Source organism: Triturus cristatus, chromosome 6 (genome assembly GCF_964204655.1).
Source record: "Triturus cristatus chromosome 6, aTriCri1.1, whole genome shotgun sequence".
Lineage (NCBI taxonomy): Eukaryota > Metazoa > Chordata > Amphibia > Caudata > Salamandridae > Triturus > Triturus cristatus.
The window spans coordinates 129,263,142-130,416,574 of record NC_140589.1 but is presented as its reverse complement, the minus strand read 5'-3'; the positions used below and the strand labels follow the sequence as shown (position 1 = coordinate 130,416,574).

Sequence of the window (1,153,433 nt, the reverse complement as noted above, 5' to 3'; positions counted from 1 at the left end):
TCCATTTTAAGGGGAGTAATGATTTAAATGTGGGGAATTGTGCAAGATAATTCTCTATTGTTGTGTGATCTTGTTGTATAAGTTTGAATTTGCTAGGTGGATATCTGGTTTTGTGGCTCTGGTGCAGGGGATTCTCCTTTTTGCTTTTTCTTCTTTAACTTTTTGGCTTGTTAGGATTCATTTGGTTATGTTGATTGGATCAGGTGCCGGTGGAGTAGGGGACAGCGCTATTCATTTTCTATGGATCAGGTTTGTCCAATTGACACTTTTGAGTGGAGTGGGGAGGGGGGTGATGGTGGGATGGGGTTTGAAGGGGCAGTTAGAAGGAACACTATCCACTAACTAACTAGATAACTAGACCACCAGCAGATCAAAAAGTTTTTTTAGCTCTGGACTGATTGATTCCTTAGAGAAGTTTTTTATCAAGAAGGAAAGGAAAGATGGAAACTGTGGTAGAACCCCTTTAAGAGATAAGAAGGCATCTACAGAATATAGAGCCTGGGAGGGCACTGTGGGCAGTTAACAGTGTATAAAACTTTAGGCAAGGTTACCACGGGTATGGATTTAGGAATTTGATATGTGGAATAATAATCTGAAGTTTGTAAATCTTAATATCAGCAGTTTAAATGATACATCTAAGAGATGGAGGGTGGCATTAGCTTTTAAGATGTGGAAGTCTGATATTATCTGTCTTCAAGAGACTCACATCCCTTGGAGTGAGAGGAGTGTCTTTTCTGACCTTGGATTGGACCTTTTGTGGTGTACACAACAAGGGCTAACATCCAGAGGTGTTGCTATAGTCGCCAAAAGGTTCACCTGCATAGTACTACGGAAATTATTGGATAAGCTGTGGAGGTGGGATATTATAGACTGAAGGATCGGGTGGGGAGGTTTACGCTATGTTCAATTTATGGAGCAAAAATTGACAAGGCTGACACCTTGGATTTTCTGAATATTGAACTTTCAGAGTGGCCATCCTCTTTGATAACATGTGGTTATTTTTATTTACATTTAGAATAGATTCCGCTCAAGGAGGAATCCTCTACTTCTTTATGTTGTGGCCGCATGGTTAATAATCACAGACTTGTTGATATATGGGGGAAACATATGGCCCCCAACCCAGGATACACATTTTTCTCATGCCTGCATATTAAGTTAGACTGGATTATTTGTTTTATGTGTAAGGCACTTAGCAATCAGACTACACTCCTCTCACTCCAAGGGATGTCTCTCAATTCATCCTAGGTTGTTATCCTTGACTATAAGGGTCCAGATGGATGAGGTTTGTAAACCTCAAGCTGAGCGGACGTTTGATAGGAAGCTTTTAGCCATGAAGAATATCTAGAGTTTATGCAAAAATGGACGGTTCAATTCTTGGAGGTCAATAGAGGTTCTACTAAAGAAACGGTGGCATGGGATACATTAAAAGCTAGGATCCAGGGAGAAACTTTAAGATGTACATTGTATCGGGAAAGGAAGAAATGAAGGGACCACTAGGTTTTATTTAAGGAGCTATCTACTCTTGAAGAACATCAGATGAGGGTGATATCCCAGAGCATGCTCAGTTTCGAAATTCAACAAATATCACAACGGTAAAGTCTAAGCTTATACAGCTTTTAGCAAGGAAGTCACTGCTAAATTTTGCACAGAGAAAATGGAGTGTTATAAGTATGGGTAAAATGTGGGACACCTTCCTCAGAGGATGAAGGATGAAATTCTGAACTACTATTTTCAACAAACTTCTTCAATGAGATGATTATTATATTATATTTGGAAGTGATTGTAATCAAGTTCATGACTACATAATTCTAAAGTTAAATTCATTCATGCTAAAATGCATACCAAATTTAAATCAGGCATTCAGCGCAAATCCTCAGTAGATATTTGGAGACTATGTTACCCAGATCTTTGGCAATATACATTCTGTTTTGCACCTCATCATTCCCAATCTCGAATAGTTTGAGACAAGTAAATTATTGGCTCAACATTATCTTAATACACATACAGGATCAATTTTAATATCAGACCATGCACCAGTATACACTGACTTTGATTGTATACCCTTTTTCATCACAATCAAGAAGATGGCGTTTTAATAATGCCCAGCTGTTAGATACTCATTTTACTTCCCAGTTCGCAGCTTTTGCTTCAGAATTTTTCGTTCTTAACATCACAACTGACTGCTCTTTTGCCATGATTTGGGATTTCTTTAAAGCGGCAGCTCAAGGCTTTATAATTAATTTTGTCTCACGTAAGAAAAAGTTAATGTAAGCTTAGTCAAACCAAATACTTGATAAAATAAAAAAAACTGGAGTACACCTATTGTCATTCAAAGAATGGGGGTTCCTTACAAAACTTAATAGATGTCAATCTCACTCTTATATAGATTAACAGCAAATGCAGCTCCTGCTTATTTATGAAAGAGCAGTGCAAAAAACTATGGTGGCCAAAATATGATTGGGAAATTACTTGCTAAATATTTAAAAATACAGAAGATAAAATTAAAATTTAGGCTATTTAATAGATAACAAAGTGCTTGTTCTTTTTAAGGACAACAATATTTTAAATTAATTTGTCAATTTCTATATGAATCTCTACTCCCCAGAAATGCACCTTCTCAATTAGATTTGGCCAATTACTTTCAATCCCTTGCATCCCCCACTCCCAACATATTGATTTTGAACCACTGGGTGCAGATAAAGATATCTTTTTATTAGAAATCACTTATGCAGTCTCTATACTGAAGAGGGAAAGCTCCAGAACCGAGGGTTATCATTGAATTTTACAGCCATTTGACTAAATTGCTCCTACTTAACCTTTCACTTTTGTTTATTTTTTTCCTCAATAATATAACCTCTCAAGGTAGTTTCTGGGATGCTATGATTTGTATAATCCCAAAACAAAATAAATACCTCATACAATGTAAAAACTATCAACCCATCTCTTTAGTCAATACCGTTTACAAACTTTTGACCAAAATGTTAGCACTGCACATTGATCCTATTCTACCAGATCCTATAGGCCCAGAAAAGTCCAGTTTTGTCACGGACAGATTGGCATCCGATGATGCTCATGTCTTTTACAATATCTTAGATAAGGCACCCACATTGAATTATTCTGTGGCTGCTATTGCTTTGGATATAGAAAAAGCCTTTGAAAGGATTAGTTAGGAATTTATGCTTCATGCATTGAATTGTATTGTTTTCCACCTAAATTGATTGCTTTAATTTCTTTATTTTATGCTAGTCCTAAAGCTGGAAATGTTGTTAACGGTATGCTCTCAGATTATTTTCCCATTGTTTAGGGGTGTAAGTCAAGGATTTAGTTTTTTCCATTCTTATTTATTATCCCACTCGAACCCTATTTAACCAAAATTTGACAAGACCCACTCATTTCAGGGTTTCAAATTAGACAACAGCAAATCAAAATGTCAGTTTATGCTGATGACATCTTTTTATAATGTTCCAAGCCTGCAACATCCCTTCCTCCATTCCCCAAACAAGTTTCTACTTTTCCCCAATTGTCAGGATACGGACTCAATAATAATAACTCTGAAATATTACACTTAAATGTTTTATGTAAAAGACAGATCTTTGGCCATGCAATAAAAAATCTCGGCTTATGGTTCACACAGACATAAAGAAGCACTTAAATTAAACCTTGATCATATGACTAAGCCTTCAAGTGATAAACTCATGCAGTGCCGTCCACTTTTTCTTTCTTAGTGGGGCAGAATGGACTTCATTAAAATGATGCTCACTCCTCTGATACTCTTCATTATTTCCATGATTACAATTCATATCCCCGATTACTATTTTAAAAGAATAGACTCTCTTTCATCTAAATTCCAATCATCCCATATAGCTCTATCAACCCTAAAAAAAGATAAATCTGAAAGAGGTCTTACATTTCCAAATTTTAAGCAATACCATTATGCATTTTCCTTTGCTTTTTGCATTTACTTGTTGACCTACTCAGGATTCCCCTCCCCATACTCCTTTATAGATATTGTTAGAATTCTTTTTTTATCTTTCCTTTAGATTTTTAAGAAATATTGGCTTTTTTGCCAAATTTTTCTCAAATGTGTACTCCAGTCATTGCTCATTCTCTTAACATTTTGACTCCTCTCGTTCTTTCGCCCTATCTTTCGGTTGCTACTTTCCAACAACAATCCATTTGGTATACTAGACATATTCGAATTAAAAACATTCTATACATTTGAATACTGGAAGGGATAGAGGATTGTGTTGGTTATTGCAGCTTTTCAGTAATAACCAGATTGGTTCTTTTCCTGATCGCTAAAATAAATTTCCTTACCCTCTACTTGTAGAACACAATATAAACTCCTTCGCACCTCCCTCACTGATTATATCTCAAAATTACCCCTCATCTCCCCCCCCCACCTCTACTATTTCTAAGTGACTGCACACTACTACTGACATAATCAAATCAAAGACTGAGTTATTATGGCAAAAAGATTTGCTGGTGTGTTGGCCTACTGCTTGATTGGATAAGATTTGGCTTAAACTCTATAAATATATGTGTGCTGAAAACACTTTACAGACACTATATTTTGTTTATCATCATTTATTATTAACCCCGTGAACTTAAAAACATTCTCTACAGCTTTAAGTTCATCTTGCTGGTCCTGTACTTGTTCAACTGCTTAAAAACATATGTTGTTAGAGGTTCCTTCTATTCTCTGTTTGGATGCCGGTATGAAAACAAATCAACAAGATCATTAAGGTTACTATTCCCTTTTCCTTTTTAAATATTGGTCTCAGTTAGCTCCAAGTCATAAATTAATAGATTTATTTCTGGCTGTTGCTTTCCATTTGATCACTTCTAATTAGAAGCAGGCTCATAATGTTACTTTCGGTTCTTGGCAGAATGCTGTTTGTTTTCATTTAGGCTGGATACTAATTATGTTTCTTCTACATCCTTAGCTATAAAGAAAGATATTTTATGGCTCCCAATAGCTATTTTATTAACCCAATCTTGCTTACTTGCCAGCAAAACCATTTATGTGACTGCTGAGGTACTACAAAATGCATATATTCAATGTTTTTTCTCCCCTTCAAATATGTCTACGGTTTCTATTAATATTTTATACCTATTAACCAGCTAACATTTTGTCTCTATCCTGTCCCTCCTGCTTACTTAACTCCTCTTCACGTATTGTATGTACGTCAACAGTTTTCTACAGCATAAGATGTATATTTATTCACATCTATATCTTTTTCAGCAGCTTTATTGTACACTTTATGATGTATTTTAAATTTCTAAATTTTTGTTATATTTTGTTTTTACTGCTTATGCCATTATTGAATGCTGTTCACTGTTCTCAATAAACTCAAACTTAAAAAAAATAACTTGCTATAGTTCATCTTTTATAGCAAAAACTAAATGCAAGATGAAACATGAATTGCATTCTTCTAATACGCCTGCACAAAAAGATACCTTACTGGGTCGATAGATACACGAGGAGGCAATAGCTGTGCACACACTTGCACTGAATCTACACAAGGCTATGAAACTAACAGAACATATAATAATGATACAAACACTGTGAAACCCTCTACGCAGTGCAATATTTCCACCAATGCCTCCCCACTGGGTTATGATAAATCAGTAGCTCTCTATTGCTGGTAAATAATCAGAGTACATTTTAATGGATGCTTTGAAATGTATGCAATCATGGAAACTACCCTAAATGTATCCTGGTGCTGCCTAGTAACTATTTAAAGTTTCTGAGAATCACCATTGTTCTTGACATAATCCTGACAGTACAAGTTGCTTGATTTTGTAACACTAAAATGACCCCCAGAGTAGGTAAAACTGAACAAGTATACTCTAAAAGCCCTTACGATAATACATTTCTCAACTCACAGCTAAATTAATCAGAACTTTTCAAGCAAAAGTCCATATAAGACAATAAATAAAGTTTTCACCTTTGCATAGATTTGACTAGACGGATAAAGTACCAATAATGCTGTGAATGTCAATTATGTAACAGTGTATTTTTCTATTGTGTAGACTTACATTTCTATCTTTTATCCATAACTAGATCTCCCTGAGCGTATGCTGGTAATCTGCCTAAATATGATAGTGGATCACCTGTCAGAAAATCAGGTTTGTGCCATTGTGTACGTTTGACAACCAATGACTAAAGAATTCAACATTTCACTTAAGGAATGCACATGGTCCTCAAAAGATGTAGCAATATGAGCAAAACTGGAGTCTTTCAGGGTGTCAGATATCAAAGTCACCAGGGGACCTGCAGGGATTCCTTACAGATCATTTCAAGTTTTCCAGTATTCCATCACTTCAGTCAAATTACCACCTTGGAAAGTTCTTTTCTTTCATTCTTATCCTAGGCAGGATACTGCTGACCATTTCTGGTGCCCACAAAGCTGTTTATTGCCATATGAACAGGGTTGGTGTCCATAAATATTTCAGTAATTTTTTAGGTTAGTTACACTCGAATTTGGCATTTTGACAAGTTCTCGAGTCGCTGAGAATACATGGACATGCGGGAAATTTCACTAATTAACACTGTTGAAATGTAGAAATCCAAATTAAAGATAAAGAAGTTGCATGTAGTAAAGGCCTCCAAAAGAGAGCAGAATCACCTCCATGTTCAGCCTCCTTCTGCTTCCCTCCTACTGCCAATCCTTCATCATAGTGACGTTAACACTCCATACAAAGACTCAGTAGCCAGGTTGAACAGAGCAGAACATTGAGGCGCTCATGGGATCAGTTAGCAAGCATCTTTGCTGTTGCCAGCTCATAGCTGAAGCGACTAGGGTAACATTGGAAAGACAGGAGGGAACACTCTGGGTGTCTTATGGAGGTCCAATAGGAAGAGGAGAGGTTATTTGATGAATGGGTTACAATCCAGAAAGCCCTATATATGAAGGATCATGGTGTCAGTTGATGAGAAGCCTTCTAGCTGGCAAGAAAAGTACTGATGTCTTTCTTCTCTTCTCTCCACGTAATTTTAACATCTGTACAGATGCGAGTGGGGGTAGAGATAGATAAAATGGAGAATCCTATGACTGGAGGAGTAATGTTGCTTCCCTTCTCCAAGGTGGGTGGCATCTCTTCCAAAAGCATACAAAATAGTGAAAGGAAAGATGAAAAACACACTGTTAAGTTTGCTTATAACTTTGACGCTGTTTGACAAATCTTCACAAAACTTCCTTTAAAAAAGTCTCATCCACATCAGCTCTTTCCTGGAAAGTTTTAGGGTGATACGAGAAGCGGGACTGAGAGAAAAGGAAGGTCCCAAAACAAATTTTCACCATGCAATTTTCCATAGGAACACATCTACAACTAAAACAGCTGAATGGAATTACGTCAAATTTGTCAGAAACCTAGATCTTGGTCCAGAATACATGCTTTTTTGTAATTTGGTGTAAATCCATTCAGTAGCTTTGGAGAAATTAAGGTTAACAATGTCTGTATATATTATACATCAGAGGATCCCAGGAGCTGACAGATTTTAAGATAAGATCTGACTGGGTTCCACAACATCAATAAAGATGAGATGGCAGCCATTTTAGGACTCAGTCCCTTCTCCTGAAATTAAGTATAATGACCTGGTCGGAGGTGGGCCCCAGAGGGAAAACCTATGTGGTCAAAAAACAATTTTTTCACACTTGCAGCTGATTCATGGTATTTTTTCTTCTAAAGGTAGGCTCTTAAAAACAAAAACAGGAACCCGGGGGGGGCATGAAATATATTTTTCATGGGGAGAGGGCATTTCTAGGCTCCAGGAATCCATCTCCTGGGACCGATTGATTTAGAAAGAGGAGGGGAGCATGTTGCCCAACTTCCTGGGCCATTTAATTTATAAAGGGGAGTGGGGCGTGTGACACCTCTCCCCAGGCCATACTTAGGCCCTAGAGACCCCATCCGCCTGGGGCAATAGATTTAAAAAGGGAAGAATGGCAATATCCAGGCCTCGGGGACCCCATCCCCTGGAACTGAATTACATTTTATGGTTAGGGGGCATGTGTCCCCCCCTCAATGAGCCATGGTATTTTCCTAGGGACCCTGTCCACTGGGTCTGGCTCAGTGATGGTGTCCTGCGATCCCCCTCACCGAGCCAAGGTATGGACCTATCCTTTAAGGGGACAGAGGATCCCATACCCCGGAACACCTTTGTTTCTCTCCACTCGAAAGCGCAGGCAGCAAAAACCTTTGTTCTCCCATTGGCAGAGAGCTGAAAGGCTCCCATTAAGTAAGAGAACCAATGTTTTTACCTGCCCATGCTTTCAGGGGTTCTGGTAGGTGAGTCAGATTGCCAGCAGGCACCATGGGCTGCCCCCAGTAATCACCAAATGTTGTGAATTTTGTGGGCCCTGGACCTGCACATGCAAGTCCCATAAGAATTGGACCACATGCAGGGAGCCAGCCCCCTCAAAAAAATTTAAATTGTGGTTGCTCCGCCTGGGACCGGGAACCCACAAAAAATAAAAACAAATTTTAAAAGGGGTGAATAATAAAGAGGGAAATGTACCCCCCCTCCCTGAGTGATGGTATGGCCCTGGGAACCTCACCTCTGGGACCGGCTCTGTGAAGTAACTATAACTCATGCAATGCACTGCTAATTACCTCCCATATCACATCACTTATGACATGTTCTGTGATATTATTGATAACATCACTGCAACATCTGAAATGACATCATTGATGACAACGCTTTACTGCGAGTCCATGAGTTATAGTTACTTTAGAGCATGAGATATAGTTGCTTGAGATACCTGTAACTGGTGGATTTGATCATTTAAACCATGATTTAACTGATATTTTCACCTAAGTATAACATCACTTTTATCTTTTTTTTCCCACAGAATATATATTTAGATGGAATGAGGGCCTCAAATTTGTGCGCTCACATTAGTGCATAAGGTTGGTCCAAATCTCAATTTATATAGCGCAAAAACGAAAGAAAGAATTGCCAATTATAAGCAGCACTTCTGGATAGTATTTCAACTTCAAATTCAATAAAGGGTTAGCCACAACAAACATTACCGGTTTTCATTACATCATTTTATTGGGCCTATGGCCATATGCACTGGGGCTGATTACCTGCAACAAAGGGCCTGACTGTGGACCAGGCCTTGTTGGCGATATTCACTACCTGCAGAGGGTTGGGTGCACACGCTAACCCCTGCAGAGCAGAGCTGAAGGTCATGTGCAGCAGGGGGTAGCCACTTGCAAACATTTCAACACAGATCTTGGCCTAATGACAATCCCTGCAGGAAACCACCACTGTGTCCCACTGAAGGTTGTGTGCAGGTGAATTGTGCATTGATGAAGGTCTTGCCCGATGGCGGATGATCACCTGTGGAGGGTTGGGTGTTGACATGAACAAATATCAAACCTTGCAGCTAACTTCTGCTATGCATGACCAAAGACCATGCACATGAGGGGTTGGGTGCTATAGGAGGATTTGGGGGCATATTATCAAGAAACAGCGTTAAAATTCTCGCCGCTTTAGCGGCAGAAAACGGCCGCTAAAGCAGCGATAATGGGCTTGATAATATGCCCTTGAGAATTCCCATAGAAGTCCATGTTCTGGTGTGAACCTGGGCTTCTATTGGAATTCTCTGCGGCATATTATCAAGCCAATTATCGCCACTTTAGCGGCAGTTTTCTGCCGCTAAAGCGGCGATAATTTTAACACGGTCCTTGATAATATGCCCCACAGTGAGTGGGCTGTATTTCAGGCTGTGTACCCAACCCTCTTTGCACTCATATATACCGACATTTTTGATTTGTCTGTGCCTTTGCCTCCCATAGTTCTACACCAAATTTGGCAACATAAAGTTTCATCTGACAAAAGTCAGCATGGAAATAATTGTGCAGTTTCCATGCAGGGGAATGAATTAATCGGGCAGTAAAAAGTGTTTTCAGATTTTCGCAACCAAAGTGCATTCTCTTTGATTTAATGTATTGTAAATACCTTCAGTATTTTTGGAGACATAAACATGTAAAAAAAAGATGCAGGGTGAGCTTTACAGGTTTAACACTTTTGCATATCTCTGCCATTTAAAACTGTGGTTCTGAAAATCCTGACTCCTGTCAATGACAATTCAATTTTTTCTGCAATGTAATTGGCTGATGAAGGGGATTTACTTATTAACTTTTGTTATCTTGAACACCACACATATATGAAAAAACATGATGTTCAGGTTGGTGGAAACATAGTTCCACAGCAATTGTGGGGCACTGTGGTGAAAAAAATAACGGGAACGCCTCAATAACAATTCAATTTCGCACCTGCCATTTTATGCCCCAGCACCATTTTCTGTAGAAAATCAAGATTTTCATATCACAATTTTTTACATTTGCTTTTAAATGCAATGGTAATTAAAATAACTAAATCGATATGGAAGAAATTCTCTTTGTGCCCAGCTGAGGGACACTTGCAGTGTGCACAGGCTTCCTCTGCAAGGCTGAGACATGGTCTAAGGCTAAACTCTGTTGCGCATAGCTTTGTACTGACATAAACAAGGTACAGTCAAGTTATGATTAACTCTGAGTTAAACACCTTAACATATTTCTAAATGTTTAAAACACAGTTAAATGACTGTTACGGCTACAAAATAAATTTGAAAAAACTCTGATTTGACCGATGCAACTGTTGTATACAATTGTATCCATGAGATTAGATTGCTTATCACAATACCCTTAACACTATGAAAGAGATTACTAAAAACTCTAGAATAATTTAATAGTGCAATAATGTTATTTAATTATTTTGTGCTTTAAGGTTTATTGTTTTACCAACCCCATCTTTACGACAGATCCAGTACAGCCAAGGTCACCAAGCTGACCAGGACCGACTACACCATCGTACACTTCACCATTGCAGGACCCCCCCAGTACCACCACAAACCCGATAAGCAACACCCACCGAAACTGGAGCAAAGTATCTGAGATCCAGTGGTCCGACATCCTCAGCTCCGCCTGCCCCAGCACAACAACCGACCTTGAACAAACCCTTAAGAATTTCTCTGTATGGATCACCGACCTCGCCAACAGAACTGCCTGGTCCAACCCACCAAACCCAAGAAATCTTCCAAACAAGCCAGTTGGTACACCACAGAACTGAGCACCACCAAACGAAAAAGTGACTTGAAAGAAAATGGCATACCAAAAAACAACCCATAGACCATGTCTCCTTCAAGAATTCCTTCTATACCACCTCAGAGAATTTTCCAACCCTTCAGCCACTGAAAACATCATCACCATTTCCCAAGAAGTCTGAGATACCCTGGTGGCTTCTTGCACAACACGCTTTCCAACATCTATTAAAACTACGCACCCCAACCCACCACAGTGACATGCTCAGCCTTCTTTCTCTAAAAGACACTAACCTTGACCTCATGTTCACCACCTGGAATCAGTTCACCAACAAGAACACCACTTCCATCATAAACTCCATCCACTCAGCAGCACCTATGGACCCCTGTTGCCACCATCACAAACTCGGAAGCAAGATAATCAGCAACAGACTTACCACCATCCTCCACCATCCTCAACACATCCATCAGCACTGTCACCTTTCCCGAAGAATGGAAAAACGTGATAGTCAAACACCTTCAACCACCAACTCACGGAGCACCTGGAAAAAAAAACTGCTGGAAACCTTTGACCGGGTAGACATGGTGGCCCTCATCCTCCTTGACCTCTCTGCAGCTTTTGACATGATATCCCATCACACCCTCATGAAGAGACTTCAACACATCGGAATCCTAGGAGACGTCCTTAAATGTATCACCTCCTTCCTCACTGGCAAAATCCGGAGAATCCGCCTACCTCCTTTCACCTCGGAACCTGAAAACCTTATCTGCGGCATCCCTCAAATCTTGACTCTCAGCCCTACTCTGCCAGCATCATCAAAACCCTTGGACTGAACATAATTACCTACTCAGATGACCCCCAGCTCTTCCTCTCTCTCTCAGAAGACATTTCCACCACCTGGACCAATTTATGTAGGTGCAGGACCAGCATTGACAACTAGATGAAAGACAACTGCCTAAACTTAACACAGACAAGATGGAAGTACTGATCTTCGGAATAACATCCCAGTGGATCAACTCCTAGTGGCCCTCAGAGCTAGGACCCTCACCCATGCTGACAGATCACAACCGCAACCATGGAATCATCCTCAACAGCAAACTCACCATGAAAACCCAGATCAACGGAGTTGTCTCTGCCTCCTTCTTCACCCTTCCCGTTCTCCGTAAGATCTTTAAATCACTCCCCATCAACACTAGACGAACCGTCACTCAAACCCTCATCACCAGCTGAATCGACTACAGTAATAGTGCAGATTACAGTGCACATCAAAAGTGAAATAACACAGAGAGATAAACATGTTTCTCCTAGTTATGCCTCTGTTGGGAAGGTGTAGTATTTTGACACATTCTGTCAGCCTTAGGGTGGTCTTCTCCCAAACATTTTACTTTACTCTCCATTTTTGCTGATTTCATTTTTGTTGGACTTCGGACTCTGTGCACTTTCCCACTACTAACCAGTGCTAACGTGTGTGTACTCTCTCTTTTAAACATGGTGAAACTGACTTACACCCAATTGGCACATTGAATTTACTTTAAAGTCCCTAGTAAAGTGGTACTACATATGCCCAGGACTTGTAAACTAAATGCTACTAGTGCGTCTGCAGCACTTAATGTACCACCCTCTTAAGTAACCTTTTAAACTTGACTCAGACCTGCTATGGCACCCTTTGTGTGCAATTTAAACTTACATTTAGACAGGGCAAAAGAATCCATTTGCCAGGCCTTCAACTTCCTTTTAATGTCACCCCTAGAGTAGGCCCTAAACAGTCCATAGGATAGCGTACACTGCATTAAAAAAGTTAGATATGTACTTTTTAATGAAAAACTATTAAAATGTGTTTTTCACTACTGCAAAACCTACGTCTCCAAAAGGAGAACATTAGGGTGACCTATTACATTTAAAAAGTGTTAACTTTCAATTGGGCGCAGGTTGGAATGTCGGGTTGGTGTTTAAAGGATTAAAATTTAAATCCCTATTTGATGGTAAAGTCAGATTTTATGCCGCAATTCTGAAAATTATACTTTTAGAAAGTTGCCATTTTCATGTCCCATCCATATGGTGCCTGTAGCCTGCTTCCTGAGTTGCATGACTAGGTGTAGCTGGCAGTTGGCCTTTGTATATTGCTCCCAGGCACTCAGACAAAGGAGCATAGGTCTGGCTGGATGGGCCATCTCTGACTTTATGGGATGGGGCTGTCACCTACCACACTTGTACAACACAAAGACAATACCTGAGCACCTTCACAAAGTGTTTGACAGCAGAATATTGTGACGCCAGACAAGTTGGGACCAGGGCAGGGAGGCAGAGAATTGTAAACATCTTTGGTGTTGCAATTCTTGAGAACCTTCTTCGATTTCAAAATGGCCACTAGGTATATATAACGGAAACTCTGACCCAACTCATCAGTACAACTCAGGACATGTGGAAGATTCAGAAGGATTGCTGTACTGCTCTGCCAGAAGGATTTCTATTCTGTTGCTCTGATGCCCTGCTGCCTTACTGCCTGAGTGAGAAGGACTGGACCGACATCCTGATCCCAGGACCCCCAGAGTAACTAAAAGGGCTAGTTGGCTGGCCTCTTGATCAGAGCATCAGGGACAGAAAAAACTCCAACCATCTTGAATCAAGCCTGTGGACATTACTTGCGGCAACTCTTGCCCTCCAAGTGGTGTCACCCCAGTCCTGTACCCTTGGAAGTGGGCTTTAAGGTGCTCTGACAGACTAGCTATGGTCCTGAAAGCAGAATCCAAACAGCGCATTGCATCTTCTTGCAGCCGCATGGAATCTACTGCAGTGCGACGCATGCCCGATGTCAGGGTTCCCAGGAGGTTTCCTCCTCATGAGCCCATTATTGCCTGCATCTCGCCCTTAAAACATCATAGGTAGGGTTCTAGACTCCGCTGCGGTCCCAGCTGGAAGACAAGTTGGCGGTGTTGGAATTCTACGATGGCCGCAAACTCACTTCTCGACCAGCGCTCTAGTGTTTAATTGTAATTCACTGGTATGTGAAGCGCGCGCTAACATTCTACTGCGCACTTCACCGGAGAATTGCCATAGACAAGAGCTTACCTAACTCCTTCCGTCGCGTCAGTCAGTTAAGGGTAGTGGCGGCAGGTGACGTTTAGGTCCGCCAGTTCCTGCTTTCATTTTTCCCTTCCAGTTTCTCAGGTTAATGTGTGCTGTGCACTCTCACACATGTTTTCCCTCAGTTATGCTCGACGCATGCTCGGCGTTGGCATAGTGTTCTAGACACTGAGCAGGCGTTTTCTTAGGTGATGAATATGTGGACATGAAATTTCCTCACGTCGCATTTTCATCACATTTCACCTGTTGGTGTTCCCTGTGATTCTAGATGGCAATATTCCTTTCCCTCCAATAATTAGAAATAAAGCTATTAGAGTCTTGTTCAGGTTACAATTTAAACTGAGGTTCACCATAGAGATTGGGGTATACCAATTATTCTCAAGAAAACGTACCAGAGCTACCATAGATAAAATTACCAGAGAAAACCTGGTTCCTACCAGGTAGCTAATAACTAGAATTACCGCCTCCCCTGCAGAAAACTATTAGCAGGTCATTCTTGTATATTTACCTGAGTTCTCCTGGTTGAAGATAATCCTGCTGGAGGGCTTCCAGCTTCAAGCTCTTCCTGTAAGAAATACAAGTCGTTATTAAAATTAACTTCTCGCAACTACAAGGCATTACAAGACAATAGTTAATCTACGTGAGAAGACTACAGAAGAGAGGCAAAGGTCAAAAGTAATTCTGGTAGGACAGAGTAAGTATATATGTAAAATGTGTTAAACTTAATAAGTACATATTTGTGAGACTTATAACCTGCTACAGCTTTCTAATAAGAAGAAAGAAGAAAATGAAAAGAGGAAGAAGCAGAATTTGAGTGATTTGGCAATCTCTTCTTATCCTCATCCCCTTTCCCCCCTTGGTACTTATCTGTGAAGGCATCTAAAGGCCTAGCAGGGACGTTCCAAAGAGGGGCATTGGGAATTAGGCGTCATTCTGCTCCAACGCAAGTTGGGAACTGGAAAAGAGATCACAGTCCTGACACCCGACACTGGACCTTGTATCAAAGCATGAAGTCTCTTTGGAACCGTGCTGCACAAAACTCATCCTTGATGCAGGTCTTTGCATCGCAAGCCCATCGCTGACAGCATTCTCGGCAATGCAGGACTCTCCATTACAGCCCCACACCTTCTTTGGAATCATGAGTGCACAATGCATCTTCAACGCAGGATTTAGTATTGCAGCCCCACAGTTACTTCAGATTCACCCCAGTGCAATCCATTTTTGATGCAGGGTTCTGCATCACAAGCCCCTCATCAACAGCCTCCTCAGCAATGATGCAGGACTCCACACCACAGTCTTGCAGCACCTCGGAACCACCACTGCAACAATGCATCATGGACTCCAAATCTCAGCCTCACAACTTCTCTGAACCGCCACTGCACAACGCATCTTGGACACATGATCTTCGACACTCCGCAACCAGTATTTAAGGTACCCTTGTTCATTGGGCCTAGCTTGGTCCCTGTATCTGGCTTGCACTCCATCGCAGTCGGCCGGAATTTGTGACTTTGCCTCGGTCTGATGCAACCAGATAACCACTGTTGGCACTTTGTGTTTCTAAGCATTATTTTCACTTAATTCTTTAAAAATTGCATATCACCGGTTTTACTGATTGGAGTTTTATTTTTTTGGTCTCAAATAATTTATTACATTTTACTCTAGTTTTCTAAATTGGTGTAGGATTTTCTTATGTTTTGTTATCACTTTGTTACTGTTGATAAATGGCTGTCTCGGAAGGGTGACTCCCAGGTTTTCTGCTTTCCTCCTCCTCTTTTTCTGACCTTTTTTTGTTGGCAAAAGGACTCAGGGCACTTTACCACTGCTGGGCAGTGTTAACATGCATGAGCTCTCACCTCTAAACACGGTATAATTGGCTTAACCCTGTTTGGAATATTTTATTTAATTGTACGTCCCTTCTTAAGTGGTATACCATATACCCAGGGCCTGAAAGTAAATCTACTAGTGCGCCTGAAGCTCTAATTATGTCACCCAGAGGAGTAGCCTTTCAAACTTGTCTCAGGCCTGACACTGCAATGCTTGTGTGTGCAGTTTACAACTTGCCAAGCATTAAACTCTCCTTTTACTACGTATAAGTTACCGTTAAGGTAGTCCCTGGATAGCCCTAAGGGCAAAGTGCTACTTAAGTGAAAGGTTGGACATTTACTTTTATGTTTGGCTTTCTCTGGTAGTGACAAACAGCCTATTTTGTTTTTCGCTGCTGTGAGGCCTACTCCTCTCATAAGTTAAGCATTGGGAATTCCTTAATACACTTTTTAGCCGTACTTCCTGATTAGAGAGGAGTGTCTTTTTCATGTTCAACTGTTTGGAATGGTAATGACAGATCCGACTTACTGGTAAAATTGATTTAATATTATTGTTTTAGAATTGCCACTTTACAAAGTGGACATTTCTCTATGCATAATTGTACGTGCCTGATAGCATGTCACCTATACTAGTGTGGGTTGGGTGACAGCTACATTTTATGCATTTCCTCTAGACAGCCACAAACACAGGAAGATGAGGCTCATCAGCATTGTGAGCACTCATCTGTGTTCATCTGCATTCTAATGAGTCTTCATGGGCAGCTAGGAATGGATGGGGCTGAGGCACTTCCATAGGTATTGTTTTATCCATACACAAAACACTGATTTACCCCCACAGATAGCTTAGCAGATAGGACTGGGTTAAAAGGTATCCTTGTGCACTTTAGAGAGCTACTTTAAAATCACCCTCTATATTAAAGGAACGTTTAGGTATAAGTACTAGGTCTCTGACCCCTTATAATCAGACACTTCTGGATCTTGAACTGAACCACTGCCAGAAGTACTGCTGTGCTACTTAAAGGACTCAATTGTCCTGCTTTTCTGGAAGGACTGCTTTTCTGTTTGTTGCCCTGCTTCCTGCTGCTCCCTCAATCTGTTATGGAGAACTGGATTCTGCCATTCCCCCAAGTGATCTCCAAGGGATTGCCGGCTAGTCCCCTTTTTTTCTGAAGTCTCAGTGACACAAAAGACTTCCTGCAATTCTGCTGGTGCTGCTACCATCTGTGAGTCCTACCCTGGCCTGAAGTGCCATCTCCAGTTCTGGGGCTCAGAAGTTGGCTCTGCAGCCTTTTATGCTACAAAATCGATGCATTGTCACCACTGCCATGCTCAGAATGATGCCTACGCAAGGCCGTTCAATGACAGTGGATCCACAGCCTTCATGGCCCGATGATGAATTTATCCATGGCTCAATAAAGACACATTGTTTTAATTTCAATGGAGGTCGATGACGATGCAGTGACCCGACTGCATAGAAAACCTCAAAGAATTGTGCCCTTCCCATTTACGCTTTGCTCCATTCAAGGTACTTTCCCAGCGGACTCTGTGTGGGTCATGTAGTCGGCTTTCCCTCAATCGTGGTCGGACTGAACTTTGGATTTACCTCAGTCCATCGTGAACTCAAGTAACATTTTAGTGCTATTGACTTCTAATCACAGTTTTTGCATTTAATTTTTAAAAGATCCTATCTCAACTTCTACGGATTGGATTTTTGTGGTTATGGTCATATTTTGCTCAGATAAATATTCTCTATTTTTCTAAACCTGTGAGTAGTCTTGTTGTGGTGTATTCATTGTGTTACTGTGTGTGTTGCACAAATACTTACACATTGCTTCTTTAGATAAGCCTGACTGCTCTGTACCAAACTTCTAGAGATGAGCATAGGCTATCTTTAAGTGTGCATTTAGCTTACTCTGACTAGAGTGGTGGGTCCTGCCTGCCCTAGGTGCATACCTTAGCCGACCAGGAATCCCACTTCTAAAAATTACTGTTTGAAGTAATGCTTAAATTCTTTACACATTGCCTCTAAGTTATGCCTGACTTCTTGGTGCCAAACTACTAGAGGATTGAGCACAGGTTTATTTGGAGTTTGCTGGTGACTTCACCCTAACAGAAACTGCGGTTGTTGCTTGAGCAGGATTTTACCCCAGTCAACCAGTAACCCAAATTTCAACAGCCAGGTTCACTATTCTTACTAAATCTGGGAATGCTCCACAATCTATTGGTGGAAGCATAGGAACACCCACACTCCACCCTTGGAATGCTTTCTCAAAACAGAGTAATGCAAGGCAGCAACTTGCGCTGCCCTGCATTACTCTAGATTTACTAATCTACTCAGAGCTATGCAAGGCTCTTGCGTGCCAAAGTAAATCTGAATTAAGGGCTTACTTTGCCTTGTGTCCCCTTGCATGATGCAATGGCAACACAAGCCCTTAGTAAATCAGGGCTTAGGCTTTTTTCTTTCCTTGGTGAATATCCATACAAAACTTTTAAAGATATAATGCAAAAAGTAAAGGTCTAGGGGCACATGCATTATTGTTTTTTTTTGCGGTCGCAAAGGGACAGATTCTGTGAATCTGCCCCTTTGGGACTGCAATTATTGCATTCGGGATGCATCATCCCAAATGCAAAAATCGCTACTCAAGTAATCGTAAAATTTGCAATTACTTAAATTGTAATTGCATTTAGGGAATCACAAACTGCGATTCCCTAAATGCAATGCAACAAAAAAAAAAATGCAATTTTGTTTTTAAGAAACGCAAATTACCATCAACTTAAAGTCGATGGTGATTTGCGAAAACTTGGAAAAATGCACAAAAGTGCATTTATCAAAGTTCTATGTTGCACACACACATGCCTGAACGGGCATGTGTGTGTGCAACATGTTTTTTAATTGCACTTTCAAGGGTGCATCAGGGTATCCTTTTGGCACCCTTGCATCCTTGAAAGTGCATGTGCAATTTGCAAGTACCTTTTTGGTACTCACAAATTGCGTATGCAATTTCTATTGATTCCTATGGGCCTCCAGGCCCGTAGGAAAGAATAGGAAGCTATTCCTTATTTGCGATTCACAATTTGCGAGTTGCAAATAAGGACTGTGTAGGACTCTCAATTTATTTTGCGGTTTCCACATGCATAAGGATTTGCGATTCCTAACTTGCGATTTCTTAACAATAGCAATTTAGGAATCGCAATTCCTAAGTTTGATGCATGTGCTCCCTAATTTCCAAACGGCTTTTTTTTTAGTTATCAGCAGTTCCTGGACAGTGCTGTAATGCAAATATTTCCAATATTTATGACCTACGGTTGAATTTGCAAACACCACTCACTGCAGTTGAGACAAATGGCATACATACTTCACACACTTGACTACTACACATATTCCAGCTGATGCAAAAACCTGAAATTCACATAACACCTGATACGTGCACCAGACACAGTTGTGTGATACAGACATTTAATGGAGTTCATTCTCTCTCTCCCAATCCCAAATAAGATTAATTAATTCTAAGAAAATAGCACCCTTTATAAATACTCTTGCATAAAGAAACACACATTTTATTGAAGCAAAGTAAATATCTGAAGGCATGACAAGCCTCACATTAATTTCAGAAGGGTAGTGTTGGTGATTGGTGAAAACCATATATGTGACCTATTTCATCAATTTCATGTCAGCAAACATCAACTGTCCACATCATTAACTACTGTTAATATGAACCAAATTTAAAAATCTTAGGGCCATATTCACAAGGAACTATCGCCGGGTTAACGGCACTTTATCGCAGCCAAAGTTGCGATAAATCTATCCCCCCATTCACAAGCCGGTGCTAACAGGTCACAGCACCAGTTAACCTGCAGTAGCAGCCGCAAAAACATCGCCACAGATGATCCCCGCGACTATTGCTAATGAGATGCAGAGTAGGCATTCCCGTGCAAAAAGCCACGACAACACAACTCCACAACATTCACAACGACCAGACAGAACTGCGATAAGAACACAAAGCCGGCGATAAGGCGCGTTAGCATCAGGAAATCTACACCTGCTATGACCTGGTGCTAAGTCGGACAGCAGCCTGCACAACAAAAGGGAGCACAGCCCAGGGCCACATCGGTAGGGCAACAGATGCCATGGAGCCACCCATCATGTGGACACCCAAGAGGGACATAACACCCACCGACACCACCCCAGGACCACAACCCACACCCGGAACACCCCCCCGGACCACCACAGATGCAGCGCAGACAAAGGCAGTGTACCCTCAGGGAGCGTACCAGCCGCAAAGACCCAACCTCTGACAATGTCACCGTCCACCACAGGCTGAAAGGGACAACCATCCCACGCATCCGGACCATCATCGCCCGACAGGCCTACAGCACCAACACAGCGGACAACCAACATCCCACCCCACACCAAGCTGCTGGCTTGGCTGCACCTGTTGGCCCCTGGCACCCCGCAACTAACACTCGCCAGAGTCAGAGGAGTCTTACTGCCAGCCACATCCAAGTCCCTCACACCTGTCCTGGACATCACCATCACCCTGGTACCCCAGTCGCCATACGTCCAACACAATGCGCAGGTCACGCTGGAGACCAAGCAAGGACCATACGCTACAGCAGGATGCACGCACGTGTTGGGGGCAATCCACAGCACACATGTCCCACCTGTGTCCCCTGGTGACACAGCACACAATGACCGCAACAGAAATGTGCAGGCAAAAACAGAACACCGTGGAACCTCCAACAATGTCGCCTTCAAATACACAGCCAGTGTGCATGATTCATTCATCCTCCGACCGTCCATCATCAACCAGTGTACCCAAGATGGCAACAAGGGAAATGCACAGCCCCTTGGCAAGTTCCAAATGAACACCCCACTCACCTCAACTCCTCAACCATGCAAATCACAACTCTGGCAATGCACACATCACAAAATCACAACCAACATGCACAACAACATGCCCACCCACCAGACACGACAGGACAACTCACAATGGTTACCTGGCCAAGCCGTGATCATGAGCCATCAACGGCATGGCACCTCAGCCACACAACAGCTGAGTGTGGGGAGAGGTGGCAAACAGGCGTGTGTGAAGGATGCAGCAGTACCATGATTGGGAAAGTACACAATGCCAAGCGTGGTGGAGATGTGCCGGACAGACCGCAGTATGCAGCACAAACCCATATCCATAGCGACATACACCTCTGGTGTGTGGAGTGTAGTGGACACTGGACGCAACAATGTCACCACAGCCAGTGGGGGACCTCGCGGAAATCTTGCCTGTTATGCCCTGCCCCTAAGCGTGACCGGAGTGGGATGGCCCGGCGTACGCCACACCAGCATAGGGGTGTGAATAAGAAGCACGTGGCCCTGGGCGTGGTCCTCTTCCAGAAAGCCCAACATCTCTGCCAGGGTGGCGCCTCTCACCCCGCCATGAGGCCGACGCCGTCCTCTTGAACGGAGTTGCCTGCGACGCTTTGCGCCTGCCGGACCCCGGCATTCTGGACCACGAACCCGTCAGGCCTGCCCCTGCGCAGCCAGGCCTCACTGATCACCTTCCGACACCGGCGTGTGTCAAGGAGGGTCCACCACGCTCTGGCACAAGCTCCAGGCCCGAGTCCCATGACCTTGGCAGCCTCCTCAGACCATCATGGCCACCACGACACAGGCCCGCTTTACTCCTTTTTCTTTGACGTACTATACTGCCGCCTCAGGCCTACTCCTCGGCCCAGTAGGTCCCAAATGTGAAACTGTGTCCTGAGTCATGAATGCCAGTGACCCCAAATCCGGGCCAGCGGCAACAGCACCGGGCCCCACCCGATCAGTGAGGCATAGTTCCATATGGGCTTCTTGTGACATGTGGTGCCACTAACCCTGTTCAACGCCAGCCGGCGAAACGTGGATGAGGGACCAGGACTACCCTGCGGACCAGTAGGTCCCACATCCCGTACCGGGGCACAAATCACGAATGGCAGAGTCCACACTAGTGGTCGCACCAAGAGGAGTAAGAGGAAGATGCGGCTCAGTCTGGACGAAACCTGGGTCACATACACAGAGGTGTCCGAACACGTGGTGCCACTGAACCTGAACTACGCAGGCTGGTGGGGCCATCTAACCTATGCCGGCGACACTCGGTGAATGGGCCGTGCTTACCGCTGCCTCATGCCTACACCACGGTCAGGTAGGTCACATTTGGAACTGAGTCTTGATTACACCATGGCAGTGAACACCATTTAAGGCATAGGACAAGTCACTATACCCCCTCCGATGTGGTGCCAACAAGTCTGTGCATGGCATCACAACCACAAGTGTCTTTGGGCCTACATGGACTACTGCCCTTGGCCTACGCTAACCACGAGGGAGTCACAGATTTGGACCTGAACATCGGTTAATCAAAAGGCAGAATACATGTCAACGCACACACGGAGAGGCGTAAGAGGATGATGCGTTGCAGTCCGGAGGGAACAGGATCATCGTCACGGAGGTGATCGAACACTACTGACAACTGCCCTTGTGTCACTAACTCTGTGCCTCGCAAGCCAACGACATGTGGCTGTGGGCCACTGCTGACCGCTGCCTCCAGTATGTCACAGTCTTGATTTGGCAATGGTGGAGTTCATGTCAGTGTACCGGCATCATCGCAGACTGCATCCCCGCTCAGCACCTGTGCCACTAACTCTGTTCCCTGACATTCATGGACACTCCCTGGTCATACATTGGTGGCGTCTGAGTCTATGGACTAGGGGCTTTTTTCATCCTCATGTAGCTGATATCGATTTGTTGGTGAAAACGAGAGTAGCACTTGCATCTGCCCCAATTGCTGCTTCCGGATAACATCAAACCTTTGCATCATGCCCTGGAGGACACCTTCCACTGTCCTCCGCAATCCTCTGCAATACACACCTCTGTCATTGATGGGGACCCGCCAAGGTTGCATGGCCCATCTGACTGCACTGCAAGTCACCATCCCGTGGCTGGGTGCCTGTGCCGGTCGCAGTGCATCTCGGGCCACTAACTCTGTGCTGCTCAGGTCTGGGACCCCTGCTTCTGATATCCTGGATGACCTCTGTGACAGTGGTCTTGGGGTCATGAACGCCATGTGTCTGTGACCCTGCGCTGTCCGCAGCCAGCAGCCTCAACTGCAGGCCACCAGGGTCCACACATAGATTCGGGTCCTGACCGGCCCATACGTCGCATTACCGCAGGAGGCATACGCCACCACCGCAAGGACCATCTCCCTCTGCCAGAGTTGATACGGTGGTCCTGACAGACCTACGGACTTGCTCAGACCTGTTGTGGATACCATCATTGGCCTGATACCCTGCTCAGCATTCCAGGTGCCAGTGACACAGTGTACCGCAGGCCACTGTCCGTTAGTGATTGTGCTGTGGAGATGTTGCACAGCTATGTCATCTCATTCAGTGGGGAAGACCTGGGACTATGATGAGGAAGATGTGTCAGGTGTGCGTATGGGAGATGGCACAGACAATGGGAGGGCAGGAGTCAGCATCCCCAAGGCAGGAATGCAGACTGGAGGTGGTAGTCAAGCTACACACCTGGAACCATTACTGAGTATTGTGCTGTGGACTGCGGATGAAACTGTCACCTCAGGCAGTGTGGGAGACCTGGGACATTGATGAAGTAGTTGCAGGTGTAACACACCCCACTGCATCTACATCAGGACTAACCCGAAGGGACGCAATCCTAGCAATTCCTTCATATGAGTGCGCTCATCTCTACTGTCCCTACATCTGTGCACTGCAACTCACGGAACCTCCTGACTGAATATTGGGTGACCTCTGTCCTTGCTCATGCCCCATCCATGTTGCTGTGCAGTTGACTCTGTTATGAATGTGTTTTCTGTTTCCATTGTACTGGTGTCCAATGTTCAAGTTGTTGCCAGCACCAAGCATTCCGTGGGGACTGGCTTACACTCCCCCCACACACATCCAGCACAGATGTCACTGTACACTGGCGCATGTGCCCATAGCCAGTTCAAAATGATATCTATGTGTGTCCCTCTGGTCTTGTTGTATGCATGAGGGCCCTGGGCCCTAGGACATTACAGTGTGCTGTGTACATCGGATGCTAAAATGTCACCGCAGGCAGCGGGTTGGAGCTTGGACATGTAGCTTTGTCAACACCCACTCAATTCGTAAGGGGAGTGGCCTGGCCATCGTACGCAGAGCAAATGTGGGTGTGTGACTGCTATTTGCGCGCCCCTTGGCGTGGTTCTGTACATTGGATGTGCATCTACATGTGTCTCTATGGCAGTGTGGGGTGTGGGTGGTCCCTGAGGGTGATAGACACCAATGTATGTGTCCTAGCTCGCCTTCCATGAGTTCAGCACCTGCCCCCACCTGTTGGGCCACCTTCATTTGGCGTGATGACACATGGCATTGGGGTGCCATGTGTGGGTGGGTGAAGTGGGCCAGCTGTGCTTGTGTGTGCTTCCTGCTGTGTGGTCAGTTGCAGGGGCTGTGTTCTCCTCTGAGTAGGTTGTCTGCCCTGGTCCTTTTGGTGGTTTGCGTGGGATATCCATGGGCTGTTGTAGGGCATTGGTGTCGAAGGTGTGGTGGTCCTCTCCGGCATCACAGATGTGTTGTTGTCTGTGCTCCGCTGGAGGTGTTGTGTGCCCCTCTGCAATGTGAGGGGGAGATGCATGTTGACATTGTGTTGACATGTATGTTGGCACATTGTTCTGGTTTACATGCAGACTGTTTGGCAATGTACATTGTGACTGTTTGTGAGGTGCTGGATTCTTCTGCGAGACAGTGTGGATTTGGACTACATGACGGATGTGAGATCTTACGCGTACATTTCCATTTCACAGTTTCCCGCTCTGTCAGATGTGGTAGGCCTGTTTCTGTGCATGTGTGGAGCCAGTTGTATCATCTGTTCTGCAGTGTCGGCTATGCGTATTGTACTGTGTTGTCGTCGGTGTGATGTTCTTGCTGTGTGCTGCAGTGTGCCATGGGGATGTAGGACATGATCCTGGGTAATTGTGGGTTTGCAGTGTACTACGCCTCGTTATGCATGTGTGTCATTGCGCCCATCACCCCCCGGCCACCCAGTCCCTGTCCGTTACTTTCCCTGTTGATGTTGTCAGGTCCTCTTGAGCTGTGTCCGTACTCCCTACTCCTTGCACCTTCTCCACACTGATGACTGGGGCCTGGGTTTCCTCCAGCTCCTCCTGTGGCGCTGGACTACCACCTCATGTCACCGTTGCTGCCTTCCTGTTGCCAGGGGGATTATACCTGTTTTAGGTTGTCACGTCCTGCCGGCGCCTCGAGGCCTCCTCCGTTGGCCTCCTCGACACTCCAGCAGCATTCAAGGTAGTCTGCTTGTGGGTCAGTTGCTGGTAGTGTTCTGTCACCTCCGTGACACTGGTTTTGTTTTCCTGTGGTCTGCTCCCCGTCTTCCTCTCCCTTTTCTCCTTGGCCTTCCACATGCCCGTTGTTCCTTGCTGGTGGTCTGTGGGGCACATAAGAAAAAAACTCTCATTGTTACTATTATTCAAAATATCTAAAATCATGCCATTATGCAACGTCGTGTAATTGAGATTTCATTCAGGTACATATCCTATTGCGGGAGCCTGGGATCGACGTGAATAAGACACGTGTGAGCAGCTTTTGTTAACGCAATGCATGACTTTGCACATATTTATTTAAAATAAACTACATCCGCATCCAAAATAGAGAACACATTTCACATAAAATATTAGAGAAAAATGCTGAACAAGCACTTTACGTAATGGCAAGTAATTCTGAGTAATTCTTGGGAATTTTGCACAATCTCCTCAAGGGAAATTAGATAAGTTTCACCCAGGCTTACTGTGATGGCTAATACCCATTCTTTCCTTATAAAAGCTGAACCTGTGAAACCATTTAAAGAGTGGCTGTGCACTCTCAGAAGCAGACTCATTTAGGGCATGACAAACAAGCGATAACATGTTCTAAACCTCAACATCTCAAAGGAAATCAGGCATTTCTTTAAAAAACATGCTACTCCCCTGCAGCATAATTGCTGTGCACTGAGGTGAGGTGACCAGCAGCACATGCACTTGAGCACTTGAACTTGGGGTTTGCATGACCTTGCCTTTTATGTGTCTGTAGAGAGACAGAGAATGAGCGAGTTTATATTCTGTGAACCATGTACCATATATTCAAAGAGAAGATAAATAGCATTCTTGCAAAAAGCTCTTGAAGGCTGGAAGGTCTTTGGTGGAGCCAATTACATGTCCGGTCAATATCTGCACATGCTGTGGGATCGGGGCTAAAGTGATTGAAAATATTACAAACAGTGGGTGATATTTACAAGAATTGTCATTCTGCTGTCTTTGCGCTCCTCAGCGACATTTTTTTTTACTGCTGCCAAACGCCAACTCCTAACGCCGTGCTAGCATCGTATTTACAATATGGTGCTACTGGTCGTTAGGAACCGCTAGCAGCTGTAGAAAATAACGCTAACGTGAGTGTCAAGTCATAAAAAATACACGTTGGCGTGAAAAAAGTGACTGCTTGCCAATTAGCAGCAAGAAAAATTGCTGTAGGTGACCAAATGTCATATTTCTGCATCTAGCGTGGAAAAAAAACATACAAAAATGCCGCTAAGGAGGGAAAAAAACTGAGAGCAAAATGGAGAAGCCAGGAATAAGCTCAGCCCAGAACAACAACCACCCCCCAAACCCCACAAACAGCCAGGATGACCAGGCAGAGTCTGAGATGAAGATGAAGAGGAAATGCAGATTCAGCCAGGAGGAGAATGAGATCCTGATTGCGAAGGTGACGGAGCATCAACACTAGCTTTTTGTCAGCTCCAAGGTGTCATTGGGGACTAAAAAGGCCATATGGCAGTCCATAGTGAACAAGGTGAACTGCATAGCTGAATTCAAAAGGACAATGATGGACTGCAAGAAGCGCTGGCATCATGCCAAGTGGAAAACTAAGCAGAAACTGGCAACCACTCAACAGGCAGCATTGTAGACCTGAGGTGGTAGTCCAGCGGCCCAGGAGGCACTCGATCCCTTGGAGGAGCAGGTGTCTGCAGCCATCTGTGAGGAGTTGGAGGTCGAAGTGGAGGGACAGGACTGTGCTGACTATGACTAACTACATCAGCAACAGTGTAAGTACCATCAAGGGACTTGGGGGGAGGAAATACGCCATGTACAGGCACCTTTGCCTCAGCGTTCTCCTCCATCTGAACACCTCTCCTCTACACAGAAAAGACTATATGTGGGGATGAATGCAACTTATGCACACATGTGGAACTTGGGCCATAGGTAAGGTCAAAAGGGGTAAGGCATAAATGCATACTTATTGGTTGTGCCAACATGCATACGTTCACAAATGCATGGAAGGGCCATATACAGTGGAGTATGTGTCATCCCTGTGCACACCCCTGTGCTGTTGCAAAATGTTCATCTGTGCACCAATGCAGCCATCCTTGCACTCTGGCTCAAAGTTGTGTGTCTTGCTGCTTGCCTGTCTTCATCGTTGCTAGTGCAGGGGAAAACACAAGGGAATGGCACACTCATTCTGAGTATGGTGTGTCCTGTGTATGTGTAATGATGCTGGGTTGCATAAATAAAGTACCTGCTGTACCATGTTTTGTTAAACGTTTGTGTGAAGGCCCGTTAGTAGGTACATCTCATCATCCAAAAAAACTCTATCATTTTGGGTGCTGCATCACATGTCACTCTGTACCAGCTTGCAATATTGACCTGTTGCAGGTAGCCACACATGATGTAAGTGGTGTAGGTACAGGATAATCTACTTATGATCATGGTCCCATCACTATGTGGCAGTAAGATGCTTATCAGGACCTTTTCCTGAAATGACCAGAGGAGTCAATGCACACATACAAGTGTGGGAGAAATCTATGAGATGTCTGACACCCTGCAGATGACCAACTATGCACATGATAAAATAGGATGTACGTCGGTGATTCATTTCTTACTACTGGGATAAGCCACATCAACTCAGTGCTTGCACACTGTGGCAATTATCATAATCCAGAACTCCTGACATGTAACATTTATGGTTATCAGAATGGGGGTAGTTCTCCCTAAGCCGAGTGGATACAGTGAGTTTGTATGTGGGTCACTGGGAGATCTGAAAATCAGATCTTGATGCCCTCACACACTTGTTAGGGTGTCATGCTTCATCATTAGGCACTCCTTGTCTGGCCGGCGCTACAATGCATTATGGGCTGGCGGCTTCTTTATCAGAGATCTTTTGATCTCGAGATCCCTTAAAAACATATCAACATGTAGCAGATAGCAACAATAACATTTACCTTTTCCATTGCAGAGGATGAACCCTTACCTCCTGGTCAACAACCTGTCCGAGACATCACTGATGATGGCGATGATAATGAAAACCTACCAACCACTGACCATGACACCCTCCAAGAGCTCCTAGACTCCTTTGAAACATCATCTCTGGATCCGGCACGCCTACCACCACATCCACACCCCTGGACTATGAGGACCCACAGATCACCTTCCAACGGACTGCAGTAGGAGTCCAGCGGGAGTTGGCAGATCAGGTGCGGGTGGAAATGGAGACCCTGGCAGCCACACTAGAGGGGATCTGTGGGTGACATCGCTGGTTTTATGAGGCAGAGGCATCAATAACTGTACTGCCAAGGTGGCACCAGCAAAGTGGTCAAAGAGCTCGGGGCAATTCAAAATATCTTGGAGACCATGCAGAGGAAGCAGGACTCCCACATGGCTGCCATGGCTGCCTACCATCGAGACGTTGCTGCTATGTCGCAAAACTGGCAGATCCCCCTCACTGCAGAGATGCCTCATATGTTGGCACAGATGAATGGTGCTGAAGCCACAGCAATCCACATCTTCTGCCCCTGATGTGTGTGTATCGCCATCACATACAGCATGTACAACACCACGCTCACGGGAGACACTTCACACATTTGAGAAGGAAAATGTGTACGGTACATCTTTTCAAAGAAAAAGAAAGCAGTAGAATTCATCTGTGCCAAATGTACAGTTTCTGCTTAGCCCTCTGCTCACCAAAATGCCTGGGAACATCTGCTATGATGGTCCTCATCTTGACTTTGGACTGTTCACCATGGACATATGTGGACTATCAATGTGGTCTATCCTCCCCAATAACATTGCGGTCATCCTCTTGACTGATAATTTCCAAATCCTCAACATGTCCCATGACATGTTTCCTACAAGGACTCTGTCTGGGCATCCACTGGCTCTATACATACTTTGGGGTTGTCATCCTGTGAGCAGTTCCTGTGTGACCCAATGAGAATTGCACATGCAAATAAATGCGCCTTTAATTGCCAGCTGTGTGTTGTCTGTCGCCATGAAGCAGGACAAGTGTGAACAATGGAAAATCTGTGTAGCCACTACATCTAATACTAAGAAAAATGATTTCATTGTGTCTGCAGACTCTGGGACAATGATAGTCAGTGAGAGTTCAAATAAGGGGAGAGGAGTTGGCCTAACGGCTAGGGCGGTTGACCTCAAATCTGGGGAACCGGGTTTGAGACTTGGCAAGGACAAGCAACATCCTGTGATTCTGGACAAATCACTTAATCTCCCAGTGCCTAATCAAAATGACTGTGTCCTCATGTAATGCAACTGGTGCTCTTGTAAAGCGCTCTGATACCCGATACCTTTGGGTCAATTTGAGCTATATAAAAACTCCGTAAAAATTTAAAATATAAAAACATTGGAAGCACCTATTGTGTTATTTGCATTGAGTGCATAATCAAGGTGGCCACAACAATGTGCAACTGGTTACATGCAGTCAATGTAAAGGGTAATATAATTTAATCTACAAGAGTCATGTCCATCCATGCTGCACTCCACGATGTGTTTTACTGATGACTGACAATTCACCTTTTTGTCCATAACGTACCCTGTCGGAGGTATTAGCATGAAGCGCAGCAAGTATGTGGACAAGGGTCCCTTCCATTCCGATACCAAGGAGATGCTGCCAATGCTTGTTTTGTTTTACACAATCGAAGGCCGTGGATAAATCCATGAATCCCAGGTAAAGGTTGGACCATTTGGCCAACATGTACTTGTATATTATCAGATTTAGATTCAAACATTGTCCAGTGTGCCAATGCCGGTCCGAAGGTCGCATTGGTATGCGCCCAGAATCTTGTTTTCACATACCCAATCTTATATCCTATTATTTACAACAAGGCCAAATATTTTGGCCGGTAGATTGATTAAAGAGTTTGGACAATAGCAATCAGGCTTAGCCCGGTCGCCTTTTTTAAAAATAGGAACTATGGTGGAGTCCACTCAAGAGCTTGGTATAGTAGAAGACGTAATGTCACTAAAAAGGTTTGTCAGCAGAGGAGCCCATAGTGACGTGTTGCATTTTGTTAAATCAATGGGGACTCCATCAGGCCCTGGGGATTTGCCGACAGCACTCTGTGCGATCGCTGTGGTTACTTAGTCAATAGTAACATTTAAAATAGGGGGTTGGTCTGATGAAAAAATGGATTTCACAGGGTTATCTGAATGTATTTTGTTTAGGGTCAGTTCATTTCCAACATACTCTCATATTATTGGAGGATGGGCGTATTTGACTAGAGCCTGTTGCAAATACAGTGCTTTCTCTGGGTAAAATATCACATTCTACTACAATAGGATTGTGGTCGCCGAATTGGGTCGGTATCATAGAGGTGTAGTTTAGACTATTTGTCAGGCTTCGAGAGATGAATATAATCGTGCCGATCACGATCCGGTTAAAAAAGTTCCCCGTACGACTCGTATCCGGTCTTTTTACCGTACGAATCGTACAAGTGCCGTACAAACTGCCAATTACGATTCGCATAGTAAAAAGTCCATACGAATCGCATTGGGAATTATTCCCCACACGTCCTCGGGTCAGAAAATGTGTCAGACACGTCCACGGACGATTTACCGTACAAATGTGAAAAGTGAAGTCCGACCGCGGAATTACGATCCATCCCGTGCGTCCGATGTTACAACCGTATGGAAAAACACCGTTCGCACCGAACTCCCATAGCAACCATGGAGACATGTGACCGCATACGCGCCGACCCCCCCCAGCCCCCATATGTACGCGCCGACCCCCCCCAGCCCCCGCACGTACGCGCCGACCCCCCCAGCCCCCGTACGTACGCGCCGACCCCCCCAACCCCCGTACGTTCGAGTCTCACCCCCCGTGTATGTACACCCCTGTACGTGTCGAACCCCCCCGTGTATGTACACCCGTGTACGTGTCGTACCCCCACCCGTGTATGTACACCCGTGTACGTGTCGAACCCCCCCGTGTATGTATACCCGTGTCCGTTCGAGTCGTCACCCCCGTGTATGTACACCCCTGTACATGTCGAACCCCCGTGTATGTACACCCGTGTACGTGTCGTACCCCCACCCGTGTATGTACACCCGTGTACGTTCGAGTCGTCACCCCCTGTGTATGTACACCCCTGTACGTGTCGAACCCCCGTGTATGTACACCCGTGTACGTGTCGTACCCCCACCCGTGTATGTACACCCGTGTACGTGTCGTACCCCCACCCGTTTATGTACACCCGTGTACGTTCGAACCCCCCCGTGTATGTACACCCGTGTACGTGTCGCACCCCCACCCGTGTATGTACACCCGTGTACGTTCGAGTCGTACCCCCACCCGTGTACGTGTCGTACCCCTGTGTATGTACGAACCGTACCCTCACCCGCAGATGTATGGAGCGTACCCCAGGCCCCAACACCAGCACCTTCACACAACATCGCGCATGTACGAGTCGTACCAAGCCAGACACAAGGACAGCACTGTACAACCAAATGGCCGAAGTACACACCGTACACACGTTTAAAACGCACGTACACAACCAGGACAAAGCAAAACAACACAAGAATACACCATTCGAATGGCACAAAGCCACTAAACATGTCCAACAAGCTCAAAAACAACACAATCACTGACCTGCAACTGCCAAAATCCTTATAACACACCCACCCAAACTTCAAACACAGCCACACCCACCAATGGACCAATAAAAAGGGCCCACACACACAAACCATGAGCCTTTGCAACAGACTCACTGCTGCCAGACCCCACAGACAACCTACAGCACCATACTAGAAGCTTGACCACACCTTACACTTGCACACCTTCACACACACACCTTCACAAACACCCCCACATCACATTCACACACACACCTGCACAACCACACCCACACACCCACAACCATCCACACACCCCCCCCATCCACACCCACACCCCTCACCATGCCCACTAACAAGAATCCAAAGTTCACTAGCCGAGAGTTGGAGGTCCTTGTCGATGAAATCCTCAGAGTTGAGCCACACCTCTTTGGAACATTGGTCAGACAGACCACCATTTCAGAAAAAACATCCATGTGGCAGACCATCGTCGATGCTGTGAATGCTGTTGCGGACACCAGAAGGAACAAGCAGGAATGCCAAGCCAGGTGGTACGATCTGCGGAGGAGGGTCAGAGCCAAAATGACGGACGAACACAACCAGGCCAACGTCACTGGAGGAGGGCCGGCCCGCAGACCCGTACACTACCATCCCTGGGAGGAGAGGGTGATGGCCATACTGCCGGTGGTGGCAGTGGACGGATTAGAAGGACTCCGAGACCCGGGTGAGTAGACAAACAACTCACCTCACATGAGGGGAACGTCATCCACAACCAAACTCACAAACAGGCACGCAACCACCCCAAGCTATCGCATGACTCAACCACACTCCATGAACACGCACATGCCACTAGCGCCACCATGCCCCATGCACCCAGGTGGACAATGTCAAGTCACAGGCCACAGAAAACACCAACACAAGACACGGTAACCCGGATGGCGGGAGTGTGGGCCCCAAAAATCACATAGTGCAACTCCGAAGCAGACAACAATGCCCTCTGCCCATATGGCCTAGGTTACAGCCAGACAAACAGTGTTTCCCCACACAGGAAAGACTTGCCAGCAAATGGCGGACGCCTTGCATTAAGACATGGGGGTGAAGGCACTTTTTGCACATGACAGCCAACACTGTGAAAGAGTGGCAGCACACACCACCACAGCAGCAGCGCAGACACAGACACTACACCCAATGGGTGCCTGGAGATCACAAACAAACTCACATCAACAATCCAAGGGCCATTCAAAGATCTGCTAACAGTGTGTGCCCAGGAAGCTGGGATGAGGTGACAGAGGGTGACACACAGAGGGAGGGAGAGGGGTACAGAGAGGGAGGGAGACACAGGGAGACGGACAGAGGGAGGAGGCTGACAGAGGGAGGGAGAAAGGGAGACAGAGGGAGACGGACAGAGGGAGGAGGTTGACAGAGGGAGGGAGAAAGGGAGACAGAGGGAGACGGACAGAGGGAGGAGGCTGACAGAGGGAGGGAGAAAGGGAGACAGAGGGAGACGGACAGAGGGAGGAGGTTGACAGAGCGAGGGAGAAAGGGAGACAGAGGGAGACGGACAGAGGGAGGAGGCTGACACACGGAGGGAGGGAGAGGGGGACAGAGAGGGAGGGAGACACAGGGAGACGGACAGAGGGAGGAGGCTGACACACAGAGGGAGGGAGAGGGGGACAGAGAGGGAGCGAGAAGGGGACACACAGGGAGAGCAAATCAGCCTTGTGGGGTGTGGGAATGTCTGCTCGTCAGCAGGTGGACTGCGTGCATGTAGACAAGGGTGGCCAGTGCCAGCACCCCCCCTCTTCTCCATGGCTAAACACAGGGCCATGTCACAACCTGTGCACGAGCACAATGACAGCTACCTGCATTATCTAATTGTGTGGAACCACTCCATGTGCCCACGTACAGAGCAACACGGAAGGCGCCAATGCATGGCTCTCCACACCTGCCCACTCCACTGCTGACTGCAGTCACAATTGACGCAGCAAGTAAGACTGTGCCACACATAGGTAAAGTCACTAAAGCTGTGGCCAAGGGACATACCCATGCACAAGTGCACTGTGAGTGGAATGCAAGACATATCCAAATTCCCAGAGGAAATGTGCCAACTTAGAAACCAATGAAACATGGATGTTGCATGGAACAAAATTAACATTGTCTCTCTCACACACAGGTCAACGTCGTGGATCACCCTCCAACACTGGGGGGGAAGACTCACAGGACCCAGCTCGGCGGGATGACGGAGCCACCGGCAGCGACGACTCTCACCACTCTGTGGCCGAACCCGACCGCGACCAACCTGGCCCCTCTGGTGTCCAACCACCTGCAGCACCAGCGTCAGGTACAACTGGGCCAACCACCACCCCCACGCCTGCCACATCCCAGGAGACACCCAGGATCCCTGCCCCAACACCACAATGCAGCCAGGCTGGCCAGGAGGGACACGGTGTCCCGGGCACCCAGGAGGAGGCAGGCGACAACGCCAATGCCACCCCTCAGGGGTCCTGGAGACCCGATGTGCCCACAAGGGCATGCCAGGTGCAAGTGGGCAGGGGTGGTGGGAGTGGAGGACAGCGGAGGCACGAGCCTGACCTGTTGGCTGGGGAACCGGTATATTCCCATGTCCGTAACATCCTGGACACATACCGGCAGGACACCATGGGCATGGCCCAGGTTGTGTCCATCCTCGAGGAGATCAAGACCCAGCAGGCCCAGCAACATGCGGAGCAACATGCCTGTCTACAGCAACACCAATGGCGGATGGAGGACAGACAGGCTGAGCTCGTGACGGTGTTCACGGGAATACACAGTACACTCCGTCGGATGGCCGACAACATGGGCAACCCTCCCTGTGCCATCAGGCGTAGAACATCATCACCCACAGGGAGGGATGAGGAGGAGGAGGAGACATCCGACAGAGCATCCCAAACATCGTCACGGCCTGCTTCTGAGGGTCCCCACAGGAGGGCGGGTCGTCCACGGAAAAGACCGTGAGGGTCGGCGCAACAGCACCATCTCCCAGGACACCTGACCTGGCACCTGGCCCACTGGACCAACAGCAGCACAGCATCAAAAGACATTCTCTGCCACATGGACTTGCTGGTCACTGTCTGACCAATGTTGACAAAGACTGTAGCATGGACTCTGAGGATTTCAAATGGCAAGGACACCAACTCCCCTAGTGAACTTTGGATTCCACACACCCGGAAATGTCAACCCCCCCCCCTACCCCAACCAAAATAAAAAGTCACCCCATAAAGAGAAGATGCCTACTGATTGCATTATTACCTTACATGTGTCTTGTAAAGTCTAACTATGCCTGAGTTCTCATTTGACTTCAACCATCCACACCCTGGGGCCTGAGGCTGGCACAGGACACACATGGGTCACATTGTAGTAGGCAAGACAGACATGGAGCACCATACACACCCGTGATGGGCCCAACCAGCTGAGGGGGTGGCTGCACAACCGTGCCGACAGACATATTGAGTACAGCTACAGCCATGCGCAGAGGTCAGGGATCATGTGGAGTGTCCTGGGGGGCACCCAGGTATGTGTGGACAGGTGGCAGAACCATGTCCTGCAAGCTTGAGTCAGGTAGATGCAGTGAATGGTGGCCTGGCCAACGTGGGATGCATGGGGATGGCACATGTCACAATACCCACACACAACACAAAATGGAGCTATAGGGGCAGAGAACAGGTCATCCCCCACTCAAGCATTTCTATACAACAAGTGACCTGTTCCCAAGGTGAAGAACCATTCAAACATCTATACCCTTTGTCATGTATTTTAAGACAGTCTATACAGCATGTGGTCACACCATCTATGCTACTTATGGGTATGATTTCACCTATTTAAAGAAGAGAAAGAAAAGATTCAAACGAGGTACAGTGGTCTCTATAGTCCCCAGGAGTCTGTCTCTAAACACCCAATAGTGGTGAAAAAGTGTAGGAAAGGAGCGAGGGAGCCTCACGGTAGCAACACCAGGGAGGTTTAAGCAGGAAGGTACTCGCCTGCTACCTCAAGGTCTCATCATCAGCTACCCTCGTTCCGAAATTATAATGAGTGTGAAGGAGGAAAAATGAATAACAACCTAGAAAGTGCTAAGGTGTATATAAAAGGAAATATAGTGCCAAATTATGTGCACCTAGAAAACCCCACAACTATATACAAAGATGAGCTAGAACACACTGGCCTACAATTTTATTCCATGCTGTGTGTCTACTCCTATTAAAATGCCGACATGTTTCATTGCCTTTGGGTACACTCACGGCAATTTCTTCAGGGCGTGGGGTTTTTTCTCAACCCTGCATTTCCGCCTGTATTTTGATAAAAACACTCCGGGATTCTTCCCAACGTGGGTATACCTTTACCCTGGAGCTCTTGCATGCGATAGACTGCACTCCTTCAAGGCTCCTCTGGTTAGCTCCTACTGTGAGCCTCAATTGCTTGCGCGTCCGGCGTTAGCTCAGCACCGGGATGCGGTGCTGAGCTAACGCCGGACGCGCAAGCAATTGAGGCTCACAGTAGGAGCTAACCAGAGGAGCCTTGAAGGAGTGCAGTCTATCGCATGCAAGAGCTCCAGGGTAAAGGTATACCCACGTTGGGAAGAATCCCGGAGTGTTTTTATCAAAATACAGGCGGAAATGCAGGGTTGAGAAAAAACCCCACGCCCTGAAGAAATTGCCGTGAGTGTACCCAAAGGCAATGAAACATGTCGGCATTTTAATAGGAGTAGACACACAGCATGGAATAAAATTGTAGGCCAGTGTGTTCTAGCTCATCTTTGTATATAGTTGTGGGGTTTTCTAGGTGCACATAATTTGGCACTATATTTCCTTTTATATACACCTTAGCACTTTCTAGGTTGTTATTCATTTTTCCTCCTTCACACTCATTATAATTTCGGAACGAGGGTAGCTGATGATGAGACCTTGAGGTAGCAGGCGAGTACCTTCCTGCTTAAACCTCCCTGGTGTTGCTACCGTGAGGCTCCCTCGCTCCTTTCCTACACTTTTTCACCACTATTGGGTGTTTAGAGACAGACTCCTGGGGACTATAGAGACCACTGTACCTCGTTTGAATCCTTTCTCTTCTTTAAATAGGTGAAATCATACCCATAAGTAGCATAGATGGTGTGACCACATGCTGTATAGACTGTCTTAAAATACATGACAAAGGGTATAGATGTTTGAATGGTTCTTCACCTTGGGAACAGGTCACTTGTTGTATAACAATACCCACACAGTCATTGACTACATGCACAATACACAGTCTAATCCCACACAAACAGCTTGCATCTTGCTACTCGACACATAGACACATAGCCACTATCACGGAAAACCATGCCAGACATGCCGGATGCACGGTGGCAACACACCAGCATTGACTGAGAAGAGGCACCTTGGAGGCATAGGGACACCTTTATTAGTCATGTATTCGGGATTGCAGAGGCAACTCGGAGTACACATGAACGGGTAATGTGGAGTAACATGTGGGTCCAACACTGGAACCCCCGTTCTGCAGCCCAAATGCGTGATAGCCATGGAACTGGCACACAAGTGTCGGCTAACAGCTAAACACCCCCTGCTGCTCACAGAGAGACTGCCATACACCATTGATCCGCTGATGTGGAAGTCCCACAGCATGTCAAGCCAAGGCAAACCGTATGTGTCCGAGGGCAGTGTAACACACATTGATGCCATCATCACATTCCACAATCCCATCACTGATGACTGTCAACAAGTCTGACCATCTATTCAGGTGTACCCAGCTGCATGTAATGTGTACCATGGTGATGCGACATGTCTGCAGAGGAACCAAACATCGACAGGGGCAGTGTGCATACATCGTGAAAAACTGCCACACCCAATACACCCCTGATGCATCCCTTACCCTAAGGAGACTTCCAAACTTGTTCGTGCGTGTAACGCTGAGTCAGCACACGATGACGTGTCCATGAGGAATAGCAGTGCCACAACAATGCAACCAGCAGTCGGCATGCGCAAGTACCTGGGGATATCAGAGACACAAGAAGTCAGCCACAAAAAGCACAGCCACTTGCATGTGCATGTACTCGACACATGTAAAGATGACAACATGCCAGGTCACAATTATGACTGGGGAAATACACATCGCTGCCACCATCACTCCAGTGACACATCCACACACACCTCTGACTCACGTGCCATACATGCAGATGGACACACACATCGCAACACATGCCACACGGGGACCAATGCGTGCACACACAGACACTGGTACTCACCACTAAGCAAAGAAGTCGCGTATGAGCCGAGTCCGGATGTCCTCTTGCGGAACCACGTCCTCCACATCACTAGCCCCATTGCCAAGCCCTTCGTCCTCCACGGGTGGATGGTCCTGATCATCTTGATCCAGGATGAGTGGCACATCTTTCTCAACTGCCATGTTGTGCAGCATGCAGCAGACCATGAAGATTTTGCAGACCTTCGCCGGGGCATATGGGAGGGCACCTCCGGTCTTGTGGAGGCATCGGAATCGGCTCTTCAGGAGGCCAAACGTCCTCTCTATTACTCGCCTTGTCCGGCCATGGGCGGTGTTGTAGCGGAGCTGGGCCGGCGTGATGGGGTTGCGGAGAGGTGTGATCAGCCATGGCATGTTGGGATAGCCAGCGTCCCCTACATGGAAACCACATGGACATAAGTAGGACAGGAGAAGCGGTCGTGCTGGAAGTCTACGCAAGATACAGGACAGACAGACTGTACCCACCAACAACACATGCTCGTTCGTTGCGCAGCTGCGTCATCATTTCAGGCATCCTGCTACGCCTCATGATGTAGGCATCGTGTGCTGATCCTGGAAAACGAGCACAGACATGTGAAATCACCATGTTGGACAGACACACCACAAGGGCATTGATGGAGTGGTAGTGCTTGCGATTCCTGTACGCTACCTCCTGGACCCAATGACATGGGGCATCCCTCCCAGGGCATAGAATCCACGCTTGACCCCAGTCAACATTGCAGGGGTTGGGAAATGGATGAAGTCATCCAGGTGAATCAACATGGCCTCTAAGAAATCATGCAGCACACAGCAGAGCATGCTCTGGGACATGCCACCAACATGAGCTATGGTATTTTGAAAGGTACCCGTGGCAAGAAAATGTAGGGCTGCCATTACCTTCAGCTTGGGTGTCAGTGCCGTAGAATACCTGTGCAGCGGTTGCAGGTGTGGTGCCAGTCTTGCCGTCAACTCCAGAATCAACCGTTGGGGGAAGCGGTAGCACCGGATACAGTCATTCTCCCGCATGTCAGCCAAGTCCGGAATTGGACGGTGAAGAGGCGGCGCTCTGCAGTAATTTGGAAGTGACAAGGAAGAGTGAGTGCACCACAACAACAATTTATTTGTACTGAGCACATGTTAATCTGTCAATACACATATGCTGCATACGGAGTCAGGTATGTGCCACATGCCCTGGACACGTATGGCTGCCAGGTGACACCCCTACCAAGACCAAGCTACACGCGGAGATTGTGAACGTCCACATGCCATGGTATGGGAGAAGCTGTGTCCCAGTGTAAGTGAATAGCCAGACGCAAGACAGGAGTGACATACATCCACACATCAGCAGAAGTAGGATGTCGATTGCAGAGACAGGTAGCGGAACACTAGAGCCACAGGTCACATGACATTACACTAGGACAGCCCACACACCTTGCCATGAAGGTGTGCATGTGATGACTCACCACACATTCATAGAGAGGATGCAGACATGTCCTTGTTACGCTACTCCGTGTCCCATGCATACAAAAGCACCTCACATCCAATACCACATGTGCCATGGTGTGCGGAACAGTGTGCCATGTCAATCTACACACAGACACATGGGGGTTGCTGCAACAGCTGCTGCTTTTGAGGGAGCTCCAACATCAACCTAATGGGAACCCCCCACACATACATGACATAGTCACATCGTGCACCGTGGGTAGTGACATGTCAGGTGTGGTAACCCCTGTACCGGGCCTCAGGGGACACTTGCATGTGTTGTTGTCCTTGTCATGCCAGTGACGCTCATCCCAAGTGTGCAGTACGACATGCACACATGTCAAAGGAGTCAAGGGCATGCCTGGCACACATTGCACCGTCACACATTACATGTGTACACATCTCATCATACATCTGGTGCCTTCTCCACTCAGGAGTAATGTGCCACATCACAGCCTTTCACACCTGTGCCCCACACATGTAGTACTGCCCAGACAATGCCTTGATGTCCATCCATGGACAAGTATGTCAGCCCTATTCCTTCCTGTGTGCTGCCTGTCACCACTGTGATGTGTGAAAACCACCGTACTTTCGGAAAAAGGGCCTGTGTACGTTCCCGTATCACTATGGGAGTGCTGCCATATGTGTACCCCTAGGGATAGTGAGCGTACAGGCGTGGGTACGGTCCGTACCACCATGAGTACGCATACGCGAGAACAACCATAGTGAGACGGACCGTACACGCGTGTGTACGCTCCGTACCACTATGGGTGTTCTCGCGTATGCGTACTCATAGTGATAGTGAGCATACAGGCGTGGGTACGGTCCGGACCACCATGAGTACACATACGCAAGAACACCCATAGTGAGACGGAGCGTACACACGCCTGTACGGGCCGTTGCTATGCATTTGGGGTGCCCTAGGGCCCCGGAACGCACCGTACCTGTGTGTGAAGCTCCAAATTACATAGGGGACACATGAGGGACAAGTATAAAGGCCTACATGCATGCTGGTTGTCATGGAGACCAAGTTTAAAGTTTGAATTTTTTCCGGAAGGTGCACAGCAGAAGTCAGGTGGAATGAATCTACTTTGTTGCAATGTGTTTGTGGAGTTGACATCATGCTCAAGAAAAAAACACAATAAGAACCCACTGACTGCTAGGTTTGAAGGGATTGGAGGAAACATAGGATGCAAATGTGAGTGACCAATCACTCTGTACTCCTGTGCATGAAACAGGCCAGCAAGGCAGATATAAGGCAGCCAGGTCCCATGAGGGAGCACTTGCCTGCACATCTCTGTATTCCACGACCCAGCTGCTGCTACTGATTCCCTGGAACCATGTCAAGGGCTGTGGAGAGGTCACAGCCATTCACCCTGGAGGAGAACCTGGCTTTGCTGGATGTGATCCTCCCACAGTACCCCCTGTTGTATGGGCGACAAGGTTATCAGGTGAGTGCAGAGTCCACTAGCACAGACTGTGTCCCCTTTTTTAAGACTGTGACTTCTGCCATTGTGTCCAGGTGTGACACACGTGCCATGTCCTGTAGGGAGGGTCCCAGGGGGGGGGAATGCCTGATGTCTCACAGCCAGAGCATGCTGTGGTGCATGTCTGCCTTCCTCACTAGCATGGTGTTTACTGTGACAATCACTGCATGGTGCATGCCACATTCTGCCTGTCTTGTCCTCCTGGGAATGTAGCCCCTACAGTCCTCATGTGATTCTGTGGTCAGCACAGTGTGACAGGTGACTGTACCCACAGATGTGTGTTAGTTCTGTGTACCTGTGCTGAGAGTGTCCACATGATGTGTTCGTACCCTGGACATCGGTGTGTGTGTAAGTCCCCTGTCATGTGGGTGGGTGCATATGTGGAGTGTAGCACTCCAGCTGCATGAGGGATGGATATACCCTGGCCATGTGATGTGAACAGGGAGCAGTGCTGTGTGTCTGACGTGCAGAGCCAGCCCCACACCTGTGGGCCCCCCCGTCTAGTGGCACATGTGCAGAGTGAGGTATGTTGCTGCATTTGGCAATGGCAGGTGAATGTCCTGTGCCTGTGTGTGTCTGTGCACTCTGCTGCTGTGGCGTCAGTGGCCTGTGGCATGTGCCTGCTTAGAGGTGCTGCACATTATCCTGGTGTAGCTTGTGATGCACAGTGTGAGCAAGGATCATTGATTGTGTAGTTGCCCTCATTCCACCTGTGTACTTTCAATGGCACATACTGCTTTTGCCCTTCCCCAGAGGATCATGTCCCTATGCCAAAGGTGCAATGTGTTGGATGCATACTATGCCTTGTTGTAAACAGCAAATGTGTTCTAATATGTGTCTCTGTGACATGTGCCAGGTGAATTGATGTAGTGTCACTTGTTCATCCTTACAGGTAGGCGCCTCTGCCAAGGAGCAGATATGGCTGACCGCCGTCAGCGCCGTGAGGAGTGCGGATGGTCGGAAGCGGCGCCTGTCCCAGGTGAGGAAACGCTGGCAGGATATCCGGTGCTGGACGCGGAGGATCGCACGGGTCCTGCTGGGGGACTCACCTGAGAGCCATAAGAACCGCGGGCGCCACCGACTGACCCACATCCACAAGCGTGTGCTTCCGGTGGTATTTCCAGACTTGGAGAGGCGCTTACAGGAGAAGCAGCAGCAGGAAGGGGGTAGGTACATGTGTGTTTGTTGTGTTTCACCAGCATTTGTAAGTGCACAGTTGCATGGATACACTGCCAGGGTTTAAAGGTGCTGTGCAGATCCTGTTAGCCACAGTATATCTGTGCTCTCCTGCCTCCCTTCCCCTCCTTGCAATGTGTTCCCTGGTCTGTGTGTAGTAACTCCTTCACAAGGTAATGTAGGCTGGCGCTTTCTCCACGTGAACTATGCCTGTAGCATCATGTGTGGGGGTGGTGTGTAACAGGTTTGGGGACCTTGGCTGTGCCCTGTCCAGTTCAGTACATGTGGGTTCCATGTCAGTTGCCACTGATGCAGAGTCCAGACATGGGAGTTAGTCTCACAAGTGTCATGCCTTACAGCGCGCATGTCCTCTGTTGTGGCCTGTGACATGATGTGCATGAGTGTGCGATACACATAGTGCAGGGATGTTGGGGTGTGTTGCAGTCATTCCCATTCAGGACCATGGAGTTGTGTTGCCACTACTGTCCACTGGGGCATATTTTCCTAGGTGTCATGTGTGTCATCACAAAACGTGGACAATAGAGTGTCTACAGCATAGGTTGTGCTCTGTGCCATTGTCCCCTGGCACCATGTATATTGACGTGAAATGTAGTATAAGTGTCCACTGTACAGCCTGACCTGATTTTCCTTGTTCATAGTCACAGTGGCCAGTGCCTGTGTGTCTAGTTACAATCCTCTGATGATGCACATTTGTACATGATTATTTGGACAGGCGCACCTTGGGTATTTGGCGTCCAATCTTGCTTTTCTGCAACCCCTGTGTATTTCACCCAGACTAAGAGATGTAAGTGCCATCTGTGTCTCAACAAATTGTCTCATGTAGGGGGTGGTTGGTGCGGGCCAAGCCTACATGTCAAAACCAGAATTCTCCTTGCTAGGTCTGGCCAGTGTGTGATGTTTGTCTGGACATACACTGGAGGTGCAGTGAGCCAGTCATGGTGGGCATGTTTTCAGTATTACCTATGCAGCATGTGCCTCAAGTTCATGGATATGGTCCCTCCTCATCCCTATTGTCGGCAACGCCGTGTGGTGCAGATGCAGTGCTGGATTGTCCCCAGGGCCTGGCTCCTATGTCAAACTCCATTTCATGTCAGTTGCTATTGTGTCATGCTCTCCATGGGTCTTCATTGGCATGGTGGGTGAACCAACTGTGTGTTGCATGCCCTACATCTGTACCTTGTTTTGTAGATGTTAATGATCTTTCTTTGCAGGCTATGCACTGTAACCTATGTAGATTGGACTCATGTGACATATGTATACAGGTGTGTGATTAATTGCGGTCTCTTCACCTTGCCCACAGCATCGTCGGGGGACACGGAGGGAGACATGAGCACAGACGGTGCGGAGGGACCGAGCACCTGTGCCAGCGTTGACATCGTGGCTGGCACATTGAGTGGTACAGAGGCGGAGGAGAGTGAGGCCGAGGACCTGTCCACTGGCACCACCGAATTTGAAGCGGACGGGTCCGAGGATGATCTCTCCAAGTGGGCGGAGGCTGCACCACCAGCTGACAGCAGCACAACATCGCACCCCGCCCCCTCCATTGCCATCAGCCGCCTCCCACTTGCTCGTGTCCCTTCCCAACGTGCCCGGTCACCACATGTCTCCTTCCTGCCAGGCACCGCACCCCCTGCCCCTGTCTCCACTGCTGCCGCCAATGCCGAGTCTGTGGACATCCAGCGGCAGTTGCAGATTGGTCAGGCTGCGATCCTTAATGTCCTCCATGGCCACAGCCAGGTCCTCAACAACATGGAGGCATACTTGGAGGGCATTCACTCATCGCAGGCTGACCAACGTAGCTTGCTGAGGTCGATAGACTCGACACTGACTGCAGCAGTGGGTCTCCTGCAGCGCTTCATCCAACCCCCTACCCCTGCCCCATCCACACTTCCCACTCCCATGCCTGTCCCACGTACACCCAGACGTCAGCATGCACCCACCACGACGGACACAGGCACCTCACCAGCAGGGAAGGTCACCCGCACACTCTCTGTGCACTGCTGGGAGGACTCTGCACACACCCCTCCTATTTCACAATATGTACGCTTAGAACATACACGTGTGTGGGTTCGCTCCATGCATACGAGTTGGGGGTACGTGTCGTACATACACGGTTGGGGTGGGGGGTACGCTCCATACGTACGCGGGGGGGTACGGGTCGTACTTACACTGTTGGGGTGGGGGGTACGCTCCATACGTACGCGGGTGAGGGTACGGGTCGTACTTACACTGTTGGGGTGGGGGGTATGCTCCATGCGTACGGGGGTGAGGGTACGGGTCATACTTACACTGTTGGGGTGGGGGGTACGCTCCATACGTATGCGGGTGGGGTTACGGTTCGTATGTACACTGTTGGCATGGGGGGTACGCTCCATGCGTACGCGGGGGGGTTACGGGTCATACTTACACTGGTGGGGTGGGGGGTACGCTCCATACGTACGCGGGTGAGGGTAGGGGTCGTACTTACACTGTTGGGGTGGGGTGTACACTCCATACGTACGCGGGTGAGGGTACAGGTCGTACTTACACTGTTGGGGTGGGGGGTACGCTCCATACGTACGCGGGTGGGGTTACGGTTCGTACGTACACTGTTGGCATGGGGGGTACACTCCATGCGTACGCGGGTGAGGGTACGGGTCGTACTTACACTGGTGGGGTGGGGGGTATGCTCCATGCATACGCGGGTGAGGGTACGGGTCGTACTTACACTGTTGGGGTGGGGGGTACGCTCCATACGTACGCGGGGGGGGTACGGGTCGTACTTACACTGTTGGGGTGGGGGGTACGCTCCATACGTACGCGGGTGAGGGTACGGGTCGTACTTACACTGTTGGGGTGGGGGGTATGCTCCATGCGTACGCGGGTGAGGGTACGGGTCATACTTACACTGTTGGGGTGGGGGGTACGCTCCATACGTATGCGGGTGGGGTTACGGTTCGTATGTACACTGTTGGCATGGGGGGTACGCTCCATGCGTACGCGGGGGGGTTACGGGTCGTACTTACACTGGTGGGGTGGGGGGTACGCTCCATACGTACGCGGGTGAGGGTAGGGGTCGTACTTACACTGTTGGGGTGGGGTGTACACTCCATACGTACGCGGGTGAGGGTACAGGTCGTACTTACACTGTTGGGGTGGGGGGTACGCTCCATACGTACGCGGGTGGGGTTACGGTTTGTACGTACACTGCTGGCATGGGGGTACACTCCATGCGTACGCGGGTGAGGGTACGGGTCGTACTTACACTGGTGGGGTGGGGGGTACGCTCCATGCATACGCGGGTGAGGGTACGGGTCGTACTTACACTGTTGGGGTGGGGGGTACGCTCCATACGTACGCGGGGGGGTACGGGTCGTACTTACACTGTTGGGGTGGGGGGTACGCTCCATACGTACGCGGGTGAGGGTACGGGTCGTACTTACACTGTTGGGGTGGGGGGTATGCTCCATGCATACGCGGGTGAGGGTACGGGTCATACTTACACTGTTGGGGTGGGGGGTACGCTCCATACGTATGCGGGTGGGGTTACGGTTCGTATGTACACTGTTGGCATGGGGGGTACGCTCCATGCGTACGCGGGGGGGTTACGGGTCGTACTTACACTGGTGGGGTGGGGGGTACGCTCCATACGTATGCGGGTGAGGGTACGGGTCGTACTTACACTGTTGGGGTGGGGGGTACGCTCCATACATATGCGGGTGAGGGTACGGGTCGTACTTACACTGTTGGGGTGGGGGTACGCTCCATGCATACGCGGGTGGGGTTACGGTCCGTACGTACACTGTTGGGGTGGGGGTACGCTCCATGCATATGCGGGTGGGGTTACGGTCCGTACGTACACTGTTGGCATGGGGGTACGCTCCATGCATACGCGGGTGGGGGTACGGTCCGTACATATCCGTACCCACGCTGTGGAATGCTTGTGCGGGCCGTACCCAGGCCTTTGCCACGTGGGTACGAGCTGTCCCGCCATTGTTGGGGTGATGTAGGTGTGGGCGTGGTACGACTCGTACCCACGCTCTTAAGGCGTGGGTACGGGACGTACCTGTATTGTTGTTTTGCCGGTTCGCGTCGTCAAGAACTTCCGTGGTGGCGGTCGCTGGCTTAGCTGGACACGCCCCCACCCCCTCGTAGTGACCAGGGCCTGAGGGTCAGGTATGTCCAGGGCATGTGTGCTGTGTGACTTTGGTGGGGATTTTGTGGCCTGCCCCTGGTCCTGCCAGCCCCCCCCCCCTTTCCCCTCTCCCTTTGTTGTTCTGACCTTCTGCGGCATCTGCGTCCGAACCTGTAGAGGAGGTCGACTGCTATGAGGTCCGGGATGACACGTAGGTTCGGGTCCATGTCTGTCCGTCGCGTACAGGTACTCCTTGTTCGCGTCGTCCTGTCTGTCCGTCGCGTACAGGTGCTCCTTGTTCGCGTCGTCCTGATATCCCGGCAGTTTTTGGCAGCCGGAAAATATTCACCGTGCGGGATGACGTCGGTGCGAATCGTGATTCCTGGTTCGTGAATGGCAGGCTGCGTGCGTCCCGACATCACGTTGGCGCTTTCCCGGATCGCATTTGTACGTTTATTTTCGTTGGTCCGTGTTTTGTACGATTCGTACGGAAATGGTGTTTCCGTGCGAATCGTAATTCCATGTTTGTAAAGTTTTACAACCGGGTACGAGTTGGACGGAGAAAACGCTCCGACCGACGGTTCGTACCCGGTTTTTACCGGATCGTAATCGGCACCAAAATCTATGATTGTTGCGCAATTTCTGCTTCTGAACGTTGGGATCCTTATACTATCCCTACCGGCTATCTCTAAAGCATTGTATATAACTGAAGTGTCTAATGATGCCTCTAGCTCTTTACCCCGTGTATCTCCTCCCACATCAGCCAATGTATTAGAACCATTGCTTGTAATTGATAGTTTGGTATTAAAGTCTCCTGCCAAACAGATGTATAACTGGCAACCTGCGTTTACCTTTTTCTGGAGATATAATCGAATACAGCCTGAAAGTTTTTATTAGGGATACTGTGAAAATCATTATTTTAGAAGTTCACTATGTGTACATCCAAGCCCCACCTGTGTACTACTGCTTGAAAGTTTCCCTCCTTTACCTCGAGAGCTTCCATTCTTCCTTTGAGTGATAGATTTACCCAGATCGATAAACCCCCAGATGGTCTTCCTGAGTTAGTTGAAACTGCTGGGGAAGAAAAGCAAGCAAAAGCATCGTAAACAATAGGGGTTGCTTCCCATGTTTTTTTAAAGAACAAGATATCATAGGTATTTATAAATGACTGCCACTCTGAGAGTAAGATCTTTGAACGAATACCACCAATATTCCAACTTAAAAGTGTCAATGGGCGTGGATTGCTAAGAAAGGGGGATTTCAGTCACCTCAGGGCATGGCGAGTTTGAAAACAATGTTAAAAAGTCTAGAGTCAGCCCTGTCTCTATGGGCAAGGCAACGGGCGTTTCTGAGATCATAGTTTTTAGACTAGCAGTCAGAATGCGCAGGTCTATGTCCCCAGGACGATCTGTCAATCGGCCTCATTACAGTCAGCCAGGAGTGCGTATCTGTTACTACTTGCTAAGCTCCAAGAAGACTCTTGGTGAGAAATGCATGAACAAATAAAGGGTGCCATTTGAGGAGGTCTATAGAAATACCCTAGTGGGAGTGTAACAATAGCTGATTTCTGGAGAAACCATCAGGCCTTGTAGCCCAGCACATGTCCTACTGTTGTTGGGCATCAAAGGTTCACTACAATGCAGTCGCTAGGGATGTTTTTGGGGGAAGTCCCAACTCAGTTTATTCTTCTAATGATTAAAATGTATTTTTCGTCGGACTCCTTCAAATTCCTGTTAGACCCAAGCCAATGTAACACCTTGTTCCGTATCTACTCCCATGACTCTGTTTAATTGTCTTTCAGCAAGGGCACCCCGCCATGACCACAACATAGGACGAAGTCTCTGGGGGAAGGTGCAACATTGTGGTAGAGGAGTTTCCTTCCTGTACTTTTGAATTCTTTGTAGATGCACTCGGTCACTGAAAGATTCGCATCATGCTCCTATTCCCTGTGTAGTCAGCCCTCCCCTTACTGGCTATGGCAATGTTGGTTTCCCTTACACCACCATGTTTCTGCAATGTCTTTTGATTTGAGTCCTGCCGTGAAGGCTTTGCTGCGTCACTAAGGTCTCTGAATTAATCATTGGCCTTACTTCCGATTTGACAATATTTTCCAACATGATTGAGGGCCTTGTGGTCTTTCATGTGTTTGAGATGTACTTACCAACAAGCAGGCAATTCTCAGAGGTCCCATTCTGGAAACACTGATTGATTACAGATTTCCGGAAGATGTAGGATTCATACCCACTTCCAGGGTACTTTGCAAGTACATTTATGAATAAGCCCAGATGGTCCTTGATTGCCTGGACATTAATTGAATAGGTGTGCTTCCTGTTATGGAATATGTGTGCTGTCTCTGTTGGAGGTACAAGTTGTACATGCCTGCAGTCTATTGCCCCCAACACATGTGGGAATCCAGCTATGGCATAAAAGCCTTGCTTGTTGTCCTGTTCTCTCGCAGTGTTGGAGAGGTGACATGAGGCTTATGATGGCATCGAGGACCGTGGGGAGGACCCTGGAAAAGAATACCTGAGATATTCCTGCCACTCTGGCAGTGGTGGGTTGGAATGTTCCTGATGCCAGCATGTGTAGGACAGCGAGTAGAATGGCCTGCAAAGGAATGTTGGTGCAGCAATGGGATGTTCGCTGCAGCCTTGGTGCAATCTGGTTCAAGATGCGGACAATGGACCTCTTGAGCCTGTAATGAGGTATGACCTCCTCTTGCCGGAGGTCAATGAGGGTGATCCTCTGACTGTATGTCCGCTCCCTTCACCGGCAATGCCTCTGTGGTGGTGGTAGTGGTCTCCTTGGTGCTCCTAGCTGAAATAGCAGAAGATCCATGATGTTGTTGAGCTTGCAAAGATGATTTGGATCTGTTATACATGTATACAAGTGTGTTAGCATAATTTTTAAGACAAGGTATTTCCTAGTGGTAAAAAGCTGCAGCTAATGGGACCTAGTAGCAGTTTTAAATTGTTAGCAGCATTCAAGAAAATCCTTGTACGTATGGTATTGCATGTTTTGTGGGTGTTGTACCGTGTCTACCTTGCATATCATTTTCAGTAAGTCCCGCTAGCGGAACTAGCATTGTTTAAAAAAGAAGATAGCTGTGAAAAAGTGACGCGAGAGGGGTCTATCTACACTTTGTAAATATGGCAATAAAAAAAATTGGTGCTAAGGCGGCGTTAAGTCCTTGTAAATATACACTTGTGTATCTCTAAGACTGGAGGCAAAAGGAAGGTTTTTTTTTAGTCAGGATAGTGACTGGTTAAGCTGCTATGTCTGTTCAAACCACCTCCCAGTGGATTAAACATTTCCAATCATTCATACTCATAAGCCATTCCTTTCACTATTTGTCTTGATATTGTTACTGCAATCTTTCGATCTTAGATGCAGTGGTTGTGTCCTGAGGAACGCTCACCCACAGTGCTCTCCCTATCTGGTTTCCTGAGGCTCTGCCAGTGGATATTCATCCACTTTTATAGTGTTTTACCTCTTCTTTAATATGCTAACCATTATCCGAGAAGTCCATATGCATGATTAAGTATGCCACATTTTTTTTAGCCACCTGTGGATTTCCTGCTTATTTTGTAATATTTCCCCAATGTGCGGTGGTGTGCTGGCAGATTAGACACCTCTTATTTTTGCGTGGCATTGTTCCATGCCCCCTTGTACGATCATTTACTTTGCATCTTACCAGCCTTTTTGGAATTGGATAGTTGACAGACTATAAGGAGAGGCTTACTTGGGAAAATCTCATGAAATCTTTTCTGTTGCTATGGAATGGTTAGAATTATCTTGCAATCTTGGTAGAGATTCTAACTGCAAGCAGGAACCTATCTTGGGCTCTTTTCCTTTGGATTCCAGTAGGATGCACTGAGGGACCATGATTACCATGCAGATCAATAATTGTTATCAGCAATTTTGTGGGTGTGCCCAAGGGGTATAAAGTAATATCTCAAATCCTTTATGTTTCCCTCCTTCCACCCAGTTACACCTGAAAGTCTGGCTGAATGTTGTGGCATGCTTTGTGCACTTCGGGTAGAAGCTTTCACTCTTAAGATAGGTTTCCCAAGCCGCTGGCTTGTGATTTACTGTGATATGTAGCCAATTGTTTTTTATTATGATGTTGGTGTCCAGGAAATGCACTCTCTTGGAAGAGTATGCAAGCTTGCATTAATAATTTGGTAAAAAACATTTCGTCTTCTATAAACTGTATAAGGTTCTCTAATCCACAAGTCCAAATCAAAAGAATATTTTCAGTGTAGCACAGGTATCTTAATGATATGAATTCACTGGCAAGTAACTTTCTCTCCAGTTCTGCCCTGAACAAGTTTGCAAACTGAGGAAATGTCTGTGTCCCTATGTATTTTATTTCTCAATGAGAAACAGTTGTGTCAAGAGGGATTCTATGTACTTGCCTGTAATAACTGTGACAAGGTTGGGGAGACCGTAACCAGCACCTCCTACCTGCCACCAGTACCGGGAGAGCTCGGGGTGGACCACAAGCCCCAGAGTGCAACACGGCCGGTGTGCCGCCAACAAAGCTGATTTTTGGTGCCGGGAGGCACATTTAACATTTAAGCACCGCGGGTCTCCTGCAGCACGGGAGGCCTCAACCAGCAACTGCTACCTGCCACCAGTACCGGAAGAGCTTGGTGAGGACCACAAGCCCCAGAGCGTAACGCGTCCGGCACCGCGGGTCTCCTGCACCTCGGGACACGTGCAGGCATGCCCGGGCCGTGCAGGGGCAAGCGCCCGTCGGAGCTCAGTGGAGGCTCTTGGATTTGGGCTTTGGTTATTCCCACGCAATCATCTATATGAAATCTGTTCCGGAACTCCTAGGAGTAGCCTGAACAGTGATCACCCGCACAAGTAAGTTTTGAAACACCCCAGTCATATTATCTCTTTCTTATGCCTGGTGTGGCATCCCCCTTTCTCTCCCTCCTTCCTTTTTTGGAATGATGGCCAAATTAAAACCAACGGGGGAAGTACGAACACTCCAAAGTCTCTGCAAAATTCCACACATGATTGCTTCCTCCTACGGGCTGCAAAGACCATTAAGATGGAAATTTAGGTAGCAGAGTGAGGATTGTCTGTAGAAGGGGGTTTGGTTGTTTATATTATTGAGGACAAAGTCCATATTGGACCATCAAGTGATCCTAATCAGGGTATTCACGCACAAAATAAAAGCCCACCAGCCCTATCCCCCGCCATGCACCCCTTACCACAACCAACGTTAACTCCGCTATGTGATCCCCCAGTTAAAAAGAAAAAGAAGGTGAAACATTTGGCACCTCCACCGGCTGTAAGGACTAGATCCAGGAAAAAGACCCAGGAATCAGCACCGGAAGTGGTTATAGACACTAGGCAAAGAATGCCACCTTTCATAGACTTAGACACTGATCTGCCACCCTCAAACTGTGAAGGTCTGTCCCCACAAATCATTGAAACTTTATTGTCATGCATAGAAAAAACAATATTCAATAACTTTCTGCCCATTCTGGTTAGGCTCGATAAACTGGAGACAAGGGTGGAATTAATTAAAAAATCCTTGCTGATTTATTGTCTGGGGCAGGGGCAAGAATGAAAACTCACAAGGGGGGGGGGCTCGTCTTCATAGAGGTTCAATTTATGGTGAGCGGCACCTCAGTAGGAATGTGGAATTACAACCCTGTGCCCCAAATACTGAAACAAATAGGAGTGACACAAGGGTAGCACTACAAAAATTTACGGGACTCGGACGTTTTAGTCACTCGGGGAGGGAAAGGCTGCCTCCTAGTAACACCGGGCCTCTCGCACATAGTACTTCTTCCACAGGGAATACAACTGATTGCAGCAAACAGACTTTCCCCGAAATGTCAGATCCTAATGATAGGAACAATCAGGCTAATGAGGTGACATTACATCTTCCCCCAGAGTACTGCTCATAATATTCACAAAGAATCACTCAACCAGCTGAAAAATAAAGTCTGCTACTGGCTAACACAGAACACAAAGGTGCCGATTCCGATCCGTTAAAAATATTCCCCGTACGAATCGTATCCGGATTTTTTTACGTACGAATCGTACAAGTCCCGTACAAACTGGCAAGTACGATTCGTATGTTAAAAAATCCATACGAATTGCATTGGGAAAATTCCCCGACACGTCCTCGGGTCGGAAAAAGTGTCCGACACGTCCCCGGACATTTTTATGTACGAATCGGGAAAATGAAGTCCGAGCGCGCAAGTGCGATCTGTCCCGTCCGTCCGAATGCACAACCGTATGGAAAAAACACCGTACGGAGCGAACTCCCATAGCAACCATGGAGACGTCCAAACATGTGCCCGCATACGCGCCGAACACCCCCCCAGCCCACCCCCCCAAGTACGCGCCGTACCCCCCCCCCCGTATGTACGGTGAGTACCCCCACCCCACCCCGTAGGTACGGAGCGTACCCCTACCCCATAGGTAAGGAGCGTACCCCCAACCCTTGTAGGTACGGAGTGTACACCCACCCCGTAGGTATGGAGCGTACCCCCACCCCGTGTAGGTACGGAGCGTACCCCCACCCGTAGGTACGGAGCATACCCCCACCCCCCGTATGTACGGTGCGTACCCCTCGTATGTACGGTGTGTACCCCCACCCCCCCGTATGTACGGTGCGTACCCCCAGCGCATAGGGGTACGCACTGTATTTACGGGGGGTGGGGGTATGCACCGTACATACGAGGGGTACGCACCGTACATATGGAGAGTGGGGGTACGCACCGTACATACGAGGGGTACGCTCCGTACCTACGGGGTGGGGTGGGGGTACACACCGTACATATGAGGGGTATGCACCGTACATACGGGGGGTGGGGGTACGCACCGTACATACGAGGGGTACACTCCATACCTACAGGGTGGGGTGGGGGTACGCACCGTACATACGAGGGGTACGCACCGTACATACGGGGGTTGGGGGTACGCACCGTACATACGAGGGGTATGCTCCGTACCTACGGGGTGGGGGTACGCACCGTACATATGATGGGTACGCACCGTACATACGGGGGTGGGGTTATGCACCGTACATACGAGGGGTACGCTCCATTCCTACAGGGTGGGGTGGGGGTACGCTCCGTACCTACGGGGTGGGGTGGGGGTACGCACCGTACATACGGGGGTGGGGGTATGGCGCGGACATGGGGGGGTGCTGGGGTATGGCGCGGACATGGGGGGGCTGGGGGTATGGTGCGGACGTGTAGGGATGGGGGTACGGTGCGTACCGGGCCCCCTTTTCAACATGCATCGTGGCGTACTTAGCTTTTCTGGCACTTTTTGGGTCCCGTAAAAATATTGCCGTGCGAAGTGCTGTGGGTACGAATCGTACTTGCTGGTCCGTAAAACGCTGCCTGACTCCGTGCAAAATGTCGCGTACGCGGTGTCCCGGATCGGAATTGCGGGTATATTTTAGTCGGTGTTTTTTACGATTCATACGGAAATGGTGTTTCCGTACGAATTGTACTTGCATGTTTGTAAGGTATTTTTCCCGGGTACGAGTCGGACGGAGAAAACGCTCCGTCCGACGATTCGTACCCGGTTTTTCCAGGATCTGAATCGGCCCCAAAATGTTCAAATACTAACTACCACGATATCCTGTTTGTAAGACGGGCTTGGTGGGTTGGCCCGCTACGCAAGTCTCTAACAGGAGATTGCATCATTATAAACTGTGGATCTCCAATGCTTGCAGGTCAGTTGCTCAGAAGGGGTACGAATCCATCAAACCAGAGGCCTAGACAAGGGATTGACATTGTGCCACTTGATTTTTTTTTTTATAGGAACCTTGAATGCATAGGCCGAAATGCCCCAGTCATTAGGTCTTTCACTAAGAAACTTATTGTGAGACAGGAGCTTCTTTACCTGGAATTGAGGAATAGATACCAAGCCCTGACCGACCTGGACTCCCCTGATTGACTAAACCCCGTAACTATTGAAACGCAAACGATACCTGAGGTACTTCCAGTTATTCAGTTAGAAGGTGCCATCAATAATAATAACAATAGTGAAACTGTACTCTTTGGCCCAGTAACTAGGGGCCTCATTACGAAAGTCCGCCCGCCACCTTAACGGGAAACGGGACTGACCGCCAGAGGTGTAGCCATCCCGCAAGGCCAATTAGGATGCGCCCGCCACACTGGCAGGCGCATTCTGGACTTTGAATAACAAGATATATTGAGAGTTACCCAGATATATCGAAGGGGGTCTCAGGGAAATATATTTAAAGACCACTAGGTTTCTAATCCCTGAATCTCCTATATACTGTAACAACAACAAGGAAACCTAGGGTCAAAAAAACAAGAACAATACAAGAAAAGGCAAGTCGAGCACTTTCTCATTAGTAATAAATCCCATCAGCCACCATGTTAGTAGCCCACATCATCTGGGATTAGATAGCCCTTGCTGAGCCCTTCAATGAATCAGTGCTACAGACTAAGTAGACAAACAAAACCTATCTATCTAAGATGTGGTGTCTGCCATAATGTTTTGATATGGCTATCTTCTATTTAAGTGGTGGAGCTGGAAGCAGTGCAAATGAAAAGTGAAAAGTGAAATAGTAAAATCATCTACTGGGACAGAAAATTTATTTTAATAGTATCTGTCAGAGCGACAAAATTAAAACCAGTGTAGAAGCAGTTTTGAAAAAATAACTGCTCAAGTCCAACAAGAGAGGGTCTACATGATATCATCTAATCTTGAGGCTAGGTAAAAAGATTAGGATAGGATAGAATCAAATCTCAGATTAGGAGCATCTGGGAATGATAGAAACTTTGAAATTATTTTGTGGGTGATGGCAAGTTTGAACTGTTGCATTGGATGCTTTCTAGTCGAAAGCCTTCATTCAACTGACAGGACGCAGCAGTCTCCGTACACGTTTTTTAAGGCTTCAAAGAATGCTAGAGTGGGCTTGTGAGAGAGGAACTATCCTTCTCCTCTTGTCTTCTCTCGATTCTCTGGATTATATAATGAGCAGAGCCACTGGAGTCATGCGATGCTGCGGCTGCAGCTTTTTTTTTTTTTTTATAACTATGGATTTGCGGCATTTGCCACATAATTCACCATATGCTGCATAATCTGCAAATTGTAGCAAAAAAAGTTTTGTTTCTAGCTGAAACAGATCAAATGTTTTTAAAAAACATACCAACGTGTTTGCGTGCAGGGGAAGGCCCTTTGCAAAGGTTTGCTGGACATTGATTTGCTTATTTCTGTATGTGCATGTTAAACTGCTTCTAATGAGGAGAAATCTTCTCCTCATCAGTATAACCATGTGTATAAATGACAAACTAATGACTTATCAAAAAAGGTGCCAGATTACACTGCATAATTTGCCTTTTCTTGCTGCAAAACGTAGTCAACCCTGCCGCATAAATTGGTTGTCCTGTGTTGCATTATTCCAGTGGCCCCCATCACGAGTTCCCTTCAGAAATTGACATGTAAATGTGCAGCTTTTCGGTTAGACTCTTTGAAGGTCGTGTTGTAGATTTCGTCGCGCAGCAATAGTTAATGTTATCTCGCCCAGCAACTTTTGAAGCAACAGCACGAAAGAAAAAAACGTTGTGAGATTTGTCCAACCCTTCCAACACTAGTAGGGCGATTCGGGTAAGGCCCATCTCTCTACCAGAGATGGGGAGGAGGGCAGTGACATGCCACCGCTAATCGTGACGTGTTCATTTACATTGCGCTTAATATTGAGGTTAGTAATTGTGAAGTGCCAATTCGGAGTAGAGAAGAACATCGACGTGGAGGAGAGAAATAAAAGATGTGGTGGAGGAGGTGAATTAAAGAAGGAAAGGGGTTTCTCAATTTGACATACTTTACTCAAACAGAAATGGATTAAATATTAGCGTCCTCTGAACCATCACCGTCCCCCACCCTGAACAGCAAAGGGGTAATTAACATAATCTTGTCCTCCAGTAAAATGAGTTCTGGCTGAGTGAGATCCCCTCACATGAAAGTGACCCTTAGCTCACTTAAGGGAATCGAATGCAGAGTGGAAATTCCCTTAACGAAAGGCAATATACAACTATTGTAAATAAAAAAAAGAAGTTCATCTATGCAGAGTATTGATAACACCCTGCAACTTCCCAAACCCCACAACAGCTTTCTCGTACCAGGATGTTGCGGGTGCGCAAAATGTAGCCGTCCCCCGGACTGCCCCCTTTACGAGGTTTATGAACGATCTGCACACCCGTACCATGTGACATTATATAAGGAAACACAGAAGAAGCACTAGTGTTTACTGGTCGAGAGAATTACTGCTCAAAGCTGTGGCGGCCCCTGTGTTGATAATACAAAAGAATGTGCCGGTCTGAATTATATACTTATTGCTGCAGCATAAGTATTGATAATATTAAAGCGGGCGCTGTGCTGCAGCATAAAGTTTCATTAAGTTTATACTTCAGCATGGCGCCGCCTTTCCTATTATCAACACAGGTGCTGAGCTTTAACAGTGAGCGGCGGAAAGCAACCTTCATAACAAGCATTGGCCGCGCAACAAGCAAGACGTGCAGCCGCGACCGGGTGTTGTGTGCGCGCTAAAAAGAAAATGTTAAAAAAACACACGAGTGGTGCACGCAAAAGGGAAAGAAAGTGATCGCGTAAGCCAGACGGCGCGCGTAACTGCAAGCTTTAGGCCATGGTAGGATTTCTAAAGCCCGCTTACTAAATGTCTCGCCAGGGCAGCGCATGCGCTGGCTCAGGCGAGACCTAAAAAGGAATTACAATAGCAGAAAACAGAATACCACAAAATGGAATACAACAGCAGACAAATAAAACAGGCAAAAAAAAGGAATAGAATGAGCAGACAGATACTTACTGCTCACCACTGGGCCACCAGGGATGGGGCGCAGGCGGGAGCCTGCAGGTGGAGGAGGGCCTCGAACTCACAGCAGCAGCGAGATCAGGGAGCAGGGACATGGGCACAGACAGGTGGAGCTGTGTGGCGTGGGGAGCGATCTGCCTGGATCAGGGTCAAGGGTCAAGGGTCGATACCCTGCTTTTTTTAAAATCTATTTATTTAAGATGTAATGAGACTTTTTATATTGGTTGTGATATCTATCGACATAAATGATCATGTTATTGATCAAATAAATAAAAATAAACCTGTGACAAGGTTCTGATCTATAATGTCATTTTGCAAGCTTTTGCCTCAACTTTGTGTGGAATATGGGTGTACACAGTAACTCATGGATGCCAGTAAGGTTCCTATTGGAAGTGGGCCGATTCCTTAATGGAAGGACAAACAGTAGACTCAGCAAGTAGAAAGAAATATGCCTTATTCTTTTAAAGCTCCATTTAGAAACTGCCTTGTGAAGTCAAATCAGTTCACAAAAACTTGCAAAAAAATTACTTTGTTAGTTTATATATATATATATATATATCGCATTAGGTCTCCAAAAAGCAGCCGTAGTGTCTACTGCCTTAAATCAGAGTGCGGACCACAATATCTTTACGCCATTAGTAGATTTTATTCAGCCTCAGCTCACACGATCGACATGACGCGTTTCGGTCCCGGAAGGACCTTGATCACATATATATATATATTCACTTAAAAAACCATAGGTTTCACACATGTTATAGTTAGGTGGATATTTCACTCGTAAAAAACCAATCGAATTCCCCCGGTATAGTTAGTTCAGATAACTATAACTCGCGCGCCCGCGATCCACTGCTCATGACGTCACATATTACATCACTCATGACATGGTCAGTGGCATCACTCATGACATCACTGATGACATCATCCTTGTGATAGAGTGGCGGTCGCGCGAGTTATAGTTATCTGAACTAACTATAACGGGGGAATTTCATTGTTTTTTTACGAGTGAAATATCCACCTAACTATAACATGTGTGAAACCTATGGTTTTTTAAGTGAATTTGCAAGGTTTTTTAAATGCTAATTCCTAACTATAACGTGTGTGAAACCTATGGTTTTTCAGTGAATTTGTACGGTTTTTTAAATGCTAATTTATTTATGTATTATTATTTTTTTATATATTTATTTTACAATAAACTTTATTTTTTTGGTTTTTCACCGTGCGTGCACGGTGCGCGCACCCCCGCGATTTTTTAAAAAAAATTAAAACATTTTTTTCTGCCTTCGGGGTCCTTCAGGGACCCCCTCACAAAGGCTAGGGGGTCAGGAACTCTCTACCCTGCCCCCTTTTCACGTACGCCACCTTCCTTTTTCACTCTCGCACTGAAAACAAACAAAATAGCGGCCGACACTTCCTGATTTCGACCGATTCGAACGTTGACTAACATGTAACCACCAATCAGAATTATGCTTGCGCACGTTAGGGTGCTCGCACGGTGCACGCACGGTGCGCGCTTATAGATATTTATATGCTTTTAAATGCTATTTTCTCAGGAACTACTGAACAGATTGACACCAGACCTGCAAAAGGCACTTCCCTGACCTGAGGACTACCTCTCTGCCAAATTTCAAGTAATTCTGTTCAGCCGTTCGGGCTGTACCTTCGACTAAAGGTCCTATGGAAAAATGCATGGGGAAAACGCGTTTTGGGACCCCCCTTTTTTCTCGGCCCCTGCTTGACGAATCACCCCGAGACTTTCAGGGTAGGAGCTGAACGGAGCGCCCCATTAGTTTTAAAAATTTCGCGAGGATTCGTCAACCGGCGCCACAGTTATTCAAAATAGAATTTTCAGATTTCCTATGGAAACTCGGTCCTAACTATAACTATCTACTGGCGACTGCCAGTAGATAATATATATATATATATATATATATATATATATATATATATATATATATATATATATATATATATATATATATCTCAGGAACACTCCTTCGCCTTGAAAATCGTTTTTATCGTGTCGGAAAGAAAGGAGCACGGACCACAGTTCAGTGCAAGAAAATAATTTATTCTCTCAAGGTATGTCAGCCATAACGCGTTTCGACTCCGTGGAGCCTTGATCACATGACACACCAGGAAGTCACCTGATTATTTAAATACATTTTTTACTACTTTTTTTCACATTCTCGGTGTTTTTTTCTCTCCCCACCTTCCGGTCTGTGTTTAAAGTGACAGTGCATAAAGTGTCCAATTGCCTGTTTCGTAAGGGGTTCGTTTTGTACTGTTACATCTGGGTAAAATACCACTGCCACAATTTTAGAAACCATTAATGCAATTCAGCATATGTATACATGCAGAAATTGATTTCCTGGTTGTTGGGCATCACAATACAATTAAATCTTAAACGAGCATATGCTAAATCTTAATAAATACATAAATAAATAAATAAATAGATATGTATAAATAACATTCATCGCACATGTAAATACTTCTAAAAACTATAATTGCAGTTTTGATAAAAGTAGATAAAAGTGGATAGAGAGCAAGACAATAAAAAATTGATTACAGTGCAAATATCACCCAACTCATAATTGTGATGTAAATATCACATCTTTGTCATGTTTTCTCTGCATGTGTTAGCTGGATGGTAATGAATAATGCTCGTATGTTGTGTTATTGGGACAACATATAGAACCCCTGATAAAACATTATTTTAGTTGATAAATAGTGTATGAAATATGTGCAAACTCGTGTAAATCATCACGATTTTTAAAAAAAGCCTTTGTCAATAATCTTTTGATTTCTAAGGGACACCTAATGAAACCATAAAGTTTGTATATGTGGTAAAAAAAAAATTTTGTTAAGATCCTTTATTAAAGGAGACTTCTTTGGACTGTGAGGCTTTCGAATGCTGCATTGACTTGGTTTAATTCTCCTAACATTGTGTCTATATGTAGCAAGAATAAGAATAAGATAGATGAAATTAACAGGATGTATCTGTTATTTGGCCAATGCTTGTTTATCATAAAAAGATTTCTGAAAGGTGGTAAAAGCATACGGTATTGGGGTAAAAATATTCTCAAATAATTGTAACTAATTTACAAATAAGTGTACATGTCTTCAGTTGCGTTTAAGCCATTAGGACTTTTAGAATCTAGTTCGAAGATAAAGCGGGTCTCTAACTGTCTCAGAACTCTATCTCTGTTGCCACCACGTTTGTTGAATGGCACACTATCAATGATAAAATATTTGAGAAGTTTGGGATCGGACTGATGGTGTTCCGCGAAATGCCGAGCCACCGGATAAGTTGGGTCTTTGTTGGATATTGCTCGAATGTGTTGTAATATCCTTTTGTGCCCCTGCAGCGTAGTACTTCCCACGTATCTGAGCCTGCAAGGGCACTCGAGAACATACACCACAAATTCAGTTTTGCATGAAAGGGCTTTATTGATTATTTGATCTTGGTCGCTAAATGCAGTTTTATATGTCAATGTATTAATACCACACTGGCAAGCTTTACAGCTACTGCATTTAAAAAAGCCCTTTCTCTGACTTAGCCAGTTACCTTTTGGTTTCACCATCGGATTGTTTTGTACCAATTTGTCGCGCATACTGGGGGCTCTTCTATTGGTTATGGAAGGTTTGACAGATAGAGTGGGTCCCAAGATAGGGTCGTTTTTTATCAATGGCCAGCTTCTCTGTATAATCCGATTTATTTCAAGGCTTTGTTTACTAAAATCCAATATCATCCGGAATTCATCCTTTTTGGGGCTAGTTGTTATGTTGGATATTTGGCCAGACGATTCCTTAATATGTGTTTTTAAGAGAGTTTCTCTGTCTATCGCGGCACACTTTGAAATAGCTGCTTCAATGCATTTTTTGGAATACCCACGTTGGAGGAATCTTATCCGGCTGTTATGTTGGGCTTTAAGTAGTTCAGCATTGGTACTACAAATTCTCTTGAGCCGGATCATTTCTCCATAAGGGATACTCTGTATCAAATGTTTAGGATGTAGACTAGTTGCGTGAAGCACTGAGTTTACTGCCGTGGGCTTTCTGTGAACTCTGGTTTCAATACTCTCATTATGTATGTAAATTTCAACATCTAAAAAAGTGACTTTTGAAGCACTAATCTCATATGTGAAATTCAAATTGATGTCATTTATGTTGAGCTTGTCAATGAATGTTTTAGCCTCAACCTCATTGCCATCCCATATCAAAAACAGGTCGTCTATATAACGTCACCAACATTTTACTTTGTTTTCCAAAGTGTCTAAAAAGTTTCTGTGTAGGACCAGTTCCTCCCACCACCCCATGTGGAGGCAGGCGTAGCTTGGTGAGAAACTGGCCCCCATCGCCATGCCTCGTAATTGTTGGTAAACATTGTTCTGAAATAAAAATAGATTGTTGTGAAGACCGAAGTCAATCATATCAACGAGCATCTTGTTGTGGGCTTTGTGGATAGGTGATCTTTTACCCAAATAATATTGCACTGCTCTGAGGCCATCATTGTGATTGATGCTCGTGTACAAAGCTGTGATGTCCATAGTTATTAATAGATATCCTTTTTTCCACTCAAAATCATGAATTTTAGTTAAAAAGTCACCAGTGTCTCTTAGATATGAAGGAAGTGTCTGTACAAACTCCTGGAGGAAATAGTCTATGTATTGGGACGTATTCTCAGTCAGACTATTCCTTGCCGAAATAATGGGGCGCCCAGGGGGTTTGATAGGGTTCTTGTGCAGTTTGGGTATAAAATAGATTTCCGGGGTTGTAGGTGTGTTATTTTGTAGGAAACCATATTCATCTTTGTTTAAAAGCCCCAAACTTCTCCATGCCATAATATATATATATATATATATATATATATATATATATATATATATATATATATATATATATATATTATCTACTAGCGGTCGCCAGTAGATGGTTATAGTTAGGACCGTGTTTCCATAGGAAATCCGCAACATTCTATTTGGAATAACTTTGGCGCCGGTGGACGAATCCTCGCGAAATTTTCAAAATAGGTGGGGCGCTCCGCTCCGCTCCTACCCTGAAAGTCTCGGGGGGATTCGTCAAGCGGGGGCTGAGAAAAAAGGGGGGTCCCAAAACGCGTTTTCCCCATGCATTTTCCCATAGGACCTTTAGTCCGAGCTACAGCCCGAACGGCTGAACAGAATTACTTGAAATTTGGCAGAGAGGTAGTCCTCATGTCAGAGATGTGCCTTTTGCAGGTCTGGTGTAAATCTGTTCAGTAGGTCCTGAGAAAATAGCATTTAAATCAATATATATATCTATAGGCGCGCTCCGAGCGCTTACGGTAAGCTTACCGTACGCGTACGGTGCCGTGCGCGAGCTCAATTCTGATTGGTGGTTACATGACTGTAAACATTCGAATCGGTCGAAATCAGAAAGTGTCGGCCGCCATTTTCTGTTTCTCGCACTGAAAAACAAAGGTGGATAACGTGAAAAGGGGGCAACGGAGAGAGTTGCAGACCCCCTAGCGTTTGTCAGGGGGTCCACGAAGGACCAAAAAGTACGAAAAATACATTTAATAATTTTTAAAAAAAATCGCGGAGTGCGCGTACGGTAAGCTTACCGTACGCGCACGGCAAAAAAAAAAAAAAAAAAAAATCGAAATATCAATCACATTTATTAAATAAATTGAAGGACCCGCAAGGGAAAAAAAAAATTGTTACTGTGTAAAAAAAGGCGAGGCGCGCACGGTATGAACTGCGCAACGTGGGCGCTCGGTGCGCGACCGAGTGCCCACAGCGCGCGCACGGTGCGCAAAGTGCACCGTGCGCGCAGGGTGTGCGCACGGTGAAAAACCAGAAAAAAAAATAAAAAATAAATACATAACTTAGCATTTAAAAAACCGTACAAATTCACTGAAAAAACCATAGGTTTCACACACGTTATAGTTAGGAATTAACATTTAAAAAACCTTGCAAATTCACTTAAAAAACCATAGGTTTCACACATGTTATAGTTAGCTGTACATTTCACTCGTAAAAAACCAATGAAATTCCACGTTATAATTAGATCAGGTAACTATAACTTGCGCGACCGCAATCCCCAATGTGTCATTTCAGATGTCATCATTGATGTGATGAGTGATGTCACTGACCATGTCATGAGTGATGTAATATGTGACGTCATAAGCAGTTTATTGTGTTACCTGATCTAACTATAACGTGGAATTTCATTGGTTTTTTACGAGTGAAATGTACAGCTAACTATAACATGTGTGAAACCTATGGTTTTTTAAGTGAATATATATATATATATATATATTATCTACTGGCGGTCGCCAGTAGATAGTTATAGTTAGGACCGAGTTTCCATAGGAAATCTGAAAATTCTATTTTGATTAACTTTGGCGCCGGTTGACGAATCCTCGCGAAATTTTCAAAACTAATGGGGTGCTCCGTTCAGCTCCTACCCTAAAAGTCTCGTGGTGATTCGTCACGCGGGGGCCGAGAAAAAAGGGGGGTCCCAAAACGTGTTTTCCCCATGCATTTTTCCATAGGACCTTTAGTCGAAAGTACAGCCCGAACGGCTGAACAGAATTACTTGAAATTTGGCAGAGAGGTAGTCCTCAGGTCAGGGAAGTGCCTTTTGCAGGCCTGGTGTCAATCTGTTCAGGAGTTCCTGACAAAATAGCATTTAAAAGCATATAAATATCTATAAGCGCGCACCGTGCGCGCACCGTGCGAGCACCCTAACGTGCGCGAGCGTAATTCTGATTGGTGGTTACATGTTAGTCAACGTTCGAATCGGTCGAAATCAGGAAGTGTCGGCCGCCATTTTGTTTATTTTCAGTGCGAGAGTGAAAAAGGAAGGTGGCGAACGTGAAAAGGGGGCAGGGTAGAGAGTTCCTGACCCCCTAGCCTTTGTCAGGGGGTCCCTGAAGGACCCCGAAGGCAGAACATTTTTTTAAAAATCTTTTTTTTTTAAATCGCGGGGGTGCGCGCACCATGCGCGCATGGTGAAAAACCACAAAAAAATAATTTAATACGTAGTTTATTGTAAAATAAATATATAAAAAAAATAATAATACATAAATAAATTAGCATTTAAAAAAACGTACAAATTCACTGAAAAAACCATAGGTTTCACACACGTTATAGTTAGGAATTAGCATTTAAAAAACCTTGCAAATTCACTTAAAACACCATAGGTTTCACACATGTTATAGTTGGGTGGATATTTCACTCGTAAAAAACCAATGAAATTCCCCCGTTATAGTTAGTTCAGATAACTATAACTCGCGCGACCGCCACTCTATCACAAGGATGATGTCATCAGTGATGTCATGAGTGATGCCACTGACCATGTCATGAGTGATGTAATATGTGACGTCATGAGCAGTGGATTGCGGGCGGGCGAGTTATAGTTATCTGAACTAACTATAACGGGGGAATTTCATTGGTTTTTTACGAGTGAAATATCCACCTAACTATAACGTGTGAAACCTATGGTTTTTTAAGTGAATATATATATATATATATATATATATATATATATATATATATATATACATATATATTTTCCTACGGAAAATAGGTCCTAACTAAAACTACCTACTGGCGACCGCCAGTAGGTAATATATATATATATATATATATATATATATATATATATATATATATATATATATATATATATATATATATATATCACCAAACAGTTCCATTTTACCGAGCTCTTGACAGGAATGGAAATCCTGTGAATGTGAAGACTCACCACCAAACAAAAAAAGAGCTCAACTTCGATCAATGGCAGGAGCTGACTTTAATTTGCAGTCTGCGCTTCAGTATACATTGCACTCCAAATCCTTACGCGTTTCAGCATGACTGCCTTGATCACAGGTGAGTGCTTAATATAATCCAAGTGGTCACGTGCCCGTAGTCCGTGCTTCTGACTGCAGGCCCCAGAATGCACCTGCTGGGTGTCCTTGTGTGTGCACTGGTCAATTAGTGTTTTGCTGAATAGCGTTATTCTCCCAATGGCACAGAGTTCAGGTTCCCAAGTGATGCAGACTTAAAATTCTTTATGCAAAATGCCAAAAATACTGCAGCGCTTTAAAATGTTTCTGTGCTGTTTGCCACGAAGTTGTAGGAGGAAAGCATTCCTCCTCTCCCTTTCTCCCCAACAGTTCCAAATGGCAGCGGAAATCCTTGTTAGCTGGAATAGCGGAGAGCGGGTATATATATATATATATATATATATATATATATATACATACATAATCCAATACCATAAAATCTAATTTAAAAAATTCAATTCTAAATTAAAACATTAAACTATTTAAAAAAAAAATCAAACTTAAATTTCCCACTCCAGTCAGTGTTGGATAGCGCTGGGTTAAAATTTAATAATCCCACTCCAGTGAGTGTAACAGTAAGGAAAGTGTTGGATAGCGGAGTGATAACATTTACTATTCCCACTCCAGTCAATGCAACAGGAGAGAAAGTATTGGATAGAGGAGGGGCAAAAATTACTATTCCCACTCCAGTGAGTCCAACATTAGGGAAAGTGTTTGATATCGGAGTGATCAAATTTACTGTTCCCACTCCAGTCAGTGCAACAGTAGGGAAAGTGTTGGATAGCGGAGGGGTAAAAATTACTATTCGACTCCAGACAGTGTAACAGTAGGGAAAGTGTTGGATAGCGGAAGGGTAAAAATTACTATTCACACTCCCATGAGTGTAACATTAGGGAAAGTGTTGGATAGTGGAGGGGTAAAAATTACTATTCCCACTCCAGTCAGTTCTAAATTAAAAACAAACAAAACATCAACAACAACAAAAATATTTTAAACACAAAATATATAAAAAATATATAAATATGTTACAAATTAAAATACAAATACATTTAATATTAAAAAATTAAAAAAATTAAAACATATTATAATGTTAAACACATGACAAATACCTACAAATATTATATTAATTAAAATTAAACAATTATTTTCAAACAAACAATCAAGAATCAAGATGGCGACGGGCAAGGAGCTCAAGAAGTGAGCTCCGCTGGCTAGGGATCAAAATTGTTTAAAAATATCCCTGATAGCCTGTGATTAGCCCTGTCGCTCCAAGGCACGGAACAAGGAAGTACGAAGGAACCCATGGCACGTTCACTTACCTGCGTCAAGGTTGGGTGGGCACAGCTTCTGTGCGAGGTCGTAACCGCTGAAACAGCTGAGGAGGACTCCATTCACTCCGATATCCAGGCGTTACACACCACTGGAGGCGGATCGCAAGAGATGAACTCTGCAGGGTCTCGGGCTTTGGAGGTGAAGTCCCGCCCTCTGCACATGCTCTTGATCATGGGCCTCCGGGAGCTCATTTTTGCAGGGACTGCGACTGTTGACTGAAGGTATTGACCCTCACTTCTCCGTTCCCTCTCTCGCGACCTCCCGGGTGGCAAGATACGCAGCTTGACGCTCCAGTCCAGGAGATCAGCTGGGAGGTCTTCCATGGCATTTCCTATTTGTCCGCATCTGCGCAGTGTTTGACGGCAGGTTGCTGGTCCCCTGGCGGCTGCGCAGATCAGCCGCGGAGGATTTAATGTGAGTCTGGTTTATAAACACATTTAAAAACAGACCCGCTCGTGCACATCGGTCACACGCTGCTGAGCACCAGGTGCTGCTGTGTGTGCTGAGGAGCTAGACATTGGTTGACTGGGCGGCCCTCCTCCTTTTTGCTCATATGTGCGGACATTTGTTCAATCATTGCTCATTTACACTTGCTCAGTCTCTTTCTCCTTTTATGACCCGGTGGGCAATGCAGGGTCCCCATTTTGGGTGCGTGCTCTGGAAACATCATCAGTTCAACTTCCTCAAAATGGCAGCCATAACAATTAAATTGAGAAAGGACTACTAACCCCACACTAATGTAGAGAAAGAGACTTAGGACTTCCTTACAAGGCACATCTCAAAAACTGAAATGAAGGACCAACCACTGCACTTTGCACCATAGAAAGGGACAGAGGACTACATTCCAGAGAGGTTAGTTACAGCGAAAGAGCTATATACCCCAGTTCATCACCTGATAAAAAAGAAGTCATCTTGGAATGGCGTCCTCTTCAGCTAATTAACCCATGTTTTTTTTGTTTCTCTTTCTATCTCTCTCAACCCCCCCCCCCCAAACTCCCTGGACTCCCACTACAGTCTCCCTCCACCAATTTAGCCTTCCCCGAAGCCCAAAATGTCTGGCCCCATGACTACCCCTTTCCGACCTTTTCTCCCTACTCACTAGGATTACTATTTGCCTATTTGCCTATTCAAGAACCACCTGTTAAACAAAAATACCCTCACCTCCGTGCACTGATTCGTGGGGGCCCTTTCATCGCTAGGACACATTATCAGAATGATGATGATTTCCGACCCATCAGGATACAATGCCCTCACTATCAACTACCCGCCTAACCTATCCAAAAATGCAGTCAAAAAACACAAACATCGCATACTCAAAGACAGACCCGATACATTATTCTCAGACATCTACTTCTGTACAAACAAGGGTAATATAGTTAATGACCTCATCTTCTATACCAGAAAACGAGCATGCTGGCGGAATGCGATATATTCCATGCTTCGTATATCAGGCACTAGGAAAACACCTCATGGTCTCAAATTAACAACATCGACCTTGCTCACCTTCAATGGTAATGCCACTATTACCCTCTACAACAATGGTATCATCTTTATCCAAGCTTCTAATGCCAATCTAGCCATGATGGCCAACATCTTCCCTACACTCAAGAAGGTGATCTCGGTTAAACCCAGTGACCCCTATCTACAACCTATCACCACTCTGGACCTAATCAGTCCTCCCCACTCCACATCCGGAAGGTCCACACTTGCCCGAAATCATCCCCCGCCTTTAGATGTTCTCGGAACCTCTCTACCCCATGTCAAACTGACCCAACACACTAGTCCTCCAACTCATAGGCTGGGCGAGCCTACTGGTTCCCTCCTCTCACCATTCTCCAGTCCGATACAGGTTGACTCTCGAGCGTTGAGTCCCCCTCTCACCCTATCACCATCGCATTCATCGAAAGTTCACCCGTCACGCATCCCGCCTTTTATGCCACCTGCTAGGTCAAAGTCTTGGCAATCGCCCTACATGGACTGTGCTCCGCCAAACCAACTCAATCCTTACTTGACCATCCACGACTCACAGGGCAATGGCCCTCCCACCCTCCTACTCTTACCAACCCCTCTATCCTTACATAATGGAACACCGCAAGTCCGCACTGACTAACTCCTCCCTCTGGAAACTCAAAATACCGCCTTAGACCTCTCTGGTACACATCAAGACCCTTCCTCTCAGCCAGAACTCCCCACACAACATTTACCCCTCTCACAGCATTCAGACCTGGTGGCGCACCTGGACAATTTATCTCTCCAGTTGCACCTTCTCACCGTCGAACTTCATGATCTGAAAGCCTTCTCGATTGAACACCTCCCCCTGATTAGTTCCCTCCTCTCCAGTGCAGAGTTGCAGAGAGCACCTGCTAGTGACAGAACTGGCTTTGGTCAGCCTCCCCCTCTCCTTCTCTAAAACCATACCCCTACCTAACGCTCCCTCCTGCCCCAGAAGAGCGAAGGCCTATCTCGCGTCTAACGATATCGATGACTTACTCAGTTCTTACTCATTTACCTTAGACACCAACAAGTTTACGGAGGGTCAAATTCAAACTATTCACGCTAACCCGTACAGAGAACCACCTCACAACCCTAGAGACTTAAATATTGACAACCTTAAGAGAGTGAACATCATACAGTCTCCTCCCCCTCATACACTGGTCCAACTTAAATGCAACTGCAGGTTAGCCAGCAAACACCCCTCTGACATATTCGACCTCATCCAACACAATGAGATAGACATCATCATCCTCGCTGAAACTTGGCTCAATACCTTTTCCACTCGCTTTCTAGACCTTTTAGTGCCTCCTACCCATGACATAATCTGTCTAGACAGAGCTTTGAAGATGAGTGGTGGCCTTGTATACATCGGAACTCACTATCGGTTTCCCACTCAGATTCCTCTACCCCATCCTCATGCGAATACCTTTGTCTCAATATCTTTAGTCACAACCTTCCGGTTTGCAAACTACACACATTTTACCACCCACCTGGGGACAACCTTCCCTTAATCGAGCAATTTATGGAAATCATCTCTGGCAATGTTGATTCCGCTATGGCCCAAATCTTCCTTGGTGATTCAACCTGCACTGGTCCAACCTCAATGACCAAGCTGTTACATGCCTCAAACCATTCTTAAATGATCATGACCTAATCCAACGCTGTGACCAGCCAACCCATAATAAAGGAGAAATTCTGGACCTCATCATCTCCAAAGGTCACACCATCACACTGGACACCATTTCCCTGTGCGATTGGTCTGATCATCACAGCATCTTCTTTTTCATCAACTTGGAAGTCTCTCTGAGGAAGGCTCAACCAGCGAAATCGAAGATTTAAAAAAGGGACCTCAGAAATATCAATACAGCCGATCTAGCAACCCACTGTATATCTGCCCTCTCTCCACAAGCTGACATGACCGAAGTACATGCACTCACCAACTTCTACAACTCTACCATTACTAGCATCATGGATTCCATTGCTCCACTCCAACAAAAAAGCCTCAACTAAAATTTCCAAACCATGGTTCAACGACAACTTAAACACGGAGCGCCGCCACCTTAGGGCAGTTTAACGTTCCTGGAAATCAAATCCATCCTCAGACCAACTACTAATCTTTAGAACGATACAGAACTCCTATAGCAAACAAATCAAGATCGCTAAGGCCGACTACTTCAGATCCCAACTTAATCAAGTCGTAAATCGCCCCAAGAAACTTTTTGAGCTGGTGAAACAACAATCGGTGGAAACACCAAACCGCTCTGTCTCTGAGGTCAACCCACCTTCATGCGATGATCTGGCCGCCTTCTTTACTGAGAAATACAGACTCATCAATATTGGTCTTGACTCCAGGAAGGTGCTTTTGCTACCTGGGGGTCTGCGCCCCCCTAAACCTTATCAGAGAAGTTCGAATTGACCAGCCTGAGTACAAAAACAATGACTCATGGGTCACCTTCACTCCCCTCAGCGAAAGAGACACCGAGAATCTTCTGAGTATCAACCCATCTAATCAATTTAGCGACCCGTTACCACTGTCCATCTTCAAAGAACTGAAGGAGGTCGTCACTCCCATCTGGACAAAGATTGTCAATGCGTCGCTCTCACAAGGTACGATTCTGGATTGTCTAAAAGCTGCTCAGGTAACACCTATCCTAAAAAAGCCTACAGCTGATAGTACAGACCTTAACAACTTCCGTTCTGTCTCTAACATCCCCACCCTTGCCAAACTCCTTGAAAAATGTGTCCAATCTCAACTCTGTGCCCACATCGAGAATTTCCATCTCCTGGACCAACACCAATCTGGCTTCCAGAGTGGGCACAGCACCAAATCGGCTCTCACGCACGTTATGGATGACATTTTAAAAATGCTCGACCAAAATGAATCCTGCCTCCACATCTTCCTGGATCTTTCCTCAGCGTTTGACATGGTTGATCACGACAACCTCCTATCCATTTTAAAGCTCAGGATGGGCCTGTCTGGTTCAGTGCTGCAATGGTTCTCGTCCTTCCTCCACCACAGATCCCAAAGAGTTAAGGCAAACCAATCTCTCTCCCAGCCATCACTAGTATCCATGGGGGTCCCCCAAGGGTCCGCCCTATCCCCCATACTCTACAATGTATTCTTGGAACCTTTATCTAATGCTCTAAATTCCACTGACATTCTCTTCCATATATATGCGGATGATACGCAACTCTATCTGAAAATCTCCTCCCCGAATAACCTCATAGCACTCGACTCTACCCTAATAAATACTCAAAACTGGTTAACAGAGAACCACCTCTTGCTCAACACCTCCAAAACAGAATTCCTTCTAATTTCTCCCCCGAATCACATCCCCAAGATAGACCTTTGGATGAACCACCTCACTGCCTTCAACTGCTCCCTCCTCATTGTTGACTCAGCCAAATCTCTCGGACTCACCCTAGACAAGCATCTGAACATGAAAACTCTTAACAGCAATGTGTGTAAGGGAGTGAATCACCTTATGAGGATACTTGGGAATCTCAAACCTTTCCTCCCACAAGCTGACTTCAAGCAAGTGGTTCAAGCGCTTGTTTTGCCGAGGCATGACTATGGCAGTGCAACACTCTGTGGCCTCCCCAAATATACCTTGTCCGCACTAAGGGCTTCACTTACTGCAGCAGCCAGACTGGTCAAGGGGACCAAAAGAAACGAGCACATCTCCCCAGTCTTAGAATCCCTAAATTGGTTGCCCTATGAAGCAAGAATTCAGCTAAAGATTGCCTGTCTATCTCACAAAGCCCTCCATTTCAAAACCCCCAGTTATCTAGTGCAAAAGCTATAATCATCCGGAGGGGGTAGAACTTCTCAGAGTGCTAAATCTCTCCTCCTGAAACCTCAGATCTTTTGCAAAAAGAGAACGTGTCACCGAGCTTTCTCCGGCTCTGTGCCAAAGATCTGGAACTCTCTCCCACTGGAAATACGCAGAATCTCCTCCAAGGTTGCCTTCAAATTGGAAGTAGAAAGATTCCTCATGAACAACTTCCTACCTTAAAAGGGTCTTGGATCCTCTGCTCTAATGCTTTGGACCTACACCCTAAGTCCTGCTTTTGGTGTTATTCTGCTTTACTAGTCACTTGCTCCCCTCACAATTCACTATGTTCCAGTTTTTATCTTACCCTTTATTATCCCTTTCGATGGTAACCTTTTGTTTGATATGCATATGTGATTTGTTTAGGTTGGTACCCCTTCTGACGATTGTAATGCTACTATTACCTTCATTTCCCTCAAATTGTAAAGCGCTCTTATATCCTTCGGGATCATGTTCGCGCTATATAAAACTTTATAAATAAAAAAATAAAAAAATGTAATTAGAAATAATTTGAAACAAAAACATTAATCATTACATAAATGTAGCTTTTTGATTTCCTATCCGATAACACAACACACGTCACAACCCACATCTAAATTTTTTTAAATGTACTTGCATAATTAACATAATTCATTATCAATTAAAAATATATTATTAATTACAAAGCAAATTAAAACACAGAAAAATACATTAATTTCCCACCCTTTGGCCCTATAATCCCCACAACCCACAGCTAAAATTAAACTGTAACAATGTATTTACACAATTTAAAAAATATTCAATAAAAAAATGTAATAGTATTTAACAACTAATTATGAAGTAAGTAAAATTAACTTACTCCCTACTCTTTACCCCTATAAAGCCAAACCCCCCCAAAAAATAAACAATTACCCTAATTAATTAACAATTAATTAATTAATATTAATGAGCAACTAATTATTAATTAATTAAACATAAAATTATTCCCACCCTTTACCCCTATAGACCCCACAACCCACACCGAAAAGTAATTACACAATTTCAATATTTACCTTTAAATGAATTAGTATTAATTAACAACTATTTACTAATTAATTAAACATAAATTACTTCCCATCCTTTACCCCAATATACCCCACAACCTGCACCTAAAATTAATTCCTCAATTTCCATATTTAATTTTCAATTAATTAATTAATTAATTGTAATTAACAACTACATATTAATTAATTAATAATAAATTATTTACCACCCTTTAACCGTATAAATGCCACAACCCACGCTTTCATATTAATTAATAATTAATTATGAGTTCATTAAAAATAAATTACTTCCCATCCTTTACCCCTATAAACCCCACAACCTGCACCTAAAACCTAAAAAAATTCACAATTACCATTCTTTTTTTATTTTTTTATTTTTCAAAACCTTAATTGAGAAATGCAAAACAAACAAATTACAGTTTGCATCAGATCAGATCGACATACACAGTAAGTTCCAAGTCAAGCATCGTAATTGAAAAAAGAACATTCCCACCTGCAAAAAACAAATTCTGTGCGATCTTATTTATTACATCAAAATTACCAATACTGTCCCTCCCCCAAAAGGGGGTGTGGGTGTGGCTGTAGCGGTAGTGGTCTGTGCAGCGGACTGGGGGGGTAGAGGGATAAAGGGAAGCAATTACTGACCAGCACCGGCAGCCGCCACAGGCGGGGTGCCGGCGGGGAGCGCGGGAGAGTCAGCACGGCTTGTAGGGGCTTGGGAGTGAGGTATGTCACTAAGGGTCCCCATATGTCAATAGGACGAGACCTCGCGGGTAGTAAGTCCCAAAATTCTGACAGCAAAGTCTGGCACCTCGAGGGGTCTTCCAACCAGTGATCGAATTTAGGCGCTGGTCTGTGACCCCAGCATATGCCCACCCTACGCCTGGCAAGGACCAGCAGCATCGCAATCAGGCGGCGAGAGGCATCTGGACGGAATTTTACAAATCCGAGCAGACACAGGGAGGGATCATGCTGCACCGTTGCGGAAGTAATTTCTGAGATGGCGACGCATACCGCCTGCCAAAATTCCGACACCTTGGGTCATAGCCAATGCCATGCTAGATGAGCAAAGTCCACGACAGCGGTGCAAAAAATGCGGCCTATTTACAACGTGACGCATCTAGGGAGATGTGTCACGTTGTAAAGCCCTGCGTCACATTATACCTGCGTCAGGTATAATGTATGCAGGGTGGGCTTTCCCACACGGGAAGGCCTCGTAAAAGTGACTCAGGGAAATCTACAAGATTTCACTGCGCCACTTTTAGGACGCCACTGCGTCAAAACCTTATGCTTGCTTCAAGCAGGTGTAAGTAGTGGCGCAGTGTAGTGGGAATAGGCCTCAAAACGCATTACTGGAGTTGCGTCGTGCTTTTGACATGACTCCAGCAATCCGTGACTTTTCTGCCAACATATGCGTCAGAATTTCTGATGCATCTGTCAATCCTTGCGCCATAGTGCGCCGTATTGTAAATACGGCGCATCTATGGTGGCGCAAGGGTTTCTAAGGGTGGCGCAGGGAAAGTGACACATCTATACTGATGCGTCACTTTCTTGTAAATCTGCCCCCTAGTTTGTGGAGCTGGACAGGGGTGCGGTATAGCCTGTGTAAATACTTGAAGTGTATAAGACGAAGTCGGTAGTTGGGTGACAGTTTCTTCGTCTGATTGCAACAATAGAGCCAGTCGGCCTGCGCGATGTCCATGCCCAGGTCCGCGCCCCACACCACGCGCGCCCGATCTGTGGAGATGGAAGTGGATGCCAACGTGATGGCATATAATTTAGTGACTATTTTGTGTTGGGTCGGGGATGTGTATATAAAATCAAGAGCCGGCATCGTAGGCGGTGGCTGGGAGAACGTAGGGTGCAGCTTCCGGCAGACAGCGCTCAACTGATAAAACAAGGGTGTGTCCAGTGGGCCAGAAGATTCGGGAAGAGAATAAAACGTGCTCCCTGGATATAAGTCTGCCACTGTCAACAGACCGAAGCGCGATGCATGTTTGGACATGCCGGGTGGCTGGAGAGGGGGAAAAGCAGGATGACACACAATCGGCATGGCGTTGGCCGAGAGCATCTAGAGATTGGAGAGTCGGCACGGACCAGACCAGGCCCAGCGCAATGTCTCGACCGTATCAGCCTCCGCACGCGGGCGCCCCGCCGGAGCAAATAGTGCTGTGGCCAACGGCCAGGGGGATGCAAAATCAGTCTCCACAGCCACGTGTGGCTGATACGGAGAGGGATGGATCAAAATATGTAGAAAGCTCGCTTGAGCGCATAAGGCATACAGCTTGCAGTCAGGAGCGCCAATACCCCCGACCGACATGGGAAGAGTGAGGACATCATACGCGACTCTTGGTTGTTTACCAGCGCAAAGAAGTGAGATGATTAATGAAGGCAGTTTGCCGAAAAATGAGCAGTGAGGCGGATAGGAATGTTCAAAAACAAGTAGAGGAATTTTGGCAGAACCACCATCTTAGCAATGGCGATCCGGCCGGCAAGGGATAACGGAAGCCGACTCCAGTTCACAATTACCATACTTAATTACCAATTAATTAATATTAATAACAACCAATTAATAATTAATAAGGAATTACTTTAATTAATAAGGATTACTTCCAACATTTAACACTATAAAATCTCAATTAAATAAATATTAATAAATAGAAAATAAAAATGAATTTATTATAATTAAATTACTTTGCACCCTATTCCCTTATAAACCGAAAACCTGGTACGGAACTAAAAAATGCAATATTTAATTAAATTAAAATGGATAACCACACACGGTGACGCAAACGTGGTGGGTGACATTGGGATATATGGTGGCCAAGCGTGACATAGCACAATTGTGGGGCTCCCAGAGGTCACCCACGATTTCGGTATGGAAGGAAAATATGGATTGGTGTATGTTCCGAGAAAAGGTTGTGTATGTGGCGAGAGGTAAGCCTGGGAAATGGGTAAAGGTGTGGGGCCCCTGGAACTCCTATCGCGGCGGGATCTGTACCCCGCCACTGACGCCCGACTTGGCGGCGGCCCTGTCTCCCTAGTCTGCACATTCTCTTGATTCTGTGTTATCGTGACCACTTTGTTTCTGCCCCTGCCCTTCCCCCCCTCCTATTCTTGTAGGTTGGTAGAGCCCTCCCGAGGGGAGCACATACTGTTGTCTAGACTTTTGCCGCCTTGTGGGTTTGTTTTTCGTTTTTCATTTAAAATGAAACCGCCATTTGGGATGTTTGGGCAATGTGGCCGCAAATGATATTTTTGATCTGTGGGACTTTTTACTGCTTGCTGCTTGTGTTTATGAATGTGTTTCATGGTCTCACTGTCTACTAGCGGCTGGCCTGAAGGTTGTAGGCCCATACTTGTGTATCTCTTGAACTTTGTAATAAAGGTTTCCCAAAAAAAAAAAAAAAATGGATAACCACTAAAAATGTAACAGATATATAAAAAAACATAAACAATACTGATACAAAAAAATACATCACATATATTTAAAATATATACTAAAATACATAACACTAATTAAAAACATCGATATTTTAAACAACTATATTTTTGCAAACGATATTGATGACTCCTATATTTTTTTAAACACTATTTCTTACCTTAAAATCAATATTCTTGACCACAATATTCTTCCTGTCAATATTTCTGTGTCACAATATTTACAACTCGATATTTCTGTACGTTGACATTTCTAGTTCGATATTTTTTTATTCAATTCTCCTGTTGCAGCTCACCCATTCTATTCTCTTGTTCTTGGAACACTTGCTGTGATGGCCAACACGCATTTAGTATTGAAGAAGCTATACCCAGTAAAAACATTGGATGAGGAGACTGTGACATTGACGGCACAGCAAGTACGCATTCAACATCTCACAGGGGTGCAGTAATTTCTTTATAACTTTGCATGTTTGGTGTCCTCTTGCAGCAGGATTGCTACACAACAGAAGCAGATGACCCCCAGCACCAGCACACGACCAGCATGTTAGCAGTACACTGGCTTTTGCCACAGCCTGTGCAGGGCTACGATACTAACCTGTGCCCTTTTTCCAGTATTTTTGCCACAGCACTTTTCGCCCTAAGTGGGATGGGTATGCCCAGACGTGGGTCCCTTACTCACTGTGCTACTGGATTCAAGTTAGCATGGCTGATGAGGGGTAGAACCCTGAAACTGGCCCCAGGATGATTGTTTCTGGTCCAGAGTGGACCCGTCTCCCATGGGCAGCAGGTTCATGACTGATTTGCATATGGCTTGGTCCAAACTGGGGTGGTGCAGTGAGCAAAAGAACAATGGATTTAATCCAGATCTCTTGACTGGAGGTGAATGTTTGTTTTATTCAGCATTCCGTCCATGATTTGATGCCACAGCACTTTCCAGTATAAGCACTACAAAGAAGTATAGCTTAAGCCTAGGCAGAGTTTGCGGAGTTCAAAGTGCAAAAAATAACTCTACCGTGCTACGCGGAGCTCTGCAAGCGGTGGAGTGTGTTAGATAAATGCCGTTTGCTGTGATTTTCAGCACTGGGTGTTTATCCACACTGAGCAATTATCACAAATGACACCATGCACAGCGCAAGCAGGTGATGCTTCCTTTCTCCCGCTCGGGTATATTTTTTACTCGAGCGACAGCTTTCTCTGCGATCATACGGTTTCTCAATACAAACATACTTGATCACTCGCAATGAGAAATCCGACCGCCCGCGTTCAGAAATCTCACCGAGAGTTTGATTTTCCATGCTCGCGCTCACCAAATTGACGTTGATGATCACGAATGAGGAAAAATCTCGCTGGGAGGTGGATTTTCCTCGCTTGCACTCGCCAACTTGATGGCATAACACAGAGTGTGGAAAACTCCGCAAACTCCACAACCGGAGTGAAGTTCATTGCCCAGATTTGAAGTCTAGAATGAGCCTGAGAGTTTAATGCTGAAAATTCAAATTCTGAAACATTTTTAGGGCAATGTGGAAAATATCACATCATAAATATGAGTACCTGAAGAAGATGAACACTGGCTGGTTTATTTCAGGGGTGGCTCCTCTGCTAAAACAGATGAGCATCGCCCCACTGCTGTCAGAGAAGGAAAAATAAAATGATAATAACCTTGTTAATATCATTTTTTGGGGGTCGGTTCAGGCTGGGTTAGAGGGGGCAGGTGTGGTGGCACAGGGGGAGGAGTGGTTTGCACACTCCAAGTGTGCAAGACTGTTTGGCCGTCATTCTTGGTCTGACCAAACAGTCAGATGGCTGACCAAACAGTCATGCGCACTTTGCATGTTCCCCACCAAACTGTACTGCGCAGCCTGGTAGGGAACATGCCCAGGCTCTCATTGCCCGTCTGAGTGCCGAACCACAGCATTCAGACCAATCACAACACTGCATTGAGGTGTTGTGATTGACTTACGGGAGAGAACCTGTGTGCTTCCTGGTTCTGGCCGCAGAAAGATGACAAGGAATTATGGAGGAGAGACGACAGAGGAGAGACGGGGTGAGGAGACAAGTGTTTTTTGTTTGTTTTTTTGCATTTTGCAACCCCGCCATCCCCCGCTCCTGCTTCTCCACTCTCATTCCCTGTCAGCTGCTACTGGTTTATTCTATGGAAAAATTGATAAATGCAGTACCATTTGCACCATCGAAAACTATAAAGATGACTTCAACTACCATAATGCACCTGCATAGATGCTAGAAGAAAATGTATGAACTAGAGCATGATATCGCAAAACATTCTTCACTGCAGCCCACTCTCTCTTGTTGCTTTGCACATGGAGAACTTGCTCTGAAGGCCACCACCCATTGCACCATGAAGAAGCTAAACCTGCGAAAATGTTTGAAGAGGTGCTGTGTACTCACAGTGGCAAATTGTAAAGGGTTCTAAAATTCAAGACTCAACTGGATATAGCCATTTGTTTTGGAATGTGTATTTTTGGTGTTTCCCTGCAGCTCGAGAGCTACGGATTGGGTGGGAGAAATCCCCCAGCGCCTGAGCGTGGAGTTAGTAAGACCTGGGCTTTCATCTGATTGCACACACAGCAGCCAGTGCATGACAAAAATACTTACATTAACTACTTCCTCAGTGCAAGCAGGCCAAAGGAGTACAGGCATGCAGTCTAAGGCCACCTCCTCTTGAATAGAGATAAATACGCCACATTATACCTATCAGACTTTCCTCCCATTTTTTACCCAACCACACCCTCCCCAACAAAAGAACAGTAATCCCAGGGCCTTGGCTCTGCACCCAGTCTTATGCTTCCAAAAAGCTGTTTTAAGAAGCAGTTTTTCAACTCTCTGTACAAGCAGCAGGCAAACAGTACATGAGTCAGATTATCTGCACCTCCGATGACACAGTACCAAATCTTGACCATTTGAAGTCTGATGCCGTATCATCATGCGTTCAGCTGCATTACACCAGCAATCACTTTATTTGAAGGATCCACATGGGCCAAATGTGTTCTCGGCTGACCTAGAAGGGGTCCAGAGTCCTCTAATTAAATGTAATGCTGAGCATGCTGCATGCAACGTGGATGGTTTGTGTTCCAGTATTTAAAAATGCCTTTTCCCCAAGTATTGGCATGTGCAAGATGTCTCCAATGTGCTGTTCCTGGAACACCTCCTGGGTTGTACACTGTGTAAATTAATAAAGACCAATTTATATAAAAGAGTACTTGTATTACAGACCCCAGGGCATGCTTACAAGAGCATTGCACCACCGGAATGTCACTTTTTCCAACGGTACGGTTGCACACCTTTCACGCAGGTATCTGCATGAAATCGGCGTGCAATAGGTTTTGCTGTGGGCGTTCCACCACAACATTCAGTGCTTTTTTACGCTGCCCCAGATTTACAAGGCTCTGTAAACTGAGGCAGCACCAAAAATGAATGCCACTGAATAGCAGGCATTAGATTGGTGCAAAGAGGAGAAATACTTTTATTTCTCCTCGTTTTTTCCCTTTCTATGTGTGCTGCATTCTGCATAGGAAGAGCAAATCACCTTTAAGGATTGTTTATGGGCAAGAATGTGTCCCTTCTGCACATAAACAATCCTCCCTGCAACACAGATACCCTTGCACCACACAGACACCCTTGCACCACACAGACACCCTTGCACCACACAGACACCCTTGCACTCTGGTGCAAGGGTGTCTGTCTTGGCGCTAGGCAGCGTTTTTTAGTGGCAACGCAAGGGAAGACACAGGGGTGCCCCATATTCTTGTAAATACGGCACATCCCTGCGTTTTGAAATGATGCAGCGCAGCAATGCTAAAGTGCTTGCAGCGCCGTGCTTCACCATTTCCTTTCAAATATACCCCCCCTGCCCCCGACCGTTGGCAGCCTGGCATATTTTGCCCATTTCTCATTTATCTAGCAATTTTTATGTCACATCTTTGTATCGTGCAGTTCAGAGATTCCACATCAATCCAGTCACAGTGGTAACGTCTTGCTTACCCACGGAGTTAATTAAAATTATATTTGGCATAGAATTTTGACATTCTCCTACTATATTCAAAATGTTCAAAGAAAGAAAACCATTTCTTGCACTGCTTGCTTGTACTTCAAACAGCTTGTAGTTCAACAGCACCGCATGCAATGTTGCTCCGTTTCTTTCTTTATGTTCTTGCATTGTACATACTTACAATATGTGAACACTGATTTTTTATTCTGTGTAAAACACCTTGCACTGCAATGAAAAATACAGCAGAATTACACGTGGTAAAATAGATGACGTGAGGCTACACAGAAGCAAAATGCAAGTCAGAACCACCTAACTTTTGGTGTAAATTCGATGCATAAAAAATGTGAGAAAAGCATGCAGAGATGTTTGCAAATGGTTTAATAGGAGCCCAGATATACTGTGGCATTGTGCTTTCTCAAAGTGACATAAAGTCACATAAAGTGACAGATTGGTATTTACTTTCCAGTGCAAAAGCCATTTTGCTCTGGACAGATGCCCTTTTCCGAGTGAAAAAAGCTCTTTGCGCTGCTTTATGTTGCTTGCTGTCAAGGGGACGTCCCTGGGTGTGGCATGGGCACATGAGCGAAAAACTGGATAGTACAGCCCAATCTGCTAATACAGCCAGACCAGCCTTTGTGCTGAAAGAGGCAAACGATATCGCACATATCACTTGTAGAGAATCAATAAAGTGAAAGTGGTGCACAGATCCAGAAGAACAGCCTCCTAATCTTCTACACAGGACTACATCGCCATGATATTGATTGAAATAAATGATCAGCCTTCACCATTCATTATATACAGGTCAATTAAGTCATAAAGTGCACAGACTCCATTCACGTTTATTCTAAAAAAGATTCCTTTATTCACATCTTCTTAAAAGACTCTTTCTCCAATGTAGCCAACGTGTTTCATCTCTTGAAAGAGACTTCTTCAGGGCTTGATGTTGTTTTGGCACCTGTGTGTCTTGAGTCTGTGCACTTTATGACTTAATTGATCAGTATGCAATGAATGGGGTGTGCTGACCATTTCTGCAAAAATTGCCTTAAGAGTTGGTTTAGAAATTCATACTGGAAGGGTGTGCTTCCAGTGCAAATCATGTGCTACTGAGTGCACACTCACGTCTGCAAAGGTGCGAGGCTGTGCTTCACATGAGCACCATCACAGAGGATGGCAGCTGGCCATTCTTACTATGTAGAGATCTACACTTTTTTCCACTTTGCACAACACAGCCTACCCAAGTTAGATGCTGCCCTGTGTGAAAAATAATAAATCTGGCCCAGGGCCTATTAGGGTAATAGTGCAAAAATCACTCACTCCTTTACGTGTGAAATTTCATCAGGTCACGGAGGAAATTGTGTGGGCAAAGCATTGTGGCAGAAGAAACATTGTACGCATAAACAGTTTTTCCTTCTAGTTTGGCATGTCATTTCCTGTTAAAAAATGCATTTTTTTTTCAATTCAGGTGCATTCCCACACTGTGCTCATTGGAAATTAGCAAAACCAAAGGAAATGATGGACGCAGTGGTGAACATTGCAAGCACTCACCCCCAGTCAACTGATCTGGGTTTAATCCACCACCGTTCTTTAGCCCACTCTGCCACCCCAGTTCAGACATGGCCATATGCAAATCAGTCTAACCCTGTGCCTCATGGGAACAGTCCAGCCCGAACTGCCAAGCCATGTCTTCCCTGGACCGGAAACAAGCTTCCTAGGACCATTTCAGCCGTCTTCAGCCAGGCTTGCTTGAATCCAGTGGCAAAGTGAGCAAGGGACTCACGTCTGAGCATACCCTGCCAACTTATGGCGAAAAAAGCAAAACCAAAGGGAACGATGGACGGAGTGTTGAACATTGCAAGCACTCACCCCCATTCAACTGATCTGGGTTTAATCCACCACCGTTCTTTAGCCCACTCTGCCACCCCAGTTCAGACATGGCCATATGCAAATCAGTCTGACCCTGTGCCTCATGGGAACAGTCCAGCCTGAACTGCCAAGCCATGTCTTCCCTGGACCGGGAACAAGCTTCCTAGGACCGGTTTCTGGCATTTCAGCCGTCTTCAGCCAGGCTTGCTTGAATCCAGTGGCAAAGTGAGAAAGGGACTCACGTCTGAGCATACCCTGCCAACTTATGGCGAACAAAGCAAAAACCAAAGTAAATGATGGACGGAGTGTTGAACATTGCAAGCACTCACCCCCAGTCAACTGATCTGGGTTTAATCCATCACAGTTCTTTAGCCCACTCTGCCACCCCAGTTCAGACATGGCCATATGCAAATCAGTCTGACCCTGTGCCTCATGGGAACAGTCCAGCCCGAACTGCCAAGCCATGTCTTCCCTGGACCGGAAACAAGCTTCCTAGGACCGGTTTCTGGCATTTCAGCCGTCTTCAGCCAGGCTTGCTTGAATCCAGTGGCAAAGTGAGCAAGGGACTTACGTCTAAGCATACCCTGCCAACTTATGGCGAACAAAGCAAAACCAAAGGAAATGATGGACGGAGTGTTGAACATTGCAAGCACTCACCTCCAATCAACTGATCTGGGTTTAATCCACCACCGTTCTTTAGCCCACTCTGCCACCCCAGTTCAGACATGGCCATATGCAAATCAGTCTGACCCTGTGCCTCATGGGAACAGTCCAGCCCGAACTGCCAAGCCATGTCTTCCCTGAACCGGAAACAAGCTTCCTAGGACCGGTTTCTGGCATTTCAGCCGTCTTCAGCCAGGCTTGCTTGAATCCAGTGGCAAAGTGAGAAAGGGACTCACGTCTGAGCATACCCTGCCAACTTATGGCGAACAAAGCAAAAACCAAAGGAAATGATGGACGGAGTGTTGAACATTGCAAGCACTCACCCCCAGTCAACTGATCTGGGTTTAATCCATCACAGTTCTTTAGCCCACTCTGCCACCCCAGTTCAGACATGGCCATATGAAAATCAGTCTGAACCTGTGCCTCATGGGAACAGTCCAGCCCGAACTGCCAAGCCATGTCTTTCCTGGACCGGAAACAAGCTTCCTAGGACCGGTTTCTGGCATTTCAGCCGTCTTCAGCCAGGCTTGCTTGAATCCAGTGGCAAAGTGAGAAAGGGACTCACGTCTGAGCATACCCTGCCAACTTATGGTGAACAAAGCAAAAACCAAAGGAAATGATGGACGGAGTGTTGAACATTGCAAGCACTCACCCCCAGTCAACTGATCTGGGTTTAATCCATCACAGTTCTTTAGCCCACTCTGCCACCCCAGTTCAGACATGGCCATATGCAAATCAGTCTGACCCTGTGCCTCATGGGAACAGTACAGCCCGAACTGCCAAGCCATGTCTTCCCTGGACCGGAAACAAGCTTCCTAGGACCGGTTTCTGGCATTTCAGCCGTCTTCAGCCAGGCTTGCTTGAATCCAGTGGCAAAGTGAGCAAGGGACTCACGTCTGAGCATACCCTGCCAACTTATGGCGAACAAAGCAAAACCAAAGGAAATGGTGGACGGAGTGTTGAACATTGCAAGCACTCACCTCCAATCAACTGATCTGGGTTTAATCCACCACTGTTCTTTAGCCCACTCTGCCACCCCAGTTCAGACATGGCCATATGCAAATCAGTATGACCCTGTGCCTCATGGGAACAGTCCAGCCCGAACTGCCAAGCCATGTCTTCCCTGGACCGGAAACAAGCTTCCTAGGACCGGTTTCTGGCATTTCAGCCGTCTTCAGCCAGGCTTGCTTGAATCCAGTGGCAAAGTGAGAAAGGGACTCACGTCTGAGCATACCCTGCCAACTTATGGCGAACAAAGCGGAACAAAAGAGGGTGGTGATGGACGGAGCATATTAACCAATCAAACACTCACACCCAGTCAACAGATACGGGTTTGATCTATCACCGTTCTTTAGCCCACTCTGCCACCCCAGTTCAGACATGGCCATATGCAAATCTGTCTGACCCTGTGCCTCATGGGAACAGTCCAGCCCGAACTGCCAAGCCATGCCTTCCCTGGACCGGAAACAAGCTTCCTAGGACCGGTTTCTGGCATTTCAGCTGTCTTCAGCCAGGCTTGCTTGAATCCAGTGGCAAAGTGAGCAAGGGACTCACGTCTGAGCATACCCTGCCAACTTATGGCGAACAAAGCAAAACCATAGGAAATGATGGACGGAGTGTTGAACATTGCAAGCACTCACCTCCAATCAACTGATCTGGGTTTAATCCACCACCGTTCTTTAGCCCACTCTGCCACCCCAGTTCAGACATGGCCATATGCAAATCAGTCTGACCCTGTGCCTCATGGGAACAGTCCAGCCCGAACTGCCAAGCCATGTCTTCCCTGGACCGGAAAAAAGCTTCCTAGGACCGGTTTCTGGCATTTCAGCCGTCTTCAGCCAGGCTTGCTTGAATCCAGTGGCAAAGTGAGAAAGGGACTCACGTCTGAGCATACCCTGCCAACTTATGGCAAACAAAGCAAAAAACAAAGGAAATGATGGACGGAGTGTTGAACATTGCAAGCACTCACCCCCAGTCAACTGATCTGGGTTTAATCCATCACAGTTCTTTAGCCCACTCTGCCACCCCAGTTCAGACATGGCCATATGAAAATCAGTCTGAACCTGTGCCTCATGGGAACAGTCCAACCCGAACTGCCAAGCCATGTCTTCCCTGGACCGGAAACAAGCTTCCTAGGACCGGTTTCTGGCATTTCAGCCGTCTTCAGCCAGGCTTGCTTGAATCCAGTGGCAAAGTGAGAAAGGGACTCACGTGTGAGCATACCCTCCCAACTTATGGTGAACAAAGCAAAAACCAAAGGAAATGATGGACGGAGTGTTGAACATTGCAAGCACTCACCCCCAGTCAACTGATCTGGGTTTAATCCATCACAGTTCTTTAGCCCACTCTGCCACCCCAGTTCAGACATGGCCATATGCAAATCAGTCTGACCCTGTGCCTCATGGGAACAGTACAGCCCGAACTGCCAAGCCATGTCTTCCCTGGACCAGAAACAAGCTTCCTAGGACCGGTTTCTGGCAATTCAGCCATCTTCAGCCAGGCTTGCTTGAATCCAGTGGCAAAGTGAGCAAGGGACTCACGTCTGAGCATACCCTGCCAACTTATGGTGAACAAAGCTTCTTTTTCACACCTGACTGTGCTGAAGCACTGTGACTGGTTTAATTCATGGCAGCGTTATGCGCATTGCATAACCCCTCCTCCACGACCACTGTCCTGATAACCCCAATGTTGAAGTCTGATGAAAACGTCCAAGTCTGCATTCATTCAGTTCATTACACACACATATACAGAATTTCTTCACAAGTTTCTTCCACTTCGGGAATCCCGCCATGTGGGCACGCATGCTCTCTGTGTTTTTCGAGCTAGTAGTCTAACTTACAACTCCTTGAGTAACCCCACAGCAGCGGCCCATTCATAGAAACATCAGGGCTCCGCCCCCAGCCCACATATCCTGCCTCCTATTTCTTTTCAAAGTTTTACTGCAGTCAGTGCGTCTGTCGGCCGTCAATCTAACCCTCACTCTGAGGGTCAGGCAAAGTCTTGGCGCTTCTCACATACACATGCGCTAGTGCGCATGCGCCCTCGTTGCAGCTTTTTCTGGCCTTGTCTAATGTCAGCCCAGAGCTTTTGGGCCCTGTGACATTATAGCCCCACACCCACCTGTGATGCATAACATCCTCGCTTCACAGACTGCTTTTTCCATCGCCTTGTAGGGCAATAGATTTATCCCCCTCTGCTGTTGCCACTTTATTTAAAGATTATGTTTCAGCTTCATAAGTTTGATTTTTCAGAAAACCAGCTCTCCAGTTCCCCATTCTCGTGCCACGTTAACACCGATTAGAAATCACAAACAATCCATTAGAAGAGAAGTGGCAAGTCCACCTTCCTCAAAGCTGAACACCGTCATTAGTTTTCATTAAATTAGAGCGTTATCCGGGCCAGGGGAATATTGCACAATGGCCTGGGTATTGGTAACCAGTGTGCCAATCCATGGGACCTCGAAGTGTGGGAGGCAAAGTTCCCTATTGATAATGATCACGTTCTGCACAGCAAGTGATTCGCTAAATAATGCCTTTCAGGGCTGTACTGGCCGTAGCACGCAACCGGCGTTTCCCAAGTGGGCCGCCATGATGGGGGGCAGGTTTTGGACCCCTGGGGGACCATTTTTTAGGTCTCGCCTGACCCAGTGCATGCGCTGGTCTGGCGAGACTTATTGAGAGGGCTCCAAAAAGTGCTACCAGGTCAGCCTAGAGCCACAGTGCATGTGCGCGGGCGCGCTCGCCGCGCTTTACCGCAATTACTTTCACTTTCACGGCCCCACGGCCGCTTTGCATAGCCAATAGGTCTCGCTTTTGGGACCTTATAAGTATTTAGGTATGCAACTGTTGCATGGCTAAACACCTATAAGGTCCCAAAGGCGAGACCTATTGGCTACGCCAATGCTTGTGTTACCTGGGGTAGGTTTTCTTGGCTCGCTGCTACAAAACCTGCTGCAGTGCTTTCCATGCGCTACCCCCTCTCCCTACTCCCCTGAGGCCGGTCCGGCACAATGGCCAGGGTCAGTTTGTGTCCCCAATCTGGCCCTGATGCCATTCACTCGCAAATCAAACCCTCCTGGGGCAGGGGTCCTCACAGAGAGGCTGGAAGCGCAGGGCTCTGATGCCGGATGTGTATTAGCTGTCTGGATGTGATAAGCAGGCAAATTAAAGGGATTGTGGTGGCATCCCCTGTTCAAAATCCTAAAGTGGGGAGACCCCAATCTCTGAATTTACAGAAAGAAGCAGCTTTCCCAACATATTGGCCTAAACCACTAGTCATTAGAGAGAAAATTAAGTCACAAGGAGGAGGAAGGTCGTGCAATGCAGAACACCTAACATCTAATGTTCTCAAGGTGTGCATAGTCACTATAACACACATTTTCTACTCCTGTTCTTACATTTGTTAAATGTGTGCTTTGCTATTGTTCGTGTGTGTGTGTCTGGGCATGTGTTCAATCATGTATATATGTGTGTGCAATCTTTTTCTGATCATACTGTTGCAACCCGATAAAATGAGTTGATTTGCCCAGCTGTCCTATTTTTTTTTTCTTTTTATGATTCACAAACGTGAGAGGCATGATGTCTTGCATTTGCACTTTTTCAGTGAAAAATACTGCAAAATGTCCATTGAAAATTTCCATGGAAAAACATTGGGGCAGATTTATGTTGCCCTTGCGCCTCATTTACGCCGCCGTTGCGTCACTTTTGTGACGCAGCGGCGGCGCAAATCCTGCGCCATGGTGCGGGGTATTTACAACGTGACGCATCTGGGAGATGCGTCACGTTGTAAAGCCCTGCGCCAGCAGTAGGCGTACCTGTGCAGGGGGGCGTTCCGGCGCAGGAACGCCTCCTAAAAGTGGCTGAGTGAAATCTACAAGATTTCACTCAGTCACTTTTGAGCCCATGCTGCGTCAAAACCCTGCGTCTGCTTGAAGCAGGCGTAAGGATTGACGCAGCATTGTGCAGATAGGGCCCCCCAGAGCATTGCTGGAGCTGCGTCGCAACTCCAGCAATGCGCCACTTTTACGGCACAGATGCGTGACGCATCTGTGCCATTTTTGCCCCATGGTGCGCCGCATTATAAATGCGGCGCATCCATGATGGCGGAGCTGGGGCGCAAAATAACTGGCGCATCCCTGCTGATATGCAGGGATGCGTCAGTTATTATAAATATGCCCCATTGTTTTCATGTGAATAATTATTTTCATGTACACAAATGTGACATTTGGCACACTTCCTCAATGTCAGGAGACCATTTATGTTTAGCATTGAAATGGGTGTGAAAATGCAACATTTTACCACACTATTTTATACAATTAAAATGTGGAGGAACCACCATACCCATCTTCCAATAGACACGCTCCACCTCCGCACTTGAATGAGCAGGCAAGCTCATGTTTGCCTCTACGCCTCACCACTTATAACGTTCACCAGCCGCGCCTGCATCCCCAACGTCTCTTGCAGTGCATTTTTAATGTGTGACAACCTTCACGCGTAAATCCCTATGCTTTTAGTTCAAGTAGCTCGGTGCGGGTGCCGGCCCACCCGACTCCGACAGAAGGGCGCTTCCTGCTTAGTAAACTCTGCGGGAAATGAGGCGCGCAGGCCACAGATGTTGAAGACCCTCAGCCCTGCTTGAACACACCGCAGCTGCTCCGGGCGCAGAAACAGCCTCGTTGTCTGCTGCTTCATTCGAAACCTAGGCAACAGTTGACATGTTTATTCCCCTGAACAGCAGGTGTTTTGCTGGCATTGTTGGAGTTGGGAGCATTTAGGCCATCAGAAGCAATGTTTACATTTTCTTCTGCTGTTTGGAGCCAATTTACCATGGAAAGCAGAAGTTGTCTAGAAGTAAATGCATTGGGCAGGAGGCCAGGGTGCATCTGGATTCCAGGCGTGCCACGGGCCCTCTGCAGGGTGCTTGACAGGTCATTTTTCTGCCCCTCGCCTCTGCCAATCTACTTGTAATCGCGTAATGCTCCGACAATAAAGGCACCGATCAAGGCTTTGAAAGCTGTGAGATGTGTCGGGCATATTCTGTCATTTACTCGAGTGGCTGAGGTCAACGCTGCTGAATGTAGGCGGCAGTCAACTGAAAAGATGTATTTCTGAAAACAAATCGTCACGGCCAGAACTCGCATGCTATTAAGAAACATTGAAATGATTGGTCCTATAAAGCGGGAGGCAAGTCTTCTGCCTAGGCATAGCTTAAGGCAAAAACAGCCCACTCACCAAGAATGGGATGTTCTAAATTATGCAAATGATGCATCAGGCGGCTTTACACTAACTACCAAAATGCGGCTCCTGAAACATTCTTCACCTTTTCATGGGTTTGTTTCATACTTTTAAAGTGTCCGTGCATCGTAATCCGGTCCATGCGGATTACGGGCCGGTTCTGACTGGCAAACGGGCGCTTTGAGCCCATCGGGAGCCAGGTGAAATGACTGGACAGTTTCACTTCCAACCACCTAAATTGTAATTAGGCGGTCAGAAGTGAAACCGACTATCTCGGACAGAAAGCCTCTGACCAAAGAGGTTAATTATGATGGTGGAAGGACCGTCACTGCCGGGATGGCGGTGGCGGTCCTTCCGCCATCACTGAGCATTTTACCCACCGCAAACTAATTTGACGGTGTGAATCGCGGCGGACGCAAAGTCCTTCCGCCGCTTTTCCGCCAGAGGCAATCGCACCGATTGCCTGGCGGACGGAAAAGGGCCACTAATATGGTGGCGCTGCCTAGCAGGCACCATCCGCCATATTATGATGTGTCCTGGAAGAGGCCTTTCCATGGCGGAGCTGCCACCATGGAAAGACTGGCGGGGATTGGGTTTGGGGGCCCGTTGTGGGCCCCCTCTGTGTGGGGGAGGGTGTAGGTACACTGGGGGGTACCATTTTCATGCACAAGGTGGCAGGCACCGAGTGGTGCCTACCACATTGTGCATGGAAATGCACATCGTGGCATTTTGGCATTGCGAACGGTGCTGCAGCCAGCAGCACCACCCGCAATGTTAAAAGGCCAGGATGCACCCGACAGTATGGTGGGCGCATTCTAATTGGACTGGTGGGACCGCCGCATGTCTGGCAGGCAGTCCCACAACCACTATGATGGCGGGCGGACATCATAATGAGCCCCTAAGGTCGGAGGCTTTCTGACTGAGATCATAATCGTCCCCAATGTTATTCCTAACAGTTTTCACTGGGGTTTAATTGAGTTGCTGTGTTGTACATATATCCACATATGAAGTGATTAGGGTCTAACACTTTAGGTGTCTAAACAGGCTACATGTGTATGTGATAGTATGAAGCAAAATCATGCAATTGCCATTTTTTTTAAAACAGAAATTAATTAGAGTTTAACAAGCCAAGAAAATGCAACATTTATTGTTTCTAGACTGCATATGCTTAGGAAGTACTGCGCTGTGAAATACAAAAGTGTGCCACAGCATGAGCTAAATGGAATGTGATTTACAGCCTTATAAAAACACTTCAATAGGTGCTGAATAAATACAGAAATAGCATGAAAAAGTATGGAGGCCTGTTCTTTTGACTTATGAAGTGGAGCAATTATTTTTGATACCCACTCAGACTGCGGGAAATGAGTCCCTAGCGTGTAATGAGGCAAGGGGGAATCAAACTACCTAAAATCACAGATTTTAAACATTTTTAAATTGTCACCGCATTGTATTGTCATACCTTATCTTGTTTGTTTCTGGACACTTGGGGAGGGTGGAAACTCACTCTATACTCCGGCTTCATTTGCGGAAGTCGGGGGGCTGCCATCTTGGGGGCTTTTCAGTTAGCGCTCTAGTCTCTCACTGTGCAGGGCCAAAAGCGGATGCTACCGCGAGCGTGCCGAGGGCGCGCCAAAGGCGCGCCTAAGGCAATCCCTTCTGCGCCCGTCCGCGCCTGGACATCGCCAGACGCCAGACATGTTGATGGTTCCAATCTAGAAGCGCCAAGCTATACCAGGAAGTTTCTGCTATCTATTGGTTAGCAGCTAAACCCCTGTGGCTCGCACCCGGGGACTGCGGTGGAAGGCCCTTTTTGCTGCTATAAGTGTGGTTACAATTCCTACCCTTCACTACCCACCTCATCCTCGACCCCTTCAAAAAACTCTTTAAAAATCTTATACCTGAAGGTGCGCTATTTAGTTAAACACTATATGGAGATCTATGACCTTATTGAGGATGAATCTCCTGATGTGTTTTTTATAACTGAAACTTGGCTTACTGATGACACAGTGGCCGAACCAGGCCTTGCACTCCCCGTGGGGTTCAGCATTCACACTCTTAATAGAGCGACCAGAGGCGGGGGATTAGCTGTTATTTTTAAATCTCACCTCCCGTGCACTTTTGTTAAGGAAGACGTAGTAGGATGCAAATGCACCCATTTTGTCATCTCCTTTAGCGCACACTCCTCTTTTTCTGGCTTATTAGTTTACCGCCCCCGTGGACCCATCTCAGAATTTAAAACAGCCATTATCGAGGCTGTGCACTCCCTTGCACTGAGAGCCGTGAATTTCAGCCTCATTGGCGATCTAAACATTCACTTTGATCGTCCTTCTGATTCGGATATAGGCAGCTTGCTTGCGGATTTTGCGGCTTGTCAATTAAGACAGCTGGTAGTGGGAGCCACCCATACTGCTGGGCATTTACTCGACCCAGTTTTTTCTAACATTCCCTTTCTCACTGTCAAGACCCTTAGCGCAGTGTCCTGGTTTGATCACCACCTAATTTCCATCATCTTCCCCTCTTCTGAGGGAGTGACCAGAGCTGACCGTAGGGCTACCTTTAGACGCTGCTGGCATAAACTCAAGTTGGAGGACCTTTTGGCCTGTTTGGCTTCTTGACCTCCTACTCTTGACACTAACCTGGAGCAAGCATATAAAGCAATCTGTGAGTGGATACTTCAGGTATTAGACACTCTTATTCCGGCCAAATGGTCTAAAGGCCGTTGCTCTAGCTCCAATCCCTGGTACAACGATTCTTTAGCTGCTCTGCGTACTACTTGTAAACAGCTTGAATGGGTCTGGAGTAAGGGTGGGCGAATTAGCAAAAGTGCCTTTCGCAAAATATCGCGAAATGGCAAAAAATCTCCACGATCACGTGAAATTTCACGTGATTGCGGAGATTTTGGTGTGCTGAATAATGCGTTACTGATTTTGACCTTCAACTCGGGCACCTGCTTTATTTATAATTATATCTGTAAGACTTACAGATATAAATAAAGCAGGTGCCCGAGTTGAAGGTCAAATAAAAGTGCTTCCTGTTGGGGTTTAATTTTTGTGACAGGAGCATCGTGCCAGAAGGATTCCTGCCCTGCATATTTACCCAAGAAGATACCACCGTTTTGTGCATTACCTCTACTCAACTGGAGTACTTTCTACTGGCTAATGAGTAAGTGCTACTTTGTTGGGTAAATGTATGTGCTTTTCCTACACTACAGCTGTGTAAAGGTCCAGAAGAGTTGTCTATAGCGACCGTGTGTGTCTGTAACATTGCCACCGCGCCAACGGGCGCCGGGGTCCCTCGAGTGAGCTGTCCATCATAGTGGGGGAAAGGGCGGGAAGACGTTGCACACCACTGGTGTGTGGGGCGGGGCCAAACTGGCAGGGCTTCCATGCAGTTCACATGCCTCTTGTTTATAAAGGGCCAGAGACGGATCAGAGCAGCAGATGAACTACACGGGGATTGCGCTCGAGAAACTCATGGAGGCACAGAGCTCCATCAAGGATGACAGCAAATTGCTGATGGTAGATATGGGGAGACAGCAGCACACCTGCCTAGGCGACAATTTCCGTTCCCTCGTGGACCGCGGAAGTTTCGACATTTTCGCGTTCCGCGCGGAACGCGAAAATGTCGAATTTTCGCAATTTCCGCGAGCGGAACAGAAATTGTCGCCCACCCTTAGTCTGGAGAAAGGAATATGACCTTATAGATAAGTATCAGTATCAGGACGCAATTAAACGCTACCATAAAGCTATACACTTGGCTCGAGCAGCCTACCTTGCTAACGAGATTTAATTAAGCAAAAACCCTATGAAAAGTATTTTTAACATACTTAATGATTTTAAAAGGAAGAAGGATCCCCTTACTTCGACGATTACGTCTGGACAGCAATGCGACGATCTGGCCACCTTTTTTGTCCAGAAGGTAGAAGCTATGTATAAATCCTTCCCTATGTTTACTACGGACCTGATGATTCCTTTAGCTCTTAAGCCTACCGCCACTTTGGCAGTAATACCCTCCATCTCCCAGGATGAGTTTCTCACATTGAGCGCGAAGGTTAAATCGGGTCCCCTCAGGACCCCATGAGGCCGGCCCAATTTAGAGACTGTCTACCCATACTTCTTACACCCTTACGGCAGACAATTAATTCCTCTTTCAGCATGGCAATGGTCCCTTTGGCATGGAAACAGGCAAAGGGGCTCCCCCTTCTGAAAAAACCTTCATTGGACCCCACCAAGCCGGAGAGTTTTCGTCCGATCTCTCTTCTGTTTTGGGTTGCAAAAATCGCGGAGGCCCACGCCAATAGAGTTCTTTCGGACTTTCTGAATAACAACAAAAATCTAGACCACTCCCAGAATGGTTTCGGCCCCAGTCATAGTACCGAGACAGCGCTTTTAGCAGTGAGTGAACATCTACGGACTATTTTGGATGAGGGTCAAACGGTGGCGCGGATATTGCTTGACTTGAGCGCCGCGTTTGACACAGTCTCCCATCAGATACTCCTGCGCCACTTAGAGGAAGCAGGGGTAGTCGGCCTAGCATTGGAATGGTTTCGGTCCTTCTTGTCCAATAGATCCTTTCAGGTCTCTGTCCCTCCCTTCCTCTCTTGCGCCCACTACAAAAAGCAGGGGGTCCCCCAGGGCTCGGCGTTAAGCCCGATTTTATTTAATCTCTATGTCCAACCCCTGGCACAAGTCGCACGGGACCATGGTTTAACCATGGTCTCCTATGCTGATGACACCCAGCTGGTGGTGGCCCTTTCTGATGACCAGTCTCCGGATGCCATTCAGTTCCGGAATGGTTTACAGGCGGTTGCTTGCTGGATGACAACAAACTGCCTTCAGCTGAACGCTAACAAAACTGAAGTGTTGTTGGTGGGAAAGGACAAGGGGCTTTGGAATACACAGTGGTGGCCAGCATCCTTGGGCTGTGCCTCTGCCGCTAAGGTGGTGGTGAAGAATCTAGGGATCTGGCTTGACTTCACTCTTGGATTCCAAGACCTTACTAAAAAGATTGCTGGCTCTTGCTTTGGACTCCTATGGGTCTGAGGCCTATATTGGGGTTTTTTGATCCAGCCATACGTCAGCTGATAGTCCAGGCGACTATCTTGTCGAGACTTGACTATGCCAACTCCTTATTGTTGGGTGCCAATATTGCGGAAGTCAACCGCCTTCAACGAGTTCAGAATGCAGCCGCCCGAGTTCTGCTCAGACTCCCCAGAACATGCTCTGCGTCGGGCGCTCTACGTCGCCTTCATTGGCTTCCCATCTCCAAAAGGATCGAATTTAAGACCCTGTGTCTAGCTTTCAAAATTTTTAAACTTTCCACCCCTGAGAGCTTATCCAATTTGCTGGTCCCTTATGTTCCCACCCACCAGTTACGCACTGCTGGGCAAATTCTGGCCACTGTTCCTCGAGTGAAACGCACTAGGGCGGGGGGCAGGTCCTTCTGCTATCTGGCCGCTAAGTTATGGAACTCCCTACCTGTGCAGATTCGTCGTTTAGACTGCCTGTCATCCTTGCGCAAAATCATTCAAACTCACTTGTTTCCTTCAGTCTAGCGTTGGCTCTCTTTGGACACTGCTTTCAGCTCCGGGATGCCCCTTCACTGGGGCAGCTGCGCGCTATACAAGAGGTTATAACATAACATAACATATAAGTCCCTAGTAAATAATAGGGAAGGGAGGTTTAGGGGCCCAGTAGATTTCCTGCACAAGAGTATGCACTGCTGAGTTGCCTGCTATCATTTTAAAAGCCAGCCCTGCCTTGCAGGCTGCATTTAAATTATAATTTTTTGCAAATTCGAATTTGGAATTAAAGGTACTTCGAAAGTCTCAAACTACCTTATTATTACACACAAGTCACCTCTAAAGTCTCCCTTTGGTGCCTGTAACTATAATCAGGGATTTTATTAAAAATATTTTATAAGCCCTGGTGAAGGGGCCATTTATCCCTGCTGCAGTGAATGGCTCCATAAGCTAACAATGAGATATTTTATTTAAGTATAAATATTGACAGGAGCCACCTAAAAATATACTTCAATGTAACTAATTAATACTTAAGTTAAACCCAACAACTTGCCACTGTAATAACCATTACAGAAAATAAGTTCTTAAATGTTCTTTTCTGTGAGCCAAAGTCCAGCTTTCCAGCAGCCCTCTCCTGATTGGTCAGCCTCTCCCAGGCTGAGCTGCTTGATGAGGTGTGAAGTGTCCTGTTAGAGTAGACAATGGATTGCCTGTGGGTGGAGGATTTTAGCTGCAGAAGCCAAAGGGCAGGAAGAGGGTGTGGGAGCCAAACTGGTCTTCAAAGGGAGAATGACAGTTTTGGGGCCAGCACAGGCTGACACCCAAATCTGCACCCCCAGCCACAAAGGAGCCTCAGTAATTAGATTAGTCAGGGGGTTGGAAGGGGTGTGTTAGTGAAACCAAGCCACACTAGTGAGTTGGCTTAGACAGATCTAACCCCAGAGGAGAGACTTCCTCCATGTTGGATTTTGAGAGAATGGTGCTTTCTGGTAAAAGAATATGCAACACTTTGAGGAACTGGCCATACAGCTGGGTGGCACCTTGCATCTCATTAGTCAAGGGTGCCCCCCTGTTTGACGCCTATATACTGCGAATAAATATGAGAGAGCTGCATAGTTCCTCATATCAGCTGCCTGAAACTACAAGGAGAAGAAGGACTGCCCTGCTGGAATATGGATCTTCACCCAAAGGACTGCACTCCGAAGGACTGCACCTCCTGCTCAATCTGGTACTGTAGCCCTAAGGAATATGCCTTGCTTCAAGAAGGATTAAGGAGTGGACTCCTTGCAAGCTACAGGTTAACAGAGCCCACTTGCATCATCTGCACCGAGAGTCCCCATCCTGGAGTGCTCTCAGTTGACCTTTACGATTGGGCCAGGTGCATTGTACGAATTGTAGTCCAGACATCTCAAGTACCTTCTAGGACATTTCAAACTCTTGAATTTGTGTTTTGGACAATTTGAACCCTCAAGAGGTACTTCAGTAAGAAGTTCCTTAACCCCTTGTGTGCGGGTTTATTTCTCCCGCTATGCGGGAAAAATAAACAGCGTTCGCGATTACGACGGCTCCCGGCCGTTGTGCGCACACGCCCACCGTAAAGCACGACGGCCAGGAGCCGTCGTGCGCACACAAGGGGTTAAGTTTGGAGCAACTTTTGGATATAACTCCATAAGGTGACTGGCTCAACCTCGAGAGTCAAGCTGGTTATCTTCAACTGTGACAAAGCCTGGATTTTAGGTTTGTCCCGCTGAAAGCTCCAGAGCAAAACCAAACTTCCAGGATTTGACTGAGGCAATCTGACGATGTTAAATCGAAATCGGCCTGCTGTAGGGGACTGCTCGACGTCAAGAGAAAAATCCTCCAGAAAAGCTTTTAAGCCCGAAGGTCAAATTCTGACTGAGGACTACCGCTTAGTATATCTGACAAGGGCTTGAAGTTTTTTTATAATTTTTCATAAATATATGTTTTAAATCGTAGAGTCTAGTGTCTCAACTGGAGAGTTATGTGGTGTGCTGTACAGTACAATGGAGGAGAGTGAAGTAAAGTCTATTGTCATAGACTAGAGTATTGTAGATTGAAATCTAGTGGAGTAAAGTAGCGTGTAGTAGAGTATCGTACAGTGTGGTAAAGTGTTAAATAGTGTAGTGGCAAGGTATCTCATAGAGTGGAGTCAAGTATCGTATACTGGAGAAGTGAGCTGTACAGTGGAATTGCATGTCGAACAGTGGAGTAGGGTGTCGTAGACTGTCATAGAATGGAGTCCAGTGTTTTCGAGTGGAGTAGGGTGAAGCGGAGTGTCAGAGAGTGGAGTGTCATCAAGTGGAGTGTAGTAGGGTAAACTGGAGGAGAGTGTTGTAGAGTGGAGTATTGTGCCATATAGTGGAGTGGCGTATCGTAGACGGAAGTTGAGTAGCGTGTTGTCGAGTATCATACAGAGTAATACAGTAGCATAGAGTAGAGTAGAGTGTCAAAGAGTACATAAAGTGGAGTACAGTGAAGCAGCGTAGATCGGGTTATAGTACAGTGGTGTAGAGTGGGATAAAGTGTAGTAGCATGGAGTATAGTGGAGTGGAGTACACTGGAGTGGATTAGTGTAGAGTGGAGTAAAGTGTCGTACAGTGGAGTGGTGTGTCATACACTATAGGAGCATGAAGTGCAGTAGAGTGGAGTGGCATAGCATACGGTCAAGTAAAGTGCCATAAATTGGAGTACCGTGTTGTACAGTAGAGTGTAGTGGGGTTTCGCACAGTATTGGAAAATGATGTAGACTGCAGTAGACTAGAATGACATACTGAGTAGTTGATTTTTGTTGAATGGACTGGTGTACAGTACAGTGTTGTAGAGTGTGGTACAGTGGACTGGCATACTGTGTTATAGAGTGCAATGGAATTGAGGGGCATAGGGTGGAATGTTGTACAGTGAAGTAGTGGAATAGAGTGTAATAATGTCTCAGAGTAGAGTGGAGCAAAATGGGGTGCAGTGGTATACAAAGTGTTGTGTACAGTGGGGTATTGTGAACAAGAGGATTGCAGAGTACAGTGGAGTACAGTTTTGTACAGTGACATACAGTACAGTACAGTGTTGTACAGTGGAGTGAAGGGGTATAGACAAAGGTAAAGTGTTGGAAAGTGTCACAGAGTGTAATAGAGTGTTGTAGAGTGGAGGTGCAAGGAGTACAGTAGTGTGTGAAACAGTGGAGCTGTGTAGAGTGGATTGTTGTATACAAGCGTAGAGTGAGGTAAATTTTCGCACAGTGGAATAGAGTCGAGTGGAGTGGTGTAATGTTGTGTGTAGTAAAGTACAATAGAGTGTACTGGTGTGTTGTAGAGTAGAGTGGCATGGAGTGGAGTGTACTAGTGTGTTAGAAATTGGAGTGGGGTCTCATAGAGAAGAGTGGAGTGATGTGTCATATAGAAAAGTGTTGTATAGTGGATTGTATGGGCTTAGAGTGCAGTGTAGAGTTGGACAGCAGAGTGTACGGAGATAGAGTGGAGTAGAATGTCATAGAGTGCCATGAATTGTGGTAGTTATACAGAGTTGAGGAGAGTGTCATACAATGGAGTAGTGTTGAATGGAGTGGTGTACACTGTAGTGGCATAGGGTGGTTTACCGAAAAGTGGGGTAGCGTACAGTGGAATAGCCTACAGTGGAGTAGCATACAGTGGAATATCATACAATGGAATAGTGTTCAGTGGAGTACAGAAGAGTGGGCTGGCAAAGAGTGGAATAGTGTAGAGTGAAGTGGCATACTTTGAAGTGGCATAGCACAGAGTTGGGGAAACTGTTATAAATTGGAGTGGCGTCTCATACAGTAGATTGGAGTGCTGTGTCCTACAGTGTTGGAGTGGAGTAGAGTCTAGTAGAGTGGCATAGAGTGCAGTAGAGTTTTGTAGAGTGAGGGAAAGTACACTGTATTGGCGTGGAGTGGAGTAGCATACAGTGGAGTGTCATCAAGTGGAATGGCCTAGAGTGAAGTAGCATAGACTGGAATGGCATACAGTGGAGTGGCTTAGAGTGTAATAGTGTAGTAGCACACAGTGGAGTGACGTAAAGCATAATAACGTATACTGGAGTAGCATACAGTGCAGTGGCGTACAGTGAAGCGGTATAGAATGGAGTGGCATACACTTGAATTGGGTTGAGTGTGATAGTGTACAGTGAAGTGGATTACATTGGAGTGGGGTTCATTTGAATAGTGTAGAATGAAGTAGGGTAGAGTAGAGTGCCATACACTGGAGTAGCGTAGAGTGAAGTAGCATACAGTGGAGTGGCACACAGTGGAATAGAATATTGTAGAGTGGCATACAATGGAATGGTGTATAGTAGAATTGCATACACTGGAGTAGTGTATGGCACAGTGGCATACACTGAAGTGGTGTAGGGTGGAGTTGCATTCAATGTAATAGCTCACAGTGGACTAATATAGAGTGAAGTTATGTACAGTTTAATAACATAGAGTGGAGTGGCATAACTCAGAGTGATGTACGGTGAAGTGCCATAGAGTGTAATAGTGTATAATGGAGTAGCGTATAGTGGCATGCCTTATAGTGTAGTGGTGTAGACTGTAGTGGCTTACAGTGGCATGGGATAGAGAGTAATAGCATAGAATGGAGTGGCATACTTTGGAGTAGGGTCCATTTATGTGAGATTTAGCAGCAATGTAGGTTATGGTGTGCAGAGTAAAGCGAAACAGCGAATTACGCTGCCTTGTGTTTCTCTAGATTTGCTATTCAACGCAGGGCCACGCATGTTGGCCTTGAATTCCTTTGTAAATCTGACTTAAGTATTGCATTACCCATGCATCACCATGATTGATGCAAGGGTATCGCAATCCAATAATGCAGCTAGACCTTAGTTTTATTTTGTGCCATGATATACTGTGATAGCTTTGCAGTATACAATGGTACATGGTAATGACAACCCAGGATATACTTGGGTAATAGCTGTTTTTAGAGAGTGAAATGGCAGCTATATTGATTTTACTACTCTTTGGCTGTGTTCAGTGTTAGGGCCCTAGATATAGGTAAGTAGAAGGTCCCTATCTATTACCACTTTACTAAAGTGTTAATAGGATTGGGGCCCACTACTTACTACTTTACTAAAGTGGTAGTAGGTAAGGGAATGTATTTATATTTGTTATGGATTTTTATATATGTTTATGGACATGTACCGCAGTAGTTTCACACAAATTTGTGAAAATCCGTGAAGGTACCACAGTGGCAGATATCACTCAGTTTAAATGCCTCATGACTTAAATAATTACCCTACTTAACTGCAGTACCCACAAAGCATCACCTCTGCACCACAATGCATACTCTTGCCAAATTTCATGTAAATCCATTCAGTTGTTTTTGTGCTACATCAAATACAATAGTCTATAGAACATGCATTGGTGGAAAAATGAATTTTGGGGCACTCTTTTATCTTTGCACCTCCTTAATGATTCACCACAACAATTTTTATCATCTCAAAATGTAGAAAAAGCTATAGGTCTGAAAAGTTTTGTGGTGATTTGTCAACTGGGTGGAAATGTTACTAGGGAGCTAATATCCGAGGAATTCCTATCTCTGGGACTACTAACAGAGTGGAAACCAGAAGTAAGGTTATTTAATTTTTTTTTTATTGGTATGTCTGTTTATTGGTGCACACACAGAGTGAAAAAAATGCCTTTTGTTTTTTTAAAAAAGCCCCCTCACCCATCAACCTAATTGGTGTTAGTCTTCATCGTTGGGCTCTCACTCGAGAAACCTAGTGCATCATGGGTGTGCTTCAACACCTGATTGAGTACCTGTAAAAGCAGTGGTAGATGTTTGGTGAGAAGTTAGTGACTACTCACATCCTTTTAAATGGTTGACATGTTTTAGACATAACAACAATGGTGCCCGAGGGCTCAGGATGGCTTTCTTCAGGACCATATGCACATGCACGCTAAGGCTTGCGGATATATTTCAATTGTAACTTACACATTTTTTTTACTTACTCCATTCGGGTTTCTGTGTGGAACTAAATGGGGAGACACATTAATTTGCTCTTAGGTAGGCAATACAATTACGGGTTGAGAACTGATAGCGTGCTTAAACCATCATGCATATAGTTCCAACAAGACAGGACCAGAGTACTCATTAGAATAGATGACAGCACCTGCAGTTTGTGATTCACATGCAACTTAATGCCGGCCACTTACAAGTGCAGGCAAAATCCTGCCCCGTGAGGCATTATAAACGGTGCATGGTGACTAAACATGCACTGCTGCTTGTTGGCGAGGGGATGTTTATGGCAAGCATCGCTTTTTGTAATCAGGCTCATCAGAGAAACAGTAAAAGAATGTGCACAATACTACACATGCTCAGTTATGCATTGTGCTCCATGGAAATTCCATGCACTACTATTACTTGTTATGGTAATCTCATAGTTTTTGCCGTTTATTGTTTAAGGAATAGTGCTTGATGTTAAATCAGTGGCAATCACACATAGATTTTTAAAAACCTAAAGGCGTGTTTTACACTCTGTGTGAGGGACACCCTGAAGTAATTTGGCAGCTATGCTTGTTCCACTTTGTTTATGGATATTTTGATGGAAAGGTGAGCGAACCTTCTCTTTTCTCACTCTCTCCTTTCTTATTCTGTCTATTGGTTTACATAATCATGTGATATATGTCTTTTAGTTGTTCATTTAGTAATTTTGAAACTTTAAAAATGCAATCTTGTTTATTTATTCTACTTTTATTAGGATTGTGCTACATATGCGGCCCAAAGTGAATGAAGGGCCAATAATTGTTGTTATAAGAATTAAGATTATTCGTTTTTTTCCCTAATGGCCAATTATAATGTCCTCCATATAGTAATTTGTATATCTCACTACTAGGTCAGTTTCACATTTTGTTGCACAGGAGTACACAAGGAAGTTGGTTTTTGTTTAGCTTGTTGGGCAGATTTAGTTTGTGAGCCAAGGGGCTAGTAAAGAAATTGTATATAGATTAAGATGTATTCTATTTATTATGTATTTGTTTATAGGTTTCCATTAGCATGTGCCCATAAATGGGTGTTTCAGATGTTCATGTAGTAAAGCTGAAACTTTACATATGCAGTCTAGTTTATTCTTTGGGCGTCGTTGCTACCTTTGGTAGGATTGTGCTACATATGAATGCCAAAGTCAATAAAAGGCAATCATTATTATGATATAATTTTTTTTTCCCCAGTGGCCATTCATCGTGTCCTCCAAATAGAAGTTTGTGTTGGTCACTGCTAGGGAATGTTTCGATTTGTTTTGTACAGAGGTCCTACAATATATCACTGTGTTGAAAAACCTTCTAACTACGTAAGTACACTGCCCCACTGAATCATCTGTGCCTCCTAATATGTAATACTGCCAGATTTATTAGAAATCAAGGTGACAATTTTTGCACCACTTGAAATACAGAGGGCTATGTAACATGTATTGGATTTCAACCCTGTTTTGGGACCCCTCCTTTTTTTGCACCCCCTTGACCAAACACCATTAAACTTTTGGTTCTCCCAAAATGAAACGTGGCAGCAGATCTGCAAAGGATCGAGCACATTTGTGAAATGGATGCAAACTTATTAACGGACCAAAATACAGGAAATCCCTATCTCTGTTCACCCTAACTTTAACTGCAGAGTGGTGGTAAAACTATTATATAAATATATTCACTGAAAAAACCAAAAGTGTTTTAGTTAGCCTCAAATTTCACTCGTACAAAACCAGTGAAATTCAGCAGCTATAGTTACCTGAGCTACCTATAACTTACGCCCCCGCAATGCACTGCTTTTGACCTCACATATTACATCACTCATGACATAGTCTGTGACATCACTAATGCTGTTGCTATTCTCTCATAACAGTATCCAGAACAATGACATTTCCAGATAGACTCAAAACCTGAACTTTCTTATTCAACAAAGGGACCACTTAAAGGGTTAATTACGTGTGTTGGGTGGGGGATTTAGGGGTTCAGCTGTTTCGTGTGTCAATGTCATAGGGCCTGATTTAAAGTCCTTTTTTCTGTGCGTAGGCGTGACTTATCCACGGATATTCAGTAGTAAGTTAGGAGTGAGTCAAACTTAGTCACAGAGAAAATCTTCTGCCTTCGGACCCCTAATGTTGCTGACAACTGCTGCCGAGCATTATAACATGTTTTTATTAATGTCAAGCAACATCGGGGAACAGTGCTCTTACTGGCTGTCAAAAATCTTCCTTCATTTTCTGAAGATGTTCAAAGATTCCGAATATTGTGAAGTTTGCTTGTCGCCGGTTTCATCAGTCGCTCTGCAGTTCTCCTGTTCTGTTAGGCGCAGCAGCGAGCACCTGCCTGCCCCTATCACAGCCGGGCTGAGATATGTTAAAGTGTGATTTATTTCTGTTTGTTTTCATTCCCTTTATCTCCTTCGTCGCTTTGTGCAAAGCGCTCGTTTACCATGCACGGCGCGGACCACAATGGCCGCTCTGTTGCAGGTTTGCCCATAAAACGAACAACCTTTAAGGGGTTAATCTACAAGGTCGATCGGTTACGATTCGATGGCAAGAGAGAGTGTGGCATTTCAAACAATTGAAAACCACCGCCTTTCACGGTGGCAGACTCCATATTAATAAATTATAACCCAAAAGGAAAAAAACGCGGTTCTATTGGCAGGCTACTGGCAGATCCGTTAGTTATGCACCTTCCTGACATATTTTATGACGTATCGTTTCAGGTTGAATGAACAGGTTTGTGAGGAAAGTGCGGGTTTCAGGGTTTTTTGAGCTAATAGGACCACCACAGTATAAACACATCTCAGAGCTCAATTTAGTTTCTGGTCATTGTAAATGTCGATGTATTTATTTGCACTGTTCTATGATGCATGACACTCTAGTTATAAAGCTCCCCTCAGGGCCTTCTTATACCAAGTGTGCATGAAGTCCCATGGGGCAACACAATAAAGTGTCACCTTGGTCCTCTTTTTAGGTCGAGCATTCGAGACCTCTTGTATATACTTTAGTATACACTTATTATATACTTATATGTGTATGTAGTATGTACTATGTGGGCTCTGGAGATCAGCCCTAGGACTTGTCTGCTTCCGCTTAGGGACTTTTTTTTCTGTTCAACTGCCTCAATTTAACTGTCTTGATAGAAAACGAGCAACAGAGGTCAGTAAAATACCAGAATTGCTTTCTGCTGAGACTTTCTTTTTAAAAAATTTCTGGCAACTGTCTCTATTTAACTTTCTTGATCGAAAACGACCAGCAGAGGTCAGTAAAGTACCAGAATCACTTTAGCATTCTCAAGATTCCAGTCCATTGAAATTGTCTTCCACGAGCACCCATTGACAAAAATATTTTTTTTAAATCTTGTATTTTCAGTGATATGACCACCGAAGGCCCTGATTTTACATTAAAAACAGAGCTTTGCACTATACCATTTCCCCTGAAAGGCAATATTTCTCTCCATGTGTTCACATACCTGGCAGGTCACGCAGTTTGGTGCTTATGTTCCCTCCACGTTAAAGAATAGTCGATGTTTCAGCACCCAGGCTAATGTGCTGCATAACTAAATACATATGAGGTCCCAAAGGCGAGACCGATTGCATTGCAAATGCTTGTTTACTTCTCCTGGCAGGTTGGTATGACTGAATGTGCCCGTCGACCATTCTATACCCAGTGCTCTGCCATGATCCTTCTCCGTGCGTTGGAAGAGGGGAGGGAATCATTTGTACAAGAGCATTGCCTATGCAAACAAGGGCATCATTTTTGTAGGAGCAGATGGTCCAATTGCAGTCTTCCCCCTCCCTCGTAACATTTAGGAGTGTGGGGAGTCATGAACCCATTGAGGCGCCTACCGGGTGCCAGCATTATATCTATAATGCCAAGGTGGCACATAAAATTCCAGGGAGTTTGAGGTTTGTAAGGGTGTTGTCCAGTGTGCCAGGATGCTGTCAATTATCTAAGGGTGTTACTTAGTATGGTAATGTGATGTCAATAATATCAGTGTGGCATGCGATGCCAGGTTTCTTCGTGGCCTGGCAGTGTCAACCAATAACATCAGTATGCTTCTCGATGTGCCAGTGTGTTGTATATTGTATGAGGGTGGCTCTTAATATGCCAGGGAGCTGCCAGTGACATTGGAGTCTTGCGTAGTTGACAGAATACTGGCATTCCTTTCAAATTGGAGCTTAATGTTCCAGCGTTCTTCCAGTATTGTCAGGGTGTACTTTAACGTGCCAAGCTGCTATGACATGCCCTTGTGTTCCTTATGGTACCAGGATTCAACCAGTAATATCTAGGTACTGATAATTCTGCTGAGGGCCTCTCTCTCTAAGATGGTGCCATGATGCTGCCAATAATATCTGTTTGCCTGTGCACTGCTAGTGACATCACATCAGTGGCGGAGGAGCGTATCCCCACTGCTCTCGGAGCAGTGTAAAAGAAAAAAGAAAATAATAATAACAGAAGTTATTATCATTTTATTTTTAGCATCCGTCAGGGGAAGAGCGGGGCGGGGCTTGGCTCCTGTGACGTCGGGGAGGAGGAGTGGTTGCTACACTCTAAAGTGCGCATGGCAGTTTGGCCGGCCGTCTTGGCCCTGCCAAACAATCTTGTGCTTTTTTATGTTCTCTAACCAGGCTGCATTACAGCCTGGGTGGAGAACACGCCCAGGCTCCCATTCCTCATCTTAGGGGCGAACCACGGCGCTAAGAGCAATCACAACGTTGCATTACAGCATTGTGATTGGCTTAGGGGAACCTGGGTGCTTCCTGGATGAGGAGCGGAGGAGAGACAATGTGGGAGAGACAGCTGCTCAGGTAAGTTAATTTTAATTTTGTCTTTATTTTTTTCCCCTCCTCCACCCACCCCGCCACCCCATGCCATACCGGTCACCACTGCATCACATTGCCACTTAGTATGTTAATATTAACAGTGTGAATGACCTGAGCAGCCCTGACAGTTTCCCAAGTCCATGGATGATTATCCGCATCAGTCCCTAATTTTTCATTGCATTATCAGACTTGTAGGCATATTTAATCCCATTATAAAACCAGTATTACAAGTTATAGACTGCGGGGTGCTGTTAGTCTGCTCTTAATGTTCTAGCATGCACCCAGTAATATCGGTAATCTACTTCATATGCCTGAGACTTTTAGTGAGAGTAGGCTGCTGCTCGGGGTGACAACAATATTTATTCATTTAATTGATTAGTGCAAATGTCAGCCATGGGGAGGGTGCCTCATGTGTTCCCTCCCATTATTTAAAATATAAATGAGTCCCCAGAACCTGACCCACCCAGGGGCTAATAAATAAAGAAATGAGGGAGACTGCACTTATTTTTTTATTTTTGCTGCAAATTTGCAAATGTTTGCAGTTTCGCAGCAAAACTATTAAAAAAAGTTTTTTGCCCCTGACAAGGTCCCTGGGGGACCGCAGCACCAGGGGTAGGGGGTCAGTCTATTTCTACCCTGACCCCTTTTCTTTATTTTTTTGTGTTCTTTTTGGAACTTGGCAGAAGCTCAGTCCCAAAATGGCTGCCAACACTTCCTTGTTGAAGTGTTTGCAGCAAATCAGATCTCTCCATTAGATCGCCATTATTCGCTAAGGCTTCACACACCTAGATATACAAATTTGGATTTTCTTTAATATCTCCAAAACTACCGAACGGATTTACGTTCGGGCTGTAGTCGTCACTAAAATCTCTATGGGAATTAACATGGGAAACTTACTTTTTTTGTGCCTGCCCTCTTTCTCTCCCCCCCGCCCATTGATGGATCACCCCCAAATTTTCCATGCACAACTAGAATCAGATGTGCACTTTTATTGGGGACATTTCGTGAAGATTCGTCAAACGGAGTCATGGGCAAGTCAAAAAGCAATTTTCCTATTGAAACTAGATCCTGACTATAGGCCTGGGCGTAGTTCATGAAGTTACAAAAAACTCTGCTGAGTTCTGCAAACGGCGGAGTGAGGCGTGAACTGCCATTCGCGAAGATCTTCCTGCCACTCGGGTTGAAATTCTACCCAAGCGGCAGCTCGCGCTCGCCAACTTACCGTAGACGAGCGCGAGTGTGGAAAAAACTCTGTTGCACTATGCAGAGCAGAGTTTTCTGCCCTACGCGACCTCCGCCGAGCGGGGAGTGCAAAAAACTCTGCAAACTCCGTAAATGGAGCAGAGTTCACTGCCCAGGCCTAACTATAACTATCTACTGGCAACTGAAAGTAGGCAATATTTATATATATATATATATATATATATATTATCTCCTGGTGGTCGACAGTAGGTAGTTATAATCAAGACCTAGGGGCTGATTACGAGGCGCAGGGCCCAGAGGCGGGTCCTACGCCATCAGACAACAATTTTCCGCCCACCATATTATGATGGCGGGGGCAATCGTTCTGGTACCATGGCGGTCCTAAAGACCGCCCACCACAGGCAATTGTTCTGATTGGCTGGCGGATCAGTCAGCATGTGTAAAATGATGGCGTTGAAACTGCCATGCAAAGGCTGGTACGGATTGGGAGGCCCGTTGCGGGCCCCCCTTGTGTTGGGGGGGCGGTGGTGCAATGAGGGTACCTATGGTGTCCCCCTACATTTCCCTGCACTAAGTGGCAGGCACGTGTGGTGCATGCCACGTAGTGCAGGGAAATGCACAACATGGCTGTTTAGCATTGCAGTAGTTGCTGCAGCCATCAGTACCTGCCGCAATGTTAAACGGCCAGGATGCGGCCACCATGGTGGCGGTCACATCGTAATCCATGGTGCGAGACTGCTACCTTACAGGCGGGCGGTCCAAGTCACTGCAACGATGGCGGGTGGACTTGAGTCCGTCTGCTATCGTAATCGGCCCCCTAGTTTCCATAGGAAAATAATTTTTTGACTTGGCTATAACTTTGGCGTCATTGGACCAATCTGCATGACATTTTTCACAAGAAGTGTCACGGTGGGTACTGTTGATTGGGAAAGTTTGGGGGTGATCCGTGCAGTGGGGGCTGAGAATTTGGGGCGTGAAATAAGGTTGCATTTGTAATGTTAATTCCCATAGGAACATTTAGTTAGTTTTAACATACTTCGGTGTGAGCGAGGACAGTATTAAAACACACAGCACGTTTCCACATTATATCACAACACCACGTGCTTTCACTACCTACTCCTTATAGTGTGTTTAAGTATTTGATTGGGTGTTCAGAGTAGGTGAGCACCGTACCCTCTCCCCTTCTTTTGTGTGTGAATAATGAAGATTCTCTGACCCCATGGTTGAGAAATGAAGGTATTAGTGACAGAAGTTATAAGTCCAAAATGGATTTTTTTATTAGCACGTGATATTCATGATGACGATGTGACCGCCAGCGCAGCCCTCTGTGTACCATCGTGGGAATGTCGCGAATATCAACGTCGTCATGAATATTGGTGAAAATATTAAAAAATAAATCAATGAATCATTAGTATGCATTTTTATAGAGATACTGATAAATGTTTTTATAGAGTTATTTATATAATGAGCTATCTACTGTGATGGTTTGAATTAATTATATAGTAATCATTTTTTTATGTGGTGGTGGCTATTGAATTCCTGCTCTTGCTTTCTGCCTTCATGACGTAACCTGATCTTCGGTCTCACTGCGAAAAAGTTTTTAGAGATGGTTGTTCTAGAAATACACTAGAAAAACTTGAGTTTGAAATGTACAGTAATAAACCCCTATGGGCAGATTTACAAGCCCCCTGCGCCACCACTACGTCACTTTTCGTGATGTACTGGTGGCACAAGGGGCTCCTCCATATTTACAAGGAGAGGAAAAGCCACCCTGCGTGACTTTTCCTCTCCTCGTAAATATGGCCGCTTCACACGCAGCACTGTGCGTTGAAGGGGTGTTCCATGGGTGTTGCTGTGGGTGTTCCCACGCAACACCCATGGAACAAGACACATCTCCAGATTCACGAGAAATCGTAAATCTGGAGATGCGAGTGAATGCTACCCCACCCTAGAGGTGGTGTAGCGAGGCGCAACGAGGAGAAATGAAAACATTTCTCCTCGTTTTTTCCTCTTTCAATGCGTGCTGCATTCTACAGCACGCATTGAAAGAGGAAAAAGCCTCTTGTGATTATTTTTGTGCAGGAAGGTGTCCCTTCCTGCACAAAAACAATCTCCCCACGACGCAGGCATCCTTGCACCATGGTGCAAGGGTGCCTGCGCCGGCGCATGGCTGCAGTTTGTGCGCCAGCGCAGGGGAAGCACAGAGATGCGACATATTCTTGCAAATATGTCGCATCTCTGTGCTTTCCAAACTAACGCAGCACGGCGCAGCAAAATGACTTGCTGCACCGTGCTGCGTTACTTTGTTGTAAATCTGTCCCCGTGTGTTTAAAATACTGTAATATGTGTGCATATATGTGTTTTCACTTTATGGAAAAGGCATGATCATTGCGGTTAATGACATCATCACGATGTCCCAAATAACCGCAAAAACAGAAAATAGGTCTGAAAGATGGATTATGAAGAAACTAAGTAGAAAAATAAAAGTTTAAACATGCTTTGAAAGAAAAATTTATATAGTAATATGTGTAGAGCAATGTTCAGAATGGATTTTTTTATATATTATTTTTTGTTGTGTTGGTGGCCATTAAATGTCTGCTTTTGTTTTTCATTTTAGCGAGGTGTCTGCAGGGATTGCGACTTCGTCGCGAAGATCATCAAAAATGAAAGAAAAAGAACCCTGTAGAATAAAACTTCACAATATTTCAGGTACTAGGGTAGCTCTGACAATAGCCGTTGAGTTGGTTGTGTGTATCTGGCTGCTACACATAAGACCGTATGGAGAACTTCTGGTTACTTGGAAACACCCTGTTGCCTTCATCTGCAAAGTGCACTCCATCATTTCTATAAATTCCATGCATGTCAAAACACAGATTGTTGCTATAGATGCAGCCCATGCGATGGTGTCTGAGGAATTCCGAAACAGTTTTTTTAACATGTTTCCTGGCTTTGTCAATCTGTGGACAGAATTGATTTGATCACTTCCATTTCTGTCTTTGGCATATAATAGAGTACAACAAGACAGTGTGAGGGAAAAGCAACATCAGTTCTGCAAAGGTTTCTTTCATTAGGATTTCCAGCCCTACCCCCGTCAATGTGCCTAGGTCATTGCCACCACAGTGCACAATCATGAGATGAGGAGCTTGGGAATACACAATCGATTTAACCAAAGCCAGCAACTGATGAAGCTTTAACCCTCTCTGGCCAATCAAGTAATCTTCACATTTGGTAAACCCAAGTCCCTGTCAATACCCCTATTTTTTGCAGCCTCTTTAGCCCAATAGATATAGCTGTGGCCCACAGTCCATTTTGAAGTGAAGGTGCAATAGTAGTCAGGAGAAAGGTGGAGCTGAATGAGGTTGTCTTAAAAGGTAAAGCAGTTAAAATTGATTTTTTTTTTTAAATAATATAATTCATTGGATGTTGTCATCATGAAAGTGAAAAAAATTAGGTAGTGTGTTGGATGCCTTAGGAAGAAGTCTTATTATTGGCTGTTGTTGAAGAAAAGAAATGTAATACAGACATGGAAATGCTTTCAAATTTGTGGAGTAAAGCACACCAGCTATATCTTATTTGGCAGTATTATGTTCCTTCTAGAATGTGCTGTGAACCTGTGACCTACTGATTCCACCTGGTTGGTAGGGACACTGTGCTAAGAGTGTATGCGGAAGGGTGTTAAAGAGACAGAACTGACTTTTTAAAGTTGAGGAGTGATTACACAATTTAAATATTGGCAAGCTTTAATTTCTGAATCAGCACTATGTAATAAAATGTTGTGTAGTATTTACGTTTTTTTTATGATTTCTCCGCAATCATCGCAAATACATTGTGAAAACACGCCAGCAGGAACGTCGTTTGGAAAGAGAGGGAAAGGGTTAACAGATGCTAAACATGCACAAGTGGAGGCAGAGTAGTCTAAAATGAAAGACATGATTTCATTTGCTCCCTTTCTCATGATGATAGAGTGGAAAGTTGAAGAGGTTGCCATTTTATAGTTGCTTTGTTTGAGGGTGGTGTACCCATGCACTTATCCAATCACACAGGTACTACGCATACACAATCCATTCACTCAGGCATTGCCCATGCTTTCATCCAATCACCCAGGCACTACTCATTCACTCATCCAATCATCCAGACACTACCCATGCACTCATCCAATCACCCAGATACTACCCATGCACTCACCTAATCACCCAGGCACTACCTATGGACTCATCCAATCAACCAGGTACTACCCGTGCACTCATCCAATCACCCAGGTACCACCCATGTACTCATCCAATCATCCAGGTGCTACCCATACACTCATTCAATCAACCAGGCGCTACCCATGCACTCATCCAATCACCCAAGCACTACCCATGCACTCATCCAATCACCCAGGCACTACCCTTGCACTCATCCATTCACTCAGGCACAACCCATGCAGTCATTGAATCAACCAGGCACTACCCATACAGACATGAAATCACCCAGGCACTACCCTTGCACTCATCCTTTCACTCAGGCATTACCCATGCACTCACCCATTCACTCACGCACTACCCATGCACTCATACAATCAACCAGGCACTACCTATACACAAATCCAGTCACTCAGGTATTACCCATGCAGTTATGCAATCACCCAGGCACTACTCATGCACTCATCAAATCACCAAGGCACTACTCTTACACTCATGCAATCAGCCAGACACTATTCATACACTTATCCAATTTTCCTGGCACTACCTATACACTCATTCAATCACTCAGGCACTACTCATGCACTCATACAATCACCCAGGCACTACTCATATAGTCATACAATCACCCAGACACTACCTTTGTACTCATGCAATCAACCAGGCAGTACCCATGCAGTTATTCAAGCACCCTGGCACTACACTTGCACTCATCCAGTCACTGCACTTGCACTTATGTCATCACTCAGGTATTACCAATGCATTCATACAATCACCCAGGCACTGTACTTGCACCCATCCATTCACAAAAGCACTGCACTTGCACTTATCCATTCACGCAGGCACTGCACTTGCACTCTTGCAATCATCCTGACACTGAACTTGCACTCATCCATTCACTCAGACACTACCCATACACTCATCCAATCACCCTGGATCTGCTCATGCAATCATTCAAACAGTACTCATACAGTCATTCAATCATCCAAGCAGTGCCCATCCAGTCATCCAATCACCCAGGCACAACTCATGCACTCATACAATCACTCAGGCACTAATCATACAAGCATGCAATTACCAGGCACTAATCATACACTCATCCAATCACCCATTCATTACTTATGAACTTGTACAATCGCCCAGTTTTTCTTTTTTTAACCATAAAATGCGGTTCTAAAAAGAACCTTTTTTGTTTTTTTTAGCTGTTTTTTAAAACTGTTTCTTTGTGATGCAGAATAATCAGCAACAACAGGCTGGAAAATAAGAAGGTGAACTCAAGAAAAAGTACAGAAAGTAAATTTGAAAACAAAATTAACATTTGTGGTTTTTGGCTGCAGCACGCATAGCTGAGATGACCTTTTCTCCTGTACTTAGAATTATCCCACAGTCCATGCAGTACATGGCAACATGAGAGAACTCTGGAGCCATTTCTTCCCTTTGATTTTCCACCTCAACGGGAATCTTCTGGCCAGGTGTAGATGCTCTGGGCACTGCTGTTGATGGCCCTGCATGTTCCCTTTGTCGCATCGCCCTCTTAAGTTGGTTGCTGTGATAAGTTTTAAGGAGGTAAAGCATCGATGTGTGCCACAGCTATATTTTTTATTGGAGCCTCTAGATAAAACCTTTTCACAACAAGAGCATTTTACAAATTTTGCTACAGTTTTAGACTCCCCAGAAGGGATTGAAAAAAGTCCTAGGCAATGCTGATCTTCTTTTGGGGAGGTTCTTCATTATCTGAATCTTCTCCATGGATTTCCTGCACGTCCTCTTGTGCTTCCTGAACCACCTGCTCCTCGTCTGTATCTTCTATAGCCATGTACAACTTCAAAACATCTGAAACTGCAACTTTCCTCTGTCACCAACTTAAGCCACCTGCTCTCAATTAACCCTGGGTGTAGTGGGCGTAGTGGGGCTACGTGGAGCATCGCGTAGTGTGGTCAAATCTACGCACACTTGCGCGCTCCGCGTAGCCACACTACGCGCCGCCTGACTCCCGCCCGCCCTCATTTTAAAATAATTTTAACTATTTTAAAGTATGAATATTCCTTACCTGAGGTGCGGCGTCCCGGGGCTCCCTCTTCCTGGTGGAACCGCAACTTCTTCCTCACAAATGCGCATGCGCGGGCGTCCGCAAATGCGCATTTCTCGCGAGTAAGGAAGGAAGGGAGAGGTGCTGGTTGTCAGCAACAACATGTCCTGCTGGAGAGAACTCTCCTAGCCTCAGTGCCTTCGGGAGTGACCAATCCACAACAGTAAAAAGCCTCATTTTTTGGCTGGACAGTAAGTGCAAACCCAAGCCAAAAAACTCGCTGCAACGTGTTTCGGACTATTGCGAACACTAGGAAAAGTTATACAGTGGCTACCACCTTATTCCAAAATGGGTGATTATACAGGCATTAATTAATTCCCAGCGTGACTATGACAACTTTCTATTCCTGGGGAGTCCTCAATATGTCCTAAAACACCTACAGATCATTCAGAATGCCACAGCACACCTACTTTTCAAGCACCCAAAACATCACTCAGCAGCTTCAGAGTTGGTGGCTTTGCATTGGCTCCCGATGCAAAAGAGGATACATTTCAAGGTTTTTTGTATGGCCCATCGAGCGATCTTATCTGAAGACTACTCTGCCCTTACAAGCCCAAGAGATCATTATGTTCTGAGAACTCTTATCTGTTGACGGTCCCTAAGGTCAAAATGTTTAGATGTGGGGGCCGATCCTTTACCTTTCTGACTGCTAAATTGTGGAACACCCTCCCTGCCAATCTGAGACTGGCCTAGTCAGAAATCTCTTTCAGGCAACTGCTAAAGACTCATCTATTCTAACTCTGACATGGCCTGCTATACCCTTGCAGGTGTGCCTGTCTCAGTGCCAGGAGGCCTTTCGGGGTAGCTGTGCGCTACACAAGACACCTTGAATAGAATAAAATAGAATAGAATATATTAAAAAAGCTATAGGGTGAATCATAGGTTAGAGTATTAGAGAGACTCAAAGCTTTGTAAGTTTTTTAAATTTTATAGTAGGAGTAAAGTATTAAATATATATAGATAAAGAAGTATATAAAGGGTATACACGTATAAGGAAGGAAATCATGCAATACAATATAATGACGGGCCATACTCTACCATATCATACAATACTATAGGACAGGCCATAATCATGCAATGCTGTAACATACAATGGCAGGCCATGCCATACCATACCATGATGTGATGGCCTGTGCCATAGCATACCATACAATGACATATCATACTGAGACCTATTGGCATTGCCAGTGCTTGTTTTATCTAGAGTTGCTCTATTTAGTTTATTGGTGTGCCAGGTAGCAATAACCTGGTCAAACTAAAGCCTTTTGCTCTGCAGCATTTTTCAACAGAAGACATCTTTTAAAACCACTTTACCCCCTTCCACAATATCACTACTTGCACCAGCCACATTGTAAACACTCTGAATCATGTCACAGGCTATCACTCACTATTAGTTGATATTTCTATTTATTTGGTTTTATATAGCATGAACATGACACAGGAGTTAAAGCACTTACAAGACAAAGGGTAGAAAGCAACAAAGTTACTGTAAAGCCAGCACAACAAGACCAATGAAAGAGTGCTCCCTAACCTAGTGGCCTAGGGCGGATGATCTGCCTCCCCGAATATCTGTCTACTGGATGATCTGACACCCCAATACCAGAGGGTAAGTGTCTTCATGGTCCCATCATGAGCACACGTTTGACATCCCTTCTTGCAGAGGGAAATAGGAAGAGCTGGGCTGGAATTCCAACAAGCAGTGACCCCACAATGACAGCAGAGTGCTCCTCTGATTTGAACACGGAAATGCTTATGTTTATTTAATAAAACAGATCCATGCTACCTTGCCGAGACCTCAGCCAGGCTGTCACTGTTTATCCTCTTATGATATCTATGTCATCTACTGGACGATCAACAAACAATAACTTTTTCATAGTGAACTTTGTGCCTTGTACTAAATGCTCAAGGTGTCATGATAATGTGCCTATGAAGTTGAAATGTAAGCAAATGTGGTTGCTAAGACCCACATCCTGCATAGTCACACAAGCAAAAGTGTATTAAAAGTCAATGTGTAGAAATTAAGGCAACTTAAGAAATGTGTGCATGTAAAATGGCCTGGGTCATCTTCCCTACCCAGGCCAAAGGTGGCGTCAGACCCAGCAGGAGTCTGGGGCTTCTGTGGGCTGAACAGCTCCTACAATCCCCTGTGAGAGGTGGGCAAAGCCATGGCTTTCACCTGGAAAGCCAAGGCTCCAGCCATGTCCGCAGGGCCACCTTTCCTACTAAAGCCAGGGTAGCGTTATACCGGGACGGATTTTGGGGCCCCTTCAGGCTGACCAGCTACCGTAATCCCAATTTAGAGGCATGAAAAGATATGGCTTTTGGCAGGGAATCCAGGGCTCCAGGCACCAGGTAGGGCCACCTTCCCTATCAGGGCTAGGGAGGTGTCATGTCATGTGCTCCTGTGGGCTGAACAGCTCCAGTAGTTGACCGTGAGAGGCAGGTGAAGCCATGTTTTTTTTGCCTTGGAGCCAGGGCGCAAAGCACCGGGCAGGACCACCTTCCCTACCTGGTCCAGAGCGTTATTGGACTGGGGAAGAGTATGGGGCTCCTGCGGACTGAACAGCTTCCGTAAACCCCCATCAGAGGCATGTGAAGTCATGGCTGTCACCTGGGAAGCCAGGTCTACAGGCACTGAGCAGGGTCACCTTCCCTACCCTGGGCAGTGTCAGACTGGGGAGGAGACTGGGTCTCCTGCAGGCTGAACAGCATCCTTAATCCCCCGTGAGAGACATGTGATGCCATGGCTTTTGCCTGGGAAGCCATTGCTCCATGTACTTGGTAGGGCCACCTTCCTGAACCGGGCCAGGTGCATATTTTCACCATCGCCTTCTGGGATTTGTGGTATGTTCGGAATTCATTATATCTGTGCAGCCCACTGAGGGCAGGAGTGAAGTAGTTATAAGAATGCTGGGAAATATCTGCAGATTCACAGCCATGCCTTTAATTAAGGAGTGGGGGGCTCCGAAACCGGTCAGGCGGCAGAATATAAGGAGGATTAATGCCAGTTCTCCATGAATAAAGAGATTGGAGGAATCACGACTGCTGTTGAGTGCGTTCTCGTTCTTGTTGGGACTTTGGTGAATCACATATACACGGCCGTCCAAAGCCGTGGAGAACTGCACCACCGTGAACGAAATACAGTGCCATAGGGCCTTAACTAATGAAAGCCTCATTTATGGAACAGCAGTCTTGTTAAATATAACAGTGTCATTATGATCCCTGTGGCCCACTGAGGGCAAGAGTATTGGACTATATACTTTTTATTTTGCAGAACCTACTAAGAAAGATATAATGAATTCCGAAAAAACTTCAAATCCCAGAAGGCGATGGTGAAAATGTGCACCTGTGCAGCCCACTGAGGGCAGGAGTGATGTAGTTATAAGAATGCTGGGAAATATCTGCAGATTCACAGCCATGCCTATAATTAGAGAGCGGGGGGCTCCGAAACCAGTCAGGCGGCAGAATATCAGGAGGATTAATGCCGGTTCCCCCATATTGAAGCTCTATTTAAACATTTGAATCAATAGACATAGAAGATGCACTTATCTTAACAGCAGCAAAATGAACATGTGGAACCAAACATTCAAAAAATTCAGCAATAGAACATTACGATTGCTTCTCGGTGTTGGTAACAAAAAAAGAAATACTCTAAATGAGTTCACTTCAAAATTATTTCCAGCTTGTGCCACTGAGCGCGCTATGCATGTAATTCAAGAGTTCATATTGTTCTAAAGTTCCATCATGCATCATATTAACAGATGTAAAATCAGGACTGGAATCCAATTTGAGTCCTCAGCTGCAGAAACATCATTCCAACAATGTCTTTATATAAACCAAACGACATGCACTCAAACCAGCTTTAAAAACAGTGTCAGTCCCAGCTATGTCGCCTTTCAAGTTCATAGTTTTTAAAGTTGGCTTGAGTGCGTCATTTGTTTATATAAAGACATTGTTGAAAGAAAGAACTATAACACAATTAAAACTATTAATAGCCAACTAAATACTTATGAATTAATTGTTAAATAATTAATTAATACTTCACTTTCCACCGTACACCCATTCAAACCCAGCATCCTTCACCTAATATATAACTTATAAATATAATTATTACACAATGTACATAATTAATACTCAATTAAATAAAAATAAATACACATTTTCTATTAATTATTACTTACATAACTACCCACCCTATACCCCTGCAAATCTAGCAACCCGCTATGACACTATAAATGCCTATCCTCAATTAAATAAAAAATGATTAATCACTTAAAATTTTCAACTATATCACAAAATATTTTTTACAATTATACAAACAATAACAAAAAATTATTATGTGAACTACAACACATAAAATAATTTAAAAATAATCTTTTTTACAACTATATTAGTGAAAACGATATTAACAACAATGATATTCTTGACAACAATATTACTTACCTGAAAAATCAATATTCTTGACATCGATATGTCGGCATTCATGATATTTTGGTACCACAATATTATTGGTTTCCGATATTTCTGTAACTCGATATTTTAAAAAACTCTTCTTTTTGTTCAAATACTGAGCGTAAGAACAGTGGCAGCTAAAACTGCCTGCCAGGATGTCTTCTAAATGTCTAATCCATTGAACTGGTTCCCAAAGGGGAAGAACTGTTCCGTGTTACCACCTTGGTTGACAATGAATCAAAATGCTCTGGGTGATCTGCAAGCGGAATAGGTTGCAGATACTTAATTGATTTTTAATCCCAGGCAGCTAAACAGTAGCATCTTAGAGTTGCAAACACTACATTGCCTGCCGGTGGGAAGTATTCTTACTGCCTATATAATAGGCCATTCTCTGAATTTAGATGCCGGCGGACCATAGTTTGGCAACAGCAGAGTCTCCTCTGACAGTTAAGGGCTATCATAGAAATGGCTATATGTGCACCCGCCCAATTTAGATAGGTGGACATATAGCAGTTTTTAGTGCCCTGGTGGTGAGGGGCAGTAAAAAACAAAAACTAACCCGCTCAATAATCGCCATGGTGAGGGGGATTGTTTTTACTTATTTTCCAAAAATAAAAACGCATTCTGTCTACAGGAAAGTTCCAATATATTGTCAGGTAACCACCTTGACGATGGTTACTGTCAATGGGTGGCATGTCTGTCGGGCTGGCAGACATGTACAAATTTGGCCAACGGGTACTCCGTCAAGGCGACGGACTAATTTACTCCATCACCCTGACGGGGTACAATCCATCTACCAAAATGAAAATCAGCCCCATGGTCTTTAAACTGTTATGTCTGATCTTCAAGTGTCTTTCAAGGACTGACAGAGCATACTATAAATACACCTAAAGACATATACTGGCTACGTCTGCTGTGTCACATCAACCTATGGAACCAGGTCACTTCACATACCTCCAGACAAACGTTTGGGACGCCCCTGCCCAGACGGTGTAATCTGAAAACCACTGTCTGCTGATGGTTTCATGCGTGTTCCTTAGGTGGAAAGGATATCGGAGGTTTTCTGTATTATTTCTTAATATTTGGAGCTCCTTATTCTTGAAATATTGAAAAAAAAACTTTTCTTATCTTTCAGAAACATTTAAAGACCTTTTTTAAATATAAATTGCCATTGGGCTAATATTTAATTATTTTTTCCCATTTTGGTCAATTCAAGCACCGTACTACCTATTTCACCATACTTAAAGGCAATTGGGCTTGGCGGTGTGTGTCAAATAAATAAATGAATAAATAAATTATTATACAAATAAATGAATAAATTATAAAAAACGTAAAACCTTCTATAATATTTTCTAGTTTCACTAAGGGTTTGTATTCCATAATATCCGGGTGTTCTCCTGCTCACTGCTATAATTCTACTTATGAAAATAAAGAAAGAAACTCATAAGTCTGTATCTGACAGATGGCAGCGTTTCCTACGATATGAAAGTAAACTGAATCTGGATGCCAATGGCATCCAGTAGACAATCTAGAACCACTAACATCTGAAACTAGAATTTGGCAAATACTTTGTGTTGCAAAATAATTTGTTTAACTTTAAAATGTTTCCCCTGTGAAAGCTTCAGCAACCTGCTGAACCTTGGTGCTAGTGACTGGGCATGTTGCTTTTAATTAGTATAAAGTCCCTCCACATTGAATGATAAATATAGGACTATAATGATATGAAGAAGGAATATTTTAATAGTTTGTCTGTGGCCTCTATGCCCAGTGATGTATGGAGTGTATATGAACTGGTTGACTCCTGTAAACTTTAATACTGATTGTACGTTCACTGAGTGCATATTGCAAAATGATTGTCGACAAGGTCCACACAATATACTATTGTAGAAGTGAATTTAGAATTAACAAATAAAGTGTGGTTAGGTAACATTAATGGGTCTTAAATTATATAATTGAGCTGTATTTGATACAACAAAGCTTTTTAAGTTGACAAGACTAGGCCCCAAATCCACTTGCAGTTGTTGTAGGTTGCACATTTAATGGATTTTGTTTCTCTCTTTCAGTGCAGCTTGAGTTAAAAATGTGTCCTCCAACTTTTAGTAAAATACTCTTAATTCAAGTAATTTTACGGTCATGTATATAATGTATCTGGCTAGCAGAGGTTGTGTATGTAATATTTTAATTCAAATAATTTTACGGTCATGTATATAATGTATCTGGCTAGCAGAGGTTGTGTATGTAATATTTTAATTCAAATAATTTTACGGTCATGTATATAATATATCTGGATAGCAGAGGTTGTGTATGTAATATTTAATGTGCATTTGTTTTCTCTAGTGTAGAACAACACAGGAATCTTCATCATTGTTAGAGAAAAAGTAATCTTCCATGTGATGTGTTTTCTGTTTTACTATTGATATTGTAATATAGCATTTGTTTCACAACATGCTGACAGTATGATTTCTCTGCTTGAAACCCTATATAACATGGTGTTTTTTAAACGTGGGCCATTACTTTCCTTTGCTCTTCTTGTAGGCAGACTCCATGTTGGTCTTCTTATTGGCTTTAAACTTGGAGACTTTCCAGATTTTCCTTATCCTACAACAATTTGCTCTTTGACTTATTATTTTGCCATGCAAGACCATATCTGGTTGTGGCCATTTACCTAGAAAAGTGCTCTGTCTCTATTAACCTTATGCTAATTACCATGTGATCACATTTTGAGATTTATTAATATTTAGATTGAAGTGAATTAAATAACTATTTTGCCTTCTGTAATGATTCTAAATTTGTTATAAAGCTCTTTGGCTTTGAACCCTGTCTGGTATAAGTTTGATTTACTCAGTTTATATTTATCTCCATTCCAGGCCATCATCCTTTGCGACCTACGCAAGGCCCTCGATCCCAACAAAGAGTGATCAGGTTAACAATTTAGTGTCAGTGTTTTTTGTGAGAAACGAAAATAGTGGCAACACTATCACAGGTATTCGATGAAGCCCCTAGCAGATGACTATTGGGGTCTTTGTCTGTTCCTCTTTGTTCAGAATAGCATCAACATTCTGTATGATGTGTTTGATAGGTCGGTCTACTATGTACATCACGGTTCCCAGAGTAAAAAAAGCTCGGTCTGGAGGACGCCGCTTCTCGGTCCACACTGCCAAACATTGGAACAGCCTCCCTCGGAGTCTAAGAACCGAACCAAACCTCCTTCAGTTCAGGAAGGCATTGAAAACTCTTCTCTTTCCCTGATTCCTCTTCCTTCCTGCTGCTGTTCCCCCCCCCCGAAGTCAGGTTCTAGCACTGGGATGCTCAAGGGTTACTACGCGCTCTACAAAAACCTTAAAATAAATAAGGTTTCTTCTCTATGTTTGATTTGTTTCACAAGGTTATATGTAGTTCAATTATATAGAGAAACAGGAAAGGGAAAAATATAGCTGATTCATAAAAATTCATTTTTCAGAATGTAGACAACTGTGCACAAATCTTCTGCAATTGTAGTGTAATAGTCTTTGCAAAGGTACTTTCATAGTTCACTGCTTAAGATCCCCTTAATAGACAACTTCTAAGTGAAGATAATTTAGATACTTAGAGGTCTATTAGGATGGCGGTCGGAAAACCTCCCCGACCACCATGGTAGCGGGAAAAGACCACCTGCAAGGACTGCAGCATAACCGCCGGTCCAATTAGGATACTCCGCAGTCGAAATCTGACCGCGGCGGTCGGACTCTGGCGATTAACATTGTGGCGGTCGCTGCTGCCAGCAGCACTGCTGCGATGTTAAAAGAAGCATGTCCTGCATCTCCCTGCACTGCGTGGCAGGCACTGCACAGTGCCTGCCACCTGGCACTGGGAAATGTAGGGGGGTCCCAGTGCACTCACAACCCCCAAATACATTGGGGGACCACAATGGGCTCCCGGAACCAGTCTCTGCCAGCCTTTCAATGGCGGTCCCTCCACAGTTGAAAGGCTGGCTACCGATGGCATCCTAATCGTGCCAGCGGTGCTTGACCCTGATCTGCAACAATTGCAGCGGTCCAGCTCCGCCCGCAAGGCAAGCGGGCAGACTGCAACCGGCGGAAATGTGGTGAGAGGAAAATCACACGCCGCGGTCACGACCGCAATGTTAATCGAACCGGCAGTTTCCCGGCTTTCGACGGTGGGAAGTTTCATAGGTGGGTGCAACTATTGTTCTCAGAAAGAAGAACTTTGCTGCGCACTTCCCCCTAACACTCATTTGCCAGATGTTTTCCCAGTAAATGTTTAAGCAAGGTAATTTAGAGCCACGCTGGAGATAATCGTACTGTGCATTTGCCAGTATGCAACCACATGAAGTTCACATTAGATTTCTCTCTAGCACACTGCTACAGAAAATCCTACCAATCCTGACAAGCAACTCTCCTATAAGATGGCAAGCTATGGTCCACTACATTATCATATCTTCCACAGTAACATGTATGGCTGCCTTCTTGAAGAACATCTGTTCTCACTTGCTGGATACCTAGCTGAACTGGAAAATTCATGGAGCGTGCTACAGCATTGGCTTTATTGAGGCCTTGAGGTTTGATATTTAGGGTAGGCTTAAGTAAAAGTACAGAGAATATGGGTTGGAGCAATAGGTTTTAAAACAAGACATCAATGTTAGGAGATCTACTAAGAACTTAGTCATGGAGCAAAAATCCAGGGATTCAGAGTTGGTGATGAAGTGTGCGCCTCAGAGGGCTTCAGTATGGATGATGCCAGATGTCCATTCTGGGTTTCATAACTCAATTCTTTATTGATTGTGGAGATTCATTAATGAACAGGTATCTTCTGCCAGACATGCAGTATAGTGATGTATCTTTGTTTTTTTGATGATTAGTTGTGAAATTAAAAATGGAGTTGAATGAAAGGCCTTGCATTTTTGTTGCACTATTACTTGCAGAGTTCTTTTAGATAGTATTTTTAGCTTCAGAGAACCAGCCAACTTTGAATTGACTTCCAGTGAGTGGGGTGCCTTTAGATGTATATGGAAGATACCACTTTAATGATCTCTTGGTTAATTTGGAATTGAATTCTTAAATGTGTTGTTAAGAATCTTGAAGTTGAGTCTCTTCCTAGATGCTATGAAAGTCTTAATAATCTGTAAAGTTGTAGTTTTCCTGTGGTAGGTCAATTGATGTGCTAGCTGATAGAATGGTGGTCACTCCGCTTGAGAACATGGTTTCTGTGATACTGATTGTCATGGTGGTGCAAAGAGTATGTGCAGAGAGTGTCTGGCTGATTTTAGCCAGTGTCAGTTTGGCCATTCTAGATTTAATAAGAGACATCTGGATTTAAGTAGATCTGGCTCCCCAAATCAGGTTTTGGGCTCAACCAGGAATCAAATGTTTCGAGCTTCAGGGCATTGGTAGTGATGTAGTCAGCAAATGCTGTTGTGAAGACTAAATTGAGGGAGGAGAGTCTGAAAATTAGAATGTACATTAATGAAGCTGTGGGATAAAATGAGCGCCTGATAAGTATGGATTTTGTGGTCAAGAAATCTGGACCACAGGGGGGGTTGTACTATAGACTCTTGGAGATGACAGCAACTATTTCCCCCTGTCTTCTTTGTGGTTTCTGGTGAAGATGTTATATCCTGGAATAATGGGTTCATGGTGAATGGGAGCAGTAGGCACTCCTAACTATGTTTCTCCATTGAATAAAAGAGTTAGGTGGGCAGGAGGCCATGATTAGGCTGTAGAATCAATCTTTCATTGATAAGAATGCAGGAACACAGGTTGCTGGGAGAGCAGGCAAAGGTTAGGCATTAGACAATAGAAGGAAAAGAGGCTGGTGGGGTGATTGTAATGAGTCCTCAGTCAGGCTTGAAATATCTTGGAAAAGAGTAGACTGGATTAGTGAGGCCAGAGGTGGGAGGATGGAGTAGGAATCCAATGAGAGCTTGTAGGAAAGGAGGAGTGGGGAGCATCTGGGTAGGGTGGAAGGTAGGAAACAAGATATGGTGGTAATATGGTAAGAATGGAAAGGTAGGAAAGGTAGGAAGAGGGATGGGCCCTGTATAAAGGAAGATTTGAATAAAGGAGATATGAAAGGTCCATGATTATGGTGGCATGGAAGGTGAATGGGGAGAGAGGGCTTGAGATAGAGATTTTTATGTGCAGGGGCTAAAGAAAGTAGAAATATGGCAAAGGTGAGAGGGGATGGAAGCTAAATGTCAGTAGGTTTAAAGAAGAGAAATAGAAGGCAACTAGTTTGCAGACCTGAGGAAAGGGATGAGTGTAGAAGCATGCGTAGGTGAATCTGAGTACTGAAGAGATGGGAGAGGTACTGAGTTTTCTGGGGATGTAAGAGAGCATTAACGATCATTGTGAGTTGGTATGGTACTTCACTGTGCTTAGTGACTTTCCTGCAAGGTGAGAGAGTTTGAGGTTATATATGTGACCCAGAAGAAGCTGTTACTAAAGTATAATGTTATCAGAGGCTATGTGGGCCACCCATAAGCAAAGAGTTTGAAGACATGAGAGTAAAGCGATCAGAAACAATGTAGTGTACTCATCAGCAAAGGAATGCATCTAGGCATAAAAGTTTATCAGAGGCTATCTGGTCAACCCAGGGTGAGTGGATACAAATGATTGAAAATAGAGCTTAAGCAAAAACACCTAGTTATGAGATACTAACTGCTCTCTCCTAGAGCTACAATTAGCAGGAGATGCAGTTTTCTACAGAACAACCAAGTTATTAAAAGCCTATGTCATTCATCCCCTAATCATCTCCCTGCAGGAGAATGAAGTCGCTCACTGCACCTGCCTGCAGGGAATCTCTGTCCCATCTATCATTGAATTTGCTGTCACCCCAGGGCAGGCACGTTTGCAGCTGCCCTAGGGCAGCGCATTTATGATAACTCTGTTTTGCGTTAGGAGCTCGTTTTGAAAGGTGCATTGTGGTGCAAACTAGCACAGTGCACCATACCATAATTCGGCCCAAGTGGATGGAAATGTAAGAAACATTTCTTGCTGCTTTGACTGTTTCACTCTTTGCACTTTATTTTCTCGGTTATCTGTGTTTGTCTACATGTAGGCTGACAGTAGTTTGTTTTGGAGGTGGTGAGGACTGTGCAGTGTACATCCAAGCAGCAGAACTGAGGGGTATATTATCAAGGACGGCGTTAACACCAGAACATGGACTTCTATTGGAATTCTCAATGGCATATTATCAAGCCCATTATCACCGCTTTAGTGGCATTTTTCTGCCGCTAAACCAGCGATAATTGTTAATGCCGTCCTTGATAATATGCCCCTCAGTCTGGCCATCTATTGGAGATTTAGTACTTCCCAGTCTTAGATCAATGGTAATGATCGGATGCTTAGGCTGCACCATGTGCACTACATGGCTGGGAAAATAATAGAATTTTAATGATGCTTTTTTGCCAATTTCAACCTTGGCATATTGCTTTTATCTGTGCCCTGAGAGCCACCTATGTAGGGGTTTTGCCGCCCAAAAGATGGATTCAGTTTACTCTCCAGAAGTATTTCAGATTTTCTAAATCGAAGAACAAGGGTGCTGATTGACAATGTGTGTGGACTCACTGGCATAACATGGCTGATGCTCATATATAGCTTCAGGCTACAGCATTCAGCACTCTTTGACAAGCACAATGTAACTATGACTTTTGTGGCTGTTGCTTGAACCGGGTTAACACCCCACACTGGATGATCTCACTCTCTGTAAAACTGAATCTGGGTAACAAATAATTCATCTTCCTCTTCAACCCCAGATGCTCACTGTTACCTGCACAAAAACCTGTTAGAAAAACTCTTGCAGAGGAACAGTACGTCTTAAGGGCAACCTTTTCTAAAATTACTGGACTTGACAACTTATGTTGCCTCAAATCTCCAAAATTGCAAAAAACATCTCATTCCTTTGGTCTCTACTTTGTAAACTCACTAAACCACTATACTACATTCCGACAGCAATATAGGCCTCAATCTTATGAGACCTTGACATTGCATATGGTATCCCAGTCACTATCCCAGCTCCTGTCAAGACTATTCTAAATGCAGCCATATTTCTCTTCAAAAGATCACAAACAACATGTGTTAAGGTTGCCAGGGATTCAAGTGCTGAAGGAAGGCAACATAGTCTGCCGGCACACAGTGTACAGCTTGTAATATAGACAAGACTTTATTTGCTACCGCATAATAACATTTCTAATAGCACAGCCTGTTAATTGAATGTCTACCTTGTTTTTTTACCACCTGCTTTGCCCTTTTGATCACATTTGTGGAGGAAAGACTAATAAACCTAAAATCCTGAGAAAAGTGAGCTAAGGAAAGCCATGAAAACAATAAGCCTAATTACTTCTACAGTGGTAACCTCAGGGGATTTCACAATGTGGGTTCTGACAAATTAAATTACAAAGATGAGGCAGAAACAAAAGGAGTTCAGGTTCAAAGTTTGTATTTTGTAAGGAAGAAAGAACAAAATTGATGGCTAAAAGAAATATAAATATATGCTGCTGATGACAATTAAATGTTAAGGTTCTTCTTACTCGTAGTTACTATATTGTTATTATTATTATATGTCATAACTCCTGCATATGCAATTTGTTCATGCATTTCAATGCATTCATTATGGAATAGTTTAACCAACATGTATGTTCGAACCTCCACATTAGGAAGAACTCAGGGCAGAAAATATTTGTGACAGCACAAATAATGCACACTAGTCTTAGATGTAACAAACCCAAACATAATTACTATACATACATGTGGATCTATCATCCCTTAGCAACACACAAACATGTATGTGTGTACACATGGGTACAGTATTTCCATATGGCAACCTTGGCCAAAAGGTTAGTACATCTGGCCCTAACTTATTTGATAGATTCCTGATTTATCTACTGCCAAAGTTATTGAATTGATTACATTTACTTCTTGGCAATCTAAAAGGAGAATTGACATCAGGATATCCTTTGCAATTTCAGAGCCTGATTGTATTATTTTTATAAATCAAAAATGGAAAGTAACTTGTGGAGTGCATTCAATGTAAACATCAATCGGAAAATCATACACACCATAAAGTAATCCTCCACCATTAATCCATGCAATACTAACATTAGTGCTACTACGGGCACTACTACACCATCTCTAGCAATAGAAGTGCACAAATATTAACTACCACTGTATTGTCAAGGTAAGTAGATGTGGAGTCAAGAAGAGTAAGGGGCATATTATCAAGCCCCTATCGCCACCACAACGTCACTTTTGTGATGTTGTGGTGGCGATAGGGTCAGCGCCCTATTATCAAGGCAGCGTTAAGCCACTTAGCGTGAAAGGGGCGTGCAATGGGTTTTGCGGTGGCCATTCCACCGCAACACCCATTGAAGTCGACGCTGCCACCTATTATCAAGTTTGCCGATAATAGGTGGCAGCGTCGAACTTAAGACCAGAAAAATCCTGGTCTTAAGGTGGCGAAACGAGGAGAAATGCTTTATTTATCCTCGTTTTTGCTTTTTCCATGTGTGCTGCCTTGTGCAGCACACATAGAAAAAGCAAAATGTCATGGTCTGTTCATGTACAGGAAGGTGCCCCTTCCTGTAAATGAACAAACCGTTTTTCAAAATGCCATTTTGTAATTAACGTGTGCTGCCTGAAGCAGCACACATTAACCCCGTGTGTGCCACGCCCCTTCCCCGCCCTGTGCCGGCCGTTGCATTAGTGGGCGGGGTTCATGACGAGCTGGACTCGTCATGGGCACAGCGCAACCGCGGCCCATGATGAGTCCAGCTCGTCATGGGCACAGAAGGGGTTAAAGATACAAAATGGCATTTTAGGTTTTGTTTATGTGCAGGAAGTACCTCCTTCCTACACATAAGCAAACCTCCCTGCTCGCAGACACACTTGCACTCTGGTACAAGGGTACCTGCGCTGTCGCTAAGTTGGGTAACTTAGCGCCATCGCAGGGGTAAATGCCAGGCCGCACCATGTCCTTGTTAATATGATGCAGCCTGGCATTTCAGAAGTGTCGGAGAGAGGCGTTAAGCTAAAACGGCTAACACCTCTCTTCGACACTCCCTTTGTAATATGCCCCTAAATCTGTAGTTTGCAGTGGGCAGTCATTTTTGGGATTTCTTGGCTGCATCTGAGTATCATGATTTTGAGGACTATGCTGGTGTTTTCTCCTGGGGGAGTAATGTCCATCCATCAGGCTGCTAGTTCTAAACTTTGCTGACACCATAGTCTGACCTCATGATAATACACCAAGGTAAGTATCATTATGATGGGGTAAAAAGGGGGATGAGAGAAGAAGAAATGAGTAGCATGGGTAGGTTACCAGGCACCTTCCACTGTCCAACTACAAGTTGTCCTCTGTCTGAACGTCTCAGCCATGTTTGAACGACTTTTGTGGGGTGATTTATCTAAACATAAAGGTGAGTTTTAAATTAGCGTTCTACTTAGGTCACTTTAAAGCGTTGGTTGCTTTTATGTGCTCAGCCACATATCTAGAGGCATATTTATTATGATATCATTCAGTGCAGCGCAGCAAGTCACCTTGGTACGCTATGTGATAGGGAAAGAGCACAAATGTGCTGTACTTAACATTGAACAGTGCACTGCTATCTTTTTCCAGCACTGGATCATAATGTGCTGCCTAATGCCAATGCAAGCACTCTTGCACCATCATGCAAGGGTGCCTGTGTTGTAAGCAGCATTTTTTGTGCAGGAAGGGTCACTGTTCCTAGTTTGGAAGCAAATATTTCTGCCCATCAGGATTTTTAACATTTTATCTGCACATGTAACTCCTCCTCAGCCGGAGATGTGGCTGGGTGGGACATCCCTGAGAAATGCGATATACAAGGAGTGTAGGTCAGATATATAACATAGATGGACTGGGAGTGTTAAGAACAGTAGGTGGGGTGGGATGTGGAGGCAAACAAGATGTATTTCCTGCAGTCAAAGTGGTCAGGAGACTACATAGATTTCTATGTCGGCCAGAAAGCTTCTCTCAAAGTACCTTTACTTTAGCTATCACCTCCTGTACACCTCGAGAGATGACTAACTGACAATCTACTATGAGCCTCATAGACTGATTGAGACCAGTTTTTGAGACATAATCAAGCAAAGAAGAGTGCAACACTAAGAAGTAGGGGTGAAAGAGTCCCTCGACTACTGATGCTGTTACCGACAGTCAGAGGAGTTGAAAGTTCAGCGTAAGGTGCAACTGGAGGCCCCATTGGTTTGGGAGATATGAATTTTTAAAGTTTAAGGTTTGAAATAAAAGCATTAAGAGCCAACCAAGTTAATCTGGTAAAAAAAATTACAAGGTTTAAGGCTGACGGCATTGAAGTGCAGGTCAGATATAGCGACCAGACTCGTCCTGGTGAAAAAGTTGCCTTGTACTTAGAATCATTTAAGGAGCAAAATGTCTTGAATGGAGCAATGCAGCAAGTTGTGGCCAAATCTGGGCTGGACTTCAACAGGGAGCCAAAGTGCAAGGTCTCAGAGAAGTTGTCAATGAAGGTGGGAAAGCTCCAAGCAGGAAAAGTTTAGGTTTTGTGCCCAAAGGGCCATCGACATTGATCAGATGCAGGCAGCAGCTTGGTCCGGTATTACGTTCAAACTTTGAAACTTTTTTGGAGTTCATATTTCCTTAACTGGACAAAGCTGTAGACTGAGGTCGACGAGGCCTTGCCTTCGTAAGATAGCGGTCATTGGTGGCTCAGCTGAATTGGATTTGCTAATGTAGAGGAGAACGTAGCGGGACATGCAGCAAACTCAATCTCCAGTTTCAGATTCTCACAGGGTGGCAGTAGTGGAGTAAGGTGGGGAGGAGAGGGGCTTAACAAATTTTTTTTAAAATCACTTACTTGCCGGCCAGCCAGTCTGCTGGCCAGCCACTGCCTCTCTTCCATCCTCTCCGTCTTCTTTCTGGCTTCTGTTGAAACAGGAAGCAGGAAGCACCCAGGCTCCACTAAGCCAATCACAATGCTGCAATGCAGCTTTGCGGTTGGTCTGAGATGGGGAATGGGAGCCTGGGCATGTTCTTCACCTAGGCTGTAATGCAGCCTGTGTGGAGAACATGCAAAGTACGCATGAATGTTTGGCCGGCCCAAGAGAACTTGCCAAACATTCATGCTCACTTAGGAGGGTGCAACCTCTCCTACCCCCTGCATTGCATAGCCCTGCCCCACCAAATGGCCTCAGTGCAGAAAAATAAAATGATAATAGCATTGCGTTATTATCATTTTATTTTTCCTTTTTTGCCAAGCAGAAACATAGTGGGGGGACGCTGCGCCGCCTTAGCGATGGAGCTTCCCTTGTCAATCCTTGTTGCTACATACCCTCAGCGGATGGACTTGGCAGGTTGTTCCTGGTTTTCAGGGCAAAAAGTTTCTATGTCCCAGGTGTCAGGAAACTCTAGCAGGAGTATATTTTGACACCAACCAAAAGGTACAGGACCATGCGGACAGCACTTGGGAGTTGAGACTCACTGCAGCATAGTCCAGAAAATGATCCATGGGAGGTTAATTTGTAACTGGTTAGTGGGGAATAAAGGACAAGGCTTCTTGAAGCTAATTTTATTGTGTCTCAATGGCCTAAACATAGTTACCAGCCTTATGACACTTGGAGTCCACTTCTTTGTCCTGGGTGCACAAGGGAGGTGAGATCCAGTCTTCTCATGTCACAGACAGCAGGTTCAGTACTTTTCTTTTTCTCCACATGTCCAGAAGGATTTGTGGGTGCTATATGAATGCCCAAGTGCCAGCCTGCGGGACGAGAAAACTGTTCCCCACTCCCTAACAAATGGAGCAAAAGTTCCCAGGGGGACACTATCCACTTTTTAAGCTCTTCCTGTGTGTTTTCCTGCAAACAAACCAACAGTGCCCTCTGCCCAAAACCAGCATGGCACAACCTTTCTTACTCTGTGCATAATTCCTGTCCCCACCCTAGAGGTGTGGTCAGGGAAATGAGCACTGGGCATATTGTCTGACTAGTAAAGGGGGCAAATGAAGGGGCAAAGTCCAGCTGTTATCTACATCTGACTATGACATGGTAGGCCCATTTGAAGTTAACTAGGTTCCTGGACTCAGCCCAGATGGTCAGTCTGCCAGAGAAACAAAACACCTCTCCACACCCAAACACTTTGTTTCACTTCTAGGAACTAGTTTACATCTCATTAAGGGGGCTACTCAGTTCCTGAGTGGCAGTTGGAAGCCCATGCAAAAGGGCTTCTAGAGTTTTTAGGCAGGTAATAGGAAGCATTTTAAAAGTGTAATCACCAAAGGAGAGTTAAGAGGAAAAGACCAAAGTACGTCCTCCTATTTACAACATACCACAATACAGGGTTCTTGAGTACTGAAAGAGGTATATTTAAAGCATATCCTATTCTGAATTATGGAACCGGTCTTGAGTTAAGGATCATCATGAGAAATTCAAGAGGCTGCCTCAACCTTAACTTATGGCATGCTTCATCATATGCAACCTGCCACACTGGAGTAGGATGGTACCACTCCAGTGGACTCAACCAAAATGGAGTTCTTAGATATTGTTTCTACCAGACAAATTCAAAGGTCCAAATCATGAGTTAAAAATACCTAGAGGTATACCCAAAGAAAATGTCTTTATTAATGGGTAATCCTTGAATGGCTTAAAATTAAGTGAGGCATACACAAAGAAATTAATGTTTCACTTGACCACTTCAACATACCAAAATGTGTCAACCTAACAAAGTGCCAAAGCTGGTCAAAGGTCTCTTCAGAGACTAGGAACTCCTTACTCATCAATACATGCATTTCATGCAGAAAAAGGGGGGAAAGGCTCTCATACCTAAGTGTTCTCACTCAGTAAATTATCACAATTTAGAGATAAATTACTAGTACTCAAGGACCCTGTGTGGTAGTAATAACTTTTGAAAATTTCCTGTTATAAAATATTTATTAAAAATCCTACTTTACAAATGAATTGGGTTTGTAATAAATACTTTAAATATTCCAAGAACTCTATAGTTGTTTCCTACATGGAGATAACAAATTTAAATTTACGATTGTATCCCTGAACTTTCCTATGGAACAGCTACCCCTGCTACAGTAAAAATAGCCTTTTAGGCTTTTGCCTATTTAACTCAAAACCTTTACATGAACTTCTCTTAGGTTAAATGTACCCTGCCTTATTGGTCAATAACGTTAAAGCAAAGGGTAAACCCACAAATCACTGGGACCTGGGTAATAGAGCAGTATAAGGGAGAAAGGGTCCCAGGATATACAAAACTTTTTTAAAAACAAACGCAAGAGCAATCACAAAAGAATGCAAAAAGAATACAAAGAAAGCTGCCGAAGTGTTATTTAATCACACTTTGGGAAAGTACACATTTGCTAATAAATACAATAGACTTTGATCAAATAGTGCGGGGTGCCAAGGAAGGGAAAAAGGTGGAAGGTGATTTGAGTGAGGTATGGGGGGTAAGTGACATATAAATTATAAACACGTCACAATTTAATTGCAAGGCAGAACAATTTCAAGCCATGAACATCCAGATCAAACTCATTGGAGTGACTAATAGAATTATTTACAACAACCATGTACAAACAAAAGCACAGTGTACATTACACTGTTGGCAGTACTGGCAATGAAGTATTGTCGACGTTTCGACCCCTGGACATAGGTAGGTAAGTCTGCTCCTTACTAACGGGGTCTTCTTCAGGACAAAGACAGTGTGACAAGGGGAGTGGCACCTAAAGAAATATATGCATTATTAAAAAAAATTCGAAATCCCAAATGGATTGAATCAAAGCGACTCAAAAATGGGGCAAGTAACCATATTTACCCAAAACAGGGGTGAGCAAGTAATCGATAACTTCTTGGCGTCAGAAGGCGCAAGGGCTGGTGAGCTCCAGAAGGGGGTAGAGTGAGTGACACCTAGAGGGAAATTATAAGGTGTCTTAGTGGCGATCCATAAAACACATATGGGATTCAAAAATTAATTCACTAAAAATAACTTACTTAATTGCCAGTCTCGAAGTAGTCGGGGAATATAATATCTCCCGAATCAGACGCCATGGCGCATTCTCAAAGGCGACAATGGAATTAATCACAGGTGAATCCAGTCTCTAGAGGTAAAATAGAGGAGTAATAAAACTAAAGTCTTAAAAAACCCCAGCCTAAAAGAAGTACAGCTAAAAGAGCAAAGAAACCACGCCATGTCACCAAACGACATTGCTTTACAAAGTGTGCTAATGATCGACCCCTATCAAAAGGGAGTAAACGGAGAAGATAAAAATTATTTGGCCAACAAGTTACATGAAAAAAGTCAGGTCAGCTGAATACCAGAACCCACCGTTACATGCTAGGCAAGTCAGCGGATGTGGGATAATGTTAACTCAATAAACCGCCAAAGACGGGAATTACATTAAACAGTATGGGCTGGCTGCCGGAAAAGCGGAAAATATCTCGGCAACCTAGCATACAGTACAGAGGCAGGGGGGCGATCCCCAAACAGGTCCGGTTTCAACCAGAGAACCACGGGGAGATCTCCACGAGACGCAAAGTTATCTTCTCCGTTGACTCCCTTTTGATAGGGGTCGATCATTAGCACACTTTGTAAAGCAATGTCGTTTGGTGACATGGCGTGGTTTCTTTGCTCTTTTAGCTGTACTTCTTTTAGGCTGGGGTTTTTTAAGACTTTAGTTTTATTACTCCTCTATTTTACCTCTAGAGACTGGATTCACCTGTGATTAATTCCATTGTCGCCTTTGAGAATGCGCCATGGCGTCTGATTCGGGAGATATTATATTCCCCGACTACTTCGAGACTGGCAATTAAGTAAGTTATTTTTAGTGAATTAATTTTTGAATCCCATATGTGTTTTATGGATCGCCACTAAGACACCTTATAATTTCCCTCTAGGTGTCACTCACTCTACCCCCTTCTGGAGCTCACCAGCCCTTGCGCCTTCTGACGCCAAGAAGTTATCGATTACTTGCTCACCCCTGTTTTGGGTAAATATGGTTACTTGCCCCATTTTTGAGTCCCTTTGATTCAATCCATTTGGGATTTCGAATTTTTTTTAATAATGCATATATTTCTTTAGGTGCCACTCCCCTTGTCACACTGTCTTTGTCCTGAAGAAGACCCCGTTAGTAAGGAGCAGACTTACCTACCTATGTCCAGGGGTCGAAACGTCGACAATACTTCATTGCCAGTACTGCCAACAGTGTAATGTACACTGTGCTTTTGTTTGTACATGGTTGTTGTAAATAATTCTATTAGTCACTCCAATGAGTTTGATCTGGATGTTCATGGCTTGAAATTGTTCTGCCTTGCAATTAAATTGTGACGTGTTTATAATTTATATGTCACTTACCCCCCATACCTCACTCAAATCACCTTCCACCTTTTTCCCTTCCTTGGCACCCCGCACTATTTGATCAAAGTCTATTGTATTTATTAGCAAATGTGTACTTTCCCAAAGTGTGATTAAATAACACTTTGGCAGCTTTCTTTGTATTCTTTTTGCATTCTTTTGTGATTGCTCTTGCGTTTGTTTTTAAAAAAGTTTTGTATATCCTGGGACCCTTTCTCCCTTATACTGCTCTATTACCCAGGTCCCAGTGATTTGTGGGTTTACCCTTTGCTTTAACGTACTCATGGGCAGGTGCACACCTGCGAGGTATCTTATGTGACTCTTCCCCCTTCTTAAAATGGTGGAGAGTGAGACCCTTTCCTATACTGAGGAGTATATTAACCAGCTGTTACAAGACCCGAGGAACCTATTCCTTTCATCAGACACACCTAACATTGACTTTACACTCAATGATAAAATTGCGAGACTTGAACGTTTAGAAAAGAAGTTAATTCGTACTAAACTTCATGGCCATTTACTTACAAAATATCTACAGGCTAATATAATACCTGTTGGTCTGCAGATTAAAATCGAACCAGCAATCTTTGTAGATATCCCCAAATTTAAAGAAGGTTTTAGCTTTATTGCCAATAACGCCTCACGACATTGGATGGTACTAGGGGTGGAAACAGCGGCAGAACAGGTCCAAGTATTGTCAAGAGAGATCGCTGCCCTCAAACAGGAAATAGCGGGGGATGCTGCTTTGATTAATGCTAAAAGTGCCCTGGAAAATCTTGATAAATCCCTAAAAGAATTTGAGACTACAACTCAGAACAAAAAGTTGGACAAACTCTCCAAGGATATCAGATTTTACGACAAAAAGATCACTTATCCTTACCTCAACAAGGATTATTATAAACAAGACAACTCAGGCCGTTTCACAGGGAGAGGTAGAGGAGCCTTTAGGGGTAGAAGGAACTACACCACTTTCTCTAACTCATCTGCTAGCTCGGATAGTGAACAGGAAGCTTCGGGCCCAGGCTACGACTATACCTACAAGGATAACTGGTATCCCCCTCAAGGATATCTCCCTTTTTTAGGGGAAGGCCAATGGAGACCACCACGGGGTCGAGGCAATTGGCCAAGAGGACCACCGAGAGGCCCACAGAATCCAGGGAGCACGAACTGGGACAGAGGCAGGGGGGCGATCCCCAAACAGGTCCGGTTTCAACCAGAGAACCACGGGGAGATCTCCACGAGACGCAAAGTATATCGGTGGTGAATTCCAATATTAATCCAGTAGTCAACATTTCCACATACACCTTGAATACAGAGGAGCAATCCGTTCTTTCCAAAGGGTTGTCATTTGTTCCTACAGCCCACCCCAATGCTTTCAATCTCAAAACAGAACTCCATGGTTTCTTTCGAAAGATCCGTCTGAGATATTTCTGTAAGAACTCCGATGACACTCCCTCTAAATCTATCACTGGACTACGTCCTCCATCTAAGTTCGTACCGCCCACTCATACAATGAGTAATAGAATTTTGGCGTATGAGAACATGGTTCTAAGTGATGTTAACAACCTACTGTCAACCTACAAGCATACGATACCTAACACGAGCAAAGTTGAGAAAGCGGCCCTTCAGAGTCTCAAGAACAATAAGGAAATTGTTATTAAGTCTGCTGACAAGGGTGGGGCGATAGTTGTTCAGGACACTATGACATACAAATCTGAAATCATGAGACAACTTCACGATGGTGTTAGCTATTCTTTACTCAAGTCTAATCCCACTAAGGATTTGGCGGAGGAAATTCACCACATCACTCTTGAGGCATTAGACTCTGGTTATCTAAGCAAATTGGAATTTGACTATCTCAATCAGAAGAACCCACGCCTACCCACTATATACACCCTACCAAAGATACATAAGGACCTTCTTCATCCACCCGGCCGTCCCATTGTATCCGGATGCGGTTCACTACTAGAACCTCTCTGTAAATATATTGATTTCTTTTTGAAACCACTGGCTGAGCAAACAACGACTTATTTACGTGATACCATGCAAGTAATTACCATCATTGACCAAAAATCTTTCAACCCCTTGGAACAATTACTTGTCACCTGTGACATCGTATCACTTTATACCAGCATCCCTCAGGAACCAGCTTTGAATGTGATGAGAGAAGTTTTGAACTCCAGACCAGCACCAATGAGGGTACCCACGGATTTCATTATTGCACTTCTTGCTATTGCAATGAAAAAGAATTTTTTCTATTTTCAGGGAAACTACTACATCCAAAGGAAAGGAGTAGCGATGGGAGCTGCATTTGCCCCAGATCTGGCGATATTGTATATGGACAATTTTGAACAGCGTCATGTCTTTAACAACAACCCCTTCTCCAGTAAAATAGATCTATGGAAGAGATATATCGACGATATATTACTGATCTGGAATGGCGATATAACTCAACTTAATGTATTCCATGAATGGCTTAACCAGTGTGATCGGGACATTCAGTTTACTATCCAGTCGGACCCCCTGGAGATACCATTTCTGGATCTTAAAATTTTCAGTGAGGATGACAAGCTGTGTACGACCCTGTACCGAAAACCCACTGAACGGAATTCACTTCTAAGATACAGTAGTTACCACCCCCGAGGTTTAAGAGACAATTTGCCGGTGGGTCAATTCTTACGGATCCGTAGAAATTGCACCAAGAGGTCTGATTACCTAACGGAATCTGAAGATCTAAGCATCAGACTTATCTCAAGGGGATATCCAAAGCGTCTGGTGAAAAGGGCCCAGAAGAGGGCGTGGTTCAATCCACTGGAAACCTTACTAACGGCCAAAGAACCTGCCGCCTCAGCCCATCAGAAAATGATTTGCGTCACAACTTTCTCAACTAGAAGCAACGCAGTGAAGAGGATAATTAACAAACACTGGAGCCTTGTGTCATCTGAGATTGATCAACCATCGTTACCTATGCATTCTTTCAAAAAAGGAATGAGTATCAAAGATCATGTTGTCCATTCATTTCTTGAAGACCCAGTGGAACCAACTATACAGTCACTGTGGAACCTGCCACCCATTATAGGCCATTTCAAATATGGATCTTGCAAGGCATGTCCAACAACGATTCAAGCCAGAACTTTTGCGTACAAACATCATGTTGTCACACTTGATTCCCACACTAACTGTAACTCTACTGACGTTATTTATGGGATTCTTTGTCCATGTGGCCAACTGTATATTGGCCAGACACAACAGAAGATAAAAGTGAGAATACTACAGCACCAAAGCAGAATAAGATGCCAGGTCATTGGGGCGCCTTTAGTTGAACATTACAAACAGGTGGGACACCGCCCAGACCAAATGCAGTGGATTGTGTTAGAAAAAACAAGACTGGGGCCAAGGGGAGGAGATATATCCTCTATACTTACGGTCAGGGAGTGCAAATGGATGATTCGTTTTGATACAATCAACATGGGTTTAAATGAGCAGGATCTTAGCAATGCTCAGCTAGCCAGTTTAAACACCTAGGTACCTTGGGCTCCTGGGCTTCTCTGGGTTTTGCAAATTAGCCTGATGCTGAGTTAGACCTCTTAATGGATCAATGTGGTTTCCCTTTAGATCTATGTACTAGCTCACAGTACAACTCTTTGTATTTCACCTATGATCGTTTCGTGTATATATTTTGGTTTTCAGCAACATATCGAATTACCTACAGATGTCTATTGTCTTTAACTATGGACCCTTCCGTTTACCATCTCTGGCATGTTTCGAAGGCCATCAATATGTGTCTATATATATACAGTCTATCTGTGTTTACATTGCTGGTCATATGACTATAATAACTGTTGTTGAGTTCATGTTTACCCATGTACCCATTGCGGCAAGGTTCAGTTATTGTTATTTTTTCACTCACATGATAATTGATGTTGGGTTCATGTTTTACCCTTGTACTTTATGGCACGATGTTTCCTTAATCAGACCTATCATGTTCATTCATGTACATGTCCCAACGATCTAATATGACACTTTTCGCTCTAGTTGTAATTGTGTATAATATAACAATTTATGAGCCCAATAACATCGAATCACCAATAATGCGGTTCTTCCCCCCTGGATTACCATAATATTGACTTTCGTTGAAATCGTCTTGAGAAAACAACTCCCGTTGTCTTTCTTCTAACACATTTTAGACCGCAGGCATCTAGCGTCTGCGCCGCGTCCAGCGTCACGCGGAGCGTCTGCCTATTTCCGTGCTCAAACAGTGCAGTCTCTGTGACCTCCCAACGAATTACGAGGATAGTGGGTGTCGCTGCCTCCTACGGTAAGGGCTATCCCTCTCCCCTGTACTGTATGCTAGGTTGCCGAGATATTTTCCGCTTTTCCGGCAGCCAGCCCATACTGTTTAATGTAATTCCCGTCTTTGGCGGTTTATTGAGTTAACATTATCCCACATCCGCTGACTTGCCTAGCATGTAACGGTGGGTTCTGGTATTCAGCTGACCTGACTTTTTTCATGTAACTTGTTGGCCAAATAATTTTTATCTTCTCCGTTGACTCCCTTTTGATAGGGGTCGATCATTAGCACACTTTGTAAAGCAATGTCGTTTGGTGACATGGCGTGGTTTCTTTGCTCTTTTAGCTGTACTTCTTTTAGGCTGGGGTTTTTTAAGACTTTAGTTTTATTACTCCTCTATTTTACCTCTAGAGACTGGATTCACCTGTGATTAATTCCATTGTCGCCTTTGAGAATGCGCCATGGCGTCTGATTCGGGAGATATTATATTCCCCGACTACTTCGAGACTGGCAATTAAGTAAGTTATTTTTAGTGAATTAATTTTTGAATCCCATATGTGTTTTATGGATCGCCACTAAGACACCTTATAATTTCCCTCTAGGTGTCACTCACTCTACCCCCTTCTGGAGCTCACCAGCCCTTGCGCCTTCTGACGCCAAGAAGTTATCGATTACTTGCTCACCCCTGTTTTGGGTAAATATGGTTACTTGCCCCATTTTTGAGTCCCTTTGATTCAATCCATTTGGGATTTCGAATTTTTTTTAATAATGCATATATTTCTTTAGGTGCCACTCCCCTTGTCACACTGTCTTTGTCCTGAAGAAGACCCCGTTAGTAAGGAGCAGACTTACCTACCTATGTCCAGGGGTCGAAACGTCGACAATACTTCATTGCCAGTACTGCCAACAGTGTAATGTACACTGTGCTTTTGTTTGTACATGGTTGTTGTAAATAATTCTATTAGTCACTCCAATGAGTTTGATCTGGATGTTCATGGCTTGAAATTGTTCTGCCTTGCAATTAAATTGTGACGTGTTTATAATTTATATGTCACTTACCCCCCATACCTCACTCAAATCACCTTCCACCTTTTTCCCTTCCTTGGCACCCCGCATTATTGGTCAATAAGGCTTAGGGCTGACTTATTAATATTTGAAATGAGGGTTTAGGTCTGTCAAAATCAGTTTATTTTGGACAGGCTGAATTTGCAGTTAAAGCCTGCACTACTGTGCTACACATGGTAGGTCTGCAGTCATATTTGCTCTGACATTGGCACAATGTGTGCTGCAGTCCACTGCTGACATTTAACTTACAGGGCATAGGTACTGCTGAGAAGCACCAACACTCTTCTTCTCATACCCCCTCTACTCAAAAAAAGCGCCTCACAATCCCGCTCCTTCTCTGGCAAGGCACCAACCATCTGGAACGCCCTCCCCAAAGATCTTCGATGCAACCCCTCCTATGCCAACTTCAAAAGAAACCCTAAAATACACTTCCTCACTAAATATTGGGGAAATTAACTCCCTGTTCTCCTTTTTGACTATTTTCCCTCCTCCTGCCTTAGGCAACCCCACCTACCCCTCACACCCACTCACCCCCCTCCTCACATCCTCCTCACCCCCTCCCCTTCATTATATTCCCCCACACCCTACGATGCCCCCTGAGTCCTCGTTTGCATACTGTAAAATTGCTATCTATAACGACATTCTTCTTCTTTCAATTGGTGTTTTGTTTATCTTATATGCACTCTTCTCACTATGTACTCTAAATGGTTCCTTTTTATTTTTGTCTGATCATCTGTAGAATGTGTTTCGTGCATTGCTATTGCTGCTTTCTTGTTTATTACCATTGCTGATGTAAAGAGCGCAGATACCCTTGGGTGGAGCTAGCGCTATATAAAACCTCCAAAATAAAAATAAATAAATAAAATAAGTACCATATACTAATATACTAGGGATTTATATGTTAGCTAAATATTCCAACAAAGGCACCACCAGTTTCATCATGTTGAAAGGGGGAGCACAGGCACTTTAACACTGGTTAAAAGGGTAATGTGTACAGAGTTCTGCAGCCAGCAAAAACTGCGAAGGCAAAGATCTGGGGCAACTACACACAAAAGATAGTCTTTTCCAACAATGTGAAACGAATACACCCCATCAGTGGGCTCGACAACCTCTACCAGACTCTTTCAGTCGTAAAGCGCAATTGTCTCTGGGCAGGTGCTGTTTCCTTGCTGGTAGTAGATTCCCTCCCTTTGCTGGTGGTTAGGAGATCTGTTACCCACCCTACAATCAAGGAAATTGATCTTCACCCTCCTTCATCCTACTCTGATGTTTTTGGGCTAGCTTTTTTTGCTGAAAAGGAAAGAAGTAATAATACATATAAATAAATAATAAATGATGAGATCACAAGTATAGTACTTCATATACATAACAAATATTTCAGAGAAAATTAATTCATTAAATATGAGAAAGACTGGCATGGTGAACACCTTACAAGCCATTGTCAGGGTAATAGCTGAACTAAACTTTCAATTTTTCATACTGCTGAAGTTATGTATATTATTCCTATTCATAGTGAGTCATGATTAAAAATACTTTAAACCAGGCTTTTTATGACATTTGTTTTGCAGCAGGGACCTGTCTGGAGGACTGGGTCATGACAAAAGAAACTTACTCAGACTGCAAATCCCTTATAATGCTGTCTACCATGACAATTAATTATATTTTAGTATAATTGTCTCTTCAGTTTTGTTTGTATGTAACTAATAAATATAAAAAACATTAGAAAAAGTATTAGACTTATGCAAACTTATGTCAAATATTATTGGAGTTTGAAATAAAAAGAGTAAGTTACAAAATGAAGCCTTACAGACAGTTATGTTGGCAAAATTGAAATGTAAACTAAGTCAATGTTAAAACTCTGGTAACTAATGGTGCATGCACCCGATATAGTAAGGTCACAAATGATTTCCATCTTGCAAACATAATACTACTTTTTACCCATAAATGATTTTAAAAGCCCAACTATGCAAACAATGATCAATCATTCAACCTATTTATTTAAGAAAACAACTTATGGTACAGACAATAAAAACATTAGCAGAAAGCATTAGACGTGAGCCAATAATGGACAGCACTTACATTCACTCTGCTGCTCAAAAGCTTCAAGCTGAGCAAAAGGCCCTCAGGTGCAGTGGAGTCATGCATGGTGCTGCAATATTGATTGAGAGGACAGGCCAAGCACATCCAGGGCCTCAATGTGTGCCCAGTTCCGAAGGTCCTCCCAATGCTTGCAGCACTCCTTTCCCCTGACGGTGCGGATTCTCCCTGTTCTGCATTGTGAGGCATTGTCTGGCCATATCCGGTCGTGTATTGTATTGTTCAGTTGGGTCTCTGCCCCCCTAGAGCTGAGGGTAATTTTGATGGCCATCTTACAAATGATGTTTAATTCTTCACCTGGAAAACTGGTGACCCTCGCTGACATTATTGTTCTTATGATGATTGCTTTCCGTAAAATGTATGAGTTCCTGTTATGCTTCTCTATGTTACTCTATGCTGTAATGGTAGGCTAATATGTGTAGTCCAAAAATGGAGATCTCAGGAACGCATGTGGAGATCTAAAAACATTGGCAGGAGGAGGATAAATGTGAAAGAGAGCTGATTAAGAAATTAAGAAAGACAAAAAAAGATCCGAGATCGTGGATCAGGGAACCTAGCCAGTAGGGGAAAGGAGGGGTCTACTATATGAGTAAGACACACCTAAAAAAAAAAAAGAAAAGAGAATTCTTTTCTTGAGTAACCTCACTCACCAAAGGTTTCCCCTAGGTGACATGCTTCATTATTGGGGCCCTCCCAAGCATCTACTGCTTGGGGCGTGCTGCGACTTGCAACAGTTACGTAGGAGCACTGAGTTATAAAGACTATGTGTAGTGCAGTGAATTTATTCTTGCTCCTAGTTGGTAAAGGATAAAAAGGGGTTCAATAAAAGGGAAGAATTAGGTATTAATGTACTAACAGTCCCTAATATTGAAAGTCAACATGTTTCGAGGTTATCCCCTAAACCTCTTCTTCAGGACCGCATGGGGACCAGCCCCATGTGTACCACTCCGTGCACAACCTGTAATAAAGTGTTAATAGGAAAAATAATAATAATAAACGCGCACCTCTGTGTCAGCGTAATTAAATTACATACGGTTAAACTGAACACAAAGTAATACAAAAAACAGACATGTTAATATGCTGCCTGCCCATCATTCTCGTGGGCAGGTAGAAAAAGCTGTTCTTTTTGGATCAAATTAATCCACATGTAATGGCGCTCTTGACTGTAACTTAAGATAAGTGTAGAAATCGTGTGTCTCTAAAGTGAGAAACCAAATGGTAAAAACGAAAGACACACACACTTGTGATGGGACATCCGACATAACAAACATAATATAAAACACATACAATGGCGTGTGGACCTACATAATAGGTAGCCAAAATTAACCTCATGGTCTGCCAGGGTGGAGGAGCCTGAATAACCCTAGGAGAGAGTAGGGGTTAAAAAACTCAGAGTCGGTATGGCATTAAATTAACCCCGCAAAACTGGAAGTCAAAATTAATGAAAAGAGCCTGGTCGGGCTCCCGGTTGGGAGTGAGCCTGGATACGGGAAAAACGAAAAAAGGAAAAGCTTACTTGACTAGGCTTGCCTCCGTCAAAATGACCTACTGGTTCCCATCGGCGGACCGCTTCTTAGCGTGTCTTGGGTTCTAGCGGTCTAAATAGTAAGTTGGAAGGCTGGAAAATGCCTGGTCACCGGCACGTGGGAAAAAAAGACTATGCCGCTTATTTCGCTAGGTTGATGGGGGCCATCTTGGGTGTCCTTCTCGGACGCGTTTGGTCTGAGAAAGTTCGAAAAAAGGTCAGAAATGATAAAAAATATTTTGAAAAACGGGCACATGAGCTTGGAGGATATTACCATTGGGGATTGGAAGAAATGATATATATATATATATATATATATATATATATATCAAACAAGCACAGTTCGCTGGTCTCCCTGCCGCTTTACGGTGGCGGGCTCAAGCGAGGTAGCGATCCTCCAACATTTACAAAAACGCCTTTTCGTATCCAAAAACGCGTTTGTTTGCCATTTTGTTGAAATGAAGATTTCACGCATATGGAGCTGGGCTTAAGACTGCTTTTTGGATACGAAAAGGCGTTTTTGTATATATATATATATATATATATATATATATATATATATATATATATATATATATATATATATATATATATATATATATATAATACTATACTATATACTGGCGGTCGCCAGTAGATAGTTATAGTTAGGACCGTGTTTCCATAGGAAATCCGCAACATTCTATTTGGAATAACTTTGGCGCCGATTGACGAATCCTCGCGAAAGTTTCAAAATAGGTGGGGCGCTCCGCTCCGCTCCTTCCCTGAAAGTCTCGGGGGGATTCGTCAAGTGGGGGCTGAGAAAAAGGGGGGGTCCCAAAACACATTTTCCCCATGCATTTTTCCATAGGACCTTTAGTCCAAGCTACAGCCCGAACGGCTGAACAGAATTACTTGAAATATGGCAGAGAGGTAGTCCTCAGGTCAGGGATGTGCCTTTTGCAGGTCTGGTGTAAATCTGTTCAGTATTTCCTAAGAAAATAGCATTTAAATCAATATATATATCTATAGGCGCGCACCGTGCGCGTACGGTAATCCTTACCGTACGTGCACGCTGACGTGCGCGAGCGCGATTCTGATTGGTTGTCAGATCTTAGTAAACATTCGAATCGGTCGAAACCAGGAAGTGTCGGCCGCCATTTTGTCTCTCGCAGTCTGAGGGGGTGAAAAACAAAGGTGTAGAACGTGAAAAGGGGGCAGGGTGGACAGTTCCTGACCCCCTAGCCTTTGTCAGGGGGTCCCAGAAGGACCCCCAAGGGCCAAAATTTGTTTTATATTTTTTACGAAAAATCGCGAGGTGCGCGCTGCGTGCGCGTACGGTAGAAACAGAAAAATTCCGCGAACTGCGTAACGTGGGCGCTTGGTGCGCGAAGCGCACCAAGCGCCCACAGTGCGCGCACGGTGTAATATGTGAAGTCATCAGCAGTGGATTGCGGTCGCGCGAGTTATAGTTAGCTGAACTAACTATTACGGAGGAATATATATATATATATATTACCTACTGGCGGTTCGGTTGCCAGTAGGTAGTTATAGTTAGGACCAAGTTTCCATAGGAAGAGCATTTTTTGTTTTGCTTGTAACTTTGGCGTCGTTTGATGAATCTTCATGATATTTTCCAAACTAATTACTTTTTCATATCAGCTCCTATGTTGAAAGTTTGGGGGTGATTCATCAAGGGGGGGCTGAGAAAAAAGGGGGTTCCAAAACGTGTTTTCTCCATGTTAATTTCCGTAGGAAACTTTAGACAAGACTACAGGTCGAACGGGTGAACGGAATTACCCGAAATTTGGCAGGGAGAAGGGTCTTGGTCTAGAAAGCACGCTTTTGTTTATTTGGTGTAAATCCGTTCAGTAGTTTTGGAGAAATATCAAAATTTACAGATATCGATATTTGGGAATTCTGCCATCTGATTAGCGTTACAACAAACAAATGATGGACGGAATGCTGACAATGCAGACATTCTCCCCCAGTCAAGAGATCTGGGTTAAATCCATCGTTCTTTTGCCCACTACACCACCCCAGTTCAGACATGGCCATATGCAAATCAGTCTTGACCCTGTGCCTCATGGGAATAGTCCAGCCCGAACTGCCAAGCCATGTCTTCCCTGGACCGGAATCAAGCATCCTAGGACCGGTTTCTGGCTATCAGCCGTCATCAGCCAGGATAGCTTGACTCCAGTGGCGTAGTGAGCACGGGACCCACGTCTGGGCATACCCATCCCACTTAGGGCGAAAAGCGTTACAACAAACAAATGATGGACGGAATGCTGACAATGCAGACATTCTCCCCCAGTCAAGAGATCTGGGTTAAATCCATCGTTCTTTTGCCCACTACACCACCCCAGTTCAGACATGGCCATATGCAAATCAGTCTTGACCCTGTGCCTCATGGGAACAGTCCAGCCCGAACTGCCAAGCCATGTCTTCCCTGGACCGGAATCAAGCATCCTAGGACCGGTTTCTGGCTATCAGCCGTCATCAGCCAGGATAGCTTGACTCCAGTGGCGTAGTGAGCACGGGACCCACGTCTGGGCATACCCATCCCACTTAGGGCGAAAAGCGTTACAACAAACAAATGATGGACGGAATGCTGACAATGCAGACATTCTCCCCCAGTCAAGAGATCTGGGTTAAATCCATCATTCTTTTGCCCACTACACCACCCCAGTTCAGACATGGCCATATGCAAATCAGTCTTGACCCTGTGCCTCATGGGAACAGTCCAGCCCGAACTGCCAAGCCATGTCTTCCCTGGACCGGAATCAAGCATCCTAGAACCGGTTTCTGGCTATCAGCCGTCATCAGCCAGGATAGCTTGACTCCAGTGGCGTAGTGAGCACGGGACCCACGTCTGGGCATACCCATCCCACTTAGGGCGAAAAGCGTTACAACAAACAAATGATGGACGGAATGCTGACAATGCAGACATTCTCCCCCAGTCAAGAGATCTGGGTTAAATCCATCGTTCTTTTGCCCACTACACCACCCCAGTTCAGACATGGCCATATGCAAATCAGTCTTGACCCTGTGCCTCATGGGAACAGTCCAGCCCGAACTGCCAAGCCATGTCTTCCCTGGACCGGAATCAAGCATCCTAGGACCGGTTTCTGGCTATCAGCCGTCATCAGCCAGGATAGCTTGACTCCAGTGGCGTAGTGAGCACGGGACCCACGTCTGGGCATACCCATCCCACTTAGGGCTAAAAGCGTTACAACAAACAAATGATGGACGGAATGCTGACAATGCAGACATTCTCCCCCAGTCAAGAGATCTGGGTTAAATCCATCGTTCTTTTGCCCACTACACCACCCCAGTTCAGACATGGCCATATGCAAATCAGTCTTGACCCTGTGCCTCATGGGAACAGTCCAGCCCGAACTGCCAAGCCATGTCTTCCCTGGACCGGAATCAAGCATCCTAGGACCGGTTTCTGGCTATCAGCCGTCATCAGCCAGGATAGCTTGACTCCAGTGGCGTAGTGAGCACGGGACCCACGTCTGGGCATACCCATCCCACTTAGGGCGATTTGCATATGGCTGGGTTCAAACTGGAATGGCATGGTGAGCAAAAAAACGATGGATTTAGGCCCAGATCTCTGTACTGGGGTGAATGTATGACATTGTTCTGCATTCTGTCCATCAATTGTTGTTTTTGCATTAGTCACCCCGAGTGGGAAGGGTATGCTCAGACGTGAGTCCCTTGCTCTCCATGCCACTGGAATCAAGCTATCCTGGCTGACGAGGGCTGAAAGCCCGAAACCGGTCCTAGGATGCTTGGTTCCAGTCCAGGGAGGACCTGGCTTGGCAGTTCGGGCTGGACTGTTCCCATGGGGCACAGGGTCAAGACTGATTTGCATATGGCTGGGTTCAAACTGGAATGGCATGGTGAGCAAAAAAACGATGGATTTAGGCCCAGATCTCTGTACTGGGGTGAATGTATGACATTGTTCTGCATTCTGTCCATCAATTGTTGTTTCTGATTAGCTGAGGCGTTACGAGCACGAGCTTGCTGCTTATTGGCTGCGAGCGGTGCGAGCAGTTGCAACTAGGAAGTGTTGGCAGCCATTTTGTGATTCAGTTGAAACGAGTAAGGGGGAAAAAGGGCAAAAAGAGTAGGAAACAGGAGGATAGGAGCACTGTAACCTCTGTGGGGGAGTGCGAAGCGAAGTAGTCACTCTTATCGGACTGAAAGTGCGGTGTTGCTCAGAGTGACATGGTGCTGAGATGAGATGCTGCTACACTCGGGTATGAAACTGAGAACCTAAACCGTGAGGTCATTGCTGTAAAGTGATGTGCTCCGGTGTTTGTAGCATAACTGTGGAAGTAGTGTTAGTAGGCGTTTATACCATACAGGGAGTGGGAAGCGAACTACTGACCTCTACCATGCGTTTATACTATACCGGAAGTGGGAAGCGAAGTACTCACGCCTACCGGTGTGAAGACTCGGGGATCAAGCCGAGCTGATTGTTGTAAAGTGATGGGCTGTGGGTGCTGTAGCATACTGGCCGCTGTAGTATAACTGTGTAAATAGTGTTAGCATGCGTTTATTCTATACAGGGAGTAGGAAGCGAACTACTCACCCCTACTGGTCTGAAGACTCGGGAATTAAATCGTGAGCTCATTGTTGTAAAGTGATGTGCTATGGGCGCTGTAGCATACCTGTGGAAGTAGAGTTAGTTTGTGTTTATACAATACAGGGAGTGGGAATCGAACTACTCCCCCCTACCGGTCTCAAGACTCGTGGATGAAACCATGAGCTCATTGCTGTAAAGTTGTGTGCTCTGTGTAGTATTCCAATGTAAGTCATAGTAGAATGTTAGTATGTAATGCTGCTATAATGTAAGTATGTAATGTTAGAATGTAGGGCTGTCATGAGGGGAATCTTGGGGAGTTTGTACACGGTGTAGGAGAAGACGGTTGCCTTGCTGTCTGGTCCTGTTGGTGGCTGTTTAAGCTGTCTTCTGTTCCTGCAACAAATCTACTTATCGGGTCCACTGCTATCTTCCTCTTCACTACATAAATTTGGCGACGGGCGGGAGAAGGTAAAAAGAAGGCAGCACTCACCAAGATTTTGAGCTTGCTTGCGTTCTGCTAAAGACCCGTTTTCTTGGTGAAGCTGTTTCTACTCCTCCCAGGGTCATCGGCTGATCGAACTATGTGATCCTACCTCTGGTAGGATTTATATTTTTTGATTTTGAGCTTCCTCTGCCTTTTCACTACACTCTGGTTGCTGTACTACACGTGTGCAAGTAGTGTTAGTATGTGTTTATACTAATTCTGTAGTTATGCATTAACCAATGCATAATGGCCCTATGGAGCACCACCTCCCAGGCGCAGGTCATAGAATGTCCCGGTGTGTGCATCCGCGGGACATTTATGTTTGCTATTAGAGGGCGGGAGCATTGCTTCCACCCGCTGGGGTCCGTGAAAAAGAGTGCGGTCCAGCAAGTCTTTCAAATGAAACAGAGATATGAATGAGGCCAGAGATTATATTATTATCTACGGCAACATCGCTTGTCTGCACCTGTGCACCCAGGCTGCTGCACCCCAGCCCCTTCCCCCACACTGTGTTCAATTGCAGCTCCTGCGCACCGAGGCTTCACTGCTCACCTGCCACAACTGGTGTGTCCAATGACGTGCCGGTGCGAGCTCCGACTCCGGGGTCCCTCTCATGGAGGCACAGCAGGTCACCGGTTGGGGAAAGTGTCGATACCACGATGGAAGGCGTCAGAAAGGCCAGAGCATCAGCACCGGTTGAGCACATGCTGCGTGCTTTTTCGTGCAACTAACTCAGTGTCTGAAAAGGGAGAAATAATATAATGGTGGAAATGTCTTCAGAAAAATGAAGGTTTATTTCAAGCTTAAGAGAGAACACCAGTTGAATGCATGCTTCCTTTTTGAAGTTCGATCTACCAACTGTTAGTGGTAATCATGGTTCAAAGAGAAGCTGGAGTGCCCAAGAATACACAAGGGTAAATAATAATATATTATGCCAACGTTCATATACAAAGGAACAGAGCGCATGCTAGAAGGATAATGTGCGTGTGCAATGCAGTTGGGCAAGTCTGTGTGCATGTACACTTAGTAATCAGCTCACTACAGTGCCACAAAAGCCAACGCCACGTGTCTGTAGGGCAGCGCTGCCCGCTGGCTCAGGCCTACAGTACAGTCCAGCAGGTCCTTAAAATGAGAGAGAGATGTGACTGAATGAGGACAGAGATCACATAATTACGCACGGCAACATCGCTTGTTTGCACCTGTCGCATACGGAACGTGCACCGGCGCAACCCTGTACAAAGATGACGTACCACGCAGCCGCTGCATACCAAACTAGGGGCTGGTGCGACCCTATACGTATATGATGTTAGGCGGGACACGGTGCTACGAAGCCGTAGGGTATGAAATGTTTCGCAATATCGAGGATAGGATTCGCGTAGTGATGGAGCTTGGTACATGCCAGGAGTGACTCAACTCACATTGACTCAGAACATTTTCAAGCACCAAGGAACCATTTTCTCTACTGTTTTTGTTAAACATAGCAAATGCGATTTAACAGTGGAGAACAATCTGTTTGAGTCTATTCCCCTAGGGTACAGTCTTCCCCATAACTGCTTGTTTCTCAAATGCCGCCCGCAGGGAGGTCATGTATATTGTATTTGCAGTTCACAAGCTTACCCTTGGCTGCCTATAGATTGGACTGGGACTTGTTATCCAGGATACATCATTTCATCCATAAAGCACTTTGATGATCGTCTTTTAGAACAAAAAAGGATAGATTGGCTGAAGATGAAATAAGTAGAAAAGCAGAAATTTAGAGAAAATTAATATTTCGCAGCTATAGCTTTATGGTTAGTGACAGAACAGTTAGATGCTCATGCCCAAATGCTAATTCAAAATAGAATGGCCGCAGATTTCCCTTTGGCATCCAAAGGGGTCTGTGCAATTGTAGAGACTCAATGCTAAACCCATCACCACAATGCTTCATTTAGGGTACATGAGCAGATAGATAAAAATATGACGATTTTTTTTAAACGCTGAACGAGAAACAAAGTGGCCCTGAACTAAGGCCCAACAGCATCTGCGGCGTGGCTGGGGGAGGTGTTCGGCTCCTAGACTATGAAAGTATTTGAAGTAATTCTGGGAATTGTTGCAATTTTAGTTGTTCTAAGCATAGCTATTGGATTCAAATTGTGCATCATCCGATACTCTTGTGATATTAAAGGTACTGCAGACTTTCACCTAAGGATGATGAGGAAAGTGATAACCAGAAGGCAAAAAGGGGAGTGATGAGACTGGTCTCTATTGGATTCAAGTAAGATGGACTTTTTTCCCTTCAGAAAAAGGAGGTTGAGAAAACTTAGATCCTATTTATATCATGCTCATATCCTCCTATGCATTTCAGTAATGTTTACGCTTATGATCAAGAACATACTTATGTTTTATAATCTAATATGAATGCTGTTATACAGTGGTTTGTAGCTTACAGCAGCTTTGAATACGCTTGCTTATTTTAATCGTTTAGTAGGTGACGTGGTTAACATGGTTTACATTATAGCAGGGTACACTAAAGTTGCAGAACATGTTATTTAGTCACAAGATGGGCCATGGCAGCTGGCTTCTGTCTCCATAAACTCATGTTGACTGTTGAGTGTTTACCTTACCCTTTAATGGTGGTGTCCATGACACTGCCAACTGTTGCTGGGGAGGCCTGGGTGATAGAAGGCCCTGAGGAGTGGAGCGTAGGACGTAGAAGGCAGACAGTTATGATACTTCCTGTAAAAACGGATGAGAGAAACTGCTGTGATATCCTCTGTTGATGGATTACATCCACTTGTATAATTTCTACGTTTAAAGATGGGTTTGGCTGGACACTGGTGATGTCACTTCCTGTGGATATGGATGCTGGGAAATGCAGTGATATCACTTCCTGTAGGGATGGATGCTGGAGAATAAAGTCCGCTTGTCTGGCTTTTCCATTAGGAATGTTTTTTGGCAGGAAACCAGTGATGTCACTTCCTGTAGGAATTGATGCTTGAAATACAGTCGTATAATTTCTATAGAGATGGATGCTAGGGAATGAAGTCAGCTTGTCTGGCTTCTTCTTTAAACACGGTTTTGGTGGTTTCACGTCATGGATGCTGGTAAAAATGCAGTGATGTCCCTTCCTGCGGGGACGATGCTGGGAGATCAGGATACCACACCATCTTTTACAAAAAGTGTAATTTCTTACATCATTTTACTAAGACTATACTCTACCAATATGTGATAAATGTCTTCATTCTTGCAAAAACAACTCTTTAAAAAACACCATTAAGTATTAAAATGCTCTGCAGTTCATTAGCTTTGCAGACCTGCATAAACGTGACAGCTGGCCTGAAGTGAAAGCACCTGGGAGGTATTCAAACCTGACATTGTGCATTCCTCTTGGCAATCTTGATGGTGGTGCTAGTTTTTTCATCTGTAAGGCTCATTTGTGAAACGGGCCCACAAAAAGAGAGCCAGTCCTGGGCCTTCAGGACTTCAGACTAATAATGAAATGGATTATTTTCCACACATCTTAAAAAACATAAAATGACGTTGAGGGACATTTTTTTTTAGTTTATGAGAAATTGGAACTGGAACCTAGAAGTCATTAAAAAAAAAATAATTTGCATAGATGGAAATGTCCCACGAATTCTGTTTCCCTTTCAATTAACATTTAAATCTTCCGCCCGATGCGCCGCAGTTGTTGAAACCTAAGCAGTTGCGCTGCTTTATTGCTTGTAACGGTTTCACATTTTAATGAAACTCTTAGCCATGCCATTAATTTTCTGATAGAATACCGGCGAAGGTTGGGAAGCCGTGCCTGCCATATTAATATGTAAAAGTCAAGGCACTAGAAAGGCCTGCGCTTTGAAAGCTGACGGAATATTAATGACGGTCTGGGACTTCGACGCCATGCTCTGTCTCCAGCTCTGGCGTGGAAGACATTTGATTAAGCATCACGGAGGACACGCGGGGGGAGATATCTCCCGGGGTCGCCGCCGGGCTCAGGTGCGCTGCCGCTCCGCGCTGTGGCGGGAAATTACTGCCGGCGGAGCGCGTGACGTCGAACCCCTGATAAAAATACATGCAACTTATCCACAGCCGGCCTGCTGTAAAAGTAGGCCATATCGATGGGACGCAGCATTTAATGGGAAGGAAGGTTGCAAATGTGCCGCATAGTTTTTATAAAGAAGCTGATGTGTTTCATTGTGGCAACGTTTTATATTGATACCAAAACAGAGACCAGAATATGTTGTGGTATTTTTTTTTTTTTAGCAATAAATGCTTCTGAGAGTCTGTAAATCATGTTCTTTTTTCACGTGTCAGCGTAAATGTGTCCACCCCACTGTTTTCCTCCACGGTTTTCCTCATAATGGGAGCATTGCGTCGCTTGTCTTACTTGGTCACAGTGCTGACACATTTGAGTGCTCTTGGGCCAGGAAACGGGTCTCTCTATGAAGAGAAGGTAAAGGCAGGACCACTGGAATCATGCGATAATGCGGCCGCGGTGATTTTCGCATACTTTAGATTTGCCGCATTTTCCACATAATCCATCATCTGCTGCGTAATCTGCAGATTTTAACAAAAAAACTTTTTTGTTTCTTGCTCAAACTGTTCAAAAGTTATCAAAAGCGCAGCGGCCGTGTTGCCGCGTAGTGGAAGGCCTTTTGCAAAGATTGGTCACCTTTCTGTATTTCTATATTTCTATATTTGGATATTAAACTGGTACTAATGAGGTGCACCCAATGCCCAGACTGTGTTAACAAGTAAAAAAAGGACAAAATAGTAATACTATTAAGACATGTGCCGCATTATGCCACGTAATTTGCCTTTTCTTCTTGCATAGTTTACTTAACCCTGCCACATAACTTGACCCTCTTCTGCCGAATAACTCCAGTGGCCTTAAGAATAGATGAACTAGCCGCGCCTGTTGGCCATAGGTGAGGATAATAGCGTAGGTGGAATGATCCCTCATAGCGACCACACACCCTGGTTTGGACATGCGTGGAGGCTTAGTTGTACTGTTTGTGGTCATACATCTTCCAGGGTGGAAATGGTTTCAAACCGGTTGTAACAAGGTGAGCTGAGTAGTTATACTCAACAGCAGGGAGGACAATGTTTTGCAATGTTTTTGTAATTGTGCACCAGGTAGTGTGATGGCAATGGAGGCCACGTCCCATGTCAGGAAATTGAGTGGAGGCTACCTGGGTCGCGTGGTGGATCAGTAGGCAGAGAACAACATGGATCAGCTGAAGGAGTGTCACATGCTTCCAGTGGAGGTGGTGGTGTGGCAGGTGGAGTGTGAGCTGCCCTGTGGCTGCATGCCTTGCCTAGGTCTGCATGCAATGTTTTTGGTTAAGGAGGCCCAGGCCCAGTACAGTTCCCACCCGGTAATCTCAGGTGCCGCAAATTCTGAAGATCATGGAGCACGTAAATGTAACATTGGGGTTATCTCCATATAATGCTAGTTCCTGAGGAACCAGATGTTTTATTGAGGAAATAAGCAGGGTTACACCTGAGGAGTGATTCCAAGATGCATAGTACAGGGATGAAATGATCTGGTCTTTTCCTGTATGTTTATGTCAGACTCTTACCAGAATTCATTCGCAGGAGTGAAATGAATAGGCTGAAAGTTCCCGGCTTCCCTATAGGTCAAGTGGATCAAGATATAACCCTACCTGACCCAAGGGGACAAGGACATGAACTGGGGTCGTCAGGGTGACACCTCAAGGCTTCAGTGTTGTCTTGACCTTATTATTTCTATAAAATAAAGAACAATATTTTAGGTTTAAATAGACCTATGGTAGAATGACTATTCTTGTATTAAACCCATTTTTAATTACCAAACGTCCCTTCATCTTTCGTCAGGTGTGCTGATGATTCCCAGGGCGCTATTGCTACATCTACGATAAAGAAGATACAGGTTAAGTATTAATAATATCTCACTCAACTATTTGAAAGAAATGTTAGCCAGTTTTTCTGCCGCATACCTATCAGAATAGTCTTCAATGGCTTTAAATCGTTTTCAAGATGCCCCTTTTCTCTTCTAGTAAATTCTTACTTTTTGAAGCAATAAAAAGTGAGTTACCATGCACTTTTTGAACTTTGAACAAACAAGGCACTTTTCATAGTTGATAGAAGCACATCTAGTTAAAATTCAAACCAAACTTAGGGTGCATTCAGAAAATGCATAAAGTTCATAAAGTCTGATATTTTGCACCATCTCAAAATTAATGTGAAAAAATGCTCCATATGTTAGGGTTCATTGCAAACACATTATCAATAACAGACATCTCATTTTAGATTTTGCAGTTGGTACCAGTGGTGGCTGGTGGATTTTGAAAGTGGTGAGGCGAAAATTGTTGTACCCTAATGCAATAAGCGAGCGAGAGAAGCGAGCGAGCCAGAACTGCAAAAGGAGGGTGCGGGGGGGGGGGTGGGGGGGTTCTCCCCTGCAAGAAACTTTTGAAAAAAATTTATTCAAACGGTGGGTTTTACACCACATATTTACTTCAAATTGTTGAAAAAAGGGGGATCCAAATATAGCATTTTGAAGCACAAGTGTGAAGAGAACATTAGAATCAAATCAAAAATGTGCCCAATCGGCCACCCTATTACTGATGACCAATGGGCTGCATGTTGTCTACAAACCAAGGAAGTCTCCTTGAATAGAAGCCATAAACTAATCCACTTCAAATTCCTACGCAGAATATATGTAACCCCTGTGATGACACACAAAATAGATCCTGACAGTACCCATTGTTGTTTAAAATGTAAATCCACGCACGCAGACTTTGTGCATCTTACCTGCACTTGTGGCAAAATAAAAATGTGCCCAATCCTCAAACTGGTCTGCTTGCAAAATGACCCCCAAGCTAAGCACATACAACCAACGGGAACAGGCCCTCTAAGTGCTTCCCACCTGTAACACATCTCTAAACCACCTAAGTTTTCATTGTATATAATAATGAAAATGCTGCTGTTTGTTCTTATTTATCTTATGCAACTTACAACCATTGACAAAGCCTATAGTCCTGGCTGGTTGTAGGTTTAATGTCACTTATATTATATATCTGGGGGCAATGACAGAAGAAGCACAGTGCCAGTGGGTCAGCACACTATCCTAAGTACAGATTTTTAGCTTAACAGTTTTAAGCCATGCTCATAATTACATTGGCTGGCCCTACGAGAGACCCCACCCAGTTCTTTCATCCCACTGTGTGTGTGAGTGCGGACATGTGTCTAAGAACTCTTTCTGTGCCTCGGTATGGCACGCTTCAGTTACAGCCAGGGCTTCGTGGTCCGCGTGGGTACTTTGCCCGGGAAGGTTGGGAGTCTGCCTGCTCGTAGCAGGTGCCGCGAGGCTCCTGCTCTCATTGACTATGTAGAGCCCACGCTGCTCTCTTCAAGTGTGCTCTCATTACTTGAGAGGGACGCCTGCAGCTCCCGGCTTACTGTGCAGGGCAGTGTCTGTCATAAAGATGCCACTCTGGATGCGAGGCATCAGAGTCCCTCCGAATGCCTTGTGCCACCTCACGTGCACGGTAGAAGTAATGCCGCAGTGGGAGCTGGTGACATCTCGCTGGTGCTTTATACCACGAGCACCTCCCACAGACCCTCACACGTGATGTTATATGTGTCAGTGTCTTCTCTTAAAGGTCAAACCACTAGGGATACAAGGTAGAAAACACCACTATTGAAGAGTGTAGGCACTACCAACATGACCTTTAAACCTGTAAATCTTATGTAGCGGGACCTTGGCTTGGCTGGTGACCTTTAAACTCTGTGCATTAGGCGCCTCACTGTTGCCGTTGTCCGTTTCTCGGTGCATGCTCCTAAAGGCACCAATGACGCCCGTCGCAGCTCTTCATAAAGCCACTTGGGTCTGAACAGCACCTCGTGATTAGAAGGTGCCATTCCCGACGGAAGGAGAGAGATAAGCTCTTGGAACAGCGTATTTTCTCATTCCAGAGAGTTAAGCATTACACCCGAGGCACTGATTACACATGCTCGCCTGTGTGCATGGCTTCTCTCTGGACGGTGTTGCAGGTGAGCATCAATGTTTAACTGAGCACCCTCGCGCAGAGCAGTGAAGCAGAAACAAGCACCTGTGTTCAATGTGAACCAATCCAAGGCACACGGTTAATTTTCAGTGCTCATGTAACATGCTTGTTACGTCACCTTGATTATTTATTTCTGAGTGAAACAAGGCTGACAGGCAGCACTGATTACCTTAGATAAGCTGCTGCCCTCTGGAATGAGCTCTATTTTAAGAACCAATAGTCTTACTAATGGCGAGAGGTGTTGGCGTGATTTTTAATGAGCATTTCAGTTGTACCCTTTTAAAGGGCCATCCCCCCAACTATCGGGTGAATTGTGTTTAAAATAGTTTTATTTGCAGTTCATTCATATTTCCAGAGCCTGCAGGAAAATATGGTTACTGCCATTTACAAAACTTGTGACAAATCAAGGGGCATAAATGAGGCGTGAATGAAATCCAGAAGCGTACGCGGCCAAGAAAAGTCAGAAACCCAGAGCAGGCTCGCGCAGTGCACATGCGCATATGACAAAAACTAGAAAGGAAAGGCAGTACCACAGCAAAGTGGGTCATTAACCATAGCACTCATAAGAGAAACCACAAAAACCGCAAAGACAGACCACACACGAATCAAACAGTTTATCGTTTCTAGTGACCATACTGCTCTAGCCCCTAAATGGAGACATGATTGTCTGTTTGAAAAGCTATGTGATGTCTACCAAAAAAGAGGATGACGAAGTGGAACGGTCCATATTACCACATCTGTCAGGAGATAACGTGCACAAATGATTCAACTTACTACCGAACACCAGTCGCGGCCGGCATGACGGGCGGGTGGGGGGGTGGAAATGGGGTCATCAAAGGGGGAATGAGGGGGGAGGCGGGAGGGGTTTAATTAAAGAAAAATATAAAATAAAACTAACTTACCGCCCTGCTTCTGGATGGGTCCCGACACCCGCCGTCCTGCGTTTTCCAATTCCTGTAGCTCTCGTAATCAAGAAAAGGCAGCCTCCCTCCCTCCCCTCCGCCAATCACAGCGCTGCAAAGGCAGCGTTGTGATTGGTGAGGCGCAGCGGAGAGCGCCCCAGCCGGGCCATTTTCTCTACATAGAGAAAAAGGAAGAGTGGGCAGTCCTGCTCGAGGGCAGGGGGGGAGTGGCTTGCCCACTGTTGTGGGTACTGACTGTTCGGTCGGCCAACAGTCAGTACCCACAAGAGTGGGCAAGCCACTCCCCCCTGCCCTCGAGCAGGACCGCCCACCCGCCCTCCTCCAACCAGGCACTTCTGCTTTCTCGCAGTGCGAGAAGTAGAAACATAAAATGGTAGTTTTTACTATTTATGTTTCTGCCTTCTCGCACTGCGAGAAAGCAGTGGGGGGACGCCCCTATGTCCCAATGGGGAAGCCGCCACTGGTTGGTACACAGTCAAATTTGTCAAGCAACAGTCATCAGAAAAACTACTGGTAAATTCTGAGATAAGTGAAATGATTTATGACTTCTCAGACGCTAGCAGCGTGTTTCCTCCAGTGAAGAGTCTGCAGCTTAATTGATTCTCCTTTTCTTGATTCTTTTTTAGATGTTGATAGTTCGAGAAAAATCTGAGAAGGAAATCAGAGAACGATGGACCCGATGAACCCAGATGAACCCGATGCTCCAGCTGAGATGGCGAGGATGCAGACGTATCGAGAAAACAGGAACCAGGGACCAGCAAGACATGGAACTCACACAGCAGGAAAGTAACAGGACTCTGGAACGATGAGCAGTCATTCATGGCTCAGCACGCAGTCTTAAAGACCACCTGCTCTGCCCATTAAAAAGACCCCTCTACCGGGAGGCTGCGCTCAAGCGTGCCTGAGAGTACACTCCCAAAGGTCCTCCCAACTGGCTTAGGTTTATCAGGATAGCGACAATGAAAAAGTTATAGAAGGCGAAGATTGTGCACATGACATACAGGTTGCCAGGTTCGTTCCTCTGGACAATAACCTTTCCAATTAATTAAATATTAAAGTCAATGATGAATTAGTTTAGAGTCTAGTATTGCTTCTACTTCAAATTCAGGTTCATCAGCTACAACTACTGCCAGAGGTTTAGCGGAAAGCACAGTTCCTTAAGCAACAGGTTTTAACAAGGACACGTGAAACACTGGATATATTCGAATATGTGGAGGGGATTCCAGTTTTATGACAACATCATTGGTCGTCTTCACAATTGCATAAGGACCTATAAGCCGTGGTTGAACCTTCTGAGGCCCATTTACATTAATATGTTTTGTAGATAGCAACACCTGATCACTGATCTGATGTTCTGGACTTGGTCTGTGATGGGTATTAGCGTAATGTTTGTAAGCATGTTTAGTTTGCTCCAGATTGTTTTGTGCCTCTAGTTGGTAGTCCTTGATTTGGTCTAAGTAATGCAGAAATGCTGGGACCTCCATTCCAGACGAGGATTAAAACCATAATTACATTGAAAAGGAGTCCTTATGAGTGAACTATGTTGCTTAAGTAAATTCTGCTGCCCATAAGAATGTATCCCAATCATTCACAGTCTGTAAGAGCTGATATCTTATATATTGTTCTAAACATTGATTTACTCTCTCTGTCTAGCCATCTGTCTGAGGGTGATAACGTGTGTAAATAAATTAATTTCTATGTGCAATACTCTGCACAAAGCCTTCCAAAAATATGAGATAAATTAGGGTCTATGATCAGGTACAATAATTGATGGCAAACCATGTAATCGTACAATAGATTGTAGGAAATTGTCTGCAAGTTCCATAGCATATTGCAAACCTGATCATGGAATAAAATGGGCCATCTTGGAAAACAAATTTACTGTACCCGTGACCATTGTATGACCGTTTCCTGTCTAGGGTACGTCAGTTATTAAGTCCATGGAAACTGTATGCCAGGGTCATGGGGGAGTAGGTATTGGTTGTAATAACCCTGCAGGTGCTTGATGTAGGTTTTTACTTTGTATGCACATGGTACACCTCTGTCCAAACTGTTTACCATCAGACACTAGTGTCTGCCACCAACATTGTTGTTGGACTAACTCTAAGGTTTTCTTTACCCCAGGATGATCTGCTAAAATGTGTGTATTACTCCACTGCAGTGCTGTTGCTGTAGAACAGTTGTAGGTATAAATATTCTTTCGTATGTGTAATTTATGTCATCAATTTCCTTAATATCACAACGCTGTAAGACTTCTTCTGCTTCTTTGGTTCTCTGTGAGGCAGATATCTTAATTAAAATGGTGCTTTCAGAAATTACTGCTCCTATCAAATGTTCTTAAGGTATTATAGAAGAACATTCAGTTTCACATTCTATAACCTCAAGTCCTAAACAAGAAAATGCAACAGCCTTTCCATGCCGTCTGCCTGCTTGGAACTGGATTACATAATCGTAATCATTAAAAAATTGAGTCAATCGCAATTGTCTCATGAATAAGGCCTTAGCGGATTTCAGATATTTTTTGTTCCTGTGATCACTGTAACAGTATGTCACGCACCCATAAGATGATGCCGCCAGTCCCCAAATGTCATCTTTGCGGCTAACAATTCTTTGTCACATATAGAGTAGTTTTCTTCCTCTGGAGTAAACCTGTGTGAAAAATAAGCTACAGGATGGAGCTGACCAGTTTCCTTATTTCTTTGTGATAGGACCTGAGGTTCTGTAGCGATCCGAACCCGTGAAATAGGTATCGTAGTACTGACACGATTTCGGTACCAATGAACCGCAAATGATCCATTACATGCATGACAGTGTTTTCGCTACGCAACTATCATGAATTCACTGAGAAATAGGGCATTCTGTTGTAAAGTCATGGCATCCATTTTAGTTACGGCATCCATTTTGTTTCTTGCCCTCACATAGTCAATGAACGGGCGATGACCCCGGCAGAGTCACCTTGTTAAGGACACGTAAGCTCAAGCCCCAAGAAAGGCTGACGCTACATGACTAGGCAGAATCAAGCTGCCTCCCCTGCCTGAGGCCAGTCCTGCTATACTGGTTCTCGTGTCCGTTGTCCTGACTGAAAGGCCAAAGATGGTAGCCATGCCCGTTTATGATCCATAAACACCTCTTATCCTACTTTTCAATCCTTTGCACCTGGCTCTGCTCCTCTCCTTCTGGGCTTTTACAATGGGGAGGTTACGATTTTTATGATGGGGAGGATCGGACAAAGAATGGAAAACTGTCAAGGGAACCTGATCGAATACCGAAATCCTACGACTAATTATTGTTTGATGTCTATTTACTGTTTGTTTGGGATACCGGGTTGGGCATGAGAAATATTCGTGTAATGTTGCCTAAAGACATTTTGCGTGTATTTAAAGAACAACCCACTTAATGCAATTTGAACAGTCTCGTAGATTCTGCCTCTGTGTGGTTCCTATGACTTCTGTGTCCCTGCAGTAAATAAACCTTGGTCTTTGACGCCACCATCGAGAAGCCCGTGTCTCTGTTTATTTGTGCACCGAGACAGGAGGAACTCAGGGTTCTTTGGGTGTTGTTTTCCCTGACACCTCTGGACTCTTAAAAGTCCAGAACCTCAAATTGGCGCCCAACGTTGGGCGACGTCATCCGGTACCGGTCCAAAGCCTGAAAAGTTCGAGAAGTTTCGTGTGAAGATTCCGGAGGGAGGTACCCCGCTTCATCGATCCCTGCATGTCGTAAAAGTGGCCCGATGATCTCTTCCACGAGGGTTCCCTTTCCCAGACGGCTACAGAGGACCGCTGCCCTGACTGTCGCCCTGTCTTGGACCCGAGGTGCAGACCTTAGTACGGCGAGACGTAGACGGGTTCTCCTTGGTGACGTCTTCCACATTTCAGTTAAGTATTAAGTGGGTTATGCTCAGTTTGGTTGTTCCTTGTTGCTCTTGTTTAATTCGTAGATTATCATTGGTTGCTCTTGTTTAGATAATCTTTGTTTTGGTATTAGTTCATTTTGGTAGGCCTAATGTTCTTTGCGCATTTTGGTTGGAATTTGTCTTTGTTTGTCATGACTACCAGTAGTAATTGTTTCCTGTCCTGGTTACGTTGCAACGGGGATTCCCGGTTGGAGGATTCGTGTTCGGTTCCTCCGATTGGAACTCCTACATATGAGCTCTATTGTAAACATGGTGTTGGTCCTATTACGTATAATGAAGTATGGGTCCGTTATACCAGAAAAGATGGTGTCCTTAGTTGGCCACCGCATGGTAGCTTCGAAACCGAAATTCTAGACAATCTAGAAATGAAGTTGTTCAAGAGAAAAGCCCGGCCGGCAATGTTTGACTCTTTTCGCGTATGGCGCAAAGAAGCCAAACAGAGAGAAATTAGGAAGACGAAGAAAGAACAGAAAGAGAAAGGGTAGACTTTAATGGAGTCTGCTAGGCAGCTGCATGTCAACGAGACCGAGAAAGCAATGGAGATGGCGAATAGAAAATATAATTTGGCAATTGATAAATGTTACCCTGTATTGCCATCTTGTCCTACTAAGCCGATGGAGGATCATGAGAAGGATCCTCTGTTGTCTTACCTGTTGAATTCAACTCCACCGTATTCACAGGGTATTACAGTACCACAGTTACTACCTGTTGTACAGCCAGCTGCTGGTCAGCCTGCTATAGTTGCTCCACTTCCTTTGATTCCAGCTCCTGTCCTTCCTGTGGTTAATGTTCCTTCGGCACCCCCTCTTCCTGGGTCGCCTGTTCCGCCTTTGCCTGTCGTTACGCAAACTGCTTTACCTGCTACTCCCACCCTTACTATTTCATCTGCTCCAGCTGCCCTATCCCCGAACCCTGTGAACATTCTGACTCCGCTTTCCGTTCGTCGGAAAATAACCGACTCTGTAACTAATATCTTAACTCCTCTCTACAGGTCTTTAATTGAGACCCCCGTTTCTGACTCTATACAGAGACGTAGCCAGCTTCCTGGTCCTCAGGAACGAGACATGTTAGACTCGACAGCTCTTAGGTGGATGTCGAAAGCTGTGAAGTATGATGCACAAAGAGTGTTAGATACTTTTATGCAATGGAATGAACCAACTCAACGTTATGTTTTTGACGTGATGTGTTCTCTTGTGCGTGAAGAATGGGAAGATGATGACTTAGATTCCGTCCCCTCTGATCTGATAAATATTCAACAGAAGTTCGCCGCAGGAATGGTGATAGGTTCAGAAGTAAGAGGAGCGATAGAACTGATTTTAGCTCATAGGGATGATTCCCCTCTTCGAGCGACAAGAGACCCTGATGGTTCACCGATTACTACTAGGAAAAAACGAGGTCAATATCCGATGAGGGAAGTTCCGCCGATATGGCGTGATGCAGTTCAAGCTGATGGGGCTAATAATATTGTAGCTGCCCCGGCACATTTCCAGAGAGTGTGGATACACATCCCTTGGAAGCGGGCCGAAGTATTAGCAGTAAAACAAGCGTTACCAGACCCACGTAAAAATCCTGCTGGTTATTACAAAGAGTTAACGCAGACAGTTCAAGCGTGCATCATGAATTTGGCAGACATTGAAATGTTATTTGGTAATGTAGTGCCACAGCCTATATGGGCCAAGATTCGACAAGAGAACCACCCAGTCGCCTTAGGAGGTGATTGGCCAGCTATTGTAGCAGCAGATGCGCAACAAGTTGGCGGTGCTAAACCTGAACCTCTGATTGCTGCCCTACCTGGCAGAATAATTAATCTGATGAAAACGCTGATGCCAGCGTTACGAGTCAATTGGGATAAACTATCGGCATGCAAACAAAAGAAGGACGAAAGCGTTTCTGACTTTTTCACTAGATTTGAAGAGACCTTCGTAGACCACAGTGGGCAAGATATGAGTACTGAAGGAGGCCAGAGATTGTTCGTCGACAAGTTCGTGTTTAATTTACTACCTGAACTTAGTAACAAGTTAAAGGATTCTGAAAGTGCATGGGCAGTGTCGACGACAGCACAGATACTTGCAACTGCTCAGTATTACGAGAATAGAGAGAAAGAAGAGAAGAAAAAGTCAGAAAAGAAAACAAAAGATTTAAAGACTAAAGTTCTTTTGCAACAGGCGTATCCGCCTCGTTCGAATCAGTCAGATTCACAGCAGCGACCCCAGTTTCAGCAACAGCCACAATTCCAGCAAGGGACGTCCCAAAGATTTAATTATGGTTTTTCCCGACAACAGTTAGCATGGAATCAGTGTGCCTATTGTAAAAAGGAGGGTCATTATAAGAATGAGTGTCCGGTACTGCACGCACAGACTAGTGGTGTCCCAGCTCAGAGAGGTACTGTTGGGTCTATGCAAACTCCTAGAGGTAGAGGACATGGTACTATGACACCACAGGCTGATCGCCAATCGAATTATTTCGATCAGCGAAATGCACAATCTGCGCAAGCAGGTAGATCTCCACAGTATCATGTTGAAGATTATTATGATCATAATGAGGAGATTCAGAGAAGCGAGCACTAGGACAGCCACAGGCAAAGAGAGGGAGTAGTATCAGTTCCAGTTGATCAGAGTGGACCTTATGTCGCAGTAGTTACCTCAGACGTGGTCGAACCGTTTCTGTTGGATACTGGTGCGGCAAAAAGTTCAATTATGCATGCGAAACTCCCTGGCGCACCTTTGTCTGGATTAACGAACACTTCAGTAGGTTTCTCAGGCGCCCCTGTTCACAATCCTGTTTCTAGTCCTTTGTCAATATCTGTTGGGCCATGCGAACTAGAAGCACCCCTTATCCTAACAACCGGTTGTAATGAGAATCTACTTGGTTTAGATCTGTTGAAACGCCTACATGCAACACTGTACTGTTCTCCTTCGAGAGTACAGCTCACATTAGGCAAAAGAGTAATCTCTCCAATGTATATGTCGATGGATAAGCTCCCACCGGAGCTGCGTTCTCTCCCTGATACTCTTTGGGCAACTGGTCCTAACGATGTAGGCCTCTTGGAAATTCCCCCTTATGTGGTAAGTCTGAAAGCGAATGTTAAATTCCCACGAATCCCACAGTATCGGATTTCGAATGAAGGGGAACGTGCACTCTTACTGATTGTGAAAGACTTAATACAGAAAGATGTGATAGAGGAAACTAGAGGAAATGTCTGCAATAGTCCTGTTCTGCCGATTTTGAAACGTACTGACCCTTCCAAACCTCCAATCTACAGATTTGTGATTGACCTCAGAGAAGTAAACAAAATCGTGATTCCACAGTTTCCTGTAGTCCCAGATATCACTGCATTATTGACGTTAATTCCTGCCTCAGCCTCATGGTTTACAGTTATCGACTTGAAAAATGCCTTTTTCAGCATTCCCATAGCCGAGGAAAGTAGAGACATTTTTGGTTTCTCCTTAGGAGGTCGCAGTTTCAGATTCAAGTGCGCTCCACAAGGTTATTGTGAGAGCCCTTCAATTTACAGTCAAGCATTGAAGAGTCAATTAGATGCTCTTGTACTTCCTCCTGGTGTTGCTCTGATCCAATACGTAGATGATCTTTTACTGGCTGCTGATGACAAAGAAACTTGCAAAGCAGCTACAATTTCTCTATTACGTCATTTGTCAGACTTACATCACAAGGTGTCACCTTCTAAACTGCAATATTGTTGCCAAGAAGTGACCTACTTAGGTCATCTTTTGTCAAAGGAGGGAAGAAGGTTGACCCCAGAGAGAATCAAAGCAATCTCGCAGATGACTGTACGAAGCACACAGAGAGAAGTGCGTGTGTTTTTGGGTATTACGTCATACTGCAGGCAATGGATCCCAAATTTTTCTCTCATGGCAAAACCATTGGTAGCCCTGACTGGAAAAGGTGTTCCGAGCCCTTTGCCATGGTCTGATGAATGTCAACAAAGTTTCTCCGACTTACGTGATGCGCTGTGTTCAGCTCCTGTGTTGGGTACTCCTGACTACAGTAAGCCGTTTACTTTATATGTCCATGAAAGAGAAGGTTGTGCGTTGAGTGTTTTAACGCAACAATTTGGTGACAAACAGCGACCTTGCGCATATTTCTCATCCACATTAGATCCGGTAGCCAGAGCATTGCCAAGTTGTTTGAGAGCTACAGCAGCAGCTGCAGTGTCTATTCGATAGTCTGCTGGACTAGTCATGAACAACATGTTAGTAGTTATGGTTCCACATGCTGTGGATACACTCATGAATCGAACGAAAACTCAGCACCTCACCAGTGCTAGACTATCAGGCTACGAGCTGACGCTTTTGGCAAGTCACATTCAGATCAAGCGATGCAACATATTGAATCCAGCAACGCTGTTGTCGACTACTCAGGAGTCGAGTGATTCAGAGCCCCATGACTGTTGTTTCAGAACTGAGGAAGAGACAAAAGGTAGGATTGATTTGAAAGATACTCCGTTACTAGATCCAGACGGCACCTTATATGTCGATGGGTCGTGCTTTAAATTACAGAATGGTGATGTGACGGCCGCGTATGCAGTTACGACTTTGAGTACGATTGTTGAGACTGCAAGAGTAAGTCAGAATTCTGCCCAAGCTGCAGAATTAATTGCACTAACAAGAGCGTGTGTTTTAGCTGAGGGAAAGAGAGTGAATGTGTTTACTGATAGCCAATACGCCTTTGGCGTATCACATAGCTTTGGACGTCTCTGGAGAGAAAGAGGTTTTCTCACGTCCCATGGAACTAAGATCCAACATGGACAGTTAGTCAGTGATCTATTGGAATCCCTGACCCTACCGAATGAAGTTGCGATTGTGAAGTGCAGTGCACATCGGAAGATTACGGATGATGTTGGCCGTGGGAATGCGTTTGCTGATGAGGTCGCCAAAGAGACGGCCAAGAACATGACGAGCCGAATGTATGTTGCAACGTCTGCAAGATGGATTGCTGAATCAGGAATGTGTGAGAATACGATTGAAAGTGTGAAGGCAATCCAGAATGAAGCAACTGAAAATGAGAAGAATGAATGGAAGGAGAAAACGGGTAAAATGGATTCAAGTGGATGTTGGGTTGATTTGTCTGAGCAGCAACGTTGGATGTAACCTGATGCGTATGTACTTGCGGTAGTCACGATGGCGCATGGAGCGGCGCACATCAGTTCGAAAGGGATCTGTAAAATGTTAGCTCCAGTATGGAAGAACGATGGAATTACTAAGTGTGCGGAAAGAGTGGTGAAAAATTGCATGATATGCCTGATGCATAATCCTGGCAAGGGAACCCCAACCCCAACTGGTCATTTTGCTCCCCCTTCTTGTCCCTTTGAAGTGATTCAGTTGGATTATATCCACATGGATAGGTGTAACAATCTTAAATACGTCCTAGTGGTAGTCTGTGCCTTTTCAAGATGGATTGAGGCATATCCGCTAAAGGATAACACTGCTATGTCCACTGCCAAAATCCTCCTCAAAGAGTACTTCCCCAGGTATGGTATGCCACGGATTGTTTGGTCGGACAATGGAAGTGAGTTTGTAGGGAAAGTTATGAAGAGTGTGTGTGCGGGTCTGGGTATTACCCAGAAATTTCACAGTGCGAATCACCCACAGTCAGCGGGTTTGGTTGAAGGGTACAATGGCACCCTGAAGCTGAAACTTGCTAAAATTCAAGCTTCCACTGGTCTCTCTTGGCCAGACGCACTGCCTTTAGCTCTACTGTCCACCAGAGCGACTGTACACTCTCGAGTAGGGCTTAGCCCATATGAGATTGTGTTCGGTCGTCCTGCTAATGTTTGGGGAGTCCCTAGGCCAAAGGAATTCAAACAGATTGAATACCCAATGTTGATTGATTATCTTTATGATCTGACTGCTAAATTAAGCCTTATTCATCAACAGGTATTCGAATCCTTACCTAAACTGCCAGAGAGTCCAGGCCACACGTTGAAACCAGGCGACCAAGTTGTAGTTCGGAATTTCGAACGAACTCGGAACCTCCAGCCAAGATTTGTGGGTCCGTTCCAGGTACTCCTCACAACAAGAACTGCTGTACGCCTAGCTGGAAGGAAAAATTGGGTGCACGCTAGCCATACGAAGCGTGTCCCTCTCCCACTCCCCTATGACAATTGGGTTAGACAGGGATTTGGTGTATCCGAGACAGAACCTGTTCCTAGGCACATCCCTTTCAGTGATGCAGAGTACATAACGGACCACCCACGAACTGAAACACAGAACTTTGACACCTCAGCAGGAACCGCTCCTTTGAATCCTGGACAGAGTATTGTACAAAGTGAACATTTGTCACCTGTGGAGTCGAACATTTCCGCACCTGTAGACCAGCTATTTCAAGATCATACGAGACCCGGAAAGTACAGATATAATCTACGTTCTCATGTTATGAACTAATGACATTGCATAATTACCTTTCTGTTTGAAAACTGTTTTGATCTTATTGCATTCCATTCAGTCAGGAAGTTTGCTCAAAATTTTTATCTTTTTGTTTTTATTGTTTCTCTCACCTTACCATCTGGGTTACCGTAGGGTCGTAACGTGTGCCTTGTTTTAATTTGCAGGGAATCAGACATAAGGTCGGTTTCTTCTGTCTATCTTGGGAACTCCCAGGGTAAACAGAGGCAAGTTTTTAACAGGTACAAACCATCCGTTGCGAACGGTTGTAGAAGATGGAGCTTCCTGAACTGCGACGGGTTAATGTCATAAATGTGCACAAGACAAAGCTATATGACATATTATATAGCAAATGTTTTCTAATGCAATGTACTCTGACACTTCTAATTGTTTTGATAACTTTGGTAGGCGGAATTATTTTTGGTATTCAGTTGATCTTTACACCTGTTACATCTACAGTATCTCCCCATGTTCCTGTTTCTCCGACTGTTGTTTCTCTCCATTCTTTCCATCCTTTTCCTGCCCACGAGCAAGCTCGACGCTCTGAGTTTATAAATAACACTTTCATTCAGCTCTTGCACCAACATCAACTAGTGGTTAACACAACAAACTGCTGGGTGTGTGGCTTGATACCACATACCATGGACAAGGGCATCCCTTATCTGGTTCTGCCCTTTAGTTATAATGGATCATTCTGGGCATTTCAGACCATGTTCGCTTATGCCCTAGAGACCTATCCTCCACGACCTCCGCGTTCCACTCGGTATAACTCTGCTAATAGAGCCTTGGTAAAAGGAATCACTGACATGGTTAGAGATGTCAATAACACTCCGTTCATTCCCAAGGATGAATTGCGAGTTTACATGGGTTGGAATGTTACGGAATATGGTATTACTCTGGGTGAGAACAAACGTAAAAGCTCGACTCCGATCTGGGTCGTACCCCACCAAGGTCAGGTCTGTTTGCAAGGAAATGGGAGGAATCCGAAAGCTCGACTAGGGAAGAGTGACTGTATCGAAACATATGTTTTCCCGTCACAGTCTTCCCCTGCATTCTTAGCTGCTAAGGGTACCTATTTTGTTTGCCAAGACAGAGCATACACATGGCTGCCTGTTGACTTCTCAGGCTCATGTTATATCGCTCAACTGCTACCTCCGACATACACTGCTGCACCGGACTATCACAAAACTAGAGTTGTGAGAGGTGTTTTCAGTAAGGAAGATACTGCTGGCCAAGAAGCAGGAGACTTCTTCAAAGGTTTCCTTCCGTTCTGGGGGCCTATGGCCAACAGTAGAAACTTACGTCAACTAACACGGGTAGTTGAATCCACTATCACCGAAACTGCGGGTGCCCTTAGTAACCTGACAGCTGAGCTTCAAGCGGATCGCCTCATGACGTTACAGAACCGTATGGTTCTTGATGTGTTACTTGCAGATCGAGGTGGAGTGTGTAAGATGATCCAATCGAGTTGCTGTGTTTTTATCCCAGATAATGCGCCAACGGTGTACAAGGCCATCTCTAAGTTACATAAGATTTCTGACTCTATTCATGTAGAGGAAGGTGACTGGTCATTAATGGGATGGTTCTGAAGCCTGTTGTCCGCGTGGGGATGGAAGGTTCTGATAGTCACTGGTGTTGCGTTGGTATTTTTATTTTCGTGCTGTCTCATTGTCCAGTGTGGTCCTGCCTTATGTAACCTCTGCATTTCAACATGCATAACAAGACCACCTGTTTTTAGAGATACGCCACGGGATAGAGTAATGCTTCAACAACATATCAGTGACCTGATGAACATAGAAATGGATTCTGACATAGAGTGAGTTATTGCCTATGTAAGGGCAAAAGGACGGTCTGAGGTTCTGTAGCGATCCGAACCCGTGAAATCGGTATCGTAGTACTGACACGATTTCGGTACCAATGAACCGCAAATGATCCATTACATGCATGACAGTGTTTTCGCTACGCAACTATCATGAATTCACTGAGAAATAGGGCATTCTGTTGTAAAGTCATGGCATCCATTTTAGTTACGGCATCCATTTTGTTTCTTGCCCTCACATAGTCAATGAACGGGCGATGACCCCGGCAGAGTCACCTTGTTAAGGACACGTAAGCTCAAGCCCCGAGAAAGGCTGACGCTACATGACTAGGCAGAATCAAGCTGCCTCCCCTGCCTGAGGCCAGTCCTGCTATACTGGTTCTCGTGTCCGTTGTCCTGACTGAAAGGCCAAAGACGGTAGCCATGCCCGTTTATGATCCATAAACACCTCTTATCCTACTTTTCAATCCTTTGCACCTGGCTCTGCTCCTCTCCTTCTGGGCTTTTACAATGGGGAGGTTACGATTTTTATGATGGGGAGGATCGGACAAAGAATGGAAAACTGTCAAGGGAACCTGATCGAATACCGAAATCCTATGACTAATTATTGTTTGATGTCTATTTACTGTTTGTTTGGGATACCGGGTTGGGCATGAGAAATATTCGTGTAATGTTGCCTAAAGACATTTTGCGTGTATTTAAAGAACAACCCACTTAATGCAATTTGAACAGTCTCGTAGATTCTGCCTCTGTGTGGTTCCTATGACTTCTGTGTCCCTGCAGTAAATAAACCTTGGTCTTTGACGCCACCATCGAGAAGCCCGTGTCTCTGTTTATTTGTGCACCGAGACAGGAGGAACTCAGGGGTCTTTGGGTGTTGTTTTCCCTGACACCTCTGGACTCTTAACCCCTTCAGCGCAGCGCGGATTTCCGCGCCGCGCTGAAGATTCCGTGCGCGGGCGGGGCCATGACGGAGCGGTTCCGTCATGCGCACAGCGCAACCGACGCACGTGACGGAACCGCTCCGTCACAAGCGTCGAACGGGTTAAAAGTCCAGAACCTCAGACCCCCTATCGCTACTTGAGACGCATCGACCTCTACTGTAAATGGTTGAGATGTGTCCTCATGTTGAAGAATGGGTGCACGCACAAAAGCCTGTTTCAATTGTTAAAAAGCCTTTTCAGCTGCTGAGGACCAATTAAAAACCACTTCTTTCTTCAACAGCTGTGTTATTGGGGCTACAAGTGAAGACAAATGATTTATAAATCGGCGCATCCCAGAAAACGTTAGATTTCTTTCACTGACTTTGGGTACTTCCATTGTTAGATGGCAGAAACCTTCTGAGGATCCATACTAACTCCGTGAGGTGACAAAATGTAATCCCGAAAGAAGACTCTAGAAACATGGAACTCACATTTTTCTAATGAGGCATACAAAGTATTGTCTCATATTTGTTGTAGAATGGCACTAACATGATTCTTATGTTCAACCAATGTGGGGGATTAAATCAGAATATCATCAAGGTAAACGTCTGCACACACATCCAAAAACTCCCTCAGAACTGAATTAATAAAATATTGGAATGCCGCAAGTGCATTACATAGGCCAAAGGCCATCACTAAAAATTCAGACAAACTGAATCGTGTACAAAAATCTGTCTTCAATTTGTCTCCCTCTCTAACTCTCACCAGATGATATGCACCCCGTAAGTCTAATTTTGTAAATACTTGAGTATCCTTTACTAGATCTAATAAGCTAGGAATAAGAGGTAAAGGTAATGGTTTTTAACAGTTACCATATTAAGGGCTCTATAATCAATACACAGGCATAACTCACCCCCTTCTAGGGTACAAAAACAAAGGAGAGGAGGCAGAGGAGTGTGAGGGTCTGATAACTCCTATGCAAAGCATCTCATCAATATATTCTTTCAGATGAATATTTTATTTCTCAGTTAATAAATAAATCCTACTACAAGAAACACCTGCCCCAGGGATGAAATCTATGTGGCAATCATACAGCCGGTGTGGTGGGAGAGTATTTGCCTTTTGTTTATACAAAACTTCTGCCAAGTCTTAATAGCAAGGAGGGAGAGGGGAAAACATTTTCATATGCTGACATTGCTACAGTCTTTTCATGATCCATGTTAGAACATTCATAAAAACAATTTTGCTTACAATAGGTGGAACAAAAAGGTAGTGTATTATTCTTCCAGTCAATATGCGGATTATGAGTTTCTAGCCATGGAATTCCCAAAACGGACTGAAACTGTGGGATTTTAATCAAATAAAACTGAATTCTCTCTTTATGATTTACATGCATGTCTAACCATAAGTTAGTAGTAGAATGAGTGATGGGGCCTGACTTCAAGGCCCTTCCGTCGATTATATTAACCTCATCAAATTGATCTTTGCTCTCCTCTGGAATACCATATGTTGACAATAGGGATTTATCAAATAAAATTTCCAGTTGCTCCTGAGTCTATTTACAGTTGAAAACAAACCGAACCCCTATCCCAGGATAATTGGGCTGTTACAAGAAAATGTCGATATACACGGTGTTTGAGCTAATGTATTTGAGGCTATTTCCCAAAGTTACCCCGAAACACTTAGGTCTCAGGTGATCTAGTTTCCTGACTCGTCTTTCTTTTTACGTTTCATTGGACAGTTCCATAAGAAGTTTCCCTTATTTCCACAATAAAAACAAAGTCTTAAGGCTCCGCGATGATGTCCTTCTTCTACACTTAATGGGTACCTTTGGCTTGCTCTCTGCAGAGACTCAGGGTCTTCGGTTTTGTCTAACTCGAATTTCTTCTCTTTATACACTACTACCTTTGCATCTGACCATCTTTTATCCTGAGGATGCTCTGCCAGACGATGATCAAGTTTCACTACTAAATCAATCAGTTCATTACAGCTTTCTGGAGGATCCACCACTTAAGCCAACATGTCTTCCAGGTCATCTCAAAGTCCTTTATAAAATATGGAACTCCTTTTACTTTCGTGCCATCTTGATTCTGCCACTAACCTATCAAGGGTGGTTATATACACAATAAATCCTTAGTCCCTTGTCGTAAATTTAGTAACTAGGTGTCCACTGACTGAATAATAGTATGCCGATCAAATAATCTTTTTAATTCTGTCTTAAAAGCAGAATAATTATATAGCAATGGATCATCTCTATCAACTAAAGGTATTGACCAGGTTGAAGCTTTGCCCCCTAGATACGACAAAATAAAAGCTATTTTGGATTACTCATTAGGGAAACAAGCAGGCTTACACATAAAGTGTAGATGACACTAATTTATAAAAGTTGCAACTTTTGTAGAATCCCAGGAGAAGCGCTCAAGAGCAGCTGGTCGAATAGTAGGTTGAACAGAATAGGACACGTTACAATGCAAGCTTTTACAACGCATGCCTTCACAACACGGTTTTTACATCGCAACATCCATTACAATGCATGATTTTACAACGCATGCCATCACAATACATTTTTAGAAACTACACTTACAATGCATTCCATTACAACGCATACCATTACAACGCATACTATTACAACACATAATACTTTTAGGGAAATAGTAGTGTAAGTGTTGGATAGTGTAAGGTTAAAAATTACTATTCCCACTCCAGTGAGTGCAACAGTAGGGTAAGTGTTGGATAGTGTAGGGGTAAAAATGTCTATTTCCACTCCAGCGAGTGCAACAATAGGGTAAGTGTTGGATAGTGTAGGGGTAAAAATTACTATTCCCACTCCAGTGAGTGCAACAGTAGCGTAAGTGTTGGATAGTGTAGGGATAAAAATTACTATTTCCCATTACTTACCTTATAATGCATTGTAATGGCATGCGTTGTATTGGCATGCGTTGTAGTGACATGCGTTGTAATGGCTGCATTGTAATGGCATGCGATGTAAAGGATGTTGCATTGTAATGACTGCATTGTAAAGGTAGTACGTTGTAATGACTGTGTTGTAATAGTTGTTTCCTGGTTGAAGAGTAACTTGTATTACAGAAGTTCCTGTACTCCAACTAGGACCTACAGTCGCAAATTGAGCGGATGAGTCCTCTGAGGTTTTTCCACCCTGATCTAAATGGATATACTTGGATTCATATTAGTTGCACACTGTACGGCATCTATTCTTTGAAGCCAAAATCTGAATCTTTTTTCGTAAATTGCTGATCATATGAGCCAGATCGGCCAGGGAAATCTTGCTTACCGTAATTCACTCAGGCGATTTAGTTTTTTACGTGGGCTCGTAGTTCTGTCAGACTCTTACCAGAATTTATTTGCAGGAGTGAAATGAATACGCTGAAAGTTCCCAGACTCCCTATAGGTCAAGGGGGTCAAGATACAACCCCACCTGACCCAAGTGGACGAAGGGTCGCGGACTGGTGGTCGTCAGAATGATACCTCAAGCCTTCAGTGTTGTCTTGACCTTCTTGTTTCTATAACATAAATAACAATATTTTATGCTTAAGTAGACCTATTGTAGGATGACTATTCTAATATTAAACCCGTTTTTAACTACCAAATGTCCCTTCATCTTTTGTCAGGTGTGCTGATGATACCCAGGTCGCTACTGCTGTATCTATGTTAAAGAAACTGCAGGGTAGGTATTAATAATATCTCTCTCAACTATATGGAATTTTTTTTAGCAAGTTATTCTGCCGCATACCTATCATAATGCTCTTCAATAGCTTTAAATCATTTTACAAGATGCCCCTTTTCTCTTCCAGTAAATTCTTTCTTTTTGTAAACATAAAAATTGAGTTTCAATACACTTTTAGAACTTTAAACAAGCAAATTAATCACTTTCAAAGCTGATATCAGCACACCTAGTTAGAGTTCGAACCAAACTTATAGTGCATTCAGAAAATGTATGAAGGGGCAGATTTACAAGACCCTTGTGGTGACTATACGCCGCCGTTGCGTTACTTCTGTGACGCAGCAGCGTTATAAACAATGCGCCACTATGCTACATATTTACAACCTGACTCATCTAGGGAGATGCGTCACGTTGGAAAGCCCTGTGCTGCATTATACCTGCGTCAGGTATAATGTATGCAGGGTGGGCGTTCCGTTGTAAGGAAGCCTTGTAAAAGTGATGCAGTGAAATGTACAAGATTTCACTAAGTCACTTTTACGACCCCACTGTGTCAAAACATTGTGCCTGCTCGAAGCAGGTGCGAAGAGTGCACAGCATGTTTTAAATAGGCATTCCTAACCATTGCTGGAGTTGCGTCCTACTTGCGACACGACTCCAGCAATGTGCTGCCCTTACGCCGACAAAAAGCATCACGCATCTGTCTATCCTAGCGCCACGGAGCACCGCATTGTAAATGCAGCGCATCCATGGTGGCGCAAGGCTATTTTTGCTTCGTGCAAGTTAACTGGCGTATCCCTTCTAATATGCAGGGATGCGCCAGTTCTTGCTTCACACCAGTTAACTTGCATGATGCAAAAATAGACTTGCGCCTCCATGGATGCGCCACATTTACAATGCGGCGCACTGTGGCACAAGGATAGACAGATGCGTGACGCATCCTGTCGGCGTATGGGCAGCGCATTGCTGGAGTTGTGTCGCAAGTACGAAGCAACTCCAGCAATAGTTAGGAATGCCTATTCCTAACATGCTGCGTCACTCCTTACACCTGCTTCAAGCAGGCACAAGGTTTTGACGCAGTGGCGTCGTAAAAGTGAGTCAGTGAAATCTTGTAGATTTCCCTGGGTCACTTTTACAAGGCTTCCTTACGACGGAACGCCCACCCTGCATACATTATACCTGATGCAGGCATAATGTAGTGCAGGGCTTTACAATGTGACACATCTCCCTAGATGCATCACATTGTAAATATGCAAAGTGGTGCAATATTTACGATGACGCCGAGTCACAGACGTGATGCAACTGTGGCGTAAAGTTGGCGCAAGGGGCTTGTAAATCTGCCCCTTAAAGTCTGATATTGGGCACCAACTCGACAACAACAAAAATTAAGAAATGCTTCATCTGTTCATGTTTATCGCAAGCACATTATCAATAACAATCTTCTCTTTTTAGATATCACAGTTTGTACACAGTCAAATTCATCAAGGAATCGTCATCATAAAAACTATATGCAAATTGTTTGATAAGTGAAATGATTTACGACTTCTCAGACGCTACCAGCGTGTTTCCTCCTTCCAGTTTCTTTTTCAGATGTCAATAGTTCGAAAAACATCAGAGAAGAAAATCGGAGGATGACGGATCCGATGAACCTAGACGTGCCCGATGCTCCAGCTGAGACGGCAAGAAAATGGAGCAAAAAGGAAACAGGAACCAGGGACACCAAGACGTGGAACACACACAGCAGAAAAGTAACTGGACTCCAGAACGGCGAGCAGTCATTCATGGTGCAGCGAGCAGTCTTAAAGGCTGCGCACCATACCCATTAAAGAGACCCCTCTGCCAGGAGGCCGCACTGGAGAGTGCCTGACAATTTATTCTTGACTCTAAGGATTGGTCCAATCTCATTTACCACCTGTTTTGACCTGGTGGTAAGTGGATCGTGGATTGGGGCCAGGAGGGTGACAATTGGCAGAGCAGGTTCTCGGTCAGGTGGGGGGGAGGGGGTGCTCCAATTCCATGGGGTACTGGAGAGAAACAGGTGGGGCTGTGTACTGCTCGATTTTCCCGGCCCTATTGTGTTGATGGGTGATTAGGGTGACTTCAGTCTCTCTACCATTCAAGCCTAAGGGTTAGAGTAGTGAATGAAGTCTATTTACTAGGCACTCCGACATGATCCTGTGTTCTTCCCCATAGATTAGGGCTTGCACACATATCCTAGGGGATAGATTCGTTAGTATTAGGGATAACCTGCCCTGTAGTGAGGGTATTTCATGGAGCCGTGCTGAATTCAGGCCTGGTAGGCCTCAAACGGGGGAGACTCCATCTTTCTTTCTGCTCCGGCAGCGTGAGATGCTTCTAGGTTAAAGGGGATGTTTTAGTTATGAGGTGTTATTCGCTTGGAGAGAACCGGCTCAGACCGGCCCTTATCGAAGGATTGTATTTTTCTTCATGCCGAAGACGCTACATCAGGCCGGCCGGCTGGGAAAGTGTCCTTGGCACGGGGAGGTACAAGAATTTGGTGGGTGGCAGGTTACGGGCCGGAATTTTCCATGAGGAAATGCACCTCTATATTAGTAAAAGTCTGAGGCAGTTACGAGGCACTTACTTCAGTCCGTAGGCGGCATCTAGCCATTAGCAGTAAAGCTACTACTTATTCCAGGGAAGACAGATGACAAACTTGAAGGCGGAGAAAAACCGAGAGACAGATACTCTTCTAGCAGAATTGCCAGAGAGGAGAGAGTAGCCGATGAGGAAGAGGTCCCAGTGACTCGGAGAAGGGAGCTACGGAGGTGTGATCTCCAGGCGAGCCGAGGCACAGACGAGAAGGGAACCTAGATGACCATTGAGTGCAGGCTACACACGACTAAGGTGATGTCGACCCCTTTCTTATTAGAGTGTACAACCTAATCTTTCACTTTTCTTTGCAGGTTATGTGTTACACAGTAATGTTATGTGATTGCGTATATAATAAATAATAAAGTATTCAGTTTGTAGTGAATCAACATGTGCTGCGTGTTTCTGTATAAGAGGGTAGCCTATTCTTCTAGTCAGCTGTGACTTGACATGAACAGATGTTAACCCTGATCAGGTAAGTGGTAACTGAATAAGGGAGAGAGGAACCCCTCGAACCAGAGAACAGGTTGTGCTCAAACTGGCAGTTCTTGTGTGATCTGGTAAATAGTAGAACTGATTCCCCTGCTGTATGTTATGGTAATCATAGGATGAACTTGTGCTGAGGCTGCCGTCTGGGTAGGAAGTCCTGGGTCCGTCTGGGACCGCGAGGCTGAGGCTGCCGTCTGGGTAGGAAGTCCTGGGTCCGTCTGGGACCGCGAGGCTGAGGCTGCCGTCTGGGTAGGAAGTCCTGGGTCCGTCTGGGACCGCGAGGCTGAGGCTGCCGTCTGGGTAGGAAGTCCTGGGTCCGTCTGGGACCGCGAGGCTGAGGCTGCCGTCTGGGTAGGAAGTCCTGGGTCCGTCTGGGACCGCGAGGCTGAGGCTGCCGTCTGGGTAGGAAGTCCTGGGTCCGTCTGGGACCGCGAGGCTGAGGCTGCCGTCTGGGTAGGAAGTTCTGGGTCCGTCTGGGATCGCGAGGCCGCCACTTGTATTATAAAAGGTCTAGATATATATATATATATTAGGAATTCCCTGTCCTTAGGTGGTATATATCGGTGGTTACTTGTTGTGAATAGGCCCTAGGGAGAGGGTAACGTTCTGGCTGGGTTAGAGAGGCTCTGATGAGCGGGTTCTATCTGATCCGAAAACCCAAGCAGAACAGGCTGATATTTGCCTTTCCCTGCCCACCTCACCTGGACCTGCATTCAACCTTTACAGGTATAGAAACTCCCACTTTCCACACAGAGGAAAATCAGCTTCTGAGCTCCTGCATCCGGTAATCCCAAGTGGAGGAACACTAGTACAATTGAAAACAGTGCTTATGCCTAGAAAGACTTCAAATGGCCACTGATGATATGAGCACATATGAGATAACATGAATCTCAGTGCTGCACCACGGAAAACTACTTGAAGATCAAATGTGTCATTCAGAACTGGTGAGTCCAAAGCTCAGCGGTCTTCGGTTGGACTGTACAGAGGTGTTCATGGCAATGAACAATGAAGTAGATCCAAGGACTGATGGGTACTTACTTGCTCAGAGTAGGTGCTCTGACAACATGCCATGCAGCACCAGGAACCCCTGGGAGAACAGGTACACAAATAGCAGACAGAGCAGCCTGATACACCGCAAGCTTTTCTTAAGGCAGCCATTGGTCCTAATGTAGATAAGATTGCCAGTACAGCTCTTAAGAGCAGATATATAAAGGGCTATTTCAAGGGAACTGAATATCAGGATGAGGTCATTTTCTCTGCAAAGACTTCATTCTGCACATGCTTCCAGAAGGCTAGTACGGAAGTTGGAAAAAACAGGAAAAAACAGGAAAAACAGCATTTTCCTTAGTAACAATCATTCTGTGACTCACATTCACTGATGGAAGGAATATAGGACTTTTTTGTCTAATGATTTCTTGCCCCAATATTAGGTCATTTTTCTAGGCAAGAATACATCAGTGCTCCTCTTAGATCTGAACAGAGTCAATTCAATTCAATTCAATTAAAAAAAACTTTATTCGATCATTGATTAATAATCATAAAAGTACATACATACATAAATAATAAAACATGAGGGTACAGCAGGTTTTAAGTTAATCACATATCAAAAGAGGGTGCTTTTCCTCAAGCGTATCGATTTTAAAATATATACAGCAGTAAAAAAACAGATGTCCTGTGAATTAAGTCCAAATAAAAGCCCCATGGCCGATACAATAGTGGATACATTATATTTTTTGAAAAGCGGTTTCAGATATACTTTTCGAAGGTGGAGATAAAGAGGGCATAACAATAAAAAATGCTCCGTACTTTGCTTTGTGGTCCCATCACACGGACAGGGGGCAGTAGTATAGGTCTTCATTACAGGATACGCAACAAGCAAATGAACAATCCCCATCCGTAATCTTGTCAATACATATTGGTGGGATCGGATAGTAACCAATTTAAGGTATCCTGAAAGCCCCATTTCTTCCTTAGTGTAACTGTCGTAAAAAACATGTGAGGAGAACTGAGCAGTAGCTGCGTTACGCTTCACCATGCTAACCCTCAGAAATTCATGTTTAATCTCACTCTTCGGGATATCTAAAACACAAGAAGGGTTATCACGCACCGTGAGATTAAAAACATCATTAAATGTTCGGATAATATAGTTAAGCCAGGGGATGCGGGAACATTTGTCCATGTGAAGACAATCTAAAATAATCTTTCTTGTAAAACCAGTCTGTTCCTTAGCCCATATAGATCTCCATACTAACAGGGGTCTTAATCTGATCAAGTCAGATAGATGTTCTAGACCAACCTCCTGATGGATCAGCTTTGTTGAGGCAGAAGATGGTAAACACAGGAGTTTTTTGACAAATTTGTTTTCCTCAACCTGGAGCATGTTGTTATTACAATGGCCCCACACTCCTGAGCCATATAGGGCCAGAGCAACACATTTATGGCGATATAGGTACAACATGTCTGGTATCCGTCTTGAGCCTAACTTGGATGCAAACCTAAATATGCCAAAAGAACACTTGGCCATTTTGGCTCTTACATTAATCATTTCAGGTGTCCACATCCCCCCACTGTTAAAAGTGATACCCAGATAACAGAATTTGTCCACCACTTTTATAGTTTGGTCCATAACTGTGAAGGGCCTTAAGTTTTTGATTTTCTTCCCACAGGGCATTATAAAAGTTTTCGAATTATTAATTTTTAATTTTCTCCCAGTAATAAAATCTGCAAATTTATTCATAAGTTTTTGCAACCCTAGAGGGGTTTGTGAGAGCAGAACCGCGTCATCCGCGTAAAGCAATATTGGGATGGAAAGGCCGCCAGCAGTCGGTGCATCTGCACTGATGGTCCGTAGTTCCGACTCGATTGCATTAATAAAAAGGGAGAAAAGAAGAGGTGCAAGGACGCATCCCTGCCTAATTCCAGAACCTACTTTAATACTGGGTGTACACTCCCCCGATTGCCCGTATCGTATCTTAGCCGTCAGATTCCTATAAAGTTGGGCCAAGAAATAGATAATATCCTGTGGAGCACCCATGTCCAACAAGGTTGACCACAGAAGGCCATGGTCAACCAAGTCAAAGGCACTGGTCAGGTCGGCAAAGCAAAGAAACAACGAGCCTTGTTTAGCCCGTGTATATTTGCATATAATAAGGTCTAAATTAATGCACTGTTCTATGGTGCCTAACCCCTTGCGGAATCCGTACTGAGAATCCGCAAGGATCCCTTTATCTTCTACCCATTCCTCCAGGCGACTCAGTAATACCCTACTCATAATTTTTAGGGAAGCAGTGAGGAGAGAAATCGGGCGGTAGTTTTTTGCCTCACCCCTCTCCCCTTTTTTATACACCGGGATAATGATTGATTCCCCCCAAGTCTGTGGGGCCGCAATCATTGCAGCAGCATTAAAAACCTTTGTTAACAATCGGCTCCATATGGAAATCTCGGCTTTATAAAGGTCAGCGGGTACCCCATCAGGGCCCGGCGCCTTTCCCCCCTTACTAACCCGGATGGCAGCATCCACCTCAGAGACTGTGATATTAAGAGGTATGGGGATAAAAGCCAGGGTTTCCCTATCCCCCCCTACAGCTAGTCCTTCAGGGTTAAAAATACTAGTAAAATGAGCCACCCATTGTTCCTCAGATACCTGGGCAGACATTACCGGGACTTCTTCATTTTGGAGGAAGGGGCTTTTGACAGTGGACCAGAAAAGCTTGGTATCCTTAAGATCCACTGCCTTAGTCAGGTTGTTCCAGGCCTCTTCCCTTAGTTCCTGTTTCCTATCCCTCAGATGAATTGAGTATTCCCTTCTGAGGGTTTTAACTGCTTCCTTATCTCTGGGTTTACCCTTAAGAGCAACTTTGAGTCTTTGTAAGGATTTAGTACATTCCCTGTTAAACCATCCCCCGTTAATCCTAGGGCCCTTTGGTTTTCTTCCAGTTAAGATTTCTGCAATGTTTTTATTAATGATGTCGAAACTAGCTAGAATATCAGCATTATCCTTTTCGGGTTCGAGACAGCATTCCACCTCATCTATACAAGCAGACACAATGGTACATAGTAAATGTTCCTCATTTTGCCTACCCCATTTAATTCTAGGGCCATTGGGTCTATGTGGAACTACATCTGTCACTGCACCATGTAACGCCTTTACTTTATCCCCCCACAAGGAGAGATACATTGTTAGACAGTTATGATCGCTTAGGGCTGGGTCTACTATTACGGGTAAGGAACACAAAGCTGTAATACTGGAGGAGACAATGAGGTAGTCGATAACCGTGGCACAATTCCTACCAATAAAGGTCGGTACCGAATTGCCCTCACTGTCTACGCCAGGTAACATAATGCATATTCCCATTTTAAGCATAAGAGTGTTTAGGGATTCCCCATAAACCGAATGTAAAAAATGGGTCTGATCTTCCCCCACCTCATCCCCATGCCCACACACCCTTTTGCCAACAAATGGGCACATGTGAATGTTGAAATCTCCGCCCCACAAAATATCAAAAGACACAACACTGCGCCCATATAACCTTTCCACCTCCGCTTCAAGTTCATCAACCATATCTGTTTTTGAGTGGTTAAAGACATTGTTGTAGTGGTTTATAACTAAAACATTTCGCCCATTCCTGTGTTGTAACCACAACAACTGAGAGTGCAGACCGACGGTCCGGTGGATTTTTACTCGAACCGGTAACCTCACAGAGAGCAATATCACCATTCCACCACTGGCTCTCCCCATGTTGGATGGCTGAGCATGGCAATTATAGGCAACATACCCATCAAGATAGACATCTTCGGCCGCCCAAGTCTCCTGGAGACACAAGATGTCAAATTGGGTTATAAATTCTAACCATCCTAGACGATCTATCTTGTTATTCCACCCAGCAATATTCCAACTCGCCATCTTATATCCCCGTTCTGTTAGACTAACAGCCTCAATAGATGGTGGGGGTAAGGTGTGGACATGGGTTACTTCCCCTGGCACGGGGTCTTCAGATAGTCAGGTCGGACTTGTACTTCCATTGGCCGGGGTAGGAGTATCTGAGTTACAGTGAAGCTGCCCAGAATTACGTGTATTACCCCCAGAGCTACAAGTAGCATTGTACCCATTGGGTGGGTTAATATCAGTTGAGCCTTTTTCCCCCGTGCCTACACCCGTGTCTCCCCCTGTGTCTCCACAGGATTCCTTATCCCCCTCCCCTGTGGCTCGATGGCATCAGTCACAGTCTTCCAGGCCACTAAACACGTCAAACCTGTTGGTGGTATCTAGGGGTGTAAAAGGTTTGAGATGATCATTCTCCTGTGTGTTAGGGAGTTGTACCTTGGGCCTATAGTATTCCACCCATACAGATCTACAGCTATAGGTGGTTGCTTGTCGTTAAATATAGGGCCGTTATTGTAGACAGGTGGACGATATGGGTTTGAGAGCATTTGCCTCAATAACGGGGGCGGGGGGGCTCGCTGTGATTGATGATTAGGTGGGAACACCGCTGAGCGAGGATAAAAATATGTTAGGGGACGAGGGGTAATAGATTTACTACCGTGGTCAGACGGCCAGTTAAGTATAAAATGGACGGCATTCTGATCTCTAAAATTAATGACCACTATGTCTCCCTCAATATCTTTAGGTCTTCCTCCCAGCCAAGGAAGGCGGCGGACATGGACAATTTCTCCATTGATATTATTTGCAATAGGTCTGTGTAGACTTAACCAATGCGATATTTTATTTTTCAACTGGGCAAAGCCCTCCCGTTTGTTCTTCTCCAGCTCTGGTACCCCAGTAAGGACTACTACAAAGGGTACAGCTTCTGGTGGAAGTTCTGGAAGGGGGCCCTTGTTATAATTACCTCGAGCCGGCCGCTCGTTTCCTCTCTCTCTATTTTTATTCCCTGGGGCTTGACCAAGATTATTCCGCTGTCCATTAGACGTTACAGCCAGGGACAATGTGGGTTTACTGTTAGGTCCAACAGGGTTACTCCCTGATGTACTTCCACTCATATTATTTGAGGATTGAGGCAGAATGGTAGTCTGAACAGGGGTAGGTATAGTAGTTATAGCAAAAATACCTGATGAAGAGGGTAAAATTGGGGTTTGTATAGGGGGATTAGGCAACACTTTATTAGTCACTATCTTGGTTCCCAGTTCATGTTCTATCTTCCCAAGTCTGTCTTCTAATTTACTAAGTCTATCTACGATAGCCAGAGTATAGGTCCTCATTATAGACTCTATGCTATCGATCAAGGCCCTGTTTGAAGGTTCCTGTAACGTCACCACCGTGGGGGGGCTGTCGGCGGTGGAGATGACAGGGTCGGTAAGGGGAGTTACACATGGATGCGTAGGTGATTTAACTATCCTTCCTTTATCTGTTACTTTAACCCGTCCTCCCCTAGTACTGTCGTCCTTTTTAATGCCAAAGTCTGCATGATTAATTTTCCTCTTTGGAAGGTCAGATTTTTTACGCCTTTTTGTCGGAGGAGGGCCATAGATTTTAACTGGCGTGACTTTTTTTGCCCTACTTTTAACTACTTTTGTTTGTTTAGGGATAGGGGTAATTTGTGCTTTGGTTATAACAATAGATTTGGTTGTACTGGGAGTGGTAACAATGGTTGACAATTTACTAGTAGTGCCTAAGGGTTCAAATTCGCTCGTAGGTGTTCCCTCTCTAAATATTAGAGGGATGCTGTCCTGCGAGGGGGTGCAGATATTTTCAGTAAGAGTTCCGTCCCCCGTAGAGCTAATTAACACTGGTGACACCGGGAATGGTCTATTCTTTAGGCTTTCAACCGACCGCCGTCGCTCAGCCCAAAGTTCTTCAAGGGTGGGGGTAGTTGGAGAATCCAAGAGAGTTTTCTTAAAGTAATTATCTAATTTCCCATTTATCAAACTCACCGGCTTCTCAGGGCCAGGCAACTCCGGGTTTAGTATTTCGATTGACATAATGATTGGTAATATAATGTACCCCCCAAGCACTTACACAATAGTCCTAGGCTGTTCAGTAATCGACCAGGGATTCTGGCCCAGTCCAGTCTCTGTGGGTCTATGAGGGTCTCAGAGGGTCCGCCCTTAGTCCGGGCTTTGTCCGGGTGATGTCCCGCACACGCGTCCCGCTGACGCGTAATGACTTCAGGTCTTATGCTGACTGTGGATAGAGGGGGCGGAGTCACGGGAAGAGGCGGCAGGTGTGCTCGATGGGACACGCACAGCCTGCTGGGCCTCGCAGTCCCGTCTTCCTGCACAGCAGCTCCCCACTCGATTTCCAATGCCCAACGGGGCTCCTTGCACACAGGTTCAAAGATGCCAATGCCCAACGGGCTCCAGAAGACAGCAGGCAAAACGGATCAAAGACTCCTCTGCGAGCGGCTCCCGCGAAGCGGGGGCCGCGAGGGGTTATCAGCGGTCAGCAGGGGGCGGAGTCACGGGTCAGCAGGGGGCGGAGTCACGGGTCAGCAGGGGGCGGAGTCACGGGAAGAGGCGGCAGGTGTGCTCGATGGGACACGCACAGCCTGCTGGGCCTCGCAGTCCCGTCTTCCTGCACAGCAGCTCCCCACTCGATTTCCAATGCCCAACGGGGCTCCTTGCACACAGGTTCAAAGATGCCAATGCCCAACGGGGCTCCAGAAGACAGCAGGCAAAACGGATCAAAGACTCCTCAGGATGAGGTCATTTTCTCTGCAAAGACTTCATTCTGCACATGCTTCCAGAAGGCTAGTACGGAAGTTGGAAAAAACAGGAAAAAACAGGAAAAACAGCATTTTCCTTAGTAACAATCATTCTGTGACTCACATTCACTGATGGAAGGAATATAGGACTTTTTTGTCTAATGATTTCTTGCCCCAATATTAGGTCATTTTTCTAGGCAAGAATACATCAGTGCTCCTCTTAGATCTGAACAGAGTCAATAAATGTGTTTGCACAATTAATTTCAGACTGTAGACCCCACGGAGAACCATATGGCATTTAGGGTCTTTGGCTATTATCAATTTGCCCTGGAGATGCAGCCAGGGTGTGTTCCCTCTTTTTGTGCCCATAGGGCAATCTGGTACTACAGAAGGGACCACAGATGTGTGTCCTTCCCCTTCTGTAATATGTATGGTACAAGCGCACATTTAGTGCCGACGGGATACCTGTGGTTTGCCTTATTGCCTGGGTGTATTCCCAGATGATCTGTTTAAAGAGGCTATAAGGAGCATCAATGTTCCTTAAAGATGCTTATGTTACTTACTCACTAAACAAAGTCTCAGTTCCACCTCAGAGTCTATAATTTATCAGGATTTGTTTCACACACACATGGGAGCAGTGGCTTTTCATGCTCTTAATGCCAGAAGCTGAGTGATTGGTTGTAAGCAGTAGGGTCCAAGAATCAATTGAAAATCTAATGGTTGGCTGATGTCACCAGCATTCAGAGCCATAAAATCGATAAATTATATATTTCATTTTCCTTCTAGCTCCCACACCAAATGCAACACTCACAAGATCAGCCTTGATGTAAGGAGTGACTTTGCAAATTACGTACCATATTTCACTAGTGGCATGACAAATTACCTTACCATGAGCATTATGATTTACACAAATATAGACACAGCACTATCTCTTTGTGTGTCTAATTTAAATATATGGTGTGATGTCCTCATATATATTGTTATAGATATTATCAGGTTATAAGGACTGCATTTGGTGTATGAGTTACGGCTGCAGAGCAAACCAATTTTCCATTTTATTTCTTGACCATAACTTCCTTTAAATGTGGTTTTGAATGAAGTTCAAAGTTTATTTTTAAACTCATTTTGAGGGGTTATGATCAAAGCTAACATCATATTAACTGTGCTTTTTTAGATAAAAAGGTAAGTGGTGACAAGGGGGTGTATTTATGTATGTGGGGAGTGTGTGAAAGATGTGGTGGTGAGTGAGAATACGTCTATGAAATGTTTGCAGGCTAGTCTTCTTTTGCATGGGCATCAGCTTGGTACCATGGGTTTTGACTGTGGGGTCTGGCCAAAGGCCAGGCTCTTCACCATCCCCTATTGTGGTTGGGCACTATTGCACAAACTCTTCATTTATGGCCAGCCTCCTATGCTGCCAGTTGCAATAGCACATGTAGTTTGCAAGTAAAACCCAATTCAGTTATCTCAGTTTTTATGCATATCTGTTAAAAGGTTAGATAGCTAGTATAAAAGCCTTTTGACCCCGCTCGACTTTGCCCTGTCTTATCAGATCTATGTGAAACCAGGAATCTCTCCACTAAGCTGAACTTAATATGGCAACAGAAAAACGGAACATTTTATGAGTCCCAAAGTGCGTAGTGTCCCAAAGTTACTATCAAATCAATTTTCCTCTGATCAAGGTCACAGAGCAGCACCTCAACTCCACCCTCATCCACAACCCCCCCGCCTCGACTGACGCCAAGTCTGCAACCAAGGAACTACACCAGTGGATCACCAACTGCGCAGACAAGCTCGCAGCCCTCCGCAACCCCGACAGAAAACACCCCTTGAAGGCCACCTGGTTCACCACCAACTTCCAAGAATCCAGACGCAACTGCAGATGCGTCGAAAAGCATGGAGGAACAGCATAACCGCTTAAGACCAGACCACCTACAAGAATGTCATGACAAAATAGCACCAACACATAAGATCCACCAAAAGGACCTTTATCCTGAACAAAATTCTCACCAACTCCAGCAACTCAAAGGAACTCTTCAGCATCAACCAACAGTCCACCAAACCCCCCAGCGAAGCCACGGATGTCACACCCTCCCAGGACCTCTGCAACAAGCTCTGCTCCTACTTCCACCTGAAAATCAAGACCCTCTACAACAACTTCAGCAAACAGACTCCTGAAACCACCTTCTCTTCCAGCAGCGACAGCCAACCCACCATCACCACCTGGACCCCGGTCACCACCGAAGAAACCTCCACGACCATGAAGAGCACCCACTCAGGAGCCCCCACTGACCCCTGCCATAGCGCAGGAGCTACGACTCACCATCAATGCCACCTTCGAATCTGGCACTTTCGCCAATGACTGGAAACATGCAGAAGTCAAGTCCCTCCTCAAAATACCCTCTGCAGACCCGACAGACCTGAAAAACTACCGTCCCATTGCTCTCCTTCCCTTCACAGCAAAAGTCACCAAGAAGATCATCAACGCCCAGCTGACAAACTTCATTGAAGAGAATGCCGTCCTCGACTTGTCCCAATCCGGATTCTGCAGCAACCACAGCACTGAGACTGCTCTTCTCAAGGCCACAGATGAAATCCGCATGCTCCTCTACCAAGGCCACAACACGGCCCTCATCCTAGTAGACCTCTCTGCAGCCTTCAACACCGTCTCCCACTGCACTCTCGCAGCCAGACCCCACGACGCTGGCATACAGGGAACCGCCCTCGACTGGCTCCGCTCCTTCCTCACCGGCAGGACAGAAAGGATCAGACTCCCGCCTTTCCTCTCCGAACCCACGGAGATCAACTACGGACTCCTAAGCTCTTCAACATCTACATTGCCCCCCTCACTATCATTGTCAGACAGCATGGACTCAGCATAGTATCCTGCGCCGACGACACCCAGCTCATCCTCTCCCTCACGAAGGACCCCAAAGCCACCAGACTCAGCTTCCAGGAAGGAATGAAAGATATCGCAGCCTAGATGAGAAGCAGCTGTCTAAAGCTCAAATCCGAGAAGACAGAAGTCCTTGTCCTTAGACCCACCCCCTCAGCTTGAGACAACACCTGGTGGCCCACAGCCCTTGGCAACCCCTCCACCCCCATGGACCACGCCCAGAACCTCAACAACATACTCGACTCCTCCCTCATCATGACCCACCATATCAAAGCCATCGCCTCCACCTGATTTGTTAGACCTGGTACCATTGGCATGAGTCTCTCTTCTGTTTTGTACTGATTGCCTCCTGTGTTTTTGATATGTTTTGCTGGTTTAGATGCTTTGGGCACTATGCCACTGCTATTCAGTGCCACAGTGCAAGTGCTCCCTATGTTAAATTGATGTATTAATCAGTGATTCCGTGATTGGTTTATTTGATTTACTTGTCAGACCCTAGTATAGTGCACCATGTGTGCCCAGGGCCTGTAAATCAAATGCTGCTGGTGGGCTTGCAGCACTGACTGTGCACCCACAGAAGCAGCTTGTAAAGTGTGTCTCAGGCCTGCCATTGCAGAGCCTGTTTGCAGTCCAGTACTGCCATGTTGACTGGGTAAGTGCACCCACTTGCCATTCCCTAAACCTTCCCTTTACTACATGTTAACCACCCCTAAGGTAGGCCCAAGGGCAGAATGCATTGTAAGTATAAGGTAGGACATGTCCTGATGTGTGTGGCATGTCCTGATAGTGAATTACAGCCATTTTCATTTTTCACAATTGCAAGGCTACCTGTCCCCATAGGCCAGAAAGGGCAGTTTGATTATAACATCTTATAATCCTAACTGACCCAGGGAACATGGTAGAAATTCGAGTTTAGTATGCCTGAACTCAGAATGATAAAATACATCTTTTAGTAAAGTTGGTTTTAACATTCTGTGTTTGAAAATACCACTTTTAGAAAGTAAGCATTTTCTTCCTAACCATCCAACCTGCCTCTGCTTGCTTGTGTATTGTACGTCTGGTTTGTGAGTGACAGTGGCTGAGGAGACACCAGGAGACAGGGTGAGTCAGCACAGGGCTGAATAGACATATGTGCATGTAGAGTGGTGGGAGGAGTAGCACCTCGGTCTGCATAGGGATGTGCCTGCCTTCTACAATGCTGGCACCACCCCCTGTGGTGTGTCTGAGGACCCTGGCCCACATTGACAAAGGAAGAGGCCCACATTGACAAAGGAAGAAGGTGTGAACTGTCAGAATGCACCCAGGACTGGTTTGAACTAGGTACAGGACCCTCTGCCTTCAGAGGACAAAGGATTTTGCAGTATAAATATGGGGACCCAGACCCCAAGACTTTAGATCACTTCTGGAACAACAACTTAAACCTTTACCAAGGAGAAGAACCAAGGAAGCTGCAGGAGTTTGGACTGCCCCCTGCAAGTGTGCTGTGTTGCTGGGTTGGCCTGCAGTGGTTTCTTTATTGCCAAGGAAAGGAGAAGGAACTTTTAAAGAACTTTCATCACAATTCCCTGATTAATTGGTTGATTGACTGATCAACCATGCCCTCCTCAACCAATCTCCATGAAATTTCCAAATATCTGCCAAATTTCTTGCAACTATGTGAAATAGTCTCAATGTTATTAGGTAATCAATGACCCACTCCTTTAACTTTGCCACCCTTATTGGATCTCAATGAAGCCTATGAAGCCTAAAATCTCTGCACTGCGAATAATTTGCTCAAAATCTGCAAAATTTCATGCAGGTTCGTTTCACAGCCCCAATGTTTACAGAAAACAAAAATTACTCACATTCAATGCTTCAGTATTTAGGAAAATAACTAACAACACCTAAAATGGGCAAGATAATTAAAGAACTTATGGCCAGATGTAAGAACCTTTTGAGTTGCGATTTTCGAATTGTAAGTTTTTGCAAATCAAATTTTGGGGGCATATTATCATGGGGCCGCGATAAAATTATCGCTGCCTTAGCGTCCATTTTCGGGTGGAAAGCAGCGATAATTTTATCGCATTATCATCAAGGACACGCTAGCGCGTGATTCCATGCCTCAGCGCCCATTTTCAAAACGCCCAGCATCGCAATGCTAAAGATATGCAAAGGAGGCGTGACTTACAAAACTACACGGGAGAATATAACTAACCGGGCTTCGCAATATTTACAACAATGCCCCGGCTGCCGTAGCGATACACAAAATCGCGCTAACTGCCCATTAACTCTGTATTTTAACGTCTGCTAAAATCCAGAATTGGGTATACTTTGCATGAGAGGTGGGTTCTTGGGTTACGACCACAGGGTCACATCAGCAAGGTTTTCGCCTGTTCTAGGTGAACATCGCTGGATTTCCAGCGATGTTCACCCTTTTTCCCGCCATCGCTGGAATTCTTATTGCCAATGAGCTGAGCGTTGTTAGTACAGCACTAGGTTGGCGATAAGTTACATCGATACTTATTGCTGCTGCTTGTTAACATGCCCCTTGGTACTCATAAATCAGAATCTACGTATAGTGGGCAGTGGAAGTTAGTAACTCATAAACAAGTCACTTCCTTATTTGAGAAATTGCATTTAGCGATTTCCTAAATTTAGAAGTCAGTTTGCAATTAGCTAATGTACTTGAAAACATGTGAAATTGTTTCCTGGTTAAGAGTGATGACCACACAACCAGGAAGTGCTGCACATCAGAAGCCAGGAAATCAGCCAGGCTGTTTGGAGAAAACTGTGGAATTGCTAAAGTGACCATTAGACCACCAAATAACAACTCCCTACAACAGCACTGGCCAGCCAAGACCTGGAGAAGGAGCCAGGGGGAAGAAAGCGCAAATTCAAATTAAGAGCTTGAAATACTAACAAAGGAGTGCTGCAACAACCATGACCTCCTGTTTGGTTAGTCATGTGTAACTACGCCGGAGTCACAAAAGCCAAAATCTGGTATGAGAGACAGCAGAAAAAAATGCTGTGGGTGTGGCACAGCACTTCGTTGAAGAGATACGAAAGAAGAGGCACAACCTTCGGTCCCGCACTAAAGAAAAGTTTGCAATGCACCTGAGTGAGTCTCAGGGAACAGGAGTTGGACCTTATATTGTGCACCCATCCACTGCTCTACAGGCAATAGTAGGGAATGTGCAACACGTGCACAAGTTTTTCAAGCTAACCCTGGTTAGTTAGATATGGGAAGGTTTTTTGAAGCACTCTAGTTGTTACCCACTAGACTGTGGGGAAGGAAGCAATTCCTTTTGTTAATTTTACCCTCACACACTCTAGTAGTGTCATGCTTCATCATCGGGTCACCCCGACTCCTAAAGGTCAGGGTGGGCTCAACCGTATTCCAGGGAGCTCTTGGAAAAATGTATATGGCCAGGGGGTGTTTAAAGATTAAAAATCCTCAGACAGATCCAAGTATCCCTTTATTCATGGAACTGTTGGGGAAATTAACATAAAAACTAGGGGGGAGGGTAATTTGGAGTTTTATGGTCCTATGACCCTAGTGCCAACATGTTTCAGTCCGTGATTGGCCAGTAACGTCCAGGACTTTCTTCAGGGTTGAAAAAGGGGGTATCCTCCCAGGTTATTTCATGCCGGGATTCCCGTATCCACTTTTGTTTTTATAAGGGTAGATAGCTGCTCCTTTTTAAATGTCGCAAGATTAATTCTCTTGCTTTCATTATGATTCTTGACTCCATCTGAAAATAAGAAAGGAGAAGAGAGAAACAAGATCATAGCACAACATTATTTGCATAGTGTCAACGTTTCCCATTGGTGATGTGCTCTTGTATACACCCATGCTTGTCATATAGGGAGGGTGTGTAGAATGTATCACTCGTCATACCATCTTGGTATGTGTATCCAGGCCTTTATATCAATGGAACACTTTACCTTGTGATATATATGGTGATGTGGCGATAAATATTGCATGCTGTCACTATTTACGTTGTAGTGCATGTGTAGTCACTTCCGAAACCATTCCAGTGTCACTCACATCAAACCACACACTATTAAAATTCAATCGACATTGTGTCACACTCTCCCAAACATTTCAAGTATGTATCTTTCCCTTACCCCACTTCGGGAGAGTTTACGCTTCACTGGGGACTTCAGAATATCAAGGGTAGCCCTTTAGTCAAACTCTGTTCGTTGTTGTGTGCCAATCGTAAAAACCATTGAGGGAGACATAAATGAGGGGAAAAGAGAGAAAGCGGCATCAAATTTACCTTTAGTTATCTCTATCGGTATTCAACGGTCACATTATACCTGGTGTTTCAGAGTTCCCAGCGGTTTGCCCCTTCCTTCGATACTTACTCCGTCAAGGGTCCTGCCCTGTGACAGCACCTACTGTATATCCTCAACATAATTGTGCATACAAATGCCAGCGGATCGTTAAATAGAGATATCCAGCGTCATTTAAATGTCAGAAAATGTATTCCCATGTATATATCCCTAGTCTGTATTAATGCGCTGTAATTTGTTGTGAGCCAGCTCCGAACAGAGGTGGAGCATTTAAACTTCTCTGGTATTATACCCACTGGTGTAGACATGGCATTATGTAAAACACCCTGATCCACTGCGTGGTGCTTTTCAATATGAGTGCATCTCTGGGGTCCCTACGTGTGGGAAACAGCCATACATGACGTTATTGTAGTTTAGTGAGAGTTATAAGAACACCAGCTCTATACAGAATTCATCTTTGATTAAGTTGGTTCCACGGAATGGAATCGTTGAACCCATTCTCGAGAGTCCTCAGCTGATAGACCCAGCATTGTTCACGTTCTAGTAGTTTTTTTGTCAGGTTGCCAGTTCCCTTTACTTTTCCAATAATGGTCCATTTTATGTCTTTGTCATTGTGGCCTTTCTCTAGGTAATGGGCCGTACGTTTTGTTGCTGTTATGGATCATCTTATTGTGCTACGGTGTTCGCTTAACTTTCCTACTGGTCATCCCAACATACATCAGTTGGCAGCTGCACGTAATCAAATACACAACTTTGTCAGAATTACAGTTAGTATGTGTCCGTTCTTCCCACGGGTAGCTCAAGCCTTTGTTTATTTGTTTAGTGTGTTCCATGAAGGGACACACTACACAAGACCCACATTGATAATGGCCCGTGACTGAAGGTTGGTTCCACAATGTCTGTTGGTTCGTACCCCTTGGTTTGTATGTGTCCGTATGTACCAGTGTATCTCTGAGGCTTTTGTTTCTTTTAAACAAGAAAATTGTTTTTTCAAATTTTAATTTATTTGATGTCAGGATTTGCCATTTCTTGTTTATGATTTTTTTGACCTCGTTTGAAGATGAATTGTACGTGGTGACACATATCAATGAGTCTGCCTCTGGTTTCGGTTGGTTTCTAAGAGAGCTGCTCTCAGAGTGTTCCGTGATCTTTTTTGCGCATTATCTATGATATTTTTTGGATACGCTTTTTGCTGTAATTTGTTAGTCAGTTTCTCGGCTTCTTTCTTACAGCCACCCAAATTGGCACAGTTCCTACTTATCCTAAGGAATTGACCGACAGGCAAATTCTCTTTCAGGACCCATGGATGTGCACTGTTAAAGTGCAACAAGCTGTTTTTGTCTGTGGGTTTTGTGTACAACGAACTGATAAGTTTACCTTCCTTCGCTGTAAGATTTAAGTCAAGGAAGGGTACTCTCTCACTACTTGACGTCATCGTGAATTGCAGGTGTTCCTCAAAGTGGCTCACGAACAGACGCACTATGCTTGGCGCAAATGTGCTGCCCATGGGAGTCCCATGGACTTGGAAGAACAGTTGGTCTTCAACTTTGAAGAAATTTTCTGTTAGGGCCAAGTGCATCAAAGTAATGATCCATTCCACCGGTGCGTCCTAGTGCCATTGTTCCTTACGTAGGAGTTCCACAATCGCGCAAAGGCTTTCTTCCTGAGGAATGGTTGTGTACAGCGCCTCTATGTCAAAACACATCTTGGTGTTCTCCTCTGGATTGTATTTGAGGTCGGCAAGAAGGTTGAGAAGATGTGTAGTGTCCTGTAAATATGATTTTATCTGTATGACAAGTGGTCTGAGGAACCAGTCATTATATGTTGACAATGGTTCAAGGAGTGAAAGGAAAAACCAGAAGAAGACAGTGGTCACACAACTCTCCATCTGAAATCCACCTTCTGTCCACCTACATCACTCATGCCACCAGAAGTTATCGCCTTTGAGGAGGGAGTATCCAAGGAAGTTGAAGAACTTCAACCACAGAGGGATGTATTTAACAACTTAAGCTGGAAGGAACGGGATGCCTTGAGAACTCTAAGCATCAGAGATGACATTATTATCAAACCAGCCGATAAAGGCGGGGCAACAGTGATACAGAGCATCAGCACCTACAGAGAAGCCTGCCTGATCCTCCTGGCTAATGAAGAACACTACAGAAAGATCTACAGGGATCCTACTGCACATCTCAAGAAAACCATTGAAACCCTGACAACAGAAGCTTTAGAAAATAACTGGATAGCTAAGAAGGAACGTGGCTTCTTCACTTCAGATGACCCAAGGGTTCCTCTGTTCTACACTATTCCAAAAATACACATGGGCAAAATCCCGCCCCCTGGGAGACCCATTGTATCTGTGATTGGGTCACTTCTTGGACCATTGTCAAAATATACTGACTGGTTCCTCAGACCACTTGTCATACGGATAAAATCATATGTACAGGATCCTTTGGGGTTTTCGCAGGAAGAAGCAACAAAGGTCAGCTGTTGAGGGAAGGCAGTATATAGCCCCTCCTGCCCGCTGCTCCGGTGCTTGTCATTCCAGCTTCCTCATGGAGTTTTTCTTTTAGTGGATACCTCGGCTCGCTTGTGCGGTCTTCCGGTGCTGCCTCCTGTCAGAGCATTGTACCAGCTGCAATTGACCTCACCACAAACTTTGTTCTAAGGGAAGTCAGCACTTTCATCAGGCGGTGGCGGCATCTCTTCCTGAACCGACTATTCACGTCCTCAGATTCTGGGGCCGTGCGGTATACGTTTCGTTCCTGTCCTTTTGCCTTCTACAGTCCCTCCTGTGACGGAACAAGGAGCTACTTCGAACAAAGAACAGCTAAGTGGTGGGAGTGTGCTTTGTTCCCGATCTTGACTATTGATTTAGACTGTTTCCTCCGTTTTTCATTCACAAAAACCTTAGATGCTGTGTCTATTTCTACCAAACTGTAGTATATTCTGTTTGTTTCAGAACTTTTTGACATTTACTGTTGGATACATCACATCACTTCTGGCTCCTCCATTGCAAGCGGACAACTTTGTGATGGTTGTATACTATATCCTTCTCTACTGTCCTTCAAGTGGATGCTGGGGGGTTGTGAGTTTTGTTGGTATAGACTAGAGTTCATTACTCAGGGCAGGGCCTGTTTGCATGATTGTTCTTTCAGTCTTATCTCTTCTCTTGCACACACGGTACTTCCTCTAGGTCGATGTTCTTTGATGTCCTGGTAGTCTGACATACCTCAGAGAAGGCCCTGACCAGCGCGTCCTCCACCCAGCAGCATTAATTGTTTTCTCCCTTTCCCTTTTCCCCAGCACGCTTCTTACAGGGCAGCGAGATACGCGCTTTGCTCCCTGTGCAGCAGCATAAACAGGAAGTGGGATACTGTTAGCTCTCCATCATCCCCACTGGACGTTATCAGCAGGTCAGTGGCATTTCTGTCTTCAGCACCCAACAGAGCGTGCCATCCAGCTGCCCATTCCAATCCTGCAGCCAGTTGTCAGGCCATGCAACAGATACTGCTCATGGAAACCAGCCTTTTTGGTCTCAGGCAACTGCTGAACGTCAACCGTTGTTTGATGGGCTTGAGGCTTCCATGCTGCAAGTTCAGCGTCTGCCACAAAAACAAATGAAAATGGTGAGAAGAAAATTCAGTCAGTCTAGAATGGACACTAAAATGGACAACTTAACAAGGGCCTAGAAAAAATATGTCTATAGATGGCAGAGGACAACGGCAATCGAAGGTGAACAGAGAGGAGCAGTGCTGCTCGTATGGATGCGTTAACAAGGTCTATTGGAAGGCTAGCCCTTGTTACCTTTGCCGTGTCAAGGTGGACTGCGATGCTGCAGGTAAAAATGGGCCACTTCAGTGGGGTTGTATTGAGGGGCCTCAGGCAGATTACCACTGCAATGGAAGCCATAAACACTGCACAAATAGCAAGTGGGGTAGGTGCAGAGCATCCTGATGGTGAGGAGTTTTCCAGCATCAGCAGTATCCCTGCCACAGATGCATGTGTGCTGCCATGCAGTAGCAGCCGTACTTCCGCATCTCAACATGGTGACATTTCCTATTTTGGACGTATTCACAAAACAAAATTGAAGGGCATCGATCAGGGAGTACCTATATTTTTTTTATATATTTCATGTCAGTGCTGTAATCGACTTTCATGATGACATCATATTGCACTTTCTTGTGAAAGTTACAGATTGTTACAGAACTAATGTGAAACACCCGGCATTACTGGTGTATTTACTTAGCAAAATCAAACAAATGTGGTACCGTTTTGTGATATTTTTTGGAATCATATATGACTTGTTTTGAGGAGTACTGTGTGGCAATGTGGTCCCTGTGCCTTCTGATCCCCACTGCTCTCTCTCTCATCTGTAGGCTACTAAACAAGGGGGACAGTATCTTCATCCTCTGAATCTGATTCGGAAACCACAATGTGTAGGACTCTCCTGCTGGCAATATTGTGTAGGATGGCACACATTGCTACTATCTTCAATGTAGTTTTTGGAACTCATAGTAAGGCACCTCCACTCTTATGTAGGCATTGGAAACGAGATTTCAGTACTCAAATGTCCGCTCAACCACAGTCCTGGTGCTACGGTGTACATTGTTGTATTGCTGTTCATTTTCGTTCGTGGGGGAAAGGTATGGTGTGAGATTCCAGGGATGTAAGACATACGCATTGTCACTCGAAAAACATATATACATATTTTGCAAGGATTCCCCCCAAAAATATCTGTATTTACATTTCTTTTTAGGACCTAATAAATATCCATCATCAAACTCCCCTGTTTCCAGCTGTAAATGTTCCGCTCTGCCTAAACATAAAGGAGTCATGGGTGCTTCCCGGATATTTTGACACTATATCAGTTATTGTATGGTGCGCATTGAATACCACTTGCATATTAAGGGAATGTGTATTTTTCCTGTTCCTAAAAAGTTATTCATGATGGAATGGAGGACAAATAGGCAAGGGTGTCCCATCTATATACCCGTTATTAAGTGGGGAAGTTTAGCAATCCTGTAAAATTAGAATGTGGTACTTTATATTTACTTGGTAGGTATATGTGGCAGTGGCTATAGGACAGCATGGCATCTAGGAATGAATGGAAGAAGTGTGAAATCACACTTTGAGACAGCCCTACTGCAACAGGAATCACACACTGGTAACGGCCAGTGGCCAATAGGTGCAACAAGCACCTGAACATTAGTGGGGATGGCATTGCTGCCCAGAGTACTGCTTTCTAGATGTGACTTCAAAGGGGCAATTAACTCCAGTATGACATGGCTAGTTAGCCTGTATTTTTGTCATCTATTTCTTTCTCTGTTTGTGGAAAAATGGGCAGCCTGAATCTGAAAATCCTTTCTTGTCTCCGCCTCCTTCTCTTTTGAGCAGGCAGTATTCTCATTCTCCTTGCAATCACACACAAAGCAGCCATTGTAGGAAACCCTGAGGCATTCTGGGCCTGCTTTTTTACTTTGCACCCAGTTACCAACTGGTTTGAATTGGGGGTAAATTGATCTGCAAGTGGATCATTTTGTGAATAGTCGGAAATTAACGACTGCCTCTAACCTTCTTTTTGCGTTGCCTCTAACATACCATTTGCAACTTGCAATTTGAGATTCGCTATTTTTTCTTCACAAGAAATACTGAGTCCTAAGTAGTGGCATTGCAATTGTTGTCTGTAACCGATTTGCGAGCCGCTATTTCTTTGTGCATCTAGCCCTAAATCCACTACATAATGCTACATTCATAGTCCTCTACTTCATGGCGTTAAGGGTAGTGTGATATAAAATATAGTGCTAAGTGTTGTTTGGCTTGGTCACCTCAATGTTTGGCAAAACTTGGAGAAACACAGTATCACACTATCCTACTAGCAAATCTAGAAAAACTCATCTTCTTTTTCCCAATTCCAATGCTGGACAGGAGACCTAGTAGGACAGTGCTAGCCAGTTTCATGATTTATTTCCAAGCCCATTGGAGAATTTGGACAGAAGGCTTCAAGCATGCCAGGGGCACAGAGAGTTGCACCCCTAGCCTAGAGTCTAAAGCTAGGTTAGGAAGATCCCTGAGACTGCTTTTCATTTCTATGGTCAGTGCCTAAGAGCTGTAGCCATATAGACTGAAGCTTCTGATCCCTGTTCTGGCAATTTCTGGAACGCTGTGTCGTTGACATTTGACCTATCAGGAAGAATGGTCAAAGAGTAAAGTTACAGATGGCAAAAACCTTGCCAAACTTTGGAAAAACATGCAAATTCGGACAACTCACATATATGTATCAAAGAAAGACACGTTCTCCACAAAGATCGTCCATTGTGAACTACAACAGCCAAGGTCCACGTGTGGAAATTTAGCTTGCGAACTGAACATTATCTGCGCCATCTTGTCTCTCCCCAGCGCGACACACAGGAAAGCGCACGGCAGCCATTTTAGGCACCCTGGTCTCTCCCTGCTCATTGCCAATCGCCAGCGCGTCCCCCTGGCGCTGCAAGCATTCCCCCGCGGCGGCCACCCCCGCTCTCTCATACACGGGCCATAAACCCTCTCCTTCTGCGCGACCCTGCCATGGAACCACATCCCACGCCTGACCGACATCCCATACATGGTCATGCATCTCTTTGATAACCCCCTTCCTCTGCGCCCCATTGTCCGAACCGATCCCAGGCCATCACCTAGCCCTGCGGATGCAGTTTATTGCCCCTACTGTAAGGGAAACACCCCACATCAAAGGGATTACAGTAGATCAAGGCCCCCCACCCCCTGAGACCCGACCGGTCGCACACACCCCCGGGAATTGGCGGAATGTCCAGCTGTGTGATAGCCATCTCCTACTGTGGGTGGGGTGGGGACTTCTACTGTATCTATGTGTGGGATCGGATCTGAGCCGGGGACTCTGAGGATGTTCTTTCATGTATCAAAACAATCTCAAGAATGTGCCATGTATGATAAACCTGCAATAAAGTCATAAACCTGTGTATAAGAGGCCAGGCCTCAGAGATGCAGTTAGAGCACCTCGTGACGATACTTCGCTGTCTGATCTGATGTGTTCCACTCCGACGGAATAAAACTTTGTTTCCTGCCTTCCAGTCTCAGGCGCTTGCCTCTTTATTGGTTTAGCATCGAATGGTATAAGAGGCGATTACCACCGGGCAATACTTGAAAGGTTATCGACTACGACTGCCGCTACCATTTAACAATTGGCGTCCCAAGCGTGGGGCCCATCAGCGACACGTAGATCCAGTGGGAGAGGTCCCGACGACAGAGTGAACGACTGCAACGATCGGGAGAGCTCCTGCCCGATAGACCCTCGTCTGGCAGACGATCATCCGAACTTCACTGGTTCCGAGCAGACCTCTCTCGAGTGATCTACGGTCCTGACTGGGAACCATCAGGAGTGCCGCGGCAAATACGGAGAGTAGAGGACGATCGGGCGCTGGAGGCGGAAGACGAGAAACTGTCCACGCGGTCCGGGTAAGGTCGTGAAACACGACAAATTGCGAAACGATTGATTGATTGATTGAAAAATACTAGTATTGCTTATTGATTGTTCTCTTTGAGATATTCGCTGTCTACAAACGGGGAGGAGTAGAAATACTCTCTCTCTCTCCCTTTGCAGATAGTGAAGGGTAGGTAACGCAGACTTTTGTCCCCATTGTAACCCGTCGTGCCTATCTTTATCTCCCCACTGATTGATTGTCCGAACATTGATTGTTTTGAAGGATAGTGCTCTTTGAGATATTCTCTGTTTGCAAATAACGTAGAATAGAAATATTCTGTCTAGTCTTTGCAAATAGTGAAGGGTAGGTAACGCAGACTTTTGTCCCCATTGTAACCCGTCGTGCCTATCTTTATCTCCCCATTGATTGATTGATTGTCCGAACACTAGTTGTTCGATATTGGTTCTTTGGAGGTATTCTCTGCTTACAAATAACGAGGAATAGAGATATTCTGTCTAGTCTTTGCAAGCAGTGAAAAGATAGGTAGTGCTGACTTTTGTCCCCGTTGTAACCCGTCATGCCTATCTTCTCCCCACTGATTGGTAGTTGGTTCTGCCCGGACCGCTTATTAGAGGTGGACCATCCGGCTCCACTGGTAGGCACCCCTAATAAGGACATGTTCACTAAATATGGACTAGTCGCCGTAGCTTATAGCAAGCTATGGCATAAATATACAAGGAAGGACCCCGAGAGTCAGTGGCCACTGATGGGATCCTTCGACGACCATAAAATAGAAATGCTAGAAATAGCTCTGCGTAGTAATAAAACTACGCCTACTATGCTTGACAGTATCGGCATGTGGCGCAAAGAAGCAACACAACGGAAAAAGAGGGAAGAAGTAAAAGCAGAAAAGGAATTACGAAAGGCAGCTCACCTTGCCGCTAGAAAGTTAGAAGAAGAAATAAAGGAGAGAAGGGAAGCTAAACTAAGACAGGAGCCCGAAACATCAGGCCAGTACCCTGTTAGGACCCCCTCTATGCTCTACCCTGAGTTGTCTTCTAAGCAACGAACGAATGACGAATTACTATTAGGTCCCCCGATCATTTACATGCCCCCTCCATACGCACCCTCCCAACCGGTAGTGCAACACCCACAACCCCCAAACACAAGCGAAAACAGTACAGGGGCCTCGGTCCTCACGGCCTCCGCGCCGGCCGAGCCTCTTGTACTGAACACCACGTTGGCAATAACGTTGGATGACCCTGAGATGAGAAAGAAAGATTCCACCAGAATGAATCGACTAACAAAGGATGAACGAGCAGGAAACGACAAGATAGTAAGGACACTGGTGGAGCGAAAGGAAAGTGAGGAGTATATAACAGATGTGTATAACTCGTATGCCGACAACCGCAGACGACACTTTGTCGTACGACTTTGTTATCACGCCCTGAATACATATGAGGATAGGTACCACGAGAAAGGTCCCGAAGGCTTAGCGGCCCTATATAGGAAGGTAGACATTGGGGAAGAAGGAGAGGGCGATGTGACGAACCTCTTCACTTGTACACTCGAGGTCTACCGGCACCTTAAAGAGCACAGACAGACAACCAAAGCAGAAACCCCCATAGCGACTAAACCCCAGGCAGGAAGGGCTGATGCCATGATGCCCATCAATGAGGCCGCCCCCTACTGGGTCCCCCCACGAGGTCAGGGAACACATGACGACATCAACCACCAAGATGCGAAGGGAAGGGTTGTATATAATTGGGTCTACCAGCCATGGGACCGACAAGACATTTTGACCTTTAGAAAAACCCTACCCGACTTAAGAAAGAACCCGACTGCCTTCTACACCGAACTAGGTACAGCCTTAGGTTCAACAATAATGACCTTAGCAGATATCGACTTGTTCTTCGGGTTATGTCTGCCGGCTGATGTGTGGAAGCAAATCCGGAAAGTTGACCACGCTGAGCCGTTCGGATATACCTGGGTACAACTCGATACCATAGATAAACAGCGAGAACCGGGACAGAAACCCCCGAAAGCCATATTGGAGCTCCCAGACAAGATTGTACAGAAGTTGAAGACTCTAATCCCAGAAAGAAAGGTAGACTGGTCGATAGTGACGGCTTGTCGCCAGAAACCCCAGGAGGATGTGTCTGAATACTTCTCTCGATTCGAGACCGTGTTTTCCGATTATAGTGGCCAGGACATGACCACCGCAACCGGACATCACCTCTTTGTCCAGAATTATGTGAAGGGTCTGTCACAAGAAGTCTCCCAGAAGCTACAGACCAGCGAGAGTAGTTGGGCAGCCTCCAAACCCGCAGCAATCCTCCAGATGGCCCAATACTACGAAAACCAAAAGAATGAGAACGATAGGGCGTCAGAGAGGAAGAAAAAGGAACTGAAGGAGAGGGTAATGATAGCACAGTTGCAAGGGTGACCATAGGAAGGGAACCCCCAAAAGGGAATTACCAACCAACCGCCCCTAGAAAGCTACCCCCTAGAGACCATACACCTGCACCCTACAACGGACGGAGAGACTTAGATGGGAACCAATGTGCGTTCTGTAGAGGGTTCGGACACTGGAAATCCCAGTGCCCGGTCCTTCTGGAAATGAACAAAAATAGGGACCCCAGAGACACAGCATATGACCCCAGAAATAGAGGACAGGGACGAGGGTACACGAACGACGCCATCAACGACAGGCCAGGCAGACCAAACACCTTTGATCGCCCCCGACAAAACCAGTGTCAGCAGTCCGACTACGAAAGCACCCATGACTTCGCATAGGACCGCCAGGGGCAAGGGAGGGATCCAGTCGAACTCCGTGTTGACCAGCAAGGTCCTTACGTCACTGCTAAGGTCTTGGGCACAAAGTCTCCATTCCTGGTAGATACTGGGGCGACACGTAGTGCGTTATCTAAACGACTGATTCCTAGGGCACCCTTGTCTGGCTCACACGTAACCTCAATAGGCTTCGATGGAACGCCCTCCACTAACCCCTTATCAGCACCAATCTCCTTTGACTTAGAAGATAACGCCACTGACACGACCTTTCTGCTCTCCTCCAACACCCCCGATGCTATTATGGGACTCGATTTGCTAAAACATTTCCGAGCTACCATCAGATGTTCCCCAGACGGAGTTCGAGTCATCCTGCACGATAACCCAGATCTGTTCAGACCTTGTCACACACGACGTATGCTCTCTATAACTGATGCTAACCTGTCCCTACTAGACACGTTACCCTCACATCTATGGGCTAAAACCGACTCAGATGTAGGGCGCATGGTGATCGACCCAGTACACATAACCGTCCGACCGGACGCAGTGCTACCAAAGCTTCCACAGTATCGAATATCGCCCGAAGGTGAGAAGGCATTGGTGGAAATCATCCAGTCCCTAGTCAATGCAGGAGTAGTAGAAGAAGTAGTCAGTAATGTTTGCAACAGCCCTATCCTACCCATTGTAAAGAAGCAAGGCGAGGGAGATGAGAAAGCATACCGCTTCATTGTTGACTTACGAGAAGTTAACAAAGTAGTCATACCTCAGTACCCCGCGGTCTCAGACATCACCACCATCCTCACCCTAATTCCGTCCACTGCCACCACCTTTACTGTTATTGATCTCAAGAACGCATTCTTCTCCATCCCCATCCACCCAGACAGCCGCTACCTGTTCGGCTTCACTTTGAAAGCCCGGTCGTACAGATTCTGTAGGGCACCCCAAGGCTACACTGAGAGTCCCAGCATTTATAGCCAAGCCCTCAAGAGACAACTAGATACAGTCCAATTACCCGATGGAGTGGTGTTAATACAGTACGTCGATGACATCCTTTTGGCGGCCGACACCACCCCACTTGCTGTCACTGCCACCCTTCACCTCCTCCACTTCCTCGTGGAGAACGGTCACAAGGTCTCCAGGAAGAAGTTACAGTTCTGCCAACCCCAAGTGACATACCTAGGCCACCTCCTATCCAAGGATGGGAGGAAACTTACCCCTGACCGAATTCAGACCATCCTAGAAACCCCTGTTCCCAAAACTCAGAAGCAAGTGCGGTCTCTAGTAGGCCTCACCTCCTTTTGTCGACAATGGTTGCCAAACTTCAGTCTTATTGTAAAACCTCTGCTTTCCCTGTTGGCTAAAGATGTCCCCTTCCCCCTCCCCTGGACACCCGAATGCCAATCCTCCTTCAAAGAATTACGAGACGCCCTCTGCTCGGCCCCAGTCCTAGGAACCCCAGACTACACTAAACCTTTCTCCCTCTAAACCCACGAAAGGGAGGGATGCGCGTTGTCTGTCCTAACCCAGTCCATAGGCCCTAAACAACGCCCTTGTGCCTACTTCTCTGCCACTCTTGACCCTGTAGCCAGAGCATTGCCCGCCTGCCTTCGAGCAGTAGCCGCCGCTGCTGTCTCTATCCGGCAAAGTGAGGGGATCGTGCTCTTGAACCCCCTCACTGTATTGGTACCCCATGCGGTTGACACCCTCCTGAACCAGACCAAGACTCAACACCTGACTAGCGCACGACTGACTGGCTATGAACTGACTCTGCTTGCACCCCACATCACATTGAAACGATGCACCACTCTGAATCCAGCCACTCTACTACCTCTCCCTGACACTGACCCCAATGCGCCCCCCATACATGACTGCGTGACTCTCACCGACGAACAGACCAAGAGTAGGGTTGACCTTCGAGATACTGCCTTCCCGGACCCTGACAGAGAACTATGGGTGGATGGCTCATGCATCAAGCTCCCCGATGGCACCACTTCCGCTGCCTATGCAGTCACCACAGCCCGAACAGTTGTTGAGACAGCCCGCATCACACAGCGATCCGCACAAGCGGATGAACTGATTGCTCTCACACGAGCCTGCATCCTGGCAGCAGGGACAACCGCAAACATTTACACAGACAGCCAATACGCCTTCGGGGTAGTTCACCACTTTGGGCTCCTTTGGAAGGAGAGGGGATTCTTGACTTCCCATGGCACACCCATCCTGCATGGAGATCTAGTCTCTGCCCTGACCGAAGCAGTCCTCCTCCCCACACGGCTGGCTGTGATCAAATGCCAGGCACACAAGAAAGTGACAGACATTGTAGGACAGGGAAATGCACTAGCTGACATTACTGCCCGAACCACAGCCGAGAATAGGTCCACGACCCGTATGTACGTAACCAGGTCACAAACTGAGAAATGGAAGGATGCTAGGGAAATGATTAGGGACATCCAATTAGCCAGCTCACCACACGAATTAACTGAATGGGCCCGGGTGGGATTGAAGGACGATGACGGTTGTTGGCGAACTAAAGACTCGAACAAATGGTTGCTACCTGACTCATACTTGATCCCCATGCTGACCATGGCACACTCCCCCGCACACATAGGGTCTGCTCCCATGATCGAACTCATCTCCAAAGTCTGGCACAACGACAAAATCTCAGACTCAGCCAAACGTCTGGTCCAACAATGCCTGGTCTGCCTCCAACACAACCCTGGGAAAGGAACTGCTGTACCCCGGGGAGGGTTTGGGGTTCCCAATCACCCCTTTGAAGTCCTACAAATGGACTACGTCCAGTTAGAAAGGTGCCAAGGTTTGAAGTACGTACTTGTCGTTGTGTGTGCCTTCAGCAAGTGGGTGGAAGCCTACCCAACCCGCGACAACACCACTATGACTACCGCAAAAGTACTACTGAAAGAATTCTTCCCCCGGTACGGCCTTTGTCGAATTTTGTGGAGCGACAACGGCCCCCACTTTGTAGCCGAGGTTATCCAACTCATCTTAAAGGGGCTGGGTGTAAAACAGAAATTCCATGCGGTCTTCCATCCCCAATCTGCAGGTTTGGTTGAGCGACATAATGCCACATTGAAGCTTAAGATAGCAAAAATAGTTGCCACCACAGGACTGAAATGGCCAGACGCTCTCCCGCTAGCATTGCTATCAATGCGTTCCACCCCCACCAAACACCACTTATCCCCCTACGAGGTCGTCTTCGGGCGGCCCATGAACCTTTGGACTGCACCGAAACCAACATCCATCCACGACGTCCCGGACGTCCTCATGTCTGACTATTTGTACAACCTAACTAAAACGTTGTCTGTTATCCATCAGCAGGTGCTGCAAGCCATTCCTGACATTTCCAGAGGCCCTGGGCACGACATCCAACCGGGTGACTTTGTCTTAGTGCGTAACTTCCAGCGCACCAAGAGTCTGGAGCCCCGGTGGACGGGCCCTCTGCAAGTCCTGATCACCACCCGAACAGCTCTTCGAGTGGAGGGGAAGCGCAATTGGCTGCATGCACACCACTGCAAGAATGTATCATCGACCCTCTCCTTCTTACAGAGATGGTGCTCCCCCCACGGTAGGACTGCCGCGTGTAAATACGAATAAACAAAGTGCCCAGAAGCTCGGAGGAGCACTCAACAGCTCGCCCACCATCCGGTGCTTGTGGTCAGCCTTCCTCCATAAAACCATTCCATCATGCTTGACTGACACGTTTCAGGGAATAAAACCCCCTTTCTCAAAGGCTGCTGGTTTCAATAAATGGCACAGTAAATGCTTTCAAGGTTGCTGATGCTTTTATTGGATAATGGCCCCCTCGTGGGCCTTGCCGAGTGCGATGACATATCCTGCTGTATTCTGGGACATGTAGTTCCATCAGCAATCAAGCGCCTAAAGTTACTTGTTTGCAAGCGTTCTTTGTCTGTAGTAGATTCCAGATTTATTCAGGTAAGTTGACTCCATAAGGCTTGCTGTGCTTTACGGTGCCGGACCAGTTCCCCACCTAAGCCTCTCCTTCTTACAGAGATGGTGCTCCCCCCATATATATATATATATATATATATATATATATATATATATATATATATATATATATATATATTACCTACTGGCAGTCGCCAGTAGGTAGTTATAGTTAGGACCTATTTTCCATAGGAAATCCGCAACATTCTATTTGGAATAACGTTGGCGCCGATTGACGAATCTTCGTGAAATTTTGCAAACTTTTGGCCAGCTCCGGTGCGCTCCTATTTTGAAAATTTCACGGTGATTCGTCAAGCAGGGGCCGAGAAAAAAGGGGGGTCCCAAAACGCGTTTCCCCATGCATTTTCCCATAGGACCTGTTGACGCAGCTACAGCCCGAACTGCTGAACGGAATTACACCAAATTTGACAAAGAGGTAGTCCTCAGTTCAGACTCGTGCCTTTTGCTTAAATGGTGTAAATCCGTTCAGTAGGTCCTGAGAAAATTAGAGTTAAAATGATAGATATATCTGGGCGGAGCCTAACCACACATCTCATCGTGAGATCTGATTGGCTGTCAGTACTTCATCCAAGAAGTGTTGGCAACCATCTTGGGACCAATATACATGATAGCACCTCATTAAAAAGCATTGCAGTTAATAGAAGGTTTTAAGACTTTAGTTACATTATAAATCATTTGTTGATGGTACCATACTCATTTTAGGAATTGTGGTGTGTTCTAAGGTGATTTTACCATGTGAAAAAGTCTGCATCTCTGGAAGTAACACCACATCCTCTCCCCTAAGTGCAACATTTAATCAAGTGGTCAACTGGATAAAAAAAACATAAAGATTACAAATAATTTAAAAGTTCTTTGTCGCTATTTGAAAACTCAGAAAATATGTCCTCATTTTAGTTTTTTAGAGCACTAAACATAATTTTGATGCAAATAAGACCCTCCCATATATGTAATTTTTAAAGGAAATGCTCTAGGTATTACAGTTTTAAGTACATAAAGATCGCGTCAGGCGTTCCACACTTTTGTAATAAATATAGAATGTTAGCAATCTAGTTGTTCATTGGGATACTGTTGAGAGGCAGAGGCCAGGGGCACGGACTCTGAAAATTGAAGGCAGGTAGGAGAGTGCAGAGGCAACAATTTGACCACACTGGGCAGGCAGGAAGGGCAGTGGCAACACAACAGACTATGGAGGGCAGTGGAAAGGGGGGCAGGGGCAACAAACCAACAGTACAGGACTGGCAAGAGAGGCTGTGGCAATATAATAGACCATTGTGGGCAGAAGAAGAGGCAGTGGTAGTACAACCATACATGCCAACAGACCCGTTTCAGCCAGGAAACGTCCAATGTTTTTAAGCTCAAATAGGCTTTATTTGATCTGTCTCCTGTCTACAATTGCCTCTTTTTCAATGTAACTCAAAGGGGAAAGTCAATACCACCGTTTTTTTCAAAATCTCCCTCTTACCAAGTTCAAAATGTTCGCAAGTATGGTACATTGGATAATGGTAGGCAGGAGGAATTGGGGTAGGGACATGGACTCGGATAACAGAGGACAGGAGGGACATGGAGAGGTGCAATACACCACACAGGGCATGTGGGACGGGAGTGCAGCACAACAATCCATAGAAAGCAATAGGGAGGGGACAGGACCATGCACATGGACAACAGAGAACAGAGGGGAAAGAGGCAATGGTAGCTAGCTGACCATAAAGGCCATGACCCTGGGGTTGGGGTCCCCGGGGCCGATTAAGGCCTTGGGAGAGGGGCCACGTGGCCCCCTTCCAAATTTATTTTTTTCAACAAAATAAATTAGGGTGCAGGCCCCGGGGGATGGGGTCCCCAGGGCCAATAAATTAGAAAAAGAAGGGGGGCCACACAGCCCTCCTTCTTAATAAAATAAAATAAATAAAAGACCGGCTTCGTGCTGGAGGCCACGCCCCCTCCTTGCAGCACTCTGCAAACGCGCCCCCCGGCCAGTTGTAAGTTGGGGAATTAATTCCCCTTCAATACTGAGGGTCCCTGAGGGCCAACTAGCCCAACAGGTATCTCCAGTATGCGCCAGGGAGCTACGTTGCAGACAGGTGTTCTGAGGCCACGCCCCTTTTTACACCTCTATGCAACCCAGCTCTGTGGCGCTTACTGGAGGTACCTAGTGGGCTAGTTTGACCCCAGGGACCCTTAGGATTCAAGGACACTTAGAACGGACACAGGGCGCGTTTACACAGTGGTGAAGGGAGGGGAAGGGGCCTGAGGTGACGTGTGCCAACACGCCCTGTGGCGCGTTTTAAGTTGGGGAAATGATTCCCTTTCAATCCTGGGGGACCCTGGGGGCCAACTAGCCCACCAGGTGCTTCCAGTAAGCGCCACTGCTCTGCGTTGCAGAGAGGTGGTGCAGGCCATGCCCCTTTTTACACCTCTCTGCAATGGCGCTTACTGGACGTACCTAGTGGGCTATTTTGCCCCTAGGGACCCTCAGGATTCAAGGGGACTTAATCTCCCAACTTAATACGGCCACAGGGCGTGTTTACACAGTGGGGAAGGGAGGCGACGGGGCCTGAGATGACGTGTTCAAACACGCCCTATGGCGCGTTTTAAGTTGGGGAAATAATTCCCCTTCAATTCTGATGGCCCCTGGGGGCTAATGAGCCCACCAGGTGCTTCCAGTAAGCGCCACTGAGCTGCGTTGCAGAGAGGTGGTCCAGGCCGTGCCACTTTTTACACCTCTCTGCAACGCAGCTCTGTGGCGCTTACTGGAGGTACCTAGTGGGCTAGTTGGACCCTAGGGACCCTCAGGATTCAAATGAACCTAATCTCCCAATTAAAAACGGCCACAGGGCGTGGTAACACAGTGGTGAAGGGAGGGGACGGGGCCTGAGTTAACGTGTGCAAACATGCCCTGTGGCGCATTTTAAGTTGGGGAAATAATTCCCCTTCAATCCTGGGGGCCAACTTGCCCACCAGGTGCTTCCAGTAAGCGCCACTGCACTGCTTTGCAGAGAGGTGGTCTAGGCCGTGCCCCTTTTTACATTTCTCTGCAACGCAGCTCTGTGGCGCTTACTGGAGGTACCTAGTAGTCTAGTTGGACCCTAGGCACCCTCAGGATTCAAGGGGACTTATTCTCCCAACTTAAAACGGCCACAGGGCGTGTTTACGCAGTGGGGAAGGGAGGGAACGGGGCCTGAGGTGACATGTGCAAACACGCCCTATGGCGCGTTTTAAGAGGTAGTTTTAATCCCCTGCCCTATTATATACTAGGGGCTTACAGAGGAGGTCATGCTAATCACAGGGGGACCCCAACGCATAGTGTTCCCTAGTGTATGTAGGTGTTTTCACTGTATTCTGAGTGTCTGTTAACATAGCACTGGCTCTGAGACTGGTTAGTCAGACTCAGTTACCACCAGTATCCGTCTGAAAAAGTTGAGGGTACAGGATGATTTTGCAACAAGGCTTCTTTCTGCTCTTCTGTTTGTTCTTTCTGCACGTTATCCTTCTTCCTGCACTTTTCTTCGTCTTTGCGGACTTCTGTTGCTTCTTTCTGCATTTCTTTTTTTTCTTTCTGTGCGTTTTTTCTTCTTTCTTCACATGTCCTATCTCTGTAGGCATAGTTAGAAATTAGCATTTAAAAAACCTTTGAAATTCACTGAAAAAACCATAGGTTTCAGGCACGTTATAATTAGGAATTAGCATTTAAAAAACCTTAAAAATTCACTGAAAAAACCATAGGTTGCAGGGGCGTTATAGTTAGCTGGACTTTTCACTCGTACAAAACCATTGAAATTCCCCTGTTATAGTTAGTTCAGCTAACTATAACTCGCGGGCCCGCAATGCACTGCTGATGACGTCACATATTACATCACTCATGACATGGTCAGTGACATCACTCATGACATCACTGATGACATGGTTGTTTAACCTCTAAGAGCCAGAAGCCAAGCATAGGAGAGTTCACAATAGTACAGCGCCGAGACGCCTGCGGGCATTTGTTCGCGCTTTAAGAAATGCTAAAAATAAATAAATAAATAAATACAATCTCAAATGACATCACTCATGACATCAATGATGACATCATCCTTGTGATAGAGTGGCAGACCTCCTCTCCCCCTAATATAACCTTTGATACACACATTCAAAAATAGAAACTAAACTTTTCAAAACAATGGACATACCAATACCAGTTACAACAACCTATTCAGTAATTCTAAGATCCACATACACATCCACTCATTCACCAACAGTCCTATACAGTCACTCATACATGTACTCACTCTGCATATGTACTCATACACCTATACATCCTGTTACACAGCACCACACATTCATAGAGTTACTCACACACATAGTCACTCATGCGCTAATAAAGAATCAAACATCCATTTACTTGCATATACAGTTATACACACACCGCCACACTTACTTCTTCAGAAACTTACACATACTTAGTCTTTTAAACAATCACTTATAGAAACACATACGTATTCATACAGGAACTCTTCCAATCTCTCACTCTCACATATACTCACTTAAATACACCAATAGTCACATATACTAGTTTAAAACATATGTAGTAACTCATAAAGACACTATTGAGACAGTAATTCACTCACTAACACACCCATGCACACACTCATCCACCCATACAGTCCTGCACACATGCTGTCTTCAAAACATACAAACAGTGAGTCACTCATTCATGCACCTATGCACTATGTAATACCCCCACTAAACCATACAGACACTCAGACACTCATACTGATACTCAAAAAACCAACTAATAACCTATATAGACACTCATGTAACTACTCACCAACCTATGCAGCCACTTATACACAAAGTGAGAGACTGATACAGATATTTACATATTTAAACATTACTCACTAAGCCATGTATTCACTAAGATACATTAAATCAGTCAGTTATACAATCAATTTTTCAAAAACAAATCATCCATTTAGACACTTATATACCCATTTATTCTTCCATCGACCTTGAGATATACATATATAAAACATATGTAATTTTCAGAAAAACACACTTTCACTGGATGATGTCCAATTTCCTGCCGCTAAAGCGGCGATAATGTTATCGCCGTTCCTTGATAATATGGCCCCAGGTTCCTACAGTAAAACAGTACGCGATTGGAACTGTACCCCAGGTAAAAGCTCAAACTTAAGGACAGACACATCGGGGCATATCAGCAAGGGCCGGCGATAATTATCGCTCAGCGCACGTAGCGCTAGGATAATTATCGCCGGCTATCGCTGGATTCTATCGCGGAGATAGCGTGCTATCAGCAACGCTTATCTCCAAAGCGATAGAAATGCATGCGTAAGCTACAAAACAGTGCGATTATCGCTGGAAATCCAGTGATAATCACACTGCGACCGGCGATAACTTGCTGATAGGGCAGGGTGGACCTAGCCATGTAATCCACCTCCCATTGGATTACATGGCTAAGTCAGATAGAAAGCAGGCATACAGGAACCTGCGTAAAGCGCGGTTAGCGCTTCTTTTGCAATCGCTAAGCAGGTTAGCGATTCCCTTGTTAATTGGAGAAATGTCGGTTAGCGACATTTCTCCAGTTATTTTGGAAAGGAACGCCCACTTTGCATCTCATTAGAGATGCATAGTTGGGCGTTACGAAAAAGGGCGCTAAGGCAAGGATTCACGAGATAGCGTGACCTTGCTGATACTGCGATAAAATTATCGCTGCTTTTCGCCCGAAAACGGACGCTAAAGTGGCAATAATTGTATTGTGCCGGCTTGATGATATGCTCCAAAATGTTACAAATGTAAGATCCAGAACTGTAATGTTACCCGCATGTTATGGTTGGTTGTATGTGATTTCAAAGAAAAAAACAAATCATGGAATATCATTACTGAGAAACAATTTCACGCAAACGGTTTATTGGAAATTTGCAGGAGAAATGGCATTTGCCATTCATAAAAATCAATTAATAGAATGTCTTTTTTTCGTAGCTGGATTTTGCATGCTCATTTTGTAAAGTGTATATGCAATGGTTGCCGGTCTTAGTTTCAGAAACATTTTTGTCAGAGATGTTTATTTCAGTTTACTTCAGGGGACTTTTTTTCAAAGCTACATCTTTTACACTTCCAGACAACACACCATCCATTCCTGACCCCCTCAAAATCCCTAAACACCATCCACCCCACCCCTAAAGGCTCTCACCACTCTTAAACTGCAGCCATCCCTGACCCCTAAACTCCACCTGTGCTTGAACAATTAAAGCCCTTTGTACCCCTAAACTTCACCGTCCCTGAATCCTAAAACCCCTCAGTACCCCTAGACTCTACCCATCCACGAACCCTAAAAAAACCTTTATATGCCTAAACCACACCCATATTTTAACCCTTTAAATTGCTCACCATACCACTAATCCCTAACCCCTAAAATATCCCTCACCATTGCCAAACACCATCCATCTTTAGCCCCTAAAAAACACCGCACCACCCCTTAACTCCAATGGTCTTATTTTCAGAATCATTTTTGTCAGAGGTTTTAATTTCAGTGGGTAACTTCAGGGGATACTTTTTTCAGATATGCATCGTTTACATTTTCAGACAACACACCATACATCCCTGACCCCCCCCCAAAACACCATCGACCCTTGCCCCCTAAAAGCCCCCACCACTTTAAACTATAGCCATCCCTGACCTCTAAACTCCAACCATCCCTGAACCCTAAAACCCCTTTCGACTCCTACAGACCACCGATCTCTGAAGAGATGTTTTTGAGGCATGGGCATAGTGAACAACTGCCCAGGCTCCTTACCTTCCAAGGACGCGATTCAGTCTCATTTTTGTCTATTGCTCTAAGCAAACATCTCTCCTCTCTGACACCTCTAGCTCTAACTCTGCCTTTCTTTGTCAGGCACAGCTTAAGGATAGAAATTGCTGGGGCACTGGGCAAGGCAAATATGTATATTTTTCTTTTTTATAAACTCTTTTTATCGGTTTTAACTTATTGGCAATACGAACAGTAAGATATGCATCATCATGTGGATAAGGCTTATTTTAACTGTTTTTGAGTGACCTTCATTTCTGCAAGCTTCTTTGGCATTTTATAGGCGTAAATTGGTAAGAAAAGAGGTAATATTTACAATTAAACATGCCACCTATGCTGTTACTTTGCAAGGAGGACACCACTTGCCTTGGCAACGCATATGACTTAACCACACATATGCCTGAACCATGCATATGCGTGGTTAAAGCAGTCATCAGTCAGCGGTCTAGTTCCAAGACCAGTTGGGCAGGCAGAGGTGGTGTACATTGCAGGGCTAGAGGCTGTTTTTAAGGGCTAAGGGCGTGGTGTCTGGGTAGTGCTTAGGGCTGGGGCGAGGGGGATTGTAGTGCTGGAAGCCGGTTTTTAGGGCTCAGGGCAGGGGGACTGGGGTGTGATCTTTACCTCACATGCTTTTACCAATCATGCCTTTACAACAAAAATAGTTCTAAAGGCATGTGTGGTAAAGACACGCATGGTAAAGACGTGGTCGTGTTTCAGACCTCGTGGTTTAAGCATGCGTTGTTGAGGCATGGGTTGATCTATCAGACAACTGTTTGACAAATGTCCATAGCAAATGAGCCTGTTTTTATATAAAAGTTGGTTAGTGCCTGTAGGTGGCCTATGCTGTGCTGCCAGCTGCCATTCAGCACAAGGGCATCACAATAAGGACTATATAAGCTGACTATACCCTGATACCAATTACAGTGATCTCCACAGGTGCATGGAACCTGTAGTGGTTTCCTGATACAATTTCCTGTTACCCATAAATTGCTCATTTAAAGGAAATGACCACTTTTATAAATTGAATATAAATAGAGCAAATGTACAATTTTCTTTTCTTATGATCTACTGACCTTAGATAAGCAGAAGAAGCAAGGAAGTGCATCCCCAGAGCTCACTGCCTCATCACTGTTACTGGAGCTGACTCCATTACAGTTCTAGTCACTGACATTATCTCCTCAGTAAGGTATAGCGATTCGGAATCAGCGGCACCCAGAATAGCGGGAACAAATAAGGAATCGCTGAATCCACCCGCAAATGGATGCATCAAAAATTGCTAATAGCGATTTTCTCAAAAATGCTATTTAGCAAGAGCAGAATAAGGAGAAACATAAGCAGGTGGTAAATAATTTTTAGAAAAAATGTTATGAATACAATACATGGAGCTGGAGAGGGTCATTGCAACTAACCTATTAGTCCATACAGGACGCTCACAAAGGCGACACTCAACTTGTGTCATAGGAGGATGAGGACCCATGCAGCAGGGCAGGAGGAGAGTCCAGGAGATGGCCTCCTGCCTGCGCATCAGTCAGATTTGACACACCCAAGAGGACACATATGAGTAGTACTTGAGCAACGCTGCGATACAACTCAACCACATAGCCTAATTGGAAACAACAATGCTGCGCCAAACACAGAGGACCCATGAACACCGTCCCCGTGTCCAGGTGCAATGTTGCTTGCACCTACTTGCATCCAAAGGTGTCCAGGGGGTAGTGGCAGCAGTGGGAGGGGTATCACTAGGCTCCCACTCACGTGTTCAGATGACCTCCTTGGCTGCCATGATGACTCAGACCCACGACCACAGCAGCCTCCCCAAAACCCAAATGGATTGGAATCCACCCAGACTCCATTCATATAGGATTGCACAGTTCCCAATTGTGATATGAATGGCTGGATAGCACACACGACCCATATGTCCACCATCAGGCAATGAGGAGAGCCTCCGTAACCGGACTTGTTATCACTCCATCAACGTCCAACCAATGTGCAATGTGGATGACATCATGTCGGACATCGCAGCGCAATCTCCTTGGAGCATCAATGATCCACACATCTTCCGATACATTGGCATTCACACATGCCTGCCCAGGGGGGGACATGGTGAGGGACACCTGCTTGGTCAGACAATATACTCATGCACACCAAAGCATACTGTAAAGGCAATGCTAACCTGACACATACACATTCCACACTACCCTGTAGGTGACAGTGCATGCGCAGTGAGGTACTATTTCATGACTCCATTGGTGAACCCATGCGCCCACCTGTAGCTGCGGTACAACGCAGCACCCACCAGGACAGGTAATGTGATTGAAAGGACATTTGGATAGGTCAAGAGTAGGCTCCACATCCTGCACAAACCTGGTGATGCGATGCTGGACCATCCGGTGACCTGCTGTTGGATAGTGGCAGCATGTGCACTGTAGCCCATCGTAGCTCCCAGGATACGCATACCCATAGATGACCACGGCACTGCGGACAATCAGCCCCCTGTACACCCACCACACCCGCATCCTGCAAGCTATGCGGAGGGGCAGTTGATACGTGCCCACATCACCCAACATATCCTCAAATGTACGTAATCATGAGACAGAAACGATCATCAATCACATGGCAAGTTTTATTGACACTTGCACATGGACTTTTGTGAGTCTAAACATACATGTAGCCGAAGGATACATTCACGTCATGTACCGGGGCACTATGCAGATTGAGTTATTGTACTCCATTGGCAGTCCCTCTGTATGTGCTGACCATGGTTACGCCACCATGGGCAATTGTCCGGAGGGATGTGACTGCTCAGCACTTCGTCCCACGCACACCGACGCGCCTATCTCCTGCAGCGCCATCCTCACCCATTGGTGGAATCGGAGGTGTTGAACGGCGTGCACTACACCTTCTGCCAGTGCTGACTGGCGCAGACATGCTGCTCACGCTGGATGCCCCCTCACTCCCCTCTTCTCCAGTGGCATTGCTGAGCCCACCTACACCGGCCTGGATCTGCTCTACAGCAGTTGTGACTTGGCCAAGGGCCCTGGCCACGTCCCCACAACAATGCCCCATGTCGATCTGTATTGCCACCGACCGACGTGACAGCAGTGCAGTGGCGTTGCTCAGCTTGTGGTTGGAGCGTGCCAATCCAGCCAGGCGCCCCATGAATTGGCGATGCCTCCTCCGTTCGGTATTCTGCCCCTCCTGCATCACACGCATGAGCTCGAGCAATGTGACATTGGTGTCCCTGTTGCCCTCCACAACTGCTTGAGTGAGGTCACTCATGCGCTCTGCCATGGTTGCAAGGTTCCTGTTCAAGTTGCCCATTTGCATACTGATGGATCCCATGTGGCGTGCCTGCAGGCGCTGCACCCTTGTCATCTGCAGCTCCACGGGTCCCCAGACATTTGTAGTGGATGGCTCCTGCGCAGTTGTGTGGCCCCTTGCCCTGCGTCTGTGCATCGTCGGGACGGGTGTCTGCAGGGTGGTGGTGGTGGACCTCACTCGCGGCGGCCCTTCGGCAGTTGCCCTTTCAGGTGCAGGTGTGCTCTCCATTGGCTGCATGGGAGGGACTGTAGCCCTGCGTCGTGTCTGTGCATGGGATGTGCTGGGAGGTGTGTCTGGTCTTGCTACGGCAGGCTGTGCGGTGGACTGGGCACTCTCCCTGCATTCGCTCCCTTCACTGTCTCCTTCCTCTGCACCTGTGGTGTGAAACAGTGCAGGATTAACATTTCATCCGATACTGTTTATCTACATGGTGCTTATGTCTGCTCATACGTTCTCACTCTCTGTATTCCCTGTCTGTAATGCATATTGGGCACAATGGTCACACTAACTGATATGTGACTCACTAATTGGTTCATGGGACTACAACTCCCAGGATGCATCAGTGACTGTATATGGACTGTGGACTGGGGTTGGTTACAGCTTCCTGCCTTCTTATTACTGTGTGGGTGCTATTATAATGTACATTGATGGGTATATCATAGTGCCTCTTACCTTCAGTACTGCAGGCTGCGCCGGATGTATCCAACTGCGTGACCCCCGCAGCAGCTTCAGGCAGGATTGTGCCCTCCACCAGGTCCTCCAGGGCTGTGTTGTCCGGGACTGTCAATGGACCTCCTCCGGTGCTCCTAGCCTCCCTCAGCCTCTGGGCAATTCGCTCCTTGGCACGGCTGCGCAAATCGTACCAGCGTTTCTTAAGATCGTCAATACTGCGGTGTGTCACTCCCACAGCATTGACCCTTGACTTTATCTTGTTCCAGATGCGTCTTTTCTCTGCCTCTGGGACTTTAAGGGAGAGCTTCCCGAAGAGCTTGTCATGGCTCTTCACCACATCCTCAATTAGGTACTCAAGTTCCCTCTCACTGAACTTCAGTTTTCGTTTTCTTGCACCTGCACCCTCCTCAGCTGCTGTATTTGCCATTTCCCTGGTTTGCAGTGGTCTGGATGCTCAATAGTCCTCTTCACAGCTCCTTTCTGGCACTCAGCTTCCTGCTCTGGCTTCCTCTGCACACAGAATGCACCATGGGAAGAGTTACTTCCTGGTTCTGATGTCATCAGGCTGTTCCCAATGCGACTCTCGCAAATAGCGATCTCGCAATTAGCGATCTCGCAAATAGCGATCTTGCTAATAGCGAGATCGCTATTTGCGAGATCGCTAACTGAATGTTTTCAGCTAATAGCGAGTTTTGGGTGCTTTTTCGCTAACGCGGTTAGCGATATTTACCGATTCGGTGTTTTTCCGCTATTTGCATCATGCATAGGGAATAGCGAGTCTTTATTTGCGAGTCCTTATTTTTCGCAAATACCGACTCGCTATTTCTTTGCTTGATGCATGTGTACCTAAGTGTCTCTGATAGATGAGTCATCTCTGCTTCTACTATTTCATCCATCTACTCTAACCTCTTTATTTTACCTCTTCAGGCATGCTCATTGCTGCAATTGCTGTACATCTTTGTGTAATGTTGATAAAACTCTGTGTTTGTTTGTTTGAAAAATACATTGGAACTTGCTGCATCCTGTTGGACAGTGAATGTATTTGGTTATGAACTCAAAATAGCACTTGAGTAATTGTTTCAGCTGATGTGGGAACATACTTCCTTATCAGTTGTTTTACATTATTGTTACTGGCACTATTCTTCTGAATATTGTTATTATTGTTATTATTGAAATATGAAATACTAGTATTTGTAAAGCGCACAGTGACCTCGGGAGAGGAGTCCCGGCGCTGGGGGCCATCGGGAAGATTAAGCGAGCTGTTGCCCAGAGTCACAAGGTGCTGGGCTAATATGCCGCCGGTGCCGGGGATCGAACCGTGAGCCCCTGTGTTCCGGAGTCAGCCACCCTGGCCACTGCACCACACTATTATTATTCTTATTATTATTATTGTTATTATTATTATTATTATTATTATATTATTATTATTATTAATATTATCATTATTATTCTATTAAGAAGTGATACCATAATGACAATTGAACATATTGCCATTATAATCGTGACATTGCTCATTGTCACAGTTTCCATACCAACCAATGTTGAAAGTTCACAAAAGTACCATACGACTAGAGGGGCCTCTTTGTTTTGAATTAGGCTGAGCAGGAGCCCAACCAGATGTTTGTATCCTTTTAGAGGTGAGTAATAAACCAGGTTTCTGGTGGCACAGCATCAACTGCCTCCACCATCAGAAACCTTCTACCTCAGCCTCCACCACTGGACTGTCAGTCGCTGTGCATCGGTTGGCCTGCACTTTTGAAGTCTATCCTTCCGATGTCCATGTTTCCTCTTTTTGACCATAAAATAAACCTTGTGCTCCTAGAAATGGCCTCAATACACTGGAAAAAATGCCTGCATTTCTTGCCCAGTTGTTTTTTACTCATTAGGGAAAAAAACAGCTTTGGAGGTTCATTTCTGAAAAACTAAAACGTTTGTAGGGTGGGCAAATGAACCACTTGATACCAGTTTGCAAACTTCTGTGCTTTCGGAGCAACTGTTGCGCCAGTTGTTGTACTAAAGGAAGTGAGATCCCAACACGCAGGTGGGATCTCACCATATGAGGAGGTGTTGACCATCAGATGAGTGGGGACTTTGCCTTCTCTGACCTGGCGAGCTGCCCAACATAGCCTAAAAGATTTTTTGTGTTAGTACCCTTGTGCTGGAAAATTGCTGTTAGTATGCTACCGTTTAAAGCCTTGTGATGCAAGTAGCAGGGATCTTTACTGTTAGTTTAATTTGGGTTCATTTTTTCTTATGAATCTGGCTGCCGCACCCAATCCTCAATTATGCACACTGGAGAAGAAGATCATAGTGAATCTTACTGGCTATACATAGTCATTAGAGGTTGCATGGATAAAGTTCCTGACTGATTTTGCGAGTAGTGACACTGATGGCACTGGCGTGGGTTGTCAATGGGAGGTCCATCACAAAGACATCAAGTATTTCAAGTATTAACTAAGTCCTTTTTATGTCAAACTTTAGAGTACTATGGATTTTAAAAGGGATTATCCTCTATAGATGTCTAGATCTACTGAGGAGCCATTTTTCATATGATTAGCATAGAAAGGAAGGTTGATGTCTGCAAGGAAATTCAATGCTATTGATCACACAAACAAGGCCATCTTCAGAAAAGGCACAGCCTCCATCACTCAACCAGGAGGACTAGACTTATTTCAACAGATCTAATGATATTGATCATCAATCACACCCAGGTGCAGGTATTGCTTTCCATTTGTTCCAGCAGGAACAGAGAGGTGTATCTTCAGCAGATTCAAAGACAAATTTCCTCTTCATGATCTTTCAAAAATGTACGAAGACGTTAATAGATAATTAGCCATGACTACATGTGGCTGTTACCAGAGCACCAGAATATCAGTGTGAGGATATTGTCAAAAATATATCCTAAATATCCACAAAAAATGAGTCACCATGGAAGTTGATAATAGAAAATCTACACCTAATGGGATGATATTTTCATAAATGATATTTAGGGCACAATGTTTCTGCAAGATTATTCTCTACACGATATTCCGTGGGGTGGAAAGAGCTTTTTTAGGACCACCGCGGTGCTCTGGAATAGTCTACCACTGACACTAAAATCTGCCTCCTCCTTACTTGCCTTCAGAAAGGCCTTGAAGACCTGGCTTTTTTCACAAGACTAGGAGGTACTTGATCCCAGGCAAGCAAACTATCTTTCTAACAGTATTGTACCTATACCCGCTCCCTATACAGCAAAGATGCCCTCGGGCATGAGTTTTGCCCTTTTTAAATTACATTCAAAATTCAAATTCGGATGTAAAGTCCTGAATGTGTTAATGGTATGCACTACAAAATAAGACACAGGGATGAAATGAAGGATTATATTTATACAGCCAGTGGCAATAACTCAGGACTGCATTCCAGGTCATTATTTATCACCCACTGTGCCACGCTAGACAGAGACCAGCCTTATGCAAATCAGTCTTGTTCCTGCTCCAATAGGTACAGTCTAGTTTGAACTGCCAGGTCAGGTCCTCACCAGATGGGAACCCTGGTATTCTCAGACTGGTTACAATTTCAGTAGGTCACATCATTAAGGGACAACTTGAGGTCTATGAGACTTTGAGCAAAGGACCTGTATCTGGGCATACTATTCGTACACAGGGTGTCTTTTACCATTGGCTATCACTTGGGGCTATAATCCAGGCTTTTGTATTTTATCCACTGTGCTATTCTGGACAGAGACCCGCTTTATGCAAAAATTCTTGGTCTTGCTCCAATAAGAACGGTTCAGCCTGAACAGCCCAGCAATGTCCCGCTCAGAGAGAAACACTTGCATGCCCAGACTGCTTATGACCTGATTAGGTCTCATCAGTGAGGTACAGCCTGAATCCTATGAGACCGTGAGCCCTATGAGACCGTGAGTGGCAGATCCATGTCTGGGCATAACAATCACACTTAGGGCCTCTCCTAAAAAAAACTCCAAGGTGATGGAAGAAGGAATGCATGAATTAATCTCTGGCAATCACTCGGGTTGCATTCTAGATTGTTGTTTTTCACCCTATGGATTGATCTGTACAAAGACCTGTTTTCTGAAAACCAGTCTTTGCCTTGCTTCATTAGGAACAGTCAAGCCCGAACTACCAAGCCAGGTCCCCTCCAGATAGAAAAATCAGCATAGCCCCAAACTGGTTTTAGCCTGATTAGGTCTCATCAGTAAGGCATAGCTTGAGTCCTATGACACAGTGAGCATGGGATCCGCATCTGAGAAAATCTGCTACAAAAAACAACTATATTATGGAAGGAATGCTTGAATTAATCCCAGCCACTGGTGATCGCTTAGGGCTGCATTCTAGACCATCATTGTTCACCCATTAGGCAAATAGTTTGAGACAAGTCTTGGGTTGCTTGTGTTGGCAATCGGGCTGGACAGTATCCACTGGAGCAGGACCAAGGCTAATTTGCATATGGCTAGATCTAATTTGAGGTGACATGGTGGATGACAAAATGGTGGACTGGTAGGGGGCCAGAGCAATTGTCAGTGGCTGAAGTTAATTCAGACATTCCTTTCATCACTCTTTTGTTTTCTTCAATGGGATGCCCTAAGTATGACAGGTATGCCCAGAAATAGGTCCCATGCTGTAGTGTGGTTCCTATAGTACCCTTCATGCAGGACCAGCGCCGTTTTTGGATAACATATACTGTGGGTTGGTGGCAGACTGACTCTGTGCACTCCGCCGAGTATGTTAGCTTCTTTTTGCTCACAGTGCCACTAGAATCTCCTTTTATCAGAGAGATTCGTTTTTGGCAACCTCAGAACACCACAAACCCTGATTCCTCAGACTTGTGGAAACAATATACTACTTTTCAGCCAGTCACTCGTGCTTGCTCATTTTCTCTCAGAGAGATACACAGAAGAAACAGTCAGGCGTGTTTGCAATAAGAATTTATTGTACCGTTGATCTTCTCATGTAAAATATATGCGCTGCTACAACTGTCACACAGTAGCAGAGATATAGGCTCAGCAGTACAGTGAATAAAAAGGAATAGCACAGTTCTACCATTTTGCAATAGTCATGAACATATACATGAATATAAAATGCATTTATAAAATAAAGCTTATACTCCTAAGATGCCTATCTAGATGTACCTAAGTGTACCAAGCATGTGAGTAGGTGCGAAAGACTAATAAACCTAAGAGCCTAAAAAGTCTAAGAGCCAAGAATTCCGCTAGGATTTAGTCGAATCTCATTACCTGAATAGTGAGAGTGTGGGACTTCATCCTGGACTCGAGTTGGACACCCCACGAGGGATGGTTAGTCCACTGTCAGCTTGAGCGACTGCATGTCGGAGCTTCAGCGTCTCTTGTCAGTGTGTCCGCCTTGTAGTCTCGGTTCCCTCCTGCCTACTGATAGCAAGAGGTGCTGTATTTATACAATCCATGTGCGTGTGTAAGCCATTGTTCAGTATGAGGATGACATTGGGGATTAAACCTTTTGCATAGATTGGAGAGGTGAAGTATACCCCCTGGAGAGTGTTCTCATAAATTGTTCATATATGCTAAGGATGACGTCTTAGCAATATCAATTGGGAAAACCCCACACTCCACATGGAACTAGTTGAAAGGTTTAGTCCATAAAAGGCGTCAGTCATTATAAGGCGTTATGCCCTATAAGGCATTCTGTCCTTATTAGGAGTTATGTCCTTATAAGGCTTGTTCATATGAAATGAAGGGGAGATGATGTACGGAAAGAGTACGATGTTCTCTGGACATATACTAAGGTACTGATATGCAATATAACAATGCTCGCAGTGCTATTGGAACCAAGCTGCATCCACCTGAAGAGGCCTAAAGAGGCAGAAACCGGTGATGGGTTGCTTGTGCCCCAGTTCAATGTGGATTTGGCAGTTCAGACTGGATTTTTCCCACTGGGGCAGGACCAATGCATAAGGCTTGTACGAATTGGAGGTGACCTAGTGAGCAAAAGAATGATGGAGTGGGGTATTGCCGAGATTAGTTCAAATCTTCCATCCATCCTTTTTTGTATTCTTCAAAGGTATGGAAAAGGACATGCACATCTTGTCAAAGAGGATAATTGGCTTCTATTGCTTCAAGATCTGTCAAGAGCAGCATTGCACTATGACTGCATTGTGTAGTACAGTATGCCATCCCTGTACTGTGCAAGGTGCTAGGTATAGTTCAGTAACAATGGAGGGCCATATGTCGATAGTTGCCAGAGTGAGCAGTGCATTAAAGTACATGTTGCACCATTATTGATATTCCTGTACTAAATATGTTCTTGATGGATTTACATATTTCAAATTTACTGATACAGCCAGTATGGAAGACTGCACTGTGAGGAGGTATCTATGTAACCGTTTTAAAATGATGCTCTTTGGGTTGTGTTAAGAGTACAACATCTGAGGAAGGGTTCCGGTTTGGTGAAAATGGTCTCTTTTGATGTTATGGTTTACGTGAAGCATATAGAGGTCACATTTGTGGTTTCAGTGGGACGTGTGATGGTGTGCATGCAGTTAGATCAGTTAATTCAATGGGTAAATGATAAGATTTAAATTGCCTGTAATATTGAATATCAGGCATTTATTGTTCAGTGCTGCAGTTAAAAGTAAGGTGAACCGATATCACTCTGACTTCTCATTTTTTATTTTTTAGAACACAGACGATATGGGAAGTGCATAACAACAATGCTCATTTTTATTTTGAACAGGCATTTTTCCACATGCACTAGACGAATAATGAGTCTAAATTGTGAACAGGTGTGTGCGAAACTCACGGAGTTTCACTCTGTGTAATTGCGTGGAGTTATGTAAAAACTCCGTGAGATTCCGCAGAGTTTAAAAGCAGGTGAAATTGGCATGTGGCACTGATTTTAAGTGCCGGGACCTTGTCCCACTCTGCTAAATAGGCACGCATGGCAATACATGGCATAACAGAGCGTGCTGTTTCTTTCTGCCATTAGAGTAGATTTTCTACTTGAGTGACAGCTTTCTTACCATGAACGCTCGCAACTGCTCGTGACCTTCTGCGTTGAGAAAATCTCCCTGGGTGTTGTCCTAGCGCCTGGCAATCACGCAATTCCCACTCACTTTAGCCAAATTAACATTGGCGAGCCGCATGTGAAAAAAAACTCCACCACGCGGCGGTTGGTGAAGTCTTGCCGGTGCTCACAAGCATAGACAAATACATGCTATGATGCAAGGTTTCAATGAAAGAGCTTGGCCAATCAGGAATCAAGCGATCAATGTGTTCCAGGGTTCAGTTGTGACTTCTGCAAACAGAATACTGATATCCAATATAAGGGTCTCAGAGGTAAGGTGTGATACTCTGGTGACGGTAGTATTTTTTCTCCAGGAACTGTCCTTCCCTATTAATGCTACACACTGTAAAGCATTGTAAACTTCTATCCACTCTAGGCCAAATAACTGAGTTTATTTATTTATTGGAGGTAAATGTATTACACGACCTAGCTGCAAGGGCAACACGGTGCTTTACTTGTAGCAGGTTGAAATGAATGATGGATTATTTATAGAGCGCACCATGCCCAAAAGGGCATCGAGGCAGCTCCAGAGCAGCAGAGCCCACAGAGTGAGAAACTAAATGCTAAGACATCTGAAATCAGCAGAACAAGAAGACCTTACTAAAAAGAAAGCGGTTTGGGAAAGAACAAATGTGAACTAGAAGGTCATTCCTGAAATGGTAATCTTTAATCTGTGGAAATTATAACAGCAGAAGATATTCAGACCACAGAGAGAGTTATTAGATAAAGAAGCAATCCTACAGAAAAGAGGGAGGATGCTGTAATAGGTTCTATGCATTACAGAGAAAACCTACCGCTTATTTCTAGGGTCTATGCGCCTCACAGAGAACCCTGAACTTAGTTCCATGGTCTATGCATCTCACAGAGAACTTTGAACTTAGTTATAGGGTCTAAGCATCTCATAGAGATCCTTGAACTTAGTTATAGGGTCTATGCATCTCACAGAGAACTCTGAACTTAGTTATAGGGTCTATCCATCTCACAGAGAACTCTCAACTTAGCTCAAGGGTCTATGTATCTCACAGATAACCCTGAACTTAGTTCTAGGGTCTAGGCATCTCATAGAGAACCCTGAACTTAGTTATAGGGTCTAGGCATCTCATAGAGAACTCTGAAGTTAATTACAGGGTCTATCTTTCTCGCAGAGAACTCTCAACTTAGCTCAAGGGTCTATGCATCTCACAGAGAACCCTGAACTTAGTTATAAGGTCTATCCATCTCGCAGAGAACTCTCAACTTAGCTCAAGGGTCTATGATTCACACAGAAAATCCTGAACTTCGCTCTAGGGTCTATGCATCTAGCATAGGACCTTAAACATATTTCTAAGTTCTATGCATCTCACAGGGAGCCCTGAACTTATTTTTAGGGTCTATGCATCTTACAGAGAACTCTGAACTTAGCTCTAGGGTCCATGCAGCTCACAGAGAACCTTGAACTTAGGTTTAGCAACAACCACTAGAGATGTATTCATGTTGTTATACCATGAAAGCTCTTTTGGACCCTCTGCCGCTTCTTCAGGGCAATGTAAGGGAAGCAGGACTGGCTTTAGTGCTGGTGGCGCCCACTGTGATGACCTTTGTTGGCATCCGCCCAATGACCTCCTTCTCCACGCATCTCTCCATAGTCCCTCTTTAATATGTATTTCATTTGTTTTATAGCGCTACTCATGTCAATGTAGGGTGTCAGAACACTTCACACCACACACGTAAATCATATGGAGACAATGCATCATACAAGTGTGTAATCACTACATAGGAAATGCTACATAAGACTATGAGGATGAAAAGGTATAGAAGTCACATGTCCTCCATACTCTTAGGCAGTTAACAATGCTTGGTCTGGAGAAGCACAAAAGTGGTTGGGGGTTGACTATACGAACAAGAATGTATTTCTTCTCAAGCTAACGTTTTTATTTTGCAATCTTAGAATAAGGAAAGACACAGGAAAAAACATAAAGTTCTAAACGTAAGTCTTGCAGTTTGTATGCAGCTCTTTGATGACAGTGCATAGCTCACTGTTATATATGAGAAAGATTGTAACCTATGAACCGAAAGTAACAAATGGAACCCTTTTACAGAACCCACTGAATAATCTACATAAAATACAGTTCTCTGATCTGCATGGTACACTTTCTTTGGATAGTAACCCTCTTCAAAAGTCGCAGATTGGCATACAAAGGGCATTATAAGTTGTGCCTCAGATCCCATGTAAATATTCCACAGAATACCCTAACTTTAGATGTAAATTGAGGCGGAAATAAAACAAGTCAGTGAACGAGAGCGGTCTGCAAGAAAGAATGTCAAGACATGTTGAAAACGTGTCTATTTTCTTTTTTAACAGAACACACAATCCAGCTACGTGGGGTTAGAAATCAGACCCAAGTCTATTCTTCTTGAACACACACCTGATGTTTTTTAAACAGCCGTAAGACATTTTTGAGGGATACGAAAGTTGTAATGAAACCTAAACAGGTGTAACTTGAGACCGAAGACAGGCTTGACATGCAATTTATTCATATTTTCGTAACTAGGAGGTGTCTTTGGGCCAGATGTACGAAGTATTTTAGGGTAAAATGCTTGTTTGTGTGTTCGGAAGGGGCGTGTTTATGGCGTCCCTTTCTAATACCAAAAAACACTGGTATGGATGAACACATCCCATTTTCCTTTAAGGAAAACGGGCTGCATTACAACAAAATATATATATTGCTTTATTTAAAAAGCAATCACAGACATGGTGGTCTTCTGACCCCAGCAGGCTACCATCCCAGTGACAGTACCCATTCACAAGGGATCGCAAATTGCGACCAGCCTCATGATTGTTGATGAGGCCGGTCCATGTGTGACTCACTGCGAACCGCTAACAGTTTCAAACACGCTGTTGTACATCGCAGTTTGTGGTTTCCCAATAGCAAATCTTTTAGGATATCGCAAACACGTGATTTCATACAACTGTCCCTTTATTCCGAACCCTTTCGCTAAAGTGGAACAAAAAAGTTTGTAATGCATCGAGACATGTTTGATTCATGGGTCTGGCTAGACCACGCTGTTCAAGATTGCGTCAAGGTTGGGAAAACAGAGAGCGACAGGGAGCGCAGGGACTCTTTCCTGCCAGTAAAGTGTTCCTTAGACGCTGAACCTGATGCACGAGGCATTATAATCGCTTAACCAATCAATGAGCTGCAGTGAGACTAAGGCACAGATAATGCATTATTCCGAAGTGCTTAACTGAGAGCTCAGCAATAACATTTGCCTAAGAGAATCAATTGGGCTGAAGCGTCAATAAAGAAAGCCTATAGATTAATAGTCTTTCCAGGAAGTCTAAGGCCTTCAAAGTAGAAAACACGGCCAGGTGCTTCTATTGAAAGATAAACATGTGCTCTTTAAAGAGAAACTGACTTAATCGGTCACTCTTTTTTTCCATTGCATTGAGGTGTATGGTGACCTAGCCACTGACAAAATATTTACAAAGTATTGCCAGAGTTTTCGGTGCTCAACTCCAGGACTTAATTGTCAACACCAGCGCTTGTGACAGTCTGCCACAAGGTGGCGCTTTAGAGATGACCACGACAGTTCATTATTAATTCAATATACATTATAAATGACTATTACCTGTCGCTCAAGTCATTCTTTGGGGGCCTGGTTTAGCCAGAATAGTTACACATGTGTGTGATGGGTAGAAGTTGTGTTTTTGCTGTCATTGGCAGCATGGCTGGGGCAATGTGTGGTGGAAGCTGGTGTGGCTTCCGGACGAGAGCTCTGGCACCTAGGAGCATATGTATCAAGAAACAGTTGCAAGTCCTTAATAGCGAATGTTAGCGATTCGCTGTTAAGAACTTGCAAAAGGCAATGTATGTAGGATTCGCAATATTAATTGTGATTCCTACATATTCCTTAATTGCGAATCGCAAATTCCGATTCACAATTAAGGAATACCTTCCCATTCATTCCTATGGGTCTATGGGAAGACATTCGCAATTTGCGAGTACCCATTAGGTACTCGCAAATTGCGAATGCAATTTCAAGTGTGCAAGGGTGTCAAAAGGACACCCTGTTGCACCCCTGAAATATGCATGTGTGCACATATGGCGCACATACATGCCCTAAGGGTATGTGCGCCACATGGCAATTTGAAAAATGCAAAAAAGTGCATTTTTCTAGGAAATCGCAAATTACCACCAACTTGAAGTTGGTGGTAATTTGCGATTTATTAAGGCAAATTCACACAACTTGGGTGCTTCCAGAATTGCATTTAAGGAATCACAATTTGATATTCCTTAAATGCATTCGCAAAATAGGGAATCACATATTTTGCCATTCCCTATTTTACGATGGCCTTTTTGGATGAAACATCCCAAAAGGCTTTTTCCCGTTCGCAAACGGGCCGATTCTGAGAATCAGCCTGTTTGCGAACGGGAAAAGGGCTTGATACATATGTCCCCTAATGTTTTACAGATTAAGCACTGCCCTAGGTGTATAAACTGCTTGGATGCTAGAGCGTCACATATGTGTGAGTGGTTCAATATTGGATCTTTTGTTTATTGTAAAATGGCGTATAGACGAGAGGATGCTGAAATAGAGCAGTTTTGCATCCTTTTTGGTTCTAGTACATAATGTGCCTGAATCAGTGTGATTTATGTACCTCTCTGCCCGAGATGCCCAATGCTGCCTGCCCGGTCTACAGTGTTGACTACCCAGCCTCTGCCTGTGTCTGGATACTACTATGGAGTTGAGACTTCACTTCTGGTCCTCACTCCTGTCACTGATCCTGACCATCCAATGCTGGGTGCCTCACTGTCTTCGGTAAAGAGTCAGCTTCAAGATGCTCATCCTAGATAGGCTCAAAGAGACCAATGACCGATTCAGAAAGATTTTGCGGTAACTTACTCTTGTAGTCCTCTTCGCCTACTCATGAATTCCAGGATTAAGCCACTCACAGTTTATTCCTTGAATAGTAAGCAAGGAGTAATTGAAGAGTAAGTCAAACCTAATCTCATCAAAATCTTTGTGAATTGATCCACCATATGTATAAAAGGTGATGGCATGAGTCTGAAATTTTAGTAAGAATTTGATTCGGGGCAGGGAGGCTTTCAAAACATTTGCAGTCGTAAAACCAATTTTCATGGTATTTTGCTTTTTTTAAGGCATGGGCATCCCTTTGTCCCGAATTTTAAAATATGTGCAAAAAGGAGTGATGACTAGAACACTAATCCATTAATTATTGTATTGGTATAATACTTCGTGCAAATGTGGCTTCAAGGAGCAGTGGACCCCGGGCTCTAATGCGTTCCATAGCTGAACAATGCAACTATGTACACTTCCAACTTGGACTCCTCTGAGGCATTCTTCATGCTCTGCTGACACACCCCTGCATGGCAAAGTTTTTTCAAGAGCAAACTTGTAGGGTTGTCTATTTTTGTGGTACCTACAATGGCTTTCCAACCTAAACCACATGCAAAGCTTCACATGACTCATATTTACTTGTTGGTTTACATCCTTGTTTTTTCCATTCAGTTTGAGCAGAAATGAACCACACTGCTCTGGACTTGCTTCACTGATTGTACGTCAAGTGGGGGTTAAATTCAATCATACATGATTAAGAGGACTGGTGGTCAAAAAGACTACAATTATAGAGGCTGCAAAAATTGTATTTCTCCAATATAGTAGAGCTTTTTCTGCAAAAATCACGGCTTCAGTGAGACCTCCTCCAAAGGCTATGCGGCTTCGAGAGGACTTTGGCTGATGCCGTCTGCCGCCTCACCCCACTGGTGGAGTCCAACGTTCACTTCAGAGACCAAGGGGCATATCATCAAGGCAGTTATCGCTGCTTTAGCGGACGTTTTCGGCCGTAAAGAGGCGATAATCCTATCGCGGTATTAACAAGGACACGCTAACAGGCATTAGCGTGTGTTACATTGTGTCATCCCACATTTCACTAACGCCTTGCATCTCATCGCTAATGAGATGCAAGGTAGGCGTTCCTGACATTCACTACATGGCAAAACGTCGATATCACAGCTTCGCGCTATCAACAAGGATGCCCCATACCCGCGTTGCGTCTATGAAAGTCGCGCAAGGACCCAATTAACGCTGGTTTCTAACGCCAGGTTAATTTCTGACTTAGCTATATTGCCCTATGGGGGGTGGATTGTCATGCTAAATCCACCATGGCTTATCATCAACGAATTCCCTATCGCTGACATTTTATCTCTGGATTACCAGCGATTTGCAGCATTTTGGCGCTATCGCTGGATATTTTATCGCTTTGGCGATAGCCGTTGATGATAACGCGTTATCTCAGTGATAATATCCAGCAATAGCCGGCGATAACTTTAATCGCTCTAAGCGCCCTTAGCGATAATTATCGCGGGGCCTTGTAGATATGCCCCCAAGAATGTAAAATCTGATGACCTGCTTGGTGTAGCCAATCACACTCCATCAGCGTCGGTGTGAAATTGCTCCTATGTCCTGAACAGTGACTGCTGATTGGCGCTTTACTTTTTCTTGGTGCTTTGTTCCTGAAATCCTTACACATTCATGTCTCAAATTTCTGTTGTTTATGGGTCTTGCGGGCGGGGTAGGCTCACCCTGCCCTCTTTGTTTTTATTTTTCCCAACAGTGTGCTTAATGCACCATGCTGGATCAGAAATCTTTCGACTTTGGCCAATCAATAAGAGCTCAGCAGATTCATGAATCCAAATTAGGATTCACATATCTGGAATGAACAATAGGATAAAAGAGTCCCTACGCAATGGTCTACTTTTATTCTTTGAACTGGATTCAACACAAATATCTCTCTGATATTGCAAAGCTTTTTTTTTATCTCTTCCTTCAATTGCAACATAAGTTGTGGTATGCCTTTCTTGAATCTGACAATGTACTCTTGCTTTCATAGTTCCATAAATCTTTCATCAAATCCTCAATTTCCTCTAGGGTCTTCTCCTTGCCAAAATTGCATATCTGCTTAATATATGTAGCATTTTAGCTGAAGTTGCAGCATTAATCTCTGCCTACTCAGATAGCATTTCCAGCTTTGAATCCTCGTAGCTAAGTATGATGAATATCATTGGCCCTCGGAGTCCACTTCCGATATCGCAATACTTCTGGAGTGAGTTGCTCTCCCACCTTTTGACATCTAACATAGATAGTGTCTCTAGTCTTTTGAATTTTTATATCAAGCCCATTTCACAGTTATCATCCAAACCCGATTAGTCATGCACATTTTGCTCCATGTTGCTTTTATTCTCTTGGAACAGATTGGGTATCGGGTAGCAATAATGTATATTGACTTGTTTTGTGGTTGAAAACTTTCCCTTAACGATATGTATGGTTAATACAGTATTTCTGCTATGTCTATATATGTCAACATAGTAGGTATTGGTTAAAATGTAAGAAGAATTGTTTGACTACTGAGATATTGACTGTATTATTGTGAAGTAATAAAACTGTTGAATAATGTGTAGAAGTTTTTCTGAATTCCAAATGAAAAGATTTTTTTCACATTTTACATCGAATCATGTGAGCAACTCACAAGGTGGTGGACACTCTATGTGATGTTTGAATAAGGCTGTCTCCTTCGGCAGAAACGAGTCAATCTCTTCCACTAATCAATCAATCATTCTATCTATCTATCTATCTATCTATCTATCTATCTATCTATCTATCTATCTATCTATCTATCTATCTATCTATCTATCTATCTATCTATCTATCTATCTATCTATCTATCTATCTATCTATCTATCTATCTATCTATCTATCTATCTATCTATCTATCTATCTATCTATCTATCTACCCACCCACATACCTACCTACCTAATCCCACCCACCCACCCATCCATCCCACCCACCCACCCACCCACCCAGCCACCCAGCCATCCATCCATCCATCCATTCATTTATCTGTCTGTCTGTCTGTTGCTGTCTGCCTGCCTACCTCTCTGCCTGCTTGCCTCCTGTCTATCTATCCAAAACAAAGGTGAAAGTGCAGTTATGTGTTTTTTTATTTAGTGTGCAGTCACTCCCTTAGAGTGCTGTAATTATTTTTAGTGCCTTTGAGAGCAGGAATAGTGCAAATGCAGAGCCTAATCAATTTAATTATAAACACCTGTGCAATAGATTTTTTTTGGGAACCCAAATCCAGGGAGGCCAATTAAAATCAAGACTGATCAGTTCTGTTCCAGGCCTTTTCTGAAGAGCATGTAATTCGGATTTGTCTTCAGGCAAGGGTTAAGGGCATGCCACCGCCTGGAGCCCTGGAATCTGCCTCATTGCCTCAGACACTTCAAGGTCACTGCCTGATCTGAAGAAGAGCTACATACCTCAGGATCACATTCTGCTCGCCATTGGGAGGCAATTTTAGTAGCTATCCCGTCCCTTCCTCCTTAGTTGGGTCTCGAAGATGCACAGGGGCATATTCTCAAGGATCTATCGCTGAGTTATCGGCACTTTAGCGCAGCCAAAGTCACAATACATTCATTGCCCCATTCACAAGCTGGTGCTAACAGCCCATATCACCAGATTACCTGCGATAGCAGCTGCAAAAAACATCGCCACAGATGACCCCGGCAACTAAAGCTAATGAGATGCAGAGTAGGCGTTCCCGAGCAAAAACCCACAACACCACTTTGCTACATTCTCAATGACTAGCCAGATCTGTGATAAGATCACAAAACAGGCGATAAGGCACGTTAGCAGCAAGAAACTAACACCTGCTCTGACCTGGTGTAAAGTCGGACGACAACCGGCACCAGACAAGGGAGCACAGCCCAGAGCCACACATGAGGAACAGCAGATGCCCAGGAGCAACTGAACATGCAGCCCAGAGCCCCAATAGGGTAAAAACACCCACAGCCACCCCCCTAGGACCTCCCCCCGGACCCTACCCCGGGCACCCCCCCTTTGGACAAAGATATTGCACATAAACTCCACGAAATCATGAACCACACAATTCGCCTGTAGTCGCATAATCACAACACCTAACATACATGTGTGGTCAGAAAAAGGAGAATCATACATTCAACTTAGAATATCCAAATAATCAGTTTATTACAGAATAAACCCAAAACAACAATTGGGAAGAGTCATGTCGGGTCTTCTCAGGACATTCTGTAAGTCACAGCCTGCAAGACAAAAACCTAGATAAGAAGGTGTGTCATGCGATCATCAAAGTACAGAGAGAGAGAGAGCGAAAGAGAGAAAGAGATAAAGAGAGAAAGAGGGGGAGAGAGAGAGAGAGGGAGAGAGAGAGAAAGAGAGGGAGAGAGAGAGAGGGAGAGAGAGAGAGAAAGAGAGGGAGAGAGAGAGAGGGAGAGAAAGAGAGACGGAGAGAGAGAGAGGGAGAGAGGGAGAGAGAAAGAGAGGGAGAGAGAGAGAAAGAGGGAGAGAGGGAGAGAGAAAGAGAGAAAGAGAGAGAGAGAGAGAGAGAGAGAGAGAGAGAGAGGGTGAGAGAAAGAGAGGAAGAGAGAGAGTGCCGACATTGCTGACCCAGGCCTCACTGCTCACCTGCTGCCACCGGTGTGTCTCCAACCACGTGCCGGTACACCCTGCAGTCCCCCAGGTCCCTCATCTGAAACAGTTTCCAGAGACATGAATGGCAGAGTCCATACAGTAGCACATGTCATCATCACTTGCCCGCCCCTGCGCACACAGGCTGATGCACCCCAGCCACTCCTGCTGCCCATCGGTGATTGTCCGCCCCTGTGCAACCAGGCCTCACTGCTCACCTTTCGCCACCGGCGTGTCTCCAAGAGGGCCCACCACGTGCCGGTGGGAGCTCCAAGCCCGGGGGCCCGCGACCATGGCACCCTCCACATCATGCAGCTCCACACCGCAGATCACCAAGTCACACACTTGATTCTGAGTCTTGATTTCGCTATGGCAGAGAACATATCAGTGCACACGGCATCATCGCAGGCTGCACACCCGCTCAGCTGTTGAGGTGCCACTAACTCTGTCAACCGCAAGGCGATGCCACGTGTCGGTAGGCCCGCACTGCCCACTGGCTCAGACCTACACTGCGGTCCAGCAGGGCTCACACTAATCCTACCAGTACGGATCGTCAGGACGGCACATCATCGCAGGCTGCACACCCGCTCAGCACTTAAGGTGCCCCTACCTCAGTGCACCGAAAGACACTGTCCCGTGGCAGTGTGCCTGTGCCTGCCGCAGTGTTTCCGGTGCCACCAAGTCTGTGCACCACAAGCCATGGACCCTTTATGATTGAGTCTCATGGTGCGGACGCCATCATGTCACCCCCGGCCTGGGCAATGTGCTGTGCCTGGGCCCTAGGCCCTCATGCAGAAATGATAAACACACGGAGACACTCATGTTACTGAGTGGAAATGGCATCCAGCACGTGCGCCAGGCCCTTTTTATTGGCAGGGTCCCATGTCCTTTGACGGCTGTGCTGGATGGGTGTGGTGTGGGTGTAAATCAGTCGTGAGGGAGTGGCTGTGGCATGCTGACAACTAGACCTGTGAGCAGCAGATCCCTACAGCGTAGACCTGGGACATGTAGCGTTGTAGTATGTAGTATGCCAGTCCAGCGTAATGGTGTGAGCAATTACCCCCAGGCTCTGGGCATGGTTTTGTTCTGGGCTGATCAAGGAAGTAACTAATGCGTGTGTCTCCGTTCTAGTGTCGGCGCCACCCGGAACACAATCGGCAATGTGTCACCCTGTGTCCCAAGTCCCACAACATGAGCAACATGGATTTAAGGGGGAATCATTGACCCTACATTCATCCATACCTCCACAGTTGCAAGATCATAGACATGACACATCGGTGTGAAAAGGAATGTTTAATGCACATTCAGTGGAGTGTTGTAGCCGGAAAAGTACAGGGCCATGCAAACCCCACCTTGGATTTTTGGTCTGTGGAGGGCCAGCCAGAGTCCTTCAGGGAATGACAAGTACATCAGGAGAGGAGGAGTTCAGTCCGCAGTCTGATATCTGTGTCATTGGTGACCAAACTGAATATGGCAGTCCATGTCGAGGTCCAAGATGAGTGTTGCAGAGTGCATCGGGGGACAGTGGAAGGTGATGATGCAGAGGGCAGAACCAAGCACAAACAGGCCATATGGCGGAGATGCATGCTACTGCGTCCTTCTGACCACGGAAGCAGATTCATCCGCATCTTCGTCCTCTGCTGTGCAAGTGCCTCACATGTGGGTGGTCGTGTTGGCAGTGACACCTCAGGGGCCGGAGGTGGAATGTCCGCCGTACTGTGTGGCACTGACACATCAGGGGTCGGAGATGTGGATGGAGTGGTAGCAGCAGCATGCATCAGCGCCAGGCCTTGTGGCAGCAATGCCATAAGGATGTGCTGGTGTGCAGCCGTGGCAGCCGCTCTTTCCGCTCGCATCCGCTCCATGTTCTCCATGAGCCTCGCATGAGTCCCAACTCCTGGGCGAGCTTGCTGGAGCCACTCTGACTGGACAATCATTCTTGTCTCAGAGTCAGGACTCTGGCGATGTCAGCCATGGTTAGTTGGAGAGCATGGAGCAGACTGTGGGTGTCCGTTAGGGACTGTGAGTGGTCCCTGATGGGACTTAGACACCCACATATGGCGTCTAGTTTGTCGAACCCCACCTGCACCTGTTCAGCCAGCTTCTCGTGGCACCCCAACACAGGGCGTTGGAAGGACATGTGTTCTTCGTGGGGGTCCTGGGAGGCAGCAGTGGTGGTGGGTGATGCCGGCTGTGTGTTCTGTGCAGGGGTGGGTTCTACTCGTAGCAGCTGGGCTGCCTTGCTCCTGGAGGTGTGGTGCGGAGGCCCTCCACAAGCTGTTGGAGGGTGCCGGAGTCGAAGGTGTGGTGGTCCTCTTCATCATCAGAGAAGAGAGGTTCGGGCTGCTCTGCAGGATGTGTTGGACTTCCCCCTGCAATGTGATGGGGAGATGCAGTCTAACTTTGTGTTCACATGTGTGTTGATGCATTGTACATGTTTACATTCAGACTGCATGACAGTGTACATTGTGAGTGTTTGGGGGAGCTGCCTATTTGATGCGGGACAGTGGATATTTTGACAACATCACGGATGTGTGTTTGTACTTGTACATCATCATCTCACATTTCCCTGCTATGCCAAATGTGATTGGCCAGTTTCTGCACACAACCTGCACCAGTTGTGTGTCTGTTCTGTTGTGGACATGTTGCAGTTGTACCACATTGTTGTCAATGTAACTTTGCTCTGCATGTTATATGTGTGTGATGCATTTTGGGAGAGTCGCCCCTACAGCTCTGATTTGGATGCCCCTTATTCCTTTAATGTGGTGTGCCTTTGACTTTTGTGCTTATACAGTGTTGGGATGTTGCGGACTTGGGTACATTGGGCTCTTGGTGGGAGTTGAGACTCTGGGGCATGGCTTGTCTGCAGCTGTGCTATGCTTAATTGTGCATGTGTGCCAGTGTGCATATCTACCCCGTCCCCCAGTTCCTGGTCGTTACTCACCCTGTTGCTGTTGTGTCCGGTCATGTTGAGCAGTGTCCAGTCCCCCAACTCCTGCCACCGTCTCCCCACTGATAACTTTGGACACCATTTCCTCCATCTCGTCCAGCTCCTCCTGTGGTGCTGTGCTCCCACCTCCAGGCTGCATTGCTGCCTTCCGGTCGTTTGCAAATTTTTGCTTGGTTTTGCGCTTGACATCATTCCAGCACCTTTTGACCTCTCCATTGTCCTCTTCAGCACTCCGACTGCATTCACCTTGTCCACGGTGGTCTGCGATATTCCATTTTTAGTTGCCAGTGACACACTGGAGGTGACAAACAGTAGTTGATGGTGTTCTATCACCTCCGTTATCAGGATCCTGTTTTCCTGCGGACTGAACCTTTTCTTTCTACTTTTCTTGTCCTTGCCCTTCCCTGACCCTGAGGTCTCTGGCTGGTCATCTGGGAAGCTTGTGGGGTTCTGGTCATCCTCTGCACCTGCTCAGGCTACCTCCATTGTACTTTTCACTGTTGTTTGGCTTTTGTATGTATTTTTTTTCAACTTTTATGGTGCATTTTCCCGCATGATGAGTGGGGATTGCAGGCCTGTGGCTCGTTTTCGCTGATTTTTGTATCGCGATTGGCATCATCGCCACTTTTTTCATATTCGTGTTTCGCATTTTTGCGACGTCACGTTGATTTTAACATGTGCCCCCGTGTTGATAATACCATGTTAACACGGAAGTTTTTTCCCGTGATAGACTGCGATGGGAAGAGTTGCGTTGAGCTACTTTTGAGGTAGTTATCACACGTTCTTGAGAATATCCTCCATAGTTTAGCATGGAGAACCAGAGTTAAAATAATCCCAAAAATTGTCTTCCTCCTACCACAAAAGGTATAAAGGCTGCTTGGACTGTGAATTGATTGGTATGCTCAATTAATGTGGGTCTCCTTAGTGAAACACGGCAGTGGCAAAAAAAGGCATCCACAGAATCCACAGGGCAGGGTCGAGCTTCAGGGGGCTCCCTCAGCACAGTAACCTGGCCTGAGACTGAATCCAGAGGGATGGGCCTCCATGTACTTTGCACAGGGCCCCCTCAAGTTTTGTTACACCACTGAAACACGGCTGATCGAGAACAGCGCAAACTAAACAAAGTGCCCAGTTCATGGGCAGTTTGAGCAGTTTGGGCAGACAGGGTAGCATCTCCCCGATAGTCATTCTGCCAGGAAGAACCAAGCAAAGTGTGCAATCGGCAAAATCCCCCAGTTCTCATGCTCGCTGACAGAGTAAATTTGGGCAGTTTTTGTAGCACTATTTTGCTCCACCAAAACATTTGAAAAACAGCGAATTTTGCTTGCTTCACTTTTTAATCAATAGTTTCACCCAGCTGTCCCACATGTTGTTCTGAAGAGATCACCGAGGTTGAACCTGCAGATGACTTGTATAAAGTGTATTTTGGACGGTTTATGTGGTTCTACTCACATAAGTTCTAGTAGACTCCAGTTACCTGTTTGTGTAGCTTTTGTAGACTATCAATGAGATTATTTGGGTACTCCTTATAAAAGAAAGTATATTAGTACGGATGTGCCATCACAATGGCTCTTGGCAGTTCCACCTATTGGTTTGACTGGAGCAATGAAACATTTGTTGGAGCAATGAAAGTTTCACATTTATTCCTTTGACCATTACACTGGCTCTGAGTGCATACAACAGTTGAGCCAATCCCCTTGATTTCTCGCATTTACAAGGCGAATGGGTACATCCCTGTGTTTGGTGCAAATCACGAGGCAGTAATTCAGGGTCCAAGCGCTAGAACCTCAGTCCTGATTCCATTCATACAACAAAAGTCCCCTTCATCCAGTCAAGCATGAGGTTCTGGCCACTGGAGAAGACAACCTGGCCTCTGGCTTGCTTTATAGCTGACTGTGGTAGCAGAAGTCATTGGAATCCATTTTGAATTTTACATTGTGCTCTTACAACTGAGCGGTATATTTATCATAATTTCATACTGGTGGTAAACCTGAAATCGCATCAATAAGCATGGGCGGATGCATGGAAAAACCCACACCACCCCCCCCCATGGAATGTCTCCTTGAGGCAGAGTAATGCAAGACTTTACGCTGCCCTGAGTTACTCAGATTTAACAAGCCATGCAGGGCCACACAAGGTGGCATTGGGTGGCTTCATAAATCGAACTGTATTGTAGCATTGCCCCTTGTGAGGCGCAGGTGGGACGCAACACTGGAATAAATATGGACCTGAGTATTTTATGACACTGCACCTTTGAAAATAGACATTTCTTTTTTTTTAAATAATTTTTTTTCTGTTAAAAGGCATATTACATTAGTAAGGCACTGATAAACACGTCATTATAAGTTAGAAATTATATGGTTCCTTGTGGTGCACACATCTCAACATTTGGTTGACAATATTCATCGTGTAGTGTCAATTAACCCCTATGATGTCCTCTTTAATGCTCAGTGGTTCACAAATCTCCCCCCTGTAAGCATTCCACTGTCACCATATTTGCGTCCATTTATTCGGGCACCCCCTGGCTTCATAGATGGATATTTCTGTCACCATACACCAGTCCATATCATTGGCCCAATCTACTATCTTTGGTGCGTTTGGAGTCCTCCACAACTGTGCAATATTTCTTTTTGTGACCATAAGCCAAAGTGTGACCCATATTCGCTCCCTAGAGTTCAGCTCCGTGGGGTCCCAAATATTCAACAATGCAAACGTAATATTACAGTGGATCTGTTGCCCCAATGCTTCCTCCATTTGGTGTACAACCCGTTCCCAGTATCTCTGGATCACTGCAAATTCCCAGAGGGTGTTAATAAATATGCCTTCCTGCCCGCATTGTCGTACGCAGCCACCATCCAAGGTGTAACCCATGTTACCCAGCAAGGGCCCTGATTAATAGGATCTGTGAAGAAGTTTTAATTAGACCAAGCAGAGCCGGGAGGAGATGGCCACCTCACGGGGGAAGCCACTGCCGTCCGCCACACCTCGTCATCTAGACTCGCAACATTGTGATCCCATTTAGCTCTTTATCAGGTCAGAGGATCCGCCATATTGTTAATGAGCTTTCTAAGATAAGAGAAATGGCCTTCTCCAGCAGGTCGCCATCAAGTATCCTGTCTTCAAGCGGGAATGTTTCCGGGAGAACGTTACCCCTATGGAGGACCGCGAGCAGGGCATGCATAATTTGAAGATATCTAAAATATTCAGACTGAGCTAGTTCGTACTCTTGCTGCAGTCCGGTTAAGGGAACCACCTCCCCTGATTTCCATAAGTCACCCATCCTGGAAATGCCTATAAGGTCCCATCTATCGGAGCCCTTCGAACGTATCAGTCTACCTAATTGCTCACAGTGCCAGAGTAGCATGGCTTGTGTAAGTCTACCCTCCCAGCCCAGGCTTCTGGTGGCTACCCTCCATATTTCCACTGCATGTCTGGTCAGACCGGTCAAGAAAGGCCTCAAAGATCGTGCGTATAGCGCACCCTCAAAGCAGCCCCCCAGATTGAGCCATCTGTCAATTCGAAAGGCCGGATGGTCTTGTGGTCTATACGTGCATTGATTAATTGCTGCGAGTTGCGAGGCCCAGTGATACTTTTTGATATCTGGGAGCCCTATACCCCCATCAAACCATCCCAGCGTAAGTTTGTGTGTTGCGATACGAGGTGGTCTTCCCTCCCACAATAGATCACGGACAATGCTATCAAGGTCTCTAAAGTACGTGGCGGTGACTGGGAGTGGGGTATTCTATAGTGTATATAGAAGTCTAGGAAGGGACATCATCTTAAACTGGGCTGTGCATCCCCCAAAAGTAACCGGGAGTGACTTCCAGTGTTGAACGTCCGATCTGAGATGTACCAGAGGTGGCAGAAGATTGTCGTAAAATCTGGATAAATCTTTGGAGACCCAGATTCTCAAGTACTTGAAGCCATCCGCAGCTTCTGCCAGCTGGTAACCCCAGGGGAACATAGAGCACTGACTTCCACCAGGTTATCATATATCCTGCGAACCTACCAAACACACAGAATATGTTCAAGACCACATTGAGGGATGCCGCCAGGGAGGCCAAATAAAGCAGAATGTCATCCGCTTACAGTGAAATGCGGTCCTCCCAGCCTGACGTCCACCTGAGGCCCCAAATGTCGGGGTCTTGGCGGACCCACAACACCAAATGCTCCGGGGCCAGAGCAAAGAGAAGCGGTGACAAAGGGCAGCCCTGTCTGGTGCCTCTGCCGAGAACAAAAACTGGAGATTTCCTATTGTTGACGACCACTTGAGCTAGAGATTGGCAGTACAGAAGTTGCACCCAATCGTTAAATTCAGACCCAAACCCCAGTTTGCTGAGTACGGCAAACAAATAGGGCCACTTGATGGTGTCAAAGACTGATGCAGCATCCAGGGACACCACAACTGCATCCTCTCTGATCGTATCGACCCGGCCCAACACTCCGTGGAGCCTGCGCAGGTTGAGGGAGGTATTTCTCGCAGGCATAATCCCAGATTGGTCCGGATGGACCAGGCGGGTTAGGACCCTGAGCAAGCGAGTGGCCAAAATCTTCGCCAGGATTTTCACTTCACAATTAAGCAGTGAGATGGGTCTATAGGACAAACATTTGTTGGCTGGCTTGCCCGCTTTATAAATGACGACGATATTTTGTCAGTCGCTGATCCTCAGGAAGGATACCCCCTTCTTGCTTTCTCTGTACATTTTGGCAAGAAAGGGTGCAGTCATGTCCGCTGTGAGCTTGAACAGTTCAATGGGGATACCATTGGGGCCTGACGCCTTCCCCCCACGCAGGTCATGTATGGCTTTTTCAACCTCCGCCACAGTAATATCAAGGTTGAGCTCGGTGCATTCCCCCTCAGTGAGAAGTGACATCAAGATATCACGTAGGAGAGATGAAGCTTCCTCCCCGGTAAGTTTCATGCATTACGTGTAAAGCGACTGATAATATTGGCCAAATGCATCTGCTATTTCTTGTGGCGCAGTCAGCCGGAAATGTGAGACTGTTTCAATCTCCACCACAACACGCTGAGCCCTGTCCCTGCCATCCAACCAGGCCAGTAATTTGCCCGCCTTGTCGCCCACGTCATAAATTCTACTGAGCGTAGTCCGGAAGTATGTCTTGGCAGCCTCCGTAGCGAAGCCGGAGAACCCCTTGATTTTAACTCAGAGTTTCTGGTGCGCTTCCGCAGAGACTTGTGTTTGGACAGCGTTCTCTAAGTCTAGTATTTCTCCCTCTAGACGCGCCTTGTTGGCAGCCCTTTCCTTACGCTGACCAGCGATCTGTGCCAAGACCACCCCGGTATAACCACCTTATAGGCCTCCCAGAGTATCGTCGATGACTCAACTGAACCCTTGTTTTCCTGGAAATAAAGATCCGACTCGCTCAGGACCTTGTCTCTAATGTAGGGATTCATGAGATACAAGGAATTGATCAGCGCCACCCGGCCTACCGCGGGTTCGCCCACCTCCAGACGACACTGAATGGCTGAATGGTCAGAGATCCCTCTAGCCATGTGTTGTACGTCTTTGACAGTGTAAAACTGGTGCGCCAGTGTCAACACGTAGTCTATCCGGGACATACTACGGTGAGGCCCCGAAAGATAAGTGTATTGAAGATCAGTCGGATGCAAGCCCCTCCAAACATCCACAAGACCCATCGTTCCCAGAAATCTATGGATCCGCTTGTAGGAAGGCGGCAAGTCCGTACTGGGCCAATGATCAAGGGAATCAGAGACAATGGAGTCAAAGTCGCCCTTGATCAATAATCTGCCATCTGGTAAACCGAGAATAAGATGGCCGAGATCGGCGAAGGCTTGAGTGTGCAGGCCTGATGGCAACAAATCTACCCAGAGTGTCAGTGCGGACCAAACCAACAGTTAGGGGGAATGAGCTCCGGACCACTATGCCCACACCCCGGGAGCCAGAGCCAAAAGGCGAGTGGGCCACTAAGCGGAACCCCCATCGGGACAAGGCCTTGCATGCATTCCCAAGCAGGTGGGTCTCCTGTAGCAGTACAACATCAGGAGAGTGTTGCTTTAAGAAGTTGAGAACCACACCATTTCTCCGAACCCATTGACATTCCAAGACAGTAGCTTCAGCCCCTGCCTAGTCGTCGTGCCCATTACTCCGTCTCAGAGGTACATATAGTTCCGGAGAGGGCCATCCAGAAAGGCTCCCCAGGGGGAGGCCTTCCCATACACCTTGGACGAAAATCCAACGAGTACACCAAATAAAAGGAACCAACATCTGTCTTTGTCTGAGGCCAATCAGTTGTGTAATGCCTATAAAACAAGAAAACTACAATACAATCACCCCCACCCCCAAAACCGAAAAACAGCCCCCAAAATCCCCCTCCCTGCCTCCCTGCTTGGCGGTGTCAAAACCTCCCTTCCACCCAAACTAGCAGAGTGCCTATCGCCCACCCCTCAGAAACTTGTGGGTGCGTGTGTCCAACAGAGCACCCGTCACAGAAGAATAAGCAACTGGTATCTACATATTACAGACTAAGATAATTCGGAGGCAGCCATCGAACCCTTTAAGATGTCATGAGCCTACAACAGAGGAATCTGGGAATCATGGAAAGTCACATTAAGTCTATTGTTCAAAAGTCCCCCAAATAAACCCCATCATCATTCAATTGCAAGGTCCATAGTACTGATAGGGAGCAGACACCCCAGTCCATCCCCCAGCTGGAGAAGAGACCCACCACCCCCAAGTGACTAAACATACAGACCAGTCACTCAGCTCCTCCCGTCGCCGCTTCCTGCTCCTCAGGTAGGGTGACTCTGCCGGATCCGCCAGCGTCCTCCTCCATTCTTGCTCTCCGGCCGTAGTTATTCTTCCCACCTGCCGTGCACAAGCCATCCAACCAGTCCCAGGCGTCCTCGGGAGTAGTAAAGAACTAGGTCTTCCCCTCCGATTCCACCCGCAACTTGGCAAGGAAGAGCATGGCATATTTCAACTTTTCACGAAGCACCTTCTTTACATCCAGGAAGCTGCGTCGTAGTTGTTGCACTTTGAGAATGAAGTCCGGAAAAAAGGTGATACGGCTGTTTCGATATTCCACCGGAGGCATCGACCGGGCACGTTGCAGGATGATGTCTCTGTCTTGGAAGTTTAAAATCCTGGCTAGCAAGGGACGCGGGGGGCCCCAGGTTTCGGCCGGCTGCCCGGCACTCGGTGCGCCCTTTCAACGGAAAAGAAGTACCCCCAAAATACGAACGTTGTTTCGCCTAGAGCGCCCCTCGTAGTCATCCAGCTGTGCCTCCAATTTGGAGTGTGAGCCTGCATGTCATCCATCCTACGCTGCAATTCAGAGGTATCTTCAACCAGGGAACTCGCTTTGATCTCAACATCCTTTAAGTGCGAGTTCATCGAGCGCATGTCTGCCCGAATAAGGAAGACCTCCGAGGACACAGTGTCAATGCGTATTCCAGCGAGGTGCGCACGGTCATAATGGCTTCAAGAATGTCCTGCAGAGTCTGGAGACAGGAACATCGCTGGACCGCTGTATCGAAATTGGGTGCAACGGCCAGGCTGAGTCCAAGTTACGAGGCAGGAGGACTTTTTCCCCAGAAAGTACGTGAGCGGCCCGATCTCCGGGGCCGCTGGTCGAATGCAGCTGGAGATTGGCTCAGTCGAACCACGCCGTGCTCCTGTACATTCCAGTACGTAGTAATACCAGCTCCTAGATCTGTGAAAAACAGATTTTAATGTAAACGGGCGCGCTTGGACGGAGCCGCCTTAGGAAGCAGCCATTTCTCTTGGGGGTTGGCCATGCCCGACATTTCTAAATCAAAGAGAATCTAAACTACCTGGAGAAATATAACAGAACATTTTAAACATCCAGACCAAAAATAGAATAATAAGCTGGGGACCCCCCAGCCACCCCGTGAGCGTGGCTGGAGCATCCATTTAGCCGCCCTTCTGAGTTGCTTATAACCCCAAAGAAACCTGCTGTAAATTCTATCTGCCAAAGCTAAGCTGGATTGAGGCACCTCTAAGGGTACTGTTCTAAATATATATAGGAATTTAGGCAGGATCAACATCTTAAGGACATTGCATCTACCGTAGAGCGAAAGATGGAGATTGTCCAACCTTGCCAATATTATTTTAACCGAATTAATTATAGGCAAAATGTTTAGGTCTGGGATAGTACTAACTTGTGATGTAATATATACACCCAGATATTTTGCAGACTGCACTATCGGAGCATCTGAGGGACCCATAGCTGCAGATTGAATAACTTGGGTCTTAGCAGCATTAAATTTATAGCCAGAATAGGCTCCATACTGAGCTGCTATAGTTTTAACAGCCGTATAGGCAGACGAGACATCTGAAGTCAAAACGACAATGTCGTCGGCATAAGCTAGAACCTTATAATCCGTTGAATGGATCGTAACTGGATAGATGTCCTGCACTTTCTCAATTAAATATAAGAAAGGCTCTATATACAGCGCAAAGAGCAGAGGGGAACACGGGCAGCCCTGACTAGTGCCCCTTCCTACTGTAAATGGCTTAGAAACTAGCCCAGAAACCGAGACAGTGGCTTTAGGGTAATATACAAAGATTGGACTGCATGAATAAATTCAGGGCCCAGGCCCTTCCAACCAAGAACCGCCCAAAGAAATGGCCAGGCGACCCTTTTTCGGCGTCCAGCAGGATCGCCCCTACAGGTGATGATGTTGCCTGGGCCCAGTCCAATAAAGCCACTACTCGAGATACATGATTTGCTGTATCTCTGCCTGGGATAAAACCATGCTGGCGTAGCGAGACCAAAGGGGTGATTACAGTTGCTAATCTAGATGACAAGATCTTGGCAAAGATTTTATTATCAGAGTTTATGAGCCATATTGGCCTAAATGAGGCAGGATCCAATTCGGGTTTGTCTTTTTTCTTAAAAAGAATAATATTGGTCAAGGTCCAGGACTCAGGTATACTTCTCAATTGTGCATCCCTTGTGGGTATCAAAGCAATAGTGAGCATATTCGGCCTCGTTATTCTTCAGCTTTTTTGTCAATAGCTATGGCCATGGTTCGCCTTTGTATCACCCCAGAGTGGATAAGCCCTGTGTCACCTACCTTTTTTGACTGGAGAGGGAGGATTCTAGCATTATATAACCTGGAGTCTGCAGTCTGGGCTAGGTGGGGTAGAGTTAGGTGTGACTTTGGTAAAAAGATCTGGGCTCCGCTTGAAGCATGGATAGGCCAATAGCTGATGCCCTATTTTAGTTTAAGCAGTTGGCCTCTTAGTATTATTGCAAAATGATATATAATGTCTCCTATTGACAGATTGTACTGTAATTACTGATGATGGTAGCATCCTTATATATATGTTTTTGTCAATTCATATTGTGTTGAGAATTGTTTAGTAAGTTTTGTGATAGGAATGCATATGTCTATAATCAACTTGTATTTTTTCCTTCTTTTTCTTTTTTTTGTCTTGAACTAAAGTCTGGTTCTTTCTTTTTTTTTTCCTTCTTTGCTGTAATCACAAGCTTAAATTAAAAAAACAATTTTGTAAAAAAAAGGAATTTCTAAGAGTTTTTTAATTCTAATTTCCAACTGTAATGTTCCTGAAAAAAACAGAGGTTACATGGTTGTTATAGTTAGGAAACAACATTAAAAAACCTTACAAAGTCACTGAAAAAGCCAAAGGTTACAGGTATGTTATAGTTAGACTCAGATTTCACTCATACAAAACCATTGAAATTTAGCAGTTATAGTTACCAGAGCCAACTATTACCTAATTGAGATATCATGAGTGATGTCATGAGTGATGTCACTGACCATGTCATGAGTGATGTAAACTGTGAGGTTGTAAGCAGTGCATTGTGGGGGCATACGTTTTAGTTACCTCAGATAACTATAACTGCGGAACATCAATGGTATTGTGTGAGTGAATTCTGAGCCTAATTATAACGTCCCTGTAACCTTTGTTTTTTCTGTGAATTTCTAAGGTTTTTTTAAATTCTATTTCCTAACTATAATATGCCTTTAACCTTTGTTTTTTTCTGTGAATTTGTAAAGTTTTAGTTAATGTCATTTCTTAACTATAATGGCCCTGTGACCTTTGATTTTTTTTGGGAAATGTCTATGGCTTTTTGAATGTTTTTTCCCTAACTATAATGTCCCTGTAATCATTGTTTTTTAAGTGAATTTCTAAGGTATTTTTCATTTTATTTCCTAACTATAATCTGTAACCTTTCAAGTGAGTGAGTGGATGAGTGTTTTGGGGGGGTGAATGGGTGTGTGAGTGTCTGAGTGGGTCTGGGAGTGGGTGTCAGAGTGTCTGAGTGGGTTTGTGGGTACCTCCATGAGTATGTGAGTTAGTCTGTGAGTGAGTGCATGACTGTCTTAGTGGGTCTGTGAGTGAATGCAGGAGTCTCTGAATGTACCTGTGATTGGGTGTGAGTCTCTGAGTGAGCCTGTGAGTGAGTACATGAGCCTCTGAGTGGGTCTGTGAGTGAGTGCATGAGTATCTGAGTGGGTCTGAGAGGGGGTACATGAGTCTGTTAGTGGGGGTGTGAGTGGGTGCATGAGTCTCTGAGTGGGTCTATAAGGGGGTGTTTGAGTGCCTAAAGGCCCTCTGTTTTGCCCTCTTCAGCTCTGCTTTGCATTTTATGCTTAGTTTTTCATCCTCTGTTTTGCCTTTTTCTGCTTGTTTTTCTGCCCTCTGTTTTGGCTTTTGTGCTCATTTTAAGGCCCTCCATTTTGTCTTTTCTACTAATTTTTCTGCCCTCCGTTTTGCTTTCACTGTTCATTTTTCAGCCCTCCTCTGCTCATGTTTCTGCCCTCTGTTTTGCCTTTTCTGCTAAGTTTTCTGCCCTCTGTTTTGCATTTTTCTGCTTGTTTTTCTACCCCCTGTTTTGCCTTTTCTGCTCATATTTCTGCCCTCCATTTAGCCTTTCCTGCTTGTTTTCCTGCCCTACATTTTGCCATTTGTGCTTGTTTTTCTGCTCTCTGTTTTGCCCTCTTCTGCTGTGTTTTGCCTTTATCTACTTGTTTTTCTGCCCTCTCTTTTGCCATTTCTTCCCTCCGTTTGGCCTTTCCTGCTCATTTTCCTATCCTTCATTTTAACTTTTGTGTTAGTTTTCTGCTCTCTATTTTGGCCTCCTCTGCTCTGTTTTGCCATTTTCTGCTAAGTTTTCTGCCCTCCATGATGCCTTTTGTGCTTGTTTTTCTGCCCTCCATTTTGCCCTTCCTGCTAATTTTTCTGCCCTCTTTTTGGCCTTTCCTGCTCGTTTTCCTGCCCATCGTTTTGCCTTTTGTGTTTGTTTTTCTGCTGTCTGTTTTGCCCTCTTCTGCTGTGTTTAGCCTTTTTCTGCTCGTTTTTCTGCCCTCTCATTTGCCATTGCTGCCTTCCGTTTTGCCATTAGTGCTCATTTTTCTGCCCTCTGTTTTGCCTTCTACTGCAATGGGGAAGGGGGCAAACAGCCCCCCTCCCCAGGCCGATTTTGGGTCCGAGTACACCATCCCACGACGACCCCATACCTTGGGGCCCGGCCAAAATTCAATAAGGTAGGGGGGGCCATGTGGCTTCCATCGTACCCAGGGACCCCATCCCCTGGGATCTGGCCATATCTCACTGGGTGCCTTGGACCCACTCAGATGACACAGCTTGTAGGGCCCCCACAGTCCCAGCCAGCTCCCTGCCTTCTGTGGGAGACGGCATTGCTCCTGCACACAGGGAGTTTTTAAATATTCAGCTCCCTGCGTGCTGTACCAATATTTCATCTGTTTCCCTGCCAGCTTGACAGCAGGCAGGGAAACAGATGAAAACTCTGCTTTCAGCAAGCGGGAGCAGTTCGACAGCTCCCGCTTTCTGGGAATAGAGTTATGTTTGCTCTTGCTTGGCAGGAGCTGTCACAGCTCCCGACAAGCAAAAAGCAAATGGGGAAAGTTGATCAAAACCTTGTATCTTCTTGAGGCTTAATTTCAGACTTTAACCATTTATAAATAGTTTATTTTCATATGATTTAATGATTGTCGCACATGATTCATCATATTTATACTAGGAATCCTCTTGCCAAATATGAGTTCTCATCTCTTTTGGAGGGGTCAATTTGCTTCCATATTTTATGTTTCTTCTTCTCTTTATAGATTCTCATCTTTTCATTCATTATTTTCTCCCCAGTGGGCTTCACCTTCTCTGCAATTTCCTACATCAATTTCCTAATTTAATTTAGAATTAGAATAATGTGGTAGTTGGTACACACATGTGGTATGCACATGTGTGCTTTGGAGACTGGACAGTCCATGCCCCCACCCCTAAAAAAAACAATAGAAGGTTATTTCAAAACACTTACTGGGATCCTGTAAGATGACTTCAAACCCACCAGTGCAGCCCCCACTGAGTGCATTTGTCTTTTTTCTTCCTCACACCATACCGTTTACCTTTAAATGGGGTTCTCCCAGGTTGACACAATCCAAGCTCAACAGCCCCCGACTGCTTCTGGCAAACTTTCTCAAAAACCTTAAATTAAAAAGTGCCCTGAAGTCTGTGATGCAGGCAGGTATACAGCCTGTTACCCACCTGTCTGAAAAGCTCTGTTCCTTCTGGGACACAGCATGCTCTCTGAAGGACAGGTAGGCCCAAATGACCCTACAACGTGTGCACAGTAGACTGAATCCACCGGACACAATGCACTATAATCTTCTGAGTACTTGAATAAGGGTTGCACACGTTCTATCTGATATGCATTATTTGTCTGTCTAGCCCTTCTATGGCAGCCAGTCACTTCTCAGTGCAAGCTGCAGAGCTACAATACCATAGAGCCATGAAGCTAGTATGCCAGCATGTTGAACAAACTACACTGTGTTCACAGAGCTTGTATATGAGGGAGTTCACTGCACAGCTGGCCATGGACTTCTGAGGGCTGCTGTTTAAGCCCCTTATAACCTACATACATCTCGCCACCTATCGCTACACATGGAATTCCTAAATTCAAGGATAGGTCATAAAAATAACTATTTGTGTGTGAATATCATTTTTTGACATCTATACATAAGAAGTACATTATAAATTATTGTATGCTTTCAAAACATGGCCCAGGCACAATCTGTGAGCTCCAGGTTTTTACACTACTGCCTTGCATGTTTGTGCTCTGTGTTTTCAGCTACAGATATGAACCATTAGCATCAATGCATACTCACGCACTGCAGATTTGCACAAACCAGTATTGAAGTGCTGTATGTCCTGCGCTGCCAGTATGTACATGTTTTTTTATTAATTTTTTTTGCAGTTTTATATAGCATGGACTCGAGCCGAAGATATCGGAGCGCTTTGCACAAGCACTATTTACAATTTTTTAGGCATGGGGACATTCTCATTTGTACAGAATCACAGGATGTTGAGCCAATGCCGAGGCTCGAACTTGGTCCTCAGTTCCTAGCAGGTCCAGCCCCACTCTCTTACATTCCACTCTGGAGTTCTGGACGTGCTGCTTGTCCGCTTTAAACATTTCTGCAACATTTCTGCAACCCCAGCTCTGGACATTAATACGCTGCAGCCCTTCATGTCACTGCATTTCAGCATAGGACGTTCTGCACTGCAGCTACATATTTACTGCAATGCAACTTCACACTTAGTAACCTGCAGCTTCTTCTTTCGGTGCTCCAGATCTGCAGGCTCTGCTCTGCATCAATGCAAATTTTACCCTGCAGCCCTTTAAATTCTGCACTGCACAGTTGCAAAATTACTATAGTATTGCATCAGAGCTGTGCTAGTTCCAAACATACCAGCCCACCCAAGCCCTCCCTGCTTTGCAATGCTTGGTGCACATACACACAACATGGAAGGGGTTGCTTTTATTTATTTCAGGTTGGCTTGGATGGTATTTTACTAATCAAAAGCTGTAATACTGTGACTGGGGTGGTAAAAGGCGTTGGCCATTTAACAGCTCGGCATAGATAGCACTTTGCTAATCCTATGTTTAAAGACTTTGTTGTAAAAATGGCAAAAGACTTTGTCCCTTTTTATTTTAGAGGCACTATGCTAATCCTACACTTAAAGACTTTGATAGAAAAGCAGACATTTGAGGTGAGCAAATGTAGAGTGTCGCTGGTTTTGAGAGTGCTCTATACTGAAGCTGCTTTCCACCTAAACTTGAGATCTACCCAGAGTTCTCTGCTTTTTTTTTTGCATAAATTATGCGTCACTCTATGCCTGAAAGGGTTTTGTTGTGACTTTTACTGGGTGCTCCCTTATTTCTGGACAAAGCTATACCTCTCTGAAGAGCTCTAATGAGAGCGAAACACGTGTCAGGGGTTGCTTTTATTCATTTCAGGTTGGCTTGGATCGTATTTTACCAATCTAAATCTGTAATACTGTGCCTGGAGTGGTAAAAGGCTTTGGCCATTTTACAACTTGGCATCGTTAGCACTGTGCTAATTCTATGCTTGAAGACTTTGGTGTAGAAATGGCAAAATACTTTGTTCCTTTCTTTCTCTTCGTGGATGGCACTGTGCTAATCCTACGTTTAAAGACTTTGATAGAAAAGCAGACATTTGAGGTGAACACATTTAGAGTGTTGCTGGTGTTGAGAGTGCTCTATACTGGAGCTGCTTTCCACCTAAACTTGAGAACTACCCAGAGTTCTCTGCTTCTTTTTATTGCATAATTTATGCATCACTCTATGCCTGAAAGGGTTTTGTTTTGACTTATACTGGGTGCTCCTTCATGTCTGGACAAAGCTATACCTTTCTGAAGAGCTCTAATGAGAGCAAACACGTGTCAAGTGTTGCTTTTATTCATTTCAGGTTGGCTTGGATGGTATTTTACCACTCTGAAGCTGTAATACTCTGCCTGGAGTGGTAAAAGGCTTTTGCCATTTTACAGCTCAGCATGGTTAGCACCGTGCTAATTCTATGCTTGAAAAATGTGCTGTAGAAATGGCAAAAGACTGTCCCTTTCTATCCTGGCATGGATGGCAGTGTGCTAATCCGACGCTTAAAGACTTTGACAGAAAAGCAGACATTTGAGGTGAGCAAATTTAGAGTGTCGCTGGTGTTGAGAGTGCTCTTTACTGGCGCTGCTTTCTACCTTAACTTGAGAACTACCCAGCGCTCTCTGCTTCTTTTTTTGCATAATTTATGCGTCACTCTATGCGTGAAAAGGTTTTGTTTTGACTTATCCTGGGTGCTCCCTTATGTCTGGACAAAGCTATGCCTCTCTGAAGAGCTCTAATGAGAGTGAAACACATGTCAGGGGTTGCTTTTATTCATTTCAGGTTGGCTTGGATGGTATTTTATTAATCAAAAGCTGTAATACTGTGCCTGGAGTGGTAAAAGGCTTTGGCCACTTTACAGCTCAGCATGGATAGCACTGTGCTAATCCTATGCCTAAAGAATTTGCTGTACAAATGGCAAAATACTTTGTCCCTTTCTATCTCGGCATGAATGGCACTGTACTAATCCCATGCCTAAAGACTTTGATAGAATAGCAGACATTTGAGATGAGCAAATTTAGAGTGTTGCTTGTGTTGAGAGTACTGGAGCTGCTTTCCACCGAAACTTGAGAACTACCAAGAGTTCTATGTTTCTTTTTTTGCACATATATATGCTACAATGCACGTGCCCCATGACATACGTGGGCAGTACCATCCATATGGCCCACGTCAGGATCCTCCAGCACATGAGGGCAGTGAAAAATAGGGACCCAGCCTATCCAGTTGCTCGCCATATTAATGAAGTGCATAATGGCAGAACTGAGGACTTATCCTATTTTGTAATTGGCTCAGTTCCGAAAAAAAGAAGAGGGGGCAACAGGGAAGTTGAGCTAAGAATGCTAGAGTCTCGGTATATGTTAATGCTCAACTGTAAAAGTCCCATCGGCCTTAATTCTAATGAAGGATTACATATACATTTAGTATAGTAGTAGGTACTGATTCAGGTGTTTTCAATATATTTTAGAGACAGGGGAAGAACTTCATAATATTTGGAAGATGTGAATCTGAGGAATGCTCTTTAAGTCTTTTTGTATGATTTTTTAGATGGAGGACGTCAATGGTGTTTGATAGTATTCCCAAGACAAGATGACTATAAGTATGGGGTTCATAATTGATAAGAAATTTGGCAAAGGAAGAGGATGGAAAGGGAAGGTATATGGGTCAATATTGGAGAGGATGACTCTGACATTGAATTTGAACAAACAATGTATTAGAATCATGCATTTGCACTTTAGATCGTATGGCAGCTATAATAACAAATTGCATTTTTGCACAAGAATAGGGTAGTTGCAATATACAAATGACAGATGGTAGGCGTGATAGTCATACTATGAAATTTTGCACTTGCACTTTATGTCTTATGGCAGCTTTATTATGTATTTATGTGGTTGCACAGAATTGCTGTATTTGCAGATTTATAATGTTACATATTCAATCATAGAGTCTGAATAGTGACTCCGTGCACTTGCACTTTATGCCCTAAGAATATCACAACTCTTTCAGCTGATTTGCAGAGGGTGGGCCCCACGAGTGAGTCTCTGTATAACAAGGAGACCACTGAATATACCATTGGGAACCCACGAAATTTTACAGACATCCAAAATAGTCACCAATGTCTACTTTAGATGTATAGTGATCGAGTATGCTACAGTGTACTCACTGTAACATATGGTGTAGATGCCGGTGGGAATGTCCGTAACGGGAGCCCCTATAGTAGGGGCCAGCAATCTCAATAATCGGTGACATTGAGATAATTATTAAAGAGCACAGCAAAAGTACTTCCTGGTCGTCCCCTATACAAAAATTGTTTCGCACTCAGATTGGGCTTTTAGTTAAGGCACAATAAAGTTAATTGAGGTTGGGAAAAAATAAGAAATAAAAAAACAATTGTATCACAACAGTATACATGACCTATAGTGATGTGAAATTATATTCACTTAATCAAAGTGCGAATAGGCACCAAAGCATGTAACTGAAAGTTATTATATAAATACTGCTATCATGGTTTTTAGGTATTGAAAATTGCCGGCAATGAACTTTTCTTTAATATATAGTCTTTTGTCTATGTTTTCTGCAGCACGGGGTGGAGGAAGCACACATAAAATGCATTGTGGGAATTTGGCTCATCTATGTGATCAAGGCAGGGGATCCTGCCGAAACGCGCCATAGCCCTCGATCAAATGCCAATAAAGTAATTTGGGAAATACCTTTGTCTTCGTGTCGAATTCCGGTGTGGAAGGAAAAGCGCTGGTTTTTGTTTGGATATATATATATATCTATCTATATATATTTTTTTTATATATATATATATTCACTGAAAAAAACAGAGGTTTCAGGGACGTTATAGTTAGTTGGACATTTCACTCGTATAAAACCGTTATAGTTAGTTCAGCTAACTAAACCTTGTGCCCCCGCAATGCACTGCTGATGATGTCACATATTACATCATTCATGACATGGTCAGTGACATCACTGATGACATCTCAAATGACATCACTGATGACATCATACAGTGACTGTGTGTTTCTATAAAGTTTAAATATGTTTTATATCTATGCCAAGGTGTATTGAAGAATGAGTGGGTGTATAAGTGTCTGGATGGATGATTTAGTAGGTGCATGACTGACTGTATAAGTGAGTAATTAAATGTGTCTTACTGAATGCATGGGTTAGTGACTGATACAGACATTCACACAGTTTAGTTTATCAGTTGTGTAAGCGGTTGCAGGGGTTGGTGAGCAGAAAAATTGGGATCTATATGGGTTATTGATTGGTTGTCTGAGTATCTGTATGGGTATCTGAGTGTCTGGGTGGGTTGGGGGTGTGTCTCTGTGTATAGATGTGTGAGTGGATGATTCACTGGGTGTATGGGTTCAAGGGTGCATCTGTGAAGGGCTGTATGGGTGGTTGAGTGTGTGTATGGGTGTGTTGGTGAGTGAATGGATGCCTCAGTGGTACATGTAACTGCATATGTGAAAGGCATTATATGTGAGTGTTGGAGTGTATAAATGACTATATGTGAGAGTGAGTGATTGTGAGAGTGGCTGTATGGATCAGTGTGTGCTTGTATTAGGTATTGTATAAGGGTGTAAGTATGTGTTCTTCTACCCGCTCTACGGCTGTAGAGCAAAAGTCTTATGTCCCCCTTACATTTTCACTTAATGAAGTCAGAGTCGGTTTAGAATCCTGCAGTGAGGGAAAAGCCCCTGGCCCGAATGGTGTCCCTATCGATTTCTTTCAGGAAAACCTGGACCTATAGGAACCCCTCCTGACAAATGTAATGAACAGCATAGCTCTGGTAGGCCCCCCACCATCATGGTCAACAGGTGTGATTGTACCAATCCACAAAAAAGGAAATAGGGACTATCCCAAGAATTATTGACCGATTTCCCTATTTGACACAACATCTAAATTGATGGGACGTCTCCTCCTCTCCAGGCTAGAGGGGTGGGCAAAGAAAAACAACATCTTGATCCAGGCCCAGTATGGGTTCCAGCAGGGAAGGGGCACCATGGATCAATGTCTAAATTTAGCACTGACCATTGAAAAATACACTAGAATGAAGGGTGAAAAGATTTATATGGCTTTCATAGATCTGACGGCCGCATTCGACTGTGTGGTCCATGCAAAGCTTTGGAATATAATGGAGGCGATGGGGGTCGAACAATCAATACTAGACTTCATTAGACAATTATACATAAATGCTGAGGCAAAAGTCCGCTATACCAAGGAAGGAGACTGTACACGCCCCTTCAAAATTGCAAGAGGAGTGAGGCAGGGCTGTGTCCTTGCCCCACTCCTCTTCTCTTTATACACTAATGGAGTCGAGAAACCACTTATTCTGGCCTCCCAAGATGTCCCACTCTTTGACTCTAAACCGCTACCAATATTGGCCTACGCGGATGATGCGGTGTTAATCGCCCGAACAGGACTTGGCCTACAACGTTTGATAAATGGATACGTCTCCTTCATGGATTCACTTAAGTGGAAGGTAAATCAAACCAAGTCCTTTGTAATAATAGTGGGGGTGAAAAACAGAGACAAAACACCCTACCTCCATGCGAACACCAAGAGAATAGAGGTGGTGGATTCATTCCCCTACCTGTGGGTCCTCTTTGATAAAGACTTTTCATGGTCTAAATTGATAGAAGGGAGGAAGTTGGCAATGGATAGAGGTATCGCTGCTGTTAAATCCTTCGCTCGGAATCTGGGCAATAAACCTATTTTGCCTATGAAAAACATCTACCAGGCCAAGGTAAATGCAGCAGCGATATATGGGGCGGGTGTTTGGGGCACGGCATCACCGTCATCACTCCAATCCACTGAAAACAGTTTCTTTAAATCCGTAGTGGTACTTCCTCCCTCGACTTCAAATTACATCCTCCATTTAGAATTGGCTATATCTTATATTTCAGACTCTATACAGCTAGCCCCAATTCTCCTCTGGCACTCAATCTGGCGGAGAGATACAGTGACACTTACCCAAACAATAATAAAGAGCTGTCTAAGCATGGATAAGTGAAAAACCTCTAGATGGCTAAGTTATGTGGAATCTGCTTTAAAGGAGAGGCCTCCCTGACTTGTTTTATAATCCACTGGCTTGCAAAAGGTCTCCAAACAAAGGGTTATGAACATGTTTCTATTAAGGTCTGAGTACAAACGAACGGAGTACCATAAAGAGAAACAAGCGGTCCGCTTATATCGCCAAAACCCTCCATTACTAGAAGAGGGGTTTTTATATTTATGAAATGTTACTTGGCCACAGCACAGATTTATATGATCCCTTTGATGCTAGGGTACCCAGACAAAACATACACTCCCTCAGACTTAAGCGTATGCCCCTGTGATAACCTTTCATCACAGACAGAGTTGCACTTAATTCTCTTCTGCAGGCTCTATAAGAAAGAAAGGAATCAATACCTTATTTCAATCCTAAAACAAATGAATTTTAAACAGTGCCGAGTCACACAATATTTTTTAAAATCATTACCTGATCCATTGATCTGTTATACGGTAGCGACATTCCTATGGGCCTGTATTAGAAAGAGGAAGGGTGGTTTGTCAAGTTTTAAAATATGAAATAATTTTATTGTATTAGTTTTTGTTCTTTTTTAGTTGAGAACTTACAATGAATTAGAGGGGAGAATCTTTCTCTCCATTTTATGAAATCATGCCTTTTTTTATCTGTGCTTTTATGATCATTTATATTTGATCGAATAAAGACTGGAATTGAATTGAAAGAGTGTAAGTATGTGTTAGTATATGTTTGAATAAGTGAGGTGGTGTGTGTATAACTGTATAGGTGAGTAAATGGGAGTGTGATTGATTCTTTGCATGACTGACTAGGTGTGTGAGTAACTCTATGGATGAGTGGTGGTGTGTGTCTGTATAGATATGTGAGTGCATATGATAATGTCGTATTGATGGTTGACTGAATGTATGAGTGACTGTATGGGTGAATGAGTGGATGTGTGTGTAGATCTGGAAATTAGTGAGTGGGTATGTACTAACTGGTATTGGTGTGTATATGGTTTCGGAAATGGTTGTTTGTATTTTAGAGTGGGTTTATCAAAGGTTATATCATCAGTGAAGTCATTTGAGATGTCATCGGTGATCTCATCAGTGATGTCACTTACCATCTCATGAATGATCTAATATGTGACGTCATCAGCAATGCATTGCGGGGGCGCAAGTTATAGTTAGCTGAACTAACTATAACGGCTGAATTTCTCTGCTTTTGTATGAGTGAAATGTCCAACTAACTATAACGTCCCTGAAACCTGTGTTTTTTTCAGTGAATTTCTAAGGTTTTTTAAATGCTAATTTCTAACTATAACGTTCCTGAAACCTATAGTTTTTTTAGTGAATATCAAAGGTTTTTTAAATGCTAATTTCTAACTATAACGTCCCTGAAACCTATGGTTTTTTCAGTAAATTTCAAAGTTATTTAAATGCTAATTTATAACTATGTCTACAAAGGTAGGACATGTGAAGAAAGTGAAAGAAAAGCACAGAAAGAAGCAAGACAAATGCAGAAAGAGGCAACAGAAGTCCAGAAAGATGAAGAAAAGTGCAGGAAGAAGAAGAGATGTGCAGAAAGAACCAACAGAGGAGCAGAAAGTCCTCCTGTGACCCCAACTTTTTTCTGACGGGTACTGGTGGTAACTGACTCTGACTAACCAGGCCTAGAGCCAGTGCTATGCTAAAAGACACTCAGAATACAGTGAAAATACCTACATACACTAGGGAACACTATGCGTTGGGGTACCCATGTGATTAGCATGACCTCCTCTGTATTTGCCATGAGTTAGTGCCTGTGTCATTGCATGAGTACATGAGTAGTGACTTTATGATTAGAGTGCTACAAGGAGAGAGCATGGTGATTTTATCACTGCTTAGGTTTTGGCGGAGTGATTGGATAAGTACATGGTGCTGGATGGGTGATTGGAGGAGTGCATGGGTAGTGACAAGGAGATGGCTGGTATGCATGAATAGTGCTCAGGGGATTGTAGTAGTGCATGTGTTAGTGCCTGGGTAATTGCATGAGTACATGGATACTACTGACTGCATGATTAGAGTACTGCAAGGAGAGTGCATGGTGATTTTATACCTGCTTGGGTTTTGGCGGAGTTATTGGATAAGTACATGATGCTGGATGGGTCATTGGAGGAGTGCATGGGTAGTGACAATGGGATTTCTGAAGAGCATGGGTACTACCTGGGTAATTGTAGGGGTGAATCAGTAGACTGTAGGTGGTTAGAGGTTAGCAGGAGAAGTGCTCAGGGGATTGTAGCAGTGCATGTGTTATTGCCTGGGCCATTGCATAAGTACATGGTGCTGGCTGGGAGATTAGAGGAGTGCATGGGTAGTGACAGGCCGATAGCCGGACTGCATGGGTAGTACTCAGGGGATTGTAGCAGTGCATGTGTTAGTGCCTGGGTCATTGCATGAGTGCATGGGTAGTGACAGGATGATTAGAGTACTGCAAAGAGAGTGAATGGTGAATTTTTAGGTGCTTGGGTTTTGCCGGAGTGATTGGCTAAGTACATGGGCACTGACTGGATGATGAGAGTACTGCGAGGAGAGAGCATGGTGAATTTATAAGTGCTTGGATTTTGGTGGAGTGAATGGATAAGTACATGGTGCTGACTGGGTGATTGGAGGAGTGCATAGACTGACAGGGAGATGGCTGGTCTGCATGGGAGGTGCTCAGGGGATTGTAGCAGTGCATGTGTTAGTGTCTGGGTCATTGCATGAGTAAATGGGTACTGACTGGATGATTAGAGTACTGTAAGGAGAGTGCATGGTGAATTTATAAGCACTTGGGTTTTGATGGAGTGATTGGATAAGTACATGATGCTGGATGGGTGATTGGAGGAGTGCATGGGTAGTGACAAGGAGATGGCTGGTCTGCATGAGTAGTGCTCAGGTAATTGTAGAAGTGCATGTGTTAATGCCTGGCTCATTGCATGAGTACATGGGTAGTGACTGGATGATTATAGTGCTGAAAGGACAGTGCATGGTGATTTTATACCTGTTTGGGTTTCGGTGGAGTGATTGGATAAGTACATGATGCTGGATTGGTGATTGGAGGAGTGCATGTGTAGTGACAGAAGGATTGCCGGAGTGCATGGGTACTACCTGGGTATTTGGAGGAGTGAATCAGTAGTGTGTAGATGCTTAGAAGTCTGCATGAGTAGTGCTCAGAGGATTGTAGCAGTGCATGTGTTAGTGCCTGGGTCATTGCATAAGTACATGGGTACTGACTGCATGAAGAGAGTACTGCAAGGAGAGTGCATGGTGAATTTATCAGTGCTTGGGTTTTGGCGTAGTGATTGGATAAGTACATGGTGCTGGCTGGGTGACTGGAGGAGTGCATGAGTAGTGACCAGGAGATGCCTGGACTGCATGACTAGTGCTCAGGGGATTGTAATAGTGCATGTGTTAGTGCCTGGGTAATTGCATGAGTACATGGATACTACTGACTGCATGATTAGAGTACTGCAAGGAGAGTGCATGGTGATTTTATAACTGCTTGGGTTTTGGCGGAGTGATTGGATAAGTACATGATGCTGGATGGGTCATTGGATGAGTGCATGGGTAGTGACAATGGGATTTCTGGAGAGCATGGGTACTACCTGGGTAATTGTAGGGGTGAATCAGTAGACTGTAGGTGGTTAGAGGTTTGCATGGGAAGTGCTCAGGGGATTGTAGCAGTGTATGTGTTAGTGCCTGTGCCATTGCATAAGTACATGGTGCTGGCTGGGTGATTGGAGGAGTGCATGGGTAGTGACAGGCCGATAGCCGGACTGCATGGGTAGTACTCAGGGGATTGTAGCAGTGCATGTGTTAGTGCCTGGGTCATTGCATGAGGGCATGGGTAGTGACAGGATGATTAGAGTACTGCAAAGAGAGTGAATGGTGAATTTTTAGGTGCTTGGCTAAGTACATGGGTACTGACTGGATGATGAGGGTACTGCGAGGAGAGAGTATGGCAAATTTATATGTGCTTGGATTTTGGCGGAGTGAATGGATAAGTACATGGTACTGACTGGGTGATTGGGGGAGTGCATAGACAGTGACAGGGAGATGGCTGGACTGCATGGGTGGTGCTCAGGGGATTGTAGCAGTACATGTGTTAGTGTCTGGGTCATTGCATGAGTACATGGGTACTGACTGGATGATTAGAGACCTGCAAGGAGAGTGTATGGTGAATTTATAAGTGCTTGAGTTTTGGTGGAGTGATTGGTAAGTACATGATGCTGGATGTGTGATTGGACAAGTGCATTGGTAGTGACAAGGAGATGGCTGATCCGCATGAGTAGTGCTCAGGTAATTGTAGCAGTGAATGTGTTAGTGCCTGGGTCATTGCATGAGTACATGGGTAGTGACTGGATGATTAAAGTGCTGCAAGGACAGTGCATGGTAATTTTATAACTGCTTGGGTTATGGCAGAGTGATTGGATAAGTACATGATGCTGGATGGGTGATTGGAGGAGTGCATGGGTAGTGACAGAAGGATTGCTGTAGTGAATGGGTACTACCTAGGTAATTGGAGGAGTGAATCAGTAGTGCGTAGGTGGTTAGAGGTCTGCATGGTTACTGCACTGGGGATTGTAGCAGTGCATGTGTTTGTGCCTGGGTCATTGCAAGAGTACATGGGTACTGAATGGAAGATTCGAGTACTGCAAGGAGAGTTCATGGTGAATTTATAAGTGCTTGTATTTTGGCAGAGTGATTGAATACATGGCGGTGAATGGGTGATTGGAGGAGAGCATAGCCAGTGACAGGCAAATGGCTGGACTGCATGGGTAGTGCGCAGTGGATTGTAGCAGTGCAAGCATTAGTGCCTGGGTCATTCCATGGGTACATGGGTACTGACTGGAAGATTAGAGTACTGCAAGGAGAGTGCATGGTGAATTTATAAGTGCTTGGGTTTTGGTGGAGTGATTGAATAAGTAGATGGTGCTGGCTGGGTGATTGAAGGAGTTCATGGGTACTGACAGGGCGATGGCTGGACTGCATGGGTACTACCTGAGTAATTGGAGTAGTGAATCAGTAGTGTGTAGGTGGTTAGAGGTCTGCATGGGTAGTGCTCTGGGGATTGTAGCAGTGCATGTGTTAGTTCCTGGGTCATTGCATGAATACATGGGTACTGATTTGGTGATTAGAGTACTGCAAGGAGAGTGCATGGTAAATTTATTAGTGCTTGGGTTTTGGCGGAGTGATTGGATAAGTACATGGTGCTGGCTGGGTGGTTGGAGTAGTGCATGGGTAGTGACAGGGTGATGGCTGGACTGCATGGGTAGTGCTCAGAGTATTGTAGCAGTGTAAGAGTTAGTGCATGGGTCATTGCATGAGTGCATGGGTAGTGACTGGATAATTAGAGTGCTACAAGGAAACTGCATGGTGAATTTATAAGTGCTTGGGTTTTGACGGAGTGATTGGATAAGTACACACATGTCACATTAGGCCTGCCTTCTCCACTGTGCAAACGCAACCTCTGGTGGGTTTTAAGTTGGGGGATCAATTCCTCTTGTATCCTGAGGGTCCCTGGGGGCCAACTAGCCCACCAGGTACCTCCAGTAAGCACCACAGAGCTGCGTTGCAGAGAGGTGGTCTGAGGCCACTCCCCTTTTTACACTTCTCTGCATCGCAACTCTGTGGCGCTTACTGGAGATACGTGGTGGGCTAGTTGGCCCCCAGGGACCCTTAGGATTCAAGGGGACTTAATCCCCCAACTTAAAATGAACCACAGAGTACGTTTGCACACTTGTCACATCAGGCCCCGCCCCCTGCCTTCTGTTGCTTCTTTCAGCACCCATCTTGCCTCTCTCTGCACTCTTCTTCCCTCTTTCTGCACCTCTCTTGCCTCTTTCTGCACCCCTGTTCCCTTTTTCTGCATCTCTCCTGCCAGTGTTTGCAACTCTCTTGCCTCTTTCTGCACTTCACTTACCTCTCTTCACTTCTCATGACTCTTTCTGCAATTCTCTTGCTCCTTTCTGTACTTCTCTTGCTGCAATTCTTTTGCTCCTTTATTGCTCCTTTCTGTACTTTTCACGCCTCTTTCTGTATTCAAATGGGAAGTGCAAGCTGTCAAATTTAAAGGTGTGTGCGCTCTCGTGACTGAGGTATATATCTACTTGCACATGTATTCTCACATGTGTTATGCATCTGAAGATGGTAGCTTAAAAAGTGGGTAGCTTCTCGTATAGGTGGCCAAATATTCTTAGTTCTTCTCTACCATTCGGTTGCACAAGCAGACATGTCTTATGTATATATGTGTTATGGAGACCTTCAAATATAGTATTGAATACCCATGTGCCCTGTATTGTGAGCAGAAAGAAATGCATATACCTTTTTTACACAAATTTACAGAGTATGCTGTTTGAAACACAGGTATTCATTTATCATGTCACTAGGTAAAAGCATAGACATGCATGCATACCTTCACAAACTTGGTCAGACTTACAACAGTGATATGCTTAGGATTTCTGTTTTATATTTGGTAGGCCTACCATTCTGAGCAGTCGATTAATAGTGAACATTCAAGAGAAAAGTGAAGTTTAAGATATCTTCGGAGAAGGATTAGTGATTAGGGTACTTTGTATGAGTCTGTTGTAAGGTACAGTCAAAGTAGGCCTCTTTCTGCACCTCTGTTGGTTCTTTATGCACATCTCTTGCTTCTTTCTTCCTCTTTCTGGACTTCCATTGCCTCTTTCTGCATTAATCTTGCTTCTTTCTGTACCTTTCTTCCTCTTTCTTTACCTCTCTTGCCTCTTTCTGCACTTGTCTTGCTTCTTTCTGGGCCTTTCATACTCTTTCTGCACATGTCCTACCCTGTAGGCATAGTTAGAAATTAGCATTTAAAAAACCTTAGAAATTCACCAAAAAAACATAGGTTTCAGGGACGTCATAGTTAGAAATTATCATTTAAAAAACCATAGAATTTCACTGAAAAAACATAGGTTTTAGGGATGTTATAGTTAGATATTAGCATTTAAAAATTCATAGAAATTCATTGAAAAAACAAAAGGTTTCAGGGACATTATAGTTAGTTGGACATTTTACAAAACCAGAGCAATTCGCCCGTTATAGTTAGTTGAGCTAACTATAACTCGCACCCCTGCAATGCACTGCTGATGACATCACATATTACATCACTCACGACATGGTGACATCACTGATAACATCTCAAATGACATCCCTGATGACATCCTAGACCTGTGACTAGGAGTGAGTGTCTGAAAAGTTTCAGAGCTCTGTCTATCATCTCCTTGTGTTTGTTTTGAGCTTAAGGCAGTTGTCCCTCATCCAGTTCAAGATGTTCTTCATGCAGCTGTGGAAGCTGGTTTTGGTTGTGGTGGAGATGAGCTGGGTGTAGTTGGCATAGGAGATTAGGTTTATGTTGTGGGTTTTGACGATGTCAGCGAGTGGTGTCATATAGATGTTGAAGAGAGTAGGGCTGAAGGATGATCCTTGTGGTACACGGCAAATGTTGTGTTTGGTCTATGATGTGAAGGAAGGGAGCCTGACTTTCTGAGTATGTCCAGTTAGAAAGGATGCCATCCATTTAAGAGTGTCATCCATGATGCCATTCTGTTGAAGGTGATTGATGTTGAGTGTGGTGGGAAACAGTGTCAAAGGCTGCGGATAGGTCGAGCTGGATCAGGGCAGCTCATCTGCCCACTAGGGTGCGAATGTCATCTGCTGCAATGATCAGGGCTGTGAAGCCTGATTGTGAGGTGTTTCTCTCCAGGTGCTCAGTGAGTTGAAGGTTCATGGCCTTCTGCAGGACTTTGCTGGGGAAGGGGAGCAGTGAGCTGGATCAGTAGTTCTGGAGATCGCTGGGGTCTGCAGAGGGTTTCTTGAGGAGTGATCTGATCTTGTCATGTTGAGGATGGTGGTGAGTTGTCTGATGATCTCGTATCTTCTGAGGTTAAAGAGTCTGTGGGGGCAGGGGTCTTTGGGTGCTCATGAGTGGATTGTGTTCATCATGCAGTTTTATCTGGTGTGCTGAGTTATTTCCTTTCTGTGATCTGGTGTTCAGCGGTGATGGATGACTACTGTCAGAGGAGGCTGGAGGGTTGGTGTTTGAACTTTTTATAGATGGCTGCTATCTTGTGTGTAAATGGTCAGCCAGGATGTTGCCAAGTTCGTGTGAGGCTGGTATAGAGTTTTCGATGGCTGATGGGCAGGAGAATTTCCTGATGATAGTAAAGAGTTAGTTGGTGCTGGTGTTGATTCTCTGGGTGAGTGCCTCTAGTTTTGCGGCTTTGATCTGTCGGTGGTAGTCCCTGAGTGCTGCTTTGAAGGTGGTTCTATCAGCCTGGTTTGCATGTGCATTTAGATGCTCATAGTTCTGGGGTGTACCAGAAGTAATCTGAGACAAAATCCTAAACTTACTATGTTTGGTATTCACAGAAGACATTTAGTAGAAGTGAAGTTAGGATTTTGTCTTAAGTCTGTCCTAAGTTTGTCTTAAGTTTGTCTTAAGTTTGTCTTAAGTCTGTCTTAAGTCTGTCTTAAGTCCGTCTTAAGTTTGTCTTAAGTTTATCTTAAGTCTATCTTAAATCTATCTTAAGTCTGTCTTAAGTTAAACTTAAGACAAAATCCTAACTTTACTACTACTAAATGCCTTCTGTGAATGCCAAAAGTAGTAAGTTTAGGATTTTGTCTCAGATTAGTTCTGTGAATAGGCCCCAATGAGTTCGGATTTGATGACTAGTACAGAAATAAATTCAGCGAAGGCATTGCTGAGGCCAGTTCATGGCCCTGGCGGTCTATAAGAGAGAGTGCCTCTGATGGTGGTGGTGTCGTTAGTGCATAGCTGTAAGTTCATATGTTCATGATCGGTTCGGTTTCATCATCGAAGCTGGTGCAGGTGATTGACCCCTTATGGATGATGGCAATGTTGCCTCTGGGTTTTTTGGTGCAGTCATGGTGCTTTGAGGGGAGTTGCCTTGGCGATGTCAGGGGTGGCTGCTTCGGTGAGTCAGGTTTCAGTGCTGAAGGTCACATCGGGCATGAGGGTGGAGATGGTGTCCCAGATTTTAGTGGCGTGCTTGCTGAGTGATTTGACGTTGAGCAGGAAAGTTGATTGGGGGAGGTATCACCTTCTGCTGCTGGACTGGTGCTGGTCATTGTTGTTGTGTTCTTCCCTGGTGATGAGTTAAACTGGCAGCTGAGGCAAGGGAAAGGTGCCCTAGTGAAGCGTGGTGATGTGAGGCAGCAATTGTTGTTATGTCTGGAGTTGAGCCAGTGGAGGTCTGCAGCAGTGTAGCGGTGGGTGTGCTGAGGGTCAGAGGTCCTGGCGCTGGGCTCAGTCTAGGCAGGGATGGGTGCTGACTGGCTTGCCTTTGGTGCATCAGCTGCGGGTCCACTGCATGCCTCCACGGCTCGGCTGTGCGGCAACCTCCATTTGTAGTCCTAGGGAGGCTGGGGTTAGCCCGGAGATGGGAGGGGGGCAGGGATCGTAAGGCAGAAATGCCTGGAAGGCACCAGCGCAGACGAAAGTCAATCAAAACCAACAACCAAAATACAATACAAAACACCAAATGCCTGGGGATTAACCGCCTCGCTGCGGCGCGAATTCCGCCTCAGCGCTTGGGGGGGGTTTGGGGTGAGCGCGGCGCCACCATGCTCATGACGGAACCACGCCGTCATGAGTCACAGGCGAGCTGTGCTCATGACGGCGTGGTTCCGTCAGGAGCATGCAAGGGGTTAATAATCAAACCCAAAATAAAAGAACGTAATTCCCATAAAGCGGACAATGCTGGAACCAGGAGGCTGACTGTACGGAAGTGAGCACAGGAGGGAGGTCTCCTGACTGGGGAAGAGCAGACTTGAACCGCTGGCAGTTCATGAGCACACAATGACATCATGTGGGAATCTAATGCTTGTGCACTGACTTCGGGAGCAGAAGAGGAGCTCACACTTGCACCAGAAAACTGACACAGGGTCACTATCAATGACACAGAAGGAGGCACCGACACTGTCACTTGCTCACTGCCAATCAGTCAGCCAACAATTATGTTTGTTTTTTCTTTGTTAAACATTTCCAACGTTGAACAAACCACAACATTTATGCTTAAGAAGATAAAAGTGTAAAAACAGTTGTACAAAACATTTTCCCCTTTTACACAGATACCCTTTAAAGCTTCCTGTCAAGTCAATAGGTATCTTAAAAGTGCGCACACTACATCGAGATATCCCATGTCCATTAAAAATGTAGCTGCTTACACTCATTCGTCCTCCATCACACTGCTTGGTGATACACCCAGGACAATATAAAAGCACTACTTTGGTCACTCAAGCATGAGAGAACAATGCTTACCACGTAGGGTCATCAAACACAACAACTTTCCATCCCAATTTCCATTATGGAGCTGCGCACTAATATTCTGATAATGAGCTTTGCAGCTCCACAATTATAATACAAGACACTCCTATTCAACCAACAGAAGGGAGTTGGTGGAACTTACCTCATTGGAGTAGGCATCTAACGCCAGCCGCAGCAGCTGCAGGTAAGAGCGGTGGGGCCGGCTGAGGGGGATTCGAGTCGACCAAGATGGGAAATTAATTTTTTATTGACTTTTCCATAGTTTTGGTCTCTCAAAAACTCCCCCAGCCGGCCCCCCCGCTCTTGCCTTAGAAGCCGCAGCTGTCTAACACATTGCACGTGTAGCCTCTCCAGCCTCCTAATGATCTCCTCTATTATTAGCGGCATGTGCTGGAGCAACATGGCTGTCAGTTCTGTTTGCGAAGTGATGAAAAACAGACCCTTGTCTGGATGGGCATTGACACAGTTCTCCCTGCCTCAGCCACTCACCCTTGCTTTACAGTGGTGGGCACATGGACATGTCATAATAGACTAATAATGGAATCGATTAAGACAGAGATTGTGACATCTTAATTTTACTGCTCGTGGCAGGTAATAGCAAGGCATAGCAATGATCTCAAGAAATCAAAGTCAAAGCACTTATCTTTACCATCACCTATGTTGTACCCTTGTCTAATGCTCCAAAGCTGTGAATAGCCAGGATAAATTATCAAAATCCCTGAAGAACAACCTACACTTGTTTTGGTGATCTTGTATGGACACCTATCCTGGGTTAAGGGACACTTGGTGCCAGTTTTACCCAGCCAGAGAATGTCTTCCTAGTTATGAATGCCTTACTGTGTAAAAGCCCAGAGTCGGAGAGCAGCAGACAAAGACCCCAAAAGCCTAGAGAAGTTGGACACATCAAAAGCTTCAGTAGTATGAAAAATGCATATCAAAATAATCATATAGCTTGCTACTGAAAAAAGTGGTTTACCATGGAGGAAGGATGCACATTTATTTCAAGGACAATAGGAATGTGCAAAGTACCCATTACATTAATCATACCAAACTTGACAACAGCAACACTGAGCACACACAAAAACATTGAAAAAGGGCAAAAGGAGAGATTTTAGACATGCAAAAAGCAATCTTGTGAACACAGCAAGGTTCCTATGAATCCCATAATAAGATGATCTGATAAGACAACACAGAAAACGAAAGTACTAAAAAGACATCCATTCAAAAGGCAAAAGAAAACTTGAAAGTAAAAAGTTGAATGAGTCATTGTTCAGGGCTACTACATTATAACCTTCATTACTGGGAATCCAATACTGTGCCATGTTCTTTTTTTACCCCGGGGTGAACTTACTACACTATTGTGAGTGTTTCTTAGAATGAGACATAAGTATATCCTATGCCGTGTGGTACCAGAATATCTTGGTCTAAATATCGGCCAACAAAACTATTCTGCCAAATGTTGTTTACAAAAATATTTTTGGGTAAATCAGGTTGAGGTCACACGACTTCTTTCAGACAATATCTCTGTTCATGGATATTCTGACATATAACCCCAGTGAAAATTCTAGAGGGTATTTCCTGATTAAATGTGTAAAGGGAAAATTTGCAGGCATGCAGAATTGCCACAAAACTCTGAATACCACAATAAGTTTCAAAAGGTGTTGCCACACGATCCTGGCACTTCTGACCTACATGTCATGAGAGCCTATCTGATGTGCTTTATGATTTTCAGGCTTATTCTTTGTTAGGAATATGGTGATTGATGTGAAGAACATGGGCAACAGTACCTAATCGAGCTGAGACCCAGTCGATAAAACTGCATTCTCTCTCTCCCCAGGTTCTACAAATCACACAACTATAACCCAATGGAGTTGATTTTCGAAATGAGGGGAAGCAATAGACCTGTATGCCAAGTTCATCTTGACTACCCCAGTGTGTCCAAGGTTTCTGGTCATTGATCTTAGTGATCTAACACTACTGATACTACCTTCAGCAAAATGTTCTTTCACAGTTGAGTTGCTGGCCCTCAAGGTCATGGTCATGGTCAAGGTCATGCTAAGCCAGAGTGCTTTCATCAATGTTACCCTAGGCTACATTCAAATGCTGTATGAAAGTTCTCAATACACATCAAATTGTAAATACACCATAGAGATTTTTGGCAATTTATTAGGGTGAGATAGCTAACACTGAATGGGATTCAAGATAAACAAAGTCCATCAAAGCTAACACAAACATGCTAAGAGATGGTTTACCATCCATGTACCACTTTCATTTTTTACCTACCCCACTGTCTTCTCTTCTACTGTCAAGAGTTCTCTTGATAAAGATCTAAGAATGTCCTGTTGAACCAACCAATTGTTAAAGGTATGGTTCTACAGTGCAGGCAGATGAAAAATACTCTACTTTGTGCTAAAGGCAATGAGCACAGCAATCAATGCCCAAAGTACCTTTGCTGCTACCTCTACTAACTAAATCAATACAAGGAATCCCATTGACCCTAGTTTGAGTCGTTCTTGCCACAAGCACTAAGCCCAGCCACACAACTGAGGTAGCATCTTTGTGGGACAAGGGGGAGAATGCTTGGTGGTAGAAATCTTGCATATCCTGTCATACAGTTCCTACAAATTAAGTAGGACTGTGTATCTGGACAATCATTAACTTCAAAATATGGTGACTGAGTCCACTTGTATCATCAGAGTATGTTGGCCCCAATCCTACCTCGATCTCAGTGTGCCAACTGAACCCCTAACCTTACAGTGTACCAGATAGTATCTGCAACTTCAGAACATGACCACTCTAATTCCCCATCATGGAAACAGATCTACCCTTTCGAGATTACTTGGGCATGCCCAAAGAGAGACACAAGAAATATACAAATTGGCATTTCAAACATTTATTAAAGCAACTGTAGTCTTGTGTAAAAAAAAAAAACATGAGCTGCAATTATTAGCAAAAGAAAACAAAGCATTATTACCAGCATTACAAAAATGGTGAAAAAGATAAACAATTCAACCATTATTACATTACAGTGATTATTGAATATATGAGGATATATCATACTTATACTCTTACCTAATACTACCTACTCTGGTGGGAGCATAGTAGGAGTACCCTCTGCTAGATCCCTGGGGACAACCCCACTCCCCATCCCTATGTAAGATGTTTCAGGAAGCCAGTCTGGTGTAGAACAGGCCAATGTCCTTTGCAGGATGGAGGTTAGAGTCAGCAGGGCTGTATCTCAGTCCTCTGAGGAACGTAGCTAAAAGGTGGTTTATACAATCCTATAAAGCAGGACATTTTTTCATATGTTTTTATTATTCATCAGATATTGGAATAGGGTGACCATTCAGGAGACAGTAAGTGTTTAGTTATACAGATTGAAGTCCAAGCACACTATGTGAGAATTGGCTTGGGGTTACATTTCACATCATGGTTTTTTATCACCACTTTATGGTTTTTTAGCATATTCAAGCAAACCTTGCTTTTTGTTAATACTTTTTAAAATTGGGTGAGCACGTTCATCACCAATGGATTTTTCCTGGGTGTTCTTTTAAAAGACACTAACATTTACCATAAATACCTGATTAATTGCACATCTTCATTTTTGCCTTGCTTATTGATTAACAAACATTTGGAAAATATTCACAGATAACTTGTTTGTCGCGCAAGAAAAGAACCAATTTGCCATTCATTGAAAATGTTGATGGTTGTTTCATTTATTTATTTTTTCAGTTACGATTCTACAGCCCCTGAAGAAGGGAGTGCATCCCAAAATGCATTGGACTATGAGTTATTGAATTTTTGTCATCAGCAATATTGTTTAACAGAGATATTAATTGTGTAATGTTTTATGAAAAAAACTTCACATTTACATTATTAAGTTGTTATATGTTAATTTAGTAGTGGTGTATGTATTTGGTCATCACAGAACATCCTTCTTAGAACTGAGAAATATACTAAGCAGAACATGTTGAGCATTTTAGTTGTAATCATTTCATGAGATTGTTTTACATTGTTTGATAGATTCATTCCGCTCTGCTCGCGGGGCCCAAAGAATTTGTTCTTTGGCTCTATTGTCAGGTTCAGGTAATGTAGTTCAAACACACACACCCGCAGATGTACACATTTGTGTAGAGAGGCAACATCATTCAACAACAATAGGTGTGCACGATATCACCCAAAATTATCCATGCGAGGCACACCAACCTAGACTCCCCTGGGTGTCTAGTTTTCAGAAATAGCTGGGTTTTGTAGGTTTGCCTATGTGGCAGCTGAGTTTACACAGTTATCACTATTGCTGATGTTGCAATAGTGCGGTTGGTGCTTTCTGTGTTGCGGGCGCCATTCCATCCACACAAGTGAGGTACCATTTTTATTGGGTGACATGAGAATGCTCAGTGATAAGAAAGTTGTGGATACCCACAGAATTCCAAATATGAAGTAGATGTGCGTTTGAGATTTGAAAGGGCTTCATGATAAGACACCATGTGACATCCTCGCAAGTGACACCACCCTGGACTCTCAGGGCATCTAGTTTTTAGAAATGTCTGGATTAGCTGTTTCCCTGTGTGAGGGGTGAGCTAGGCCCCAAAATCTGCAGCTACCCAAATTGCAGAAAAAGCTCAGTTTCGATTGGAAACATTTGATATATCTATGTCGAATTTTTGGCCCTTTCTTATGAGGGTGCTTGGCCCACCCACCAAATTGGGGTACCATGTTTATCAGAAGGCATGTGGGAACACTGGTTGGGAGAAAATGTATGGATCCACACAGGTTCTGGAACAGTCCTTCACAAAATGTGAGGAACATTTTTGTTTTTAGCCAAAGTTTGTGGTTTACAAGGGCTAATTAGCCAGAAAACCTCATGAGATCCATGCAAGTCACACCACCCTGGACTCCCCCGGGTGTCAAGCTTTCAGAAATATCTGTGTTCGGTAAAATTCTCTGGGGGCCAGATGAACTATGGCCTTAAATCTACAGCTGTCCAAATTGCATGAAAAAAGGTCAGTTATAAATAGAAAAATCTAATGTGTCCATGTTGCATTTTGAGTCCTTTCCTATCTAGGGCGCTAGGCCAACCCACACATGTGCGGTACCATTTTTATCGGGCGATGTGTGGAACTCTTGATGATAGGAAATTTGAACATCCACACATGTTCTGGAACTTTCCTTCACAAAAATGTATGTTTTAGGCAAAGCTTGAGGTGTGCAAGGGCTTCTAGATAAGAAATCCTCATGAAAACCATGCAGTCACACCACCCTAGACTCACCCAGGTGAATACTTTTTTAGAAATGTCTGGGCTTCTGTGGTACCATTTTTATGGGGCAACGTGTGGAAAGTCTGGGTGGCAGTAAGTTTGAGTATTCTCACAGATTCTGGAACTTCTATTCACAGAAATGTAACAGAAATGCATGTTTTTAGCCAAAGCTTGAGGTTTGCCTGGCGTTCTTAGTGAGAAATGTTCATGAGAACCATGCAAGTTACACCACCCGGAACTCGCCCAGGTATCCAGTTTTCAGAAATCTTTGAGTTTGGAATGATTCCCAGGGAGCCGGCTGAGTTAGGGCCCAAACCTACAGCTTCCGAAGTTGCAAAAAGAAAATAGGTTGTTTTTTTGGGAAAAATAGGATGTGTCCATGTTGCGCATTGGGCCCTTTCCTGTTGCGGGTGCTAGACCCACTCCCCCTAAGTGGATCATCATTTTAATTGGGTGATGTGTCTTTGGTTGAACTGCACAAAGCCAAGGTATTGAACCCTGGAATTCACTCTCTCATCCCTCATTTGGGAGCAGAAAGTTCACTAGAAACTCATGACATTGCTTGATTGGCAAGCCTTCAAATGAGCTTGCGCGCCCTGCTTTACTGTCTGTGGTTGTGTCCTTGTAAGTGAACCTTTACCTGGCACTTTCCCTGCATTGTCTCCAGTGCCAACTGCACTCAGTGTAAAGTTCTGCCTGCAATGTCTGTGCAGTGCTTTGCCAATGGACACTGCAAGCATTTGTCCCTGAATCAGATCACCTCACAGCAGAATGAGTCCCTGTGAAAGGCATCAGAATAGAAATAAGTGACCTTCATGCCCTAATTTTCAACGTTTCTTATCCATTTTTATTGCACATGAATAAGAGTCAGCACAAGAGGCTCACCGGAGGCTCCATTCTTGCTCAGAACTCGGGGTTTTATTCTTTGCATATTGAATCTCAAGGAGAGCTGAAGAAATATTGAAGTTATGCAATATTTATCAGCATTAAAGTTTAGATTAGAAAAGCATCGTTTTTGCATAAACTCTGTCTTTTATATATATCCAATTTAAAGGATGAGGACATGAAGTTTTGAATAATTTCAGAAGTTTGAGAACTATCTGCCAGGAGCCAATAGTTATGTCAAAAATAAATTGAAGCTCAACTAAGCAAAAGCATCTTTATATTCATCACCGAACTTTATAGCACTCTAAATACTTAAAATCATAAAAACTCTCATGCCCAAATTCATTAAGCGTTTGCATTGTCCTTATGTCCAGCAAAGTGATGCAAGGGCAACACTAAGGCTTCAGAAAAATTTACAAAGCCGTAAAAGGGGTGATTTGCACCGCCTTGCAATGCAGCGCTAAGTTACATTTTAATCCTTGATGTATTCTAAGGATAGAGCCTGGATGCTCCTATGCATCTACCAATGGATTTTAGCACTTTTCTAGATTTACTAGAGCTAGTAAACCTGGGGAAGCATCAAAATGCTACAGTCCCCCAGTGAGGCAAAATGAAGGGAAATATCTTCTAACGAGGAAAAAAATCTTTATTTATCTTTGTTATTTTCTCTTTCCGTGCATGCTGCATTCTGCAGCACACATAGAAAGGTGTCCCTTCCCGCACAAAAACAATATTGGCTGTAACACAAGCTGTTGCACTATAGCGCAAAGGTGCACACAGTGCACAAGTGCAAGGAGAGAGTAAACATTTTCCATATTTTTGTAAATATTGACATTTCTGCTCTCTCCCTTTCATACAAATCAACTTTGCTTGCTGCCCAGCATTGGGTGAATGGTTATCAAATATGTCCACAGTGGCTCTTAAGACAATGCTCATCAAGACATTATCCCAAGCCCCTGCTACATTACAGCTGACCACTTTCAGTGACCTAAAAGGGGAAAGAATCAGCTTCAGCCCTGGGCTACTGTCTCAGCAGAGAAAGGGAGTCAGTCATGTTCCCCAAGCTGGGCCAGGGGAGAAAATCTACTATTGAGCTGAATAATGGGGCTAAAACCTTAAAGGAGGAAGTAGGACGCCCATCAGACTTGATCACGGTTGGTGCCCCTCCCCCACCCCCCTATATGGGACCTGGCACAAAGGGTAGAAAAAAAACAAGGGATAAACAGAGATGTTACTTTTCAATTACATGTTTGGCAATATCCTGTGGGTAAAATGTGCCTTTTTATCGTGATGTGTCAGTAGCGCAAAACAAGTAATGCCACTAACCTCTTAGCTCTGCCAGTGGGGACGAAGGTTTGCAGAGGAGCCCCCCTACTCCCCAGAGCGCATCCTCCCACAGAGTAAGAAGACACTGCTATGTTAGGAACCACTCCGGGGAAAAGGGAAGCGGATAAAATAACAAATACTTCTGCAGGGATGGCGTCTTCTCAGTTTAAGTCTGGCCTGACAGCTTTGGTCGAGTTCCAGAAGCCACCTCAATGGTATGTACTGCACGCAAAGAAGAAGGAGATATATGAGAGGCAATAAGGGGAGTAGCATGCGCACCACAATTCAAAAGCACATAACAGAATCGCTTACTCACACATACATGTGCAGCACTGTCTTGGAAGCGTAATATAACAGGATACATCCATGTGAAACCTCATTGCACCTGAGGCAGTGAACAGTAGAATACTTGTTTGGTTGTGGAGTGTTAGACTTGGCAGCATTGGCATGAGTCTCTCCTCCATTTTTTTCTGTTGGCCTCCTCTGTTTACAATGTTTTTGCTGGAATATTGCTTTGGGAACTGTGCCACTGCTGATCAGTGCCACAGTGCAAGTGCTCCCTATGTTAAATTGATACATTGATTGGTGTTACCATGATTGGCTTGGTTGACTTACTGTTCAGACCCTAGTCTAGTGCACCGCGTGTGCCAAGGGCATGTAAGTTAACTGCTGCTGGTGGGCTTGCAGCACTGGTTGTGCCACCCACAGAAGCAGCTTATAAAATGTGTCCCAGGCCTGCCACCGCAGAGCCTGCGTGCAGTCCCTGACTGCTATGTCAACTTGGCAAGGAAACCTACTTGCCAGTCTCTAAAAACCTTCACTTTGCCACATTTCAGACACCTCTATGGTAGGCCCTAGGGCTGGGTGCATTGTGGGTAAAAGGTAGGTCATGCCCTGATGTGTGTGGCATGACCTAATAGTGAATTACAGCCATTTTCGTTTTTCACTATTGAAGGGCTACCTGCCTCCCTTAGGCCAGAGTGAGCAGACTGATTATTAACTCCATTATAATCTATCTGACTCAGGGAGCATGGTAGCAGGTCGAGTTTAGTATCCCTGAACTCAGAATTTAATAACACACCCTTTAGGATGGATGGTTTTTAAATTCTGTGTTTGAAAATAGCCCTTTTAGAAAGTGGCTATTTTCTTGTCCAACTATCCACCGGTCTCTGCTGGTTTGGTGTGTGTGTCAGGGGCTGGGTGGCTCCAGAGGTCTGAATGAGTCAGTGTGGGGTGAATGAGGCATCTACACTTAGAGTGGGGGAAGAGCAGTCCCTGATAGCCTGCCCTGCCTGACACAATGCTGGCTCCACCTCCTGCCGGGCGACTGATAGCCCTGCCCCTGCCAGTGACAATACTGGCTCCACCTCCTGCTGGGCGGCTGATGACCCTGCCCTGCTTAGTGAATAGGCCAGGTGCCTTGGTCTGGCAACACCCACAACAAACCCAGGATGGGGGGTATTTCCCTGCTTGGACAAAGGGAACAAAGCAGAAAAGGGGTATAATAGAAGGACCCCTGAACCAAATAACTTAGATCACTTCTGACAAGGAAACCTCTACCAAGGACAAGACGCCTGCTGATCCAAGGACTTGCCTCCCCCTTCTGCCAGTGTGCTGTATGCTGGGGGGAACCTGAAGCTGCTTCTTTATTTTTGCCAAGGGACAAGGAGAGAGGAACTTGGTGTGTACTCTCAAGCTTGCAAGAAAATCTCCAAGGGCTGGAAGAGTGCCAGCCTCCTGTTGAAGTCACAGGGCCAAAGGACTTCACCCTCTACTGAATTGCTGGTTGCTGGAAAGTGTTATTTCCAGTGCACAGGGGGAATCTGCAGTCTCGACGTCGCCGACGCCGCCGAATCCAGCTCGACATCGTGAGTAACGGCTCCAGTGTTCCGAGTCTTCGCCGCCGGCCGCCGGCCGCCGGGCCCGATCGACGCCAGTAGCGATGCCAGGAGTAGTGAGTTCGGCTCCAGCTCCAAGTGACCCCGTCTTGACGCCGGTATCGACGCCAGTGAGTAATGAGTTAGGCTCCAGCTCCCAGCGAACCTGTGTCGACGCCGCTGCTGGTCGCATCGACTCGACTTCCTTCTCGGCGCCGTGAGCGCTGCTCCGGCCCGACACCTCTCGACGCCGCTGCAGATCGACCCGAATCCGAGGCGCGATAGACGCCGACCTCGACGCCGAACTCTCGACGTCGTGGATCATCGTTTTCTTCATTTCCAAAGGTACTGTGTTTGTGGGTTCTGTTGCAACTCCAGGCTCGGCGTAGCGCTCCTCGCGGTCGACGCCGAACCTTGGGAATATCGTAAACTCGACGTCGTGTGACTCCTGTGGGGGTCACATTGTTGCCAGGCACTGTGTTTCAGAAGAATACTTACTTTTGTTGCTAAAGAACTATTTCCTAAGAAGAAACTTTACCTGAACTATTATTTTTCCTTCCAAAGAGTATTTATTAAGATTGTGGTATATTTTTGTCGTTATTTGGTCTTGTGCTAAGCCTTATATAAAAATACTATTTTTATAATAACTCCTGTGTTGTGTCCATTTGTAGTGTATTCACTTTATTACTGTATGTGGTCATAAATGCTTAACACACTGCCTCTGAGATAAGCCTGTCTACTCTGCCAAGCTACCAAGGGGGTAAGCAGGGGTTATCTGAGTGTGTAATCCCCTTGCCCTGACTAGAGAAGGTGGGTCCCTATTTGTCAGAAGTGTATACCTCTGCCAACAAGAGACCGCCTGTTCTAACATTGGTGGCAGCGGTGGGATTGAACTTTGCATTTATGACTCATGTGCAGTGATTAGTGTACGCTACATAGTGAAAGCAGACCATAGCGCAGCCACAATCTGTTTTGGTAGGATATTCTATTTTTGTTCTCTGCTTTCCTGGAGATTATTTTTTTAAACACTGCCAGTTTTGACCATGGAGGATGCCGGAGCTGCTACCCCCGCTGTTATTGCTGTGGAGGAATTTGATAAAAAAATTGATAAATAAGTACAAGAAAAAGGAGCTAGAGCAATTTTGCAAGCAGTTTAAAGTTCCTACCACAGGTCTCAGAGTGAGAGAGGACTTCCTTAAAGCGCTGAAGGCCTGGTTAGAGGCCAGAGATCCCTCTGATCCGGGGGTGGTACCGGAAGAGGAAGAGGAAGAGGTCATGAATGGGCACGTGGCATCTCCCGGCAGCAGTGTTTCCTCTAAGAGCCTTTCTCCTGAAGAGTTGGAAGACAGGGAGAAGGAGAGGGAGTACAAGTTAGAGATGGCAAAACTTAAATTAGGAGGGCAGTTGGAGTTAGAGAATGCAAGAAGCAAGAGAGAAGCTGAAATGGAGAGCAAAAGATTAGATTTTGAAAGAGAGAAATTAACGTTTGAACGTGAGAAGATGTTGAGGGAGATGGAGCTTAAAACTAAGAGTTTAGAGTTGAATCCCTCTGGTGGCAGCACTCCATCTGTGCCTGCAGAAAGTAGGTTTTATTTTCCCAAAGATGTGATAAAAGATTACAGTAGAAATGAGGATATTGGTCAATGGTTCAAAGCATATGAGTTAGCATTGTTGGCCCACCGGGTCCCTGAGAAAGATTGGGGAGCGGGGTTGTGGGGTCGCTTTGTCAATGAAGGGAGAAATACCTTGTTGGACATCCCTGCTGAGGACAGGATGTCTTATACTCATATGAAAGATGCATTAATGTTAAGGTATGGCTTAACTCCAGAAAAGTACCGACAAACCTTTAGAGAATGTAAGAAGTTGCCTGGTACTACGTGGGTTGAATATGTGTCCTTTTTTTGCAGAGCCATGGATGGTTGGGTAAAGGGTAGCAAGGTGGATAGTTATGATGCTCTTTATGATTTGTTTGCATGGGAGCACTTGTCTAATAACTGTTTTCCAGAGCTATGCCAGCACCTTATTGATAGCAAGATATCTAACCCTAGAAAACTTGCCGAGGAGGCGGACCGCTGGGTCAGTACAAGGGTCCACAAGGGTCCAGTGGGAGACTCAGCCAAAGGTGGGCAGGGTCCCCAGCAGAAGAGTGGGGGGGACAGGGGTAAACAGAGGGAGTTTCAGAAAGGGCCCCAAAGTAATCCCCAAGGGAACCAAGGGAAGGGTTCCCAGCCTCCCCATGTAAAGAAGCCAGAGGTCTCGACAGGTAAACCTGTTCCCAGGGGCCCAATGACCTGCTACGTTTGTAAGCAGGTGGGACACCGTTACTATGATCCCCAGTGTCCCATGAAGGATTCGAATGCACCACCGCGTGCACCCCCCCGTCAGGTAGCGAATGTAGCCCTGGGAGGGAGCGAGATGGGTGCCCCCGGCGGGTGGGGTCCTGCAGAAATGTCCCTGGTCTCTTTAGGAGACGTGGAAATGGTCCCTCCAACCCCTCTGCCTAGTAACACTAAGAAATATAGGCAGTGGGTGACCATTAATGGCCATAGGGTGGAAGCTCTCAGAGACACCGGAGCAAGTGTGACAGCTGTCAAGTGTCACTTGGTGTCCAGAGAGCAGGTGGTCCCTCATGCATTCTACCCCGTTGTAGCTGCTGGCAACTCACAGAGTAAGTGTGAGGTAGCTCAAGTTCCTTTTGAGTGGGGGGGGTCTCAGGTACACTTCAGGTTGCTGTGAGGCCTGCCATGCCTGTTGATTGTCTCCTGGGCAATGATTTGGAGGACTCCCCTTGGGCTAAGGTGGAGCGAAAAGCGCATCTGGAAATGTTGGGTCTGCCGGAGTGGGTGTGTGCGACCACCCGGTCCATGTCAGCTAGTAAGGGTGCCGATGGGGTCCCGGAGCCTGAAAGTATGGCCCAGGACCCAACCATGAAGAGGAGAGGCAGGGGGCGCGGGAAACCGTCCCCCATCGTTCCCACGGTCCAGGAGGGAGCAGACCCTGAGGGGGATGCCCTGGAACCTACAGGGGAACAAGTGGCTGAACTGGGAGACCTGCCCGAGCTGACCCATTGGCAGCAGGATGGTGGTCCCTCCAGGGAGGAATTTTGTGCTGAACAGAAAGTGTGCCCTTCTCTTGTGGGTATGAGGCAGCAGGCCTCAGCCCAAACGACAGGTGATCAGTCAGGATCACATTGGATTTACTGGGAGAACGACCTCCTGTATAGCGAGCCTAAGGCTGCTGAGCCTGGGTCAGCCCGTGTGCTGGTGGTACCCCAGCGCTTCAGAGCCTTCCTACTGGGGTTGGCTCATGACGTTCCATTAGCTGGACATCTGGGGCAAGACAAGACCTATGACAGGCTTGTCACCCATTTTTATTGGCTCCAGATGAGAAGGAATTCAGACATCCATTGTAGGACCTGCCAAACTTGCCAGGCAAGTGGGAAAAGTGGGTGGAAGCAGAAGGCTCCCCTCCAACCTTTTCCGTAGTCAGTACCCCCTTTGAGCGAGTGGGGATTGACATTGTGGGGCCACTGGACCCCAAGACAGCCATGGGCAACAGGTTTATCCTGGTCTTGGTGGACCATGCCACCCGGTACCCGGAAGCCATCCCTCTCCGCACAGTGACGTCCCCCATGGTGGGACGGGCACTGATGGGTGTTTTCTCCCGCATGGGGTTCCCCAGAGAGGTGGTGTCCGACCGGAGCACCAACTTCATTTCTAATTATATGGAGTCTCTGTGGAAGGAGTGTGGGGTAACCTACAAGTTTACCACTCCTTACCACCCTCAAGGTAATGGGCTGGTTGAGAGATTCATCCGGACCCTAAAAGGCATGATTATGGGTCTTGAAGAACCAATGAGGCGTAAATGGGACGTCCTCTTATCATGCCTGCTGTTTGCTTACCGTGAGGTGCCACAAAAGTCTCTTGGGTTCAGTCCCTTTGAGCTTTTGTATGGACACCCGGTAAGAGGGCCTTTGAGTCTGGTCAAAGAAGGCTTGGAGCAATCTCCCAGGAAACCTCCCCAGGATGTATACAGTTACATGCTGGCCTTTAGGAACCAGACTTGGCGCTTCAGAGATCTTGACCAGGCAAATCTGGAGGCCAGCCAGGAAGAGATGAAGTGGTGGTACGACCAGAATGCCACTCTGGTTGAGCTTCAACCTGGTCAGAAAGTTTGGGTCATGGCCCCTGTAGAACCTTGTGCGCTCAAGGACAGGTGGACTCGACCATTTGAGGTTGTGGAGAAAAAGAGCGATGTCACCTACTTGGTGGACTTGAAGTCTCCCAGGAACCCCTTGAGGGTCCTGCATGTCAACCGGTTAAAGCCCCACTTAGAAAGGTCCGAAATGGGCATGCTCCTAGCCACAGATGCTGGAATGGAGGAGGAGAGTGAGCCTCTTCCTGACCTCCTGTGTGCAAAGGAGCAAGATGGGTCAGTGGATGGTGTTGTCCTCTCTGACACACTGACCCTTGAGCAGCAGCAAGATTGTCGCCATCTGCTGGGACAATTCCCTGATCTGTTCTCCTTAATCCCTGGTCTCACTTAGTGGTGTGTCCACGATGTGGACACCGGGGACAGCACTCCTGTGAGGTACAAGGCCTACAGGGTGACAGACAAGGTCAGAGCATACATCAAGGAGGAGGTCTCCAAGATGTTTGCCCTAGGGGTGGTTGAGTCCTCTAGCAGTACTTGGGCCAGCCCAGTGGTCTTGGTCCCAAAGGCTGCAGCGCCTGGTGCTTCACCAGAACTTCGGTTCTGTGTGGATTACCGAGGACTCAATTCGGTCACCAAGACTGACGCGCACCCCATCCCCAGAGCTGATGAGCTCATAGATCGGTTGGGGGCTGCCCGGTACCTTAGTACGTTTGATCTAATGTCTGGGTACTGGCAGATTGCCTTGACCGATGGGGCAAAAGAGAGGTCTGCATTCTCCACACCAGATGGGCACTACCAGTTCCGGGTTATGCCCTTTGGGATGAAGAATGCCCCTGCCACATTCCAGAGGTTGGTCAACCAGGTATTGGCTGGACTGGAGGATTTCAGCGCCGCCTACCTGGACGACATAGCAGTGTTCAGCGCCAGCTGGGAGGAACACTTGCTCCACCTCCAGGAAGTGTTGTTGGCCCTGCGCAGAGCAGGCCTCACAATCAAGGCCAGTAAGTGCCAGATTGGGCAGGGTTCAGTGGTGTACTTGGGGCACCAAGTAGGGAGCGGCAATGTGGCCCCCCTGCAACCCAAGATAGATACCATCCTGGCTTGGGAACCGCCCAAAACCCAGACTCAGGTGAGAGCCTTCTTGAGTCTCACGGGTTACTACAGGAGGTTTGTCAAGGGGTATGGCAACATTGTGCACCCCTTGACCTCGCTGACTTCCAGGAAGCAGCCAAGACTTGTGATCTGGACTGACGCCTGTCAGAAAGCCTTTGACACCATGAAAACTGCAATGTGTACAGCACCGGTCCTCCAGGCACCCAACTTTTCCAAAGAGTTCATTGTCCAGACGGACGCTTCAGAGCATGGTGTGGGGGCTGTTCTAGCACAGATAAATGAAGAGGGCCGAGACTTACCTGTAGCCTTCATCAGCCGGAGGTTACTTTCCAGGGAACAGAGATGGAGTGCGATAGAGCGTGAGGCATTTGCTGTGGTCTGGGCGCTGAAGAAGCTAAGACCCTACCTGTTTGGGACTCACTTCCGGGTTCAGACAGACCACAGGCCCCTCAGATGGTTAATGCAGATGAGGGGTGAAAACCCAAAACTGTTGAGGTGGTCCATTTCCCTACAGTGGATGGACTTTACGGTGGAACACCGCCCTGGTACCGATCACGCCAATGCTGATGGTCTGTCCAGATTTTTCCGCCTTAGTGATGAGTACTCCCTGGGTGAAGGGTAGTTCTCCCCACATTTCAGCTGGAGGGGACACGTGTTAGACCTGGCATCATTGGCATGAGTCTCTCCTCCATTTTTTTCTGTTGGCCTCCTCTGTTTATGATGTTTTTGCTGGAATATTGCTTTGGGCACTGTGCCACTGCTGATCAGTGCCACAGTGCAAGTGCTCCCTATGTTAAATTGATACATTGATTGGTGTTACCATGATTGGCTTGGTTGACTTACTGTTCAGACCCTAGTCTAGTGCACCACGTGTGCCAAGGGCATGTAAGTTAACTGCTGCTGGTGGGCATGCAGCACTGGTTGTGACACCCACAGAAGCAGCTTATAAAATGTGTCCCAGGCCTGCCACCGCAGAGCCTGCGTGCAGTCCCTGACTGCCATCTCGACGTGGCAAGGAAACCTACTTGCCAGTCTCTAAAACCTTCACTTTACCACATTTCAGACACCTCTATGGTAGGCCCTAGGGCTGGGTGCATTGTGGGTAAAAGGTAGGTCATGCCCTGATGTGTGTGGCATGACCTAATAGTGAATTACAGCCATTTTCGTTTTTCACTATTGAAGGGCTACCTGCCTCCCTTAGGCCAGAGTGAGCAGACTGATTATTAACTCCATTATAATCTATCTGACTCAGGGAGCATGGTAGCAGGTCGAGTTTAGTATCCCTGAACTCAGAATTTAATAACACACCCTTTAGGATGGATATTTTTTAAATTCTGTGTTTGAAAATAGCCCTTTAAGAAAGTGGCTATTTTCTTGTCCAACTATCCACCGGTCTCTGCTGGTTTGGTGTGTGTGTCAGGGGCTGGGTGGCTCCAGAGGTCTGAATGAGTCAGTGTGGGGTGAATGAGGCATCTACACTTAGAGTGGGGGAAGAGTAGTCCCTGATAGCCTGCCCTGCCTGACACAATGCTGGCTCCACCTCCTGCCGGGCGACTGATAGCCCTGCCCCTGCCAGTGACAATACTGGCTCCACCTCCTGCTGGGCGGCTGATGACCCTGCCCTGCTCAGGGAATAGGACAGGTGCCTTGGCCTGGCAACACCCACAACAAACCCAGGATGGGGGGAATTTCCCTGCTTGGACAAAGGGAACAAAGCAGAAAAGGGGTATAAGAGAAGGACCCCTGAACCAAAGAACTTAGATCACTTCTGACAAGGAAACCTCTACCAAGGACAAGAAGCCTGCTGATCCAAGGACTTGCCTCCCCCTTCTGCCAGTGTGCTGTATGCTGGGGGGAACCTGAAGCTGCTTCTTTATTTTTGCCAAGGGACTAGGAGAGAGGAACTTGGTGTGTACTCTCAAGCTTGCAAGAAAATCTCCAAGGGCTGGAAGAGTGCCAGCCTCCTGTTGAAGTCACAGGGCCAAAGGACTTCACCCTCTACTGAATTGCTGGTTGCTGGAAAGTGTTATTTCCAGTGCACAGGGGGAATCTGCAGTCTCGACGTCGCCGATGCCGCCGAATCCAGCTCGACATCGTGAGTAACGGCTCCAGTGTTCCGAGTCTTCGACGCCGGCCGCCGGGCACGATCGACGCCAGTAACGACGCCAGGAGTAGTGAGTTCGGCTCCAGCTCCAAGTGACCCCGTCTTGACGCCGGTATCGACGCCAGTGAGTAGTGACTTCGGCTCCAGCTCCCAGCGACCCCGTCTCGACGCCGCTGCTGATCGCATCGACTCGACGCCCTTCTCAACGCCGTGAGCGCTGCTCCGGCCGACACCTCTCGATGCCGCTACAGATCGACCTGAATCCGAGGCACGATAGACGCCGACCTCGACGCCGACCTCGACGCCGACCTCGACGCCGACATCTCGACGCCGTGGATCATCGTTTTCTTCATTTCCAAAGGTACTGTGTTTGTGGGTTCTGTTGCAACTCCAGGCTCGGCGTAGTGCTCCTCGCGGTCGACGCCGAACCTTGGGAATATCGTAAACTCGACGTCGTGTGACTCCTGTGGGGGTCACATTGTTGCCAGGAACTGTGTTTCAGAAGAATACTTACTTTTGTTGCTAAAGAACTATTTCCTAAGAAGAAATTTTACCTGAACTATTATTTTTCCTTCCAAAGAGTATTTATTAAGATTGTGGTATATTTTTGTCGTTATTTGGTCTTGTGCTAAGCCTTATATAAAAATACTATTTTTATAATAACTCCTGTGTTGTGTCCATTTGTAGTGTATTCACTTTATTACTGTATGTGGTCATAAATGCTTAACACACTGCCTCTGAGATAAGCCTGTCTGCTCTGCCAAGCTACCAAGGGGGTACGCAGGGGTTATCTGAGTGTGTAATCCCCTTGCCCTGACTAGAGAAGGTGGGTCCCTATTTGTCAGAAGTGTATACCTCTGCCAACTAGAGACCGCCGGTTCTAACATGGAGTAACCAAAAGACAAGTAGTAAAACACTAATGTCACCTTTGAATAATTAAACACAGTTAAAAACAGAAACAACTGTGGATGCAGTTGCAGCAACACTTGAAGAAACCATGAATGCACTGCGCAGGTTATGGCAAAAACATTGTTCTGCTTTGCTGGCTCAGTGTCCAATCTCTAGCGAAAAAACCAAAATTGCCCCCCTCTGTCCCGCTGTTGCTGCACAACGGAGTCGGGCCAAGGATCTACAAGATCTACAAGAACCGCCCCCACACTCCTGCTGTTTAAACAAACACAGCGGAGTCGGGTTAAACTGAAATGTCACGTATGCAGGGGAGCGCTCCTGCGCTTCCCTCCCGGCTTATGGGCATGATATCTGGGTAATTGGGGATGGACTCGAGAAGGCCTCAGGGGTTTCAGGGTAATTCCGCCCTTCCCGGCGTTGAGAGGATCCAATGGCAGTGAGCCTGCTTCATAGAGGCGGAGCGCGAAGAGGAGACACACGATCAGTGAACTCCAGGAAATGAGGCAAGATTGTCTAGCCCCGACCCCAGGAAGGGGAGGGGCTTTATAGGGGCGGATACGCCGGTGGCGACTGATCCACTTTTCAGCAATGCGTCCCAAGGGATTCTGGGACAGGTAGTGTACTGGGCGCCACCATCTGCCTGATGGTGGAGCCTTACTCCCAACAGACATGGCTTCATGCATACAGGGGAAGAAAGCCCTATGTGTAGGTACGTTTAACCTCTCCCTACCTAACTCCCACTGCGTGATCACAACACTTTTTTGTCAAGGCGTATGGAAAGGAAAGACCTTGCACTGACCTAAGGTTCACTGACCCATTATTCCATGGTCAAATAAATGAGTAATATTGAATTTTATTTGACTCTCGATATACCCTGTCATAACTTGTGACTTCTGACCTATTTTAGACTAAATTTGTTTCCTCTTCACATGTTAGGGTAGCTTAGGATCTCTGAGCTCCGGGTATGTACTTGTGATTTGGCTTCTATTTCGGACACTCTGCATATTTTTTTATCTGTCATAAATATAATACACTTCGGCATACATCTATTTGTCCAAGTTTGCTGTCTCTAAGCGTCAGGCTAGTGCGGCCAAATTTACTGATTCTGCAGTTTTTATCTACTCCAAATGTATGGTTTGATTTATCGCGTTTTTATCTGGAGTTTTACATTCAAGTCTCTGAGATGCAATCTTTCATTTGAGATTTTAACTTTACTGTTTTTTAATGTCATGGGGCCCGATTCACAGAACTAACTTAAGACAAAATCCTAAACTTACTGCCATTTTGGTATTTACAGAAGGCACTTACTCATTTTGGTATTCACAGAAGGCACTTACTCATTTCGGTATTCACAGAAGTTAGGACTCCTAACTTTAGGACTCCTAAATGCCTTCCGTGAATACCGAAAGTCTTAAAATTAGGATTTTTCTCAATTTAGTAGTAGTAAAGTTAGGACTCCTAACTTTAGGACTCCTAAATGCCTTCAGTGAATACCGAAAGCCTTAAAATTAGGATTTTTCTCAGTTTAGTAGTAGTATAGTTAGGACTCCTAACTTTAGGACTCCTAAATGCCATCTGTGAATACCGAAAGTCTTAAAATTAGGATTTTTGTCAATTTAGTAGTAGTAAAGTTAGGAGTCCTAACTTTAGGACTCCTAAACTGAGAAAAATCCTAATTTTAAGACTTTCGGTGTTCACAGAAGGCATTTAGGAGTCCTAAAGTTAGGACTCCTAACTTCTGTGAATACCGAAGTGAGTAAGTGTCTTCTGTGAATACCAAAATGAGTAAGTGCCTTCTGTGAATACCAAAATGGTAGTAAGTTTAGGATTTTGTCTTAAGTTAGTTCTGTGAATCGGGCCCAGGGTGCTTTATATGCTTTTATGTACTTTTAAGATTTGCATTGCTCAAATCGAATAAAGTGATGCTTGACTTGCCCGCAGTGACTTATCTAAAACGTCTTTTTTTTTAAAGTGGTTGGGTCTTACTCCTATCTTAAGTGTAGTATTCTATGTCACACATCTTATGGTTTTTTTTTCTTAGATTGTTTTTTAATACAAGACAGTTAGAGGGTACAACAACTGCAAAATAAAGTGAGTACAGTATACAAGTTCATTTTACCATTTGCAGTCATTTACCTACACATGGCCTGCATGGCTCCAGTACAACGACCAGCAGTGGGTCATAGCACTCTCCCCCGCACTGTCAATGTCTCAGAAGAACCCACAGATTTACAAAAATAATAAACCTCCCTATCATAAATAAGGAAGGATATATGCAAATATCATCTCCATGACTTGAACCACCTATTAAGTCACAAGATTATTAGTAACTGTCAGTGAGCAAAGGCAGGGATGGGTAATTCCAGAATAACACTAAGCAAGGTGACAAAGCACGGTAAATACCAGGTTACTCAAAGTATAAACATGGTCACAAAACTACAGTGGACAAGAGACAAACAAGCACAAGGTGTGATCAAAGGAAGGGATTTACTGGTATATAACAAGAGGTCTCATGGTAGCTTAAGGAACACCTTTTGAACTGACACCAGCAGATTGCTCCTAATAGCTAAATCATAGTTGGGCCTTGTTAGGCCTGTTCTTAGATAGACTTTTGCACTAAGTGCAATGGGGACCAAAACAGATACAACACTGAGACAGGTAAGACCTAAAGGACCTTCGCACAACAGTAGATGTCTTCGCCTTAACTGATCGAAATGGAGACCAAGCTAGAGTGTTATATCCTCTATATTGTATTTACATGTAAACCAGCCTAGGTCCTCCTAGCTGCTCAGCCAGAGGGAGTTGGTTACAGAGTGTTGGTGCGACTGTGATGCGTGGAATGCCTGGGTGCCGGAGTGGATGAGTGGCGAAAGTTAGAAATGGGCTGAGCAGCTAGGCAGGCCGCTCCTGGTAGGGCTGGTACTTGACTGGAGCTGGCTGTAGGTATGATTGTTGCTACTTGGACATGTAACTAATAAAGAAGACTTTGAAATACTACAAGGCTACCTGTGTCTACTTGTACAGGGCACAACACAGAGGCTACATTGTAAAAGGATATGAACTGCAACATACAGTGGACCATATTTGGAATTAAACAAAAAATCAGAGAGGAAGGAATACCCAGATTACAGGACAGACAAGACAGACAAGACAGGTAGGAGGCAGGGAGAAAACCAAGATCAGGAATTAGGAACAGGGTTTCAGAAATCAATAGGAATCAATAGGAATTGAATTGAATTGAAATTAAATGTATAAAGCGCAGCATTTACCCAAAGGCGTATTGGCGCTGTACATGATCAGAGAACATACAGAACATAAGGAAGGCTGCGCTCAGATTTAGAAGTTTTAGGCGATTTGTGTAAATAACCATGTTTTCATGTCTTTCCTGAAATGGTATAATATAACAAAAAAACTGCTAGTACTGCAACTATACTTCAATCTCAACTTTTTTATGAGAAGACATTTTAAGATGAAACAAAAAATTTAGAAGATCTTTGTTTTCTTTGAATTAATCAGAATGTTTTTTATTTTTCAATTATTTTAAACTTCCATCTAAAAAAACTGATTTGAAACTTCAGTCGTCTATGAATGACTAGTTTTTGAAGAATTGTTTTCCCACACCATTCAGTGAAACATATCAGTTATACTTCTCAAACATCCCATTCATTCATAAAGTGTTATTGTGCGCATACGTTCCTGACACGTTCTGGACAAACAAACATATACTGTGACAATTAAATGAACAAAAAATCAAATCTTTCGAATTGGACCACAGAAAAAATTGTTTAACCAATTAATCTCAAAGTTGTTTCATTGTAAAGTTATTCGAAATTTCATGTGGTCTCTTGACGAGGTCTACGCGTTTCGAGACCCATTCTTTTCTGGGACTCTCATCAGGACCTGTGAAATTAAAAACAGAGCCATCCTTCAATAAGATTGAATGCCCTCTCTCTTATACGCAATTAGGAGCCTCTTATGGATAGAATTTACCTCTGGAATAGACTTGAAACGGTCTGCCAATCAAACGAAGAATATTACCTAGGTAAGGAAAGTTCAAGAAGAGAGGTGTAGCTATGTGCAAAAGCAAAATATCGCATCTTCACTCATAGTCAGACAAACGATAATTGGCTTACTTGTAGGAATTTCGTTGTGGAATCTAAATGGAGTAGGCGATTAGAAGGTCTTTGTTTAGTGAGCGAATCGCTGGTCTGGTGGCATCTAAAGGAAAGGTGTGGAAAGCACTAAGTTCCTGTGTAATTGTTGTCAGTTCGAAAAAATTATAAGTTATGTGAAAAGGGTGTCGTACCTTGGTGTTCGGTAGAGGATTGATGGAAGTCTCCTTTCTACTCGAGTTGTACCAGTCCACAACTTTTTAGAGTGCTGAATGGAATGGGAGTGGCATTAGTAGGCTGCTTTATCACTCGTTACAAAGCTGTTGATTAAAAACGATTCGGGACCGACCTGTGTGCTTGCTTCTTCTTTTCGCGTTGTTCGAATGAAGTGAAGTCGGCATGGGTCACGTGATGAGGAGTGATCAGGTGTTAATATGCATCGAAGTCAATGACGGACTCTCCGTAGTGCGGCAGTTTTTTTTAAGAGGATTGTTTCGATTGTTTATTGAGACCACAATAATGAACAGGCAATGGATACACAAATCTTTTGTGTGCTTTTTAGGACGTGCTATACATCCTTTCGTGAATAAACGTGAGCAAATTAATGTTCGCATTAGTGCCTGGGTTTCTGGCTTCACTACAAATTAAGCACTAGTCTGGTGATAAGAATTTATAAGCGCTTGTATTGATAAAAAGAGATATACACTTGAATTGTGCCACTGCATGCCAGACAAAACGGCAACGCGCTTTAAATGAGTTCTTTATTAAAAAGCATGTATTAAGTCTGGTTATTTGCTTATATTATTTATAATTTCGAAAGCTCATGAGGGTCTTTGGTCTGTCGACTTCATATGTAGAGATAAATGGTTGGAACGAACAGCTGTGTGATATACGAAGCAGATTTGTTGCTTACAATTTATACAGTTCTGAAAGCTCATTGGTTACAGTATCGAATTTCAGTATCAACATTGCTTCTTCTTTTGATAGTTTAAGTTCCAAATTGCCACCTCTTTCGTCTCCTTCAACTTTAGCAATGAACATGAACATGAACATTAATTTGCTCACGTTTATTCACAAAAGGATGTATAGCAGGTCCTAAAAAGCACACAAAAGATTTGTGTATCCATTGCCTGTTCATTATTGTGGTCTCAATAAACAATCTGAACAATCCTCTTAAAAAAAACTGCCGCACTTCGGAGAGTCCGTCATTGACTTCGATGCATATTAACACCTGATCACTCCCCATCACGTGACCCATGCCGACTTCACTTCATTCGAACACCGCGAAAAGAAGAAGCAAGCACACAGGTCGGTCCCGAATCGTTTTTAATCAACAGCTTTGTAACGAGTGATAAAGCAGCCTACTAATGCCACTCCTATTCCATTCAGCACTCTAAAAAGTTGTGGACTGGTACAACTCGAGTAGAAAGGAGACTGCCATCAATCCTCCACCGAACACCAAGGTACGACACCCTTTTCACATAACTTAGAATTTTTTCGATCTGACAACAATTACACAGGAACTTAGTGCTTTCCACACCTTTCCTTTAGATGCCACCAGACCAGCGATTCGCTCGCTAAACAAAGACCTTCTAATCGCTCACTCCATTTAGATTCCACAACGGAATTCTTACAAGTAAGCCAATTATCGTTTGTCTGACTATGAGTGAAGATGCGATATATTGCTTTTGCACATAGCTACACCTCTCTTCTTGAACTTTCTTTACCTAGGTAATATTCTTCGTTTGATTGGCAGACAGTTTCAAGTCTATTCCAGAGGTAAATTCTATCCATAAGAGGCTCCTAATTGCGTATAAGAGAGAGGGCATTCAATCTTATTGAAAGATGGCTCTGTTTTTAATTTCACAGGTCCTGATGAGAGTCCCAGAAAAGAATGGGTCTCGAAACGCGTAGACCTCGTCAAGAGACCACATGAAATTTCGAATAACTTTAAAATGAAACAACTTTGAGATTAATTGGTTAAACAATTTTTTCTGTGGTCCAATTCGAAAGATTTGATTATTTGTTCATTTAATTGTCACAGTATATGTTTGTTTGTCCAGAACGTGTCAGGAACGTATGCGCACAATAACACTTTATGAATGAATGGGATGTTTGAGAAGTATAATTGATATGTTTCACTGAATGGTGTGGGAAAAAAATTCTTCAAAAACTAGTCATTAATAGACGGCTGAAGTTTCAAATCAGTTTTTTTAGATGGAAATTTAAAATAATTGAAAAATAAAAAACATTTTGATTAATTCAAAGAAAACAAAGATCTTCTACATTTTTTGTTTCATCTTAAAATGTCTTCTCATAAAAAAGTTGAGATTGAAGTATAGTTGCAGTACTAGCAGTTTTTGTGTTATATTAGATGAGTGGCCCAGCTTTACTGACTTTGGCCCACCTCCAGTGTTGGTTTTCGCTTGCTTAGCAGAGGGTGCTCTGCGAGAGGTCTTTCTGTGTTTTATTCACAGCAGTATTTAAAGTAATAGTTACTTTTTCCACAGGATATATTCACTTTCTAAACTTTCACATCTATTCACAGTTTGCTTGAGAGAATGACTGAAAATGACACTTTTGCATATAGCGAAGAGCATATACAAAATTTACTAGATGCCCCCCCTCTTTTCGCATCTGCCTCATTGAGCTCTTCAGCAAAAAATCAAAATTAATCAGATAAACTTTTAAGACTCAAAAAGAAACAAATAAGAACAGATCTACATGGACACTTTCTGATTCAACACCTAAAAACAGGCACTATCCCAAGTGGACTACAAATCAAAAACATCCCAGTAATCTTCACCGAGGACCCACTTTACAAAAAAGGCTACAGCCTAATTGAGACTAAATGTAGCAGAGACCTAAGGGTCCTGACAGTGGAGACTTCTCAACGGATATCTAAACAACAACTAGAGGAAATCGAAGCTCTAGAAGCTGAAATAAAGACTAATCAATCAATTACAGATGCGAAAGCACTATTGGAAAAAGTCGAAAAAGAAATTGCTGAATTTAAAGACTACACTGTAAATCAAAAAAGCAATAAATTCGACAAGGACAAAAGAAACTTCTCATTTACTAAAGTATATCCCTATCTACAAATTGATTTTTATTTACAAACTGAATCCCGCAGATATTTATCCACTTATCAAGGAAGGTCTTCTAATAACTTCATTACATTTTCAGAGACATCATCTTCTTCAAGTGGCAGTGAAGGGGATACAGATAACAGATATAAAAACCCTAACCAACGAGCCAATTTCCAACAACCACAACAACAAACTCCTTTTTTAGGGAGAGGCCAACAACGATCATGAGGCAGAGTACGATTCAACACTCAACCATGGGAAATGTCCACTCGTCGTCAGAATTACAAGAGCTAGGAACATCACTGGTCTACAATCTATCAAAGAGACAATTAACCAAAGATGAACAGAGTATTTTAGAGAAAGGACTCTCATTTGTTCCCTCAAAATACACGGACTTTGTTACATTAAAAACAGAGATCATCGAATTTTGTCGTAAAATCAGGTTGAAAACTTTCTTCATCTCAAATCCCTATACAGAAATCATTGACGACACTGGTTTGAGAAATAAATCCTCATTTTGTCCACCTGCCAATAAAATTCCAAAAGAAGTTGTCATTTTTGAAAAAACTATTCGTTCAGCAATAACAGGAATGGAACAGAATAAAAAATGGGTGAAATTTAATACGACAAAACAACAAATAGAGGCATTATCTAATTTTCAAAATGATCGTTCCATAGTAATCAAGCAGGCCGATAAAGGCGGTTCGATAGTAATATTAGACAAATCAGACTACATTACTGAAGTCAACAGACAGCTGGATGACATAGAATGTTATCGAAAAATTAACAAAGATCCAACTTTTGAACTACAAAATCTACTGTTCCCAATAATAGACAAAGGGTTAGAACAAGGATATCTCTCGAAAAAAGAATATGAGTTCCTAAAAAATAAAAATCCGAGGACTCCTTTGTTTTATGTACTCCCGTAGATACATAAAAACACAACATCACCACCCGGAAGACCCATCATTTCAGGCTGCCATTCCCTGCTGGAACCAATTTCCAAATTTGTGGATTATTTCCTAAAATCTTTCATTTTCGAAATACCTTCCTTTTTACGTGACACCACAGACTTCATCAATAAACAGACATCCATAAAATTTGAACAGGATCTACATCATTTGGTCACACTTGATGTAGTTTCTTTATACACACAGATACCTCAAGACGAAGGCCTTTCAGCAATTCAATCATTCTTACAAAACAGATCCAATCCAAAAGTACCAACAGGATTTATAATGCAATTAGCAAGTTTTGCATTAAAAAAGAATTATTTCAACTTCAATGGTCAGTTTTACTTCCAAATCAAAGGAGTAGCAATGGGTTGTCCCTTTGCACCAGAGCTAGCGGTCCTTTACATGGCCAAATATGAAGAGAAATTCATTTACAACAATAATCCTTTTTCTCAATTTATTGGTAAATGGATCCGGTACATCGACGATGTGTTCATGACATGGACTGGAACAGAAGACAACCTTACCATATTCCATCATTGGCTAAACAATCGAACTGAAGATATTAAATTCAGCTTGAATCATTCACGGACAAGGATCCCTTTTTTAGATGTAGAGGTTTACCCATCAGACAACACTCTGGCAACCACCCTCTACAAAAAGCCTACAGACCGAAATAAAACGCTACATTTCACAAGCAACCATCCAAGGAATGTAAGAGAAAACCTTCCATTGGGGCAATATTTACGAATTAGACACAACTGCCAATTCAAGGACGAATATATGCAACATGCTATGACCTTACTTGAAAACTTAAAGAAAAGAGGTTACCCAAGGAAACTTCTGAAAAAAGCGTTAAAAAGAGCTTGGTGGTTCCCAAGAGAGGAATTATTGAAAAAGACAGAAAAGACACCACTTGAAAGGATCGTTTGTGTTTCCACATTTGGTCCCAACTCAAATCTTCTAAAAAAAGTCATCATCCAAAATTGGCACTTGATAAAAAATCTAGATCACTCCTTTAAGCATAATCCACTCTTTGCCTTTAAAAAAGATCGAAATATTGCCAATCAAATTGTACGAGCAGCAATGCCGAAAGAAAAACAAATCTCCATAGGAGATTATGTCGGACTCCAGCCAATCCGAGGCCATCATAAATGTGGAACCTGTATCTGCTGTAATTCCATAGAAGAAGGCACACTTTTTTAATACAACTCCATTTTTTGGAAACACGATGCTTTCACCAATTGCAAAAGCAAATTTGTAGTCTATGGAATACGCTGCCCCTGTAACCTACTATATATAGGAAAAACCACCCAAGAAATCCGAATAAGAGTATCCCAACATAAATCACGCATCAACACAAAGGTACTAACAGCTCCTCTAGTCAATCACTGGATGAGCAAAAACCATCAAACTATGGACTTAAAATGGACAGTCATTGCTAAGGTTGAACGAGACGAAAGTGGTGGCTATTTGGAACTTAAACTATCAAAAAGAAGCAATGTTGATACTGAAATTCGATACTGTAACCAATTGCATTAATGAGCTTTCAGAACTGTATAAATTGTAAGCAACAAATCTGCTTTGTATATCACACAGCTGTTCGTTCCAACCATTTATGTCTACATATGAAGTCGACAGACCAAAGACCCTCATGAGCTTTCGAAATTGTAAATAATATAAGCAAATAACTAGACTTAATACATGCTTTTTAATAAAGAAATCATTTAAAGCGCGTTGCAGTTTTGTCTTGCATTCAGTGGCACAATTCAAGTGTATATCTCTTTTTATCAATACAAGCGCTTATAAATTCTTATCACCAGACTAGTGCTTAATTTGTAGTGAAGCCAGAAACCCAGGCACTAATGCGAACATTAATTTGCTCACGTTTATTCACGAAAGGATGTATAGCACGTCCTAAAAAGCACACGAAAGATTTGTGTATCCATTGCCTGTTCATTATTGTGGTCTCAATAAACAATCGAAACAATCCTCTTAAAAAAAACTGCCGCACTTCGGAGAGTCCGTCATTGACTTCGATGCATATTAACACCTGATCACTCCCCATCACGTGACCCATGCCGACTTAACTTCATTCGAACACCGCGAAAAGAAGAAGCAAGCACACAGGTCGGTCCCGAATCGTTTTTAATCAACATCTTTGTAACGAGTGATAAAGCAGCCTACTAATGCCACTCCTATTCCATTCAGCACTCTAAAATGTTGTGGACTGGTACAACTCGAGTAGAAAGGAGACTGCCATCAATCCTCTACCGAACACCAAGGTACGACACCCTTTTCACATAACTTAGAATTTTTTCGAACTGACAACAATTACACAGGAACTTAGTGCTTTCTACACCTTTCCTTTAGATACCACCAGACCAGCGATTCGCTCGCTAAACAAAGACCTTCTAATCGCTCACTCCATTTAGATTCCACAACGGAATTCTTACAAGTAAGCCAATTATCGTTTGTCTGACTATGAGTGAAGATGCGATATATTGCTTTTGCACATAGCTACACCTCTCTTCTTGAACTTTCTTACCTAGGTAATATTCTTCGTTTGATTGGCAGACCATTTCAAGTCTATTCCAGAGGTAAATTCTATCCATAAGAGGCTCCTAATTGCGTATAAGAGAGAGGGCATTCAATCTTATTGAAAGATGGCTCTGTTTTTAATTTCACAGGTCCTGATGAGAGTCCCAGAAAAGAATGGGTCTCGAAACGCGTAGACCTCGTCAAGAGACCACATGAAATTTCGAATAACTTTAAAATGAAACAACTTTGAGATTAATTGGTTAAACAATTTTTTCTGTGGTCCAATTCGAAAGATTTGATTATTTGTTCATTTAATTGTCACAGTATATGTTTGTTTGTCCAGAACGTGTCAGGAAGTATGCGCACAATAACACTTTATGAATGAATGGGATGTTTGAGAAGTATAATTGATATGTTTCACTGAATGGTGTGGGAAAAAAATTCTTCAAAAACTAGTCATTAATAGACGACTGAAGTTTCAAATCAGTTTTTTTAGATGGAAGTTTAAAATAATTGAAAAATAAAAAACATTTTGATTAATTCAAAGAAAAGATCGATCTTCTACATTTTTTGTTTCATCTTAAAATGTCTTCTCATAAAAAAGTTGAGATTGAAGTATAGTTGCAGTGCTAGCAGTTTTTTTGTTATATTAGATGAGTGGCCCAGCTTTACTGCCTTTGGCCCACCTCCAGTGTTGGTTTTCGTTCGTTTCCTGAAATGGAGCAAGGAGGGAGCTGATGTTAAGGTGATGGGTAACGTATTCCACAACCTAGCTGCTGATCTAAAAATGCTCTTTCCTCCCCAGGTAGCCTTTTTAAAAGGGGTGATTGTCACGTTCCTAGCTGTTCCGGACCGCAGGGTTCTGTTAGGAACATACCACTTCAGTTTATTTCTAAACTGTGTAGGTCCAAAACCGTGCAGTTATTTAAAAGCCAGGCATAAGACTTTAAACTGACACCTCTGTCTGACTGGGAACCAATGTATTTTTTTTATGGCTTCTTTGGCAGAGACATTCTTTGGAATGTTCAAGATGAGGCGTGCTGTCGCATTCTGTACAATCTGGAGCCTGTTAAGCAGGCCTGAGTTGGTGGTAAGGTAGAGGTTGTTGCAATAGTCTAGACGGGAAAGGACCAGGGAATCAAACAGGTATACAGGGATCAAGAGTAGGCTGTACCCCATAGGCAGTGGGACAAGTAATTGACACTGGAACTGGGATTCAGAACAATGTCAGAACAGTAGATCAGAGGCCAACTTTGCAAACACATGGTCAGAAGCCTAACAGGAAAAACACAGAAATCAGGCTATAAATGATAGGCAGAAATAAAGGTGAGACGGAGAAAGGAAAGCCGATAAAGCACAACGCTCCATAGGGCAGCCATAGGAAAGCATGACACTCAAAACACCAGTAGTATGCATCAGGACTCCTCCCAACTCACAGCCACACAAGGTAATTGGAATTCAGAATAGATGGGAGTTAGTTGGAGCGCAGTGCAGGTGAGCGCAGTAAAAGTCCCTCCTCCAGCTTTCTGCTTGAGGGAGTGCACTGAAGATCCAGGAAGCAACCAGTGGACAGAACGAAACTACAGAGTGGAACAAGGATTGGATTGTGTTTTAGGACATAGCAGGAATTCATGCACGGGATGATGGAAACGGTAAGGCTTGTTCACGGGTAAGGCATGCAAATACCATAATGCACTAGTTGATAAGTTAAGCATGCAATGGAATCTGGATTGGTTCTGATTTCCAAAAGGATCTGTAAAGTATTTGAATGAACACTGAAGTGTAGCACATATTCCAAACTAGAGTTCATTATGGAATTAGGGTCACAGAAGGTCTTCAAGTAGCACCAACCAATGGCAGTTCACAGGACCTTGACAGTCACAATGTCATTGGGACTGTCTTCTGACCCAAGAGAATGTAAGCTTACAGAGGGGCCAATATATCTTTGGATCTCTATTGGGGAGGCATTGGCTCCAAATATAACTCCAGCTGCTCATTACAATAAGACTCATCATGGAGCCAGTCTTTAGACTTTGGAAGGGAGGCCCATCCCTAGTGAACAGCCATTCTTCTTTTAAGCAGTAATTGTGAAACAACAGTATATTTCCTAGAGGATGAAGAGATATCATGCACATATTCCAACAATGCCACTAAAGGAGTGGCCAGAATGGTTCATCCAGACATGTCAGATATTATATTCAAAGTTTCAAGCCAGTAATGGGCTACCTATGAACATTGCCAAGGCAAATGAAGACCAAGGTCAAGGCTGATTTGCATATGGCTGAGTCCAAACTAGGGTGGCATGGTGAGCAAAAGAACGATGGATTAAACCCAGATCTTTGTGACTGGGGGGGTGAGTGTTTGCATTGTTCAGCATTTCGTCCATCATTTGTTCCTTTTACAATGAAGAAACTCAACATTTTTAGCTCCACATCTAGAGCGTTTTGTGTGAACTCTGAGCCCCATCTTATGTATGGATTCTGGTGTATAGTATAGTCTGTGAAATAATCTTATGTGTATCAATCTAAGTTTACAGATAGGTGATAGGGCTCTGGCCTGTTTACAACAGAACTCCAATTGTTCGTGAGGCGCCGGTGAGTGAAGGTTGGCAGCCCATTTCAATGGTGTCGAGGAGGTTCAGATTGGAGCATCCTTTTGCATCATGGTATAGAAAGTGGATAATTTCCTTTTAGATGAAGGGGAGGAAAGAACGACCTCCAATGGGCCAACACTAGGCAGTGAAGCTGGGAATATATCATTTGTGACTCTGCTTGTTCACACAGTGTCAGTTTTGGCCGAGGGGCTCCAGGCTGACCAACATATGACCATATTAAGACTCTATGGGCCTCATTTATGAAAAGTGACGCATCGCTGCGTAAAAACAGCGATGCGTCACTTTTCATTGCGCCCTCCTGTAGCAAGGAGTTACAGATACGTCAGTATTTCTGATGTATCTGTAGGAGCAAAAATGACGCATTGTTAGAGTGTGTCACGAAAGTGACGCAACTCCTTCAATGGGTCATTTCCCATGGGCAAGTCCCATTTCAAATGTACCTGCGTCAGTCTTACGCCTGCTGTGAGGCAGACATAAGATATTGACGCATTTGCAGCCTAGAAATCTCATAGATTTTACTGCGTCAATTCTACGAGTCTTACTTGCATCAATACGCCCACCCTGCATACATTATACCTGGCGCAGGTATAATGTGGCGCAGAGGTTTACAAAGTGACGCATCTACCTAGATGCGTCACTTTGTAAATATGATGCAACACAGCGCATTTTTTAACCTGCTGGTGCGTCACAAAAAGGGATGCACCGGTGGCGCAAAAGTGACGCAAGGGCTCATTAATTAGCCCCTACGAGTATATGCAATCAGATTTGCTTGCTACATGTGGTTGAAAGAATGTAGGGAGATACAAGTAGTGAATATACTGTGCCTGGACACACAAATAATACATCTCGAAATCTGGTGGCAGTATTCCCCCTTGATTGAAATTCCCACTTTAATCTCGACTGTTCACCAGGCAGACGATATTTGATATCAGCCTATTAAAAATGCTTTGGTAAGGGAAGGAGAGATTTTGTTGAATAACTTTCCATTTTTGCTTGTGCCAGTCTACCTGCCAATGATAAGGGTAATATGATCTACCCGGTGAGTTGGTCTTTGAACTTAGTGATCACCACCCCATCAGAGTCTTACAAAATTACTTCGGTATCTCTTCTACTCCAGACAGTCATGTATTTCACAGAGGATGAGCATCATTTTAAGAGATGTTCCGAGAAGCATTGAGATGTGGACGACATTAGGGAAAAGATAATTGGCTGCGCTCAAACCTCAGAAATTCACAAATTAGTGGTGAGACATTTACTGCTGAGTCCCTGACATGAAGCATAGCATCATCTGCATAAAGCAAGACCATCAGGCACCTGCAAGAGAATCTGATGCGCCTGTCTGAATGATGCTGATGAAGCCTTACCAACAGGGAAGCCATCGCTATTGCAAACAGGTTGAGTGACAGGGGACATCCTGGCCAGGTGCCACTTGGATTGTTGAAGAGTGGTGATAATTCATTTTGCCAAATACAGGCTGAGGGTTCACAATACAGAAATATCACCCATCACATGACACCACCAATCAAACCCAGCCTAGGCGACAGCCTGAAAAGGTACACCCACTCTAGGGAGTCGAATGCTTTTGTTACATCCAAAACAACCGCAAGCACATTCAGCTGGTGGTCCAGGCGGTAGAGAACAGCAAAAATCATGCAGAGACTGAGAGAGCCTTGGTATAAATTGTGACTGGTCCAGCCTAACAATCATGGCCATCAGGGGCTGTATCCTATTCACAAGATGCTTAGCTTGGATGTTGTTGTCTATGTTAGTTAAGGAGAGAGGATGGAGAGAGTTGCATTTTTCTGGTGGTGTACTAGGTTTCGGTATCCTGCTCGTTAGCAATTCTCTGACACTGGCGGAGGGGAGAGTTCCAGTTTTGTGTGCTTCCTGATATATGGCCAAAAGCCTTGGGCCTAGTATTTGGGCAAACTCTTTATAGAACTGGACCATTATTCTGTCTGTACCACTAGTAAAACTGCTAATTACCTGCACAATTTCCTGGGCTGCACTGCTAGAATTCCGAATAGAATCTGCGGAATTGCCCTAAAATATTGACTCAGTGGCAGCTGGCAACTACTGCAAGAGGTGGGTGGGCAAATGGGTGGGTGCATGCATATAATAAACATTAATTAAATTGCAGACATGCATTACATTATTGTTTTAAAGTTAAAATGTTCAACTTTCAAATGTTTAATACATGCCGGTAATTTAGTGCACATTAAATAAACTAAAAGTACAATTAAACTCACTTACCTTGCTACACGCCTCGGAGTGTGGGTGTTCTTCTCTCGTCCAGCGCAGGCCCAAGCCAATACCCCTAACCAGTCCAGACGCTTCTCTCATGCTGCTAACCAGCATGTGAAAAGTGGTAGGATGGGCTGGAGCAGGCTCTCTCAGTGCTCACCAAGGCACTGGATGCCTGTACTTGCTCTCCGCCCAGCTGTCTAAGACAGCTTGCTTTCTGAGGTTTAAAGTTCCCGTGTTTGTCACAAGACAGCTGGCCAAAGTGATATAAGCACTTTAAACTTACGTGCCAGCCCTGGCACTCAGCAGCAATCGGTCCCTGACACTCGGCTCTGGACAAAGTAGTGGAAAATATAATGGTAATACATTACATTTATTACCATTTTATTTTTCATCTCTGGGGCATTGTTATTTTGCGGGTTGACCTTCCTCCACCCTAATGGAGGAGCCGCTCCTGAGGCCTCATAGGCTTTTGACTTATCTGCTAGACACACTTAGTCAATATCTGAGCTGGCCCATGGTCAGCATAGCAGACAAGCAAGGTTCCTCCCCAGTCTCTGACCCTCCCCATATGTCTTAGTTCTGTCTTTGCTGCTGAAGTCATTAGGCTCACTATGAGCCATCTCACTGTATATGTCTAGCTTGGCCCGAATATCTGCAAGTCTTCTCACATCGCCATCATTGTAGTCCTTTTCACAGAGATGACAATTCCAGCTTTATCCTGGCTAGTCCTTGCAGATTGATTTTAGTGTTCTGGATTGTTTGGCAATGTGAGCACACCAAATCACCATTTTGAAGGCTTCATAAAGAGTGCATGTGTTGCTGACAGACTGCTCGTTGAAGGAGAAATACTCCACTGAGCTTAGGGCCATATTTATCATTATTTTATGCAACGCTATGCAGCAGGACTCCTTTCTGCCCTGCGCTGCATGAAATTAAAAGGTCAGGGATGCACAATATTTGACATTATACGGTGCATTGCTGTTCTTCCCTTGCACAGGCACATTTTTTGCTGCCTAGCACTAACACAGGCATCCTTGCGCCAAGAGTGCCTGTGTTGTAGGACCTCTTCCTGCACATACACAATCCTGAGAGGCATTTTCCTCTTTCTATTTGTGCTGCATAATTCAGCACACATAGAAAGAGGAAAAAGCTTGGAGAAATAAACATATGTCTTCTTGTAATGCTTCACCTGAGGAGGTGTAGCATTTTGATGCATTCCAAGGTTTACCACTAATGGTACATCTGGGAATGCACCTAAATCCATGGGTTGTTGCATAGGATGCCCCATGCTCCATCAATGGAATGCCTTCACCGGGCAGAGTAACGCAAGGCAGTGATGTGCAATGCCTTGTGTTACTCCAGATTTATTAAACCATGCAGGGCCAAGCAAGGTGGCCTTGTGTGGCTTGATAAATCTAACTTAGGGTTTGTGTTACCCTTGTGCCCCCTTGCGTGGAGCAGAAGAAATACAAAACCATGGTAAATCTGGCCCTAACGCTTTTGTTTAAAGACTCCATCACATATGGTACATCAGAGAGACATCATGCAAACATCTTCAGTATTTAGCAATCAACAGCTATTACATTGCAACATTCTAGTCTTCCAGAAACTTTTAAGGGTTCTCAAGGTCATCCCTAAAATATTTGAAAAAAGACTTGCTTTCACCTCTTTCCTTTTTATTTACACTAGGCCTTAATCAATACAGATGAAACAAAAATCCATGTTTCATTTTAAATAAGGGAAAAGTTGTCAATCTTATTTACTCCAGAATCCTTTTACTGATTGTCTTCATTTTTATAACATTTTGCTTATTAATATTAAATGCTCGTAATTAACCATGTATCTATTTCTAAATTCTTTAATTATGTTGTTGTTTGGCTGCTTTGTTATCCATAGTGCCTTAAGCACTATGTGAGAACAGGTTGCTTCCTTTCTAGGTCACTCGGTTTAAGCAGTGTGAGTGCTCAGTCACTGTTTTCATAAAGACTCCGTTCACCCATAGCCTACCAGTCACATTTCCTACACTGTGGGCCCTATTCACAAAAGCCATTTTAGAGTATAGTTTAGTTTATTTATTTTGCATAGTTATTGCAGTGTTTGCTTTAAAAAGATGCAGTAAAATTGTTGTTATGCAATAATAAAAACTATCAAACAGAAGCTAACATTATTGTGCATTAAAAAAGCAGTAGCTGTACAGACTAATATTTTTTTTGTTTTTTTTTAACAAAAGTGCTAGTGCTCTGTCCTTATGCAATAATAGAAACCATGATCAGAAGATAACATTATTGTACCTTTAAAAAAACGGTTGCTGTAAAATCAATTATTATTTAACGAAAGTGCAAGTGCTCCGTCCTTTGGAGAAAGCCAGCCCCGAATTATAAGCTAGTTGCGCCATAGAAGGTTCTCACTTGTCTGTCTGTTGTTCCGCTATGACAATTTGAGATATTTTTTGTTCGGCCAGCTTTAAGTATTTTACTAGTCTGCAATTCAGCTGCGTGTTTCCCAGGGTAAAGCAAGCCAACACCGCTTGTCTTTTGTTGCGGATTCCTAATTGCTTGAAGGAAGCTTTTAATAGCAGTTGCCATTCTTGATGTAGATCATTACAGGTACAGATTAGGTGTAAGATGTCTCATTGCTTGTTGTTACACAGCCTACACGTGCTAGGTGTTGTAGCCCTTAGTTACTTACTTACTTAGAGTATAAGTACTACTACTTGTCATACTCCAAATTTCAATTCTAAGACCTCCAGCGAGAGATCTTTGCCTCCCCTATCTTTCCTGTGCGTTAATCTCCTCTGTGGGTGCAATGATCTCAGCACATGTAGGTACAGGTTTCAGTAGTAGATGTGGGAGGGACAATCAGGAGTGGTGGGGAAATGGAGAATACTTCCTGGGGTTTAGGAAAACTGAAAGGGGGGTTTAATGGAGTGGCGTGCGAATGCAAACACACAAACGTGTATTACAATTTACATTCACAAAATACACACTTACATCTATAGCATTACTGCTGACAAAACATGCTAAAATATACTCCAGTTGAGCTAAAATATACTCCAGTTGAGTCTTGAAGTAAGTCTAGCACCACACATGGCCAAACACTGGAACTGTACCACAATCCCATAGAATTCAATGGAAGAGACAATAACACAAACAGCAGCAACATATTGAAACAAATCACAAATTAAAACAGACTATATTTTGAGTTACATCTATTTTTAAAATATATTTGAAGTTAGAATATTTCTTAAAACAAAATGATTGATTAATATAATTTACAATATTAAATTTTCTAACCATTAAGTTATACTTTAATTTAATTTATTTGTTAAAAGTACCTAATTCAGCATTCAGCATTATAGTTATTTGAGCTAACTATAACTTACATCCCTGCAATACACTGCTTATGACCACACATATTACATCACTCATGACATGGTCAGTGACATCAATGATGACATCACTGATGACATCTCAAATTACATCACTGATGACATCACTAATGGCATCATCCAGTGATTGTGAATGTTTCCAAAAGGTTTCTGAGTGTTAAACATATATATTAAGATACCACAAAAGTTAAATTAATATACTTTCTGTACTACTACTGAGTGATTCAATTTTTAACATAGATTATGTGAGTGGCTGTGTGACTGTGTGTACCTGTGTGTGAGTGTGTGTCTCAGTGCATGTATGAGCGGGTGTGTGACTGGCTCTATGGGTGTGTGAGTAGCTGTGTGGGTGACTTAGTGACTGTATGAGTGGCTGTATTGATGAGTGACTAGGTATGTCAGTGGCTGTATGGGTGAGTGAGTGGTTGTGTGAGTGGCTCTATAGGTGGGTGTGTGACTGATTGTATGGGTGAGTGAGTGGTTGTATGAGTCAGTGGCTGGATGTGTAAGTGGCGGCATGGGTGAATGAGTGGCTGTTTGAGTGGGTATTTGGTTAAGTGAGTTGGTGTGTGAGTGGCTGCACTAGAGAGTGAGTGTCAATGTGAATGGCTGTATCAGTGAGTGAGCGGATGTGTGAGCCCTTGTACGGATGTGTGAATTGGCATGTAATTGGTAATGTGGGTTTGTGAGTGAGTGTGTGTGTGTGTGTGTGCTTCTATTGGCAAGTGAGTGGGTGTTTTGAGGCCGTAGGGGTGACTGAGTGGGTATGTGAGTGGCTGTATAGGAAATTAAGTTGGTGTGTGAGTGGATGTATGGGTAAGTGTGTGGCTATGTGACAGGCTGTGTAAGTGAGTGACTAGTTGTATGAGTGGCTGTATGAGTGAATGGGTATGTGAGTGAATCTATGGATGAGTGAGTGGTTGTGTGAGTACTTGTATGGTCTGTCAATGGGTATATTAGTGGTTGTGTGAATTTGTGAGTGAGTGTTTGAAAGGTTGTAGGGGTGTGAGTGGGTATGTGAGTGGTTCTGTAGATGATGCCATCAGTGATATCATTTGAGATGTTATCAGTGATGTCACTGACAATGCCATGAGTGATGTAATATGTGAGGTCATAAACAGTGCATTGAGGGGGCATACGTTTTAGTTAGCTCAGGCTACGATAACTGCTGATTTTCTATGGCTTTGTACCAGTGAAATCTGAGCCTAACTATAACGTCCCTGTAACCTTTGCTTTTTTCAGTGGATTTCTAAGGTTTTTCAAAAATCTATATCCTAACTATAACGTACCTGTAACCTTCAGTTTATTTAGTGAATTTCTATATTATTTTTATGTTATTTACAAACTATCTTAACTGCAAGCTTTGTTTTTTTAAAGTGAATTTCTAAGGATTTATAAATTGTATTTCCTAACTATAACCAGTCACCATAGACATTGAGTGTGTGAGTGAGTGCATGAGTGTCTCAGTTGGTCTGTGAGTGGGTATGTGAGTATCTGAGTGGATCTCAGAGTGGATGCATAAGTGTCTCACTGGGTGGATGTCTGAGTGGGTGCATGAGTATCTGAGTGGGTCTGTGGGTGGGTGTCAAACTGTCTGAGTGGGTTTTTGCTTGCCTCCATTGGTATGTGAGTCAGTCTGTGATTGAGTGCATGAGTGTCTGAGTGGGTGTATGAGTCTCTAAGTGAGTCAGTGACTGGGTGTGTGAGTGGGTCTGTAAGTGAGTACATGAATCTCTGAGTGGGTCTGTGAGTGAGTGCATGAGTCTCTAAATGGGTCTGGAAGTGAGTGCATGCGACTCTGAGAGGGTCTGTGAGAGGGTGCATGAGTCTCTGAGTTGGTCTGCAAGTGGGTGTGTGAGTGTCTGTGTAGGTCTGTGAGTGAATGCATGAGCATGCAAAAGCTAACAGCTATGTCCCAGGAGGGAGGCAGATCCACCTGTGATTTGATGGCAAAATTGAAAAAAAATGTTTTTAACCCCAGAAAGGTTCCTGGTTGAAGTGATGGCAGCCAGTTAGATTACAGCACAGGGATAGTGAGATACAAGGAGGATTTAGATTTTGGTTAATATCTCTAAAACTACTGAACATATTTATACCAAATCATGAAAAGGAAGTTCTCTGGACCAATATCTAACTTTCTGCCAAATTTAGTGTAATTCCATCCAGTGGTTCAGGCTGTAGTCGTGTTCAAACCCCTAAAGGAATTAACATGGGGAAAACGCGTTTTGGTACCCTCCTTTTTCTCGGTCCCACTTCATTGATCACCCAGAAACTTTCCACACAGCAGCTGAAGTGAGCTTCAAATGTTTTGGGAAAATGTTGTGAAGATTAGTAGAATGCCGCAAAAGATATAGGCATGTCAAAACCTCTTTCCCTATGGAAACACAATCATAACTATACCTACTGGCGACTGCCAGTAAACCATATATATATATATATGTATATATTATCTACTGGCGGTCGCCAGTAGATAGTTATAGTTAGGACCGTGTTTCCATAGGAAATCTGAAAATTCTATTTTGAATAACTTTGGCGCCGGTTGACGAATCCTCGCGAAATTTTCAAAACTAATAGGGCTCAGCTCCTACCCTGAAAGTCTCTGGGTGATTCGTCAAGCGGGGGCTGAGTAAAAAGGGGGGTCCCAAAACGCGTTTTCCCCATGCATTTTCCCATAGGACCTTTAGTCGAAGGTACAGCCCGAACGGCTGAACAGAATTACTTGAAATTTGGCAAAGAGGTATTCCTCTGGTCAGTCATGTGCCTTTTGCATATATGGTGTCGATCTGTTCAGTAGTTCCTGAGAAAATTGCAGTTAAAAGCACATAAATATCTATAGCCGCGTACCGTGCGCGCACCGTGCGCGCACAGTATGTGCACGGTGCTGTGCACGAGCGCAATTCTGATTGGTGGATTCATGTCAGTCAACATTCGAATCGGTCGAAATCAGGAAGTGTCGACCGCCATTTTGTGTGTGACAGTGAAAAAGAAAGGTGGATAACGTGAAAAGGGGGCAGGGTACAGAGTTCCTGACCCCCTAGCTTTTTTCAGGGGGTCCCTGAAGGACCATGAAGGGTGAAAAAAAAATGTTTTTTTTTTTTTTTTAAATCGCGGGGGGCGCGTACGGTGGGCACCCCGCGATTTTTTGTCCGTGCGCGCATGGACAAAAACCCTTAAAAAAAATATATATATATTTTTTAAAGTGTTTATAAGTTTATAGAAGATATTAACTATGCTGTTCAACTCTATCCATATAAAAAAAAAACTGACCCATTCTATATTACAGGATAAAGTTAATCTATAACTATATATATAGGTAGCTTATTGGAAAATAAATATTTAAAAAATATAAAAATACATTAGCATTTAAAAAACCTTGCAAATTCACTTAAAAAACCATAGGTTTCACACATGTTATAGTTAGGAATTAGCATTTAAAAACCTTGCAAATTCACTGTCACGAGTTATAGTTAGCTGAACTAACTATAACGGGGGAATTTCATTGGTTTTTTACGAGTGAAATGTCCAGCTAACTATAACATGTGTGAAACCTATGGTTTTTTCAGTGAATTTGCAAGGTTTTTAAATGCTAATTCCTAACTATAACATGTGTGAAACCTGTGGTTTTTTAAGTGAATTTGCAAGGTTTTTTAAATGCTAATTCCTAACTATAACGTGTGTGAAACCTATGGTTTTTTAAGTGAATATATATATTACCTACTGGCGGTCGCCAGTAGGTAGTTATAGTTAGGACCACGTTTCCATAGGAAATCCGCAACATTCTTTTTTGAATAACTTTGGCGCCGGTTGACGAATCCTCGCGAAGTTTTCAAAATAGGTGGGGCGCTACGCTCCGCTCCTACCCTGAAAGTCTGGGGGGGATTCGTCAAGCGGGGGCTGAGATAAAAGGGGGGTCCCAAACGTGTTTTTCCCATGCATTTTTCCATAGGACCTTTAGACACAGCTACAGCCCGGCTGAACAGAATTACTTGAAATTTGGCAGAGAGGTAGTCTTCAGGTCAAGGAAGTGCCTTTTGTAGGTTTGGTGTAAATCTGTTCAGTAGATTCTGAGAAAATAGCCTTTAAATCAATATATATATCTGAGCCAGCTTACGGTGCGCTTACCGTACGCGTACGGTGACGTGCGCGAGCGCGATTCTGATTGGCTGTTAGATCTTAGTAAACATTCGAATCGGTCGAAACCAGGAAGCGGCGGCCGCCATTTCGTGTGTTTCACTCAGAAAAAAAAGAGTGATATCTTGAAAAGGGGGCAAGGGAGAGAGTTACAGACCCCCTAACATTTGTAAGGGGGTCAAAGAAGGACAGAAAAGTACAAAGAAAACATTTATTGATTTTAAAAAAAATCGCGGGGTACGCGTACGGTAAGCTCAACGTACGCGTACGGTAGAAAAAAAATAAAATAAAAGAAATGAAATGCAGATTTAAGTGTTTAGATATTAGGGGGCTCTAAAAAGAGCCGTTGTGTTTATGAAGTGATTTTTTAGTGGTACCTACAAGTAAGTACCGATGCAGAGTCTAAGGTTCAAGAGGAAGACTCTGTTCCCTTCATCATTGAAGTGCACACCATCTCCTCTATAAATGTCTTGCATGTCATAACGCAAGTTGTTGTGGTAAATGGAACCCATACCATAGTCACGGAGGGAAGCAGAAACAGATTTGTTGACGTGCTTTCTTGCTTTGTCAATCTGCGGACAGAAATGATTGGACCAGTTCCATTTTTGCCTTTGGCATATGTTAGAAAACACAAAGGCAGTTTTAGGGAAAAGTGAAAACAGTTGTGCAAAGGTCTCCTTCATAAGCATTTCCAGACCTACCCCAGTCAAAGTGCCTAGGTCATTGCCACCACAGTGCACTATTATGAGGTCAGGGTGTTGGTTTTGCATGAAGGATTTCACCAATGGCATCAATTGGTGCCACTTTAACCCTCTCTGACCAATCCATTTAATGTCTACATTTGGCAAAGCAAGGTCTCTCACCATATCTGTTTTCTCTGCATACTTTTCACTCCAGAAGACATAGCTGTGCCCTACAATCCACACTGTGAACATCTTCAAAGGAGAACTGGATGCACTCAGGAGGTGTCTTTCAGTAGAATGGCAATATGAAAAGAAAGACAGTTTGGAAATGGAGGCATACATATTTTTTTCAAAAAAAAAAGAACTGATTGGCTGTTTCATACCATTCTAGAATAAAAACTAGGCTGTATGTGTAAATTAATAGAAGCATGTTTTGTATTGGTACAGAAAAATGTGTTACCAAAGAACAGTACTATGGATTTGCTGTTAGGTTTGAAAAGTCAAGCACTCTTGCTCTGTGGAATTGAAACATTGTTTGGCGAACTTCTGACCTGACTCCACACAGCAGTGTTCCATGAGCTGTTGCTATGGTAGCAGGCAGAAGTCAAGTTGGGGGAAGGGTACTAGGCAGAAGTCAAGTTGGGGGAAGGGTACTTTTGGAAAAGGGTTGGGTTTTCAACCAATAGAAATGTGTGATTACATTTGAAAAAAAGGGGCAAGCACTGAGATTTGAAACTAACATGTATATGTGTGGAAAAAGAGAGGGAAAGTTTGCCATTATCTGGTTCTGCTGAGAGGAGAGAGGTGTAGAGAAAAAAAAGAGCAGTAAGTGTGCTTTCAAATTGGCAAAGAAATTTCGTTTTGTGACTAATGTGAAAACATGACTCTGTGTGCAAATAGGAATTACAGGCAGAGATTTATTGCGTATTGCTCTGGTGATTTCACAGTTGCATTAGATGGAAAGGGGGAGACATTTTTTGGTGCAGAAGCAGACTCTTAGCACACAGGTAGCTGCTTACCATGTGGAATCATGCACAGTATTCACAAGCGAGTGGGGTTTGAGGTTTCAGTCAGTAATGCAAATACATTCAGCATCACTAAGGCTGGTTGCCCTTGCTGGAGTGTAGGCAGACACCCAGGTTACAAATGATGCTGGTCTGAAAAAGCAGTTTGGACATGTGCTTTGTAAAAAATCTGAAAAGTGGATTCATAATGTGTCAGTCTGTAAAAGTGTTTATTACTTGCCAAAAAAAAGAGCAGTAAGTGTGCTTTCAAATTGGCAAAGAAATTTCGTTTTGTGACTAATGTGAAAACATGACTCTGTGTGCAAATAGGAATTACAGGCAGAGATTTATTGCGTATTGCTCTGGTGATTTCACAGTTGCATTAGAAGGAAAGGGGGAGCCTTTTTTTGGTGCAGAAGCTGACTCTTAGCACACAGGTAGCTGCTTACCATGTGGAATCATGCACAGTATTCACAAGCGAGTGGGGTTTGAGGTTTCAGTCAGTAATGCAAATACATTCAGCATCACTAAGGCTGGTTGCCCTTGCTGGAGTGTAGGCAGATACCCAGGTTACAAATGATGCTGGTCTGAAAAAGCAGTTTGGACATGTGCTTTGTAAAAAATCTGAAACGTGGATTCATAATGTGTCAGTCTGTAAAAGTGTTTATCACTTGCCAAAAAAAAGAGCAGTAAGTGTGCTTTCAAATTGGCAAAGAAATTTCGTTTTGTGACTAATGTGAAAACATGACTCTGTGTGCAAATAGGAATTACAGGCAGAGATTGATTGCGTATTTCTCTGGTGATTTCACAGTTGCATTAGATGGAAAGGGGGAGACATTTTTTGGTGCAGAAGCAGACTCTTAGCACACAGGTAGCTGCTTACCATGTGGAATCATGCACAGTATTCACAAGCGAGTGGGGTTTGAGGTTTCAGTCAGTAATGCAAATACATTCAGCATCACTAAGGCTGGTTGCCCTTGCTGGAGTGTAGGCAGACACCCAGGTTACAAATGATGCTGGTCTGAAAAAGCAGTTTGGACATGTGCTTTGTAAAAAATCTGAAAAGTGGATTCATAATGTGTCAGTCTGTAAAAGTGTTTATCACTTGCCAAAAAAAAGAGCAGTAAGTGTGCTTTCAAATTGGCAAAGAAATTTCGTTTTGTGACTAATGTGAAAACAAATGTAGTAATATATTTAAATAAAATAAAGGAATTTTTTTTTAGTTTTTTTCAGGTATTGCTGAAGAGCAGTGAACAAAATTTAAGATGCCTACAAAATCCAGAGTAAAAAAAGAGCAGAAAAAAAACCAATATTTGAAGACAACTGGAGGACCTAAGTTAGTTGAAGATGCTCATGTTGGGAAGAAGAAAAAATCTTCTGGTAAGCAAAAAAAAGATTTTCTAAGGAACATATTCAAAAAAAGGAAAAATGTACAAAATGTCTGTACTGGAAAGAATGATTTGAATCGAAAAGGACAGGAAAAAATTGAGAATTTAGTTAATGCAAATATACCTCCTGCAACTCAAAAGATAAACTTAAACAGAAAAACAGCGTTTAAAGAGATACGTAGAAAAATGTTTCAGAGGAGAGTTATGTCCAATTTGATAAAGGATGTGAAGAAATATAAGCAAAAGGCAAAGTTTTTTAAGAGAAAAAAAGAAATTGAAGCCATTGCAGCTAAGGCATTAGAATTAAAAAGGAAACTATTCATTTTAATTTTGAATAGGATGCGTACATTAGACAAAATGGTTAATGTACTGAAATCACATAGCAAAAGGAAAAGAGTAGTGAACAGAACAAACTTTTGTAAAGTGTTTTTAGGAAAATGGATGCATAGTTCAAGTAGTGAACCTTTTTTTAATGAAGAGAGTTATTTTCAAAGTAATAGTTTGCTGCATGCAGTTGACACCAGAGGTCGTGCTTATGAAGTGAAAAATGGTTGCATAATGGAGAAGGAGATAATGGTTCCAAGAGATGAGGTACAAGTGATGGCGGATGAGGCTATGGGGAGACGTCCTAAAGCCCGAGTGTACACTTGGAATTGTAGTAGTATTTGCACTGTGCGTCAGGAATCTATTGATAAATTTCGTGAGTTTCTAAGAGAATATAGCAAAAAAAGTGTGAAACAGAAGATTAAGGTGCTTCAAAGTCTAGATCCATGCAGAGTGAGAGAGAATACTGGTTTGCAGGGTCATTCTCTGGCTTGTCTATCTAGAAAAGTGTGTAATAGTGTTTTCCATCATTTTAGGATGCTGGCTGTTCATCATACTGAAATGAGAAAGTTAGTGAGACGGTTGTATTTTGCTAAAAGTCCAGCAATAAAGTTAGATGAATTGAATAGGGCTCTGTTCCGTGGAACGGTATCAGATGTAGAGAAGGTTGTTGATGAAATTCAGTTTTGTTACTTTGGTCCTGAACAAAACAGTGCAGAGAAGGACACAGTAAATGAGGAAGAAGTGGAAGAAAATGGAGAACCCTCTGTAAGTAAGACATTTAATGATCACATAAAAAAAAATTGCAATAATCTCTAATGAAAGACCAAATATAACTTGTATTTGTTGCCGCAGAACTCATTATAGAAAACAAACCAGGTATGTTGATCTCTACAGAAAGAGTGAAAATGAAGATAATTATAAGTGGAAGGATTTTGCCACCTATATATTTCTTGAAAATTGTTTTGAATTGGGTGAAGTTCAGCGTATTTGTAAATACTGTTACAACAAGTTAGAGGAAAATAGAATGCCGACCAGAGCTGTACATAATAATTTAGAATTGGATGCTATTCCTGCTGAACTTTCTGAATTAAATACATATGAGTCTATACTCATTCAATGTGTTCATCCGTTCCAGACCATAGTACGTATGGAGCCCAAAACTGGTAAATTACCTCCTTCAGATTTACTGAGAGGTTTAAAAGGTAGAGTGGTGTATTTGCCCTTGGATTTGAAAAAAAATATGGAAAATATTGATGCGGATACTTTGGAAACTGAACCATTAATTATTCTGGTTAATGGTGTACCTACAAAGAATAAGAAGATTTGGCAGGAGCTGGTAGATGTACGGAAAGTACAAAGAGCAAATTTGTATTTGAAAAGGAATAACAAATGGTATGAATCAATTTATATAGAAGAAGAAGAAGAAGAAGATTTACAAGAAGACACAGAAACACCAACTGGACAAATTGAAAAAGTGGACAAGTCAAAGGAAGAAGAAATTTATGAACATTTTAGCATACATCCTCTTCATTCAAAAGAAGTTATGGGAGACAATATTGATCTATTTCAGATGAAGAAAGCAAAAGGAACTCCCGTGAGTGTATGGGAGGAGAGCTTGGAAGCTCGATGTTTTCCCCAGCTGTTTCCTAAAGGAAAAGGAGGACGATACGATGAACGTCCGGAACAGATTCCAGCTTCTGAGTATCGGACTACAAGACTATATGCTGAAGATCACAGATTTCGACAAAGTATTCCTTATTTGTTCCATCTTTTATTGGAAAGCGACTTGTCTGCACTGTCTTATGCAGTAAATCACATTTTAAAAAGTGGAGTACATTTACAAAATGTGTCTGCTAAGGATTTTATGGAGAAAGTGCAGCACCGAGATGATCATTTGGAAACACAACTGATCAATCTGATGGCTTGTCAGCGTGGGACAAATGAATATTGGTACCGACGCCATGGTGAATTAAAATGCATGTTACGGAATTTAGGAACACCAACATGGTTCCTTACTCTAAGCTGTGCTGAGTACGCTTGGGATGATTTACTGGATTTTCTACGAGAGGCAAATTCAAACATTAAAAACATCGAATACAAAACAGCAGGAGAACTGTGCTCATTGGATCCGGTTAATGTTTGCAGATATTTCAATCATAGATTTGAGGCTATGATGTCCTTCATCTGCAGTAAAAAAAATCCACCTCTAGGAGAAGTAGTGGATTTCTTTTGGAGAAAAGAGGACCAGGCAAGAGGTGCTCCTCATATTCATATGCTGTTGTGGATCAAGGATGCCCCAAAGTTTGGAACAGATACTGATGAAGCAGTGTTATCTTACATTGAAGAATATGCAACATGTGCTATACCAAAAAGCACAGAAGAGAAAAAGTTAAAGGAGCAAGTTTTACGTTTCCAAAGTCATCGGTGTGGAAAATACTGTCGACGGAAATACAAGAGCAAAGATAAATACTACACTAAATGTCGATCTGGATTTCCTAGACCTGTTCTTTCAAAAGGAAGAGTTAACAGTTTTATGTCAGCTGTGAGACATACTATCACAAGAAAATCACCTAAGAATACCTACAACCTTAAAAGAAAAGAAGAATCAAAAAATATAAATGACTACAACCCAGTGATTTTATCCATGTGGAACGCTAACATGGATATACAGTATGTAGCTGACAATTCCATTGCTGTTGCTCGATATGTAACGTCTTACATTACGAAATCAGAAAAAACAGAATTGAAGGAAATGTGGGAAGAGATTTCTCACGAGAAAACTGTCAGTAAGAAGCTGTACAGTTTCAGTTTGAAGATGTTATCGCATCGAGAAATTGGATCCTACGAATGTTCAGATAGGTTATCTTCTGCAAGTCTCTACTCGAAATCAAGAAGAATAATTTGGGCAAGTTTAGGCCTTGCAGCAATGAGAAATCGGGTACTGAAATCTGTTGGAGAAATTGAATATTTGGCCGAGAATGACCCAGAAAGTACAGATATTTTGAAATCAAACATGTTGGATACATATTACCCAAAGAGAAGTCATCATCTGGAGAACATGTGTCTCTATGAAGTGCTGCAGAACTACATTTATTCACGGAAAGCCGCAGAAGACATCAACAATGGAAAATATAAAGTTATTGGTGAGGAAGGATGTTTGGTGAAGCAAACAAAAGGAAGTTTGATAAATCACCGGAAGCTGAGTTGCGACACTACTGACAAAAAGGAATTTTACTACTTGGCTCTTTTACAGCTGTTTAAACCATGGCGTACAGAGGATGAACTACTGGGAGAATTTCAAAGCTATGAAGATTCATTTAATGCTTGCAAAGACAGCATACAATCCAGAACATTCACAACTTATCTGCAAATGTTAAATGAAGAAATTGAACAGGAAACTACAATTGCAGCAGAAATAGCTAGAGACAGTTCTCAGGACAGCCAAAGTTCAGGAACACTCAGTCAAGATCCCCTAGGACAACCAATCGTTGAAAATGAAGCATCAATAGCCATGAATGAAGTGGAAACAACTATGAATCAAGCTCAAGAAGAATTTATAGACATACAAAATTTGGAAAGACAACTGAATCAAGAGCAGCAACAAATTTATGAAGAGATCAGAAACAAAATTGATCACGGATTTCTACATGAAAAAAAAGAGTGCTCATGCACATCATTTCATCCAATCAGGATGTATGTAAGCGGACAAGCTGGAACTGGAAAAAGTTTCCTTATAAAAGTCATCAGAAGTTACCTACAGCAAAAAACGGATTCTACTTTGTCTTGTGTGGTTACTGCTCCAACTGGGTTAGCAGCATATAACATAAAAGGAATCACTTTACATCGTTTGCTAATGTTACCAGTGGAGCATGAGAACAAAATACAATACAACAAGCTAACTGGAGAAGCATGCTTGGAAGTTTCAAGAGTATTGAAGAAGATGCAAGTTCTCATTATTGATGAGGTGAGCATGGTATCGAACTTAAGGCTTGCCTTTGTGCATTTAAGAATGCAGCAAATTCTGAAGTCAGACTATGACGTGTTATTTGGAGGAAAACACGTCATAGTTTTTGGAGATCTTTTGCAACTTACTCCAGTTAAAGGACAACCAGTGTTTAATACTGTGACACATGAAGACACGAAGAAGTCATTGGGAAGCATCGTTAATGCAAATATTTGGTCCTTCTTTGAGTACAAGGAACTTACAACTAATATGAGGCAAGCAAACTATGAAGAATATGGAAGTATTCTGAAAGATATCAGGATTGGACTACTCACAGAAGCTGGCAAAAAAGCATTACAGACTCGGCTGCTACATAATTTATTTCCAAAGGAAGAAATAGTTGCAGAGAAGATATACAAGAACATTGCAGAAAACAAAAGTGTCATCTGCTTAATGCCAACTCTACGTGAATGCTCAATATTCAATGAGGAGCTTTTGAAATTGGAAAAGGAAGATATCAGGAAATTGGAAGCAGTGGACAAAATTGAGGATGGAAGAATTACTGTCACATTAACAGGCACACTGAAAAATAAATTGGATTCACTAGAGAAGAAGATTTCCAAAACAGCTGAATTAGAAAAAAATCTATATGTTTGCATGAACTGTAGAGTATTTTTAAGGAGAAATTTGGATGTTGAAAAAGGTTTAGTTAATGGAGCTATGGGAAGAGTTGTGGGTTTTATTAATTATCAGAAAAAAGATGGAATTGAATGTTTAAAAATAAAATTTGATCAGATAGAAGAAGTTAAAGATATTTGTCGTTGTACAGTTCATTTCATGCTTGTGAAAGACTTATATGTACGTAGGAAGCAGTTTCCGTTTTCTCTAGCATATGCTGTAACTATTCACAAGTCTCAAGGATTGACTGTAGATTGTGCATTTGTGAACATTGGTTCAACTGTGTTCAAAGAAGGTATGGCATATGTTGCTTTGTCACGAGTGAAAACATTATCAGGTTTATTCATGATAGACTTTGATGATTCAAAAGTTAGTGCTGATACAAACTGTGTAAAGGAGTATAATAGATTAAGAAGAAGCTATGCTCCTCATTTAGGTCAGTATCCTGTGTTGGAGAAACGTGTAGTTTCTCGTAAAAGGAGAAATGAGAATATCTGTAATGAAGATGTAGAGAGGAGGAAAAAAAAGAGGAGTGATGTAATTGCAAGCAAAAAGAATAAGGAAAATGAAGAACAGGTTGTAGGATGTTATTTTGAAAATAGCTCTGGTGTCAACTGCTACGCTAATGTAGTGCTGAATGTTGCATTTTATCTGGAAAGTTTGCAAGAGCAGAAAATAGTAAATCAGGGAAAAAGATTCTGTACTGTGCTGAGTCTCCTTTTTGAAAAGCTGAGTAATGATAAAACTCAAATAGAAAGTGCTACTGAAATTAGAAAACTTTTAGATGTATGTTCAGGACGAACACAGTTTTCTCAAAATGTACAGCAAGATGCACAGGAATTCTTGATGTATTTTCTTCAGGTACTGGAAGAGGAAGGGGTACAAATACAAAATATGTTTGGTCTCTCTTATAAATGGGAACATAGTTGTGAAAACTGTTATAATATATGTGGCTCTAATGTTGATTCTGAAAGGTTTATTTATTTAACATTGCCAGAGAGTAAAACAGTCACTTTTGCTAAATTAGTTAAAGATGCTAATCATAGCATGCAATGCAGTGAGTGTAAATCTGACATGTTTTCAACATTAATTTTAAAGGAATACAGACAGTATGTAATTTTAATGATGCAACGATGTAGAGCTGATGGTTCAAAATCGGATACTTTAATAAAGAAGTTTACAGGACTGCAATTATCAATTTCAGGAAAAACTTTTGTAACAGTTGCAATAATTTTCCATGATGGACCTACTGTAACTTCTGGTCATTACACAGTTTATCTTAAATGTGAAAAAGGCTGGACACTGTGTAATGATTCCCAATTGATTTTTAAGCAACGTTTGCCTTTTGATTTAGCAAATTCCTATCTAATCTTCCTGAAACCTAAATTTTAGAGAGATTTGACAACATCTGGAGAAAACAATTTTACCATTTTATTGGATTACCATTTGGAATTTACAAATAAAAAGACTTAACAAATTATCATTTGGCCTAATGGAAAGGTAACCAATTGTAATGTGGAATTTTTCCATTTTTTAAGGAAACTTTGGAAAACCAAAAATTTAGACAAAATCGGTAACATCTGCACAATTTAAATTTTGGAATGTTATTGGATTGCCATTGGAAATTTTTTCAAAAAAGATTTTTAAAATTACTATTTGGCCATGCGGAAAAGTAAACAATTCTATTGTGGACTTATTTAATTATTAATTAATCTTTCGGAAACCAAAATGTTACAGAGAAACGGTGACATCTGTACAATTTAAACTTTTGTTTTTTATTGGATTACCATTGGAAATTAAACAAAAAAAGAATTTTAAAATTACTATTTGGCCTAAAGGAAATGGAACCAGATGTATTGTGGAGTTATTTGACATATATTATTGTGATTATACTTCTGAAACAAAAATATCAGACGGTATTTTAAAGAAATAAGTATAGATATTAGATGATATTTTTTTAGAATATTATGCATTTCTTTAAAGTTATGTTTATGAAAAAAGAGATTCTGGGCTTTTTTAAAAACAATCTTTGAGATTGTTAATTTTTTTTTGCCTGCTGTTAAATGATGAATGCAATTGCTTTCACAATTTATAGTGAAATGCAATATTTTCTGAAAACAGCAAAAAAAAGGCAAAAATATTTTTTGAAAAATATGTAAATATGTGTACTGTATTATTAAATGTTTTATTAAATATTAATACTTTTTTCATTTTTTTCAGATTGACATAGAAAATGTTCGAAAATTATAACCATTTAAAAAGCAATTAAAAATAAATTAAATGAATAAAACTTTTTTTGAGTGGGTATGGTAAGTCAATAATGTCATGGTCCCTTTTTTCCACTTCTCTACAATCACATTTGCAGTTTTTAATTGTAGTCTCTCAAGGACCTTGTAATGTGATAATTGATTTTTAGTGTTTTTAAAAAAAAAAAAAAAAATACGCGTACCGTACGCGTACGGTAAAAAAAAAAATAAAAAAAGTTTTTTAAAAAATATATAAAAAATAGATGAAAGGTAAGGTTGGCTCTTAAAAGAGCCGTTGTGTTCATGCAGGGACAGAGGAAAGAAAGATTGGGAATATTAGACGGTACGACAAGTGTGCTGATCTATTTTACTGTTCACTAGGGAAACACTGGTCTCCCTATAAGTAATTAGATCGTGACAATGGGCGCACCGTACTTCAACCCTCGCAAACCGAGGGTTAATTTCCAGAGGACCAGAAAAAGGAGATGCTCCCCCCACAGATGAAGGGCTCACCTGACCTGCAGAAGAAGGACTCGGCTCTGCAGATGATGGTCCAGGCTGAGCTGCTGTGGATGTGCTTGGTTGATTTACTGAAGGGTTACCTTCAGTAAGTCGAGCATGTGTCCTTCTGTGTACATCCTTAAGGTGTCTCATCATGGTGTGATTCCCAAAGGAATACTTCCTGTCAGGATTACCTCTTGAAAGTACACGCTTACACAGCTTGCAAGTCACTAAGGGTGCATTTACCTTTTGCTGGCCTTCTGGAAAAGTAAAATAATCCCATACGTAAGAGGTCTTTTGTTTCCTCGCTCTCTGCCTCAAGGTAGTGCTGGTAGCCTCACTCTCAGAAGAGCTCTGCTGTTCTGCCATCGTATCACAAAGACAACCCAGCTCCTTCTCCTAAGGGATCACAAGCAGAAATGAGGGGAATGGGTGTGGTGTAGGAGAGTTCTAGAACTGAAAGTAGTTTCAACCAATCAAAAGTTGTGTTTCATGATCACATGACCTACCGTACGCTTACGGTACGCTTACGGTGCGCTTACGGCAAAAGTACGCATGCGCGTAAAAAAGACACACGCTTGCACGCATGCGCTTAACAGTCACTCCCCGACACTTCCGCGTAACGTGCGCGTGTAGCGTACACGCGTACGCGTCCCACGCGGAGTACGCGCGGCTACGCAAATTGCGTAACTATACGCAAACAGCGTAGATAAATTACGGACGTTGCGTAAACCGTATGCTTACCGTAAGCTTACGGTACGCGTACTAAAAAAATAAATAAAAAAAAAAGGAAAAAATGTATTGCTAATAAATTTTACATGTTTATTTTATAAAATATATTAAAAAAAACATATTATAGAATTTTAAAAATTTAACCATAGTCTTTAAAAAAGGATAGAAAATTAAAATAAAAATATGTAAAAAAAAATAGAAGAAAAAAAAAAAATTAGCATTTAAAAAACCTTGCAAATTCACTGAAAAAACCATGGGTTTCACACACGTTATAGTTAGGAATTAGCATTTAAAAAACCTTTGAAATTCACTGAAAAAACCATGGGTTTCACACACGTTATAGTTAGGAATTAGCATTTAAAAAACCTTAGAAATTTAATGAAAAAACCAAAGGTTTCACACATGTTATAGTTAGCTGGACATTTCACTCGTAAAAAACCAATGAAATTCCCCCGTTATAGTTAGTTTAGCTAACTATAACTCGCGCGCCCGCAATGCACTACTGATGACGTCACATATTACATCACTCATGACATGGTCAGTGACATCACTCATGACATCACTGATGACATCTCAAATGACATCACTGATGACATTATCCTTGTGACAGAGTGGTAGACCTCCTCTCACCCTAATATAACCTTTGATACAAACATTCAAAAATAGACACTAACATTTTCAAAACAATGGACATACCAATAACAGTTACAACAACCTATTCAGTAATTCTAAGATCCACATACACATCCACTCATCCACCAACAATCCTATACAGTCACTCATACATGTACTCACACATCATGGTGCCAATTCCGATCCGGTAAAAACCGGGTACGAACCGTCGGACGGAGCCTTTTCTCCGTCCGACTCGTACCCGGTGCGAAATCCATCCGAAAATGCAAGTACGATTCATACGGAAACACCATTTCCGTACGATTCGAACAAAACACCGACCGAACAGAAACTAAACACAATTCCGATCCTGAAAGGAGCCGACGTGACGTCGGTACGCATCCAGCCTACGTTTCACGAACCAGGAAGTACGATTCGAACCGACGTCATCCCGCACGGAAAATATTTACCGGCTGCCAAAAACTGCCGGGAAATCAGGACGACACACGCAAGGAGCAGCTGGACGCGACGAACAGACATGGACCCGAACCTACGTGCCATCCCTGCCCTCCTAGCAGTCCACCTGGCGTACAGGAACCGACGCAGACGCCGCAGAAGGTCAGCACAACAACCAGGGGCAAAGGGGGGGGGGCAGGGGCAGGACACACAACACCAACACATGGTACCAAATCACACATGGCCTGGACATACCTGACCATCAGGGCCTGGTCACTTCCAGGGGGTGGGGGCGAGGCCAGCAACGCAAGCGTCCGCCACAACGGAAGTGGATGGTCACGCGAACCGGTACGTACCCTACCCAGGCCGCAAGAGCGTGGGTACGGAACGTACCACGCGTCCCCCTACGTCACTCCAACAATAGCGGTACGGCCCGTACCCACATCAGAAAGGCCTTGGTACAGCTCGTACCAGCATTGCTGGGGTCATGTAGGGGTACGCGTGGTACGACCCGTAGCCACGCCCCCAAGGCCTGTGTACGGTGCGGACCCCACGGCCCCGCAACAATGGTGGGACGCACCGTACCCACCCACCAAAGGCATGGGTACGGCCCGTACCCAGGCACGCAGAGCGTGGGCAGGGGTATGTACGGACCGTACCCCCACCCGTGGAAGTACGGCCCGTACCCCCACCCGTGCATGTACGCCCCGAACCCCCACTCGTGTATGTACGCCCCGAACCCCCACCCGTGTATGTACGCCCCGAACCGCCACCCGTGTATGTACGCACCCAAGCGCCACCCGTGTATGTACGCCCCGAACCCCCACCCCACCCTGGTATGTACGCCCCGAACCCCCAGCCGTGTATGTACGCACCAAACCCCCACCCGTGTATGTACGCACCAAACCACCACACCAGCCGTGTATGTACGCACCAAACCCCCACCCCAGCCGTGTATGTACGCACCAAACCCCCACCCGTGTATGTACGCACCAAACCACCACACCAGCCGTGTATGTACGCACCAAACCCCCACCCCAGCCGTGTATGTACGCACCGAACCACCACCCGTGTATGTACGCACCGAACCCCCACCCGTGTATGTACGCACCCAACCCCCACCCCAGCCGTGTATGTACGCACCGAACCACCAGCCGTGTATGTATGCACCAAACCCCCACCCGTGTATGTACGCACCTAACACCCACCCCAGCCGTGTATGTACGCACCAAACCACCACCCGTGTATGTACGCACCTAACACCCACCCCAGCAGAGTATGTACGCCCCGAACCACCACCCGTGTATGTACGGACCGAACCCCCACCCCAGCAGAGTATGTACACCCCGAACCCCCACCCGTGTATGTACGGACCGAACCCCCACCCGTGTATGTACGCACCCAACCCCCACCCCAGCCGTGTATGTACGCACCGAACCACCAGCCGTGTATGTACGCACCAAACCCCCACCCGTGTATGTACGCACCTAACACCCACCCCAGCCGTGTATGTACGCACCGAACCACCACCCGTGTATGTACGCACCGAACCCCCACCCCAGCAGAGTATGTACGCCCCGAACCCCCACCCGTGTATGTACGGACCGAACCCCCACCCCAGCCGTGTATGTACGCACCAAACCACCACCCGTGTATGTACGCCCCCGAACCCCCCCAGCCGTGTATGTACGCACCGAACCACCAGCCGTGTATGTACGCACCAAACCCCCACCCCAGCCGTGTATGTACGCACCAAACCACCACCCGTGTATGTACGCACCTAACACCCACCCCAGCAGAGTATGTACGCCCCGAACCCCCACCCGTGTATGTACGGACCGAACCCCCACCCCAGCAGAGTATGTACGCCCCGAACCCCCACCCGTGTATGTACGGACCGAACCCCCACCCGTGTATGTACGCACCCAACCCCCACCCCAGCCGTGTATGTACGCACCGAACCACCAGCCGTGTATGTACGCACCAAACCCCCACCCGTGTATGTACGCACCTAACACCCACCCCAGCCGTGTATGTACGCACCGAACCACCACCCGTGTATGTACGCACCGAACCCCCACCCCAGCCGTGAATGTACGCACCAAACCACCACCCGTGTATGTACGCCCCCGAACCCCCCCCAGCCGTGTATGTACGCACCGAACCACCAGCCGTGTATGTACGCACCAAACCCCCACCCCAGCCGTGTATGTACGCACCAAACCACCACCCGTGTATGTAAGCACCTAACACCCACCCCAGCAGAGTATGTACGCCCCGAACCCCCACCCGTGTATGTACGGACCGAACCCCCACCCCAGCAGAGTATGTACGCCCCGAACCCCCACCCGTGTATGTACGGACCGAACCCCCACCCGTGTATGTACGCACCCAACCCCCACCCCAGCCGTGTATGTACGCACCGAACCACCAGCCGTGTATGTACGCACCAAACCCCCACCCGTGTATGTACGCACCTAACACCCACCCCAGCCGTGTATGTACGCACCGAACCACCACCCGTGTATGTACGCACCGAACCCCCACCCCAGCAGAGTATGTACGCCCCGAACCCCCACCCGTGTATGTACGGACCGAACCCCCACCCCAGCCGTGTATGTACGCACCAAACCACCACCCGTGTATGTACGCCCCCAAACCCCCCCCAGCCGTGTATGTACGCACCGAACCACCAGCCGTGTATGTACGCACCAAACCCCCACCCGTGTATGTACGCCCCCGAACCCCCCCCAGCCGTGTATGTACGCACCAAACCACCACACCAGCCGTGTATGTACGCACCAAACCCCCACCCCAGCCGTGTATGTACGCACCGAACCACCACCCGTGTATGTACGCACCGAACCCCCACCCGTGTATGTACGCACCCAACCCCCACCCCAGCCGTGTATGTACGCACCGAACCACCAGCCGTGTATGTACGCACCAAACCCCCACCCGTGTATGTACGCACCTAACACCCACCCCAGCCGTGTATGTACGCACCAAACCACCACCCGTGTATGTACGCACCTAACACCCACCCCAGCAGAGTATGTACGCCCCGAACCACCACCCGTGTATGTACGGACCGAACCCCCACCCCAGCAGAGTATGTACGCCCCGAACCCCCACCCGTGTATGTACGGACCGAACCCCCACCCGTGTATGTACGCACCCAACCCCCACCCCAGCCGTGTATGTACGCACCGAACCACCAGCCGTGTATGTACGCACCAAACCCCCACCCGTGTATGTACGCACCTAACACCCACCCCAGCCGTGTATGTACGCACCGAACCACCACCCGTGTATGTACGCACCGAACCCCCACCCCAGCAGAGTATGTACGCCCCGAACCCCCACCCGTGTATGTACGGACCGAACCCCCACCCCAGCCGTGTATGTACGCACCAAACCACCACCCGTGTATGTACGCCCCCGAACCCCCCCCAGCCGTGTATGTACGCACCGAACCACCAGCCGTGTATGTACGCACCAAACCCCCACCCCAGCCGTGTATGTACGCACCAAACCACCACCCGTGTATGTACGCACCTAACACCCACCCCAGCAGAGTATGTACGCCCCGAACCCCCACCCGTGTATGTACGGACCGAACCCCCACCCCAGCAGAGTATGTACGCCCCGAACCCCCACCCGTGTATGTACGGACCGAACCCCCACCCGTGTATGTACGCACCCAACCCCCACCCCAGCCGTGTATGTACGCACCGAACCACCAGCCGTGTATGTACGCACCAAACCCCCACCCGTGTATGTACGCACCTAACACCCACCCCAGCCGTGTATGTACGCACCGAACCACCACCCGTGTATGTACGCACCGAACCCCCACCCCAGCCGTGTATGTACGCACCAAACCACCACCCGTGTATGTACGCCCCCGAACCCCCCCCAGCCGTGTATGTACGCACCGAACCACCAGCCGTGTATGTACGCACCAAACCCCCACCCCAGCCGTGTATGTACGCACCAAACCACCACCCGTGTATGTACGCACCTAACACCCACCCCAGCAGAGTATGTACGCCCCGAACCCCCACCCGTGTATGTACGGACCGAACCCCCACCCCAGCAGAGTATGTACGCCCCGAACCCCCACCCGTGTATGTACGGACCGAACCCCCACCCGTGTATGTACGCACCCAACCCCCACCCCAGCCGTGTATGTACGCACCGAACCACCAGCCGTGTATGTACGCACCAAACCCCCACCCGTGTATGTACGCACCTAACACCCACCCCAGCCGTGTATGTACGCACCGAACCACCACCCGTGTATGTACGCACCGAACCCCCACCCCAGCAGAGTATGTACGCCCCGAACCCCCACCCGTGTATGTACGGACCGAACCCCCACCCCAGCCGTGTATGTACGCACCAAACCACCACCCGTGTATGTACGCCCCCAAACCCCCCCCAGCCGTGTATGTACGCACCGAACCACCAGCCGTGTATGTACGCACCAAACCCCCACCCGTGTATGTACGCCCCCGAACCCCCCCCAGCCGTGTATGTACGCACCGAACCACCAGCCGTGTATGTACGCACCAAACCCCCACCCCAGCCGTGTATGTACGCACCAAACCACCACCCGTGTATGTACGCACCTAACACCCACCCCAGCAGAGTATGTACGCCCCGAACCCCCACCCGTGTATGTACGGACCGAACCCCCACCCCAGCAGAGTATGTACGCCCCGAACCCCCACCCGTGTATGTACGGACCGAACCCCCACCCGTGTATGTACGCACCCAACCCCCACCCCAGCCGTGTATGTACGCACCGAACCACCAGCCGTGTATGTACGCACCAAACCCCCACCCGTGTATGTACGCACCTAACACCCACCCCAGCCGTGTATGTACGCACCAAACCACCACCCGTGTATGTACGCACCTAACACCCACCCCAGCAGAGTATGTACGCCCCGAACCACCACCCGTGTATGTACGGACCGAACCCCCACCCCAGCAGAGTATGTACGCCCCGAACCCCAACCCGTGTATGTACGGACCGAACCCCCACCCGTGTATGTACGCACCCAACCCCCACCCCAGCCGTGTATGTACGCACCGAACCACCAGCCGTGTATGTACGCACCAAACCCCCACCCGTGTATGTACGCACCTAACACCCACCCCAGCCGTGTATGTACGCACCGAACCACTACCCGTGTATGTACGCACCGAACCCCCACCCCAGCAGAGTATGTACGCCCCGAACCCCCACCCGTGTATGTACGGACCGAACCCCCACCCCAGCCGTGTATGTACGCACCAAACCACCACCCGTGTATGTACGCCCCCGAACCCCCCCCAGCCGTGTATGTACGCACCGAACCACCAGCCGTGTATGTACGCACCAAACCCCCACCCCAGCCGTGTATGTACGCACCAAACCACCACCCGTGTATGTACGCACCTAACACCCACCCCAGCAGAGTATGTACGCCCCGAACCCCCACCCGTGTATGTACGGACCGAACCCCCACCCCAGCAGAGTATGTACGCCCCGAACCCCCACCCGTGTATGTACGGACCGAACCCCCACCCGTGTATGTACGCACCCAACCCCCACCCCAGCCGTGTATGTACGCACCGAACCACCAGCCGTGTATGTACGCACCAAACCCCCACCCGTGTATGTACGCACCCAACCCCCACCCGTGCATGTACGCACCGAACCTGCTATAAGAATGGGGTGTGCAAAACACCCCCAGCAGTGCCCAGACACAGGAGGGGTGGGTGCAGGGTCCTCCCAGCAGTGCCCAGACACAGGAGGGGTGTGTGCCTATCACTCCCAGCAGTGCCCAGACACAGGAGGGGTGTGTACCTATCACTCCCAGCAGTGCCCAGACATCGGACAATATACCCCATCAACAAGTTCAGTGACCTACAAGGGTGATACCCCAGATGCAGGCGGAGCCATCGCTGAGCCAGCATGGCTATATTGAAAGGCAACCCTCACACATCCAGGAAATGTAGACACAGCACAGCACAGCATTTGGGAGACACCCTGCAGGAAAAATGGCCTGGGCCACAGAGGATGGAACACACCTTGGGACAATGTCACCATACAGTGAGAGCAAACATGACCAAATACCATTTGCAGAGACCTTTGTGATGGCACGCAGATGGCAGGGTACACCCCATGAGCAGCACACTCCAACATTTCACAGACCCCTAACACATTATCACCACCCCAACGCAGGGAGCACCAGCACCAACAGCAAGTCCAGGAAAGCATCAGTGTGCAAAACAAAAAGAAAAGGCTTTATTCAGCAGGAAAATATATCAGAGAAAATGTCCACTATGTACAAGGGCCATGGGCCAGCCCAGCAGCAATGTCCGGGGGGGGGGGTACACATCGGGACGTGTGTCCCCTAGCTTGCCTGCACAGTTCACAAGTCCATTTCATCCACAGAAGAGGGGGCATCAGGGGGGAGGGTGGAAACAGGCACCGCAGGGACAGGAGGGGAAAGGGTAGGTGTTGTGGGTGCAGGGAGGGATGAATCTGCCACAGGGGGGGTGCCAGCGCCAAAGGTGGAGGACAGAATGGCGCTGCACACGTCGGCAAGTTCCCCCAGCGACTCCCCCGTACCCAATCCAACCACAGGCCCCAAGGAGGGGGGGGGGGCAAAGGGATGGGTCGCAGCGCCACTGGGGGAGGGTGTGGACAGGGTGGGGGACTCAACTCCCCTGGCCGGGTCCCGCCTCCACCGCTTGCGGGGTGGTGTCATCCTGGGGCTGGGGGGCACACTCGCAGTGGATGATGCTGTCACTGACTGTTGGCCAGGAGAGCTAAGGGGAGTGGATTTGGAGGGAGTGGGTTGTGTGGAATGCGGACTCCCACTGTGGCTGCGTGTTCTACGTTTCCCCCCCGACCCAGTGGGTGTGCCTTCCTCACCCTGTGTGTGCGTGACAGGAGGTGTGCGCTTCGACTTCCCTGGTGGTGTGGTGCCTGTGTCTGTTGGGGTGCGTGCACGCTGACGTCTGGATGTGCGTGGGACAGGCACGGGAGTGGGAATTGTGGATGGGGCAGGGGTAGGGGGTGTTACGCAGCGCTGCAGGAGATCCAGTGCTGCAGTCAGTGTGGAGTCTATGGACCTCAGCAACTGCCGTTGGTCAGACTGCGCAGCCGACATGCCCTCCATGTATGCCTCCATCTGGGTCAGCACCTGGGTGTGGGCATGGAGGACATTTAGCATCGCAGTCTGACCAACCTGCAACTGCCTCAGGATGTCCACAGACTCCGCACTCACCGCAGCAGTGGTGACAGGGGCAGGGGGTGCGGTGCCTGGCAGGAAGGAGACATGTGGGGACCGAGCACGGAGGGAAGGGCCACGAGCATGTGGGAGGCCGGTGATGGAACCTGAGGTGGCGGGGGGATGTGGAGGGCTGCCATCAGCTGGGGGGGCAGACTCCGCCACCTCTGGGAGCTCAGCCTCGGACCCGTCTGCGTCATAGTCTGTGTTGGCAGTCAACAGGTCCTCCGCCTCACTCCCTTCGGCCTCCGTGCCACTCCATGTGCCAGACAGGACAGCACTGCTGGTACTGGTGCTCAATCTCTCCTCCCGGTCCGTGCTAGTGTCTCCTTCCGTGTCCCCCGGCGATGCTGTGGGCAAGGTGAAGAGACAGGAGAAAATCAGACACCTGTACACTTATGTCACATGAGTCAAATATACATAGGTCACATTGCATAGCCTGAAAAGCAACAGGAGTAACACCTACAAAACAATGTACACATGTAGGCCATGGAACACACAGTTTTTCTACCCACCATGCCACTGAGACACAATGGAGATCATGACACAACAGAAAATCACTGCACCTGAAATTTTAGAGAGGAGCCAGCCTCTGGGGACAAATGTGCACAGCACCTGCACCACACTGCGTCGTCAAAAAGGGATGAGCATGAATCATATCCATTTACTCTTGCCGCATGCTGCAAAGGCAATACATGAAACCAGGCCACACATGACAGGGTCACTGCACCTTGAGCGTATGTCCAGTCAAACATCACACACAGGCTGAACCCAGCAAGGAGGATGAAGCTTCTGACATGTAGGCCTTGTACGCACAAACCACCCACACCTGAGACAATCTCATTGAGACGGAGAAAGTATGTACACCTCTTACTCTGGGATGGAAACACATGGCCTCCACTAATTCATGACTGTACACACACAGCCCCTGGTGGCCATGTCCACACATCATTGACAGGCAAACATCATCAGATTGTCTCAACAACACACACAGGTAATGCCCACTGTGAGTATGCACAAGCAAAATGGGTCCCCCTGTACAGTGGACACATGTAGCAACCTGTAGGTCCTAACAGTTGAGCCCAGGGTACAATGCCACCCTACGCAACCCATGGCAAAGACACAGTGAATGGCCATATTGTTGGATGACGCACATGATACCTAGGAAGAGGTGCCCCAGGGCACAGTAGTGCCCACACTCCTCCATGGTCCAGGATGGACATGACTGCAAATTAAGCAACCGTCCCTGCACTTAGCAGGCCTCCCACTCAGGCACATCATGTCAGAGGGCACACAATTGGACATGCATGCTGGAAGGCTGTACATTTTGGAGACACACCCCTATGTCGTGATTCACAATCAGTGCCAAGTGACATGGACACCACAATGACTGAAATTGGCCATGGCACACGCAAGGTCCCCATACCTGTGGCACATCACCCCCACACATGATGCTGATAGCATAGGGCACCTGCATGAACTGCCTGCCTAAATAACCGTGTGCAAGAGTGGCGACAGACCAGGGAACACATTGCAAGGAGGGGAAGGGAGGGAGTGAGAACAGCACTGTGCTACTTTGTGGAGAAGTTGACGCACTGCACAATCAAACCCTGGCAGTGTATCCATGCAACTGCACACTTACATTGGCTGGGGACACACAACTGACACACATGTACCTACCCCCTTCCTGCTGCTGCCTCTCCTGTAGGCGCCTGTCCATATCGGGGAAGACCACCGCCAGCACACGCTTCTGGATGTGGGTCAGACGACGGCGGCCACGGTTCTTACGGCTCTCAGGTGAGTCCCCCAGCAGGAGCCGTGCAATCCTCCTCGTCCAGCACCGGATGTCCTGCCAGCGTTTCCTCACCTGAGACAGGCTCCGCCTCCGACCCTCTGTACCCCTCACGGCACTGACGGCTTCCCTCCAGATCTCCCCCTTGGCAATGGCGCCTACCTGTGAGGATGCAAAAGAGAGAATACATTAATCCACATGAGCAAAGACACAGAGACACACATATAGAACAATCCTCATTATGAACAGGCCATGGTATGCATGCAACTAATTGCACCTTTGTCATAGGGACATTATCCACTGTGGAAGGCCAAATGCACTACGTGCCAGTGGAAGCACACGGGTGGCATGAGGGGTACCACACACTCACTGACCAGGGATCACACTGTGCCTCACAGGCTACACCAGGATTATGTACAGCACCTCACAGCAGTCACCTGCCCCAGCACACTGATGCTACCTCAGCAGAGTACACAGACACACACAGGTACAGGACAATCACATGGCATTGCCAACTGCGGGTACACACCTCACTCTGCCCATGTGCCAGTAGACGGGGGTGTCACAGGTGTGGGGCTGGCTCAGCACGGCATGCACACAGCACTGCTCCCTGCTCACATCCGATGGCCAGGCCATATCCATCCCTCATGCTGCTTGTGTGCAACACTCCCCATATGCACTCACCCACATGACAGGGGACTAACACACACACCAATGTGCAGGGGACGAACACGGCCTTTGGACACTCACAGCACAGGTACACTGAACAAACACACATCCATGGGTACTGACACCTGTCACACTGGGGGGAACACAGGATCACATCAGGACTGTGGAAACAACATCCCCAGGAGGAGTATGCAGGCAGAATGTGGCATGCACCTTGCATTCATTGTCACAGTAGGCACTATGCAAGTGAGGAGTGCACACAGGAAACACAGCATGCTCTGCATGGGTGACATGAGGCCTTCCACACCCTGGGACCCACTCCAAACAACAGTGCATGTCTATCACACATGGACACAATGCCAGAAGTCACTGTCACACAAAAGGGGCACAGTCTAAGCTAGTGGAGTCTGCACTCACCTGAACCCCTGGTCGACCATACAGGCTCTGGAACTGTGGGAGGATCACATCTATCAGGGCAAGGTTCTCCTCCTGGGTGAATGGCTGTGACCTCTCCACAGTCCTGGACATGGTGCCAGAGGAATCACTATCAGCAGCAGTGGTCATGGATGAATGGATGTGCAGGCAAGTGCTCTCTCATGGGACCTGGCTGCCTTATATATGCCTGGCTGGCCTGTTCATGTATAGGAGTACAGATTGATTGGTCAGTCACATTAGCATCCTACGTTTCATCCAATCCCTTCAAACCTACCCCAGTGTGTGGCTTTGCATGGTTTCAGTTTTGATAATGATGTCAAGTCAACATCCACATTGCAACAATGTAGATTCTTTCAAACTGACTTTTGCTGTGCACCTGGTGCTCAAATTCAAAAATTTAACTCAGTCTCCATGGCAACCATCAGGCATTTAGGCCCTTATACTTGTCCCTCATGTGTCCCCTATGTGTTTTCATACATTTACACACAGGTACGGTGCGTTCCACGCCCTAGGGCACCCCACAAGCAGTGATACCGACCGTACATGCGCTTGTACGGTCCGGATCACAATATGGGCGCTGGCGTATGCGTACGCCACAGTAGTACGGACTGTACACGCGCTTGTGCGGTCCGGATCACAATATGGGCGCTGGCGTATGCGTACGCCACAGTAGTACGGACTGTACACGCGCTTGTACGGTCCGGATCACAATATGGGCGCTGGCGTATGCGTACGCCACAGTAGTACGGACTGTACACGCGCTTGTACGGTCCGGATCACAATAAGGGCGCTGGCGTATGCGTACGCCACAGTAGTACGGACTGTACACGCGCTTGTACGGTCCGTACTACTGTGGCGTACGCATACGCCAGCGCCCATATTGTGATCCGGACCGTACAAGCGCGTGTACAGTCCGTACTACTGTGGCGTACGCATACGCCAGCGCCCATATTGTGATCCGGACCGCACAAGCGCGTGTACAGTCCGTACTACTGTGGCGTACGCATACGCCAGCGCCCATATTGTGATCCGGACCGTACAAGCGCGTGTACAGTCCGTACTACTGTGGCGTACGCATACGCCAGCGCCCATATTGTGATCCGGACCGCACAAGCGCGTGTACAGTCCGTACTACTGTGGCGTACGCATACGCCAGCGCCCATATTGTGATCCGGACCGCACAAGCGCGTGTACAGTCCGTAGTACTGTGGCGTACGCATACGCCAGCGGCAATATTGGCCCAGGGACCCTATACACGCGCTCCGAGCGTATGTACGGTGCGTATAACAACTGTCAGTGGTGACAGGCGGCACACAGACAGGAATGGAGCGGACAGGTATTGCCAAGGGTGGACACAAATGCATTGTCTGTGCAATACCACCTGTGTGTGACACAGGTGTGTCAGGATGTGATGTGGCACTTTACCCCTGAGGTGTGGGCAAAGCACATGTACGATGAGCTGTGTACACATGTCGTGTGTGATGGTGCGCATTGTACCACACATCCCCTGCACTCCTTTGACATGTGTGCATGTCGTACACACTAGTGGAGCCATGAGTCACTTGCATGTCCCAGTCACGGACACCCGCACCTGTCCCCTGATGCCAGGTACACGGAATATTACATATGACACGTGTATGGCTGCGTTGCATGCTGCAACCATGTCATGTGTGTGGCATGTCTTTCCATGATTTTGCTGTAGGTGTGTGGTTCAATGCGTCAGCAGTTGCTGCTGCCAACATGTGTCTGTGTGTCGATGGGCATGGCACACTGTTCCGCACACCAGCCCACATATGTGATTTGCCATGAGGTGTGTATGTATCCAACTACACGGAGTATCAACACAAGTACATATCCACATGCTCCCTATGTATGTTCTGTCTCGACATGTACTCCTCAAAGGCAATGTGTGTGGCCTGTCCTATTCCTATGACATGTGACCAGTGCATATCGCATCCAACTACCTGTCTGTACCATACGCATACTACTTCTGCACATGTGTGGATGTCTGTGAATCCTGTGATGCGTGTGCATGTTCACTTACACTGGCCCACAGCTAGTCTCATGCCATGTCATCGTGATCTTGCCCCCCTCCGTTAGTGGCTGTCCCTTGGTAGGAGTGTAACCTGACTGGCGTACGTGTCCAGGAACTGTGGCACAGACCTGACTCACAACGTGGCATATGTGTATTGGCTGTGTAACATGTGCTCAGTGCATTGACGATGTTGTTGTACAGTGCTCACTCTTAGGTGTTCCTTCCATTTCACTGCAGGGCTCCGCCTCTCCCTCGACGTATGCCAGACATTGCTGCCCTGCATGAACGGGACTGTATACGCCGCTACAGATTCAGCCAACGGTTGATTGATGAGTTGACTGGCCGGCTGGAAGCACAACTCCTCCCGCGCCACAGGTATCCAAGTGCACTGACACCCAAGTTGAAGGTGATGGCAGCCCTACATTTCCTTGCCACGGGTACGTTCCAACATACCATTGCTGATGTCGGGGGCATGTCCCAGACGATGTTCAGCCGTGTTCTGCATGATTTCTTAGAGGCCATGTTGGTTCACCTGGATGAGTACATTAAATTCCCAAATCGTGAGCAGTTGACAGATGTCAAGCGTGAGTTCTATGCCCTGGGAGGGATGCCCCATGTCATTGGGTCCATAGATGGGACACATGTTGCGTTGGTACCACCACAGGCACAGGAGGTGGTGTATAGGAATCGCAAACATTATCACTCCATTAATGCCCTTGTGGTGTGTCTGTCCAACATGGTGATTTCACATGTCTGTGTTCGCTTTCCAGGATCAGCACACGATGCCTTCATCATGAGGCGTAGCAGGGTGCCAGAAATGATGCTGCAGCTGCGGAACGAGCGAGCATGTATTGTTGGTGGGTAGACTCTGGCAGTTCAGTGTTTGGCGTCATCTTCCAATCTCACTGCCTGTGCTGACACACTTCTGTCCATGATGTTTCCTTGTAGGGGACGCTGGCTATCCCAACATGCCATGGCTGATGACGCCTGTCCGCAACCCCAGCACGGCTGCCGAGCACCGCTACAACAACGCACATGGGCGGACCAGGAGAGTCATTGAGAGGACGTTTGGACTTCTGAAGAGCCGATTCCGGTGCCTCCACAAGACCGGCGGAGCACTCCCATATGCCCCGGTGAAGGTGTGCAAGATCATCATCGTCTGCTGCATGCTGCACAACATGGCAGTGGAGGAAGCTGTTCCACTCATACTGGATCAAGATGACCAGGACCATCCACCCGTGGAGGATGAAGGGCTTGGTGACGGGGCAAGTGATGTGGAGGAGGAGGAGGCTGTGGAGGACATGCGGAGTCGGCTCATACGCAACTTCTTTGCTTAGTGGTGAGTTCCAGTGTCTGAGTGTGCACGCATTGGGCCGTGTGTGGCATGTGTTGCAATGTGTGTGTCCATCTGCATGTCTGCCAAGTGAGTCAGTGGTGTGTATTGAAGTGTCACTCAAGTGATGGCGCAATGGAAGGATGTTGTCTGAGGGTCATCATTGTCACCTGTCATGTTAACAACATGATACGTGTTAAGTACATGCTTGTGGATGTGCTCCTTTGTGCTGAATCCTTGTGTGTCTCTCTTCCACAGGTCCATGTGCATGCTGTCTGCTGGTGGCATTGTTGTGCTCCTGCTACTCCTCATGAACACAGCGACATGTGCTGATTCAGCGTCACATGCACGGGCAAGTGTTGAAATCTCCTCAGGGTAAGGGATGCCTCACGTCGTTTTGGGTGTGTGAATTGTTTGTAGTCTGTGTGCACTTCTCCGGTTCATGTGTGTTCCATTTGCATACATGGTGATCCTACATGGGGAACATGACATGGGGCAGGCTTCACCTGGAGCCATGCTCAGACTTGGTGACTGTCATGTGGCAGGGGATTGGGGATTGTGATGAGGCCATCATTGTGTGTAACACTGGCCTCGGAAACATACAGGTTGCACCGGGTTGACATGGTGTGTGATTGCCCCATCAGGGCCTCAATGGTGTATGGCGGCCTCTCCGTGGCAGCAGGGGGTGTTTAGCTGTTATCCGTCACTTGTGTGCCAGGTCAATGGGATGCCAGCATCTGTGTTGCAATGGGGGGTGCCAGTGTTGCTCCCACATGTACATCCACATGACCTGTGTATGTGTTGACAGAGTATCATTGTCATTCCAACACACATGACTAATAAATTTGTCCCTCTGTCTCCAAGGTGCCTCTTCCCTGTCAATGGTGCCCTGTTGCCACTGTGCGTGCCGCAGGTCTGGCATAGTTTTCATAGGTGGTGCATATGTGTCTATGTGTAGAGTGACAAGATGCTAGGGGTTTGTCAGGGAGTGGGAACTGTATTATGCACAAGATGCACAGTTCCATCCACCTCAAGGCAAGAGAGACCATCCCCCAGGGCAACTACATCATCCGTGTCGAATCCTACCCTGCAGTCTACGGACATGTGCCTCACGACTCCCATGGTACTTGTCCATATCCGGAGTGCATCTGCACAGCTCTGCTACTGCGTCGGGCAACCAGGCCACATCAACGTCCTAACGGGATGGGGGGAATGTTTCACAGCCAGCTGCAGGATGACCTTCTAGATCCACGCCCACACTCATGATGCAGCCCACAACCCCAACACAACCATGTGGCACGGTGATCCTAAACTGCATTCTGGCATCTCCATGCATCCAACCTTGGCCTAGCCACCATTCTCAACATCCGCCTGACGCAAGCATGCTGCACATTGTAGGGACACATGTCTAGACATACCTGGGAGCGGCAAGCCAGGTCACTCAACATGATCCCTGACCTCTGCGCATGACTGTTGCTCCCCTGAATGTGTCTGTAGCCACAGTTGTGCGGGAACCACTCAGCTGGTTGGGCCCAGCACAGGTGAGTTTGGTACTCCATGTCTGTATCAGATGAGACATTGGGACCCATGTGTGTCCTGGGCAAGACTGCGACCCCACGGTTTGGATGGTTGGAGTTAATTCTGAGATCAGGCATGCTTTGACTGTACGACACACACATGTATTGTAATAATGTAGAATCACGGCATCATCTTGTAAGTGTGATTAATTTATTTGTGGTGGGGTACGGGTTTGTGGGGATGACAAGAGGTGCACAGCGGGAGTGTAGAATCCAAAGTTCACTGGGGGAGTTGGTATCCTTGTCGTAGCAAAATGTCAGAGTCCATGCCACAGTCTTCGTCAACATAGGTCAGACAGTGACCAGCAAGTCCATGTGGCAGAGAATGTCATGTGCTGCTATTGGGCCAGAGGGCCAGGTGCCAGGCCAGGTGACCTGGGAGATGGTGATGTTCTGCTGACTCTCACAGTCTTTTTCGTGGACGACCCACCTTCCTGCGGGGACCCTCGGAAGCAGTCCGTGACGATGTCTGTGACGCTCCGTCGGATGAATCCTCCTCCTCCTGATCCCTCCCTGTGTCTGGTAATGGCCTTCGCCTGGTGCCACAGGGAGGGTTGCCCATGTTGTCGGCAATCCGACGGAGTACACCGGTCATTTGGGTTTGCACCGCCACGAGCTCAGCCTGTCTATCCTCCATCCTTCCTTGGTGTTGCAGTTGACAGGCATGTTGCTGGGACTGCAGGGTCTTCATCTCCTGGAGGGTCCCCTTGATGTCATTGAGGGTGGACGCAATCTGGTCCATGCCCCTGGTGTCACGCCGGTATGTATCCAGGATGTTGCTGACCTGGGACACTACCGGGTCCTGAGCTGCCTGGTCAGGTTCGCGCCTCCGCCGTCCTCCACTCCCGCCACCCCTGCCCACGTGCACCTGGCCTGCCGTTGTGGGTGCATCGGGTCTCCGGGACCCCTGAGGGATGGCATCTGCGTTGCCGCCTGCCTCCTCCTGGGTGCCCGGAGGACCGTGTCCCTCCTGGGCAGACTGGCTGGGTGGTCGTGTGCGGGCAGGGCTCCTGGACGTCTCCTGGGATGTGGCAGGAATGGGGGTGGTGGTTGGCACAGTTGTACCTGACGCAGGTGCTGCAGGTGGTTGGACACCAGAGGGGCCAGGTTGGTCTGGGTCATCCACGGAGTGGTGAGAGTCATCGCTGGCGGTGGGGTCATCATCCCGCGGAGCCTGGTCCTGTGTGACTTCCCCCCCAGTGTTGGGGGGTGTTCGTCGACGTTGACCTGTGTGTGAGAGAGACAATGTTAACAGTGTCACATGTGGCATCCATGTTGCATGCATTTCTGATTTGGCACTCTTCCTCTGGGTAGTTGGATCTGTCCTGCATTCCTCTCACAGTGCACTTGTGCATGGCTATGTCCCTTGGCCACAGCTGTCAGGGCTTTACGCATGTGTGAGACACAATCTTAGTTGATGCATCTATTTGGGTACACAGTCAGCAGTGTGGTGTGCGGGCGTAGCGAGCCATGCAGAGGCGCCTTACGTGTTGCACTGTACGTGGCCAAATGGTGTTTTGGCAAGGCAATTTGATGTTGCAGGTAGGGGACTGAAGCATTTGTGACAGGGTTCTTACCGACACGGTGGGTGGGTATACTGGGTGTGTGGTTAGGTCTGTGCCTGCAGCACGGATGGACTCGTGCACAGATTGACACATGGACCGGTCTTCATCTACGGAAGGGGGGGTTGAGGCACTGCCAGACCTGGTCTGCATGCACACAGTCCACCGGCTGACGAGTGGACATGGCCACACCACCCAAGGGTGATTTAGTCTCCCTGTGTCTCCCTTCCTCCCTCCCTCTGTCACCCTCCTCCCTCCCTCTGTCGGTCTCCCTCTGTCACCCTACTCCCTCCCTCTGTCTGTCTCCCTGTGTCCCCCCTCTGTCTCCTTCCCTCTCATTCCCCCTCTCCCTCCCTCTCTTTGTCACTCTCTGTCACCTCAGGCCAGCTTCCTGGGCACACACAGTTAGCCGGTCTTTGAATGGCCATTGGCTTGTTCATGTGAGTTAGTCCCTGTTCTCCGGGCACCCATTGGGCAGTGTGTCTGAGTGTAGGCTGCTGCTGTGGCGGTGTGTGCTGAGACTCTATCAGAGCGATGCATCTTCATTGTCTGCTGTTATGTGCAAATTGTGCCTTCAGACCCATGGCATCCTGCATGGCAGCCATCATTTGCAGGCAAGACAGTACTGTGTGGGTACACACAGTTTGTATGGCTGTGCCCTGGGCCATATGGGCTGAGGGCATTGTTGTGTGCTTGTGAGTTGCTCAATGTTAGTTTTGCTGCCCCCACTCCCAGCATCGACCACATCCTGTGTTGTGTTGGTGTTTTGTGTGGCCTGTGACTTGGCATGGCCCTGATTGATGCATGGGGCATGGAGGCGCCAGTGGCATGTGTGTGTTTGTGGAGTGTTGTTGTGTCCGGTGGTGGCTTGGGGGGGTGCCATGCATGATTGATTGTGTATGGCATCCCCCCCATGTGAGGTGAGTTGTTTGTGTACTCACCAGGGTCTGGGAGTCCTGGCAGTCCGTGTAGTCCCTCCACCGCCAGCGTGGACATCACCTTCTCCTCCCAGGGATGGTATTGTACAGGTCTGGGGGGCGGCCCTCCTCCAGTGATGTTCCCCTGGTTGTGATTGTCAGTCATCTTCCTCTTGACCGTCCTCCGCAGATCGTACCACCTGGATTGGCACTCGTGCCTGGTCCTTCTGGTTGTCCCAACAGCATTCACAGAATCGACGATCCTCTGCCACATGGCGGTTTTTTCGGATATGCTGGTCTGTCTGACCAATGTCCCAAAGAGCTGTGGCTCGACTCTGAGGATTTCGTCGACAAGGATCTCCAGCTCCTCCTTTGTGAACTTTGGATTCTTGGTGGTGGACATGGCGTGGGGTGTGGTTGTGGGGGTGTGGGTGTGGATGGCTGTGGGTGTGTGGGTGTGGTAGTGGAGGTGTGTGTGTGAATGTGATGAGGGGGTGTTTGTGTAGGTGGTTGTGTGAAGGTATGCAAGTGTGAGGTTCAAGTATGGTGGTGTGGGTCGTCTGTGGGCTCTGGCAGCAGTGGGTCTGTTGCAAAGGCTCATGGTTTGTGTGTGTGGTCCATTTTTATTGGTCCATTTGTGGGTGTGGCTGTGTTTGAAATTTGTGTGGGTGTGTTATGAGGAGTGATTGAGTTTTGGGCCTCTGTTTGGCAGTTTGGCAGTTGCAGGTGAGTGTATGTGATGTTTGTGGGGTTGTTGGGCCTGTTTGGTGGTGTGGGGAAACTCTACTTGACTCTCCTTGTGTAAATATGGTTTGTCCGGGTTCAGTACGTGTTTTTTTGGCGTCAGTACGGTCCGTACATGCACTGGTGGGGGTGCGGTCCGTACATTCCCTGGTGGGGTGGTGGTTCGGTGCGTACATACACGGCTGGGGTGGGTGTTTGGTGCGTACATACACGGGTGGTGGTTCGGTGCGTACATACACGGCTGGGGGGGGTTCGGGGGCGTACATACACGGGTGGGTGTTTGGTGCGTACATACACGGCTGGTGGTTCGGTGCGTACATACACGGCTGGGGGGGTTCGGGGGCGTACATACACGGCTGGTGGTTCGGTGCGTACATACACGGCTGGGGGGGGGTTCGGGGGCGTACATACACGGGTGGGTGTTTGGTGCGTACATACACGGCTGGTGGTTCGGTGCGTACATACACGGCTGGGGGGGTTCGGGGGCGTACATACACGGGTGGGTGTTTGGTGCGTACATACACGGCTGGTGGTTCGGTGCGTACATACACGGCTGGGGGGGGTTCGGGGGCGTACATACACGGCTGGTGGTTCGGTGCGTACATACACGGCTGGGGGGGGTTCGGGGGCGTACATACACGGGTGGGTGTTTGGTGCGTACATACACGGCTGGTGGTTCGGTGCGTACATACACGGCTGGGGGGTGGTTCGGGGGCGTACATACACGGCTGGTGGTTCGGTGCGTACATACACGGCTGGGGGGGGTTCGGGGGCGTACATACACGGGTGGGTGTTTGGTGCGTACATACACGGCTGGTGGTTCGGTGCGTACATACACGGCTGGGGGGGGGTTCGGGGGCGTACATACACGGCTGGTGGTTCGGTGCGTACATACACGGCTGGGGGGGGTTCGGGGGCGTACATACACGGGTGGGTGTTTGGTGCGTACATACACGGCTGGTGGTTCGGTGCGTACATACACGGCTGGGGGGGGTTCGGGGGCGTACATACACGGGTGGGTGTTTGGTGCGTACATACACGGCTGGTGGTTAGGTGCGTACATACACGGCTGGGGGGGGTTCGGGGGCGTACATACACGGCTGGTGGTTCGGTGCGTACATACACGGCTGGGGGGGGTTCGGGGGCGTACATACACGGCTGGTGGTTCGGTGCGTACATACACGGCGGGGGGGGGTTCGGGGGCGTACATACACGGGTGGGTGTTTGGTGCGTACATACACGGCTGGGGGGGGTTCGGGGGCGTACATACACGGCTGGTGGTTCGGTGCGTACATACACGGCTGGGGGGGGTTCGGGGGCGTACATACACGGGTGGGTGTTTGGTGCGTACATACACGGCTGGTGGTTCGGTGCGTACATACACGGCTGGGGGGGGTTCGGGGGCATACATACACGACTGGTGGTTCGGTGCGTACATACACGGCTGGGGGGGGTTCGGGGGCGTACATACACGGGTGGGTGTTTGGTGCGTACATACACGGCTGGTGGTTCGGTGCGTACATACACGGCTGGGGGGGGTTCGGGGGCGTACATACACGGCTGGTGGTTCGGTGCGTACATACACGGCTGGGGGGGGTTCGGGGGCGTACATACACGGGTGGGTGTTTGGTGCGTACATACACGGCTGGTGGTTCGGTGCGTACATACACGGCTGGGGGGGTTCGGGGGCGTACATACACGGCTGGTGGTTCGGTGCGTACATACACGGCTGGGGGGGGGTTCGGGGGCGTACATACACGGCTGGTGGTTAGGTGCGTACATACACGGCTGGGGTGGGGGTTTGGTGCGTACATACACGGGTGGGGGTTTGGTGCGTACATACACGGCTGGGGGGGGGTTCGGGGGCGTACATACACGGCTGGTGGTTCGGTGCGTACATACACGGCTGGGGGGGGTTTGGTGCGTACATACACGGCTGGTGGTTCGGTGCGTACATACACGGCTGGGGGGGGTTCGGGGGCGTACATACACGGGTGGGTGTTTGGTGCGTACATACACGGCTGGTGGTTCGGTGCGTACATACACGGCTGGGGGGGGGTTCGGGGGCGTACATACACGGCTGGTGGTTCGGTGCGTACATACACGGCTGGGGGGGGGTTTGGTGCGTACATACACGGCTGGTGGTTCGGTGCGTACATACACGGCTGGGGGGGGTTCGGGGGTGTACATACACGGCTGGTGGTTCGGTGCGTACATACACGGCTGGGGGGGGTTCGGGGGCGTACATACACGGGTGGGTGTTTGGTGCGTACATACACGGGTGGGGGTTCGGGGCGTACATACTCTGCTGGGGTGGGGGTTCGGTCCGTACATACACGGGTGGGGGTTCGGGGCGTACATACGCGGGCGGGGGGTGGTGGGGTGTTCGGCGCGTATGCGGGCACATGTCTCCATGGTTGCTATGGGAGTTCGGTTCGGACGGTGTTTTTTGCGTACGGTTGTGAAATGGGGAGGACGGGAGGGATCGTACTTGCGCAGTCGGACTTTATTTTTCCGCACGGTGGGTTTCTCGCCCGGGGACGTGTCGGTGACTTTTCCCGACCCGAGGACGTGTGGGGAAATCTTCCCAATGCGATTCGTATGGACTTTTTTCCGTTCGAATCGTACTTGCCAGTTTGTACGCTACTTTGACGATTCGGACGGAAAAAAATCCGGATACGAGTCGGACGGGGAATTTTTTTACCGGATCGGAATTGGCACCCATATGTACTCATACACCTAAACATCCTGTAACACAATCCCACTCATCCATAGAGTTACTCACACACATAGTCACTCATGCTAATAAAGAAACAAACATCCATTTACTTGCATATACAGTTATACACACACCAGCACACTTACTTTAACAGAACCTTACACATACTTAGTCTTTTTAACAATCACTTATAGAAACACATACTTATTCATACAGGAACTCTTCCAATCTCTCACTCTCACATATACTCACTTATAAACAACAATAGTCACATATACTAGTTTAAAACATATGTAGTTACTTATGAAGACACTATTGAGACAGTCATTCACTCACTAACACACCCATGCACACACTCATCCACCCATACAGTCCTGCACACATGCTGTCTTCAACACATACAAACAGTGAGTCACTCATTCATGCATCTATGCACTACGTAATACCCCCCACCACACCATGCAGACACTCACACTGATACTCAGAAAACAACCTAATATCCTATATAGACACTCATGTAGCTACTCACCAACCCATGCAGCCACTTATATACAAAGTGAGAGACTGATACAGGTATTTACACATTTAAACATTACTCACTAAGCCATGTATTCAAAAAGATACACTTAATCAGTCAGTTATACAATCAATTTTTCAGAAACAAATCATCAATTTAGACACTTATATACTCATTTATTCTTCCATCAACCTTGAGATATACATATATAAAACATATTTAATTTCCAGAAAAACACACATTCACTGGATGATGTCATCAGTGATGTCATTTGAGATGTCATCAGTGATGTCATGAGTGATGTCACTGACCATGTCATGAGTGATGTAATATGTGATGTCATCAGTAGTGCATTGCGGGCGCGCGTGTTATAGTTAGCTGAACTAACTATAACGGGGGAATTTCATTGGTTTTTTACGAGTGAAATGTCCAGCTAACTATAACATGTGTGAAACCTTTGGTTTTTTCATTAAATTTCTAAGGTTTTTTAAATGCTAATTCCTAACTATAACGTGTGTGAAACCCATGGTTTTTTCAGTGAATATATATATATATACATATATATATATATATATATTCAGTGAAATAACCATAGGTTTCACACACGTTATAGTTAGGATTTAGCATTTAAAAAACCTTGCAAATTCAGTGAAAAAACCATAGGTTTCACACATGTTATAGTTAGCGGACATTTTACTCATAAAAAACCATTGAAATTCCCCCGTTATAGTTAGTTAAGCTAACTATAACTCGCGCACCCGCAATCCACTGCTGATGACGTAACATATTACATCACTCATGACATGGTCAGTGACATCACTCATGACATCACTGATGACATCTCAAATAACATCACTGATGACATCATCCAGTAAATGTGTGTTTTTATAAAAATTAAATATGTTTTATATATGTATATCTCAAGGTCGATGGAAGAATAAATGGGTATATAAGTGTCTAAAAGGATGATTTGTTTTTGAAAAATTGATTGTGTAACTGACTGATTAAGTGTATCTTAGTGACTACATGGCTTACTGAGTAATGTTTAAATATGTAATTATCTGTATCAGTCTCTCACTTTGTGTATAAGTGTCTGCATGGGTTGGTGAGTAGCTACATGGGTGTTTATATAGGATATTAGGTTGTTTTCTGAGTATCAGTGTGAGTGTCTGCATGGTTTGGTGGGGGGTATTATGTAGTGCATAGGTGCATGAATGATTGACTCTCTGGTTGTATGTTTTGAAGACAGCATGTGTGCATGTCTGTATGGGTGGATGAGTGTGTGGATGGGTGTGTTAGTGAGTGAATGACTGTCTCAATTGTGTCTTTATGAGTTTCTTAATATGTTTTAAAGAAGTATATTTGACTATTGGTGTATATAAGTGTGTATATGTGTGAGAGTGAGAGATTGAAATAGTTCCTGTATGAATAAGTATGTGTTTTTATAAGTGATTTTTTAAAAGAGTAAGTATGTGCAAGTTTCCGTAGAAGTAAGTGTGGTGGTGTGTGTATAACTGTAAATGCAAGTAAATGGATGTTTGATTCTTTATTAGCATGAGTGACTATGTGTGTGAGTAACTCTATAGATGAGAGGCATTGTGTAACAGGATGTATAGGTGTATGAGTACATATGATGAGTGAGTACACGTATGAGTGACTGTACAGGACTGTTGGTGAATGAGTTGATGTGTATGTGGATCTTAGAATTATTGAAGAGGTTGTTGTAATTTGTATTGGTATGTCCATTTTTTTGAAAATGTCAGTCTCTATTTTTGAATGTTTGTATCAAAGGTTATATTAGGGTGAGAGGAGGTCTACCACTCTGTCACAAGGATGATGTCATCAGTGATGTCATTTGAGATGCCATCAGTGATGTCATGAGTGATGTCACTGACCATGTCATGAGTGATGTAATATGTTACGTCATCAGCAGTGGATTGCGGGTGCGCGAGTTATAGTTAGCTTAACTAACTATAACGGGGGAATTTCAATGGTTTTTTATGAGTAAAATGTCCGCTAACTATAACATGTGTGAAACCTATGGTTTTTTCACTGAATTTGCAAGGTTTTTTAAATGCTAAATCCTAACTATAACGTGTGTGAAACCTATGGTTTTTTCCCTGAATTTGCAAGGTTTTTTAAATGCTAATTCCTAACTATAACGTGTGTGAAACCTATGGTTTTTTCACTGAATTTGCAAGGTTTTTTAAATGCTAATTCCTAACTATAACGTGTGTGAAACCCATGGTTTTTTCAGTGAATTTGCAAGGTTTTTTAAATGCTAATTTCTAACTATAACGTGTGTGAAACCCATGGTTTTTTCAGTGAATTTGTATGGTTTTTTAAATGCTAATTCTTACCTATAACATATGTGATTCCCATGTTTTTTTTAATGATTTTGTATGATTTTTTTTATTATAAATTCTTATATTAAATGTGTTTTTTTTTAAAAAAAAGCAAGTTTTTTTTTTTTGTTAAATTTTTATTCTCTTAAAACACTATGTTTTTTTATAATAAAAATCTGCAATATATCAATTTTTCTCTTTTTTTTATTTTTACCAAACAGGTAAGATATATTAGTATAACATAGATTTTTTTTTTTTTTTTTTTTTTTAGTGCGCGTACGGTAAGCGTACGGTAAGCGTACGGTTTACGTAATGTTCGTAATTTATCTACTCTTTTTGCGTATAGTTACGCAACTTGCGTAGCCTTGCGTACTGCGTATGGGGCGCGTAAGCGTGTACACTACACGCGCACGTTACGCGGAAGTGTTGGGGAGTGACTGTAATGCGCATGCGCGCGAGCGCGTGTCTTTTTTACGCGCATGCGCACTTTTACCGTAAGCGCACCGTAAGTGCACCGTAAGCGTAACGTAAGCGTAACGTACGCGCACGGTGGGTCATGTGATCATGAAACACAACTTTTGATTGGTTGAAACTACTTTCAGTTCTAGAACTCTCCTACACCACACCCATTCCCCTCATTTCTGCTTGTGATCCCTTAGGAGAAGGAGCTGACTTGTCTTTGTGATACGATGGCAGACCAGCACTCTTCTACTGAGAGTGAGGCTAGCAGCACCACCATCAGGCAGAGAAGGAGGAAACAGAAAAGCTCTTTTATATGGGAGTATTTTAGTTTTCCTGAGGGTGAGAAAAAGTCAATGCTGCCTTGGTGACTTGCAAGCTGTGCCAGCGTGTACTTTCGCGAGGTAATCCCAACAAGAAGTATTCCTTCGGGAATCACACTATGTTGAGACACCTTCACGATGTACACCCTAGGACACATGCTCGACATACTAGAGGCAACCCTTCAGTAAGTCAACCAAGCACATCCACAGCAGCTCAGCCGAGTTCTTCTTCGGAAACTCAGCAGAGCCCTTCATCTGTGGGGGCAGATTCACCTTTTTCTGATCCTGTGGAAACGAACCATCGGTTTGCGAGGGTTACTATGCGGTGTTCATTTTGCCATGGTCTAATTGTTCATAGGGAGACCAGTCTTCCCCTCATTAACAACAAAATAGACCAGCACATTTGTCCTACCAGCTAATGTTTCCATTCTTCCTTTCCTCTGTCCCTGCATGAACACAACGGCTCTTTTAAGAGCCAACCTTACCTCTCAACTTTTTTTTATTTTTTCTTTAAAACTTTTTTTTGTTTTTTACCGTATTTTTTTTTTTTTGTTTTAAATAAAAATCAATTACCACATCTCAAGATCCTTGAGGAATTAATAACTAAATACTAAAAATCTGTTTGAGATAAAGTTGAAGAAAGGGACCATCTAATTTCTGACTTACCTGACCCACCCAACAATTGAATTTTTAATTAAAATGTCATTGAAATTACTTAAAAAAATGGTTGGTTTTTTTCGAAAATCTTTCTTTAACAGTCTAAAAAAAAAAAAAAAAGTATTAATATTTAATAAATCATTATATAACACAGTACACGTATTTACATATTTTCCCCCAAAATTTTTTTGCCTTTTTTTTGCTGTTTTCAGAATATATTGCATTTCACTATAAATTGTGAAAACAATTGCATTCATCACTTAACAGCGGGCAAAAAAAAAATAACAATCTCAAAGATTGTTTTAAAAAAGCCCACAATCTCTTTTTACTTAAACATAACATTATAGAAATGCATAATATTCTAATAAAATATCATCTAATAACAATAAATATTTCTATAAAATACCGTCTGACAATTTTGTATCAGAAGCATAATCACAAAAATATTATATCTCAAATAACTCCACAATACATCTGGTTCCATTTCCTTTAGGCCAAATAGTAATTTTAAAATTCTTTTTTGATTAAATTTCCAATGGTAATCTAATAAAATTCCAAAATTTAAATTGTACAGATCTTACCGATTCTCTCTAACATTTTGGTTTCCGAAAGATTAATTAATAATTAAATAAGTCCACAATACAATTGTTTACCTTTCCTTATGGACAAATAGTAATATTAAAAATCTTTTTTGAATAAATTTCAAATGGCAATCCAATAACATTCCAAAATTTAAATTATGCAGATGTTACCGATTTTCTCTAAATTTTTGGTTTTCGAAAGTTTCATTAAAAATTAAAAAAGTCCACATTACAATTGGTTACCTTTCCATTAGGCCAAATGATAATTTGAAAAATCTTTTTTTTTTTTAATTCCAATGGTAATCCAATAAAATTGTAAAATTGTTTTGTACAGATCTTGCCAAGTTTCTCTAAAATTTTGGTTTCAGGAAGATTAGATAGGAATTTGCTAAATCAAAAGGCAAACGTTGCTTGAAAATCAATTGGGAATCATTACACAGTGTCCAGCCTTTTTCACATTTAAGATAAATTGTGTAATGTCCAGAAGTAACAGTAGGTCCTTAATGGAAAATTATTGCAACTGTTACAAAAGTTTTTCCTGAAATTGATAATTGCTGTCCTGTAAACTTCTTTATTAAAGTATCTAATTTTGAACCATCAGCTTTACATCGTTGCATCATTAAAATTACATACTGTCCGTATTCCTTTAAAATTAACGTTGAAACCATTTCAGATTTACACTCACCGCATTCCATGCTATGATTAGCATCTTTAATTAATTTAGCAAAAGTGACTGTTTTACTGTCTGGCAATGTTAAATAAATAAACCTTTCAGAATCAACATTAGAGCCACATGTATTGTAACAGTTTTCACAACTATGTTCCCATTTATAAGAGACACCAAACATATTTTCAATGGGAACCCCTTCTTCTTCCAGTACCTGAAGAAAATACATCAAGAATTCCTGTGCGTCTTGCTGTACATTTTGAGAAAACTGTGTTCGTCCTGAACATACATCTAAAAGTTTTCTAATTTCAGTAGCACTTTCTATTTGAGTTTTATCATTACTCAGCTTTTGAAAAAGGAGACTCAACTCAGAACAGAATCTTTTTCTCTGATTTACTATTATCTGCTCTTGCAAACTTTCCAGATAAAATGCAACATTCAGCACTACATTAGCGTAGCAGTTGACACCAGAGCTATTTTCAAAATGACATCCTACAACCTCTTCTTCATTTTCCTTTTTCTTTTTGCTTGCAATTACATCACTCCTCTTTTTTTTCCTCCTCTCTACATCCTCATTACAGATATTCTCAATTCTCCTTTTACGAGAAACTACACGTTTCTCTAACACAGGATACTGACCTAAATGAGGAGCATAGGTTCTTCTTAATCTATTATACTCCTTTACACAATTTGTATCAGCACTAACTTTTGAATCATCAAAGTCTATCATGAATAAACCAGATAATGTTTTCACTCGTGACAAAGCTACATAAGCCATACCTTCTTTGAACACAGTTGAACCAATGTTTACAAATGCACAATCTACAGTCAATCCTTGAGACTTGTGAATAGTTACAGCATATGCTAGAGAAAACGGAAACTGTTTCCTTTGTACATATAAGTCTTTCACAAGCATGAAACGAACGGTACAACGACAAATGTCTATAACTTCTTCTATCTGATCAAATTTTATTTTTAAACATTCAATTCCATCTTTTTTCTGGAAATTAATAAAACCCACAACTCTTCCCATAGCTCCATTAACTAAACCATTTTCAACATCCAAATTTCTCCTTAACAATACTCTACAGTTCATGCAAACATATAGATTTTTTTCTAATCCAGCAGTTTTGGAAATGTTCTTCTCTAGTGAATCCAATTTATTTTTCAGTTTGCCTGTTAATGTGATAGTAATTCTTCCATCTTGAATTTTGTCCACTGCTTCCAAATTCCTGATATCTTCCTTTTCCAATTTCAAAAGCTCCTCATTGAATATTGAGCATTCACGCAGAGTTGGCATTAAGCAGATGACACTTTTCTTTTCTGCAATGTTCTTGTATATCTTCTGTGCAACTATTTCTTCCTTTGGAAATAAATTATGTAGCAACCGACTCTGTAATGCTTTTGTGCCAGCTTCAGTCAGTAGTCCAATTCTGATATCTTTCAGAATACTTCCATATTCTTCATCGTTTGCTTGCCTCATATTAGTAGTAAGTTCCTTGTATTCAAAGAAGGACCAAATATTTGCATTTCCAATGCTTCCCAATGACTTCTTTGTGTCTTCATGTGTCACAGTATTAAAAACTGGTTGTCCTTTAACTGGAGTAAGCTGTAGAAGATCCCCAAAAACTATGACATGTTTTCCACCAAATAACACGTCATAGTCTGTCCTTAGAATTTGCTGCATTCTTAAATGCACAAAGGCAAGCATTAAGTTTGATACCATGCTCACCTCATCAATAATGAGAACTTGCATCTTCTTCAATACTCTTGAAACTTCCAAGCATGCTTCTCCAGTTAGCTTGTGGTATTCTATTTTGTTCTCATGCTCCACTGGTAACATTAGCAAACGATGTAAGGTGATTCCTTTTATGTTATATGCTGCTAACCCAGTTGGAGCAGTAACCACACAAGACAAAGTAGAATCCGTTTTTTGCTGTAGGTAGCTTCTGATGACTTTTATTAAGAAACTTTTTCCAGTTCAAGCTTGTCCGCTTACATACATCCTGATTGGATGAAATGATGTGCATGAGCACTCTCTTTTTTCATGTAGTAATCCGTGATCAATTTTGTTTCTGATCTCTTCATAAATTTGTTGCTGCTCTTCATTCAGTTGTCTTTCCAAATTTGGTAAGTCTATAAATTCTTCTTGAGCTTGATTCATAGCCGTTTCCACTTCATTCATGGCTATTGCAGCTTCATTTTCAACGATTGGTTGTCCTAGAGGATCTTGACTGAGTGTTCCTGAACTTTGGCTGTCTTGAGAACTGTCTCTAGCTACTTCAGCTGCAATTGTAGTTTCCTGTTCAATTTCTTCATTTAACATTTGCACATAAGTTGTGAATGTACTGCATTTTATGCTGTCTTTGCAAGCATTAAATGATTCTTCATAGCTTTGAAATTCTCCCAGTAGTTCATCCTCTGTACGCCATGGTTTAAACAGCTGTAAAAGAGCCAAGCAGTAAAATTCCTTTTTGTCAGTAGTGTCGCAACTCAGCTTCCTGTGATTTATCAAACTTCCTTTTTTTTGCTTCACCAAACATCCTTCCTCACCAATGACTTTATATTTTCCATTGTTGATGTCTTCTGCGGCTTTTCGTGAATAAATGTGGTTATGCAGCACTTCATAGAGACACATGTTCTCCAGATGATGACTTCTCTTGGGATAATATGTGTCCAAAATGTTTGATTTCAAAATATCTGTACTTTCTGGGTCATTCTCGGCCAAATATTCAATTTCTCCAACAGATTTCAGTACCCGATTTCTCATTGCTGCAAGGCCTAAACTTGCCCAAATTATTCTTCTTGATTTCGAGTAGAGACTTGCAGAAGATAACCTATCTGAACATTCGTAGGATCCAATTTCTCGATGCGATAACATCTTTAAACTGAAACTGTACAGCTTCTTACTGACAGTCTTCTCGTGAGAAATCTCTTCCCACATTTCCTTCAATTCAGTTTTTTCAAATTTAGTAATGTAAGACGTTACATATCGAGCAACAGCAATGGAATTGTCAGCTGCATACTGTATATCCATGTTAGCATTCCACATGGATAAAATGACTGGGTTGTAGTCATTTATATTTTTTGATTCTTCTTTTCTTTTAAGGTTGTAGGTATTCTTAGGTGATTTTCTTGTAATAGTATGTCTCACAGATGACATAAAACTGTTTACTCTTCCATTTGAAAGAACAGGTCTAGGAAATCCAAATCGACATTTAGTGTACTATTTATCTTTGCTCTTGTATTTCCGTCGACAGTATTTTCCACACCGATGACTTTGGAAACGTAAAACTTGCTCCTTTAACTTTTTCTCTTCTGTGCTTTTTGGTACAGCACATGTTGCATATTCTTCAATGAAAGATAACACTGCTTCATCAGTATCTGTTCCAAACTTTGGGGCATCCTTGATCCACAACAGCATATGAATATGAGGAGCACCTCTTGCCTGGTACTCTTTTCTCCAAAAGAAATCCTCTACTTCTCCAAGAGGTGGATTTTTTTTATTGCAGATGAAGGACATCATAGCCTCAAATCTATGATTGAAATATCTGCAAACATTAACCGGATCCAATGAGCACAGTTCTCCTGCTGTCTTGTATTCGATGTTTTTAATGTTTGAATTTGCCTCTCGTAGAAAATCCAGTAAATCATCCCAAGCGTACTCAGCACAGCTTAGAGTAAGGAACCATGTTGGTGTTCCTAAATTTCATAACATGCATTTTAATTCACCATGGCGTCGGTACCAATATTCATTTGTCCCACGCTGACAAGCCATCAGATTGATCAGTTGTGTTTCCAAATGATCATCTCGGTGCTGCACTTTCTCCATAAAATCCTTAGCAGACACATTTTGTAAATGTACGCCACTTTTTAAAATGTGATTTACTGCATATGATAATGCAGACAAGTCGCTTTCAAATAAAAGATGGAATAAATAAGGAATACTTTGTCGAAATCTTGGATCTTCTGCATATAGTCTTGTAGTCCGATACTCAGAAGCTGGAATCTGTTCTGGACGTTCATCGTATCGTCCTCCTTTTCCTGTAGGAAACAGCTGGGGAAAACATCGAGCTTCCAAGCTCTCCTCCCATACACTCACGGGAGTTCCTTTTGCTTTCTTCATCTGAAATAGATCAATATTGTCTCCCATAACTTCTTTTGAATGAAGAGGATGTATGCTAAAATGTTCATAAATTTCTTCTTCCTTTGACTTGTCCACTTTTTCAATTTGTCCAGTTGGTGTTTCTGTGTCTTCATGTAAATCTTCTTCTTCTATATAAATTGATTCATACCATTTGTTATTCCTTTTCAAATACAAATTTGCTCTTTGTACTTTCCATATATCTACCAGCTCCTGCCAAATCTTCTTATTCTTTGTAGGTACACCATTAACCAGAATAACTAATGGTTCAGTTTCCAAAGTATCTGCATCAATAGTTTCCATATTTTTTTTCAAATCCAAGGGCAAATACACCACTCTTCCTTTTAAACCTCTCAGTAAATCTGAAGGAGGTAATTTACCAGTTTTTGGCTCCATACGCACTATGGTCTGGAACGGATGAACACATTGAATGAGTATAGACTCATATGTATTTAATTCAGAAAGTTCGGCAGGAATAGCATCCAATTCTAAATTATTATGTACAGCTCTGGTCGGCATTCTATTTTCCTCTAACTTGTTGTAACAGTATTTACAAATACGCTGATCTTCACCCAATTCAAAACAATTTTCACGAAATATATATGTGGCAAAATCCTTCCACTTATAATTATCTTCATTTTCACTTTTTCTGTAGAGATCAACATTCCTAGTTTGTTTTCTATAATGAGTTCTGCGGCAACAAATACAAGTAATATTTGGTCTTTCATTAGAGATTATTGCAAATTTTGTTATGTGATCATTAAATGTCTTACTTACAGAGGGTTCTACATTCTCTTCCACTTCTTCCTCATTTACTGTGTCCTTTTCTGCACTGTCTTGTTCAGGACCAAAGTAACAAAACTGAATTTCATCAGTAACCTTCTCTACATCTGATACCGATCCACGGAACAGAGCCCTATTCAATTCATATAACTTTATTGCTGGACTTTTAGCAAAATACAACCGTCTCACAAACTTTCTCATTTCAGTATGATGAACAGCCAGTATCCTAAAATGATGAAAAACACTTTTACACACTTTTCTAGATAGACAAGCCAGAGAATGACCCTGCAAACCAGTATTCTCTCTCACTCTACATGGATCTAGACTTTGAAGCACCTTAATCTTCTGTTTTACACTTTTTTTTACTATATTCTCTTAGAAACTCACGAAATTTATCAATAGATTCCTGACGCACAGTGCAAATACTACTACAATTCCAAGTTTACACTGGGGCTTTAGGACGTCTCCCCATAGCCTCATCCGCCATCACTTGTACCTCATCTCTTGGAACCATTTTCTCCTTCTCCATTATACAACCATTTTTCACTTCATAAGCACGACCTCTGGTGTCAACTGCATGCAGCAAACTATTACTTTGAAAATAACTCTCTTCATTAAAAAAAGGTTCACTACTTGAACTATGCAACCATTCTCCTAAAAACACTTTACAAAAGTTTGTTCTTTTCACTTCTCTTTTCCTTTTGGTTTGTGATTGCAGTACATTAACCATTTTATCTAATGTACGCATCCTATTCAAAATTAAAATGAATAGTTTCCTTTTTAATTCTAATGCCTTAGCTGCAATGGCTTCAATTTCTTTTTTTCTCTTATAAAATGTTGCCTTTTGCTTATATTTCTTCACATCCTTTATCAAATTGGACATAACTCTTCTCTGAAACATTTTTCTACGTATCTCTTTAAACGCTGTTTTTCTGTTTAAGTTAATCTTTATTGTTTCTGAAGGTATATTTGCATTAACTAAATGCTCAATTTTTTCATGTTCTTTTCTATTTAAAACATTCTTTCCAGTACAGACATTTTGTACATTTTTCCTTTTTTTGAAGATGTTCTTTAAAAAATCTTTTGTCTGCTTACCAGAAGACTTTCTCTTTTTCCCAACATGAGCATCTCCAACTAACTTAGGTCCTCCAGTTGTCTTCAAATATATTTTTTTTTGTGGTTTTTCCTTAGTCTGGATTTTGTAGGCATCTTAAATTTTGTTCACTGCTCTTCAGCAATACCTGAAAAAAACTAAAAAAAAATGTCTTAACTTTATTTTATTTTAAATATATTACTACATTTTTTATGATCTTTTCAAATCTTAAAATACTAAGTACCCCTTTCCTACAAGTGAAAATCACAATAACACCTACACAAATTAAATATCTAAAAACAATTCCTGTGTGCACACAGAGTCATGGTTTGAAATTAGGCAAAAAACGAAATTTCTTTGCCAATTGGAAAGCACACTTCCTACTGCTTTTTTGGCAAGTGATAAGTACTTTTACAATCTGACACATTTCTAATCCACTTTTCAGATTCTCAAAAAAGCACATGTCCAAATAGCTTTTTCAGACCAGAAACATCTGTAACCTGGGTGACTGACTACACTCCAGCAAGGGCAACCAGCCTTAGTGATGCTGAATGTATTTGCATTACTGACTGCAACCTCAAACCCCACTCGGTTGTGAATACTGTGCATGATTCCACAGGATAAGCAGCTGGGTGTGTGCTAAGAGTCTGCTTCTGCATAAAAAAATAGCTCCCCCTTTCCTACTAATGCAACTGTAAAATTACCAGAGCAATACGCAATAAATCTCTGCCTGTAATTCCTCTTTGCACACAGTCATGTTTTCATATTAGTCAGAAAACGAAATTTCTTTGCCAATTTGAAAGCACACTTACTACTCTTTTTTTTGGCAAGTGATAAGTACTTTTACAGTCTGACACATTTTTAATCCACTTTTCAGATTCTGAAAAAAGATCATGTCCAAACAGCTTTTTGAGACCAGCAACATGTGTAACCTGGGTGACTGACTACACTCCAGCAAGGGCAACAAGCCTTAGTGATGCTGAATGTATTTGCATTACTGACTGCAACCTCAAACCCCACTCGGTTGTGAATACTGTGCATGATTCCACAGGATAAGCAGCTGGGTGTGTGCTAAGAGTCTGCTTCTGCATAAAAAAATAGCTCCCCCTTTCCAACTAATGCAACTGTAAAATTACCACAGCAATACGCAATAAATCTCTGCCTGTAATTCCTCTTTGCACACAGAGTCATGTTTTCATATTAGTCAGAAAACGAAATTTCTTTGCCAATTTGAAAGCACACTTACTACTCTTTTTTTTGGCAAGTGATAAGTACTTTTACAGTCTGACACATTTTGAATCCACTTTTCAGATTCTTAAAAAAGCACATGTCCAAACAGCTTTTTTAGACCAGCAACATGTGTAAACTGGGTGACTGACTACGCTCCAGCAAGGGCAACCAGCCTTAGGGATGCTGAATGTATTTGCATTACTGACTGCAATCTCAAACCCCACTCGGTTGTGAATACTGTGCATGATTCCACAGGATAAGCAGCTGGGTGTGTGCTAAGAGTCTGCTTCTACACAAAAAAATAGCTCCCCCTTTCCTACTAATGCAACTGTAAAATTACCACAGCAATACGCAATAAATCTCTGCCTGTAATTTCTCTTTGCACACAGAGTCATGTTTTCATATTAGTCAGAAAACGAAATTTCTTTGCCAATTTGAAAGCACACTTACTACTCTTTTTTTTGGCAAGTGATAAGTACTTTTACAGTCTGACACATTTTTAATCCACTATTCAGATTCTTAAAAAAGCACATGTCCAAACAGCTTTTTCAGACCAGCAACATGTGTAACCTGGGTGACTGACTACACTTCAGCAAGGGCAACCAGCCTTAGTGATGCTGAATGTATTTGCATTACTGACTGCAACCTCAAACCCCACTCGGTTGTGAATACTGTGCATGATTCCACAGGATAAGCAGCTGGGTGTGTGCTAAGAGTCTGCTTCTGCACAAAAAAATAGCTCCCCCTTTCCTACTAATGCAACTGTAAAATTACCAGAGCAATACGCAATAAATCTCTGCCTGTAATTCCTCTTTGCACACAGAGTCATGTTTTCATATTAGTCAGAAAACGAAATTTCTTTGCCAATTTGAAAGCACACTTACTACTCTTTTTTTTGGCAAGTGATAAGTACTTTTACAGTCTGACACATTTTGAATCCACTTTTCAGATTCTGAAAAAAGCACATGTCCAAACAGCTTTTTGAGACCAGCAACATGTGTAACCTGGGTGACTGACTACACTCCAGCAAGGGCAACCAGCCTTAGTAATGCTGAATGTATTTGCATTACTGACTGCAACCTCAAACCCCACTCGGTTGTGAATACTGTGCATGATTCCACAGGACAAGCAGCTGGGTGTGTGCTAAGAGTCTGCTTCTGCATAAAAAAATAGCTCCCCCTTTCCAACTAATGCAACTGTAAAATTACCACAGCAATACGCAATAAATCTCTGCCTGTAATTCCTCTTTGCACACAGAGTCATGTTTTCATATTAGTCAGAAAACGAAATTTCTTTGCCAATTTGAAAGCACACTTACTACTCTTTTTTTTGGCAAGTGATAAGTACTTTTACAGTCTGACACATTTTGAATCCACTTTTCAGATTCTTAAAAAAGCACATGTCCAAACAGCTTTTTTAGACCAGCAACATGTGTAACCTGGGTGACTGACTACACTCCAGCAAGGGCAACCAGCCTTAGGGATGCTGAATGTATTTGCATTACTGACTGCAACCTCAAACCCCACTCGGTTGTGAATACTGTGCATGATTCCACAGGATAAGCAGCTGGGTGTGTGCTAAGAGTCTGCTTCTGCATAAAAAAATAGTTCCCCCTTTCCTACTAATGCAACTGTAAAATTACCACAGCAATACGCAATAAATCTCTGCCTGTAATTCCTCTTTGCACACAGAGTCATGTTTTCATATTAGTCAGAAAACGAAATTTCTTTGCCAATTTGAAAGCACACTTACTACTCTTTTTTTTGGCAAGTGATAAGTACTTTTACAGTCTGACACATTTTTAATCCACTATTCAGATTCTTAAAAAAGCACATGTCCAAACAGCTTTTTCAGACCAGCAACATGTGTAACCTGGGTGACTGACTACACTCCAGCAAGGGCAACCAGCCTTAGTGATGCTGAATGTATTTGCATTACTGACTGCAACCTCAAACCCCACTCGGTTGTGAATACTGTACATGATTCCACAGGATAAGCAGATGGCTGTGTGCTAAGAGTCTGCTTCTGCACAAAAAAAACTCCCCCTTTCCTACTAATGCAACTGTAAAATTACCAGAGTAATACGCAATAAATCTCTGTCTATAATTCCTCTTTGCACACAGAGTCATGTTTTCATATTAGTCAGAAAACGAAATTTCTTTGCCAATTTGAGAGCACACTTACTACTCTTTTTTTTTGCAAGTGATAAGTACTTTTACAGTCTGACACATTTTTAATCCACTTTTCAGATTCTGAAAAAAGCACATGTCCAAACAGCTTTTTGAGACCAGAAACATGTGTAACCTGGGTGACTGACTACACTCCAGCAAGGGCAACCAGCCTTAGTGATGCTGAATGTATTTGCATTACTCACTGCAACCTCAAACCCCACTCGGTTGTGAATACTGTGCATGATTCCACAGGATAAGCAGCTGGGTGTGTGCTAAGAGTCTGCTTCTGCAGAAAAAAATAGCTCCCCCTTTCCTACTAATACAACTGTAAAAGTACCAGAGTAATACGCAATAAATCTCTGTCTGTAATTCCTCTTTGCACACAGAGTCATGTTTTCATATTAGTCAGAAAACGAAATTTCTTTGCCAATTTGAAAGCACACTTACTACTCTTTTTTTTTGCAAGTGATAAGTACTTTTACAGTCTGACACATTTTGAATCCACTTTTCAGATTCTTAAAAAAGCACATGTCCAAACAGCTTTTTGAGACCAGCAACATGTGTAACCTGGGTGACTGACTACACTCCAGCAAGGGCAACCAGCCTTAGTGATGCTTAATGTATTTGCATTACTGACTTCAACCTCAAACCCCACTCGGTTGTGAATACTATGCATGATTCCACAGGATAAGCAGCTGGGTGTGTGCTAAGAGTCTGCTTCTGCATAAAAAAATAGCTCCCCCTTTCCATCTAATGCAAATGTAAAATCACCAGAGCAATACCAAACAGCTTTCTGAGACCAGCAACATGTGTAACCTGGGTGACTGACTACACTCGAGCAAGGGCAACCAGCCTTAGTGATGCTGAATGTATTTGCATTACTGACTGGAACCTCAAACCCCACTCGGTTGTGAATACTATGCATGATTCCACAGGATAAGCAGCTGGGTGTGTGCTAAGAGTCTGCTTCTGCATAAAAAAATAGCTCCCCCTTTCCATCTAATGCAAATGTAAAATCACCAGAGCAATACCAAACAGCTTTCTGAGACCAGCAACATGTGTAACCTGTGTGACTGACTACACTCCAGCAAGGGCAACCAGCCTTAGTGATGCTGAATGTATTTGCATTACTGACTGCAACCTCAAACCCCACTCGGTTGTGAATACTGTGCATGATTCCACAGGATAAGCAGCTGGGTGTGTGCTAAGAGTCTGCTTCTGCATAAAAAAATAGCTCCCCCTTTCCAACTAATGCAACTGTAAAATTACCACAGCAATACGCAATAAATCTCTGCCTGTAATTCCTCTTTGCACACAGAGTCATGTTTTCATATTAGTCAGAAAACGAAATTTCTTTGCCAATTTGAAAGCACACTTACTACTCTTTTTTTTGGCAAGTGATAAGTACTTTTACAGTCTGACACATTTTTAATCCACTATTCAGATTCTTAAAAAAGCACATGTCCAAACAGCTTTTTCAGACCAGCAACATGTGTAACCTGGGTGACTGACTACACTTCAGCAAGGGCAACCAGCCTTAGTGATGCTGAATGTATTTGCATTACTGACTGCAACCTCAAACCCCACTCGGTTGTGAATACTGTGCATGATTCCACAGGATAAGCAGCTGGGTGTGTGCTAAGAGTCTGCTTCTGCACAAAAAAATAGCTCCCCCTTTCCTACTAATGCAACTGTAAAATTACCAGAGCAATACGCAATAAATCTCTGCCTGTAATTCCTCTTTGCACACAGAGTCATGTTTTCATATTAGTCAGAAAACGAAATTTCTTTGCCAATTTGAAAGCACACTTACTACTCTTTTTTTTGGCAAGTGATAAGTACTTTTACAGTCTGACACATTTTGAATCCACTTTTCAGATTCTGAAAAAAGCACATGTCCAAACAGCTTTTTGAGACCAGCAACATGTGTAACCTGGGTGACTGACTACACTCCAGCAAGGGCAACCAGCCTTAGTAATGCTGAATGTATTTGCATTACTGACTGCAACCTCAAACCCCACTCGGTTGTGAATACTGTGCATGATTCCACAGGACAAGCAGCTGGGTGTGTGCTAAGAGTCTGCTTCTGCATAAAAAAATAGCTCCCCCTTTCCAACTAATGCAACTGTAAAATTACCACAGCAATACGCAATAAATCTCTGCCTGTAATTCCTCTTTGCACACAGAGTCATGTTTTCATATTAGTCAGAAAACGAAATTTCTTTGCCAATTTGAAAGCACACTTACTACTCTTTTTTTTGGCAAGTGATAAGTACTTTTACAGTCTGACACATTTTGAATCCACTTTTCAGATTCTTAAAAAAGCACATGTCCAAACAGCTTTTTTAGACCAGCAACATGTGTAACCTGGGTGACTGACTACACTCCAGCAAGGGCAACCAGCCTTAGGGATGCTGAATGTATTTGCATTACTGACTGCAACCTCAAACCCCACTCGGTTGTGAATACTGTGCATGATTCCACAGGATAAGCAGCTGGGTGTGTGCTAAGAGTCTGCTTCTGCATAAAAAAATAGTTCCCCCTTTCCTACTAATGCAACTGTAAAATTACCACAGCAATACGCAATAAATCTCTGCCTGTAATTCCTCTTTGCACACAGAGTCATGTTTTCATATTAGTCAGAAAACGAAATTTCTTTGCCAATTTGAAAGCACACTTACTACTCTTTTTTTTGGCAAGTGATAAGTACTTTTACAGTCTGACACATTTTTAATCCACTATTCAGATTCTTAAAAAAGCACATGTCCAAACAGCTTTTTCAGACCAGCAACATGTGTAACCTGGGTGACTGACTACACTCCAGCAAGGGCAACCAGCCTTAGTGATGCTGAATGTATTTGCATTACTGACTGCAACCTCAAACCCCACTCGGTTGTGAATACTGTACATGATTCCACAGGATAAGCAGATGGCTGTGTGCTAAGAGTCTGCTTCTGCACAAAAAAACTCCCCCTTTCCTACTAATGCAACTGTAAAATTACCAGAGTAATACGCAATAAATCTCTGTCTATAATTCCTCTTTGCACACAGAGTCATGTTTTCATATTAGTCAGAAAACGAAATTTCTTTGCCAATTTGAGAGCACACTTACTACTCTTTTTTTTGCAAGTGATAAGTACTTTTACAGTCTGACACATTTTTAATCCACTTTTCAGATTCTGAAAAAAGCACATGTCCAAACAGCTTTTTGAGACCAGAAACATGTGTAACCTGGGTGACTGACTACACTCCAGCAAGGGCAACCAGCCTTAGTGATGCTGAATGTATTTGCATTACTCACTGCAACCTCAAACCCCACTCGGTTGTGAATACTGTGCATGATTCCACAGGATAAGCAGCTGGGTGTGTGCTAAGAGTCTGCTTCTGCAGAAAAAAATAGCTCCCCCTTTCCTACTAATACAACTGTAAAAGTACCAGAGTAATACGCAATAAATCTCTGTCTGTAATTCCTCTTTGCACACAGAGTCATGTTTTCATATTAGTCAGAAAACGAAATTTCTTTGCCAATTTGAAAGCACACTTACTACTCTTTTTTTTTGCAAGTGATAAGTACTTTTACAGTCTGACACATTTTGAATCCACTTTTCAGATTCTTAAAAAAGCACATGTCCAAACAGCTTTTTGAGACCAGCAACATGTGTAACCTGGGTGACTGACTACACTCCAGCAAGGGCAACCAGCCTTAGTGATGCTTAATGTATTTGCATTACTGACTTCAACCTCAAACCCCACTCGGTTGTGAATACTATGCATGATTCCACAGGATAAGCAGCTGGGTGTGTGCTAAGAGTCTGCTTCTGCATAAAAAAATAGCTCCCCCTTTCCATCTAATGCAAATGTAAAATCACCAGAGCAATACCAAACAGCTTTCTGAGACCAGCAACATGTGTAACCTGGGTGACTGACTACACTCGAGCAAGGGCAACCAGCCTTAGTGATGCTGAATGTATTTGCATTACTGACTGGAACCTCAAACCCCACTCGGTTGTGAATACTATGCATGATTCCACAGGATAAGCAGCTGGGTGTGTGCTAAGAGTCTGCTTCTGCATAAAAAAATAGCTCCCCCTTTCCATCTAATGCAAATGTAAAATCACCAGAGCAATACCAAACAGCTTTCTGAGACCAGCAACATGTGTAACCTGTGTGACTGACTACACTCCAGCAAGGGCAACCAGCCTTAGTGATGCTGAATGTATTTGCATTACTGACTGCAACCTCAAACCCCACTCGGTTGTGAATACTGTGCATGATTCCACAGGATAAGCAGCTGGGTGTGTGCTAAGAGTCTGCTTCTGCATAAAAAAATAGCTCCCCCTTTCCAACTAATGCAACTGTAAAATTACCACAGCAATACGCAATAAATCTCTGCCTGTAATTCCTCTTTGCACACAGAGTCATGTTTTCATATTAGTCAGAAAACGAAATTTCTTTGCCAATTTGAAAGCACACTTACTACTCTTTTTTTTGGCAAGTGATAAGTACTTTTACAGTCTGACTCATTTTGAATCCACTTTTCAGATTCTTAAAAAAGCACATGTCCAAACAGCTTTTTTAGACCAGCAACATGGGTAAACTGGGTGACTGACTACGCTCCAGCAAGGGCAACCAGCCTTAGGGATGCTGAATGTATTTGCATTACTGACTGCAATCTCAAACCCCACTCGGTTGTGAATACTGTGCATGATTCCACAGGATAAGCAGCTGGGTGTGTGCTAAGAGTCTGCTTCTGCACAAAAAAATAGCTCCCCCTTTCCTACTAATGCAACTGTAAAATTACCAGAGCAATACGCAATAAATCTCTGCCTGTAATTCCTCTTTGCACACAGAGTCATGTTTTCATATTAGTCAGAAAACGAAATTTCTTTGCCAATTTGAAAGCACACTTACTACTCTTTTTTTTGGCAAGTGATAAGTACTTTTACAGTCTGACACATTTTTAATCCACTATTCCGATTCTTAAAAAAGCACATGTCCAAACAGCTTTTTGAGACCAGAAACATGTGTAACCTGGGTGACTGACTACACTCCAGCAAGGGAAACCAGCCTTAGTGATGCTGAATGTATTTGCATTACTGACTGCAACCTCAAACCCCACTCGGTTGTGAATACTGTGCATGATTCCACAGGATAAGCAGCTGGGTGTGTGCTAAGAGTCTGCTTCTGCACAAAAAAATAGCTCCCTCTTTCCTACTAATGCAACTGTAAAATTACCAGAGCAATACGCAATAAATCTCTGCCTGTAATTCCTCTTTGCACACAGAGTCATGTTTTCATATTAGTCAGAAAACGAAATTTCTTTGCCAATTTGAAAGCACACTTACTAATCTTTTTTTTGGCAAGTGATAAGTACTTTTACAGTCTGACACATTTTGAATCCACTTTTCAGATTCTGAAAAAAGCACATGTCCAAACAGCTTTTTGAGACCAGCAACATGTGTAACCTGGGTGACTGACTACACTCCAGCAAGGGCAACCAGCCTTAGTGATGCTGAATGTATTTGCATTACTGACTGCAACCTCAAACCCCACTCGGTTGTGAATACTGTGCATGATTCCACAGGATAAGCAGCTGGGTGTGTGCTAAGAGTCTGCTTCTGCATAAAAAAATAGCTCCCCCTTTCCAACTAATGCAACTGTAAAATTACCACAGCAATACGCAATAAATCTCTGCCTGTAATTCCTCTTTGCACACAGAGTCATGTTTTCATATTAGTCAGAAAACGAAATTTCTTTGCCAATTTGAAAGCACACTTACTACTCTTTTTTTTGGCAAGTGATAAGTACTTTTACAGTCTGACACATTTTGAATCCACTTTTCAGATTCTTAAAAAAGCACATGTCCAAACAGCTTTTTTAGACCAGCAACATATGTAAACTGGGTGACTGACTACGCTCCAGCAAGGGCAACCAGCCTTAGGGATGCTGAATGTATTTGCATTACTGACTGCAATCTCAAACCCCACTCGGTTGTGAATACTGTGCATGATTCCACAGGATAAGCAGCTGGGTGTGTGCTAAGAGTCTGCTTCTGCACAAAAAAATAGCTCCCCCTTTCCTACTAATGCAACTGTAAAATTACCAGAGCAATACGCAATAAATCTCTGCCTGTAATTTCTCTTTGCACACAGAGTCATGTTTTCATATTAGTCAGAAAACGAAATTTCTTTGCCAATTTGAAAGCACACTTACTACTCTTTTTTTTGGCAAGTGATAAGTACTTTTACAGTCTGACACATTTTTAATCCACTATTCAGATTCTTAAAAAAGCACATGTCCAAACAGCTTTTTCAGACCAGCAACATGTGTAACCTGGGTGACTGACTACACTTCAGCAAGGGCAACCAGCCTTAGTGATGCTGAATGTATTTGCATTACTGACTGCAACCTCAAACCCCACTCGGTTGTGAATACTGTGCATGATTCCACAGGATAAGCAGCTGGGTGTGTGCTAAGAGTCTGCTTCTGCACAAAAAAATAGCTCCCCCTTTCCTACTAATGCAACAGTAAAATTACCAGAGCAATACGCAATAAATCTCTGCCTGTAATTCCTCTTTGCACACAGAGTCATGTTTTCATATTAGTCAGAAAACGAAATTTCTTTGCCAATTTGAAAGCACACTTACTACTCTTTTTTTTGGCAAGTGATAAGTACTTTTACAGTCTGACACATTTTGAATCCACTTTTCAGATTCTTAAAAAAGCACATGTCCAAACAGCTTTTTGAGACCAGCAACATGTGTAACCTGGGTGACTGACTACACTCCCGCAAGGGCAACCAGCCTTAGTGATGCTGAATGTATTTGCATTACTGACTGCAACCTCAAACCCCACTCGGTTGTGAATACTGTGCATGATTCCACAGGATAAGCAGCTGGGTGTGTGCTAAGAGTCTGCTTCTGCATAAAAAAATAGCTCCCCCTTTCCAACTAATGCAACTGTAAAATTACCACAGCAATACGCAATAAATCTCTGCCTGTAATTCCTCTTTGCACACAGAGTCATGTTTTCATATTAGTCAGAAAACGAAATTTCTTTGCCAATTTGAAAGCACACTTACTACTCTTTTTTTTGGCAAGTGATAAGTACTTTTACAGTCTGACACATTTTGAATCCACTTTTCAGATTCTTAAAAAAGCACATGTCCAAACAGCTTTTTTAGACCAGCCACATGTGTAACCTGGGTGACTGACTACACTCCAGCAAGGGCAACCAGCCTTAGGGATGCTGAATGTATTTGCATTACTGACTGCAACCTCAAACCCCACTCGGTTGTGAATACTGTGCATGATTCCACAGGATAAGCAGCTGGGTGTGTGCTAAGAGTCTGCTTCTGCATAAAAAAATAGTTCCCCCTTTCCTACTAATGCAACTGTAAAATTACCACAGCAATACGCAATAAATCTCTGCCTGTAATTCCTCTTTGCACACAGAGTCATGTTTTCATATTAGTCAGAAAACGAAATTTCTTTGCCAATTTGAAAGCACATTTACTACTCTTTTTTTTGGCAAGTGATAAGTACTTTTACAGTCTGACACATTTTTAATCCACTATTCAGATTCTTAAAAAAGCACATGTCCAAACAGCTTTTTCAGACCAGCAACATGTGTAACCTGGGTGACTGACTACACTCCAGCAAGGGCAACCAGCCTTAGTGATGCTGAATGTATTTGCATTACTGACTGCAACCTCAAACCCCACTCGGTTGTGAATACTGTACATGATTCCACAGGATAAGCAGATGGCTGTGTGCTAAGAGTCTGCTTCTGCACAAAAAAAACTCCCCCTTTCCTACTAATGCAACTGTAAAATTACCAGAGTAATACGCAATAAATCTCTGTCTATAATTCCTCTTTGCACACAGAGTCATGTTTTCATATTAGTCAGAAAACGAAATTTCTTTGCCAATTTGAGAGCACACTTACTACTCTTTTTTTTTGCAAGTGATAAGTACTTTTACAGTCTGACACATTTTTAATCCACTTTTCAGATTCTGAAAAAAGCACATGTCCAAACAGCTTTTTGAGACCAGAAACATGTGTAACCTGGGTGACTGACTACACTCCAGCAAGGGCAACCAGCCTTAGTGATGCTGAATGTATTTGCATTACTCACTGCAACCTCAAACCCCACTCGGTTGTGAATACTGTGCATGATTCCACAGGATAAGCAGCTGGGTGTGTGCTAAGAGTCTGCTTCTGCAGAAAAAAATAGCTCCCCCTTTCCTACTAATACAACTGTAAAAGTACCAGAGTGATACGCAATAAATCTCTGTCTGTAATTCCTCTTTGCACACAGAGTCATGTTTTCATATTAGTCAGAAAACTAAATTTCTTTGCCAATTTGAAAGCACACTTACTACTCTTTTTTTTTGCAAGTGATAAGTTCTTTTACAGTCTGACACATTTTGAATCCACTTTTCAGATTCTTAAAAAAGCACATGTCCAAACAGCTTTTTGAGACCAGCAACATGTGTAACCTGGGTGACTGACTACACTCCAGCAAGGGCAACCAGCCTTAGTGATGCTGAATGTATTTGCATTACTGACTTCAACCTCAAACCCCACTCGGTTGTGAATACTATGCATGATTCCACAGGATAAGCAGCTGGGTGTGTGCTAAGAGTCTGCTTCTGCATAAAAAAATAGCTCCCCCTTTCCATCTAATGCAAATGTAAAATCACCAGAGCAATACCAAACAGCTTTCTGAGACCAGCAACATGTGTAACCTGGGTGACTGACTACACTCCAGCAAGGGCAACCAGCCTTAGTGATGCTGAATGTATTTGCATTACTGACTGGAACCTCAAACCCCACTCGGTTGTGAATACTATGCATGATTCCACAGGATAAGCAGCTGGGTGTGTGCTAAGAGTCTGCTTCTGCATAAAAAAATAGCTTTCCCTTTCCATCTAATGCAAATGTAAAATCACCAGAGCAATACCAAACAGCTTTCTGAGACCAGGAACATGTGTAACCTGTGTGACTGACTACACTCCAGCAAGGGCAACCAGCCTTAGTGATGCTGAATGTATTTGCATTACTGACTGCAACCTCAAACCCCACTCGGTTGTGAATACTGTGCATGATTCCACAGGATAAGCAGCTGGGTGTGTGCTAAGAGTCTGCTTCTGCATAAAAAAATTGCTCCCCCTTTCCAACTAATGCAACTGTAAAATTACCTCAGCAATACGCAAAAAATCTCTGCCTGTAATTCCTCTTTGCACACAGAGTCATGTTTTCATATTAGTCAGAAAACGAAATTTCTTTGCCAATTTGAAAGCACACTTACTACTCTTTTTTTTGGCAAGTGATAAGTACTTTTACAGTCTGACACATTTTGAATCCACTTTTCAGATTCTTAAAAAAGCACATGTCCAAACAGCTTTTTTAGACCAGCAACATGTGTAAACTGGGTGACCGACTACGCTCCAGCAAGGGCAACCAGCCTTAGGGATGCTGAATGTATTTGCATTACTGACTGCAATCTCAAACCCCACTCGGTTGTGAATACTGTGCATGATTCCACAGGATAAGCAGCTGGGTGTGTGCTAAGAGTCTGCTTCTGCACAAAAAAATAGCTCCCCCTTTCCTACTAATGCAACTGTAAAATTACCAGAGCAATACGCAATAAATCTCTGCCTGTAATTCCTCTTTGCACACAGAGTCATGTTTTCATATTAGTCAGAAAACGACATTTCTTTGCCAATTTGAAAGCACACTTACTACTCGTTTTTTTGACAAGTGATAAGTACTTTTACAGTCTGACACATTTTTAATCCACTATTCAGATTCTTAAAAAAGCACATGTCCAAACAGCTTTTTCAGACCAGCAACATGTGTAACCTGGGTGACTGACTACACTTCAGCAAGGGCAACCAGCCTTAGTGATGCTGAATGTATTTGCATTACTGACTGCAACCTCAAACCCCACTCGGTTGTGAATACTGTGCATGATTCCACAGGATAAGCAGCTGGGTGTGTGCTAAGAGTCTGCTTCTGCACAAAAAAATAGCTCCCCCTTTCCTACTAATGCAACTGTAAAATTACCAGAGCAATACGCAATAAATCTCTGCCTGTAATTCCTCTTTGCACACAGAGTCATGTTTTCATATTAGTCAGAAAACGAAATTTCTTTGCCAATTTGAAAGCACACTTACTACTCTTTTTTTTGGCAAGTGATAAGTACTTTTACAGTCTGACACATTTTGAATCCACTTTTCAGATTCTGAAAAAAGCACATGTCCAAACAGATTTTTGAGACCAGCAACATGTGTAACCTGGGTGACTGACTACACTCCAGCAAGGGCAACCAGCCTTAGTGATGCTGAATGTATTTGCATTACTGACTGCAACCTCAAACCCCACTCGGTTGTGAATACTGTGCATGATTCCACAGGATAAGCAGCTGGGTGTGTGCTAAGAGTCTGCTTCTGCATAAAAAAATAGCTCCCCCTTTCCAACTAATGCAACTGTAAAATTACCACAGCAATACGCAATAAATCTCTGCCTGTAATTCCTCTTTGCACACAGAGTCATGTTTTCATATTAGTCAGAAAACGAAATTTCTTTGCCAATTTGAAAGCACACTTACTACTCTTTTTTTTGGCAAGTGATAAGTACTTTTACAGTCTGACACATTTTGAATCCACTTTTCAGATTCTTAAAAAAGCACATGTCCAAACAGCTTTTTTAGACCAGCAACATGTGTAACCTGGGTGACTGACTACACTCCAGCAAGGGCAACCAGCCTTAGGGATGCTGAATGTATTTGCATTACTGACTGCAACCTCAAACCCCACTCGGTTGTGAATACTGTGCATGATTCCACAGGATAAGCAGCTGGGTGTGTGCTAAGAGTCTGCTTCTGCATAAAAAAATAGTTCCCCCTTTCCTACTAATGCAACTGTAAAATTCCCAGAGCAATACGCAATAAATCTCTGCCTGTAATTCCTATATGCACACAGAGTCATGTTTTCACATTAGTCACAAAACGAAATTTCTTTGCCAATTTGAAAGCACACTTACTACTCTTTTTTTTGGCAAGTGATAAACACTTTTACAGACTGACACATTATGAATCCACTTTTCAGATTCTTAAAAAAGTAAAATTGATTGGACCAGTTCCATTTTTGCCTTTGGCATATGTTAGAATACACAAAGGCAGTTTTAGGGAAAAGTGAAAACAGTTGTGCAAAGGTGTCCTTCATAAGCATTTCCAGACCTACCCCAGAAAGATGGAAAGGGGGAGCCATTTTTTGGTGCAGAAGCAGACTCTTAGCACACACCCAGCTGCTTACCCTGTGGAATCATGCACAGTATTCACAAGCGAGTGGGGTTTGAGGTTTCAGTCAGTAATGCAAATACATTCAGCATCACTAAGGCTGGTTGCCCTTGCTGGAGTGTAGGCAGTCAACCAGGTTACACATGGTGCTGGTCTGAAAAAGCAGTTTGGACATGTGCTTTTTTAAGAATCTGAAAAGTGGATTCATAATGTGTCAGTCTGTAAAAGTGTTTATCACTTGCCAAAAAAAAGAGTAGTAAGTGTGCTTTCAAATTGGCAAAGAAATTTCGTTTTGTGACTAATGTGAAAACATGACTCTGTGTGCATATAGGAATTACAGGCAGAGATTTATTGCGTATTGCTCTGGTGATTTCACAGTTGCATTAGATGGAAAGGGGGAGCCATTTTTTGGTGCAGAAGCAGACTCTTAGCACACACCCAGCTGCTTACCCTGTGGAATCATGCACAGTATTCACAAGCGAGTGGGGTTTGAGGTTTCAGTCAGTAATGCAAATACATTCAGCATCACTAAGGCTGGTTGCCCTTGCTGGAGTGTAGGCAGTCAACCAGGTTACACATAGTGCTAGTCTGAAAAAGCAGTTTGGATATGTGCTTTTTTAAGAATCTGAAAAGTGGATTCATAATGTGTCAGTCTGTAAAAGTGTTTATCACTTGCCAAAAAAAAGAGTAGTAAGTGTGCTTTCAAATTGGCAAAGAAATTTCGTTTTGTGACTAATGTGAAAACATGACTCTGTGTGCATATAGGAATTACAGGCAGAGATTTATTGCGTATTGCTCTGGTGATTTCACAGTTGCATTAGATGGAAAGGGGGAGCCATTTTTTGGTGCAGAAGCAGACTCTTAGCACACACCCAGCTGCTTACCCTGTGGAATCATGCACAGTATTCACAAGCGAGTGGGGTTTGAGGTTTCAGTCAGTAATGCAAATACATTCAGCATCACTAAGGCTGGTTGCCCTTGCTGGAGTGTAGGCAGTCAACCAGGTTACACATGGTGCTGGTCTGAAAAAGCAGTTTGGACATGTGCTTTTTTAAGAATCTGAAAAGTGGATTCATAATGTGTCAGTCTGTAAAAGTGTTTATCGCTTGCCAAAAAAAAGAGTAGTAAGTGTGCTTTCAAATTGGCAAAGAAATTTTGTTTTGTGACTAATGTGAAAACATGACTCTGTGTGCATATAGGAATTACAGGCAGAGATTTATTGCGTATTGCTCTGGTGATTTCACAGTTGCATTAGATGGAAAGGGGGAGCCATTTTTTGGTGCAGAAGCAGACTCTTAGCACACACCCAGCTGCTTACCCTGTGGAATCATGCACAGTATTCACAAGCGAGTGGGGTTTGAGGTTTCAGTCAGTAATGCAAATACATTCAGCATCACTAAGGCTGGTTGCCCTTGCTGGAGTGTAGGCAGTCAACCAGGTTACACATGGTGCTGGTCTGAAAAAGCAGTTTGGACATGTGCTTTTTTAAGAATCTGAAAAGTGGATTCATAATGTGTCAGTCTGTAAAAGTGTTTATCGCTTGCCAAAAAAAAGAGTAGTAAGTGTGCTTTCAAATTGGCAAAGAAATTTTGTTTTGTGACTAATGTGAAAACATGACTCTGTGTGCATATAGGAATTACAGGCAGAGATTTATTGCGTATTGCTCTGGTGATTTCACAGTTGCATTAGATGGAAAGGGGGAGCCATTTTTTGGTGCAGAAGCAGACTCTTAGCACACACCCAGCTGCTTACCCTGTGGAATCATGCACAGTATTCACAAGCGAGTGGGGTTTGAGGTTTCAGTCAGTAATGCAAATACATTCAGCATCACTAAGGCTGGTTGCCCTTGCTGGAGTGTAGGCAGTCAACCAGGTTACACATAGTGCTGGTCTGAAAAAGCAGTTTGGACATGTGCTTTTTTAAGAATCTGAAAAGTGGATTCATAATGTGTCAGTCTGTAAAAGTGTTTATCACTTGCCAAAAAAAAGAGTAGTAAGTGTGCTTTCAAATTGGCAAAGAAATTTCGTTTTGTGACTAATGTGAAAACATGACTCTGTGTGCATATAGGAATTACAGGCAGAGATTTATTGCGTATTGCTCTGGTGATTTCACAGTTGCATTAGATGGAAAGGGAGAGCCATTTTTTGGTGCAGAAGCAGACTCTTAGCACACACCCAGCTGCTTACCCTGTGGAATCATGCACAGTATTCACATGCGAGTGGGGTTTGAGGTTTCAGTCAGTAATGCAAATACATTCAGCATCACTAAGGCTGGTTGCCCTTGCTGGAGTGTAGGCAGTCAACCAGGTTACACATGGTGCTGGTCTGAAAAAGCAGTTTGGACATGTGCTTTTTTAAGAATCTGAAAAGTGGATTCATAATGTGTCAGTCTGTAAAAGTGTTTATCACTTGCCAAAAAAAAGAGTAGTAAGTGTGCTTTCAAAATGGCAAAGAAATTTCGTTTTGTGACTAATGTGAAAACATGACTCTGTGTGCATATAGGAATTACAGGCAGAGATTTATTGCGTATTGCTCTGGTGATTTCACAGTTGCATTAGATGGAAAGGGGGAGCCATTTTTTGGTGGAGAAGCAGACTCTTAGCACACACCTAGCTGCTTACCCTGTGGAATCATGCACAGTATTCACAAGCGAGTGGGGTTTGAGGTTTCAGTCAGTAATGCAAATACATTCAGCATCACTAAGGCTGGTTGCCCTTGCTGGAGTGTAGGCAGTCAACCAGGTTACACATGGTGCTGGTCTGAAAAAGCAGTTTGGACATGTGCTTTTTTAAGAATCTGAAAAGTGGATTCATAATGTGTCAGTCTGTAAAAGTGTTTATCACTTGCCAAAAAAAAGAGTAGTAAGTGTGCTTTCAAATTGGCAAAGAAATTTCGTTTTGTGACTAATGTGAAAACATGACTCTGTGTGCATATAGGAATTACAGGCAGAGATTTATTGCGTATTGCTCTGGTGATTTCACAGTTGCATTAGATAGAAAGGGGGAGCCATTTTTTGGTGCAGAAGCAGACTCTTAGCACACACCCAGCTGCTTACCCTGTGGAATCATGCACAGTATTCACAAGCGAGTGGGGTTTGAGGTTTCAGTCAGTAATGCAAATACATTCAGCATCACTAAGGCTGGTTGCCCTTGCTGGAATGTAGGCAGTCAACCAGGTTACACATGGTGCTGGTCTGAAAAAGCAGTTTGGACATGTGCTTTTTTAAGAATCTGAAAAGTGGATTCATAATGTGTCAGTCTGTAAAAGTGTTTATCACTTGCCAAAAAAAAGAGTAGTAAGTGTGCTTTCAAATTGGCAAAGAAATTTCGTTTTGTGACTAATGTGAAAACATGACTCTGTGTGCATATAGGAATTACAGGCAGAGATTTATTGCGTATTGCTCTGGTGATTTCACAGTTGCATTAGATGGAAAGGGGGAGCCATTTTTTGGTGCAGAAGCAGACTCTTAGCACACACCCAGCTGCTTACCCTGTGGAATCATGCACAGTATTCACAAGCGAGTGGGGTTTGAGGTTTCAGTCAGTAATGCAAATACATTCAGCATCACTAAGGCTGGTTGCCCTTGCTGGAGTGTAGGCAGTCAACCAGGTTACACATGGTGCTGGTCTGAAAAAGCAGTTTGGACATGTGCTTTTTTAAGAATCTGAAAAGTGGATTCATAATGTGTCAGTCTGTAAAAGTGTTTATCACTTGCCAAAAAAAAGAGTAGTAAGTGTGCTTTAAAAATGGCAAAGAAATTTCGTTTTGTGACTAATGTGAAAACATGACTCTGTGTGCATATGGGAATTACAGGCAGAGATTTATTGCGTATTGCTCTGCTGATTTCACAGTTGCATTAGATGGAAAGGGGGAGCCATTTTTTGGTGGAGAAGCAGACTCTTAGGACACACCCAGCTGCTTACCCTGTGGAATCATGCACAGTATTCACAAGCGAGTGGGGTTTGAGGTTTCAGTCAGTAATGCAAATACATTCAGCATCACTAAGGCTGGTTGCCCTTGCTGGAGTGTAGGCAGTCAACCAGGTTACACATGGTGCTGGTCTGAAAAAGCAGTTTGGACATGTGCTTTTTTAAGAATCTGAAAAGTGGATTCATAATGTGTCAGTCTGTAAAAGTGTTTATCACTTGCCAAAAAAAAGAGTAGTAAGTGTGCTTTCAAATTGGCAAAGAAATTTCGTTTTGTGACTAATGTGAAAACATGACTCTGTGTGCATATAGGAATTACAGGCAGAGATTTATTGCGTATTGCTCTGGTGATTTCACAGTTGCATTAGATGGAAAGGGGGAGCCATTTTTTGGTGCAGAAGCAGACTCTTAGCACACACCCAGCTGCTTACCCTGTGGAATCATGCACAGTATTCACAAGCGAGTGGGGTTTGAGGTTTCAGTCAGTAATGCAAATACATTCAGCATCACTAAGGCTGGTTGCACTTGCAGAAGTGTAGGCAGTCAACCAGGTTACACATGGTGCTGGTCTGAAAAAGCAGTTTTCTGCCTAATTTCAAAGCATGACTTTGTGTGCGCACAGGAATTATTTTTAGAAATTTAATTTGTGAAGGTGTTATTGTGATTTTCATTTATAGGAAAGGGGTTTATAGTATTTTAAGATTTCTAAAGAACATAAAAAATGTAGTAATATATTTAAATAAAATAAGGATTTTTTTTTTAGTTTTTTTCAGGTATTGCTGAAGAGCAGTGAACAAAATTTAAGATGCCTACAAAATCCAGAGTAAAGAAAGACCACAAAAAAAACCTATATTTGAAGACAACTGGAGGACCTAAGTTAGTTGGAGATGCTCATGTTGGGAAAAAGAAAAAATCTTCTGGTAAGCAAACAAAAGATTTTTTAAAGAACATATTCAAAAAAAGGAAAAATGTACAAAATGTCTGTACTGGAAAAAATGTTTTCAATAGAAAAGGAGAGGAAAAAATTGAGCATTTAGTTAATGCAAATATACCTTCTGCAACTAAAAAGATAAACTTAAACAGAAAAACAGCGTTTAAAGAGATACGTAGAAAAATGTTTCAGAGAAGAGTTATGTCCAATTTGATAAAGGATGTGAAGAAATATAAGCAAAAGGCTAAGTTTTATAAGAGAAAAAAAGAAATTGAAGCCATTGCAGCAAAGGCATTGGAATTAAAAAGGAAACTATTCATTTTAATTTTGAATAGGATGCGTACATTAGATAAAATGGTTAATGTACTGAAATCACAAAGCAAAAGGAAAAGAGTAGTGAACAGAACAAACTTTTGTAAAGTGTTTTTAGGAAAATGGATGCATAGTTCAAGTAGTGAACCTTTTTTTAATGAAGAGAGCTATTTTCAAAGTAATAGTTTGCTGCATGCAGTTGACACCAGAGGTCGTGCTTACGAAGTGAAAAATGGTTGCATAATGGAGAAGGAGATAATGGTTCCAAGAGATGAGGTACAAGTGATGGCGGATGAGGCTATGGGGAGACGTCCTAAAGCCCCAGTGTACACTTGGAATTGTAGTAGTATTTGCACTGTGCGTCAGGAATCTATTGATAAATTTCGTGAGTTTCTAAGAGAATATACTAAAAAAAGTGTAAAACAGAAGATTAAGGTGCTTCAAAGTCTGGATCCATGCAGAGTGAGAGAGAATACTGGTTTGCAGGGTCATTCTCTGGCTTGTCTATCTAGAAAAGTGTGTAATAGTGTTTTCCATCATTTTAGGATGCTGGCTGTTCATCATACTGAAATGAGAAAGTTTGTGAGACGGTTGTATTTTGCTAAAAGTCCAGCAATAAAGTTAGATGAATTGAATAGGGCTCTGTTCCGTGGGTCAGTATCAGATGTAGAGAAGGTTGTTGATGAAATTCAGTTTTGTTACTTTGGTCCTGAACAAAACAGTGCAGAAAAGGACACAGTAAATGAGGAAGAAGTGGAAGAGAATGTAGAACCATTTTTAAGTAAGACATTTAATGATCACATAACAAAATTTGAAAAAATCTCTAATGAAAGACCAAATATTACTTGTATTTGTTTCCGCAGAACTCATTATAGAAAACAAACCAGGTATGTTGATCTCTATAGAAAAAGTGAAAATGAAGATAATTATAAGTGGAAGGATTTTGCCACATATATATTTCTTGAAAATTGTTTTGAATTGGGTGAAGTTCAGCGTATTTGTAAATACTGTTACAACAAATTAGAAGAAAATAGAATGCCGACCAGAGCTGTACATAATAATTTAGAATTGGATGTTATTCCTGCCGAACTTTCTGAATTAAATACTTATGAGTCTATACTTATTCAATGTGTTCATCCGTTCCAGACCATAGTACGTATGGAGCCCAAAACTGGTAAATTACCTCCTTCAGATTTACTGAGAGGTTTAAAAGGTAGAGTGGTATATTTGCCCTTGGATTTGAAAAAAAATATGGAAACTATTGATGCAGATACTTTGGAAACTGAACCATTAGTTATTCTGGTTAATGGTGTACCTACAAAGAATAAGAAGATTTGGCAGGAGCTGGTAGATGTACGGAAAGTACAAAGAGCAAATTTGTATTTGAAAAGGAATAACAAATGGTATGAATCAATTTATATAGAAGAAGAAGAAGAAGATTCACAAGAAGACACAGAAACACCAACTGGTCAAATTGAAAAAGTGGACAAGTCAAAGGAAGAAGAAATTTATGAACATTTTAGCATACATCCTCTTCATTCAAAAGAAGCTATGGGAGACAATATTGATCTGTTTCAGATGAAGAAAGCAAAAGGAACTCCCGTGAGTGTATGGGAGGAGAGCTTGGCAGCTCGATGTTTTCCCCAGCTGTTTCCTAAAGGAAAAGGAGGACGATACGATGAACGTCCAGAACAGATTCCAGCTTCTGAGTATCGGACTACAAGACTATATGCAGAAGATCCCAGATTTCGACAAAGTATTCCTTATTTGTTCCATCTTTTATTTGAAAGCGACTTGTCTGCATTATCATATGCAGTAAATCACATTTTAAAAAGTGGAGTACATTTACAAAATGTGTCTGCTAAGGATTTTATGGAGAAAGTGCAGCACCGAGATGATCATTTGGAAACACAACTGATCAATCTGATGGCTTGTCAGCGTGGGACAAATGAATATTGGTACCGACGCCATGGTGAATTAAAATGCATGTTACGGAATTTAGGAACACCAACATGGTTCCTTACCCTAAGCTGTGCCGAGTACGCTTGGGATGATTTACTGGATTTTCTACGAGAGGCAAATTCAAACATTAAAAACATCGAATACAAGACAGCAGGAGAACTGTGCTCATTGGATCCGGTTAATGTTTGCAGATATTTCAATCATAGATTTGAGGCTATGATGTCCTTCATCTGCAATAAAAAAAATCCACCTCTAGGAGAAGTAGTGGATTTCTTTTGGAGAAAAGAGTACCAGGCAAGAGGTGCTCCTCATATTCATATGCTGTTGTGGATCAAGGATGCCCCAAAGTTTGGAACAGATGCTGATGAAGCAGTGTTATCTTACATTGAAGAATATGCAACATGTGCTATACCAAAAAGCACAGAAGATAAAAAGTTAAAGGAGCAAGTTTTACGTTTCCAAAGTCATCGGTGTGGAAAATACTGTCGACGGAAATACAAGAGCAAAGATAAATACTACACTAAATGTCGATTTGGATTTCCTAGACCTGTTCTTTCAAATGGAAGAGTAAACAGTTTTATGTCATCTGTGAGACATACTATCACAAGAAAATCACCTAAGAATACCTACAACCTTAAAAGAAAAGAAGAATCAAAAAATATAAATGACTACAACCCAGTCATTTTATCCATGTGGAATGCTAACATGGATATACAGTATGTAGCTGACAATTCCATTGCTGTTGCTCGATATGTAACGTCTTACATTACGAAATCAGAAAAAACAGAATTGAAGGAAATGTGGGAAGAGATTTCTCACGAGAAGACTGTCAGTAAGAAGCTGTACAGTTTCAGTTTGAAGATGTTATCGCATCGAGAAATTGGATCCTACGAATGTTCAGATAGGTTATCTTCTGCAAGTCTCTACTCGAAATCAAGAAGAATAATTTGGGCAAGTTTAGGCCTTGCAGCAATGAGAAATCGGGTACTGAAATCTGTTGGAGAAATTGAATATTTGGCCGAGAATGACCCAGAAAGTACAGATATTTTGAAATCAAACATGTTGGACACATATTACCCAAAGAGAAGTCATCATCTGGAGAACATGTGTCTGTATGAAGTGCTGCAGAACTACATTTATTCACAGAAAGCCGCAGAAGACATCAACAATGGAAAATATAAAGTCATTGGTGAGGAAGGATGTTTGGTGAAGCAAACAAAAGGAAGTTTGATAAATCACAGGAAGCTGAGTTGCGACACTACTGACAAAAAGGAATTTTACTACTTGGCTCTTTTACAGCTGTTTAAACCATGGCGTACAGAGGATGAACTACTGGGAGAATTTCAAAGCTATGAAGATTCATTTAATGCTTGCAAAGACAGCATACAATGCAGTACATTCTCAACTTATCTGCAAATGTTAAATGAAGAAATTGAACAGGAAACTACAATTGCAGCAGAAATAGCTAGAGACAGTTCTCAGGACAGCCAAAGTTCAGGAACACTGAGTCAAGATCCCCTAGGACAACCAATCGTTGAAAATGAAGCATCAATAGCCATGAATGAAGTGGAAACAGCTATGAATCAAGCTCAAGAAGAATTTATAGACTTACAAAATTTGGAAAGACAACTGAACGAAGAGCAGCAACAAATTTATGAAGAGATCAGAAACAAAATTGATCACGGATTTCTACATGAAAAAAAAGAGTGCTCATGCACATCATTTCATCCAATCAGGATGTATGTAAGAGGACAAGCTGGAACTGGAAAAAGTTTCCTTATAAAAGTCATCAGAAGCTACCTACAGCAAAAACGGATTCTACTTTGTCTTGTGTGGTTACTGCTCCAACTGGGTTAGCAGCATATAACATAAAAGGAATCACTTTACATCGTTTGCTAAGTTACCAGTGGAGCATGAGAACAAAATACAATACAACAAGCTAACTGGAGAAGCATGCTTGGAAGTTTCAAGAGTATTGAAGAAGATGCAAGTTCTCATTATTGATGAGGTGAGCATGGTATCAAACTTAATGCTTGCCTTTGTGCATTTAAGAATGCAGCAAATTCTGAAGACAGACTATGACGTGTTATTTGGAGGAAAACACGTCATAGTTTTTGGAGATCTTTTGCAACTTACTCCAGTTAAAGGACAACCAGTGTTTAATACTGTGACACATGAAGACACAAAGAAGTCATTGGGAATCATCGGTAATGCAAATATTTGGTCCTTCTTTGAGTACAAGGAACTAACTACTAATATGAGGCAAGCAAACGATGAAGAATATGGAAGTATTCTGAAAGATATCAGAATTGGACTACTCACTGAAGCTGGTAAAAAAGCATTACAGAGTCGGCTGCTACATAATTTATTTCCAAAGGAAGAAATAGTTGCAGAGAAGATATACAAGAACATTGCAGAAAAGAAAAGTGTCATCTGCTTAATGCCAACTCTACGTGAATGCTCAATATTCAATGAGGAGCTTTTGAAATTGGAAAAGGAAGATATCAGGAAATTGGAAGCAGTGGACAAAATTGAGGATGGAAGAATTACTGTCACATTAACAGGCACACTGAAAAATAAATTGGATTCACTAGAGAAGAACATTTCCAAAACAGCTGGATTAGAAAAAAATCTATATGTTTGCATGAACTGTAGAGTATTTTTAAGGAGAAATTTGGATGTTGAAAAAGGTTTAGTTAATGGAGCTATGGGAAGTGTTGTGGGTTTTATTAATTATCAGAAAAAAGATGGAATTGAATGTTTAAAAATAAAATTTGATCAGATAGAAGAAGTTAAAGACATTTGTCGTTGTTCAGTTCGTTTCATGCTTGTGAAAGATTTATATGTACGTAGGAAGCAGTTTCCGTTTTCTCTAGCATATGCTGTAACTATTCACAAGTCTCAAGGATTGACTGTAGATTGTGCATTTGTGAACATTGGTTCAACTGTGTTCAAAGAAGGTATGGCATATGTTGCTTTGTCACGAGTGAAAACATTATCAGGTTTATTCATGATAGACTTTGATGACTCAAAAGTTAGTGCTGATGCAAATTGTGTAAAGGAGTATAATAGATTAAGAAGAAGCTATGCTCCTCATTTAGGTCAGTATCCTGTGTTGGAGAAACGTGTAGTTTCTCGTAAAAGGAGAAATGAGAATATCTGTAATGAAGATGTAGAGAGGAGGAAAAAAAAGAGGAGTGATGTAATTGCAAGCAAAAAGAAAAAGGAAAATGAAGAACAGGTTGTAGGAAGTCATTTTGAAAATAGCTCTGGTGTCAACTGCTACGCTAATGTAGTGCTGAATGTTGCATTTTATCTGGAAAGTGTGCAAGAGCAGATAATAGTAAATCAGGGAAAAAGATTCTGTTCTGAGTTGGGTCTCCTTTTTCAAAAGCTGAGTAATGATAAAACTCAAATAGAAAGTGCCACTGAAATTAGAAAACTTTTAGATGTATGTTCAGGACGAACACAGTTTTCTCAAAATGTACAGCAAGATGCACAGGAATTCTTGATGTTTTTTCTTCAGGTACTGGAAGAAGAAGGGGTTCCCATTAAAAATTTATTTGGTCTCTCTTATAAATGGGAACATAGTTGTGAAAACTGTTATAATATATGTGGCTCTAATGTTGATTCTGAAAGGTTTATTTATTTAACATTGCCAGAAAGTAAAACAGTCACTTTTGCTAAATTAGTTAAAGATGCTAATCATAGCATGGAATGCAGTGAGTGTCAATCTGACATGTTTTCAACGTTAATTTTAAAGGAATACGGACAGTATGTAATTTTAATGATGCAACGCTGTAAAGCTGATGGTTCAAAATTAGATACTTTAATAAAGAAGTTTACAGGACAGCAATTATCAATTTCAGGAAAAACTTTTGTAACAGTTGCAATAATTTTCCATGATGGACCTACTGTAACTTCTGGACATTACACAGTTTATCTTAAATGTGAAAAAGGCTGGACACTGTGTAATGATTCCCAATTGATTTTTAAGCAACGTTTGCCTTTTGATTTAGCAAATTCCTATCTAATCTTCCTGAAACCTAAATTTTAGAGAGATTTGGCAACATCTGGACAAAACAATTTTACAATTTTATTGGAATACCAGTGGAATTTTCTAAAAAAATGATTTTACAAATTACCATTTGGCCTAATGGAAAGGTAACCAATTGTAATGTGGACTTTTTTAATTTTTAATGAAACTTTGGAAAAACAAAAATTTAGACAAAATCGGTAACATCTGCACAATTTAAATTTTGGAATGTTATTGGATTGCCATTGGAAATTTATTCAAAAAAGATTTTTAAAATTACTATTTGGCCATGCGGAAAGGTAAACAATTCTATTGTGGACTTATTTAATTATTAATAAATCTTTCGGAAACCAAAATGTTACAGAGAATCGGTGAGATCTGTACAATTTAAACTTTAGTTTTTTATTGGATTAACATTGGAAATTTAATCAAAAAAGAATTTTAAAATTACTATTTGGCCTAAAGGAAATGGAACCAGATGTATTGTGGAGTTATTTGAGATATATTTTTGGGATTATACTTCTGAAACAAAAATATCAGACGGTATTTTAAAGAAATAAGTATTGATATTAGTTGATATTTTTTTAGAATATTATGCATTTCTATAATGTTATGTTTAAGTTAAAAGAGATTCTGGGCTTTTTTTATACAATCTTTGAGACAGTTATTTTTTTTTTGCCCGCTGTTAAATGATGAATGCAATTGCTTTCTCAATTTATAGTGAAATGCAATATATTCTGAAAACAGCAAAAAAAGGCAAAACATTTTTTTGAAAAATATGTAAATATGTGTACTGTATTATAAAATGTTTTATTAAATATTAATACTTTTTTCTTTTTTTTCAGATTGAGATAGATAATTTTCGAAAACTAGAACCATTTTTAAAGCAATTAAAAAGAAATTTAAATGAATAAATATTTTTTCGAGTGGGTATGGTAAGTCAAAAATATCATGGTCCCTTTTTTCCACTTCTCCACAATCACATTTTCAGTTTTTCATTGTAGTCTCTCAAGGACCTTGTAATGTGTTAATTGATTTTTAGTGTTTTTTTTAAAAAAAAAATAACAATTACGCGTACCGTACGCGTACGGTAAAAAAAAAAAAAAAAAAAGTTTTAAAAACATATATAAAAAATAGATGAAAGGTAAGGTTGGCTCTTAAAAGAGCCGTTGTGTTCATGCAGGGACAGAGGAAAGAAAGAATGGGAATATTAGACGGTACGACAAGTGTGCTGATCTATTTTATTGTTCACTAGGGAAATACTGGTCTCCCTATAACAAATTAGATCATGACAAGTGGCGCACCGTATTTCAACCCTCAGAAACCGAGGGTTAATTTCCTGAGGAGAAGAAAAAGGAGATGCTCCCCCCACAGATGAAGGGCTCACCTGACCTGCAGAAGAAGGACTCGGCACTGCAGATGATGGTCCAGGCTGAGCTGCTGTGGATGTGCTTGGTTGATTTACTGAAGGGTTACCTTCAGTAAGTCGAGCATGTGTCCTTCTGTGTACATCCTTAAGGTGTCTCATCATGGTGTGATTCCCGAAGGAATACTTCCTGTCGGGATTCCCTCTTGAAAGTACACGGCCACACAGCTTACAAGTCACTAAGGGTGCATTTACCTTTTGCTGGCCCTCTGGAAAAGAAAAATACTCCCATATGTAAGAGGTCTTTTGTTTCCTCGCTCTCTGCCTCAAGGTAGTGCTGCTAGCCTCACTCTCAGAAGGGCTCTGCTGTTCTGCCATCGTATCACAAAGACAACCCAGCTCCTTCTCCTAAGGAATCACAAGCAGAAATGAGGGGAATGGGTGTGGTGTAGGAGAGTTCTAGAACTGAAAGTAGTTTCAACCAATCAAAAGTTGTGTTTCATGATCGCATGACCAACCGTACGCTTACGGTGCGCTTACGGTGCGCTTACGGCAAAAGTACGCATGCGCGTAAAAAAGACACGCGCTCGCGCGCATGCGCATAACAGTCACTCCCCAACACTTCCGCGTAACGTGCGTGTGTAGCGTACACGCGTACGCGCCCCGCGCACAGTACGCGTGGCTACGCAAATTGTGTAACTATACGCAAACAGCGTAGATAAATTACGGACATTGCGTAAACCGTACGCTTACCGTACGCGCACTAAAAAAAAAAAAAAAAAATATTTTCAATGTTATACTAATATATCTTACCTGTTTGTTAAATAAAAATAAAAAATCTTGAAATATTGCAGATTTTAAAGAAAAAAAACAGTGTTTTAAGAGAATAAAAAGTTTTTAAAAAAACTTGTTTTTTTTAAAAAAAAACACATTTAATATAAGAATTTATAATAAAAAAAAAAAAAATCAATAAAAAAATATGGGAATCACATATGTTATAGCTAAGAATTAGCATTTAAAAAACCATACAAATTCACTGAAAAAACCATGGGTTTCACACACGTTATAGTTAGAAATCAGCATTTAAAAAACCTTGCAAATTCACTGAAAAAACCATAGGTTTCACACATGTTATAGTTAGGAATTAGCATTTAAAAAACCTTGCAAATTCAGTGAAAAAACCAAAGGTTTCACACATGTTATAGTTAGCTGGACATTTCACTCGTAAAAAACCTATGAAATTCCCCCGTTATAGTTAGTTCAGCTAACTATAACTCGCGCGCCCGCAATGCACTGCTGATGACGTCACATATTACATCACTCATGACATGGTCACTGACATCACTCATGACATCACTGATGACATCTCAAATGACATCAGTGATGACATCACTGATGACATCATCCTTGTGATAGATTGGCAGACCTCCTCTTCCCCTAATATAACCTTTGATACACACATTCAAAAATAGAGACTGAAATTTTCAAAACAATGGACATACCAATATCAGTTACAAGAACCTCTTAAGTAATTCTAAGAACCACATACACATCCACTCATTCACCAACAGTCCTATAAAGTCACTCATACATGCACTCACTCATCATATGTACTCATACACCTATACATCCTGTTACACAATGCCACTCATCCATAGAGTTACTCACACATACTCACTCATGCTAATAAAGAAACAAACATACATTTATTAGCTTATACAGTTATACACACACCACCACACTTACTTCTACGGAAACTTACACATACATAGGTGCCGATCACGATCCGTTAAAAACCGCGTACGAACCGTCGGTCGGAGCGAATTCCCCGTCCGACTCGTACCCGGTTGTAAAACTTTACAAACATGGAATTACGATTCGCACGGAAACACCATTTCCGTACGAATCGTAAAAAACACCGACCGACGAAAATATACATACGAATGTGATCCGGGAATGCTGCGACGTGACGTCGGGACGCTTTCAGGCAGCGATTCACGAACCAGGAATTACGATTCGAACCGACAGCAGTCCGGACGGCAATATTTTCACGGCACCCAAAAAGTGCCGCAAAAGCGAAGTACGGCGCGAATCGACCAGAGTAGGTGGCCTGGTACGCGCCGACCCCCCCCCAGCCCCCGTAGGTACGCGCCGACCCCCCCCCCAGCCCCCGTAGGTACGCGCCGACCCCCCCCCAGCCCCCGTAGGTACGCGCCGACCCCCCCCCCAGCCCCCGTAGGTACGCGCCGACCCCCCCCCCAGCCCCCGTAGGTACGCGCCGACCCCCCCCAGCCCCCGTAGGTACGCGCCGACCCCCCCCCAGCCCCCGTAGGTACGCGCCGACCCCCCCCCCAGCCCCCGTAGGTACGTGCCGACCCCCCCTGTGTGTACACCCATGTACGGTGCGTACCCCCCCGTGTACGTTCGAGTCGTACCCCCCCCGTGTATGTACGGTGCGTACCCCCCTGTGTACGCTCGAGTCGAACCCCCCTGTGTACGCTCGAGTCGGACCCCCCCGTGTACGCTCGAGTCGAACCCCCCCCGTGTATGTACGGTGCGTACCCCCCCGTGTACGCTCGAGTCGAACCCCCCCGTGTACGCTCGAGTCGGACCCCCCGTACACGGGGGGGTCCGACTCGAGCGTACACGGGGGGGTTCGACTCGAGCGTACACGGGGGGGTTCGACTCGAGCGTACACGGGGGGGTACGCACCGTACATACACGGGGGGGGGTCCGACTCGAGCGTACACGGGGGGGTCCGACTCGAGCGTACACGGGGGGGTCCGACTCGAGCGTACATGGGGGGGTTCGACTCGAGCGTACACGGGGGGGTACGCACCGTACACGGGTGTACACACAGGGGGGGTCGGCACGTACCTACGGGGGCTGGGGGGGGGGGTTGGCGCGTACCTACGGGGGCGGGGGGGGGTCGGCGCGTACCTACGGGGGCTGGGGGGGGTCGGCGCGTACCTACGGGGGCTGGGGGGGTCGGCGCGTACCTACGGGGGCGGGGGGGGGGTCGGCGCGTACCTACGGGGGCTGGGGGGAGGTCGGCGCGTACCTACGGGGGCTGGGGGGGGTCGGCGCGTACCTACGGGGGCTGGGGGGGCACGTACCGGGCACCTGTTTGGACGTCTCCATGGTTGTTATGGGAGTTCGGTGCGGACGGTCTTTTCACCATACGGTTGTACATTCGGACGCCCGGGATGGATCGTGATTCCCCGGTCGGAGTTCACCTTTCACGTTTGTACGGTGAATCGTCCGAGGACGTGTCGGACACATTTTCCGACCCGAGGACGTGTGGGGAAATATTCCCAGTGCGGTTCGTATGGACTTTTTACCATGCGAATCGTGATTGCCAGTTCGTTCGGCACTTGTACGATTCGTACGGTAAAAAGACCCGATACGAGTCATACGGGGACATTTTTTACCGGATCGTGATCGGCACCTTAGTCTTATAAACAATCACTTATAGAAACACATACTTATTCATACAGGAACTCTTTCAATCTCTCACTCTCACATATACTCACTTATATACACCAATAGTCACATATACTAGTTTAAAACATATGTAGTTACTCATAAAGACACTATAGAGACAGTCATTCACTCACTAACACAACCAATCACACACTCATACACCCATACAGTCCTGCACACATGCTGTCTTCAACACATACAAAGAGTGAATCACTCATTCATGCACCTATGCACTATATAATACCCCCCACCGAACCATACAGACACTCAGACTGATACTCAAAAAAATAACTAATAACCTATATAGACACCCATGAAGCTACTCACCAACCCATGCAGCCACTTATACACAAAGTGAGAGACTGATACAGATATTTTCATATTTAAACATTACTCAGTAAGCCATGTATTCACTATGATACACTTAATCAGTCAGTAACACAATAAATTTTTCAAAAACAAAGCATCCATTTAGACACTTATATACCCATTTATTCTTCCATTGACCTTGAGATATACATATATAAAACATATTTAATTTTCAGAAAAACACACATTCACTGGATGATGTCATCAGTGATGTCATTTGAGATGTCATCAGTGATGTCATGAGTGATGTCAGTGACCATGTCATGAGTGATGTAATATGTGACGTCATCAGCAGTGCATTGCGGGCGCGCGAGTTATAGTTAGCTGAACTAACTATAACGGGGGAATTTCATTGGTTTTTTACGAGTGAAATGTCCAGCTAACTATAACATGTGTGAAACCTTTGGTTTTTTCACTGAATATAGTTATAGTTAGGACCGTGTTTCCATAGGAAATCCCAAAATTCTATTTTGAATAACTTTGGCGCCAGGGGGGTTCATCAAGCGGGGGCCGAGAAAAAAGGGGGGTCCCAAAACGCGTTTTCCCCATGCATTTTCCCATAGGACCTTTAGTCGAAGGTACAGCCCGAACGGCTGAACAGAATTACTTGAAATTTGGCAAAGAGGTAGTCCTCAGGTCAGGGATGTGCCTTTTGCATATATGGAGTCAATCTGTTCAGTAGTTCCTGAGAAAATTGCAGTTAAAGTACATAAATGTCTATAGCCGCACACCGTGCGCGCACCGTGCGCGCACCGTGCACGCACCCTGACATCAGTGATGTCATCAGTGATGTCACTGACCATGTCATGAGTGAAGTAATATGTGACGTCATCAGCAGTGCATTGCGGGGGCGCGAGTTATAGTTAGCTGAACTAACTATAACGGGGGAATTTCTAGGGTTTTGTACAAGGGAAATGTCCAGCTAACTATAACGCCCCTGAAACCTATGTTTTTTTTAGTGAATTTCTAAGGTTTTTTAAATCCCAATTCCAGACTATAACGTGCATGAAACCTATGGTTTTTTTCAGTGAATTTCAAAGGATTTTTAAATGCCAATTCCTAACTATAACGTGCATGAAACCTATGGTTTTTTCAGTGAATATATATATATATATATATATATATATATATATATATATTCACTGAGGACCGCAATCCTCTGCTGATGACGTCAGATATTACATCACTGTATTTAGACACTTATTTACCCATGTCTTCTTCCATTAATCTTTAGCTATACATATATTACAAATATTTATTTTTCATAAAGACAACATATGTCATCAGTGATGTAATATCTGACGTCATCAGCAGAGGATTGCGGTCGCGTGAGTTATAGTTGCCTGCACTAACTATAACGGAGGAATTTCATTGGTTTTTTACGAGTGAAATGTCCAGCTAACTATAACATGTGTGAAACCTATGTTTTTTTAAGTGAATTTGCAAGGTTTTTTAAATGCTAATTCGGAACTATAACGTGTGTGAAACCTATGGTTTTTTCAGTGAATTTGTACGTTTTTTTAAATGCTAAGTTATGTATTTATGATTTTTTTTTTTTCAGGTTAATCATCGTGCGCGCACCGTGCGCACCGTGCGTGCGCTGTGGGCGCACCGTGCGCTTCGCGCACCGTGCGCCCATGGTTCGCAGTGCGTGCCGAACACGCGCCGTGCACGCACCTCGCGATTTTTTAAAAAAAAATTGTTTTTTCCTCCCTTGGGGTTCCTTCTGTGACCCCCTGACCAAGGCTAGGGGGTCAGGAACTGTCCACTCTGCCCCCTTTTCACGTTCTCCACCTTTTTTTTTCACCCCCTCAGACTGCGAGAGACAAAATGGCGGCTGACACTTCCTGGTTTCGACCGATTCGAATGTTTACCGACATCTAACAACCAATCAGAATTGCGCTCGCGCACGGCAGGGTGCGCGCTCGGTGCGTGCGTATAGATATTGATATGCTTTTAAATGCTATTTTCTCAGGAAATACTGAACAGATTTACACCAGACCTGCAAAAGGCACTTCCTTGACCTTATGGCTACCTCTCTGCCAAATTTCACGTAATTCTGTTCAGCCGTTCGGGCTGTAGCTGCGACTAAAGGTCCTATGGGAAAATGCATGGGGAAAACGCGTTTTGGGACCCCCCTTTTTCTCGGCCCCCGCTTGACAAATCACCCCGAGACTTTCAGGGTAGGAGCTGAACAGAGCGCCCCATTAGTTTTGAAAATTTCGCGAGGATTCGTCAACTGGCGCCAAAGTTATTCAAAATAGAATTTTGAGATTTCCTATGGAAACTAGGTTGTAACTATAACTATCTACTGGCGACCGCCAGTAGATAATATATATATAAATATATATACATTTTTATATATGTGCCAAGGTGTATTTGAGAATGAATGTCTGTATGGATGAATCATTGGGTGTATAACTGACTATACAAGTGAGTGATTATAGGGGACTGAAAACGGAGTCCGATGTGGTGAGCCTTGCTCGTGTCACCATAAGTGGTTGCCTGCATTTGGGCATTTCAGCAAGGAGAAGAAGTGATCTTTTTAAAAGAAGATAAGAAATTTCAGTCCCACAGGGACTGTGTGCAGCTTGGGGCTCCTCCGGGCACTCTTGCCACCCACCTGCTGGTAATGCTGTGTAGCTGCCTCCTACAGTAGGTCTGGCATCTTTGGGAGTTGGGCTTGCATGGGTGCCACGCATTGCAAATCATGTGAAGAGAGTGGGTTGGGTGTGGGTTCTCCTTGTGCCCTTCCCTTTTTCACTCTATGGTGCCACTATGGGGGACATGAATGTATGGAGTGGCTGAACCCAGGAGACTTCTCTAGAGTGGCTGGACCAAACTGACACTGGTCATCCCAAGCAAAAGTAGGACACCTTGAACATGTGGCTGCAGATTGGCACTGGCATCCAGGCCAGCAAACTGTTGCCTCCCTTGTAGTGGTAAGGTGAACCGACAGAGACACAGGCTGGAGAACCGTGAAATAAAAGCACAGCTAGTCCTACAGTTGGCAGTGAAGGTCCGCTAGATGTGCAGCCTATGGCCCTCCTTCCCCTGCACCTGGGATAGCAGTGCTCCATTCGATAGCCCTTTCACGGGGAAAAAGAGCAGCAAAGACTCCAAACTACCATGAAGGACTGATAAATATTACCCTAAATGAGTTGATTTGTGCCGGAGAGGACTGGGGATAAAAGTTGTCAAAGAAATACCCTTTCCTTTCCAGTATTAGGATGAAATTACAGTTTCAGTACCCTCTTTCCAATCTGTGCCCTTCTGTTTCTCTCCCCAGTCTGTGCTCTCTATGAAACTGTACTCTTTCCTGCTGTCTGAGCCCTCTTTCCCACTGTTTGCATTCTTGTCCCATTTCTATTGTCATTCTATTAGATTTGAACCTATAACCTTTTAAGCCACCTGTGCTTTCTTTCTGCATATACCCTTCTGAAAGTGAGCCTACGCGCTCTCTCTGCCACTGAGCATCTTGTAGTGTCTCCCAGTAAGTTGTTTCCTTTTATCTGTGCTTATTTCCCAGCTTCATCTATGTCCCCAGGCCCAGGTTTACTAAGGGTGTGCATTGCCCCAGTCTCATAGAAGGTGAAGCATGGCAAAGCAAGCCCTTAAGTGTGATTTACTATGCCATGCAGTCACCATTCGTGGCTCTGTATGGAATAGTACATTTGGAGTAATGCATGGTAGTGCAAGTTGCTGCCTCCCGTTACCCTGACCTGGGAAGGTGATCCATGTATTTTTTTTAATTAATAGTGCATTAGGACATGCTGTTTCTTGTATTTATTAATGATGGATACTTGAATTAGGGGGTATTTATGATCACTTAATATAATTTGGGACATATTTATCATTGCATTGCATCGACCTTGCGCCACGAAAGGGGGTGCAAGGGCGATGCAACACTAAAGTCAGATTTATCAAGCCATGCAAGGCCACCTTCCGTGGCCTTAATGTCTTGAACATCGGGAGTAACACAAGGCAGCATAAGTCACTGCCTTGCATTACTATTCCCCAGAGAGGCGTCTTATGGGTGGAGCATAGGTGTTCGCACACATCGACCCATGAATTTTGGTGCATTTCCAGATTTACCATTAGTGGTAGACCTGGGAATGCATCAAAATGCTATGCCTCCCAAGGGAGGTGTACCAAGAAGAAATACGCGTATTTCTTGATCTATTTTCATCTTTCTATGTGTGCTGCATTCTGCAGCACACATAGAAAAAGGAAAAAGCCTCAGAGGATTGTTCTTCTGCAGGAAGGTATCCCATCCTGCACAAAAACAATCCTGCCTGCAACACAGACATCCTTGCATTATGCTGCAGGGGTGCCTGCATTGGCCATTCACAGCCACCAGTGCTCCAGTACAGAGAGAGAGAGAGCAAGAATGCACCATATTTTGATAGATAGGGCACATTCCTGCCCTCTCCATTTGATGCCAGACAGAAAGTTGTCTTTCTGGGTTGTGCTGCATCAAATAAAAGTGAATCTTTTTTATCCTCACCAATTCTGTGTTTTGTTTTTTGTGCACACTCTAACGTGTTTTCACAGCATTTACTTTACTCAAAGTCTGGATTACATTTGCAATGTGTTAAAACACATCATAGTTTCTTATGCTATATAGATTTTGTGCCAGACTCAAGGGCATATTCGCAAAGAAGTGACGATGCACGGTGCTGCAAGCAATTTAGCAGCACCACACGATTTAAAAAATGCTAGGAAGCGTCATATTCACAAAAATACAACACACAAGTGTGTTTTCCCTTACGCCGGCGATAAGAAAAGCTGCCTGGCGCCGGCGCAGACACCCTTGTGCCATGGTGCAAGGGTGCTTGTGTTGCAGGGATGATTATTTATGTGCAGGAAAGGACACTTTCCTGCACATAAACAATCTTGAAGGCAATTTGCTTCTTCTATGCGTGCTGCAGAATACAGCACACACAGAAAGAGTAAAAAAAGGGAGAAATAAAAGTATTCCGTCTCATTGTGCAACTCTAACTCCTGCTTTTCAGTGCCGTTAGTTTATGGTTCTGTCTCAGATTTACAGATCCTTGTAAATCTGGGGCAGCATCAAAAATCAATGATTGTTGCGGTGGAACGCCCACAGCAACACCCATTGAGCAGGTATGATATTTACAAAGCGGCGTTAAACCACGTAAACATGGAGCAGGGCATTGGCCACAAGAACGCCAGTAAAAGTGACACTCCGGTGGCACAATGCCCTTGGGAATTTCCTCCAGAGATTTTAATCTGTCCACAGTGTAAAATGTGTTTGAATAAGTCAAAAGCAGCTGTTCACTGATAAATGAAAAATGCAGCGACTCCATCTATCACAATGCCCTGAGGGTTACTAAAGGCAGAAACCTGTAATACCTTTGATGCTACTCTGTCTGCGAACTTCCACAATCTGAGTTGATCTTTTGAAACTTGTGGATTTTGGCCAGTGGCCTGTCCCAGAGGATTAATTGACAGTACAGGTATGATGTCAGAGAGTATCTCAAGGAAAACGACCAACATTAATGTTCTTAAAGAAAACTAAATCGACAAATCAAAGATGAAAGGATAACATCTACGTCAATGCTACTGGGACTTACTAAGGGTAGCTTTACTGACGGCACATAATTGAGAAACGTTATGCACATTTTTGCCTCAGTATTCCAAATTGGGTTTGATGTTTTGGAATCATCAGAGCCTAAATTTATTAAACTTTCACACACCGCAACTCAGCAAGACACCTTGCTGCGCTGCACTGTGGGATAGAGAGAGGGCAGAAATGCTCCATATTTAACATCATATGACGGTTTCCTGTCATGTCCTTGCTCTGGTGCACAACGTGCTGCCTTGCCCCAATTCAAATGCAAAAACAACAGTTGATGGACAGAATGCAGAACAATGTCATACATTCACCCCAGTACAGAGATCTGGGCCTTAGTCCATCGTTTTTTTGCTCACCATGCCGTTCCAGTTTGAACCCAGCCATATGCAAATCAGTCTTGACCCTGTGCCGCATGGGTACAGTCCAGCCCGAACTGCCAAGCCAGGTCCTCCCTGGACTGGAAACAAGCATCCTAGGACCGGTTTCGGGGTTTCACCCATCTTCAGCCAGGATAGCTTGATTCCAGTGGCATTGAGAGCACGGGACCCACGTCTGGGCATACCCTTCCCACTCGGGGTGACAAATGCAAAAACAACAGTTGATGGACAGAATGCAGAACAATGTCATACATTCACCCCAGTACAGAGATCTGGGCCTAAAGCCATCGTTTTTTTGCTCACCATGCCGTTCCAGTTAGAACCCAGCCATATGCAAATCAGTCTTGACCCTGTGCCGCATGGGTACAGTCCAGCCCAAACTGCCAAGCCAGGTCCTCCCTGGACTGGAAACAAGCATCCTAGTACCGGTTTCGGGGTTTCACCCCTCTTCAGCCAGGATAGCTTGATTCCAGTGGCATGGAGAGCACGGGACCCACGTCTGGGCATACCCTTCCCACTCGGGGTGACAAATGCAAAAACAACAGTTGATGGAGTAGAAATAAGCATATTTCTCCACTTTACACCTCCCCTGGGAAGGCGTAGCATTTTGATACATTCCCAAATTTACCATTCTTACCAAATCTGGGAATGTCCCAAAAACCTCGGGTGGATGTGTGGAACACCCATGTTCTAACCATAGAACACCTCCCTGGTGCAGAGTGACGCAAGGCAGCAACTTGCGCTGTCTAGCGTTACTCCAGATTTGCCAAGCACTGGGGCCACGCACGGTGGCCTTGCGTTGCTTGGTAAATCTCACTTTAGTGTTATGTTGCCCTTGCGTTACCTTGAGTGACGCATAGGGCAACAGAATACTCTGACAAATCTGTCCCCGGATTCTACCTCCAGTGGCCTGCAGGAGAGGACAGCCGTTTTAACCATTTGAATCATTTTGCAACATTCAAGGTCAGCGCCACCTGTCAAAGTTTTATTCCAGTTCAGATCTTCAATGAACGACAGGAGAGTACCTCATTGGGTTGAATATTTACTGAAATTTGAAAGGCCTGTATCTACCAAAATGCTATGGGACCTTAGCACTGACATACACAGATGACACATTTCATGTTGCTTTGTCTTAGTATTACCACAATCCGTGTTAATATTTGTTTAAAGATCTGTAGCGTAGTTAGGGAATGGTGCTCTCAATAGAATTTTTTTAAAACATGCTCAAGGATATAAACCTCCTGTAAATATTGGGGGGCTTATTTACAAGCCCCTTGCGCCACCTGTACTCCTCTTTTCCCATATTAAAAGTGACGCACCAGCGGTGCTAGGGGCTTGTAAATAAGATCCTAGGTTTCTAGCTCTAAAAGAAGCGTGTGCTACACATGCATGTGTGGCCAGTATATACTAGTCACACATTGCACATTTAAGGCCCCATTAACAAGTCAATTGCACCGCTGGTGTAATTGACTTGTTAATGCAATGAGCCTGCCCATATTTACAAGGCCACGTAAAGTCACCCTGTATGACTTTTCATTGCGTTGTAAAAATGGGCCCCTTTCACTCATTACTCTGAGTGAAAGGGGTGTTCCCTGGGTATTCACATGCAACATCCATGGAAACTGACACATTCCCAGATTTACAAAGTGTCGTAAATCTGGGAATGCATCAGAATCCTAAGCTTCCTTAAGAGAGGCGTAGGAGTGGTGCAACAAGGAGAAATACTTTTATTTCTCCTTATTTTTACCTCTCTCCATGCATGATGCATTCTGCTGCATGCATAGAAAGAGGAAAATGGCATCAATGATGGTTGATGTGCAGGAAGTTGTCCCTACCTGCACAAAAACAATCATCCCGGCAACACTAGCACTCTTGCAACATGGCGCAAGAGTGCTTGTGTTGGCACATGGCAAACAATTGTGTGCCAGTGCAGGGAAAAGCACAAGGATGTGTTGAATTGTTAATACAATTCATCACTGTGATCTTAAAATGACGGAGCACAGCGCAGCAAAATGGTTTGCGGTGCCGCGCTGCATCATTTAGTAGCTAATGAAGCCGTGAGAGTGACTGTGTTTGATACTGTCAATCATTCTACCTTCATGTCAAGACTTGATGAGTTGAGGGTGGGAGGAAAAGCACTTGTTTGAATACAATCATTTTTGATCAATAGATATTGATCTGTCCCTTCATGACTGTTTTCTTCAGAGTCCAGAAGCATCGCTTGTGATGTCCCATAAGGATTCATTCTGTCTGATTTTCTTTGAATGAGGTCCCTGGTGTGTTTCTCATCATCAGAAGGGGTCAGGCTTTAAAATACATGTATGCCAATGACACCCAACTGATACTTGGACTCTCTCTGCCATTCAGATGTCCGCCTGAACTGGTTCAAGCATCATCATTGGAATGCCTCACATTGACTAGTTGGTGGATGTCAAAACATTTTCATAGATTGGACTCCCATGAAAAATGATGTCCCACTGACCACGCAATCAACTTTTATCTGAAATCTAACATTTTGGAAAGCGATAATAGGCATTTCACCATTTCCAGTAAAATCATAAAGGAACCTCGGCATCTAGCTTTATGTCAATCGGTTCATAGATATACAAGAGGTTGGGGTCTCCAGCCTGCTTTCTCCAAATCAAGATCCTCAGCTCATTATTGCCTTTTTTGCCTTTTTAAACTTTAAAATCCCATTTGTTTATACCCAGGTCCAATCTCCCAAGGAGTAAGAAGCACTAGCTACTTGGCCACACCAAAAATAACCTCTATAGAGGACAGCTAGTCAGTAGCGGCCGGTACAGGTAAGAGCGGTGAGCGGGGTGGGGTGGGGTGGGGGTCGGGTAAGTTGACATATGATGGGAGAAGGAAGATTTTTAAAAATAAATAAAACCACTCACCTTGCACTCACCGCATTGTGGACTCGCCGATCACAAGGTAAGTGTTAATTTGTTTTTTTTAAATATAATTTTACCCGTCAAAGGTCGACTTACCCAACCCCCACCCCACCCAGCCCCACTGCCTCACTGCTCTTATCTGTGCCAGCCACCACTGCAGCTAGTACAGATTGTTCGGGGATGTTTGATAACCTCTCTATCAAGCTATGTACCTATTTTAGCTACACTGCAATCACCATAGTGACTGAAAACTACTGACTTTTCTTCACAATCATGGTGATCACCCATGGAAACATCCAGTCTAAAACACCGGACTTTTTTGGCAAGTCCAGAAGAGATTTACATTCCTCCCATCTTGCCTTAATCTATGTTCCCAGTACTCATATTTGAAACACTTTGCAAGGAGCACTCTCTCCCTAAGGGGTCAATTCCGATCTCATTCGGAAAGCATCCCAAACGACCCTCTTCTGGAATGCTTTCTGTATGACTCAGATCGGGGGAGTCCAATGGAACGAGTACGATACATCTGTATGCATCCAGATACGATTTGGTCGGGCTCCCATTGCCTTCATTGGGAGTCTGTGTTCCGAACGAGAACACAGGCTCCCATTGAAGAAAGGGGTGGCTGGGGAAAACCTTGCATACTTTGGTGGGCACCCCATGGTACCTGCCACATTGTGCATGGCTGGAAAGAGGGGTCCCTTGGGTACCCCCACGGGTCGGATCTGGAGGGCCCTGGGTGAAGGAGGGCCTGCTATGGATGCCCAAAGACCAGTTCCCGCAGCCTTTTCGGAAATTCTGTCCAAATCATTCATCGTACTTGCTCGCTCCGAAACCAAGTCTATAGAGCTGTACAAATCGGCTCCTGAAAGGCTTGATCACTCCGAATCGCTTTCGGAACCAATTCAGTCAGCGCTAACGGTTTCCAGTCATCGTACTCGGTAGTTCAGAACTGGGAACGATTCGGTCAGAAAAGTGCTCTGAATCAGTTTAGGCGAAGCCGAATCAAATTCGGAGCATTTCTGACCAAGATCTGAATCGACCCCTTAGTCTGCAACAAGAGACCAAGCAGGTGAACTTTAGATGAAAACCTGTTTGTTCAGCCACCAACTCACTACAACTCTTATGGTTGCTGTGTTTATGGTCACCTGCTTTAATGACTGCATGCAACAGATAGGCAGATAGACATCAAACAATTGCCTGAAATTGAACTCGGACAAAACCGAGGTTCTGCTATTCGGCACTCAAACATTGTTCTGGTCCTTAAACTGGTGGCCTCAGGAACTTGGAGCACTTCTGACCCATGTCCCTAAAGCAAATCATTTGGGAGTTCAGTTTGATAACAAACTCTCTTTTGAAGGACATGCAAACGCCATCATCTTAGCCTGTTTTCTGATGTTCTCCGTTTATTCCTGTGGACCTGCATAAGGCAGTGATCTCCACACTTGTTTTTTCTAAAATCGATTACTGTAGTGGACTACTCCTTAATGTGCCTAAAAAATCCTTACACAGGTTACAGATGGTTCAAAATGTGGCAGCCAGATTACTGCTTGGTATACCTAAATACCAATCAGCCTCCCAAACTCCCGTTACTCCGCTGGCTTCCGGTGAAAGAGCGGGTGAGGTTCAAATCTCTTTACATTGCTTTCATGTCCCTGCACCATGATACCCTGGAATCCTTGAGGCAATACTTCTAGTGGTATATGCCATCAAGATCTTTCAGATCTGTATCCTTGGCCAATCTGATTATTCCTAAAGTCAAGAAAGCCACTTGGGGCGGTATAAGTTTTGTTGTGAAAACTGCCAAACTATGGAACTCTATGCCCTTGAAACTGAAAAGAAAACCTTACTTATTGACATTCTGAAAGGCCCTAAAGACAGCTTTTTAATAAATCGGTATGGCTATACAGATATATTATATCCTCTGCATGTTATCTTTCTAACTAGGTTTCCATTAGGTCCTTCTTCCCTCGCACCAGCAATTCTCAGCGCCTAGACACCTTCGGTTAGTAGAGCGCTCTATTAATTGAAATTTCATTTAATTTCAATTCTTGAATATTCTCTATGCAGTTAAGTCTCTCCACTTTTTGAACTCTTCAATTTATGACGTTTATGGCTTTTGTCACTTTCTGTGTATGAGTTTATTATAAGGTCATTTTAACAGCACCAAAAATCCCTGTACAAGGGGAGTAGCCAAGATGCCGAACATGGTGGCTACTTTTCCTTGATTCCCGCCCAAAATCATGCCGGCATCCATAGCATCTGCATACAACCGCATTATTTGTTCCTTACTGTTAAGGGATATATATCCACATGTCATGTGCTCCTCTGGTGGCAGTTTCCAGGGCCAAAAATCGAAGATCCCAAAACACAAACTGACAAGACCCTCCTACGGCCTGCACAGGGCAGGCTGATGCTGCCACCTTGTGAGAGAGTGACGCAGCCATGAAGTTTCAAGTTGCCCACAGAGCCCCTGGTGCCGGGCCTTATGGACAGCTTTTCCCCCCAGTTTGTGGAGCTGGGGAGCTTTGTAACACAGAGCTGCCCCACTGGATAGAAGAAGGTTGCAGAAACAGGAAGTGGGCACTGGAAGTCGTTCTGGCTAGCCCCAGAGAGCCCCATGCCTGAGAATTCGATGTCCAGCGTAGGGGTAGTATTCCAGCTGGACTGGAGAGTAATCTGCCCGGAGACGCCTGTTTGGTGGAGCACAGGAACTTTGGAATTGTGGGGTGGAGCCGACCATGAGGATATAGAGGGCATGGTCTCGGACTGGATCTGGCACTGTACTTGTGCTCATGGGCCTGGATGTGCCATGGGTGGTCTGTTACTCCCAGAGTAAGGCAGAGACCAGAGGAGGTGTGCTGCACGAGACGGCCACCTGCAGCAGATAACCTAGTGTGGCAAGGAAGTGTTGGGATGGCCCTGTGGGTCTGGCTGGCTTAGCTGAGTCCCAACTAGTTGGGACCTTGTCCACTCTGGGCACTCAAAGACAACAGTGGCAGTGGGAGCGGACTGTCTTGGGAGCAGGGATCTGCAACCCCACTTAATAGGGCACATGAGGGATGATCTCCCCTGAGTGTGGCCGGTGGGGACTATGTTAGGGGGTGGACCTAATCTTGGAGCCATGCAGGCCGCTGCTGTAATATCTTGTACTTTCTCTTTCCATGCATGAGCAGACACGCCCCATGAAGGAGGTAGGCAATTTTTTGCCCAGCCGGGCACCCTTGAGTGTTAAAATTCAGCTTGCATAGGTGGGAGAGGCCACCTCTATGTTCCTGGCCCCCAGCTGATGTCTACATGTGCAAGACCTCTTCATAAGAGCTTTAAGACCCATGCGGGGGCATCTTCCACAACAGGTCCTTTGTGGGCCTGGGGTGGCTGGTGGTAGCAGCAGCTGCTTCTTCCGGGGTGATTTGTCTTGATTATGAACAGTGAAGGGGACTGGGGATCTAAAAGGACCTCCAACGTCACTTCCCAATGGAAAAATCATAGACATAGCTACGGTTGGACTCTGGAACTACCACTGCACTTCTGGTTTGAGTTGAATGGGCAGGAGGGGGTGATGTAGATGTTGAGGGACGGGGCCTACTGATTCAGAATTGCTCCCAGTAAGCTTCAAATCCACAAGGGAAGGATAAAATGGGTGTGCAGACCACACAATTCCATATCAACAAATTCACCAGGCCAGCTTCAGCTCTGGACAAGCAACTGCCCTCAAGATCAAATTGCCTCAATCATGCATGCCAGTCAAGAATACAGTGTGCCCCTGGAGGGTAGAATTGGCAAACTCAGCAGCGGTCTCTCATTGCTTCAGCAAGATCTATGCACCATTGTGGACAAGGTCACTAAAGATTTCCGGAAGCTGAAGACTCTATTTAGGGATTTCATACTAAAAACTCTGGACTGCAAAAAACGGTGCAGCAGGTTGAGGCTAAGATGGAAGGTGCCGAGGGATACGCAGGGCAGTAGATGTGTCTGCCTTGCTCAGCAAAGGTTCACGCAGGTGTTCCACCCAGTGTTTTCTAGAGAGTCCAGGTTGCGTGACAATACTGATTCGGAGCCAAGTACATCTCAAACTCAGACAGCTCTGAATTGATAATCTGGACAGATATGTAGCAGTCACATGGGAAGCCTTTATCCTTACTTAGGGGTCCATTAGGATGTCCGCCCGCCACCCTAGCGGTGCAGGGACAGGCCGCCAGTGGTGCGACGGTCCTACACCGCCAATTAGGATGTGACCGCCACTGTGGCGGTCACATCCCGCATATTCAACATTGTGGCGTGCGGTGTTGTAAGCAGCACCCGCTACAATGTTGAATATGCATGTTGTGCATTGGCATGCACAACGTGACAGGCACCGCGCGGTGCCTGCCACCTTGTGCATGCCAATGTAGACCCCCTAAGTGCAGCCCCCTAACCCCCCCAGGCACCCACAACGGGCCCCCAAAGTAAAAACCGTATGCCTTTCCATGGCGGAGTCTCCGCCATAGAATGGCATTTTACCGCACACATCATAATATGGATGGCGGTGCCACCATATGCCTTTTCCGCCCGGTAGGCAATCGTGACGATTGCCTACCGGCGGATAAGCGGCGGATGGGCTTCCCGTCCGCCGCGGTACCCCCCGCCATGCAAATGTGGCAGGGGATAAAAGGCCGTCTGGCTGGGTGTTTTAGCGGGCGGATCGCCACCGCCGGTTGGACGGTGGCGATCCGCCCGCCATGCTAATAGGCCCCTAAATGTCTATGTGCCACCTTGTGCATGCCAATGTAGACCCCCCAAGTGCAGCACCCTAACCCCCCCAGGCACCCACAACGGGCCCCCAAAGTAAAAACCGTATGCCTTTCCATGGCGGAGTATCCGCCATAGAAAGGCATTTTACCGCACACATCATAATATGGATGGCGGTGCCACCATATTATGGGCCTTTTCCGCCCGGTAGGCAATCGTGGCGATTGCCTACCGGTGGATAAGCGGCAGATGGGCTTCCCGTCCGCCGCGGTACCCCCCGCCATGCAAATGTGGCAGGGGATTAAAGGCCGTCTGGCTGGGTGTTTTAGGAGGCGGATCGCCACCGCCGGTTGGACGGTGGCGATCCGCCCGCCATGCTAATAGGCCCCTAAGTGTCTATGTGCCCCCACAACCCTCTTTATCAATAGACTTCCTCAAGACCATTGGTGCACTGGTGACGCAATTCTCTTCTGGGTACTGGGTGGAGATCTCAATGGGGTGGCTAACTGGACTGCCAATAGATTAAGTGAGTGATCTGGGAAGATTGGTGCCCCCCTCTACTTTCCTCAATACATTTGGACTGTCACATGTATAGAGAACCGTGCAGCTTACAGAGAGGTACTATACTTTCTACTCAAGGGCACAGAGAGTTTTCTCCCATTTAGATTAATCCCTCATACCACATACCAAGACTTATTGTGTTGTCAGAGCATATATACTCACAAGAGACCTTTCAGACAACTTACCAGTGAAGCTCAGGCTGCGTATTGGGCCGGGACAAACTACACAGGGTTGGAGACTGAGCGCATGGTGGTTGACTTATCTTTTGCCAACAATACATATATTATATATATAATATATTACCATTCACAAAGACTCCATTGATTCACCAAAAACACTTTGGGAGACATTTGAGGCCACTCTCTAGGGGATCATTATTAGCTATGGCTAGACACTGATGGAAACAACAGGAGGTGGTGGCCCTTAAAGCATGAATCCAAGAGCTGGGAAAAAATCTCTCACAGAACCATACACACCCAAACTGTCCTTCGGCAAACATTAATAAAGGAGGCAAGAAATGCATGACATTCTATGCAAAGACACATCAATCAATTGGGCAATAAGATGAGTAAGACCCTCCACAGGATGTGCTCAACCACATATAGTTGTAAGACTATTGAACATTACTTGGAACCATGGTGAGTGGGGACTGTGAGATGCCTCACTGTTTTGTATCTTACTTTTCTGCCTGTTGGATTGTGGACCAATCCGTAATTGTGTGTGTTGCAATTGGGTTCCACCCATTCAGTACATCTGGATTTGTTGCTTTTCAGATCACCTGGTTTTGGACTTATTTACTGTGGTTGAGTCTCACTTCATCTGTCTCACCCACTGTAATCACATGGCATTTGGACTGTGCATGTTTACCACCAGTGTCCTCCTTTTGAGATAAGGCCGTTGTGATGAAACAAGGGTAAGGGGCACTTGGCTGGATACACGTGAACATGTGTACACATGCATGTGCACACATGTGTACTCATGGGTGCACACACATGTGAGGGCTGCATGTGGGAGACTACTGTTGTGTGCAGCCCTGTAACTGCTCACAGGTAGCCTGGCACAGAGGGGATTTTGCAGGATGAGACATTGACCTGGGGTAGGCTTTATCATTTTAGTGTACACTAATAGGAAAATTCACTGTGATATACAGTTTTGTCTGTAGAGACACTTTATTATACACATAATGGGAAAACTACCTTAGAGTTGTGCTTTCCTTTGGCCTACAGAAACCAGTGAAGTATCAAAATAGGGTGTAACCGGTGCAAGAAAATCAAATCTGCAAGTTAAAAAAAATCTGCACAACTTATGAGTCTTCCAGAATTGTCATATTTCTCTGGCTCAGCTCACGATCAGAGTCCAGGCCCATACAATTTGTTTGTACCTCCTTTGAAGGGTGGAAACTGACATTGTTGGGCCTCTGGGCCCCCAACCTCCCTTGCCCTATGCAACAGGTATATCCTGGTTTGGGTGGACAATGCCACCAGATAGTCAGAGTCCATACCTCAAAGATCTGTCACTGCTCCTGCAGTGGCTAGGGCCCAGACACGGATTTTTGCTCAAGTGGGGTTCCTCAAGGAAGTGGCGTTTGACAGGGGCACCAACTTCACGTCTGCCTCCATGAAGTCCCTGTGGGATGAATGTAGGCTAACCCACAAGTTCTCTACCCCTATCACTCTCAGACAAATGGGTTTGTTGAAAGATTCAGAAAGATCCCAAAAGATATGATTATGGGCCTACCTAAGCTCCTGAGGCAGAAGTGGGACGTCTTCTTACCATCCCTGCTCTTTGCCTACAGGGAGGTACCACAGAAGGGAGTTAGGTTTAGCCCATTTTAGCTCTTCTATGGTAACTCTGTTAGTGGACCGCTCCAGTCTGGTAAAGGAGGGGTGGTAACAGGCTCCAGAAAGCCCACTAAGGATGTCGTCAGCTAAATGCTGGCCCTCAGGAAGCAGATGCAAATGATCTGAAAAAAGGCGTCTGAAAACTTCGATGCCAGCCAGAAAGTAATGAAACTGTGGTACGACCAGAAGGCCACTCTGGTAAAGTTTCAGCATGGCTCTAATGTGTGGGTTAATGAGCCAGTGGAGGCCAGAGCCATTAAAATGTGTTGGTCAAAGCCCTATGAGGTGAACGAGAGGTAGAGAAACGTCACCTACTTGGTGGACCTCAAGAACTCCAGATACCCCTAATTGGTACTCCATGTAAATTACCTCAAACCACACTATGAGAGGTCTGAACTCACCATGCTCCTGATGATAGATGATAAGGCAGAAGAGAAGAGAGCAACTCTCCCAGGCTTTCAATCCTCCAAGGAGCAAAATAGGTCAGTGGAGGGTGTCAACCTCTCCCCTACACTAACCCCGCAGCAACAGAACAGCTGTTGCCAGTTGTTGGGCAGTTTGCATCACAGTTCTCCCTCACCCCTGGGCTCATACAATTGTGTACCCATGACATAGATACTGGAGTCTGTTAGCCTGTGAAAAATAAAATGTTCAAGTTTTCAGATATGGTGAGGGCTATCATTAAGGAAAGGGGGGGTGTCTCCGAAATGCTGCCCCAGAATTCAATTTCTGCATGCATGACAGGGAGCTCAATTTAGTCACCAAAATTGATTTTCACCCCAGCCCCCAAGCTGTTGAGTTCCTTGACAGGCTGGGAGTTGCCAAGTTTCTCCTGAGTTCTTATGATCTTATCCCAGGTTACTAGTAGATTGCGCTGATTGAGGAGCCACAAGACAGGTCAGCATATTGTACCCCATAGGGCCACTTTTAATTAAGTGTGATGCCTTTGGACTAAAGAATGCCTCTGCCCCCTTCTAGATGTTGATAAATAGGGTCCTGTCCAGGTGGAGTGCTTCAATGATGCCTACCTGAATGGTATCGCTGTCTAAAGTACCAGCTAGGAGGAAAACATGTATAACCATCAGGGGGCGCTTCAGCCCTTGCAACAGACATCCCTGACTATCAAGGCCAGCATGTGCCACATAGGGCATGGAACTGTGGAATATCTGGGGCACCTGGTGGGCGTGTCAAGGTTCAGCCCTGCTAGGCCAAGATTGAGACTATCGTGGCCTGGTAGACCCTCAAACTGAAGTGAGAGCCTTCCTAGGCATTGATGGACACTATAGGAGGTTTGTTAAGAGCTATGGTATCATTGTTGCCCCCTAAGTCCGCTACCCTCCAAAAAGAAGGCCACAAATGTGATCTGGACAGAGACCTGCCAGAAATCCTTTGACACCCTCAAGGAGGCCTTGTTTACAGCACCTGCACTCAAGGGCCCTGACTTCTCCCAGGAATTTATAGTGCAGGCTGATGCTTCAGAGCATGGCATAGAGACTGTACTATCACAGTTAACTGAGTTGGCAATAAATCAGCTTGTAGACCTCTTCAGTAGGAGGTTATTTTCCAGTGAACAGAAGCAGAGTGCTATTGACAGAGAGACTTTTGCTGTGGCTTGGGTACTGAAAAAGCTGAGACCATAACTGCTTGGAACTCACTTCAGAGATCAGACAGACCACAGGCCCATCCGTTGGCTCATGCAAATAAGGCGTGAGAATCCCAAATTGTGAGGTAGTCCATCTCCTTTCAGGGTATGTACTTTATTGTGAAACACCACCCTGGGTCAACCACTCCAATGCTGATGATCTTTCCAGGTTCTTCTGCCTTAGTGATGGGAGCTCCTGTGTACACGCAAAACGTACATCGTAGGGGTTATCAGACAAGAAGGACGGTGAGGACGAAGAAGGAGAGCGGCCATGGCGAGGAGGAGGCAGCCACATCAGGTAAGTGCCTTTTTTCTTACTTTATAATTAGTTGGAGGGGGAGGGGGAGGGAGCGGAGAGGAGCGCAGTTCCATGAAGTTTCTTTCCAACTCCGTGGATCTCAACGTAGAGGCACTACTCCTGCTCCACCCGAGGCTATCCACAATAAGGACATAAACATTTTTGGGCGCTAGTGCAGAGAGGGTTCAAGAGGTCGTATCCCCCTGTGAGGTGCACAATACCAGAAAATACTTGGGTTACTTACCAAAGTCATGCAAAAAAAGCCACAAAGAATACTGTGAGAGGAACCTGGCCTAATTTAGGAGAGAAGACTTTGGAGTCATTCTCAGTACAAGCTTTCGTAAAATTGATAGCCTCTTTAAATTTAACAAAGGAAGCCGAACCGGATAATCTTCAGCAATTGTAATGAATTCTAATCCTTCTTGGTGGACCTCCTTTTCCTCAAAAGTCTTTATAGCTACAACAAGGACAGGTAAATTCTAGGCCTGGGCGAAGCACTACGCTACGCTCGCGTAGTTTGCGAAGTTCGCGCTACTTCGCACTACGCGAACTGCACGTAGCACAGTGCGAACACGCGTAGCGTAGTGTTGCGTAGTGCTGCGGTCATTTTTTGCTTGCTCGCGGTCCTCAACGTCAAGTTGGCGACCGCGAGCAAGCAACATGACATCCTGGCGAGACTTTTTCCTTGTTCGCGATCGCGAGCATGGAAAATAAACCTCCCGGCGAGATTCCCAACGCGAGAAGGTCAGGTTTCTCATTGCGAGGGGTCGCGTATGCTCGCGACCGCTCGCGATGAGAAACTACCAGTTCGCGTTGAGAAAGCTGCAGCTCGAGTAAAAATCTACTCGAGCAGCAGAAAACTACAGCTCGCACTGTGCAAGATGCCATTTTCAATGATTGCACAGTGCCGGTTGCTTGTCCGCACTGTGCAATCATTGAAAACAACATCTTGCACAGTGCGAACATGTTACTTCGCAGTTCGCGAAGTGCTACGCGTAGCTCGCGTAGTGCGAACTTCACTTTGCGTAGCTTCGCGAAGTGCTACTTCGCGAACTACGCCCACCCTTAGTAAATTCCTGCCAAACTGGAAAGGTGCACTCATTAAACGTATACACAGAAAAGGTGAAAAAAGATCAGAGAAATTTCAGCTTGATAAGGCTTATGGATGTAGGACCAAAATTGTACTCAAAAGTAATACGTACCTCCTTGAAGAACTGGTTTGAGGTTAATGATATTGCCCCATTAGAACAGGGAGGCTTCAAGCGAGGGTACTGAACTCTTGATCATTGTTTTAGTTTGTGGGCTCTAGCGCAAAAAGCAATTGAAACTTTTGGGATTTTTTTGCTGTTTTGTTTATTTTAGCTTTGCCTTCAATTTAGTGGATCGTAGTTTCCTAGGGAAAAAGCTGCGTCAATTATCAATTCTCCCTTGCTTATTAGCTACACTACAGGAACTACATTCATGGAGATGGGCCCAAGTGGAGTTCAATCTAAATGGGGGCCTTTCTGAATAAATCCATTAGGGAATGGGCTGAGGCAGGGCTGCATCCTGGCCCCAATGTAGTTTATGTTTTCCTTGCATATCTCCCTAGAATCCTTGCTTACACCAACTCTTTCACGTCGAAAATGGAGGGCAGACGTATCTCATGCCACCTTTATGCAGATGATTTGGCCATCTTAGACTTGGCCCAAGTAGGTCAGAGGAAATTGCATAGATTTAATATCTATTGTGAATTAAACAAGCTTAGAAGAAAAATGGAGGGGGGAATAGTAAACCATTGAAGTGGTTTCTGTGAATTAGGAAGGTGGAGGATGGCTGTGTCATATATGTATCTAGGAATGATACTCACTAAAAAAGTTAACTGGGGTCTATGTAAAGAAACCGTGGAGATGCGTGCAGATTCAACTATCTGAGGACTGATGCAATTTACGAACTCTTTTGATGGCCTTTCATGGACTTCACTCCAAACAGCCTATACTGCCATGGTCCCCTCTCAATGTCTTTATGGGATTGAGCTAGTGTCTTTAAATTCGAAGGCAAGTTGGGGAAGGTTGAGGGTAAAAGTTTGAAAAGATTGCTTGGTCTGCCTAAAGTGCAATGGGCCCGGCTTTAAGATTAGAAGGGAACTTGCAGGCTTGGAGCTTCCTGACCTTCAAATCAGCCCTGAGATTCGGGGATAAACTGTGGACAGCGGAGGATCAGAAGGTATCGCTCTTCTGTGCAAAGGAAATTGTGAGGAGCAAACCAGGCTGGTAGGTCTAGATTAGGAAAAATTGCTGCGTCTTTACAAATGGAAAGTTTTAAGCTATCGAAATGTGAATTGAAAAAGGCATGCTGAAGAAAATCAAGGATGTCAGATTTAGGGTACCTAAAGTATAAGCTCTCAGCAACGTATATGTAGGAATCATGGAGGGAACCAGGGACTGTTTATTTATTTAAGAGTTTTATATAGCACTTGCCGGACCTGAAGGTATCAGAGGGCTCTACAGCAATCTTAGTGAGAGAGTCACACAATGTAGTAGCAGTATACAGGTTGGCTCAAGACGCTTCAAGTCGCTTTGGAGGACTCAGCGAGCAGGACACCAATTACCACAAGGAAATCTTATAATGTCCTGGTTGTGTGAACGTTGACTAGGGTTGATCCTCCTTCAGGGAGGGGGAATATGGGCAGGGGAGGAGGAGGAGAAGGAGGTAGAAGTCTTAATGTCACAGTTTTGGTGTGTTGCAATGTGCAGGTTTGTGCGCTTTGGTGACAGCTATCTGTTCGAGAGAGCGATTGAGGTAGTGGTCTTTGAGCTGTCTTTTGAATTTTAAAAAGGAGGGCTTGGTCCTGATGTGGACTGGAATGGAGTTTTTGGGCGCATTGCTGGCGAAGTATCGGGCTGCTGTTTTTAGTTTGCGATTTTTCAGAGGGGTGAGGAGTAACGTGTTGGAGCTCCTGAGGTTCCTTGTCTGACTGGCCTTCTTGGATTTAGAGGCCAGGTAGTCGGGTTTCCCTGTGTGCAGGGATTTGTGAGTGAGGCAGGTAGTTCTGAAGCTGGGAGCCATTGTAGTTCTCTTGAGTGCAGACGAGATATGTTCATATCTCTTAACTCCGGTGACCATTCTGGCTGCTGCATTGAGAGTTGTTTTGAGTGGGGCTAAGTAGGATTTTGCTGTACTTGTGAGGATAGCATTCCCGTAGTCAAGTCTAGATAGCACCAGTGATTGAGTAGCTTGTTTGAGATCCTTGAGCGGGATGAAGGGTTTTATTTTGTTGAGTAGCTTCAAGTTGAGGGAGGCGCTCTTTGCGGTGCTCTTGATGTGTTTGGCAAAGTCCAGTTTTGGGTCTATGGTGATTCCCAGCGATTTTACAGAGTCTGCCAGTGTGGGACTTCCGTTGAGAGCCTCCAAAGCTTTGAGCCATTCTGCAAGCTGGGGGTTCTCTTCTTTGTTAGAAATGAGGAGGATTTCTGTTTTGTCTTGGTTGAGTTTAAGATGGTTTATTGATATCCAGTCTTGGACTTGTAGTAGAGTGTCATTGAGTATTTGAATGTCATCAATGGAGGAGGTTTCAAGATAGATCTGGGTGTCGTTTGGATATAGGTGGAAGGGGATGTTGGCTTTATTGAGTATGGAGGTGAAGGGTTCCATGTAGATGTTGAAAAGTTGCTGGGAAAGCACTGACCCTTGGGGGACACCCCTGCTGATGGGGTGTAGCTCGGAAAAGACGTTTTTGATTTTGATTCTTTGGGTGCTGTTGTGGAGGAAGGAAGAGAACCACTGTAAGACAACCTCATCTACACCTGCCCTTTCTTGTAGAACCTTAATGAGTCTGTTATGGTCAACCGTGCCGAAGGCTGCCAATAAGTCCAGGAGAATGAGTAGGCAGCATTGATCTGTGTCGAGTGACTTGAGGATATTGTCTATGATGTTTATGGCCGCTGTCTCTGTGCTTCATCCTTTTCTGAAACCTGATTGGTGGGGGTCTAGAAGGTTGATGTTGTCCATGTATTGAGTCAGTTGTCGGAAAACGCATCTTTCCAGGATTTTGGATAGGAGAGGGAGATTTGAAATGGGTCTGAAGTTGTTCAGATCGTTGGTGTCCAAGCCTAGCTTTTTCAGTAATGGCGTGACTTGTCCGACTTTGAGGCAGTCAGGAATGACTCCGGTTCTCAGGGAGCTGTTTATGATCTTGCTCCCGAGCGGGGCTAGGGAGAGTTTGAGCTTTTTGGCCAGTTCGGCAGGAATAGGATGCAGAACGTGAGATGAGGGCTTGAATGTGGAGATCAGTTTGACTATCTCCGCTTCTGAGATGGGGTTGAAGGATTTCCAGGGTTTCGGGGGGAGCTTGGGGGTGGTGTCTTCTGTTCCTTGTAGAGGGGGCTGTGGTAGTTGTCTAGTGAAAGTTCGATCTTGGTGATTTTGTTGTTGAAGAAGATGGCAAATTTATCGCACAATTCCTTGGAAGCCTGAACTGAGGATGCAGAGGGCTTGGAAGTTTGTTGTCTGATGAGGTTGAAGAGTTCTCTGGGCCTGTTTATTGGGTTGTCTAGAGCGTTGCAGAAAAATGAAGTTTTTTCTTTTTTGATGTGATTGTTGTAGTTCTGGCGTACTGATTTAAGTTTATCTGGAAGGATTGTGCAGGGTTTGTTCTGCCAGCGTCTTTCTGTGGCTCTTAGAAGTCTTCTTTTGGAGTTTATGTCTGTGTTGAACCAGGATCTGGATGGAATGTTCCTGACTTTTTAGTTTCAAGGGGGCTAGTTGGTCCAGAATGGAAGTCATAGTTGTGTTGTAGTGAGAGGTGAGTTCTGTTGTGGAGAGATCATCTGCGGGGGTGGGGAGGAGGGAGCTTACCCTTTCCTCCTGGTCAGATAGGGGCATTTAAGTTAGATTTCTCACCCAGTTTGGGGGGTCTTGAGTTGGGGGCTGGTGAAGGATCGTTTGATTGATGTGGAATATTATGGTGTGGTGGCCAGACCAGTCCAAGGGCAGGATGTGATGGATCGAGAGGATGGCTCCTCTGTTGTGGGTTTTCTCTGAGCAGTGTTGGGTAAGGTTGTTGTTGTGAAGAAGATCGTTCAGGGTTTGGATTAGCGGGTTGTTTTCTTCATTCCAGTGTGGGTTGAGGTTGCCTAGAATTTTATTGTTAGAGTCTTGGAGTGAGCATTGCACAATCAGGTCGGACAGGTGTTCACCAAATGCGGCGGTGTTGCCTGGCGGATGATGGAGGAGATGGCAGAGTAGTGTTTTGTTGTCGCTTGTCTTGATGATTGGCGGTTAGGCATTCAAGGGTGTTGTAGCTGAAGGTGTCAGTTTCCGTCATGGAGATGTTGTTCTTGTGAATGATTGCTATACCCCCTCCTCGTTAGTCTTTTCTGTCTTTGTTTATGATTGCGATGCCTGGGGGCACAAGCATATCCATTAGGCCTGGGCGAAGCACTACGCTACGCTCGCGTAGTTTGCGAAGTTCGCGCTACTTCGCGCTACGCAAACTGCACGTAGCACAGTGCGAACACGCGTAGCGTAGTGTTGCGTAGTGCGGCGGTCATTTTTTGCTTGCTCGCGGTCCTCAACATCAAGTTGGCGACCGCGAGCAAGCAAAATGACATCCTGGCGAGACTTTTTCCTTGTTCGTGATCGCGAGCATGGAAAATAAACCTCCCGGCGAGATTCCCAACGCGAGAAGGTCAGGTTTCTCATTGCGAGGGGTCGCGTATGCTCGCGACCGCTCGCGATGAGAAACTACCAGTTCGCGTTGAGAAAGCTGCAGCTCGAGTAAAAATCTACTCGAGCAGCAGAAAACTACAGCTCGCACTGTGCAAGATGCCATTTTCAATGATTGCACAGTGCCGGTTGCTTGTCCGCACTGTGCAATCATTGAAAACAACATCTTGCACAGTGCGAACATGTTACTTCGCAGTTCGCGAAGTGCTACGCGTAGCTCGCGTAGTGCGAACTTCACTTTGCGTAGCTTCGCGAAGTGCTACTTCGCGAACTACGCCCACCCTTAATATCCATGATTGGGGAAGATAACTCATTTAGCCATGTCTCGGTGATTAAATTGATGTCTATATCGTGGGTGAGGATGGGTTCTGCCAGCTCAGTTGCGTGTTTGGTGGCTGATCGGCAGTTTATGAGCATGCAGGTGGTGGGGGTCCCCTCTTTTTTGCGTTTCCTTATTAGGGGAGCCCTGGGGATGTAGGTGAGGGAGGCAGGAGTTCTTGGGGAGCTCGGAGGGGAGTGGTTTCTTCTGAAACCAGTGATCACCTGGATCATAGATTTTGGGGTGCCAGTGGAGGAGGTGTCGTACGAGGAGGCAAGATCCGATGCTTCGCTCGAGGACATTGCAGCTCTTGTTCTTTTGGGTCTTTGCATCTGGTTCAAGAGGGGGGGATGCGATCCAACTGGGGTCAAGAGCCTTGGAAGGCCTTTGGTGCTTGGAGCTGGAAAGAGTGGGAGTTGGGTGAGGGTGTTGGCTAGGCTTTCGGAGTGTGGCGAGGTTAAGTAAGATTTCGTTAAGGCCTAGGATTATAGTTTCTAGCTGGCTTTCTAGCAGGGTGAGACTGTGTGTCGTCTCCTCAGAGGTGGGTGTTCTGGGAAGGGTTGTCTCAAGAAGGGGAGAGTGTGTCGTTGCTATGTTGCCTTTTGGAGTTTGAGTAGTCAGTATCGTCTCTGTGTGGGGCTGTGAGCATGGGGTGTGGCGGCTCGTGTCATGCTTTCAGCTTCCTATTTTGCGTTCATAGCGAGGGGTATTTGGAAGTCGTTGACTGCGGGTTGGAGTGTTTCTCTCTTCGTTGGAAGTGGTGATAAGAGGAGGTAGGGTGGAGGTGGCAGGTGGCTGGGGGTGGGAGAGCCATATTCGCGGCATACCTCTGGTTAGTATTGCAAAGGGGTATTGTGTTGTGGGTGTTTTGAGAAGGAAGGACGGAGGTGCGGTTGGTGTCAAGGGGGGAAAGGTTGGCGGTGTTGGAATAAGGCATGGGATTGGTTTTTGGGCTCTCCTAGGGGATAGGCTGTCCGGGGATAGAGAGTAGGTCGGGTGAGGGAGATGTGTGTGAGAGGGGGCGTTCCATAACAAGAGGAAGAGGGAGTCAAAGGCCTCTAGGTTAGTGTTGTTGGCCTGAATCAGGACAGTGCCGTTGAAGTAGATGGTCACAGAGGTGTTGCCACTCCGCCTAGGGCGGTTAGGGGTGGAGATCGAATGTTTGCAGCTGTAAGGAGGGCTAGTTGTTTTGGATATGTGGAGATGTGATCTGAGCAAGAAGTTCCAGTTTTCGGGCCTTTCTGTATGGAAAATGAAGTCCATTTTCATCTGTCCTTTGGAGGAGCAGTAATAAATGTCCACGAATAGTGTTTCTGGGTGTTGTCTGATCAGCCTGTGTTTGAAGTTTCTTTTAGCTTTTTATGAGAGATTGGGGGGGAAACTGATCGAGAAGGAGTTTGGGCCATGTGGTTTTAGGTAGTTCGGTGTGAAGCGGCTGATGCAGGATGGTGTGGCAAATGGCATTTTGTGATTTGGTTGGTCGGGAGGGTAGCTCCCTTTGGGATAGGATTGTTACGTTTCCGTGGGGAGAATCAGGCACTATTTCAATGGGGTGGGTTAAATATGGTCAGGACATTCATTGCGTGGGGTGCAGGGATGCGGTGTGGTGTGCCTACCGCTTTAATGGGTCCACGTGTCTGTGATTGGCTGTTGACAGATCAGAGGGACTCTGAGGGCAGTGGAGGTAGCGAATGAGATGGAGGGCATTTATTGGCTTACTGAGTGATAAGTGTGGGTTGGAGTCCGCTGTTTGGAGGTTAGGTAGTGGGGTCACGAGGTCTGTTTTTCTTGTTCCTGCGTCTACACTATTTGAGGGAAAGTATTTCAGGTGCCCAAGTGCCTGTGTGTAGCCTCTGTCTTTGTTCTAAAACGGGGATTTCCAAGAGGTGAGTGATTATTCTCGATGGGAGTGGGAGGTGGCCATTAATTGCTGCAAGGGGGAGACACTTTGCCGCTCCTCCAGCAGCTGTTTGTGGCTCAACGGGCAGCTTTTCTCCGTTTGTCCTCCTCTTCCTCGTTTGTGTATTGTTGTGTTTCCGTTCTTTCTCTTCACGCTGTTGTTAAGGGAAGCGATTCGACGTTGTGGATACTTGGAGCACCGCCATCAATAGGTCAGGCGTTTCTGTCCTGATGGGTGTCTTTCTAAGTGTTAGGCACCCCAAAGACTTCAAGGCTGCGGGTGCATCTGGGACCGCTGTTTACAGATTAGTTCAGGATATTATGTAGGGTTATATTTTCACTGTAATTCCTTCATGCACTGTTGTTAAGGAAAGCACTTTGACGGTATGCAGGCTCTTTGCGCTACCATCTTTGGGTCAGGTAGTTCTGCCTTGGTGGGTGGCCATCGGGGTCGTCGGCAATCCAGTGATTATCAGGCAGCAGGCGCTTCTGTGACAGCTGTTTGCAGTTCTACTCAGGGTAGAAGTGTAGAAGTGTAGAGAGGCCCAGTATCGCTTCTCGGGCTGTAGTTGGTGGTCGTGTGTCCGGTGGTGGCTGTATTCACAGAGCAGCTATCTTAGGGTCAGGCATCTGGGTTTTTCACAGGGGGCCAAGTCTCTTCGTAGTTGTGGCCAGGGGTCAGAGGCAGATTGCTGCTGTAGTCTGTTAAGAAGGCCACTTCTCAGTGATTGCCATTTTTTTTTTTGAGGAAGGCTGCACTCATGGAGCCACCATCTAAGGGTCAGGCATCCTGTTTTTTTCTGAGAAAGGCCCACAACGTTATTGAGGCTAGTGAGGTAGAGGCGGGTTAGCTGCGGTGTCCTATTAGGGAGGACCACTTCTCTGGGATTGATTCAGGTACTCACCGGCTCAGGTGATGGATGCAGTCACGGAGCTGCCATTTTGGGCTCAGGCATACTGGTTTTCCTGGGAGGGCCCGCGTTTCTTCGCTGTTGTGGCCGGCGAGCCAGGGGCGAATTGCTGCAGTGGTCTAATGGGAAGACCACTTTTTCTCAGCTTGTTCCGCTAATCCCCGGCTCCTGTTTTATCAATGGAGAGAGTTCCATGCAGGTGCTCTAGACGTGCATCCTGAGGTCAGGCAATTAAGTTTTGCTTTTGCAACGATGACCGGAGTTGGCTCGGTGTCTGCTTCTCTTTGTTCCTGGAGTTGCCGTGCCTGGCTGTGGCCATCTGCTTTCTCGGGACTCTCCCGGGTCCAGAGAAGGGCTGTCCTGGAATCTCCTTGTGTGGAATCCGCTGAGACGATCCCTCCGAAGCATCAGTTTCAGTCTTGGAGGAATCGGGGCGCGGATCGTCATCTCTTGTGGGATATGACGGCATTCTGGCTCGCCCCCCTTTGGGCTAACATCCGGGGAGGGCAGGTTCTCGGACTGGGCACGGGGGGGGGCAGTGGGTATTTGCCCTGAGTTCCCAGGAGCTCAGTCTTAGAGCTTCATCCCCTCTGCCATCTTAGGATATAAAATTCCCATATATATGTCGGCCCTGCCCAATGCCCAGTTATGCTTATCAGTCTTAAAATTTCGAGCTGCTCTGAATGTGTGCTATTTAAAGCCTGAGAAGTTTAATTAACTTTTGAATGTTGAGTTTACTTGTACATGTGGCCAACAATTTCCAAATGTTAATGTTCATCTTCAATAGATCTTTTACAATTTTATAAGATTTGTTGTTTAATTTTTAAACCTCTTTTCACAAAATATATTTCCCATCAGACTGAAGCACTTGCACATTTTTCGAACATGGAATTTTAAGATGTTGCATGTGCCTTCACAAAGTTTTTAAAAGCAAGTCTGGACTAGAAATATGGTGATCTCAAAATGTTGTACTGGAAGTCATTTATACAGTCTTGACTGACCATATGGAGACACATTAGGAACTTGGTTGTGCACAGCGGTCATGGTAGTGCTCTTGGGGTTGCTTGGGTTGGGAAGAGGGTAGGATGGAGTGAGGCTGAGGACAGTAGTGTTTTATGTATGCATGCATTTCTTGTTTTAAATACTTTTTGTCTAAACATAAATAACCAACAGTCCAGACAATCCACCTGCGCACATTATCACGAACATAGACGAAACATCGTTTCCAATTATAGTCAGAACATTGGATTTTTCACAGCTTCACTTTGCCTCCACCATGTTAGAATCAAACTTAAAGTACTTCTCAAGAGCTCAAGGCTGGAATTGTGAAAATATGTCATTGTTATAAGGTAAAATATTGTTGATTTGTGTGAATGAAAATTAAATAGTCTTGTATAATAGTTGAGCAATCTACAGAAACTAACAAAGCATTGCCAGCCTCATTTGGGGGCATAGTATCAAGCACGGCGTTACAATTATCGCCGCTTTAGCGGCAGATAACTGCAGCTAAAGCAGTGATAATGGGCTTGATAATATGCTTTTGAGAATTCCAATAGAAGCCCATGTTGACACCAGAACATGGGCGATAATTGTAACGCCGTTTCTTGATAATATGCCCCTTAGTGCTTCACAAATCATTTTATACACCCAAGTACAAAATAGGAGGGCACACTGTTTACTTGGCGCACAGAAATTATTAAAATCAGGATTTTATCAAATTTGTAAAGGAAAAGGTGTATTTTTAAATCTGGATATTATACCAGTAAGATTAAATGTCCACATTTAGTAAGTTTGGTTGTAGGAGAAGGTTTGTAGCTAATCCTCGGTGTGGACTGTACAAGTTGGTGAATATCTACAAACCCATACGTGTGTAGATATATTCATCAACAATGTGTGGGTAGTTGCTATCCTTGTGAACACTTGTGGCTCCATTCTCAAAACCATTTGCACATGTAAATATTGCACGTGCGCAAAAGAAGTTTTACAAATGCAAAATCTGATATTCACTTGTAAACCGACAGGGTGGCAGTGCAGTGTGCCTTCAGGCAAACCCAGTCAAAGGTCAACAGGGAGCCACCTGGCCTAACTACTGATCACTGCTTGCAGTGGGGCAAATACGGGTGCAGGGAGAGGGAAAGACAAGGCGATGACCCGCTTCACCAGAGCTCAACCCCATGGGCTTCTTTCACTGAGTGGATGGCGTTGCTGGGTTGGTCTCTCAAACGAGAGGTGCAGAGGCGAGCTCTGTCCTTGGAGGAGCAAATCAGAGGCCGGACTGGCAATTCCGGGCACCAGGCAATCCCCTGGTAGGCTGAATGTGTAGGGGGCAGGGGGCCGGTTTTGTTGTTGTGGCCGATTTGGACCCTGGCGTGACCAAGCAGCAAACAAGCACACAACTATCTGCATAAACTGCAGCTGCTGCCTGGTGGTGCTGCACACTCCGTCCGTGTCCAGCACTGCTAGCACTGCAGCATTACAATTTACATTTATTAAAAAATCCACTGGGTGGTGGCACTGGCTGCACGGCACCATGCACGGAGTCTTCAGTCTCCGCTTTCGCGTCTCTGCGGCGCGTCATCCACCCTTAGGGTGGGGGTCGGGAGTCAGTGGACCTGGTCAGGGGTGTGATCATGCGCAAGCGCATTGGGGTCGCGCAATAAAAAGTGCGCATGACTGCGAGGCAGAGGAGGCCAGAGAGAGAGACGACGAGAGGCTTTAGCAGAGCCTGGAGAGGCCCTGAACCCATAATTTAATTATTTGTAGCCTGCCCCGGGCCGTGTCTGGTGGCTGCCGCCCGGCGCCCGCAGGTGAGTGTTGACCCTACTCAATCAATGAATTAATTGGCCAGGCACTGATTTATTCAACGTGACAAGCGCTTCCCTTTCTCAAAGTCAGATCGGATGAATGCGCAAAGGTCTGCAATATGCATCCCTCCATGGTTTGCTCGCTGCGGCCCATAAGTGAACGGCTTAAAGGCAAAGCATACCCTGTGGCTGAGTGATTGCACTATTTATTCGTATAGGTTGCCATATTTTCCTTCAGCATTTTCACTATCAGTCTGGTAATAGAGCTCAGTACCGGGTATGATAGAAATACCTCTTTTCGAATATCCGGACAAGGACATTTTAAGAACCTTTTCTATAATTGGTACATTTAAAAACCCTAATGTTATTTTAATAGAGAGTTGGAAGATCCATTAGTCATAAAAGGCATAATTTTCCACCTGGATTTGCTGGTACCTACTATCATAAACTGTGTGCAGTACAAATGAGAGGCAGGAAATGAACAGCAAAGAAAGGGAAAATGTATATTTGAAATCAGAAAACACAACAGACACACCCTTAAAGGCGTTTTTCAGACAAACACAACTTATTGAGAAATTTTGAAACCTGTACATGCCAAAACATCTCTCGTTAGATTTGTGTTGGAAAGGGGGGGGAGATGCACACACACCTCTGGCCTCTTAACTGTAGCACATATGACTACAGGGGCGCACAGTATCTTTTGTGTCTTTGACAGAAGGAAAATAAGACAGGAATTGATAAGTACACATTAACGTCTGAATGTTGTCCTTGAATTCTCCACTGCTCCGCGGCATGATTAAACGCTTTAAACCAACAGATTTAGCACATGGTTAAGCAGCGGATGTGGGGAGGGTAAATTGAAGTGTGACTACAACTTTGGTGGGTGCAGTTCCACTGATGCTGATTAAATGGTGTGAGATTTCACGCTGCCCTGTTCCGAAGATTCTAATATTGGTGCTACAGGCACTACATGTGGTGTGGAGGTGTGGTGTGTGTTGCTCATGCCGCAAGAACGGTGGGATGGAAGTTAATGGATTGTTTTACGTATCATTGCTTAAAGTTTTGGTCCTGACAAAAGGTGGGGGGAGGGGGTGCTTGGACATGATTTTAACTCTGACTTGAGGGTGGGGCTGTCCGTATTTGAATGTTGTCAGAGGGATGTCCCCTAAAACTCCTGTCATGGAATGTCAGAGGTCTATGCTACCTAATTAAGTGAGGGCTGGTAGTCCAGCATTGGTGTGGCATGTCTCCCAGAGACTCACTTGATGCGGTGCAATTGCCATTTGCTGGATATAGATACTTGGTGCATGCAGGATTCTCACCTTGCTCCAGGGGCACGGCCGAGGTTGTGGCCTGCCCTTACGGCCAGAGCTGCCGACTTTGGAGCTGGGGAACCAGGTTTGAGTCTCGGCGTCGGCTCAGCTTCCCGTGATTCTGGGCAAATCACTTAATCTCCCCGTGCCTACCAAAAAATTAGTGTGTCCTTGTGTAACGTAACTGGCGCTCATGTTAGCACTCCAACACCTTCAGGTCGCGTTCGCGCAATATAAATCTGCAAAAAAAAACAATCATGATTTGTAGAGTGCGGCTATTTACACAAGAGGGTATCCTAGGATCCTTCTACGATCAGTCACAGAGCAAGGTCTTGAGTCCCTTTCTGAAATCCGAGAGCGAGGGTGTTGTTCATAGGTGGAGGAGAAGGACATTCAAGGATTTGGCGACAAGGTAGGAGAAGGAGTAGCCTCTGCTGTGGCTTCGACGGATGAAGGGTGTGGGAGTGAGGGCGAGGGAGACAGCGCAGATATCTAGAGGGATGGTGGTAGTTCAGGCGGTGGTTGATGCAGGCTGGTCCTTGGCCGTGGAGGGCCTTGTAGGCGTGTACCTGTAACTCCAAACGGATACAAATCGACTTCCATGATCCCGCTGCAAGGTTGTGATGCTGCAGTAGAAGGCCAACATGATGGGGTACAGATTGGTTTTGATTCATCAGAGGCTGGAATTGCAGGTTATTGAAAGGATAAGCTGTCCTTATGCAGATGCCCTGTGGAATCTTGTTAGTAGAAGGGGTTCTAATATGGTTATGGATGAGGTATAGACAGAATGGCAATGAAGAGTTTGAACAGGATGGAGTATCTCACTTCACTGGTGCGAGGACATGTTGAGAATAGATGAGAGAGAGGCAGAATCCCTGCTCAAATTAACTCAGGTCATACTTTTATGTATATTTTCACACTGCCAGTTGCCAGGCATAGGCTTAAAGACAACCACATACATGCAACAGGAACAGTGCAGCATTCCACCCTTTATGCTACCTTGGAAGCTTACTACTTAGGAGCAGAAAAAGAGAAGTTGGTGTGGAAACTGCTGGAAAAGACCAACTGGTGGTAATTTCAGGAAGACGTGGGCTCACTAGAATCCAGGGTAGTTCTCTGAGAAGCACATAAAACAGTGCTTAGGAGTCATATAGTATCCAATATCAGGAATAAGCGTAGAGAGCACTCAATCAAAATTGGAACCCTGGAGCAGAGGTTTTTAATCTTTTGATTTCTATTGACCCCCAATGAATCGTTACTGGAAGCCGTGGACCTACTTGGTTTTATTTATAAATGACGAAGTAATATGCTACACTGGAGCATGAGGATACATTTTTGCTCCTAATGCATGTTTTTTTTGTCTGCACATTCCAGTACTGTCCCCAATCGTCCATATTGGATTCCATTTGCTGTACTTGCACTGCTCCCACAAATCAAGAGAAGGCACCAACCTACTTGCCTGCTCTTCCTCTCCAGGGCTTTAGACAACCTCACAGAATTTGCCCACGATCAGTGTGCTGCCTCCCTAATTTCTTTTCAGGTGTCCTATTTGGGGAACTACCTTTACAACGCAACTTTTACAATGCTATGCTATTACAACGCATTTTTTACAACGCAAAAACTTTTACAACGCATGCTTTTACAACGCATGCTATTATATGGTAAGTACTTTTACAACGCATATAGCTTTACAACGCATTCTTTGAAAATGCCTTTACAACGCATGCATTTACAACGCATGCATTTACAACGCATGATGTTATATGGTAAGTACTTTTACAACGCATATACTATTACAACGCATTTTTTAATGTTGGTATTTTATTTTAAATAAATATATATATCGTATAATTAATTTTTATTAAATAAAATATAATTTAAAAAAAGTGAGTAGTTTTACAAAATATTAATTCTTGAGTATTTTGTCTAATAGGAATGTTTTTTTGGATAGTTAAATTAATACTAGAGTATTTCTCTAAATAGAAAGAGTATTTTTAAATGTAATTTGATACATATTAGAGTTAATAGTGAGTTTTTTAAAGTTAAATTAATACTTGAGAATTATTTAAAATAGAAAGAGTATTTAATATTTGTAATAAAAAAAATAAGAGTGAGTAACTAATTATTAAAACTTGAAAAGTGAGTAGTTTTTCAAAATATTAATACTTGAGTATTTTGACTAATAGAAGTGTTTTTAGGATACTTAAATTAATACTTGAGTATTTCTCTAAATAGAAAGAGTATTTTTAAATTTAATTTGAAACATATTAGAGTTAATAGTGAGTTTGTAAAAAGTTAAATTAATACTTGAGAATTATTATAAATAGAAAGAGTATTTAATATTTAAAATAAAAAAAAAAGAGTGAGTAACTAAATATTAATACTTGAGTATTTTTAAAATTTTAAAGTGTATTTTTTACATTATTGTATTACTTGTTTTTTTTTTTGAAAAAAAGTATATTATAAATTTAATAAAATAAAAAATTAAGAGTACTTAATAAGTAATAAGAATGATTAATACTAGAGTATTTTTAAGTTTATAAAATAAAGTACTTTTTGACTTTTAATAAAAATATTAAGAGAAATTTTTAAAAAAAATTTACAAATATAATTTTTTTTTTTAAATTTAAAGAGTAATAAAAAATGCATTTTAAAAATAATATTATATTAAAAAATAGAGAAGGTAAAAAAGTAGTTACTTTTTAAAAAAAATTCCCACGGTTTAGCATTGAAGTCAATGAGCTTATTTGTCCTTCATTTATTTTGGCAGCTTCAGAATATAGAACCCGCGGAACAAGAAAAGAAGGGTCAGAAAGAGAAGAAAGAGGAAGTATTGAAGGGAAAAGACAAAAGAGTCGAGGTAAGGAACATATTTAGTAAATTTACATTTAAATAGTTACAATTTTGAAGTTTAAATCACTTTTTAATAAATAATAACAGCAAACAATTATTTTTTTGAATATATTTATTTATACAAAAATATTGAAAAAATAAACCATATTTTTATTTAATTTTTCAATGTAAGTAATATTTTCCAAAAAACATATTAATATTTTATTTACATTTATAAACATTTATTAACAGATTAGTTAAATAAAGTAGTCCGTTGAATATTTTGATGCACGCGATGACGTAATGACGTGAGCGTCGACGTAATGCGCCATTTTGCAGAGCATCGGAGGAGGAAGCAGCAGGAAGCTGATCTGCGGTCAGGTAGGAAATACTTTCATTTGATATTATAGATTAAACCTTTAAAAGGGATACATATATAGTGAGGAAAGAATAAGGAGAGGTTGCGGGAAAACTAATTGATGTCTGAAATGTTTTTAAACATGTCCACATTAATGTCATTAATGTATGCCTAAGTCGGGTCGCGAAAAGTTATTTTTTTATTTAAAAAAGTTTGTAACTGTTAAAGAATTAAAAGTTACTGTTCAGAAAGTTGATTTCTTTACTTAGGAAGTAACAAAAGTAATGTCGATCTTCATTTCGAATTGGAAAAAAGTAGCGCACTTGCAAAATTTGGATATTAAAGATTGATTAAAAAATGGTGATTAAGCAGCAAAGTGCATTTTGGATTATGGTTTGACGTGTAGAATTTTGATATGTTTGACTTTTGGTGATTTCATAGGACGGAAATTATAATGGAAGTTATCGATAATTATATTAATGGCGTTCCGATTTAGAAAAATTGTTCAAATACTATGGGACAGTAAATTTGAACACATTTGTAGTTTTTGCTTGAAATGAAGATTTGTTTAAAAATAAAAAGGACCCGACTTGTTTGTAAAAGTTTTTAGAAAAAAAAATTGTATGCCAATTGTAATTTGAAAAATAATAAATTTCGAAGCAAAGCAGGAAAGTAAGTTAATACATTATTTTAGAAAGAAAGAATGTTAGAAAGATTTTCCAGGTAGTCTATAGCCACACACAACGAAAATTGTTGTAGAATTGCCAATAGTCTCTCAGACATTTCCCTTGTTTTGACTGTTACTCGTGGGTTTAGACTACGTGCGAGTGTTTGGGCTATTCTCATTTCCTGAAAACTTTGCTCCTTCTTCAAAGTTTCCAAAAAAGAGTAGAAGTTTGGATGTGGTTTGCCAATTGTGTGGTTGAAGGAGTTATGCCATCCCTCAATGGCATTGTTTGTTTTTGCTTCTCCCTCTAAACAACTCGTGTAGCAGTTCCACCACTCCACATGGAATCGTGGCTTCCTCCTGCGACCCGATCTGCTTAGGTGTCCAATCCATGTGTCCTCAAAATAATTTAGAATGGGTGCCAATTTTTCTTCGTTACTCGTATAATAAACAGATTCTATAATTGCAGTGTAGTACTCGTCCACACTATCGGGAGGAACAAAACAAAGTGCAGTTAATTTTTTTAGTTCAAATTGTAGTTTGCTATCCCGAGAATATTCTGCAACTAGGGATGTTTTTCTGTAATTTATGCCAAAATGCCTGCGAAAAATGAAAAAAACATCCCTGAATTTGGGTATCCGTGTACGTTTTAGTGATCACATTGATCATGCTCAATTCAAAATCAATAATTATTTTTCGAGGACTTGAAGATGTTTTACTTTTAATCACTGATAAAAGTTCAGTGTATGTTGCAGAAGTCTTATCAGGTAGCAAACTATAAACTAAGGGAATAACACTATTGTTAATTTTAGCATGTATAGTGTAAATTTGAGTGAAAGGATGGGGTGTACTTTTAAACGTCCCATCCATCATCCAAATTTCACTACTTTCTAACTTAGCAAGGTTACGTGGGGTACTAAAAATGAGAATTCGTTTCTGAGGGTTTTCGTTGTCATGCAGAAGGAAAGGTTCATCAGAAAAAGAAATCGAAAGATCATGAGGAATTCTAATGTCAGAGAAAGAATGTGGTGTAGATAATTGAATGTTACTTGCCTGCTTTTGTCTCTGAATAATTCTTCTCAAATTAGGAATTATAGGCATGTTACTAGCAACATGACTGGGGACATGCTGTGCAACCTCTCTTAAAATGGATCCTGTAGAATCATTGGAGGTGCTTGCAATAGCTTTCATTTCGTTTATTGTTTCTCTAATTTCTACCTCCATTGCAGAGGCAGAGTGGTTATGTTCTGTAGTTTTCACAACTAAATTATCAACAGTAACCGCTCTGCCACTGCAATGGGTAGTGTAGTATTGCACACACCTCCAATGATTTCTAGTTAAACTTATTCTTTCCTTACTATATATGTATCCACCATGGTTTAATAAATTTTTGCCCTTCTTGGATTTAATAAATTTTGCAGCTTCCAGACTAGACATTATCTGAAAAGAGAAGAGAAGAGAAAAAAATTAGCCTGACAAAATAAATAAAATACCAAAAACATAACATTTACACCATCCAACACTTTCCCTACTGGTGCACCTTCCTGGAGTTAGAATAGTAAATTGCACCCCTACACCATCCATCACTTTCCCTACTGCTGCACCTTCCTGGAGTTGGAATAGTAAATTGCACCCCTACACCATCCAACACTTTCCCTACTGCTGCACCTTCCTGGAGTTGGAATAGTAAATTGCACCCCTACACCATCCATCACTTTCCCTACTGATGCACCTTCCTGGAGTTAGAATAGTAATTTGCACCCCTACACCATCCAACACTTTCCCTACTGATGCACCTTCCTGGAGTTGGAATAGTAAATTGCACCCCTACACCATCCATCACTTTCCCTACTGATGCACCTTCCTGGAGTTAGAATAGTAATTTGCACCCCTACACCATCCAACACTTTCCCTACTGCTGCACCTTCCTGGAATTAGAATAGTAATTTGCACCCCTACACCATCCATCACTTTCCCTACTGCTGCACCTTCCTGGAGTTAGAATAGTAAATTGAACCCCTACACCATCCATCACTTTCCCTACTGATGCACCTTCCTGGAGTTAGAATAGTAATTTGCACCCCTACACCATCCAACACTTTCTCTACTGCTGCACCTTATAATGTTGTTTTAAAATACCTTGCTTTTTTTGAAATTGGTTTTCTTGCTGAGTCTTCTTAAGTGGGAATGGCCTGTAGGCTGGAGTAGACGGATTAGACACTTATGTATTGATTGGATATGTAAAACAAAAACAATTGTCTGCAAAAGTGATAAAAGGAAAAAATGAGAAAAATGAACGTTGTAGAGAAATGCAAATTTACAATAACTTTTTGCAAAAATTAAATTCATTTTAACATATAGTACATAACACTTTCCCTACTGCTGCACCTTCCTGGAGTTAGAATAGTAATTTGCACCCCAACACCATCCATCACTTTCCCTACTGCTGCACCTTCCTGGAGTTGGAATAGTAAATTGCACCCCTACACCATCCAACACTTTCCCTACTGATGCACCTTCCTGGAGTTGGAATAGTAAATTGCACCCCTACACCATCCATCACTTTCCCTACTGATGCACCTTCCTGGAGTTAGAATAGTAATTTGCACCCCTACACCATCCAACACTTTCCCTACTGATGTACCTTCCTGGAGTTGGAATAGTAAATTGCACCCCTACACCATCCAACACTTTCCCTACTGCTGCACCTTCCTGGAGTTAGAATAGTAATTTGCACCCCTACACCATCCATCACTTTCCCTACTGCTGCACCTTCCTGGAGTTAGAATAGTAAATTACACCCCTACACCATCCAACACTTTCCCTACTGATGCACCTTCCTGGAGTTGGAATAGTAAATTGCACCCCTACACCATCCAGCACTTTCCCTACTGCTGCACCTTCCTGGAGTTAGAATAGTAATTTGCACCCCTACACCATCCATCACTTTCCCTACTGATGCACCTTCCTGGAGTTAGAATAGTAAATTGAACCCCTACACCATCCATCACTTTCCCTACTGATGCACCTTCCTGGAGTTGGAATAGTAATTTGCACCCCTACACCATCCAACACTTTCCCTACTGCTGCACCTTCCTGGAGTTGGAATAGTAAATTGCACCCCTACACCATCCATCACTTTCCCTACTGATGCACCTTCCTGGAGTTGGAATAGTAAATTGCACCCCTACACCATCCAACACTTTCCCTACTGCTGCACCTTCCTGGAGTTAGAATAGTAATTTGCACCCCTACACCATCCATCACTTTCCCTACTGCTGCACCTTCCTGGAGTTAGAATAGTAAATTGCACCCCTACACCATCCAACACTTTCCCTACTGATGCACCTTCCTGGAGTTGGAATAGTAAATTGCACCCCTACACCATCCAACACTTTCTCTACTGCTGCACCTTATAATGTTGTTTTAAAATACCTTGTTTTTTTTAAATTGGTTTTCTTGCTGAGTCTTCTTAAGTGGGAATGGCCTGTAGGCTGGAGTAGACGGATTAGACACTTATGTATTGATTGGATATGTAAAACAAAAACAATTGTCTGCAAAAGTGATAAAAGGAAAAAATGAGAAAAATGAACGTTGTAGAGAAATGCAAATTTACAATAACTTTTTGCAAAAATTAAATTCATTTTAACATATAGTACATAACACTTTCCCTACTGCTGCACCTTCCTGGAGTTAGAATAGTAATTTGCACCCCAACACCATCCATCACTTTCCCTACTGCTGCACCTTCCTGGAGTTGGAATAGTAAATTGCACCCCTACACCATCCAACACTTTCCCTACTGATGCACCTTCCTGGAGTTGGAATAGTAAATTGCACCCCTACACCATCCATCACTTTCCCTACTGATGCACCTTCCTGGAGTTAGAATAGTAATTTGCACCCCTACACCGTCCAACACTTTCCCTACTGATGTACCTTCCTGGAGTTGGAATAGTAAATTGCACCCCTACACCATCCAACACTTTCCCTACTGCTGCACCTTCCTGGAGTTAGAATAGTAATTTGCACCCCTACACCATCCATCACTTTCCCTACTGCTGCACCTTCCTGGAGTTAGAATAGTAAATTACACCCCTACACCATCCAACACTTTCCCTACTGATGCACCTTCCTGGAGTTGGAATAGTAAATTGCACCCCTACACCATCCAGCACTTTCCCTACTGCTGCACCTTCCTGGAGTTAGAATAGTAATTTGCACCCCTACACCATCCAACACTTTCCCTACTGATGCACCTTCCTGGAGTTAGAATAGTAAATTGGACCCCTACACCATCCAACACTTTCCCTACTGCTGCACCTTCCTGGAGTTAGAATAGTAAATTGCACCCCTACACCATCCATCAGTTATCCTATTTCTGCACTTTAGTGGAGTAACAATAGCAAAAGGAATGACTATTAAATTGTGGAAATTATAACACTCATAATGTAAAATACCTTTTTCAGTTGTTTTTTGTTCTCGTGCCTTTATGGTAATGCTTGCTGCAGGATAAAGTTAGATTTTTTGTAACCTATGTACTCTGGAAAAAATTTTTTTAAAAAAAATTAATGTTACTTAGCCAACGTTGGTTTTAAAAAAAAACTCATTTTTGAAAAGTATGATATTTGACAAATGAGTATGAGTAAAAATTGGTTAAGCAAAACATAATACACATTGAATGCATTTTAAAATAAGAGTAATAATGGATACACCTACACTATCACTCAATTACTCTACTGCTGAACATTCTGGGACTTAGAATACTAATAGTTAGCTCAGTAACTTGAAACGCTTTTTCAGGTGTTGTACCTAACTGTAGTCTTATTAGTAATTGTTACCCCTGCACCATGGTATAATTTCGTTTATGATGTAGTGAGAATGAGGAAAGAAAAAAAATCACGTTTGCCATTACAACACTTTAGCTAATGCTAAAAATATATTTTTAAACAAAAATAATTTAAAATAAATTACATTTACCTTCACAATACTAAAGGTGAGTCGTTTATGTGGAGGTGATGCAAAATTAGGTACACCAATTTTAGATTCTCAATGTATTGCAAGTTTCTGTTTTTGGAAAAGAAAGTAGTTGTTTTTAGTTGGTATATTTTTTTAGTCATAACAAATTAGAAATAGTACATTTTAAAAGTTATTATTATAAATTTAAAAATATATTTTGTATGGAAAGTAGACATATTTTTCGCAAAACCATGGTTTAAAAATATTTTACTGACTTACTAGTAGTTGTCTACTAATAATGGTTTTCCGAAGGAATTCAGTGCTCTCTCTGAGGAGGTCGCAGTGGAGGTGACAGAGGGTCAGGTTTTCACGTCTGGTCTCTCTGGTAGTTGATAATCAACTGATTGCAAAATGGTGTCTTCCTGGTATTTATAAGTTTTACTCTGTGTCACTATTAATTTTTTTTAAAACTGCGTTCGATGTGTTTTTTTTTATACTTTATTTTACTGTGGAAAATGATAATTTAAAAATGCATTTTAAAATGTATTGTTTTCACTCATTTGCTCCGTTTTGGCATCCATTTTGGAACATGTCTTTTGGTATTGTTTTCATAGAAAGTGTTGTAGGACAAGTTTTACAAGTGAGATGGTTAAAATGGCGCCTATGTGTATGTGTCTTCTGTTTTACTGTGTTTACTTACTTTCCGATTTAATCATGATAAAAATGTGTAAGCACTGTTGTTAATTCTATCGTTCTTTTTGTTAAACTTTGAAATGTGTGAAAACGGTATTTTTTTGGGGATTTTGAGTATTAATTTTAATACTCGAGTATTAATTTTAATACTCGAGTATTAATTTGGTTATGCATTTCAGTAGATTTACGGTCAGTTTTTCTCCACATTTTAATACACTTCCCCACCCTAAAACCCCTAATTTCCCTGCATCCCGTGCCAGATTTTATAGTACTTTTAATAAAAAAATAAAAAAAAATCGCGTTGTAATGGTATGCGTTGTAATAGTTTTCGTTGTAAGAGCACTTTTCAGTATTTTAATAGGTTTTGCGTTGTAAAAGTGTTCGTTGTAAAGTAATGCGTTGTAGTAGTACTTGCGTTGTAAAAAATGCGTTGTAAAGGTATGCGTTGTAATAGCATGTGTTGTAACGTCATACATCCGTCCTATTTTGTTCCCTAGACAGTGTGTTTGATACTGCCCTGAAGTCTGGCTTCAGTGAGTTCCACAGTCCAGGTCCCTGGACCCCCAGAGGGTGAGACCCATCTGTGTTGCATGTAAAGGCCTGGTGGGAGATGAGGTTCCTTGCTGATTGCAGACCTCTGCTGCTGGGCACCAACCCTCCGTGGGTTGGTAGAAAACTTTGAATGTTCTGAGATGGCCCTCCACAGCACAGACCCGAGATCGCTTGTACTTAGTTAGAGCTGTGGTTACAGGGACCATGCTTCTCGACGCCGGCTACAGCGCAGAAGGAGGCACCACTGAAGCTTCTTCCAACAATGTACTTCTCTTTCTGTGAAAGTTGGAGCCAGACCTACAGGCGGAGCGCGCTGACAGGCCGCCACCTGCCCTGTAGGAGCCCGCCTCTGCCGACTGCCTGTACTATGCCTTCTTGTCCTGTAAGAGGCCGCATCTGCTTGTAGCATTCACGCTGTAGGAGGTCGCCTCTGCCTGTAACATGCCTGTGTTACGTGCACTGGCAATGCCTGGGAAATATTCCAATCATACGAGAAATCTTGGCTCTGTATGAAAACTGACATTGATTTGAATAAGTCACGCACAGGCGGGAAACTGAAGGGATGGGTTGATATTTATTTCACATTTTATTCTCTATTTTAGGTTTTGTTTTTAATAAAAGGATCTGGCCCAAGGGGCACGGGTGCTGAATATAGCAAGGGGAGGCCAAGAGGAATGGGTTGAGATGGCACACGAGGCTGACAGAGGCCTGATTTAATGACCCTGGGAGGATGGAAGGCTGAACTGGTCTTGTCAGTACTCAAACATCACAGCTAATGCCAGAGGCGAGAGTTAACTCACTCCTAGCACGGTTTTTCCATGAGCGCAGCATTTAATGCGTTACACGTCACGAGGCCTTAGCAGTGGGTGGCGGCGACAGTAAGTGCCGGAAAATTGCAGCCTGCCCCGGGATGTGGCCCTCCCTCCCTCAGTGATGGCCGGGCCCTTGGCTTAACTCACTGAGCCTCAATGAAGGCCTAGGTTTAAATGTAAGTGATTTAATCAAAACCAGCAGAAGAGACCATTTGAAAGGGGAATGAAGTCTGCAGGGTGGGCGATCCATATGAAATCCATGGCGAACCTCTGCCATAGTGTCAGGTTGAAATCTTCTCCAAGGTCAGCTCAAAAGCTGAGGGAAGAGATATTAATGTCGCTCTTGCAATTATATACCTACGTATCTGCTCAATAATGCCATTCAAACATGAATCTTGCAGGCACCAAAAACAAAGAGGTGTTCTTAGCGGTCAATGTCGAAAGTGATATGTGTTCCAATGAATGGAGTTTGTGATGTGACTGTAGAGCAGGCAGCCTGAGTCTGCTATTATAGCTGCATGGTATGGACAGCAAATGAGCAGATGTCTTCTCAGGGTCAGCGGTGTGCTAAAATACCCTGATACACCATCATAGCAGGGTGCTTAATTTATGCCAGTGCTTTCCGGTGTGCTGCACTGGTGCTAAATTGTCAACACCGGCTCTTATGGTAGTCTGCCAGTGCTCACAAATCCACTGTGCTACGGTCGCGGAACCGGGCCGGGGCCTACCAGGCTTAGGGCGGAGCGAGGTGGTGGGTGGTAGCTGGTCTTTACATTTTCCACTATAATGCTGACACACATTGCCTCCTGCTGGCTTGAAGAAGAGGGTAATAGGAGCCCTTTGCTGTCAGTGCCTGGGGGGCAGAAACGGCTTATATAACCTGTAGGTTACACGCCTGTTTCATGGATATGGCGAAATTGCTTTTTATTTACAACTGAAATGATTACCTATTTGCTCGGTGATAATACCATGGTTTTGGTCCCCCCAACCCCTTCACCCCCCCTCTTCCGCACACTCTCTTTCGGGAGCATATTGTTCATACTCACTGCTGAGACATGGTTAGATAAGTCTTTGTCGGACTCAGATTCCTCCAAATTAAATTCAGGTTTGATCCGCATTATTACATCAAAAAAGGCCATTTTTGTTCGCTCTTAGGGCTCAGTGCACTTTACCAACACTAACCAGTGCTAAAGTGCTTGCCCTCTTTCCTTTAAACATGGTAAAATTGGCTTACACCGCATTGGCAAATTTAATTTACTTGTAAGTCCCTAGAAATGTGGTTCTACATGTACCCAGGGAATGTATATTAAATGCTGCTAGTGGGCCTGCAACACTTATTGTGCCACCCACGTAAATAGCCTATTTAAACATGTGTCAAGGCCAGGGCCTGCCATTGCAGTCTGCCTGTGCAGTTATAAAACTGCCATTTTGACCTGGCAAAAGGAACCTCTAGCGCAAGCCCTTTCCATAAGGCAGGGTGCAGTATGCAGTGTGCAGTGTATTTAAATGGTTTGGCATATACTTTTAAGTTTTATATGTCCCGGAATAGGCAAGGCTGAATTGCTACCCTTGTTCTTGGTGTGATTCTTGAATTTTTCACAATCCCATGACTTGAGTGATGTTAGACGGCGACCTCAGAGGAGCCCGGAAAGGGGTCCTGACTACCCTGAGACCCACCCTCGAAGTATCGTAGCCGGGCACTGGCAGGAGACTCCTCAGGGGGAGGAATCTCGTATCTAGGATCGTACCCCTGGTACCACACGACACAGAGACACCACACCGTGCGTTCTTAGGAATCAATCTTTATCAATCAGATTAGCACTGCAAATATGTACAAGGAGAGCGTGGGCTCAATGAGTCTCGGCAGGGATAGGGGGTAGCGGGACAGTCTCTGGCAAAGGTTCAAGGCAGGGACGTACCCGGCGCACAGCTCACAATCCTCGAGCTGGGGGATACGCTTGTTGTAGTTGGGGTCCGGCGGGACCGTGAGCATCCGTGGGAGCCGCGAGTCACTCAGCAGGGCTCAGATGCAAGTTCGGAGGTCTTACGATCTTCAGGGAGCCGCGAGTCACTCAGCAGGGCTCAGGTACAAGTTCGGAGGTCTTACGATCTTCAGGGAGCCGCGAGTCACTCAGCAGGGCTCAGGTACAAGTTCGGAGGTCTTACGATCTTCAGGGAGCCGCGAGTCACTCAGCAGGGCTCAGGTACAAGTTCGGAGGTCTTACGATCTTCAGGGAGCCGCGAGTCACTCAGCAGGGCTCAGGTACAAGTTCCAGGAGCCGCGACCACGTCAGCAGGGCTCTCGTTGTTCTAGCGTCGAATCTGCCAGACAGTACCAGAGCACCCCTTGTTATAGGTCGACCCCTCTTTGATGTCCGGAGTCTGTGCAGGCAGGGGTCTTGTCACCTGGGGGTCGCTTGTCGGGGTTTCCTGCCATTGTCTTTTGATCCTTTCAGGGCCGGGTCGGGAGGAGTCCCAGACACCCAGTAGGCGTGGAGCCAGCCCTCAGGGAGGCCGGAGGGCCGATCGAAACCCATCATCCCAGGGGAGTTCAGAGGTGCGATAGAAACTGCTCCTCCCTCTCTCATCCCCTGGAAGCGTGATGTCCTCCAGCCGGAGTGGCGCCTCTAGGCCCGGGTCGCGCTGGGGCCGGGCGGCCATCTTGGTGCATGAAGTGGGCACGCGGGCCCGGGGTGGCCGAAAGGAGAGAGGCCATGGATAAGGATGTCCGGGTCGGGTGCGTGTGTTCTGGTGGGAAGGATCGGCTAGGCCGTGTGCTCGGGGCTGCAGGTACCAGGTTAGGTGGTGCAGGGACAAGTAGAGCCATGCTACGAGGCCGGGTCCAACACGCGTCCCCCCCAGCTGAAAGCCGGAGAGAACTGCCCATCATCTTGGGGGGTTCTCTTCGCTGAGGCGGAAGAACCGGGAGAGGCCGTCAGCGTTGGCGTGGTCCGTACCAGGGCGATGTTCTACGGTGAAATCCATCCCCTGGAGGGAGATTGACCACCGCAGTAGCTTGGGGTTTTCTCCTCGCATCTGCATGAGCCATCGCAAGGGCCGATGGTCGGTTTGGACTTTGAAATGGGTGCCGAACAGGTAGGGGCGTAGCTTCTTGAGTGCCCAGACCACGGCAAAGGCTTCGCGCTCAATGGTGCTCCATCTCTGTTCTCTGGGCAACAGCCGCCGGCTGAGGAAGGCGATGGGCTGGTCTAGGCCTTGGTCATTCATCTGGGACAGGACGGCCCCAATGCCATGCTCGGAGGCATCGGTTTGGACTACAAACTCCTTGGAGTAGTCGGGAGCCTGGAGGACAGGGGCAGTACACATGGCCTTCTTTAGGGCATCGAAGGCCTCCTGGCAGGCAGTCGTCCACTGCACCTTCTTTGGCTGTTTTTTGGACGTGAGTTCTGTGAGTGGGCCGACCAGGCTGCCATACCCCCGGATGAATCTTCGGTAGTAGCCAGTGAGGCCCAGAAAGGCTCGGACCTCCGTTTGGGTGGTGGGTGGTTCCCAGGCTAAGATGGCGTCGATCTTCGGCTGTAGAGGGGCGACCTGGCCGCTCCCGACCTGGTGCCCCAGGTAGACTACTGATCCTTGCCCAATCTGGCACTTGCTGGCTTTTACTGTGAGGCCTGCCTGGCGCAGGGCGGTTAGCACCCTCCGGAGGTGCTGGAGGTGCTCACTCCATTCGGAACTGAAAACGGCGATGTCGTCTAGATAGGCCGCGCTGAACTGTTCCATCCCGGCCAGGACTCTATTCACCAGTCGCTGGAAGGTGGCCGGGGCATTTTTCATTCCGAAGGGCATTACGCGGAAGCGGTAGTGCCCATCTGGGGTGGAGAAGGCGGACCGCTCCTTGGCTCCCTCGGTGAGCGCAATCTGCCAGTATCCGCAGGTGAGGTCAAATGTGCTGAGGAACCGGGCTGCCCCGAGTCGGTCAATGAGCTCGTCGGCTCGTGGAATGGGGTGGGCATCGGCTCGGGTGACGTCATTGAGCCCCCGGTAGTCCACGCAGAATCGGAGCTCGGGGGCGACACCGGGGGCCGCTGCCTTCGGGACTAGGACCACGGGGCTGGCCCAGGGACTGTCAGATGGCTCGATCACCCCAAGGGTCAACATCTTCGAGACTTCAGCTTGAATGCAGGACCGGACCCGGTCAGGGACTCGGTATGCTCGGTGTCTCACCGGCGGGCTGTCCCCGGTGTCCACGTCATGGACACACCAGTCGGTGACTCGGGGGATCAGGGAGAAGAGGTCGGAAAATTGTCCTAGGAGCTGGCGGCAGTCCTCTTGTTGCTGGGCAGTGAGGGCTGGGGAGAGGTTCACTCCTTCCACGGAGCCATCCTGCTCCTTGACACACAGGAGGTCCGGGAGGGGATCGGACTCATCTTCGGCCCCATCATCGGTGGCCAGCAGGAGGCTCAGTTCTGTCCGCACGAAGTGAGGCTTGAGGCGGTTCACGTGAAGGACCCGAAGGGGATCCCGAGGCGACTGGACGTCCACCAAGTATGTGACTTGACTCTTCCGCTCAATCACCTTGTAGGGCCCGGTCCACCTGTCCTGGAGGGCGCCAGGCTTCAGGGGGGCCATGACCCATACCTGCTGGCCCGGCTGGAACTCGACCAGAGTGGCATTCTGGTCGTACCAGCGCTTCATCTCTTCTTGGCTTGCCTCCAGGTTGGCCTCGGCCAGTTCTCGGAACTTCCTGGTTTGGTTCCGGAGGGTCAGAATGTATTGGAACACATCTCGTGGGGTGGTCTGGGGTGCCGCCTCCCACCCTTCCTTAACCAAACTGAGGGGACCTCGGACGGGGTGTCCATAGAGTAACTCAAACGGGCTGAACCCTAGGGACTTCTGGGGGACTTCCCGGTAAGCGAACAAGAGGCAGGGGAGCAGGACGTCCCACTTACGCCGGAGGGGCTCTTCTAGGCCGGTGATCATCCCTTTCAGAGTCCTGTTAAACCTCTCTACTAGGCCGTTCCCTTGGGGATGGTACGGGGTGGTGAACTTATAGGACACTCCACATTGTTGCCACAGGGACGTCATGTATTTCGAGATAAAATTAGTGCCGCGATCGCTCACGACCTCGCGGGGAAAACCCACCCGGGAAAAGATCCCCATCAGGGCCCGGCCCACCACGGGGGCCGTGACGGTGCGTAGGGGAATAGCCTCAGGGTATCGGGTGGCGTGATCCACTAGGACCAGGATGAAATGGTGACCTTGGGAGGTGGGGGGATCCAGGGGCCCCACGATGTCGATCCTGACTCGTTCGAATGGGGTACTGACGACCGGGAAGGGTTGGAGGGCAGCCTTGCGCTTCCCCCCGCTCTTCCCACTAGCTTGGCACGTGGGACAGGATTTGCAGTGGGCCTCTACAGCTGCTCTCATTCTAGGCCAGTAAAAGTGGGTCACGAGACGGCTGTAGGTCTTGTCCTGACCCAGGTGGCCGGCGAGGGGGACGTCGTGGGCTAAGCCCAGGAGGAAGTCTCGGAAGCGTAGGGGTACCACCAGCACCCGGCCGGATCCCAGCTCCACCGACTTCTGCTCACTGTACAAAATGTTATTCTCCCAATAAACTCGGTGCGTTCCGATTTGGTCGCCTGCGGCTTGGCCCTCGGCCTGGCACCGCAGTCCGACCAGGGAAGGACAGGTGGCTTGCTCCCGGCAAAATTCCTCCCGGGTGGGCCCGCCCTCGTGGCGCCATTGGGCCAATTTGGGTAGATCGCCTAACTCGGGGACCGGGGCGGTGTCGGGCGGTGAGGGTTCGCCGCAGGCGGCTGACCCTTCCGCTGGGGGGATGGGAGGACCCTCGGCGGGGACTGTTCTGACTTCTTCGGTCGGGGCGTCTTCGACTTCTCCCAGGGGGGTGAGTCGGGCTGACATAGATCGGGTGGTGGCGCACACCCACTCGGGGAGTCCCATCATTCCTAGGTGGGCCTTGCGCTTGACGTGCTTCCAGGGAGAACTCTCCAGGTCGTTCCCTAAGAGGCAGTCGACCGGCTGGGAGGTTCTTACGGCAACCCTTAGTTTACCTATCACCCCTCCCCACTCAAACGGCACCAGGGCTACCTGACACATACTCTCTCTATTATCTGCGGAAATTACCGGGCAAAAGACGTTGGGGAGGATCTGCTCCTCGGGGACTAAGTGCCTGAGGACACCGGTGATGCTGGCCCCGGTGTCCCGCAGGGCCTCTATTTGGTGGCCAATGATCTTGACGAGCTGCCCGTATTTCTTCGTGTTGGAGGGCAGGAGGCTACCAGGGACCATCTCTCTATCTCCCAGGGATACTAGGGCCATAGCTGCGGGTTCCCACTCCCCGGTTTCCTCAACCTCCTCCCCCAGGGCTACGTTGGCTATCTGTCTCGCAGGGGTTGCCGCAGGGGGGACTTGGGTGGCCATGGGGCACTCCGGGTCATTGGCGTAGTGCCCGGGCTTCTGGCAACGGAAGCAAGTGACGGTTACCCGGTGTCCCCGTCTCCCGTCTCCCGGGGGGTCCGGTTACTGGTGGGGGGGGCGCTGGGAAAGGTGGAGGTTGGGTCTTTGGGGGGCTAGGCTGGGACTCTCTCTGCCCTCCCTGGTTCCCTCCTCCTCTCTGGCGGGGTGGTCCCTGACTGGCTCGGGGGTATTCTCCTACCATGCCCCGGGGGACCCGGGTGTTGGTCCAGCGGTCTGCTTCCACAGCCAGCTTCCTGGGATCGGTGAGTTTGCTGTCGAGCAGATGCTGGCGTAGTTCCACAAAGCAGTTCGCAGCCAGGTGTTCCCACAACATGAGGTCGGTGAGTTCCTCAAGGGTGGTGACTTTGCTGCCCTTGATCCACCCATCGAAGGCCCGACTGAAAAAGTTTACTGACTCCACCCAGGTGGTGCCCGGGATCTTCCTGCAGTCCCGGAATCGCTGACGGTACATCTCGGGGGTGAGGCCGTACCTTGTGAGTAGAGCCTCTTTCATGTGGCTGTAGGAGGTCTGCAGGGAGATGGGTAGGTCGAGCAGGGTGTCTCTCCCTTCGCTCAGAAACCGTCCCTACAACCCTGCCCCCCAGTCCTTCTGCGGGACCCGATGGGAGGTCATGGCGACCTCGTAGGCCCTGAACCATTGTTGAATGTCATCGTTTTTATAATATTCTTTGACCACGTCCTTGGGGATGTGGACCTTCTGCTCCGCTGGGGAGGCCGCCTCTCGGTTTCCCGGGGGCCTCCCTTCCTCGTTTCTGGCCTTGAGCTCGATTTCCTTCAAGCTGCGTTCGTGCTCTAGTTGAAGCTTCCTTCCTTCGTGCTCCCGTTGGAGCTTCTTCTCTTCTAGTTCGCCTTGTACGCGCATTTGCTCTACTGCTAGCTTTTTTTCCGCCTTCGATTTTGAGTTTGGCTAACTCGAGTTCGTGATGGCGACTTCTCTCTCTGTCCGCGAGTTCTTCCGGGGATAGGCCCCCGTCTGGTACGATGCCTCGCACCTGATTGCTGCGGCTTTCGCCTTGGGGGGGTTCGGCTTCGTCGGGGCGCTCCCCCGTGCCTTCCGGGCGGGAGGCCCCGGCATCCACCCAAGCTTTCAGTGCTTTCTGCAAATCTTCTTTGGTGTTGAGACCGGTGGTAGCGATTTTAAGCTCTTTGCAGAATTGCTTTAGTTCTTTGTGCGTGTATTCTTCTAGTTGTTCCACCTGGAACACCCTGTTGGCGTTGGTTTCTGCGGGGCTCATGGCGCTTACTTCTGCCATCTTTGTCGGTAATGCGTCCGTCGTTCACGGTACGATCTCTAGGTTATGGGCCCGAATTCCGTCGCTTGCCACCAATGTTAGACGGCGACCTCAGAGGAGCCCGGAAAGGGGTCCTGACTACCCTGAGACCCACCCTCGAAGTATCGTAGCCGGGCACTGGCAGGAGACTCCTCAGGGGGAGGAATCTCGTATCTGGGATCGTACCCCTGGTACCACACGACACAGAGACACCACACCGTGCGTTCTTAGTAATCAATCTTTATCAATCAGATTAGCACTGCAAATATGTACAAGGAGAGCGTGGGCTCAATGAGTCTCGGCAGGGATAGGGGGTAGCGGGACAGTCTCTGGCAAAGGTTCAAGGCAGGGACGTACCCGGCGCACAGCTCACAATCCTCGAGCTGGGGGATACGCTTGTTGTAGTTGGGGTCCGGCGGGACCGTGAGCGTCCGTGGGAGCCGTGAGTCACTCAGCAGGGCTCAGATACAAGTTCGGAGGTCTTACGATCTTCAGGGAGCCGCGAGTCACTCAGCAGGGCTCAGGTACAAGTTCGGAGGTCTTACGATCTTCAGGGAGCCGCGAGTCACTCAGCAGGGCTCAGGTACAAGTTCGGAGGTCTTACGATCTTCAGGGAGCCGCGAGTCACTCAGCAGGGCTCAGGTACAAGTTCGGAGGTCTTACGATCTTCAGGGAGCCGCGAGTCACTCAGCAGGGCTCAGGTACAAGTTCCAGGAGCCGCGACCACGTCAGCAGGGCTCTCGTTGTTCCAGCGTCGAATCTGCCGGACAGTACCAGAGCACCCCTTGTTATAGGTCGACCCCTCTTTGATGTCCGGAGTCTGTGCAGGCAGGGGTCTTGTCACCTGGGGGTCGCTTGTCGGGGTTTCCTGCCATTGTCTTTTGATCCTTTCAGGGCCGGGTCGGGAGGAGTCCCAGACACCCAGCAGGCGTGGAGCCAGCCCTCAGGGAGGCCGGAGGGCCGATCGAAACCCATCGTCCCAGGGGAGTTCAGAGGTGCGATAGAAACTGCTCCTCCCTCTCTCATCCCCTGGAAGCGTGATGTCCTCCAGCCGGAGTGGCGCCTCTAGGCCCGGGTCGCGCTGGGGCCGGGCGGCCATCTTGGTGCATGAAGTGGGCACGCGGGCCCGGGGTGGCCGAAAGGAGAGAGGCCATGGATAAGGATGTCCGGGTCGGGTGCGTGTGTTCTGGTGGGAAGGATCGGCTAGGCCGTGTGCTCGGGGCTGCAGGTACCAGGTTAGGTGGTGCGGGGACAAGTAGAGCCATGCTACGAGGCCGGGTCCAACAAGTGATTTATAGGCAACATTGATGGCAGCAGCCACACTCTGAAAAGTGTTCCAGTGCCACTGGCGTGGGTGCCTTTGTGTGAATTTTTTATGCTTTCTGGCTAGGGTGCCATGTGAGACATTTCCATGCCTTCTGGCAGCCTGGGTGTTTATGTGTGACGTTTCCATGCTTTCTGGCCTGGGTGCTTATGTGTGCTATTTCCATAGTTTCTGGCCTCAGTTACCTGGAGGCTCATGTCATGTGTGACATTTCCATGCTTACTGGCCTGGGTGCTTATGTGTGATGTTTCTGTGCTTTCTGGCCTGGTGTGACAAGGCCTGGGTGTGACGTTTCCATAGTTTCTGCCCCCAGTTCCTAGATGATTATGTGTGACATCTCCACAGTTTCTGGCCTCAGTGGCCTGTGTGCTCGTGTGTAGTTTGGTGCTCTCTGAAAGAATGTCTATGGGTACATATGACTGGGTGGGTAACCTGGTGCTCTTAAAGGTCATCATCTACTTTTTACTGTGCTTTGAAAGTTGATACAATTGAATATGTAATGAAAAATGTGCTGTAAAATTCACCATTTTGGTCTGTCTTTTTCCCAAACCCCCCTAGTAGTGGTCGGGTTCGCTCGCTGCGCTCGCTCGCTACGCGCCGGACGGGGGCTGGTCTGCTAAAATTTGCCAGGGCTGCTCTCAGTTCCCAGTCCGGCCCTGGGCAGTGCCTTGTGGGGTCAAAGCACTGCATGACTGGAGATCCTTGAGGCAGCACGCGGAGGTCTTTTTTCTGGGGTATATTCAGGGGAGGGGAGCAGGGTTTACTGCTTCTCCTCCAGACCTCTTTCGAGAGCAGAAGTGAAGAACTCCTTACAGTAGAAACCAGAATGGTGACTGCCTCAGCTCATCCTGAGGAGCGGGGGTGGCCGGCTCCAATCTAAGGGGGCGCTCATGTTCAAAGGAGTTCCAGAAAGTTCACGTGGGATCCTGCCCTACCGAGTACAGGTTTCCAGTGGTGGGGGATCCATGGACACAGGCCCAGGTTTCCACAGGGATGAGAGGCTTCCAGTAATGTCCATTGTGCTGTGTATGAGGTGCAGATAGACAATTCGGTACAGTGTTGGGAAAGGGTGCCTGGTGCAGGGGATAGGCAGGCAGCTTGGTTCCCTTGTATGCTAGTGTTCCAGTGGCCAGGGCGGTGGTATATTCAGGTGTCTCCTACCTCAGACCACAGTTTCATGTGCCTGGACTAGTTTGTCTAGGGAGACCGCAACCCTCCCTGCGCCTTTGAAGGGGATTTGAGAGTCCACTCCTGACATATCTCCCTATAGTGCAATGGCTGCGAGGAGGGAAGGGGGGGGGGGGTGACCAGCGCAAGTGGGCGCACAAGGACTGGCATTCAGCAGCCTTCTGACCACGACTACACACACGAAGCACCTTACAAGGGTGGAGCAGTGGGGCAGCGTACATCCATTGCCCCAAACGGAGTTGTTCCTCCCCTAGTGTATGGAAGCCCCACCATCCCACACCCCTTACACTCATGGAGGTGTGGGAGGCCCAGCCATGACCGGCTACACTGATCTAGAAAGAAGGGTAAGCAGCTTCCTTATTGTGGGGTACAGTTAGAAAGGCCTGGCCGGGGCGGAAATCACCCATGGTTAAAAGAGTACCACTTTGGGGCACCTCTTTCAACAAAATCCAGAACACTGTCAGCGAGCAACAGGACAAACAGAAAAACATAGACACACACAATTACACACACGTGCACACACACGTGCACACACACACGTGCACACACAGAAATATAATTAACTTTACTCAGCACCTACCTAAGGCAGAGGTGTCCAACATTGGCCAAGAGGGCTGGATTCGTGCCAGTGCTTCATGGTTTCGCATTAGTTATATTTAGAGTAAATCAATGGCACTGGAGTCATCCTCACAGCAGTCCCTACACTGACAATGTGCCCTTGCTGTAGCCCTCACGAACCACCATTGGACAGTCCAGTTCGGGTTGTTTCCCAGCACCTTCAAAGATACTTCCATATCAGGGTGTCTACATTTTGAGGATAACGGGTTAATTTCTGAGTGGTTAACAGCTTGACAGTGAATGGCGCTGCAGTGTTCATGGGAAAGTGCGGCTGGAGTTATTTTATTGCATGTAGACAGGTCTGTAAATGGCCTCGTCTATTAAATGACTCATCATTGGAACCCGGTGTGTCGAGGACGCCCCGTTTCATTTTTTACCGGGAGCGCAATGGAATCAAACAATGTTTTAACATCATTTAAAGCTACTTGGGAACTTTGATTAATTTCATCGTTTTGCAATTTAACTCCATTACGGTTTTGAAGTGGGCTACTTTACGAGCAGAGTCCTCTGCAGGGGGGGGGGGAGGGGCATGGCCTGATTGGAGCCCGGCTTTGTGGGATTGGACCTTTTTAAAGTACAGTGGAGTGCTGAATAATAATGCATGCCGATGGGGAGCTGCAGAATGTGTTGTGTATGGAAATGCAGTGTTTTAAATAATTACCAATATTTAACAGCCTGTGAAAGGCTAAGGAAAATGAAAGATTAGTACATGCGGAGAACTCGCACGTGAAGAGCTCTTACTAGAAATGTGAACACAGAAGTAATAGTGCTGTGACACCTGTCAGGGAGAGCTGCAGATTCTCATAATGGGGCACGAGAAGAATTGCACGTCGGTGGTAGATTAAATCAGGGTTTTAGAAAACATTGGCTAAACGTTGAAGGATGAGACCCATTTGGAGCACAGATAGAGGGGCATATTATCATTTTTTCACACAGCGCAAAGCAGAAAGCCACCTTGCTGCACTGCGCTGTGTGAAAGGTAAGGGGCAGGTATGCGCTATATATATCCCCATACGGCGCATCCCTGTCCTTTTCTTGCACTGGCGCACTTTGTCTGCCTTGTTCCAATGCAAGCACCCATGCTCCATGGAGCAAAGGGTGCCTGCTTTGTAAGCAGGATTGTTTTTGTGCAGGAGGGGACACCAGAATGCAGCACACAGAGAAAGAGGAAAAAAAGAGGAGAAATAAAGATGTTTCTCCTCGTGACCAGAAATGGTGAATCTGGGAATGCACCAAAATCCGTGTCTGGATGTGCAGGAACACCCACACTCCACCCATGGGGCACCTCCCTGGGGCAAAGTAAAGCAGGGGAGCGGTTTGCACTGCCTTGCGTTACTCCACATTTATCAAGCCACCCAGAGCCACACATGGCTTGATAAATCTGACTTTACCATTATGTTCCTCTTGCGCCCCCTGCGTGGTGACTCAACACTATGATAAACATGGGTCAGAGCATGTGATACTTTGAACTTTATGCAGAAACTGAAATCTTATTTATGTATCCCAGTAATTATAATGCAATGTGGAACCAAGGGGAATAAGGAATATACCAACTTTTACACAGAAATATGTTATTAGTTGAGGAGGATGCAAGTCCACATTTTTTGTCAGGTCCTTGCAAAATTGTGCAAATTTGTTTTAAATCACGCGAAATTCTGCCATGAAAGGGCAAGCGGAAAGCGACATTTAGTGTCGGCTCCTCCGCCAAGGCAGAGGAGTTTCGCCCCACTGCCATGAAGCAGGAAAAAAAGGGAAAAATAAAATGAAAATAACGTAATGTTATTATCATTTTATTTTGTCCTCTTGCTGCAGCAGCTTTGCATGAGGGGCAGGGGAGGTGTGGTAGAACCCTCCTAAGTGTGCAATGACTGTCTGGTCGAAAACAGTCATGCGCACTTTCCCTGTTCTCCATGCAGGCTGCATTACAGCCTGCATGGAGAAAATGCCCACACCTCCAGCTTCTGGCTGAACACCCCGTCATGGCGTTCAGACCAATCACAAGGCTGCTTTGCAGCCTTGTGATTGGTCAGGGGAGCCTGGATGCTTACCAATCACAACGCTGCATTCCAGTGTTGTGATTGGTCAGGGGAGCCTGGCTGTGACGGAGTCCGAGATGGAGGAGAGCAGTAGCAGAGACGGGGACCTGGCGGCAAGGTAAGTGTATTTTTTTTTTATTTTCCATTGTGCCCCTTGCCCCCCCACTGTCCCCTCTCCCACCCATTCTGCCACACGCAAGCCGTGCCAGCTGCCACTGGCAACACTGTAATCCTGACGGCGGAGCCGAGGCTGGCTAGCCTGCCATTTTGGGGATTACAATTCTACCAGCCGCCCCAATGGGCTCTGTGAGCCCATCAGAAGCAGAGCGGAATTCCACCGCTGGTTACCCTTAGAGCGCCATTATCACAAAACGGCGGTCGGACGGAAACCTATGATGTCGGGCAGAAAGCCCCGTCGAGCAGTCGGATGGCATTCAGCCCGACATCATATTGAGTGCCTTTGTGGCAATCGCAAAACACAAGATCTGGATCCCGCTGCTAAACACTAATATAAGAAAATTGGTCATTAGTTGGGGACAATGTGACTTCCTGCCAAATAATAAGTCCACAGTCTTGTGCAGTCCAACACACAAGTTCAATAAAATAATTCTGGGTTCAGCCGCTTGTAGCTATGGCCTGGAGCAGACAGGCTTAATTTAAAGAAAAGTGTGTAAAGGATTTAACAGTGCCAACACAATTAAACAAATTCAAAACACAATCAAAATCCCCCAAGCAATTTCTAAAACTAGAGATAATTTTAGCTATAATAATGAAACAAAGCTGATTAAAATCCAACAAGGGGAGTCAGAGATATGTATTTTACAATTTTACAACAAAAAGTGCTAAGAAAAAGTAAACCACCAAACAGAAGTAACTGTTCATGATTGACCAGGACCTAAGCACGATTTGAGGCCAACCGTGATTGAGCGGAAGTTGGATACACCAACTGGGTTGCCCTTGTCAATTTGTTTCTCTTTTTACTTGATCCCTTCTTATGGAAGTTAGGCAAGGTTGAAAACTATCCGGCAAAGTCCTCTCGAAGTTGGGTAACTGTCTGTTAAGGTTCTGCCTAGTCCGTTGGTTTTGGCAGGAAAAATTAGACCCGAGGGGGGGGGGGGGTTGACTGCCGTAGTAGATGATCTCTGCCACACTGATCAGACTGCTGCTCATCAAGAAACCACATCTGGCCCTCGAGAGATCTCTTTGTATTCAAAGGAGACACCATCACTGCAGCTTCTGTGAAGGCACAAACACGTTGGTGTGCATCTGCAATGTTTCTGATGGCTGTGCAGCAAACTTTTAAATTTTTCAGAAACAAACTCCCAAAGGAGGAGGTTGTTTCCGAAAAACAAAAAAAAGCACCCCTACTCCTAGAGTGGGGGGTCCATTATTTTTCATTGTATTTGTGTCCTGTCAGTATGGGCAAAAAAAAGGACTTGAGCCCATCTGCTTTAAATAGGAGGCACAGGGGCAGTCTGATGTCTTTACTCCAACAGCCCCTACTCCATTTGATAATCGGAGTAAGTTTTCCAGTGGTAGAGCCAGCAAGGCACCTCTGCAAACTGATGGTCTGACTGACTCATAATTGATCAGAAGGACTGAGGTTTTAGTCATCGTAGTGCTGAGTCATGTTTGTGACAAAGCACCTTGTCCACCGAACTCTAAAGCAGGCCCTTAGCTCCCCGGCACTCATGGGCAGTGCTTAGGAGCCAAGGCTTACTGCAGCAGAGACCAACCACAGGGTCCAGTCCAGCTCTAATTGTTCCTGCCAGTGGGCACATCATGAAAAACCATCTTGCAGCTTGGTTTGTCCCTGTAGTCACACAAGAGGTCAGCCAACAGACCTTTAAATTCCTGGGTACAGAAGATCCAGCCCTTCAGGACAACTCACAGGTCTCAAACATCAGGCTTGCCTTTTTCTGTTCATCTGCAGATCCAGAGAGTGTTCTGAGGGGGCTGTGGGTGGTAAGTTTTGCTAGTCAGTGGGTGAGCTTCACTCCTATACACCCCATACCCAATGAGGAAAACGTTCCCAAGGCCCAACCTAACTACCATTGCAACATATCCTGTATGCCTTATGGCAACAATGCACTATGCTAAGTAAAATCCAACCTAGGACAACCTTTCGGTCCCTGGAGGTGACTTTTGTACCAGCCATGGGTGTGTTTTACGATAATGAGTAGGCATGGCAGAAATTTAAACTATGCTGGAGTAATTTTCGTAAGTTCACATTTCGATTGTTACGCAAAATTCACAAAATTACCCCATTATCCCACTTCGCATAAGTAAATGCCAATCACTGTAAAAATGTATCTCAAATGGTGTATTTTGAGATAAAACAATTATCTCAAAGGCACAGGAACAATAGAACTTCGAGCAGGTGTTGTGCACAGTATTTTAGTTTAAATGTGTCCTAGTGCCAAAAACCGATGTGAGCACATATTTTGGGAGAAAAACGTAGAAAAATATAGCAAGAAATGAAGGATTCACATTTCATGTGAAAGCAAATTACATACATTTCTCACACCCCTAAAAATAAACAATACTGCCCTCCCCAACTGCATCAAATTGGTTCTGGACCAGCTTCCCCTTCACTGGACTTGCACCAAACTGGTTACAGAAAGCTAAGAAAACAAAAGGTTTCCCTGGCCTCCCTTAACTAAGAAAGGGCAGACCTCACTCTGGTTCATTCCAGGTTACTGAGGTTTGTGACCCCTCACCTGCTGCCCACACTGAGCAGATATGTTTCACATACCTCACACTCAGGTCTAAGCACCAAAAGGCCGAAGCCATTATTTCTACTGTAGGAGCAGTTTTAGCCGCTCATTAACAGAGAGCAGAGACTAGCCAGCTGCTTGTCGGTTAATGGGAATTAGCCTACTGGAGATTGAGGCAGACAAAGTCTAACTTTTTAAAAGTCACTTTTCCTAAATATTTATACAAAATCTGACTTCAGTACTGAATTAAACTTTTAATAAACATTAAAAAAAATAGCGTTTAAATTCTCCCTGTACCCTGTCCCTCTGAGACCTGTCAGCTTTGGGGCGGTCTTCCCCTAGACTTTATGACTTACTCCCCCATATTTTTCCAATCTCGTTTTTGTTGGCCTTAGTACTGGTGACAAGTGCTAATGTGTGTGTGTTCGCTCCTTAAAACACAGTAACAATGGCTTATCTCCCAACTGGCATATTTAATTTGCTTATACATCCTTAATAAAGGGGTACTGCATGCACACATGCCCTGTAAAGTAAATGCTATTAGTGGTCATGCAGCGCTTCCTGTGTCGCCCACTTAAGTAGCCTTGCAAACCTGTCTCAGGCCTGCCATTGCAGCCTGTGTGTGTGGTTTTGAACTGCCATTTTGACCTGGCAAAATAAACCTTATGTCAGCCCAAACCCTCATCTTTAGTACATATTTCACTACTAGGGTAGGTCCTGGACAGACCAGAGGGCTGGCAGCAATGTATTTATAAAGTAGAACATGTGCTTTTAACTTTTACATGCCCTGATAGCAGGAACACTTTTAAATATTTCCCTATTGCAAGACGTACCTCTCCCATAGAATAACACTGGGGTTACCTTATTACATCTAATAAGGAAAACTTCCAAATGGAAACAGGTTAGTCCTTCATGTTTGGTGTATTTGGAATTGTAATGGAAAATGACTCTTTAAGAGAGTTGGCATTTTTTTTGCCTCAGCCATTTAGTGTCTGCAGCCTGTCTCTGGGTCACTTAACTAGGTGCAGTTGGCCATTGTGTATTGCTCCCTGACAGCCACACACAATAGACAGCTGAGGTGTGCCTGGAATGGCCATCACTGGCAGGATGGGGGGCAGAGCTGGTCACAGCCCCACTTAAACCTAAATAGACTGTGTCCTGCCTTCACACTAAGGATTGCATAACTCCTTTAGTTAGTCTGGACCAGGGCAGGAGAGGCAGGAAACCTGAGCACTTCAACTGAAAACCTCTAGAAGCTTCTCCCACTTAACAGAAGGCACCAGGTATAATTATTGGGCCTCAGACACCAACTCTTTAGACACTTTTAGACCTGTGGAAAAGTCTACCAGGAAAAAGGACTGCTGTGCTGCTGAAAGGCCTGCACTATGCCGGATTGCTACTGAAAACACTACTGCCCTGCTGTGCTACCTGCTGCCCTTGCTGCCCTGGTGCCCTCTTACCTGAGTAAGAAGGACTTAACCTGCAATGTGTACCCAGGACTTCCCGAGTGACTCCAAGGGCTAGCCTGTTGGAACCAGCACCTGGACTCTGCAACTGTGAGTTCTACCCTGCCAAGTGGTGCTACCCTAGTCCTGGACCCTTTGAAAGCAGCCTGAAGGTTCACTGCCAACCCATCTGTGGACCTAGCAGGACCGACGTAACTCCTCTGCTGAGAGGAACAACCCCAAGCGGAACCAGTGCATCACCTCTGTTGTATGGACTTTCCAGGCGCAAGGACTTTACATCACCCTTGTAGCCTGGAGCCTAATTGGATCCATCACTGTGCGACAAATCCTCAATGCAGGCCCTCACATCACAAGCCTCTCATTGACGGCAGACGATGATGCAGGGCATCGCATTGCAAGCGCTGCAGCTTCTTAGGAACAAGCCGGAGCGAAATGCATCCTCGATGCAGGACTTCACATTGCAAGCCCCTCTCCTTGATGACCTCCTCGATGGCAACGCAGGACCTCGCATGACCACCTCGCAGCTTCTCGATACCGATGCTGCACAATGTATCTCCAACCCAGACCTCGTATCTCCTAAGCAGTGCGACATATCTTCACCCATCGTCACCAATGGTACACCAACACTCCGCAACCAGGATTTAAGGTACTCTTGTTCAGCGAGCCTAACTTTGATCCCTGTAACTGGCCCGCGCTTCACCACAGGCAGCCTGAACTTGTGACTGTGTCCCGGTCCGGCATGACCAGATAACCACAGGTGGAACTTTGCACTTTTTGGCAGTATAGTCACAAAAGTCTTTAAAATTGCATATCTCCGGTTCTACAAATTGGATTTTTGTTGCTTTGGTCTTGTTTTATTTTATAGAATTTACTCAGTTTTTCTAAATTTTTGTGGGATATTTCTTGCATTGTGCTTTCACTTCATTACTGTTTGGAGTGCTGCATACATACTTTATACATTGCCTGTAAGTAAAGCCTGACTGTCTGTGCCAAACTACCAGAGGGTTGAGCACAGGCTAATTTGGGGTTTGCTTGTGGCTTCACCCTTACAAGGATTGTAGTTGCTGCTTGGGGTCAGGCCTCACCCCCTCAACCAGTAACCTAATTTACTACAGTCTCAAATTAAGGATAGCAGAGTTATGATTTTATTCCATGCTTTGTTTTTTTCTCATAGGACAGCTACAGACCTTCACTGTGAGAATATCTTTTGGGGGTTAGTCACTATAGGCACATGCCAACATTACATGTTTTCATGTATCCATTTTAAATACTAGGCACCCTACCTTGTGGGTTACAAGGCCAACTTGAGGTGACCTACTTAATATTTTAAGGTAGGGTTTCTCTTCTGTCAGAAAGGGTTATTTTCACAGGTTCACCTGCAAGATTAGAATTAGTTTATCCCATTGTCCATCTGCACAAGATACAACATTTCTACCTTTCCCATCATCAATCTACACAGAACATGACATGCCTTCACACTACTTCAACCTCTTCAGGGTATTCCATCACTGGGTGTCCCTAGCAAAGGGCAGACACAGCCTAGGAAATCATTGTTTACGCCTGTTAGGGCCATGGGCCAGAGCCCCTGTTACTTTGAAACTTTCAAGGTAAGAAATAATAATGTACCTCACCTACCAACCCATGTTGCAAATCTCCATAATCCCAGCCAGACCTAGACAACCCAAACATTCATATAGCATTCACACAACACATAGACCTCATTCACATCCCTCTAACTACGACCCACCATCAAACTGTGTAACACACATTCCAGCCTATGTCCATTAAAACTGTCTCTGCAGCACATCATGCACCAGACATCGTAGACATCATCGCTTATCACAAGCTTGATGCCATTCTCATTACAAAAGCATGAGTCACCCGACATCCTCGCTCAGCCTAGATGTTCTCTTACCACAGGCTGCAGCATCCATCATGTGGCCCGCACAGGTAAGAAGAGTGGGGGCCTCACTGTCAGCCATAACTCCATCTACTCCTGCGTCCTAGGCTTACAAGTACAACTAAACTCAACGGAGCTGCTTACATTGGTTATTGGGCGACTTCAGCCTTCTAGAAAATACAAGCTCAAGGAAAACATGCAACACCCTCTTCAACCGAATCAACACACAAAACATGGTACAGCATGTCACACAAAAACAAATTCCAAAAGCCACATCCTTGTCCTTGCCCTCTCAACATCACCAACATTCCAGTACAAAGCACCCACACCCCTGGACTGGACTGACCTCTTTGCCATCCCTACCTCCCTGCTCAGTGTCCTACCAACAAGGTCAAAACAAAAGAGAAGACAACATCTTGAATTTGAATTTGAATTTAAAAGCATTTATTGAGCGCACTTATACCATGCGGTTTCATGGCGCTTTAAGTGATGCAGTAGCAATCGGCAGTAGAAGGCTAGACATTGTAGGCTTGCTCAAATAACAGGGTTTTAAGATCTTTCCGAAATTGCATGTATGAAGGAGAAGTACGGAGAGCGGCAGGAAGGGAGTTCCAGAAGAGCGGAGCGAGAACAGCGAATTTCGCTCCGCCTGATTTCTGTTTCTTGAAGCGAGGAGTAGTCAGGAGAGCCATGTGGGCGGAGCGGAGTTCGCGACCTGGAAGGTACAATTTTATGGCAGAGCATATAAACTCGGGGGCTGTTCCCGATCTAGCCTGAAAGGTGAGGCAACCGAGTTTAAAAAGAGCACGCTCCCTCACCGGGAGCCAATGCAAAGCTTTAAGCAGGGGAGTGGCATGATGGTATTTGGGTAAGCCATAGATCAAACGAGCCGCTTGATTCTGAATGAGCTGCAAGCGATAAATTGCATAGGCAGGGGCTCCATTGTAGATGATGTTGCCATAGTCAACTCGCGACAGTACCATGGCCAGCACAATAATTTTTAACGCAGAAAGGGAGAAAAAACGGGATACTTTCCTAATTAGTCTTAGTGAAAAAAAACAAGCAGAAACCACTGAACCAACTTGTGAGTGGATAGAGAGTTGTGAGTTAAGAAAAATCCCGAGAGCTTTGACCTTAGGGACAGGAAGAGGGGGAACACCAAGTGACAGGGGCCAGTGGGAGGGGGTCCATGGACTGCAACCACCTCCGGTCAGGACTAACTCAGTCTTGTCCGGATTGAGTTTGAGGTGGTTGCAGTTCATCCAGTCCTGAATAAATGTCATTACTGTCTGAACATTGGAGGCAGATGAAGGGGAGTTAGAAAGATTAAAGATTAACTGGAGGTCATCGGCGTAATTAAACACCGTGACCTCCATCTGCTGTAACGAAAAAATAAGGGGGTAGATGTATAAATTAAATAAGAGGGGGGAAAGTGATGAGCCTTGAGGAACCCCACATTCCACCTTACGAGAGTCAGCGGTGAAGTTGGCCAGATGGACAACTTGGGCCCTCCCTGTGAGGAAGGACTCAATCCACGAGAAGGCTAGGCCTTCTATGCCCGCCGCCCTGACACGATTGAGGAGGATGGAGTGGTCCACCGTATCAAAGGCGGCGGACAGGTCTAATAAAATCAAGGCTTGCGGGAGGTTGGTGTCAATGCCTTCACGTAGCGCATCCATTACCGAGATCACCACTTTCTCGGTGGAGTGCAATGGGCGAAAACCGGCTTGACGAGAAGAAAGACAATGATTGATTTCTACATGGGTACTTAGGGTGGTTGTGACATGAGTTTCCAGGATTTTTGCTAGATAAGGCAGTAGGGATATGGGGCGATAATTGGAGGGGGAGGAAGGATCAGCGTCAGGTTTTTTGATAATAGGTATTACAACCGCTGATTTGTGTATGCCAGGGACATATCCTTTCCTTAACGAGTCATTAAGGAGGGTCAGAGGGGGGGTGGGGGAGGTTAAATAAATTTCCCTAAGGATATGGGCTGGGGCGAAATCTAAGGGAGAACCAGATTTGACTCGGTGAAGTAATGGGAAGAATGTGTCCTCAGTTAGTAGTGGAATAAAATTGAGTTTAGGGACAGTGGGCGGAGGGGAAGGATTGACAAATGTAAGGGAGGGTGGGGGAATGTTAAGTTTAATTTTGGCTACTTTGTCAATAAAAAACTCATTGAGCGAGTTACAGAGGAACTGAGAGGGGGGAATGGTAGCCGTGGTTCTACTGGATAATGCTAGTTCATGGACCGTGGTAAAAATTTCCTTTGAGCGAGACTCAGCTGCCATAATCCTGCTGGTGTAGAATTCAGTTTTAGCTGCAAGAATGCCCTTTTTATAAGTTTTTAGAACAGACAAATACATTGTCTTGAGCTCTGGACTATAGTTTTTCCTCCAGGCTCGCTCGGCTCTTCTAGCTGCTAATTTCTGTTCTTTTAGTTCTGAAGTAAACCATCGATTGGCTGCATGGGCCCGCTTAACAGTGAGTCGCCTCAGGGGGGCGAATTCGTCACCCGCCAAAGTCAGCCAGTTGTCAATGGCGACCAGTTGAGAGGTAGCAGTGAGGTCTACAAGATCGGGAGCGGTTTTGGCCAGGGTTGAACAAAGAGAGGGCATATCCGTTTTTCCCCATTTCCTGACCCAGGTGTTTTTGGGAAGTGGAGGTTTGACCAACGCGGTCAGTGCAAGGGAAAAGGAAATGATAAAATGGTCGGACCAAGAGCACGGGGAAATTATGGGGGATGTAGATGGGATGTTTAATGCCCAGATTTGATCCAGCATGTGACCGTGTGTATGAGTAGAGCCATGAGTGAGCAGTGAGAAATTTAAAGAAATCATAAAATCTGTAAATTCTTTGGATTGAGGGCTCTCAGCGGGTTCATTGGGCCAAAAATGTAGGTCCCCTAGAACTAGTACCGATGAGTTGTTAACCACCAGGGTGGCTAAGAGAGCCTGAATGCTAGAAAGGAAGGATGGGGTAGGCTGGGGAGGACGGTAAATTAAAACAAAAGTGAGTGGTGCCTGGTGGAAGGTTGAACGAGCTACAAGGTAGTCTACCTCAGGAATGGGTAGGGAAGGGAGAATCTGGAAACTAAAGTCGGTCCGAGCTATTAAGGCCACTCCACCACCCCGTTTGCCCTCAGGTCGGTCTGCTCGAATGGCAGAGTATGATGGGGGCAGCGCGGCTAACACGTTGGGTAGGGAGTCAGCCTTGAACCAGGTCTCAGTTAAGAATATAAGGTCTGGGTTATGAGTGTCAATATAGTCAAATAGCTCGTACTGATGACTGACCGCCGACCTAGTGTTTAGGAGTATTGCTGAGGTGTTGCAAGTTGGCGCTGGGGGAGCTGATGAGGGCAAGGGAATAAATGATGGTGTTTTGGGTGAAGGAACTAAGTGTGGACCGATAATGGGAGGACAGTGAGGAGGGGGGGAGTATAGATCAAGCTGTCTCAGGTGGGTACTGATCAGAGGGTCAACCGCTCCAGGGACCCAGTAGGAGAGTAATAGTGCCGGTGAATACGTAATCAAACGGGTAGCCTCTCGTGCCCCTAGCCCCGGTCGGCCGCGGACGGGCGCAGACGGGCTTAACTCTGGCGCAACTCCGGCGCGCTACGTCGTGCCCGCTGCGCTCGTCCGCTGCTCTGACACATGCTGCACGATTAAGTAGGGGCGGGGCGGTGGAGGAGGGGCAGGGCTGGGAGGAAAGGCAGCCCGATCAAAGATGGCGCCCGCTGCTGCTAAGAGCCCGCAAATACGCCAACCCGCCTCTGAAACCCCAATAAGGTGAGAAACCTGCACAGACTTTAAAAACAAGTTAATAGCAGTAAAATGCAATGCTAGCAAACATCGCCTGCGCTAGTAATCAGCGGAGGCGGAGTGCGGAGAAATCGCGACCAGTTATCCGAGCGTTATACCAGCCAGCCCACTGCCACCGGGCTACTAGCAAACACGAAAGGAGAACAAGTCTAAACTCTTAAGTAGGGGCGGGGCGGTGGAGGAGGGGCAGGGCTGGGAGGAAAGGCAGCCCGATCAAAGATGGTGCCCGCTGCTGCTAAGAGCCCGCAAATACGCCAACCGGCCCTGGCAACCCAACTCTGAAACCCCAATAAGGTGAGAAACCTGCACAAACTTTAAAAACAAGTTAATAGCAGTAAAGTGCAATGCTAGCAAACATCGCCTGCGCTAGTAATCAGCGGAGGCGGAGTGCGGGGAAATCGCGACCAGTTATCCGAGCGTTATACCAGCCAGCCCACTGCCACCGGGCTACTAGCAAACACGAAAGGAGAACAAGTCTAAACTTCAGATATTTTCAGATATTTCAAAGACTTCTTCCTAGACAACCTAGTGCTTAAACTCATCCAACACCCTATCAACTTCACATCTGATGCCAATAATCTTTGAAACATCTGCAACACATATTTGGAAAACTATGTGAACATCCACGCCCCATTTAAAATATGCATGGTACTCTTATGATCTTGCTGATGAAAAATGATCCATCTGCGGAAAAATAGTGGAAGAAAAACAGAACACCCAAAGACCTCATTGTACAGAAACACCTCCATGCACCATTCAGACAACTCACCACTTCAACCGGTACATTACTAACCTACCATTCATCTGCAAGATTATTCAAAAGCTGTGTTTATTCTCCAAGAACTCACCAATGCTAACCATATCCAACATGACTACCGATCTGTCTTAGGATCAAGCTGCAGCATGGAGACCACCACTTCACACATCATAGATGATACCCCCTTGGCCATTGAGGAAGATAACCCCTACCCCCTGATAGTGCAGGACCTTTCAGCTACCCACCGCACACTCGAACATCCCACCCTCATATGCAGTCTGAAGTCTCAAATGGAATTGACTGTCAATATCCTTCACTGGTTCTCTTTTAATAATAATAATAATGTAGTGCTTATATAGCGCAACGTATCACCCCCAAGGGGGTCTCAAGGCGCTGTACACATACCGCTGTGGAACCCTTCCTGGCCTTTCCCTGTGAAGTGCCCACTCCTGGGCACCCCCAAGGTGAGGCCAGGCATCCTAGCACTGTTGGGGCCATTGTGGAGGTTAAGCAAGCTATTGCCCAGAGTTGCAGCGTGGGACCCATGATTAGAATAGGCACCGAGGCGAGAATTAACAGGTCCGAGGAAATTAAGCCCAAGACCCTCCGAGGCAGGAATTGAACCCTGGTCTCGGGCCAGAACTCTGCATCAGGGTCTGCCACTCTAACCATTGTGCCACACTCCTCCACTCTTTTGACACCAGTGTCCTCCCATGAGAACTTCCACATCCTAAAAGATCCCTATCACCTGTGGAGCCCCTGAGGGCTCCATACTGTCTCTTTTCATCTTCAACATCTACCCGCTTGGTGCTCTACTCACAGATAATTGCACAAAGATTCACCAGTATGCTGAAGAAACACAACTCTACTTGAAAGTTTCCTATGCTTCAGAATCCAATGCATCAAACACTGACACATCTTCTAGACCTGGATGTCCAGTACCTATGTGACAGTCAGCCAAACAAGACAGATTTCCTATTGTTTGCTAATAATACCAAACAAGAAACAATACAAACCTGGCTCAATTACTTAAACCTTGTGGGCTTCGAACCCCAATTTTCACTGAAAGTCTAGTTACTTGTTTCACACTGGACTCCAACCTCAGCCTCAAGGAACATATTGCCTGGCGCTGTCTGTCTCTTCTAAAGAAAGTGAAACTGTTTCTATCCAGAGAGTGACTTCAGAACTGCAGTTCAATCCCTCATACTCTCTGGTACTCCCTGCTCTATAGCCTTTTAGCCTCCCAGAGTCCATACTGGCACCCCTTAACCTCTTGAGTGCTGAGGATGACCCATTGACATCAATAGCATGTCTTCAGCGAAGAAAAACAAAGAAAATAAATTCTTCTGTTTTAAAAATCAGAGGCATTTTCCTTTTTCAGAATCAAAGTTGAGACATGTCCTGAGTTTGATATAATTTGCTTTGCTGTAAGGTGTGTGCACACAGCAGGCTGGCGTCAAAACAAAGCAAATTTGAAAATTACCATCCTTTTACCTTTGATCAGTGGCGAGGGGCGTAACTGAGCCCCCGCACACTGACTAACCCAGGAGACACGTCCTTGAAAAGGAGACAATCTCACCTTTCCAGCGTTGTTTCTTCCTAGTGGATTCCTGATTGGGGACTGCACCGGACATGTGACCACCCAAGCAGGGATCCACTTAACTAGATACCAGGGAGCCATCACAATAGGGAAAGCGGCCCCAGCATTATGGGTCTGTGCTTTCTCTGGACACATCAGGCTTTTAGCCCCTGGAGGGAAAGATAGGGAGTGTTTCCCCCCTATCAGTACCATAGGGGCTAGAGGCCCACATTAGACACCGGGGAATGGCATCTTGACTGTTTCTGGAGGTGAGTGGCCCCCCCATAGGCTGGTCTGGTCTTCCCCTGCTTTGTGCAGAATGGTCTTTTTGCTCCACCTTGAGGAGTGGGTAGAGTTTTTTCCCCAATCTCTCTCATTGGAGTTGTAGAAACCCTGCAAATCCCCAGAGGAAAAACATTTTTTTTAAAAGGAGTGACGGTGTACACCCACCGCAGAAGAGGCCTGTCTTCCTTCCCAAAGGTTAGCACAATTCTGCCCTTAGGGGACAAAAATCCCAATAAACACCTTGGATTTTTCTTTTTGTTTTAGGAAAAAAAATATGGGTTGTGGGTGCTCTGCCATGGTGTTTGGCCAACCCCCACCCCTAAGACCCAAACAGTTGTATTCCCTGTATGGGACACAGAGCATCCCCATGTCCTTGGCATGTTAGAAGACATTTGGCTTCTTTTGGTAGTTTTGAACATGGACTGGCAGAATGGTAAATCAAACTTTTCTCTTACTTACCATGCTGATTTGCTGCACTATTCAGGCTTGAGCTTGACTGTATCTAGGGAAATCTACCAAGCCTGAAATTTTTGAAAACTAGACACTTAGGGGCAGATTTATATTGCACTTGCGCCACTTTTGCGCCGCCGTTGCGTCACTTTTGTGACGCAGCAGCAGCGCAAATCCTGCGCCATGGTGCGGGGTATTTACAACGTGACGCATCTGGGAGATGCGTCACGTTGTAAAGCCCTGCGCCACATGTAGGGGTTCCAGGGCAGGTGGGGGCGTTCCGGCGCAGGAACGCCTCCTAAAAGTGGGTGAGTGAAATCTACAAGATTTCACTCAGTCACTTTTAGGCCCATGCTGCGTCAAAACCCTGCGCCTGCTTGAAGCAGGCGTAAGGATTGACGCAGCATTGTACCGATAGGGCCCCCCAGAGCACTGCTGGAGCTGCGTCGCGCTTGCGACGCAACTCCAGCAATGCGCCACTTTTACGGCACAGATGCGTCACGCATCTGTGCCGTTTTTGCCCCATGGTGCGCCGCATTATAAATGCGGCGCATCCATGGTGGCGCAGCTGTGGCGCATAATAATTGGCGCATCCCTGCTGATATGCAGGGATGCGCCAGTTAACATAAATCTGCCCCTAAGGGTAGATTGACTTGTATGGATTCTACTACATTTCTTACCCAAAAGGCGCTACAGACCTGAAGGTTCCTTGTCTATTCTTGTCACTTGTACTAGGCCCAAATAAGTGGAGTACCATTTTTATCAAGAAGAGTGGGAACACTGTCTGGTATGAATTTTGTGGCTCCCCCACAGTTCCAGAAGATTCTGTCACAGAAATGTGAGTAAATTGCATTATTTTAGGTAAGGTTTGAGATTTGCAGAGCATTGTTGGAAAGGAAACATCTTGGGTTCCATGCAAGGCACACCAAACTGCACTCCCTTGTATGACTAGTTTTCAAACATTTCCGAGTTTTGCAGATTTCCATGGGTGGGACCATGCTGCAACAGGTCATTTTTAGGTCTGGGCTAAATTTTAATTACTCTGGCATCATTAGTGGAATTTCGCATGACAACATTTCTGGAAATTTGCAGAGATTCTGCCATTACGCTGCATCACGTTATTTCAGGGAGAAATTTTAATGTGAGATGTACTGTCCTGGTGATTTGTTAAGATGAACTGCATTTCATGTCCATTTTTTAGCCCAGTGTACCATTCAGGTAATTTTGGAGCAGAAACTACAAATCTCAACGTGAATGGCAGTGACTTGAACATGATGGTAGCTCCTATAGCGTAAGTGGTCAAAAAGAAATTCAGGTAGAATTTTTACCAAAGAGGGTTGTTTGGGTAATTGTTTAGCACAAAATTACAAATTCAAAAATGAGCAGCTGTGTTTTGAACATGAGCAACTGGAAATCTACTATAAATTACACTCTCAAGTTTCACTTTTACCCAAATGGACTATTTAGGTAATTTCTTGTGTGCAAGATAATTTTCATGTAATTGTGCACAAATACATTTAGCAGCAATTTTGCTTAGTTACGCTACTGCAAATTAAGTGACTTTCAAACCCTAGTTCAGTTCTTTAAGACATAATCTTGATATCTCCACCTTGCGTTTTGGGTCTTTTTGTGTTGGAGCCGCTAGACCAAGCCTCCCAAGTAGGATAGAGTTTTTATTGGGAGAAGTGTGGGAAAGATGGGTGGTAGGAAGTTTTTGGATCTCCACAGATTCAAGAAGTTTCCACACAGAAATGCGAAAATGCATAATTCAAAATTTGAAATTTGCAAGGCATTGTGGATAAGAAATTGCCATTGGATCCATGCAAGGCCCGCCACACTGGACTTGTGGGTGTCTAATTTTCAAAAATGTCTTGGTTTGACAGGTTTAGGTGGATACCGTCTGAGCCTGGGCCCAAATATCACAGTTACCCCATCACCAAAACAGGTATTTTTTTTTACTGGAAATGTTTTGGGGCCTTTTGTAAAGCGAGTGCTTGGCTGAGCCACACAAGTAGGGTAGCATTTTTATCAGGAGATGTATTGTGTAGAGGTTGGAGCAGAATTCCGTTCCGCCGGCAGAGTTTGCGGAGTTTTGCCCACACCACGCTCCGTGAGTTGTGTCGAATTCTGAAAAACTCTGCAAAGTGACGTGCAGTGGAGATTTTATTATCGAGCGGCTCACCACTGGTAAGTTGTCAAGCGCTTGAGATAAAACAATAACTCGCTAGACCTTCTCCTGGTGAGATTTCTCATTGCAGGGGTCGCAGCAGGTCGCGACTGCTCGCGTTAAGAAATCTGCCATTCACGTTGAGCGACAGAAAGCAGCAGCGCCCTCTGGCATGATGTGTACTGCAGTTTGTGCCGATTTTACAGTGTGAGACAAACTCTTGGCACTAAACATCAGTGCAAGCAGCATGACTGAACAGACTCCACTGCTAGTGGAACTCCGCGGAGCATGGCAATGTTTTGAGGCACTTCGTGGAGTTCCACGGGGTAAAACTCTGTGAACTCCAACCAGGCTTAGTATTTGTGGATAATTGCAGATTCCAGAAGTTACCATAAAAAAATATGAGGAAAATATGTAATTTTTGGCAGTATTTTGAACCTGAGCTTAACCTGGTAGCTATGGCACAGAGCTTACAAGCTTAACTTGAGGAAATATGCAAAACATTTAGAAGTATCAAAACAGTTAGAAAGCCAAAAAACACAACCCAATAAACATCACACTCCAATTTTTAGAAATAGAGAATATTTTTATAAACCAAATTACACCTAAATTACAAAAATCCAATGACGGTAACTGGAGAGATAAATTTATGAACTTTTAAATAAAAATAGTGCCAAAAAGCACAAAGCATCAACCGCTGGAAACTGGTTGCGCTACACTGAGACTAGGGTAAGGTTAAAGACTGACTGCAATGGAGCGCGGGTAGCCAGAGACCACGTTTATTCTGGTTTTAACTTCTGACATAGTCTCTGAAATAGAACTTAAAAATTCTCAATGGGGCAAAGAAGCAGGCTGTGGTTTTGATACATTGCATACGGCCAGGTGGCCATAGGACGATGTCCCAGTGAAGCTGTTGACTTTTGGCAGGCAAACTCTGCCTCCATAGAACCCAAGGAAGATCCCTCATTGGCCAGATACTTTTGGCATCTTCACTTAGTGAAGATTTCTACCTACTACTTTTCTGGAGCTTCTATCACTCCAGTGGGACTAGGCTGCAAACTGCAGCCAAACAGGGCTCCACAAGCCTGGATACCGTCCCTGTGATGTCCTGCTGAAAAGGACTTGCTGCTGCGGAACAGTTCAGAACAAGAGCAACCGGAATCTTTCGCCCAGAGGCAGTGCACCTTCTTCAAATTGACTTCGCTAGTTTGTCCCTGTCTCCTGCAAGTTCTCCAGACAAAATGCCTTGAACAAGTTTCCAAGTCCTAAGTTTTAGGATTAGGTAGGAGGTGTTGGAGTATAGTTTATTAGTAGGTGTAGGTCAGTACCTACCACTAGTAATAAGGCCACAATCACAATCCAAGGTCCAGTCAAGGTCTCAATAAATTATTCCCTTCCTCAATCCTTGGTAGCTGGCTGCGAGTAGGCAGGCTTGATTTAGGAGACAGATGTGTAAATCACTAAAAAAACACCAATACATTAAATAAGTAAGACACAACACACAATAAAAATCCAACACCAGTTTATAAACATAGGAAATATTTTTATGATTGAAAGGTAACCAAAACAACAAACATCCAATTTAGGGAACCAGAGATATGGATTTTCAAAGAATAAACACTTTTTAGTGCCTTAATGCCAAAAGGGCCACTTTGGGACATCCGGTCACACTTGACCAGGACACAGTCAAAGTTTCACACCAACCGCAATGGATGACAGGTTGGATACACTTAGGTGCCGATTACGATCCGGTAAAAAATTTCCCCGTGCGACTCGTATCCGGTCTTTTTACCGTACGAATCGTACAAGTGCCGTACGAACTGGCAATCACGATTCGCATGGGAAAAAGACCATACGAATCGCATTGGGAAGAATTCCCCACACGTCCTCGGGTCGGAAAAAGTGTCCGACACGTCCTCGTACGATTTACCGTACAAACGTGAAAAGCGAAGTCCGACCGGGGAATCACGATCCGTCCCGGGCGTCCGAATGTACAACCGTATGGTTAAAAGACCGTCCGCACCGAACTCCTATAACAACCATGGAGACTTCCAAACAGGTGCCCGGTACGTGCCGTACCCCCCCCAGCCCCCGCATGTACGCGCCATACCCCCCCCAGCCCCCGTACGTACGCGCCGACCCCCCCCAGCCCCCGTATGTACGCGCCGACCCCCCCCCCAGCCCCCGTATGTACGCGCCGACCCCCCGTGTATGTACACCCGTGTACGTTCGAGTCGAACCCCCCGTGTACGTTCGAGTCGAACCCCCCCGTGTACGTTCGAGTCGAACCCCCCGTGTACGTTTGAGTCGAACCCCCCGTGTACGTTCGAGTCGAACCCCCCGTGTACGTTTGAGTCGAACCCCCCTGTATGTACACCCGTGTACGTTTGAGTCGAACCCCCGTGTACGTTCGAGTCAAACCCCCCCGTGTACGTTCGAGTTGTACCCCCACCCGTGTATGTACGGTGCGTACCCCCAGCGCGGGGTACGCACCGTACATACACGGGTGGGGGTACGACTCGAACGTACACGGGTGTACATACAGGGGGGTTCGACTCAAACATACACGGGGGGTTTGACTCGAACGTACACGGGGGTTCGACTCGAACGTACACGGGGGGTTCGACTCGAACGTACACGGGTGTACATACAGGGGGGTTCGACTCAAACGTACACGGGCGGTTCGACTCGAACGTACACGGGGAGTTCGACTCGAACGTACACGGGGGGTTCGACTCGAACGTACACGGGTGTACATACAGGGGGGTTCGACTCAAACGTAAACGGGCGGTTCGACTCGAACGTACACGGGGAGTTCGACTCGAATGTACACGGGGGTTCGACTCGAACGTACACGGGTGTACATACAGGGGGGTTCGACTCAAACGTACACGGGGGGTTCGACTCGAACGTACACGGGGGGTTCGACTCGAACATACACGGGGGTTCGACTCGAACGTACATGGGGGGGTTCGACTCGAACGTACACGGGGGGTTCGACTCGAACGCACACGGGGGGTTCGACTCGAACGTACACGGGGGGTTCGACTCGAACGTACACGGGGGGTTCGACTCGAACGTACACGGGGGGTTCGACTCGAACGTACACGGGGGGTTCGACTCGAACGTACACGGGGGGTTCGACTCGAACGTACACGGGGGGTTCGACTCGAACGTACACGGGAGGGTTCGACTCGAACGTACACGGGGGGTTCGACTCAAACGTACACGGGGGGGTTCGACTCGAATGTACACGGGTGTACATACACGGGGGGTCGGCACGTACGTACGGGGGCTGGGGGGGGTCGGTGCATACATACGGGGGCTGGGGGGGGTCGGCGTGTATGTACGGGGGCTGGGGGGGGTCGGCGCGTACATACGGGGGCTGGGGGGGGTCGGCGCGTACATACGGGGCTGGGGGGGGTCGGCGCGTACATACGGGGGCTGGGGGGGGGTCGGCACGTACGTACAGGGGCTGGGGGGGGTACGGTGCGAACCGGGCCACCTACTCTGGTCGATTCGCGCCGTACTTCGCTTTTCCGGCACTTTTTGGGTGCCGTGAAAATATTGCCGTCCGGACTGCTGTCGGTTCGAATCGTAATTCCTGGGTCGTGAAACGCTGCCTGAAAGCGTCCCGACGTCACGTCGCAGCATTCCCGGATCACATTCGTATGTATGTTTTCGTCGGTCGGTGTTTTTTACGATTCGTACGGAAATGGTGTTTCCGTGCGAATCGTAATTCCATGTTTGTAAAGTTTTATGACCGGGTACGAGTCGGACGGGGAAAACGCTCCGACCGACGGTTCGTACCCGGTTTTTACCGGATCGTGATCGGCACCTAAGTGGTAGGGCCAAGTTAAGCTTTCACCTTATGAAGTCACTTTTTTGGAGCTTTTTCTCTCGGTATAGAGTGAGGTTCCTCATCAGTCCGGGTTTCAAGTCTGCGACAACAGCTTTGCTCAGCTCGGTGACTTGGTCAACTCCTGGAAGTCTCGCTGACAACAAAAAGCTCTGTAGCTTCGGAAGGGCAAACCTGAGTCTAAGGCCGGGTCGGGGTTCAACATTGCTAGCTTATCTGTCTTCGATTTGTTGGTCACCTTATGGAGATTTTTGACAAAAATTCTCCAAACTTCTGGATCCTCTTCCAGAAGGTCCTTTTTGCGGTTACAAGATGTCTAAAACACCAATGCAAGGTCCCAGAATCTCTGAGTTACTCCTTGGGATGATGGGACTAAGTTTCCCACAGTGCCCCTGACCAAATCCTTTAAAGTTTAGCTGAAGTTGTCCAGGTGGTTTCTTCTTCCTGGAGATGACACAGGTGGAGCTATGTTAGCCCTATTCAGCCACTCGTTACCTTTTTAAAGCAAGCAAAGGCCTTAACGGATGTAGCTCTTAATGTGTGCAGCAGGTGCAGTCATTCAGTGTGCAATCCTATGGGTGCAGGTCAGGGTTTCCAGTAGGGTAGTCCTTCTTCTTCTTGTAGTTGCAGGCAGAGATCTGAGCTGCTGGGCAGCTCTCCCATAATTTACCTGTGCTTCTGGGGTGACAAGCGGGGTGGGGGTACCCCTGATCAATGGGGTGTAGAGTGGCGCCCTCATGTATGACATCTTCCTTCAAAGTGTGGCATATTCTTGTCCCAGAAAGCACTAATCTCAAAATCCAAATTTGAGAAACTCTCTCCTGGATGTTAAGATCTGGCTAAGCCAATCCACTGGCGTGGCTAAGTTCACCTAACACTCCCCTTCCAGACGTCTACTAATTTAATTACTGGAGCTCCTGTCTGGCTGGGGGTGCAGGATATGGTGGTGAGCCTTTGTCCTGTCTTAACCGTCATTCACTCTTTGAAGACCAGTTTGGCTACTCCACCCCCTTCCTGCCTTTTGCTCTGCAGCTGCAGATCTCCTCCCACCAGATGTCCTTCGTTTCTATGCAGGGAATTTCACACCTCATCAGAGAAGTTTGGCTCAGCCAGCAAAGGATGGCCAAATAGGAGAGGCTGTTGGAAGACTCAATTTAGGCACATCAGAAAAGCAAGTTCTATTACTTCTTTTCTGTAATAGTTATAGTAAATCCAGTCCAAGGCAATTTGTTGAATTTATTCTATCATTTTAATACTTTGAAGTATATTTTTAGCTTGCTCCTTTCAATATTTATACTTTATTAAGGTATTCTCATGTTAGCCTATGGAGCCAATGTGCTACAATGGGGAAAAATGAATTTGGCAATTTTTCCTTCACCATGGCATATAAAACATCTTTTAAAATGTCCCTGCTTATTTTTACATGACACCCGACCCTGGGGGCACATAGGGAAGGCCTTAGGGGTGACTTATATGTAGAGGTGTGCGGTAAACTCTGCTCTGCTGGTGGAGTTTGCAGAGCTGTGCCACTCTGCTTGGAACACTGAGTTTGGCAAAAACTCTGCCAATTGCCAGTGAAGTTTACAGGTGCCCCCACCCCTAGACTTCATCCCCTAAGAGTGGTGTGCCAAGAGGCATGTTTGTAGAGTGGTTGAGAAAGGGGGTAGGACCTCTGATGAGCTCTCAGCAATCTCGCTGTGGGGGACTTACTTGTGGCAACAATGGGGGTTTGTGGCCCCCAACGACCCTCAGCAGCCAAGGGAAGTTCATCCTCCAACCAGTAGTGCGTCAGGAGGCCCCTTTGCTGAGTGGCTGTGAAATGGGGTGAGCCTCCAATGAGGTCTCAGCAATCCCGTAGTGGGGGACGTACTTGTAGCAACCAAGGGGAATTCACCCCCAACCAGTAGTGAGCCAGGAGGCCTCTTTGCAGAGTGGCTGAGAAAGGGTGCGGGGCATCCGACTAGGCCCCAGCAATCCACCTGTATGAGACTTATTTGCGGAAACAATATAGGTTTGTGGCCCCCAACGACCTTTAGCAGTCAAGGGGAGTTCATCCCCAACCAGTAGTGAGCCAGGAGGCATGTTTGCAGAGTGGTTGAAAAAGGGGGCGGGCCTTTAATGAGGTCTCAGCAATCCTGCAGTGGGAAACTTACTTGTGGCAGTAATATAGGTTCTTGGCCCTCCACAACGCTCAACAGTCAAGGGGAGTTCATTCCCTAACCAGAAGTGCACCAGGATGCCCCTTTGCAGAGTGGTTGAGAAATGGGTATGGGACTCCGGTGAGGTCTTAGCAATCCTGTTGTGTGGGACTTACGTGAGGCAACAATAAGGGATCTTGGCCGACTTGATCCCAACCAGTTGTGCGCCAGGAGGCATGTTTGCAGAGTGGTTGAGAAAAGGGGCAAGGTCTCTGAATCCCACTGTGGGCCACTTACTTGTGGTAACAGGAAGGGTTTTTGGCCCACAACTACTCTCAGAATCCAAGGGGACTTTATTGGAGGTGACCAAGCAATACTTTGCCTGCTCATGGAACTCCATGGAATTTGTCGGAGTTTTTCGGTAACTGCGGAATTCTGTGAAGTGAAACTCTGCGAGCTCCTCCCAGGCCTACTTATATGTGAAAATAGGGTAGTTTAAGACGTTGAAAGTGCCTTTAATTTCAAAGGCGAATTTGCATAACATTTTGATTTAACAGCATCCTGCAAAGCAGGGCTGACTTTTAAAATTACAGCAAGCAACACACCAGTGCGCATTTAAGTGCATTAAACCTACTGGGCCTCGTACATTCCCTACCATACACTAGGGGCCTACAGGTAGGGTGTCAGTACCAATTGTAACTATACCTAATTACATTGTACTTCTAATCAAAGCACAGGCAGTGGGTCTGGTTAGCAGAGCCCAGGGCAAAATCAGAGTAAAAAAAACAGCATCTAGTAGTAAACATGGGGACAAAAGATGGGGGGACACTGCAAAAAGACCTAGTTTCTCACAGCAAGTAAACACTCTGAGACCAGTCAGTTATTTTATGACCTCATGAACAGCACTTGAGGGGGTCAATACTCACTCCAATAGAAGTCACCAGCAGGATCCAGGGCAGGGCCAGTTAGAATGGATCAGCTGAGCTCAACCAGGAAGGTGGGCTTCTTACAGCTCTTTTGTCCCAATAGCTTAACTTGAGATCAGCCAAGTGACTCCTAGGGCCATATTATACAAAGTACCCCGGGGGGAGTAACAGGCATTTGTGCCCACTTTACGCACCCCGGGGGACTTTGCTATTGCAGAAGTGTCCACATACACTTGTGCGGCCCCTTCTGTAATACTGAAAGCACTGGTGCACATAAATGGGGTTGGGCCCCATGCAAAAAAGGGAAACCCTTTGCCTCTGCAACTGCGCCGAATTACAGACATGGGCGCAAAGGCAAAGAAGCTCACAGGAGGCGCCCTGACAGTGCGCCACCTAAAAGGTGGCGCACTGTCAGTGTCCCCCCGAGAGATGTCCTCTGGAGGGGGAAAGGGTGTCCTGACTCCTATGGACCCCCCAGACATTCCCTTTCAGGCTGGTGCAGTTACTGACAGCACCTGCCTGCAAGGGGATCTCTAATCCCCTTTAATAGTGCCGGTGGCTTGCCACCTGCACTGTGCATACATGGAGCGGCTGCCCTGAGGTTGGCGCATTCATCATAATACAGCGCATTTTCCTAAAAGGTGCATCCAGCCCAATGAAGGAAGATGCGCCACATGTATAATGTGGCCCATGGAGTCCTTTTCTTAGTCCTGGGTACAAATGGGAGCAGGTCCAGTCGATTAGGGTTTTCCCTCACAGGTCAAAACAGCAGGTGAAGTCCTTTTTCTGTCTTCCACAGATCAAGCAGTGTGCCAAGAGAGTGCCAAGGAGTGCAACCATTACACCTGTCCCTAGCCAATGGGTGAGAGTGACTCCTGGCCCCTCCCTAATAAGGGAAAAGGTTACAAGTGTACCCCTCCCCACTTTTGCAGCATTTCCTGTGTGTCCTTCTACAAACAATCCTACAGTACGACAGTACTCCTCTCTACCTAAAACCAAGTTGACAAAAACGTTCCTCCATTCTGCAGCATTTCCGTGCCTATCCTTGAGGTTTGGCTAGGGAAATTAGCAAACCCTCCCCTGTGGTCACTGAAAACCAGTTCTGTGAGCAGCTCCTTTCCAACTAAGATTGGTGAATGGCATATTTGTAAGTTTGTAGGGCATTGTGGTCAAGAACACATAGCAGGATCCATGTAAGGCACACCACCCTGGCCTTCCCTAGGTAATTTAAAACAATTGTCTTGGTTTAGTAGGTTTCTCTGAGCCTGGGCACCAATACTGCAGCTACCATGAGGGCCAAAACAGGTCTTTTTAAAAAACAAAAGAAAAAAAAAAGAAAGGGAATGTTAATGTTTCCATGTTGTGATTGGGGCATTTTGTGTCATGGGAGCTAGGCCCACCACATAAGGCAGGTACCTTTTTTACTGGGAGAAGTTTCGAAACAATGGGTAGCAGTGCATTTGTTATTATGATGTGATTTTCTCTTCACTATTGGTTTCCAAAAGTAAGCCATTGTACAAGAAAGATCACATTTTGCGAATTGCCGTCTGAATCACATGATGGCATGGGTAACTCCTTATTCAGAGCTTTACAAATGCCTGCTATTCCTAAACTCAGTGTCTTGTGCACATTTTAAAAATACATAGGTATCCTTCATACCCATGTTTTGCTCATTAGATTTTACCATGTGAATTGCTGCATGATATGTAAACAAAGAAAAATGGTTACAAGCTGCAGTCTAGTTTATGGCTCTTTTTATGGTGTGTTTTCTGGATGACCAAGAAGCATGACATCTCCCGGCCAACAGAAGGGTCTTAGGGACATAATGGTGTGTTACGTTTGTATATCAGTCAATAGGGAAAGAAATTACAGATGGAAATGTTATTTTCAATTGCAATTTTCTCTTACTTATTTTCATTTTATTTTTCAGTGATTAGTTTCTTTAGGAAACCATGAACAATCTACACAAATGTCCCTTTCCTGAATTTGTAAATGTATAGCTTTCCAGATGTATCATGGGTTTCACACCTGTTTCCACCACAAACTGCAAGTAAGTTAAGACATCGAAAAATAGGCATATGGACTACTAGTCAGAACAATGCAAATCATGTGGTATAAAATGATTAAAAAAGAACAACTATTTTTGTGCCTGAAAGCTGGGAAGATTGTAATCTTAGCACAAGAATACTTTTGTTTATGTACTTTTTAGAAAAATATAAAGTGCACCTTCTTGCACAGAACTTTCTTCTGATGTTTAAAAAAAAAAAAAACATTGTACTGTATTTTGGCTAATTTTATTTCGGTTTTGTCCAGGGAAATCCCCTAAGCCTGGCTCTTGGACATGGCTTGGGGCTCCTTTGAGGCCATAAAGAGTCCTCTTTTTGAGCTTAATTTCTTCCCTTATTTGACCGCTGTGGACTTGGCCCCCCTTCTTGTGATGAACGCCAGGGACTCTTTAGATACTCTAGAGCATACGCACACATCAGTTGCCCTCCAAAACTGTTTGGGGACAATCAGCTTGGACTCTACTAGATGATGATGTAATTACTTAACATGTGCTTCTTCATAACTACATTGTACAGACCATCAGTGTTCTTTAAATGACTTACAACATCAGCTCAAGATTGGTGTGACTCCCTGTTTGGGTCTCTGAACCTCTGCACTAATGCATCCTTTATGTGGGTGCATGAACCTACTACTTCCTCTTCTAGAGTCAAGAGTGTATCCCTCTGCTCTGTAGGCACTAGTCTCCACAACAATGCTCCTTTAGTGCGGTTTGTCTACCTTGTGCATCCTCAATACCCTCTCATTAGAGGTCGACTATTTATTAACATCACCCCTGCCACATAGCTATGCACTACATTTTTAGGCAAGTGAGGGGTGTGTGATCCCTTTGCCGACACCTCACCTCTGGTGCTACCATCTCCGTTGGCCAGTCGCTTATCCTCTAGAGCAATGGTGGACTACCAGCTCTGACAGACTGTGTTTCCCCTCACTCCCAGCCCTGGAAGGTGCACACAAGAAGGCTGCCATTTCCCCCCTGTTCCTCTATTTCTTCATTCTCCTCTAAGGTCTGTAGCTGAAAGCTTTTGAGGATTTGTGAAAATCCTTTTTTTCTTGTGGTCCCTGTTCAACTTCAGCACCGTCTGCTTGGCAAGGGCATCAGCTCTCCAGTGCTGAGGCTGTCAATTGCCGACAGATTCACCTCCATTTTTTCCAAAAAGTTAAAGCCCGAAAATTGTAATATAGCCTTATAGCCCGCCGTAGCGGGCTATACCGGCTGTTAATGGCCCGCTGCAGCGTTAAAGGCCCGAGCCGAAGGCGAGGGACTTTAACAACAGCAGAGGGACTTTAAAAGCCGGTATAGCCCTGCTACGAAGGGCTATAAGGCTATTAGAACATTCTGCCACTAGAGGGCAGAATGTTCTAACAAAACAAAGCCTTCAGGGAGCGCGAGGGCATTCAAATCCCCTCAGGCTCCCTGAAGTCTTTGTTCACAGCCAGAGCTGTGAACAAAGACACATTGGAATCTTGGTGCTCCGGGCTTATACCAGCCATTATAAGCCTGGAACGCTCCATTGTTTTCAATGGAGCTCCCAACATTCCAATGTTCTAATAAAAATTAATTTAGAAAAAATTACCAAATCTATTTTTGCTGTCAATCTTGTAGAGGGATTTTGACTTTTAAAACTATGACACTGCTAATCACAAGTACTTGATCCCACCGCTGTCAGCAATGTAAGAAAGTGGGTAACTGGGGTGAGTGTGAGTCAACCACAAGCAATAATCCCTACAAACTTGTTAAGGTAAAACACAATTTCAATAATGTAAACCTGGGCTCAACCCACTGTCACCTATGGACAGGCCAGCTTAACTTAGGAAAATGTGTAAACTGTTTAGCAGTAACAAAACAGCTATAAATGCAAAACACAGCACAATGAAAAATCCACAACCATTTCTAAAAATGGAAAAAATGTAATCAGCAAAATGTCGTCAAAATAACAAAAATGTAATAATGGTAATTAAAGATAAAAATGTTTACAGCTTTATGGCAAAAAGTGTCAATCAGTAGTCACTGTTCATAGTTGACCAAGACCTAGGGTCGATTTCAGGCTAACTGTGATGGAACGTGGGTCTAATGTACCTAGTAGGTCATCGGGTCAAAAATGTCATCCTCTGACTCAGGGCCCGATTCATTATTTGGCGAGCGGCCCATTGTCTGCCAAGGCAATGGAATGAATTGCTCCCTAGCCCTGGCCAAATGTGTACATTTCTTCTTGCCCAGCTGTCATTTCTAGCATTGTCAGGAACGACGGTCATAGTGGTTCTTGTCAATGTAATGTAAGTTTGCCTAACTGCTCTGTCACCATTAGGAGCTGTACAGCCCACTTTCAATTTAAAAAAAAAAACAATGCCCCTTTTGCCATGGCAGGTTTCTTTTCCCTTGCTGAGGGACTATTGGAAACTTTTAAATGCCCCTTAACACGTGATTTTTCCTGGTGGTGACAGGCATTAAAAACCAGCTGTATGTCCGCCCATCTAATTTAGGTGGGTGCACATATAGACAAACGTCCGATGGCCTTTACTCCATCGAAGGGTTTGACCACGGAGGAGAAAGAGTAGTTTCTGCCATTGTCAAACCCTGCATCCATACCAGGCGTGCAGACCATAATGATGGCTGAGAGAGAAATCCATCACTGTTGAGAAGAAGTTCCCTCTTTGCCAACATATGAATCAGTCCTTTAGTCTCTGAAATGGAAGTTGAATTCCTTCAGTAGGGCAAGGTTCCCAGCTGTACCTGAAGAAGTCCTCTCAATGCTGGACAGCTGTGGGGCGAGGTACCACAAAACCCATTGGTTTGGTGGAATAAGCTTGAGCTGGAGAAATCAAAATTTTGCGACATTCAGATTCCTATCGTCAAGTGAATACTTTTTGCACCTTCTCTTGGTCAAGACTTCCACCTTTGGACTTAGGACCTAAGATAAATTTCGGCGGATGGGATACTCTGTCACAAATGTGACAGATATCCTGTCTACTGTATTGCAAGTGCCATAGGATATAATGCACAAGTAATACAGTGGACAGGATATCCATTAGATTTGTGAAGTCGAATCCCATCTACTGAAATCTAAATCAGCCCTTTAGTCATTTTTAAAAAGCTAAAAAATCTTCATCGGGGCAAGCCTGGAGCTGTATTTAACAAAGTTTTAAGCCCCAGCCTTTTAGAGCTTCTGGAGCATCTCTTCTTGGAGGACCTCTGGGACATCACTTAGGCTAGGACGCACTCAGGAAGGGCCACCAGTATGGTCCAGCCCAGGTGCAGTTGCATTTGGTCAGTTGGTAACTTCAAGAATAAGGCATCTTCCAATTTGTTGTGTCCCTGCAGCCACACAGGAGATCCGCCAATTGACCCTTATAGTTCCCCTATCAGTCCTGGGTACAAGTGGGAATATGCCCAGCCCTTCAGGGCTCCGCACAGGTCACGGTCAGCAGGGCCATGCCTTTCTGCTCATTCACATGAAAAGCTATATCCTGAGGAGCTGAGGAATAGTTGCCAATTGTGTACAATTCACTAGGCATTGAGAGGGATAAAGCCTAGCCACTCAGTAATCAATGTGAAACAAGTTTTCAAGGGAAACCTTCCCCCTCTTTCAGCACATCCTCTTGCTTGCCCTACTGCAAACTATCTCACAGTGTGCTGTTCCTAAGAAAATCTAACATGGCACAACCCATTTGCACCTGGGGAAGTCTGGTGGCCCAGCAGAAGGTGTCTATAAGAAAATGAATAGTCCCCTTCCATCAAATGGGTTTCTCCTACCAGCTCACCCTCCCATTGGGATGGTGTCAAGATGGCTATACTCTGCCCAAGGAACAATAGGGCTCTCTTCTCTAGTTCCTACTGCACATCTAACTAACAATGGATACATTTCACCCTGGTCTCTTTAAAGGTAATTAAGTTCCTGACCCCTTCCCAAATGTCTGTCATAACGAGGTCTTCCTGTCAAAGGGCCAAAGTAATTGTTTATGTTATTTGAGAAGTACCCACACCTCTTCAAGGAGTAAACTCTGGCAAGGAGGGTAGCTACGAGTAGGCTAATGCTAATTAGCCTACTGGAATTTCAAGTAGGCAAAGTCTAAGGGGCTGATTTATCAAAATGTAAACATCAAGACACTTTGCTGCACTGCATTGCCTGACAGGGAGAGGTCAGGAATGTGCCATATTTAAAATGATGTGGTGCATTCCTGTCGTCTTCTTGTGCTGGTGCACTATGTACTATCTAGCCCCAATGCAGGCACCCTTGCACCATGGTGCAAGGGTGCATGTGTTGCAGGCAGGATTGTTTTTGTGAAGGAAGTACCCCCTTCCTGCATAAAAACAATCCTCTTAGGCTGTTTCCTCTTTCCATGTGTGCTGCAGAATGCTAAAAAACTAGGAGAAATAAACATATTGCTCTATGTTATGCCTCCACTGGGAAGGCGTAGCATTTTAATGCATTCCTGGGTCTATGACTCATGGTAAGTCAGGGAATGGAACGCCTCCCTAGAGCAGAGTAACTCAAGGCAGTGACGGGCACTGCCTTGCATTACTACAGATTTACCAAGCCATGCATGGCCATGCAAGGTGACTTTGCGTGGTTTGGTAAATCTTATTCTAGGTTTTGTATTTCCCTGCGTCACCCTGCTATTAAACTGAAATATTAATAAAGTGAATAAAAGAGGTTGAAAACATTTCTGTAGCTTATCCCAAATCAAAATAATCAAGAATAGAATTTTAATGGCACTTTGTTGTTTGTATAGGAACAGCTAGCCTATACAGTGGCAATAGCTTTTAGGTGATAGTCACTGTAGGAACATGTCATCATACATGTTTTAAATGTTTTACTTTTAAATACTAAGCACCCTGCCTAGGGGGTGATAAGACCTACTTGGGGTAACATATTTATTATCTAAAAGTAGGTTCCTTCCTGTCAAAAATGTTTATTTTTTCTGGTTCACGTGCAGGTTTATAAACTGCAACAGTTAGGCTACACATGTAAGCCAGAAGCAATGTTTTCCATGTCAGCCTAGTGGAAAGTACAACATATGCTGCAGTCCAAAGTTGACATTTAACTTTCCATGCCACTGATGTAGTTTTCTGCACCATGTACTGCGATCAAACTGGGAAGGTGAAAATGTAAATTAAGAACTAGCCAATTCTTCCGTGTTTTTAGGGGTCACAGCACATGGAGACAGCCGTGCCCAGTTCAAAATACAACAGCATCAGTCACCAAAAATTGGGTGACCATGAAAAAAGAGCTACTGTCTCAATTCAAAATCGTAGTCTCAAAAAAATGTGTGTGTACATACATGCATGAGCATTTGTGTATTTCCATTGTGTATATGTGTGTGGGCGTCTGTGAGTGTGTGTGTGTACACATATGTGTGTCTGTCTGTGTGTGTTTATGTATTCATGGACACATTTCAGAGATGGACTAAAAGCTAGAAGTATACCTAAAAATAATGTTTTATATCACTGTGAATATGACCCGAGAGAGCGTGTTCAATGAACAAATGTATAAGGCAGTAATATTTTGCGATGAGGGGAATTTGCCCTCAAGATGTTTTTTATTTAGGATGCAATGATTTATTATAGTGTAATCTTACAAACAGAGGGGCAGATCTATATTGGAGATGCGCCACTTTTACGTCGCCGTTGCGTCACTTTTGTGACGCAGCGGCGGTGTAAACCCTGCGCCACGTTGCGCCATATTTACATCGTGACGCATCTATGGAAATGCGTCACGATGTAAAGCCCTGCGCCACGTAAAACTTGCATCAGGTTTCACGTGGGCGTGTCGACAGAGGGGGGGTGTTCCGTCGCAGGAACGCCCCTGAAAAGTGACTCAGTCAAATCTATAAGATTTGACTGAGTCACTTTCCCAACGCTGATGCGCCAAAACCCTGCGCCTGCTTGAAGCAGGCGTAAGGCTTGACGCACCATGTTAGGGATAGGGTAGGTTGGAACAGTGCTGGAGTTGCGTCGCGCTTGCGACGCAGCTGAAGCACTGCGCCAACCTTACGCCATCGGATGCGTCACGCATCTGTTTATTCCTGCGCCATGATGCGCCGCATTGTAAATGCGGCGCATCATGTGTGGCGCAAGGGTAAACTTGCATAACGCATCATTCCTGGCGCATCCTTGCTGATTTGCAGGGATGCGCCAGGAAACATAAATGTGCCCCAGATTTGCTAAAATGCTGATCCACAAACTGCAAAACCAAATCAACTAATCTTCAACTCTTTCCTGAAGCTAGAGAATGAGGCCACCAGTGTAATGTCCATCAGTAGGACATTCCAAACCATGGGTGCTTGGACTGGAACTGAACAGCGATTCCAAGTTGAGAGGTTGAATATGGACTTAAAGTGTGCTTTGATTTCACAACAAAGAATCCTAGAAGCTGTGTATGGTCTGAGTTTAGATACCAGAAGATTAAGGCATTGTGAAGTAAGGCAGACAAGCTTAATTCTAATGCCTTCTGTCACTGCAAACCAATGTAGTGTCCTGCAAGAAGAAGAGTCAGGTTAAGTCATTAAGGGGCATTGTTATGTAGGAGTTGTGATGCCCTTGTACAACGCAACGGGTCACAAGACTGACAACTACTAAGTTTGATTTATCAAGCCACAAAAGACCTCTTGGCTTGGCATTGCATATTTGGATAAATCCAGAGTAACACAGGGCAAATTGCTGTGTTGCGTTACTCTGCCCCAGAGAGGCGTACCTCAGCTTGGGTGTTCTCATGCATCTACTCATGAATTTTGGCGCATTCCCACATTTACCATCAGTGGTAAACCTGGTAATGCACCAAAATGCTATCCCTCCCCAGGTCAGGTGTAAGCAGGAGAAATATACTTATTTCTCCTCTTTACTTCCTCTTTCTTTGTGCGCTGCATTCTGCATAGGTTTATTTCTGCAAAACAAAAAAGTCAATGGCCCTGATGCACTGGGAGATTTCTCCCTGCATCTGGGAACTATTTTGGTTGCTTCCTATATACAACGGCCATCAGGCTTTCCCCGAAGGCCTAGAACAGGAACAAATTTAAATATACCAAAAACATGTTATCCTCACTTTTTCCTCTCTACCAGGTATAGACGGTCTCCATGTAATATTACTCCCAGGGGATGGAATTAACAGGAAGTATTCTGACCACTCAATATGAGGGCCTTTGACGACTCCCTGGGGTGTGCTTAACGATGAACATTCCTTAGTTACATAGATATGAAGTTAAGCATTGCAAATCTATACTTACCAATCTGTACTTACCTTCATAATACAGAGTTAGTCGATATTCTAGACTCAATTGTTTGTCACAACTAGCATCACCTGCATCCAACTGCATAATATGAAATACATTGTAATTTAAATTGGGGAATATGCCTGAACTCCGTTTCTATTTCGCTGAGCCTTATTTTGGAAGGAAGTTCTACAATGGAGAATATTTACATTGATGTCGGTTATTTCTACAGAAAATGTTACTGCCTTCTAAGATACATGTAAAATCACCATTCCTACATTGTTCTGCACATGTCGAATAGCTTGTCACAGGTGTTTCAGGTGATGCTCGGAAATCTCTCTACCTGAAATTGTGCAGGACTTGTACTGCCCAAATATCAAAGTTCTGATATTGATATGAAAGAATATCCATTGCAGAACTACATGAAGTATATATTTACTACTCTTAACTCTAGCTCTACTTACATTGAAAATATATATGTCATCAAGATACACATGTGTAATGATAAGAATAGTAAACCTACTCTATCTGTTAAATCTATCTATCTCCACTTGTCAAGTCCCTCCATCATGGAAACATGCCATGATAAGAGCACTGCTAAAAACTCATCTTAATTCTGAAGTATGGGGTAACTATCGCCTGGTCTCGCTTTTAACCCGGGATAAGCAAAATATTAGAGAAATGTGTTAATAGAATTCTCTCCGAGTTCTTAGAAACTCATACCCTATTGCAAACCCCTTGGACAGGATTCCGACTGCAACATGGTACGGAAACCGCTCTTCTAGCAGTAGTCGAGGAATCGAGGAAAATTTTCGACCAGGGAGGAGCAGTGGACATCATCCTCCTTGACCTGAGCTCCACCTTTGACACTGTCAAATATAACATTCTTCTTGAAAGCCTTAGAATGGTTGGAGTCTCAGGTGACGTCATGGCCTGGATCAAGTCCTTTTTACTCGACAGATCGTTTCAGGTATTTGAAGTTAACAACACTTCTCAACGTGTGCCACTCACATGTGGAGTTCCTCAGGGCTCTTCACTAAGCCCCACTCTGTTTAATGTCTATCTGAAACCTCTTGCTGAGTTAGTCTTTCCATATGGGGTCCACATCATCACATATGCTGACGATACACAGCTAGTGGTAGCATTAAAACATCTGAAGAACCCTTCAGCTAACCTAGAAATCTGTCTGGAAACTGTAGTCAAATGGATGGACCATTCGTGCCTTAAGCTCAATGGAGACAAGACCGAGCTAATGATCTTGGGTAATCACTCTATCCCCACATGTGGACTGGGCTGGCCCAACTGTCTTGGCCCTCTGCCAGCCCCTAAACCCAAGGTCAAAAGCTTGGGAGTCTGGTTGGATAGATCTCTCAACTTCGACCACAAAGCAGTGAAGCTAGCAGCCATCTGCTTTGGTATCATCAGACTGATTTGGAAAATATTACCACTTCTTCCATTACCCGCTCGGAGAGTCATGGTTCAGGCGATGGTTCTCTCCCGCCTGTACTATGGGAATTCTCCCTACCTGGGTGCCCCTAAATCCACTACAAGAAAACTGCAAGTTGTGCAGAACTGCGCAGCCAGGTTGCTAAACAATACTCACAAACTCACTTAAAACACTGCACTGGCTACCAATAAATGAATGCATAATATTCAAATCGTTATTGGGAAAGGTGCCACAATCAATCACTCCCTCATCACCTTCTATCACCCCTTAAGATGTCTCAGTTCAACCAATCTGTTTCTGGTATCTGTCCCCAAAATCAAGCGAGCCCACTCCAGGGGGCGCTCTTTCTCTTATCTTACAATGCTGCCAGATTATGGAACACCCTTCCCACCCATCGTCGATCAACGGTCCACCATCTTTCGTTTCGGAGGCAACTTAAGACCTGGCTATTCCAGAATTTGTCTTACAACCCCTAATTCTGTCTGCTTGCTGTTACTAGAGCTGGGGTGCCTACGGGTAGCTATGGGCTTAACAAATGTTAATTATTATTAATAATAATAATAATACTCTTATCCGTTTGTAGTTACTATAGTACTAATAGTTGATGTTTTCCTTCCATATTCTTTTAGATTCTATTTATGACCATGACATTCTAACATACAGCATGCAGTAGCACCACTCAGCTGTATGAAAGGGAGATTGCCCCAATACCCTATTTCTGCATTCTGCAGCCCACATGCATAGTTTCATGCTGTGCTGGCTGCAGTGCTTGTGCTACTCTGCAGAGGCAGAGGCACAGCTGCCTTGAAAATTGGGGTGGTTTTTGCTAACAGAATCCACCTCTTTACCCTGTGTATACACATCCACTGTGCTCAACAGAAATCATAGTCATGCGCCAGATGCATAATACCCATCGGCGGCTAATCCTCTATGGCAGAGGAGTGTAGCCCCACTGCTCTGTGAGCAGTTCAAAAAGGAAAAATAAAATGATGATAATGCAAAGTTGTTATCGTTTAATTTTTCCGTACTGGCTTAGATGTGTGCTGGGGCTGGGCTGGACAGAGAAGGGGGAGAAGCAAGTAGTAGACACTCTCAAAGTGCGCTTCACGGTTTGGCCGCCCGTCTTGGGCTGGCCACACAGTCATGCACACTTTGCATGCTCTCCAGTGAACTGTTTTGCACAGCCTGGGTGGAGAACATGCACAGGCTCCCAGTCCCCGTCAGAGCATCCAACCACAGGGCTCAGACCAATCACGATGTTGCTGCCATGCTGGTGACAGCAGGGTTGTGATTGGCTAGGAGAACCCGTTTGCTTCCTGCGTCGACAACCAAAGAGGACCGAGAAGCTGCAGGTAAGTAGATTTTTTTTTCATCCCCCTGCCCTCCTCCATACAATCCCCATTAAGCAGCAGCCGCCACTGATAATACCATTCTTGCCCTGTGACATACAGCAACATTGTGAAGAGCCAGAGCAATATAATTTGAAGACATTGACTGTCAGTGGGAAGTTTATATTTCCAGTAAGAGCTTATGCCTACTCTGACACCGTAATGTAAACAAATGACTTTTCTCGAGTGCAGGCAATGTTAGGAAGACCTCTTATTGAAAATAAATATAAGAGTGCTGGCAAAAGCTACTCTACAGAGGGCCGCACAAATGAGTAAGAATTGTTGGTCTAACACATTTATCACTTCAACAGGCTCCAAAGAATGGCACAACAAGGCCCTGATTTGAGTTGGCAACATTATGAATATTTATATGTGAATGGAGATATAGAGACAGGAAGTCTGCCCATTTCAATCTGGCACAAGACTGCATTTAATAATAGATCCTGTGGTCTTGTAAAACACCTTGTGCAAGGTCTGGAAGAAGAGCAAAGGTGCATGCAGGGCCTGATTGGTGGGTACAATTTAGCAAAGATTTTTGTATTTGCCCATGAATTAAAGTCTAACAAAATATCATAGAAAAGATTAACACAATGCATTTGTTCATGTTAATATGCAATCATAAATGGTTGCCTAATATATAGTGCTGAAGACTATGGGGCCTATTTACAAAGAGAATTCTATATGCAGAGATTTTCGTGCCTGTAGATTTCTGCCTATTGCTGGGCAGAAATCACTGCATGCATGCAATTCACAAACTACAGAGGAAGACCTCTGCGCATTAGTAAGAATACATGTACCTTTCATGAGAGGGTGGGGACACATGACAGAAAACACGGTTGTAATGTTACTACTAGTTCTAGCTTTATCATAGTCTTTTTGTGCAGTGTAGGCAGCTCCAGTGGCGGCTGGCATCTATGGGAGTGGGGAGTGACGCGCACAAAACATATAAAAACAAAATGCACACAAATAATATATTTAAAAAACACTTACCTTACACGAGTACAACGTCATCTGGTGCGGACCTCTTCTTTGGCGGGAACTGGAACCGGATGCAGCAACCCCCTTGGCCAATCCTTGCACTGCTCTCACCAGTATGAGATCAGTGCTAAGATCGGTGAGGGAGGCCTCACGCGGCGCTCTACAGCACTCTGGATGCTTTGGCTTGCTCTTGGAGCTGTTTAAAGTGCACATGTGTGGCTGGCCGTCACAAGATGGCTGTCCAAAATGACATGCGCACTTTAAGCACTGCACAGCCAGCCCCCCTCCTCCCGCCCCCATCCTGACGGTCTGTTCGGAGTGGGGTATGAAAAATAAAATGGTAATAAATTATCATTTTATCTTTCATCACTGGGTCTTCTGGGGGCTGGTGGGGCAACGCTCCTCCACTCCAACGGAGGAGCCGCTGCTGGGCAGCTCCACCTATACTACGTAAAATCACAAATTAAAAAGAGTAGGGAAACATCGATCACTTGAGGAAACATTACCATTGAAAGCACATAAATGCAAATCCACTCCATGGGCTCTGCATTTCTCCCCTTGTACTGAGTAATGTTGTGGGTGTTAGAAACCAAGGACATCCTCCAGGATTCAGCCCTTTCCACCCAAGTAGAAAATTAAATTCACTGAGAAGGAGACAGAACTTGAAGTTAATTATGTAGGGGATAACCCCAGAGAACAATGTTGTTTGCCTTCACACATCCTCAGTGGACAATAGCAGATTGGATCAGAGTGGTGGTACACTCTGGGGCATTTGAATAATAGTAGGACGAGATAAACCAGATAATAGAGAAATTTTGCAGGATAAAGTTGGCCAAGGCTCTACATTGTGGCAGACCACGAGCCCTCTGTCTCACCTCCCTTGACAAGCATATTCTCTCCATTATGCACCTTGATCCGCTTATTCCATAGAATCCCAGTATTAGGCCAGATAAGCACAAAGTTTTTAATCTTTCAACTAGATTATATAATTCCAACTCCATTAATGTAATCGAAATTTCTAAAGCGTACTATCACCCCACGGGTATCCTGGCGCTGACAGACAGTGGTTCCACTTATATACCCACCGGATGAATAGCCTGCACTACAACCTAGGGAAGAGACAAGTTCTAAATTTTTTCCTGAACTGAAGGTATTCTGCAATTTGTCTGATATCGGGCAGGAGATTATTCCCCAGACGTGCAGCCGCCCAACTGGAGGCTCTCCCCCCAAACCTAGAGGTTCTTATTCTGGCGGTACGAACCAGGTGAGCAGTTGAAGAATGAAGATTTTGTGATGGAGAGTGCCAGGCAAACTTTTTCTGCAATGGCAGAGGTCCAAGTCCATGAAGGGCCTTTAAACAATACATAGTGATTTAAACTGGATTCTCTGAGCTAGAGGGAGCCAGTGAAGATCACTAAGAGACGCAGATGCAGAATCGCCTCGAGTCCTCTTTAAAGCCAACTTAGCGGCAATTGTCTGTATTCTTTGTAATTTCAGAATGAGGTAGTTGGCTGAACCGAGGAGCAGGGCATTACAGTTGTCCAACCGGCTTAAAATAACACTTCTAACTACTAGCGCCCTAGCTGCCAAAGGAAGCATGGGGAGAATTTTCCGCAGAGCTTTTAGGAGGGAGAAGCAAGTCCCAACAATCTTATTCACATGATTCTCCAGTCTCAGTTTGTAGTCAAAAACTACCACCAGATTGCGCACTGCTACCGCTGGCATGGGAGGCGTGTCTGCCTGAATGGGCCAGAAATTGTCTGGAAGCGGACGAGGGATTTTCTTCACAGTGCAGTGTAAGATTTCTATTTTCCCACCATTAAACTGCAGAGAGTTATCCATCAGCCATCTAGCAGTCTTCTGCATGCATTCATGGAAGTTACTGAGTGATGTAGACTCTCTGCCATCTAGAGACAGGATAGGCTGTGTGTCGTCAGCATAATTCACCAGCTTGATGTTGTACGATTTAATAATGGAAATCAATGGTCTCAAATAAATATTAAAAAGGATTGGGCTAATAGATGAACCTTGAGGAACCCCATGCTGGACCGTTCTGAATTTAGATCAAATAAGGAGGGAGGGCCACAGCTTGTTGCCTATTCTCCAGGTAGGACTGAAACCAATTAAAGCCAGGCCCTCCAGCCCAAAGTGAGCAAGCCGCCTCAGTAATATTTTATGATTGACCATGGTCGACTGGCCATTGTCTGCCTGCATTCACTCTATTTTCAAACAGTACACATCTTCCCCTTCAGATATAGGTACACATTCCACACACACGACACACACGCACTCAGCTCCCACCTCTCCATAACGTGGAAACTGATTGCTTTAATCTTGATGCCTTACAACTTAATTTTCTACTGTACGCATATCCAGTGCATTAAAGGCAACACCTAGATAAGCAGGACAGCCACAAATGTAACTTGTAGGCACATACCAAGAAAATTTACTCATAACATAGTTATACTGAGATGAGGGTTCAGATATGCTCATTCACATCTGGTCATTTTGTCTTTGCAGATCGTGAGTTGTCAGCCCCTGTGCCACCTGCCACTACCTTATCTGCTACTGCACTGCTTACCCATACATCTGGACTGGACTAAAATGCCAGAACTTGATATGTCAATATCAATGCAGGCTGATAAAAGCCTTCTGCATCTCTCGTTCTGCAAAAGAGTGACTATAGTGAAGATGTGATTTTAGTACACATTAAAAAGCCATGTTCAGCATATCTCATGAACAGATGTAAAGAGTGAAGTTTCAGGTCTGATGCTTCTGCTCTTATGTCACAAAATGCATTCTACATTTCCCCTACTTCATTGGCAAGTATGTCACCTGTCACTCACTCAAACCAGCCCATATCCCAATCACATCCAAAGATAAAGAGATATGTCCTTTATTACAGTACCTCACACTCTCGTTTCACATCAATGTCTGACTTCCATTACATGGTCCCATGGGTGCGTAAAAACTGTCTAACACTCACATATTCTCATATCCTCACACTCTTTGTGCTATGATATCTCAGCATTCTTTATCTGTCTATCTCAACTGCGGCAATGACAAAATGTTCCTTAGTGTCCACACTACACCGTAACCACCATATGAGGGGATATCTGCAAGCAGAAATGTGGCCCTTCCCATCTGTCCACCACCATAATCCATATAGTACTATGTGTTTCCATTTGAATCTCATTGTCCGCCTTTTTCATCTCTACAAATGTGTGCCCATTTATAATTTTCTCCATGTGAACTATTATGCCCTATCCCTCTTGTACTTTTATTTGCAATGACACAAGTCACATGTTCCACAGAGACACATGTCTGCCATCAATTTCTAGGATAGTTGTTCAGCAACTGACATAAAGGGGTCCATCCACAAAACAGGCATATGTGACTGTAACAGGTAATACACTATTCTATCTCATGTGAATGGGCACATATCAAGCAGCAGAAACCCTTATATACCAATAAATTATTACATTTCCCTTTGTTGCCTTTCATATCTTCAGACCCTCCCTAATGTCTAGGTAATTATTGTAATTTCCCTTCCCTTGCAGCACTAGCAGACAAACAGCTTGATAATGATGAAATTCCATTAATGAGCCAGGGATAGTGTGTAGTCCCAGGAAACTAACAATCTTCTTCCAATCTGCCATCTCTGTAGTGGAAGAGGAGATTGCTGGACCCAAGTAGGATGGCACATCAAATGCCTCCTCAGTGCAGGCCATCAGTGTCCCTTTTATGATATTCTTCAAGATTTCAAGTCCACAAGTACTAGGAAAAAACAAAGATGCTAGCTATACTTACAGGACTTACATACATTCACCACACAGCCTGCATGTACACCTGCTGCCTCCCATGTTGCATCCTTCCATCCTTGTGCAATTCCATTCTTCTCTCAAAGTGAGAAAACCCAAGGTGAGACAGACATCTTTCTCATTGAATAACCTTCAACCCACAACATGTCAGATGTCAGTCCTCCATGCTCCGGACAACCATCTTCCTTTATTAGACGGTCATATGTGTGGGTATTTGTCATAGGCTAATGCCGCACTTTGGGCTTTCAATAACAATCCTCTATGTGGGGTGAGACTAGTGAAATGGGGGACAATGCATAATATCACCACCCAACTGGAAGATTGACAAAGGTTGATTGAGAGACAGACTGATGTCTTAGAGAATATAGTCACAAGCCTACAAAACATCCTGAAGGAGCATCTCTGGCTGTCACGGGAGAAGGATGAAAGGATCCATGCCATGGCCATTCAGCTCATAAATGTCTTTACTCTCACACAAGAGCCAGTCTCAAGTTGCATTGTCACCATTAGGTGCCTCTGACAACTGGAGGCCAACACCTAACTGCAAGATCCACTTCCCCCCACCAAACTACCTGCACCCAGTGCACATTCTGATGCTTAACCTAATATGGGCCAAACAATGCATAGCTGGGGATGTAGATGACCAGCTGGGTGTGATCAAAACCCACCACCCGATGAACGATTCGTCCATCAGTTACTGCCCCATCATCACACAATAAACCCAACATTTGTGTCCACACATCCCATCACAAGATATGCATTTAAAAAACTATTTGGTTTACAGTTTTAGGGCAGGAATTACACACTGAAGGGGTGAGGGTGGGGTAGCAAAGGGTCTCGTGTATGAAGTGAATGTCATCCCCTGCCGCTCATCTTCTGGGCAGGAATTCTTAGGAGAAGGAGTGTGGATAAGGAGTGAAGGTCAAATGTAGGTCAGTGTTGATATAGGAGAGGAGCTCCATCATCAGACCCCTTATGGCATGTGGTGTTTAACTCAATCCACATCATTTTTGTAGTCTCAGCCTCCTCCAAAGAGTCTTTTGTACAGTGACTGTGCTACTCTCTATGCAGATGCACTTTCCCCCACTGTTCTCCTCTCCCTCCTCCTGAGTAGCAGTGGAGTCTTCTTGTGTACTCAGCTCAAGTCCTACATATTTGCCCTAGTCTTGATGTTCCATACTATCAGGTTGGCTGTCTGCTCAAAAGAAGAGAATAAAGAAGACTTATGAGTGCATCTATCTGTTACTTCTTATACATAACATTACAAAATGGAATTGTAATAATAGTCACTCTGACTTGACTTTAGCACTCAACCCCACTCCACTAGCCCATTCAAGGTTCATTTTCCCACATGCCACTTTCTGGGTGATTAAGAGCAATACAGGTAGAAGTATAGCACGTAAACCTTTGTCAGCGATCTATGTTAACAAACCCCACAATTCTACGATGGATGCCTTGACTTATTAAATCAATGTCACTCTCATAGTCCCTCATGATAGCAAACATGAATTTAGCACGATTCGGAGGTCAACTGATGATGCCTATTGGGTGAGGCATTCCTGTTAAATGGACATCTGAAATTCGATACACTTAAGTGTACATTGTTCGTGCATGACTTATTTAGGAAACTTTTGGATGGGGTCCAGAGTCAGAATGACAGAAACATCTGCTTCAGATTGTCTATGATCTGTGCCTGACATGATAGAAGTAGACATGGGCATAGGTCTCAGGTGTGTTTACTGTTTAGCTGTACACTGTGCCAGAGTTGTTATGGCAGAGGACCATGTTTACTTAGACAGTCTTTTGAAAGCTACACATGGTCTTTCATGATGACGTTCCTGTGTGGCATGTTACATGTACTTTGGTAAATTTGATAAATCTAGACAATAGCTAGACCACATGCTCTCAATTTCAATTTATGGCTGACACCATGATATATAGACAACATCAACATGACAAGAAACATAAACAGGAGACATGATACACCAACACCTGCAATCCACAAATTAAGGAATACACTTTGTACTTGCATTGACTTACTGCCATGCTGCTGCTCTCCATGCTGACTCTCAAGTTCAAGACACACAGTTGATGGACGGAATACAGAACATATAAAAACATTCACCCCCAGTCAAGAGATCTGGGTTAAATCCATCATTCTATTGGTAAACATGCCACCCCAGTTTAGACCTGGCCATATGTAAATCTGTCTTGACCCTGTGCCTCATGGGAACAGTCTAGCCCGAACTGCCAAGCCAGGTCCTCCCTGGACCAGAAACAAGCATCCTAAGACCGGTTTTGGGGTTTCACCCCTCATCCGCCAGGATAGCTTGAATCCAGTGGCACAGTGAGCCAGGGACCCATGCCTGGGCATACCCGGCGTACTTTGGGCGAGGAAGCAAAGGACACACAGTTGATGGACGGAATGTAGAACAAATCAAAACATTCACTCCCAGCCAAGATATCTGGGTTAAATCCATCATTCTTTTGCTCAATATGCCACCCCAGTTTAGAACTGGCCATATGCAAATCAATCTTGACCCTGTGCCTCATGAGAACAGTCCAGCCCAAACTGCTTTGTTTGCGTAGCTCTTTTCCCCCTAAGTGGGATGGGTATGCCCAGACGTGGGTCCCTTGCTCACTGTGCCACTGGATTCAAGCTAGCCTGGCTGATGAAGGGTAACACCCAGAAACCGGCCTTAGGATGCTTGTTTCCAGTCCAGGGAGTTCCTGGCTTGGCAGTTCGGTCTGGACTGTTCCCATGAGGCACAGGGTCAAGACTGATTTGCATAAGGCTGGGTCTAAACTGGGGTAGCATGGTGAGCAAAAGAACAATGGTTTTAACCCAGATCTCTTGACTGGGGGTGAATGTATGATTCATTCAGCATTCCGTCCATCATTTGTTTGCGTAGCGACTCTCAAGTTCAGCATGGCGTTCTGTCCAAGCTGTTTTCAGGACCCTCCTATAGAGTGTATGGAGCTGTAAATAGCATATAGGGATCTCAGAAGAAGCCTATAGAGCTTCCTGTACATTCAGGCCTGCCCCACGATTCAGACCCTCCCAGCTCTTCCTGTGTTCTCTGACTTTACAGGTGTAAACACCTACTGCAGGTCAGCACCCATGATGGCAGTCCAGATGTACATGCATGCTAAATTGCTTATCTGGGTCTCCAGACCACCAACATAGCTGTGAGTTATGTTGGAGGACCCTGTTAAAGATAACAACTTCTTCGGGATTAAGTTGGGCTCCTCTCAAAATGCTCCTTGGCCATTTTAGGGACTTCTGAAGTGGATGGAGCAGCACTATGGAAGAGGACTGTGCTCTTTTCCAAGTATGGCTCAGATATGTCTTAGTTCCTCAACTACGAAGGTCTACACTACATAGACATAAAAACTAAAGGAAAGGGAGAGTGTAAAGGGTCCAAAATGCCTGATATAATGGAAGACAATTTGTTGGAGTCACACAACAATTTCATGTGAAATTGCACTGAGGAAAAAAAGGTATGTATCTATGCTCCTCTATTGATAGATTATTGGAAAGAATGTCAATGTACATTGGCAATTTTCTGTTTCTCTTTGTTGAAATTCTGCTTTCTTATCTCAAAGCCAATGCCGATTTCCTGAAGAAATTCAAGAACATCAGCTTGGAACTTGATTACATCATGATAACCCTAGATGTTAATTTATTATACAACAGCATATATATCATAAACATGGAATCGGGACGCGCTTTCTTGTCAGAAGCACCTTGCACTTTTGGACTACACCTCCCAGGCTGCCAAGCGCCCAGGAGGGAGAGATTCCTGCCGAAATCGCGCTCTAAAGCGCCCTGTGAACACCGCAGCGCGGGACGCGCTTTCCTGTCAGAAGCACCTTGCACTTTTGGACTACACCTCCTAGGCTGCCAAGCGCCCAGGAGGGAGAGATTCCTGCCGAAATCGCGCTCTAAAGCGCCCTGTGAACACCGCAGCGCGGGACGCGCTTTCCTGTCAGAAGCACCTTGCACTTTTGGACTACACCTCCCAGGCTGCCAAGCGCCCAGGTGGGAGAGATTCCCGCCGAAATCGCGCTCTAAAGCGCCCTGTGAACACCGCAGCGCGGGACGCGCTTTCCTGTCAGAAGCACCTTGCACTTTTGGACTACACCTCCCAGGCTGCCAAGCGCCCAGGAGGGAGAGATTCCCGCCGAAATCGCGCTCTAAAGTGCCCTGTGAACACCGCAGCGCGGGACGCGCTTTCCTGTCAGAAGCACCTTGCACTTTTGGACTACACCTCCCAGGCTGCCAAGCGCCCAGGAGGGAGAGATTCCTGCCGAAATCGCGCTCTAAAGCGCCCTGTGAACACCGCAGCGCAGGACACGCTTTCCTGTCAGAAGCACCTTGCACTTTTGGACTACACCTCCTAGGCTGCCAAGCGCCCAGGAGGGAGAGATTCCTGCCGAAATCGCGCTCTAAAGCGCCCTGTGAACACCGCAGCGCGGGACGCGCTTTCCTGTCAGAAGCACCTTGCACTTTTGGACTACACCTCCCAGGCTGCCAAGCGCCCAGGTGGGAGAGATTCCCGCCGAAATCGCGCTCTAAAGCGCCCTGTGAACACCGCAGCGCGGGACGCGCTTTCCTGTCAGAAGCACCTTGCACTTTTGGACTACACCTCCCAGGCTGCCAAGCGCCCAGGAGGGAGAGATTCCCGCCGAAATCGCGCTCTAAAGCGCCCTGTGAACACCGCAGCGCGGGACGCGCTTTCCTGTCAGAAGCACCTTGCACTTTTGGACTACACCTCCCAGGCTGCCAAGCGCCCAGGAGGGAGAGATTCCTGCCGAAATCGCGCTCTAAAGCGCCCTGTGAACACCGCAGCGCGGGACGCGCTTTCCTGTCAGAAGCACCTTGCACTTTTGGACTACACCTCCTAGGCTGCCAAGCGCACAGGAGGGAGAGATTCCCGCCGAAATCGCGCTCTAAAGCGCCCTGTGAACACCGCAGCGCGGGACGCGCTTTCCTGTCAGAAGCACCTTGCACTTTTGGACTACACCTCCCAGGCTGCCAAGCGCCCAGGAGGGACAGATTCCTGCCGAAATCGCGCTCTAAAGCGCCCTGTGAACACCGCAGCGCGGGACGCGCTTTCCTGTCAGAAGCACCTTTGGACTACACCTCCCAGGCTGCCAAGCGCCCAGGAGGGAGAGATTCCCGCCGAAATCGCGCTCTAAAGCGCCCTGTGAACACCGCAGCGCGGGACGCGCTTTCCTGTCAGAAGCACCTTGCACTTTTGGACTACACCTCCCAGGCTGCCAAGCGCCCAGGAGGGAGAGATTCCCGCCGAAATCGCACTCTAAAGCGCCCTGTGAACACCGCAGCGCGGGACGCGCTTTCCTGTCAGAAGCACCTTGCACTTTTGGACTACACCTCCCAGGCTGCCAAGCGCCCAGGAGGGAGAGATTCCCGCCGAAATCGCGCTCTAAAGCGCCCTGTGAACACCGCAGCGCGGGACGCGCGCGGGCCGCACCCGGGCGAATCCCGGGCCAAGGGCGGGCACGTCCTTGTGCGTCCCTGACTGATCCTGACTGGGCTGGGCCACCCCTCTAACGCTGCTGCTGAGGTCGCGCCCACAAGGTAGAAGCGTGCTGCCAAATTGACCGGACAGTATCTAAGTGTTTGTTCTATTTTCTCTGTTGAGCCCTAGGGGCCATTAACCTGTATCGGCGTAGTGGATTATTATCCAGCAAATTGCATTCATTTGGGTTCCCCATAATATCGATATTTGTCTTGTGTCTACATCCCCATTCGAGCGTGTGTAGCGCACGATGGCGGGCAAAGGGAAACGTACTGGTGGGGGTGGGTGTGTGTCTGGCACTCTTGACCATTTCATTACTAGAGCAGTATCAGTTCTGGAACATGAATTAGCTATAACTGAGCGTCGTTTATCCACAGAGCTAATTCAAGCCAGACGTTCATCTCTGGGAATTCTAGCACTAGCAAAATCCCCAATAAATTTAGTAGGGCAGGATATAGGTGGCCTAGTGCAGAGGGAGAATTCTGGGGTTAGTACTACTATATCGCAGGTTTGTGGTGAAGTGATTGACGCTCTTGGTGATTCTGCCACAACAATAGGTAGTCCTCCCAATATCCCTAAACCCGCTTCTACCTACCCACAGACAAGGGCTAGTAGAAAAGTTGTAAAACCCCCCAATCCCAAGAGGAAAAGAGAAGGGCTGACCCAGGGAGGGAGACAGGCGAAACATTCTAATGTCTTGGAAAATCCACCCATTACGACGGGGGAGATTCAGGTTGATGATTACTTACCTCTGGGTGAGAACACTACCAGGCATCCTGATCAGCCCCAATCGAGTGACTTGAATCCCCAGATTGAGAAAATGGTGCGCTCCCTACTATTGCCACTCTTAGAAAGGGTTAAAATGGTCAATGAAAAGGTTGAACGACTTGAACAATCTGTCCTAGACAACTTTTGTTCACTGAAAAACGTCATCAAATTAGCTACCAAGGACAGGGATAACTCCTCTAGGGTACATTCTACTCTTCCCGTTCTGCCACCTTTGCCTTCTGACCTTGATGCAACGTCTAGGGCTTATCCCGAGGTTGCTCTCCCCAAGGCCTTGGTCATAGATATTTCCATCAATCAAGGTGTCGGCTATGAAAGGGTCTACCCTACGAATATTTCCAGTACTAATGCTGGAAAAAAGAGTGTGAGTAAAGGAGTAATCACGGAGTCTGGGGTTAAAACCAGCACATTCCCCAGGGCTCACATTCACCTCCCCCCTGATTCTACTCCTTATGCAGCTGTATTGACAGGTGTCCCCGAATTAAAAGAAGGTACATTGGAATCCTAGCAACAACTCAAAAATAAAGTTACTTTCTGGCTAAATAGGAATAGACCGATCCCAAATTATTTGGACGGGAAGATTCTTTTGCTAGAAGGGTTAGCTGGGTAGGCCCAAGACCTAAAGACGTCCCCGGGGACTCCATTATCGTTAACTTTGAAGATAGACGCATAGTGCGTTACATTTGTGACCACTCATCGGTTTGCGATTAGTCGAAATTGGGGTTCATTATCTAAGGTATTTTTACAATTTTAATGACACTATTCCTGCAAGATCTAGTCCTGTCCGGACAAATCGGGGAACCAATGACTTGTGCTACCCAGTAGCTTTAGCTTGACCGGTGTCTGGGGCGCCGCTTCCTATTATATGTTCCAACTCAAGCATTTTTATTGGTGAGCCCAAGAGCAGAGGAAAGGTAGTCCATCGCCCTGTTAATGGGGTGTCACAAGTAATAGATGCATTAACTCCTAACTTGGCTGGCGAAAAACAAAGAGGTTTTGAGCAGACCTATGCCAATCCACCACATGCTCCTGGCCACGGAACGGCGAGGGGATCAATGGTCTCCTGGAATGTCGCAGGCTTGAAGTAAAAAATGGACTCCCCAGAATGGCTAGGTTTTATAGGTGGCTTTGATGTTTGCCTCTTTCAGGAGACCTGGTCCTGTGAGCCCCAGTTTATGCAGGGCTATTTGAATTTCTGTGTCCCCGCAATCCAGGGTCCTAAGGGGCGTCCAAGGGGAGGCCTGGTAACTTGGGTTCGACAGGATGTATTCCCAGGAGCTTATGCAGTTTTAACTAAATCTGATGATATCCAACTAGTTAGGTTATCACTGGGCCCCCAGGGTGATTTGGACATCTACAATTTGTATTTGAGAGGAGGTTCACGGGTTTTGGCTCACTTGGCTTCCCTCATAGACCAATACTCGGGTGAGAGGCGAGTGCTTGTCGCTGGGGATCTGAATGTCACCTTTGAACCACTCTTGGATCCCGACTTCGGGTGGGGCGTTGATCCTGTGGAAGACCAACTTTGGGGGGTACCTGTGCTTGACCTTAACCCTATAAAAAATTGGACCGAGACTATTATTCAGGTCAATGCTTTTTGTTATGAGTATGGTTTGAGGGCCCTGAATGGAAGGACGCCAGGCGATAAACAAGGGGCCAAGACATTTGACAATGGCCGGCATTCCAGTAGGATTGACTACGTCCTATGTAGCTTGAAACTATAGCAATTTGTTCTAGATATGGTGGTTGAGGTCAGAGCCGAGAGTGATCACAACCTTATTTGTGTAACTCACCAATGGTGGTCTAGTAACTGCCCAGTAGCTGAGGACATGGAACTGAGGCCGCTTGAAGCTATTTCTACAAACGACATGCGTAGACTCAAGTGGCGTGAGCTCAAGCTTAATAATCTGGCTATTGCTGATATAGATAAAAAACTAGTTGGTGCCATTCTGGAGCTCGAGGGTATATCGACCTCTGAGCCACGCAGCATAGTAGCCACTGAATTCCATGATAAGCTGTTTGACGAAATAGGCTCGTATTTTATGAAGCCTATGAGGAAAACGAACAAGGCTCCAACAAAGAGTAATAGATGGTATGACGACGCTTGCAGGCAATCTAGGGTTAATCTATCTATAGCTCTTTCTAGTGGACACAAGGATTGTGTTCGCTTTACTAGATTACTGTCTAAAAAAGCTGTAAGTACGGCCAAAAAGAATTGGGACAAACAACATTGGCTTGACTTGAAAAGCGCTTGCCGCTCCAGAGATTCCCGGTTATTTTGGAATATCATTAAGTGGGGCAGAGGTGGGCGGCCTGATAGTCCTTCTAATTATGTCTCTCAGCTGGAGTGGGTCAATTATTTAAAACCCCAATATGCCTGCAATCCCTCGTTTAATTTTGCCTGGGTTCCAAATTGCGCTCTTTTCTCCCAAGGTCCCTTCAGTACTCAAGACGCCCTGAAGGCCCTGGGTTCTGTTACTAGTGGCCGTGCCCCTGGCCAAGATAGGGTTCCCTCGGATGTTTTTCTCCATAACAAGGATAGTTGGAGCAAGTACATAACTCTATTGGCTAATGCTGTGGCTATAGGTGCACCCGTTCCTAAATCATGGAGGGGGGCTGTCATCATCCCTGTATTCAAGAAGGGTGATAGGGCGCTCCCAGGAAATTATAGGCCAATTAGTCTCATAGATTCTATTCTGAAGGTGTTAGGGAGGATGGTCCTGAATCAAATTCAGGAGTGGATTGATGATAATAATATTCTGTCCCTCTTTCAAGCAGGTTTCCGCAAATTAACCAGTACAGTGGACCAAGTTTTTTGCTTTGTTCAGCTTCACTGGAGGGTAGTGGCGCTGGGCAAGGGCAGCCTCTATGCAGCTTTTGTGGACTTGAGAGCTGCCTTTGACCTTGTGCCTCGTCACCGGTTGTGGGCAGTACTGGAGAAACTAGGTCTCCCTAAAGAAATTTTGACTTTGGTTATGCGATTGCATGAGTTCAACTATGCTAGGATTCAGTGGGGTGGGTCAGGTGAGGATACCCCTGAGTTCCCGGTTGAGCGTGGTGTGCGACAAGGTTGTACAATGGCACCCACGCTCTTCTCACTATATATCAATGGGATAGTTGAGCTTATGCTTTCTGTAAATACCGATGCCCCTAGGTTGGCTGGTGTTTCCATACCTATACTAATGTTTGCAGACGATACGCTTATCGTATCTAGAACATCTAGTGGTGCAAAAAGCCCTGCGCCTGTTTGACGCCTAGTGCCTCGACCATGGTTTGGAGGTCAATGTGGCAAAAACAAAATTCATGGCCTTCAACCCCCACTCCAGCTTTCGAGGGAAAAAGGTGTTTATGAATGGGCAACCTCTAGAGATGGTCACTAACTTCACATACCTTGGCAGGCAAATATCAAATGACAATAAATGGCGTAAACACATCGAAATGGCCACCCTTCGATTTAAACAACTAACCGGTGCTCTAAGTAGGGAATTCAATAAGTCATTTACAAAGCCAATAAGTCCTGTATTGCAAGTCTATGAAGCAAAAGCCCTAAGTTCCGTGCTTTACGGGGCGGAGCTCTGGGGCTTTGACCAACTAGTCACCTTATCCAGTGTTGAGCACAAATTCTTCCGAAGCATAACCGGTCTCCCTCAGAGTACCCCTCTGATTCCACTTAGATATGATCTGGGTAGGAGGTCCATCAAGGACATTGCAAAGCTCCGTCCGGTTTTATGGCGAAGGCTTTGGACTACCCCTGAGCTTTCCCATTACGCTAACGGCCTTATGGACATCATTAAAACCGATGTTTTCCACAAAATTGTATGGCTGAAGAACTTACACGCGATGTTGACAGGAAGGTGGGTTAGGAAATTGGAGGAATTATGCCCTGCATGCGGGGCTAAATCTGAAACCATTCCTCACTTTTTGTTTGCCTGTCCAGCATTTACTATTCCAAGGCGTGTTTGGCTTTCTCCCATGTGCAAGACCCTTGGTTGCGCCGTGGCGTTACGCATTTTGCGCACTAGCTCTTTAACAATAGTTTTTGTTGCCCTAGCTAAATATTTGGGTTGGGCTTGGTCTTTGCGGAGAAAAGCAATTAAACGCACCCTAGAAGCACCTTAAAGAATTTGGGGCTTGGGTCTCTTTTGGCTTACAGACTTGTTTTTTAACTTAGAGATTTAAAATCTATAGTAGTAATGTATCCTTCTATTATTTGTTAAATCTTCTTGTCAGTCTATCTACTTATTTAATGTTTTTTTTAATAGCTTTTTTAATGTATTTATTGATGTATGGTATTATTGTGGGTTGAAAAATTGTGTTCATGTTTTATGTACAACGTTTGTGTCTTTTATGATTCATTTTTAAATTGAATAAAGACTGATGATGATGATGATGATAAACATGGAATCAAGGCAGTATAATACTTCCTACAAATAAGAGAAGTGACTGATTATGAACACACCCTTATGTTACTTTTTATTATCGAAGTATGCTTGAAGGAGAATGTTTTTCTCTTTGATGGGGTGCTGTATAAACAACTATGTGGAACTGTGATGTGCACCTGCTTGACCCACAACTATGCATATCTTTTATTGGGCTTGTGAGAGGGCTGGTGTCCAATGACAGCATAATAAATGCCTTTGTATCCCATATTGCCCTCAACATTGATGCTCTGTTTTTGACATGAGATGGTAACACACAAGAACTCAGACTTATTTATAACTTACTGAATAGAAATTAGTTGAAACTGAGTTTTTCTATCAATTAGAGCAGCACCTCAATACAATTTTTAAACCTGCAATTAGATGTGAAGCATGGTAATTTATACACATCACTACACAGAAAGAACACAGAGGTAAGCAGCACACTGAATTCTAGGATTAGTCATTTACCCAGCATGAAACGGAGCATACCATTTGGTGAATTCATTACATTTAAGAAGAACTTCGCACACCTATGACCTCCGAGTCAGCGAAATGAGAACTCTTGCAGCAATTCACCATTACAGGATATAGTGCTAAAGTGCTGCAAATAGCAGTAAGAAAGGTAGATACTCTAAGACATGACTTTTAATATAAATCTGCTTCTGAAAACCCAACACAAATAGATGGTACTTTTAGACCAGGGAATACAATTAGTTGTATTACAACATTCTCGTATCAAGCCTGTTCCATGAGACACATGATACAGCAACACTGAAATGTTCTAAAAAAATGACAATGCAATAGGTGCACATTCCCAGGATACACCAGAAGTTATATATAGAAGGATTGTGTTTGTTAGGGACATGTTAGTCTCAAGCCATCTACATGCAGTGAGTGAAGACAATGCACAGAGCAAAGCATTCACAAGCTTTTATCCATGTGGTAGATGCAAAGCATGCAAGTATAGCAAACGTGTAACAGACTAGCAATTGCCTGACCACACTTGGGCAGCAGTTTTTCTTCTTTTGTCTTTTGTAAACCTACACTGAATCACAACTGGAAGCTGGGGACCCCATCCAAGCAAATGCTAAGATTTGAACCTCAAAATAACACCAAAAACAAGTATATATCTAACAAATACACAAATTGAGAAATATGTTATTTAATTCTCAAACAAAAAACTAAACAAAATCGAAAATGAATGTGGAGGGTGGAGCTTTTCAAAATGTAATGTTAGTTCTAAAAGACATATACCTTGAATATAAATAAAACCCAACACAACTTAAAAAATAATTAATATAATTCAAAAAAATATATATAAACAAAAGAAAAGAAAATAATAAATGATACAAATATAATAACTATATAATTATTTTACAAAACAACTAAATACTCATAAATTTTTTCCAAAAATAATGTAAGAACTTGCATATGTAATAAAAAATAATTGATAAGAAATATTTTGTTAAATGTCAATATATATTTAGACTTCTTTCCACACTATTGTACTACTGACATAAACGGTCACAAAAAACTTAAAAATGTTATTTAAAAAATTCTAAATATTTGTGATTAAATGTACACAAATATAACACAAACCTAAATATTTCAAGATCTTCCATCCTGTACCTTTGGTGTGCACACAAATTTGCTCATAAAATGAATAAATAAATTAATTAAAATAAATGGTACCCTCATTGGGCAAATAACATTTGATTACTTATTAAATATTATAAGCATAACTTTAAAAAACAATACCCACCATATTCTCTTGCAACACATCAATAAATAATAAATAAAATAAAATAGAATTCTTTAAATATATTTGCAAACCCCAAACAAATCAATTTAAAAAAAAAAACAATTTCAAATAAAGAATATTAAAATGACAGTGACTTATACATCTGTTAGACCTGGCACCATTGGCGTGAGTCTTCCTTCCATTTTTCGCTGTTTCTCCTCTGTTTTTGCTGGTAATAGATGCTCTGGGCGCTGTGCCACTGCCATTCAGTGCCACAGCGAGAATGCTCCCTGTGTGAAGATGACATGTGAATTGGTATATCCATGATTGGCTTATTTGGTTTACCTGTTAGTCCCTAGTAGTGTGGCCTGTGTGTGCCCAGGGCTGGTAAACCAAATGCTGCTGGTGGGCCTGCAGCGCTGATTTGTGCCAGCCACAGAAGCAGCTTGTAAAATGTGTCTCAGACCTGCCATTACAGTTTCTGTGTGCAGTCCAGAACTGCCATCTTGGCTGTGAAGTGCACCCACATCTCAGCCCCTGAACCTTCCCTTGGCATCATATAAGCCACCCCTGTGGTAGGGTGCATTGTATGTGTAAGGTAGGACATGCTCTGATGTATGTAGCATGTCCTGGTAGTGAATTACACCCAATTTCGTTTTTCACTACTGTAAGGCTACCTGTTCTCCAAAGGCCAGAATGGGAGGTTGGGCTATTACATTCTATAGTCCTAACTGACCCATAGAACATGGTAGAAAAACGAATTTAGTATTCCTGAGCTCAGAATATTAAAATACATCTTTTAGTGAAGTTTATTTTGATATTCTGTGTTTGAAAATACCACTTTTAGAAAGTAGGTATTTTCTTGCCTAAGCCTTCCAGTGTGCTCTGCTGTTATGTGTATTGGCTGTGTGGTTTTGGAGGGACAGGGCAGGCTGAGTCAGACCTGGGTTGAATAGATAGCTGCATTGGAGTATGGGGAGGGGTTGCTCCTGGACCTGAATAGGGCTGTGCCTGGCAAGGTGTATGCTGGCTCCACCTCCCACTGTGCGTCTGATGGCAGACCCCCTCTTTCTGAAAGGAAGGATGCAGCCTGGTAAACAAAATGCTCCAGGACTGGGCAGAACTGGTTCTGGCTGGGTTCAGTGACTTGAGCTTCTGAGAACAAAGACTTTTAGGGTATAAATATCTTTGCCCAAACCCCTACAATTTGTATTGCTCCTGGACAACAAGAAGAACCTCTATCCGTGTAACTGAAGGAATCTGCAGGAGAAGGACTGTCCTTGTGCTTGTGTGCTGTTTCTTGGACTGGCCTGCAGTGGTTACTACTGCTTGGAAGAAGAGGAAAAGGACTTTGAAGGAACTTTTATTTTTGCTACAGCAATCACCCAAGGGCTAGAAGAGAGCTAGCCTCCTGCAGGAGTCTCAGGCACATCAGACTCCCCGACCAACCTCCTGTTTCCTCCCAGCGAGGATTTCCATCTGCGGGTGAGGCTCCTGTGAGTTCCAGGGCCTCTAGTTCTACTGTGGAGAAGAGAGTGCTGAAAATCGTCGCTAACGCCCGTTAGCGAGCCGCTGCAGCTGAAGAGCGTAAGGAAAATCGTCGCTCTGCTGCCGCCGAGTGCTCGCTACCGGAGATCATCGCATCACCTGTCGGCGGGCTGCCAAACGCTCGCTAACCCGAAGATTATCCCATTGCCTGTTTGTGGGCCTCAAAACGCTCGCTAACCAAAGATCATCGCATCGAGTTCATCGCTTCACGACATGGCAGAGCGGACACCAAGCGTTCGCCATTTTCATCGCATTGCATCAGGATCATCGCTCCTTCGCGGAGCGCCATTTTCTTTCATCGCAACAAGATCGCACACGCAACAGGCTCTGCGCATCATTCTCCCTTTGCGGCAAGGATTTTATTGCATAGCTGGCTTAGCGTGCAGAAGTTTGTCACTTTGTCCTGCCCACAAACCAGTGCATCATCCTCCCTTGCGGTAAGGATTCAACGCATTGCTGGTTAGCGTGAGGAAAATCATCGCTACAACTCCTTAGCGACATTTTTTTTGCTTTGCTACAGACTCCCGGTATCTTGTGAGTAAAAGGATCGCAGAGACCACTGCCTTGAACTGAACTCAATTCAATTCAATTCAATTCAATTCAATAAGCTTTATTCGGTTAATATAAAACAACCATGAAAGCACATTAAAAAAAGACATAGCTAAAGAGACAGTATGGTACATTAGATTAATAAAATTCTAACAATTGAGATTTAAAATGTCATACTTTTCCTTGCATAAATTGATCTCAGAATATAGGTCGCTGCATAAAAACATATATCCGGTTCCCGCATTGTAAACAGTAAACTCATAGCAGCATTAGTGGTTAAAGTGCAATATTTTTTGAACAAAGGTTTAAGAAAAGCAATACGAAAGTTTAAAAACAGATCACATATAAGGAGAAAGTGCAGAGTACTTTGTTTGGTGCGTCCATCACATGGGCAAGGGGAATCAGGATACTTTTTAACACAGGGAAATGCTACCAAGTGATGAACGATACCTAATCTCATTCTTGTAAGGACAAATCGATGTGAAGATCTAGTTACCTGGCTCAAATAAGCTTGGAAACCCTCTGTGTCTGAGAGTGAGTAGTAGAACTGGCTAGTTGTTAAATGCCCACTGGTTTTTTGTCTTACAATAATTCTCTCCCTCAGATATGTGTTTTTTCAGTTCAGTTTTAGACATTTTTCTTACATCATTGGGGTTTTCTAGGATGTTAATTCCGAATACATCCTTGAAGGTTTGTATTATATAATTGAGCCAAGGGATCTTTAAACAATTATCTAGTTGGGAACAGTCATTAATAATTTTTCTGTTGAATGCAGTTTCTTCTTTCAGCCATATAGATCTCCAGATCAATAATGGTCTTAGCCCAATAAGGTCCGTCAGGTAGTTAATCCCCACTTCGCTATGTATTAAATCAGAAGACGCTGAAGTGGGTAAACAGAGCAACCTTTTAAGATACATATTTTCCTCTGTCTGCAAATCACCATGGGGGTAATGGCCCCAGACCCCAGCACCATAAAGTGCAATTGAGGTACATCTTGATTGATAAATATGCATCATGTCTTTAATGCGACGGTCCCCTATTTTTGCGGCAAACCTGAAGACACCATGTACGCTTTTTGCCATCTTGGACCTAACATTCACTATTTCCTGTGACCATTTACCATTGGTAGAAAAAGTTATCCCTAGGTAACAAAACTTGTCTACTGTTTGTATTCTCTGCCCTTCTATAAAAAAGGATTTAGTTTTCACGGGCCGTAGGCCACAGACCATGGCATATGTTTTAGTCCTATTAATATGCAACCTTCTGCCCTTGATAAAATCGACAAACTTATCTATTAACCTCTGTAAACCAATTGCTGTTCTAGCTAAAAGTACTGCATCATCTGCATACAGCAGAACAGGCACAGCTTGTCCTTCCACCTGGGGTGCATCAGACTTTACAAGTTTAAGTGCTGCATCCACTTCATTAATAAAAAGGGTAAAAAGCAGCGGGGCAAGGACGCAGCCCTGCCGGATACCCAATTTGACCTTAAATTTAGGAGTGCACTTGCCACTTTGGCCGTACCGCACTGATGTTACTAATTTTTCGAAAAAAAGTAGCCAAAAAGAAAATAATAGGCTCTGGGGCACCAAGCTCTAGTACAATCGGCCATAGCATGGCATGATCCACTAGATCAAATGCACTGCTTAAGTCAGCAAAGCATAGGAAGAGGGACCCTTGCATAGCACGTGTATATTTTCCAATTACTAAATCCAGATTTATACACTGTTCAAGGGTCCCCCGTCCCTTCCTAAAGCCATACTGGGATTGAGTTAAAATCTCGTTGTCCTCCACCCATTCCTCTAGTCTGACAAGTAAAACCCTACTCATAATTTTAATAGATGAGTCTAGGAGAGAGATCGGCCGATAGTTGTTTGCCTCGGATCTGTCCCCTTTCTTAAATATGGGGATAATAATAGATTCGCCCCATGTGGAAGGAGCACCTTCTACAACGGCAGCATTAAAAACTCTATTTAGTAGGGGGCCCCAAAGAGCAGGTGTGGCTTTATAAACATCTATTGGGACACCATCAAGGCCTGGGGCTTTCCCTCCCTTACTGCTGTTAATTCCTTGTTCTACCTCTGCTAATGTAATATTAAGTGGTAGAATCGTCCAGGGACTAACTTCACCTGCATCCGTCATGGTTACATTTCCTGGGTTGAAAATACTAGAGAAATGCACAACCCATGCCTCACTACTAACATAAGATGTCATTTCGGGAACGCCCTCATTTTTTAAAAAGGGTGAATTAACTGTTTCCCAAAAAAGCAGGCTATTTGAGGTATCCGCAGCCATTGTGAGTTTATCCCAGGCCTCCTCTTGGAGCTCTCTCCTTCTGTGTTTTAAATGTAGTTTATAAGCCTGTCTTAGGGTCTTGACAAGCACCAAGTCCCTACTCCTACTAGATAGTGCTTGTTTGAGCTGGTTCAAAGAGTGAGTACAGGCGTGATTAAACCATCCTCTATCATGTTTAGATTTCTTATTAGACGTTATGGTCATGATACTATTGATAGTTCCATTAATTTTACAGAAATTCGTTAAAATCAGAGGTGGTTCGGCTTTATCATCCAGATTCTCAAGTAAATAAGTATAACATGTAGTTTCAATGGTTTTAATTACCTTGTCTGGATTAACCCCTTTCCATTTTATTCTATTGCCATTAGATCTACACGGGGTTATATTGCCAATTGTGGTTGGTATTACCGGGCATCTATCGCCCCATACGGCAACTGTCATACTGATACAATTGTGATCACTAAGTAATAGATCTTCCATCCTTGGGATGGTACAAAATGGAACAATATTAACAGAAACCAATACGTGATCTATAATAGTATTAGCATTTCTGCCTGTAAAGGTAGGAATTAAGTTACCAGAACCATCTTTTGCACACTGCAGGATGTCCAGATCAAATTTGGCCAAAAGTAAATTCAAAATTTCACCATCCGAGTTATGTGGGAAGTGTACACAATCGTCTCCTGAATCATTCCTGAACCCACAGAACTTTGTCGCAGATAGGGGGCATGTTTGTATGTTAAAATCGCCCGCCCAAATAATATCAAAGTTAACGCCTATCTTTTTACCCAGGCTATCGATTGCATTCTCCAGTTCTATAACTACCTTGTGTCGTGTACAATCGAACAAATTATTATAAAAATTGATTAACAGAACATCTCGTCCTTTTTTTTGGTGTAGCCAAAGTACTTGAGAATGACATCCAACGTTTATAGATGTTTTAACTTCAATGGGCAGGTTATTGGACATAAGTATTAACAGCCCCCCCTTCGCTCTACCTACTGTAGAGCTTAGAGCGGGTAAATTAAAAGAAACAAACCCATCAAAATTAACATAGTCTTGGCACCAAGTTTCCTGGAGACATATAATATCATGTTTACCGAGAAAATCCGTCCATCCTAGCATCTCTCTTTTCTTTATCAGTCCGGCTATATTCCAGGTGGCTATATTTAGACCACAGACTATAGGGCTCTCGATAGCTTCGGCTACCTTAATAATTGGATGCTGGGCAGCCCTCAGCACATTATTCGTAGAAATCACATCCTGGGGCAAGATAACTACTTCCATGGATTCGCTCATATTGCCCTCAGGGGGCTCTACCAGCGCTTTGCTCAGATTCCAACCTTTCGTAGTACCTTTATCCCCCATGGTATTTGGCTTCTGTCTTACAGGTACTAGTCCTATCAATACCTCATCCCCTTGTTTATTACTAATCCTGAATCCCACCATTCCTTTAACGTGGCGGGTAGGACTATGTCAATCATTCTGCTCAAGACTACTGAGTGGTTGAAATCTATTATGTGTCGGAAGAGCAAAAGATAGTAGTGGGGGCAATTTCCAGTTAGCTCTACGGTGTACCGGATCTGTGGCCAAAGGTGTAACTTGTTTTAGATGGCTATAAAAGAAACCAAGTGGAAGGGCTAAAATTCTACCTTCAATATCAGTCAAAGTGGAACCTCTTTCCAGAGTAATCCTGGCATAATATGGATTTTTAAAATTAATAATAACGCAGTCACCCTTCATTGATTTCCTTAAAGGGCCGATCCAATTTACTCTTCTTGTCGTAAGGATCTGGTCCGCATGATTGACAGGGTATCCACAGTTACGATTTAGCCAATCCACCACTTTATTTTTAAGGGAAGCATGTGTTTCTGTAGTACTTGGACTGAGAGGGGGAAAATTCACCAATACTGCCACATACGGGCAGCATTCCGGGGGTAGGTTAATAGATCTAACCCTATTTTCCTCCTCTTGGACTTTCTCTACCTGTTTTGGTAATGCCTGTGGGGTTCATAAACTCCTAATGGCTTGGTTATCTACCTCCAAGGGATAGCTATTCCTTGGTAATTCCTTCCTATAGTCCAGAGGGGCTGATTTAGCCATTATATTTAGTTCTCTGGGATTAGGATTTATCTGTTCTCCGGCTCTTCCACTCCTGGAGATATCTGGTGCATCCCCTACAGCAGGTATAGCTCCTGTTCCTTGTGGTCCTGCCTGTTGCCCAATTGTGTTTTTTTTAGCCATATTTTCGTATATATTAAGTGCCCCATTAAGTCTCACTACCTTATCGTTAAGATGATCTGTTTTGTCATATAATTGTTTGAGGTGGGATTCTAATGTATGGGTTAGGGCAACTATAATCTTGTTAACCTGTGAATCGCATATAGATTCCAAGTTAGGTGTATGCTCCACAATAGGGTTAGGTGCCAAGGCCTTTACGCCTTTATTGGTTCCCCCCTCTTTTGCTGAATTTTCTTACAGCTTCCTTTTCCTTTTGGAGAGTGGTGAACCATTGGGTAAGCTATGTGCTTCTCTAAGATCCGGGGGGTCTGGAACGGAGCCTGGATATAAAGTGTTCAGTTGAGGGGTGATAGATAGATCTTTGGTTATGTTACACTCTGCTTGTGAATCAATCATACTACTAGAACCAGGTCCATTACCTAGTCCTAGCGAAAGGCGCCGTTCCGCCTTATCTATCTCAACACTAATGGCGCTAACCGCCTTAACAAGGTAACAATCAATAGTAGAGCCTGGGATCTCGGCAGAATTATTTGTTCCCTTTGGAATTTGCGTTTCGACATGATGTATATTTTGTATTTACATGGGATACCCCTTTGTATATAGAGGGGGTAGGATGCAGAGAGCGTGATAAAATACGTACCTAGTCAAACAACAATTAAAATATTCTGAGCATTTAAGTAAAATAGAATAAGAAGCTTATTGATCGTCTTGTTTAGTAAAAATTAACAGTCACTCAATTAACATACGATAGTACCACTTGGTATGTCCAAAGAAACCAGTTATAAACAAGTAGTTACTCTAGCGGGTCAAGGCGTACCAATTATTCCTGGATTCCTTTTCGAGCGGTAGTGATGAAACCAGGAGGGTAGGCCCAGCCCAGCCTCCTACAGCCCCGGACGGCCACAGATGGCTCGCCCTTTGCCCGGGCTTAGCCCGGCTCGTCCCGCACGCGTCCTCGCGGGACGAGGAACCGAGCCCACCTTTAAGCACCTCCTGGCGCGTGGTTCTGAGGCGTCCTGCCCCTAGGGATGATGGGGGTTGTGGTTCGGCGGAGCCAAGCCCGGCCGACCGAGTCCAATATCCAGAGGAGCCCCAGTGAGTTTAAGGCAGCGGGTGTAGGGGGCGGAGCCAAGCCTGGCCTCAGGAGAGCAGGGGACACCAACTTCAAGCCGCCGGGAGGAAACAGCAGCGCACCAAGGGACTCAGCACCGAGCCCACCTTTAAGCACCTCCCGGCGCGTGGTTCTGAGGCGTCCTGCGCCTAGGGATGATGGGGGTTGTGGTTCGGCGGAGCCAAGGCCGGCCGACCGAGTCCAATATCCAGAGGAGCCCCGGTGAGTTCTAGGCAGCGGGTGTAGGGGGCGGAGCCAAGCCCGGCCTCAGGAGAGCAGGGGACACCAACTTCAAGCCGCCGGCAGGAAACAGCAGCGCACCAAGGGACTCAGCACCGAGCCCACCTTTAAGCGCCTCCTGGCGCGGTTAGTTCTGAAGCGTCCTGCCCCTAGGGATGATGGGGGTTGTGGTTCGGCGGAGCTAAGCCCGGCCGACTGAGTCCAATATCCAGAGGAGCCCCGGTGAGTTCTAGGCAGCGGGTGTAGGGGGCGGAGCCAAGCCCGGCCTCAAGAGAGCAGGGGACACCAACTTCAAGCCGCCGGCAGGAAACAGCAGTGCACCAAGGGACTCAGCACCGAGCCCACCTTTAAGCGCCTCCTGGCGCGTGGTTCTGAGGCGTCCTGCCCCTAGGGATGATGGGGGTTGTGGTTCGGAGGAGCCAAGCCCGGCCGACCGAGTCCAATATCCAGAGAAGCCCCGGTGAGTTCTAGGCAGCGGGTGTAGGGGGCGGAGCCAAGCCCGGCCTCAGAAGAGCAGGGGACACCAACTTCAAGCCGCCGGCAGAAAACAACACACCTTGAACTATTTTTGCAGCCTTTTTAGAGTAACCCTATTTTCTAGTATTGTGGCTTTTTACTGTTATTGGTCTTGTGTTAAGTCTATATATAAAGATACTTATTTTTAATAACTACTTGTGTGGTGTCCCTTTGTAGTGTTCTTCACTGTGTTACTGTGTATGGTCATAAATGCTTCACACACTGCCTTTGAGATAAGCCTAGCTGCTCGTGCTACGTTACCACAGGGTTGAGCAGGGGTTATCAAAGGGTGTAGTCTGCTTACTCTGACTTAGGAAGAAGGGTCCCTACTTGGACAGTGACCAGCCATTACCAACTAGAGACCCCCATTTCTAACAACATCTATAACTAATACACCATTACAAAATACTAACAAACTGATATTATTTATAACGATATAACATAAACCAATGTTAAATACTGATATTTAAAATAAAGTAAACAAAAACAATATTCTTACCTGTGATGTTTTGTCCCATAATATTACCGTGATCAAAGTATTTTAACAATATTGTTGTACCATATCATTGTTATGACAATATTAAGGTTGAGCACCAACATATGTTTATGTCTACAGGGAAGTGTCAAACTAAAACAGAAGGGTTCTGTTTGTTCAAAGTCAGCTCCTGTAACTTAGTATAGGGTCATCTCAGAAGTGTGAGATTATAACTGCTTAACACCTCCTACAGGACTGTGAGCATCTGATACGCCTGATCATATGCTTTTTTTAAGCCATGATTCACTTGTTAATGCATTAATGCAATGAAAACTGGAACTGTATGCTGGGTAAGACAGACCTTTTCAAATTAGTATTGGCAGAATTATAGGAAGGGACTTTTTCCTGATGAGGGAGTAGCAGAGGGAAGGTTCCTAAGAGCTGTCAAAAATTTCATGTGAGGACTAGGAGTCAGAGGCTGCATCACAAAACAAATATTAAGAGAGTTAATTAGTACAATGTAGAATGGCTGCATGATATCCCCTTTAAAGTGCATACAACTCTAATGGCAGAGATGGTGGAACCAAGACTTCCTCATTATATTTTTTGGTGGAGGGTCACTCGCTAGCAGTTGGGCTGTAGCTGTAATTAGTATAACTGTTGTCAGAACTACAGATTCATATCCATTTCAATATGTGTACAACATTTTTTTCCCGAAATCTTACCAATAATAATGAACAATGTGCTGCTAATCTTGAATAATGAAAACCAGATGCAGGCTGAGAATATATCACTGGCATCTTCAATGATGCCCCAAAGGCCTAAAACAATGTTAAATATGCATATATGTGTCAGGTGTTGAGGCAGTTTAGGGAAGTTTTTATCTATGTGATTCAGAAATTATACACAAGCCCCTCAACTAGGGTAACAGTAAATGAGATTGCAATGGGTTGAACCAAAGTCTATTCTCTGTTTACATATGTTAGCAGCAAATATTTTTAATACAATCTCCAAATACATTCAGCTTGTGTTTGCATAAGACCAAGATATGTATCATGTATGCTTACGGAGCTCACAGCTGAATCTTAGCATACATTTTATATACTTGTGCATTTATAATGATATATATTTAAGAGTGAGTACGCTCAGGGGCGTTTTTTCCAAGTCAACTCCGGTCAATAGACCTTTGTAGTAGCCTGAGGAGAAGAAGGGTTAACAACAATTTAAATCTCAAAATTCAGTGTGATCATTAAGACAACACAATAAAAGTCTGAGTCAATAACTTGAAGTTAAAAGATTTATTACAAACTCAAAGTCAGACTAATATAAACCAATCTCAAGAACATGCTATAAAAATACAAGATTTTCAAAGGAAGACCAAAACGGCGTACAATATTGGTACTCAATATAAGAATATAATATAAGAATTTCTGTGGCAACAATGCAGAAAATAGGAGGGAAAATTATTAATAAAGGAACGTTTTTGATCATTCCCCTCATGCATGGAAAGGATTTGCAACATGTGGTAAACCTTACACTAAACTAAGGGTAGGGGAATCCCTTTTCAATCAAAAAAGCAAGAAAGGTGTCAGCTTCAGAACCTATGTAGAAGTTCCAAAGGTAAGCAATCATGCATGAAGCCACACCATCAGAGATGTCAAGAGAGGTCTGTGACTCTTCAAGTCTAGTGGGAATTCGACTAACACCAATAAACATGCACAAAGAACAGTCAAGAAATATGACCTCATACACATCACAGTACTTTCCAGTTCCCAGAAAAGAACTTGGCACCTTAAATACTACTCCCATATTCCAATCTTCCCTTCCGAAATGTCCTTCAGTTCCTCCTTTCATCTGATAGTAGTAGCTGGTAACACTCCATTTGTTCTTCATTAAAATTATTTAACCTTGCCAGTTCTTCCTTGGCTTACTATCCTAGAAATACAATGTGCTTTTTACTAACTAATAAATGCTTTTGGTCTGCACCTGCAGTGACAAAACCATGCAGAAAAACAACTGGCATGTTAGTAATAAATGTCCCAGCTGTAAACTTAGGGCCCACAATCATGCTAATTTAATAGATCTCTTTAAATGCGTTTTAGTTCTATAGCCCACAAATAGTCCAATAAATGAAATATTTTTAAGGAGAAAAATCAAGCTATATTATAATGTACTCTTACATGCAACACAATAAAACTAATAAAACTAATACATGTATTATTAATAGAAACGACAGCTGGTCACAATTTATAAAGAAACATTAAACACACATACGATTAATTTCCACTAATTCCTGAAGGATGAAGTGCATTAAATGCATTTTAGCGCACCAGCCTGCAATCTAAACCTATGGAAGATTAATATTAGCAAACCAGATGTTTCCAAAGATGAAAACGTTAATACACACACACATATATATCAAAAACATACGATGAATGCACTTTCTATATATGTATTGCACTATATCTCATTTGTATGACTGCATCACATGAGTATATAGGGCCAAATGTATATATATATATATATATATTACCTACTGGTGGTCGCCAGTAGGTAGTTATAGTTAGGACCCCTTTTCCATAGGAAATCCGCAACATTCTATTTGGAATAACTTTGGCGCCGGTCGACGAATCCTCGCGAATTTCTCAAAATAGGTGAGGCGCTACGCTCCGCTCCTACCCTGAAAGTCTCGGGGGGATTCGTCAAGCGGGGGCTGAGATAAAAGGGGGGTCCCAAAACGCGTTTTTCCCATGCATTTTTCCATAGGACCTTTAGACAGGGCTACAGCCCGAACGGCTGAACAGAATTACTAGAAATTTGGCAGAGAGGTAGTCCCTAGGTCAAGGAAGTGCCTTTTGTAGGTTTGGTGTAAATCTGTTCAGTAGGTCCTGAGAAAATAGCATTTAAATCAATATATATATCTGAGCCAGCTTACGGTACGCTTACCGTAAGCTTACCGTACGCGTACGGTGGCGTGCGCGAGCGCGATTCTGATTGGCTGTTAGATCTTAGTAAACATTCGAATCGGCCGAAACCAGGAAGCGGCGGCCGCCATTTTGTGTGTTTCACTCAGAAAAAAAAGAGTGAAAACAAGAAAAGGGGGCAAGGATGAGAGTTACAGACCCCCTTACATTTGTGAGGGGGTCAAAGAAGGACAGAAAAGTACAAAGAAAACATTTATTGATTTTTAAAAAAATCACGGGGTACGCGTACGGTAAGCTTACGGTAAGCGTACGGAAGAAAAAAAAAATTAAAAAAGAAATGAAATGCAGATTTAAGAGTTTAGATATTAGGGGGCTCTAAAAAGAGCCGTTGTGTTTATGAAGTGATTTTTTAAGTGGTACCTACAAGTAAGTACCGATGCAGAGTCTAAGGTTCAAGAGGAAGACTCTGTTCCCTTCATCATTGAAGTGCACACCATCTCCTCTATAAATGTCTTGCATGTCATAACGCAAGTTGTTGTGGTAAATGGCACCCATACCATAGTCACGGAGGAAAGCAGAAACAGATTTGTTGACGTGCTTTCTTGCTTTGTCAATTTGCGGACAGAAATGATTGGACCAGTTCCATTTTTGCCTTTGGCATATGTTGGAAAACACAAAGGCAGTTTTAGGGAAAAGTGAAAACAGTTGTGCAAAGGTGTCCTTCATAAACATTTCCAGACCTACCCCAGTCAAAGTGCCTAGGTCATTGCCACCACAGTGCACTATTATGAGGTCAGGGTGTTGGATTTGCATGAAGGATTTCACCAATGGCATCAATTGGTGCCACTTTAACCCTCTCTGACCAATCCATTTAATGTCTACATTTGGCAAAGCAAGGTCTCTCACCATACCTGTTTTCTCTGCAAACTTTTCACTCCAGAAGACATAGCTGTGCCCTACAATCCACACTGTGAACATCTTCAAAGGAGAACTGGATGCACTCAGGAGGTGTCTTTCAGTAGAATGGCAATATGAAAAGAAAGACAGTTTGGAAATGGAGGCATACATATTTTTTTCAAAACAAAAATAACTGATTGGCTGTTTCATACCATTCTAGAATAAAAACTAGGCTGTATGTGTAAATTAATAGAAGCATGTTTTGCATTGGTACAAAAAAATGTGTTACCAAAGAACAGTACTATGGATTTGCTGTTAGGTTTGAAAAGTCAAGCACTCTTGCTCTGTGGAATTGAAACATTGTGTGGCGAACTTCTGACCTAACTCCACACAGCAGTGTTCCATGAGCTGTTGCTATGGTAGCAGGCAGAAGTCAAGTTGGGGGAAGGGTACTAGGCAGAAGTCAAGTTGGGGGCAGGGTACTTTTGGAAAAGGGTTGGTTTTCAACCAATAGAAATGTGTGATTACATTTGAAAAAAAGGGGGAAGCACTGAGATTTGAAACTTACATGTATATGTGTGGAAAAATAGAGGGAAAGTTTGCCATTATCTGGTTCTGCTGAGAGGAGAGAGGTGTAGAGAACAGAGATCCTGGCTCTGATAATCTGCTGTTTGAGTGCCACATTTCTTTCACAACTAACTAATTTTAAAGGTGAGTTTAGAGTTTGAGAGGGGATGTATATGGTAAATTAAGAAATGAATAATAGAATTGGAATTCCTTTTGTAGAAGTTGTGTTTATTATTTTCTGTTTTGGGAGAAATTTAAATGTGAGGAACATGTAAAATAATATGGACAATTTTTTCATGATAAATTAAGGTGTACTGGTAAAAATAAGGAATACTTTAAGGGTTTGAGGTTGCAGTCAGTAATGCAAATACATTCAGCATCACTAAGGCTGGTTGCCCTTGCTGGAGTGTAGGCAGTCACCGAGGATACACTTGGTGGTGGTCTGAAAAAGCAGTCTGGACATGTGCAATTAAAAAAATCTAAAAAGTGGATTCATAATGTGTCAGTCTGTAAAAGTGATTTTCACTTGCCAAAAAAAAAGAGCAGTAAGTGTGCATTTAAATTGGCAAAGAAATTTCGTTTTGGGACTAATGTGAAAACATGACTCTGTGTGCAAATAGGAATTACAGGCAGAGATTTATTGCGTTTTGCTCTGGTGATTTCACAGTTGCATTAGTAGGAAAAAGGGGGAGCGATTTTTTGGGGGAAGAAGCAGACTCTTAGCACACACCCAGCTCCTTTCCATGTATAATCATGCACAGTATTTAGAAGCGAGTGGGGTTTTCAGGTTTCAGTCTGTAATGCAAATACATTCAGCATCACTAAGGCTGGTTGCCCTTGCTGGAGTGTAGGCAGTCACCGAGGATACACATGGTGGTGGTCTGAAAAAGCAGTTTGGACATGGGCTTTTTAAAAAAATCTAAAAAGTGGATTCATAATGTGTCAGTCTGTAAAAGTGATTTTCACTTGCCAAAAAAAAAGAGCAGTAAGTGTGCATTTAAATTGGCAAAGAAATTTCGTTTTGTGACTAATGTGAAAACATGACTGTGTGCAAATAGGAATTACAGGCAGAGATTTATTGCGTTTTGCTCTGGTGATTTCACAGTTGCATTAGTAGGAAAAAGGGGGAGCGATTTTTTGGGGGAAGAAGCAGACTCTTAGCACACACCCAGCTCCTTTCCATGTATAATCATGCACAGTATTTAGAAGCGAGTGGGGTTTTCAGGTTTCAGTCTGTAATGCAAATACATTCAGCATCACTAAGGCTGGTTGCCCTTGCTGGAGTGTAGGCAGTCACCGAGGATACACATGGTGGTGGTCTGAAAAAGCAGTCTGGACATGTGCAATTAAAAAAATCTAAAAAGTGGATTCATAATGTGTCAGTCTGTAAAAGTGATTTTCACTTGCCAAAAAAAAAGAGCAGTAAGTGTGCATTTAAATTGGCAAAGAAATTTCGTTTTGGGACTAATGTGAAAACATGACTCTGTGTGCAAATAGGAATTACAGGCAGAGATTTATTGCGTTTTGCTCTGGTGATTTCACAGTTGCATTAGTAGGAAAAAGGGGGAGCGATTTTTTGGGGGAAGAAGCAGACTCTTAGCACACACCCAGCTCCTTTCCATGTATAATCATGCACAGTATTTAGAAGCGAGTGGGGTTTTCAGGTTTCAGTCTGTAATGCAAATACATTCAGCATCACTAAGGCTGGTTGCCCTTGCTGGAGTGTAGGCAGTCACCGAGGATACACATGGTGGTGGTCTGAAAAAGCAGTCTGGACATGTGCAATTTAAAAAATCTAAAAAGTGGATTCATAATGTGTCAGTCTGTAAAAGTGATTTTCACTTGCCAAAAAAAAAGAGCAGTAAGTGTGCATTTAAATTGGCAAAGAAATTTCGTTTTGGGACTAATGTGAAAACATGACTCTGTGTGCAAATAGGAATTACAGGCAGAGATTTATTGCGTTTTGCTCTGGTGATTTCACAGTTGCATTAGTAGGAAAAAGGGGGAGCGATTTTTTGGGGGAAGAAGCAGACTCTTAGCACACACCCAGCTCCTTTCCATGTATAATCATGCACAGTATTTACAAGCGAGTGGGGTTTTGAGGTTTCAGTCTGTAATGCAAATACATTTAGCATCACTAAGGCTGGTTGCCCTTGCTGGAGTGTAGGCAGTCACCGAGGATACACATGGTGGTGGTCTGAAAAAGTAGTCTGGACATGGGCTTTTAAAAAAATCTGAAAAGTGGTTTCATAATGTGTCAGTCTGTAAAAGTGATTTTCACTTGCCAAAAAAAAAGAGCAGTAAGTGTGCATTCAAATTGGCAAAGAAATTTCGTTTTGGGAGTAATGTGAAAACATGACTCTGTGTGCAAATAGGAATTACAGGCAGAGATTTATTGCGTTTTGCTCTGGTGATTTCACAGTTGCATTAGTAGGAAAAAGGGGGAGCGATTTTTTGGGGGAAGAAGCAGACTCTTAGCACACACCCAGCTCCTTTCCATGTATAATCATGCACAGTATTTACAAGCGAGTGGGGTTTTGAGGTTTCAGTCTGTAATGCAAATACATTCAGCATCACTAAGGCTGGTTGCCCTTGCTGGAGTGTAGGCAGTCACCGAGGATACACATGGTGGTGGTCTGAAAAAACAGTCTGGACATGGGCTTTTAAAAAAATCTGAAAAGTGGTTTCATAATTTGTCAGTCTGTAAAAGTGATTTTCACTTGCCAAAAAAAAGAGCAGTAAGTGTGCATTCAAATTGGCAAAGAAATTTCGTTTTGGGACTAATGTGAAAACATGACTCTGTGTGCAAATAGGAATTACAGGCAGAGATTTATTGCGTTTTGTTCTGGTGATTTCACAGTTGCATTAGTAGGAAAAAGGGGGAGCGATTTTTTGGGGGAAGAAGCAGACTCTTAGCACACACCCAGCTCCTTTCCATGTATAATCATGCACAGTATTTACAAGCAAGTGGGGTTTTCAGGTTTCAGTCTGTAATGCAAATACATTCAGCATCACTAAGGCTGGTTGCCCTTGCTGGAGTGTAGGCAGTCACCGAGGATACACATGGTGGTGGTCTGAAAAAGCAGTCTGGACATGGGCTTTTTAAAAAAAAATCTGAAAAGTGGTTTCATAATGTGTCAGTCTGTAAAAGTGATTTTCACTTGCCAAAAAAAAAGAGCAGTAAGTGTGCATTCAAATTGGCAAAGAAATTTCGTTTTGGGACTAATGTGAAAACATGACTCTGTGTGCAAATAGGATTTACAGGCAGAGATTTATTGCATTTTGTTCTGGTGATTTCACAGTTGCATTAGTAGGAAAAAGGGTGAGCGATTTTTTGGGGGAAGAAGCAGACTCTTAGCACACACCCAGCTCCTTTCCATGTATAATCATGCACAGTATTTAGAAGCGAGTGGGATTTTCAGGTTTCAGTCTGTAATGCAAATACATTCAGCATCACTAAGGCTGGTTGCCCTTGCTGGAGTGTAGGCAGTCACCGAGGATACACATGGTGGTGGTCTGAAAAAGCAGTCTGGACATGGGCTTTTTTAAAAAAAATCTGAAAAGTGGTTTCATAATGTGTCAGTCTGTAAAAGTGATTTTCACTTGCCAAAAAAAAAGAGCAGTAAGTGTGCTTTCAAATTGGCAAAGAAATTTCGTTTTGGGACTAATGTGAAAACATGACTCTGTGTGGAAATAGGAATTACAGGCAGAGATTTATTGCGTTTTGCTCTGGTGATTTCACAGTTGCATTAGTAGGAAAAAGGGGGAGCGATTTTTTGGGGGAAGAAGCAGACTCTTAGCACACACCCAGCTCCTTTCCATGTATAATCATGCACAGTATTTAGAAGCGAGTGGGGTTTTCAGGTTTCAGTCTGTAATGCAAATACATTCAGCATCACTAAGGCTGGTTGCCCTTGCTGGAGTGTAGGTAGTCACCGAGGATACACATGGTGGTGGTCTGAAAAAGCAGTCTGGACATGGGCTTTTTTAAAAAACTGAAAAGTGGTTTCATAATGTGTCAGTCTGTAAAAGTGATTTTAACTTGCCAAAAAAAAAGAGCAGTAAGTGTGCATTCAAATTGGCAAAGAAATTACGTTTTGTGACTATTGTGAAAAGAAATGTAGTAATATATTTAAATAAAATAAAGGATTTTTTTTTTAGTTTTTTTCAGGTATTGCTGAAGAGCAGTGGACAAAATTTAAGATGCCTACAAAATCCAGAGTTCAAAAAACGCACAAAAAAAACCTATATTTCAAGACAACTAGAGGACCAAAGTTAGTAGAAGATGCTCATGTTGGGAAAAAGAAAAAATCTTCTGGTAAGCAGAAAAAACAATTTCTAAAAAATATATTCAAAAGAATGAAAAATGTACAAAATGTCTGTACTCGAAAGGATGTTTTGAACAAAAAAGGAGAGGAAAAAATTGACAATTTAGTTAATGCAAATATACCTTCAGCAACTGAAAAGATTTATATAAATAGAAAAACAGCGTTTAAAGAGATACGTAGAAAAATGTTTCAGAGAAGAGTTATGTCCAATTTGATGAAGGATGTGAAGAAATATAAGAAAAAGACAAAGTTTTATAAAAGAAAAAAAGAAATAGAAGCCATTGCAGCAAAGGCATTAGAATTAAAAAGGAAACTATTCATTTTAATTTTGAATAGGATGCGTACATTAGACAAAATGGTTAATGTACTGAAATCACATAGCAAAAGGAAAAGAGTAGTGAACAGAACAAACTTTTGTAAAGTGTTTTTAGGAAAGTGGATGCATAGTTCAAGTAGTGAACCTTTTTTTAATGAAGAGAGCTATTTTCAAAGTAATAGTTTGCTGCATGCAGTTGACACCAGAGGTCGTTCTTACGAAGTAAAAAATGGTTGCATAATGGAGAAGGAGATAATGGTTCCAAGAGATGAGGTACAAGTGATGGCAGATGAGGCTATGGGGAGACGTCCTAAAGCCCCAGTGTACACTTGGAATTGTAGTAGTATTTGCACTGTGCGTCAGGAATCTATTGACAAATTTCGAGAGTTTCTAAGAGAATATAGTAAAAAAAGTATAAAACAGAAGATTAAGGTGCTTCAAAGTCTGGATCCATGCAGAGTGAGAGAGAATACTGGTTTGCAGGGTCATTCTCTGGCTTGTCTATCTAGAAAAGTGTGCAATAGTGTTTTCCATCATTTTAGGATGCTGGCTGTTCATCATACTGAAATGAGAAAGTTTGTGAGACGGTTGTATTTTGCCAAAAGTCCAGCAATAAAGTTAAATGAATTGAATAGGGCTCTGTTCCGAGGAACGGTATCAGATGTAGAGAAGGTTGTTGATGAAATTCAGTTTTGTTACTTTGGTCCTGAACAAAACAGTGCAGAGAAGGACACAGTAAATGAGGAAGAAGTGGAAGAGAATGTAGAACCCTCTGTAAGTAACACATTTAATGATCATATAACAACATTTGCAATAGTCTCTAATGAAAGACCAAATTTTACTTGTATTTGTTGCCGCAGAACTCATTATAGAAAACAAACTAGGAATGTTGATCTCTACAGAAAGAGTGAAAATGAAGATAATTATAAGTGGAAGGATTTTGCCACATATATATTTCTAGAAAATTTTTTGATTTGGGTGAAGATCAGCGTATTTGTAAATACTGTTACAACAAGTTAGAGGAAAATAGAATGCCGACCAGAGCTGTACATAATAATTTAGAATTGGATGCTATTCCTGCTGAACTTTCTGAATTAAATACATATGAGTCTATACTCATTCAATGTGTTCATCCGTTCCAGACCATAGTACGTATGGAGCCCAAAACTGGTAAATTACCTCCTTCTGATTTACTGAGAGGTTTAAAAGGAAGAGTGGTGTATTTGCCCTTGGATTTGAAAAAAAATATGGAAACTATTGCTGCGGATACTTTGGAAACTGAACCATTAATTATTCTGGTTAATGGTGTACCTACAAAGAATAAGAAGATTTGGCAGGAGCTGGTAGATGTGCGGAAAGTACAAAGAGCAAATTTGTATTTGAAAAGGAATAACAAATGGTATGAATCAATTTATATAGAAGAAGAAGAAGAAGAAGATTTACAAGAAGACACAGAAACACCAACTGGACAAATTGAAAAAGTGGACAAGTCAAAGGAAGAAGAAATTTATGAACATTTTAGCATACATCCTCTTCATTCAAAAGAAGTTATGGGAGATAATATTGATCTCTTTCAGATGAAGAAAGCAAAAGGAACTCCCGTGAGTGTATGGGAGGAGAGCTTGGAAGCTCGATGTTTTCCCCAGCTGTTTCCTAAAGGAAAAGGAGGACGATACGATGAACGTCCAGAACAGATTCCAGCTTCTGAGTATCGGACTACAAGACTATATGCTGAAGATCCCAGATTTCGACAAAGTATTCCTTATTTGTTCCATCTTTTATTTGAAAGCGACTTGTCTGCACTGTCTTATGCAGTAAATCACATTTTAAAAAGTGGAGTACATTTACAAAATGTGTCTGCTAAGGATTTTATGGAGAAAGTGCAGCACCGAGATGATCATTTGGAAACACAACTGATCAATCTGATGGCTTGTCAGCGTGGGACAAATGAATATTGGTACCGACGCCATGGTGAACTAAAATGCATGTTACGGAATTTAGGAACACCAACATGGTTCGTTACCCTAAGCTGTGCGGAGTACGCTTGGGATGATTTACTGGATTTTCTACGAGAGGCAAATTCAAACATTAAAAACATTGAATACAAGACAGCAGGAGAACTGTGCTCATTGGATCCGGTTAATGTTTGCAGATATTTCAATCATAGATTTGAGGCTATGATGTCCTTCATCTGCAATAAAAAAAATCCACCTCTTGGAGAAGTAGTAGATTTCTTTTGGAGAAAAGAGTACCAGGCAAGAGGTGCTCCTCATATTCATATGCTGTTGTGGATCAAGGATGCCCCAAAGTTTGGAACAGATACTGATGAAGCAGTGTTATCTTTCATTGAAGAATATGCAACATGTGCTATACCAAAAAGCACAGAAGAGAAAAAGTTAAAGGAGCAAGTTTTACGTTTCCAAAGTCATCGGTGTGGAAAATACTGTCGACGGAAATACAAGAGCAAAGATAAATACTACACTAAGTGTCGATTTGGATTTCCTAGACCTGTTCTTTCAAATGGAAGAGTCAACAGTTTTATGTCAGCTGTGAGACATACTATCACAAGGAAATCACCTAAGAATACCTACAACCTAAAAAGAAAAGAAGAATCCAAAAATATAAATGACTACAACCCAGTCATTTTATCCATGTGGAACGCTAACATGGATATACAGTATGTAGCTGACAATTCCATTGCTGTTGCTCGATATGTAACGTCTTACATTACGAAATCAGAAAAAACAGAATTGAAGGAAATGTGGGAAGAGATTTCTCACGAGAAGACTGTCAGTAAGAAGCTGTACAGTTTCAGTTTGAAGATGTTATCGCATCGAGAAATTGGATCCTACGAATGTTCAGATAGGTTATCTTCTGCAAGTCTCTACTCGAAGTCAAGAAGAATAATTTGGGCAAGTTTAGGCCTTGCAGCAATGAGAAATCGGGTACTGAAATCTGTTGGAGAAATTGAATATTTGGCCGAGAATGACCCAGAAAGTACAGATATTTTGAAATCAAACATGTTGGACACATATTATCCCAAGAGAAGTCAACATCTGGAGAACATGTGTCTCTATGAAGTGCTGCAGAACTACATTTATTCACGGAAAGCCGCAGAAGACATCAACAATGGAAAATATAAAGTCGTTGGTGAGAAAGGATGTTTGGTGAAGCAAACAAAAGGAAGTTTGATAAATCACAGGAAGCTGAGTTGCGACACTACTGACAAGAAGGAATTTTACTACTTGGCTCTTTTACAGTTGTTTAAACCATGGCGTACAGAGGATGAACTACTGGGAGAATTTCAAAGCTATGAAGATTCTTTTAATGCTTGCAAAGACAGCATACAATGCAGTACATTCTCAAGTTATCTGCAAATGTTAAATGAAGAAATTGAACAGGAAACTACAATTGCAGCAGAAATAGCTAGAGACAGTTCTCAGGACAGCCAAAGTTCAGGAACACTCAGTCAAGATCCCCTAGGACAACCAATCGTTGAAAATGAAGCATCAATAGCCATGAATGAAGTGGAAACGGCTATGAATCAAGCTCAAGAAGAATTTATAGACTTAGAAAATTTGGAAAGACAACTGAATCAAGAGCAGCAACAAATTTATGAAGAGATCAGAAACAAAATTGATCACGGATTTCTACATGAAAAAAAAGAGTGCTCATGCACATCATTTCATCCAATCAGGATGTATGTAAGCGGACAAGCTGGAACTGGAAAAAGTTTCCTTATAAAAGTCATCAGAAGCTACCTACAGCAAAAAACAGATTCTACTTTGTCTTGTGTGGTTACTGCTCCAACTGGGTTAGCAGCATATAACATAAAAGGAATCACTTTACATCATTTGCTAATGTTACCAGTGGAGCATGAGAACAAAATACAATACAACAAGCTAACTGGAGAAGCATCCTTGGAAGTTTCAAGAGTATTGAAGAAGATGCAAGTTCTCATTATTGATGAGGTGAGCATGGTATCAAACTTAATGCTTGCCTTTGTGCATTTAAGAATGCAGCAAATTTTGAAGACAGACTATGACATGTTATTTGGTGGAAAACACGTCATAGTTTTTGGAGATCTTTTGCAACTTACTCCAGTTAAAGGACAACCAGTGTTTAGTACTGTCACACATGAAGACATGAAGAAGTCATTGGGAAGCATCGGAAATACAAATATTTGGTCCTTCTTTGAGTACAAGGAACTTACTACTAATATGAGGCAAGCAAGCGATGAAGAATATGGAAGTATTCTGAAAGATATCAGAATTGGACTACTCACAGAAGTTGGCAAAAAAGCATTACAGAGTCGGCTGCTACATAATTTATTTCCAAAGGAAGAAATAGTTGCAGAGAAAATATACAAGAACATTGCAGAAAACAAAAGTGTCATCTGCTTAATGCCAACTCTACGTGAATGCTCAATATTCAATGAGGAGCTTTTGAAATTGGAAAAGGAAGAGATCAGGAAATTGGAAGCAGTGGACAAAATTGAGGATGGAAGAATTACTGTCACATTAACAGGCAAACTAAAAAATAAATTGGACTCACTAGAGAAGAACATCTCCAAAACAGCTGGATTAGAAAAAAATCTATATGTTTGCATGAACTGTAGAGTATTTTTAAGAAGAAATTTGGATGTTGAAAAAGGTTTAGTTAATGGAGCTATGGGAAGAGTTGTGGGTTTTATTAATTATCAGAAAAAAGATGGAATTGAATGTTTAAAAATAAAATTTGATCAGATAGAAGAAGTTAAAGATATTTGTCGTTGTACAGTTCGTTTCATGCTTGTGAAAGACTTATATGTACGTAGGAAGCAGTTTCCGTTTTCTCTAGCATATGCTGTAACTATTCACAAGTCTCAAGGATTGACTGTAGATTGTGCATTTGTGAACATTGGTTCAACTGTGTTCAAAGAAGGTATGGCATATGTTGCTTTGTCACGAGTGAAAACATTATCAGGTTTATTCATGATAGACTTTGATGATTCAAAAGTTAGTGCTGATACAAACTGTGTAAAGGAGTATAATAGATTAAGAAGAAGCTATGCTCCTCATTTAGGTCAGTATCCTGTGTTGGAGAAACGTGTAGTTTCTCGTAAAAGAAAAAATGAGAATATCTGTAATGAAGATGTAGAGAAGAGGAAAAAAAAGAGGAGTGATGTAATTGCAAGCAAAAAGAAAAAGGAAAATGAAGAACAGGTTGTAGGATGTCATTTTGAAAATAGCTCTGGTGTCAACTGCTACGCAAATGTAGTGCTGAATGTTGCATTTTATCTGGAAAGTTTGCAAGAGCAGATAATAGTAAATCAGGGAAAAAGATTCTGTTCTGAGCTGAGTCTCCTTTTTCAAAAGCTGAGTAAAGATAAAACTCAAATAGAAAGTGCTACTGAAATTAGAAAACTTTTAGATATATGTTCAGGACGAACACAGTTTTCTCAAAATGTACAGCAAGACGCACAGGAATTCTTGATGTATTTTCTTCAGGTACTGGAAGAAGAATGGTTCCCATTGAAAATGTATTTGGTCTCTCTTATAAATGGGAACATAGTTGTGAAAACTGTTATAATATATGTGGCTCTAATGTTGATAATGAAAGGTTTATTTATTTGACATTGCCAGAGAGTAAAACAGTCACTTTTGCAAAATTAGTTAAAGATGCTAATCATAGCATGAAATGCGGTGAGTGTAAATCTGACATGTTTTCAACATTAATTTTAAAGGAATACGGACAGTATGTAATTTTAATGATGCAACGATGTAGAGCTGATGGTTCAAAATTGGATACTTTAATAAAGAAGTTTACAGGACAGCAATTATCAATTTCAGGAAAAACTTTTGTAACTGTTGCAATAATTTTCCATGATGGACCTACTGTTACTTCTGGACATTACACAGTTTATCTTAAATGTGAAAAAGGATGGACACTGTGTAATGATTCCCAATTGATTTTCAAACAACGTTTGCCTTTTGATTTAGCAAATTCCTATCTAATCTTCCTGAAACCTAAATTTTAGAGAGACTTGGCAAGATCTGGACAAAATAATTTTACCATTTTACTGGATTACCATTGGAATTTTCTAAAAAAAAGATTTTTTAAATTATCATTTGGCCTAATGGAAAGATAACCAATTGTAATGTGGACTTTTTTAATTTTTAATGAAACTTTCAAAAACCAATAATTTAGAGATAATCGGTAACATCTGCACAATTTAAATTTTGGAATGTTATTGGAGTGCCATTGGAAATTTTTTCAAAAATGATTTTAAAAATTACTATTTGGCCATGCGGAAAAGTAACCAATTCTATTGTGGACTTATTAAATTATTTAAAAAAAATTCTTGAACCAAAATGTTACAGAGAATCGGTGAGATCTGGACAAATTAAACTTTAGAATTTTATTGGATTACCGTTGGAAATGTAATCCAAAAAAAAATTTTAAATTACTATTTGGCCTAAAGGAAATGGAATCAGATGTATTGTGGAGTTATTTGAGATATAATATTGTGATTATACTTCTGAAACAAAAATATCAGACGGTATTTTAAAGAAATAAGTATTGTTTTTTGATGATATTTTTTTAGAATATTATGCATTTCTGTAATGTTAAGTTTAAGTGAGAAGAGATTCTGGGCTTTTTTAATACAATCTTTGAGATTGTTATTTTTTTTTTCCCCGCTGTTAAATGATGAATGCAATTGCTTTCACAATTTAAAGTGAAATGCAATATATTCTGAAAACAGCAAAAATAAGGCAAAAATATTTTTTGGTAAATATGTAAATACGAGTACTGTATTTTAAAATGTTTAAAAAATATTAATACTTTTTTCTTTTTTTCAGATTGATATAGAAAATTTTCGAAAACTAGAACCATTTTTAAAGCAATTTTTTTTAAAAAAAATAAATGAATAAATATTTTTTTGAGTGGGTATGGTAAGTCAATAATAATAATTGTAGTGTTTCAAAGTCCTTGTAATGTGATTATTGATTTTTAGTGTTTTTAAAAAAAAAAAAAAAAAATTACGCGTACCGTACGCGTACGGTAAAAAAAAAAAAAAAAAGTTTTAAAAAACATCTATAAAAAAAAGATGAAAGATAAGGTTGGCTCTTAAAAGAGCCGTTGTGTTCATGCAGGGAGAGAGGAAAGAAAGAATGGGAAAATTAGTCTCTGTGACAAGTGTGCTGATCTATTTTGAGGTTCACTAGGGAAACACTGGTCTCCCTATGACAAATTAGATCATGACAAGAGGCACATCGAATATCAACCCTCAGAAATCGAGGGTTAATTTCCAGAGGGCCAGCAAAAGGAGATGCTCCCCCCACAGATGAAGGGCTCACCTGACCTGCAGAAGAAGGAGTCAGCCCTGCAGATGATGGTCCAGGCTGAGCTGCTGTGGATGTGCTTGGTTGACTTTCTGAAGGGTTACCTCCAAAAAGTCGAGCATGTGTCCTTCTGTGTACATCCCTGAGGTGCCTCATCATGGTATGATTCCCAAAGGAATACTTCCTGTCAGGATTACCTCTTGAAAGTACACGCTTACACAGCTTACAAGTTACTAAGGGTGCATTTACCTTTTGCTGGCCTTCAGGAAAAGTAAAATAATCCCATACATAAGAGGTCTTTTGTTTCCTCACTCTCTGCCTCAAGGTAGTGCTGCTAGTGCTAGCCTCACTCTCAGAAGAGCTCTGCTGTTCTGCCATCGTATCACAAAGACAACCCAGCTCCTTCTCCTAAGGGATCACAAGCAGAAATGAGGGGAATGGGTGTGGTGTAGGAGAGTTCTAGAACTGAAAGTAGTTTCAACCAATCAAAAGTTGTGTTTCATGATCACATGACCTACCGTACGCTTACGGTACGCTTACGGTGCGCTTACGGCAAAAGTGCGCATGCGCGTAAAAAAGACACGCGCTTGCGCGCATGCGCATAACAGTCACTACCCGACACTTCCGCGTAACGTGCGCGTGTAGCGTACACGCGTACGCGTCCCACGCGGAGTACGCGCGGCTACGCAAATTGCGTAACTATACGCAAACAGCGTAGATAAATTACGGACATTGCGTAAACCGTACGCTTACCGTAAGCTTACGGTACGCGTACTAAAAAAAAAGAAAAAAAAAAGGAAAAAATGTATTGCTAATAAATTTTACCTGTTTATTTTATAAAATATATTAAAAAAAACATATTATAGAATTTTAAAAATTTAACCATAGTCTTTAAAAAAGGATAGAAAATTAAAATAAAAATATGTTTAAAAAAATAGAAGAAAAAAAAAAAATTAGCATTTAAAAAACCTTGCAAATTCACTGAAAAAACCATGGGTTTCACACACGTTATAATTAGGAATTAGCATTTAAAAAACCTTGCAAATTCACTGAAAAAACCATGGGTTTCACACACGTTATAGTTAGGAATTAGCATTTAAAAAACCTTAGAAATTCAATGAAAAAACCAAAGGTTTCACACATGTTATAGTTAGCTGGACATTTCACTCGTAAAAAACCAATGAAATTCCCCCGTTATAGTTAGTTCAGCTAACTATAACTCGCGCGCCCGCAATGCACTGCTGATGACGTCACATATTACATCACTCATGACATGGTCAGTGACATCACTCATGACATCACTGATGACATCTCAAATGACATCACTGATGACATCACTGATGACATCATCCTTGTGATAGAGTGGCAGACCTCCTCTTCCCCTAATATAACCTTTGATACACACATTCAAAAATAGAAATTAAAATTTTAAAAACAATGGACATACCAATACCAGTTACAACAACCTATACAGTAATTCTAAGATCCACATACACATCCACTCATTCACCAACAGTCCTATACAGTCACTCATACATGTACTCACTCATCATATGTACTCATACACCTATACATCCTGTTACACAATGCCACTCATCCATAGAGGTACTCACACACATAGTCACTCATGCTAAAAAAGAATCAAACATACATTTACTTGCATATACAGTTATACACACACCACCACACTTACTTCTACGGAAACTTACACATACTTAGTCTTTTAAACAATCACTTATAGAAACACATACTTATTTATACAGGAACTCTTTCAATCTCTCACTCTCACATATACTCGCTTATATACACCAATAGTCACATATACTAGTTTAAAACATATGTAGTTACTCATAAAGACACTATTGAGACAGTCATTCACTCACTAACACACCCATACACTCACTCATCCACCCATAGAGTCCTGCACACATGCTGTCTTCAACACATATAAAGAGTGAGTCATTCATTCATGCACCTATGCACTACGTAATACCCCCGCCGAACCATGCAGACACTCAGACTGATACTCATAAAACCAACTAATAACCTATATAGACACCCATGTAGCTACTCACCAACCCATGAAGCCACTTATACACAAAGTGAGAGACTGATACAGATATTTACATATTTAAACATTACTCACTAAGCCATGTATTCACTATGATACACTTAATCAGTCAGTTACACAATCAATTTTTCAAAAACAAATCATCCATTTAGACACTTATATACCCCTTTATTCTTCCATCGACCTTGAGATATACATATATAAAACATATTTAATTTTCAGAAACACACACATTCACTGGATGATGTCATCAGTGATGTCATCAGTGATGTCATTTGAGATGTCATCAGTGATGTCATGAGTGATGTCACTGACCATGTCATGAGTGATGTAATATGTGACGTCATCAGCAGTGCATTGCGGGCGCGCGAGTTATAGTTAGCTGAACTAACTATAACGGGGGAATTTCATTGGTTTTTTATGAGTGAAATGTCCAGCTAACTATAACATGTGTGAAACCTTTGGTTTTTTCATTGAATTTCTAAGGTTTTTTAAATGCTAATTCCTAACTATAACGTGTGTGAAACCCATGGTTTTTTCAGTGAATATATATATATATATATATATATATATATATATATATATATATATATATATATATATATATATATATATATATATATATATATGTGACCTAGCCAAATGCAAAGGATGGAGCCAACATTACTCCAATCCCCATTTGAGGGCGATCAAGCTATCACAAATTACAATAAGATCATTATCAGATTATACCAATCAAAACCTAGTAGTCTAGAACATCTTTCATCTAGACTCCTCTAGGAGCTTCATATCATCATGACATTTGCTCTGATCTTCTTCTAACTCCACATCTGCTCTTTCTCTTCGCTCCCTTCACTCTCCATCTAACTTGTGCATGCTGATATCCCTTAAAGATCAAATGTAGGAATATTGCACAAAGGACGATTATCCAAAGAGATTTCAAAATAACACACATAATTCCACTTCCCAAGCCTTCAAACCATTGCCCTATCAAAGCAAACCCATTTCAAGTGGCTTCCCAAGCACCTGTCACCACCAACTCTTTCAAATCCTTCGTCAACCCAGAGATATTCCTAAAGTATTTATCCAGATCTTAACTTTCGTCTGGGATATGAGGACAACATTGCTGAACTTTCAACATCAGACAGACTCTGCCCTTTTTTGCAAGCAATAGCTCTAAAGCAAGTAGTTTTTGTAAAATTATAGACCTTATCGCATTAATCTCAGTATTCACAAGTAACAAGGAATTTTCGGTACTAGTAGCCAATTTGCCCAATATTGCAGACATATTTCTAATCTTCAGATCATTTAGGATCACGCATACAGGTGAGATTATGGCACCAAAAATATTTCCTACTACTTCTGCTGCACTAACACCTCATTTAGTTCTGGATTTCTTTTCCCATACAGGATTATTAAAATGCTCCACATGATAAATTTTCAGGAAAACGATGCCAAGATAACATGTGTCGTGCCATCCACATGGCTTCTTGAAATATGCATATTGTACACAAAGAAAATAAACTTCAGGAGTCAAAGTATCCTATCCCTCCAAGAAACGATAATTCTCTCCCCTCGCTTCAAAAGTGTGCTCAAATTCGCTTTCCCCTAGAAATAAATGTAAATGTAAATGTAAATGTGTTGTACTTGTATAGCGCACTGCTACCCTAGGGTGTCCTGGCGCTGTACTCATACCGCTTGTGAACCCTTCCTGGCTTTTGCCTGTGAAATGTCCACTCTTGGGAACCCCCAAGGTGAATAACAGGCCTATATAACTCTAATCAACATGTAAACACAATTTTGTCTTGTATTTACAATCTGAAACTAAGGCTAGTAAATTTCCTTTTTTTCTGATGTTCGAATTCTTCTCTACTCCACTGGTGATTTTTAAGTTCCATATTATTTTCAGTTTTAGCCTTTAAGTCTCTCCATCTATCCTCCACTAAATTAAAAAAAATATTTTCCACATCTGACATTAAACAAGTCTGTGTGCCTGTGCAGTGTCTAATGGCTTAAGAGATGCAAAATAATTGCCTGAAATCTCTGCACCATTAAAATAAGGATTCAAATTGAAAGTTTTGATAAGGGGAACTTGTGGAAGAACTACATCATAATGTGAAAAATAATATTGAAAACTGCCTTCTCCGTAAAATATACTTAATAGAGGACTACAAGAAATAAATATGTCTGAGGGAAATGATGGTATGTAATTCTCTCTGAAGCAGAAGGGGATAACTGAGTGCAAACATACCAAATTCTAGCATTCATCGTATGTATGTACTCATAAAGCAGTCTAAAATAAACATTTGACGTATAATCTCCTCTTGATACATCTGGTTGTGTAACTTCTTAAATGCACACAACAGCATTTTACTATCTGAAGAATGTGGCATCGTAGGGGCAACAGTAGACGTAAGTTCCACTGAGCTATTTGTAGCTGAATATAACCCTACACTCATTATAACTAAGATTACAAATAAAGCCATTAATGTGCCCAATATGATGTATCTAAACCTAGAGCCCACTCATGATGACAGACACGAAATAGACCCACTCCACTGGGGAACTTGACATCTGACATATATAGCCGTGAGCTACTCCCCCCTCGGGCACGCCATCACATTAGGGGGGGAGCAGAGGTGCAGGTAGCTGAAAGTTGGAGTGGAAGAGTCAGTCTACAGACCCAGACACCTGAATTGAGGCCCACTGCATGCCGGAGGCCTGCCTGCTGGTTTACCTGCCCTAGGCATTGCCTCGCAGCCCTGTGTGAGATCCTACGAGCCCCACTGACACCAGCAGCTCTGCCCGGACATTGCTCACTGGAATCAACAATGTCCTTACTGCAGCTCGTAATGTATTGATTCTCAACCCCTTTTTTTCTAGCAGCAGCCTTGACCAGCCTCTTAACTGCACAATCCGACCTCCTTCTCCCCTTCTGTTGGACACACATTGGTCCTAAGGGGTCAGCGAGTCCATGGGGTGCACTCGCCCCATGACAGAGTCCAAAGAAGATGACCAGCGTATACCATCTGCGGACCTCAGACCAGTGCCAGACATATGTGGATCACAGTCTCCACATCGGCCGTAAGGGTGGCGGCGGCCCTCCTTCATCTAAATGGCAAAGCAATGACGTCGCCACTCCTCTGCCCCACGTCTCATCACCATCAGCTGATTTGATACTGGACAGATATTTGCTGCCATAATCAGGCAGGAGCTATGCGTCAAGGTCGACATGATAGCGGTGGAGCAGGGGTTACTTAGGGATGACTGTAGGAAGCTGGCTCTGTATATACTATACCAAAGTGAAGTATAGTGTGCCCAGGGTTCAGTGGAACCCCAAAGGTAGGCACAGGTGAAGGTAGATAGCACCTTATGGGCTACTGACCTTAGGGTGACTACACCCTTGGTGTGCTCACCCGACGTGGGGGAGTGAGCACAATCCCTAATCCTGATTGGCGAGTGCCTGCCATCTGCAAGATGGCGGGCACTGAAGAGTGGGCCTCTCTTCGCTTCCCCCACCTGAGGGGTGGGGTTGGTGGAGGTGGGCACACCGGCAGGGCTGGCTAATACTTCCTGCCTGTCTTCCCTCCGAAAAGGAGGGGAGACATGGAGGGGGCCTGCTCATGATAGCAGGAGAGACTGAGGGTTGCATTACATAGGCTGCAAAGCCTTTGAAGCTCCCCTGCCACAGATTGCTCTTCCTGGCCTGGGGGAGGTGTGAACACCTGCACCCAGGAAAGGCCTTGTTTCTAAGCTCAGGGAACGAAGGCTCCCACACCAGGGGTCCAGGAACATGTCTCATGCTGGCAGGCTGGTGTTATCAGTCAGAGAATGATCTGTCAAGCAAGGGCCGAGAAAAAGGAGGGTCAGAAAGTGCATTTCCCATTTTATTTACACCAAATTTGGCAGAAAGCTAGTGTTGGTCCGCATATTTTGCTTTTTGTTATTTGGGGTAAATCCTTTTAGCAGTTCTCGTGAAATTTAAGGACGTCCAAATCTATATATCTGCGATCGCGGATAATTCACGATGAATTTGCGAGGAATCAAGAATGCACGCGCCAATAGGAATGATGTGATTGACTGGCCACAATCTGAGCAGATATTTGTGGCTGCCATTTTAACAAAGTCCCCAAGGCTGAAATCAAATGGCACAACTTGGTTTAAGGGTTCTGACCCCATGGGAGATATTTACAGATCTTTCTCGAAATCCACATGTCTACAATATTTTGTTTAACAGTTTCTTGTTTCCATGCATGACATTCACACATTCATCGTGACCACCAGCACAACCCCCGTGTATCATTGCGAAAATTCACGAATATCAGCAAAAAAATAAACAATCACAGTCCCACTCTGACAATGATGCACTCATTCACAGATGCACTCAGAGAGTAATACACCCAGTTACAAACTCAGTCACAGACTCATGCACCCACTCACAGATCCGTTAATACACTTAAACACCCACTCAGGAATTAATCCACCCGGTCACAGACCTATTCTGAGAGTCATGCACCCACTCAGAGACTATGTACCCACTAAGAGACCCACACAGACACTGATGCACCCACTCAGAGACCCACTCAGACACTCATGCACCCACTCACAGACCCATAGAGACACTGATGTAACCACTCTGAGAGCCACTGACTTACGGAGCCATTCAGAAACTCATGTACCCACTCACAGACTCATTCACACACTAATGCACCCACTCACACAGTCACTCAGACACTCATGCACCCACTCACAGATCCACATAGTGACTCATGCACCCACTTAGAGATCCATGAGATACTCATGCACCCACTTACAGATGTACTCGGAGACTCATACACCCACTCAGAGATGCACTAAGTGACTCACGCACCCACTTCCAGACCCACTCAGAGATGCACAAACACTCTTACAGATCGACTCACAGAATTATGCTCCCACTCAAAGACCTACACACAGACCTGTAGCACTATTCAAAATGACAGTCATAGACCCACAGACACTCCTACACCCACTCACAGACCCTCTGTCAGACAGAGGCAGGTTAAACACTAACCTTACAGCCGGATACAGCAGGAACGATGGTTGAAGCTAATTAATCCATTCCCCTATATGGAGATACCCATGAGTATATGTATATCACACTCCACAGATAATACCACCATAGGGGAAAGGGAAAAAAGGGACAAAAGAAACAATAACGTTGCTGCTGCTTAGCACAGAATAGGGATGTCTTCAGAAGGTGTAGACCTCTCTCCTACAATCCACCTCATCTGCTTTATATTGCAGCTGTACATCTCCCAACAGAAAAAGGCACAAAGGGAAAAAATAAAGAATTAAAAAATATACAGTTCTATTCCACGAGGGATTGAGGTACTTATCTTACTGCAGAGAATCCTCTGCAAACGGGGAATGTTCCTTCCATATGGCTGCTCAGAGCCTTGTAGTAGTTCTGGTATCACCAATCTAATAAATGCCCAGCCATATTTCGCTCTCCTGAGTGGATTAGGCAAGGCTGATAGAACAAAAACTGAAGCACTTCACCAGCGCAGAAGCAACCTCACTCGGGAGGCTGTCAGGATTGGAGGATTTATGCCCAGCTCTTTCTCGTTCTCCTGAGCGGATTAGGCAGAGACGCGGAACTGAACATGGAAGCAACTTCACTCGGGCTGCTCATGAAACAAAGGGTAGCTCCGCTACCACAAGGCTGCTTAGAAGCAGCAGTGTTTCGCCTGAGCTATGGTACCGAGCGCAAGATGCTCGGTAGTCCTGATAGTTTTCTCCGATTGCTCGATACTGTTGAGCACGTCACGGACACGCCTACCCAGGATGTAGAAAGGCGTTTCAATGCTCCTAGGAATCTACCACACCCGGGCGCTTGAGGCGCCGTACGATAGCTGTGCTCTGGGGAATAGTCTCGTAAAACAGAAGAAAGCAGCCGTCCAGAAGGCGGAATGCCGCAGGTACACCAAGGTCCAAAGTTCAGCAGCTTGTTGGATGCTGATGCTTAACGCAGTTTCTCCTCAACCAGAAATTACTTGAGTGACAGGCCCCGAGCACAACAAAGGCAGGACTTATGTACCAGCAGTCAGGTGCTATAACCAGCCTTCCCTGAGGGTTATGGGAGTTGTAATTTTTACCCAATCATTCATACAGTGTTCTGTGTATGTGCCCCATGTACCTACATCCACCTAGCCATGACACCCACTCAGCCACTGACACACCCCTCACAAACCCATAGCACCACTCAGAGATCTACACAAAGAACCATAACGTCACTCATACACCCACCCACAGAGCCATACAATGACTCACACTCCCATTCTCAAATGTTACAGGTTACAATTTGGGAAAAACAATATAAAGAATTAATACATTTACTGAAAAAAACAAAGCTTACAGGGATGATATAGTTAGGAAATAGAATAATAAAAAACATAGAAATTCAATGAAATAAAACCAAGCTTACAGGGTTGTTATAGTTAGGAAATACAATTAAAAAAAACTTACAAATTCAATGAAAAAAAACAAAGGTTACAGGGATGTTATAGTTAGCCTCACATTTCATTCAAACAAACCCAGAGAAATTCAGCAGTTATAGTTATGTGAGCTACCTATAACTTACGCCCCGCAAAGCACTGCTTATGACCGCACATATAACAACACTCATGACATAGTCAGTGACATAACTGATGACATCTCAAATAACATCACTACTGACATCATCCACAGAACTACTCACACACCGCCTCACATCCACATACAACCTTTCACATACCCACTCCCACACAACCACTCACAAGCTATTCACAGACTCATACAAGTACTCACAAACAAATTCACTGATCCATAGAACCACTCACACATCCACTCACCAATACAGCCACTGTCACAACCACTAACTCACCCATACAATTGCTCATGCACCCATTCCCTCACCAATACAGCCCCTCATACATCCAATTATACAGCTATACAGACATTTTCACACTCATTCATATACCATTATAACCACTCACATACCCACTCAATCACGATACACAAACTCACATGGCCACTCACCCATACAGGTAATTACATACTCACGCACTCACCCATACAGCCACTCACACTACTACTCACTCACCAATACAGTGCCCACTGACTTACACATACAGCCACTGACACAGCCACTCAGTCACCCAGACAGCCACTTGCACACGCACTCACATTCACACAGAACCACTTACATACCCATTCACACATCCATACAACCACTCACACACCCACTGTCTCACTCTTACAGCCACTCACAGAGACATTCACTCTCCAAAACAGCCACTCACTTTCACTCACTTACCTATACACACACTCATACAGCTGCTCACCCAGCCATACAGCCACTAAACACCCACTCCTTCACCGATACAGACACTCACACAGCCACTCAGTCATCCATACAGCCACTCACACACCTACTCACACACCTATGCAGCCACTCACACAGCCACTAACTCAACCATGTAACCACTCACCCAGCCAATCACCCTCCAATACAGCCACTCACTCACACAACCAGTCATTCTCCCATACAGCCACTCACACACCAATATAGCTACCCACACACCCACTGACTTAAACATACAACCACTGACACAGCCACTCAGTCAACCATACAGCCACTCACACACCCACTCACACACCTATGCAGCCACTCACAAACAGCCAATAACTCACCCATATAGCCACTCACCCACCCACTCACTGTCCAATAGAGCTGCTCACACAACCACTCATTCATCCATGGAGCTACTCACATACCCACTAACACACCCATACAGCAACTCACACACCCATACATCCTCATACACTGATATAGATAGTCACACAGCCACTCAGTATGACTAATACAGGAAAATAGTTATTTAACTTATGCAATAGCTTAGCATATATCTTCAAGTCTAAGAAACGTTTATAAAACACAATCACGGGATGATAACAACTGTAAGCGTCATCAGTGATGTCATTTGAGATGTCATCGGTGATGTTATCAGTGATGTCACTGACCATGTCATGAATAATGTAATATTTGAGGTCATAAGCAGTGCATTGCAGGCATAAGTTATAGTTGGCTCAGGTAACTATAACTGCTGAATTTCTATGGTTTTGTAGGAGTGAAATCTAAGCCTAATTATAACGTCCCTGTAAGCTTTGTTTTTTTCAGTGAGCATAAAGAAAATTAAAAACAAATAATCAATTTACACATTAATATAAACAAAAATGATCAATTACTAAATAATTTCTATTCAACTGTTAATTAATGAACTTCCAGCCCTGTACCCATACAAACCTAGCAGTCTGCATCTAAAATATAACTAAGAAATTACTATTTCAAGACTTACATAATTAAAATGAATTAAATAATAATACCAAATGAATACTTAATTGTTAATTAATACTTACTTAATTAACTTCCTACCCTAGACCCTTACAAATCCAGCATCCCGCAACTAAAATGTAACTCAATCAAATAAGTATATCACAATTCACGAACTCGATAATCAATTAAATAATTAATTAACAAATAACAACTGATTGTCAATTAATTATTTCTTAATTAACTTTCAACTATATACCCCTAAAAAGAACAGCAGTCACACCTAGAACTAAACGAAAATAAATAATTATTACACAGTGTATACAATTAATAATTAATTGAACAATTATCAATTAATTAATACTTAATTGTTAATTATACTTAACTTCCCATTCTATACCACTGCAACCCTAGCAACCCACACCTAAAATATAACTAAAATAAATCCCTATTACAGAATTTACATATTTAATACCAATCATATAATTAATTAAAAATTATTAATTAATTAATTAATATTTTTTACTACATCAACTTCCTACCCTGTCCCCCTGCAAACCCAGCAACCCACTACAACACTATAAATTACTATTAACAATTACATTTAAATTCGAAATCACTTAAAATATAAACTATATTTAAAAAACGAATAACAATCAAACACAATAGTTGCATACAATGAATATATGAACTAAAACACATTAAAATAACTTTAAAACATTATATTGCACAACTATATCATTGAAAACAATATAAAAAATGTATTCTTAAAAACAATATTACTCACCTGAAAATAAAAGATTTTTTATGCCAATGTTTTTGTGCTAGAATATGTGTTTCTGATATTTGTGTCACCTGATATTTACAACTCAATATTTTGTCCTAACACCAAATGATGCACTTGAACAAAACAGTCATTTCTGTGCTTCGCATGCATGATAGTTCTTCATAAGTGATCGTAAATCAAAACGTATTAGCAATAATAAGGACTAAGTCAAACCAGGAGAATAGTTTATATTTGATATAGCAATTAATATGAGCGGACGTGGACACATCTTTTTTTAATCTCTTTTTTGCAACTCTTTCTGTGATTCCTCAATTCGTCAGTTTTTTTATTTATACACCTGGCTTCAGTGACATCAATGATTTTAATATCACCTGGATCAAAGTCAAGGGTCATCACTTCCTGGGATTCAAGGTCAAAGGTCACATAATACAACATCCTGCGATGTCATTGAGTTAAAAGGGAATGTGATGTCACTTCCACTAGCCCTGGTGAATCCTCATCTATGGAAGAGGGGCAACAATCATTGTGATCTTGATATCAAGGCTGGGTAGGGTGATAGCTCCACATGCACTGCATTCCATTGGCTCTGTTCGAAATCTTCATATTTTTAGTTTTATGGCATCAGTCACTAACTTTGCATTCCATTTAGGGCTTGGTAGAAGCTTTACATTCACTATAAATTGGTAGATGTCCTTCTCTGAGAAAGGCGCCGTTCCTTGGCTTCAGTTGGAGCTGGGGACACTGCATGGTTCCAATGGCTGAGCTACTGCTGTCTCCACTGTCGAGACTATTGTATTGTAATTTATTGTACAGTTAGTTCAAACCTTAACAAACAAACAAATCAGTGATAAGTAATCAAAGCAGCAGTTAAAACCAAAAAAATGTTATAATAACATACAGTACAATGTAAAGTGCCAGGTACAGAGCAGCCTTTTTTTAAAGAAAAATGACAAGTGTATCAAGACAGTTATGTTAACACATAGATGGAGAACACTGTGCTAAGAGAAATAGCAGGATATCCTGAAGTTGCATCAAATATTCTCTCCATTCGTTTCACAAAGTGCATTTTTCAATACCAATAAAAGAAATAATTATTATCAAGAATGGAGATAACATTATCGCCGCTTTAGCGGCAGGAAACTACCGCTAAAGTGGCGATAAGGGGCTTGATAATATGCCCTTGAGAATTCCAATAGATGCCCAGGTTTGTGGTCCTTCACACCAGAACCTGGGATTCTATTGGAATTCTCAAGGGCATATTAACAAGCCCCTTACCGCGGCTTTAGCGGCACTTTCCTGCTGCTAAAGCGGCGATAATGTTATCGCCATTCAAGATAATATGGCCCATAGAGTCCTATTGCCAGCGACATTGGGATTGTGGTATGCCTCGGTGACGCGCTAAAGAGAAAAGTGCAATGTGCAAAGGATACAGAAAAACGGAGTCCCTAGTTATGGCACATGGCAGGAGTGCCTGGAGCATTGCAACATTCTTTCTAAGCGCACAAGGAAAGAAAGTGCACTGTCCATTAGGCTTAAAATTAATAGAGAAAAAGTGGGAAATAACCTTGACGCACTCTGCAAGGGTACCTTATAGAGGGGCAGGCAGGCCTTGCAGGTACCAGTGCTAACAGGATGCTTATCTTATGATTGAAAGGCGGAGGTGGGGAGTGTCCCAATGTTGCTTCCAGTATTGCAGTAAAAGAATCCAACCAATGCACAGAAAGTGCTGGTGCAAGAAGCAGATTACCCCAAGGTAAAGTGGCAGCTGCCCAGATGTGTGCCACACAGATATCTACTTGGGGGCTGGTGCTGGAGTGGGGTTTTCTTGAAAAATTATATACCCTCTCAATTTTGCATGTTTTGATTAATAAGATTAATTAATTAAAAGTAATTATATCAATTGTTTGCTTTGTGTATTGATCAACATTACTAATATAAGAAATACACGTGGGATTTGCATCTGCATGGCCTAATTAATGTCGTAAACTAACTTCGTACGCATATTAATAATAGACAATTAGAAATTGCATGATTATATGTTGCTTTTGTGATGTATTCGTGGTGTTTTGCTTTATTAATGAGAATATAATCTGCATTAAGTGTTACCGCTGCTAGATAAATACATACACATATGGGTATTAGTAAGGGGATAACAGAATAATAGTCAATGTTATGTATTAATTACATTTTTGTGTTTCTTTGCTTAAGTTGACCATTTGGTGGCCACAAAATGTCCGACGTCCCTGTTAGACGAGAACAATTCCATTATGAGCATCTCTGGGTGAAGTGCGCATGCGTCGCCAATCAGCTACCGCAGCCTTTCCACGACCCCGACTCAACTGTGCCAACCATGGTCGCTCTGGGCTTTCGGCCAGCCGCTCTGAAAGAAACAATGAAAAGATACTATTGCGTGAATTGGAACTATATCTAAAGACACATTATATGTATGGGAAAGAAGTCGAACTTTCCCCAACGGACCAATCGGATTCGTTCAAAATATAAATTGTTACACTTTGGAATGTAAATTTACTATAAATTAGGATAGAATAGAGAGGTTGCATATCTGATCTCATCTCCCTATGCTCGAGTCGAGACCCTTCAGAAGATTTGCGATTTCCTGACGTTATGCTGACAGAGAGGACGGTGACACTGCAGGACAGCTGTTTCCAAAGACTCTGACAGTATGAACTGATGACCAAGATTCTGACTTAGAGGACGACTTTTGATGTTCTATTTTGCTTGATTAAAACCCAAAGACTCAAAATTCAATTATTTAGATAAAATGTATTGATCATCACAAGAATTGTGTTGGGTCATTATTATTGAGCAAATGTGTTTATGTAAATAATGTTATAGATTTCGTTATCATTTCAAACCAGCAGCTAGTAGATCCATGGCCTATACATGGGAGGATTACTAAAAGTGAAGCTTATGAATAGGGTTATGTGAGTACTCTCTTCCATTACAGCGAGTGGAACAATCACCTCTTTGAAACAGGTTATTAGATGAGTGTATGTTGGTGTTATGGGCCCCACCAGCGAATGTAGTGATTGAGTGTGATCTATGATCTGCGACGAAGGGAGGGATTTTGCATTCCACGCTGCAACAGTTTTCTTGGTAGCAGAGATATGGTTTACTACTGTTTTGGTTTGTGAATATTGCTTGTGAATAGCTTATTGATTTTTATTGATTGGTATTGGTTTATGTACTAACACTCTATGTTGAGTCGCGTCGAGTTATATGTTGTTTGCACGGCTTCTGGAATGTAGGAAGTCGGAAGTTTGTAACAGTTCCGTAGTAGAGCAGAGGTAAACGCTGCTCTCGGGAAAGACGGAATTGTTGTTGCCCTGTAGGTACACAGGGGAAACGTGTGACAAGTGAAGTTGCACGGCGCATTGTCTGGGTTCGATTCGGTGGCATCGTCATGTGTTGCCATTAGAAAATTCTCGGTGTGAGAGAAGTGTGTATGATAGCGAAGGTTACCTGTGAAATTTTGGTCTTTAAGTACCAGGAAACCAATTGGCATACCGATAACGCTTATCACTGAAAAGGTAGCAGGTATTCTCTGAGCTTGTTAGAAGGACAAAGTAGAGGGAAGCGCTGCTTTGTTAACGTGTGTCATAATTCTGTAGCAGGACAGACTGTTCGCTGTTCTCGGGAAAGACAGGATTCTGTGCGTATGTACTAAATTTTCTGTATGAACGAGTGTAAATGTAAAGGCATTCGGGTTGATTGCAAAACTCTATTTTTATTTTCTTAAAAACCAGAGAAACAATTAGCTAATGCTTGCTAGAAGGGTGAAGTAGAGGGATGTGCTACTTTATCAACGGAAGTAACGATTCCGTAGTAGGGCAGAGGTAAGCGCTGCTCTCGGGAAGGACGGAATTCTCGTGAGAAAGGTCTATTGCTATTCTTTGGTTAGCGGAGCAGACAATGGAGATGTTTTAGTGTTGTTACTAATAAATTGTAAAGTTGCAAAAAGAGTTCACTGAGCGGACTTGTAAAGGAGGGGTAGACAGGAGCAGAGCTGCCGCAGCGGCTGCTGACGTCAGAACGATCGTGCTGGGTTTGGACAGTGGATCAGAAGTGTAGAACGCTCCGGATTGGTGCGTTAGTGTAAAGCCGCGCTAGGAGTGGAGAAATACAGGGTGACGTAAACGCTTCCCATTGATGCGTTGGTGTGAGTCGGCTGGGATTATAGGACAGAAACAGTGACGTAGACGCTCCTGATTGGTGCGTTAGTGTGAGTCGCGCTGTGAGCGGACAGAGTAGCGGTACAGTTGTAGAGAGACTAGCGATACACAGAAACCAAGAAAATGTATTACCAACCGCTAGAGAAGAAAAAGTCGTGGTTTGGTAAAATGAAAAAGTGGTTTAAGAAAGACAAACAGGTTAAGACTAGGAAAGGACAGTTACTTCCTCCACAGAAAACCCCTGCATCTTTGATGATTGCGAAATATTGGAATCATACTTGTATTTGGTTAGACAATTGGGTAAAATATACCAAGGACGATGGAGTCTTGGCATTTCCAGAACATGGTTCCTTTAATTTAGCGGTTTTAAGGAATCTGCGTGAGAAAATGACAGATTTAGAACCAAGACCCAGACCGACACAGTTTGAGGCATTGACGGAATGGGAAGACGAAATGCATGAACGAGAGAGACAAAGGAGTGGTAGGGGGTATAGAAATCTATTTGGTAGACCATATGGACATGAAACGCATGAGGATTGAATGAAAAGATGGCGGAATGCAAGTATGACTGAGGGTGTGTTTCCTGTAAGAACGGTAGGAGAGAATGAAGGAAGAAAATGTGTGGAAAAAAGGAATAATATAGAATCAAGAGGTTATGGAGCAAATGAATCAGATGATGACGTGCTGGATGATGTGTTTTATAAAAATCCACCACCGAACCGACCAGACCCAGAAATGTTGACGCCAAGTGCCCCAATGAGAGAAACATTACGAATTATTAAAACTGAGACTATGACACCAGATTTAGAAAAAAGAAACTCTATCAGAGAAGTAGAAAAGAAATCGGAGAATAGATTAGATACCGAAAATTCAGCAGAATTGGCCATACAAACTCTAGAATTGACAGAGAAAATAAGAGAATTAACTAAGAATTTAGAAGCTGTAACAGTTCCTGGGACTATAGGTCCAGTCATGCCCATTTTTGAGAAACAAAAAGATAGCGAACATTGCTTGACGGTACCATACCGGAACAATAATGTGGTTGAGAATCCAGAACGGAGCCAAATTGAGAATCCATGGGGACCAACAGTAAATATGTCTGCACCACATGTTTCAAATAATCCCTTTATAAATCAGAATTATGCTGAAAGGAGTAGAACGACAGTGGAAACGTTGTTGGAACCCCAGAGACATCCAGAGCAGAGTACTGTAGAAAATCCGGTAGGACCTTCTGTGGAAGAATTGAGTGAATGGTTAAAAGGATTGCAGAGACCAGATAAAGATTCTCAGTCAATAGATGTGTCTAAGTTACGGATGGTATTGGAAGAGTTGATTGTGGGGACTATACCTGTAGAAAAATTAAAGTTTTATCAGGATGAGGAGCTGTTATTCCTATGCAAGAGTGTGACATGGAGAGCGAGGAATTTGCATGAAAGGTTAGGAGAAGTTGCGAATGAAATGGGAATAGATATTGATAAAGTAAAAGCGTTGCAGAAACCGTATCGAGTGGATTTTACTGAAAGGGACATTGAAAATCTGAACACCACAGGACAGATAGGTCAAATTAAGGACATAATCATTGTGTTAAGAAAATGGGGAGACGTGGATAAATGGAGAAGTAAATGGTATAGAAAACGTAACGATGCCCCAGAAAGGACAGCTTCGGCATTTCCTGTTAGAGAAAAAGAAAAGGTAGTGGCTGAATACCCAATGAGGGAGATTCCAGGAGGAGGATATGTACATGTCCCATGGACAAGACAGGACATTTTGTCATTTACGAATGATTTCCCTCGACTACGCGAAAAGCCCGTCGAGTGGTACAGGCAGGTAAACAGATTTCTAAAATTGTCAAAGGTACTGTGGATAGATTTGAATAGTCTGTTCGATATAATAGTACCGGCAGATTTATGGTCTGAGTGCAAGTTGATGATCAACTGGCCCACTCAGGAGTACCCTAGAGATCCTAAGACAGGAGCCCCAGATCCTGAAGTAATGAAAAAGTATGAACAGGTTATGGTATTTTTGAAAAATAAAGTGCCCCCTAAAGAGACAGTTTGGGTAAAGATCGATCGGACGCATCAGGAAGCAAAGGAATCAGTACATGCATACTATGAGAAACTAATTCAAGCTATTAAGCAGTTCAGTGGAGATGAGAACTTGAGTGATAAGGATTTGAGTCATTTCGTATACAGATTTGTATATGGTTTACGCCCAGAAATTGGTGACATGATAAAACAGCATACAGTTGATTGGCAGAATAAGAAAATAGATGAAGTATTGAGACATGCTAAATATTTCAGTGACGAAATTGAGGCTAAACAGCGAAAATTAAAAGAAAAGGCAATGTGGGCACAAGTAAAGGTAGCTGAAAGACAGGAAGCTCAGTTGGTTGAACAAGCAAATAACCCAGTTAATAAACCGAGATTTGGCCCAGGAAAAGGGAAAGGTAATATAGCAGAAGCTAAGAAAAAGTTCCCATGCCATAATTGCAGTAGGTTAGGGCATCGGAAATCCGTGTGTAAATACCCTCCAAATGCTAATAAGGAAAATGCATCATTGAATCCGCAGGTGCAGAATGAGGTGAGTGGTCAACTGCAGCAACAGCAGCAGGTGGTTACTTCACTGAACCAGGTGCCAAAACCACCTTTTCCGCAGAGCAGAAACACCCAGAAGTATAGTAATGAATCGGGATTCTACAATGAAGAACAGGTAAATAAACCGCCGCGCGCTCGCGCTGTTTCGCAGTATTGGCTGCAACGCAATGAGAGTGACACAGAAGGAGATTATTGACAGTGCCGAAGGGAGGAAGAAGAGTGCGTACTTGGCGCAACTCTAGAAGTAGACCAGACAGGACCATTTGTAGATGGGAGGGTAAATGATGAAGATCTCACTTTCTTAGTGGACACTGGTGCTACTCGATCAACTGTTAGATCAGCTGATGTTAAGAATCTTCCTCTTTCGGATGAAACAATACAAGTAGTTGGCGTGTCCAACAGACAGATAAAGACGTTTTTGACAGAACCAGTGAAGGTTAGTATAGGGAAATTTTCCGAGATGCACCGCTTTGTTGTGTGTGATACCAGTCCAGTGAATCTATTAGGCAGGGACCTGTTGTGTAAGATGAATTGCACTATATTCTGTACTCCAGATGGAATAGCATTTGAAACACCAGATGAGGATGTGCTCTATAAAATGACTATAGCTACCCGAGAAGATGAGGTGACTGAGACTTATGCAATATTCAACCCTGAGGAATTACCTAAAGAATTAAAACAGTCAGTGAAGGCAGAAGTGTGGGATTTTACTGGAGAAGATGTAGGGTTAATGAGAAACGTAGATCCAGTTAGAATAACTGTGAAGGAAGGGATAAGTTATCCAAATGTTCCTCAGTACAGATTGACACCGGAGATAATTGAAGGGGTTACTCCAATAATTGAGAAAATGATCCAGCAAGGTATTTTGAGAGAAATTATGAGTAGTCCATGTAATTCACCAATAATGGGACTGAAAAAGCCTAATAGGAAATTCAGGATAGTGCAGGATTTGAGAAAGGTAAACAAAATTGTGGTATCATGCTGTCCCATTGTACCAAACCCATCAGTAATTTTGTACCAGATTCCCCATGATGCGGAATGGTATACAGTGATTGATTTATGTCATGCATTCTTTTCTATCCCTTTGCATCACGACAGTCAGCCAATTTTTGCATTTCGTTTTGGAGAGCGTATTTTGGCATGGTGCCGAATCCCACAGGGGTATACAGAGAGCCCCTCAATATTCAATCAATTGTTGAAGAAATCTTTGGAAAGTCTGCAAATGCCTGAAAGTTCAGTATTAGTGCAGTATATCGACGACCTATTGGTGGCGTCGAAAACACGTGAAGCTTGTGAGGTAGACACAATAGCACTACTGAATCATTTGGCAGACGGAGGATTGAAAGTGTCACCAGCAAAATTACAGTACTGCAAGAAAGAAGTACAGTATTTGGGACATAAAATCGAGAAAGGACTGAGAAAAATAACAATAGACAGAATCAGAAATATAAAAGGAATGAGAGCCCCTATGAATCAAAGAGAGGTGAGAATGTTTCTGGGAATGGTGGGGTACTGCCGTCAGTGGATTAGTAACTTTTCCCTGATTGCAAAACCCTTGGTACGACTAACAAGGAGTGATGTAAAGGATCCCCTTGAATTGAACAATGTAGAATTGGCAGCATTCAAACAATTGAAAGAGGGCCTGTGTGAAGCACCAGCACTGGGCATGCCTGACTATGAGAACGAATTTCAGTTATATTGCAGTGAGAGGAATGGATGTGCACTCTCAGTGTTGATCCAAAAGCATGGAAGGTTGAGGAGACCAATTGCATATTATTCCTCAATGTTTGACCCAGTGGCTGCAGCTTTACCTGGGTGTCTGAAAGCAGTGGCTGCAACATGTCGAAGTTTGGAGCAGAGTGAAGGTATTGTGATGGGGTATCCATTAAAAGTGTTTGTACCTCAAAAGAAAAGGTAGTGGCTGAATACCCAATGAGGGAGATTCCAGGAGGAGGATATGTACATGTCCCATGTTCCCTCGACTACGCGAAAAGCCCGTCGAGTGGTACAGGCAGGTAGACAGATTTCTAAAATTGTCAAAGGTACTGTGGATAGATTTGAATAGTCTGTTCGATATAATAGTACCGGCAGATTTATGGTCTGAGTGCAAGTTGATGATCAACTGGCCCACTCAGGAGTACCCTAGAGATCCTAAGACAGGAGCCCCAGATCCTGAAGTAATGAAAAAGTATGAACAGGTTATGGTATTTTTGTAAAATAAGGTGCCCCCTAAAGAGACAGATTGGGTAAAGATCGATCGGATGCATCAGGAAGCAAAGGAATCAGTACATGCATACTATGAGAAACTAATTCAAGCTATTAAGCAGTTCAGTGGAGATGAGAACTTGAGTGATAAGGATTTGAGTCATTTCGTATACAGATTTGTATATGGTTTACGCCCAGAAATTGGTGACATGATAAAACAGCATACAGTTGATTGGCAGAATAAGAAAATAGATGAAGTATTGAGACATGCTAAATATTTCAGTGACGAAATTGAGGCTAAACAGCGAAAATTAAAAGAAAAGGCAATGTGGGCACAAGTAAAGGTAGCTGAAAGACAGGAAGCTCAGTTGGTTGAACAAGCAAATAACTCAGGAAATAAACCGAGATTTGGCCCAGGAAAAGGGAAAGGTAATATAGCAGAAGCTACGAAAAAGTTCCCATGCCATAATTGCAGTAGGTTAGGGCATTGGAAATCCGTGTGTAAATACCCTCCAAATGCTAATAATGAAAATGCATCATTGAATCCGCAGGTGCAGAATGAGGTGAGTGGTCAACTGCAGCAACAGCAGCAGGTGGTTACTTCACAGAACCAGGTGCCAAAACCACCTTTTCCGCAGAGCAGAAACACCCAGAAGTATAGTAATGAATCGGGATTCTACAATGAAGAACAGGTAAATAAACCGCCGCGCGCTCGCGCTGTTTCGCAGTATTGGCTGCAACGCGATGAGAGTGACACAGAAGGAGATTATTGACAGTGCCGAAGGGAGGAAGAAGAGTGCGTACTTGGCGCAACTCTAGAAGTAGACCAGACAGGACCATTTGTAGATGGGAGGGTAAATGATGAAGATCTCACTTTCTTAGTGGACACTGGTGCTACTCGATCAACTGTTAGATCAGCTGATGTTAAGAATCTTCCTCTTTCGGATGAAACAATACAAGTAGTTGGCGTGTCCAACAGACAGATAAAGACGTTTTTGACAGAACCAGTGAAGGTTAGTATAGGGGAATTTTCCGAGATGCACCGCTTTGTTGTGTGTGATACCAGTCCAGTGAATCTATTAGGCAGGGACCTGTTGTGTAAGATGAATTGCACTATATTCTGTACTCCAGATGGAATAGCATTTGAAACACCAGATGAGGATGTGCTCTATAAAATGACTATAGCTACCCGAGAAGATGAGGTGACTGAGACTTATGCAATATTCAACCCTGAGGAATTACCTAAAGAATTAAAACAGTCAGTGAAGGCAGAAGTGTGGGATTTTACTGGAGAAGATGTAGGGTTAATGAGAAACGTAGATCCAGTTAGAATAACTGTGAAGGAAGGGATAAGTTATCCAAATGTTCCTCAGTACAGATTGACACCGGAGATAATTGAAGGGGTGACTCCAATAATTGAGAAAATGATCCAGCAAGGTATTTTGAGAGAAATTATGAGTAGTCCATGTAATTCACCAATAATGGGACTGAAAAAGCCTAATAGGAAATTCAGGATAGTGCAGGATTTGAGAACGGTAAACAAAATTGTGGTATCATGCTGTCCCATTGTACCAAACCCATCAGTAATTTTGTACCAGATTCCCCATGATGCGGAATGGTATACAGTGATTGATTTATGTCATGCATTCTTTTCTATCCCTTTGCATCACGACAGTCAGCCAATTTTTGCATTTCGTTTTGGAGAGCGTATTTTGGCATGGTGCCGAATCCCACAGGGGTATACAGAGAGCCCCTCAATATTCAATCAATTGTTGAAGAAATCTTTGGAAAGTCTGCAAATTCCTGAAAGTTCAGTATTAGTGCAGTATATCGACGACCTATTGGTGGCGTCGAAAACACGTGAAGCTTGTGAGGTAGACACAATAGCACTACTGAATCATTTGGCAGACGGAGGATTGAAAGTGTCACCAGCAAAATTACACTACTGCAAGAAAGAAGTACAGTATTTGGGACATAAAATCGAGAAAGGACTGAGAAAAATAACAATAGACAGAATCAGAAATATAAAAGGAATGAGAGCCCCTATGAATCAAAGAGAGGTGAGAATGTTTCTGGGAATGGTGGGGTACTGCCGTCAGTGGATTAGTAACTTTTCCCTGATTGCAAAACCCTTGGTACGACTAACAAGGAGTGATGTAAAGGATCCCCTTGAATTGAACAATGTAGAATTGGCAGCATTCAAACAATTGAAAGAGGGCCTGTGTGAAGCACCAGCACTGGGCATGCCTGACTATGAGAACGAATTTCAGTTATATTGCAGTGAGAGGAATGGATGTGCACTCTCAGTGTTGATCCAAAAGCATGGAAGGTTGAGGAGACCAATTGCATATTATTCCTCAATGTTTGACCCAGTGGCTGCAGCTTTACCTGGGTGTCTGAAAGCAGTGGCTGCAACATGTCGAAGTTTGGAGCAGAGTGAAGGTATTGTGATGGGGTATCCATTAAAAGTGTTTGTACCTCAAAAGAAAAGGTAGTGGCTGAATACCCAATGAGGGAGATTCCAGGAGGAGGATATGTACATGTCCCATGGACAAGACAGGACATTTTGTCATTTACGAATGATTTCCCTCGACTACGCGAAAAGCCCGTCGAGTGGTACAGGCAGGTAGACAGATTTCTAAAATTGTCAAAGGTACTGTGGATAGATTTGAATAGTCTGTTCGATATAATAGTACCGGCAGATTTATGGTCTGAGTGCAAGTTGATGATCAACTGGCCCACTCAGGAGTACCCTAGAGATCCTAAGACAGGAGCCCCAGATCCTGAAGTAATGAAAAAGTATGAACAGGTTATGGTATTTTTGTAAAATAAGGTGCCCCCTAAAGAGACAGATTGGGTAAAGATCGATCGGACGCATCAGGAAGCAAAGGAATCAGTACATGCATACTATGAGAAACTAATTCAAGCTATTAAGCAGTTCAGTGGAGATGAGAACTTGAGTGATAAGGATTTGAGTCATTTCGTATACAGATTTGTATATGGTTTACGCCCAGAAATTGGTGACATGATAAAACAGCATACTTGATGTGGCGATTCTTTTAACAAGGAGTCGTACTCAGTATATGACACATAGTCGGCTGACTAAGTATGAGGAGGTCATATTAGGTGCAACGAATGTAAGCCTTGCGAGATGTGTGAATGTGAATCCTGCAACGTTGTTACCTGATGCTGAGAATGTGGAAGTGAGAGATGAAGTAGATCATGATTGTTTGGATGTGCTTGAGTATTGCACAAAGCCAAGACCAGACATAAAAGATGTACCTTTGCCCGAGAGTGATTTTGTGTTGTTTGTTGATGGGTCATGTTTGAGAACAGATAAAGGAGTGCTAAGCGCAGCATATGCAGTATGCACGGTTGCAGCAGTGATGGAAGCATCTTATCTGAAAGGAGTGAGGTCAGCCCAAGTAGCTGAACTCGTTGCTCTGACTAAAGCATGTAAGATTGGGAAAAGCGTGAGAGTGACTGTGATAACTGACAGCCAGTATGGCTTCGGGGTCGTCCATGATTTTGGCCAGCTTTGGCTACAAAGAGGTTTCCTGACCTCAAGTGGAACCCTATAAAGAATGCTGAAGTGGTTGGAAAGTTGATTGAGGCGATACAGCTGCCTAAACAATTGGCTGTGGTAAAATGTGCTGCCCATAGTCAAGGTAGTGATTACATCACTACTGGAAATAGGTATGCGAATGACATGGCACAGTATTGTGCACCGAATCAGAATTCGGTCAATCGGGCCAAGGAAAGAGAAATGTCTTCTTGCTCAGTAATGTTTATTAATGTTGTGGGAACTTGGGAAGAAGTGAGACAATTACAGGAAGAGTCAGGAGATGAGGAAATGAAACAGTGGATTAAAGCAGGGTGTGCACCAAGAGAAAAGGACTGTGTGTGGGTCTATCGAGATGGAAGACCAGTGATGCCTGATAGCATGATGTCTACCATGGCACGGATGTACCATGGCCAGGGACACATAGGGAGAGACGCCATGATAAGGTCTTTTAAGCAGACCTGGTACAATCCAAAATTCAGACTGATAGCAGAAAGCCTATGTCAAAGATGCTTAATATGTCAGCAATACAATCCTGGAAGAAAGACAGTGGTAAGTCTAGGAACCATAGGGCGAGAAGGTGGACCTTTTACAAGAATGCAGGTTGATTTCATTGAAATGCCTCTATGTAACAGACTGAGGTATGTTCTGGTTGTGGTTTGCCTATTCTCCAGGTGGGTGGAAGCATTCCCAACAAGAAGAAATGATGGGATGACAGTGGCAAAGCTACTTCTAAGAGAATTCATCCCTAGGTTTGGGTTCCCAGTGACTCTTGAATCAGACAGAGGAGGACATTTTCATAATGAAATTGTAAAATTGATTAGTGAAGCATTGAATGTACAACAGAAACTACATTGTGCCTACCGACCAGAGGCTTCTGGTGTGGTGTGAATGGTACAATCAAAAACAGAATTGGGAAAATGTGTTTAGCCACTGGTATGAAATGGCCTGATGTCTTGCCTCTTGTTTTAATGACAATTAGAGCAACACCAGACAGAATCACAGGGTTAAGTCCTCATGAAATAGTCATGGGACGAGCGATGAGGCATGTGTACATTCCAGTCAACAAGCTGATGACAATAACTGATGACATGGTGTTGGAGTACTGAAAAGGCCTGGCTGACGCAGTTCATTCAGTGTTTCATCAGGTTGGAGCGGATGCCACCACCCTTCAAAGCAAGCCAGCCCGTGATCTGAGCCCAGGAGACTGGGTAAGGATAAAAGTCCACAAAAGAAGGAATTGTTTGGTTCCAAGGTGGGGAAAACCAAGACAAGTCATTCTGACCACAACGACAGCTGTGAAGTGTGCTGGAGTGAAAAATTGGATCCACGCCAGCCATACTTTGAGGATACCAAATCCAGTTGATGATAAATGAAAAGAGTACTATGACGAATCAGAGTCAAGTACTGAATCTGATCACGAAGAGCCAAAAACACAAGAAAATCCTGAAAGGGGGGAAAAAGAACCTGATCAAATATTGGTCCCCAGAAGTATCTCTCTGAGAAGACGATTGCAGATTTCTGATATAAGTTCAGATTCTGAAGACGAACAAGGAGGACAAGGTCCCAGAAAAGAAATCAAAAAGAAAAAGACAACGAAAAAGCAGTAAGAGAAATTCAAGAGAAAGAGGTTTCAAATGAAAGACCAAGAGAAATTAAACCCGAAATAATAGATCAAAGTAAAACAGGGACAGGTACAGAGAGAGAGGGACAGATTGCGGAAGACCCCCGAGGAGGTGTAGGGAACTGCAACATCCAGCTAGGTGAAGGGACAAGTAGCCTGCAGAAAGATTGCGTGCCGGAGACCCGAGGAGGGACAGAAGTAGGGAAAACAGTGGTGGAAAAAGAAGTTCTCAAAAGGAAAAGCAAGTTGAGACTGAATCTGAAGAGAGTGAAAGTGAGATACCAGAGGGACGAGTTCTAAGAAAAAGAGCTTGGAGAGAGGAAAAGAATAACAAAGAAAGCAAACAGAAAAGAGTCAAAAAGGACGAAGTGTGGCCAAACAAAATAAAAAGATTGAGATATCGGCTGACACGAGTAAAGTTACCAAGCGCAGATCAGGTGAATGAAGTGACAAGTCAGGAAAAATCAAAAGAAGAAGAGACAACTCAAGATAAGGAAGAAGGAAAAAGAACAAGGAAACCTAACCAGAAGTATAAGTCACCGGAATGGACTTACGTGGCACTGCCTGAAACGGAAGAAGAGGTAGATAGTCAAAGAAATCCAGAGGAGACTGTACTGAAAGTGGTTGAAGAAGAGGAAGAAGCAGGAATCCTGAGAGTTATCTTGTCCGACATCGGAGAAGAGGAAACGGAAGATCAGGAAATTCTGTATTTGGATGAACAGAAAGAAGTAAAAAATGATGAAATGCCAAACTGAGAAAAACTAGAAAAATACTGATGAAGAAGTAACAATTGAATTAAACGATAGATATTGGTAGAACTAAGTAGGGCCTTATAGGCCTAAGAGTAGAGAACTAATTGCGGAATAAAAGAGGCTAAGTCAAAAGACACAGTCCAGACTAACAAGATGGCTAATAAAGACAGTAGCAAAAGTAGATGTACATTCATGAAGAGATGGTGTAAAATGTGTTGTTGTTGTACAGGATTATTAATGCTTCTATGGAGTATACTCGCTCTGCTGATTTCTTTTAAAGTCACTATAGATACATTAGAAGGACACACTGAAAACATTACTAACATAAAGAAGATTCCAAAGGTAGTTCCGACTAGAATAGATAATAATTATTTACATAAGGATAGGTCTATTAATGATTTTTCGAATAATGTGTTTTCAAAGTTGTTGTATGAATATGTAGAGACCATGGACGTAAGGGACTGCTACGTATGCATGCAGTTACCTGCATCTGTGTCAGAGGGAGTGACTTATCATCATCTTCCAGTAACGTATGGAATAGCATGTAGTATGATTGCTAGTTTATTATATGAGACAGGTAAATTGGAATATTATTTTTCAGATGTAGATAACATTTTTGCACAAGTACCCGCTAATAACAAACTAAATAAAGTGAGACCTGCTAAGGTATTAGGTGAATTTTTCTTAGAAACTAAAGAACTAACATTAGAATATATATTTAAAAATAATTTAACGTGCAGTTTGAAGAAAGAGGAAAAGACATTCCTAGACATGGTCGAGGAAAGGAGATTGAAAATGCGAGAGAAGGCAACTGGAGAAAAAGGAAAGAAAACAGTCTGGGATGTAGAAATGGAAAAACATATGAAAGGAGAGTCTAATCCAACATTGGCTCTAGATTGGCCTCAGAAAGGGAAATTGTGTATAAGAAGGAATCAAACGGCGTATGACAATCATTTTCTAGGGAATAGTGAGTGCCATGATACATACCGAATCATGGGTGGATGGGGATTTAAAGGTGGAAGAGATCCAGTTTTCCCTGGACTTTATTTTATCTGTGGGAACAGGGCATATTATCGTTTGCCAGACCATTGGTATGGCACATGTTACGTAGGCCTGGTTTTTCCCAAAATCTTTCACATGGACAGAGGTCAAGATGGTGTACATAGTTTAGGTAATCATTTAGTGCGTAGTAAAAGAGAATCTTGGGCAGAAATTGTAGGTGATATTTTTGGAGCATTGATACCAGCAGTGGGAATATCTCTGAATGCGAACAATATTAGAAGATTATCAACAGTAGTGGATCGCTTGTCAACAAGCACCGCTGGAGGATTTTTATTGGTTAATACTGAAATGGTTGCCATGCGTGCTATGGTAATGCAAAATCGACTTGCCCTTGATATATTATTGGCAAAAGAGGGTGGAGTCTGTGGAATGCTGAAAGTTCAACATTGTTGCACTTACATTCCAGATGAAAGTAAAGATCTGAAAGTTTACATTAAAAATATTACTGAATTGCATGACGAAATTGTACCACTGGAGGTTGAAGGTGTTTGGGAAAAGATTGGGAAGAAAATAGCTGCTATTAAGAACTTCTTAATTAAAATAGGTAGTACATTTATAGGCAAAATATTATTTCCATTAACGTGTGATGTTTGTGTTATTAATATTAAGATTAGGTTGTATGTGTTGTAAAAACAAGAAAACTAAGAATAAAATAAAAAGAGAAAAACTTAAAAGAAAAGCGAAAGATCCAGATGGAGATTTAGAAGAAATAGCTTTAGAAGAGTGGAAGGAAAGCATGTATAAAAAGGCAAAAAGAGATGAAGAAGAAACTGAACTATAATTAAGAGCAAGAATACATTTTGAGTTTCCGTAAAAGGGTGAATAAATTTAGTGTTGTGGTGGTGATAAAATCACCAAAGGGGGGATTGCTGGAGTGGGGTTTTCTTTGAAAATGATATGCCCTCTCCATTTTGCATGTTTTGATTAATAAGATTAATTAATTAATAGTAATTATATTAATTGTTTGCTGTGTGTATTGATCAACATTACTAATATAAGAAATACACGTGGGATTTGCATCTGCATGGCCTAATTAATGCCGTAAACTAACTTCGTACGCATATTAATAATAGACAATTAGAAATTGCATGATTATATGTTGCTTTCGTGATGTATTCGTGGTATTTTGCTTTATTAATGAGAATATAATCTGCATTAAGTGTTGCCTCTGCTAGATAAATACATACACATATGGGTATTAGTAAGGGGATAACAGAATAATGGTCAATATTATGTATTAATTACATTTTTGTGTTTCTTTGCTTAAGTTGACCATTTGGTGGCCACAAAATGGCCAACGTCCCTGTTAGGCGAGAACAATTCCATTATGAGCATCTCGGGGTGAAGTGCGCATGCGTCGCTAATCAGCTGCCGCAGCCTTTCCACGGCCCCGACTCAACTGTGCCAACCAAGGTCGCTCTGGGCTTTCGGCCAGCCGCTCTGAAAGAAACAATGAAAAGATACTATTGCGTGAATTGGAACTATATCTAAAGACACATTATATGTATGGGAAAGAAGTCGAACTTTCCCCAACGGACCAATCGGATTTGTTAAAAATATAAATTGTTACACTTTGGAATGTAAATTTACTATAAATTAGGATAGAATAGAGAGGTTGCAGATCTGATCTCATCTCCCTATGCTCGAGTCGAGACCCTTCAGAAGACTTGCGATTTCCTGACGTTATGCTGACGGAGAGGACGGTGACACTGCAGGACAGCTGTTTCCAAAGACTCTGACAGTATGAACTGATGACCAAGATTCTGACTTAGAAGGCGACTTTCAGCCAGAATAGGTAAATGTTCTATTTTGCTTGATTAAAACCCAGAGACTCAAAATTCAATTATTTAGATACAATTTATTGATCATCACAAGAATTGTGTTGGGTCATTATTATTGAGCAAATGTGTTTATGTAAATAAAGTTATAGATTTCGTTATCATTTCAAACCAGCAGCTATACATGGGAGGAGTACTAAAAGTGAAGCTTATGAATAGGGTTATGTGAGTACTCTCTTCCATTACAGCGAGTGGAACAATCACCTCTTTGAAACAGGTTATTAGATGAGTGTATGTTGGTGTTATGGGCCCCACCAGCGAATGTAGTGATTGAGTGTGATCTATGATCTGTGACGAAGGGAGGGATTTTGCATTCCACGCTGCAACACTGGCAGGTACGAAAAGGCGCCGCAGCATACCAAAAATGTGCCTCGGATGTTATACTGGTGTAGTAGCTGAAGTGATCAGATTAAAGATCAGGAGATTTTGCAGCAAAAATTACATTTGCGGAGCCCAGTTTAGCCACAGACAGCAGGAGGGACTCAACAATTTTTACCTTCAGTATAGTATTAACAGGATTCAGTCTAGCTATTTCTGCCCGATGGCAAGTTTGAACTCCGAAGAGAATAAAATCGCTGCAAAGGAAGATTTTTCGTTGCTGCAGCAGGAAGGAGCAGAGACATAATATATGAATAATGGTTTTCTTTTTCAATCCACAGTGTTGGCACACAACATCATGGGATTCTGAGCATCACCATGCTGGAAGGTGAGGCTAAAAGTTCCACTACCCCAGTCTAAGTGCAACTAATATGGCCTTTAGCCACAGTGGGTGGTATGTATAGGAAATAAAGGGGTATATTCACAAGAACGTGTGATAACTACCGCAAGAGTAGCTTAACGCAACTCTCAACATCGCAGCCTATCGCGAGAAAATAACCCTGTGTCAACGTGGAATTCACAACAAGGCGGTACCATGTGATAGTCTGCCGAAACCACGGACAATGTCCGCCACACAACCACCTCGATGGAGATAAAACCACAAACCACAACACAAAAAAACCAACGCGTGATGAGGAAATCAGCAATAAGCAGCACCAGGCCTGCAACACACACCTGGCAGGCTGGAAAAATCACCATAAAAGTAGAAAAATCACCCAAACACAAACTGACCACCACCCTAGCACCATGGAGGCAGCCGAAGCAGGCGCAGAGGACGAGCGCAACCCCAAAAGCACCCCGGATGACCAGCTCGGGACCTCGGGGAGAGGGAAGGGCAAGGACATGAAGAAGACGAAGTTCAGTCCGCAGGCGAACAGGATCATAGTCACAGAGGTGATGGAACACCATCAACAACTGTTCATCACCTCCAACGTGTCATTGGGCACCAAAACTGGAATATGTCGGGACATCGTGGACAAGTTGAATGCCGTCAGAGAGCACAAAAGGACAATGGACGAGGTCAAGAGGCAATGGAATGGCATCAAGCGGAAGACCAAGGAGAAACTCGCAGCCAACCAGAAGGCAGCAATGAAGACTGGAGGTGGGGGCCCAGCGCCACAGCTCATGCTGGATGACATGGAGGAGCTGGTGTTGACAGTCAACAGTGAGGATACTGTGGCCGGAATCGGGGGACCGGACACTGCTCTACAGGACACAACACAACCGCAACAGGGTGAGTAACCACCAGGTACCGGGGGGACGGGTGGAGATGGCCACAATGGCACACATGTACAATCAAGCAGAGCTCAGTGCACATCCTCAATGACTCTGGGTCATCGCCCAGATCAATAGACTGTCACAATGTACAATGCCATGCTGTCTGAATGTCAACATGTACCATGCAGCTACATACATGTGGACACATTGCAATAAACCATCTCCCCTTCACATTGCAGGGCCACCGTCAACACCCCCTGCAGAGTAGTCCTAGCCACTCTTCACTGATGACGAGTAGGACAACCTCAACATCGACGCACAAGCACTCCTAGACATCATTGACATCATCCGCGACTCACCTCCAGGATCAGGGCTGACCAGCTGAATCGAGGTGACCCCACCCACCACCCAAACCACCCAGCAGGAGGCTCCCACAGCCCCAGCAGTCTCCCAAGACCCCCAGGAACAACACACAGCCTTCCAACGCCGTGTGCTGGAGGCCCAGAGGGAGACGGCTGAGCAGGTGCGGGTGGGGTTCAACCTCATGGCCACCAACTGGACGCCATCAATGGGTGTCTAGGCCCGCTCCATGGTCGCCAACGAGCCCTGACTGACATCGCTGGAGTCCTGACGCGGGGAGAGAAGAACACCTGTCAGCTCAGAGGGGCACCAGCAATACCAGCCGAGAGCTGGCACACATGCGGAGGCTCATGGAGGACATGGTGTGGATGGAGGCGGAAAGGATGGCAGCCACCGTTGCACATCAGCGAAATGTAGCTTGGGTCTACCATGCCCTGCAGACCATCATCATGGCATTGCTGCCTCAAGGAGTGGCACAGATGAATACTGCTGCCCCCACACCATCCACATCTCTGGCCCATGGTGTGCCATTGCCTCACAGTGCGGCAGACGTATCCACTCCGGCACCTGATGTGTCAGTGGCACACACTCACATGTGGGGCAGAGCACACATCCGGGGACGAGGACGTAGATGGGTTTGTGATCAGTAGGCACTAGCATTCATTGCCGCCACCTGGCCTGTTTCTGCTTGGTGCTGCACATGGCCTCATGACCTTCCACTGACCACCGATACACTCTGATGCACTCACCTTGGACAGCGACATGGACTGCCATATCCTGCTTGATGACCAATGACACGGCGAGCAGACTGTGGACTGTACCCTTCCTTTCCGCAGTGCTTGTCATCTCCGGATGGACTCTGGCTGGCCCTCCACGGGCCCACATTGTGTGGTGTGCTCGGCATTGCCCTGTACCACTCCAGCTGCAGAACTGCACTGGATGTGCAATAAACATCTAGTGACCCACTGCTGTGTCATGTCTTTCATCATTCATGTATGAATGTGTGAATAAATGTAGGGACAGTGATTTCCCTTGCGGCAATGATGCTCATCCTGTGGGATGCCAGTCAGAGGGTGCTACATTGCATATCGTGTACCGGGTCCCATGAATACCACAACAGGGACACACGTATCAGTCACTTCCATGTCCGGACATGGACTGAACCACACCCAGAGCCCACGAGTCAATGTTGCAAGCCCTGCACTGGTCTGGCGTACGGCAGGCCAGACCACTCCATTTACGCTCCGAGGGGGGGCCCTTATTGCTACCCGTCGCAGGCGTACTCGCTGGTGGTGTGCAGGTCACTGGTCTAGTTGTTAGCATGTCACAGCCACTCCCTAAGGGCAGGATTGCACGCACACCACACCCATCTGTCACAGGCGTAACAGGCCATGTGAGTTTGCCAACATAAGAGGCCAATGACGTCACATTCCCCTCTGCCGGTGGTGACTGGATGACTAACGCTCCACGGCTCTCAATCAAAGAGGGCCCATGAGTTGTTGCGCACAGGGTTAGTGGCACCCGAGGCCTTTTGGCCGTCACAGGCCTACCACCATGTGGCACTGACTGGGGTTGCACAGGGTTAGGGGCACCCAGAGCATTGCGGCCGGCACAGGCACCCCGCCATGGGACGGCGACTTTGGGTGCACTGGGTTAGTGGCACCTTAAGCTGCTGAGCGGGTGTGCAGTCTGCGATGATGCCCCGTCCCGGCAGTCTGGACAGCTCAGGTTTTGTGTGCCCTGCTGGACCGCAGTGTAGGCCAGTGCGGGCCTACCGACACGTGGCGTTGCTTCCGGGATCCCAGAGTTAGTGGCAACCATTGGGCTGAGCGGGTGTGCAGCCTGCGATGATGCTGGGTGCACTGGTATGTCCTATGCCATGGAGTAATCAAGAACCAGCACCACACTTGAGACCTGGTGGCCTGCGGAGTGAGGCTGCATGGTGTGGAGGGTGCCAAGTTCGCGGGCCCCGGGCTTGTGGCTTGCAGCGGAACGTGGTGGGACCTCCTGTCTACACGCCGGTGGCAGAAGGTGAGCAGTAAGGCCTGGGTGTGCATGGGTGGGCATGCTCCGATGGGCGGAGGGAGGGGCTGGGGTGCCTCTGCCTGGGTGTGCATGGGCGGACAGGCGATGTTGTCTTGTGCAATTGTGTGTACCGTGCCAATCATGTATCTGGACTCAGTTTCAGATGACGGCTCTGTCTCAGATGTGTGACCTGGCGTACTGCTATACATACCGGCAAGTGGTTGGAGACACACTGGTGGCAGCAGGTGAGCAGTGTGGCCTGGGTGCGCAGGGGTGGCACTCTCTCTCTCCCCCTCTCTTCTTCTCTCTCCCACTGTCTCTCCCCCTCTCTTCTTCTCTCTCTCTCTCCCCCTCTCTTCTTCTCTCTCTCCCCCTCTCTTCTTCTCTCTCTCCCCTTCTCGTTTTCTCTCTCTCTCTCCCTCTCTTCTTCTCTCTCTCCCCCTCTCTTCTTATCTCTCTCTCCCCCTCTCTTCCTCTCTCTCTCCTTCGCTCTCTCTCTGTCCTTTGATGTGCGCAGGACACACCTTCTCATCATGATTTTTGTCTTTCAGGCTGTGACCGAAGGATTGTCCCGAGGGGAGCCGCCATGTGTCTTCATTTCATTTCAGTGTTCATTTTAATAAAGTTTAATTTGTTGCTTCGAAAGTGAATGTGTGATGCTCATTTTTGTGACAACACATGCATGTCACCAGTTGTGATTGTGCAACATCAAGCAGATTATTTTGTACATGTTTAGGTGTAGCTGATGTGGCATGTCTTTGGTCGGGGGGGTGCCGGGGAGGGGGGTCCTGGGGTGGTGGCGGTAGGTGTTGTTGCCCTTTCGGCCCTCCGGGCTGCATGTTCAGTTGCCCGGGAGCATCTGTTGTTCTTCAGGTGTGGCTGTGGGCTGTGCTCCCTTTTGTGGTGCAGGCTGTGGTCCGACTTTGCACCAGGTCAGAGCAGGTGTTATTTTCCTGCTGCTAATGCGCCTTATCACCTGTTTTGTGTTCTTATCCCAGCTCTGGCTGGTCGTTGTGAATGTTGTGGAGTGGTGTTGTCGTGGCTTTTGGCACAGGAATGCCTACTCTGCATCTCATTAGCGATAGTTGCAGGGGTCATCTGTGGCGATGTTTTTTGCAGCTGCTATCGCGGGTAAACTGGTGCTGTGGGCTGTTAACACCAGCTTGTGATTAGGGCGATAAGTTTACCGCAACTTTGGCTGCGATAAAGTGCCGTTGACTCAGCGATAGATCCCCCAAAGTTTGTTGGGGTTATAAGAGTTGATTACTTAACAGGCATTGCTTGCTCAGTGTTGGCAAATCCTGTAGCCTTGATAGCTTTTTTGTAGTGGCAGCTGTGTGCTTTGTGAAGATCTGCTGAAAGAGTTGCTTTCCCCAAGCCTCTGTGAGTGAGAATTCCCATAATTTATCATCAAGAAAGCGTTTGTAGGATGAGGTTGGACCTGCGCCTGCCAATTTGCACCAGATTATGCCATGCATAGAGTCCTGCAGGGCACGTCTAAGCCTGTGACACAAGTTTAAAAGGGAACTGTTTTTGGCCCAGCACTGTTTAACTATATTGAACTCGAGCCTTATTTGTGCCTATGACACGCTTTTTGGCAGGCTGAGGGCAGCTTTGCTGACTCTGTTGATGTGATTATCCAAAGTAGTGGCGTCCCTGCACCGAGTGATTTCACTTCTATAGGATAGTGCACCCATGAGCTTTGCGTTCATCACCTGGAGAAGAAGGTCAAGACTCGGGGGCAGATTTACAAGCCCCTTGCGCTGCCAGTACATCACTTTTTGTGACGCTCTGGCAGCGCATTTCTCTGCCCCATATTTACAAGGACAGGAAAAGTCACCCTGCGTGGCTTTTCCTGTTCTTGTAAATACGTCCCCTTTACACGCAGCACTTTGCGTTAAAGGGGCGTTCCATGGGTGTTGCTCTGGGTGTTCCCACGCAACACCCATGGAACCAGACACATTTCCAGATTTATGAGGATTCGTAAACCTGGAGTTGCATCAGTATGCTACACAACCATAGGGGTGGCGTAGCGAGGTGCAACGAGGAGAAATGTTTTCATTTCTCCTCGTTTATTTCCTTTTTCAATGCGTGCTACATTCTACAGCACGCATTGATAGAGGGAAATGCCTGTAGTGATTGTTTTTGTGCAGGAAGGTGCTCCTTCCTGCACAAAAGCAATCTCCCCATGACGCAGGCATCCTTGCACCATGGTGCAAGGGAGCCTGCACTACGCATGGCAACTGTTTGTGCGCCAGCGCTGGGGAGAGCACAGGAATGCGACATATCATTGTAAATATGTCGCATTCCTGTGCTCTGAAAGTGCCACAGCGTGGCGCAGCCAAAGGGCTTGCGGTGCCACAATGTTGCAGTTTCTCGTAAATCTGCCCCTTGGTCCTAAACGTTTCCGCAAAACAGACAAGAGACCAAATATAAGTTGGATGTCTTTGGTTTTCATGGTGCACAAATGGGATTTGAATGATCCTTGGCTGTCCAGGGAGATGCCCAGATATTTGTACCCGGGACTATGATGGAGCCAGTCACCAATGAGATGCCACCTGCTCCAATCTGCTTTTTGCGCTCCACATGTCATTGTCATGGTTTTTGTGCGATTTATCTCAAGCCCGTTCCTGATCGTATAAGGGTGCAGAGAGGAGAGTTGACGCTGAAGGTCAATCTTGGTTTCACTGAGGAGCTCAAGGTCGTCTGCGTGTGGAAGATGGGTCAAGCAAGGACCTCTCAGTTCGGGTGGAAACTATTATTCGCTGGCCCATCTGCCCTGTTTAGCAAGGAGGTTCCTAAATCCTTTGATTTTTCATGGATGTGACCACCATGCAAGACATGATTGTCATGAACATGAAAAACAAAGAAAAGTCGCCCACACGTCAAGAGCATTTATTTTTGTTTTTGAGAAAGCAACACCCCCTTCGGAGTTTTGTTTCTGAAAAAGAAAAACAATGCCAAGTAGACTGCCATAAGGTGACATTGTATTTTCCTTGAAACGCTTTTCCTCAGGTGCACAAGTGAATAAAATGTCCAAAACCGATTAAGATAAAAGAGTAAGTCTAATAAGAAAAGGAAAATAAAACAATCAAAACTGGGTTAAAGGAAAGGGAAATAAGATTTTTTAAAAGTGTAAATATAGAAAAGCACCAAAAATTAAAAAAGCGCAATGTAAGCCAATGTGTATGGAAGACCGCGTCTTTTCAGTTGGACTGTGAAGGAGCATGTGTCAGCTATAGTTCAGTGATTCACCCCAGCCAACCACTGTATCTTCTGAATAGAGGACATTATAGAAGGCAGATGTTCAAGATGAGTAAGGTAAGACATTGTGGGGGTCCCACAATCAATGCAGGGTTTCACTGGATGCCTTTACGTTTGCTCCAAGAGCTCAGCGCTCTTGAAAATACAGCTGCAGGGGCTACTTAGTTGCTGGGGTCACGTTGCTACCTTTTCCTGTTCTCAAATATTACCTTCAGACTGACATTACAGAAGTAACACTTCTCCAGCCAGACAAGTTTGAGAGCCTAACCCAGGCAGGGGTTTACCTGGCTGGACAACTCTTGCTCCAGGTCACGCTATAGCTTCTGTGGGGATATTTAATCTTTTTTATGATAATCTGTCAAGTCGCCAAACTCCAAAGGTAGCCTACAAGGTATCAGGGCACAGAAAACAGTGGAAGGCAGGCTCAACAACACTTCTGTCAGTTTTCAAGCACAGGTTCAAGTACCCACTGGTCTGCGATTAGTTCATTGCCCTTCTATAACATTTATTGCCCTGTGGCCATAAGATGGCAGTCAGTCTGATCTTTGAGAAGTACACCAGGGGCCACATTTATGGCCAGGTTTGTGTCGCACTTGTACCACGCAACGTCATGCAAGAGCAACACAAACCTTAAGCCAGGTTTCTCAAGCCACGGAAAGCCACTTTACGTGGTTTCGTGTGGCTCCAAAAATCTGAAGTAATACAACACAGGGCAAATCGCTGTGTTGCATTACTCTGACCAGGGTAGGTATACTATGGGCGTTTCACGGATGTTCCCACACAACTCCCTTGGTTTGAGATGCATTCCCAGATATACACGACATTGCAAACCTGGGAATGCTCCAAAAAGATACACCTCACCGTCGTGGGCCTCATGTAGGTACATAAAATGTACCGATTCTTAAATACCGAACCGTACCGAATCGGTATTTAAGAATCGGTAAGTTATATGTAGGTAATAATTCGGTAATATTTACCGAATCGGTAACATTTGGTAATCAAGAATCGGAATTTACCGAATCGGTAAATACCGAGGTGGTATTTACCGAATCGGTAAATACCGAATCGGTATTTACCGAATCGGGAAAAAAAAACACATGCCTGGATGAAACAGCCAATCCTGTGCAACCACACCCCACCCAACCAGGAAGTGGCCACACCCAGGCAGGTGCACACAATTAACAGACTCTGGAGAGGCTTGGAGTGCAGAGGAGAGGCAGGGAGCCAGTGCCTGTTTGTGCAGCACAAAAACATCATGTCGACGCAGAGGACAGTGAGAGATGGAGGGGAAAGGAGGAGGAAGATGAAATTCAGCCCCAAGGAACTCCAGGTGCTGGTGGAGGAGGTGGTGAAGCAGCACCAGAAGCTGTTTGGGAGGCAGTCCCTGCAAGTGCCGGAGGCAGAAAAGCGCAATATTTGGCTGGGTATCCAGGCGCAGGTCAATGCTGTGGGAGTGACCCACAGGGACATAGAGGTACTCAAAAAGCGCTGGTATGACCTGAGGATTGTAAGCAAGAGGAAGATGGGGGAAATCCAGAAGGAGGCCAGCCAGACTGGAGGTGGAACCAACAGGGCACCTGCCCTCACCGAACTGGAGGAGCTGGTGGAGGCCACAATCGAGCAAGAGAGCGTCGCGGGCCTTGGGGATGCCGACAGCTCTGCCAGAGCCGCCACCCAACAAGGTAAGACGAATGCACAGCAATGTAGCCCCCCCTACCCCTATCCCACATCCCCCATTGTGAAATGAGTATCCCACTCCAGTCCATGTGTTAGTGCAGACAGGCAATGCATTCTGGGAGATGTAGTCAGGGAAACCCCAACCATGAAGTAAATAGCACAGGACAACAAGGCATGTTACACACATTAGCCACAAGCAGGCAGAGGACAATGTGAGAGTGTAACATGATTTTATTGTGATGCTTGCAATGCAGCCCTTCAGGTACACTGAGCTGATGTTGCATTTCTGTCCACAGATGTGACATCGCGCAGGACAGGACATGCTGCAGGAGAGAGGGCACACCGGTAACACAGATCAGCTCTGGCCAGCACAAGTTCAGCCCAGGGAGCAGTGCCACAGGCAGCCGCACCACTAACACAGGCAGCCTCACCTCAACCAGAGCCAGCATCACCTCAATCAGAGCCAGCATCACCTCACCCAGAGCCAGCATCGCCACTCATGTTTGAGTCACCGGCCACATCACCGCCTGCATGTGTGAGATTGAGGAGGCGTGCTGCCGCCAGGCTGCGAGCCTTAGACACCTCGTCTGACGACAGCAGGGGCCCTGAGCAAATTACTATGCCCCAGGATGGGAGCCATGCCACTGTGCCATACACCTCACAGGCAGAACAGACGGGTGCAAGACGGCGCCGCAGGTCGCGTGTGCAGAGTCCACCAGCAAACATTGACAGCCATGGGGTCTTCTCGGGGCTCAAGGGCAACATGTTAAAACAACAGCGCCTGCAAACAAAGGCAGTCATGTCAGTCCAGAGGCATATACGGGGCATGAAATCAACTTTTGTCAACATGGACAAGAACATCAGCACAATGGCAGTGGGGATGGGTGAAATGGCAGCGGGCATTCGGGACATGTCCCAGTCAATCCAGCTGTTGTGCAGCAAATTAGATGCTGACATAGATGCACGGCGCCGGGAACGGCAGAGGAGGGACACTAACACCAGGGCACTCAACCGTCTGGCAACTGCCACTTCTCTACTCTGCCGGTGCTCTGTGTCGATGCAGGAGGGCCTGACACACTGCTGCAGCGACGTGTCTCGGGGGATGGTGCAGGTCACAAGTGCACTTGAGGTGCTATTAACAAGTCAGGCGGCCACAACTGCTGCAGGGGATGCTGCGGAGAGCATCGACTCCAGCAGCAGGAGCAGCATCACACCCCCGTCCCAGAAACACGCAGGAGCAGCAGGCGGCTTGGGGTTGGCAGTAGTGAGGATGCTCAATCCGTGCCATCCCACACTGCAGCACATGTGCGCAAACATTGATGCAGCCCTGCGTAGCCAATTCCCAATGGGTGACGTAACCCTGGATTTACCCCTTGTAAATATGCAATGTTGCGAGTTTGGCTTGATCTTGTTGTAATGGCATAGTGCCGCATTAAAACTACGTCATGACATACCACAACTGGCTGTGTCCCCTTCCTTACTCAGAAATAGTTGCATGTGATCTCTGCCCGTCTCTCTCTCCCATCTATTGCAGTTGGCACTCCAGCTGCGTTGGCCTCTGGCTGGCCTGACTCATCCTCGTTGTCCTCAAAATCTGTTAGTTCCACCTCTGTACCTCTCTTCGTGGCAAGGTTGTGCAGCATTGCACAAGTGGCAATGATCTTGCAGCAGTTGATCGGTGTGTACTGGCGCGCGCCTCCGCTCTTGTGGAGGCAGCGGAACCTGCTTTTCAGTAGTCCAAACGTGCGCTCCACCACATTGCGTGTAGATTTATGTGCCACGTTATATCGTCTCTCACTCTGGCTTGATGGGTGTAGGTAGGGAGTGAGGATGAATGACCGGCAGGCATATGCACTGTCGCCTAGGTGAGTAAAAGGGAACCATCAGTCACATGCCTCTATACACTATGGTTTGCAGGTTTCATGGGGCGTCACTGTTACTTACCTAGCAGGTATCCCTCTCCAAATTCTCCGGCAAGCAGTCGTGTGTAGATCCCACTGTTCTGGAAGATGTAAGAGTCGTGGGTGCTCCCAGGAAACTTCGCTACAATATCAGTGATGATGTGCCCTGCATCACAGATTACCTGCACATTGATGGAGTGGGTGGACTTTCTGTTCCTGTAGATGTGCTCAGTGTCAGCTGGTGGGCAGATTGGGATGTGTGTGCCATCAATACAGCCAATGACATGGGGGAGCTGTGCCATGTGATAAAAGTCAGTTTTAGTTTTCTGCAATTCAGCCTGTGTGTTTGGGAAGCTGATGTAGTAATGCATTCTCTGCATCATGGCATCCAGGAACTTCCTGAAGAAACGGGACAGGCAACTCTGGGATACACCGCCCACCGCAGCTATCACCCCCTGGTAACTGCCAGATGCCAGTAGATGTAGGCTGCAGAGCACCTGCACATGTGATGGTATGGCATGCGCCCTTCTTGTTGGCTGGTCCAGGAGTGGGTGCAGGTCCCTTATCAGGTCCATGATGGTTTGGGGGTGTAGCCTGTACCTTTCATGTATCTCTGCGTCAGTCAGTTGGAAGAGTGTGATGCGCTGTCTGTAGATGCGTTCCTCCCGTCTCCATATCCTCAGACCTGCTGCCTGTAGACGTAGGCGCCTTGCAATGACATACAGAGCGGCCATGTTGTCCACGCTGTTGCATTTTGGGATTGCTTATATGCTCTGTTGATGCTTACCACCTGCTTTCACTCAGTGTTAATTACCGACTCTTAATTACCGAATTTCATGGATTTCTTAATTACCGAATTTTCCTACATGTCTTTTTCAGTTTTACCACTTCATATTTACCACTTCATGTTTACCGATTCATATTTACCACTTCATATTTACCGATTCGGTAAATATGTATTCGGTAAATATGAATCGGTATTTTAGAAATCGGTAATTATGAATCAGTATTTACCGCTTCATATTTACCGAAAACTGGTTTTTGGCCTCCTACATCTCACTTTACTAAATACCGGTCGGTAACGGCATATTTACCGAATTTCGGCCGTTACCGACCGGTATTTAGGGCCTCATGTAGGTAAATAAAATTTACCGATTCTTAAATACCGAACCGTACCGAATCGGTATTTAAGAATCGGTAAGCTATATGTAGGTAATAATTCGGTAATATTTACCGAATCGGTAACATTCGGTAATCAAGAATCAGAATTTACCGAATCGGTAAATACCGAGGTGGTATTTACCGAATCGGTAAATACCGAAGTGTAATTTACCGAATCGCTAAATACCGAATCGGTATTTACCGAATCGGGAAAAAAAAATCACATGCCTGGGTGAAACAGCCAATCCTGTGCAACCACACCCCACCCAACCAGGAAGTGGCCACACCCAGGCAGGTGCACACAATTAACAGACTCTGGAGAGGCTTGGAGTGCAGAGGAGAGGCAGGGAGCCAGTGCCTGTTTGTGCAGCACAAAAACATCATGTCGACGCAGAGGACAGTGAGAGATGGAGGGGAAAGGAGGAGGAAGATGAAATTCAGCCCCAAGGAACTCCAGGTGCTGGTGGAGGAGGTGGTGAAGCAGCACCAGAAGCTGTTTGGGAGCAGTCCCTGCAAGTGCCGGAGGCAGAAAAGCACAATATTTGGCTGGGTATCCAGGCGCAGGTCAATGCTGTGGGAGTGACCCACAGGGACATAGAGGTACTCAAAAAGCGCTGGTATGACCTGAGGATTGTAACCAAGAGAAAGATGGGGGAAATCCAGAAGGAGGCCAGCCAGACTGGAGGTGGAACCAACAGGGCACCTGCCCTCACCGAACTGGAGGAGCTGGTGGGAGCCACAATCGAGAATGAGAGCGTCGTGGGCCTTGGGGATGCTGACAGCTCTGCCAGAGCCGCCACCCAACAAGGTAAGACGAATGCACAGCAATGTAGCCCCCCCTACCCCTATCCCACATCCCCCATTGTGAAATGAGTATCCCACTCCAGTCCATGTGTTAGTGCAGACAGGCAATGCATTCTGGGAGATGTAGTCAGGGAAACCCCAACCATGAAGTAAATAGCACAGGACAACAAGGCATGTTACACACATTAGCCACAAGGAGGCAGAGGACAAATTTAGAGTGTAACATGATTTTATTGTGATGCTTGCAATGCAGCCCTTCAGGTACACTGAGCCGATGTTGCATTTCTGTCCACAGATGTGACATCGCGCAGGACAGGACATGCTGCAGGAGAGAGGGCACACCGGCCACACAGATCAGCTCTGGCCAGCACAAGTTCAGCCCAGGGAGCAGTGCCACAGGCAGCCGCACCACTAACACAGGCAGCCTCGCCTCAACCAGAGCCAGCCTCACCTCAACCCGAGCCAGCCTCACCTCAACCGGAGCCAGCATCACCTCACCCAGAGCCAGCATCGCCACTCATGTTTGAGTCACCGGCCACATCACCGCCTGCAGGTGTGAGAATGAGGAGGCGTCCTGCCGCCAGGCTGCGAGCCTTAGACACCTCGTCTGACGACAGCAGGGGCCCTGAGCAAATTACTATGCCCCAGGATGGGAGCCATGCCACTGTGCCCTACACCTCACAGGCAGAACAGACGGGTGCAAGAGGGCGCCGCAGGTCGCGTGTCCAGAGTCCACCAGCAAACATTGACAGCCATGGTGTCTTCTCGGGGCTCGAGGGCCAAATGTTAAAACAACAGCGCCTGCAAACAAAGGCAGTCATGTCAGTCCAGAGGCATATGCGGTTCATGAAATCTACATTTGTCAACATGGACAATAACATCAGCGCAATGGCAGCGGGCATTCGGGACATGTCCCAGTCAATCCAGCAGTTGTGCAGCAAATTAGATGCTGACATAGATGCACGGCGCCGGGAACGGCAGAGGAGGGACACTAACACCAGGGCACTCAACCGTCTGGCAACTGCCACTTCTCTACTCTGCCGGCGCTCTGTGTCGATGCAGGAGGGCCTGACACACTGCTGCAGCGACGTGTCTCGGGGGATGGTGCAGGTGACAAGTGCACTAGAGGTGCTATTAACAAGTCAGGCGGCGACAACTGCTGCAGGGGATGCTGCGGAGAGCATCGACTCCAGCAGCAGGAGCAGCATCACACCCCCGTCCCAGAAACACGCAGGAGCAGCAGGCGGCTTGGGGTTGGCTGTAGTGAGGATGCTCAATCCGTGCCATCCCACACTGCAGCGCGTATGCGCAAACAATGATGCAGCCCTGCGTAGCCAATTCCCAATGGGTGACGTAACCCTGGACTTACTCCTTGTACATATGCTATGTTGCCAGATTGGCTTGATCTTGTTTTCATGGCGTAGTGCCGCATTAAAACTACGTCATGACATACCACAACTGGCTGTGTCCCCTTACTTACTCAGAAATAGTTGCATGTGATCTCTGCCCGTCTCTCTCTCCCATCAATTGCAGTTGGCACTCCAGCTGCGTTGCCCTCTGGCTGGCCTGACTCTTCCTCGTTGTCCTCAAAATCTGTTATTTCCACCTCTGTACCTCTCTTCGTGGCAAGGTTGTGCAGCATTGCACAAGTGGCAATGATCTTGCAGCAGTTGATCGGTGTGTACTGGCGTGCGCCTCCGCTCTTGTGGAGGCAGCGGAACCTGCTTTTCAGTAGTCCAAACGTGCGCTCCACCACATTGCGTGTAGATTTATGTGCCACGTTGTATCGTCTCTCACTCTGGGTTGATGGGTGTAGGTAGGGAGTGAGGATGAATGACCGGCAGGCATATTCACTGTCTCCTAGGTGAGTAAAAGGGAACCATCAGTCACATGCCTCTATACACTATGATTTTCAGGTTTCATGGGGCGTCACTGTTACTTACCTAGCAGGTATCCCTCTCCAAATTCTCCGGCAATCAGTCGTGTGTAGATCCCACTGTTCTGGAAGATGTAAGAGTCGTGGGTGCTCCCAGGAAACTTAGCTACAATATCAGTGATGATGTTCCCTGCATCACAGATCACCTGCACATTGATGGAGTGGGTGGACTTTCTGTTCCTGTAGATGTGCTCAGTGTCAGCTGGTGGGCAGATTGGGATGTGTGTGCCATCAATACAGCCAATGACATGGGGGAACTGTGCCATGCGATAAAAGTCAGTTTTAGTTTTCTGCAGTTCAGCCTGTGTGTTTGGGAAGCTGATGTAGTGGTGCATTCTCTGCATCATGGCATCCAGGAACTTCCTGAAGAAACGGGACAGGCAACTCTGGGATACACCGCCCACCGCAGCTATCACCCCCTGGTAACTGCCAGATGCCAGTAGATGTAGGCTGCAGAGCACCTGCACATGTGGTGGTATGGCATGCGCCCTTCTTGTTGGCTGGTCCAGGAGTGGGTGCAGGTCACTTATCAGGTCCATGATGGTTTGTGGGGGTGTAGCCTGTACCTTTCATGTATCTCTGCCTCAGTCTGTTGAAAGAGTGTGATGCGCTGTCTGTAAATGCGTTCCTCCCGTCTCCATATCCTCAGACCTGCTGCCTGTAGACGTAGGCGCCTTGCAATGACATACAGAGCGGCCATGTTGTCCACGCTGTTGCATTTTGGGATTGCTTATATGCTCTGTTGATGCTTACCACCTGCTTTCACTCAGTGTTAATTACCGACTCTTAATTACCGAATTTCATGGATTTCTTAATTACCGATTTTTCCTACATGTCATTTTCAGTTTTACCACTTCATATTTACCACTTCATATTTACCGATTCATATATACCACTTCATATTTACCGAATCGGTAAATATGTATTCGGTAAATATGAATCGGTATTTTAGAATTCGGTAATTAGGAATCGGTATTTACCGCTTCATATTTACCGAAAACTGGTTTTTGGCCTCCTACATCTCACTTGTCTAAATACCGGTCGGTAACGGCATATTTACCGATTTTCGGCTGTTACCGACCGGTATTTAGCTACCTACATGAGGCCCATAGTCAGTAAACAACTCCCCACCACTTCCCCTCTCCCCTTCCCTACCTCCCACTGTACATCCAAAGCAGACGAGCAAGCATATCTCTTTCAGTTGCAGGTGTCCCACATTTATTTATGACTCAGGTCAGGTCTCTCTGGGTGTCCCATCTGCACGTCAGTCAGTCAAAGAATTGTTTATTCAGACCATAGGTCCTTGAACATGTACAGACATAAAAACCTAAAAAAAAAATAACATCTTGGGCTAGGAGCTATACAATACCAGTATAAAACACCAAATCCAATAAAAAAATCTTCTTAAATATAAAAATGTATTCTATATAACAATTATTTAGATTCCAGATAACATTTATGAAACTGGAGTACACTTCATTAACACAATAACAGTAATAAATCATCCATTCTACACGTTTTAAAAAACGTATTTAACTTCAAGCATGACATTCCCCATTGCACATGCTACATCTAATGAGTGCACTGCAGTTAACAGGTCTACTGCCTGTGCACGATTCTTAACCTCATATTTTAGGAAGATTGGTCGTAACCACAGGATACGTGCATCAAGAACATTTAGACAATCTAATAAGATGTGCAAAATATTGCATGTAGTGCCTAGGTTACAGGTACATTTCCCTTCATAGTCAACCATCTGCACGTTCATCCCTGGGGTCGTGTTCTAAGCTCATGGAGCTATCAGGGGAATCAGTGTCCTGTGATCGCAGATAATTCCACTAATATATCCAAAGCGCTACCTTTATCCACAATACTGCGCCCTCTTCCCACTTCTTGGAATAGAATTGCACCCTCATAACCTGCCCAGGGCAACATCGTCTCTCTCCATCTGGCTTTCTATTTTTCAGTACTAATTCTCACTTTACAGTATTTATTTGTCTCCAACAGCGGCAGTCCTTACAAATTATATATTCTACCAGGAAAACTAACCCAGTCTCATTCTGTGTCCATGCCACTACTACGGTGATAGGACACATTTTGGCCAGGGTCTGACAACCATCAATGGTGATTTTCACACCAAGCCCTGTTTAAGATAAACATTTAAATAAAATTAAAAACATCCTGATGGCAACTGTCTAAATTGTGTTTAATGCAAATTTGTAGCTTATTTACAAGCCCCTTGTGCAGCCGGTGTGCCACTTTTTTTTTTATGCAGTGCAGTGTGGTGGCCCATATTTACAAAGCCAGGTAAAGCCACCCTGCATGGCTTTTTATTGGCCTTGTAAATATGGTCCCCTTTCACGCATAACTTTGCGATAAAGGGGCGTGCCACGAATGTTGTTGTGGGTGTTCCCGCACAATCCCCTTGGGTTCTTCCACATTCCCAGATTTACAACATTTCGCAAACCTCTGAGTATGTCAGAATCCTACGCCTTCCCACAGGAAGCGTAAGACGGCACAGCAAGGAGAAATTCTTTTATTTCTCCTCATTTTTTCCTCTTTCTATGCGTGCTGCAGAATACAGCATGAACTGGATGAGGAAACCCCCTTCAAAAGACTGTTTCAGTGCATCAAGGTGTCAATTCCTGCACCAAAACAATCATCCCTTCGATGCAGGCACCCTTGCTCCATGTTGCAAGGGTGCCTGCATTGGCGAAAGGCAGCCATTAGTGCACCAGTGCATGGGAAAGCACAGGGATGCATGGCACCCCTGTGATTTAAAACAATGCACCTCGGCACAGCAAAATGGCTTTTGGCGCCCCGTTGCATCATTCTGTTGTAAATGAGGCCCCTGGGCAGCAAATAATGCAGAGAGAATTGTAATTTCAACCTACAAAAACCTTTTCCCAAAAATGACCAGCGGAGTATGAAATGCTAAAATGCATGAACATTTGACCCATTTAGATACATTTATCTCTTCATACAAGTTTATGGGGTGCAAACATGTTTCAGTGAAAGTTACCCAATGAACAGGTGGCAGTATCATCTCATGGAGTTCATGAAATGCAATAGAAAAGCATGTGCTGGCTCCATTAATTTCTTAAAATCGTGCGTCTGGTCGTCAGCATCAGAAACGAGGCTACACTTTACTGAAGATGCAAGAAATGTACCAGTGTAATACTTCAATAAAATGTCCTTTAGGTCTCCTATAATCATGCAACTTATCTGGCGTGTTGAGACTAACAGGCACTATAGATTAATAAGAAAATACCATTGACATTTGATTGTAAATTATATTACTGTATATTGTAATATACCGATGCAAAAAGATGCTGACGTCAAAGCAATAGGATTATAGGATTATATTTTCACAATGTATTACCCTGGGAGTTCCTGTCTGTCCTTTGTGGTGCCCATCCGTAGCCCCTTCACTACCTGACATTGAAACTGAAATGGGTTGGAAGCTCTTTAATTAACCTTCCATTGTCTTCTCTTCAGATTCCTGCTGGCAGACCAAGGCTCTGCTCTCCCACAACGAGGCATGTCATACATAATCAGCAGAACTGGGGCAGTTGAATAATGTCCCTGGGGGAAGAGGAGCTGGCTCTATCTGTTTTAATGACTATCCAGGGTTCAACCCGAGGCGAGCAACTTTAAGCAAAATCATTTTTGCAGCATATTCAACAAAAACCTATGATCATCATTCAGTTGATGTTTGATCAATATAACAATAGTGTGCAGATGATTTTCTAGCTATTTCCTATGTCTATGCAACATTTATTCTAAAGATGGCCGTTCCAGTAGTGGGCACGCATTCCCTTCCATAGGCTGTGTCCCAGGGTCATGCAGGGTTCAATGCACTACTTATGGCTGACAAAGATACAAAGATAATGCAAAAAGTAGGCTTTCCAAATGTCACAGATCACGTTGGGTTGTGGACGCTGCAGTAATTGAAGTCCTAAAGCCATGTTGTTAAATTCAAAATGTGGGTGGTGCTAAGCTACACTGCTGCCCACACCTAGGGGCTTATTTACAAGCCCATTGTGCCACCGGTACATCACTTTTACTGAAGCACCGCCAGGGCAATGGGCTTGCCCATATTTACAAGGCCATGTAAAATCACCCCGTGTGACTTTTCATGGCCTTGTAAATATGTTTCCCCCGCTCCAGCGCACCATCCATGGAATGTAACGCATTCCCAGATTTACAACATTTTGTAAACCTGGGAATGTGTCAGACTCCTACTCCTCCCCAGCAGAGGCGTAATGAGGTGCAATGAGGAGAAATTATCTTATTTCTCCTAGTCTTTTCTGCAGCACGCATAGAAAAGGAAAATTCCTTTAATGATTGTTTTTGTGCAGGAAGGTCTATTCCTGCACAAAAACAATCACCCCCTCAGCACAGGCACCCTTGCAAAATGACGCCTGGGTGTCTGTGCTTGCTCCGGCGGGGAGAAAGGACAGGAATGCACAGTACCTTTTAGATACAACGCATTCCTGCCCTTTTACTTTGACGCATGGCAGCGCAGCAGGAAGGCTTTCTGTGCTGCCATGTGTCAAAATATTGTAAAAGAGGCTCCTAAAATATATGCCACTGATCAATATGACTCTGGTCCTACTCAAGTCAAGTATGACAGTTAGAATGAACCACTGTTAGCATGTTTTAAAGGATAAAATGCATGCCCTGGGAAGAGGATTTGCAAACTCTGTGTGCTAGGAATCACATATTCGAGTATATCCAGTCAGAAAAAATGGGGTGACCACAAAAAGAAGCCCTTTCCTGCACACAAAGTGTTTGCATTTTTTTTATAAGCTGGGACCATGTAAAGCTCTCCACACTTGGGGCCTCATTTACAAAGAATTGGCATAGGGCAGCACCTTAAGTCATTCTGCCGAGATGCCCTAGGCCAACTTGAAAGGGCAGGATGCACCGTATTTACAAGATACGGTGCATCCCTGTCATTTCAGCCAGGGCACAATTTTCAGCTGAGCACTATCGCAGGCACCCTTGCACCTCGGTGTAAGGGTGTCTGTTTTGTTGGCATGATTGTTTTTGTGCAGGAAGAGGACCTTCTCTGGTTTTGTACGAGTGAAATGTCAGCCTAACTATAACGTCTATGTAACCTTTGTTTTTTTCAGTGAATTTCTAGTTTTTTTTCTCCATTTCCTAACTATAAGACCCTGTAACCTTTGGTTTTTTTGCGGTGAATTTATAAGGTTTTTCAAATGCTAATTCCTAACTGTAACCCTGTTTACACCCCTGCAATGCACTGCTTATGATCTCACATATTACATCACTCATGACATGGTCAGTGACATCACTCATGACATCTAAAATATGTATATATATGTTAAATATGGGGGATTGACAAAGCGTATCCCTATTGAGCGCGGTGTGCGTAAAGGATGCGTTCTTGCACCCACGTTCTTCGCTCTATCCATGAATGATGTAGTGGACTGTGAGAAGTTAGCCTGGTATATGATGCTCACTAGTTAAAGTGATCACCTTGTACCATGCCAAGCAACCCTTATGGTGTGGTTGTAAGTCAACCTTTTCGGACTAGCTGCCCTAGTGGTAGCGTAGGCTAAGCAGTCTTTGAGGCTAAACTCGTGAAGCGTGTTAAGCCAGCTGTTTTACCAAATGCAACCCCCTTTTATACCAATGAAAGGACACCACACAGATATATATTCAAAATATATATGTATTTATTTCTCAAAGTAACCCCTAGTCTCTTTATGAGCACAGGAGCACAAATCGTCAAACAAGATTATCACAGAATACACAGAAGTTGCACTTTATATGGATAGGCCCTGGTGGCCACTCGAACCATATACTAAAATAGTGGTATAAGTACCACGAACAGAAAAGGGAAAAGGCCTAGGGCCTCTAGAATCGCTGGGCCTACTAGGAGCTAACGTCAGTTAGTGACCAGGAGGTCCACGGGTGGCGTGTGCAGAGCAAATAGTCACACGCGTGCTCCCATAGGTTTCAATGGGTGCGTAAAAAGTACAAAGTTACTGCAAAGAGGATCTTCCGGATGGACTAGGAACTCAAGATTTGGAACACAGGCACTAGAGATGTAATACTACACTTGGGCACAGGTGTGCCAGCTTTACCTCGCCCACAGGAAGCGGGTGCATAGGCCTCGAAGTGCGTCGGGTTTCTTCTATCTGTTCCGTGGAGCCTGAAGACAAAGATGCTGCAGGCGGTCGGTACGGGAGAGATGCAGTGGATCCAAGAGTGGATCGGAGATGTTGAAGACCTGTAAGCAGAGGGGACAGTGTTCACAGTCACTAGCCAGTGACCAGCGTGGCACCAGGTGGGTACCAGGCAATGTCGGGTGCAAACAGGAAGAAAGGTGTAGCTTGTCTCTGCAGCCACGTGGTCCCTGGAGGTCGACGACGTCCAGGAGTCGGTTCACGAGCTGTCCCACGCAGGCTCTCGCTGTCGGCGGTGTCGGCGACTTGATCGAAGCAAACAAGCCTTGGCAAAAGCAATTGTTGTAGGAAATGAAATAAGCTGATGGTTCTGACCAGCAAGGTCAGAAGGACTGCTCCTTTGGAGGGGAGCAAGGACCAGTCTGGAGCAACCAGACCAGCGGTGTATTTCTTAGAGTTCGTCGCCAAGATGGCTACTAGCCAGCGGGCCAGCAACCGGTTAGGCGCGTCGAGTGGCAAAATGCAGAAGGGCCCCACGCAGATCGTGGAGATGCTGGAGGGCTCACCTTTGGTGCAGATGCTGCTCGGGTGTTGGGCTTCTCAGATCCCAAAGCACAACTTGGAGGGAGCCTCGGTTGTTGCACTTGTCAGCTTGTCGTAGTCGTTCCAAGATGGCTGGCTCCACGTGTCTCGGTGCCTCCACGGGTCTCCTCTTTTCAGGGACTGTGGATCGGGCGGTGAGAGGTCTGGAGGTCCAGGTCTTGTCAGTCTCTGGGCTCGGGCTCCGGCGGGAGGCGGCGGCAAAGCAGACGTTGATTCGCTGGATGGTGCTTGCGTTAGCAAGGTGGTCACTCCCTGACCACAGGGGAGATTGGCTTCAGTCCTCTGTGCAGCAGAGCGTCGAAGTTCCCGTCTTCTTCTTAGTGTTAAGTTGATTCCAGGATGTCTGAAGTCTTAGGATACAGCTCCTACCTTTAAGCGGATTCTAGGGGCCGGACTACCTGCTAGGTCCCTCCCTATGGGTGGGACCAGGAAGGGGGGTGGTTACACCCCCAATCCTTTGTCCAGCTCGCCCCAGGCCCGGGACTGGTGTGCCCCAGGACCGGTTTGAACTGGCATATGCACCGAGGCTCCTTGTGAGCCACAGGCATGTCTGGTTTCTTTCAAGCCCTACCTGACCAATACACAAAATCCTGTCTGGGGTGGTGCACGCACCTCCCCTGGCAGGAAACTCTTTGTCCACACCTCCCAAGCTGGAAGGACTCCCAGCAGCAGGAGGGCAGACTTGTGTCTGTGGTGGCAGCATCCATTTTGTGGAGCTGAGGCTATGTCTGATTTTACCCGGGTTTCAGGTACTGTACATGTCGTGTCCCTCTAGAAGGGTGGAATGCTAACCCCGTCGCCAGAATTGGCGAGGGGTTAGTATTCCAATTCGTATGACACCTTACTCGACATGTTTTGATAAAGCCAAACCAAAGATAGCATTTAACCGCGAGGTTCATAATGCACTTAAGAGTATATGGTATGACGATATCTGGAAACAGTAGAAGGAAGTTGTTCCGACCACTGCAGACAGGCTCAGCTCATGCCAGAGCACCATTTCACATGGAACCAAGCACTCTGCCTTCAGGATTGTTAAGGCCTGCCATAGGAGTGACTTATAGGTTACCAGGTGTCCCATTTAAGGTTAGGTATAGGTATACTACACCTAAGTAAGAGGTGATTACACCAACTTACCCCAGCTGAGTGATCAGCCAGTTGTGTCAAATTGTTAGGCCAAGCCTGGGGTGGCATAATACATGCTTCAGCCCTTGGCAGGCCTTGGGTACACCAATGCCCTGGGTACCTAGTGTACACTGGTACAGGGGCTGACAGGGTGATCCACTTCCAATTGGTTATGCACCTAGGGTGCATAGTTTTAATTTAGTAGAGAGAACAGCAGGCTGGGGGTCTGATTGGCAGGCCCACAGCCTCAATATGTCAAAAACCAGTGAAGCAAAAAGCAAAAATTTGGGGTGACCATAGGATAGCAGACCCTACTCTCCTACACAACCCCCCCCCCCCAAACGCTGGGACATTAAACTAGCCTTGACCAGTCTCGTCTTCATGTCCTAAGTGGAAGTACCTGGAGAGACCATCTGCATTCCCATGGTCAGTACCTGGCCGGTGCTCCACTGTAAAGTCCATCCCCTGTAGGGAAATGGACCACCTAAGCAGTTTGGGGTTTTCACCCTTCATCTGATTTAGCCACAAGAGGGGCTTATGGTCGGTCTGAATCTTGAAGTGAGTGCCAAACAAGTATGGCCTCAGCTTCTTCAGGGCCCACACCACAGCAAAGGCCTCCCTCTCAATAGCTGACCAATTCTTCTCTCTGGGGGTCAACCTTCTGCTAATAAAAGCAATGGGTTGGTCTTGACCATCTACATTAAGTTGTGACAGCACAGCTCCCACACCCAACTCAGAAGCATCTGTTTGGACAATAAACTCTTTGGAGTAGTCAGGACTTTTCAGGATAGGTGCAGAGCACATGGCCTCCTTCAGGTCATCAAATGCCTTTTGACAGCTTACTGTCCACTGAACCTTTTTGGGCATCTTCTTGGATGTCAGATCATTAAGAGGAGTCACAATGGACCCATAGTTCTTAACAAACTTCCTGTAGTACCCAGTCAAGCCCAAGAAAGCTCGAACTTGAGTCTGGGTGGTTGGAGGGGACCAGTCCTTGATGGATTGTATCTTACTCTCCAGTGGTTGAACTTGGCCTCCACCTACAAGGTGGCCCAAATATACAACCTTACTCTGCCCTATCTGGCACTTGGTAGCCTTGATAGTGAGGCCTGCCCTTTGCAGCGCCTCAAGAGCCTTCTTCAGGTGGATCAGGTGATCCTCCCAGGTGGAGCTAAAGACAGCAATGTCATCAAGATATGCTGCGCAAAAGTCATCCAACCCAGTAAGGACTTGGTTCACCAGCCTTTGGAAGGTGGCAGGTGCATTCTTCAGACCAAAGGGCATCACCACAAACTGGTAGTGCCCACCTGGGGTTGAGAATGCTGTTTTGGCCTTAGACTCCTCAGCTAATCTGATTTGCCAATAGCCAGCTGTTAAGTCAAATGTGCTCAAAAACTTTGCAGAAGCTAGTTTGTCTATGAGCTCATCTGCCCTTGGAATAGGGTGTGCATCTGTCCTGGTGACAGCATTGAGTCCTCTGTAATCCACACAGAACCTCATCTCTCTCTTGCCATCTTTGGTGTGAGGTTTGGGGACCAGAACCACTGGGCTAGCCCAGGGGCTCTCTGAGGGTTCAATGACACCTAATTCCAGCATTTTATGTACCTCAGCCTTTATACAGTCCCTGACGTGGTCAGGTTGTCTGTAAAGCTTGTTCTTTACAGGCAGACTGTCACCAGTGTCCACCACATGGGTACACCAGTCAGTTTGACTAGGTATCAAGGAAAACATATGTGAAAATGATTGTAGAACCTGTCTACATTCAGTCTGCTGATGGGCAGTGAGGTTGCCTCCAAGGGTCACTCCTTCAACTGAGCCATCTTCAGGGTTCTGAGACAACAGGTCTGGGAGAGGGTCACTCTCTTCCTCCTGTCCCTCATCTGTAGCCATGAGCAAGCCCATGTCTGCCCTGTCAACATATGCTTTAAGCCTGTTAACATGGAGTACCCTGTGGGGACTCCTGGGAGTTCCTAGGTCGACCAAGTAGGTGACCTCTCCCTTCTTTTCCAGGATTGTATGGGGTCCAGACCATTTGTCTTGGAGTGCTGCTGGGGCCACTGGCTCCAACACCCATACCTTCTGTCCTGGCTGAAACTCAACCAAGACAGCCTTTTGGTCATGCCATGCTTTCTGTAAGGCCTGGCTTGCCTCAAGGTTTTTGGATGCCTTCTCCATATACTCAGCCATCCTGGAGCGGAGACCAAGTACATAGTCCACTATGTCTAGCTTAGGCTTTTTGAGAGGTAACTCCCATCCTTCCTTCACCAAACACAGTGGGCCTCTCACAGGGTGCCCAAACAACAATTCAAAGGGGCTGTAGCCAACTCCTTTTTGTGGGACCTCTCTGTAAGCAAACAGAAGGCAGGGTAGAAGGATGTCCCATCTTCGCCTGAGCTTTTCAGGTAATCCTTTGATCATACCCTTTAGGGTCTTGTTGAATCTCTCAACAAGCCCATTGCATTGTGGGTGATAAGGGGTGGTGAACTTGTAGTTGACACCACATTCCTTCCACATAGCTGTCAAGTATCCTGACATAAAGTTGGTACCTCTGTCAGATACTACCTCCTTAGGAAACCCCACTCTGGAGAATACTCCCAGCAGGGCCCTGGCCACAACAGGAGCTGTAGTGGTCCTAAGGGGAATTGCCTCTGGATACCTGGTGGCATGATCCACTACCACCAGTATAAATCTGTGCCCAGATGCAGTGGGAGGATCCATGGGACCCACTATATCTATTCCCACTCTTTCAAAGGGGACCCCCACCACAGGTAGTGGTATTAGGGGGGCCTTTGTTGTGCCACCTGATTTGCCACTGGCTTGGCAGGTAACACAGGAGCGACAAAACTCCTTTGTATCTTCATTCATGTGAGGCCAGTGAAAGTGAGGGACAAGCCTGTCCCAAGTCTTATTCTGGCCTAAGTGTCCTGCTAAAGGAATGTCATGGGCCAAGGTGAGAAGGAAGCCCCTAAATTGCAGAGGTATAACCAACCTCCTGGTAGCACCAGGCTTGGGGTCTCTAGCCTCTGAATAAAGGAGCCCTTCATCCCAATACACTTTATGGGTACCTTGAGCATTCCCAGCAGCCTCAGCAGCAGCCAGCTGTCTGAGGGGTTCAAGAGAGGGACAGGATAACTGAGCCTGCCTCAAGTCAGCCCTTGAAGGTCCCCCTGTCCCCAGAAACTCAACCTGATCAGGTTCAAGCTCTTCAGGGACAGTTCCTTCAGGGTCCTCTAGATCAGCTTCCTGGGAAGGCTGATCATCACTCTGAGGCAGGGGGGAAGGCACAGCCTTGACCCTCCTGTTCTTCTTCTTGGTAGGTGCTTGGTCCATTGTTCCAGGATCCAAGACCTGAGGTTCAGTGAGGCACTTTTTGGCCTGTGACCTAGTCACAGCAAGGACATGTGATGATATACCTAACATCTCTGCATGAGTCCTGTACTCCACTTCTGACCATAGAGAACTCTCTAGGTCATTGCCCAACAAACATTCTACTGGGAGGTCTGCACTAACCACAACCCTTTTGAGGCCAGTTACCCCTCCCCATGAGAAGTTAACAACTGCCACACTATGTGAAGTAGTGGCATTGCTGGCATTGGTCACCAGGTAGTTCTCACCTGGTATGTACTGTCCAGGGTCCACAAAGCCTGGTGTCACCATAGTGACACTGGCACATGTGTCCCTGTAGGCTTGAGCCACTTTGTCATTAATTAAAGGAGTCTGTCTGTACTTGCCCAGGTTACTGGGGCTCACAGTCAGGGACAAATCAATGTCCCCATCACAGATCAAGACTGCCTGTGTCAGGGTTCTGTCTAAGTCAGAATCTCCTTCAGTTCCCATAGTGATTCCCACTACACCCTTTGTCTGGGGACCAACACTGCTAACAGTAGTACTGGGAGCAGGTGCCTTAGGGGCAACAGTGTTGGGGGCTCCACCCTTTTTGCAATCACTAGTCCAGTGAGTTGTATTCTTGCAATGATTGCACCAGGGTTTCTTTTGACCTTCTTTCTTCTTTTTGGACTGTTGTTGGGACCCACCCTCCTTAGCAGTAGTTTGGGGCCCTGTTGAAGACTTCTGGTCTTTAGATTTCTGATCTCCACCCTTTTGGTCTGTTTTCTTCTGATCACCCCCTTGGCCCTGGTTCTGGTTCTTTTGCTTAACCCTGGTTCTGACCCATTTGTCTGCCTTCTTTCCCAATTCTTGGGGAGAGGTCAGATCAGAGTCAACCAAGTGTTGATGCAGTTGCTGGTTTTGACAGTTATTTAAAATCTGTTCTCTCATCATCAAATTATACAATCCTGTAAAATCAGATACCTTACTTCCCAGCAACCAACCCTCCAAAGCCTTAGTGGCACATTCAACATATTCAGACCAGTCCTGAGTCTGTGTCTTTTGGGTGTCTCTGAACATTAACCTGTACTGTTCAGTGGTTAAGCCTAACCCATCTACCAGAACACTCTTCAGGACTCTGTAATTTCTGACATCCTCTTCTCTAACAGTGAGGAGTCTGTCTCTGCCTCTTCCTTCAAAGGAGAGCCAGAGGATTGCTGCCCACTGGTCTTCAGGAACCTGCTGTACTTTGCAGGCTCTCTCAAGAGCAGTTATCCATTTGTGGATGTCATCCCCACTTTTGTAGGGGGGCACAACCTTAGACAGGTTCCTATTATCAAAGACCCTATCTTTGTCCTTAGGGACAATGCTGCCACCAGTGGGTATAGACCCACTCTCTCTAGGTTGCCTAGCCTTGTTCAGTTTTTCTTCCATCAGGGCTACTTCTAGCTCCTGCTTCCTGATCCTCAGCTGGGCTTCCTGCATTCTGGCCTCATGTTCCCTCCTCTGAGGGGTGGTCATCCTTTTCCTGGGGTGACCTTGAGAGCCTCTAGAGCCATGAGAAGCATTGGAGTCACCTGAGCGATTCCTTTGCCTCCCAAGCCCTGTGTTAAGTCCACTGGGGAGATCCAATGGGGTAAACCCATTGTCAGTCCCCAATAGCCTTAGTTTAGCTGGGCCAAGTATAACACTTGGCACTGGGCTAGTTCTCCCTTCATCCTCACCACTTTCTGTATCCCCATCACTTTCCTCCTCTGTAGTATGGTGCTCATCTAAGGGATGGCTATTGGAAGGGGGTACCTCTGTGGCATCTTCAGAAGGGGGGCCTCCTGTTCCTGACCCTAAGGGGGCTAACTGGGAAGCTTTCCTGAGTTCTCTCTGATTCTCATCATTCTGTAAGAGTTCTCTGAGCTCAGCAGAGGTAGGGTTCTTGGGCTGTTTAAGGCCTCTAAGAGTTGCCAAATGCCTGAGCTCATTCTGATTAAGGGTAGCAAAGCTGGATGGTGCCCTCTGGGGGTCACTCTCAACAGAGATGGGTACAGTGGACCCCTCTGCCCCGGCCATTGCTCTTAAGTGTGGGTGGATGTGTTGCAATCTACCTACACTTGGGTTTACCTACTAAACCTATCTAGTAGTTGTAGTCAGGGTGTGCTACTCCCTTTGCTCTACAACAACTAAGTTCAGTAGAACTTAAGTATATCTAATCTTGTTTTATATGTACCTACAGGTACCTATGTGATCTTTCAATTGGTAACCAAGAGATTACAATGGTAAAACACAGCAAGCTCAAATCCAACCGCTGCTCACCAATGTGAGAAGTTGGCCTGGTATATGATGCTCACTAGTTAAAGTGATCACCTTGTACCATGCCAAGCAACCCTTATGGTGTGGTTGTAAGTCAACCTTTTCGGACTAGCTGCCCTAGTGGTAGCGTAGGCTAAGCAGTCTTTGAGGCTAAACTCGTGAAGCGTGTTAAGCCAGCTGTTTTACCAAATGCAACCCCCTTTTATACCAATGAAAGGACACCACACAGATATATATTCAAAATATATATGTATTTATTTCTCAAAGTAACCCCTAGTCTCTTTATGAGCACAGGAGCACAAATCGTCAAACAAGATTATCACAGAATACACAGAAGTTGCACTTTATATGGATAGGCCCTGGTGGCCACTCGAACCATATACTAAAATAGTGGTATAAGTACCACGAACAGAAAAGGGAAAAGGCCTAGGGCCTCTAGAATCGCTGGGCCTACTAGGAGCTAACGTCAGTTAGTGACCAGGAGGTCCACGGGTGGCGTGTGCAGAGCAAATAGTCACACGCGTGCTCCCATAGGTTTCAATGGGTGCGTAAAAAGTACAAAGTTACTGCAAAGAGGATCTTCCGGATGGACTAGGAACTCAAGATTTGGAACACAGGCACTAGAGATGTAATACTACACTTGGGCACAGGTGTGCCAGCTTTACCTCGCCCACAGGAAGCGGGTGCATAGGCCTCGAAGTGCGTCGGGTTTCTTCTATCTGTTCCGTGGAGCCTGAAGACAAAGATGCTGCAGGCGGTCGGTACGGGAGAGATGCAGTGGATCCAAGAGTGGATCGGAGATGTTGAAGACCTGTAAGCAGAGGGGACAGTGTTCACAGTCACTAGCCAGTGACCAGCGTGGCACCAGGTGGGTACCAGGCAATGTCGGGTGCAAACAGGAAGAAAGGTGTAGCTTGTCTCTGCAGCCACGTGGTCCCTGGAGGTTGACGACGTCCAGGAGTCGGTTCACGAGCTGTCTCACGCAGGCTCTCGCTGTCGGCGGTGTCGGCGACTTGATCGAAGCAAACAAGCCTTGGCAAAAGCAATTGTTGTAGGAAATGAAATAAGCTGATGGTTCTGACCAGCAAGGTCAGAAGGACTGCTCCTTTGGAGGGGAGCAAGGACCAGTCTGGAGCAACCAGACCAGCGGTGTATTTCTTAGAGTTCGTCGCCAAGATGGCTACTAGCCAGCGGGCCAGCAACCGGTTAGGCGCGTCGAGTGGCAAAATGCAGAAGGGCCCCACGCAGATCGTGGAGATGCTGGAGGGCTCACCTTTGGTGCAGATGCTGCTCGGGTGTTGGGCTTCTCAGATCCCAAAGCACAACTTAGAGGGAGCCTCGGTTGTTGCACTTGTCAGCTTGTCGTAGTCGTTCCAAGATGGCTGGCTCCACGTGTCTCGGTGCCTCCACGGGTCTCCTCTTTTCAGGGACTGTGGATCGGGCGGTGAGAGGTCTGGAGGTCCAGGTCTTGTCAGTCTCTGGGCTCGGGCTCCGGCGGGAGGCGGCGGCAAAGCAGACGTTGATTCGCTGGATGGTGCTTGCGTTAGCAAGGTGGTCACTCCCTGACCACAGGGGAGATTGGCTTCAGTCCTCTGTGCAGCAGAGCGTCGAAGTTCCCGTCTTCTTCTTAGTGTTAAGTTGATTCCAGGATGTCTGAAGTCTTAGGACACAGCTCCTACCTTTAAGCGGATTCTAGGGGCCGGACTACCTGCTAGGTCCCTCCCTATGGGTGGGACCAGGAAGGGGGGTGGTTACACCCCCAATCCTTTGTCCAGCTCGCCCCAGGCCCGGGACTGGTGTGCCCCAGGACCGGTTTGAACTGGCATATGCACCGAGGCTCCTTGTGAGCCACAGGCATGTCTGGTTTCTTTCAAGCCCTACCTGACCAATACACAAAATCCTGTCTGGGGTGGTGCACGCACCTCCCCTGGCAGGAAACCCTTTGTCCACACCTCCCAAGCTGGAAGGACTCCCAGCAGCAGGAGGGAAGACTTGTGTCTGTGGTGGCAGCATCCATTTTGTGGAGCTGAGGCTATGTCTGATTTTACCCGGGTTTCAGGTACTGTACATGTCGTGTCCCTCTAGAAGGGTGGAATGCTAACCCCGTCGCCAGAATTGGCGAGGGGTTAGTATTCCAATTCGTATGACACCTTACTCGACATGTTTTGATAAAGCCAAACCAAAGATAGCATTTAACCGCGAGGTTCATAATGCACTTAAGAGTATATGGTATGACGATATCTGGAAACAGTAGAAGGAAGTTGTTCCGACCACTGCAGACAGGCTCAGCTCATGCCAGAGCACCATCTCACATGGAACCAAGCACTCTGCCTTCAGGATTGTTAAGGCCTGCCATAGGAGTGACTTATAGGTTACCAGGTGTCCCATTTAAGGTTAGGTATAGGTATACTACACCTAAGTAAGAGGTGATTACACCAACTTACCCCAGCTGAGTGATCAGCCAGTTGTGTCAAATTGTTAGGCCAAGCCTGGGGTGGCATAATACATGCTTCAGCCCTTGGCAGGCCTTGGGTACACCAATGCCCTGGGTACCTAGTGTACACTGGTACAGGGGCTGACAGGGTGATCCACTTCCAATTGGTTATGCACCTAGGATGCATAGTTTTAATTTAGTAGAGAGAACAGCAGGCTGGGGGTCTGATTGGCAGGCCCACAGCCTCAATATGTCAAAAACCAGTGAAGCAAAAAGCAAAAATTTGGGGTGACCATAGGATAGCAGACCCTACTCTCCTACATGGACATATTGCTGAATTGTAGCAATGACTTCCCTGCTTTGAGTAAGAGGAAGGTTCCTATTCTTTTGTTCGCGGATGACTCTCTCTTCATATCCAAAACACCTATGGAGCCCCTACTCCTAATTGACAACTTTTTTGTTTTTTGCACGTCCAGGGGTTTGGAGATCAATGTAAAAAAGACAAAATATATGGTGCTTGGAAAGGGAGTGGTCAAAAAGTATGTTATCATGTTGGTGTTGAAGTATTAGAGAGGGTGCACAGCTTTGATTATCTATGGGTCAGACTAATGGAGAGCTTTACATCGGTAGGACAATACATCAAGAGTGCACTGCTAATTGAGCATGGATCTAATGCTAATATTACATTGTATAAGCAAACAAGCTCAAGTTCTGTTTCACCAGCCCTAGAGGTATACCATACCAAGGCACAGGGTGCGGCACTCTATGGGGCCAAGATTTGGGGCTATACTGATGTCCACTCACTATCCATTGCTGAAAATACATTTGTGAGGAAGCTAGTCTTTGTCCCAACCAGCTCTTATCCCATTACATTTTGACCTAGGATTAAAAAGAATCACTGATTTGGCAGCACTCAAACCTTTAGTATATTGGGTTTGTCTGTGGTCTAAATCCGAACTAAGTGACTATAGAGACTCCCTTATGGATCTCCTAAATGTGACGGGTGCAAAGCAAGTACCCTGGGTCAAATCTGTTTTTGATTGGTTTAAAAGGTTGGACTTGCAAAGGTTATGGGATATGCCAGATACCTCTGTAAAGCTGATTTTAATTGCTTGAAAATCTGCTATTCATGAAGGTTATATAAATAACGGGTCAAATAGATCCTTGACTAAAATGTTGTTGGATGTCAAGCTCTTTCCATGTTTTGAGAAATTTTTAGATTCAATTTCCCCGCCCTTAGAGAAAAGTCTGTATGTCTGCTTCCGACTAGGTATCCTCCCATCATGAACTTTTACTAACAAATGGAATAAGGATTTGGCTTCTAGTACTTGCCCAGCCTGTCGTTTGGATAGTGAGCCTGAGAGACATAAATGTTTTTTTGCCCAGAATATCATGGGTCTTGCTGCAAATGGATCTGCCCAATATGTCGAACCCTGGGATTAACTAGATATTTTGCAGCCCTGAGAAACTTAAAAAGTGACACATCTCCTGTAATTGTCTTTGCTGTTAGTACATTTTTACAGATTGTTAGATATAAGCGAAGCTAAATTTTAACAACTGTAGTCCAGTGACTAATGCATACATTTTTGATTATTTCCTGATTTTGTATGACTGTGTAATCATATTGTTTTAGATTATTATGGGGCATATTATCAAGCACGGCTTTAAAATTATTGCCGCTTTAGCGGCAGAAAACTGCCACTAAAGCGGCGATAATGGGCTTGATAATATGCCGCAGAGAATTCCAATAGAAGCCCATGTTGACACCAGAACATGGGCTTCTATGGGAATTCCCAAGGGCATATTATCAAGCCCTTGATCGCCGTTTAGCGGCAGTTTTCGATAATTTTAAATAATATGCCCCTCTGTGATTTTAAAAATTGCTGTCTCTTTTGCACTTAGCCCAGTGTTGTTCCCTCATTTGATTGTTAACAGGGATGGAATGTGTTTTTATTATGAGTCATCATGGTCGAACAGACAGTTTTTTAAATTATAATTGAGAAGGATACGTGATGTTTTTTATCTATATTGTATATACCACATATAAGTTTTTGTATTGTGAATGAATACTTTGATGGTTCATGGAAACCGAATAAAATGCTACTATATATATATAATATAAATATATAACAAATCATATCAACTTTAGATAAAAATCATTCAAGTATACACATCAAAGACAATTTGTGTAAGTTGGGGAAAATACATCATACGATACAGAGAAATAAAATACATAAGATAAAACCCTCAGTAAAATTATTGCACAACAACTTGAGGAACAAGAATAGCAGCATCACAAAGATACATATTCACAAGCTGAAAAAGATCCCTCCTACCAGCAAAGAAGTTACAATTTCAAGCTAACAAATGTGGCTAAAAACCATGGCACATAAAAACAAATGTTGGGAAAAGTTAAGAGCTGCAGATAAAGGAACGCATGTCTGACCTGTCTTATCTCCCTAAATAACAAGTGGGGCCTTATAAATTTACGTCATAGAGAGTTGAACCTAGGGCAGATAAGAACAATATGCATGATGTCACATACCGAGGCCTTTTCACACTCACATGCCGGTAAGTCAGATTTTTTTTACCAAACACCATATGGGAACATCAACTGATGGAATATGCCCAATCTGAATTAGATCAACAGCTGATGATGGTGATTAGTTAGCTCCATAATAAGATAAGTCTCCATTCCAATCACTGACTTTACCATAATTTACTGGCACATTCACTAATTGGTTAATGTTCAAGCCTCCCTCCTCACAGAGAATGATTGCTTCACCCAAGCAAGATCTTCTTTAACAATGAAGCTGGGGTCATAAAAAAGCTCAGGTCTCCCCAGGTCTTTAAAATTAGGCATGATGTAGTGCAGCTATAGTATGTAGAGCTTTTTATCCAGGCTCATAAAATCATGGATGATTAGCCTGTTAAGCTTTAATGCCTCCTTGTCCCAGACTGTGCACCATAGTAGAAGAGGCGCGGAAATTCAAATATATAACCAAATCCACGTTCTTCATGTCCTATCTCTGGAGGAGATCCTGCACAACCCCTGAAAGGTCCCTCAAAAACTTGTTTTCCACTATCTGAATCAGGGCAATAGAGGTATACCCCCAGATTTCACACCCAAAGGAGATAGTAGGGATACATTTTGCTTTACAAACCTCTAACAGTGTTTTTATTGACTTTTGCCCTAATCTACGCAAAAAATCATTAAGCCTAGATATTCCTCTCTTAACATTCACCGGCTTTTTCTTTACAAAAAGATTCCAGCTAAGTCCAGAATATCTAATAAAATGCCCAGATAAGAGAAATTATCCACCTTGCTTGTTTTGGTATTCTTAGGGACCACAATTTTAACATGGGATTATTTCTAATTAGTCAACAATTCAAGACTATCCATAAAATCAATAAAAAGATCGAAAAGACACTGCAGGCTCCTTGCCCTGCGTGCGATCAAGATAGCATCAACTGCGTATAGGAGGGCAGGGAGGGATCAGCCTTCCTCCCACCCTCGAATATCAAGGCCCTGATGAGATAACACCTCTTCAAGATGGTTAATGTACATAGTGAAGAGAAACAGGGCCAGGATGCAAACCTGGCAGACCCCTTTTTTCAAATTAAAGTGCTGCATCATTCCCCATTGGTGCCATATCTGACTGATTCTGTGAGGCCTTTATGAAGATCTCTCAAAAAGGCAATCAGTGGAGGGTCTACCCCTATGACCCCCAGCTCATCCCAGAGCTTAGCTCATATAACTTTGTCTAAGGCTGAGCTTAGGTCCATGAAGATCAAATGTACTGAGCCCCCTTTGCTCTTGTATATTTAGATATTATTAGCTGTGGGTTAAGATTCTGATCGACTATGCCCCGCCCTGGTCTAAATCCATACTGAATACTGGACCAAATGTCGTGCTCATGGGCACAAAGGATTAGTCTTTCCAGTATCACCCAACCATTGATTTTGACGTCCGCATCAACTAATAAAATGGGTCTAAAGCAGGCAGTGTCGGCTTTGTTCCCCTTCTTAAACACTGAGACTATCACAGAGTGATGCTAGCCCACCGGTAAAGTGCTGCAAATAGCAGCATTTAAGTGCTGTGTGAGGATAGGCACTCACAGATCCACTAAGGACCTTATAAACATCACCGAGAACCCCATCGGAGCTAGGAGTCTACCCTGTTGGTAAAATCAAGATGGCAATCCTTACTTTGTCCCAGTGTATTATGAGCCTAACCTCCCCTCTGGATATTCAGAAGACAGTGCTCATTACATTCACCATTATAAAGGGCTGAAAAATGGCCCACCCAAGCCTGAGCTGGGACCGTTAAGGCCTGATCTTCAGCCTGCTCTGCATTAACCTCTGCGCTGCTAGGCCTTTCTCAAACCCCGTGCTAAGCCTTTTTTTTGGCTATTTGGGATAGTTTGCGCTTAGGCCCCTCTAACCTTTTGACCACATAAGGTATTCACGCCAAATTTGTGTCCTAATCTTCCAACATCATGGGGATTCTGAAGGTACCCAAGGTTTGTGCATTCCCCTGGAGGGGACCCAGAAATGAGCCAAAATACAGCTAAATTTTGTTTTTTGGGGAAAAATGGGAAAATAAGTGCTGCAAATGAAAGCATCTGTTTTTTTCCCTGCAAATGGTATAAAAAAAAGGGTTTGTGCGGCTGAAATCACGTTTTCCTCACATTTCTGTGATGAAAAGTTCTGGAATCTGCATGGATCCACAAATTTCCACTCACCCCGCGTTTCCAAAAGTCTTCCGAGAAAAATGGTACCTCACTTGTGTGGGTAGGCCTAGTGCCGGCAACAGGAAACGGCGCAAAACGCAACGTGGACACACCACAATTTCACTGTGGAAAATTACCCTTTTTTTGCAAAGTGCCTAGCTGTAGTTTTTTAACCCTAGCTCTGCCGGCACCTAGTGAAACCTAGCAAACCTATACATTTCTGAAAACTAGACACTCATGGGAATCCAGGATGGGGTGACTTGACTGCCTCTCACCAGGTTCTGTTACCCAGAATCCCTTGCAAACCTAAACAATTGTAAAACAAAACACATTTTCCTGACAGGAAAATGATGGGGGACCCACACAAACCATACCTCGCTGGACTCCCACGGGTGTCTAGTTTCCAGAAATGTGTGGGTTTGGTAGGTTTCCCTAGATGGCCACCAAGCCCCGGGCCAAAAACTCATGGGACCCCCTCACAAAACCAGGTTGAATTGTGATAGGTAATTTTGATGTTGCATCAATAGGTTTTGGGCCTGTCGCTGGTCCTTGACCCACCCACGCGAGTGAGGTACAGTTTTTATCAGGAGATGTGGGGGAACGCTGGGTGGGAGGAAATTTGTAGATCCACACAGATTCCAGAAGTTTCCCACACAGAAATGTGAGAAAAAAGTGTTTTTTTTCAGCAAAGTTTGAGGTTTGCAGGGGATTCTGGGTAGGAGAATGTTGAGGGACCCACGCAAGCCATACCTCGCTGGACTCCCACGGGTGTCTAGTTTCCAGAAATGTATAGGTTTGGTAGGTTTCCCTAGCTGGCCGCCGAGCACAGGGCCAAAAACCCAGATGACCCCCCCCCTTGCAAAACCAGGTTGTTTTGTGATAGGCAATTTTGATGTCGCCTCAGAAGGTTTTCGGCCCTTGCCTGTCACGGGTCCTTGACCCACCCACGCGAGTGAGGTACCATTTCTATTGGGATACTTGGAGAAAGGCGAAGGGGTAGGAAATTTGTTATTTCTTTCTGCAGCTTTAAAATTTTGGCACAATATTGCAAGGAAAATGTGACAGACATTTAGAGGTTTGCAGGACATTGTGGGTAAGATAACTTGTTGGGATCCACAAGAGAGACATCACCATATACTCCCATGGGTGTTTAGTTTACGACAAAATCTATAGTTGGTAGGTTATTCTTAGATGAAATGTACACCTTGGCAGAGAGTCAAAAAAGACAAAGATTACTGCACAGCCATCTATTCCTCAAGCACACACACATACTGGTGGAATTTGGCACGAGGGCGAGTGATGGTTCAGTATACAAAATTTTATTAACAAGAGATTTCACAAAAATGAAATGCACTGTCAATAATTGAAAGGACAAAAAACTGAACCATTGACTCGCAGCTCGTGAGCTGTAAAGCCACGACAAGGCACCAATCGCTTTACAGGCGATTCATACACCTTTCATACGTGTGACACATACAAAACCATTCACACCGCCAGCCACGGGCCCAGCACATTACAACACTAACACCAGCAGACAGCGCCATTCAAGGGCCCATCACTTTCACACGGCCACATTCCTGACACAGCAAGCACACCAGCTCACGGATTGCGTAGAGTGGCGTTTAGCTAGCAGTGTGTAGAGTCCAGCAGCAAGTCACTACTCACACACCGCCAGCCAAGCACCCGTCCACACACACCGCCAGCCAAGCACTAGTCCACACACACCACCAGCCAAGCGCCAGTCCACGCACACTGCCAGCCAAGCGCCAGTCCATGCACACCGCCAGCCAAGCGCCAATCCACACACATCGCCAGCCAAGCACCAGTCCACACAAACTGCCAGCCAAGCACCAGTCCACGCACACCGCCAGCCAAGCACCAGTCCACACACACTGCCAGCCAAGCGCCAGTCCAAGCACACTGCCAGCCAAGCGCCAGTCCACGCACACCACCAGCCAAGCGCCAATCCACACACACCGCCAGCCAAGCGCCAGTCCACTCACCGCCAGACAAGCACCAGTCCACGCACACCACCAGCCAAGTGCCAGTCCACACAAGCCGCCAGCCAAGCACCAATCCACGCACACCACCAGCCAAGCACCAATCCATGCACACCACCAGCCAAGCACCAATCCACGCACACCGGCATAAACATTTTTTAAACAAGAAAGAAAACACAAACCAATTGCAACTAAATACAAGACTATAACTACAAAAACAACAGCAGTAACTAAAGACATCATTCTATTGCCAAACGTTAAACTGAACAACTATATAAAACCATACAGACCAGGCAGTACACTATTAGACTCACGGTTGCTCCCAAAAACTCCTATGAGTGTGATACAATCTGAAACATGTGGGCACGCAAAGCAAAGGATTAGAAGGACAATCGGCACAGTGCAAACAACTCTCCTTCCGCACACCTCTTTGCAAGCAGACTCTACATCTCTTACAGGGATTGGTATTTTTGGGCGTGGGAGGAATTAAATCAGGAAAGTGGCGATCTTTCAATCTAGCCACATACTCCACCACTCCTACTCTAGGAACACTTGCCTGTTCCACAACAATATTGCTGCCTATCACAGACTCCTGAAACCGAACAAAAGTCATCTTTGACGCAGGAGAACACTCCTTGTACACAACAAAAGCATTGAAAGTTGCTAAATTGAAGAGATGGATGGCCAACTTCTTATACCATTTGTAAGCCTTACGAATGGCAGTGTAAGGTTCCAACCTCTGATCTACTCTATCAACACCGCCCATGTGCTTATTGTAGTCTAAAATGCACACAGGTTTGTGCACTTCACCAAGCTGACCCCAAACAGTCACAGGTGAAGTACTCACATCATAAATGGTAGTCAGCATGTAAACATCCCTCCTGTCCACAAATTTCACAGCTAGCAGTTCCTCACTACGCAAGGCACTGCACTGTCCCCTCTGAAGCTTTTTGCAAACAAGCACTTTTGGGTAACCTTTACGGTTAGAGCGGATTGTGCCACAAGCAAAAGTGTCCACTTTGAACAATTCCTTAAACAATTGCACAGCAGTGAAGAAGTCATCAAGGTACAAATGGTGGTCTCTGTTAAACAGTCCACTAGCAAAGATCCCACACAATTTTCTCTGAAACTCTAAAAGTGGACGGACAACCTGGGGGGTCAATAGTGGAATCCTTTACAGTGTACACCCGGAAATTAAAGACATATCCTGTCCTACTCTCAGACAACATATACATCTTAATTCCATAACGTGCCCTCTTGCTAGGAATTTACTGCTCCTTGATCTGTCGGCCGCTTTTGACACAGTAGACCATAAAATTCTGTTGGACCGTGTCAACTCTCCTGACTCAATCCAGGAATTTCAAGACACCATGTTCCATATCCAGAGTTGGATGGACCTTAACCATCTCAAACTTAAGCCGGGCAAGACCGAACTAGTCCTGCCCAGGAAAGGCCAGATCTTCTGGGGCCCACACTATTGGCCAACAGAACTGGGACCTCCCCCTAAACCGTCCCCCTCCGTAAAAAGCTTGGGAATCACCATAAATGCTGATCTCTCACTTAGAGGTCAAGTAGGGCCAGTGGTCTCCACATGCTTTTTCCAGCTATGCAAAATCAGGAAGATCGCCCATCTGCTTACCCACACCGCTCTCATACAGGTAGTGATCACCCTGGTACTTCATTGCAGGAGCCTTAAATTAATCAGTTGCATGATATCAAGGCATGCTCCCCCCCTCAACCTGTTCTCGGCACACCTTCAGCTGTTAACTACCCCTACCTTTAAACTCATACGCCAGGAATGGTGTAGGTTCTCCTATCTGGCCCCTGAGTTTTGGAACGCCTTCCACTAGCGATCCGATCCTGCAACACCCTCTTGGGGTTCAGAAAAATACTCAACACATGGCTGTTTGAGTAGGCTCATGCATAATCCGTTTCTGCTCTGACACTGCCTAAAGTTAAGCGCCAAGAAACCTCTCGGTGTACGTGCGCTATAGAAGTCTTTAACATAACATAACATAAAAACCAAACGGCCCTTGAACAGGACCAAAGACTCATCAACAGATATTTCTTTGCCTGGAGTATAGATCTCTGAAAATCGATCTACAAAGTGATCAAGAACAGGCCGAATCTTAGAAAGACGGTCGCAGTCAGGGTGATCTCGTGGCAACGCCAAAGCATTATCAACAAAATGCAGCATCCGAAGCAAATGTAAATACCGATCACGACTCATAATTGCAGGAAATATGGCCGTTGCCATCAAGGGACTGGTAGACCAATATGAAGCCAGGGACGGCTTCCTTATCAAACCCATCAAAGAAGTCAAACCCAAAAGATTTTTCATCTCATCCAGATTTGTGGGAGTCCATCGGGTAGCTCTTGAGCGGGGCCTAAGTCTGGCACTGTTGTCCCTCAAAAACTGTTCAGCATACAAATTAGTCTGCTCAACAATCTCACCCAAAAATACATCATACATGAGCAACTGAAAAAACTGTATAGGCAAATACATTTCACAATCCACCCTAAACCCTGCACCACCACTAAAGGCATGTAGCACCGGCTGCACCATGTTTGGATCAACCCACTGTCCAGCACTTCCAGTAGGAAGCCTAGCAGCCTCAGGCTGCAATCCAGATGCCTCTTCCACCATCAGCACAGCAGTGACCACTAAAACAGGCACTTCATCCGCACTGAGAGTAGCTTCATCCGCACTGAGAGTATCTTCATCATCCGATGATTCCATGTGGAGAGAAAACTCACTACCTGAATCTTCCCCTCCCTCCTCTCCCTCAGACGCACTGTCAGTCTCACAATCCTGCTCAGAGGAAGATTCAATAAGCATACCAACCAACAGCTGAGCAGTCATTCTACGGCGAGCCATAATGCTTACTAATAAAGGTAACTTGTCAAACAAGTCAACAACAACAAACCCTTTGTAAAAAAAGAAATGAACAAAATGTAGCTTTATCACAAAGACCTATATACTCCAACACTATACCACTCACTTGCCAGAAGCAGCTATTCTCACCACCACCTACTCTGCACAGACACAGTAAGGATCAAGAATATCCCACTAAAAAGAAAAAGAAAAGAAAATTACACATAAGACAATGCAAAACACATTGCAAAGAATTTCATGGACAAACCACAAACTAAATATGCTGCCATTATGACACCACTAACAAAAAAATTAATTCATGCATGACAATAATACTCATTTGGAGTTAATGCAACAAAAATGTTTTTCTTACCAAAAAAATGCAAATACGCAAAACTGCAGAACAACCACTGCCGAAACCGCAAACAGGAATCAAAAGCTTTACACTAGAATAAAAAGGAGAAAAAAATTACAATCACATATACAAATAATGCACCAGTCCACACACAATCCACCAGCCAAGCTAAGGGGTCTATGGGCCTAAGAGTAGAAATAAAATATTCACCCCCGTAAAAGGGGAGCAACCCTTGCTCTTGAGGCCATTCCCCAACACAAAAATTTTAAAACCCCTGTTGTCTATTGGCTTCTGCCCCCCTTAGGCGCAGATGGGCCTAAAAAGCATACAGCTAATCTGCAACACAAAGAGGACAGAAATGGCCACAATCATCCTCCCATGAAGAGGAGCGACTCTTGTCCAAGGGGCCGCTCCCCAACATTAAAAAAAAGAACCCTGGTGGCATAGTGGCCATTAAAAAAAAAGAAATCAGCCAATCTATCCCTCAGAGGGGCAGAAATGGCCAAATTCATAGGAGTGACCCTTGCCCAAGGGGCCACTCCCCACGAAAAAATTCATGGTGGCCTAGTGGCCATACAAAAAATAATTATGCCGATCTGCCCCCCAGGGGAGCAGAAACGGCCAAATTAATGCTCCCCAAAGGGGAGAGACCCTTGCCCAAGGGGCCACTCCCCACAAACAAATCCCTAGTGGTCTAGTGGGCCCAAACATGGGAATACACAGCCCCCAAAGGGGAGCGACCCTTGACCAAGAGGTCACTCTCCCCCCCAAAAAAATCCCTGGTGGCCTAGTGGGCCCTAGACTAAAAATAAAGGCGAAATCTGCCCCCCCCTTGGGGGCAGACAGCCAAAAACATAGCCCCCAAAGCGGAGTAACCCTTGTCCAAGGGGCCACTCCCCACAAAGTATTCCCTGGTGGTCCAGTGGGCCACTTTAAAAAAAAATGCGAAATCTGCCCCCCAGGGGGGCAGACAAAGCCAAAACACATTGCCCCCATAGGGGTATGTATAGGGTTTTAGGCTGACGGGGATCGGATTAAGCAATTTTGAGAGAATCCATGTATGCTTTATACAATGCATTTGTATTTGTTTTGTGTTTAATATTATGCCCATCTTTATATTAATATATATAATCCGGGACGCTGTTCTTACCCCGCAGGTAGGTAACAATGCGGTTGTTACAACAACCGCGTTATCACGCATGCCTTTACAACGCAAGTCGTTTCTACGACTTGTGCTAGGTGGCGTGCAACAACAGGGAATATGTTGGATTTTAAACCCAACACATTACCTGCTGTTGCGCTAACTGGAGTAGGAATAGTTATTTATACTATTCCTAAGTCCAGCGCGCCATCTAGTGCAAGTCGTAGAACCAACTTGCGTTGTAAAGGCACGCATGGTAACAACGCGGTCGTTGTAATGACCGCGTTGTTACCTAACGCGATGTAATATGTGGGGTTGTAACGTCACATATTCATATAATCCACTTGTTGAATATTGTGCTATTAACTGCCCGAAGAAATCAATATAAAAAAAGACATAGCACTGAATATATCTCATGTGTCATCAAGTATATATTGTGTGTTGTTTCTGATGGGCTCACATTTTGTTTTGCAATTGTATATGACAGAGTTATACCGTTTCAAAGTAATAGAGTAGGCAGGGTTTTCTATACGCTTGGATGCTATTTTCCCCTGGTCCTGCCTCTCTACACTCAAGTTTCCCAGGGGCCCTCTTTTGTTTTTGATATTGCCCTGAATTTGTAGGCTGTGCCCAGTCAGTCTTGATCTTTACGACTGCTCAATGGTTCGAAGAGATTGCTTAGGGCTATATTGGCAACCTGACCCTGAGATTTGTAATGACCAGGACCCCTCCTTAGAACAGTATATGCCCCACCCTGTTACCTCTCCTCCAAGATCACAGGTTTACGGAAGAAGCCCAAAGGGAGGACTGTGATTCTACTGATGAAGATTGAGCTGTTCCCAAGATTGTTTAAAATAAAACCTGCCCTCCTGTGTTGCAGAAATTTAAAACTATACAGTCCCCTTCATACGTTTTCAGGGAATTCCCTATCCACCCCACTCTCTTAGTCATTAGGATCTCAACAGAGTCTGTCTGATATTAGAGGAAACCCTCCCAACCAGCCAGTGAATCACCTTGTGTTTGAGTTATTGGTGGTTTTCCAACTCATTCTGATTGAGGGGTGGAACATTCGTCAAGACTATGAAATAAGGGGTGCATGCTAGGGGGAGTTGGATGACGACATCCCAAAGACCAACACCCATATGGAACTTGTGTGGGATATTCTGTGTTCTTCTGAATCTATCATCTACTAAGCTTGAACCAAGATTATTAACTGAAATCCCCCCTACTGCCCCTTTTGGTGGCCCCATTAGATGTAGACTGACTCCCTGAACTGATGAGAAACAGTAGGTGCGTTTATGTGCAGAATTACCTGAATTGCTCCCTCCCCCACAGCACGGCCTAGTACATGAGGAGTGGGAAACCTGCAGTAACCTCCTTCCTGAGGTAAAGCATTATGAGAGGCAAGGGTTCTCTATATTATCCGACTGATCACAAATTAACACCATATTATTCCCCATTGTGCCCACAGTTTCCTCCAACTTGGCAACTCTCACATTGAGGGCTTCAAAAGCAATTGAGAGTTTTGCTTCCACTGTTAAAAAGAAGCCCTGAATCAAACTGTTCCCAGGGCAAACGGATGAGGACCCACTTTTTCTCCCCCTGGTGGTTTTGTTGCCTGGTTGTAGTTTAAGGGGTGACACCCCCTTTTTACACTTAGACCTGCCCCTTCCTCCTCCTCTACCAGGCGGTTTTACAGATGCAACCTGCCCCTGAGGCTGAGTGAATATGGTATTAACCTAAGATTCCTGTAAGACTGAAGGGCATGTTACAGAACATTGAATCTGATTATTTCCATTCATAGTGTCTACAGGTAGTGTCCAAACACCGCACATTCAAGTCCGTCTCCTGGTGATTTTGCATCAACTGCTCTTCCACATTGGCGATCTCTTCTGAGAGGGCACCCATAGCGTTATTTAGAAAATATTAAATTGCATTACTGGTTCTAGGCCACTTATCAGCCACATTTATCAAGTCCAGTCTTCTCTTAGCCATGATGCTGCAATAAAAGAGGATCAGAAAGCAGAACAGAAATGGCCACAATCATCCTCCCATGAAGAGGAGCGACTCTTGTCCAAGGGGCCGCTCCCCAACATTAAAAAAAAGAACCCTGGTGGCATAGTGGCCATTAAAAAAAAAGAAATCAGCCAATCTATCCCTCAGAGGGGAAGAAATGGCCAAATTCATAGGAGTGACCCTTGCCCAAGGGGCCACTCCCCACGAAAAAATTCATGGTGGCCTAGTGGCCATACAAAAAATAATTATGCCGATCTGCCCCCCAGGGGAGCAGAAACGGCCAAATTAATTCTCCCCAAAGGGGAGAGACGCTTGCCCAAGGGGCCACTCCCCACAAACAAATCCCTAGTGGTCTAGTGGGCCCAAACATGGGAATACACAGCCCCCAAAGGGGAGCGACCCTTGACCAAGAGGTCACTCTCCCCCCCAAAAAAATCCCTGGTGGCCTAGTGGGCCCTAGACTAAAAATAAAGGCGAAATCTGCCCCCCCCCCCCCTTGGGGGCAGACAGCCAAAAACATAGCCCCCAAAGCGGAGTAACCCTTGTCCAAGGGGCCACTCCCCACAAAGTATTCCCTGGTGGTCCAGTGGGCCACTTTAAAAAAAAAATGTGAAATCTGCCCCCCAGGGGGGCAGACAAAGCCAAAACACATTGCCCCCATAGGGGTATGTATAGGGTTTTAGGCTGACGGGGATCGGATTTAGCAATTTTGAGAGAATCCATGTATGCTTTATACAATGCATTTGTATTTGTTTTGTGTTTAATATTATGCCCATCTTTATATTAATATATATAATCCGGGACGCTGTTCTTACCCCGCAGGTAGGTAACAATGCGGTTGTTACAACAACCGCGTTATCACGCATGCCTTTACAACGCAAGTCGTTTCTACGACTTGTGCTAGGTGGCGTGCAACAACAGGGAATGTGTTGAATTTTAAACCCAACACATTACCTGCTGTTGCGCTAACTGGAGTAGGAATAGTTATTTATACTATTCCTAAATCCAGCGCGCCATCTAGTGCAAGTCGTAGAACCAACTTGCGTTGTAAAGGCACGCATGGTAACAACGCGGTCGTTGTAATGACCGCGTTGTTACCTAACGCGATGTAATATGTGGGGTTGTAACGTCACATATTCATATAATCCACTTGTTGAATATTGTGCTATTAACTGCCCGAAGAAATCAATATAAAAAAAGACATAGCACTGAATATATCTCATGTGTCATCAAGTATATATTGTGTGTTGTTTCTGATGGGCTCACATTTTGTTTTGCAATTGTATATGACAGAGTTATACCGTTTCAAAGTAATAGAGTAGGCAGGGTTTTCTATACGCTTGGATGCTATTTTCCCCTGGTCCTGCCTCTCTACACTCAAGTTTCCCTGGGGCCCTCTTTTGTTTTTGATATTGCCCTGAATTTGTAGGCTGTGCCCAGTCAGTCTTGATCTTTACGACTGCTCAATGGTTCGAAGAGATTGCTTAGGGCTATATTGGCAACCTGACCCTGAGATTTGTAATGACCAGGACCCCTCCTTAGAACAGTATATGCCCCACCCTGTTACCTCTCCTCCAAGATCACAGGTTTACGGAAGAAGCCCAAAGGGAGGACTGTGATTCTACTGATGAAGATTGAGCTGTTCCCAAGATTGTTTAAAATAAAACCTGCCCTCCTGTGTTGCAGAAATTTAAAACTATACAGTCCCCTTCATACGTTTTCAGGGAATTCCCTATCCACCCCACTCTCTTAGTCATTAGGATCTCAACAGAGTCTGTCTGATATTAGAGGAAACCCTCCCAACCAGCCAGTGAATCACCTTGTGTTTGAGTTATTGGTGGTTTTCCAACTCATTCGGATTGAGGGGCGGAACATTCGTCAAGACTATGAAATAAGGGGTGCATGCTAGGGGGATTTGGATGACGACATCCCAAAGAGCAACACCCATATGGAACTTGTGTGGGATATTCTGTGTTCTTCTGAATCTATCATCTACTAAGCTTGAACCAAGATTATTAACTGAAATCCCCCCTACTGCCCCTTTTGGTGGCCCCATTAGATGTAGACTGACTCCCTGAACTGATGAGAAACAGTAGGTGCGTTTATGTGCAGAATTACCTGAATTGCTCCCTCCCCCACAGCACGGCCTAGTACATGAGGAGTGGGAAACCTGCAGTAACCTCCTTCCTGAGGTAAAGCATTATGAGAGGCAAGGGTTCTCTATATTATCCGACTGATCACAAATTAACACCATATTATTCCCCATTGTACCCACAGTTTCCTCCAACTTGGCAACTCTCACATTGAGGGCTTCAAAAGCAGTTGAGAGTTTTGCTTCCACTGTTAAAAAGAAGCCCTGAATCAAACTGTTCCCAGGGCAAACGGATGAGGACCCACTTTTTCTCCCCCTGGTGGTTTTGTTGCCTGGTTGTAGTTTAAGGGGTGACACCCCCTTTTTACACTTAGACCTGCCCCTTCCTCCTCCTCTACCAGGCGGTTTTACAGATGCAACCTGCCCCTGAGGCTGAGTGAATATGATATTAACCTAAGAGTCCTGTAAGACTGAAGGGCATGTTACAGAACATTGAATCTGATTATTTCCATCCATAGTGTCTACAGGTAGTGTCCAAACACCGCACATTCAAGTCCGTCTCCTGGTGATTTTGCATCAACTGCTCTTCCGCATTGGCGATCTCTTCTGAGAGGGCACCCATAGCGTTATTTAGAAAATATTAAATTGCATTACTGGTTCTAGGCCACTTATCAGCCACATTTATCAAGTCCAGTCTTCTCTTAGCCATGATGCTGCAATAAAAGAGGATCAGAAAGCAACCACTAACTTAGGCAGTCCAGGCAGCTTGCGAAGCCAGAACCCCACCCACCCCCCAAAGACATAAACAAGACAGAGGACCAAAGCTAACATACCAAAAGCATGATATGCTCCTTTTCCTCCACCTGGTTACGTGGGCTGCTGAGGAACGTAGTCCCACCCCAGCAGCAACAATGGTAAAATCGGTGCTAGGACAGAGTCTAGCGCATCCCATCCGCTATAGGAAAGAAGTGCTTAGAGTGCTATATGCTCCTTCTCCTGTTTGTATGGGTTGTTGGGGGGGTGTTGTTTCAGACAATTTAGCCAAAGTACCCCCCTCCAGCAGCAGGCTGTAAGAAGAAACAGGGTAAGGCAAACAAAAGAGAGGAGTAACTCAAGAAGCGGGAGTCCAAACACACCCGCAGCCTTGCCTCAAATCCAATCAAGTTGGGGGATGTATCTGATTGTTTTAAAAACTCCATTGGTTAACCAATGAATTCCTAAGGGCCCTATTCATGAGTTTATAATTTTACAGTTCAGAATTTGGGGAAAAAGTGAATGGCAATTTCCAAACAGCAAAAACATATACAATATCATGGTAAAAAATATAATTGACAAAAACATTGTGTCAAAAATATCAGTTATGGCTGGCCAAGATGGCGGCTGAATGAGACTCTCTCTGTGCTCCTCTACCCGCAGCTCTTAAGTTATTGAACTGAAGTGGGGTCCCCAGAGCGGCAGAATGATTTCCATGGGGGCCGGAGCTTGCCGTAAATGCTGACGTGCCACTAGCTGACTGGAGGATCCCCGGGTATAAAAGGAAACTGAGCACAGAGGCAGCAAGCATGCTGCACACCTTGAACATGGTGGGCACACCCCAGTGATGGGCCTAGAGGTAAGGCTGGCTCTGGTGCAGGAGCAGAGGCAGATCTCATTCTGGAGTGGAAAATGACCCAGAGAAGGCCAGGCAAAGCGGCTGCAACATTGGCAGGAGCACTGTCATACCCACAGAGGAGTGAGGAAGAATAGCAGCAAGCTGTGGCAGAAATGGAGTACAGGCCATGAGGTATGGGCATGGCGTTGTCAAGCTGCACTGGATTAACTACAGCGCCTGGCATCCGGAGAGGGAGGCATTCATGCATCCATGAGTACTTTGCATAGGGGCATCTGCCAGCCCCTCCAGGTGCGACTCCAGTATGGCCAATTGCCCCCATCCTGCAGCCTAGGCCACAGGATAGCCCAGTAATGGGGAGGGGATGGAAGATTTCGCTAAGAGGCCTTGGAGATCCGTATTGTGGATAATCCACCACAAAGCAGTAGCAGCAGGGGACAAGGAGGTAGCACATGGGCAGCCCCTAGTACCTGGTCCAGGAGGAATGGAGCATCACCTTGTAGGTGGATGCCATTCCAGCCCCCCTACATTGAAGACATGAGAGCATCATGGCAACATTAAAGGCAAGAAAGAACATACTCCCAGAGATATTCTAAGTAGGTCCTTGACCCCGGTCGCAATAGACACCCAGGTGCTCCCAGCACAGGCCAGGCAAGCCAAAGATGCAGCGGAGGTCTCAACACCGCTCACCAAGGCGTTTTTGGAGTTTCTATTTGATTCCCTCCAAGCAAACCTACAAACAGTGAAAAGAGACCTCACAAATGAACTGGAAGGGGTGCAGCAGGATCTGAGAGCTCTAAAGGATGGCATTAATACCCTTGAGGACAATGAGATTAATACCCTTGAGCGCATAGTGAGGAGCTACAGCAGCTCAAACAAGAGGTCTTCCACCTACAAGAGCACCAAATGGATCTCACATGCGAAGGACCTAGAAAACTGCTCCAGACTGAACAATTTCAGGATTAGAGGGATCTCTACAGGATCAGAGAAGTCTGACATAGCAAGTTACGTGTCTGCTTTGTTTTCAAATATCCTAGCCTGGGAGTACATGACCATTCTCCAGCTGGACAGAGTGGATCGGGCTGGCTGACTTGGAAGTACCGACACTTGGCCTCTGGACATACTAGTCTGCATATATGATTTACAGCTGAAGGAGAAGATTATCAAAAACAATACGGAGACCGATCCCCTGTTTTTCAGCGAACACAAGGTGATGCTGTTCCAAGATCTATCCTTCATCACCTTGCAAAGGTGCAGGTATTTTCGACCTGTAAAAGGTTTCCTAAGAAGCAAGGAGGTCCCCTAAAATTGGAGCGACCGCTTTAGGATCATACTTTACTGGGACAGCTGCTTACATCAGCTGAAACCCTTTTTACATCCCCAAGGTGCTCTGCTGAATGTGGACCGAGGTTCGAACAGAATGAGCGGCCCATGCAGGTAAGAGAGGTGGGGCGGTGTTAAACAGAGGTCTCTGGTTGTCAATGGTTTGCACCTTTGTCCACGTAATGTCCCTTCTTCCTAGTCAGGGTAAGGGGGATACACTTCCAAAATCCCCCCTGCTCATCCCCTTGGTAGCTTGGCATGAGCTGACAGGCTTGTCTCAGAGGCAGTGTGTAAATCATTTGTGCACACATACAGTAATACAGTGAAAACACTAGAAATGGACACCACACCAGTTTAGACAAGCATTGGCATAGCCAATAGGTCTGGCTTTTGTAACCTTATGAGTATTTAGTTACGCAGCACAATATCCTTGGTGCAAGAATATCAACTGTTGCATGGCTAAACACTTATAAGGTCCCAAAGGCGAGACCTATTGGCTATGCCAATGCTTGTTTTTATTCCAACCTGCATTCCATAGAAGAACTAAAAAATGCAACAGACATTTCAGGAAGCACTGATCCACGGTTTGCCATGTCATTCAGAGGTGGGAGCAGTGGCGTAACATTGGACCCCATGTGGGAGACCACTACAACGGTGGTCTCTAAGCAAAGATATTGAAACATATTTGCGTTTGCTGCCCTAGAGCTGCTGACCTGGACTGCATGGGATGAAAACATGTCTGCATCTCCACAAAGACAAGCACCTGTACCCTTGCATACTCTATGTCGTAGAGCCACCATACACACAAGCATCAGCAACACAGAAAAAAAAACATTTTGAACAGAAACTTGGCACATGCCCATACCACCAAATCAGAAAATAAACAAACATGATGGAACCATAAAATATGCTTTTTTTTTTAATTCTTTATTTGTAGTTTTAACATAAAGCACAACAATGTATACCAATGCAATGGACAGTGAATCACAATAATACCATAATAATCTATTCAGTCTGGTGCCATAAATACAACACAGGCGATATACAATCTTTTTAGTTTCACAGTACTGCCAGGGGGATATGCTCGACACAGTGGGATACATCATTATACAAGGATCAAGAGGAGTTTGCCAGTTATGAAAACCCAGGGACAGATAGATATAACTTCCGTTGACAACCCAAGGTACAAATGAGGCTACAAGATCGGGCTATCCCACCAAGCCGACAACCCGGACGACTCAAATGCTTCTAAAGCACATCCACTGTAATTCAAGGAACTGCGATTGGAGTAGGATGTGCCGCTGCGGAGGTTTGTGATAGTAAATACCCCTAAAGAGGCCTCCATATATCTCTAGGTCTGGAGGTATGCGGCACTGTCTCAGCATAGATGGTAGTCTGTTCTTGGCAATATGTTAGGTCCGTCAACCATTCTTTGAACTTTGGGGCTCGGCCCCTTCCCCGTCGACACGCTACTCTTCGTTTGGCTAACAACAGTGAAATAGCAAGGAATTTCCTATGGGCAACAGGCATTTGTGCCGTGTATCCTAGGAGTGCAAGCAAAGGATTCCTTTCTATTAATCTATCCATCATCTTTTCAAGTGCCACCAATACCTGCTCCCAATATTCTTGTATAGTGGGGCATAACCACGCTAGATGTAATAACCCCGCACCTGCCTGTTTACATCGTTCACATCTATCAGTGTCTGCCAGCTTTAATTTGTATTTCTTGAGTGGCGTATAGTATAAGCGATGCAGATATTTATAATGTATCACTCGAAGACTACAGCTTGCCGAGATCTGTGCTGTTTGGAGGCAGCAATATCTCCACTGATCGTTGGTGATTTCTCGCCCTAACTCTTCTCCCCACTGCACGCGAGACGGACTGTGAATTCCCGCCCTGTGTGACCGTATGCTGTTGTATAGGGCTGACACTAGATGCTTTCCATCAGTGGATCCTAGCATTTGATGCAGCGAAGGGAGACTCAAAATATGCTTTTTAATTCCCTACGATGTTATAATAATTATGTTTACTGTATTCAAATGTCTAAAGAAGCATTGCACGGATAAGTCACACAAATTATGAGTGGGCTTTTCCATATCAGGACCAAGCACAATGCTGAGCAATCACTTAACCGATTTTATATACAATTGCTAACAATAGAGAAAGACAGGAGAAGTTATTCAAATTCTGCCACAGGCATCAATTGTAAGCGGCAATCCAGAAGCAATGTCAAACACGACGTGATTAAATGTTGAAACACACGACGTCTTACTGGGAAAGTGGCCTAGACAAACTAAAAAGCTGGACCAGAAAATACCTCCGACAAGAAAGCTGCGCTCTGCCACTTGTAACCAAATGAAATTTAAATGGCACCACTGTGGTCGACCAGCTGACTCACCGCTAAACTAAGTACTGTTAAACATATGTACAGTGCTACCATACCAACCAAAAGTTAGACAAGCAGCACAAGACATGTTATAAGAAGGATGCAGAGTTGAGGAACACGCATAGTCAGCTACAATGCCTCCTTAATAGTCTTTCCGGCTGTATGCCTCAAAGCAGCCAAGCACTGCCGAGGGCAATTTATACAACAAAAATTGAGCGCAACTTGAAAGCAGAAATAACTTTGACTCTAAAATCGCCAATGCCCCCTCTGAAGCACGTACCATGTTAACAACCATTTAGAGAACTAAAAAAAACAAGGGAAAGCAGAAGTACAAACAAGAAAGCAAAGAAATTAAAAACATTAAAGGTAGTTACTGTTCAGTATTGTGACGGGAAAAGCATCGCCAAGATTGTGAAATGTCTTTGTTTGGGTGTTGGTGACATTAAACCGTATGTATCGGCTTTACACTGCGCCAATAGGGCTCCCAGGGGGAGCATGTTCAGCGCTCTCTTCAGGCACTGTCATTTAAAATTTAAAATTAATAATGGACAAATCAGCATGTGGCTGTAAGGGATGGACAGACTGGTCGATTTGAAGGTTTCGAGGCCACACTGCGGGCCCACACAACTCGCCCTTTCACTTACTACTCGGAAACGAACAAAGGGGTTAGTGAAGAAGTCCCAACTGCCACACAGCATGCCAGATAAATAGACGGACGAGGCAGGAGCGAAAAACGGGAAATAAAAGGAAGGGATATAGGAAAGAGAAAAATGGGGCAAAGTAAATAAACAAGGATGGTAACGGATCGAAAGTGACGGGGAAGGACAGAGAGGTTGGGAGAAGTGCAGGGAGGACCCTAACTGGGGTTTGGAGAAAAGAGCTGCAAGTGGGGGGGAATGGAGCTGTGTGTTGAATGAATTATAGAAAGTTGGGAACTTGTCGATGGTTCAGAAAATGCGGCGAGAGAGCGCGGAATTAAATATCACAGTGACAAGGAGACAAAAAAAAATGCATCGAAAAATAACAGCAGGAGGGGGTTCTCGAGGAATAAAAATCGAGAGCTAAGGGGCACTTGCTAATTACGTGGCTAGGCAACAAGCGGAGAGAAAATGGGAGAGTAACAAGCAATGGCCGCGCGGCCGTGAAAGTGACACGGCCACACGGCCGCAAAAGTGAAAGGAAAATGAAGCTGACGAGGAGGGAGTGGGAGAACGGAAGGGGTAGGGGAGGGGATTCACGCGCTGTAAGGCTTAATGAGCCGGTAAACAGACATAAAAAATATCGACTGGACAGAATATCGAGTTTTTAATATAGAATGGACAGAATATTGAATTGCCAAAATATAGTGGTGAACAATATCGAAAATAGAAGTAAGTAATATCGACAGTCATAATATAGTTGTTAAAAATATCGAATTTTTTTATAGTGTTTTAAGTGTTATTATATGTGTTAAAAGTATGTATTAATTTTGGAATGTATGTTTGAATATTTTTAAAGTAATGAATTTTATGTTATTTAATTTTTGTGTACGTCCCGTAACGCGTACCCCTACATCACCACTCCAATGGTGGTACGGGCCGTACCCACGCTCTGAGGGCGTGGTTACGGGCCGTACCACCATTGGAGTGGTGATGTAGGGGTACGCGTGGTACAGGCCGTACCCACGCTCTGAGGGCGTGGGTACGGCGCGTACACCTACATCACCACTACAATGGTGGTACGGGCTGTACTCACGCCCTCAGAGCGGGGGTACGGACCGCATCACCCGTACCTCTAGGGCACCAGTACATTAGTGATACAAGGCGTACACACGCCACGAATGTTGGCTTAGGGCCTGGTGCAGCATATAACCAGTATATTGGGGTGTGTTCATGGCCAGGACAGCAGTGTACAGCACCAAGGGTGAGAGTGGGTGGGTGGGTGTCTGCCAAGGAGTCCCAGCAGTGGACAGAGACATGTGAGGGGTGGGTGCCTATCACTCCCAGCAGTGGACAGAGACATGTGAGGGGTGGGTGCAGAGGAATACCAGCAGTGGACAGAGACATGTGAGGGGTGGGTGCATATCACTCCCAGCAGTGGACAGAGACATGTGAGGGGTGGGTGCCTAACACTCCCAGCAGTGGACAGAGACATGTGAGGGGTGGGTGCAGAGGAATACCAGCAGTAGACAGATACATGTGAGGGGTGGGTGCAGAGGAACACCAGCAGTGGACAGAGACATGTGAGGGGTGGGTGCAGAGGAATACCATCAGTGGACAGAGACATGTGAGGTGTGGGTGCCTATCACTCCCAGCAGTGGACAGAGACATGTAAGGGGTGGGTGCCTAACACTCCCAGCAGTGGACAGAGACATGTGAGGGGTGGGTGCAGAGGAATACGAGCAGTGGACAGAGACATGTGAGGGGTGGGTGCATAGGAACACCAGCAGCGGACAGAGACATGTGAGGGGTGGGTGTAGAGGAATACCAGCAGTGGACAGAGACATGTGAGGTGTGGGTGCCTATCACTCCCAGCATTGGACAGAGACATGTGAGAGGTGGGTGCCTAACACTCCCAGCAGTGGACAGAGACATGTGAGGGGTGGGTGCAGAGGAACACCAGCAGTGGACAGAGACATGTGAGGGGTGGGTGCAGAGGAATACCAGCAGTGGACAGAGACATGTGAGGTGTGGGTGCCTATCACTCCCAGCAGTGGACAGAGACATGTGAGGGGTGGGTGCCTATCACTCCCAGCAGTGGACAGAGACATGTGAGGGGTGGGTGCAGAGGAATACCAGCAGTGGACAGAGAAATGTGAGGGGTGGGTGCCTAACACTCCCAGCAGTGGACAGAGACATGTGAGGGGTGGGTGCAGAGGAATACCAGCAGTGGACAGAGACATGTGAGGGGTGGGTGCCTATCACTCCCAGCAGTGGACAGAGACATGTGTGGGGTGGGTGCCTATCACTCCCAGCAGTGGAGAGAGACATGTGAGGGGTAGGTGCAGAGGAATACCAGCAGTGGATAGAATCATGGGGGTGTGTACATCATGATCAGATGAGCACAACTCCATGGGTGTATGTACGCATCCCTAATGTTCGACTATGTTGATAGTGCCATAACAACACATCACTGACAGCAGTGTGCCACTCCCATGAGGATGGATGTCCTTCCCCCACTGCATGACACAACACATGTGGGTGTGAGGACAAATGACACATGCATACCCACCCCTGGCGGATGCAGCACAATACACACACAGAGATCATGCCACAAGACTGTATACTCATGTCAATGGCCACTACACTTAGAGAGCCAAAGGGAACACACACTGTCACGCACATCCCAGGACTGATAGGAATGTACTGGTGCTGGGACAGGCACCAAGATGTTGCCTCTCATGGAAGGAATAGGGTGGACTTCCCACAGATACAATGCCCACAATTGTCAGTCAGGTGCTCAAATACCCTGCAGAACAAGTACCAAATGTGTGCTAGGCTGGGATAACACACATGCATAGTGTCGAGGCAACCAGATCTCTTCATTCCGGTCCCGTGCTTAAAGGCGCCACAAGCTGAAGAAAGGGAAAGTAAGTGAGCAGTCACGAAAGAATCGGCAGAAAAGTCAAGTACGTTTATTTACATATCATATTGGAAAACGAGAGAGAAAAAGACATCGGACAAAAGCACAAAGTACATTGTTGGGGATTTCTAAACAGCGTGCTAAGATAAAAAACAATACTTATCTTTGTGAGACAATAACTCTTTTTGGCCAAGAACTATTCCATGGACCTGTAAAGAAACAGGAGAACATTATTTGTGGTGAAATAAGGCGTTATTTGGCATAAAGCAAATTGTGATTCTTAATCATTTCTTGTAGTAAGTGTGCATAAGGCGCCAGGCCTCACATTCATTGGATACTATAGTGATTATAGAGCACCTATGTCCAGCTGTGTTTATTTCTTTTGCAGAAAAGGTAAAAAACTCAAAATTTTGCATCAGGAAAAATACCATTCTGGTGGAGACAAAACCAGAATAAAGAGGTATAGTTATGCACTGTATTAGTTAATAGGTTATTGGCGATCCAGGTATTCAACATTATATGCTCATGTTATTATTCTTTTATTTTGTAAACTAGAGATACAGTCCAAAGATGATTGGTCAGCGACAGCAGATAGAAGCTGGAAATAGGAGTGTTTCTCTCTGTTTGTTATTTTGTCCCAATTCCCCCTTCCCTTAGGATTTTGCTCCTGGTGAACTGTGTTTACGAATTCAGTTTTCCGGAAGCAGATTCTTCTTGGGGCGGCTGTGATAAATCCTCTCATCTCTCAAGTTGAACATCCTGGATTTCAGGTGAGTGAAGGTCTAACAATACACAAGTACAGTGACTAGCAAGGATGGCACAGACGATGCAGCCGGAGACATTGCTGAGCAGGCATGGCCATAGTTGAAGGGATCCATCACAAACAAAGGAAATGTAGACACAGGTCAGCACAACAAAAGTGCAACTCCCTGCAGGGTAGATGTCAGGTGCCACAGAGGAAAGAACACTCCTTGGGACAATGTCTCCAAACACAAATAGCACACACGACCAAAGATACTTTGCAGAGACATTGTGATGGCACGCAGATACCATGGTCCACCCCATTAGCATCAGACTACAACTTTTTCCTGAAACATAACACATTACCACCACCCCAACTCCGGGACCATCAGAACCCACATCAATACCTGAAATGAAAATGTGTTCAAACTGAAAAGAAAATGCTTTATTCAGCATTAACTGAAAATGTATTTAAGGACAATATTTACAAAGGCACATGGCCAGTCCAGATCAGAAGTCGTTGGGGGGGACACATGGCCACGCGTCTCCCCTAGCTTGCCTGCACATTAGAACCCTCAGGTTCGTCGACTGGGGTATCATGTGGGGAAGGACCAGGCACCGCAGGGACCTGAGGTGTAAGGGTAGGTGTGGTGGGTGCAGGGACGGACGCCCCCGCTGCACCAAAGGTGGAGGTCAGCTCGGCGCTGCACACTGCTGTCAGGTCGTCCAGCGTCTCCCCTTCACCCGAAGAAAACACAGCCTCAAAGGAGGGGGGGGGGCGGAGTGATGGGGTACAGCGCTACTGGGGCAGGGGGGAGAGGGGGGGGACTCAACTCCCCAACCCGTGGAGTGCCGTTCCCGTTTGCGGGCTGGAGAGCCAGAGGGGCTGAGGCCCAGCACAGCCAAGTAGGCCTCTTTTTCAGGATGTGTGGTAGGGGAGCCGAGGGGGGTGCCTTTGGAGGGACTGGGTAGTGCGCCATGCGGCCTCGGACTGTGGCTGCGTGTATGCCTGTGTGCCCCAGACCCAGTGGGTGTGCCCTCTTGCCCCTGAGTGTGCGTGCCAGGAGGAGTGCGATTGCCCTTACGTGGTGGTGTGCTGCCTGTGTCTGGTGGGGTGCGTGCTTGGGAATGTCTGTGTGTGCTTGGGACAGGTATGGGAATGGGAAATGTGGATGGTGCAGGGGTGGGGGGGGACGAAGCGCTGCAGGAGACTCACTGCTGCCGTCAGTGAAGAGTCCATGGACCTCAGCAACATCCGTTGGTCAGACATCGCTGATGACATGCCCTCCATGTACGACACCATCTGTGTCATCATTCGGGCGTGGCCATGGAGGACATTCAGCATCGATGTCTGGCCAACCTGCAACTACCGCAGAATGTCCACAGACTCTGCAGTGAGGGCAGCAGGGGGGACAGGGGCAGGGGGTGCGGTGCCTGGCACGAAGTAGACACGGTGTTGCCTAGCACGGATAGAAGGGACCGGAGTAACTGGGAGGGCAGTGATGGGAATGAAGGGGGCAGTGACAGATGTAGTGCTGCTGCCAGGTGTCGTAGCAGCCTCCGCCCACTCGAGGAGTTCAGCCTCGGACCCGTCAGCGTCGTAGTCAGTGTTGTCACTAGACAGGTCCTCCGCCTTACTCCCCTCGCCCTCCGTGCCACTTGCTCCCGCAGACTCGGCAGCAGTGGTGGCAGCGGTGCTGGATCCCTCCTCCACGTCCGTGCAGGTGTCTCCCTCGGTGTCCTCCGATGATGCTGTGGGCAAGGTGAAGAGACAGAAAATAATCAGTCACCTGTATACAACAGACACTTGAGTCCAAACAAAAATGTCACAGTGCATATCAGGAAATGCATCATGAGTAACATCTAGAATAGTCTGCACATATGTAACCCTGCACTCCCCAGTTGGTTGAATCCCACCATGACACTTGGAAACAATGGAGATCATGACACAACAGCAAATAACTTGATATCGAATTATACTGAGAAGCTAGTGTCTGGGGACAGTTGAGCACAGCAAGACTATGAAGCCATGCCACCTCTTCTTCACTGTGAACGAAACAGTATTGGTGCACCCAAGGCCAAATAACACACCTCAATGCTGAAGGTGTCCCCACACTCTGAGACCTGTGAGTACTTTGGAAACCATAGCCAAAAACATTGCAATCCCTTGGAACTCACAACACTTTACACAATGTACATGTTTCGAATGTGTGAATGTGCCACTTTGTGAACAGAAGACACATCTGCCTGCATGACAGAAGTCACACAATGATGTGCACACAAAAATACATTTACACAGTCATTGTATGAGCTGGCAGCCGAATTCTAATAAGCCACTGTAAAGAAGAAATGGGGTATCAGTAAGTACATATACATGGCACCACGGTGGTCTGGATGACTTGACACTCGTAAGTTGGTATCACCAACAACCAAGGACTTACACACATGCAAACACACTGTGTGAACATGGATATGTAAAATCAGAAAACAAGTGGTAATCAAACTGTGCCTTCCAGTAAAATGTGCCAGCGTGTCCGCGGAAGTGTAAAAGTACTTTATTTTGCACTTCCCTGGGAGACATCTGTCATGCAGGCACATTATTGTCCTTCACAACCAACTAGCAAAATGAAGCATATGAAAAATTGAGACATGTTGACAAGTGTAGTGAGTGCCAAGGTACAATACTTATTGACTAAAAACTTGAATCATGCCACCTGTCACATGGACATCCGTACCATGATGACACAGTTGGCAACACATCTGACCCACTGCCTGTCATGTGGAGTGGCACACATGTCCAAACACAGGACAATGCATTAGCTAATGGACCTGCAATGTGTCGGGATAAGGAGCACCTGCACTGAGGAGACACCCTCATGGCAAGCAAGAATGTCCACACAGATGTCAGCACACACAGACCAAACTACGTAGCATCTCGACCACACACTGGTGGCAAAAATGGATGAGCATGAGCCATGTATTTGCATTTTTGACACATGCTGCAAAGCCCACACATTAAACCCAGCACAACATGACTGGGTCACTGCATGTTGAGTGTCTGTCCAGACAATTATCACACACAGGTCAGACCCGTCAAGGAGACATAAGGTTTGGACATGTAGGCCTTGCCTGCACAAACCCCCCATACCTGAGACAATGTTATTGAGACAGATCCAGAAGTTACACCTCTTAATCTGGGTTTACTCAAATGTTTATCAAGAATTCCTAAATGTACTCCACGTCACCTCGTGAGGCTGCCAACACATATTTGTGACCAACAACCATCAACAGATAGTTGTACATAGACACACAGGCACTGCCCAGTGTGAGGATGCACAAGCAAAATGGGGTCAGCCTGTACAATGGGCACATGTAGCACACTTTAGATAAATACAAATGAGGGCAGGGAACTATGCCACAGAGGCCAAACTATGCTGAACACACAGAGAATGGGCACAGTGTTGGATGACACACATGATTCCGATGCAAGGGTGTCTTAGGGGACTGTAGTGGGAACACTGCTCCATGGTCCTGGAATTATCTGACTGTAACATGAGCTACCGTTCCGACACTATGCATATCTCCCACTCATGCACATCATGTCTGAGGCCACAACATCGGTCATGCATGCTGCAAGTCTGTTCATTTGAAAACTCACACTCCTATGTTGAGACTCAGCATCATTGCCAACTAATATGGACCCCCAAATGACTGAACAGGACAGGGCACAGGCAAGTTAACAACACATGTCTCAGACCCCCCTCCCACATGATGCAGAAAGCAATGTGCACTTGGATTAACTGCCAGCCTAGATGACCATGTGCAATAGTGATTACACACAGACCAGGGAACACATGTCAAGAAGGGGAAGGGAGGAAGAACAGCACCGTTTGACTTTGGGGAACAGGATATGCACTGCACAAATTAACCCTCACTGTGTCTCCAGGCGACTGAGCACTTCCAAAAGCTGGTGACACACAACAAACACACATGTACCTACCCCCTTCCTGCTGCTGCAACTCCTGTAACCGCCTATCCAAGTCAGGGAAGACCACCGCCAGGACACGCTTCATCTGGTGGGTCAGTCGTCGGCCCCCGCCGTGCTTGCGTGGAGGTGAGTCCTTCAGCTGCCACCGGGCGATCCTCCGGGTCCAGCACCGGATGTCCTGACAGCGTTTCCTCACCTGGGCGAGGCGCCGACTGCGACCCTCCACCGATCTCACGGCCCTGAGGGCCCGCTTCCATATCTCCCCCTTGGCGTAGGCAGTTACCTGTGAGGATGACAAAGTGAGACAACATCACTACACCTGCTCAGTGTCACAGAGACACACATTTGAACATCTTTGATATGTTGAACAGGGCATAGTACGCTGGCAACAAATAGCACCTTTGTCATAGGGACACTAGCCTCTGTGGAAGCCCCAGTGCACTACATGGCATTGAAAGTACACAGGTGGCATGAGGGGTGCAACACACTCCCTGATCATGGCACACGCTGTGCATCACATGCAACACCAGGCTGATGGACAGCACCTCCAAGCAGTCACATGCCACAGGCCACTGACGCAACCTCAGCAGAGTACACAGACACACACAGGCACAGTTCAATCACCTGCCATTGGCAACAGCGCATACAAACCTCACTCTGCACATGTGCCACTTGCCTGTCGGGTGCTAGCAACACATAATACCTCTGTCACCATAGGACAACTTTTTTTCTTTTTCAGAAGTAGATTTTTATTTTCTACTACTTGTATTCACTGTACACGTATTGCATTTCATATTGACCTGTTGATTCTGTGCAACTGTGACTACATAACACAAATATTTCAAAAGACTTACAAAAATCAAATGACAGATAAACACAATGTTATATACTTGAACAATCTTCACATACAAGACAACAACGTCATATACTTAAACAATCTTCACATAACAGACAACGTCAATTCTATATACTTAACACAAAGAATCTCCTCCTACTATTCTTAAACAACTGTGTGTAAGATGTTGTACATATAGGAAAGGTCCTACGTTGTTCATATCGAGTTCCAGGGACTCATGTTTTTCTAGTCCTCTCGGAATGTTACTTTATTAAGGTGCCAATTCGAGGTAGCCTGAAGAGTTTTTTTGGAAACCAAGTTTGAGACACTCTTTTGAATTTGTTTCAAATGTTGTCGAATACTTGACGTCTTTCTGTTTCCTTAATTCTTTAAGGCTTGCCTCATCAAAAAACCAACGCGTTTCAACCTTCAGTGTGGCACTTATTGTCGAAGGTCTTCATCAGGGTGGACAAGGGTTGAACAGAGGACTGGAGGTATCACAGGCGTATTTACAGGTGTAAGATTCATGGTTCTTATATCTCCGAGTAGAAATCTGTTTGACTCAATAGTACTTGGTGCGAGCGTTTGTGTTCCTTTCCAACTCGCTCGCCTCAAATATAGCGCAAGGTAATTGCGTGGCGGCTCCGGAAAGTAAGCCTGGGCGGTGGGACGATCAATCTGCTGCCGCGACTCGACTCAGACACTCGTTTGTGGATGCAGTGTACTCGTATTCACACGAGAGAACTTGCCTGTTGGGTGTCACAGGTGTGGTGCTAGCTCAGCAAGTCAGACACTCTGCACGGCTTACTTCTCACATCAGATGGGTGGAGCTGTTGCCTCCTCCATGCAGCTGTGGTGCAACACTCCACATAGACACTCACCCACATGACAAGGAACATTCACACACATCAATGTCCAGGGGGTGTACACATCATTTGGACACTCTCACCACAGCTCCACTCAACTCACACACATCTGTGGGTACAGTCACCTGTCACACCGGGGGGGGCAGGGAATCACCTCTGGACAATAGGACAAAAATTGCCCTAAGGATTGGGCAGGCTGAATGTGCCATGCACTATGCAGTGAATGTCACAGTAAGCACAATGCAAGTGAGTAGTGCACACAGGAACTACATCATGCTCTGCATGGGAGACATAAGCCATTCCCCCCCCCCCTGGGACCCACTCTAAACAACATTGCATGTCTGTCACACCTGGACACAATGCCAGAAGTGACACTCACAAAAAAGGTGCACAGTCAAAGCTAGTGGAGTCAGCACTCACCTGCTCCCCTGGTCTCCCATACAGGCTGGGGTACTGTGGGAGGATGACATCAAGCAATGCCTCATTCTCCTCATGGGGGAAAGCCTGGGCCCTCTCCACAGACCTTGACATGGTGCCAGAGGAAGCACAGGCAGCAGCAGTGGTGTTGAGTGAAAGGTAGTGCAGGCAAGTGCCCTCTAATGGGTTCTGGCTGACTTATATCTGCCTTGCTGGGCTGTTTCATTTACAGGAGTACAGAGTGATTGGTCAGTCTCATTTGCATCCTACGTTTCCTCCAATCCCTTTAAACATACCTCAGTGAGGGCCTTTGCATGGTACATAATTTGAGCATAATGTGAAGTCAACAACCACTTTGCAACATTGTATTTAGTTGCCAACTGCCTTTTCCAGGCCACATGATTGAAAATTTGAACTTGAAAATCGGTATCCATGACAACCAGCATGCGTTTAGGCCCTAATACTTGTCCCTCATGTGTCCCTATGTAATTTAGCTATCCACACACAGGTACGGTGCGTTTCACACGTACCCCTACCGCACCAGTTGCACAGTGCGCTTGACACGTACCTGTACGACCAGTGTGTACACGTACGTGTACTACCAGTGTGTACACGTACGTGGACTACGGTCGTACCAGTACGTGTACGACCATAGTCCATGTACGTGTACTCACTGGTAGTACACGTAGGTGTACACACTGGTCGTACGTGTACGTGTACGACCGTAGTCCACGTACGTGTACACACTGGTAGTACACGTACGTGTACGACCAGTGTGTACATGTACGTGTACTACCAGTGTGTACACGTGCGTGGACTACGGTCGTACGTGTATGACCGTAGTCCACGTACGTGTACACACTGGTTGTACACGTACGTGTACACACTGGTAGTACACGTAGGTGTACACACTGGTCATACACGTACGTGTATGACCATAGTCCACGTACGTGTACACACTGGTCGTACACGTATGTGTACACACTGGGGCTGATTAGCAGAACTAACTTAAGACAAAATCCTAAACTTACAACTTTTGGTATTCACAGAAGTTAGGATTTTGTCTTAAGTTTGTCTTAAGACAAACTTAAGATAGACTTAAGACAGTCTTAAGACAGACTTAAGACAGTCTTAAGACAGACTTAAGACAAACTTAAGACAGACTTAAGACAGACTTAAGACAGACTTAAGACAAAATCCTAACTTAAGTCTGTTTTAAGTTTGTCTTAAGTTTGTCTTAAGTCTGTCTTAAGACTGTCTTAAATCTGTCTTAAGACTGTCTTAAGTTTGTCTTAAGTTTGTCTTAAGACAAAGTCCTAACTTCTGTGAATACCAAAAGTAGTACGTTTAGGATTTTGTCTTAAGTTAGTTCTGAGAATCGGGCCCCCAGGTCGTACACGTACGTGTACGAGCAGTGTGTACACGTACGTGTACTACCAGTGTGTACACGTACGTGGACTACCAGTGTGTACACGTACGTGGACTACGGTTGTGTGTACACGTACGTGGACTACGGTCGTACACGTACGGGTATGACCAGTGTGTACACCTACGTGTACTACGGCAGTGTACACACTGGTCGTACATGTACGTCTACACACTGGTAGTACACGTACGTGTGTACGGTCCGTACACACACCCGTACTACGGCAGGAACACCAATGTGATGATACGGACCGTTCACACGCCCTCAGAGCGTGTGTACGGTGCGTTTCACAGCTTACACAGATGATAGGAGGCGCACACGAATGGAATGGAGGTGTCAGACTCGTGCACGGCTGTAAATCAAGTCATAGTCATTGCAGTCCTTCATGTGCAGGGCCTAGGTGTGTCAGGCAGTGATATGGCACATGTCTCCTCATGTTTTAGCACAATAGATGTGTGATGACCTTTGTACACATGTCATGTGTGATGGGGCAGTATGTGGCACACTTCCCCTTCCCACTTTGCACATGTGTGCATGTAGTACAAACGTGTCAAGCACTGCATCACTTGTATGGCACAGTCACCAACACCCGCAAATGTCCCCTGATGCCAGGGACAGGGACACTAACACCTGATATTTAACTACCAGCGTGCCCCGATGTGACTATGTCCTGTGTGTGTCATGTGTTCCCATGAGCTTGCTGTGGGTGTTCCGTCAACTGCATCTGCTGTTGCTGCATCCAACATATGTCTGTGTGTAGATGGGCATGGCACACATATACGCACACCATGCCACATGTGGATTCACACGTTACATGTGTCTGGATGCTTCAAAGATGATTTTATGACATGAGGACATATCTGCGCCGTATCCATGTCTGTGTTTTCGTTTTTAACGTGTACCCCTTCATCGCTATGTGTATGATCTGTACATTTCCAATGTCATGTGTCCTGTGCGTCTAGCTTGCCGCCAGCAGTCTGTATGAGATGACATCCTTCAAATACAGATATGTGTTTGTATGTCACTCCTGTGATGTCTCTGGCTGTTCACTTACACTGGCCCACAGCTAGTTTCGGGCCATGTCATGTAGAACTTGACTATCAACGGGTGTAGCTGGCTTGTCGTAGGAGTATCACCTGGCTGGCATACGTGTCCTGGATGTATTGCACAGACCTGACTCTGTATTTAGCAGATGTGTAGTAGCAGTTGAGCATGTGCTCAGTTCATTGACATTGATGTTGTTATGTACTAACTGTTCGTTATTCATTCCAATTTTCTGCAGGGCACCGCCTCTCCCGCGACCAATGCCAGACTTGGGTGCCATGAGGGAACGTGACTGCATAAGACGTTACCGCTTCTCGCAACAGTTGATTGAGAACTTGACCGCAAAGCTTGAACAACACCTCCAACCGCGACACAGGTATCCTACTGCGCTGACCCCCAAGATGAAGGTGATGGCAGCCCTACATTTTTTTGCCACCAGTACGTTTCAATTCACCATAGCTGATGTGGGTGGCATGTCACAGACCATGTTCAGCCGTGTCCTGCATGATTTTTTAGAAGCCATGTTGGAGCACCTGGATGAATTCATCCATTTTCCAACTCGTGAGCAGTTGACAGGTATCAAGGGTGAGTTCTATGCCCTGGGAGGGATGCCCCATGTAATTGGGTCTATTGATGGGACACATGTGGCTTTGGTACCACCACAGGCACAGGAGGTCGCCTATCGCAACCGTAAACATTACCACTCTATAAATGCCCTTGTGGTTTGTCTTGCTAACATGCTGATTTCCCATGTCTGTGCACGTTTTCCAGGGTCAGCACACGATGCCTACATCATGAGGCGTAGCAGGGTGCCAGAAATGATGCTGGGGCTGCACAACAAACGAGCATGTCTTGTTGGTGGGTATACTCTGTTTGTCCTTTGTTTAGCGGTATTTTTGTATCTTACGGCATCTCCTGACCCACTTCTTTACATGATGTTTCCATGTAGGGGACTCTGGCTATCCCAACATGCCATGGCTGATGACGCCCCTCCGCAACCCCAGAACAGCTGCAGATCACCGTTACAACAATGCACATGGGCAGACCAGGCGAGTGATTGAGAGGACGTTTGGCCTCCTGAAGAGCAGATTCCGGTGCCTTCACAAGACAGGCGGGTCCCTCCCATATGCACCGGTGAAGGCCTGCAAGATCTTCCTCGTGTGCTGCATGCTGCACAACATGGCAGTGGAGAAGGCTGTGCCACTCATCCTGGATCTGGATGAGCAGGAACATCCACCCGTGGAGGATGAAGGGCTTGGTCACGAGGCAAGTGAGGATGAGGAGGAGGAGGACGACGACATCCGGAGTCAGCTCATACGCAATTACTTCTCATAATGGTGAGTCCATGGGTCTCAGTGTGCACGCCTGGAGCCTTGTGTGGCATGTGTTGCAATGTGTGTGTCCAGCTGACTGTAGGCTAAGTGACTTAGATGTGTGTTCAGATGTGTCACTCGAGTGATGATGTCCTTCCACACATTTTAACTTAGACACTCAATTTTAATATAGCATGGTGACACACTTATTCCTGTAGAGTAAATGACCATGCATGCAGATGACAATCTCTTCCCTGACTTCTTGTGTGTCTGTCATCCCCAGGTAGTTTCGCATGCTGGCTGCTCGTGTCATCTTTGGCCTCCCGCTATTACTCATGAGTATTGCAACGTGTGCTGAATCAGCGTCCCATGCACGGACATGGGGAAAAGTCTATTTGGTTAAGGATTGCTGCACGGCATTTTGGTGTTGGTAGGTGTTTGTAATGTGTGGGCACTGCTCCTGTGCATGTTGTGTTACCATAAATACATGTTGACTCACCATGGGGCACATGACATGTTGCATGACTCCCATGTATTGATAGTCACCCTTCGTAGCAGTCATCTGTGATGGGACTGTGGATTCTGATGAAGGCATCAATGTGTGTACAACTTCCCTCTGAAACATACGAGATGCTACGGGTGGACATAGTGTGGGACATCCCCATTAGAGGATAAATGGGGAATTGCAGCCCCTCCGTGTGCAGCAGGGGGTGTTTGGCTCACACCCTTCACTTGTGTGCCAGTTCTATGGATTTACAGCATCTGTGTTGTGAAGGGGGTGTCCAGTGTAGGTCCCACATGTTCTGCCAAGTGACCTGTGAGTCTGTTCATATTGATGCATTTCCCTAGGTGTGAACCTGAGTAATAAAGGTGTTCCTCACCCTCCAAGGTGCCTCATCTCTGTCAATGCAGGTCTCTTGCCACTTTGCATGCGGCATCTCTGGCATAGTTGTCAAAGATTGTGCATATGAGTCTAAGTGTAGTTTAGCAACATGCATGCAGTTCTTCAGGGATTTGAATATCCATTGTGCATGATGTCCATGGTTGTGTATGTATTTGGGCATGTTGGTGACCACAACAGACCGTCAACACCTACTGAGGGTGTGTATCCTGTGTGCAGCTCGTCCTTCACTTTAATGATCCGGTGTCAGTCATCTTTGGTGATTGTGCATCAATTGTCTCTGGGTGTGCCATGGGAAACCGGACACTCCTTCCTTTACATACGCCTGTTGCAGTAGTCCTTTCTGACATCCTTGTCTTTGTGTGCAACTAGTGGCATAGTTTCCAGGTCATGCCGCCTGCTGCTGCGGCCCCTGCAGCAAGGGCACAGAGAGTTTACAGATTCGGCAACACACACACCTCAAAGATGCTCCTCCCTTCCTCCCTCCACCCATTCATTTGGCTGGCATCAGCTTGTCTGTGCCACTGTTGCGCCCACGCGGTGCCAAAGGCTGGACCGTCAGCGCATGCAACGTGCACATTGCACGAACCTCATGTCCTTACATGACCCACATCACACTACAGTCTGATGTTGCAGCCACCCTACAAGCATTGTCCATCCAAGGAGCTACCGCCTGCTCTCAGGCATAACCTAGGCACACACACGACACCTTTGCATGATGATTGTGCAACTCCAACTGCCTACACAGCGCTGCCCCGCCTTCCAGGCTCTGTCACACCAACCAGGTAATGTCCCTCCTACTTCCCACCGGCTCCGTACACCAGCAAGGCCATGGGAGTGGGACTCAAGCCTTCAGCATGTAGTATAGTGGCATAATCTGGCACATGGCCCAGGTATCATCTCTCAGCGTGTCAATCTTCAATGTGTCCAGGTCCCCCTTACCGGCATCACATGCACACAGCACCTCTTCATCAGCTCGTATGCCATTGACAGCCAGGTGCTCCTCACCCTCACCAAAGACGCAGCCATTGGTAGTTCCAACATTCAAGAAGGCATGAGATCCATTGATGAATGGCTGAACATCAGCCACCTGAGGCTGGACTTGTACAGGACTGAGGTAATCATCTGAGGATTGTCCCCTTACAGGTGGGTCAACTGCTTGTGTCCCACCCGCAATAGCCCTGCACATGCACCCAGTGGCCACGCACACAAGATGGTGTGCATCATGGAATTTTCACTCACATTTGCCATGCTAATCACCAGCATCTGTACCTCAGGGTGCAACACCCTCTGCATGATGCACATGATCCACAGTTAGATCCACTCCAGGGAAAGACAGACCATGCCCCAGGCCCACGACACCAGCCGTGTCAACTACTGCCCCGCCCTCTACGGAGCAAGTACATCCTAACTCCCGGGAAACCAGTCCACATCCAGGCTGCATGTGCACACCTCAGCTTCAACATCCTGCACCCCAGCCACATCACCGTCCACCTGAGATAGCTGCAATGTATCACTGTGTGCTGCAGGATGACCTTCAGACTCCTCACCCATACTCAGGAGGCAGGCCACAAACCCAGACCCCACACCAACCTTGGCCGTCTGTCTTCCGAGACCCCGTTGTGCCAACTCCGTGCATCCAACCTTGCCCTGGCCACCATTCTTCACATCCACCGTACTCCAGCATGCAGGACATAGTTCTCCTACCTGGCAAGACATACCTGCTACTCCCTCCCCGGCAACATCCACATGAGCCATGACCTCTACGCCTTCCGGATACTCTTCCCAATTGGTCTGTCCGCACAGTAATGCATGCCCCCCCTCAGCAGCTTGAGGCCATCACTGGTGAGTATTGTGCTCCATGTCTGTATAGTATGATACATTGTGACCCATGTGTGTCCTGTCCCAGACTCAGATTCCAGGGTATGGATGGCTGGAGTTAGTTCAACACTCACGCATAGTTTGAAATTTCCCCACACGTAGGTTGTGTACTCATGCAAAATGAATGCAACATGTAATTGTAGAAAAAGAGATTTATTCTCGGTGGGGGGCCTGTTTAGTGTGGACAAATAGGTGCTATACAGTGTGCATGGAATCCAAAGTTCACAGGGGGAGATGGCATCCTTGTCAGTTGGAGTCATCAGAGTCCAGACCACAGTGTTGGTCATCATTGGTCAGACTGTGACCAGCAAGTCCATGTGGCAGAGAATGTCATTGGATGAGGTGCTGCTGTTGCGCCAGAGGGCCAGGTGCCAGGCCAGGTGACCTGGGAGATGTGGATGGTCCGCTGCCTCTTACGGTCTTTTCCGTGTACGACCCACCTTACTTGCGGGACCCTCAGATGCAGGCCTTGACGATGCTTGGGACGCTCCGTCGGACGAATCCTCCTCCTCCTCCCTCCATGTGGCTGGTGCTGGTCTTCACCTGGTGGCACAGGGAGGGTTGCCCATGTTGTCGGCGATCCGACAGAGTGAACGGCTTATGTCCGTTTGCACCGCCAGGAGCTCAGCCAGTCTTGCCTCCATCCATCCTTGGTGTTGTTGACTGGCGTGTTGCTCGGCCTGCTGGTTCTTAATCTCGTTGAGGGTCCCCACTACCTGGCTGATGCCCCTGGTGTCACGCCGGTATGTCTCCAAGATGTGGCGTATGTGTGACATACCGGTTCCCTCAGCTGGCTGGTCAGGTTCGCGCCTCCGCCTGCCTCCTCTCCCACCACCCCTGCCCAGACGAGCCTGGCCTGCCGTTGTGGGCACATCGGGTCTACCGGACCCCTGAGGGATGGCATTTGCAGGGTTGTCTGCCTCCTCCTGGGTGGCCGGAGAACCTTGTCCCTCCAGGTCAGACTGGCTCAGTTGTTCTGTGCGGGCAGGGTTCCTGGGTGTCTCCTGGGATGTGGCAAGAATGGGGGTGGTGGTTGGCACAGATGTACCTGACGCAGGTGCTGCAGGGGCTTGGGCACCAGAGGTTCCAGGTTGGTTGGGGACATCCACAGAGTGCTGAGAGTCGTCACTGCTGGTGGGATCATCTTCCTGCCGAGCCTGGGCCTGTGATTGTTCCCCCCCAGTGTTGGGGGGAGATCCATGACGTTGCCCTGTGTGTCAGAGAGAGACAATGTTAATGCTGTTTCATGTGACATCCATGTTTCATACATGTTCTGGTTGCCAAAGTTCCTTCAGGTAGTTGTATGTGCCTAGCATTCACATCAATGTTCACTTGTGGATGGGTATGTTGCAGGGGACTGATTGAAATGTTATCCAGGGTCTTCGACATGTCGCATTTGGTCTTGGATGCTTTTTTGGCTGTGGCTTGATATTGTTGTGTCACATGTCCATTGTGAGAGTGTGTGACTCCCTTGGCTGCCCCGGGGGTGTGTGCTTGTTTGAGGGGTGAGTGATCATCACTCAGCCCGACGCTGTTCAACATCCACATGGCCCCCCTCACACAAGTGGCCCGCCACCACAACCTCAAAGACATCTCCTACGCCGACGACACCCAGCTCATCCTCTCCCTCACCAAGGACCCTCACACCACCAAGATAAACATCCACGAGGGTCTGAGGACCACCGACGACTGGATGCGGAGTGGCCATCTGAAACTGAACTCTGACAAGACGGAGGTCCTCATCCTGGGACCCACACCCTCACCCTGGGACGACTCCTGGTGGCCAATCGCTCTGGGGACATCACTGACACCCACCAAACATGCACGCAACCTAGGATTGATCCTCGCATCCTCCCTCTCCATGACCAAGCAGGTCAACGGCGTCTCCTCCTCCTGCTACGACACCCTACACACGCTCCGCCGGATCTACTGGTGGATCCCGACTTAAACAAGTAGAACAGTGACACAGGCCCTCGTCAGCAGCTGACTGGACTACACCACTGCACTCCCATCCACACACCAACGGCGGCTACTACGCTTCTGAAACGCCTCAACGCCCCCCACCACAGCCACATCACCCCCCTCCTGAGAGACCTGCACTGGGTCCACATCGACAAGAGGATCACCTGTAGGCTCCTCAGCCACGCACACAAGGCACTCCACACCGCTGGACAAGCCTACCTGCACCTCAGACTCAACTTCTACACCCCCACCCGCCAGCTCCGCTCCGGCATCCTCGCCCTCGCAGCTGTCCCCCGCATCCAACGTACGCCCACCTGCAGCAGATCCTTCTCCTACCTCGCCACCAAGACCTGGAACACCCTCCCAACTCACCTACGACTGACCCAAGACCTACTTGCCTTCAGATGACTCCTCAAGACCTGGCTCTTCGAGCAGTATTGGAACCCCCCCTCAGCGCCTTGAGACCCTCACAGTTAAGTAGCACGCCTTACAAGTACCCTGATCGATTGTTGATTGATTGACGGTGCCTGCTGGTGGGTGTAGTGTGATTTGGCAGTTGGTCTCCCAGGTGATGTATCTGTCCCCCCATGGAGCATGCTGCCATGTCAGTGAGTGTGAGTTCCTGTCCTAGATATCTGAGCTGGTTGTGTTTGTGTTAGATTTTGCAGTTGTCACAGGAGGGCCTTGTGCTGCCTACAGCAGGGCCAAGTGTCAGCTACCTTGTCAGTACTTTGCCAGTCCCTGTGCATTGTGCATGGTGCATGGGTATGTACCTGGGCCATATGGGCTGAGGGCAATGGTGAATGTTTCTGAGTTGTACAATATGTTTAGTGATCCCCACCCTCCCAGCATCCCGGACATCCTGTCTTGGGTTTGTGGTTTGTGTAGGCTGGGACATGGCATGGCCTTTCTTTGTAAATGGGGCATACTCACGTTAGTGGCCTGAGCGTTGTTTAGAGTGTGGTTGTGTCAGGTGAGGGCTTGGGGGTAGGTGAGTGCATTTGTTGTAGTTGAGGTGTGGATGCCATTCCCCCCATGTTACGTGAGTTGTGTGTGTACTCACCAGGCTCTTGAACTCCTTCGACTCCGTGTACTCCCACCGGCAGAAGCAAGGCCATCACCTTCTCCTCCCAGGGATGGTAATGTACCGGTCTGCAGGGCAGCCCACCTCCTGTGATGTTACTCTGGGCGTATTCCTCGTTCATTTTGCGCTTGACTGCCCTGCGCAGATCGTACCACCTGGCTTGACATTCATTCCTGGTCCTTCTGATGGGCGCAACAGCATTCACCCGATCGACGATCCTCTGCCACAGGCTTGTTTTTTGGGATATGCTGGTCTGTCTGACCAATGTTTCAAAGAGCTGTGGCTCGACTCTGATGATTTTGTTGACAAGGATGTCCAGCTCCTTTCTTGTGAACTTTGGATTTTTGTCTGTGGGCATGGTGTGGGGTGTGGGTGTGGATGGTTGTGGGTGTGTGGGTGTGAATGTGTAGGTGTGTGTGTATGTGTAGAGGGGGTCTGTGTGAAGGAGGTTGTGTGAAGGTGTGTAAGTTAAGGTGTATTGGTGCAGTTGTTTGTGTGTGATGTCTGTCAGCAGTGGGTCTGTTGCAAAGGCTCATGGTTTGTGATTGTGGGACCTTTTTATTGGTCCATTTGTGGGTGTGGCTGGGTTTGAACTTTTGGTGGGTGTGTTATAAGAGGTGGTTGTGAGTTTGGGCCTCTGTTTGACTGTCTGGATGTGCCAGGTCAGTCTTTTAGTTGTTTTTTGTCCTGTAGACGTGTTTTGTGGTGTTGTGCGAGTCGAATTGACGGTCCTTGTGCTGTTTTACAGTGTCCTGGTTCAGTACGAGTCTTTTTCTCGTATGTAAGGTGCGTCCATGGCTATGTTGTTGTACAGTGATCACATGTGCAATGGTGTTGTATGACTCGTACATACGCGATGCTGGGGTACGGTGTTGGGGTACGGTGCGTCCAAGTATGGGGCTGGGGTGGGGGGTAAGGGGTGTACATTCGCGGGTGTTGTGGTGGGGTACGGTGCTTACATACGCGTGTGCTGGGGTACGGCGTGTACATGCGCGGGTGCTGTGGTGGGGGGGTACGGCGCGGACATACGCGTGTGCTGGGGTACGGCGTGTACATACGCGGGTGCTGGGGTGGGGGGTATCGTGCGGACATACGCGGGTGCTGAGGTACGGCGCGTACATGCGCGGGTGCTGGGGTGGGGGGTACGGCGCGTACATGTGCGGGTGCTGGGGTGGGGGGGTACGGAGCGTACATACGCGGGTGCTCTGGTGGGGGGTACGGCACTTACATACGCGGGTGCTGGGGTACGGCATGTACATGAGCGGGTGCTGGGGTGGGGGTACGACCCGTACATACGCAGGTGCTGGGGTACGGCGCGTACAGGCACGGGTGCTGAGGTGGGGGGTCCGGCACGTACATACTCGGGTGCTGGGTACGGCGCGTACATGCGCGGGTAGGGGGGGGCCCGTATGACTCGTACCCCGGGCCCAAGTGAACCCGGGGTAGTGGTCGTACAAAGTTCGCTCCGTACGGGACGTTTTCCATACGCTTGTGTATTCGGGACGCCGGTACGGATCGGACTTGTGCGCTCGGACTTCAGTTTTACGACTCGTACGTAAATCTGTCCGGGGACGTCTCGTAGACTTTTCCCGAGGCAATTCGTATGTAATTTTACGGTACGAATCGTACTTCGCCGTTTGTACAGGACTTGTAAGACTCGTACGTAAAAAAATACGGATACGAGTCGTACAAGAAATTTTTTTACCCGATCGGAATCGGCACCTAAATAATAATTTTTAGGAATTATTAATTATTTTCAATTTAATTTTGCGTTTTACTTCTGTACCAGGTTGTGGGTTTATAGGGGAATAGGGTGGGAAGTAATGTAATTGTTATTAGGTAATTATTAATTAGTATTGAAAATTAATTGGTTGTTGATTAATTATTAATTGGTAAATAATTTGTATTAATTTGTAATTAATTTGTATTAATTGTTTAATTGATAATTATGTTAATTGTATTAATTTATTATTTGTAGCGGGTTGTGGGTTTATAGGGGATTATGGTGGGAAGTAATTTAATTGTAAATAATTAATTATTGAAATAATTTTTGTATATTGATAATTAATTTATTATTAATTAATTATTAATTGGTATTATTTGTATTTAATAATTTTTAGTATTGAAAATTGATTGGTTGTTAATTAATTAACAATAGGTAATTAATTAAAAAACAATTATTGGTTTTTATAATTAATTATTAATAAATATTGTGTGATTGGTAATTAATTTTAATACTTTTTTTGGTATTAATAATTATTTTACTTTTAATAAAATATTAAATTATTATTTTCCCTACTATTGCACTCACTGGAGTGGGAATAGTAATTTTTACCCCTACGCTATCCAACGCCTTCCCTACTATTGCACTCACTGGAGTGGGAATATTAATTTTTACCCCTACGCTATCCAACGCTTTCCCTACTGTTGCACTCTTTGGAGTGGGAATAGTCATTTTTACCCCTATGCTATCCAACGCTTTCCCTACAGTTGCACTCACTGGAGTGGGAATAGTAAATTTTACCCTCCCGCTATCCAACGCTTACCCTACTGTTCCACTCTCTGGAGTGGGAATAGTAATGTTTACCCCTACGCTATCCAACGCTTTCCCTACTGTTGCACTCTTTGGAGTGGGGATAGTAATTTTTACCCCTACGCCATCTGACGTTTTCCCTACTGTTGCACTCACTGGAGTGGGAATAGTAAATTTTGCCCTCCCGCTATCCAACGCTTTCCCTACTGTTGCACTCTCTGGAGTGGGAATAGTAATTTTTACCCCTACGCTATCCAACACTTTCCCTACTGTTGCACTCTCTGGAGTGGGAATAGTAATTTTTACCCCTACGCTATCCAAAGCTTTCCCTACTGTTGCACTCTCTGGAGTGGGAATAGTAATTTTTACCCCTACTCTATCCAATGCTTACCCAACTGTTGCACTCTTTGGAGTGGGAATAGTAATTTTTACCCCTACGCTATCCAACGCTTTCCCTACTGTTGCACTCACTGGAGTGGGAATAGTAATCTTTACCCCTACACTATCCAACGCTTTCCCTATTATTGCACTCTCTGGAGTGGGAATAGTAATTTTTACCCTCCCGCTATCCAACGCTTTCCCTACTGTTGCACTGTCTGGAGTGGGAATAGTAATTTTTACCTTCCCGCTATCCAACGCTTTCCCTACTATTGCACTTACTGGAGTGGTAATAGTAAATTTTACCTGCCCGCTATCCTACGCAAAAAATATTGAATATTTTTCATTGATATTACGTTAATATATATGTATTAATTTTTTTTTTTTACTTACATTAATTATTTATTAATTTTAAAGTTATTTAAGTATTTTTAAGTATGTTTCAGTTAATTATATGTATTATTTTATTAATTTTATATTACTTTTAAGACATTTAAAAAATTCGATATTTTGACTAACTATATTTTTTACAACGATATTTTGGATTCTATATTTTTGTACTTACCTGTTTGGAGATAGGCATTCGATATTTTGGCATTCTATATTTTTTCCTCGATATTTTTGTAGGTCGATATTCTCCTTCTCGATATTTTGTCAGTGATCCTAATGAGCCATTACATAAAGCCAGCTGGCAGCTGTGCACGTCGCGCGCGCTTGTGCGCGTAACAGCAAGCTGGAGGCTGGCAAAAGCCTGTGGGTAGCACTTTGAAAACCCAGTTACTAAATGTCTCGCCAGAGCACCGCATGCAGGCTCAGGCAAGACCTAAAAACACAAAACACTGCAAAAACCAGCATGTACTCTTACCTGTCGACAGACAGAATAACAAGCAGGCAGGGAGGCGGGTGAGGGGGGCCTTTATTCTATTGTAATAAAAAAAATACTAGCGTGTTAGAGTGCCTGTTGGGAGGCGGGACCGCCTCCTTATTATGTAATGACTGGGATGAGGAGGATCAATGAGGGGGTAATGATCAGCCCTGTGACCTGCACCAAAGCCAGCGACTGCAGCATGGTCAAAAAAAAAACCCAAGCGCAGAACATTCTGATGGCAGACCCAATGGGACATACTGTTCACATGCAGTGTGCAGACCTGGCTCAGTCTCAGAAGCGGGTACTCTATGAGTTTCCATTTTCTTTCATAACTGAGTTTGTGGGACTCTGGTTCTAAGGGCTAATAATCAAGTACCACGAGGGCAGTCTACGCTCCCAAAGCCACCAGCAGAGGAAATGCTTCTAGAATCCTCGCACCTCCAAGATATCGGGTTAGAAATTCTAGACGCAAAATCATACAGGTATTGTTCATAAAGGTCACTTCATACCAGATGCCACCATGACAACAGGAATCAACCAGGAATCCAGCCACCACAGCATAAACATGAAACGTGTGTATGCAAACTGAGCTTACAGTGTTGGAAACAGAGGAAACCCAAACAGACAGTGACTGCTTTACAAACCTTTTTTCACCTATTCACAGCTGCCTCGTCTTCAGGTTGTGTATGTGTAACATTTCCATGATTGCAATGTGTTCAAGTGTGACTTTTTAATTCCTCATGTAATGAGATTAACGCTACATTGTATTTCATGGTGTGTGTTGTAATGGCCTAAAAAGTACAGTATGACGGGTGCAACACTCTTGCCCTGGTCGTGCGAGGTGTAACAGCAACAATGCCCAGAAGCTGCAAAGCATCTCTCTAGGCTCTGCACACTGAGCCTGCACATGTGGTGAGCCTATGGGAATGTCAGCGGTAGAGGGCTCAATGGCCTGGCTCCACTAGTCTACAGTCATTTAATGCATCAGCAGACACTGGTAGCCCATTGTAAGTACCTCTGCTGTTGGGGTGCTCTTAAGTTGTCGTTTCACCTATAAAGTGATCGCTCCTATTGGTGTGGCCCCCAAAACACTTTTGCTTTCTCTTGCAAAGCTTGGTGCGTGCACGAGCGGGTCAGAGTGATTGGTTTTGAAGCCTTTGAAGTTTTACCCGGGGAAAAGCACAGAGGCCGCTCACGGTTTGACAACCTGGCTCCTGGCATCTGACAGACCCCATCCCTGACAATGAGAGAGTGTCTTCAGCGCACTAGCATGTGTGCTCCTCCGGGCTGTGCCTGAGAAGTGATGGCTAGCACAGGGCTAGTGATATGTCTGAAAAAGTTGCCTGGAATGAATCAGAATGAAAACCAAAGTGAAATGCTAGAAGACAGCAGCTTGACTGCCCATGGAGAAGCTGAGGCTGGTAGAATTAATGGCAGACAGAGAAGAGTGGGCGGATGAGTTGCTAGATAGTTAGGAGCAGATGGCACAAACAAAGTTGTCAGCTGCACTGGTGAGGCACGCAGCCTAAGTGAGATTTTTCCCTGTGCTCAATTTGTAAACAAGCATTGGCTCACAGAGCACATCAAAGCGGCCGCGAAAGTGAAAGTGATCGCAATCACGATCAAGCGCGTCGCGCACGCGCGCACATGCACTGTAGCTCTAGGCGGGCCATGGTAGCATTTTTTTAAGCCCTGGGTCAGGCGAGACCGAAAAAATAAGTAATCTTTATCTAAACCAACAAGACCAAAACCCGCAATACAGTACTTAAAATGTAATCCTTAGAAGGCAAAAACAGGTCTGTCCTTAGCAAACTATAGATGCGATACTTTCAACACAAAGTACCTTGAATGCGTCACAATCATAAACAAAAACAGCAGCAGGGAAGGTGATGCGTCAGTTCCTTATGCACAGGGAAGGTGATGCGTTGGCTCCTTACATCAGGGGAGGTGAAGCGTCGGTTCCTTCCTGCCACGCATGGGAGGTGATGTGTTGGTTCCTTATTGAAGGTGAGGTGATGAGGTGATGTGTTGGTTTCTTACTGTGTGGGGAGGTGATGGTCGGTTTCTTACTGCTGCCCTGGCATTCTTGTAGACTTGGAGCCGCTGTGCGATTCATGGGGATCGGGGATGCATCGGTCCTTAAAGCTGCGGCAATGGCGCTGCACTGGTCTCTCGAGCCGCGGTCCCACGATGCGTTGGTTCTTGCAGCTGCACAACAGTGCCTGCGTCGGAATCGTGCAGTGATTTTGGACTTCGGAGATCGTGCACAGGATTCAGCATGCATCAATTTCTCCAGCTGTAGCCAGGCGATGCGTCGGTTTCTTCAGCGGCACATCGGCAATGCGTTGGAAATGGGTGCGTATGCATCACGCTTCTCTTAGTTGTGTCTCTTTCCCAGCTCCTAACAGTAGGAACAAACTTCAGAGGCCTAACACAGCATCAGGCAACTCTTGGCAGGTCAGAACCCCAGAGGAGCTGGTGGTGAATCTTTGTGTCCCTGAGACTTCAGAACAGAAGGCAAGATCTGCTTCATGCCCTTGGAGATCTTCTTCAAGCAGGATACACAGCACACAACAAAGTCTTTATCCTCTCCTTGGCAGAAACAGCCACTGCCGGCCAACCCCAGACGGCACACAGTAAACGGGCAGTACTTCTCCCTCAGCTTTGCCAGCTCTTCTCCTTGGCATAGGTTCCTCTTGAGTCCAGAAGTATCTTAAAGTTCTGGGGTCTGGGCCTCAATATTTATACAGCATTTTCCTTTGTTCTCTGTTGGCAGAGAGGCTCTGTGTTCATCCAAAACCAGTTCTGTCCTCTCTGGTCCAGCTTCCCGACAGGAGGTGGAGATAGCATTGTACAAAGCAGACCATCCAGGAGAGGCAGGATACACCTCACCCACCCCCCCCCCCGTGGCTGTTTACAGTGAATGCACATCTCCAGTCCCTGTCACTCCAAAGCCAGACAGTCAATCCACAAACCAGCAGAGACACACAGGAGGGCTGAGCGAGAAAATACCTACTTTATAAAAGTGGTATTTTCAAACCCACAATATAAAAATTATTGTTACTAAAAGATGCATTTAAGTATCCTGAGTTCAAGCATACTAAATTCCAACTTTCTATCTTGTCCCAATAGGAATTTATACTGATAAGATGTTATAAGTAAACTCCCATTCTATCCTATGGGACAGATGGCCTTTCAATAGTGAAAAACAAAATGCACTGTATTTCACTATCAGGACATGTCACACATATGAGTACATGCCCTACCTTTCACATACACTGCACCCTGTCCACAGGGGTACCTTGCGCCTATCTTAGGGGTGACTCACATGTAGGAAAAGAGAAGGTTAGGGCCTGGCAAGTGGGTGCATTTGCCAGGTCGACATGGAAGTAGAGACTGCTCGCAGACACTGCAGTGGCAGGTCTGAGACCCCTTTGAAGGGCTGCTTGTGTGGGTGGCACAATCAGTGCTGCAGGCCCACTAGCAGCATTTGACTTACAGGTCCTGGGCACACACAGTACACTGTACTAGGGACTTAGTAGTAAGTCAAACAAGCCAATCATGGAAACACAAATCCATATTCACAATTTACAGCGGGAACACTTCCACTTTGGCATCAGCACACAGCAAAAATACAGGAGGCAGAGGCAAAAATATAGGGGAAAACCACGGCAAGGATGCCAGGTCTAACAGGCGATGTGGAGGGGTGGGGGGGAGTCGACAGATGATGACAAGGGGGAAAAAAGAAAGCCACTTACCTTGTGAATGCCGCTTTGCCAACTCGGCGATGCAACGAGTGCAAGGTAAGTGGTTTTCCTTTTTTATTTTTTATTTTTCCTCATCTGTCGACCCCCCCCACACACCACCCCACCGTACTTATCTGCATGGGCCGCTCCTGTCGAACAGACGGACCTATCAATGGTGGAGATTCATCGAAAGTAAAAGAGGCACGCTGTCAGACCCCAAGGAGATCATGCAGGTGGTTCTGAATGAGCTGTCTGATAAGAGGGGATATTGAGAGGCTGACTCTCCAGAATAACCGGAGGACAGGTGGCTAGCGTCAGGCTAGACTTTGCTCCTACCCCCAGTGCAGAATGGCAGGGAGCAGGCGAGTGTCTGATGGAGTCCACTTAACTTCTAAATGGGCGTTATCTATACCCCAGTCCAGGTGAGAGCTGACAGTTGTTCTCACTCCTTTTTCATTGCAGATTAATTTGATTTAGGTTGTTTGAGTCTTGTTAATGTTTTTGTTCTGCGTAAAACATACACTCAACAGGGTACACTCAGAATGGCAAAAAGATGCACACATGTGCCTCTTCCCCCATCATTAGCACCTTCATGCACTTCATGCACTAGACAGTTAAGCACCTCCTCAGCACAGAAGAAACAATTAGCTAGAGTTGCCCACATTCCTTCACCAACATGACAGAGATCAAAGTGATTAGCCTGAATGTGAGAGGCTTAAACCGCCAACCAAAAGAGCAGCCATGCTTTCTCTCCTGGAGCCGAAGGGGGGATTTATGTCTTATACAGAAGATGCATTTGCTGCCCACTGCAAATATAAATCAATGAATGTCGAATACCAACAATTGAGATTAATGTGATCCTCACAAATTACAAGAATACAATAATTCGCAATACTCATTTAAAGTTTCCGAATGCAGTCCGAGAAAACAAACTGTAATTACATTTTAGTCCGTAGCTGCAACAGAGACAACGTAAGTTTCATAAGTAATTAAAATAGGTAAACACACAAAAACGGCTATTCTAAGCAGCCTGTGGTGCTCTTCAATCACGGGCCACAAGGCCACCATATGCTTCGTATATACTTGTAATTAAATAACAATAAATCCACAAAACTCTTTCATATCCAGCAGTGTCTCTATCTCCAGAGGCATTCTCTTTCATTGATTCATACTTACCCATTTTGGGTTCGTTCAAATGACTATCTCACATACACTTTTTTTCTTTTCTGCTCCTCACCACACCCTGCTCATCTGCAGGTATTAGGAAACCTCATTCTAACATTGAAAACATCCCTGAGCTCCTGCCTCTCAGAGAGGGGGTTGTAGCCCGCATTGCGACCAGGTTCAGAATGCAAGGAGGTTACCCTATGATGAAGCATGCCACCTACAGGTGGGTGAGGGAAACCGTCCTGTAAAAGGGACACTCCAGCACTCTTCCATATTACTCAGACCCAGGGGCCCTATTTGTGGTTTTTGTTTTACGGTAAAGAGGAGTCGTCCCCTGCTAGTCTATAAATTTCCTCAGGCCCTCTTTTGTGTGATAGTGAATTGTATAGCTATCGCTGTGGGCCAAATAGCCATTACATTTACTTCTGTGGGTTTGCCCATAATTGTATTCAGTTGACTCTTTTAGTTTTTTACCCACACATTAGCACATACTAACATGGCTGATTTCATTGGACTAGCTTTCGATGAGTCTGTAGTTCAGGACATTATGACCACTCCTAGCCTCTTTGACACACCCATTTCACAGACCAGTACACAGCCTGATGACTGGACTAAGCTGCTGACCCTAGGAAGAACACACACCTGCTCTTTGACTCATGGAGCAATAATGACAGAATACATAAGAGGTTTTTGTGCTCCAACTGGTTCTGATTCTCACCAATGCACCAAAACTAATTCTCGAAGACAAGGCATGAAAAGACTGATCCCTGATTGCCTGGTGCTGTACCAGGGATTGGTTGATCCTAATAATCAGCATGGTGGAACGGATTGCTGGCACCATATTGATTGATATCCAAGTTCTTGAGAGTCAGCTCCTCTTTAAAGAAAAATACTGAAGAAACCAACAAAACTAACAAGGATTACAAAGAGAGCTTGTTCACATCTCAAATCAAAAAGTTTCAAAAGAATCTGACATGATTGTCTTTGGAAAAAGTATATCCCTACATTTCTATTGACTGCAAAACCCCCACATTCAACCAACAAGGGCGAGGTTATGGCTCAGGATATTCCACATCGGATTCAGAGCAACGGTCCAGCAACTCTGAACCAACTACCAATAAACCATCAAGGCCGAAGTCGAGAAAAGAGGCCAAACAGATGGAAAGAAAAGGACTTTTTCCAACGCCACCAACAGCAATGGTGGCCTACAGGACCATGGACTTATCCCATGCATCCATACCAACAAACTCCTCCACCACACTTCCTTAACCCCACTTTTTTAGGGCAAGGTTGGGCCATTCCAGAGGAAGGAGAAGTCACCAATCACACATGCATTGGAGCCCCCCACTCTTCCAAGGTCACATACGGAGCATGAGCAAGACCAATTCCCAACCAGCGACAAAACAACCTGATTGTTAATTTGAGCAAACAGCCCTCACTAAGCCTTCTCAACAGAGGGTTAGAGTTTGTCCCTACCTACAAAGGGACTTGTTCCAGATCAACTAGGAACTCTCTTAATTGTTCAGGAAAATCCATCTAAGATTCTTTTTTTTCTGATAAGAAAGCATCCACCATGACTGATCAGCCAACCAATACCAAACTCTACAGAAAATCTACGTTCATGTCACCTCCACACTCGATACCTCCAGAAGTGATTACTTTTGAGAAGGCTATGATGAAGGACCTTAACTCTGGTATGACGAGCAATCAACCAACCTTTTGAAATCTCTCTAGGGATGAACAACAAGCCCTTCAGGTCCAGAGCATGGACGAATCTATAACAATAAAGCCAGCGGACAAAGGGGCCCCTATTGTCATCATGGACACTACCTCCTATAGAGATTAATGTCTCAGGCAGTTAGCAGTCAGAAGCGCATATCACCCTTTGAAAATGGACCCCATGAAGAGGCTCCTTGGAACAATTACCACACTAGTTGAAGATGCAAAGGACAATGGATGGCTGACCTTCAAGGAGGCAGAATTCCTGGTTAATATGGACCCGGTAATTCTGTATTTTTACGTGCTTCCTAAAATTCAGAAAGTTCAAAGGCCACCACCTGGATGCCAGATCATCTCTGGAATAGGGTCTCTACTAGAGCCACTTTCTCAATTTTTAGACTACTTCTTAAGACCATTGGTCCAAGAGATGCCTACCTACTTACAGTACACCAAAAACGTTCTTTGTGTCCACAGATATATGGAGTTCAATATTAAAACAGACTTCCTGGTGTCTTTCGACGTAGTTTCCCTCTATACCTGTATTCCACAGGATCAAACTGTGTCCATGATTGAAGCTCTACTTATATCCAAAGAGCTAGACACTATAACCACTGTGTCTTTTATCATGCAATGCGCTCCTCTCGCTATGAAAAAAAACTTCTATCAATTTGAGGAAAGTTTGTTTCTACAAATCTCTGGAACTTCGATGGGTAGTTGTTTAGCCCCAAGTCCAGCAAATCTGTACATGCACTTGGTCGAGAAAGAAGTCGCAATAACCCCCACAAATCCCTTTTGCTCCAAAATCCTTCTTTGGAAGCGTTACATTGATGACATCCTGGTCATATGGCATCGGACTGCTGAAGCCATAGGCTCCTTCCATCATTGGCTTAATACATGTAACGCTTTCCTGAAATTCACATGTGAGTACAGTCAGGAATGTCTCCCGTTCCTACACCTGTTGATCTACGCTTCTGAAGGGATCCTGCAAACAGAACTATATAAGAAACCAATGGCCAGAAACGCACTACTAGCCTATTCAAGCTACCATCACAAGTCTCTCAGAGATAACTTGCCATTTGGTCAATTCTTAAGGTTACAATGCAATTGCTCAGATGTCAAGCAATACAAAAGCCATGCAGTTAACCTAAAATCAGAAATGATTGATCACCATTACCCACAGTCCCCGATACGGAGATCTGCAAAAAGACCCAGAAATCACAACTGTGATGCTCTATTGGAGCCTCGATTGGTGAAATAACCCATCAATAGACTTGTGTGCGTCAACACTTTCACTAGCACGTCGGGTCTCATTCAAAGATTGATTAACAGGAACTGGAAAATTCTGAACAAAGGATCAATATTTATATCAAAACCAATGTTTGCATTAAAAAAGAGTGTAAACTAGAGAGATAAATTGGTGCACACCAGACCGCAATCTAAATATGAGCAAACAAGATATTTCTTTGGGGCCTTGCGCTCGTTAAAGGACACTTTCCATATGGTTCTTGTAGTGTTTGTGCCCAAACCTTCCAGTCTACACACATCGACATAGGCACAGAGGAGCATGGGAGCAGAGACACTGCACCAATTGTGATTCAGATCGTCTGGTCTATTTGATCACATGCCCGTGCGGTTTTAGATACTTCAGAATGAGGACGAGGAAACCTGCATCATGGAGCACAAAAGCACAATTCGCTGCAAGAAGCAAGCTGCTAAACTGACCACACACTTTTTGGAAAAATGTCACGACGCTGAAGAATTGACATGGACAGCACTGGACAAAACTATGATCCCTCAAACCATTGCAAATATAACCCAGTGCCTCTTTTTAGAGGGAACAGCAATTGGTATTTAGACTGCATAGTGATAGTCAAGGTCTGAATGATGACATCCCTTGGTTCAGTCTAGCTCAGTCCTAACATGTGACATATTGAGACACAACTATGACAGTGCCCTTAAATGGTCATCAACACACTACACTCACTACTTTAAAATAGTGAGGTGTTTTTTCCGATGGTGCCCTTAAATGTCTGACAACACACTATATTCAACAATAGGGAGGTGTTTTGTTTATTTCCCCAAGTGCGGTACCTATAAGTCCTGTACTGTCTTTTTGCCACACATGAATGGAAGTATATTTTTCATTACTCATTTGACAATAAATGATATTATCTTCCCATTAGATAATTGCAGGGATACACATACTTTTCATGTTGGAAAATATGTAACTATTCAGAACACGTTATAGACCATATTGCATGATGGAGTCCATACACACTGCTCCTGTGAATAAGTCTGGTATTCATAAAAAGTATATTTCCACTGAGCCTTAGACAGTCGCATTTTCTCTCATTTCTATAATCAGGAACCACTTCTCCCATGATACACCTTGCTCAAAATACCCATGTAGGCTTCCCTGTTTCCATAGAACCCTAAAAACGAAAAGGTCTGACTCAGGCTATAGTTCTGCTTACCCTTCCCGATTGTTTCATATTTGAATGGTTGGGGTTGGCCGCCCAGAACACTGGATGTAAAAATGTCATCCGACCTAGTTGCCAGCGATCCCTCCGAGGCGCGATCCAGCACCAGTTATATCTCTGATCTGAGGTATGTTTACGTTTTTGTCCCGTTGAGTCCTGCTCTATTTTTCTAGGCCGAAATGTCGCTGCCGCATCATGCGGTCAGTGCAGTAGACTACCGCGCAGTCGGCCTCTCTGACCGCGTAGTCTCACTGACTGTGAAGGGTCATGCTTCCCCAATTTCCAAGCTCTGGGAGGCATGATAATCTGCCCTAGTTTACATGACCCCATTTTATGGCTTGCCATTGGTTTGAAGTCCCATGGGCGGATTCCCAGACCGCTTGGGGCATAAACCCAATTGAGTCCCCAGGTACCCCTACCCTGGGGGGGGCACATGACATTAAAATGGGGAGGGATGCCGCTTGGCTCACCTCCCCGAGCCTTGCTAGGCCCCAGGGATGTATCCAATTTAATTATAGGTAGGTGCCCACCTGGGGCACCCAGCAAGCAGCAGGTAGGAGGCTGTGTGGGGATCCCCGGGTCCCACGCAGTCCCAGACGGCTCCCCACATGCTGTGGGAGCTGGCATTGCTCGATCCCAGTGGAAACAGCTGCTTTTTGCCTGTTCCCTCAAGCGGGAGCAATATCTGTTCTGGTCCCCCTGCCAGTAGGAGTTGCAGGAGGAAAATAAAAGTCTGCTCCCACCCCGAAGGAGCATGCTCAAATCTCCGGATGGGAGGATGTTACTGCAGGCAGGGAAGGCACGGTTGCTCCCACCCAGCGGAAGATTTAAAAATGCTCCCGCCAGGCGAGAACAAACATATGTTTTCCTGCCCACACTGTTGCAGGCAGGGAAACTACTCTGTCCCGGGGGTGAGCTCCCTGAGACAGAGTAATTGAGCGAGCCCCGGGGATGGGAACTCAGGGGCCTTTTAAGACATAGGAAGGACGCCATGCAGCCCCCTCCCTTTAAAACGTAAGTTTGGCCCCAGGAGAAGGGCTGCCTGGGGCCTTTTAAGTTTTGGGAAGGGTACTGTGTGGGCTCCTCCCCTTTTTTACTGAAATCGGCCCTAGAAGATGGAATCTATTTGGCCTTTTAATTATTGGGTAAGGGGGCTTGGCCCCCCTCCCCTTAGATGGCCTCTCTGCCACTAATCATGCCATGGCCCACTCTGGGGGATATTTTTTTTACTGCATGGGAGCCCACACTTTTTTTTTAATTTCACATATCCGTCCACAAATTCACAGCAACATTTTTCAAATATGTTTTTGGCCCCAGACTGGGTCCCTCTGGGGCTCCACCACCAGGCCTAGGGGGGCAGGGTATGCAAACCCTGCCTTTGATTTTTTTGGTGCTTTTTTAGGACTCATGACTGAGGCCTAAGATAGCTGCTGCCACCTCCTGGTTGATGTGGTGGAAGCCAATCATATCTCAGCTTGAGATCTGTCAGCCCCACGGATCCTCCGCAATGTGAAATATGCAACTTTTTTAGCATTAATTACTCAAAAACTAAGGAAGGGATTTACACTAAGTCACACAAAAACACTCTTTCTGGACCAAGATCTAGCTTTCTGCCAAATCTGTTGTAAATGTGTTCAGCTGTTTGGGCTGTAGCTGTGCCTAAAGTTCCTATGGAAAAATGAATGGGGAAAACAAGTTTTTATCTCAGTTCCTGCCTGACAGATCCCCTGAAACTTTCTATATGCAAACTAGTCAGAAAGTAGCACAAATTTGGAAAGTTTTGTGGAGATTCATCGAACTGCACCAAGACATTTCCTATAAAAACACTATCTTAACTATTACTACCCAGTGGCAACCTCCACTGGGTGATATATTGATAATAGATAGATAGATAGATAGATAGATAGATAGATAGATAGATAGATAGATAGATAGATAGATAGATAGATAGATAGATAGATAGATAGATAGATAGATAGATAGATAGATAGATAGATAGATAGATAGATAGATAGATAGATAGATAGATAGATAGATAGATAGATAGATAGATAGATAGATAGATAGATAATGTCTTTAAACTGAAAGAGGGCTATACTAAGCATTTTTGTCTCTGCCATCATGGACTATGGATTTTAAGGTAATTTTTTTAAACATTGTGTGCAAGATACAAGTCAGAGGTGCACACAGATGTGTGCAGTCCCCAACTATTTTTAGAGTAGAGACTCCATTCCCCTTACCTTATCCCAACGGAGGCAAAGAGGCCTCTCTGCCTCCGTCGGGATAAGGTATGGGGAATGTCCAGCACTGCAGTCTGCTGACACCTGCAACCACTGTAGATGTGTACCCTGGCCACAGTGTGTTTTAAACCCTCTTACCACTGGCAGTGCCTCTTTAGTCATGAGAAAGGCTCAGCACAGGGTACTCTCTGGATTTCTTATCTGAGGAAGAACAGAGGCCGTCTCGCTATTAACCCTTCTGCGTCCAGGTGAAATGCAAATTAGCACTGACGCTGGATGAGAGGAGTATAAGCAGCAAACAAACATGCATTAACGCCTCATTCAACTGTTCACAAAATACACCCAGCACTCTCTATGTTATTTTCTAGACACAGTTTATAAATGGAATAGCAGGTACCACATCTCTGTTTAAAAACAGTGCCCCTTCCAGCCATTTCTCAGCTGAATTACACATTGATATGCAGGAAAAGTGTGACTTATAAAAAGTGAAACAAACCAAAAATAGGTTTTCTCACTTCTGCATGATTATGTTAATTGGAAGTTTTTGTAAAATACATGTTGGAAATTACTATCTCTTGCGTGGAGTACCCTTCAGATTGTTACCTTGGCTGTTTTGCTGGTTGTAGAGCTCTAGGCACTTTACCCCTCCTAACCAGAGGTAAAGTGCCAGTGCTCCACCTTTCAAGGTGATGAAATTGATATACCCCTTATTGGCATATTTAACTTACCCATAAGGCCTAGTATATGGTTCCTGAAGTAGCCAGTACCCAGGGCTTGCAAGTTAAATGACAACAGTGGGCTGCAGCACTTGGTGTGTCACCCACTGCAGTGACAATGCAACCAGGACAGCAGGCCTGCTGACCTGGCTGTGCCGTGTTAAACTATGAATTCGACCTGTCTAAAGATCCCAATTCGACAGGTTTAAAACTCTCATGCCAATATGTTTTATGTCACCCTTAAGTACGACTTACTTCCCATTAACACAGTGGGAATGTTATTCAAAAGAAGGAAGCTAATGTTAAATATGTCCCTACAGTGACAAGGCCCTAAAAGCAGTTTTCCCTATACTAGGGTGAGGTGTTCAATAGGATAGCATCGGGGTATAATATTACATTTAATATTGTTTTCTTCACCTAAGAAACAACTACAGGGTTCATTCTTGGACTTTTTAAAGTATTTATTACAAGTCCAATTCATTGGTAAAGTTGAATTTGTAATAAAGGTTTTTGAATAGGTACTTTTAAAAAGTTGACTTTTACCTGCCTCAAGCCTTTAAAAGCCAATTGAGATTCCAACTGTGTCCAGGAGCTGAAAAGCCCATTTGATGAGGTGCGAACTTGCTCCCAGTGCTACGACAAAGGCCTTGGGTGTGGGGAGGTGTGCTGTTTCTCTGCCAGGCTGATAGTCTGAGCTGTTCCCAGGAACCTAATTAACTTCAATAGAGCCTACCCATGTTACAAGAAAATGTACCTAATACCTATCCTGCCCCCTCCCTCTGCTCCCCTAGCCCTAACCATTGGTAGAGGAGGTGCCCCTAAAACTCATTTTGAGTGATCACAAAAGAGGGGTGCTCATTTCCCTGGCCACACCCCAAGGTTGGGCAAAGGAGCTCTGCAGCCAGGTCTGGTGGCTTGGTGGACTAATGCGCCCACTGTAGAGGCCTGTGTTAGACATCATGGTCACAGGTTCAAATCTCAGCTAGTTCACTCTGCCTTTCATCCTTCTGAGGTCAATAACATGAGTATCATTGAGGTGGGTAACAATAAACATCTGTGATTCCAGCGCTGGGATGCTTCCAGGTAGCCATGCGCTCTATAAATGCCCTTCCATTCCATTATTCAGTGCCAAGATCCCCTTGAGTGAACGCGCGCTTTATAAATGCACATGGTGTGCACAGGGCAAGCAAGGTTCTGCCATTTTAATTTTGGGCACAGAGGGTATTAGACGTGATGCTCTTCAGGTAGTGTTTCCCTTACACGTTTTGCTTTTTCCTCCTGGGTTTTGCTGATTCTCTTGTTGTGGTCTTAGGGCTCTGGGCACTTTCCCACTGTAAATGCAGTGTGACGGTGCATGCGCCATTACTGCACACGTTAGGAAGTGGTGCCTACCTGATGTTTTTACATGTGTCCCACCTGCCATTGCAGGCCGGTGTGAGCACTTGCACCGATGATGTCTCTAAGTACGTGTCCAGCCTGCCATTGCAGACTGATGTGTGGTTTGCACCAATGGTGTCTCTAAATATGTGTCCAGCCTGTCATTGCAGGATGGTGAGCTCTTTGCACCGATGGTGTTTCTAAACATGTGTCCAAACTGCTACTGACCGTGACAAACGTAGTTCTTGTATCCAACACACGCTTCATCACGGTTGGCCTTAAAACAGACCTTTTTCCTGGTGAGGCGCAATCAGATGACCGCGGTTAGTGCTTAACTCTGTTTGATGCAATTCTTAAATTCAAACTTTAAAAATGTGTAACTCTGGTTCTTCCTATTGGATTCCTGGCATTTTTGTGTCTTTTTTTTCAATTTTCAATTTTTGTCAATTGGTTTGGCCTTTTTCTTGTGATTTGCTTTGACTTTATTACTGTTTGAGTACTACAGTGATACTTTACACGCTGCCTCTGAGTCATGCCTGTCTTCTCTGTGAGGGTTCAGCCTGGCAAGGGTTGTTCTTATTTCTTGAGTTGGGTTCCCACCATTGGTAACTAATAAACCATTTTTTTTACAATATGCCTGTTTGATGTCAAGTGAGGAATTGTATAAGGGCATACCATTACTGTAGAAGTACATGATGCAGGAACAGAGAAATGTTGAAGTGAGTGGTTTATTCGTCAACCCTCATCAGCATGATATCACAACAATTACTTCTTGTGATGTCACTTATTGTGACATCACGTCCTGTGATGTAATTGTGAATTACAAATGTTTATTAGTCCCCCCACTATTTTTGGCAGGACATTTTCCCTAATTGTGCTGGTGCATGCCAATTCCACCCCACATTTTCAAAAACATACTTGGTGAAGCCTTCTTCCAACACACCTGGGAAAAGACAGCCGAGCGCCTGCTTCCATACTACAGTGCAGCGGCACAGGCGAACACAATCCACTCACTTGCACTGGTCTCTGGCTTCACACGTTCATCTGCGCAACCGCTGACTTTGATCTCAATCAGTACGTGTCACTGAAAAGGCTGCGCAAACAGCTGCAGTGCCCTCAGACATATTAAATGGCCTCAGCGTACCCAAAACTAAACATATTTTTGAGATCTCGTAAAATATTTGTTATCATGTTCCTTGCGCCAATGATTATTGAGAAATGTTCAGGGTTACGTGCTGTCTCTGTAAATCACACACACGCACTTGCACGTGAAGAGGGGCGAGCACGTGTGCAGCAGGATGCCTCGGTGATTTGCACGCTCACTCCTGGTGCAAGTAGCAATGTAGCGCTTACTACCCCTGTTCGCGGAGCTGCAGCGCCCAACTTGCTAAGATTTCCAACGTTTGCAGACGGTCTCCTCAGATGTCGAGCCTGCCTGGAGTGGTCCTGAAAGGGACAGCTCCGAGATGCGGATAACGAGCCTCGAGCCGCTTGAGGAACCGCAGACAGCTCTCTCCACGACGTAGGTTTGATGAAATCCTCAGATCCCGGCCGTGGCTGTGTACAAGAAGGGAGCTCTATTTTCAGCCACTGCACCAAACTGCTCCGCGCGCTTATTTGTCTTTCTGGACTGGGACTGGGCGGAGGGAGGGAGCGGGGCCGCTTTTCAAGGCTGATGAAACCGTCAGCGGCCGCGCCGGGCGTTTGACAGTCGTATTGCTGCTTAATTGGCTTTCGCCATCCGAGCCCCCGGTGGTGGGGCTTCGGAGCTCCCCCTCCCTCCCTCCCTCCGTGGAGCCCCCTCCTCCCGCCGTAGCTCTCTTGAAGAACTGACATGCTCGTGGCTGACAAGCCTCGTGTGTTTATTGGAGGCTTTGGCCTGCCGGCGAGCGTCCGCGCCAGATTATCCAACTATTATTATGCCGGGGCTTATGCTGCGCCATGTGGCGCTTTACAGTCACTGGGGCGAGCCCCGCCCCCTGCGCGTGGAAGCTGGGCCGTGCCCTCATTCCTACCAACCCTGACTGCTTTATTATGGGTTCTGTTGATCCTGTTATGCCTGTGTTTTTTTGTCATTTTACTTTTCCAGCTTCACACACATGTAGTTTAGTTGCTGGGATATCTCAGCATCACGCCGGTGCTCCTGACACCCGGCGGAGAGCGGTGGCTGGGGCCTGGTTTATTTCGACCCCCCCCCCCCCCCCTCCATCCGGTGGTTTGTCTGTGCTCATTATCCGTGCCCCACATCATAGCCCTCCACTTCCTAGATCCATTGAGATCAGAGACCCTTCTCCTCAGAACTGGGCTACGGAGCGGGATGGTCGGTCTGCCTGCGCATCCCCATGGCCCGTGACGTCCCCACGTACTACCTGCACATTTAATTTCCAGTGACGTCGCTGCTAGGCTGCCTCTACAATAATTACCGCAGTCTGGTAGTTCAGTGGTATAAGGCACCTATTGCTGGTATCTGTGTTCAACCGCACAGTCAGGAAGGGTTCAAATCTCAGCTGTGATCGCCACCTTTCATCCTTCAAAGGCCGATAAAATGAGTACCATAGTGTTGACTAACAATAATCATCACTTGTTGTGTAATAGCGCCCAGAGACCCCTGTTCAGTTGTTTCACCGCACTTCACGTCTTGCAAAGTTCAGTTCCAGCGGACTGACTGTCTGTGCACTTAATTTCCTGTGACACTAATCTGTTTATATACTGTTCGGTGACGCACCTTTTCAATGCCTGTGCAATTTGTTTCCGGTTTATTTGCCTGCTGAACACTCTCCGCATCAATCTCTTTATTTGCCTGTCCGTGTCATTTCCCTGCTGGTTCTGGGCATCGCTCTCTGTGCAGGTGCCTGAGCTGGCCTGCCTGTGCATTTCGCTTCCCGTTCAAGCACACTTCCACTGAGTGGTTAGCTCACTGTATACTTTGCGTCCCCGTCTGATTATTACACCCCCAGCGGGTTGCCTGCTGAGCTGACTGTTTTCCCACCTTGCCATGTAATATCCAGGGAGGTGGCTGCTCTCTACTGGTCTGCCTGCGCATTTCATTCCTCTGCCTGCTCCTTTAATTCACTCGGACAGATCTGGTAGGCTGCCTGCACACCTGCTTTCTCTGCCAACACCTCCTCTCTCTGCCTGTAAACTTCATTCCCACTGACGTGTTTGCTGGGCTGCCTGTTAATGTTTCCCCACCTCCCCCCGCATTCCACTCGCTGCCTGCTAACCCTCATTTCTAGGGACGTGCCTGCTTGTTTGACTGCCTGTGCGTTTCCTTTGCTACCTGCGCACTGCATCCCCTGACCGTGCGCCTCCTTGGCTGCCTGCTCACTGCACCCGCGCTTGTGCGTCTTCCTCCTGCCTGTGCACTCCCATCCCCTGCCTGTGCAGCGCTCTCCTCCGAGCCGTGGACCGCCACTTACAGCTCTCAGCTCCTGTGTCTCGGGCAGAGCCTGTGTGTGCCAGGCTCTCTCCGAGCTCCGCACACGCAGCCGGGCAGGTGGGCACCACCTTGGGAGTTCTCAGCCACAGCTCACACCGCGTCGAGGGCTGCGCCGAGGAGCCGGGATCGCTGGCACGTACCGAGGCTTCGCTTCCTTAGGAGATATCTCCTCGCATGAGAGGAGAAGGGGCAAGTTGACAACGCACACACTGGCGGCTTCAGTCCTGGATGTATCACGAACGGGGGTGCCAGGGAAGGACCCGCGACTGCACCTCCCCGGGCAAGGGGCGCTGCTCTCAGTGGCCGGGAATCGGTAGCCGGGTGGCATTCGGACGTGTGGATTGCATACCTCAACAACATCTGGGTAAAAGGATGCCTGACACCGGGGACGGTGGGCGAGTGGCTACTAGCGCTGCCTCTGCTTAGCCGGGCTTTCAAGTTACTCCGCAAAGGTAAGTGCCCACCACCCACCCCCGCGGGATGCCCGGTGCCACGGCGTCTATTCACTGTTTACGATGCAATAATGCCTTTCTGCAGTTGTGCAATTTCTAATGTGAATTGGTGCGTGCTCATAACACGCGTATGTTTCCCTTTACAGCGGGGCGCAGTCATTCAAATGTCTTAAATATCTATGCAGATTTGCATAAAATACGTTTAGTGTGGCATACCTGTTCCATGTGTAGTAGCGTATAAGCGCGGCTGTATGTTTGCAGGAACAGGCATATAGAATACAGGTGCAGTTAGTCTGGGCTAAGAGAGCGTCGCTGCACATATAAGCATGTAGATATATTTCTAAATGTATATCTATCTATCTATCTATCTATCTATCTATCTATCTATCTATCTATCTATCTATCTATCTATCTATCTGTCTGTCTGTCTGTCTGTCTGTCTGTCTGTCTGTCTGTCTGTCTGTCTGTCTACACACGCGTCGCTGTGTGTGCCTATGCTATGTCCCTGTGTGTGCGCCTGTGTGTACTTGAATCTGTGCACCTGTGTGTGTACTTGTGTGTGTGTCTGCTTGTGTGTGTGTGTAGGGAGGTACCCATGCATGCCTGCGTGTCAATATCTGTTTGCATGCATGGTTGGTGGTGCCACGCAGTGGCCGCTGCTTCCTCCCCAGAGTCCTCTGATTTCTGTAATAGCGGGTGTAATAACCACGGGGCACACCCACCGCTGGTGGCGGGAGTGGAATGCCCTAATTGGCAGGTTGTGTTTCAAACAGATGGCGTGGACAGGGTGTTCGGTAAGACGTTGTCAGGCGGGGCTGGAGCTTGTCCGGGTGCGCGCAGGTGTAAGTGAAGTGATGGGGCTGGGACGTGTGGTCTGTGGTGGGGAGGGCCGGGCAGGAAAGGTGCAGGCGGCGTGAAATGGAGCTTCCCGCGATGGTTTGTTCTAGGAAACCCCGCTCTTTTGGGACGGGCTCCTTCTCGGTTTTACTCTTACCCCGAACTGGCGACCGTGGTGGGCGCTGCATGATCCTGCCAGGTGGCTGCCATGTCGTGGCTGTGAAACGTGTGGGCACGAGCTGCTGCGACAAGCGCCAACGGGGTGCTGGGATGTTGAAAGAGGGGTGCCCCTTACCTTTTGTGATTTCCTGTCCCTGGTGTGCGGAACTGTAAAGAGCAGTGCTGACACAGAGGCCTGCACAACCTAGAGAGGTGCGAGAGCGCACTTTTAATGGGCCTCGTGGTATGTGAGTGAGTGGCAAGCATCTTTCCCGCCGCGCGCAAACGTCGAGACTCCTGAACGGTATCGTGTTACACCGGTGGTACAGAAGGTGCAGTGCTGCAGCCCCGCGTGGGCACCGAGGCTGCACAGCGAGTGTGCTCAGTGCACCGGCTGTGCACGCAGTGGCCGCTGAGTGAGTGCTGCAGATCCGTGTGGGTACAGGGAAGGCACTGTGCTCAGTGCACAGGATGTGCACGCGATGGTCGCCGAGGGAGTGCTGCAGCTCCGTGTGGGTACAGGGACTGACCGCGAGTGTGCTCAGTGCACAGGATGTGCACGCAGTGGTCGCCGAGTGCTGCAGCTCCGTGTGGGTACAGGGACTGACCGCGAGTGTGCTCAGTGCACAGGATGTGCACGCAGTGGTCGCCGAGTGCTGCAGCTCCGTGTGGGCACAGGGACTGACCGCGAGTGTGCTCAGTGCACAGGATGTGCACGCAGTGGTCGCCGAGTGCTGCAGCTCCCTGTGGGTACAGGGACTGACCGCGAGTGTGCTCAGTGCACAGGATGTGCACGCAGTGGCCGCCGAGTGCTGCAGCTCCGTGTGGGTACAGGGACTGACCGCGAGTGTGCTCAGTGCACAGGATGTGCACGCAGTGGTCGCCGAGTGCTGCAGCTCCCTGTGGGTACAGGGACTGACCGCGAGTGTGCTCAGTGCACAGGATGTGCACGCAGTGGTCGCCGAGTGCTGCAGCTCCGTGTGGGTACAGGGACTGACCGCGAGTGTGCTCAGTGTACAGGGTGTGCACGCGATGGTGCTGCAGCTCCGTGGGAGCACTGAGTCTGCACCACGAGTGTCCTCAGTGCACAGGCTGTGCAAGCAGTGGTCGCCGAGTCTGGGTGCTACAGCCTCGTGTGGGTACAGGCCGGGACTGCACAGCGCGTGTGCTCTGTGCGCACATTGTGCACGCGGCGGTCGCTGAGTCTGGGTGCTGCAGACCCCTGTGGAACTGGGGCTGCACGACGAGTGCACTCTGTGCACGTAGTGCTTGCCGTACGTGGTTGTGCGTGCACCATCCTCCACTATGTGTCAAGAGAAATGATTCACACCACAAAATGAAGTAGATATGCCCCTTGTGCACGTATGATATTCATGAGGACTTCTGAATCGTAAGACCATGGGTGCGGACAGTCGGCGCATCACCCCTGAGGTAAAACGAGAGAGGCTGCCGAGTCCCGCGGGAATCGTGGAGATGCCATTGCATCTTATGAGTGGTCCGTGTTTGTGCGCGTGCAGCACCCACGTGACATCCCTTCCACACGATGGATGAAGAAGTGCATGCTTTTTGGTGATTGCGTGTATTATGGTTGCATATGTATAATTGTGTGTGCGAGCGCAAAGTACGTGAGTTTACAATGCATGCAGGGCTTGTCAGTTTTGCACTTTTTGTGCACAATACTCCCTCGTGTTCAGGTGCACGAGCAGTTGTCTTTGCAATATTTGTGCACATGTGCGTCAGCCCCACTACATGTGTACAAGCACGTGCAAGGGGTCAGTAGAAGGCAAGCTGTAGTGTGACCAAAATAGCGAAAAACAATCGCTGCGTGGGAGACGAGGTGGCAGGAAAATTCCCGCGCCTTTCTGCGAGTCAGTGCTCCATCCATCTGCTTGAATATGCAGTTAAGCCTAATAGATTCCGTTTGATGTTAAGCCAGAAAAGGAAAAAAACACACACACAACACATACAGATGAGAGATAATGGGTCTGGCAGATGGGAACAACACTTAGCGATACAAAGAGACTACTGTGAAAAACAGGACGCCTGCGGTTTGGAGGGGATGTGTTTTTCAGGGAACTGGTGCCCACTGGCAAAGCAACACCACTCACTCACCCCCGCCCCCACCTTGCCATTAAGCGCGCATCTGCAGTGCACTGCGATTTGACATGTGCAGGGAAGAATGAATACATACTTTAATTAGACATTTAAGGCCATTAAAGTACATTATAAATAGCTTTTAAACTTATTTCATGTAAAAAATGAGATGTGTGCAGGAGGACCCGGGGTCGGAGGTCACAACGATGCCCCTGCACAGACTGCACACTAGCAGAATGCTGTGCACTGACTAGCATAGGGCAGCCAGTGCAGTGCAACGGCCACGGTGACTCTGCAACGGGCGCACACGCACTTAAACCATACCGTACAGTGAAGAGCATGCGGAGTGTCGCATGTCTGTGCAGTGGGTGAACACAAACTTAAAATAGTGTGCACTGACGGGCACTGGGCAGCCAGTGCAGTGTCATATACACTCTGGTTCTGTACGAGGTGAACACACACTTAAATACTGTACACAGTGACAAGCAAACTGCAGCCAGTGCACTGCCACTTGCTATGGCTCTGCACTTGGTGAGAATAAATACTGTGCACTGGCAAGGAAGCAGCAGCTATGCTATGTGCATTGGCCGGGAAATATCAACCTGTGCAGTGGAAGAGGTACTGTGACTCTGCTCCAAGCGGCACACTAAAATACTGTGCTATGACAAGCACGCTGCAGACAGTGCAGTGCCATAGCCATCGGGACTCTGCAGCAGGTGAGAAAACACTAAAATACGGTACTCTCACAAGCACGCTGCAGACAGTGCAGTGCGAAGGCCACCGCGACTCAGCACCAGGTGAGCACACACTAAAATACTGTGCTCTCACAAGCACGCACCAGACAGTGCAGTGCCAAGGCCACCGTGACTCAGCACCAGGTGAGCACACACTATAATACTGTGCACTGGCAAACTTACAGCAGCCAGTGCAGTGTCATAGCCACCGTGACTCAGCTCCAGGTGAGCACACACTAAAATACTGTGCACTGGCAAACACACAGCAGCCAGTGCAGTGCCAAGGCCACCGTGACTCTGCACCACTAAACTACTGTGCACTGACTGACAAGCGCACAGCAGCCAGTGCCGCGCTACAGACACCCTGGCTCTGCACAGGATGAACCCAGACCTCTGTACTGTGCAGTGCATTGACAAACGGAAGACACTGCAGTGTTATAGATCACGCAGCTCTGCGCGGATTCACGCACACAACACAATCCAATTAGAGTGGGCCTTTCTATCCAGGAGCGGCTTGTGGGAAAACAGAGTGTAACGCCCCGCCCTTTGTATCCTGGTCTGTGGAACGTAATCCTCTTACAGGGACATACTTACCATCCTGTTTGCAAGCAGTCGTCAGTGCGCCTTGCGCATGCTCATTTAGAGAAAGGAAAAGCAAACCTACCGACTCTAGGCCAGTATACAACGGCTTTATAGAGTAAAATGGATGCACACGTTCTTGCATTCGTACACTATGTGACATTAAGAATCAAGCGAGGAGTCAGCTGTCCCATCTGCCTCCACCTGCAGCGCAGACAACCAATGACGTGACACAGCTACGTCACCCTAGAGAGCCGTCAATGTTGTACGTGAATTACTGGCATGCCTGTAATGCAACTGCTGTTTCCAACACAACCCTGCGACAAAAGAGCGCGTCAAGAGAGAAGGCTGAAAGGGCTGCTTATCTCAAAATGATCAGACACGATTGTTCCTGCTGGGTCTGGTGGCTTTCTGGACTAATGGAGCTTCCGTAGGGATCTGGGCTGCCTTTAGTCAGCGGGTTGAGGGCAGGCCCTCTGCCTGACTCTCCGGGCTTCATTGATTGGTGAGGCACCTAGTGAATCCCGCAGGACTCCCTCGCCCTGGACCCTTTTGCTCTCTGCTTCTAGGAGCACTATGTGTGCGCTTGGAGCTGCCCTCGGAGACAGGGGTTTTCTTGTCAGGACCCCTCAGTTGCAGAATCGTCTGCCTTTCCCGCTTGGCCTATTTCAAATCGTTAGTCCTCCTGTAAGGTGCTCGAGGCCTCATCTTTTACATTAAGCGACTCCTTTCTCAGCCCATCACTGTGCAGTCTTAGCGCCAAGAGGCCTTCGGGAGAAAGTCGAACCCATAAGTATCTCACTTGCTCACTCACTAAGTTTGACCCCCTCCCCCCCCCCCAAGTCAAATATCCAAATGCCATCAAGTCCACACAGCCAGCCTTTCATCATTTCAAGGTTGATAATATGAGTACCATGGAGCTGGATAACTAATTATCAATGTAAGCAACTGGGTTATTGATGGGGAGGGGGTTTATGCCACACTCAGGCAGCAACCACAATCCTGTCAGGAGTGAACCACAAAGATCACTAAATTCACCTGTGCTTAACCCTCTGGCAGCTTGACACAAAAGCATTTAGGCTCACCTTAAAGGCAACGTGTAAAGTAAAAACTCACCAGCACTGTTACAGTCATCCCGTACATGACACATGGAGCCCTGCTGAGCATCGCGGGGAGGCGGAATCGCGGCACTGCTACAGTCCTCCCGTACATGACACTTGGAGCCCTGCTGAGCATCGCGGCGCGCAGGAAACAGAGGAGGAACTGGGCGAGCGGGGCTGCTAAGTAGGGGGGCAAGCCTCGCCCCCACCCCCAACGGCCCGCCTCCACCTACACACTATTGGGAGGTCTCCTCCCTGGGCGTAGCCTCGCGCGCAAGGCAGGAAAGGGGGGAAGCTCCGACAGGCGGCCACTAGAGGGCTGCCCTGCTGATGTCCCACTGCTTGGGACGCGGGCAGCGGCAGTCCTCCCGTGCCTGACACTTGGAGTCCTGCTGAGCATCGCGGGGAGGCAGAATCGCGGACTGCATTTCCTGGCGGCTCCAACGGCGCTTCGCCGCACACGCATTGCAAACGCGTCAGGAGGCACATAAATCAGGCCCAGGGCTCCCGCAGTGCGGGACGCACATGGGCGTGCCCGGGCTGAGCCCGGTCAAAGCCCGGGCCAAGGGCGGACCCATCTGCGCCCGTCTTAGACCGGAAGAGACTGGGCTGGGCCAACCCCCTTGGTGTCGTATACGGATGACGGCCTGTGGGTCAGCGAGAAACCAGCAAGCATCCCAAGGTTAGTGCACTCATAAGTGATCACTGCTTGTTTTCCCCTCAAAAGTTATTAAGGAACTTATGTACTGTTAAGGTGTACTTTACAAGCAGTCATGGGCAAACGCACCCCCGCAGTGAAAGGATCCACCACCCGGCAGAGAGCTACATCTGCATTACCAACTGCACAACCCGCTGCAATCGACAAAATGCTCCAGCGGGCAATCGGAGCCCTCTCTACTGAAATCGAGCGCACAGAGAGGCGTCTCTCATTAACACCGATTTTAGCCCCAAGCCCCACTCCATCTGACTCCGGGACTTTGCCTCCATCTCCAACACTCACCACGATCCCAAATCCAGAGCCCCCAAGGACACGAGCCCAGGTAGGACCGGGCCATGCCACCAAAACCTCTTTGGGAAGTGGAGGAAAGAAGAAAGGGGGGAAACAGAAATCCACCACACACAAGGGAGTCAAGCGGAATAAATGAGCAAGTGACACGCTACCAAACAGATCTCTGGGGGAAAAGGCAATCCGCCACAGACGATCCCAGAGCAACCTTTGTGGGTGTCTAAGCTGGTGTTGGACCTTAAAGCACATTTTAGTTCGGTTGTAAAAGATGAACTTGAAGCTCTAACGGCTCAAATTGATAAATTATCATCATTGGTGGACAACTGGGCGGGCAAAGCTGACACTATTCTTAAAGTAACCAAGTCTACCAAATCTCTTATTATAGAGCTGGCCCCGCACTCATATAATGTAGCTATAACAGCTCCAGACACATCAACTGTCCCCGTTGGGCCTAATATAATCGCACATGGGAACGCAGCTCCTTCTCTTAGATCGCCCGCCCCACAGAGCCGGGACCCAGTCAACTCCCAAAAGAGGCCCCTCCGTTGTCCTCCTTCCGAACCAATAAACAGGTGAACACCGACTACTCCTGGTCTCCTGGTCCACTTGACCCACAACAAGCTGGCAAAAACCAGGAGGCCTGTAAGAGGACTCTACCACATATAAAATCTAGGGAAAGCCAGTCCACACTACCACGCATTAATTTGCCCCCAGCCTCCACTCCCTATGTCATAGTATTAGCCGGAGTACCCGAGTTGGAAAGGGGGTCAGGGGAGTCTCACTCCGAACTCAAAAACAAATGTATCCAATGGTTAACCAAATATTGGCACTTTCCCTACCAAGATCTAAACAAAATCTTCTTTACACGCAGGGTAAGCTGGCTGGGGTGGAAGCGAAAGGACATAACTGGGGACTGCATAGTAATCGACTTTAGGGACACCAAGGCTGTACAACACATTTTGGATTGGGGTCACCCCAGGGAGGATGGGGGTATCACTTCTCTGCCCCTGGGATACTTTTACCCTCCCAGGCTAATGCCGCACAATGTGGGAAATATGGCCAATGACTGGGGAATGAGTGATCAGGGCGGCCCCACGCCGCAAACAGGCTGGGACCGTCCTACACGACTGATATTCAATCTCCCCGTCGCCAACAGATTCAGCCCTCTAGATTTGATAGATTGACTAAAGCCCACTAGTCCCCCCCACAAATGGCCCAGTGATAACCACAAGACTAGAATGAGATATTTGCACCAGGGCGGCCCAGTACAAAAGGATGGATATGGAAAGCGGAAAAGAGACAAGGAGCAGGTCTATGTGGGCAGCTCGTTAGATCCCACTCCTATTCCACCTAGCAACTCAAACTGGGTCAACGAACACAGCCCCAGGGGAGGGGTATGGCCCAAAGATACACACCAGTCCCTATTAAGGGAAAGTCCCACCCCCCAGGCTCCTCTGGCCAATATGGCAGGACCACCAAGTGCGCGGATTCTATCATGGAACATAGCAGGACTCAACTCGAAACTAGATCTCCCAGACTGGGGGGATCTTATAGATCAACACAAACTATGCATGTTCCAGGAAACATGGACAGGGGCAGATACACACAGAGTGGGCTATGCATTGTACTATATTCCAGCAGTCCAGGGGGGTAGGGGGTGACCCTCTGGGGGCCTGTGCACCTGGGTTGGAGTGCACATGTGTTGCAAGGCCAAACAGTTAGAGACCTCTTCCCCTGATATTCTGTGTGTTCATCTCTCCCTCCCTAACTCTATTAGGACTGCTCTAATCAATGTTTACTCTCGGCCAGTATGCTATGGGCAACCTTCCCACACGCTTGATTGCCTAGCCTCATTTCTCCCAACTATACCGGAGAATTTCTGGGTCACCCTAGGCGAGGATTTTAACTGCCAATTCGAGCCCCTAAACGGCCTGTCCACAAGTATTACATGTGAGGAGGATTCAGTTTGGACATTTCCAGAGCCCAACATTCCACCAACACGGGCATGGACTCCTCTGGTCCTACAAATGAACGCACTCCCACTAAGCCACTCACTGAGGGCCTGTAATGGTCGATTGCCATTCGATAGTCCTGGGAATTTTACCTCTAATAGACCCGGACAGGCATCAATTTTAGATTACATTTTGGTAGATGTGGGACTATGGCACAGGGTCCTCGATTTTAGGTTCACCCCTCGCCACAAGAGTGACCACAATTCTCTGGTATTAGAAATATCTCTCCCGCTTGCTGAAGGTCATCTCAGTACATCTCCAAAACCTAATTCCAGCTTAGTATTGGCTGAAGGAGGGAGGAGAGTACGCTGGGGGCAACTCGCTCAACCACAGGACAAGGTGGCCTCCCTTTGCCAACAAATTGTCCCCTTCCTTGAAGCTGCATTTCAACTTTCTGTGACCAGTGGCACTCTATCCTCCCAAACGATAATTGCAAAAAATCACCAGGACTTGCTTTCTGCCCTAGCACCTTTCTTCTGTAACAGCACAAGACCTAGACCCAAACCCAAACCAAGGCATCCATGTTTCAATAAACACAGTAAGGTAGCCAAGCAAGCCCTTCTAACCTCTATCAGAATCAAGGAAGCCAGGGACCAGTATAAAAACATTGTAGCCAAAGCCAAAAGTAACTGGGAAAGTGATAAATGGGAAACATTAAAAACAGCACTGGATAACCACAACATGAGAGCCTTCTGGAACCTAGTTAAGACAGGGAAATCTGAGGGCCAACTAGCTATAGCACCAAACTTAAGGGAAGAAGTCTGGAGAGCCTTTTTAAAATCTTTATATACAAGGTCTACAGAGGAAGAGGGTAGGGTGGGCACAGTCACTATAGATGCAGAGTTCCCAAATCTAGACGCACCACTCTGTACGATGAAGGAGATCACCGAGGCACTGGGCAAGCTACTTCAGCTAAAGCGCCGGTGCTGGATAAGATCCCTGGCGGCCTATTTTGCTCCAAGTCCTCAGTCTGGGCACCTTACCTATGGGCACTATTTAACGCTGCTCTGCAAGGTATGGCGCTGCCCTCTACATGGGCTGGGGCAGAAATTATCCCTATTTATAAAAAGGGTTCACCACTTAATCCAGCTAACTATCGCCCCATAAGTCTCCTGGATGTCAGCCAAAAAATCTATGCACGCGTACTCTTGGGGCGCTTGCAATCCTGGATAGTAGAGAACAACGCACTAACACCCCTACAAGCAGGGTTTAGGGCCAAGATTTCCACCACCAATCAGATCTTTAGATTACAATTTATCAACTGGAAAGCCGTGGTCCTAGAGGGTGGCAGCCTCTATCTCACATTCGTGGATCTTAAATCCGTTTTTGACTTGGTGCAGCGGGATCAACTGTGGGGTATACTTCATGACCTGGGAGTTCCAGAATATCTCTGCTACCAGCTGAAATGCCTGCACCAAGACAACTATGCGCGAATAAGATATGGCAAAAATGGTGAACTCTCTGCCCCTTTCCCTGTAGAGAAAGGGATGCGACAGGGATGCGTTATGGCCCGACACTCTTTTCCCTTTTTTTAAACAGCCTAATTGAAACATTGTTGGATGGGAAAGATATTGATGCACCCAGGTTGGCGAACCGCAAAATTCCAGCTTTTACTTTTGCGGGTGATACGCTTTTACTTTCCAAATCTCCCATGGGCATGCAGAGGGTGCTCGATGAATTCAGCACTTTCTGCAAAAATCGGGGGATCTGGAGATCAATCTACAAAAAACAAAGTATATGGTTTTTAATGCTAACACCACTAATTGCCCAAATCCCCAATTAGATGGAAGGGCCCTAGAGAGGGTGTCCATTTTTGACTATTTAGGGATCACATTGACTGAAAAAATTGAATGGGGGACACAAATAAAGAAAGCTAGTCTAAAACTGACCCAGTCCACAGGAAGCATCATAAAAGTTTATAAGAGCTGCATGCACAAAGTGATAAGTCCTGTAGCAGAAATGTATAAGACACAGGCCAGGGGAGCATCACTGTACGGGGCAGAACTATGGGGCCACTGCTCATCCACTTCTCTATCAATTTCAGAGAACCTATTTCTTAGGCAACTGCTGGGTCTTCCTAAGGATCTCTCCATTAACACCGCTCAGGATGGACCTAGGGATCAGCCCTATAGCAGATGTAGCCTCTACTAGACCCCTCCTATATTGGCGACGCCTTTGGAGTACACCGAATTAGCCGATTACAAAGAGGAGCTAAAGGATGTTATGAATCTTCAAGGTGCAGGAAAACTCCCTTGGCTATCTTATATCAGGAACATTTGTCAGGTTCTAGGGAGGGTAAACATGTGGACATCCCCAGAAGAGATCTGTCCTACGATTTCTAGAAAGTTACCCCTCGAGTCCTATAGAGAACTTAAACTGGCCCTACTATGGCGTGGGACCAAGCCTGGTTGGAAATAAAGCAGCAATATAGGCTAGAACCGGCACTCGATTACATTCAACCGCTTCTAGTAAAGAAACTCTTTCTTCAATTTAGACATGGGGTGCTCCCGCTTCGAGCATTTACTAACAAGTGGCAGGGCGCCCACATACTAGATTGTCCAGGGTGTGACCGAGCAGAGGAAACCGAAATGCACGTTCTCTTCTTCTGCCCCGCCTATGGAAAGCCAAGGTCTCGGTGGTTGCTACAATTGTGCAGGAATATGGGGATTAGACACTATACAGAGGTGTTTAGGCTCTTTAAGTATGAAACCAACACCCTTATTGTGTTCTCCATTTCCCGGTTCTTATACTCTATGTGGTGCATTCATAGAGCTATTCTGAAGCAAACCCCCACAGGAAATTCTTAGTTCCACAGCAACTTTTACTTACGCTATGTTATGCATGAACCAGAATAACGTGGTATGCACACATGTACTGTATGTTTATCACCATCGTAATTAACCCTCTCCCTAGGTGTTTTAATCTAGTTGTTTTAATTTTGACTTTTTAATTCCCTTTTTTAAATATCCATTAGACAAAGTCAAAGTTTTTAGTAGCCAACAGGAGTTTTATCTATTAATGAACTAGTTATTTGCTATAATATGTGCTATACTATCCCCTCTCACACCCAACGTAGAAATTATATATTTTGTTGTACATCGCACTATATCCCGCCATAGAATTCTGAGCAGGTATGAGGGAGTCAATCCAAGAATACACTCAAAACTTGCACTTTCGAAGTGTTTTAACTTTAAAACGGAGAAATAATGTATATAGCTTTTATGATGATATATTGTATTGTTTTTTGCTAAAATGTATTGTACTGTGTTTACGTGCCTTTATGGCCTGTATAGCCAAAATAAAGCTTACTTTGACTGACTGACTGTAAAGTGTTTATGCAGCAAACAAACATTAATAATGCCAAGAAATTCAGGAAAACAGGGGAGGGGGTGAAGGTAAAAGGTTTCAGGGTGGTCCTGCAGAGAAGGCGAGGGCCAACTTGACCCTCCTCCAGGCAAAAGCTAGCGCAGACTAATCAATACTTTGATGGGCTTCCCTGCTTAGGCGGTAGAACGCGGTCAATTGTCTTCTTCTGTTTTGGAACCTGTCTGTTGGATGCTTTTCAGAACTCAGTTGTGTTTTTTCCCTAATTTTTTGTACTACTGGTTAAATGTGCCTAAGCAGATTGTACCTGGCCCCCACCACTAGGGAGCCACTGTTCGTGGTTATGCATCAGTGTTACCCACAATCCTCTTGGAACTCAAGAACCCAGCTGAAATTTGCATATTAAGCTCTGGCACAGCCTTATGCCCCAACACTGATATGGATCCACGAATGAAGTAATTGACACCGACCCTACTTTGAGGGCTAACGGCTGTAGTCCCGCATCAGTTTGAGGAAGTTGCTGACCACATAGGAAGGGCAGAGAAGGTCGAAGTCCCAGTGTGATCCATATGAGCTTCCACTATACCCAAACCTAATACATAGGTACAAAAGCATGGGCATAAGGATCTCTGGGGCACCAGGGGCTTGGCCTCTGGGAGGAGAGAACCTCAAGGGAAGAACCTGCAGGAGGTGCTGAGCATGCATAGCTTCAAGCACACGCAAAACAAGGTATGCCAAAAGGAACGGAATGTACAGACACATGGAAATATAAAAAAGTAAGAATCTGTTATCAAAAAAATACTAATCCATTAAAGAGGCAACCAGTGACCAAAGCTGTCCTTTGGGGTTTTGGAATTAGGACTCAAAATATGGATTTTTTCTTAGGCCCTGTTGAGATTAGGATAGCTGCAGTGTTAAAAATGCCATGTGTAGGCTTTGGTCTACTCTTTGGAACAGCTGCAGTCAGTGTGCAACTAAGGGTCGGACATGATGGGAAAAGCCACAGAGCTAAGCAATTCCTATATGGGTGCTCAAGGTCCAGCCCATCTTCTGGGATGTCTTCCTTCTCCCCTTTCCAATTCTCCATTTCTTTCCTTGTATATCAAGCTCATCTTTTCAGTTCTTATAAGTGGCTCTCCGACTGCAGTGAACAGTCTACAAATATACTAAATGAGTAAATAAATAAATCAAAGACGCATTGTTAAAAGGGACAATAGGGAAGAAAAAGGCTTGGGGTACATTTTTTAGTAGGATTGGTATCAGTGGACAGACCATGTGACAAGGGGGAGGATCTGGCCAGGGGTAGGTCTCCTATCAGTGGAAAATATTCCTTTCGGTCTTTGAAAAGTTCCTACAGGTCAGATAACGCAAGCCGGCGAGGGCCTCAAACTTTGTCCACACTGGGTTCCTCAACCTCAGGTTCGCTCTATAGGACTCCCAAAAGAAGACCTCTTGAGTTGTCGAAAAGCCTGTGTCCAGGACAAGGTGCTTACAGAGGATGACGCAGATGTTTGGCCACTGTTCCCGTGGTGGGAGCCTCCCATTTGGTTAATGGTTATGGACGGCAGTGGTGCACTCAAACATCTTCATTCTTGCGTCATTTGAAATTCGCGAGGAATAGCAACCACGGATTTTGGGTTGTGGCCAGAACACAATCTTACATGTCAGATCATTCTGAGGCCACCAAGTTAAGTTTTGGTGATAATGCAGTACTTACCTTGTTTGATGAAGTTCTGCATTGACACATTTTCTCTCCTACGGGATTGCATCTGTGCACTGTACACTCTACGCTCAGGCAGGAAAGCCATTCCGCAATCTCACTCTTGCAAACAGGGAACCATGCAATTTGGATTCTGGTGGAGATTCAAAGGCATGCCACAGATTTCTTCTTGCACTCTGTCTCTAAAGGATTGCACACTCCTGGTCCGGGTGCCACTGCACTGGCTCCCGTATTCCGTCTTCAACTTTTTAGTGGAAATAGCACCCTGAAGAAATGACTCTGAGCTTCACTGAGCTTTTTGTTTGTCTCACAGAGAGATCACTTAAGCTTGTCTGCATGAAACCTCCGCCCTCTCTCTGACAGAGGGGAGGCTACAACAAGGACCATGCTCCGCTCACAACACTTCCGGTTAAAGGGTTGACCGGGAAGGCAGTCCTTTGACTTCCTAAGTCATGCAGATAGTGTTACTGCTCCTGGGATTGGCTCATCCCAAGACATCCCAAGCCTGGATGCCCTTTACAGCCTTACACCCACCTCTAGCACTCAGGCTATCCCTTCACTGGACCATAAAGTCACCTGAAGTCATCGTCCATAGTCTGCTATGTTACAGGTAATTTGTACTTTGAGATTCCTCAGCTTTAGGAACTCTCAGGACAGTTGCCTTCTGGCCTAAGGATCATCATACCCCAAACTGTGACTTCAAGATGGCTACTGAGGTTGTTTTACCTAACAATATTTATCCTGTATAAATCCTTTCTGTGGCTACTCGAAAAGACTAGAAATCTGTTGTGTTGACCTCTAAGCCCTATGTCTATCATTAGACTATAGTATCAAAGGAGTTCTTCCTAGACTTATACTCGATAAGGAGACCCTATAATAGCTGTAAGAGTCATATCTGTTCACCTAATTCCATGGAGGAACTATGAATGAATTTGAGCACTCCAGGCAAAATTTAAATTCACCTCCAGGAGAGCTCCCAATACATTTAAAAAGGCCAAAGCTTGGACATTTTGCAAAAAATGTGTGCCAGCACTAGTGGTCTTAATATATAGCACCACCCCTGATTGTAATTAGAAACCACCGCCGTGGTGAGTGCTGATTAACATGTTGCCTTCTGTCTCCATATTCTGATCACATATAATGAAGAAACCTGACAAGAAAACATCACCATCAGAGCACTTGGATTTACCTTTCTGTTGTCAGCCAAGCACTCAATTATCTTTAGCTCAGCCAGCTGGCTGTCATCTAGGGCTCTTTGTTATATAAATGATCATGTCCATTGTTATACTGTCTAGTCTGAATCCCATTTCATGCTCATGTAAAAGATTTAGTTCCTCACTGTTACTCATTTTGCATTCCAATAAATCAAAGGCTTTGTATGATTTTGTTCAATTCATTACTTTGTCCATACTTTTTGTCATTGAAGAGATAAATGAATATTGAAAGTAATTTTGCACAATGAATTGGCATTAGGCTAGGGTCTATACATATTTCAATGCCTTTGTGTTCAGTTGTGCAGACACAGCAAGCTGGGCATGATGGTATCAGGGCCTTCAAGGCTTTCATACACAACTCATGTGAATAAGAATTTGATGGTCAATCAATTCAATATTTAGAAGTCTGCACTCAGTCGCACTGGTGAAGGGGCATTAGCAATAGTTGCCCTAAATTAGTAGTCGATATTCCATTGTTTTAGTATAATACACCTGATTGTTTCCTCTGGACAAGATGTGAACAACCTAAAGACATAGGATTTGACATAGCATGCTGAGTCAAGCTCATCATCATGACCATATTCCTTTATCAGACACTTCCCTGGTCCAGCGTCAGCTCAGCAGAGTCTGAGTAATGTCTTAGACCAATCATGGAACCGGTTGAGTACAGAGCACCTTCTGTACATGGTTCCAATGCCTGGATGCAGGTCTTTCTACATACCCAAGGATCCTAATGGAAAGAATCCTATTGCTGTTTAGATTGCCTTATAAATACTTCATCATCATCATCATCTGAGGGATCATGAAAGGTGTATCCACTGATGTAATCCAAGGATGTCAATGCACCTCTTTTATTGTCTGTCACATAAGAGGGCTTAGCTTCGAGGGAACAGCAAATGGTCAGTTATCGAGAGATGATAATGGAAAATCATCAGATATTTGGAGGGAGAGCTGATCCTGGTGGCAAATCCACTGTTTCTGAAGTAGGGAGTAACCCTTCCACTGCCAGGGTTTCTATTAATTACTCTCCATTTTATGATATATGGCTGATGTATGGATTTTATTGAAGACTTGTCTCTGAAAACAGATCAACAGGGAGTGAAAATATATAATCAGTTCTTCTCAAAAGAACTGATTAGGTGTATCAATTTCTAACCCTTACTGGCTATTTGATACACCTGTCTAATAAACTGGGTTGTTAGTTGACTGGTTAAGCAGATACCACAATCCTTGTCATGGTGAGGCACAAGTCAACCCTAAATTGACCTGTACTCAACCCGCTGGTAGCTTGGCACAGAGAAATCAGACTTAACTTAGAAGCAATGGGTAAAGTATTTGTGCAGCACTTCAGACAGTAATAAAGTGAAAAAAATCATATATAAATGATCCTACACAAAGTTAGAAAGATAGAGTTTTCTTTAATATATAAAACAGGACAAAAAAGACAAAAATCCAATTAGTAGAACCAGAGATATGCAGTTTTAAAGATTTTAGTGAAAATAGCGTGAAGAATCCCAGTGCTCCAACTGTGGATATATATGGTTGTGCCAGACCAGGCAAAAGTCACTATTTCAGGCTGACAGCGATGGAGCGCAGGCCAGTTACAGTGACCCAGTCAGGCCTGATGAATGGAGTACCTTAAATCCTGGTTTGTGGAGTGTTGGGAGGATCCGCGTCGAAAGATGTGCCATGTAGTTGAAACGATGTGTCGGTTCCAAGATACGAAAAGGCTGTGATGTGAGGGCCTGCATCGTCATTGAGAATCCAGTCGATGGGGCCTGTGATGTGAAGTGTGGCATCGAGGATGTGGTGCACAGTCAGGGCAATGTGTTGGTTCTGAGGAGCCACGAGGCAGTGATGCGGAGTCCAGTGTCGCCGCCGAGGCTGCCGTCAATGACGAATGCAAGGGCCTGTGCCAAGAACGCATTTCACAGTTGCAGTTTAGCTGGGGCTGAGGAGGCGATGCAAGTCTTTGCGATGGGTTCAATCCATGCAGCAGCAGTGATACATCGGTTCTGTTCGGGTTTGTGCCGTGAAGTAGAGGAGATATGATGGTTCTGCTGGATCCACAGAGGCTAGCTGAGCACCTTACGCCCACTTCCAAGGGACCAGGATTGGGGTGGCACCACTTGGCAGGGTAGACTCAGAGATAGCAGACTCTAGGTGCAGGTGCAAGGTTGTTGGAAGCCTGTTGTGTCCCTGAGGCTTCAAGTCAGGAGGCCACCCAACTAGCCTTTGGGTTTACTCTTGGTTCTGGGTTCAAGAGATGCAGGTCCAGTCCTTCTCACACAGGCAAGAGGGCAACAGGTCAGCACAGCAGGGCCGTAGTCCTTCAGAGCAGCAGTCCAGCAGAATGGCAGTCCTTTCAGTAGCACAGCAGTCGTTCTTCCTGGCACAGTATCCATAGGTCCAGAATTGTACTGAAGTGGTGGTGGTGTCTAGTTTATATACCCAGTTGTGCCTTTGAAGTGGGGAGAAGCATCTAGAGGCAGTACCAGGGTATGAGACCTGGCTTCCTTGGCTTGGTTTTCTCCCTAACTTTTTGCCTTCAGACCTCTTGTTTTGCTGCATTCGGTTTTGCTGGCTTTAGAACTCTGCACACCTTACCACTACTAACCAGTGCTAATGTGCTTGTGCATATGTGCATCTAGAGGCATGCCTTTGAAATGTACAGGTGGCCTGCCTTCCTGCCCTGGCTCAAGTCTAACTACAGGGGGTATGTAGCCCTTTGTGTGGAGACAGGACATACTGTGTTTGATTGTACGTAGGGTTGGCTCATCCAGGCACATCTAAGTTCCCCTTTATCTGTGGCTGTCTAGGAGGAATACACAAAGCCCAACTGTCAACTACGCCCACACATGTGACCCAGAGACAGGCTGAAGGCACCAAACGGCTAAGGCAGAAAAAGGGCAACTTTCTAAATGGGGCATTTTCAAAATTGTAATTTAAAATCTGACATCACTATAAGCTAGGGTTTTTCATTACATTTCCAAAGACACCAAATGTGAACTGGTTACCTGTCCCCATTTGGATATTACAGCTTATTAAATGTAGTAAGGTTACTCCACTGTTAGTCTATGGGAGAGGTAGGCCTTGTAGTTGTAAAAAACGAATGTAAGAGTTTTTTATTACCAGAAAATCTAAGACTTAAAAATACATATCCTACGTTTAAAATACATTCCACCCTGCCCTATGGGCTATCCAGGGCCTACACTAGAGGTGCCTTATACGTGATAAAAAGGAGGTTTTTGCCTGACAAAAAGTTTTTATTTTGCCAGGTCGAAATGCAAATTTAAAACTCCATACACAGGCTGCAATGGTAGCCTGTCTGAGACATGTGCAAAGTGTTCCTTAAGTGGGTGGCACAAATAGTGCTGCAGGCCCACTAGTAGTATTTAATTTACAGGCTCGGAGCCCAGGACTGGCCCCTCTACTAGGGACATACAAGTACATTAAATAGATAACTAGGTATAAACCAATCTTATTATGTTTTAGGGAGAGAACACAAGCACATTAGCACTGGTTAGTAGTGGTAAGGCGTGCAGAGTTCTAAAGCCAGCAAAAACGAATGCAGCAAAACAAGAGGTCTGAAGGCAAAAAGTTAGGGAGAAAACCAAGCCAAGGAAACCAGGTCTCATACCCTGGTACTGCCTTTGCTGCCCTGTCTCCATGGTACTGAAGGCAGCAGCAGAAAGTGAAATTAAACTGGGCTGTAAGAACCCTAATAACCTTCTTCCATATCTGTAGACATTTAGGAGCAAATAGGAAGGTGTTTAGGAACTAAGGGCCCGATTCACAGAAATAACTTAAGACAAAATCCTAAACTTACTACCATTTTGGTATTCACAGAAGGCACTTACTCATTTTGGTATTCACAGAAGGCACTTACTCATTTCGGTATTCACAGAAGTTAGGACTCCTAACTTTAGGACTCCTAAATGCCTTCTGTGAATACCGAAAGTCTTAAAATTAGGATTTTTCTCAGTTTAGTAGTAGTATAGTTAGGACTCCTAACTTTAGGACTCCTAAATGCCTTCTGTAAATACCGAAAGTCTTAAAATTAGGATTTTTCTCAATTTAGTAGTCGTAAATCTAAACTTAGGACTACTAAATTGAGAAAAATCCTAATTTTAAGACTTTCGGTATTCACAGAAGGCATTTACGAGTCCTAAAGTTAGGAGTCCTAACTATACTACTACTAAACTGAGAAAAATCCTAATTTTAAGGCTTTCGGTATTCACAGAAGGCATTTAGGAGTCCTAAAGTTAGGAGTCCTAAACTTAGGACTACTAAATTGAGAAAAATCCTAATTTTAAGACTTTCGGTATTCACAGAAGGCATTTAGGAGTCCTAAAGTTAGGAGTCCTAACTATATTACTACTAAACTGAGAAAAATCCTAATTTTAAGACTTTAGGTATTCACAGAAGGCATTTAGGAGTCCTAAAGTTAGGACTCCTAAATTCTGTGAATACCGAAATGAGTAAGTGCCTTCTGTGAATACCAAAATGAGTAAGTGCCTTCTGTGAATACCAAAATGGTAGTAAGTTTAGGATTTTGTCTTAAGTTAGTTCTGTGAATCGGGCCCTAAGAACAGAACAATAGGTCACTCCGTGATGTCATAGTGAGTCAAAGAGTGCATTATATCGCTCCTCCTACATCTGGCATCGTTGAAATAAAGTCCCTGCCTTTGCAGAGCACAGCCCCATATCCTGGTAGTAAGCCTACTGCAGATTTTCACAACCAGTGTGAAAAGAATGCCACGCTTCTAAGGTAGGCTGCCACTGGCCTATTGCTTTATTCTTTTTATTTATACAGCAGGACATATGAAAGGCTGCTACAGTCTGCTCACTGCTAGACTGCTGATGCCAAGGGCGTTAACAGTACTTTGTCTCTGTAGAAGACATCAACACAATATCCTGTTCTTTGAAAGTGCACAGCATCATCAAATCAATACTGCTCTCGCATGGAAGCCCTCGCTGATTAGAGGTGTCTTAAAGAGGAGACCACAAGCACTAAGACACCAGCAAAGCAGCCAGAATGATCCCTGACCTTCCTCAGATCTCAGCCTCTCCTGGGTTGCTGCTGTCTTTTGCCTTGGGCCCAGCAGTTCACTTTGAAGACAGCAAACTTGCTGTAAGTTGCTGGGTGCTGTTTTCCCCAATGGTTTCCTTCTGCAAGAAGAATGCTCTTTTTAGGTGTGGCTTGACAGTGGAGCTGTCACCAGACACTATGTAACTTACTGGAAAAGAACTTCCTTAAGTACTAATGAAAATAGGGCTCCGGTTCTGCCCACACATTGTTTCCATGAAGTGCAGCATTTGATTGGCCACTGAGTTGTTTGTTTCGACTGAAAAAGAGAGCTTGTTGTTAGGCACTTTTGCCTTTGGGAAGGCTTGTGCTCAATACAGCAGGACTGAGTTGGTCATGGTGGCAAGTCAATGATCAAGGCTACAGGCCTGATCTGTCTGTTATGAGGAGTTATAATAAAGGAAGTTGCCCTGACATAGTTTATTGTGAAACGTATAATTTACAGTCAGCAGTTAGTCATAGACAGGTTGTTATAACTCTGTTGTAAACCCACAGATAGACTTTTTGTTAAGTGGAATCTTACAGATTAGTACAGTAGTCGAGGGTGTTGGTGTTAGTTGACCCCTCTATGAAAGCATATAGGGTTATCTTCACAATGATAACCCTTGTTAGGCCATCTTAGGATAGATAAATCTCCGTTTCATCACCTGTAATTGTTTATGCATTTATACGTTTATGACTGTCAGCCTCATGGTTGTCTTGTGGGAAAGCCTACGCCCAATAGAGTAGGCCTGAGTTGGTTATGGTTACAAACCAAGGAGAAAGGCAATATGTGTCATTGGTTGACTGGGATCAGTTATTCCTGATGTCATAGGTATGAGCTTTTAATCATGAAAAGTTATAGCAAAGCAGTAGGACTGGCTTATTTATTGTGAAAAGCACATGCAAAAGCCAACAGGCCTTTAACGGTGGACAGTTATCGCTCTGCGTTGCAAGCTGTAGACAGGTATTTTGTTCCAGGAAATCCTACAGCTTACTGCAGTGGGAAAGGGTTTTGGCATTGGTCTCCCCCCCAACAAACCCTGGGAGTAGAAGATTTGTATTGTACCGAGTCCTGTTAAACCTTTTAGAAAGGGGCTCTTTATTGTTTTGCTAACTGTCATTTTGTACATATTTGTACCTTTATACCTTTGTGCATGATGATTGCCAATTTATGCACACTTCAATAGACTATCTTGATTATGTTGTTAAGCTAATGGTAAAGGTTATAGTTCATTGGCAAATGTTATATTTGATTCCATAAGTTTGGTATGATCAATAGAAAAAGGTATGACAAAGCCAGCAGGCCTAACTTACCTTTTTGTGAAAAGCATGTGTCAAAAGCAATAGGCTTTTAAGCGTTGATTGTTGCTAAAGCCTTTATGCATTATAAACAGATTATCATTGCAGGCAGGGCTTTTGGTGTCTGTGAGACTCTCGAACTAACTGTGGTGATAGATTTGCTCAATGCTAATCCTTATTCAAACTTTGAGGAGAAATGCTATGTTATTTTGACAACTTAATTGTGAACATATTTGTAATTCTTTTTTTTCAGCATACCCCTTGGTTGCCTTGTAAAACAGTTTATGCTCAATTCAGTAGGACTGAGTTGGTCATTGAGACATGGCCATGTTAACGGCTATTGGCAAGATTGGTTCATAGGGAAAGCTATTTCAGATGCCATAGGTCTGATCTGTTTATTATGAAAAGATACGACAAATGCGGTAGACCTGGCTTATTGATTATGAATAGTTGTGTGTGACATTCTCGTAATTTACATTTGTGTAATTATGCAAAATGTCTGGAAGAATATGTAGAATTCCACTTAATTGTGCAAAATGCAAACCCTTTATTTAATGTTATATATGAGTGAAAAATGCTTCCTTGCATCAATTTTTTACCCAAGAATGCATTCTGCTCTGAAAAAGTGAAAAAACACAATAGCTGCAAACAAAAGCCGCTCATGTTCTGGTTGTTCTTGTGCTCTTGCACTATAGCTTTGCTGTGAACAGCAGCGGAATTACGTAACTGGACACAATGTTATGATTTAGGAAATTTTGCGTAACAAGTGTAACATAAAATTCAGGAGACTATGCTAATTACATTGCAGAATTAAAATTTTGCTTGGGCATAATTATAAAATGCATATGTTAGGGCCAATTGGTCTTTAAGGTTGCATTGTTATTGCACTATGTATGTATTTTGTTATATGAAAGCTGTTTATGCATTTTCTAATGTGAAATCTCACAGATTACCTTGTAGACAAGGATGGATTTTGGTGTTGTCAAATCCAAGAGATAGTTGATTTGCACTGTAATAATGCTTGATAGAATAGCTGCAGAAATCCTGACAGGCTTACCTGTCCAACAGGAACTTATAAAAATAATAATTAACAATTCATACATAGATGTGTTATATGTATAAATACATGTACATATGTAGAAAGGCTTTGGGTCAGCCCTCTTCTGCTATTGGCCTATATGTGTGTCATTAACACTCTGCTTCAATCAATAACAATATACAGCCTTAGGACAATGGGTCAGATCACTTCAGCCATTGGCTCTCTTGACCTGTGAGTGATGGCATCTACATGATCACATGGGCACATCACCTTAAAAATGGATATGCTTTAGTGCCAGGGCTCATGGGCCAAACCTTTATTTTTCCCTTTTCTCTATTTATAGGTCCCCTTTCGTTTCTTTCCTACTCCTCTTTTTCATTTTTAAACCACACTTCAGCTCCCTAAACAGTGGAAACAGGCTGCTTGCTCGCCCATTATTTCATCTGCGGTGTGACTACATGACTGAAGAGGCACATTTATTATGTATAAGCCAGATAAACAAATATGTTATCATTGACAATGCTTGTTCATTCCCTGTAGTGTTTGTATCCATCGAGCCTACTTGCACAGAAACGCCCTATTTTCAAATTACAATTTTTAAAACATATATAAGCGTCTAGGATTTCATGTCCAGAGGTCAACACAGGAGAGGATATCTAGAAAAGATGTGTTTAGTTTTGTTTTACCTCCCAGGGAGCAGCAGGTTGTGAATGTGTCCTAGGTCATCAGACTTGGAGTTCCACAAACATCTTGCTTGTGCAGTGAGGCATCTCCTACTTGCTCTAAATCTCTTAGTCCTTGGAGAGCAATACTTTTTATTTCCTCCTAGACTAAGCTCGCTTCCTGATTAGTAAGTCTGTACTCTCTATTTTAAGTATTCAGGATCTGAGGCAGGAGTTGGTTTGTGTGTTTTACAGCTCATCCTGCCTCCACTGGACCCAGATTTAGGCACTCTTCTTGGGGCATCCAATATGCATTCTGTTTGCAGTACTTTAGATTGTGTATTACCATCACATCCCTCTTTTGCACCTATCCCCAAGTGGCCTGTCTCTGATTCCAGTCTCGTAAGAAGTGGTTGGTCACAACAACACAAGTATTTCCTCCCTTGCAAGAATGTTGTTGTGGCAGGGACTTACTGTCTGGTCGAAAATCCTGCTCCTTCCCTAATCCAGGGGATTTAGAATGGGGGGATAGTAAAAACTCATTATGCACAGTGGCCCAGAGTTTCCTGCACTGCAGTGGCGTACCAGGGGGGGGGGGTGGAGTTTTGAGGGCAGCGGCCTCCCCTCTGCTCTAATCTGCAGCCGTCGCAGAGAAATCACCACCACGGGCAGCAAAAGGCCTAGCTTCTCCACTGCTGCCCTGTTATATCTTAATCTACTAAAGAAGGCAAACAATTGAAAGGACATCTTAAGGGCCCAGTATCGCAGCCCTCCAGTGTCCCACAGACAGATGAGACCTCTTGGAATCCTCCTCTGAAGGGTGTATTTTGTAATGCCTGACAATTTAGGGCCATATTTATGAAAGGGTTGCATCACCTTTGCACCACGCAACGGGGTGCATGTGCAACACAACCCTTAAATACGATTTATCAAGCCATGCAAGGCCACCTTGCATGGCCCGAGTGGATTGATAAGTCCAGAGTAACGCAGCACAAATCGCCGTGTTGCGTTATTCTGCCCCTCTGCCTGACATTCATGGGTCGTGTTCTCAAGTAAAACCCATGGATTTTAACGTATTCCCAGAGTTACCATAACTTGCAAACTGGGAATGCGCCAACACTGCTACGCATCTCCAGGGGAGGCGTAACGAGGAGAAATATGTTCCCAGCCCTGGGAAAAGGCGGGAATGCGCCTTACTGTGTTAAATATGGCATATTCCTTCCCTTTCCCTGTCACGCAGCACAGCAAGGTGCATGACATATTGATAAATATGCCCTGAGTATCCCTGACTAAGAACTGCGAAGTGAAGAACATTCTACACCAGGCAAATCTACTCTGAGATTGTGAGTTTTTCAGAAATCCCGGAAGGAGAACTTTCCCCACTATTAATTGCTCCGAGGTTCCATGTGACATATACTTGGTGCCCTGTTGATCATTTGCTATTGTGCTGTTGTTGAGACATAGTCACATACAAGCAGATGGAATTCAGAAACAGAGCTTCACAAAATCTGAGAGAACTTTTTCAAAGTAGCCAAACAGCCTCCTTGATCCTTCCAAGCCTTTCTGAAGATATTCATATGTACTCTTCTTCTTCAATTCAAGTCAACACATCAGAATATTTATAGTTGAGCACCGTAAGGCGTCAAACAGTCTACCTTCTTCCTTACTATCATTCTCTAGTACTATGGCGGTCAGCATTTGCATAAAGAGGTCGACTAAATACAGCTAACCAGGGTACACCTTCATAACAACTTGTCTGGAACCCGTTACATTGTATATGAAAATGGTCTACCTCCAAATTGAATATATGCTGGGGCCAATATCATCTCCTGTCTTGTTGAAGTGTACAAATTTGGAATTCATAATTTACACAGATATGACAGTGACTGTTTACATCAGGGCTGTTATCAAAGTTTTTACTAAAAAATATCCTCGTAAGGTAGCGGCCACAAGTGGCATGTTCAGTGCCAGCTTTAGGGTGGTGCAACTTGCGCAGTCGCCCTGGGGGCTGACCTGAGAAGGGAGCACAGACCTCGGGCTGGGGGGGTGCTGCATTTACCAATAACTTACAATTCAAACACACCTGCAGCAGAGTTCCTTGTGCATCCATCTTTTAGGCGGCAATAAAAATGTCAAGATAACTCTTGTGGTTAAAAAAAATATTGCTGCACCGAGCACAACCAACGCTAAGGCTGGCCCTGGGCATAATTAGCTACCTAATGTTACGTGGGACTGCCTCTAGATTCAGCAAGGAACTTTCATAAGGGGCATTCGTTTTCTGTGCATATAATATATTTTTTAAGCAAGAATAAAATAACTCAAAAAGTTTTTTCCCTCCAAATATCTTAATTTTTAGTAAAAACTGCAATATTTGCTATCAATTTCCCGCTGTTGTTCCCTCTCCTGATCTTGGCTGCCCAAATTAGCCCTCAGAGGATGCCAGGCCTGTATCGTTCGGCCATCTCTCTCGGAATTTGTCCTGAGCATTGCTAACCTGCATACCTCCCTCAAGTTACCTATGTGTTGAACAGCTTCACCCAGCTGCCCTCCATGATACGAAGGAAGCTAAACCCAATCCCATCTCCCTGTTATGTCTACTAGCACTGCTTCCTCGCTTCACCCTTGAAGCCCCTCGGTCAAGCGTCATTGCCAGCTTTACCCCGTGTATCCTCACACTGCAGCGCATGCCGCTGTGACTTCTGGACCTTTGTAGCAGCAAGACCCCAAGAGCTGGCTCTCCATCCTTAAGTAGCATCATCCACAGCCTGTAAGTAATATCTGCTCAATCGCCCAATCTCAGAGGCGGAATATGCAAGATTCTCTGCAAGCAGGAAACCTCTCCCAACCTAACAAGGTGACTGTACGTCCCTTTTAATGGTATTGTTGCAGTGATAAAGCCTTGCCTCCTTTCCTCTTTAGTGGAAGCTTACAACACATGGTTGGACTTGTACAGTGATATCCATAGGTGTTTTAAGAGGACCATCAACTTCTACTACAGGGTTTACACAAGAAAGAAGCAGTATGCTTCCAGCCTTGGGGCAAGTGGTGGCCATTCTGTAGAGCTGTGTACCTTTTTACAATTCTACAGTATGTCCATACTACCCTGCACTTCATCAGTATTAAAGCCAGTGCCTGGAGAATTTAATGAAAGGGCAGATCTAACTAGAATTCCTGTTATCACCGTATACCTATACCATATTGTATATTGTACAACTATATTGTATAACTATACTATATAACTACACCATATAAGTAATGTAATGTAATATTAATCTATAACATCATCATTATATTTTCTATTCATTTGTTTATATCATTATAATGTCATTGTAATTCCCTCTAATTAGGATGTATCAATTTAGATCTACAAGAATAATTGACTGGTATTAGTGACTACACAGATATTCATCATTGTGACAGTATCAAGTTTCGTGGCATCTGTGGAGGCGCGGGCTACCCCAGCCTGCCGAGACTTCGCTTCATGACCTGTGAATCAGGCCCAGATGACACAGGATAGCAAAATAATCGCAAATATCAAACTCACAGAGCCATTTAGAAAGTTATAAACCTTTCTTCTCATTCTGTAGGTCATACCTGCCCATACCTCTCCTCCTGGTCTCTTACTGCCAGTGATATATCTCATAGGACACACACCGTCATGACGTTTCGGAACATCATATTCAAACACAGACCTATCTATCTTACCTAATAAGCACACAGTCCACATTTATTAGCTACCGCCCTCCTGTATAACCCAAAATACTTCTATCATCCAACTCTCTGCTCTTTCTAAGAGTTTACCCCCCTTCTTCCCTTAAATCAGTATTTCCATGTGCACCCTATAGAGTCCAGGTAATCTTAAAAATACCCCCTGGTCAACGCACCAGGTTTTAAGCAGTTTTCAGACTATTAACATGTTGATCTCTATACAGAGGATCAGTGATAGCAAATTCCAGTATTTTGTGGTGGCAAGGGAAAAATCCCCATTTCCATATGTCACCTTTTTAGCTTTGGCAATGTGAAAAAGGGATGGACTGTATGACTCTATGGATGGAGTTGGGGTATGACAGCTAAATCCAGTGGCTAGAATGTGCAAGATGTTTCAGTGGATGTCTTTGTGGACAACCATCAAGGCTGTAAAGCAAACTCTGCTTTAAATTGTCAGCAAATGAAGTGATACAAGAGCAGAGGGATTATGTTTACATCTAGAAACCCCAGATATTAGTCTGGCAGCCACATTCTGCACCAGCTGGATTGGGTAATTTGTTTTCAGGAGCAGCTAGAGTTGGTGTAATCTAGTTGAGACAGGATTGAGGCAATCATTACAGAATTATGGCATTGAAGCTGATAGAAGGAAAGGTCTTCTTCAAGGTTCTCCATTGAAGAAAGCATATTCCTCATTTTCAAAGCTGATGCATCCAGACCAAGATTGGAGTCAAATTGCCAAGCGCCATAGCTGGGAGGGAGGGAGGGAGCATTACCCGCTGTCAAACGGTGCTGTTCCAACAAGAGGTATCTGGGGTGGTAAGAAGCATATTGGTATTGATGGGCTGAACCTTCTGGAAGTTATTTGCAATCCAGCACCCGGTGATGGCCATTTACCGAAGTAGACAAGGTCTTTGCCAGCTTCCCAGATGATGGATTCAAGAGTCTCTAAATGAGCTGGTTACCATCAGACCACATGTGACATCGTGTCTATGCTTGGTGGAAATGTTTAACCACAGGACTGCCTGCAGCACATCAGGAAATTGTACAATATTTACTCTTGAAATAAACCTAATAAGGCTTCCTTGCCTCTAAACAGATGGTTGCCTATCTCAGTGCTTGTTTTAATCTTCATAATTAGAGACCAGTATATAGAAAATAGAACTCAATTACATAGAATAGAATAGAACAATATTTGTAAAGTATTTGATCACCTCAATAGCATTAGACACTCTGGTGCATAAAAAGAACACGAAGGTACCAATAAAAGGGATTCAAACAGAAATGATCACTAAGGGCAAAAGTAAAGATGGGACTGAGAGCCAGTGAAGAGGATCTAACGCAAGAGGTGAGTTTTAATGAGTTGCAGAAGGCAAGATGAGTGGTAAACATTTGCTGAATCAAGAAGCCAGAACGTAAAATACCTACCAGTAAATCTACTGAGTCTGGATAATGGTTTCTGCGAAGGGCAGTACAAGCTCTTTGCTTTCCTCCAATTCAATATGAAATGGTTGTTGCTCATTGAATCATGAGTTGCTGCAAAGCATGAGCATAGAGATGCCTCAAGCTCAGATGTAAGGCACACAAAATGAGGTATGAGCTGTGCATCAACATCATTAGGCAATGGCAATACACCAAAAGCTCTGATGATGGATTTCAAAGGTTGCTCAATATATGTTAAATGGAACATGACCTCACAGAACCTTGAGGGACCCCAGAATGGGCAGGAAACTTCAAGTGGTGAGGTGGGAGCAGTAGAGAGGTTGAAAGTATTTGATATTGTACTACTATAGTTGTAGTGTAAGTTTATTTAGTTTAAAAGTTGTTATAAATCATTTACTCTAACTTGCCACTGGGAGCAAAGTTTTGCAGCCATTTTTAAACTTGGAAGGCATCTTTTTTAAAGAATGTGATATAAAGATCATCTTTTTGTGCGGTTATGAGTGTAACATACCGGGGAAACCCTTGTGGGGGTATATTTGCTTTCATTAAAAGAATTGCAAATCTGATCTGATTGTTGTGTTCAGTGAGATTTTGAGGTTGGGTGATGATACATAATAGGTGATTTTGAAAATCAAACGTAGAAAGAGAGGAGGTTTTAAGTTTAATATTAGTTGTGATAAGGTAGTTCACTGGGAAATGGATGAGAAATCATTTGTTTATTGTGTAACTAGTTTAAAGTTGCCTCTTATTTTTTTTTTTACATTGACCGCATTGCTTGCTATTGAAGGAAATCGCTGTGATACTTCTCTGAGCCTGGAATGCTCAATTATATTTTTGTTATTTGTAATTAGTTTTTTCCATACCATGCTGTTGTTTGTGGCCTTTCACTAAGCTATCTTCATGCAAATGCTTATTTCAGTAAATAAGGTATCTTCTAAGCATGGCTGGTAGTTTACCGTATGGAATTCACCTTTAACTTTTGTAAGATTGTTTTTGCTTTTATAATACTGGATTTGCTGACACAATTTGATTCTGGGTAATTGGAAATTGCTAGTGCACAAATCAGTACTTACTTTGAGCAGGTGATTGCAGGTGAGGTCCACAAGCACACATATTTGGACAACAGCCGCTACTTTTCCTCAAAAGACTTTACTAGAGCAAGAGAGACTAAAACACGCGTGGTCAAAAGGAGGAAGAGAAAGATGGAAAAACAAAGACAGAGGGAGAAAGCAGAGATGAAAAAGTATCTGAATAAGTGAGAGAAAGAGAAAGGGAGCACCATGTGTTGAATTAGAAAGGTATGAGGTAGAATTAAGACTATGAAATTTATTATTCAGCACACCACCTCTCGAGAGCACCGCATGAGCTTCAGAGTAAAACCTGGGGCCTTAGTACTTATTCCTTTACAAATTAGGCACTGGTCTCAATGTGTGTGTGGTAGTGCTTGTCTGGGTTAATATTTCTAATAATGAATATTATTTATATAAATTTGGATCCAATACATAAATGCTGAACTAATATGATTGCAGTTTAAATGAGTTAAATATGAGGTATAGAAGCGTGTTTGTTAATGTAGTTTAGTTGTGCCACATGCACATGAAAACTCCATTTTGGATCAAAATGAATGCTGTTCAGGTGCTCAGGTGCTGTTCTATTAGTTACTTTATTCATCGCTCTCATCTGGTCCCCTGCACATCTTCTCTCCTAAACGACCTCTACAAATAGAAGTCAAACTGATGTCATGGATGTTTTCCTGTTGTGCTTTGAATGAACTTTCTGGTGTACCTAACTGTTGCATTTTTCCAAGGTCTTTTTGCTGTAGTTCAGTTGCTGGGTTTAGTCATTTTCATCTGTGTAAAGTGGCATTGTTTAAATGTTTCATGTTAGCATGAAAATCTCTGAGTGGCAATAACATGGCAGAAGCTGGATGCTTTCCTAGAATGGGGTAGTGCTTATGTACTTAGACAGTTTTTTCTGATTTGCCAAGCGAGTTGTTACTTATGATTATGCCACAATAAATAAGCTCTCTTCCTAATTTGTTATGCAAGAATTGTGTAGATGAACACCTTGAATTGTGGGTGAGCCAGAGGACTTTCCTATTTTGCGAGAGATACCATTGGATGTCCTGGAGATTTCTAGAATGTCCTACTAGTGATGCTGCTTGATTTCCTTAAGATTTTGCTGTTCATTTGGGACTTAACATTTTTCCGAATTTGACTACTCTGTATAACACTGAATACCTTGGCATTTGATCCTTCATGTCATTTTTCCTGTACTGCTTGATTTTGAGATTTTTGTAATAAAACCCTTTAACTTTTCCTCTGATCTAGAACACAATTATTAAGTAGTCCTCATTATCATAAAAACCCTTATTCAACTCAGAAGTCATAAAAGAACACAGGACAATACATATTTCCATATGCAATAGAAATGAGACATCAATAAAAACAAAACCCCCTTGCCCAACTGTCAGAAGGCAACAATTATCCATAACACTTCCTAATGGAAAGTGCCCCTCTTATAAAACTGAGCACAGCTTGCCAGATTACAAATTCATTTTTCTACTCTGCAAAATTGATGTTGGGAAGGGTGCCTTTTTGTGCAAGATCAACTCAGGGAAGAACCGTCTCAGGCAAATTGAGGGTAATCTGAAATCTGGGGTGTTTTAAATATTGGGGTACTGTTCTGCTACCACATGTGGATGCCTAAATATAATAAACTATATCAAAAGATGTTCTGACTTTTAGGAATGGTCACAATACAATGAACAAACTGAAGCAGACATAAGGCAAATTAACCCATTATTGACATTTGAAGTTCTCCCACGTTTTATATTAGGAATTAGCCACGGATATCATTTACACATAGATTTCTATTAAAAAAGAGGATTGTATAAAATAACTTTATTTCTCTGCTTGAAAGCCTGTCCTGTAATTAACCCCGGTATGACCAGCTGCACCCTTCTCCAGTGGCTGTAATTAGCTTCTTCATGAAGTGTGAAACACAATTCCTGAGAGAGAACAATAGACTTAGCCGAGGAATAGTTAATTACAGAACATCCATATGTATTTATTTAGGAATGTGAGTGAGGCAGTGGACAGGAACCACAAATGGCACTCAAAAGGTATGGTCTGGAACCTCCCATAGTGGCCTGGTTATGTGCAAAGTGTCAGGGGTGCCTGTGAAAGAGCCAACCGTTCTCCTCTCTCAACGGCCTCAGAAAACCTGGCCATCGAACCAGTCGGGAGTGGTTTTCCCTCATTTCCATATTCCAGTAACCAAGTGGAGATTTAGTGATCTGCACTTTGACACCACAGATCTTCCAGCTCAGAATACACCCAGAGCTGAAGTTTCTGTGACTGTTCTAGACTAAACTGAGAGGATGGGTTGGAAAAGAGAGCTGAGTGGACTATGAGAATTTTCTATGGCTTGGATAAATAAAAGAAAAATATTGATAAAGTGCAGTGCTATCCTTGAGGGCATCCTTACACTACAAATTGACCTGCATGATGTGACAGCTAAATTACAAACAAGTTTTCAAATGTTTTCTAAACAGATCAGTGAACTTGTGTCTCAAAAAGGCAAAGTGTTCCAGGATCTAGCAGTCATAAATACAAAAGATCTGCCACCCAGTCAAGCTCACCTGATGCAGGATATCGTAAGAGGCGTGGCACTGCTGGACGTCAGGTGTTTCGGCTGCGGATTAAGAATCAATTTGTGCGGCAGATAGCTTAACTGTGAGCCATAGAAGGCAAGCACAGTGCTTTAAAAATGTCCTTTTTCTTTACTGACAGCCAATAAAGCTTTCATACGTGTAGCTAAGTAGATTCATGGTGCGGCAGATCTAGAATTAACCTAACTGCTGCATTTTGTGTCTTTTGCAATCTATTGTCAAAGCCTTGGGTAAGGCCATGTATAGAGAACTCCAGTAGTCCAGGAAAGAAGAAATCAAAGGCTGGGCAATCCTATTTCAAAAAGATCTTGAGAGGACTGGGAGTATCTTATCTTCCTAGACCATTAAACAAGTAGACCTGATTTCATCAAAATTAGGAGGGGGACAAAGATAGTTTATCATCAAATAGAATGCCTAAGTTGGAAGTGCAATAGACGGGAGGAGGCGGAGTGTCACGTTCCACTTGCCGCCATCACCAATCACTGACTAGTAACCCATATAAGAAATATTCCCATCATAGGCTGCTCAGAGCACAACTGGTCTTTGGAAAACAGATGAGAAAGAACCTGCTGCTGTATCTACCAGGGGAAGGGCTGAGGGTTGAACTACTCTTTTTTTAACACAAGAACTGAAAGTGATTATGAAGGAGTTCCATTGAAAAATACGTCCGTGGTAATACGCTTGAACGGTACCACCTGATTGGCTTACCCTACCACAGTCAGCCTGAAAACATGTGTGGATCCAGGCCAACTGCAGCCAAAGATGTTTTGCTCTTTCCTGGTACCTTTTGACCTGAAAACGTAAACAATCTATATCTTGCATTAACTGATTTTGATTACTATGCTTTATTTTTCCTATTTACCCATTGCTTGGGAGGGGGTGCGGCCTAGTGTTCTAAGGTGCTGCTTTTGCCGCCTTTAGACCCAGGTTCAAATCCCAGCCTTGGCACTAGATTCAACGTCGTGGGAGGCTGGGCAAATCACTTGATCCCTCTGTGACTAAATGTGTGTAAAATGTATTTGTAATCCGCACTTGATGTACATAACCTTGAGGATCATCTCCCAACCCATCACGTAATGTACAGTACCACGGAGCCTCACAGCTAGGTTTGTGCTACATTTATACATGCATATGGTTCTTTTCGCTAAATTGGCTTGGGTATCCCTTTGGCTTTATTTCTTGTCTTTGATGATAGGTTTGGTGCTGAATAAACACTTGGCATTGATATCTCTGGGTAAATGCCTGCTGCTTTGTGCCAGTTCCATCAGGCCATCAGTCTACATTTTCGCCGCAAGAATATATTTTGGCCCAGCACGATGCTAGTTCAATAACCTAGTGGGGCTATGCCCCCAAATCAATCATCTATCATTTGAGTCCCTTCGGTTTACCACATTACTTGTATTTTCAAGAATTGATTTTAATTTTGGAATTATCCTGTCCACATTACCTTTGATAGCAGCGTGAAGGTGTTTTTTGCAAGAAGCCCGTTGTACTTGGGGGTGAGAGAAGAGGCAGAGATCTTGTCGTGGGTGCAGTAAAAACTGTGTGGATAAAATACATTTTGTTATTGGTGGAGCACACTGGAATTTGGATGTAATTCTTATTTTTTCTGTGACAGTAGAAGAATGTCATTGGCTCAATTGGCATAATTTCCATGGCATATTTCTGTGTTTCTAATAATTCTTTCTTGGACTACAAATAGATTCTTAATCGGTTCGATTCAGTGTTAGGAATAAGGGAAGGGGAGGGATGTGACATCTATGTCTAATCGCCCTGTGTATGTTGAAAGGTGAAGACATTCTAGTACTGCCACTAGTCACGTTGGATATTTGGGGAGGAATATAAGGCTCTGGTTAGCTGCATGAAATGAGTTCTTGACTATGACGCCTGGTGTCCCATGGTGATGCAGTAAATCTTCCAAACACACAATGGTCTCAGACTTGAGGCTTTTTTATATGCTATTTTGATCCTGTGACACATCTTTCATTTATTCATAACCATGCCCTGTATTTTGAAAAGCCATTTTGGGCCAGGGTTAAAATGGATTCCACTGCTTATTTTAACTTATTTATTTAGGTCTATTGAGGTCCAATCATAAAGATGAGGTTCTGTTTAGATCAAAGAGAGAGGCCAGAAGTTTAATAAGGCTCTTATCTTGGTCAGGATTAGGATTTACCACAAATTGCATGTAGGGAATGTAAATGGCTGAAAGAGGTCAAAGTCTTGATTTGAGCTTTAAGTGAGCTACCGCACGAGTACCCACAAGTGCTAATCAGTCTTTCCATTGCTAGCTTGACCAATCAGAAAGGACTTTGGGACTAAGCTAGAAAGTGCAAGCAGTTGGCATGATATTTATTTTAATTGAGAAGTTAGAATCTCACAAGCCTCAACTGGAGAAAAATTAGAGATGGTGCTAACCATTGTAGACTCCCTCCTAGCTTGTGATGGTGTAATCACAACGGCTTTAATGGTAACAGATCAGCATGTAGCAGCTGTGAGATGCTCTGGTTCACAAATGTTCTCCACTGACTCATGGGGGTATTCCTGACATCTCCAAATTTTCTAGACTTCAAATCTTTCTCTGAATGTCAAGGCGGACTTTGTAAGTCTGATGTGCTCAGGGTATATTCACATTTGCGTGGTCTAAAAATCGTATACAAAATATACGTACAATTAGATTCCGTATACAACAATCGAAAATGTCTAACCCGGGCCACTGGTAATATGTACAGGGTTAAACTATGTTGCAGAGGGACAATTATACAGCAGGGAAAAGAAACTATGTGGTAAAGGGAGTTGTATTATGGGGTATAATATATAGTTACATGTAATTTACCCAACACATTCTAGGGCATTTTCGTCAAATGGTTAATATTTTAACATTTTAAGACACTGATACAAAAGTAAAACATTCAGAAGATCCTATTCAAAATAATATTCCACCAACAATTAATATTTTTGATTTCCACAGAAGCACAAGAATGCCCCTTTGCTGCCACTATCCATTCGTCACCCAATCATAAAATAGATTGTGCAAGACATATATCAGTTACTTCATACTTCTCACTTGTGTTCTAATATTTGTCTTCAGTTTCGGCCTTAGCCTGTGTCCATACTACAGGACTTCAGAAGGACTTGTTTTCATTGAAATGGCTCTATGGAACACTTCTGTTCACTACTCATTGCTTCCCAACTAGGAGTGCAGTATTTAAGGTTGCCTACATATGTGCATACAGTATAGTATATTTCACATAAATGGTACACAGGTCTCAGAGACCTTAAAAAGAGATCCATTATATTTGGGGTTCTTCTAAAGGTCTATGCCCTGTTACAATAACTGTTACTTTGAGCAGATGTCTGTAATGTGAACATTAATTTGTGTGAACAGTTAAACAAACAAAAACAATAATGTCAAATAAAGAATCGTCGCAGGCTACTCTGTTTGAATTACATTTAAATAATTAAGGTTGTTGTTTCCAGCTGCATTCAAAAGCGGAATCAAGCTAGCATGTTTACACAATCTGGGCACCACTGAGGCATAGAACATGCTTGATGAAAGCAATTAAAAGCTAGTAGTGTATGCAGTTAACTTTTACAACGATTTGCAAAGCACCTAGTGTACAAGAATTTTATCAACTTTTGATGCTTTTAAGTTATTGACAAAATTAATTTTTGGTAAAATTAGCAGATTATAGAGCAGATCTAGGATTATGTAACACGTGTGACACATTCATTATTACACTGTAAATGCTGTGACTGTATACCCATCTTTTTCTAGGGGCCCTATTGGTAATCTCAGTACCATATGGCTTCAAATATATTTCAAAGAGCCAATTCTGCTAAACGAAGGTTGGCCATGGAAAGTCCTGGAGGGCGGGATTTATGCCGGATTTTCCATGCAGCTGCCTTTCAAGCGAAGAGTGCAGCTGAGATTCATTCCGTGTAAATCTATCCTATGTGTATATAATTAACATTTAGCATGGGCCCCGCCCTCATGGACTCACATTAGATGGCCATGCCCTAGGAGCAAAAATTCAACATACACATAATATAATCGAACCTAATAAATTTGTTATATAGTCAACGCGTTTCCTTAGCTCATTGACACTTGAAACAAAAGTGCAAACACTGTGATATATATTTAAATCAACATCCTTTTTTAGCATTATTCAGAGCCTCGAGTTGTCATGACTTACAATACTTGAATGTAGAAAAGGCTCCACAATGCCCTGAAATTGAATCCATATGTATCCTATCAGAGTGAATTAAGGTCTAATTCATCAGCCTTCCTCCGTTTGCTGTCTATACAAGGAGGTTACTCCAAATTATTATTTAGAACAACAACCGATGGTACCTTGGGGGCTGTATTCAGATGGTAATATTGTTAGTGGTATGAATTCAATAATCTTCTCAATTATGTTAGGAATATACTTCAGATTATATTAGCTAAACTTGTTTTCATTCTATCAGCATAAATTGGTTTACATAAAATATTATTATGAGAGCGTGAGTGAAGATATTTGCATAGAGTCTTAACAAACTTAGGGGCAGATTTACAAGAAAGTGATGCATCTGTACAGATGCGTCACTTTCCCTGCGCCACCCTTAGAAAAACCCTTGTGCCACCATAGATGCTATGGCGCAAGGATTGACAGATGCGTGAGAAATTCTGACGCATCTGTTGGCGGAAAAGTCACGCGTTGCTGGAGTCGTGTCGCAAGCACGGCGCAACTCCAGCAATGCGTGTTGAGGCCTATTCCCACTACACTACGTCACTTCTTATGCCTGCTTGAAGCAGGCGTAAGGTTTTGACGCAGTGGCGTCCTAAAAGTGGCTCAGTCACTTTTACGTGGACTTCCTGTGCGGGAACGCCCACCCTGCATACATTATACCTGACGCAGGTATAATGTGACGCAGGGCTTTACAACGTGACGCATCTCCCTAGATGCGTCACGTTGTAAATAGGCCACATTGTTTGCGCCGCTGTTGTGACACAACTGCAGCGCAAAAGTCACGCAAGGGGCTTCTAAATCTGCCCCCATGTGCCTGGTTTATGGTTTGACGGACGGTACTCTGTCCATCAGGGTGGCAGAGGACGTTCTCCATCCCGACGGTCTGCTGCCCATCACATTTTGAGATGGATCATCTCTGTACACTGAAAGGAACCCAGATCAGTTGACTGGGGGTGAGTGCTTGCAATGTTCAACACTCCGTCCATCATCCCCTTTGGTTTTGCACAGAAAGGAACCTCCATTGCAGCAGTTCCTCTCAATGTACAATTGGTTTGTTAGACTTCCACCATCTGTATTGATGGCCGTTCACCAAAGTTTTTGTTTGTCAGAAGCAAACTCCCAAAGTGGAATATTGTTTGTGAAACATAAGAAAAACTAATGATACCCAAACCCTGGAAGTGTTCTGCCAGGGTGTGGGGGTTAATAATTTTTTTTCTGGCCCTCACCACCAGTAGCGGTCCGTGGAGGGAGCTCGGTTGGGCAGTGAGGCGGGGCGGGGGAGGGGCAGAGTGGGGAAATGTAAACACCGGAATATGGATGAACGGAGGTAAGTACACATTTAAATAAATAAAACGAATTTCGTTGCGCGCGCTGCAGTGCGATGCAGCGCACGCAAAAGAATTCGTTTTTATTTATTTAAATGTGTACTTACCTCCGTTCATCCATATTCCGGTGTTTACATTTCCCCACTCTGCCCCTGCCCCGCCCCGTCCCACCGAACTCCCTCCACGGACCGCTACTGCTCACCACCAAGCTTTTCCTGGCCGTTACAGACAAAAAAAACAGGCATCGCAATGTCCACCCTAAATAGAGTGGGTGGTGTAATGTCCTTCCTCCACTGTACCCTCCTCTGTCGGGACATCGGAGAACGTTTTCCATCGATGGAGCCAATGAGGACTCCAGCGTCAGAAAACATAAGGTCCGCTGATCTCTAAAGGGGGCGGGCGGATCTAGGGTTTGGTGAACAAGCTCTAATACAGGCTCTCAGCCATGTTAAAGCGCTGAACCCTAAAATGTAATTACAGATTTATTGTTTCTGTAGTTATTATCTTTTCAAGCATGAACTATCATACTTATGAGACAATTTTAAGTCTATTAAAAATATTACGTGTTTTTTTCTTGTACAAAGGGGTACTATCTATTCCCCCAAATCAGAGCCCATAAAATTGTCTTTGCAGCTTAAAAACAACACATTAGATGAGGTTATTCACAGGGACACAGAAGACATGTGCACAACATTTTAGGGAAGTTCTTGTGCTATAAATCATAAATAGGTGCAGGTGAAAGCATGGACAGATAATGTCAGTCTAATCTAAATGTACACAGTAAAATCAATTCCTACAGGCTCGCATTTTGTCACAATTTATAATTAAAAACCTCCAGGGTTATGCCCTGACAGCATGGAAGGAGGGCGCGCACAGCAGATTCAATTAAATTTCCCTGCAAATTCTGAACATTGTCTCCCTGAGAGAGAGAGATGGTCAATGCCCATAAAATCTGCAGTAGGTACACAGATCGACATTTTTATTTTGCAGCGCCAATGTGGAATTTCTCATTTAATGGGAACTTGCCATAGACATTGGTCACCTGAGTAAGTTAAGAGTTAAGGTTGTGAAAGTGCCTTTTTTTAGGGGGCGGGGGGGGGGGAGAGTTTTATTTTGTGCAAACTCGACCCGAAGGCATCAGAGCGCTGTACATGAGCACCAGTTGCGTTACAGATGAGCACGTTCATTTTTGTTAGGCACTGGAAGATTAAGTGATTTGACCAGAATCACAGGATGCTGATCGTCCCTGCAGAGACTCAAACCCAGTTCCCCCACTTCGAGGGTCGACTGCTGTAGCTGTTAGGCCACATCCCCTCCCCCTCTGCTTTGTTTGCAAACATTCTGAATGATATTTCAAATTAATTTGAACATGTGACTTTATTAACAAAAAGGTTTCACTAAGTGTGTCAATTAAAGAAAAAGTATTTTCTGGGGGATGAAATACAAGTTATGATGCATTTGAATTGGCGATGGGACATGATATGGCCAATAACAAAATTTTAATTCAAAGACCGAGAAGTAGATGGAAATCTCTTACCTGCTCTAGATCACCTTCAATCTTTCCTCCACGACTGTAGACAATGTGTTAGAATCAGATCAGAAGAATCTACCAAACATAGGATTACTTGAGGTGTAGTACCATAGGGATCAATACACTTTCCCCATTGTGTTTATATTTCTCTTCTAGCTCAGGAGAGTAAGTTGTACAACCAAGGACCAGTCCTCTATCTTTGCATATGGTGTTCAAACCTGCATCTTCCTGAACAGGGAGATGGAACCCAGAAGTGCACCACTAAATGCCAAGAACACACAGTCTTCTCAATAAATAACAGCCTCTCCTTAACTGGTCCCAAAATGGATACCAACAATGGGGGAAACATGCGGCCATTTTTTTTAACCTAATCATATCTTCATGTTCTACTTAAATGGTCAAAAATTCAGATTTAGGACTCTCTCGAGGCTTCGATAAATTCGTCTGACTTTTTCAAATTAGAAACCAGGTTAAACTGTTGAGAGCCTTGGTGGCCCCAGCACTTCATTACTGCAAGATGATCTACTAGAAGTGACCTGTAATGTTTTTTTATCATATTACAACAGGCTCAAACTCAGTAACCAGACTGAGACTCAATCTCAAAGATTTATAGCACAGGGCGCCTACCTGAGAACCCTCCAATATCTGCCAATGAATGGAAAAAGGCAGCAATTCCCCATAAACTCATCCAGCTATTGACAGAAGCATGCCGACAGACTCCTTCAAGCTTACGTTTAAGGTTTCTAGAAGACAAAGGCAACTTCTGACATTTGAGAAACCTTAGAAAACCTTGAAAACCCTTAAATAAACAGCTGTCAGCGTAATAACTGTCAACTTCTGGAATGGAAAGAAAGATTGACTCACAACAAGGCTACCAGACACAAATGTGCCTATCCTTCGTGGTACGATGGATTTAGGCCCGGATCTCTGTACTGGGGTGAATGTTTGACATTGATCAGCATTCCGTCCATCAATTGTTCTTTTTGCATTTATCCTTTGTGGTAGACAGGCATCTGCACAAACAATTGGCATTGAATAAATCTACTGAATTACAACTGAAAAGGAGTCCTAACAAACCAAACCCATCCTCAGAGAAGTTGTAGACTGGAATACTGCTGTGTGAAACTGGAGGCTTCAAGGACAGAGAAAGCACAACAGGCAGACATGATCACACACTGATTGAAATGCATTTGCATCTTCCAACTTTATCCCAAGGTGCACAAATTAGCTTGCACATTCCCATACCCCATCCAGAAACACTCTGGTGATGATGGAGCTAGAAATAAGAAGCATTGGAAAAGCCAACAGGCCTGCCTTTTCAATAGCTGCATTACCTCAGCTCACTATTGAGTCAAATGCCAAAGTCTAGAAATTCTTTTTTGAAGCTGAAAGTGATCACTAGGTGTCCAGTCTGAGGATGTGTGGCGTCAACAGTTACATTCACATACACAGGTTTGCAGTTTTAATGATGTGCGCTTGTTTGTGGTAAATACAAGTGCCTTCAAATGTCCAACATTGGAGAAATATTTTTTTAGTTGGATGTATACTGGTATACAAGCAACATTCAATATCTCAAAATGAATGTATCCAATGGCTGAAGAGGGTTTACCCAGTGCCCTATATTTGTGCTGTGGTGGGAGAGAGCTTAGTTTACTTGACATTTGAGGAGGTCAATGCATTAAGAGGGCTGGCTAAAAATTCCTTAAATTAATACATTTTTGTTATGATTTTTTGGAAAACCTGAGACTGCCAGGAGAGAGAAAGATGTCTTTAGGCCAGACCTTACAAAATCAGTTCTAAAGGCACGGACCCAATACAATCTGTTATTTTAGTGTAGATGGGCAGGAAAGTCACACAACACAACAATACCTACAAAAAAACTGTTTTAGTAGGTTATGTTGTGTAGTGTGACTTTCCCTTCTAACACTGACTTGTTGCAGAAATTTAAACTAGCACTTATCGTGGAAGCAGCTACCACTCCAAAGGTGCATTACCCTTTTTAGGGAAGGGAAATCTGTCTTTAATTTTGGACACCCAGAAATAAGGCTGAAACTGATAACAGAACCGATGTTGAACTGTATTCTGCATTAGTAAGCGCATAGAGGCATGCCGTTGGAAGGGGGCAGAGAGGGTGTGGTCCTGCAGTCTTGGATATGGGTTCACTTGAACAATTTATATTCACCCGTTTGGTTGACTTGTCACAGTTGCCCCATGAAGGATTCGATGTGTGCCTGAGAGAATGTTAGTGTATGTGCCTAAAGGGTCGTTGTTACAATAACAAGAGGAACTACCATCTTGTGTTCCTCCTAATCAAGCGGGCAACTAGAGCCAAATTTCGGGGGGGAGGGGGGCTGAAAAATATTTCCGGGGGGGGGGGGGATAATTCTTCCAGCCATACCCAGAGTGGATCTAAGAAGGGGTGAAAACACAACAAAATCCTCATTAACAAGTAAATGGTCTTTTAAAGACCATTGAAGTACTCGGGTGCGGCTGCAATTAGACGGTCGCCAGCCCGAGAAGCTGTCTCAGCCCGGTCTGAGACGCACAACAGGGGGGCTGAAGCCTGGTGAGCCCAATGGGTGTTGCGCACCTGCTCCTAATGTACAAGTTTTGTTTTAATTTTCTAATTTCTTGCATAAATGTACCTTTTGTCCTAACTGCCTTCCCAGTTGATCAATACATTTTCCAGTTCTAGCTAAAAAGAGCTAGAAATATTTAGAAAAGCAGTATCAAAATAACTGTTACTAACACCTCCCTACAGTTTATTTAACTTGTGTTTATCCTGGCTCTCTTATCCGTCAGGCAGCAACGCACCACCACTTGGAAAAGATCTTAACTAACGTATTAGCACGTTAACCCTAGCCATAAACAGGTCAATTTCCAGCCGTTATAAAATAAATTTTCCTAGGTGAGCATAAGCATACGCATACAAAACTACAAATGTTGTACATTTGCATATGTGTCCCTGGGAATGTTTGTGAATTCCAGAAAAGAACGGTAAGTCTCCTCAAGTTGTAGGGTACAGTAAGGCCACTATATTCCATTGTGTCCCGGCATTTGTGAATTGAGTGCTTCTCATTCGCTCTTTGTAGGTATTAGTACATCATTACGAGTTAGGCGGTAGAGTGTGGGGTATTTACCACAACTATTACATACACTTAACCAGCAGCGGTCCGTGGAGGGAGTTCCGTGGGGCGGAAAGGCGGGGCGGGAGGGCAGGGTGGGGGGTACTGAACACCGGAATATGGATAATTGGAGGTAAATAAACAATTAAATAAATAAAACGAATTTCATCGCGCGCGCTGCACCGCATTTTGTGATGCAGGGTGCGCTACGAAATTCGTTTTATTTATTTAATTGTTTACTTACCTCCAATTATCCATGTTCCGGTGTTTAGTACCCGCCACCCTGCCCCTACCCCGCTCCGCCTTTCCGCCCCACGGAACTCCCTCCACGGACCGCTGCTGCACTTAACTCATATGAAATCTCTTGTGCAGGGACCACTAACACTCTCCTTACATCAGTTTACCTGATTGGTGGATGCGGAACTGATTGGACAGACAAATTGGGGGGTGGTGGGCAGTTACTTTGCTGTTTCCATTTCCTTTCCCTTTCTTTGATCTTTAGGTCATTTATAATCTCATAATTGCATATACTGTACATGGCTCTCTACTCTATCAGTATCCTTGTTGATTATGATTTGAACACATAATCGCTTGATTTCGACTGGCCAATTAAACATACATATTGATGTCTTGGGCAAAAGATTATGTTTATGTTTCTAAAATGCAATAAAATATGTTTCAGGAATAAAAAAAAAGCAACTTGTAATTTCAAGCCCTCTGCAAATTCCTGTTTCCACAGGGATTAGAATGTATCCCTGAACTTCTAATGAGGGTCCTGGAAAATATCATAGCCCAGGGGTAAAGTATGATAAGCAGGCACGGCTGGCACAGGTAAGCGCGGTGGGGCAGGGTGGGGTGGCCGGGGACAAGTTGAGAGACGACGGAATTTAAATTTAATTTAAAAATAAGAAAACCACTTACCTTGCGCTTGCCGCATTGCCAGCGATGTGACCAGTGCAAGGTAAGTGGCTTTATTTATTTTTTTCTTTAGTTTTACCTATACTGTCGTCTGTCGACTTCTCCTCCCACCCTGCCCCGCCCCCTCTCCTCCCCCACTGCTCTTACCTGTGCCATCCGCGCTTGAGGATGAGCACCTCTTATTCTCAGGTGTCAACTTGAAAATGAGGCATGCCATGCCTCAGCACTTAATACACTGAATTCCACTTTTTTGGCTTTTTATGTCGCTGTTTTTCTGATAAATTTCAGCACTATATATGAGCAGAAATCTGCAAGTGCGTGATAATTGGCTGTACGCACATTCATCATAAAGTGCTGAACTTGTAATGAGGGTCTCGGTTTGCGTGGGTCTTTTGAAGATATTGTAATTGAGGCGGTGGTTTACATCCTAAGGGGCATATTATCAAGAAACCGGCGTTAAAATTGTCGCCGCTTTAGCGGCAGAAAACTGCAGCTAAAGCGGCGATAATGGGCTTGATAATATGCCGCAGAGAATTCCCATAGAAGTCCATCTTATGGTGTCAACATGGGCTTCTATGGGAATTCTCTGCGGCATATTATCAAGCCCATTATTACGTAATAATAATTGTAACGCCGTGCTTGATAATATGCCCCTACGTTTTTCAGTAGCAAGCACTCTATTGTATCTAAATCTCCTTACACCACTTGTTCCAGGGGAATGTTTGTAAATCCAGTTTCTTTGAGTATTTCATTTTCTTCTATTATGTCACTTTCATTTTGTATTTCACAGCTTTTCTCATGTCATATTGTTTCGCTTTTAGTCTCAAAATGCTGTCAATCTTATTTGTTGATTTTTTTATCTTCTCCCATTTCAGATCAGATCTCATCCACCTGTTTCTTTAGGCTCAGCCTCTCCCGCCCCCACAGCCTTTGTATTCAGAATCCCCTGTGTAAATGGTGCTGATTCGAATTTGTCTATTGTATTCCTGCTTTCTGAAGTTGCTGAAAGCCTCTTGCATGTATTTACTGTCAGCGCCAGCTTAATGCCATCATTTGTTTGAACATTTGCACTTATTTTCCTAAGAAATGGCATATTTAAGATGCACCAACATCCTTTGAAGGCTCCAAGCTGAGGGCCTCATCTGCAAGAAAACGATGCAGCGCGGCGCCGCTAGATATTTAGCTGCGCTTTGCTGCGTCATTTTCAAAGCACAGGGACGCTTCATATTAACAACAATACCACGCATCCCTGTGCTTTCCCCTGCACTGGAGCAGAATTGACTGCCATGGGCCAGCGCAAGCACTCTTGCGTCATTTTGCAAGGGTGCCTGCGCTGCAGGGATGATTATTTTTGTGCAGGAAAAAGAGACCTTCCTGCACAAAAACAATCATTAATGGTATTTTCCTTTTTCTATGCAGCACGCATAGAAATAGGAAAAAACGAGGAGAAACAAAAAGATTTCTCCTTGCTGCAGAGGCATAGAAGTCGGACGCCATCCCAGTTTTACAAAATGTTGTAAATCTGGGAATGTGTCAAGTTCCATGGATGTTGCTAGGGGAACACCCACAGCAACACCCATGGAACGCCCCTTTCACGCAGACTAATGATTGAAAGGGGTCCATATTTACAAGGCCATGAAAAGTCATGCAGGGTGACTTTACCAGGCCTTGTAAATATGGACAAGCCCACTGTGCCACCGGTGAGTCAAAAAAAGTGACGCTCCGGCAGTGCAATGGGCTTGTACATAAGCCCCTATGTGTTTGGCTATTTTTCTTAAGAAATTGTACAACGTTCTAAAACATTTATCACTCAAACTGTAGTCATTATTTATTTATGACCTAAAAGCTGTAAGGAAGTAGTGATTTTGTGGATGGTGATAGATTTGTTCAATAATTTTGTTATTATGAAACCTCTTTAGTAAAGAATAAAGTTAAGAACACATAATTATACGACAAAATTATGCAAAAGATTTGAGTAAACTATGCAGGAAGAAAGGGGAAAATTAAGCAGTATAATGCAGCACATTCTGTGGCTCTATTAATTTGCTATTTTGCAATTTTAACAGATATTTATACTGTAAGGGCAAATGCTGACCACACAAATATTAGTTTATCAGCAGACCACAGCAATCAGTAGCTTACATTGCCCGGTGAACCATTCCAAATGGTCTGCCACTGCACTGCACCACTTGGGGCCTCTCTGTTTTGTAACATTGGATCCATTTCAGCAAGAAACATTTGTTGTTGTTGAAATGTACAGACATTGCAGCAGATGAGGAATTAAGCGGCAAGTGCTGCAAATTCTTAAGGAAACGGTGAATAGAATTGTATATTTCCAATGACCCTTCTGGAAGCTTATGCCCCCCGGTTTTTCCCCTGCCTGTATTGTCCCCAGTTAACTTCATGCCAACCCTTGCTCTACCTTACCTAGTAGCACTCCACTGCACTAACCCTTTCACTCCACCCTTGTTCCTCCGCTGCGTTGATCCACCGCACCATATGCCATTCCCTGCAGTTGTTCTGGTCTCTGTGCATTGTAGGGAGGTTTGTGGCACCTGAATCACATAGCACACATTCACAGAGGCAGACGCTCTCTGTGCTTCAGCAAGAGATGGCACTTTAATCTATTTATCAGAAAAAACAATGTGATATGGAAAGTAAAGCTGGCAATGTCATTGAATGAAAGGGTGGGGCCCTCTGTCAGCCCTGGATGAAGTCTGGCTGGCGGGCCATGCATAGCAATGGAATGAAGCAGAAACCATGTGCATAAGCTCCATCCCAGCACAAAAGGCAAAGCATTTGGGGGGTTTGCAGGTGATCATGGCAGAAGTCTCACACAATCTCCAACATCTCGCTGCGAAGCCTTTTGAATTTAAAAAATATTGGTTGAATGAAGAGGTACATATATTCTTTTTTAACTCATTAGGCCTCCCCTCTTTTGTGCATTGCAAGGGCGTTTAGTCAAAGGGGCCCTCTGGCCTATGCTCAGGATGTACAGTGGTATTCGAAGGGTGAATGTTCCTTCTTAGACACGCCAATGCTTGGTGACTTTAATGTCGAGGCGGCTGGTTATTTTGGGCTCGGGGCGGGGTCCACCAAATTTCCTGCGTTAGAAACAGACTGATTTTCTAATTACTATTATAATAGTAATTAGAACATCAGTGACGTCTGGCTGGCTGGTTGTCATTTTCTGGCCCTCACTTGAGCGGGCAAGCATTATGCCCCACCGATGCACCACCAATACCCCACCAATGCCCCCCAAATGCCCCGCCTATGTCAAATATCACATGTGGCCACTGCTTAATGTTAGAACTTGATCTTTTTTTTAATTGACTAATTGGTTCTTGAAAATGTGAAACTGGGCCAAATGGACAGTATTTGCAGGTTAGTAGATATGGTCTCAATAAGAAAGACACCATGGGTAGGATGAGGCTCCAGCCGGTGCGGGGAGGGGTCTGGGGGGAGATCAGCAGGAGTTCAACTCTCAGAGTCTACTGCAGGGTCACTTCATTGGTTCATGCTCCTGCTGTGGATATCTGTAGCCTTGAGGCCGCATGTTCAAACCGAGGCAGGGCCAACAAGCCCTTTCATCATGAGGAGGTTGGGAGGATGGTGCATTATGAGCCATTAAGCTCGGTACATTTATAGCAAGGAGCTTTCATAACAGGCCTCTTCCTCTGAATGTTTTGTGGGTCTGGAGCAGGCACGTGAAGAAAGCTTGGCTCCACCTTTCATCCTGCTATTGTTAATGAAATGATTACCACTGAAGTGGGTGAAATCACATAGGGACATTGTATGGCGCACAATGGCTTTGGAAGCAGAATAAGTCTGGAAGGAACCTGTAACCGTGCTGTGTTACCTCAATATTTTCATGATTTCTTGTCCCCAAAAAGAAACAATGACCTTTTTGGTCAGGCATGTCTCACCCCTTCCAAGGGTGTGTATGTGGGGACGAGGGGGTTCACTCTGGCACACCTGGCAGGAAATCCCTCACAACTTGCAGGTGATGCTGCAGCACTCTGCAGTGAACCCCTAGAATCAGCACGCACACAGAAGCATTTATAAACGGATCATGTGCTTTCGCAAATGTGAAGGTGAATACGAATCATCCTCGTAATACATATCTCAGCGAACAAAATAAAATTAAGGTGAAAGCTAAAAAATCATTTTTCATCACACATCCCTTACCTAGTAATAATATCGATAAATATTAAATTCAGCTGCCTTACAGACTGATTTAGGAGTTTGAAATCTGTCAAAAGACATTATCCTATTATATGCCAAGTCACGTAAAAGCTTCCATGCATATGTGCACGTGAGGAGACATCAAATCCAAGCCCGGATACTCAGCATCCCTGGCTACTGAGAGATGCTGCAGAGGATGGGGAAACACTTCTCCGGCTCTTATAAGGTGAGGAGCAGCAGGAAACACACAACCCTTTATCACACACAGTTTCTGTTAGAAAAAGGGAAGCCTAGAAACCCATGTTAATGAAGGTCTACTGAGGTCCATTCAACACGCACACATGCACACAACACACGCACACACTCATACAAACTGCTGCTAAAGTTGCGATAATATGCGCAGAGAATTCCAATAGAAGCCCATGTTCACACCAGATCCTGGGCTTCTATTGGAATTCTCAAGGGTATATCATCAAGCCCATTATCGCCGCTTTAGCGGCAGTTTTCTGCCGCTAAAGCGGCGATAATTTTTACGCCGCGCTTGATAATATGCCCCTACATGCTTCCAACTCACCCCTTTGTATTCACAAGAAGTCCAGTGAATTACTGTGGTTGCTGAATAGATCTGTGTGCAAACATCAGGTTACAGAGTGTGATCACACTTGGAAAGCTCAGAGGGTTAAGGTTACAGTTACAACGACCTCTGTGCAACCTGCTTGTCAGTGGTAACGTTGATTGATTGATTGATGGGAGACTTATATAGCGCAGCTATCACCCTACGGGCATCTTGGCGCTTTGGACTGAGGAACCATACCAAGGAGGACAGAGAGAGGAACAGGGAGAGCGAACCGGGTTAGACTTTGGGATAGAGCCAGGTTTTAAGTCCCTTGCGAAATTCAAATAGAGAGTTACACTGTCTCAGATTCAGAGGAAGCTTGTTCCACATGCCGGCAGCTACTATACTGAAGGCCCTTCCGCCTACCCTAGAGCGTTTAAATCTCGGGACTACCAGTAGGCCTGCTGTAGAGGAACGAAGCTGCCTAATTGGTAGATGGCGAACAAACTTATCCTGCACCGGAGCTGGGCCCAGTCCATGCACTGCTCTGAAGGTCAAACACAGAGACTTGAAAGAGACCCTCTCCTTGACAGGGAGCCAATGTAGGTCCCTTAGTGCTCCAGTGGCCGAGGAGCTGCGACGCCGATCAAGCACTAATTTAGCTGCTGCTGACTGTATCCTCTGCAATCCCTGGAAGATATACTGCGGGGCCCCCAGGTAGAGGGAGTTGCAGTAATCGAGCCTGCTTAATACCGTGCTGCGTACTACCATAGCTCGTGACTCCCTAGGAAGTAAGGGTAGGATACTTCGGAGTAGTCGCAGCAGGGCGAAGCAGGCCGAAGCGGTCTTACTGGCTTGGGATACCATCTGGAGGTCATCATCCAGGATCACCCCAAGATTGCGTACCTTACTGACCGGTATCAGGGGACCTTCCTCTGGAGAGAGTCTGAATTCAGGAGGTAGATGTTTTAGCATTCTAGTTGGAGAGCAGAAGACTACCTCAGTTTTGCCACTATTGAACTGGAGAGAATTCCTTCTAAGCCAGTCCGTGGTCTGCTTCATGCATTGCTGGAATCGCTCCATGGGTAGTGCATCATCCCCTTCCAGAGAGAAGGCCAGCTGCGTGTCGTCAGCGTAGTTCACCAAGCTGACTCCAAAAGATTTAATTAAAGGAAACAGGGGCCGTAGGTAGATTTTGAAAAAGGTTGGGCTAATTGCAGATCCCTGCGGCACCCCGTACGCAACTGGGGACCTGCTGGAGGAAAAAGGGGTCAAGGTGACTACCTGCTGTCTACCTGCCAGGTAGGATTGGAGCCATTGCAGCGCTCTGCTTTTAACACCTATCTGCTTTAGTCTCTCCACCAGGACTGGATGGCTCACCGTATCGAATGCTGCCGACATATCGAGAAGCACTAGAATCATGGCATTCCCGTTGTCGGCACGCATTCTAAGGTTGTCCAGCATGGTAACCAGAGCCGTTTCAGTCCCGTGGCCGGGACGAAAACCGAACTGATCCCTGTCAAGCAGGAGATTCTCCTCCAGGAAACAGGACAGTGTCTTGCTTACCGACTTTTCAAGAATTTTCACCGGGTAAGGCAAGAGTGAATTTGGCCTGAAATTAGCTGGTACCAGAGGGTCCAGATTCGGTTTCTTGATCAGTGGGGTTACCACTGCTAATTTCCAGCAGTCCGGGACAGATCCAACCATCAGGGACTGATTGCAAATCATCCTCAACCATGGGAAGGTGTTACGCCCATGTAGTTTCCAAATTTTATGAGGGAGAGGGTCTAGAGGAGAGCAGAAGACACACTTTCTGTTAGACTATCAAAAGTCTCCTGGGAGAGTGGTTGAAAGTTGTCTAGGGCCGCGGTCAGTGGTGGATCTCCGTCGGCCGAGCTGGCGGTTTTCTCAGAGCCATCCTGAGTATTGTCATGTAGTATATTGACGATGTTGGCAATTGTCTCCTGAAAGAAGGAGGCAATTTCATTGCACAGGGCTTGTGAGGGAGCTACTCTGTTGTTCATGCAGTCCGGGGTAGAGAGGTCGCGAACAATATTAAAAAGGGCTTTGGTCCCATTAGAGGCCTGGGTGATGGAGCTCGCATAGAAATCTGCCTTGGACCTCAAGATCAGAGCATTGTATTGTTGTTGAGTCAATCGCAGGTCTTTCTTGTCGTCCTCGGCATAGTTTCTTCTCCATTTCCTCTCTGCTTGCCTACGGGAGAGTCTAAGTTGATGCAGCTCCTCATTGTACCAGGGTGCTGATCTTTTCCTCACCTTCTTTAGTGACTTTATGGGAATAGTGTAATCAAGGGTCTTAATTATCTGTTCGGTGAATGATCTATAATTTTCATCCACGGACTTAGCAGGAGAGAAATGGCTGGCACCCGATAATATAATTAAGGGGTCAACTTTGGCCAGTTTGGCCCATTCTCTATCTGAACTCAGTATATCTCATTGGGCCCAATTCACGAAGGTAAACTTACACTTTTGTGTAATTTTACTACCTTTCGGTGTTAACAATGGTAAACTTAGACCAAAAGTCTAACTTTATGACTTTTCAGTATTCACAAAGGTATGGTACTACTAGTAAAGTTAGACTTTAGGTCCGAGCTTACCTTTGTAAATACCGAAAAGTAGAAAAGTTAGATTTTTGCTCCAAGTTCACCTTTGTGAATTCTGAAAAGAAGAAAAGTTAGATTTTTGCTCCAAGTTCACCTTTGTGAATTCTGAAAAGAAGAAAAGTTAGATTTTTGCTCCAAGTTCACCTTTGTGAATTCTGAAAAGAAGAAAAGTTAGATTTTTGCTCCAAGTTCACCTTTATGAATTCTGAAAAGAAGAAAAGTTAGATTTTTGCTCCAAGTTCACCTTTGTGAATTCTGAAAAGAAGAAAAGTTAGATTTTTGTTCCAAGTTCACCTTTGTGAATACCGAATAGTAGTAAACGTACACAATCCTCAGTGTAAGTTTACCTTTGTGAATCGGGCCCAAAGGGTTCACTGCCTGACGCAGACATGCATATGTGGCAATCAGCAATCAGCATAAGCTAGCTCAGTGGGTTAATGTACCTGTTGAGATGTTTGTGTGCGTGTTTCAAACCTGCATCCTCAGCGGCCAGTCTCTTTCAGATCGCCGAATGGATTAAGACATCCACTGTCAGATCCGTGGGTGTAACCAACAGATCACAAATCCCAACACAATAATATGATTTCGTAAGTTAATTCATCTCTCACAGTTATGGACAGAGTAAGCTGCAAGTAACGTTTCAATGCTTCCAGACATAGACACCTCTTTTTAAAGGTAGAGCACTTGTTTATTGAAAAGACCTGAGTATAAACTGGAGGAACGAGTTACCAGTACTTAGTTACCAAAACCCCGGCTGCAGAGGCCAGAGTGAAAACTGGAGGAACAGAGGTAGCAGTACTTGGGGGCATATTATCAAGAAACGGTGTTAAAATTATCGCCGCTAAAGCGGCGATGATTGGCTTGATAATATGCCCTGCAGAATTCCAATAGAAGCCCATGTTCTGGTGTCAACATGGGCTTCTACGGGAATTCTCAAGGGCATATTATGAAGCCCATTATCGCCGCTTTAGCGGCAGTTTTCTGCCACTAAAGCGGTGATAATTTTAACGCCGTCCTTGATAATATGCCCCTGAGTTATCAAAACCCCGGCTGCAGAGACCGGAGTGAAAACAGTGGATGAAAGTTCCAACCTCTGTTAGAATGCACAGTTAGTTAATGTACCCAGTGCAAAGATCTGTACATAAGCCTGAGGTCGCAGGTCTGAATCTAGGCAGTCAAAACATACATGTAAATACTCAGTCCAGGACTTACTCACATTTTTCATTAGGGGTGCGTCACTCTCTAGATGCAGCACGACACAAAAAGTATTTCAGGACTTACTAAGCCGCGCAAAGCCTGATTTAAGGAGCTTTGCATGGGTCAGTGAAAAAAAAGTAACACAAGGCATTGTATAGCGCTGCCTTAGTTACTTTGCGTTGGGCAGGCGTTCCATGGGTGGAGCATCAACGTTCCAGCGCATCCACCTACGGGCATTGATATAAACCCAGCTGTTCTAATGTCAATATATCTTGGTTCGTGCCAACATGGTGCACCCACCCGAGAGGGGCGTCACGAGCAGATTGAGCTGCATTTTCCCCTGTTAGTTCCAGAGGAAGAGGCCTTTAAAAATGGATTTAGTGCAAGAAGATCCCTTCCTGCACAAAAATAATTCTGCCTGTAATGCAGACACCCTTGTGTCATCGCAGAAGGGGGCCTGAAGTGGGGCTAGGGAGCCACGGGTGTACCAGCACTGGGCGATATCGCCAAATCTTTGTAAATATGATGCTATTCAGCTCTCTCCCTTTCACGCAACGCAGCGCAGCAACTCCTCCTACCGCGCTGCGTGACATGTTGGTAAATACGCCCCCATATGTTACAATAGGTAGTTATGGTACCCAGTATATGAAGGTTCCATTCTCTAGAGAATGTCTTGCTTTCCTACTCTTTCCCAGTCTTTTCTGAGAAAACTCGCCGGGTTAGGGTTACGTGATCTGTGTGTAACCTGTGGGTCAAAGGTTAGGGTCAATACAATGAACAGCATTCGCCTGGGCAATCGTGGGCATTTGAAATCAATGTATGTCGTGTCAGACACCGGCTTCTTCTAAGGATGCTTGACCTGCTGATCTATGTAAAGTGCCTTTTTACCAGTCGATGCGCTTGCAAACAAACGTGTTTTTTCTAGGGCTGAAATTCCTTTTCTTGTAAGTAGCTTCGGGCAGGCGCTGTTGTCATCTTTGACCTATTGTTCACACTCCAGCTGGCCCACCATTTTGCAGTAAAAAGGGCCGAGTTGACGCTAACGGGAGGAGAATAAATAAGCTAAAAGGAGCTCGGCTTGTCTTAGCACACCTCAAGGTTTCTCTAGACCTTGCAAATGCATTAAAAAACAGAGCACAGCCACTACTCCCCATAGAAAAATAATGCACTCTCTGGGAGGAGAAGAAAATGTTTTAATCTAGCCAGTATGTGATAGATCAAGGTGAGCAATCTCGCGAGACTTGCACAGCTCCCTTTGAACGTCAGACCCTGAATAATTGTGAAATGTTCGCTTTCGAAATTGCTCACAGGGTAATTAACAACCTTGGAAGGCAAGCACAGAAGAAGGAGGCCTAGAAGCGTGCATCGCCTGTATTAATCGTACCTAGTGGCAGGTTTTGCATTTGTCTTTGGTCTCCTTCTGCAGGGAAGACTTTCTGCTCGCTGGTGCTTTTTCACAAGAACCACACCAACAGCAGAAATGACAACACACGCACTTTGACCTCTTTGAGATATTAAGAAAACGAAATGAAATAATCTTTGACCTCACAGAAAGCTAATTCCCCAGGAGGCTTGCTGCTCGATGGCCCTGGGCTGTTTCCATCCTTTACTTTAGGGCTATTCGGCATGTCAGGCTGCTGCCATGAGATGTGCAGTTGTGCTGTCACACTCGCTGGCTTTATTATTAGCATTTGTTGAATAATGTCCGACAATGGCTATGGTGTAAACACACTTTGTTAGACCTGGCCTCCTTGCATGATTCCCCCTGTCTTTTCGCCTCTACCGGCTGTATTTTAGACTGTGTGCTGGACTTTTTTTTGCTGATTTGTGTACTCTGGACACTTTACTACTGCTGATCAGTGCTAAAGTGCAAGTGTTCCCTGTCTAAATTGTATAAGTAATTGATTATCCATGATTGGCATATATTAGTTAGTGGTAAGTCCCTAGTATAGTATACTCCGCGGGGAACCCTTCGGGTAGCCATGCGCTTTACAAAACATAAACATGAACACTGTCTGTGCCCAAGGCCTGTCAATCAAATGGTATTAGTGGGCCTACAGCACTGATTGTGCCACACATGTGAGTAGTCCTGCAAAGATGTCTCAGGCCTGCCACTGCAGTGTCTGTGTGCGCAGTTTTAAAATGCCATGTTGATCTGGCAATTGTACCCACTTGCCAGGCCATAATCTTCCCTTTTACCACATGTAGGCCCAAATGAGCCCCATGGGCAGGGTGCAGTGTACTTAAAAGGTAGGACATGTACTGGTGTGTTTTACATGTCTTAATAGTGAAATACTGCTAATTTAGTTTTTCACTATTGCAAGGGCTATCTCTCCCATAGGTTATTACTGGAGCAGCCTTGTAACATCTTACAAGTGTAACTTTCAATTAGGAAGAGGTCGAGATTTGGAGTTCGGATTCCCTAAACTCAGATTGTAAAAATATATCTTTTTGTAAAGTTGGTTTTTAAATTGTGAATTTGAAAATGCCACTTTTAGAAAGTGGGCTTTTTCTTACTTTGCCATCCCGTGCCTCTGCCGGCTTGTAGAATCAAAGTTTGGTTTAGAGTGAGAACTGGGTTGGTTATACATTCACTCTAGACAGTCACACAAAGGGAGCTGAGGTTTGCCCTGCATATCCAGATGGCCCTTCACCAGGCTGATGGGCCTTCCTGATCTAGAGTAATGGGAAGTAGTTGTCACTGACACCTGAATAGGACTGTGCCTGGCCTCTCACAATGCTGTGTCCACCTCCCTGTAGTGAATCTGGAACCAGACAGGGCAAGGCAGGGTCTGTGCACTACAAACACTATCCTTTGAAGTATGCCTACTTCAAAGGCCAAAAGGGGTATAAGGATTGGACCTATAACCCCAAATTTTTTAGACCACTTTTTAACTGAGGACTCTGCCAAGAAGAAGAGCTGAAGAGCAGTCAGAAGGAGTGTGTTGCTTTGCTGGGCTGGCCTGCAGTTGCTGCTTCTATCTGTGGGCAGTGAAAGAAATTGACTTTGCTTTCTTGTATCCTGCTTTTCCAAGGTTCTACAAGGGTTTGTGTGTGATTGCCTCCTGTTGGAAGTCTAGGGCCATCATAGACTTCACCTGCAGCCCCTCTGAACTCCTTTGTTGGGAGTTCTGAACTGCCAAGTGGTGCCAATTCCAGTAGTGAGCCCTTGGAGGTGGTTCTCCTGCTTCAAGAACTGGAAACCGATGAATCGCCTTTTCAGCATTGTGCAAGCTTGCCATGCGGTTGAAAAACCAACGCATCACCATTGTGGGGTTTAAATATTGACACAGCACCTGTTCGTGGCCCGAAGAACTGCCACAGCCCGAGTCCAGAGCATTGTGCCTCTGACGTCTGGGACCCCCCGCTTCAATACCAATGCAGGCTTTTCTGTGTAGCTAAAAGCATTGGCGCATCACCGATCTGCAGATGGAAGAATTGACGCTGAGCCCGCCATATTTCCACACATCACACCTGTGCACCTGTGCAAGCATCACCACGCTGAAAGGAGTCACCTCCAGAAATCAATGCATCGTTTCTCTTTACAGTAAGGAATCGATGCAGCACTCCTCCTGCATTCCCCTTGAAACTCAAGAACCGAAGCATCGCTGTGTTTTCTGACCCTTTCCTCCTTTGTGGCTGTTTTTAATCTTGGCCTTTGATGCAGCAAAAGGTACTTTGTGCTAAAATCAAAGCATCAATAGAGTTCTATGGGCAGAATTGCTTAAATCTTCTAAATGTGATATTTTGAGTTTTGTATGTTGGATTTGTGTCGCTTTAGTCTGTTTGGGTTAGATAAAGATTGGATATTTTTCTAAACTGGTATGGTGTTCATTTGCAGTGTTTTTGCTATATTATGTGTTATGTACAAATACTTTACACATTGCCTCAGAGATAAGCCTGCCTGCTAGTTCTAAGCTACCAAGGTTGTAAGCAGGGGTTATCTTGGGTGTGTGACTCCCTTACCCCGACTTGAAGGAAGGGTCCCTACTTGGACAAGGTGCAAGCCACTGTCAACTAGAAATCCCTATTTCTAACACAATTCCTGAAATTGTTCCCATCCATGGTCGAAGCAGTACAGTTACCAGCTCACTCCAGGTCATTATAAACACTGAGTCCTGAACTTTTCACCTACAAATCTTTGATTGTAGGTGTGTTTGTCTAATTAGTTAAATGATGCAAAACAAGACTACAATACCCAGAATGCATTAGGTTGTGACACAAACGTCCAGGACTGGAAACAGTGTTCATAATGACCTGGAGAGAGGTGGTCATCCGACTATAAATATTCTTTCTTGGACACACAAAGAGGTGCAGCTACCATAGTGGTGCTATTGACTGTGTGGCAATGCCAGAGGTTTATGCTCTTGAGAGCAATTACATTGCATTTTCTGGAAGGCCTCCGGAGTTGTATACTGTATACATATTAATGATATTTGATACTTACATCAATAAACTATTGATAGAAGCTGGAACCAATGATGATAGACATGTCTGAGCTGTCTGAACGTGATTAGCACAACATCTTTGTTGATGCTCTCTTGGTTAGTTGTGTCTCACTTCAGGGATGCATTTTGGGGCCAATTCACAGATCTGTTTGTGACTATTGAAAGTAGTACTTCAGCAGTAATCTTTTACATGCTCTTACAAGCCTTTGTGAATTGGTCCAAAATGGCCAGCTCTATTAGTAAATGTGCAAACAGGTGCCAGTCCTTTCTATCTTTACAAATTCCAAAACAAACATTTCCTAAATATACCCATTTAAGATGTTTTGAGACTAAGTCACTAAGGCATGTAAGAGTACGTAGAAGAGTCCCAAAGGAGTATTCTTATGCATATTGTTACTGACTTTGTGAATCAACCCCCTTCTCTTTATTCTAGGTCTAACAAAGTCACTGGCTTGGAGAAGCTACATAGAAGGTACAAGCTGGATCTGCTACACTTCCACGTCCGTGTGCACAGATATGTAGAACCAGAAGTGAACCACAGGGCCTCATAGGTATATCAGACAATCCATTTTTTTCACAGAGTTTTTTATAGCGCAAACTTGACCCGAAGGTATCAGGTCTCAGAGCGCTTTACACAAGCACCAGTTGTGTTACGTGAGGATACATTTATTTTTGTTTGGCACAGGGAGATTAAGTGATTTGCCCAGAATCACTGGATGTTGCGCATCCTTGCAGAGACTCGATCCTGGTTCCTTATGTTTGAGGGCAACCGCCCTAGCCGTTAGGCCAAGTCCTCTCCCCATTGAAGCGCACAAGACATAGGGTAAAGGACAGATATGTAGATTGAAATGAAATATACTGAGTCGCTACCGGTGGAGGAGGGGCTGAGGATGTTCAATATGGTTGAACACTATCCAGGAAGTCTAGACGTTGTTTTGTGTATTATTATCAGAAACAGAATGAAGAGCTAGGTCAAGGAAGCTAATACATGTTGTCTCTCTGACGAACGCCATCTTTTAACTTAGAAATGCCTCTGGCATTCAGTTTACTGAAACGAGAACCAGTCGCAATTCTTGTCCAATGAAGTTTTGTAGTAAAAAAAAGTCTTCAGTCAAAGAGTGTGCATTTCAAGAGGTTCCTATTGGAGTAAAAGGCACAAGCCAGGACCACAATGCTTCCAAATTCAAACACGATGTGAGGTCCTTGTATCCAAGCTTGCCTCCCTCAAGGACCCTTCCAATGAGCTTGGTTTTTTAGAGCCAATTTCTCTTGTAGTGTGGAAGGTCACAGAAGAAGTACAACGGAACCTTAACTTCCGTAGATTGGGTCGTTGACTGACCACCCTAAAGAAAAATGTTTGAGACAATGAAATGCTCCAGTCAAGAGCAGGTGCTTGTGGATTTTTTTTATTTTACTTGGAGTGTTGTAAAGCACTTCCCACTGCACTGAGGTGGCCTCATCATGCTTTGGGGTGCGAGCACAAGTAAGTGGGAGTGCCGAGTTGCATTAAAGTGCATTTGCAACAGTGGGTGGTCAGGAGCAAGTCGCTTCTGCATCAATGAAGGACCATATCTGGGATTTCTTCCGATATAATATGTACCCAATAGGATCATTAAATCTTGAAAGAGCAGGAGTCCTGAGTGCATTTGAATGCTTCTAGATTTTGAGAGCTGTAGGTTCCATAGATACTAGTCATTTATTTATTCTATTTATTTATTTGCAAAGTTTTATATAGCACTGGCTAGACCCAGAAGTATCAGAGCGCTTTACATGAGGATCAGCGAGTTGGAGGTTACATAATTACATAGCCAAGTATAGACATCAGAGAAAAAAAAATGAGATTACACAATAATGTGAGTCATTAGCAAATACACCCATGTTATGGGGAGTGAAAAGGTAGAGGGGGAATGGTAAACAGGGGTAAGGAATACAGGTAGAAAACACAACGGGAAGGTGAGGAAAACATTGTCTGATGTCCTGCTGGGTAGGTGTCAGCCGAGGGGTGAACCAGAGCCAAACTCCTCTATAGCTGCATAGGACAGCTCCACCGGGCATCAGCCAAGGTTGCTCGGGCACTGCGGTAAGTACAGACAGTTATGGTTTCCACCCATGGGGCATCGTTAAAATTCCATCAAGAGCATCGGTTACGGTGTTGCTGGGAAATGCTGTCCGCCTCATCCTCCAGCTCGACCCCAGGTCAAGAGTGGTGAGAGGAGAGGTGGAAGGGACAGTTCCAAAGTCCGCAGATCTTCGTCCTGGAACATATTCACACTTCAGTTTTCAGGGGACAGTTTACCAAACGAGAAGGTCTGGAGCACTAGTGATAACTGGCTTGTGGCACTCTTTTTGCCTCACTTAATACCTGACCTTGGGCTTGCAGTTCTACACAGGTCCTCCAGGAAGGCCAAAAACCTAGAGTGCCTAATTTTCACATCATTTGGCAGCAATTTTGGAGAAATTGCATACGTTGAAGGCACTGATTCTCTGGCTAACACACAACTTTCGGCAAACAAGCCAGACCATCTGCCTTAAATTCAATGCCGACATTGTCTGGCGACTGAATCGAGGAATAGGCCAGCTCTAATAACATGCAGAAGAGTCTGACTATTATGTTAACAAGATGCCTTTGGAGCTTATGTGCTGAACAAGAAGTCACTTTCATTCATTCAGTTATTCATTTATTCAGTCTTTAGTCTGTGCAATTTATCCTTAAATAAATATCTGTCTTTAGCATTTCTTAACCGAGGCACTTTTTGCATGTAAAATAAGTAATGCTGAGTCTAATACACTCTCCTGAACTACAATTTACATTAATTAGGCATAAATGAGGTGAACATGTGGTTCAGAGAAATAGAAAAAATCAGGTCAGTGGATACATGGCAATGTAATTGGATTCATTACACAGAAACATACGTTTGTGGGGAAAAGCAATGGACTAGCAAATTTTGAGCAAAAATGAAATTGATTTGCACTTTACTGCAGTGCAAATTTTGGATTAATACAAGAAATTATTTGCAAATCATGGTTGTTTAGCCTAACAAAAACATATCTTTTGGACACTGTTCCCAAGATAAACATAAACACCAAATTTGCTTTTGGGCAAAGTGAGATGATGGGGCAATATCTTGAACAAAACTTGGATCATATTTCATGGAAATTAAAACAATTGCTTAAGATGCTTTATTTTGCTAAATTTCCAGTGTGGTAAAAGGGACATTGATATCACTTCTCTAAGATCTAAAATGTTTTTACTTTTTTAACTCCTTGTCTATAGGTGTCTTAGTAGTATATGTGTGTTGAGAGGGAGAGAGGCAATGTTGAAATTTGTGAAGGTGTTCTAGATGCACATTAGCATTGTACACTTAACTGGGATGAGTGTATCTGTTGAAGATTGCAGAGCAAATCCGACATTGCCACCTAAATTCTCTTTCTGCATCTGTGCTTCCTGGCTTTTTATTTTTCAAAATCATTTCATGAACAGACTTCCAAACAACATTGCTTGAATATCACTGCACTGGGCCACCACCAAATATTTGTGCAAGCAAATTTGTGCTGCTTGTCAGTTAAGATTTGTAGAGTAAACCTCAGTGTTATTGTTTCCTAGAAAAGCCCAGTTGTGGGAACTAAATAATTTAAAGTTTTGTACAGTGCGAACCAGACCCTCCGGGCTAGCAGAGTAGGTTAGAGGGATAAGTGGAAATTTGAAATATACTTTGAAGTATGTACAAACAATGAGTTAAGAATATGTGGAAAGTCCACTGTTCTTTTATAGCAGTTTCCAGTTCCCTTTAGAGCTGGGTCAAGACTGATTTGCATATGGCTGGGTAGTTACCAGCTGCTGAGATTAATTCAAGCCTTCCAGCCATCTCGAAGATGAACTCTTGTTGATGTTTTTGGTTAGAGATTTCACTGAGTGAATCAAATGACCTGTTTCATTCCTTGTAAGACTCTGATTAGGTGGTGAGCAGTTGTTATAGTGCTTTGATGCGAACCTGCAGACTGAGATTTCTGTCACAACTGGTGGCTGGCGTGAGACGATGGATTATTATTTTGGGTGGATGGTAGTCCCCCCAAATACTATAGGGTTCAGTAAAGGTTTCAGTAAATTAAACCTGAGCATAACCCCCTGGAACTATGGCATAGAACAGTCAGTTTTCACGTAAGAAAATGTGTAAAGCATTTAGAAGAACCGAAACAGTAGAAAATCCCCATCAAATTTATAAAGATAGAGAATAATTTAATTTAATGAACAAAATGACACCAAGGGGGGCACCAGAGATATGAATGTTTATGGATTTAAATAAAGATAGTGCCAAAAAGTGTTAGGCACCACTGGCGGTCATCTGGTTGCCCTTGACCCGGATATAGTCACAATTTAAGGCTAACCATGATGGAGCCCGTGTCAGATACGGACACCAGGTTTGTTTTGACCTGGTCAGGAGTTTTACCTTCAGGCTTCGGGTCTGATTTAGATCTTGGAGGAAAGGTTACTCCATCACGACGGTGACAGATATCCTGTCCGCCCAAATATGCATCCAATAGGATATAATGGGATTTATGTTTCGGGGGATGGGATATCAAACACCGTTGTGATGAAGAAACTTGTCTGCGAGATCTAAATCAGGCCCAGAGTCTCTGAAACATAAGCCACAAATCCTCAGTGGGGAAAGGCCGCAGGCTGTGGCCAATGAGGGATCCATGAGGCAGGATTGCAGCTGAACAAGGTCCCGGTGAAGCCGTTGACTTTTGGTGGGAAAGCTTGGAGCGGGAGAAATTAATAATTCACACCCAAGAAAGGTCCCTCACTGGCTGGATACTTTTCGGGCATTCACCCTGTGAAGATTTTTATGTGCCGACTGTCACTTTTCTTGGAGCTCGATCTCCTCCAGCAAGGCAAGGCTGCAAGCTGTAGATGAATAGGTTTCCACAAGGCCAGATACTCTCTCTATATGGTGGGTGTAAGTCACGTAAGTCACGTAATTTCAGGTAGTCTAATTACACAAATTGCTGCAAAATTAGATCTTATTACGTGAAATGCATCTCACACTTAAGTAATTACGCGAAGGGTCCTTTTGGGCAAAATTTCAGCTCAAACATTTAATTTCAAATTGATTTCCAGTTGCTTGTGTTCTAAACACTGCAACTCATGTTCAAGTTTGTAGTTTTGCACCCAAAAATTACCTGAACAGTGCATCTTGTGTTATTATTTCTACCTGAAAAAAGTGATGTGATGTAATGGTACAATTTTGGTAATTTCATGTAGATTTTGTTACGCAACATGACTAAAATACTCCAATTACTCCGGCGTAATTAACATTTTGCCCAATCCTGGAGATACATTTACACCATAGTGCAAATGTGTGTATTTGGGGCTAGGCAGCCTCAAAGTACATCACTGCAAGGAAGAGAACAGGACAATGTCCTATCTTAACAGATATGACACTCTCTTCCTCTCACACAACACAGTGCAGAAACATTGGTTACTGCTCTGAGGGGTGTGACATATTTGTAAATCTGCCCCAAAGTCGTTTTTTCGTTGCAATCATACCTTGATGGCCCTAATGGGCCAAATACAGCATCCTAGAATTCAGAACATTAGAAGGAATAACTTTCTTCCTTCTCATTACAATACCTTCCTAATATTCAACTCATCCTGAATTACGTAGTACCATTCCAAATCACTTTCCTTAGGCCATTCATTCATGATAAGCATTTTCACTTCAGACAAAACACTGTGAGGCTGCACACTCTTTCCATTCCAGTAATGATGCTGTTTCATTAGTATGCACAACCCCATCCACAAACCCCAGCACACATTCAACATCATCCAGCTGTGTAACATCTGCGTCTCCCTGTGGAATCTCAATAGGAGATCGACCTTAACGTTGTACTTACCTTGACACATGCTGTATCTCAAATTTGAATTCAGGCAATCAATCCAACAATGTCACCTATCTTGGTGAAGCTTTTACTGATTCCTGTTCTTCAATAAATAGAGCATGAATCAATGGATCATCGTGAAAGATGTGAGCTCCATGAACTCCTGGAACATTGTGAACATTAGTTTTTGGAACACAGATGCCACAGAGGCCAATCAAAAGGCCATCCTCAGATATCTATACACTCCAGAGGGTGATAAAACTAGTTAAGGACCCGGATCTTAGGCAATTTGATCTGACGATGAGCTGATCTCAGCCTGGTTATTGACTGTTATTTAGGTCAGACCCACCGTAAGCAACATCCTATCTAAGATTTTTTGTGATTAGAGGTGGTTTGACTTATGGTGGATCCAGAGAGTCCCTCATCTCACCAACAGATTTGATGAACTTTGTGAAATAAATAAAAAAGGATTCCACTCAGGTCTACTTCCCGGTTCACCTGCTCATTGACAGGGATGACCTTGGCGCTGCACGGGTTGCAATGGACTCACTAGCACAAGCCTGTCACCCAATGGCGGCACAAATAGGCAGATTTGATTTACAAAACAATAGATTTCTCAGAAACCACTCTCAAGAAACACAGCCCATTCATGAGGGAATTAAAAAGGAGCCCTTTATTTCATCAGTTAATAATTCATACCCAACATAAGCAAATGGTCTAATGACATCATAACGCCACTATGGAAGCCCAGCCCAGTGGCGGAGCTAGGGAGCTAGGAGGGTTCCGGTGGGGCGGTCCGCCCCAGGCGGCAATATTTTTGCGGCAACTGCACTTCACATAAGGTGAGAAGTAGCGGTCCGTGGAGGGAGTTCGGTGGGGCAGTGAGGCGGGGCGGGGGAGGGGCAGGGTGGGGAAATGTAAACACCGGAATATGGATGAACGGAGGTTAGTACACATTTAAATAAATAAATAAACGAATTCCTTTGCGCGCGCTGCATCGCAAAATGCGATGCAGCGCGCGCAACAAAATTTGCTTTATTTATTTAAATGTGTACTTACCTCCGTTCATCCATATTCCGGTGTTTACATTTCCCCTCCCTGCCCCGCCTCCGTGCCCCACCAAACTCCCTCCACGGACCGCTACTGAAGGTGAGCAATATCGGCGAGCGCAAGGTAAGTGGGCTTCTTTTTTTTTACATTTTATTTTCCCTCGTCGTCATCTGTCGACTTCTCCCACCCCCGCTCTTACCTACACCGTTCGTCACTGGTCGGCACATTCAGGGACCGGCCCAGGGGGCAAAAGCTCTAGGTACGCCACTGGCCCAGCCGCGCTCTCGTGGCGCGACTGCACACGTTGGCAGACAGTCGCACACACTCACAGAGCGCTTTGCAAATAATCAGTTACAAGAATAAACAGAAATATAAAGACATGCAACACTCTGTCCCTGAAGAAGGTGCATTTGGATGCGAAACTGGGTGTGGGCACCCTTACTGCGGACCCATGTTTTTGCAGTGAGCTAAAATAAGATTTTGCACCTTTGCTTGCTGAAGGCTGCTTTTCCTCCCCTTCTGAGAAATGGCTTTTCCTTGGGTCTAATTTAATTCCGCTGAATCGCAGCCACGGTGACCTTTGGATTACCACTCGAATCCTGTTCTGCTGTGATTAACCTCCTGACAGCTTTTCATTTAGTTGTTATTAGTGGCTGCCTCTCACAAGTAGGAAATCGAAGCACATCACAGGAGTATGAGCAAGACTCAGAAATACAAGGCAGAGGTCGATGTATCGGAAGATACCCCGTGCTCACGTGGGTTCAACTTTTACCTAACATTCTGGCAGGTACTATAGGACAGCTGTTGTTTTTATAGGGCAGCCTTGTTCCCCCTATAAAAACGCACTTCTCTGCCTGGCATTCCACTGCAGCCTATTAAGGCATTGACATTTTCGCTACCGGGCTCACCTTTTAATTAGATTTACGCTCCTCTCTAGATTGTGTTATTGTTTGAAGCAAGTGCATTGCGTTCTCTTTGGTCACCGCATATCCTCCCTGCCCTCAAGTGCAACCAGAAAACATTGGAAAATCCAAACTAGTGGGGAAACAGCCCACGTTAAAGACTGTTTTAATTTCCCACCAAAAAGCAAAGTGCGGTTAAACAGAGTGCATGACTCAATCAATAGGATTAGTTTTGGGGTCTTCAAGCTGCTATAATTGATTGCACTCGATGTCCAACGCCAGAGAACAGACACTGCGCCCAGAGTTCAGCTCAAAAGGCTTTGTAGTGTCTGGACTCCCTACTAGCTTGTGGTAAGCACCCACAAAAAACAGAATCCAGAAGCAAGATAACATGGCAAAAAAGGATGTAAAAAGAGTTCGCTCACATGGCTCTCAAGGCCATATTCGGGCTAAAAAATGCACCTGATATTCGGTGCTAATGTTCTGTGCACTGGGGTGCTTTTTGCATTTATTACTTCATCGGTCTAAATGAACTCATAAGTGCTGGTAAATCAGAACTATGAGTGACATCAAATACACAATAAAGAAGAAAGCTGATTCTTTGATGTCACTCAGAACCCCTTGGTGAAAAACATCCTCTTTATTCACAGTCCCCATTTCTGAAAAGCAGGGGCTGTCTTCTTCCAGTAATTCCCTCACAAAGGCTGTTGTAAATTGTGATTTGTTTAATTTTTGTACTGCAAGAGCCCAATATTCATAGGGAATTACCTCGGAGCTCGCCTCCATGTTTTTAATAAAATCAAGATTGTGGCTACAAGGTTACTTGGGAAAAGCTTAATTAACCCTAATTCCATCCTCCCCTGTGATTACATCATCTAGTTTTCAAATTACATTTGCCTATTTAAATACTTCCATTGGTAAGGAGTCTGAAATACGGCACCATGTGTGAAATACAGTTTATGAACAAGGCAAGTAAGCTTTCACGGTTCCATGATGGAATATCGTTAACATAAATATCGTCAGAAATAAATATCGTCACTAAAATATCGCTTACATTAATATCATCATCCTATACTTAAACAAGGATTCACACAAATATCGTTTTTTTTTTATCGACAACCCTAATATCGTTCACACTAATATCGACAACATAAATATCGACTACTACATGATCGACTTTATTTTAAATAACATGACCTTAGACATATATATCGACTACACTAACATCGACGACCTATCTGCTTATAGAAATATACAAAAAATATCGTCTTTTTATTACCAACTCGATATGCACTATTCTTTTATTTTACACACTTTTTTTTAACTATTTAACTTTACAAAACTATTCACACATATAATTATTTAACGGTTTTCTAATTCTAAATAACGTTCTCGACCAATGATTTTGAAATTTCACTAATTGAACCAATCAAAAGCTACCATTAATTAACTTACTAATATAAAAACAATTATACACTTAACGTAATTTACCATTTTTGGGCCTACTTGGAGAAAAACAGTTACCTTGCTGAGAGAAGAAAATACAAACCTACGACTACAACTACAAAACGTCATACTACACTTGAAGTAAGTAAAATCCCATTGCTTTTTTCATTCGAACTTAGCATAAAGTAGATAAACTCCCTAAATTAAAAAGTGTTCTTCTTTAGAGTGAAAAAAGAACATGTTGAACTTATCAACAACGACCAGAAACTTACATGAAAAAACATTTATTAACTACCTTATCCATGTCTACTTAGAGAGCTAACAAAAATTATTTAAACTTGCTAAGTAAATGTACAATTTACTTCATATATTAACAACTACTATCATCCAAATACTATAAGTAACACAATGATTAGAAAAAAAAATGAATGCTGCACTAGGTTGCTGTCCAGTAGCACAGGCGCAAAGGAGGATAGTTCAGTTAATCCATGAATGTATAGGCAGCATACGTGGCAACTGCTTCCAACAAAAAATCGTTTGCAGGGCCACTAAAAGTCTCAGCCATCCAATTAATTAAAGAAAAGGAACATACGTGTTCTTCAACCATCGGAGCCTCTAGCACAATCAGAGGGCAACCGGAATGTTCCTCTAAATAGCTCATAGCCAAGAAGTCGTAGGCAGCCGTTGATATGTCCCAATTACCCAGGATACCATGCGCCGCACCACAAGCCATAATCCGGACACCAGAACAGGCCAACTCGTGAGACACTAAGGGCCTCATCAGTCGATCGAAATCCGGCACCGGAGACACCGTGTTGGTCAAGCACAAATCCAGAGGCCATTCAAAGGGACAATCCAGGCAGTGAAATACAGGTTGCACGCAGGTGAAGTAGGAATACCTGAAGGATAATCCATATGCCAGGCTTAAAGTCGCCAATGGCAGAGTACCATAAAAGTCAAGCATCCTATCACGAAGAAGATGCAGACGTGACAGGTGCTCGTGTGGCACAGAAACAGCAGCCATTCCGTAGTATGAAAAGTAAAAGCTGCACACCTGCCACCAGCGCCAGAAGCAGCGGAACACCTCCAAAGATGCTCAAGAAAATCGAATGAAAAAATGCCGGAATCACACCAAAAATAGTTTGGAAAGAGGTCACGAGGCCTGAGCCTACAAGTTTAAAAAAATGAGCCAGGCCGGTCGTGGACGAGGCATTGAAAATAGTTAGGATCAAAGCTCCGAAATGTAGGGGGAGGTCAGTATTCAAAACCGCCTGTACCTCAGTACGCGTATTAGCAACGTGAAGGACAAATGTTTCACGAGAGGAAGTCAATGACACCTCTTTTTGGAACAATACAGCTCTTATTCTGCTCAACTTCTTGAACTCTGCTTTCAAGGTTGGAATCGAAGGCCAGATGGAAACATCCAGTCGCCCGTGCGGGGGTGAAAAGAGAACATTATTGCAGGAGACAACCCTCTCCGATACAGTTACTATATATGGGATTCCCACTAAAATCCCGCAGCAAGCTTCATTATTCAAAATTAAATAACTACTGTTTGCAAGCAGCGTCAAAGAAGGCGTAATCACAGGCACTGGGACACCTCGTAGGACGCAGGCCAAAATCGGGGCTTGTACATTGCATGCACCGTGTAATTGAATGTGCCTACATACCAAGGAATGATCTGGTGTCGTGGTACATTCCTCACCCTTCAGATAAACCTCAGTTCCGTCCCTAGTACATCTATACGTAAAGGGGAGGGACCAAACCTCATGTATGAAAGCGGTGCCCAGCTGTTCATATCTACCCAGAGCATAATGTTTCATACAAGACGTAAACTTAAGACGTGCGAACGGTAGAGTTATCAACCCGTATATAAGCCACATGACTGAATTGATTTCCGCCACAGAGAAAGGTAACGGTTCTAATTTTTCAATATGTAATAATGAATATTTAGCATCTTTCATGGACATAAATAGCTGCTTATCAGTAATGTTAAAAGGAATGAATAACGATGTAGTGCTCAAATAGTCCCAAGGGACCCTCCCTGCCTTTAACGTCTGCAATGTCCATGCAAACTGCATAACAGAACGCAACTGGTTTTGACCATTATATAACACAGACATATCATCATGCACAATATCAACAACTGACGAAACAATATTATCTAATGTATAAATTCTGGAAGAGAGAGTGCTAATGCTGTTATCTATAACGGCTAAAACCTTTTCCATGTTTGCTTGGTCAATAGCTCTCAATCTTGAAGCCGCCTCAATTTGCGAAAATTTCCACACTTCGTTGTAAATAGCATACGCCCACCTTTTGGTTCTGCCACCCACAGGACCTTTAACAAAAGAATTCAAATCTATTTTGTCATGTAACTTGGATAAATGAACTTTGACAGATGCTAAGGTGGAATGTCGCAGCCAGGATTGACATAACTTTCCCACAGAATATGTAGTTACAGTATGTGACGACTCAAACCGAGGGTCTACGCGTTCCAGAGGACTAAATACCCTTTTGATCAAAAATAAATTGTAAACTCAGGGAAAGTTCTGGATAGTAAACCATAATAAATTACTATTCTAACTCCAATCCAACATAAGTCAGGGAAAGTGCTGGATAGTAAACCATAATAAATTACTATTCTAACTCCAAACATAACATAACTCAGGGAAAGTGCTGGATAGTAAACCATAATAAATTACTAATCTAACTCCAATCCAACATAAGTCAGGGAAAGTTCTGGATAGTAAACCATAATAAATTACTATTCTAACTCCAATCCAACATAAGTCAGGGAAAGTGCTGGATAATAAACCATAATAAATTACTATTCTAACTCCAAACATAACATAAGTCAGTGAAAGTGCGGGATAGTAAACCATAATAAATTACTATTCTAACTCCAATCCAACATAAGTCAGGGAAAGTGCTGGATAGTAAACCATAATAAATTACTATTCTAACTCCAATCCAACATAAGTCAGGGAAAGTGCTGGATAGTAAACCATAATAAATTACTATTCTAACTCCAAACATAACATAAGTCAGGGAAAGTGCTGGATAGTAAACCATAATAAATTACTATTCTAACTCCAATCCAACATAAGTCAGGGAAAGTGCTGGATAGTAAACCATAATAAATTACTATTCTAACTCCAATCCAACATAAGTCAGGGAAAGTGCTGGATAGTAAACCACAATAAATTACTATTCTAACTCCAAACATAACATAAGTCAGGGAAAGTGCTGGATAGTAAACCATAACATAAGTCAGGGAGAGTGCTGGATAGTAAACCATAATAAATGACTATTCTAACTCCAATCCAACATAAGTCATGGAAACTGCTGGATAGTAAACCATAATAAATTACTATTCTAACTCCAAACATAACATAACTCAGGGAAAGTGCTGGATAGTAAACCATAACAAATTACTATTCTAACTCCAATCCAACATAAGTCAGGGAAAGTGCTGGATAGTAAACCATAATAAATTACTATTCTAACTCCAATCCAACATAAGTCAGGGAAAGTGCTGGATAGTAAACCATAATAAATTACTATTCTAACTCCAAACATAACATAACTCAGGGAAAGTGCTGGATAGTAAACTATAATAAATTACTATTCTAACTCCAATCCAACATAAGTCAGGAAATGTGCAGGTTAGTAAACAAAATACATTTTTCTATCTAAATTATTTTTTAGACCCTATTCCCCTATAATACCAAAATAACGCTTCTTCAATATTAATTTAATATTTTTTATTAATATTAAAAAAAAAAATCGTGTAAAATTTTTAATTTCGATGTTAAATTTTGATTTCATGATACATTTCTAATTTATTAATATTTTATGCAATTTTTAAAGACTACATTTTTAAATTACTACCCACCCTAATCCCCTATAATACCAAAAACCCGCTCCTAAAATTTTTATTTGAAATTTTTAAATTTAATTACAAATTTCAATTCGTAAACAATTAGAAATTTTAAATTAAATTTTTAATTTCTTAATTATTTTCAAATTTGTTTATATTTTATAATAATTTACTATTCTAACTCCAATCCAACATAAGTCAGGAAATGTGCAGGTTAGTAAACAATATAAATGTTTCTATCTAAATTATTTTTTAGGCCCTATTCCCCTATAATACCAAAATAACGCTTCTTCAATATTAATGTAATATTTTTTATTAATATTAAAATATAAATTTCGTGTAAAATTTTAAATTTCGAGGTTAAAATTTGATTTCATTATAAATTTCTAATTTATTAATATTTTATACAATTTTTAAACACTACATTTTTAAATTACTACCCACCCTAATCCCCTATAATACCAAAAACCCGCTCCTAAAATTTTTATTTGAAATTATAAAATTTAATTACATATTTAAGTTCGTGAAGAATTCGAAATTTCAATTTAAAATTTGGATTTCTTAAATATTTTCTAATTTGTTTATATTTTATACATTTTTTAAAAACCAAATTTTAAATTACTACCCACCCTTATCCCCTATAATACCAATAACCCGCTACTAAAATTTTAACAATTCTTTTGTAGAAAATATTTTTTAACACATATTATTACTAGTAGGAGTTTTGTAAGTTTTTTAAAAACATAATACATATTTTTTTATAAATTTTATAACAACATATTTTTCTGTCGATATTATATGAAACGACATTTTCTTCAACGATATTCTGTTCATCGATATTTTTTTATGACGATATTTTTGTCATTCTCACGAAACGATATTTTTAAAAAAGATATTTTCTATAACGATATTTTTCACAGTCGATATTCTTACCACGATATTAATGCTAGTCGATATTTTCCCGTCGATATTCTATCTTTATACCAGCTTTCACAATGGTGTTTGGCTTTCTCCACCGATCTTCTCACACCGTTGCATATACGGCACATTGCATTTTAGGAAAACAGGCAAATTTCAACATAGAATCTCAAAAGCATTATCAAAGCCAATAGGACTGGTTTGGTATTGGCTGCCAGACTTTTGCCAATGCTTATTTTGTAATTGTTTTTGCAGAACTTTAATGTTGGGAAGGTCGGAGCCTTTATGGCCGCATAATAATCGGCCGGTCGGTGTACATTATGACCGCCTCATTACAATGGAGGCAATCGTAAAGTAAATCTGCCTGTCATTCCGGTTGGCTCCTAACGGGCTCAGAGAGCACGTCGGCCAGTTGGAATCCGGCCTTTGATCTCAAGGGTGGACCATAAGCCCTTGAGATTATAATGTCTGGTTTCAGCTGCCTTTCCATGCTGGCCTTTCCGACACAGAAAGGCTATTGGGAACTCAAATAGGGGGGACCCCAGCAGGACCCTTTTGGGTGCACGGTCTCCGGTCGAAGGCAGAGGGGGCACCTATAGTGCGCCTCTGTTGATCCCTGCACCCCGTCGCAGGCACCTTGAGGGATGAACTGCACCTCCCATTTTACTATGGGAGCATGCATTCCAGCTGGATTCAGTCGCATCATAATGTTGAACTCCTAACCTAAAACTAAAAATTATATATATATATATATGGAGCATTTTTGTGGAACATATATATATATATATATATATATGAATAGATCCGTAAAGCTGCTGCGAACGCCACTCCACACCGTCACAGCATAAACGGACACGGACCAAAGTTCAGTGCTGATTATTTTATTTTGTGCCTTTCTGCCGCCATAACGTTTCGGCTCCTCCGAGCCTTGATCACATATATCAAGGCTCAATATATATATTCACTTAAAAAACCATAGGTTTCACACATGTTATAGTTAGCTGGACATTTCACTCGTAAAAAACCAATGAAATTCCCCCGTTATAGTTACTGCAGGCAACTATAACTCACGCGACCGCAATCCTCGGCTGATGACGTCAGATATTACATCACTGATGACATATGTGTCGTTATGAAAAATAAATATTTGTAATATATGTATAGCTAAAGATTAATGGAAGAAGACATGGGTAAATAAGTGTCTAAATACAGTGATGTAATATCTGACGTCATCAGCAGAGGATTGCGGTCGCGTGAGTTATAGTTGCCTGCAGTAACTATAACGGGGGAATTTCATTGGTTTTTTACGAGTGAAATGTCCAGCTAACTATAACATGTGTGAAACCTATGGTTTTTTAAGTGAATTTGCAAGGTTTTTTAAATGCTAATTCGTAACTATAACGTGTGTGAAACCTATGGTTTTTTCAGTGAATATATAAACATATAAATATAATCTGCATATCTATATAAATATAAATTCATACAAACATATACATATATGCATACATATGCATGGTATGTACATGAAAGTTTGAAAAACTCTAATACAAGCAAAGCTAAAAAGCCACCTAATTACAGAAAGAATTGCTTTAACTTAAACGAGGGCGAGACCTATTGCATTTTCAATGCTTGTTTACTTTGAATCCATCAAGAAGGCATTCAGATGTGTCCCACATTTTCCATAAATTCTGAATGGTAGCACTCTAGTTGCTCATTAGATCACTGTAGTAAAGCTACTGCTCACCAGGGAATTTTGCTGCTGTTATTGAAAGTGCATGTTTCAGTCTGCATGTCAGAATTTTTTAATGAAATAGAAGAGGATTTGATAAGTCACTCAAAATGTGCCCTAATTTTTCTTTTTCCCTCACTAATCATAATTTCTATGGCAAAATGAACCTCCTCATTGTGTTCCTTTTAAATTAAACTACTCACTCTCTACTACTCACTCGCTACTACTTTCTACTACTCACTCTCTACTACTCACTTTCTACTACTCTCTACTACTCTACTACTCTCTACTACTCACTCTCTACTACTCACTCTCTACTACTCTCTACTACTCTCTACCACTCACTCTCTACTACTCTACTACTCACTCTCTACTACTCTCTACTACTCCCTCTCTACTACTCTCTCTCTCTACAACTCCCTCTCTACTACTCTCTCTACTACTCACTCTCTACTACTCACTCTCTACTACTCTCTACTACTCACTCTCAACTACTCACTCTACTACTCTCTCTACTACTCACTCTACTACTCACTCTACTACTCTCTACCACTCACTCGCTACTACTCTCTCTCTCTACTACTCACTCTCTACTACTCACTCTACTACTCTCTACTACTCTCTCTGCTACTCACTTTCTACTACTCTCTACTACTCACTCTCTACTACTCACTCTCTACTACTCACTCTCTACTACTCTCTACTACTCTCTCTACTACTCACTCTCTACTACTCACCCTCTACTACTCTCTACTACTCTCCCTCTACTACACACTCTCTACTACTTGCTCTCTACTACACACTCTACTACTCACTCTACTACTCACTCTCTACTACTCCCTACTACTCCCTACTACTCACTCTACTACTCACTCTCTACTACTCTCTACTACTCACTCTCTACTTCTCCATTACTCTCTACTAATCACTCTCTACTACTCACTCTGTACTACTCTGTACTACTCACTCTCTCTACTACTCTCTCTCTACTACTCACTCTCTACTACTCACTCTCTACTACTCTCTCTCTACTACTCTCTACTACTCTCTACTACTCACTCTCTACTACTCTCTACTACTCACTCTCTACTACTCTCTACTACTCACTCTACTACTCATTCTCTACTACTCATTCTCTACTACTCTCTCTCTGCTACTCAGTCTCCACTACTAACTCTCTACTACTCTCTACTACTCACTCTCTAATACTCACTCTCTACTACTCCCTCTACTACTCACTCTCTACTACTCTCTACTACTCCCTCTACTACTCACTCTCTACTACTCTCTACTTCTCACTCGCTACTACTCGCTACTACTCACTCTCTACTACTCACTACTACTCTCTCCTACTCACTCTCTGCTACTCTCTCTACTACTCTCTACTACTCTCTCTACTACTCTCTCTCTACTCTCTACTCTCTATTACTCATCCTCTACTCTCTACCTCTCTACCTTTCTCTACCTCGCTCTCTACTACTCTCTACCTCTCTACCTCTACCTCTCTACCTCTGCCTCTCTACCTCTACGTCTCTACCTCTACATCTCTACCTCTCTACCTCTCTCTACCTCTCTCTACACGCACACATATGCACATATATGCATTTATATATATATATGTGTATATATATGTATATACATACATATATAAACATATATATAATCTGCATATCTATATAAATACAAATATAAATGCATGCATACATATACAGATATGCATCTTATTTACATGAAATTTTGAAAAACACTAATAAAAGCAAAGCTAAAAAGCCACCTAATTACAAACAGAATTGCTTTAACTTAAACGAGGGCGAGACCTATTGCATTTTCAATGCTTGTTTACTTTGGTTCCATCAAGAAGGCATTCAGATGTGACACATTTGCCATAAATTCTGAATGGTAGCACTCTAGTTCCTCATTAGATCACTGTAGTAAAGCTACTGCTCACCAGGGAAGTCTGCTGCTGGTATTCAAAGTGCATGTTTCAGTCTGCATGTCAGAACTTTTTAATGAAATAGAAGAGGATTTGAGAAGTCAAAATGTGCCCTAAGTTTTCTTTCTGCAGCACTAGTCATAATTTCTTTGGCAAAACGAACCCCCTCATTTTGTTCCTTTGCAAATTAAATGTTTTAAATGTTACCCTTTATTCCAATCAAGATGGCTGCAGGTGTGCCATACGTTTGTCATAAGTAAGACTGTTAGCGCTCTAGTTGTTCTTTAAAACACTCTGGGATTTCTGTAATTGGGCTATACTTGGGCTACATCTCGGTGATATTTGTGCTACATTTGGGCTCTTTTGTCTCTGGTGGCCATCTTGGGAGACTTGTTATGAAGTTTCCTAATTTCCTCATTTACTGCAGTCTCCTCAGTAGGCATACTGTCAGTTTTTTACTTTGATTCAATGAAGAAGGCATTCAGATGTGTCACACATTTGCCATAAATTCAGAATGTTAGCACTCTAGTTGCTCATTAGATCACTGTAGTAAAGCTACTGCTCACCAGGGAAGTCTGCTGCTGGTTTTGAAAGTGCATGTTTCAGTCTGCATGTCAGAATTCTTTAATGAAATAGAAGAGGATTTGAGAAGTCACTCAAAATGTGCCCTAATTTTTCTTTCTGCAGCACTAATCATACATTCTATGGCAAAATGAACACTCTCATTTTGTTCCTTTTTAATTTAAATGTTTTAAATGTTACCACTTTATTCCAATCAAGATAGCTTCAGGTGTGCCATGCCTTTGTCATAAGTAAGACTGTTAGCGCTCTAGTTGTTCTTTGGAACACTCTGGGAAGCTGCAGTAGAACACAAAGGAATCAACTGCAAGTCTCTGCCCTTGTTGGATGTACATGTTTTACTGAGAATGTCAGACTTCATTCTCACATGACTGGGAAAGATAATGTGAATTTACAGAAAATATGCTCTCAGTTTAGCTTATAGATCACCTTCCAAACCTCTGTGGGAAAAGCATGTGAAAATAGTTTTCTCTCAAACATGATTCATGATATCCCAGCAGAAGGCTTTTTCACATGGTAAAATCACCTTAGAACATACTACAATTCCTAAAATGAGTATGGTACCATCAACAAATGATTTATAATGTAACTAAGGTCTTAAAACCTTCTATTAACTGCAATGCTTTTTAATGAGGTGCTATCATGTATATTGATCCCAAGATGGCTGCCAACACTTCTTGGATGAAGTGCTGACAGCCAATCAGATCTCACAATGAGATGTGTGGTTAGGCTCCGCCCAGATATGTATATGATTTTACTTTTGATTTTCTCAGGAACTACTGAACGGATTTACACCATATATGCAAAAGGCACATGCCTGACCTGAGGACTACCTCTTTGCCAAATTTCAAGTAATTCTGTTCAGCCGTTCTGGCTGTAGCTGTGTCTAAAGGTCCTATGGAAAAATGCATGGGGAAAACGCGTTTTGGGACCCCCCTTTTTTCTCGGCCCTCGTTTGACGAATCACCCCGAGACTTTCAGGGTAGGAGCTGAACGGAGCGCCCCATTAGTTTTGAAAATTTCGCGAGGATTCGTCAACCGGCGCCAAAGTTATTCAAAATAAAATGTTGAGATTTCCTATGGGAACTAGGTTGTAACTATAACTATCTACTGGCGACCGCCAGTAGATAATATATATATATATATATATATATATATTCACTGAAAAAACCATAGGTTTCACACATGTTATAGTTAGCGGAAATTTTACTGATAAAAAACCAGTGAAATTCCCCCGTTATAGTTAGTGCAGGCAACTATAACTCACGCGACCGCAATCCTCTGCTGATGCTAATACTGTATTTAGACACTTAGGTGCCGATCACGATCCGGCAAAAACCGTGTACGAACCGTCGGACGGAGCATAATCTCCGCCCGACGCGTACCCGGTCGTCAATTTTTACAAACAAGGAATTACGATTCGCACGGGTACACCATTACCGTACGATTCGTAAAAAAGCCCGACCGAACAAAAAACACGTACCAATGCGATCCGGGAAAGCGCCGACCTGACGTCGGGACGCTCGCAGCCAGCCATTCACGACCCAGGAATCACGATTCGCACCGACGTCACCCCGCACGGTGAATATTTTGCGGCAGCCAAAAACTGCCGGGAAATCAGGACGACGCGAACAAGGACCACCAGTACGCGACGGACAGACGACGCCGCGAACAAGGAGGACCAGTACGCGACGGACAGACATGGACCCGAACCTACGAGTCATCCCTGCCCTCATAGCAGTACACCTCCTCTACAGGTTACGACGCAGACGCCGCAGAAGGTCAGAATAACTAAGGGAGGGGGGAAAGTGGGGTGGGGTGGGGGTGGCACGACCAGGGCAGGCCACAAAACAACCACATAAGTCACACACCACACATGGCCTGGACATACCTGACTCCCATGCCCTGGTCACCACGAGGGGGTGGGGGCGTGTCCTGATAAGCCAGCGACCGCCACAACGGAAGTCCGTCACCACGCGAACCGGCAACACAACCAGACAGGTACGTCCCGTACCCACGCCTGAAGAGCGTGGGTACGAGTCGGACCACGCCCACACACGTCACCCCAACAATGGCGGGACGGATCGCACCCACGTGGCAAAGGCCTGGGTACGGACCGCACAAACATCACATAGCGTGGGGACGGATATGTACGGACCCTACCCCCACCCCGTATGCAAGGAGCGTACCCCCCAGCCCAACAGTGTCAGTACGACCCGTACCCCCACCCGCGGACGTACGGAGCGTACCCCCACCCCAACAGTGTAAGTTCGACCCGTACCCCCACCCGCAAATGCAAGGAGCATACCCCCAGCCCAACAGTGTAAGTACGACCCGTACCCCCACCCGCGAATGCAAGGAGCGTACCCCCCAGCCCAACAGTGTAAGTACGACCCGTACCCCCACCCACGAATGCAAGGAGCGTACCCCCCAGCCCAACAGTGTAAGTACGACCCGTACCCCCACCCGCGAATGCAAGGAGCGTACCCCCCATGCCAACAGTGCAAGTACGACCCGTACCCCCACCCGCGTATGCATGGAGCGTACCCCCCATGCCAACAGTGTAAGTACGACTCGAACCCCCACCCACGAATGCAAGGAGCGTACCCCCCAGCCCAACAGTGCAAGTACGACCCGTACCCCCACCCGCGTATGCAAGGAGCGTACCCCCCATGCCAACAGTGCAAGTACGACCCGTACCCCCACCCGCGTATGCAAGGAGCGTACCCCCCATGCCAACAGTGTAAGAACGACCCGTACCCCCACCCGCGGACGTACGGAGCGTACCCCCACCCCAACAGTGTAAGTACGACCCGTACCCTCACCCGCGTATGCAAGGAGCGTACCCCCCATGCCAACAGTGTCAGTACGACCCGTACCCCCACCCGCGGACGTACGGAGCGTACCCCCACCCCAACAGTGTAAGTTCGACCCGTACCCTCACCCGCGTATGCATGGAGCGTACCCCCCATGCCAACAGTGTAAGTACGACTCGAACCCCCACCCACGAATGCAAGGAGCGTACCCCCCAGCCCAACAGTGTAAGTACGACCCTTACCCCCACCCGCAAATGCAAGGAGCGTACCCCCCAGCCCAACAGTGTAAGTACGACCCGTACCCCCACCCGCGAATGCAAGGAGCGTACCCCCCAGCCCAACAGTGTAAGTACGACCCGTACCCCCACCCACGAATGCAAGGAGCGTACCCCCCAGCCCAACAGTGTAAGTACGACCCGTACCCCCACCCGCGAATGCAAGGAGCGTACCCCCCATGCCAACAGTGTAAGTACGACCCGTACCCACACCCGCGGACGTACGGAGCGTACCCCCACCACACCAGTGTCAGTAGACTCGTACCCTCACCTCGAATGCATTGTGCGTACCCCCACCGTGTATGTGCCAAGCGCACATATCCTGAAATCGGAGGTGTGTGTGCAGAGTCCACCCAGCAGTGCCCTGAGACAGGAGGGGTGGGTGTGGAGTCCTCCCAGCAGTGCCCTGAGACAGGAGGGGTGGGTGCCTATCACTCCCAGCAGTGCCCTGAGACAGGAGGGGTGGGTGTGGAGTCCTCCCAGCAGTGCCCTGACACAGGAGGGGTGGGTGCAGAGTCCTCCCAGCAGTGCCCTGAGACAGGAGGGGTGGGTGTGGAGTCCTCCCAGCAGTGCCCTGACACAGGAGGGGTGGGTGCAGAGTCCTCCCAGCAGTGCCCTGAGACAGGAGGGGTGGGTGCCTATCACTCCCAGCAGTGCCCTGAGACAGGAGGGGTGGGTGTGGAGTCCTCCCAGCAGTGCCCTGACACAGGAGGGGTGGGTGCCTATCACTCCCAGCAGTGCCCTGAGACAGGAGGGGTGGGTGCCTATCACTCCCAGCAGTGCCCTGAGACAGGAGGGGTGGGTGTGGAGTCCTCCCAGCAGTGCCCTGACACAGGAGGGGTGGGTGCAGAGTCCTCCCAGCAGTGCCCTGAGACAGGAGGGGTGGGTGTGGAGTCCTCCCAGCAGTGCCCTGACACAGGAGGGGTGGGTGTGGAGTCCTCCCAGCAGTGCCCTGAGACAGGAGGGGTGGGTGCAGAGTCCTCCCAGCAGTGCCCTGAGACAGGAGGGGTGGGTGCCTATCACTCCCAGCAGTGCCCTGAGACAGGAGGGGTGGGTGTGGAGTCCTCCCAGCAGTGCCCTGACACAGGAGGGGTGGGTGCCTATCACTCCCAGCAGTGCCCTGAGACAGGAGGGGTGGGTGTGGAGTCCTCCCAGCAGTGCCCTGACACACGAGGGGTGGGTGCAGAGTCCTCCCAGCAGTGCCCTGAGACAGGAGGGGTGGGTGTGGAGTCCTCCCAGCAGTGCCCTGACACAGGAGGGGTGGGTGTGGAGTCCTCCCAGCAGTGCCCTGAGACAGGAGGGGTGGGTGCCTATCACTCCCAGCAGTGCCCTGAGACAGGAGGGGTGGGTGTGGAGCCCTCCCAGCAGTGCCCTGACACAGGAGGGGTGGGTGCAGAGTCCTCCCAGCAGTGCCCTGAGACAGGAGGGGTGGGTGTGGAGTCCTCCCAGCAGTGCCCTGACACAGGAGGGGTGGGTGCCTATCACTCCCAGCAGTGCCCTGAGACAGGAGGGGTGGGTGTGGAGTCCACCCAGCAGTGCCCTGACACAGGAGGGGTGGGTGCAGAGTCCTCCCAGCAGTGCCCTGAGACAGGAGGGGTGGGTGCAGAGTCCTCCCAGCAGTGCCCTGAGACAGGAGGGGTGGGTGCCTATCACTCCCAGCAGTGCCCTGAGACAGGAAGGGTGGGTGTGGAGTCCTCCCAGCAGTGCCCTGACACAGGAGGGGTGGGTGCCTATCACTCCCAGCAGTGCCCTGAGACAGGAGGGGTGGGTGTGGAGTCCTCCCAGCAGTGCCCTGACACAGGAGGGGTGGGTGCAGAGTCCTCCCAGCAGTGCCCTGAGACAGGAGGGGTGGGTGTGGAGTCCTCCCAGCAGTGCCCTGACACAGGAGGGGTGGGTGTGGAGTCCTCCCAGCAGTGCCCTGAGACAGGAGGGGTGGGTGCCTATCACTCCCAGCAGTGCCCTGAGACAGGAGGGGTGGGTGTGGAGTCCTCCCAGCAGTGCCCTGACACAGGAGGGGTGGGTGCAGAGTCCTCCCAGCAGTGCCCTGAGACAGGAGGGGTGGGTGTGGAGTCCTCCCAGCAGTGCCCTGACACAGGAGGGGTGGGTGCCTATCACTCCCAGCAGTGCCCTGAGACAGGAGGGGTGGGTGTGGAGTCCACCCAGCAGTGCCCTGACACAGGAGGGGTGGGTGCAGAGTCCTCCCAGCAGTGCCCTGAGACAGGAGGGGTGGGTGTGGAGTCCTCCCAGCAGTGCCCTGACACAGGAGGGGTGGGTGCCTATCACTCCCAGCAGTGGCCTGAGACAGGAGGGGTGGGTGTGGAGTCCTCCCAGCAGTGCCCTGACACAGGAGGGGTGGGTGCAGAGTCCTCCCAGCAGTGCCCTGAGACAGGAGGGGTGGGTGCAGAGTCCTCCCAGCAGTGCCCTGAGACAGGAGGGGTGGGTGTGGAGTCCTCCCAGCAGTGCCCTGAGACAGGAGGGGTGGGTGCAGAGTCCTCCCAGCAGTGCCCTGAGACAGGAGGGGTGGGTGCCTATCACTCCCAGCAGTGCCCTGAGACAGGAGGGGTGGGTGTGGAGTCCTCCCAGCAGTGCCCTGACACAGGAGGGGTGGGTGCCTATCACTCCCAGCAGTGCCCTGAGACAGGAGGGGTGGGTGTGGAGTCCTCCCAGCAGTGCCCTGACACAGGAGGGGTGGGTGCAGAGTCCTCCCAGCAGTGCCCTGAGACAGGAGGGGTGGGTGTGGAGTCCTCCCAGCAGTGCCCTGACACAGGAGGGGTGGGTGTGGAGTCCTCCCAGCAGTGCCCTGAGACAGGAGGGGTGGGTGCAGAGTCCTCCCAGCAGTGCCCTGACACAGGAGGGGTGGGTGTGGAGTCCTCCCAGCAGTGCCCTGACACAGGAGGGGTGGGTGTGGAGTCCTCCCAGCAGTGCCCTGAGACAGGAGGGGTGGGTGCAGAGTCCTCCCAGCAGTGCCCTGAGACAGGAGGGGTGGGTGTGGAGTCCTCCCAGCAGTGCCCTGAGACAGGAGGGGTGTGTGCAGAGTCCTCCCAGCAGTGCCCTGAGACAGGAGGGGTGGGTGCCCATCACTCCCAGCAGTGCCCTGAGACAGGAGGGGTGTAACACATGTGTGTGAGGCCAGAATTATCCACATGCATACTGGCTACAGGGGAACATGTCCCCATGAACTCATGTCAACAGACTCCACACACAAGTACAGTGATCACCAAGGATGCCACGATTGTCGCAGGTGGAGACATGGCCCTGCATGCATGGCCAAAGTAGAAGGGCTCCGTCACACACAGAGCTCATGTAGACACAGCTCTGCGCTAAACATTGGGAACACCCTGCAGGGAAGAAAGCTGGGTACACAGAGGAAGGAATACACCCTGGGACAAGTGCACCATGCAGTAACTGCTTACATGAACAAAGAAAGTTAGCCAACACCTTGTGATGGCACACAGATCACAGGGTCCCACCAATGAGCAGTACACTACTACATATCCCACACACCCAAACCCTTACACACCACCCAAAACCATGTAGCAGCCCCACCAACACCAATACCAGCATAGCAGTAGTGTGATAATGAAAACAAAATTAAGCTTTATTCAGCATGAGCACAATGTCCGTGGATCGCAGGCAGTTCAATCTTCACAAAGCCCATAGGGCAGTCAATGATTCTCAGCTGGATGGGGGACACAGTGGGATGCGTGTCCCCTACCTTGCCTGCACAGTCAAATGGCATCGTCTTCCACACTGGTGAGGGCATCAGGGGGGGGGAAGCAACAGGCACCGCAGGGACATCAGGGCAAAGGGGCGGCGTTGTGGGTGCAGGGATGGAGGACTCCACCACAGGGGGCGGGTCAGTGCCAAAGGCGGAGGCCAGGATGGCACTACACACCTTTGCAAGGTCATCCAGGGAGTCCCCTGCACCCGAAGGGACCTCAGGCCCCAAGGAGGGGGGGGGGTCAGAGGGATGGGTCGCAGCGCCACCGGGGGAGGGTGGAGACAGGGGGGTAGACTCAACCACCCTGACCGGGGACCTCCTTGACCGCTTGCGTGGTGGTGTAACTGTGGGGCTCAGGGACAGAGCGGCCATGAAGGAGTCCTTGGGGGAGATGTGTCCAGGAGAGCTGAGGGGAGGGGATTTGGAGGGAGTGGACTGGGTGGAATGCGGACTCCCACTATGGCTGCGTGTCACACGTTTGCCCCCCGACCCAGTGGGTGTGCCTACCTCACCCTGTGTGTGCGTGTCAGGAGGAGTGCGGTGGACCTTCCCTGCTGGTGTGGTGCCCGTGTCCGTTGATGTGGGTGCATGCCGACGTCTGGGTGTACGTGTGACAGGCATGGGAGTGGGAAGTGTGGATGGGGCAGGGGTAGGTGGGGGGAGGTCGCGCTGCAGGAGACCCACTGCTGCAGTCAGTGTGGAGTCGATGGACCTCAGCAAGTTGCGTTGGTCAGCCTGCGATGAATGAATGCCCTCCAAGAACGCCTCGATGTTGGTGAGGGTTTTGCCGTGGGCATGGAGGACATTAAGGATCGCAGCCTGACCAACCTGCAGTTGCCGCTGGATGTCCACAGACTCTGCATTGGCGGCAGCAGTGGAGACAGGGGCAGGGGGTGCGGTGCCTGGCAGGAAGGAGACATGCTGTGACCGGGCACGCTGGGAAGGGACACGAGCAAGTGGGAGGCGGCTGGTGGAAACTGAGGGGGCGGTGCGAGGTGTTGTTCCGCTGTCAGCTGCTGGTGCAGCCTCCGCCCACTCGGAGACATCGTCCCCGGACCTGTCAGCTTCGTAGTCTGATGTGCCAGTCGACAGGTCCTCGGCCACACTCTCCTCCGCCTCTGTCCCACTCGATGTGCCAGACCCGATGTCACGGCTGGCACTGGTGCTCGGTCCCTCCGCCTGGTCTGTGTCCATGTCTCCCTCTGTGTCCCCCGACGATGCTGTGGGCAGGGTGGAGAGACAGAAATTAATCAGACACCTGTACACATCTGTCACATGAGTCCAATCTACATAGGTAACATTGCATGGCCTGAAAAGGAAGATCCCTAACATCTACTGAACAGGGTACCGATGTAGGGCATGAAACACACAGTTGGTTGAGCCACCATGCCACTGAAATACCATGGAGAGCATGAGACAATAGCTAAACACAGGAAAAGGAGTCTGACATAGCACCCAGGCCCTGGGGACAATCCAGCACTGCATCTGCACCACACAGCGTTGGCGAAAATAGCGATGACCAGGGACCATATCCATGAACTTGAGACACATGCTGCATAGGTAATGCTGAAAACATGCACAACATGACTCGGTCACTGCACATTGCGTGTGTGTCCAGACACATCACACACTGCCCAGACCCAGCAAGTGGTAATCAGGATTTAACACATAGGCATTGCCCGCCCCAACAAGACCCTACACGAGGCAAATTGTTGAGACACAGGTGGCACCAACATCTCATAGTCTGGGTGATACACACAGGGGCAGGCAAAAAGCAAGATTGGACGCCAAACAGCCAAGGTGCGCCTGTACAAATACTGAGGTACCAGTGCCCATCCTCAGATGAGTATAACAAGACACACAGGCACTGGCAACTGTGAGTATGAAGAAGGACAATCAGGTCAGGCTGCACAGTGGACACCTGTACAAAATAGCACGTCTATATACATGGTGACAGGGGACAATGGCACAGAGCACAACTTACGCTGTAGACACTGACAGTGGCCACGTTTATGATGACACATACACCACTGAGGAAAAGGTGCCCCAGGGGACAGTAGTGGGCACGCAACTACATGCTACTGAATGGTAATGACTGCAACACACGTCACCATCCCTGCACTATGTGTATCGCACACTCATGCACATCATGTCACAGGCCACTACATGGGACATGCGCGCTGTAAGGCATGACACATGAGAGACCAACTCCCATGTCTGGAGTCAGCATCAGTGCCAACTGACATGGAACCCACATGCAGTGAACTTGACAGTGCACAGGCAAGGTCCCACAACCTGTTACACACCACCCCCACACATGATGCTACAGACATTGTTCCCGTGGACAAAGCGCCAGCCTACATTACCCTGTGAAGGAGTGACTACACACAGACCAGGGAACACATTGCAAGGAGGGGAAGGGTGGCAGGGGCACAGCGCTATACTGGGGCAAACAGGATCTGCACAGCACCTTTAAACCCTGCCAGTGAATTCATGCTACTGTGCCCTTACAAATGCCGGTGACACACAACAAACACACATGTACCTACCCCCTTCCGGCTGCTGCATCGCCTGTAAGCGCCTCTCCAGGTCTGGAAAGACCACCGGCAGCACACGCCTGTGGAGGTGGCTCAGACGGCGGCGGGCGCGGTTCTTGTGGCTCTCAGGTGAGTCCCCCAGCAGGAGCCGTGCAATCCTCCGCGTCCAGCACCGGATATCCTGCCAGCGTTTCCTCACCTGGGGCAGGCTCCGCCTCCGACCATCCACACCCCTCACGGCACTGACGGCGGTCAGCCAGATCTGCTCCTTGGCAGTGGCGCCTACCTGTGAGGAGGAACAAGTGACACCACATCAATACACCAGCCACATGTCACAGAGAGACATATGGGTACAAATTAGCTGGTTACAACAAGGCATGTCATGCAGCCAACGCATTGCACCTTTGTCATAGGGACATCATCCCCTGGTGAGGGAAAAAGCACTACGTGCCACAGTGGGTACACAGGTGGAATGATGGCAATGTCACAATCAATGATCAAGGCTCACACTGTGCATCACACCCACCCCTCCTGTCTCAGGGCACTGCTGTGAGTGATAGGCCCCCACCCCTCCTGTCTCAGGGCACTGCTGTGAGTGATAGGCCCCCACCCCTCCTGTCTCAGGGCACTGCTGTGAGTGATAGGCCCCCACCCCTCCTGTCTCAGGGCACTGCTGTGAGTGATAGGCCCCCACCCCTCCTGTCTCAGGGCACTGCTGTGAGTGATAGGCCCCCACCCCTCCTGTCTCAGGGCACTGCTGGGAGGACTCTGCACACACCCCTCCTGGCTCAGGGCACTGCTGTGAGTGATAGGCCCCCACCCCTCCTGTCTCAGGGCACTGCTGGGAGGACTCTGCACACACCCCTCCTGGCTCAGGGCACTGCTGTGAGTGATAGGCCCCCACCCCTCCTGTCTCAGGGCACTGCTGTGAGTGATAGGCCCCCACCCCTCCTGTCTCAGGGCACTGCTGTGAGTGATAGGCCCCCACCCCTCCTGTCTCAGGGCACTGCTGTGAGTGATAGGCCCCCACCCCTCCTGTCTCAGGGCACTGCTGTGAGTGATAGGCCCCCACCCCTCCTGTCTCAGGGCACTGCTGTGAGTGATAGGCCCCCACCCCTCCTGTCTCAGGGCACTGCTGTGAGTGATAGGCCCCCACCCCTCCTGTCTCAGGGCACTGCTGGGAGGACTCTGCACACACCCCTCCTGGCTCAGGGCACTGCTGTGAGTGATAGGCCCCCACCCCTCCTGTCTCAGGGCACTGCTGTGAGTGATTGGCCCCCACCCCTCCTGTCTCAGGGCACTGCTGGGAGACATCAGGCACCCCCCCCTGGGACCCCCCCGACAGTACATGGCATGTGTGTTACACCTGGACGCAATGGCAGAAGTCACAGTCACCACATAGGGACAGTCTGTGGCAGTGGCCTATGCACTCACCTGATACCCTGGTCGCCCATACAGCATGGAGTACTGTGGGAGGATCACATCCAGCAGAGCCATGTTCTCCTCCAGGGTGAATGGCTGTGTCCTCTCCACAGCCCTTGACATGGTTCCAGGGAATCAGTAGCAGCAGCTGGGTCGACGAATGCAAAGATGTGCAGGCAAGTGCTCCCTCATGGGACCTGGCTGCCTTATATGTGCCCTTCTGCCCAGTCTCATGCACAGGAGTACAGAGAGATTGGTCACTCACATTTGCATCCTATGTTTCCACCAATCCCTTCAAACCTAGCAGTCTGTGGGTTCTCTATCGGTTTCATTCTCCTGCATGATGTCAGCCCCACAAACACATTGCAACAAAGTAGACAAATTCCAACTGACTTCTGCTGTGCACCTTCCAGAACAATTTCGAATTTTGAACTTGGTCTCCATGACAACCAGCATGCATGTAGGCCTTAATACTTGTCCCCTATGTAATTTGGAGCATCACACACAGGTACGGTGCGTGTGGGGGCCCTAGGGCACCCCAAATGCATGGCAACGGCCCGTACATGCATGCCTACGCTCTCCATCACTATGGGTCTGCACGCGTATGCGTACCCGTAGTGGTACGGACCGTACACTCGCATCTACGCTCTCCATCACTATGGGTCTGCACGCGTATGCGTACTCGTAGTGATAGTGAGCGTAGATGTGAGTGTACGGTCCGTACCACTACGGGTACGCATACGCGTGCAGACCCATAGTGATAGTGAGCGTAGATGCGAGTGTACGGTCCGTACCACTACGGGTACGCATACGCGTGCAGACCCATAGTGATAGAGAGCGTAGATGTGAGTGTACGGTCCGTACCACTACGGGTACGCATACGCGTGCAGACCCATAGTGATAGAGAGCGTAGATGTGAGTGTACGGTCCGTACCACTACGGGTACGCATACGCGTGCAGACCCATAGTGATAGTGAGCGTAGATGCGAGTGTACGGTCCGTACCACTACGGGTACGCATACGCGTGCAGACCCATAGTGATAGAGAGCGTAGATGTGAGTGTACGGTCCGTACCACTACGGGTACGCATACGCGTGCAGACCCATAGTGATAGAGAGCGTAGATGTGAGTGTACGGTCCGTACCACTACGGGTACGCATACGCGTGCAGACCCATAGTGATAGTGAGCGTAGATGCGAGTGTACGGTCCGTACCACTACGGGTACGCATACGCGTGCAGACCCATAGTGATAGGGCCGTACACTCGCATCTACGCTCTCTATCACTATGGGTCTGCACGCGTATGCGTACCCGTAGTGGTACGGACCGTACACTCGCATCTACGCTCACTATCACTATGGGTCTGCACGCGTATGCGTACCCGTAGTGGTACGGACCGTACACTCGCATCTACGCTCACTATCACTATGGGTCTGCACGCGTATGCGTACCCGTAGTGGTACGGACCGTACACTCACATCTACGCTCTCTATCACTATGGGTCTGCACGCGTATGCGTACCCGTAGTGGTACGGACCGTACACTCGCATCTACGCTCACTATCACTATGGGTCTGCACGCGTATGCGTACCCGTAGTGGTACGGACCGTACACTCACATCTACGCTCTCTATCACTATGGGTCTGCACGCGTATGCGTACCCGTAGTGGCACGGACCGTACACTCGCATCTACGCTCGCCATCACGATGGGTACACATACGGCAGCACTCCCACAGTGATTTGGGAACATGCACAGGCCCTCTCAGCAGCAGTACGGCGGATTTTACACATCACTGTGGTGATAGGCGACACACATGTAGGAATAGGGCGGACATACTTGTCCATGGATGGACATACTTGTCCAGGAATGGACATCAAGGCATCGTCTGTGCATTACCACATGTGTGGGGCACAGGTGTCACAGGCTGTGATGTGGAACATGCCTCCTGAGTGGAGAAGGCACCAGATGTATGATGAGATGTGTACATGTGTACTGTGTGAGGGTGCAATGTGTGCCAGGCATGCCCTTGACTCCTTTGACATGTGTGCATGTGGGACTGCGCACTTGGGGTGAGCGTCACTGGCATGGCACGGACACCAACACACGGAAGTGTCCCATGATGCCCGGTACAGGGGTCATGACACATGACTTATCACTACCCACAGTGCACAATGTGACTATGCCATATATGTGTCCGGGATTTACATCAGGTTGATGTTGTAGCACCCTCAAAAGCTGCAGCCATTGCAGCAACCAACATGTGGCTGTGTGTAGATTGTCATTGCACACTGTTCCCAACACCATGCCACATGTGTTATCGGATGTGAGGTGCACATGTATGCAAGGGACACGGAGTAGCGTGACAAGGCCATGTCAGCAAACTCACAAGGAATGTGTGGTGAGTCATGACATGTGCACCTTCATGGCAAGGTGTGTGGGCTGGACTAGTGTAATGTCATGTGACCTGTGGCTCAAGTGTTCCGCTGCCAGTCTCTGCAATCGGCATCACACTTCTGCTGATGTGTGGGTGTATGTCACTCCTGTCTTGCGTCGGGCAGTGCACTTGCACTGGGACACAGCTATTTCCATGGCGTGGCATGGGGAGGTTCTCAATCACCGTGTGTAGCTGGGTCTTGGAAGGAGTGTCACCTTGCATCCATACGTGTCCTGGGCATGTAGCACATGCCTGACTCCCTATGTGGCATGTGTGTATTGCCAGATTTACATGTGCTCAGTAGACATGAGTTGTTCTCGTAGTGCACTCACTCTTCCTTGTCACTTCCAAATTACTGCAGAGCGCCTCCTGTTGCCCGAAGAATTCCAGACTTGGCCACCATGCAGGAGAATGACAGGATCCGGCTCTACCGCTTCACCCAACCGTTGATCCTGGAGCTGACGGCGAGACTGGCACCACACCTGCAACCGCAGCACAGGTATCCTACGGCACTGACACCCCAGCTGAAGGTAATGGCTGCCCTACATTTCCTTGCCACGGGTACCTTCCAAAATACCATAGCTCATGTTGGTGGCATGTCCCAGAGCATGTTCAGCGGTGTGCTGCATGATTTCTTGGAGGCCATGTTGATTCACCTGGATGACTTCATCAAGTTCCCAACCCCTGAACAGATGACTGAGGTCAAGCGTGGTTTCTATGCCCTGGGAGGGATGCCCCATGTCATTGGGTCCATAGATGGGACACATGTAGGTTTGGTACCACCACACGCACGGGAGGTGGCGTACCGCAATCGGAAGCACTACCACTCCATCAATGCCCTTGTGGTGTGTCTGTCCAACATGGTGATTTCACATGTCTGTGCTCGTTTCCCAGGATCAGCACACGATGCCTACATCATGAGGCGTAGCGGGATGCCTGATATGATGATGCAGCTGCGCAACGAACGGGCATGTGTTGTTGGTGGGTACAGTCTGTCTGTTTTGTATTCTGTTTGGCCGAGCAGCACTACCGCTTCGCCAGTTCTAACGATATCCATGTGCTTTCCATTTAGGGGACGCTGGCTATCCCAACATGCCTTGGCTGCTGACACCTCTCCGCAACCCCATCACGCCGGCCCAGCTCCGCTACAACACCGCCCATGGCCGGACAAGGCGAGTGATAGAGAGGACGTTTGGCATGCTGAAGAGCCGATTCCGGTGCCTCCACAAGACCGGCGGCGCACTCCCATATGCCCCGGCAAAGGTTTGCAAGATCTTCATGGTCTGCTGCATGCTGCACAACATGGCAGTTGAAAGAGCTGTGCCACTCATCCTGAATCAACATGACGAGGACCATCCACCCGTGGAGGACGAAGGGCTTGGCAATGGGGCTAGTGATGTGGAGGATGTGGAGCCGCAAGAGGACATCCGGACTCGGCTCATACGCGACTTCTTTGCTTAGTGGTGAGTACCAGTGTCTGAGTGTGCACGCCTTGGTCCCCGTGTGGCATGTGTTGTGATGCGTGTCTCCACCTGCATGTATGGCATGTGAGTCAGAGGTGTGTGTGGGTGTGTCACTGGAGTGATGGTGGCAGTGATGGTAGTATTTCCCCACTCATAATTGTGACCTAGCATGTTGTCATCCATACATGTGTCGAGTCAATGCACATGCAAGTGGCTGTGCTTTTTGTGGCTGACTTCTTGTGTGTCTCTCTTCCCCAGGTACCTGCGCATGCCGTCTTCTGGTTGCATTGTTGTGGCACTGCTATTCCTCATGGACATGGCATCGTGGGCTGACTCAGCGTTACAGGCACGGACACGTTTGGAAGTCTCCATGGGGTAAGGGATGCATCTGGGGTGTATTGGGTGTGGCAGTTGTTCACGATGTGTGCACACTGCCCCGGTCGGGGTTTGGTTCCTCTGCAGACATGTGGCATCCCCATGGGACACGACATGCAGCTGGGTACACCTGAATAGATGGGCTGCCTGGTTGTCAGTCATCAGTGATGGGATAGTGGATTGTGATGAAGGCATCAATGTGTGTGACACTGCCCTCGGACACATACGGTTAACATTGTCTTGACATGGCGTGGGACTTCCACATCAGCGGATGTATGGTGTATGGCAGTCTCTCCGTGAGCAGCTGTGGGTATTTAGCTGTTAGCCGACACTTGTGTGCCAGTTCCATGGCTATCACGCATTTGTGCTGCAGAAGGGGGGTGCCAGTGTTGGAGCCACATGTTACTCCACATGATGTGTTCATGTGTACTTCAAGTTGCCTCTGCAATCCCAAAAACATGACTATTAAAGGTGTCCCTATGCCTCCAAGGTGCCTCTTCTCAGTCAATGCTGGTGTGTTGGCACGGTGCATCCTGCATGTCTGGCATGGTATTCCCTGATTGTGGCTATGTGTCAATGTGTCGAGTGGCAAGATGCAAGCTGTGTGTGTGTGCTGAGACTGTGTATTGGGCATGATGTCCATGACTGTGTGGGTATTGTGACATGTGCCATCCCCATGCATCCAACGTTGTCCATGACCCCATTCTCTGCATCCACCGGACTCAAGCTTGAAGGACATGGTTCTGCAACCTGTCTACACGTACCTGGGTGCCCCCCAGGACACGGGCCAGGATCCCTGACCTCTGCGCATGACTGTTGCTGTACTCAATGTGTCTGTCAGCACGGTTGTTCGGCCACCCCCTCAGCTGGTTCTGACCATCACGGGTGTGTATGGTGCTCCATGTCTGTCTTGCCTAAAAAACTGTGACCCATGTGTCCTGTGCCAAACTCAGGCCCCAGGGTGTGGATGGTTGAAGTGAACAGATGACTCAGGCATGTTTAGACTGTACAAGACACATGTTAGGTAATAATGCTACTAGCAGGCATCTACTCTTAATAGTGTGATTTATTATTGGGGGGGGGGGGCAAAGTGAGGGGCTTTCCGGGATTAGGGAATCCAAAGTTCAGTAGGGGAGTTGGTGTCCTTGCCATTGGAAATCCTCAGAGTCCATGCCACAGTCTTTGTCAACATTGGTCAGCCAGTGACCAGCAGGGCCATGTGGCAGAGAATGTCTCTTGATGCTGTGATGCTGTTGCTCCAGTGGGCCAGGTGCCAGGCCAGGTGTCCTGGGAGATGGTGATGTAGCAGCCACCCTCACGGTCCTTTCCGTGGACGACCCGGCTTCCTGCGGGGAACCTCAGCAGCAGGCCGTGACGACGTCTGGGATGCTCCGTCGGATGTTTCCTCCTCCTCCTCATGATCCCTCCCTGTGGGTGGTGATGTTCTCCGCCTTCTGGCACAGGGAGGGTCGGCCATGGTGTCGGCCATCCGACGGAGTTCAGCGTGAATCCCCTGGGACGCCGTCACTTGCTCAGCCTGTCTGTCCTCCATCCTCCGTTGGTGTAGCTGTAGACAGGCTATTAGCTCCGCATGTTGCTGGGCCTGCTGGACCTTGATCCCCTCGAGGACGGACACAACCTGGGCCATGCCCGTGGTGTCCTGCCGGTATGAGTCCAGGATGTTACGGACATGGGAAAATACCGAATCCCCAGCCAACTGGTCAGGCTCGCGCCTCCGCCGTCCTCCACTCCCACCACCCCTGCCCACTTGCGTCTGGGCTGCACTTGTGGGCACATCGGGTCTCCGGGACCCCTGAGGGGTGGCATTGGCGTTGTCGCCTGCCTCCTCCTGGGTGCCCGGGACACCGTGTCCCTCCTGGCGAGCCTGGCTGCATTGTGGTGTTGGGGCAGGGATCCTGGGTGTCTCCTGGGATGTGGCAGGAGTGGGGGTGGTGGTTGGCACGGTTGTACCTGACGCAGGTGCTGCAGGTGGTTGGACACCAGAGGGGCCAGGTCGGTCGGGGTCGTCCGCAGAGTGGTGAGAGTGGTCGCTGCCGGTGGGATCGGTCTCCTGCAGATCCGGGTCCTGTGAGTGTTCCCCCCCAGTGTTGGGGGGTGCAGCACGACGTTGACCTGTGTGTGAGAGAGAAAATGTTAATTTGGATCCATGCAACATCCATGTTTCATCCGTTACAAAGTTGGCACATTTCCTCTTGGAATTAGGATCTGTCTTGCATTCCACTCACAGTGCACTTGTGCATGTGTGTGTCCCTTGGGCACCAATTTGGCCCCTTTAACTATGTGTGGCACAGTCTTACTTGCTGCGTCAAGTGTGACTGCAGTCAGCAGTGGAGTGTGCATGTGTGCCGAGCTATGCATTTGCGCCTTCCTTGTAGCACTGTACATGTGCACATGGAGTGGATCCACACACTTATATGATGCAGGTGGCTGTCCTTGTGCTCGTGTACAGGTTGTGACATGGCCCTGCGTTTTGCCATGATGAAGAGGGGGGGTTCTGGCACTGGCCACCCTTGTCTACATGCACGCAGTCCACCTGCTGACGAGCAGACATTCCCACACACCAAAGGACTGATTTGCTCTCCCTGTGTCTCCCTCCTTCTCTGTCCCCCTCTCCCTCCCTCTCTGTCCCCCTCTCCCTCCCTCTGTGTGTCAGCCTCCTCCCTGTGTCCATCTTCCTGTGTCTCCCTCCCTCTCTGTCCCCCTCTCCCTCCCTCTCTGTCCCCCTCTCCCTCCCTCTGTGTGTCAGCCTCCTCCCTGTGTCCATCTTCCTGTGTCTCCCTCCCTCTCTGTCCCCCTCTCCCTCCCTCTCTGTCCCCCTCTCCCTCCCTCTGTGTGTCAGCCTCCTCCCTGTGTCCATCTTCCTGTGTCTCCCTCCCTCTCTGTCCCCCTCTCCCTCCCTCTCTGTCCCCCTCTCCCTCCCTCTGTGTGTCAGCCTCCTCCCTCTGTCCGTCTCCCTCCCTCTCAGTCCCCCTCTCCCTCCCTCTGTGTCCCCCTCTCCCTCCCTCCGTGTGTCACCCTCTGTCACCTTGGCCCAGCTTCCTGGGCACACACTGTTAGCAGATCTTTGAGTGGCCCTTGGCCTGTTGATGTGAGTTTGTTTCTGATCTCCAGGCACCCATTTTGTCTGCTGTGTGTCTGTGCGCTGCTGCTGTGGTGGTGTGTGCTGCCACTCTTTCACACTGTTGGCTGTTCATTAGCTGCTGGCATGTGCAAAACAGTGCCTTCACCCCCATGTGTTGATGCAAGGCGTCCGCCATTTGCTGGCAAGTCATTCCTTTGTTGGGACACAGTGTTTGTCTGGCTGTGACCTAGGCCATATGGGCAGAGGGCATTGTTGTCTGCTTTGGAGTCGCACTATGTGATTCTTGGTGCCCAGCCTCCCGCCATCCGGGTTACCGTGTCATGTGTTGTTGTCTTCTGTGGCCTGTGACTTGACATTGTCCAGCTGGGTGCATGGGGCATGGTGGCAGCAGTGGCATGTGCCTGCTCATGGAGTGTGGTTGAGTAATGCGATGGCTTGTGGTGGTTGCGTGCCTGTTATTAATTTTGGTTGTGGTTGCAGTTCCCCCCATGTGAGGTGCGTTGTTTGTGTACTCACCCGGGTCTCGGAGTCCTTCTACTCCTTCAACTGCCTCCACCGGCAGTATGGCCATCACCCTCTCCTCCCAGGGATGGTACTGTACGGCTCTGCGGGAGGGCCCTCCTCCGGTGGCGTTGGCCTGGTCGTGTTCCTCCTGTCTCTTGGCTCTGACCCTCCTCCGCAGATCGTACCACCTGTTCTGGCAATCCTGCTTGGTCCTCCTGGTGTCCGCAACAGCATTCACAGCATCGACGATGGTCTGCCACATGGCTGTTTTGGCTGCCTGGCTGGTGCTTCTGACCAATGTTCCAAAGATCTGTGGCTCGACTCTGAGGATTTGATCAACAAGGACCTCCAACTCTCGGTGACTGAACTTTGGATTCTTGGTAGTGGGCATGGTGAGGGGTGTGGGTGGGGATGGTGTGGGTGTGGGGGGGGTGTGGATGTTGGGGGGGGGTGTGGATGGTTGTGTGTGTGTGTGAATGTGATGAGAGGGTGTTTGTGAGGGTGGTCGTGTGAAGGTGTGCAAGTGTAAGATGTGGTGTCGCTTGTAGTCTGGTTCTGTGGTGTCTGGCAGCAGTGGGTCTGTTGCAAAGGCTCATGGTTTGTGTGTGTGGGCCCTTTTCATTGGTCCATGGGTGGGTGTGGCAGTGTTTGAATTTTGGGTGGGTGTGTTATAAGGAGTGGTGGTGTATTGGGCCTCTGTTTGTTTTTGACAGTTGCAGGTCAGTGATTGTGTTATTTTAGTGGTTGTTGGCCATGTTTAGTGGCTGTGTGCCTTTCGAATGGTGTATTGTTGAGTTGTTTTGTTTTGTCCTTGTTGTGTACGTGCGTTTTGAGCGTGTGTACGGTGTGTACATGGGCCATTTGGTTGTACGATTTTGTCCTTGTGTGTGGCTTTGTAAGACTCGTACATGCGGTTGTGATGTTGGGGCATGGGGTGCGCTCCGTACTTAGGAGGTTGTGTTGGGGGTGCGCCAGGAACGTACTGGGGTGGGGGTACGACTGGAACGTACTGGGGTGTAGGTACACGGGGGGTACGACACGTACTGGGGTGTAGGTACACGGGGGGTACGACACGTACAGGGGTGGGGGGGTGTACATGGACGGTGGTACGACACGTACTGGGGTGGGGGTATGACTGGAACGTACTGGGGTGTGGGTGGACGGGGCTATGACACGTCCTGGGGTGGGGGTGTGGCTCGCACGTACTGGGGTGTAGGTACACGGGGGGTACGACACGTACTGGGGTGGGGGTACGACTGGAACGTACTGGGGTGTGGGTGGACGGGGCTATGACACGTCCTGGGGTGGGGGTGTGGCTCGCACGTACTGGGGTGTAGGTACACGGGGGGTACGACACGTACTGGGGTGTAGGTACACGGGGGGTACGACACGTACAGGGGTGGGGGGGTGTACATGGACGGTGGTACGACACGTACTGGGGTGGGGGGGTGTACATTGACGGTGGTACGACACGTACTGGGGTGGGGGTACGACTGGAACGTACTGGGGTGTGGGTGGACGGGGCTATGACACGTCCTGGGGTGGGGGTGTGGCTCGCACGTACTGGGGTGTAGGTACACGGGGGGTACGACACGTACTGGGGTGTAGGTACACGGGGGGTACGACACGTACAGGGGTGGGGGGGTGTACATGGACGGTGGTACGACACGTACTGGGGTGGGGGTACGACTGGAACGTACTGGGGTGTGGGTGGACGGGGCTATGACACGTCCTGGGGTGGGGGTGTGGCTCGCACGTACTGGGGTGTAGGTACACGGGGGGTACGACACGTACTGGGGTGTAGGTACACGGGGGGTACGACACGTACAGGGGTGGGGGGGTGTACATGGACGGTGGTACGACACGTACTGGGGTGGGGGGGTGTACATTGACGGTGGTACGACACGTACTGGGGTGGGGGTGCGACTGGAACGTACTGGGGTGTGGGTAGACGGGGCTATGACACGTCCTGGGGTGGGGGTGTGGCTCGCACGTACTGGGGTGTAGGTACACGGGGGGTACGACACGTACTGGGGTGGGGGTATGACTGGAACGTACTGGGGTGTGGGTAGACGGGGCTATGACACGTCCTGGGGTGGGGGTGTGGCTCGCACGTACTGGGGTGTAGGTACACGGGGGTACGACACGTACTGGGGTGGGGGTACGACTGGAACGTACTGGGGTGTGGGTAGACGGGGCTATGACACGTCCTGGGGTGGGGGTGTGGCTCGCACGTACTGGGGTGTAGGTACACGGGGGGTACGACACGTACTGGGGTGGGGGTACGACTGGAACGTACTGGGGTGTGGGTAGACGGGGCTATGACACGTCCTGGGGTGGGAGTTCGACTGGAACGTACTGGAGTGTACCTAGACGGGTGGGGGTATACATATACGGGGGGTACGTGTCGGACGTACGGGGGCTGGGGGGAGTGTTGGGCGCGTATGCGGGCACATGTCTCCATGGTTGCTGTAGGAGTTCGGTGCGGACGGTGTTTTTTCCATACGGTTGTAACCTCGGACGCACGGGATGGATCGTGATTCCTAGGTCGGACTTTGTTTTTCACGTTTGTAAGGTAAATCGTCCGAGGACGTGTCGGACACATTTTCCGACCCGGGGACGTGTGGGGAATGATTCCCAGTGCGGTTCGTATGGACTTTTTACCATGCGAATCGTGATTGCCAGTTCGTACGGCACTTGTACGATTCGTACGGTAAAAAGACCCGATACGAGTCGCACGGGGGAATTTTTTACCGGATCGTGATCGGCACCTTATTTGCCCATGTCTTCTTCCATACATTTTAAGCTATACATATATTACAAATATTTTTTTTTCATAAAGACACATATGTCATCAGCAGAAGATTGGGGTCGCGTGAGTTATAGTTGCCTGCACTAACTATAACGGGGGAATTTCACTGGTTTTTTATCAGTAAAATTTCCGCTAACTATAACATGTGTGAAACCTATGGTTTTTTCAGTGAATTTGCAAGGTTTTTTAAATGCTAATTCCTAACTATAACGTGTGTGAAACCTATGGTTTTTTCAGTGAATTTGTACGTTTTTTTAAATGCTAAGTTACTTTACGCCATTCGTGGCGTGCGCGCCCACTTAACACAGTTCGTTCCGTGCGCGCACGGTGCGCTTAGCGCACTGTGCGCGCACAGTAAGCACGCGGTGCTTACTGTGCTTACGGTGCTTATAAGCCATGCACAAATGGTGCCCTTCGGGCACCATTTGCACACGGGGTGGAGAGAGTGTGGATAATTTTTTCTTTTATTATTTTTGTTAAAAATATTGTGGTTTTCCACACCTCTGATAAGCCCTGTACATTTGGTGGCCTGCGGCAACCAAAAGCACAGGGGGTGGGGAGAGTGTGGAGAGTGTTTTTTTTTTTATATTTTTTACCGTACGCGTACGGTAAGCGAAATCGGCGAAATTAGCGAAAAAATAAAAATGGCATTTTTGGCCTTGGGGGGTCTTGGGGGACTCCCTCATCATGGCTATGTGTGTGTGAGCTGTCAAAACAGCTCCTTTACATGTGTATTGGTTTTATTTAACTACCTAACTCTCAGTGCGAGAGAGAAAATGGCGGCCGCCGCTTCCTGGTTTCGGCCGATTCGAATGTTTACTAAGATCTAAGAGCCAATCAGAATCGCGCTCGCGCACGCCACCGTACGCGTACGGTAAGCTTACGGTAAGCGCACGGTAAGCGCACCGTAAGCTGCCACAGATATATATATTGATTTAAAGGCTATTTTCTCAGAATCTACTGAACAGATTTACACCAAACCTACAAAAGGCACTTCCTTGACCTGAGGACTACCTCTCTGCCAAATTTCTAGTAATTCTGTTCAGCCGTTCGGGCTGTAGCTATGTCTAAAGGTCCTATGGAAAAATGCATGGGAAAAACGCGTTTTGGGACCCCCCTTTTATCTCAGCCCCCGCTTGACGAATCCCCCCGAGACTTTCAGGGTAGGAGCGGAGCGTAGCGCCCCACCTATTTTGAGAAATTCGCGAGGATTCGTCGACCGGCGCCAAAGTTATTCAAAATAGAATGTTGCGGATTTCCTATGGAAAAGGGGTCCTAACTATAACTACCTACTGGCGACCGCCAGTAGGTAATATATATATATATATATATATATATATATATATATATATATATATATATATATATATATATATATATATATATATATATATATATATATATATATTCACTGAAAAAACCATAGGTTTCACACATGTTATAGTTAGCGGAAATTTTACTGATAAAAAACCAATGAAATTCCCCCGTTATAGTTAGTGCAGGCAACTATAACTCAGGCGACCGCAATCCTCTGCTGATGCTAATACTGTATTTAGACACTTATTTGCCCATGTCTTCTTCCATAAATTTTTAGCTATACATATATTACAAATATTTTTTTTTCATAAAGACACATATGTCATCAGCAGAAGATTGCGGTCGCGTGAGTTATAGTTGCCTGCACTAACTATAACGGGGGAATTTCATTGGTTTTTTATCAGTAAAATTTCCGCTAACTATAACATGTGTGAAACCTATGGTTTTTTCAGTGAATTTGCAAGGTTTTTTAAATGCTAATTCCTAACTATAACGTGTGTGAAACCTATGGTTTTTTCATTTCTGTCCGCAGATTGACAAAGCAAGAAAGCACGTCAACAAATCTGTTTCTGCTTTCCTCCGTGACTATGGTATGGGTGCCATTTACCACAACAACTTGCGTTATGACATGCAAGACATTTATAGAGGAGATGGTGTGCACTTCAATGATGAAGGGAACAGAGTCTTCCTCTTGAACCTTAGACTCTGCATCGGTACTTACTTGTAGGTACCACTAAAAAAATGACTTCATAAACACAACAGCTCTTTTTAGAGCTCCCTAATTTCTAAACTCTTAAATCTGCTTTTCATTTATTTATTTTTTTTTTTTTTACCGTACGCTTACCGTAAGCTTACCGTACGCGTACCCCGTGATTTTTTTTAAAATCAATAAATGGTTTTTTTGTACTTTTCTGTCCTTCTTTGACCCCCTTACAAATGTTAGGGGGTCTGTAACTCTCCTCATTGCTCCCTTTCCTTGTTTTCTCTGTTTTTTTGTGAGTGAAACACACAAAATGGCGGCCGCCGCTTCCTGGTTTCGGCCGATTCGAATGTTTACTAAGATCTATGGGCCAATCAGAATCTCCTTCGCGCACGCCATGTTTCTTCCGTACGCTTACCGTAAGCTTACCGTACGCGTACCCCGTGATTTTTTTTAAAAATCAATAAATGTTTGTTTTGTACTTTACAGTCCTTCTTTGACCCCCTCACAAATGTAAGGGGGTCTGTAACTCTCCTCATTGCCCCCTTTTCTTGTTTTCACTCTTTTTTTTTCAGAGTGAAACACAGAAAATGGCGGCCGCCGCTTCCTGGTTTCGGCCGATTCGAATGTTTACTAAGATCTAAGAGCCAATCAGAATCGCGCTCGCGCACGCCACCGTACGCTTACCGTAAGCGTACGGTAAGCGTACCGTAAGCGGGCTCAGATATATATATTGATTTAAAGGCTATTTTCTCAGAATCTACTGAACAGATTTACACCAAACCTACAAAAGGCACTTCCTTGACCTAGGGACTACCTCTCTGCCAAATTTTGAGTAATTCTGTTCAGCCGTTCGGGCTGTAGCTCGTTCTAAAGGTCCTATGGAAAAATGCATGGGAAAAACGCGTTTTGGGACCCCCCTTTTATCTCAGCCCCCGCTTGACGGATCCCCCCGAGACTTTCAGGGTAGGAGCGGAGCGTAGCGCCCCACCTATTTTGAGAAATTCGCGAGGATTCGTCGACCGGCGCCAAAGTTATTCAAAATAGAATGTTGAGGTTTTCCTATGGAAACGTGGTCCTAACTATAACTACCTACTGGCGACCGCCAGTAGGTAATATATATATATATATATATATATATTATATATATATAGTCATCTACTCTCAAATCTGGCTCAGTTAGGTAACCTAGGCAGGGTCAGAATGAGAACCAAATTCAGCCCTGGAAATAAATTTCAAACCAGCACCACATTGCTTTGTTCAAGTGTTGGGCACAAGACTATCTCTCTTGGTTATGTGAGTATGTGTGTGTGTATGTGTGTGTATGTGTATCATGTTCTCCTCCAAAGACAACTTTTAGAAAAATGGGTACAAATGATACAAATGTTACAAATGGATGCACTGTTTTCCAGTTCTGTTTGTTAAGCAATTTCAATCCTGGATCAGGGCAGACCACCCACTCTGAAAGTAGCCCTATACCCTTCATTCCACCAAGGAAATAAGAGAATTCCAAAGTGTCCAGTCTAGCCACGACTCCAGGTTGTGACAACTAACTACCCTGCCATCATGTACTGTCAGAGCTCTTTCCTCTGTCATGTCCACCGTGGCATCCTATAACCTTGACAGGTTTCACCTTTCTTCCCATTAATATCCCCAGTGAGGACCTGCGTCACAAAGGGCCTCAGCACTCTTCGTGGAGGCCCTGCAGTTGCGCTGGAGTCTCCACACTCAGGGGGGAATCTCCACAATGAGAATTGTCATTGTAGAGATTCTGCCCCAAGTGTGGAGACTGCCCCACGACTGTGGGGCCTCTGCCACAAGTGCAGAGGCCCTTTGTGAATCAGGCCCTGAGCATCTAATTATTTTGCTATCCAAGACCAGTGATACATAAGAATAAATAATCTCAGTGGTTCGTACTAAGTTTGGGGATCATTCCACATCAGTGTTTTTTTTGCTCACCATGCCATCACTGCAAGGGACAAACCACATGAAAAGTTATAAACTGGAGTGGACATTTTTGGCCTTGATAGACTTCACCAATAAGGTGCCACTAGACATCTATATTAGTGAGCTGCAGGACTCGCGTGGGTATACCCGTATCACTCATGGTGTCGCACTGGAAGAAACATCGAATGAAGTAGAAAATGCTTCTGTTCATCTTGGCCACAGGGAATTACTCAGGGCAGCATTCCATTCCATGTTGTCTGGCTCACTGTAGAATTACAGGAGTCATCTACATGAAAATTAGTTTTGGCACCAACCCAAAAAATAAATTCCAACCTTAACTATAAGCAGCATCCCTTTTAAATGTGAACAAAAGCAACAACAAATTGGTTTTGGCCTTTTTGGTCATCATCATTGAGGAGTAGCTTGACTCATTCCAGCATCTCCATCCTCATGTTTGCAGTTTTAGTGAGGTTGCCCAGATGTGGGCCCGTAGCTACTTACAATTGCAATACATTTCACATATTTTCAACTTCTTCAGACACAGAGCGATGGGGTGATTTAGAATAATGTGGTAACACCGGGAACAAACCCACTCTGGTTGCGCTTTTGCCCCTGATTTATGCATTGCTCCTAGTAAGTTGGAGAGTACCATGCGGAATTCTGGTTGAACGTGTGGCTCACTGGTTAGAGCAGGCAGACCCTGAAGCAGAGGTCAGACCCGGGACCAGGGTTCAATTCCCGACGCGGCAGGGTCTTGAGCTCAAATGTCCATGGACTCGATAATTCTTGCTTCGGTGCCTGACCTAATCATGGGTTCACACTCTGCAACTCTGGGCATTAAGCTTGCTGAATCTCCACAACGGCCCCCCGCGGCGGGATGCCTGGCTTTCACCTTGGGGATGCCCTGTAGAGGCTATCTCACAGGGAAAAGCCAGGACGGGTTCCCAAGGCAAGCGCGGAGATACCCCTTCGGGGGGTCGATTCAGGCGCTATATAAGAAACATAATAATAATATCCCCACCAGCCTTTCCACAATGGCTGTTACTGTTGACCATACTGTTGGATTACTTATTGGTTTTCTTCATTATTGCGATTCACCCTATCTTGTCACAGTATGTACTTGGTGAAGAGATTGCAAAAGGCCAGAAGGGTAGGATATGCCTGTGGTCCTTAATGACTTGTACCCCCTACCACTCGCTTCCCAACTGTTTCTAGCTGAGGAAGTGCATTCGCAGGCCAGAGGATTACATTTGGCCACCATCCTATGGTAGCCACAAAGGGTCCTGGGAGTGTGATAACACTTGGACTAGACACCATCTCCCTGTGTTCTGGGACAAACAAAGCACTGAGAAGGGGCTGGTGCTTGGTAGGAACCATGAGCCACTCTCCAGAAAGCCAGGCATGCAAAGTTATTGCAGCCTTGAACAGGGAGGTGGAACCCTGGCCAGCCACCTCCTCTAGCAGAACCAACAGATGATTTCTCCAGCGATGCCTCAGCTTTGAGGGCAACCTAAAGGCAGGAAGGAGAGTGTGACACCATGGGCCCAAGTATGAATGACCAGTTCCCAGTTCCCACTACATTGTGAATGGCTCACGCTGAAGATCCCATGTATAATCAAGAATGGGGGACGACCCTCCATCAACATTACCATCTCTTGAAGTTCCATGGAGAGGGTCAGAATCTGTAGGAGCTGGGGGTTTTATGCCTAGGGACAGGAAACAAAAAAAGGATGTTGTGTTGATGCAGGCTCAATGTGTGACCCGAGAAGTGGTGAGGGCAAGATTGGGGTTATCAAACGTTGCAATCTTCAGATTAAACTATGGGGTGCTGGTTTAAGGTACGGAATGAGTTGAGTAGGTAATAGGCAAAAAGTACGCCATGCTCAATATTGCAACATATTTTAACACTATTACTTGGATCTAAATGTCCCTCCAAGAGATTTGCAAAAAATGCTGCCTTTAGATCGGTTGGCATTGTAGAATTACTATATAGAAGCACAAAACTACATGACTTCTTTTAGTGAATTGTCAGAGCCAAGACTGAGACTTCAGAACCCAGTTTAAAAGTCAACAATGTAGTCATAACTTCACCTCTCTATTATCCACCTTTCATTGCACAAAAGGCTTATATAAAATACGGAATAGAATGTTCCCGGAGTAAGTACCAGCTCTTCAGGTTGATTCATAATGTTTTGATCTAAAAATTGAGCTTTTACTCTCAACTTGGTGACTAGAACTTTATTCTCATCCAACCTTATGGTGACCGACAGCCATGGCAACCTGCGTTCCTTGAGGTCACATCCTTGAGGTGCTGTGACTGCATCAACAACAATGCTCCATCTCTTTAAGTCTTGCTTAATGTTGGCAAGATATTATATTGAAGCATGCTCTGATAGGTGCAGTTCTGTAGACTGATACAATGGGCCCAATTGCCCCAAAAAAGTGTTAAGGGTAGAGCCCTACAACGCCTCCACAAAGTATTTCTACTCCTCTCTGTGACAAATAAAGAAGGTGTGGTGTGGTGCAGTGTGGCTTTCCAGGCACAGGTTTCCAGGGGCCGTATTATGAAAAGTTTCATGTGGGCGCAACAGGCATGTGCACCTGCTTTGCGCACCGCTGCAGCACTTTGGTATTACAGAAAGGGCCACTGATGCTTGTGCATCTGTAATACAGATAGCGCTGGATCACATATAGTGCCTGCTCTATCACCAAAGTGTGTTCCTTCATTTGCATGGGAGAAGGAACCCCTTAGCCTCTGTTCCCGTGCCATCTTATAAAAGCGGAAGCACAGGAAAAGAAGCTGCCAGGAGGTGCCATGGTAGTGCACCAGCTAAAAGAAGGTGCACTCTCCGTACTCCCCTTGATGGCAGCCCTCTGGAAGGGAGAAGGGGCCCTATGGCCCCCTCAGAAATCTCCTGGCAGGCAGGTGTAGTCACTCACTGCACCCGCCTGCAACGTATTGTCTATCCCCCTATAAAGTGCAGGCAGATTGCCGCCTGCACAGTGGAACATGGAGCTACAAAACCTCTCCGTATTTCACTTGAATGCGCTGCCCACAGGGCAGCACAACTTCACGACTGCCATGAAGGCACTGCATGGAATATAATACAGCTCAATCTTCTTGTTTGTGAGTTGCAGCCGGCACAAACAAAGAGAGCTTGCCGTATTCTGTAATATAGCACTTGGAGTACTAATACGCCTGTTACCAAAGTAGAGCGGGAGGCAGAGGCTAGGTTTATCCTTCTGACAGTTACCTAGTTAAACAAAAATCAAGTCTATCAAAGAAAACCAACCATTAGGGAATTAGATAGGATACAGCAAGAATTCGTTGTAATCCCTTGTCTAGATAAAACGAGTATACGGTCTCCAGGGAGAGAAGTAGGTTACTGTACCAGAAGCGGCTTTGACGAAAGTGTGACTGCAAGCCCCTCTACCCCTGGCTTGGACCATGATGCAATAATGTAGCATCTACAGAAACACAGACTAATCACTAGAACCGTATGTATACAAGGCGCATTAGGTGTGCATGGTTTGTGTCCTTATTACAGGATTCATTAGGGGTAGTACACACGGGGCTGGACCCCGTGGAGTCCTGATGAAGATGTTTTAAGGGAACAGCTCAAATCATGTTGACAAAAACAAATTACTGATACAACCATACTCATCAAGGTCAGGTTTCTTCTCAGTAAACGACCCCTAATTTTTAACCATACCAACTAGGGGCAGGACTAAATGAGTGGCCAACTAGTTAGGTATTGTTAGATTTTCTTTCCCTTCCCACTCCACATCATTGCACTACACATAGTCTACAATAAAAAGGGCTCCTACCTAAGTCACAGCATGCCTCAATCCATAGAGGATTGAGAGGAACCCCAATGATGAAGCATGCCACCTAGTGGCAAGCCTGGTGGGTGAGGGGTCTCTAGAAAAAAAAAATAATTCTAGACAAGGGATTTCAGCAAATTCTTGCTGTATCTTATCTAATTCCCTACGGTATGAATACACCTGACATACTACTTTCTTCTTCCTATACCCTCTGTGCAAAATTGCACTTAGGGTACAATTACACACAGTGGGAAAGGCAGTCAAATGTGCAAATGCATGTATTTATTTTATATTTTCTCTCTGGAGAAAGCTCCTCCCACATAACACCAGCAATTCTGTAAGTGATCCATTCCCCTTCCCAGCCTGAAAGATATTTCTGACCATTTCCAGGATGGGAAAGGGACATATTTCAGTTTGTGAATAACCATAATAATATGTGTGCACACGTGTTCACAAAGTTAGAAGGCAAACTACGCCTTCTAATGCTCACTTTTGTAGTATTTACCTAGCATTATTTTTGTAATGATAAGGTTTACATTTAGCTTAAATGCTCTGTAAGGAATATTTGACCTTTATACCTTGGGTGTAAATTTGGAGCTTTTAAGAAAATGCACAGAACGTTCTACACACTCATCCTTGCTCACAGTAATGTGCAAACACATTTTGTGCCCGCCAAATTATTCAGAACGTTACACACATACTTTTTGATGTTTAGAATGTCGGGCCCCGGGGGAAGTAGGGTCGCAGGTCAGTTTCCCCCCTGGGATCTTTGCGCGATAGGCCAGAAGGACATGGTGGGATGGGGTCAAGGGGTTGGGCAAAGGTATGGATTAGGGTGGTTTATAAAGGTGCAGGAGGGGAGGTTTCAGCCGCTTCCTGCACCTGGCACCGCCGGGGAGGGTTAAAGTGAAGTTAGTCCACCCCCCACCCTACAAGCGCTGGTGAAGTTAGCGTGCCAATTTAGGACAGGTTGTAGGCTGTTTGGGTTGGCTGTACTTTGGGGGGGGGGGTGATGAGTCACATACGGGCGCATCCACCCCTGGGGGGTGGGACAGGTGACTGATGGCGGGGTGCAGGATGCAAAAGGGCGACAGCAGGAAATTCAAGAGAGGATGTTGGAGGAAAAGTCAAGCGATGGATGGGAGATGGAGGCGGTCGCAGAGTGAAAGGGGAGGAGTGCAACAGGTGTGATGGTTTGGAGATGGATAGGGGGAATGAAGGGGATGATGAGGGGAAGTTTTATATTTGTATTGATGTTTTGGTTAATAATGTTAATTGTTACAACCTTGTCCTAATAAAAAGGCCATTTACGCTTCAAGTAACAGCGTGGAGTGTAGTTATTGCGCCAGAAGGCTGTGTGCCACAGCACAAAAGCAGTTCCAGGTTTTCACTTTCATGAGAAAGACATGGTATACAATATTTATTTGCTTGTCAGAGAGGGGAATTCATCCCTTCCTCAAAGAAACTGGTATTTCTTGGAAATCCATTTCCCTTGGGCCCCCTCCTGTACTCTATTAATAGCAAGTCCATTTTTTGTATTCATTATTGTGCTGACCTCCTCTCTCCAGGGACTGTATTATTCAGCATTGTGCTCTGATTGCTATGTTTGTGTGACTTGCTTGAGCAGCTGCCCCTGACCCCAGCGCGCGCGGGAGGCCCCGCAGGTCACGGGGTGACGCATAGCTGGGACGGAGGGGCTTCCAGAGATTGCCATTTTCATGTGCGACGGTGCTTCAGTCTGCGGCTTTGCCCAAGCGAGATGCTGCGAGAAAGCTGATGTGTTTTCAAATGAAAGACGTGGGCTTTGCTTTCAAGGGCCTTGACACTGAGTGAACGTGCATCAGTATCCCAGACTCCCATCGCACAGGCTGGCACGCGGTGACCTATGATACAAAGTTTTTCTTGTCATTTGTGTGTTCACTCAACCGATCATGCTCTTGCTTTAAATTAAACAAGTCTTAAAATAATGTTTTTTCCATAGCTGTAGCTTCAAAATAAAAGGGACATACCCCAGAGTGGTATGCTTGGTGTGTTCAGGGTGGCAAAGTGCGGGTGAGAGAAATTACAAGTGCGTGCACTCTGTGCTTGGGGGGCACAGTGGCATAACATAGGAAGGTGAATAATACCCACCCCATGCCCACCGAGGTCACTGTGCAAGCACTTGTTATTCACTATGCAAACACTATCCCACCATGCTTGTTAATTCTCCTGTGTAAGTATTTGTAATTTCCCTCACGCACTCTTTGCCACCTTGCCCATCAAGGCCACTCTGCGGAAACTTTTAACTCCCCTCACTCACAACTTGCCACGTGACCATCAAGCCTACTGTGCATACACTTGTACTTCCCTTGCCCACACAGTGCCACCATGTCCATGAAGACCACTGTGCAAACACTTGAAGCCTCCATTACCCATTTCATGCCAACTTGCCCATAACGACCCCTGTACAAGTGCATGTGAATCCCCTTACTCATCTTGCCATCATTCCAATCAAAGTATGAATATATGAAAGATATGGGACCTACACAGTGCACAGCTTCTCGTGGGAGTGTCCTGGCGCTCAGCTCATAAGTACAACCACAAGTTTTGGCAAGACCTCTATTCTTTTTTTAATAATATTGTTTATTGTTATTTTGATTGAGAGAACAGTTAGTTATTTATTTCACTTAGAAAGCGCACAAATCACCCCATAAGGGTATCTCAGCGCTAGGACTGCATAAGCGAGCTGAGGAGATCGGATTAGAAGAGCGAAGTCTTCAACAATTTCCTAAAGGCCAGGCAGTCTGTACATTGTCGCAGGCAAATGGGGAGATCGTTCCATAGGCGTGGGCCAAGGTGATAGAAGGCCTCACCACCTCGACGAGACTTTTTGAAGCGTGGGACTAAAATCAGGGCTTTGTCTCCTGACCTGAGGGGTCTAAGGGGCACATAGTTAACAAATTTGTCATTGAGATAACTAGGGCCTAATCTATATACGGCTTTATAGGCCATACAGCATATTTTGAAATTAATCCTTTTACGTATGGGTAGCCAATGTAATTTCTTCAGCAAGGGGAGGGAGGCTGTTCTTGGGGGAGCATTGGTCACCAAGCGAGCCACGGTATTAAACACATTTCAGCATTATTCAATGGTACCTACAGTTGACACAGTAAGGTATACATCAGTATATGAGTGGGTACATCACAGTGGGTGGTATTCATGCTGACTTTATTCGTGGGCCAGTGGCATATAATTCGTTTTGTATCCAGTCTTTTACTTTGGGTTCCGTCAGTCACTAATTTCTGCAATGGTTCTACAAGTGGGGGATGCATATATTTCCACGGTAGGTATTCCAACGTCCCCATATCCGTGTCCATTTTTGGGGACAGCCTATGTGCACATAAACTGATGTGGTCTGTAGCTGAGCAAAGGGGACCATCTCCCCTTTTTTCCAAAGATCTCCTACTCTGGAGATACCTATCATGTCCCACTGCCTTAAACCCTTCGTACTATGAAGCGTGCCAAGTTTTTTTGTGTCCCATAGTGGCGTGGTCTGTGTCGTTACTCCCTCCCACCCCATCGCTCGTTGCGCCTCAAACCATATTTTGATAGTGTGTTCTGTCGGACCAGTAAGGGTGCCTTTCCTGACCTTGTTGTAAAGTGCCCCCATGATCCCCGCAGCTCCCAGGAGGTGTCTATCCATGTGATATGCTGGGTCATCCTGGGAAATGTGAAGCCATTGCTTTATAACAAAAAGCTGTGAGGCCCAATAGTATAACTTGATATCAGGGAGGGCAATGCCACCGTCATACCAGCTTCTCGTGAGTTTATTAAGGGCTATGCACGGCGCCTTGCCGTCCCATAGCAGATTGGTCACTTCGGCGGTTATCTCCGTAAAATATTTTGAAGTGACGGGGAATGGTGTATTTTTTAGTGCGTATAGGAGACTGGGGAGCGCCATCATTTTAAAGAGGGCTGCTCTGCCCAGTAATGTTAGCGGGAGTGAGCGCCAGTGTTTAACATCACGGCGGAACCTCCTCAGGGGCTCGGTAAGGTTTTCAGCAATGAATTGTGTTGTATCGTGTGTGATATAAATCCCTAGATATTTAAATCCCTTATCAGCTATTTGAACATCACATCCCTGTGGAAGCCGTGGCCGGGAGCCGTGCAATATGTAGAGATGCTACTTTCCTCAATTAATGGTGCAACCTGATACTCGCCCCTATATGATGCACATTTATCTAACAGGCAGTTGATTGAGCGTGCTGGAGATGCCAAATATAACAGTATATTGTCCGCATAAAGTGAGATGCGGTCCTCCCAGCCCATGGCCCATTTCAAACCGCGTATGACCGGGTCCTGATGCACCCAGGCCGCCAACGGCTCCAGAATCAGCGCAAAAAGCAGTGGTGATAGGGGACAGCCTTGTCTCGTCCCTCTACCTAACGGGAAGTCTGTTGATATATGTCCGTTCACCACAACCTGCTCCACTAGCTGTGTGTATAGTAGCTGGACCCATGCAGAGAATTTTGGACCGAATCCCAAGTGCCTATGGTCTGCAAATAAGAAGGGTCATTCGAGCAGGTCGAACGCCATTTGCGCGTCCAGTGATAAAATATCTGCATCTTCTTCTATAGTAGATTTACGAGCTGTGACCCCATGTATGCGCCTCAGATTAAGTGCCGATTTACGATTTGGCATAAAGCCGGATTGATCCGGGTGGATCACCTGGGCCAGATGTGGCTGAAGCCGCATGGCGAGTGGCTTTGCTAGTATTTTCGCCTCTGCGTTAATTAAGGAAATTGGTCTACAGGACATACACTCATGGGGTGGTTTGCCAGGCTTGTGAATTGCCACTATTGTGGCCAGGCGCTGATCCCTTGGTAGGATACCTTGTTCCAAACTGTCTGAATACATATTAAGTAAATGTGGTATGACACGTGGCGCCGCTTTTTTGGTAGAATTCCACTGGAATTCCATTGGGTCCCAATGCTTTTCCTGTGTGCAGTGCACCTATTGCGAGCTCTAGGTCCTCCGTAGTTAGGTTCTTTTCTAGAGTCTCGGCCGCATCAGGGGACAGTGTGGGCATTTTTATTTCTTTGAGGAATTCTAAATTTTCCTCCACCGCGTTGGTGGTTGTTGGGGTGTAGACTTTTTTAGAGTGCAACGCTAAGGCTTCCGTTATTTGCTGGGGTTCCGTCGTTAAACCGCCATCTTCGAGCCGGAGCTGCGCCACCCATTTACTTGCTAGTTCTTTTCTATCCAGCCACGCTAGAAGTTTTCCCGCCTTATCCCCTTGTTCGTAGACGGTGTGTTGTGTTTTAGTGTGCTTGGCTTTTGCCTCTTCCCATGTGTAGGCCCTGTACTCTTGCTGCGCTAGGTGTAACCTGTGTGTCGTATCCTCATCTGGGTCTATAATATGAGCCGCATCTGCCTGGGACATGTTCTGCTCTAAACTTTCAATGTGCTGTTGTTGCGTTTGTTTAAGACCAGTTTTCAAGGAGATAGCCTGCCCATTAAGAACTGTTTTGTAAGCCTGCCATAAAGTTGCGGGGGACTGAACCGAGTGTTGGTTTTCCTCAAAGTAGTTCACTGTCATTTTAAGGAGGTCCCTGCTGATCTTGCGATTTTTAAGGTAGCTAGGGTGAAGCAGAAACAGTCTGCGCCTTCTCAGGGTGGAGGCGGTATATGTTATGAGAACTTAGGAGTGGTCCGAGATACCCCTGGGCAGATGCGTGATCTCAGTTACTCCCACTAGTCCAGTAGCTAGTGTAAAATTGTAATCTAGCCTGGAAAGGCTGTTATGAACTTCCAAATGGAAGGTGTATTGTTTCTCAGTAGGACATCTCTTTCTCCATACGTCTGTTAGGCCCAGGGCTTCCATGAATTCTGCTAGTTTGAGGTTTGCACCGCTAGGGTCCTTGGGGGGTTTTCTGTCAATGGCTGCGTCCATAGTAGTATTAAAGTCCCCCCTAGTATGAGTTACCCATGTGGGAGGGTTAATAAAAATGTCCCTAACGCTGGGAAGGTAACTTGGTGTAGCGTTGGTGAGATGTAAACTGTCACTAAGTTATACATTTTACCGTCCCATTGACAGGTTATTGCGGCAAACCGTCCTTGATCATCCTTTCGGGATCCAGTAATTATCAGGGGGGAAGCGCTTATTGATGAAGATCCCCACTCCCTGTGAACCAGAGGTAAAATCAGAGTGTACCACCATTTTGAATCCCCACCTATCTAAGGCTTTACTGGCAGTCCCCGTCAAATGTGACTCCTGGAGAAGTACAACAGCAGGCCCCCTACACTGCAGATATTGCAAAACTAGTCCCCGTTTGATTTTGTCTCCCAGGCCATTAACATTCCATGATATTATCTTGAATGGAAGGTGTGCGGTGCAGGTGGCCATTGGGTGGGGCTCTGTGTTGTCATCTACTCCATGTAGATGCGTCGTGGTCATCATCTATTGGAATCGAGTATTGAATCGTCAGCATATAGTCCACTGTGTCGTCGTCATGTATGCACCGTAAATGTGTACCATGTATCAGGTGCGAAACTAGAACTAAACAATAAAATTCTCCCTTTAACTGTGCCCTTCCCCCCACCCCCACCCTGCCTCCCTGCATCACGGATATAAAACTACCCGCCACCCTAACTCAGCAGAGTGCTTTATCCCCATAACTGTGTACTCGCGTATAGGGGGAGTGTTACTCCGCGTTTGTTGTCCATTCCCCTTGCTTATTCGTAGTCCATTGCGACCCATCAGTGTCTCTCCGTATCTTGGCTCAGATCCTGAGTGTCATAGGGGGTACCATGGGAGTCCAGCCCCAGCAGCTCGCCGAATCATAGAGTGTGACTCTACAGGGGTAATCGTAGGTCCTGGCCGTGTTTTTGTTGCAGCCCTATTACTTTCTCATCTCTTTATTTCTGTACAGTGTTGCAGGCATGCACTATACTGCACAGATGAGGATCTCGCTCGATACAGTGTCAGTCTGAGTTGTTATCACCATTTTGTTGAGTTCCAGTCGAAGCTCCTGCTTCCTTCAATTCTTCCGTGGCAGGTCTGGTGAGTTGTTGCTGCCGTTTCGGTCCTTGTCTGCTGGGTCGTGTAGCTGGTCGCCATCCCTCCAACCAGTTGTATGCCTCTTCCGGTATAGTGAGGAACCAGCTTTTCCCTTCTGCTTCTACCCGTAGTTTCGCTGGAAAGAGCATTGTATACTTGAGCTCCCTGTTATGCAGTTATTTTTTCACGTCGAGAAAGTTGCGGCGTTGCTTTGATAAAGCAGCTGTGTAGTCCGGGTAGAGGGTCACATTACAGTTGTCAACCTTAAGTGGGGGGCAACACGAGCCGCCTGGAGTATCGTGTCGCGATCCCTAAAGTTAAATATGCGTGCCAGTATAGGTCGGGGGGCTCCTGGTATGGGTCTACCCCCGGCACTCTATGAGCTCTTTCCACTGAGAAGAAGAGTGACAGTTCACGTGGCTGCAGTTGCATTTGGACCAGGTCTTCCACGAAGAGATCTAGGGCCGGCCCCTTGACGCATTCCGGAACACCGACTAAGCGAATATTATTGCGTCGTCAGCAGCCTTCCTGATCATCTAGTTTTTCAGCCATGTGCTTGGCGGCCTGTTCCAGTTGGGAGACCTGCCGTTGTGGGGTCGCTGTGTCTGTCGTGAGTGTCACCGTAGTAGTTTCCACTTCTGTTAGCCTAGTGTTTATTTTGGAAACATCAGCACGCAGCAGTGATATGTCGGATGAAATTGAGCCAATAGAAGTTTGCATCTGTTGCAGGGTAGTCATCACATCCTGTAGTGTTATTTCTTTTGGCTTGGTGGTCTTTGGGTCGCCGCCGTCGATCGTGTGTAGGGATGGCATATCTGGTTGCTCCTTATGGAAGGTGTATTTGTCCAATTTGTTGCTCTGCACACCGCGCTGTCCTCTGCTCCCCATGGTAGCTGGAGCTGTAAGTGCAGCGATTTGGAGCCGGGGAGGCAGTATTCGCCGCTGCCTGCCAATGGGGTTGAACTCTCCCTTGCGGTGTTTCAGTTTTCCTTCCCCCCAGTAGCACCCTACAAGGAGCCCGCTTCAGCGGAGGAGCTTAGTTTGGGGGCCCGTTATGGTTAGTTTCTGCAATTACACCCTGCCACAGGATGGGAAGCATCACTCAGATGCATTCGATTCTGCTTTGTTTCTTAACAGAGGTGCAGCTCTGCGTGCACGTTTCCAGGGGCAATTATTACGCTCAATCTGTGGTGCAATGCTTACCTATTGGTACCTGGTAGTTGCCCAAGGAATCCAGACTTGTCACCATTGTCCACCACAACGCAATGCGGTAGTATAAGCCCGGAGCCAGCCTTGGCCCCTCCGATTGCTGATCCTGCGCACCGGGGGGGGGGGCGCTGTTATCCGGCGTAGTGGGTGGCCATGATATGTGCAGCGGGCCGGATTATCCAATGTCTCAAGGCACAGTTTTTAACATCGGCCTTTATTTGCGATTTGGGACTTCGGCCTGCTCTAATTAAACGTTTGCAGCCGCTCCCTGGCTTCCCCGACATCCACCGCACCAGCTTGGCGCTATTCGTGTTCGTGCCGGGCTACTCTGCAACTCAGCTGTACAGTGTCTATCTGCGGCGTTTCTCACCGTATCCAGCGTCGCTCGTTGTTCACTACTCTTCTCTGTATTATGTCCAGATTGCCTCGGAGTAGGCCGCCACCTTAGTCTTGATTCGGCCTCTGCCGCACGCGATGTCCCAGCTTGTCCGTAGCTTGTGGGCCGAGGCTCCGCCCCTCAGTTTTTCTCGGTCTCAGCAGCACTCCCAGAGCCCAGATCCGCCGTGTAGCACTCACTTGGCCTACCCGAGTCGCCGCCGACGGTCAATTCTACCAGGGTAGACGGATTTATAACAGGATTCTTAGAGAAGGTTGAAACGTGCGCCGGAGCTCACTCAGGCTGCGGCCATTTTCGTTGGTCGCTAGCCACGCCCCAAGACCTCTATTCTTGCATCAACAGCCATGCCTTCAGTCTTTTTTTTGAACATGGTAATTTATTCCAAGCTCAGGAGGGAATTTATTGCATGCTGACAGCCCCAGATAGGAAAAAGACATCCCTCCTGATCTAGCAGGGCGAATCTTGGGAATCCTTGCCTGTAGGCTGTTTGTGGATCGCAGGTTCCTGGTGGTATAAAAAAAAGTGAAGAATGGAATGCTTGAATTAATTAATCTCAGCCACTGGTAATTACTTGGGACCGCATCCCAATCTATTGTTATTTTGCACACCATGTTACCTCTTTTTAGACCCATCTATATGCAAATCAGTCTTGACCATGCTCCAATCAGAAGTCTGAACTGCCAAGCAAAGTCCTCCCTGAACCAGAACACAAGCATCCCAGGACCAGTTTCACCCTAGTTCTGGGCTTATCAGCTGGGTAAAGCTTGGTTCCAGTGGCCCAGTGTGCACAGGACCTACATCTGGGCATACCCATCCCACTTAGGGCAACACATCAAAGCATAAAAAAAGTGATGGATCGAATGCTTAAGTTAACCTCAGCCACTGGTAATTACTCTGGCCGCATCCCAATCCATTGTTATTTTGCATGCCATGCCACCTGAGTTTAGACCCAGTTATATGCAAATTAGTCTTGACCCTGCTCCAATGGAAATAGTCCAGCCCGAATTGCCAAGCCAGCGGTGAGATAATTCAAGCTTTCCGAACTAAGCTGTAACCATCTGATGAGCCCATAACTAGGGCAAAACCATTCATGGGTTGTTTGTGTTCAAATTCAGGGAGGACCAGGATTTGCACAGATATACATTTTTGACTTTCAGACCCAACTCTTTATTACACTTCTGAACCTGTGGAGGACTCAGAAGGACTGCTGTGCTTCTCTGCCAGAAGGACTGCTACTCAGTTGCCCAGCTGCCATGCTCTCCTGCTGCCCTGCTGCCATTCTCTCCTGCTGCCCTGCTGCCCTGCTGCCCTTCTGCCATGCTCTCCTGCTGCCCTGCTGCCCTACTGTCCTGCTGCCCTTCTGCTTGAGCGAAGGACTGAACCTGCATTTTGATCCAAGGACCATCTGAGTTGCTCCAAGGGCCAGTTGCCTGGCCTCCTAATCAGAAGCCTCGGGACAGAACAGGCTCCAACCCTCTTGAACTTAGTACCTGTACTCTGTCAGCTGTGAGTTCAGCTCTTCCAAGTAGTGCCACTCCAGTTATGGACCCTTGAAAGTGGGCCTAAAGGTGCTCTGCCAACCCATCCGTGGTCCCAGCAGAACCGATGCAGCCCAACGCATGTCCTTGCAGCAGCTTCAGAAATCACTGCAGTGTGACGGTTCACTGACAAAATATCAAAACCACAAATATCGTGGGACATCAATATCGTGTCAAAATATCGAGCACAAAAGTATAGTTATCTTGTACTTATAGTGTAAATAATACAAAATATCGAAAAAAATATCACAATACACAATACACTAATATCAAAGACAAAAATATTGTTTTTTAATATAAATATAGTTAACCATAGTTCCAATCAAACATATTAACATTAAACAGTAATATAATGTAAATTAAATATATTTCAATAATTCAAAATGAAATACAAATGTTATACTTATTTAAAAAGACTCATATATATGTGTGTATGTTTATTTAAACATATAATTTAAAACTATTATTAAAATAATAATTATAATTTATGTTACAATTTTCAAACTTTTAGTACACTTCAAAATATATATTACCTACTGACGGTCGCCACTAGGTTGTTATAGTTAGGGTCTTGTTTCTATTAAAAAAGTGTTTTTTCTTTGGCGCCAGTTGACGAACCTCTGCAAAATTTTCAAAACGAATGGCCCGCTCTGGTCAGCTCCTGTCTTAAAAGTTTCCGGATAATTCCTCAAGCGTGGGCCGAGAAAAAAGGGGGGTCCCAATGCGCGTTTTCTCTATGTTAATTTCCATCGAAAACTTTCGTTGCGGCTACAGCTTGAACTGCTTAACAGAATTACACCAAATTTGGCAGAGAGGTAGCTCTTTGTCCTGAGTGCTCTCTTTGCTTTAAATGGTGTGAATCCGTTCAGTAGTTCTTGAGAAATTCAAAAATAAAAAAAAGATTATATATCTGGTGACCGCGGTGGATCCGCAAACCCTCCCGATCACGAGCTTCATTCCGATTGGCTGCCAACACTGCAAACCAAGATGTGTTGGCAGCCATCTTGTGACTTTGTAAACACAAGTCACAAGCAAAAAAGGGCTTTGTAATTAAAACAGCCCCGGGGAGGTATTCTTAAAATGCTCCCTGGGCATTTCTGATTATGGGTGGAGGGATACAAATTGCTACTCCCACCCTAGTCACTGCAACAGTAGGGAGAGTTTTGGATTGCGGCCAGGTAAAATGTACTATTCCCACTCCAGTCAGTGCAACATGAGGGAAAGAGCTGGACTCAGAAGGGGTAACATTTACTATTCCCACTCCAGTCGGTGCAACAGTGGGGAAAGTGTTGGATTGTAGAGGGGTAACATTTACTATTACTATTCCCGTACTAGTCTGCAAAACAGTAGGGAAAGTGTTGGATTGCAGAGGGGTAACTTTTTCGTAACTTTTGTAGATCTCAGCTCCGCATTTGACTGCGTTGACCATGAGCTGCTCTGGAAATCTCTTTTAGAGATTGGATTAGAACCTTCCATTCTTGCATTCATTAAAGAGCTTTACAGGGGAGCATCAGCCCGTGTCAGATACGGTAGAAGTGGAGAATGCTCTGACAGGTTTTATATTAGGAGAGGTGTAAGACAGGGATTCATATTAGCACCCTTACTTTTCACCCTCTATATAAATTCTGTCGGCCACTATCTAAACAGAACTTACCACGACTACCCTACTATTAATGGCAAACCTATACCCATACTTCTTTATGCGGATGACGCAGCAATAATGTCACAGACCCGCATAGGGCTACAAAGGGCAGTTGATGAATTTACTGATTTTATGTCACGGAGAGGTTTAAATGTTAATGCCTCTAAAACCTTTACCATGTCTTGCGGCCTAGGGATGGGAAAAAACAATGTTCCATCTTTTTAAAAGGCAGGAAATTGCATAGTATTGACAGGTTTCCATATCTGGGCATTATTTTCGATAAGAGGGGCACCTGGCGGGCTGCTGCCCAAGCATGGACATTGCGTTTTCTAAAGCTACAGGTGCGCTGACCAACTTCTCCAAAAAGCTGGGGGGACGTCCGATTAACACCTTATTACAGATCTATCGGGCCAAGTGTATTTCGACTGGCACTTATGGATCTGGGATCTGGGGAATCGAGCACGCTGATCAAATTCAACGTTCCGAGAACTTATTTTTGCGCTACCTCCTGGCCGTCCCACGTGGTACATCAACCTACGTGGTGCACAATGAACTTGGCCCTACGCATATTGCGGACATCATAAACTCTTCCCCTATCATCTTATGGCACAAAGTCTGGACCAACCAAGAGACACTTTTTAACAGGGAAATTATCACAGATTGTCTTAGACTGAATGAGGTTAATAACATCAAGTGGCTGAATTATGTAAGAAACTTGTCTTCCAACTTAGGGCATCCTGAATTTTTCTCTGAACCCTCAACTCTGAACAAAATATCGAGAGTTACATTAAAACGACTAGTCTTAAGTCATCTGACTAGCCGTCGTTGGTCATCCGAAACATATAAGAGCATGGTAGTGGATTACCAACATTCCACTACAACCGAAGGGATTCAGCAATACCTATCCTTAATACCATCACCTTTTACCCGTATGCTCGTGACTCGTTTCCGCACTGATACCTTCTTCAGACTATTAACATTTCCCAATCAAAATTGTTGGTCCAGCGACCTGGAGAAATGCCCTTGTGATGGTTTGTCAACACAATCCAATATTCATTGTATTTTGTTCTGTAGGTACTATCAACTGCCGAGGGCTACCCTTTTGAAACCTCTGCTCAAATCATGGGGACTACAATCCTGTAGAGCGGCTTTTTATAAATTAAAAACATTGGACACTCCTTTAACTATGGCCGCCGTCTCCTCTTACTTAAAAGTGATTGTGAGAGTGAGGGCATCAATGCAGCCTTAGACGATATATGATTTAATGCTTGTTCTGTACTTTTATTCTAAATGACTCTGTGACAGCTGCTAAACAATTGTGATTACCCCCAGTGTACTCTTTTTAATCTTTTTATGACCCTTTGTGGTATTTTACTACTGAATTTTTATTGATTCTTTTTTAAATTCATTGGTGTGTACTTTTATGATATTGTTTTTACATATCGAATAAAGTTTGCAATTGAATTGAATTGAACACAAGTCACAAGCAAAAAAGGGCTTTGTAATTAAAACAGCCCCGGGGACCGTAACCTCCCCGGGGCTTATTCTTAAAATGCTCCCTGGGCATTTCTGATTATGGGTGGAGGGATACAAATTGCTACTCCCACTCTAGTCACTGCAACAGTAGGGAGAGTTTTGGATTGCGGCCAGGTAAAATGTACTCTTCCCACTCCAGTCAGTGCAACATGAGGGAAATGGTTTGACTCAGAAGGGGTAACATTTACTATTCCCACTCCAGTCGGTGCAACAGTGGGGAAAGTGTTGGATTGTAGAGGGGTAACATTTACTATTGCTATTCCAGTCGGTGCAGCAGAAGGGAAAAGGTTGGACTCAGGAGGGGTAACAATTTACTATTCCCGTACTAGTCTGCACAACAGTAGGGAAAGTGTTGGATTGCAGAGGGGTAACAATTTACTATTCCCATTCCAGTCAGTGCAACAGTAGGAAAAGTGTTGGATTGTGGATGGGTAACATTTACTATTCCCACTTCAGTCGGTGCAACAGTAGGGAAAAGGTTAGACTAAGGAGAGGTAACAATTTACTATCCCCACACCAGTCTGTACAACAGTAGGGAAAGTGTTGGATTGCGGAGGGGTAACATTTACTATTCCTACTCCAGTCAATGCAACAGGAGGGAAATGGTTTGACTCAGGTGGGGTAACAATTTACTATTCCCACTCCAGTCGGTGCAACAGTGGGGAAAGTGTTGGATTGTAGAGGGGTAAAATGTACTGTTCCCACTCCAGTCTGTGCAACAGTAGGGAAAGTGTTGGATAGCAGAGGGATACCTTTATCTATTCCCACTCCAGTCTGTGCAACAGTGAAGAGAGAGTAGTTTGATTCAAACAAATAAAATATATTAACAATGATTTTAAATAAGAACAAATATAAATATTTAAATGTAAAATATATGTATATATTTTTTTTTTAAATGTAAACAGTATCATTTATTACAGTTTAATAAATATTTTAAATTAAAACAAATAATAATAATGTAATTAAAATATGACACTATATTTCACACTCATAACAACCATCAAATATAATTGTATTTATGATTAAAAAGCAAAACATAATTTACACATAACATAATGAATAACATTTTTTTTTAAACAATAATAACTATTTTTTACTTAAATAACTTAGGGGCTGATTAGGATGAGGGTGAGACTGCCACTGACAGCCCATCTCTGAGGGTCTCACCGCCATCCTAAGCAAGTTTCCTGCCCGCCACATTAGGATGGCAAGCGGTTTGTTGGCATTAGGAAAGACCGACCGACACACATCCGTCGGGCTCCTTGAGCCCAAGGGTGCTGCGGAGGGGGTTGTAGCACCTACCATAGTGGCGGTGTCTGCCATGCACCGGTACAAAAGGGGGTGGTGATGGACGGAGCATCTGAAGCAATCAAACACTCACACCCAGTCAACAGATCTGGGTTTGATCCATCACCGTTCTTTAGCCAACTCTGCCACTCCAGTTCAGATATGGCCATATGCAAATCAGTCTGACCCTGTGCCTCATGGGAACAGTGCAGCCCGAACTGCCAAGCCATGCCTTCCCTGGACCGGAAACAAGCTTCCTAGGACCGGTTTCTGGCATTTCAGCCGTCTTCAGCCAGGCTTGCTTGAATCCAGTGGCAAAGTGAGCAAGGGACTCACGTCTGAGCATACCCTGCCAACTTATGGCGAACAAAGCGGTACAAAAGGGGGTGGTGATGGACGGAGCATCAGAACCAATCAAACACTCACACCCAGTCAACAGATCTGGGTTTGATCCATCACCGTTCTTTAGCCCACTCTGCCACCCCAGTTCAGACATGGCCATATGCAAATCAGTCTGACCCTGTGCCTCATGGGAACAGTGCAGACCGAACTGCCAAGCCATGCCTTCCCTGGACCGGAAACAAGCTTCCTAGGACCGGTTTCTGGCATTTCAGCCGTCTTCAGCCAGGCTTGCTTGAATCCAGTGGCAAAGTGAGCAAGGGACTCACGTCTGAGCATACCCTGCCAACTTGTGGCGAACAAAGCGGTACAAAAGGGGGTGGTGATGGACGGAGCATCAGAACCAATCAAACACTCACACCCAGTCAACAGATCTGGGTTTGATCCATCACCGTTCTTTAGCCCACTCTGCCACCCCAGTTCAGACATGGCCATATGCAAATCAGTCTGACCATGTGCCTCATGGGAACAGTGCAGCCCGAACTGCCAAGCCATGCCTTCCCTGGACCGGAAACAAGCTTCCTAGGACCGGTTTCTGGCATTTCAGCCATCTTCAGCCAGGCTTGCTTGAATCCAGTGGCAAAGTGAGCAAGGGACTCACGTCTGAGCATACCCTGCCAACTTATGGCGAACAAAGCGGTACAAAAGGGGGTGGTGATGGACGGAGCATCAGAACCAATCAAACACTCACACCCAGTCAACAGATCTGGGTTTGATCCATCACCGTTCTTTAGCCCACTCTGCCACCCCAGTTCAGACATGGCCATATGCAAATCAGTCTGACCCTGTGCCTCATGGGAACAGTGCAGCCCGAATGCCAAGCCAAGCCTTCCCTGGACCGGAAACAAGCTTCCTAGGACCGGTTTCTGGCATTTCAGCCGTCTTCAGCCAGGCTTGCTTGAATCCAGTGGCAAAGTGAGCAAGGGACTCACGTCTGAGCATACCCTGCCAACTTATGGCGAACAAAGCGGTACAAAAGGGGGTGGTGATGGACGGAGCATCAGAACCAATCAAACACTCACACCCAGTCAACAAATCTGGGTTTGATCCATCACTGTTCTTTAGCCCACTCTACCACCCCAGTTCAGACATGGCCATATGCAAATCAGTCTGACCCTGTGCCTCATGGGAACAGTGCAGCCCGAACTGCCAAGCCCTGCCTTCCCTGGACCGGAAACAAGCTTCCTAGGACCGGTTTCTGGCATTTCAGCCGTCTTCAGCCAGGCTTTCTTGAATCCAGAGGCAAAGTGAGCAAGGGACTCACGTCTGAGCATACCCTGCCAACTTATGGCGAACAAAGCGGTACAAAAGGGGGTGGTGATGGACGGAGCATCAGAACCAATCAAACACTCACACCCAGTCAACAGATCTGGGTTTGATCCATCACCGTTCTTTAGCCCACTCTGCCACCCCAGTTCAGACATGGCCATATGCAAATCAGTCTGACCCTGTGCCTCATGGGAACAGTGCAGCCCGAACTGCCAAGCCATGCTTTCCCTGGACCGGAAACAAGCTTCCTAGGACCGGTTTCTGGCATTTCAACCGTCTTCAGCCAGACTTGCTTGAATCCAGTGGCAAAGTAAGCAAGGGACTCACGCTGAGCATACCCTGCCAACTTATGGTGAACAAAGCGGTACAAAAGGGGGTGGTGATGGAGGGAGCACCACCATAGGAATTACAATGTCCATTTCTGCCCGCTTTTTCATGGTGGTTAACCCAACATGAAAAGGCTGGCCGAAAGGGACTTTGGGGCCCGTATCGGGGCACCTTCGCCCCAGCCCTCCGATGTGTGCACCGTAGGGAACCTATGGTGTCCCCCTACATATCCCTGCACCATGTGGTAGGCACTGCGGTGTGCCTGCCACGTAGTACAGGGATATGTGCAGTGCCCCTATTTTGCATTACAAAACATAGGCATTGCAACCGCCGTCGTGGTGGTCGCATTGTAATGCCTAAGTTGGGACCGCCAACAGTCTGTCGGGTGGTCCCAATTCGCGATAGAGTGGCGGGTGAACATAAGTTCGCCCACCATGCTAATCAGCCCCTTATTGCTCTATACCTCTACAAAGTAAACAAAACACACCAAAAATATATCGAAAAAGTATAATAGTTACACATTTAGCATAATTAATTATCCATTAAACAATTAATATTAATGAATTGATAATAAAATTATTATATTCAATTAACTTCCCGTCCTTTATCCCTACAAACCCAAAATATGTGCACCTAATACATATTTAAAAAACAATCTTAATTACACAATTTACATAATTAATTATCAATTAATAACAATTAGGTAATAATAAATTCATTATATTTAATTAACTTCCCACCCTTTACTCCTACAAACACTACAACCGGCACCTCATATATACGTTAAAACATTTCTTAATCAAACAGTTTACATAATTAATGATCAAATATATAATTATTAATTAACATTAACTATTATCTTTCATTTCCTTCACACCTTTTATCCCTACAAAAACCACAATACACACTAAAAATGTAATTAAAATATGGTATTACAAATTTGACATACTTAATTATCAAGTAAATAATTAATAATAATAATAATAATAAATATGAATTATTAAATACTTCTAATCACATTTCTTCCCATTATTTACCCCTACATACCCCACAACCCTCACCTAAAACTTAAAGCAATAAAAATATCAATTAAATAATGAATATTAATTAATAATTCATTATTCATTAGAATTAATTTGCTTCACGCCATTTACCCCTATAAATCCCACAACCTGATACGACACCAAAAATACAAATAAACTATTACATTGAATATAAAAGCAACAAAAAATGTACAAAAGATATTAAAAACATTAACAAAAATTATACAAACCATTTATAAAACATACAATTAAGATACATACTAAAATACATAAAAATAATTAAAAAACTCTATTATTAACAGCTATATTTGTGTAAACGATATTAACAACATGGATACTTTTAACAGCAATATTACTTACCTTGAAATCGATATTTTTGTCAACAATTTTTTTGCACACGATATTCGTGCATCGCAATATTTCAAACTTGATATTCCTGCTCTTTGATTTGGTTTTCTCTGTATTTTGTCTGAATAACCAGTGCGATGCATCTCCGATGCCGGACTCGCATCACAGTCCATAGTCTGCTTGGAGCACGGCGCATCCTCGAAGCAGGCCTTTGCATTATAAGTCCCTCATCGATGGCATCCTTGACTACTACGTAGGACTATGCATGTCAGTCCGACAGCTTCTCTGGACCACCGGTTGATCAGCGGACTTAACTTGGTCCCTGTATCCGGCCCGTGCTCCATCGTGATTGGCCTGAACTTGTGACTTTGTTCAGGTCCCGTGCGACCATATAGCCACAGTTAACACTTCATGTTTCTAAGCATTGTTTTCACTTAAATCTTGAAAATTGCATAGCCCTAGTTCTACAAATTACATTTTTGTCATTTTGATCTCAATCATTTATTACATTTTACCCTAATTTTCTAAATTAGTGTGTGATTTTTCCCATGTTCTTTTTTCTCTTTATTACTGTTTGAAGTGCTGCATAAATACTTTAAACATTCTCAAGAAACTTCAGAACGATTTCCCTTCTCCTCACTGTTGCCATACCTTTGGAGAAAAAGGGTCAACAGGCAGTTATCTTACTTCATAGACTATGACCTGCTTCTGTGAGACTCACAATCAGGTTTTCGTGCAGGTTACAGTACTGAGTCTGCCCTACTCAAGGTCTCAGAATTCATTAAGGAAAATCTTGACGGAGCTCCTCAGATGTGGTCATGCTTTTGAATTTGTCCATGGCATTTGATATTGTTTCCCATGCCATTTTATTTAGACAGACTTGAGAAAGTTGGAATCAGAGGCCAGGCTCTAATCTAGCTCAAATCCTTCTTGAAAGATTGCTCTCAAGCAGTCTTCCTGCCACCTTTCACCTCTTCATCCACTTTTCTGGAGTGTGGAGTGCCCTAGCGTTCGGCACTCCTTTTACTATCTACCTGAAGCCTCTGGCTAAACCTGCTGAGTCCTAGGGGTGCGAGTGGTCTCCTATATGGATGACACTCAACTCCTTCTGGCTTTTCATGAAAACGCGCCAGCAACCCTTTTAAGCCCTGCCTAGAAGGCAATTGTAGAATGGAGGAATGGAAGCTGCCTAAGACTTAACTCAGAAAAAACTGAGATCCTCTTCTTTGACACTAAGTCCTCTTCGAATGCTAGCATGTGGTGGCATCAGAATTGGGTCCCCAAACCCCAGCACTGGTTGTGAAGAACCATGCGACAAAATGTGATTTTAATCTCACTTTTAAGCCTCAAATCAAGTCTTTACCTACCACTTGCTTTGGCACCCTAAGGGCTCTCCGGAGGACGCTCCACTTTATTCTGTAGGACTGTTGCCAAACAATTGGCCATGCCGTGGTCACGGCCAGACTGGACTACACCAAGAGCCTTTATTTAGGTCTGCCTGCTTTCCTAAATTAATGTCTAAAAACTATCCCGAACTCCCCCAGAAGCCTAATCTTGATGATTCCTAAGCGTTCTCCAATTTCTCATCACCTTCAGCATCTTCATTGGCTCCCTGTCTTCAAGAGGATCGAATTCAAGGCTTTCACCTTTACCTATAAGGCCTTTATCCACAGAGGTCCTCAGGAGAAGACAGGAGCCCTAATCCTTAAGATCTAACAATCCTCACATTCACAAAGTAAGAAGAGGTGGGAAACTTGACCTCCAAAACTATGGAAGGCACTCCTACTCAGTCTGCTGTAAAGTCCCTCTGAATCTTGCTTAAGGCTTAGGGCCTAATTATGACTTTGGCAGCGTGGGAGTGAGCCGTCACACCATCCCCCCACTACCACACTACCAAACATGACCACACACCAAATTAGGAGTTTTCTCCTGGTCTGGTGGGTGGTCCTTTGGTAGTCAAGCAGTGCTGCCATTGTAAGGCTCATAAGTGAGCCGTAGCAAGGCAGCGCCAACAGATTGCTAAAGCCTGTCCCTGCCCCGCATGGACTGTGAAGTCCATGCCGGGCAGGAACAGGGGGTGCATGCACACAGGGGGGCACACCATGTGCCCCCTGCATTCATCCCCAGCCCTTTAGGGCCTCCTTTGTTTCCTCACCACCATACTTTTCATGGCAGGCTCACCGCCATGAAATCTGTGGCAGTGAGGAAACTTTTAATATGCTTGGAAGTGCCACAGCGGCACCACCAGCATATTGCAAGCCTCTGGCTGCTGCAATACCGCCACGGATCACGGATCCCTGGTGGTAGCAGTGGCCCCATGGCAGTCCAACTGCTCAACTTGAAATACGATGGCTGAACCGCCAGTGTGGCAGTAGCCACACCTCTACCGTGGATTTGCATTGGACTACCAAACTCATAATCAGGCCCACAGTCTTAAAACCCTGCTGTTTGTCTACTGCCTAGCAGGCTTATAGGTTTCTGACCCTTTCTTAGGCTTCTCCTTTTCCCTGAGCTTACCGCTAGTGCCGGGACGCCTCTTCAAGGCAGCTACTTGCTCTACAAGTGCATTGAATTGTATTGAAATATTGGGATAAAAATGCAACAGCTATTTTGTGATCTATTTGATTGTACTTCGGTTTAAATAGTTCAAATAAACATCTGATTAAAAAACAATGCCAAAATACAAATATGTATAAAATGCATCTCTGAGTGAAAGTAGATAATTCATAGATAACACAAGTGAAATCATTGACAATCGCATGCAAATTTAAAAGTAATGATTACTCCATGTTTTTCAAAGCAATCAGTCTGGTCTTAGTCAATCAATAAATGGATCGATTGGAGTGCTAACTGTGTAGCCTGGAAAGGGAATGTTGGTGGGAGAATACAGTGACTTATATGGCTAATAAACAGCACATTGCATGATGTCTGTGACTCCTAGTATCACTGGCATCCATAGAACGTGTGTTCAGTTGTGTGCCTTTTCCTAAAGTAAGCAGATTAATTCTTGTTTTATTTCAAATTAAATTCAGAAGTTGGAAGAATAACACTTGTTCTTACCTTCTGAATATCTGCAATGTTAGGGGAGTCAGGCGGGAGTTTAAGAAAGACTCTATATCTGACTCTTTTCTAAGGAGGTCCAAAGTGGATTTGGGGAGTAGCGTACCAGGGTTTTGCCACAATGCATGTGTGAGACAACCAGATCCTGAACTGTGGCTCTGAAGCCTTCAGGAGCATGATTTGATTTAGCAGCAGAGTGAGAGATGGTATAAGGTTGTTTGGGTATTCCTTGGGATGTGTCTGGGAGGGGTGCTCTCTGGCCATGATTTGGCATCTGTATCAGTCTGTGTTAAAGATGTCTAAGTTCCTTGGGATGTGGTCTGCATTTTGTGTAATTGGTGATGCAAAGAATCTCTAGCTTAGTCAAGTTCATATTCAGTAGCCGCGTTACACATGCAGCGCACTTTCCTTCATCGCACCGGGCGCACCTTTCTAAAGGTGCACCCGGCGCATTGAAGGAAAGTGCTCACATTATGGAGAATGCGCTGCCCCCAGGGCAGCCACGAACTTGTGCTGCCCTGGGAGCAGCGCATTCCCTTGAAATATGGAGCGACTGCTTTACAGCCGCTCTGTGTTTCATTGTGCAGGCTGCGACCAGCCTGCCCTTTTAATGGGGAATAGAGATCCCTTTGCAGGCGGTTGCAGTCACTGACTGTACCCACCTGTAAGGGGATGTCTGGGGAGTCCATGGGGCACCCTTCACCCCCTGCGGATGGGTGCTCTCGGGGGGCACTGACAGTAATTCCCTCATTGGCATGGGGCACGCCCCCATGCAAATCAGGGAACGCCCCCTTGAAGGTAGCGCTATTGGAATTACAGACGGGTCCACACAAGTGTCTGCGGCCCCTTCTATAGTACCAAAGTGTCCCAGATGCGCACAAAGCAGATGCTAACGCCTTTCCAGCCCCTGGGGCACTTTATGTAATATGGCCCCAGGTATGTGCTTTGTATCCAATGCTGCAGTAAGTGGGACCTAGTCTTTGATAGAGTGAATATCATTTATATAGGGGAACTTCAGATAGAGCCTGATATGAGTGACATCATTGCCATTGTCATCCCTATATCTGTCTGAATTTAAAAAACACGTATTTGTGTTAGTTTTGTGTGTGTTTTATTTGAATACATGTAGGGCCACGTTACCTTAAATGTGCATGAACACATTTGATGTAGTGAAGTGAAGTGTACCATATCCCTTCTAATTTTTAAATCACTTCTCAAAGCTACAGCAACTGGCTTGGAACTCATATTTCGAAGTTTGAGACAATATTTACGTTTTTCCGTCAGTTTAATGTCGGACAAATATAATGAAGCGGGATTCAAATTGTCAAGTATTCCTAGTTTGTTTTACTGCTGTTTACTTTTTAAAGGTTCTGTTTCTCCTAATGAGTAATACCTTTTCGGGCTGGTACTTTCACATGTTTGTGGGCCAAATCTGTTTGAAAATGGGCAGCTCATCTTTCGTTCTTTGCGTCCCCTTACACATCGCCTGCATGTTGTATAAAGTGTCACTTTTAAAAGCAAGTATTTATTTTTAAACCTTCCTGGTCTTTTTTGCTCTATTAAGTTCTGACCCCTAAACTTCTTTTCATTGATCCTTTTGAACGTCTTACGTTTAATTTCGACTTCTGTGATTGTTTTTGTTGATTTCATCTCTTTTTGACCACTATAACAACCAGTTACAGAGAGAATTGGTTGACTGGAAAGTAATATAGTTTGCTGAACTGTGGTTTGAGACTGCTGATTATCGGCTGTTTGGTGAATACTGGTAAGATTTGAACTCGAGATCTTGAACAAAGTAACACTTAAAAACCCAGCAGTTCATCTCCTCCATTTTCGAGTTTCTACTTGTTTTCACTGGTTTATCAAAGTCATTGACACCGAGTCCCTTATTATGATGTCCAGCGTACAGCCATCCGACAGCTCGTCGGAGGCTTTCCGCCTGACAACCTAGGTTTCCATCTGACCGCCTTAATATGATACTGGCGGTCAGAGGGGAATTCTGCTCAGCTTCCGATAGGCTCAAAGAGCCCGTTGGGGCAGCGGGCAGAATTGTAATCCCGAAATGACAGCAGAGCCAGCCTTGGCTCTGCCATCGGGATTACAATGTTGTTTTCCGCCTGCCCTTTCACGGTGGTCCACCCGCCATTAAAAGGCAGCCAGAAAGTGATTTGGGGGGCCCCTCGCAGGGTTCTCTCACCCCTGACCCTCCACTATGGGGCCTGCATTTTGCGATGCAGGGCGCGCAATGAAATTCGTTTTATTTATTTTATTGTTTACTTACCTGCAATTATCCATATTCCGGTTTTTAGAACCCCCCACCCTGCCCCTCCCCCGCCCCGCCTTTACGCCCCATGGAACTCCCTCCACGGGCCGCAGCTGGACATAGAGAGTACTCTGCTGGTCGGGTGTGGACGGGCTGCTGAAGAGGGCCGCAGGTAAAGGCATGTACTAGGAACCTAGACAAAGGACAGATTCAGAAACAGGATCATTGAAAACCCAGCTCCACAACAAGAACTAAATTCAGAGGCAAGGAAGCCTGAAGAAAATGCTACTGGTGGTCAGAGCTCGCAAACAGGAGCAAAATAACTCCTTCCCCAAACACGTTGGCCCAGCAAGGCAGAAGAAAAGAGCTCAACCCAAGAAATAGAGTTAGGATCCAGAAGCCCTGGAAAATCTCCTTCTGGTGGATAGAGCCCACCACCAGGAGAAAAACAACACCATAATGATGAAAGTCTGACCAACAGGGCCAGAGAAACAGACTTGGGAAGTTTGGTCCCTTGTGTGAGGGGGGACCAGGCTGAGATAGGAGATTCTTAGAAACCCCCAGGGAGGGCCCAGGCCCCCAGGTTTTGTCACTAGCTTCTATTCCTTAAGTGTTTAAGGGGAGGGGCATGAATGGTTTCCCCCCTCCCTGAGCAACCTTTGGTTCTGGGGACCCCATCCCTGTGGATCAACATGAGGAAAGTGGTCATGGGAGGATACCATATCCCTGGGACAGAAACCAAATGATAAGCACCAATGCACTCCTGCAGTGTGGTATGCATCTCCACTACCCACGCCCATGCCTGTAGGGAGCGAGGCACACACCGTCTTCCAGCACCCTGCCATGGCATGCGCATGGAGCAGGCAGGGAGAAAAGAGATGGCGGCTTCCATGCCAGCACCAGAGCAAAGGCGGCTGGGCTGGGACCTACCCAGACAGGCAGGAGTGGGCTCCATGCACCACCCCAATCTTTAAGTGCATGCTGGGTGCCCCATTTAAGGGTATAGGCATCTGGCTCTTTTAAATAATGAAAAGAGGAATTCATGGGTAGCTGTTGAAAAAAAAAGGATTCATGTGGCTAAGGCTAAGTTGCTTGTAAAAAATGCACTGTCTTAAGCCAAAGGAGCACCTAAAAATCCTCTCGGGCACTGAGTTATTTGCTTTTTTATTCTTCTGTGGTACACCGAGAGTAGCCAGGGGCACCAACAACAATTTAGAGTGCATTTGGGGGGTTGCCTCGGCCCTCCCAGAGGATAACCCCAAAAGGTTGCCATAAGTCTCCCTTGGGGTTGTGTTCATGCGCCGGGAAGCGTGGTCAATGTTTGCAAGCACTTTAGGAGCTTTTGGTTTCTCTGTTGGCTGGTCCTTAAGTTCCAGTGGCAGCATGATGAGAGAAAAAGGAAGACTTTTGCATCCACCACATTAAATGTGGAGTATTTTATTGACAATAATGTGAATGAAAATGATATGTTATATCTCTTAATACATGCTATGTAGAACTGGTACCATTCCCAATAGGCCTGGGCGGTAAATTCCGTTCCGCTTGCGGAATTTGGGTAATTTCGCGTTCCGCAGAGAACACAGAATTGCCCAAAATTCTGTGTTCCGCGGCATCGTGGAATTTTTTGCATGTTCGCGCTCTCAAAATGCGTGTTTGCAAGATATTTCCACCGAGCATGCAAACACCATTCGCGAACAGGAAAAAAGCATCGTGAACAAGCAATTCTGCGTGTTAGCGAAATTTCTGCGTGTTCGCTGAGATTTTTTACCGTATCGCGGAGCTTTGCGTAGCGCGACTATACGCAAATTCCGCCCACCCCTAAAATCCAATTGATTTCAATAGTGTTGCATTAGTTGATTATAAGATGGTTTTGCTTCTGTTATTGTGGTGACACCCTGACCAAACCAATAGACCTTCCTTTTTGATTATGACGCCCCCTTATATTGTGTCTAGCATAGGTGGGTATTGTGATGATAGAGTTCAGTGTGTGCTGGGGATCTGAACTGTTATGAGGGTGTAACAAAAGTATTTCCATCGATCTGAACTGTTTTTAAGGTGTGACCGAAGGTATTTACATTTATCCAGACTGTTTAAGGGTGTAACCAAAGGTAGTTCCATCTATCTAAATGTAGATACTTGTACATTACTGTGTAGTATTTAGTTGGTTGGTTCCCACTAAAGAAAACGTTGTGGACTCATCACTTGTGAAGGACTCATGTCCTTTGCAGCTAATACCCCAGTTTCTTACAGTGGCCATTCAAGCTTCGAGACAACATTTTGTCATGGAAAGCAAACAGCAAAGCCAGTAAAACACAATTTAGGTTGAGCTTTGGTGACTGAAAAATACTGGAAACCTCTCAAAACGATTCTGTTTTCCTTTGCCTTTTATTTCCTTATTTTTTTATAGAGGTGCCTACTGCTTCATCTCATATTTTACATTTTCAGCTAGATTCACTTTTTAAATATCTGCACATAACACCCTGGGGAACATTTTCCCTATTCAGTTTTAGTTCTGATTCCTCTTTATTGTCACTGGGTCGCTTTGATTTGCAATGATTTTTACCAAAGGTTATTACAAACAGAAAGTATCATAAGATGAATGACAAACTATTTAAGACATCCGTTCATACAATTATTTATTCATTCCTTCTCTTTTTTATGTGGAAGGCTCTGATGTACAGGAAATGTTAATAGAATTACCTACCAATTAAATAATTATTTAATTAATGAATCAGTTCGGCCATTCGTTAATGTGTTAATTCTTTCAGGCCCTTTTCCAGGAAAACAGATAGGACCAGCTTCTGATAGGAACCCCATCCTCCCCCTGCACCTGTTATATTTCATGAGTGAAAGCAGGAGCATCCGCATTGATGGCTTCTTTCCAGGTCAACAGCCGCTCCGCATTTCATCATTCCCTCGCTTTCCTTTGTGTACTCTAATCTGGCTGTGGGGGCAATCGCTGGACGGGCGCTGGTTTTTACCTTGTTTGGTGTTCTTTGCATTAGTGTCTGTTTCTGTAACTGCTGCCCTGGCTGCAAAGCAGGTCTTGCAAGGACCTTCAAAGCTGGGCACCGCTCCTTCCAAAGTCACACATTAATGCACCCAATGTTGCTGGAATATATCACTTGTCATCATGGTCACCAGCATTAATGGTATTAGTAGTGTTTGTTATTAATACCACAGTTGTGCTTTCCATGTTTTTTGCTGGTGGTATTTGTAATTATATTATTATTATTATTAACAGTATTACAACGAGTAGTATCTTTATTAGTGTAGTTGGTTCTGATACCATATTTATTATGATGATTATTAATATGGTTATTATTCATAAGTATTATTATCATAATAAAACTGTCAGAATAACTATACAAAGACAAACGTAATCCCCTGATGAGTCATGGAAGAATACAGACCGTTCTTTTCCGAAGAGATATGTGCTGGAAATGACTGTGGGAGAAGATCTTGAGCACATTCAGTGGCACATTTTCACACCACTTTCACTGTAATGCGGGAGAGAAAGCGTGGGTTTTCTTCACAGCTCCACTCAGAGGAAGCATGAGGCCCTCCTTGGAAGTTAAATGACTAATATAACCTTAGAGCCCACCATAGCGGACTCTGCCAGCCATTAAAGGCAGGCTACTAGAACATTCAGCCCCTAGAGTGCAGAATGTTCTGGCCTCACAGAGCCCGAGGGGGCGGAAATCCCCTGGAGCTCCGTGAGGCCTTTGTTTACAGCTGCTGCTATGAACAAACATTGGAATGTTGATGCTCCGGGCATCTACAGGTCATTAGAAGCCCTGAGCAATCCATTGTCTTCAATGGAGGCCTCAACATTCCAATGTTCTATTGGAAATTAAATCATCAGAGAGTGTCGTTTAATTACATAATCAGTTTGAAGCAACCAGCCCATGCTAATGTGGCTGACAGAGGATCACTCGGTTGCGTTATAGATTCACAACTTAGCGGGCTTTACCCCGTGTATAAGCAATGCTCAGTAGCTGAGAACACTCTTGTAATCATTAGATATCTTTTGAAAGGTTTTGCCAGGGTGAATTGGGTGATACTTGAGCAGAGGTATTCAACCACAGGATTGTTAACACTTTAGAATTCTTTCAGTGGAAGATGTGTGGATTTTCCAAAAGACGATTCATATCCCATGATCTGAACTTAAAGTACATGTTGTCTGATGGACATTGATGAAAGCATATGGCATATCTTATTTCACACTAATACACTTTGTATTCAGAAGCCGCACATGGACCTTTAGTTCAATATAAGTGTGATGGATTTAGAGTGGGTTTTAAAGACAATGTTTACTAGCTTTATATAGTGTCTTCCCAAGAATTTCCTATCTAGGCACTTACTAATTCTCATTCCTTGGATCCTCCTGTTATAGAAGTAAATCATGCAGAAGAGGAGACATTATGGCCTGATAGTTAGGGAAGGAAATTTCCTATTTGTCCCAGGGAGAGTCTGATTGAAGTGGTACAGCGGGCAAAAAAATGATGCACTGGAATTGATCCCATTGAGACTACCAGTGGCTGAAATTAAATTAAGTATCTCATCCATCACTTTTTTGTTTTTCTCAGGATCAGCCTGTGCCTAAAACAGCTAAGAGACTTGTTTCAGTTAATATGTTTCTTTTTTCATGAGTTTTGTGGCATACTATATGGCGCCTTGCCATTTTACATCTCTTGGTGTCGCCATACTTTTCATCCAGGAAGTCCAAACTCTTCGGCCTGGTTTGAAAAGGGCCTATAGGAAACATAAGCGCTCTCTTGTGTACTGCTCGTCTACTGTGTGTCTCTACCTGTGCTGTTAGCAGAGCGTCTTCAGTTACCTGGGGATTGGTTATCTCGTTCTATAACGTGTCGGACCTTTGAAATGGAATGACTTGTTGCTTTTCTATGAGATGAATGTTGTCTTTTTTTCTAAGCTGAGAAGTAGCGGTGTCGCCCTAGTTCTGCTGGACAGGTGCTATTTTGAACTGTACTGTTGATCTCCCTCCTTCCCTTCTTCCCTCCCTTCTTCAGCTTTCATCTGCTTCTCTCCCTCTTTCTCAATCTGCTTCTTCTTGCTTCACCCTTTAATATTTCTATTCCCCAGTCTCCATATAACTGTATTTCACTCTAGTTCTGTCTCTCTCTTTGACTTCCTCTTTCTCTTCTCTGCACTCACTGTCACTCTTTTATCTCGCGTTCTTCATATATTCTGAATCACCCTGTGTGCCTCTTTCTTATTGACTCTTTATCTTTCTATCATTTAAACTGATTTGAATTGGATTAAATTATTTGAATTGAATAATGCTTTACTGGCACACAGGTTTACATTGTTGACCAAACTTAACATATGGACAGATATTGCTACAACTCTCCTTGTAGATGTTTTGCCTTTAGTGGTGTCACAAGAGGACAAGCATTTTCCTCTTTTTCTCTTTTTCTCTCTGTGTCTGAAACACAGAAACTCACAGCTTTACATTGTCTGCCAGTTCAGGTTGTGAAATCAGATAGAAAGTCCAGGGGATACAGGATGAGTATCAGGAGACCTACTGGTCTACAGAAGATGTATATCAGCCTTATGCACAAAATCAGAAAACGCCGCCTGTAGATTCAACTGAATGCCTACCAGGAATGAAAAGCAACATCAGCGAGGACAAAAAACAACTGCTGGCACCTGGACACAATGACAGCCCCAGCGCCAAATATCTCTTTACAGCGCACCAGTCCAACCACTCCAACACTATGAGAAGCAACTCTCAAAGAGTGCTGAGTCACATCACAAAAACCCAATTCAACAAAGGGCAAAGAAGCACAAAGAGGTTCCGGAAGCATCTGAAAGCCTAACCTAACCAGTCGCGACCTATTGTCAAGGGCGGAGGGCCCCATCCCCACATCTTTCTGCAGACATGAAGAATGTCAGGCTGAGTAAAGGCGGCCTGACAGACACTCTCTTAATGTTCAGGTCAGGCAGCCAGGCATCATACATGCGCCTAAGTGCTCAGGTGCCTGGATGCCTGGGCGGAACTTTGCCAGCCTGAGGATTTCACAACACTGTGGGCATGACGGCCCCAGCCTTGCAAAGTGCCTTGAGGTTCGAACCCCTCATGACCCAGGGGGCGTGTCACAGATAGACTTGGACCAGGGTGCCTCATTCTTAAGCCCTGAAGGGCCAGGGCGGTGTCAATCAGTGACACCTCGTCACAGAATGGGGTGGGGCAGCAACTCTTATGGACCCCATCCCACTCTGCGTCAAGTAAGGGACCGCCACCTCCTCTCTTGGTTAACCTTAGGTCAGCCCAGGAGAGGAGGCAGCAGCCCCAACCCTCCAGGAACATTGGGGGCTTGCCTCCAGCCACTCAAGATCACCACTGCAGCCCGGTAAGATTGCCTTAAAAAAAATGTTTAGTGTGTGTGTCTGTGTACGAATGTATTTGTATTATTGCATGCATGCTGTGAATAGGTGTGTGCAACTTTATGTTCTTGTGAATGGTGTGTGTGTGTGTGTGCTTGTGAATGTATGGGTGTGAGTAAAGTATCAAACAAAGTCAGGGAGTACTCCCAATCGACAGAAAACTGTCTATAGGGTATTGGCACGTAGAGCAAGTGAAGAAATAATCTTTCTTAAGAAGACCCCTCACACACCTACCTAGTTGGTGACATGCTTCATCATCGAGATCCCACCCAGACAGCCGAGTGCCATCCGGGTGTGCTGCGACACCTGACTACAGTGGAGCTGGTTTTTTGGATGAAGGTGAATAGTGAATTTAGATAAAAATTGGCCAGATTTAACCCAATTGAAAGTATTTTATTCCAGGGAAATTTGGACAATGGTTAAAAAGTAGTGAAGATACCGAAGAAGGTTAAATTGACCTAAGGTATCTTATAATAAAAAAAGCAGGTGAAAAAATATTTAAGGTCTACATGTTTCAACCATCAGTTGCTATTGCTATGTTTTCGTCAGGACCAAAGAACGTGACCCGGGTGGTGCACACTCGCTAAGGTGTGCCCTGCCCTCGGTCAGTGTTTGAAACCTAACCCGCTACTCACGGTTAGGAAAACCTTTCTTCAAGTCGTCGAAAGGGAAAATCTGTAAAGAAACACAAACGAACACAGGACAAACATATAATACATATAATCGTCACTCTATTCGCAGAATCAGTGCTCGTACTAATTGCCAATAGAATTGGTGTGCGTAACACGTTCGTACAGCACTCAGTGGACCTCACCACTAGTGAGGGTGTGGGCTCACGCAATCATAAGCATATTCTTAAAAGCGATCTGAAGTCACACACCTTGATAAGTAGTGAACACGAGCCACACACATCTATTCCATACCCACTCATGTGAATCTCAAAAAAGTGGGCGTCAATATACTCTAATAAGAGTACAAGTGTACTAGTGCACCAGTGTAACCTAGAGGTAAAACGGGAAATTTCCCGATAGCCCTGGTTAAAGTGAACCCACGTGTGGCTAAAATATAGTAGTGGGTAATTTCCACAACCTCACTCAATGCGGTGGGCGTGCCGCTAAAACGAAGTGAATATCAGAATCGCTTAGCGTGGTGAAAATCTCACAAAAGTGTATTAAACCAATGGTCAAGGGAAATGGGAGGAAAGGGAAGTACGCTTACTTAGAGAGCGGTATTTGCGCACCTGATGGGAGACAGGATCACGCGATTTGTAACTTCAAGATCTAAATGGAGAGAGTTTTTTCACTAGTGACGTATATATTATAAGCGGTGTAAAGCGAGCTTGAAAAGCCCCAGTGTTGCCATCGTACTCACTCAGAGATACAAATCAGTCCGCGCTTCTGCCTAGTGGTGATCTGCCATGTCTCCCGGTAGAATAACAGAGACCCGGTCGAAGCCTCTCTGTTAAGATGGTATTTCCGGGTCACGTGGGGAGACAATGGCGTGCAGGTCATGTGACCTACGTGAACACGTAGTGAAATGTTGTTTGGGACAAAATATGTTGTGGGGTTGATAAAGTTACAGTAGCTAATTAGAGGATAAAAAAAGGGTGTATTTCCCGAGAATTACGTGATATAAATAGAAACTCGGTATCCAAAAAGTAGCTTCTACATTAGCACTTAGACTCCTATAAGAGAAATGTGAAGGGCGGAAAACAGAAAAGCTCAAAGTTTAGATGTCAATTTGGTGTCAATTGGCACGCTCGATATTCATACGTTCTGACGCTCAATGTTTCTACGATCTACAGGTGGTGCCCAAGGCTCAAACATTATCAAAATCTGAATAGACTCTGGCTGTAATAAATATAGGTTAAATTAAAAATAGTATGTCACAACCAGGTCTATATTCCTTCTCACATTCATATTAATATATAAGAAGGAAAATGAAGAGCTAAGTCATTATGGCAGTGTAGAGAGTGAATACTTATCTCGTCAATACTGTGTTCCAAGGGATATTCTCATTAAGGCCATTGGTGTGAGTTGATAGCCTATAAACCCACCTTTGTTCCTTTTCAAAAAGTCTCTGTTGTACATTGCAACCAGATTTTATTTGTTCAATGATAGTCCATCGCATATCATTTGTGGTGTGGTTATTTTCAAGGAAATGTTCAGTAAGCTTAGTCGTGACCCTTTTGCATCTGATGTTACTACGATGCTCGCATATTCTCTGTTTTATCTTTCTTGTTGTCATACCCACATATCTTAGATTGCACGGGCACTTAGTCAGGTAGACCACGTTGGTACTGTTGCAATTAGTGTGTGTTCTTTGGGTCCATATCTTACCTTGTTCCAATGCCAAAGTTTTTGTGTTACTGGTCAAATGGCAGACACTGCAGTTTCCGCAAGGGTAGTGGCCTACAATGTCTGGTAGTCCCCAAGCATTAAGTACAGTTGATGGATTCACCTTTCCTGTCGTTATCGGGCGAGTGTTCATCAAAGAATCTTTTAGGCTCTTTGCTTTTTTGAACGAGAACAAGGGCTTTTCCCAGTGTAGGTTGCCTGTGTTAATGATTGACCAATGTTTATTGATAGACTTCGTCATCATGTTAGATGCTGTATTGTAGGTCGTCACACAAGTGAGGGGTAGTTCACTTCCCGGGGGATTTTTCTCTTCCAAAAAAACTTCTCTCGGTTGGTTTCTTGCTCGTTTTTGACACTTGTGGATAATTCTTTCTGGATAGCCTCTCTCAGTTAGTTTCTGTGTCAGATCCCTGGCCTGACTCCGATAGTCCATGGTTTTACTGCAGTTCCTATGTAGTCTCAAAAACTGACCATAAGGTAAATTCTCCCTCAGGGTTCTTGGATGAAAACTCTCAAATCTTAAAAGATTGTTCTTTGCACTTGGTTTATGATAAGTTTTCGTTTCCAAACGGCCATTCTCTTTCGTTATAACCACATCTAGGAAGATCATCGTCTGGGGGTCCACATTATGTGTGAACCTGAGGTTGTTATCACAGGTTTTAATCCAAAGTAGAAATTTGTTTAGGGTTTCAGTTGGTCCTTGCCAAATGGCAAGGACATCATCTATATATCTCTTCCAAAAAATGATGTGTGAACGAAACGGAATGTGATTGGTCAATATGAACCTGGTTTCAAAATCAAGACATACAGTCCCACCACACTAGGAGCGAAGGTGCTTCCCATCGAAGTGCCCCCTATCTGTAGGAACAGACTCCCCTCAAATTCAAAAAAATTCTTTTTTAGAGCCAGTCTGGCACATTCTAGTATGAAACTATTAGGTGTTCTATATGTCCATGTTGCCATATCAAGAGTTATGTGCTTGTGAATGGTGTGTGTGTGTGCTTGTGAATGTATGGGTGTGAGTAAATGCACATGTAGATGGGTAAGTGATAGTATGTATGTGTACGCATGTGTAGTCTACCAGCCCACTGCCTGCTCAAATTAGAAGCCGCCACTGAACCTAACCCACAGCATGAGTTGCAAATGTGAAAGAATGTAAGTGCCTGGTTCCACCTCACACTCAACAGGACCTATTTCTAATAGATCATTGACTTCACAGCCCAGCCTCCTGAAGTAACAGAAAAGTGACGCACAGCACTTCAGATAGTTTAAAACTAACACGCACATGGAACACTGTTCTACCATCTCCTACCACTGGAATTATGTGATTCTGTAGCTGCAACATTTTCTGCATGAGTATGGAGTGCTGCATTTGCCACAGAATCGAACATTTGCTGCATAATTTGCAGATTTTAACAAAGAAATTGTTTCTAACTCAAACGGGCCGAAAATTGTTAAAAATGAGGTGACGTGCTGCCATGCAATGGATGTCCGTTCGCAACAGTTTGGCTATTAACCGTTCTGTTTCTTATTTCTGTATTTCTGTGTTAATCTGATACTAATAAGGTGAAACCTTTGCTCAGGAAGTGCTATCATGTGTACAAATGACAAAATTATAAACTCATGCTACCACAAAATGCATTGAATGTATGTGTGCATTACGCTGCATAACTGGTCGGTTTTTACCGCATAATTTAGTCAACCTTGCCTTATAATGGGGGCTGCCCTTGTCCAGAATTCCACTGGCTATGACTACCATGCAAAACCTGCAAGCAGCATAAACCATGGTCCGTTTCAACGCACTGATACAGCATACTCCATTTCAACACCGTGAGACAGCATACTCCATTTCAACACCATGAGATAGCATACTCCATTTCAACACCGTGAGACAGCATGCTCCATTTGAACACGACTGTAAATGCAGTGGCAGCTGGCAAGTATTTAAAGTGGTGAGGCAGGTCGAACTAAATTAAAAAATACATTAAAACATTGCACTTACCTTCCTGGTTTGCTGCACAGCATCCTCCTCATCTTTCCTTGAAGCTCTGGGACCCAGGAAACTCTACTACCCAATCTCAGTGCTGCTTTCACGCATGAGAGAAGCGTTAGGATTGGAGGGAGCGGGCTCTCTCAGCACTCTTAAGAGCGCTGAAGGCCTGTGCTTTCCCGGCTGTCATAAGACAGCTGGGTTACAGAAGTTTAAAATGCGCATGTCTGGAAGCCGTCGTAAGACAGCCGGCCTGAGGGTCATAGGTACTTTAAACATAAGTGCAGCGCTTCCTGCTGCCACTCAACAGCAGTTGCCCTACCCCGTCCTGACACTTGGTTCAGGAGGGGCTGCTGGAAAATAAAATGGTAATAAATAAACGTTATTAGCATTTCATCTGTCAGCTCTGGGGGCATATTTTTAGCGGGGCGATGCTCCTCCGCTCATGTGGAGGAGCCGCTCCTGTAAAATGTCAGAAAGAAGAACAATAAAAATAGGATGTAATGATCTCTAACAATTGAGGAAAGGTTGTTCTAAAAATAAAACAATGACTACTGGGGACAAGCAGAGGGACTGGCACAGCCTGCAATGAAGAAGAAATAGCAGGTATCCCTGGCCGCACCACATTATCAACTTGAGAATTGTTAGAGCTGGGATCTCTGGTTGGCTAAGGCTTGCGCCAAAGCCAGGCAGAGACCACCACTCTAGTCAGGGTAAGGGAGTTACACTTTCAATCAAACAAGAGGAGCTAGAGAGGGAAGACGTGCCAGTACACCCTCCAATCAACTATAGTTTCAACACAAAAGTAATGGCACCCAGTAGCAAACATTTGTCTTCAATCCGGAATGGGTGGAGGCAGAACGCTTCGTCAGAAACCTCCAACACTTATATTATTATATAGTATCAGCCCATCCAGTGTGCTACAAAAATTAAAAACTGTATAAGTCAACAAGGACAGAGGAAAATAGGAAAGTGTGAAGTCAGTCCACAAATTAATTAACTTTACACACACCCTCAGACATAAACAAAGAGGTGACAAAATGTGTAAAGAAAGAGAAAGTACCTCACGTGCGCACCACCAGAGGAGCTACTGGTTGGTTCTCACCAGCTTGCCCACGTCTGTTTCATCATTGGTGACTTTCTCTTCAGAAAAGTGTGAAGTGTCCAGTGAGAAAAAACGTAACACAAAATAGTGTAGTGTAAAAACAACGACACAAAACTGTGCAGACAAAGACAGTGGTGAGGAGGGGTTATAGACTCTCAAATATTTGTTTATTCTGGTTAGGAGTCTATCCCGCTGTTTAAAAACACAGCATGTTGCATACCTTAATTATGATGGCCAACATGTTTCATTGCCAATTATTTTAAGGCAAATTCATCAGGGCAAGAAGGGATCAATGGTCCCCTTCTCTGGACACACACCTTAAAAAAGGACTGACACACACAAAGAGAAAACATACAGCGTGATTAATTAGTCGGGAGACATATTCACAGTGCATCTCAAAGACAGTTAGTTTTACTAACTCAGATCCGTTACCTAGTTGGAGCTATGGGCCCACATACCAGCCACCAACCAGTCGCAGGGGCGTTATGGCGTCTTTATTATCGCCTTCCTGCTCTGCAAAGCACAACCGTTGCTACTGCCTGCGTCTGTGAAAAAAGTATATTAATTATATACACCTAACAGGACGTAGTCCGTAGTAACCATCTCGTCACACATCACCGTGTGAAAGACGAATCCAGCTGCATAAAGATCCAAAATTTAGTTGTTGGGAATGTTACAGCGGGGACACCTAACTAACCCCTCTAGCCTACGTCAGTCAATGCCCGACCACTCCTGATCTTAATCATGGCCCGGCCAGTATGCATAGAGCTTGGGTTACATGTCAATGTATCCAGTACGTGTAAAAGGTGCTTTCATTAGTGGCTCCTAGAAACTCACACGTGTGCTTCACCAAACAAGTTCACGCACCCTGATGGCGGTTCACACACTTATCACCCACAACTGCTGGGGACGGAATTAGTCACTCGATATTCGTTTTACCCCTCAAACTCACTTAAGGGCATTTCTACGGATCATGACATGCTCAAAAAACAACACACACTCTGCAAACCAAGTCACACCTATATCCATTGACATATAGACAGCGACCTCTCCGCGTCTCCTGCGCTACTCGCTTACCGTGTAATTTTACACCCGGGCGGCAACTCAGCACCGGAACGAGTTGCCGCCCGCCTCCGTCTGTATTCAAATAGTGACTCGCCCCATCTCGCGAGACTCAATGGTGCTAAACATCGTCTCTCAATGGTATCGGGGACTGCGGCGGCCATCTTAGAGGTGCGTTAGATCCTGTTTGAATCTAATATAAACCCTGATTAACGGGGTTATAACCAGCATTTGGGGAGAATTCGAGAGTACAGATTTGGACATTCCAACTTAACCATATTACTTGGACTAGGAACTCACACATTCAGAGTATAATCATTATACATCCGGGTACCAACCATTGGTGCAGGGAATTTTTGGCAGCCATCTTAGCAATGTGTATAGTCTATAGGGTAATTATGGACAGCTCTAGTCTCATACATTCGTGAACCCTCATGGCAGCGGAACAAACCGTTCAGTGTCACATTAAAATGAGCATCCTGTGTATGATGACATCAAACTAAAAAAGACCGCTCAGTGTCACATTCAAATGAGCTTCCTGGGCACAATGACACCAGACCAGAAAAGACGGGGGCACAATGACACCAGACCAGAACAAACGGGGGGGGGGGTTTGTTATGGCCTCAGCAAAGGACAATACCATATCCTCAGTGTTCAGTGGATGGGAAAAAGACCATATGAAGGAAATCATAGTTCACTAATTCATCACCTCCGCTAGTCAGTCTAGCCCTTAATGTGTGTCATGCTATACAGAATATACCACACGTGAGAGGCTAGGGGTGGGTCCAAGTGGTAAGGTTGTATACTCATAGTGTTATAAACCCTCTATCTGCTGACTTTGTTCCACTCAATTTGGTCATTAAGACCGATGGTGTCCCCCTTCTCTGAATAGATCCAGCGTGCTTCCTTCACTGCCAATCTTTTTTCTATTTCGCCAGTGTCACCAAACACCTTCTCCACGATGACCCATTTTAATGATTTAAAGTGATGTTGCTGGTCACGATAATGTTGTACCAGGCGTGTAGTAAGCTTGCCAGCCCTGATCGTGCTTAGATGTTCCTGTATGCGTACCTTGACCTTTCTAGATGTTAACCCGATATAATGTAGACCACACGGGCACGTCAGTCTATATATTACATTGCATGTATTGCAATTAGTAAACTGACGGAGAAACCAGGTTCTGCCATTACCTAATATGATTTCAGTTGTTTTCTCCGTCAGTTCACACACTGAACAATTACCACAGGGGTGATGTCCGGGGGGAAGGCTAGTACTTTTCTTACCCTGAACAGGTCTCGTGTGCACCAGTCTGTCCTTCAGACTTTGCGTCCTTTTAAACGCAAATCTGGGCTGGGGCATCTGGAACTCACTGGTTGATAGTAGTGACCAGTGTTTCTTTATTATTTGTCTGATCTTACTTGACAACGGGTCAAATGTCAGGACTACTGGTAAACACTCCCTTGCTTCCTTTTTGTTCCTCTCAAGCAGGGCTTCCCTAGGTGTATTATGGGCCCTTTTGCGTGCTCTAGTGATGATTTTTTTAGGGTAAGCACGTTGTGCCAGTTTCTCACTCAAAACCTCCGATTGACGTAGGTAGTCCGATGTGGAGGAACAATTCCTACGGTATCTCAAAAACTGTCCGACCGGAAGGTTATCCCTAAGTGCTCTAGGGTGGTACGACTGGTAATGCAACAAGGAGTTTTTATCAGTAGGCGTATGGTGAACACTTGTGCTGAGCTTCTCATTGATCACAGTGATGTCAAGATCCAAATACGTGGCTGTCTCCCTACTCATCTGCCAGGTGAAGTTTAAACAAGCGTCGAGCGAATTTAGCCATTCAAGGAACTCACACAGGCGTTGTTGAGTGCCCGTCCAGATACATAGAACATCGTCTATGTATCTCTTCCAGAGGCAGATCTGCCCCTGGAAGGGATTGGAAGGTTGGTCCAGGTAATGTTCCTCGAATTGGCCGACATAAATACATGCCAGGCTCGGCGCAAAAGTCGCGCCCATAGATGTCCCCGAAGTTTGTAAATACAGGTCATCTTTATGGCAGAAGTAATTCTGAGTAAGGGCCAACTCCACACATTGCATAACAAAAGACTGGGGGGTGTCGTAGAACCATTCCTGTGTTCCCAGGGCGCGAGCTGCTGCCACCAGTGTCGCGTCCTGGGGAATGCTAGTGTACAAGGACTCGATGTCAATGGTCACAAGTAACTGCTGGGAAGGGTCAAAGTCTATATCGTTTTTTCTCACTGGACACTTCACACTTTTCTGAAGAGAAAGTCACCAATGATGAAACAGACGTGGGCAAGCTGGTGAGAACCAACCAGTAGCTCCTCTGGTGGTGCGCACGTGAGGTACTTTCTCTTTCTTTACACATTTTTTCACCTCTTTGTTTATGTCTGAGGGTGTGTGTAAAGTTAATTAATTTGTGGACTGACTTCACACTTTCCTATTTTCCTTTGTCCTTGTTGACTTATACAGTTTTTAATTTTTGTAGCACACTGGATGGGCTGATACTATATAATAATATAAGTGTTGGAGGTTTCTGACGAAGCGTTCTGCCTCCACCCATTCCGGATTGAAGACAAATGTTTGCTACTGGGTGCCATAACTTTTGTGTTGAAACTAAGGGAGTTACACGCCAAAGATAACCCCTGCTCAACCCCTTGATAGCTTGGCACGAGCAGTCAGGCTTATCCCGGAGGCCATGTGTAAAGCGTTTGCGCACGCACACAGCAACAACATCCCAGGCACACCACAAAAGGAACTCCACACAAAGTTATATCAAAAATAGCCTTTGTATTCTCAAAACACATTAGAATAGTAATCACATAATATACATTGTGCCACCTGGCACTAGGTCATATCTACAAGGGATGATATACACCTGACAGGTCCCACTGGACCACTGTCAGAACCATCACAAAGTGAATTTAGTAAAAGTAAGACATATCATAAACGTACAACCAGTAATCACTGGTAACCACTGTACTTAGCATCAGCCTGTAACATAAACCACATTATGCACAGTATCACCTTAGGAGCGAATTACATTTTGCGCCAACCTCACCAGCATAACCACATTATGCAAATCCTTTCACAAGTCTAAACACATTAGACAATAACCTCACACATAAACACATTATGCATACAACCGGGTGCGTAAATCATAGTACTTGAATTACATTTCCTAGCACCACATAAATCACATTAGGGCCTAACGCCCTATCACTCTCAGTCCCACTGGCCAACTGGCCTTCTCAAAGGGGCTCAAATGCCCTATGTCCAAAAGTCAGGGCGCGCTGCCAATGCAGCAGTGTCCATGTGCGCACTTTGCGCAGGCCTACACGTAGCAGCTGGCACTAAGTGCTGCGCAGCCGTGAAAGTATGGGGCAAAGGAGTGCATCTCACTCCTAACTCAAAAGACATGTTCCCCACGAAAGAATGACCTAAACGTTGCAGCTGGCACTAATTGCTGCGCAGCTGTGAACCAAATAAAGGCCTTGGCACCACCGTGCCCTTTCTTGTCCCACTCAGGGACTTCTAAAACATATGCCCATCTTGTTGCAGCTGCCCGCGCTGGTGTGGTGCAGCTGGGAAAAAGAAATGAACCCTGACACCAGGGTGCCTCCTCTGTCCCTCTCAGGGACTCTGATTCAAACATGGGCCTAACGTTGCAGCTGCCCGCAACTGCGGCGCAGCGGTGAAGAGGAAGAGCACAGAGTCACTGAAAAATGCTCACAGGGGAGCCCCTCTGTATCAGGACTCTTCAGCACCAACTGGCGCACGCAGGCACCCACTGGGTTCTTCTGGGGCACTAATGACGGTCCCGACACCGACAATGTGCCTCGGGGAGAATTTACCCTTCTCTGGTGACCCCCACTCACCGGGTTCTCTCCTGGTGATTCCGCTCTTCACCCGGTCCCTCTCCTGGGACCGGGACTTGGGCATGGAGCCTGCGAGGCATCTTTAGAAGGCATGTGGGGCTCACCTCCATGACACGGGAGCCCCGCCTCCACTGGCAGCCTTCTTTCCCGTCCCGCCAGGCCTCCTCATAGCGGCTCGCCACTTCGCCCGGTCGCCCTTCCTGGGACCGGGACTTCTCTCAGCCTTAGCGGGGCTTCCCTCCTCTCACGGGAGCCCCGCTGCACATCTCCTGTCATTCGGTCACCTTCCCCTGGACGGGGGAGGGTGGAAGTGACGCCCACGAGGCCCCGCCCAAAGTCAGGCACAGTTGCCTGGCTTCCTGGTCGCGCCGGGCTGCAGCAGTGATTTCTTTCTTCGGCCGCAACGCTGGGTGGGCACCTGCTTTAAAGACAAGCACATTAGCGGGGTAGGCACCCGCCATTCATAAAAGCATATTCCCATGTCAAATAAGCGGGGTGGGCACCCACGAAGATAAAGGAAAACGTGGGTTGGGCTCCCGCTAGTCCAGAAAAGCAACCAGCGGCATAAACGCGGGGTGGGCACCCACTCCTCTCTATAAGCATAAATCAGCAGGGTGGGCTCCCGATTGATCATGACTCATGAGGGGTCCTTACACTGGGAATTCCCTCGCACTGAAGGGCAGCTCAGCGCTGCACAGCCCACGCTCTTTCTCAGCAATAAAGAGCTAAGTGCTTCATAAAAAAGCGAAGCAAAGTGCTCACAGGGCGCTAGGAGCTCCAAGAACGTCCTTTTCAAAGATAAAGGGGCAATGCAGGGCCCGGGGAGGCAAGCCCTCATGACAGCACCCCCTCCCTGGGCACCAGCAGCCGCACGCACCGGCAGGATTCTGGAACAGAACTGAACAGTTTCATGGGGTCACAGCCCCTATATTTATATCAGCATTTCCCTTGTGTCACAGCACAGGGCTTGGGGATACCAGACAGAACTGGTTTAGGGGGATTTGGAGCACTTTGTTTTACCAAGCTCCTCTTCCCCTTTGTCAGGTGGGGGCTCAGTGATCAGACACACCACAGGGGGCGAAGCCAGCATTGTACAGCCTGGGCACAGTCCTATTCAGAGTCAGGGGATTACCCCTCCCACTACTCTTAGCCCAGGTGTCCCTATGCAGCCTAGCCGGCTCACCCTGCCCCTCCTGGAGCCACCCACACCTCTCAGCTCCTGTCAATCACAAGCCAGACATGCAATTCACATCAGGCAGGCAGACACCCAGCAATGCCAACTTCTAAAAGTGGTATTTCTCCACCAGTCACCATAATCTGCGCACACCATTGCACAGCATTTATCCTCACGAGTTCATACATACTAAACTAGACCCTGCACTCCTCTCATACTAGGAATTACCGTGGACACACATATCCCCCATGCATTCCTATGGGAGGGCAGACCAATCTCACCACACGCACTCAGAGAGCGCACGCATTTTACACTGGGCCACAGTGCTAAAGTACCCAGAGGCCTAAAACCACTACCACCATGTCAGACCTTAAGGCAAAAAGTTCAGGGGTGAACCTGCCAAAAAGGGCCAAGTCCAACAAGAATGAACAGAAATGTTAGCTCACAGCCATAAGTATTTCAGATTCAATTTATTTTGGTACAAAGCCTGAATTGTGCCCAAAGCATATGTTATGAAAATTCTGTTATCTACCTGCTCCATAGGAAGGAAATGTCAAGAGCTAAGTTATAGTAGAAATATAAAGTAGAAACAGAGCAGACAAATGTACAAATATGTCAATTCTTGGCCTACGTGTTTATTCGCACCTACATTTTGCTCTGTTGCCACTTCACAAGACCGAGAACGTCAGAATGTTGGCCGGCTCGTGGAAACCATGTTAAAGATCTCAGACTTTAGGCTAACAGGGCCTGGTGCTTCTGGGAAGGGGCTGCGTTTGTTGGACTCACAAGGTATCAGAAAAGACCTCCTTGAAAAGCCTTGAAAAGGCTAGTGCTCATCGCATGCTTCAATGCCAGAAGGATGAGCATTTCCGTCCCTTCCTCGTCAGACCCCACCAGCCAATGCCAGAAGGACGGGCATTTCCCTCACTTCCTCATCAGAGCCCACCAGCCAATGCCAGAAGGATGGACATTTCCCTCACTTCCTCACCAGACCCCACCAGCCAATGCCAGAAGGATGAGCATTTCCGTCCCTTCCTCGTCAGACCCCACCAGCCAATGCCAGAAGGATGGATATTTCCCGCACTTGCTCACCAGACCCCACCAGCCAATGCCAGAAGGATGAGCATTTCCGTCCCTTCCTCGTCAGACCCCACCAGCCAATGCCAGAAGGATGGATATTTCCCGCACTTGCTCATCAGACCCCACCAGCTATGAGCTTCTAGCATCCTGATGGAATTTTCTCTATATTGGTTTCTCTTGACTTGTCTTCTCGAACATCAACCTGGAGGCGTCGGACCCCAGGTCCAGGCAGGCACATTTACGACCAGACTCCCTTAATTGATTGAGATATTTATTTGATAAACTATACGCGCAAGGAGAACAACCCATAATCTCTGCATAACTAGCATCAGGACCAGTTGTTGGGCAACTTTTAAAGGCCGATTGAATCATGTAAATAACTAAAGACATGATGGAAAACCATGATGATATCACAATTGTCATCTGAGGCAGTTGGGGTTTAGGCTTCAGATGCGGAGCCCCAGTGAGTAGCTTCTATCACAGCTAGACTGGTTTGTATATTGTCCACGTGCCCATAAAGTGTAGGCAGTCATTCATAAAAATGCCTCTGCCCCAATACAGCTTGTAAATGAAGCCAGCATACGATAACATGCATTGATTAACCCACCCACTGCACTCGCAAAGACGACTACGCGGCCCACGACAGGGCGACTGAATGGCACATAATGTCCATAGTCTGTTTTAGGCAAAATCATTGACAAGGGTGGAATGGCGAAATAGAGCTGTCAGTTATTTTGAAGAAAGAACAAGGATATTATTCCAGTGTCAAAGTGATACTATATGTACTGCATAAAGCCTTTTTATGAATTCACAGTAGTAAATTCAATCAGCTCCCTGCGAATCTCAAATATATCTTTGAGGTTGTCATTTGCAATGAATGAATGTCTTGGAAAGGTAAATCCTGAGGTGACATTCTATGGGAAATGTAGTAAGCCACCTCCAGGGAATGATATGCTGTTATGAAAGCATAAAATAGCAAAGAATTAATAAATATAAAAATAGTAAAGGCATTGGAATGGGTACATATGAAAATGGCATAAAAATAAACGGTGTGGCTATATTTTATGACTTGGATGATATATTTTTATTGCAATAACGTGCTAATTTTCAGCTATTTCAGAAGCAGATTTAATTTTTGATGGATATTACGAAGTGCCGTATCATGCATTTATACTGCCTCGCAGCGCTGGAGTGAGGTAAAGACAAAAATGTAGGAAGGCATACTGTACATTCGGAGTGAAAATTTGCATCCTTGGAAATGCACGTTTGGTTGCAAAAGTCTTACATATGGAATACCAAGTTATCCCGATCCATTCTAGGCATCACATGATCGAATCGGATCGGATCATGTGATCCATTCTAGGCATCACATGATCGAATGAAGTGGGGGGGGGCTGTTGCTGGCTCTGGACTGAACTAGAAGCCAGTGGGCAGATTTATGTTTCCTGGCGCATCCCTGCAAATCAGCAGGGATGCGCCAGGAAAGATGCGTCATGCAAGTTTACCCTTGCGCCACCACAGATGCGCCCCATTTACAATGCAGCGCATCGTGGCGCAAGGATAAACAGATGCGTGACGCATCTGATGGCGTAAGGGCGGCGCATTGCTGGAGTCGTGTCGCAAGCACAACGCAACTCCAGCAATGTTTAGGGGCTGCCCATACCTTATATGCTGCATCATTCCTTACGCCTGCTTCAAGCAGGCGCAAGGTTTTGACGCAGCAGCGTCGGAAAAGTGACTGAGTGAAATCTTGTAGATTTCACTGCGTCACTTTTCCGAGGCTTTTTCCGCTGGAAAGCCCACTGCATACGTTAAACCTGACGCAGGTTTAATGTGGCGCAGGGCTTTACACCGTGACGCATCTCCATAGATGCGTCACGATGTAAATAGGGCGCAAAGTGGTGCAGGGTTTACGCCGCCGCTGTGTCACAAAAGTGACGCAACGGCGGCGTACAAGTGGCGCAAGTCTAACATAAATCTGCCCCAAGTTTGTATTCTCTCTGCATAGACCTTTGTGTCCAAACGCCAGACATTCTGAGGAACTGTGGACCAAATTCACTAACCCTTGCACTAGGGTTGGGTCACAAAAACAATGCAGTGTTAAATTGGGATTTAATTTCCAATGCTTTGCTCCAACTTGTTTTCTCTGGAAAGTAGCTCTAGATTAACACATGCTATCACCCAAGGTTTTTGATACACCTACCTAACTACTGAATAAGGTAGACAGGGCTTTGTGCTAAAAATGTATGCCTCCTCGAGGCAGGGGTAACAGTGGAGAAAAGTTCCCTTCACTCCAAACATTTCGGACTGTGCGTGCGTGCTGTACTGCACAGCACACATACACACTTGGAAAAGCTTAAAGGTGTGTGTAAGCATGGTATTACCAAGGCAATGCCACGCATCGGGGTGACAGGCTGGGCAGAAGACCTTTGTGGGGTAGTTTGAGGTTAAGATGTGGAGAGACTTTAGAAAGTCAATTAATTATACCCTCTTTTTGACTTGGTGACATTGGAAAGTTCGAAGGGCAGGCGTGTGATATGACTATGTATCTTAAGCCAAATATGAACCATGCAGCATATATGTGTTACACAGAATTCTCTTAGCAGAGGTTCAGCCCATCTGACAAACTTGTTAAATTCTTTCTCGACCTCCTATTAAAGCCTAAAACTGACAAGTAGCATTGGCTTGTTGTTGCTGCAAACAAAGCATGAACCATCAATACCCCATCCGCGTGATCCATAGAGGCATCATTTGCTCCAACCGAGTCACACATTTCTTAGGATTCTTATAAACTACTTACAGCAGGAGAAGTTATCCCGAGACACCGAACATTATAGTGCATTACTAGCGGCGACTTCTTCCTTTGATGGAACCACCAAGTTTTACACATTCCATGCATTCAGTCTCGTCTTCATCAGCCACCTCTCCTTATACTGGATGATTTTAGTGTTTGATTATATGATTCATTGTAGGTTTTTCCTACTCACAATTTTTCAGTGAATTTTGCTACTACCCTACACAAAGTAAACATTGTCCTTTCTACATGGTAGCACCGCAGCATCTCCAGATAACTCAATTCATTTTCAAGAGTCATTTGTTACTCCTGACATCTGCACAAAGATATCGTTCCATCCCTTAGGAGGTCATAACAAACTTCCACAATACACAAAAGCAGGGTATGTGCACGTGTTTACTGCTTTCTAGGTTACCTTCAAGAATATGAACAATTGCCTGGACTACAACAATATTTGTTATGGGTTTGCACCCTCGAGCCGGTGAGCTCCACCTCACTGGTGTGTGACGCCATCTTCTGTGGATTGCAAGTGTGGGGACTCAGCATAGCGCATTATCCAGGAATGAGGGACCTTGGTAATTAAATCTCTTCACTCATGGTAAAGATGCTGTAGATCTGATCTTGGCCTTCATGAAGGTCTGCATGAGCCCCTCCAGAAAGCCTCCCTTCGAGGCAACACTGTCAACACAACATGTTGTGGTACTCTCAGTTCTCTTAGGTGCAGATTGAGGCTTGCTTTTATGCTATTTTTGGCATTCCTAGTCCCACTGCGCCTCTTCAAAGTGTTTTCACATCTTCTCCTGGACTTATTGCTGATGTCATTGTGTGTGCTGAATGAAGACACCATACGAGTCACCATGCAAATAGTTCTGTTACATGTGAGGAGAAAATGTGGCCCAACGGTTGTACTCTTCCATGTATGTAATGCTATTTGAAGCGGTCTGCGGAGCTTAAAAGCTTTACATTGTCTTGGCCAAAGGTTGTTTGGTACATCATAACCCCCAGTCCTGTGTTAAGGCCACTAATTAGACTTGATATCATATGGGCCATACATGAATACTACCGGAGAGGCAGTGCTCTAGCACAATTCCAATGTTTCTATATGGAAGGCTCGCCTTTGGTCCAGCACCCACACATTGTGAGGGGAAATGCTCCTCATGAAAATGAAAGAATTTCCTCTGCAAATTGGTAGGCTCCTGTTACAGAGGCAGGAACAGAGACGAAGGCCGGTGGCGACCATGGTGGCTGGTCTATAGTATGCGTCGGCGGGGAACCTTTAAAAGAAGGCATGGAGCCTCTCAGGGACCCTTCAAGCTCCCCACCTGTGGGTTCTAGTCATAACCCTCCACCTTATGCTTCACCATGGATGACTTCCAGGTCCTGGCAGTGAAACCACCCAGCTTACGCTGGCATTGTAGCCATGCAGATCAGAGCCGAAAATGCGCATCGTGGGTCACAGACTTTGCGGAACGCCTAAGCCTTGACATGACAATAAATGCAGTTTTGCATTGCACACACACTGTGGTAGCCTCAAGTTCAGGACACTAGCTACATCAACAGCCTTGCCATGTCCCAGACACTAAGGGGCTTATTTTATTTACAAGCCCGTAGCGCATCCCGTATGTCCCTTTTTCTCATATTAAAAGTGACCCACCTGCGGCGCAAGGGGCTTGTAAATAAGCCTCTAACTGTGCAAAGGTAGGCTGCATAAAGAAAGAAAGTAACTGATTTTCTACACTGTGGAGTAAAAAGCAAACTCACAGACAGATGTCTACCAAAGGTGCCACAGGCCTGCCAACCCCAGTGACCTTGCATGTACCAATGCAGCACGGCATCTATCCTGCCCACATCCACGAGTCGATTAAAGTCTCTTTTGTTGACTCCACTGGAGCAAGTAGTGAGCAGAGGGCATCCTAAAAACCTTAAACAGCGGGGCAGTGAGTACATGTTCAAAAGGTCCATACGTGACGGTCCAAGCATCCGAGGATCAAACGGTACTTACCATAAGTGTGTAGGTAAGACTGTACCCAAGGAGGGAAACATTTGAATTGAACTCACTATACCTTTAAACCACCACATGGTGCACCCTGGAAAAAACATACCTAAACAGGATGTCAACTGCGTACCCAATAAGTGAGTTTCCTGCAGGACTAACACCTCCAGAGATTGTCATTCATTGGCTGTCAGTTCCGGCGCTTTACCATTTCATGTGCGCAAACAGAAATGCTGGGAAGTCTGATCCAGAGTTGCATACCCTGTATTGAATCCTATGGAGAATAATTAGGATTTTTTAATATGGCAAATCGAACATAAAATTGACAACAATCTCCCACAACCCTCCTCCCTAGACAGTTAAGAAAAAGCAGTTTATCAGGCGCGTCAGATAAGAGCGGTGGGGCAGGGATGGGGGAGGGAAGTCGACTTACGACGGGCTAGGGAAAAAAAAACACACTTACCTTGCATTCCCCGCATTGCCGACTCGGCGATGCGGTGAGCCCAAGGTAAGCGGTTTTATTTATTTTATTTTCCCTATATGTCATTTGTTGACTACCCCTCCACCCTTCCCTGCCCACCACTCTTACCAATACCGGCCGCGCCTGCAGTTTATCAATTAGTGTCACTATTAACAAAGGTAAATCAGGTTGTTTTTCCTCAGAAAGATTTTCACATCTTTTCCAAACCACCTCGGCATTTTCTCTAGTGCTTTTTTAAATATTTTTCAGAAATGTTTCAAAATAATACTCTCTGGGGTCAAAAGGCTTTATATTCTCACCAGAAAACAAACTGATTGAGGTGGAAACGTGGGTTTGCAAGGATATTGACGGACAGCTGGTTGCCCTGCCCATCAGCACAGTGGTATCTAAGCCAGCATCACATGTTTTACTGCGGCATGTGAAAGAAAATGACATAGTTAAAACATGTCATCCATCCCACTTTGTAAACCACATGGTTGTCAAATAGTCTCACAATATGTTGTGTTAAATGTTTATTTACTCATTTCTACACTTTTTGAGCTCAAGTGTTGGAAGACTGCCTACAGAACCTATTTTAGACATGGTTCATTGCTGTGGTTGGATAACAATGGCTGGAATAGGGCTGAGGCCCTGCTGTCATCCCATGGTTCAACCATGGGTGTAGCTATCATTGGTGCAGCAGGTGGCACCGAGGGTACCGAGGCCCAGATCCCTGAGGAGCCTATGGAACCCTAGTTATTACTGCATTTTACTATCAGCAGTCAAAGGAGGCATTTTCCTTGCTTGCACCAGGGCCCATCATATCCTTGCTGCACTACAAGGTTCAGCAGGACAGTGAAGGCGCCCTCTTGCCCTTTCTCTCCACTCACCCGCCTGATTAATAAAAGTGCAGTATCGTTTTTGCACGGATAGAACTCTTTATAGGATAACTCTAAAATGTTCAGTGGCAGTAGCCATTTTGCCCAAAAATAAACTAAAGCAAGGTGCTGATTTGCAGAAAAGCTATTGCTCTCTGTTCGTGTGTGTGATTTTGTGCACACTTAGGCCCTCACTAGGATGATGGTTGGAAAAGCTCCAACTGGCAGGTCGAAGGCTTCCCGTCATCCTTGGTTTGAATTCTGACCACCGTATTAGGATTACAGCGGTCGGATTTCAAACTTGCTGGTCATTCTGGCTGGTTTCTGACAGGCTCGTGGAGCATGTCGGCTAGTCAGAAACCCAACATAATCCCGTACGGACGGAGTTTCCGCCATCAGGATTATGATGTCAGTTTCAGACAGGCTATCATTGTTGTGCTTTCTGACATGGAAAGTCTGTCAGAGAGCGTCTTTAGGGGCCCCTAGCAGGACCCCCTTCTCCTTGCGGCCTCCGGTTGGGGGCAGAAGGGGCACTTTTGGTGCCCCCCTGTAAATCCCTGCACCGTGTACGGGGATTTACACAAACTCCCATTTCTCTATGGGAAGTTGTGCGGTGGGCGATTTCCGATCGCCACACAAGCTCTAAGAGAGAAATTGGAGTTTGTGAAATATGGTGTTAGGACCCGCCGACCTACGGTCAATTGGTTCCCACACCAAGACGGTGTCGGTTTGAGGCAAATCGGACCAACATTATAATAGAGGTCTATACCTTTTAGAATACACACCAGATAAATACAGAGCAAGTTTCTCAGGCCTGTTTTAATTATAAAACTCTAAAATGTTACCCACTCTGCATATTTACGTGAAGTCAGCAAAAAAGCCTCATGTACTCGGGGATTAGATCTTGACTATGAGTATATGACAATCTCAAGGCCTGATTACGAGTTAAGGTGTTATTTTTATCGCACGTGATAAATAACGATACCATGGGGTACGTTATTTATTGTGAATGATAAATATAATCTATCATGAGTGCGTGGGGAATAACATGCAGATTTTTGTGTTTAATGTGCCAAAATCAGCATTGCACTGTAAAAACCACACAATTTCCCCTGATAAATTTTGACAGGTGTAATCTGCCAAACTGTAACGATAGCTGAGGTATTTAACACATCCCATAATTATTGGCTGCATTAAATACAGCCAAACTCGTAATTCCGACCCGTGCATAAACAGGGTCGGAATTTACCGGCCCTCTCATAATCAGTCTCATGAATATGTGTTTTATGTTAGTAGTAATTAGCTGCAGCATAATTCTTTAGTGTCCATTTGCTTTTGGGATACCTGTGAAGAAAGAGGGCGTGCAGCTTTTCGCCTTGAGTTTTTGTGGCCTGGTATCAGTGTCAGAGCTCCACCATATCAAGTGAAAGTCCTCTTTCCTCTCAGTGCTGATCCTGCAATACCTTACTGCTCAGTAGAGCCCTAACTACAAATATTATCGCATCTTAGAGCAATACAGAGTTAAATGAAAAACAAAGACTACAAACTTTTGTGAAAGAAACAAATGTAATTTCTATTTTCCATTTTACTACATAAATCCAAGTAATTTTTTAATTCTGGTTAAACCAATTTTCAAGCTAGAAGTGGTGCTAATAAGGTTTCCCAACTGAATGAAAATGCAGGGTTTGACGGGTTGTCCTTTCTTTTTTAACTTTCTCTCTAAAGCATAGTAAAAAGCATGATATTTTTCTGTGAAAATGGTATTATGGTGGCTTTTTGTACTTCAAGCTGAGTCTTTCCTTGACACATAGGCAAAGCATGTCCACTGATGCTGAACACTGTGACACATGCATTCAGTCCTGCTATTCTGGCCCGAGAACTCAGTGCTTAATTTGTGAAAAAAGTGACATGGCCATCATCAGGACTCCACTGCAGTTTGCACAAGCCACTGCCCTTGCCACGGCCACCAATGACAGAACCAACACAACTACTAACCATCACACCCTACAAGTGTGACAATTCAGACTCTTCCAGGCCACCGAAGCTAGAAGAAGAGCTTGGGCGGCAGGTATTCATCATTTTAATGTATATTTAGTTAATAAACAACCGTTGTATTCATCACTAATCTATACAAACAGTGCCACCATGTGCCATATTATCAAAAGTGCCGGCGTTGACAATGAAGTGCAGGTGCCGAACACCAGAAACCACTGGCTCAAATTAAGCACTGGAGTACATGCTTAGTGTGATTGCTTCTAAATCCTTTGCTGTTTGTGGGGCACTCTGTATTATCTTTATAATTGTTAATGTGTTCCCTTTTGGATGTGACACCCGAATACCCAATCAAAACAGTGCTAGGCTGGTTCAACTCTCCAAAGAAATGAGTATTGATCCCTCATTGGATGGCTGTAATACTTCTGGGTTCGCACCTACTGCACATACTAAAATCAAATGAATTGCAACACTAGGACGCTGCAGACAATGACACACGAGTATCCCGGGCAAGCTCTGAGTTCATGAGTCATGCAGCATTAAATCACGGCAACTAGCTGCCTTGCAAATCCCTTTCACTGAAATTATTCAACATGAAACATGGACACATTAAAGGCACCCGGCATGTAACCTTGTAGCGATAAAAGCCAGCACCATGTAACATCCTGGCATTGAAATCAGCTGTCATGCAACATTAATGCGCTAAAATCAATTGTCACATAACGTTCTGTCAATGAAGCCACTGCTATGTTGCATCCTAGCACAGGAATTTGCTGTCATGCAACATTAAAGTGCTGGGACGGCCGTCGTATAACATTCCGTCAGGCAGGCCGAGCCGCGCTTTGAAATCGCCCTTTGACGGCTTGTCCAAGCACAGCCATCAGCGACGCTCGTGCACCGACGTGAGGGCGAAGCACGTCTCAGTCCAGCGTTCTACGAGTGAAACCCACACTTACAGCCATGTTCAGAGCAGTACAGGACGGTTTTTGGGATCGCTGCGTCTAATCAAAGTTGAGCACAAAGCGCCTCTCACAGATTTAGCGCTCTGTGTTTGTATTTGTATTTAAAGGAATTTGGAGAAGTTCGAACGGGCGTGCTGTGCGTAGAACGCATAGCGTGTGAAAACATTTGCAGTTAGAGTGGCTCTATAAATGTACATTGAGAATGAGTAATAATTTGGGTATAGAGGCGTTGACGTATTAAGTAAAATACACCCTAACGATCGAAAGGAAGTACACACAGTGCTTGAAATGGAAAAATAAAAGTGCAGGTACTCTGTGTCAGAGTACCTGCTTGTGTCTGAGAAGTGCCGGAACTCTGCAATTAAAAGTATTACTTTTTTCTTGAGAAGGGCAGGTGCTCTCCCTCTCAAAAAAGTGCCAGTACTCAGTACCGGCCCATTTAAAGCACTGAAAGTATACATATCATACAAATGACTCATAGTTACAATATTTCAAGTAATAGTTGAGATAGTTGTTGGTACTACAAGCATGGGCCTTATATAGTAAGTACATTACATATGAGGTAACATTTGCACTCAGGGTAGGAGGTGGTTGGCCGTTTTTTAGGGGATGGCGTTCAGCGCCTCATTCAACTGATGTGAACCATAAAGGGAATCATGGTGGTCTGGATATGCCAAGCAGATGAAGGCTGGCAGAAAGTAGGTAGTGTGATGGGGTGTAACACATGACTTGTTTGGAGAGGCGTAGAACAGCACAGCTATAAATATCCTTTAACACCTGGGTTATCACTTTGGGCCAGATGTACAAAACCATTTTGTGATTTGGTAACAATTTCTGAATTGTAAAATGGGTTTAGAAAGCCAAAATGAATCGCAGTGGTGGCTGGTATTGAAGACGGTGGCGGGTCACAAGTGTGAGGGGCAAGGGAATTAAATACAAAAATAAAAATACAGACTTACCTGTCTTAGCTGCCTCCTCGCGGTCCTCTTCCCCACTTCCAGGGCAGGAAGTAGGATGCACCCGGATCCCAGCCTCCTGATAGCCAATCACAACGCTGCAATGCAGCGTTGTGAATGGTCTAAGCGCCATGGATCGGCGCTGAGCCAGAGAAAGGGAGGCTTGGCATGTTCTCCATGCAGGCTGTAATGCAGCCTGCATGGAGAACACACAAAGTGCGCATGAATGTTTGGCTGGCCCCAGAGGGCCGGGCAATAATTCATACGCACTTTAGGGAGTGCAAACCACTCCTCCCCTCCCCTGCTCTGTCAGCAGACAAGCCCCGCTTGTCCCACCCGCAAAGCTGCTGCAACAAGGAAAAAATAAAATGATAATAACTTAGAGTTATTATCAATTTATTTTTCCTTTAGTAACACTGCTTAAAAGCAGTGGTGCGGCGCTACTCCACCTTACCGGAGGAGCCGCCACTGATGAATTGCTATCTGGAAAGGGTGGGATTAGGGCATTCCTTCCGAATAGAATTAGTTAAGTTTTGTATCAATTGTTTGCAACTGCAGTTTCTGTCCCAAATCATTAATAGGTTACTAACTCCTTAAAGATAGAAAGCCAGTTGCAAAGAGGAAGGGGACCCTCTGGAACCCCACCCCATTTGTATAAAAACAAATATATACTTTATTTAAATGCAATCACAGGCATTATCTACTGACCCTAGCAGGCCACCATGCCTGTGAGGGTATCCAATTGGAGTGAGTCACAATTTGCAACCTACCTCATGAATAACAATGGGATAGGTAAAATTGCGACCCAATCCGCATTGTGATGTTGCAAACTGACTTAATAGTACATAGCTCAGTTCGCAACATCATAATCAGTTCACAAATGTCAGAGTGCAGTTTGCTACCACTTTTTCCAAATTGATTCGTTGCACATCTCGCGGCTAGCTGTATACTTTTCTTTTGACTTGGTCAAGTAGATATTCCTTTAAGAAGCCACTCGTATGCAGCGTGCATTAGTACAGCAGCACATGCCCAGGAAGTCAGAGACTCCATGGCACCATTAAATCCAATTCAAGTTTTACCTAGGAAGAAAATGAGGTAATTGGTCTCCAGGGAGGACTTCCCAATAGTTGTGCTATGTTTTGAAATGCCCCTGTTATGGGGGGGGGAGGTGGGGGCAAGGATTGTGAGGGTCAACAAACTTGGAGAATCATTGGAGCTGTGCAAAATGGTCCCATGAAGCACCTGAAACCCACAAGCGTCACCATCACACTCTCTTCTCTCGCATCCCGAGTGGGACGTGTGATTGGGCTGTATCCCCCATAGCTCCAGAGATGAGTGCATATGGTGGAGAAGAAAGCCAGGGAGACTGCTGGCCAGTCCAGTCCCCTGTGGGTCAGCTGGCCTGGAACATTCTAGCATTGGCTAGTGAGTGGCCCATGAGAGCAACTGAGCTCACTCTAGGAAAAGAAAAATATGAAAAACGTGATGCTAACATGGTTCATTTGACACATCAAAGTAAAGCCCTCAGGACTGAAGACACACCCCATAAGGCCTCAGGTGCCCTAAAAAAAATTATTCAGGAGACCAGAGGGCAGTAACATCATCAAAAGGGATTTGTTGTTTTGGGAGTCACCCAGGAGAAGATTCTTCACACCTTGAGTCAGACCTCTGAGGCAGGGAAATAGAGGATCCCGGTCTTTGGAAGGTTCAGCATTAACAGTCAGAGGAACATCCTTAATTTAATTCATGACTTGGTGCTGTTCTGCAGACATTTTGATTACTGGAGAGCAGTAAAAGTGGAAGAGAAAATATTTTGGGTGTCATCAGCTTTAAGATGAAATGTCAAACCAGTGGTAGAAGATGAATTAGTGAGGGCCGTCAATTGAGCTTTGATAGCATTTCCAGGTAAGAGTATGAGGGCTGAAAGCATGGAGGTCCCAGAGAAGGTACAGGATTGGTTAGCAAAGGAAGACCAAGCGTAGAATCTTTACTACAACAGCTGTAGAAGCAAGGGCCTCACACATGCATCATATCTATCACCAAGGTCAAGAAGAAAAGGGATGGAGGAGAGGTGACTCTAGTGGGCAGAGATGAGTAAATTGGAGACATGAGCGAGACCACTACCAGTTGAATGAAATTGATAATAGACATATTATAGGGCAGATAGTAAGTTGAAAGAGGTGGGAGGGTGAATTAGTTAAAGCATTCTACATGGAAGGCAGCCAATTGGGAATTAGTGAAACGTGTGATTTGACAAGCAGGCTACCAGATGACAGAGCTTGTGATTTTATAAGTGGAGATTAGAAAGCATCAAAGTGTGCACACAAAAAAAGAAGCAAAGAGCTTGGGAAGATTGAATTGAAGGAGTCATTACTGGCGCATGGCTGTCAGTGGGAAGTGAGAAGTAGAAGGTTAGTCGGAAAGCGAGCTGAAAAAGGATCACAGGATGTTCCTGATAAGACTACATCTTAGATGAATAATAGGCAGCATCAACATCAGCCGTGCGGTTAGCGTGACTCCTGGTAGTGTAGGTTTCTTTCTGTAGTTAGGGTAAGGAAAAGAATGTGGGAGTTAAGAATTAAGATGCGCAAGAGTGCAACATTTCCAACATCTCCATTCCTGTGTACATATTTCTTTTATGAGATTTTGGATGGTTTGTGTATTTCAACGATGTGTGTGAGAGATCAAAAAAGGTAAAGATATAGGCAGATTACTAGGAGTTGAAGGAAGATACGAGTGCTAGTAAATTGGTCAAAGGAAGCATTACTAAATTCTTTGGCCCAACAGATGGTTGACAAATGTTGACTAAGGAGGGCGGGGTAGCTGGAACTTGGATTGGGATCGTTGCCATTTCTTGAGATCCAGGCTCAGTTCACCATGGTCTGTAAGTGGCGTGGATGGTGAGCGAAGATTCCAAAAGAATGTACCAGGGGAGCCAGGGTTCAGTACAATATTGTGACGCAACACCGGAATCAGTTTTACTATGAGCTACAAGACAGTAGTGACACAATGCAAAGAGTGACAGATAGCAATTCAAGAAAGGGCAAATAGTTCTATTATTTTTCACGATTCTAAATCTAGGAAGCAAATCCAACTGAAAGTAGTTTTTGAGCCCGATTTTACACCTAACTAAAAATGTGCTTAATAGTATGGTGCCTGTATGATGTTCATCATAAAAGTTTCCACATACAGTAAAATGTTTCATTTAATCTTTTTGGACACCTCACCATGGGGCATATGTATCAAGCCCTCTTCCCGTTTGTAAACAGGCCGATTTGGGATGTATCATCCCAAAAGGGCATCGCAAATTAGAGAATCGCAAAATTTGCGATTCTCTATTTTGCGATTGCATTTAAGGAATTGCAAATTGTGATTCCTTCAGTGCGATGTAACAAGCACCCAAGTTGTGCGATTTCTCCTTAAGAAATCGAAAATTACCACCAACTTTAAGTTGGTGGTAATTTGCGATTTCTTTGAAAGATGCACTTTTTGGCATTTTTCAAAGTGCCATGTGGCACACATACATGCCTTTAGGGCATGTATCTGCACCACATGCACACACATGCTCATTTCAAGGGTGCATCAGGGTATCCTTATGACACCCATGCACCCTTGAAATCATTCTCAATTTGCGATTCTCTAATTGCGAATCGCTAATTGAGAATGTCTTCCCATTCATTCCTATTGGCCTCATGGCCCATAGGAATCAATGGGAAGGTATTCCTTAATTGCGATTCGCAATTTGCGAACCGCAATTAAGGAATGCAAAGGAATCGCTAACAATTTGCAAATTTTTACTTACATCTCGTTTGCGATTCCCAAATAGTGATTCTCAAAAAATCGCTATTTGAGAATCGCAAATAGAGAATTTGATACATATGCCCCCATGTCTTTAGTTGTGAAGTTTAAACAAAGCAATTTCTTCACATTTTGTTTACTTTTCCCCTCAAGTATCACAAAATGAAAAAAAAAACATTAAAACTGTCTTTTCATTTTTTAATATATTTATTTTCATATCATTGCTTGGCTTCCAGCTGTCCCCCTCCCGCTCTCCTTTTCAGATATTCCATCTATCCATCTGTAGCCTTGAAATGTTGACCTACTTCTGCCTCTCGCTTGGGTGCCTCCTCGCATATTTTAATCTTTCTTGTATTTATTCGCTTGTCTAGTGTAAAAGCTGTACAATGACTCCCTTTTGTTTCTCTCCATACTTTTTAAACATTATTCCGACTGATGACTGGCAAGTTGGCAGGCCGACAAGGTTCTGGCGGCGTTTATTTATGTATTTGTCAGTTTCGTTTTGGTGGCACGCTGTGTGACGTAGGCGTGGTGTCAGAGCGTGCAAGAAGGTAGACTGTCAAATCAACAAAGCTCGGTAGAATCGCAGTTCTAGGGGGCTGGTTCACATTGTGGGCCATAAATACTGACTTGGTGGGCGGAAGGAAAAAAGACACCTAGGTTTGTGTGTTTTTAGTTTGAAGAACAGTTTATTTGTTCCTGGCTCATATTCTGCAACACCTTGTGAATCCTGTAAACTGCTCTGAAGTGTTTTTGAGTGGTCATTAGAAGTCAATAAGGTGCACTCAGAGTTAGCATGATGTTGCCTAACATCACCTTGTATTAGCACAGCCATATGCGTGGAAAACCAATCAGATTCATAGAATACAATCCCTAAGTATTGGGCCAGGGTATTGGACCATGAACTCAGCTGCAGGTGTTAACTGGGTAAATCCCCTTTTAGAGTGACAGTGAAAGAAAACGGCGACACCTTTACCTGTGCTAACAGCATTACTGACTGGGAACCATTCAATTATGCAATAATATGTGTATTCTTAAAGCACACCTTCACCCACAAGGGGCTCTTTGCCCTGAATAAAAGATGTTTATTGTTGCCCAACTCAATGCTGCTCATTTTATCGACCTCTGAAGGATGAAAGACAGGGAGGATTTACTGAGATTTGAACCTGTAACCATGAGGTCAAACAGAGGTCCCTGCTGTGGACACATTAGTCCACTAAGGCAGTAGACCTGGCTGATGCTCTGCAGCAGACGTGTTATGAGTGCGTCCATAGATTTCAGATATGACTGGTAACTCTTGTTTTCTAAGTCACGTGGTCTTTCCCGCATAGCGAATTAAACAGATGTGTTAAAAAATTCAGCCCCAATTTTCTCCAGATCAACTTTGGCTGGTGAAGCCTGCCAAAATGTATGTGGGAAATGCCTGGTAAATAGCTACACATGCAGATTTTGGTTTAGAACTAAACAAAGTCTGCATATTACTAACCATTTTGGAGCGTAAAACACTTAAGCGGTGGCATTCATTGCACCTGATAAATTCCAAACTCCAGGGTATCAGATTTTGCGAGGAGCGATAATTAGCCGAACCCCAAACTGGGGCACGTCTACCCTCAACCCACCAGGGTCTCTAAACAACTTGATTGTAAAGGTTTTAATTAACCGTACAATAAACATCAAATATACAGTGAATGTCAAACATTCATAAACATATACAAACGCTGGATGCCTAAATTTTGCCTCACACAGAAAAGTTGAATAAAGTCCTATTATTGGTGAAATTAGTTATGTCCTCTCACACTAATACTAAATGAGTTTTCTTGTGGAATGTTGGTCTCCTGAAACTATGAAGATGCAGCCTTATGAAACCTCTAGTATGGACATAGTCAAAACCATTGTCAAGACATGAGCAAATAAATGTGTTGCGTAGGGGCGTCAGAATATGTATTACACTTACCAGCTTTGCCTGAATCAAAATTATTGGCCTATTAGTGTTTATGGATTTATAAAGCGCATAGCTGCCCAAGGGCTTCGGAGTGTTGTGGGGAGGCGATGATGTGTGAGGGTAATAAGGAACATCAAGGGAAGAGCCATGTTTTTGATTTGTTTCTGAAAATTAGTTCATCTCTTAACAGTCGCATTTCTTTGGGCAAGGAGTTCAACAGCCTGGGGACCAGATGCGAAAAAGATCGTCCTCCTCATCTGGATCTTTTTATCCTTGTCGTCTTCATGAGCAGGTCTGAGGAAGATCTCAAAGACCTTCCTGGGACATATGGGGTGATGAGTGTTCCCAGTAGAGCTGGTCCATTGCAGTAAATGGCTTTGTGAGCTATACATTAAGATTTGAATTTGATCCTGGCTTGGATCGGCAGCCAGTGAAGCAGTTTCAATGAAGCTTTCGCTGATTCTTGTCTGGGTATGCCTCGGAGTATCCTGGCTGCCGCGTTTTGAACCACCTGTAGTCTGTTCACTACATATTAAGGGGAACCCAGATAGAGGGAATTTCCGTAGTCCAGCCGAGAGACTACCAGGGCCTGTACAACGGTTCTCCGGGTCTGTTAAGGGATAAGGGTTAAGATCTTCCGATGCATGCGGATATCGCAAAGTAGGTGGCTGAAGATTTTTAGCTTGTATTTCCAGTTAGAGATTGTGGCCTAACCACATTTCCAGGTTTTTTATGAAGCTTTTTGAAGTAGGGTTGCTGCCAAGTTCTAATGGCCAGTGCCTGATGGCCCTAGGCACAAAAGTGTTGCCCAAGAACATCAGTTCTGTTTTATCTCCATTCAACTTTAAGCTACACCTGGTCATCCATTTGGCTACTTTTTCCATGCAGGGGCCCAGTTGGTTGTAATTGGACTGAGGGCGCTCCGTCACAGATACTACCAGTTGAGTATCATCTGCATATGATACGAAGGATAATCCAAATTTCTGAAACATATTCGCCAGTGGTTGTATATAGAGGTTGAATAAAGTGGGACTAAGGGGGATCCCTGTCGGACTCCACATGAGATCAGTAACACATCTGAGAAGTGCACACCTTCCATTATCTGAAAGGTTCTATCTTTAAAAAATGAAGAAAGCCAGCTTAGGGCACAGTCCCGGATACCTGCCTCCTTCAGCCTGTGGAACATGGTGTTGTGATCCACAGTGTCAAAAGCCATACTAAGATCAAGTAGCAGGATTGGGGTTTCACCCCTCTGATCGAGAATTCCATTGAGTTCCTCAGTGACCACCAGCAGGGCAGACTTTGTGATGTGCTGCGGTCTGAACCCCATTTGGGTCTGATGTAACACCTCATTCTCTCTCAGAAACTGGGACAGGGTATGGTTAACGTGCTTTTCGACTATTTTTCCCACCAAAGGGTCAAAGTGATATGAGGCGATAGTTCCCCAGGTCTGTAGGGTCTAAGTGGGGTTTCTTTAGTAAGGTCGAATAATGGCGTGTTTCCATTTTTTGGGAATTATCCCTTGTGTGAGAGATAGCGATAGAGGTTATGATGTAGTGGCCAGTGTGGTATTCCCGCCTTGCAGTAGAATGTGTGGGGGCATAGCTGACATAGTTTAATGCATTTCCTCACAAATTTTAGTAGGCCCTGAAAATGAGCTATTGTTTACCGTCAGTCTTCATTACACTGAACCATAGTCTTCCCCATCACAGCTCTAACCATGTGAAATGTCCCCTGCATTTCAATACAGTTAGCCTACTCACGTATCGAACACTTGGTGCATTTTTTTTTCTTTGCCCTACTCTCACCCCTCCCCTATAGCACAGCATCCTTTACCACTTTCAGAGCTTCCTGCAGACAGAAAGTCTCTACAGATGACCAGAAAAATAGAAGTGGGCGGGAGGGAGGGAAGGGAACTGAGTCGCAGAAGGCTTTGTTCAGGGTAATGAAGATCGCCGGTAAGTAACAGGTTTGTTACCCCTTCATCTGTCTTTCCCATCACATTCCTAGCCATATGATGTTACACCTTAATAATTTACACAAATTGGCCAGTCAGTGAATATATTTTCAAACTAAATATTGTTTACTGTTATTAAGATACAGCAGATTTCGACAATCCCAAACAAAGAAAGGTATTCGTATTTGACCAGGTGGCCGCCCAGCAAATCTTTTCATGTGGCACTCCATTTGATTCTGCACATGAGGTGGACGCATTACTTGTTGACATGTCTTGGATGCTACAAGGGAATCGCAAGCCCTCCAAAAAATAGGATTGTACAGAGGCTTGGTGAACCCTCATAGTTAATGTTGCAGTAGAGTGCTTTTTGCCCTTATTTGTTGGCCCATCGGATGCAAAACATGATTCTGACTCCCTAAACAGCTTTGTTCTTTCAAGATAGTGTTCAAGCACTCTCCTAACACCCAGAGCCAGTGCAGCACTAGTACCTGCACCTTTGTCAAAAACTGGTGAGATTATTATTATTATTATTACTGACATTTATAGAGCGCACAGCTACCTCCAACGGAGGTGTCCCGGCGCTTGCAGAAGAGCAGAGCGGTTGTTGGTACACTGTAAGTAGTTAAGTCCGGTTGAACAGCCATGTTTTCAGGTTTTTCCTGAAAATCAGTTCTGATGGAGATTTCCGTAGCTGTTCTGGCATAGTATTCCATAGAGTGGTAGTTCTTACCGAAAAGGCCCTGCCGCCAATCCTTGCTTTCTTAAAGCGAGGGATTACCAGTAGCTCCTGTTGATTAGAGCGAAGTGCCCTAGTTTGGTGATATTTCTGGAGTCTGTTCTTAAGGTAGGTAGTCCCCAGGCCTCGGAATGATCTAAAGGCCAAAGATAGTGCCTTAAATTCAATGCGTCTCTTTACAGGAAGCCAGTGAAGGCTACGGAGATGTGGAGAAATATGATGGCGAAAAGGGACATTCCTAATAAGTCTTGCTGCTGCATTTTGTATCACCTGCAACTTTCTGACCAGATACACTGGCATCCCCAGATAAAGACTATTGGCATAGTCCAATTGGGAGATGACAACTGCATGAACTACTGATCACTCCTTGAGAGGAATGGAACTTTGATTGAACCTTTTTTGGATTTTGGGTTTGATCTCAAGACTACTACTAAGAACCGAGTGGCATATTTACACTTCCCTATCGCCACCATAACGTCACTTTTCTCGACACTGTGGTAGTGATAGGGGCTTCGCCCTATTCACAAGATGGCGTTAAGCCACTTAATGTGGCTTAACGCCGCCTTGTGAATAAGGCACCCTTTCAAGCTATACTTAGTGTGAAAGGGGTGGGCAATGGGTGTTGTCATGGGAATTCCACTGCAACACCAATTGATTTTGATGTTTTCCCATATTTACAAGTGTTGTGTAAATATTAGGGGTGGGCGGAATTTGCGAAATCCACTTTTGCAAATTATCGCGAAAATGTTTAAAATTATCGCAAACAAGCGGAAATATCGCGAAGATGCGGAATTTTTTTTCCCGCATGTTCGCGAGATTTTCTGCATGGTTGCGGGTCGCCAACTTACCCATGTAGTTGCTCGCGGGCACGGCCATCTTGTTTTGAGTTGTCTCGTGGTGCATGATCGCGAGAAGAAAGACGTGATCACGCGACGCATGGCGTCACTGCGGGCACGAACTGTCGCGAGACAGCGCAAATGGCTAAAAACAATCCAACATCTCATGGAGAACGCGACCTGATCAAGAAAACTTGTCGGCGAACGCAGGGATTCAGGTAAGGCGATTGCGCGCGCACGAGAATGTATTATTTTACAGCGCGAGCAAGAAACAAATTATCGCCAAGCTCCGGAAAGCGGAAATTTTGACATTTTCGCGCTCTCCGCGGAACGCGAAAATGTCAAATTATCGTAATTTCCGCGAACGGAACTAAAATTTTGCCCAGGCCTAGTAAATATGGGGCAGCGCCAAAATTAAGACCAGGGAAAACCTGGTCTTACCCTGAGGCAATGAGGAGAAATGTATAATTTCTCTTTGTTTTTGCTGTTTCCATGTGTGCTGCATTGTTCAGCATACTTAGAATCAGCAAAACACCATTGTTTGTGTGCAGGAAGGTGTAACTTCCTGCACATAAACAATCATTAAAAAAAAAGATGGTTTGCAATTTCTATGTGTGCTGCATTAAGCAGCACACATAGATGTTTCAAAACACCATTTTAGATTATGTGCAGGAAGGGACACCTTCCTGCACATAAACAATCAACACTATAGTGAGTTGGAGTTGGTCAATATCACTGCTCTTCCCTGGTCTGATCATAATGCAATTCATTTTAATATTAGATCAGGATCACTAATACCCCTACTTTGTCCAAAGCCGGCAAAGGTAAAGATCAGACAATGGTCTAAGGTTTGTGCAGATAGGTTAATTACCTCACTTGGCCATTCCCATCCTCCTCTTAGCAAGGACAAATCGGAGGCGGTTCAGAAAAGCTGCTATCCGTTAGGAGATCTAAGTCGTCTGCCCCCTGGTATAGTCGGGAACTTAAGGCCCTAAAGATAGCCTGCAGAAAGGCCGAGCGCCTTTGGAGGGTGGACTACAGTGCGGAGAATAAAACCAGGTACAATTGTGCCCTTTCACAATATAGAAATGCAATAATTGCCGCAAAGAGCTTATTTTATGCAACAAGGATTAGGGAAGCAGGGAACTCGACTAAAGAGCTTTTTAAAACAATTACTGCACTCTCAAAACCACCTCAGGATAATACATTTCAGCCTGATCAAGCGATGTGTGAAAAACTAGCCTTCTTTTTTCAGGAAAAGGTTCAGCTAATTTATAAAGAATTCATAAATTCGCACCCTGATCTAGAGAAGCAAGGGCAATCACTGATAAATAGAGGTACAATTCACCCTGGCCTAAGGAAATTTCCATCAATAACGAGAGAAGAAACTCGTAGACTGATTAGGCTCCCCTAAAGACCCCTGTCCCCCTTCAATCTTGCACCTCGCTGCTGATACAATTGCAGGTGAACTAGCTCCTCTAATTAACCAACTACTGGAGTCTGGTAGTTACCCTTCCAGTTGGAAGATAGCTACGATCAGACCACTATTGAAGAAACCTACACTGGATCCACATGTACCTAAGAACTATCGCCCTATCGCTGCATTACCTATTGCAGCCAAAATCTTAGAGAGAGCAGTTAACAGATCATTGATGGACTATCTAGACTCCCATAACCTGTTAGACTCTACCCAGCATGGTTTTCGTGCACAACACTCAACGTCAGCACTGCTTATGGCAGCAGAGGAGATCCGCAGCATAGTCGATAAAGGAGGCAGGGCTATTCTTGTCTTGTTAGATCTGTTGGGCTGCTTTCGACACCGTCAATCATACGGTGTTGATACGAAGGCTACAGGAGATTGGTATTGAGGGTCCAGCGCTGTCCCTTCTCTCATCTTTTCTGGAAGGAAGGGAGCAAAGTTTACACTGGGATGGCCTACAGTCTGGCAGCTTTCATCTTCCGTGTGGGGTTCCGCAGGGCTCAGCGTTGTCGCCTATGCTGTTTAATATCTATGTCACCCCTCTGGCCAGACTCATCAGGAAGCATCGTTTTTCCTTAGTCTCATATGCGGACGATTCCCAGCTCATAATTTCCACTGTCAAGCAATCTAATGACACGGCCCTTAAATTTCCCAGCTGCCTATCGGACATTATGACCTGGATGCATGAGAGCTTCCTGAAGATTAACACTGAAAAGACAGAGATCATTGAGTTCTGCCAGGGGAGCCCTCTGTGGAATAACTCTTGGTGGCCTTTGAAGGCCGGCGAGTTTCCCCGCCCTATGCCCAAGGTGAGAAACCTGGGCGTGCTGTTTGACTGTCAGTTAAATTTCTCGGCCCATGTCGACAACCTTGTATCATCTTGTTTCTTCTTGATAAAGACCTAGCGAAAGATTCTCCCCTTTATTACGCCAGAGTTACGCAAGACTGTCGTGGTGGCGCTTGTGCTATCCAAGCTGGACTATTGTAATGCCTTACTGTTAGGGATAAATAAGGCACAGCTTAAAAGGCTGTAGGCTTTGCAAAATGCCGCGGCAAGATTACTTCTGGATATTCCCAGAGATCAATCGGTCTCTGCGGGAATTAAAATCTTACATTGGCTCCCCGTCCAACAACGGATAGGTTTCAAGGCCATATGCCTGGTCCATAAAGCTGTCTTTGGGGATGGAGCCAAGGACATCCAGAAAATATTCATCACCTATACTCCCAGCCATGTGCTAAGGTCCAGTACTCGAAGCCTCATCCAGGTTAGTAGGATTAGGAAAGCCAGATGGGGAGGTAGAGCCTTTTCGAATCGTGCTGCACGACTCTGGAATGGGCTTCCTTGTTCGCTAAAATCAGTAGATAACCATCAACGCTTTAGCAAAGTTTTAAAAACCTGGCTTTTTCAGGGAGCCTATATTTGAAGTCTGTGTTCCCTCTCCATACTTACCAGCGCCAAGACACTTCGACATTCGAGCGCTTTACAAGACCTATATCCTAGCCTATACTACAGTGCACGGGTGCCTGCATTGGCGCTAGGCAGCTAAATTAGTGCCACGGCAGGGGGAAACGCAATGCCGCACCGTATTCATATAAATACCGTGCAGCCCTGCGTTTCAAAAGTGGCGTGAATATCAACTGTTACTACCACGCAGCATTATGGAGAAATGACATGCTTACCTGACCATGCCTCGACTCAAGCTTCTGTAATTGAATCTACACTTGAATCTCAGGGGCAAGACCTCAACTCACTGAGCTACCACACCACTGTCTGGGTGTGTTCAGTTTAATAAAATTTGTATATATCAGGTATTTACACCCTCCAAGAACAAGCGATCGGTAACCCAAAGTGGCAATGTTTTCTTTCTAGATGACAGAAGTTTATTTTAAAAGGAAAACGTTTTTAAACTAATATTTTCTTTGAAGAATTAAGTTCTTTCTTTGAGAACCAACCATGTTTTAACAAATATACTTTTTTCTCTATCTGAAATGTTCCAACTGTAATATTTTTTATGAAGCGAGTAGGAATTTATTATAAGATCTCAAGTCCATTTCAGTCCAAAATCCGCTCAATGTGCTTTTACATATATTAAATTCACCCTCCCTAACTCTGCACACATGAACATGCAGATCCGCAAGTTTATTCAGGGTGAAGGGTTACAGAATATCAAAGATAAGAAATGAATTGAGTTGAGGGGCGATGGGGGGCTGATATGACTCGCTACTCGCACCCGTTATGCTGGAAATAGCAATGGACTCCACCAAAGCCCCCATTGCTAGTTTCAATGAGTGGGCATCCGGCTCCGGGCCAGTTCAACCCTGCCGGTCGCTCTGGCTTTGAATTACTGATTCTGTAAGGAACAAACTACTTTGCGGAGTCCCAGAGACCAGTGGCAGCTGATGCAAATTCAAAGTGGTGGGCGGGGGTCGGAGGGGAAGGGAGTGATAGGGGAACAATACCTTTAAAAAAAGATACCTGTCCTACTGCCGACGCTGCCAGCTGTCTCAGTGCTCCTCTCCTTCTAGCAGTCACTAGGGCACAAAGCACAGGCCCCCCACCCAATCCAGACATTGCCCTCATGCTATATCAAGACTGAGAGCAGCGCCGGGATTGGCCTGAGCGGGCTGGTCCAATGCTCGCTCAGGCACAGGGAGCCTGTGCCATTTCTTCACCCGGCTGTTGAACACAGCTGGGTTAGAGAAATGTACTTGCACATGTCGGTTTGGCCATCCTAAGACGGCCGGCCAAACCGGCATGCGCACTTACAGTGCACAACTCTCCTCCCTGCCGTGGCCCAGCCCCGCCCGGCCTCCTCCTAGATTCCATGTCTGAGGCAGTCGGTTGGAATTAAAATGATGATATTATTTTACTATCATTTTTTTTTCGCTGACTGACCAGTGGGGCGACTCTCCTCCGACACTGCGGAGGAGCCGTCCCTGCCAGAGACCCCCAACCTGGATCCCACGGTGTGCTACGGCTCTAGGCAGCCTTTTCTGTTCTCTACTTGCACAACAGGAGAAGCTGCAAGTGTGCCCCCCCTGCTATCCTATCCCCCCAGCCTATGGCTGCCTTTTTGTGACATTTCGTAACAAAATTCATGTCAGGGTAACACAAAATAGCAAATCATTTCACCACACTTCCATACAGCCCAGTGTACCTATACTTTGAAGCTAAAATTGACAACATTTTGTCACATTGATGACGATTTATGATAGTGATAACTCAGAACTATTTGTATTAGGATGAAAACAAAGTAATGAATTACACCCCTCGTGCATGGCTTCCTTGTAAAGGCAGTGATATAAAAAGCTGTGATTGAATCCATTTAGAGGCATGGGGCAGAGTCTCGAGCTTTGCCCCACTATGAGGTTTAATGAATCACTTGTGTATCAGTAAAACAGGGACATGCAATTATGACACATTACAAATGATTCTTTTTTATACAGATGCCGTTTTTGGTAATACTACGCACTACCTTGTAGCTTTTATCACCGCACTGTATTGTAAAATGTTACTGATTTAATAGTATTCGTGGAGCAATGTGAAATGTTTGGCCATGGCAAATAAAGATGTCAAATTACATTTTATACAGCATGGGGTATGTCATGCAGCAGAGGCTGGCAGGAAATGCAATCTAAAATCAATTATAATGTTTTAGAAGCTGGCGAGACAAATATGCACTTTAATCTCATTTCCCAAACCTGTACTCTGTGGAGCTGTGAAGGGCACCCGTAGACACACAGCTGCCCTAGCAGAGGGACAGCTGTGAGGCTGTGAAAAGAGCTGCTTATCACGTTCGACATGGCGCATGTAGCTGGGGCTGCAGCCACACTAGAGGCCAAAAAATCAAATAACCAGACGAAGAGAATGGGGGAACATGGCAAAAAGATGTATGTCCTTCCTTGATGTTTCCATTATTCGCTTGTATTTAATACAGCTCAGCATATAACATATGATGTTGGAATTCATACAGCTCAGCTAATAAGATATGATGTTGGAATTCATACAGCTCAGCTAATAAAATATGATGCTGGAATTCATACAGCTCAGCTAATAACATATGATGTTGGAATTCGTACAACTCAGCTAATAACATATGATGGTGGAATTCACACAGCTCAGCTAATAACATATGATGTTGGAATTCATACAGCTCAGCTAATATCACATCATCCGCTCCTACAGGTTGATTTGGAACTGGTCAAAGGCTCTACTGGCAGCTTGTCTTTTGCAGCCTAGGGCACAGATTGATTTGACCTTTTCCAATTGCAAAAGGTCAAATCAATCTGTGCCCTAGGCTGCAAAAGACAGGCTGCCAATAGAGCCTTTCATCAGTTCCCAATCAACCTGTAGGCCCTTTAATATCTTCTTGTCTTCACTGGATGGGATGTGGCACAGTTAACTTGCACTCTTCAATTACTACTAAGTTGATGTGCTAAGAAATCTATTTTCCTCGTGCAAGGAAGAGAAACGCATCACTGCATAATTTATCAGCTCCCCAAATCAACTTGAATTCAATGTCAGGCTGATGCTAGGAACAATGGAATCCCCCCGGTCTCTTTTTCATTGATCCCTGCTGTCTCAGGGTGCCAGCTTGGAGAAGTTTTACACCAATATTGTCAGAGGCAGGAGAGACAGCATGGGTTTCAGAGGTGTCATGAGGCAATTAAAGAAGTTTCAAATGGATCTGAGCTTGAAATGAGCCACAGAGTGGGATTAATATTGATGGCTATGGAGTCTTTGCCATTGTCAGTGCCCTCTCATTTCATTTGATACAGAACAAGTCAGCAAGATATGCCTAATGCCCAAATGTCTTGATAGACAAAATTCAGGAAATGTACCCAAATTTCCCAAAATGCAGTTTTTACACAATTTTTAAGCGCAGGAATCTAGTTCCGATAGAAAATAGCTCCCCAGGAGACATGCTCTACTTGGACTAGTCTCCAGGCTGCAAGTTGTGAGATGTATGCGATGTGATATTGCTTGAAAAAGTCATACAAGAGATCAGCGAATCACATTTCACATACGTGTTGTGGAATTCACTACATTTTACACAAACAATTACACAATTTCGGAGAACCCTAGGCAGAATAAGAGGTGTGCGGTGTTTATGTAGGCAGCACTGTAGGTGTTAGTCTGCCATTTTGTGAGTGAAATGGATATTTCAAATGAAAATGGCTTCGATAATACTGCTGGACAATTAGCTGTCAGAGCAGTGCACTAAAGCAATGACAGCATGCAGCAGAACTACTATGATTAAGCCTGGGCAAGCATCATTTTGTCATTACAAACGACACTCTGACTTTAGAAAGATGAACCAGGAGAAACAGTTTGCTAGATTTCTCTGTAAGGGTTCTGGACCCTTCTGAAAAGACTTTTTAAGTATCCTGCTGGAAAGAGTTATGTATCCCATTGGGACAACTTAACTTTTCATTTTTGTTTTGATTTGAGATGGATCAAGGTGTTCCTGTGCGCTGTGTTATTGCAGTGATGCAAGTGACAGCCACTTCAGTGGACATCAAGTCTCTGCCTCCTCAACTGGCAGAGCCAAGATCCATGAGCAAGATATACAGCAAGGAAGATCAGAAGCTAACAGCATGAAAGATTAATGGCGGTGCTCCAGTTCATTAGAGCTCATACTGCACAAGTTTAAATACTGCCTCGGATCATGTAAGCAACAGCGCTAGACAGGAAGACAGGTCTGATTGACAGTGCCTTGTTCTCTTAAACCCATCTGTTATAATCTGCACTTGGTACGCCCCGCCACCCCTTCTCCTCTTCCTGGTTGGTCCCTTCCTAACCCTGCTGTACTGAACATTCCACAGCTGACTCCAGCTGACTGGAACCTGTGATGGTGAAAGGTATGAATAAAGAAGACTCTTCAAGTATCCTGAGTTATGGACTTCTTTATAACACTGGCGACCTATAACCGTGTGGGGATGGCTCACCATCACCTCCAAGACATAATCCAGTTACAGCGGAGTTATTAAGCTTTTCAAAGGAAGTAAGTGGAAAATTCTCACCTCAACGAGTGCGTCCACTCTGGGGTCACCGTAAGGTATGCTGGTTGGTGTCTGTGAGACAGTGTGAACCGTTGTAAAATTGAGCTCTGGCAGCGGAGGAACTTTGCAACCATTGAATTGAACTGGTGTTGAACTCTCTTTTTGTTTGACTGCGGCATTGGTTTGAAGCACACTCTCTGGTGACGTGTGGATTTGAGCACCTGTGAGGCTGGGTGAAGAGAGAGTCACGCAACAAAAGATCGAGTGGATCACTGCTGTGAAAGTGATCTGACAGCCATCAGAGGAAAGAAGTTGTTGGTGCCGTGTTGAGGAAGCGCTGTGGAGTTCATGTTGAAATGCAGCGTCCCGCCATGCCTGAGTGGTTGCGTGGTGCGTTTTCTCACAAAACTACCGCCGTGGGTACATCTGAGGAGGGGCCTTTCGTCACTATCAAGCCCCAGTGACTTTCTTCGTCACACATTGTCAGCTGTGCGTGCCGCGACTGAGGTGCTTGCACGGCGTCTCATCGCCCAGGGTGTGGATTAAAGGAGAGCACTGTGTTGCGGCGGGCACGCTGATCTTCGTGTCTGTCCTCCTTTCTTCAAATTACCGCACAGCTCCTTCAAGTACCCGGCCACCTAACCACACCATACGTGGCTTCCACACTCCGTGAGGAAGCCTGAGGCGGAGCTACGTTTGGCCGGCCTCTGTGGGCATTTCTTGGAGGAGGCAGCGGAGAATTAACCCATGCCGACCTCCTCTCCTCTGTTTCTGTTCCCTCTTAAAGGAACCTTGCCCCAGCAAAGTGAATTGTAGTACTTTTCAATGAAGATTTTGACCTACGCTTGTCACGCTTGTTACACGCTGACAAGCACAGCAATTCTCAAGGAGTTTTTTTTTTTGCTACTTGTCGAACAACACTCGCCTGCCAAAGTTTCCTACTCGCTGACAGGCACAGCTTTTGCCAGTATCACCACAGTTGTCTCTGCCTGCCAAGACTTTCTACCCGCTGACAGGCACAGCTTATTTATTTTTAAATTTTGGTCTTCATAACACCCTAGCCTCCTTGAACACTGTACTGTGCAACCCGTTTCTGAAAAAGATTAAGGTGATTTACATTTGCCGTATTTTTTTTCTTACTGCTCTGCAAATGATTAACACCATCATGGCCACTTCTAATATGTCTCAACCACCTCCTTTTCTAAATGAGGTGGGAGAGCCCCTTCTGCCGTGGAAACAATGGTTCGGACTATTGGAGTTTTCCTCCTTGTGCAAATTGCATACCCTACTTCATAATTTAGGTATTGAAGGGCGGAAAACCTATGACAACATTACAGCATCAGCAGAAGCAGGGAGCGACAGCGATGATGATGACAATGTGTAGTTGGTTGCAGTTAACAGATTGGAAAAGGCCTTTGGAAAAACTACTAATGTGGTGTTGGAAAGACATAAATTATTTTCGAGATTACAGGGCAAGAATGAAAAGGTTACGACGTACATAGCGGCCTTAAAGGGACTAGCAAATACATGTGAATTCGAAACACTACAGGATTCCCTCATCAGAGACCAGTTAGCGATGTGTACTAACAACGTTAAAATTCAAGAAAGGCTATTAGTTGCCAATCCAGATCTTAAACAAGCTATAGAAATAGCAGTTGCGATTGAGCACAATGCTGATTGTATGGCAGCCATGAAGGAAGATGGGGACAAACACACTGAAGTAAATGCTATAAGCAAACAAGAAGTTAGTAAAGAAAGTAAAACTAAACTACCCACTGATCTCAAATCGTTTTTGGGCTTATCCAAATACTATGCAAAGTTTGTCCACAGCTATGCGAGTATTGTGGAGCCATTGAGAACACTGTTAAAATCAAGAACACCTTTTGTGTGGAATAAAGAGTGTCAGTCAGCATTCATCACAGTGAAGGAGAGTATTGCCACCGCCCCATCATTGGGCAGATTCGATTCCACCAAAACCACAGTCTTGTACACTGACGCTAGCAATAAAGGGTTAGGCCCCAGTCTCACACAAGTGGTCGACGGCAATGAGCATGTGGTCGCCTTTGCTTCCCGCGCCCTTGAAAGGAGCTGAAGCAAACTACTCTGTGGTGGAGAAAGAGGCACTTGCAAGTGCTTGGGCCATTAAACACTTCCGTTTCTTTTTATGGGGTTTCCCCTTCACTCTGAAGACTGATCACAAGCCCCTAATGTACGCATTCACCACAAAAGGGTCAGTGAAGACTACACCAAAGATCGCAAGATGGATCCTGGGACTGGCTGGGTACAATTTCACTGTTAAGTATTTGCCGGGCAATAAGAATGTTGTAGCAGATTTTCTATCTCGATCACCACCTGATGTTGATGATTATGAAAATGTAGTGGTTAATGATGAAATGATACTGAAACTTACTTGCCTTAACAAAGAAGAATGGAACGAGTGCTTACACTCGAATGAGGAAATGAAGGCACTCAAAGACCTAATAGTCAACGGTTGGCCTAATGATAAGAAGAGAGTTACCACATTGCTTAGTGGCTATTGGGAGGTGAAATTGGAATTAAGCATTCAAGAGGGAACTGTTTGTAGGGGCAAAAAAATTGTTCCGCCTGTACAAATGAGAGAAAACATTGCTCACATAGGTCATCTAGGGCGCAGCGTCACCAACAATAAGATCAGGTTGGACTATTGGTGGCCAGGAATGGACACCAAGGCGGAACACACAGTACGAGACTGTCTTGAGTGTAGTCGCTCGGACAAAATTCATCAAACACGTAGACCCCCACTGTCCCCGGTGCTTGTGCCAGACAGGCCATGGTCCAAACTAGCCCTAGACATCATTGGTCCCCTCAATCTCAAAATGTTAAATGAATGGTTCATACTGGTCATGGTAGACTACCACACCCGTTGGATAGTCTACAAGTGTGTACACCAGATAGACACAAAGGTACTAATTAATTTCCTTAAGGATGTTTTTTTGATGAGGGCATCCCCGACATCATAGTAACCGACAACGGGGTAAAATTTACTTCTGAAAACATGAGAGACTTCGTTTCTGAAATGGGCATTACCCATCATAAAATGGCACTATACTGTCTCCGGGCCAATGGGTTGGTGGAACGTATGAACCGTTTGGTGAAAGAATGTCTACAACGAGCAGAGGTTCTAGGAGTTTCTGCAAAAGAAACATTGCAAGATACACTTTGGGCTGATCGATCAATACCTAATTCGGTTACCAGAGTTTCTCCCTTTAGCTCCCTGAAGGGAAGGGTCCCTAAAACCAGACTGTCACCTCCTTGGAAAAGATCGTACATCTGTAGAGTAGACAGGGACGAAGTGGACAGAAGAATAAGTGTTCATCAATCCAAATACAAAAACAGGTATGATGAAATGAAACATGTGAAAGCGCGCGCTTTCAGAGTGGGTGATTGGGTTTGTGTAGATCTACCCAAACCATGTAGAAGGGAGGCCACTAGGTTCTCCGAACCCGTGGAAATAACTCAGCTAGGCAGAAATGTAATTCAACTCGCAAATGGCCAAACATGGAGCATGGAGAGAATTGTCCCTCACCGGCAGAGTGATGTTCCCCAGGAGGTGGCTCTAGGGGAGGAGAAGGATCCTGTTGGTCCTAGGAAATCACAAAGGTCCAGGTGGACCAGGTGGACCAAAGACAACTGTACCATGTAAAAGTACATTGTTCAAAATTGTATTTGCTGATATGTATATTATCTCATTCAGGTCTACCCTTGCCTTGTTCCTTACCTCCCCCCCCCCCCCTGTTCCTCTTTCTTTTCTCCCTATGTAAGGAGATGTGTTATAACCTGCACTTGGTACGCCCCGCCACCCCTTCCCCTCTTCCCGGTTGGTCCCTTTCTACCCCTGCTATACTGAACATTCCACAGCTGACTCCAGCTGACTGGAACCTGTGATGGTGAAAGGTATGAATAAAGAAGACTCTTCAAGTATCCTGAGTTATGGACTTCTTTATAACACCATCCTTCCTCAATGTTTAGGTCGAGCCTGGGCCAGCGCGCAAGCGCTGCTCGGGATGATCTGTGGTAGTTCAGTACCGAAGAGAAGCCCCACCCACTCCTCCACCCATATTTTTTATTGGCTTGTGTCTTTGTCCTTCATAAATGCTGGCTTTTGATTCGTTAATAAGTTTCCTAGTCCCTCCTTAGTACTGCCTTGTCTTCGTTTGTAACCTCCCATGGCTGCCTGCCCCTTTACTTCGGTTGTTACAGGGTTCACCTTCTTGTAAGCACTATTTTCTTCATTGAGTTTCTCTTCGTTTACATTCAGCGCGCCATTTTTTCATTTAAATGCTCAGGCGCTGTTCCTTGCATCCCCAGCGGACGCTCACGGCTTTAGCTTTGCCGTCACACACGGCACCTTTGTTTTCTGCTAATCCAATGCCGTCCCAGTGTGCTGTCTGTTCTGTGCATGTCCCTCCTCCCCCTTGTTTTCTTTTGCTCCCCGAACGTTTGTTTACACAATAATATTTGGTATGCTTATGGTGAGGGCCGTCCCGCACAACCTTTGCCTCTCTTCGGGCAGGAGGAGTGTGTGGCAGAGGTGAGCAGCTGCAGAAACTTATGGTGGAAATTCGCCGGGAGAGCAGCAGCAGCCCCCCTCCTCCTGACCAGCGGGTCCGCTGTGGGGCTCTTCTCTGTCGTGCAATGCCCCGAGATGTGCGATGATGGCTCAGGAACTCAGCCAGAAGGAGGTGCTGTGCGTCCTGTGCCGGGCCGGGGGGCAGGCTAGCAAAGCGGCGCTGCTCAGCCACTTCAAGCGCTTCCTATGGGACCCCACTGTGCCCCCGGAGCTGCGGCGGCAGCACAGTGAGTGCTTCAAGTGCTATGTCTACTCTGTGGCTGTGGTGAGGCAGGAGGCACCTCCCAGGTGTTCTCCCGCCAGGTACAATGACCTACGTGGGAAGGAGGAGCTGCCCACTGCCAAAGGGAGTGCTCCGCTCCTCGAGGAGGGTTGGCAACAGGAGCCAGGCCCCACCATATACGGAGAGTCAATAATAGAGCTACCCTGCACCTTCCCCATTGTCTGCTGTTCTCAGGGCAGCAGGAGCCACACCTGCCTCGGAGGGCAGCAGCGGGAGTCGCACCCTGGGGGCCTGACGCAGGCAGTGGTCAAGAGGCACAACAGTGGGTCATCAAGAAGAGCAGAGGAACAACTCCAGGGGGAGTGCGTGACTTCTCAAGCACTGCCAGTCTGTCTTGCAGTGAACACCTGTCTTCCGTGCCCTCCTCATTGTGAAGACACATTACCACCATGTACTATGGCTTTAGAGAGGACCAACCAACAGCACCCCTCATCTGTAGCAATCGTCTCTCTCTATTGAGCTGCCCACCTCCCCCGTCCACCCAAACCCCGCTCTTGCAAAATGTACTAACTCCCTCATATTCAAGGTACAGGGAGCACTTCGACTCAATATTCATCATCACAGGGCATCACTTTGTCATGTCCACCTTAGGCACGCTACCACCATGTTCTTTTTCTGTTAGTGGCATCCCTCCACCATGCTTGCTATCTTCACCAGGCACCTCACCACCATGTACTTCATCTTTAGGAGACCCGGTTCCACCATGCCCTCCATCTTCCTCAGTAGGCCCCGTGCGTCAACGGCCAGTGAATGTCGGATTCAGGTTATCAGTGCTACTGTGCATCACATCAATACCTGTAATAGGAGCATACTGGCACTTCTAATGCAGGGGGCAAGTAAAGTGAGGGACAACACTTTATTCTTGTTGTTGCATTGATGCTGGTCAAGGAAAAAGGCAGGAGAGGAGACGAGAGGCTGCACTGGCCCGAATTTAGGGGCATATCAGCAAGGGCCAGCGATAATTATCACTCAGCGCTCTTAGCGTGAGGATAATTATCGCCGGCCAACTCTGAATTTTATCACGGAGATAGCGTGCTATCAGCAGCGCTTATCTCCAAAGCGATAAAATTCAGAGCGCAAGCTGCCAATTGTGAGATTATCGCTGGAAATACAGCGATAATCCCACAAGGTTTGGCAATAGCTTGCTGATAGGGATAGACATACTTAGCCATGATATCCACCTTACATAGGATATCATGGCTAAGTCAGAAAAATACCAGACGTAAAAAAGCAGCGTTAACCGCGGTTAACGCTGCTTTTTTTAAATCTCTAACAGGGTTAGCGATATCCTTGATAATAGGAGAAATGTCGCTTAGCGACATTTCTCCTATTATTTTACTCTGGAATGCCCCCTTTGCATCTCATTAGAGATGCAAGGGGAAGCGTAGAGTAAAAGGGTGCTAACATGCAAATTTGCGTGTTAGCACCCTGTTGTTGATAGGGCGCTAGTTTTATCTCTCCTTTTTTGGCTTTTAAAGCCAAAAAAGCAGAGATAAAGGCCTTGTTGATATGCCCCTTAATAGGGGTAAACAACACTTGCCCCAGCTGCCTTCCATTTAAACACTTCTGTTTTACCTATTCTATTTTAGCAAGGAATAATCAAAGGTGACCTTTTTCTGCTGGCACCACACAGGGAAGAGATTCCACCCGTTTGTTGTGTAGACCTCTGGATCGCCCGCTACACAACAAGTGACGCTCTTCTGTTTTTGCACCCACAGCTTAACACTGGTGCCCATTTTAAGAAACCTTACGCAGGAGTGCTTCGTTTTCCAAGGGTTGCCCCAATTCTTGCAAGAGTCCTATTGAAAGGGTTGGCTGATGGTGCCTTGCCCCGGAGCGGTCACACTCAAGGCGTTGTCATGCTTCCCCGGCCCGTGAGAGATTGACAGCGTGGTGGCTTTTGTCGCGTGCTCCTCGCCTGCCTGGTTAGTGTGATTAGTGCAAGCAACCACGGGTGGTGTGGTTTATCCACTGCAGCTTCTTTCACCCCCACCCACACGTCACCCCCTCGGCAAAGGCGGTAGAAGGTTTCTGAGTCTGCCTGCCTTCACCCGAGGCACAGTGAATCTTTCTGGCACTGCTACCGGCCAGATTGTGCTTGCAATTTTTGTTTCTTGACAAAAGGAGCCCCGTTAGGCGACCTTCTCGTGTGGGTTTGACTGGGTGTGGAAGAGAAGGAGGGAAGGGGCTCATGGAAGCAAGGGAGTACTCGGGTCTACTGTGGGCTTGATGACAACAGCAGAGTTGACAGGTTTCAGGCCCAAGGTACCATAAGCGGGGAAACAACCTTTACAACCCAGTCAGTACAACGCACTACCTTTACAACGCAGTCATTACATCACAACATCCTTTACACCACATGCCATTACAACGCAGCCATTACAACGCATGTCACTACAACGCATGCCATTACAACGCATACCATTACAACGCATAGTTTTTACCCCTGCACTATCCAACACTTACCCTACTGTCAGGGCCGTTTCTAGGTGTTTTGCCGCCCTAGGCGAGAATTGAAAAATGCCGCCCTCTCCCTTTTACTACCATCACTCTCAGGCCTGATCACTCTCTCCCCCGTCATCCAGGCTAGAAGAATGAATGCATTCAGCCCTGTCAAGAATCAAGCATCAGGCGTTAGACTAACGCATTTCAGTGTGGTGGTCCGCATCAACGCACTGAAATGCAATGTCACGCCGTATAGTGCCTCAGATGTCAAGCGCCGGGAAAAGCTGCCAACGTTTCCGATTGCCATGTGTGACATTTCCATAATTTCAGGCTAATTATGAGTGACATTTTAACGACTATGTGTAACACATTCTCGCGAGCAAAATCAAGCAATAAAGACAAGGGAAACATAAATATCAGAAATTAAACCCATATGAGCAACGAGAAACTCTAATAGGATCTTAAAACTGTTGCAAAGTACAAGAAATGTAAGGTCATTGACGTAGTGCCCTTGTAACTTGATCATACTATTAAGCTGGGCAGGACGGCCCGGTGCTGGAGATATTGTTGTTTTGTCTAGCGTGTGGCGTGGCCCACGGCGTATAACTAGACAAATTGCAAGCAGCACCAGTCAACCCGCACAGGCACCCTACTCCGACTCAGTTAAACTACACTAAAGTGCGCTAACGCGTCACTGCTCAAACTGAGCAGAGAAAGACTGGGTGACTGCACACTTCTCAGAATAAAGAGGCAAGGCAGGCAGCTCAGAATGTACCCAATTTTATAGCACCCATTACAAGTAGCAAGTGTAACTAGATACTGGGCTCTGAGGGCACACTTCTTTCTGAGGCGGGAAGCCAGAAAGCGAACCTGCGCTACGGCAATTAGCGGGCCTCGTGGTGGCCGCATGGAGTCACAGCAGAGGTGCAAATAGAGCCAAATTTCGGGGGGGGGGGGCTAAGAAAAAATTCAGGGGGGGGGCTAATTCGTCCAGCAATAGGCAGCGTGGAGATGCAGGGGCTCTATGAAGGGGTGAATAAACAACAAAGCCTCGTTAGCAAGCAAACGGTCTTTTAAAGACCTGTGAAGTACTCGGTGCGGCTGGGTGTGTGCCCGGGAAGCTGTCTCAGCCCAGGCTGCCACACACGATGGGGGATGGGGGGGGGGCTGAAGTCCTTTGAGCCCAATGGGCGTTGCGCGCCCGAGTCACAGCGTGGCAATTCTGGCTCGGCACTGAGCTCTCGGCTGGACAGCACACTAGACACACAGATTCAGCTAGGTCCTTCAGTGGCAGGATATCGGCTGTTGGCATGCAGTGCTGCCAATGCCATATTCATAGCCAGGCAGCAGGCCAGTGTGTGCCGCCAGTAGCATTGAGCCAGGTGGTTTGAGGCGGGTCGAGTCCATCACAGGAATCACCAGTATTGGACCCTGATACCGCGGAGGGGCAAGGTGTGTTGCATTGCTCACTCTCTTGGATTTGCAATCCAGGCACGCAGGTTATCGGTCCCGAGACCAAGCAGTGTGTGGCCTCCACGCTCCACCTTACCCCCACTGCCGTGCGGACCAGTTGCTTTGCCCCTTAGCCCCCTTCACAGAGTCAGGGCAGCAGCACCTGCTCCAGTCCAGGCGCCCTGAGGCAGGAGTCGATGAGCGGCTCAGCCAATCCCTGCAAGCGGTGCAATATAATCAGCCCCGCGGCCCTAGACGCCACCACACGGGGCTTCTCTTGGCTGTCTCACCTCCTATGCAGCACAGGGATGCTTGCTGGGGGCCGCAGGCTGCGATATCATCAGCACCTCTTCCGGGTATCAGTTCTGGGGTGTGACGGCCGTGGCTGGGAGGGAGCCTCTATGGTATCGCAGCCTTTGTTCCAATCGTAGTGTGGGACTGGCTCTGGCTGGCACTCTCCGTTTGAGAGGCCTGAGATCTGCCCCTGAGATGCACTGCGCAGCTGCCCAAAACTTCTGAAGAACTGCCACGGCGACCCGCCTATTGTTTCTGAAACAACTCTGACTGTGACGTCTATTAATTACTTTGTAACACTTTGCAGGCCGAGCTCTAGCAGCTGAGCCAGAGCCCCCCTCTTTTGCCCTCGGCTGCCTAGTCCTGCCTAATGGTAGAAATGGCCCTGCCTACTGTTGCACTCACTGGAGTGGGAATAGCAATTTTAACCCCTAAATTATCCAACAATTACCCTACTGTTGCACTCTCTAGAGTGGGAATAGTCATTTTTACCCCTACACTATCCAACACTTACCCTACTGTTACCCCCCAAAATTATGCGATGGAATGGTATGCGTTGTAATGGTATGCGTTGTAATGGCATGCATTGTAAAAGCATGCATTTTAATGAATTTTGCGATGTAAAACCTGCATTGTAAAGGCATGCATTGTAAATGTTTGTAACGTCATACATTCCCATAAGCTTGAAGGTGTTGGGTGGGTTAGGAGGAGAAAGATCTGTGTGGCAGACTCGCACCTGCCAACCAGGCAAATACGCTCTTGTGCTGAAGCCTAATGTGCAGTAGGCAGCCCAGGTGTGGGGCAGTAAGGAACCTTGTAACAAGGAACGGGGTACATGGCTAAATGCTTATATGGTCCAAAAGGCAAGACCGATTGCATTGCAAATGCCTGTTAATACATTGGTTTGGACCAGCGAGGTCCGATTACTCCATCTGAACCTGTGAGAGAATTTGAAAGGTGGGGAGATGGACCGGCTGTCCCCACTAGTAATAGTCCTCCTTCACCGGATGCATACTAGATTATTATGAAGATGCCAGAACAGAAATCTAAACAGAAATACAAGAAAAAGGCAACTTTATTTTCAACAGCCTAAAACAAAGTACAACCTTATAGATAATGCAAATGTAAGAGTTCCTGTCTGAATAAGAAATTGTAGTGATTTTTGTTATTGGAATGCCTGTCAATACTGTGAGGGTGATTCTGAAGTGGGTACATGATCATGCTATTGGCAGTGTGATAATTGACAAGGATGCTTTAACAATGGTTGTTTGTCAGAATATAATTGCCAAAAATATAATTTGACATAATATTGTCAATTACCCTTTACATAAATAGAATCCCCACCGGTGTATGTTTTATGACATTGACTTCAAAGGAGGGCTAATATTATAAACAATACTTAGGGACAATATTTTTGTCAAACAGTAATTAGTCCACAATATTCTGGTATAAAACCTCAACAAAATGATGATGGTAGTGGGTCCGCCTAGGCAGGACCACACTGCCACATCACTGGTATTCAGAGGGTTTTCAGACTCATCCTACTTAATACCAGGTGTTTGGTTCTCTGGGCCATTATGCTTGAAGTGACAGAAAGAGACACAAAGAGAGAACACGAGTGGGGGGAAGAGCAAGCAAGCCCATACTCTGCAGTCCTCGGGTTCTGATTGGTGGGGTTCCCTACAGGCCAGGAAAGGACTTGAGAAGAATTCCAAGACCCAGATTGGTGGGCACTTATCACTAGCAAGTGTTTTGGAGGCAGGTGCCCCTAGGTATCCTATTTTCAAGTCAGTCCCTTCGAGAGGGGGCAAGATGAAGCCCATCCCTTATCATGGCCCACAGATCCACCCAGGCTTGCCCACAGGTCTTTACCTCTTGTAACTGTGGGTGAACCAAAGCACATGTAGCGCCTCCATGGTTTGTATTACAGAAAGGGTCACACAAGCATCTGCATCATCTTCTGTATACCAAAGTGCCCCGGGGTGCAGAACACACACACACCCCTTACCCTACCAGGGCGTCTAGTGTAATATGGCCCCAAGTGGCATCCTGGAACTATTAATCTGTTCCTACACATGGAACCGTTAGTCCTATCCATGTTTGTGTTGTGTGTCTTTACGTGATAGTGTGTGCTATTCTGGACATACCGAATGCCCTTTTTTATCTCAGGTTACACAATCCACCACGAGAGGGGGCTGAGCCAGCCATAATGGTCGAGGGTTTTGCAACTGCCTGCTGCTCTATCCTGCCTTAGCTGCACACAACCATTGCATTTGAACCAACAAAGAAACCACATGTTCATTCAATTTTCAAGTGACAACATATGTTACGAAGCACACACATTCATCTTTCAGGGGCGGATAGTAGCACCACATAATGCTGGCCAGGGCTGGTGTAGGTGCTGTGAGGAGGGCTCAGTGTGTATGTTACACAGAGGACGGTGCTCCAGTTGGTTGCCTTAACCAGCCAAGCGCAGGGGCCGGATAGCTCTGTCAGATCAGCTCCTAACCTTGCTTAAGCATTTATCCCAGAGAGGAAGCGTTCCAGACTCACTTGGGGTGTGTGGGTTCTCACACATCTCAGATATGAAGTTATTTGTGTGCCACCAGCAGGTCAGCCCTGCTCGTGCGTTCTTTGCAAGGCGTCTTCCTCATTTATTTGCAGGGTCTGAAGCACGGCACACACCCAGTGCTCCAATAAGAAGCGACAATGCAATGCACTTGAAAGCAGGCATGTCTGTAAATGGAAACATGTGTGGGTTTAAACAGTAACAGATGGATACCCTATGTGTTTACCCACATGTGAGTGTACTTTCCGTTTACGTGTACCTAAAGGTCTCTCTTCAAGGATTATTAGTAAAGCAGGCTCTGTCTTTGCACATATTGGGAGGGAATTGCTCTGCGTCGCTCCATATAACCTAGTATATTTGAACAACTGATAAAGGCAGTGTTTTGGTTAGGGTTATGAAGGGATATTGCATGTAAAGTTACCTTGAACTGGGCTTGCACACACACATGTGCACACACACACACGCGCATGCACACACATGTACATGCACTGAATAGGGATAGCCCAAACATTAATACCATGGACTTTGGGTGTTATAATCTTAGCAGCATACACCTCAACCCCAATTTCAGTGGCAATAAGCTCCACACTTCATAGGTTGGCTAACACCACCTAAAACTAATGTGGAATAGAGAGTTTAACATTCCCTGCTTGCTGGCACGGAGAAGGAAATGTTGTCCCTGCATCATATTGTTCAATTTGCATATAATTAACTTTGACATTATTATGTACAGTTGTCCTACTACCCAAAGCCTCATTACTTTGGTCTTTGAAGGATTGATGGCCAAACCACTCTCCACAAACGCCCTTTAATGATGGACCAAGGGGATCTTGGAGCAGTAATAATCGCTCCCTCATCTGGGGGCGGGGCACTGCTCTGGCGTTTCCTTTTTATGAGGGAAAATTAATTGTTGGATTTTGTCAGCTAACTGTATCTCAAAGAGGCAAAGGGAACTCTGTATAATAATTTATCATAATAATCATAGAAGGTTCAAGGGCCTGAGCTCCTAATTTGTTTCATAATCGAGATTGATTCATAAGATCAAAAACCTGCTAATAAAGAACATGTCCTTTAAAAAGATTACAAGCCTTGAGAAGAGCAAATATAAACAAAAATCTTTCCTCTGAGTAACTTGGGACCAGATGTACAAAGAGCAGGAACAGTGATTTCCAAACAGAGATTTTATCCAAATCACTCCTAGTGGGTTGAATATCGATCTACCGCATGAATAATAATAAGGTAGGTCGCAGTTTGCGACCGATTAAGCATTCCTCCCATCACAGGGATGGGGGCCTGCTGAGATCAGCAGACCACCATGTCTGTGATTGCCTTTGAATAAAGTTTTTGTTTTTCTTGATATGCAACCCTTTTTTCCATCAAGGAAAATGGAATGTGTTTCAACAATAAAAAATAAAACATTTTGTATTCATTTTTTAAGTGCAGGCATGGTCCCCAGGGCCCCTGCCTGCTCTTAAAAAATATTTTTCCAGCATTCACAGAGGGGAAGCCTTTCAATTTGTGAATGCATTACCGTCAACTTTGATGACAAAATATCAAGGTTTTGCGACTGCATTTTGGTCGCAAACTTTTATACATAACACTGGAAATCGCTATTTGGAAGCCCTAAACACACCTCTACCAAATAGTGATTTCTACACCCAAATTTCTTTAGATTCTGGAATATCGCTGTTTGGATGTTTGTACATTTGGAAAAGCATTTTTGGGTCACAAATGGACCATTTTTGCGAATCAGACTGTTTGCGACGGCAAAAATGATTTGTACTTATGGCACTGGAACCCATTTGATGAATAGAATAAGATCTTTATTTTTAAACATGTGGTCCATGATGGTTTAACACCAGAAATCAGGAATATCTTTTAGCAGTATAATTAATTTACGATTTGCATACAAACTCGAGCCTGTAATTATATATCAACATATTCCAATAGATGTCCCATCCTAAAGCCCTGATTATATTCAGTAGTAAAGATTCCTTTACCTGTAAACATAGGCAGGGATGGACAGAAGAAATCTCAACCTCTGAACGGATGTATGACGTTACAACGCATACTTTTACAACGCATGCACTTACAACGCAATTTTTACATCGCAACATCCACTACAACGCATTCCATTACATCGCATGACACTACAACGCATTTAAAAAACTACCTTTACAACGCATTCCATTACATCGCATACTACCTTTACAACGCATACCATTACAACGCATACTGTTACATTGCATTTATGGTAAGTATTGGATAGTATAGGGGCAAACATTACTATTCTAACTCCAGGGGTTGCAACAGTAGGGTAAGTGTTGGATAGTATAGGGGTAAAAATTACTAATCTAACTCCAGGGGGTGCAACAGTAGGGTAAGTGTTGGATAGTATAGGGGTAAAATTTACTATTCTAACTCCAGGGGGTGCAACAGTAGGGTAAGTGTTGGATAGTATAGGGGTAAAAATTACTATTCTAACTCCAGGGGGTGCCACAGTAGGGTAAGTGTTGGATAGTATAGGGGTAAAAATTACTATTCTAACTCCAGGGGGTGCAACAGTAGGGTAAGTGTTGGATAGTGTAGGGGTTAAAAATTACTATTCTAAATTCCAATGGTATGCATTGTAATGGTATGCGTTGTAATGCCTGCATTGTAGTGACATGCGATGTAGTGTCATGCGTTGTAATGGTATGCGTTGTAATGGTATGCGTTGTAGTGTCATGTGTTGTAAAGGATGTTCCGTTGTAATGCCTGCGTTGTAAGTGTAGTGTGATGTAATAGTTGCGTTGTAAAGGTTGTTTCCCCTCTGAACCATCCCGTAGCTCATTTGTACAGTTATTAATATCAAGAGGTGCACATTGGAAATACAATACATTTGTATATACATTATTCAATGAGTATACATTAGTCATACCTGTTCTCCGATTAAAAAAACTCAAATGAATCAATGCATTTATTTGTTTATTCATTTATTTGTACATTGAACAACATGTGAGTTTCCCTCTCAGAAATACTATCGCTTGACAAATATGAATCACCATATTTTGGACAGTTTAAAAATGTTTTAGTGAAAACAATAACAGTGCTATAGAGAGCTGTGATCAATGGATGAAGAGGCAGGAACACTGATCGATGAGAGAGCACTTGAATGGAAACAACATCCAGTCAAGGCTGTTTCAGCCCTTCATGTGCAAAGTCCCCTTGAGGGGACAGTGTTATACATGTTCTGCAAATTCTTTTCACCAGATGCCCTCTGTAGCTGTCATGATCTATTATCCATACGTTTATAGATGGCCTTCAGCGAACCTATTACATCCATACAGCTCCTGTTTTTCTTCCTGGCCAAGGAATTAGTTGTCTTTCAATAGCCATACAATCAGAACCATATCAAACACATTGTTAAGAAAAACTATCTTCACTAGATGTAGAAATAAGCACTTTTGATGAGATATTATCAGATAATTGAATGTTTTCGTGATCTGAGAGGGCGCCACATCAGGATAAAAATTCCCATCAAGAAAATGCATTGTTCACCAATTTAGGGACTCTCTCATCCAGCCACGTTCCATGCAGGTAACAGCGGTAGGGCGGTGGATCGGCGTTGGGGGGGATTTCGAACTAGATGCAGAGTGAAAATTAATTGTGTTTTTAATTTTCCCTCAGCATCGTCCCTCAAAATCCCCCCAATGCAATTCTTTATTTTGTTTCTGAAAAATCTTGCCAATGCTACCCACAGGGATCTCTTTGGTTTGGGAGCCTACAGCTTCTACAAGAACATCAACTCAGGCTTACTGGATGTGGTCTGAGGTCTTTCTCCATCTTTGGTGCACACTTATTGATCAACCTTTCATTCCACCAGATATCTAATCACTGAGCTTTCAGAAAATCACTAAAATACTTTTCAAAATCCCAGGTCTTATTTCTAGCCAAAGTACTCCAGGTTTCACTGTGAGGTTTGGTTCCCAGAAAGCATTGCGACCGCAAGACTCATAATAGCACCTTGGGGGAATCCCTTGTTTTTGCCGGAATCAATATTAAGGCCAAGCTCCTGGTGAGGTACCTGAATGGAGACAGCAGTCCATATATGGAGCCCATTACCTCTGTTCTCTTCCTGCTACTGGCCTGAACACAGAATGATAACTATGGGACCACTCAAAGAAGAAGTCAATAGCCCATTGTCATGAACGGTGCCGCTTTACTATCTGTAGGCACTCAAGATAGTGCCCCAGCTATCTACTGTGATGGTCCCACTGCTCCCCAGTTATGGCTGCCTTTTACTGCCAATTATAGGTTAAGTAGCTCGTTTTCCTGGCTTGTCTGAGGGCCCATTGCTTCCTTCTGCTAGACAACTATTGCAGATTTGAGTGGAGCCTCATTTATTGCATTTAAGCAATTTTACAACCTCTCACGGCCCAGACTAAAACCATTATTACAGGTGATAAAAGCAAAGTACATGCCTTCCCTGCTGTGAAACTTTCTCCTCCTCTAAGACCAACAAACTGGACACAGCACAATGCTCACTTTTTAGAAGGCTATTCACGCTACCTTCATTTACATCCCAGCTTTTTTCCAAAAGTTCAGTCTAGAGCACAAAATATTAACTCTGAAATATATAAGTTAATGAATGAACTGCAGACAGAACAGCTCACAAAGACAGAGAGACAACTATAGCTCTGTGTTTCAGAGTTTTATTGTCTGCAGCTAATGCTCATAATCATAGATTTTTCGAGTTAATGTATGTGGCGGAGACAGTGTAGTTATTAAAAAGAAAAGGTACAGACCAGAGTTTCCCAAACTGTGGGTTGCGACCCACTGGTGGATCGTCAGCCCATTTCTGGTCTGTGACAGTCGGGGCAGTTAAAAGCGGTGGGGCGGGGGCATATGGGGTATCGACAGACAACGACGAGGGAAAATACAATTTAAAAAAAAGAAAACTACTTACGTTGCGCTCACTGCATCGCCAAGTCAGAGATGTGGCGAGCGCAAGGTAAGTGGTATTCTTTTTAAAATTTTATTTTCCCTTGTCGCCGTCTGTCGACTCCCCCATCTCCCCGCCCCACCACTCTTACCTGCACCAGCCATCACTGTTTCTGGTGGGTCACAAAAGAGCAAGACATAAAGATGCCTTTACAGTTTGTATTTACCTTGACACATTGGCTATGCTTCAAAGACCGAAGTCAAAGGCCAAACCATGTCTTCTGACACATTGCTGCTTATTCTTTTAATATGGGGATTGCTGTTTACCTTTCTTACTCTGACTCCAAAGTGTGAAGAGTTTTTAAAGTGAACTATGCGACTTGCTGGGGTACAGGGAGTGGGAAAGGAAAGGCTGTTGGATGCCATTTTTTTGTAACACAAGAAAATGCATATATCTATAAATGTACTGTAGGAGCAGAACAAATCAAGACACCTTTATTTGGTGATGCGCAAATGATAAATATTCAGTGAAACCAGATTTCCACACATTATTATTTTTATGCCATACAGTTTTAGCACTTAAACTGCATGTGCACATTTACTGTCCATTTCAATGAAAAATGTGCTCTCTGTAAATGACAGTTTGCTACTGCACTGTGATTAGCAATATATGTGCAACAATGTATTCCAAAATGCACCACCAGCTATGTACTTATCATACTCCTGCTGAATACGTTTGTCACATTTTGGGTAAAGTTATGATTTCTCACAATCCCTATGAATTCATTCATGTCACATTGATGTCAGTAGACTCACCCTAAAACTCGGTCCAGCCCACTGGTTCAAAGGTGTTGAACTATGCCCCTAAGTGCAGTTTTAAAACAAACTGCGGTAAGTATTCTCCAGCAAGATTCTGGGTGAACGTTCCAATACTTGTAGCTGCTGCTTTTTTACTTCACAATGCCATTGCTATGCGTGCTCATACACTATCATCCCACTTGTGTGTGCCTTTCACACATAAATTGAAAAATATTGATGTTCCCTAATGACCAGAGCTGTCGACTTTGGATCTGGGGAACCAGGTTTGTGACCCAGCTTTGGCTCTGGGCAAATCACTTAGGCCCGATTATGAGTCTGGCAGTCAACGAACTACCAGACTCACAGGGGCGCAACAGTGGTGGTCTCCCGAGCACCCTATTACAATTTAGGTGGTCGGAACACCACAGCCGCCAGGGTACGCCATTTCCTGGCGGTGTTGCAGCAGTCAGGAGGCCACGATATGCTTGGCAAGACCGCCGTGGTCCCTTCAGGCATATTATGAGTTTCCTCACTGCCGGCGGGGTCATGTATGTTCCTCCTCCATGAACACCGTGGCAGAGAAGAAATGAAGGGGGCCCAGCAGGGCCCCCTGTGCCTCCTCCACATAGGAATGCACACTGAGGGGCACAACATGTGCCTCCCTGTGCGCATGCACACCAGTCCCTGCACTTTTCAGTCCATGCCGTGAAGGAACTCTTTTTGGCGTTCCTATTGCGGTGTACATTTTTAGAGGCACCGCTGTGGGTACGCCAAAAACCAGCCCACCAGACAGCAGGAAACTCCTAATCTTGCGGGCAGTCTGACCACGGCTTTTGAGGGTGCGGTGGCGGGGCAGGCTCGGCATCACACCACCAAAGTCATTTTCGGCCCCTTAATCTCTTGGGATCTCATCTTAACACAAAAACGAATATGAAGCCTTACCCCATACTCTACTCCAGAAGGAGCTTTTCAAATTTGTTAAAATCACTGGTATCAACACCAAGATTTTTCAGAAACCTTGTGAGTTAAGTGAATAGATGCAAAAGGTCAGTATCCCCAATCTGAAAAGTGTTTCAGCTTGAGTGGAATTCAGCATTTGCCACTTTTAAGGGCGGATCAATATCTTGGCAACAATCCAGTGTGTCTACTATTACATTAAACAATCTCCTCAGCCTCATGTCCATTAAAGCCAGGTGGGTTATAAAAGTTTGTTGTTCTGAAAATTGGGATCTGGTTCTAAATTTTTGAGAAGCACTGGTAAAGATACCATCAGCACAGTGTTAAAAACATGATCATGAAATGGCCCCAGGAGCTCTTCATACACGGGGAGTCTGACACAGAGCTGTAGTGTGGACCTGTTTTTAAGACATTGCTATGTCAAAAGTGCATAGACTAAGCCAGGCTTTTCTTTGAGTTACTGCATTAACTTCAGAAAGCGCCGCTTAGAAATAGACTAACTCTGCTCACTGTTAAATGAGTTATACTGGCTGCAGCTCATGTACTAAATAGTATAACTTCATCATAGTTAGGGGGAGAGGTTTATACGGTGCAATTGGGAACATTTCAATGTATCTGATGATAAACTAACTACAGTAGTGTATAGAGAACACACCACCCAAAAGTTTAATTGTCATCATTTAAAGAGCCCCTTACAGCCTTACACTTCAAATATTGGCATGGCAAATGGGCAATCAACTGGTCAAAACTGAACAACTCTATGGGAGGGACTGGGGTAACTGAAATATTACAAACGTTAGGGTCTTCTTTAGAGTTTGGCAGATGGGATATTCTGTTGAAGCACTGTGGCTATCCCATCCACCATATTACAAGAGTCAGAGGCCACAAGTGTCAAAAGCTATAAATGCACTTGTAAGATAGTGAACAGGTGATATAAAACATAGAGAGTATATTGATCTAGAATGAGAGTGCATCAAAGGTGAGACAGAATGTCCAGACAGATATGATTGTGGAGACTTAAAATGTGGTTGAATCTGATATTTGGGTAGGTATCTCTGTGTTTTTTAAGTTTTTGTATTAGGTAAATGTTTTATTTGTACATAGTTTAGGTTCGGGGCAAAGAAAAGCCCACAGTCAACTCCTGGAGAAACACACAGATCTGTAAAACTCCCTTGTTCAATGGATGTTTACCACATAGTATTGTTATGATTACAAGCACACGGTCGACACTTGAGATCTCCAAGCACATGTTTGTTCCCACTGAGACTGGTTCTAGTAAATTTGACCACCATCCTGGATAACCAGAACCTATCTGAATTTAAACTCCTGAATAAAAACTGAGGCATTTAAAGGAGAAGTGTTGTTGTCACTTGTTCCGCAGATCTCATCTGTCGGTGTATGGTAATATCCAATCATAGTAATCGTTTGAGTACTTAATAGCATGTTGCATCATTGGACCTAATAATTACTCCATTACACTGTGATGTAACACTATCTAACATATTGGGCCCGATTCACAGAACTAACTTAAGACAAAATCCTAAACTTACTACTTTTGGTATTCACAGAAGTTAGGATTTTGTCTTAAGTTTGTCTTAAGACAAACTTAAGACAGACTTAAGACTGTTAGTTCTGTGAATCGGCCCCATTGACTCCACCCTTTTTGAAGGAATACTTGGCCTTGCCTCACATCTGCAGCTCATAAAAGGCTTTTCATAGGTAATGTTAACCTTTGAATTGGTTAACTACACTCTAAATCAGCTTGACTCTTAATCAAAATCCTACACCTTTCAGAATTCAACCAAATAATAAGTGGTCAAGAAATATTACAGTCTGGAATTGGTTTTCAATTGCAGTACTGATCACTTAATTCCTTTGGTACACGTGCAGTGAGGTCCCTCACCCACTCTGAAGACTTTCATGCCATGTGTAACACTATAATAAAAGCCCCACAAAATATTGTGACCTTGAAGGTCCTGCTAAAAAGTCTGCATTACAATATTGTCAACATTCTCAATAAGTGACCCCCCCTCTAAGTACATAAATGGAAATCTTGAATAAAAAATTTAAAAATGGATTCAAAAGGTATGGTATCAGAGTATATAGGTTTAAATGTTATGCTACTAAAATATCCTAGTACAAATGCCCACTTCCAAAATGTTGATAAGATGAGCATAAATAGGTGGGTATAGGTATAGGACATTGGGTTACTAGTTGAGGGGCTGAAACCCTACTCAAGCTGCAACCACAATTCTTGCCAGGGTGAAACACAAGCATACCCCAAATCAACCTGTGCGTAACCCTCTGGTAGCTTCGCACAAAAGCAGTCAGGCTTAACTTAGAGGCAACGTGTAAAGTATTTATGCAGCACTTCAAACAGTAATAAAGGGAAAACACAAAACAAGAAAAATCCCACACCAATTTATACAAATAGAGTAAAAATTTAATACATTATTGAACACCAAAATGAAAAAAATCCAAGCAGGAGAACAAGAGATATGCAATTGTAAAGATTTTGGTAAAAGTAGTGCTTGGGAGCACAAAGTGCCAACTATGGTTATCTGGTTGCGTTGATCTGGGACTAAGTCACAGGTTCAGGCCAACCGCAATTGAGTGTGAGCCAAATACGGCAACCAAGTTTGACCTGCTGAACAAGGTACATTAAGTCCTGGTTGCAGAGCATTGAAAGGTCCCACATCCAGGATGTATCATGCAGCAGTGGTTCCAAGGAGTTGCGGGCTGCGATGCAAGGTCCTGGGTGAAGGATTCATCGTGCAGTGGCAGTTTTAAGGGGCTGCAATGGAAGGTCCTGCATTGAGGATGCCTTTGTTTCCAAGGAGCTGTAGGGCTGCGATGTAAGGTTCTACATCAGGAATGTGTGACTCACTGACAGTTCAGATGCGGAGCAGCGAGGCATGTCATGTGGCATCAGTTCTGCTAGGACCAGAGTTGGGCTGGAAGAGCAGCTTCAGGCACACTTCCAATGGTCCAAGACTGTGGTACAGGAGAGCAGGCAGAGTTCATGTGGAGGGGTTAGGGTAGTTAGAGCCTTTTCTGTCCCTGAGGCTTTGATCAGGAGGCCAGACAACTAGCCCTTGGAGCCACTCTGGTGATTCTGAGCTCAGGATGCAGGTCCAGTCCTTCTCACTTAGGTAGCAGGGCAGCAGATTAGCAGGCCTTCCTGCAACAGAACAGCTCAGCAGTCCTTCTTCTGAGTCTTTCAAAGGTCCAGATGTGTACTGAGGAGTTGGGTCTGAGGGTCCACAATTTATACCTAGTGCCTACTTTGAAGTGGGAGAAGCTTCTAGAGTCCTCCCCTTACAGAGGTGTCTGGAATTTCCAGCCTCCTTGCCCAGCCCCCAGCTTGTCTGGGGGCACAAAAGACTAGTGCGAAACACTTTCAGAGAGTGATGAGGCAGAGTCTTTGTGATGTGCAAGTGTGGTAGGTGACAGCTCTGACCCCACATCAAGTCAGAGATGGCCAATCCTGCCAACACCTATACCCCTTTGTCTCACTGTCTGGGAGTAATACACAAAGACCAACTGCCAGCTTCACCTAGTCATGTGATACAGGATACAGGATGCAGACACCAAATGGTTGGGAAAATAAAATGTTAGTTTTCTACAGGTTGCATTTTCAGAATTGTGACTTAGAATCCGACTATAGCATTAAAGTGGGTTTTAAATTGCAATTCTTCAGACACCAACCTCAACATTCCAACCTGGTTCCATTTGAATGTTATCACCTATTAAATGTAGCAAGGTAACCCAATCTTATCTGATGATAGTGGCAGGCCTTGCAGTAGTGAAAAAGGAATTTAAGAGTTTTCTGTAGCAGGAAATGTAAAAGTTAAAAGGGCATGTCTAACTTTTTAAATACACTGCACCCTGCCATATGGTCTATTTATGGCTTACCCTAAGGGTGAGTTATATGTATCAAAGAAGAAAGTTTATGCCTGGCAATAGCTTTGATTTGCCATGTCGAAATGACAGTTTAAAAATGCACACACAGGCTGCAATTGCAGGCCCAAGGCTTGTATAAAGGGTTACATTAATTGCTATAGACCCTCTAGTAGCATTGATTTTACAGGCCAAGGGTACAGAGAGTACCACTTTACTAGGGACTTACAGATAAATTAAATGGGAAACAGTTTTTACAATGCTGTTTCCACAACGCAGTGCTATTACAATGCGGTCGTTACAACGGCCGCGTTGTTTGTACGCAATACCTTCACATCGCAAGTCATTAGAACGACTTGATGTAGGGAGCGCAAAGGTATTGGATATAAAATATAACACCTTCCCTGCTGTTGCACAAACTGGAGTAGGAATAGTAAATAATACTATGCCTAAGTCCAGCGTGCCCCCTACAGCAAGTCATTGTAATGACTTGCAATGTAAAGGTATTGCACACTAACAATGCGTTCATTGTAACGACCGCATTGTAATAGCATGCAATGTATTTGCATGCGTTGTAACATGCTATATTCAAATTAAATGTGCCACTTGGGTGTAAGCCACTGTTACCATGTTTAAGAGAGAGCACAAGCACTTTAGCACTGATTAGCAGTGGTAAAGTGCACAGACTCCTATGGATAACAAAAACAAATTTTGCGAAAACAAGAGGAATAAAGAAAAACGTTTGGGGGAGGGCCAACCTAAGGCTGACAGGTCTAACAATAGGTTCACTATGTTTTGCTCCATATGTATATGTCTTGACAATGTGTTTATTTGAAATATAAATAGATGGCGAGTTAAGAAATATACAACTACACTTGCCAACATGTACTCTTCTCCACAATATTTTGTTTCTCAATATTCTTGCTAAAATATTCCTGTAGCACATTATTTCCTTAGTGAGAAGCTCTCCTCTGTGCACCCCAGCCTACTAAATTGGAACCTTTTGGTTGGTCGAATTAATATACATGTGCCAAAATTGTGTTTTCAAAACTAGCATGTGCATATTTCCAAAACTCATTAGCTGATGTTTGTATAAAAAATATATTTAAAGCTGATTTTGAGTGATAAATCATGTGGGAGACGTATTACTGATTGTATTACTTTTGTGCCAGGGGCACTGCAGCTATGGCTTGCATGTATCACCTATATAAAGGTATTCCAGATTGACAAAGCCTTTTTTTACATTAGTGATGGAAACGCTGCCTGATAAACTGGGGTGTTCGCTGTTGGTAGTCTTACATAAGGTGGCCACTATTATAATCATGTCTAATGTGGTTTCTATTAAAACACTAATAATATTAGTAACTCATGATGATTTTCAGTGAACATAAGTATCTCTTCTTACACAAGACTGACATCCTGTGTAGCACAAATTCCAGAGTATTGCTGTTGAAGTTTTCAATGATGTTAGCAAGCTCAAGGTCAGTATACTTGCTCTGCTACATCCTTTGTGGATTAAAAGGTTCACTTGAGGATTATAAACCCTATCCAAAATAATAGTCCTAGCCAAGGAAATACAAAATGATTCACTGTCCCAGGGCTTCTGTTGCCGAAGAAGCGCGCTAGTTCTCTCAATCAGTGAGCCGCTGCGCTCCAAGAAAGGGATGCGCTTTCTCTCTACTCTCCTGCAATGCGGAAAGCACCATGGGGACACATCCTGTGATTACTAGAGCACGATTTATAGCACACTCCTAAAGCAAGCCTGCAATACAATCTCCACAACTACAAGAGTAGGCAGTGTACTCAGTGTACTCAGCTGCAATGCCAGTGTAAGGATTTTTATTCATGATTGATGATTAATAGTGTTGCAAAGCAGCCTCATTTCTTGTAGAATTTTTACATATCCCCACCCAAAGACATACACACGCGCACACACACACACTCACAGCACACTCACACACGTGAGCACATTTACTTTTTCTTTCTCTGATTGCATATTCTGTAAATTTAGGGTACGGTTATGATTAATGTTCACATTTTTAATAGTGCCCATTTCTCACACATTTGTCTTGGTCTGTGTCGATTGGCTGATAAATGCTGCTAAGGCAGATCCCAGCACACTCTTGTCCTGGAACACACTTATGTTAGTCCCGCTTTGTTAACACCGTTAGAAGGCAATTCCTCCAGTAATCAAAGCTCTGGTTATTAGAGCCCTCACACATGTTGATGTCAGTCTTGCATATTTAACAAAATACTCCCTAATACGTCTAAATATGTGGATCACGGTTGCCACCCTTGTTTCCTCAACCCACCCAAGTTAGGATGCAGGTCCAGAAGATTTTTTTGTTTCTAAGACTTGCAATCTGTACTTAGTAGAATCATTTTATTGCACACTGAGGTTGCTTCCACTAACAAGAATACTTAGAGAGCTAGCAATAACTTTTATTCAAACATTGGAAAGTTGAAAGCTCCATTGAAGACAATGAAGTGGCTCAGGGCCTATAATGAATGAATGAATGAAAAGACATTTCTAGAGCGCATGGCTACCCGGAGGCATCCCAGCGCTAGTAACAGCTGGTACACACCTTCTGCGGCATCATTACGTTTGCCTTTTAATTTAGAACCTTCTACCGTCAGTAGGTGAAACCTTTATAGACCTTGTGCCTCGGAGTATGATGCTACTAAAGGCCCACACCAGGCCCTCACCCTCGTTCTTGACCCTGTCCTGCAGCCCGGACCTACAACTCGGCTTTAGGGCTTTCAACAACCATTTATTGCTCTTAGCAGTGGTTTATAATGTTTTATTATCTGCCTGTATTTTGTGTCAAATGGCAGTGACACAAAGCAGACAAACTTATGGGCATGTTTTATGTCCATGTTTGCTGACATATTGGGACAGGTTCTAATAGGATTTTTGTCTACCTGTTGATGGGTGTTACCAGTTAGCAAGTCACCTCATTAATTGCTGTTGCCTTCAGACTAGAGCCTTAATTGTGAAACTCTGAAGGAGCAGTAACTATCGCCTCTTACAGAAGGTTTAGACACCCTGAGCAGAGGGCAATAATTCGAATTTATGCCCCAGTGGGTTTGAGGCACATCTTTTCTCATGAATTAAGATTCAATAACTATCAGTCCCCGGGAAACTCAAATGTATAGATCACATTAAAGAGCAGGTGATAGCAGTGACTACCGATCCATACATTTCTGCCAAGTTATATACTTCAGCAATTAAGTCTTGACATCCTGTGTAGCACAAATCCCTTATCACTTCTTCACCCATCTCTAGAGCCTTGTTCTGACATACATGTAAAGGACACAGTATGACCTCTACATAGGAAGGTCATATTGTGTCCCACATATATATCAGGGATATTGGAATGGCTTGGCAACAGTAGAACCTGACATTAGGGTGTTGACATCTCCTCCCTAAATAGTTTAATTAGGAGTCGATAGGTCAATAGTATACCAGCGCCTATTTAATATTTGCAATTTTTCATCAATGAATGTTTCACTGCTGATCTCATTGCGAAGCCTGCTTTACAGGATTCTCCACTGTTGTCTTCCTTTCACATTCATTGGAAGAGGATTCTAGAGCTTGCAAGTAAAAAATAGACATTTTCCATAAAATGTAATGAAGGCCATTCTTTCAGTGTAAAACATGTCACCCAACTCCACTGATGATAGGCTCTCTTTTAATTATCCTGTCACTTCCTGCCTGATTGATACTTACTAAGTTTATTTAATCTTAGGTTTCTTGTTAGCAATAAAAGAGTTCATTATTTTTAATTTAGAGGACTATGCAATATTAATGTTATATTTTATTAGTTATTAGTTTTATGAGCTAATATTGCCTACAGTTGAATCTTCTAGTGTTCCTAATTAGTACTGCTGAAAAATGGGGCACAATCATTAAAACATTCCTTTCTGAATATCAGGATTTTAATAAAGAGATATAAAAATGGTTTGTCTAGATCCATACCCCAGAAACACCAAAAACCATATTTTGCTACATCCTTTACAGCACTAAGGATGTAGGCTATAAAAAGGAAAGCAGAGTGGGAAAAGGAACTGAAGAACTAGGCAGAACTACAAGTATTCCTCCTAACATAAGTCTAACGTCCAGACAGGGCTCAACGGGGCTGTGTTGTGCAAATAATTTTGTGTCTGCAATATTCAAATTTGTCGGCGGTATTCTCTGTATCACATAAACAGAATTGTGTTGGCGATGTTTAAAAATTTTGGTGATGAAAGTAGTCAGCAGTATAAAAAAAATGTGTACTAGATGCTAGTCATTGAAACACCGCTAACAAAAATGAAGGGGTAGATTTATTATTTTTTATCGCAACGCAGAAACAAAAGCTACTGCGCTGGGTTGCTTATGGGGGCGAAATCAGCATATTATTAACGAGCAATGGCAAAGCCAATAGGTCTCATTTATCTGATGTGAGTGCAGGGCTATTGTCTTTGCCAAGGTATGTCTGAAATTTATTGTTTGAAAACAGTAAAAGAAAAAACGTTCCAAAATATGGGAGGAAAAGCAAACATATATCCTATGGTATCTCCAAACTGTACATTGACTTCTCAATTTTCAATCTTTTTAAACGGCATAGTTTATCTGTCAAATACTTCTCATTCAGGAAACTGAACAAAATTGAAAAAATAATGTTGTTTCAGAATTTAAAATGAAAGGTTGCCAATCCCTAATTTACTGTCCACAGGATTCAGCCATTTAGGCCACTACACTAGCCCAAGTGACAGATTTATGGAACTCCAGATGAACTGTCAAGCTAAGTACACCCTCGGCCCCAGAGGCCAGCTGAGTGAGTGCAGGGGATGCTTCTTTCCCCAGTGCCATAAAAGACTGTGTGCCAGAGCATGTGCTAGCATGCAATATATGCCATACAGGAGAGACAGGATGAATAACCCTCACATTCTGCTCTTCAGTAATACCCCAGCACAAATATCTCTGCTGCTGTGCATTTACCGACAAGCTGGGAAGGATGGGGAGCAGCACAGTAGGAGGTGGGGGGGACTTTGAGGGGTGTAAGCAGCACAAGCAAGAGTGGTGAATAATAAAGAAAAAAGTAGTTCCCTAAATGTTAGCACTAAAAGCATGCAAGTCAGCCAACCAACGAATCATAAAGAGGCTATGCTCCAGGGGAGGGACAAACACAACAATAGGAAGGCACACAATTGAATAAGAAGCAAGCAAATGAGTGACAATAAACCTAACCAATTCTAACACTGGGATAGCCTAAAGCCCACTGTTAGTTCACAATAGATATATCACAACCAGGCAACTTGCATTGTCTAGCAACGGGACCTAAAATGCCCTGCTGCTGCTCACTACCCCTGCACTAGCGCACACACAGTTTGTCTAGCACCATACACAATCTTTGCATCATGGTGCAGAGATGTGTGCATGCTGTCTAGAATAGAAATACTGGGAGCATACCCTTCTAGTACAAAATCCTACATCTAGGCACATTTTTAAAAATTCCTTACATTATATGTGTGTTATAAGGTGCAGCACACATGCAATGTGTGAAATATTTTGACAAAAAAAAGTTATTTCTACTTGCTAGCGCCTGCTTCAAGAAGTCATTAGTTATTGACAAGAAGCAACTCTGGAGATCTTTGTTTATCGCGCTTTGCTTCATAAAATTTTGGGCATTTGCACTGATCCACCCAAGTTGCACCAAAGTCAAAGTAATGTCTCTTAATGCGAAGTGGTGCAAAGCACTGAAAAGTGCAATTTGTGCTGAGAAAATGGCTCCATTCCAGCACAAAATACCATTTGTACTGCAGAGTAAATACACTTGCAACAGTTTGCACCGCTTTGCATGGCTTTGTGTGATTATGCCTCAGTGCAAACCCTTAACCCGTCCCAAAAACCTTACTTGCTGAATAATTGAAATATCTGAAATATAGCTCACAGGTTTTACCTATAACAAATATCAGCTATACAATTTTTTTTATTTGATAAAGACAGTACCACAGAGAAATGGAAGCTGTTTTCCTCATATTGCCCAATAGACGTGTTCCTCTGTAGATACAGAAAGTGCCTATCTGTGAGGATTGTGGATGTTGTATTACAGCACACTTGAATGTTTGTAAGGAAATGCCTCTGAAGGTAATCTCTGCAGACATAGTTTGTCTAGAATCTTCATGATAGGTCTGCTAATATGGGGGCCCTCCCACTGAGTACATCTTTTGTCTGTGCAGTATTTTCAGTGTGTGAAAATGCTCCAAGAATGACTGATATTAAAGTGTGGAAGGGTCTCACTGTGTAATCAGGCCCCTAGACAACTGTGATGCATGTTTGAACATCTGATTGACTGCTGCAGCATCATGGGCTTTAGCTTTCACCAGTGCTTAATTTGTAAAATATGAAGTGCAGGTGCTTAAATGTTTGTTGGAGGCCACACCTACTTTTCTCCAGCTCCACCCACTTCATCCACTGGTTCCACCCACTTCCTCCACTGGCTCCACCCACTTCCTCAACTGGTACTGCTAAGTCAGTTGTAATGCCAGAAAGCATGGAAATGTCACACATAAGTACTCAGACCAAGAAGCAAGGAATCGTCACACAAAGGCACCCAGGCCAGAAGGCATTAAAAATGTCAAACAAACGCACCCAAGCCAGTGGCGCTGAAACAATGTTTAAAGTGTTGGTAGGAGAGAGAGCTATCCTCTCTCCTACCAATTGCAGAGACAAAGCTATATTCCAGTAGACATGAAAACGTATGACAATGGGGGTTTCCTGTTTTTCTAACCATTGTGAAGGTCTAACCAGCCAGCCCAGCATTCCAAAGGTGTTCTACTTCTTCTAGGTACATCCAGGCTAGTGTCCGGCGCTCAATATTTCATGATCAGCCTCAAATCACACATGCAGTCGGGCTTAAAAAACATTATTGCCTAGCTGCGGGCAGGTTAGGCAAGCACAGCATCATGTTCAGATAATACAGCGCTCTAAATGGGATCTTACAGCCACAAGAAACTCATTAAAAGAGATACCACAGAAGTGCTCCTCCTGAAGCAGCACCCAGGCGGTGTAAAATGTACTGAGTACATTGGGCTCATAAAATTAAAATTAACTGTACATCATGAGAAACTGCAGTTAAAAATACCCAATGAAGTATTTGCACAAGTCATCCACAGCCCCAGCCTGCGCCTGTCCCTCCCGGAGCTGAAGATTCCTAAGATAAGAACCTCTCTCCCAGTACTGCCCTCTCCACAGACCCAGGCTGTCCCTCCCGGCCCTGAATATTCCTGGCATAGGAGCATCTTTCCATAGCCCCAGCCTGTCCCCTCCCACAGCACTGCTGTTATCAGAACACCTGTCCACACCCCCAGGTATAGCTGCTCCCTCTCGAAGCTGTCCCTGTTCTAGGAACCTCTATCCACAGCACCATGCTGCCTCATTTGTTGAAGCATTGTCTGCTATAGGAGCCTCTCTCTGCCTCTCTTCTCCTTCAGACCCCCTGGAGCCTGCTGCAGTGCTTTACCCCTCCGAGGACCCTCCTGCTCACTGCCAGACGTTTTGAGGCGAAACTCTTTGCCCAGGGCTGGTGCCAGCACTGCATTCCGTGGCCTTCCACGGCAGCCTGAGGTACCCTGGTGCACCCTGCTTGGAGGTGGGTGGATGAGAGTGAGTGCTGGAAGGTGGAGGGAAAGCGCCTCCGGGATTCCTCTTCTGCTGCCCCCTGCCTGGAGAGGGCTCGAGCTTGAGGGACTGCCCCATGCCTGGAGAGGGGACAAGCTTGATGGACTGCCCCCTGCCTGGAGAGGGGTCGAGCAGGGGACACCTTTCTGTGCACCCTTTCCTGATGCACCCAGTTAGGAGGGGTTGAGGCGAGAGTAAGGATTGGACGGAAAGCCCTCTGGGGCTCCAGTCCTCACTTTATATCTCTCCTGCCAGAGTAGCGCCCACCACGCGGTGTCTTGCACCCATGCCAGCAGCAGACGGCTCTCTCCAAGGAGTGACACTTAATATCAGTGTGTCTGAAGCTCGGTTTACAGCGCTAAAACAAACAGTCCCTGCTAGTTTCACATAAAAGATAGGAAAGAATCAGTTCATTTTCCATCCTGTTCCCCCGAAAATGTTGCCAATTGCCTTCGAAAAATGACCAGTATTTTATCATTTCAGATGTCCCGACATACCCCACCCCATCCCTACTACTTTATACAGTCTCTGCCCCCTGAGTCTAGCACTCTCTGCGACCCCCCCAACGCCCCAGTGATGTCTCTCTGCCGTGGTGGTACTTTCTGACTGAGGCTGCCAGGCTCAGGCACCAGTTCTGTCCCTCTGACCCCAGCCCCACGTGTGGCACTCCGCGACCTCGGTGATCTAACTGTCTCTCTGCCCCCGGTCCCAAGTGTGGCACTCTGCGCCTCGGTGATCGGTGATGTCTCTCAGTCTCTGGGCTCTGCACCTTGAGGTTGGCACTGTCTGAGGCACCAGTTGTGAGTGTCCTGCCCTCCACCCCCCAACAAATGTTGCACACACTGTGGCCTCAGTGATGCCTCTAGTTTGCCCCCTACCGCCGCCTACTACTGGGCACACTCTGCAGCCTCAGTGGTGAGGTCGCCCTGCCCTCTGAGTGTGTTGCCCGGGCCGGGGTTACTCAGAGAGCAGGGCTGTTTCCCGTTTGTTAACTTGAGACTTTGAGTGTGACAACGCCACCTAACCACACCCGAGAAAGTGAAACTATTGGGAAAGGCCCGCATCCGTGGGAACCTAATAAGTGCTCGTCTGCGCGCACCAGCCACCAGTCGCCATCTTTGGACAAGTCAGCGAGCTGCTGGGCGGGTAGGCTAGGTCGGCAGGGACTAGTTTTACTTCAACCCAGTCGCAGCCGGCGCAGGCCAGTACACTGCGGCGCCGGCAGGCCCTCTCCCGATCAAAAGTGTACAAGACTATACCGCTACAGCCAGTGGGCCTTCAGCGAATCTAAATGAAACATGTATGCATTGCAATGCATTTGCATCCTCGTAATAATCATCAGTATATCGTATCTTATGGAGCTGCCTCCCACCACGTCGGTGATCTTACAACCCGACCCTCACGCTACCAAACGGTATTGGAATGGCTAGTTAGTTGGCTTAGCTTAGCTCAGTAGTTTACTAACTCACTGTTTTATTTATCTTCTTACCGTTACTCGTGGTGGGCGGTCCGGCTCAGTGAATAACTGATTTTTTACGATTTGGCGGCCTGGTGCACTGCCACTGCTGCTGTTTGCTACCAGAACCAGACAGTACTGCACATCGATGCCTGCCTGCGCACAAGCTGCCCTGCCTTCAGGCTCAACGTCGTCGTCTGTCGGGGGTCGGGCAGCGCCGGCCCGCGGATGACTGGAACAACGGATGATGTCCTGGTTAGCAGTGAGCTGCGGTGGTTATGCCGGGGGCTGGGCATTGCGTGGTCATGTGAAAAAAATGTGTGCACACGGCCCCTACCCCCCCCCCCATCAGAACCTAAATCCAGCCCGAGCCTGCCCCTGGTGCCCCAATAAATAAGTGTCTGCCAGTATGCACGCCCGCCCAACGGCAAGTGGCAACACTGCAACGCGCACGCATAGTCAACTGCACGCACGGCTGCTCTCACTGTGTGAAGTAAATTAAGGGCTGCGGCCGCCATGATCACAACACGCTGAGGCTGCACGCACAGAGTACAGACTTACGGTTAATTTTAAAAACATCAATGTGTGGCGCACGTGTGAAGATGCGTAGACCCCTGTCAATTAAGTGCCGGTGCTAAGCACCGGAAAGCTCCGGCACAAATTAAGCACTGGCTTTCACATAAACCTTACAGACCACAGAAAGTGCAGAAACTGGCTGGCAGGCTGCTTTTATCTTAGGAAACAAGACCACGAGAAGCTAGTGATGTAATTTTTCACTGGCTCCGAGTGGAGACAAGAAATAATTCCAAAATCCCATTCAGCATTCAAAAATTCAGACGTCCCACTGTGGCAAAGGTCTATGTTACCCTTGCCACCAGAGATCTTTGTTCTGCACCAGTAAGTGGAATTATTAACAGCGCATTAACAAACAATAGATGCACAGGTTTTGTAAATTCTCTGACAGTCACTCTCAACCTATGACACCTAAAAAACAAATTAAGCTTTCAGAGCTTGCTAAAAAAAAAGTCACAGGTTCTGTACCGTTTGTAGCTGCTTCAGAAAGTTATCCCAAAGCATGGATCTCTACAGTGTCAGAGACTGGTGGGACCAGGTTTGGCTGTTCAAGATGGACTGTTCCTATTGGAGCAGAACCAAGGCTGATTTGCATATGGCCGAAAAGTGCCATAGTGTCCAAAAATGATGCACTGAGTTGCGGATGAATACGTTATCTGTGTTGAGATTAATTTAAACATTCCACCCATCACCTTTCTGGTTTCCTCAATGTAATTACCTAAGTTCAATGCATATGCCCAGATGTGGGTCCCGTGCTTATGGTGCCATAGGAGGCAACTCAAGAAGCTGGACAAATGGATTGGATCCAAAGGAATACTCAAAGGGATGGCCACGAGCAAAGCAAATATCAAACCACAAATGGTATTAAATTCCAGCATGAAACAACATAACTGAAATGTTCGCTGGCACAGTCTAACTTTATAATTGTGATTTGAATGATGGATATATAAATGATGCCATCCCATGGGTGCTCGAAAACATTTTCATAGAGGCCAAGAAGAATGGTCTGTGACGTGCCCAAGGGCCACATTGATGCCAGCAGTGTGGAAGTGGGCATTTGTCAGAAGGGGATGTGGTAAGATAGGCATACAGGAAGCAAAGTACGTACATGGTGTGGACAGTGAGTTATGGAGTTGTGTTGATGGCTGCATTCTATAATGTCCTCTAAATTAAGCCCCTAGTCTCTTAAAGTGTTGGACAATGCAGTGTTATGCTGTATCTGAATTGCCATCCCTCTACCTCACCTTGCGGTAAGCCTTCTCTGCTTACTATTGCTACCTTTGTGGAGTCAAGTGTATAAAGGAAGTAACAGGTTAATTGAATTGCAATGAAATAGCATTGCACAGTATGAAACCAGAAAACCTGGGTTCAATGCCTGCTTCCCCACCTGGCCAAATTGTGCGATCCTACGGAAATTGTTTTTTTTTTCACTTTGCCTCCTCTTTCTTCATTATCAAATATACGAGCACCTTAAAGCACCTTAGTTCAGGAAGTGCGCTGTACAATACCTTCTCTTCTGTTTGATTCAATAAATGATACTGTTGTTCATGTATAATGACAAGCCAAGCCACGCAGAGGAGCCCAGTGCTGCTGTTTGTAGCGGGCTGCATGTGAAGGTCAGGAGGGCCTTAAGAGGCCCCAGGTCGTACTTTGAGCATCACTGTGCTATAATCTGGTACAGCATTGGATCATTGATCTCACTGCACACTCTCATCCACACCCAGAAAACACCACAACGGTGTTCCAAGATATTGCTATATTTTTTCAATAGGATCTTTTATTGGAATGTGTTCAGCAGCATAGCAGTACATAGCACAATATAACAATGCCAGCACAAGAAAAAGAATTAAGATGCATATACCCATACTATATACGTGGGGAGAGGAGTTTGCCTAATGGGGAACTGGGTTCGAGTCTCGGCAATGACGCTGAACATCCTGTGATTCTGAGCAAATCACTTAATCTCCCTGTGCCTAACAAAAATGAATGTGTCCTAATGTAACACAACTGGCGCTATGTAAAGCACTATGATACCTGATTCGGGTCAAGTTCGCACTATATAAAACTCTATTAAAAAAATGAAAAATTAATGAAAATGTTACCACAGTCCAAGATGGTGGTTGAACTTTCATTCACAATGTACAATTCTTTATTATTGGTAAGCTATTTTATCAACTGGCTTTATTATTAGCCTTCTTTGATTATATAGACCACAAGGGCAAGATGCAACTTTTGCTGAACTATTGGCTGATTAATGTTGTCTTTCACAAATCTATCAACTTTAATCAATAAGTGGTTGTATGTGATTTATTATCTCTATGACTTTTCAGGGTTAGTAGAAAGATGCCCTCTCATTTCTAACATTGGCCCAACATGTAGTAACATGTTTGAGTGGTTTAAGACCACGGGCTTTGATTTGGAGTGGTGGTAAAATGTTCTTATTCTGCTGGCTATGCCTCAGCCTATGCACTGTGACATGCCACTGACGTTGACTGCCTCATAATGCTGCTTAACTTATATGTGAGAAAATGTCTCTTTTTCCGTGGTCACTTCTATTTTTTGGACAGATGCTGCTGTGTGTTTTGACCCTGAGACCCTGATAACCTGGCCCCAGTGCATGTGCTCTGACTCCTAAAACATGTCAGAATTGGCTAACTCCTAATTGGTATATGTAACTTTCCTTTACGGGCACAGTATTCTTGGTCCAAAGTACACCAATGGCATGGAAAGTTAAATGTCACCTTTGGACCACATTGCTACTGTGCCATCCACTAGTGTGGCCAGACAAACATGACTCCAGGCCAACCACTGCAGGCTGGTAGCTGCAGTTCAAACCTGCAGCCTAGCCTATTAAAATAAACTCTTTTTAATAGGAGAAATCCTCCTTTTAAATATTAATAAACGATTGAATGAAAACCCCTATGTAGGTCTTGCAGCCCATAAGGCAGGGTGTATGGTATTTAAAAGTAAGACATGTAGTAATTTAAAGTTAACATGTCCTTACAATGACTGGCACCCACATGCTATTTTTACTGCAAGGCTAGCTGGCCCATTTTGAAACGGTTAGAAGCAATAATGAATATTGATTATGCTTTCTTCGGAGTGGGACTAGCTAGAAATATGAATAAGCCACATTTGTGATATTTCATAAAAGCACAACTCAATCATGGAGATGGATGTTTAATAAACATTAAGGAAAGGTACTTTTTAGGAAGTTAATGTTTCCCTGCCTGACGCGCCTGGAGACTAGTTTGCATTAGCTCTCTAGCATTGGCCCAGTGAGTTATTCACCCAACGAAAACTGCTCCCAGATCTTTTGGCAAATCTAAATGCTTTTCAGATTTTCTCAGGAAATAACCTTTACAACGCGGTTACAAAACGATGCCATTACTATGCAAGTCATTAAATCGACTAGCAGTAGATGGCGCTCTAACATAAGGAATAGTATAATTTACTATTCCAACACCTTCCCTACTGGTGCGTAGGCTGGAGTTGGAATAGTAAATTATACTATTCCTAATGTTAGAGCACCATCTACTGCAAGTCGATGTAAAGACTTACGTTGGAATAGCATCGCATTCTAACAACGAGGTTTTTGTAACGACCGCGTTGTTAAGGAACACAATGTGATTGCATGCATTGTAGCATGCTATACATTCGTTTTTCTCTAACTTAACCATAGAAACTCTGTGCCATAGCTACCTGGGGATAGTCCCATCACAGAAGTCCAACCTGCTGAACGAAGCCGCAGTCTCTCCTTCAGGTTGTGACCCAAATCACTCAGCAGCATTGGTATCGGAAGCCCCTCCTCACATAGGGAGTTGCCAGGGTATTTGACAGCTCTTGCTGTCTTCCCTAAAGCAGGTAGACAACAAGGCTGCCTAGCACACACCTTTAGACTAAAGTGCAAATGTGTCTACCCCATGTGTAACATAGGTTTTGTACTGGAAGGTTATCCAACCAGTCAAAAATATTATGCCCAGAAAAACTTTAAAACCGTCGTTTCTTTTTAGATGTGTGCTGTAAAAAGCAGTGCAAATGCAAAGTTGGAAAAGATTTGCAGGAATAACATTATCCTTTTTAACGCTTCCCTGAAAGCGGAATTATTTTCTGGGCTTAAGCCCTGTCTACCATTGCTAGAATTTTGTGTCAAAATCCATGGGCGATTGCATGGGAATGCCCTTCTATCCCATTTGGGACACCCAAGTGATACAAAGAAAGGCAAAGCAGAGCAAAGATTTCTGTTACTTTCAGGCATCTTTCCTGCTTAAAACAAGTGTTGTGCTGGAAAGTAATTCTGAAATAAACATTTTGCTCCGGTTTAAATCAGTTTGTTAATCTGCACTATAGAACTTTAAATGTGATTTTAGTTATTTAGGTGCATATCATCAAGGAGGCGATATAAAATTATCGCCGCTTTTGCATCCGTTTTCGGATCAAAAGCGGCGATAATTTTATCGCCTTATCAGCAAGGTCACGCTATTGTGTGAATCCTTGCATTAGCTCCCTTTCCTGTAACGCCCACCTTTGCATCTCTAATGAGATGCAAAGTGGGCGTTCCGTCCCAAAATAACTGGAGAAATGTCGCTAACCGACATTTCTCCAATTATTAACGGGCACGCTAACAGGCATAGCGATAAGAAAAGTAGCACTAACCTTGGTTATCGCTACTTTCCTTACGCCTGCTTTTAGTTTGACTTAGCCATTATATCCAATGTAAGGTGGATATCATGGCTAAGTCGGCCCTGCCCTATCAACAAGCTATCGCCAAAATTTGTGAGATTATCGCTGGATTTCCAGCGATAATCTCACATTTGGCAGTTAGCGCTTGGAATTTTATCGCTTTTGAGATAAGCGTTGCTGATAGCACGCTATCTCAGCGATAAAATTCCACGTTACCCGGCAATAATTATCCTAGCACTAAGTGTGCATAGCGATAATTATCGCCGGTCCTTGATGATATGCCCTTTTGTTATTTTAGGCCAGTACCTGATAACCGCCTGGTGGCAGACCTGGATTTGAGATTTATAGCCTTCTTGTGTACTTTCTGGCAAAAAGAGGACATGATTGACCTTTTTCAGACAATACATTGTTCTTTTGGTCGAAAGTCTACTAACATCTGGAACAAACTGATTTATCATCTGAAAATCAACCCCCATGTTTATGTCCTTAAGCAAAGAACTAAAGTCATTAATATCCTGCCTGATATGTTGCACAACCCCTCCCACTCTCCTGGTCTCAGTTATCATCAATCTCTAGTGCCCTTCACCCACTTTTTTACATGTCACATTGTTAGCATCTTTTATCTACACTTTTATCTTCCTCCAAGACAGGAATGTTCATCGCAGGTACAGGAGAATTAGATCCCCAATCACCAATCACAGTTTTCTTACAGTGAATCTAAATTAAACACATTCCTATCATCTGTGGTTATCCTGAAATACAGGGGTGGATCTGCCTCTCCTAGGCCTCCATATGACACCACAGCTCTACAATCTTTTGATGTCTCCCTTTCTGGTTCTGTCATCCATATATACCAGCATGTCTTATATCACATAAAGCACATGAATGCACCTCTGAGCTAGGTTTGCACTCTCTGTATACCCTAACTCAAATAAATACAATCAAAGGTCTCCAAAGTAGTATGCCCCATAATACAAAGCACATCATTAGGTTGACTATGGCCCCTTGTGAAGGAGATCAACATGTCATGTTTCAAAACAAAATCTGAAACAAAAATTGGAGATACACAGAAATCAGACGAGACAGAGTATAGTGTCCATAGGGTATATTTCATCCAAATATGAGCCTTCAAGGTATAAACTCTTTCAGTACAGCCTATGTTGTATACACATTCATCAAATGATATATAAGTATGTCCTTGATCAATCACAAGTTCAGCCTTGTCAAGGCCCGCACAAAATTACGTTTAAGTTAAGATATAAAATATTATGCATCATGTATGTTTACCTTTCTTTTGGAATGGCTCAAAATTCATTATTGGGAGCATGATCATTTAAAAAAATTGCTATATAGCATTCAGACTTGTACGGACTAATTCGTTTCGGGAAACATTCGGGCCTAGGTTTACTACATCAGGCTAGAAGCACCAGTTCATCACATTTGGTCCCTGACTTATCAAAGCCTTGCGCCAGCGCAAAGCACCGCAAAGTGGCACATGGTATTTACTTTGCAGTGTAAAGGCATTTTGTGCTTGAAACCAGGGGCCGTATTACATAAGGTGGCGCAACGGTGTTTGCGCCCGCTTTGTGCCCCACCGGGCAGCACATTCACCATAATGGGGCGTATTGGCATTGTTTGCGCCCGGTGCACCTTTTCAAAGATGCGCTGGGCGCAAACAATGTCAATAGGTAATACGGCCCCTGATGTTGTCTCCACTCAAAAAGGCCTTTGAAATCATTTGCGGTGCTTTGCATAGAAAGGGTATCACTGGAGTTTTACTTGTGCAGATTGGCACAAACACTCTAGGCTTGGATGCAAAGCCCAATCCACTAAGATAACCTGACTAGGCTTGGTGAGAAAGACTAAAGCCTCCTTGAAGCAGGTACTAACAAGGAGAAATATTTTAATCTCTCAAAAACCCAGTCATTGCATGTGAGCTGAAGTGTACACCACACATCCAGTGCATGAGATCCTACTGGGTTTTTCTAGCATAGGAATTCACACTGTAAGGGTATGCTTCCAGTAAAATTCCATAGGTTACCATTGCACACTGACCTTAGCACCATGCCGCAAGGCTGAGAAATAAGAATGCAGTTTATTAGTTCTCCAGCACAAGAAGGATAAAAGCGGCTGGCCAATCCTAGTAGACATGGCTCTGTGCTGTGTTTTCCCCAATGCAAAAACCAGCGTAGTAAATTTATTGTTGCACTACGTGAAAAATTAGTAAATCTGCACCTTGATTGGTCCACTTCCCTCTACAGGACAATGCACGTCCGTGAATCCCAACCCTTAACTATCAGGCTGAGGGTCGCCATTGCTCAAAGGACTTGGTTCAAGATCTAAAGCACTATGGGGCATATTTACAAGGGCCATATCTCTGCTTTTATGGCTTTTAAAACCAAAAAAGGGGAGATAAAAATATCGCCCTATTTACAAGAGGGTGATAACATACATCAGCTCATGTTAGCACCCTTTTACCCGACGCCTCCCTTTGATTCTCTAATGAGATGTAAAGTGGGCGTCACTGGGCAGTACAAACTTGTAAATATCACTGATGTGCACATCGCGATATTTATAAGGCTGCCCACGTTAGTTTTTGGAGAAAACCGCTGTTTTCGCCAAAAACTAACGTCTGCAAAAATGCAGACTTAGCTATACTTATCATTGGGGGTGGATTATGCTGATACGACCACAGGGTCGTATCAGCAAGGTTATCGCCGTTTTCCATGGAACATCGCTGGAAAACCAGCGATGTTCCACGGAAAACACCGCTATCGCTGGGAAATTATCACCATTGTGCTATGAGTTGTTACTACAGCGCTAGCATGGCCATCATTTTCTGCGATAGCCGGCGATAACTATTTTCTCGCTAAGCGCGGCCAGCAATAATTATCGCTGCCCCTATGTTATTGCACTCATCACAGATGCCTTTGTCCAGGAGCTTCTCCACAGTGTGCATTGGTTTCCTTGGAGGTTTTTGGATGCTTACAGCCTGTGGTTGCGACAGGACGCGCTATCTCGCTGTGCTTAGCCTGGCAGTTTTCAGGCTATTATCCTTCAGAAATATATGAGCCCCATTTATCCATTTTCAGGTTGTCCTGATTACACACCAAAATCTGTAATAGCACAGAGCACTGCATATGCATAAGGTGCTCAGGGCTGCTGAAGCAGAAATGATATCCTTATCTCTAAGAGACTATAATTGAACGGCTCCCTTGTGCTGTTTGTCACTGCTCCCCCCAAGCCCTTTATACAATATTAGTCAATGCAAGGGTTGCATGAAATCTTGATGTAAAACATCTGTTTGTGAATAACGCTTATAAACCCATTTACAACCTCATGGAGCGGCAGCTCTACGGTGCCCGCCGCTCTGCCTGCGCGTTCCCCTGGGGCAATAGCCCGCGCAATGGATGTCTCGCATACATTAGCGGTTACCCTAATGTTTTTAATTAATACCGTGCGCACCGCTTATTTGAATCTGTAATTTCCCCACCTCAGCTCTTAAGAGAGTTAATTGTTCATATGCTTTCGTTTGCAACAACGTCCTGCCCTTTCGCAATTATGGTTGCGCGGCAAAAACCCTTAGTGCCTTTTTTTGTTGTAAGTGTTAGCTGTTTCCGAGCTGGCAGAAGGAATATCTGAATTATTTATTTGGCCAAATGTATATAAATGTGGCTTTTAATTGCCTCTCTTAAGTCGATAGTTTAAACAGGGATGTTTGGCAATCACTTATTCTGAGGTCATGGAATTTTGACACCTGGAATACAAGAAATGTACTTTTGGCAAGGTCATAGCGTTGGCTCAAGTTTCACTTCCTTAATTTAAAGGGAAAGCGGCCTCGTTATATTGATTTCTACGTGGAGTGTTTCAATACAAGATTCTCTTACAGGGGTGTTGGGAACAAGTGCAATGCAAATTGTATGGCAGTCACATCTCTTTTGTGGTAATTCACAAAGGTAATTTACACTTGCGATTAATTTACATGTGTAATTTAGTCTTATTCTTTTGAGAAACATTGCTTCTTTTGGTTATTCACTAAATCTGAGTGAAAAGTTACTAAAAATTGTAGATTTACGTCTCCAATCACTGAAAAAGGGGGTGGAGCCAAATTTACAAGTGTAAGTTACTGCAGTGAAAAAAGAAACAGTAGATAGTCCAGCCCCACACATGGCCAATCATCAATTCTATAACACCCTCCCATAGAAAATAATGGATGGAGACGTAAGATTGATGAGGGGTGTTACCCCGAAACCGGTCCCAGGATGCTTGCTTCCAGTCTAGTGAGGACCTGGCCTGGCATTTCGGGCTGGACTGCTCCCATGAGGCACAGGGTCAAGACTGATTTACATATAGCAGGGTCTGAACTGGGGTGGCGTAGTGAGCTAAAGAACAATGATGGATTTAACCCAGATCTGTGACTGGGGGTGAGTGCCTGAAATGTTTTGGTGCTCCGTCCATCATCTCTTTGTGTTTGGTTTGTTCGCCCTAAGTTGGCAGCGTATGCCCAAACATGGGTCCCTTTCTCACTTTGCCACTGGATTCAATCAAGTTAGCCTGGCTGATGAGGGGTGTTACCCCAAAACCGGTTCCAGGATGCTTGTTTCTGGTCCAGGGAAGACCTGGCTTGGCAGGTTCGGGCTGGACTGTCCAATGAGGCACAGGGTCAAGACTGATTTGCATATAGACGGGTCTGAACTAGGGTGGGAAAGTGAGCTAAAGAACGATAATGGATTCAACCAAGATTTGTGAATGAGGGTGAGTGTCTGAAAAGTTTCAGTGCTCCATACATCATCTCTTTGTGTTTGCTTTGATCGCCCTAGGTTGCCAGGGTATGCCCAGACGTTGGTCCCTTGCTCACTTTGCCACTGGATTCAAGCTAGCCTGGCTGATGAGGGTGACACCCCGAAACGGGTCCCAGGATGCTTGTTTCCGGTCCAGGGAATACCTTGCTTGGCAGTACGGGCTGGAGTGTTCCCATGAGGTACAGGGTCAAGACAGATTTAAATATAGCTGGGTCTGAACTGGGGTGGTGAAGTGATCTAAAGAACGATGATGGATTCAACCCAGATCTGTGACTGGGGGTGAGTGTCTGAAAAGTTTCAGTGCTCCGTCCATCATCTCTTTATGTTTGCGACGTAAAATAAAACCCTATAGAAAATAATGTTAAATTAAATTATATTACTTAAAATTTAATGTTAAAAATATCTAAAAATAATACATATTTTTAATTTAATTATAAAAAGATTTTAATAACTGTTTTTTTTTATTAAAAACGTAATGCAACTTATTTTTAATCAAATATATTTTTACTGGACACAACATGTTTTTACTCCTTTATTGTAAAGTTTAATAAACTTGTTTTTAATTTTCCCTATATTTTACCATAGGGAGATCACCATCTTGACAATGGAATCTTACTATTGTAAATTGTAAGGACAAGTAAATATGTTGATTTAACTAAAAAATGTTGTAAACCTATGCTTGTGTACACTCAAAGTGTCAGTATGTGTGATGCAATGCATACATTAGTAAACAGAATACTGGAATGCAGGGAGCCCCCACTGAAAGCAGTGGAGTGGTTCAGAACCAGTAATGGCTAGTATAGGCCTTCTGCGCCAGCATTTCAATGTTGCTCTTTCTGTTTATCCTTTTTAATTTACAAAATTCTAACCTCAATGGGTGGGATGTGCTATTAGCATTATAGCCCATCTGTCTTGGGATATACTTGTTGCTGAAGGCCCTCTCCCACTTATAATCCCAGTTTCACTGCCTTCATTAGCCATTATAGTCCTCAGCAATGTGCTCTAATGATATATTCTGCAATGCAAATATGCATAATACAACTTGGCCTGATTCTCAAAAACAGTCACAAATGTTCTCCCTTATACAAAACTGTACTTGAAACTCTCCTCTGATTTAGCCATCCAGTGTCTTAAACACTGCATGCACATTATCCAGACCTGGATGTCCAGCGCCTACCTGGACAACAAACAAGAAGCAGTAAAAACCTGGCTCAATGGCATGATCCTGGATGGCTACAAACTACAACTTTCACCAAATGTCAAGTCACTTGGAATTACCTTTTCACTAATCTCACCCTGAAGGCACCTATTGGCAAAGGAAAAGAGGGCCTGGTATCATTTCTGTCTTCTAAAGAAAGTGAAATGGTTTCTTCCAGAAAGCGACTTCAAAACTGGTGTTCAAGTCCTCTCACTTTCACATTTAGATGGTGTCAATGCTCTACTGCGTGGCCTCCCAGACTCTACACTGGCAACTTCTAGGGGTATCCCATACGATGCAGGATGCCTCATCCAGGGCCTGATAAATATGATCCTATCACCTCCATCTTGGTAGAAGTCCATTGGCTTCCCTTGGAGACCCGCACCATCCTCAAAAGCTATATCAAAGAAAACAACGGTTTTAGGTTGTAGTAGGAAAAGCATACTCCAAAAGCCAGATACTGTTTTCACAGAATAATCTTGTAAAAGTGCGATATCAACAGTGCTCTGGGTCCCAAGTGACAAAACAGAAACCACAAACAAGATGTGATCAATTATGATATATAACAAGGTTTCTAAATACATGAAATCGACCTTGTAACAATGTTTATACAGTGGCCTCTAAATTATTTTTGGGAAAAAGGGCCGGCGAAACATCTTTCCTATGCTATAATTGGGGCTTGGATGGGACGCAATGTTCACATTGCTTTAATAAAAACTGTTGAAGTTGTTTAAAAGGATGTTGATAGAGCAAGAGATGAGTTCAAGCATTAGGATGTTTATGGAGAAGTCTTTGAAGCATCTGAAGGTTTGCCCTTCTCTTTTGGGTTGGCCTTGGTTTATTTGTAGGTTGCTCAGCAGAGAGATAAGGATGACAAAGTGGTCAGTCCAGTCCAGGGGTATGATGGGTATGGGCATTGCATTGTTGGTGATGCTAAAAAGACAATGTAGAAGATGTGGCCTTTTTAATGTGTTGGTTGTGTGACATGCTGTAGCACATTTAGTGTATCAATGAGGCTTAAGACCTGTTTTTGTTTTTTGTTTGAGCTTGTGTTGTCTGGTAGGTTGAAGTCCTCCAAAAGGGTGGTGTGGTCATGTCGGATGGTGGTGAGGAGATCTGAGAATTCATCAATAAAGTACTTGTTCTGCTTGGAAGGCGTGTGGATGAGATGGAATGCGCAGTCTGAGTTGCAGAGAGTGGGAAGTGGTCAGTATGTCTACGGAGTTGAGTGTTACTAGCTTGCCTAGGATGCGGGACCAAGGGGACTTATGTTTGACAGTGAGGCCTCCTAACTACTTATGTGCACAGTCCACACAATGGATGTTGTAGCCTGTGGAAGGAAGAACATCTTGGTTGTGTTGCATTATTTTTAAGGCTGATGGCAGCTTCAATAGTGCTAAGATTGTTCTGTTACCTAGTTAATATGCAGGGTGGGACCATTTTTGCTGTGCCAGGTTAATGAAATGCTAATGTCTGGGGTCAACCTTACTTAGTTTATGTAAATTGGGTCTTGAGATTTCTGTAGTCCTAGGTGGAGGTCCATTTGGTTCCATTTACCACTCTGACACTTTACTGGCTTAGATTCTAGGTACACTATTCAGTTCTATGGTCGACTGGTATGTTCTACTTCTTGCTTGGATTGTTTGGAAGTGTCTAAAGTTGTGTACAGGATATCCATCTCTCCCCTGCCTTCAAGTAAGCAGGGCATAGCATTGTTGGTGCCATGAGAGGCTTCTTCTTTGCCTGGATATCTGGTCAGTTCCTTTCATTCAGAAGTCGGCAGGCTGTTTTAATGATTCTGTTTTCTGTGCCACTTTGATTGGGTAGAATAGTTGGCTTTCTTAAAGTCATCAGCTCGTCTTGATTTTGGTTCCACACATTGTCAGTCTTTTGGTTGGACCACACCCACTTCCTTGAAGTTGGTTTCATTTTTGGCAAATGTCTTACAATTAGGTTAACAGTTTGAATTTGGTTTTCCCTACAGCTCCCTACTGGTCTGTGAACTGTGGGTTAACTTATGTTCTGTCTCCGGTACTCATCTAAGTGAGGCATGATCTGTGCATCCCTGACCTATGACTTGGCTCTGCACTTCTTGCTGGATAAAGAATAGGGGTGGGCATAATTCAGTGTAGTGTAATCATGTAGAATTACCTAAAAATTCCACGAGATAATGCATAATTACACGAGAAGAGTAATTCTGCATTTAGTGCTATTTCCTAATGCAAAAAGGCCCCCTTGCATCAAAATTAGAGACAAGAATGGATGGTGCCCTAAGAAATAGCGCTAAATGCAACAGAACATGAAGAGCGAGTGCAAGAAGCTAGTCACGCTCGCTAAAAGAGCTCTTGTGTTAGGGTTCTTTTTCTCAAATTACTCTTCATTTTGCAAGCAGGATTAATTTTATTATTGTCAGTAATTCTGCATCAAAGAGTAATGCAGAATTACTGAAATTACTTTCTTTTCTCCGGTGCAAATGAAATTCCGCTCAGACCTAATAAAGCAGTGATTCCTTTCTGTTCAGAGTTGTCAGGGCTTTCAATTGGTCTTGGAACCAGTTTCCATTTTGGTCACATCATTTTGCCATTCTGTTTCTCTTCTATTGCTTGTTGTTCTTGGGTCTTGAGGTGCTCCACATTGATGCTTTGTCCCCCTCATACATTCCCTACTGAGTTGGGAGTGGAAGGTCTGGCCACAGCCACTCCAACTTCTGTGAATGATCCTTCTTGGGATTGCTGTTTGTGGCTTGAGCTTTGTTTCCATTGGCTTCTTTTGATGCTCCTTGATAGTCCTGGAGCATGAGGTGTTAGAATTTGATTGTTTTGGATCTCTTGTATTTCCTGCTGGGGATGGAGAGTAGAGTGTCAGGCTGTAGACGGTCTGATTTCTGTGAGTGTTACCTGCAGAATCTGGACCACATGGATTCATTTTTGGTTAGTCAGCTTTCCTCTTATGCTCCCTTGTGGTATTGGGGATTGAGGTGTTAGAGTCTGATCACTTCTGGTTTCCTCTCCTACTCCAATGCTAGTTGATCTTGTTACTTCTAGGTTTGTAGTTTGGCACACTGTTGGAATAGCTTCACTTCTCTTCCTCCTGACCAGTACTCGACTGAGGGGAGGGGTGGCCTGGGATCTTTCTTCTGTCTGTTCTTGCCTTTCATTTGACCTCTCTTCGCAAGTCAGGTGGATGGTTTGGCTGATTGCTTCATGAATCACTTGTTCTGTTGCCTTTCTGTTTTCTGGGGATGTCCTCTGTTGGGCTGTGATTCCCCTAGGAGGGCCTTTGATCTTTGCCTGGATGTTTTCTAGTATTTGTCTATATTGGCCTCTTATTTTCAAGTGCTTTGATTCATTATTCCTATTGACAGGTCTTCTGGCTTGGCTTCAGTGTAACCTGTTCTGAGTGATGTGTGGGCACTGTGTTTGACCTTTGTCTCATTAGGTACCTCTGTATAGGTAGTTGGGTGTTGGGCCTAAATTCTTTCTTGGCACATGCCGGCCCTCTCTTCAGTTTCCACTCTCAGACCGGTTCTCCGGAGCTTTCCCTTCCTATTATTTTCAGACTGGAAGTTTCACTTAGGCCCAGACAGAAAAGGGCTTCTGTCCAGGTCTGACTGTTTATTTGTGGTCAGTTGTCACGCGTGGTCCTGAGTATCCCGTGAACTCTGCCTGGTGGTTCAGCTTTCTAAAGCTCTTGAGATCCGACTGGTATTGCGGTTGGTGATACTGTGCTTCTTATGAATTATGTTTGTTATGCTCGGAAGTGGTTGAGTTGTGAGGTTACTTTTATGATAGATCATCATTTGGTCAGTATTGGAACAAGAAACTGGGGATGAGTTTGGGTGGGAAGAGATTTGAACAGTGCTTGACTAAAAATACTGGATTTTGCAGAACGTCCTTGTACATGGCCTACCTGAAACCTCTTATCATCTCCTCAGAACATATGTTTGACAAAAATCATTACTGTACAATTGTATGATACAACGTGCAATAACAAAATGCCAGATATATGTGGTATAACATGTTATGTCTTGGATTCGCGGGAGGGCTAAAATGGCTGCCATCTTGTAACATGCACGCCTGTCCATCCCTGACATGGCTATCAGTGAACACAACTGCTGAGAGAACATGGCAGGGCCCCAACTCTTTACCTTTGGATGTACCATATTAACACGCTTCCATCGCCATGGGAAGAAATGGTACAATCTGAGAGGCCTTTACTAGTCGTTTCTATCCTTTGCAGATAGGCTTGACTAGGAATGCATTAAACATATGCACTGAATGGCATCAGAGCTCCACCACTCATTACCAGCCTGGAAGAAACAGCATGCCCCCAATTTACTGCACTCATTTGGTGAGCTGTCTCGGTAAGCTAGAGGGAAGGAAGACGTACTGCTTTCTAAATGCCCTGTGTATTGCTTTGCATTTCTGTCCATAATGAAAACACCATTATATTTTATGTTCCTAAGAAAGCTGTCTCTCAATAGGCAGCTGCCAGGTCCCCAGGGCAGCCTTTTTCTTTTCCTGCTCCATTTGTGGCTGTGAATTTTGATTGTGTCATTGTCACATGTACAAAGGAAGAGGAGGGAGCTCTTTGGTATGATGGAGACTCTGCCTAAATGTCAAGAAACAGTTCAGGGCGACCATAATAACAAGAGAAGAGTGAAGACTAAGAAAAATAGGAGGGCATAGCGAGAACAAAGGTGGAGGGAAGTAAAAGCAAGGGACAGGATCAATAAATGGAAACACACAGTAAAGTGAAGTAAGAGATTTGGCATTCAATCTACCTTATTATAAATGAGCTCCAAGAAGCAAAAAGGAGCTTTACAAAGAAAATTTGTATTAAAATAGGAGCATCACAAACCTCAAGCAGACAACGTTTAATGTATCCTTTGCCACCATCTTAAGACAGGAATGATGTAATCGCAGTCAGACAAAAAACCACAGTGTCAGGCAATGTATTGGGGTAAGAGAATCAAGCTGTGTCAAACATGCGAGAATCAGCCAACAGTACTTTGAAGGCCTTTTTTGATACATCTGTCACAGCTGTATAGCTCATAATCTAAAGCAAATCATCAGAACAAGTGCTTTCCTCCAGAGGCTATTAAAGATAGGCACTGTTGCAGTTGTATTGAGGGAATACAATATGCCAGGCAGGATACAATTTAAGAGACTGGGCTTCTCTTTATGCAATGTTCATGGCTGTCCATTAGTGGGACTGCTTATTTGCTCATTAGATGTTCTTTGAATAGATGAGTCGACCAATCGTTGTTTATATGGAGCGCGGCTCTCTAGCCGTCTCCAGTTCTGGCTGTGGCGGTTATTTTCTTTTCATATCGACAGTGATTGCAATTTTTGCATCCTTTCAGGCACACCGATCCTTTGACGATGATTGCACTTTAATTTCATTCTGCATCACTTAGAATATGTAAATCATTACGCCTTGCTGGAGTGCGCAATGGACGTTGGTGGTGATTAGTCCCCCACATTGTTGCATTGTAAGTCTACACAAGGGATTACAAAATCCTTTGGGTGCTTCCAAAAATCTCTTTCCATCCTGATGAAGACCCTTATATAAGTAATGTACTGGGGTTGAAACAGCAACAAGATACTAGTGGACTGTTTTTAATTATTTGATTTGGAGCATGATACTCTGATAGAGAGTGGTGCTGAACAACAATTGTAGACATATCAGTCACAAGTTTTGCACATATGCTTTCTGTATAGCCCTTGCGCACTTTAAAATCACTCATCTCGCTTTCACTGCAGCAGTTTATTTTTGGAGCACCTTCTTGCAATACAATGTGTTAGAAAAAGGCATCTTTAACCTTATTGTTTTGAATGAATTAAACACATTTGATTTGATTCTTGTTCAAACCAGTCTAGTGATGGTTATGTATGGGTGCCAAGAAAGTCGAGGCTCACACTTCCGCCTTAGGGACCATTGTTTATTCTTTATTCATTGCCTTGTCCTGGTCCTAGGGTTATTGGGCTGCCCTTTTTTCTTTGAGCACATGCTCTAGATAACCAGTCTCATGACTCTGAGCCACCTGAGGGGCACCATGGCCTCCACACACTTCAGTGCCCAATGCAAGGAATAAGGCTTCTCTGCTCAATTGTGAGCGATACTTGCTACAGCGGACTATTAGTGGGCCCCAGACTTGTTCTGTAAAATGCTTCAACACAACAGACCCAATAATACCTTAATTCCCAGGGACAAACCTGGCTCCTTATGGCAGACATTAGCCTTTAAACCGCACCTGAGGGTTAAAGGGCACAGTAGTCTAACCAGGTGAAGTGACTTTGGGCTCCAATGCCCAGAGCGCCCTACTTCAAAGATGTTTGCCCCTAATGAAAATGAAAGTCCCAGCACCCAGGGAGTTTCAAACCTTCCACCCCACAGAGGTGATTTGTAGTATAGCACTGCAAGTCCTATACATCCCCATCTACCAAGCAAGATATCCGGCTGCCGCAAGACTTCAAAAAGAATATTTCAGCTCTTCACGGTGACTTTGCAAAGCCCTCTCTGACCATGACTATTCACTGCAAAAAGCAGGAAAATAATTAAATTAGGTGGACAACAACCTGGTGTGGCAGGGACATGAACATGATGAGCTAGCTAATAGACTGGCCACACTTGACACACATCACAGCAAGCTCTTTAATAAGATGGAGGATTAAAGAAAAACACTCATGTCGCAGTAATGTAAGGATCAGAAGCAGAAGCAGAAGCGCTACCATCTTATAAAAACATATTCAACCCCTGTTCCAAAATATTCTCAGGGCATCAGAAGACTGCAAAATAATTTGGAATGGCACCCACAAAATTTCTCTACCTTTCTGCAACACCGGAAAACATCATTTCAGCTGTGTTGCACTTTGATGGAGTAAACTTTAATATTCCCACTCCAAAGCAAAAGCAGATAGATTTACTATTTACACTCTAATTCTAACAATAGTAGGGAAAATTTGGAAGAATATTACCTCTACTTCATAATAAAAAGCAGGGAAAGTGTTGGATGAGGGGAAGCAGGTGATTGCATTTACTAGTCCCACTCCAATAAAATCAATGACAGGGAAGTCTTTGGACTTTGGAGGAGTTTGATTTACTATCCCTGCTCCAATCTGAACAACAGTAGGGAAAGTGTTGAACTTGGGAGGTGTTTCTTTTAATATTCCTACTCCACTGTAAGTAAACGCCAGGAAAGTGTTGGATTTTTGAAGAGTTAGATTTAGTACTCTGGCTTTAAGCAAAAGCAAGTCATGTATTGGACTTTGGAGGGTTTATATTTACAACTTTAACTTCAATCTAAGCCACTGTAGGAGTGGTTAGGTTTACTATTCTGACTACATAATGCGCAAAAGCTGGGGAATTGTTGGACTTTGGAGGGGTTAGATTTACTATTCCCACTCCAATATAAGCAAAAGCAGAGAAAGTGTGGACTTTGGAGTGGTCAGATATAAAAATTGTTAGACCTGGCTTTCCTGGTTCTCAAATAACTTTTGCCTTCAAACCTTCTGTTTTGTTGATTTTGTTTTTCTGGCCTTAAGTCTATGTGCACTTTACCACTTGCTAACCAGCACTACAGTGTTGGCCTCACTCCTTAAAACATGATAGAATTGGCTTACACCCAATTGGCCTAATTAATTTACTTGTAAGTCCCTAGTAAATTAGTACTACATGTGCCTAGGGCCTGTAAATTAAATGCTACTATTGAACCTACAGTAATGATTGTGCCACCCCATTAAGTAGCGCTTTAAACATGTCTCAGGCCTGCCATTGCAGCCCATGTGTGCAGTTTTAAACTGCCATTTCGACTTGGCAAAAATGAACCTTTTGTCAGGCCCAAACCTTCCTTTTCAACACATATAACGCACCACTAGAGTAGGTCCTGAGCACCCCAGAGTGCAGGGTGCAGTGTGTATAAAAGGTAGGGCATGCACTTTTAATTTTTTCATGTCCTGGTAGTGAAAAAAATGACTACATTAATTTTCAATACAGCAAAGGCCTACCTCTCCCACAGGATATCATTGGCGTTCCCTTATAACATTCAATAACTTTTAACTAGAGGTGGGCGGAGCTCGTGGAGTTTCCCTCTGCGTAATTCCGCGGAGTTATATGAAAGCTCAGTGACACTCCACAGAGTTCTACGAGTGGGTGGAGTGTAGACCTTAGTTGTGAAACATCAATAAAACAAAAGATTTCTTATGTGTACATATGAAAAATGTCCAATAGAATAACCTTCAATGAAGATGACCCAACAGCTGCTTTCATCAGGAGTCGGTGGTGGGCTCCGTTTGAGCCTCTACCCCAAGTGATGCTCGGCTAGCGCTTCTGTTAACTTCTGACGCCGTTCTGGCTGCCACGGCCCGCTGCACTGCCACCATCTCTTGCATTCCATGCAGTCCGAGAGCATCTACAGGGGAGGGGCCTGGGAGACCGGACCCCGGGTCAATAGTACAGAACCCCACCCCTGGACGCCCGACGGCCATCTTAAGACTACTTCAGCAGTCATAATGTGAGAAAGACTCTTAGGGACCGATTCACAGAACTAACTTAAGACAAAATCCTAAACTTGCTACCATTTTGGTATTCACAGAAGGCACTTACTCATTTTGGTATTCACAGAAGGCACTTACTCATTTCGGTATTCACAGACCGCCACTCTTCTGTACATTTCTGGACCGGTGCACTCTGCCAGGAAAAAGGACCGCTGTGCTGCAGAAAGGACTGCCACTCTGCTTGACTGTTGCTCTGAGACTGCTGCTCTGCTTTGTTGACCTGCTGACTTGCTGTCCTCTTGCCTGGGTGAGATTGACTAGTCTTTCATCTCTAAACCCAGGACACCAGAGTGACTCCAAGCGCTAGCTGGTTTGCTTCCTTATCAGATGCCTCAGGGATGAAAAAGGCTTCCAACTACCTTGAAGCTAGCAGCTGGATTTTGCCTCTGTGAGTTATACCCTGCAAAATGGTGCCACCCCAATCCTGACCCCTGAGATGTGTGCCTGAAAGTGCTATGCCAGCCCATCTGTGGCTCTAGCAGAGCTGATGCATCTCCTCTGCTCCATGATGCAAACCCGAGCAGAACAGCTCATGGCCTCTCCTGCGTGGACTTTCCCGCAGCAAGGACTTCACCTGGCAGAGCATCCACAGGGGTCCAGGCTGTCTGCAGTCATTTTTTGTATGCCCTGGTGCCTGTTTATGGAAGGTGGAAAAAGCTCCTAGGCAGTGGCTTTGAAGTGCATTGAAGTTCCTACTTCCCCTGCCCTGGCTCCAAGCTGGCTGGAGTCATAATGCAATTTCGTAGGGTCACTTACACCTCAATAGGGTGTATCATGTCACACAATGGGCTGTATACCCTCCTATAATTTGTCTGGGTCAGGGTAGGGAAGGCAGGATATCGGTGCACTTCAAAGGCATGCCTCTAGACGTTTCTCTCCCTCTTTAAGGGCACAACTGGGTATAAATACTTGACCTCAGACTCCAACTCTTCAGTACACTTCTGGACCTGTGGATACTCTGCCAGGAAGAAGCACTGCTGTGCTGCCGCAGAAGGAGTGCCCCTCTACTGGACAGCTGCTTTGCTGTGCTGACCTGCTGCTCTCTTCCCTGGGTGGGAAGGACTGGACCTGCATCTCTTGAACCCAGAGCGCACAGTTACTCCAAGGGCTAGTTTGCTGGCCTACTGATCTGAAAGCCTCAGGGACATAACAGGTTTCCAACAACCTTGCATCTACACCTACACTCTGTGAGTCTACCCAGCCAAATGGTGCCACTCCTGTCCTGGACCCGTGGATGTGTGCATAAGTTACTTTGCCAGCCTCTGTGGATCCAGTGGAACTGATGCATCACCTCTGCTGCGTGACGCAACCCCGAGCAGAACCAACGCATCTCCGCTGCTGTGTGAATTGAACCCAACACAAAGATTGTCATTGCTGCTGCAGCCTGTATCGTGCATTAGAACTACCACTGCGTGATGCATCCTTGGCGCATGTCCTCACATCTCCCGCCAACGGCAGCCTTGATGACAGACTCCGCATCGCAGCCTCACAGCTCTTCAGAACCAATCCATCCACCCTACGGCATGCTGTATCCCAAACCTAGGACTTCACATCACAAGCCCCATCAGGGGGATCCTCGACGTTGATGCACTAGGACCTTGTCTTGCAGCCTCGCTGCATCTACAAACCAACGCATCGCTTTGGCTGCGCAACACATCTTCGACATGGATCCATCCAATGCTCCGCAACAAAGGATTTAAGGTACTCTGTTTAGCCGGCTTAACTGGGTCCCCGTAGCCAGCCCCCACCCAATTGTGTTCAGCCTGAACTTGTAACTTTGTCCCGGTCATGCATAACCAGAGATCCACAGTTGGCACTTTACGCCTTTTGTTGCTATTTTTCCTAAATACTTTTAAAAATATCAATATCTCTGGTTGTAATAATTGAACTTTTGTCATTATGGTCTTGTTTTATTTATTAAATTAAGCTCTATGTGTCTAATCCTGTTGTGGGATGGTTTAACTGTGTTACCATTTGAAGTGTTGCACAAATACCTCACACATTGCCTCTAAGTTAAGCCTGACTGCTTTCTGCCAAGTTACCAGGGGGTTGAGCACAGGTTAATTTGGGGTTTGCTTGTGCCTTACTCTGACAAGGATTGAGGTTGCTGCTTAACCAGGGCTCAGACACCAGTGAGAAAACAACCCAGTTTCTTAAAACCTCTAATTGTAGATGTTGGCAAAAGGAATTCAAATAATTTCCTCTCATATTTTCTTAGTTCCTTGTTGGTAGTAACAAGGTTGTTCACTATACTCACTGCTTTTATTTCTCAGTGAAAACAATGCTAAATTAAAGGGAATTATGGTAACTTGCTGTAGATTAAAAACTTGATCTCTACTGGTGGCAAGATATTTTTTAAAACATCCTCGTCTACAATATTGAACATGGCTGAAAGATTTGTCAATATTTCAGGTTATAAGGAAAACTGTGATGAATCTCAGATTATGTCTATTTAAGTGAAGTTATGGATTTGGAGGAATTTAGCTTGGATCTATGATTGCATGTCATATTTTAGGTCAAGGATTGAGAATGTCATTGCAGAGCTAGTATTGCTTAAGATAAAGCATTTATGTATTTCTGTTAGAGAAGACATGAAAAGATTGTCAGTGTTGGAGCAAGGGATGTGTATGAAATGTATTCTTATAAAGACAGACATTATCTTACTGGTTTCTATATTCTGCTAATATTGACTGTTCGATTTTAAGCCATTCTTTTCTCCAAATAGGTGTATACACAATATTTATGTAGGATTTAAGAAGCATTGAGTTTTTTTACTTATGTTAGTAGATAACAGATGCTACCATCGTTGACCATTTTATAAGTGCTTCATTATATTACATTTCAATTAGGGAACTATTAAGCAGCCCCACAGTCGCCAAAGCGGATTTTTGACAGTGCGCCATTTTGTAAGTATTGCCGAGTTACTAATATTTTACACATAAACACATTCAGACATCATCTAAATAACCTGGAAGTTCATATGTGCATCCATACTGAAATAAATAATATTACAGCACGTGGGTTTTAAATGGACAATAACATAAACATTTCAAATGTCAGAGTTAATGCAGACCTCGGGAACTGATGTAAACATAGTCCGGCTCGCCCCTTCTCATGTCACTCACTTCTTAATCCACTGAGATAATCTATTTTTACAAAAAAAAAAAAGAAGCTACACGACAGGGGTGTAGTGTGAGCCCAAAAGGCTGATCCCCAACACAAAAGCAGCCCTGTGATTGACTACGTCTTTATGAACTTGTCACTTAAATATCTTTACTTCAGGGGTGGGAAGTATTTTGATGCTTAATGCCCTAGAACTTCAACCAAAATCATGAGCAAATATAAAAACCTGCTTTTCTAATGGTACAAAACTCAATCCTAATTGAGAAGCAGGTGTAGGTATGTTGCCTGGGGTTCACACTCAGTGAGTGTATGGCCTAGCAGTCCAAGAAACATCTGTTATTCAGCGCAAAGATACCTCCGAGTGAACGTGCATTTTGCAAATACACGTTATGTTATGGTATGTTAAGATAATCTGTCACATTTGGAGCAGGACCGAGACTCATTGGCAAAGGGCTAGTTGCTGACTATAGTGGCTCTGAGAGCAAAAACAATGGAAGGAAATGTCGCAACATTTACCAACACCCAAGATTAACGGAGGCATGTCTGTCCATCACCTTTTTGTCTCTGTCAAGGTTAAATAAAGAACACATCACCTTTTTGTAAGCATATGAATGTAAACATATGGAATTTCATGAGCTATTCCAATAGAAAGTAAAAAGAGTGCATCTGGGAGAAGTTAAATAGAGCAGACTCCACCCAACATGCTTGTTCCATTCATCCCATGGTCAATGGAATTCTCCTTTGAAAGGCAGATCAGTTCATGCTCATATCTCTGGTATGTTACTCTCCATATATGTTCAGTCTTAGCCTATAGAGAGGAAGGAATTCTATCCTGCAAGTCATGCCTGCACAGTATTGATCATAGGAAGGATAACGATGCTCACACTGCATCACAACCCAATCCTGTCTGGCTGCCGATTGGTCACGTCTTGCTACGTGATCTTTGACCTCGACGAGCCCTCCCGACTCTTTCCGGGTCAGCACGCGCAGTCACGGACGTGACAAACGTCTCTTGGATTTTCTTTGGATGTTTCCTCAGAGTTTGTCTCAGTTGTTAATTAGCGTCAATAAGATCAGCGTCTGTGAGATCCTTTCTTTGAAGCGAAAATGAGGATACGTTCGGAGCTGTCTCTGTGATGGATTCTATCCCCGAGGTGTAGATGAAGGCACAGTGTTCCTGATGTTTATCATTGTTAATTATAAATGTATTCATGCTTATGCAAAGGCACAACTCGGAGGGGCTGCAACACATCACGCAGGCAGGCGATGAAGTGCGAAGGAATGCGCGTCCCTAAACCTAAGCCTAAAACCACGTGACAGTACAGTCTGCTCCACGACGAGATGGCACCACAGCCTTTAAATGAAGGGGTACACTCTGTAGCACTGTATATAAAGTACAAACGGATTAAAGGGACAGATATTTACAGTGACATTTGCATAAGTCACCCAAAGGCAGATGACGGGTGTGCACTATTCGCGAGACATTTATTTACTCCTATAAAAGGCTCTTGTTTGAATTGGGACTGAGAGACTTAGAGACTCCAGAGCGCGGAGTGCCTAACAGGACATGCCACAGACTCCAGAGCGCGGAGTGAGTAACAGGACATGCCACAGGCTGCAGAGAGCGGAGTGAGTAACAGGACATTCCTTAGTCTCCAGGGAGTTTAGTGAATAACAGAGCATGCCACAGGCTGCGGAGAGCGGAGTGAGTAACAGGACATGCCAGAGTCTCCAGGGAGTGGAGTGAATAACAGGGCATGCCACAGGCTGCGGAGAGCAGAGTGAGTAACAGGACATGCCAGAGTCTCCAGGGAGTGGAGTGAATAACAGGGCATGCCACAGGCTGCGGAGAGCGGAGTGAGTAACAGGACATGCCAGAGTCTCCAGGGAGTGGAGTGAATAACAGGGCGTGCCACAGGCTGCAGAGAGCGGAGTGAGTAACAGGACATCCCAGAGTCTCCAGGGAGTGGAGTGAATAACAGGGCATGCCACAGGCTGCAGAGAGTGGAGTGAGTAACAGGACATTCCTTAGTCACCAGGGAGTTTAGTGAATAACAGAGCATGCCACAGGCTGCGGAGAGCGGAGTGAGTAACAGGACATGCCAGAGTCTCCAGGGAGTGGAGTGAATAACAGCGCATGCCACAGGCTGCGGAGAGCGGAGTGAGTAACAGGACATGCCAGAGTCTCCAGGGAGTGGAGTGAATAACAGGATATGCCACAGGCTGCGGAGAGCGGAGTGAGTAACAGGACATGCCAGAGTCTCCAGGGAGTGGAGTGAATAACAGGGCATGCCACAGGCTGCAGAGAGCGGAGTGAGTAACAGGACATCCCAGAGTCTCCAGGGAGTGGAGTGAATAACAGGGCATGCCACAGGTTGCAGAGAGTGGAGTGAGTAACAGGACATTCCTTAGTCTCCAGGGAGTTTAGTGAATAACAGAGCATGCCACAGGCTGCCGAGAGCGGAGTGAGTAACATGACATGCCAGAGTCTCCAGGGAGTTTAGTGAATAACAGAGCATGCCACAGGCTGCGGAGAGCGGAGTGAGTAACAGGACATGCCAGAGTCTCCAGGGAGTGGAGTGAATAACAGGGCATGCCACAGGCTGCAGAGAGCGCAGTGAGTAACAGGACATCCCAGAGTCTCCAGGGAGTGGAGTGAATAACAGGGCATGCCACAGGCTGCTGAGAGCGGAGTGAGTAACAGACCATGCCAAGTGAGTAACAGAACATGCCAGAGTCTCCAGGGAGTGAAGTGAATAACACGGCATGCCACAGGCTGCAGAGAGCGGAGTGAATAACAGGACATCCCAGAGTCTCCAGGGAGTGGAGTGAATAACAGGGCATGCCACAGGCTGCAGAGAGTGGAGTGAGTAACAGGACATGCCAGAGTCTCCAGGGAGTGTAGTGAATAACAGGGCATGCCACAGGCTGCAGAGAGTGGAATGAGTAACAGGACATGCCAGAAACTCCAGGGAGTCGAGTGAATAACAGGGCATGCCACAGGCTGCTGAGAGCGGAGTGAGTAACAGACCATGCCAAGTGAGTAACAGAACATGCCAGAGTCTCCAGGGAGTGGAGTGAATAACAGGGCATGCCACAGGCTGCGGAGAGCGGAGTGAATAACAGGACATGCCAGAGTCTCCAGGGAGTGGAGTGAATAACAGGGCATGCCACAGGCTGCGGAGAGCAGAGTGAGTAACAGGACATGCCAGAGTCTCCAGGGAGTGGAGTGAATAACAGGGCATGCCACAGGCTGCAGAGAGCGGAGTGAGTAACAGGACATCCCAGAGTCTCCAGGGAGTGGAGTGAATAACAGGGCATGCCACAGGCTGCAGAGAGTGGAGTGAGTAACAGGACATTCCTTAGTCTCCAGGGAGTTTAGTGAATAACAGAGCATGCCACAGGCTGCGGAGAGCGGAGTGAGTAACATGACATGCCAGAGTCTCCAGGGAGTTTAGTGAATAACAGAGCATGCCACAGGCTGCAGAGAGCGGAGTGAGTAACAGGACATGCCAGAGTCTCCAGGGAGTGGAGTGAATAACAGGGCATGCCACAGGCTGCAGAGAGCGCAGTGAGTAACAGGACATCCCAGAGTCTCCAGGGAGTGGAGTGAATAACAGGGCATGCCACAGGCTGCAGAGAGCGGAGTGAATAACAGGACATCCCAGAGTCTCCAGGGAGTGGAGTGAATAACAGGGCATGCCACAGGCTGCAGAGAGTGGAGTGAGTAACAGGACATGCCAGAGTCTCCAGGGAGTGGAGTGAATAACAGGGCATGCCACAGGCTGCAGAGAGCGGAGTGAGTAACAGGACATGCCAGAAACTCCAGGGAGTCGAGTGAATAACAGGGCATGCCACAGGCTGCTGAGAGCGGAGTGAGTAACAGACCATGCCAAGTGAGTAACAAAAATGCCAGAGTCTCCAGGGAGTGAAGTGAATAACACGGCATGCCACAGGCTGCAGAGAGCGGAGTGAGTAACAGGACATGCCAGAGTCTCCAGGGAGTGGAGTGAATACCGTGGCATGCTACAGACTTGCCAGAGTATCCAGGGAGTGGAGTGAATAACAGAGCATGCCACAGGCTGCAGAGAGCGGAGTGAGTAACAAGACATGCCAGAGTCTCCAGGGAGTGGAGTAAATAACAGGGCATGCCACAGGCTGCTGAGAGTGGAGTTATTAACAGGACATGCCAGAGTCTCCAGGGAGTGGAGTAAATAACACGGCATGCCACAGGCTACAGAGAGCGGAGTGAGTAACAGGACATGCCAGAGTCTCCAGGGAGTGGAGTGAATACCGTGGCATGCTACAGACTTGCCAGAGTCTCCAGGGAGTGGAGTGAATAACAGAGCATGCCACAGGCTGCAGAGAGCGGAGTGAGTAACAGGACATGCCAGAGTCTCCAGGGAGTGGAGTAAATAACAGGGCATGCCACAGGCTGCGGAGAGCGGAGTGAGTAACAGGACATGCCAGAGTCTCCAGGGAGTGGAGTGAATACCGTGGCATGCTACAGACTTGCCAGAGTCTCCAGGGAGTTTAGTGAATAACAGAGCATGCCACAGGCTGCAGAGAGCGGAGTGAGTAACAGGACATGCCAGAGTCTCCAGGGAGTGGAGTAAATAACAGGGCATGCCACAGGCTGCAGAGAGTGGAGTTATTAACATGACATGCTAGAGTCTCCAGGGAGTGGAGTGAATACCGTGGCATGCTACAGACTTGCCAGAGTCTCCAGGGAGTGGAGTGAATAACAGAGCATGCCACAGGCTGCGGAGAGCAGAGTGAGTAACAGGACATGCCAGAGTCTCCAGGGAGTGGAGTGAATTACAGGGCATGCCACAAGCTGCAGAGAGGGGAGTGAGTAACAGGACATTCCTTAGTCTCCAGGGAGTTTAGTGAATAACAGAGCATGCCACAGGCTGCGAAGAGCGGAGTGAGTAACAGGACATGCCAGAGTCTCCAGGGAGTGGAGTGAATAACAGGGCATGCCACAGGCTGCAGAGAGCAGAGTGAGTAACCGGACATGCCAGTTTCTCCAGGGAGTGAAGTGAATAACAGGGCATGCCACAGGCTGCAGAGAGCAGAGTGAGTAACAGAACATGCCAGCGTCTCCAGGGAGTGGAGTGAATAACAGGACATGTTACAGGCTCCAGAGAGTGGAGTGTGTAATGAGGCATGCCACAGGCTCCAGAGAGTCGAATGTGTAATGTGACATGCCACAGGCTCCAGAGAGTGGAGAAAGTAACAAAAAATGGAGTGAGCAACAGTACATGCCTCAGGTTCCAGAGAGTGGAGTGAGCAACAGGACATGCCACAAGCTCTAGGGAGTGGAGTGAGTAATGGGACATGCCACATGCTCCGGAGTGAACAACAGGGTGAAAGCCAGGATAAGGGATGTATGATTGACTTTTCTCTCATCATGGAGTATTGCTCTGATGAGATCATTGGCTATGTGGGGGCTCGCGTGATGCACGCACACTCCCTGGTACTCTCCAGAATGAGTGGCATGAGGCATTTCAGCACAGCTTTCTATTCATGTGTAGTAATGGAGAGGGGCTCTGCTGCTTCAGCACTCCTGCAGCATAACCACTTGAGCACTTGACGCCACCCTGGTACAGGAGTGCATGCACATTAGCACCACACTAGACATACACGCAGCAACCCTTGTTCAGATGCAACATGAGCATCTTTCCAGGCACATTGGACAGGTCTATACAGAGCAGTGAATGATGTCCTTTACACACCGAGTCACCAGATCAAGGGTCTGAAAGTGGTTGTGAGACCACCAGTGAACAAAGACCCTCAGAAGGCAGTCCTAGGCAGTATCTGGTATGATGACGCTGAAGGATTGAGGCAGTGGAAGAGGTGGAGATAGGCTTGCATTGGGCCAATTGAACCAGTTATGGTGCTGCCAGCTGGGGATGGCAGCTACTCCTGGGAGCTATATCCGAGAACTCTGACTGGGAGCTATATCTGAGAACTCTGCCTGCGAGCTAAACCTGAGAACTCTGACTGGGAGCTATACTTGAGAACTCTGACTGGAAGCTAAACCTGAGAACTCTGACTGGGAGCTATACTCGAGAACTCTGACTGGGAGCTATATCTGAGGACTCTAATTGGGAGATCTACCTCAGTTGCTGCCCTGCTGCTATCTCGCGCTGCGGTGCCCGCGTCGGGGTACCCACATGTAAAGTTTCAAATTGAATGTGATTTTACCTCATTCAGGTGTACCACATTCCTAACGTGACATCTGCCGGAATACATTTTATTGTGTTATTGGACGAAATTAATTACTATTTGCGGTGTAATTTGTGTCCATGTGACTTATTTTATCGATTTAGATTTAGTGTGACAAACAGCTTGGGCCACACAGTTGCACACCGTGTTATTGTCACTGGTTGTTGCACTGCAGTCCACACCAGCGGTGTCAGATAGAGGTCAGAACATGCGGGAATGACCCAGGAAAACACTCTAACGAGGCACAGTGCCCGAATAGCGTTCAATAGCGTCAGGGACAACTGAATCTGACCTGCTAGAACGTAGAAAATTCATGTGTTCAAACCATCTGATATCAAAAGTCATTTTCTTCCTTAGAAAATAGAGGTTTGCAGTGAAACAACAATTTCACATATCAAAGATCATTTCTGCGGATCCTGCATGCTGTCGCACTTTGAGGCAAAATGCTGCACCCATGATTGCAGAAGGGGTAAATGTAAATTATCTTCACCACAGACGAGAGCTTTGCAAGCTGCCCATAATAGCAATGTCGACGTCTGTGTGTCTATGCATGCCTTTGTGTGCATGTGTGTGTTTGTGTTCTTGTGAGATGTGTTTGTGGGCATCTGGCTGAGCGAACTAATCTAACTAACTAGGAATCATGTACAAGATGCTGGCCTATGTAATTACAGGCAGATCCTAAAACATGTTCACTATAATCCGCAGCATGCTTCATGCACAGTATGTGGGTGCCTCCTCGTGTGTTTCCCGCGAGTGCATTCAAACATAAAGTATATTTGTACAGCACACATTCACCTAAGGGCCTCTTGGTGATGAATAACAGATGATTATTGTTACACAATTCAATGGTACTCATTTTATTGACCGCAGAAGGATGAAAAGCTGAATGGACCCACCAGGATTTTAACCTGTGACCATAAGGTCGCAGACTGACCCTTACAGTGGACACATCAGCCTACTAAGCCACCAAACCCGGCCGCAACACATCACATAACAACAGACATAAACACCTGAGACAAGCCAGACCTACTGGCTTTGCCATTCCATGTCAGCAGTGATCTTTAGGCATTGGGTAGCTAAAGGAGTAACAAAGAGATTGTTATGACTGATAGAATCCAAAATGTTTGATTTCTGCAAAGAGATGTGGGAGGTGGAGAGGTGCCTAGCAGCTATAGCAAACTGGGAACTGGGGGACCCAGGTTGGAACCCCAACTTTGGGGCTTCTCTACACCTCAAAAGATTTTGGGAAAACCGTTTAATCCCCCTGTGCTTACAAATGTAAAGTGTATTTAAGTAGTCCTCCTTGAGGTACACAGTCTTGTAGATCACCTCCCAACCATCTAGTAATGTCCAGACTCTAGTTGATCCTACGTTAGAAGCTATATAAATATATAGCAATACATACATAAATCTAAAAATAGGAGATTTAAAAAATATAAGATTGTGAATAAAACCTTACAGTGGTCTGTGGAAGGGGGGTGATTCTAAAGCTCTGTTCTCTCTGTCACATCACGTTCCTTTGTAATCTTTCCCTCTGTGTTAGTCTCTTAAGCCCCTTCTCTCCCCACATTTCTTTTTCAGAAGTTCTCAATCTATCTCATGTCTTAGTTCCTCTCCCCAACCATATACACTGCATCCTATTTTTTCTACGCACTGTCAATATTTTCACAGCTGTGTACCTCCTTCACATACTTTCCCATAAAATAGTAATTTCAATTAGCACATGTGTGACAATCACTCTGTACGCTCTGCAAAGAGGCCAAGGACTGGATGAGCATAAAACCTGAAGACCTTTCTCATCCACTTACAGGCACTGTGACAAACCCACACTGCTTTGGGCCTCAGAAGCTCTCATTGTCATACTGTACACCCACTCACACCATGAAATGACACAGACGCCTAGAGGCGACTCATTTGCAGTAGGCACTACGCAAGACTCAAATGTCGCATGCAAATAGGAGCACAGCATTAGGGAGAATGACTTCAGGGATAAAGACGGCTTTACATGCAGCAAGAGGTAAAACATATGTAATGTAAAAAGGGACTACACTGCTGAGTTGAATCTCCTTCAGGGTTCCTGCACTGATTGGCGAGGAAAGGTCAGTCTAAAGTTGAGGACTTGAACATATGCCCTCCAGGCGCCCTTTTCAATGTTGGTTTGTTTAATTACTGCTGGTGCTGAGCATGGCCAGGAGCCGCCCCTCTTTAACTACTGGTCCTGTTGAAAACTCAAAACCATCACATAACCGTATGTACAATATAATCCCTCACGCGTACCTGTAGTTACTTATCACTCACTTTACAAGTCCTTGAATAATGAAACTTGCAGTCAGTGTCCTGATGGGATTTCAACCATATATCGCCTTATTTAGGAGCATATTATCAAGACAGGCGATAAAATTATCGCCGCTTTAGCGGCAGAAAACTGCAGCTATAACGGCGATAATGGGCTTGATAATATGCCCTGGAGAATTCCCATAGAAGCCCATGTTAGATGTCCTTCACATAATTTTATCGCCTCGCTTGATAATATGCCCCATAATAAGTACCCAAATACAGAGCAGAAAACTTTAGCGTCAGTATCACTTTAGGCACGTTTTACTCTGGGCACAGGAGAACAGCTTTGTAACCAAAGTGATAAAGAACAGATATGGTTTTAAGGCCCCTTTGTGTTTTCTATTTCATGCCACACGTTTCCCTTGCCTTCGGCAAGAGTGAGATGAAAGGCTGTCCTTTAACATCAAGAATATCCTGAACAAGTAGTGTTTCTTCCTGGAAATAGGAGATGTGGACGGTCTGTCTCCTGTTGTCATGTGCACACAGCCCTCCCCGGCAGGGATGGATGCTGCCGGCCCCATGGGCCTCAGAGCTGCAGAGAGGCGAACGTGTCTGCCATGAGAGAGGAAAATGGAGAAAATAACACAGCTTGGCAAAAATGTCCCAGAGGAAGTGACGGCAAGTCTCTTTACAGAGCTAGAGCGAGATGTTAAAAAAGCCACACAATGGGGCAAATTCACAAGAAAGTGGCGTATCTCCAATACTGCCAACGCCGCACTCCGTCACTTTAGAAACGCTGGAATGCTCCGTATTTACAATAATGCCGCTCAGTCCTGCATATCTCCCTGCACTGGTGCTAAATTCTGCTGTATAGCACCAACGTAGGCACTCTCGCACCATCGTGCAAGCGTGCCTGCATTGAGGGAATGACTATGTGCAGGCCCTTCCTGCATATAAACAATCCAGAATGGCGATTTGCACCTTCTATGTGAGTGCTTTGTGCAGCACACATAGAAGTTTCAAATAGTCACTTTGTAATGATTGTTTATGTGCGGAAAGGGAAACCTTCCTGCACATAAACAATCATAGGCAATTTTCTGTTTCTATGTGTTCATCAAAAAAGGGGAGAAGTAAAGCATTTCTCCTTGTTTCACCCTGTTAAGACAAGGTTTTCCCTGGTTTTAATTTTGGCAGTGCCTCCTATTTACGCTACCCTTGTAAATATGGGGCAGCATCAAAATCAATGGGTGTTGTGGTGGAATGCCCACCACAACACCTATTGCCCACCCCTTTCACGCTAAGCATAGCGTGAAAGGAGGCCTTAATTACAAGGCAGCGTTAAGCCATATTAAGTGGCTTAATGCCGCCTTGTAAATAAGGCGAATCCCCTATTTCCACAGGAAAGCCGCTAAAAGTGATGTTCCAGTACCGATAGGGGCTTGTAAATATGCCCCAATGTCTCCACACCCTCAAAGGTTCTGCCTGTCCATTTCACCTTTCTCTCTGTGTCCGTTGATTTACATCTACCTGCCTCTTACATGTTCAATATTTCATTATACTCTCTATCTTGTACCTGTCCCATGCTTCTTCACACAGTTGGACATGGCTTCACCAAACACATGCCCATTTGTCCATCGCTTGCTTCGCTGGTTTCCCATAGCTTCTTGAGCAGCCTGTTATTTCTCCTTCACTGACCTCTTTGACTACCTGTCAATTGCGCCTACATCTATCTGTCCATTGCTTCATCATCCACCATCCCAGTGCTTCCTGATGTACCAGTGCCTTGGTTTTTCTCAACCTGCCTCTAACGCTTACATCTACTACCTTTCTGCATGTATGCAGCATTTGTATCATGCAAACCTTAGCCAAAAGGCAGCAGAGCCTTCTACATGGCCAAAGACAAGCACAAAGTCAACAAGTGATAGGAGGGGTAGTTGGATTGTTTAGGGTAAATGCATTGTGATGTAGCGTTATTTTCACAGGTGAGTCTTCAACACTTTCTTAAACTGTGTCAGCATTGGGGTAGTCCTGATGAATACGGGGATGTTGTTCCGGATCCTGGTGCATAGATGGTAAAAGCCCGCTGTCTTGTTTTTTAATTTCTATATTTCTTAGTATGCATTCCAATAGGGTACTGGCTGCAGGAGTGCCGAGAACCACCAGATATAGTTAGCTAGTTTTGAATATAAGTGGGATGCTGGTCCTGATGGCTATGTAGTGAGGCAGTGAGTTTTGCAGATGGAGCGGACTGGCGAGGGGAGCCAATGGAGTTCCATCAGGATGTGGATGATGGGGGCAAATGTGATCGTGCCCTGGATGAAACCTTCTGCGGTGTACCTGATGGTTGGCAGTGTGAAATCTGGGAGGCCATGGAGCATGACATTATCGCCATCCAGATGCAAGAAAATGAGTGTGTGAACAGCAGGTCTGAAGTTGCTTTCTGAAAGAATACTTTCACTTTCTTTAGAAGAGAGAGCTGGTATTAGGCCGCCTTTGTTTTTTGGCAAGGTGTTCCCTGAGGTGGCATCCAGAGTAAAACCAAATGACTGCATTTGGCAAAAAGTTGGGGTTCAAAGCCCTCAAGGTTCATCTCATTTTGCCATGTTTGTACTGTTTCTTGTTTGTTGTACTTGGCACGTACGAGGAATTCTGTTTTGGTTGGGTTGAGCTTCAGGTAGGCAGTGGACATTTAGGTCTGGATGGTAAACAGCCAGTGTTTGAAGTGCAGGATTCTGTAGCAGAGGACACTTTCAAGGAGAACTGAGCATCATTGGCTTATTGTTGAATCTTGATGCAATTTGTGAATAAATCCCCCGGCAGCTCGATCAACACGTTGAAGAAGACAGGAGACAACATTGAACCAAATGCAACTTCGTGGGCAATAGGGATATTTTCGGTCCTGGACCTGCGCATTACGTCTTTACCAATCTGCTACTACTTCTTCATTTACACTATATTGTACTTGCCCACTGCACCCTCAATTCAGCTATACTTCACAATGTGCCTCTGACTGGTTATTTAGGTGCTACAAAAATCACAAAATCAAATCAAAACAATCCATCGATGTTGTCCCTTTAGAACGCTTAATGCATTTGCCTTCAATTTCTATAAATTATCTGACTGAAAAGCTATATCTAACTCCTGTCTTACTGTGCATTATCTAACTATTCTTCCATGTACGCCCCCTTGAAACCAAGAAAACTCTGGCTTCTCAAGTTGGGGATGAAATAAGCGCAGCTGTTATTGTACCACTTAGGGTCCCCGGAATATATCACACTAAGGCAGGATTTTGATTGTCAAGCCCACCCTTCGATCCTGCATTAAGTGGATACACCTGTGTTGAATTCTGAGCCAGCCTGTATAGATATCTCAACACTGGTCTTCAGTATGCAACACTTCAGGACCCCTACATTTTGGCCAGCTCTACTCGCTCCTATAGAAATGATTTCTGAACACGGCATGGCTGCCTCTTGGAAACCCAACCATGTACACCTCTGTCACCTCATGTATTGCCGGCTGCATTATCGAATTGTTATATACCCCTGTTAGTGACCAGGGACCAGGAGGAGGCAAGTGTGCACAGCTCCACACATCTTATCCTGCACTTTCCACAGTAGCAAAGTGCTGGTGGTTTTTGAGATACTGTTTGTGGCAATCAATTTCAGAGCACTGATGGTGCCCAATATGGGAAGAAAAGTGATGGTGAAAGAAAGACATACTTTTTTATATCCGTATTACATGAATGTTTAAAAAGGAGAATACTATCCATGTGCACAGGTACAGGTTGGGCTTCAGTGCTCTCTTAGAGGGAAGAAGGGGATCTGCTCCTAAACAAATCACTGCTCACTTGCCAGAATGACATCAAGGTATTGTATTCTAATCGTGCATGTAGGGTTGGCAGGTTGAGTGTGCTCTGGTGAAGCTACAAAGAGGTCAGGTCATAAAAGTGTTTGTGTGTCTTGCTCAAGATGCTGAAAGTCATGTATTTTTTGAACAAACTTTCAGTTTTGGGTAGATGTGACTGTCCTCTTTAAACTGAATATGAAGCAATGAAGATGTTTGTTGGTCTTTTGACCAGATGCACCGATGCATCAAGGACAGATTATCTTTCAAGACTTCCGCTCATCTATAGACATGGTGCTCAGTGTTACAAAGGAAACCCAAGGAGGAAAGCTGATGAAGGAGGTCTGCATCCTCAGGAGCTACAATCCTAGGCCTGCTATCTTAGAAATGATCAGGCAAGTTTAGTTGGCTGTCATCCAATACTGGATGTGTGGGTGGCAATGCAGCAGCACACTCCTGGAGTAGGCAGGTGACAAAAACCTCTATGTGATGGCGTATTCGTTTAGCTAAATGAATTTGTCATAGTGGGCCCAAGTAGGCATTAAAGGTGCAATCCATGGTCAAAGGGACAATATGGGGGTATACATGGAATATCAGATTATTTAAATAAAATGGGAAAGCCGTGTGTACTAGAGAAGGGAGACTGCAGCCAGTCACAGCCAGGGGGAAGTGGACTGTATTCGTAGTACAGCAACCAAACCAGCTCTTGGAGTGGTAGATTTACTCTGGGATCTCCTTATGCCTCATAACCTCAGAACAAGTCAGTATCACTCCTCCACCCTTACCCAAGCCTGTAATTGTAACATTGAGCCTGATGGGAAGGTAGATCATTGCCTTTACTCTGATGTATTAACTAGCACTAGGTAAATGATTTGTACATAACGAGGTACCTTCAGACTGGCTCATGATTTCCTTTATGACTATTAGGTCATTGGTGTCACTGTTCCTACTGAACCTACTTTTGGGCACTATGTTTGTTCAACTTATTTGCAGCATCTTATCTATTGGTGCAGATGTTTGGCCAGAGAGGCTTATTGCTTTTACACCATTGAGGACTTTTCATCATTCATAAGAAACATGTAATTTATCTGAAATATAATGGGGATTAATTATTGTTTTAGAAAATATGAATTAATGATGAAGGAGAAAAGAGATGAGAGTGATATATCAAGAATATTATCATAAAGATTTATACAGTGGTCACATTCATTATATATTCATAGGTAAAATTAATAGCTTGACCAGACAAGAACTCTGTTATGAAAAACAAATTTGATTATATCATTTGGTAATTTCGATATGAAAAGAAGAATGATTTCAGGTGTCTATGGAATGTTCAAAAAGAGTGATATGTGCCAAACATCACATGAATCAAAATACGTTTTTCTTAAAGGTCAGCTTAAGATGATTCATTTGCATTTAAGCATGATGTGCTTACTCTGTCACATATATCAGTATTAAATGTTGATTACCATGGACAGAAACATATGATTTAAGTTTAATAGTAGGTTGTAAATACAAATAGGAAAATATGAATGTTAAAAGGAACTGTATGAGTAAATTGGTGCTTCAATTGCTTTTTCAATGTTGACAGAGCAACAACAAATTGCCGAACACGTGTCGGCTGAAATTAAGTTCTTGACAAATTGATTAATTATAAACATCTTTGTTGGAAGTGATTGTTCTACGTGAATAATATATTGAATACAACTACTGAACGGGTGCTGCCATACATTGATTAGTTTGCTTTGGTGTCTAACTCCTACTATTCATTTCTCTGATTAAAGGTTGAGAAACATCATCACACATTTCCTGTCACTTTCTCTTGGCAATACTCATATGATGCTATAGCCTGCTCTACTCGCCAGATATCAAGCACATTCAGGACTTACTTTATTGTAGATTTTAATGGTATCGCCAACACTAATCAAATTAAACTTATAGCAGCAGTACTTGCAGCCACTTTTATCTTTCAAGGCTGGTGTACATCTTGCTGATACCATAGTGATCATTACTGGCAATAGAAAATATAGTAGTGTGACCAAAATGTAAGTTGTCTCATACACAGAATAGAAAATAGAACTACTGTTGGATCTCCCAATTGTTGCCTGTACATAGTACATAGCGGAGAATGTGTTCCTTGTTTTATATTACTTCCATTCATCCTTTTACCGATATGCATGGTGTCGAACATCCACTTGCTCTCTTCTGCATTGGCCCTTGTTGATATTGACTAGGGTGGAGAACTGTGTTCAGTTTGTTACCTCTTGTGTATGTATGTATGGGGTATCTTTATAGAGCAAAACCAGGCAAAAGACAGTGAAGTTTAGGGCAAGGACAAAGGCAAAGACACAGCCAACGAGTGTTGGATTGGTACCTTTGTTGTGAGAACAGAAGTGTGTGATGTCATTCTGAAAGAGGGTTCCCTTAAGCACTTTTCTAAGATGGAGCTTGGTTGGGGCAGTCCTGATGGATATTAAGAAGTTGTTCCAGATCCTGGATGCATAAATAGAAAAAGGCTATTTCCTTGTTTTACTTTTCTTTATTGACTTCTTCATTTCCAGTCTCTTGATGTCCCATGCGTGGGTCTGGTAAGAGCCACTATGGATGGTGAGCTTTTCAGTCAAATGGGCAGGGGTGATGGTTGTAATGTTGTTGGAGATGATGCAGCTAGTTCTGAAGATGATTCTGATCATTAAGGGTAACCAATGTGATGAGCTCATGTTTCTTCAGGCACTAGATGAGGAGTGCAGCTGCTTTTAGGATTCCTTTAAGCAGTGTCATGAGGAGTCTGGGAGGCTGTGGGTCAGAATGCTGCTAGATGCTAGAGTGCACGGGCATGAATAGCAGTTTTGAAGTTCCAAGAGGAACAGTTTCTCTCTCTTTAGAAGAGAGAGATAGTACCAGGTCGTCTTGCAGGCTGCCTTGAGTTCCTTAAGAATAAATTCCTCGAGCGTACATTGAAATTGAGGGTGAATCCAAGTGATTTGACATTGGGTGAAAGTTGGGGTTAGAATCCATCCAGGTTCATGTTGATGAACCAGGTTTGGACTATTTGACTATTTGTTGCTTGTTGTCCGTGGCCTGGAATTCTATTTTGGTGGAGTTAAGCTTCAGATTTGTATTAACATCCATGTCTGAATGAGGTGCAGACTGCCTTTAAGGTGGTAAATGTTTGGAGTTGGAGCAAACATTTTCATTTAAATTGAAAATTGTTTTTTTTTTTAAAATGGCAATACTGCAAGTAAAAGTTGACTCCCTTTAGTAAGGAGGTCAGTACTACAACCAGAGAAACATATAACTTGTGAAAGTGCACTATATTCACAAGATCATTGCTCAAGGGATCCCTTCCTGCACAAAACCAATCACGAGAGATAATTCTGCAGCACACATGGAAAAAGGAAAAACAAGGGGAAATGAAGGTACTGCTCCTTGTTGCACCTCCCTAATGCCTCCCCTGAGGAGGCATAGGAATCTGAAGCATTCCCAGGTTTAGGAAACCTTGTTAATCTGGGAATGTGACCGATACCATGGATGTTGCAATGGAAACACCCACAGCAATGCCCATGGAACGGCCCTTTCATGCAGAGTAATGCATGAAAGGGGACCATATTTACAAGGTCATCAAAAGCTGCTCAGGGTGAATTTTCGTGGCCTTGTAAATATAGGCAGGCACACTACGCTGCCGGTGCATCTAAAAAAGCGACGCACCAGCGGCACAATGGGTTTGTAAATAAGTCCCTTTGTATGCCAAAATCTTTGTGTCAAAATTTACCAGGGCTTTGGACCACAATTTCCACTTCACCTAATCATTCCTAATTTCTTAGTGGATCCTCAGGTCCAGCTTGTTATGGGTTAGAATTTCACCAACTTTGGACTTACTGGTGCCCAGTTGCAATGAGTCATTCCAGGAGTGTGGAATATCTGGACCAATTATCAGGCTACTCAGAAAGAGAGCCTTAGAACAGGAAACAAGGTCTACCGAAACAGAGGTGCAGAAGGACAGGAGCACTGGCACAGAAAAGTGATGTGATATTATCACCACAAGTGACGTCAAAACTATGTGATATTCTTCACTTCAAAGTATATGGATCCATTTTGATTCAAAGGTCCAGTACCTATTGTGCTATGTATTTATTTATTTATTTTAAGTACTTATAAAGCGCAGACTGTCACCATTGCAGGCATCCTGGCGCTGACAGATACCGAGGACAGAGCGAGAGAGTATGTATATTATATATGCATGTAGGAGACCTGTCTAGTAAATTGGAGACTGTAGTTGTGTACCTTATTTTCTCATTACAGGTGTGTCCTGCTGTCAGAATGAGCCATAATATGAAAATTACATCTACTATTGTGTTTAAGGCCTTTGTGACCTCAGCTGCAGGAGGCGAAGCCCTTCAACCTATAAGCAATATGTCCCAGTCAAAGCATGCAGGAGGCTAGGGAACTGCCTGCCCACTCAGACAATCTGCTTATGCACCCTTAAATCACTCAGCCGGCCTCCTGTCTGTCCATCCATTCCACTATCTTTCCAAAATAATAGAACAAGCAGATATGCCGTGGAGCTGCAACCCATCCATTTTGAGGCCCAAAGATGGCCAACCACCACAGCTGCCTGCCTGCCTGACTGCTGCACAACAGTCAATAGGCATCTTACTAAGCATGAGAACTGAGGAAGGTACGGCTACAAGGCAGCCTGGAGGCCTGGTAGAAAACATAGTATAAATTGGATGCACTGTTATCATTTGTCCTCGATAAGATGTGAGTAGCAGTAGCGCACTCTGGGCCCAATTCACAGAACTAACTTAAGACAAAATCCTAAACTTACTACCATTTTGGTATTCACAGAAGGCACTTACTCATTTTAGTATTCACAGAAGGCACTTACTCATTGATTAGTAAGTGCCTTCTGTGAATAGCAAAATGAGTAAGTGCCTTCTGTGAATAGCAAAATGAGTAAGTGCCTTCTGTGAATACCAAACTGAGTAAGCGCCTTCTGGTTGTAAGTTTAGGATGTTGTCTTAAGTTAGTTCTGTGAATCAGGCCCTCCATGTCTTGAAGGCTGGCTTTTGTAAGAGGAATTCAAACTGCCAATCACCCAATGCAAAGACAAATAAGCACTGAATCATCCCATGCAAACTGACCTGGTAAAACCTGTGATAGCTGTGTCAGGGTGGAAACACTTTGGGTCACTACCTATCCAGCGAAAAAAACTATTACATCCGGAGTACCGCAGGGATCCATATTAAGTCCACTTCTTTTTAACATCTATATGGCACCCCTCCTCGCTGTGATAGAGTCACACGGGATCCTTGTTACGTCATATGCCGACGACACTCAATTGGTCGTCTCCATTGACAAAAACCGCACGGATACAGAATTGCGATTTCGGAATTGTCTCACTGAGGTATTTCAGTGGTTAAACAAAAACCACTTGAAGTGCAACAGTGGGAAAACCGAAATTATACCATTGGGTCAGGACCTACCTTTCTGCCCGAGGGATTGGTGGCCTAAAGACTCTGAGGCCCCGCCCAGTGCTGTGTCTTCTGCTCGCAACCTAGGCGTGCAATTTGATGCTACTTTATCATTTGATGATCATGTTAGGATCACGGCTGGCTGCTGCTTTGGCCTTATCAAATCTTTAAAGAAATTTTTTGACTTCCTCCCCATTGCCTCCAGGAAATCTGTCGTGGTTGCACTAATACTCTCCCGACTCGATTATTGCAATGGGTTGATGGCAGGGGTAAAAAAGTCCACTTTAAAGAAGTTGCAAAGTGTACAGCACGCGGCGGCACGGTTAGTGTTAAAACTCCCTAGGAAATCTTCAGCCTCAACTGCATTAAAATCACTGCACTGGTTGCCACTGCATAAGAGAATTCTTTTCAAACTCTTGCTCACAGCTTTTAAATCTTTGAAAAATATAGGTCCCAAATACCTTGTTAAACGTTTTATTCGCTATGATCCTGTACGATGTCTGCGATCCTCAGGGGCCAATCTTGCTAAGATCCCGAGGCATAAATACAAAACTAGGGGCGGAAAAACGTTCACAGTCCTAGCAGCAAGAGCTTGGAATAATCTACCTGTAAATCTTAGACTGATCGAGTCTGAATGCCCCTTTAGGAAACAACTGAAGACCTGGGTCTATCAGCAATCAGATACTTATGTGCTAGCAGCCATCTAGATCTTTTCACCGCTTATCCCCTATACGCATGCTCAGCGCCAAGATGCTCCTTCCGGAGCGAATGTTGCGCTTTATAAATATCCAAATAACAATAACAATAACAATAACATATTATATGGAATAAACTACTCTCAACTTTGCCTTAAAAGGATATTGAAAGTCCTCTTGGAGTTCCATGGAATTATAAAGGCACTCCGCCTAGACTCCATGCCTCTGAATGTAAATGTAAATGTCAAGGTACTTATAGAGCGCACTGTCACCAGACGGCCACCTTGCGGTGTCGCCTTTGCGGTTTCCTGGCGCTGATACTCATACCGCTGTGGAACCCCTCCTGGCTTTCCCTGTGAAGTGTCCACTCCTGGGCACCCCCAGGGTGAAGCCAGGCATCCTTAGCGCTGTTGGGGCCAGTGTGGAGGCTAAGCAAGCTATTGCCCAGAGTTGCAGCATGGGGCCCGTGATTAGAATAGGCACCGAGGCGAGAATAGACAGGTCTGAGGAAATTGAGCCCGAGCCCCGCCGAGGCAGGAATCGAACCCTGGTCCTTGGCCAGAACTCTGCTTCAGGGTCTGCCGCTCTAACCATTGAGCCACACTCCTCCACTTGAGCCACACTCCTCCACTGGTCAATAAACTCCTCAATGATTTCCAAATGTCTTTATAATGTACAGTTGAGGTACATTAAACCTTATAATATTGCATTCCTTCCTATACAAAACACACATTTATAGCTGTCTACTTGTATTAAGTGTCTGTAGTGAATGTCTGAAAGTTATGTGGGCTCACATTTAAAAAATAATGCATGACTTTATAACCACTCAGTCAAATCTATTGTATAATACAATATCAACAAGGGGATATAAAACTTGTTTTAAGATGCTATGCTATCTAGCTTTTATTCTTGATATATGGATCGCATCAAGTTAATTTAATTTCTAATGTGTCATGCTTGTCAAATTTACCTAACTGTAATACATTAAAGAAAGTATGTCATGAGACATGAGCACAATTTTTTCAACCAGGGACTCAGCAATGAGCGATCTCAATATTTTATTACTGCTCTGAATCTACTGTGTGAGAGCTATTCAAACCAATAAAAAATCACCAAATATTATGACACATAGAAATAAAAAAAAAGCTTAAGCCTAATTTTGTGCATTATAAATTACACATTATAAATTATGTGGATCATTTCCTCCCATGAATTGTAAGCTTACAAATGAAATAATTAAACCAAACAGACATTTTAATTCAAACAGGGAATAAGACTACTCTGTGCATATACATTTTCTGCATTTATTTTGTTAAAGTTATTATCATTTTAGTTTTCCTTTTATTTATATTACTTAAAAGCAGTGGGGCGATGTTCCTCTGCCTTATCGGACGAGCCACCACTAATGCCAAGGTCAGGAACAACCATTCAGAAATAAGTGTCTTTTAAGAAGACAGTTTAATAATAACTTCCCCCTCCCTAAACAAAATGGAATGCCATTAACAACAGTCCCCTCCCACACAAGCCTCAAGGTGCACCCATTTCTGCACCTTGATCCAGAAGGTGCATTGAAAGTCAAAGACAAAGCAGAAGAGGGTGTTCTTTCATTGCCTGGTACTCAGGTGTGATTCTCTTTGACATATCAGAACTTGAGGAACATAATGCTTAAATGAATACTACATAAAATACGGTGAGCCACCATCTTGGACTAACTATGTGTAGCATGAAATGTAGGGACAGCCCATACAATACTGTGAGATTCCAAGTTGCTCCCTCTGCAGTAGTGGTTTCTTTGCAGGAGCAGGTGGGGAGAGTTTACTACCAAGTCCTAGTTAATCTCCTCTTCACTGTGTAACCAACTTTGAAGATTGTCTCCTCCAGCTAACCCTTGATTGAAATGAGTGTTTTTATTTCTATAAAATAGTAATTTACCATTATTCTTAGAGACAGAATTTTACCCAGTTGTAGAATAAATATTTTCAACATTGAGCCTACCCATTTTTCTCAAGACAGCTAAAAGGTGCAAGAATATAATTGTTATGTTCTTCATTTAACAAATTGCAAGGCTGCTTACACTAACCAATGACATAATTAGGCACATTTTCATTTCATGGCCTCAATTTACTCTATTTAACCTTTGTGTTATGCAGAAAACACACTTTTGGATCTTTTTAGATCAACATTTGTCTGGCCGTTAGTGGTGTCATTAATGGTTGGACAATAATGAAGCATCCATCAAAATTAGGCAGACCCAGCCTTGTTCCCTTGCCTTACTTTTTGAGCTCACACGAACACTTTGCTTCCAAAACAAATTTGTTGTTGGCTCAGAAACAACTACTGCCACTGCACTGCTGGGTGACATGGCATAGACATATATAGGTTGGGCTTTTTAACACTATGGCCCTGATTTTCAGTCAGGGGGAGCGGAAATTTCCCGCATCTAATTTTGCTTCATCTTATTTAGTATGTGTGGACATCTTTTTTTTCCTGGGTATTGGCTACCCTTCCCTGATTTTCCCAGCCAGTGATAATGGCTGGAGAAATTGAACGAGGCTTCAGCCCCATCAACAAATAGGCCTCATTTCCTTTTTCTGACAGAAGGCATAATATGCCCGCAAGGAAAAAACCTTCCTTTATCCTCCCCTACCATTTTTTGTTTAAAAAGGATACATTGCTGTTTTTTAATGTTTTTTAATAGAGCAGCTGTGTCAGTGGATGCGGTCCCTCTGCTGACCAGTATCATGGCTGCTATCCCACCTTAGCATAGCTTTGGCCCTAAGATATTTGAGGTAGATTTAAAAATCCTTTATGAATACGAAAGTATTACTACAGGGGTACTCTTTTACATGCACCTGTCTGCCATTGTCAAGCGGTCCAGAAACACTCAACTCCCTCTTAGTAAAAGTACAAAGAGAGCACAGTCCTTTAAATTTGTATTAATCAGATATCAGCTTTTCACTGAAAATTCCCATTTTATTTACATTGTAGATGTTTTAAAGCCAATTTACAAAGGCATGTACGATGACGTAAAAGATTTTGCAGTATAGTATACATTACATACTCGAAAATTCTTTTGTGTATGGGCCGGATATGTCTAAACTGTAGTGCTTTGTGATTGTTGATGCCTGTATCCTTCAGCACCATTAGAAATGTTAGTCATAAGCACAACCGAACCTTCTAATGAGGGGAGCAGATAAAAAGACTTTTCTAGCAGACTGTGTTTGTTATATATGTTAATCGCTAAATTTAGAGCATCATCGAAGCTGAACTAGTGTACAGTATACTTTGTTTCTCTTCCCAACCTGATCCTGAATTTACTCTACCACATATTGTTGCAAAGTCATCCTGTGCCCTGGGCACCCCGCAACTTTTTGTTGACTGGTACTGGTGGTAACTGACTCTGACAGACCCTGGGCTCTGCCTAACCAGGCCTAGGGCCAGCCCTGTGCTGAACGAGACACTTGGAATGCACTGAAAACACCTACATACACTAGGGTATACTATGGGTTGGGGTACCCCTGTGATTGACATGACCTACTCTATAAGGCACTAGTACTTTATAGGGCAGAGGGATTGAAACTACTTCTCAGTCCCTAGTATATAATAGGGCATGGCAGTTTAGAGGCCAGCAGCTCTTTCTGCACTTGCGTGTGCGCACTGCTGAAGCCTGAGGTTAGTTTAAAATGGAAACAACCTATACAACGCAGTCATTACATTGCACTACCTTTACAACGCAGCCATTACATCGCATGTCACTACAACGCATGTCATTACAACGCATGTCGCTACAGCGCATACCATTACAACGCATACCATTACAACACATAGTTTTTACCCCTACACTATCCAACACTAACCCTACTGTTGCACTCACTTGAGTGGGAATATACATGTTTACCCTTACACTATCCAACACTTACCCTACAGTTGCACTCACTGGAGTGGGAATAGTAATTTTTACCCCTACACCAGCCAATACTTACCCTATTGTTGCACTCACTGGAGTGGGAATAGTAATTTTTTCCCCTACACTATCAAACACTTACCTTATATGCAATGTAATGGTATGAGTTGTAACGGTATGCATTGTAATGGTATAATGCGATGTAATGGAATGCGTTGTAAATGTAGTTTCTAAAAATGCGTTGTGATGGCATGAGATGTAAAATCATGCATTGTAATGGATGTTGTGATGTAAAAACTGTGTTGTAAAGGCATGCATTGTAAATGTTTGCGTTGTAACGTCATACATTCGTTTAAAAGTAGCTTTTTGTTGCAGGGCTGGTTTTAAAAAGTGAATTGTGCCCAAACTCGACTTTCATATTTGGGGCACTCAAAAATAGATAACCTACAATGTTTGGGCATACTAGGTACCCCCAGGGTCTCCCCTAGGTGTCCCAGGGGTGGCAGGTCTGGTATTTATAAGGAGGACCCTTATAAAATGAGCTTTATATGCCCTAGGTTAAGTGAAATTGCACAATTCACTCCCCACATGGTCATAAAGTGCTACACAACATCATTTTTGGTGCTAGGAGCACTGTGGAGGGAGGATCTGCAATATTTCTACATATTCAGCATCCCTAAAGTCTCCCCGAGGTGTTCCAGGGGTGGGGGTCCTGTAGATATAGGCAGAGTATTTGCAAAAAATATGTTTTTATAAGAACTTGAGCTTGGAAAATGGCCCAAGTCATTTTTTCAATTGCAAATCCCCTGTCCCATAGGTTAACATGGCAAGAAGAGTTTTAACTAACAGATCCTGCTAGGAGAATGATAGAAAATAGCATCCAAAGACTTCCCAGAACGGTATTAATAAGTCCAACAATATGATATTGTTGAATTTCTCCTAAAATGTACAGACAAGAAGTTATAAGACGTTCTTGTTTGTAAGCCCAGATTCAGCCTTACAGTGGTCTGTCCTGATTGGTCAGATAAGTGTATTAGCCAGGCTCCTTGGACGAGGTGATAAAGAGCCCCTGGGGTTAACCAGTTCTGCTGGGAGGGCAGTGTTACACAGGAATGCCAGAGCAGGGGGAGGAGTCGTAAACTATGAACTTCAAGGGAAGGGGAAGACACCAGTGTCATTTACAACTCTACTCTTTTGAACCCAGCCAGATGGTAGGCTTAAGGAAGGAATAAGCAGATGCAAGGGGGAGAGACTATGGAGATTAGCCATCCTAGGGGTGTGTTTAGCCAGCTCTTCTCTCCCTGCTGGAAAATCAGCCATGATGAATTTGGAAGAATTGGTGCACTCTGGGACAAAATAGTGACATACTTTGCAGGATGAGGTTATACATTAGGGAGGTACCCTGCCCCCATTGGACAGGAGTGACCTCCTGCTTGACACAGAGAAATTTTAATAAGTATCTGAGAGGAGCAGAGCCTCTCACATCTGCTGCTTGAAACCCAAGGAAGCAAGAATGGCCATGCTCAGAAGTTTGATTTGCAATCACTAAGGCCTGCACTCTGAAGATTGCGTCTTCTGCACCATCTGGAACTACAGCCCTGTGGACTACCTTGCTGTAAAAAGACTAAGGAGTGGACTCCCTGCAAGCTACAGGTTAACAGAGCTCACCTGGAACATCACCACCAAAAATCCTCAACCTGGAGCACTAACAGTGGATTTGTAAGGGTTTTGTCCAAGTGGATTGTGGGAACTGAAGTACTCAACTTTCAAGGACCATTTTGGAGATTCCAGACCCTTGGAGTAAGTTTGAGACCCTTTGGGACCCTTTGGGGAACTTCAGGAAGAAGTTCCAGAAGTTTGGAGAAGTTTGGAGCAACTTTGAGAAAAAGCTCCATAAGTGTACCGACTCAACCTGGCCAGCCAAGCTGCCGGCCTTCAACTGCGAGCCAGCCACCGTCCAGGTTCGTCCTGCTGAAAAGCTCTGTAGGTCCGACTTCCAGAGTTGGACCGGGTGTAGGCAAAATCCAAGGCTGGCGAACATTCACTGAATCAGACCTGGTGAAGAGCATCGAGGGGCCCCGCAAGAAAAAGCTCTGTGAAAGTTTCTAAGTCCGAACCAAGAAATGGTACCGGGAGCAGCCGCGAGAGCCAAGCTGCCTGCCTTCAACAGCGAGTCTGCCTGGATCCTTGATTTCTCCCGCTGGAACGCTCCATAGATCGGACTGCTATAAATTTGACAGGGAGCTCATTGCAAGGCAATCCGGAAACCCTCACTGCATCCGGACTGGCTGAGAGCTTCGAGAGACACCAGAAAGAAAAGCTCCAGAAACGTTTCTAAGTCAGAAGGTAAAAACTTTGACCGAGACCTACCGCGAGGGGTAACCACCCAGGGCTCCATCGCAGTCAGACTGAAACTTTGACTTTGACCCGGTCTATTGCGACCAGATGTCCCGATAAGGCACTATAGGTTTCTATAGGCTAGATTATGCTAAATCTTTGAAAATTCATATCTCCGGTTCCCTGTATTGGATTTTTGTCACTTTAAATATAAAAATATGTCTTATTTTTATAAATTGGTGTTGGATTTTTATTGTGCATTTCAACTTAATTATTTACTGAATTAATGTTTTTAAATGCTTTACATATGTGTATTTGAAGTCAAAGCTACCAAGGGTTGAGCATGGGAATAATTTTCAAAGACCTATTCTGAGCCCTCTACTATGTTAGTGGCCTTACTGCCAGTGGCAGATATACCTTTGCCCCTACTAATAATCCACTTTCCAACACATATGCATACAAAAAATAAAACGTTTCTGAAATTTTCACCTACTAAGTGTAGTTGTTTCCCTTTTCATTGGAGTAGGATTTTTATTACAACTAAGCCGTAGCTGAATTTTATTAGTAATTACGCGATGGGCATAATTTCAGGATCTTATCAGACTTAAAGCACATTTAATTTTACTATTCTACTCTTTGGCCCTTTACTTTGAGGTTTGAAGAAAATTTCTGGCTTTTATGTTAATCATACGAATCCCATGTATTACTCTTGCAAATCGAGGAAAGCTGTAGATTCGCATAACTACTACATCTTTGCAGTCACCATTGCTCACATGGCTGTAAATCTGTATCAAAAAGTGAATTATAGATATTATTGAAACATTTAATTTGGTTGCCAAACAAAGAGGTAATATGTTTGGTGAGAGTCCTTTCTGCAGGTCCCCATTTAAAATCGAAGTGATCCTTTTCATTTTCAAATCATGGAAGCATATTAATTTGCTCTGTGAAGCACCTAGTTTTCATGACTTTTCCATTTCAGGGGAATGCAAGGAAAAATGTTTCATAATATTTGCAAACTTCAACACTGTTTTGATGTGCCCATGAAATTTCAAGGCCCGCCCCCTGTGCCGCTCCTTTCCTAGTTCTGTAGGAGTGACTGAGTTCCAGTTTTTTAACAAATCCTATTTTGGTAGGGTTGGATTTTTATTTTTCAAATTCGAATTCAATATTTTGCTCCTATGACACACTAAAATGTGCAAAATATTTGATGAATCAGGCCCTAACTAATTTAAATGAATGCACATTGCTCAATGGACCAATAAAAGTCCACATATTTGTTGTAATTGCCATAAATGTAGGTGTGTGTAGTCGCAGCTGGTGATGGGGTAAAGTGACGGGGCAGGAAGAGGGGGGACAAAACAAAAACCAAATAAAAAAAAAACTTGCCTGAACACCGCTGCATCGCTGTCTGGCTCCACTGCAGGCACTCGCGCCCAGACTGCCTTGCAACCAATCCTGACGCTGCTCTCACAGCCTGAGCACCTTCGATTTGCGCTCCCAGGGAGACTGGGAGCCTATGCGTGCTGTCTTCAACCTGGCAACGCAGCTCGGGTTGGAGACAGCTTCAGTGCTTGACAGTTTGGTCGTCCTGATAGGGCCAGCGAAACCATCATGCGCACTGACAACAGTGCACCTACCACCCCCCCTCCACATGGTCCGCCCCCTAGACTCCACCGTATGGAGAAAAAGAAAACCATAATAGACATGCTTTGTTATCATTTTATTTTTCAAGTTTTGCAGCTGCTGCTGCTTGCAGGGAGTGGGGGGGGGGGGGGGCGAGGCTCCTCCGCCATAGCAGAGAAGGTACCACTGTGTGTGTGTTTCCTGAAGAGGCAGGCATGTCCCAGCCATGTTCAGTACATGTTAAACTTAAACTCAGATATTTGAGTTGTAGTCTATATGTATCAGAAAACATTACAGCACGACTATAAAATTAAAATACGCAAGAATTAAAGGATACAAATGCAGAATAATTAATAAACTCTATAGATCATTTTTGATTTTCAGTATTAGCATAATTAAAACAACAACAGTGAATGCTGTTTTGCTGCCTTCAAAAATATTCAACCCGTTTCTAATATCTTTTAAGATCGGGGATTTATGCACTGTTCAAAAGATTATATTTCACAACCTAATTAAATGACTTTGGTAAGACGAGAGCTTATGTCACGTATTTAACGCGTGAACGCAGGCAGAAAAACAGAGATGCGCGGAGGCTCTGACATGTTCTCGTTTGTTCCGGAACACTGCAGAAGTGCTGATGCATTCAGCCTGGATGCGGATTTTTCCTGATTCTGTCAGACCGCTCATCTTTTACTCCACGCAGTTTCAAAGATTTGACTTTCAGAGACGGTGTTTGGGCCGCTGTTCATTTTCTGTGGCAATTTTTTGAGTAGTAATTGAAAATACCAACCCGTTTTTGTGAGTCGTGTCTGTTTATTGGATAATTATTCACAGAGTGCATGAGGTCGGTGAGCCCCAGGTTAATGGTAGCTAACCTTGGATAATGTAAATGATTATGTTTTTTTGCATATTTTCCGCCAAGTTATAAAGCTCAGAGCGAATCAAACTACCTGAGGTATCGATCAGTTGATAACCCTATTGTATGTTGTCTCAAGGCCACTTCTGACTTACTTATTGCGACCCAGTCTGTCACTGGGACTCAGTTCTAGCAAAGATGGATGAGCAGAAATCCAACTTATAGCAAGGTGCACAGGGGCAAAAGAGTTCATGCAGTGCTTAATTTGTAAACAAAATAAGTGCAGGGCTTCCGTCATGAGGTCACGACAGCTTGCACCACCCGTTTGCGCCAGCCGGAGCTGCCGATGACAGTATCAACACACTACTAATCACCACACTCTTAAAAGTGTCACAATTCCAGGCCCCCGAAGCTATAAAAAAAGCCTTGCTGGTAGGTATTAGTCATTGTTATTGTGTATTGAATTAATAAACAGCTGTTGTGCTCATCTCTATATTAAAGTGACAGCAGCACCATGTGGTAGACTGTCATAAGTGCAGGTGTTGCCAATTAAGGTGCCGATTCGGATCCTGGAAAAAATTTCCCCATACGAATCGTATCCGGGATTTTTACCGTACGAATCGTACAAGTAGCGTACAAACTGGCAAGTACGATTCGTATGGGAAAAAGTCCATACGAATCGCATTGGGAAAATATCCCCACACGTCCTCGGGTCGGAAAATGTGTCCGACACATCCTCGGACGATTTACCCTACGAATCGGAAAAATGAAGTCCGACCGCGCAAGTACGATCCGTCCCGTCCTTCCAATTTTACAACCGTATGGAAAATACACCGTACGGACCGAACTGCAATAGCAACCATGGAGACATGTGTCCGCATACGCGCCGAACCCCCCACCCAGACCCTGCGGATGTACGTGCCGTACCCCCACCCGTGTATGTACGAGTCGAACCCCCACCTGTGTATGTACACCCGTGTATGTACGAGTAGTACCCCCACCCGTGTATGTACACCCGTGTATGTACGAGTCGTACCCCCACCCGTGTATGTACACCCGTGTATGTACGAGTCGTACCCCCACCCGTGTATGTACACCCGTGTATGTACGAGTCGAACCCCCACCCGTGTATGTACACCCGTGTATGTACGAGTCGTACCCCCACCCGTGTATGTACACCCGTGTATGTACGAGTCGTACCCCCACCCGTGTATGTACAAGTCATACCCCCACCCGTGTATGTACACCCGTGTATGTACGAGTCGAACCCCCACCCGTGTATGTACACCCGTGTATGTATGAGTCGAACCCCCACCCGTGTATGTACACCCGTGTATGTACGAGTCGTACCCTCACCCGTGTATGTACACCCGTGTATGTACGAGTCGTACCCCCTCGACTCGTACATACACGGGTGTACATACACGGGTGGGGGTACGACTCGTACATACACGGGTGTACATACACGGGTGGGGGTACGGCTCGTACATACACGGGTGTACATACACGGGTGGGTGTACATACACGGGTGGGGGTACGACTCGTACATACACGGGTGTACATACATGGGTGGGGGTACGACTCGTACATACACGGGTGTACATACACGGGTGGGGGTTCGACTCGTACATACGCGGGTGTACATACACGGGTGGGGGTTCGACTCGTACATACACGGGTGTACATACACGGGTGGGGGTACGACTCGTACATACACGGGTGTACATACACAGGTGGGGGTTCGACTCGTACATACACGGGTGTACATACACGGGTGGGGGTTTGACTCGTACATACACGGGTGTACATGCACGGGTGGGGGTATGGCACGTACATCCGCGGGGTCTGGGGGGGTTCGGCACGTACCGGGCCCCCAATTCCGCTCGCATCGCGCCGTACTTCGCTTTTCCGGCACTTCTTGGGTGGCGTAAAAATATTGCCGTCCGGACTGGTGTTGGTACGATTCGTACTTCCTGGTTCGTGAAATGCAGCCTGCATGCGTCCCGACGTCACGTCGGCGCTGTCCCGAATCACATTGGTATGTGTTTTTACAGTCGGTCGGTGTGTTTTTCCGACTCGTACGGAAATGGTGTTTCCGTACGAATCGTACTTGCAAGTTTGTAGGGTTATTTTACCGGGTACGAGTCGGACGGAGAAAACCCTCCGACCGACGGTTCGTACCCGGTTTTTCCAGGATCGGAATCGGCACCTAAGTGTATGTGCTGAGCACCGGAAGACACTGGCTCAAATTAATCACTGTAAGAGGTTGGTGGAAGCAGGGCATCTGATCTGTCCATATATCCAAAGAGGGGGGTCACTGGTCTGTCGGTATGGGTGCTAGAGAGTCATGATCACCTTGAAGAGAGAGTAATGAGAAAGAGTGGGAAATGTAAGAGGGATAAAACTAGGTCCGGGACCCTCTTTGTGAAGGGGGGAAAGACACTTCTTGTCTCTTGTTGCCCTCACACACCCCGAGGGATGTCATGCTTCATCATCGGGCGGTTGCTCCTCATCGGGCCGGCGCAGCAATGCCCTATGGGTCCCCCGAAGGGTCACTTTGGCGGAGATCTTTTTGAGAGAATGGCCGTGTGATGAATGCGGGTATGTGGAGAGGGTCCTAAGTGCACAGTGAAGGTGGTGGTAAGATAAAAATGACTAAGGGATACCGGGAAGGTTAGTCTTTAATAGTGTAGGCACCCTTGTCATATTAAAAAACCAGGAGGTTGTGAGTTACGACTACGGGTAATGATGTACCCTAGGTAACTAAAAAATGGTCAGGTCGACATTTTTCGCGCTCAGAAGGTCATAACGATCCCATGCGCTTCATCAGGACCAGTGATAAATAGTTAAATAGTGTAGTGAGAGAGTGCACGTGCTAGGGGTATAATAGCCCCCAGTATAAGTGGAGTGTGCGCGGATTGTGAAAACTACAGCTCCGCTTCAACTACTTAGTTTATCTACTCCCAATGAAGACCTCAATCGGTATGGAGAATTACTCCATGGGTTGTTGGCGTTGGTATCCCCGTAGCTTCACAGGGGTTTTTTGGTAAGACTTTAGCTTCTCAGCACCTACCCCACCATACGCCGGGCCGGATCTGCTCTGTCCACCACACTTGCAGTTCCTCTGCTGCACTGAGAAGTGGGGGAATCACCAGGGAAACACGTGACAGGTCTCCCACATGGCAGCCACGCCATAGTGACTTTTTCCGCACCCTACTTAGGGCATCCGGCAACCATGATTGCTTTTTCCTGCCTGGACCCAGAAGGAAAATCAATCATTGGACCACACACAGAAGGAGAAATCCCTGTGCATGTCAAGGTCATAGTTTTTGTTTTTCAGCAACAAACCCCACTTTTTGGTTTCAGCCTTGAAAGTAAACAAATGCAAAGTATGCTTATAAAACACATGGCGACTGGCTCGGTATGAGCAGTCGCAAAAGAAATTCTGCCAGAACCTCAGGTTAGAGAAGCTCTTTTACCAGGCAAACAGAGACCTCTGAATGCAGCAGGGGACCATCAACCAGGGGAGCGGAGGCCGGACCTCTCACTGAGTTGTTGTCCCACCAAACTCGAAATAACCTCTCATGTCTGAACACGGACATTGGGACCAGGACGTGCTGATAAATTCAAGTTGTTGAGGAAGCACCCTTGGTAGCTATGCAATGGAACTTCATCCTGCTCTAAGCTCTTGGTGTCAAAACTGACAGTGTCAGCAGGAGCTTGACAGCCGCATATCCTGATTTGTAGGACCCTGACCGGCTTCTGTATCTAGCCTTGGCTGCACGAAAAAAGTGGGGACCAAAAAGTAACTCTGGGGCGTATTTACAAACAAGTTGCGAAGCGTGTCCTTAAGCTAAGAAGACTAACGACATGCTTTGTCACTGTAGAAACTCAGGGCTGCACCATATATTTACTAGAATATGGTGCAGCCCTGCATTTCCCCCTGCGCTGGTGCTAACTTTAGCTGCCTAGCGCCAACGCAGCCACCCTTGCACCATGGCGCAAGGGTGCCTGTGTTGAGCATCTTTTAATGCTATTTTGTAACTTCTATGTATGCTGCTTAATGCAGCACACATAGAAGCTGCAAAACGGAATTTCTTTAAAATGATTGTTTATGTGCAGGAAGGAGGACCTTCCTGCACATAAACAATCATAGGCAATTTGCTGTTTCTATGTGTGCTCCACAAGGCAGCACACCTGGAAACAGAAAAAAACGAGGAGAAATAATGCATTTCCACTCGTTTCCTCTGTTTAAGACCAGGTTTTATTTTGGCGCTGCCTCCTATTTACACTGCCCTTGTAAATAGGGGGCAGCGTCAAAACCAATTGGTGTTGCGGTGGGACGGCCACCGCAACACCCATTACCCTCCCCTTTCACGCTAAATACAGCACGAAAGGGTGCCTTATTTACAAGGCAGTGTTCAGCCATGTTAAATGGCCTAATGCTGCCTTGTAAATAAGGCGAGTCCCCTATCGCCATCACAACGTCACTGAAAGTGACCCTGTGGTAGTAATAGTGGCTTGTAAATATGCCCCAAAGTGCGAAGGTACAGCTTCTGACCAGATCGACACTTCATCGCAGTTGGCTTGAAATAACGCTGTTCATGTCGGTTTGTCTTACTGTGGTACCTTTTGCCTTAAAATTTAAGAAATAAATTCTCTAGTTCTCCTAATCCTTATTGTAACAATTTCTGTATTTTTGCTTGTTATTTTGAGAATGTTACTACGTTCTGTTCGTACTTTAATGTGGTTTTACATTGTGAGCAGTGTGATAATATTTTCTGTCATTATCTGCAAATGAGACGTGAAGAGGTGGTGCTCATGAAATTGAAAACTGATAGTATGCAATTCTTCACCCACTTTCCATACTTGTAAGTAAAGAACAATCCAGTTAAGAACTTTTACTTCCCAATCACTGACTGGAATTAAAATTTTATGCAGACATTTTTCATCTTTGAAGGTCACGTTGGCATTACGCATGTATCTGGTGCATTTTTTTAATTAATTAATTTCTCACTAAGTTCAGGAAATATATTTATTTTCACCTCAGAATAGGGTAATGCAATCAAAGCTGGTTGAACCAAACTAATACATTTTCCCAAAAATCACAGAAAGGGAAAAGCTCTCCACTGAGGAGCCATTTTCAGTGCCCCAGCAGACAGATGTAAGTTACTAGCCGAGGAACTTAACATGTTGTGTCATGTTGTTTATGAGCTTCTCGCACTGTGAGAAAGCAGTGGGGCAGCGTTCCTCCGCCCTAATGGAGGAGCCGTCGCTGCCTTGCAGTCACAGAGACATCCTAACAATATCAACAACCCATGTATTATAGACTGTCAGCCTCCAAAGCCTCCTTAATTCTCAGAGAAGATTTGATAATGCTGAGCTCAGGGATGTGAACTTTGAGTGATGGAACAGTACAGCGGTGGCTGACGACCATTAAAAGCTGTGAGCATAATCATTGGCTGTATTTCCAGTGAGTGAGACTGGATCAATTACGTGGAGGGCTTGGGGGTTTGCTCACATTCACTGGCACTCGGTCTACATTTCTCACTCGGTCTTATTCACTTACTCTCATTTGCATGTGCACTCACTTTTACTTACTCTAACTCAGTCTCCCTGGCCCAGGCAGTCTAACTGATACTCACTCTAACCCACTCAGACTGACTCATCTCACTTGGTTCCACTCATTCTCATTCTTCAGATTCACACAATCACACTTTGACTCACTCTGTCTCAGTCTCACTCTGTTTCACTCTGTTTCACTCAGGCTCACACTGACTAACTCATTCGCAGCTTTTTTCTGTGACTTTCCCCATGATTCACAAGTTCTCCAGATTCACCTACTCTCACTCATTCCAGTTCATTCAATCTCACCTTGTCTCACTTATACTCACTCATTCAAGCTCACTCTGGTTCAGTCTGTCTCATTCGCAGTCAGCCTCAGTCATTCTCACTCAATCTCACTATGCTTACACATTTTCAATGATTCACTCAGGCATTCTGATTTATTCAATATCACTCTCACTCATGCTCAATCATTCTCAGTTGTTCCCACTTATTCCGACTCAATCAGTCTCACACATTCTCACTATGACTCACTCTGTGTCACTCATGCTCTAACTCTTTAAGACTCGCTTAGACTTGACTCACTGAGTCTCATACACAGTAACAAAAAGTTACCCCAATGTCATTCTCCCTCACTCATTCATTCTCACTTGTACTCACTCTTCCTATCACTCAGTGTCACTTACTTTGCCCCACTTCTTCACTGGCACTTACCTTTACTCATATATGCACATACAGATTCACAGTTGTGCTCACATATGCACACAATGTCTCATGGGTACACACTCTAACACATACATACACAGCATTAAAAGGCAGTTGTTATTTACCTTCCTGCTTGTGCAGGTCCTGTTTGGACTCATGATGCTTCTTTCTGCTTCGAGCGCTTGAACCTGAAACCTACGCAGTCGCAGATTCGCGGATTTAGTCTCTGCTCATTCACCCCACCGTTCCCCAACTCTGTGACGAGTTGGGAAAGGAAAGGTTGGCGTGACCTGCTGATCGGTGTGTAGCCAGGGGCTACCTTTCGCTGTTACTCTTTTTCATGTCACAGATTGGGAGGCACTGAGGTGTGCCAGGGGCCTGAGGCCAGGGCTGAGGGCTTCACCAGCTCTTGATAATCACTGATGCCTGGTGTGGGCGCTTTTGTGCGCCTGCGCCAGGCATCAGACATCCTCACTAGCTGTCTCAGGTTGCATCCTGATGGTATATTTTTTATATTACCAAGAGTGAATAAAAGATTCTAAATGCCTTTTAGTATAACAAGAGGGGGCATTGCCCTGGAACCCTAAAGCAAAAGCTGCCAGTGGTACAGCATAAGACAGTTCTCACAGTTTCTATAAAAAATAAAAATGTCCTCTGCTAGGTATGTTATTGTGAAGAACTCTCCGATGATATATGTCTCACTCTCGCACTATACACACAACACATATACATATATATATATATATATATTATCCAGTGGCAGATAGTTTAGTCTGCGTTTCCATTGGAAAATGCATTTTATGTTTCGCTAATTACTTTGGCACCGTTTGACAAATCTTCACAAAACTTTCCAAAAGGGTGCACTTTGTGGCCTCATTTGCGCATGGACAGTTTTGGGATGATCCATCAAGCAGGGGCCGAGAAAAAGTGGGTCCCAAAATGCAAAATCCCCTTGCATTTGCCATAAACATTTTTTAACTGCCTTACAGCAAAAACTGCCGAACGAAATTACACCAAATTTGGCAGAAAGCTAGATCTTGGGCTTTTTGCCACACATATGATGGGACAAGGTATGAAAACAGAACCTTCAGAACCACTCCTTGACCTGTGGTAGATTCAGAAGGACTGACCTGCTGCTCCTCTGGTTAAAGGACTATCTTAATGTCTGAAGAAGGAAGTTTGGAACAAATTGCTTTGATCCCAGGGGGCGGGTCCCCAACAGGTTGAATGTGAGTAACCAGTAGCTCGCAGACTGCCACTGATTAGCTCTCAAATGATAAATGCCTGTCCGCAGGCTTGGGAATATATAGTTGCCCACTTGATAAGAAAGCTGTTCAAAATACTGAAAGGATGTTTGTGAGGGTTTAAAAGCTGACAGTGAGGAATGATGCAGCCTAGCCTGAAAAATTGTTTATTTACTTCTTTTCTCTTTATTTATTTTCTTTCTTGCCTCATCTTCCTTCTCTTTGATTTGTCCTTGTTTTTTGTCTGTCCCAGTTCTTTTATCTATTATCGTCTCTTTGATTTGTCCTTGTTTTATGTCTGTCCCAAATATTTTATCCCTTATTTCTTTCTTTTTCTTCCTATCAATTTTACAGCATTTTCTTTCCCTCCTTTTTGCAACTTCATTCTTCTTTTTTCTTTTTGTCTTTATTTTACTCTCGCTATTTTTTCAACTTTTTCCTTTGTTTCTCATTTCTGCCTCTACTTTTCTCCTTTTCCTCCATTCCTCCTTGATTGCTTCTTTTTTTATTCTTCTCTTCTTCCATTGTCTTTATTCCTCCTCTTTTTCACTGTTATTTTCTTTTCTCTCTAATTCTTTCTTCATTACTTTTCTTTCGCTCCTTCTTTCGCCCAATATTTTTTCTTTGCCCTGTCATTCTTTGTCTTTTCCATTACCTTTATTTCTCTATTTATTTTTGTTTCTCTCATCTCTACTACCTTTCTTTTGTCCTACATACTTATTTTTCTACATATTTATTTCCTTACCCTTTTCTTGTCTTCTTTCCCTCCTTTTTTCAGCCCTATCCTCTCTCTTTGCCTTTATTTTTCCTTATCTGTTATTTTTTCTTTCTCTCTTATCCATGTTGTATTTACTTATTGTACTTTTTCCTCCACTATTGTTCTTTTCTCCACGCCTGTCCTTCTTTGTTTCTTTTTGTTTTTCCCTACTTTACACCCCTTTCTCGTTCTTTTCTATTTCTCTTGATTTCTTTCTCATCCTCTTCCTTCTTTATTTTTCTCCTTCTCCCTTTGTAATTTTTTCTTTCTTCCTCCCCTTTCATTTATTTCTTTCATTGTTTGTTTCTTTTTCTTTTCTCTTTCATTTTCTTCTCAATTTCTAGCTTTGCTCCTCCATCTCAATTTTGTCTTTTGCTACTTTCTGTGTTTATTTTTATCTTTTTACTCTTTCTCTCTCCTTTCTCTTGTACTCTTTCCCTGCTTCTATCCGTAATGTTCTTTTTTCTCTTGTCTTTTTGTCTCATGCTTTTATTCTTTCCTTTCCTTTCTTTGTCTCTTCCACTCCTATTTCCTCTCACATTCTATGTCTCTTTCTATTTCTCTCTCCTTTTCCCTTTCACTGTCATAAGAGCAAAGGGACCAAACTGATCCTTAGGGACCCCTAGTGTAAAACGTTTTGCAATAAAACGCCTGTGCCTTTAATGCTTTATGATCTCTTTGTTTAAGTTATTTGACCTTTGTGTATATTTATTGTATTCCTCTAACAGGCAGTAGCTCACAGAGGTTTGCAATTACCCTAAGTAGCTCTCACAATAGAAAAGGTTGCAGACCCCTGTCTCAGGGTAACCAGAGTGACTCCAGGGTCAGTTGGTTGACCTCCTGTATGAGCTACCGGGACAAAACAAGCTATCAGATGCCTTCCTGTACCTGCCCAGCTGGCCAGTTGGCAATGGGCCTGCCTGTACCTACCTGAGTCTTGCTGCTGGCCTCTGCTGGAGCCCTGATCCCCAATAGGTGCCTCCAAGTCTGGGACCCTTGGCTGGCATCATTGAGAACTCCACAATAAGAAATAGGTGGAAATCCTGAAATTTGGGCTCTTCACAATCGTGAACGTCCACGTGCGCACCAAAACTCTGCGGCCCTCCTCATGCCAACAGCAACCATTCACAACGATCAGCACGTGAGACCTGCCCTTCATGCCAAATGCAGCCATCCATGATGATTAACCAATGCGAGACTCCAGTGATAACTGGCTCTTCACGCTACAGCAACAACTGTCTGCGACGCTCAACCTGCTCTTAGTGCTGATAGCCTCCTTTTTGTGTCTTGCTCCAACGCACACAGGACTCTTCATGCCAGGATTTCAAAAAGTAACTTTTCAGTGAGACTAACCTGGTCCCTGTATCCGGCCCATGCTCCATAGCGGTCTGCCTTAACTTGTGACTTTCCCCTGGTCTCGCGTGACCAGATAACCGCGAGTGGCACTTTCTGCTTCTTGGTGCTATTTCAATAAAATGGTCAAATTAAATATCTCCAGTTCTACTGATTGGATATTTGTAATTCCAGTATAATTTTATGTATTTGAATATAATCTATTTTTTAAATCAGTTTAGGAATATCTTATGTTGTGTTTTCACTTTATTACTATTTGTGTGTAGCGTAAATTTACACACTACCTTTAAGTTAAGCTTGACTGCTCTTGTGCCAAAGTACCAGAGAGTTAAGCATAGGTTAATTTAGTGACATTTGTGGTTCACCAAGACATGGATTGTGGTTGTTGCCTGAGTGCGGCTTCCACCCCCTCAATCAATAAACCAATTTCTTACATTTGGTAGCACTGACTGTTTGCAGCCTCTGTGTTGTTCATCAACTAAGAGAATACGGAGGATCACAATCCTCTGGCTAGAATAATGAAAACCCTTTAAACACTGATCCTGTACTAAGCCATTTTATAGCTGCAAATTCTGTGATTTGTGAAATCAAATGGTTTGTGACTGCTAAATGTCTTTTGGAAATACACTATACCCATTTTGTGTACAGGTTACTAAATCACAAAATTGGTTTAGATCGGCATTACCCATTCATAATTTAGAAGCAGCATGTTTGGGGCAACCCAAACAAATTCTGACTCGCAATCCTATGTATCAATGCATTGTGACCTCAATTTAGGTCGCAACCGTTGGAACATTACTGAGTCCTCAAATGAGGTAGTAACCAATTTGCAAAGGGGAAAGGGTCAAAAGGGGTTCCTTAGGGGCACCTTCTCCTTTGTCAATGAAAGAAAAAGCTTGCTCAGAAGTGGGCTACACTACTAACTCTTAAAAAAAGAAACTAATTTTCATTAAGATATCTGCTGTACATTGAGCCCAGACACCAGAAATCATACAAAATTAGACAATTCAAAACTATCTCTACAGAATGAAGTGTCTCAGTGAACAGTGTTCACAGTTATGATTATCTACCATGTAGTGTTAGTGTATGCCTTTCCTTTGAAACATGGATATCTCTGACCTAGGAGTTCTAGTTACTCAAGGTCAATGGCATCAGATTCTGAGCTTATGCTCATACCATGCTAGCTTGAACCTAGTGGGTAGAAGGACAGGGATGTTGAGATCACAAAAAGGTGATAAAACACTAGTGTTGATTCAACGACGGAGGTCACTAACTCATAACACCTGCACTGTTGTGGCAGTTTTCTTTGAACAACTCCTACAATTTTTGATGAGGGCTAGAGGGAACTTCTTGCTGCTCAGTGTCTCTTGCCTGAATTCCTTGAGGGACTGGAGGATTCCATGCAGGCAGTGGAAAGGAACAGTAGCAGAAATTTGTCTAGCTTAGTTTTAGTCCGAACCTTGAGTAACAAGCAGTACTAAGCTTCATATTCCAGAAGCAGAAGAGCAGTGTCCACACAGGCCTCTGTCGATGTACGTCTGACCTTAGTGGGAGCGAAGCTGCAACTTATATTTGTCTGTGGAGCTGGGCATCCTTAAGCCAGTTGGTGTCATTACATCTGAGCAGTTCATATGTCAATCCAACTATTTTGGGGTAGATTTCTGCTATAATTATGTATTGGTACATTCTATTGTTCCCCCCCTGTCCTTTCCCAGTGGTATGTACTTGGAGTGTTGGGTTCTGAGAGTTCCACAGCTGACTGGAACCTGTTATCCCACGTTTCCAGAGTCTTCTCTTTTATAACACTGGTGACGATTGTACCGTGTGGGGACTGTCCACCACCACCACCAACTCCTTCTCCAGTGACAGTTGTACTTCTCTGCATACCAGCAACAGACTTAATAATGACTGTGACCTACGTCTCTGTATACAATATTGTGGCGTATGCAGTTCTTGGATCTCTCTTGTGTGCCAGTTGTCTGAAGACCATTTTCTCTTTCTGGAGTTCCCTCCTTTTCCAGAAATTTCACTACTGTGAGGGCTACACTATGCCTCTTTTCTAGTCCAGTGCCTGTGGCAGTGGTTAACCTTGTTTGCTGCTGTACCGGCATCCTGCTGAATCTGTGTAGAGGGTGGCAGTTCTTTCTACATTTCATTGGAGTACGAATTAAGAGTGAAAGTGGCTGCAGGCTCGCTTGTGCGTTCTCACCCGGAGTTCTCTCAGCAAGTTCATCGGCTGAGGGAAGCTGCTCGGAGGAAGGTGTCGGCACCTGAAGGAACGTGTGTGCACGCTCCCACCTGTTGTCTTTTGAATTCATTCCTCAGCTGAGGGCAGCTGCACCGGAGGTGGGTGTGTCTGCACCTTGTTCCTGTTCTTCGGTTAGGGGCGGACTGCTGCTCCATCGTCCCTGCCAGCTGCTCCATCGTCTCTGCCATCCACCTAGGATGCATTTGTCAAGTGTGACGCCATTTGAACTCGAAACACTGACTTTGATTGCAGACAGACCGCAATTCGATTAATGCTGCTGAGAGATTTTCTGAACTTATGTAATTCCGATTGAAACCACAAGATCTGACATGAACTTTAAAAAAGCCCTGAGGAAACCCTGGTCCGAATGGCCACGTAAGGGCGAAACACATGTTGGCTGTTTAAAAGCTCTTTCTGTTTTAACATGCAATGAATATTGGACAAATAAACACATGTAAAACCACAACCTGGATCCAGAAAGCATTTTTTCACCTAGAATGAACTGAGAAAAGGAGGAGGAGGCACTCACTCACTCCCCACTGATCACTGACTGAGGTAACAAAAGGTTTAATACCTCGAGATTCACCTCCTCAAACACAAAATACAAGGCTAATACGTCCAGGAGGGCAGCCTTTGAACCTTCTTTTATTACCCACCTTGGGGATGAGCCTTCCGCCTCCAGGACAATCTTAGTTTCCTGGGTGGAGTTTCATCGGATCGTAGTTCGTCTGTTGTTGGGCACACCTCTCTTCATGGAAGCGTGTCTTTGGGGCTTTCTTATGGTTAACTGAGCCACAGGTTGGGAAGAGGATTTATGTTCTTCATCTTTCCTGCAGTAATCATCATAGTTTATTAGTCGTGCCTGCAGTTCCTCAAGCTGACAGGCACAGCTCCAAATAAAAGGTTCTTTTGCTGCTTGTCAGTTGTTTCACGCTGACAGGCACAGCCTGTTGGATATTTTCCTACAGCATTCCTGGTGGTTATTCGTTATTTGCCTGCAGTTCCTCACACTGATGGGCACAGATGTCGAACAATATTACCAAAGCAGCTTGTCAGTTTTTTCACGTTGATGGGCACAGCCTACTTCAAGACTTTTTTTTTACTTTACTTTTATTTGGGTATTTTGTACCAGGTTGTTATTCTTCATGGTTGTACGGTTAGGGTAACTGTTTTGAATGCCATTGTTTTGGTGGCAGATGTCTATAATTAGTACAGTATCCTAACTTCATCATTAATTGCACATGGTGTTTTATTATATCAATTATGTAGCTATGGCAGCTGCTAATATGTAGCAGCCACCTCCTTTTTTGAATGAGGTGGTTGAACCCAACCTACCATGGGAACAATGGATTGGCCTACTGGAGAAAAGTTCTCCCCATTACGTATGTTACACAGCTTACTCCACAACTTAGGTGATGAGGGTCAAAAAACGTATGACAGCATATCCCTGTCTTCTCAAGAAGAAGAAGATAGAAATGATGATAAAAATGTTTACCAAATTGCGGTAAATACATTTGAAAAATATTTTAATTAAAAAAAAATGTTCTGTTGGAAAGACACAAGTTTTTCTCTAGAGTACAAGGAAAGAATGACAAACTAAAATCTTACATTGCTGTCCTTCAGGGTTTAGCTAACACATGCAAAGTTGAAACTTTAATGGATTCCCTCATTAGGGATCAATTAGTAAGATGTACCAACAACTCCAAGATCCAAGAAAGACTTTTAGTGGTTAATCCGGATCTCAAAGAGGCTATTGACATTGCGGTAGGCATTGAACACACTGCAGACTGCATGAAAGAAATGAAAGAAGGGGTGACAGTCACACGGAGATTAATGTAATAAGTAAACAGGTGACTGGGAAGGAAAGTAAACATAAAAACATGAATCAGGTACCTTTTGTTAACAAATTAAAATGCTATAGATTTGGGAGTCCCAATCATCTGGCAAATAATATTTCTTGTCAGACGAGAGTGATTGTATGTCACAAATGTGGTAAGAGGGGTCATTTGGTAAGAGTGTGCAATGAGCAATGTTACAAACCTGTGTTGGCTATTGAACAACAAACTCCACTCGAAAATAAGCGGGTATTCCAATTGCAGAATGGTAATGAAACAATGGGTTTCCCTTCTTGTAATATCACATTAGACAACAAAATGGTTAAGATGTTAGCAGACTCTTGTTCCCCCTACACCTTGTTGGATGTGATTCTTTTTACTAAATTGTTCCTGATTTGCAGAAGAATTTACAAACTTTGGACATCAAACCAGGTGGTTACAATGGTGACCCTATATCATTATTGCGTATGACAACTATGGAAATTGGCTTTAAAGGGAGAAACACTGTGGGTAAAATCTATGTCACAGAGCTGGGTATTAAATTAGACCATAATAGTCCTGATCTAGTTCTCTTGATGGATCCGTCAGTTGGGGCTAAGGATGTCTGCAGTGATTTTCTAGATGTATTCACTGACAAGTTGGGCTTGCTAAAGAATTACAAGGATTGCATTCAACTCAGATCTAAATCAAGGCCTGTTGCACATAAAGTAAGGTCAATTCCTCATATGATTCATGCCCCTTTGAGAGATGAATCAGACAGATTGTTGGCTTTGGGTGTCATTGAGCCTATTGAAAGCTCACAGTGGTTGGCTTCAATAGTTGTTTCAGCTAAGGCATCCAAAAAGGGTATACAGCTTTGTATAGATCTTAGACATCTCAACGATAACATATGGATGGATAGGCATCCCCTGCCGCATATTCATGAAATACTTACCTTAATTAAGGATGTAGGCTGTTTCAGTGTTATAGATCTCTCTTCTGATTATCACCAGGTAGAGCTACATCCAGATTCACACCACCTCACTTCTTTTATCACTCCTCTTGGTGCATTCCAGTACATACGTATGCCTTTTGGGTTGGCGGCCGCAGCAGCTGCCTTTCAGAGGCTCATGCAACATATTTTGAGAGACATCCCTGGAACCTTTTGTTTCCAAGATGACATTATCATCTATGACAAGGATGTGGATGAACACAACATGATGCTTACGAAGGTTTTTACAAATCTACGGAAGGCAGGGTTCACATTGGAGAAAGATACATTTCACATAGGGGTGGGGTCTGTGGAATACTTAGTGCACACTATATCCCTAGATGGGTGGGGTCTGTGGAATACATAAGGACACACTATAACCCTAGACAGCATAAAACATCAGTAACCTAAGTGAGCACTGATGCTAGCAACAAGGAGTAGGGTGGTAGTTTGACACATGGAAAGGAAAAGAAAAAAGTTGCTGCTTATGCCTCTATCAATCAATCAATCAGTGACACTTATAAAGCGCGCTACATACCCGTAGGGTCTCAAGGCGCTGGGGGGTGGGGGGGGGGAGCCGCTACTGCTCGAACAGCCAGGTCTTCAGCTTCTTCCTGAAGGAGAGGTGGTCTTGGGTCAGGCGCAGGTCGGACGGGAGGGAGTTCCAGGTCTTGGCGGCCAGGTAGGCGAAGGACCTTCCTCCTGTAGTCGCTCTTCGGATGCGGGGGACGGCGGCGAGGGCGTGGTTGGCTGATCGGAGGTGGCGTTTGGGAGCGTAGAAGTTGACTCGGCTGTTGAGGTAGCTCGGGCCTTGGTCGTGTAGGGCTTTGTGTGCGTGGGTGAGGAGGCGGAAGGTGATTCTTTTGTTGACGGGGAGCCAGTGAAGGTCTCTCAGATGTCCGGAGATGTGGATGGTTCGTGGGATGTCGAGGATGAGTCTGGCTGAGGCGTTCTGGATCCGCTGGAGTCTCTTCTGGAGCTTGGCGGTGGTACCGGCATAGAGGGCGTTGCCGTAGTCCAGTCGGCTGGTGACGAGGGCCTGGGTGACGGTCTTCCTGGTCTCGGTGGGTATCCACCAGAAGATCTTCCGTAGCATGCGTAGGATGTTGAAGCATGCCGAGGAGACGTTGTTGACTTGCCTGGTCATGGAGAGGGAGGAGTCCAGGATGAAGCCCAGGTTGCGTGCATGGTCTGTCGATTTGGGTGCGGTGCCCAGGGCGGGAGGCCACCAGGAGTCGTCCCAGGCGGAGGGAGAGGAGCCCAGGATGAGGACCTCCGTCTTGTCCGAGTTCAGTTTCAGGCGGCTGGTCGTCATCCACTCGGCTACCTCTTTCATCCCTTCGTGCAGGTTGGCTCTGGCGGCGGCGGGGTCGTTGGTCAGGGAGAGGATCAGCTGGGTGTCGTCGGCGTAGGAGATGATGCTGAGGTTGTGTCTGCGTACGATGGCCGCGAGGGGGCTCATGTAGACGTTGAAGAGGGTGGGGCTCAGAGATGATCCTTGGGGGACGCCGCAGATGACTCCGGAGGCCTCTGACTTGTACGGTGGTAGGCGGACTCTCTGTGTTCTTCCGTCGAGGAAGGAGATGATCCATTCCAGTGCCTTGTCCTGGATTCCGACGTTGCTGAGGCGCCGTACTAGGGTGCGGTGGCAGACCGTGTCGAATGCCGCGGAGAGGTCTAGGAGGATGAGGGCCGCTGTTTCTCCATTGTCCATCAGGGCTCGGATGTCATCCGTGGCGGCGATGAGGGCGGTCTCGGTGCTGTGGTTGGCTCGGAAGCCGGACTGTGAGGGGTCGAGGGATCCGTTCGTCTCGAGGAAAGCGGCCATCTGCTTGTTGACGGTCTTCTCGATGACTTTGGCTGGAAACGGGAGGAGCGAGATGGGGCGGTAATTCTTGAGGTCGGTGGGGTCCGCTGTTGGTTTCTTGAGTAGAGCGCTGAGTTCGGCGTGTTTCCAGCTCTCAGGGAAGATGGCGGTGTCGAAGGATGTGTTGATGATGTCTCGCAGGTGGGGTGCGATGACAGCGTCGGCCTTGTTGAAGACGTGGTGAGGGCAGGGGTCGGTCGGTGATCCGGAGTGGATGGAGTTCATCGTGCGGATCGTGTCTTCGGTGCTGATCGGGGTCCAGGCGTGGAGGGTGGTGGTGGGGGGTGGGTGCTCGGTCATGGGGTGCGTTGGTTGGTTGTTGAAGCTGTTGTGTATGTCCGCGATCTTGTTGTGGAAGTATGAAGCGAGGGAGTTGCAGAGGTCTTGCGATGGGGTGATGTCGTTGTTTCCTGCGCTGGGGTTGGAAAGCTCTTTCACGATGTTGAAGAGTTCCTTGCAGTTGTGTGCGTTGTTGTCCAACCGGTCCTTGAATGCTGTTTTCTTGGCGGCGCGGATCAGCTGGTGGCTCTTTAGGGCTCTAGAGCCCTAAAGAGAGCTGAGAAGAACTATTCAATAGTTGAAAAAGAGGCCCTAGCATGTTTTGAGGCAGTAAGGCATTTCATATTTTTTATGGGGTATACCGTTTACCATAAAACTGACTATAAGCCTTTAATGTATGCTTTCACCTCTAAGGGGTCTGGTAGAAACACACCCAGGATAGCCAGATGGATACTGGGATTGGAAGGGTACAACTTTAAAGTGAAGTATTTGCCAGGGGCACAGAATGTGGTGGGAGATTTGTTGTCCAGTTCTCCTGCAGTATTGGACAAAGAAACTGACATTGAGGAAGACAAGGATCTCTTTAATAAACTGACAGGTTTGAGCAAGGAAGAGTGGGAGTACTGGTTAACTCTGACATTGTAATAGGATCATTGAAGGAAAGCATGAGGAATGGTTGGCCAGTTGTCAAAAATGAAGTTCCTGCTCTAGTGTCCAAATACTGGGATGTGGGGTTAGAGCTCAGTACACTGGACAATACTGTATGTAGAGGTGAGAAAATCATACCCCCAGAAAAACTAAGGGAGAAAATTGTTGAACTGGCACATGTGCGCCATTTAGGATGCATCCTTACAAAAAACAAAATATGCTTAGATGACTGGTGGCCGGGAATGGATACAATGGTTGAGACCAAAGTGAGAGATTGTATGAAATTCAGGATGAATGACAAAACCCACCAAGCCAGGAAGCCTCCCCTTTCTCCTGTGGAGGTACCGGATAGCCTATGGTCTTATTAGCACTTGACATAATTGGCCCCCTAAATCTGAAGGTGTTGAATGAACGTTACATTCTTGTGTTGGTGGACCGTCACACTCGCTGGGTGGTGTTCAAATATGTACATCAACTAGATACTAGCTGTCTTATCAAGTTCCTGGAAGGGGTATTTTTTGAAGAAGGTATTCCAGATATTTTGGTTTACTGACAATGGTGTGCACTTCACATTGGAAACAATGACATTTCTTTTGTCTGATCTGAAAATCACACACCACAAGACTAGGCTGTATTGCCCTCATGCAAATGGTTTAGTCGTAAGAATGAATTGGTTAATAAAATTGTGTTTGCAAAGGGCAAAATCTTTGGGTTCCCCCCGCTGTAACTGCCTTACATGACACATTCTGGGCATATCGCACCACACCTAACTGTGTTAGGGGCATTGCTCCTTTCACATCTTTAAAGAATAGAGTTGCTATGACCAAGCTATCCGCTTCATGGTTAAAGAAAAATGATGTGTGTGCAGTGGACAGAAAGGACATCTCTAGAAGAGTGACCATGCACCATGAAAGATACAAGAACAGATATGACCAGACCAAGCATGTGAAACATTCAAACATTCAGGTAGGGAATTGGATCCGCATAGATCTTCCCAAACCACGGAGGAAGAATGCCTCCAGCTATTCTGAGCCCCTCCAAATAGCCAGGGTTGGCAAAAATGTAGTTCATCTAGAGAATAGTCAAACCTGGGGTGTGGACAAAATTGTTCCATGTAGGTCCGCTTGTGTGCCCAACGCACACTCTGTTTCAGGAAATTCAGGTATGGATGCAGTTACTGTAGTTCCCAGGAGATCCCAGAGAATAAAATTACCGCAGGTTTGTCGAAATGAATACAGTGTAAGGTGAATTGATTCTAGTCCTACAGGATAAATTGTATATTATGGTCCTGCTCAATAAATTTCCTTTTCATTTCTCCTCCTTCACCTTCCCTTTCTCCTCTTTGCAGGTAATTTGCTACATATTGTTTAGCATTGCTGTGTATCTGTTTCACTGTTACGTTTACCTTCGTTTTATTGCTCTCCCTTGTATGGGAGGTGTGTTAATATCATATATTGGTACATTCCATTGTTACCCTCCGTCCTTTCCCAGTTCGTATGTAGTTAGACTGCTGGGTTCTGAGAGTTCCACATCTGATTTCAGCTGACTGGAACCTGTGGTGGTGGAGAGATGGAATAAAGGATTCTCCTATGCTTTTCAGAGTCTTCTGTTTTGTAACAATTCCCTCTTCAGGTGATTATTGGAAGGTCAGCTCTTGCCATACTCCCAGAAAGCACAGGTGGGGTAGTCTGCATGCCACGTAGCAGGTGTAATCTCTAGAGGCCGTCTTTAGCGAGAATCCTTGCTTATGTCACTTAGATATGACCTGGAGCCCGAGGATGAAACATAGGAGAACAGCAGGCTCTAGGGCTGTCCTTGTTGCTTCTTTCATGACAGCATCCATGCTTCATCTCGCACTCACTTCATCACAATGTTCATGATTATCCAACCCAAAGAACGGGGTCACCGAAGGTAAACGCGATCAGTCAATTTCATGAAGGGGCTCCATCGGCTGCAGAGCAGAAAGTATACCGTTCACTTGAAGATGAGGAGGCATCACTTCTGGGTGTAGTTACTGCTTCCCAAACAACTAACTGCTGCTTGGACCCAACAAGACATTTGCACTGTGGGGTCATCTGAGGTTAAGGGCACTTCAAAATGTGATTCAAAGTGGACAGTGTAGGGAAAAATAGCAAGAATGAATGAGAAACCCACGAAGTCAGGGCCCTTGAGCAAGGTTAATATTTTCTCAATTTCATTTAAGTAAAAAATTTCTTTACTTGTAGAAACTGATTGTCAATAGGTTTTTTATCTGCACTTTTGTTAACACAGTAATTTGCCCGATGGAAACATGTCCTTTCCTTAGCTGAACAAGATCTCACTGGGTCTAGTAATACACTCTGTAGTTGACATTATGTTACGGTGATAATATAAGAATTATAGACCTTTAAAAAATCATTACATATTTTAGCATCTGTATTTTTATGTTAACTCTTCTTCTAGGAACCAGCTGCACTGCGGGTAACTGATTCACTGTGTTTTGTGAGATCCACACACTATTTAGATTGGGAGAGTGGTCTTGGTGGTGAAACTATACAAAGCCTTGCAAAAGTGTCAAACTAGCAACACATTGCACGTGCAGCACATGAAAGTTTAAAACAATGGGTCTAAACACTGCATTTTGTATTTCTATTTAAGACTAAAAATTCTAGGGCCATATATATCAAGGGGTTGCGCTGCTTTTGCACCACGCAACATGGTCCAAAAGCGACATAACCCCTAAGGTGTAATTTATCAGGCCACGAAAGGCCCTGAGTAGCTTCATAAATCCAGAGTATCAAGATGCAATGCAAAGCGCTACATTGCGCTATTCTGCCCAAGGGAGGCATTCAATGGGTGGTGCATGGGTGTTCCCACGCAACACCCATGAATTTTGATGCAATCCGAGATTTACCATTACTGGTAGACCTGGGAATGCGCCAAAATTCTATGCCTTCCCATGTAATTCGTAACGAGGAGAAATATCTTTGTTTATTTGTTTATTTTTTTATTATCCTAGTTTTTAGAAAGAGAAAAATGCCTCCCACGATTGTTTTTGTGCAGAAAGTGTCCCTTCCTGTACCACAACAATCCTGCTTACAATGCAAGTAACTTTGCACCATGATGCAAGAGTGCCTACATTAGTGCTAGGCAGCACATTGTGCAAAAAGGCAGGAATGCGACACATGATGTTCAATACGGCGAATTCCTGCACTTTTCCTGTAACACAGCGCAGCATGGTGTCTTGCAGTGCTAAGCTACATGACTTCTTCATATAAATGCCCCTAATGTTTTACAATCAGCTCTGAAGTGACTACAACTTCGGGCATGTCAGAGTACATAAGAGCTATTTTTCTAGAAAGCAGAAATTAGTGCATGTTCCGACGAAGAAATCCTATGCCAGGTACACCAAATAAGACTATATAAAGCAGGCAAACACTTGTGCCATGGTAAAGGCTACCCCTCATTGGTAAGGGGCTCTCCACTTAGTAAATGTTCATACAAAGTGTTATGTCAAGACAAACACCTTCTCTTATCACTTTTGTGAAGGATGTGATGTGCCTAGCTGTGTGTGTGCAGCTATGTGTCCATAAAGAGGTTTGTACTGCTAACAATATGATGGTGAATATATCACGTCAACATGCTGGCCTATCAAGTGTGCGCCAGAAACTTAGCATAGGCCTCACAACCCTCCTGAATCTGTGCATAATATATTTAAAAGAAAAGACACCCAGGCAAAGGATTTCTTACCTAATTGTAGTACTGCAATTGACCTTAAACTATATTCCAAGGCACTTAAACCCATACCATCTCATAATGCTTCATCTAACAGCTTGTTTGGCCAGCATGTATGCCTACAGTTCTCACATTGCACAGGGCTATATTCTATTTCCCTTTGACAATATTGCAACTCTTTCAATTGATTCAAGAGCATTACATGATGGTGTCAATGTGGAAAGCATCATGGAAATCGAAACTTGCCCAAGTCTATCCAGAACGATCATGATGCCGCAATCCACATTGCAAAGATCTGTACAGCAGGCTGACAATGCAGTTTCCAAAGTGCCCCAATGTGTAAAGCCCAATTATTGGCAGGCAGTTCCCAGCTTCAGCTTCCAGCAGTTATTTTCTATCTTGCCCTGAGCCTGCCACTGAGAGGGGTCTAAGCTGCAGCTGCTTCTGGGGTCCAAGGAATGAGATGAGATCTTCAGGGTCCACTGAACAATGAATGTACCTAGCTTCAGCTGCTCAGTTTGCTGCTGCAGAAATGGATGACAGCTTATGTTTCCTTCTTTCTCTGCAGATGTTTTGGTTTTGCAATTACGGAACGTTTAAGTGGGATCCTGTTTGGGTCACACACAAAACATTATACTCACATATGCTTGCACATGCGGCTGCGTGGTTGTAAGAAAGTGGACAATTAATTAAAGGAAGTGCGGCCTCGCCTCAGATAATAATCATATTCCTTGTCCGCCTGTGCTTAACCCTCTGGTAGCTTGGCACAAAGCAGTCAGTCTTCACTTAGACACGATGTGTAAAGTATTTATGCAGTACTCAACCAGTACCGCATACAGCATAATGGCATGTTTAGGTCAAATAGACCCATGAACGGCTCATTTACACAGTCGCAGATTACGGATCACAGTGTGATAAGAACGCAAGCACACCAGGCACAATGGGAGTGCAGCTGTTGATAATTGTGATAAAATGCATTGCAAAAATGATTTGCTTTTTTTTTCGTTTCAATCTTCTTACAGGCAGAATTTTGGTACTCAAATCCAGATGGAGAGATAAGTATAATCCTCCATTATTTTCACGAGGGAACAGCTTTCTGTGTCGTCAAGAAATATATATAGGAACATTTCTTTGGCAACTCTGTCTTGCCCTGAAGAAAGCCCAGTACCTTACAGGACAGTGACAAGGGCTGAAACATGTTGGCACGTCTTTAGGGTCATAGGACCATAACCTCCATATGACCCTATTTTTACCTTTATTTTAATATCCACTACGTCCCTGCGAATAAAGGGATACCTGGGGAATGCAGTAGGATTTACTGCTGGTTAGCAGGGGTAAGTGCACAGAATGGCCAGCAAAAACGGTTCGGCAATCTAGGGCGACCCTGCAGAAAGAGCACATTTGTAATAGTTGTATTTTACAGGCCACATGTTCCTTGTTGAAGAATAGGCAATGTGGACTGAGTACTGCATTCAGTTGGTTCCAAACACTGTTGTGGGATTTTAGTGAGAATGGGGCCACAAACCCCTTAAGGGATAGGACTTTCAATTCCAAGCAGCCCTAAAAGTAGCTCCCCGAGCTGCAGCTCGCTGGGAAATGCCTGATTGCTCAGGTGGCCAGTGAGAATCTTTCAGGTGGACACTCCTATATACAGCAAAGGCAGTCAGCGTTTTAGGGGTAAGGAAGGTGATTGGTTTGAGTGAAGTTGCCAGTACAGGTACAGAGAGGAATTCCCCCTGTTTTATGCACTTCACTTACTGTTGGATTCGTGGACCCTGGGGTATCCTTTGTATTTGCACTCTATGGTCTCTGGGGTCTTCTAATCAAGTCCAAGAGACATATGCAATGTACTAAAAAACAGACTGGCAGGCTGGGCAGACAAGGCAGCTGATGTTGAATGAACAGGTAGCATATTATGCAGGATATGACCTGGTCATGAATATGTGGCAAGGAAAAAGAGAAGTCGCCTCCTCCATGTCTCATGTCACAGAATGAGGCGCATATGTGGGATATTTAGTTGTAATTCGTCACTGCTAAATGTATATCTGAAATTATAGCTTGCAGTTGTTCATATAGTGCTGCTGGTGGGAAGTAGAAATCGCTTGGTGTCATGAGTTTTTATTTCCATTCATTGAATGAACCTGAATCTGTCATTAGATTTTCAATAATACTTTTCACTTCTAAAGCTATCACTCAAAATATGAATTACCATATTTTCCAGCTCCTAGATTTAGAAATAAATCGCATTTCTGGAAGAATGCCAGACATTTATTCAATGCAAACCAATAAAAATATCATTTAGCTTCACCCAGGGCACATGATCAAGGGGAAGAAAACTTCAAGAGAAAGTGGGGCAGCTTCTGGGGAGCTGCACATAATGTGAGCATTGGGCACTACATGCTGAATTATACGGTAGACTTTCTGTCCCCAGCAGCAGCCTATATTGGGGATACTAATTGTTAGCCAGGACAGGAGAATATCCCCTCTGTTCCCTAGAGGTGCTGCATTAGATTCATAGGAGAAGTATAAAGGGGCATATTTACAAGGCGGCGATAGAAAATTATCACCGCTTTTGCGGCCGTTTTCGGCCGAAAAGCGGTGATAGTTTTATCGCCTAATTAGCAAGGTCTCGCTAACACATGAAACCTTGCTTTAGCGCACGGAATCTTAACGCCCAGCTTTGCATCTGCAAAGTGGACGTTCCTGACCTGACATGACAGGAGAAATGTCGCTAAGCGACATTTCTCCTATCATCAAGCCCCACGCTATGAAGCATAGCGGCAGGAAAAGTAGCGTTAACCCCTGTTATCGCTACTTTCCTTATGCCTGCTTCAGGACTGACTTAGCCATGATATCCTATGGAAGGTGGATATCATGACTAAGTTTGTGAGTCCCTATCATCAAGCTAACGCCACATTTCGTGAGATTATCGCTGGGTTTCCAGTGATAATCTCACGTTAGGCAGTTAGTGCTAGGATTTTTACCGCTTTTGAGATAAGCGTTGCTAATAGCACGCTATCTCAGCGATAAAAATCCACGCTAGCCGGCGATAATTATCCTAGCGCTAAGTGCTAGTGATAATTATCGCCGTTTGTTGCTGATATGCCCCAAAGAATTGTAAGGAATCTTCAGATCTGATGAACCTCACCCAGCCAATCTGGATTTAGATTTGTCAAAATACTTTCGGAGTTGTCATTGCCATGGCCCCCCTCAGAGGGGGGAGACATTTTAATCACTCAGAATGTTGAACAATCATATTATGTACATCATGTCTGTAAAAAATGATGATAAAATTATGTTTCTATATATAAATCTTCAGCAACAGTTGGGAGCTTAGGTCAGCCTTCGGGAATCCCTTGTTTATATCACCTTGACATTATATGTATTTAAATATCATCTGTGTTTTAATTGGGATACCTTTGGACTGTGTTATGTTTTAAAATTAAGGGCCTGATTACGAATGTCTGTCCGCCATCGTCCCACGGATGGGGACCGCCCGCCTATATGGCGGTGGTCCCACATATGGCATTACAATGCGGCCGCCTCAATGGAGGCCGCATGTGCCAAGTTTTCCATTGCGGTGGGTGCTGCTGGCAATGTGTAATGTAAATAAATTGCAGATTCACTTATTTTAATCAGTAATTTTTATATTTGTATGCATTGTTAAGACTTTTTATTGTTTGAAAAAGTGCAGATTGCAGTGCCAAGATACTCTAACAATCTTCTAATGATTAACTCCATGTGTTAAGTTTTGCTTAATTTGTTGACTTTATATAGACATACATGTAAGACATCTTTTTAGAATGTATCTCTCTTTTCATTTCAGGTTTTGGCGCGATGGAGCACCTGGAAATAGACTTTCCTCTCGACTATGACCAGATGAATGGTATTCTCTATAAGTGCAGTTAATGGGTAGGGTTCCTACCTAATGTGGATTGAATGTAACTTACTTGGGGATATTTTCAAAGGAGAAAAAGCACAGAAGGAAAGCTACTGGACAGCCATTATATCGAAAGGTAGGTGTGCAGTAATTTTATTTTTATTCTGTTTTAACATTGGATCTAGTGCTTCGGTGAACCTGATGATGAAAAGGCCACAGAAGAGCTTGGTCGATGCACTCCACTTCATACTTGAAACAGGGTTCAATGTGGGATGCAATTACACCACTTTTCCTCTCTACTTTACCATGCGCAGCTCTCTGCCCTGACTGTGGAGACATCCTATACTTTAGGGAACATTTGAAAAATGTATTTAACTCAAATATGAATTTTAAAATATTTGACTAAATACTATTATAAATTCATTTGATATATTTAGTTAAATGTAGAACAAAATAAAATAAATGCTACTGCATTATTAGCTTTCTTTTGAAATAAATATATTAATTAATGGAAAAATATTATACTACATGACTATTATTTTTCTAAAGCTTGCTTTCCACTCAAGGACAAATAAATCTTATGCCTTTATAATTATTAAAATGGATGTAGAGAATGAATGAATTTGAATTTTAATGTAGCTATATTTTAATTAAATTAAAGTTATGTGCTTTTTAAAATATTGTTCAACATTAAATTATATTTATTTAGATGTTTAATTATTTTAAGTAATTTATTTGAAGTTAACATTATATCCTATGGGGTTTTATTTGAGTTCTGTACCTCCATTATCTCCCATTGAAGGGTGTTGCGGAGCCATGAGTGGTGCTGGATTAACTGTTGTTTTTTTGTTTTCTTTTTAAAGTAACTTTTGTGAATAACCGAAAGTAGTACAGTTCCTCAAAAGTGTAAGTGACTCAAAAAGTGTAATTCACTGTTGTGAATCAGACCCTAAGAATCAGGGCCCAAAATTACTAATATTTTGCCCCTGGGTTGTGTCCTTTTTATGACACGTCTTAATGCAAATCTTTCACGATTTACTAAGCCACACAAAGCCTGATTTGCGTGGACATGTAAAAAACCAATGCAACGCAACACAGCACAGAGAGCTGCCTTGTGTTACCGTGTGTTGGGTAGGCATCCCATTGGTAGAGCGTGTTTGTTTCCGTCCATCCACTCATTGCTTTTGACCCATATCCAGATTTACTAAAGTCTTTAAACTTGGGTTTGCACCAACATAGTGTGCCTATCCAAGAGACGCGTAACGAGGAGAAATATCTTTATTGCCCCTTGTTACATCATCTGCCCATGTGTGCAGCATTCTGCAGCACACATGCAATGAGGAATGCACCTCTGATGACTGTTTTGTGCAGGAAGGTATCAAAAACAGCCCTGACCTCAAGGCAGGCACCTTTGCGTTGTAGTGCAAGAGTGCCTGCATTGGTGCTAGGCAGAGATAAGCGCTCCAGCACTAGGATAGAGTAGAAGTGCACCATATCTTAGTAGATATGGCACATGTGTGCTCTCTCCCTATCAGGTTATGCAGCCCAGTAAGTTCCCGTGTTGCAGAAAGAGTCATAAATCTGGTTTCCAGTCTCTTATGAGACATTTCCCACCACAGGAAGGCAACTGTTGTGCCAGTTGTACAAGAACCATAACAGTTCAATGCATCTAGTCAGGATGCTGGCACTACCAGCAGTTGAAGTGAGTCCTGCAACAGCCCTTCCAATGTTCCTCCACAAAGAGCAATTTTTCATCGTAGCTCCTAGGATTCAGCCTTGTTCTGAAGTTCTAGAGAATCAATGTTTTCTTCTTAAAGAAACATTTTGTTTGCCATTCGCGGATGTCACTCTGTCACTCCCTAAACTGTTTCCACATTTTGCACTTGAACTTTTAGTACAGTGTGATGTGTTTTCTGGCCTGCAAATGTGACTTGCTGTAACACAACTCTCCCTCGGCCCTTAGCAGCAAAGGTCAAACATTTCTGAAGTCAGAGTTCCCACATGCCCAAGAGCTCCAGCCCCTGGAAATCACCTTTCCTTTGAAACCACTGGCAGGGTCTTGCAAAAGGAATGGCTTCTCCTGATCTGAACTCTGTGTGCAGCAAGGAAAGTTAACAGAAACACTTTTGCGTGTTTGTGGGATAAACGGATGTTGCTTGAATGAGTTAGAGAAAAGTAGAAGTAGGTGGTGGAAAGGTGAGGGGGTGTAATGTAAAAAAGGAGCAAACTGAGAAAAGGCATAGAAAGACAGGTTATGTAAATAGAAGCGACAGCTCCTCCGCTATGGCGGAGGAGCGTTGCCTCACTACCCACAGAGGCAAACGAAAAATAAAATGATCTAAATGCAGCTCATTTTATTTTTAGTCCTGTGGCCTAGTCCTTGGGGTGGGGTCACATCACTGCAGCAGGGGGAGGAGGAGGGGTGGGCCCTGCTGTCAGTGTGCATGACCGTTTGGACCGGCCGTCTTAGGTCCTCCAAACCGTCATGCACACTGACATTTCTGCAACCCAGCTGTGTTGCAGGGTGGAGATACACCAGAAGGCACGGGCTCCCATCTCCAGATAGAGCACAAAACCAGTGCACTCTGCCCAATCCCTACGCTGCTCTCATGGTGAGAGCAGCGTAGGGATTGGCCGCAGGGGAAGAGCCCAGAAGAGGAGAAGACCGGCGAGCAGGAGACTGGCAGTTAATTCTTTTTTTTATTGCTTCAGCCTCCCCATGCGCTGCCCCCTCTGCGCTGCCCCTCCGCCCCTGCCCTCCCCGCCACATTTCCCTGACACCAGCCGCTAGTGGTAAAGAGTAGTGATGCAGAGAGAAAGGTGGGGAGAAAGGGGTGAAAACAGAAAGGTAGATGAGGTGCTGAGAGAAAAGAGATGAAACAGGGAGGCAGCTGAGGTTAAGAAATATGTTATGTTGCTACAGAGAAAGAGACAAAGAGACGCATAGCATTGTGAGATAGAGATGTACATATAGGTGATTTGGAGAGATGCATAAAGAGAGCGAGGTAGATAGTATGAGTTGAAATAGAGAAGGTGTTCAGAGAGAAGTGAGAAAGAAGGAGAGAGAGCATATAGTGACAGAGAGAAGAGATAGATGTAGAGAAAGTGAGGTAGTGTAAAATGATGAAGATAAGTAGGAATTTGAAGTTGAGGTAAAAGGGGTAGACATAGAATGATAGTGAAGGTTGAGAGGTGAGGTAGAGAGCAAATAAAGTAAAATGAGAGATCAGGCAGTATATTAGAGAGGAGTGGGGTATAGATTGAGTAGGGAGTGAGAGAGATGTGAGGTAGAGTAACAAATGAAGCAGGGAGAGAGAGGTAGGGTATTGAGCACTGACGTAGAAAGAGAGAGCTAGAAACGCCAGGTAAAGAGAGACTTGAATTTAAAAGAGGGAATGAAGATATATGACACAAAAAGAGAGGTAATTGGGGAAGCAGAGCAGTGAGGTACAAACTAAGGCATGAGGGAGAGAGTTGGGGAAAAGTGTGGGGTTCAAGAGAAAGATATGTAGAGGTAGGCCCAGAGAAGTAGAGAGAGAGGTGAGGTTGTGAATACAGGTAGAGAGAGATGTGGTGGAGCGGTGTATTCATAGAGAGGTTTTGTAGAAATATGTACATTAGAGGTAGGGGGCATATCCATAGAGCTGTAGAGGTAGTGGGCATTTCCATAGAGTGTAGAAGTAGGGGGCATGTCAACAGAGCTGGAGAGGTATGGGGCCTTTTCATAGACCTGGAGAGGTAGGGGGCATTTCTACAGAGCTGTAGAGGTTGTAGGCATATCCATAGAGCTGTAAAGGTAGGGGGCATGTCCATAGAACTGTAGAGGTAGGCAGAGTGGGAGGTGAAGAAATGGGTCACATAGAAGATGTGATGTGAAGTAAGAAGGCGTGATGTGAAGTAAGAAGAAATGTTTTTTAATTAGTTGCCTCCAACTCTCAGAGAGTATGAGAGTTAAGGTTAGGCATGCTGAGCGAGTCAAGCTGACAAATTAAAAAAAACATTTTTTTATGACAGTTATACCTTTGCTGGAGGGGGCAGGAAGGTGGACACTTTGCCTATGCACTGTTCATCTGGAGTTGCTGATGATTAACTTTACAGTGTCCATGGTGTAGGTGCACTTAAACACTTGGGGGCTCATTTATGGGCCCCTGCGTCACTTTTGCGCCACCGGTGCGTCACTTTTTGTGATGCACCAGTGGCGTAAAACATGCGCCATGTTGCACCATTTTTATGAAGTGACGCATCTAGGTAGATGCGTCACTTCGTAAACCCCTGCGCTACATTATACCTGCGCCAGGTATAATGTATGCAGGGTGGGCGTATCCCCGCAAGAAAGGGTCGTGAGATTTTGCTGCGCCACTTCTAGGACGCCAATGCGTCAAAACCTTACGCCTGCCTCGTGGCAGGTGTAAGGGTGACGCAGGCCCTTTCACATGGGGCTTGCCCCATGTGAAAGGAGCATTGCTGGAGTTGCGTCAGACTTTCGACACAACTCCAGCAATGCGCCACGTTTTGCGCCACAGATACGTCAGTTATACTGACGTATCTGTCCTTCCTTGCGGCATGATGCCTCATATTATTAATATGACGCATCATTGGTGTCGCAAGGAGGGCGCACTGAGAAGTGACGCATCGCTGCTTTCACGCAGCGATGCGTCACTTCTCATAAATGAGGCCCTTCATTAATATTTCCACTGAATCAACCAATCTTAATGGAGTCATTACCTCCCACTGGCCAAAGGGGTCAATAGGCCCTGTCCCAGCCCAGACTATCAGAATAGACACACAATAAGAATTCATTCAAAATTAGTCTTAATAAAACATAAGTACATAATCAGTTGTTACAATAAAATGTGGCATTGCTCTGGCCCTCTGGGCTGGTGCATAGTATGTGCCAAGAATTCAGTGCCCAACTACTGAGGATTTATTTTACAAATCATTGTTTTAGGCGTGTTACTTCAAATGGATCTACTGAAGCAATCCTGGACCACAGCCCCCATAATGGATAGGACTAGTAAACAAAAACGTAGGACTATAGCACCACACCATTAGTGGCCTGAAGACATCTGAGAACCTTATCTATTCTCTTTCAGAATATTAATTCCGCTACGTAAGTGGCTGTATTTATTTTCAGCAGGAATTGGATATTTTGTCTTTCACATATTAATTTTCTAATGAGATTTGCACTGACTGCAATAAACTTCACTCTAATTTATGCATATTTTCAGGTGTCATGGTAACAAAGTTGAAGATTGTTTACGAAGACATAAAGGTCGAATGAATAAAACATGTTTATTTTGTATTTAATTTTTCAGGTATCATGGTGACAAAGTTAAGAATCGTTTATGAAAACATAAAGGTCAAATGAATAAAACATGTTTATTTTGTATTGTAGGCACACAATTATTTTAGTCAAAATGATGAACATAAAAGTAAGCAGTACAAATGTTGTGAATAATTGGAAAATAAATGAGAACCAATTAAAACCTCTGGGCCTGATTTAGAGCTTTTTGGACAGGTTACTCCATCACACCTGTGGTGGATGTTCCATCCACCTTCTTACAAGAGCATTACATCTTATGGAACTTGAAATAAGTGACACATGTTATATCCTATGGCACTTGTCCTAAGGGGCACATTTGCAATAGAGTAACCTATCTGCCAATCTCTAAATCAGGCCCTTTCATGTTGCAACTATGCAAGAGGGTGTGTTGCAAATAACAGGAAATAACTCAAAAGGTAAGAAAAGGGTACGGTAAGGTAGAGTACGAAAAAGCACAGTGTAGCAGCTCGTTTTTGACTGTCTTGTAAAACAGGATCAAGGAGGGCTGGTTAAAGAGAAAAAGATAACAGCATTTAGAGAGAAATCACCAGGGAGTGAAGTACCCAGAAGAGCAATCAGAGCTACACACAAATCAAAGGTTGGTTAAGAAAATGTCAGAGAGCTGGAAAGATAAGTTACTCACACAGTCACTTACACAGCCACTAACGCACCCACACACAGGCAGTGATACACTTATAGAAATTGCAATAGCGTATGTTTGCTTAAATGTGTTGTTGTTTTAGTATTTAATGTGTGCAATATAACAGGCAGACCCCTTATTTCTCTGAGGATTTGGGACAGATATGGGATCCATAAAAAAATGTATTTAACAAAAATGTAGTGTATTGCATTTATAGAAAGACTACATTGAAAAAACCAACAGTTACAGAGACGAAATAGTTAGGTTCAGATTTTACACACACAAAACCATAGAAATTCAGCAATTATAGTTAGTTAAACTAACCTTACACTCCTCACAATACACTGCTTACGACCTCACATATCCTAAAGAACACATGTGACCCACCAAAGAAATGTTTTGACAGGCATAGGACCGGGGGGTGGCAAGAGAACACCACACAGTACAAGAGGTCCCACTAGTCTTTCTGTGAATTTACAGAAGGATTTTATATTTAATGTGACAATGATTATACATAAGCAAATAAATATAAGTTGTATCAGAAGTGCTAAAAAAGTAAGATATGCAATAAAAAATAAATTAATTGTGATAAATTCGAAAAGGATGTAGAGTGTAATCTGGGTGTTTCCTATTGGGATGCATTCCTTCGGTAAATACAGGCTAGTTGGACCTCTTGTACTGTATAAGCTCACATATCACATCACTCATGACATGGTCAATGACATCATTGATGACATCGCTCATGACATCTCAAATACTTACACCCATTAGCTGGACCCAAACTGAACAAAATGAAGTGGAAAAGTAATATGGTTGTTAAACACCACAATCTAAACTATAAAAGAAACTAGCACACTGATTGGATGATGTAATCAGTGATGTCATTAATGATGTCATTTAAGATGTCATAAGTAATGTCATAAATGATGTCTTCGAACACGTCATGAGTAATTTCATATGTGAGGACATAAGCAGTGTATAGCGGGAGCGCAAGTTATAGTTAGCACTGCTAACTATAACTGGTGAATTTCTGTGTTTTTTTCAGTTCACAATGTTAATATTGTCACTGACAAATTTACCTAACTATAACGTTACTTTAACCTTTGTTTTTTTCACTGAATAACATATATATAAATGAACATATGTACACAGAACAGAGGAATAAATATATTATTCTTTCACTCTATGTCAGGGATTCCACTCACATGAATTCTTGTTCTTGTGCTGTCAGTTTATCTAGCAATCTTCCTGCTGCTAATGGCCGACTGTCCTGCTAGATAATTGTAGACTATGGAACAGGCATCAAAGATAATGACCATTATGCCTGTCTCACAGAGCACAGCTGGACACAAATGATATGATGAAATAATACGGGCACTATTCACACAAGACAGTGATCACAAACACTGTGTCCTCACTCTTGCGGAGCGCTTCCAATTCCAGTCTCACCATTTCGTTTGGTTCCCTCATTGCAAACATGTTTTTGTTTTGCTTGCCCTTTTCAGGAAAATTAATTCCTCCCACTTGTCAGTCATTCCACCTGCCTCCTTAGGCACATATTAATTAAGACATGGCATTTGTCAGATGAAATGTAATAGCATTAGAAACGGGAAAATAATCAGACATTTCATCATGCACTGGAGAAAGATTGAAAACATGCTACCACAGGAAGGAGCCATTCGGATTGCATGAATGTATGACGTTAAAACGTATTAATTCACATTGCGGTATTTTACATCGCGTTTGTTACAACGCAAGTCGTTACACTGACTTGCACTGGAGGGCGCTGAACTTACGAATAGTATGATTTACTATTCCAACTCCAGCCTACGTTACAGTATCGAAGGTGTTGGAATAGTTAATCATACTATTCGTTAGCTTAGAGCTCCATCCAGCGCAAGTCTTTGTAACGACTTGCGTTGTGATGCCCGCGATGTAAACATACCGCGGTGTAATGACTGCGTTGTGAAGGTCGTTCTCCGGATTGCTCTTGCAGGCACTGGTGATAAGCATTAATAGCTATTCATCTTTCCTAGTGTGGCAAAGCAGAACATGTATCATCTTAAGGTCACTGCTGGCAGCATACACCAGGTTGGTGGCAATCAAATCTATTAAAAGCCCCTAGAGGTAAGCAGAGGCCACTTCTGTGTACATGGAGGCATTGCTAGATCAGCTCTCATCAGGGAAGCTAATGGCTCTATTTGCTGTAGCAATAGTCATATGTTCCACTGTGCACCCGAGTCACACCTAGAACAATTGTATAAGTGAACATAAGACTATCCTCCGGTTAGATGTTGATTTTCTTGCTATTCACTTATAGGATTATAGCTGGTTAAGAGTGAAGAGAATGTCCACCCAAAACATACTCAGGCAGAAATGCTCTCCATTTAGACAGGCTTTCCTACCTATGTGGAACTGTGCATAGAAATTCAAATTCTCCGTAGCACATTATCCTATTTAAAACAGTGTAACATAATGCGGTTATGTGCCAACTGCACTTCACCTCAGAGATGTCTCTTGACCCTATGGCTTCAAAAGAAGGATGAAGGACTAGGTGGACCTACTCAGGATATAGAAATATGAGACATATCTCCCTTATTCACTGTTATCCATCTACAATGTCATGCTAGGTGTGCCCCCAAAATAATATGCCCCTGTTTTCAATAGCAAAGTAAGAGTAGAGGAGTTATGCTCGGGCCTTCAGAACACAGTCTCACCTGGCTCAGCCACCTAGCATAGGATACACCTAGCATCCTGCCACACAGTGCAACCACCCTCTGGCCATGCCTCCACCCAAAATATACTCAGGCAGAAATGATCGCCATTTAGACAGGCTTTCCTACCTATGTGGAACTGTGCATAGAAATTCAAATTCTCCGTAACACATTATCCTATTTAAAACAGTGTAACATAATGCGGTTATGTGCCAACTGCACTTCACCTCAGAGATGTCTCTTGACCCTAATGACAGATAACAGGTGTTTATTGTTACCCATCTCAATGGCTTCAAAAGAAGGATGAAGGACTAGGTGGACCTACTCAGGATATAAAGCCTGCCCATCGTCACGATCCCCAACATACTTCTAGACCAGTTGAACTGGTTGAGTAGAACTTGGAAGCCAAGGATCTCCAAACCTGAAACCAGCAGCAAATGAGAACGGAAAGAAAATAGTCAACCAAGAAAGAAAGTTAAAGAACAAAAATGTTCCCTAAACCATTAACCTGTCAGCAAATTCAGCTCTGTACCTGGCGATCTCAGGAGACTAAATATTCAGCTGTATATTTACAAGGGTATAGCACCACCAGAATGTCACTTTTAAAGATGTTCTGGTGGCGCTATGCCCTGTTCCATATTTACAAAGCAGCGCTAAGCCAGTTAGAGTGGCTTAACGCAACCTTGTAAATATGGCCCCTTTACACACATCACTTTGCGTGAAAGGAGCATGCAAAGGGTGTTGCTGTGGGCGTTCCATGGCAAAACTCATTGCTTTTTGACACTGCCTCAGATTTACAAGGATGTGTGAACCTGAGGCGGTGGCAAAAACTAGCGCCATGCAATAGCAGGCGTTAGAATGGCCCAACAAGGAGAAATACTTTTATCTCTCCTTGTTTTTGCTTTTTATGCAAAAACACCATAAATGATTGTTTACACCTTCCTGCACATAAACAATCATTAAATAATGAAGATTTGCTACTTCTATGTGTGCTGCACAATGCAACACACATAAAAGTAACAAATCACCATTATTGCAGGAAGGGACACGTTCCTGCACATAAACAATAATTCCCTGCAAAGCAGGCATCCTTGCACTATGGTACTAGGTGGCTATTTGTAGCATCAGAGCAATGGAAAACACAGGGGAGTGCAGTATTGTTGTAAATACAGGGCATCCCTTCATTTTTTAAATGGCGGAGGGCGGTGCTGGCAAATTTGGCACAGGTCCATGCTTTGCCATTTCCTTGTGAATATACCCCTCTATCGGGCTAACCTACGGGCACTAACTTCCAAAGAGAAACACCACTTACTGATCCACCTACCCAGTACAGTGAGGCCCTAATTTATTCTGCTAACTTGAACCCTACCATAATACAGGAAGGTGCGACAGCTCCAAGAATTTATGTGTGGAGATAATCTAAATTTAAACCCAGCCAGGTGTGCACATTCTGAAGGATCTTGGGTCCAAGCCTGCACATCTTCAAGCTTTATTATACAATTAACCCTATCAGCAAGTTTAGTAAATTAATATGTACTCCAATTAACAGTTATAGGCCGCCTATGACAATCTTAATGAGGAAGCATCCCAAAACTACTAAATAGTATACCAGAATTTATTATTATTGATAATACAAGCTAATCTAAAAGAATAGAATTTTTGGAATCAAAAATAGTCCTGTAAGATGAATGTGTAAGGTTCAAATTTATTCAACCTAAGGCTACTCTTCAGGTTCACCAATCATTATCCCATTTTTGGTTTATGGGATTAAAAATTAATTAACCCGCATATGAAGCACTCAACCTTTGCTGCCTGTGACCTGGAAAAGATGCAACGTTTAGTTACCCTCCTCATGAACAGTACCCCAATTCCTTATGCTCTTGATTCAGCACCTTCCATGGGCTAAATTCACTTGAACCATCCACTGAGGAATAGCTAAAGATCTTCTTCATCCCATAAGGGAAACCGATTATTCTAGATAATGGACTCACTGAGTAAGCAGTATAATCTGGTGGCAATGTAGACTGGATTGGGAGATCTTCAGTAGGAAATCCATTGATATTCTGGGATAGAGCATCACATGCAAAATGTATTCCTTGCCTTACCATCAAATTGATCTTGTTTTCCTGGAATGTAGCAGAGTAAAACACACAATTGGCATTGGTGCTTTTTTTACAGACTTTTGACCTTGAATTTTTACAGGAATCTTGGCATCTTTCTGAATTTTTGTTTGATGGGTGTGTTGTTTTTAATGTCATTGCTGGGTCCTCAGGAGGCACTATTCTCACCTCCGACAATAACAAGTTTTTTGTTGTTCTTGTCACACCTAAAATGAGGCTTGCTGCATAAACTGATTGTGTTACTCTATAACCTGCTGTAAAGATACACTGACATTCCAATCGTCCTTACTAGAGACTTAAATTGTGTTGATGCCACAATAAAAAATGGGTACTTGCAACGTATGGTGGATCGCTTCCCATGTGTGTCATAAATCTGGAAACAACTACTTGCGCAAACTGATATATCATGCGCTTGTCTGCCTGCAGCCCCGAGCTCTGAATGGCAGATTCCCACTGGATCAGCTGGTAAACATCACACATATTTCCTATTTTGTTATTATTTGGCGTATGGACAAAATATCGATTTGAAAATATTGTGATGCACAAATATCATTGACAGGAATATCGTTTCTTTAAGTCGGTAATATTGCTGTAAATAATAATAATGTTGTTAATATCGTTTTCTCTAATATAGTGGTTAAAATTAGTGTTTTGGAGTTATTTTAATGTTTTTGTTTATATATCAGTTTTATGTGTTTCTATTACTTATAAAAATATAGCTTGTGATTTTATGTGATGTAGAATGATTTAATACATTTTTATAGTAATTTATAGTGTTGTAGTGGGTTGTTGGGTTTTTTGGGGGGTAGGCTGGGAAATTCATTAGGAAAAATTTAATTAAGAATTAGTTCCTAAATTGTATTTCATTATATGATTGTTATTTATAATGTACTGTATATACTACTGATTTATTTTTGTTATATGTTATTTGTGGGTGGTTAGGTTTGTGGCGTAATGAAAATTAATGATGTAATAATTAATTAACAATTTATTATTAATTATTTGTTATTTAATTGATTTTATTTACTTAAAACATGGAATACTGATTTATTTTAGTTGCAGAATAATAGGTTTGTGGGGGTATACAGTGCTGGAAAATTCAAACTGAGACTGTTTGGATTTTCCAACACTGTTTTGACTTTAATCAGTAATCACCCACTGTGGGGGAGAATTGGTGGTACACTGCAAATGCCATGAGGTCAACCGCATTAGGGAGTCAAAGTATTGTATATTGACACCAAGTAAATAGCCCACTGGGGCAGAATTGTATTGGCCAAAACTACTTTTGGAGAGGTGGCTAGAACGCAGAGACTAGCCCACTTGGACAAAATTGTGACTATGAGCAGTACCGTAAAATTATATGATTATGGTTGGTTCAAAAAAACGAATTGTGTGTGATCATGACAAAATTGTGGAGATAATCATGTTCGACTTGATGACTTTATCCATATCCTGCATATTAATTTCATTATTGTCTCCGTTGCGAAAGAACAAGGAGTATGTTTTCTGTGTTCATTATGCACATGTAACACATGTGGGTGTTTCTTTAAAAGAAAGGGAAGGCAGCTTACACACCTAACCCGTGAGCAAGGAGCGGAAGGCTCTGAAACACGTTGGGATTTTGTTGTTTTGTAGCGAGCATCTAAATAAACAGGCTGTCACATTGGAGCCGTGGCACTGTGGTTTTGTCCGGCATAAGTTTATGAGGATTTGGCCTAGAGGTTGTTGGTTGGAGATATATATACATATATATATATATATATATATATATATATATATATATATATATATATATATATATATATATATATATATATATATTTTTTTTATTATTATTATTTCTTTTTATTTTTTTATTATTAAGTTCATATTTCTTCTACTTCATGGGGTTACTCATATATGTAATATGTTTGAAGTGAAGTATTTTACTTCTTAGACTACCGTAGGAATAGTAAAATTAACCTCTTCGCTGGTAACACTTTCCCTACTGTTGTGCTGTTTGGAGTGTGCATAATGAACTATAACTCTGTGAAAATCTAATGCTTTCCCTACTGTTGCATTGAGTGGAGTGGAATTAGTAAATTGTATCTTCTAAAGTCCAACAATTTCAGTAGTGTTGAGTTGTATGGAGTGTGAATAGTAAATTTCACCACTGTAAAATCCAACGCTTTCCCTACTGTTGCACAGACTGGAGTGGGAAATATTGCATTTTACCCCTCAAAAGTCCAATGCATTCCCCACTGTTGCACTGACTAGAGTAGGAATAGTCAATCCACCTCCAATGAAGTCCAACACTTTCCCTATTGTTATGGTGACTGGAGTAGGAATAGTAAATCTAACCCCTCACAAACTAGAGTGGGAATAGTATACTTAATACACTTAGATGCCAATAGTTTTTATAATATTAGAATAAAAGAGATTTTATAGCACTACTTGTTACATTTTGTATATTTTGTATTTGCTCTTATTTTTACATTTATTCTAAAGTTTATTGTATTTTTTGTAAATTAGTTTTTTAGTTTTTTACATTGTTAATTTCGTATTCAATATTTATATATATATATTATTGTTTTATTGTGTATGTATGATATATATATATATATATATATATATATATATATATATATATATATATATATTTTTTTTTTTTTTTAAAGAAACCAAGTCCTTACTCACAAATAACTTTGAAATGCAAAGCAGGTACGGACAACAATTGTTGTGAGATTTATTCAGTGCTTTTATTCCAATTTCAGTGTATAATCAAGTTGCAGGCTAACGCCATAGTCCATGACATGTTTCGATCGCCGAGACACGGTCTTGATTACATTCATACGTTGCATCATAATCCTTCTATTTAAAGATCCAACATAAAATTCTCGTATCACAATTAATTGATCATTATGAAATCCTAATCTACACACCTGCAACTTAACTTAAATTCATATATACTGACTTTTCCCTTTAAAATTGCCTATTGTGTGACCAATAATGTTCCCCCACCTCCAGACTAATCTCAAGGCTAACGACGACTGTCTATTTTGAGTTTCAAGCTCATGCTGAAATATACTCAAGTTTGCATAGGCATCTGTGGTGGATAGATATAAGACCAAGTGCAATCTATTTGTATATCAAATATATTAAATTTAATTTGTGCCATTGTCTATAATTTCAGAAATGCCTCTTTACATTGTGTGTAACACTTGGCTTGATTTAACCTTAAACAGATCCATTCAGGAAACCACTGTCATAAAGTGCTTAGTGTCCTGTTACCTAACTATCCTACTAAAGTTCTATGTGCTGATAAAGTGCTCACTACCTATTTAAGTGCTGATTCTACACGTTTTCACCTCATGCTAGAGCCTTGTGCCAGCACAATTGTATACTGTTGAGTTGTGTAAGGTCACACTACTCAATTTTCAGCAGTTCAATGGTTCTGCCAAGGTGGGGTGCCCTGATATGTATGGAAGGCACAGGTTTTGAACCATCAAATGGTCACGTTCTAAAGTGCTCTAATGACTTGGAGGAATGTAACCTACTTAAAGTGTCCCGTGCTTTCAAAAAACGATATTCCGGTGCTTTTAAATTACTCTTCTATATATAAAGAAGATCCTTTTTATTCTATATACAAAACTTTATATTAATGGGACTACCCTTATGTGCTAACTCCAACTCAAACTTCACAGTTTCAGGTTTCATGTCTGTCTTAAGGACATCATGGTCTGGATGACGCAAAGTTTTCTAAACATTAATACAGAGAAAACTGAGGTCATGGAATTTGGGAATGGACCACCAATTTGGAATAACCACTGGTGGCCGTCAGAGGCGGGAGTGTGTCCTCTGCCTGTGGAAAAGGTCAGAAATCTCGGCGTGATTTTTGACAATAAACTGAATATGTCAGCTCATATGAATAGCATAACCTCAGCCTGTTTTTTTCTGCTTAAAACCCTCCATAAAATCTTTCCTTTGATCCCCAAGGCCCTCCAGAAGAGGGATATGGCTGCTCTCTTCATGTCCAGACTCGATTACTGTAATTCGATGTTTCTGGGCATTGATAAGTACCAGATTAGTAAAATCCAATCCTTGCAGAATGCCGCTGTTCGTGTCATTTTACAACTTCCGATGGGTCACCCCACCTCCTATGCAAGAAGATCTTTACACTGGCTCCCTGTTCAACAGAGAATTGAGTTCAAGACACTCTGCCTGGTGCACAAGGCCCGCTATGGTGGTGGTTCCATATACTGTCAAAACATGTTCAGGCTTTATGTCCCCCCTCGGGACCTATGATCGGCCAATCTTGGCCTTATTTGCACTTCTAGATACAGACGCTCCAGATGGGGTGGCCGTTTATTTTCCACCTGTGCAGCTCAACTATGGAACAAGCTCCCTGTTACCTTACGTCTTCAGCCAGATTTCCTCTCTTTCAGGAAATCCCTGAAGTCTAGGCTGTTCAATGTCTAGTAGCTACCTACTTCCATCTCTGATGTTTCTCTCACACTTTAGCGCCAAGACGCCATTGGCATTCGAGCACTTAATAAGCTTCTTTATACTTATACAGTCTAGAATTGATGTAAGACAATGAACACATCCGTTAAAATTACAAAAATTAAAGGTCTTCACTAATATTCAGCCCATTTGGTATCTTTGTATCCAAATCCAATATGAATTTGGATTCCATCTACCGCAACAATCTTTCCCTATTGCCACCTTTCCTTAATATGGGTACTGCCCCAATAACAAAATATTTAAGATCATTTAGGTTGTTGTAATGAACCAACTTAAAATGCCTCGCTACCGGGTATGTGGGGTCAGAAATCACAATGGCCCTGATGTGTTGCAGAATTCTGCTATGCACTTGCAGTTTTGTTCTCCCCACATATTTTAATCCGCAAGAACGTTTGAGTACATAGACAGCAAATTCTGCCCTGCATGGACAGTGCCCTTTCATGTTAACTTGTTTTTCACAAAGTACAGTAGTGTCGTTTTTTGTGTTGATACCAAATTTGCAGGCTCGACATGAACTCCATCTAAAAACCCATTCTTTGGAGACAACCAGTTCTGACTAGAACTGATTTCAGGGCTACTGCTGACAAAATAATCCCTCATAGATGGTGCTCTCCTAAAATTCAAGGAGGGTTTATCAAGGAGGACTTGACCTAGTGTTGATGTATGTCAATACAATGGGCCATTGCTTGTTAATAATCGTTCTTTTTTTGCCTCTCCTGTTTGCAATATGCCGTGACTAACCTAACCTCATGTCGTTTGTCAGTTTGAATGGGGGCTTCCACACCTGCAGATTCAACATTTTTTGAGCATTGAACAATGTAGCCTCTCTGGATTGAGCATTCTCTTTTAATTTGTCTAAGTTCAAACTCTTAATATTATACCCACGTGCTATGAACCTAACTGTGGCCCCATTCTGACAGTTTATCCGATCAGTTTCAGAGTTACATATCCTCCGTATTCTAAGTTATTCCCCATATGGAATACTTTGAATTAAGTGCCTTGGGTGTGAACTACTGGCATGGAGGATCGAATTTCCAGCCGTGATTTTTCTGCGTATCTTGGATTCTACTCTATTCTTATTGATATACAGTTGTACATCTAAAAACTCAATTGACTGATTCATGATCTGTGCCGTAAATTCAAGATTTAAGTCATTCAAGTTAATTTGATTTACAAAGGACGTGGCACTCTCCTTTGTTACCCTCCAGAGAATAAAAACATTGTCAATGAACCTCCACCATCCTATCACATGATTGTTAAACATCTGGCAATTTTGTACCCTGAGGACCTGCTCCTCTCACTAGCCCATGTGGAGACACTAGTACTGGGGGAGAAGCAGGCCCCCATAGCCACTTCCCTCATTTGTTGGTATATCTCCTTGTTAAACAGGAAATAGTTATTTGTTAGACACAAATTAATCATTTCAATTAACATTGAATTATGGTCATAAAGACCAATTGATCATTTGCTCAGGAAATGCTCTTATCACCTTTAAACCATCTTGGTGTTTTATACTAGTGTACAATGATGTAATGTTTATGGCTATGAATAGATAATCATTCTGCCACACCAAAATGTGTATTTTCATGAGGAAATCCCTGGTATCTTTGATATAGGATGGTAAGTCTGACACAAAATACTGTAAATAAAAGTCCACATATTTCTAGATTGACCCAAACAGATTATTTTTTGCGGACATTATTGGCCACCCTGGCACAGGAGTCATCCCTTTGTGCACTTTTGGAATAAAATACCACACTGGTACCACCGGGAATTTTTTTTTAAGAAAATTAAATTCATCTTTTGTGAGTAAGTCTGTTTGTTTCCATTGAGACAATTTGTCGATTACTACTTTTTTCACATTGCATAGATCTACATGGGTGGCCTTTCTATAACAAGCTGTATCATCCAAATGTTTCTGTGCCTCTTTAAGGTAATCCTCCTTCGACCAAAAAACCACAGTTCAACCTTTATCCGCTTTGTTTATAACAATCTCTTTGTTGTCACTGATTTTTTCCATTAGATTAAAATATTATCTTTCTCGAAATTTCCATTTACGGTTGTTAAGGTTGACTTTGCAGTTTAGTTTCTTCAATTCATCTATAACCTGGTCATTAAACACATCCACAGCGTCTCTTGGCATCATTGGGACAAATGTTGATGTTGGCTTAAACAATCTTTCAACTGGCTTGGTTGTATTAATGCCAGCTCTACTCATTGCTTCTTGAGTCCATATGTTGTTAACTTCTTCCTCACTTTCAAGCGCCTGAAGTCTCCTTAATGTCACTACATCCGAAGGTTGTAGAATAGTCTGTTCAAGAGTGCTACTCATAATGTGCTCCTTAGGTGGCTGATTTGTCACATTCTTTTATTTAAAATATTTGATTAATTTCAATTTACTTATGAATTTGTACATCGATTCTAGACTGATTGTAGTTAAAATAGCTCTCTGGGCAGAAAGTCAGACCAAGGGATAATAACTGGATTTCTGCTTGTGTTAGCTGAATTTCTGTAAAATTGATGACCATATTGTCTTGGGAAGTTGTTACCATTTCCATTTTTTGGCTTGTGCCCCACTGTTAGCATTGATTCCTTGATTTCCTCCTCTCCCGTCTTCTTTGATTTGCTTGCCTTGGGGATTCCAAGGACATAAAGTTTGTCTGCGGTCCTGTCTTAATAAATTGAGTTCTTCTGCTGGCATAAGATTTGTTGTTTCAATGGCAAAGTTACCTATTGGATTCACATTACCATCTTCCGAATCCATTCTACTTTGAGCAGAGCTCATTTCAGAGGCTGTTGTACCATCTTCGGGATGAGCACCTCTCACCACATTCCGATTAGCTGCAAGAGGGCCAGTTAAATGTTGCCTCTTAGTAGTGTTGAACTTCCTAGAAAACGTGAACATTAATCCTGTTTCGTGTTCTTTCTTATCCCTTGTAAATCTGAAGGCTTTTCTAGTTTTCATTACTTCCTCATGCTTTTTTAGACGCTCAGCTATTTCTTTGTGGCTTTTTGTTATGAATTCCTTCTGTTCCAGTCCGTCAAGTATGCCATTGATTCATTTGATCTCCTTTACTTTTGTGTCACGGTCAGTTTCAGTGTATTTGATCAGAATAAGCACCATTCTCATTGATGCCTCTAAAGTGTTTTATGCCCAATCTTTCAACATTAGTGGGTTAGGGTTCTCAAAACTAGGTGCTATCATTATGCGCTATCCCCGGGCACTCTTCCCGCATCACAATATTTTTCCAGGTATTTTGTCTCCCACCACTTCGTCAATTCGGTTCTCATGTTCTTTTCCAACAATTATATATATATATATATATTACCTACTGGCGGTCGCCAGTAGGTAGTTATAGTTAGGACCCTGTTTCCATAGGAAAACCGCAACATTCTATTTTGAATAACTTTGGCGCCGGTCGACGAATCCTCGCGAAACTTTCAAAACTAATGGGGCGCTACGCTCCGCTCCTACCCTGAAAGTCTCGGGGGGATTCGTCAAGCAGGGGCTGAGATAAAAGGGGGGTCCCAAAACGCGTTTTTCCCATGCATTTTTCCATAGGACCTTTAGACACAGCTACAGCCCGAACGGCTGAACAGAGTTCCTTGAAATTTGGCAGAGAGGTAGTCTACAGGTCAAGGAAGTGCCTTTTGTAGGTTTGGTGTAAATCTGTTCAGTAGATTCTGAGAAAATAGCCTTTAAATCAATATATATATCTGAGCCAGCTTACGGTGCGCTTACCGTACGCTTACCGTACGCGTACGGTGGCGTGCGCGAGCGCGATTCTGATTGTCTGTTAGATCTTAGTAAACATTCGAATCGGTCGAAACCAGGAAGCGGCGGCCGCCATTTTGTGTGTTTCACTCAGAAAAAAAAGGGTGATAACTTGAAAAGGGGGCAAGGAAGAGAGTTACAGACCCCCTAACATTTGAAAGGGGGTCAAAGAAGGACAGAAAAGTACAAAAAAAACATTTCTTAATTTTAAAAAAAATCACGGGGTACGCGTACGGTAAGCTCACCGTACGCGTACGGTAAAAAATAAAATAAAAAAAGAAATGAAATGCAGATTTAAGTGTTTAGATATTAGGGGGCTCTAAAAAGAGCCGTTGTGTTTATTAAGTGATTTTTTAGTGGTACCTACAAGTAAGTACCGATGCAGAGTCTAAGGTTCAAGAGGAAGACTCTGTTCCCTTCATCAGTGAAGTGTACACCATCTCCTCTATAAATGTCTTGCATGTCGTAACGCAAGTTGTTGTGGTAAATGGAACCCATACCATAGTCACGGAGGAAAGCAGAAACAGATTTGTTGACGTGCTTTCTTGCTTTGTCAATCTGTGGACAAAAATGATTGGACCAGTTCCATTTTTGCCTTTGGCATATGTTAGAAAACACAAAGGCAGTTTTAGGGAAAAGTGAAAACAGTTGTGCAAAGGTCTCCTTCATAAGCATTTCCAGACCTACCCCAGTCAAAGTGCCTAGGTCATTGCCACCACAGTGCACTATTATGAGGTCAGGGTGTTGGATTAGCATGAAGGATTTCACCAATGGCATTAATTGGTGCCACTTTAACCCTCTCTGACCAATCCATTTAATGTCTACATTTGGCAAAGCAAGGTCTCTCACCATACCTGTTTTCTCTGCAAACTTTTCACTCCAGAAAACATAGCTGTGCCCTACAATCCACACTGTGAACATCTTCCAAGGAGATCTGGATGCACTCAGGAGGTGTTTTTCAGTAGAATGGGAAAATGAAATGAAAGACTGTTTGGAAATGGAGGCATACATATTTTTTTAAAATAAAATGAACTCATTGGCTGTTTCATACCATTCTACACTAAAAACTAGGCTGTGTGTGTCAATTTATAGAAGCATGATTTGTATTGGTACAGAAAAATGTGTTACCAAAGAACATTAGTATGGATTTGCTGTTAGGTTAGAAAAGTCAAGCACTCTTGCTCATTGAAAATGAAACATTGTGTGCTGAACTTCTGACCTGACTGTAGACAGCAGTGTTCCATGAGCTGTTGCTATGGTAGCAGGCAGAAGTCAAGTTGGGGGAAGGGTACTAGGCAGAAGTCAAGTTGGGGGAAGGGTACAGTTGGAAAAGGGTTGGTTTTCAACCAATAGAAATGTGTGATTACATTTGAAAAAAAGGGGGAAGCACTGAGATTTGAACCTAACATGTATATGTGTGGAAAAAGAGAGGGAAACTTTGCCATTATCTGGTTCTGCTGAGAGGAGAGAGGTGTACAGAACAGAGATCCTGGCTCTGATAATCTGCTGTTTGAGTGCCACATTTCTTTCACAACTAACTAATTTTAAAGGTGAGTTAAGAGTTTGAGAGGGGATGTATATGGTAAATTAAGAAATGAATAATAGCAAGGGAATTCCTTTTGTTGAAGTTGTGTTTATCATTTTGTGTTTTGGGAGAAATTTAAATGTGAGGAACATGTAAAATAATATGGACTATGTTTTCACCATAAATTAAGGTGTACTGGTATAAATAAGGAATACTTTTAGGGTTTGAGGTTCCAGTCAGTAATGCAAATACATTCAGCATCACTAAGGCTGGTTGCCCTTGCTGGAGTGTAGTCAGTCACCCAGGTTACACATGTTGCTGGTCTCAGAAAGCTGTTTGGTATTGCTCTGGTGATTTTACATTTGCATTAGATGGAAAGGGGGAGCTATTTTTTAATGCAGAAGCAGACTCTTAGCACACAGCCAGCTGCTTATCCTGTGGAATCATGCACAGTATTCACAACCGAGTGGGGTTTGCGGTTGCAGTCAGTAATGCAAATACATTCAGCATCACTAAGGCTGGTTGCCCTTGCTGGAGTGTAGTCAGTCACCCAGGTTACACATGTTGCTGGTCTCAAAAAGCTGTTTGGACATGTGCTTTTTTGAGAATCTGAAAAGTGGATTCAAAATGTGTCAGACTGTAAAAGTACTTATCACTTGCCAAAAAAAAGAGTAGTAAGTGTGCTTTCAAATTGGCAAAGAAATTTCGTTTTCTGACTAATATGAAAACATGACTCTGTGTGCAAAGAGGAATTACAGGCAGAGATTTATTGTGTATTGCTCTGGTAATTTTACAGTTGCATTAGTAGGAAAGGGGGAGCTATTTTTTTGTGCAGAAGCAGACTCTTAGCACACACCCAGCTGCTTACCCTGTGAAATCATGCACAGTATTCACAACCGAGTGGGGTTTGAGGTTGCAGTCAGTAATGCAAATACATTCAGCATCACTAAGGCTGGTTGCCCTTGCTGGAGTGTAGTCAGTCACCCAGGTTACACATGTTGCTGGTCTCAAAAAGCTGTTTGGACATGTGCTTTTTTGAGAATCTGAAAAGTGGATTAGAAGTGTGTCAGATTGTAAAAGTACTTATCTTTTGCCAAAAAAAAGAGTAGTAAGTGTGCTTTCAAATTGGCAAAGAAATTTAGTTTTCTGACTAATATGAAAACATGACTCTGTGTGCAAAGAGGAATTACAGGCAGAGATTTATTGCGTATTGCGCTGGTAATTTTACAGTTGCATTAGTAGGAAAGGGGGAACTATTTTTTTTATGCAGAAGCAGACTCTTAGCACACACCCAGCTGCTTACCCTGTGGAATCATGCACAGTATTCACAACCGAGTGGGGTTTGAGGTTGCAGTCAGTAATGCAAATACATTCAGCATCACTAAGGCTGGTTGCCCTTGCTGGAGTGTAGTCAGTCACCCAGGTTACACATGTTGGTGGTCTCAAAAAGCTGTTTGGACATGTGCTTTTTTGAGAATCTGAAAAGTGGATTAGAAATGTGTCAGATTGTAAAAGTACTTATCTTTTGCCAAAAAAAAAGAGTAGTAAGTGTGCTTTCAAATTGGCAAAGAAATCTCGTTTTCTGACTAATATGAAAACATGACTCTGTGTGCAAAGAGGAATTACAGGCAGAGATTTATTGCGTATTGCTCTGGTAATTTTACAGTTGCATTAGTAGGAAAGGGGGAACTATTTTTTTTATGCAGAAGCAGAGTCTTAGCACACACCCAGCTGCTTACCCTGTTGAATCATGCACAGTATTCACAACCGAGTGGGGTTTGAGGTTGCAGTCAGTAATGCAAATACATTCAGCATCACTAAGGCTGGTTGCCCTTGCTGGAGTGTAGTCAGTCACCCAGGTTACACATGTTGCTGGTCTCAAAAAGCTGTTTGGACATGTGCTTTTTTGAGAATCTGAAAAGTGGATTAGAAATGTGTCAGATTGTAAAAGTACTTATCACTTGCCAAAAAAAAGAGTAGTAAGTGTGCTTTCAAATTGGCAAAGAAATTTCGTTTTCTGACTAATATGAAAACATGACTCTGTGTGCAAAGAGGAATTACAGACAGAGATTTATTGCGTATTGCTCTGGAAATTTTACAGTTGCATTAGTAGGAAAGGGGGAACTATTTTTTTTATGCAGAAGCAGACTCTTAGCACACAGCCAGCTGCTAATCCTGTGGAATCATGCACAGTATTCACAACCGAGTGGGGTTTGAGGTTGCAGTTAGTAATGCAAATACATTCAGCATCACTAAGGCTGGTTGCCCTTGCTGGAGTGTAGTCAGTCACCCAGGTTATAGATGTTTCTGGTCTGAAAAAGCTGTTTGGACATGTGCTTTTTTGAGAATCTGAAAAGTGGATTAGAAATGTGTCAGACTGTAAAAGTACTTATCACTTGCCAAAAAAGCAGTAGGAAGTGTGCTTTCCAATTGGCAAAGAAATTTCGTTTTTTGCCTAATTTCAAACCATGACTCTGTGTGCACACAGGAATTGTTTTTAGATTTTTAATTTGTGAAGGTGTTATTGTGATTTTCACTTGTAGGAAAGGGGTACTTAGTATTTTAAGATTTGAAAAGATCATAAAAAATGTAGTAATATATTTAAATAAAATAAAGAATTTTTTTTTTAGTTTTTTTCAGGTATTGCTGAAGAGCAGTGAACAAAATTTAAGATGCCTACAAAATCCAGACTAAGGAAAAACCACAAAAAAAACTATATTTGAAGACAACTGGAGGACCTAAGTTAGCTGGAGATGCTCATGTTGGGAAAAAGAGAAAGTCTTCTGGTAAGCAGACAAAAGATTTTTTAAAGAACATTTTCAAAAAAAGGAAAAATGTACAAAATGTCTGTACTGGAAAGAATGTTTTAAATAGAAAAGAACAGGAAAAAATTGAGCATTTAGTTAATGCAAATATACCTTCAGAAACAATAAAGATTAACTTAAACAGAAAAACAGCGTTTAAAGAGATACGTAGAAAAATGTTTCAGAGAAGAGTTATGTCCAATTTGATAAAGGATGTGAAGAAATATAAGCAAAAGGCTAAATTTTATAAGAGAAAAAAAGAAATTGAAGCCATTGCAGCTAAGGCATTAGAATTAAAAAGGAAACTATTCATTTTAATTTTGAATAGGATGCGTACATTAGATAAAATGGTTAATGTACTGAAATCACAAACCAAAAGGAAAAGAGAAGTGACAAGAACAAACTTTTGTAAAGTGTTTTTAGGAGAATGGATGCATAGTTCAAGTAGTGAACCTTTTTTTAATGAAGAGAGTTATTTTCAAAGTAATAGTTTGCTGCATGCAGTTGACACCAGAGGTCGTGCTTACGAAGTGAAAAATGGTTGTATAATGGAGAAGGAGAAAATGGTTCCAAGAGATGAGGTACAAGTGATGGCGGATGAGGCTATGGGGAGACGTCCTAAAGCCCCAGTGTACACTTGGAATTGTAGTAGTATTTGCACTGTGCGTCAGGAATCTATTGATAAATTTCGTGAGTTTCTAAGAGAATATAGTAAAAAAAGTGTAAAACAGAAGATTAAGGTGCTTCAAAGTCTAGATCCATGCAGAGTGAGAGAGAATACTGGTTTGCAGGGTCATTCTCTGGCTTGTCTATCTAGAAAAGTGTGTAAAAGTGTTTTTCATCATTTTAGGATGCTGGCTGTTCATCATACTGAAATGAGAAAGTTTGTGAGATGGTTGTATTTTGCTAAAAGTCCAGCAATAAAGTTAGATGAATTGAATAGGGCTCTGTTCCCGGATCGGTATCAGATGTAGAGAAGGTTATTGATGAAATTCAGTTTTGTTACTTTGGTCCTGAACAAGACAGTGCAGAAAAGGACACAGTAAATGAGGAAGAAGTGGAAGAGAATGTAGAACCCTCTGTAAGTAAGACATTTAATGATCACATAACAAAATTTGCAATAATCTCTAATGAAAGACCAAATATTACTTGTATTTGTTGCTGCAGAACTCATTATAGAAAACAAACCAAGTATGTTGATCTCTACAGAAAAAGTGAAAATGAAGATAATTATAAGTGGAAGGATTTTGCCACATATATATTTCTTGAAAATTGTTTTGAATTGGGTGAAGATCAGCGTATTTGTAAATACTGTTACAACAAATTAGAAGAAAATAGAATGCCGACCAGAGCTGTACATAATAATTTAGAATTGGATGCTATTCCTGCCGAACTTTCTGAATTAAATACATATGAGTCTATACTTATTCAATGTGTTCATCCGTTCCAGACCATAGTGCGTATGGAGCCAAAAACTGGTAAATTACCTCCTTCAGATTTAGTAAGAGGTTTAAAAGGAAGAGTGGTGTATTTGCCCTTGGATTTGAAAAAAAAAATGGAAACTATTAATGCAGATACTTTGGAAACTGAACCATTAGTTATTCTGGTTAATGGTGTACCTACAAAGAATAAGAAGATTTGGCAGGAGCTGGTAGACGTACGGAAAGTACAAAGAGCAAATTTGTATTTGAAAAGGAATAACAAATGGTATGAATCAATTTATATAGAAGAAGAAGAAGAAGATTTACAAGAAGACACAGAAACACCAACTGGACAAATTGAAAAAGTGGACAAGTCAAAGGAAGAAGAAGTTTATGAACATTTTAGCATACATCCTCTTCATTCAAAAGAAGTTATGGGAGACAATATTGATCTGTTTCAGATGAAGAAAGCAAAAGGAACTCCTGTGAGTGTATGGGAGGAGAGCTTGGAAGCTCGATGTTTTCCCCAGCTGTTTCCTACAGGAAAAGGAGGACGATACGATGAACGTCCAGAACAGATTCCAGCTTCTGAGTATCGGACTACAAGACTATATGCAGAAGATCCAAGATTTCGACAAAGTATTCCTTATTTATTCCATCTTTTATTTGAAAGCGACTTGTCTGCATTATCATATGCAGTAAATCACATTTTAAAAAGTGGAGTACATTTACAAAATGTGTCTGCTAAGGATTTTATGGAGAAAGTGCAGCACCGAGATGATCATTTGGAAACACAACTGATCAATCTGATGGCTTGTCAGCGTGGGACAAATGAATATTGGTACCGACGCCATGGTGAATTAAAATGCAAGTTACGAAATTTAGGAACACCAACATAGTTCTTTACTCTAAGCTGTGCTGAGTACGCTTGGGATGATTTACTGGATTTTCTACGAGAGGCAAATTCAAACATTAAAAACATCGAATACAAGACAGCTGGAGAACTGTGCTCATTGGATCCGGTTAATGTTTGCAGATATTTCAATCATAGATTTGAGGCTATGATGTCCTTCATCTGCAATAAAAAAAATCCACCTCTTGGAGAAGTAGAGGATTTCTTTTGGAGAAAAGAGTACCAGGCAAGAGGTGCTCCTCATATTCATATGCTGTTGTGGATCAAGGATGCCCCAAAGTTTGGAACAGATACTGATGAAGCAGTGTTATCTTTCATTGAAGAATATGCAACATGTGCTATACCAAAAAGCACAGAAGAGAAAAAGTTAAAGGAGCAAGTTTTACGTTTCCAAAGTCATCGGTGTGGAAAATACTGTCGACGGAAATACAAGAGCAAAGATAAATACTACACTAAATGTCGATTTGGATTTCCTAGACCTGTTCTTTCAAATGGAAGAGTAAACAGTTTTATGTCATCTGTGAGACATACTATTACAAGAAAATCACCTAATAATACCTACAACCTTAAAAGAAAAGAAGAATCAAAAAATATAAATGACTACAACCCAGTCATTTTATCCATATGGAATGCTAACATGGATATACAGTATGTAGCTGACAATTCCATTGCTGTTGCTCGATATGTAACGTCTTACATTACTAAATCAGAAAAAACTGAATTGAAGGAAATGTGGGAAGAGATTTCTCACGAGAAGACTGTCAGTAAGAAGCTGTACAGTTTCAGTTTAAAGATGTTATCGCATCGAGAAATTGGATCCTACGAATGTTCAGATAGGTTATCTTCTGCAAGTCTCTACTCGAAATCAAGAAGAATAATTTGGGCAAGTTTAGGCCTTGCAGCAATGAGAAATCGGGTACTGAAATCTGTTGGAGAAATTGAATATTTGGCCGAGAATGACCCAGAAAGTACAGATATTTTGAAATCAAACATGTTGGACACATATTATCCCAAGAGAAGTCATCATCTGGAGAACATGTGTCTCTATGAAGTGCTGCAGAACTACATTTATTCACGGAAAGCCGCAGAAGACATCAACAATGGAAAATATAAAGTCATTGGTGAGGAAGGGTGTTTGGTGAAGCAAACAAAAGGAAGTTTGATAAATCACAGGAAGCTGAGTTGCGACACTACTGACAAAAAGGAATTTTACTACTTGGCTCTTTTACAGCTGTTTAAACCATGGCGTACAGAGGACGAACTACTGGGAGAATTTCAAAGCTATGAAGATTCATTTAATGCTTGCAAAGACAGCATACAATGCAGTACATTCACAACTTATGTGCAAATGTTAAATGAAGAAATTGAACAGGAAACTACAATTGCAGCTGAAGTAGCTAGAGACAGTTCTCAAGACAGCCAAAGTTCAGGAACACTCAGTCAAGATCCCCTAGGACAACCAATCGTTGAAAATGAAGCTGCAATAGCCATGAATGAAGTGGAAACGGCTATGAATCAAGCTCAAGAAGAATTTATAGACTTACCAAATTTGGAAAGACAACTGAATGAAGAGCAGCAACAAATTTATGAAGAAATCAGAAACAAAATTGATCACGGATTACTACATGAAAAAAAAGAGTGCTCATGCACATCATTTCATCCAATCAGGATGTATGTAAGCGGACAAGCTGGAACTGGAAAAAGTTTCCTAATAAAAGTCATCAGAAGCTACCTACAGCAAAAAACGGATTGTACTTTGTCTTGTGTGGTTACTGCTCCAACTGGGTTAGCAGCATATAACATAAAAGGAATCACCTTACATCGTTTGCTAATGTTACCAGTGGAGCATGAGAACAAAATACAATACCACAAGCTAACTGGAGAAGCATGCTTGGAAGTTTCAAGAGTATTGAAGAAGATGCAAGTTCTCATTATTGATGAGGTGAGCATGGTATCAAACTTAATGCTTGCCTTTGTGCATTTAAGAATGCAGCAAACTCTAAGGACAGACTATGACGTGTTATTTGGTGGAAAACATGTCATAGTTTTTGGGGATCTTCTACAGCTTACTCCAGTTAAAGGACAACCAGTGTTTAATACTGTGACACATGAAGACACAAAGAAGTCATTGGGAAGCATCGGTAATGCAAATATTTGGTCCTTCTTTGAGTACAAGGAACTTACTACTAATATGAGACAAGCAAACGATGAAGAATATGGAAGTATTCTGAAAGATATCAGAATTGGACTACTCACTGAAGCTGGCACAAAAGCATTACAGAGTCGGTTGCTACATAATTTATTTCCAAAGGAAGAAATAGTTGCAGAGAAGATATACAAGAACATTCCAGAAAAGAAAAGTGTCATCTGCTTAATGCCAACTCTACGTGAATGCTCAATATTCAATGAGGAGCTTTTGAAATTGGAAAAGGAAGATATCAGGAAATTGGAAGCAGTGGACAAAATTCAGGATGGAAGAATTACTATCACATTAACAGGCAAACTGAAAAATAAATTGGATTCACTAGAGAAGAACATTTCCAAAACTGCTGGATTAGAAAAAAATCTATATGTTTGCATGAACTGTAGAGTATTTTTATGGAGAAATTTGGATGTTGAAAAAGGTTTAGTTAATGGAGCTATGGGAAGAGTTGTGGGTTTTATTAATTATCAGAGAAAAGATGGAATTGAATGTTTAAAAATAAAATGTGATCAGATAGAAGAAGTTATAGACATTTGTCGTTGTACAGTTCGTTTTATGCTTGTGAAAGACTTATATGTACAAAGGAAACAGTTTCCGTTTTCTCTAGCATATGCTGTAACTATTCACAAGTCTCAAGGATTGACTGTAGATTGTGCATTTGTAAACATTGGTTCAACTGTGTTCAAAGGCTTATGTAGCTTTGTCACGAGTGAAAACATTATCTGGTTTATTCATGATAGACTTTGATGATTCAAAAGTTAGTGCTGATGCAAATTGTGTAAAGGAGTACAATAGATTAAGAAGAAACTATGCTCCTCATTTAGGTCAGTATCCTGTGTTAGAGAAACGTGTAGTTTCTCGTAAAAGGTGAAATGAGAATATCTGTAATGAGGATGTAGTGAGGAGGAAAAAAAAAGAGGAGTGATGTAATTGCAAGCAAAAAGAAAAAGGAAAATGAAGAAGAGGTTGTAGGATGTCATTTTGAAAATAGCTCTGGTGTCAACTGCTACGCTAATGTAGTGCTGAATGTTGCATTTTATCTGGAAAGTTTGCAAGAGCAGATAATAGTAAATCAGAGAAAAAGATTCTGTTCTGAGTTGAGTCTCCTTTTTCAAAAGCTGAGTAATGATAAAACTCAAATAGAAAGTGCTACTGAAATTAGAAAACTTTTAGATGTATGTTCAGGATGTACACAGTTTTCTCAAAATGTACAGCAAGACGCACAGGAATTCTTGTTGTATTTTCTTCAGGTACTGGAAGAAGAAGGTGTACACATTGAAAATTTGTTTGGTCTCTCTTATAAATGGGAACATAGTTGTGAAAACTGTTTCAATACATGTGGCTCTAATGTTGATTCTGAAAGGTTTATTTATTTAACATTGCCAGAGAGTAAAACAGTCACTTTTGCTAAATTAGTTAAAGATGCTAATCATAGCATGGAATGCGGTGAGTGTAAATCTGACATGTTTTCAACGTTAATTTTAAAGGAATACGGACAGTATGTAATTTTAATGATGCAACGATGTAGAGCTGATGGTTCAAAATTGGACACTTTAATAAAGAAATTCACTGGACAGCAATTATCAATTTCAGGAAAAACTTTTGTAACCAGTTGCAATAATTTTCCATGATGGACCTACTGTAACTTCTGGTCATTACACAGTTTATCTAAAATGTAAAAAAGGCTGGACAATGTGTAATGATTGTCAATTGGTTTTTAAGCAACGTTTGCCGTTTGATTCAGCAAATTCCAATCTAATCTTCCTGAAACCTAAATTTTAGAGAGAATTGGCATCATCTGTACAAAACAATTTTACCATTTTATTGGATTACCATTGGAATTTTCAAATTTAAAGATTTTTAAAATTATCATTTGGCCTAAAGGAAAGGTAACCAATTGTATTGTGGACTTATATAATTCTTAATTAATGTTTCGGAAAACAACATTTTAGAGAGAATCGTTAACATCTGTACAATTTAAATTTTTGTATTTTATTGGATTACCGTTGGAAATTTAATCAAAAAAGATTTTTAAAATTACCATTTGGCCTAAAGGAAAGGTATCCAATTGTATTGTGGACTTAATTAAATCCTAATGAATCTTTCGGAAACCAAAATTTTAGAGAGAATCGGTAACATCTGTACAATTTAAATTTTGAAATTTTATTGGATTATCGTTGGAAATTTAATCAAAAAATAATTTCAAAAATTAACATTTGGCCTAAAAGAAAGGAAACTAGATGTATTGTGGATTTATTTGAGATATATTATTTTTGAGATTATGCTTCTGGAAGAAAATTGTCAGACGGTATTTTTTAGAAATAGTTTTTGTTATTAGATGATATTTTTAATGAATAATATTTTGTATTTCGATAATGTTATGTTTAACTGAGAAGAGATTCTGGGCTTTTTTTAAACAATCTTTGAGATTGTTATTTTTTTTTTGCCCGCTGTTAAGTGATGAATGCAATTGCTTTCACGATTTATAGTGAAATGCAATATATTCTGAAAACAGCGAAAAATAAGGCAAAAAATTGTTTTGGGAAAATATGTAAATATGTGTACTGTATTATAAAATGTTTTATTAAATATTAATACTTTTTTCTTTTTTTTCAGATTGAGAAAGAAAATTTTCGAAAACTTGAACCATTTTTATAGCAATTAAAATTAAATTCTAATTAATAAATAATTTTTTGAGTGGGTATGGTAAGTCAGAAATTTCATGGTCCCTTTTTTCCACTTCTCCACAATCACATTTTCAGTTTTTCATTGTAATCTCTCAAGGACCTTGTAATGTGATAATTGATTTTTAGTGTTTTTAAAAAAAAAAAATTATAATTACGCGTACCGTACGCGTACGGTAAAAAAAAAATCAAAAAAAAGTTTAAAAAAATATATAAAAAAAAGTTGAAAGGTAAGGTTGGCTCTTAAAAGAGCCGTTGTGTTCGTACAGGGACAGAGGAAAGAAAGAATGGGAATATTAGTCGGTAGGACAAATGTGCTGGTCTATTTTATTGTTAACTAGGGCAACACTGGTCTCCCTAGGAGCAATTAGACCATAACAAGTGGCGCACCGCATTGTAACCCTCGCAAACCGATGGTTAGTTTCCAGAGGACCAGAAAAAGGAGATGCTCCCCCCACAGATGAAGGGCTCAGCTGACCTGCCGAAGATGGACTCGGCCCTGCAGATGATGGACTAGGCTGAGCTGCTGTGGATGTGCTTGGTTGACTTACTGAAGGGTTTCCTCCAGTATGTCGAGCATATGTCCTACCGTGTACATCATGAAGGTGTCTCAACATAGTGTGATTCCCGAAGGAATACTTCTTGTTAGGATTCCCTCTTGAAAGTACACGGTCACAAAGCTTACAAGTCACTAAAGGTGCATTTACCTTTTTCTTGCCCTCTGGAAAAGAAAAATACTCCCATATGAAAGAGCTCTTTTGTTTCCTCCTTCTCTGCCTCATGGTAGTGCTGCTAGCCTCACTCTCAGAAGAGGTCTGCTGTTCTGCCATTGTATCACAAAGACAACTCAGCTTCTTCTCCTAAGGGATCACAAGCAGAAATGAGGGGAATGGGTGTGGTGTAGGAGAGTTCTAGAACTGAAAGTAGTAAAAACCAATCAAAAGTGTTGTTTCTTGATCACATGACCCAACGTGCGCGTACGTTACGCTTACGGTGCGCTTACGGAGCGCTTTCGGTAAAAGTACGCATGCGCGTAAAAAAGACACGCGCACGCGCGCATGCGCAAAACAGGCACGCCCCTTCACTTCCGCGTAACATGCGCGTGCAGCGTACGCGTTACGCGCCGCGAGCGCGTGACGCACGTCTACGCAAATTGCGTAACTGAACGCAAACAGCGTAGAAATCTAACGTACTAAAAGCAAGACGTGCGCTTACCGTACGCGCACGTTAAAAAAATACTAAAAAAAAAAAAGAAAAGGGAAAAAAAGATTCACTATGTTATACTACTATATCTTACCTGTTTAGTTTAAAAAAAAGGTAAAAATAAAAAATATATTGTAGAATTTTTAAAATTTAACCATAGTCTTTAAAGAGGATATAAATTTAAAATAAAATATGTAAAAAACATTGCAAAAAAAAAAAAAGGTAAATATAAAAATTAGCATTTAAAAAACCTTGCAAATTCACTGAAAAAACCATGGGTTTCACACACGTTATAGTTAGGAATTAGCATTTAAAAAACCTTAGAAATTCAATGAAAAAACCAAAGGTTTCACACATGTTATAGTTAGCTGGACATTTCACTCGTAAAAAACCAATGAAATTCCCCCGTTATAGTTAGTTCAGCTAACTATAACTCGCGCGCCCGCAATGCACTGCTGATGATGTCACATATTACATCACTCATGACATGGTCAGTGACATCACTCATGACATCACTGATGACATCTCAAATGACATCACTGATGACATCATCCAGTGAATGTGTGTATTTCTGAAAAATAAATATGTTTTATATATGTGTATCTCAAGGTCGATGGAAGAATAAATGGATATATAAGTGTCTAAATGGATGATTTGTTTTTGAAAAATTGATTGTGTAACTGACTGATTAAGTGTTTCATAGTGAATACATGGCTTACTGAGTAATGTTTAAATATGTAAATATCTGTATCAGTCTCTCACTTTGTGTATAAGTGGCTGCATGGGTTGGTGAGTAGCTACATGTGTGTCTATATAGGTTATTAGTTGTTTTTTTGAGTATCAGTCTGAGTGTCTGCATGGTTCGGTGGGGGGTATTACGTAGTGCATAGGTGCATGAATGAGTGATTCACTCTTTGTATGTGTTGAAGACAGCATGTGTGCAGGACTGTATGGGTGGATGAGTGTGTGTATGGGTGTGTTAGTGAGTGAATGACTGTCTCAATAGTGTCTTTATGAGTAACTACATGTCTTTTAAACTAGTATATGTGACTATTGGTGTATATAAGTGAGAATATGTGAGAGTGAGAGATTGAAAGAGTTCCTGTATGAATAAGTATGTGTTTCTATAAGTGACTGTTTAAAAGACTAAGTATGTGTAAGTTTCCGTAGAAGTAAGTGTGGTGGTGTGTGTATAACTGTATATGCAAATAAATGTATGTTTGATTCTTTATTAGCATGAGTGACTTTGTGTGTGAGTAACTCTATGGATGAGTGGCATTGTGTAACAGGATGTATAGGTGTATGAGTACATATGATGAGTGAGTACATGTATGAGTGACTGTATAGGACTGTTGGTGAATGAGTGGATGTGTATGTGGATCTTAGAATTACTGAAGAGGTTGTTGCAACTGGTATTGGAATGTCCATTGTTTTGAAAATTTTAGTCTCTATTTTTGAATGTGTGTATCAAAGGTTATATTAGGGTGAGAGGAGGTCTGCCACTCTATCACAAGGATGATGTCATCGGTGATGTCATCAGTGATGTCATTTGAGATGTCATCAGTGATGTCATGAGTGATGTCACTGACCATGTCATGAGTGATGTAATATGTGACGTCATCAGCAGTGCATTGCGGGCGCGCGAGTTATAGTTAGCTGAACTAACTATAACGGGGGAATTTCATTGGTTTTTTACGAGTGAAATGTCCAGCTAACTATAACATGTGTGAAACCTTTGGTTTTTTCATTGAATTTCTAAGGTTTTTTAAATGCTAATTCCTAACTATAACGTGTGTGAAACCCATGGTTTTTTCAGTGAATATATATATATATATATATATATATATTCACTGAAAAAAACATAGGTTTCACACATGTTATAGTTAGCGGAAATTTTACTGATAAAAAACCAATGAAATTCCCCCGTTATAGTTAGTGCAGGCAACTATAACTCACGCGACCGCAATCCTCTGCTGATGCTAATACTGTATTTAGACACTTATTTGCCCATGTCTTCTTCCATACATTTTTAGCTATACATATATTACAAATATTTTTTTTTCATAAAGACACATATGTCATCAGCAGAAGATTGCGGTCGCGTGAGTTATAGTTGCCTGCACTAACTATAACGGGGGAATTTCATTGGTTTTTTATCAGTAAAATTTCCGCTAACTATAACATGTGTGAAACCTATGGTTTTTTCAGTGAATTTGCAAGGTTTTTTAAATGCTAATTCCTAACTATAACGTGTGTGAAACCTATGGTTTTTTCAGTGAATTTGTACGGTTTTTTAAATGCTAAGTTACTTTACGCCATTCTTGGCGTGCGCGCCCACTGAATGCAGTTCGTTCCGTGCGCGCACGGTAAGCACGCGGTGCGCTTCGCGCACCGCGCGCCCACTTTACGCAGTTAGTGCCGTGCACGCACGGTGGGCACGCGGTGAGCTACGCGCACCGCGTGCCCACGTTACGCTAGATGGGCCATGTACGCACGATGCGCTTCGCGCACCGTGCGCACATGGAGGACATATGATGCACTTCGTTTTGAAAGGTAATATTTTAATTTTTTGAAATTTTTATAAGCCATGCACAAATGGTGCCCTTCTGGCACCATTTGCACACGGGGTGGACAGAGTGTGGATAATTTTATTTTTTATTTTTATTTTTTTAAATATTATAGTTTATCTCACGTGTTATAAGCCATGCACAATTGGTGGCCTTCGGGCACCAATTGCACACGGGGTGGGGAGAGTGTGGATAATTTTTTTTTTTTATATCATTTTTTACCGTACGCGTACGGTAAGCGTAATCGGCGAAATTAGCGCAAAAAAAAAAATTCCGTTTTGGGCCTTGGGGGATCTTTGGGGACTCCTTCAACATGGCTATGTGTGTGGGAGCTGTCTAAACAGCCCCTTTACATGTTTTTGTGCTTTGTATTTTCATCATCACTCTCAGTGCGAGAGAGAAAATGGCGGCCGCCGCTTCCTGGTTTCGGCCGATTCGAATGTTTACTAAGATCTAAGAGCCAATCAGAATCGCGCTCGCGCACGCCACCGTACGCGTACGGTAAGCGTACCGTAAGCGCACCGTAAGCTGGCTCAGATATATATATTGATTTAAAGGCTATTTTCTCAGAATCTACTGAACAGATTTACACCAAACCTACAAAAGGCACTTCCTTGACCTGAGGACTACCTCTCTGCCAAATTTCAAGTAATTCTGTTCAGCCGTTCGGGCTGTAGCCCTGTCTAAAGGTCCTATGGAAAAATGCATGGGAAAAACGCGTTTTGGGACCCCCCTTTTATCTCAGCCCCCGCTTGACGAATCCCCCCGAGACTTTCAGGGTAGGAGCGGAGCATAGCGCCCCACCTATTTTGAAAAATTCGCGAGGATTCGTCGACCGGCGCCAAAGTTATTCAAAATAGAATGTTGCGGATTTCCTATGGAAACATGGTCCTAACTATAACTACCTACTGGCGACCGCCAGTAGGTAATATATATATATATATATTACCTACTGGCGGTCGCCAGTAGGTAGTTATAGTTAGGACCCTGTTTCCATAGGAAATCCGCAACATTCTATTTGGAATAACTTTGGCGCCGGTCGACGAATCCTCGCGAAATTTTCAAAACTAATGGGGCGCTACGCTCCGCTCCTACCCTGAAAGTCTCGGGGGGATTCGTCAAGCGGGGGCTGAGAAAAAAGGGGGGTCCCAAAACGCGTTTTCCCCATGAATTTTTCCATAGGACCTTTAGACACAGCTACAGCCCGAACGGCTGAACAGAATTAGTTGTAATTTGGCAGAGAGGTAGTCCGCAGGTCAAGGAAGTGCCTTTTGTAGGTCTGGTGTAAATCTGTTCAGTAGTTCCTGAGAAAATAGCATTTAAATCAATATATATATCTGTAAGCGCGCTCCGTGCGCTTACGGTAAGCTTACCGTACGCGTACGGTGCCGTGCGCGAGCTCAAATCTGATTGGTTGTCACATGACTGTAAACATTGGAATCGGACGAAATCAGGAAGTGTCGGCAGCCATTTCGTGTGTTTCAAAAAAAAAAAAGGGAGATAACGTGAAAAGGGGGCAAGGAAGAGAATTACAGACCCCCTAACATTTGAAAGGGGGTCAAAGAAGGACACAAAATTACGAAAAAAACATTTATTAATTTTTAAAAAAAATCGCGGAGTACGCGTACGGTAAGCTTACCGTACGCGTACGGTAGAAAAAAAAAATAAAAAAAGAAATAAAATTCAGATTTAAGTGTTTAGATATTAGGGGGCTCTAAAAAGAGCCGTTGTGTTAATGAAGTGATTTTTTAGTGGTACCTACAAGTAAGTACCGATGCAGAGTCTAAGGTTCAAGAGGAAGACTCTGTTCCCTTCATCAGTTAAGTGTGCACCATCTCCTCTATAAATGTCTTGCATGTCGTAACGCAAGTTGTTGTGGTAAATGGAACCCATACCATAGTCTCGGAGGAAAGCAGAAACAGATTTGTTGACGTGTTTCCTAGCTTTCTCAATCTGTGGACAAAAATGATTGGACCAGTTCCATTTTTGCCTTTGGCATATGTTAGAATACGCAAAGGCAGTTTTAGGGAAAAGTGAAAACAGTTGTGCAAAGGTGTCCTTCATAAGCATTTCCAGACCTACCCCAGTCAAAGTGCCTAGGTCATTGCCACCACAGTGCACTATTATGAGGTCAGGGTGTTGGATTTGCATGAAGGATTTCACCAATGGCATCAATTGGTGCCACTTTAACCCTCTCTGACCAATCCATTTAATGTCTACATTTGGCAAAGCAAGGTCTCTCACCATACCTGTTTTCTCTGCATACTTTTCACTCCAGAAGACATAGCTGTGCCCTACAATCCACACTGTGAACATCTTCCAAGGAGATCTGGATGCACTCAGGAGGTGTATTTCAGTAGAATGTGAAAAAGAAATGAAAGACAGTTTGGAAATGGAGGCATACATATTTTTTTAAAATAAAAAGAACTCATTGGCTGTTTCATACCATTCTACAGAACAGTACTATGGATTTGCTGTTAGGTTAGAAAAGTCAAGCACTCTTGCTGTTTGGAAATGAAACATTGTGTGGTGAACTTCTGACCTAACTCCACACAGCAGTGTTCCATGAGCTGTTGCTATGGTAGCAGGCAGAAGTCAAGTTGGGGGAAGGGTACTTTTGGAAAAGGGTTGGTTTTCATCCAAAAGAAATGTGTGATTACATTTGAAAAAAGGGGGGAGCACTGAGATTTGAAATTAACATGAATATGTGTGGAAAAAGAAAGGGAAACATTGCCATTATCTGGTTCTGCTGAGAGGAGAGAGGTGTACAGAACAGAGATCCTGGCTCTGGCTCTTGCTCTTTGGAAATGAAACATTGTGTGGTGAACTTCTGACCTAACTCCACACAGCAGTGTTCCATGAGCTGTTGCTATGGTAGCAGGCAGAAGTCACGTTGGGGGAAGGGTACTTTTGGAAAAGGGTTGGTTTTCATCCAATAGAAATGTGTGATTACATTTGAAAAAAAGGGGGAAGCACTGAGATTTGAAATTAACATGTATATGTGTGGAAAAAGAGAGGAAAACATTGCCATTATCTGGTTCTGCTGAGAGGAGAGAGGTGTACAGAACAGAGATCCTGGCTCTGATAATCTGCTGTTTGAGTGCCACATTTCTTTCACAACTAACTAATTTTAAAGGTGAGTTATGAGTTTGAGAGGGGATGTATGTGGTAAATTAAGAAATGAATAATAGAATTGGAATTCCTTTTGTTGAAGTTGTGTTTATCATTTTGTGTTTTGGGAGAAATTTAAATGTAAGGAACATGTAAAATATTATGGACTATGTTTTCACCATAAATTAAGGTGTACTGGTATAAATGAGGAATACTGTTTTCTAATTAAATTTTTGGGTGGGTCAGGTAAGTCAGAAATTTGATGATCCTTTTTTCCACTTCTCCTCAAACAGATTTTCAGTATTTCGTTATTAATCCCTCAAGGACCTTGTAATGTGGTAATTGTTTTAAAAAAAAAAAAAATACGCTTACCGTACGCGTACGGTAAAAAAAAAAAGTTTTTAAGAAAAAATTTAAAAAAGTTGAGAGGTAAGGTTGGCTCTTAAAAGAGCCGTTGTGTTCATGCAGGGACAGAGGAAAGGAAGAATGGGAATATTAGCTGGTAGGACAAATGTGCTGGTCTATTCTGTTGTTAATTAGGGGAACACTGGTCTCCCCATGAACAATTAGACCATGGCAATTTGAGCACCGCATTGTAACCCTCGCAAATCGATGGTTAGTTTCCAGAGGACCAGAAAAAGGTGAATATGCCCCCACAGATGAAGGGCTCAGCTGAGCTGCCGAAGATGGACTCGGCTGAGCTGCTGTGGATGTGCTTGCTCGACTTACTGAAGGGTTTCCTCTAGTATGTCGAGCATGTGTCCTAGGGTGTACATCCTCAAGGTGTCTTAACATAGTGTGATTCCCGAAGGAATACTTCTTGTTAGGATTACCTCTAGAAAGTACACGCTGGCACAGCTTGCCCTCAGGAAAAGTAAAATACTCCCATATAAAAGAGCTCTTCTGTTTCCTCCTTCTCTGCCTGATGGTGGTGCTGCTAGCCTCACTCTCAGAAGAGGAGTGCTGGTCTGCCATCGTATCCCAAAGACAACTCAGCTCCTTCTCCTAAGGGATCACAAGCAGAAATGAGGGGAATGGGTGTGGTGTAGGAGAGTTCTAGAACTGAAACTACTTTAAACCAATCAAAAGTTTTGTTTCTTGATCACATGACCCACCGTGCGCGTACGTTACGCTTACCGAGCGCTTACGGAGCGCTTACGGTAAAAGTACGCATGTGCGTATAAAAGACACGTGCACGCGCGCATGCGCATAACAGGCATGCCCCAACACTTCCGCGTAACGTGCGCGTGTAGCGTATGCGCTTACGCACCGCGTACGCAGTACGCACGGCTACGTAAATTGCGTAACCATACGCAAAAAGGGTAGAAATATTACGTACTTTACGCAAACCGTACGCTTACCGTAAGCTTACCGTACGCGCACGTAAAAAAAAAAAAAAAAAAAATGGAAAAAAGAATCACTATGTTATACTAATATATATTACCTGTTTGGTAAAAAAAAAATGAGAAAAAATGATATATTGCAGAATTTTTAAAATTTAAGCATAGTGTTTAAAGAGAATATAAAGTAAAAAAAAAAAAAATGTAAAAAACCTTGCAAATAAAAAAAAAAAATCACACGTTTAATATAAGAATTTGTATTTAAAAACCATACAAAATCACTGAAAAAACCATGGGTTTCACACACGTTATAGGTAAGAATTAGCATTTAAAAAACCATACAAATTCACTGAAAAAACCATGGGTTTCACACACGTTATAGTTAGGAATTAGCATTTAAAAAACCTTGCAAATTCAGTGAAAAAACCATGGGTTTCACACACTTTATAGTTAGGAATTAGCATTTAAATAACCTTGCAAATTCAGTGAAAAAACCATAGGTTTCACACACGTTATAGTTAGCTGGACATTTCACTCGTAAAAAACCAATGAAATTCCCCCGTTATAGTTAGTGCAGACAACTATAACTCACGCGACCGCAATCCTCTGTTGATGCTAATACTGTATCTTTAGCTATACATATATTACAAATATTTATTTTTCATAAAGACACATATGTCATCAGTGATGTAATATCTGACATCATCAGCAGAGGATTGCGGTCGCGTGAGTTATAGTTGCCTGCACTAACTATAACGGGGGAATTTCATTGGTTTTTTACGAGTGAAATGTCCAGCTAACTATAACGTGTGTGAAACCTATGGTTTTTTCACTGAATATATATATATAGATATATATATATATATATGTATATATATATTCACTGAAAAAACCATAGGTTTCGCACATGTTATAGTTAGCTGGACATTTCACTCGTAAAAAACCAATGAAATTCCCCCGTTATAGTTAGTATGTCATCAGTGATGTCATTTGAGATGTCATCAGTGATGTCATGAGTGATGTCACTGACCATGTCATGAGTGATGTAATATGTGACGTCATCAGCAGTGGATTGCGGGCGCGCGAGTTATAGTTAGCTGAACTAACTATAACGGGGGAATTTCATTGGTTTTTTACGAGTGAAATGTCCAGCTAACTATAACATGTGTGAAACCTATGGTTTTTTCAGTCAATTTGCAAGGTTTTTTAAATGCTAATTCCTAACTATAACGTGTGTGAAACCTATGGTATTTTCAGTGAATTTGCAAGGTTTTTTAAATGCTAATTTATGAATGTATTTTTATTTTTTTAAAATATTTATTTTACAATAAGCTACCTATATATATAGTTAAAGATTAACTTTATCCTGTAATATGGAATGGCTTAGTTTTTTTGTTTTTTTTATTTGGATAGAGTTGAACAGCATAGTTAATATTTTCTATAAACTTATAAACACTTAAAAAAATTATTATTTTTTTTTTAAAGGATTTTTGTCCGTGCGCGCACGGTGCGCGCACGGTGCACGCATGCGTACGTACTCCGTGTGCGCATGCGTACGTGCTCCACGTGCGCTTGCGTAAGTCGTGCGTGTCCGTACGCGCGTGCTCCGTACGCGCATGCGCGCGTGCTCCGTACGTGCGTGCTCCGTACGCGCATGCGTGCGTGCTCCGTGCACGTACGCACATGCGCGCATGCTCCGTACGTGCACCGTGCACACACGGTGCGCGCACGGCAAGTCATGTGATTAAGAAACAACACTTTTCATTGGTTTATAGTAGTTTCAGTTCCAGAAACTTCCAACACCACACCCACTCCCCTCATTATTACTTCTGATTCCCTGGGAGAAGGAGCTGAGCAGCTTTTCCAGTACTCCAGTACTTGAGAATGGCAGAGCAGCAGTCATCTTCTGGGAGTGAGCAGGAGACCCTTGTGAGACAGAGACTGAGGAAACAGAAAGACTCTTTTATATGGCAATTTTTTACATTTCCAGACGGGCAGAAGAAGGTGAATGCTCCAAAAGTCACCTGCATTCTTTGTGATCGTGTCTTATCAAGAGGAGATCCTAAAAAGAAATACTCTTTTAGTATCTTCACTATGATCAGGCACGTTAGAGATGTATATCCTGTGGCTTATGCTCGAGCTGCTAGAGAAAACCCTCCAGTAGCTCAGCCGAGAAAATCCGCAGCAGCTCAGCCGAGCACATCATCGGCAGCTCAGCCGAGCACTTCATCTGCGGCGGCAGCTTCACCTTCTTCGGTTCCTCTGGATATACACCCTCTGTTTACGGTGCAATGCGTGCAATGCTCTTCTCTCTTATGCGGACACCAGCATTCCCCTAATAGAGAGCAAGATACAGCAGCACACGTGCAGCACCCTATAATTTTTGCCATGTCTTTTTTTTCCTCTGTCCCTCAATTAACACAACGGCTCTTTTTAGAGCCACCTAACATCTAAACACTTAAATTTGATTTTTAATTCTATTTTTTTTATGATTCCGCCGTGCGCGCACCGTGCGCGTACGGTGCGCGCACCGTGCGCGTACGGTGCGCGCACCGTACGCGCACCCCGCGATTTTAAAAAAAAAATGTTTTTTTCACCCTTCATGGTCCTTCAGGGACCCCCTGACAAAAGCTAGGGGGTCAGGAACTCTGTACCCTGCCCCCTTTTCACGTTCTCCACCTTTCTTTTTCACTGTCACACACAAAATGGCGGTCGACACTTCCTGATTTCGACCGATTCGAATGTTGACTGACATGAATCCACCAATCAGAATTACGCTCGCGCACGGCACCGTGTGCGTACTGTGCGCGCACGGTGCACGCACGGTGCACAGCTATAGATATTTATGTGCTTTTAACTGCAATTTTCTCAGGAACTACTGAACAGATTGACACCATATCTGCAAAAGGCACATGCCTGACCTGAGGACTACCTCTTTGCCAAATTTCAAGTAATTCTGTTCAGCCGTTCGGGCTGTACCTTCGACTAAAGGTCCTATGGGAATATGAATTGGGAAAACGCGTTTTGGGACCCCCCTTTTTTCTCAGTCCCCGCTTGACGAATCACCCCGAGACTTTCAGGGTAGGAGCTGAGCGGAGCGACCCATTAGTTTTGGAAATTTTGCGAGGATTCGTCAACCGGCGCCAAAGTTATTCAAAATAGAATTTTCAGATTTCCTATGGAAACACGGTCCTAACTATAACTATCTACTGGCGACCGCCAGTAGATAATATATATATGTATATATATATATATATATATATATATATATATATATATATATATATATATAAAACTAGGATCCCAAGGAACGACCACGGTGGGCCAAACAAGGGCACAGACTCCAGTTAAAGATGCAATAAAGAAGATGTGTTGTCTTAGAATGTCAGGCTGCGACGAGCCCTCTTTATCTAAAATCTTACAGGCATTAACTAAGTAGCCAGTCAATAGTTGGAAGTTCACACATAGATGGAATTTGGCACAGGATAGAATCAAGGGGGAGATGGTTGAACCTAGTTTATGCAATGTCTGACTGGAAGATGATGTGTTGGAACGTTGCGGGGCTGAATCAGGCTAGAAAGCGGCAATTAAGCCGTGAGGAACTTCAGGTATGTAGGTGACAGATTTTAGGCCTAACCAAGACTCAGTTAGCTTATAAAGATAGATCCATGTTGGAACAACTGGGGTTTGATGTTTTAACATGTACCTCACAGACAGTCTCCATACGGGGGGTTGCTATATTGAAATCAAGAAACCTAACGGCTACTGTCCTGCGCACACTAGGCAACCCTAAAGGGAGATGAACAATAGCTCAGTTGTGGATATCAGCGCATAAAAGTCAGATCTGTGTGGTGTATGGCCCCAATTTTGATAGCCCCATCATCTATTATTTAAGTTCTGAATTACTGTGGTGGGATGGGGATCTAATACTTATGGGTGATTTCAACTGTATTATGCACAACAAGATCGATACCACCAACAGTAAAATGCGGGCTAGAATGGTCAGAACCCGAGCAGCTATTTTTGAATTATTGTATATCCATCAACTAGACGACATTTGGAGGACACTGTTTCCAACGCTAACAGGGTTCACGTTTTATTCATCCCCACACAAATAGTACTCACGCATTGATATGATTTTCATTAGGAGATCACTCCTGGAAAACGACATATAGAGGTCTGTCCTAAAATTACATCTGACCACAATCCAGTGATGCTAACACTACAGAACCAGTTGGGGGCTAGAGAGGCTTATCAAGCTTTTTAATTTCTCCGACACCTACTTAGCAACACAGAGTATCATGCGCATGTCAGAGTAGTATTGTGGGAGTATTTAAGAAATAACATGGGCACTGCCTTTATCTCTGTGGTATGGGACTGTATGAAAGTCTTCGTTAGGGGGGCTTCTCTTCAGTTTATTCTGGCTCAGAATCGGCGTACAACTCAAGAGGCGGAACAGTGCCGTCTTGACTTCTTAGATCTAAAACAGCAACATGCAAAAGCGATCGTAGCAAGGGACCCTGCAGATGAGCCAATATTCTTGCGGCTTCTAGAAGCACGATTTAATTTAAATAGAAGGCTATCAAAAAAGGTTGTCGCTAACTACCACAAGTATAAAACACCGCAGATTGAATATGGGGAGAGGGTCGGCTGGCTGTTGGCTATCCAGATCTCCGATAAGAAGGCTAGATCTAATATCAAATGTATTAAAGGAGAGGGTGGTTTGCTCCACTCTCGACCACAGGATGTAGTAGAACAGTTCAGATTATTAGATGCCAAACTGTATTGCGAGTCAGCCTCTTAAAACAACCGCACTCCCCTAGAATGCCTACAAGAGAGCCACCTACCATGGCTTGATACCGCAGAGTCAGTACTATTGCAAAGTGATATAGAGATAACTGAGGAGGAGGATGCAATCAGGTCTCGGCCCTCTGGCAAGGCGACGGGCGACGATACTAACCCACTCGAGTTTTATAAAGTCTTCAGGGATATCCTGGCACCTGCGCTCATAGAACTGATTACCTGCATTATCGACGGGAGGATGCCCCCATATCCTGGAGCGTGACTAATATAGTGGTATTCCCCAAGAAGGAAAAACCGACTGAGGACAGAGGCTCTTACCACCCAATATCTCTGACGCCAAAATCTTTTATAAAATCCTGGCTACATGCCTGGCCCCCCTCATCCAACAGTTAGCCTCTGAACAACAGCATGGGTTTGTCCCCGGTAGAGACACCGCAGCTCATATCAATACGGATATTGCAGCTTCCGAAGTATCTGGCAAAGTAAACAAACACATACGGATGATCATGCTAGAAGCCGAGAAGGCTTTTGACAGAGTAGCTTGGGAAGCACTCTGGCTTACTATGTCAACATTTGGACTTGGTTTGGACTTGGTTCCCGGTTCATCTCTTTGGTACGAAAACTTTATAAGAACCCGGTCGCAACAGTCAAGCTGAATGGCATTTCATCAGCATATTTTGCTGTCCAAAGGGGTACACGGCAGGGCTGTCCACCTTCTCCTTTACTGTTTGCCCTTTACATCAAGCCATTTATAAGACATTTATTGCAGTATGTGAGGATCCCTCCAGTGTGTCTCAATGGTATAGAACTTAAACTTACTGCATACGCAGATGACATCGCTGTTTTTTCTGCCAACCCTGTCATTGCTATAGCTTGTATCACACAAGAGGCTGAGCTTTTTGGCTCCTATTCAGGATACAAGTTAAACCTGGCCAAAACCTAGACAATCCTAAATTACCAACCTGACACCTTGCCTATATCCTTAGGGGCTACAAAGATGGCTACATACCTAGGTATCTGCCTTAGCAACCTGGTAGAGGATATTGTTACCCTGAATTATTAGCCTTTCTTAAAACAGTCTTGGCTAAACTGCGTAGTTGGCATCAGCTTCCACTGAGCATATTTGGTAGGTGCAACGTAATAAAATGAATATACTGCCTACATTTTTAAAATTTATTAATGATATTACAAAATAATTTTTTAAAAACTCATTTGCAAATAGCCAAAAACTTCAGGATTTCTCCGTTTCTTCAAGGAAGAGCTCAACTGATGTCACACTAAGGTTCCAGGGCCAAAAGTCACCTCTTGGGGGATCAGGAACTCACTCCAGCAGAGGCCAGCAGGGCTCAGACAGGACCACTTCCAAGTCCAGTTGCAGGTCCAGTTGCAGCAGGTCAGCTGGGCAGTTACTGAGAGGCCTCTTGAACTTGTTGTGTAGCTTAGAACAGGAGGCCAGTCAGCGGACCCTTGCAGTCACTTCAACCTGGGATGAAGGAAGCAGGAGCAGTCTTCCTTCTCAGCAAGCAGGTCAGGTCTCAAGCAGCAGGCCAGCAGGGCATCCTTTTTCTGTTGTACTCACAGGTCCAGGAGTGTACAGAAGAGTGGGTCTGAGAGTCCCCTTTTTATACCTGTTGCCTATTTTAAAGTGGGAGAAGATTTTGAAGTTTTCCCCACACAGAATTGCCTGGAATTATCCACCTCCCTGCTCTGGTGCCAGTTGTTTAGGGGGCACAATATGCTACTGTAAAGTCCTTTTTTGTCTGAGCTGGGCCAGTGCCCTTGAAGTGCAAGTGTGGTAGGTGAAAGCACCCCCCATAAAGCAAGGATGACCCATTCTGCCAACACCCAGACTCTATTGTGATATTGTCTTGGAGGAATACATACAAGTCATCTGTACCTAGTCATGTGACCCAGGATAGAGGCAGCAGGCACCAAATGTTTAGGACAAGAACATGCCAACTTTCTAAAAGTGGTATTAACACAATTGTGACTTTAAATCCGACAATGCCATTAAAAAGGGTTTTAAATTGCTATTCCTCTGATACCAAACATGGCATTCCTACCTGGTCCCCAACAAAAGGTATCATAAAATAAGGAAAACCTATGCTATCCTATGGATAAGGTAGGTCTTGCAATAGTGAAAAACTAATTTGAGAGTTTTTCACTACCAGGACATTTAAAACTTGAAAGTACATGTTTAGTGTCTAACCTATGGAAAACTTATATGTATTAAAAAAGAAGGTTTAGACCTGGCAAAGGGTTTATTTTACCAGGTCGGAATGGCTGTTTGCACTGCACACACAGGCTGCAATGGCAGGACTGGGACATGTTTTTAAGGGCTACTTAAGTAGGTGGCAGAATAAGTGCTGCAGGTCCAGTAGTAATGTTTAATTTACAGGCCTTGTGTATATGGTTTACCATTTTGTTAGGGGCCTATAAGTAAATTAAATATGGCAATTCACCATACTTAAAGGAGCAAGCACAGCACTGGTTAGCAGTGGTAAAGTGCAGAAAGTTCTAGAAGCCAAGAAAAAATGAGTTTCAAATGCAGGAGGCGTTAAGGCAAAAACTTTGGGGCTGAACCTGCAGAGATGGCCAAGTCCAATAGATAGATATATACACAGACAGACAGATGAACAGACTACAGATGGATGGACTACAGACGGGCAGACAGATAGCTAGATAGATAGATAGATAGATAGATAGATAGATAGATAGATAGATAGATAGATAGATAGATAGATAGATAGATAGATAGATAGATAGATAGATAGATAGATAGATAGATAGATAGATAGATAGATAGATAGATAGATAGACGGACAGTAAGACAGTTAGATAGTCAAATGTTTCCTCTAAGAGCTTCTAATGTTTCAGTGAAACCTGCTTCCCATAACTACAGAGTGGAGCATATCTCCTAGGAAAAGGATGCTTGTGCTGTTATGCTGCATCTTCTCTAGTGTGAACAACATGTCCGTCTTCTCTTCTATTTGCTCTCTGCGCCAATTTAATTCCCTTCAAATTATTAGCTATAATTGTTCTAAACAGGCACATGATACTGTGCTAAATGCGCTAAAAATGTAATCAAGACATTGGCACCAGGACAGTGAACCCATCAAACCGTAGTTTTCAGAGAAGCTGGCTGCAAACCGATTCTCCCTTCGCTTTGGCCATTAGACTCATCTCTTCCGGTGCTTGGAATGTGGCCAGAGCTGGCCTCAGAGCAGAAAAAAAGCCAATGAATATGTTATAGCAGTTCCATATTCCACAGAGGAAGCCTCTCAGCAAAGTAACAAGTTTTCCCCTCAGTTTATTCATCTATTTTCTAAACATATTTGCCAAGGATTAAGTGCATTCGTGCAGAAACTCCTTTTAGACAGTTTAGGGTCATTATTTGTCTGCACAATAAATCGTATTTTGTTTGATTGCATTGAAACACACTGTCCACACCTTTAGCGGTGTTTGAGACCTAGATAATCTGGCATTCCCATAGCCCTTCCAGCCTTAGGGTATTCCCTCATTTTACAGAGTGATCTATCTGCTTCTCCTTTATCCACTTTAGATGTCATTGTACAAAAACACATCTATTGTTTTATTTTGCATAGTGCAAAACCAACCTCACCAGAATTGAGTCCATTTTTAAAATGTGTTTTATATGATTACAGAGTGCATAGAATGGATTAAACAGCATCTAGGTGCTATGGACCAGTGAATGTAAGCTACCAATAAAATCATCATCAGCCGAAAAAACAACTCGTCTCGGCTAATAATGATCCTACTCAACTCTACGGGGCAGGTGCCAATAATCCATAGTCTTCCCTATTGAGGGTAATTCATCATTATCTTTTCAAGACTTTTATTTCTTGTAATTCCATGAGGATTGAGTAGGCTTTCTAAGATGGTCTATGTCCTGGTCAAAGGCCACCAATGCTGTGTTAATTTATTGCTTCTTGGGTGGCAATTCTTCACCACAGGCTCTCCCTTCTGACATCACCAAATTCTCATATCTTAAAGGGGAGGATGGCAAAAAGTACAGGAGGCACACATCCCATGTGGCATTAGCCATGAATGGTGAATTCCAAGCAGGGGCCAGGGAGCTGGTTCTTTCCCTCTCTGTCCTTTCCTTCAGGAATGGAATTAGGTTGCATTTGGTGATTGAAAGTGGCTATCAATTGTCTTCTTAAAATGTATTTTTTTCTGTATAGACTTTGTTGAAGAATTTGTTGAGTAACTCACAGATTTTCATTTCTTGGGGCACAAGAAACATTAAACAATTGAGGGTAGTTCCTCATGATGTGTGTGTTAGTGGTAATTGCACTTTAGACACCATTTTTGTGGCAAGGGTTGAACAAACAGAGCTAGATGAAAAGTAGAGGGAGGAGTATCGAGCCCTGAGTCACATTGCCAGTGATAGGTTGCGATCATGAGTTGAAAAAAGTAACTTTTGCATATCCATGTTATGAGAAGGTGAATTTATGAGTTAATTATATATCTAACTTTTAAAGTATAGTAGTCACAACACAGTTCTCAATGTTTTATATACTATGGTGACGTCTGTGTGGGATTACTATTGTATATACAGCATAGATCGTGGCAGTGAGTTAATTAAACATAAAGGGACTGATTACGATATCAGAAGGAGTGCGACCGACCTCCGCTTCATAATCTACTAATGACAACGGAGCCAGGCTCGGCTCCGCAGTCGGGATTATTATTTTTTTTTGTCAAACCATTTTTATTGCAGGACCAAGTACAACGTACAGTAATCAGGATGCATGTGAGTAATGCAGGTTTCCCGTCCTCCCCTTAACCGTTAATCCGTGCAGCACACACAGCCGTACTGCCCACATCCCGGAGGCCGGGCGGCGTCACATAGACATATGGCTCATTGATACAACACTGCCAGGAACCAACTTCCGGTGGGGAGACCCGCTGCCCGCTTTTGATCACTGTCCCCCTGCTCCCCCAGATACGCACAGAACTTACAATCTACTTCCAGAAAACCTTAAACTGGTAAACTCCCCCTCAGCCCGCCCCTCCCTAGTGCCCCCCCCCCCATTGCGCCTAGTCAGGAACAAATAGCATGTGTGGTGGGTAGCAGAAAAAATCCGGTAATCCCTAATCGTGTGTGTTTGGCAGGTGAGCCAGTGGCACGACTACATCTGCTGCGTCTTCGGAGTTCTCATCTTCCTCCCCACTGACTAGGCTATCCCGCAGGGCCTGTACCAACACCTCCCATTCCATTGCCGCCTGGGCCCGGTCGTCCGGTTTCCGGTGAGCTAGTTGGTATCTGAGTGTGCTCTCACTAGCCGCCCATTTGAGGAATTCGTTCAGCCATCTCCGGTATGTAGGACCCGCCTTCAACTTCCACCCTTTCGTCACCTCTCTCTTTGCTAGGAGAAGGTCCATGTCTATGAACTTGCTGGACATTTTATTCCTGGGCGTATGCGGGAACCAGTGGAGTATACAAACGGCCGCGTCGTATTGTAGGTCTCTATCTGCCATGTCATTCAGCGTGCCGCCGACCCCCTCCCACTACTCCCGCAGATTTGGGCAGGCCCACAGCATGTGGACCAGGTCCGCTCCCACTCTGTTACACCTAGGGCACGCAGCCTCCGCAGCTCCAAAGTATTTCCTAATTTTGTCTGGGGTGAGGTATGCCCTGTGGAGCACATAAAAATGAATCAATTGGAATCGCGCATTTCTCGTGCTTTTTCTGGCTCTGCGCACCAGCTGCGCCCAAGCGGTGTCAGGGATGTCCGCCTGCAGGTCCAGCTCCCACTTGTTTTTTAACGCGGTCAGGGGCTGAAGAGTCTCCTTTACCATCCGTGAGTAAAGACACGTCACTGCCTTGAAGGTGCCAGCCGACATCATCGTGTGTTGGCACGCCTGCGTCGTTGCGGGCTCAACTAGACCCTCACCCCAGTGCGCCTGTATGGCTTTAACTACCGCCGCATGCAAGAGGTAATCCCCTCTCGGGAGGTCGTAGCGATCCTGCAGAGTCTGGAACGGGGACAGCACGCCGTCGTCGTACAGGTCCCCCAACACCTGCAGACCCGCCTCCTCCCACAACTGCAGCCGCGACCAATCACCCCCATGAGGGAGTGCTGTCACCATGCCCAGTGGGATTTCGGGCGCATATGGGTGTCTGACTCCTGCTCGTCTCTGCGAACTGTTCCAGCATAGGCGGAACGTACGCTCCTCCTGGGTCAGATCCCCAAGTGCCAGCCTCTGCTGGAGGGCGATGTAAGCTAATACGTGGCGAGGAGTGCCAGTGTCCCTCTCTCTCTCCGGGCCACGGTATACTCTCGCTATTTCCTGCGTAAAGGACTGCAGCTGTGCAGCTAAGTAATAGAGCTCGAAGTTTGGGACCGCTAGACCCCCTTCGTCTTTCAGGCGGGTCAACGTCGTGAGTGCTATTCTGCGTCTGCCCGAGCCCCACAAGAAGGATGTTATCAAAGACTTGAGATGCTTAAAGATCGCTCCAGGCACCCACACTGGGAGGGTCCTGAAGAAATATAATAAGCGGGGCAAGGAGATCATCTTCAGTAGGGATATGCGGCCCGCTACCGACAGTGGCAGGGTGGCCCAGAAAGACATGCACCCTTGTAGGGCCCGGATACAACGCCCTATATTGGCCTCCAGCAAGGCCGGGGCGTCATGATATACGTGCGCCCCCAGGTAGTCGAGACAGTGAGGCTCCCATCTAATCGATTGGCAGGCGGGGGGCTGCACCTCCTCTCGCCGCAGGGGGAACCGGCAAGTCTTGTTCCAGTTAACCCGGAGACCAGACACCCCGCCAAATCGCTCCAGGAGCCCCTCCGCACCCTCCACCGCGCTGTCGGAGTTCTCCAGGAAGAGGAGGAGGTCGTCCGCATAGAGCGATATGAAATGGCGGTGCCCTCTAAAATCCAGCCCACCGCAATGGTTGCCCAGCCTAGCCATGGCCGCCAGGGGCTCTATCTCTAGTGCAAACAGCAGGGGGGACAATGCACAACCCTGCCTGGTGCCGCGACCCACCTCAAACTGCTGTGATACCAGCGTACCCACTTTCACGCGTGCCTTCGCCGAGGAATATAGCACTTTTGTCCAGTGTATGTAGTTATCGCCCAGGCCGGATCTCCGCATCACCTTGAACAGGTATTCCCATTCGAGACTATCGAACGCCTTTTCAATGTCGATCGACAGTACCAGGGGCATCCGCGCCTCGGGCGGTGGGTCATTTAGAAGCCTGATCAACCGCCGAATGTTGTGGGTGGTGTTGCGGGTGGGTATGAACCCAGATTGATCCGTGTGGATCAGCTCTTGCATATGGCGCAACAATCTGGTCGCCAGTATGGTGCTGACAATCTTGTAATCTGCAGTGAGCATTGACAGGGGCCGGTAGGACGCGGGGTCAGTGCCTTCTCTGCGTGGCTTTAGTAGGGGAATCATTATGGCCTCGCGCATGGCGCACGGGAGCCGTCCTTTGTTCCTGGCCTCATTGTAGACAATTTGGAGCCGGGGAGCCAGTTGCTCCAGGTACCGGTCGTAAAACTCTATGGGGAGGCCGTCCAGGCCCGGGGTTTTATTGCGGGCCATCTGCTTTACAGCTCCCCTAATTTCCGCTAATTCTATTTGGCCACCCAGGGCATCTGCGTGCTCCTGGTCCAACCGAGGTAGGTGCAGCTCGTCCAGGTACGCCTCCACTTCTTCATCCCGTGCTAGTAGTGCACTCTTGTACAAACGCACATAATAAGACCAAAAGCCTTCCAAAACGGCTGGTTGCGTGGTGCCTATTCGGCCCTCCCTGTCCCGTAAAGCTAATATGGGCTGACTGTTTCGAGTAGGGTTCGCTAGCCAGGCCAGCAGCGTCCCAGCCTTATCTCCCTCGGCGTGCGTTTTAGTCAGGTACGTTTTGTAATCGAAGCTGCGGAGACGCTCGACCTCCACCGCAACTGTCTCACGCGCCTCGCAAAGCCTATCCTGCAGCTCGGGGCGGCTGGGGCGCGTCACCTCGGCCTCTCTCAGCACGCATTCGGCTCTGTCTAAGTCGTCCAGCAGGGTCTTTCGTACCCCCGCATACTTCCCTATGCAATGGCCCCTCACCACTATTTTAAAGGCATCCCATTCCGCTGCCCTAGAGGTCGCGGTGCCGTCATTCTCTACAAAGTAGTGCCCAATCCTTTCACCGAGCGACTCCCGGAACGGTGGGTCATCTAACGTGTCCGGCCTTATTCTCCACGTCGGGATCTGTGGAACTTCGTTCATCCAGCCCAGCGTCAGTAGCAGGGGATTATGGTCGGAGATGGTGCGCACCAGGTACTCCGTCCCGGCCACCGCAGGGAGGACTAACGAAGAGCACAGGAAGGCGTCCAGTCGGACATGAAGGTCATGGAGGCCGGAGTAGAATGAGTAGTCCCGCTCCACTAGGTGCTGAGCGCGCCAAGCGTCAGTCAGACCCCATTTGTCCTGCCAATCCGATCTAGATTTTGCCAATCGGTGCATCGGGAACGCGGGCAGCGGCGGGTGTGACCTATCTAGTGTAATATCTGCTATGGAATTGAAGTCGCCCCCTAAAAGCACCGGGCCCGTGAGATAGCCAGCCAGCACACCAGAGAGATGCGCAAAGTAAGTCGCCTGGTCCACATTAGGCGCATAGATGCTTCCTAGAGCTATGTGCTTGCCCCTAAGTTTGCCCTCCACCGCTACGTACCGTCCATCCGGGTCCGCTATGTGTCGGGTTACCTGAAAAGGAGTGCCCGCCCGTATCCATTTTAATACCCCTCTAGCAAAGGCAGAGTACGTGGTGTAGAACAGTTGGCCCCTCCATCTACGCTGCAGGGCAATGCCCTCCTTCTTCGTGAGGTGGGTTTCCTGCAGAAACGCGATCTGAACCCCCCTACGGACCAAGTAGGCATGCACCTTGTGCCGTCTTGCCATGGAGTGGAGCCCCCTCACATTCCAAGTCACACATTTTATCGACCCCGCATTAGCCATTGTCCCACATCGCACAGCATGTAATACAGGTAAAGTATCCCCAGGCGTGTACAGCGGCACTATTCCCTCCCCCCCTCAACACTACCCCTACCCCCCCCTGTATTTCGCCTTAAGCCCCCCCCAACTACTCCAGGCCCCACCCCCCCCAGAACAGGACCTAACTTCGCGAAAGCTGTTCCTATCCAAACTGTGCTCGAGCAACCGCGCTCTCACAAACCCGCTAATCCGCAGTCTACACTACGGAGGCCTTATGGGCCCTGGAGGGCGACGACTAGTCACAAGATCCCAGCCATTGACTCATCCCCCCCGCCCCACAATACTCATGAAGCACACTAAAGTCCAATCTTACTGTATTCTGCTCAGGTGACTGTAATGGCGAGCCCCGGCCGCCGTAGCACAACAGGAGACACTTGTCCGACGCTCAGCCCTCGATTATCTCTTCCGATGTCTGCGGCGTGACCACCGGGCCTTTCGTGCTGCTTGAGTCCGAGTGTCCCGACTCCGAGTCCGTGCCCCGGTCCTCCGAGCCAGAGGCACGTTCCGACGGGATCGATGCCGCACCCGACAGGTCCACCACCGCCTGCAGCGCAGCCTTCCTGCCGTCCTCCGTCTGGGAGTCAGTCGGTCTACTGGGCCCCCGCTTGCGCCCATGGATCCTCCGCGATTTCCTCGCCGCTCGCTGCTGTTGGTGGCCCTCAGTTCCTCCGGCCCTGGTCCCGGCCGCGTCCGCCCTGTAAGTGTCCCACCAGGTCCATGCCTCCGCCGCCATGAGGAAGAACAGCGTGTTACCATCCGCTACCACTCTGAGCTTGGCCGGGAAGAGTAGCGAATATTGGAGGCCCACAGAGCGGAGTTCCTTTTTGATGGGCAGGAAAGCGGCGCGCAGCTTTTGGGTCTCGAACGTGTAGTCCGGGAATAGCGTAACCTTGCTATTTTCAACCTGGAAGGGACCTGCATCTCTGGCCCTTTGCAACAACCAGTCTCTGTCCTTGTAGTGCAGGAGTTTAATGAGCACGGGACGAGGCAGTTGGCCTGGTCTAGGGGGTCTGGCAGGCACCCGGTGCGCGCGTTCCAGTATGAAGAAGGGCGATAGGCCCTCCGGGGCCACGACCGTGCGCAGCCAACCGTCCAGGTAGCCCACCATGTCGGAGCCCTCTATTTTTTCCGGAAGGCCTACCAGGCGCACGTTATTACGCCTGCTGCGGTTTTCAGCATCCTCAGCCCTCCTCTCCAATGCGTGTATCCGATCCAGCGCCTCCGTCAGCCGGCCCTCGACCGATTTTTGCGCCGGTATGAGGTCTGTCAGGGTGGACTCCGCAATCTTGACCCTGTCCGCCAACTTGCCATAATCAGCCCGCAGGAGACCCAGCCCCGTTGCCACCTGCGCTATGTCTTGGTGAAGCGCGTCCTTCGTGGTCGCGATGGCCTCCAGGATATGGTCTTGCATCTGTTGCAGGTCCGTTGGGCTTTGCGGGGCTCCCACAGGCGCCCCTGAGGAGGGGCCTCCGTCACCTCTTCCCCCTCTCGGTTTTCCCATGCTGAGGCGCTGTGCGCAGTCCAGCTGTCCCCAGAGTCCCGAGGCTAGCGGTATGCCCCTTCCGCTGATGCAGTAGTCCGCTGGGTGTGTGCCTCCCGGTGGGGCCGGCCAACCAAGGGCCTCACGGCCACGTCCCCTCGCCCGCACCGCGGTCCAAGTCTCAGATCCGCCTCCCCGTCCCAGCCACCGCTCACGCGTAGCTGCTCCGCAGTCCGCTGTAGCGCCCCGTTTCGAGCCGCAACCCTCGGTGGGGTCAGGCGCAGTCCCAGGACTCCGCCGCGATCAGCTAATCAAGTGGTCCCACACAGGGATCAGGGGAGGTCTGCAATAGCCTAGGCGGTATGCGTGGCGCCGCGTGTGGTGTCCGTAGGCAGAGCATGGGGTCGTGTCCGATCCGCAGTGTTCTATGGTCCGCAGGGCCGGTCCGCTGGCCACTCTACCCCCAATCCTCCAGGCAGGGCTCGGGACAACAGAAGGCACTCCGCTGCCATCACAGGAGAGTCTCCGGGGCCCCAGCGATCCCCAGGAGCGCACGGCCGCCCCAGCCCCCAGAGCAGGGGCGCCCGGTGATGTAGTGACTCCCTCGGGGGAGAGAAGGAGTAAGAAATGGCCGCCTCACCAGTCTCTCCCGACCGGCCACAATCCGCTGCCAGGAGCGCCTCAGTGTGGGAGGGCGTTGAAGTCCAGCATTGCAGGTATCCGATCCCCAGCAGGGGGCAGGCGGGCCCCGCTCTGGTCACTAGCGCCCGCGGCGCCCCCTCAGGTCAGGGCCACCAGTCTTCGCCACATCCAAGGAGGAGGGGGGAGGAGCCTCGCCCCGGAGGACTCGAGCGCCGGTCCGGGCACTCCGGCAACCGGCGTCCCGGGGATCTGCACCGCAGCAAAGTCCGAGCACCCCGGTGCAGGGCGGCCCCTCATCCACCGCGCCTCAGCGTCTCCGTAGGTCCCATCTCCGCAGGTCCGGGGCAGCCGCCATCTTGGCTGTCGGAGCGCCAGCGCCGCCGCTGCACTCTCCTCCGGAATCGGCGCGATCTCCGAGGCTCAGCCCAGACCGGAGCAGTGCCCAAGGTGTCTCCTGGGATCCCCCCCGATTTTAACGGGGTGCCCGGGCAGTTACAGGATGTTTCCATCGGAGAATCGGGCGGGGGATCGGGAGCCTCTCTAGGCTGTGACCATGCTCGCTGGCTGCTAGCCACGCCCCCCTCCGCAGTCGGGATTATGATGGCACTTTGCGACAGCCATTTCATGCCGGCCTTTCCGACATGAAAAGGCTGTCAGAAAGTGTATTTGGTGGCCCTTAGCAGGGCCCACTTCCCCCCTGGCCCTTCGTAATGGGGCTTGGGGGGGCACCAATGGTGCCCCCCTTAACATCTCTGCACAATGTGGTGTCTGCCACATGGTGCAGGGATGTTTACAAACATCCATCTGTCAATGAACGTTTGTGCATTTTTCCACCCTCCATACAAGCTTCCATTGACATGGGCGGTCGCATCCTAATACTGCAGTCGGAACCACCGGCCTAAAGGCAGTTCCTTTCGGCAATGCGTCCCCCGACATCGTAATTGGGTGTATTACAGTGTTAACTATTCATAGCCACACCTAAATAATTTACTCGAGGATTTCTGTACCCAGATCAATGCATGAATATTTGCTTACTTTAAATGCAGAGTTTTAAAAAGTCAGATTTCCAATTTTTTTTATGTTTACGCTTATATGTGAGATAGAGTTGTGACATATTACTTTCACAAACTATCCCAGAAGTATTGAAGGAAATCTGTGTTGAATGTAGATTTCTAAGAATACTTAAGGGGGCCTAATCACAAAAGTGTTTTGGAGTACATAAAGTAGTACTCCTCTAGTATAACGCGCTCCTACATGCCTTTGTGAATTGGTCCCAAAACATCTTAAATGGAAATATATTGACAACTTTCAGGGAATACTCATGTATTCCATTACTACAAACAGAAAAGACTTTCTCCTATTTGCATGTGTGCTAAAAGAAAATGTGATGTTTATGGATTGAATCTCAATGGCATCAAAGAGTAATTAAAATACTAGTATTATTTTCGATACTCCAAAATGCTTTTGTAGATTTGCTGAGTCAGGTATACAATCGTGCATTTTTCACAATTAACTTAACTTCTCCACAGCCATATTTTCAGACCCCACCTTTTAATGTAGTTATATTGCTGACAATTCCTCACATTGGAAGAGGGGCTTGTTGCTCCTTTCACAGGGTGAATGCTTGCAAATGTGTGATCTTGTGCAAGTTGGTCTGCCCTGCACTTCCCCCATCCTGCCACAACCTTTGCTTACAGTGGTTGACAATTTGCCTTAGTGGTTGATATTGCACTCTTGTGAGAATAGTGGATAACATCCAACAAGTCTTGACTATTCGAATTGGAATTTGGATTTTAAGATCGCAATATGCTACTTATTATGGACCATATTTGCAATACACCTCAACAATATTGCCAAAAGGAGATGGTTCCATAAATATTTCATATTTAATCATATAGACGATCTAACCGGTAAATGCATGATAATTTGTGTGGTAGGTAATAAGTTAGAAACTGTGGGACATAGTAGAAAAACATATGTAATCACATATGAAAATAAAATATCTGGTTTTAATTTTACACCATTCCTTCCTCCTTCACAGATTAGCTTTTTGCATTAGTAATAATGAGTGTATGAGGAATCGGTCGGCTCATTCCTCCAAAGCAGAGTTTTTGTGGACAAAAATTGAGCAATCTAGAGGGTTCTTGTCTTTGAATGAATAGACAGTCCTAGCTGTTTGACCTGTTATGAAACTGTTTTTTTAAAGAACGTATTTATGAAAGAAAGGGCTTTCCATATCAGGGATCTATGATTTATAGTGCCGACACGAGGGCCCAACCCCGGCCAGAGGGAAAAGAATATGGATGCAGAAGTCCTCAGGCCCACTAGCGGTCCCTGCATTCCCCATTTTGAAACCAAACTTTCCAAGATGTTTTTTATGGTCTCTGGACACTGAAATCTGACTTCATGATCATATGGTGCTGGGGTCTGGGGAATTAACAATACACAAAGTATTATAAGAGTTGAGGGCTTATTTATTAAACGCATTGTTTTCCTTCCCTCCAGCTCATCGAACTATGTAGCCCAAGCCTAACTGGGAATCCGGTACATCTCCAATAGAGTGAAGATATCCCCTATATTGCTTTTGCATTTAATCTGGTCCCATGAAGAAAACTGGTTTAAATAAACTAATATTCAGTGATGCAATAAACCTAGACCAGGCAATGGAAATTCCTTGGCTGAGATATGTCAAATCCGCATGCGAGGCAATAGGTTTACCAAAGGTTTTTACTAATACGGAATCCAACAAATTAATAAGTAAAGAACAACTGAAACAGCGCGCCCAAAATAATGCAGTAGAAAGAGAGGGATGACTGAGGGAACAAAATCATCTGTAGCAGTCTACAATCGAATGACCCTCCAGGAGGGTTTGAAACCATATTTGACCCTGGTAAGTAATGACCAGCATAAGTTCATCCTGACCTGATTCAGGGCAAATATGCTACTGTTGTTGGGAGGATTTCCAGACCTCTGTTATTCCACATCCGAGTTAGTAATGTACCGTTGACAGTGTGTCGCCCATAACCAATTTGCATATCAAATTTTTTTGTAAAATTTATGAAACTCCTATCTGTTTTTAAAACACTTAATTTTAGCAATGTAGGCCAGCACTCTTAATTTTACAACATTTACCCACCCAACTTGTATGCTCTGCAATTTCTTCTTATATGTGGCAGGTATTGAAAATAAGGAAAAGTATGTGGGGCAACTCTACAGGATAATAGTTGTCTCCCTAAAGAGTCACTTGAGGGCATGAAGTTGGCTTGATTTCTTATCGCTTATTCCTTTGACAGTTAACAATTGCGCTGTATACATGAAGAGTCCTTTTATAAATTGTAACTGTTTTGAACCTTTTGTAGTACTTTTATGTAACTCAAAGTATCGAATAAAGTTATAATTGATTGACTTCATGATCAAGGGTCATTAGCTTGAAAGGGCATACCAGTTACTGTATCTGAGTATAGTGTTTGCTGGATCCATGTTTGTTGAAGAAAAAAACGGCACTTTGATCAGTCTGTGGGCTATTTGCTCAAACTGGCTGTGAACATGGAAGGGGTTGTATTCATTGGCAACTAAGCTTCCCTTTGAATCAATTTAATACTGCATCCATTTGTACATGTACTTGTGATGAAAGTTTACCAATGAGTTTGCTTAATTTTTATTTTTATTGCAAGTTCTCTCTAGAACACTTTTACTACCGATCAGATGGCTCATGGGTTTAGGGAAATGTAAGCCGGCCTCAATTTGTTTTACAAATGCTTTCTTCACTGGTTGTGTGTAGCAGAGTCTGTCACGTTTGAAAATCCGAGATTTGTTATGGTAAGTCTTTGGTGTTTTAAAAAGATGATGCTTAAGAGCTGTCTTTATATTATTTACATTGTTCTAGTTTTATGATGTATCACTATGAAATGTCAAACCTTTTTAAACTTTTTATTCTTACGTTTAGGCACGTCCTGACCCGGTAAACTAAAATTGATGAACATTGCCGTTTACAACGTATAGTCCAAGTGGACAATATGGAGTCTGAATTAAATCCTGATGAAATCCATCAGCATAAAAAAATTCAATCTAATTTCAGTATTTCTGTAATACGAATAATAAAACAAAGGAAAAAATATTACCTCAGTGTGTCATAAAATGTAGAATCATGGGTAGCATACCTATTGAAGAAACCTCATTAGCAAGATTAGAGAGAAATACTGCTAGTGTTCAGAACAGGCAATGATATTATATTTTATATGACAAATAATAAGGGGATTAAAGATGAATTATTAATTCCTTCCATGTCCAGACCCTTCAGATGTTTTGTCTAAATTTATATAGTATATTGTGATTTTAACCAGAGTAATTGTAGCAACCTATCACCTCCCCTGGGATGATGTATTATGTGATCAATGCTAAAATAACATAGCAATCAAGCTTGCCATTGAGAAATTCTGCAAAACATCTAGACACCTACTTGCTTTTTGATTGCTCTCAATTTTTTCAAATTTTCTTTTTTACTAGAAAACTAGTACTACCATCGTAAATATTTCTACAAAACCACATAATCAGAATTACAGTTTATATTCTCTGTAATTCTTCTGCGGGCATTGTAGTAGCGGTCTCACATTCCTTTGTGTTCTGGAGAAAATATAATAGCCTTCCCTCCCCTCCAGCCGCATATTTCATTTCTCTTTAGTTACATAGCTATGTACCAAATAGTTTTGCAGAGATTTGCTTTGTGAGATGTAATTTTAGATGATTAACAATATAACTGTTATACCAGCATCACCTTTCAGAATAGACTACAGAAAGTCTTCTTTACTGACTGAGTCTGATTCAGTTTTGAACATTATAATAAGTCTAGTAATCATTGCAGATGTTTCTTTTTTTCCTATGTGATGTCTTCAATCTTTGGATTGAGTACCCTTTCAGAGTACACCCTTTCTCTGAAAAATTGAAGCATTAACCTTTTTTCGGTTTCTTCTGGTGCTGCATGTTTGTCCACTATGTGTATGTAGTTGTACACTGACGTTACATGTAGTCTGCGGGTGGTAAAGGGAAGTCAGATTTTGTTGTTAATAACCTAGAATTTGAGGTCCTCTTACTGCATGGCACTTCAGCCCATATGTGCCGTCACAGTTAGGTTGCGGTTATTCTCATTCAAATCTGTCTATAGGATCTTAAAGAGAGCTCATCTCCATTTGGCAATAGGAAGAGATAATCATTGTATCTCAATCAAATCATAATATTCTCTGTATATTGTTCAGACTTGTTCACCAGACCACCAGCTCCTCTCATAGGACATGAATAAGTTCATATAGCAAGGGGCAGGGCAAGTGCCCATCACTGTTTCTCATTTATATATTTATTCTACTTCTATGCACTTGGTTATGAAAAGTAAGGAAACCCTCTGAATATTTCACTTTGCACAATTCTTGGTAATAGAGCTCAAATGAATGAATGCATGTCCATCTTTGCACAATTCTTGGTAATAGAGCTCAAATGAATGAATGCATGTCCATATTGGTTTGTTGATAAAAATATATATACTTCACTGGGAAAGTGGGTCTCTGGACTGTTTCCAAAGCCTAACTGTGGATATTGGTATGGGTTGCCTTGATATAGAGTGGTTAGATTCATATCTCATGATTACATTGGACATGGTTGTGCTTTATACCTGTATTGATCACAGTTCCGGAGTTAGGGCCTGTGAATAATTTTTGACAAATTGACCTGCCTCTTTTTAAAAGCACAAAAAGATGTTGGTGAATATGACAAGAACTTTACAGACAGATGGGTAGGACTGGTATGGGCACCTGCTTCACCCCCAGCTTCTTGTGATGGGCTGGTGGGAGGAGCAGGTGGCCTGGGCAGGAGACAACAAGAATTATCAACCTCATATTTTGATTTGGTCTTATTATATTGATGACCTGTTTGAGCTGTGGAGTGGCCCAAAATAAACTGCATATGAATATGTAGCCAAGTTGAATGATAATCCCACCAACTTGAAATTCACGGTTACCATGAGCTCCCAAGAGATTTTTTTGGGGGATGTACAATTACAAGTGCTTTCATGGTCGCAACGCGGGAATGGGGCATCCTTGTTGATAGCGCGAAGCGCGTTATCGATATTCTGACATGTAGTGAATGTCAGGAACGCCTACCTTGCATCTCATTAGCGATGAGATGCAAGGCGTTAGTGAAATGTGCGATGCCACAAGGTAACACACGCTAAAGCCGGTCAGCGTGCCCTTGCTAATATCGTGTTAGGATTATCGCCGCTTTACGGCCGAAAACGGCCGCTATGGCGGCGATAATCGTCTTGATGATATGCTCCAAAGCCTTTAAGCATAGGATTGACACAGTGCTATCCATGCCGAGATAGAAATGGACAAAGTCTTTTGCCATTTCTACAGCAAAGTCTTCAAGCATAGGACTAGCACAATGCTTTCCTTGCCGAGCTGTAAAATGACAAAAGCTATTTACCACTCCAGGCACAGTATTACAGCTTTGAATTGGTAAAATACCAACCAAGCCAACCTGAAATGAGTAAAAACAACACCTGACACAGTGTTTTGCTCTAGTTAGAGCTCTTCAGAGAGGTATAGCTTTGTCCAGACACAAGGGAGCACCCAGTATAAGTAAAAAAAATACCCTTTCAGGCATAGAGGGACGAATAAATTATGCAAAAAAGAAGCAGATAACTCTGGGTAGTTCTCAAGTTTTTTGTGGAAAGCAGCTTCTGTATAGAGCACTCTCAACACCAGCGACACTCTAGAACTGCTCACCTCAAATGTCTGCTTTTCTATCAAAGTCTTTAAGCATAGGATTAGCACAGTGCTATCCACGCCGAGATAGAAATGGACAAAGTCTTTTGCCATTTCTACAGCAAAGTCTTTAAGCATGGGACTAGCACAGTGCTTTCCTTGCCGAGCTGTAAAATGACAAAAGCCATTTACCACTCCAGGCACTGTGTTACAGCTTTTTTTTTTTTTAGTTAAATAGTTTTATTGAAGGTAAAAGCAAACAAGAAAACAAATACAAATTAGGCAGAAGGAGTAAGCAAATCGTAAAACATGCCAGCAAATATATAAAGTGCCTAAAACAATAGGCTAATACTACGGAAGGAGGAAACATAATGTAAGCAGTATACATAGTAAAACCTAAACGTTTGCGTAGAACAGGCAATGAAAAAAAACAAAGCATAATAAACCACAAAGAAACATAGAACTCCTAAAAAGGTAATAAAGCAGATATACTATTTAAATAGAAGAGAGAAAGTTTTTATCGAAAAGGAGAGAGGAAAAGAGAAAGAGGAAAGGTATAGACAGGGGAAAGAAAGGACAAGTAAGAGAAAGGGAGAGAACAAAAAGAAAAGGAAGAAGAACAAGGTGTTAAGAGTAGATAGGGATTATAAAGTTGATGATAGGAAGGATGTAAAGGGTAGCCATAATAGGTCGGATTTAATTTGTACGTGAATGGAGGTTTGAGGAATAGATGCAATTCTATGTTCATCACAGATATAGTTCCACCAATGAAGAAAGGATAGATTAGAATTGTCTTTCCAACAAGTGAGTATGACTTTAAATGCCACAGCAATGAATAAGTCTAACAACGGGAGAGCAGGAGTAGCTAGATCAAAGTCCGGTGAAACAGTGCCCAAAATACGTTGTGAATATTAAGTTGTACAATATTAGGAAATATCCGTGAACATTTTGACCAAATCTCCTTCCAAAAGGCGTAAACTTTAGGACAATAAAATAACAAATGTAATAGGGAGCCTTCAGCATTGGAGCAAGACCAACAAGTTGATGGGATGGAGTGATTGAATTTATGTAACAACAGAGGAGTAATAATGACTCTATTAAACATAAAAAAGAGGGATTGTGTGAGATTTGCAGCTTTGGAGGTCTTGAATAGTTTTTGCCAAAACTTATCCCATTGTGATACAGACAGAATTAAGGAAAGATCATGTTCCCACTCTTCCACCTTAGATTTGACTCGTGTACAGAAAGGAGTAGATAGTGATTTATAGATAAAGGAGGCACTAGGAGTAGTATCGGAAGAGTTGTGAAATAATGAGGAAACAGAAAGAGAGGAAGGAGGAGTTGGAGAAGAAGAGAATTTCTGCAGACACTCCTGTAGAATTGGGGCCAGCGTGTCATATTGCAGAATACAGGAATCAGGAAGATTGAAGGTAACTTGTAGCTGACGGAAAGAAAGAATTACATTATTGACAATTAATTGATGTACAAAGAGAAGGCCCTTTTCTTTCCATTGCTTGTAGTAGAATGACTTGTGGCGAAATTTAATGAACTTGTTAAACCAAAGTGATGACGCTAGAAAAGAGTCATAAACATTCAAGCTTTTAAAGAAAAGTGCGTGTAACAACATTTGGGAATGCTTCAAAATAGGATATTTGGAAATAAAAGTACAGTTAGTCATGTGTACAACATCTCGTATTGAAAATTCATTAAGCAGGGAACATTCAACATTGACCCAAGAGGGTTTAGGTAAGTCTTGATAATCCCTAGACAAAGCAAAAAATTGACAAATTAAAAATGCATTATGATACAAATTAAAATCCGGGAATCTTACACCTCCTTCATTTTTAGGACGAATCAATTTAGCCAGAGCAATGCGTGCATGTTTGTTATTCCAAACAAACCTTGTGCATAGCGAATTAATTTGGGAAAAATAAAATTTAGGAATTTTGAAGGGTAACATAGACAATATAAACAAAATCTGAGGAACAATCATCATTTTAATTGTATCAAGTCTGCCCCACCAAGAGAGGAACAACGGAGACCAGAGATTTAACAAATTAGTAATTTTAAGTTTTAAGGCAGAGAAATTCTGAGCAAGTGTATCACGAATGGTGGGGGTAAACCATGTACCAAGGTATTTTATTTTCTGGGGACACCATGTGAAATTAGACGATTCAAACATATATCTGTAGCATGAAGGATTTAGAGGTAAAATCTCAGTTTTAGAGAAGTTCAATTTGTAACCTGAAACCTTAGCGAATGAGGCAATTTCCTTCAAAAAGGGGGGCAGGGAGGATACCGGATTAGACATATAAATAAGAACATCATCAGCATATGCGGACAATTTAATTTGTTGAGATTTAAGATTGAAACCAGTAATGAGAGGATTATTTCTAATACGTTCCAGAAAAGGTTCTAGGCATAACAGGAAAAGTAATGGAGAAAGAGGGCAGCCCTGGCGTGTACCTCTTTGAAGGGTAAAATAAGGGGAAAAGAGACCATTGACAAAAATACAAGCTTTGGGGTTGGCGTATAACAACTTAACATAGGAGATAAACTTCGGACCAAAACCAAACCATCGCAAGGTGTGAAGCAGAAATTCCCAATTAACACGGTCAAAGGCTTTTTCAGCATCCAGGGATAAAGCCGCTAATGGGGAGGGATATTTTGTACTAAGAGCAAGGATATTGGAAAACATTCTAGCATTATCAGAGGCCAAGCGACCTTTAACAAAACCAACTTGGTCAGGATTGATGAGAAGGGGGATAATTTTCTGTAGGCGAGAAGCCAATATTTTTGCGAAGATTTTACAATCATAATTAATTAGTGAGATGGGACGAAAATTTTTACAATAGGAGGAATCTTTATCAGGTTTGGGGATTACAATGATAAGCGCTTCCAAAAAAGAACCACAGGCTTGGGAATTGGAGATAAAAGAATTAAATAGTTCTAATAATTTGGGTACAAAAATTGAGGAGAAAGCAGAAAGTAGTTCAATTGAAAAACCATCCGGGCCAGGCGCTTTTGCTTTCTTCATAGAATTAAGTGCATTAGATAATTCTTGTAAGGAAATATCTTCTTCAAGGGATTGGAAATTATCATGGGAAATTTGTGGCTTAGGGATATCACTGAAAAAAGATACAAAATCATCTTCAGAGGGTTTGGTAGTTTCTGTATATAGGAGTTTGTAATATGATTGAAATGTGGCAATAATATCCGAATCAGATGAAAGGAGTGAATCATTCAATTCTGAATGGATTGGGCCAATAGCTTTTCGTTCTGACTTAATTTTTAAATAGTTTGCTAACATTTTTCCGGCTTTATTTTGGCCTCCATGATATTTCGACTTAACCTTGAGGAGAGTATTACAGGCCTCCGTTGTAGCAATCTTATTCAGGGTGGATTTAGCTTTGATTAACTCTTGTAGAGATGAGGAGGATTTGGAAGAGTAATACTTATGTTCTAACTCTTTTATGTGTGCTAAAGTTTCTTTATATTTAGCATGCAGCATTTTTTTCTTCTTTGAGGAGTAGGCAATAGTAAAAGCTCTGAAAGATGCTTTGAAAGCATCCCAATTGTTGTGTAGGGAGGTATCCAAAGAAATATTAAAGGAAAAAAATTCCTTAATAAAAGAGGTCGCTTCTGAAATAAAAGTGCGATCTGATAGAAGGAAGTTGTTAAAGCGCCATCTACCTTGTTTGCAAGTGGTAAGAGATAAGTCAATGTGGGTGGAGACAGGAGCATGATCAGAAATAAAAATAGATCCAATCTCAGAAGACTGGAGACAAGGTAGAAGAGATTTAGAAATAAGAATATAATCAATACGAGATCTAGTGTGATGTACAGGTGAAAAAAAAGTAAATTCTGAGGAATCAGGGTTACATGTTTTCCAAGTATCGAAAAGTGGACGGGAAGAAATGGCTGACTGAAAGGATTTGTGGGATTTGTCAGGTTTGAACTTGCATTTGGATTGCCTATCGGTGAACGGATCCAACCAATTATTAAAATCACCACCAATCACAATATTAGAATTGGAAATTGATAATAATTTTAATTTTATAGAGTTCCAAAAATCAATGTCTGGTTTAACCGGCCCATAAACATTGAAAAAAGTCAGTTGTCGTTTATTAATGATAACCTCAGCCAATATCCATCGACCAGTCGGATCACATTCAGATGATAGGATTTGAGCATTAATGGATTTATGAAATAAAATAGCGACACCACCGTGTAGGTCATTGGCAGGAGAGAAAACAATCTGATTGACCCATTGACGTTTAAGTTTAAGTGATTCTTTATCATTGCAATGCGTTTCCTGTAAAAAAGCAACCTGGGTGTTAAGTTTAGCTAGATGAGACAATACCTTTTGACGCTTGTCAGGGTGACCCAGACCACGAACATTCCACGACACGACATTAACCATATTTCCGGGAACAGGTGAACGTACGAACATAGGGCCATAAAACTGCAGGATTGACAAAAAGAAAAAAGGAAAGACAAGTTACAATAAGCAAAACAGAAAGACATGACTTATGAAATAATCCAGACTTGGCTAACAAGATGAAGCATGCGGAAGAATAAAGAAAAGAAAAATAGAAAGAAGGAAGAGGAAGAGGGAGGAAGTGTGAAAGAGAGAAGAAGAGAAAAGTAAACAGACCAAGGACGAACATCCAGATCTGAAAAAAAGAAAGATCTAAGAGCAGGGAAACGTAGTGACACCGAAGGACGCGGACCACAATGAAAACAGGTGCAGAGGAAGAAATAAGAAACGGGCTATGAGCCCCATCAGAATAAAGAAGGACAGAAAATCAACATTAGAAGACAAATAAGTCAATGAAACAATGAAAGCAGGAACAATCCAATACTGTAAATGAAGTTAAGAACCAGTATCCATGCCATGTGAAGGAAAGTTATGAAGAAACAGTTTGAGTTTATCCGGATCCTCAAAGGAGCGAGAGCGACCTTCATAGGTGATTTTGCAGAGGCAGGGATGAAGAATTCCATATTGAATGTTGAGTTGTCGCAATTGAGGCCGAAGGGCAAGGAATTCTTTGCGTCTGGCGTTAGTAGCATTTGATATATCTTGAGAAATGAAAATGTTATGACCTGACCAAATAAGGCGACGTTTGAATCTGACTGCTTTCAAAACTTGCATGAGTTCGGTGAACTCCAAGAACAACATTATAATACCACGAGGTTTATTAGCAGATGGCTGAAGCCGACCTAAGCAGTGTGCTCTTTGTATGTTGAGAGGATTAGGTAGAAACTGAAGGTCCAAAAGCTCTGGAAGAAATTTCTGTAGAAATAAGACCAGGTCAGACCCTTCAACATTTTCCGGCAGGCCAAAAAGGCGTAGGTTATTTCTACGGTTGCGATTTTCAAGATCCTCAGTATGGAGTTTTAGTTTCGAAATTTCTTGTTCAAGAAGAGGAATCTTTGTGGAGATATCTTGAATGTCGCTAACTCGCTGCTCAAGATCAAGAACTTTACTTTCTATAACAATCCATCTTTCCTCAATTTGCCTAAGCTTGTCATTGGTAGCAGTCATAAAGGGTTGAAGGCCACGGACCTCATCCAAAATGGTATCCAAGATTGGGTTTTGTGAAGATAAAATTGGTGAATGTGGATCATTTTTGTGCCGTTTCGGCTTTGTGCCGGAAACCGATGGTCTGGAAGAATGAGGGTCGCTAGCCATCATCAAAACAACAGGAAGGTCAAGCCAGAAAAGCAAACGAGCAAGTAAATCCAAGGCAGCAGAATTTGTGACTGAACTGCAATGTAGGGAGGTAAGTACGCCACTCACGCAGGAGCACTGAAATAGTTCAGGGATTGGCGAATGGAAATGAACTAGAGCTTTGGATTGAGCAGGACGGAAGTACCCCAAGGACAGAGCACTGATGCAAGTAATAAAAGAACAGTGGACCCCAGCGATGAATAAAAATAGTCCATCAATAATAAACAAAGAGCACCTGGTGAAAGCAGCAGAAACTGAAGAAAACACTAGCCACAAATGCGCCTCATGAAGTACAGCCCATGTGAGGAGAAGCACTGCATATTTGAAGGAAGAGGCGGATCAGAGCACTTCAGCAGCCGGAAGAGGTAAAAAACGGCTAAAATTAGCAGTAATACATCCAAAAATGGACCTCAGGCATCGTAAAGGCACTAGATGGAGGTAACACATCCTCAATGTGGCAGACGACAGAGACTGAAGAGAGAAAAAACGAGCGCCGCAAAAAACGAAACAAAATGGCGGCCGCTCGCATCTCTAATGAGGAGAAACTGCCGATGCGAGTAAAAGCCGTCCAACGCATGGAAACTTGAAGCTGAGGTGGTCAAAAGACTCACCGCGATGTCCCCATAGCCTTGCAGTCCCTTACAGCAGCACCGCTGTTGAAATGACGGTACGAGCAGGATCCGAGTCCCGCGACTAAGCGGAGCTCAGGCAGGGTCCGCCATCTTCCCTCGGCATCCAAGCCACGCCCCCAGTGTTACAGCTTTGAATTGATAAAATACCAACCAAGCCAACCTGAAGTGAGTAAAAGCAACCCCAGACACAGTGTTTCGCTCCAGTTAGAGCTCTTCAGAGAGATATAGCTTTGACCAGACACAAGGGAGCACCCAGTATAAGTAAAAAAAATACCCTTTCAGGCATAGAGTGATGAATAAATTATGCAAAAAAGAAGCAGAGAACTCTGGGTAGTTCTCAAGTTTAGGTGGAAAGCAGCTCGTGTACAGAGCACTCTCAACACTAGCGACACTCTAGATCTGCTCACCTCAAAGTCTGCTTTTCTATCAAAGTCTTTAAGCATAGGATTAGCACAGTGCTATCCATGCCCAGATAGAAATGGACAAAGTCTTTTGCCATTTCTACAGCAAAGTCTTTAAGCATGGACTAGCACAGTGCCTTCCTTGCCGAGCTGTAAAATGACAAAAGCCATTTACCACTCCAGGCACAGTATTACAGCTTTGAATTGATAAAATACCAACAAAGCCAACCTGAAATGAGTAAAAGCAACCCCTGACACAGTGTTTCACTCTAATTAGAGCTCTTCAGAGAGGTATAGCTTTGTCCAGACACAAGGGAGCACCCAGTATAAGTAAAGAAAATACCCTTTCAGGCATAGAGCGATGAATGAATTATGCAAAAAAGAAGCAGAGAACTCTGGGTAGTTTTCAAGTTTAGGTGGAAAGCAGCTCCTGTAGAGAGCAAGCTCAACACCAGCGACACTCTAGATCTGCTCACCTCCAATGCCTGCTTTTCTATCAACGTCTTTAAGCATAGGATTAGCACAGTGCTAACTACGCCGAGATAGAAATAGACAAAGCTCCACCCCAGGATATAGTTGTTTGTTCTGACTTGGCAGGAGCTTTGACAGCTTGTCAGAGCAAACATTAACTCCGCTCCTAGCAAGCTGGAGCTGTCAAACCCCTCCCACTTACTGAGAGCTGATTTTTTTGTCTGTTTCCCTGCCTGCTGTTAAGCGGGCAGGTAAACAGATGAAACAATTGCTCTCACACACAGGAAGCTGCATTTTAAGCAGCTCCCTGTTTGTGAGAGCAATGCCGGCTCCCCATGGATGTGAGGAGCTGGCAGGGACCGCCGGGGCATTCAGGCTCCCCATGTGGTCCCCAAAGCTGCTGACTGGTTCCTTGGGTGGGCTCCACGGAACCCACCATTTCAAGATCGGGAAAAACTGAATGGTACCCTCAGGATCGAATTCAGACCAAGGTGGGACCCTTATAATAATTGGATGAGCCTCTCCCCACCTTAGTAGTGTGCAAACGTCTTTCTGCCTTTTACCCGGATAATGGACAGCTCACCAAAAGGACCCCAGTGTGTTTCTCGCAAATTTGATCATGTGTTCTTGCCAAGGAATATGAGGATATCGCCACCAAACAAAGAAGCACTTACTTCATATAGCTAATAAGCCTTAGAAGCTCTCCCCGGTGACTGCTACTGGGGCTGCGAGCTTATCGGTTGTTACCTGTGAACTTAAATTCCGACTGTACTATTTTAGAAGCATTTTTTATCCCTGTAGGAAGATTTTGTAGACCGATTGATAAATTGTACTTTGGGGGCTTTTAACATCAGAATAATTTGGGGAATGTAAATCAGGAACTCTAACACCCTTCACACGCTTCATTCATTTCCTACCACCGATTTTGACGATTTGTTCAGGCGTCTGGCGGCGGTGGGCGCCATCTTGGGAGTAGCGGGGTCAGCGCTCTAGTCGCGCCGGACTCCCGCCCTCCCAGAATACTTAAGCAAGGCTTCCCGGTGGCCGCATTGCCTTAGAAGCTCTCCCCGGTGACTGCTACTGGGGCTGCGAGCTTATCGTTTGTTACCTGTGAACTTAAATTCCGACTGTACTATTTTAGAAGCATTTTTTATCCCTGTAGGAAGATTTTGTAGACCGATTGATAAATTGTACTTTGGGGGCTTTTAACATCAGAATAATTTGGGGAATGTAAATCAGGAACTCTAACACCCTTCACACGCTTCATTCATTTCCTACCACCGATTTTGACGATTTGTTCAGGCGTCTGGCGGCGGTGGGCGCCATCTTGGGAGTAGCGGGGTCAGCGCTCTAGTCGCGCCGGACTCCCACCCTCCTCATTCTATATAATGTGTGTCATGGCCAGACGGCGCAGCGGGCTGGCGCAGCGGGCGCGCCGGGCGCGCGCCGAAGCCGCGCCAAAGCCAAGCCGGTCTGCGCCCGTCCGAGCCTTGACCGAGCCCAGGGCCACCCCCCTGCACCTTTGGAGTCATCAAGGTTAGTCTATACAGCAAATGACCTCATTAACTTAAACAACACCCTATGCAAGGCGCATGATCCCCCGGTATGTCTATTTGCTGAACCTATCGGAGGGCTGTTTCTTTGTACTCCCTGCAAAAAAAACAACCCGGAAATACCGACACCTCAGAAACTAATACAAGCAGCACTTAAATGTTCGCTCGCTTCCATGCCATAAAATTGACATATTAGAGCTGCTTAATACCTATGCTATCGACCTCCTCTTTCTTACTGAAACTTGGGGAGACGATTCATCAGGACCAGATTTTAAAGCTGCCATGCCAGAAGATTACTGTGTCCATAGGCAGGACCGCATCTCAGCGCATAAAGGTGGAGGGATTGCAATAATATGTTGCAACAGCCTCTGCGTTAGAGCTATTGATTTAAAACATACGAGATGTGAGGCACTTGCCTTTACTGTGATGCTTACCACCAATCAAACATTCACAGGCACCCTTCTGTACCGACCCCCAGGCTCTCGTACGACATTTCTTTCACAACTCCATCAATTGAGTGAGTTAGCTGTGGAACACAAATACTTCACCGTATTGGGTGACTTTAATTTCCATCTCGAATCCCTGACTGATAAAGACACTGACCAGCTCATCAATGACCTTCTTTCTGTGGAACTTGAACAACTGATAAAACAACAGCTCTTAAAAGTACATCTCGGAACTCCTATCAAACCACCAGAGACTGGAAAAAATCTAGATCATACCCAGCTTGCACAGATTCTTACTGATGCCTTCATGGGTATAGACACCGAAACTGATCCAAATATTGCAGCCACCAGATATACTTCTATTCTGGAAGGGGCATTTTCTACATTAGCTCCATCCAGAACATCCAAACACAACAGGAAGACCCCTTCGGCCCCTTGGTTTACTGAACAACTTAGACTACAACGACAACACTGTCGTAACCTAGAGCGCCATTGGCGCAAACATTACAATTCATCAGATAAAATAACATATAAAGCTGCACTTCATATTTATAAGCAGAGAATAGCTACAGAAAAAAATATCTACTATACCACCCAAATAGACCAGGCTAAATGCAGCATGAAGAAATTGTTTGAAGTAGTAAACCATCTTGCTGAACTATCCAATCCACCCACCGAAACATCTCAAACTCTCTGCAACACATTGGCTGACTTCTTCTCTAAAAAGGTCACATCTATATTTAAGGATTTCACCCCAAATTCCAACATCACTGAATCGTTTAACACACAAACAAACTTGAATTCAACAGCCCTAACGGAATTCACTAAGATACATTCACAATACATCCATAAACTAATTCTGTCAATTAAATCTGGTTCCCCATTGGACCCCTGTCACCCCTCTATACTCAACACTATTCCAGACATTATTACTTTACCACTGACATACATCTGTAACATCATGTTCTCAACAGGTTCATATCCAACTATCTGGAAAAACACTATAATTAGACCACTTCTTAAAAAACCATCGCTTGATCCTTTACTACCCTCCAGCTACCGTCCTATCGCATCTTTGCCGTTCCCAGCTAAAATCTTCGAATCTGTCATGAACAAACAACTGTCTGATTACATTCAAAGCAACGACCTTTTAGACGACACTCAGTTCGGTTTCCGACAAGGTCATGGAACAGAAACTGCCTTGATTAAGGCTGCAGATGAAATAAGAACCACGATGGATAACGGAGGACAGGCTGTCTTGATTTTGCTGGACCTATCGGCGGCTTTCGACACGGTCAATCACTCTACTTTGATCGGCCGTGTCGAGGCCATCGGTATTAAACACAAAGCCAGAGATCTTATTACATCTTTCCTGTCTGACCGCAAACAGGCAGTTAAGTTAGGTACATTCACCTCTCCTACTTTCAGCCATCCTTGTGGAGTTCCACAGGGTTCCTCGCTAAGTCCGACCCTTTTCAATATCTATGTTTCGGACTTAGCGAGGGTAATAAAAGCTTATAACATCAACCTAACAACATATGCCGACGATACCCAGCTGGTACTATCCATACATAAAAACGGCTCCAAGATAGCAGCAAACTTCAAAGATGGCATGAGGGCCATCAGCAGTTGAATGGCTTCCAACTGTCTAAAACTTAACTCATCAAAGACGGAAGTCATGCTCTTTGGTAAGATTCAGCCTCTGTGGTCTCCCTTACGGTGGCCGGAGGAAATGGGGACTCCACCTCAACCAGTCAGTAAAGTCAGAAACCTGGGAGTAATATTTGATGATAAACTTCTTTTCCATCATCATGTGAACACGGTAGTATCATCATCATTTAACATCTTAAGGAAAATAAAGAAACTTCTCCCGTATCTTCCTACAACTACAGGAAAAACACTAATTTCAACACTGGTGTTTTCACGCACTGACTACTGCAATGCCCTCTTCCTCAATGCACAAAAAAAGGTCATCTCCAAACTTCAAATGATACAAAATGCCTCAGCTAGAGTTTTATTGGGCATTCCAAAATTTAGCTCTGTCTCTAGACATTTGGACCAACTGCATTGGCTTCCGGTCATAAGTCGCACGAAATTCAAGGCCCTTTGTATTGTCTACAAGGCAATAAATAATATGGGACCTAAATTTCTTAGGAGTTCACTTAAGCCTTTATCAACCTCCAGAACGCTTCGTTCCAATACTGCTCATCTGCTTCATATACCCAGAACAAGCAAAGTTAACTGGGGAGACAGATGTTTCACCATCGCAGCTGCAAAACTATGGAACTCCCTTCCTTTTAATATAAAATCCAGTCCATGCTGATCATCTTTAGAAAGCAGCTAAAGACATGGCTGTTTTCTCAACGACATGATTATTCATAAATCACTCTAAAACTGCCTCAGAGATTTACTTTACTGGTATCAGATATAGCTCTCAGCGCCGAGACACCTATGGGTAATTGCAGCACTTTAAAAATCGCATAAATAAATAAAGAAATAAATAAATAAATAAGAGGAAGTACCCTTGTTTGGTGGAGATTTACCTCTTTGTAGTCTTGTTGTCCTCTCTATAAAAATATTCATGTTATCTTAGATTTTTGTATAAAGATGCAGAAGGAACAATCACATTGCCGAAAGGGACACAAGGTCACTGGAGACATTTCCTCATGGTCCATTACACAGATGTGGTGTAGAATACGCACTGGAAATTTACCCAATGGGGTAGCAGTTACTAATTAACTAGAAGAAAGTACTCTACGCACTGGAAATTTACCCAATGGGGTAGCAGTTACTAATTAACTAGAAGAAAGTACTCCACTTGAGTAGATATTTGTGAACAAATGTGGGCTCCTGTTGGATAAAGGGGCAGGTGCAATTCCATTGTGGCCCAGTCACTCACACAGCTACTGACACACCCATACAGACACTTAGATACCCATTAAGGGACTTAGGTATTCATACACCCACTGACAGACCCACTCAGACAACGAAACACCCACTCACAGACATACTCACACACTCACACACTCACACACCCACTCACAGACCCACTTACACACCCACTCACAGACCTACTTAGACACTCTCACATGCATTCATAGACCCATTCACACACTCATGCACCTACTCACAGACCTACTCAGGCATGTACACCAACTCACTCACTGACCCACTTAGACACTTATGCACCCACTTGCAGAATCATTCATATTCTCTCACACCCTCTCAAGGGCCCCTCAAAGAGACTAATGCACCTACTCACGGACCCACTCAGAGACTCACACACCCACTAACAGACCCATTCAGACACTCATACACCCACTCCCAGACCCACTCAGAGACTCACACACACCCATTCATTGACTCATTCAGACACTCATGCACTCACTCACAGACTGACTCACACACTCATGGAGGTATCTCGCAAACCCACTCGGACACTGTGTCCCCCACTTACAGACCCACTCAGACACTCACTCATGCACCACCTCTGACAATCCCGCAGCTACTGACACACCCACACAGACACCTAGACTCCCATTCACAGACTTAGGCACTCACACACCCACTGACAAGCCCACTTAGATACTGATGCACACACTCACAGACCCACTCAGACACTCACACACCCACTCACAGACCCACTTATACACCCACTCACAGACCTACTCAGACACTCACATGCATTCATAGACCCATTCAGAAACTCATGCACCCACTCTGAGACCCACTCAGACACTCTCACACCAACTCACAAACCTACTCAGGTACTCATGCACCCACTCACAGACCCACTCAGATACTCTCACCACCACTCACAGACTCATTCAGACACTCTTGCACCCACTCAGAGGTCTACTCTGACACATCTACCAACTCACAGTCCCACTCAGACACTCATGCACCCACTTACAGAATCACTCATATTCTCTTACACCCACACAAGTGCCCCCACAGTGACTAATGCACCTACTCATAGACCCACTCAGAGACTCACACAACCACTCACAGACCAATTCAGACACTCACACACCCATTATCAGACCCATTCAGAGACTCACACACACACACACACACTCACAAACCCATTCAGGCACTCATGCACTCACTCACAGACTGACCCACACTCATCAAGGCACTCACAAACCCACCCAGACACTCTCTCCCCCACTCACAGACCCACTCAGACACTCACTCATGCACCCACTCACTCACATGCCAACTCAAACCCACTCACACACCTACTCACAGACCATTCAGACACTCTCACATGCACACATAGACCCATTCAGAAACTTATGCACTCACTATTGAACCTACTCAGACACTCTCTTGCCAACTCACAAACCCATTCAGGCACTCATGCACCCACACACAGACCCACTCAGACACATTCATATCCACTCACAGGCTCATTCAAACACTTATGCATCCACTCACAGACGTACTCTGACACGTACACCCACTTACAAACCCCCACAGAGACTCACACACTAACTCATAGATCTACTCAGAGACTCACACACCCACTCACAGACCCATTCAGAGACTCACACACCCACTCACAGACCCACTCAGACTCATACACACCCACTCACAGACTCATCCAGACACTCATGCACCCACTCACAGACTGATACACACTCATGGAGGCACTCACAGATCTACTCAGACATTCTCTCACCATTCACAGACCCAATCAAACACTGACTCGTGCACCCACTCAGACACTCACGCACCAACTCACAAACCCACCCAGACACTCATGTGCCCATACAGCCTCTCACTAACCCTGGGCGGAGCTGGCGTAGTGCCTCTACGTGGAGGTCCACAGAGGTTCTGAAACTCCGCTCCGCTCCCCCATCCCGAATTAATTATATATTTTTTAAAAAGGCAATTACCTGCTGTGGCTGCCTCCTCCTCGCCATGGCCGCTCTCCTTCTTCGTCCTCGCCGTCCTTCTCCATTGGAAACCCCTACGTTGTACGTCTTCCACATACAACGTAGGAGTTTCCAATGCACAGTTTCCAATGGACAAAGACCAGTTGACAAGTTAAGGAAAATCTCACTGAGAGAATAGTAAGCAAATAAACCACTAAATCGTGGTGGGGCCGTTGTACAACAACATGTATATGATAAAAGAATGCTATATGTAAATATGTATATACACAGAATGGTGGTAGTGCATGAAACTTTAGACCAGCTGCCCCCATTTCATTTTGGGAGGACTGAAAGTTTTGTGGTGGTTGGTCAAGGGGTGAAAAGAAAGAAATGGGGGAAGGTCCCAAAACGGGCTTCAAATCCAATGCATTTTCCGAAGACTTCTGTCTTTCGCATAGCGCAAAAACTGTAAGCTGTACATTTATGAAATTTGACAGTATTACATATTGGGGGTGCAGATACAATACTACTAAAAGTAGCATGTAAGCCTAAAGAATAAACTAGACTGTATGTGTAAAGCTTCAGATTTACTGCATGAACAACTGAAAGACCTTAAAAGGTCTGAAATTTCACATGCTAATCGAAACCTATAAACAACTACATAACAAATAGAATACATCTTAATCTACATAACGTTTCTTTGTATTCTCTCTGGGTCACAAAATAAAACTGTACCCAACAATCCAAACAAAAACCACCCTCCTTATGTACTCCTGTGCAACAAAATGTGAAAATGCCCTAGCAGTGAGCCACACAAACTACTATTTGGACAAAATGATAATTTGGCACTGGGAAAAAAACAATTATCTCAATTTTTATAACAAAAAAACAATGATTGCCATTCGTTCACGTTGGGCTTCATGTTTAGCACAACAAAGGCCAACAAATAAATTAGACTGCATATGTAAAGTTTCAGAATTACTACATGATCAACTGAAAGACACATTAATGGTCACATGATTATGAAAACCAGCTCCACTGTTTCACACACTACTTTATGCAACTCAACACTACAGCACTCTACTACACTGTATGCCTCTCTATGATGCTTTACTTCTGTCTATACCCCTTCACCCCAGTGTACAACACTGTACTACACTGTGTGCTACTGTACAACACTCTACTCCTCTATGACACTCTAGTCCACTATGCAACACTTTACTCAATTATTTTTATGCCACTGCACCCCACTTTACCCTGCCCTACTCTGATGCAGTATTCCGCCCTACTCCACTATTCCATTGTACACCACTGCACTCTAACAATGCCATTGTATTATATAACACTGTATGCCAATCCACTCTACCACACTCTACAACACTGTACTGTACTGTGCACCACTCCACTCTACAAAAATCAACTAGACTGTCTGCCACTCTACTGTAAAAAAGTCTACATCACTTTCCAATACTTTATGACACCCCACTATACTCTAGTGTACAACAGTGTACAAAATGGTACTCCAGTTTATGACAATTTACTCAACTGTATGCTACGCCAGCCTACTATACTGCATTCCATGCGACTATAGTCTATGTCACACCACTCTACTCTATGACACTTCACTCCACACAACCTCTCTCCAGTGTACTCCACTCCACTTCACTATGTTCCACTAGTATACAACTCCACGTCACTGTACTATATTCTACTCTACGTCGTTCCACTTTCCGACACTCTACTCAACTGTCTGCAACTTCACTCTGCAACACTGTACTGCACTTTATGCCATTCTATGACACTCTACTCCACTCTATGTGCCCATCTGCTCTACACCACTGTACTACACTGTATGACACTCTATGACATTCCACTAAATTTCTCTCTTCGATACACCACTCTACTATATGACACGGCACTCCACTCTATGACACTCTCCTTCCCCGTACTCTATGACACTACACTTGATGATGCACAACTCTGTAATACTCTACTTCACCCTACTCTACTCTAAAACTCTCGACTCAAATCTGAGAGTCTTCGACACCCTTCTCTACTGTACAACATACATATTAGGCACTCGCACCGCAAAGGATTGGGCACTCGCACCGCAAAGGAGGCAGTCCATCGACTATACACGCCAGACACAGTGAAGCACATGGCTACCTTTGGCAAATTTGTCCAATATACCCGCATAAAATTGATGGACACCTCCCCCTAAGTAACCAGGCAGGCACTCGTGTGGCGGCTGCCCATCACCTTTTATCTCCTGATTGTTTTTATCTAAGCATGTAAAAGAAAATCGTAACACTTGCTGTGTATATAGATTCATCTCGTTTTAGACTTTGGATTTTAGACCTCTAGAATTTAATTCCATTGTTTTCCTTTTAAATGTATGGTTCTTCTTTTTCTATTGTAATGGTTTTGAGTAACCACACAAATAAAGCTTCATTCATTCATTCATTCATTCATTCATACTGTACAACATGCCATTCCATTGTACAACTTGCTGCTCCAGTCTATGATACTGGACTCCATTAAATGAGACTACACAATGTAACACTATATAACACTTTACAACACACTACCACACTCTACTCTACTTCACTCAAATCTATTTGATAATACTCTAATCTATGACAATAGACTTTACAACACTCTCCTCCACTGTGCTGTACAACGCACCATATAACGCCTCTCCACTTGCAACACTGGACTACAATTTACAACAGATTTTTATTAAAAATAGAAAAAAAACTAAGTTTAAAGCTTAGTTATAGTTAGGAAAACATATTTTCCTTATACAAACCAATTTTAAACTACACTAACGTAATAAAATATATATTTATAGGTATTACTTTCATTTACAATTTATCCACCACCCTAAAATTATTATAGGTAGCGGACCTTGTTACACACTCTTTCCAGCTCGCCAACCAAATAACACTAACTATAACAGTACATGGAAAAGACATGAGTTATAGCTAATGTAGTGCGGTTAGTGAGGTGAGAAGACTGTGTTTGGAGGTGTGCGAAATATAGTAGTTTGAAGGTGGTGTATACATTATACATTGGTTATAATTATAACTTTACCATTTTTAATGTTTGTGTATTTTAAGTTGGGTTTGCATAGAGAGAATACAAAAGGTATTTATACTATAATTATCCGTAACCTTTGTTATGTGACAAGTGGAGAGTTATGTGGTGTATTGTACAGTACACTAGAGGAAAGTGTTGTAAAGTCTATTATTATAGACTGGAGGAATGTAGATTGGAATTGAGTGAAGTAGGGTGGAGTGTAGTAGCATATCTTACAGTGTAGTAAAGTGTTATAGTGTAGTGGAATGGTGTCTCATATAGTTGAGTCAAGTATCGTAGACCGAAGCAGCAAGTTGTACATTGGAATGTTTTTTACCTTGAATATACATAGGTAGATAGATAGATAGATAGATAGATAGATAGATAGATAGATAGATAGATAGATAGATAGATAGATAGATAGATAGATAGATAGATAGATAGATAGATAGATAGATAGATAGATAGATAGATAGATAGATAGATAGATAGATAGATAGATAGATAGATAGATAGATAGATAGATAGATAACCGAGAACATGTGAATGAGAGTAAAAAGGGATAAAGGGCTATTATAAATTGAGAGATAGAAAGGAAGATAGAGAGAGAGAGAGAGACACAAAGAGGGGAAGAGTGTGTAAAAGATAAAAAAAGGAATAAAACAAAAGACGGAAAGTAGAGAAAAGTAGAAACCGAGATAGTGAGAAATATAGAATATGTGAAAGAGAGTAAAATAGTAAGGTGTGAACAATACAAGAGCAAGAGAAGAATGATAAAGGAAGAGGCACCAAATTACAAAGGAGTAAGCTTTGTAAATGTAATATTTTCTTGGTATTCACAATAAACGCATAGGCTGTACATTGAAATCTATGAATGTCACTTTAAGAATAGTGAAAAGGTGATTCCAGCACTCTCCACCAGAAAAATAGTTTTCAAGATTGATAATTATCTTTTTCTTACTCACCAGTAAATATAGAATGTTTTTGTGATCTGCATATATAGTCTGCCTTTTTTACTACTAAGAACCTTGCATAGAAGGTAGTGAAAAATCCACTCAAAAGGCAGATGATTTCTGCCTATTTGAAGTAAAAACAATTTACAGAAATCCAATGAAGATACTTATTCAGCTTTGCCACCATTTGCAGGATATTCTATCAGAATAGTGTGTTTTCAATTTCATCCTACAAAATATTATAACAAGCAGAATATAGACTACCATTGGTCTACCTAGCTCTGTGTGAGGTCCTGTCCACCTTCTTTGTGGACAACATAAACCTTTTATAGGATTGAATCTTCACTGATTCTAGGAGCTTCAGAAGGCTTCTCGAGGATGAAGTGAATGCCTTATCCGGGACATTAGATGAAAAGAGTATATTCCCTGAGTTACTTCCTTTGGCGTTAGACAACACAATACTACAGCTGATGAAAGTAGTCTTGTCAGGCTCTTTAATTGACATTTAGCGTTTATTGACTCCTGCTATGACCCTGTGTTATGCGATCTTGTGAATTCATTCTTTGAAACTGTTTCAGCTCCCCTTGAATGGAACAGGACCTGTGTGATTCATTATTAAAGAAGCTTTCCTTAGATACCTCTGTGGTAAGAAGTTATACATCTATTTCCATTTCTTTTCACTGCCATGGCAGAGGAAAGAGAGATTAATGCTCAACTATATTCTTTCATCATCACTAACTCTGCTGGATTCTGTTCAGGTGGCCTTTAGACCACATTATGGAACAAAAACAGCATTGCTCACAGTTCAAAATGAATTGTGCATGAATGTGGATCAGAGAGCCACGGTTGCCAGTTCTTTCTTGATCTTTTAGCAGCATTTTATGCTGTGTCTAACGCAGCCTGAGAAGTGAGGCTGTGTGGGGCAGTGTAGAGGAAGGGGATTAAATTGCATATCTTTGTCCTTGGCAGGCCATAGTCGAATGATCCCCAGCCTATTGCTAGGCTGGAAGGTAATGCCGGCCCGGCACCTAACTCTTACCCACAGCTACCTTGTAGCAGTCCCTGAGTGGATGCAGATTAAATTCTAAATAAGGATGACACTGAAGTTTTAGTGCTGTCCATCTTCACTCTTGGCTTAGTCTTAGATCTGGTGACCCAATGTTCCACTGCTACACAGATGGCAAGTAACTTAGGAGTTCACTTTGATGATGAGCTTTCTTTTAGCTGCAAGGTGAAAACGTTTCGGCCTTATGTTTCTGTTTATTTGAAGGGTCTGAAGCAGATTCTGTCTTGCCTGTCTTGCCTATCTGAGCATACTTATTGCACTTTTCTCCAGACCCTCAGGAATTTATTTTGACTCTGATCATGACATATATTTAGGGCTTTGTTTAACTTCATTATCTTCAACTTGTTCATCTCGTCTTTTACTTAAGACATGTTGGATGACTCCTGTCTCTGGACATGTTTTTATACTACACTAACTGCAGATGAAGTAGCAAACCATGTTCAGTGGTCTTTTATATCTGCTTTAAAGCTGGGCACAAGGAAGGGCTCTTCTTTATTTCCCAACTGTATTCCTTGTACAATCCGGACCATTTTCTTTGCTCTTTCATGCCCCATCATTACCAGTGCCCAAAATGAAAAATCTCATGCGTTGTCTTTTCAAGTCACAAAGATCTGGAACTCAATGGCCATGGAGTTGTACTCGCGGCCCATTATCTGGCTTGCATTGAAGCACTCAAACCTGGTTTTTCATGCTATAGAAAATACAGTTAATGGTGTTTTCAGTAATCATGCCCTGCACAAAATGTAAAAATAAGTACATAACTAACTAAATAAAAAAAACACAAAGGGCCTCCTTGCGAGTGGACCCGTGCTTTGATCCAATAATTATTGCATGGATAATATCCGACAACGATTTTATAGAATGTGATCGCTAGCACATATGTTTTTGGGGAATATTATGCAGAATTTGGTGTTTACAGCAACAAAACAACACTTGTCCCTGTGAAAACTGGCCATTTTCTCCTGGGTAAATTCCGGTAGGGTGGACGAATGGAACGCTTGCTAGTGCACCTGGTAACTGCTGGGTGCAATAAACTCTGCAAAAATTGGATGCAAATGTATATGAGCCGGACCATACAGAATGCTTTTGAAGGCAGAACGTTGTCCTGGGAACTCTAAATATTTTCTTCTAAGAGCCTCTGTGTTTGTGCTGACCCAAGTATAATAAAATATGAGGAAATTGAGTTATAGCTGTGCATTTGCAGTCAAATGCACACTGGAGTCAGCAGTATTCCCAGCAGATCGTCACTTCCCGTTCCAACCTTTTCTACCCTATGATCTTACACCTTTTAGCTGACAGAATGTAATATTTTATTTTTTATTATTGTAATATCAGCGTAGATGGAATTGTGCTTACAGTGTACTTTAAACTTTAGACATGAATAATATTGGCCAATATTTAAAGCATTTTCTTATGCCTCTATTTTGTTCAGAAGCTCTCTAACATAGATACCGTAAACAGAATTACCAATAAAGCATTTCCAGAATGGATATTAGAAGGCACAGACTGTACACAGGCTAATTCATCTTGTGGTGAATCTAAGAGCATGTCTTTTTTGTTCTTGCCCAGAGAATTTCGTGTCGAGCAGGTGATTGCTAATACTTTTCCCCTCAATATACCCTTGGTCTCATAAACCATTAGTTTTTAGTGTAATGTCTCATTATAATAATTTGAATTTCATAGACTAATGTAGGTGACTATATATTAGCAACAGCTCACTCTTATCAAGTGCATATATTCTAATAGTAGCACCAGCAAAATTCTTTTCAAACACCCTCCTGAAGCACCCACAAAGTCTGCACGGCCACTCCCACCATGGATACATAATAACTGACTTATAAGAGAACCATATTGCTAAATCTGACAGAAAATGACTGATTTATCATCCATGCATATGGTAGTGCATCAGCCCCCTCTTGTGTTCTGTATGTGACACAAATCCTGCTGGAAGAACCTCAGCTAACTCTGCCATTAGGCCTGATAAAGCGTGGAGGTAACTTCCATCATACATTATTGGTGATTAATCACCCACTTTAGAGTGATAGATTTGGCCCCTAATTTTGTGGGGTTTTCTCTGTGAAAGGCCACTATGGAAATTGTGGTGCATTTTGAGGTAAAGGTATGTTGGGACGTAAAAGTCCTCTGCGTGGTAAAAGGCATGCACCTCTGCCCTCATTGCCCAGCTGAACTGTTGTCCGTATCCCTAATGCTGATATTTTTATCACAGGCAGACACAGATCATGCGTTTGCCCAGTGACAGGCTTGTCTTACAGATTGCAGTCTTGTTCAACCAGGAGGGGTGCACAAAGCGCTACCCTCATGGTGGTGGAAGGACACTGCCTTCATCAGGAGTTAATCAGCACGAGCGCGGTGGTGGCAGCATATCATTTTCTGATCTGTAGAAGTGAACAGGACCATTTAACCTGTGTTACTGGAGTGAGGCCTACAGGCTCACACACCCTTTTTAAAAGTTCTGCTGTGTGCTTAACTTACCCTTGGCCTACATCAGGTAGATGTGGAGTGCTGCCCAGCGTAGGAGTAGTGACTGCACTGGATGTATGTGTGCCTGGGAAGGGTACAGTACTGAGATAGACTAGTACTGTGTAGTACATGTAAGATGTGTGCACGTGCTGAGTGTATGTAGGCCTGCGAGGAATACATACGATGAAAGCTGTAGTGCTGTGCTGTACAGTGTGTGTGCAAAGAAAGCATGTGATGGGTGTATGTGTGCTTGCCTGAAGTACAATACATGAAGAGCAGCGCGCACATGGTGAATCCGAGTTCTGGCAGTGTGTGTGCCTGCAAATAAAACACCCTGGTGCAGAATAGATAAGCTTAAGTGCTGAACGGTGCATGCAGACTGAATATGTGTTCTGAACGCATGTGCACTGTAAAAAATAAAAATAAAAAAATGGTGCTATACATGGTGGGAACAGTGCTGGACAATAAGTGTGCTGTAAATGTACACTGAATAAGTGTGCCTGTACTGCTACATTATATGAAGGACTCTCTGTTCTATTTTGGGAAGTCCAGGCCTGCCTGATGAAGACATAATGAACAGAGGAACACCCCCAGACATTCCTTTGAGCTGGGTGGGACACACTGGAGGTAGGGACCCTTCCTTTACACTACAAAAGGTTGCTCTTTGATTCAGAGATAGATCACTTGGGAGGGACCTGGACACGTCTCAGCAAAGGATATGGGGCTGATAAGGGAATCAGAAAGAGTAGGGCTGGGCGCCTGAGATTAACCTTTTAGATGCACATATCACTGTGAATGACATCCAGGTCACTCCCATGAATTGTGCTGTGGGTCAATTAGCTTCAGGTTCAATCATTTCTGTGACAGACATCCTTTCAGTGGGCAAGAAGAAAAAGAGAAGTGTACGCTTTAAAAGAACAGAAAGCCCAACATAAAGTTTCAATGACTCAGTGCCTAAATCAGATTTTAGTGTAATGAAATAGACTACATGGCAAAGGGGGCCACCGCTCAACTTATTTGGGCCATGAGCTTGAGACTGGTGCCCAACAAGATCGGCCACCTCGTTTATTAGGAGTGGTCGCTGTAGCGAGGGTGATCACACCGATAAAGTCTGTGTCCAATTGTAAGTATCGTGGCAGCCCCTTATACCAGGTAGGGCTGCCAGTACCACTGTGGCCAAGTGTTTGGGTCGTGGCTTGTACAAGAGGATTACTGCCGTGACTAGCGGGTCTTGCCCACCAACTGCACCTGACTGATTCACTTAGGGTTACAAGGATGCTGCTGAAGATGTGAAGGTGTCACACCATCATTGGAGCTCCAGTCGAGAGCTGTAGAATACCCCTGGCCCCTTTTAGGGGAAAAGTGACGGAGCTTGTGCTGTCAAGTGGGAGCAGCTTCTAGCGCTAGACGAGCCGCCATGTCTGCTCGGAGAAGAGATTCTGCGTATACCTTGTGCTGCCTCATGAACTGCTCGCGTCCTGTCTTCGCCGAACAAGATCTGGACTCAGGAATGCCCACAGATAAGGCAGTTGCTGCGCCACTGAACACTTCCATGCCGCTGGAGCGGGTAAGACTGGGCTGCGGGCCCTTGGGGACCTGCTGCTAATGGTGCTGCGGCTCCATAGACATTGACTAATAACTAAGGAGTAGAAGGAACACTCTTGAGGGCGGCCTTCAAGTACGCATTCCCTGGTGTGGCCACCAGTGAATGGAGAAACCCTGAGCAAGTTACAAGGTAGAGAGTGGAACATGGATTTGCCTGACAACTTCTAGAGCCCCTTTTCAAAGGGAGTGGGTTATTGCATATGAGTATTGTTATTCCTATGCATGTGTAAAGTAAACATATAGTTTGCTTCATGATTGATTGTATAACATTTCCTATGTGGACCATATGTATGGGACACACAGCTTTGTTTATTGTACGTTACATTTTGAAATCATCTATCATATTTATTACTGATGTTTTGGTTATGATGTTACTGTCCCAAATATGTTTTTCCAAGGAGTAATATATAACGAACAATGTTTCTTGTAATTAATTTTGTATGAACAAAAATAGTTTTTTTAATATTGATAATAGTTGTACATTGAGTCCCTCTATATCATGTGGTAATTATGGTCTTATATTAATAGACCAATAGATGCCTAGGGATTTTTTGTTTCAAGAATTATATTTGCCCTGCTCTGGGATCGAATATTAGTAGTAGGGGGTCCTTGTATCTACATTGTATCCTGTGGACAATCCACAGACATAAGTATCAGGCAGTAGAACATTTGTTATAGATTTTCAAACCTACTGGGGATTATTGTCAGTATTTTATATGTGAGAATGCAGTGCAAATCATAGGAAGAAACTTACAATCAGGCTTATTCACAAAGGTTTGCATGTAATTCATAACTTCTCTATTCTTTGATTCAGGTATTTGTCCTGGGTTCATTACACCACATTGCTATGTTTAAACTTGTTGTGCATTCTAAAGAGTTTGAGGTATTCTTTTGTGCTTCAGCTAACTCCAGAAGCACAGGACGAGACAGTGTGGTAATTGGCCATTATTCTGGTTGTCATAGATTGAGTGCTTCTGTGGAGAGATGTCCAGGTGAGGAAAATGGATGGGGGCTGGGAATAGCCTTAACTTCAATTTCCCAAAGTTTTTCACAGTGCGGCATGCACTTAGGAGTTTAGAAAAGACAGGACAGAGACTTGTAACATGTTAATAATTTGCACCTTTCAGTGGTGCGGTATGTATACAAGTCAGGAGGTCCATGACTAAATGACTGCCAGAGATGGTGATGGAATAGTTGGTATTTTTGTCTGGACAGCAATATCATTCATTAGACCAAGTATCTACCCAGATTGAAGAACAAAGTAGTGGGCGAAATGAAGTCCATTCCTGGGTATCTGCTTCTAGAATGAGAATCCAACTTCTAAGTTTCTTCAGTTAGCTCAGGAGTTAGGTGCTTCATTTTCAGCAGCAAATAGGCTGTTGTAAGACTTTCAGATGAAGTATGACACCTATTTGGATAAGTACAATGGTTCTGGACTGTCCGATCAACGAAACCCCATAACATAAAGGGTTTGTACAATTGAACACACCCCCAAGAGAAGACAATTTGGACGTCCATCTGGTGGACAAATAATGCTGATATTCACCAAAATAGCCAAGAGGGTACTCTCCTTGAAAGGTCAAATGCAAATGGTTAATGGCCTTTAGAGTGCTCCTGTCTGATCCTTACCCAGAGTGTGATGGTATAACCATAGGAAACGTTTATATGCAGGGGGGTGGAGATAAGGAGTATAAATTTGAACTGCGAAAGTTCAAAGAGTATATACAGGAGTTAATAGATTTACATCAGAGAGATCTGTTTATATCAGCAGGAGACTTTAATCATAAATTAGACCCCTGTAGAGTCGGCTCAGGATGTGAAAAGTTACTGTCTGCCTATTAGATAAAAGCTGCAAGCTTCCCAAGAGGGGGAGGGGCACACGATATTGCCCTAGGGAACTTCATGGGCTCAATGAGTCTAGTCTGTATTAATGGAAGGATAAACACTGACCAACCAGCAAACCGTACATTTAAGAACAGTAAGCAACTATGTCCCATAGATTAGATTTTTATACATGCATGGAACTTTGAATTAGTCAGGGCCTTCGAGGTGATGAGAACTGAGGGTAGTGATCACTTCCCGCTATTAGTTGCGATAGAAGGAGGAAATAAGAAACCTAGCGATACAATTATCCCGGTGGGTATGTACTATCCCAGGTGGCTGACTACTCGTATGACAGAGGGGTGTATGGAGAGTTTGATGGCTTTCCAGCAGAGCCAAATATTAGATGACATCCCTAATATTAAATTAAAACTTGAATGGTTTGAAAATCTAATAACCTAAGCGGTCCAATGCCTAAGGGTCCAAATAAATGGGAAGAGCATCAGGGAATATAGGAAAAAGAGAGGTAAGAGTATAGATAAGTATTGGTTTAATGAGTAATGTAGGAAACTAAAATCAAACATCAGAAAAGGGGAAAGAAATCTGAACTTAAAGTATGACCCAGACAGGTTTGATAGCCTACATAAATTAAAGAAAACATATAAAAGGGCCTTTAGGCAACAAACAAAAACATACAAAGAGAGATGCTGGTGAAGTCTATTGGACGCAAAAGAAACAAAAGATATAAAAACGTTCTGGAAGTTAGTCCAAGAGGGATCTGAAAAGATACTGAGGACTATGACTTGTGTGGTGACAGAAGGCGCTTCGGAGGGATATTTGGGAGAGATATATGGGGAAGGGTTGGATCAAGCAAACAAGAAAGATATACTATGCAATAAGTTGGAGGAAGACTTTAGATCTCTCTTCTTGGCATGAAACGTAAGGCGCATTATAGCAAACCTAACATTGACTAGAGCAGCTGGCCCTGATAATCTCCTGTCAGTCATCATAAAGACCAGGTCAGACTGGTGGGTGGAATTGTTTGCCAAAATGTTTTCGGCATTTTCGACTCAGGACAGATCCCTGAAAAATGGAAAGGAGCAAATATTACACCCATCCATAAACAGACAGATATAAAGATATCTAAAAATTATGGGTTAATTAATCTACTGGATGTGGGAGAGAAGGGTTTTGCAAAAATAATCCTAGGAAAACTCAAAGAATGGGTAGAACAAAATCATATAGTGGCTCCTGAACAGGGGGGCTTTAAGGAGGGCACTCCACATTGATCGTTGCTTCTCCCTTTGGTCTATCGCTCCGAAGTCAGTGGAGCACGGGGACAGATTGTTCAGTTGCCCCATCGACTCTCGGGTAGCATTTTATCTAGTAGACAGAATCGGTTGTGGGAAATGTTAATCAGTCTGGACATTCCCAAGGGCCTCCTAACTATAATACAAGGGCTTCATAGCCACAACTGGGCACACGTTATCCTGGACACAGACTGGACATTGTCAAATAAGATCCCAATCAGAATTGGGATAAGACAAGGGTGCATTTTGGCTCCCTTGATTTTCTCCTTGTTTATAGCTGACCTACATACTACATTGGGCAGGGCATGGGGTGAGCCCTAAATTAGATGGGAAACACATTGCTTGCTTACTTTATGCGGATGACCTGATAATTTTAGATCAAACAGAGATATGTCTGCAAAGAAAGTTGGATAAGTTTAACAAATATTGTAACCACAAAAAACTTGTGGTAAATTTGGAAAAAAACAAGGTTTTGAGTTTTGGTAAGAAAAGGAAAACATTTAGTTGGTACCTTTGCTCCACAAAGTTGGTGATACTAAAGGAGTAAAAATACCTTGGAATGTGGTTTGAGAAATCTTTCAAATGGAACACCCATTTGAATGCACTAGGAATCCGAGCACTGACTTTGGTCAGTGGGTTGAAAATATTTAACAAAAACTATGGAGAGATGTCAGATAGCCCTGTTTTGACAGCTTATATGTCCATGATACCGCCTCAATTCCAAAACTGAGCCAAATTGCTATGTTTAAGTAGCAAAAGGGGGTGGGATGCCAAAGAGGGAAAATGTGTAAAATATCTACTGTCCCTACCCAGATCTTCCATGATTGAGGTAGTAAGAATAGAAACCAGCATGATATCTTGGGAGAAAATGGCACTAATAAGATTCTGGCAACCCCCGGGGTGCGGGGAGGAGCAAGAAATATCACAAAGGTGTAAAAATGTAGGAGCAGATTTACAAGCCCCTTGCGCCAGATTTGCGTCACTTTTCCCATGTTAAAAGTGACGCAAAAGTGGCGCAAGGGGCTTGTAAATGTGCCCCGTAATTTTGTGGAGTAAATTGAAATGGGCATAGGGAGTTAGGTAAACATTAGTCATGGTCTGCAGGGAACTGCAAGTTAAATTGTGTCCTCATAATCTTCAAATTGATATCGCACAAAGGGAACTTAAGATAATAGGGAAATAATATCTCGATATCAGGATCAAAAGTACTTGGGGCCTCATTTATGAAAAGTGACGCATCACTGCGTGAAAACAGTGATGCGTCACTTTTCACTGCGCCCTCCCTGCGAATCCAATGATGCGTCATATTTACAGTATGACGCATCATGTCGCAAGGAGTCACAGATACGTCAGTATTTCTGACGTATCTGTAGGCGCAAAAGTGACGCATTGCTGGAGTGTGTCACAAAAGTGACGCAACTCCAGCAATGTATCCTTTCACATGGGGTAAGCCCCATGTGAAAGGGCCTGTGTCAGTGTTACGCCTGCTGTGAGGCAGGCGCAAGATATTGACGCATTTGCACCCTAGAAGTGGCGCAGTGAAATCTCGTAGATTTCACTGCGTCACTTCTACGATGCTTACTTACGTGGGAACGCCCACCCTGCATACATTATACCTGACGCAGGTATAATGTAGCGCAGGGGTTTACAAAGTGACGCATCTAGGTAGATGCGTCACTTTTTAAATATGGCGCATCATGGCGCATGTTTTACGCCACTGGTGCTTCACAAAAAGTGACGCACCGGTGGTGCAAAAGTGACGCAGGGGCTCATAAATGAGCCCCTTGGTGTGAAAGAATCTGTGCGCTTTATGATTAAGGTATGACAAGCCGATCAACAGTTCCCATACATAGATATACTACCTAATCGATGGTTTAGAAATGACATTTTAAGGGTAGAATAGGAAAGAATCCTGGTTATGGGAAAAAAGGGATGAAAGGGGCTGTGATGGATCCTGAAGGGAAATGAAGGGAAATGTACCAGCAACCTAGACATAAACTGGGATATTTTGCACATACTATCAGATTGCTTAAACGTCCTTGAAACACAGAAATGGTTTTTACGTCCATTTTTTTTTAATTATGGTATAAAAAATTGTGCGCAAGCAGCCGATTTGTTAGCTGAAATGCACTCTCCGGTCATAGCATGTGAAATTGGTAGTTTAATGCTAGAAGTCATAACAGTTTTCAAGAGTCTATAGAAACGAAAATTATTATCTTTTATGATTAAAGGTAATGAGGTATGAATATGGAGTCTTGAAGGAATTTTATTTAATTTTATATTCAATAGGATTATATTTATGTAAGATCGGAAGGTTTTGATGTGTTTAAGGGCCAAAGGTCTAAATAAACAATGTTTGTGATTGACAAAAAAAAAAGAAAATTGGACTACTACTACTAATAAAAATAATAATACTGTTATTACGTTCGTCAGCATTCATATTAATAATCGTTATTTAAATTATACCATCATACATAATAATGTACTGTGCAAATACAAAGCTATATTTGAAATTATCTATATTCACTCCTTTAATATTAGCTTGATATAATACAATATGTTTATATTCTTACAGACAAGCTTTGATCCTTATTGTAGGCATTGTTCAAGTTGTATTTTATTTCCTCTCTATTAGAAGCATTATTTTCCAGAATTCATAAATTGGCATGGTTTATTTTTATTAATCCTTTATTAATCCTTGTGATAACAAAAACTGTAAAGAACAACAGAGGACATTTTCTTCATTAGGATACACTTAATTACTCACACAAATGTCAAAATGACCTAGAAAGTGGTAAAAATGGGCCAACTAACTGCTGAAAAATATTTCAAGGTTGAATATAATGGGTTGATTAATGTGCGATTGGTATATACATGATTACCATTATGAGGCATTTAATAAGATAGTACAAAATAAAGACTCAACATATGTTCTATTTATCTTCACTGTCATTGCCCATGTTATATGTATGGATTTACAGAACACAAAATGCTTTGAATTGCCAAGTATCAAAGTCACCCTCAAATATGCTGAAAGACTGGGTTTTCAAAGACGTTTGTAGGGAAATGCAGGTAACATATGCTGGAACCGCTTGTTTTGTGAAGGCTGGCTTGATTTTCTGAGTGATTTATAGTTATTTGGTGTAGCAAACTCTGCTATTAGTTTGTGTACGTCTCACTCTGGCGATGTATTCTATGAAGCAGATGTAACTGCATTACAAAACCAATACAGCTGTAACATACTCTTCAATGTGTGATATAACGAAGGAGCCCGTGAAAGGATATGCTTTTGAGTCATCAACTTTGATTCGCTAAAGCGTCAGGTGTAGTGGAAGTGACATCACATATCTCCTGCCACTTTTACCCAATCACATCATATGAAGTGGCATCATGTAGTCTTTGACACTGAATCCTCGCAGGAAGTGGTGTCCCATGACCTTGATCCTGATGACATCACACTGATTGACATTGCTGACGTTAAGAGACCCATATACACAATATTATTTAGTAACACAACAGCTACAATCAGAGATACATATTTTATATACCACCTGTTTGTACAAAAGGGTGCTGACATGATAGGAACATTACACATTTCTCTTTTCTATTGCTGGAAACAGTCTATAATTGTTTGAAGAGGAGAAGTTTGAGCCCAAATTATTAATTCTACAGATTCTTACGAGTTAATGGTTCCTCTGGTGTGTACTCCTCATATCAAAAGAATAAATTGTACTTATTTATTACAGGGACGCACAAAGAAATGAATATCGGTTTGTCCACTTGTATTGATTCTTGTAGACCATATTTTAAATTTGAATTGTGTTATTGACTTATCTTAATTCTTACCACAGTTAATAAATATCCATTATGATCACTTGTAGGGCATTTTCACCCAAGTAAAGCACAGAGGTGAAGTTTTTATTCAAAAAAATATATTTACCTGTTTAAACTAAAGAAAATCAGCCACATGTTCAAATTGTAAATAATTGTTAAATTCTTTCATAATAGTGCACATTGCACTTCTGAATGTATTTGTTTTTAGTGAACTAAAAGTGTAATGCCCCAGGTTGCAGTAGGTAGTATAAAAAGTAAATAGTGCTCATAAGGGCACTATTTACCTCCTAATATTTGCATTGACTTTGCTACCAGTGAGGCTAAGGGTTGCAGAGGCAGTGTCTGGGTTATCAAGGGGGAGCCGGGGTCTCTATTAAGTCCCCTGGTGTCCTCTAAATGACATCTATGTTAATAGGGCATTAGTCCTTGGAAGTTGATAGGTGACCATGTAGGAGTCCCATTGGCTAAGCACATTAGGCAGTTTTATAAGAAATAATTTAAAAATGGTTGTTAATGAAGTTTATATGTTTTTGGATTGTATAACCCTTGAATACATTTGGAGTTGAAACTGAAAAAAAAACACAAACACTGTTTCCTATGCATATGCCTAAAGTAACAGTTTAACAGAGAATTCCCAACTTTTCAAATACTTTTCTGACAAAATCACTTCTGTTGAGTGAAAAGGTACTTCAGATTTGACTGCCATCAAATACTTAAATTCTCTGCTCAGCAAAAGGTTGCTTAAAAGAAGAGGGCAGTTGCCTTCTGGACACATGTTGCCACCTGTGAATCGTTTCTTGAGATCAGGAGGTAAAAATAAATAATCAACATTAGTTTTGTGCAAATCAATGATTTTGATTTTACAAGCTCACTTCTATATGGAGGTCATCATCCTGCCACTTACACAATATAATAATTCTCTGACAGTTTGACATGTTCAGTTTGGAATGTCTAACTTTTATCACTCCCCTTGCGGAATGTTGGGAGCTGGCCAGCCAATCAGAATGCTCCATGCGTGGGCTAGCACTACAGTTATAGGCTCACAAAGACAACGTTCAACGATGATAAACTCTCCACTTCCCTCTAGTGTGCTGTCAGTGCTGGGAACGCCCCAGGAGCTGCCTTTAATCTGAAAGACTGGTTGAGAACAAATGGCACCCTTGTCCTGTGGCACTCCCTTTGACTCTTCTGAAGCAGCCAGTTGCCCAAACTTCTCCTATACATTTCTTATGCCTGCCTCCCTACAGTAAACTACATGGTGTTAGGTCTTTCTAACACAGGTCTCATTGCTTGCCAAGTTTTAGTTATGTCTAGTAGGCTCGGGTGTTTGCTTATATGATCCCATCCCCCACACAACATTGCAATTTTAAGATATAAGTTGATGTAATATGTTGCTAATTGAACTAAAGTTGTGCATAGTGCCTTGTGAATCGGGTCCAATATGTTTTCTGTCTCCCATGCTGTTGCCACAGGACGGCACCCATGCTCACTGATCACTGAGACATGATTGTGTGTATTGCAGTCGCACAAAATGCAGATTATTTCATTACACATTACTTATTCCTTTACTATTCTTTTAAAATAGTCTACCATTTTTTAACACAACAATTGTAATCCTAAATATATTTTTTATTTTCTCTAGTTTAATTGTGCAACTATTGTGATAATTTGATATGTTGTGCAGATTGTGGGATTGCTGTTTCTCAAGATAAATGATCGTAGAGTTTCACTGAAATGAGCAACACGTCCTTGGCGGCTTTCTCCCACGAGTGCTTAAATCAACTTGAGTTTCATATCCATCCATCAAGGGTGCCCTATTTCTGTAAGTAACTCGTAAATATAGGTTTAAGAATGCATCTGCAGTTTAAAATGCAATTTATGTACAGTTGTAGAGCATACTATGGCAGTTTACCTGTGTGCAAGCTTTGCACCCTCAGGGGTTGTGAAAATTGGAATGATTATTTAAATGCCCAGTATTTGTAATGCATGAACAACTACCCAAAGGTATCAAGGTTCTGGGGGCCCTTGAGAAGATTAAGCAAGCTATTGGCCAGAGTCACATGGTGCTGGGCTGATATGTTGCCGACACTAGGGATCGAACCATGAGCCCCCGGGTTCCAGAGTCAGTCGCCCTGGCCGCTGCACCACACCTCTTTACGTTGGGAATGATCACAAGTTCTCACATACAAATGTTTTATGGTGGCCATTTGATTTTGATAAGCAGTAGCTTTGTGATGTTTGTATTTCAAACATATAAAGTCGATCATAAAAACATGTGACCAGAATGCACAGATAACGCACCTTGAAAAAATTACCAGTTTTGTTCAGAACTTGGCTGACAGAATTTGCAGAGACATGGCCCCATTCCTCGAGCTTTGGCCATGCACCATTGCGTTAACTTGAAACACAAGGAAGAGTTCAAGACACTGCTTGGCTCATGGAAGCAAGTGGGATACATTGATTCATCTACCCAAAAAGCAGTACAGTTTCAATGGCAATATTACACAAATATGGTGCACGTTCACGTTGGCATGGTCGTGTGCGTCCTTGCGCCTCTGGTGGGGAGGCGTACAATTCTTACAGTGTTGGAAAACCTGGGAATGTATCAGCGAGGCAGGCTAATGTTGAGATCCCCGAAGCTGAAGATTCCTGCCCAGTATCATAACCTCTGTCTGTCACCATTCAATTTTAGAGAGCTGGAGTTCACCCAAGACAAGGCAAGGCCGAGGCAGGAATTAGGATCTTTCAGGTAGAATCTCGCTCGAACGACAGAGAAAAAAAGATCTGGGTGTTGTCCACATATGAAAGTAGAGTAAGGCCATAGCTTTCCACAGGTCCGCCAAAAGGCTGGCATAGATTTTAAAATGCATGGGGCTGAGGGAAGATCCCTGCAGGACTGCAGAAGTAAGTGAATGTGTGCTAGACTCCACATTTGTTGAGAAGACCTGAAACTTGCGATCCATCAAGAAAGAGGAAAGCCAGGCCAGTGCTATGCCCTGGAGACCCATTTGTGGCAGCCTTTTGCCAGAGTGTCATGAGACGCAGTGTCAAAAGCCACGCTGAGGTCCAATAGGATCAGTGCGGCAGTGTCTCCCATGTCCAGAAGCTGTCTGAGATGTTCTGTAGCTCCCAATAAGGCTGATTCAGTGCTATGCACATGTCTGAATTCTGACTGGGAGGGATGCAGGGCATATTGACGTGCTTCTCCAGTGTCTCAGAGAGGATGGGAAATATTAAATGTTCTGGGTTTGTAATCCCCTGTATAGAGAGAAGTTCAGTTGTTTAACCAGAAGACACAGATGGTAAGGACCTAAAGTGCACAGTTTATCGGGTGGAGAGGATCGAGCGGAGAGCCAGATTTAATTGACTGTAGTAGTTCCAAAAATCGCAGAGAATATCTAGGAGAAGTAAGGAATGTAGTTAGGCCAACAGCAGGTGTATAGCAAGATGAATTACTTCCTTAGAAAGAAAAGGGATGACATTAGAAGATGAAATAGAGTTACTGAGCTGGTTTTGACAATGCTAGCTGAGCTTAAAGCAACTTGAGTAATAGTCTCTTTCTCAACGAAAAAAGCCGCCAGCTCTTCACATTGAGTTTGTGATACTAAGGGGGGAGGGGCAGTGTTCATAGGGTCGACAGATCTTGAACCACTTTGAAGTGTGCCTTCCGGCAGTTTTGGGCTTTAGAAATTTTGGGGGAAATAAAAGGACACACAAGCATTTTTACAGCTCATATGGTAATGATTCAAAGCTGTTTTATATTTTAGCTTTGAATTCTGGTCATAGACTGACATGGTGCTCAGCCTGACAGACACTCATGGTTTGCAAAAAGGTGGGTGGGCACCCTTAACCCATAATGACTGGCCGGCACGACCAGTACGTCTATTGATGGCTTGTTTCTCCCTGCACTTGTGTCTGTAATGTAGCTTGGGTGCAGAGGCAAAGACATTCCCTCATTCAAATGTGGCCACACCCAATTGAAATTAAAGGAACACTTACTCGGTAATGTATTGGACAAAAGCTGTACCTATCTGATCCTTAAAAGAAGGGACTACACAAGTGCCTGCAGCCTTTTCTCACAGAGCAAAGTGCCCCATGAATGCATAAAAGAGTTTAAACCCCTCTTGTGGCTCCATGATCCCTCATTCAGCTCTGCAGCACTTAATGAAGGACACTGTATATAGAGATCATAACTATATGTTATTGGAAGCAAGAAACATCCTATCTTTGTCACTCATTCAAGACAAAACATTGTAATCTGACATGCTTAATGTTTGTAGAATTAGCAGCGAATCGACAAAATAGACAATGTATCACATCACTAATTTGGCTTCATTCCATTTGTTCAAACAAATTTATGGCTTCTGAACTGCACTTTCAGTCTTGGCACGTTGGCTACAAAATCGGAGCTTCCTCCTGTCTGTGCTCGGTCATGATCCCTGTGTAAGAAACTGCATTTAGGTTCTCCAATCTGCGACCGATATCTACAGAAATCTTTCCACACAGTCTAGAACATTCTTTCCTGAAGCAGTACTATCACTTTAGATGATTTGATACATCTTTTGTAGTAGGGTGTGTATGAAAGGTATGTCAGTATTTTTCACCTGAGTTTGTTTCAAGAGTATCCAGCTTCTCAGTTTAATATTTGAATCCTGTGCATCTCTCTTACGAACAGCATATGTCCTTAGTTTGTGCTTTGTTGCGTGATCTGGTCGTGCAATGGCTTTAATTTGTGGCAATCTCGTCTGACTTGGCCAAACATTATCTTTGAAGAGGAGATTTGTATTGAAACTTGCTGGGTTACTCCATAACCATGCAACCCTTGAAACATTGTTTGATGTGTTAGTGTAGCCAGCTGGCAAGCTTTTTTGATAGTAGCTATGAGTTTTTCCATTAGCTTGTGGCCACAATTGCATGTTCCTCCTGTGATTAACTCCCATGTAGTTTGTGAAACATCTAAACTCTGAATTATTGAATGGTGGCTTATTCTCAGACTTAAGCGTCACTGGAATTTCCAGTTCAATATATACTTCATCCAAGACTGGTAATATCACTGCAGCAGACATGAATGTTATTTGTTGCACAGTTGGAAAATGTGAGTGTTCATCATTGAAAATTATTTTCCAAAATGTATTGGCCCATAAAAATCTACAGATATTGTGGGTCACCCATTTTCTAGTAACTTCCACATGATTAATGTCTATGGAAGATGTTGCCTTCTAAGGCTCTTTTCAAATGACAAGACTGGATTGTTTTATCTACCAAAGTATCGAACCCGGGACACCAGATGTTTACTCATGAATGTTTTTTTGTAGTTACTGTACCCTATGGCTTGTCTATACATATACGAGGAATTTATGCAGCACAAACCTAGCTAAAAGGCAGCACAGCACTGTACATGGTCAAGGATAAGCATAAAGTCAAGGTTTGTGAATGGTTAATTTATTGTTGTACAGTGTTCTTTAAGAGATGCATCTTCAACTCTTTACTAAATTGGAGCTGCATTGGTGTGGTCCTGTTAAGGCTGTAGCGTGTTCAATGAAGAAAAGGCTGAAGTGCAATTAAACTGTTAATCCTACATTTTTGGTTTGGAATAAGGTACACAGATGGTTTAATCACTGTTTTTATGTTTAATAAAATCCAATTCAATCAGAAAGTTGGATTTTCTATAAATATTTATGAAAAGTAAATAAAAAAAATGAACACTTTTCCCGTCTGAAGTCCTTGCAGGCTAATTAGCATTCAACTGCCTGCAGCCGGTCAGTCAGGGCAACTTTGATGAGGTGTGAAGTGGTAGCATGGGGAAGAATATTATCCAGCTTATCCTAAACAGGGCAGTTTAGCAGTGTCCAGAAACTTTACTAACTTAAGAAGGACAAGGTGCTTTAATTGTTTATTGATAGCGGATGCCTGAATGAGAGGGTTCTTTTGACCCCAAAGCACACTTTATCATCCTTCTTTAGTCTCAGGGCAGGGGATAGCTGGCCTCAGAACCAGTTTAGAGTAGCTGAGTGGGTGGGGTTGGGACTGGGTGTTTACCTTAAAAAACACTACTAAAAGCACCACAAGCTCCCTCCAGGGGCAGAACAAGCTTGTCAACATGGGTAATATTGAGAATGGTGCAATGGGTAATAGTTTGCAGTGGGGCAAACAAGATGTGTTGCGAAAGTGGGAAAGTTAGCCATTGGGACCTTTATTGGCAATTGGTCATGGAGACCACAGTATCCACCCCCCTCTACTGGCTAGTGAACTGATCAAAAAGCTCTCCACCATAACCCCTCAAAACACTCTCAGAACTTGTGGGAGAACAGAAGACGACTGGAACTGCTGTCTGGACCTACAGGCCTGAATAGCTGGACCTACTCCCTCTTAAACCCAGGACTCTGAAGTGGACACCAAGGATGAGTTGTGTGACGAAAGAAACATAACAAGCTCCAAGAGGTATTTTCCTGGAGTGACTGGTGCAACAGTTTCAGCCTCTACGTGCTGCTCTCCAAAAAGTGGTTTGACGAACTGCCACAGGAAGTGAGAAAAGTTGAGACTTAGAAACTTTTTCGGTTTCCAAAACCTCCAGAACTTCAGCAGGACCATGTGGCAATGGTGTTCAATTTCAGAAGGACTTCTTTGGACACAGGTTCGGGCTTAAATCACTAGAAGATTTTGAGCTCCGAAAAAGAGAATTAGGCCTTGATTTCAGTATTGGCGTACGAATATTCCATAGGATATAAATCACTTGTAATAAGGTGAGGATGATATGCATCATGTATGTGATGGAGTAACCCTTTTGCCAAACTCTAAATCAGACTCTAAGTTTGAAGGCAGGAATCTGGACCAGGTGAAGGCATGAAAAGCATCCGCCTGACAATATGACTTCAGTGCCTGTGAAGCTGAATTTTTCTGCTAAGAGCTTTCCCGACAAAAACAATGGCTTCAGTGCTACCCCATTCTGCATCTATCTTGATTCAAAAGGATTTTTACAGCTGGCGGATTTAAACTTTCATTAAAAAAAAGACTAAGGGCCTGATTTAGATCTTGGCAAACAGGGTATTCACAACAGATTATGGATATACCGCCTTCCGAAATATATATCCAATTAAGTCAGAAGGTAAAAGTTTTGACTGGGACAAAGAACTTCCTAATCTAACCTCTGCTCCATAGCAGTCTGCCTGAAATTGCTCATAGGTCTTTGTCAACCACAAATAGTGATTTTCGATTGTTGATTTACTTTTTCTTGGTGCTTGTTGTCCTAAAACGTTAAAATTTCCTATCTCTGATCCCCTATCTTGGATTTTAGTCATTTTTCCAGAGGAGCTGCTATGCTGTGCTGCGGAGTCCGGGATCATCGTTGAGGCTGATGTCGACGTAGGATGCAAGGGCCTGCACCCAGAATGCGTTGTGCAATGGTGGTTTCCAATGAAGCTGCAGGTGCAATGCGAGTCTTTGCATCTTGTCCAATCCGCACAGCAGTGGCGATACAGCAGTTCTGCTTGGGTTTGTGTCATGCAGCAGAGATAGGTCAGTTCCGCTAGATCCACAGAGGCTGGCATGCACCTTAGGCCTATTTCCAAGGCTCCAGCACTAGGGTGGCACCGCTTCGCAGGGTAGCCTCACAGCTGGCAGAGTCTAGGTGCAGGTAAAAGGTTGTTGGAAGCCTGTTGTGTCCCCCAGGCTTCAGATCAGGATGCCAGCCAACTAGCCCTTGGAGTCACTATGGGTTCTTCTGGGTTCAAGGGATGCATGTCCAGTCCTTCTCACCCAGACATGATAGCAGCAGGCAGCAGGTTAGCACAGTAAAGCAGCAGTCCTTTCAGAAGCACAGCAGTCCTTCTTCCTGACAAAATATTCATAGGTCAAGATGTGTACTGAAGAATTGGTGTCTGTGGTTCAGTGTTTACACCCAGTTGTTCCCTTAAAGTAGGAGAAGCTTCTAAAGGTATGCCTTTGAAGTGCACAGGTGCCCTTCCTTCCTGGCTTCAGACTACCTACAGGAGGTATGCAACCCTATGTGTGGAGGCAGGACACAGCCTGTGTAAGTGGGGCTGGGGTGAGCTCCTCAATCCCATTATGCCAGTGGTGGCCCACTCAGTCACGCCTAAGCTCCTCATCGAGTATAGCTGTCTAGGAGGACTAAACAAAACCCAACTATCAACTACTCCCAGTCATCTGACCCAGAGATAGGCTGCAGGCACTAAACGTCTAAGGTAGGAAAATGCCAACTTTCTAACAGTGGCATTTTAAATGTTTTAAATTTAAAATCTAACTTCACCATAAGTTAGCATTTTTCATTACAATTTCAAAGACATCAGACATGATCTGATTACCCGTTGCTATTTGGAAATTACAACTTATTAAAGGTAAGATAACTCCAATGTTAGTGAAAAAGGAATTTCTGAATATTTCACTGCCAGTACATGTAAAATGTATAATTATATGCCCACTTTTTGAATACATTGCACACTGCCCTCAGGGCTGTCCAGGGCCTACCCTATGGGTAAATTATCTGTATTAGAAAGGAAAGTTGTGACCTTACAAAAGGTTTACTGTGTCAGGTCAAATTGGCAGTTCAAACCTGCACACACACACACAGGCTGCAATTGCACACCTGAAACATGTTAGAAGTGTTACTTATGTGGGTAACACAATCAGTGCTGCAGACCTACTAGTAGCATTTAATTTACAGGCTCTACTAGCCAAGACTCTTATCACGCTTTATCTCTTAATAATGTTGATAACAAAATATATGCTAAATTAATTGCTCAAAGAATACAGCCCCTACTCCCCTTGATAGCAAGGCTGGATCGATCTGGTTTTATTCCAAACAGGTCGACAGCACATAACCTGAGCGCTTTTTTCGCTCTACTCCACTATTTAAATGCCCAGACTCCTGCAGCGGCTGTGTTGCTGGATGCAACCAAAGCAGTCAATTCACTCAAATAGTCCTACCTATTCACCATATTGGTTAGACTGGGCTTCAGCCCGGCATTTATAACTCAAATTTAGATCCTTTATTCAGTCTGCACTGCCAGGCTGCGTGTAAAAGTTCTCCTATCGGAGAGCTTTCCTATCACTAGGGGCACAAGGCAAGGGTGTCCTCTATTCCCACTCCTCTTTGCCATAGCCATGGAACCCTTGGCTGCTCGACAACATAATGCCAACAGAGGGGTGGGGTTCTCAACCAGAGGCCTGTTAATCTCGCTCTATGCAGAGGACATTATGCTCTATATAAATGATCCAGTAGAAAATACACTTCCCATACTCCACGAAATAACCAGATTTGGTGGGTTATCGTGATTCAAATAAACTGGCCCAAATCCACGATGTTCCCTCTGACAGACTGCACAGCCCCATTTCCACTGGACTATCCACTCAAATGTGCTGATGGACCGGTTAAATACCTAGGGATCTGGTTAAGTCGTGACATGCAGGAGCTCTAAGAGATGAATTTTGGATGTACAGTTAGCTGGCTAGAGGGGAAAATTAAAACTTGGTCACGGTTACCTCTCTACTTAGCGGGAAGAATTGCTATAGCCAAGATGATTGTGTTGCCCAAATTTTTATATCTTTTTGTCAACCTCCCCATGTGCCTTACGCAGACGTTTTTAAAAACGCTGAGATCCTTGATGATACAACTTGTGTGGGCTGGGAAACAGGCACAACTTTCTTGAGAGCTTCTCACTCAGTCTCTGATTCAGGGAGGGCTGGGAGCACCAAATATCCCCTTGTACGCCTATTGCGCACAAGCTCAGTTCCTAAATCATTTCAGCCGCAAACAGCTATTGAGCTGGACAGATCAGCGTCCGTTCTATTAAACGTTGCTGTCTTCTCTAAATTTAAAAGACCCAGAAATGAAATTTATTGCTACTATTGAAGTGCTCCAGTGGGGACGGACTGCACTTGAGAGCAAAGCAGGAGCTACAATATGCCCCCTCTGCCCCTTTCGCATTTAACCCCCAGATATCGACACTAGCGAGGTGTTAGAGCAGGAAGACTCGCCTGGAGGACCTTTACCGATCTGTACCCAGGGAATACATTTGTCTCCCCTCCGGAGGCGACGGGAGATGGCACAGTGCACTTCTCTGACCTATTCTTATATTATCCAATCAGGGTTAACTGCCACAAGTCGCATAGTTCCTTTCCTGCTCCTCCACCCACATTAACAGCCCTAGAGCAGGTACTAAACAACACATCCCAGTGTAAGCTGATCACTAGACTATGCAATTCAATGCAACTCACTTTCCTGATCGTTCGACCCAAGTCGTTTGAAGGTTGGAACGAAAAGCTATCCACGCCCCTGACGGAAAAACATTGGAAGTTCTGCTGTGGACAGCTGGAGATTCTGTCCCCGAATTACAATCTCTGTTTAATTCACTTTAAATTTTTGCAAGGATAATACAGGACGCCTGCACAGCTTTTTTGGATGGGTTTGCGCGAGGATGCTAGATGCCGGAGATGTGGCTCACCCCAGTCCCCTTTCTCCACTTGGCTTGGTATTGCCCTAAGATAGTGATGCAGCACGGAACCTGGGTAACGGGAATCAGGACAAAACCCCGTACCATATTTCCTCCCTTCGTCACAGACCAAATATCACATTAACACATTCACTCCCACAATAATAGGTGGGGCCCATAACACCAACATTCACACTTCACTTCTGACTGGCCTGCACTTACAGGAGAGATGAATGTTCCAAGCACTGACATGAGAATAATACCTTATAACCTATAGAGAGAAATGTATTTACACATTTATACACTAATATCCTTACCCCTACAGATCTCAATCCTAAACATCAAGGTACTCCTCCCACGTGATCAATGGATCAGTTAGTTGGATTAGTAAGGGGATTTAGACCAGCTAAAAACACATTTAATATCTTGATCTTTACCTCCCTCAATAAATGACAAAACACATTTTCTTGTTAATCAATATTTGTTTATCTAATTATCGCAAGAATTTAGTTTCATCTAGTAAATTTATTAGACTTTCCGCAAATCACAAAACACCATATTTACCTAATCTGGCTATTTGTCGTCCTCTAAGTCATCAAATGTAGTTGTCAATCAGTCGGAATTCGAAAGTTCTTCATGCAGCACGCTACAGTCCCAAGAACTGACAAGGACCAGAGCCGTGCAAGCATCTATCAGTGCCGATAGATTTAGGAATTCCTTAATTCATCAAAGAAATGGGCAGCAATTCAGTCTGTCAAAGATTCAGGAACGCAGCAGTCATGTAGCATCACCGTCGTCTCCGTCAGCAAAAGTAAAAGCACGTGAAGTAGAAGTTTTTTCCTCTCTATTCTACCGTCATTTTTATAATACAAGTAATGTCAAGAAGTTAAATTTTAAAAAATGTGGGCTTATCCCATTGGTCGGTTGGGATCGTCCGGTGAGGTTTCACACAGTTCAGGAGGTTATGTCACTGTACGTGATCTATCAGGTTCCTTGTATCTGTCCATTGTTAGTGTACTTGGCGAGCTTCCCACCGTGGCCCTGCTTGGGCACAACGAGACTAGGGTCATGTCGAGGCCACAGGAACATGTTGTAGCACAGGCGCACTTCGCCCGAAACCTCGTGGAATGGTAGCCATCACGTTGTGTTAATTCGGCGGCCATCTTTACTTTAGGCCCAAAGGACAACTTAGGCAAAACAAACACAAAAGAGTAATTAATACATAAAAATAATGAATAAAATGTTAAACCCTCACTAATTCCCCTATGTCCTTGTAATTATCTAGTATATAGCAACATTTAAAGCGTTCATATTCACCCATTGATGTCATCTGTTGCGACATTACAAAAACATCACAAAAGCAACATATATCATGCGATATTCTATTTTCTCGTGTTAGTATGCGTACATATGTTAATTACAAATTATTTTGCCATGCAAAATGCAAATCCCACGTGTATTTCATACATTAGTAATGTTGATTAAACTTCATGCAAACACATTAATAATATTATAATTAATAGATTATTCTAATTAGTATAAACATGCAGAATGGGGGGGTATACAAAATTTTGTACTACCCACTCCATCAATAGCACAATCCCGGGTTCAAAAATTTTCTACAGTTAACGGGATACTGGAGTCAAGGTTGGAGCCGTCACCACTCCTGGGTATTCTAGGGTACATGAAAGATATCACTGCTGAATCTAGGTGCCTGCTTGCGATATTACTTCTGCTAGCTAAGAGATGGGTGGCTATGACCTGGGGGAGAGCAAGGGTTCCGAAGGTCCAGTCTTGGGTTACAGATGTTACACATTGTCAGGAACAGCTTGATACATTCTGGGAGCTGATGCCGATGGCCTCTAGACCCCGAGACATTTGGGGTCCTTTTCAGGATTGGATTCGATGTCAAGATTCATTAGATGTTAATACAACTGAGTTTTAAGGTTGCACTAGGCACTATTGCATGTTTGGTCCAGATGACCAGGATGGCCCGATGTAACCTACAGTCACTATGGCGGGCCCTTCTGGGTAATAACACATCATATTCACAACTCTGTTGCTCCCCTCTAATGTCTACATTGTTGATAATTGTTGTGGTTGGCACAATGCTTTGCTGGAAGTTCCATGTGATTTAGCTGCTGTACTGGTTTCTCCCCTTTGTTGGGGTTGTTGTCCTTTTTCTCTCCACTTTAATTCCTCCCATACCCTCCCTTTCTTTAGCTTCCCTCTCCCTTACTGTTTTGTTTTTCCTTCTCTTTTTTTGTTTTCCCCCTTTTCTTTTTAGAAGTACTATGTTATACATTTTGAGTTTCAAATACAATATGTATGTACTAAATTTCTTTCATGCATACTACATAGCTATATCATTTTAAGTTCCAAACTTTATATATTCTTTCCCTTCCAAAGTTTAATCCTGTTCTGCACACAGTTGTCAAATGATTATTTTTCCCACATTTGCAACATTTTGCCCTAACGCTGGAAAATGTCCTGACTGTGGAAATGTTAATCCACATTTGTAGCCCAGTTAAGTTTTTTGCCACATTTTTGTTGTTCACTCTTGGGCCTTTTTACCTTTTATACTTCTTTGACATATTTGTTCTCGTTTCTTGTTTCTTCCAACCTTCATACCGAATTAATAGGCTTCTGTTCTTACTTTCACTCTTGATCTGTGAAATTTTATTTAATTCCAATGACTTTTTTAAGCGTCTGGTTCTGAAAGCAGTCGACGACACCCATCTGTAGTCCTTAAACTTACTGTAACTTCATCCTTAAACTTGTGGATTTCAAAGGGAGCTACGAATTTCTGCAGTGCTGTTAAAAGTTTTTTATTGATTCATTTTCTCCATGGCATGCTGTATAAAATGAATATATCTTTGCAGATAAAATCGGTAATTTAAGCTTTTAATGATACCTTCAATCAGTTGTTTATGCTCTGGGTAAAATGTCTCTTAGAGTTTATGTACATCACCCCCACTAGATGTATTAGCAAGTATCAAGCTTCAGTGTATCTCGCGCAGATTGATTGCAGACAGTGCTGGAATCCATGTCTCAGTTTCTGCTATCAGGTCCCAAAGCTTGAGCATCAAATTACAAATGGTAGTGGTCTTATAATAAGTACTGATCTTAATCCAAAACTAACATAAAAAAAGGACACTTTCCTGCACATAAACAATAATTAATGGTGTTTTGCTCTTTCTATATGTGCCGCAGAATGCAGCACACTTAGAAAAAGCAAAAATGAGGACAAATAAAAGTATTTCTCCTCCTTTCACCATTCTAACATCTGCTATTGCATGGCGTTAGTTTTTGGCGCTGCCTCAGATTTACAGATCCTTGTAAATCGGGGGCAGTGTCAAAATACAATGGGTGTTGCAGTCGAACGACCAGAGCAACACCCATTGCACGCCCCTTTCAAGCAAAGTGACACATGTAAAGGGTTCGTATTTACATGGCGGCGTTCATCTATTCAATACCTACTATTTCTCTGTTATTTTGAATGTCATGCACACGAGACCCATACCCTGCGCTGTTATATTTCTCAAGAGACATGGGGCTGGTATTTCAACTTTTAATAGAACTATTTTTTTCAGTGTTATATTGCCAAAGGTGATTGTTTCTTGAAATCTTGAAATATATCCTTAGTATTGACCGGGTCATGATCCTCCACTTGGAAAATATTCACTTTGATGGCTGAAGCGTTGGCTTCTTGCTCATCTTTTTGTACTTTCATATGCACATTTGGGATCCACTATCCAACACACATGTGGTGGTGTGTTGTCCTAAGTTCGCTTCCATGAAAGATGTTTTTAAAACTTTACTTCTGTCCAGTAGGTTATTTTTTTTATTTTCACATATTTATTGTGATTCTTCCTTTTCATTCATCATGTACAAACGTTCAGGGCTATTTCTTTCTGGTGAAATTTCTTGCTGATGAAATATCCTCAACTCGTTTGTCGCAAGTTTACATTTGTCATACATACTACATATTTATTTATTTTATTTTCCAAACTTCATTTTTTTCTCTTTTCCTTCCAAATATTGATCCTGTCCTGCACACAGTAAAGTGACTATTTTTCCTACATTTGCAACATTTTGTCCTAAAGCTGGAAAATGTCCTGACTGTAGAAATGCAAATCCACATTTGTGGCCCAGTTTAGTTGTTTGCCATATTTTTGTTGTTCACTCTTGTGCCTTTTTACCTTTTATACTTTTTTGACATATTTGTTCTAGTATCTTGTTTCTTCCAACCTTCCTACCAAATTATCGAGCTTCTGTTCTTAGTTTTACCCTTGCCATCTGTGAAATGTTATTTAATTCTAATGACTTTTTTAAGCATCTGGTTCTGAAAGCAGTTGAGGACATCCTTCTGTAACCCTTCAAAGTTAATGTAACTTCATCCCTAAACTTGTGGAATTCACAGTGAGCTACGAATTTCTGCAATGCTGTCGAACGTTTTCTATTGATTCGTTTTCTCCATGATATGCTAGATCAAAATCAATATTTCTTCGCAGATAAAATTGGTAATTTAAGCTTTTAATGATACCTTTAATCAGTTGTTTATGCTCTGGACTAAATGTCTCTTAGAGTTCATGTACATCACCCCTCACTAGATTTATTACCAAGTATCAAGCTTGCTCATCAGTGTTTCTCTCGCAGATTGATTGTGGATAGTGCTGGAATCCATGTCTCAGTTTCTTCCATCATGGTCCTAAAGTTTGAGCATCAAATTACAAACGGCAGTGGTCTTCTACATACTGAATTTGTAATATTATAATTTGACCACGATTGATTAAAACATTAGAGGCCCCTGGAGATTAGTCCAAAGCTAGCAGAAAGCAAAAGCATGTATGGCTATGTGAGCCTAATTGTTTTGGTGAAAATGGCTCCACTTATGCCTGTCAAGTATCCTTAAAAGGATACTTCTTGGCATGCCTACATGGTTATTAAGCCAAGGCAAAATTGTATTTATGCCGGAGTAGTTTCAGTAATTACGCATTATTCTTGTGATGCATAATTCCCGAAATTATGTGATTGCGCCAGTTTGAGTAATTAATAGTAATTTTTGGCACAAATTCAACAGCAGGATCACAGGAACAACAAACTAAGAGAGAACAAGCAGCTACAGGCTACAGGCTACTGTTGTTTGTGCCCTGTAGTATTTAGTGCTATTTACTTAGTACAAAATGTCTCTACAGGTCCATTTTTTTTTTTGCAGAGTTTTTATATAGTGCGAACTTGACCCAAATCCAATCAGGTATCAGAGCGCTTTACATAGCACCAGTTACGTTACATGAGGACACACATTCATTTTTTGTTAGGCACGGGGAGATTAAGTGATTTGCCCAGAATCACAGGATGTTTAGTGTCTTTACCGAGACTCGAACCCAGTTCCCCAGGTCCGAGGTTGAGCGCCCTAGCCATTAGGACAACTCCTCTCTCCCATTTTGGATGCAAGAGTGCATTTTGCGTTAAGAAAATGCTGGATTACTCATCTCGCGTGTTAGACATGCCCTCCTTAGGGTGGTCTTCACCCAATATGTTTGCTTTTTACCTCCAAGTTTTGCTGTATCTTTTTGTTGGCCATAGGACTCAGAGCACTTTACCACTGCTAATCAGTGTTGAACAGCATATGCTTCTTCCCTAAACATGTGTGTAATAGGTGTACACCTGATTGGCATATTTAACTTACTCATAAGTCCCTTGTAACGTAGTATCTCATACACCCAGGGCCTGTAAGGTAAATGCTGCTAGTGGGCTGTAGAACTGATTGTGCAACCCACAGAAGTAGCATTTCAAACCTGTCTCAGGCATTCCACTCCAGTGCCTGTGTGTGCAGTTTACTGCCACTTCAACTTAGCATTTAAAACTATGCACCCAAGCCTTAAACTCCCCTTTTATTACATATAAATCATCCCTAGGGTAGCCTTAAGGGCAGGGTGCTATGTAAGTAAAGAGAGGACATGTACTGTTATGTTTTCTATGCCCTAGTAGTGACAAACAGCTAAATTCATTTTTTTACTACTGTGACTATTTTTCCCACATTTGCAACATTTTGTACTAAAGCTGGAAAATGTCCTGACAGTGGAAATGCTAATCCACATTGTAGTTTAGTTAAGTTTTTTGCCACATTTTTGTTGTTCGCTCTTTGGCCTTTTTACCTTTTATACTTTTTTGACATATTTGTTCTAGTTTCTTGTTTCTTCCAACCTTCATTCCGAATTAATAAGCTTCTGTTCTTAGTTTTACCCTTGCCATCTGTGAAATGTTATTTAATTCTAATGACTTTTTTAAGCGTCTGGTTAAGTTAGCTTTGGGAATTTCCTGTAATACCAGATCAGAGAGGAATAGTTTTTTCATGTTTTATATCTCTGGATTGGTAATGATAAATCCTCCAGACTGGTGAAGTTGGATTTACCCCTACTGAATTAGAAGTGCCACTTTTAGAAAGTCATACTTTCTCATTACTGACTGCTCTATGTGCCTGACAGCCAGTTTCCAATATATGTCTGGGGTGGGCTGGGTGACAGATACATTTGTGCATTCCCTCTAGACAGCCACAACACAAAACCCACAACTGCATCTGCATTCATCTGTTTCTTCTGTTGGGTCCTCTGGGCAGAGAGAACTGAGAGGGGCAGGCACTTACACTTCAATAGGTAGTGTCCTGTCCACACACAAAGGGTTGATTACCTCCCACAAGTAGCATAGCAGATAGAACTGGGTTGAAAAGGATACTTGTGCACTTCGGAGGGCTCATTTGAAGTCAGTCTGCTGTGCTGCCAGGAGTCACCCCGTACATCAAGGGCACTTTTGGGTATAAGTACTGACCCCTTCAAATCAGACAGTTATGGTCCTGTAACCAGACATCACTGTATCTACATCCGCACATTGCCAGAAAGACCACTGTGCTGCCAGGAGGGACTGCCCCTGGGCTAACTGCTCTGCTGTGTTGACCTACTGCGTGATGAGCTGCAAGAGGGACAGTCACTTTGATACCTGCCTTGTTGTGCTGGCCTGCTGCCTGCTACCTCTATGCTGTGCTGACCTAAAGCATTCTCCAAAGGCTTGTTGGCTTGCCCTCTGTTCTTGAAGTCTCAGGGCCAACAAAGACTTTGCTTTCCCCTTAATTGCCATGGAACTCTGCTATCACGAGTCCGTCAGCTACATTTTTACCTGAACAGACTTTGCTTCATCGCTGGCTTGTGCTGTGATCTACCAAGCAGTTGGCTGGGACCCTTTCTGCTCCGCTCGAAGCCTGTGCGTGTCCTGCTTTGACCGGCGATTGCGAGTTCAGCAGCCCCAAGCGGACCATACCTAATCGCCCGCTGGTGCTGTAGTCTATCAAGCATTTGGTTGGGAGAGAGATAGGGCAATTGTTGCTCCACTTGGAGACTCTGTGCGCCTGACTTCAGCAGACAACTCGTAGCACCGATGGAAGGTGCTGTCTAATTGCTGAGCAATGCTGTGTCCTTCCCCCGCTGACGACACTGCAGCAACACAAGTACATCTTACTCAGCGCAGCCTCAGAACTGAGACTGTCACTTTAAGTGCCCCAATGCCAGTGGCCACCTTGCTCATTTCAAAGTGTTTGGAGCAGGTACAATGGTTTATCAGACCAGAAGGTCCCTACAGCTACCTGTGCCCCGTCTAATAGGCAGCTGGAAGTGTCCCTGCAGCACCATCTAGAGGGATCGGTCGAGGGCTTGCAGTATGTTTCCCCATTGTGAATTTCTTTGACAACGTAACTAAGGCCGGATTCTTAGCGAGGCTCTGCCTTGATATTGAGGAAGTGCAAACTGGCCGGGTTGACGGAGATAACCTATTGAAGGCGAGGACTCTATCGACCCCCAAGAACTATTGAGCACTGTGATGCCTTATACTCTTTAAACATGCTTATCTTGAAACATAGAGTGTCTTTTCATTGTTTTGGTCTGCTTTTAGTTATAATACAGAAAGCTATTTTTTATAAACCTGTGTAGAGTCTTTTTGTGGTGTATTCATTGTGTTACTGTGTGTGTGTGTTGCACAAATAGTTCACACATTGCTTCTTTTGATACCCTTGCCTGCTCTGCCCCAAGCTGCGCCAAGCTACCAGAGGGTGAGCACAGGTTATCTCAGTTGTGTATCTAGCTTACCCAAACTAGAGTGGTGGGTTCTGCCTGGCTTGGGTGTATACCAACCAGAAACCCCATCATGTAATTACATTGAATTATGAATAATTTTGTGGTAATTACGAGTAATTACACCAGAGATAATTACACACGTTATACCCACCCCATGTCATTAAACTGCTGAAGAACTGTATGACACACCTGTGCAGTTAGGCAGTAATAAATCCCAATATATGTCTATTAGGGACATAAGGTTTACCCAGCTACAGAGGGACATAATACCCCTTAGAGCAGCAATACTCATGTTGTTTTTTAATATTGACAGAGGGATTCCCTTAATAAAATTATTCACTCTCCCTCCAGCTATTTTTTAACACACTACTTAGGACTTCACTGCCACTGACACCCACGCACCCATATGGCTTCATCAAAAGATCTCCGATACAGAGACCCTTCGGGGACCCATAGGGCATTGCAGCGCTGCCGGACGAGGAGCAAAAGCCCAATGATGAAGCATGACATATTTCGGGGTGTGTGAAAAATTATGTTTTTACTGGAAAAGAAAAAAAAAGGTTTCCAAAGGACTGTCTATGTATTCTTAGTTTATTCTTTTGTTTTCCACCACTTCAAATCTGGGAGCTAATCTTGAAAACTCACCAAGCGGCCAACACATATTTGATATATCCGGACTTTTTCAATGCTGGATATAAGAAAGCATGTTTCCATCCAGAATTGATCCCAATGCAAAAGTTATGTTATGTTAAATATTGCTTATAAAGCGCACGTACACCGGATTGGTTTCATGGCGCTACACTAAGGGGTGCAGAGTTCTGGGATTTTACTCATATGCCTGTCTAAACAGCCATGTCTTAAGGAGCCTCCTAAAGCTCATAAGATCTGTACAGGATCTGATTTCGAGGGGTAGGGAGTTCTAGTATCTGGGGCTTAGTACGGCAAACCTCCTTCCACCAAAGCGTTTCAGTTTGAAGGAGGAGGTAGATAAGAGGTGCATATGAGCAGATCGCAGATTGTGCGTAGGAATGTGCCTTTGAATGAGGCTGTCAACAAATTTAGGGCTCCTGCCATTCAGGGATTTAAAGATGATACATCCCACCTTGAAGGCGCATCTCTGAGTTATAGGGAGCCGGTGTAACTTCCTCATAAGGGGCGTGACATGTTGACGCCTGCTTTGCTGAAAAATCAGTCTTGCTGCCTGGTTCTGTACCAATTGTAATCGATTAATTAGGTAGGCTGGAATGCCAAAATATAGAGAATTGGCATAGTCTATGTGGGATATTACCATAGCTAAGACTAACTGTATTTTAGCTTCCTGTGTGAGGAATCTACTGATTTCTCTTATTTTTCTTAACTGGAAGAAGCACGTTGAGATCACAGAGCCAATTTGGGTCTTCATTGTGAGATCACTGTTAATTGTTACCCCCAAGATTTTGGCAGAGAAGGACGGGGTGGGAGGCTGTCCTAATTCCTTAGGCCAAAAGAGAGGACTCCAAGGGTTCAGTGATCCCCCCCGTTAGGGGCATTTCTTAGTGCCTGAGAAGTGCTTCTCAGGCACTAAAACAAGCGATCAATAGAATTGTTACCAGAGAACTAAGCAGTCAAAGAGATCCGTCGAAGAAGTACAACAAGCCATATGTATCCTCAACGCTGATTGTTTTGCCGATTACTTACTTGCGGTTCAGCTTATCATGGCTTCTAACATATATTTGCTAATATTTTGAGACTTGAAGAAGTATAGATAGATGAAAGACGGGTTGGCTGCTTTTGTGTGTTTGAAGTGGTGGAAAACAAAAGAATAATCTATTCCGATAAGTCCGAGGTATTTTTCTTTGGGTGCGACACGGAGCCAGACTGGCAGGCTTGGTGGCCTACCAATATGTTCCCCCCAACTTGCTCATCCCAAATGGCTAAGAACCTGGGGGTTAAGATGGACAAGGGGTTGACTATGAAGTCTCAGATCCTGGGGGTGTCGGCCACTTGCTTCGGCCTCCTTAGGATGCTACGGAGGTTTCTCCCCCTCTTATCGGAGGAGCACAGGAGGCTGACTGTGCAGGCTCTGATAGGCTCCAGGCTAGATTATTCTAACGTTCTGTACCTGGGCCTGCCAGACTACCTGCTACAGCGGCTCCAAATTGTGCAGAACGCTGCGGCGAGAGTGATTTTTGGCTTGAACAGACGTGTCAGTGCTGCGGGCTTGCTCCAGACCCTGCACTGGCTTCCAATCCGCAAGTGGATTGCCTTTAAGGCTTTGACCCTGACATATAAGGCTCTCCATGCGACGGGAGCTAAGTACCTCCAAAGGAGACTTGCCTTCTATCGACCGGCGCGTTCTCTGAGATCAGAACACCTGTTTTTGGCGTCCGTCCCTAGAGTAATGAGAGCGCGCTTGGGAGGTCGTTCCTTTGGACTACTGGCGCCACAGCTGTGGAACTCTCTGCCTCTTACACTGCGGGGAGCCACCAGCTTACTAGCTTTTAGAAAGGATCTCAAATCCTGGTTGTTTATTCAGTAGGTCCTGTTTTGTTCGTTGTTTTTCTTTCTGTCTGTGTCACTTTTTCTCTTTTAATGTGCTATGTTACCATACTGTAGTCTACCTTAAATAAAAGCGCGGGACACTCTTTTTGAGTAGCCGTGCGCTCTATAAATACCATATTAACATAACATAACATTCATATATGGACAGTATTTTGCAAAACTGTTTTTTCTTTTCCAATAACTAACAGAATTTTTGAGGGTTCCAATGTCGTACAATAATTAATTACGTTCCCTCATGTACCAGTGACAGCAACAATAGTAAGTATTAGAAGATTGGAATGTGGAGTACTCCATTGAATACAAAAGAGTGCTCCGGGCTTCTACGGGATGGTAGAAGCCAGCAGAGTAACATTCCAAATTTGTTTTTGTTCACAGCTGCTGCTCTCAGAGCCCAAGGGAATTTGAACCCCCTTGGACTCCGTGAGGCCTTTGTTTTAGTAATTAGAACATTCTGCCCTCTAGGGGCGGAATGTTATAATAGCCTTAGAGCCCTCCTAGCGGGCTCTACCAGCCATTAAAGGCCCGCTCCTTTGTTAACACTGGAGCTGGCCTTTAATGGCCGGTAGAGCCCGCTAGATTGGGCTCTAAGGCTATATTAGAACATTGGAATGTTCAGAGCACCATTGAAGACAATGGATGCTCCAGGCTTATAATAACTGGAGCTCCAACAGTCCAATGACTGTCTTGAAGTTTCTCCCCTTTTAATTTAAAACATTTTACACCAATGGGTGGAATGTTCTAAAAGCCTCATAGCCCTTCTGATTTGGGCTATACCGATTGTTAAAGGCCCTCGCCTCTGTTACAGGTCCTGTCCTGCGACTCGGCTATAATTCATGTTTAGGGCCTTTAACAATGAGTATAGCCCTTGGCTGCAGGCTTTAAGGCTATATTATTACTAGTTTTAGTATAATTTGCATTTATTTCATTTCAAGTAGTATTATTGTGATTGTTTGTAGAATTGTTCTTTTAATTTTGTCATAATTTTGCCAAAATAATAAGAAAATTATGAGAACAGTGGAAAGGTGAGCACTCCACTGAAGACAATTGAATGGCTCAGGGACAATAATTGCTGTTACAGACCTTCTACTCCAACATTTCACTGCTGTCTTTCTGTTTCTCCTTTTGTAATCTAGAGCCTTCAATTCGGGTAGAATTTTCTAATAGTCCTGTGGCTCTGGCCTTTAACCTAATTCAGGGGCTTTAACAGCCATTTTAGTCATCATCTATGTTAGAAATGGGATCTCAATTTGGCAGACGTTTGCATTCTGTCCGTGTAGGGACCAACTACCCTAGTAATGAAAATTCAAAAACACACCTTAAATCAACCTGTGCTCACCCTTTGGAAGCTTGGCGCAATTTAAGAGGCAATGTGTAAAGTATTTGTGTAACACTTAAATGACAGTAATTCTATGAAAACACAGCGAAAGGACTCAACGCAGGTTTAAAAAAATAGGGAATATATATATGAGTAAAACATGACCAAAATGACAAAAATTCAATCAGTAGAAGTCGAGAAATGAATTTTTAAAGAATAAATGCAAAAAGGTTGCTTAGAAATCAATAGCGATAAAGGTTACTAGAGGTCATGGTAGACAGGGTTAAATCTGAAAAGTCAAGCTGACTGATTTATCACCACCATTCCAAAGATATTAAACATAAAGTAGCTACTCCTTTCCAATCAGAAATTACAGCTTAAAAGGTATTTTAAGGAATCCATAATGTTAGCCTAAAGGAAGGAGTAGGCCTCACAGCAGTGAAAAATGAATTTAGCTGTTTGTCGCTGCCAAGACATGTATAACTTAAATGTACATTTCCTGACTTATAGTTACACAGTAGCCTGCCCCTAGGGTCACTTAGGGCCAACATGATGATGGAATTTGATAAAAAAATATGTCATACGTTCATAACTGAATGCTCCCCTTGCAAGCTACAGATACCATCACAGGACCACAAAGAGAGCATTTGGTAGCTGCCAGAGCCCAACGTCCCCCTGTTGTTCTGCTTGAGCCTGTCTGACTTATTTGGTTATTTATTTCAGGCCCCACAAGGGCTAAAACATCTCCTGTGATGCAGCAGCACAGCTCCTCCTCTTTCTTCACTAAAGGGCAATATGAGCCGTAGCAGCTTTGGCGAATTTGGAAAAATAAACAAACTAATGGGCATTAGGGCTTACATTTTTCTTTTAGTGAAAGACAGGAAAGGGGTGGAGCATTATAAATGAGAGCTAGAGTAAGAAGAGGGGCTAGCAGAGAGGGCTGAGAGCCTGGGCAAGGAGCGGGCTAGCAGAGCGAACTGAGAGACCGGGTAAGAAAAGGGACTAGCAGAGCAGACTGAGAGACCGGATAAGGAGAGGAGATAGCAGAACGGACTGAGGGACGGGGTAAGGAGATGGTGCTAGCAGAGTGAACTGGGAGACCAGGTAAGGATAGGAGATAGCAAAGTGAACTGAGGGACTGAATAAGGAGAGGGGCTAGCGGAGTGGACTGAAAGACTGGGTAGTAGGAGGAGCTACCAGAGTGGACTGAGGGACCAGGTAAGGAGAGAGGCTAGCAGAGTGGACCAAGAGACCAGGCAAGGAGAGGGGCTAGCAGAGCGAACTGATAGAATGGGTAAGGAGAGGCACTAGCAGAGTGGACTGAGAGACTGAATAAGGAGAGTGGCTAGCGGAGTGGACTGAAAGACTGGGTAGTAAGAGGAGCTACCAGAGTGGACTGAGGGACCGGGTAAGGAAAGAGGCTAGCAGAGTGGACCGAGAGACCAGGGAAGGAGAAGGGCTAGCAGAGTGGACTGAGGGACCGGGTAAGGAGAGAGGCTAGCAGAGCGGACCGAGAAACTGGGTAAGGAGAAGAGTTAGAAGAACAGACTGCGATATGGAGGAAGGAGAGGGGCTAGCAGAGTGGACTGAGAGACCAGGTAAGGAGAGGGGCTAGCAGAGCGAACTGATAAAATGGGTAAGGAGAGGCACTAGTGATGCAGCACAGAATGTCAAATTCCCCCTTCGGCACAGACCAACTACCTCTGCATCCAATTTACTCAAATACATTCATTGGTGGGGCCCATAACACCAATATACTTACTCTTGGTTGATCTGTTTTCTGAGGGAAAATACATTTCCCAACGCTGACATGAGAGTAATACCTTTACCTTACCCTTAAACACATTGCCCTCAGACTTCTAAGATATCCCTCTCATAAGGAGATGGATCATTTAGTTGTTATACTTGGTTTTAATGAATAATGCTCATCTATCTATACATTACTTCCTTACCACGTTTCTCTTATTCAAATAATCGACACAACACATTTGTCAATTAATCAAATATTCTTTATCTAAATTATTTTGCAAGAAAATTAGAAATCATCATCAGCAGCATTTCAGAGCATCATATTTACCTATTCTGGCTAAAGTCGTCCTCTAAGTCCATCAGTCAAAGAAGAATTTATTCAGCAAAGTTAGGCCGCAATTCAGTCTTTCAAAGATTCAGGATAACAGCTGTCCAGCAGTGTCACCGTCCTCTCCGTCAGCATAACGTCAGGAAATCGAGTTTGTCAAAGAAGAGCGGTACCTAGTTCAACTCCCTACCTACTTTTATAATGAAAATAATATCAAAATGTATCAAGATCAGTTTTAGAGAGTCTGGATTGGTCAACTTGGGGTTGTGAGGTGAAGTTCTCACATACTGGCACATGCATCAACCAAAAATCAACTCGCAAAAATACTGAATCGGTAAAATCACCCGTTAGCGAGTTGTAAAAAACGATTCCCAATGCATCAACACAAATATGGAAAAAATAAAGAATTGCTAAATAATTCAACGGTAAAATAAAGAATCGCAAAAAGAAGCCCCGTCAAAATAAAGAATAGCAAAACAAAAAATCGCAAATACCGAAATCACTATTAGCGCCTGGCATCAGCCAATCGCAAATAAAGAATCGCTAATGAATGCATCAAAAGTCGCAAATACCGAAAATACCAAAATTCGCTATTTAGCATGAGCAGATTAAGGGGAATCAGAACCAGGAGGTAAAGTTGCATTAAAAAAAAAAATCCTAAAAAAAAACCAATTGTGCCACAGAGGCTAACAATCAGTAAGCCATAGAAATAGGGCCAGGAGACCCTGTTTCCTTGCACAAAATGGCAGCCCTCTACGTGCTTGCAAGGAGGATGCAAATTAATGCAGCAGCACAGAGCAGGAGAAGGGTCCAGGAGAGAGTCTTCAGAGTGCACATCACATTGCTTGGTCAAAATGAGGATGAGGTCTACGACAAGTATCGTCTCATTCGTGCCATGATAATGCGCCTAATTGCAGACCTTGAACCCCTACTGCAGCACCAGACACGTCGGACCAATGCTATTCCTGCGCACGTCCAAGTCCTATGCAGCCTGCACCTACTGGCCCCTGGAAGTTTTCAGGGGGTCATCGCGGTAGCGGGAGGCGTATCACAAAGTGCACTATCTTGCTTCTTCCACAAATTCATTGATGCCATGCTGACAATGATACATACCCACATCAGCTTCCCCACAACCCCACAGCAGTTGGACCACACCAAACAGGCATTCTACCAGGTGGCCCAATTCCCCCATGTCATAGGATGCATTGACTGCACGCATGTCCCCATCTGTCCACCCTCAGCCAATGAGTACATCTTCCGTAACCGGAAGTCCTACCACTCCATCAACGTGCAGGTCGTGTGCGATGCCAAGCACATCATCACGGACATAGGGGCACAATTTCCAGGGAGCACACACGACTCCTACATATTCCGACACAGTGGCATCCACAGGCGCCTACTCAATGGAGAATTCGGAGAGGGACTTCTGCTTGGTACGTACACACACCTCTTCATAACATGAGCATCACACATGTATAATCATCACTGTCGCTAAGCCTTTGTGAATACATCCTCACCCCCTACATCAATCCAGCAACACCACAGGAGCAACGCTACAACGCAAGCCACATAAGCACCAGAAATGTGATAGAGAGGACATTTGGGATTCTGAAGAGTCGCTTCCGAATCTTACATAAGACTGGTGGTGCCTTGCAATACAAACCAGACACCTGCTGCAGGATTGTAGCAGTATGTGCCATGCTGCACAACATCGCAACCAGAAGGGGGATACCCATAGAGGTGGACAGGAATAACGACTACCGGGATGACCAACCACCCGCACAACACCGACAGGCACACGTTCCTAACACAGCTGAGGGCCAAAGGAGGCGGACATACATCACGCAACATCATTTCTGACCCAGGTAAGAATGAGCCATGACGATATCATTAGTGGTGCTACTGTTTAATGCACAGGAGCACTGATGTATGTGAGGTCACACATAAATGCAAAGTTGAGTTCCCCCACACAATGAGGACAAACACATGCCTGTTGTAGTCACGGGTGTGCAATAGTAAAATTAAACTGGCCAATGGTTACCCCACCATGGTCAGGGATGCCGTACTGTATGACTAGTGGCGCTTGCCACGAACGCCCAGCCTCCTATCACCTGTCTCCTCCACCTCACCACGCCCTGTCCCTGTGGCTGTGGAGCAGCGCGAACTGCGCCTCCTGGTGCTGGTCTCCACCACGGAGACGCTGCTGACACTCACTGCCGTCCTCCCCTCCCAAGTTGCTGCCACTGAATGTACCGGACTGCAAGTGTTCCACTGCAGTGGTCACCTGGCCTAAGGCCTTTGCCACGTCACCACAGTGATGGCCGAGGTCCACCTGCAGTGACACGGAGCGGCGGGACAACACAGCAGTGCTGTTGCAGAGCCTTGTGATGGCCCTGGTTGATGCAGTGGAACGGAGCAAGTTCTGTCTATGCCTCCGTCGCTCACTGTGTTGTCCTGCTCTGATGGCACGGGTGAGTTCCTGGAGGTCCTCACTGAGTTTTTCATTCCCCTCTGCCACAACAGTGGTCATGTTCCGCACAGCGTCTGTCAGGGTGCACATGTGCTTAGCAAGACGCGACATGTGTAGGTTAATGGTCCCCATGTGTCCCCCCTGCAGGCGCTGAACACGCAGTATCTGAGCCTCGATGCCACCATATGGGGAGCTTGCCTGGTCGGCTCCATCTGAAGTACTGCGCAGGGACCTGCGCCGCTGCGTGACTCGGCCACGTGCTGGTGGTGGTGCTGGCGGTGTGACGACTGTCGGACTAGGCCCAGTTGTGGTTGCAGGACTCGGGCTTGCATCCATCACCTGCATGGAGGGGACTTGTGCCCTGCGTCTTGGTGGTCTTGTCGCAGTTGGCGCAGGTGGGGGTGGTGGTGGTATAGTTGCTGGAGGAGGTGGGGATTGACCCTCCTGCGGAGTGTCGCCATCTGAATCAGCTGGTGTTTCCGAGATGATGAGGCGCCCGCTATCATCCGAATCGCCAGGAGATGCATCTGTGTGTGAAACAGTGCATGGTTAGTTGGATTGTTACTACATCTGTTTGTAATTTTGCATTCATGTCCTACTATGAATTACATTATTTGAGTCTATGTTTTGCCTGTACTGCTGATCTCATTTTGTTTTGCATTTATGACTATACTTGCACACCTGGCTGACATGACTACGACTCCCATGATGCAATACTGATATGAGGGAATATGTGTTGTGCACTTCTGCCTGCACACTGTGATAGAGCTGGGGGGATGGGAATGGGTATACGATATGCAGAGTATGGGCGCAGGCATGCATCTTACCTTGTTCAGTGGTGGCTGCGCCGGAGGTGTCCATCTGCGTGACTCCCACGACCGCCTCTGGCTAGATGGTCCCCTCGACTAGCTCCTCAAGGGCAGTGTTTGCAGGCACTGTGGATGGCCCCCCTCCTGTGCCAGCTGCCTCCTTGACCCTTTCTGCGATCCTCTCCTTGGCCCTCTTCCTGAGGTCTTTCCACCTCTTCTTTAGTTCATCGATGCTGCGGGGCGTCACTCCCACGGCATTCACCCTCTCCCTGATGCGCAGCCAAATTCTTCTTTTCTACGCCTCTGGCACCTTGAGAGACAGCTTTCCGAACAGCCTATCGTGCTTGCTGCTCACCCCCTCAATCAGGTGCTCCAGTTCCCTGTCAGAGAACTTTCTCTTCCTCTTCCTGGCAGTTTCAGCAGTGCCTGGTGCATCCTTGTCCATCCTGGTGAGGGTAGCGTGGATGGTCTGTCAGTGAGGATTCTGTAGCCTCAGCCTGTGTCCTGTGCCTTCCCCTGTGTGCTCCTCAGGCGAGTGAATGAGGGTGGGGCAGCTTGACTTCCTGGTAGTGATGTCATCAGACCGCTCCCGGAGCGACCCGTTTTTTGCGATTTCTCTATTTGCGATTTCGCTAATACCGATTTAGCTAATACCGATTTCGCTAATACCGAACTCGCTATTTGCTTATTAAGTTTTGCTCTACTCGCTATTGTGGAATCGGTAAATAATAGCGATTTTTTAGGAATCGCTTTTTTTTACCGAATCTGTTAATGCATTCCGAAATGCGATTCCTTAATAACGAATCCTTATTTCTCGCTAATAAGGAATCGCTTTTCCGAATGTTGATGCATGTGCACCATAGTCCGCAAAAGGAGGTCATCGCACTTGCTGGTTCCGTTTTTTAAATCAAGCATTGTCCTTTCTCTTGGATGGGTTCCCCGAGCGTCCTTGGAGGGTACATGTTCTCCCGGGGTCAGGTCCAGGCCACTGCTGCTAGCGGTGACGCCTGTGCACTTCACTCAAAACCTCGTGTTGTCAGGGCAGTCACGTTTAACGTCTCATTCAGCCATCTTGTATAGGCCGAAATGGTCAACTTAAGCAAAAGAAACTCAAAAACGTAATTAAAAGATAGAAATGACTAATAAGATGTTATTCCCTTGCTAATACCCACATGTGTGTGTAATTATCTAGCAAAAGCAACACTCAGAGCGGTTTATACTCACTGAATAAAGCACAAATCACAAATACATCACTTAAAGCAACATATAACATGTAATATTCTAATTTTCTACTATTAATATGCGTACACAAATTAATTCACAATTAATATAGCCATGCAAAGTGCAATTCCCACGTGTAATTCTTTTGTTAATATAGTTGGTGAGGTATCACTTCAACCAAATTAATAATATTACAATTAATTGATTATTCTGATTAATATAAACATGCAGAATGGGGGGGGGGTATACAAAATTTTGTATTACTCGCTCCAGCACTAGCCGAGTGGACTGAGAGACTGGGTAAGGAGAGGGGCTAGCAGAGTGGACTGAGAGACTGGGTAAGGAGAGGCACTAGCAAAGTGGACTGAGAGACTGGGTAAGGAGAGGGGCTAGCGGAGCGAACTGAGAGACCGGCTTGATCAAAAAGAGCAAGAGTTGTGATACTGTGGAGCTGAAGAAGAGACATTTCTATCCTCAAACACAAGTGAGGGGAATTCACTACTGGGGATGGAGGTTGCTAATAATCATCTTGCTGTTTCATGCAGGCAATAACAGTTTTCAATTACCCTCTCCAAACGTGCGGGGAGGATAGTTAACAGCTGTTATTGCCCACTGATGCAGATAATAATGTTTAAGCCCTGTAAATTCTGGTACTAAAACCTATTTATAATAATATGTACATTTTTCACATTATTAATAGTGTGCATTTTGATGCCATAGTCATCAACCAGCTGTTGATATTTCCATGGTAGCATGACCCATATACTTATTTATTTGCAGATTATTTTAGAACAGAGTTTCTAATTTTGAATGTCGAGAACATTCTGAACAAGGCTCAAAGCTGAAAATGAAAAGTACTTCACAATCAGATATTATTTATTTTGGAAGCCCTGCTTTGAAATACATCATTCTAAAGGGATCAATGAAGTCCAGTGCCAGTTTCTGGCACATGTTGACCTGTCTGCACAGTGTACAGTCACTGGATTTCTCACATGCCTGGAGTCCTAATCCATTCTGCATTAATGCAGTGAGTAATTGCGGCTGTGTGTGCCAAGGCATTAATGACATGAATTAGTCACTGTTGAAAGGCACGGTATGGTCGCTTTTTATCAATTGCTAGTCCCAGGGACTGCGACGGAAGGCCATGCCTGCTCTGCTCCATAGCTGCTTAAAGATAATCTGTTTATTGATGAGTGGACAAGCGTTCACTTGAAAAGAGATTTGTTGTCATATGTTTATGTAGAAAAATTGTCTAATTATCTCTGTTAATAGGTGAAGAATTTTCATAGAAACTGACTGTGTTCATTAATTCTACGATATGCTTCGTTTTTTTACAGGTTGAATAGCAGCCATAGGGTCAGGGCCGGACTGGCCGTAGCGGGCACTGTGCATTTCCCCAGTGGGCCGGGGGGGGGCAGTTTTGTTGCCGTGGGGGCCGGTTTTGTTACTGGGGGCCGGTTTTGCAGCAGTGCTGCAATATCGACCCCCTCTAGCAAAAGCGGGAGCAGTGCTTCTTACTAGCACCCCTCCCCCACCGCTGCTTCCAGAGCTGGTCGAGCGCCAATCTGACAGGGCTGGTTGCTGTTCCCAGTCCGGCCCTGCCTAGGCTTCTGTTTACTTTATAAAGCACTAATATTCATAATCATATTAAATAAATGGCAAGCCTTTATTTACAATCGAACTGAAGTGAAAAAAAGTGGCCCAGAATGTTTCCTGCACCACTTAACTTTAGGAACACCTTCATTTTTAAAGACATCTGGTAACAAAGTGTAAGAATCCCTTCAAATTTCAGTAAAGTATTTCGTTAACAAGCAGAAGCGTTTTGCCTTAGTACATCAGATTAAAAATGTTACTGTGATTTCTTTTTAAAGTGACAGTTTTCAAACATGAATTTAGAAGCATTCATGCCTCCCGTCACCCTGACAACAATGCCAATATGTGTACCCTCTGTCTGTCCAGGGTTTCTATTATACATGGACAACATTATAGTTTATTAAATCAAACACAAGAAGGTTTTGTTCGACACACATCCTGAAGTCATGTATTTCCAGGCCTTCTTATATGTGAAAATGAAGAAAAAGGTAGCAAAGTAAAATAAAACAATTGCCTAGGATCACACAATTTGGTCACGTGGGAAAGCGGGGATTGACCCCAGGTGCAATGCAACTACTAGATGTACATGCATTCCCTAAGCCCACTTTACACCTTCCATGCCATGATTGCGACCCTGATGGCATCAATGCGGCTCTCGTGACACCACAGACCAAACGTTTTGGCCCCTGGGAAAATGTTTGCAAGTACCCATGCTTTGAGTGGTCTATTGGCTCTATATCAGCAGGTGAATTAGTAGAGCGCAGGTCGCCCCCAGGAAGCTCTCTTAGTGTTACTGACAGATAGAAGAAGTTAATCGTAAACATCACGCTGATAATGTCTTTTAAACCAGGAAGAGGCAACGTTTGGAGACGTTGGCAAATAATCTCAATGGGCGCAGTGATCAATTAGTATTAATTACACCAACACCAAATAGTTTAGGTCTGAGGCGCAAAGAAACCAAGAAGTGTTTAGACCAACCACAGCAGAAGTTTTTTTTTAATCAAAAGGTAGTTTGGCTTATTAGTGCCTATGATCAGAGGCCCCTCAGTCATTCAGGGGGCCCTTCAACACAAGGTCAATAAATATCTGTAAGTTATAGGAGGCTCATAGGCCCATCCTCACACTCTGGCCATCATTTTACGTTACACCACTAGCTGGGGTGATCAATAGCTATACAATAGTTTGCAATTTTGAAAGTGTGACATTCACCTATCAGCAAGGACTGCTTTCAGGGCTGGCATATGCATAACATGATGTAAGGAGCAAACTTAAGAAGTGACCTAGTGGTGCAAAAAGTCCAATAAATTGTCCTTTCTAACAGTATCTTGAGTGCTTCAGCATATTTTTTTTCCTGAGTGCTAGAAATCTTGATCCTTAGTTATGGATTTTCTAGCACGGTAATCTCTAAAAGATTTCCACAGATAATGCCATCTTAAAACTTACTTAGAGAACCTAGAAGCTCTGCACCTTTTTCGGCTGATGAATCTTTGCCACCATTTTCAAATGGAGTATTTAAAAAAAACAGACATCAATAACTACATATGATGTTTAGTCAATAAAGAGGGGGTTGGTGAAGTTTTGGAATTTTTGTTCCTTTGTATTCACATTAGTAGCGAATCGATTATAGAAGTAATAAGAAATTAAGTTGGTTAAAATAAGCATAGAAAAGTAAAAACAGTGTGTTCCATTCAGAGTATCAACCCTATTTTAGCTAAGGATCTATTGTATCCTAACAAGTACCCATAATGAGTCAGTTCTGAAAAAGAGCAAGTAGATTTCGGGGCCAAGTCAGATAACTGAGAGGAAGGACAAACTCACTATAAAGGGTAGATCTGGAGATTCAGCTGTGTTCTCCGGACAGTTGCAGTAGAAACCGTCTAAAAGGTGAGAAGGAAGGTATCAGAGCATTAGCTAAGATCAGCATAAAACAGAAACAATCTCCTCACGGGTGTAAGGAAACAAAGAAATCACTGTAAGCAGTAGCTTATGGTAAGTCCTCTCTGGCTAGGAACACGTACTATATAGAAAACAACTAAACATGTTGCAAAGGTGAATGTCATCATCATCGTCCAATGGTGAGAGGTCTTCCGATGGTCTGTCGTCTTCACCCTCGTTTCCCTTGGTAAACGTCCATGCCAGCATGAAGTCAGTTAGAAATGACGACAACCTATTACAAAAAGTTACATCAATGAAGGATCTTATGAGAACCTTTTCCTAGCCTACTCTGTTAGCTGTCTGGTGTCTCATCCTTTAAAAATAAGCTGTTCTGTGAAATTAAACATTCAAATCCTAGTATGTCCTGGTTAGATAAAAAGATGTAACCTACAGCAAGCATTGTGTTACCATTAATACACTTGGTAATTATGCATATGTGGCAAGGAAAACAATCTAAGTACAGTGAAGTCACACTTGATGAGGAAAGAAATGATACATTTTCATGAAACAGCACATTTTGGCAAAAAGTCAGGCCCTAGAGTTCGATTCTAACCGTATATCTTTATTTTATTAAAAGCATTTATGTTCTTAAAGAGACAGAGCAGAATAAATCAATATTGCTGCCCAGCAAGCGGAGAACGATAGAAATGAAAGCTTTCTGCAGAAAATAAACTAAATTTTTTCATGTTTGCGCGTTAAATAAAGGCACATTTCCTAACGTTTAACTTATTATGCATTTTCATGTTTAATATGTAGCGCGATTATATATTACTATTATGTGGTGACTGGTGCATAACATATTCAGCGTCCTCAATTATATTTCTCTGCGACACAGAATGGAAAAAACCTTTGCTATATCAGGCCCTTGGTTATCTTAATTAGTTTAGTGAAATTGTCCAAAATAAAGAACATTTCGCGTTATAGCACTTGATCCAATCACTTGCTATGCATGTGTAGCAGAAATAAAAACAAATTGTTCCCACATTTAAATTGACCCATAGGCAGTAGGTGAGTTAAATCAAATCACTACAATACAGCTTGTTCTCTGTCCCAAATGAGATGGCCTCTGGGACATGACCGGGTGTCCTCTTTCTGAGTGGAGAGAGGATGATCAGATTGCAATGCTAAATCCCCCCTCCCTCAGTGAATTGGAACACATATTACAATGTGGCCTCAGGACAATAGAAATCTGCTAAAGATAAGGAAATGTTAATGCAGAGGACTCAGAGTCCTCCTGAATAGTTGTATGTGAGCACTTGAAGAGAATAAAAATGAAGCCCATGTAAAAGATATCCTTTGATTCGATGTTTAGGTCTTATAGTTTTTAAATGAGGGAAATAGGGAGGGGAAAGTGACATTAGCTCCTTTAATGTGGTTTATAAACAGGGACAACCTACATACCCAGCCTCCTTTAACCTCAGCTTTTCCTCTTCAAACATCAAAAAATGAATTTATTGGTACTTTGTTCATCCTAATCCTCTTCCACTATACTTGCTCTGCACTCAGTCCACAAAGATCAATTTTGATTTTTAAACATCTGTAGTTTGTCACCATTTCTGACTTTTAGGAGATTCCTAGAAATCCCCATGACCCTGAGTGAAAATCTAAACACATCACATAAAGATACCACTGATTTACAAGCATGCTCTTAATGCTCGTCAACATTTTCTTTTGTTGATTGATTAGCAACAAGCTATTGTTGCTAATCAGCGATTGTTTGTAGACACAATGCAGGTGAATTTTATGTCACACTTCTATTAATACATTCAACTTTTTCTCCACCTGGAAAACTTTTTTCAGGTAAAGAAAAATCTCCGGATACACCTCAAGGCGGCTTTGCATGACTTTCTCCAGCCTGGTGGCACAATTCTGCCCTCCTTCTTTAGAAGTATATTTGTATATGTTTCCAGGTTGACAGTGGACATGTGAAAACCCACAGACCCCTGGCTTATCAGCGGAGTAGCCGCCGATTATTTTTAAAATGATACACATGTAATACTACAAAGCATGTTATTTCAGCACAAATCCTTATATCCATTGGACAATTAATATATGATTGATAGTAGTGCATTTTGAAATGAAGAATATATTAACTATACCCTTCCACAATGGGTAAGCAAAATATGTATTATACATTCTGTTTTTATATTGGTTATATATGTATTAAGTATAATATATTTTATTCCAGATATGACTAAAAAAAATATATTATTTCTCCCAGGGGAGGCGTGTGCCACAAAACAAGAAATTACTGTAATCCTTCTTCACCAATTGAGAGGAAGAAATCTCTTCCTCTCAATTGGTGAAGAAGTATCACAGATAATTGTATACATTATCTTGCATTAAGGGCTAGATTGACCGCCATCGTAGATGGATCATACTGATCTTAAAAATAATACTTTCTGCTTTCTTCAAGTGCCAAATGTGTATGATTTGCTGTAGACTTCCTGTCACTGAATGTGATGACATGGCTGGCAGGTACTTAGCTGATACCTTTATATGCCCCCAGTTGTTTGTAAACTGAGTGAAAATTGAGTAATTTCCTTTGCGTAAATTATATGAAAAGTCCAACAAATGATGCGTAAATACACATCATGACATGAAATGCTGGCTTTGGAATATTCACAAAGTTCGTCCTTGTGTCCATTTTTGCACGAAGACGCATTCATGTGTGAAGCTCGCGTTCATTTCATTTGACTTCTTCCCATGTTCCCGCAATATAATTTTTACTTAAATGAAACCAAAGTGCTGCTGTGCTGCTTGCTCCCATTGTTGTGCTTTTGTAGCACTTCTTTTTCATTTTTTTGAACATTTTAGTTTGTCATTTTAACATGGCACTCTGCCATGTTGGAATGGTAACTGTTAAATGGCTGCCATGCATTACAGTACACGCTTATGCACTTGACAGCACATGCGCATTGGCAACCAACATGGAATGGGTTTTCTATGATAGCATGCACCTTGAAGCATGTATCTGCATGTAGTTGGCAAAAAGCATTGGCAAAACTAATAGCTAGTCCTTTAGAGCTGAGACCTTGTGGCTCCCTGTGCTTGTTCACTTTGGCTAATCAAGTTAGTGCTGAACTCAGATCTTGAGTCTTTGAATTCCAAATCAAAACCGTGGACCTCATTCTTCTGCTGCAAATATTTTGATATTATAATACCGTCCTCCATAAATACCAGTTCATCATCATGCACAGCATTATAACATCATTCCTAACGCTGAACTGTACAATGTATGTTCCCTTTGTCCAATTTGAAAAAATGTACATGGTTCAGATTCTTTTTCTCTCAAACACATGCTGGAAAACTGTAATAATGGCCTTTGTGTTTCTGTTCCACAGGCTTGTAATCAATTGTGAAGTTTAGGAAAGGTTGTCTTTTGTTTGGAGACATCTTACCATTTCACAGTATAGTAATGAGAATTTGTAAGCAGTAAAAGCATTTCCCAAACTCCTATTCTGGCACCATTGATGGCGATGGTGATATCACGTGTGCGTTGAGAAATGCAAGAGCTATATGTCTTGGATCTGAGACCCTGCTTTCCACTATTCTTTCCATTTGCAAACAGTGTCACTCACTATACCAAGTTTGCCTGCGATTACCTGTTAGGAAGAAGTGTCTGACATGTATCTAGACACCATGCTCCTCTAGCTGAGAGGGAGCAAAGACTGCACCACTCCCAGGCGTGCCTCATCTGCAGACTGTCTTTTTTCAAGCTCCTGGAGAAAGCTTCCAGGAGAGATGGACCAACACTCTAGGCATTACCCCGAGCCCCTTGAGGAGGAAAAACTTGGGGCCCGATTCACAAAGATAAACTGAGACAAAAGTCTAACTTTACGACTTTCAGTATTCACAAACGGCCTTTACGAGTAGTAAAGTTGGACATTTGTTTCAGTTAAACTTAAGTTTTGGTCTCAAGTTTAACTGAGACCAAAAGTCATGGTCTCAGTTAAACTTAAGACCAAAACTTTGGGGATTTCACCCAGGGGGAACAGTGCATGGGGGCACATGTTGTGCCCCCTTCTTCATGCACTGTCATGCATGCACTGTGTACCATGCACGGCATGGTGCATGGCACCAGTGTATGCATGACAGTACAGGCAGTGCACCATGTCGGCATCGCCTTCAGGCTCACATAGTGCGCCTGAGCATGCTGCAGCTGACAGACCGAGGCGGTTGCGGCGGTCATGTCATAATAAGGCGTTCGGAATGCCGCTGGCTTGGCTGACACTATGGCCTGACGGTCTGACTGCCAGGTTTGTAACTAGGCCCTTATTTACTGACTAACGTTTCTGCCATACAGCTCACCAGTAGCTATGATGACAACAGCTCCACCCATCCACATCTGAGCCCTTTATATCTAATAGTATCCCTAGCACAAACAATCTACATACATGATACTCCTGAAAGGACCATATCACCACCAAGCAAGACACTACCATCAATGGGCTAAGGAAGACATCCCAACCTTCCATGCTACCTGTAAACAAATCAATCAGCTCCCCAAAACAAGCATCAGCTCAAACCTCAACACAGAACACATGTAAAGCTCAAGTCAGAACAACGTCCCTCCATCACGAAAGACTAGATCCACATGAAGAAGGTCAGATATCGGATCAGAGCAGGGGCATACACACCCAACACACAATGGATATAGGTCAATACAGTGAGTGAATACGCACCAAGTCACACATTTCAAAAGGACAGGAAATATAATCTCACGTACCCCAGCTTTCAAAGATAAATCATTATGAGGTCAACCAGCTACCCTTGGTGCAGCAACTGCAAGAAACATGACACCGCCCCATTTTTGGGTGCATGCAGAAGGACCAGACAATGAACCAACCTTCATCAGCAGCTATTGCTCACGCTAGGCACACTGGAATCAACAACCAACATAAACAATCATACAAATAACATGTGGTATGTGACTACAAAGGTAGTCCACAACTAATATACAGAATCACAAGGTGGCCATGTAACCTTATGAAGTGTGTATGACAGAAACTAAGCACCAAACTGGACACTTGACCATCTTGATTGGCATGTGACACGTACAAAGGCAATGAAACATGGTTAAGCGCTTTGAACCACCCCATATCGCGATTTGTAATGCATCTATCCAAAGTTATGAATGACTCGACACCAAAACCATAATGCACACACAGGCATCCTAAATGATATGCGTTTTGTGACCAGCCATAGTAAGACACAACTCTCCACACTTGAGCATCTGTTGTGAAAAATGCACATACATAAGGATAAAAGCCAACTGCCTTAAACATGAAGCATGTTGCATTGAGTACCAACCATTGTACGTCACTGTAGGTCTGTTATAAATGCTCTGTAGAGCTTGGAAGCTCCTTAGAGAGCTGTGTGTGCCACGTAAATTGAGATTTTATACTTTAAGAGTCATTTGAGTTTGTTTTTTTAAATCTAGCAACTTCACCATGCTTTGCACTCCTATCCCTGTCCTCTGAGGATACCCGAAGAACTTCAGTGCAGGCTGCAAATGTCACAAGCGCGCATGCTTAATCCTGCTGCATCTATGAATGGAACAGGTGCTGAGCCAGTATATGTGAGAGTGCGTCTGCTTTGGCATATGATTAATGGCTGCAGAGGCAGGGCCAGGCACCGCACATTGATTCATACATATTTAACCAACAGTAAATGAAAGTACAAAAGCTAACACAGAGCCTCCACCATCATCCGCTAATAGCACTTAGGAGTTAGGGAAAGTTTTTTTATTGCTATCTAGTATCATAGCATTTGGCTTCGGCTTTCTTTTGATATCTGTTACAGCTCTACATCCGTGGATAATTTATTTGAATTGTTTTTGTATGATTTTTTGTTTCTTACATAGAACTGATTGAATATAAAACTGTTTAGCTGCATAGGGCCATTGCACCACGTAGTGTGCTATGCATACTTGCCTGTGGTATTTCAATGAATACCATTTTGCACCTCTGATAAATGTATATACAGCCCTTCCAAATCTGTAAATGTGATATATCAAATACCATCAGAAAAATCAAGTACTACCCTCTCTCACTTCCAGCTCTTTGCTATCACTAAGCTATCCAAGTGCACATGATTACACATCCCTAGTGGTGGTGACAGAGGCTGAAGATGAGCCTAGGTGCAGAGTTTACACTCATCAAGAGGCTGTAAAGAAGTTATACCTGGCTGCAGAGAGAAGAAGGAATCTGCAGTTCATTTTCTGAGGCACTGTAGGGCTAAACCCAGAGTCCCAGGAGGCTGCTAGAGGGACATTTCTGACCACATTGAAATTGTGCACTCAGGCCAGCTCCAGCTTCGTGCAGGCATGGTGCAGAAACACTGTGAGCACCTGTGTATTTTGAGCATTAACATACCATTGACTCACTGCTACCCTGACCCATAGACGCCCTGCATCGTATAATGGACTTGAGCGAATAGAGATCGTATAGTTTGTATTTGGGTTTTATAAATCGTTGGTGTGGAACTCTGTAGCTGGGAGAAGAGTGTTCATTGATTTGTATCTTTTCTTTCAGTTTGAAAAGTGGTTTTAATGTATGGATGTATACACTTGCTGGACAGGACTTGTTCTGTCTTCACTCTTTCTGTCCCCAACTTGAAACGCAGCCCGGTTCCCCACCAGGCATCAAGAGTAATGACGTCACGGTACTATCTTGTATGTTAATATCTGCTCATTTGTATCATGCACACATTGTGAAAAACCAATAAAGACGATTAAAAAAACCATACCATGGACTCACTTTACATTAAAGGGCGTTGCATGATTCATTCCCGTAGAGGCATTGCCACCAGTAAGAGCCTCACCTTCACCACCTCAAGCTCTTGTGCCCAGAATGGATCTCTTCTCTGATCCATGATCCCTGTGCCGCACGACCACAGCAAGGTTGCAACGTTTACTTTACCCGTGTGCACTTCAACTTGTGTGCCTCAACTTATATCAATTATGTAGCGCAAACACTATAGCGTTGTACACAAGGCACATTGTATTGCTGTCCCTATTGTGACAGAGCATATTACTATACATAGGTATTTTTATTGCTGGTGTTAGACAAGACCTTTTCATTATTTTAAAATTGTATGTTTAATATCCTTGCTTATAGGCACTTTCATCCAGGCCTCTTCATTCACTGGTGTGTTCTTACGTCATTCATATTTTTCTTTCTCCAAATACTGCATACAACATTGGGCAGAGGGTCAGTCCACTTCAGCCACTGACTAATCTCACTCTGGGGGACAACATTCTGCCATTTCACAACAGCACACACTCACACAAAATTGTTCCATTCATTACTAAGGACTACTAGGACTACTGTGGCAATGTGTACTTTTTGAGACCCCAAAATATTTTCACTCTTAATCATTTTTTTATTTAGCACAATGAGAGTCCAGTTGTTTTCCAAAAATATAGTTTTGCAAAAATCATGACAAAACAAGCACCGACAAAGCCAAAAGGCTGGAAGCAAATGCTAGATCATTTTCATTTACCAATATTTCGTTTTTTTGCAATTTAATATAGCACAAAGTTTTCCTAAGTGCATCATTGGGTTTCACAAGAGAACTAGAAATTGCACATCTTTAGGCACAGAGAAGGTATGTGATGTGCCCAAAATCACAGGATGTTGAATCAAGGTCAGGATGCACACCTGGTGCCCCAGTACCATAGTTTGCAGCTCTAGCCACATGGTCACATCTCATCCCTGTTTTGGAAGTCATGTCCCAAAGTGGCTTATGCCCCTGCAACAGCCTCGCAGAGAGAGGTGAGTGGTTTGCCGTAACTGGGATGTTAGGGGCTGCCTCCACCATCTTCTTAGACATTGCCGAATTTATTCAAATTATACAACAGATGGATGTCTGTAAAATCTTGAAGTGTGACCTATTCTGGAGTATGAAGTGTATCAAGCTTCTGTTACGCCATCTATACAGTTGTTTCTGGTCTAAGTGAATGTATGACTTACAACAAGCAGTTCTAAGTTCATGTAAATAACTAGTACGTCATACTCTGACCACCAAGTTGAGCGTTTGCCAAACCCTCATAAGCAGGAAGTGTAGTCTGTATGATGAAGCATTTATGGGTGAGGTGGTTACAAGGATGCAAGAGTAATATACACATTCGATAATTAAGGCATTATCAATTTCATATTACCGCATTAGGTAGTACTGTGGCATGCACGTGTCTCAAAAACTGATCAGTTATCAAAAGACATTTATGATCAATGGTGCATAGCTATTGGCTGACCTGTGAAAGCCTCATTGCTCAGGACCTTGTGTGAAATATGGAGTGGACCAGACAGTTCCTCATCTCTGCACCCTGGTCACTTTGTCCCATCATGGCAGGAGGTCCTGGAATTGACAGAACCCAGGATTAAGGTACATATGCATAATCCAAATCAATGCAATATTGTTCCTACATACTAAATGGGAACTCAATATCTTCAGCTCTCAGAGCTCGATTTGAAAATAAGGGACTTGCAAGGGACTTAGTTAGGGACTTAGACCTCATACCGCAAATTCTTGTAAAGGTTCATTCTTGGATGATTATTTACCATCTAAAATTAAACTCTTCAAATATAGGTTTTTTAATTTATCTCCCAAATGTACAATCCCAGTGCAATGATGACTAAATGCATTAAACAACAGAGATTGTCAATTTATCATCAGCAACTGTGCCAAATCCATGGGATTCATGCTAAAAAAAGGACCTCAACATTAAACCCTCAAAAGCTCCTTAGCTAAAAGTCTGAAAAGCCAAATTAGACTCCTGTGAGGAATAAACCATTTCCCTCCAATGAAGAACCTTCTCCAATGAAGAACTCAAACTATGTGGTAGTGTCTATTGTGTTATCTAGATTGGTTTATGAAAACTCCCTACTGACTGTATTTTCAAGGCACTATCTCGCTCCATTAAAGATCATAATATCATGCTGAAGCCAGATTGGTCTTGAGAACCAGGAAATATGACCATACCTCCCCAAACCTTATCTCACTGCATTGGGTCCCACCTGAGGTTAGATGCACTTTCAAACTTTTCTGCATCAGCAACAAAACTGTTCACCTTGAAGTAGCCAAATTACCAATAAACTGTCATGAGTTGCATCTGGAAAGACATGTATGATGTGTGTCCTGGTATCACAGATGACTTGTACATTAATTGAATGCCAGCATATGTGATTCCAGGAGGCCGATTTTCAATAGGCATGGGATTGTAATATTAGCTTCAAATGTATGTTTGTTGAGATTCATAAACTCTTTTTATTCCTCTTTCAACCTGAAAAGGTACTAGTTTTACTCCACCCAAGTGTTGGTATGAAATGCTGGCTTAAGACCCTCTTCAGGGTGGAAAAGTGACATTTGCTGGGGATAGTAGAAGGGGGTTCTTCTCTTCCCCTTCAAGCATTTTCGCAGGGGACAAATAATGTATTTCTAATCAAACTGTGTAGAGATCTTTTCTGTGGATCCCATGTCCATGTCACACAACCTTACCTGGACGGCCTGTGGAAACCTGTGCCTGGTGTGGCTTTCCATGTGGAATCCTGAGAATCTTTGTGAATCCCAGAAAGTAGTAAACCTACACGTGCATGTAGATGTAAATTTGCATTTGAATATTTACTATTTTCTTTGTGAATCAGGCATTCCACTAGGGCTCAGCTGAAAGGCTGAGAAGAGAATCTGCCTCTTGGGCAATTATGTTTACAAAATATTTGCACAACAATATTTACGTATGAGATACATACATTTCTTTTGCAGGAGAAACAGCTGTAAATGAGTTAGATGCTAAAGTATATGCATAGGAAGACCCCTTTGTCACAAAAAAAGAAAACAAATCCAGGATTGTTTCTGTGGCAACATATTGTCCAATGAAAAATAACAATGTGTTGCAACTATTGAGATATAATTAAAATATTCTGAATAGTGGTCTGTGAATGTAGTGTCAAGCCAATGTTTGCATTGTAAAGAAAAAGACGTTTGAGGCAAATGCTAGTCCAAAGATACCTTGCAGCTGTACACTTCCTAACTCATAGAATTAGGGCCTTTAGAAAAGGACAGGGACTGTAGCCTACTAGCTGTATAGCATGGTAATTTTATTATATGTATTCCTTATACTCTGTCATATGTGTGCCACAAGACTAGGGCTGTTTGCAGCACACTGTTGAATGCAATTATTCAGTTAGGAACAAAACAGATTCCTTGAAGACCTATGAGTCAGGTTCAATGCGAAATCATGTTTACATGGACGTATGTTTTTCTAATTTAAATATAATTCTTAGATTGCCAATATCCGGCAAATTATGTTATGAAAATAAGTACAGAAGAAATTGTGAGAGATTTATATATCTATTGAGTCTGCGTCAGGAATCAAATACTCTTTTACTGTCTTTGTGTTTACAGCTACCACCCTATTGGAATGATCAGATAGCCATGTAAATTAAAGTTCGTCCCCCTAAGCGGATACTGGGGAGGAAATGACCCATTAATAATAAAGTCTACCTTGGTGTTTAACTCCAGATACTGAGCAGCAAGTGACTGGTCCATGGATGCTTGTTTCTGGTCCAGGGAAGACCTGGCCTGGTTGTTCGGGCTGGACTGTTCCATGAGGAGCAGGGTGAAGACTGATATGTAAATGGATAAGTCCACACCGGGTTGTCATAGTGAGCAAAAGAACAATGGATTAAACCCAGATATCTTTCCTGGGGGTGAGTGGTTTGAAAGGTTTCAGCACTCGGTTCAGCATCTTGTTGTTTTTGCTAGTGAATAATATACTGGCAGAGAACTGTCACGCACACCCTAGTCACCAGGAAGGTGGACTATTGGAACACCTTCTACAATGAGATTACCAAACAACTCAGTAGAAGACTACAAACCATTCAGAACATGGTAATTAGACTCATCTTCAACCTCCAACTCAGTGCTCACATCACACCATCACACCACCCTTCAAGAAGCTCCAATGACTCCCAATTCACAAATGTTTTCAATTCAAAGTCCACACACACATAAAATTCACTATACAACTCAGGGGCCACTAACCTGAACAGTTGCATCTCTTTCCACCAACCACCCAGACACCTCTGCTCCGCAAAACTCCTACTCCCACACATCCCACGCATACACACAACCAGATCAGGAGGGCGGTAATACTCTTACATCACTCCTAAAGCTAAGAACAGCCACCCACTCCACATCAGAGCCTCCTCCTGTCTGCTTGAATTTTGCAAGATGCTGAAAATATGGCTTTTTAATGAACCAAACTACAATAGACAAGGCTAGGCACACACACCTGCTCAGCATCAGAAAACCCTCGCGGGTGATAATGCGCTTTATAAACATAACAGAGTTTTAGGAGCTATAAATCTGCGGGTCAGGAAAAGGCTAAAGAATATGAAGTCATCTATGTTCGAAAAAAACACCCTTAGCTTTTGTGATTTTGAATGATCTATATAATTGGATTAAAGAATCCTTTATGGATTTATAATAATTCAGATTTATTTTTGTTAAGTACGTTTTATTAAAAGGTAAAAGATGGTAAACAGTACACCAGTTCAGCAAAATATATCAAGTCAAACAGAGTACAAGGTTTATGAACTTGTATGAATGAGGAATCCCTTAAGAACATGAATATATAGAATGCAGATCTAGTGTTAAATGGAATGAACCAATAATGATTATTTATGTTTCATGAATTTTTTACAAAAGGGAGAGAGAGAAAAGGAAAAAATAAAAAGAAACAAAACAGAGAGAGATAAAGAGAAGAAATAAAAAGGAAAACCATGAGTTTTATGTAGTGTGAAGATAGGAAAGTGGTAAAAGGTAACCAAAGTTAATTAGATTTAATTTTTTGAGACAACAAAGAAGATGAAACTGTAGATATTCTATGTTCATCACAAATAAGGTTCCACCAAGCCAAAATAAATAATTTACAATTATCTTTCCAACAAGTTAGTATATCTTTGAAAGCAAGAGCAATGAAAAGGTCAAGTAACACAGGTTTTTGAAGACAGATTATCAAAATCAGGAGATAAAGTAACCCAAAAAATATTTTTTATAGATATTGGAATATTACATGAGAAAATCAATAAACATTTTGACCATATGGCTTTCCAAAATTCATTGACTTTAGGACGATAATAAAGTAGGTGAGTCGAAGTACCATCAGAAGAGAGGCATGACCAGCATAAGGGAGAGATAGGGGAGTCAATTTTATGAAGGAAAGAAGGAGTACTAAAAGCTCCATTGCATACAAAAAATAATGATTGTGTAATATTGGCAGCTTTAGAGGTACTAAAAATGTTAGGCCACAATAGATCCCATTGATGGATAAATAATGATTGAGATAGATCTTTCTCCCATAAAAGTTTGATAGAGGATTTTTTTCTCATAGTGTTAGGGGAAGACAGAGATTTATATATGAAGGAAGCTCTGGGGGTGGAATCATTAGCAATATTACATAACAGTGTCATATGGGTAAATGGAGTAAAATCAAATATAAAGTTTTTGTTTAATAAAAAGGATTAAAGTACAAGAATTAGTTGATTATATTGTTGGAGGCAGGAATCAGGGAGGCCATATTTCTCCTGCAATTGCGGAAAGGATAACATGGAGTTTTGAGAGACCAAGTGATATACATAAAAAATACCCATTTCCTTCCAATGTTTGAAGTAAAATGATTTATGGTGAAATTTAATACATTTATTGTACCAAATAGAGGATGCAAGGAAAGATTGACAAAAATAAGGTCCTTGGGTAAAACGTGTGTGTAATAGATTGTGGGAGTATTTTAAAATTGGGTTTTTAGATATGAATGTACAATTGGACATGAAAACAACATTTCGAAAAGAAAATGTATGTAATAAAGAGCATTCAAAACAATCCCTGTTGGTATTGGAGAATCATAGTATTCTTTAGACATAGCATAAAATTGTGAAATGAAAAAGGCAGTATGATATAACTTAAAGTCGGCAAATCGTACACCACCTTCAGTCTTTGGTCTGATTAGCTTAGATAAAGCAATACGAACATGTTTGCTATTCCACAGAAATTTTGTACGAATAGAATTGAGTTGGTAAAAATAATAATTAGGAATATTAAAGGGTAACATAGTAAGCATAAAAAGAACATGAGGGATAATCATCACCAGGATAAAAATAGAGGAGACCAGGAAGATAATAACTTTTGGAGTCTAAATTTTAAAGCAGTAAAATTATGAGCTAATTTATCAGGTATGGTGGGGGAAAACCAGACCTCCACGTATTTATTCCTATGGGGACATCAAGTAAAGTTAGTCTAGTCAAACATATAGTTATAACAAGAGAAATTTAGCAGTAACTTCTCGGTTTTAGAAAGATTTAGCTTGTAACCAGAGATATTAGAATATAAAGCAATCTCTTGTAAAAAAGGATCCGGGGAAGTGGAGGGATTAGACATATACACTAGAATATCATCTGCATAAGCAGAGAGTTTAATTTCTTGGGAATTATATGGGGTTTACATCTGACATGCTCAAGAAAAGGTTCTAAACAAAGAAGGAAAAGTATCTGAGAGAGGGGACAACCTTGTCTAGTGCCCCTATGCAGTTTAAAATAGGGAGCGAAATCACCATTAACAAACACACAAGAATGTGGTTCAACATCTAACAGTTTGATAAAAGAAATACATTTATGGCCAAAACCAAACCAACAAAGAGTAGAAAACATAAATTGCCAATTTATACGATCAAAAGCTTTTTCAGCATCAAGTGACAAGGGTGCTAAGGGAGAGGAATATTTTTTCCCAAGGGCAAGAATGTTGGAAAACATTCTAGAATTATCAGATGCAAGCCTGCCCTTAATAAAACCAGCCTGGTCAGGTTCAATTAGAAGGGGGATGATGTCCTCCAAACAAGATGCCAAAATATTTGCAAAAAACTTTACAATCATAATTGATTAATGAAATGGGCCAGTAGTTTTCACAAAGGTTAGGGTCTTTATCTGGCTGGGGGATAATGACAATAAGGGCTTCCAGAAAATAACCACTGGCTTTATAGTTAGATAAAAACAAATTAAAAAGTTAAAGGTATTTAGGAGCAAAAATAGAGGAAAAAATTTAGAGAAGTTTAACTGGAAAAACCATCAGGACCAGGAGCTTTAGCTTTTTTTAAAGACTTGAGAGCATTAGTAATTTCCTGAGAAGAAATATCTTTTTCAAGGGGTAAAAGAGTATCAGGAATTGATGGAGGGTTATGGAGTCCATGAAAAAAAGATTTGATATCACACTCGGAAGGAGTTATATCTTCTGTATATAGTAGCTCATATTAGGATTGAAAAGAATTTGTAATGTCAGAATTAGAGGACAACAGCTTGTTGCTATGTTCCCAACGAATTGGACCAATAGTTTTTTGTTCCGATTTGATTTTTAAATAATCGGCTAACATTTTACCAGCCTCATTTTGGCCTCCATGGTATTTGGACTTAATTTTTAGAAGGACAATACACGGATCGACCGTAGCAAATGTATTCAAGGCAGATTTGGCTTTAATCAGATCCTGTAAACTCGAGGAGGATTTGAAGATGAAGTCGGTATGTTTGAGAGCCTTTATATGTTGGAGAGTCAAGAAGTGCTGAGCATTCAATGCTTTTTTCTTTCTGGCAGAATAGGCAATAGTGAAGGCCCTGAAGGAGGCCTTAAAAGCATCCCAATTATTATGAGCAAAGGTATCTTTAGATTGATTAATTTGAAAAGATTTATTAATAAAATAGGTCGCTTCCAAAATAAAGGTTTGGTCTGACAGTAAAGTATTATTAAAATGCCAACGGCCCTGTGTAGAGGTATTGAGGGACATATCAAAAGAAAACAAAACAGGAGCATGATCGGAAATAAAAATAGAACCGATCTCTGATTATTGAATAGAAGGGAGTAATGCTTTGGAAACCAAAATATAATCGATACGAGACATAGTGTGATGTACATTGGAAAGAAATGTGAATTCACATATATCAGGGTTACAAGTTTTCCATACATCAAAGAATGGACGAGAGGAAATGGCGGATTGAAAAGCTTTGTGGGACTTATCAGGTTTAAACTTACACTTAGACTTGCTATCAGTGAACGGGTTTAACCAATTATTAAAGTCACCAGCAACAATGATATTAGGATTAAAAATAGAGGAAAGTTTCAAATGAATATTGTACCAAAATTCAGGATCAGATTTAACAGGGCTATAAATATTGAGAAAGGTGATTTGCTTTTGAAATATAGAACGGCAACATCACCTTTACGATTAATAGCAGGAGAAATATTAACTTGATTAACCCATTGACGCTTATGTTTAAGTGATTCAACATCATAACAATGCGTTTCCTGTAAAAAAACAACATGTGTATTAAGTTTAAATAGATGAGAAAGTACCTTTTGATGCTTTACAGGATGACCCTGACCATGGACATTCCACGAGACAACATTAAACATGATGCGGGGTAAAATATACAGGAACAGGCACAATGGGCTGCATGACCAAAAGAAAAAACACCATTTAAAAACCATAAAATAATATAAGGGGATAGTTATGAAAGGAATAAAAAAAACGAGTAAAGAACAAGAAAGGTTAGAGAGGGAGATAAGAAAGAAAAAAGTCAAATACGAGAGAGAAAGGAGTACGGAGAAATAAATAAGTAAAAGAGAAATGAAAGACAGACCAAGGATAAAAATCCAGCTCTGAATTGAAACGGTTAAAAGGTAAGCAAAGGGCATGTTTACACCGAGAACAAGAATGGCAACAGAGAAGAAAACTAACAAATTGTAGAACAAGTAGCCTCCAACTAAATGGAAACATAGAGACTAATAAGTAAAGTAAGACATATGTGAAAAAATAATAATACTAGGATAATACACAGAAAAAGAAATAAAAAGATACAATAGAGCAAAAGAAAAAAGAGATTAGTCATAGCCATGAAGAAATAAATATTTGGAGCACAAACCAAAAAAATCTGTGCGAGAATTCAAATATATGGTGGGGATTAGTAATACTAAGCAGAAAGGTTTTCAGTGTAGCGGGGTCATCAAAAGGACATGAGGTGCCTTCATGGCTGATCTTACAAAGGCATGGATGTATAATGACATATTGAATGTTCAAGTGTCTCATTTGGGGACTAAGAGCTAGGATTTATTTTCGACTGGAATTCGTGACGTTGGAAACATCCTGTGAAATAAAAAGGTTATGGCCAGACCAAAGAAGATGATGTTTAACTTTAACAGCCTTCAGGACACGCATCAGGTCAGTGAATTCCAAAAACAGCATTATGATGCCACGTGGTTTCGCTGAATGAGGTTGATGACGGCCCAAATGATGTGTACTTTGAATGTTGAGAGGCGGTGAAAATTGAAGATCCAGGAGGTCCGGAAGAAATTACCTCCAAGGTCAGAGCCCTAAATGTTCTCAGGAACACCGTAAAGGCAAACATTGTTCTGTCTTTTTTGATTATCGAGGTCTTCGATGTATATTTTAAGCTTTTGAATTTTTGTTCTAACATATGTATCTTGGTAGTAATATCTTGAAGATCCCCCACACGTTGTTCTAACTCCAACATCTTCCCCTCCATAATTATCCATTGATCCTCAATTTGTTGCAGTTAATCATTAGTTGCTCACATAAATGCTTGAAGTCCACGTACCTCATCCAAGATAGAATCTAAGACAGGATTCTGGGAAGATGAAATAGGAGAAGGAGGGTCATTCTTCGCTCTCTTTGGTTTTTTACCTAAAGAAGACGGTTTGGAGGATGTATGTAAATCCTTGGCCATCTTGATAGAATGAGTTGGACGTCACGGAAGGATTTGAGTGGAATGAATCTGATCCATACACCAGAGAGAAGACTGTCAGCTCAAGTTGATCAGTGAGGAGCAGACTACAAGGAGATATCCCAAAAAAAAGTGGTCACAGAAACAAGTAACCTCAATGCAGACACATCTGTCAGGAGCTACTAGGCATAGTAAAGAAGAACCATAACAGACTTCCAGCAATAGGAACATCAAAGAAGCAGACCCAGGCTGCAAATAGGCAAAGTCACTTGTAGGTGGACATGAAAGGGAGGAACTCCTTCACTGAGGAAACATCAAACAGTCAGATCAAAGTTGTTTAGCCCATAAACACTGGTCCAGCAATGTATAAATCAGTCGAAGTGAAGGAAAAAAAAGAAAAACTTTAGTGTGAGCTGCATAACCTAAAATGGCGGCTGCTCGCTTCTAGCTGAGGAGAATCATCGCCGCGGCACACAGGTTACAGACAGCACCTGCATGGCGCAAAAACGGCATGCAGAATCACCACCGACTATACGGAGTCGAGGACCGCATACAGAATAGGCAGGTGCAGCGTAGGAGAGGTCACAAAAGCAAAAAATCTCCACGTCCATTCCAGAGCTCAAAGGATAGCTGCCATCTTGTGCCGGCACCGAAGCCACGCCCCAATTCAGAACATTTAACAATCTATTCTATTATAAGTAGTTGCCATATAGGGCTTGTGTGGCACACACCATTGAGATGATTAAGAATGATTAGATTCCACTACATTAACTGTTAGGTGGTTCAAGATTTTTCAGAAAAACTTTTGAATGCCTGTTTCTATGGTAAAACATATTTCAGTGAAGAAAGTTGTCTGACAGTCAGAATGAGTGGTCTTGGGATGCATGCAGTACACGGGTGGATGGATGTTTTCCATAGTTTACTGCAACGCGAGTGAATTTTTTTTGAAAATGATCAAATTTGTGTTGGTGTATTTAGAGATTTTCTGATGCTGAGAGCCAGATTGACAAACATTTTGCATTGCGTTTGCATCATAAAACTGGCGTAAACATGTGCAAAATGTTCTTTTTTTAAATTTACTTTCCAGCGCAAAACTGGTTTTGAGCTGAAAAGGTGCCTCTCAGGCACAGATTCAGAAGACTGTCGCACAACGCAGCGGAGCACCCGAAGTTGGTGCACTGCACTGCACTGCGTGATAGGAAGAGAGCAAAAAAGCACCATGTCTACTAAGATATGGCACTATCTTGCTCTCGTCCTAGCTCTGGAGCACAATCAGGCTGCAGGGAGCCAAACACATTCATTTTTAACATAGTGAAAAGGTGTCAATGTGAGTCTAGCATAGGTCTGTACTGGAAAGCTAATCTTCCAGTCAAAAAAACGATACCTAGACAAACTTTCAAACGTTTCCCACTTTAAATGTGTGCTGTACATTGTAGCCACAGGCACAGTGGGAAACGTTAGGAGAAATGAAGGCATTTCTCCTACTGAACCCCTGCTTCAAAGTGGAAGTACTTTTTGGTGCAAAACCCTCTCAACTGTTATACAGCAAAAAACTTGGGTGGTGTCATAGGAATGCCAATGTACCACCCACAGAACACCACCTTGACTCAGAGTGTGCAAAGCGCACCATTTTGTGCTGGAAATTACATTTTAAAAAAAACATTTTGCACAGGTCTGTATCATTTTTTTTTGATGGAAAGTCAGAGCGAAATGCTTGTAAATCAGGACCAAATTAAGACAAAGCAGTGCAAATCTCAAAAAAACAACACGACTATGGGTGCTGCACTGCTTTGATTCACGTTTATGTAAATCAGGGTCTGACATTCTTAGACAAACTAGGAATGCTCCAAAACACATGTAGAGATTTAAGAAATTACCTATTAATGCGGTGAAATTCTCAGATGTACGAGAGGTATAAAGTTGTTGTTGTATATGGTCCCTTCATAGGCTATTTATCAGAAATTGAGTAAGGAGAAATGATTAGATGAAATTAGACAGTGTTTTGGACAGTTCATGCAGCCATGATATGCCACAGGCGCAGCTATCATGAAACCAGGTGTACTCATCATGCGGGAAGTCCAACTTCATAGAGCCAAGTAAAACTCTACGCCAAATTGCAATTTTACATACCAAGGTACAGTCATCATATACTAAGGAACAACCATCATATATGCAGGCACTGCCATCAAATAGCTAGAAATAAGCACTAAATTCACCGTCACAGGCTCAAATGCTCAGGCCGTAACAGCATGGCCCAGTATCACTTAAAACAACAATGCCTACTCTCAACTGCACATTTACCTACTCAGTTGACTATGAACAACCTGATTGCTTATGTTAAGCTTCATACGCACAATGAAAGTTCCATCTGTGTGTTTACATCCTAATATACTCCCCACACAAGCTCCTATTTTAATTGGCTCTTCTGCATTGATGTTAGAGAGTGGCAGGGAGTCCACTTCAAATGGTGCTGTCTCTGTGACACAGGTCTGTGGTGTGGGTCTTTGCCCTTAGCAATGGGCCGTGAGTGGGAGCATCAGAAGGCTGATTTTAGGGTTAGGTGTTTGAGATTCGAGTCGTTTGGTTCCAATGACACAGTCAAGAGGAGCCTTGTATACTATTTGCTCATGCATGAGATGTGGGCCATTAGACCTGGATTCATATCCTGGCTTTGTCACTTTAAAAAATGCTGTGTGTATAGCCACAACACTACCCTAAGTTGCTAAGCCTCCAAAGCGTGTGCTCTCCTGGAAAAGCTCTCGGCTTGGAAGATTGGGTAGGTCTTGAAGCATTTTTGGAGTACTGTATAGATCAAACCATCATAGTTTTTTTAACCAGTCAGAAATATAATGAGTGTCCCCAGACATGAAAAAGAAGAGGGTACTCTTTTATCAACATGATTTAAAAAGCACATTTTTAATGGTCTGATAGTGACATTAATTTTCATTTGTTGTAAGATGGAGTGGATATCAATAGCATCAAAAGTTCCACATTTGTGAAATGGGTAAGCTATGGTGTTATTAGGTTACATATTTTCTGTCGCACATACACAATTATATCTTTCTGTTCTTCCCCAATTAAAATGTCTACTCTCAGTGGTCTCCAAGGACCACTCTGTGCTCTGAGAGACAATTAGCTTCACTGGGCTCACCAGAAGCAGGGCTCCTTATTACGGTGTCTGTGGCAAAGCCTGCGACAGAGAGGGCAGAGGCAGCTTAACAGATTTTAGGACAGGAGGATTGCTTAACTTATTCAGTATATGAGTGCTGTCTCTGGAGCACCACACTCTACATATACTCCACCTGACATTGCTCCTCCTATCTCTCTGTTTGGCCCCTCAGCTCCCTAAATCACTGTTTGATACAGATACACAACAGGGAATCTGTGAATGGGCTGACCTCCACAGCTAGATTTACTAAAGGTGGTGTGAGTGTTCACATGTGTCGGTGAAATTTTGTACTGCACTCGCAGGTAATTTAAGTAATAAATCACTGCAATTCTTCTCATCACTTTGTGCAACACAAGCGACTCAGGAACTATATATGTTAGTTGTGATGGCAACAAAGCCTATAGGTTGACAGTGTTGGAGCAGGACTTGCTTTTGGCCCTTGGCACTGCCCCTTCATGCGCTGAACAAGAGGGTATTGCCAAAGATAGGAAGAGGTAGCAAGAGGTTGGTCAGGAGCGTTAAGGGTTTGGTCAGGGGTAGCAGTCACTAACCCTGGTGACTCTTAAGTGATGCCCCTGTTTTTTTTTTTTTTTTTTTAGCTCAGGTTGTTTTTATGTCTATTTGTAAATTATTTTTGCAAGTATGCAATTGAGTTTTTACGTATGAATGCACATTGTTTGCCTTTGTGAAGTAACGTAACTTACACAATGGCCCTTATTACGAGGGACCCATTCTTTTCCAATCAGTATTACATGGTTTGTAGTAGATACCACATGCCTTGCAGTTTTCCATAGGTACATTTCGTCCAGAGGAAAATGCCCAGTAAAAACCGTTACATGCGGATTTTGGTGCACAAAGCGGCAAAATCCACGTTATGCCCCGTTTTAAATGGAACAACTTATAATAGGCGATAATTATTGCATCTTTTAAACTCCAATCCCTGTGGAAGCTGATGTTAAATGGTGTAATAATTATCACCTTCAAGTCAGGCCACTTATAAGAGGTGTGGCGCAGCGGCCAGGGTAGCTAACTCCGGAACACAGGGCTCACGGTTCGATCTCCGGCTCCGGCGACAGCTCAGCCCAGCACCATGTGACTCTGGGCCATAGCACGCTTAATCTTCCCGATGGCCCCCAGCGCCTTGAGACCCTTAGGGGTGATTTGTTCGTGCTTTACAAATACCAGGTTATTATTATAAGGAGGGGCAATGAGTAAATTACTCGACAGAAGTCTACTCATATGCTTTACTTGTTTTTGGAGCCTGGTTCACAGTGCATTTTACACTTATTCAAAATATAAAGAAGCATGCAATTTCAGAAAAGTAGGAAAACCTTGCAGAAGCACAAGGATTTGTGAACTAGAACTCTCAAAGGCAGACTATCATCTTTCACTGTCCATACTTTTTAAAATGACAAGAAATTATTTGAACCTGAACCTTTAGCATTGTCAAGGCTGAAGTCTTCAGCTGAGTGCATCTGTCTTAATACTCTGAGATCTAAATCCATTGTTTTTTGTTGGTATGCTTGACTAGACAAGCAGCCAGGGTCTCGCTGCGCCTACATCTCTCAATGTCAGTAGCCACTGAGCTGCGCCGCAGGCTTGCTCAACGCCCATCCCCAGGAGACCAGAGCTGCGTCAATGCCGGAGGAAAGGTCGCGGGCACATCAGCGTCATTCTCTTTCCTCGGGATCAGAAATGTTTATGAAGCTGATGTGACAGATATGAATAGGAAATGGAATGCAAAACAATGATGGACAACTCCATAAATAAGACGGGACTCTTTTAAGTTAAGTCTTCAATTGAATTTGATAGGTAATGTATTACTATTGGTGTACTTCATGCAGAAAATGATGGACGGGACTCATACTTGAGACATGCAGGTTTGACAATTCTTTGAGGAGGTATTAAGATTATGACACAACACTCATGAACCAATGAAATTCGAAAAATGTATTTGTATCTGCACCGTCATAATGTCCCACAATGCACTTCTCAATGACCTCAAACCTAATGCTTGCCCACAGAGGTGAGATGACTTAATGAACAACCAACAGGAAGCCCCAGCCACATAGGAGTTAAGCCTTCACTTTGACCTGTTACCTCAGTGAAATCTCATCCACAGATTTCCTCAGCTATGGGTGCTGTCAGGGAGCATCATCCTCAGCTATAGGCAGATGAAGGCAAGGACAAACAGACTGCCAACTTGTGAAACGTTTTGACCATGAGAAGAGGTGTCAGAGCCTTGAAGGGGTGGTTCTTAGTGCCGTGCACAGCCCGAGGCACTTTTAAATTCACATGCCTCTCAACCCCCATCCCTGCCACCGAATCTCCTCCATTCCGCCATTACCAAAAACAACGGTTAAGAGACTGCCGCCAACATCCTAGGGAGGTTTCGCACCTTGTAAGGGACATCAGCTGTGCAGAACATCCAAACAATTTGATGAAAACTTCCTCTCTGCAGGAGTTTCCAGATAACTGTGTGCACACCATGCGATATCTGCCCCTCACCGGGTGACCGTGTGAATGGACCCGATATTGTGTGGCACACGGTGGCACTGTGTGAGTTGGCAGATCTGAAGACCCTATTTGCACCTTTTAATACCTGGCAGGATAGTAGGACCAGAAGTCTCACCTCTCAAACCCCACATCGAAAATTGTTAAAAAGGCACTGACAGGTAAGGTTTTGAGGTATTTATTAAGCTTATTAGATGAACCACCAACTCCTGCTGCTAGCCTGCAGTTGCTCCAAGAAAAACTGTCCAAAGGAACGCAACCATGGAGACAGAACGTAACAGGCTCATGCAGTACCATTTGAAAGATCACAACATATCCCCTTTACGGAGGAAACAACAAAATGATAGAAAACGAAAAAATTAACAAAACCATGTAGATAATTCACAACAATTATGCAAAAATTATTACAAAGCAATGTAAACATAAACATAACTATACATCAGAAGAATATAGCATATGATGAAACAATTAAGACATTTCATAGTCCTCATACCTTTTTGGAAGACGATGTGTCCTAAGAGGGTGAGGTGGAGAGTCTCTAAAGGGAAGTGCATCATGAAAAGGTGAAACATCTGGACACGATGGAAACATAGATTTATCACCATGAAACTTCACCAACCGAGACATACTCCACTTACAACCATTGTGTACCGAGACAAAATTTTTGTATACAGCAACAATAACAAAATGTCCCATGAAATCAGAATTACCTTTCTTGTGCCAGCGTGGTCTCTTAACCCAAACCCAATCTCCAACTGCCCATTTTACATCTTTAGTGGATTTCTTTTCATCAAACCTTTGTTTGTACAAGTCTTGATACTTTTTGATTTTATCCCTCACCTCTTCTTCACACACAATAGGACCTTCAATTAGAGGTAACCAATTTGGGTTGAGTTTAGAGGAAGCAACTCTGCCACGCAATATCTGAAATGGGGATTTCTGCAAAACACAGTTAACAGAAGTGCAGTGGGCCCACCATGTATCTCTCAAAATTCCTTTTAAAGCAAGTCTTGACACTACAGCCCTTTGTACACATGCCTTAACAACTCTGTTCATGCGTTCTGCCAATCCGTTGGCTTGAGGTGAGTACAAGGCAGTTCTCTGATGAACTGTAGCATACTCATTCAGAAATTCAAGCATCTCTTGTGAAACAAATTGGAGCCCATTATCAGTGACAATGTACTTTGGAATTCCCTCCGTGGCAAATTCATCCTTTAGAAAATCAATCACTGTTCTGGTACTCACTGAACTAACACACCTGGTAGAGACCCATTTCGATGAGTAATCCACTAAAAGAATTACAAATCTGTCTCCAGGGCTCAATAGCTCAAAGGGACCCATCAGATCTAAACCTAGCTTTACCCATGGTTCCCTGGGAACATCAACATGAGAAAGTGGGGCATTATTGACAATCCGAGATTTATCACAAGAGCTACACTCACTGCACTCCATAACTACTTTCTCGACCTGTCCATCCATCTTTGGCCACCAATACCTTTCACGTAAGCGAGATTTGGTAAGACCCTGTCCTAGGTGTCCTTCATGAGCTAGATTAATTAGCTTAGGTCTAAGACCAACAGGGGGAATTACACTTTCACCGCGCATGAGTTGCCCATGAGAGAGAGTGAGCTCACACCTCACTGCCCAAAAGGGAAGAAGATCAGAATCCACATTTTTGCGGTCGGGCCAACCTTCCACAACAAGACGTGTCAATATTGGAAACAAGGGATCCTCTAACCTAAAACTCTCCCATTCGCCTTCAGGGATGGCGGACTCCTTGACCCATGCAACACTGAAAGCATCATTGTCAACAAAATTCTCAGTGTACTCGAGAGGTAATCTTGACAAACAATCATCTACCTGATTGACCTTTCCAGGGAGATACTCAACAGAGAAGTTCTACTCTTCAAGACCTCCACTCCAACGCTTTAGTGGGGAGTAAGCCTTTCACTTTCCGTAGAGGAGAACACTTGCACTAAGGGCTGATGGTCAGATCTGACTACAAAAGAAATGCCCCAGAAGTAAAATCCTAAAGTGTTTGATGCCCCACACTATGGCTAAAGCCTCTCTCTCAATGCAAGAGTACTGTTGTTCTGGTTTCTTTAATGCTCTGGAGGCAAATGCTACTACCTATCACAACAAAAATCACCATCCAACTAACTTCCTGAGTTATCCCCACTGTCCTTCAGCCTGAAATGCGCTCACACCAACCTCATGCAATGAATCCGAAAAACCTTAACATCACATTGCACTTCACGCATATCAATGCACTATCATAGGACACCTTATTGTCAGTGATAGACTTGATGCCTTTTTCAGCACAGGTACCTGGCACTTCTCCAACACCTTGACGTCCTGAGCCAAGATGATAGCAGCATAGAACGCACCCCAACAGAACTGAAGGATGAACTGTTGTCCTGCATGGCCTAACATGAGCTGTTTGTTGAAACGTGGATTATTAGTAGTGAAAGGTAGTGACTCACCACTAGTAATAAGGCCACAAACACAATAAAAATGGTCAGTCAAGGTCTCAATAAATTATTCCCTTGCTCAAACCTTGGTCGCTAGCAACGAGCATGCAGGAGACAGGTGTGTAAAGCATTTGAAAAAATCATTACAATAAATAAGTAAGATACAGCACACAATAGAAATCCAACTCCAATTTATACAAATAGCTTAAATTTTTATGAACAAATAGCTACCAAAACTACAACAATCCAATGTAGGGAACCGAGGATATGCATTTTTAAAGAATAAACACTTTCTAGTGCTTAAAAACATATAGCTCCAATTTGGGACATCTGGTCGTGCTTTACCAGGACAAACTCAAAGTTTGAGGCTGACCGCGATTGAGCCCTGGTAAGATACACTAAGTGGGATGTCTCGGTCAAAATTTTTCCTTTGCACTAATTCGTCTTTCTGGAGGTTTTTCTCTCCACGTCGAGCGAGGATCCTCTTTAGGCCAGATTCATGTTGGCTTGGTTTTCTGCAAGGCCCTGGTCAAATCCTGGAAGTCAAAAACAACAATTGATGAGGCACGGGACCCACGTCTAGGCATACCCGGCATCACTTGGGGTGACAAATGCAAAAACAGCAATTGATGGACAGGATGCAGAACAATGTCATACATTCACCCAAGTATGGAGATCTGGGTCTAAATCCATCGTTTTTTGGTCACCATGCCATTCCAGTTTGGACCCAGCCATATGCAAATCAGTCTTGACCCTGTGACCAATGGGAACAGTCCAGCCAGAACTGCCAGGCCAGGTCCTCCCTGGACTGGAAATAAGCATCCTAGGTACGGTTTTGGGCTTTCACTCCTCATCAGCCAGGATAGCTTGACTCCAGTGTCATGGAGAGCACGGGACCCACGTCTAGGCATACCCGTCCCACTCGGGGTGACAAATGCAAAAACAACAATTGATGGACAGAATGCAGAACAATGTCATACATTCACCCCAGTACAGAGATCTGGGCCCTACATCCATCGTTTTTTTGCTCAGCATGCCATTCCAGTTTGGACTCAGCCATATGCAAAACAATCTTGACCCTGTGCTCAATGGGAACAGTCCAGCCCGCACTGCCAGGCCAGGTCCGCCCTGGACTGGAAACAACGCATCCTAGGACCGGTTTCGGGCTTCCAGCCCTCACCAGCCAGGATAGCTTGACTCCAGTGGCATGGAGAGCATGGGATCCACATCTAGGCATACCCGTCCCACTCGGGGTGACAAATGCAAAAACAATTGATGGACAGAATGCAGAACTGTGTCATACATTCACCCCAGTACAGAGATCTGGGCCTAAATCCATCTTTTTTTGCTCACCATGCCATTCCAGTTTGGACTCAGCCATATGCAAATCAGTATTGACCCTGTGCCCAATGGGAACAGTCCAGCCCGAAATGCCAGGTCCGCCCTGGACTGGAAACAAGCATCCTAGGACCAGTTTCGGGCTTCCAGCCCTCATCAGCCAGGATAGCTTGACTCCAGTGTCATGGAGAGCACGGGACCCACGTCTAGGCATACCCGTCCCACTCGGGGTGACAAATGCAAAAACAACAATTGATGGACAGAATGCAGAACAATGTCATACAGTCACCCCAGTACAGATATCTGGGCCCTACATTCATCATTTTTTTGCTCAGCATGCCATTCCAGTTTGGATTCAGCCATATGCAAATCAGTCTTGACCCTGTGCTCAATGGGAACAGTCCAGCCCGAACTGCCAGGCCAGGTCCGCCCTGGACTGGAAACAAGCATTCTAGGACCGTTTTTGGGCTTCCAGTCCTCATCAGCCAGGATAGCTTGACTCCAGTGGCATGGAGAGCATGGGACCCACGTCTAGGCATACCCGTCCCACTCGGGGTGACAAATGCAAAAACAACAATTGATGGACAGAATGCAGAACTGTGTCATACATTCGCCCCAGTACAAAGATCCGGGCCTAAATCCATCGTTTTTTTGCTCACCATGCCATTCCAGTTTGGACTCAGCCACATGCAAATCAGTCTTGACCGTGTGCCCAATGGGAACAGTCCAGCCCAAACTGCCAGGCCAGGTCCTCCCTGGACTGGAAACAAGCATCCTAGGACCGGTTTCGGGCTTTCAGCCCTCATCAGCCAGGATAGCTTGACTCCAGAATGATGAATTTAACCCAGATCTCTTGACTGGGGATGATTTCTTGATTTGATCTGCATTCCGTCCATCAATTGGGTGTCTCTTAAATCCTGGCAGTCTGCAGCTCCGGAGCTTTCAGCAGGACAAACCTGAAATCTAGGCCATGTCGCGGTTGAAGGTAGCTGACTTGACTTGTGACATCGAGTCGGTCACCTTATGGAGATTTTTGCCAAATAGTTCCCAAACTTCACCAAACTTCTGGATGTTCTTCCAGGAGGTCTCCTTGTGCATTCTGAGTGTCCACATCACCAATCCCGGGGCCTAGAATCTCTGAGATGGTCCTTGAGATGTTGTGACTACAATTTCCACAATGCATCTGGCCCAATCCTTAAAAGTCCACTGGACGCACTTCTGGGTGGAGATGATGCAAGTGGGCTCTGTTAACCTGTAGCTTGCAGGTAGTCCACTCCTTATTCCTTCATGGAGCAAGGGCTGTAATTCTAAGTGTGCAGCGGGTGCAGCCTCTCTGAGTGAAATACTTTGGGGTGCAGGCCAGGGTTCCAGCAGGGCAGTCCTGAGTTGCTCTGGCAACTGTTCCATATTTATGCTCTGTTCTTGGGCGTCAAGCGGGGGGGCACCCCTGACCAATGAGGAGCAGGTTGTCGCCGAGGTGTATGACCACTTCTTCCAAAGTATGGCATATTCTTGTCCCAGGAAGCAGTATTCCTTCAAAATCCAAAATGGAGAAATTCTCTCCTTGAAAGTTAGATCAGTCTAAGTCAAGCCACTGGTGTGGCTAAGATTACCAAACACTCTCCTTCCATCCCTCTCACTAATCTAATTACAGGGACTTCTGTATGGCTGAGTGTGCAGGATGTGGGGGTAAGCTTGTGCTGTCTTAAAGTGTCATTCTCCCTTTGAAGACCTGTTTTACTACTCCACCCCCATCATGCCTTCTGTCTCTGCAGTTTAAGTTCTCCTTCGACAGGAAATCAGTTTGTTTCTTTAGCAGGCCTCTTCACATTTCATGAAGACAGCTTGGCTCGGCCTGTCAGAAGCTAGCCAATCAGGAGATGGCAGCTGGAAGGCTGAATTTTTGGCTTTACAGAAAAGAAAATGTAATAAATGACCTTCTGTGATAGTTACTATAACTCTAACAGTGGCAAGTTGTTGGGTTTATCAAGACTATAATTTCAAGTCTTTGAATGATATTTATAGCTCCTTCCTATCAAAATTGTATACTTAAATAAAATATTCCAATGTTTGCCTATGGTGCTAATTCGCTACAATGGGGAAAAACGAAATGGGCAGTTTTTCCCTCACCAGAGCATATAAAACATATTTTATAATGTCACTGCTTATAGCTTCTCCTGGGGCACCCAGGTGAACCTATGGGGTGACTTACATATAAAAATAAGGTAGAATACTTCTTTGGAAGTACCTTTAAAATCGAATTTGCATACAATTGAACTTTAAAAGCAGCCTGCAAGGCACGTCTGGCTTTGAAAATAGCACAGCAGGCACCACAGTAGTGTACACTCCAGTGCAGGAAATCTACTGGGCCTCTAAACCTCCCTGCCCTATTAATTACTAGCGACTAGCGACTTATAGGTAGTTTGAATACCCCTTGCCTTATTATATACTAAGGACTTACAGGGGTCTGTCATTGCCAATTATAATTAAACGTAACTATGTACTTCTAATCAGAGCACAGGCCCTGGGTCTGGTTAGCAGAGCCCAGGGCACAATCAGAGTCAGAAACCAGCACCCAGTTTCCCTGGTCTGCCAGGCAAGGAAGACAGTGCAGAAATAAGGCTATGTAATTGCAGTACCTACTCTGCCTTACATCCTCCTACTAAGGTCATGAGTCCCATTTTAAACTTAACCTTCATCTCAGCTGTTTCATTTTCTTCCTCCCTTTTCAGTTTAGGTAGTGAGGTGCCCACCTCGTCTATCCCTGACTTTGCTAGTGTGACACCTAGCTTACCCACAGAGGTCACCAACACCTGAGCAACCCCACCATGACCAACAGGATTAGGAGGCATACTTTTGGTCATGGGTTCTGCCTCCCATGTCTAGTATAGTGCTGCCATAATGGCCAGCACCCAGCAGAGGCTACTGTCAGCTGTTAGAATCCAGAACCAATCCCTCCGCTTTCCACTGACAGGTGGATGAGCTGTCTTAGAGGCAACTGTGGGTTCCTGGACATCTCTTGCTGTTTAGAGTGGGGGGGCTACCACCAGGGCCGGCTTTAGCGCTGGGGGAGCCCGGTGCAACAATCATTTTTGGCGCCCCCACACCCATGACCGCATCCCCGGATTCTCTCACTACCACCAGGAAAAAGCACCCCTCATCTCTTTAATCATAAATTATTCCAAACACAGCGCCCCCCCCAGAGGTCAGCACCCCCTCCACAGGTCAACGCCCAGTGCGGCCGCACCAGTCGCACTGCCCTAAAACCGGCCCTGGCTACCACATCCTGTGGCAGACACCCTCCTTCCACTCACCCTTCTGTCAGTGTGGGGGCTCATTCAAGAACCATTGTCATACATGAGAACAAGCAGTAGGCAGCAGAGTACATCAGAATCAACGTATGGTTCTCTATCCTCACCTTCATCCTTTAAGAAACCATGCTTCATTGAAGATGTCCTCATATGAAGGTGACATCACTCCTGTGTCAGTAGTCGAAAATATATGTGGTAAAGCACTTAGACTATTGACTGTATGGAGACTGCACACCACACCGGAGGTATTTTCCCAGACTCCCTCATGACCAGTCAGATTCTGTCACTACTGAAGAAGCTAATCTTGAAATCTAATGACCTCACAAACTACCAGCTAAATACCTACCAAGTCTGAGAAACATCATTGCCAAGACTGTTGCCATCTAGCTTCATAAACAAAAATCAAAAAGATCCCTATCTTTGAAAATTGTAAACTTTGCGATTATTCAATTGGTAGACAAAGCACACTGGATTAGTGATAAAGGTGAGCCATGTCTGTTCATCCTGTTCGAGCTCTCAAAGACCTTTGACACTATAGATCATCACGGCATGGACCTATAGTGGTCTTCGGCCTCCCTGAGGAACACAACATAGCTGATTCACATGAGATCCTCCAAGTCTCAACAAATCTTCCTGGCCTGCGGCGTTACCATATATCCATCTTGTAAGCAAATGCCTTTAAATTCCATGTGGAAACCCTGATAATCTTTCTGTCATCATAATGTGCCAGTATGCAGGCGAGGCACAGCTATACTTGAACATTTTATGTGAGACTGTTATTGACCAGCCAAAGCTCGAACTTGTTTTAGTCTCAGCCTGCAAGGTATGAATGGTTTAAAGACAGAGGAACATATTTACTATGACCATGACGCAAGACCATTTTTGGAATTTATTTAGCCATGCGCAGCCACTTTGTGTCGCTTTGCGTGGGTTAGTAAATACAAAGTAACGCAATGCAGCGCACAGTGCTGCCTTGCATTACCTTGTTTTAAGAAGGCATTACAAGGGTGGAGAATGGACATTCCTATTCATCCACCCACGGATTCTGGTGCATTCCCAGCTTTACTAAAGCTAGCAGACCGGGGAATGCAGCAAAATGCTACACCATCCCAAGTGAGGCGTACCAGGGAGAAATAGCACCTCAGTTGAATGCAGGATTGTTTTTGTCTAGGAAGGGACACATTCCTGCACAAAAACATCTTAAGAGGTGTTTTCATCTTTCTGTTTGTGCTGCAGAATGCAGCAAACATAGAAAGAGGAAAGAGAGAGGAGAAACAAACATATTACTCCTCTAATGTCTCAAGGCGTACAGATGTGGTGCTTCCCCAGGTTTAAATGATTTTGTAAATCTGGGGCAGCGACAAAATCAATGGGTGTTTTGTGCGAAAACCTACCGCAACACCCATGAAATGCCTCCTGGGTGCAGAGTAAGTCAAACCACTGATTTGTGCTGCGTTGCCTTACTCAATATTTATGAGGCCACTCAAGGGTACACAGGGTGGCTTTGCATGGCTTCATAAATCTGACTTAGAGGCTTGCGTCACACATGTACCAATTTATGAGGTGCAAAAGTGATGCAGGGCTCTCATGCATAAGCCCCTAGGACCATAGAACGAGGTGCACTTCTGCAAGCAATTCGGTGAACGTTCACTGCTGAGGCCGATACTCAAACTGCCATATGTGTTTACTTCCTCTTGTCAGCTGCTGATCCCATTTCTGCTAGAGGTTTGTGCATTCATTTGTGCACCACATTTGAGCCCAGGGCCCCTTCCAACATAACACAGTTTGTCGTGGCTCCCAGAGGTTTTGGTGCCGTCACAGGTGTGCTCAATCGCTCTTTAAAGGGACAGCAGCGTTGCCATGGCAGTGCATCTGATGACACTGTCCAGTTCATTCTGAGTTCATCCTCAAATGTCACAAAATTCTGGGCCCTTTTGCCAGAATTGAGGGGGCCAGTAGAGACCTCTCAGGTTAGTGCTGTATTCACCCTCCTGATATCACAGGGAAGTAATGCTGTGATGGAAGACTTACTCTGTTTTAGAATATTATTGAAAAACATATTTCCCTCGAGTAGCTGAATCAAAATCCCAGTTTCATACCTGTAATTCCGTCATCAGAAAATACATTGTAGTCTGCCATGGAAGGCTGATTTTCTCTGAAGGCTAAAGCAGCCCCAGGCAAATTTCCGTCTCACTGAAGCTCTTCAGAGGGCAGATCAAGGTAGTTGATGCTGAAACTGTGCATATTTCTGAACTACAAATGTGGAGATCACATTCATCGTTCTGTGGGAAACCCCTGTGCAAATGAGAGCATCAGGGTGAAAAATGTGGACCACCGCTTGAGGGGTCTGCATTATGGGTTTCCTCTGGGCCTGTGTTATTCCTCTTCCTCATTTGTTTAGACGTGTCCCCATGAAAATGAACTATAACTTTTAGAATACATATGTAGGTGCTTCATTGGTGCAGAAGGTCACCACGTTTCTTCTGCTCCAATGCCCATATATGTCAGTATCCAAAACGATGTCGATTCTATTGGGGGTAAATCTATAATCATTATAGAAGTGTTACTCAATCTGACATATAAATCACTCTACTATACATGTGCAAACACACCCTTCCCACTCTTAGAGATACACCTCTTATGAGAGGGCCTGGAAGGTGTACTAGAAAGCATAGGCCTACTCTTCACACACAATAAAGTGCTTGTGTGATCAGGAAGCACCCTACTCTACAGTGTGCATAACTTGGCAGTATGTCAGCGAGCTGTTTGAAGTGTAATATGCGTGAACACCATACAAAACACATATGACAGAAAGCATACTTGGATGTCATCTCTGTGCCTTCACATGAAATCATTGCCAGCATATGTGGACAAAAACCGCATGTCTGTGAATGCTCTGCATGCCTAAGTGAATCATGTCCTAATATGTCTGGGTTTGTGGACAGCACAGACAATATACGAAGAATGGGATACTGTCCCATCCTTTTCAAGCACTGGCTTTCTTCCACTGACCTCTTTAAGCCATTGCCTTGGGATTGTGTCAATCATATCTTTCCTCAGCACAGTGGGGTATTTATCTCTCAACTGATGCTATTGGCTCTTTGTATGTATCCTACCACCTCCACTTGAGTGCTTGGATTGAAACGCATGAGGAACTATTTTTTTACTACAGCCTTCTCTGTTTACTCCTGCTGGCTCCCTCCCATGTGTTTTCTGACCTGTTTACTTTGCCAATTCTTTTACACATTGCATTGGCAGTTTTCATGGACAAATCTTATCCTAATAATGCTTTCATTTTCATGTTTCTTATGCATACATTAGCTATCATTGGTAAAAGTGAATTAAGCAATCCTCAGAAAGATTCCTGATTGAATGTCAACATCAGATTAAGCAAACTAATCAACAATAAAAATAGTCAATGTGACGTTATTGCTCATACAGTTTCATGTCCATGTGGGTAGTTATTATGCCGTAGTCAAAAAGAAAGACCTCCCTTGGATCTGTATATATCACTCGTCATAAAAACACATTGGACTTACATTCACAGGATGAGATTCGGCATCAACGAAGCAAACACATTCCTTAATAGCAGATTTATTCAAATTAATCACAGATATCACAAAAAATGTAAAATGTTGTACACATACATTAAAAAATAAACAATTTTCCAAATATTAAAACAAGAATTAAAACTTCTTTATGCAATTCATAAACAGATAATGTAACAAATCACCATCAATATACATACAAATTATTCAATTGGGAAAAAAAGAGAACAGGACAAATAATCCTACTCAAAAATAGGAAATCGCTCAATCAAAAATTTATCGGTTCTGACCCCAATACGACACAACCACAATATACGTGTCACAGAGCCATTGTCATTGCAGATTATATACGATTTCCTTTTACTAGAGCATCGACGCGTTTCGGTAGGCCACAGTATCTAGCCAACACCTTCCTCAGGATTAATTGAAGTTCCCAATTTCTATATATTTAAAATAGTTGTAAAAATATCAACGAATCGTGATCCCTCCTGTCAAACCTCAATTCGCTACTCAGCACCTGAGCTTCACCGAGGATCTCGTATATTCTTTAGATTTGTTTGGATCGTAGCCCTTCACACATACATTGTTCCGTGGATATCCTCATGAAAGTTAAGATATTATGAATGCGTTACCAGATATTTATGTTTGGTATAGATGAATAGTAAATATTTTCAAGCTATGTGTCTCTTAATTCAGAGAGAATTCTCAGTCACTCTCCCAAGTGATCTCTTTGGCCAATTCCTTTATGTGCAACCAAGGCGGTAAAGATAAAACAGTCCCAAATCTGGAATCTAGTTGCTCCCTTGCTAGGGTCTGGTAATAGCCGCGAAGTGGATTCCTTTGTTTCAATTGAACCAATGTGTTTGAATGACGAGTGATATATACAGATCCAAGGGAGGTCTTTCTTTTTGACTATGGTCCTGCTTGGTACCCCTCTCCCTTGGTTTGGGGGTCCCTCTCTCTCTGTTTTAAAGGTAGTTATTATGCCACCATGTAATTGAGCCCCTTACCGCAGCAGTCCCCTGCGGCAAAGGGGCGGGCAAAGGGTGTTGCTGTGCGTGTTCCACCGCAACACCCATTGCTTTTTGATGCTGCCCTATATTTACAAGGATGGGGCAGCACCAAAAACTACGACCAGATAAAACTTGGACTTAGGATGGCGATACAAGGAGAAGTTATACATTTCTCCTCGTATTTTGCTCTTTCTATGTGTGCTGCATTCTGCAGTACACATAGAAACGGCAAATCACCTTTAAATATTGTTTATGTGCCGGAAGGTGTTCCTTCTTGCATATAAACAATCGCCCCTGCAGCGCAGGTACCCTTGCTACATGGCACAAGGGTGCCTGCATTGGTGCTAGGCAGATTTTTTTAGCAACAAAGCTAGGGGAAACGCAGGGGTGCGCCGTATTTTTGTAAACATAGTGAATCCCTGCATTTAAAAGATGTCAGAGCGTGGCGTTACCAATTTTGGAGTAACACCGCCCTTCAACATTTTATTGTAAATATCCCCCAGAGTGTATTACATATAATGGAACCTGATACTAATGACATCCCTGAAAGTAGCAGCACGACATGGAAGGTTGCAAGTCCAAACATGGAGGCCAAAAACATAGACCTGCAATATTAGCCTCACAACATTAACAGCCAACATATCTTTGTGATATATATTATGAAATACAGACATAATATCATTAGCTCCAAATCTATGCACCTTGAACATATGCTGGAAGTCGATATTTTGAAGTTGGTATACATTCTGGTTAATATTAAAATGTCAATATTGTGGTAGAACATGACGTGGAGTTTTAAAAAAAAATTAGTTTTAACTAGATCCGAAGGTATCAGAGCGCTTTACATGAACCCGAGTTGTTTTACAGATGGACACATTCATTTTTGTTAGGCACATAGAGATTTAAATGATTTGACCAGAATCACAGGATGTTGAGCGTCACTAACGAGACTGGAACCTGGTTCCCCAGCTTCGAGGTCAACCGTCTTTGCCATTACAACTCACGCACATGCTCGTAGTGAGTGCTAAATGTTTTGTGGCCTAACCCATTTTCCTTTTAGTCCCTGTTAAGACTGAACCTGTGAGTCTTTGTTCCTATGTTTGCCAGGTCTCCACTTTGTTGACTTGTGGAGAATGGGCTTTTGTGTATTGATGACTAGTGAAATGTCAATGTTAAGAACCTAGTAGTGCTGTTATCAATACCTTTGAAGTACCCGTTACTTTGGATCTGCCTATGTAATCTTAATTTTTTTAATGCAACATAAATTCAATTACGGAATACACCCAGTTGCATTGATGTATTCTTTATTTTTGAATTTACATAGACTATTGTGTATTTTATTGATTGTGGATGTCATGAATAGCTCTCTCGAAAGCATTTGCTCATCTTACTTAAACACACCTTTAAATATATCCCTTGTTGGCAACATTACCCGACACTTCTAGAAAGTGGGAATTTCTCTGCTCTAAAACTCTTTGTGTGCATTTGTGTTGACTCCATCCCATAATGGAGCCTGGGGAACCACATCTGGGCATTCCCCAGTGACAGCTATAAAACATTGGGCATTCAACTGAAACAACAGATCTCTGTTGTTTGAAGGCCTGACTGGATAGATTGGAGGAAGAGGTTTTGACACTTGGCTTCTGGGAGCCAGATCATGGCACCCATAAATATAAAGATCAGCATTCTGTGGCCTCATGGCAGACAGGACTGAAATTTAGGGGAGACATATGTGGTATAAAGGGAGACTCTCTGAACCACCCCCACTTCAAAGACACAGAACAGTATAACTACTGGTGCATACTTCAGCAGGGAAGACATACCCTTTTGGGAATGCGGGACCTGAGAACCTGGAACTGCATGGTGCACACTAGAGGAGGAATATGCTATTGAAAGGGACCGTGCACCCTTCCTGAATAGTGGCTTGCTTGGGCTGACTTCTTGCTGCTGTGTGTTACGCTGAAGTCTCCAAGGTCTTGTTGACTTGGCCCATGTACTTTTGGAGTTCTAAGGGGCATCAAAGCTCTCCTACGCGGGACCCATACTGTCTAGTTGTGACACCTGGTGAGCGGTGGCCTCTTAAGTGCCCATATCATCTGCTGGATCCCAACTGGCAGCGCAGCGTGAGCATGAAACTAGGAATTGTGCCTGGAGACTGGATTGCCATGTGCAGATCCCCAGACGTCTTGGCTGTATCTAAGGCATGTGGCCCCTGCATTGTTGGAACCTTGACACACATAAGCGTCTTGTTGATGGTGAGCATATTCACTTGTTGTGGGATCCAGCATGGCCCGCTTGGTTGATCATGCCTCATCTCTCTCGAGCAAAACACACAGACTGCATGCTCATTGCATGTGTTGTCCGATTCACAGGTTGTGACTCTTGGGTGGGTAACTGTAGTAGTGCCTCAACCTCCCTCGTGTGAGATTGCTAAACTTGCACCTGTGTGTGGGACCGAAATCGACTGGTGCGACCAGTATCAATGCATACCAGGCATTGTGCCTCATTTCCAGAGAGATATGGACTTTGTGGCTCTTTGTTGTGTGTGGCCGGGGTTGTCTGGTGCTACCCTTATAAACATGCACCGAACGTTGTGCCTCATTTCCAGGGAGGTACAGGAATTACAACTCTTCATTGTGTGTGACCGTAACGGTCTGGTGCTACACGCATCAACGCACACAAGGTGTTGTGTCTCCTTTCCAAGGAGGTACTGAGAGGAAGCCTTAATTGTCTGGTGGACTGGTATCACGCGCACCAGACATGCTCGGATTGCCTGGATGTGACTTTGATTGACATGTACCTGACGGGGTACCTCTTTCTTCAGAGAGGCTCCCCTGCATCATTCCCCATTCATCGATTGCTCCCTTATTGGCCCTCAGTGCGGCAGACCAACTGCCCTCTCCGCAACCAGCCCCCAACAACATTGTTGCCAGGTAGTATCGCCCGGCTCAGGCTTAGGTAGTGAGAGTGATTGATTGAGCTGAAGGAACACTTCCAAGAGCGGTCGGAAGCAGGTCAAGAGACCGCATGACTCCTTCCTGTGCTTCGCAGAAAAGGGCTGGTGCCAGAAGGTCCTTGAGTGACCAACTATTGCCAACAGCCCGCTTCAGCTCCACATCCTGTGGGTGAGCTTCCCAAGTGGCAGACAAACCCCTATTTGACGACTGCCTCCTAATTAATTCATCTACTTAGCCACACCTGCTTCCCAGGGACCCTGACTGAGTGTGACGTCAGTCACTCATGGCCTAATATTCAGGAGGAGGGCTGGTTATCTACAATCTGTGAGTGTAGGGTAGTCAGGGTGTGTTGGAGGGTTGAGGAAGGCTTGGGCCATGAGGTCTGCAATGAGCTATCAATTGACCTGCTGATTATCAGTTTCACCGCATTACAGTGCTGTCCGCATATGTGGGTGAGCGCATTCCATAGGGACCTGCCTGATATCCGTTGCACAGTAGGGGTGGGGCGAGCCGGGTTTCATGGAAGGGTGGGGGGCCAGGCTTCGCGCGGGGTGGGGGGAATCGGTAATAAACAAAACTTGCCTCGAAGCCTGGTTCTGCGCCTTCTCTGCTACTGCCTCCAACAGGAACAGGAAACACGCAGCCAGGCTCCCACCCCTAAGCCAATCACAACACTGCATGCAGCGTTGTGATTTGTCTGAGCGCCGTGACACTGCGCTCAGCCAGGGGCTGGAGGGGTGGGCATGTTCCCAATGCAGGCTGTAATGCAGCATGCAGGGAGAACAGGGAAGTGCGCATTACTTGTTTGGGCGGCCAAGCAGTCATTGCTCAATTTAGGAGTGGACAACCACTCCTTCCCTGCCCTGCTCGGAGAGCAGAGTAGCCCCGCCCACCCACCCGCCGCAAATCAGCAGGACAAGAAAGATAAAATGACAAACTCTAAGTTATTGTCATTTTATGTTTCTCACTGCTCAAAAGCAGTGGGGCGATGCGCCTCTGCCATAGCAGAGGAGCTATTGCTGATGTACATATTTCTGATATCGTTGTGACCTAGGGTTCATCCTATAGCTGTATGGCATTGAATTATAAGAATTGCTAAATGGGGCCTAGGGTTGATAATGTGTTGCATCGCATAAGGGTGCAAGGGGGTGTTAGAATAGGATCTGTCAAGGGTGCATACTACTGGTGTCATTTAAACACTGTTGGGAGTGGTACTTCTAGTAATAGTTCCAAGTGTGATTTATGCCCAGAACTACATGATATTCATGTTGTGTTGATTACTGTTTGTGTTGAATACAAATGTTATTTACAAGCATCACATGTGAAGTCTCCTTTGTGACGCTCAGTGTATTTATGGTGAGTGAGTGCTGTGCTAATGCTTTACACATTGCCTGTGTGATAGGCCTGACTGTCCAGTGCCAAGCTACTCAAGGGTGAGCTCAGATTATATGGTGAGAGTAATCACCCGGCCCTGACGTGAGTGGCAGGTTCTGCTTTGCTAGGGCATCACCCCAGCCAACCAGAAAGTGCAGTTCCAACAAGGGTAGCTTGCATGCTTAGGACAGTCTCCTACTTCACTTTAATGTCTCCAGCGCAACAGGTACTATGGTGACACTAGGGGGTCTGGAGCATTGCCCCCTAGTCACCCAGGTGGGAGTGGCAGCTATGGGAGCTGGTGACTGTGTAGGATCTTGACCCAGAGCTCCTGTCCTGTGGCCTGCTACCTCAATTAGTGAGGGTTTGCGCATTCCTGGTGCACTGAACAGCCTGGACCCCATTCTTTGTTGTAACCTCTGTGTTTTCTGGATCTCTGGGTCTATCTCAAATTTCTCTTGGGCATTTCCATTAGTAAGGTCCTTGCCATTTCTCTACAATTGCCTATAAGAGCTTGGTGAGGCCACTTGGTCAGTTACAGGTTTTGGCTCACCGGGATGTCCCTGGAAACCTTGTGCAAAGAGAGTTGCGGAATCGCATTATCACATAACAAACCCCATCATGGAGCAGCCAGAACCCACTGTATCCCTTCAAGAGATTTCAAGAACTGCATCCACCCCCCTAAGAAGAGAACTATTCCAGACTTCTTTTAAGCATTCGAGAGCAGAAATGTCTAAGAAATCAAGGATAAACACTCTTTTGTCTCCTGACCTGGCTCCGGATGTACAAAATGTAATAGTGCATGACCTAAAATCTTCATCACCTCTAAGGTAAATTCTGGTGAGAAATGAATTGTTGGACAGTTCTCTGATAAAATCTTCACCCTGAGTAAGAATAAGCTGTTGAGGACAAGAACCACCCCTCTGACACTTTTTAATAATATTAATTATATTAATAAATCTCTTGAATCTTTTAATCCTCTGTGGCACAATCAAAAGATGACACACTTGACAAATCTGATTTTTGTTTGGTGGACTCGCTCTCCTCGGATCAACTTCTATTGGAGTATACATCAATTCGAATGATATAACTCTTTTTCTCAAACAGGATACAATCAATCAATCACATAATTTGTAAAGCGCACTACATACCCGGGAGGGTTTCAAGGCGCTATGGGGGTAGGGGGGGTTGCTGATATTGGTCGAAGAGCCAGGTCTTGAGTTGTCTCCTGAAGGTCAGCAGGTCTTCGATTTGTCGCAGCTAGAGAGGGAGGGTGTTCCAGGTCCTGGCGGCGCGATGGGAGAAGGACCTGCCTCCGGAAGTAGTTCTCTGGATGCGTGGGACCGTGGCCAGGGCGTGGTCAGCAGAGCGGAGTTTCCTGTTGTGTACGTAGAAGGAGAGTCGACTGTTGAGGTAGGCTGGGCTGGTCTTGTGGAGTGCCTTGTGTGCGTGGATCAGGAGCTTGAAGGAGATTCTTTTGTCGACGGGGAGCCAGTGCAGGTTCCTCAGGTGGGGGGCGATGTGGTCGCGGCGTGGGACGTCGAGGATCAGGTGTGCAGAGGCGTTCTGGATTCTCTGCAGTCTGTTGATGAGTTTGGACGAGGCTCCGGCGTAGAGGGCGTTTCCGTAGTCGAGTCTGCTGCTGACCAGGGCCTGGGTGACCGTGCGTGGTCGTTGGGGGCCGGGGGGGACCCCAGTGACGTGGGCCACCATGAGTCATCCCATGCGGAGGGGTTGGACCCGAGGATGAGGATTTCAGTCTTGTCTGTGTTCAGTTTGAGGCGACTGTCCTCCATCCAGTCTGCAACGGCCTTCATTCCCTGGTGGAGGTTGGATTTGGCGGTGAGGGGGTCCTTGGTGAGGGAGAGGATCAGCTGAGTGTCGTCGGCGTAGGAGATTATGTTGAGGTCCTGCTGTCGGGCGATACGTGCTAGTGGTGCCATGTAGACGTTGGACAGCGTCGGACTGAGGGAAGATCCTTGAGGGATGCCGCAGATGATCTTGGAGACATTGGATCGGAACGGGGGGAGGCAGACTCTCTGAGTTCTGCCAGAGAGGAAGGAGGTGGTCCAGTCCAGAGCCTTGTCTCGGATCCCTGTGTCGTGGAGGCGCGTGCGTAGTGTGCGGTGGCAGATGGTGTCGAGGGTGGCGGAGAGGTCCAGGAGGATGAGGGCCGCCGTCTCGCCGTTGTCTAGCAGGATCTTGATGTCGTCTGTGGCGGCGATCAGGGCGGTCTCGGTGCTGTGGTTGCTGCGGAATCCCGACTGGGATGGGTCCAGGACGTTGTTGTCTTCGAGGTGACGGGTGAGCTGGGTGTTAACTATCTTCTCGATGACCTTTGCTGGGAACGGAAGCAGGGAGATGGGTCGGAAGTTCTTGAGGTCGCTTGGATCCGCCTTGGGTTTCTTCAGTAGGGCGTTGATCTCTGCGCGCTTCCAGTTCTCAGGGAAGGTGGCGGTCTCGAAGGAGAGGTTGATTATTTTGTGCAGGTGGGGTGCGATGGAATTGCTGGCTTTGTTGAAGATGTGGTGCGGGAGAGGGTCGGACGGGGATCCAGAGTGGATTGCTCCCATGGTCTTGGTTGTGTCCTCGATGCTCACGTTGGTACAGGTTGTCAGGGTGTCGTGGGCGGTGGGGTGCGGTGGGTTCAGTGCAGCGCAGTCAGCAGGGGTCGTCCGGGGTCTGAAGCTGTTATGGATGTCGGTGATTTTTCCGGTGAAAGAAGGTGGCGAGGGAGTCGCACAGGGCTTGCGATGGTGGGATGTCATTGGCGTTGGAGCTGGGGTTGGAGAGTTCCTTCACGATGGTGAAGAGCTCCTTGCTGTTGTGTGCATTGTTGACAAGGCGGTCTGTGAAGGAGGTTCTTTTGGCGGTCCTGATGAGGTCGTGGTGGTTGCGGATGGCGTCGCTGTGGGCAGTGCGGCTTTCTGGCATCTTGTTGCTGTGCCATGTGTTTTCCAGTTTCCGGCAGGTGCTTTTTGACTCGAGGAGTTCCGGGGTGAACAATGTGCTGCAGCCTCGGATAGTGGATTCACCAATTTCCATTATGATGGTCTTGATCTACTTGGTGTTATCTTCATTATTCAAATTGACTAATAAGCAACTAATAGTCCAAGAGCATTCATTATTGATGCTATCACTACTTCTGAAAGTAGTTACTGATAATTTAGTAATCCTAAATTGGACTCTGAAGATGTCTTGCCTTCTACGAACTGTTACCTTCAGCCTAACAGGCCAACTTTGGAGGGCAAACCATTCTCCCCTAGTTGAAGATTCTTGTTTAGAATAATGATCCAGTGACAATTGAGATCTTGGACTCTAGCCATTGTGTCAGCTATGAATGTACGGTCTCCTTGACCCCCGCCAAAATAATTAAGCCTGGGAAAATGGGAGTACTGAAGCTAGATATAAACTTTCCTCAGAAGGTGGGATTGGTTAAGTCTAATTCAAACAATGAATCAGATATTAGTTTTCAAGCTGTTAGTGGAAAGAATGACACAAAGAATGGCTGTTTAGATAAAATATAAATTCATGTAGTTTCCAAGCATCAGAAAAAGAGTAAACTAGCCGAATCATATACAATAAGAAGAAACCTGTTAGGAAAATCAGGATTGCTAACCTTTCTGAATTAGTTACAACTGAGGAACTGAGGACCTGCATTTAACAGGAATTCATGGCTCTTACTTTTTTGCCTGACAGTGATTTTACAATGGAATTACTGAAAGTGATGAGGTGTTGCCAGCCTGTCTTGTAAATTTCTGGGGGATGTCAGAGTAAATGCAGGTGTCAGGAGTAACATCGTTGTATCTGAGGGAAAATATTTCAATCCTAATCCGAATACTGTCACGTTTTCCCCAACAAATGAGATAGGATCAAAGAATTGTGAATTAGTCAACTCACACTCACAGGAACCACTCGCCCTTTGGATTCACTCATGTACTTTGACATTTATTGAACTTTTACCCTCATGTACTGTGTTAATTTATGTTTCTAATGTATATGACCCTAGAGTTTTTTCTTCTCAAGACATTGCTTTGGTCGAGCTAAGTCTCATGTTAAAGAGGGCCAGGTTCTTCATGAATCCATTGTACATTTTCCTTCAGAATGAACTTCTTCATTAATTCTGAAACATAGTGTATTCTATATTCCCTTGTGGCCAATTTGATAAGTGGTCATCTGAATGGCTATAGACAAGTGAACGTGAAGATTGTGGCTATTTAGCACATTTTACCAGTGGAGGATAAAACTTGGCTCCTCCTAGCACCTTTTGAAAGTTATGTAGGTGGAATGTGGCTAGGCTACAAGTATCCTTGACAATGGATAACTGTCGTTCTTACTTTCATGATGCATTAATTAATTTTCTACAAGAAACTGGATTAACAAAGGATTTCGATTTGGATATAGTTGCCCTGCCACTCCCTCATCTCGAGGCCACCTAAGGTGTGATTTTACATTTTGTTGAGATTGATTGGAAAGACACACAATTGGATTGGTGTTCATTCTTCCTCATACCATGGTTGTCTATTGCTCCTATATGAGATCAGATGACATTTTGTTTGAATTTCTATTTTGCAATGTCTGTTATGGTCCTACTACTGATTTTGTGCTCTCTTTGTATAACCTCCAAAGGATCATACTAAATTTACTGGCTTAGTTTACAAAATCAATTTTAATTATGTCAGGGTGAGAATAACAACTCTAGTGTCAGACCTGACAGCCTTGGGCTGGTCTTCCCCCAAACCTTTTGCCTTCCTTCTCCATGTTTGCTGACCTCGTTTTGTTGAGCCTTTGAACTCTGTGCACTTATCACTGCTAAATGGAGCTGAAGTGGGTGCTCTGCAAACTTGGTAAAATTGGTTTAAACTCAATCGGCATATTTTATTTACTTGTTAGTCCCTGGCAAAGTGGTACTGCATGTACCCAGATTCTGTTAATTAAATGTTAATAGTTGGCCTACAGCACTGATTGAACCACCTACATAAGTAACCCTTTAGACGTGCCTCAGGCCTGCCGTTGCAGCCTAAGTGCGCAGTTTTGAGCTGCCATCTCGGCCTGGCAAAATAAATCTTTTGCCAGACCTAAACCTTCCTCCATTTAATACATATAAGTCCTAGGGTAGAACCTAAATATCCCATAAGGCAGGGTGCAGTGTACTTAAAAGGTTCTAAAATGTACTTTTAAATGTCCTGGCAGTGAAAAAGTCTTAAATGTATTTTTCACTACTGCATGGCCTACCTTTCTCATTGGCCTACATTAGGTTAACTTTTAATAAGTGACAACTTTCAATTAGGAGCAGGCATGTCTAGAGAATTGTAATTTAAAGCCACCTTTAATGGTAAACTCAGGTTTTAAGTCACAATTCTGAAAATGCCACTTTTAGAAAGTTGGCATTTCTTTGTCCCACCCATTTGGTGCCTGCTGTCTGTATCCTGTGTAACCAGGTGTAGCTGGCAGCTGGTCATTGTGTATTGCTCCCAGGCAGTGAAACAAAGGGGAATAGGTGTTAGTCGAATGGCCCTTCTCTGACTTGAAGAGAGGAAGGAACTGTCTCCTACAACATTTGCACATCACAAAGGCTCTACCTGAGCAAACTCACAAAGGGTTTGCCACTAGTGCATTGTGACACCAGACAATCTGGGGCCAGGGCAGGCAGGTAGGAAATTCCTAAAACCTCTGAGGGTAGAAACCTCCAGAGCATTCTTCTGCTTCAAAGTGGGTACCTGGCATAAATATTGGGCCCTCAGACCCAACTCTTCAGTACACCCCAGGACCTGTAGAAGACTCAGAAGGACTGCTGTGCTGCTCTGCAAGAAATGCTGCTCCTCACACTAGCCCCTCATTGACAGCATCCTCGATGATGATGATGCAGGACCTTGCATTGCAGCTCCTCAGAATCGCTGCTGTGCGACTCATCCTCGATGCAGGATCTCACAACGCTCCGCAACCAGGCTTTAAGGTTCTCTTGTTCAGCAGGCCTAACTAGGTTCCTATATCCAGTTTGTGCTCCATGGCATTCTGCCTGAACTTGTGAGCAAGTCCTGATCCGGCGCAATCAGATAACCAAATTTGGCGCTTTGTGCTTCTAGGAACTGTTTTCACTTAAATCTTTAAAATCGCATATCTCCAGTTCTACGGGTTTTTGGTGTCAAAGAATTCTTACATTTTACTCTATTATTCTAAATTGGGGTGGGATTTTTCTTGAGTATGTGTTTTCAATGTATTACTATTTGAAATACTGCATAAATACTTTACACATTGCCTCCAAGTGCAGCCTGACTGCTTTGTGCCAAGGGTTAAGCACAGGTTATTTTCTGGTTTGCTTGTGTTTCATCATGACAGAGATTATGTTTCCCGCTTGAGTAGGGCTTCACCTCTCTCAACCAGTAACCCAACTTTCAATGTCTAGCATGTAGGAAAGTAGGACTTTTGGAACTAGATAACATATGGGGGACTTATGCCCCCCACCTTCCCAAAGAACAAGTGATGTGATTGCTTTCTCAACTTGTTATCTTGGGCTTTGAATTACATTTTCTGTAATAAATGGAAGATTTAATCAATTCGAAAATACGAATTTCACTTGGCAACGAACTTGCAGTGCTCCTTGATCGATTATATTTTTGTGCAATACTTTGGTATTAACTTTAATACTAATCTGGAAATCTGCCCTAATTGATGGAGCGACCATTCTAAGATTTATGTTTCACTTGACCTTAGAGCTGTTAAGGATACTACTGTATCTACTTTCAAACTTAGATCTCGCTCAGACATAGTTTATGTTTGGAAATAGATCATGAGTGAAAAATTATTAAATTGGTTGTATGGCAGTTCAGAAGTGTTACCTGCTAAAATGAATGTCATCTCTTTTGAAAAAGAAAATCAGTTCAATGCATGATACCTTTTTGATTAGGTTAAATGTGTGTCCAGGGCATTCCAGAAGGTGCTAAATAATCCTCCTATTCTCAGAACCAATATATATGCTAAGTTCAAACTGCAACTCATCAAAACTAGCCAAGGGGTTTGACCTTCAATCAGCTGTTCTCAACACAAAATGTACAGAATTTGGTTTCTGATAGCTATAAATGTAGGTATCCATAAAAAGAAAACATCCATCTTGGATGAAGAAGGTTCTTGACGCACTTATTTCAGTAAGCTATATGCGCCAACTATTACTAACCTTCCTGACCCAAGATTGCTATTTCCCATTGTAACTTCTTGCTACCTTGAGTTCCCCCAGAATGAAATTTATCTTAGAGCTTAATATAGTTGAGCCCAGCTTTGTCAAAGCTGATCCTCTCCTATGGGCTGGAATACTAAAGCCATTATTTGACTGTTGCTTGCAAGTAGACGCAACTCCCCAGTCGTCCAAGGTAGCAATATTAACCCCTTCTATAAAAAAAGGGGGTCATAACTTTCCAGGAAGTTATCTTTCAATCACACTTTTGTACGTTACAGGGAAGATGTTTGCTAAATGTCTATTAAAACATTTAGCCTGCTGGGTGACACTGTCTAGCTCTTCCAATTGAACAGTCAGGATTGTGTATGGTATGCTCCACAATAGATAATATTGTGTGTTAATGTATGCTGAGTGAGAAGTTTGTTAAATATCGGAATTTGAAGGTGTATGTGGCATGTGTGGACTTTAGCAGTGCCTTTGATTCCTTAGATATGTCAATACTTTGGCATACACTTTTGGAATTGGTCTGTGGTGTTAGTTACAGTGCCCATTGATATCTCTTCATTTGCATAATTGTCTAAAAGTACTTTTGGGCACCGGAAATGAATAATTCGATGAAATTCCTGTAAACAATGGTTTGAAACCGGATTGTATGCCGGCCCCTTTGTTATTTTCTTTATGTTTTTCTGATTTACTAGCTTTATTGAGCAAATTTGTCACTCATCCCCCAAAATTTGGATCAAAGGAAGACTCAACTCTGTTGTATACTGATGATCGGTTTTAATGTCTGTTACCCCAACTGGTTTGCAGAAACAACTTGACATCTTAGCCTCTTTTGCTCCTGATCATACTCTCTAAGTTTATGGGAGAAAATTGAAAATTATAATAATGGGTGCAAGAGCTATCATATCTACCAGGTCATAGTGTTTTTTAATGGAAGCCAATTAGAGGTGGTGAAAGAGTATACCTATCTGGGAGTGAGTTATGTTATGTTAAACTTTATTTGTAGAGCGCACGTACACCAGGTTGGTTTCTTGGCCCTACTCTGACGGTGTTGTATTTCAAACAATTCTTCATGGTTTAATAAAATGAATTATAGCTCTCTAAAACAAAGTTAATAAGCATCTGCCCCCTGCAACTTTTTAATGCACAAAGTAAGAGAGATGTGCAATCACTTTTAAATGTGTATTTACCAAATATAGAGGCGCAATCGATGTTCTCTCTTAATAATGTACCTCGCATTGAGTCTGATCTGTGGAAGTGATACTTTGGTATTAGTACTTCTAGATCAATTAAAATGATTTGTCACAAGCTGGATTTGACTAGTGAGCCTATTCCCAAGTTGTTCGATATTTCTTTCAATTGTTTTACAGCCCAGAAAACTTGTTAAAAAAGATCATGGAGAGAGAATTCTTGAGGGACACTAAGAGGACTTATTGATTGGGCAATGTCTATTCCTATAGATTGCAACAGATATATTTGAAATGTGAATAGGTGTTATCATGGAAGAATAGTAGTGTTTTAAAGTTTCATTAAAAAAAGGCTGCTAGGATAAAAAGTTGTAAGGATAAGGATGATCCATCACTGAATGCGGTTTCTCTAACTTCTCACCCGTAACCATACAGCAAGTTAGGATCCTCCTTGCTAACATGAAATCAGGTTCTCCGGAAGACCCGGGCCACCCAAAGTGCTACACCTCATTACTGAGAAAATCTCTGGACAACTCACATGCATTTTGAATAAAATTTTACAATCAAGTTCCTTTTACAAACTCTGGAAGAAAGCAGCAATACTACCCCTCATAAAAATGCCAAAGCTCCCAACATCAGATCCCACAAACTATTGTCTCATAGCACGACTACCTCTACTGGCCAAAATATTTGACAAACTCCTTAACCAGCAAATATCCGTTTACATAAAGGAAAACGACTTACTGTACGACTCACAGTTTGGGTTCTGGAGCCAACACAGCACTGAATCCGCTCTCATAATTGCAGCAGAAAGCAACAGATCCATAGTAGATAGAGGAGAAAACATAGCATTAATACTATTGGATCTCTCTGTGGCATATGATACTGTCAACCATGACATTATGCCACAGCGCCTGGTTGAGATTGGCATCAGAGACAAAGCCCTCTCCCTACTATCATCATTCCTTGTTGATAGAGAACAATATATGACCTTAGAAAATTTCTCATTGGCCCTTTGGATCTCTCCCCGTGGAGTCCCTCAAGGAGCATCACTGAGCCCTACTCTATTTAATCAGTCAGTCAAAAAGCTTTATTTCGATAAAAGTTATCATAAAAGCATGTACAAAGGAATCATGGTAAAAATAGAAGTTCATTAGGGAACATATTTTACAAGAGATCATAATGTAGCTTGGTGGCTGATTTTAAAAAACATTGTAAAAAGTACATTTTAAAATAGGGTTAAAAATGCAATTTTTTTTAAAAAACATATATAAAAGCAGTTCATTAGCTCATCTGATACAGCTATTAGATTTATTTCTAATAATCCAGGACCAGGCCAGAAATTTGGCCACAGCACAGACTAGCACCAAACTTGTGCCGGTACGTAAAATACGTAAAGCGACACGGTAGTTCGAAATGCCCAGGAGACGGCAAGCAGGAGCTAGCCATCTTTTTCTCGGGTTGCTGTACGCTGGGCATTCGAACATAATATGGGCTATGCTTTCTACTTTTTCGGGGCATGTTAAGCAAGTGGCAGGGGTCTGATAGGGAGGCTTCCATTTACTGGTAAATTCACGAGTAGGGAGGGTCTCGAGTCTGAATTGAAAATACAGTGATCTGTCTCTAGGTTTTTGGATAAACTCAAGAAAAGGCTCAAATTTAACTGTTTGCTTAAAAGTAAAAAAATCTTCAGTTAATCTGCCATAACTTGAGCTACCGAGATCTCGATTGTCGATCCAGGCCCAGTATGCTTTTTGGAGATCCATCTTACTAATCGAGGCTCCATGCTCCCAAAGATCAATTAGACCAAGCTGGATGAAAGATTTTTTAATATTGCGAAGCCAGATTATTTTTTGGGAGCCGGCTATATTCATGATTTCTCTCAAACCCTCTGTGAATTTAGCTAGCTCCGGGGTGCGCCATAGACGAACCCTAAATAACAAGGGGCGTAGCCTAATAATATCTTTGAGTGGACGCCTGCCCAGGTCACTAAGGAGAGGTTTCAAAGGAGTACCTCTTGGCATTGTAACTAATTCTCTTAAGAATTTATTCTCGGACAGGGTGAGCTCTTCTGTGTTTTCGAAGCCCCAGAGTTCGGCTCCATAGATGGCCGAACCTACTGCTTTGGCCTGATAGATCGTTAATGCGGGGGTAATTGGCTTGCTCCTCGAGGAGCGGTGTTCTTTGGCTATTACCCCCGTGGCTCGTTTGTGGTTGAACAGCATTTTTTGGATGTGGGGCTTCCAGGTCATAGTGTAGGAGATCCTAATTCCTAGGTAGTCAAATAGTTTGACGTATTCCAGGGGAATACCATCAGACAAGATGGGTACACTGGGTGAATTCCGAGATTTAAAAGAGAGGAGCTTGGTTTTTGAAGTATTAATAACTAGTCCTCTCATTGAGCAGAACAAGTGAAATCTGTCTATCAGCTTCTGGAGCCCTGCAGGTGTTTTAGAAATGAGCAGAGTATCATCCGCAAATAACAGAGTGGGAACTTTTTCCCCAGCCAGAACTGGTGCGTCCGCCGGGACTTCAAGCAAAAATTTCATCACTCCATTAACGAAAAGGGAAAAAAGAGTGGGCGCAAGTACGCAGCCCTGGCGGACTCCTCTGTTGACTGGGATCTTGTCAGTTCTCTGGGCCTGACTGCCCCATCTCACCCTGGCAAAGTTCCCCTCGTGGAGGCGTACCAGGAGATCAAGGATGTAAGGCGGAAGACCTAAGTCTTGGAGCACAGACCATAGACGATCACGGGGGACCAGGTCAAAGGCCGATTTTAGATCGATAAAGGCTAGATGGAGATTGCCCCTACCAATCGATACAGTTTTCCAGTATAACAGTAGGAGCCTAAAGACCTGGTCGATCGTGCTCGTAAATGGCCTGAACCCAGCTTGGTAGTGTGACAGAATATCATTGTCAGTAACCCACAGTAGAATTCGCTCTAGCAGGACCCTGCCAACCACCTTCTGACTAACGTCAATAAGACTTATAGGTCGGTAGTTAGCAGGGTCCTCCCTATGGCCCTTCTTGAATATTGGTATGACCTCCGCCCCCCTCCATGACTCGGGGATGGGAAGCCCTTTGAGGAAGGCATTAAGTAAGATGGTAAAATACTCAGCCCAGGATTTGGGGTCATAGCGGAACAAGTCTCCCGGCAGGCCGTCTGGACCTGCGGCTTTAGCTGGGACCAATCTGTTAATAGCCGCCATAACTTCAATTTCAGTAAATGGATCAGTGGTAGGCGGGGTGAGATCTGTGGGGATGAAAGGAAAAGAAACACCAATACATTGCGTGCTGTCGTCCGAGTACAATTTCGAGAAATGGGTAAATCATTCGTGATTAGTAATGTGATTAGGTATTAAATCAGGATCTTGGCCTTGGGAGTATCTACAAAGGTTCCAAAATGTGGTCCCGTCCCTTGCTAGGCTAGCATTTTTTAAGGCCAGCCAATGAGATTCTTCCCATGTACGTTTTGCGTGGGCTACAGCCCTCTTGTAGGTAAACCTAGCATTTTTAATTGCAGTGCAATCCTTGGATTTAATGGCGATTGCAAGCATTTTCCTGGTGGACCTGCACTCAGAATTAAACCAAGAACCGGGTGCTTTCTGTTTAGAAGGGTTATTAGCAGAGAGAGATATAAAAAAAGACCCAATTGACTCAATGGTGTCTGCGTGGATAGACACGGCCCTTGATTGCTCGTTAGCATCTGCACATGCTTGCCTAAGTTCGCCGGTTTTTATAAGCAATATTTCTTTAATAGAGGACAGTTTTTGTTTGTCTACTACAATTTTAGGCCATTTGAGATGTCTTTTACAATTAGATGGAATGACATCCCTTGTGAGCATTATCGGGCGATAATCAGGGGTTAGTTGGTCTAAGGTCCATAGGCTTTTTGTAGTCAGGCACAAGGGATTGTGGTCACTATCGACAGTTGGAAGAATAACCATACCCTTAGCATAATGCCAGAGTCTACGGTCAATTAAGATGTAGTCGATACGTGATGGGCTAGAGATTCTATTGAAAGTAGATGCTGCATGGAGGTCAGAAGGAAATCGACCGTTAGCAGCTCTCAGCCCAAATTCCATGACCAGAGCGTTAAGTTGGATTATCACTGGTGTCCACCTTGTTACTGGGGGGACAGTGAGGGATGGTATGCCCCATCTGGTATCTTCATCTGCAACTTCCAGAATATCATCAGAAGCAAGAGGTTCAAAGGTGCAATTCAGGTCTCCGGCGACCAGTATGAGTGAGTTCGGGGGGCAGGAGGAAAGTTCCTCTTCTAAGATGGTAACAATAGGGGACTTAGAACCTCCTGGGGTACCCCTAACATAGACGTTAAAAAGTTCAAGAGTAGGTCCCCCGTTTAGCCCACTCAGGGTTAAATGCAGCACATCCGGAGATGGACTGCGTACATGTCTAACACTGCAGGGAAGGGCAACATTGATCCATATTATGAGGCCCCCCGAGGGGCGGCCGCGGCCAATAGAGACCGCGGGGATACAATGGCATGTGAAACCCGATTTGAATAGAGGTGTAGTGCTCCAGGTCTCTTGGAATATGCAAAGCTCGAAGGTGGCAATAAAATTATTCCAGTCTGGAAGTGAGAGTTTAGTTTTCAGACTCGCAATGTTCCATGAAATAATTTTATGGGTCGCATTTAATAATGGGGTAGAGGGAGTAACTGAGTCCGATGTATGTGGCAACGGGACAGCCCCTGATGGAGCACCATCACCCCTAGGCCCGTAGGAAATAATAGAGGGCGATGTTTGGGGGGTCAATCTGCCGTTAAAAGAGGGAACAACTTGGGTTCCGGCAGTGGAAATTGGTAATATATGGGGGACAGACGTTAGTCAGTCAATTAGTCCCAGTGTTGAATTGCCCTCGAGCCTTTGATAGGACGACCCACCTCTCCACCCCTCCGGGACGTGTCTTGGGGTAGGCGGGTGTCTAAACTGGATGGAAGACAAGTCGGGGGAGGAGGATCTGTACTCAAGAGCAATGAGACCATCGGCTAAATAGTGATTAGCTAGAGTCAGCTCAATCGTGTCCGTTGGAAGATTATTAATCTTTAGTCTGCGAGCCCTTAAGAGGTCATCTCTAATAAGGAACGACAACCTCTGGAGTGACGAATCCAATGGGTGACTTTATTCTTTAGTGAGTCTTCACACTCATACCTATCATTCTTGGGAACACCCACCATATGAACAATAGGCTGGTGGTTAACCCTTGGTTTTTGCGCTACAGAAGGTTGATGGAACGAATCAAGGGCTGGAGATTTTAGTGGACGAAGAGCCGAATTAGATGTTACATTTTGGTTCAACATTGGGCACATTCTTTTATTAGGAGTAGATGGGTTAGTTCCATATCTATTGGATAGTGATGAGTTTGATCTAGTTTGTAAGGGTGGTACTAACGGTTGGGAAAGTGTAGATATAGTGGAGTCAGTGGTGGTAATAGAAGAGGTTATTGGTGGATGTGGGTGATGAGCGTTATTACTTGGAACATTAGGTGGTTGCAAAATCTGCATGTGGGGTCTATTTACTATTGATAATAATTCCTTAACTAGCGCTTTGAGATCACTGATTTCAAGCTTCAGTGCATTTATGGAATCCATAATTATGCCTGACGCTGGATCTATATCTGCCACTACCTCCCGTGGGTGACTATCCAATAGCAGGGGTGGACCAAGAGCAGGATCTCCATCATTGGACAGATCTACAACAGCTGGTACAAATGAACTAGGAGTAGTGTCAAAAGATTCTATAGGATCATTACCCAAGTCAGATAAAACCTCGAAACGATTTTTACAAATGATTACAGAAGGTTCAAGAGGTACCAGGTTGACCACAGGGGTGCAAGAACTTAAAACATCAGTAGTAGCCCCAGAAATAGCAGAATGGCTTTGATCGCAGTCCTGGACTGTTAGTGATAATGAGGTTAGGGCAGTTTTTTTTCTAAACATTTGGGGGATAGTAACAGGACCTGGGCGAAGATTACTTGGGGACAGCGTGGTAGGTAGGTCAGGGTCTAAAATCGTGGTGCAATCATCAACTAGAGATTCAATGCGTTGTAAAACAGAAGTAGACGTCTGTTTTTTAGTTACTTTTCGGGTCTTATTTCTTTTGGCCACGCTGCCGTTAGGATCGGTCGATTTCCGTTTTCCCATTATGCCCCTAGGGCACAAACACTAGATGACAAACAGAGTCAGAGCACTGCGGGCGTGGCAGAATGGTTCATAGAGACAGCACAGTACCTATAGACTCCGGATGTAGAGGAGAAGACGCACAGAACCCAGGACGTAGATGACAGGGACGAGGCCCAGCCCGGCCTCCTTTGGCCCCTGACGGCTACAGACGGCCCGCCCTCTGCCCGGGCTCAGCCCAGCGCCGCCCGCGCGCGTCCCGCGACGCGGACGGAGTCTCTGTTTAAGTAGCGCCTCCGGGCGCGCTGGTGACCGGCAGGAAGTCCGGTGTAGAGCAGAGGATGGCAGGTGGTGTAGTTCCCCCCAACTGCGGCCAACGGTGGAGAGTGGCGGCGAGGGGAACAAGCAGCGTGGATGTCCCGCGTGTGGTGCTGCCTGCGGGTAAGTTCGCCGTCCTTTTCGCCCAAATGGAATGCCCCCCGCTCCACCGAGGGAGCCTCTGTTTAAGTAGCGCCTCCGGGCACGCTGGTGACCGGCAGGAAGTCCGGTGTAGAGCAGAGGATGGCGGGTGGTGTAGTTCCCCCCAACTGCGGCCAACGGTGGAGAGTGGCAGCGAGGGGAACAAGCAGCGTGGATGTCCCGCGTGTGGTGCTGCCTGCGGGTAAGTTCGCCGTCCTTTTCGCCAAATGGAATGCCCCCCGCTCCACCGAGGGAGCCTCTGTTTAAGTACCGCCTCCGGGCGTGCTGGTGACCGGCAGGAAGTCCGGTGTAGAGCAGAGGATGGTGGGTGGTGTAGTTCCCCCCAACTGCGGCCAACGGTGGAGAGTGGCGGCGAGGGGAACAAGCAGCGTGGATGTCCCGCGTGTGGTGCTGCCTGCGGGTAAGTTCGCCGTCCTTTTCGCCAAATGGAATGCCCCCTCTATTTAATCTCTACATTGCCCCTCTGGTAAAGCTTATTAAGACCTTAGGTTTCTCTGTGGTCTCCTACGCAGATGACACGCAAATTGTTGTCAGTTGCTGGAAACCCGGCACGCACAGCTGCAAAATTCCGCCTCTGTATGGAAGAAAATCAGAATTTGGATGGCAGAAAACTGCCTGAGATTAAACTTGGGTAAGACCACGAGTCTTCTGAAAAAATACTGATTTCTGGTCCCCAGCATGGTGGCCACCCAATATGGGCCCATGTCCATCTCCAATGGAAATAGTCAAGAATCTGGACGTCCTCCTTGATAAAAAATTAACTTTTGAAAACCAGATCAAATAAACTGCATCATCTGTTTCCTTTCTCTTAAAAACTCTGAGCAAAAATCCTACCTTATGTTCCTCCTCACCTACAAAAATCTGTCATGTTTCCCTATTTTTAACTAAACTAGACTATTGTAATGGACTATACATTGGTCTACAACAGAAAATGTTACTCAAACTTCAGACCCTTCAAAACGCAGTGGCCCACCTCGTTTTCAATCTCCCCAAATTTCAATCCACAGCATTGATAAACTTACATTGGCTGCATGTAAAGAAAAGGATCACATTCAAAGCTTTATGCATTGCCAAAAAGGCACTCCACAATACTGGACCCATGGCCCTCAGACAGTTTTTCTGGTGGTACACACCTGTTAGACCATTACGCTCCTCTGGAGCAATGAACGTTGAAGTACCCAAGTTCAGACTTGCCCGATGAGAAGGCAAACATTTTGCCACCTGTACAACTAGATTTTGGAACTCCCTCCAAAAATCCCAATCCCTTTCACATTTTAGGAAGGCACTGAAAACTTGGCTCTTTTAACTTCAAGGGCCACATCTGTACCTAGCTCGTCTGGCTCCTAATCCCCCCGCAGCACCAAGACACCTTCGGGTACACAAGCGCTTTGTAAAACTCCTACTATAAGACTGAATTTGAGCTGTATGTTGGTGAGGTGCAATTCTATCTAAAGGTTAATATATGTCCTATGAACAAAGAATAATTATGAAATTCAGGTGTGGTCAAATATTCATTGATGAAAATACATGGTTCAAAATTGGAGGGTCATTCACACAAGGAGCTACAGAGGGATAATAGCGCAGGTCGCCCTCCACTCAAAATATCATCACAAACAAAGATCTACTCTAAAACTCAGTGGAGTTTGAAGCCAGATGCTAGCAAAGTTTTTTTTGACAGATAGCAACTGCAACAATTACGTGTGGGTGGTGTGGACGCGAACACATCCCCAGGAAAGGTGGCTGCCGGTATGCGAGGTGTGGGCAACCACCGGGTACATTACTGAACTAACAGTCTGGCGCGGACTGACCCCTAACCCTGAAGAAATTGCCGGAAAATTGTTAAAAGGCAATGAAACATGTTGGCTTTCCATAAGAACAGATGGAGTGCGACAGTATGTCTTGTTTTTAAATTGAGCAGACACACAGCAGTGATTAAAAGTTGATGTTTTGCCAGTGGTGGTTTAGCTCATTTTTAGTTTGTAAAAGCAAAAAAGAGTGGGATTTTTTGGTTTGATAGTAGGGGGTCAGGATTGGGTGGCATGCGAAACGTTTTCTCAGTACGTGTTGTACCTTCTCACACTTTCAATTTATTTGTGCACTTTCTTCACACTATTTCATTGTGGTTTTGGAAGCTGCCAATGATGAAAATCAGAGCACACTGATGAGAACCTATCAGTAGCTCCCCTGGTGGTGTTTCTGTGAGGTGCCATGGTAGTACTTTTAGATCTGTCAGCCGTGTTTGATACGGAAGCTCATCCAACCCTACTGAAGAGATTAAGTCATTGAGGCTTTCAGGAGATGGTGCTATCTTGGCTGCAGTCCTTCTTGAAGACCGCTCTCACATGGTCTTCCTTCGACCTTTCTCATCCTCATCCAAACCACAGGTATGAGAAGTACCACAGGGCTCTGCCCTGAGCCAGCTGCTCTTCAATCTATATCTATCCCCTTTGGCCTCTCTTATTGAATCCTGGGGCATGAAGGTGGTTTCCTATGCTTATGATACGCAACTAGTGTTTTCTTTTAGAGAACAATCCATTGCAGCCTTCTATAATTTCAAGGAGTACCTGAAAGATATTTCTAATTGGATGAATGGCAATTTCTTGAAACTTGACGCAGATAATACTGAGGTTCCGTTTTTCAGTCAGGTGTCGTCTCCCGCATCCAATCTTTGATGCCCTGCGGATCTGGATCCTTAGCCAGAAACCTGGGAATCTGGCTGGATACCGATCTTTCCTTTATGGCGCAAATCTGGCAAACCTCTTCATCTTGCTTCTTGAAGTTAAGATCTATCAGGAATTGCATTTTCTCCTGGAGGAGAGCCACAAGATTATTTTCCACGCATTGGTGACATCGCATTTGGACTATGCCAACAGCCTATTCTTGGGGCTTCAAGCTTATCTGATTCACAGACTGACCTTCACACATTTTTTGGTTGTGATGTGCAAAAAAATGTTGGTGTGAGAAATATACAAGTCCATCTGTGTCCCGTGGGCAGACACGTATCAGAAATTTTTAAACCAGGGATAGGAGCACCCAGAGTGTACAGCATTAGATAGCTCGTACTTAACTATTAGAGCCATAATATGGTTTAGGGAATGCTCAAGAAGGATATCCCGTTTTAGAGCAGGTCTTTGTTTGTGATGGTCAACATTGGAGGGGACATCTTTTCATCAAGATTGTTAATATTGTGGTGCCAAGTAACAGGATATGAATCATGTTTTTTTTTCTTTCCGGGTCTCTTACATTTTGAAAGAACATTTATTTTTGCCAGTTATCTCTAGACAGCGATGGACTGCGCCTTTCAATCCTCCCCTGTCCTCTGCACGAGCCTGTCAGAGTTCTTTGAGGAAATAATTTTTAAAACGTTGCTCCTCGTTCCAGCCGGATGCTGGACCTGTTGTCAAAAAGCAACCATCTTTTACCCTCCCCCATGCCTCCTTTTCAGAATTTCTTCCAATATCTGCAGAGGACTCACTTGAGGAACTCTTGAAGTGTAAATCTGGCTCAACGGGGGATCCTTGTCCACCTCAACTTTTTAGATTGATAGCCTCTTAGTTAAATCCAATATTGAATCAAATTTGGAATTCTTCTTTGAAACCAGCATTTTTCTGGCAGTATATGAAACAGGCGTACCTGCTGCCTCTGCTCAAAAAGCCCAACGTTGATCCAGGAGTGCTCAGTAGTTTCAGACCCATTTCGCTGCTATCCGCACCCGCAAAAATCTTAGAGAAGATAGTTCAGGCTTCCGAGCTGGATACAGCCTCGAGACTGCATTATTGGAAGTATCTGAAACAGTCAGAGCGACACTGAACTGCACCATGGTAGTACTATCAGACATGTTTGATACGGAAGCTCATCCAACCCTGCTGAAGAGATTAAGTCAATGAGGCTTTCAGGAGATGGTGCTATCTTGGCTGCAGTCCTTCTTAGAAGACCGCTCTCAGAGGGTCTTCCTTCGACCTTTCTCATCCTCATCCAAACCGCAGGTATGTGGAGTACCACAGGGCTCGGCCCTGAGCCAGCTGCTCTTCAATCTATATCTATCCCCTTTGGCCTCTCTTATTGAATCCTGGGGCATGAAGGTGGTTTCCTATGCTTATGATACGCAACTAGTGTTTTCTTTTAGAGAACAATCCATTGCAGCCTTCTATAATTTCAAGGAGTACCTGAAAGATATTTCTAACTGGATGAATGGCAATTTCTTGAAACTTAACGCAGATAATACTGAGGTTCCGTTTTTCAGTCAGGTGTTGCCTCCCGCATCGAATCTTTGATGCCTTGCGGATCTGGATCCTTAGCCAGAAACCTGGGAATCTGGCTGGATACTGATCTTTCCTGTATGGCGCAAATCTGGCAAACCTCTTCATCTTGCTTCTTGAAGTTAAGATCTATCAGGAATTGCATTTTCTCCTGGAGGAGAGCCACAAGATTATTTTCCACTCATTGGTGACATCGCATTTGGACTATGCCAACAGCCTATTCTTGGGGCTTCAAGCTTATCTAATTCACAGACTGCAGATAATTCAGAATGCGGCAGCGAGGATCATTCGACGGGTCTCTTTCTGCCCCCTATTTCTCCTCATCTGAGGCAGCTCCACTGGCTCTCTGTGGCCAAGAGGATAGAGTTCAAGGTCCTGACTTTTGCCTTCAGAGCCTTAAAGAGCATAGAGCCACATTACCTCAAACAGAGGCTCAGCTTACACCAACAGGACAGTACCCTGAGAGGTAATCATCTGCGATTCCACCGCTTTAACAGATATGCCAAAACTCGACAAGGTGGCAGGACCTTCTTGGTAAGGACAGCTAAGCTCTGGAATACTCTGCCAATCCATCTACACTTGACAGAGACAGAATGGGGATTCAGGAAGGACTTAAGAACTTGGCTCTTTACTCAGGCGTAGTTTAGTTGGCCGGTTTTTTCTTCAATCTTGCTTTAAGTCCCGGGACACCTCACTGGAGGTAGCCACGTGCTCTACAAAGGTCTTTGATTGATTGATTGATTGATTTTTAAATACTTTACAGCAAGGAAAAAGAAAGCACTTTAACTTTTGTTAAATCCACCTATGGTGAACGTTTTCTATCGCATGATGATATTTTGGGGATTTTTGCCTGTAGCATGACTTGTTACTTTTTCAGAGAATTTCTAGTCACTATTGATTAATACTGATATATTTAAAGTACAATGTGTATTCTAATCCTGTATTGTATTAATGCTTTTTCTCCATCACTTGTGGTTTTAAGTGTCTTCAGTGGAAGCACTTATTTGACTACATTTAAAAAAAAATACTTACGGTTGTGCAGGTGCTAGCCTGCATTACTCAGTTTTGATCTGTGTCCGCAGTCCTTTTTAATGGTAAATTAATCAATGCAATGATTTGCGTCTCTTTTCATCGCTTTGCACAATGTGTGGGTTGATAGCCTGTGACAGTGAAAATCCCTTGTAACTCAAGGCTCAATCTTTAAATGTAGAAATCAATGTGCTCCACATTTGACATATATAAACGAATAAGTGCATAGAAACTGAGCATGAATTATTTTGCAATTTTGATTGCTAATTGTTAGACCTGACATCCTTGGTGTGGTATCTCCCCAAACATCTTGCCTTCACTCTTCTATTTTGCTTAACAAGTTTTGTTGGCTTTATGACTCTGTTGCACTTTCACACTTTTAACCAGTGGTAAAGTGATTGTAATGTTCCCCTTAATAATGGTAACATTGCCATACACCCAATTGGCACATTTCCCTTACTTATAAGCCCCTAGTACATGGTAATACATGTACCCAGTGCCTTTGAATTAAATCCTACTCATGTGCTGTGGCACTCATTTTGCTACCCACTTCAGTATCACTGTAAACCATGTTTCAGGCCTGCTACTGGCAAACATTAATCTGTGTCAGGCCCAAATATTCCTTTTTAATATTCATAAGTCACCCCTTGGTAGGCCCTAAGAGCTCATAGGGGAGGGTGCATGGGATATAAAAAGTAGGACATGTGCACACGTTTTATATGTCCTGACAGAAAAAGACTTCTAACGTCATTTTTCACTGTAGCATGAGTACCTCTCCCATAGACTGATGCTGAGTTACCTTATTACAATTAATAAGTGCTAATTTCAGGTTAGGAGCACTCCAGAAAATACTTCATTCACTTATTTCAATTGTAATGTATTATGCACTTTAAAGGTAAAGGTAAGGAAAGTTGGTGTTTTTTCTGCTTAAACCAAGTGTGCCCCCCTGCCAGGGTCACATGACTGGGAATGGATGTCCTGTGGTTGCTTGATGGATGTGTCCAGCCTCTTCCTAACTCCTAAAGATGCCAGTCCTGCCACTGACATATGCAGCTCACACCAAGGTCTGCCCGCCTTTGTCCCTGTAGACAGATTGGAAGCAAATCCAGAAACGGGAAGGTTAGACAAAGGAGGCATCACCTTCCTCACCAATCGGCTAGCACTGGCTAGACGAATAGCACCCTTACAACCTCTCATCAGAACACACCTGGACCTGTGAAAAATTCAGAAGAAGGACTGCCCTGCTGTCTAAATAAGGAATACTGGACCTGTTTGCCTTGAACCCAGAATCCCCAGAAGGGACTCCCAGTGTCAGTAAGCTGACATACTATTTGAGCTGCAGGGAGATAACAAGCTTTCTGAGGCATTCTGTCCAACTGCCCAGTGACAAGTGACAACTTGACTTGCCTGAGCGCTGCTAGGGTGATTCCTGATCCCCTAGGTCCCTTGGTTGGCCTCAGAGTGTACTCCTTCAACTCAAGACTGCATCTAGAAGTGAAAATCGAGACATTCATGGCTCTTCACTACAATAAGCTTTACTCCTTGCGTCAGCAACAATTGCTGTGTCTCCTGCCAACACGAAGTTCTGGCAGTGACCTGCTCCTTGCGCACAACAGTGAGCAACTGAGTCTTCTGCTAATGCAAACCTGCAGCAGCAACTTGCTCCTCATGCTGACATCTGAGACTCATTTCATGGACTTGGACTCAGAGGAGGCAAAATCATCACCGGGATGAACCTGATCCCTGTATCTGGCCTGCGCTTCATTGCGGTCGGCCTGAACTGGTGACTTTGATCCTGTCCAGCGCGACCAGATACCCGTGAGTGGTGCTTTGTGCTTCTTGATGCTATTTTCACCTGAAACTTTATAAATTCATAAGTCCGGTTCAACAGATTGGATTTTTGTTGTTTTACAGTCATTTTATTAATTACATTGTGCTCTGTTTCTAAAGTGGTTTGGGGTTTTACTTTTGTTGTGTTTTAACTTTATTGCTGCTTGTGTGCTGCATAAGTACTTTACTCATTGTCTCTAAGTTAAGACTGACTGCTTTTGTGCCAAGCTACCAGAGGGTTAAGCACAGGTTTATTTATTGACTTATGTGATTCACCCTGAAAAGGATTGTGTTTATTCCTTGAGTGGAGCTCTGCCCCCCCCCCAACTAATAACCCAAATTCTTATACTAATAGTTTTCACAACTTAATTTGAAATTAATCTCTCAGACAGGCAGGGAACAATAATATCCCACACGCACACATTGAATATCAGTTGGCTGTGTGTTTGTGCTTAGTTTACGGATTTCTACAATAATTGTGGACGAATACGAGTAATCAGTATCTTTCCTCGTGTTGAATACGTTATTTCTGCATTTCTCATGATTTTCTACTATACTGTGTTCAACACATAAATGCCCCATATGTTTACCTATTCTATTCTATTCTATTCTATTCTAGGCAATTTTAAAGTGTATGGCTACCCTAACAGGCCTGCCAGCACTGAGCAAAAATGCCCAGACCCTATTTCACCAACAATTAGACAAGAGGTCAGAGTTTCCTTTGTTTTCTGAAACTCTGTTTACCTTCCGTCTTGTGTATCCTAAGAGGTAAAGAGTTGCATAGTCTAGGAAACATGTAGGAAAAAGACAAACTGACACTTCTCACTTTCTGGAACTTAGGAGCCACCAATTGACATGAGGAAGATCACAGCGTCCTGTTTGGGATGTAAGGTCCTAGAGGTGTTTTAACAGCTGAGGTTTGTTTGCGTAAAGCTAGATGGACAATACAGAGAAACATTAACTGAATCCTCTGATTGACAGGTAACCAATGTAGAGAGGCCAGCAAGCCTATCACAAAGTTGTGCTTAGGAATCTTTAGCAGCAGGTGTGCCAAAGCATTTTGTATCACCTGCAATCTTTTTTATAACAAGTTTGGAACTGCCAAAATAGAGAGAATTGCCATAGGCCAGAGCAACAAAACTAGAGCCTGGACCACAAGCCTCCATATGGAAAAAGGTAAGAACTCTAAGGTTTTTCTATGCCTCCTCAGGGTGGAAAAACAGCTAGCTGCTAGTTACCGCACTTGGACATTGGTTTGCTGTCCAGCCAGATGCCTAGAGTTTTTATTGCAAATTTACGAATGCTGCGGCTCTCTATGAAATCTGGCCAGCACATCATAGACCAGCAGTTAAAATTATTGCCAATCACCATCACCTCAGTTTTGTCCCCATTGAGCTTCAGACAGCTTGCTGACATCCATTCTGCTACATCTTTCAGATAGGAATTAAGCTGAGTGGAGATCGAAGATGTTTCAGGAGTAAGGGAAATAACAATCTGGGTATCATCAGTGTAGGACACTATTAAAAGGTCATAGGATTGTATAATCTCAGCCAGGGGACATACGTACAAGTTAAATAGTGTGGGACTCAGAGAAGAACCCGGTGGTATTCCACTATTCAAAGGATAAGACTCCAAGTAAAAAGAAATGCTCCTGCCCTCTAAAAATGATGAAAGTCATTTTAATGCAAGATTACCAACACCTGCCTTCTCCAACCTTTGCAGTAAAACTGGATGTACTTCCAGCGCTGCCTTTCTGTGAGAGTTTGCCACCTAAATATTGTGCAGTATTATTTAGGTGCTGTAATGCACCCTTCTTGTTGGTATGGTGCCATGTTGGCGTAGCAAGTGTAGGCACACTATATGGCATGCAATTTTAGTGTACCCACTCATCTGCCTTTTTTGCACACGCTGAATATGGGTAAGACTTACTAAGCATTTTCTTTGTCCTTGTGTCACGCAAGTTGATGCAAGTGCTTAGGTGACATTTACAAAGCCATGCAAATCCATATTTTGTGTGGCCTTGAGTCACTTTTCATCCTCAAAGGCAAGGCAGAGGTCTTAAGGTATTAAATGGGTGGAGCATCGGCTTTCCCATGCATCCACCCATGTATTATGATGCCAGCACAAATGTGCGCACAATATGTTACACTATTTTAGTGCACCCACTCATCTGCCTTTTTTGCATACACAGAATATGGGCCAGATTTATAAAGCATTTGCTTTGTCCTTGCGTCACGCAAGTCAATGCAAATGCTCAGGTGACGTTTACAAAGCCATGCACATTGATATTTTTGTAGCCTTCAGTCACTTTTTACCCGCCGTGATCGGGGGGCATTAAAAGTGTGGAGCACTGGTGTTCCGATGCGTCCACCCATGTATTTTGATGTAATCACAAATTACTAAAGTCAGTAAAATGGGATTTGCACCAAAATGGTGCACCTACCTGACCTTGGCATAATGTGGCCAAATATCTTTGTTTCTATTTGTTATTTCCTCTTTGAATGTATGCTGTGTTTTGCAGCACACATACAAAGAGGAATAAGCCTCTAAGGATTGTTTTTGTGCAGGAAGATATCCCTTGGCGCAAGAGTACGTCCAAAACAAATGCACCAGTGTAGGTAGAGAGGTGGACAGCAAAATATCTTTGTCCCCTTCATGCAACGCAGTGCAGCAAATTACCTTACTGCATTTCATGAAAGATTAGTAAATGTGGACTTACATTTTTTGCATTCAAGCAAGCAACAGTTGCACAGGAACCACAGAGCAGGGGGGTGAGGGTGACTGCTGATGAAGATAGCTGCATGATAAAGCAGTTCCCGATCTCCACCCATGAGTCCTGGTGCAGCGTGGGAGACCGGGGAACCACATAGCGAGTTAACTCTGGTGGAATCACACAGTGTGGGTGAGCGGTGTAAAGGACCTCGTCCGCAAGTGTCTTTATACTGCAGCGGCCCCCGTGAGAATCGGTGCAGGGGTCGACATTGACGTGGGCTATGTGAGACCCCAGCACAAGGCCAGCAGCGAGGCAGGGCCTGACATGGTGAAGTGCGTTGTGACCTTGTCTCCAGAGATCAGATGGATTGCATGCAGCTCTGCAGGGGCTGGGAGCATTTTAATGCAGTCGCCGTCATGCTGCCCTGTCTGGTGTTGGCCAGAGTCTCCCAGAAGCAACACTGACAAGCAGCCCTAAGTCGCGAGCCCCCCGGTGAGTGGCAGGGGGCACCAGAGGAAAGTGGGGGAGATGCCTTATCGACCAAGCCACGCCCCATTGGCATCAACTGACCAATATACTTGTACACTTCAGTTGGGCTTTAGTGGGTGAGAGGGGGCATGGACGACCTGTTATTGAGACCAGGAGGCTCCATATGGTGCTGTGCATTAGCCCCCTGAGTGCCTGGGGATCTGACAAAATGACTGGTTACCCGTGGGGCCATTTCCAAGACCAGTAGCAGTGCCGACTACGTGGTACTCACAACAAAGGGCCAGGGAACTGCAGTGTATCCTCTTAAACAGCTCTTATGACTGTAAAAGGGAGGCCTCGCCCCCATCTCTCAACAATGCCAGGGTGACAGTGAACCAAGGAAGTGGCAGTGCAACTGTAAGTGCAGTAGTGAGAGCCCTGTAAGGGGAACCCAGTTATAGATGCTTCAGCGGACATCTGTGCGTCGACTGTGCTATTGCCATATTTGTACTGCATGAGAAGTTTGACTCCCAAATGTACTACATGTGGTAGAATCACTGATGCAGAGCAATAGGAGTGCGGTACGCCCGAAGCAGTGAACTGTGGTACATTAACTCACGCTTTGCCTTTAAGGATATCCAGAATGGCTGGGGGGTGGACGGTAGGAAAATTGACGGGCTGCAGGGGGGGGGGGTCCTTGTCTGAATGATATCCATGGCTGGTGGCTACAATTACAGCAGAGGATGCAATGCTGACTAAGCGACCGTTGAGCACCAGATATAACCGAGAGGAGGGGCGCACATGTGACGCACCAGACAAAATTGGGCAAATTTTGTCTCCCCGTGAAGGATTCAGTAAAGCAGGGAGGAAGTGAGGACTCCGGTGCAACAGGCCCCACAGGAGGATGAGTTGCTCATATTCAAAGATATAATGTCAGCAATTTAGGTGTCCAGGGGTCCTAGAGAAAAAATCGACACGGTCTCAAGCAGAAGCTACACTAGTGAGAGCTGACCTACAAAATATGAGCGCAAGAGTGAAGGAAGCAGAGGACTTGATCACGTTTCTTAGGTCTGAGACTGCTACCCTGAAGAAACAGGTCAAAGAACTATGCACTAACGGAGGTCTTAAGGGCGAAGGTGTAAGACAGTGAGGAATGCTTAGGACGAAATAACATTCGCTGGGTAGGGGTCCCTCACAAGGCAGAGGGACCAGCAATGGACTTTTTCTTAAGATACTTCTGCCCTGAGGCTTATTGAACTACTTCTCTGTCTACTGGCCCACAGGATCCCAGGTCGAGAGCACCTATTTGCATGATAATACCCTAATTCAACTCTAGAGACCGTGATGTGATTTTTCAAGCAGCCCACAGTGCCCCGCCAGTCAAGTTTGAAAACACAAACATTCGTTTTTTTCCCTGATTTCACGCTCCAGGTCCAGCGGCTCCGCAGTAACTTTGCCGAAGTGAAATGGGAACGAGACCTGAAATATACTATGATGTTTCCAGCACAGCTCAGAGTGGTAGCTGAAGGGAAGACCCCGGAGGCGGCATGGGAGTGGCTCGATGGATGGAGACAGGCCAAGGGGGCTCAACAGAGGAACCAATCCTGCAGACAATGACGTGACCAAAGCTACCCAGACTGCAGAATGGACGATGACGAAGCGAGAGGTGATCATCGGTCAACACAACAGCCGGCCTCTCAGGAGGCAGAGCCACAGGGGCCTCACCAAGACTCGTTTGGTGGAGTACGCTGAGATTGATGGTAGTACGTATAATCTCCATCACAGAATACTAGTGCTACAAACAGTTCTTTGTGAGGCAACATTGCTATATGTAGGTTGCTGCTGAAGAAACTGTGCTGACTGCAGATCCAGGCAACTTTTGGTATTGTGAGAACGTTCATGGGGGATGGCGGATGGTGCAGTTGTTGGTAGTCACCACTATCACCTACTGTTTAAGTATTGGTTATGGGGACAGGCACTCTGCAATGTTGGGGGATGGTCACTTTTAAGCATGGACGTCATTTGGGGGAAGTCAGGGATCACAGCTGAGACCTCTAGCTTGCTCCCTGCTATTCCTGGCACTTCCTTTGTGACCCCTGACCCCAGAGGAGGCAAAACATTTGCCTACTCTGAGGCCAGGGTCGCAAACAGAGTGCCTGGAGTAGCGGGGAGAAAGTTAGAGGACACTGCTGCGACCCCTGACTACCCCCAAACGACGTCCATGGCTTTAAGTCCTCTATGCAGGGAGGCAGGGAGGGGGTTGGGTTTAAGGGTTCTAATTTTTATCACTGTTTGGGTTGGAGGGCACAGTTGCTTTTTAAGGCACTGACCCTACACTTTGACATGGACGAAGACTCTGTTCCCCTTCCCCATTCCCTGGGATGGCCAATTCACCTTCAAGGTTGCAGCAGCCTTTTTTCCAAACACACCAATGGAAGAACAGGTTGACATGCTGGCTATGAAGCGGTTATCCTGGAATGTAAATGGTCTGGGTGACACAATTAAACTGGAAGTCAGTTTGCAATACCTCAAAAGACAGTCACCTGATGTGGTCCTTCTACAAAAGACCCACCTGAAAGGTAAAACGTACTGAGCTCTGGACAGATGAGGTTACAATTCAAACTGATGGTCTATGCAGGTTATACAATAGGCTTAAGAGGGGTTGGGATTTTAATAAGGATGTCGGTCCACTTACCATTGATCAGGTCTGGCTGGATACCCATATGAGATAGGTCGTCCTCACTGGGAGATGGTAAGAAGTGACGATCAAAGTATGCTCGGTTTACATCCCACCACACCTTCAAGACATTACGTTCTCTGACTTGAGTGCCCTACCACTCCGGCTGACAGATGGAAAGTTACTCAATGGGGGAGACTTTAATCTGATAATGTCTGATGAGCGGGATCACTGGGCCCCAAGAAAGGCAGCCACTTCCCGCCACCCGCTGTCTGATTTCCTTACAGCCCTTGGGTTGACTGACATATCGCCAGCCCATAATCCCAGAGAACAGCAATTCACACTTCACTTGTGGGACACCCCCGCGCCGCACGGCCACCAGCTGCTGCGTGTGCCCCTTGCCTGCCCTCTGCCTCACTGCTGCCTCGTTCGCCGGTTGCCGGCTGCCGCCGCTGCGGCTGTTTTTGCCCTTGTTTTGTCACGAATTTGTGCCTGTTTTGTATAACTTTCTTTTTTTTTCCCTTGTTTTGTCACGAATTTGTGCCTGTTTTGTATAACTTTCTTTTTTTTCCTTGCTTTGTTGTGAATTTGGGCCTGTTCTGTTTAATTATTATTTTCCCCGTGTTGTGGTTTCCTTCCTCGTTGCCCGCCTACCCCTCCGCCCTCCCTTCCCGCCACCGCCGCTCTTCCCCGCCCCTTTTTCGATTCTGTACCCTCCCCGCTCCCGCCTCCCAGCTGCTCCGCCCACCCGCGCACTTGGCCTTAAATGGCGACCGTGCGACGCAGGTGAGTGTGACCCACTTGTGGGACACCCCCGCGCCGCACGGCCACCAGCTGCTGCGTGTGCCCCTTGCCTGCCCTCTGCCTCACTGCTGCCTCGTTCGCCGGTTGCCGGCTGCCGCCGCTGCGGCTGTTTTTGCCCTTGTTTTGTCACGAATTTGTGCCTGTTTTGTATAACTTTCTTTTTTTTTCCCTTGTTTTGTCACGAATTTGTGCCTGTTTTGTATAACTTTCTTTTTTTTCCTTGCTTTGTTGTGAATTTGTGCCTGTTCTGTTTAATTATTATTTTCCCCGTGTTGTGGTTTCCTTCCTCGCTGCCCGCCTACCCCTCCGCCCTCCCTTCCCGCCACCGCCGCTCTTCCCCGCCCCTTTTTCGATTCTGTACCCTCCCCGCTCCCGCCTCCCAGCTGCTCCGCCCACCCGCGCACTTCGCCTTAAATGGCGACCGTGCGAACGCGCAGCGGCCACGCGCAGCGGGCGCGCCGACGGCGCGCCGAAGGTGCGCCAAAGGTAAGCCCGTCTGCGCCCGTCCACGCCTGGACCGCGCCCAGTGCCAGGACCCCTGGCCCACGAGGACCCCGACCGACCCGCCTGACGTACTCCGCCGCCACCCTCACCGCTCTCAACACCGGCCGACTCCCAGAATGCCATCAAGCCACTCCACGACGTACCCACGGACCCTTCAGCTGCCACGCCTGCAAGTTCACTTGCATCCGGACCTGCCTCGCACCAGCACCCACCAAGCCGAACACCAGCAGCACCCACCTCAAGTGCATCCTGCTCAACACCCGCTCCGTCCACAGACACGCCATCGAACTTTGGAACCTCCTCGACACCACAGCTCCAGACGTTGCCTTCCTCACGGAGACCTGGATGAACGCCTCTTCAGCTCCCGACATCGCCACCGCCATCCCAGAGGGCTACAAGATCGTCCGGAGGGACCGCAACGCCAACCAGATGGGAGGAGGCATCGCCATCATCCACAGGAGCACCATCCGTCTCACGACCAGCACCGACAACACCCTGACCAGCGCCGAACACCTGCATTTCCAGATCCACACCAACCCGAACACCACCCTCAGAGGCACCCTGATCTACCGACCCCCTGGACCACGCACACAATTCAGCGAGGACATCGCCGACTTCGTCAGCCCGCATGCCCTCCCCTCCGCTGACTACATCCTCCTGGGAGACCTCAACTTCCATCTGGAAAATAACAACGATCGCAACACCAGCACCCTGCTCGACAACCTCGCCAACCTGGGACTCAAGCAGCTGGTGTCCACCCTCACCCACCTCGCCGGACACACACTCGACGCTGTCTTCTCATCCAGCAAGGACATCGACTTCAGCCACGCCACAGAGCTTCAATGGACGGACCACAGCTGCGTCCACTTCACCTTCAAGAAAACGACGACCCACCAACACCAGCAACAAGCCGCCCGCAGAAGCTGGAACAAGATCACAGCAGACCAGCTCGCCACCTCCCTGAGCCAGCACCCCCCTGCCAGCTCAGCGAACCCCAGCCAGGCCGCCGACAACCTCACGAAGTGGATCAGCAACTGCGCGGACGAACTCGCCCCACTGAGGACCCCGCCCAGCAGACCCGGCAGCAAGAAAGCCCCATGGTTCACCGACGAACTCAAGAGCTCCAAGAAGAACTGCCGAGCCCTCGAGAAAGTCTGGAGAAGGGAACCGACACTGGACAACAGGACCTCCTTCAAACTTGCCACCCGGAAACACCACGAGCTGATCCGCGCCGCCAAGAAAACAGCATTCAAGGACCGGTTGGACAACAACGCACACAACTGCAAGGAACTCTTCAACATCGTGAAAGAGCTCTCCAACCCCAGCGCAGGAAACAACGACATCACCCCATCGCAAGACCTCTGCAACTCCCTCGCTTCATACTTCCACAACAAGATCGCGGACATACACAACAGCTTCAACAACCAACCGACGCACACCATGACCGAGCAACCACCCCCCACCACCACCCTCCACGCCTGGACCCCGATCAGCACCGAAGACACCATCCGCACTATGAACTCCATCCACTCCGGATCACCGACCGACCCCTGCCCTCACCACGTCTTCAACATGGCCGACGCTGTCATCGCACCCCACCTGCGAGACATCATCAACACATCCTTCGACACCACCATCTTCCCTGAGAGCTGGAAACACGCCGAACTCAGCGCTCTACTCAAGAAACCAACAGCGGACCCCACCGACCTCAAGAATTACCGCCCCATCTCGCTCCTCCCGTTTCCAGCCAAAGTCATCGAGAAGACCGTCAACCAGCAGATGGCCGCTTTCCTCGAGACGAACGGATCCCTCGACCCCTCACAGTCCGGCTTCCGAGCCAACCACAGCACCGAGACCGCCCTCATCGCCGCCACCGATGACATCCGAGCCCTGATGGACAATGGAGAAACAGCGGCCCTCATCCTCCTAGACCTCTCCGCGGCATTCGACACGGTCTGCCACCGAACCCTAGTACGGCGCCTCAGCAACATCGGAATCCAGGACAAAGCGCTGGAATGGATCATCTCCTTCCTCGACGGAAGAACACAGAGAGTCCGCCTACCACCGTACAAGTCAGAGGCCTCCGGAGTCATCTGCGGCGTCCCCCAAGGATCATCTCTGAGCCCCACCCTCTTCAACGTCTACATGAGCCCCCTCGCGGCCATCGTACGCAAACACAACCTCAGCATTATCTCCTACGCCGACGACACCCAGCTGATCCTCTCCCTGACCAACGACCCCGCCGCCGCCAGAGCCAACCTGCACGAAGGGATGAAAGAGGTTGCCGAGTGGATGACGACCAGCCGCCTGAAACTGAACTCGGACAAGACGGAGGTCCTCATCCTGGGCTCCTCTCCCTCCGCCTGGGACGACTCCTGGTGGCCCCCCGCCCTGGGCACCGCACCCAAACCGACAGACCATGCACGCAACCTGGGCTTCATCCTGGACTCCTCCCTCTCCATGACCAGGCAAGTCAACAACGTCTCCTCGGCATGCTTCAACATCCTACGCATGCTACGGAAGATCATCTGGTGGATCCCCACCGAGACCAGGAAGACCGTCACCCAGGCCCTCGTCACCAGCCGACTGGACTACGGCAACGCCCTCTATGCCGGTACCACCGCCAAGCTCCAGAAAAGACTCCAGCGGATCCAGAACGCCTCAGCCAGACTCATCCTCGACATCCCACGAACCAGCCACATCTCCGGACATCTGAGAGACCTTCACTGGCTCCCCGTCAACAAAAGAATCACCTTCCGCCTCCTCACCCACGCACACAAAGCCCTACACGACCAAGGCCCGAGCTACCTCAACAGCCGAGTCAACTTCTACGCTCCCAAACGCCACCTCCGATCAGCCAACCACGCCCTCGCCGCCGTCCCCCGCATCCGGAAAGCGACTACAGGAGGAAGGTCCTTCTCCTACCTGGCCGCCAAGACCTGGAACTCCCTCCCGACCGACCTGCGCCTGACCCAAGACCACCTCTCCTTCAGGAAGAAGCTGAAGACCTGGCTGTTCGAGCAGTAGCGGCTCCCCCCCCCCCCCCCCCAGCGCCTTGAGACCCTACGGGTATGTAGCGCGCTTTACAAGTGTCACTGATTGATTGATTGATTGATTGACTTGTGGTCACATGGCAGTCTATCCAGTACTGACTATCTTCTCACTCTTACACATCAACTTCATCGCTTATCAGAGGGCCGTCACCTGGCAAGGGGCATCCCAGATCACTCCCCCACGTGGGCGGTGTTTGGTCTGGGAGCGCCGAAAAGCGTGTCATATGACTTAATCCCCAGTACCTTAAATTGCCCAATATCAGAGAGGGACTATTAGATGCAACAGAGCATTATTTTGCTGAGAATGAGACATTGGTTGACTCCTCTCAGACCCTATGGGAAACATACAAGAGATCAAGTGCTCTCCCTCATGGCGGAACAGGCTTGAATTGCTGGAGCAAGTGATTTAGAAACAGGAGAGGGAACGTATTGCGTGAGACAGTATTGATGCCAAGCATACTCTACTACTTAAGCAAAAAGAATACAGGGATGTGGCAAATGATGCAACATGGATGAGCCGTAGGGCCATGCAAAACCACCTGTATGAGGTCGGTATCAAGATGGGCAAGCTGATAGCCTGGTTAAACAGGAGGGAACAGGCCGGTCATTGGGTGTTGGAAGTGAAGACACAGGAGGGTATATTAGTGAGAGGCATGGCAAATGCATTCGCCACATATCACACCCAACTATACTGCCCAGCTGTGACAACCACACCAGAGGAATTCCAGGACTTCCTGTCCGACATCCATCTGCCGAGTCTCTGTAACTAAGACCATGTTCTCCTTGAAGAAGAGATAACAGAAGATGAAATCATGAGGGCAATAAATAATCTCTTTTCAGGCAAAGTGGTGTGCCCTAACGGGGTGCCAATTGAGCTTTATAAACTGATCTTCTGAAGATGTTTATGGAGGCATCTGGCCAGATATTTAAGGAGAGCCGGCAGCGAGGCTCGTTGCCTAAAGACCAGAGGTTGGCCACTATAGTGGTTCTCCCTAAAGAGGGGAAGCTGCCTGATGAATGCACCTCCTACAGGCCAATATCACTCCTCAATGCTGAGGCTAAGATCTTCGCCAAAGATTTGGCCTCCCAACTTACCAAGGTGATTACGGAAGTGGTCCATCGGGGTTCATGCCCAAGCTGTGGTAAATATTTAAATTACCTGTACTATTTTTTATGCGGTAAAGTCTAGTAAGAATAACTCAGTCAAAATAAGAGGCAGAATCCGTGGTATTAGAGGTTCTGAAAAGGGCTTTATTCCTTACAAAGGAATTATAGTTCGAACTAGGCAATCATATTCCATCACCACGAAGGTTCAGGAAGGGATCAGCAATACATTATTGACAAGTAACAATATTTATATGGAAAGCATTGCATTAGGACAGATGCAGGAGGCGTAACAGCTGATAATACAGATAAGAATACACATACGTAATGAAAATAGGCGTATACTAGAAACGTCATTAAAAATGATGTCACAAGTGGGTGGATCCATAAGAGAATCCTGCAGTGTCAGCAGAAATATTTGACAGAGATGCGTGCGCAGCCGCATGACGCGTGATTGACGTACAACTAGAGGGTGAAGGGAACTTGACATTTGGCCCTACTTGTGGAGACAGAAGTCTGGGGTGTCAGGACAACCTAGTCCTAAATCATATCTAATATCTTGTGTTTAAGGAACTATATTATCTGGAAGGAAGGGTCTTCTCGGACAGATCCTATTCTATACTGACTGTTAGTGCGTGTACAAGCGTCTATGTGTCTACATGTGATGCGAGGGGGCAGGAATCTTCCATAGTAACAGGGGCTATGAATTACTTGCATAGAGATAGCGAGGCCGAGCCTTTTGCTCGGTAGCTGGAGGGATGTTTACCTAAACTACTAGACAGGAATGCATTGGATGAGGAGCGGAGCAGATAACTTGAAGGCTAAATACAGTTTTTGGCAGGCAACAGGCCGCGTCAGGCACCGTTAGCCGCGCAGGGAGTAAGACAAAGTTCATGGACACGGATGCAGGTCCAAGCTGGAGCATTTCAGAGGCAGAAACAGAAAAAGGCTTGATGGCAGAATTCAGGGCCTACTTGCCTTAACTACAAAACTAGAAAAGTGAACCACATAAAGTCGGTGGCCTTTCATACTTAGGAATGGAATATTCGACCCATTCATGGCGGATCTGAAAGAGGGCATGTTGACGTTGGACGCACATGTATTTGCGTCTTCATAGCTGGAACTGGAGGGAACATACATGTACTTATAGCATGTACATGGAGCCGTTGGGGTCTAAGATAGGGGACACAATTGACCATAAAAATTCATATTTCCACATTCCCTCCTTGTCCCCTACGGACCCTCATGAAATATCCATCTTCATCAATCCATCAATCTGTTCATATAGCATCATTTGTTCTTCTTTCTTCTTCCGAGATCTTGAATGAAAATTTGAAGGCGGGATACACGATGTGGCACACAGACCACAAATCGCTGGCCCACATTGTAGACACAAGCAGCAACTGAATAGTATGAGAAAGCCAATACCTAGGAAGGATAGGATCCTCCATCCCCAGGCTGACAACACGCTCCAGAACCAACCGGACCAAGTCCAGGTGCCTGGATTCTGGTGTATCTGGCTTACGATCTTATGAAGTCGAGTTATGGCTTTATATACTGACGGCGCGTTTTCTGGTATGAAAACACAGCAACTTGATCCGATGACTCTACAAGCTCCGCCCCTATCGGCCAGAATGATGTCAAGGACAAGACGATTTTGGAGAACAACAATCCGCATCGCAGACTGCTCTTCCGTTAAGTTGCCCAAAGCGGAAGTAGTTTCATTCACTACTGCTTCAAGGGTTCTAGTTAATCTACGTATCAGCTTACTATTGGTGACTGTACCTATGTAGGGAAAGAAACCTTTATTGAAATCTGTGTATTTCTCCCATGCTGTTTCAGTGTAGTCGACAATTGGGAGGTCTCTCTGCTGTCTATTGTGTACTAAATGGGTGTTCCTATGATAATCAGGCGGGGCTAGGAAAACAGGTGGCAGAAGGAATGCAATGTAACAGGTACCATCCCAATCTAGGGGTAGGCGTATGTATGCGGTGTGACCACAGATGAAGTAGGAGTGACGGGAAGCTCTAAATGTAGATTTGCCTTTATCACTGAATTCTATTACAGTGGTACATTTACTATGGCCCATGTGTTTTGAACCATTCTTTCTTACACATAATTCGCCTCTATCTGGAAATACTGACATAGCGGGCAAGATTGGTGTAGCTTCGGATTCAATATTCAGGATCATAAGATTAAGTGTAAAGTTACCTAATCCATATACTTCATTTTCTAGATCAGTTCCTGTTCTTTTGGGAAGTCCCTCCTTGTTAGGGTAGCAGACTTTAAGTAAAACTAGGTTCAGGTTTCCCCATACCCAATTGTCTTGGTAAACTACTGTATTTGAATCTAGGGAATTAATCAAACTAAACCATGCTCCACAGGAGCCATTGTGTGTGAATGGATATGGAAAGAGGGGCAGAACTCCCTTGTATTTCTGATAGGGAGGGAGTCGGCCACATATCCAACAATTTGTAGCATTGCTGGTCTGATGAGAATGATGTAACATACTAATGAATGTGTTGTTGCGCAGCGCAAATCTATAGGACAACTCATGTGGGGGTAATTCGCTAAAAGAGTGTTCGGCAGTAGCATTGGAAGCACGCTTGGAGATAGGGTAATACATGTGTAATAATATACCGGAGATAATAATCAGAAGACTTAGAAAAAACATAATTAACAATGTCACTATGCAGTGACTACGAAGTGATTTACAGTACGCATGTGTCCTGAGCTGTTTCTGTCCATTTTTCTCTCTATTTCGGTCTAGAGGATACATGTCAGAGACAAATTCAACCGATTCACCTTGGAGAGGACTTAAACAATCAAATTGTCTGACTTACTAGACCTTAGTTTCAGTTTATAGTTTTCACTCTTGGTTTGTTCAACCAGGGGTAGTTTTGAATCAGTCTGTGAGGGAATGCAGGGCTGAGGGTTCACGTCGGACGGTAGTCCATAAAAATTTTTGATGTGGCTCGAGTGCAACCACCCTTTACGTCCCTCAATCTTCACGGCTGTCCTTGTGGTCAAAATGACGAGCTTCGGCGACCGCCACCGAGGCTCCAGCTGGCTCCTCCTGTCAAAATTCCTCACAAACACGAGGTCCCCCGGAACCACGTCGTGGGGTTTCACCTCAGTGTTGTCGGGAAAAGCTGCGGCTACCTGTGAACGACAAGATTGTAGTGCAGACATCAAGGAAGCCAGGTAATCTGTCAGCATATTACAATCAACATCGGTTATTTTACGAGGTATAGGATTCCCCCACATATTTGGTGGTCTACCGAAGATCACCTCATACGGGGATAGCCCTGTTCGAGAGTGTGCTACCATTCTCATGTAAAAGAGCGCAACTGGTAAAGCTACTATCCAGTCGACACCTTTTTCTCTACATATTTTTGACAGTCTAATTTTCAAAGTTTGATTATGTCGTTCCACGAGACCTGCTGCCTCGGGATGTCGGACACAGTGGAATTTCCATTGGTAGCCTAACAGAAGTGAAACATGTTTCATGAGCTCGGATGAGAACGGTTGGGCATTATCTGAGTACACGATACGGGGCAAACCATACCGTGGGAAGAATTCTCGAACTAACTGTTTGGCAGTAGTCGGGGCAGTGTAATCTGAGACGGGATACGCCTCTGTCCACCGGGAAAGAGCGCATACAACTACGAGGACATATTTGAATCCTCGACAACGTTCCATCTGGATATAATCCATCTGGAGGACTTCAAAAGGGTGATCGGGGGGTTGAAATCCACCCTGGTCTACAGGTACGCCTTTTCCTGGATTGAACTGACAACAAATCATACAGGTACGTACTTTCTGTTTAGCCGCTGCTCGTAAGTGTTTATTAAACCAAATGTGTTGAATACTGTCTAGCATAGCTTTCTCTCCTAGGTGCGCTGGACTATGTATTGTGTTAATGATGACCTGAACCATTGAGTCGGGGAGAAACCATATAGATTTTCCCTTCGTCATCCATCCTTGATCCGTTTGGATCCCTCCTAATTCAGTCCATCTCTTTATTTCTTCTGGTGTAGCATGTGTCTGTATGTCAATTACATCAAGGGCGGGATCCTTAACTGTCATGCAGTGTGTTGGTGTCGGAACTATTGTCTTTGTCGTGTCAGTTGGATGAGTCTGATTCTGAGCAGTCTGTTTAGCTGTTCTGTCAGCTAAGTCATTACCCTGAGAAATTATGTCAGTTACTTTTGTATGGGCTTTACACTTCATGATAGATATTGAAGTAGGCAGATGTATTGCATCTAACAGATCTTGAATAAGGGGACCGTGCTGGATGTGGGCACCGTGAGAAGTTAAATAACCTCTCTCTCGCCACAGTACGCCGAAGTCATGGACGACTCCGAATGCATAACGTGAATCTGTGTATATGTTGACTTTCTTATTTTTGGCTTGAATACAGGCTTGTGTCAGAGCGATGAGCTCTGCTGCTTGAGCTGACAAGGTATCGATACAATTTGTTTCAATAATTTCAGTGTCTGTTGTGACTGCATAAGCGGCCACTAATTCTCCTGTATTTGTTCTCATGCATGAACCATCTACATATAATGTCAGGTCTGGGTCTGATAATGGAATATCTGTCAAGTCTTGTCTGGGTTTCGTTGTAATAGTAATGACTTCAATACAATCATGTGCCAATGGGTCTGTTCCATTTAATGGCAAAAGTGTGGCAGGATTTAATGTACTACAGCGTCTGATTTCTATGTGTGGCTGGAACAATGTTAATTCGTAACCCGTCAGTCTTGCTATAGTCAAGTGTTGTGTTTGGGTCCGGTTCAGGAGAACCTCTACTGCGTGTGGTACTTGTACTGTCAATTGATGTCCTAACACTATGGCGTCGCTTTGTCTGATTGCTAAAGCTGTTGCTGCGACTGATTTCAGGCACGCAGGAAGAGCCTGAGCTACGGGATCTAATGTACTAGAAAAATAAGCACATGGCTTGTGTGATCCTGCTTGTTCCTGCGTGAGTACTGACAAAGCAGTACCTTCACGTTCTGTAACAAAAAGTGTAAAACGTTTGCTGTAACATGGCGTTGCTAAAACAGGTGCTTGGCATAAAGCTTTCTTTAAGCTTTCAAAAGCTTGTGTATGTTCCTGAGTCCAAGGGAGGACAGTCGGTGTCGCTGCCTCCTGTGTTGTTAACTGAATGAGTGGTTTAGCTAAAAATGCATATTGGGGGATCCACTGCCTACAGTACGAAGTGAGGCCTATGAAGGCCCGTACCTCCTTTTGTGTCTTGGGTGGTGGCATGTTTACAATTAACTGGATGCGATCAGGTGTGAGCTGTCTCCCCCATTTGGACAGCAAGTGCCCTAGGTACACAACTTGCTGTACACAGAATTGTAGTTTCGAAGGGGACACTTTGTGCCCCTTGTCGGCTAAGAAATGTAAAACCGTCAGTGATGCTTTTTCACATTCAGGTTCGCTTCGTGCGGTGATCAGCAGATCATCGACGTATTGAAGCAGGGCAGTGTTAGCTGGCATGTGAATACTGTCAAGTTCTCTTTTCAGTGCTTGGCTATAGATGCTGGGGCTTTCTGTGAATCCTTGAGGTGCGCGTGTGAATTTAAAACTTCGTCCATTTAAACTGAATCCGAACAAATATTGGCTTTCCGGGTCGATTGGGACGCTAAAGAAAGCGTTCTTGAGATCAATTACAGTAAAGAACGTTGCTTCTGAATCTATGGCCGTTAATAATGAAGAGATATCTGGGACCACGGGGTATTGTGGTACAATGCATTTATTTAATTCTCGCAGATCAATAACTAATCGATATACTGGTGGTGCTTTTGGATCGGTTCGTTTAAGAATCGGAATTATCGGGGAATTACATATATTGGAGTCGGTTTCTACAACCACTCCTTGTGCAATGAGCTCGTCAATGATTTGCAGTAAAGCCACAACAGCATCTGGCGGTAATTTGTATTGTCGCATTCGTGGTAATACCACTCCTGTTTTGAGTGTGACTCGATATGGTGTAATGTGCATACAACCTACATCAGTGGGGCCTTGTGCCCATAAATGTGCAGGTAGATTCTGTAACCGGTGATCCATGTCTCTAGACACGTAGTGACCTTTAAAGTCACGCAAAAATAGTCGTACTCCTTCCAGAGAACAACATATTACAGCTCCTAGAGCCTTCAATGTTTTTATACCTAACAAGTTTTCTGGACATGATTTCGTAAGTAATAGATCTGTAGTCCGTGTTAATGGACCGACTGTAAATGCAAGTGGTTGCGATACTTCGTTAACAGTAGGCTTTCCTGAAAAACCAAGGGAAATATTTTGTGAGCCTGAGAGGGGTACCCCTGGGACTTCGCTGTGACGGATAGTGGTTCTGCTTGCCCCTGTGTCGAGTAGAAACTTTCTGTCTTTCCCTAATAACTGACTCTGTACATAAGGACCTTCTTGATCTACTGGAACCTCAATAAGGGGTAAGCCAACTTCCCTCTCTAGGCTATTTCATGTGTAGCGCTGATACTCTGGATAGTCATTTTGTGCATACTGGTACATCTGTTGTGTCGTGTTTTGTGTTGCAGCAATAGGCTGTGGCTGTTGTTGTAATTGTTGTTGTGGTTGTGGTGCGGTCTGTTGTACAGCTGGCATAGGCTGTATATTCTGAGGTACTAGTTGTTGGATCTGATCCTGTCTAGGCGGACGTGGTCTCTCTTTCGTTATACCCGTAGAGATATTATGTTTCAGAACTGCGCAATCGTGTATATAATGACCTGGCTGTTTACAATAGTCGCATGTCCCTCTAACAGGACCTACTGAATCATTGGACTGTGTCATACCCTTTTTATGACCGTCAACTGGAACTGACTGAGCAACAAGCATTTTCATTTTTGTGTCTTTCATACGTCTTTGTTCATATTCTTGTTCTTCCCTAATTCTATTGTGATGATATTGTAACATTTGTAACATCTGTGACGGTGTGTTTCCTTGCCAGGTACTCTCGAATTTCAGTACTCTACTCTTGACTTGGGGCAGGGAATTCTCAACTAATTTTGTCACAAACAGATGTGGATACGATTCACTACTTGCTTTTATGCCACTATTAATACCAAAACATTTTTCAAATCGGGAATAGAAATCACTAGTGTCTTCATCTTGTTTTTGTTTACAGGCTGAGATTGCACCCCAATCTTCCTTTTTCGTAGTTAAGAGGGAATGTGGATGCAGGAAAAGCGGTGGAAACAGATGGACCTGTTGGATTGTGCGGAGGAGTTTGTTGTTGCGGAGGTGGGGGCAGATGATCTCGGTGTTGAGCTCCAACGACGGGTGGCGTGTGTGGTGGATCATTAACATATTCGGGAGCTACGTCGTCTAAATAGGAGGAAAGGAAAATATCTTTTGCGGTCTTAGGATGTGCTTTAGTCGGGAGTAATGGGGGTGGCAAATCTTTCGGTATTTCCGGGGTGGCCTTAGGTAAACCTTCGGCCAAAAGAGGATACATACCATTCATAAGAGTGTTTCGTTGTCTATCTACTTGTTCTGTTTTTACTCGGATACCTTCCTTAACTAATACGTTTTCTCGGGCTCTATTTGAGTTCTCCCTACTTTTCTCTTCCAGTCTGAGCGCTTTCTCTGTACGCCTATGCGATTCTTTACGCCATAACTCAATAGCATCTTTCTGTGACTGTCTGGCTTTCTTTTTCCATAATTCTTCTTCTACTCTCATGATGCAATCTGCATCCCATGTCCCAGCTGCGGGCCACCTCTGACTTTCTGCTAGATCCTTGGTGTAGTCCACCCATAAGTCAAGATATAATACGGCATCTAGGCCATGTTTATGATACATAAAATACCCTGGAGTGTCCCTAGGTGGAATGGGAACAGCTTCTTCGAGTACTCCTTTTCTAGTTTTGATCTGTCTTAATTTTGAAAAGAACGGCATCTTTAAACTTTGTTACTTGGTTCTTACTTGAACTGGACTTGAACACAATTAATACGATAGACACAATATTGAACACTCATTCATACCACAATTTTTGGACCCAGTAAAACATTTAACAATTAACATTTAATTTTTAACAAACAATGATAATTTAGAAGAAAACTAGTTACTGACATAATACTAATACTAGATAATACTGAATTATATACATGAACATACTGGATATACTGCTAAACAGTACAGATACACTGCTAAAACAGTGCAGACCGGATCTGTGTACCCAAACCCGTCAGGACCGGCACAAATTAATGTGCACGTCTAACTGCCTCCCCAGTAACGGTACTCACCGGGTAGCACGGAACGGAAGGCCTCGGAACTGAACTGAACTGGACCGGACTGGACTCGACTCGACTCGGAACTTCGGAACCTGGTGGGCCTCTGTATACCTCGGATCTTGCTCTCTCAGCTAGGCTCTGGTCGGGATACTTCGCACTTCTCACCGCCTCGTCTGGGTGTTGATCGCAGCCTCAGTCACCCCCGCTTGGTCGGAGGGAGATACAGGAAATCCTGCGGGTACGCGTTGTTGTCCGTCCGGCTGTGGCAGGAGACCGGGCCTGCAACGCACCTCCGGCGCGTGAGATGAGAAAGTGTCCCTATTCGGGCGCCAATTTATGTGGTAAATATTTAAATTACCTGTACTATTTTTTATGCGGTAAAGTCTAGTAAGAATAACTCAGTCAAAATAAGAGGCAGAATCCGTGGTATTAGAGGTTCTGAAAAGGGCTTTATTCCTTACAAAGGAATTATAGTTCGAACTAGGCAATCATATTCCATCACCACGAAGGTTCAGGAAGGGATCAGCAATACATTATTGACAAGTAACAATATTTATATGGAAAGCATTGCATTAGGACAGATGCAGGAGGCGTAACAGCTGATAATACAGATAAGAATACACATACGTAACGAAAATAGGCGTATACTAGAAACGTCATTAAAAATGATGTCACAAGTGGGTGGATCCATAGGAGAATCCTGCAGTGTCAGCAGAAATATTTGACAGAGATGCGTGCGCAGCCGCATGACGCGTGATTGACGTACAACTAGAGGGTGAAGGGAACTTGACATTTGGCCCTACTTGTGGAGACAGAAGTCTGGGGTGTCAGGACAACCTAGTCCTAAATCATATCTAATATCTTGTGTTTAAGGAACTATATTATCTGGAAGGAAGGGTCTTCTCGGACAGATCCTATTCTATACTGACTGTTAGTGCGTGTACAAGCGTCTATGTGTCTACATGTGATGCGAGGGGGCAGGAATCTTCCATAGTAACAGGGGCTATGAATTACTTGCATAGAGATAGCGAGGCCGAGCCTTTTGCTCGGTAGCTGGAGGGATGTTTACCTAAACTACTAGACAGGAATGCATTGGATGAGGAGCGGAGCAGATAACTTGAAGGCTAAATACAGTTTTTGGCAGGCAACAGGCCGCGTCAGGCACCGTTAGCCGCACAGGGAGTAAGACAAAGTTCATGGACACGGATGCAGGTCCAAGCTGGAGCATTTCAGAGGCAGAAACAGAAAAAGGCTTGATGGCAGAATTCAGGGCCTACTTGCCTTAACTACAAAACTAGAAAAGTGAACCACATAAAGTCGGTGGCCTTTCATACTTAGGAATGGAATATTCGACCCATTCATGGCGGATCTGAAAGAGGGCATGTTGACGTTGGACGCACATGTATTTGCGTCTTCATAGCTGGAACTGGAGGGAACATACATGTACTTATAGCATGTACATGGAGCCGTTGGGGTCTAAGATAGGGGACACAATTGACCATAAAAATTCATATTTCCACAAAGCAAAGCACCACCCTTAACCTGAGGCACCTTCATGGTGTGCTGAGTCATTCTCCCAACCCGCAGGAGAACACACTAGTCTTCTCATTAGACGCCCGAATGGCGTATGATTCAGTGTAGTGGGCATATATATTCGAGGTGATGGCCAGATTTTGTCTTTGGCCCGCGTTTCATACACTGGGTGCAACTTTTGTGTGCTGATCTGTTGGCACAGGTGAGGGTGAATGGAGGGACATCCTGAGAATTTTGGCACAGTGAAATACTAAGCAGGGCTGCCCCTTGTCGCCCTTAATCTTTGCAATAGCCCTGGGGCAGTTGGCAGCCTGGAACAGGCAGGATACCCTGCTCCTGAGTCTGCTGTGGACTGACAAATATGAGGACAAAATATCATTATATGCGGATGATGTCCTGCTTTATGTGAGAGATCCTGAAAATACTCTGAACAGGTTAATGCAGATTATTACCATCTCTGGCCATTACTCAGGCTATACGGTTAACTGGCAAAAATCCCAAATATATAATCTACAGAGATAGCTGCCAAGACTGCCCTGAGACTGTGAGGTGGAGATAGCCACTGAGGGGCACCGCTATTTCGGGCTTTATGTAACTATGGACCCAGATGTATTTTTCATTAGCAATCTTTTGGCACCACTAGAGAAGTTAAAGCGATATGTCCAGCATTGAAGGTCCGTGCAATTATAGCTCTAAGGCAGAGCCGCTCTTTTTAAAATGATGTCCCTATCCTGTTTCTTCGATGTCCTGCAAAACACTCTGTATCCTGTACATACCTAGTATTTTAAGGATATAGAGGCTTTGCTCTGGGATGGGGTCTGGCATGGATAGCACAACAAGGGAATGGTGTGATGGGGGTCAGCCCTAGCCAATATTCAATAATACTACTGGGTGGCACAATTGACCACCATCAATGGATGGGTTTTCTACTCCCTGTAGGAACCAGCCTTCCAGATGGATAGGTGGTGATGCAGCCCGGGGATATCTCAGGACTCTGCATGGTAATCCAAGCAACACTAAAATTCATGGATCAACGGTGATTGTGGTTGACCCCTGGCACAAAGCCACGCGAGCCCTGGGATGGAGGGGCAAGATCACACAGGCGCAGCTGGAGGACTGGAAACGTGATATGGACTGCTGTATGTCGACGAGAGGGCGATTTATGAAGGTCAGGGATGCCCCCAGAAGTAGGCTAAAGTCTGGATACATTGGAATAGCTATAGGGGTAACATATGTAATGGCCTAGCCACAATCAACTTTGGTGACCGGCTGTCTAAGGAAGTAAAGTTGAGCATTGCTGTTGACTGTGTCAGGAGAGGGGATAGGGGGTATAGAAAGGTTTGATGCTGCTATGAAGACAATGTCAAGGAAATTACCAGTGCGCAGTTTTGTTTTGTATGTGTTTTTATTGAAATTGCCAATAAAAAGACTTGTTTAAATGTTTTTTTAAAAAGAGCCACAGAGCAATGCTGAACCGACGCCAGGGCTTCTGTCAGGACCAGCAACATAACCTGAGTCAAGTATATTGCCATATACTGTAGGTGCATACCAGAGTAACATGCATAAATAGTGTTTAGCTTGTCTCTCCATGCTGAGAAACAGAATGGAATAGACATTACAAAGAATACATTTAAACAAATCAAACATTAACCATGGAAACAGAATAGAGAATGAAGCTTTGAAGTGAGTTTAAAGGCGTAAAGGAAAATAACAGTAGGATCTCCTGCACAGTATTATAATGAAAAATTAATTCATTGCTACCAGAATACATTATTGTATAAATCCAGCTTTAAGAATACGATTGTAAGACGGAGGTCTCAGTCTGTGCTCACCCCTCCTTCCTTCCTCTCTTCACAGATCTGCTGCTTTATTTCTATGTTTTTTCAACTTCAGTCACTCAGTGACTGAGCTACCCTTTGTTATATTCCTGTGTTCTTCAAGGTGATAGACAATGCTTATGTGAAATGTTTCAAGGTCAATCATATGCAGCCTGACACGTTTGCATGAAGGCTCCACTTACATAGCAGGATACGTTAAGTAAGACATCTCTGTACAACCTATAAGTCATAAGTTAAGCCATGGGTCAGTTAAATATTACTTGTTCTTGACAGTACAGTGCCTCTCTATAGCACTTTCTGTTAACACTTTTTAAACAAAAACAAGTTATTACAGTCTTTAGGCCCTGATTTTAAGCGGTCTGAATTACAAAGTGGGTGTTATTTAGCACACCAAGCAATCACTGGGTGCATTAAATGTCTAACTCTTCATTATAGTTCAGCAGGTAAAATCTTTTGGAATTTAACAGTGGAAAAATATACTGTATTTACCATAACTTGTGGATTTTGGTGCAGTAAGCAGTAGAATCTGCATGTTATTCCCCAAAAGCATGTGATAGCCGTTATTTAACGCAACCTGTAAATAACGAACCCTGTGGATTTGTTATTTATGAGGAGATTCAAATTCAACCTTGATTCTGACAAACTCTGATTCCGGACCTTAGAGAAATATTGAACAGAAAACTGTGCGCTTTGAAAGATTTTGAGGTGGTAGTGACATGGCTATGGATGTTGATCACATTTTTACCGCATTTTTCTAGAGTGTTTGATTCAAATATGGCATTATTATGATTAACAAGGGCCCTCATTACAAGTTCAGGGCTATAGTGCAATCCCTTTGCAAACACAGTTACACATGGATCGGTGTTATGAGTTTTGTGATAATTATCACACCCCCGCAATTTTCCCCTGATGAATTCCAAAATATCAACCTGCAGAAAATGTCCAGAAAAAGGGTTTGATGTGCTGGAATTGATCAGGGGAAAATTGCGATGGTGTGATGATTATCACAAAACTCATAAGCTAAAATCCGGTTTAGAATTTTATGGCTTGTTTTTCTGTTGAAAACTCAGATTAGGAGGTATTTACCACACTTAGTAAATTCCTCACGTTGGGCGTAATGGTATTTACCATATGTGGAAGTTAGCCCACCCTATACTGACAAACTTGTAATGCAGGCTAAGGTATTTTCAGTAAGTGATGATAGCCAAGACCTTTTAATTTTACTAAAATATATATAAATCATATTCTTGCTTATAAATGCTGTCAGTCAGCCTCCTTCATCCAATGGTCCGTTTTTGTGTCATTCACATTTCTCTTCCACCCACTAAAGCATAAAACATGGGGCAATAAGACGGCCCAATCCAGCCATTGGCTAACTTCGCTGTAACAAGCATTCATTCATTGATAAAAAGACACATTCAAAGTTAATGGAAAAACTCAAAAACATTACCAGCTGTGGTTAAATGTGTTCCATCCAAGTACAAGGCAAACTCGTTAAAAAACACAAAACTGCAGCAATAAAAAATGAATGGTAAAAAGATCACTTTTATCATAAATGATATACAAAATAATTAAGTATATCTCAAATAGAAAACAAAGGTAAAAATAATGCATGGTAAAAATATCACATTAACCATAAATGGTGAACAATATAATTAAGTACATCCTAAATGGAAAACAAAGGTAAAATAACACAACATGAATCAAAAGACAAACATATGAATTATGAAAAATAATGAAATAGCAAAAGTTAACTTTCAATAAAGATGACCAGGACCTGTACGAAGCCTGTATCCATGTTGTGCTCCAGAGGATTAGATATCCGAGTTTGCAAGTGTGGTGTAAATATAGAAGGAAACGAGCTTTAAGGAGGTCTTAACAGTAAATGTATCTGAGTTTCCACTGATACTGGAGCACAGCTCTCCTGCTATGTGGTGCTCCTTACCAGAAATGCTACCTCTGCAGGTCTTGTCCTTACCATGCAAATGTTATTGTCTACTTTAGGATTCCAGCTCCACTTAACTGGACATCCAGCATAGAAAGTAGTTTCCTCTGGACACCCAGAAAACCTTTCAAGTACAGCTGTTAGGGGCCAACTGTCCGCCAGTAGGAAAACATGTTTTCCAAGAAAGTCTTCTTTCCATGTGCTTGGAGTTTATTTTCGGAGATTGGTAGAATCCAAGTCTGGAAAAAAGTGTTTTTGTCTTTTTTTAAACAGTCCAAGTGCAAGATATTAGTAGCTCTTCAAATCTTTCTTGACAAAGCAGAAAGGTAATCCTATGCATTTTCTCAGTCACATCTTGAACACTGAGCAGGCAATGGTGTTAATTTGAAATACATAAACATTCGCCAAAGTCTCACACTCACCCGGTAACCCCTACCACCGCTTCTGTCATGAGCCTATCCTTCCACAACAAAATTCTAAATCTTTTTTAATGCTTACCTATCTCTGTCTTTTGCTGTTATCCCCCAACAATAGATTCTCTTCCACCCTCAGCTCAAACTGCTACAGCTCAACTCTCTTCTTCTTTGTTTTGTACCCCTATGGCAATAAGATGTTTGTGCTTTGTCAATACTGTTGACAACCAATCTACGTCAGTTCTATATACCTTCAATAAACACTGATAAACAATAACACTCCTGTAGATAACGTAGCCAAATGACAATCCTTAGTGTACCTAGACTCAAATCCCAAGGGGTAACAAATGAACGTTCGATTTGTGATCCGTCGCCTCTACACACGGCACCACCCACAAGCATGTTCTAGAACAACTGAAGCTGTTTCCAGCACCTCTATTGAAAATCTTCTTTGTGAATTCTTCAATTCCTTGGAAGCAAAAATAGTAAAAACATAATTTTGCATTTAGCTCACCACCACTCCTAAACGATTAGCATCAATAGTCAATAAACTACAGCAATGTACTTTAAGCATTAGTAATGCCGGCGCCTCCACCACAATGTGCGTAACTACTAGAACCCTGCTGCCATGCAAATCTGCACCCGCTCTTAAAAAATATTACATCTGCTCTTTCACTAAACTTTTTAAAATACATTTTGCATAATACTTCACTAAAAATATAACCACAATCATTTTTTCCTTCATAAGGTCTCCCTCAATAACTTATTTAGCTTAATCCCCTCCCTTATACTGACATGTTACAGAAAAGATACTCACCAGACCTTCATCTAGGACTTCTGTCTTCCAAATGTCAAACTTTCCTACCACGTTATACACTCTTTCATTGTACTCCTCCTGAAAACAGATGACATTCTGTCTCTCACAAATCTTCACCATTACCTACTGAAACATTTCTGAGGTGAATGCCACTGCAATGCGTCTCAAGTAGAAGATGCCAAACATATCCCACAGAATGTTAATTGTTGAGGTGAATAGACAGATCTATGTGGTGGTATGAACTTGATAAGTCTAAAGTCCTGAAAAAACACACTTTCCCTATAATCTTGATGACATTTAGAAAGAGATGACTATCTACCCAAAACTTGCAATTAAGTCTCTCAAATCTGTCCAAATACATATAGAGTCATAGAACTTGGGCAACCATGACAGTGGAGGCCAACACTTCCTATGATTTCACCTGCGTGAATTCACCCTTATCTTTACCTTTATGTGATGTGATGCAAAAATCAATGCAAACATTGTTAGGTCTCAGTGCAAACTCAAGGACACAATTATTTTCTTCCACATTCTCCAACACATGTTCGTCTCCTCATACCATGGTTTTACATGCATGCTAACATATAACGTGTCAGACACACAAAATGTGATCAGAGAAATGTTTACAAATAGTCTAAATCACTGACAATCACTCTGTGTAGCATTCCATTATTTTTTCCACAGGCTAAACTTTAGAGAGAGGCACACCTTATGAAAATCAATGATGATCCTGTTCCTCGTGGTAACAGTTATCCCAAACCGCAGGCAAATACCCATCCAGAAGAAAACACAAACAACGGCAGACTGGTTTAAATCTATCAATCAATCAAAACATTTATAGAGCGCGCTACTCACCCATGAGGGTCTCATGGCGCTGAAGGGGGTTGGGGGGGTGCTGCTACTGCTCGAAAAGCCAGGTCTTGAGGAGTTTCCTGAAGGTGAGATGGTCCTGGGTTGTTCGTAGGTGTGCGGGGAGGGAGTTCCATGTTTTGGCTGCCAGGTAGGAGAATGATCTTCCTCCGGCGGTGGTTCTGCGAATCCGTGGAACGGTGGCGAGGGCGAGGCTGGTGGAGCGGAGCTGGCGGGTGGGAGTGTAGAGCGAGAGGCGGTTGTTGAGGTATTCGGGCCTATGTCGTGGAGCGCTTTGTGTGCGTGCGTGAGGAGCCTGAATGTGATCCTCTTGTTGACGGAGAGCCAGTGCAGTTTTGACAGGTGGGCGGATATGTGGCTGGGGCGAGGGATGTCGAGGATGAGTCATGCGGAGGCGTTCTATATGCATTGTAGTCGTTTCTGAAGTTTGGCGGTGGTTCCTGCATATAGGGCGTTTCCGTAGTCCAGTCGGCTGGTGACGAGGGCCTGGGTGACCATCTTTCTGTTTTGGTGGGGATCCACCGGAAGATCTTTTGGAGCATGCGCAGGGTGTTGAAACATGATGACGAGACGGCGTTGACTTGCTTGGTCATCGTGAGGGAGGAGTCCAGGATGAATCCCAGGTTGCGTGCGTGGTCCGAGGGTGTCGGTGCGGAGCCCAGTGCTGAGGGCCACCAGGAGTCGTCCCAGGCGGCCAGGGATTGTCCGAGGATCGGGACCTCCGTCTTGTCTGAGTTCAGCCTATTAGGCCTTATCAGTGAGCAATATATTGGATCCTGTACCAGAGCTATCAAGTGGCCCATATCTGGGCATACCTTTAGTGTTCCATCAAACACAAAAAAGTTGTTTGGAGGACTGATTGCAAATAGCCTGAGTCACTGATAATCACTTGGAGTAGCCTTCAACCCATCATTTTTCACACACTGTGTCACTCTAGATAGTGGCCCATCTTTTTGCAAATTAGTACTGATCATGCTTGTAAAAAATTGACATCAACCACAATCCTTGTCAGGGTGAGGCATACACCAACACTAAATTAATCTGTGCTCAAACCTCTGATGTTTATTTTCAAAACAATAGTATTCAGGTGCTCACACAGGTAAGTGACAAAAAAGCGTGACGTGAGAGTGATTTTAAAACAAAAACAATGGCGTCTGCACTCAAGGCGTCCATGGAAGCAGCAGGACTCGCTCTGCTCTCCGTCTCCAGGCGTCATTCACTGCCCTGTGACCGAAAGACTAAATATTCTACTTGTTGCGGCGCCGAAGGAACAGACTCTGCTGTTCAGCCCTTCAAGTAGCAGGCTACCCTTCCTGTTACACCATTATCAGTACAATTGGAAACAAGCAACCATCATACATAACCCCAGCTACTCGCCGACTTGGCTCTCCACTATTCGTGTTTATCTCGTTTCCTGCTAACAATCCCGGGCGTAATTAAGAAGTATTAATCACGCCACTGTGCTCTCTCATCATTTCTCACATACTGCGCATGCCAATTCAGCTTGCTCACCTATTGTATCTCCTGAAGATGATCTTGAATAATTGAGATCGAAACGCTGTTGACCCCCTACAACAGGAACTCATCACATTCTGTAAACTCTTGAGGAGGCTCCAATATTGCTGTCAAATGCGATGTTTTTTTTTTTAATCACCCTCACCTCATGCTTTTTTGTCACTTACCTGTGTAAGCACCTGAATACTATTGTTTTGAAAATAAATATCAGTCAAAAATTGACCTACATGTCCCTCTGTATATTTACTGCTCCCTTGAATTTTTTTACTAATTGTCTCCAATCCTAACATAGTGTCCCCCACAAGGTCACTTTATATTGGACCTATTGGCCACAACAGGACCATTGTTTACCCTAAACATTATAGCACCCCAGGTTCACATATCGATGTATTCACATATTGAGATAGCCTTGTTTCTCTTTAGTACTTAATTTGCAAAGGAAAGCATGCACTGTTGATGAATACAGGCCCCAGCTAGGCCCGCAGGACACAAGGGTTCGCTCTCCTGTAATGGAATCTATAAGGAAGTTGGCACGGAAACTGCAAAGTACAAAGACAGCATTTATTAACCCTTAAGGGTGGTCCTACAATCCACACAACACTCTTCAGTATTGCATAGAGTAGCACAAAGAACTTGCGTACACAGTCCCCTTTTATACACAACAGAGGGGCTCATAAGTGGGTGGATACAACATGTGGCTGAAGAACATTACCATTTATGGTCATTTTCGATACTGAATCAATATGTGGGCGGAGCTAACACACTCCTTGAGCCCGCGAAAACATGGTCAAGCAAGGCTAACTGATAACAGATGTGGTCAAGTCTGGGCATGTGCCAGATGGACAAAGGAGCTATTTATAGACTGTTACTAGGCAGATTACAAGAGCAACTAACACAGAGGTTGGACTCTTCTCGTGGGGAACACGTGGAAGCATGACAATACAAAATGGAGTCCGAACTTCGGTCAACATAACAGAGAAAACATGATCTATAAGAGGGGAATTAATGTCTTTAGTAAATGCTTAATCACATCGTTGTTTCACTTTACAACAGACGACCCTTTCAGCATTTACTGAAGACATCCGGCTTGTTAGAATAATCATCATATATATCAATTATCATCATCTCTTCTACTTCCTTAGCTAAACGTTTCTGATAAGTGACATTGGCAATAGCTTTCTTATCGGGGATACAAAATGATACACATAATGAGCAGAGTAAAGGACCACACTGAACGCAGATACAGCATGAAAACAGAACCGCTACAATAATGCAGAGACCAGTTAGAACCTTCCATCCCCAGGCAGTAATTAACGCCCAAAACCATCCAGAAAAGGACCAAGTGCCATTTTCCGTATGGATCTCAGCTGCAATCTTATGCAGTTTATTGATGGCATTATAAACTGATGGCGTATGATCAGGAATAAACACACAACAGCTACTTCCAATAATTTTACATGCTCCTCCTCTGTCAGCTAGCATAACGTCTAATACCATACGATTCTGCAATGCAACAATTCTAGTAATCTGTAATTCCTCCGTAAGATTCCCAAGAGCAGCAGCAGTCTGATTTGTCACAGCTTCTACCACTCTTGTTAATCTTCGGATCTTCCTACTGTTCAGGGCAGCTCCAACAAAGAAAAACAGTCCCAAGTTAAAATCAATATACTGTTGCAGACTGGTGTCAGTCTGATCTACATCATCAATTGATAAAGTACGTTTATACCTATTTACAGTCACATTATTTAATAATTTCAAATCCTTATGATAAGATGCGGGAGCTAAGAATACTGGAGGTAATAGAAATGATACATAGCATACCCCAGACCACCCAGCCGGCAGACGGTAATAACCTTTATTTCCACACACAAAGTACGTATTATGGGAGGCTAAGAAGGTACTATTGTTCAACCCATCAATATTCAAAACAGTAATGCAATCACTAACACCAACAGGAATAAAACCCACACTCTGGACACACAGGTCCGCTTGAGCTTGTGCTACTTGAATTACAAACTTGTCCTTTCCCACAGTGTCTCTTGTGTTCGTAAAGATGTAGGGAATGGATTCATTGTCTGGTCGGTACTCTTCCCACTCCCAAATTGTCCCATTCGCTTGTGGATATCCATTTTTGTCTTGATGGCATTCTTTATTGAGTCTGAAGAGCAATCGTCCCACTGTTGGTTTCCGAGTAGCAAAAAGCAAGGTATACCATGCTCTACAAGAGCCATTATGAGAGAAAGGAAGTGGTATAAATGGCGTTCCTCCTTTCTTCTGATGAGCTGGCATCATCCCACATATCCAACAGTTCGTAGCATTCGTAGCAACGTGGGTATGATGCAGCATCTGGATGAAAGTGTTATTCAAGTAAGATTGTCGATGCTTCAATTCTTGATACGGTAATGTATAAAAGTAGTGCTCCTCAGGCACCGGAGTTGTCAACACAAGAATCTTCCGAGCGGGAGTTACATCCTCCACGAACCATGTGGTTATCCCAACAATGGCTACTGTCAACATGAACCCTAATGCGCAAAGTATTTTCTTTTTCTCCATATCAAAGCAAAAATAAAACCCAATATCTTCCTGAAACTAGAAGTCTGTCAGAACTCTTCCCCTTGGGCAGCGGTTGATTTCTTCACCAGCGGGCCAAGACGGGTGTCACTACACTAATGCAGGGCTGATCCCCCCCCCTTGCCTCATCGGCTCTCCGTTTCACTAACCCAAGGGCCGTTCTGACAGTATGTCCCGGTACTGGAAAACTCACTTCATTGGTCGAAGATGATATCGCCTTCCTCCAGGAGTCGCGTGGTCCGGAAAGAGCTCCTCAGTGGCGTTGGGCTCCGCAGCACGGCCTGTCTCTGCAGCCAAAATTTCTCGTTGATCGGTCAGCACGGCAGGTTCCACCAATCCGGGCGGCACCTTCCTACAGTGCAGAGAGTGGATCCAATTCTTTCGGTTGGAGACTCGCACAGCCGTCCTCGTTGCGAGGAGGACCTGCTCAGGGCCCACCCATCTCGGTTCCAAGCTGTTCGTCCTGTCGAAAACTTTCACCATGACATGGTCACCGGGCCGGAGACCATGTCCTTCACCGGTAGACCGATCAGGGAGCGCCTCTCGGACCTGTTGATGAATAGAAACCAAGTTATCCGTTAACTGTGCCAGATAATCGTTCATCATTACACAAGGTACATCATACACAGCCTTAGGTTTTGGTGGACCCCAAATATTCATTGGGCGTCCAAAAACAATTTCGTAAGGTGTAAGGCCAGTTCGAGAGTGTGGTACCGATCTAATTGACAATAACGCCAGTGGCAGAGCGTCTGGCCAAGTCAAAGACGTCGAAGCTTGAATTTTGGCGATCTTAAGCTTCAGTGTACCATTATACTTCTCAACTAGGCCTGCAGACTGAGGGTGAAACACGGCGTGGAACTTCTGAGTGATGCCTAGACCCTTCAAGACATACTTTATAACGTCCGCTACAAAGTGAGGGCCATTATCACTCCACAGAAGTCTACAAACACCATATCGGGGGAAAAACTCCTTCAGCAGCAGCTTCGCAGTAGTCATCGCAGTATTGTCTTTCGTAGGGTACGCTTCAACCCATTTGCTGAAAGCGCAGACCACTACTAGAACATACTTCAGATTATTACAGCGCTCAAGCTGGATGTAATCCATCTGCAGAACCTCAAAGGGTGCAGTGGGTGTCACAAATCCTCCTGCTGGAGTTCGAGTACCCTTTCCTGGGTTGTACCTCAGGCAGATCATACAGGTCTGCACCACCCTCTTCGCTGTGCTAGCAATCTCTGGATGCTCCCAGACTTGGGTAAGCAATTTCACAATTGCGGAAGCTCCAACATGTGCTAGCCCATGTGCCATCTGAACCATAGGCTGTACAAAAGCCGTAGGTAATTTCCATCTATCCATCTGCTTATTTCTCCAGCAACCCTCATCATCCAATTCTCCCTCAGTAGCCCATTGTTCCCGCTCTTTGTCAGAAGCGGTCCTTTGCGTTTCTCGCACTTCCTCCTTCGCATCATGCCATCTTTCCACCTGTGACTTCACTACATACACGGCAGTAGTACCGGGCTGCATCGCAGTTTCCCGTGCTACTCGATCTGCCAACGCATTCCCTTCTCCAACTTTGTCAACTACTTTCCTATGGGCGCTACACTTAACGATAGCAATTTTCTTTGGGTATGTCAATGCGGTTAAAAGATTGTGAACTAACTCTCCATGCATTATCTGTACTCCATGTGACGTTAAAAACCCTCTCTCCTTCCAGAGTAGGCCGAAGTCATGCGCTACTCCGAAGGCATAGCGGCTATCTGTATAAACATTCACACATAGTCCTGTACTGAGCTCACATGCTCGTGTTAATGCTATCAGTTCCGCTGCTTGGGCTGATTTCTGTGGTATGCGTGCTGTCTCCACTATCGTTTGTAATGTGGTAATTGCATATGCTGCTGAAGCCGTACCATCTGGTAGCTTCAGACAGGATCCATCCACCCACAGTTCCCCATCTACATCTGGAAAGGGCGTATCCTGGAGATCAATACGACCCTTTGTTTGTTCCTCAGTCACGAGAATACAATCATGCGCTTTCCGCGCCTCAGGCTGGGTTTCGGGGTATTATTATAGAGGCTTTTATAACGCGCTCTGCTACTAAATAGTATAGTATCCTGGCGCGAAGAGAAAAAAGAAGGGGACAGATCGCAGTAAATGCAAGGGAGGAGCAGCCTTTAGGCATTGGTGTTGAATAGGTAGCAACAATGTTGCCGGGTTTAACGTTACGCACCTTTTTAACGTAATATGAGGAGCCAAAAGTGTCAACTCATATCCTGTTAAACGGGCGCTGGTCAAATGCTGCGTCTTCGTTTGATTGAGTAGGGCATCGACAGCATGGGGGACTAATACCAACAACTTATGAGATAACACAATTCCCTCACTTTGGCGTATTGACACAGCTGTCGCCGCAACCGAGCGAAAACACCCTGGTAATGCTCGGGCAACAGGATCAAGTACAGCCGAAAAATATGCACATGGGCGCCGCTTATCGCCGTGCATCTGCACTAAAACTGACAATGCACATCCATCTTTCTCATGCACATACAACGAAAAGGGTTTTGCATAATCAGGGGTTCCTAACACTGGTGCTGAACAAAGGGCCTGTCGTAGTTGCTGAAAAGCAGTATCACACTCATCTGACCAAGGGATTGGGATAGGCGTGTCCTTTGTCAAAAGGGCTAACAATGGCTTAGCTATGTGCGAAAACCCCAATATCCACTGTCTGCAAAAAGAAACAAGGCCCAAAAATGCACGCACATCCTTCTGTGTGGATGGTCTCGGTGTATCCAAAATTACTTGGATACGATCCGGTGTGAGTGCACGTCCCTCCTTAGACAAAAGGTGACCCAAATAAGTCACCTTTGGTCTACAGAATTGCAATTTCTTCCTAGATACCTTATGATTGTGGGACGCTAAAAAGGAAAGTAAGGATAACGTACTTTTTTCACACAATTCCAGGGTGTCAGCCGCCAGCAAGATGTCATCGACATATTGAATGAGGGCGACCCCCTCGAGCAGAGCAAAAGAATCCAATTGTCGTTTCAAAGCCTGACTGTAAATGCTAGGGCTTTCTGTATAGCCCTGGGGAATCCTACAGAAACGATAAGATCTATTATTCAATGTAAACCCAAAAAGATATCGGCTATCAGGGTGAATGGGAATGGAAAAGAAGGCATTCTTCAAATCAATCACTGAGAACATGGTCGCCGTAGGCGGGACCAAGGTAAGCAACGTCGTGATATCGGAAACCACTGGGTATTGAGGTATCACGATCTTGTTCACTTCTCTCAAATCAATTATGAACCGATAAACTCTGGCATCCGTATCCTTTTTCAGTATAGGAAGAATCGGACTGTTACAAATGTTGTAGGGGACTTCCCCGACTACCCCAACCGTTATCAAATCCTGCACTATCTGTATGAGAGCCTCCTCACCCTCCTGGGAAATACGGTACTGTGGGAGGCGAGGTAACACCGCCCCCTCCTGGACGCTGATGTGGACCGGAGGAATCACCATTTGTCCTACATCAGTATCCGAAGTTGCCCACAAAGCACGAGGGAGGGTAGCTAACAGCGCATCCTCTGACATCGTACACATTCGTTCTGATCGGGGGTAATTGTCATTCAATATTACCCGTACACCAGCAGGGGAGCAACGGATCGTAGCCCTAAAATGCTTTAACATATCAAGACCCATAATGTTGTCCGGTGTGTACGGGGCAAGCAGAAACGGACAGGGTGCAGAAAAAGAATCAACCTTAAACATGAGGGGCTGTGAAAGAGGGCTTCGGGAGAGTGTACCATCGAACCCTACCGATGTGACCATTAAGCCGGATGGGGGAGCCCCCGGAACCAATTGCTTAGATAGCGCACTACGTGTCGCTCCTGTATCCACTAGGAACTGATCAGTAGAGCCCAAAACCTCAGCCGATACATAAGGGCCCTTCTGATCGACCGGCACCTCAACTGATTCTAACCCCCATCCAACGCAATCCTATGCATGCTGAGAGTCATGGTACCCCGACCGGTCAATTCCTGATGCTTGATACTGATGCTGGCGATCGAAAACATTTGATCTATCTCGGTGCTGCCCAGCAGAGTCAAAACGAGCCTGTTCGTTAGAATTCCCTCGAAAGTTCAAGAAACTCCCTCTACCTCGCGAGCCACCAGAGGTATGCCCCTGACGCGATGCATGCAACACCGGGCAGTCCCTAGCCCAATGACCCGATTGCTTACAATACGCACATTGGTTCCTATTTAAATCAGATCGGCCCAAGGGAGGACCATAAGATCCTCCCCTACCTCTATTACTACCCCGTCGGGGCGGGCCATAGACTTGTGCCAACATCACCTTTGTTTTCAAATCTTTCGATTTCTTTTCCTCCTGGCCCTTTGCTTCTTGCTCCTGACGCTCATAATACTGGGCGATAGTCAGGAGGGCCGTCGGTGTAGCGGAGGACCAAGAACTCTCGCTCGCTTTTAGACGGGCCGCAACTGCCGGCAGCAGATTAGCCACATATTTATCCGCAAAAAGGTGGCGACCCGTATCGTCAGTAAGCGACTGGCCACTAAAATCATGAAACGTCTCCTCAAAGCGCGTAAAAAAGTCCGCAACTGACTCGTCAACTTTCTGTTTACATGCAGCTAACATATTCCAGTCAATCTTTTTAGGGGGGATAATTGTCTTCAACTTAGTCACAATAGCAGCAGGGAGATCTAAAATATTCTGGGGCGGTTTCTGCGCGGGCTTCCTCTCCCTATCCTCATCTTCCAATTCAGACCATCGAGCCTTAAAAGTGGCAACATCATCTACCTTCCGCACAGATCGCCACATGTCTGGTGGTAGAATAAGCCCAAAGAACAAATCTATGTCTGCTAAAGTCATGACGCAAGAATTCAAGGCCCCCTCGACTTCTTCATAGAAGGCCGCTGGATTCTTGCGGGGGTCGGGCAGCGCATTCTTCAATGCCATAACATCAGCCCTATGCCATGGAGTGTAAACCCAATTATACACAAAATATCCCTTAGCATCGGCGGAGGTAATGTCCGAGCTAGTCCCCGCTCCTTTAGGAGGAACATACAAAGGCGCCGCCTCTCGCATTGGTTTAACATGCACTAGATCGCTCTTATCTGATTGAGAGGTGGATGAGTGGCCCTCTGTTGTGCACGAATCCGATTGCTTCTCCTCCCCTGCTCGCTGGCGCGCTTTCTCTTTAAAGACCAGCACCTCGTCCCGCAAGGCGAACAGCCGCCGAGCCATATCTGGAGCCTTAGAAAAAGAGAAAACACCATTACGCAATGCTTTAGCATCCGATGACACTTCGTCGGGCTCAAAAACACCAGAACGTTTCCGGAAAGCATCAATCACTTCCTCCGCAAAATGACCCAGAAAATACAATTTATCTCTCTCCTGCCACGGCCCCCAAGTATGGAATAATTCCTCTATGGATATCTTGCCGTTAAGTGCACGGAAGGAAATTTGCCGAAGCTGAGCCATTTGCTCGGCTGATAACATGGACCGCGTATCTACCTTACCCGTACCCGGGACAGAATCTTGTGGCCTCGGAGCAGATGCGCCAACATAAGGGGGCGGAGAGCGATCTAGTAAATAAAAATCATCATCAAGATTATTAAGGACAGGATAAAGTGGCTGCCGAACAGCGTATTAACCCGAAACTTGTAGCCTACGCTCCTTCTCTTGCCTGTCCGTCTGCTCTCTGTCCTCCCGACGCTTCGCTTCCTGTGCTCGCACATGATCATTCTTCCGTTGTTCTTTATCAAACAGCGCTTTCTCACGCTTCTCTCGCTCACGCACCTCCTTCACCCACAACCGCACACACTCAAACATATCCTGACGAGCACGTCGCTTACACATACACTGTTCCACATACTCAATCTTACGTATATCAAACGATCCATACAAAGGCCATCGTAACTCAGGATCTTTTTTTGTATATTTCCTCCATACTGTGCTGTACATTATGGAAGAAAGACCATGCTTCACATACATATCCCTATTAGGAGTCCCCTCTGGGGGAGCTGGAGCAGATTCCTCGAGGTTCAACCGGTTTCCGAAACAGCAGCACCACTTACGGAGTGCGCTGAAAGCAGGCATGCTCAGAAATAATGCAAAATATGCAATATTATAGAAAAATGGCACTTAATCGTTGCGCCGTTCAAAGTTACACAGCTCCGGAGAAATCTCTCCACATTACCTGCCTATATGTGTTGCAACGCATATATATTCACAAAGACAAATTCAAAATATGACTAGTCATCACAAATCAAACTCAAATAGCCAGATCAGGCTTCAAAAAAAACTCGGAGCAAGTACCGTACACCGGTTCTTACCAATTAAGAGTCCAGATTCCAACTGCCAAGCTCCACAATCGCCCAAACGGCTTTCACGGCAAGACCGACAGAAGAGGTCTCAGTCGAGGACCGGCGCCACCCAGACGGTCAGCTCGGAAGGGAAGGAAGAAAAACCTCGGGATGCCAGGGCTAAGACGCCGCGGGCAGTGATCACGTCCCCGGTCAAATTCCTCACCTTCGTCGCGACCAGTCCTTCGGGCATCCGAGTCGCCGATGAGCCCCACGTGACGGGCGCCAATTGATGAATACAGGCCCCAGCTAGGCCCGCAGGACACAAGGGTTCGCTCTCCTGTAATGGAATCTATAAGGAAGTTGGCACGGAAACTGCAAAGTACAAAGACAGCATTTATTAACCCTTAAGGGTGGTCCTACAATCCACACAACACTCTTCAGTATTGCATAGAGTAGCACAAAGAACTTGCGTACACAGTCCCCTTTTATACACAACAGAGGGGCTCATAAGTGGGTGGATACAACATGTGGCTGAAGAACATTACCATTTATGGTCATTTTCGATACTGAATCAATATGTGGGCGGAGCTAACACACTCCTTGAGCCCGCGAAAACATGGTCAAGCAAGGCTAACTGATAACAGATGTGGTCAAGTCTGGGCATGTGCCAGATGGACAAAGGAGCTATTTATAGACTGTTACTAGGCAGATTACAAGAGCAACTAACACAGAGGTTGGACTCTTCTCGTGGGGAACACGTGGAAGCATGACAATACAAAATGGAGTCCGAACTTCGGTCAACATAACAGAGAAAACATGATCTATAAGAGGGGAATTAATGTCTTTAGTAAATGCTTAATCACATCGTTGTTTCACTTTACAACACTGTGCTCTAGTGAACAGGTCAGTGAGTTGGCAAAGCAGTTCTCTGACTATACTTAATAAGCAGCTACCAGCGACATTATCAAATGAAATATTTTTATTGATGTCATAACTACAATTTCAAAATTGCTTTATTACCCTTCTTGCTTTCTCAAATTTTCTTATAAATGTACCATTTGCCCACTTGTTTTTCAAAGTTTTTCTAGGAGAGAACCCCCAGAACCCCTGTTATTATGAGTTGGGCTCACTCACTACGCTCGCTCGCCACAGGGCACTCATCATGAACTTTTACGCCCCAGCATTTCCAAATGTCACCAGCCGCCACTGGTCACAACGGGTAGAATCAAACACATTAATATAAAAATGTTTATCACTAGATCCGACCCGCCTCAAAAAGACAAAAACACAAACTGATAATATAGGGTGGCCGTTGCAAACCTTCTAATAATAACAGAGAACACATTAGAAATTAAAATGTGCAGGCCGCCTTCAGCACTGCCTGGCGGAGACAGTATAGAGGCGGTAAACAAAAAGAAGCCTTCATCGTGAGTTGGTTCAACACGCCAGGTTTCCTGGAGACAAATTATTTGCAAGGTTTGTTATATTGAGCCAGTCTGGAGCTGTTGATTTGTTTGAGAGCCCAGAAGTATTCCATGAGGTGAAATTACATATCCCGCATAACCGGAATTTATTGATGAGAAGGCAGTGTCAAGGGGACTGAGTGGTATTGACTGCCCATTCTAACTGCCGGGGGGTATTTAAGGGAGCAGAAACAGTAGGTTCAGCTAGAGACTCAGGACTATGGCAGGGAAGGGGTGGGATACTATTGAGTCAGGTTGAGTGAGGAATACTGTCAATCAACCATCTGCATGTCACGCAAGGCCCAAAACCGATTTGAGAGAGGAACTTGAAAAGGACAATTAACAGTAGAAAACTGATCGGGGGTAAACTGTCATGCTCATAATGCACTAGTAGCATTTAATTTACAGGCCCTAGGCACAAGTAGTGCAACTTTAGTAGGGACTTAAAGTAAATTAAACATGCCAATTGTGTATAAGGCAATTCAGCATGTGTTAACGAGAGATCACAGGCACTATAGCACTGTTTAGCAGTGATATCGTTTGCAGAGTCCCAATTAAGGCCAGCAAAAACGGAGTCAGCAGAAATACAAAAAGTTAGGGTAAGACCACGCCAAGTATGCCAGGACTAACTCTGCTCCCCATGGAACAGTTCATCCTGAACTGCCAGGTGAGTCCTACTCCAGAAGGCAAGATAAGCAGATAGCATGTTCCTAAATATACTACCATTTTTGAAAGGTCAGCATGCTCACTTTTTCTGAATCTCATTACTTAAACCATCATATTACTCTGTTCCTTGTGTACCCACACCAGCTATAAATGCTATTATGTACCGTCTGACAATCCGTTCAGCGCTTCGTTTAGAATGGAGACACATTGTTCAATAAATACAAAGGCAATTGTAGTTCTGGTGCGCTTGATCTCATATTTGATCTCCGGCTTTGCTTTTCCTTTTCATGTTGTTTGTAATTCCTTTCAGTAGATGCTTCACTCCATATAGTTTTCTATAAATGGGAATACTCTGCTTTCTTTTATTCCATGTTTCTTTGTTTAGTTCAATGTTATTTTTTTATTTACCTTTTTTCAACATCTCTTCTAAATCTCATCCCCTGACAATGCCTCTTCCCCTTATGGAAGCAACATCTGCTGCCTTCTTGTTTCTTTTCTCCTCCCTGAACAGCAATTAATAATAATGAATTCTAATTAACCCGCTCATGCTACTTCTGTTGACAAGTTCTATGCCAGCAGGCCTACCTGAAAATAGCAGCCATCATATGTCAAAGTAACCCATGTACTGGCAGCTGAAGGCACTGTGATAGCGTATTTATTTCTTCTTATAATTAACATATGAGAGACTGTTATTTATACCTGCTTAAAATATTTTGAAAAACCTTCATTATTGCAAATTAACACAGATTTTAAACATACTTCCATTCTGAATTTCAGTGTCCTGCCTTGCACATTGAGCATGGCTTTTCAAGCAAGCAGAGACTATTTTTATATTTGGAACAGACAAGTGAGAATTTCTTTCCTGGTTTGTTCTCGCATTCCTTCCAGAAAAGGAGCTTGGCACTTTCTTACTAGCGGCAATCTTGAGTTTCTCCTTGATCATGTGATGCATCCTCTGCTTGCTGTATTACAGAAAATTCTATAAAAGAAAGTGGAAAAATAAAGTAAATTTTGCACTGTATGCTCCAACAGCTCAAATGGAGAAGCACTGGTCTGTTGCTTTGTGAATTTGCAGTTGGGATATTTTTGCTGCTTGCAATATTTGTGACATTAGGCATGTATGGGGGCGTGTCAGAGTGTGTATTCTTTCACAGTTCGAAGCCATTTGCAACTAGCTGGCTGGCTCTCACTACTGACCCTCTCATGTTTAGAAAAGGTCTGAAGACCCACATTTCTGCAAATTAAATTGTCTGCTCTTTGGAGCCTAGAGCCAAACAGTATTTGGGTAACAACGTGCCTAGCGGATTTCCCACCAGTGGAATGCCCCCCGCCCCCCCCCCCCTCCCCGCCCCTCAGTGTACTTCATGCGTAGAATGAGGGAAAAGTGGGCCCGTTTTGTGTTCACATGTTAGTTCATGCGCCCCTGTGAAAGATGGTGCCCTGGGCAAGGGCACAGCTCGCCCTTCAACTCGCAACTTCAACTCTGCTATCCCTTGTGGAAGACGCTTCATTCATTTTAACACCCTGCCAAAGGTTGGCCAGGATTCCACATCATTACCATTAGTGGCTGTTGTTTACTGAAATAATACCAGAGTTGGGCCCCGTTTCCTTTCTTGTACCAGTGCCCACAACGCCATAGCTAGTAAGCGGTACCGCTGGCACGCGCCAGCAGATTACCGCCGAGCGGAAGTTGACACCTGCAGTCACGCGGACAAACAAGAGAGGGTGCAGAGGCTGGGAGGCTGCACGCGCAAGCCTCAGCTGCTCTTTATTCCCTTCCAGTCGCATCCGTTTAAATGTTAATTCCTTGAAGAGGCTGAAAGGAAGGGAAGGCAAATATTGTTGGTTTCCAGCAAATTCTCTGAAACAAACGCGCAGTGAACTGCGCTTGGTTCTCTTCCAGGCTGCCTCGCGTTCCAACACTCTCTGGCTGGCCGTGTTTATAGATCCGTGATTACCCTCCTGAATAATGGATAAGACGGAATGAGCCGAGGAGCCGGCGCGCGCTCTGCCAGGGCCGGGCAGCGAGCGCACGCACGCACGCACGCACGCGGGCGTCTATTTTAAGCCGGAAAATCTCTCTCAAGTCCGTAGACATCAGCAGTCCTGCGGCTCCTCTTACAGAAATCCGAGCTTTTCACTCTCCTCGGCTCTCTTTATCATGAAGAAAAGGGACGCTACATTTTCTGATTCATTGTACACAATACAAACAAACCAAACCAGTCTGCTTTAGATGGGGGGGAGCCTGTGAAATCTTTAATATGAGAGTACGTTATAAAAATAAATCCGATAGGCCGTTCGACTACATCAAAGCTGAGTGTCCCTTGAAGCTGCGATCGTCTGCCAGATTCTGCTGCCTGTGCAATAATCACACCGACAGAACCCACCGGAACGCTCCCTTTCACCATGTGGCACACCACGCGCATCGAACCAGCCTCCTTCCTTCCAGTATGAGCGCTTTATAAAATCAATGACGTAAATAAAATAAAGGAATAGAATAACCGTACATTAAAAGTAATGCCTGAAATCAGATACAATTTGACTCAGGTCTCCCAGTGGGGGCAAAAGGGGGGTGGACCTTGTTAACTTGAGGTTAGACCACCCAGACAAATGTTCCCAAAAAAGGTACCTCGCTAATGGATATTCATATCGCTAATAAGATCAAAGTAAAACAATTCGATTGATAAACACAATATTCTCCATTGCATTTTTACAATTTGCACAGCCGTGTTCTGTTATTATATTGGTATTCATAAATAAGGGGGAAAACATTTAAAGATTGCAACAGAAAGCAAGCAGACGAAAAAACATTAACATTTTAGGTAGGGCTCCCGGTTTTATGGTATTTATTTTTAAATTGTACCATGCGAAACATAATTCCTATCGCAGATATGTTCCTATTTAACCACAAGGGGGTAGGTACTCAATAACTACCGCAAGAGTAGCGTAACGCAACTTTCAATATTGCGGCCCATCGCGGCAAAATAACCCTGTGACAACGTGAGATTCACAACAAGGCGGTAGCATGCGATAGTCAGCAGATAACGTGCAAACTGTCTGCGTGAAAATCAACGCCACTCCGCATAAATGCGATACGCGAATGCAAAAAAATGCGATGAGGCCAACTGCTGTACAAAAAGTAGCAAAAACCAGCCACAGGCCTGCAAATCCCACGCGTCTGGCGGAACAATGCACAATAAAAACCACAGAACAAATACACCAAAAACAATCCAAAGTGCGTAGCGACATGGATGCACACTGACACAGCGCAGGGGCCAACTCGAACCCCACAACCCCCACAGACCACCAGCAAGGAACAACTGGGTCGGGGAAGGCCAAAGAGAAGAGGAAGAGGAAGACGGGGTGCAGACCGCAGGAAAACAAGACCAGCGTCACGGAGGCGACAGATCACCACCAGCAACTGACCCACTAGCAAACCACCTGGAATGCAGTCGGAGTGCTGAGGTGGCCAATCCAGGAGGCCAATAGGCTCTGGCATGACGCAACTACCTAAACCAGGCACAAACCCGCTGCCAACAGGAAGGCAGCAATGGTGACAGGAGGTGGCAGTCCATCGCCACCGGAGGAGCTGAAGGAAACCCAGCCCACAGTCATCAGTGTGGAGACGCTGCAAGGAATAGGGAGTATGGATACAGCTCGAGAGGACCTGACACATCATCAGCAGGGACTGGGTGGACGGGGGGAGTGGGCACAATGGCATACATGCACAACGAGCTGTAGCACACTGCACACCCACAATCACCCAGGTCCATGGGCCGAACCCCTTGGCACACTTCAGCACACACACATAGCACAAACAGCACACCCACATTGACGACAACGAGGAACAACGCGCATAGCCGACACTGCAGAACAGAGGACACAACTGGCTCCGCACATGCACAGAAACATGCCCACTACATCTGACTGACCAGTAAACTGTGAAATGGTAATGTACCCGTACGACATCACATCTGTCATGTAGACCAAATGTATACTGTCCCGCAGAAGAATTCAGCACCCCCCAAACAGTCACAATGTACATTGCCATTGAGTCTGCATGCAAACCTGCACAATGCGCCAACATACATAACATACATGTCAAGGCAAAGTCAATATGCACCTCCTCTTCACATCGCAGAGGGGCACACAACACCTTCAGCGGAGCACAGAATACAACACATAAGTGATGCCGGAGAGGACCACCACGCCCTACAACAGTACATGGATATCCCACGCAACCCCCCACCAGGACCCGGACAGCCAAGCTACTCAGAGGAGAACACCCAGCCTGCAACAGACCACACAGCAGGAAGCACCCTCAAGCGCAGCTGGCCCATGACACTTCGCTCTGCGTACGACGGCCCTGGACTCCCCGTTACGAAGCTCCAACCCGCTGCCTGCGGTGACACGTCTGCATCCAATGTACACAGCACAATGTAATGGCGTATGGCCCAGGGCCTTCATGCATACAACAAGACCACAGGAACACACGCAGATATCATGTTGAACTGGCTACGAGCACGTGCACCCGGCCCCTTTATTGGCAGAGCCACATGTACAGTGACGCCTGTGCTGGATGTGTGTGGGGTGAGCGTAAGCCAGCACGCACGGAATGTCTGGTGCTGGCACCCACTTGAACATTAGACACCAGCGCAACGTAAACAGAAAACACATGCATAAAAGAGTCAACTGCTGAGCAACATGGAGGGAGCTGGAGAAAGTCCAAGGACAGCCAACATGCAAACCGAAGTGTCCGTGAGTTGCAGTGCACTGGGGATGGGACACCAGAGATGAGCGCGCCCATGTGAAGAAAAAGTCTTGGATTGTGTCCCTCTGACAGATACCTGATGCAGTGGGGTGTACCATACCTGCATCATCGTCCCCATCAACGTCTCAGGGCCCCCACACTGTTTGAGGTGACATAGCTGCACAACCACGCCACAGCTCAAAACTCAAACAGTAACGGACAATGGCTTGTGGTGCACTGAATCACTGGCACCTGGAGTGCTGACCAGGGTATCAGGTTGATGATGGCATCCATGACAGGTCTGAGCAACTCCGCAAGTCTGTCAGGACCACCTTTTTCAACTCTGGCAGATGGCTGTTGGCGGTGGTCCTTGCAGTGGTGGCATGTGCCTCCTGCGGTGGTGCCATGTCCAGGCCGGTCATGACTCGATTTGGTGTGTGAGCCGTGGTGGGATGCTGTTGGGCCTGGAGGCTGCGTATAGCACAGGGCCACAGAGGAATGGCATTGATGACCCCAAGGCCAACGCTTCAGGGGCCATCCAATATCTCAGAAGAAGGGGTCCTGGAACGTACCAGCACAGAGTTAGTGGCCCCGGATGCACTGCGACCGGCATAGGCACCTAGCCATGGGACAGTGACTTGCGGTGCAGTCAGATGGGCCATGCGACATGAGCGGGTCACCATCAATGTCCGAGGAGTATGTTGTGGAGGTTATCGGGAGACAGTGGAATGGACACCCTCATTTCCACCACCAATTAGGTATTAGCTACATGAGGATGAAAACTGCCCCATAGTCCATAGGCTCACACGCCACCAAAGTTCGACCAGAGAGTGTCCATGATTGTCGGAAACAGACTTAATGGCACCGGGGCTGAGAGGGGATGCTGCCTGCGATGATGCCGGTACGCTGATACGAACTCAGCCATTGCAAAATGAAGACTCTGTGACCTACTGGACCACTGTGTAGGCCGGAGGCAGCGGTCAGCAGTGGCCCACAGCCACGTGTCATTGGCTGGCGCGGCACAGATTTAGTGACACAAGGGCAGTTGTCGGTAGTGTTCAAACACCTCCGTAACGATGATCTTGTTCCCTCTGGACTGCAACGCGGCATTCTCTTACGCCTCTCCGTGCGTGCGATGACATGTATTCTGCCTTTTGAATGACGGATGTTCAGTTCCAAATGTGTGACCTACCTGACTGTGGTGTAGGCCTGAGGCAGCGGTCAGCACAGCCTGTTCACGGAGTGTCGCCGGCATAGGTTGGATGGCCCTACTGGCATGCCTAGTTCAGGTTCAGTGGCACCACGTGTCACCGGCTGGCGTTGAACCGGGTTAGTGGCACCACGTGTCGCCGGCTGGCGTTGAACAGGGTTAGTGGCACCACGTGTCACAAGAAGCCCATATGGAACTATACCTCACTGATCAGGGAATCTGGTGCTGTTGCCTGTGGCCCGGATTTGGGGTCACTGCCATTCATGACTCAGGACACAGTTTCACACATGGGACCTACTGGGCCGAGGAGTAGGCCTGAGGCGGCAGTAGAGTACATCAACGAAAAAGGACTCAAGCAGGCACGTGTCGTGGAGCCCGTGATGGTGTGAGGAGGCTGCCAAGGTCGCGGGACTCGGGCCTGGAGCTTGAGCCGGCACGTGGTGGGCTCTCCTTGACACATGCTGGTGTTGGCAAGTGATCAGTGAGGCCTGGCTGCGCAGGGGCCGGCCTGACGGGTTCGTGGTCCGGCAGGCGCACAGCTTCGCAGGCAACTCCACACTGGACGACGGCATCGGCCTCGTGGCGGGGTGAGAGGCTCCGCCCTGGCAGCGTCATTGGGCTTTCCGGAAGAGGACCTCGCCCAGGGCTACGTGCTACTTATTCACACCCCTACGCTGGCGTGGCGTACGCCGGGCCATCCCACTCCGGTCACGCTTAGGGGGGGCATATCAGGCAAGATTTCCACGAGGTCCCCCACTGGCTGTGGTGACATGGTTGTGTCCACTGTCCACTACACTCCATACACCAGAGGTGTACGTTGCCATGGATATGGGTGTATGCTGCATGCAGCGGTCTGTCCAGCACATCTCCGCCACTCTTGGCATTGTGTACTTTCCCAATCAAGGTACTACAGCATCTTTCACACATGCCTGTTTGCCACCTCTCCCCAAATTAGGCTGTTGTGTGGCTGAGGTGCCATGCCATTGATGGCTCATGTTCACGGCTTGGCCAGGTAACCATTTTGAGTTGTTCTGTCGTGTCTGGTGGGTGAGCATGTAGTTGTGCATGTTGGTTGTGATTTTGTGACGTGTGCATTGCCAGAGTTGTGATATGCATGGTTGTGGAGTTGAGGTGAGTAGGGTGTTCATTTGGAACTCGCCAAGGGGCTGTGCATTTCCCTTTGTGCCATCCTGGGAACGCTGTTTGCTGATGGACTGTTGGAGTATGGAGGAATCATACACACTTGCTGTGTATTTGAAGGTGACATTGTTGGAGGTTCCACGGTGTTCTGTTGTTGCCTGCACATTGGGGTGGGACGTGTGCTTTCTGTTGCGGTGATTGTGTGCTGTGTCACCAGGGGGCACAGGTGGGACACGTGTGCTGTGGATTGCCCCCAACACGTGCGTGCATCCTGCTATGGCATATGATCCTTCCTTCGTCTCCAGCGTGACCTGCGCATTGTGTTGGACATATGGGGACTGGGGTACCAGGGTGATGGTGATGTCCAGGGCAGGTGTGAGGGACTTGGATGTGGCTGGCAGTGAGACTCCTCCGACTCTGGTGGGTATTGGTTGCGGGGTGCCAGGGGCCAACAGGTGCAGCCAAGCCCACAGCTTGGTGTGGGGTGGGATGTTGGTTGTCCGCTGTGTTGGTGCCATAGGCCTGTTGGGCGATGATGGTCGGGATGCGTGGGGCGATTGTCCCTTTCAGCCTGTGGTGGATGGTGACATTGTCAGAGGTTGGGTCTGGGTGGCTGGTACGCTTCCTGGGGTTCCGCTGTCTTTGTCTGCGCTGCCTCTGTGGTTGTCCAGGGGTAGGGAGTGTTCCGGGTGTGGGGTGGGGTCCTGGGGTGGTGTCGGTGGGTGTTGTGGCCATCTTGGGTGTCCGGGCCGCATGATGGCTGGCTCCTTGACATCTGTTGCCCATCCGATGTGGCCCTGGGCTGGTCTCCCTTTTGTGGTGCTGGCTGCGGTCCAACTTAACACCAAGTCAGAGCAGGTGCAGATTTCCTGGTGCTAACACGCCTTATCGCCTGTTTTGTGTGTTTATCGACGATCTGTCTGGTCATTGAGAATGTTGAGGTGTGGTGTGGTCGCGTCTTTTGACACGGGAACGCCCACTCTGCATCTCATTAGCGATAGTTGCAGGGTTCCTCTGTGGCGATGTTTTTTGCGGCTGCTATTGCGGGTAAACTGGTGCTGTGGGCTGTTAGCACCAGCTTGTGAATGGGGAGGTACATTTATCGCTACTTTGGCTGCGATAAAGTGCCGATGACTTGGCGATAAATCCTTGTGAATATGCCCCGAGTAGTCCAAAAAATGACTAAAGAACAAAGAATAAAACTGGCCTGGCTGTGCAGAAGCTGTGTACCAGTTCATAATTTCACATAAGGGTGTATGCCTTAATTTTGGAGAAATTTATTTTACAGCTTGGACACCACCAGGAATCAATGGAGATGACACTCTGTTCACTTCCCCACCTTCATAAAAACTCTTCCAAGCTCTTGTTGAAAGATTTAAAGGGTAACTTAGAATCATGAAGTGAGTGGTTCTCAACTGAGACATATAAAGTAACATCTTCAATTCTGATTGCTGAAGGTTTCTAAGCAAAAATAAACTGCCCAACATTGATCAAAAGATTTGCTAATAAAAGAGAAACTAAACATAATTGAGATCATGTGATGACATGATTGAACTGCAGTGTACACACACTACTACTGTATATATTGTATTCAAAGCTCGCAGGACCATTTTGGAAATGCTGGTGGGACCGCAAAGGTTTTGGGACGTGCATCTACATGCTAAATATGTTAGTGAGTGGATCTCAAAACATTGCCAAGAGCAGACAAATTGACATTTCAAGAAGTCCTATGTGTTTTTAAAAAAGAACAATCCCAAAGCATCAGTACAATAATTTATTCAGTAAGATGAGAAGGGATTCAAGGAGACAAAGAGGAATAGACTTGTTTTTTTGGGAACAAGTGAACATGAACAATATTCCTAAAGCATTGACAATTACTTTATAAACTAGGCCTTATGGTAAATGCTTTGGTGTCCTGCATTTTACTACTCTAAACCTTGCCTCACAAAAATAAAATGAGGCTTGTGTTTTATAATGCAAACAAAAAAAGAAAATACGTGTTTAAATGAATATACATTTAGCACATGATATCAAAAAATTAAAAAAATCGTATTCATCTACATCTGTATAACCTTTTACACTCTGTCAACAAATGTAATAAAGAAGCAACGGACGGAGTGCATGAATAATCTGTTTAGATCACTCTGGGTACAGAATTTGCTACTGGTATTTATTTTCTATGAAAAAGCCTTACGTTAATTCCACTATGTAGATCTAGTTAGGTTATAATTTCCACAGGAAGAGCATTTTTTGTTTCCATAATTACTTCAGTGCTGTTTGCGAATTTTCATGAAACTTAATAAAAAAAAATATCATTCACCTTGACTCCTTCATGGAAAGTTTGCGCAGATCCATTAAGATGGGGCCCAAGAAAAAGAGGTCCCCAAACATGATTTACCTTGTTAATTCCTTTAAAAAACTTTCATGTCTGATACAGAAAAAATTGCTGAATGGAATTAAACCAAATTTGACAGAAACTTTACTGAGAAAGTGTGCTTTTTTTTGTACGGTTATCCTTTTTTTACAAATTAGTTTTTAAAGAGCAGCTCAGGTTGGGTTTGAAGGGGTAAAACGTTCAGGTATATCTGAACGGTTGGTCTTGTGGGAGTCCTGTATACCAGAAAATAAAAAAGATAGTTCCTTCTGATTGTCCATCAGCCATTTCAGTACCACAAGACCAGTTTGAGTGCTGTGTGATCTGTTTGGCTGGCCACAACTCAGAAGAAAATATTGTGGCAGCTATTACAAGACTTGGGAACGCTGGGCAGTGTGGGGTGTGTCTGAACCAAAGGAACTTGTTGGAGGGGGACCCAGAGCGACTCGCCCAGAGGTTAAAATACATTTTTTTTTTAGGGGGGTCTCTGCTATTGCAGTACGCCTGTAGGAGCTACTGCGCAAGCTTCCACCTCAATGATACAGCAGTAACGCGCAATCTTCCCCCAAGGAAGCTTATATGGTACTTTTGTACCATGAGGCGATAGCTTGCATGGCGGGCTTCCCCAGAGTACTGTGGTACACAAAATAATTGTAATAAAGGAAAAGCAACTGTGGGTTAAGTGCCTGTGGCGATTGGCAGTCCATGGACATGTTGGTTGTAGGGTCCACAATATACAATGCTCTTTGGCAAAAACCCCTGCTTCGCATGGTCACAAGCCATGGGCAAATGGAGTTGGCAACCCTCAGGGGGAGCCACAAGACAGCCCCTGTGACCAATGAGGGTGAGGGGTGGCGGCCCTGGTTTTAAGACTGTAACATATATTTCAGAAATTCAATAAAATATAATTAAATTGCAATTATGGTTACAAAACAAAATCAAATCTAAAAACCACTGAATTCACCAGTTATAGTGTGGAAAACTAATCATAACTCACAACCCCTTCATGGACTGCTTATGACCTTCATATAATATCACTCCTGACATGTTAAATGTCATAATTATTGCCATCACTAATGACCTTGCAAATTACATGATTGTTTCAGATATGATACCACTGATGACATTGTCTATAATTATTAAAGTGTAGATTTTGTTACTAATTAAACCTATAAAACCACTGAAATTCACATGTTAAGGTTAGAACCACAACCCATAACTCGCACAACATCCATGCAACCCAAAACTAGCACACAAAACACAATGGTTATTACCTTACAATATTAATACTAATGAATAACAACACCTGATAGCAAAATGTAATCAAGCAAAGAAACATACCCAAACCAATAAATAATAATACATTTATAGCCATTGCTTTCAAAGAGGTATGGGTAACGTGTTAATTTCTTTCTATGGTTGAATTTCTATGGCTTTTAGAGTTTAAAACGTTACATTGTTACTGAACATTTCACCTCAATATAGCAATACTCTAATATTTGGGTTTTTAGTGACTAAATAATTTATTCAAGATATACAGAAATATATACATATACAGTGTGCAAAATATTATATATTATTCCAACATAAGTTGCGGTTTTTGCTGTACAAAGGCTTTTCTTACTCTCTGGAACAATTCTGTTGTGGACAGTAAGTCGCTAGCTGGAAGCCAGATTTCTGTGAATAGCCCTTAAAGCTTTCGTACCTCATAGGAATTGGTAGTTTGTCAACTGTATTATACACTGTATAGTGCTAAAGAAATTCAATGGTTACTGAATTGCTAGTCCTTCCCAATCAATGTTTTCAAATGTAATCCGTTCTTGTAAATTATATTGCATCGCACCCTTCCAATCCCTTGTATTTTAGTATAGCGCAATGTTGAAAGAACACTGTGGCTTACGCATGTACTGGAAGTATTAATCATTTATACACCCGCAAATCTGATAATGTGTTCAGCATACTGTCATTCAATGAAGAATGTAGGAATCAGGTAAAAATTGGCTTGCAAATTGAATTTCATATCGGGACCTGAATCTTCTAGTGTTGTATTGATCCACACACCAGTCAGGACTTGATTCAGTTCTGCAAATTTGCTTTTAGATTCTTGTGAACTTTAGAAGGAAGCCAATTTATCTTTTTTTAAGTCACCTGAATATTAGTGAATGTGATTCTGAAGGAGGAAGAGGTAGTTCTATTATAAAATATTCCACGTAGACAGAGTTGGTATTCTTTAGCTGTGTTTCAGTTTGGATAAATTCAGCAAAATCTGAAAAACATTGTCAGTTATTTATACTCAATGTTGGGTCACTGATTTTTTTAAATATACACTTTAAAAACAACTATTGCTAAAGAGTTTTGGAAATAGAGTGAATCAAACCGCAACAAATCATTTATAAAATCCCCCAAATTTGCAATTAAATAATAAATATTTTATTTTTAGAATTGTTTACATTAGATGTATTTATATTTTACCTGTTTTAATGAATGGAATTAAATTTAACTTTCTTTTCTACACGGTTTTATTTGAAGTCCCTACCACCATTATTTTGCATGGGAGGCTGTTGAAAGTACCAGTGGTGGACCATGTGTGGTGCTTGACCTACTAAAGCTTTGAGCTGTAGTAATTTACCACTGTTTAGGGTCACTTTTTGCTGTAGAAACATTAGAAGTGCAGTTTATGAATAGCAATGTGGTTACTCTTTTGTGAATTGGGTGCATGTCTCTCCCTAAACTCCTCCGTGACCCTCTTCCAACCCCTCCTACTATACTTCTCTTCGAACCACCCCTGGACATAGTGTACACGGTTTTCTTTTCTTTTAATGTATACGTTATTCTACATTGACATGTCATGACTGCTTTCTTCTACTGGACATATTTTATATGATTTCTTTCCGTGTTACTGTAGGGAAACATCGTTTACAACGCGGGGATTACATCGCGATGCCATTACATCGCGGTTTTTACAACGCAAGTCGTTACAACGACTTGCGCTAGATGGCGCTCTAGGACAAGGAATAGTATAATTTACTATCCAACACCTTCCCTACTGTACGTAGACTGGAGTTGGAATAGTAAATTATACTACTCCTAAGTCCTATTCCTTGTCCTAGAGCGCCATCTAGCGCAAGTCGTTGTAACGACTTGCGTTGTAAGAACCGCGATGTAGTGTACCGCGATGTAAATGTATGCGCTGTAACGTCATACATCCGTTACTGTATATAGGGTTCAGCATTGACTTTCAATTGATTGTTTTGTTGTTCTTTTTTTTCAATACCCTCCCAATTTTGTGTGTAAACTCTTCACTTTCTCTGTGTAAAGTGCTCTAATCCCTCGAGGTAACATTTCCACTATATAAAAATGTAATCATAATTAAAAAATAAATAAATAATTCATTTGGTTACATCTCTAGCTTGACCAGTTCCATTCAATATATTGCCCTTTGTTGAGATTGTCCAACAGGCCCCTGGACACTATTGTTTATCAACCCACTTTGCTACAGTATTGCCCAACTATTCTGCTTTTTCATTAGAGTCGGTTGACTAATCGGTCAGCCAGGTAAGCAGCAGCATTTCTTGGGAAAGTGGTTGCCTGGGAGGAACATCAGATTCTACTTGCAGTGATGATGTTTGTTTTTCTTGTTGTACCACAATAAACAACTCCAAATCCCCTCTTGTCAGTAAGCAGAAGACAAGCAAACACAAGTTTCGTATTTATCCTGATGACCACTCACACAGCAGAATATTTTTTGCATTCTTGTAAATATTTTCTCATTATTCTTGTAGATGTTCAACCTTGCATTGCAAAGATGAGCCTGTCTACTAAATGTATTAGCCTGCCTGTATGTCGCTAACATGGAACATCCACTGAAACACTTCTGTTCAGGGAATGCATTTTAATTTGTCCGGTGCTTGCGAGTGAAACCATTTTCCTTTTTCTGAATATTTATAGTGATTGTTTGTCAGGCTATTCCTATAGTTTAAATATATAACTGCTGAAAGGTGGCCCAATGGTATGTTCAGGCTGGATACATCTATCAGTATGACTTTCTTAACACTTTTGGGGGTGTGGGGCAGTGTACTGCCTAGTATCCATTTAGCTGGTATTTTCCTTGCCACCATGATCACTTAAGTGCATTTCACCACCTATAGATGCTTTCAATCGAAGTGCTATGCCAGGGTCAAAATTCTCATAATCGTGATATTTAAGTCTAGCTTTCCAACAATGAACACTTGCATATAGCTGCAATCACTTTCCAGGGTGGCATTCAGTGGCCACCCAGTTTCCAGCAGCATTTCTTTATTGTTGTCATGCCACATGTTCCTGCCCCTTAACATACAGTGCTTATAAACACACCTTCCTATAAATCTTATGCATCCACAAGTTGTAACTTCTGCTTTCAATGTGTTGATTTCAATTTTGGTGAGTACTGAATGTTAATGGTTCAATTTGTTCTTCTGTTTCAGTGATTGCTTATCCAGGTAGAAACGTCTGGACTTGCTGCTTTGGCTTTGCATGCTTCAACCTGTGGTCTTGAGCTTTCTCAAATTGATGGAGACTTTGCAGTACTATTCAACTGGATTTCCACTGAATTTTCTTCAAAGGAAGCAGGACAGGATCATTCGAGTTGTTTCAGGACAGCAGGACAGGTAGTTACCAATCCATGGCATATTTGATTCTCTTACCTGAAGTTTAAGAGTAGGCCATTGCTTAATTCAATTAAAAGAAGAAATGATTAAAGATATTTACAAAACTGAGACAGCATATTTAATTGGTCTGTAGTTTTGGTTTGTCTGTGATCCGCATTTCTAAATGGAGAGTGTCTTAGAGCTGTGAGAATATTTTGATGATGCACCATACATATTTTGTGAGAATCTCTTTGACCTC

The 1,153,433-nt window shown here is 44.5% G+C and overlaps 1 long non-coding RNA gene across 1 annotated transcript; it reads left to right on the top strand.

The window, feature by feature from the left end:
• The first annotated feature begins 634,667 nt into the window (after positions 1–634,667).
• LOC146816503 (uncharacterized) lies at positions 634,668–1,153,190 on the top strand. Its single transcript, XR_014962454.1, has 3 exons — positions 634,668–635,430; positions 914,574–914,763; positions 1,153,013–1,153,190. It is a non-coding gene; the product is annotated as an uncharacterized LOC146816503 (long non-coding RNA).
• Positions 1,153,191–1,153,433: the final 243 nt, after the last annotated feature.